The sequence below is a fragment of the Urocitellus parryii genome, chromosome 11 (assembly GCF_045843805.1).
Source record: "Urocitellus parryii isolate mUroPar1 chromosome 11, mUroPar1.hap1, whole genome shotgun sequence".
NCBI lineage: Eukaryota > Metazoa > Chordata > Mammalia > Rodentia > Sciuridae > Urocitellus > Urocitellus parryii.
This window is the reverse complement of record NC_135541.1, coordinates 47,704,049-48,660,403: the sequence shown is the minus strand read 5'-3', so window position 1 is coordinate 48,660,403 and position 956,355 is coordinate 47,704,049. Positions and strand designations below refer to the sequence as shown.

Below are 956,355 nucleotides of genomic sequence, written 5' to 3'. Positions count from 1 at the left end.
ATTTGTGGTATTGTAGTTGTTTCATAGCATTATAGAAAACAAATACGTCTTTTAAAATTTATCATTTGTGTGATGAGTCATAAATTAGTGCAGTGAGTCATAAATTAGCTAAGGCTCAGTTTCTTATTTCTGTAAGAGGGATAATTATCACAGAAATGACCTCATAGAATGGTGAATCTTAGATGAAATGAATACTTCAGATAATTTCAACAGTTTCTTATATACACCGCAAGAGCTCAAGAAATGGTTGCTATTTTTATGTTAATAAATCTGTACACTATTTGAACATTTCCCTCTCCTGGAGGAGGGCAGTGGCTATGTTTTACCTGCTTGTTAGGAGAATTATGGAACATTTCAGGGACAATGTTATGTTCTGTCTTTCTTATTATATAACATACAGACACCCAGGGTTGTTGGGGGGCAGCTATCTTTTGGCTAAATTGAAGGGAATCTATCTTTTAGTGATATCTGATTAGAGAATAGGAAGAAAGGGAAAAAATGAACTTGGATTTGAGCATTTTGACAGAAGAAGCGATTGTGAGCTAATGCAGAAAGAGCTATTTCTCTCACCAATCTGATGGGGGAAATCACAGATTTGCCATGCATAGATGTATGTAACCCATGTGCTGATAATATTAAAAATTTTAAAAACAGTTTTACAGGCTTTGGTATGAAGAATAATGAAGCTGGAGGATTAGATCTGTGGCCTAGTGGTATGGTTTGAATGTGAGGTGTCTCCCAAAAGCTCATGTGTGAGACAATGCAAGAAGGTTCAGAGGAGAAATGATTGGGTTGTAAGAGTCTTAACCTAATCAGTGAATTAATCCCCTGATAGGGATCAACTGAGTGGTCACTGAAGGCAGGTGAGGTGTGGCTGGAGGGAGATGGGAATTGGGGCATGGCTTTGGGGTGTATATTTTGTATCTGGCAAGTGGAGACCTTTCTCCCTGCTTTCTGATCATCATATGAGCCGTTTCCTTTTGCCACATTCTTCCACCATGATGTTCAGCGTCACCTTGAGCCCTGAGGAATGAAGCCAGCTGTCTATGGACTGAGACCTCTGAAACCATGAGCCCCCAAATATACTTTTCCTTCCCTACAATTGTTCTGGCCACGTCTTTTAGTCGCAGTAGTGAAAAAGGTGACCAAAACACCTAGTTTCTACGTCATGCTGAACAAGGAAGACTTTCTCAAAAATAATGGGAAGAAGCAATATCCCCCAGGTCGGTAACTCAGCCAGAACAGGTGCTAATAGCACAGAGTGGGTGCAGCAAGGAGCTCTTCAAAAGTCCTTAAGCAGAGAAAAGGTACCCTCCTTTACTTCTGGAAAGTTACCTAAAATGTTCCTGCTTTATTATGGAACAGCATAGCAACATAGCAGTTGTCGTGCCAGGATTTTGATGACATTCATTTTAGAGAAAGAGCTATCAAATCAGGGGCCTTCCAAGAGAGAATTAAAGCCTGGATGGAAACAAAAATACTCTAAATTTCCAGTGTGGTTAGCCCCAGAAACTACTCAGATACCAGGTCAGAAGCTAGGTAAGCTGGCAGGAGTCAGGAAGCACAGGTGCAGAACAGATCTAGGCAAGTAACCAAGAATACAGCAAACAGACATCTTGGAGCACCTTGTAACAAGTCCCAGGAAGCCTCACTGAATCAGGACATGTAGAGGCATGGGGTAAAAGTCATATTAGTAATGAGAAGAGAAATGATAATAACAGCAGCTACGCTCCAATGAATGGAAAGGTAAGAGGGAATATGTTTGGCTAGACACAAACAGTGAGTAACATGTAATACATATAAAAACTTTTACTCACTCCTGCAGGACCAGTTCAGGTTTTGGAAACTGCCTTTCAGTACTTCCTTCATGGGACTTGGCTCATTTGTTGTCATTGAGTGATCTGTATTCATTTAATATCTGTGTCACAAAACTCTAAGATCCACAAGGTCTATTTCACACATGCTCACCATGTTCATAGATAGTACCTAGCACGATGTTTGGAAGCTCAATAAACACTTGCTGACAATCTTGTGAATTTATGACAGAAATTCACAAGAAACACATGAAGGAGCAAAGGAGGAAGGAAGGAATGGAGGAAAGAAAAGAACAAACTTGAAGCTCAGGCTGGTCCACAGGCACAGTACTTCACAGGGTAAGAATCTAAACCCAATTATATTTAACTTCCAAGTCTTTTTCCTTAGCTGCTATATGGTATAAGGAATTACACAAAAGAAAACTAGAGTTCGTAGTATAAAAAAGACTGCAACAGGAACAACTCCTTTTTTTTTTTTTTTTTAACAGAAAACCTCATATATTTTCCTCTGGGGCACAGATACATTTTATAGCACAGGGAGTTTTGGCATAGGTAGGAAGAGAGGGGCTGTGGAGTTGGAGAAGTGCAGTAGAGATCTCCCCAGTTGATAAAATTCTGAGAGGACACAAGAGGTTTTAATGGAAACATTTGTGGAGGAAAATGGAATACAGAAAGCCTGGCCTCTGTTAAGGGCACGATCTCTTATGTACTTCTATCTTTCTGATCTGGCTTACACAGGAAGAGCCCCAGTGATGAAAGTCAGCCTAATAAACTAACGGATTCATTATCAAAATGACTATCAAAGAATCAAAGTTCTTCAAAGCAATTTAAAAGCAAGTGCATAAAAATAAAGCACATGATACACCTGGATCACTAATAAAGTCTTTTTTATTTTTTTTAACCTCTCAACACACCTCTGAAAAAGCCTAATGCCAGAACCATTTGGATTAGAAAAAAAAATTTTTTTAAAACCGACTCCATGGCTGAACTAAGTGTTTCCTTTGATTCCTCAGAACTCATCAGTGAGGGTGCCAATGGGTGGCTTGGAGGAGGGACACTGCCATGGCTTCCAATTTCCATCAGCTTTCCCGAAAATGAACAGAAATTTAAATAAAACCATAGTACGTATTACCAAACACAGATTCAAAACAACACTCCATTAAAATAAAAAAAAAACCTGTCATCTGTAGCTGCTGACGTCCATCCAAAACCCAAAGTAATTGTTTAAAGATGCAAACGAGCTCATGACCTTCTCCTTAAACTCCTCCAGTGGCTTTCCATGACCTCAGAATAGATTCCAGATCGTCTCATTGTTCACAAAGCCCTTCCTGACCTGAATCTTGTTCTTCTCTCCTGTCTCTTTTCCTCCTTATTGGTCTCTGGTCTCCACTCTTTTTTTGTTGTTGTTGTTTTTTTGCTTGATCCTTGAGCAGCTTATAAGTCCTAGGCCCCTTGTCTCTGTTCTTCTCATTGAAATGTTCTGTTCTTCAGTTTTCTTGTGCTTCTTTCATTGTTTTTTTTTTTTTTCACCATCTGAAGCTAACTTTTGTAGTCATTTTTCTTATCTCCTTATCTGCTAGAATACAAGTCCAGTCCATGAGAGCAAGATCTCTAAGTGTATCGTGTGTGTCTCATGCCCAGACCGGTAGCATAGCATTCCATGGTCACTACAACACTTCCTCTGTGTCCACACCAAAATGTAATCAAGAGTGTGCCAAGCTCCGTCCTTCAATGTGCCCTGGGAACTATGTTGCCATGAATCTGAAGACAGCAGAAAACTCAAGAGAAGATATCCAGATTAAATAATTTGATCTGGCATTTAGAGTGAGAGGATTAGACTGAATCCTCTCTATCTATAATCTGAAACTTTATACAGGTCTCTATTTGGTTTTGTAACTAGGCCAAGACAGATTTCAGTTGAACACACTTTAAACTGGTTTTAAATTGACTCACTACATATCCATTATCAGTAACAATATGTTAAGCAATATTACATATACCTTTCCTCATTCTAATAAAGAATTTATCAAATTAGGAAAGGTGCTCATCTCCTGGTCTCCAGAAATAAGCAAATCATTTGTGGGCATTAAAGATGGAGAGACAAGGGATGATAGTAGCAGGGTTTCATCATGGATTCCTAACACTAGTCACCGGCTTCAAAATTATTTAGCCTACCCCTCAGTTGAAAAGCGTTTCCAAGATGTTAAAGATGCTAATGGTTCTAATTCTGCATAATTTTGTATTTTAAAAATCATAGTTTTCAAAATACTTTCCCATATATTTTGTGCTTGTATATTTATTACCAAGTGAGAAAGTTAGGAATGCTCATATCATTTGCCATTCCACAGATGGAAAGGTAAAGAAGAGGTGACCTGCCTTAGAGGGATGGCCAGCTAGTAGAGAGATGTCAAAATTACTTCCTACTCACCTAGCACATTCTTAGCCTCTTCTTTAATAACACCAAGAAACAAGGGTGCCAGGAAATACTAGTATTTCTTTGAATTAAGATCAATTTGTCTTTCTACTAACCTGCTTTCTCTCTCCATTGTTAAATAGCTAGCCCAAAGTCGGCCAGCTGACTGGGACAATGCCAAGGCTGGAACACAAGAGAGAAAGCTCATCCCTTCAGCAAGGTGGCTCATTAAACAAGAGCCAAGAATTCATATCAACCACGTGACTCACTAACCTGAGCAATTCCAGCTCAATACACAAACTAAGCTCCAGAAAATAGTCTCAACACCTGACCACAGGATAATAATAAATAAATTCTCATGCAATGAACTGTTATGAAGCCAGTACAAATAACACTTCTGGAGATGATTTCTTGATAATGACAGTGACAGTTAATGTTTCTTGATTAAATATTTACTTTGTACCAAATACTCTTCTTTGCATGTCTTATATGGGATATACGATATGCTATGATAATAATAATAATATGAGTTAAATTAATTTAATCCTCACAATAATCTTTATAGGTAGAGATCATGTGTATAGAAGAAGAAACTGAGGCCCAGGGAGGTTAAATAACTTGAATAAGTTCATGCACCTGGTAAAGGTCAGGATTTGAATCTGAGCAGTTATTTCTAGAGCCCATTCTCTTTACAAATATAGACACTGCCTAGGATAGAGGATACAATCCATTGTAAAGTGCAAAAGTCTTATGGGTATGTATGCCTGTGTTTATGTAATTTTAAACTTTTTGACATATATAGATAGACAGATAATTTATTGAATGCTTACTTAATATGCCAAGAACTAGGCTGAGTGTAAATGATACATTATCTCACTTAATTTCCTTAACAATTGTTTACAGTAGGTATTATTTCACCCATTTGATTGAGGTGATCACTGGGGGTTAAGAAACTTCCTGACTCCAAAGTCCATGTTCCGAATTCTACAAATTGTAGCAGTATTGATTATTTCATAACAGTGAGATTATTGGCAATTTCAATATCTTCTTTGAGTCTTCCTATTTTTAAAAGTTCTACAATGAAAATGGGCCTCTCAAAATCAGAAGAAAACAATTAAACGTCAGGCAAGTGTGTGAGAAACCACATGCTGCTGGACCAGAGGGTGGCTCTCAGCCAGAGGGATCCTACACAGCAGATGGGTATTTGCAGGAGAGTAGAGAGAGCACAGTCGAAGCACACTCTTGATTACATTTTGGTGTGGACCCAGAGGAAATGTTGTAGTGACCATGGCATGCTATGCTTTAGCCACCGGTCTGGGCATGAGACACACGCGATACACTTAGAGTCCTTGCTCTCATGGATTAGACTTGTATTCTAGCAGATTAGGAGATAAGAATAAATGACTACAAAAGTAACATTTAATAAGCCTTTGCTATGGACCAAATGCTGTCCTAAAAGTTTTGCATATATTAGCTTATTCAATTCTCATAATAACCATACTGGATGGCTTCATCATTTTCCCCAAACTCTGTGATCCCTACACAGGATTTACGCAGTTACAGGATATTTATCAAGCACTTACACATGTCACACACTGGGACTGTCAAGCAAGATTTGGTCCCTGCCCTGGCAGAATCCTTGGTCTTCCATAACGAACCAACATGCAGGTACAAGAAAGTGATTTGCCTAACAGAAAACTGCAGCTAAGAATTGTTGGGAGCTTAATACTTAAGCAAAAGACTGCAGCATCAACCCCTGCCCCAGTTGCCTGCCTGCCTGCCAGCCTAACCTACAGATTTTGAATTTCTCATGACAGATGTAATCCAATTCCTGAAAAGTCTCTGTTTTGGTCTCTGTATGTCTGTCTGTCTCTCTCTCACATAGGTAAATCTCCTATTGGTTCAGGCATGCCTCTTTGGAGAACGCTGAGTGCTACCAGTGCACTTTCTGATTTAATTCTTACAACTTACATGTTAAATAACCTATGAGAAGAAGACTTATCATCATTCCCATTTTCCTAATTCAGAAATGATTTTGCTAGCTTCCCAAGGTCACCCACATGGAGTTTAACCTAGGTCAATCTTAACTCCAAAGCCAATACTCTCCAGTCTTCCACTATGTGGCCTTGGGAGTCAGGAACCGAGAACCCCCTGAGCACAGAAAAGGGAGCACCTCACCCAACCTGCTGCATGTGGGGAGGCTTTGTTGAAAAGGGCACTTTGGTCTGACCTCGAATGGTCAGAACTGACTGGTACTGCATAAAGAAGGGAAAGAATGGGCAAGGAGTTCTGTCTGGCTGGGACAGTGGGAGATGAGAGCACCAGGCAGCCTGTGTGTGACAGTCTTGCAGGGGATACTAGGGCATTTGGAATTCATCTTCAAAGCACAGGAGATAATCAAAGGCAGATGAGGAAATTGATCTGTGACAGCTGAAAGGAGGACAAAATTGGAAGGTAGAAAGAGCAAAGCCTGATCAGCTTGTGAGCAGGGGAAAAAAGGAAGAGAACAGAGTCCAGAGCTCCTCAGGAAGGATGTTTGCATCTCCGGAGGACTAATGATGTGGGACTGGAAGTAGGGAGGAATCATGAATAAATCCAAACACTAACTCTAGTTGGCTATCTGGTAGACACAGTTCTTCAAATGAGGGACACAAGGAGGCTCAAAGAAGCCCATGGTTAAATTAGTAGCCCAGGAGCAGCAGAGTTCTACCTGCTGTAGGGCTTAAAGACCACTCCCTATCATTGTTGCTATAGCTTGGTGCTGTGAGCATTTTTTTCACTTGTCATTTTCAGGGATTCTCTAAGGGCATTTGTAATGGTGGGTGCACAGCTAGACCACCAATTTTCTATTTAGTCTTTTATTTTATTTTTGTGGTGCTGGGCATTGAACCCAGGGTCTTGTACATCAGAGGCCAGCACTCTACCATCTGAGCTATATCTCCAGCCCCTAGTCTTGATCACTGTATTTTAAATTTAGGAAACTGCCCATGGTAGGAAAAGCAAAGTGATGTCATTTCATGTGCCAACTTCAATCAACCCACGGAGGTGGTTTTGGAATATAATGTTGTGATAGATGCTGAAACCAGACTTCATTTTCAAAGCACAGGAGATAATCAAAGGCAGGTGATGTGATTGATTAATGATGCCATCCATAGTCAAGAAAAGAGCAGCTTATCACCTGGACATTGAGAATCAAAGACGATAAGATATATCATCTTTGGTGCAGGAATAATCTACATGAGAAACGAATCAGCAGGCAGTCATGTCTAGCCTCTAAATACTAGGGAATCAACAACTAAGGTAAGAAAGAACCTCATGAGAAAACAACTGGCATCTGCACTACACTCTTTCAGATGTTTTCATATTCATAATTTTATTTGATTTTTCACAACAATTCAATGAGATAGGAAGCCAAAGCTATTCTTCTCTTACAAATGGGGAGGCTGAGGCCAAAGCAGTTCCAGACCTCACTCAAGGTCATATGACTAGTAAAGAGGCACAGCCCCTCTTGGGTCTTCCTGCTCTACTGTCCTGACTCACCCACAGCAGATGCATGAGCTGTGAAAGCAGAGGAGAGAGCTATAAATGGTCACATTGTGTGTGCACTCAGTAGAACGATGACCCTGGGGACACATTTCATTTGTGTGTCTTTTGGCAGTCACCCAGCCATCCTCAGCACCTTTGAACGTGAAAGACACCATGGGTTCCAAGTCTTTGTCTATTCACATTTTTGGAATCATTACTAAAATAAACTTTGACTTGTCCTCTTACAAAGAGAATAAAAATAGTTGGGTAAGTTCTTTCACTTGGCCCTGGCTTCCTCAATGGTAAAACAAGGTTGGCCAGTTTGGTTACTCTTCAACTGATGGTACACAATATCATGTGTTCATGATAATGGCAACACTTTCACAGAATGCCAGGGAACAGGAGCTCTTCCTAGGAGAAAAAGGACTTTTGTTCATAGTGGGAGCCAGGCTTTTCAATAAAATGTTTGTCAGATGGAAGCTGTGAAAGTTTAGAGTCCGCTGGGTTAGTGACATCACAGTGTGACCCTTCTCATCACACCATCCTGGTGACAATGAGTGGCCCTGAAAGGAGTTTTTTTGGAATAGGACACTTCTGTATTAGGTGGTCTTCAAGTTGATAGCAAGCCTGAAGGATCATGACCTGATAATAAGTGAACTTGCTTAGTTATGGAGAAAACACTGTATCAAATCCAGGCAGTCTGATGTTTCCTTGTCATCCAGAAACCCAGCCAGACAATTTGAAGCATGAGCAGGACTTTTCATACTATGACACAAATAAAAGAGCACTGGACTAGGAGTCAGGATTGTAGTTCTATCACTTTATAGTTGGTCCCTTGAGCAAGTCACTAAATCTCACTGGGCCCCAGTTTCCTCCTATTTAAAAAAAGAATTGCAATACTTATCCTTTCCACCACACAGACATTGTGAGAATAAAATATGTACCTAAGTAGGTGACATCATAGACAGTTCTAGACTTGATTCTCCTGAGGCTGGGAACTGCAGTCGCCCCCCTCTTGTGTACCCCCCACCTTTCATTTTCAGTGTCTAGCACAGAATCGGAGACTAAATGTACTTATTGGCTCCAAATGTACTTGTTGAATGAAAAGCACTTTTTAAAACTTTTAAGTGTGTGCAAATGTCACATAATCTTAAAACAATGTGAGAACAATATTTTCCTTCTTATGCCATTTATTAGAGATATGTAAGATGGATAAGTTTGTTAGCTTTGCATTGATTTGATCAAAATATCTGATAAGAACAACTTAAGAGGAGGGAAAAAGTTTATTTTGGGCCTATGGTTTCAGAGGCTCAACCCATGATCAGCTGACTCCATTGCTTTGGGTCCAAGGTGAAGCAGAATATCATGGTGGAAGGGCATAATGAAGGAAAGCTGTTCAGCTCACGGCAGCTGGGAGACAGTGAGAGAGCAGAGAGTCAGGGACAAGATTAGTTCCCAAGACCATACCACCAGTGATCTACTTCCTCTAGCCATGCTACATCTACCTAGAGTTATCACCCAGTAGTCCATTTTGATTATTAATCCATCATGGATTCATTCACCCATGAGGTTATAGCTTTCGTAATCTAATCATTTCACCTCTGAACAATCCCTGCATTAATATGAGAGCTTTTGGGGGGATATTAAAGGCACAAATTACAACAATAATTTCTCAACCTTTTTAAGAATCCTAAAACAATTGTCAAAGTGCATAATAGAAGTGGATATGAACCAAGAGTAAAAATGAGTATCTTTGGAGTATGGCCTAAAATTTATGAGATGACACACCTTTCTGATTCTAGAATAATCCTTATTGTGGGGCTAACATCTTGACTATGGAGAATTTCAAGCTCAGAGATCCAGCTGAGATTTCAGCTCTAACTTTGAGCTTGGAAGAATGAGCTAAGGTGTATACGGGATAAAATTGGGAGTTCATAACTCATTTGAATCAAACTGTGAAATATGATGTATGAGGAACTATGTAATGTTTTGAACGACCAACAATAAAAAAAAAAGGTTATTAGTAACAAAAAAAAAAAAGAATGAGCTAAGGCAATGACATGACATTCATCCATTTACTGAAATATGTGGGAAGAATAAATCCAAGAGGTATCGTCATTAGACATTTGTAGAATCAATGTGAAAACTGCAGTTTTCTGAATGCCCAACTGTCATTTAGTGCATGAATCACAAAGGCTAATGTTGACAGACTTCTGCACAGGAAGGAAACTTGCTTTCTTACCAATGAAGAAGACTCATAGGTGCCTATTTATATATTACCTTTCTGTGTTCTTTTTCTGATCACTTTCCCTGATCCAGACATATTAGCCTCCTTGCTGTGCCTAACACATTGCCATTCTGATCCTTTACAATTGCTGTTTCCCCTACTTCTTGAATTCTTCATGTAAATAATCACACAGCCACTGCCTTCCTTCTGTCCCTCAAGTCTGCGCAAATGTCTCCTCCTCAAGGTCTTTCATCGTCACTCTCTTTATAACAGCAAACACATGCAATTCCTTCTATTCTTTTCCCAAGTACTTACCCCCGTCTAATGTACTATGTATTTTATGTTTTTAAATCATCTCACTCTTGCACCAGAGAGGAAACTCGACATAGGAAGAAAAATTTTTTTTATCTATTTTGTTCACTATTGAACTCACAGCAGCTAGAACGATGCCTGAAACATTTGTTATGTAATTTTTGAAGAATAAAGGAAGAGTGCAATAGCAGGTACTATTAAAGGAGAGTTGCATAAATGCACTTTTCTTCTTCTAATACAGCAAAAATGCAAAACCAACTTGTGGCATACAGACAGAATAACAGTGGATAAAAGATTACAGCAACAAGAAGAAGAGAGCATTGCATTCAAATTGTTTGTGTGCCAGATGCAAGTATATTTTTAAGGTGAGAGGAAGTGGAGTCAATCTTTAGAATTCAGCCTCTGGAGGGAATCAATGTGGAGAATCCAAATCAATCAGCAAATGCCAGAGACTCTTGGAGCTGGAAGTTCTAGAGGTATGGCAGATCAAAAATCTCATTTTGTTTGCAAGGAAGCAGAGCCCTGGAATGTAAAGTAACTTTTTCAAGGCACACAGCCAAGCAGTCACAACACTCAGACTCAAACTCAAGTCTGACTTCTGGGTCTGTGCTATTTCTACCAAAAGCCCAAACTGCACAATTTCACCCAGCACCTTGAGCTCCTAAAATTAGCCAATACTCCAATCAGAAAATTTGGCATCTGAAAAACTTCACATACCACAACACTGCCATTGCACACATGAACACGTTGTAGACATTACACTTATCTATATTCATTTATTTATTTAAAAATAATTTCCCTGATTTCAAGTCAAGCCTTCTGACTCTAGAAGACACCATTTTCAGGGTTAGTCATAAAGCAGAGAAAAGGTAAAAGAACCCAGGAAGAGAGAACTGGGATGAATGATTGGGAAAAATGGAGCAAGAAAAGGCAAAAAGAGGGAAGAAGAGAAAAAAGCATCCAGGATACTGAAAAAACTGACTCCGAATTTCTTTGAAGATCCGTGCCATGATGTATCTATTTCCATTATGAAATCATTTCCTTAAAAATAATCACCAATTGCTGGGGTTGTGGTTCAGTGGTAGAGTGCTTGCCTAGCACATGTGAGGCCCTGGGTTCCATATTCAGCACCACATAAAAAATAAATGAATAAAATAAAGCTATGAAAAAAGTTACCTCATTAAAAAAATAATAATCACCCAAATAATTAAAGCTCAACTATGTGTTCTCAAATGAACTCTTTATTTTGCTTCTCAAAATGTATTATCTATGTCTCACAATTTAACACTTCATAATACATTGTCTTATTTTCTAATGGTGTCATGTTTGTGAGTTTTGTTTCTCCAGTGAGAATGTAAGTTGAACATAACTTTTTCCTATTAAATATAATGATACCAAAATAATACCTAAAAAAGTACAATAAGTCATCAGACTCATTTGGACCTAAGTTTACTCATTCAGTAAACAAACATTCTTGTTATCTACTGGGGGCTGCAGGAACAGAGGTGAAAATGGTGGACCAGATTCCCTCCCTTACAGAGCTTAACCTGTGAGTGAGACATTCAGGTAACACAAGGTTAAATAACAAGTCATAAATACAGCTCTGCGGATTCAGTGGCCCAAGTGTGTGTTTACGAGCTTAAGATGACAAAAACGATAGGGAAATCATTTCTTCCATTTGTATTATCTTGTCTTACCCCTCCTTTCCTCTTATATGACATTTTTTATAACCCTGAGGATCGAATAGGACAGACAGCAGAATACATCAGACACTAGAAAGGCAATATGTCAATCAATGGAAGGGAAACTGATGTGATACAGCAATTTGTATACGGGGTAAAAGCGGGAGTTCATAATCCATGTGAATCAACCATGTAATATGATGTATTAAGAACTATGTAATGTTATGAACGACCAATAAAAAAAAAAAATAAATAAAAAAAATAAATAAAAAAAATAAAAAAAAAAAAAAAAAAAAAAACGATAGGGAAGTCTTCCTGAGGATGCTAGTGTCACAAGAGAATTGGCAATTCAATGAGCTGGGGGAAGAGGAGGCAGGAAAGAGTTTATTCTAAACACTAGGATTATACACCAGTGTGCCTCTCAGTAAAGGATTAGATGAATTTAAAGAAGAAAGAAGGACAGAGAATGCAGGCTCTTATGGGATGTGGATTTTAAAAGAAATGGGAAGATAATGAATTTTTTAAATAAGGTACTAACATGATATAAGGTATTGAAATATCTTTTTCTCATATCCTGTAGATGCAGTTAACTAACATGTAGATTGCAAAAATGGAGACCCCTTGAAGTAGACCCAGTAAAGTATCTTCCAAAAAAAATGGAGATCCCCCTAAAGTACTTCTCCCATAGCTTTCTCCCCCTAATCAAGCCATTCTGTGCCCATAGATATATCTGGCAGTCACCATACGATTTGTTTAGACCCAGCACCTCTGCCCATAAGTCACTTTCTCCTAAGGGATTCTTCCCTTTTGATGTTTCCCAGCCCCTTGTATCTATGACCTCCTTCTTCTTATTTAGTTAATTTATTCTCAGGAACTTTTTCAGATATACAAGTCCAAATTCATTATAATCTGTTATTCCTTTTCTCTCTTTGCCTTTTTATAGTCATCTCAGTAAGTTCTCTGTCCTTCTCCCTCAACTCCATTTTTGAATTTATGTAATAACCTTACTCACATTTAATGAGTTAATATGATAAAATTGAATTAAAAACAAGCCACAAGAATGAAAGTAAAATTGAAAATAATTGAAAAATCCAGTGCTATGAGTCTTTAAAAATTTTTGAAAATATCTAGCAATACCTTCAAATATTCTCACCAGCTTCTCATTATCCTCTAATTAAGACTTCTTTGTTAATAATTAGATAAACCAGGCTGGAAGACTAATAGCAATAACAAACAGCAATATTTGAAATTACAAATATATTTAATGCCATCATTCATTCCCCTTCTGGCTAATCACTATGGTAACTGTACTGTTATTTATACATTTCATTGTAGATATGTGATAATATTGGGCTAATAGCTTTCAATGGACTAGTGTGATACCATCATTTATGTCACTGTTACTATGAGAAAACACGTTCCAGTAACTCACGAATGAACTTTGAGTACCAAAAAAAACTGTGAGTTGGTGACTTTCTGCAACTTGTTTATTTGAAACACAGGTAGCAAATATGCCAACTGCAACAGAAAGAATTGTTCAGAATCATCTAGCATGGATTATCTAAAATTTTTAAGACTATGTATTCTTTTTAGAGATTTAAAGTTGACCTTAGAATTAGATGGGAACTTATACATCTAAAGAGTCTCAAACAACACAGTCCCAGAGAAGGAAAAAAACTATATAAATGATGGGATATATATATTAGAATCTCACACACATGCTTAGATTTTCTAAAGTAGCTTCACTATTTGAGGTAAGGGGATTGGCAGAGCTAATTAGAAGCATTCTCTTTAAAAACTTCTTAGCTAACTGTAAAATAAATAGTTCCAGCTTCAGTTGCTTTCTTCCTTTTTGATCACATCAAAGAATTTTTTTAAGTATTATAAAACTCCATTTCTATATAGGAAAAAAAAACCTTTATTGTTTATAGGGCTTACTGCAATAACAGAATTTCAGTTAACCTCAAATAGTGTCCAAACCATCTAAATAATGATTTTGGACAGAAAAGGAATTAGAAAGGAACCAAAGGCTATGGTTCCATGAATTCTCATATTTAAAATGGAGAAAAATGGAATATATAACTAAAGAAACAAAGGCCTCTCTTTTTTTTTTTTTCATTTTGGCTACCTTGCCCATCCTCATACAAAATTAAAAGAAAAAATTTCTAGAAGGCCAACTTCTAGAGTCTTGTTGTTGAATGGACTTAGGTTCAAATTTCATTCCATCATTTTCTGTGTCAGTGTATTATCTTTTATTTTTGAGATTTAGAAAAATTTCTGCAAAAGTACTGCTATATTAAATACATTTATTTTCAGTAGTAAACACAATACAATGTTTTAAACCACCCTGAATTTCAATGAAGCCCTTAAAATACACTTGCTAATTTTGAACATTGTTATATAGTATGAAACAATCAGCACCAAGAAACTTATCTTTGATTCAGCACCTAAAACCCTGAGTATGGAATTAAAAACACAAAGCACTGTCAGTCACTTCTGCATGAACAAGGAAAGTTCTTTCCAGGCAGCCTCATGAATAAAAAGATATTCTAAGAAATACTGGCTTGGCCTCACTATCTTTGGAAACATAACTTTGAAAATGCCATTTTTAAACTTTAATAATAATATATGGAAAATAGTCCTGAATAGTTGCCCTAACCAAATAGACTACATTGTAAGTGTAGCCAATGCACACACACTTAAGCGAATAATCCCCTTTATTGCTTATGTTTCCCTTCACATTTATACCACATATGATCTATATCATTGGGCTTTCTTCAGAAAAGTAACAAATCAATACCAAACACTTCCAAAAAAGGAAGAATGTAGTAAGCAACAAATCAAGTATTTTTTTAAATATATATTTTTAATAAACATAGTTGATATAGAATCATGAACCCACAAACTACTGGTGGCCCCCTTAAGGTCCCTGCAGAATTATTAAGCTGTCTTTCATGACCTTAGAATCACTGGGGAGGTAGTTACATTCCTCTTCTATGACCAGGATTCCGAATAGGCTGTTGAATGAATGGAACCTGTATTCTGTCCCACAAAAACAAGGACACAAAACTAAACTATGCACCATTTCACTGCATATTTGTTTACTCTTGCTTTACACAAAGTAGAGAAGTGGCTTTGAAAAGTTGCCCTGGACATGCTTTTTTTTCTGTGCAGCAGATTAAAATACTTCAGCAATATAGAATGAACACATATTATTGCAGCCATTCATTCTCCCCCTCCATAGAAAGCTGTTCATGTGGCTGACTGTATGTGTGAGTGACTGTGTGTGTGAGAGAGACACATGTACAAGTTGAGATCAGACACTATTTTAACGAGCTAGATATTTGGTGGCACATTCTCAGAGTCCACTGATATTTCAGCTAAGACAACATTTTAGGATGCCTTTTAGGGGGTTCCTTGTCTTTCCAAGGTTACTATGATAGATATAACACCTTGGCTTTTTTTTCAGGTGACTTAAGTGAAAATAACCATTATGTCACATCTTCAGAGTAAGAGCAATTCGGAGGTGAAATTCTGGAATACAATATCAGAAATACAAACAGATTATTGCCAAAGAGATTGGCAACTAAGTTGGAAGACCACTGACATGCAGATGGATTTCTGGTTAAGGTTCCTACCTGCTTTCCCAAGGTCACTGAACCATTAAAATAACAAGGTTTGAAAAGAATTTAAATAGCGACTATAGGTAGAAAAAATTATTTGCTTCACTTTAATTTTTAAACTAGTGGCAATATCTGTCCAAATTCTCTTGCAAGGGTCTGATACAAGGCAACTGCATCCAGTGTCACCTCTAATTCCTACCAGAGCTAAGATAATATCCTTCATTAGATAAATTTGGCAAACCCGGCAATAGTGCTAATTCAGCTCCAACCCAAGTCTTTGTTACAGTTCTCATTTCAGTTTAGGCAGCTCAGATAAGCTTATCACAGGGCTTTCAACTGACATTCTGGGTTGGCACAATAGACCATATTACCAGGGAGGATCATTAATGAGCATCAGTAAATGTTACTACCTTCAGAGAAGACACTAGCTCTGTAGTTTGCAAGGCAAGAAGTACAATGTTAGATCTTCCAATTGCCCATGTATAACTGGAATCTAATCAGAATGAGTGCAGATGCATTTTTATGAAAAGCTACAAGAAATTTATCTGGCGAAATACAGTGCTTCCATATAGAAGATTTTAAAAAAAACTGAAGAAGATAATCCACATAGACTTTTAATTGAAAAGTACATAAGTGATGCTCTCTTTGCCTTACCTTGTTATTCAAAGATTAAACTCATTTTGAATTAATGAAAAATGGTTTAATCTTAGAGTGCTAGCAGTCTCAATTTATTTAGGCCTGCCTATATTTAGAGAACTAGCTTGAGATCCCTTTACAAACAACATCAGGTTCCATAACAAAATGATACCCAATCTCTCTTATAAGGCTATTTTCCAAAATCTGTGGGTTTTTACTCTGGAATTCTTCACTCTCCCAAATCACACTAACAACATTTGACATGATGACAGAGAGAGCAAAAGAATTCATTTCTGCCAAATAAGTACACTGCTGTTTTTTTTGAAACCATCCTCCCCTTAATTCCATTTTGGTAAATTTCTAAGGAATATTTAAAATTGGAAAGACAGACTTTGGCTTAAGAGGTGGCCTCTCTGCCATTTTCATGGCTGATTTGAGACCCATTATGTACTCAATTCTGCACTGTAAAATCCAGGCTGGGGACAAATTTCTGCCTGTCATCTTAGGAAAGGCCAGGAGTTTTGCACCATCCTGTAGTGTGAAAACAGAAAATCAAAGCTCGCATAGAGCTGACTGCTTCTTTCCTGATCTGCTTGCAGCTTTTTTGAGGCAATCTTGGCTGTCACTATCTCAGCCTGGGAAGGGTAATTTGGTAGAATAATATATAGTTTAAATAGCATCTCCCCAGGGAAAGTTCCTCCTTACACTTAATATTGAATGCAAAAAGATAATCAGCAAGTAATCATTTGATGCTTGGCTAAGAACCATTGCATGGGGAAAGCTTTTAGGAAGCACATTTTTTTTTTTTTAACCTGATAAGATCCTGATTCAGGAGCCAAGAGGCCCAGATATTTTCCTTATATTGTTCATTCTTTGCAATGGCATAAATGTAAAACTTCAGTTCATGGACCAAATTTGCTGTAACCATCACTCTAATTATATGATGTAAATTGCAGAGACAAAAATATCTTATAAGAATTTTTTTTTAAAATTTTAAGCAGCTCATTGAAAATGACAGTATGGATAACTCTGTAAATGACCTCTCCTGTCTAATGTCAATTTCAGAAAACAAGTTTCCATTGTAAATGTTTAATCAGTGTAGTTCCAGGAACCCAGCAAAGAAAACCTTATCTTCTCTCCCAACTTATTTGCTCTGCAAGCTCTTTCCTAGCTCTAGCTCAGCTTCCTACAAATACTTTAGGCTTTTCTCTCTCAAAGGAGCTGGGAGCTCTCTGTAGGATCTGAGCTAGACAGAAGCCCTGTGGTTGATTCCATTAGTCCAAGCCCTGGTTCTCTGCAAGGAAACTGCAGCATTTATGCTTGCAAAACCCTGGCAACCAGGTTCTAGAATGGCCACCAACACTGGCTGCACACATTCTTCCATGCTGTTTTGCCCAAATCTTGCCCGAAGCCAGCCAACCTCAGCAGAAAGCATCCTACCTTCCATCATGGTGGCAGAATTGCATTCCTTAATTTCCAAGGAGTCTGAAAAAACACAGGAGGATACGCTTCCAGGTCTCAGTTAAGTCCTCACAACGCCGCTGCTGAGGTCTTCAGTGTCAGCTGCCGAAGCCAAAGGAGACAAGTGTTAACCCGAAAGACAGGCCATGGATGCTTGCTGGTGCTGCTTCACCTACAGGCTCCCAGGAAGATGCTGAGAGAGAAAGGCAGAGGAACAGCAAGCCGGCCGAGCTGCACCGCCTGCGCTGCCTCGGCCAATCCCTTCAGCTCTGGACCGCGTCACATGGTAGCCAGCCTGCATCTCCTGACACAATACCCCCGGAGAGCACACGGAACCTATTTCCCTTCCCCATTCCTCTCCACCCCAGCGCCGCCCGTTTGTCACCAAATACATAGCCCCTTCCCCACCTGGTGACGCACTTCCCCCCGCCCCTCCGCGTCTTCTTAAGCCTATTGCAGCGCCTGGGTGCCCGAGATTAATTATCAGGCGCTGCCACCTTAACAGCGGACTCTAGCATGAAAGGAGCACCTAAGTGGCTCGCTGCGGCGGGGATTTTTTTTTTTTTTAAGAAAAACTTCTTAATAATTCCTTGCAGCCCGAAGTCTTGGCAACACGCTTTTAACGCTCCCATTCCAACCTCCTTTTGCCCTGAAGGAATGCCAAATGTCAGTACCCGTGGCTTCTGCGCACATCTGTGAGTCTCTCTCTCTCTCTCTCTCTCTCTCTCTCTCTCTCTCTCTTTCGCTCTCTCGCTCTCACCTCCATTCAAGAGAGAAAAAAAAAAGCAATCCGTTGACGTCACATCATAAACAATGATCCCCAAAAGGATGATGCAGAAAAAAATTTCACCCCAGCTGCCTTGGAGAGAGCCAGGGAATTAATTGCGCATGACATGCCGAAGGGCTGGGAACTGTCATTAAAACAAAGAAACAAAAGAACCCACCCGAGTGGGGCTCTGGAATCAAACTGGCAACGCTTGAGATCATTTCTGGGGCGGGAGGCGGGAGAGAGGGGAGAAGGCAGGGAGCCGAGGCCTCAGCCGGACCGATGACAGCTGTGCACGCCGGCTTCCTCCCACTTTAATTTGGGCCAGCAGGCCAGGCCGCAGACAGACCCCAGGACGCCTCTAGACAACCGGTTCGAGTCCCGCTGCCGCCGCGTCCTCCCTGCCGAGCGCGCACGTGAGCCGCCTGGCTTCCCCAGGTGGGGAGCTTTCTCGCAACCGACTGTGGCTACAGCTGCCTACTGCACTCCCTGTAGGGAACAGACTTTCTTCGAAATGACACGTTTTTCGAGATGCGTCTCTGGCATCTGGAGTCTCCCTTCAAGCCCATTCGTTCACCCTGGTGGAAATCCGGAGGGAGGCAATTGTGCCTGGCGGTGGCGGGAGGGGTGGGCGGAGCCCTGGGTTTGGCAGTTCCAGGATGGGATCTAGGTTCCTGTGTCTGTCTAGTGGGAAGGATTCCGGGCACCCGTTCTGGTTGGGTTGAGAGTTTGTCATCTGACTACTCCCCAGAGACCCCGGGAGCCTTTCAGAGGGCCCCAGGACCCGGTCCAATGATACCTGCTTCTAAGAGGCTCAAACAGCAAAGGGAGAAAACAAAACGGGCTGGGTGGCCTAGGAGAGGGAGGGAGGGAGGGAGAGAGGGAAGGAGAGAGAGGAGGAGGAAGGGAGATGGCAGGCCGGCAAAGGACCTCTTAGGAACCCGGGGAGAGGACAGAGGAAGGGGCACTTCTTCTTTATAAACTAGGAGAGAAGCTCTCAACATTGAAGCACTTTGAGTGACAGATGAGAATGTACTCCAAAAAAAAACTTTAAGAAGATGCATGACATGCTCAGGTTTGAGTCTTTAATATTATTATTAAATTATATTATAATTTTATAATATTATAGTATTATTTTTAATATTATTATTATATTATAATAAACTCAAGAAGTTTTAATATTTGCTCAGCCCTTAACAAGGTCTAGCTGTTTCAATCAGAGCAAATGTGACCTATTGGTGGCTGAGAAATACCGAAGAAAAAATAACCAAAGAGGCCAACTGAAGCAAGCACATCAACAGTTAAAAATGAAAACCAAAAACTCAGTTCCTTAGCAACTTACAAGTGTTTTAAAAATTGTTTTCCCTAAGGACACATGTTTTAGTGGCCTCTAAATTTCAAAATGAAAATCTCCAGAGACACACAAATGAAATGAAGCACAATGAATACAGAAGTAAAACCCACTTTAAGTACAAATTACACTGCTCTGAAATCTGCAGGAAAATTATCACAAAATGGTTGGTTAGTGTGTGTATAGTTAACAAATTACTTTTTTAAAGTTAAGGACATGGATAAATATTATTGTCAAACAAACTGAGATGAAGTTGTGTCTCTGCCCTTTATTGAGGTGTTTGATCCTGGGCAAGTTATTCAACTCTCTGTGCCTCACAGATTCCTTATCCATGAAATGGAGATCATAATAATGATACCAAGTTCATAGAGCTATAAATAATGATAATAACAAACCTGTGTTATTCACTTAACTATGTGCCAAACAGTGTTCTAAATATTCTGCCAGTAAGTTACTTAACAATGTGTCTGGAGCATTCTAAGCCATCCATACTGGCTTTTCAGAATTAGCATTATTACTACAGAAGGGCTGGCAGGCACATCAAAAAAATTTGAGGCCAACTAGAAATTGTACACAGGCATAGAGAATATCTTAGTGAAAGACCAGGTAGTGAGGCATCTTTAGTGGTAACATTGGGGAGTTCTGGGGGTTTGCTAAGTAGAAGAGTGATTAGGACCAAATTTGGAGAGGTTTTTTTTTTTTTTTTTTGGTACCAGAGATTGAACTCAGGGGCACTTGGCCACTGGAGTCCTATTTTGTATTTTATTTAGAGACAGAGTCTCACTGAGTTGCTTAGCTCGCTTTTGCTGAGGCTGGCTTTGAACTGGCAATCCTCCTGCCTCAGCCTCCTGAGCCACTGGGATTACAAGTGTACGCCACCACACCTAGCCTGGAGAGAGATGGAATTTTAGAAGCTGGAAAAATATTGGAATGGTTTAGAGTGGCAGTTCTAAAGAATTTAAGGAACTCTAAATAAGAAATGAAATGAAAGCCCAGAAGTGCAGGAGTAGGGGATACTGTGAGCAGAGTCCATGAAGCTCAGGCTGCCTGCCCTCCCCTCCCACTGTAAGTTTCACAGTGTTTACCCAAGGTTCACAACAATTTTGTTTTCAACAAGCAGCAAGGCTACCAGATAGAAAGTCAGTTTAAAGATTTTCTTTTGTTCTTAATATATTTTTAAATTATTAACTGGTAGATAATAATTGCACATATTTATGGGGTAACAGTGTGATACACATACACAATATTTAATGATCAGATCAAGGTAATTGGCATATCAGTTACCTAAAAAGCAAATTATTATTTTTTGTGTTTTGAATATTCAAAATCTTCTCTAATAGATATGCAAGTATTTATGGTCGATCATATTTATTCTACTGTGCTATAGAACATTAGAAGAGATTCTTTGTTTCTAACTGAACCCCTGTGCATAATAACCATTATTTGTCCATCTCCTCATCTCCCTACACTTCTCAGGCTTTGGTAATCACTGTTTAACCTCTACTTCTATGAGTCAACTTTTTTAGCTTCCAGGTATAGGTGTAAGTGAGAAGTTGTGGTATTTGTTTTTCTGAACTTAACTTCACTTAATGTAATGTCCTTCAGGCTCATCCATGTTGTCACAAATGACAGGATTCCATTTCTCAGTGTCTAAAAAATATTCAAGTGTGTGCTTATGTGTGTGTGTGTGTGTGTGTGTGTGTGTGCATACTTATGCCCAGGAGTTCATCAGGAATGTGAAGGTATGTCCAGGTTTTTAGTAAGCCTTTTGTTGCTGTGACCAAAAGACTCAACAAGAACAATTTGAGAGGAGTAAAAGTTTATTTGGGGTCTAAATTCATACATAGTCAGCTCCATTGCTGTGGTCCTGAGATGAGGCAGTCAAGTTGTGGAAGTGCATGGTGGAGAAAAGCAGCTCAGGACATGACAATCAGGAAGCAGAGATAGATAGATAGATAGATAGATAGATAGATAGATAGATAGAGTGAGTGAGCAAGTGAGCTGTGCTTACCAGGGACAAAATATAAACTACAAAGGGACTCCCTCAGTGACCTATGTCCTCCAGTCATATTCTACCTATCTAGAGTTACACCTAGTTAATTCATATCAGTGGATTAACTCACTGATTGGGTTACAAAATGATCTAATCATTCACCTAGGAATCATTCTGCATTCTCTTACATAGGAGCTTTTCAGGGGATGCTTCATATCCAAACCATAATACCAGGTATGCCCAGAGATCACTGTACATTCTTAAATAGTATTTGCAACTGTCCAAGATTCTAAGACCAAAAACTTAATGGATGAAGTCACTAGGCATTTAATTTGTTTTCTGAAATAACATTTTTTAAGGCAGTGATGATCTATTTCATGAGTGTTTTGGAACCAAACTTCTTATATTCTTGCTATAAAAGTTGAATTCCTTCACTATTTCCCAATTTTAGTGTTTTGAAGGGCATGATCTGTCCATATTTTAGAAAGAGAAAAAGATCCTGAGAATTCAGTTATGAATGAGGGAAGAAAATTAACATAATGGAAAAGTTCAGGAGATAATGATCTTAGCACTACTTTTGACTCCTGAGTCTTTCCATCTTGCTATCCCTTTTGAGACAATCTGATGAATTTGGAAATATAGACTTTAGAAAATATCATCCAAAGTCTAGAAATCAACAGAAGTTCTCACTTGAGAAGTTGGATTTCCCTGGGATGATATAGGTAAAAGATGTACACCTATACACAACACACATACACACACACACACACACACACACAAACACTCACACACATACTCTCACATACACACACTATTTATTAGGGTAGCTCACAGAATTATAGGAAGAACTGAACAACTGAGGAAAGCAACAACAAAAACATTGCTACACTCAAGTAAACTAAATCCTCAGAACTCTCTCCATTTCTCCCAGCATTTCAGCTCCTTTTCTCTTACTAGTTTTTATCCACGTGATCAGGGATCTGGCCATTAGACTATTCTAAGATCACATCTTTGCAATTTGTCTATCCAAGATAGCCTTCAACAAACTTCCAGGGAAGACCTGGCTAATCAGTGAGGCCAAGTTGATGGGGTCTCTTGATGGTTTTTGAAAAGCTAAAAACTATGTTGAAATTAGTCATATGCCCACTATTGTGACTAAACATGGGGTAGACAGAAAGGCAAGTTTTGATGACAATCTTTAACAGTATGAACTCCTGATATGATTGGAGGGGTAGAAAAGATGTTGTCAAAGGAAGAAAAGGTGTTATTACCAGAAAAAATATGGGGAAAGAAACTAGGAAACAAAAGCTATAAACTACATAGATTTTACTTATGTACCTAAGATGAAGCTTACCAAGGACTCACTGTAGCAGAGGCACACAGTGGGCCACATTAATCTCATGAAACAGACTAGCTACATCCAGAAAGAAACCTGAAGACCTTGTAGCCACCCTCTTCCCTACTGGGGATAAAGATCCTTCTTGTTGGGCCACTTACTCTAAAGACAAGGCATATCTTGTGATGCTTGCCACTCATTGGTCTATGCTGGTCCAGAGAGCCCTGTGCTAAAGGAATTAATACCAACTGGGAGTTCTGCTTAGTTTATATCTTTGTTGAAAAAAATAAGCAGTAAGAATTGAATATATGAGGAGAATCAATAGTTTCAAAAAAGAAGGAAAGAACACAATTATGGTTTGCTACAGCAGAGGAAATAGCCTCATTGAAGCAGAGGAAATGTAGAAAACTGGAAAGATATTTTATAAATCTATTTTTAGTTTTTATATAGTTTCAAGGATACAAAGCATGTTTCTATGATAACATAAGAACATAACAAGAGTCAGAAAGAGTACACAAAAGTAGTAAAAACATTAATTTTAAATGCTACAACTATAATCAATGATCTAACAAATGCTGCCAAGATTATACATTGATAGGTCAGTGGCAATATTTTTGAAGCATAGACCCACAACCACAATAGCAACTGGCCCAAATAAAGTGGAATTCTCTCTCCCTTTGCAGAATCAGTTAACTCGATGCAGCTTTAACAGTTCAAGAAAATAGAAGAAAAGAAGTTTACTTTATAAATTTTAGATCATGACAAAAATAATAAAGAATAGACTATAGTTCAGTCTCACTTATGAATATTAATGCAAAAATTAAAATAATTACAAACTTAATCCAGCTTTTTAAAAACATTATATATATACACACACACAAATGCACACATATAGATCATGATATAGAAAAGTAATTCAAAATTTAAAAATCTAATAATATAATTCATAATATTAAACCATCAAAATAATTGCATCATTGTCTCCATAGCTATTGAAAAAACACTTGATTAATTTCCACTTAAGTCACTCATTAAACAAATTAAAATCTTAACATAAAAGAGATTTAAAGAACTTCCTTATGATGATAAAATATGCAAATCTCTGCCCCAAATCTATACCCCAAATCTACTATCTTGTTAATGGAGACATAATGAAAATTTCTCATTATTAGGAATAAGACTTAAATGTTCTTTGTTGTTTAATATTTAATATTGTTCTACAAATATTATTCCCAAATTAGGAAGATAAAGAAATTAAATTGTGTCACAGACATTGATATGTGCTCATCACACTATTTTTTTCTATCTGGGTACATAACAAGACTGTATGTGTCACCTTTCCTTATATTTGGGTGGGGTCATATAACTAAATTAAGGCAAATGGAATTTTCCAGGCCTAGCCTTTATAAACATCCTGCATACTCTCCATATTTTTATTCCCCTTGAAAATGTTAGAGAGCTGCCTGATCTTCATCAGACTTTGTGAAAGAACTAAACTTTTATAGTGTTAATCTCTACACTATTCATATATATCATGTTTATATATGTATATATGTGCATTATATATCATCCGGGGGGTGCTGTGGCAAAGTACCATAAACTGGGTAGCTTATAAACAATAGAATTTTATTTCTGGAGGCTGGAACTCTAAGATCAAATTCCCAGCAGATTGTCAAGTGAGAGTCTGTTGTTTGGTTCTATGTTCTCATGTTGTAGAAGGTCAGGAATCTCTCTGGATATCTTTCATAAGGGCTCTAATCCCATTCATGAGTACTCTGGCCTCATGATCTACTCACATCCCAAAGACCCCACCTCCTAACACTGTCACCTTGGAGGTTAAGATTTCAACAAAGGAATTTTAGATGGACATAACATTCACTTCATTGCGATATATGCTCACAATCTTTTGTGGGTGGTATGTTTTAAAATATGTATTTTTAATAAAAAACTACAGAAAGAGTAATTCAAACATAGGAAACTCCTAGAAGAGAGGCCATCAAAAAGGAAAGAACTAGGTAGACTGTACAATAATGGTTGTCAGTTGCTCTGTGTGCTGATTCAGCCCTTGAAATATGCCTAGTCTAAATTGAGATATGATAAAACTATAAAATACATACCAAAATTTGAAGAGCATATAAAAGAGAACGTAAAACATATCATTAATAATTTTATGTTCATTACAGGTGGAAATGATAAGTTTTATACACTTTGTGAAATAAAATATATTACTAAATGGATTTCATCTGTTTCTTTTTAATGTTGTCTACTAGAAAATTAGTTAGGTGGCTCACGCTACATTTCCATTGGACAGCACCATTCCAGATTCTGAGGGTCAACTCAACAAAAACGAGCAAGGAAGACTGGCTAAGTTGAAGAGGTTGCATGTTGCAGGTGCATATCCCCACCACACTCACATCCCATCATTTCTTCATCCAACAAAGACATGTTAAGAATTATCTATGCCAAGGCATTATGTCAGATTTAAGGACACAAAGATGGAAAAGGCACAAGCCTTTCAAGAAGCTTATTTAGTAAGGGGAGGAAGCAGATAAACAAACCAACAATGATAGTACAGAATGCCACAGCAGCACAAAAAAGGAGCGCTCAGGATGGAGGAGAGAAAACAAAGGCTGTCTAGCACAGGTACTCCTTGAGCTGTCCTTTTGAGGACAAGTCAAGTACACACTCCTACTGAACCCATCTATCTACTCCTACCCCCTTCCTCATCCTCATTTCTCCTCAACTTTAATCTCTCCTCCAATAACCCTTCCAGGGTTCTGTATGGATATCCAGTTCAATGGTGGACTGAAACATCTGTAGACACTTTAGCATCAACTTGCCTAAATCCAACCCTGGTTTTCCTTTAATGAGATGGTTTCTCTCCTTCCCTTGTATCTGCTCTAGTGGAAGCCATCACTCTTTCCCATGCCCTATCTTCATCCCCAACTCACTGAATGAAGAGGAGGGGCTGGTATTGCCTTAGTTCCCACCTGAGTTTCTGTGCCAGTTTCTCATGGCCTACTCACCTCCCAAGACCCCACCTCCTAACACTGTCACCTTGGAGGCTAAGATTCTTCTACGATGCAGCCTGCCTGCTTTCCCTCATTTTGGTGTTTTTACCAACCTCAGATCCCCTCCAGGTCAAACTTTCCTCTATGACTTCAGCAACTATATCACAGTCCTCTTTAGCTCACCACCTGTCCTGTCATCCATGACTTAGCATCTCTTCCATAATCCTGCATCTCTACCTTAAAGTTCCTTGACTCTCTGTTAACTTTAATTTCTATTGTAGTTAATTCACCAAAAATATAAACCTATTTTGGACTTTATCTTTGTGTTTAATATTTTAAATCTGATTTGTCATCTTTGATTTATTTCATATATAGTAACCATCATTAAAAAGAAATCTACACAAAGGGGACCATAAATTTCCTTTAACATTTCTTACAAAAAAAAAACAACATAATGCTGGATGCAGAACCTACTTAGTGCCCAATAATTACTTTATAAACAAATATATCATGTTTCACTTTGTGATATAAATCCAATAACAGTAATATTATTCTGCTTATTTTTACTATCTTTTTGGCAATGAAAAAATTTGAGGAAGCATAAATGTTTCTTGTTGGATAAGCCCAGAAAGCCCCAGGAAAATCTCAGTAGGAACACAAGCCCAGAAAATTGCCTCTCAGATTGGGGCTCTTAAGCCTGTCCTAGTTGGGTAGGAGAATTATTAGAGAAACCAAGAATAAAAAACAAATTATTTATTATAAAAACAAATGTTATTAGAGAAACCAAGAAAAAAAACAAAGAATATTATATTAATAGCCAAAGTTTATTAAGTATTTTCTGTAGGCAGTCATCTAAGTGCTTTGTAACCATTATTTCATGTAATTTCCCCAAACCTATGGCTTTGACATTCTATTCCCATTTAACAGATGAGGAAATAGCGGTTCAGAAGTGATAAGTGGCTTCTCTAAGAAAACCACAAGTTACAGAATTGAGGCTTAAGCTCTCATCTATCTGACACTAAAGCCCACTATTTAACTTTGAGATTGAAGGAGTATAAACTTGTTTTGTGAACATTAATTGCTTTTGGCCTCCAAAATAATCCTTCTTTTATCTAGTAACACAGCTCCTTTTTTTTAGGGAAGAAATTCTATTCTCTCTATGTACCTCCATAAAGAAGAAATGGTTTCTGTCATCTCCTTCCTCACGATGATGATGAGTCAAAAGAAACATATCTGGCCCAAGGTGAACTAATAATACCTTATGCCCCAGGCCATAAACCAAGCTGGCCCAATTAGAATCCAACACTAGGAGTAAAGATTCTAAAGAGGAGACTTTTCCTCTGAGGTCCTAAATTTATAAGAATGGAAACCCAAAATTATGAATTGCCATGTCCCTCACCTTGAAAAAGCCTCAGTGCAGAAGAGAATGAAATAACATGGAGAGAGTTAGGTAGGAAGTCAGTCTTTTTGGCAAGTGAACCTTTCATGTTTTTTGTTCTTGATCTTCCCATGGTTAAGGGAACATAGTTCATTTGTGATTCTATGACAAAAGACCACAAACTAATTACCTTATAGAAATTTATTTCTCACAATCTGGAGGCTGAAGAATCTAAGACCCAGGCACCTATATGCTCAGTGTCCAGTAGGAACTGCTCTCTGTTTCTAAAATGGTGCCTTGTTGCTATTTCCTCCAGAGGAGATCAATGCTATGCCTCACCTGGTAGAAGGGATGAAAGCAAGTATGCTGTGTGAATCCCCTGTTACAAAGGCCTTAATCCCACCCAATCTGTGGAGCCCTCACAACCTAATCACTTTCAAAGGCCCCTTCTCTCCAAACAACTGCATCAGGGTCTAAGTTTCAACATGAATTTTGGAGGGGACATATACATTTGAACCATAGCAGGAACTGATAACTTCCCCATTTTGCTTAGGCAAATTCAGGTTGGCTGTCTGTCACTTGCAAAGGAGTGGCAAGATCAAAACCAAGAATATTGACAGGTAGAAAACCTTGTCCAAGAAGCAAAAGAAATGACAAAACTAAGAGATGAAGGCAAGAAGAGGCAAGTCAGAAAATACCAAAAGTAGTTTAGCGAGAGAGACATTGGGAACGAAGCCATCTAAGATCATTTATTGTGCAAGAGCTCCAAGAAACATAAAATTCTCTCTTTTTAGGGTTTTCTAGCCAAAATAAAAATCAACAGGTCAACTTAATTTAAAGACATGAGCAGGGGGTAGCAAAGTGTTTGCTCAGCATGCACAAGTCCCCTGCTCCCTAAAAGACACAGACAGAGTAAGAACAATGATCAGAATATCATAAGATAAAATAAACTCTTTTAAGAGTCAAGCCCAAAGAAGGCCATCCCCATCCTAAAATAATGTTTTTCACTGGTATCCTTGCCAGTTTTTAAATGACAAATATATATATATATATATATATATATATATATATATATATATGAGACCTGAGGACAAAATCAAAATAAAAATCAAAGATATTTGCATATATAACATGTCATATTAGCCTAGAAACTTAAGTTATGGAGAATGAACTCCTAGAAGAAAAAGAGCCTTAGTTTTTGGTAGACTTAATTTCACCCAGATGATGTGTTGAGGTTTTTACACGAGGAAATATTTAACCTTTGACAATGGACCAAGGGTGCACACACCACTTCTAATTACATAGCTATAAAAAAAAAAGCAGCTTTCTCACTCTGCATTTACATTTGAAAATATAATTGCATGAGCTTAATTTCCTAACTGGGTTTAACTGGGATCAGTGTCAAGCTGCAAGCTCCAAGATGTATATAGTTCATTGGTTCACTTTGTGATTGCCATAGCTACCAAGGACTTCAGTGCCCTGGTCTCTGGGAGGGAGGGCTAAAGGCTTGGATTGAAGCTTTATTTAGCAAATCCTTTCCATTTAAAACCCATAAGCTCCTTGTCCCTGTCAGCAAGTGTCCAAAAGGGGCCTTGTCAACAGATGCCACTAGATGGGGGGCACTACTGAGAGCAAAGAGAATTAGGAGAAGCCTTGGAGCTTCAGTTACAATCAGGCTTTTCATGTGTGTAAGCACATGTGATATGTATGGTGTGTAGATGTGCATGTAGTCAGGCAGGTGTGTTTATCAGCTGAAACTGAACTGTGCTTTCATACTGCAGAGCCAAATTAAAAATAGTTCAACTGCCAATAGCTTCTTATAGATTTTATGATCATGGTTCAGAAAAGGAATAGTATCCAGCTAAATTCATTGCAGAATTTACCACCAGTACACATATGACCAAAATTTTTTGAGGGCTGCTTGTTTAAATAGACACGTATGTCCAAATTATAATATGAATTGTGCAACGTATTCTTTGCAGGCTTCAAATGTTTGGAGGGCTTAGGGTTTACACTCAAGAAAAAGCAGAAGGGCTTATACTGTGGCTTTCTTTTTCTTCTTTAAGAAAATAGTTGTACTCTTCTTTATTCACTTCTCTGGAAACAGGCCATGCTGAAGTGTTTCTACCATAAAAGGGACAAATTACTAAGTTCTCTAATCTTATCACTTTTGCAGTTGACAATTACACCAAATTATGCTACTCATAAAATGGAATAAGAGAAGGGTCTTGATGAATAAATCATTTCAGTTTCAAGGTTGCTTGAAAAATAGTGATAGGGATATAAATTCTATTAAGTGAGAAACTCTACACTTTAAATTGGATACACATGGTGAACTTGAGAAATGGATTTGAGATGAGAAATGTATTCTCTTTGTGAACCAAAGTAATGCAGTGATTTCTAATTTCATTACAGCATTAGCTGATAATAATTCAGTGTGTTAATTTAATATTATGGGTGATAAGCTGTGCCCTAGTTCTAGTTCTGAACTGTAATAACCCCAGGTGTATCTGTATCCCCATTGTCAGACCATGCCTTTTGAAAGTGCCTTTGAATCAGCATCCTTTCATCTGTAGCTTCAACTGCACTGGTGGTGAACCTAACCTGAAAAAAAGCTGGAAAGAATGTTAGGAATTGCATTTATTCCAATTAGCAGGCGAGGCCTCGAATTATTTGTGTTTACAGGGGAGCATCAGCTTGCAGAGAGTGAACTCTGGATTCCAGAGAACCCTCCACCATTTTATTCTGGTCCATATGCCAGATCTACCCTGTTTTGGTACTGACTTCACAGGACCTGTTTCCCAGGGGCTCTGACATCTTTTCTGGCTTTATAACACATCCTTTAGTATCCATTTTCTGCTTGTAGTTTTACATCACTGGACATAACAGCCACGGAGGCCATGGGTACTGAATATAAACCACTGACAGATGGGCACTCACTGTATCAGTCTGAATTTGTTCAAGAAAATAGAGCTATTATAGGAAGTAATGGGTATAGATAGATTTCATAAGGAAAATGTCGCTTATACAAATGTGAGAAGAGCTGGAGAGTATCAATCTGGAAGGCTGAGACTGGAGAATCAGAAAACAGTCACCATATTAGCCTGAAGCATGGGAGTTGGGAAAGAATGGTGTCACTTATGGAAGAGTCTTGAAACCTCTGTGACTGCTAGGTGGGAGGTTGTGAAGCATAGAAACCCACCCAATGGAATGGCAAGGGCATTTCAAACCCATTTACTTCACCTGTACCTTCCAAATATCTTGCAAGTTATTCATATTGGAGAACTCTAATCCAGAGCCATACAGGGAGATTTTAGGAAACTGATTTCCTAAGCTCTAAATGGAATCCTCAAGTTGCTACCAAATTGACAACAAACTAATACACTTGGCATCTTCCAGTATTTGCTATCCGTTTCCAGTTTTTTTAATATTTAATAACTTCTAAGAAAAGAGTATAATCTCACATGAATTTCTTTATTACAATGTATACATCTTTTAACAACAAAAGACCACAAAAGGAGATTCAAGTTCTATAAGTCATTTTTATTATCTCTGGATGATGTAAGTCCCTCTTTAGCCAAGTTAGTTACACTTTTGAGATCCTGTATATAAATACTAAAATATACGGGGGATCATTATTGTAATGTTTTCTATTACAGAATATGAAACTGATGATAGGATAAAAAGAAAAATAATCCATTAATCTATGAAAATATAAGAAAACCAAAACAAAAAAGTAAATGAGCATAATTACTACAATTATTGTTTCTATAATTGATGATCTAGCCATAATTTGTACTTTTATCCTTCTTAAACTTTCCTTAATCTATTTGTTCCCACTGAGTGGTGCAGTTGGTTGTAGTTCTGTGCTTAGTGTAGTTACCCATGTCTTCCTGAAGGATCTCTGTCATTAGTGGTCCTGTCTGCAATAATGTCATATAGTTTTCTACTGCCTTTTTGCCATAGGCTCTGAGTACCAAGAGGCATTTCAAAAAATCTTCTGGGTTTAGTCACACCCCCATTCCTGTTTTGCAGTACCAAGTGAATTTCCCCTTTATACATACACAGGATGAATTGCTGCAACCTTCCTAGTAACATCCTACTGTGCTGTTGGTTCTGTGGCATAGGTGCCTATAGTGGTTAGACGGCAGGTGTAATTTTTATTTCATAGTAATTATTGCTAGGTCTACTCTCCTGAGGAGTTATGCTCTTCAAAGCAGCAAGGCCAAGATGCAGGAACTGAAATTAAAAATAAAGTTTAATGGGTTATTAGGGATGGCAATGAGAAGAGTCAGTATTATTTCCACGGTGAGTTTACTAAGTCCATGCTTCCTGGCTGTAGGTGAAATAACCTCATGAACTGATTGCTGATTCAGAAGACCTACAGCTCCTTCAGGACATTTCCCAAGCCCTGTAGTTTATCAAGCAGCTAAAACCCTGTGTTTTCAAAACACCCATGCCAATGTTATATTAGGCCAGCTGCTTCAGAATGATGGAAAATACAGAAAGGCAAGTGAGTTCTGAGGGTATGAACCTACCACTACATTGCTTTCACTGTACAATTCTTTCCTTGGTTAAAGAGAATGCCTGTGTGGAACACACAGACAGTGAATAGGCATTCTGTAAGTCCATAGATGGTAATTTTAGTAGAAGCACTGTAGGTAAAGAAGGCAAATCTATCTATCTATCCATCCATCCATGTTTTATTTTTTCAGTAAAAATAAATCACTGCCATCAGGAAGCTGGTTGGGCCTCCTAGGAAATGGTGTCATACTGTTGAAATTAGTATTGATCTTTGCATTTGGCAGATTGGCCACAGATTACAGTCAGCAGCCCTGGTGAGTGCACAGTCTTCATTCCTGCTACAATGGCCATTTTGATCCTAAGCACATTGGGCAAGGGAAAGTATGGCTGGAGAATGAAATTGATGGCCATCTGCACCTAGGATCATCCTGTTCTTGTGATTATTGAAACTTTTCCCTGATGTGTTATGCATTTAGTAAGTTTACATGGGACACAAATATCCAGATATTCTATGTCAATTTGGAGAGTTTTACTCACATATCTCTTCTTCAGATCTCCTTGTAATTAAATGTCCAATTTTGTGGTTTTCAACTCCAGGATCATCTACCATTTAGATTCACTGTTATTGCCCACAAAACAGTATATAGGTCCATTCCTTAGCATCGATTTCCCTCCAAGCAAAATGACCAACAAGGGGCATTGCTCAAAGTTCTTTTCCCTGAGTATGTGCTACACTCCCATTCCTTAGAGTCACTCCTGAATGGTCTGCAGTGCTTCAGTTCCCACTTCCAATTGCTAACACCCATGATGCAGAACCATAAGCAAAGAAGCATTGTTTTCATCAAAGAACTGGTCATAGGGAACTCACCATGAGGTCATAGTTGCTGATTGAGGGAGCTGATGCCTTGCAGCTAGTGTCTCCAGGACCTACTTAAGCCCTGTCTTGTGTGTACTACTTCTACTTGATGATGAAATGTTGTTGTGTGCATGCAAATTTATAACTTCTTCTTGAGCCAAGAAAGAAACATTCTATGATTAGAAACTAAGGTCACATGGTAAATTGGCAGCCAATTGTCCAATATTTAATTACTTCTAGGATCTAAGAACAAGTAAAAAGCTGTTTCTCAAAAATAAAATACTTATTACAGATGTCAACATAGCTTCACTTCAAAATTCAAGAGGTCGTAGTGTAATTTATTGATAGTGATCTATGTCTCCACACAGCATTCATATCTGCAATGGGTGCTTTTTTTATTCTTGGGTTTACAGAGTTATCTGGCTTAAGTGGCAGAGCAGCTTGGACAGTGGCCTGGACCTGTTGCAGAGCCTTCTCTTGCTTTGTCCCCTACTGGGGACTGGCAGTCTCAACAGGTTACTCAATAAATGAGTCAAAGCAGCATGACTAAATGAGGCACATATTGCCTCAAAATTCAAAGAGGCGCCCTAAGTATTCCACCTTTTTCTAGTGTTTGGAGCCACATGTTCCTCACATTGTAGGGAAGATATTGATCCATTCCAGACTACAGAACTCCTAGAAATCTTACTGAGTTTGGATGCTTCTGAGTTTTCAATAAATGGGCAAGTCCTGTATTTTGTGGTCCCACACCTGCCATGCATACCAAAATATTATCTATGTCCTGTTTTCTAGTTCTAATCAGCCTGATATCATCAATGCAATGGGTCAGAAAAATGTCCTATGAAATTGCTCAACAATCATGGTTCCTGAGGACTGGGTTATAAAAGAAATCTGAGGTAAGGTAAAATATTGCTGTTCCTGTCACGTGAAAGAGAAATTATTTTTTTTTCCTAATTGTGTTTACTCACTCTTATTCTCTATACTAATAAGTATAGAAAAAAAGCCTACTAGATTAACAGTTGCACACCAGATATCAGGGGCTGTGTTGATATCATAAAAATTCACATCTGGTTGAAGTTGTCGCCTAGTTAAATTTATAGTAATTCACCATCATTTCTAGAATTCATCTTATCTCCTCACAGGCCAAGTTCATAGGTAGAATGGGCAGAGTGGGTAGGGACTAATATACATCAATTTTTCAAGTATTTGATGTGGTATCATGTTTGGTTACTGTTTTAGCCCTGAAAGGACTTTCTTTCAAGAATACCTATCATTTCACAAATCAAGGAATTAAAGTGGCATGTCTCAGCATGCCCTCTCCAACTATGCTTTCCAGAATTAGGGAAATAGGTTGGAGACCTAAAGGATCTATAGTGAGACAGCCATGAGCCAAGACTTAATTAATCACACAGCCTTCATAAGCCCTAGTTTGACAATTTGTATACAGTTGGCATTTGGGTCTCTAGGGATGAACATCAGTTCAGAATCAGTTTCTACCAAACCCCTGGAAAGTTGGTAGGGCTACTATCCTTCTGGAGGTGATAGAAAATTATCTGTTTTCTCAATGTTTTTATCTTTTAGAATCTACTTACATTGGCTCATTGCCCCCTTTTATCTTCAAAACCAATAGTGACCAGCAGAATCTTTCTCATGATGCTATATCTTTGATTCTGATTCTTCTGCTTCATTCTTCCATCTGTGTAAGGACCTCTGTGATTTCATTGAACCCACACAGATAATTAGAGATAACTTTCTTATTTCACAGTCAGCTGATTATAAACTTAATTCCACCTGCAACCTTGATTTCCCCTTTGCCATGTAACTGGACATATTTACAGAATCTGAGAATTAGGATGTGGGCATATTAAAGGGGCCATTATTTTGCCTATCACATCTGACCATCTTTTAAGAAGAACTTTAGATCTATGATTTATCTCATATTTTGGATTTTGTCAGGGTTACATGACTATGTATTGTAATGATTCTTGTTAGAATCACGAGCTCAAGTTTTGGGTTTCATTTGTTTGTTTTGCATATACAAATCTAGAGAGATTTTTTCCTTTTCTATTGGTTTAATTTTTTAAATACATGACAGTGGAATGCATCACAATTCTTATTACACATATAGAACAAATTTTCATATCTCTGTATATAAAGTATGTTCACACCAATTCATGTCTTCATACATGTATTTTGGATAATGATGTCCATCACATTCCTCCATCATTGCTAACCCCCTGCCCCCTCCCTTCCCCTCCCACCCCTCTGCCCTATCTAGAATTCATCTATTCCTCCCATGCTCCCTCTCCCTACCTAACTATGAGTCAGTCACCTAATATCAGACAAAACATTCACTATTTGTTTTTGTTTGGCGGGGGGGGGGGTTGGCTAACTTCACTTAGCATTATCTTCTCCAACTGCATCCATTTACCTGCAAATGCCATGATTTTATTCTCTTTTATTGCTGAGTAATATACCATTGTGTATATATGCCACATTTTTTAATCCATTCATCTACTGAAGGGCATTTAGTTTGGTTCTACTGTTTAGCTATTGTGAATTGTGCAGCTAGAAACACTGATGTGGCTGTGTCCCTGTACTATGCTGTTTTTAAGTCCTTTGTGTATAGATCAAGGAGAGGGATAGTTGGGTCAAATGGTGGTTCCATTCCAAGTTTTCCGAGGAATCTCCATACTGTTTTCCATATTGGCTGCACCAATTTGCAGTCCCACCAGTAATGTATGAGTGTGCCTTTTCCCCTACATCCTTGCCCAAACTTATTGTTGTTTGTCTTCATAATAGCTGCCATTCTGACTGGAATAAGATGGTATCTTAGAGTAGTTTTGTTTTGCATTTCTCTAATTGCTAGAGATGATGAACATTTTCTCATATATTTGTTGATTGTTTGGATATCCTCTTCTGAGAAGTGTCTGTTCATGTCCTTGGCCCATTTATTGATTGGGTTATTTTTTAAAATTTTTTATTTTTGGTGTTTAGCTTTTTGAGTTCTTTATATATCCTAGAGATTAGTGCTTTGTCTGATGTGTGAGGGGTAAAAATTTGCCCTCACACAGATTCTCTATTCACCTCACAGATTGTTTCTTTTGCTGAGAAGAAACTTTTTAGTTTGAGTCCATCCCACTTATTGATTCTTGGTTTCAATCCTTGCACTATAGGAGTCTTATTAAGAAAGTTGGGGCCTAATCCCACATGACAGAGATTAGGGCCTACTTTTTATTCTGTTGGACTGGTTGTATTCCTAAGTCCTTGATCCATTTTGAGTTGAGTTTGTGCATGGTGAGAGATAGGGGTTTAATTTCATTTTGTTGCATATGGATTTCCAGCTTCCCCATCTCCATTGGTAGGCTTCTGATGCATTCGTTTACTAGTTCTAGAAGTTTTCTGGTGGAGCTTTTTTTGGGTCTTCTAGGTATAGAATCATATTGTCAGCAAATAGTGCTAATTTAAGTTCTTCTTTTCCTATAGGTATCCCTTTAATTTCTTTTGTCTGTCTAATTGCTCTGGCCAGTGTTTCAAGGACTATGTTAAATAGAAGTGGTGAGAGAGGGCATCCCTGTCTTGTTCCAGTTTTTAGAGGGAATGCTTTCAGTTTTTCTCCATTTAGAATGATGGTGGCCTGGGGCTTAGCATAGATAGCCTTTACGATGTTGAGATATGTTCCTTTTATCCCTAGTTTTTCTAGTGTTTTGAACATGAAGGGGCGCTGTATTTTGTCAAATGCTTTTTCTGCATCTATTGAGATGATCATATGATTCTTATATTTGAGTGTATTGATGTGATTTATTGATTTCCTTTTGTTGAACCAACCTTGCATACCTGGGATGAATCCCACTTGATCATAGTGCACAATCTTTTTGATATGTTTTTCTATTTGATTTGCCAGAATTTTTTGAGAATTTTTGCATCTATGTTCATTAGAGATATTGGTTTAAAGTTTTCTTTCTTTGATGTGTCTTTGACTGGTTTTGGAATCAGGGTGATATTGGCCTCATAGAATGAGTTTGGAAGTGCTGCCTCTTCTTCTATTTCCTGAAATAAATTAAAGAGTATTGGTATTAGTTCTTCTTTAAAGGTCTTGTAGAACTCAGCTGTGTAACTGTCCAGTCCTGGGCTTTCCTTGGTTGGTAGGCTTCTGATGGTGTCTTCTATTTCATCACTTAATATTGGTCTGTTTCAATTGTGTATTCTTCCTGATTTAATCTGGGAAAGTTGTAAATCGTCGATGACTTCACTATCTTCTAGTTTATTGGAATATAGGTTCTAAAAATAATTTCTAATTATCCTCTGTATTTCTGTAGTGTCTGTTGTGACATTACCTTTTTCATCACATTGGCTGGTAATTTGAGTTCTCTCTCTCCTTCTCTTTGTTAGCATAGAGCTAAGGGTCTGTCAATTTTATTTATTTTTTTCAAAGAACCAACTTTTTGTCAATTTTTTTAATTGTTTTTTTTTGTTGTTGTTTCGATTTCATCTCTAATTTTACTTATTTCTTGCCTTCTACTGCTTTTGCTGTTGATTTGTTCTTCTTTTTTCTAGGGCTTTAAGATGTAAAGTGAGGTCATTTATTTGTTGACCTTTTCTTCTTTTAAGGAATGAACTCTATGCAATGAACTTTGCTCTTAGAACTGCTTTAATAGTGTCCCAGAGATTTATATATGTTGTATCCATGTTCTCATTTACCTCAAAGAATTTTTTAATCTCCTCTTTGATGTCTTCTACAACCCATTGTTCATTCAGTAGCATATTGTTTAGTCTCTAGGTGTTGGAGTAATTTTTATTTTTTTATTTTGTCATTGATTTCCAATTTCATTCCATTATGATCTGATAAAATACATGATAGTATCTACTTTTTTGTATTTGCTAAGAGTTGCTTTGTGGGATAGAATATGGTCTATTTTAGAGAAGGATCCATGTGCTGCTGAGAAGAAAGTGCATCTGTTTGATGCAGGTTGAAATATTCTATATATGTCAGTTAAGTCTAAGTTATTGATTATATTATTGAGTTCTATAGATTCTTTACTCAACTTTTGTTTTGAAGATCTATCCAATGGTGAGAGAGGTCTGTTAAAGTCACACAAGATTATTGTGTTGTGATCAATTTGACTCTTGAACTTGTGAAGAATTTGATGAACAAGATGCACCATTGTTTGGGGCATGTATATTTATGATTGTTATGTCTTGTTGGTGTATAGTTCCCTTGAGCAGTATGTAATGTCCATCCTTATCCCTCTTGATTAACTTTGGCTTGAAGTCTACTTTATTTGATACGAGGATGGAAACCCCTGCTTGCTTCTGCAGTCCGTGTGAATGGTATGATTTGTCCCAACCTTTCACCTTCAGTTTGTGTCTTTTCCTATCAGATGAGTCTCCTGGAGGCAACATATTGTTGGATCTTTTTTAAAATTCAATCCGCTAGTCTATGTCTTTTGATTGGTGAGTGTAAGCCATTAACATTCAGGGTTACTATTGAGACTTGGTTTTATAATCCCAGCCATATTTGTTTATTTTTGTTATTTAACTTGACTGACTTGATTTTCTTCTTTGATTAGTTTTTTCCGTTATGGTATTACCTCCCTCTGCTGATTTTCATTGTTGTTTTTTGTTTCCTCTTCATGGAATATTTTTCCAAGGATGTTTTGTAGTGTCAGTTTTCTAGCTATAAATTCTTTTTAACTTTTTTCCTAATTGTGGAAGGTTTTTATTTCATCTTCAAATCTAAAGCTTAATTTTGTTGTTCCAAGATTCTTGGTTGGCACCCATTTTTTTTCAGAGCTTGATATATGTTGTTCCAGGATCTTCTAGCTTTCAGGGTCTGTGTTGAAAAATCTGCCGTTATCATAATTGGTTTTCCCCTATATGTAATCTGACTGCTTTCTCTTGTGGCTTTTAAAATTTTCTCCTTATTCTGTATGTTGGGCATTTTCATTATAATGTGCCTTGGTGTGGCTCTGTTGTGATTTTGTACATTTGGCATCCTATGGGCTTCTTGAATTTGGATTTCCAATTCATTCTTCATATTTGGAAATTTTTCTGATATTATTTCATTGAATAGATTGTTCATTCCTTTGGGTTGGACCTCTATGCCTTCCTATATCCCAATAACTCTTAAATTTGGTCTTTTTATGCTATCCCATATTTCTTGAATGTTCTTCTGGTGTGCCTTCCTTTCCAGCTCTGTGGGTCTAGATTGTTATTGTTTTTACCCTATAGGTTTGTTAGTGCTCTTATAGTGTTATAAGACCTCTCCTTTGTGGGGAAGGACAATGTTAACAGATCCCAATATCAACAATATACTACCTATGAATAATTTGTTGTTATTAAGACGTTTACAGTTTAGTCTTGATGTATAGAAATGTTGGATTCAATTATTATCTAAAATATAATCAGTAGTTTTGTAAAAAGGTTTACATTTTCTGACAGTGGACAATAAACTGGGGGTGGGGCTTAGGACAATATGCTGAGGAGGTAAGATGTGAGGATGTAGAGTTAATGTATCTTAGGAAGTATGAAGAAGAAAGCTAGTGAAGACGGTTAATAGCAAGAGAATAGACAGGAAGTAATTTAGGGTAGGCAAGTACGTGGGATGACAGTAGAGTACATAAAATAAACACACATATGTATTTAGAAAAATACAGATGTTAAAACAGTAAAATTTGGAGGGGAAAAGAAAAATGAAAGAATAAAAAGGAAAAGAAAAAAGGGCATATACAACACCTCTATGTTATATTATTCAGATGACTCAGTCCTCCAAGTCCTATTTTAGTTTTACATATGTTGGGGATGTGAGGGCTGGAGGATGGAGGGGTAGAAGGGAAAAAACAAACAAACAAACAAACAAACAAAGGAAGAAGCCAGGGTTGTAGCTAGCTTTAGAGATCCATATCTTTCCTGCTTCTTTTCTCATCCGGTAGGTGGGGTCATCTATTTGTAAGCAGGTGTCTCTGCCCTCAGGATGGTGGAGGTAACCAGGGTGGGAAGACGGGTCCTGGCACAGGGTGCCTAGATGTGGGGAGTGGCACCACCAATCCCTGCAGAAAGCACCCCACAAGTCTCTTTTTGGGACTGCTCATATGACTTGAGCGCCTGGTACTATCTCCCTCTCTTGCCTGGAGATTTCTCAGTTCCTGGTCTCTCTGTTAGGCTCCAAACTTTAGCCTCCTCTCCCTCTCCTAGCAGTTCCCAATTGAGGAAACTCTCACCTGGGGATCCCGTGGGCGGCTCCCTGGTCACACTGCACACCTGTGTTGGGCAGCTACTGTGTGGGGTTACTGCCGCTGGAGAGGGGGCAAGGTTGAAAACCTGGTACCTGGCCACTGGAGATCCCATCTGAGAACTGCCCCACCTAATATGGCAAGAAAGTTAAGCCAAGATGGCGGCGGCCTGCTTTGAGCAATGGGGAGCCTGGTGAGGTGGGGAGACTGTGGTGAGGCGGGAGGAGCCGGGCAATGGTGTTGTGCTGTGATAGGTAACAGCTGAGTGACCTGGGTGGGAGCCGAGCAAAGTCTTGGCGATCTTGGGATGTGTTGATAGGTGATTCTGCTAAGGCGCTCGCTGAGTCTTGCGTGGGCTGGAACTTCGGGCTTTGGGTCCTGCTCCAACACAGGGCGTTCTACTCCAACCCTGAGGCCTGGAGCCCCCCACAGAGTCACAGAGCTGGTGATTTCTGCGGAGAGCATCTGGATAGGGGTCCTCTAACGCTCTCGGAGATGCAGTATTCTAGGTGAGATCTTCGGGTGCGCCCGGGCACGGGGTGGCTCACTCCCTTCCCGCCGCCATGTTTTTTATAATCTTTTTTTTTTTAAAGTCTTCTCTTTTTTTTTAGTTGCCAATGGGCACAATACCTTTATTTTATTTATTTATGTCATGCTGAGAATTGAACCCAGTGCTTTGTGCATGGGAGACAAGCACTCTACCACTCAATCTAGAAAGATTTTAATAGGCAGTACATTATGGTCCTGGGAATCACTCGATAAATTAGTCACCTCCAAAGAATTGTTTAGGCCAAATCATTCTGATTACTTCTTGATTTTATTACCCACTGAATTAAGGAAGTTGATTCGTATGAACTCGTCCAGCAGCTCTTATTTGCTTTGCAGAGAACTGCCACTACAGTCTTTTAAGGATCCTGATATTGTTTTCACCAAGTTGTTTCTTACAGGGTTGGTGAAGTGTATGTGCCCTGAACCCTCATAGGTGACATAGATAGCAAGTGGGTAAGTAGCTCATTCATAATAAATTCACTGTAGCTTTCATAGCTCCACAAGTCTATGGATGCCCTTCTCTACAGCAATGATTTTCAACTGGGACCAGTTCTTCTCCCCTCCCAGGGACATGTGAGAATTCCTAGATACATTTTTGGCTATCATAACTTGGCAGAGGTGCTATTGCCATTTAGTAGGTAGTGGTTAGGCATACTGTTTAACATCTACAAACCATAGCCTTCCTCTAACTCCCAACAAAGAATTACCTAATCATGCGAATAGTGCCCAAACTGAAAACCATGCTCTAAAGTATACCAAGGAATTTTTTTTTAATATTTAATTTTTAATTGTGGGTGGATACAATCTCTTTATTTTATTTTTATGAGGTACTGAGGATCAAACCCAGTGCCTCACACATGCTAGGCAAGCACTCTGCCTCTAAGCCACAACCCCAGCCCTATCAAGGAGTTTGATATCATTAGCCATAGGCCACTATGGGGTCCAGAGATGAGTTAACCAACCAGGAAACTTAGAATCATCCCCTGCAACTTGAGCTAATCATTTAATTCAGAATCTCTAGTTAATGTAGTTTTATCAATAAATTCAATCTGTGCTGGTCTAACATCCTCAAGAGCTCTTCCAAATTTTCCAAGTTTCTGCTGATATAAATTGGCAAAACTACATGTTTTATACATATTCATATGGGGTATTATGGATTTGGATTTGTTATAATATTATAACATTAAAACCAATAGAATTAGTGCAAGCTGGTCTTGAAGATCAGTATTCACTTATAAGGAAACTATCCCTGGAGTAGTCATTATAGGTTTTGTAGGTAAAAGGTATCACACATTTTACTCAGGGAAGGAAAGACTGCTTCATCTGGCAAGAGATCCTCTGGGGAATTTGGAGTTTCCAGGCCTTCAGCTTAATCAAAATCCAGACACATATCTTTTTCCCAATTTTTGCAAACTTGCTCTTTCCCAATCAATGTCCTAAATTTCACGTGAGAAACCCTGTGAATTCAAGTTGATGTAAATACAAATTGTGATTTACCCACCCATAGGATAATACTTTGGATTTGGTTGTTTAGAAACTTCAACTCTGAGGCTACAGGAGATAAGGTTTCTTTCAGGATGCACACAGAATTTTTCTGATTACCTAGTCTTGAGGTAGAATTTTAGAGCCCAAAGTTGAAGCCCCACCCTAAGTTCTCCATTATACTTAGAAGCAATCAATCTAACCCACAATCTTGATGCACATTATTTCCATTATAATGTTCTATAGCAGCAGCTTACAACTTTGGTTTCTGTGGGTCCTTGACTCTAGATGAACTACAGTGATAACTTAAGTAATTATATTGCCTGCTGTAAACTACCAGTGGTCCATTACTCCTGAAAATGAAGATTAATACCTTCAAGTCTAAGCATGTCAGAGAACCAATACAAGATCCTTATCCATATGTTTCTGTGTGTCTGAGACGACTTCTAATTTCAAAAGTTTCACTAATCTGGGGTTGATTGGGAAAACAGACTAGAATATATGAGAGAAAGTATTTTAACATAGAAATTAGAGCTTATGCAAATTGGGAGGATTTGCAGGGGGATTGAAATATAGGGAGTGTTAAAGCTGGACACCTGGAGAAATTTTCACAGTGATATCAGGTTAACACTGTTCCTCAGCACTTCTAGAACAGGGAAAGCTGCCTCTTGTGGGCAAATCTGTGAACTACTGCAATGAACAGGAAGCTGGTGAGGTCTGGAAGCCTGCCAGGAATAACTGTTACCATCTTCCAAATGTAATGGTTTCTGCTTTGCCTCTGCTTTCCAAACCACATGCAAGTTCCTTCATGGGAAAATTCTAAAGGGGAAGGGTATTCTGCTGTTCTAATACTCAGCCTTTAAAGGGACTGGTGATACCGAGTAGACAGCAATAAATGTAGCACACTCAATTTTACAATTCCTCATGGATCTCCATCATGCATCTGCCTCCTTGACAACCCTAGTATTTCGATATTTGCGCATTTGGTTGATCTGCTTTGAGACTCTTCTGAGCATTAATGAATTATATTCCAAAAGTAACTGCTGAGTATTTGTTCCTAAGATGTTTTAATTTTGCTTGCCAGAACATTACACTGGCTTGGGGGACCATGCTTCTGGACTTGTTAGCTGCTAGGCAGTAACTTCTAAGGGCAAGCACTTATACTTATGGGGGCTGGAGTTTGGAGAGCTGAATCGTTGAAGGAATGGCTCTTAACATTCCTTTAAGTTGTTCTTTTGTTTCCAATAAGGCCCTCCAGAGACAGCTACAGGAAATCAGCCAAAATTGTCCACTTAGACTCACTCTTGTAGGTGAACTAGAGTAAATTTGCTCATTATAATCTCATTGTAATGTAAAATTTGAGACATTCCCATTTGTCATTTTCTGACATGATATGTATGAAGAAACATCACTTCTAGCTGAGCATGTTCAGAAATGTGTCCATCTCTGCACATGATACTGAGTCTTTCCAAAATGAACATGTTTGAGTTTCCTTAATAAAAGCCTCTTGCTTTGTTTAGAGAGAAACACTTCTTTGGAAAGGATCTCCAGCACTCTCCTTACTTGGACAAGTAATAAACATTTCTTCATTCTTTTATCTTCTAGTTGTGCTTATTGCCTTTGGGAAAAACCCATGGCGTTCAGTTATAGACTGACAGATTGGTTTGTGTATTTGAATTTGGTTTTGGCTTTAATATTCTTTGGGTTTTGGGAAACCAAATTTTTGTAGCATCTGAAGCTGGAAAACCACTCTGTTTTCCTTTGCTCTCTGGCCCCATTTCTTCCAGATTTTAGTCCAAACATCACCTTCTTGGAGATGTTTAGCCTGACTTCCCACAGATCTCATCTACCCAGTCAGGTCAGACTGACTGCATTCTCAGAGTAGCACTGTATGGCTTTTATAGTGCTCATTATAGTGTGTAACTGTATAGTTGTATAACTATTTGATAAATGTCTCTACTCCCACTGAACTCCCACTAAGTGACATTTTTGCTCACCATTACCTCCTTTTGCTTGCCATTACACCACAGTGCCTGACACATAATAGGTGTTCAGTAAATATTTGATGAGTGTGTCATTTGAGAACATCATACCACCTCCTGCAGAGCTGACAGCATGACATAAAGAAAAGAGTGCTAATGGATGACCAGGAGAGCTCCGTTCTAGTTCCACTTCAGTTACTATCATGTCAGATGACCTTGGGAAGATGACTTAAAATTCCTGTGTTTCAGTTTATTCATCTGCAAAGTGAAGCAGTTGAACTGGAGGGAGGGCCCATTATAGGTATGAGTCTGTAACTTCTCTGTATGACCAAATACTGTACATTGGGTTTTCTTAAAATGGGATGGCCATCAGTTACTCTCATTGAATATGGAAGGAGGAGATGGAAGACACTGAGGGTTTAACTTTGGGAACTGGTGTTTTCAATTTAAACAATAGCAGCTGAAGTCAGTAACTTGAGGCAGTATTAGGGTTTAGATCTGGAATGTTCCGCAAAGGCTCCCATACTGAGGGCTGGTCTTTGGTGCAGTGATGCTCAGAGGTGGGAAGTGATTGGATTATTAGGAATCTGACCTAATCAACAAGGGGTTCACAGCTGAGTGACCTGTTGGGCAGTGGCAGAAACAGAAGGAGGTGGAACCAGCTGGAGAGAGTGAGTCCTTGGGGACATGCCATTGAGGCTATATCTTGTCCCCAGTCCCTTCCTCCTTCTCTGCCTCCTGGATGACATGAATTGAGCAGCTTCCCTCTTCCATGATGTCCTGCCTCATTCAGGCCCCAAACAATAGAGTCATGGACTAAATCCTCTGGAACCAAATTAAATCTTTCCTCCTTCAAGTTGTTTTCTTCAAGTGTTTTGTCACAGTGATGAAGAGCTGACAAACACAGGCAAGAATATTTCTTTGGATTCAGTATTAGCAATGTCTTTCTTATGTTTTTTTTTTTTCATTTTTCTTCATTTGGTCAGTTTTATGGACTGTACTCACACTTCCATTTTTCCTGGAAGATGGTAGCCTGCTTAGTTAATGTCAGAGGCCTGGGCTCAGGAGTTGTCTACATCGGGGTTTTTAATACTTTTCTATACTTGCTGCTCGCCTAATCTTGATGAAATAACTATACATCTGTGAGTCCCAGATTTTGCTCCTATGAGAGTTAAATATTACTACCCTATAAGATTCTTCGAAGGATTTAATCAGAAAATTTTTATGATTACCCAAGCCCAGTGACTAGAATACAGAGACAGTTTAAAAATTGAATTGAATTTACAAATGGGGAAATTGAGGCAACAGGGAAACTGTGTGTGTTTCCGTGTGTGTGTGTGTGTGTGTGTGTGTGTGTGTGTTGCCCAAGCTCATGGAACTATAGCACCTGTTTCTCAATTCTGCCTGGATCCAAGTTCTATCTGGAAACATTGCAAGAAAAGAAAGATAATAAATTATGAAATGGGATCATCCACAAAAGGAGCCATGTGTTGTAAATAACAGACATATAGGTGGCATAAATAGTTTTCTGTATCTCAAAGGATATTAAACACCAAGGACACTGGACATTTTTGTTTATCTTCTTTAATATCTGTTTTGGAAGACAATATAGAACACATGGAGGACTTAGCACAATGAATACCATTTTAATACTATACAACTTTCAAAAAGTTAATTCTAAATGCAACAGAATTTTCAACTAATCAACATGTTCAGAGAACAGGATTTTGACCGAGAAGGAACTCTTAATGCCATTTTTCCACTCTTGACTTAAAAACTTTTTAAGAAAAAAAACCCCTTTTAATTAAAAGGTTTTTAAAGTTTCTAGCTATAGTCTATAAAATATGTACATTTTGGGGATTTTCGGCTTATATATAAGAATCTAATAATGCCTGGGCAATCATTGATCATGTTATTTTTTATTTTTCTATTTTTAATTGAAATGTAATATTTGTAAGCCTGGGGCAGTGGCACACACCTGTAATCCCAGCAGCACTGGAGGCTGAGACGCAAGGATCGTGAGTTCAAAGCCAGCCTAGCAACTCAGTGAGACCCTGTCTCTAAATAAAATACAAAATAGGGCTGGATCAGGGGTTGAACGCCCCTGAGTTCAACACCCAGTACCAAAAAAAAAAAAAAAAGAAAAATACTAATAATATTTGTACATCTTTATGGGGAACATTATAGTAATTTAATATATATCATATATATATATATATATGTTATATATAACATGCAATAAAAAATTTACTTAAAAGTACATTCTTCTCTTTAACAATTTATCATTTTTTTTGTGTTGGAAATTTTATACTATTCTAGTCATTTCAAAATATATATATTAGATTGTTTTAACCAATAGTTACCCTACTGCAGTTAAGAAGAACCAAAGTAATTCATCCACTCAGGGTTTTGCTGCCCCTTATTTAACTTCTTTCAATCCCCCTCCCTTCCCAGGCTCAGCGGCTGGTATTTCATTTCATTCTTCTAAAAGATTGATTTCTTAGTTTTCGTAAATGAGCTGCAACATGAAGTATTCGTGTTTCCGTGACTGGCTTAGTTCAACATGATGACCTCCAGTTCCATTTATGTTTCAGCAAATTCTAGAATTTCGTTCTTTTTATGACTGAATAGTATCTCACATTTTCTTCATTCATTCTCTACCAAAGGACATGTTCTGATTCCATGTTCTATATATTGTGAGCAGGACTGAAATAGCACGAGAGTGTAAGCATCTTTTTGGTATAGTGATTTTCTCTCTTTTGAATAGATACCCAGTAGTGGTAATTTTATTTTTAGTTTTTAAGGGAATCCTTATACTACTTTCCATCATGGCTATCCTAATTTACATTCCCAGCAGTTTATAAGAGTTCCCTTTTCTCTGCATCTTTGTCAGCCTTTTCTATTTTTTGTCTTTTTGATCATAGTCATTCTTACTGGGGTGAGATGAAATCCAACTCTTATTTTGACTGCATTTCTTTTATGATTGTATGTGTCTGCTTTAGAGAAATAACCGTTTAGTTCTTTAGCCATCCTTAAATTGGATTATTTGCATTATTGGTGTTCAGGTTTTTGAGTTCCTTATATAGTTTGGAGATCAACCTCTTATTGGATGAACAACTTACAAATACTTTCTCTCCCATTCTACAGGTTGTCTCTTAGTTCTGTTGATTATTTACTCTGCTGTTATATAGTTTGCTATCATCCCATATTTCTATTTTTGCTTTTGTTGTCTGTGCCTTTGGGATTCTATCTAAAAAAAAAAAAAAAAAAAACATTGCCAGCACCAGTACCTTGAAATGTTTCCCTATTTTAGGTTTTAGTAGTTTCAGGTCTAACATTTAGGCCTTTGATCCATTTTGATCTAATTTTTATGTATGGTGAAAGGTAGGGATGTAGTGTAATTCTTCTGCATCTGTGTATACAGTTTGGCCAGCACTATTTATTGAAGAGACTGTCTTTTTTCTTCTTCCCTTCACTATATGTTCTTGGTGGCTGTCAAATATCAATTGGCTGCATAACCATGGATTAAGTTCTGGGTTTTCTACTTTGTTTTTGTTGGCCTGTTATTAGTTCTTAACCCAATACCATGCTGTTTTAGCATAGTCAGGTATTGTGATGCACCTAGCATTTTTTTTCTTCCCAGGATCATCTTGGCTATTCTGAGATTTTTGTGGTTCCATGTGAATTTTAGGTGGCCCCTTCTCATTTCTGTGAAGAAAGTCTTTGTATTTTGCTGGGAATGGTATTGAATCTATTGATCCTTTGGGCAGTGTGGTCTTTTTCACATCATTGATTCTTCTGATCCATTAAAATGGAGTATCTTTCCATTTTTTTGTGTCCTTGACAATTTCTTTCATCAGTGTTTTGGAACTTTCATTGTAGAGCGCTTTCACTTCCTTGTTTAAATACTTAATTTTTAATTTAAATATTTAATTCACAATAGTGAATGGGATTGATTTCTAATTTCTTTTTTAGCACATTGATTCTCGGTGTATAAAAAGGTTGTTTGTTGTATGTTGATTTTGTGTCATGCAACTTTACTGAATTCATTTGTGTGTTCTTATAATTTTCAGATTGGTTATTTAGGTTTTCCATGTATGAGATCATGTCATCTGCAGACATGGATAACTTAACTTCTTCTTTTATAATTTAGGCTACCTTTATTTTCTTTCCAGGATGCTCTTGCTGAGATGTCCAGTAGCATATTAAATAATAGTGATGAGAGTGAATGAACATCCCAGTCCTCTCTACATCCCCCACCAAGACTGTGGCTGTTGCAACCACAAGCCTCAAGGCTATCAGGGCTCATCTCCGCGGAGCCTGACGACACTCACCTTTGGAGTACTATGTCCACTGCAAAGTCACACAACTGCCTTCAGAACAGGCAGTTGAGGCACTCGGCACTGCTGACTTCAAAGATGACAAAAATCAGAGATGATGTTTTGGAGTTCCCTTATACCCAAACCCCATCCAACTGACATCCTGCATCCCATCTAAAAAAAAAAAAAAAAACAAAAAAACAACAACAACAAAAAAACTTTTCCTACAAAAGCTACTTCATAAAATTGGAAGCAAACAAACAGTACATTAGATGAGTAGCCATCAACATAAAGATACAAAAAGCATGAAATGAAATGTTAACTTGTCTATCCACATGTATTATCCAAGTACCTGCTTTAATAGAAATTTTTGGTATTAGGGATGCAAAGACAGAGGGTAGTTTCTTTCCTCAAGATTTTCATAGCCTAGAGTTATGAGTAGTAGACAAAATAGAACCGACTAAATACAATCATCATTGCTTTTATTTAATTATAAAAGCTTTCCTTTAAAATACAAAATATATAAAATAAACAGGCTAAGGATTTTTTTTGGGGGGGTGGTAGTGGTACCAGGGATTGAACTCAAGGGCACTTGGCCACGGAGCCAAATCCTCAGCTTTATTTTGTATTTTATTTAGAGACAGGGTCTCACTGAGTTGCTTAGCACCTTGCTTTTGCTGAGGCTGGCTTTAAACTCTTGATCCTCCTGCCTCAGTCTCCAGAGCTTCTGGGATTACAGGTATGTGCCACCCTGCCCAGCTAGGCTGAGTTTTAAAAGGCTATTTCTTATTACCCTGAGTGTTTGAAGGGTGTTTCCCATGTGCTTTCTTTATGCAGTTCCAACCAAACTGATGTGTGATTTGTCCTTTCAAAGTTTTAAAACCAGGTTGGAATTTTTTTTCTTATTAATGGGTGCTGTCTTAGGTAACTTTTCAATTTTTTCAAAATAGATCAGTTTCACCTACGTTAAAAATAGACTGTTAATCACTGCCCCAACACACACACATTCCCCCCCCCCCTCTCTCTCTCTAATACACACACACTAAGCCTCTCCAGGGCACCAAAGTCTCCCAGAATCTGTTGGCTTCCTCACTGTTTATGTTGTGCAGAGTCGAACAGGCCTGGAACCATTGCACATGCAAGAGCTGCACTGCAGTGTTCATCAATAGCATTTTCACCTTGCTGATCGCTAATCCTTTGATAAACTTGGAACCTTCTCCTGAGTGAATGTTAACCTAGCAGGCTTCCATGTGGACTTCTATCCACATACGCAGACGCTCATCCATTGGGCCCATAGTGTCCTCAGGTCTTGCTGCGGCATTTTACTTACCTGTGGCATAATTTAATAGTTTCCTCTCAGAATATTTCCTTCTTATCATACTGTAAATTTACAGTGTTCATAATGTCACCATCCTCTGATTTTAGAAATCATCCTTTTTCCCCATTGTACATATTCACCTTTTATTATTGGCAATTACCATGCACTGTCCACCGTCACCAGTGAAACACAGGATAATTGTCTGGAAGCAATTCAGACAATTCTTATTTGGGAATTTAAGATGATTTTCATTAGAATGGTTGGATATTTTCCCCTAAGTTCCTCCAACTGAGATGTGGAACAGGGGAAATTTGGATTTAATCAGGTTGTTATTTTGCCTGCAAGTAAGATGAAGAACAATGGGGAAGGAATGGGCAAGTCAGCGGCTATAAATATTGACTTTGGAGTTTTTAAGCTGAGTAGGAAGCAAGAGAGGATATTGAAGCTTGAAGTGATAATGAGAAATGACTAATTGACTAGAGGTTCATGGAGAGATCAAGATTGTTGGAACTAGCATTCAAGATAGAGGGAATAAATAGGAAGTATGAAAGATGGTGCTCAGAGTGTGGAGTGGGATTATGGCTTCATTGCAGTTAACAGTTTTAACAAGGTCTACAGTGTGACTGGGAGTGAGCAGGCTGAGGAAAAGTGGACGGCAAGGTCACTGGGGGGTGACATCAAAGGTCTGAACAGGAAGACAGTGAAATCTATACATATATTTTACATATGTATGTATATATATGAATATACATATATCTAACATGTCATATATATACTTAAGAAGATGAAAGTGAACTAGGAGCTTAAGTGACCAAAAATTTAGGGTGGAATGATAACCTATAGGTTAGCAAAGGACCTCAATTCCGTTAGATATGACAGTAATATTACTAAAAACCTCAAAACTGGGATAAAACACAACAAATGCACTTTGGACCAGAAGTCAGCAAAATACTAATACTATGAATTGAATGAAGCCCTTTGATGTTTTTATGTGACAGACCACACACTCAAAAAAAAAAAAAAAAGATTTGGATTAGTTGTCAACATAGAAAAACTGGGAGCTATCTCAAGTAAGCCCAGCTTTCTATCTTCTCTTGGAAAAATAGGAAGATTGCCAATATTAGGCTCAAACTGACACACAGGAATAATGAGCTGGAACCCCAAGAGGTGACAGCCTGTACCGCACACACTACAATTTGCCAAAGGCCCCCGCCACTCCCTCCTGATCACACCTCGTCTCTTACCCTGCTACTTCTTGGACCTGTATGCATGTGAGTTTTCAATCCTGTCCCAACATAATATTTTGGAGAAACAACTATAAGGACTGCTAAAACTGCCCAGGAGGAGGGAACAAGTAACTTCATCTACCTTTCCTGTGGAATTCTAGCTTTGTTCACCCTTTCCCAAGTTCCTGTGCTCAATAAATATCTGGAAAAAGAGAAGTTTTAAAGTTTCTGAGTTGAAAACTGAAATAGAGAAGTTGTGGAATACTTGACCTGGTGAGGTTTTTGTTTTGTTTTGTTCGCACAGTTAGCAGGCATCTCTTAAAAGTGAAGTTCAAAGAAAAAATACATTATTTTTTTCAAATGGACTTGGGAATTACTGAAGTTTTACCATATTGCTCTCCCAGGGTATAATGACACACATTGAATAAACATTCCTAAGTGACTTATTTCAAATTACATTCTATATTCTTAGTTTTACATATGTAGAATAGTAGCCCCAAAGGGGCCTTAAGAATTACATTCAACTCTCTCAATTTGTGACTGAATGGAGCAAAGATAGTTAAATGAATGTTTTCAAGGTCATGCAGTCATATTGCATGGCAGAACTTGAGTTCAAATTCTTAATACCCCAAATTATATTTAAAGGCTCAAATTGGCTCAAATTGCTTTAGTTTAGGAGCTTTGGAAATACTGACATTGTGAAATATTTCAAGCACAGAAGCTTATACTTTCATATATTAATGTGCATATTTATACCACTCTAGTCTATTGAATTTTAGTATGTATTTACTTATATTTGGGAATGAAATATTATTACAGTCTAAGCCCATTTCCTCATTTCTCCTCCCAAATTCTCATCCCTTCTCTCTGCCTTAGTGGTAAACATTATGACAATTTTGGTATTTTTCAGTAACCCCTTTGAAAGAAAATAAATTCTAAATGTAATTACATATTTACAGAGATATTTTATTCATATAACATATGTGAATCTTTAATGCTAAAAGAAGAATGCAAAGAAAGTCTATTTACAGAGCTAAATCACCCAGTGTAAGAAAACTTGAATGTCCCAAATATGCCTTCCAGCAAAGCCCCAAATTGAAACTAGGCTTTCCTGAGTCAAGATCATATATAAGACACATTTGTTTCAGTAATAAGACTCAAGTCCTTTTTTTTTTTCCCCCTAAAGTTGGAAATGAAGCGAGTTCCTTCTAGTCAGGGCCAGCTTGATGTACATTTAACCAGTGTACTCACACATAGCCCAGGAACTCCAATGGTGCCATTGTTAGGTTTAATCCTCTGTTCCCATCTTAAAATTCTAGATAATTTTTAAACAAGGGGCTTGATATTTTTATTCTGCCTTGGGTCTTGCCAGTCCTGTAGCTGGTTCTGGTCCCAAGGCAAGTTTCATGGGGCTGTGACAATGGCTGACAATGGCTGTCAAACCTACTTTGTCCTCAGGAGGGTGCTGTTCCTCCTTTAATACTCAGTCCTAATCTTAGAGGCAAACTTCTAATGCAAAGTTAAAACATACACAGGAACTGTAACCAGGATTTTAAAGGATAGCCAGTTCAAAAGGGAAACTGACAGGGAAATACAAAGAGAAAAGAATGACAGCCACTTGTCAAGCTCTTACCTTGTGCCAGGTGCTATGCCAAGTATGGTAAATGTTGTTATTTTTTTATTAGATGTTTAGTAAAACATCTAATGATAAATACCGGTGATTATCCCCATTTTACAGATAAAGTTGAGAGCCAGAAAGCTTACATACAAAAAACAAATAATTAGAAGAGAAAGAATTAGAATCTGAGCCCAGTTCTGTCTGCCTGCAGAGACTGAGAAAAGCAGGTTTTTTTGTTTGTTTGTTTTAACCTAAGAATAAAAAAACTAGAAATAACTGCCCCAAATAGTTGTGTAAAAAATGTTTTTAAAAGGCTTTCCATGTTTTACATCATGTCATTCCAATAACACAAGAAAGAGTTTTCTTAGTGCATCATGTGCTTTCTGGATTAATCCTACTAATTAAACCCAAAGCCTTGTATTAGCATCCAGTTCCAACAGGCATGCACCACCTCAAGTTTCACAGAAGAGTCTAGATTTCAACTATGCTGTCCCATTTTCTTCTCAAGTTCTCTTATGCCTGAAGTTATGAGCTTTGATTTGATGCTGTGAAAACAGCCACTGAAATTGAGACATAGATTAAAACTGGTACAACCCAAACCACCACCAACTCACTTTCACCAACACAACTTGGAGAGTAATTCATCAGCCATCTGTGCTCCTAAGCCACCCATGCACGCCCGACTGCAAGATGGAAAAGTTGACTCTATTGTTATGTTACAGTGCAACCCACTACAGCCGACTCCCCTGCAGAAGACACACCTGCCCTTGCAAGGGTTCCGGTTATTTTAGTATTAGCCAGTCCTTTCGTAATACAAGGAAAACATAAGTAATACACTGAATATGATATTTTCCTGTAGGGTTTGAAAAGATAAAACATATCAGATTAAGGAAATTACCTTTGTTTCCTCGTTTACAAAAATTGTTATCAGGAGTGGCTGTTGAATTTTATTGAATGTGCTTCCCACATGTTTGAGAGTTTTAATGGGGCTTTTCCTCTCTTTTCATGAGAACATACTGTATCCAATTATATTAATTTGTCTCTAACATTTAAAATATTGAATAGTTGGGATAAATTCAACACATGTTTATTTTGTTATCCATTACTAGGTTTGGTTTGTTGAAATTGTCTATTTCATCTTTGTGATCTCTTCAGTCAATTTCTGATTTTATTTTTATAATCTTCTTCCAATAGCACCATTTTCAGTGCATGATTCCTTTAAATATTGCTCTAGTTCAACCCCACTTGTTTCAGTGTGTTTTATTTTTTACATTCAGTGTTGTGTATTTTGTTTTCCATTACAAGTTCTTTTTTGATCCATGAGTTCCTTACAAATATATGCTGAAATCAGTAACAAAGAGGTGGCTAAAAATATCCTCTAAAATGCCATCTGTGAAATTCCTTCAGTTTCAAATTCCCTAATTATCTTATTTGTGTCTAATGTAGCCTTTCCTTTGGGTATTAATTTCACTTATTATATATTTTTTTCATTTCTAAAGGTTTTGTTTTCTTTTTCATATTTTACTGATCATACTTGGATACTCATGGGTCATTGGTTTTTTTTTTTAAGCTTACTAAACATTCTTTTAAAATACAGTACCTGCCTATTAATTTTAATCGTACATCTTTTTGGATAAAATTCTGCAGTTGGCTATTTCTGATCAATATTGCTTCATAAGGTTTCTGACTATAAATTCATGACTGGAAATTGTTCTGTATCATTTTTTTTGAAAATTCAACTTAATGTGATTTCCTCTAAAAGTCTTTTATGTTGTAAGATACCTGCTAGACACCACCTAACATTCAACTGGGTTTTTAAATTTCAAGTTCACAGATTATGCATCAGTGTGAATTCTTCTTATATCATGTGATCATGGGCTTGTGTTTAAGTACTTTTTACTTTTTTTTAGATCTGTCCGTGAGTGCTGTGCAGGCAATATCTTCCCTGTCTCCTTCTACATATCTTCTGCAATATCTTCCCTGTCTTCTTCTGTCCCATCTAATTATCTCTTCAGGATATCATCTCTCTAGTCTGAGTGAAAAAATAATCTCTGGACCACCTTCCCACTGACTTTGCCTTCAGGAATAGCTTCTGGTTTATGAGCTAAGTCATTAAGAACCAAAGACACTTTCCAGGCAAATACCTCTCCAGAGCTCTCATTTTCCAACTGGTTTCCTACTTTCTTATCTTTTCTGGCCATACATTGGTCCAACTCAGTTACATCTTTAAAACACTTTTCGTAAGCACCTTTTGGTGCCGGATTGCAGGAAATTTTCTCTGCATCACTGAAGAGTCTGTCAGAAATAGAAGTCTAGGAATCCGTTCTAATAAAAAGAAAACGATAACATGGACCCACAAAATATTTTTATTCTTATTTTTATACTTTTGTGTGCTAAGAAGAAAGCTCAGTTTTAACAATTAGCGAATAAAACAGAGAACAGTGTTTAGTTAAATGATCAAATAAAGATAGGTTTGTCCAGATGGGTCCTGGTCCCTCTTGCTTCAGGTCCCAATTTTATTATTTCTCCACTTAATTTAACTTAATCGTTTTCCATTTCACTCTCAAAAGCATTCTTGTTCAGAGGAATGAATTATGGTCATTTTTACCAAGGAAAACTTTCTTAGATTTATCTGCTATATTTTCTTGTTTATTGTAAAGAGATAAGAACCTCTCTTAACCAATCTGCCTTTACCTGTTCAAACTGTAAACATTCATATTACATGTAGATCCTACTTCTAATGCTAAAAGTACTTATGGGAAATAAAAAAATCATGGCTAGGGAAGTAAATAATGACATCTAAGAGTGTAAAGATCAGGATGTTGAAGCACTTAGATCGAAGTTATCGTTCTCTTTTAAAGTATTGTGAAATATTTAAAATATATAAAAGGTAAAAGTCTAATGTCATAATATTAAGAAATACATCTTTAGCACGATTGATTGGGTTCCTGTTTATCAGCCTATAATGATACAGTACCACCCACTTGAAAAAGCTGACCCAAATTTGATTGTAAGATTCCAATTCCTTAATTTTTATTTTTTGCACTCTATGTATGTTCCTTTAACAACGGTTTCATTTTAGCTTGATGTTAATGACATCTCATTATGTGTATTGAATTATAGAATATGCTTTTTAAAAAATTTATTAAATATTGCTCAATTGTTTTCAAAAGTGGTTCTACCCATTTGCTCCCTCGGAGAGATGTATGCTCTTCCACACCCACCAGCTCCCAGTATTTGGTAGAATGGACTTTTGAACATTTGCCTATGTGAAGGATGGTTTAAATTTTCCTGGAATGAAAATTAGAGGTGGGAGGGAGCTTCTTTTCATGGTTCCTCCTCTGAGATTTGCCCATTCATGGACTTTGACCTTTTAGACTGTTGGGCTTTTTGTTTCTTTTTCTTTCTTTCTTTTTTTTTTTAAACTGATTTGTAATTATCATTTATATGTTTTGAGAATAACTATTTTCTGTTAGTTGTATAAATATTTATCTTGTCATATAACTTACCTTTTCACACATTTTATGGTGCCTTTCATGAACAGATGTGTTCAATGTAGTTGAATGTAGTTGAGTGTGTGGCTTTTGTGTCTTATTCAAAAAGTCTATTTCCACCCCGAGAATGTGCAGATGTAGATATTTTTCAGTATATTCTAGATGTCTGACTGTATTTTTTTTTTGTCTTGCAGGTTCCATTCCACCTGACAGTGATTCTTATGAGCCAAAAGAGGTAGAAAAATCCATTTCATTTTTTTCATTAATCTCAGTTGACCCAGCGCCTTTCACAGTCCATGGTCTACCTCTATGGTCTATCGGCTTTCCTTAAACACTGATTCTGCGCCCTCTGTTCTCTTCCACTGGCCTATTTGTCACTGTTCCAGTTTAGATAAATGTCCCCCAAAGATCCAAGTGTTAAAGGCGTGGTCTTTAGGGTGGCCCTATTGAGAGGAAGTGGAACCGTTATGAGATAAAGACTTACAGGAGGTCCTTAGGTCTTTGCAGGTATGACATCAATGGGGATGGTGGGCCCCTGGTCTATTTTTCTCTTTATCTTCCTGGATCAAAATGTAACCGGTTTGTTCTGCTACATGCTTCCTGACATTGTCATTTGGCATTCCCACCAAAGGCCCAAAGCAATGGAACCCTTCAAAGAAGGATCAGAATATCCCAAACTACGAACTATGCACACCTTTTTTCTCTTATAAGTCAATAATCTCAGGTATTTTGTTATAGGGATGGAAAATCTACAAATATAGTCTTCTACCACAACTACTCTGTTTTAACATAGCTTTATAATAAAATAGCCTTTAGAGCACCTTGTTTTTTTCAAAATTTGTCTTATCTATTTATGTTTCTTTGTTCTTCAACATAGAATTCTTGAAAAATTTTACCATGATAGGGAATTGCTGGGGCTGCCATAATAAGCACCATGTATTGGGTAACTGAAGAAACAATTTTTTTTTCCTCACTGGAGGCTGTAATTCCAAGATCAAGGGGTTGGCAGAGTGATTCCTTTTGAAGGCCATGAGAAAAGAACCCACCCCAGGCCTTTCTTCTTGGTTTAAAGATAGCCACCTTCTCCCAAAAGGTTCTTCCTGCCATCTTCCCTCTATCCTGGTCTGTGCCCGGATTTTTCCTTCTCAGAAGGGCACCAATCATAGTGGATTAGGGCCCATGAGTTATGTGCCTAAAAATTACATAGTGGTTTATTATCAAACTCTGTCTAGTAACTAACATTTGGCTTTCTTTAATTTTTTAATTTAATCTTTGAAAGCAAGGAATATGAAAATCTACCAAACTTGCAAAAGAGTTTGTAACCCACTCATGAGAGAGAGTCACTTTATCCACATCCACACTAATATTTCACATCGCTTCCTTTTGTGATGCTTCACGGGTGTTTACAACCCAGGGTAGTTCCCATACGTATTTAGTGTGATGTTGCCTGTTCGTTTTGTTTTTAAAAAGTAGAGGAAGGGAAACTTCCTTCACAGGTGACATCTCAGCTATATTAACTTTAGGAAAGAGTATAAATAGAAGTTGGATAGCAGGAAATCAATTTTGTTTGTTTGTTTGTTTTGGTACCAGGGATTGAACCCAAGGATGCTTTACCACTGAGCCACATCCCCAGCCTCTTGTTATTTTTTTTAAATTTTGAGATAGAGCCTCATTAAGTTGCTCAGAGCGTCTCTAGGTTGCTGAGGCTGGCTTTGAACCTGCAATCCTCTTGCCTCTGCCTGCAGAGCCACTGGGGTTACAGGCATGCACTACCACACCTGGCTGGAAAGGAATTCTTTTAAAACTATCCTTGCTAGGATTCTCCTCAGAATGTTTTTTGTTATCCACAGAAGCACACAGGCAGTGAGGAATCATTGACAACTTTAATCAAGGAAGTGGCCTGTTCAGATCTGAGGGTTAGAAGCACATCTCTGGCCAAAGAGGAGAGAGATCAATAGGTAGGTGGTGAAGTAGAGGAATTGGCACCAGAGGCTAAAAGAGTAAAACAGAAGCCACTCGGAACTACAGAACAGTACTATTAACTCATGATCTCCTCGATGTTGAACAGTCACTTGGACAGGAGGCACAATGTAGGAAGAACCTCAGGGAACAGTCTGGCATTGCCTGGTGAAGGGGGCACATTCTGAGAAATGGATCCTCAGGTGGTTTTGACATGAGAACATAATAGAGAGTACTTGCACAAAGACAGCTACAATGTCACTAGTGATTTAATCTTGTGGGTCCGCCTTTGTTGCATGACTGTATATATGTGAACTCACCTTGAGATTTCTTTTAAAGTAAATTTTCAGTAATCTCTGTTCAAAAAGAAAATATCAAGAAATGATTAATAATTTCCTGGAGTTGTGTACATTTTGGAAATAAGTAAAATAAATCAACTTTTATTCCCACAAAGAAATTATTTTTGGTAAAGTGGCCTGGACAGCATATTGGGAACCTACCTGAACACTTATTCATCTTTTAAGATTATCTTATATCTGATTTCTGAAGCATTCTGAAAGGAAGCCAAGCTGTGGCAATCTTCATTTTATACTACATTGTTTACAATTAACTTCCCACTGCTCCGGACCCTCCTTTGATATTGCAACTCCTTTTGGGGAATTGTAATGAATTGCTATGAATTTTGCTTACGCACTTGATATTTAGCTTTACTAATGTTTATGCCTTGCAGCTCCCATGAGATTTTAAATTTAAAGTATTCTGAACTTCTGGAACCTAGGTCTAAGGCTTCTCTGAGTCATCCCAAACGTCCAACGCAGGGTCATGCAAAAGAGACTTAATGGAGGTTTTCCAGTGGATTCAGTTATGCCTCTTGCACCTTTCTTGTTTTCATGACCATTTATAAAAGTTGTATTATTCAAGTAACAATAAATATTGGCAAAGATGTGGGGAAAAGTTTTACTCATATATTGTGGTGGGACTGCAAATTAGGGCAATCACTCTGGAAAGCAGTATAGAGATTGCTCAGAATGAAACCACCATTTGACCCAGTTATTCCACTTCTCAGCATATACTGAAAGGACTTAAAAATCAGCATACTACACTGATGAAGCCACATCAAATGTTTATAGCAGTTCAATTCACAATAGCTAAGCTATGGAACCAACCTAGGTGTCTTTCAACAGATAGATTGGTAAAGAAAATGTGGTATATATACACAGTGGAGTATTACCCAGTCATAAAGAAGAATGAAATAATGGCATTTGCCAATAAATGGATGGAACTGGAGACTTTCATACTAAGTGAAATAAGCCAATCCCAAAAAATCAAAAGATGAATGTCCTCTCTGATATGTGGGTGCTAACACACAATGGTGTAGGGCGAGGGAGAATAGAAGTTCATTGGATTAGACAAAGGGGAATGAAGGGAAGGGAGGGGAGATGGGAATGGAAAAGACAGTAGAATGAATTGGACATAACTTTTCTATGTTCATATACGAATACACGACCAGTGTAACTCAACATCATGTACAACCACAAGAGTGGGATCCTAATTAAAATAAGTTTTACTCCATGTATGTATAAAATGTTAAGATATACTCTAGTGTCATGTATATCTATAAAGAACAAATGAAATAAATTTTAAAAGTTGTACTCTTTTACCAATTTCTCTCTTAAATAGTAGTTTCCATAAGCAGAAGTATCCAATAAGCACAAAGAGAAATGAAGATGGAACCAAAGCTTCTTCATTACTTTTTAAATTTCCTAACTCCAACATCATTAAACACAGTGTTTTGTACTGCGCCAGATTTTACCTTTGGTTGTAAAATGAATGGAGACTTGAAAGCCCAAAGAGGAAAAGAGAAACAGGAAGATAGCGCCTGTTTAATGCTACTCTACAGAGGATATTTTATACACATTATCATACTAGCAATCTCTTGCAAAGATTGGGGAACAAAACACAGGAGAATTGAAAGCCTTCATTCTCAGCAGCCCTGAACTGAGAGTTCCCCCTAGTCCTCTGGAAGTTTCGAATAGCAGATGTCTTTTGGTAACCCAGGACGTGGAGGCTCACCTAAATTTTTATATAGAGATGTGTTATGGAGTTATGGTTTGGATATAAGGGCCCCCACAAAGCTGCTCTGTTAATGCAGAAGTGTTTAGAGGGGAAATGATTGGATTGTGACAACTGTAACCCAATCGGTCTGTCCTCGTTTGAATGCACTCAGTGGTAACTGAAGGCTGGTGGGGCGTGGCTGGAGGCTATGAATTACTGGGGGTGTGCCTGGAAGGGTTGTTCTTCTATGTGATCCTGTCATGACTCCTATGACTTTTATCTCTGCTTCCAGGCTCCCATGAGTGGGGCAGCTTTGACCACGCTCTTCAGCCATGATGATGCTTCACCCTGCAATGGAGCCAATCGTCTATGGACAGAGACCTCTGAAACCATGAGCCCCAAATAAACTATTCCTTCTCTAAACTGTTCTTGTCAGGTGTTTTGTCACAGCAATGCAAAGCTAACTGAAACACCATAGATCTTCTGCACATCAGTCACTCTGCTAGGTGCTAGGGACACACTGGTGAGCATGGATGTGTTTCCCAGCCTTACGAAACTTTATTCCAAAACAGTATTTCTCAACCTCAGATCTATGGATATTGGTAGTGGGTAATCACTTGCTTTGGGAGCCTATCTTGTGCACAGCCTGGACTAGTATCTCTCCCTGACAGAAGCCAGTAACACTTCTGTCCCAGTCATGACAGCCCAAAATGTCTCCCGACGGCCATATTCCTCTTAGGTGGTTATAAACCTATCTAGTTAAGAATCACTGATCTCTGATGGAAAACAGGTGACTTCTTAGAAATGAAAAGCAGTGTTTCTCTCTTTTTCCTACTGAATGTGGATTGGGAAACATTTTCCTGGTGGCTGCCATATTATGATCAATGAAAAATCAGCTGATGCTCTACATGATGAAATAGAAAAATTGGAATAACATGGGATCTTGGTAACATCGTTTTTAGTTAGTTTTTTTTTTCTTAATCACTGTGACCAAAATCCCTGAAGAGAACAACTTAGAGGAGCAGAGTTTATTTTGGCTCACAGTTCCAATGGTTTAGTCTATGGTTGGCTGACTCCATATCTCTGGGCCAGAGGTGAGGCAGAAAATCATGGTGGAAGGAAAACAGCTCAGGACATGGAAAACAGGAAGCAGAGATGGGACTCTGCTCACCATGTATAAAATAGGAACCCCAAAGTCAGACCTCACAACCTACGTCATCCAACTACGTCCTACCGACCTAGAGTTACCACCCAGTTAATCCATATCTGTGGATGAATCCACTGATTAGGTCACGACTCTCACAATCTGACCATTTCACCTCTGAAAATTCTCATATTGTCTCACACATGAGTTTTTTGGGGGACAACTCACATAATCTATACTACATGGTAAAGTCTTAATCCCTGGGGTTTGTCTATGGACCTTTGAACTTGTTGAAATGATTCATTTCCACATTGTTGAAGCAAAAGCATTTCAGTTGCTTCCAGATAATCCTGGTATGACCTTTCTGAGTCTCTTTGTCACCACTGTCTTTGTCTGAAGTAAGGGCAAAATGTCTGTAAAACACATTGCCCCCCACTGGGCATACTGAGTCTGATTAATCAAGTAACATTATCGTCGTAGTGACTATTATTTTATTTCCAAATGCTCAGCATCATTTGTGTATGCTTCTGTCTAATTCTGACTCAAGGGGTGCAACAAATACTAATTTTAATCAGTCAATTCCTTGGGGGTAATGTTTTTTTTCAAACATACTTTGAAACTTGCCAGACATTATTACTTATTAATTTAATAGTGAGACAAGTCTATATTTAAACCTGCAGTATTCTTAATAACCTTATTGTCCTCACCTCTCTAAATGTGTGTTCACTGTTCATATTGTAGATCATTAGTACAGCGAAAGGGTGTGCTATTACATTCCTTATCTTTTGGTGCCACTTCCTAAGAGGGACCTGAACTGACAGCTAGGTCTCCAGTTAGGAAGGAACATGGACATTATGAATCTTCACTGTGTGCATATTGCAGCAGCCGTGCTGCAGGAATGTGGGTGAGATAACTATTGCTCACCACATCCAGCTTCCTTTATTTTCCTGGGCATATAAGAAAACACCCAGGCCCTGAGGCCAGGTGAAGCCACATGACTAGTTCTGGCCAATGCTTTGTTAACAGAAGTGACATGGGCTCTTTCTGCACTGCAGCATTTAGAGTAGGTGTGAGCTCTTTGAGGTCTCACTTTTGTGACTTTGGAAGCTATTTGTTCGGAGCATAGGCCCCAAACGGAAGCACTCTGGATCCCTGCTTAGAAGATGTCATAGTCCATTCAGGCTACTCTAGTAAATTACAGGAGACTGGGTGGCTTGTGAAAAACATTCATTTATTTCTGAGAGTTCTGGGGGCTTAAAGTCCAAGATGAGAGGGACAGTATAGTTGGATTCTGGTGAGACCACTTTTCTGGTTGCAGACTACCAACTTCTTGTTGTAGCCTGGAGGAGAGCAGAGAAGAGAAGAAGCAAACTGCTTTCACAAGAGAACTAATCTGGTTCGTGAGGCTACCCTGCAAAGGCCCCACCCCTAATGCCATCACACTGGAGGTTAGGATTTCAAGATAGGAATTTGAGGGGAGGAGAACACAAATATTCAGGCCATAGCAGAAAAGCGCAGTCTTGGAGAGCTCTTTGAGATGTATGTGAATAAGAAATAAACTTGTCCATGTAAGATTGATAATGTTTCTGGGGTTATTATCGAAACACAACCAATCCCATTTTAACATAGGAATGTTCTTTTTTTATCCATTTCATAGAGTATAAACCCTGTGGCTACACTTAATTCCTCTTATCTGGAATATTGTGGAAAGGAGATATTCTACATTAGTGAATTTTACAAATACACAGAGCCAGTATGTCGAACAAGAACTACATGTCACTATCTCCCCTTATACCTTTGAGAGAAGTTGGGAAGGCCCCAGGAATCTTCTGCTCAGTCTTGGGAACACACAGTATTATAGTTATTTTAAGTTGCAAGTACAAACTAGGCACAATGCTAATCCCAGCACTTTGGGAGGCTGAATCAGGAGGCCTGGAAAGTTTGAGGCCAGCCTTAGCAACTTAACAAGTCCTTGTTTCAAAAAAAAAAAAAAAGGTATGGGATATAGCTCAGTGGGAAAGAATGCCTGGGTTTAATCCCTGCTATTGGAAAAAAGAAAAAAAAACTGCAAATATTGTCTCAATTCTGTTTTTGGACTACCTACACAGTATATGAATTGCATACTCTATTTTAACAAAAATTCTGAACTCATTTTGTTCCCTTTTCTAGCTGGGTCTGCTTTAGGCTGGAGGACATGGAGGGAAGGAGTCATGATGCCTGATCATCTAGTTTCCACTCTGCTCACATGTGGTTTTCACAAGGTAAAGTGCAGGAAGAAAAAAGATGGGATTGATAGGTTTTACTTGTCTGTTTTGTTTTATACCCTGTGGTCCTAGTAGTGGATGATTAAATTAGTACCTCTGGATAGACTGAATAGATAATAAAGACTGACTTTATCTTTGAGTGCTTTTGTGGGCCCTACGAAGGTGCTGTGCTGATTCTACTCTCTTTCATTTCTTTTGACCTGGGCAGATGCACCCTTTTCCACATTGTATAACTTGTGATTTTGTTTTCAGCTTTTATATATCTTCTTGATCTCTAGGTGGCTCTATTGTGGATAGGACCCAAGAAACTACACACTGGTACTCTCCTATATAGCCCCGGAATGACCTACAGAAAATATTATTGCATCATTTGCCCTGATGAATTCTGAAATAGAAGCTGATCCAATGCAAAAAGGGCTCTTTAGCCATTTCTGTAATTAGTCACCTCTTTTCTTTCTAGGAAGACCTTAGCCCCGAGACCACTTTGCTTTTCCTAAACACCAATCTTTTTGGCATCTCCCAACTATAGAAAACACATAACTTCTCTCCAAATGATCCTCTTGAAGATCATTAGATTTGAGGTGAGAAGACTGCAACTTCACCTCTGTTCCAAAGTTGTGACAGATGGACTAACAGGAAGGTAAATGTATTTCTCAAATATATCTCCTTTCCTATTTTTTTCTATATGATCTTATGTTTTTATTTTTAAATTGTCATATATGTCATATTGAATCTCTCTTCTAATATTACTCAGCACATATGACAACAGAATGCATTAAAATTCATATTACACATATAGAGCACAATTTTTCATATCTCTGATTGTATAAAAGTAGAGTCACACCATTTGTGTCCTCATACATGTACTTAGAGTCATTCTACCATCTTTCCTATCTCTATGTCCCCTCCCTTCCCCTCTCTTCCCTTTCCCCTCAGGGATTTAAGAGATCTGAATTCTTTTCTCACAATAATTTGTTATAAATCTTCATTTGGGTAACCTACAGAGGCACTCTGTCTCAGGCTAATTTTGGCATCTTGATGTCTACAGTGTGGGTGCCTTACTTGTTACTGAGAGGGCAAATGATCTCCATTATAATGCCCTGTTGCATGATATTTTAAAACTGTGTTACACACATTGCTTGTGAACTTAAATAATTTATAGATGCCTGAAGAATTTTATAGTGTATATTCTTTATGTTATGTTCCTGCTCCAAATCCATGCTTTTAAGGAACACTGAAGAATGTGGATTTGTTGATTTTTGTATCAAATGTTCCCTAATGGCCATACTTTAAAAATAATGTCTCTGTTTTAGTCAGGTTCTTCACTGATGTGACTGAAAGAACCTGGCAAGTGTGATTGTAGAGGAAGAAAAGTTTATTTAGGGGTTTCAGTTTCTGAGGTTCCATAGACAGCTGGTTCCATTCCTCGTGGCTCAAGGTGAGGTACAACATCATGGCGGGAGAGTATGGCAGAAGGAAGCAGCTCACATGATGATCAGAAAGCAGAGAGTGAGTCTCCACCTGCCAAATACAAAACATATACTCCAAAGTCATGCCCCAATGCCCACCTTCTCCAAGCACACCCCACCTGCCTCCACTCACCACTCAGTTAATCCCATCAGGGGATTATTTCAGTGATTGGGTTAAGGCTCTCATAACCCAATCATTTCTCCTCTAAACTTTCTTGCATTGTGTTTTACATGAGCTCTGGGGACACCTCACATTCAATCCATAATAGTCACAAAAAGAAATTGAAGAAAATGTGGAGCATTATGAAGATAAACAACAATAAATGTTGGCAAGGATATGGGGGAAAAGGCACACTCATACACTGCTGGTGGGACTGCAAATTGGTGCAGCCAATATGGAAAGCAGTATGGACATTCCTTGGAAAACTGGGAATGGAACCACCATTTGACCCATCTATCCCTCTCCTCAGTCTAAACCCAAAGGATTTAGAAACAGCATACTACAGGGACACAACCACATCAATGTTTATAGCAGCACAATTCACAATAGCTAAACTGTGGAACCAACCAAATGCCCCTCAGTAGATGAATGGATTAAAAAATGTGGCATATATACACAATGGAATATGACTCAGTAATAAAAGAGAATAAAATCATGGCATTTGCAGATAAATGGAAATAATGCAACTTCACCTCTGTTCCAAAGTTGTGACAGATGGACATTATTTGGAGAAAATAATGCTAAGTGAAGTTATCCAATCCCCAAAAAACAAATGCCAAATGTTTTCTCTGATAAAAGGTGACTGACCCATAATGGAGTAGGGAAGGAATATAGGAGCATGGGAGGAATAGAGGAACTCTAGATAGGGAAGGGGATGGGAGGGAAAGGGAGGGGGCAGGGGGTTAGCAATGATGGTGGAATGTGATGGACATCATTATCCAAAGTACATGTATGAAGACATGAATTAGTGTGAACATACTTTATGTACAACCAGAGATATGAAAAATTGTGCTCTATATGCATAATAAGAATGTAATGCATTGCACTGTCATGTATTTAAAAAACAAAACAAAACAAAACTCTGAATTCATGTGGTTCCCTTTTCTAGCTGGGTTTGTCTCAGGCTGGAGGCCATGGTGGGAAGGAGTCACAGTCCCTGATTGAAAAAAATTAGACATACAAGAGGTCATAAAACAATTCTTTAAACATTTGAGGGATTTTTCTTAGGGAAGAGGGATGAGAATTATTTTATATTGTAGTGGGAAGAAGCAATCTCTGTGGAATTCTGGCTCATAATAAGAAGGAACTTTTGGCTGGACAGACTGTGGCTGAGATTGACTTCCTAGTTATCAAACTTGTCTCTCCTCATCTGGAATTGGACATGGGTTTCAATAACACTTCTCAGCCTCCCTAGTAGTTAGGTGAACCCATGTGGTTGATTTCTGACCAACAGAGTATGATGCCTGTTGTTTTCAGGACTGGGTTAAGATACCTTCTTTGGACAGTCTTCCATGTTCTTTCCTTCCACTGGCTTGATGCTAATGAATCTGGAAGATTTTGAAGATATATGCCAAAGGTGGGAGGAGATTGTGTCTTAATCAATACTTGATGGGGAGCCCGCTATCAATCAGATAAACTATTTTGGACTTGATTATACTTATTTGAGTATTATCTATTATAGGCACTAGCATTGTCCATGCTGTAAGAATCATCTGAAAATGTAAAGGTCTCCATTGAGAAGTGCAGCCACAGTACTCCTTTAACAAGGATGCCTTAGAACGAATCAGGGTTGAATTACACATTCTCTGAGTTTACCCTCGAATCCTGATATTTTCCTTATTTTATTTGACCAAAGATTATTCTAATTTATGAAGCTCATTTGTTTTACAGTTGAGAGCGTATTTCCCTTTAACAGTCTTTGAATCTCTCTTCTAATGTTATTTTTCTAAAAAGCTATGCACATTTAGAAAATTAAACATGTTATCTTTGTGATTAAAATAACAGTATGAGGAAAGGTAGAATGTAAATTTTATAGAATGCTTCTTATTTCACAATAAGAATATTTATTTCACAATAGTGAAATAAATACTATATTTCACAATAGTCTTATATGCCTATGCATGTGAAGAAAAAAGATTAGAAGGAAATATACAAAATAGTGAATTGTGATTATTTCTGTGTGCTAGGATTATTATTGAATACTTTTCTGTATTCTATTTTATTTACAAATAGAAAAACAATTTTTGCCTTTAGTGATCTTTTTAAAAGCTAACCAATAACTATTAAGATTATTTTTAAATTAAAAATGAGCACACTAAGCTAAAATGAGTGGTAAGCATATTCGAAATAGGCTTTAATTTGAATTTTGTCCTATCTTTTGATTCCATACAGTCAGTCTCTGTAGTCAGCGAATCAGGTGACTGATCATGGCCAGTTAAGCAGTATTACTTTGCTATGCACACACTTCTGTTTTATTTATACCCACCACCAACTTCCATTACTTATTGCTCTATTAAAAGGGGAAAGCAAGGAAGAATCTGCATTTATAGTTGATGTTGCAACTATTTATCTCATTTTTTATGGTTCATTTCATTAACTGATTGTTTATATACCACCTTTTGTGACCTCACTTAAATCTTTGATTGGAACAATTATTTCCAATTGCAGGCCTTCAATGAATGTTTTTATGATGGAGAATTTGATGGGGGTATTATTTCTTATCCCCCCCCATAGAATGATAATTGGATAGCTCTCGTTGTGGCTCACCCTTGTTTTATTACTCCCTGTTTCCCAGTTTACCTTTCAATTACGGTTTTGTTTAATTTTTCCCCCTTAAAATCTGCAGCTCCCGTTTTATATAGTCATTAGAGAAGCATGTTTCTGTGATCTATTTTATCTTTCTCTTTAAAACAACTAGAAAGCTAACCATGGAAGGTAAATTAGGCTGAACGGCTATATGTCAACATGTTTAATTTGAAAATCAATATAGTTACCATGAGAGCCAGCCTAGAGCCCTGCCTGAGCTGGACGATGACAGTGCTGTATCCTTGCCTCTAGGACATTACCCTTTCGTGTCACATTGAGTTTAATGGTTTTGGCTATGAGTGCTCAAGGGCCTTGGCTTGTCCATGGTGAGCAGTTTTCAGCCAGGAAATGATTCAAGCAGTTATCAAAGAATCCCAAACCAGAGAACAAATGTCCCTGGAGCCTTCTATCCAGTGGGTCCATGTATCTACAAATAGTTGATAGTATTCCCAGACTGATTGAAGGTGCCTTCCTGAATGATGTGGACCCAGATCAAACAGCTAAACTATTTCAAGTTCAAAGAAATATTTTCCATACCAAAAATCAGGAACTAGGTCTGTCACTATAAGAAGGACACAAAAATCTTTAATGTAGAGATGATGATCATGGTGACACAGTGTTAAGGTTTAGTTATAAGGTTTCCCCCCAAAGCTGATGTATAAGACAATGCAAGAAAATTTAGAGGTGAGTTGGTTGGGTTATGAAAGCCTTAACCTAATCCGTGTGTTAATCCCCTAAAAGGGGTTAACTGGGTGGTGACTCCAGGCAGGTAAGGTGTGGCTGGAGGAAGGGGTCCCCGAGGGCATGCCTTTGGGGTATGTTTTGTCCTTGTTGAGCAGAACTCTCACTGCTTGGTTCTGCCCAGTTCCAAACACAGAGCTTTTCTCTTGCATTCTCTTTTATATAGCAATGAAAATTGGAGGCAGGTGAGGACTAACCTTATTCCTGTACTACAGATAAGAAACCAAAGACCAGAGAGATCAAACCATGTGGTCAATGTTAGATATTATCTTGAATACTTAATATTAGGGTTTAAATTAGGGACCATATTTGATAGCAAAAACATGAAGTGGATACATGATCATACTTGTTTACATACATATCTCAAATCCTATCCTAAGGTCCTTGCTTAGCATCTGGATGGCCATCTTAACAGCCTAAGGAAAAAGTTTCCCTTTCCAGCCCAAGGGCGTTTCCGAGAAAGGCTCACCACTCCCTCCTACCAACCAACCCCTAAATGCTCACATTTGGACCTGACTGGCTTTGATTCCTGAGCCTGCCCCGGAAAAGTCCCAGAACCCAAGCCTGTTTTGCTTCTCTGTGCTACAGAGAGATAGCTGTTATTTGTCAGCTCGGACAAATAAACTCTCCTGTGTATCTCTGCCTGGGCTCCACCTTTCATTTCTTGCTTACCCGTCTCTCGTTCCTTGCTTTCCCTTCACTCATGGTAATCCTACTAGCCAGATATATTGTCCTATTTTCCATGAAGGAAGTGAGGTTCAGTTTTAGTGACTTATCCATGGTCAACCAGTGGGAACTGGATGGGGCTGGGAGAGAGCTCAGGTCACCTGATTTGAAAACCCAGGCTGTTTTACTAGATCACATGGCCAGGAACATTCTTCCTGGAGTTGGCTCCAGAATATCTTCTTTTCTATGTTCTCCCTTCTCCTTTTCTGACTAGTTAGAGAGATGATTCAAGAAATTGAGAAAATTAGGCTCTAAAGTAGTCTGGATAGTAGAAAAATTATTCCTGTTTTCTTCTCTTTGGGATTCAGCTATGAAGGTGGAGTACAATCCTCTCTGTGTGAAGATAAATATATGATAGCACTGGTGGCCAAATGGCATTGTGAGCACCAGATAATCAAGAAAAGATTACTGTGATGGGGGAAATAAAACACAGCTTGATATAAACAAATAAAGGCATTAGAGGCAAAGAAAGTAAGTCTTCAGAGAATGGAAGTCTGGAAAGATTTTATGAATCAATTAATTGAAATTTAGATTCCAAGAACTTTGTAAGCAATACACATTTAATTATACATTACACAGTTTACTCCAAAGATCAGGGCTATTCCTTTATAAACTAACTATCTCTCTCTCTCTCTCTCTCTCTCTCTCTCTCTCTCTCTCTCTCTCTCTCTCTCACACACACACACACACACACACACACACACACAAGAATGCTTATCTAATGAATTAAAGCTCTCAAGCAATGTGTCTTTTTGTATATATACAATCTTTTTGAGAAGAAAGAAAGAAATGATAATAAAATAAATTAATACTCTGGTTTAAACTCACGCTTCTTTTAAATTCTGATTCATAAAAACTCAAATTCAGGCTCCTTCATAAAGTCATCACATTATAAAATGATATATTTGTTCTAAAGTTATTGTAATGATTAGGTGAAATAATCTCTCAGTTTCTTTCTATATCTATAGGGTTTTACAATAAGAAGTATTTTTTTGTACTGCTGATAATCATGACTGCTACAAGATTTAATGTGTGATCATAGTTCATTAAAGATTCACTCATATGTATGATTCATCATTAAAAATGCAAGGATTTAAATCCATTAGAAAAAGCTTCCATGTTTTTTTGATTGAATACTTACTGTAGGAATTTTTGTATATATGAAAATCATAAAATGAAAAAATAAAAAATTTCCATGATCCTCCCAAAGATTATTGCTAAAGATACACATATATCCTCTTAACAGATATAGCAAATGCTATCAAAATTTTAAAAACTGACAGTAGCTGCTCCTGCCTTCTAGATTGAAGACAGAATTATATCTCTAGGGGAGGCTTTCTGGTTTATTTGCAGAGATGGAGGTCAGAAAGCATTTGATGAGCCATTTTGGTGGCAATAGGTGAATAAGCTACCACAAACCACCAGCCCACTTACACAGACCATAATTTGAATGGATAAAGGCCAGACAAGGGTGTGGTTCCATGCAGAAAAAGTAACAAGAAGTGTATCAGCATCATATTGGGAAATTTAGCACTCCAGTACATGGCTAGAGTCTCATAGTGCGATACAGCCAGTAAGAAACGGAAGAGAAATGAAAGATCGGCAGTTGTTAGATTTCTAGAAATGGTATTACCTGCCATTGAACTGGAAATTATTTTTCTTCCTGTGTTTAGTTTATTGTTTCCTCAGCAACCCAAACTTCTACCAACATTTATATACAAGAGCACTGTGTCTGCAAAATATTGGGTAAAAGGCATGTTGATTGAATTTAAAAGTTGAGATCATACTGTGTAGATAGAATATTGAATATTAAGTTTATAAATCATAAGGTTTCCCATGTCACTTGTTCATAGAACTTTTTAATTGTTGCCTAGAACTTTTTCCTGTGGAAATGCTCTCTTTTAAATAATGAATCCCTTAGGTTGGAGGCATACACACACACACACTCACACACACACACACACACAGTTATGTGTCAGCTGGAAAGGCTTAAACAATAGTGGATTTATTATTTTACAAAACAAGACATCTGAAGGTAGGTGTTTCCAGAGTCTGCCAATCCAGTGGGATAATGCTCTTAAAAAGAACCAGGTGGCTTTACTCTTTCCACTCCATGGGCAGGGCCTCCTCTCCTCGTGAAGCAGCATGATGTGCTCACAGTCATAGATAGAAACATAGGAGTTATTCATCATCACCTACATCTTTTTATCAGGATAAAAAGTATTTCCCCAGAGTCAGTGAGTCCAGAAGTATGCTTCCCCAGGCTATTGGCCAGTGCTCATAACATATCCATGAATAAACCAATCCCTTGGGAAGGGAAAGGAATAACCATAATGTTGGATGAACTGTAATAATTGGCTTCTCGCCTTCAGGGAGTGGGGGGTGTGTTCATTAGCCTTCTGTCGCTGTAATGAAATGTCTGAGATAATTAACTTATAGAGAAAAGGTTTGCTTTGGTTCATAGTTTCAGAGCTTCCAGTCTATCACCTGATGGACCCATCGCTTTTAGGCCTCTGTTTGGAAGCCAGATAGCAAATCTGGGGACTATGTGATGGAGCAAACCACTCACCTCATAGCCATGAAGCCAAAGAGGAAAAGGGAAGAGGCTGGGGCCCTATAATCACCTTAGAAAGTATGCCCCTAATGATCCCAAACCTTCCCTAAGCCCCACCTTCTAAAATTTCCACCACCTCCCAGTAGTGCCACTCTGGGATTGGCAAACTTTGGAAACACCTATCTTCAGATGTCTTGTTTTGTAAAATAATAAATCCGTTATTGTTTAAGCTTTTCCAGCTGACACATTACTCTGTGTGTGTGTGTGTGTGTGTGTGTGTGTGTGTGTGTGTATGTGTGCATGTGCTTCCAACCTGAGGGATTCACTATTTAAAAGATAGCACTTTCACAGGAAAAAGCAAAATGTTATAGCATAATCAGGTAATGCAGTAATGACTGTCTTTAAAAATTTTGTATCTCCTCTCCCATAAGAAATAGCTGAAGTTCACAGAGGTTATGATCATGACCACCTAGCAAGCAGATGGCAAATCCAGCCAGAACAAGGTCTGGATCACTCAGGAATCTGCCGTCCACTCTGTCATACTGTTCTTATTGTCGAGGGAATCACAGAGCAGAGTGGATTTGGGGCTAAATATTAATGTAGGAGAGAATTACCCCCTGCTGTTTCTCAAAATTTTATAAATGCCAATCATGGGGTAGAAAGAGATATAAATGTAGAATGTAACAATGAATCAGCTCTAGCGTCTGCCTTCATAAGACTATTCACAGCCTGGTTAGGAGCTAAGCTATTTTATTTTATTATTTTATATTTTATTATTTTATATTTGGAGACCAGGGATTGAACTCAGAGTTACTCAATCACTGAGCCACATCCCGGCCCTATTTTTTATTTTATTTAGAGACAGGCTCTCACTGAGTTGCTTAGCACCTTGCTTTTGCTCAGGCTGGCTTTGAACTTGTGATCCTCCTGTTCCACCACACTAATTGGAACACTTTTAAATCTCATGCTGTCATAATCACATCAAGTTTGCTCAGTTTTTTAATACTGCACATTAATATCCTCTCCAGGTTCTATAGACAACTTAAGATTCCTTAGTCTCATCCTAATGACCATCTTTGACGCCTTTTCTAAGGCTGCATGGTGTCTTTATCTCTGCCTCTTCTGCCTGTTCTACTACTCTTTGCTGGTGTATTTGCTAAACATCTCCTTTGTATCAGCATCTTTTATTATTATCCAGAATCCATTTTGATACAATGGTACAAGCATGAAATATATCTTATTCTAGTTAGGATCCCACTCTTATCTTACCCATGCCTCCATGATTTCTTCTGGCAAATACTTGGACCAGAACAATTTTGTTTACCCATTTACCATGTAACCATCTCCTGAGTACCTAGTTATCCAAACCAAACAAACAAACAAAAAACCTACCTGATAAATTGAAAGGACAGCAGAAATTATCTTCAAGTCCTACCTTTTTCTAACAAACGTAGTTTTTTCTCATGCCTTACTACCTTAAAACATGTTTATGAGTTAGTAGCAATTCTCAAGGATTTCTTTATGTATGAAGATACTTTTTCAGTTATGGAATAAGCTAAAATAATAAACCTTAATAAAATACTACAAATAGCATCAATTGATTTACAATCTAATTTGGATTTTAGTGATTAAGGGCTATAGAGACCTTGGGAGTCAAACTGGATATCAGAAAGCCTGAATTGCAGAAGAGTTTGTTAGTCTTCAATGATGTCAGACAGTTCCTTTCATATTTCTGAATACTTTAAAAATGTGAAAAAATTGGACAATGTCTATGTTCTGAAACATTCTATCATTATAGTATGTTACAAACATTTTAACTTTTTAAAAGAAATAATTGCTAACTTACTTTAGGCTTCTTTGATATTACTGTAATCTACCAGAAAATTTTTTTTCTACATGGAAAAAAAAACCCTACAAAACATCTTTATACCACTGATTGAGTTTCCTGGTACTCTTATGTTTATTATCCCTTTGTTATCTGTGTGTATCATAAAATTACATTTATATGTACTAGTTCTTGCCTCATCTGGGATAAAAAAGATTAAGGAAGAGGCCCAATGATCAAGCTTTGCCAAGATTGTGAAGGTGTATGCCAGCATGCTAATATCACAAACAACTGAAAGCAAAGAGTGACAGGAGAAGACTTGGGCTGATTCACCAGCCACCCTTTACCACTGATTCTTCTTTTGTCTCCCACCTAGAAGGTGACGAGGTTTATATGCATTAAGGAAAAAAGCTCTTCATTATGTATTTACACATTTATATATAACTTTTGACTTACTCCCCATAAAATAATAATCCTGGCAGGATATTGTTAAAATGTACTTGAGTCCAGTTCGGTGGCACATTCCTATAATCCCAGCAGCTCAGGAGGCTGAGGAAGGAGGATTGCAAGTTCAAAGCCAGCCTCAGAAACTCAGTGAGGCCCTAAGCAACTTAGACCGTGTCTCTAAGTAAAAAAATAAACAAGGACTGGGGATGTTGCTCAGTAGTTAGGCACTCCTGGGTCCAATCCCCAGTACTTTTTTTTTTTTTAACATACTCCTAGTCCCGCTTATATTATAAGGCCCACTTAATTGACTTTCAAAGCCTGCATTTGGACCAGATTAAACTGATCGAACAGATTCTTCTTCCTTCACCAGTTTTATTAAAGTATAATTGACTAATAAAATTGTATACATTAAAGTCTATGATGTGATGATTTAATATCTATTCATTTTAATGGAGTAGTTACTACATGTTAGGTGTCCGTCTAGGAACTGAGATGCAGAGGGCTCAGCGTGTGAAGCAGGGTAGTAGTCGAATAGCCAAAGATAAGCACCAATTACATGATATGGAAAGCTCTATTGGTTTCCTGTAACCATTCCCCTGCCAACATTATCTTCTTTCCTGTACTGCTCCTTACTCTACAGTGGAAGGCTGTGGGGACAATTTTAGGAAAATTATACCTATAGTATGTCTTTCTTCTCAGCCTTCTTTAGCCCCACAGTTTGGTGCCTCCAACTCCCTTGTCATAGTCCATTCAAGCTGCTACAAGAAAATACCTTAGAGTGCGTAACTTATAGATAGTAGAAATTTATTGCTCACCTTTTTGGAGGTTAGGAAGTATAAGATGAGGGCACTGGCAGATTTGGTATCTGGTAAGTGTTTCTTTCTGCATCATAGATGGTGTTTTCTAGCTGAGACTTTACATGTTGGAAGGAACAAAGGAGCTTCCTCACACCTCTATTATAAGGATGCTAATCCCATTCACAAGCATATAGCTCTCATGGCCTAATCATCTCCAAAAGACCTTAACCCTTAATACCATCATTCTCAATTTAGGCTTTAAGCAGCTGAATTTGGGAAAGGACACAAACATTCAGACCATAGTAAACCTGCTTTGAAGAACTTTACCCTTTGATACATGCGATGAAGTCTCATTCCTGTTTCTTATCTAACATGTTCGGCTGGAGACAAAGGGGTTTCCTTGGTCCAGGATTTGATATCTCAAAAATGCAAAGATGTATGTTCTTAATCAATGAATGAGGAAGACTAAGAGAATAAGAGGTTGCTTTTTTTTTTTTTTCAAATTATTTTCTAGTTCAACAAGATCTGTGACTGATTGCATGACAAATTAACTAGGAACACACATTCCTTGCCAATGTATGTAATAATTTTATCTAACATAACTTAAATTTATTATGAATTTAAGAATAACATATTTTTCCTATTAGAATAGCTTTTGACCTTACTCCATAGGAAAGAATAATCCCGGTAGAATATGCTTAAGAAGAATTTAATGTACTCCTAAAACTTATTTTACAATACTTGTTACAGTAACTTTGTAAGTGTGCTTGGACCAGATCATCCCAATGTAAAAGATCTTCCTCCTCCCAGCTTTATTAAATTATAATTGATAAATAAAAAATTTTATATGTCTAAATCATAGAATGTGATGATATATATGTATGATATATATATATAATGTATTTTACTTATATAGTTTACTTATATATATATAGTGAAATGGTTACCATAATCAAGCCAATTAACACATCGATAACCTCCTGTAGTTACCTTTTAAGTGTGTGTGGTAAAAACATGTTAGATCTACCTTCTCAGAAAACTTCAAGTACACAGTACAGTATTGTTAACTGTAGCCACCATGCTGCACATCATTAGATTTCCAGAACTTACTCATCTTATGACTGGAAGTTTGCAATCTTTGACATTTCTCCTAAAAGACTATTCTTTATCATATCATCTCTTCTAAAATAGAAGCTCAATTCACCCAGTTCATCCAATTAAATTATGAAGGATTGTAAAACCAGGGAATGAATAGACTTTGTCTAGGGGCACTGGTTATAGAGATTGTTAATGGGAAATGGCAGCAAAAATCGAAATACCATCTTGCTGAAAGAGGATCCAAATCAACATTAGGAGACATTCAAACCAATGTCGTGATCCAGGCAAATGTCAACAATTTATAGTTTTTTTTCCTATTGATTCATTTACTCATTCAAATGTATACTGCATTATGTATCATGTATGGGATAAGATGGTAAAGACAGAAATTTTCTCATGTTGGTTACAATCTTTTGGGGCCTTTTATCTATCATAAATATACAAATAGTTGTGACACACAAAGAAGATAGTTTTAGCACATGCTGCTTCTGTACTGAGAAGTATCAGAGATCTGTGTTATTCAGTTTGGATGAAAGGCTTTCTACTACCCCTTATCTTTATTATTGAGAACATAGACAAAAATGATTCTTTAGCTTGCTGCTGATTCTCCATTGTTTGGGAGAGAAAGACTCAACTGGTGTCCTGGAAACCCATTAAAATAAAAGCACATTCTTAAAAAATATAACCAGGACAATAAACCCAGTTTCTTAGCCTATGAGCCAGTCTTGCATTGTGGTTCTGTTACTCATGTTTCACCAACTGAGATGATCCTAGAAATGGTGGCAGATGAAGGCCAATGCGCAGCTCAGTACAAAGGCTAATAAAAATCCCACAAGCATGACTTGGCCCTATAACTAATTCAACAAAAGTAACACAGAGCTAAGGAGCTTGTCATTTCCTATAACTGTCTGTAATGTTGGACCTTGAGATCCAATTGAGCTGCACTTGACTGCATGTGAATGGTGTTCCCTTTTAATTGGAAGAATCTCAAGTGTTGTTGGCTATGTTTTTGAGAGTGTCTTGAGTGTTCTTAAGCCTCGTAGAGCAGTGCTCAAAAAAATCTGTCTTTGGTGTGTTGGGATCCTGATGAAAAAGCTAATGAACTTAGGCTATATTCATTGAAGTATGTCATAAAGTTGAAGACAGACTACAAATGGAATATCGAGTCCCATGCTGGGCTATATTTCAACAGCCACACTGAACAGATAACATGCAGGTAGCGTCATCCAGGGCCAAGCCTAGAAGTAAAATTTTTTGGATATTTATTGAAAGGATACTGATGATTTTTCTGAAGAAATGAAGATTCAGGGATGCAGAAAATGGAAAAAAAACTTGAAAGAATTGGTGTTATAACAGACACTAGTATGGCAGTATGTAAAAACATGGATGTTTAACCGATATGATTCTGCAATCTGTATACCGGATAAAAATGGAAGTTCATAACCCACTTGAATCAAATGTATGAAATATGATATGTCAAGAGCTTTGTAATGTTTTGAACAACTAATAATAAAATAAGTAAGTAAATAAATATTAAAAAAAAAGAATTAGCTGCTTAGGTTTGCTCCAACGGGCTATCTAAAAACCCAGTGGAAGTTTCTGGTTGGCAAAAGTAGGGATCTAAAGTAAGAAAGAAAAACCAGAACTCCTCGAATATAGAAAGAACTACCTCTTGAAACAGAATCTACCCCAGACTGAGATATTCCTGATGAATACAGGAACTCCACTCCATGCAGTCTATAGAATAGAATCCTGCAATTAGAGGAAGTGGATCTGATTTAGGTACACAGGATCCCAAACGCCTTGGGGTTGGCCGCAACTGCATTTGTAGACCAGCTCCATAACTTCTTGCAGTAAGTTTGAGAAAGATATTTACTTTATCTGAAAAAGTCCTATCATTTAAAAAAATTCCTTCAATATGTTTGCTTTGAGATGAAAAAATAAGACCTTTTGTGTCAATAGGCAATTAAAACGTCTGACACAGAAGACACTCCTCTTAATAACTTAATAACACTCCTCTTAATAACTTCTAGTTTTAAGAATTCCAAATTGAGAGAATGATGCAGGGAGTATGTAATATTTTTTATTAGATAATTTTGTTCCATGCTCATTCTGTCTCTTTTTATACATGTTATGATCCTACCTAAATATGACATTTATTGAATTGGGGTACCTTGTATGCAAAGCTGTGGCTAGAGGATCTAAAATCAATGTGAAGGTCATTCAGGTGATATTTAATATTTTCCTCACAATTCTTCATGGAATTATATTCAATGTAATTGAGTTAAATTTAAGATGGTTTGTTTTGCATTATCTCTTGGAAAGAAAACAATAACACTTTATTGTCTACTGGGATAATAAATTTGTGTTTTGGCTTTATTACAAAGTAGTTCTCCAAATTTGGAGAAGTCTTTTTACCTCTGACGACCTCAGATTCCCTATCATTAAAACATTGATGTTGGTTAGATCTTTAGAAATCTTCCTATCTATAAAAAAATTTTACTGTATAAGTAACTCTGTAGGATTTTACTGTATAGGTAACTCTGTCAAAAAATTTCCCAAATAAAAAGGGTAGATAGCACCGTAAACATTGCAATTTGAATTCCAAAGAACTTTTTTAAGACAAAGGAGTAAAAACAAATCAACAGAAAAGCGTTGTCTGTTGGACGCTTTTCTAATGCAGGAAAAAGTAAATGGTACTAACTCAAGGTAAGAGCAATGCCAAATTTGGGTTACAAAAGAGACCTTGACTAACATGAATCAGGAATTACAGAAGGAATGTGCAGGATGTTATGGAAGCCCCATATCTTATACACAAATGGTCAAGAAAACCTTTAAGATCTCTTCTTGATGGTAGGAGTGGTCTGCAGACAGAAAAAGCATTTAGGCCTCAGGCTCCAGTATGCAGGAGAAGACTCACTGCACTTTTCGAGCAGCAAGTGGGTTCAGCACAATAGGAGCTCCCAAGAGGGAACAGGACATGAATTGAGAAACATAGGAAAGGGTCAGAGACTGAAATTAAATGGGATTCTGAGCTACAGTGCAGTGATAAACATTAATAGGAGCCATGGCAAAATTATTTCCCTCATTTTCTTTTTATAGAAAAAAACAAGTATTTGTGGTTATAAAATACACAGGGATCATGCAAAGCCCTGTACAAAAAGAGCTAACCCACTAACTTATGTCTTTCCTAACTTCCTTCCATACATATTTACTGTGCAGCCACATTAGAACAGACCTTGTGTGAGGTTCAGGACTTTCAAATCCTCACATAGGCTGCAGGGCATCTCTCATCTGCATAACACTGTGATTTGGGAAATTTAGTCCATATTTAACTACCGCAAAAGTTTCCCAAAAGGTACTCCATCCTTCTGGAGCCCTCTGATTCAGGAGGTGACCTAGATTAAGGTCACATACCTTTCTTGGAGCCATGTGCAGAAATCTCAGGGGGACAGGGGACAAGCTGCTTCGCTCCAGTGCTTCTCAGAGCTGTTATTTTCTAGTTCTGTCTTCTCCTGTCATGGGTGGTTAAGAGGTTAATAAACTACTAACCAAGCAAATTTCTGACTAGGAACAAATTATTTTCTTGCTGCAAGCACCCCAAATCTTTATGGGAAATTCTCTTGGAGTTCCCTTGGTAAAGTGGAAAGGAAGCAACCATTCCCTGGCAGGTGACAATGCAGAAGAAACACTCTCTTGAGGGACTCCGTTCTTCCCCAAGGCCTCACTACCTTTCTTTCTTGTGGTTCTTCTTGTGCTGAGTGGAGGTCTGACAGTGTGGTTACCTCTCACTACACCCTTCGGGTAAGTGACTGAAGGCCCTGGGTTCTTGAAGTGTGGCTTACTCTGAAATGCCTTTGTCCTTTGCTTTGGGCCTTGACTTCACATTTATATTGTTTCTAAAACTTCATGGTGCCTAGAACTGGAGCTGTGCCTTTGGGATGTGGGAGTTTAGAATACAGAAGACAGTTTAGAAGTTTTGATCTAATTCTTTTATTGGAGAGATGAATTATAGAGACCTGAAGGGTTTTGTCCAAGATCGTGTGTTTGTTATTGGATTCCAGAGCTATGTCAGTTAAGATGCTGTCAGTCACCAGAAACAGGAAGCCCTGTTTAACCATGTGAAACAATAACAGAGTGTGTTATGTCACAGGACAGGAAGGGCAGATGTGGGGCAGACACAAGCCAGGGACAGTCCAGAGCTCTGACTCCTTTCCTCTGCTAGTTTCTCTGCTCTGCTCTTCCACGGGTGTCAGCTCTGGCTTCAGCCTTGCACCCTTCATGCTCTCAGCATGTTACCAGCCAAATTAACTCCTTGACCTTGTCTAACCTATGAAAGAGATTCTTTTCTCCAACTATTGGATACAAGTTTCTTCTTTGCAAACCAACCAGGCCACATTGCTCATGGACTCGATCCTGGACCACCCAAGTCAGGAAGGAAATGCCTGTGCACTGGTTAGCTTAAATCTGAACAATCTGGCTAGTGGATGGAATTGCTATGACTGTCTTAGTAATCTGAATCCATTTCTGGAGTGCTGATGAGTTCAGTTCTTCTGAGTCACAAATACGACTGTCAGGTGGAAGTGTGTCTCCCCAAACAAAAGTGAAAAGCGGGAGAAGGAAATAGATGTTGTTTACTATGATAAACAACCGTGTCAACTGAAAGCACCCAGGGATACCCTGTGTTGATTGGAATAAAAGAAGAGTGTGTTGGCTTTTCATTGCTGTGAAAGATGCCTAAGAAAAACAACTTAAAGGAGGAAGCATTTATTTTGGCTCACAGTTTCAGAGGTTTCGGTCCTTGATCAGCTGACTCCATTGCTCTGGGCCTGATGCAAGGCAGAACATCATGGCAGAAGAGGGTGGCAGAGGAAAGCTGCTCAGCTCATGGCAGTTAGGAAGCAGAGAGGAAAAGAAATAGACAAAAAAAAAAAAAAGAAAAAAAAAAGAAAAGAAAAAGAAAGGAAGGTCCAGGGGCAGGGTACAGTCCCCTAGAGCATGTCCCCAGTGACCTACTGCCTCCAACCATGCCTCACCAGCCTACAGTTTCCACCACCTCCCCATAGGCAACTGAAATTCTTAATACATCAAATGTGTTAGTCCACTAATGAGGTTAGAGCCCTCCTATTCTAATCATTTCCTAAAAACCCCACCTCTGAATATTGTTGTATGAGACTTTGGGGGACATTTCAGATCCAAAGTATAATATAGAGAGACATATTTTGGAGAAATCTAGTGCTTAAAATAGCATCACATTTAAGCCTGGTGCAGTGGCACACACCTGTGATCCCAGCGACTGGGGAGGCTGAGGCAGGAAGATCAAGAGTTCAAAGCCAGCCTCAGCAAAAGTGAGACACTAAGCAACTCAGTGAGACCCTGTCTCTAAATAAAATACAAAATAGGGCTGGGGATGTGGCTCAGTGTTTGAGTGCATCTAAGTTCAATCCTTAGTACCCACCCCCCAAAACATGGTATGATTCTTCCTGTGAGTAATGTTGCTAAAACAGTCCAAACAGCAAGTCCAGAGAGCAAGCATTTTACTCTGCTCCAGGACAGTGCCATCTGCTGTGACATCACAGGTGGATGCAGCAGCATATTTTATCTTGTGAAGTTGCCAGGGCAACAAAGTCTGACCATGATAGCAGAGTAGAGCGGCAGCACAAAAATTGACAATTTTTCCACTGTGAAAAAACAATTTAGACTGAAACAGATCTTGTTAGAGAATATTTTAGATTTCAAGAGGTAGGGTAGCCAGACAAAATGGTCATTAATGCCTATAGATGAGTGTTTTTCTTGGGCATTCGTAGGTCAGTTGAAATGATCAATAAATCTTTATGACCAGAGCCATCTAATGTATTCTCAGATACTTTGATTCTTCCTTGTCTAAATCTTTCAAAGTTTCTTATCAATAAGGGGCAAGTACGTGCAGAGCTGGATTTTTTCCCCTTGATTTTTTTTTTTTTTTTGCTTCTATCAAATTTGTTGTAGCTGTTTGATGAATCTCATTATAATACTTTTTTTTTTTAACTACTCTTCACAGTGCCTGTCACGGAGCTGGACAAATGGAAGCATTAAATTATTCTTGTATAGGGATTAATTTTTTCTCATGCCTTCAATGCCAATTTTCTAAATTAAATTTTCCTTATTTGCTTCTTGTAGGGAATATCCAAAAGTCATAATAAGTTAACAATAGAGTTTACAAAACAACATGAATCTTATGTAAGAAGTGTCGCTACATGTTCACCAAACTAGATGCAATTTGTATACCTATATTTAAAAAAAAAATTTAGTTCAGATGAACACGGTAACTTTATTTTATTTATTTATTTTTATGTGGTGCTGAGGATCTAAGCTAGTGCTTCACACATGCAAGGCAAGTGCTCTACCGCTGAGCTACAACCACAGCCCCTGGATACTATTTTATTTTTTCAATTAAGGGCTAAATTCCCATTAACTTTTGTGAGCAACAGAAAGTCCAGTTAGAGGCTTCAACACTAACCATAGGAGAAAGCAGGGATTATCATATTCATTCATTTATTCATTAACCAAATTTTCATGGAGTGACCACTGTGAGTCAGGTGCTGTCCCAGGCACTGAGGACACAACAGTGAAAGAATTCTTCTCTCAGTTGAAGAGGAAACTAGGAAATTATGTCTCAAACACTGACACTTTGATATTGTCTATAGGCGGAAGGCCCATTCTGCATCATTAGGTTGAAACCTGTCCACCACGCATCTTGATGCCTTTTGGTATTGATCTTCATATTCTTAACTAGTGTTGAACTACCAGCATGCCCTTGGGTTCAGAGTTCTAATTCCTTAGCTCATATTCTCAGCCATTGTTCTCTAAAGCTCAAAATGGAACAAGAAAAAAAATATCTTGAAGGAACTATCTGCTATGCCACCAACACTGGCTTCATTAAAGAAGGTTCGATTCATGAGTAAATGCTAGAGAGTTTTAAATTAAAGAGACAAGACTCTAATTACCTTTAAAACCAGCTCCAGGACGGCTTCTCCTAGCTCCTGCCTCCAGCCACCTAATGTAGTGGTGAGGTTTACAGAAGACACTAGAGAGGGAGAGCACGCCAGGGAGTGGGCTTTTATTGGGGAACAAAAAATTCCAGGGAAAATCCCATCCAATGAAGGTTAAGAGGGGCAGCATCCCAAGGTCAGGGGGGACAATTGGGTCTTCAGGGCAGTGGCCAGACACGCCCCTGCACGGACAAGCCCTTGGACCTGGAGAAGGGTGGGGAAAGCTCTGACACAGCTGTGTCTAAGCGCCTCTCACCCAGCCAGGGAGGTAACTCAAATCACGTGCGAGGATGGCCTCTCACAGAACCATCTTTATGTGAAATGATTTCTGGCTAACTTTCACTCTGGTTTAAATTTTTTATAATGCTTATGCATTAAAATTATAAACCAAAACTAAAAATAAAATCAAAAACAAAATGAGATTTTTTGAAAAGTACATCTGGGGACATTCAGTTTCCAATTAGGATGATGAAAGTTGGAAAGAATACTGCTTCTATCTCACAACAGAAGATTCCCGAACATCTGCAAAATCCTTGATTTTTATTTGACAAATAATAATTAGACATATTTTGGGGATAAAGTGTGATATTTCAGACATATGCACATACTTATCTAATCATGTTTGTCTTATAAAACTGGGTGTTCCAGCATTCAGGGCATATAGGTTTATAATTTTTAAAATTTTCTTGTTGAATTGAACCCTTGATGGTGACATAGTGACTTGATCTCTTTTTACAGTTCTCATCTGTAAGTGTATTTTTTCTAGAATAACAATAACTACTCCTGCCTACTTTTGATTTCTATTTGTTTAACATTCTGTTATTCTCAGTCTGTCTTCACTGTGAAATAAGCTTTTCATAAATAGCATATCATTGGGTCTTCTTTAGTTCATTTATATTCAAGATTAAATATGAGATTTACTTCTGTCATGTTGTTAGATTTCTTCTCTTTGTTTTGAATACAATTTGTTCTATTTTTCAATTTTAATTTTTGGTACTGGGGATTAAACCCAGTTCAATTTACCACTGAACCACCTCCACAGCCCCTGTTTATATTTTACTTAGAAACAGTGTCTTCCTAAGTTGCTTAGACCCTTGCTAAGTTTCTGAGGCTGATCTCAAATTTGTGATCCTCCTGCCTCAGGCCCCTGAATCATTGGGATTATAGATGTACATAATGAGACTCACCCTGTTCTTCTTCCTATACAGTTTATGTTTAGAAATCTACTCAGTCTAATGTGTGTAACCTTAAATGTGATTTGGTGCTTTTTCTATTAATTTTTGGAATTCTTTCCTTGTCTTAGACTTTTGGTAGTTTGATTCTAATATGTTGGGATGAATATCTTTCCTGGTCTTACCTATTTTAGGTCCTAATGGTCTCCTGTACTACCTGAATGTCCATATCTTTTCCAACAATAGGAAAGTTTTAGCTCTCATTTCATTGAATGGGTTTTCTGTGCCTTGCCCTTTATCTTCTCTTTTGAGTGCTTCCAAAGGTGAATATTTCTTCATTTAAAGGCGTCCTAAAGGTCTCAAAGTCTGTCTTCATTTTCTCTTTTCTTTTTGTCTGACTGGTATATTTCAAATGACTTGTTTTCAAGTGCAGATCTTTTTTTCTTCTGCTTGATCTAGTCTGTTGCTGAGGCTTTCCATTTGGTTCTTTTATAAGCTCCCTATGTCTTTGCTGAGTTTCTCATTCATCTGGGCCTTTTTTTTTTTTTTTCAAATTTCATTCAACTGTCTGTATTCTCTTGAATCTCACTGAGCTTCTTTATAAGCACTCTTTAAAATTCTTTAGCAGGCATTTCATCAATATCTTTTCTTTGTAATTTGCTAGAGAGTTCTTGTGACCTTTTGGAGTCATGGTGTTACCTTTATTTTTTTATATTTCTTGTTTTATTACATCAAGATTTGCACACCTGGTGAATTAGAGTAGCCAACGCTTATGGAACTTAGCCTTGATTCTAGCTGCACACCATAGAGTAGTCTCTCTATAGCTTTAGCTTTAATGACTTTGGGCACAGTGCATACACGTAGAGTTGAAGAAACCCACTGTCTCCAAGGACCATGTGGGAATGGGAACAATCTGGTGGCTCAGGTATAGCTCAGGTACGTGCTATATACACAACAGAGGGTGTGGGGTACATTGTGCATGGCCACCAACAAGGGGAGTGGTGCACTCATCATATGGTTTGTTTAGTCACCACTGCTGAAGCTCTGCAGCACTTGTATCAGCTCTGACACTGGCAAGGGCCTTTAGCACTGGCAGCCCCAGCAGTGATAGGGGTCCGGAAGGACCTCCATTTAGACCAGGCAGTTGAATGGACCCATACACTGCTCAGGAAGCAGCAGCAGCAGGAACTAAAGTGCTCTGCAGTGCTCCCAGTCTTGTCAGCATAAGCATCCAGATGGAGTATGGGGTGGGGTGGGGATGGTGATGGGAGAATCCATGGCACTAACTCCTGTGCCTGAAACAGTGTGTTCTCACCCTCAGTATGGTCAGGGGCATGACCACAGAAACTGCTTGGATTTTCATTTTTAGTCCTAGCATTGATTTGAGACCACATGTAGCTGGCCACACCCTAGTCTCCATTATCTCAGGGCAACTCTCCATTCCCCTAAACACCTATCTCCTTTAATGCAGAGCAATGAGGTGGACTTGCGTGTTGGGGTCACAGTTGATTTTGTAGAAAAAGTTGGGTTCGTGAGGCTGCAGCCTTTTGTCCTAGAGTGATAAAATGTGTCTGGGATCCCATAAATAGGAACACAAAGGAATTTCTGTCCTCTGGAGCAATATAAATTTGGACAATAGCACACTTTTCAAGAAGGAATCTTGTCAGGGAAGAATCTTGTCTGGGGATTTGTGAAGTATTATGTGAGTTCCTTCTCCATAGCAAAACTACTCTGCAGATGCCAGACTAGGTTACAAGTCCATAATGACTATGAAACTTTCCAATAACTAGGATTGCTTGTATCCATGCTGATATGGTTTTCTTGGACTCTCTTGCTCACCCTGCAAGGGGAACACTGTACCCTCCCAGGCAGTTACTTGCATGTTATGTGTCTCTTTGTATGCTGTTGTCTGAGGTTTCTGAGTCTTACGTGGCTCTCCCTTGCTGGGTTCCAGCATTTTCCTATGGTTACTCACCTCAAAATGAAGGTATACACCTGTTGCTTTGGTTCTTCTTTATGGAACAGGAGGTGAGTGTTCAGCACCTCTATTCAAACATTGGAATCTTCCTCAATACATATATTCAATGTGCAAGGACTAAATAAGGATAATTATCATTTCCAGCTCCTTATCATTTCTTTGTGTTTGAAATCATCCTTTGTTCTATTTTGCCATAATATATATAATAGGTGATTGTGAAAGTATACTCACATTACTGTACTGTGTAGAGCTATAATTTAGTCCTCTGTGAATGTATTTTGGTACTTATTATCCATCTTTATTCTCTTCCCTCTCTATTATCTTTTCTAGGCTCTAGTAATTAGTATTCTATTCTAATTTGAAATCAATCGTTTAAGATTTCATATATGAGATAGAACAAGTGGCGGTTGCCTTTCTGTATCTCACTTATTTTATTTTTCATGATATTCTTCAGTTTCACTAATTTTGTCACAAATGACAAGATTTCATTCTTATTTTATAGCTTAATTATATTCCATTGTATAACACACACACATCCATTCATTTTTAGACACCTCAATTGTTTCTATATATTGGTTATTGTGAATAGTACTATAATAAACATAGGATTCAAGTATTGCTTTTATATTTTTATTTCATTTCCTTTGGTAAAATCCAAACTTTTCTTAGTGGTCTGGAAAAGGAGAATAGCCACTGTTAAGGGAAAACACAAAATCCTGTCCAACTTCTCCTTTCCTAAGAACTGAAAGACTTTGAGTTATTGGAAGAGCAGAAAAACCCCCTTTTCCTGGGGTGTAATTGAAGATTCATTTCCATTTGTGGAAGGGAAAACACTCTCTGACTTGTGAAGTGGTAGGAAACTGAACAGGGCTCCGACTATTTAAGGTATCCTACTCTAGGGGAGGGGTAAGATCACTGAGAATGCCCACACTCTAAGATCCTGGGACACAGGACTTGTCTGAGAATGAGCAGAAGCAAGGCAACAGAGAACAGCCCACCACCATGCTAGCAAGCACCATGTAACAAGTGATAGAGGTCTTTTACCAGATGAAAGGGAAAAGGAATGGACAGATGACTTCTTTGATATGCAGATAACGGAGGAAGAGCCTAAAGATGGGAGTAGAAAAGACTCACTGAACAAAACCATCAGGCAAAATAGCCCCACCATAAGCACTTGCTAATGCTGGTTGAATATTGAAGTAACCAAACTAAACCAAAACAAAACAAAAACAAAAACAAATACTTAAACTCAGCCAAATTTCTGATCTCAACATTAATTACCAGACTGAAGAGGTATTTGCAACTATAGGAATAAGTACTATTTATCTTAGTGTCTACTGTTCAACATAGCATATCCAGCAATAGATGCAATAAAGATAAAATTATAAACATCAAGAGACAAAGCAGTCAATAGAATCAGAATCAGAGATACTGGTAACTATCAGATAAGAATTTAAATGAACTATGATTAATATTTTAAATATTCAAGGAGAAAATATGTATAACATATATGAACAGATTAGGAATGTCAGACCAAAGAACTAAAAATAAAAGGGAAGTAATAGAAATTCTTGAAATAAAATTCATAGCAACTGAGATGGAAAATCACTGTAATGGACTTTTTGGGAGACTTAGTAAGCACTTTAAGAAAATATCCAATCTGAAATATAAAGGGGGGAAAAAGAATGAAAACAGAACAGAGGATACAGGGAAAAGAAAACAGAACAGAGAATTCAGGAATTGTGGAATATTAAATGATATAGCATTCATATAATCAGAACTCAGGAAGAAGAGAGAAATGAGGTAGAAAAATGGATATGAAGAGATAACAGCCAATCATTTTCCCACAGTAAGATAAAATACATTAAACCACACATCTAAGAAGCTCAGAAAACCCCAAGCATAAAAATAATAAGCAGTACCCCTGCCATGCCCTCCCCCAACACATACACGCACACTAAGAATTAGCATATTCAAACACTGGGAATTAAAGCTAAAGAAAAAACTGTAAAGGCAGTCAGACAAAATGAAACACAGAGAAAGAAAAAAATTATGCAAGACTCTTTGGCGTGATGTATACAAACTAGCTTATAATGTACTAAAATCATTGTAGTGCTTAATCAAAAGAAAACTATCAACCTAGAATCATACACCCAGTAAAATTTCATTTCAAAAATGAAGGGAAAAATAAATACTTAAAAAAATATAAAGTTAGAAGAATTCAGTATCAGAACATTTGCACTTCAAGGTGTGTCACAGACAGCTCTTCAGGCAGTAGAAATATATTATCAGAAAGAGACTTTGATGTGCCCCAAGAATGAAGATCTCTGGATATGATGAAAGATAAATTTTCCTTACTTTTAATGACTCTAAAAGATAGTTGATTTTTCTGATGCAAAAACAAGAGTGATCTATTATGGGAGAGAGGGATTGGAAGCATGTGCTAAAAGTTTCTTATGCTACCTTTGAAGTAGTGTAATATTGTTTTAGGAACTGTGATTTATTGTGTTTTGTTTACTTATTTTTATTTAAATATGTTTTAGCTGATTGATAAATAACAACAAAAAATTATACATATTCATAATGTTTCAATATATGTAAAAGTTTTGTGATGTTTAAACCAGGTTAAACAAATCTAGCTACTCAAATATTTATCATTTTTTTTATGGTGAAGTTTTCAAAATCCTTTCTTCTAACTTTTGGGAATCTGTGCTTTATTAATGATGTAAACACTGGAACAACCACTAAAATTAAGTGTTTTTGAAGTATATATGAATAATAGGCCAAAAGCCAAGATAAGATTGATGTTAAATGTAAAAGTTAATGAATCCAAAGCAAACAGAATAAAAGGAGCAAAGAATGGATGAAGTGAATTGAAAATAATTTTTAAAAATGTAGGTTTTAATAAAAATAAATCAATATTTACATTAATCATAAATTATCTGAACATAACAAATTAAATATAAAGATCATTAGATTGGATAAACAGGCAACTCATAAACTACATTCTGTGTATAAGAAATTCTTTTCAAATATAGGTTACAATTAAAGGGATGCAATATGATATACTATAAGAAAACTAACAAGAAGAAAGCTGGAATTATTAGATATCAGATACAGTGTGCTTTAGAAAAAGAAATATTACCAGGAATAATGGAGAACATTACATGATGATACAGAAGACATAGCAATATGTATGTGAACTGAACAGTGAAACTTCAAAACACTGAAACAAAAACTAACAGAACTGAAGGTGAAATTGACTATTCACAACATTAGTTGGAGACTTCAATACTCCTCTCTCAATAATTGATAGAACAAATAGATTTTAAATATCAGTAAGGACAAAGAAGAAATGAACAGTGCAATCAACAAATTGACATAACTGACAGTAACAGAACATTCTACCCAATAATATCAGAGTGTACACCATTATCAAGTTCAGCTGGACATACAACAAAACAGTCCATTTTGGGTGGCCATAAAACAAACATCAACAAATTTAAATGAATCAAAATCCTAAAAAACATAAAAAGTATATTCTCTTATCATACTGAAGTTCATCTAGAAACCAACAGAGAAATGTCTAGAAAATTCTACCCAAAGTGAAAATTAAACAATATAATTCTAAGGAATCCATGGCTTGCCGCAAAATTCACGTACTCCACCAGGCTTTGAATCCCAAATACTTTCTGAATCCCACGAGAACTCAATGGGAACTCAGGCAGCAGGATACACCCTATTCCCAGCAGGAATAACCTTAAACCTGGAACCGCCCTAAACCCAGATTGTCCTAAACCGGGAACGCCCTAAACCCAAGGAGCAGGATACTCCCTAAAACCTGCAGGATACACCCTAAACCTGGATCCTCCCTAATCCAGTAGGATCCTCCCTAAACCTGGATCCACCCTGGTCCTTGAGCAGGGTCACCTTTCTCAAACATACATGCAATGTCACTGCGCATGTCCAAGGCAGGTCCATTTCCAGGAGTCCTTCCTCTAAGCAACATGGGGTACGCTGGCAAGGAAATTGTCATACCTACTTGGCTAATGGCTCTCAGCAATGGCTAAAAGTGTAAGATACAATATAAATGAGAAAATATTTGAAAGTCAATGAAACTAAAAACACAGGGTATTAAAATTTATACAATTCAGTTAAAGCAGTACTTGAAGGAAAATTTATAGCATTATATAAGCTTACATTAGGTGAGAAGACAGAGGTCTCTAATCAACATCTAAGCTTTTAACCTTAGGTATTAGAAAGAAAAGAACTTACTGATACAAAACAATTAGAAAATAGGAACAAAGAAAAAATAGAAAAATAATAGCAGGAAAAAAGCAGGGTTCATTGAGATTAAAAAATTTTTTATGAATCTCTAGTTAGGCTGATAACAGAGAAAGATACAAATTGATATTGGGGAAAAGAACAGTCACATCACTGCATATTCATAGAAATTAAAGGATAATAAGGAAACATGTGAATGACTTCATATCACTAATATTGTGCCATGGGTGTTTTAGAGAAATGTTTGGCTGATTTTCTAGGGTACCAGTGGACTACAAAGTGGCAGAATGAAGAAATTTTTGTGAGTGATGGAACTTGTTTTATATCCTGATAGTGATAATATCTGTATCTTGATTATAACATATGGCTATATACCTGTTTGTATTTGTCAAAATTCAAAGAACTGTACACAGAAAAGTTGATTTTATTTTATGTAAAATTAATTAGTTTCTGTAGTTAAGTTTGTTTCTTAATCATCCTTGACACATGCAATAGTTGTATATCACTGTGTGTAATTTCTATATATTAGAAGACTTATTATATATAAGAATAGTTACTAAAAATTCATGTCTTTGGAGACATGACAGCTTCATGTAATATGGGCTCTTGAATTGGATTCTGGAGTAGAAAAAGAACATTGGTAAAACTGGGAAGATTGGAAAACAGAACAGGGGTTTGAGATACACTGCTTTTAACTTTTGCATTTAAACATATTTTTAAAACTAAAGAATGTAAGAATTCAGATAAGAACAAGAAAAATCAAAAACAAATTCCCCAGACCCTCCTTTGTCCTAGGGTAACTGAATAAAGTCCCAGTGACACTCATACTAGCCATCTCTCAAGATGGCTGTCTGTCAAAGCACAGGACATCACACAAGGAAGCTGTGCATGAGTGTGTGCAGCTTATATCTCTGGGCTCTCGATTTGGGGACGTGTGTTACTCATTATTCATCAAGAGGCAAGGCTCAGAATCCCTTGGGGTCATGACTGAAAGTGAGAGGCCAAGTCTCATCTAAGCCTTGTCACAGACAACTTAATGAAGCTTTGTGTGGGATAATGACAACAAATAGAAAATTAAGAAATCCACAACTTTTTGCATTCCACTTTTCAGTTTTGATGATTATGAAAATCCTTACTGTTTAATGAAAGATTTCCTTGTTGATATAACCATCCCTGACTTCCTGGGCAGGTCCAGAGATGCCCAGGAATTTTAGAGATTAACTCCCACTCTCCTTTTGCAATCCTCATGTTTTCCCCACACAATCTGGCACTCACCTCTTCCTTCACATGCAGCATCTATGCCTTTACTTTCTACAAATTCATAATACATTTGGATTACAGTGCTTCTACTCATAATTCCTCTAAATGAATGTCTTTTCTTAAAAGATACACATATATTAGGTACAAATTTTCAAGCCACATGCTTAACTATATAGAAAATATTTCTTTTATTTCCCTTAGAACTAATTATGGTTTCTTCCTGAAACACCTATTTCATCAATAGTGGGACACAGCGTTGCCAATTTAGAGTAAACTGTCCTCTTAGGTTTTCATAGTTGATTTAGGAAAAATGTTTTATACTTTTGTCCCAATCCTTTCTTTCTCTGGTACGGCATCTAGATTTCTGGGGACCTCAGAGCTTCATGACAATGGCAGGATGGGAGACTTGTCCTGGCTCTGGGCACCTCCAGTACCTCTGTCTGCTGGAGTCTTACCCATGATCCTCTTGGCCATACCGGAATCACCCTGCTCCTTGAGTGCTCCACAGTGAGTGAAGGAGCCGAGCACCTGCCTCTGGCCCCTCAGCCTGAGACCCTCCTGCAGCATTTCCTCTCTATTCCCATAACTGTGTTGGCAATTCTTTGTGTGCTACTTGCCTTCCAGTACAGGTGGGAAGCAACACACAGGCCTCCACTATTACAAACTCCTAGATATCCCTGAGTACATGATTGCCGCAGTCTGGCTGGGCACCAAATCACGAGCCACTCAAGCAGGAACAAACTTTATTTTTGAAACTGCCGCCAATGCCCCATATGCTCCCGGGAAATATGCCTACCGACACACTAGGCGCTCTCCGGGACCCACACACCAACAGGAAATCCCTCCTCCAGAATCCCCTCCTACCGCACTTCCCCAACCAATGGGAACTCTCCAGGAGTCCTGTAGCAGGCCGAGGTGGACAACAAGGGTCTAATATCCATATGAATGCAGATCTTAACATAATCATATCATCTCAATGGCTTGCTGGCGTCACCTTTCAACCAAAAATGCCATGCATCATACTACTTGGCTTTGGCTCTTAGCCATGATCACTTCCATCCACCATAAGGGAGGACAGGGATCAGTGACCATTTCTCAGAAGACTCTAACTAGTTTCTCTCTTCTCAACTCAGAGATATTTTAACATCTTTTCAGAACTCATGATTGTTTATTTTCTTATTTATTGTGTGTGGGTGGCATAGAGGAAGGTTGAGAAAATGGAGTGGAGAAAAGTGACTAGAAAAACATTCTTCCCACTCTATGATTTATACCAGGACTTCTGCTTTTAACATTTCAAGAGATAAGAGTTAATTTAATTTTCCTGAAATTCAGCTAAGGCCTCACTTCTAAAAGGCCATAAAAAAAAGAGTGTACAATGGGAGCTAAAATTATTTTCCACCATTGTCCTGAGCTTTTCAGCATATAAATTTGCATATATCTCTATAGTTAGATGTGACAGCCATTGAGGGCATAAAATGCATAGAAGCTTAAGGGACCTTTTCCTGTCCCATGGAATCCTGGGCTCCAGGAGAGATACCAGCAAACAATGGAGAGCAAACAATGGCTCAGGGATCTGGGGGGAGAGAAAAGTCACAATTTTAGGGTAGCTTCTGAGAAAGACAGACACAAGACGGGTAATGAGACCTTCTGTGAGGATGGCCTTAGGCCTGAGCCTAAGCAACTCCATTTTAAAAACTCCAGTTTAAAAACTCCAGTCTCAATACAGCCCTCCAGTATGGCCTCAGACAAGACACTTCCCCTTACCTGGATAAACAGAGTGAAGCCTCTGGCTGGCTGTCCTCGCTGGTAAGAGGGAAAGGGGAGAAGATCAGGGTGGAGACCACCAGACCTGATGTTTCTGACCCCAGGGTAAATGATGTCATGGAGAAATCCAGTGGTAGCTGATAAGGACTGAAAGGGGAGGGTGTCAAAAGCCCCCAATTTAGTATAAATAATAGAGATGATGAACAAGGATGCACTCGAGCTGGAGAGCCTGATGAGGACCTGGACTAACATCCCATCACTTGTCATTGTTTTCCTGATCCCCTGTGTGATCCTCACTGCTCTCAAACTCTATCGTCTCCTCTAGACCTTGGTGAGAGCCGCAACTTTTCCCTAGGACTCTCTCCTCAACTGGCTGTCCATTCCATGCCAGAAGAAGCTGCCTTGGTTCCGAACCTGGTCACCATGGTTTGAGTGAGTGTGCATCTGCTGGACGTTAAGCCTAAGACTTTTGAACGTATCACACAGAGGGAATGTCTGTCATCAGCCTGTCATCGTTAAATGGGTTTGCAGTGCTTAGAATTAATCTAGAATTGCTTGCTGTGAATTAATTAATCTAGAATTGTTTTCTGTGGATTGATTATGTTTAGTGCAGTGCCTTGCCTTAAAGATTGTCTTTTTCTTGATGAAGAACCTATAGAGTGAAATTGTACTGAGTAATCTGAGTGAATAAAGCATTGAAAGGGGCAGACGCATGTGGACATTCTTTATTTCTCCCCCTCGACTGCATATGTCGCAATTTTGTCCTCTCACAATACCTTCTTACCCTGCTCTCTGAAATAGGAAGCAACTCATCAGAAACCCAGTCATTCCTTCATTTAATCAAGAACCAGTAACTTACTGACTGCAAGCCAGGTCTCGTGCCTTTCTCAGTGAATTGACATATGGGTCACTGAAAGAATATTTACTTATAAAGAAAGCGATGTAGACTGAGCAGTAAAGGAGAGGTGAGTACCACTGTCCCCAAAAGAACTAAGAAATACTGACGATTGCTTACAAAGTATACTATTGCCAGGAACTTTTCTGAAGTCTTACCAACATTTTGTTGACTTTAAGATGCATCCTTCATTATTATTTTACAAATCACTAAGAAAGAAAAAAAATGCTGCCAATTAAATATGAACAATGCTTTTTACCACCTTGAATTTTTACGTTGTTCTAATCAAAAGATGATCTTTATTTGCAGCAATTTTTAAAACCAGAGATAACCTTTATTCACGCGTAAAGAGGAAAATGCAAGTAAAATAAAATATTTCTAAAACTCCTTTACATTATTAGGAGGCCATCTAATCACAATTAGTTTTGATATAGATATAAAGTCCAGGTTTCTCCAGAGAACAAAAGAGTTAGCGCCATCACTAGATTCATCATGTCATAGTTCTTTCAAAGGTACTCGAGGATTCCAATTCCAGAATTTTCTTCTAATACTTGTTCCCCAGTTTTGATACTCAAGCTTTCTGGATCTTGCTACAAGGTGTTACACACAACATTTACAGAAATCAGGATTTTTTTTTTCTTCCTAAAATGGTCCTTAAATGATTTGTTGCACAGAATAGCTGGAGGTGTCCTATAGCTCACCTGGAACCACCATAATCTTAGCTCATCTGCTATCAGTAACAACTTCATCAGAACTGCTACAGGGCTGTCCACAAGTGTGAGCCCTGTTCATTGTAAGAAGTTCTTGATTTTGAGATGTTAAAATGTGGGGAAATGGTGGGCCGGGGTTGTGGCTCAGTGGTAGAGCGCTCACCTACCATGTGTGAGGCACTGGGTTTGATCCTCAGCACCACATAAAAATAAATAAGTGAAATAAAGATATTGTGTCCAACTACAACTAAAAAAAAAAAAAAATCTTAAAAAAAATGTGGGGAAATGTGGTCTTAGAATTGAGGCGTACAGTTTGCTATGGTGGTTCAGATATGGTTTGTTCCCCAAAGATTCCTGTGCTGGAGGTTAGGTCTTCAGTGTGGCAGTGTTGAAATGGTGGAGCCTTAAGAAGGTGGGGCTTGTAGGAGGTTGTTAGATCACTGGGGGCATCCCCTTAGGAAGGGATTAGTGCCAGACTTGTGGAGTGAGTTAGTTCCCGTGTGAACGAGTTGTTACAAAAGAGCAAGCTTGGCTCCTGAATCACTCTTGGCTTCCTGTCTTGCCATGTGATCGCTCCTTGCACGTGTCTCCACCACACTGCCTTCTGCTAAGTGGATGTAGCCCAGAGGCCCCAACTAGAGCTAGTAAATGCTGATGCCATATTCCTGGGCCTCCAAAAACGTGAGCTAAATTAACCTTTTCATTTTAAAGCACCTGGCTTTGGATATTTTGTAAGGATATGGAAAATAGACTAACACACAAAAAAAACCATGTAATCCTCACAACACTTTGAAGAAATTATAATTATTTCCACTTTTATAGATAAGGAATCCAAAGCATAGAAATTTCTAGAAAGTTATTCAGGTACACACAAAACTGGACTCTGATCCAAGAAATCTTGCTTTCAATCCTCTCATCACATGGTTCCCTTGTTACTTTCTCATGTGTGTGCTAAAATGTCACCTGCTCAGAAAGTCCTTGCCTGGCCACCTCAACTAAGGTAACCCCTCATTACCCTGAGTATTGCAGCTCCAAAGGAGGGGTGGGGGTTTGCCCTCCAGTGTTGCAATATAGACCCTGTTGTTCTCATAACAGGTACCACAATCAGACATTAGTAGACATTCATTCACTTTTTTAATTTTTTGACCTTCTTTTATTTTTATTGTTGACCTTCTTCTCTAAATCACAATCTCCATAAGTATAAAAAACCTCATTGTTCTACCCATTTATCTATACTAGCGCCTGGCATATAGAAGGTACTACATCATTATTTGTAGAATAAATTGAAAAGGTAGAGTCAGAAATCTCAACTACTCAGATATCTCTCTACAAAGCTCAATGGATTTTTTTCAAGGCTACCATATGTATTGTATTCAACAGGAGTGTGTTCAGTGCTTCCTTCCTATGCCTGCCTTTGAGAGTAGAGATGCAGAGGTGGAGATCATAGATTGCACAACAGTCTGTCTGGGTTTAAACATTGCCTCTGCTACTTATTTGCTGTGTGAGCCTGGGCAACTTATTTAACATCTTTGAACCTTAGTTTTATAGCCTTTCAATTGTTAATAATAATAGTACACTACATGGTGTAGTGAGGATGAAATGAGCTAACACAAATGCTTAAAGCAATGTCTGGCACATTTTTCACTTGATCTAAATGTGGCCTATTAATATTATTGAAACCAGAGTCTGACACGAAGCTCCATTCTCTTATTCTGCTGGCGGAGGGACCTGTGCAAAGCTGCAGGCCTCTGTAGCTGAGAAAGCCTGTGCTAGTGTTAGCAGCCAATCACAGCAGGGAATGCCTACTGGTGTCAGGTCTGAGGGTGGCAACCAGCAAAGCCGGATTCTTCTCCACCACTGTCAAGTGGTATGTTGCTACTCTCAGTATTGCAGCTCCAAAGGAGGGGTGGGGGTTTGCCCTCCAGTGTTGCAATATAGACCCCAACAGCTCACTGAGCAGACAATGAAAGGCACGAGCAAAATGAATGAGATTTATTCAACTGTGAAGAATAGAAACAGAACTCTTGCAGGTGTAAGAGGAAACTAGGTAGCAGGTTACGATTTGAGTGTTATAGTCTAGTTGGGTCAACACTGTTGATCCAAATTTGTGCTAACAGGATTTGGAAATGTACTACTGCTATTGGTTAGCCCTGCAATCCCATTCAGGTCTGCCCCATTTCCGTTTTCCTGACACTTGTGGGGAGGCAGGATAACAGATGCTTGGGGGTCCCAGGCTGCGTTGTGGGCATTGTGGGAGTCCACAATGGACTTGTCTTGCCTCAGGCATGTGCCTGCATGGCAGGTTCCATGAAGTCACAGCCTGGGGCCATGCTCACCACCCATGCTCCTGCCCACCTGCCCACCTGGGCCTCAGCCCACCTGAGCCCTCACTTTGGGATATAATTCACATTATATGTATATATTGAGTACAGGACTCACAAACATACAGCTCCATTTTATTTATTTTTTACATTTTTTCAATTGTGTATAGATACATATCTTTTATTTTATTTATTTATTTTTTTATGTGGGGCTGAGGATAGAACCCAGTGCCTCACACATGTGAGGCAAGTGCTCAACCACAGAGCTACAAACCCAGCCCCTCCATTTTATTTTTCTACATATCCTGGAGGAAGGGATGGGCCAACAAATAGGGCCAAGGGCACACAGGTATAGCCACAGTTGAAAACTCACAAGGCCGTAAGGTTATTTTCTGTGATCATTATGGTAATACTACAGTTTGGAAAAAAAAATTCTAGGGAGTCAGGCCATTCAAAATGCGCTTTTACCTAGTTCTATGATTCCCAGGCTCCATTAACTTAAGAATCTGTCATTCTTTCTTCAATAGCCCATCATAACTACCCTGTTGTTGAGAACCAGGTGAATGTCAGAATATGCTTCCTTTTGTAGTCAGCCTCAATGGGTCTTGTTATTTATTTTAGGTGTAGGACACTGCTTTCCAGAGAGGCCATTATTTGCTAGCAGATTGAAGCAAAAGAACTTCTTGTATAAAAGATTGTGGTGCTTGACTAAACACTTTCCCCAAAGGTTAAACTTGTTCCTGTGTTCACTGTTTGCCTACCAGTGGACTAAAAGTGTAGCTTAATGGAATCCTCACCTAGCAGGCCTGCGGCCCTAAGTTTGATCCCAGCACTGTCCCCCACTACTACTGCCAACAGTAAGACAGAGTATGACTTTACATATTTTTTTTAAAGTTTGATACTAAGCTGGGTGGCACGGCACATGTCTGTAACCCCAGTGGCTCAGGAGGCTGAGGTAGGAAGGAGGATCATGAGTTCAAAGCCAGCCTCAGCAAAAGCAAGGCACTAAGCAACTCAGTGAGACCCTATCTCTAAATAAAATACAAAATAGGGCTGGGGATGTGACTCAGTGGTTGAGTGTCCCTGAGTTCGATGCTGGATACACGCCCCCCCCCCCCAAAAAAAAAAAACCCAAAACAAGAAACAATTTTGATACTAGTAAAAACTCTGTCAGCTTCCCACACATGGAGACAGTAGGCTATTCTGCCAGTCTTTATAATAGGCACTGCCCTTTTTTGGGGGGGGGCAGGGGGGAGTTCCTACTAAAAGACTATATCTTCTAGAACTAAACATCATTCTGTTCATTTTATAATGTGTTGCTTTCTCTGATTTGACATAGATTCAATTGAAAATGAATTAGCCTGGGTCATCAGTTCAATAAATCCAACTGTCCCAGAGTAAAGTTCATATTGAGATTCTAAAGAGTAAACATAGATACCACCTCCTGATGTGTTTGGCTGAAAGAAAAAAAGAATTATGGATCAGGACTTTCTTTTTAACATCTATTGTTTAAAACAATATTCTAAGTGCTTTATGTGTAGTAACTAATTTAATCCTTAAAACAACCGAAGAGGCTCTCATAATGAGCTTCTACTGCTTTTAGGCCTGAGAGGCCTGATGTCATAGATTGTCATAGATTAAGGAATGAGAGGGACCTGTCTTACAAGACTGTCCTAGAGACCTGGCCAACCTTTGTGATAGTGAAGATAGCAGACTAGAAGAAGCTGTAGGAGTAACAAAGAGAGATCTTTGTGATGTCGGTATAGGTTTTTATAAGTAATGTTTGCTATGCTCTTCGTGCTTATTGTAAGGCCCACCAAATTGGAGGTTCTTGAATAAATACTTGGTGGTTGGATTTAAAAAATGAAGGACTGAATGAACAATTTTGAGCTTCAGTGACAGTATTGCTTTATACCACTGGATGGTGCTATAAAACCACTCATGCAGACACAAAATGGCCTTTATTGCGTTCTGGATTTCCAAGCAAAAGATTCCTCTCCACTGTCTAAGCTTTTCAAAGCATCTCGATGTGGATATCACGTAGCCTTTTCTTTCTGAGAAAACCTGGTAATATTTCTGATCCATCTTTAAAAGTAATGATTGTTCCAGCAACATTTCTACTAAATTTAGATCCACACTGAGGTTTTTTGTTTTTGTTTTTTTCTTTCTTTTTCTTTATTTTTTTATTTATATAGGACAGCGGAATGCATTACAATTCTTATTACACATATAGAGCACAATTTTTCATTTCTCTGGTTGTATGCATATTCTCACTAATTTGTGTCTTTATACAGTACTTTGGATAATAATGGAGGAATAGATGAATTCTAGATAGGGAAGAGGGGGTGGGAGGGGAAGGGAGGGGATATGGGGTTAGAAACGATAGTGGAATGTGATGGACATTATTATCCACACTGAGTTCTGCAACTCTGACACCCAGAATCTGTGGGTCATGGTTGTTGTTATTTTGATCAGGGGTGGCTGTGTAGATTGATTAATGGAAGAAAGGAAAACAAAACCCTGAGATTTGGATCCCTTCTCAAAATCCCTGTATGACTTTCCTCAAAATGAAAATAGTCAACCTATCAGGTTTTGAGAGTGAAAGGGATAAGATGACAAGGGAAATTCAGAGAAAAGGCATCGAAACTAGTGTGAGTGGGTTTGAGGGGCTTCCTAGAGCAGCTAGTTTTCAAATAGCACTCTCATTCCTTCTCCATGGCCCAAGGAGTCTTCAAAGATATTTTAGCTGCCCAGGTGTGCATATGTGTGTATATGCAGATGAGTGTGTGTGTGTGTGTGTGTGTGTGTATGTGTGTGTGTGTGTAGTGGTTGCAAAGGGGAATAAAAGCAGGAATGTCTCAACTCTTTGGACCAGAAAAGCTACATGTTGGGATGGGGTCTTTTTTTTTTTTTTTTTTTTTTTTTAAATAATGCTGTGTTAGAAGAAAATTTGAGTGAGTTGTAAGGCTCCATTATCTTGATGCTCTCTCTATTCCTTAGTTTCTGTGGGTCCGACTTCTTTGGTTTTCATCTTTGAATTTTTTAACCCTGGTCTACTCACATGCACACTAAGAGGAAGTGGAGCTCTGGACCAGCCTGAAAGTGGCACCCTGCAGATCTCTGCTCACCCTTAGCACCTCCTCTTTCATCTCCAGATGCTATCTTCTTACTATCACTATGAGATTGGGCTGGCTTCCTGACCCAAATAAGTCACCACATCAAGCAAGAGGTATTTGGAGAAAAATTGGAGGGACACAGAGCTTTCATGGCAATACAATTAGCTAAAGAAGAAAAGATACCCACTTTTTATAGTGACTTGGAGGAAGTACATAAGCAGAAACTGAATGTCAGGGCCCTCAAAGAGAAGGCATTAACCCAGGGCAGACTGTGCACAGAGGGAGGAACAAAATGCCCAGAGAAGAGGGTTGCAGACATGGGCAAGTAGGAAGACGATGTCAAACAGTTCTAGGAGTATGTTTTGAGTATGTTCTGGGCTCTCAGGACAGATGAATATAAGGAGATCTCAGGAGACAGGAAGCTGATATACAGCAAAAGAGCTATCAGGCTATGTTTAAGTGCTTTGAGAGTTGAAGAAATAAGATGCTAGGGAAATTCAGAGATAATGCACCAAACCTAGTGGGTTTGAGAGATGTGTGGACGAGCTAAGGCCCAAATGAATTGTCAATTGACCTGAACACCACTGCTATAGGCCTTCTTGATTAAAATGTTTTTGTTAGATATTCATGGACTTCTTCATCTTCTGCTTATCTCTGGTCAGTTTCACACAAGAATGTAAACTTAATAGCTACTCTTTATTAAATTGTAAGCATAGTGCTAAACACTTTAAATACAATTCCACATTTAATCCTGACAAAAATCCTGCAAGGTAAACAGATAATTAAGATCCTTATGTTTGAAAATCTTTTATGGAAAATCTCAAGCTTTCCCCAAGCCCCTTTCCCTGCTTTTTTTGATAGTGGGAATTAAACCCAGAGGTGCCTTACCATTGAGCTATATCCCCAGCTCTTTTTATTTTTTATTTTGAGATAGTCTTGCTTAGTTGCTTAGGGTCTCACTAAGTTGCTTAGGCTGGATTTGAACTTGCAATCCTCCTTCCTCAATGTCCTGAGCCACTGGGATTATAGGTGTGTACCACCATGCCTGGCCTCTATTAAATTTTGTTTTAAGTACAATTCATTGTTGTATCCATCATACTGTATAGATTGTTATCAGCCTGGGTACAGCTGTGTTTCATCTATGCCCCACACACTTTTAGATGTCAGGAGTATGTTAAAACAAATTCCAAACCTCAAGTCTCTTCATGTGTACAAAGGTCAATATGTTAAGCTGAGAGATGAAGATACTTCAAAAAACATAACCACAAGTCTACTTCCAACCAAGACAGAGTGCATGCTCCTGCCTGAAACCATAAGGACAAAAAAAGATATGATACGCACAACCATGTTCTTCAAGACTCTGGACAGCAGGCAATGAAGGACAGTGAGACCTAAATGGTGAGAAACTAATCAATTGAGCTCATCACCCCCTGTTACTGACTTGAGAGGGTTCAGGTATGGCATAGGGAGGAGGAATAAAGAGGAGCTGGATGGACTTCCGAAGCAGGATTGTGTGGAAATTGACAATTTGATTCTAAAATTCAAATGAAAATGTAAATGGCTTAGAGCAGCTAAAACAACTTTGAAAAAAAAGCATGAAGTTGAAGGAATAGCACTAGCTGATTTCAAGATCTAAGTTACAGTAAGCAGGACAGTGCAGATAGGTATCATGAAAAGCAAATAAATCAGTAGATAAGAATGGAAGGTCCAGAAATAGACTACATATATATATGACCACTGAATTTTGCTGATGGCGCAAAGGAAATCATGGAGAAAGAATGATCTTGTGTTTATTGTGCTAGAACAATTGAATACCCATAAGCAGAAATGAACTCTGCAATATACTTTGCATAATACAAAAATGGGTCATAGACCTAAATTTAAAACCTAAAGCTATACAACCTCAAGACTATGAGAAATTTTTGTGTCTTTGTGTTAGGCAAAATCTTCTTAGATATGACATCAAAAGCATAATCTATAAAGCAACAAAGATTAATAACTTGGACTCCTTCAAATTGAAAATTTGTGCTTATTAAAAACAATGATTAAAAAAAAACACCCATAACAGCAGCTCATGCCTGTAATACCAGCAACTTTGGAGGTTGAGGCAGAAGGATCACAAATTCAAGGTCAGCTTGGGCAACTTAGTAAGATTCTGTCACAAAATAAAAAAATAAGAAGGGTTGGGGATATAGTTCAGTGGTAGAGTGCCCTGGGTTCAATCCCTAGTACTACAAAGCAACCACCACAACTGTCAAACAATTAAAAGATAAGCTCTAGTTTAACAGCAGATGTTTGCAAATCATTCATCTCATGAATGACCTGATATATATACATGTCATACATAGCATACATAGATTAAGGGGTATGTTCTGAAAAATGCATTGTTAGGTAGTTTTGTCATTTTTGCAAACATCATGGAGTGTCTGTACACAAACCTAGATGGTCTAATACACCTGGGCTATATAGTATCTATGATGTATACCATAATTATAATTATTATAATTATACATACACACATGGTATTTACATACTGTATAGCCCAGGGTATGTGATCTATCACACCATTGACCAAAATATTGTTGTTACTTCACAACATTGTTATGTATGACTATATGTATGCGTGTTCAATTTTATCAAGATACCTCAAAGAAAACATATGTATGGAAAGTAAGAACTTGGAAAGATGCTCAAAATCCCTACCCATTAGGGAAATGCAAATTAAAACCACAATTAAAGACCACGACATACCTAGTAGAATTGCTAAAAAGTGACACACTCTATCACATGTTGGCAAGGAAGTCGAGCTTCCACTAGCCCAGAAGCTGGTGGCAACTCTCTAAACACATTTCAAATTGCCTTCCTTTGTCGGTGTCACTAAGCTGTTTTGATTAAATGCTTGCACACCTCATTAGTGAACCAACGTCTGAGGAACATACAATAAATGGAGACTTCAGGATGTGGTCATCTGCTTTCCAAGTCAGGAAGACTGAACTATTAGGTACCCTAAGAGAGCTGAAAGTTGTCAGTTAAAATGCACACTGAGGTTTCAGTAGGCTCCAGACATGGACCAGGATTTAAGTCTCACAATTGGGAGGCCTCTCAGCAGCAAACACATATTCTTTTTGGGACTCTCAGTCTCCACAAATGAAATATTCATCATGAACTGAAGTTTGATATTGTAACTCAAGGATTAAAAAGACAATGGATTGAAAAGGGGATGGTGACAGCATCATGGAGAAACACTGGGTGCTTTCCCCCAGTTGAGAATGACTCAGAGTGTGAGGGAAAAATTCAATAGACCTTTTCAAACAATCAGGACCACAAATTTATTACAAAAAATAACACTAACTTCAGATCTTGTTTGTGATCAATAACTTAACACTACAATTTAACAAGGCAATAAATAATGAGCATTTGACTTTAGCAGTTGCAGAAAAGAACAAATTCAAAGAGTCAAACTATAGAACTGAGAATTGGGAATTTTTTATTGTTCTGGACATAGTTCCTCTTATGCCCTACTGCCCTCTGCCTTCTTCTTTGGTCAAAGTTGTTGGGTTATCTTGACTAGTCCATTTAACCATCTATTGCCTCCATTTTCTCATCTGAAAAATAGATAATCATTATTGTTCTAAAGAGCCTGATGCAGGTCTAATATATATTCCTTAAGTGAACTAATGAACAGTTTCACTGACTCTAAAGTGCTATCACAGATCACATCAATGACCACAATCTTCCAGGGACACTAACCCTACAGAGGATATAAACTATTTCCTGACTCCAACTGTAAAACCCAACTTCCTCATTTCAGTAGAAATGACACATTGACAATGAGTCAATGTAATAAAAGTGTGCATTTCCTAACACTGATATATTTTTCAAGAAAAATTTCTGTGCCTATTCTGTTTCATAAAGTTGGAAAGAGTTTCAGCTGCCTTCTAGTTCTGTTTTTTTACAGATGAGCAAAATCAAAGTCCCAATGACTGGATGACCAGCTTAAGCTTACATAGCAAAGACCCTGGCCATTGATCTTTCTTCTTTCAAAGAGTAGGTATTAGAAGAATTAACCATCTCCAGTTAAGTCCCAGGATAAATAAAAGTATCTAATGCCCCATTAAACCTGCTCTTGGGATTAGGTGGCAGATGTGAATCTGTTGTAAAAATTGACTAACAGGGTGGCAGGAGCCACATTGATAAAGGAGTATGGCTGCCTGGACTGATTTAATCCCCAACCACTTGAATCATCCTGAAGTTCTAATAAACAAATAAAACAAGGAAGCAAGTAAACCCAAGAGGGTGGGTATATTGGAGAGAAAGAATGAAGAAGGTTTGCTTGGTCTTGCAGGTAGAGCATTAATGCAAAAAGACAGGGTAGTTTTGACTTCCCAGGAAATTATAGGGCAGGAAGAAGGGAAGGAGTGGACAAACTTTTCAGTACGATCCATGCCTGTTAGGAGACCCATTCCAACCCAGCTAGTCACAGAGAGATCCAAAGTGGTGGAGTAGGAAGAGAGAATTGTTGAAAAATAACATGGGTTATAATCCACTGGAACACAGTTGCCATTTCCAGAACATGGAACTTAAAAATAAGAGACAGCAGAGGAGAAGATACTCACCATGGGTACAGAGGTTGCAGCCATCACATTCACCAAGTGCTGTTTGAAGTGCTTACCATCTCAAGTAAAAAATCCATGGACTGATTTCCAGTGGGCCAGGAAGAACTGCTGTCCACGTGGTACCTACCTTCTGGGTCAGTTATTATAGATACAGTTAGGAGAGGAGAGTGGGGAATTCCTGGCCATGTCCATCCTTACCCATCATCCCCTCTTTTTAAGCTACAAGAACACTTATAAGTCAGAGTTGGAACACTGAAAGGAGAGGATCCCTAGAACAAGGATTCTGTCCTGGTATTCCTGACATTTGGCAGTCATTCTTTTTCTGAAGGCTTTTCCTGTGCACTGTAGGGTGCTTAGCAGCATTTCTGGTCTCCTTCCATTAGAGGTCAGAGAGCTGTTCCCCAGGAGTCACGACCCAAAATGTCCCCAGAAGAAGGCACCCCCAGTTGAGAACCACTGCCCTAAAATACTGCACCCAACCATTACCACATCTAGTACACAGAGAAAATAAAAATATTTGTAAAGATTAAGGAGTAACTGTAGGAGATATGTGATTAACTAAATAAAGTTCTGAAAAAATGATATGATTCACTTTTTACACCATGTATCATAGGAAAAATGAAACAAGATATTTAGGAAAATATTAAGTTTATATAAAAGTTTTAAATAAAATTATTTATAATTTTTAGGTGAGCATTTGAACTTGCTTCCATTGAAAATATTGTGCTCAAATGGCTGCACACATCACTGATTAAGATTCTTTAGTGGCCATTGCTTCAAATTTCTAGTAGTGTGGATCAACAACAAAGTTCATTAATTATGATGAATAATGTTCACCATCAAGAGGATGATTAAAAAATTTCAAGCCATTGTTTACAACCATTTGAACAATAGCAACATTTGAAATTGAAGATGCTAATAACTTATCCTTTCCTTACACTGAGAAATCAATGCATAATTTTTTATGGTAAAGCAAAGGTGTTTCAAATTCAGACTTCTATATACTTTGTGATTCAAATTAATAAGGATCTAATTTGTATATTGCATATAAATTGTAAAGGCAGCTGACCTACAGCTTGCATGGAAGCCACTAAATGGGCATCTTGTACAGCAGCTGCAGATGGATATATATAAAGACAGGAATTCTGTGCTACCACTTATTGTTGAGAAGAACAGAAGCCCTCACCATGTCTGGGCACTCATTCACCCTCAACTGGCTGAATCTTGGGGTGAGCTCCAAGTTTCTGGGCACCTAGGCACAAATGCCCTCCTGGTTCAGTTAGTGTTACCTTCTTTTTTGGGGGGGGGGGGCGGGGGGAGTACTGGGGATGGAACTCAGGGGCACTCAACCACTGAGCCACATCCCCAGCCCTATTTTATATTTTATTTAGAGACAGGGTCTCACTGAGTTGCTTAGACCTTGCCATTGCTGAGACTAGCTTGAAACTCGAGGTCTTCCTGCCTCAGTCTCCCGACAGGCTAGGATTGCAGGTGTGCGCCTACCACTGTGCCTGGCTCAGTGTGACATTCTGTAGCTGGCTGCTGAGAGACCCAGGCAGTAGAGCATCTTCTGAGCTGCATGCAGAGGATAATGGTGGAACAGTGCAGGGGAAAGGTGGCTCACTGTGACCACTGCCTTCTCTGAGGACAAGGAGACCCCTGCGCTGTTCAGGCTCTCCCCATGAAGACCATGATGAGGCTCTTCTTGACAACAGGCAAGGGACTCAGTAATTCTAGTGTACCTGCCATCTGTCTGTAGTATGCCAGTGTGATACTACACAGAGGAGGGGAAACTCTGCTTTATAGAGTTCTGCCTAACCCAGGTTGAGTACCCTGTAGCCCAGAGAGGGGTATGACTCACCTCAGGTCACACACTAAGTTAATGACAGAGTTGGGATCAGTATCTGATTCTTCCGGCCTCTGGCACCACACCCCTATGGAGTCTTCATGTCTTGTCTTTATTTTTTCCCCAGTCTTCCTTCCTCCCATTGACGTATTTACCACAGATTCCTCATGTCCCTCGCCCACACCCACTAGTCAGAGAGTTTGGCTTCTACAACAGCAGCCATTGAAAGGGCAATTCTTCTTAATCGTTGGGGTATGTAAGAATAGAACTTTGCAAATAGGGCGCAGTTTATGGCTATGTGTTTGTGCAGAGAATAGAAGCAGGAAAAGAGAAACAGGAGTAAGACCTTGTAGCTTTTGCTAGATAATGTCTCCAGGGTAGCTTCTACTAACTCGTGTTGTAAATTATTTTCTCAAAAAACAAAACAAAGGAGTAAAATTCCCTCTCCCTTCCTTCTGTGCAGTTCTCCCCTCGTTTTATCTATTTGGAAGCTGAGAGATGTTCAATTTTGTCCTTAAATAAATGCAGGCCATTTATATGAAAACCCTGTGATGTATGGAATAGCTATGTCCAAGCTTCCCTGGTCCTGTGAGTCTTTGATCCTTTTCTATGTACCTCAAGTCCAACTACCAGCTAAGCCTCCCCTTGTTTGGGGCAACCTGAGTGGACATGTTTGTGCGAGGCACCCATTCTATGCTCCCCAGAAATGACAAGGCACAAGAGACACAGTGAAAGCATAAGACAGAGGTAGTGTGCTAGTGACAGGTTTTTTAAATTAGGGGTGTGGTGAAACTTGGAGCACCTCTGCCAGTCATGGCCGGGTGTAGCTTCATGTCACCATGTGGTTACGTCCAGAATATAACCCAGAAATGGGCTCAGAAACACATTCTTACCCTGAGTCCATTTCTTCTCCAGATCCTTTTAAATAAATCACACTTGTGAGTGTGTTGTGTTGTTATGTTGTACATGTGTTTTTTTTATTTTGTGTGTGTGTGTGTGTGTGTGTGTATGCAGGTAGATAATGAATGATGACCATGTTACTCATGTAGAAGGAAATGATTAGGTGTTCTTGATATCCACATTAAACACTACGGTGTATTTTCATCTCTACTTTGTTATTTGAGTCTCATAAAAGTTGTGTAAGGAAAGTAGAGTTGACAATATTTTTTTTTCTCATTTTGAGAAAATGGGAATTTAGAGATTTTAACATATTGTATAACTTTGAACAAGTTATCCTCATCTGAGTTTCTGGATTTATTTTTTGTTGTTGTTTCCTTTAGTTTTTAATCCACAGAACAGCTATGCCAATCTTATGGTAACACTATATCATAATTAACACGTCCCCAAATTAGAAAGCTTGGAAGGAACATGACCTAGATCTTTCTTCAAGAAGCACTGCTCATCAAAGAGGGCAACTGTATGAGCAGTTAATTGGGGACCCGTCAATCTTGCTCTATCCAGGGTAATAGAAGCAAGAAGCACTCCCCGCACTGTTGTCTGTTGGAAGAGCCAGGGTGGTCCATGTGAATCAACACCCTTCATGTGGCCTGTGTTAGGGTCACCCTGCCCTGGGCGAAGACATTCCCATAAAACCACATGCTCAGAGTCTGTGAGTCAGGAATGTGGTGAGAGAACCAGGTTGGCAGCAGCAGCCCCCGTACAGGATGGTCCTGCTCTGCCACCACAAGCAGACATCAGCTTGCTAGAGGTTTTAAGGCCATCTCATCTGCTCTACTAGGCTTTAGTGTGGTCTCTCTGTCTTGCTACTTTTTTATTCCATGTTTTTATTGGTGCATTATAGTTGTACATAAAGGTGGGGTTTGTTGCTACACATTTGTCCATGCACATAATACAACAATACAATTGGGTCAATATCATTCCCCAGGACTTTCCCTTTTCCTACCCTCCTCTCTCCCCCGGTCCTTTTCCTCCATTCTGCTGATCTCCCATTGATATTCATGAAATGCCCCCCACCTTTCTTTTCTTTCTCCTCTCTGGCTTCCACATATGAGAGAAAACATACAACCCTTTGCCTTCTGAGTTTGACTTATTTCACGTAACATGATGTTCTCAAATTCATCCATTATTCTGCAAGTGACATAATTTCATTCTTCTTAATGGCTGAGTAAAATGCCATTGATATATACCACATTTTCTTTATCCATTTATCCATTGATAGACATCTCCCTGCCTCACTACTTTGAAAAATAGTGCCTTCCTTGCAACATCCAACTATTAGATGCAAACCTTACCCAGGATAGCAGGAACAGGCAAGCTATAAATCAGAAGACTTCATCCTAATCCCAGATAGCTGTGTGAACTTGAGAAAGTGACTTGACCTCTTTGAACCCCAGTTTCTTTTTTTTAAAAAAAAATGTTTTATTAGTTCTAATGAGTTCTACATCAGAGCAGAAAGCTTTTCGATTCATTGTACACAAATGGAACACAGTTTTTCATTTCTCTGGTTGTACACGATGTAGAGTTGTACCACATGTGCAGTCATACATGTACTTAAGGTAATGATGTTCATCTCATTCCACCCTCTTTCCTTACCCCACTCCCCCTTCCATTTCCTCCCTCCCTTTGGCCCAATCAAAGTTCCTCTATTCTCCTCTCCCGCATTATGGATCAGCATCCACTTACCAGAGAGAACATTTGGCCTTTGGTTTTTGGGGATTGGCTTACTTTGCTTAACATGATATTCTCTAACTCCATCCATTTACCTGCAAATGCCATAATTTTATTCTCTTTTAATGCTGAGTAATATTCCATTGTGTATATATACCACAGTTTCTTTATCCATTCATCTGTTGAAGGGCATCTAAGTTGCTTCCACAGCTTAGCTATTGTGAATTGTGCAGCTATAAAGATTGAAGTGACTATGTCACTGTAATGTGCTGTTTTGAAGTCCTTTGGGTACAGACCAAGGAGTGGGATAGCTGGGTCAAATGGTGGTTCCTTTCTAATTTTTCTAAGGAATCTCCATACTACTTTCAGACTGGTTGCACCAATTTACAGTTCCACCAGCAATGTATGAGTGTACCTTTTCCCCACGTCCTTGCCAACACTTATTGTTGTTTGTATTCTTGATAACTGCCATTCTGACTGGAGTGAAATGAAATCTTAATTTTAAAAAATGCAAATCAAAATTTGATTTGCATTTCTCTAATTACTAGAGATGTTGAACATGTTTTCATATATTTATTGATTGACTGTATATCTAAAAAGCTTCTCAGCAAAAGATATAGACAATGCAGTGACGAGACAGTCTACATTTTGGGAACAAATTTTTGCCACACATACGTCAGATAGAGCACTGATCTCCAGGATATATAAAGAACTCAAAAAACTTAACACCAAAAAGCACAAACAACCCAACAATAAATGGGCTAAGGAACTGAAGAGACATTTCTCAGAAGACGATATATGATCAATGAACCCCAGTTTCTACATCTTTAAAACAGACATAGTGGATTAAATCATCTCTAAGGCAGGTGTTCTTAAACTTTTAACAGGCTTTAAGAATCACCGGGGGAGCCTGCTCAACTGCACACTGGTAGCAGTCCTGGTCCCAGCGATCCTGATTCAGTAGGTTGAAAGAGTAGTAAGGCACAGGAATTCTGACTTTCTAGCAAGTACTCTTAAGTGATTCTGCCAGAGTTGGTCTGTAGACAACAGATTCCAAAGAAATGTAGATCTGGGGCTCCTCTAGCTCCTCCAATGTAGATTTCCCCATCTGTCATTAACTGGTCACTAAGAGCTGGGAATTACTCAGGCACAGTCTTCCTATTTCACCTCTTCTTTTCAATCCCAGGGCAAGGCCAGTATTCTGTGCAGATTCTGGCAATGACTTCTGATTTGAATTCCTGCCTTCCTTATTCTACCTTTCATTCTCTCCCATTATATTTGCTTATATTTTTCTTAAAATCTTCTAACCAAAAGGCAACCAATGGCTAATAGTTGTCTGTAGGATGAGATGTAAACCCCTGATCCTCACCACGTTTCCTAGTTCTTGTCTTCCAAGCCTCCTCCATATGAACGTTCTGCCCAGAGAATAGTTGTGTGTGTCCTCACCATTGTGCCCTCTGCTGCTATCTGGTGTCCTTCCAAGCATCCTGGCTGCCCTGCTCTCTACCCACTGTCTAGATTCTATTCATATTTTTTTAGACAGACAGAGAAAGAGAGAGAGAGAGAGAGAGAGAGAGAGAGAGAGAGAGAGAGAGAATCTTTTTTGTAGATGGACACAACACAGTGCCTTTATTTTATTTATGTGGTGCTGAGAATCAAACCCAGGGCCCATCCATGCTAGGTGAGCGCTCTACCTCTGAGTCACAATCCCAGCCCTCTATTCATATTTTAAAGCCCAACTCTTCAAGTTCACGGCGTTTACCGTGGTCTTTTTTGAACACCCCTTTTGCCCCTCAGCTTATCTTTATTCCTGTAACTCTAGTTCCCCACCACAAAATGGTCATTTCTCTTTTCTGCCTTCATGGTATATCTTGGTATCCTTACTCATCCTTAGTAAGTGGTGACTGAGTAGCCATGCATTTCTGTATCCTTCACAATGCTCTGCACAGAAACACAGAGCTCACTTTAATTAGTTTAAGCAGAATAGGTATTCAATACGGATTTTCTGAACCAGCTTTTCCCACAGAAGGCTTTTGCAGGTTCAACAGCAAATCTAGTTTACACATGCATGAGCTAATTAACTTCTGACATTTTTCTGTGTTTGCAAAATAGAAAAGCCAAAACAGGATACTCCCCATCCCAGGATGTTATAAGAAACAATTTCTTAAATGAATAATTGTTGAGTAAGAAACACAACGTACAAGTGCACCTGCCTGCTTAGATTAAAGATGCTTCCTTTAAGTAATCACGCAGGATTTCTTCCCTTGGTGAAGGATTTCCTGGCCTCTTCAGAAAGCCTTGTTAATAATAATATTATTATTGACCTGTACAAGCCCTTCACCAGTAACCAACACAGTATGCACAGTACTGGATCCTAAACCACTTTCTAACTCCTACAATCTATCTGCATGTCACCCAGGTTATTAGCTGCAAACACAGAGCTCACCTTAATTAGTTTAAGCAGAAAAGGAATTTAGCAAGGATCTTAGGGAGCTCACAGAATTTTCAAGAGGGCCACAGAATCGGGCTTAGGGGGCCATTCAAGGAAAAACAACCCTTTGTGAATGAGGTGCCGGCACCACCTGCAGCTGGAAGCAGATGCCTTGGTTCATGCCAGTGATGCTAGACTGAGGATCCTGGAAACCCCAAGGCTGGGCGCAGCCACCCCTTTGTTAAAGGTGGAGTCCATGGAGGAGCTGTGGCAGCTCATTGTTCTCAATCAAAGAGTGTGGCACCTCTGGGTGGAGGAGAACACTATATATTGACGTTCAAACTTCAAAAAAGTTGGGGAAAAGACTTCTTGCTTCTAACATGGCAGAACAAAATTCAAAATGTGAGTCATTATCTCCAATGGAGGAAGGTAGTTGAAAAGATACTGAGAATGCCGTGAAATATAACTTTCATTAATATCTTACAGTCACATCAGAGCTGAAACTTATTGAGTATTTACTGTTGCCATGCATTTTGCACACAATCACCTTTCCTCCTTGTTATAGCCACACACCTGATAATATCAGTATCCCTATTCACAAGGGTAGAGAGTGAGGCTGGGAGAGGTTAGTTTCCTAAGGTCATACGTCTAAGGTGTTCCTGCCACTTCCCTGAACTTCTCCTATCACAACACTCTTCTCACTTGATTGCTACTACTTATTTAGTGATGTATTTTTTTCTAAGCACCATGTACATGTGAGGCTACCTGTTGTGTGCACTCTAGCATCTCCAGAACAGGTCGTATGAACCCATTCCATTAACAGATACTTAACTTTCTCTATGCACCTGGCACATTCAACCAGTTATTCAACAACAGTTTGTCTGACACGCAGGCTCTGCTGCTAGATACTGAGGATACCGTGGGAACCAGATATGTAAGGTCCTTGCATCATGGAATTTACATTCTGCCTGAGGGAAACAATCAACAAAAACCTGTGTGTAATATAACTGGAGACGATAAGTGCTTTGAAGAAAAATAAAGCAGAGGAGAGGAGAGCGTATGGGGTTGGGTGATGAGGAAGGTTACTTTAAAGAGATGGTGTTTGATACACCAGATGTAGAAAAGAGGCAGTCCGGGGCTGGGGATGTGGCTCTAGCGGTAGCGCGCTCGCCTGGCATGTGTGCGGCCCAGGTTCGATCCTCGGCACCACATACCAACAAAGATGTTGTGTCCGCCGAGAACTAAAAAATAAATATTAAAATTCTCTCTCTGTCTCTGTCTCCGCCGAAGAGGCAGTCCCATGAAGACCTGAGGAACTGTCAGAGTTTGGATCTCAACAGTTCCCCAAAGGCGCATGTGTTAAAGGGCTTGTTCCCCAGCCTGTGGTGCTACTGATGGTGGAGCCTTTAACAGGTGGGGCCTGGTGGAAGGGAGTTAAATCACCCGGGACTTGCCCTTTAAGGGTATATTGGAACATCAGCCCTTTCCTCTCCTTTTCTTTGCACCTGAGTGCCATTGAGGTGAACAGACCTCCTCTGCTATGTGCTCACACCGTGATATTGCCTATCCATAGGCACGAAGCTACAGGGTCAAGTGAACCTCTGAAATTGTAAGCCAAAACAAACCTTTCCTTGTTGTAATCTAATTATCTCAGGCATTTTGTCCACAATAAGCTAACACAGAAGTCAAGCTCTAGGTGTTGGGAATAGCCAGTGCAAAGGCACTGAGGAGGTCATGCAGTTGGCCTGCCCCAGGACAAGAGGACCAGTGAGTTAGAGTATCATGCGAAAGGGGAAAGTGCTTGGAGATGTGTTCAGAGAGATAATCAGGGACCAGGTCCCATACAAACTTGAAGCCACTCTCTTATTTAGGTTTTGTTCAATCTGAAGGTAACATTGAACGGTACCAGAAGGTAGCAGAATTACATTCTGACCAAGGGAAACAATCAAGAAAACCTGGGTGTAATATAACTGGAGATGATAAGTGCTTTGAAGAAAAATCTAGCAGAGGAGAGGGGAGCGTATGGGGTTGGGTGGTGAGGAAGATTACTTTAAAGAGATGGCATTTCATATACCTGAGTGCCATTGAGGCCTCAAATGAATGAACAGACCTCAAAGGAATGCCAGATCTGATTTAGTTTTGACTAGACTTAGTTTAAACTAAGACCACAGTGGAGATATTGGCCTGGGACCAGGGCAAGATCAGAAATAAGGAGCTTATAGGAGACCACGTTAACAGTAGAACAGAAGGGCATGAACTTGGACTGGGATGATGGTGCAGGGGATGGTATGAAGTGATGGGGTTTTGACAGGTTTCCTAATGTATTCATTGGGGTGGGAAAGAAAAGGGACTAGAGGAACTGGGTAAATGGAGATTTTCTGAGATCAGAAGACTTGGGCAGGAAACTCTTTGGAGGAAAACCTCAGACTTCATGGTCCTTCCTAGACATCCAAGTGGCCATGCTCAGAGGCTTTGGGTACAGGAGCTGGGGTTTCAGGATAGGGGCCAGCCCCAGAAGCATCAACTTGGATGACATGACTAAGCAGATGTCGTGTCAAGTCTCAAGACTAGATGGGATCACCTTCGTTTGAACTCAATGAATATTTGTGTGAAATAACGATCAACTGTTTTAGGACAGAGACTGGGCTTGAAACATGGCTCCCACTCAGAGCCTTAAGAGATGTCAGTTGTACTACTCAGCTGTATGACCTTGGACTAACAACTTTGTCCTTCTTGAGCTTCAGGACGAGAAAAAATGATTTCACAGAGGGAAAGAGAGAGAGAGAGGGAGCCACTGAAGGAAAACACTGTGGAAGGAGTAGTACAGTTGGAGCAAAAAATAAAACAAGGGAGAAACCAGCAAGGAGAGGGGCAGAAGAGAGCAAGACCCACAATTCCCAGCTGGGACGCCTCTAATCTTCCATTCTCACGCACAGCCTTTTGCTTGATTACCATCACCTTCTGCCCAGTGAGTGTTTTCCTTGATTTTGTCAATCACATTTTCTAGAATTACCCATCAAACACACTTTTATAAGACCTCTTGGGAGAAATTTATTTCTCTTTGTATAATAAGCTATCTTTCTGAGGAGGGTAAAACAAACTCCAAGAAATCTAAGAATCCCATAACCTTCATGGGGTTTTCCTTTTTGTCAATGCTGGCAAGCTTAGACCACGTGAGTGGCATTTTTGCATGACCTTATTTCAACTAGATTTTATACCCGAGTCGTGCTTGTCTCTTTTTTTGTTTATAGGGACTTGTTTATGGTTTTTTTTTTTTTGGTTTTTTTTTTTGTGTGTGTGTGTGTGTTTAAATATCTCTGACAGTTACCTAAACTTCTCTGTGGAGTAAGGCAGGAAATAAATAACAAACACGGCATCTGAAAGAATCTTTAGTTTCAAATCATCCATATCTCTGCCCTTGTAAACTCAGCTGTCTGACTTCTGTTTGAGAAATACTGTCACTCAGCTGTCCATCAAGAACTATGCCCCAAGTTGCTTCCTTACCTTTCTTCTTCCAGGCAAAGGAGAAAATAAGCTCAGTTCTTTCCCCAGTTACTCTGAGGATGGGAGTTGGATGAGTTTAACTACTTCAGGAATAAGAGACCCAATTGTTGACAGCACACTTATCATTAGCTCTTGGTCAAGCCTGAGCTGGTTCAATTCCTGATGCAAAGGCAGCGCAGACGCTTGATGGCATCAGCTTGTCTCAGGAGTCCTAGTTTCCTAAACTGAAATTGTCTGCATCATGAAATACAGATGGTTCCAAGCACATATGAAGGACTGTGGGACGGGCCTCAAAAGGCACGTCCTTGCAAAGGTCTACTGCCTGGGCCAATGTCAGATCACAGCTGGAATGGAGAGGTCACCACGTTTCAGAAGCAAGGTCATAGCATAGTGGCTCTGGCATCATGGAAATTCTAATCTTGGCTTTAAGAGAAGACATTACCTCTGTAATGGGAAAAGAGGAAAATGGTGATTAAGACCTCTTCTCAAGAGTCCAGTCCTCGAGGGCTCCTAGAATAAGCAAGGAAGGAATTTGAGGGGGCCGGGATCACTTTAGCAGCAAGCAAAGAAAAAGGCAGAGAAATATTGTTTTCTTAAAGACTTACTGAGACCTAAGCTGGTCTGGCCTGGAGGAATACTGGTTACAGACTATTTTTAGAAGTAGTTGGATCATTAAGGGCTTGGAGAATGTTTATTTAAATCTTTTTCTGATAGTTTCCATGAACACTAAATTTGTCTGTAATGCAAAAGAATTGTTGGGAATAAGTCATATGCTAGAGAAAGGAAATGTATTTCTGGTCATTGATCAGTCATTTGTGAAAATTAAGAATTGCTAACAAGCTTGCATTGTGCTTCAGGCAGAACTACTTATAGGGAAAAATGTGGTTGTCATGGAAACTGTGGACAATTATCACCCACCACCCCCCACCATCCAAATGAGAACCTACTAACCCCCTGGCCAAATTTCTGTCTCCAGCCAAAAGCTTAGGAGCTTTAAAATTGTTCTAAAACTAGATTTCTGGGTTTGTGCATGACTGTCTTGTTCCAGTTCTGAAATGTGCCGAACACTCGAGGCCTCTCTGATGAAGAGGAAGATAATAAATCCACCAGGTAGCACAACCCTCCAGGTGCAAATCCATCCTTGTCTTTGTACCTTTGCCTGCCTTTAGTTGCTGGTTGCAGAAAGAGCAAGGGTATAGGGAGGGGGAGGTATCTGATACCCCAGGAGAACCAAGGGATTTATTCTGATACATACTTCTCTCTCTTGTCCATGCTAATGTTTTCAACAGGCCTAAAATCCCAGGGACAGATGACACAGTCTAGGACATTGGGCTTGAAATGCCCACTTTCCTCAAATTCCAGCTCTACTACTTAATGGCTCTTAGAAATCAGATAAATTCCTTAAGTCCTTTAAGATTTGTTGCCCTCTATGTTACACGGGAAAATCAGTTATCATATCACTTGATTTGCTTGAAGATCAAATGAGAAAATGCATGTGAAAAGTGGTTTTCTTTTTTCCTTTTCTAAATAGGAATTTATAATTCTTATATTTAGATTCAAGGAAAGAGGCTTGCATGCAGTTCAGATCAATGTTGCACCTTATTTACCTTGTGTCCTCAGTCTAGCAAGGTACCTGGCTTCCTGATGTTTAGTAAATGTTTGCTGATGAGGAAATGACAGAGGGCTGTAATGTCTTTGCCTGGAATTTTGACATTTGCTTCCAAGAATTGGAAGTCAACTCTAGAGGTCATCTGGTTCATGCCTCTGCCTCTGGCCACACAGAAAAAGCAGTCTGGTATGTAATGATTGGTGATCCAAGAACACCAATGTCCACATATCTCACAGAGGATCAGGAGGGGCTTGGGACAGAGTTCTCATGGGACACAATACAGAGCAGTATGATCTAACTTTAGCTAACACAGGTTGTTTCCTGCTCTGGCACTATCAAGTTTATTTCTGCGAAAATAATCCCACCATCCATGTTTTCCTATTGATTTATGGGATAAGAAGACTCTGATTGAAACTACAAAAATGTTCTCTAAGAATAGGAGCTTACAGAGTCATTGATAAGTTCTTAATGGGACCACTGGATAAGTAAAATTTTCATGGACAATGAGAGTACAAAAGATTTAGGTTATTTCTTCAGGAGACTATACCAGCTAGTATGCCTCAGTAGATCCCAGACAACCTGGGGACAACACAAAAACACTGGGGAGAAGATGACCCAGAACAGAAATTATAGGAGAGGCATCTAAAGAGGGTGTGGCAAACTCCATCATTTTGACTAATCTTTAAGATAATTAGAAATGTCAAGTATAGTTACCTTAATTGTATCATGGAAGTCTCATGACAACTGTGGGAGGTAGTCAGAGAAGATTTTTATAATCACTTTAGAGATTCAAGTGAGGAAACTGAGGCCCAGTTCAGTCAAGTGACCCTTGTAATGTCACTCAGGTAATTATGTGCCTCTCTGATTTGGACAACCTAACAATAAAACAATGACAGTAAAATAAAGATGATACTAGCAACCCTTTTTATATGGTGCTGTTACTAGTATCAGGCATTATGTTAAACCTTTTATCAGCTGTCAGTGATAACTGATAAATTGTATTTTACTGGTGTGGGAAATGGGTCCTGGAGAGTATATATAAGGTTCCATAATTGTGCAGCTAGTGAGGGGTGAAGCGCTAACTCAACCCTCCATCTGTCTGCTATCAAAATATGGGAGTACTTAGAACTCTTGAGGATCTCTATACTGGAAGGATCTTAAAAGTACCTTGGTCTCATCATCCACCTAAATCCTTCTCCAATTGTCGCCTACATGGTTCTCTAGAGAAATCAATCTCCATCTCTCTTGGGGCATCCTGTTCTGCTTTAGGACCATTCTCATGGTTTTATCACCAAAAGTAGAGATTTTTTTTTTCTTTCAGACACACTTGTAAGAACATTTCATGAAAAAACACGTTAATAATCTCCCTGGCAGCAGATCTCAGCCCCTGAAGGCCTGGGCTTTGGCTGGTGATGCTTCAAGAAGGGACTAGAGTATTGCATGAGAGAAAAGTCATAGATCCTGGAGGCCTGGGAGAATGAGGGTGTAAGAAATGGAAAAGGAGGAGGAAGGGGAGTAAAATGGTGGCAAGTTGTTCTTCAGGAAAGCCCTCGGTAGTCCTCTCTCCCTGCAACAAACAAACAAAACTTCTGTAAAGTCTACACATCCCTAAAAATCCATTTGGATTTGTTTGTATATTTGCAGGATGGTTGGCCTGGGAATATTCCCAAAGAACTAGAGATAGTCCTTGTAGACAAAGGACTTGCCCAGAGAACTGGCAATGCAGGCTGAGATATATCTTCCCTAGTTGGTGGATCTGGAGGCCATGGTAATTCCAATTAGATCTTGATGTTGGAAGGCCTCAAGGATGCTTGCACTATGGTCAGAAAATTCTTCCCACATGCACCCATGTGTTTTCCCCCCACTTTGGCTGGCTCATTACAAGATGAGAAAAATTACTCCAGGAGACTCTTGACATATATAATGACATATTTTTGAGATGGTCTCAAATCTTTATCCTTGTGAACATTCCCATATCCCATGATCTCCTAGAGATTAATATATAAATGAGGATGATAATATTTCTCCAACGGGGCTTTTTGGAGGATGAAATGAAATCATGCATTAAGTGGAGACAAAGCTGCATAGAGGTAGATGTCAGACAGTCAGTTAGGTTCACTTATTTGATAAATGACTTGCTTCTCCTTGTTTGATCCAAATGAGTGCCTCAGCAAAACTTTTAAATGATAGCATAACATACCTTGGGAGGGTAGCTCGATAACCATTGAGATCTCAAATGTTGGTATCTCAAGCAGTGAGCCCAGGGCATCTGCCATCTTTCTGTATTTTGTGTGTCAGATCTCAATTTTGCATTTTAAAATATGCATGATCCAGACTGGTAGTAGCAGGTCTTTCTTCTGTCTAACAATGATCTCATCTCTGAGGCCTAATTCTCTCTTCTACTAATTAATATCCAGGAGCAGGCAGTTACTATTGATTAGATTCCCCACTCCTTGCCTCTTATGTCATCAGCAAAGCTAATGAGAGATGCTGTTTAACTGCCACTAGAGTCATGTGGAGGACCAAGGGAAGGGCTGAAATCAAAGACCAGAGCTTGGCTGAATGCCAGGTTTGTGGGCTAAGGTCATCTTGTGTATACCTCCCAGGGGATTTGTGAGAGGCAAGAACTCCATTTGTTTGATTAGAGAATATGAATCTTTGCTAAGAGAATGGGTGAGATTGATACTACTGATAATTTTGGATACAATAGGGTGGTACCAAATATTCTGTAATCATCCAAGGGTGAGTTGGAACCCCAAGCCTGCACATTTATACCGTCTATGTGAGTCCTTCAACTCCTACCATGGTGGATGATTGACTCTTCCTGGAAAGTGACCAGCTCAGGTCCTCTAGCTCTCTAAAGATAAGACAAGGGAAGCAATGACAGGAGGCAGGAGGTTGAGAAACTGCATTCCCAGGATGATCAGAGGGAACTACAGAATGACGAGGGAATGTTATTCTTTGCAGGAAAGACGTGGCATTATCTCAGGACCATCTGGTAGCAGCAGGAATGAGAAGGGGAAAGGAGGCCGTGAGCGGTGGTCACGTAGCCTGTTCATGCTGTTTGCAGACGTCCACAATTGAGCTATTTCCTGACAGAAGGTCAATGAATGGTCTGGTCTTAGTAAAAGAATAAGGCTTCAAGGGGATAAGAGAAAGGATCTGCACAGGCTGCAAGGCTCCTTTAGCAAGGAAACTTTGAGATACAGCTTGAAGCTTCCTGTAACGTGGGTAAAGTCTCTGGACTTGGTGAGAGTACAGAGTGTACTTGATCTTTCAGTGTGAGATTCGTCTGAATTCAGGCGGGCCAATTCTCTAGGAGTCTCAGCATCAAATGCCATTTGTAGTATCCCAGGGCTCAATCTGGACCACCTATACCTTCTGCATAGCCTTCATTCATGAGGACAGAATGGTTAAATTAGTCCCTAATTTTAAAATATCAAGATGTTTCAAATAAAATACAATTTCTGGCTCCTCTCGAACAATGAAAAGGCAGTTGGGGGTCTGTGTTTTCACTTAGCAACATTTGGCCGCAGTGAGTAGCTACTGCCTCCAGAAGCCACTGAGTAACTCTGCTCCCCCATGTTCCCCACCATCCATTTCACTCAAAGCCCCGTTGGCCTTTGTATTTGTGACTCTTGCTCCAGAATGCAACATCACTGAAGGCAGGACTGGAGCACATATCCCGAGGGGTGTGGTAGCCCCAGCACATTTCTCGGCAGCATTGGGCATAGCATATTTGTTTAATAAAAGTAAAGAAATGAACACAACCGCGTTAAAGCAAAGCAGATCTGCATTTACATTCAGGCTGTGTGATCTTGGGTAAAGGACTGCATTGTCCAAGCCTCTGTTTTCCTCATCTATAAAATAGGGATAGAAATACGTATGGCATAAGGTGGACGGAGAGGGTGAATGCATCAGGCTTAGCACAGTGAGTACCCACACTTGCTGAATGACTGAAAGAATGTGTAGTGAAAGAGTTGTGACCTATGGACCTCTTGTTGGATGAACCGGAAATTCATCTTATCAAGCAAACAAGAGAATCACGGTGGGCTAGAAAAGAATCCCAAATAGTGACAAAACAAGCAATTCTCTTGCAGTGAGGGGTTGCTGGGCAGGGAATGGTGACTCGTTCTTCTGTTGAGTTCTTGGTGAGCAGTGGTGACAGCATGGTTTGCAGCAGGAGGGGCAGGCTGCAAACCTGTATGGGTACAGGTTTTGGAGACCAACAGATGTCTAATATGTCCCAGACGTTTTGATAGGCTACTAAACACATTGGAGACCTGTTTTCTCCTTTACAAAATGAAGGTAGTAATACCTATTCTGTGGGCTTCTATCTGATTAGTTAATATACAAATCCATGTAGCACACTTAACACAATGGCTAGCCCACAGGAGGTGGTCGGCAAATGGCAGATGTATTGGTAGGAGAAAGCAAACCCTGCCTGGAGATTTACATCCTTGAGCATTACTATTTATTCTGTCACCTTAGTGTGTGGCCCCAGGCCATCCACTGTTTTCTTCTTTAGGATTGTTTCCTGTGAAGTGCGAGTCCTAGCTTGTATAGTGGATGCTGTGGTGTGCCACTCAAGTGCCTCTTCAAAGCGAAGGCACTCAAGGGCCCCCAGGGACTGGGAGCATTGGCTGCTGGTGGTCTGTGGCCGAATTCCTCTTTAAGAATTTCTCTTTCACAGCTGGAATTAACTGCTGGTCCAAGGTTGTGTAGCCCTCTCACCCTTGCTGGGGGAAGGGGTGCACAGAGATATGAGGAGCAGAGAAATTAATTTGGGACATCTCTAAAGGGTCATTCCACCCTCAGAGCTCTCCCAGAGGACCAGCTGAAACCTCTGCTTTGTTCCAGTTCAGCTTCTCCCTCTGCCCAGTCCTGTTGCCCTCATTCCCTGTGGACACTACCCCGGTGTCATGATTTAGATATGAGGTGTCCCCCAAAAAGCTCATGTGTGAAACCATGCAAGCAGGTTTAGAGGTGAAATGATTATTTTGTGAGAGCCTTAACCTAATCGGTGCATTAATCCACCCATAAGGATTACCTGGGTGGTACTGGGGGTAGGGTGTGATTGGAGGACACAGGTCACAGGTGTGTGTGGGGGTGTGCCTTTGGGCATATATTTTGTACCTGGTGAGTGGAGTTGCTCTATTTCCTGGTGCCATTCTGCTTTCCTCTGCCACACCCTTCCACCTGATGATGTTCTGCCACACTGGGGCAGAACAACGGAGTGGGTGGGCTATGCTCACCAGAGCAATGAAGCTGGCTATGGATGGACTGACAGCTTTGAAACTATGAGCACCAAATGAAATTTTCCTCCTCTAAAATCATTCTCTCCAGATCTTTTGGTTATAGTGGCAAAAACAAACAAACAAACAAAACCCAACTAAACACCCAGAGAGTGTTCTTCAAGACACCTGGGTACAAATCTCCCTCTTAGAGCCTGTTTCTAGGGAATCTTACCAATGAACCTTTGGATAATTTCAGTTTCAGTCTCTCTGAGCTCAAATTTGTTTGGCCATCTGTATTTGGGTTTGATTATGGGGCACTGACATGCATTATAAAGGATGGTCAAGAATATCTTCTTGTGAAATCCTCAATAGAGGATCTTTTGAATTCTCTAATGGGAATCTTGAAATAATAGAGGATTAAGGCAAATATTTTCTAGAAGAATAGAAGAATTGAACAAAGTGTCAGACCTCTAGAACCTTATGCAGGATCTTGGAGCTTTAGACACATGTAGCATGGCTCTGTTAGACATACCTTCCAAGGACCTACATAGAAATGTGGAAGGAAAAATCTTGTCTCAAGCCTGGGAGATAGATGCTGGAACACTCAGGCTTTCTTCCCCCAAATGCTGCCTGCAGGTTCTGCTGAGATCATATCTTTTTGCCAGCAAGAGAGGTAGGTTTTGGTGTATGCTGCCTCTGTCCTAGGAAGAGGAAATTGTGAAAATCAGCTGGGAGAGGAGAACCAGTGCAGTCTAGTAGCACTAAAACTTGTTGGCAATTTCCTCTCGGACATTGGGCATCTCTATGCTAGGCCTGGTGTTGGGAGCCCAGCTTTTCCTGCAGCAAAGTAGATGTCTTGCCCACTGCAGACTGACCCCAGGTGTCCCAGGAGAGTAAGCTCAATGGGTCAAGGCCCCTCCAAAAACAGAGTGTGCAAAAGAAGCCCCAGCTGCAGCTGGTGTTTGTACATGCTGTCCCCAGGGACGGGCAGGCAAAGTCATGTGAATCCTCTGTCTGTTTCAGAGTTAAAGGTGCAGCACCAGGAAGCTAAATTTGTCCTCCCACAAGAGGAACAGGAAAGTACCCTGGGCTAGACTTGCGGGAGGCCCAGTTGCAGCCATGATTTTGGGGTTTGAGGGGAAGGAGGCCTTTTCTGCAGGTCTGTCTGTAGACAATCTGCCAGGTAAACTGATTCCTCCTTGGGTGAGGTATTTTACCTCTGTGAACTTACATTCTTCCCTCTGTAAAGTGTATTGTCTTCCCTGGGTGCTTTAAGGACTTGGTGAGGTCACGTACCTGGAGAATTCAGCATAGGCCCTGCCTTTCCGTACGCACCCCACATTGGTTGCTCTGCTTATCTTCATTCTCCAAGGTGGTTGGAGTGGACAGGTTCAGGCTGGAGGAGTCTGGGCCCCAGGTGCTTTTAGGTCTGCAAGATATAGCAACTCAGACCTGAAATTGTTATCTCATCCAGACTGGGCTGCCCTCCTACATTTAAAGTCTAAATCACTATCATGGATAGGGGAAAAAAATAGTCTTTTCCTTCAAATATTCCAAATGTGCTTCTACTCATCCCTCCTGATTCCTGTGGCCTGCAGAAGGAACTAGCAGAGTTGTTTTCCTCCATGATGGATGCCGTTAATTATACCAAATTGCAGTTTCCTGAGTGTCATCTCATTTAATTCCCATACTCACTAGTGAGTGAGGCAGCTCCATCACATCAGGTGAAACTCTCACGGATACAGGAAGAGAACAAGCAAATGCAGTAGAAGCAACACAGTAGCCAATAAAACTGGTTCATGAATATCTGTGGATCCACCTGGAGACTCTCAGAGATCACTGGAGCATACTCTTAGGGCGAGGAGGCTCTTCAGGAGCAAGCAGAAGCAAGAGTCAGCCACAGTACACCCCAGAGTCCTTCTGAATTAACTCCTTGTCAAATGTTTTATGTTTGCTGTGAAACACCATCATTACCTTTCTCCGTGTTTCTGCCCGGGGTTTCTCTATGCCAGAATAAACAAAGTCAACTCTTAGCTCTTAATGCTCTCCTTGACAAGAGAGTTCATCTCTTCAATTAACCCTTTCAATCCACACATGGTGGGAGGGAACCTGCCCTCCAGGTGATCTCAGGATTATGGAGAGAAAAATCCAGCGTTGCTCCTGAGAACCCAGGACTCCTTTGTGAGCCTTTCTCAGAAACTTCCTTGGGGATTTCCCTACTGGCGGATGCATTCCATTTCTGTAGAATAAGCCAGACTTTTCCAGAGTTTCTTTGCTCTGGAAAGGTTGTAAGCACAGAAACTGGCTTCCTTCCTTCCTTCCCTCCTCTCCTCAGATCTCTTCTTTCTTTTTCCTCATTTTTTCTTTTTTAAAAAAGAAAAGTTTTTTTTTTAAAGTTGTTTAAAAAAAAAAAAAACAAAAACAAAACTTACCCCCAATCCCGACTTAACCATCCTCTGTATGTGTATTTGGGCAACTTATTCATCTTCTCTGAGCCTCAGTTTCCTTCTCTAAAATGCCAGAAGTGACTTTTCCAGCATTCTTTGCAGCCTAAAATAAAAGTGAGACCAACACCCAGGATAGTCAATAAAACCTGGGGCACTGGATTCAGTCAGGAATTGGACTGAAGCCCCACTTTGCTACTTTCTGCATGAACATAGGCTGGAAAGGCTCACCTTGTGCCTCTATTTTTCTAACATAGGGAAGAGAATTTGATGTGATGACCGTGCTGAGCACATTTACCAAGCGCCTGCTTTTGCTCCAGATTTTACACGTGCTGGCTCAGCTCACTAGGAAATACCTGGGCATGGAGGCTTTTCATTTTGGGTCTCTGCTCATTTTCCTGTCTGTTTGCTTACTTTAAGCTTAATTCCATCACTTCCTACTTTTGATTCACTTGCAAACCCCACAGGTGGCTTCTCTGTCTTCTTTCAATCTGTTCTTTAAACTCTGTGGTAAAGGCTATGGCCAAGAATCAGACATTAAGAAAACAGAGCTCAAACTTTGCACATTAGAACCCGAGAGTTTTTGAAACATTCCGATGGCTGGTGTCCACACCAGATAAATGAAGTCTGAATCTCTGAGGTATTGATGTGTTTTAAAGCTCCCCTGTCTATTCAGGTGGCAGGACTGCGAATCACTGGCCTAGGTCATCCATCTAGAGATCCTGACTAGACTAACTCACCATCAGTGTGATTCAGGTAAGGGGGTCACTAACTGTGACTCTACCTTATCATCATATCCAAGCTCACACAATTAACACAGCAGGCTGACCCTCCCCGCCCCCCCCCGCCCCCGCTTGAAAATTTGAATGAACTATTTTTTGCACATGGCTGATCAGGGCACTCTGATAAACCTAGCAGATAAATGCTAGCTCCTAGTAGTGACTATTTTCATGACTAGATGTTTAGACATATTTTTTAGGGTTTTGCCCATATTGATGGCTCAGGTTTATCATTTCTGAAACTCAGCTTTTTTGAAAAAGGAAACTATATCCAGTCTTTCAGAACCTCATTCCGCACTCTTCAAAGATTATAAAAAGTGGCTCCCTCCTCATACCTGAAAGGTTTCTCAACCCTGTGTGTTATAACTTGCATGCATTTGCAGCCTCAGGGTTAATTAAGGAAGCTTAATGTTCTTTTTCTATCCCTTTACCCATTTCAGGTAGTGTTCATGTATTGGTCATTCAATCATCCCTTCAACAAATGCTTGTTGAATATCAACTATGTGCCCAGAGCTCTGCCAGAAAAAAAAAAAAAAATGACATATAGTAAACTCTGGGTGGAGCTGAGACTCGGCTCACTAGTATTCTCTCTGAAGAGATTCTCCCTGAATCCTCAGTGTCCCGCTCCACCCGTGCAAATCATCCAATGCTTTCCTATTTCCTTTCACACGTGTCTGAGTAGCAGCTTCAACTTTTGCTGCAGAGCCTAGTATCTAGTCTGTCTCTTGTTGCTACGGTTTAGCATCTTCTTATACATGGAGGTGTGTGGACCACCTCCCATTGACCAAACCTGGAAAATGATGGCAGAGTACAAGCCTGCCCTGGGGATTGTTTCAATAAGGCGGAACTTCCCAGCAGTCACACTGGAAGCCAACTTGTGTTCTCCAAAACACTGCTCCTTGTCCTGGGAGTCCAATTCAACACAGCCTACGTGCCAGCGATCAGATCCCTGTGCTGAGAGTTTTCACAGTACACAGAAAACAACTGAAAAATCTGTGGTGAAAAGGTGAAATAATTGGCCTTTCTATTTTTTCCTTCCTGCTCCCTCGAAGGTATTTCCAACTTTTAATATTCCATGATTGTTTTCCTAACTGCCCTTTACATACCACGGAAGTTTATTATGATGGAGTCCATTATGTGCTGGATATTTAGCTCCTCGAATCCACACAAAACCCCTTGAAGGTGGATATTGTTACATCAATTTTGCAGCTTGGGAAGCTGATAGTGCTAAATTGTTAAGTAAACGTCCCAAGTTCTGACAGATGCTATGTCAAGGCAGAGTTGTGATTCATACCTGGGTTGGGCTCATGCCAGACCCACGGTGCTTTCTGCACCCTGGGTGACAGCAGCTGGCTCCTGCCCATGCCAGGACCACCCTGCGAATGAAGAACAATATGCATTCTCACTGGATCCAGAGAGACCCCCTAGTGTCCCCTACATGATTCTATAGCCACTAGTTGTGATTCTGAGTTGGCAGGCAAGCTGAGGACTGTCACGCCTTCACAATATGATCCTTCTGTTGTTTTAAACTAAACCTAAACAGATTGCTTGAATTTCTATAGTCTGTATTACAAATCTTAATTCTTTTTATTGAGCTCCCTCCCTGTTTGAGGACACGGACCAATTCCATGAGCTCCCCAATGACCTGCCAACCTTGGCCCCTTCCTACCTTTCAGTCCTCATCTTGAACCTCTTTCTTCCTCTTTTACTGTGCTCCAGAGACAGTGAGAATATTTTAGCTCCTCAAATAGTTCATGTTCCCTTCTCCCACAGGACCTTTGCACATGCGATTTTCTCTGTAGTGTTCATCCTCTCCTTCTTTACTAGTTAACTTCTCTTCTACCTTTAGAATTTTTCACACTTTCTTTTATGTCTCCAGCTCAAGATTAGGTGCTCATCTACCCTTTAGCTCCTGAAGCACTTTCTTGAATCCTTGTTATCATCGTGAATATTCATTCATGCTGTCATTATTTAGTTATTTACATCATTCTTGCATTTACTCCTGTAGCCCCAGTTCTGGCACACAGTAGGCAGACAATGAGCAAACAAATAAATACAGACCAATGTCTTCAAATTCTGAAGAGCCACGGGAGTCACCAAGATGCTGATTTCCTTTGTGCTTTGACCATTTAAAGTATTAACCAAATGGCAGAGGACCTGGAAGGAATTTATTATGTGTTTGTCTAGTGAGGCAAAACCACAGATGGCAGCCCTCCTCTCCCTGGTGGGCTCCTGGCCCACACACAAGCAACACACCTGTACACACACACACACACACACACACACACACACACACACACCATTTCTACCTGGAGCAGTGGAAGTGTGATGAGGGGGAAGGGAAATGGTGGTATGAGGCTGTGGTTTGAATTGCAGCTCTAATGCTCTGAGGCTGTGTAACATTAGTCATGTGGCTTAACTTCTCTGTTCTCCAATATCCTCCTCTGTTAAACACTTCACACATAGGATTGCTCTGGAGATCTACATGGGATTATGAGTCTGAAGCATCCATCTAGCAGAATCTGATTTACTGTTTAAAACTTCTCTTCTTTCCTCCAGGGTATACTACAAACCTCGTAAGAAAATGACAATACATTCCTTGAATCAAATTATGTAATATAAGTAGCTGATACTAGGTCAATATACTGTTCTAAGCATTTCCTTCATATTAAACATTTCAAAATTCACAAAAGCCCCTTGAAGCAAATCCTAGTACTATCAGCCTCATTTTATGTATGAGAAAACTAAGATTTAGAGAGACTAAGTAGCTTGTACAAAGTCACACAGCTAATCATTTTGGGGCAAGGATTTAATCCTGAAGAATCTGGCTTCAGTTTATGCTATCATACCACTACACAATTTTTGCCTCACCACTGCAGAATTAGCAAGGAATCATAGGCAATTAAAAGAATATTGGCATTGAAAAGAGGAAAATTTCCCATTTCTACTACTTGCTGAGTGATCTTGGCTGACTTGGTTCTCCCTTCCCTACAGCGGGGGTAACATCATCATCAGCAGCATGACAGCCAAGTGAGCGATGTTGTAAAACCCCCGCATAGTGGGCCTGCGCCGACACTGGCCTTCTCTCCAGCCTCATGCCAGCCTCTTAAGACAATCAGGCTGAGCAATTGATCTTCCTTTTATAAAAGAGTAGCCTTTGAGTTTTCCACCAACAACACAAACAGGGTAACGAGAACCCTGGCCTTGGACCAGCTCTAGAGCTTCTCCAACAAATATGATTGACAAGGAGCCTACACAAACCTGGAAACTCCCAGAGGGATCACTGCACCGGCTCTGACCCAGCAAAGATTTCCCCTGAATTGTACAGAGTTTCGACACATCTGAAGCTCTTAGAAAGCAAAGCCCACGGTTCCGGAAACAGAGTCCAGCCTAGGGAGGGGCGCTCTGCTCCTTGCAATGAGAGCCAGTGTTCAGCCAGTGACCGAGTTTAGCACTAGAGACACACTGCCCCTGTCCTTTAGAGCTGTCATGAATGTCTCTAGAGGCTCCTGCCCCCATCTCCAAGAGCATCAAAAGAAAACAAAAGAAGTGCCAACAGTGGTCTTTCCAATCTCAGAGTCACTCTGCTTTATTAAGGATAAGTAGGCTCAGGCCATAGGCTGAGCCCTGTGAGCTCCAAGGACAGGCTGTGATCTACACTGTGCCTACATCTTCAGCCATGAGAGCCAGAAAGCAATGACCCTCCTCTCCAGGGGTTATGTCAAGATTCATTGTAATATAAATGTCCAACGCCCAGGATGAGGCCTCGCCCTTAGGGAGCCTCTATGGACAGGAAGTCGCACAGCTGTACGGTTGCACCACGACAGGGGCCAGGCCACTTGCCCAAGATCATACAGCAAAAGAAGTAAAGAAACTAGAACTGGAGCCAGGTGTGGTGGCACACTCCTGTAATCCCAGTGACTCAGGAGGCTGAGGCAGGAGGAACTTGAGTTCCAAGCCAGCCTCAGTAAAAGTGAGGCACTAAGCAACTCAGTGAGACCCTGTCTCTAAATAAAATACAAAATAGGGCTGGGGATGTGGCTCAGTGGTAGAGTGCCCCTGAGTTCAATCCCCAGTACCATTGTCCCCCCAGCAAAAAAAAAAAAAAAAAAGAGGCTAGAATTGGAACAGAGATCACAGGGACCGATGAGCACATCTCTTTCTACCCTCTGGTGTGCTGGACCTTGGTTTCCTACAATATACGCTGAAAGGGCTAAACTATGTTGGGGAGTCTTGTAAGATATACCATGTGAAATGACCTGCTCCCAGCCCTCCACCTCATTCTGTTTGCTCCCCTGGGTTCTGCCTCTTTAAAATGGTTCCCAGCCCCTTATCCTTCTGGGCCCTCAGGGTCCCCAAAGGCTTCCTCCAGCCCCAGAGATTCCCTGTGAGATAAGGCACAAGCGGATGTTTTTCATCAGTGTTTTACTCCAAGTTCCCATCCTTCGCCATGCAGCGGGCTCTGGGTGTGGTGGAGCACTGTCAAAAGGGGTGCCTGTGACCTGCAGCTGTCTGGAGCCCGGCACATCTGGTTATGTCCTGGCCTGGGTCAGCTTGGCCGGTTAAACAAAGACTCTGCTCCAGGGCTGCCTGACTGAGGGGGCAGGAGCCAGGTTGCCATGGCAACGGGTGTGGGGGGCAGTGGCACTCAAGGCTTGTGGAGACTGGAGCTGGAGGAAGCCTGGATCAGGGACCAGGCAGGAGTCTGGGAGGTACACAGAGTTTTTGTTCTGCATCAAAGGAGCTTGAGACATTATCCGAGTGGTTTAGCTTCCCTGAGTTTTAACTTTTTTTTTTTTGCAAGCGGAAGATCTCAGTACCCTCCCTATGGGGCCCTGGGAGAACAAAAAGGATAATTCATATAAAAGAGATTGACTTGTTCTTTTCCTCTTCTGTTCTAAAACAAATATAAATAGTGGGCCTGGGTTCCAGAAAGATGAGAAGAGAACTTTCTAAAGTTTACAGTAACAATTCAGTGTTATTCACAGCCTGCGCGCGGTTATCCTCCTATCTTCTCAGTGGCCCTTAAAGATAAAGACGGTTACTGTCCACTGGGCACATGTAAGGAAACTGAGGACTGGAAGATAAATCATTTGCGCATCATCACCAGAAAGTGGTGGAGCTGGGACGTCAGCACAAGCCACTGTCTTCTAAGCTCATGAGTCATCCAAGCATGTCTGTCACCCATGACTAAACTTGTAGCTCTCAGTTGAACAGCTGTGGACCAGGCTTCCTTTCAGCCTTTCTGGAGATTTCTCTCACAGCCAAAACTCTTGTGAGCAGACTGCTACTTCCTCTCTTGGTCTATCTCAGCTTCACCATCTTCTTTGGAAGCTGTCGATCTCCTCAGGCTGTCCCCTTGGAGACACAGGAGAGGAAGATGTGAGCAAGGGCAGGAAAGACAGACCTGCAATCTACACCCTTCTCCAAGAACCACCAGGCTGGCCTGAGCCTGGGGATGGTGACTTTGTGTGTGGCTCTAGCTGTCTCAGTGCTGTGCTTCTGGTTCGATTCTGGGCCCATCTGCCCCCTGTTGGTGGTGACTCTTCTCTTCTCTTGGGACCTGGGCTCTGTGGTGCACAGTTCCCACTTCCTCCCATGGTCACCCCTTTGCTTTCGACTCTGCAGTTCTCTGCTCAGCCTTCCAGGCTTCTCACAATCCAGCCCCATCAGCTGTCATTCCTCCCAACTCCTGGCTCCCATAAAGCAGAGCTCTCCTTACACCTCACCTGAGCATGACCCTGGCATACACTGTTCCCTCTGCTTGGCAAGTCCTCCCTTTCCTGCCTCCTCTTGATGGAAAATGCCTCACCTCCTTCAAGACCAGGGCCAGCACGTGGCCTGACTCTGCCATTTACAGTGTAGTGTATGGATTGTCCCCACCACTACCCTGGCCAGTCACAACCTCTACCACCAAACCATAGCCCACATTTTTAAGATGAAGCATACTAGAGTATAAACCTGAGAACCTTGGGATACTTGGTGTGTGGTGGATAGAATTTGATGATTTCCTCAGTTACTTCACCTCTCAGATACATAGGGAATCTTCCAAGTCATGGACAAAGGAGCTCCGAATCTGTTCAAGGGTCTGGGTAGGAAGGACTGAGACCCGGTCATATCCTCCACTTTAAAGTTTCCAGCAGGAAGGGCCAGTGCTAGAGAAGAATTGGAAAATTGCCATTGGCCGCCTGTGCCCTTCCACACCCTTCCAATGTCCCTGAGATCCTGGAGGTGGAGGGGTGTCAGTTCTCTCTGTGGGTGCCTGAAAGGGATCCTCTGAAATAGGGTGGGTCTTAGGGATACATATTTACTCTGCTTGAAATAACATCTGGCCTCTGCCCACCCTCCAGCTCTCTGAGGCTGGTGCATGGGGGAAAGGAGGGGATTGGTTAAACTTCTTGCTAGTGCTCTTTCTACCCTTGACAGCCTATGGCTGATGGTCAAAGCTTTACAGAATATTCTTTATTCTTTTTGTCATAAAATAATGCATTCCAATTGTAGAAACGTTGTTAAAAAAAAAGAAGCCAATCAAAAGCTTATACCTGAGAATAGTCAACATTAATGCATCCATGTTAACGATTCTTTTTTCTTATAGTAGGTATTTGTGTGTGCTCTTGTGTTTATCTGTTTATGTGCTTATTATAAAGCTTTTTAATTCATTTAAACCTAACCACAGCATGAAGGTATATGGACATCATTCACAAAAGTTATTTTCCTGCCATCATAGGATTCTATCATATAATTAGTTCTGTGTTGTTTGACATTAAGAATATTTAATAATATTTGAATGAATATCTTATTTAGAAGTCTATATATATATTTAAGTCCTTCCCTCAGTCAATGTCACATAAAATAGAATTGCTAAGTTAAAGAATTGGACTGATTTTTAGGCTTTTGATATGTACTGCCCAAGACACTTCAAAAATGCACTTGGCTTCTGCCACAAGTGAGTACAGAGAAGTTTGAGTTTTACTAGAATCTCACTGTTGGGCTTTAAAAAAAAAAATAATAATAATTACGTGGGCTGGGGTTGTGGCTCAGTGGCAGAATGCTTGCCTGGGATGTGTGAGGCACTGGGTTTGATCCTCAGCATCACATAAAAATAAACAAAATAAAGGTATGGTGTCCATCTACAACTAAAAAATACTTGAAAAATAATAATTCTATCAATTTGAGAAACTATTCTATTGTTATTTTCACTTGCATTTATTTTTTTATTTATGTCTAATATTTTTCATACACAGTTGGCCACTTGAACCTCTTTTTACATGAATCCTCTGTGCATGAGCTTCATTAACTTTTTGAATACCCATATATTCTTTTTCTTATTGAATTAGTTTGCAAATCAAACTTTCAGCAAGCTACTCAAGGCTAATAATCATTTGCTTTCCATATACATGACATGTGTTTTCTACATTTGTTGTTATGCTTAATTTGGTTTATGGTGTTTTGACATAAAGATTTTACATTTTATGGAGAAAGACATTGATTAATTTTTTTCGGTCGCAGTCCTTTCCTTGTTTTTATGCTGGGAAAAATCTATCTCTGTCTTGAGATAAGATAGCCTTGTAATTTCTTGTAATCCATTTCTACCTTTGACTCTGTAATCAATTTAAATTTAAGTGACATGTAATATGAAGGGAAAAACTATTTTTCTTTAATGATTAATAAATAGCTCTAGGTTGATGGATATTTATTAGGACTTCCCTTCCAAAATGACTTACTCTAAAGCCTCCATTACATTTTAAAATTTTACATTTAGGGGCTGGGGCTGGGGCTGGGGCTCAGCAGTAGAGCACTTGCTTGGCATGTGTGAGGCACTGGGTTCAATTCTCTTTTTTTTTTTAAATACCTTTTTTCTTTTTTTTTTTTAAAGAGAGAGAGAGAAAGAGAATTTTAATATTTATTTTTTAGTTTTCAGTGGACGCAACATCTTTGTTTGTATGTGGTGCTGAGGATCGAACCGGGGCTGCATGCATGCCAGGCGAGCACGCTACCGCTTGAGCCGCTTGAGCCACATTCCCAGCCCTGGGTTCAATTCTTAGCACCACATATAAATACATAAATAAATAAAGATCTATCAAAAACTAAAAAAAAAAATTTTAAAAATCTTACACTTAAGGAATTCAGTTTATAGGCTTTTAGGTCTGTTTTATGTGTCCATCTTTTTTTTTTTTTTTTTTTTTTTTTAGCTTATTCTACTATCCTTTTTCTTAATTATCATGGTGTCTAATAATTTTAATTACCTGGATGTTCTTGTCCAAAAATTATTTTTTCTTCCAAAAATTATTCAGCTTATTTCCTGCTTTGACCATTTAGATGAATTTTAAAATCAGTTATTTGTATCTACCCCCCAAACTACCATCAATCGTTTTCCTGAAATTATCCTAGGCCTGTAAGTGAGTTATGTTAGGATACAGAGTCTTCCCACCTAGGAGTGAAGTGTGTACCACTACTTGATAAAGTCTTCAAGTGTTTCTTTCTTATGGGTCCTATTTCCTCTTAAGTTTCTTCTTAGATTCTGTGTTTTTATATCCTTTTGCTGAAATATTGCTAATGTAATTTTATTTTTTAATATTTTTGTCTTGTTATTATATCAAATTTTATATTTTCATTTTATTACTGGGCCCAATTTACTGATCTGTCTTATTAATTCAGCTTCTCATGGTAGCATAGAAGTCAAATTAAATAGCATTTCTTATTTCTTAGCGGTGCTGGGAAGCAGGGAGCTTGTTTTATCCCTGTTGCTAAACTCCATCCACCCACTGTCAGCCATTCTTTCCTACACATACTGAGTGCTTTTCCTGTGCCTGGATCTGTGTTTAGGTAATGAGGTTCAGCATCTTCTACCATCTATTCACCTTTCAGGTCCATTTGTCCTCAGAGTCTTCTCCTGCCCCTAAGCCCCAGCTAGGGGTTGGGTGTGTGTGTTAATACAGTTTCTGGCAGCCTCATGATGCTCACTCAGAGGCTTCCCAGATTTGGCAGCACCGACTTCCATTTTAATTAGCTTCTCAGGAGGTGTTTGCACAATTCATGAGATAAGCCTGCCTAGGGAGGGAGAATCCCAGCTCACAGTTTACTGGTGTCCTGGAGCAGAGTTTCAGAGAAGGTTGATTGACCTAAATTGGGCCAAAGGAAATGGCAGATGGGAAGCTTGAGCTATTACTGGAATTCATTGCAATGCTGAACCATATCAGAGATCAGAATTGGAGGGGTGGGGGGGAGAAAGAAATGATCAGTAATACTGATACTATCTTTACTTAAAAAAAATTTAAGTTTTGTTTACAATTGACTTTTTGTGTTAATTTTGATTTTAAAAATATTTCATGAAACTATTATCTTGATGACTGAATTCTGGGGTCTGTCCTTATATTTTTCACCTGGCGTGAGTGCCTAACCCTTCTCCCTGTAGTCCTGCCTCTGTTGGAAATGGCCACAGAGTGGTAAAATCCCTGGAATGGCTCCCAAAAAGATATGCCCATGTCCTAGCCCCTAAGCTCTGTAAATGGGACCTTATTTTAAAAAAGAATCTCAAGATCATCCTGGGTAAATGAATAGGTTCTAAATCCAATGATCAGCATCCTTGTTAGAGGCAGAAGAGGAAAATACAGAGACAGCTGCACAGATTGGAGTCACACAACACAAGGAAAGGAATGTCTGGAACCACAAGTGGGAAGAGGCCAAGGAGCATTTTCTTCTGAAGTCTTGGGAGAAAGGGTGGCCAGGTAGCACCTTGATTTTGGACTTCAGGCTTCCAAAACGGTGAAGAAATAAATTTCCCTTGTTGTAGCAAGTTATGGAGTTTGTCACACTTGTTACAACAGCTCTAGTGGCCCAGTGGCAGCCTCAAAGGCAGGTGTGTTGACAAGAAGTCTGTAATTGGTGGGGGAGAAATCTCAACACTTAGATCCAAAGCCAGAGGAAGCTGTAGGTGTTCCAGTGGATTCAAACAAAAATACCATACACACACACACACACACACACACACACACACACACACACACGCACAATTGCCCAAACACAGATGTGTGTGATTTAAATATCTTGAAAGATCAAACTAAATTGTGAAGCAAATAAAGAATTCTGATTAGCTTTTCCCAGAATACTAGCCATACTCTTCCAGCCCCTTAAGGAGACCTAGCAAAACCTACTCCCAAGGAACTTCCCCTGGCTCTTTGTTGACCGGTGGCTCGGAATTTCCTCCACTGCGTTGCAACATGAGTTTCACCTACCTTCTCCTCCTCTCCATGAATTCAGCTAAGTGAAGCTCAGAAAAGTCTAATTATTTTCTCAAGCCTTTATTTCCCCAGCACTAACTGTAAATGTGTTGAAAGAATAACTTAAGCTATTTTTTATAACAGAACCCAAATAACATTTTGAGAAAAACAAAGCTCCCAACGTATGACAGGTTGAACAAAGCCATAATAATCTTAACTTAGAAGATTTAGCAAGCAGATAGTCCCGTGGGGTGGGGGTGGGGGTGGGGGGACCGAGAGGACGTATTATGCAGTTGTCAAGCTTGTAGATTCTGGGACTGAGTTTCTGGGTTTGTGTCTCTCTGTTCGCTAGCTGAACCCACGGTTCTCTCACCAATAAAGTCAGACTCAAAAAGGCATCTGCCTTACAGGGCAAAGGTAGGATCTGGTACAGGTTATTATATGTAAAGCGTCAATAACTGTTAGCTATTATTATTATCCATTGAACATAGAATTTTGAACAATATAATATCCTTATGTGTCCTGCAAAATATACTTCCAGAAAAAAAAATGAAGGATTAAAATGATATAAAAAGTTGTCAATTTTGACCTGGTAAATGTCCTTATTTCACCTTAATTTTCAAAAAGTATTTCACTTAGTATACACTTTTTAGTTTTTTTAGTTGGAGTTGTCAATATTTTTAAGTGTTACTGAGGATTGAACCCAGGGCTTCGCATGTGCTAGGCAAGTGCTCTACCAGTGAGCCACAACCCCAGCTCCTAGTTGTTGTTGTTTTTTTTTTTTTTCAATACTTTAATGATATTGTTCCACTGTCTTCTAAAACTTAAATTATTTCTGTTTCTTTCATCTTTTTTTGTTCTTCCTCTCCTTCTTCTCCTCCTCCTCCTCCTCCTCCTCCTCCTCCTCCTCCTTCTTCTTCTTTTTTGATTGAACCCATGTACTCTTCATCTCTAAGCTATATCTTCAGCTCTTTTACTTTGAGACAGGATCTCACTAAGCTGCTGAGGCTGGCTTTGAACTTGGAACTCCTCATGCCTTAGCGTCCCTAGTTGCTAGGGTTATTATTGTGATTACTGGTGTAAGCCACCATATCTGGATCTACTATTTCTAATGAGAAATCTGTTGACATATTTATCTTTGTTAGTCTGTACACGACGTGACATTTTCTCTCCTCTGGTTATGTCTAAGTTTTTTTCTTTATCAAATTTCTTTGAACAATTTGATTATGATCTACACTGACGTACTTCTAGTTTCTTGGAGTTGGGTTTCATTGGGCTTCTCAAATTTGTGGCTTCTCAAACTTTATCTTGTTTACTGCTTGAGAATCTGTGTAATTTCTATCATACTCAGCATTTACTTTTATAATATTTTAACATTAGTAGATATAAAATATAAATATATTAAATCTATAATATTATATTCCTTAGAAAGGATGTGAGTCAGAGTTTCTCTCCTCAGGGACTCCCTCTCCTGAGGTACGCCAATACACATTATGAGACTTTTTTTTTTTTTTTTTTTTTGGTACCAGGGATTGAACTCAGGGCATTCATCCACTGAGCCACATCCCTAGCCCTATTTTGTATTTTAATTAGAGACAGGGTCTCACTGAGTTGCTTAGCGCCTCCCTTTTGCTGAGGCTGGCTTTGAACTTATGATCCTTCTTCCTCAGCCTCCCTAGCTGCTGGAATTACAGGCCTGCACCACTGCATCTGGCCATTATGAGACGTTTTAAAGTTGTCCCAGAGTGCAATGATCTCAATGGCAATTTATTTGTTTTTTAAATTCTCTTCTCTCTGCGTTTCCTTTGAATACTTTTTTGTTGTTGTTGTTGCTGTGTCTTTAAGTCCTCTAACCATTTTTTCTCCAACATACTATTGGTTATTAATAATATTTGCTATATTTTTTATGTCTCCCTTATCTTTACTGAATGTTTTGAACAAATGAAATACAGCTTTTATTGTATTCCCGTCTCCTAATTCTAATTTTTTTATATCGGTTCAGGGTCAGTTTTGTTTGATTGATTTTTCTCCTCTTCACGTTATGATTTCCTCTTCGCTCTATGTCTGATAATTTTCTATCGAAGGTCATGCATTGTGGCCTTGACCTTGTTTGGTGCTTGAGAATTTGTATACCTAGAAATATTCTTGAGATTTATTCTGAGATGGAGTCAAGTTACTGAGAAACAGCTTGATCTTTCTGAGTCTTGCTTTTAGGATTCATTGGGTGGAATTGTTGCAGCTTATTCTAGGACTCATTATTCCTTACTGACAAAGTTCTTCCATAGTCCTCCAAGTGAAGCTCCATGAATCATGACATTTTCATTTGGACAGGTGGAGACAGGCACTATTTTCAGTGAGCACAGGACAGCAGTTCTTACCATCACTCCAAGGAGTTTTCTCCCCCTTACGAGGTCAGGACTCTGTGGTATACTTGACACTTGACGGGGCTTCCTCTTTGCAACCTCCTCCTTTCTATCACTACACCCCCCAAACTCTGACTTCTTCATTCTCCCCGACTCTGCTTTGTCTTTTCAACTCAGGGAGTCAGCTGGGCTCTGCTTGGATTACCACTCTCTGCAAAACCGTCTCCATGCAGTGAACTGGGACAATTATGGGGCTTCCCTCATGGTTTTTACCTCAGGGATCACTCTCCTTCATCAGCTAACATGTAGTGTCTTGAAAACCACTGTATCATGTTTTGTCAGGTTTAACTCTTTTAGTTGTTTTAGGTAGGGCAGTAAGTCCAGTTCCTATTATGTCATACTGACCGGAAGTTTGAGACTGCCTTTTCAAATCTCTCATGTCCTGGCCTCTCTGTTACAGATCTAAAATCTGCTCTACCCTTTCTAGAATCTGCTTTTTTGTTTTGTTTTACAAAAGCAGGATAATCTGATGGCTATTTCTAGTTATAAACCAGAGGACCGGATCCTTGCTCTTCATAGCGTTAACCATGGACTAGCATCATTGCCCGAGAACTTGCTAAAAATGCAGAATCTCAGGCCTCACACCAGCCTGCTGATGTAGAAATAGCATTTTAACAAGATCCTTAGGAGATGTGCATGCATATTCAAGGTTGAGAGGTACCAGGTTGGCTAGTTTCAAAGTTTTCTTCCAACTCTAGATTCTATGTGCCTATGAAATGGGTAAGGTGAGGTGGATTTCTAAGAGAATAAGGTATATTGTAGAAAAGTCATACTGTGTTAAAGAGACATGTTTCCAAGGTAGGTTTGCCATATTAACTGCAAAAGACCTAGCAAATGGAAAAATGAAAGAGCTATCAAAGAGGAAAAAAAAAGAACTTCTTGCTTTGCTTGCATTTATTTTTATAATTATTTGGTTAATGTTGCTCTATGTAGTCTGTGTAATTTTTTTTTTTAAACTTTGTATCCTAAAGGTCTAGACAGTGCTTAGCAAATGGCAAACAGTTAGTAAGTCATTTTTGGTTGAATGACCAACAGAATGAATGATTAGATACATTGTCAAAGTTGGGGATTTGTGTGGCTCAAAGGGGTAATTTAGACACAAAAGAGCCAAAATAAGTTTACTCAGAAAGAGGTGGCTCAGACTACCTAAGAAACATCAGTGTTCAAGAGAATTTGATACAAGAGGGTCTCAGAAAGTTCACTCAATCATTTAATCAGCATTTTTTTGTAATTGAGGAACTAATTAAAGGAACTGCAATTCCATGTAATTGCATCCAAAGAGGAAGAATGTGGGGAGGATACAACAGGAAGTTTTGGAGAAAGTGATCAAGCCCACTCCAAATTTACAATAGCCCAATAACTTGGGGCAGTAAATTTGCATATGAAAAGAGTTTAGACTTTAAGGTCCTACAGGTATGGATTCCAGTCTACTTTCCAGCTCTCCTGGAAGACTGGAGGCACTTCTCTAGTCTTCTCTGGATCTCAGTTTCTTATCTTTAATATTGAGATGATTATCATAGTAAGGAAGGTGGTGGTGATGCTGTTGGAATTGGTGGTACCTAATTTGCATTTGTAGAATCCTTGCGATAATCACAAGCAGTGATGCCTATGAATGGACACTGTAAAGCAAATAAAGTGCTGTACAAATGACCCTATTCTGGATTCTAGGAAGCAAATGAGAAAAGCTCATGTATCTGCACAAGAATGGTCTCTGAAGCATTCAGGTTGTACAATAATAGATATAAAAATTGAAAGAGGAGGGACAAATTTCTTCAATGAATAATGCAACAAAAAAAATATTGGTGCCATAAAAGAAGAGTCAAGAAGGCCAATCAATGAATGTGAGAATGTGATGCACAGAAAACAAACAAACAAACACAAAAAAATGAGAATAAGCTAGTTGAAAATTGCTGGAGACAATAAAGAGGGTTTTCAAAGCTCTGGTGAAAACCAAGCCAAACAGCACCCCCCACCATGCAAATGCAAACACAGTCAAGGATAGGACAGTCTTACAACTTGGACCAATAGTGTAAAGATAATAACATTCACATAAAAATTCTAGCCTGGCAACTTTTTTTACTTCCTGTCTCTTCTTTCCCAGGGAGAATGAACTTCATGTTGAAGGGTACAGAATATATATATATATACATATATATATATATATATATATATATATATATATATATATATATATATTAGTTGTTGATAGACCTTTATTTTATTTATTTATAGGCGGTGCTGAGAATCAAACCCAGTGACTCATACATGCCAGGCAAGTGTGTTACTTCTGAGCCACAACTCCACCCCAAACATATGTTCTTTATGATAAAAATGTTAGAAAAGCATCTGAAGAAAAAGAAACTCACAACATCTAGCCTTCCGTATCATGCTTGAGTTTCTTCCTTCACATTTTCCCCAAGAAGTAAAAGTCTCCTTGAACAAACACTTCTAAAATCTGGAGATTCACCACATCTTAAATAAAATTATTTCACTTGGGAGCAAGAACAGTAAAAAAAAAAAAAAAAAATCTAGTTTTTCTTACTTCTGAGTCTAATTCCCATAACTTCCATTAGCCTGAGTCCCACCTGTAATATAATTAAGAACAAATTACTTTTCTTTTTACACACCATAAGAATGTCTTGCTATCATTTCCTTCTCCAAGTAGAGCTGTCCTGTCGACAGTTTCAACCTTCTCATTATTCTCCAACAATTTCAGTCTCTCAGCATCCATCCTCTGAAAGTGTTTAATTTGATTTTAACCAAGTGTTCTTTTTGATTAAAAGAAATGGTGAGAAGACCTACTTTATTTAAAAGAAAACAGAAGAAAGGAACACCTTCAATTTCCCCTCTATAAATCCACTATACATGTGCCCCTCCTTTTCTAGTATATTGGAGAAAGTGACTTTTCTTCTATGACTGTCTTTTCCATCAGTGCTTTGAACCCCAGCACTTCTGCCTTACTAGAAAGATGTTGTCAATGATCCCATCTCTCCCCTGAACTTTCAGGATACTCTTGTTTCATTAGAATATATTTAAGTACCACCTATACTTTGGAAATTCTCCTTTACCTCTCATTCTTTTCTCAGTCTTCCTCTTTATAGCAACTTATCTTTTCTGACTTTTTCCATTTTCTTCTTTACCTCCTTTTAAAACTTTCTTACTGAAAACTAGCTACTAGGCTAACAACCCATTGGAGATATTCTCTAAATTCACTAGTGGTATACCCATTTCTAAACAAAATGGAAATTTCCCTTCCCTTTTAAAAATCTTCATCTCTCAATAGGACTTAATATTATGGATCACTTCCTTCTTCAGATATTCTTTCTTGGTAAAGTTCCTGGTTCTGCAGCTTCTCTTATTCATTCCACCTCTTTTACAGGTTTATCCCTTTATATTCATCTCAGAAATACCAAGCCAAGCATGGTGGCACACACCTATAATCTAGCTACTCTGAGGCTGATGCAGGAAGATTGCATGTTAGAGGACAGCCTCAGCAACTTAATGAAACTCTGTCTCAAAAGGAAATAAAAAGGGTTGAGGGTGTGGCTCAGTAGCAGAGCATGCCTGGGTTCCATCCCCAATGCCAGAAAAAAAGAGAGAGAGAAGGGGCGGGGTGGGGAAAAGGCAGGCAGACCAGAGTACCACATGGATGTGTCCTTTCCCCTACCCACTTTCTCATAGATACACTCTCTCCCTACCATGTTCCCCAGCAACATGACATACCTATGTTCTATATGATAATTCCCAGCCTGAACTTCATGCATTCTAGGTTGTTGCATTCAGTTATTTACTTCCCAAGTGCTTGGATGTCAACACATCCAGCATTGCAATCCATGCCAACTAGCACTTCCCTACTATTTCTTGTTTCACAGAATGACTTTACCACCTGTCCAGTCACAGGAGCTCAAAATGTAATGTTTATTCCTGTCTCCCTCTCTATCATAATCCATCACAAAGTCTGTAAAGGCATTATCTAAATAACTCCCCATCCAGCCATTTCTCTTCATCCCCACGGCCCCACCCTGGTCTGTCTGATATCATCTTGTGTTGGCTGCACTATGCAATAGCCTAATCGCTGATCTCCTACTTTCTTTATCATCTCCTCTCAGGATTTGTCCTCACACTATGATTAAGATGATGAAATGGAAGTAAGATTATGTTATTTCCCTACTTAAAATTTTTGGTGGATTCCCTTGGGTTTAAAGAGCCAAATTCTTTTAATGGCCCACCAGGCCTTGTGGGCTCTGGCCTGTGTCACCTCGTGGGCATCATTTCTTACTACTCCACACCTCAAGCCATACCAACCTTCTTTCAGTTCCTCCTAGGTGCTCTGCTGCCTCCCACCACAGGACTTGACGTAACTGTCATAAAATGCTTCCATTCCCCTTCCTTACAAATTGGTTCCTTTTCATTACTTTCATGTAACTGGTTATTTCTTTTGATTACTTTCATATAACTCTATTTCCATCCTTGGGAGAACCTGCATCAGTTCCTTGGCTGCAGCCTTACTGAATGATAGGGAAGCTTTTCTCTGTTTGTGTCCTTCTGCTCCATATCCCCAGTGTCTACTAGAGCCCTTGGCTCATGGTTTGAACCCCTCAAAATATTTTTTAAATTAATGAATCTATGAATGGGACTGAAAAATACTAATTCAAGTCCTTGACTTTTTTACTGGTCTTCCTTCCTCCTGGAATTCAGGCCTCTTGGCATTCCTTTCCAGATCCATTTGGTCTTTTGACTGCTTCTCATTTAGGCTTGTTAAGCTCTTTCTCTTAATCTGTCATTTGTCAGAGGGCTTTGGGCTGTGATCTTTTATGATGGGCCAAAAAAAAAAAAAAAAAAAGACTCAACTTTGACTCCTGATGAGAAATACTCCCGATTACCTCCCACCAGATGGAGTTAGGCATTATGTTCTTTATGTCTACCTCTAGTTTAGCACTTCTTAAAATGAAACTGAATTTTTTATTTGCACATCTGTTTTTCTACATCCTCCAATATGTAAGGCACAGGCATATGTCTTAAGATAGTGCTTAGAAAATGTTGGGAGATGGTTAGGGCTTAGAAAATGATACCCCAAAGTGAAGGCCTCCGGAGCAGTTGCCGAAGGAAACTTCCTCTCTGACTTTCCCCTACACACATACCCACAAACACACACCCTCCATCTCTCACCTCTCATTCTCCAAGGCAGGCCATAGAAACTAGAATTCATCTTCCCCAAGGTGGTTCATAGAAACCAGATCCCTTTACCCCCAAGCCAGCATAAAGCTTAAAAGTATTACTCAAACTTTCCTCCACCTTTTTGGGTCAGAGTTGTCCATAACAAAATCTCTGGTCTATCATGTTTGATTGTAGGCCATAAAAATCTTCCTTCTAGAAAAGATTCTTTCCATACCCAGAAGAAAGGAATGCTGCAGAGGAATGGCCATGAAGAATCCAAATAGACTAAATCATATTTTTTTGTGTCCAATTATATTTCTATTTAGCTGCCCCTGCTCCATCAAACATAAGCATAAAAATGGATAGTCACCCTGGATCTTTGGATCTCAAATCTGAAGCTTCCATGTTACATAAAACAATGGTCGAATAAATTTGTTAAGCTCTTTCTCTTAATCTGTCATTTATTATAGGGCTTAGGGCTGTGATCTTGTATGATGGGTAGAAAAGAATTAACTCCCTTTCTTACCCCTTCAGACTCAGTATGCGTTTACTGAGTTACTCAACTGCATGTGCTGAAGCACCAAAATGAATTAGTGGAGGCTCGCCTGTCCTCCTTCACTGCTCCTCGAGCACCCCTTCTGAAACTATAAGCCTGCTGGAGGACTGTCTTCCTCAGAGAAAGGGAGATGCGCACTTACCTCAGCGTGCACAACTACCATGCTCTCCTGCTGGACTCGCCAGGTAAAGCAAAGTACCTCTGCCCTTTTAGTGGTTTTATGTCTCTCAGCATGTGATTTCCCAGGCCACTGAAAAGAATTGACAATGTGTTTTTGGCTCATAATTGGTGTTATTTGAGAAATTAGAGAGAAAAAATAGGCCATAATTCTGGGAGAATTTTCCATTTTATAGAAAGAGTCTGGCACTGCAGTTGGCCAAACATAGTAGCATCAATTGTATGGAAAAATCCTAGAACAGATTATTAATATATGTTTAGTAGGCTCTATTCAAGAAAGAAGTAGCTGGCATTGGTTCTCTGATGGTTAAGTCGTGCTATCATCTCTTCTCAGTCAGTTAGGATTGAGGAGGAGAATGCTGATCCGAAAGTTGGCAGGTGACTCATCACTCCTCCATTCCATGTCCCATCCTGATTACCATTTGTACTTACAATGTTAATGAAAATATAAACTAGATTATTATCGAAGATGAGATTACAGATGTTAAGGGAGCATTGGAAGTTATGATAATGAATTATCAGAATCAGAATTCTAGATAATATTTTAGGCCCCAAATAATAGCATCTAATAATATGAAATTTTTTTTCCATGTAAGTGTTATCTCATTTAACCACCATAGTAGGGCATTAATATACCTAATAAATCTCATTTATTCTATGCCTGGAATGTGTCAGATTCTTTGCATCTAAGTGATCTCAGTCTTCCTAAATAAACTTTTGATGTAGGTATCATTCCTTATTTTTACAGAAAGAAACTGAAGATCAAATAAGTGTGTTCTCTAAGGTCACAAAGGTGTATGTAGCTGGAATTTACAAATAGGTCAATCTGACACCCCAATTGAAAATTCTTTCCTGTATTCTACTGGTTTTTCAGATGAAATGAAGTAGGAAAGTATAAACTGTGCATTAAGGTTCAGAAATTCAATTGCGTAAGTAAAAGAATTGAGAAGATTCAGTTTAGGAGTGGTTCATGTGAAAAGACATGGAAGGTTTTGTTTGTCTATAAGCCCCTTATGAATCATCCAGGTGAGTCACTGACATCCCCCAAATGAATACAAGCTTGGGTTTTGGAACAGGGCCCAGAACAAATAAGGGTAAGAGTTACACTGTGCCCTACCATGAATGAAATACAGTGCTTGGTTCTGGGACATTGAACCTAAGGAAACACTGTTATTTGAGCAAACCCAGGATAAGTTGACCAGAACTGTGAATGAAAGTCATATGAAAAATGGTAAAAGAAACGACAAGGTAGAAAACATTCTACCTCTAGTTATATACAGCTAATATTTGTTAATGCATACCATAGCCCAGGTACTAATGTTTGAGCATTAACTCTCTATGAGGTATGATGCTAGAAATGTAGAGAGGGGAGAAAGCACCCAGCATGGTCCCTACCCTCACAGGTTACAGCTGGCTTGTAACCAGTTGGATTCCCGAGTCGTGGCCTGACTCTTCTTAAGATTTCCATGTAGGATAATGCTGGGGATGTAACTCAGTGGTAGAATTGCTTGTTGAGTGTGCACAAGGCCCTGGGTTCATTTACTGCACTACACACACACATACACCACCATCACCACCATCACAACAACAACAAAACCCTATGAGATTCCCATGTAGGAAACTAGTAACATCGTGTATTCCCATCGTACCTGGAAGTTAGGTGAAAAGTCCATTGGAAAGAGAAAACTAGAACATAACCAAAATTACCATAAAAAATTTCTTGACTATGCCATGCAGGTCATGATAGGTGCAAAATGAATGTCTAAAGACACATGAGTGAAAGCCGTAGCTCCAAGCATGGTTTGGTTCTGAAACTGTGATTCTCTACTCCCAATCACACAATGAAATGACCTGGGAAAAACTTAAACAATCTGATGCTTTGGGCTCCACCAAGATCACTTCAATCAGAAATCTGGGAGGAGAATGGTGCCCAAACAACAGTATTTAAAAATATATATATTTTCCATGTGATCCTCATTTGTAGCAAGGGTTAAGGACCCCCTTCTCAATAGGAAAAAAAAGACTTGCAAATATTTATAGCTATAGGCATATTAAAAAATCATGCCTGTAGCACTTATAAGCAATCTACTTTGGTCACTAAATCAGTGGAAGCTCCGCAATGGTGAGGTATCATCAGAAGTCCTGGGGATGCTGGCTCTGCAGCACTGGCTTCTCTTCCCTTGTCTTTGCAAAGAAATTCAGTAATTTCAGCTTATTAAGTGCAGTACTATCAGAGCACACCCTCCTACTTGTTAATAGACTACTTCTACTTACCACTTATAGTAAGAACCATTGCCAATTCTTGTTTTGTTTTTTTTTTCCCCCCAGTTCTAGGGATTTATTCAGGAATACTCGACCACTGAGCTACAACCTCTAGAACCTTTTTAAATTTTATTTTGTGACAGGGTCTCCCTAAGTTGCTCAGGCTAGCCTTGAACTTTTGCTCTTCCTGCCTCAGCTTTCCAAATTGCTGGGATTACACTGTGTGACCCACTGATTCTTTTTTGCAAATTCCCCCCAAAACACACACACACACACACACACACACACACACACACACACACACCTCTGTATAAATTTTTAAAATGCTGACTTTTAAGATTTCAACAAAACATTTAAGTGCTTTGCTTATGCTCATTCTTTCCAGAAAGAAAAGCTTAACCATACAACTAGCAAGATAGTCCTTGGATCATTGAGAAGACCATGAAAGTCCATCCCAGCTCTGTGGATTGTGGTTTAAGATGACTCTGGACCTCAAATTTGTCCTGTGTGGAGGGAATCAGTGAGTCTCTCTGACTACATTAAGCTAATGTGCTATGCTTCTGATTCACTTTTCTGAAGCACCCAGCCAAGCTGAGGACATCCTGTATGTCTCAACACATCACATTCTCAAAGCTGGTTCAAGGTGAACAAAGTGGTTTTTTGTGCTTTTCTTCACCACCTCCCTGCCTGCACCTCTGAGCTGAATGAACAGTTGCTGAATGAACAGGTGGGATTCTTTGGTAATAGATTCTAGAACCCCAGTTTGATGTTGATCAGGTAAAGTGTTTGACTTTCTTTGTGGGTTACAGTTGGAGAAAAGAGAGGGAAACAAGATCTGCTTTAAAATACATCAGAACTAACCACAAAATAATTGGGCCTACAGTCTAATCTAATCATGCTTTTGTTTATTCACCTCATATAAAAGTCTCTTAGGAATGCATTTGAGCACAATATATAATAATAATAATAATCATAATACTATAACATACATTGTGAGAAACTTGAAAACAGTAAAATGTCCACCTGAAACAATGCAGTGTTTATAGACATACAAACCCATTGGTCATGCACATTTGTGCCATTTTTTAAACTATTGAGTCACAATGCTGAACTGAAGCATGAAACATATTTTACAAACTGAAACTGACACCAGGAAGAGGCCTAACAAGTGTTATCAGAAGAAGCTTCACATTCGCATAATTTACTACATCAGTTCACATTTTATTATAAAAATTCACATTGTTTTATCATTTTCTTTCAGAATGAATTGGAACATGACATTGTCGCTTAGTGGCAGGCAGGAGGCTAGCTCTTCAAAGTCAGTAGTTTGGGAATACTTAGAAGAATCATCTGTGAGCAAATGTAGTGTTGCTTTTTGAACCGAAGCCACAATTATAGTAGAAACCGGTTATAACCCAACTCATGCCGCACACAGACTTGGATAGAACATGGGTAAAAACAACGTCCCATCGCCCCCTACCCCTATCAAACCATACAAAATAAAAGCTCAGTATAAACCTTTTAGTATCGAATATGAGCATCCTGTTTGCAAAACCTGTTCATAAAGGGGCTGTGCAGTATTAGGAACTCAGACAGGGAGAGGGCAGGCCCTCTTAGCAAAAGGCCCATCCCTGTGTTCTGTGCAGAGGGGCCTGTGTCTCTCTTAAGCAATGTTTGGGTTATAGAATACACAATACAAAACATAACAAGAAAAAGTCGTAACTCTTAGGCAGAGTTTTCTACACAAATTCAACACCACCGTTGGCAGGCAATGTTAGATATATAAATTAATAACTTACAAAATATTACAGTATATACATGAAGTAATAAATACACGGTTATAAACAGGAATGGAGGTGTTAGCGCAGAAGGCAGTGCAAGAGGAAGATGGCAGCGTTAAATGGTGAACGGCAAAATGGAGTGACTAGAATCATGGAGTGAAGGGGGTAGGCAGAGAACAGGATGGGGCTGTGCAACCCACAGAGGCACAGAGGCTTCAGGACACAAGGGGCACACTGCCTTATTAAGTTGAGTGCTATACAGACAGGCTGACATGGTGAACAATACAGCCACCCCCCCCATCCCCTATTTTGTTCAATGTTATTCTGCTTAGAGCAAAATAGTGAGACCCTAGAGAAAAACTACTGTTAGAAGCCAGCAAACAGCCTGGGTTACCAGGGCCACTGTGGAGCTGGACTGGACAACAGGGGAAGGAAGTAGAATGTGGTTAGAGCTGTGTCCTTCCGGTCTGTTTGCAAAAGTTAAATGTAGTTAAAGTGAAAGATATTGCCCAAGAAAGAAGGAAGACTATTTTCTTTCCTTCCCCTCCCCCCTAGAAAGAGTAAAAAAAAAAAAAAAAAGTGTATGTCAGCTCTGAACACTTATCTGTGGAGAAGTTGGTACTAAACTCTAGGTATTCAACAGGCATTTTTAAAGACATGAAAATGTTTTACAAAAAAGGCACACAGGTTGGCAGACAAGGGGACAGGTGAGCAGATTTATAAATGAAGTTATTAATCAGTGAGTTCAGTCACTTGTCGGGACAGGTCCCGAAACTTAGTGCAGAGAGATCTCTCAGTTTTGTGTCTTCCATTTTTCAAGCCATTGAGTCGCGATGGGATACTGGCCTCCACTACCATAATAAAACTTCAGCTCTCCACCAAGCCTGCAGGCCAGGCAAGTCAACCACGGGATTCCTGAGCTGCTATTTGCTTCATGGCCTTGCATTCTGGCTCCAAACTCAAGTAACTGCAAAGGCCAGGTGACCTTTGTCCGGTGCGGGCCTTGCCCTGGTGATGGGCTGGCCCTACCATACAGCTGGCATGCTTGTCAAGGGTGGAATGTTCGTCTCCACATGAGCAGGGAGATTATGTGTCAATCGGGGACTTGTCTTCTGTCACAATGTCCACATCATCAGTCTCTCCCAGTGAATCCCTGTTTTCTGGATCGATGACACAAAGTGTCTTTGTGCTGCTGAAATAGCTGTGGCCCTCTCCCTCCTTTTCAGGTCCTTCAGAATCCTCCTCTTCCAGGGTCAGTTCAAACTGAAACTTCTCCATCAGACCCTGGCAGTCTCTGTTTCTTTCGTCCAGTGGTGGGGAGGGACTCTGGGGTATCATGCTCTGGTACCAGTTCCTGTTGTCTTCTAACGTGTCCAGAATGTCCTGAGCGTCGGGTTGTACCAGATCTGCCCAGGTCTCCCACAGTGGATGGACAATGTAGTCAATGAAACCAACCTGGAGAAAAATAAGATTACACATCTGTCATTGCAAAGGGCCCTTGAAAATCAAACAAGCAGTCTTGGTTCCCATGCTAAGAGAGAGCCATTCCAACCTCAGAGAGGTCAGTAATACCTATTGCTTTATCAGAGTCCTTTCTCTATGGTAGGTCCTACCCTGGATGCAATAGATGCAGCATCTCTTTTTTCATTTTGCAAAGTAAGTATTGTAGTCTGCCATTTGCAGAAGAAGAAACTCAGGAAATTAAAGATCTTGTAGAGGTCACATAACTAGTAAGTGATAGAGCTGGAACTGAGTCCCAGCTCTGTCTGATTCCAAAGGCTGTGCTCTCACAATATCATACTGCTTTTCCTTTTACATGTGCCAGGTAAGAAGACTGGCTGTAACACTAGTGTTGGGAATGACTGTGTCACTCCTTGGACTCTGTGAGTCATTCTCTGAAGATGGCAGCCCCAGGTCTAGAGTGTTCTGACTCAACATTCTTTCCCTGATAACTTCAAAATATGCTGTTGTGCCAAAACAACAGGAGCGGGCATCTGTCTGCTCTGGAATTTCTCAAGTTCTGGGGGCTGCTTCTGACTTGTAGAGGAGTTTGATTAAAAAAAAAAAAGAACTTGAAAATAACTCAAGCCCCGAACAAACAAAGATCCCCTCTATGGAGATGCCTGCCATTGTTTTGGATACATAGGACACATAGTCATTTCCATCAGAAGAGAGAAGGAAAATAAAAACAATTAAGCAGTTCCTTTTGCTGGTGTTCCTGTGAATAAATCCAAGGCTTATAGTTTTGTTGTGGTTTGTGTAGAGGGACTATGCATCCTGCAGGAGCTAGCCATGTGGCCTCATGTCGACCTCTACATTGTCAGACAAACAGGAAACGTGGGGGTGGGGGCAGGTAGAGAGAGAGAATAGACTATAGTTGGATGACGGAATGGAATTCCCCTGTCATGGTCTTGGGAGCTAGAGAGATACTGGCTTGGGATTCAGGGGGAGATGAGCAAGGGCCCCCAGGGGACATTACATGGCTATCTTTCCACTCCATTGGAAACTTTCCTGTATTAATATTCTGGTATTTGTCCAATCATTCGACCTATTCAAGTTGTTACTATATACATAACACTTGATCATATGTGACTCTTTCAAATATCTGGTTCTTTCTTAGCCTTCAAAAACAAGATTCACACCAAAGTTGGGCCATCTCTGATTGACACTGGTTATGACAACTTGACTGTGGATGAGTCAGATACTTCTCTTCTGCCCACACTTCATCCCTCCTCCCTTCTACTTCTTTATGCATATTTAATGGATTTGAGACTATTTTCAAGGTGTTTTCCAGGGACCAGAAATCAGCTCAAGGCAATGGAGAAAACTGAGTGAGCTGAACCCAGTGCTGTCATTTCCTTTCCTCGTTTGCTTTTGTTGCTGCTAAGAAATGCTTAGGACATTTTAAAAAGGTAGGGGCTAGTTGCTTATTTCCTAGCTCATGGGATGAAAGAACCCACAAATTCCAAGAGCACACAAATTCCATGAGCTTTTTACTGCCAGATGAATCAGATAAAGTTCAACAGAGGCCATCTGTGGGAAACACCAGAGCGCGGTGGGGGTGGGGTGGGGGTGATGTCATGGCATCGGGGAGACCTGACCAGTGATGGAGAGTGAAAAGCTTGGGTGGAGGGCAACCGGGTGACTAAGAAGAGAACAGCTGTTTCACTGGACACTGGGGAAACACCTGCTTTATCTGGCTTGCATGGTTGCTTGGGGATTCACGTAGGATAATATATGGGACCACACAGAACATCATATAAATATAAACCATCACTGTTAGTAAGAAAAATGTAAATTGCTTTTTATTTTATCTTGTTCCAGGTAAAGCTCTAGGTTATGTGATTTGGCCCAGATTAATTTAATTATATCTTGAATCTTTATAGCATTTAGATCACTTTTACAGATATTAAACTAATTTAGTTGGATTTCTCTAAGAAGCAACAAAATACTAACTGCAAAGAAACTACATATGGATACTATAAGTATATACAAATATGGGGCTTACAGGTAGTGGGGAAAGAGGTTAGATGCTAACAAAAATCAGTCCCAATTTTTTTGTGATAAACACCTTGGATATCCCATAAACCCATTTTGAATCATAGCACCTGGTTCAACCCATTTGTTGTCCTGAAAAAAAAAAAGCATTTCAGCAGGTCTTGAAGCTATTGTAGGAAGACAGATACTTTCTAGTATACATATTCCACAACTATTAGCATCTGGGGTATTTCTGCAAACACACACCCTCAAAGTATTATTTCCCATTCTCAGAACACAGAATTTGTAGGTTTGGACACAACTGGAAAATGCTAGAATATTCCTAAAGGTACCGTTACAAAGTGGAAAGGGGACACAGACAGGGCTTTGATGCCCTCTGATGATGGTGGCAACACATTTGATAATGGAGAAAGAGCCACAGCAGAGAACTGGACACAAGAGTGAGGAATTGAAGATAGATCTACAAGAATTCTGGAGAAATGGGATGGAGAGACAGCAGTAGTCAAAGATCAGCCAGATTTGCTGAAGTCATAGATGACTATCTAAATGGTTTGGGTATACACAGTCCAAATATTGATGGGTTTCTGATGACCACTTCATTCCTGCCCTGTGAAATTGAGTGTAATGGAGAAAGCTGATGAGTCATGAGCACAATGAAACTAACGGTGTGGCTGTCATTTCATCATTTCATATGTAGATACAGAAAGAGAGAGAGACAGAGAGAGAGAGAGAGAGAGAGAGAGAGAGAGAGAGAGAGAGAGAGAGATTTTGTTAAAATAAAGAAACTAGATAGAACTCTCCAGTTCTACAAACACTAGAAATCACAAAAATTTCTCCTTTTGAATACCTGGGATTTTTCCACAGAAGCTGTGTGTTTATCACACATTGGGCTAATCTCCATTCCCCTCTCTCGTTCTTTGTCTCCTTGTTGGAAAAATTCCTCCATGATGCGATCTGTCCATTGGCGATACAATTCCAAGGACTTGGTGGGGTTGCTCAGGTCTGCACAGTGTACCATGTTGCGAAGGACCTGAAATCATTGAGTTTTGGAAATCCCATAAAATTAAGTGTAAATACTGCCAGAACATCTTATCCTTCTCTTATTTGTACACTTAGTACCAAACCAAGAACATTTTAGTTGCATTATAATTATGATACGTGCACCAAAAAAAAAAAAAAAAAAAAGTGTTACAGTAGTGCTGGCCCGAGTTGATTATTTATCATTATGGGGCCCAAAGGGGGATATAGATATAGATATTGACAAAGATATCTTCTTAAACTGATAGTCTTTGAATTTAAGAATTGAAAGGGACACGGGAGTTCAGATGCGGCTATCATTTCCTTTCCTCAGTTTGGAAAGCATCTAAAGAATTACTCAAAGTAGATGTCTTCAAGTTTTCTGTTTGTGGAAAGAGGAGACTAGCTGATAGCACTATCTATAACCAAACAGACCTAATAAGTTTTAAGTCAGAGGGATTCAGGTTCAAATTATGAGCTTTGGGCACCAACAGTTATATATGTCCTATTATATAAAGATTTTGCAACTTATTTTTAGAACTAAGAAATTCAATAAATGGAGTTATGTTTTTCTCATAAATGAGAGATAAACTTGAACATCCATTTTCTTCAGCTTGTTCTTAAAATAAGGCCAAAGTTGTAGTAGCAGCCTAGGACGTATCTAACCGAAGGGCGCTTCCTTTTTCTAGATGTTATTTGTTGTGCTTTGTAACACATCAAAGTTCAGCACATACCTGTATACGATCGGTATAGTTGTCTAGAAGGAGAACGCCTGAGCTCGTCACTTTCTTTGTTTCTACCATTGTTTTCAGGTCTGCCAGCAGGCTCATGTGTTTAGACATATCAGTTGCTAAAACCTTGGGTAAAAGCAAAATGAAAACTCTCGATAAACTTAGTCTGTAAGACGGTAGAAAAAGTAAATGAGGAATATACAGAGGTTGATTCTTACCATGTCAATAACCATTTTCCTGAGTGTCTGACGTTGCTTCTTGGTGAGATTCTGGAAGATGTCACAGTGCTCTTCTTGGAGCAGTTTGAAACCCACAGCCAGGTGATGGTTTTCCAACACAGACTCATCATTGTACATCAAAGCCAGTTCTGAATCTAATAGATAGGAAAAAATGATGCCTTTAATAAGCATACAATACAAGTTGTATAATTAAACATTGTGAAATCAGATTTAGTTCTCCCTAGATGATTTTAGAACTATGGCCCATAGGTCCTTGCCTCTTAACATAGTGCCTCTCTATAAACAGAAGTAGTCAGTTTCAACTATGCTTCTGGTAGATACTGGTGAATAAGATTTCACTTTGATTAAAATTCACTGTCTCTTAAAATCCTTTTTCAAGTTCTTCTCCACCTCTCATGAAAAATATGACATCAAGTAGAGGCATTCTTGAGCAGCTGAATTGCATTTTTAATCTCAGCTTGTAATTTCCTTTGTTTCCACACATTTCATACTTTGGAAAAGAACAAAGTAAAGATGACACTAAACTTCATCAAGTATATTAAGCTTTCTAAACTATATCCACTTTTATTTTTAAATTTTATTTATGTATTTACTTATTTTGTGGTAATGAGGATTTAACCTGGGGACACTTACTCACTGAGCTATACCCTGAGCCCTTCTTATTTAAAAAAAAAAATGTTTTTGAGACAGGTTCTTTCTAAATTGTCCAGGCTGGCTTTGAACTTGAGAGTTTCTGGCCTCAGCCTCCTGAATAGCTGGAATTACAGGCATGTAACACTGTGCCTGGCCTATCTTCCTTTTCATATATGTTTCCCTCCATCTCTGGTAATTGTGAGTTTAGGATTTTCAAAAAAGATAAAGTGCTGGTGTGATTTTTTGTTTTACCCAAAGAATGTAGCTTTTTTGGTGATTTCAGTAAATGTGACACTAAACATCAATAATTTTTTCGAAGAATCCTGATGTTGACATTTCTGCCTTCTGGCTCTCTATACCAGAAAGAGTAATATCTAGGTACCTAAATCACAGCTTTCAGCCCACCATTTACACAGAAGAATTGCAGAAATCTTGGGCAGAGCTCTGCACTACAAACTCATGAAATCACACTTTCTCTTCACAAGCCTAACAACCAAGTGACGTAATGTGTTATAGTCAGAGGTGCTGTTACTCATATACCATTGCTTTCATCCTGTGCTTTGAGTTACGTCCTGAGAAAGGGGATGGGATCTCTGAAGTTATATGAGTTCCCTTGTTCTGGTCACCCTATGATCAAGAGCAAGCATCTATAGATGGCTATGGCACAAAAAACTTGAGCCTGTGTGGCACTAACTGGCCTGTATCTGGATTAATTCATGAAAGCACGCTTAGCCAGCTGATGCAACCCGTGCAGACAAGCAGCTGGCTGCAGTTTATGTTCTTTCAATAGAAGAACATGTTTTTTTTTTTTTAAAAAAAAAACAGTGTACCCCAAATCCAGATTACTCATTCTGATGATAGAGGATGAGGACTGACAAAAAGGACTTTTTTATAGCAATGAGCTCAAACAGTATTTTTATAAAACTATCAGTGCTTGATGTTAATCATGACCATAATGGGATAAATAATATCCTCAGAAGAAAAAGTACCTGAATTTTCAGCACAGAGAGATAGAGCATTAACTGAAGGAATGAATAAATCATCAATAGCATGAAACTGAACATTTTGAGCATAACAAAATCTTTGAGTATGATTTGGAATCCTAAGGCTAGACCAAACCAAAAGATAGCTGGGTCACTCTCCTTGGTACAGATCAATCCATGATCGAATCTGCATAATTGGAAAAGAGTGTGTGGCACTTTTAATGGCTTTCCCTTGAATTGTGAAAGGCCATTCCATTGCTTTTTGGGGAATCTTATTTCTGTTTGAAGCTTCTCTGCCTCCCCAGCGGAGATGGACCCTAGCATGTTATGATGTAGTGTGTGAGAGCCCTACATAATACTGAAAGTTGCAGTATGCATCCCCAAGCCTTTTCTAGTCTTACTGGATAATTCTACACATTATTCTTTCCTTTCCTAATGTATTTTCCAAACTTTGAGTCCTTTTTAGGGCTTCCCTCAGACCCTCTCCAAGTTCTCTCTGTAGCCCAATCAATGAGCTGCCAGACTGGACACAGTATCCAGTATCCTGACCCAATTTGAGTGGAATGGAAGGATTACCTCCTTATCACCCTTGTTATTATCTATAATGAAAACATGAGGAGGAAGAAATGCAGTGAATCAGACAATTATCTCAAATGCCTTTTTCTAGTAGTGAACTCACTTGTGTTGATGAGAAACTGATTGGAGACTCCAGGGTGATCCACGTCGTGGATGGCAGCCGCAAAAATGGCAGCCAGGATTTCTAAATCGGTGAAGACGGCCTGTGGAGCAAAGTGAGCACGTTTAATGCCATATTCAATTCACCTGTCCTGCTCGTTCAATTTCATTTGAAAGTAATGCACTTCACTCTTGTTGGGAAAGGGATTATTGATGTATATAACATGCTAATTTAATTAAATGCAGAATCTGTTCATCAGCCTAGTCTTTGTTATGAAAGGGACGGTGGCCAGAGCTCACTCCCACATCAAGCCCGCAGGCTGAGGTTTGGAAGGTCATTAGCACCATGCTCATGGCATGTGAATACCTGATGTCTGTGTTCTTGGATCAGTGGTATGGCAGCACAGTGCTTATGGAACACAAGCACATACAAGTAAAAGAAGCGAGTCAGACTGGCTCTGCTCTTTATAATCAGGCTGAGTAACTTAAGAGGAAAAAAGGTTAAATTCCAGACTCAATAAGATAAGCAATAAATTATCACTCAAAGCTAAATTTATAGTGTTGTCCCAAGCTGTCATATATTCATTAATTCATTCATTTAATTCCTATCCACTCAATCTCCACCACAGGCAAGATCTGAGAATGTTACCAAGAAGTGAAACTTAATGCCGACTGCTCAACAACTTCATGTCATGTCATGAGAGTGTCTCTGTCCCCACCCAGGCACATTGATTTAAACCTGGTATTTATTAGGTATACATTGTTGCTGACTGTAGGACAGAAATGTCTCTCCTGATCCTCTGTGATTACTTAAATCTTCTAGGCCTTCAAATGCCAGCTCAGCTTCTACCTCTCCCCCAAAGACCAATCCTATTACTCATGGACATATTACACTTTCCTTTTCTAGAAGCTTGTGGCACTCATAGCCAATTTCTTGCCACATGATAGTTATCCTATCAATAACACTGCAAGGGTTATAAATGGTGTTGTTCTGCTCCATGATATTTATAGGAGCATAAAAACAATACTCTTTCTTTCCTTCCGGGGATTCAAACACCCTTAGCTCCATCTCACTTGCCCAAGTCTTTTCTTAGAAAATATGAAAACAAGTGACAGAGTTCTGGACAGTTTAATCTATCTTTAATTTCTAAAGTGAGTCTGAAAATGTGACTGGATAGGGTTTGGCTAACCCCTTCCTGCAGTGGGCCAGCACATTTTTGGAAGTATCTGACCACCATTTCCACGTGCCCAATGATAGCATGGCTGGGCCATTGCTGATTGTACTGTTAAATATGAAAACGTTAATCTGTGAGAGAGGGAGTCATGGCCAACTCTTCAGATCTTGTCAAGTTACACAGAACATGGTTCCTCCTTGCTTCTACATTATTGATTTCCTCTGATGGAGATTTTCAGTTACTTTTTCTTCAACCTAGAGAATCAGTTTGCTGAATTTCTAGAAGAATAAGCCTATAGATGCTTATTCCTAATAGGAACTATACAGAGCATTGTATAGTATATTTCTATGATCCTCCACAGGGCCTGCAATGGTGTTGGGCAATTCTGATCAGTGCAAGCAGGTTGAGGATGTATGATAAACCAGATGTTAAACAAGACACGGAGATACAATGTATCCCTTTACCAGGAATACAATGAAGAGCAAAGCTTGGACCCTGCTAATTGTTTGAAAATTAAATAATTTTCAATTGGAAGGATGTAAAGGGAGGGTTCTTCTGATAGTAGAGAGCAAAGTAAGTAGAGATGTAATACCTTTTTATAAATAATCCAATGGATGGATGCTATATGTAACAAAGAAGCAGTTCAAGAATTTGAGGTCATCCACTTACATTATTTTTGTAAATATATTGCATATTGCATGGCACTTTTAAAAGAGGTTGAACAGGTATGAAAAACAGGTTATAATTACTCACATCTAATGCTGGCGTAGAAAGAAGAACATGGGTTGACTGGGCTACATCAGCAGCGTGCAGGCTGTTATGATATGCCACGTCAGAATGGTAATGGTCCTCTAAAGTCATCATGTAGGTTACAAATGTGTCAGATGAAATTTTGAATGTCTTTAGGAGGTCTCTTTCCTATGTGGTAAAATGGTTTAGAATATGAATAAGCAGATGTCCAAAAATGGAGGAAGGTGGGGCTGGGGATGGAGCTCAGTGGTATAGCACCTGCCTCACATGCACCAAGCCCTGGGTTCAAGGTTCAGTCCCCAGCACCACACACATGTGCACACCACACACAGACACACACACACGAGGAATTCAAATTACGAAAATAAACTGTGATAGAATAAAAATATCACAAAGAGATATCCAATTGGATAACCAACATTCATTCCTGTTTACTCACCTGAAATATGGCATACATGATGCACGTTAGGGGCCGATTGTGAGAGTATCCAGCCACATTAAAGATATTAAGGCCCCATTTATTCAGGTCTTCCAGCTCCTGTAATTCAAATTAGAGAAATTTAGGAATAAGGATAATTTTTAATATTTTCTTTTAGAGATGAAGGGGTCTTGCTGTGTTGGCAACACTGGTCTCAAAACTCAAGTAATCCTCCTGCCTCAGCCTCCCACGAAGCTGGAACTACAGGAGTGAGTCACCATGCCCAGCTTTAAATATTTTAAAAAATATTTTTAAGTTTTATTTTTTTGGGGGGGCTGGTGTTATAGCTCAGGGGTAGAGCACTTGCCTAGCACAGGTGAGGCACTGGGTTTGATCCTCGGCACCACATAAAAATAAATGAATAAAATAAAGGTATTGTGTCCATATACAACTAAAGATTTTTTAAAAATTGTTTTCTTGGACATTGGGTACCTAAGTCCTCAGAGCATTTATGTAGTGTGCTCTAGTTGCATGAAAATCTGAGAGTGGAATCGCTCAGGAGGCTGGGTGTCCTTATCATAATGACAAGTTTGTGCATTTTTTTTTTTTTTTTAGAAAAGAAACAGTGTGTCTTCATTTGTAATAATTTTGTTGCTGACCAACTCTGCCATGCGTCACTCCTCAGCCATTGTTGCTTTTAAAGATAGCTGCAAGTGAATAGAGATCACTCTGGTCCCATTTCTCTGATTCTCCCCTTGCTTCTCACTGGTCCATCAGTAACAGCTAGAAAACGGCACCAGGGAAACTCCTCTACCCTTTGGTTATTATCACTGAATTCAGGTCAGGGAGACTCAGCTGTCAGAATGTGCAGAAATAGGCCCCAATTTAATGCAAAAGGTCAGAAAGAAGGCTGTTCTTGAATTTTATTCCAGGGCTCTGAGGCCACAGATAGATCTGGAGGAAGCAACATCCAGATCTGTGTTGTGGGATTATTCCAAGATTATCTGATTTAAGGAACAACTTATTCCATACTTAATAACTGCCCACAGGCTTGGCCCCATGTTTAATCAATCTTACTCTAATGACAGCTTTCAGCAAGTCTCACTGAATGATCATTTCCCGAGAGTGAGCTCCTTTCACACTCTCACCAGGCTACGTGACCTCAGCAGTCATAAGATATATGAATATTCATAAGATATATGAATATTTTCTGTGCCTTCTTCCAGTGTGAGGGTTTGGGAAAAGGAGCCAGTGCTGTCCCTGTCTCCTCATTTCTCCTCTAGCCCTGTCAATCAGTGCAGATTTTCTCCCGGCCCCTAGCATAGAGTTCCCAAAATATCCTCTGGGATAATTCAGACCTGCCCACTGGCTTTCCCTTGGACTTTCCCTGTATTCTTCAGAAGGATGCTCCACTCATAAGGAACTATCCACTACTAAATTCAATTCAGGATAAAAGAGGGGAAAAAAAAACACAAAAAGCCTTTTGGTATGGAATAAGGATCTTCAACCAGGTGCCCCAGCATAGACAAAAGAGAACACTAAAGACCAGGCACAGTGGCACCTGTCTATTATCCCAGCTACTCGGAAGGCTGAGGCAGGATTTCAAGTTCTAGGCCACCTGGGTTCCATAGTGAGACCTGTCTCAAAATATAAGATAAAAGGCTGGGGATGTACCTCAATGGTCAAACACTCCTAGGTTCAATTCCCAGTATAGCCAAAAAAAATTTTAAAAATTAAAAATAAATGTCATGTAGGACGTAAGTTTCATTATCATAAAGTTTAACAAAGTAGAAGTGATTCCTACTATTTTCTAAATGATGAAGGGCCCCTGTGTGCTGTAAAGTTAAGAGCCACATGCACACAATCCCAGCTCATGCACACCTTGGCCAAGTGATCTTCATTCTCGGTGTTGACGCCAAAGCGGGAGATGCTCGTATTGTTTAAGCTTGAACTGTGCATCAGTTTCTTCACTCCGCTTATCTGTGTCATGAGCTGCTGCTTCTTTTTCTTCTCTCTGTCTTTCTGGGTGGGAGACGGGATCTCCACATCATTCTGCTTGTCTACAACAGACAAAGAAATATGTTTTAAGTTCCAATGAGTAGGCCCAGAGATATTCAAAATAACGCTAACTGTGGGTAATGGATTCTGACTCCAATAAAGAACTCTCATAGCATGTTCTCATTGGATAAAATATGGTCTGTTGCTCCATTTTATGCTAGGTGAACTGAGGCCCAGAGGAACTAACTAACTTGTCCAAGAAGAAACAGGGAAAGAACCCAAGCATAATCTTCTGTTCTTCTGTTCTCATTTAAAATTTTTTTGTTACAATGAGGTAACAGCATTTGAAAAAAAAAAGTGTCTAGCTGCTATAAAAGTTCTTTATTTTATGCTATTAAAAATTTCAATCAAATATTCTATTTCATAGTAGATGTATCCTGAATACTTCTGGGAAAAAAAAAATCTTAACTCTTTCAGGCCACAGAGATGGCTGTGAGGGCACAGAAACAATAATTGATTAAATTGCTTAACCACTACTTCATTGAACTAAATGACACCCTGTGGCCGAGAAAGAGTTAATGCAGCTTTCAGAAGTGGCGGACATTTATCTCTGCTTGTTACAGTGAAAATTAGTACAAAGACAGCTTCTCCATTTGAAAATGACATGCTTCCAGATGGCATGCTGGCATCCACACTATCTGCGTTTAGACTCTTAGAGATGACAGCACAGTCATATGCTTTCCCCAGGGACTTCTGCCTGCTCACAGGCCCTGATGACACTTCATCAAAGCAAAGCGAGACAGAACCAGCTTCACCTTCACCTTGCCACCTGGCAACAGGGCCGGAACAGGGTATTCTCTATTCCCAGCACACCCTGCTGTGGTCTGTAGGGGATCCAAGCTCTTTAGACTATAGCTTTTACTTAGGGAATAATTTTAGTCATCTCAATTAGTTCAGGGGTTTCCAACTTAATCCAGAATCAGAAGTACCCAGGAAACTTTCGAAATATACAGATTGACGGGCCCCACCCAGCTCTATTGAAACAGTATTTTTTAAAAGATTCCCCTATGACTTGGATAAACAAAACCAAATCTAAGAACCGATGACAATCACACACTCTTATTTTTCAGATGAAGTCAGCAACTTGAGCAAGCTCAAAGAACAATTTATTTAACAATTTTTTTTTATTCTGCAATTACATTGTTCCAGATAAAACTATTTAAGAGCATAGAACCCAGGTCCTGAGGTTCCTGTTAAAAATCTCTTTCCTGCCATGCAATCTCTGGCATAGAAACCATACATTATTTTTGAATAATAATATTTCTTCCTGTCACTTTATGCCTAATAATCACAACTTCTTCTAAAATGAGAGGCCACAATAACCCCTGCCTTTCCTGGCCACCATTTTTTCACATCTGGTTAAGAGGCTGTGAAATTCCCCTATACCTCTGCAGATGTAATAACCATCTCTAGTGGGACTAGCAGCTTTCCCCCTTTGTTTAATTAAAGAGTCCCTGCAACAGTGAGTAATTGAGCTGAACTACTGCTGTGTCTGGAACATTGCAATAAAGAAGAAGGCCATTATTCACAGAGTGCCAATTCGACTTTAATGGGAGTTTCCCTGTGCAAGCATTGGAACAACTGATAGGCATCCCTGTTCTGAATTTCCTCTGTTAAATGCTTAGCCAGCATAGCGTGGAAACAGCCTGAGACACAGACTCAAAAAAAAAAAAAAAAAAAAGCACAAAAAACACAGTGAATTTACATATACAGAATGTCCAGAATAGAGTGGGGGAAATGGTTGAATGGTTGGCCACTGTAAAACAAACATAAACAGACACAAAATAATGGTATCATCCAATCTCTTTCAATGGCATAATCTGAGATGCTTTGCTTGCTGAAGCCCAGCAGCATTTTACATCTGGAATATTCTAAGTTCTAGCTTCAAGACAGTAAGTAAGGAATTCAAAAGGATATTTTTTTTTCTCTTGTCTGTAAAAACATTAAATTGTCATGTAATATCGAAAAATCTTGTTTTATTTATGTTCTCTCCATCTACATCCTGCTTTATTTTCCCATGAAATTATATTCTTCTATTTCTATTTGTGCCAGCAACCTGGAGCCCATCATCATACAAGAGCTACAACACATATCTGGACTAGTAATTAGGACACCATCTTTTTAGATGGAAACCACACAAGTTTCACAGATCCCCAGATTAAGGGAATTCCCTCCTCCCAGGATGATGCATTTTAACACTAAATGACGCTTATTGAGATATTGCTTTTAACATTGCTAAAATCATCTCATTTTGCTCAGAGATGATTGCCATGCTCTGATCAAAGCCTTTTATAGTATCAGAAACTGTTAATAAACATTTCATTTTTAGGTCCAACAATTCTGTTTCCTAAAGACATTTTTTCCCAAACAATGTGCATATTACTCATGTCATTTTCTTCTCTGTGTTCCGACTTCCTATCAGGAGTGGTAGGTATTTCGGTCTAGAAATCTAGGTGCTAGTTCTGGCTCTGAAACATGTTAGCCAAGTGACCTAGGTTGATTTATGTCATTCTTCTGGACCTCAGTTTTCTCTCTTACAAAATGAGGAAGTTATACCATGAGGATATTAAGGTCTTTTGTAGACATGGCAGTCTATGAAGAAGGCTTCATGGTCCCCTGGGAACACCTATCATGCTCAAAAGATATGACTAAGAGTTCTAGGTTCTACACTGGCAGTTTGGAAATAAGCTTTATTTGTTTGTTCATTTTTTAAGACTGTCAAATTGCAAGGCTAGGCTTCATCACAGAGGACCCAGGTTGCCAAGCATGTCTTAGTAAAACAGATAAATTTAGTCCATTTGAGAATCACAGAATGTTTGAGTCGGAAAGGATATGGAATGTCATCTATCCCCGTGCTCCCATTTTACAGATGGAGCAACCAAGGCATCTTGTTTTATATAGTTTTTCTTCCTTTATTTTCCTAAGAATTCCAATATACCTGTCTAGTCTGTTAATTGGGGTTTAGCACACATGTCTTCTCCTGTACACCATCCTCTTAATGCTAAGAGCATGTAAGGATTGGGATTCTAATAACTTTCCTCCACAATTTGTTCTTGATTGTTTAATTTTCAGAATAATGAGAAGCCAAAAAATTGGTGTTCCTTAAGGGATGTGCCTATAAGTGACTTAGTGAAATCATGTCTCAAAATAAGAACTAATAAGGGATGGGGATACATTCAAGGGCTAAGTGACCCTAGGTTCAATCCTTGGTATGAAAAAAAAAAAAGTAGACATCTGTCTGTTCTTGACATATAGTTTTGAGACTGAAAGTTTATCTGTATATATTTTTTCTTTTTCTTTTTCTTTTTTGATATCAGGAATTGAACCCAGGGGTGCTTAACCACTGAGCCACATCCCCAGTCTTTTTTTATACTTTATTTAGGGATGAGTTGCTTAGGGCCTACCTAAATTGCTGAGGCTGCCTTTGAACTTAGGATCCTCCTGCCTCAGCCTCCAAGTTGCTGGGGTGAAAGTCTTGTGCCACCATGCCGGGCTTATCTTTATATCTTATCCAATTTCCCTCTTGATAGCCAATGATGATTTAAAAAGAGATTAATTAGTATACTAAGGCCTTCTTGCTATCCTTGGTAAATGGATGTTCCAAGAGACTAGGAATGAAGAGGATTGTTTTGAAGGATTAAGGGCTCAGACTTCATGGATCTTTAATAGTGAGAATCTCTTATTACTGTGTGTATATATGTGACTACATGACCAATGTGATTCTGTAACCTGTATACTCAGAAAAATGAGAAATTATATCCCATCTAATTCAAATGTATGATTGGTCAAGGTCATTGTACTGTCATGTGTAACTAATTAAAACAAATAAGAAAAATAGTGAGAATCTTTTCTGCAAAGACATATAAGCCATTGCATTTTAACATTTAACTAAAACAAGTTATTGCACTTAATTAATTTTATTCTTCTCTCCTGTAGTCAATAACCTGTAAAATGTAACTAAAACAGTACCCAGCTTATGCAAAATAATTGAATGTTCCAAAGAATAGGATTTATGAAATGGTCAATGGAGGATTTCTGTATTCAAAAGAATACAGGAGAAAGCGGGGGAAAGAAAAGGCTCAATATGTCATGTTTCCTCTTCAATTAGATCCTAGACAATTCTGGGAGATAGGAGGTATAAAAAATTCTTCCTCTTTGTTCTCTGACAGAGGTTGCTGCAAATGCAGCTGAAAAAATCCAAGGGCTGCAGATACATATAGAAACAGAAGGCACTTGTTAATCCTGCTCAGAGACCATTGGCTGCACAGTAATGTGCCAGCTTTGTACTAGGCTGCTCAAAGAGAAAGCTGATTGATCTGCTGCTGATAGCAGGAACTGCTTTGGTGTTAAAGAAATAGGATTGATCTTTTCATTAACAGAACTAAAGAGATATGTGCATCCATAGGCATCAAGGCAGATGCTCATTGATTTAATGATATGTGACTATTCCAAAAAGGAGAGTGTGATGGTCAGCTGTTACAATGGGTCATTTCCCTGGAAAATGGAATTTCATAAGCAAGTATAATTCAACACTAATTGAAAGTCAACAGAATAAATATCTAAATGCTACCCATTCACTTTGAAGTACAGATTTGCCAATTCTCGAGGCCATATTAAAGAAGTCAAAATAGGTTCATTTTACAACAGAATTGCCTTTAAGCCTGAGATCAGAAATCCCTAATAATCAAACAAGATGCATGATGGTAATTGAGGGTCATTCATGCAAACCTTTTTGGTCAGTGTCGTGTGTTAACGTAACAACGGAGAATGATAGGTAAAGGATCAGAAGACAATGATGCTGCTTAGAGAAGAATCAAATCTTTTAGAGATATGAAAATTCTCCTCTTTCCCACTGTTTATTTTTAAGAAATAACTTAGCAAAGCAGTAGTCAAATTACTTCCAAAGCTAGTTCTCTAAACTCACTATGGAATTAGTCTTCCAGCGTATCCCTTAAAAAGCACCTTTTTCTCAAAGCCCAGTTATTGGAAGAATGGGAATAATACCGTGTCAGAGGAGCTAATGGAGTTGTCACTAGGGTTTGGGGAATTGCATGTTCTGTGCTACTTCAGAGATCTTGGCAGAGATGGAATTGGGCTGGTAGATAAGAGGGACCTACAGTCATATAAGTCAGCCCATAATAAACGTCTGTCTTTAATAGCATTTGTATTCATTTCTATTTATTAACTTAAAAAGCATTTGTACTCATTTTCCCCCCATCATTTTCCTGCTTAATTTTTTTTCCCTTAAAGATTGGCTTCAGTTCTTATTTTAAATGGATTTTTTTTTTTTATATAACTTAGCCCCATTCCAAATTCACATAGAATATCCTTGATGGGTTGTGAAATTAATCTTGAAAAAGTTCCGTTATGGGACAGCTTTTTTCCCTTTTAATATCTTACCTAAGAAAGTATTTGAAATGTATTCAGACACCTGGTTCCCTGATCGGCTCATCTCTGAGAGATGTGTCAGCTCCCGGTTCAGCATTCTTTTGAACTGTTTGTAAAGAAGAAAAAATGCATTAACCACCTAAAGAAACAGCAAATTATCACTTTAAATGTTTCCAACTTTACTTTCTAGGAACCAAGAAACTGGACTAGCAGATACTGTTAGATAAATGATACCGATTCTAAAGAACATAATATCCCCTTAATTTGAAATTATTCCAACGTCACTTTAGGAAAGAAGGTTTTCTTAAGATATTTTAGTAGGAACAACTGGTTTTTTTTGAATATTCAAACACAGGAAAATAAATTCCATAGAGGTCAAATTTTTTTTTTACTTGAAAAATGAAATCGTTTTTAAAAATACATTTGTGGACAATTAACTCTAAAATATAATTGAGTTGATAACCTATTCAGCGTAAGGAGAGTAGATGTAAAGTTTAAAGGAAAACAAAAGCATTCTTTAAATATTAAGTTGAGTAAGAACAGGATTCAAATACATTACTGTATATTTAAATACAATTTCACAATCAGAAGCCAGTGGGTTAAATGAACACACAAATCATTACAGATGTTTTCCACTTCACAGACAACATACAAATGTAAAGGTTTCACATTCTATCACACACAAAACACAATCGAATTAACCCACCTTGATATAACCCCAAGATACAGATAACAAATAGTTTGCCTCAGGCATTTTGAATGCTCTTCTTGATACAATCCACAAATCCCTTTGAAAGAATTCAGTTCTGAGAGAGAGCAATCCCGAATGGATCAGGAAAGCCCTGCAGATCCAGTGGTAAAATAATCAAAACTTAGAAAAGACAAAGCCTCCAAAATTTATGGCATTTCCTAATCCAAACAAAGCCCATCACGGCACTCCGTTCTTGTTAGAAGCCTATGCTCCCTGCTTATTTCCTGGCAGAAGAGAGTAATGAAATCAGGAATTGTACAGAGGAGCAAGAGTCTGTCCAAATGCATTCAGCTGGCTGGCTTGAAACACTTATCAATTATGAAGAGTCCTGGTGGCGGAGGGGGGTTTCCACCCTAGATTAGTCCTACTCTGCTGAACTCTGCAAGGAGGCAGCAATTCTCCAGGCTGGGAAACACAGCCATCTTTTTAAAAGGAGAAGATTAAAATGGAGGAAGCCCCATGAATATTTAAGTAAATTTGAAGTCCCACCCTCCCCCATTTCAACTAGGTGTTCCTTAACCCTCTCTTTCCATTGCAGACCAGCCCTTTGAAAATGCAGCCTCGGCACAAAGCTCAGACACTCTAATTGTCTTAAAGCGATGGTGCATTTGATTAATTCACTTTCTGGGTATTTTTTTTTTAATTGAAAAACGTCAGGAATGTAGTTGTTTTCAGACTATGATTCCAGTATACAAGATTTTCTTTTTTTTTTTAAACTAGCTTTTTGTAGGGTTATGTGCCCACCAACAGTGTGCTGATGCATTTAGCCTTCTTTCACAATAAAATGAATGGGAATGGAATTAATTTATTTTTTGAAAAGTACTTCCTTATGCAGCCTGCAATTTTCTGCACTCTATCAGTTCATTAATATGCATGGTAGATCACATTCAGCAAATGGATTAAACTCATTTAACCTTTCCCTCCAGGATTTAGAGTGTGTTAGGAAATACAAGATATTTGCTGAGTGAACGATGAACAACTATTCAGGGTTGAGTGACTTGCTGATTTTGTACTTTAGTGTTACATCCTCTAATTCATGTTAGAAATAATTAGGAGTTAAACTAATTTTTCTTTTAACAAGCTAGGAGATGTTGAGAATGTCATTCCTTTCCTGTAGGCTCCCCTGCAGCCCGCTGCCCCCCACCCCACCTTCTCCTTGTCACCATTATTGCACAAGAAAGAGGAACAGTGGAAGAGCTGACTGCAGTGGGATTCCCCACCCAGGCCCACTCGGCTCCTCTCTTCCCTCCCCTCTGTTACCCTGCCCTAGACTCCCAGGAGCTCTGTACAGCTTGTTGAAGGAATAGCCCAGCGTCATGGCAACAGCCTTAACTTGCAATTGGCTCTCTTTCCTGAGAGGCATTCCCCTTCCAAATGAGCATCCTGCTTCCGACAATAGCTTCACTTCAGGCATCCAAGCCCGGGGTCATGCCATTGCCTGTGCCCAGGAGACCTGGCCTTTTGAGGTGAAGCCAATGCAAATCAGTAGGGCTGCCTGCTGACTCACTGCACTATGCATTGTCCTCAGAGAGGCTCTATCGCCCTTTTTCTGGGTAACCCTGCTTGCATATGTATATGTTTTCCCATGAGAAAATATGTTAGTAACAGTAACCAGGCATCATCTGAATCAATCATCTCAGCCACTGTATTTTACTTGTTGAAATTCTGCAATTTTGAATTGCAGGTAAATTGCATAAATTCCAAGTTACTTATTTTTAAAGATGCAACTGGTCTGTCACAATGGCCTCTCATCTTCTGTCCTCTAAGACTTCTGCGTGGAAGTCTTAGAAGCTAGAAAAAGCAGGTTTATATGCTCTGATTGATCTGCTCAATTTTAGGAAAGAAGCAAACTTTACTTAGACCATTGTAAAAATATCTTGTAAAAAGCTTAGAGGCAGATGATTTCCTCCCTAATTTTTTTTTCTGTACCCGACTTAGCCAAATGAAACAAACAATTATCCTCCATTTTATTTCTCTGGAATCTCTGAAATAGTTGGAGTCAATCTGGCTTGCACTAATCAATAATCCCATTTTACCAAGTATTTAACAAATATTTATTGAATGTTCAAAATGGCCAAAGCAGTGGAGATATAGCAGTGAAAAAAAGCAAACAAACCAACAAAAATTCTTTTCGTGCTTTTAATCAGCTTTCATTTAAGTAGAAATACTGGGATATATTAGGGTGTGTTGGTTAACCACAACAGTTAACAGTCTGGAAGAGGGGGCTTGTTCTTTATTAGCTATATTGACCCCTCAGCTCAGGGAGATAGGAGCAGGTAGAAAACAAATCATAAAACGTTAGAAGAGGCAAGATTTTTCTCCTCATTTTTTTTTTTTAGTAACTTCCCATTGCCATAGGGCCCTGTTGGGATATATTGTCAATAAGTCCCAATGTGGGAACAGGGAGGTGACTCTCATCTCCAGCTTCTCTCTTCTCTTGCATACTTAGAAGGGGTCCCTGTAGTCTTGGAAGTAGTGAACAAATACTACCTCCCTTCTTCCCACACTCCAATTAATTCTCCTATGAGTCTTGCTAAGGGTGTGGCAATGCCATCAAAAACCAAAGTCATCTTTAAGCAACCATAAAACACAACGTGATGAAGTACGCAAAAGGAGGTCACTCAGTGTCAGAAGCCAACCCACTCCTTTAAGTGTTGCTTAGCAACAACCGTTGGTTTTCCTCCTCCATAAGGGAGGGCCCAGCCACAAGTGACCAAAGCAATCATTGCTCTCATCAAAAAAACACTTATGAAGTGCCACACTTATGTTGGGCTGTGTATGAAGGAAGGAGGAGGGCCAACGTGGCCTTAAGGACAGAGGGTAGCGAGGTAGAGTCCAATTTGTATGATTAGCTCTGGCCTGTGTGACCAGACACATCAAGGAATGGAATGGGTATGACATATATATGAGTTTAAAGCTGGGAAGACACTTGAGGAACTCAGTTTGTTTAGGCTTTCAGAATCTGACTCTCAACTTGGAGTTGCTTCTGGTGAGCTAGAGAGGTGGCCATGATGCGGTCAACGAACCTTGACTTTCATTCTCAGTTCTCACTACCGGGTCTCGTAAAGCCACTTCACCTCTCAGATGTGAAATGAGAAAGATGCATGATTTTAGGATCTCAGTCTCTCGGCCCTGAGCTTTCATGATTCTAAGATAAATTTTGTGGCAGCCTCCTACAGTTTGGACGCATTACTTACCAGCAAACAATACTTCCCAGAAAATAAAACTCCCTCTACAATACCGAGAAAATAGCAAAGAAGAAAAACAAAACAAAACAAAAAAAAAGGAAATGCTTCAATCTGTAAGAATAAGTCACCAACAAAGGAAGAGAGCTATTTATCATATCTCAGAATTTTCCAGTCGAAGACTCTTGGAGTCTCCTTGTCTATCAAGTTAGGTGTTTTGAAAATACGAAGGTAAAATAGCTTCTGAGTAAAACCATGCCCCAAGGAATTACGGGATTGGAAGGGAATGAACATTATTTAGTCTATCAAATTCAGTAAAGAAATCCATAAAACAGGAGCACACTATTTCAAAGATAAATGTGTCTCCACTATATGTACACAGATCCTATTTTTCTTTAAGAATCTGCCTTCACACACAAAAAACCCCTGCTAAAGCCTACCTAGAAATAATGTCCCCAGAGTAAATGACCAAAGCCCCTTTTCAACACAGACAAGCAGAGTTTGTGAATGAACCCTTAGAAGACATATTCCTCCAGTGCCTACCAAAGTTTATGCCTCACATTTGTAAGCATTGCTAAGAAATTAGTTATTTTTTTTATAAAGGGTAGAAGGTACTAATTTTTATATAAAAATTTAATATTGTTTGCTAAGGATACCTTCTCTGTAAAATCAGCTATGATTTCTTCTTTTTTTTAAATAAAGCTTCTTTCAATAATAGAAGTTGTTTTAAAAAGACACTAAATAGCAATAGCTAAAATTCAGTCACACTTGACAGTGAAATTTTGTTTCATGGCTTCAATTTTTTCTCTGGTTTCATTACTACATATTGGAGGTTGTTTTCTTCTGAGCCAGTTTCTTCTAAAGTGATGGAACACTTCATCAGCTTTCTATATTTCTCTTCAAAGGACTAATTTAAGGTTTGTGCAAAGGTCCGCAGGCACATGTCTCGATAATGAGTTATTAGTTAAACTAACCACACAGGAAAGGTGGACAGGTATGGTCTCAAAGTCTCCATAAATCTAAAATTTGTTGATTTTATGTTTCTCAGAATAAAACAATCCAGGAGAGAGATAACTGCAGGGAACTAATATCAAGAATGTGGAAGAGCTGCTATTAAGAGTAATCTAGCTTTGTTAGGGGTAAATCCTAAGTGATTAAAAAAAAAATACCCTTCAGCCTGTGAAAGACTAGACAAGGCAGGTACTTTCTTCTCATTGATAACCTCCTGATGAAGTCAGTAAGAGGAAAATTGTCAGGAAGGAAAAAAGAGGTGCCAATGAGAGGAAGACAGCCCCAGTCGTTAACTCCTGTGGGTGGCCGTCTATGCATGAGCCCAGCTGTGAGACAGGCGCCTTATTGTGTGGGATCTTCCTGTTTTTGCTGTATGAAAACAACTGCCGAAGTCATTAAAGTCACAATGACTTTATTAGGGACTAATTTTTGACTCATATTTTATACTTTGTTAGTCATAACTTTGTAAGAATTCCTGGGCATCAGGAAAGCAAAGTGGCTGAAAATTCCTCCTGAAATTACAGAATGCTAGTGGCGGCAGAAGGAGGTCAAAGCTGGTGGCATGGTTTTAGTGAGCTGTGATTGCAGAACTTGTCTCTGTTTTCTCTTGCATTCAGCAAATGTGTAATCTTGTCCATGATGAATGGACTTCTGGGGGCTTTTATTCCTTATTTGTAAAAATGGCTAATTTTTAAGGTCCCTTTTGATTTTTAAAAATATTGCTTCTTCCAAAGGAAGAGATGAAAATTCAAAAAAAGGAACCTGCATTCTTTAGCATCTACACTTTCCTTTGAAAAACCTGGCTCTAAAAGAAAAATACAAGAAACGGAACAAGGATATAGTGGACTTTCTGTAAAGCCCTTTATAAAACTCACAATTTCCACAATTCTTGACATTTCAGAGTATCTGATGATGAGCATCTCATCTCTTCTCTCCTATCTTTCCCTGTGAACTTTATCATTCATTTGAAACCCAGTGACCCTTTTCTTTCATAGCAGATTTATCTTACTTGAGAGGCAAGTAAAATGGAATTGGGTGAGATGGTGACCAGGGAAAAGAAGGAATAATGGAGCTACCATTGTCTTCTAATGTGTAGGGAGCTAGAGGCTATAGTTCCAGGACCATCCTAGCAAAGCGCGGCCCTGCGACCTGGAGATGTGTGTGGTGCTCACTATCCCTGCACCATGTCAGAGGAACTCTCCTAAACACATTAGAATCGAATGATTGCTCTGCTAAACTGTGCGGTTATGTAGTAATATTTAATGAAAAACAACCATGAATATCTCTACCATAAATCTGCAACAAAATATTGGCATTTATGATGAAGCAAAAACAATCAATTCCATTTGTTGGTTAGAGGACCAATATTTGCTCAAGTGACAAAGGGTGAAGTAGGAACAACCCACAAGTGCTCTCACACAGAAAACTGAAAAATTCAAAGGAATTTGAATATAACTCCTCTCCAAGTTGAGATTCAGTGGCGAATAGCCCTTAAAATCCTTAGGCATTTCTTCCACCTTCCCTTTGCTGCTAGCCATTTTTTTTTTTTTAAGAATTCTGAAATCTTTACAAGAGAAGATATGACACATATTATTAGAATGCTAAAAAATGACCTTTCCTAGACCCACAGTAATTCCCATTAGGATGTTTATAGGAATTTCTCACGACCCAACATTCCCTTAACTTTGAAAGTCGATGTAGTAATGAGATTAAATAGACAAAAGACACTATAACTATTTATGCCTAAAGACCGATATAGTCATTGCGTTTTTATACTAGATATAATATTTATAAACTGTATATATTTGTAATATTTTATATATAAGTATATTTATGCTTTCACATATGTGAAAGGGTTTCTAGATTTAGCGAATAAAAATTCAGGACGCCCAGTTAAATTTGAAATTCACATAATAATTTTTGAAATAGACAAATGTTTCAGATATTACATGTTCAAATATCCCATAAAGAGATACCAAGCCATTCAAGTCCTCTTAACATGTCAAGGTTAGAGGTGCTGTATTTCTTTAAATAATTTAAAATTTTTAAACTTGATACTTTTGACAGAGGCCTCTCCTTCTGTTGAGAAGATCTGCCGCTGTTCCTGAAACTTTATAGTATCATTTTATGTTCTTGACTGCTCCCTTTTAATTTAATTTTTATTTTTAATTTTTCAATTACATATACATTATCAAATCTTGAGCGCTGGCCTAAGAATTAAATATAACATGACTTTTTTCAATAGATGAAAAAGTCACCATAGCAACCAGCAAAAGTTGAGGCATTATGATCACTTATTTAGTTTCTCTTGCTTTTCCATTTAAGGCTTCTGTAACTTTTTCTGGGCAGCTGTGATGGCCAATACTTAACTCTAAGACTGAGTCAATTCTTAGGCCCCGGGGTGTTAGTGTGATTCTGAAGTAGATGATTAAGTTTTCTACTGAAACATATTACAGCCAGAACCTCTTCAGTGTAGACTAGTCTTTTAAAAATAGAAATCGTAGAAATGGACCCTAGTATCCTCTCATGACGGTAGAAAACAAGACCTAGGTTTCAGGACATTGGTATTTGCCTTGAAAGTCATTGCAAAGAACAGGAAAGCACCACCCAAGTGTTTATAGACATTATTATCATGGCCGGTAAATATTGCTCATGATTCCTAAGAACTGATTTCCACTTTTCAGTCGGTAATGTATCTGGGATTGTTTTAAATCCTGCTTTGTTAGAATCTCCAGTATTTTTGTAGCTATAAAATTCTACCATAGCTTGTTTTTGAAATTATGGCTCTATATTATGTGTGTGTGTTTAATATTAATTATATTGATCTCAGATAGTGACTTACACATACTCCTTGAGGTAAAAGGCAATGGGAGGCTTCAGAGTTGCCTTAGGAATCCCTGCTTCTGGATTAGCACTTTCTCAGAGCTAGGGCAGCCCCTACTATGGAGATTTTCAAGGTCCGCTCTGGGGCTTACCAATTAAATAAAGCAAAACCCTGGACTATGCATACTGAATCTTTTTTACCCCCAAACATACGTCTTATCTGTTTTGGTAATTTGATCATAAGATCATAAGACTATACCCATGATCAAAAGACTATACTCATGCAAGAGAAGAACTGGCCACAAGTTGGAGGTTCCAATATATTTTTAAACCATAAAAGATGAAAAAGGCAGTCTTAAGTAGTTTTATCCTATTCACAAAAGATACCTATATATTTTCTATATTTTGCTTTTCCTATTATAGTTACTGGAATTTAGAAGAGATGAAGGCATGTTTTGAAGAACAATGCACCCCAAGATGTACAGGTTTGTTGGGTTCACGGAAGGCTGACAGAGCAGTTCAGAACTGGCTGCACAGCTCAGACATGAAGGCAGGTGCTGGTTACAGGCCTGCCTTATTAGTGGGCTCTAATAACACAGAGTAGACCCCCAATAGCAAACCCAACTTCATAACATCACCCGAGTCTGGAAATAAACTCCTAAACACCATAACTTAGTCTGAGAAGTCATAGATTCACTCAGATTGATTCACTTTAGTTTTCTCTAAAATGGGAAGATCAGAAATGGTAGAGTGGTTGGCATGGTGATTGAGACCCTGGGGTGCCCTTCATTCCACAGGATTTGTACTTGAAGCCATGTTTTGCCTCTGGATTTTAAAAGAATCGGAACTCCTGATACTTTGCTCACTTTGGACTTACTTTGGATGGAGGTTTCAGCTGACTCTTTGGCACCTAAAGTCTTTTCATTGTTGACAGTGGCTTATATAATTAAATGCAGGATTCCCACAACGCAGCGCTGCAGGTGTGACGCAGTGTGGTGTCACACAGATTATGTGACACAGGAGTTACTCACAGAAGCTCAAACTCACTGGTTGACAATAAGATTATTTAACTAAGGAGTGTAAACCAGAATAGCTAGAAAAATAGATAAGGCATGTCAAATGAAAACCTTAACTCAAAATGGCTTTATGTTGATACCATACCATAAAAAATAAAAAAGCCTATTTGGAAAGGTCCAACTATTGGTAATTCATCCATTCATGCTTCCTTGATGTAGCTGATTTCTTCAAATTAAGAGACTTTAGAACTTTTCTTGTATGTCTCAAAGCCATGAATAACCACAGATTGCCTATGGATAACTGTATCAAATATGAATTTTGCTCAGATTTTGACAGATTAATCCAGTAACAGATATGAATCGATTGAAAAGGCAACTGGGGTGAGGGAAACTTTAGAAATATGCCAGGAAAGAAAAGCATAATCAACCACAGCTACATGATTAGGCTGCTCTTCTCCAGACACAAGAGATAGGGAGAACGGTTAAGATTCAGACAGAGCACATGCTCCTGAGTAAGCTCCCCAATGACTGTTCGACAGCTACTGCCTGTCTCTGGAGGGCTCAGATTCTTGTCCATAGGATGCAGACTTTTTAAGAGAAAGGTAAATCAAGCAGTACCAAACCAAAGCAACCAACCAAACGCAAGTGCACCTGTGCATGCACACACGTGCACACACACACACACACACACACACACACACACACACACAAAACCAAAGATGTGCTTCACATTCCCACTCATAAGAACATCTGTCCCTGAAAATTTGCAATTTGTTATCTGGGTTGGAAGGTTAGGAGAAGGCCTCAGGAATGTGCTTCCAAGTGGCCATTCCATTTCACACACCAAGTACATTCAATTAATTAATACATGTTACCCTTCCAGGGTACTTTGAGGAGTCATTGTGAACTAAATTGAAATTTCTCAGCTAAACTAACAATTAGAAAAACTTGAATTAGGCATGCCAAGTACCTATGTGTAGCACAACAGAAAACAGGATTTCTGGGTTCTAATGCATTTTTCCACTAACCTTCTAGTGAATTCTGAACAACTTAGATTAAGTTTCTGAACCTTATGCAATGGATACTTATTGAAAATGTGTATTTCAAAGTCTACCATGTACTTAGAGCTATTCTAAATGCTGAGAGTACAATAATGAACATGGTGTACATGCTCCTCACAACCTTACAATCTAATGGAGGTGATGAGTAAAAAACCAATATTTACAACCAAGGACAAAAACCATGAATTGTAATACCAACAAGCTGCTGAGTGAGGGTCACAGTGGAGAAGGTCTAAAAATCATAAGGAGCCTTGGTTGACCTCTAGCACCAAATTTTTATTGATTATGTGTGTTATTAATGAATTATATAATATAATAAATTACCCTGGGGGTTTCCCTTTAGTTTTTATTTTTAAGTCATTGAGCAAAGAGAACGAAATTTCAGTCTAAGCCTCAAATCCTTTCTGCACAAATCCATTCTTCCACTTGAGTCTTGGTTTTGCATTTGAAAATGGGATGACAGGATTCTGCTCAGGGGGAGCATCCTGTGAGAGTAGAGGGGAAGCATGATCCAGGTGTGTTTCATTACTGTGCTACATTTGCATCTAGCAAGTGGAAATAAGACAGAGCCATACACTTCAAGAGAATGACTCTTTATTTAATATTCTATCCTGGGACCACAGGGAGATTTCATAGAAAAGAAGCTTTAAAAGAAGAAATGGGCCTTAGAAGTCTCTGTTGCCCCATTACCAGTATTTCCCTCAGGCCGATGCAGAGTTTGCTGGGAATTGTAGTTTTGGATCATGTGATTAGATTTGAAAAGCAGTACTCAAAACAGAAAAAAAAAAACCATTTTCTGAGTTCTTTTAACTAATGTTTACTTATGAAAAGAAGCTCATATTTTATTCATTTTAATTAGAAATATTTACTATACTTGGAAAAAAAAGACCATTTCTGCCCAGGGGTTCATATTTTGGCAAACTTTTCCTATTTTAGCACTTTATTAGGGGCCCTAAAGAATCTTTCTTGAAAAGATATATATATTTTCGTTTGCAAATTTTAATGTGCCAGACATAGAAACCAACATTAGACAACAATCTTGAGATTTTAAATACATGAAAGAAGACTATAAGTAAAAGAGTTTTTAACTATTTAAAAAACTTAATTTAATTATTATTAAAGTTATTTTAATTACTTCCTATAAAAGCCCCAAATTCTTGGGAATTAAATGATAGTAATTTTTAATTTTTTTTTACAAACAACTCTAGAAAATCTTGACACATTCTCAAGAAAGCTTACATACAATGGATAAGAAAGATGCAAATTAGCTTTGTGAAATCAGATCTTCAATGTAAAACATAGCAGGAAAAAATTCAGTGGCAGCTCACCCTGACAAGCACACAAATAATGTAGTGGCCTAGCCAAGAAAAACATATCCATTGCATCAGTAAACACAGACATATCTAAATCATCTGTCTCAATTATAGACTAGAGCCAGGAGTAGCAATCACAATGGGCGGGGGGGGGGTGGCTGCAGGCCAGAAGGGCACTATGCCCCTTCAGCTTGGTGGGTAAATGGGGAGCATCTGTCCAGTTAAACCATAGTATATGAGTGGAATCGCCAGAGTGAGAGTTGGAGACTATTTCATTAGAGACCCATCAGAGGGTCCCTAGCTTCTCATAATCAAATAGATATGCAAAGGTATATTGGAGTTATTTGGGAGGCTGAGGCAGGAGGATTTCAAGTTAGTTGGAGGCCAGCCTTGGCAAACTTAGCAAGGTACTGTCTCAAAAACAATAAAAAGGCCTAGAGATGTAGCTCAGTGGCAGACCCTGGGTTTAATCCCTAGGGCTGAATAAAGAAAACAACTACAAAAAAAGTATATTGGAAGTTCACACTGGATAGTCTAAAGATGTTCCATAAATTTAAGTTTTTTGAAAATGCTGAAACATTTCCCTCTTTAGTATTGTGCCTCTCAGTGAGGGTATTCCCTGTCCTAGTATTGGTTAGAGGAAATAACTATCAATAATCCAAAGTGGCCATATCAACAAATGTCTTAAATGATCAAATCAAATAGAATTGCTCACATCTTTCTAAATAAAACAAACCCCAAATCAATTACCACCAACTGACAAAAGCTTTCATTTACTTTTCTCTTCCTTGCTTACAATTAAACAGAAAGAGAGCTAGGCCTCCTGGATACTTTTGAGCCTAACACTATAAGCCAAGTGGAGTCTCAGATATTCCAAAACCTGATTTCAAGCCCTAAGAGTTTGCAGTCTGGTGCAGACACAACTTAAATTCCAGCCAACCGAAATGTTAACTGTGACACTTACAAATACAATTGGTAAGAGGATGGTATGGACATCTGAGAAAGGCTAGAGTAGGCAGAGGTCTAAAAAGAAACCCAAGAAGTTTGTACACCAGGGGTAGGCCTGATGCTATGTGTGAGGCAAGGGGAAGTTTTCTAGGCAATGGAATTACATTCATTCTCGAGTTATGATAAACTCTTACTAATATTCTTAAGCCATGTTTTTAATAGATGTTCTGACATCAAGGGTAAGAGAGGAAATTGGAAGCCCACCGTTTTGATTCACCAGGCTTTACTCATGTTATTTCCACCTCTCTTATACCAGCATGATTACTCTGGCTCTTAAACGGTTTACCCCTCAGTGGAATCCCCTTTTAAATATTTTAGTTTTTTAGTTCAAGCTTTTTAAATATCCTATCCCAATAGACAAAACACCAAACATTTTTACTCACGCAGGAATTAGAAATTTTCTTCTCATTTCTTACATTATATGTTAAGAAAAGTTTTTTCTTACTTTGACCTACTTTATAATGTAAATAATTATTACAAATGAGGAGATACTAAAAGAGTCAAAGTTAGAATGTCAAGAATTTTTTAGGCAGGGAACAGTTTCTCTAAATCACATCATACCAAAGATTCTCCCTTAGTCATTTTCTCTTCATTTTTCTACTATATTGCCTCATTTAAAATAATTAGATGAAGAGAGCATTATCTGCACATATTTATAGTAAAATATTTGAAATATCTGATGAACTCAGAGGTCTAAATACTAAACAAAAACTAAAAGTCATCTTAAGCTAACTGAATACATTTAAAAAATCTCTTATTTATCTTTTTGTCTCTGGTTTGTTTTACTTTGCGTAATGTTTTCAAGGTCCGTTCATATTGTAGCATGTATCAAAATTTCATTCATTTTTCCCATACTTTTTACTGGTGTATCATAGTTGTGCATAATGTTTGGATTTGTTGTTATATGTTTGTATATAAATACATAAAAATATCTCTCTAAATATATGCTGTGAGTGAGGTTTATGTAGCATACCCATTTCTCACGCTATCAATATTTAAAATTCATCCAAGGCATTCATTCCTTCCATTGGTATTGTTTCTCAATATGTAGTTGACAACACTACTGAACCTAACCAGAATGTTGGAAGTATGGCTCAATAATCAAGAAATCAGTTGAGTAGTGAGAGCTTCACACTGAGGCATTGGGCAGAACATTCTCAGGTAGGGAGAGGGTCAAACTGCCATATTGATTTCAACTTCCCAAGCTAACAGCTCTGCTGAGTAGTGGAAAGAATCTAAGGCTTGGCTACTTTCTCACCAGAAGGTAAACTCTCCAATTTATCATCTTCAGTTCAGAGAGAGGCAAGGAAGAAATGGAAAAAGGTTAAAAAAGTTACACTAACCACAGGATTTTTACTACTTAAAACTCTGGCAATGGGATTAGTAAGAAAGCAAACAGGGATCAAGAGCCTTTAACCCATTAATTCCATTTGTGGGATTCTAACCTAAACTAAGAAAATAACCAGAGATAGTAGAAAGATATAATGATGAAAAACTGAAAACATTAATTACAAATTGGGTAAGTTATTAACAGTACAGTTTTTAAACTGAATATCATATAGATATTAAATATCAGTAATGAAAATTAATTACCAGAAGAGAGAGGGGCTATTATTATATTAACTGGAAAAGTTGAAAATAAATGATCTATAGGCATCATTTTAATGGAGGAGGAAAATTCTAACTCTGGTTGCCTTTGTAAGATTTTTTTTTTCAGTTTTACATTTTTGTTTTACTTTTTTAACTTAAGAAGTTAAAATAGCAAGAAGTAAAGAAAAGCAATGAGAGTCAATGGCATTTAAAGTAACTCCTTCCAACAATTTCCTACTATATATGATCATCAAATTTTCAGTAAACTGAATTTATTCTCTTTATTTGAACCGATTACGACACACACAGCTTTTACTCAAGAAAGATAAATGGAGAATAATAAGGTTAAAAATTAGTGCAAACTAAAGAGGGGATGTCTAATGTCTTCTTCAAACATGATCAGATTTTGTTGAAGATCAACAGCAAGTTGGACTTGGACCCATATCCTAGTTGCCACGGTCCCACTAATTATGCTTATGACTCTGAGAACTCATTCCATAACAAAATTACTTTTTTAGCAAGATTGTGCTTTATATTTTACAAAGTTCTTGGTCCCTACTTTTTGTTAATGAGAAAATCTGTACCTCAGTTTTCTCATCAGTAAAATGACTTCAAATAGATAATATTTAAGACTCCCTGCTGGCCTTAGAATTCTATGAATTTTGTCTAGTAACAATCTCTATAAAAATAAAATATTTAGATAGTTTTGTTGGTTTGATCTATCAAATGTTACCGTCATCAGTGTCCAAAGACGTTAAATAGTTGCCAATTTAACACTTTACTCTGTCTTGTCTGATAAGTTTTTGCACAGCTAATATGATTGAATTGGAAAGGAATTTTTATTTAGGACATTTTTTCCTTACTGTTTTATTTCCAAAATAATTATTTTAAATTTTTCTTTTCAGGTATCAGATGCCAACACTTCTTGTCTTAAATATAAAATGTTTTAATTGGTCTAATCATTTTGTGCCTTTAGGTATCTGAACTCCAAATTTATTTTTATAATTGGTTAAGGCCTAAGATTATGCATTGTCCTGTGAGCAAAGACAGAAAGTAACATGGCTGTGTGAAGCTTTTAGTAATCAATACAAAATTCACTATATATATATATTCTAAATTTTTTTTAGTTGTCAATGGACATTTATTTATGGTGCTGAGGATTGAACCCAGGGCCTCACATATGCCACGCAAGTGCTCTACCACTGTGCCACAACCCCAGCCCCAAAATTCACTATATTTTTAATAGATAAAAAAAATAAAAGACAAAAAGTGACCGAGCCACGAAGATGAATTTTATTTTAATAAGCTTGCTAAACTTTAAGCTTGGAGGGTTTTAGGTTTGTAAAGTGATATATTTTTAAATTGCAAGTCATTAGCGGAAAGGAAAATGTGACGACTGATGAGCAGAATTGCACGGTTTACAGCTTTAAAATCTACTCCATAAAGAGGAAAAACTATCAAGCACTTCCCAAAACAGAAACAAAAGGAACAGGAGTTTTACTGTCTTCTTCATTTCTAAATAACTTAACAGTCCTTTCTTTGTGGAAGCACTTGGCTACTTTAAAGTAAATCAAACAAAGGAAGTTACAGTAAAATATCCGAGAGAGACTAAACAGTTTGGCACCAGTTGAGGGAAACATCACGTACAAGTGGGCAAGACACAGAGGGGCTGGCAAGTCCCTGAAAAAATCCTCCAGTGAAGGGATGTGCAGGGAGGCACATCGACAGTTGGCACAGGGCCTGCAGGAGCGTGACACCTATTGACTGTGGAGCAAGTTTGCCCTGGCATTGTCTGGTTTAGCAAGTCCTGGCTCCCAAAGAGTCCAGCTTTCTGCACTACTGAGCCACTCTGACTTAGAAGTAAACAGTGCCCAAGCAAGCTCCGCCCTTAGCTTTCCTTTCATAGATAACAACGTCACAGAACTTGGTGGGCTTTTAGATTGGGTTGTACCCAAGAAGAAAGCATGAATGATAGAAATCAAATATTTATTCCATTTATGTATTGTAGCTTTATTTTCAAAGACTGGTGTTCAAGATTTATATTGGACCATCTAAACATGACTTTCTGAATGTTTTTCCCAGGTGGATAGTGAGGCGTCCTTCACTAAAATGACATTTATTAGATTTTTGAGACCATCATGCCCTCTTGTCAGTGAGCCAGAGTTACATCAATCAAAGGTGATGCCCCTCACTTAATTCCTGTCTGCATTTTAGAGATTTGCCCACTTGGGAACTTTCAAGTGAGTTAGCAGAAAGCCTGATCGAAATGGTTCTATGTACATATCAATGCAAAAATATTTAATTAAGCAAAATAGACTACAAATCAAATTTATTACAAAGCACTAAATAACCTCTAAGCTCTATAGTTTGTTAGTAAGACTAGAACTTAAAATATTGAATTGCACCCAATAAGAGAATTCTATTTTGCCATAGAGTAATTGCAACAATGAGACATAAGGAATAATCAGCTAATTTTCTCTTTCATCTCTGTTTGAAGGGAAAGAACAAGGGAAATAGTCTACAGGTTACTTTGAGGCAATTTGCCTGTGTGTCATTGCTGCTGAAGCCTCAAGTCTCTGCCTCATGGTCATATTACATGCATTGAAAAGGATGTAGTACTTGATGGAATTGCCCAATCATTTGAATGATAATAAAAATTCTTAAAAAATAAGAATGGTAGAATAGCTTCTCTCTGTTTTCTTTTTTATCTTGGTAGGCAGGGAGAAAAAGAGAATTTAGAAGTAGGCTAGGGGACTTTAAGCCAAATTTTATTGTTATCTCAGGCCATGTTGGAGAATTTTAGGAAACAAATAGGTCTTGAATTTAGCACACTGATTCACAAGAGTTTAATGTTTAATATTGTTGTTTGCATTCGTTGCCTATAACTATAAATCTTCCCCCTTATCTATGTTAGTAGATGCTACTTCCAAGCCAAGACTGACCCTAGAGTGATGAATGGCTGGCCTAGGGGAGGAGAATATGGTAGTTGGCAGACTAGAATTTTGAACCAGATGTAACTAATAATGGCCAGAATTAGAATAAGACCTCCCACCAATCACTACAATATTCCCTTAGAAGAATTATAAATACCTCCAAACTTTTTCTACATTTATCAGTTTCATTAGGCTCATTGATAGTGATCAGATGGCCCTGGCTATGAATCCTGTCTCCCATTTTTCCCCCCTTTGGTGGTAATAGGGATAGAACCCAGAACCTTGTGCACGCTGGACAAGTACTCTCCCACTGAGCCACATCCCAAGCCTCAAGGAAAAAAGTTGTGTGTGTGTGTGTGTGTGTGTGTGTGTGTGTGTGTGTGTGTGTGTTGCTGGAGATTAAACTATGAGCCTCACACATGCTAAGCAAGCACTCAAATACCAAACTATACTCCCAGCTGTGGCTCTCATTTATTTACCTCGGGCAAGTTATTTCTACTCTCTAAGCCTCACTTTCCTCATCTGTAAGACAGGGATAATAATAGTACCTATTTCCCAGGATGACTGTAACCATTAATGACAGATTGTAGGCAAAGAGTTTAGTGCAATGTCTACAGAGTCTATAGCTGTAAAAGTAGTTTGTTTACCAGTATTATTCTATCAATGAATGTAGGATCTGAAGGAGACCATGGAGATAATCATCTTCAACTATTATGTTTCATAGATTAAAAAAATGTGGAGATCAAAATGATATAATTGTCCTTGGTAATGTACCTAACTGCAGGCAGCTGGAACTCAAACTCATAGCTTATTCCTGAGCTCTCCTCATACTCATCCTGAGCTGTCAATACTTTATAAATCTGACCAGTAATGAGAGAGAGAAAAGTCAAACCAAAAACAAATTCATGCATTCCCAGTTGGCTGTCAGAACTGATTTTCATTCTGTCCTGCCCTCTAACTCAAGGTCATCACTAACATTTGTGGGCCATATACTAAGTCTAAATAAATATATGAAGATGTCAATTAAGCTATCTCCAAAACCCCTACCTTGACAGATATTCCTTCATCACAGCTGGCAGGTCAGCCTGAGTTGCGAATTAATTGAACTTCTTGGATTTTATGGTAGTGCAGGGGCACCTAGCTTTGGACCACTCCTTGCCCTCTTTCCCCACCACTGTGGAGCTCAAGTGCAGGCCTGTGTGAACCCTCTGCCATAGCCTGCATATTCAAGTCTTTACCCCACTATTCTCCCCCACCCCAAGTTGCTACCTCTTGGCTACTGGGCCCAGGGGTGAGCACTCCTGCAGTCCATTCAAGGAAGAGGCCCTGGACATTGAGTCAAAGTCATTTGAGCAGAGAGTGGAGGATCAGAGGTGCAAAGAGTGGTCTAGAGGGGTGAGAACATTTGTTCCTTTGGCCTGATTAACTCCTCACCTCCTGGATCAGATGGCAGCTGGAAGAAGCCCAGGTCAAGGCTCTCTTAAAGCATGGAGTCCAGGAATAGGACCCCTCTTGTTACTAAGGGGTTTTCAGTGCTCCAATCATATCACTGAATTTTAGGCAAAAGTGGCACTTAACCCTTTCAACAACTGGTTTCCTGCACACCATCAACTGAAAGAGTTCTAAGGTGTATCAGATGCCCCAAAGATCTATGTCCTTTCAGTTCTGCTGAATGAAATATTTCCCCCAGTATTCATTGTTCAGTTATATAGAAAATGATTCACCCAACGTTAGGGCAATCAGCCTGTCACGATCACCTTCCAAGGTCATGCAACCTGGCTCCCATTCAAGAGCATGGACAATCAGTTGCTTTTACACTCAGTGTTTGCTATTCCAGTATAGCTACTCCTGGAACATGGGAGAAATATAGCTGTGCAGCCAGGAGGACTCACTTCTCCAGCAATGATGTCTGCAGCTGATTTCATGAGGCTTTAAGAAAGGACCGCCCGTTTCCCGTTCCTATCTGGTAGGTTTGCCCAGCAAACCTTCACTGAAGTGCCAAGTCCTAATGCTTTGTTCTAAAGAATGAATTGACATCCAGTACTACACTTTTCAAAAGTAGAACATCTGTTTTCACAGCTTCATTGTGCACATAAAATTGCCCCTGGGCAAAGCTAGCAGAGGAAGGAAAAGCCAAAGGAGAGCCTTTGGGAGACAGTTAGGACAGTGACTGGTTGCTGGAATATAGCTCTTTACTGAGTAGCATGGCATGTTCATCTTTTGACAAACTTCAACATCCTGGGTACCAATGACCCCTTTGACTTTTTTTCCACCTGAAAATCCTAGATGAGAGCTCATACTTCTCAGTAAAATAGGGGAGGGACCACTTCCCCATCCTCCTGTCAGTCATCACAAGATACCTTCCTGGGGGTTGTTCTGGGTTGGTCCTTCCTCAGCCACTGTTGTTGCAACCCTGTACTTTTCTGACTGTCTGTCAGGAAGGAGACAGGAAATTCTAGTCACCCTCACAGCAGCTGTGCCATTCCCCCTATCCTCTTCCAATGACGTTGGTTGGCTTTGGCGACAGGAGGTCAGGAACTGAGCCATAGTGAAGGTCAGAAAGACAGGTCACTGTTTATGCCGTTGTTGGGCTAGGGATCCTGCTGAGGGCTGTTTGCTTTCTTCCTTTCTATACTGTTTCTCTTTCCGTTCCTCTTTTTATGCTGCACAACCAAAGCATCCTGTTTTCAAAACATGAGACTGTTTTGCCACTGAGGAACTTTTGCTCTGAGGCATTTTGCTGAAGTGTAAGACAATTCTAATTCAGGAGGTGATGAACATTGAAACACAAAATTTAATGAACACATCTAAGAAGGCAATCTGTTTAAGCAGAACAGCTCTAACCCATCTAACTGAACTTGAGCGGCAGGCAGAAGATTCACTAGACATCCCCTCCATCATGAACAACAGTGTCACTGCCTTGTAAACTCCTGCTGACCATATTCCATCTTCTTGTTTTTTTTTTTTGAGAAGATGATCTATATGCAATATTAATGCACCTGGCTACAACTTTCTCTAAACTTTTGAAGTTCCATTTGACCTGTGTATTAAGGGATCAAGAAAACTTGGGTGAAGGAGAAGACTATGGTCTTGTAAGTCACATAATTAGTTCCTTATCTAATTCCCTAGGTTCTGAAGTACACTTGGGAAAGGCAATTGTAATCTCTGAGTCACTCACTCTTCTTCAGACTCTAAAAGGGTTAAAGAAAACAAATAAACAAGCAAAAGGATAACCCTACCCAGATGAGACAAATATGCAAGACTGTTTGCCTTTCCCACTATAAACAGTTGACTCTCCACCATATGCATGTCGACCAGCACGTATGTCATCTGCACATGCCCCTTCTGTAATGCCTCTGGCTCTCCTATCTGCACCCTAAAGTTCAGACATCACAAACAAAACTCAGTGCTCACTTAGCTGAATCAAAAGCAGGGACAGAGATCCTTAGGTGAATCAGAAGTAGGGGCACAGATTCTTTTTTGCAAAAAATGTAGTGGGTGCTATTAATAAGTGATCATCTATTGAATATTTCCTACTGGTCAGGTTTCTTATGACATGTTTTATTTCAATCTACACAGCAACCTTCATGAGGGAGGTACACCACTTTTATTCCCGTTTTATAGATGAGAAAATCGAGTCTTAGAGCAGTTAATAATTCAGTCTCAGTCAAACTGATTACTAAATGGAACGGACAGGATTAGAACCACAATTTTTCAATTCCAAAGCCTGTACTTTTTATAGTCTTCTTCTCTAAAATGCATTCACACTTCCAGTTCTGTAACTCAGATTTGCTGTGGTTCCTTTGTTCAGCGAAAGGAAATGACAAATGTCCAGATAAGCTACAGCTACTTGGTAATATTGTGATAGTGAGGATGATATTTTTAAATGGCAATTTGGATGAAGATCTCAAATAATTCTGACAAAATTTAAAGTTGAATGTGGAATATTATTTTTTATCATAGACAATTCAGTCCCCCCCCAGTATAAATCAATTTTTTTTTGGTGGCCACAAAAACATTCTCATCGTTTTGTTATCATATGTGTTGTGGTTTACATTATACTTGAGCTTTACCCCATATAACTAACGGAATAATTCAGACTAAGAATAGCTAAATGAAAAGAGACTTTTTAGCTAAATAAAAAGAGATATTTTATCAAAAATTGAAATCGACTTCACCTTTTGGGTGGACTTTGTTTATCTGCTGGATAATTGTTTTGCTCTGCAAACTTGCTTTAGAACTTGAAAATTGGTGAAGGACATGGGTCTACTTGAGCTGTGTCATTATTGAGCTTTAGCCCTTTCTTTGGGGTTAGCTCTATTCAACTTTCATTGTTTCCTGCACAGGATACCATAAAGGAGGACTAGAAACCTGGGGGGTTGGAATTCTCACCAGGACCTACACAGCCCCTGGTTTTAAGCTTTATAAAATAATATGCTGAAGATGAAATTATTTTAATTAATTTGAAAGACAGACAATGTCTAATGTCAGCATTCCAGGTACTATTGTTAAAATGCTACGGTGCATCAACACTCAAGTTGAACAATAATGACACTCTGTAGTTTCTCTGTGAGCATTCTTTTTCTCCTTCTGGAATTAGTCACCTGCTTTATCTTGGTGACTCCAGAAGTTCACCATGTCCTCTAAGATGAAACATGCTGGAAAAAATCATCCCCAAATATTGGATCTACATCTTGTACAGGTTTCAAGTATCACGAAATAGAGACAAGAGTATTTGCTAATGCTTCTAAATAGTGTAAGCATGTATGAAAGTCCTTCTATGTAGAATCCCATGTAGTGTGATTTGGAGAAGTTACATAGGTTAGCTCCCTCCTGGGGAAGCAGTTGGTTAGGTTTTATACCAGCCGGAAAGTCCCAGAACTTAGCACTCAACTGAGAGTTTCGAAGTCAGTAAATGGTATTTAAACCTCAAGGGTGCCCTTTTGTTTTTTCCCCCTGCCAAATTGAACTCTGAATTACAATTTCAGAAAGAGACTTATTTTGCCCTTTTATCAACCAATAAACAAATAAACGAGTTCCAGAGTAAGAAAAGCTGCCCCTCACCTCACACCTCCTCTCCTTTTCTCCTTCAGGACCTCCTAAGGCTGCACTGCTTCCTCTGCTCAGATGTTTTGAGCAGGAGCCAGCCAGCTTCAATCCAAAGATGATTCTTTAACCCCGGGGGGGGGGGGGGGGGGGGGGAGGGACACACATTCACCAGGGCACCTCAGGCTGGCAGGTGTGGAACAGAACCTCTTCCCAATCTCAGAAATGTAAGACAATAACAGAATGCCTCAGGCTAGAATGATTGGGAACTCTAAACAGTGCTCTTGTGAGGGAATAGGGACAAGGCCTTCCATTAAAGTGTGATATATCACATATATATATATATCACATATATGTGTGTGTATGTGTATATGTGTGTGTGTGTGTGTGCGTGTGTGTATATATATATATATATATATATATATATATATATATATATGAGCGAGAGAGCACCAGCATTCTCCAAGAGGGTAAAAATACAAACAACAAGCAACAACTCTCACTATATAACCTACATAAATTAGCACCCTAAGTCCAGGTGTTAATTAAACAAATGATATAATGATAGAAAATTAAAGCTTTTCAAAACTACGTTTTGTCTGGAGTTGGTAAATAAATCCATTATATGGCAGTATGGGTAGACCTTAATTTCAAAGGATTCCACCTTGAAGATCAGCAAACTTTTAAAAAACTCTCTGTCTTTGACAAGAAGGTATATTGTTACTTTTTTATCTTAGGTCACAGTCAGCATCACAAAAGAAACATTAGAATGTCTCCCACTGTCTTTCTTAGAAGGAATTTACCAAATTTAAGGGCAATTCATTGTGTCCCATCGATGTAAGGAGGTTGAATTAATTTACTAATTATATATATATATATATATATATATATATATATTTTTTTTTTTTTTTCTTTTTTCACCTTACTGTAGTGCAGCCCTGTGGACTCTGACTCAGATTTTAGTTTTCTGATGATTGTAAAATTTTTAAAAAGGAAGCATTGTCATTTGTATACTAGCTTGGAAGACATATCCTTTGCCTTTAACATATTCTAAACTGCATCAATTAGAGAAGCTTGGTTTCTGGTAATAAAGCTACACTTTTGCTATAGCACGGAGACATAAAGTGTGGCCCTTCGGAACAGTCTCCTGAGAGCTCAGCAGTCTTAACAGTGGCTTGTGCGGTCTGCTACAGGCTGCTGCAGACCCAGGCTCAGGGAGCCAGAGCTCCGGGGGAACAGGTCATACTTTAACATAGAAGATGGTGGTGGTCGCTTACCTTGTTAGAAGCCATCTCACTGACAGAGCGGTAGGTCTGTATGGTCTCTAGCTGGTCTAAGCACCAGTCTAGTTCCTCCAGCGTTTCCATTGCTAATTTTTGATAAGATTCTTCTGCAAACAAACACACAGACATGTAGTTAGGCTGGAGCGGCTGCAGGCTGTCCATAGCAGAGTCAACGCTGCCACTGCTGATCACCGCGCTGCTGAAGGTGCCCCCTTGCTCCTTCATTATTTGCTTGCGGACTCCGGACTCCTTCCTTCCAGCTCTCTCCACCAGGAGAACAAATCACCGTGGTGCTCTGCCCCAGACGGCTGGTGCCAAGTTCTCAACTCCTGCCCCCCCCCCCCAGCCCAGCCCCCGCCTGGATGAGGTGTCAGTGATCTACCAAGAAACTTCCTCTGAGGAAGAAGGCGGAGGAACAGTCTCTTACACGCTCATCTGCATACATGTGCCCTAAAACTAAAGGCAGAAGAAGGGAAGACTTTTCTCAGGCTCTCTCTGCCTTAGTCATTCCGGGGCTCTTTAGGGTATGTGAGGTCATTTCTGAGTGTTTGCAGTCACAGAGGAGAAATGAGGAAAGCTTTTCCTCATTTTGCTTTTCTTCTAAATGGAACCGACATTGGAAAGCTGGGGGAGAACCCTTTGACCACTACTTTCAAAGACTGCTGCGACATCGTCATTCATTCTGGGAATGTGTTGGTGTTGGAATAACTGTGGATTCAGCAAACACTGACCTGCACAATAAAGGGGCGGTCGCTGCTCCTGAATCTCACCTTTAACTAAAGGCAAAGTGAGGTCTCCCTGATAAGACTCCAGTCTAGGAGAAACAGTCTGGAGTTTTTACGTGAACACGTTTATTGGCCTGGGAGCCCTGCAGCTCTTGTTATACTAAACAAAGTAAAACTTCCCTCCTGCAAGTGCCAGGGTCACAGGGAAATTCTGAACCGGACTTTCAGGTGGAGCCAGATGTGAACGCTGTAGATTTTCATTTTAATTAAAGCTGGGGGCTCTGATTTGTGGTCGTAGGAAGCGAGAATTTCTGGGAATATTTCTAAGTGTTTCATACAAAAAATACTGTTTTCAAGATCACTTTTGCTGGACAATTAAAACTTTTTTACTAATTCACCGCATGTCATTCCATATCCAAAGATTTGTGGGTCTGAACAAATACTTCAGGTTATTGACTTAAGAAACCTATGTTAATAAACACTAAATTAATTTTATAATCCTAGATGAATTAATGAAGCTACAGGCAGTTATAAAAAGCAGTCAGACTTTCCCACTTGAACATTTTTGAGGGAAGTGACATCCACTTGCCCTGCTGAGCTTTCTGGAATGCACACAATAGGCACTAATAAAATAAGAAATTTATTTTGGAGTCCTAATATAACATTCATGTCCGATTTAGAGCACATTTCTTATACAATTATACAGAAATCCTAGTGAGACCACATAGCTTTTTATTTTTATATGAATAATTTTGTGTGTGTGGCACTCCAGTACTTGAGACAGAAAGGGAGTAAACAGAAGTGTAATTCCAAGTGAATGGAATCAATTGGCCACAGATGCACATTTCAAAGAATCCTTTCTTTGTTTATTCCCCTTATACTGGTACACTTCAGGATAAAGAGGGGTTAAAATTCAATATCCTGTATGTCATACTTGAAAAGCCACAAAACCACCAGACGTAACTTCCTCCATTTTTTCACACTCCTCAAAAATGTGTAGACAAGAATTGAGGTGTTTTTAATAAAACGTTTTTAATGGCTTTCTTCTTCTCTTTTGCAATACTGCCTCATCATGAAGATTTTCCTCACTCTATAATGTGTCCCCAAACACCCCCTCGCCTCCTGGGTTTACTTCCAGAAGAGCACTTCTTCCAACGAACCTTACCCAAAGGTAAAGAGCCTTCCCAACCCCATTCCCTCTAACAAAATAAAAAGTGCAACCATCTCCCAATGCCTTGGGCTTTACTGTCTTGTATGCAAAACAACTGTAAGATGATATAGCATGATTCGCCTTCATGAAGAGGAAAAAGGAGAAATCATTCTACTCTAACCACATAGAAAACATAGTAAGTATACCAGCAGAAGCTCTGAAAACAGAGGATCACTCTTCAAAGACATAATGATTAGGTATACCAGCAGCTCATTTGTGGCCATGACAGCATAGGCGCATAAGTACTGTGCTTCCAGACTTGGTCCAAAATGAGGTGTGGGACTGGCTGATAGATGCCAAAGAATTTTGCACCATGGCCCTCTATTCTTCAGGTCAACCACAATATTTTTTTCAGCAAAAAAATTATTATATTTTGAAGTTATGTAGTTAGACTTGTCACTTTCCAGAGTCTTAATCCACAGTCAAGACTGCCTTATCATTTATCATAGCTGCTCACTAAGGTAGGAGGCACAGGCATAAGATTGGGCTGTGGCTGTGGCTCAGTGGTAGAGCACTCATCTGGCATGTGTGAAGCACTGGGTTCGATCCTCAGCATCAGAAAAAAAATAAAATAAAGGTATTGTGTCCACCTACAACTAAAAAAATACATATTTTTAAAAAATGGACTATGTATGAGGTAGGAGAAAGTGACCATTGTAGCTTAGGGCTGGCCTCCATGCTGCAACTGTGCAACTCTGGCACCACACCAGTGTTTGGTCCCCTAGACACCCAGGAAATACTTGGAGAAATGGAAACCAAAGTGCCTGCCCAAGCTGCCTGCCAAGCCTTGGGTATCTGGAGGCAGAACAGCACTTAGGCAATTACTACACAAAAAGCACCAGCTTTGAAGTAACAATCAGAAATATTGACTTTCTCTTCTACCAGTTATTGTATGGTACTACATTTCAACTTCCTACATCTATAAAATATGAAAAAAGAATAATTATCCCATGAAGTTATAAAGGGATTAAATGAGATAAAATATATAAAGTGCCTAGTAGAGTAGCCAGTTCTTAGTAGGTGATCGATACATACAAGTAATTATTAATGATACTCAAAGAAACTCAAAGGCCTAGCACTGAGAGTAAAGAAGAACAGGAAGAGGAATTGGAAGGAAGATAGCAGAGCTGCATATTCAACAAGGGATATTACAGTAAGAACTGCAGCATCATTTGCAGGGCTCAGTGTGCAATTGAAAGTGCAGGGACCCTTGTTCCAAAAGCAGGAAAAAGTGCTGTTAGAGGTACTAGTGATGATGTTTCTTCCTTTCTTCTGTCACGTTGGGGTTCTCTCTACCCCCAAACTTCCAATTTTAAAATACTTTTACACTGGCTGAAAAGTTGCAAAGATAATGCAAAAGGTTTTCCACTTACTCTACATCCTGGTTTATCCATCATTGACATCTCACATCTTATGGTATGCTTGTCACAATTAATGAATGGCTTCATGAGTTTTACTTAATGTCATATTCTTTCAGGCATTGGCATATCGTGAGGTGAGTACAGACACTCCCAGGAGACCAAAGGCTTTGCCTCTTACAACTTAGGGCATACATACATACAGCTTACCAACTACCGGGTACCTCTCTTGCCAGTTGCCAGACTGCTATGCCCCAGCAACAGGTGGGCCCTCCACAGCAGAAAAGTCCTTAAGGTATTATGTGTATCCTTATGAGTACCCCCAAATTCTTTTCTGGGATGTGCTAGTTACCTGAATCAGAGGTAAGCAAAAGGCTTATTCCCACCAAGACATGGTCTCTGTCTACCACATTACAGCCTTACCAGCCCAGGGCAGGAACAACTACAGCCATACCCACACTTTATACTTTGCAAGGCACATGTGACCAAATCAGATCCTCCCTGTACTTGCACCCAGAAACCTGGTGGGGATGGAGAGAAGCAGTGATCATGCATGGGGGCAGGAGGAAGGAGGCTGGAAGACTCTTGTGGTGCCAGGAATCAAAGGAAGAGGATGGTAGAAACCTAAGACTGGGGATGTAGCTTAGTGGTAGAGCGCTTGCTTAGCATTAACAAGGCCCTAGGTTTGACCCTTAGCACTGAAAACAAAACAAAACAAAATAATAACTAGGTGAACCAGCCCAGGGAAGACAGGAAGGTGGCAGGATGTTGGACAGTATATGAGTCAAGTGTGTGCCATTGGCACACACTCCATTATCTCATCTGATTTCACTTACCAAACACAAGTACAAAAATAAATTAGGAGTTTCAAGATGGCAAACATGGAGTCCTTCTGAACGTGGGATCCTGTGCAACCACACAGGTTGTATGCCCATGGGGCTGGCTCTGTGCTTATGTTACTTAAGATGGTCCAAGAAAAAACGAGCTTAACTCTGTAGAAGTAAGTCTCAAAAGAGTAGCAGTAGCTAATGTAACCATGTATGGTCATTAAATCAACTCTGGTTTCAAATATTTTCAGAGGGAAGGAGCAAGGATAACAACTACCTTTCTTTCCTCCTTTTTTTTTTTTTTCTCTTTCTTTCACTCCAACAAGAGTGGCAAAGGAAGAATTTCTTCCTTTTGCAGGCCTGGTAGATATTATATTTGATCCTGAGAAACAGGAAAAGAAAATGGATGAATAATTATATTTACTATCAATCTGGTAATAATACTTGGCATTCAAATAGTTCTTTTCTTTAAGGAGCTCCAGACACACTATTCATTAATCCTTGCAACACCTCTGTGCGTTAGACATGGAAGAGGTGTGATTATATCTGATTTAACTTTAAGGCACAAGTTAAGAGGTCAGAGGTTAAATTGTTAAGAGAAAATAGTCCCTCTAGATTTCCAGCCAGACTGTATCTTGGTTTGTGAAATCGAGGTTTCACTTCAGCACTGAAAAGCACAGGTATTATTGAAAATGCTGCATTTAAAGTTGCATGTCATCTTTTGAGTCTTTTCTAGCTAAAGTTGCATAATTGCTTTCCTAAATGTTGTCAGCTCTTGAGTCTCCTCTTCCCTTTTCTGATCCACTTTATGCAGCCCTCAGGAAAGGGAGGCTGTGCAATATTTACTTGGAAGATCAGGTATAGTTCTCATCTTGCGTCTTGCTTCAGTGGGCAGCCTCAGGAAAATTACTTAAGTAATTTATTTACTTCTAAACTGAGGTGGGAAAACTATTCTAGTCTCATGATGAAAGCAGAGTCACAGGAGAATAGATATAAAAACATGATAATTTTAAAATTATCGTATACCTCTTGCAAATATCTCATTTATTGTTACAGATGGGATACAAGTACACTGTAAAAATTTTAAAAAATTACAAAGAAGACAACTTTGACATGATAAAAATCTCACATTTTTTTTAATGAGAGATCACCACTGTTAATCCCTTGGTGTGTATCCATTCATGTATATATGCATGTATATGTGGGTGTGTATATACATATGACAAATAGAGCCACAACTATGCTGATGGTTGAGCAGAATAATCTTTTTTCATTCAATGTCTTTACTTTTTTCTGTTTTAATAGTTTTTCAATTCAATTACTATTTGGTTCATAGTCCAGTTTCTCCAGTTATTTCTTGAGAATTCAGTCCCAATGTGTGTGGGTGTTATAAGAATGGAGTTGGGAAGAAGGACATATCCAGAGAAGGGTGACATTAGGAAAGGTAATTGGAAACCTCTGCCTGGCCACGGATAGTTAGCTGTTCGTTGTTAGAAAACATGGGAAGAGATTTTTAGCACTTATGAAGTCAATGGCTGAGCTGGTAACAGACCTCAAGTGCCCTAGAAGCTGGTCTTCAATCTGTGCAGCCAAGTGTGATCTCATTATCCAACTGATGTCATGAAAAAGTAGGGACAGAGGCTCTCTAACATTTAACATTGAAACTCTTCATGTCATCACTTTCTTTTTTTAAATGTTTATTTGTTCTTCAGTGGATATCATCACTCTTAATACAGATAAGTATACTGAGGTCCAGAAAAGTCAGTGCCCAAATACACATGATTAGCAGGTAAAACCTTCACAGTATACCACAAATATAAATTTGCTACAAATTCTATCTATGTGTATTTTTAATATAGCTCGGAATAAATCAGAAACCTGTCTGTCATTTTCCTCCACATAGAAAAGAAATGCAAATCATCATTGTTTATCAGCTTCACATCATTGAACTTTCCTCTCATTACAGAGGGTGGTTTCTACTTACAAGGCTATGTTAGTGGTTAAATCAATCAGAACTGCCACATATATCTCCTAAGCATAAATGAATGCTGTCTTCTAAGTATAAGTGTGGAACAAAAGAAACCAAATGTTAAAAAATACATGAAAAAAAGTAAGGTTTAATTTTTTAAAGTTCCAAAGATGCAAAAACGAATCTACAATGTTAGAAGTCAACATAGTGGTTATCTTGGGGTAGGGGATTAGTGACCAAGATGGAATTGAGAGGCTTTCTACAGGTCTGGCAATGATATATTTGTTGGTCTGAGTGTTGATTAAATAACTTTTCATTTTATGAAAATTTACTGACTTCTAAACTTACGATTTGGGAGCTTTTCTCTGTCTTTCAGCTTTTCTGAGCAAGTTTTCAGATGGAAAAAAAAAAGCAAGAGTAGAATTTGCAAAAACACATTTCCTTTCCTTTGGTTAAGCTGTAGCCATGGTTATTTGAAACAAAATTTTAAGTCTCACAGAGCTGAGTTATAACAACAAAAAGATGTTGGTTTTGAGATGACATAGACTAGGTTGCTCCTACTAATCCAAAATTCATTTACTTTAGAGTCTTACAGCTGTTTATAAATCCTGACTGTGCCACTTGCTAGAAGTGTGATCTTAGACGAGTTAGGTAGCCTGTTGTATCTCCACCTCTTCACCTGGGAAACAGGAAGAGGCCTAAACCAGCTGTGAGAATTGAATGAGTCATCACATACTAAGCATTTGGTGCAATGCCTGACACACGTCAGGAACTTTTTCCTCCCTTCTCACCCCTTCGTCTCTGGTCCTGGGTCACTTTCTTGAGGGTAGATGGATGTATGTGATACTAAATCAGGTGACCTGAGAGAAGGGAGCCAGTGTAAGGTTGGCCAGGGAATCCTAAAATGTCCCTCCCACTGCATAACTTCATAACCTCCTTTAGTTAGAAGTTCTTGGTTTACACCAAACTCTGACACACCTGAGCAGTGGTTCATTAAACATGGAGAATTGTACAAAAAGCCGTTCACTTATTCATTTGTTCCACAAAATACATAGGGCATCTCTTATGTGTCAAGCCTGTCGCTGGGTGGGCTGCTGGGTCACAACATGGGATAAGATGCCTCAGGAATTGTAGTGTCCACTGTACTGATTATACTGGAAACACCTTTACCATTCTCCAAATTATCAGTCTAAGAAGATAGGTTCCTTCTTTATTCTTCAGATCCTCGCCAGTGAGAAGTGTGTGTTTGTTCGAGATTCTTCACATTTGGTATATGACTCTAAATTAGTGCACTAGCTTCTAGCCCTGTAGATGTCCTTAGTCTATTCCTCCATAAACTCGGGGTGCTTTGGAATTAGCATGCTTATTTCATTTTCCCCATAATACAAAAAATTAAATCCTTTTTTATATGTAAAAAAAAAGTAAAATAGTTTCATACCTATGAAGATCAGTCTCTCATCCAAAGGGGTTAGGTTGAGATTATTGGCCCATGTATTTGATGGTCTTAGTTATGGTTTTTCCCTTATTGTTACCAATATATTTCTTCATCATAAATTTTGATGTTCAAAATTGATGAGAATGTAGTAAATGCAATACACTTGTGTGAGAGCTCAACATTTCAAACTTAAGTGAAACATTCTTATAACAAATCACAGTAACTGAAATATAAACTGCACAATGCAATTCTTCCAAAGGCAAAGTTTGGAAGCCCTATGTGGCCTTTCTTTAGACAGGATTTTGTTAATGTGTTTTTATGAATATGGAACTTTGCAACTGCATGTGACAGGGATTTCACTCTGGGTGGATTCACTGAAGAAGAGGTCCACAGCCCTCAAGGGAAATCACAGGGAAAAGTAGGTCATTTTGATGCTGTTCTCTTTAGCAAACTCCTCTAAGACAGCAAGCTTAAAAATCTCCAATCACAACCAGCTTTTGTATATATAACTTGACAGTGTGCCAGACACTTTCACTTGCATATCTCATTTTTCCTTGAAAAAGAAACCCCTGGAGATAGAAATTATTATTATGATGACATGCATTTTCCATTATGCACATGAGAAAAGTGGGGCTTGGACATGTTTAACCATTTGCTCAAACTTATTAGAGGAGAGGAAAAAAAAAAAGGGGTTAGGGGAGAAGAAGGAAGAAGGAAGGGAGAGGGAAGGAAAGAAGGAGAGAGATAATTGAAATAAAATTGTATGATCTAAATTCTGTGATTTTTTTTTTTTTTTTTTTTTTTTTGCTAAGCCATGGGGCCTATTACAAATAGGCCAAGGTTCTTTATGTCACTGAGGTGGTCTTAGACAAGGCAAAATGATATCTTTGATGTGGCTGCCTCATGGTGCACTCTCTTTTGCTCTTCCTCCCATTCTTTTAGTGTCTACCTTACCAGAACCTGCTCTCCAAAAAGACCGACTTTGGCATTGACTTACTTATGAGACTCTGTGCTCATCCAGTTAAAACAGAACCACCAATGTGAAAGGGACTTTCACCACCAATGCTCAAGGAACTTAATAATCTACCTGGGCTGGTATTAATGACCAATGGCACATGGAAGTGATCAGAGATGGAGGAAAGTTGCTGTCCAATCGCTTTTATAAAAAATTAGGCATATATAGGGAAGATTTATGAAGATTATAGAGTAGGGGTTAAAAGCTTGGTCTCTAGAGTTAGATTGCTTAGGTTCATATTCTAGTACTGTCACTTGCTGTTATTTATTGAACCTTAACCTTGGGAAAGTTACTTATGCTATTTAACCTATTTAATGAGAATAATAATAATAGTATCTATTTACATGTGACAGCATTAAAAAGTGAGGCCTTCAGTAGATCATGAGGGTAGATCCCTCATGAATGGGAAAAACAACCTTATTCAAGGATTGAGGGACCTTGCCAGGCCTTTTGTCTATTCCTCTGTATGAGGATGCATCCTTTGTCTCCTCCAGAGGTTGAAGCAGCAAGGTGCCATCATGAAGCCGAGAGAGCAACCCTCATCAGACACAGAACCTGCTGGCACCTTGATATTATATACTTCCAGTTTCCAGAACTCTGAGAAATAAACTTCTGTTCTTTATAAATTACCCAGGCTCAGATATTTTGTTCTAGCAACAGGAACAAATTAAAATCGACTGCTTTTTTAATTCCAGTAGCCTGTACAGAAGATGGAGATGCATAGAAACAGGTAGTAGCAGTGGAGATGGCTGTGCATTCACTTGAGACATTTGTGACTCACAACCATTGACCTCAAGGGTGGTGGTGCTTGACTATTGACCAAAATTCACAGTGGCTGCAGCTATTCAGGTCTAGAAATGGGATTTTTATCAGTGCATTTTGAGTTCACACAGCTCAAACTAGCCCAACTCATAAGAATTCAAAGAAATCCGAGGCCAATGCATTCACACGGAGAAAGAACAATCATCTACAAAGAGCTTTCCATGTCTCCTGGTTATCTCATGCTTTTCTACATGGGAGACCAAATTATAATCATAAGGATACTTGGTAGGTGTAAAATCCGAGAGGAGTCGGTTGGATGGTTTAAAGGGCTCCTTTCTCAAGCCTGATAGACTCAGCTCTGTGACTGCAGCATGAGAGCTGTTTCTGTTCAGTCATTTCCATCTGCCCAAAGTGCTTCTCCTGGGCTTTTTTTTTTTTTTTTCACCTGGCTAACTCTTACTTACCTTTTAAGACTCAGCCTAGAGTATCTTTTCTATACCATTTCCTAAATGTTCTGAGGTTGAATTAAACTCCCTTCCTCTAAGCTCTCACAATATCACCTGAAATCTGCTATTTTCTTTCTGTTTTTGGTGGCTGCACTGGAGTTTGAACTCAGGGACACCCAACCACTGAGCCACATCCCCAGCCCTATTTTGTATTTTATATAGAGACAGGGTCTCACTGAGTTGCTTAGCACCTCACTTTTGCTGAGGCTGGCTTTGAACTGTGATTCTCCTGCCTCAGCCTCCTCAGCCACTGGGATTACAGGCATGTGCCACGACGCCTGGCTGGAATCTGCTATTTTCGACTGATCATATTTTGTAACTGTTTCTGTTTATCTCCCCTATTATCTGCTAACCTTCCCAAGATCAGGCTTGTCCTTCATGCAGCTCCTACCTAGTTGTGGCTCAAAAATATTGCTTGTCCTATTGAGTTGCCTAACATATTAAAAGATGGGATTCCCATTCCCAAAAGGAAAGGGAACTACTGCTGAATGGGATTAAAGACATGCTATCATAATTCTTGTTTCTTATCCCTTTTGCCAGTACCCAAACAAAACACCTTCTTTTTCGCTGATTTATTCAATGCTACCACAATTAATGAGCTTTATATTTCTCTGCAATCTTGATTGGATTTCTAGGGTGAATAGTTTTTAAATGGGGAAAATTTTGCCTCTATGGGACTGTTGCATAATCATTTGCAGATTTTGTCATTTAACTTTCCCTAAATAGCCCAATTCAGGAAATTTTGTGCAGGTTTCTCTGCGCCACATGTTACTAGAATTCCAAGTGGATTTTTCAGTTGTCATAAGAAAGAAGATAAAAGCAAAGTTCACAGGCAGCAGAGCTAGAACTTCAGAACATGGGGAAAGGGAAATCAGGAGAGATTTGGAGGCTGATGAAGAATGAGTGGAATTTCAAGAGATGGAAAACTTGAAGTAAGAAAAATGAAGTTAGAAATATGTCATACCATTCAGTCCTGTTTGAGGAGGACAGATATGCCAGTCCTATTTGGTTAGAATATTTGGTTTGAGTAGAGTGGGATTAACTTGTAAAAGTAACGTGGTCACAGCCAGGACTTGAAGAACTTTTTATGGTAAACTAGGGAATCTGACTTGACTTGGCAGGCACTGGGGAGTCATCTAAAACTGCTCAACAGGAGAATGACATGCACAGAGTGCTTTATAAATCTCTTAATACCATTTTATATTTATCTAATGTTTTGCAGGTATAGATCACTTTCGTATGTGTCATTTCTTTTAATCCTCATCATAGCCTGTGAGAGCACTATTATTGTCTCTATGTTATAAAGGAAAAAAATGAAACTCAGAGAGTTTAAGCATCTCATGCCAACTCCTATAACTAGTAAATGCAGAATAAAGAGCCTTTAATCCAGTTTTGCTGATTCTAGATTCAGTGCCCTTCCTATATGCAATATAGCCTATAAGAAGATGAATTATTATTTTGATGGCAGTAAGCTACAAGAGTCTAAAATATGGTAGAGAATAAGCATGTGGTAAGTTATTAATATCAAACAGTAGTATTTGTGGGAAAAGTTAGGAGTTTAAGAACAATGAAGTTTCAAATTAAGGTTCTATCAGAGGGAATGAAAAGGTTTATTTATATCTCAATTTTAACTTTATTTTAGAAGGAAAATTGTCAAAGGTATCTCAAAAAGGTGAGAAGTAGAAGTAAATATGTTTGCTGTTAGGTGTAAATGTGGAGGGTAGGGAGGAAGAGAGGAGAAGCTCTCCAATTTCTTGAAGCATTATCTGCTTAATCTCTTTCATCTGCCTATAGGAAAGCACTATCCTACTATCTTAGGTGATGTCTCAGATCACATGGGGCTTGGGGTGGGTCACCCTCTGAGAAAAGCATTGCATTTGATAGTGCAAGTGTTACAAAGAGCAGAAAGCCTGTTGCTTGCAGTCTTTTCCAATTAACAAAAAAAATTCATTTTTTTTTTCTACAAGCAAAGCCATTAAATGTATTTCTGTTTTTACAAGTGAGATCATTGAGCGCTCATCAAGGTGAAGGGACTTACTTTAGAAACTGGAATTCCCACATTGTCCAATGTTGCTACTAACCACATGTACCTATTGAACACTTCAAATGTCACTAGTCTGATGTGAGATGCATTGAAATATAACATTTAAAAAATATATAAAATTTTACAGTATAAAAATGCTGTAAAATAGCTCAATAGATGTTACTTCATGATTTTAGATAAAATAAATTAAGTAAAATACATTGTTAAAATAGTTGTGCTTTTTTATGTGCTTACTAGAAAATTTGAAATGGTCTATGGGGCTTGTGCTGTATTTTTATTGTTTATTTTATTGGGTCGTGTTATTCCCAATTGTGAGACTACAGCTGGGATTTGAATACTCCAAGGCCTGCATTCATTCCACATAAATGCTTACTTTAAAAGAGGTGATAATAGCAACAAGAATCATAGCTAATATTCATTGAGTACTAGTCAGTATTTCTAAGCACTTCACATCCATTAACTATTAATCTTTATCATAATTTAATGACTTGGATATTTGTTTCCATACAATAGATAATATTATTTTATAGATGAGAAACAAAGAAATTCAGTATCTTTCCCAGGGTCACAGACTTGGTGGAGCCTGAATTCAGATTTAGGAGGTCTGCCTTCAGTACTATTAAGATTGCTTTAGTTTGGCTTTCTCTTTTGGCTAAGTCCCAAAGAAATGTTTGGGTTGGTACAACTTTATTTTTTACCTACTGTAAATGAGGCAATGCTTGAGAGACTTTGTATATTATCTTATTTAATCTCTGCAATAACCTCAGTAAGTAGTTGAGTCTCAGAGAGGTTACACAATCTGCCCAAAGTTACACCACTAAGTACATGCTAAAACTCAATTTCTAATCCAGCCTGAATCCACAGTTGATACTTATCACTACTCCAGTCTGTAAAAGTGCTGCATCTGAAGCTCCTGGGGGCGATTCCCAGGTTAAACCCCAGGTGTGTGGAGCAGTCTCCCCAGGGTGGCTTCTGGGAAGTGTTCTTTTTAGAATGGCTGCAGGAGATCTCCATGCCCAGCCTGATGTGATAACCATCCTATTTGAGTCTACGAGTTTCAAACTCTTTTTCTAGAAGTCTCATCTCTTCATTCTGGTCTAGGAGCTGATGAAAAAAAAATTTTTTTTTAAACAAAGAAAATTAGAATATTTCTTTCAGGCAGTCTTCAATAAGGGCTGACCATTCACCTTCAACAAAATCCCTGCTGCTCTCAAATCTCACCGTCTGCCCTAAAATGTGGTAGGCAGTGGTCTAATTAAGCAGAGATAATCAGAGAATCCAGAGAGAAAACGGTCTCTCCCAAACAACCACCACAACAGAACAAAAACCAAAACCAAACCAAACCCCCAAACCCAACTCTCTTAGCAAACTTCTCAGCACTGGCAGCCTGTCTAAGGTGTGAAAGGTAGGACTTTCAGAGGCACAGTCATGGTGGGTTCCAGGAAGGAACACATTAGCAGGAGACTCACAGTCTCTTGAGGTGATTTACGGGTTGTGGGTGATTCAATAAGAACCACTGGATGTGAATGAAGACTCAGAATCAACAAAGCCAAGCGACTTTCAGGTGTGGGTTTTAAGTGTGTGCGTGTTGGGGAGGGTTAACAGTGTGCTTTTTTTTGCAGCCTCTGTGGGTAGACAGACAGTTGCTTTATACAAAAGATTCAGAACTTCCAACGAAATATAAAATTAGGCCGGGGTTTCATGGCAACCCAACTCTACACAGTAGCAAACAAGAATTGTTTGAGAATCAGAGAAAGAAGCCAACCCTGTGTATGTCACAGCTCTGCTTTCCTTTGGCCAGTTTCTCCTAATTTAGCAGTACTTCCGTCCCTGCCCTAATTTCCCTTGGTTCGTAAAGGACGTCACTTAACTGAACACCGCTCCAGACTTTAGAAAAACAAAATTTTGTATTTCAGCAGAGGTTTTCTTGGCATTTCTCCCTTGGAAGAATTTTACTTAATTCTGATTTTCCCTTTTTTTTTTTTTTTACTCTTGAAAGATCATAGCTATCAGTTGTGCTCGCTTTCCTCCTGTTTCTTCCTTTCCTCTGCACTGTCTGCTGGAGAATAATGCAGGGTCTGTTTAAATGTGATTAAAGATTTCAGTGTTTGGTTCAAACCAATATTTACCAGTGAAATGCTGCCAATGTAAATGTGCAAGCAAGGTAGAAAATATTGGTTTAAATCAATCTCCCCCCCTTGACACACGCATACCCACAAGCACTGTGGATGTTTGACATGTCACTTCTGACATCCTGGACTCTTTTTTCCAGCTTCATGCATGTAGCAGCTGGACACGGATTCAGAACAATCTTAAAAATAATATAATCTAGATAATAAACTCCTAGAGGAATTGTTCTAAAATTGTTTTCTTTCTAGCTAATGTGGTTGTTATTGCTATTTATTTATTTTTTCTTCTGGTGATTCTTCTGGCATTTATCACACGAGGTCATGTTATCTGGTTGAAAAGGTTCCCCTGGAGTAGGAAAATTTGAGTTATTTGACATAGTAGTAAACACGGGAATGCTAAGTCTTTAAAAAATAGATTATACTACAAATCTTATTGCAGAAATACAGAATAGACATTTAGAGATTAAGTCAGTCTTGCTGAGTGATTGCTTTAATTTAGCAAACTTTGATTGAATTGAATTTATTCACTGATTGAATTTATTGAATGAATGAATTATGGTTACACTTTGAATGAATTTCAAATAGTTGTAGTTTGGATTAGAAATTAGTGTTCTGAAACTGAATCGTCTAGCCAACTAGCAGACAGAAAGCCCCAGCTGGCACCTGGCAGCTCAGTCTCAGGAAGGAGCCCAGAAGGGTGGAGAGAAAGTGAGATTTACGAGGGAGGTGAAGGCTCTGAGCCCAACCCTCAGCAAAAACTTTTGAATTGCACAGTTTCCATACTTTACTTCCATCTAGGTGGGAGGGTTGGTCTGAGCCGAGGAAGAGGGTATGGCTCATCTATAAGAAAGGCCACTGAAGTTACTAATGGCAGCCCTGAACAGTACCTGGTAAACAGCAGGAACTTAGTAAATGCTTGCCTCATGAAGAGGGGAAATGAAATGCTTTAATCTAACATAATTTATGTGGCTAAGTGTGGAATTTTCCAGCTCAAACTTAGGGGCAGGAATAATGTCGATGTCTCCTAGTGATAAAATCCCCTTTGTTACTTTCTCTAACTGCAGATGCACCAAAGACTGAAGCACCATGGGATGAATGGACAAGAAGGACAGCATTCACCATCACAACCATCATCAGACGTCCAGTCTGAGCAAAATATCTCTAATCTTCAAACAATGCGGTGAGGGAGATTTATTATCATCAATTTATTCACAGGACAGAAGAGGTGAAAAGGAAATGGCAAATGGGTCAGGAAAGGTGGTCTGGGTGGCTGGACTTAATAGCAGATCACAATTGGGGACAGAAAGAGCCAAAATCCCAAAGAAACACTGTCCTTATTATGGTTTAGATAGGAGGTGTCCCCCACAAAAGTTCATGTGTAAAGATAGTGCAAGAATGTTCAGGGGTGAAATCATTAGATTATGAGAGTTCACTGATATGGATTAACTGGGTGGTAACTATGCAGGTAGGGTGTGGCAGAAGGAAGTAGGTCACTGGGGGTGTGCCTTTGGGGTTTATATTTTGTGCCTGAGGAGTAGACCTCTCTCTGCTTCCTGATTACCACGTCCTGGTTTCTCTTTTCCTGTCCCACACCCTCTTGCCATGTCTTCTGCCTTACCTGGGGCCAAAAACCTATGGTCACCTGACCATGGACTGAACCTCTGAAACCATGAGTCAAAACTTTTCCTCCTCTAAATTGTTCTTGTCAGGTCTCTTGCTCATAGCAATGAAAAACTGATTAAGACAGTCCTCAAGAGGTGTCTGGTCAGTGTGGGGGGCAGGAATGCGCAGATGCAGAATGATGTGTCTGAATGAATGAAAACAACAAAGACAAACTGTAGACTGCAGGGTGGATTACCACAGAATGACCGACCGGCAGCAGCAGAGGTGTACTTGTGCTTTGAACAGAGCAGGCCCTTCCTAAATATTTGTAGAAGTACACTGAGTTAAATTAATAAGAAGCCAGGTGAAGGTAATCGGAGGAGGAAGGACCGGGGACCACAATGAAAGGAAAAACAGAGAGGAGGCCATCTGACTAAATAAAAGGGTGTTGAAGAAAAACAGAAAGGTCCAGATTATGCAGGGAGCAGAGGAGTCTAGATTTAAAGCAGGAATAGAAAGTTCCAGAACAGGGGAGAGTCATGAGGAAAGAGGGAATGTGGGACAGTCAGGCTGATGGGAGTCTGTAGGATGGTTCTCCTTGGGAAGAAGCTAGGGTTAGGAATGCTGGGATGACCCTACTGCAGGGGTCCTTACTGAAAACAATGCAGGCTAGAACAGGTGGTGACAATAGAATGGGAGAGAAAAGGTAAGTTCTAAGCAATATTTGGAAGGAAAAACATGTAATCATTAAAGATGGGATAGAGAGGAGTAGGGAAGGGAAGGTGTTCAAAGTTGTCACCAAGGTTTCTAGCCACAAGAGCAGAACCACTGATAGATAAAAGGGACCTGAGCTAGTGGGGGTTCATTTGTATTGCACTGAGTTTGGCCTGATTCCCCTGTGGGTCTTTAGCCAGTGGACAGAGACTCAGGCATGGATTGCTGCAAAGGAGCATGATGCTCCCTCCAAAAGGCCCTGGGAGCTGCCTTCTAACCAGTTCCTGGAGAATTGTCAATAACAAACACTTATAAGACCACGCGCCCACCCGCCTAAACCAGGTGATCTCAGCAAGTCCTTGCTCTCCTACTCCCTGTCCTACGTGTCATCACTCCCCAGCTGTCCCACTATAAAAGCAAAGCTATGAGTGATGAGGTCTTGGGTGATTTCCAGCTCTTCAGGGCACAAGCTAAGGCAGGAGATTTCTCTCTTTAGCGTCTGTAAGGTACTGGAAAATCCTCCCAGATGGAAAAGACCACTGAAGCTATTAGGGCCCTTAGAGACTGACCATATTTTACCCAGATCCTTAGTTGGAGCTAGGTGTTAAGACTTAGGCTGGGAGAAGGGAACTGACATCTGCAAGAAAATACAGCCTTTCTCCAAGGAGCAGAAGAAATCAGCTTCCCCAGCTATGCAGGGGGATACCAAAAAGGGTAAAAGTAACAGTGACTGCCATTGGGACACTTACATTCCAGAAAGACTGTTCAAGAATAGTACTAATTACTGGTCCTCGGGTGGGGGTGTTTTGGGAAGAATTCTTAGAGGAAGTTATGCTTTGGCAGGGCTTTAAAGGATGAGTAGAAGCTTGCCTGCCAAGAGGTAGAGAGGAAAGATGAATGTATTCCAGGCAGGAGGCACAGCATTTATCAAAGTAAAGGGATTTGACATTCTACGGTGCTTGGAATTGTTGCAAGGGTTGAATAGTTTCATGGTAACTGGAGATCAAGAAGGAACAATTGGAGAGTCAGTCAGGATACTGATAGAACTTAAATTGGGGGTGGGTGTGGAGGTTGAAGAAAAAAAAAATAAAGAAGACACCCCCAAGGTGCCTGAGTGATGTTCCAAGGAGTTAAAATCACAACCAGATAAGTGGATATGGAGTATCACAGAGAAGTTAGTGCTGTTTTCTAAAGGGCCAGATAGTAATATTTTAGTCTTAAGGGTTATATGGTTTCTGTTGCAAATATTGTACTCTGCCGTTTTAGTATGATAAAAACTACAGACAGCATGTAAGCAAATGTGTGTGGCTGCATTCTAATGAAACCTTATTTGCATAGACAGGTGGCTAGCATGTGGGCCATAGTTTGCCAATTCTGCTGTACAGCCTTTGAGATCCTGAAGCCACTTTCTGTATACAGAATAATGGCCTTTCAAAGATGCTTACCTCCTCATCCCTGCAACCTTGAACATGCTTTGCTATATGGCAAAGGCGAATTAAGGTAGCAGATAGACTTAAGGTCATTACTGGGCTAACCTTAAAATAAACAAGGAGATTATTTGGGATTAGACCAGTGGACCCAATGTAATCAACAGATCTTTACATGTGGAATAAGAAACCAGAGAAGTCAGTCACAGGGATGGGATATGAAGATTTGACTTGCTGGCTTTGAAGATGGAAGGGGGCCAGGAGCCCCGGATCATGCATACCTTCTCAGAGCCAGAAAAGGCAAGAATGTGGATTTTCCCCTTCAAGTCTCCAGAAAGGAATGCTGCCTTGCCAACACCTTGATTTATGCGGTTACAAGCCACTATGTTTGTGCAATTTGTTACTGCAGCAATAGAAAGCTAATACACCACCCAGGTGAGCTAAACTTTCTAAATATTCTGGAGCAACCCAAGACCCCAGAGTTAAGAAAGCAGGTTGGACATCCACTGAAATACCTCATTTAGATGCAAAAAGTAGGCTAAAGGCATCTGGATGGGGATGCTGGGAAATGAGGCAATACTTTCAGGGAGTGTTTAGAGTAAGGAGCTGTTTTTACAACTGAAAAGGCTTTATGGGTCCCTGATGTAGTATAAGAGGCATTGAAATGACATTCTCTTTATTTGTGTTTCTCTAGGGCTTCTTAGACCTACAGGCTTGCAGATTTATATCTAAGGAAGGAGAACCTCTGGGCATGAGGCTAAAGATGAAAGTCTCAGAACTGTCTCTGTGCACGCTACTCGGAGTGGGGAAGTGAGTTGTCAGAAATCAGCCCTGACTTTCTATTCCGCTGGCATTAGGCCACCCTCTGCCCTCCTGCTGTGCCACTGTACCATTTACGTCATGGGGAATACAGTTTTCTGCTTTAAAATGTGTGTTATGAGGGAAATGAGAATATGATACTGATGACATTTGACAAAGGGGCCAGCAGACAGGCTTGAACAGGCTTGGCATACGCATGCTGTTACAGGGTCACTTCAGAGACTGCTGCTGCTGGGCACCCACTGAAGAAGTCGACTGAGGTCAAAGGCCCCTGCCCAGAAGTTCTCTCAAGCTACCTGCCATGGCTGTAGGCAGAGGCTGTGGGCTGTGACCTCCCATCCACACTGCAAACATCTTGAAAGCAAAGAGGTCACAGCACATAGCCAAGGGATCCTCTGTATGCAGGAGCAGTCATAGCAGTGACTAATTAATTATTAGGTAAGACAAAAGAGACAACGAGGGCAGATCTTCTCACAGTGATGATTCTTGCAAATTTCTAAAGTTTATGTCAGTTTACAAAACACTCTCTCATACATAATCTCAAATTATCCTTATAACAGTGCTGTAAAGCAAGTAATAGCAGAACCATTTTGCTAATAAAGAGAATGCGTTTTGCAGACATTGAGTCACTGGCTAAAATTCTACAGTCAGTAACTGGAAAAACTTGGGCTTGAACCCAGACCTACAGTTTCTTAGGATGGAGCTCAGCTGTATCCCACAACTGTTCCACCCTTCTTTCCTTCCTTCTCTCTCTCCATCTCCTTTGAAACATGGAGTACCTACTGGGAACCAGACAACACCATTCTAAGTCCTGTGGACACAAACCCAACCAACGTGAGGTTCTAAACTTATAGGATATAAAAGTTGAACAGGGGAGACAGACAAATCAATGTGACAATCATGACACATCCTATTATTAAGATATTTGTTGAGTACTCACTATATGCCAAGTTCTGCGCTGAGAAACTTCACACTATTCACACCATATGAGGAGGTCTTGTGTTCCCCCCCTTACAGAGAAGGAAATGTTTAGATCCCTTATATACCTATTATCAGCCAGTATCCTCATTCTCTCTAGGCTCAGATCTCATTCTCTTAGCCACCATACTGTAGTAGCTTAACAAAAGCATTAGTGTATAGCCGTACATCCGGGCAGGGCAAGGAGATAGTAAGGGAAAGATGGATTGACTGTCCACGGCAATTCAGTTTCCCAGCCAGGGCTCTGGCACACCTGTAATCCCAGGAATTCTGAAAGTTAAAGCAGGAGGAGGATGGCAACTTCCAGACCATCTGGAGAAATTTAATGAGATCCTCAGCAACTTGGTGAGACCCTATCTCAAAAAATAAAAATGACTTGGGATACGGAGTATAGCTCAGTGATAAGGTGCTCCTGGATTCAATTCCTAGTCCCATTAAATAAAAGAAAACAACAACAAAAAAGGAAGGTCTCCCTAGAATGTAAGGCATTTGCCAATACTGCAGCATGAAGAAATGAGCCAGTTATTTAAAGGTGGTCTTTGAAGTTGGTCTCTGCTCTAAAAATTGAATATGAGAAGAGGGTATCCTAGAACTTTCACACCACACATTTTTTTTTTTCCTGACTGGCTATTGTAGGCAAACACTGTCTAGGGGATTCTAAGAGAAATACCATTTAAACTCAGCTCTGGAGGAGGAGCAATCCTACATTTGCACTGAGAGGGTGGGCCCCTTCCTGAGGGTGATTTGTTGGAGAAGAAAGACTCTGACCTGGGAGTTGGGAGAAGTGGGTACTAATCCCAGTTCACCTTAGACAAGCCCCTCAGCCTGCCAGAGCTCTGACTCTTCAGCTGTGAAATGTGGGTGTTAGGCTAGATGACGTCTAGAGGTCTCTCAGTGCTACTGTTCCTTTATTCTAAGACTTGTCGAGGAAACATAGGAAGGAAGAAGGTGTATTTGGGAGGGTGCTGTGGAGAGAGGACAGTAGCTCATCTCATCAGAAGCCCTCTCACCTGAGCACACTCTGGCACCTGAACCCTGAAAGTGCCCAGCCACTACAGGGTGTGGATTGCTAGGGTCTAGGGCCTGACCTCTGTTATTAGTCTGGAAGGGTTCCTGTACATAATATTACAGCCAAACAGAGAACCTGACAGGTACCCCAGGAAGTTAATAAACATTATCACATCAGCAACATTAAATGGCTGCTTGAAGCTATGATACTATTATGATTATTATTAACATTATAGTATTCTGGTAACTGACACTATTTATTAGAATAATTCTATATACCAGGTGCTGTGCCAGGAGGAGTGCTTTACTTACAATTACCTGTTCCTCTTGGCGAATCTAAGAAGTGTTATTACCTCCTTTCTAGAAATAAATTTATGTTTCAGGAAATTAAATAAATCATCTGAAGTCAAGACCATTGCTAAGTGGTAGAGCCAGTATTCTCATCCTGTCGGATGGTCCTAAGCATTGTTCTTCCTCACCTTGCTAAACTTTGCTGCAGTCTGTGGTTCTTTCCATCTGGTCCTTTACGCTGACACACAATGAGAAACAGAAAGAACATACAGCCAGTTAAGAGTAATACCATATTCTTACCTCACGATCTGCAAGGTGCTTTCTCAAGCCACCTAATCTGATTCTCACAGCAACTCAGAGGACTGGATGCAGCATTATCTTTATTTTACAGAAGAAACGGAGACTTAAGGGAGATTGAGTAACTTGGAGGTTTTAAAATCCATTTGCTACACTAGTCATGTACTTGCTTAAATTTCTGATCACTTGGGGACATGGTTTTTCAGAACATTATGTCTTGTGTCTTAAAGTGTATCCAGTTATTTATATTTGTATTGCAGAGTGGTTAACAGAGGGCCTTCCCGGACAGATATTACTGAACAGCAGCTGGTGTTTCCTTAAATCTTCTTCCGGGACTACGTGGACATCATTCCCAAACAACTGAGAATAGTTTGGTGCATCCTAAAGTTCCAAACCCTTGTATAATGATAGTTTTCTTCCTTCAACGTCAGTACATTGAACCCTTTACTGAGTTGACTATGTCTATGTAAACTATATTCAATTTTGCACCTACTTTTCTTATTATACGGCTGTATGTAGTGCTATAGAGTAAATTATGCAGAACTTCTTTAGAAAGTTTCTATTATGGTAAATGCAATTTTAATAAATCTCCATATGTATTAGAAATGTATCTGTCAGGTCTCCTCCCACTTTTAACCCAAAGAAAGCACATAGAAAAGAAAGGTACATAAGTTCTTGCTTATCTGCCTCATATAACTGGATTCTCCCTTCATTAGAGAAGGTGGTGATTATTTGCAAAATTAAGTTCATGGTTAAGTTCAATCAGAACAACTGCTCCATGCAACAACAGGGAGGGATGACTCTTGCAAGACCAAAAAAAAAAAAAATACACACACACACACACACACAAATAACTCATGAAAAAAGTATGATTCAATTTACTTAAAGTTTCAAAGAAACTAAAACCAATCTGACGTTAGAAGTCAAGACAGTGGTTACCTTGGGGGTTTGGTAACCAGGAAGGACATGAGGCTGGTAATGATCTGTCTCTTGTCTCTGGGTACTGGTTACAATAGTGTGCTCATCTTATAAAAGTGTGCTGACTTCTACACTTGTGAATACAGGTTGAGTATGTCCTTCAAAAGTTCATGCATTGAGAACGTGGTTCTCAGTATGGCAATATTGGGAGATAATTTGATATATTTAAGAGGTGGGGTTTAGTGGGAACTAACTAGGTCATTAAGAGTACAGCCCTCAGAAGGAATTAATGTAGTTCTCAGAGGATCCTAGTTAGTTCTCTCAAGAGAGTTGTTACAAAAAAGCACATCTGGCCCCTCCCAGTCTCTCTGGCTTACTGTCATGTAATCCCTACCACCATAATAACATCTGCTGTGATATAATGTATGAAGAGGGGTCTTTGCCTGAGCTGTTACAATGCTGTGTGTTTGGACTTTCCACCTCCAAAACTGAGAAAAATAAACTTCTTTTCTTCATTCATTAACCAGCTGCAGGAATTTTGTTATAACAGAAAACAGAATAATATAATGTCATACTTCAACAAAAAGTTTCTGGAAAAAAAAATCAAGAACTATCTGAATCCCTGGGCCTTCCCTTATATCTGTAACTGGCAATTTGCTTCTTCTGTCATGGCTGCTTCAGTTGGAGCTTATCAATGTATTGGAGCTTATCAATGTATTGGAGTTTATCAATGTAGAAAACATTCCATTTTAATCCTGAAATTCCTCTTCTATCTCAATCACTGATTTGCCCAACTCTGCATATTCTTTTTGGCAACTGGAGGTAACAGCAGACATGGTGGGAAGAAGAAATTCTACCATTTACAGTTGTGTGTCCTTGAGTAAACTGTCCACTCAATCTGAGTTTGAGGATGTCTAATTGGGGTAATCGTGGTGACCTCATAAGATTATGGTGGCTGATCATGAGAACTAAATGACAGAACATGTGCCAAGGCCAACAGGAGGACGGGTATCAAGGTACTTTTGGGAAACCTGTGACCCTCTATGTGACTTCATTCTCCTAACTCCTTGCTCCTGCATTTTCTCAGTGACTCTTTACCTAACACGAAATCCATCATGTTTATAGCAGTAATTTAAAAAATAAGAAAAAAAAAAAAAACAAGAAGAAAACATTATCCTATCTGGGAATTTTGGGGGAAATTCCCACTGTCCTTATTTTCTCCTCTGCTTCCACAGTTAAAAAATACTAAGTGGATTAGGTCTACCTCAAATGTACTACTCCAACCCCAGCAGGTCTCCTAAATGCAGTTTTATCCTGACCCTACTCTTTACCCACAGTTGTGAGGCCAAAACATTTCCACCACTCATAAAATCCCCATCCCTACTTCTCACCTCTTACTTTATAGGATCCAAACTCCCACTGATAAGATAAAAGTCACTTTGAATTCTGTCTGCTTTCCCCTTTCATGTTTCAAGAGGTTTCTTCGTTCCTGCTTCTCTTCATCTCTCTTCCTCCTTCTCAGCTCCTCTGTTTTTTAATTTTTGGTGCAGGGCCTCACTAATTTCAGTGATGCCCTCACTCATCTGCCCCATCAAATCCTCATTTGCCATGGCCTTTGCTGCTGCTACCTGCACACCCATTTATGTTCCATCTAGAAACAACCTAAAAGGTCTTGGTTTTGTTTTTGTTTTTAGGCCTTGCTTCAACAATATCTCATCTTTCTCCTTTTACTGCTACCTTCCAGATACATTGTTTTAAATCCTTTTTTCACTTCCTATAAATGTTCATAACCTTGCTTTTCCTCCCACTGTTCAATCATAATTCCCCTCTTCACCCTCATTAGATTTGTCTGAGCCCTGTCTGTTTTTGGAAATATCACCTACTTTACATACCTTCAAATGTTATGTTCATTTAGATGCCTCCCAAATCAGTGGCCCTGATCTGTTACCAAAGTGCCACATCTACATTTCCAACTGACCACTGTAAATCACCACGTGATTATTCCATGGCTACAAACTCATTGCAAGATGGATCATGTTTTGAAAAAAACACCATTTAGGAGAAATGGGAATTAATATTTCCCAAATCAGCTATTTTACTAGCTTATTAAGCAATCACAAGAAAGTCATTTACTATCATTGGACTTCATTTTTACATGAAACAAAGGGATTGGGCATTATCATGATGCCTTCAATGGCTATGAAATTCTCTAACCCAGTGTTTAAAGATAAAGTCAGCATCTTCAATCCACCTAAAATCCACCCCTTTCACCGACTTCCATATTTTTATTGATAGCACCATCATTTCCCTAGTCATCTAAATTTAAATCTCAGCTTTATTATCAATGCTTTCATTTTCCTTAACTTCTATATTCTATCAGTTGACAGGCTCAGGGGTTTTTAACCTCAAAAATATCTACTTCCTTCATTTTCATCTTTCTTTTCTGTTGCTATAAATTAGAGTCTTATTTAACTAGGACTTTAGAGTTGCTTTCTTTCTGGTCTCCATGTTTTATATTGCCCTCAGACTGGGTTTATCCATTTTTGGCTCTTATTACATAAGTGCCAGATCAAGAGTCTTTTTGTGGACTCCCCTAATTTCTCCCACACACCAAGATTCCTTTATTTGTCATTCAGGATTCTTTACAACCCTGGTTGAACATCTCCTAGTCTTCTCCTTTGGTTATTCACTGCTGCAACCATATAATTGGATAAGTCCTGCTATTTTAACTACTTTCTCCTTTGAGCAATTTTCCCTGGATGATGTTCTCTATAATCCCTTAGGAAATTCTTGCCATCAATCAAGGCCCATGTCAGAATGTTAACTCCTGTATGAAGGTTTCCTTGATTCCTATGACTGAAAGCCACTTCTCCCTATTCAGATGTTCAGATCATTGTGTAACTCTGCTGTAGCCCTTTATCATGATCTAAGCAGATTTAAATGACTTGAATAAGCTATTTTTTTTCTATTTTACTTGAGGGTAGAGGCTGTGCCATTTTTTGTATACAGAAAAGAGTCATTATTGTAAGATTGCAATAGAAGGGAGCTAAATATGAACTGAGAATTTGATTTGTACTTAGAATATGATTTTTAAAAAGTTAGAGGTGATATGCCATCCAATGAAAGACCACTAAAAAAAATGTAAGATTTCTGAAATATCAACACCAAATTGAATTGTGTCTGCTTTAGATGCAGATTTTGTTCCAGGTCAGGTCCAAAGGAGCTGGATGACATTAGATATGATTTATCATGGGCCACTTTTTCCTATGAGTAAAATGTAGGCTTATTAGATTTAGCTCAAACAAACAAACAAACAAATCCAAACAAAAAACAAGGCACCCAGTTAAATTTAAATTTTAGATAAACAACATTTTTTTTAGTTCTCATACTATAATGAGTCTTTATACTAAAAAAAAAAATTACTTCTTGTTCCTCTAAAATTCAAATTGAACTAGGAATTCCTGTATGTTATCTGACTACTCTAAAGGAGAGAACTGTTTTTGTCACCTTTATGAGTCTTTCTACTGCAATATTATTATGTTTAATAACATTTTCAGAAAAGGGAAAGATGAAAGCATGCTGTACCCTCTGCCTACAGTTCTCTAGATCTCTGTTCTCAGGGTTCAGCTGGTTGCGGCCTCCTCAAGCCTTCCCAACCTCCATCTAAAGTAGCACCTCCTTATCCTTCCAATCCCCCCCTCCGGCACTCCTTATTCCATTTATCTTATTACTCTTTGGGCACATGTTGTTGTCTATCTCTGCTATTTCCAGAGACAAGAGCCTTTATTGTCAAGTTCACTGTTGCATCTCCAGTACCCAGGACAATGCCTGGCCCAGGAAAAACTTAAATAAAGGTGTGGTCTTGGGGGACAGTGGGAATTGCTTGAATAAGCTGAGGAACCTTTTCAAACAATCTTGTGACCCTGCTTTTCTGTCCTCACTGGCCTATGTGTACATAATACGAGAGAAGAACACTATGTTTAATGTCAAAAGAGTTCTCAGGGGATTCTGATATGTCCCCTTTACCCCACTGAAGACATCTACCATAAAGGATGAGTTGTATTTGACTAAGCAGAAAATACGAAGAATGATATCTGCACAGAACAATGTGAGAACGTGAAGAGAAGAAAAAGAACATTAAATATCAGGGAGGCTGAAAGCACTCTTCAGACTACAGCACAGAGGCTTCAGCTTGTGGAAATTGGGGAACACAGGAAGGATTTTCAGAAGGAAATAGAATAGAGAAAATGGGAATCGGTAGCTACCATTTGTTCTGGGCATGGAGAACTATGGTATACCAAACATGGTCCACTTCCTATATTTGTATTGTGCTTTACTGGAACACAGTCTTGGCCATTTGTGTACCTATTACCCATGACTGCTTTTGCTTGAAGTTCCCCACAATGCCTGTAGTGACCATCCTTTATCAAGCTCTGCTTGTTCTTTAAAAGATTCTGCCATTGCAGATGGCCTCACTGGAAAGAGTGGACTGATTCATTTCATAGGATGTTATGTTTGTATATTCATTAATTCCTAAGTACTTGAAAGGATTTTATTTATTCAGGTACAAGGTTAAATGCTGAGATCCATATTGACATGCCTTGAGAGTCCTAGGTCTTGTTTATCCTGTGTCATATTTATCATATTCCTTCCATATGTGGTTCAGATAATATATCTCAGTGATATTGTGGGACCTTCCAAACTGACCCCAAATAGGAAAATGGTTATAAATAACCACATAAGCAAGTTCATGTCTTTTCCTGAAAGGGATATCTGACAGCTAAAGTTTTGGCATGAAATTTGGTTTCCAGAATAGCAGCAGACACATGAGTAGGCCCAGTGTCATGGTTCAGTTTTCCAGTAACTCCAAAAATATCTGCTCTTATCTTTCCCCATTTAGTTACACAAACACTAACCTTCATCTATGTCACACTTTCAGTCCTACTCCAACTCCAAAGATGACTTCTGGGAATGATCTAACATTTTAGGCAAATGGCTTGAGTTTGATTTCCTGAGAGCCCCTGTCTGGAGATGGTAACTGCTTACATAGCTTAGGCTGGACAAAGTGGTAAGGATCCAGTAAGTTCTGCAGGTATGTTGTACAGCATGGTGAATATAATTAATAATAATGTGTTGTATACTTGAACATTTCTAAGAGAAGAGATCTTAAATGTTCTCATCCCCAAAACAATGGTATGCATGTGAGGTGATAGATATGCTAATCAGCTTAATCACTTCACGTTGTATCACAAAACATTACATTCTACAGCAAAACATATACAACTTTTATTTGTCCATAAATATAGCTTCATAAAACTGGGGGTGGGATAGGGAAAGAGACTTCAATCCCTTCCTACCCCTGAAGGCAATGTAGAGATGAAACTTTCTTGTGGCTATAATAGACTATGAAGTATTTTCTTAAGAAACATTTATCTGGCACTTACAAAGGCAAAAAAAAAAATAATTACTTGAGACTGACTTACGAGTAACACGTCAGTGCCTAGATGGAGTCACATTTTAACACAGGCAATTGAATTAGAGGGGTAAGGATGAAAGTGGTGTTTATCACTGAAACACATAGGACGGGTATGTCTAACAAAATCTTCTTGGAGGATGTGCTTTCCAGAAGAGGAAGCTGAAGAAGTCACACCGTCAATGAGGTTGGAAGAGGGGGACATATAAGAAGAGAAGTTGTGAAGGCCTTGAAAGAGTATCTGGATTACCTGTTGATGGTGTGCTACAATCAATTGTTGACTGAGGGTAGAAAGCTTTATAGTAGATTAGAATCACCCTCTGGTATGTTGCACAATGAAGAAAAGACCTTTGGCTTTTATTCTGCTTTTTGTATTGCCTCATTTTTTTTTTTTTTTTGGCAAACCCTGGACAGTCCCTTTTACTTTTAAAACATCACATTTCTCATTTGTCAAATGGTGCTAAGAATATCCTCAAAGGGCTTTGTAGAGACCCAGTGAGACAATGTGTGGGAAAGTGCTTTGCAACCTCTGAAATGCAAGGGATTATTATTTTTCACTTAATTCTAGCCACCACCCAGGACACTCCCTGTTTCCATTCTCCGTTGCCCATCCAGATTTGTTCAGCTAATGTAAGCTAATTTTAATATCATCTGCTGACAGTTAATCAAATAGGTGATCAAAAGCCAAAAGCCTAGTTTTTAGATTCCCTCAGTCCACATAACACCACAGCCCATGTCATGGTAACAGATAACAGAAAGATGACCATCCACAAAACTTATCAAAATGGGAATTCTGTAACATTCTCTCCCCACCCCCACCCTTTATTTGTCAAATGGGGAAATTGGTATAGAAAGGGATCTTATTAATGTCATCCACCTAGGAATTGATATGCTGCTTTGTGGATGAACTACGCATTTCCATGATCTCCCATCTCCGAATCCAATGGATTTCTTCTGCTTCAGGCCTTTCTCAAACCCTCCAGCAACCAATATGGGCAGTGTATTGCAATACGGAAGCAGTTCAATTTTGTCAGTTTTCACTCAGCAAAGCTGTGTCCTGATCTCTCCCCGTTCTTAGGCTTCCTATAATTGAACAGTACAAAGTTATGTAGTTTGGGAGGCTAATAGTCACCTTCCAGACTAAGTTAATCAGTTGGATGAGCAATAAGCTCCCAGCTTCCGGAGAAGCTTTCTTTAGAGTTATAAAAGCTAAGTGACCATATTACTTGTATCTGTTCCATCACAAATTCATTACCTAGGAACAATCCAGTAGCAACCCCTGCAAGAAAAAGGTCTTTACAACTCACATGAGTTTAACTTTCAAACCTGTCATTTGGGAAAGTAGTTCAGTCATGCCCATGGGTAGGAAAGGCTCTGGGATGGATTCATGACCTAGTTTTAGGTGGCACTGGAAATGAACTTTAACATTTCACTTTGCTATTATTATTCTATTATGTGGTCACATTTATGTGCTTGCAAAAATGTCTTTCTCTAGTACCTCCTGTGTTTTTAAAAACTGTGGATGGGTATATACAGAAGTTAAAAAAAAAGCCCTACTGTATTGGATAGAAGACCAGGGATCTGGCCCCAGCTTTACTGCTTATTAGTATTGAGGTCTTGGCACGTCACTAAAACTTCTGGATCTCAGCTTCCTCCTCTCTGATGGAGTAATAATATTACTAGTCAAATGGAGAAAGAATAACAATAACAGAAGAATGTGAAAGTGGGTTGAGGATCCTCACCTCTGACTCAGTAGCCATAGGTTAAGCCTCCTCCAGGGCCGGGACACAGCAAGCCCCAGAGGAATGCTTGTTGCTCTAAAGAGGAGCTCCACGTTGAGTTCTTAAAATGATGGGGCAAAAAAAATGTCCCTAAATTATTAAAACTTACTAACTGAAAAAAATATGCTCATCTAATATTGGTGGTACAGTGACTATTACAGCCACATGAGGCCTAAAGTATACTTGTAGCTTGTACTGTGGTCCATACCCCATGCACACACACATACACACACACATGCACAAACACACACATACTATTCTCTTATTCTCTTTAGAGAGAAAATGAAGCCTCTTAGTTGATCTTTGTTGATCAACCTTAGGTTGATCTTCAGAGATCATCAAACATTATTCATCATTACTGCTACATTTGGGCGAGAAACCCCAGGAAGAAAGTTAAAAGACCCATAGAACAGGTCATTTATAAAAAATACATTTGGTTACTGAAAATACGACCGTATATGGCCAGTAGGGATTGCCTAACCCAGTCAGGGTAGAGAGACTGCCCTGGCATAGAGTCACGTTCCTAATGGAACACAGACCCTCTGGGAAATCAAAAGCACAAGTCAGGGTAAAGGCCTCCGGTGCAGGGACTGAGCCTAATACATCTTTGAAGTCACAGTTACTCATACACTATGGGCATCCAATAAATGTTAGATGAGTGTATGAATAAGTGAGTGACTAGGGGTGGAAAGTGTTCTGGACTGGGGAGTCAGGAGATGTGAATTCCAGCCCATATTCTATCAGCTATGCAAGCTCAGGGAGGTCACTTCTTTCCTCCACACACATGACCCTGAGAAACTAGCAGTCCATCATCAACAGAGTGCACTTGAATTGACTGATGTCTGAGCAGCAACATGGGGCCATATTTTTCTTTCCACTCAACATGATTTTCAGTTCCCTGGTGGACAAGAAGAAGGGAGTCCAGCCAGCCAGGAACTCTAGGCTACACCTGGGAATGCACTCCAGGTGCTGAGCAGGTTCCTGGAACTAAGCGGGTAATATTCAGTTTTTTGATCAATGTTTTTCTCAGGAAGGCTTGAGAAGAACTAAAATCCACAGAAAATGGATTTATTCAAATAAACTATCAGCTTCCGCTGTTCGCTCTGCTTGTTGCTGGTGAGCCCACGGACTCTGAGAGTGAAATAGAATCCCTGAAAATATCCTCACTTGGCTAAGGTAGATAAAATCAAGAACAATTGATCCCTGGGCACGTCCAAGACTGTGTCACAGAGTGAATGATCCCAGTATGTATTTGATTGGTGTTAGTTAGCATTTGTGCCTTTTTAGGAGTTCATATTATCATATTTGATTTTTCTTATAATATTTTCATTCAGAAATCAAATTTATTATTATTTTTTTAAAGCTGTACTACAGAAATGGCTAGTGTGAACACAACACTTCCCACTTCACTAAATGTTTTCAAATCTACCTAAGAGACTATTCAGGCCTCAGTGGAACCATTCAGAGTAGAAGGCTGAAAAAGATGGTATCTCAAGTTCATCGTGTGGAAACTTTCCCCTTGATTTGTTGGAGAGCATCTGTAAAGTGCCAATGTAAAATTGTCAAATGCAACACAGACCTGACTGGCCACCTAACAGGTTTAACTGGAACCTTCTGAGATTGTGTGGTTATTTTAAAAAGCACAAATTTTGAATGCTTGGATTCAAATACAGATCTGCCCCAAATCAGAGTTGTGTGCCTTTGTGGACAGGTGACTGAACTTCAAAAAGTTCTTTTTTGATAGGCAGCAGTTAACTTATTTCTCAAATGGGTGCAATAATCTTTCCTGTAGTTTCAAGGTCAGATTGTAAAAGCACACAGTAGGGTTCCAGAAATGGTAGCCCTATTCTTTGCTCCAGATAGCTCTATATCCTGGGAAGTACTGTGACCCTATCTGTCCCCTGTTAACTGAACCACTTAAGTGCAATGTACTAGATAGTCAGGGAAGCTTCCCTTTGTCCTAATTTGCTTAGTAAAGTGTATTCTTTCCCCTCAAAATAGGCTTCTCCTCCTATGTTCAACATTTCAATGAGGAGCGCCATCCAGCATGATGTGACTACAGTGACTTTGGAGTAATCTTAAATTGTAGAACAGAAGTCAACATGAGAACAAAAGTATCTAGTTCTATGGTTAAAGTTAAAATGGCATTAAATTCACAGCACTTTAAGTTTTACTATTCTCTTGTATACTTGCTCTCTTAGCATACACTCAAAGAATTTGTGAGAAGAAGTACACTTCCAAATGGTACCTAAGTTCATCCACAAATGAACTATCCACAAAAACAGCTTTTGGTCAACTTTAATATACAATAGGCAGCAGTTATCTTATTTCTAATAAGGGTGGCTAATAGGACAACCCTGTGGTCCAATGTTTTTCAACCCTGTGAATTGTCAGGTAAGCCACCATAGTGGACTAGTAATCTGAATTGTTTACTTCTGCTATTTAAAAAGTCTCTACAACGACTTCTACAATTAAAGGACTGTTAGGACAAATGTATGAGAAAGTAAAGGCAGATGAGAAGATTCTCTGGATCTCTTTATGTTACTATTGATTTAACATATTATAGAAATGATGCAATGCAATTCTTTAATTCAGCCTGGCTTGTTAAAGAATTTGAAAACTGCATTTTAAAATGTATGTGTGTGTGTGTGTGTGTGTGTGTGTGTGTGTGTGTTTAATTTTGGGAAATGTGATACATAGAGATGTCTACAAGCTGATGAAATTTTAAAATGCTCAAAAGGATACCTTTGTTGTGGGTACAACAAGTTATTTGAAGCAAAACAAATAATAAAAATGGGAAAGGCCCAAAATGTAATCTTGGAGTACAAATATCCATTCATGTAATAGGAAGCAGCAAAGGACATTAGGCAATAATGGAGATCCCTCTCTTGTGGAACTTACATGAGATCTTTACAGGGGAAGGGAGGGAAACAACTCCAGGAACACTGAGAAATCACATAATTCATCCCAGTTCTTTGACTCAGAAACTGTGTGAGTCTATCTAATGTGCAGTGAATAGTGACATGGAGGATAAGAACAGAGACAGAAAAAGAGGAAAGAATGGAGCACCTACATGTAGATACTCAGAAACGGAATTGCAGAACTTCCACAGAACCAAAGAGCCCTGAAATGACTAGACTTAATTCTTGCCAGCCTGAAAAGCAACATTCTTGTGGAAGACGAATGCTTCTACATATATCTGTCCCACTGCATGCTGGCTCTGGAGCAGTGTCTCACAGGGTGGGAACTGAATTTCTGATCACATAGAACATAAGTGATTCTCATGCACATCATGCATATGCCAAGGAATCCTGCACATGAGTTGTTGAGAGGTTCACCTGCATCAGGGTTGCCATGAATTAAAACATCCGTTGGTTCCACAAATTAGAATCGTTGTTTCTAAGTCTATGACAGTAAACCAAAGTGACAAGAACTGCCCTCATGGAGTTATATGCCATTATTCAACAACATCCTCAGAATCCTAACAATAGCTAGAGAAGATTTTTATTCTTATGTTGCAGATGAGGAAACTGAGATTTTTAAAACAATTAAGTGACTTGACTAAGTTCCAATTCAAAGCAGCTACAGAATCTGAGTTCTTAACCACATTGCTATGCCACCTCCTATTAGCAGCAGCAGCAGTACCACCACCACCAACAACGACAACAACAAGGAAGGACTCCAGTGGGGTCAGCTCTGCAAGGCACATGAACATTCTTCATAAAAGCATGTTTCTTGTTTGTGGTGAACAGACTACAGCTTATCAAAAAGACAGCCCACTCCATACCAAGAGCCTATCAATAAGACATTCTCATTTATCTGAAATTTATTAATCAGGCAAGTATTAAGCATTAGACCAATATTTACAGATATAAAAGAAGACATGACTTTTGCCTTCAAGGAGTCTAGCGGGAAGGAAAAGCATATCGATGGATCATCACAACATAGCATGATAAGGTTGAGAAAAAGATAAGCCCAGAATGTTCAGGAGTATGTTGAAAACAAATAAATAGCTAAACATCCTGAAAGGAAGGCACCTTGACCATCCCCCACCCCTTGAGTCTTCACCTGCTGGAGTTGCCTGGTGAGGAAAGGGGAGGTGGAGTGGGAAAGTACTGACTCTGAGCAGAGAATGTCTGGGGGGAAGTGAAAGACAGCATAATATTGGAGGCACTGCAAGTACTGTAGCAGGAAGGATGAAGAGTGAGAGACGTTCTTGAAAAACCGGCTGTGCTGTATTTTAATAATGTGTATTCTTTGGGGGGATTTCATTGGTAGATGCACTTAGATAACCAGTAGTGAGTTATAGAATCTATTTAGTAGGTCTTGGCCAGCATTTGTTTAAAAACAAATGAATAAGATGGAACAGAATAGAAAATATCTGGCATAGTGAGTATTGTTGCATAAAACACAGGGATATGTGGGGACTAAGTCTTGAGGTAAAAAACACACATCTTACTGTGAGTCATGGTTAAAAAAAAGTTTGAAAGCCGCTCACCTAGTACGCACCTTCCACGGGTCTGTTCAGGTTGCCTTAGGGACTTACTATCTATCTGTTCCTTTGAGAGACAAAGAGGCTGCTAAGAACAAACCTGTCCCACTTTTTTGAACATTGTTCATATTTCAAAGTCCATGATCTAATTTAAGTCTCAAGTGGCTATATAGATAAACTCTAATATCAGGGCTATTTCTGATAAGCAATTAATATTTCCATTATAGAGAAATGAGAAAAATGAAGCTGCAAATAATTCCAAGAAAGTTTGGGGCCTTTAAAAAGGTCTCAGACCCAGCACTGTTTTGCACCACATGAGTCACTCAGGTACAGAGCCAAGGCATGAGTCATAAACACACCCTATGCTGTACCTTTGTGGTCTTTCCTATAAGGGGATGGGGGGGGATTTTCCCTAAAAATCCCCTTGGATTTTATTCCTCACTTTCTCTTCTAATTCAATCAATGCTTTTCTACTTTCTCTGTTCTTTGATTTTTCCTGTACTGTGTTTTATTTCTCTTCTCTTTCATCTGATGATCCTGAGTTAACAAAATTAGTTAATATAGAAAGAACATATCTACAAAATATTGCTTTAGAAAGGAAGAACTTGAACTGTATTGCTTCTTTTATATTTATGACTGACCTGCTTGCAAAGCAGAAGAGTCAGAGAAAAATATTGACAGAAGTAGTTTAATAAATATTTCTTAACTGAAAAGACTGATAAGACATGAGTCAAAAATTCAATTTGGGCCTAAATTAATTAGATTTCGTGGCTGGTTATCAGTAGAGTTTATCAGAAGATTGTGTTTTGGAGGTTAATCTATGAATAAACAATCAGAAGTTGATGCTGGAAACGACAGATTATCCTCCAGGTCCTAATGGTTATCCCTTTCCAAGACTGTCTTTCTCTTCTCTGAGCTAGAAAAGCAGCACCTCTATCATGAACAGTTATCAAAGAATCACAGATTTTTGAACTTGAAAGAAATCTTCAAGAGCATCTGATCCAGAGTTTATCAGGCAAGCATATGGTTGAATATCACATACTCAGAATTTATGTGGTTTTGGATGGCCTCTTGCTTAAGATTCTGTGCTTCTTATGTATCTATTGGCTAATATGATTTCATCAAGTTTTATTTTCTCTGGTTCCTAAAGTTTCCTCCTCCTCCAACTCCTCCTCCTCTCCTCCAACTCCTCCTCCTCCTCCTCCTTCTCCTCCTTCTCCTCCTCCTTCTTCTTTTCTTCTTCTTCTTCTTTTTTCTTCAAATTTTGAAGATGCAATGGTGAAATATGGCCTTATTAACTATTCACAGAACTTGAGAGTTAATAGATGTAGTCCTAATTCCTACTTGACAGATCAGGAGAATGAATCCCAGAGATTCCATAATTTTAGCCCAGACTCTATCCTCCATAAACCTGGCATAGTACATGCAATGTATATAGCAGGTATTTAGTAAATATTCAATTCAACCAACTTTAAAATTATCATAAAGAAAAAAGAGTGATCAAAGAAGTGAATGACCAGAAATAGACTCATTGAGCTACAATCCAATGGCTAACATTTTGCTCAGGAGGGTGATTTCCGAGGGGATTTCAAATTTGCCCTACATTTCTGTCACATATTAGTCACTTTGCCAAGAGCCTCATAGCAAATGGCTGCTGCATGTGAGGGGACACTTGTCAAAACAAGCCATGTAAAAAGAAAGCTGCTTTGTTTACAGTGCCCAGTGCTCCTCTCCCTCCTTCCTTGCCTGACCTCAAGAACCTCAATAAAGGTCATTTGTGAAGCTCTCCTGTATACCTGAGAAAACCTGAATCATCGTATGTCACAATCAGAACCACTAAGCCAAATGCCATGGGCCAGAGGTTACCATGCCATCCCCAAATAGGTAATTATAGCAGGTCTGGGCTTCTAGGTCACCAAACATTCCAGCTGAGTTTGTTTTCAACTTACCCCCAGGGAGCTCTGACCCTTTGCAAACATCAATATCTAAAGTTATTAAAAAAATATCTTGACTTCATTCAAACTTACTTAGAAAGGACAGAGAAACAACAGAAATATTTATGTCACTTTTGGAATTATGTAGAATTAGTGTCTTAGGGAGTCTTAGGCACTGATCACATCTAAAAGAACAAAGGGTAGGAGGAGGTAGTGCTGACTATCACGGTTAACTGGGACATTGAAGACAGTGAGAGAAGACTGTGTTTTATATGGGACAAGTACATGTTTACTCATTATGGCAATCAAAATCATGGAGTACTTGCTTGACCTTGCAGCTGTCTCCATCTAATAATGACAGCCACCACTTAATGAGCATCTACAACCTGGAAGGTATGTACCTGATGCTTTATATATATTGTTCTGTCTTTTTTACAATAACCATGCAAAATAAGTATTATTAACTTCATATTTAAGCTGGTGAGTTGTAAAGCTGTGATTTATATACACGTCTGGATATAAATGATTTGACCTTCAAAGGGTATAGTGACATTCTCAGTTCTCATTTTGCCTTTTAGTAACAACTGTGTGTGACCTCAACCTCCCTTCATTTCATTTTCCTTATTTTATAATAGAAGTAGTGATAGTCTCTGCCTAAGAATTTGTTACATATGAAAGAGGAGCATAAAGCACCCAAGGGCTCAGAGTAAGCATTCAATCAGATATTGGCTTTTATTATTTATCATTGCAGTGAGAGTCAAACCTGTGAGACAATATCATTTAATTATTCTCAATATGGAAAGGACAGGAAAGAAATCAAACAATTAAAGGATGATTATTCATTTTTAAGCTTGAATCATTTGGGGCTTTATTTAAAAAGGCAGAGTCCCCAGACCCTATTATAGAAATTGAAATATCAAGTTCAGTACTAATGAGTAGCATTTTCTCTGATTATATGTAGAGAGTGAGGGTGGATCCATGCAAATCTACACATTCTTCATGTACAGAAAAGACAGTTCACAGGCTGCAGCCACCCCAAAGTAGGCAGTCATTGAGACCTTACCATCCGTATATACACAAATAACCTTGACAGTTATGATACCCAGATATTTGAGACTAAATTTTTCTTATTTACTTCAATCATCTAGAATTTGTTTTAAAGATCAAATCTCAATTCATAATTACATAGTGGGAAAAGGTGAGGTCATCACCAGTTCTTAGGGCCCATGGAGCTTGGTTTATATTGTGTCACATTTCAGTACATTTGACTTCAGGGGAAATTCCTAATGTAGGTCACCAGGCTTGCTGAAAAACCAGTAATCCATAAACTTTTCTCTTTAATAGGCTGATGCTCCAAAAGAAAAGAAATATATGTGTAAAATCCATTAATTCTCTAACTGCCCCCAATAAATTAGTCCCTTATTTTGAGAAGATCAGAGAATAGAAACTGGTCTTCATATAGTTGGAAATAAACCCCATACCTTTCCCTGGTAAAATGTGTGGAATGGCAGCAGAAGATACATGCAGCAACTTGATCTGTCAAATATACTCCCTGACTTGCTGTCACACAGTCCTTGTTGAAAGAGCTGAGGCTTTGGACTCAGATTGCCTTGTATCTACTCTTGACTTCTGTACTTGTTAGCTTCCTATCTTAGAAAAATTGGTTAATCTCCATAAAGTTCAATGTTCTATCTCTAATGTGGCAATTGTAAGGATTGTTACCTGACTGTGTTGTTTTAAAGATTAAGAGCAATTCCACCTATAAAAGCACTTAGCCCCGTTCTTGATATAGAGTAAGTGTTCAATAAACATTTGCTATTGGTATTTGTTGTTATTTTAAAGCATTACGTATCAAGTACAGATTGAACACCCCTTCTCCAATCATGAAATTTTGGCAAATGGGAGAGTTGCTGGTGAATTCCTGGGTAGAGGAGGTACCCTTGCCTCACTGAGAACCCTGGCAAGCTGTGAGGTAGATCAGGACAGAGCACCCGGCTTGGACCTCTTATAGGTATAAAGTTTAAATTCACCCATCAGTCTCTAACAGTCTCAATCAGCTCTTCTCCTGATGGGCTGCTATAGTTCACTCTGCCTATCATGATTTCACGGACACCACAGCTAGGATTCTAGGATGGAGGACCAGCATGGTGGGTGGAAGGCTCCCTGTGGCCAAATCTCCAAAGTGGCCTCACAAAAATACATTTAAGGCTAGGATACTAGGAGGGGATTCTCATGGGCTTGATTAACACTCCTGGCATTGGAAATTATCCCTACCTCCACATTAGATGTCAATTAAGTCAGGCTGTTGAAGATGATTGCTAGGTACTATGATAAATCACTTTCATTATGTTTTAGATTCACTTTGTAGTCCTGATTGCAAATCTCCAATGAACTCTCAACACAGCCTGGAAGCCCCATTCCTGTCACCTCCTTCCCCCCCCCCCCCACCCCAGTCCAATTTATCATACACATTAAAGTATGAGAGAGTTTCAACAAAATGTATAATTTTTCAATTTTTAGAGCAGTTTCTAATTTGTTGTAATATAATGCACACTGCTTAGCATGGCTTATGAGACCCCCACAAGCTCTAGCACTACCCATGCACCATCAACTCCATTTTCTAGTACTCATTCCCAGCTCACCCCACTCTAGTCACATTGGTCTTCTTTCTAAAACAGACCATTCTCAAGGCCTTTGAAGCGTTCCCCAGCCAGAATAGTCCCTTATTCCTTCTTAACTTTCTAGCCTCTGTGAAAACATCACCTCCTTGGAAAAATCTTCTTCCATTTTCCCATCTAAATAACCCTCTGTCACCTCTTATTATTTGCTACTGCTGTAACCCCTTAACATCCTTTAAAGCACTTAACCAAAATTAGTTTATTTTCTTGTTTATAGTCTGTCTTTCTCTTTTGGGTCAAAGGGATGGAAGGTCCATTTCCGTTTTACTCACCACTGCCCCACAGAATGCATGGGAACTACATACGTACTTTCTCCATAAGTAACTAAGTAACTAAGTAAGTAAGTAGCTACCAAAGTGTTAATATTCAGCAGTTGAAACCGTAGAACTAAAGCAGAGGTTTGGCCAAACTCTCTTAAAAAGTTGGACCATGACAAATTGTTCTCCCAGAAACTGGGGCCAAGTCCTGTGGGTGATAGAGCATCTTGTGACTGTGACCTGATCCTTCCTTCCTCCAGCTTTTGCAGATTATATGCCTCCTCTGTGAACTCCCTGCCTCTGCCATTTAATCCCTAACCCAGGTCCAGCTTGAGTTCCTTGTCCTTGATGAAACCCTTCCCCATCTTTTTCTTTCTTTCTTTCTTTCTTTCTTTCTTTCTTTCTTTCTTTCTTTCTTTCTTTCTTTCTTTCTTTCTTTCTTTCTCTCTCTCTCTCTCTCTCTCTCTCTCTCTCTCTCTCTCTTTCTTTCTTTCTTTTTTGTGATGTTTGTATTGAACCCAGGGCCTTGTGCATGTGAGGCAAGCACTCTACCAACTGAACTATATCCACAGCCACCCTTCCCCATATTTCTAACTCACAAAATCTTCTTGATAGCACTCAATCAATATTTATACTCTATTTTGTGTATTTATTCCAAGCTAAGCACTGGTTGAGGAGATGGAGACAAACAAAGTTCTTTACTACTCATAAAGCAGTTTTTGTGAGTGGCAATGTCGGGCCTTTGTAATAGTAACACTTATTAATTCTCATAGCAAACCAAGCTTCTGTTTTCTTTAATTTAACAAACATGTTTATAGAACATAATATGCACCAGGGCCTGATCTAAGAACTAAATTGGAATTAGTTCATTAAATCCCCACAATAAAGCTAAGAGGCAGGTAGTACAATTTGAGTTTGGTAAACTGAGGCAAAGACAAGTTATTTGCTCATAACCACAGAGCTGACAAATGATGAGCCAGAATTTGGGCCCAAGAATGAAAGCTCCAAAGTATTTATCCTCAATCACCATCAAAGGTCACTTCCCAGCTCCTGTGAAGAAGGTGTGATGACTTCTATTTTATCAGAGGAATAGAGACTAAAGGCTATCTTTGCTGGTGCTATACCTTTATCCTATGTTTTCAGCATCAAATATTTACAAAGTATTTATTAAATGTGTGGCAATGGCCAGCTTCTGAGCTACACAATGTTTAAACAGACGTTTTCTTCGGTGACTTCAAACTCCACCTAACACATAGGCAATGTGGGATGCAGATTTACTAGTCTCCAAAACTCACTGTCTTTCTATTTCTTTTCTGATAGAGTCAAATCAAAATGGTTGGGTTCAGAGATTAATTCAAGTTGCCAACAGAGGGGGCTGGACTGCTCTGAAGTTCTTCACTAAGGAGAAAAACACCAGTTTTATTGTCATATAAAGGCCCCCCACTGGCCCTCAGCTCTCAGTGCTTGGGTCTTGTTACAAATTACTGCCAAGGAACTAGGTATTTTGAATAGGCTGTGACTCGGTTAATTTCTTGTAGCAGTGAAGGAAGCTGGCAGTATTAGTTTTGCTGCGTTTAAGATTTCTCCAAACTTCTTCAAGCTTGAACACTTAATTACCAGGGCAGACATACACTAGCTTTTCCTGGCTTTTGGGGGACAGTGACTCAAAGACTTAATGTCATAAAACCAGGGAGTATTTGGAACTCTCTACCACATGGGCTGAGTCCTGTGCACTTCCAGATTCAATATTGTCCTCCCTAAGGAAGCTCACAGCCCCATCCGCTGGCTACCAAGTCCTCCGGAACAAGAAGTCCTGACTCTGTGACCACAAATTGTCCCATGTTTATGTTGCCAAAATAGGCAAACCGTGAATTCTCGCGTTTATTTTTCACCCATGCAATGGGGAAGCTCCAATACACTGGTCCAAGGAAATGATGAAAAACCAACTCAGATGTATGCAGAGCAAACCCCACTGTTTGCCATACTGTCTTGTTTGTTTTGGGAAATGTGGATTTATTAATAATAAAGTTTCACAATGAGGCAGGCACATCAGTGCCACAAAGTATCAGTCATAGAAAGTCATGCGGGAAAAACCCCATTAAGTCACCTAGTCCTGCATCTGCCAAGGCTGAGGACTACATTTCTGCCTTTGGAGTTTTAAGAGCATTTCAAAATAAAAGATGAAATGCGAGGTGTGCTGCCTTACCTGTGATTCATAGCTATCATTAATGATGGGGCTCATGATGGGAAAATGTAAAGCAAAACACAAAACTTTCCAGTTTCTCAAAGTTCTAGCTAATAACCCTAAGTAGGGCCCCCTCCCCCCTGCAAAAAAAAAAAAAAGATTTAAACAAGAAGAAAAATTAACTAGTAGACTTCAATTAGCAGAAGCACGTGGCTTCTTCTACACAGACTCGTGCGGGAAGAAGAACTCTTATTTATTTAGTAATTATTTATTTAACCTTCTGGCTGGGTTGGGTTGTTGGATTTGGTTTTACATCCTGAATGACAAAGTTTATGATGGGAAAGTGTGTCAGCTGTTTGCCAAAGGAAGGGAAGACCTCTGTTCTTTGTCTTCCCTTGTTAACAGAACCAAGTCTCTCAAAGGCTCATTTAGAGAAGTGAAAGTCTAGTAGAAGTGAGAGCACAGCCATACTTGGCTTCAGCTACATCTTCTGTTCTTTCTCCCAACAGCATCCCCGGGTAGGCTTCTGGTATTTCCAGACAGGACCACTGTGCAGCCCTCCACTCCATCTGGCCTGTGGCCACTCAAGTCAGAGTGAGCTATGATTGTTTGAGAGCCAAACATGGCCTGCTCCGTGCACAATGTGACCAAGCATCCTACATTGAATTCAGTGACATGAGGGAGGATACAATATGGACAGTGGCCAAGGGCACAGGCTCAGGTTCAGGCAGGGAGAGTGTTGCATCCTAGTTCTGCTACTTTGGGGGGAAGACTAGGGAAGTTGATATGCTCATCTGATAAGTAGGAGTAAGAATAGTGTCCAATTGGCAGAGTTGGTTTGGATTTGTTAAATAACCTTATTGAGGCATATTTTGCAGATCATCTACTTCACTTTTTCAAGTATTCAAAGATCTTTTAGCAGACTTACTCAGTTATATAACCCTCAACGCCAATCAGTCTAAAAACATTTTTATCACCCTAATAGGATCCCTCATGCAACTTTACTATTAATCTCTGCTCCTGGCATTACCCCCAGGCAATAAGCAATATATTCTTTGTCTTTATAGCTTTGCCTTCTCGGGACATTTCGTATAAATACCATGATACAATGTATGGTATCCTTATCTGACTTCTTGCACAGGGCATATCATTTACGAGGGTCCTCTGTGTCTTACACAGCACATATCTTTAGTTTGTTTCTTATCTGTAAATATTGTTTTGTTGCATAGACATGGCACATTTTGTCTAGCCAGTATCATTTGATAGACAGTTAGGTTGTTTGCAATTTTTGGTTGCCATAAATAATGCTTGTAATATCATTTGTGTTCACACCTTTTTGTGGATACATGCCTTGGGGTCTCTTGTATAGATATTTAAGAGGGGTACTGGTGGGCCATATAGGTTAATTTATATTGAACTTTTTAAGGACTCACATCATTGTTTTATTTATTTATTTATTTATTTATTTATTTATTTATTTATTTTTTAGTTTTTGGCAGACACAACATCTTTGTTTGTATGTGGTGCTGAGGATGGAACCTGGGCCGCACGCATGCCAGGCGAGGGCGCTACCGCTTGAGCCACATCCCCAGCCCCTCACATCATTGTTTTGAGGCTTAAACATTACAAGTAAATGGTCTAGCACAATGCTGCTCACAGAGTAGCAATCAATAAAAATTACTGTGATTGTTGCTGCTGTTGTTTACAATGGGTTTCACCTTGCTTATAGTATAGAGGAGGAGGCTAAAGTTCAGAAATGGTTTCAAACTTGCTCAAGATCACACAGTTAACTGATGGCTGAACTGGACTTCATATCTCTCTCCCTTGTCTTCTAACTTCAGGTTTGTTTCTATTTTCTTTCACCACAGCAATGCTATATCAACTGTCCCCCACACCATAACTCCAGTAATGTACTACCCTTTTGAAAAATATCAGTGTCTTCTCACTGCACATGAAATAAAAGTTCAGTTGTGTGATAGATATACCAAACCATCTAACCCTCTAGTTTTTTTCCTACCCATCCTTCCTGCCCAACCTCCTGCTCTATCCCCCTACCCTCACAATGTCTCAGGATAATTTTCATTCCAGTAACAACCCACACTTCTTGGGACTCTACACCTTTGCTTGAGCCTAATCTGCTTTCTTAAATAGTATTTCTCACTTTGTCTTTTGAAGTCTCACCCATCCCTCAAGGCAGAGCTCAAATTGTATCTCCTATACATTCCTTATTCTAGTGGCCCTGATCAAAATGAATGTGTGTTTTCCTAATTTACTTGCTTAGAATAGGTGCTCAGTGAATGTGTTGACTTGAACTGAAATAACTTAAAATTTAAGCCATATAAGAAGGACCCAGTTGCAAGAAATACTAATTTTTAAAATTCCATAAAACCCAATTTGTAAATTTCCTAGGCATAGCGCTGTACAAAGTGTGATTTTTACCTAAGATAGAATTCCGCTTCTAGCTATCTGCCTTCTTCTATCCTTCCAGAGCACTTTATTCATGCTTTTGGCAAATTCTTATCACACTGAATTATATATCAACCTCTGTTTGTATGCCCACAAGACCATGAGCTCCTTCAGGGAAGAAACTATGGCTTACTCATACCTATGTCTCCATGACCCAGAACAATGCCTGATTCAGGTTGTAGCAGTGAGTACTCACTAGGTGCTTTTAGAGTGAATGGATTAGTGAACTAGACAGTGAGTGAATGAGAGGATGAGTCTCTCTCTTCTCTCTCATACAGAAAACATATTAAAAGCAGATGACTCTCTCTTGTCTGACCAGAGTTCTGAAAGATGTTTCTCTTTTAAGAAAGATTAACCCTCCTATTAGCATGTGGCTAACCACCCACTCCAGGACAGCTCACCTGATTAAGTTAGTCAGTGTATACTGGAATGTCTCCCTACTCATTGATATCCTTTATAAACAAAGGGGAAGAAAAGAGAAAGAAAAAGAATAAAGAAAAAGGAAAGAAATGAAGAATATTTTAAAAAGTAAAAGTCTCCAAATTACACTAAAATAAGCTTTAAGGCATGGTAATTTTTTTTCCCAAGGTAAGTTCTAAAGAGTTTAGTTTCTACCAAGGATCTATCAGAGGGCTTTTCATATAACAGAAGCATTATGGATATTTTTGATAATTGTTTCTAATAGTCATATATTAAGTGCTAATGAACAAGATCCAATTTCAACTTCCTGAGATGCCTGGCTCAAGGGGGGTGACAAATACACAATTGTCACAACTACGTCAATGGTGTAATCCATCATGACTCTGACTGGCACAATTTTCAGTGTATTATATGAAATAACATTCATCCTTTATAACATTCTTTATAACAAGAAGGATGAAAAAATGAGAAAGAAGAAAATCTGGGGTGTGTAAAAGTGTTAAAAAGTAATTAGTTTAAAAATAGTATAATTGGGATCTAAACTGAGGCAGTTTGGATCCGGAATCTTCCTACAAAAATGCTTTTAAGCTTAAATGAGGCACCAGGTCCCTTTCTGTTTTGTTTCTTTAGCATTCCTAGGCATTCACTAAAGATTTGCTATTGCATTGTACCAACAGCAAGGCTAAAAGGGATTGGGAGAACATTAAAGACACACTGATTTATGGAATCATGGTGGGGCCTGATGTCAGGGTGGAAGTGAAAGGTGCTCCAGTTCAGTGCACTCAAGAACACCTTGATCTCCAACTCAGTGCACTCAAGAACACCTTGGCTTGATGGAACTCCAGATTCCCCAGTTACTAGCTCAGGGGCTATTTCTTTTTTGAAAAATAATTTTCCATCCCAACACCCCCACACCACCGTATCTAGATCACAGGCCATTCTAGAAGATTGAGGGCTCTGTGAAATGGAATCTAGACTCAAAGATTCAAAATGAAGATGACCAAGTCTGGAAGGGTTAAAGGATTGACTTCAGGTCACACATCTGATTGGTACGAGGACTCCAATTCAGGTTTTTTTGATCTCCAGCTCAGTGCACTTTCCCCTAAGTCACACAGTTTCACCTAAGGTGGAGAACTTTAACAAAGAAAATTATATACAATGGGACTTTCCAGAGCCAGTCTATAACTGGGGAGCTACCTCCTTGTGTTCAAGCAAGACATATCCCAGTTTCACTATAGATCAAAAATCTAACTATATCCTTGTGATGTCAGATGCCAGGGACAGCTTTCTTGCAGTAGGTAAGCTCTGCTCTGCCCTAAAAATTCCTCCTCTCCCTGCCAAGATTGCCTATTCCCATGGTCTTCCAGTGGGAGACTCACTCCTGGAAGAGAGGAAGGCATAGTCACTTCCCTGTTGGCTCAATTCTCTAAAAGAAGATGAGAACCCAAAGCATCTTTTCTCCTAATTTCTCCTAAATTCTAGTTCTAGAATCTGGAAAAGCTTAAATGTAGCACAGGAAGTCATTGTGACTGGAACACCTGATGCAAATATCATGACCTGGGAATGTACCTTTAGAACAGGTGGGTATCATCTGCAGCACTCTTACTTGGTGCCGAGCAAGCCAGAGTTCCACTCCTAGCTCTGGAAGACCCTGGCTGATATGCTCATCATCATGTATCATATTCTTTCTTTCCAGAAGGTGCAAACTCAGGATCAGAGACTGGGTCTTATTTATAGGAGTGACTCTTTGCCTCCCGGTATCAGGCCATAATTAAAGGATGTGGCTTAAGAAATACATACCACCTGAACACATGGGTGAATGATGTAGGAAAACACAGGACATGTATGGTCCAATACCACATGAATGAAGTAATTACTGATAATAGACAGGACTAACCATAGGAGGTTTCCAGAGATCAAACTTTAAATTAGACTGAGAATATTATACAGAAGGTGGCTGGGAAGTGTGAGGGGCATAAAGAGAGAGCTAACTCAGGAAGGCCTAGAAAATGATCTGTGGGTGAAAAGAGGCAGACAGGCTACACTTGCAATGAGAGAGGAAAGAAATAATGGAAAAGCAGGTCAGTGAGAACAGAGCCCCATTGTGTTGACAAAATACATGCAAAGAACTCCTATTTTTCCCTGGAAAAGAAAAGTAACAGACCAATGCTCAGGCATGCTTGTGTGTGCATACACACATGGTACAGAACTGGAACATTCAGAGAACTGGAAGATTTGCTGTTTGTCAAGGCAAGTACCCCGTGTAGCTGCACGAAGAAACAAAGATGTCTGTGGCACTGAATGCCTGCAGTCTCCAAGCTTACAAATACACGAAGAGACTCTTCCAATGCTCATGCGCCACACTTAGGGTGTTTTGTGTCCTTCCTTGCACTGAGCCCATGTTCCTATAAGGCCTTTGTAGCAACGAGAGCTGCAAAGGAAGTCACCGTGTCCTGTCCCTGGCAGGACGACTGACTCTTTTGGTGGATCCGTCTTGCAAGGGCAGAAAATTGAGAACTCTGGAGGTTTAGGCTTGCCTTTGCCTTCCAGAGAAATAGTCACATCGCCTAAGAGAATGAAAAAGCTCTTTCATAGCTCAATTTTCTGTTTGTGCAGATGGCAGTGCACATTGGCATCACAGATTTTGAAACAAATTTTTGTCCCATGGACATTGTTTCAAGTTCCCCAAAGCTGTAACAGCTGGGCAGCAGCAAAGTCACTCAAGTTTCTCTGTCCCCAGAAGCAAACTCCTTGTCAAGACAAACTCCAGGAAGCCCGTTTTCCAGAAAGGACAGCAATCTTTCTCCCCTGCTACTTCCAATTGCCTACATTACCTCTCTTTCTTTGTGTATTCACTATTCAATAAATATTTTTTGAGCACCTGTCCTGTGCCAGGCATTGAGGGTCAAGCCTAATGATGTAATGAATCAAGAAAATAGGCAGAAAATACACAAAACAGCTGATATCTATTTAGTGCTTTCTGTGTGCCAGACACTGTTCCAGACACTTTTCCTAAAATGAACTAATTTTTGTCTTATAACAATTCTATGCAGTAGGTTCTATCATTATTCCCATTGTAGAGATGATAAAGCCTTGCCCATAGGTATAGAATCAATGTCTACAATCATGGGGAAAGAAAAGAATAGAACTGGACCTAAACTCAGGCAGTCGAACTCCAAAACCATCTTTTTTTTTTTTTTTTTTAGAGAGAGTGAGAGAGGAGAGAGAAAGAGAGAGAATTTTTTTTAATATTTATTTTTTTTAGTTCTCGGCGGACACAACATCTTTGTTGGTATGTGGTGCTGAGGATCGAACCCGGGCCGCACGCATGCCAGGCGAGCGCGCTACCGCTTGAGCCACATCCCCAGCCCCCAAAACCATCTTAATCCTAGGTGGATAGAAGGGTCAAGAGCTGACGGTTGGAAAGAGAAGCTCAGTATCGGGGAGCACTCAGGAGGTGCTAGTAACCCCCACTTAGAGCTAAGAGAGAAGCTTTGTATTTAAAATTCAAGTCAGACCATATCTACCTACTTCTCAAAATCTTTTAATGGCTCTCAACTGAGTTTATAATAAAATATACACATCTGCCATGACCTACAGATGCTCTGCCCAACCTCGCCTCTCTCAGTCTGGCTGGCCTTGTTCCTCACCATGGCTCTAACAAGCCAAGTCCCTGGCTGAAGTACCTTTGAGATGTCGGTTACTCTCATCCACCCACCTCAACTCCTTATCAGTGTTCAAGTCTCAAGTGCAAGGTCACTTATTTACAAAGGTCTTTTTGTTGCCTAATCTACTTTAGTTCCCTAATAACTAATGACAATAATAATTACAGCAAATATTAAATACTATTAGGTGCCAGACGGTGCTATAAATTTTGATTTACACATAATAACTCCTTTAACTGTTACCACAACCCTTTTGGTAAGTATTGGTGTTATTCCCACCATTACAGATGAAACAGTGAGCCCCAAGCAGAGTTTTCTGTGCTTTCCTTCATTACAATGATCCAAGATACAATCATTCATTTATTCATTCGATACTTGGTAGACTGTAAGCTCTATGAAATCACTGTCTAAATGCATTCCCTTCCTCACTGCATGCTCCACAGTGGTGCCTTATATACAATAAGTATCTTCCACATGTTTTTTGCAGAAATGAATGAATGAACAATAGACACATAGGAAACATACTTTTTTAAATACTTAGGCATTTGATTACTTGGAATTTCATTGCTTGGAATAAAATCAATATGGTTGAAAGGAATAAAATAGATAATTACTGTTAAAAATAGCTGTTATTAGGGTTGCTGATAATCCAGTAGCATTTTTGTTCCCCTGTTGTGACATACTCACCCTTCCTTCCCTTGAGCTGTTATGTGCATGGTTTACAGGCAGAAAGAGCACTGGTTGCAAGAAACACAGATCTGTTTCAATTCTGATGTCATCACTTGCTAACTACACTTTTGAGTAAACCCCCGATACTCCTTTTCTCAAACCAATGATATAGTGACAGTAATATCCACAAAATTAGGGGAGATGATAGATGAAAAGGTCCTAGCAGAGTGCCTGGCACAGCACAGAAATATCATAACTACTAGCTCCTTTTCCTCTCCTGAAATCAGACACAGGCATATTAAGCTTTGATAATGATCTAGTTTGCTATGCTAGTAGGGGCTATCCATTCTAGACCCTAGAAATTTGAAGTCCCCAAATACAATTGGTGGTTAGGAGGTGCAGCGAGAAAGCCTTCATTCTCTAACCCACTGCCTCCACGCGTCCACCAAGCTGGATGATTGCCATGGCCCCAGCTCACTCCGTGGACACAGCCAAAGAGGGGCTAGGAAAAGTCCACAAAACTCTGAGGAGTCACTTTTGGTCCTTGTCAGCAGCTTGTAGCCAGGAGGAAGTCAAGACAATAAACTATGAACCAGTGAGTTCTGTGGCCTGTTCTCTATTTCAAGGGGACAGTCCCTGCTTTGTTTCTCTTCTCTTGGGTGAAAACTGTTCCCTGAAATGCTCCTGGCTTCTGAGAACAGCTCTGGAGGCGACTCCATAATGTGCTGGCCAGCGAGTGATCAGAAGTACGCAAGCAGAATGCACCCTGCCGCCAGGATCCTGCTGTCTCAGGGATGCAGGATGCAGAAAAGGGAACTTAGAGGGTCTTCTTCCTTCCTCCTTTCTCTCCTAGCAAATGTCCATATTGTTCTCCTCCAGACCAGCCCTGACCTGCTCTTAAAGAGAGGAGAAGAGGGTAAGGTGGGTATGAGGGTGTTTTCCCATTCCCCATAGTAACTGGAAAGGGCACGAAATCTTTCCAAAGGAGTCAAACTTCTCTCTGATTCTTCTCCTTCTCCCTGCTGAGTGGCTTGGGTTAAATAACCTATTTCTGTATTGGTGTGTGCCAATCCTGGGTTTGAACTTCAGTACAGTTGTGATGAGCTCTACAGCTGTAATCATGCTACCTTAAAACTGTCCTCCTCTCGGCTTATTTAAAAGAAAGTTCTCAGTCAATGCAGATCTATTTCATCAGAATCCTAAGTAATTTGGCTTTCTTCTTTCCACTCTGCTTTTAAGAGAAACCACCATACTGAGGGTCCTCTTATATTTAGTGTTTCCACCCTGTCTCTTGGGCTTTCTACTATATGTCTTAGAGAATCCTACCTTCAGCTCTAAATCTACTTCTACATCATTGGATTTTTATGGTCGCAGGGGAAAGACTCTTAAACTTCAAAGAAAGAGCGTTTTTTAAAAAATAAATTATTTATTTTATTTTTTAGATTGTACAGTAGTTCCCTCTTAACTGTAAGGGATATATTCCAAGACCTCCTGAAACCACAGATAGTACTGAACCCTTTAAATGCTATGTTTTTTTTAATCCATCCCTCTGATAAAGGTTCATGTATAAATTAGACATAGTAAGGGATTAACAACAACTAATGATACAACAGCTCAATTATTGTATTGAGTAAAATAAGGGTTGCTTGAACACAGTACTATGATACCACAGTGGTCACCTGATAACCAACGTGGCTACAGAGCAACTAACGGGCAGGTGGAGTATACAGCATGGATATGCTAGGCAAGGTGGTGATTCACATCCAGGGCAGGACGGAGCAGGATGGTGCAAGATTTCATCATGTTATTCAGAAGCTCATACAATTACAAAATTTTGAAATTTTAAATGGAATTTTTAGCTTGATATTTACAAATCATGCTTGACCAAGGGTAACCGAAATCATGAAAAGTAAAACACAGATCAAGGGGGACTACTGTATTACCATGGAAGGGAAGTAGACAGGAACCTTCAGAACCATCTCAGCACAGCTTTCTGTTTTGGTTCCCTACTGCTACCAGAAGGCCTGTTCTCTATGGACCACACTCTGAGGGCTTGCCCTGTACTGGGCGCTGTGTGAGGCTGCTTATGGACTGATACCACCAACACTAATGCCGGCAGCTTTCCAAATGCTTGACCTACGTTAGCATGTTTAATCCTCACCGCAAACATGTGAAGCAGGTGCAATATCCAACCCAATCAACCCAATACTGAAGCTGAAGCAAATGAGAAACAAAAATCTGAAGTAATTTGACCCAAAGAAACCCAGTAGGAGAGCTGGACTTTGAAAGAGGCAGCCTGGCTTACTTCTAAGCACTCTACCTAGGATTTCCAATTTAATCCTAACAACAATCCTATGGAACAGAATATTAAAAAGGCCATTTTCCAGATAAGAAAACTGAGTCTCAGGGAAGTAACCTGAGAGATTGATTCAGATTCCCAAATTAGCATTCCATTGAAGTACCTACTTTGTGTCTGGTCCTGTGCTAGAAACTAAGAGGAAAATATCGACATATTTAGTCATTTTGTTTTCTTCCATTTCTTTTAACATGACCACTTTGTGATGAAGTGATATAATAAAGAGGTTACTTCAAGTGCATTGAAAAAAATCACATGTAGTCAAGGTCAGCCAGGGGTGCCAGCGCTGTACACATGCCCTGGGAGCCAGCAGATATTTAGGCAGGCCTGAACAAAGCCAAATATGCACCTAGTTCCTTTACAGTACTTTTGGATTCAGGCATGGCCAGGCATTCATTCAATTGTATTTGCTCATACATTTATTGGGCATTGATAATGTTTTATGTTATACATCAGGGCTACAAAAAAAAGAGGATTAGTATTTGAATTTGGAATGCTGCTCTTGATTTAGAAGAGGAGGAAATTAATAAAATAATTACAACATAATATGACAAGTACAATAGTTAAGATTTTTGAGACCATAATCAAACAATAATTTTGGGTTTGTTGAGGAGACTGAGACAGCAAATGGAATGAGTCCGGAAGGATGAAAAAGGGACTTTCCAATTGGGAAGTAATGTTTTGTAAGCATTTACTATATACCAGGCCTAGAATAAGACTATATATATATTTTTTTTTCCTCCTGACTCTAGAATCTAAGAATTAGAGAACATAACTTGTTCATATGAAACTATGAACAAGTGTAAGAAAATCCCTGATCTGAATATGTGATCATATTTTTGGGGAGAGGCAGTCTAAGGAGAGGGAAGAGTAGGTAAAAAGGCGGGGAGACCAAAGAGCCAGTACTTGCAGGAAGAGTACTCTCAGAAAAGTCCAGCCATCAGTGAGGTGCATGGGGGTATAATAAGGGTCATGAGGTCAGAGAAGGAGTTAGGAGCAAAATTCCAAGGGCCTTTGCATACCTGGCAAGAAATTTGGATCTGATCTTAAAGGCTAAGAATAGCCAAATAAGAAAATAACATAACTATAACTGGGTTTAGAAAAATAGTTCTAGAACCGGAATAGCAGCTGGATTGGAAGGTAGACTATGAACCAAGTTGAAGATGACCGTCATGGTTCAGGTGCAGGATGAGAACGCACTGAACTCCAGCAGAAGCAGTGGAGAAAACACAGAGGAGGGAAGATTAAAGACAAAAAAACCAAACCAAAACAAAACAAAACCAACCACTGGCTGTTATATAGACAATAAGAGAGATAAAAGAGGTGGTTAGTGACGTTGCTCCTGAAAGCCAGGATGCAGGAAAAGGAAGAGTGGTGGAGGGGTGATGGATCCGGGTCTCCAGATGGACCAAAAGGGGTTGCCAAAGGTGTTCAGATGTCTGAGTTTATATGCATGCTTAGTGATGAGCCTGGGACAGCAGGGAGTGGCAGGACAGGGACTGAAGTGAGAGGAGGATTATACAGCCAGTGTGTGGTGGACTCTGACAACCAGACTTTGAGAAATCTGCCGAAGGTGGCTCCCTGACATTGAGCCTGGGAGGTGGAAGCATGCAGGTGTGAGGTGAATTTTTGGCTCTGACTCCTGAGGCTGCCCAGGTAAACAGAGCTGTCAAGAAGATCCAGGAAGAGGCAGCTGTTTTCTGAAGGGCTCTCTGACACGCCTGGGAGCTGCATGATCAGGCTTGAGGCAGGCAGCAGCTGGGGTTTGGGAGGACACAGGCACGTGGACAGCCTCCTGCAGAAGCGCTGCATGAGGCAGCCAGGAGAAGGGAATCTTTCTTCCCAGCCTCCTCCTCCGTTTGCTACACAGCCCCGGTGCCCCAGCACCGTGCTGGCTGCATAAAGAAAGGTTGATTCATAGATGCAGCAGTTTGAGCCACATGGAGGCAGCAGAAAGGACAAATTGTGTGTGTGTGTGTGTGTGTGTGTGTGTGTGTGTGTGTGAGTGTGTGTAGGAAGCTGTTTATTTAGAAAAATATATATCAAACACAACCTTAATCGCAGACAATTGCGATTGGACTAGATAATTTAAGCCACCAAATAAACATCAAGATCGGCTGGGTAGAGCAAAAGGTGAGACTCATTTTTCGAAGTGGGGTACCTCCTGTCATGGTCTTAATTACAGGAGATATTTTGCACACAAAACATCCGGGGAACAATATCTGGGTATCTTCCTGAGCCTACTGTATGTAACCAAAGAGAAAGAAAGGCCGGAACTAAAATGCAAAAGAAAGAAAGAAACTGTTTGGAGATAGGTCTGCTACAGTATAAACTTTTCCCTTTCTCTGGCTTACTGCTATAGCAAAACCTGATGGTTGTCTTTGTAAAAAACGTGTCTGTATCTAGGTCCCTGGCAGTGATTTGCCTCTGGGAGGGCCAGCAATCTATTTAATGACTCCATTGACGTCAATAGCATAACTGAAATACTTACTAACATGCATGATTCCAACTTTCAAGGGGGGGTGGGTGGATGGTGTTTCTCAGCAGTACAAAAAACATGAAGTGGAGTCCGTGCGGAACGAACTCAACTCTTCAGGCAGCTGATGAGAGATTAGATGCTGCAGGTCTCATAGGTTCCATTTAATATGAAAAAATATCCATGTTAAATTTAGAAATTAATTTTAAATGAGTAAAATTAGCTGCCAGTGAACAGGGCATTATTTTTGGCAATGTTTGTTCAAGGGTAACATTTTAACTATTCACACTTTAGCTAACTTGCTAATATTTTTGCCACTGTCCATACTTAATTTTAGACATATATGAAATAATTGCAAATCAATATAAACAGCTCAGTGTTGATGCTCTGGGGGTAAACTTTCACAAGAGGGCTATTTTAGACAAAAGCAATTCTTACAAAACAACCATTTAGGGAATTATTCTAAGAATTACTTGGGACTTTTCTGGTGTACTCGTCCTATCATTTTGTATGCAGGTTGCTTAAACACTCAAGGTGGGTAATTAAGCCACTTATCCCAATAATTCAGGTCACACAGCATTAAAAATGCTGAGGAAAACATAGTTTGATATTTCTACTTTTTCTATTTGTCATTTCCTCCAATCTGTCCTTTATTGTGATTGGACACAGCCTTTGGTAACAAGATTGATTTTATTCCTATTTGCCCCTAAGTGTTGTAATCCTGCCTGACATTTCTTGCTTAATGTAGAAACCAAGCAAAGGTTCCGCTTGTGCTAGGCTTCATTTCCAGTCATCTGACATAGATGAGCTCTCAGGCCATTGTTGGACTCTCAGACAGCCCTGTGCCCCTTTCTCTTTCCAGGCCCTGGAAACTCTGGCAAAGAATAAGAACTGAATCAATCAATGTTTTGACTTTCTGAATTGCTCAGACTCAAAGACAATCCAACTGAGCTCTCATCTACTCCTTGAACAGATCCTGCATCTGGTACCTCCACTCAAACCTCAGAAATACTCATAATCAAGAAAAGATATGGGAAGAACCCACATAGAAAAATAGGCTTTCCAGGAGAAAAACTCTTCTTTCATTTGTCAACTGGTAAAGAGTCATTTCCTCCTTCAGAATAGCCTGGAGATATATATATATATATATATATATATATATATATATATATATATATATATATATATCAGAAGAAATATATTTTCTGAAGCACTGGAAAAAACCTACCGAAACCAGTTTTTTCACTTAGGTCAACCCATTTCAGACTTTACTGGAAAATGCTGTACTACCTCATTTTATCTCTCTGAACACAGTCTTTTCTGGAAATGCATCCTAATTGACTAATGTTAGAAACCACCATAAACCAAGCCTGTAGATACCCAGGCTGAGATAGACTGCACCTGCAGCAGTCTGGGCTGAAGTCCTTAAGACAATTTTCTAGTCATTTGGGTGGTTTGCTGTCTTTTCCGATGAGCCATAGACTTCTGAGTTATTCTTATAATATCTGATCCACAAGTGTTGATGTTCCTACTCAACATGTTTCATGGAAAATTCTAGAACAAAAAAAATAGTATAGAACATCCTACTTTACACATCAGTTTGACTGTTAAAATATTATATATGGTACATTTTATTATAAATCAAGTCACATTCATATGACTCAGTGGTGCTGACTATTAAAAGCAATAGTTCTCCAATCCTTTTATAAAGCAAAGAATCATTTCAAAGGCAGAGATCACTTGGTAATTGTTTTTCTGAGTAAATCCTCACATTAATGACATTCCTACAATCCTTAATAAAATATGTGCAACAGCAAAGGATAGATGGGTGAGAAAAGTGAGATAATGATCACATAACCTCACGTGCACTCATTTTTTAAAAAATTACATGATGTGATTTTTCTCTATTGAAGATAGTTTTGGGGCCTGAAATCCTGTGAATTATTTCAGTTTTCCATTTTGAATACGTATAGGTGACAGAATTCGAGTTCCAGCCTTGTTTTAGAGTTTTCTCTCTTCTGTTTTTTAAAACTTTCTGTTTCAATCCTTGAGCATCACACAGAGAAAGCCTGGATTTCAAGCTTGTGAAAAGGCAAAATGTGAGACAAATGGAGATGCTCATTAGACTCCAGAATTTGCATTTTCTACACCCCCAGGAGGATTTATTGCCTGATTTTCCTCAACCTGGGAGCATATGGCTTCCACACTGCTCTTCTTCCTGGGTTGAAAAATCATTACTCTTCTCAGTTTTCCTCCTCAAGACTTAACTCTTTTATATTGTCTATTTTTTTTTGTACTGGGGATTGAACCCAGGGTACTCTACCACTGAGCCACATCCCCAGCCCTTTTTATTTTTTAGTTTCAGACAGGGTTTTGCCAAGTTGCTGAGGGCCTTGCTAAATTTCCTAGGCTAGCCATGAACTTGCATCCTCTGGCCTCAGCCTTCAGAGAAGCTGAAATGACAGGCATGCGTCACTACACCCAGCTAGATTTAACTCTTTTTATTCAAAACATGCACAGACACACTTAACATGTATGCACAATTATTCAATGCAGCAATTGATTTTAATATGAAAGATAAGCATGACTGAATATTTTTCATAGTCACAGAGATAAAAATACTGGCTCATTATTAAAAATTTAATTTTATGAGCATTTTCCTCCAGTTGAAGTCCCCACATTTTATGTAGTTGTCCTGGTTGATTCAGCATTTATTGCATTTCTACTATGTGAAAATCACTGTCGATACACTGGGAATGATAAAGAGAGGAATATAGCACAGCCTGAACCTTCAGGAGCTTCAGCTCCAATGGACAAGCCATTCCAGCCAGGAGTTACAATGCATCGCAGAATTAAATCAATGCCATGACACAATAAAGGAACGATTATATAAAAAAAAAAATTTAAATGTCTTTTCAAAAAAGAAAAATTTGTGTTGAGCTATGAGAGCTGAGAATTAGCTTGGTTCAACAATGAGAAAAAAAATGTATTTCAAACTGAGAGATTTCCTTTGACTTTTGCGTGAAGGATCAATTTGCAAGAATAAATGTCTCAGTTTTTTGACTTCTGAAAATTAGCTGTTAAAATGAGTTGTACTTCCTTTATTTATATAGAAGATAAAGAGAAGGAGAAGGAGGTAGAGGAGGAAGAGAAGGAGGAAGAGAAGAAGTAGGAGGACATAGAGAAGCTGCCTTTTAAGAAGATTCCACTTTTTCTCTCTCAAACTTGCTTGTGCGCAAGAAAGCAGTTGTCTGAATCAATCACGCTTTGCTAATGAACTACTTTGTTGCTAAATCTGCTTATATTATTGTGGATTTTTTTTAATCTTTTATTTTAGATTTCAATTGAAATACATGAGTACAGTACTAATAAGTGAAAATCTGATCTTATTATCATGAAAAATCATGTTTCAAAGCAGCCACTCTGGTCCTCTATTCTGTTTGCTCTTAGCCATTTATTTTTCATTCCCCTTTAAAGTTTCTATTTAAACACACCTCTTTGTCATATGCTGATAAATATTAAAATAACAGGAAAAATCTGCCTGACTTATTTAAGCTGATAATAAGAACAAAACACGGGATGTGTGTCTCCTCCTTCCTTTTCTGACTGTGGTTAAGAAGATTTTGAAACCCATAATTACGTAATAATTGGTATCACTACATTCTCTTCCCAGTGAAAAGCCAGGATTTTTTGTAGTTTGCCACAAAGACAGACAAAAACAAATTGCCTAAGTGGTATTGTCATTTCTGTGCTCCATTGTTTTAAAGGAATTTAGCAAAAGAGTCTCTAGCTGCCAAGCTGTAGTTACTGTGCCAAAAATCACAAAACAATCTTTCCAACAGCATCTTTGGCTAATGAACTAATTTATAGAACCATAAATGTCACATATTGTCCTAATATCTGTCGATATGTATCACAAGAACAAGGAAACAGTCTAAATATTCAAATTGATCTCAAAAACATCTTAGCAAATTTGCCAAACAGAAATACCAGCAGCCATTACCTGACTGGTCGGCTAGTGAGATGAAATGATAGATGTTTCAAACCCAACTCCTTTCATCTCCAAGTATGCAACACCAGTTATATGATAAAACACTCTATTTTGTTTCTTTTTGTAAAACTTCTAAAGGAAACAGTACATCCAGCACCCTAGGTTTTTGAAGTCCATAGTTAATAGTATTATTTACTTCTAATTATTTCCTATCATGGGGCTCCAGAGTAAACTCATCCTTATTTAATGTCTTTCTCTCACTTTTATTCTTGTCTGCGATCTTTCTTTTGTAAAAATATTTTTAGAAGCGTCTGCCATAAATACTTTGGAAACCCATGAGCCAATGGAATCGCAGCTTTTGTTCCCTTCTTTTAGAAGCTGGGCTTTTGTGATACTTTCGTGATACTTACGGTCATAGTACTCGCATGAGATCAGAACTTCCAGGTAGGGAAGAGCTAAGTCTAAAGGGGAGGGTACAGTGCTGCTAGAAATGGAATCTTGTGAGAGGCAGTGTTAGATGTGAGGTGGTTATGCTTTGAGTTCATCTTAATAGTTTCTTCTGTTGTTTTGCTGAAATTCACTACTACAAGAATAGCGCAGGATCAAGGGGGAAAAACTGCATTTGGACTTAAAAAAAAAGAAAGGTGATCTAATGGTTTGTGTATTGTGTCAATAATTTGTGTTCGACTCATCTGCATGGTATTGCCTTATGGTGGGCCTTCCTCTCACCACTCTCAATACTGCAGGAAAAGCAGATGCACAGTACTGAACGATGAGAGATTAGTTTTTTTTTTTTTTTTTTTTTTTTTTAAGAAAGTAACAAAAAACACCTTGGAGGAACAAAGTTTGAAAATCTCCACGAGAAATGATTTGTGACCTGGAAGAACCTTCGGTTTCACACCTGGAAAAGATGTAGGGATGTAGGTGTAGTGACAGCTATAATTGATGCTAAGAGGAAACCACTAACATATCCTTGGAACCCCTGAGGCCAGTGTGGGCACCTGGGGGGTCACTGAGGTCAGCTCTCCTGGAATTCACTGGAGCCTCAAGGCTTAGGTCAGCCTGCACTCCATCACAGCTCTGATGGCTGCTCCTCTGGTGGGAAAGAGCAGCCCCGTTCCATCCATCACAGTTGGAAAATTTGCCCAAGCATAAAATGGGCAATTTTTTTTTTAAATACTGCTTTTAATTTGGTTTTACTTGGCATGAAGTGAAGTTTTAGTATACCTTTGAAAAAAAAAAATCACCAAGAGACATTCTTCTGAGAGCCATAGCATGCAAACAAATGTTATTCCAAAGGCAGTTCTGAATAAGAGGCACAGTTCTGATTTTGAAACATGGAGATAGCTCTGGTGACATGGCCTACCTTGCAGGTTGACTCTGGAGACAGGAGGCTGACTAGCCGCTGGGGACCTCCTGTGGAGAATGAGAAAAGAAGGGCTGAGTTCGTGTATTAATGCTCCCACCCCGCTGTGATCACTGAGGAGTTTTCCAGGTCATAATGAGCAATCAAGTGACATAATGCTATCTCCGGAAGGCAGGCTCCTGTATCGTGGGTCGATGACTACAATTCTCTCACATCCAGATGGCCTGGAATTTCCCTCTGCACAGCCTCAGGATGTTCTCACTCTTCAGGAAGGAAGTTGTTTACCAGGTCCCTAAGTCAGCCCCTCTGTTTGGTGTTTTGCTGTCCCAGGAGTCTCTCAGAAGAGGAGACATTTGCTCAGGCATCGTTCCAATGTCAGAGTGAATTCTAGTTTCTTTGGGTAGTGCTGTAGAACGTTACAACCAGAGGAACCCTTAGAGAGCAAAAAGTTCAGGCCCTGCAGTTTTTGTATCTCAGGAGACTGGGAACTCAAGAGCTGAAGTCACTTGCTAAAGGTTACCCAGCCACCAGCAACAGTAACCCAGCTTGCTTAACTTAGGGAACTGCTTTTTCATGCAGGAACTGGGGCATCATTCTTCATCCTAGCAAGTTTCCTGATAACAACACTCAAATGAAACAAGCAAACAAACCCATGTTACACTAATAGTGGGTCTTTTTCTCCTTTTTTGTTTCTTTTTCTTATTCCCTAATTTTGCTGGTTTCACCAGCTTCATGCTTTGCAGAACTAATGTCTGCAGACTCTTCTGGATTCCCAGATTCCTGAGAATCTCCCAGTGCTATCAAATTTTAGGGTGCACTAGAATCACCCGACGGGCTTATTAAAACATTCTATGAAACACTACCTCTGGAGTTTCTGATTCAGTTGACCTGGGCTGGATTTGAAAGTTTGCATTTCTAATAGGTTGCCAGGTGCTGCTGTTGGGGTCTGGGGACCCTACCTTCAGAACCACTGGTACTAAGGATTCTCTATCCCTCTAAGGAGCAACAGGATGTTGGCAATGAGCAAGAGAGCGGCACCTTAGGCCAAAAGCTCTCAAACATGGATAAGCATCAGCACATTTGGGGGGGGGGGGTCTCTTGAATCCCTTTCTGTATCCCTGAAAGTCCATTCCAGTATATCTGGGATGATGCCTGGGAATCCATATTTTTACTCCTTTGTGCATTCCCAGGCACAGAGAAGTTTGCCAAAGAAGCCAAATTCTGAACGGTAGAGAAAGACCTACCAAGTTGTTGCCAAAGAAGGCTCTTCCTACTGATTTTCCTACATAATTATTTTTCTAAGTACTCTATCAATCTCTGATCCCTTATGGGTAATCCAGCTTCTACATAGTCATGCACTGTAGCTAGAGTCTGTAGATAGGGTCCATATTCAGGACTAATTTCCTAGCTGAGTGATTCTAGGCAGGTACTTTTTTGTTTGTTTGTTTGGTACTGGGGATTAAACTCAGGGGGACCAGAACACTGAGCCACATCCCCAGCCCTATTTTGTATTTTATTTAGAGACAGGGTCTCACTGAGTTGCTTAGTGCCTTCCCATTGCTGAGGTTGGCTTTGAACTCTCGATCCTTCCGAGCTGTTGAGATTATAGGTGTGTGCCACCACACCTGGCTAGGCAGGTACTTTCAAATCCTTTGTTGCACCAAATTTTCATGTGTGACAAGAGAAGGGAAGTTATCATCCAATGATCATTTTCTCTGTAAGACACTGTACTGCTTCCTTTGGTGGGAATACTATTTCATTTTAAGGATAAGGAAACAAGTTCAGAGAAGTTATTAAAGCACACATAGTTTCCGACCGGCAGGATTTCAAAGCCAAGTCTTTCTGAATCCAAAGTGCAAGCTCTTTCCTTTATACCCTCTGCTGATAACACCTGCGTGAATACTGAGGGCTGTTTTTCAGGAAAACTGAGAGATTAAATTCCAAACCCTTGGCCTGGAGTTCAAAGTCCTTCACTCTCACGCATCAACATACTTTTTCTAGGCTTATCTGAATTCCTCCTGCCTGACATTTCTTCTCAAACCACTGACTATGTGTTCTATGCATCTTGTACTGCTCCTTTGTAGAACTTTAAACTTGTAATTAAAATAGTCCCCAATTAGAGTTCCATAGATGACTCCTTCAAGGTCAACTGCATATGGGTAGGCAATGACTTGTTCACTCCTGGATCCCAGCATGGCATACAGGATGGTATTTCACTTATCAATCCCTCAGCAATACTTGTTGAATTAAATAAGAACTGGATGGATGGATGAATGAATGAATGAATGAATGGATAGATGGGTGGACTTGGAAAGATTTGATTCATGCTTGGCCAATGCCAAACTTGATTACTTTTTTTTCCCTTGAATATGTGTTGTCTGTTTCCTGCTACTGCTCAGGTCATTCCTCTGCCAGGGAAGCATTTCCCACCTTATATATCACCTGCTGTTCAAAGACCAAGCATCTTTCTCAAAGGATACTCTGCTCAACTGAAAATCATTCTTCCTCTAGACTCTAATGTGTCTTTGGAGTCATTTCCCATGTTATGATTCATATAGGTACATATATCTCGACCAATAATCTGTGGCAGAATCCAGTTCTTTATATCCTATGCAAGACCCACCAGCTTCCTGGCAAATAGTTGAACTCCTAAAGCATTGGCAGACTTTTGATTGGATGGACCTTTGGCATAAAAGTGATTTAAGGAACCAAATACTCCATAGGAATGTGTTCCTTTTCACATAACAGTCTTGGTTCTATATATGTCTCACTGTCTCTTGAACACGCATAATCTAATTTATGGCTGTGCCTTTGCATACGTTTTGTTTAGTTGAACATCTTTCTTCTCCTTTTTAAGTAGCTAATTCTTTCATGTGACCTGGGACTGCACTCAGGGCCTACGAGTGGGCCTTGACCAGTGCTATAATATTTCCTGAGTCTACCCCATCATTTCTGTGTTTACAGTGTATTGCATTTACCACTTTTCTATCCGTTTGCCCAACTCATCTGTGAGAAATGTAAGCAAAGACTGAGTGTTATTCATAGTAGTACCTCTAGAATCTAGCATAATATTTGGTATGATGTAGGTATTCAAAGCATATTCACTGGACTAATAATCCATTTTTAATGATTTTATTTTGCATCTATTCCTGAGTTCCAAAGAAGGCTTTGTGAAAGGAAAGAGTAAACTAGGAGATTCTAAATGTTGTCCATCTTTGCTTACAGCACCCAATTCTCTCAATGACTTCTTGGAAATTAAACATATTACATAAACTCCTTCATCTCAGAAGTTGTTTTTTTGAAAATATGACTTTCGTTTAGAGTTGTTAATTCAGATAAGCATCTCTGTGTGTAAGCTTTAGAAAGCCAGGAACCATGGTTATGTGGTTCATCACTTATTCTTGAGATCTGGTGCAAGAAAAAGGTTTAATGATTTTAAATGAATGACTTCTGAAAGCCACATTACTGCTTGGAGGACATAAGAATTCCAGTGAGAAAAATGTGATAAATGCAGGGGGAAATGATATTGTTGGCCTAACTTCCAATGGCCCATAACTTAGGGAAAGATCATAAGAAATTCTCTGCCTGGCTGCTAGAGATGGTGATATGAACAGGGAGGGCCACAACACTTATTTTTTTCCAGCCCTGAATAGTACAATGGAGAGAAAACTGGACTATGAATAAGAAAGCAGGAATTCTAATCCTGGCTCTAGCACCTTCCAACTGAGTAGCCCTCGGCAACTCACATGAACCTTTTACTTTCTTCCGGACTTGGGGAGAGCAGGCAGCAGCTAACATCTACTTCTGATTTACAATGTGCTAGGCCTGTGTGTGAGGTTTTTCATATATTTTTCTGACTTACTCTGAGGAAATCTGGCTAGGTTCTTTCCAGCCCAGAATGCTCAAGATTTTATGATTCTCAGCTAATTTAAATCCCATGCCAAAGTACATAAAGCAATGAAAGGCATATCAGACATACACTTTAAAAAAAATGAGATCATTAATTCTCTCCCAAAGATTATTTATATTTTAATTAGATTATGCTTTGGAAGAATGTTAATAGAAAGATGTTGCATTGATTTCCTGATAGTCACAGGTAACATGCATGATGTTAGTGACAAAGTGGGATGAGGAAGGACACCTTGCTACAGGCTGGTTACTGGTTACTGACTCCTGGACTGTGGGCACTTTCACACAGACATCTGATTACTCCATCAGGAAAAGTCTGAAGCCAGTAAATAGTTTAGGGATGCTTATCTATATTAACAACTCTAAATGAAAGCCATATTTTCAAAATTAACTCCAGGGACAATGGAAATAAGGCTGAATGTGCAGCCAAGAAATACAGGCCCAATCAAGTGTCCCTCTGTGTGATACACCATGGAGATGCAAAGCAATCAGTTCAATGGGAACCTTTCGATTTTCACCCTTTGGGTGGTAAAATTCAGGCAGACAATGGACTACTTTTATGCAGAGCAAAGAGCCAAGAGATAAAAGAAACCTTCACTCTGAGAAGTGCTATTCTATGTGGGAGTTCCTTTTCATATACAAACCACACTAACCAGATGTCTCATACAAACCACTCCAAGGAAATAATTATTGCTTAAGTGTTTCATTCAAGACAGGGAGTGGCACCCTGAACCCAAGTCAAATATCCCAGAAAGCAACTTCTGAAGTCCATGAATCTTATATTCTTGATATATGTGGAGGCTGGGGGTGGGAAATAAGTGTACATCTGAAATGTCTTTCATTGCTCTTAGGATGCTATATCCACTCCTGGCAGATAATATTATCTGCACTTCCTTCTCTTGGATTTTCTCCAGTTGTTTGAGGTTATTGACTATCAAGGAATAGACTGTCGAGAATTCATTAAATGAACCCTCAGTTCTCCAACCTGCCCTTGCCAGGCTGCTCCAACTGTGGTCCAAACCCATCATTCTGGTACACTCCTTTTGTAGCTCGGGCTATACTCCCTTTGGTGAAGCTCTAGTGGGGGTTTTCCCTGTCTTAAGTTTTTGTTGCTTGCTATTGGTTATAATAGCAATTAATAACAGGATCAATTCTGTACAGACATGTTGGTGGATTTGAGAAATATCAGTCAATGCAGCTATCTTATAGCTGAAGATCTATTCTGTTGGGTAGTTGCGGTTTGCTTTGGACCAAATGTGACACAAAGGGCCACCATTTGAGGGGTAGAAACAGGCTGTAAGTCAGGTTTTGTATGGCAATTATGGTCTCAGGATATTTGATTCATAAAAGCTTATATGGCCCCAAACCCACAGGACTATATGAGGACCTGATTGTTAAGAAAGTAATTTAAGCTGACATAATTTATTTGTCAGCAGGGATAGGATGAATGCCCCAGTACTAACTAGGAAAGACCACCTAAACGATGCTAAGGAATCAGGCTGAAATCACTAAGCCCGCCCCTCTTTTTCCTTGGAGCTACACAGTGTAGTGGTTTGGGTATAGTCATGCCAAAGAACCCTTTAAAATGTGTCCTTTTTCATCCTTCCTCTCCATTCCCCCCTATATCATTTTGGCCCTCACATTTCATTTCCTGCAAATACTATCTTAGCTAACGTCTCTGTCTTTGGGCTCTCTGACTGTCATCAGTTCCATCAGTACTTCTTAAAGGTTATTGTTCCAAAGATCTCCAGGGACTTCTTCCCATAACCCAGAGGACTTAGTAGGGGTAGAGAATGGGAAGAGCTCTGCAATGAGAGCCAGAAAGCCAGGTTTCTAGTATGACTGCTGCTCACAAGACGTGTGTGGCCATATGCTTGTCACTTCCTCTCCTGAAGCTTTGTTTCCTAACCCATAGAGAGGAGGTGACAAGGCCTGCCATGAGATTTATTTATGGTGGTTGTCACTGAGATAATGGATACGAAAACACCACAGTGTTACAGTGCTTCTGGATTTAGCAAGAGAAATTGTCTATCATTATAACAGTTTAAATTTGCTGGGCTCGATGGTGCTTTGAATGCTTTACAAATATCAGCTCATTTAATCCTCAAAACAACCCAATTTTACAGATTAGGAAACAGAGATTTAGAGAGAGAAATTAACTTGCACAAATACATAATTTTAAGTTATTCTACAGAAAGCAAAAACAAAATATAGGGATAGAGGAGAAATCACTTCTAGAAAATAATTTTCTAAAAAATTGTGGAAATTTCCTGAATCATTACTTATTCAGAAAATCATATATATGATGACTATTTATGGAAAATTAAACTGTGTGTCAGCATTCTACTAATTCTTGGGAATTCAAAGAAAAATAAATCCAAGTTTCCCTCTAAGAGCTGCACAGTCTAGTGATTGGCCAAGATCCACAAAGGAATGTGCTAGGGTCTTTAGAATATCTTCCAGTCACATGAGGGCCCACTGTGCTATGGAAGAGTAAGGGAAAGCATTCTGATAAGGTGATACTAGAAGGGACACCATATCATATTATCATAAAATAGAGCTAGGACCTGGCCAAGCGGACACCACTAGGAGGAAGGAGACATTTCAGGAAAAGAGAACAAAAGGTCCACAATTAGGATGGAGAAGAGAGCATGCAGGGAACCGCTAGACCACAACTATTGAACCCAATCCCATGTGGCTGGAGACCTGGTCTGGTTATTCACCACTGGATCCCCAGGCACTTCCTATTAGATAGTAAGCCTTGAAAGGGCAGAGAACTTGTCTGTTTTGTTCACTATTATATAATCAGTACTTGCCAAAAAGTGGGTGCTTAGCTAATATTTGTCAGTGCACATGTACATGCATGAATGAATAGTACATACTGAATAAGTCCTTACTGGATGGATTTTGATAAATAAGTAAACAGAGAGTACCACTCCAGAAGAGGCTGGGTCAAGTCTCAAAGTTTCATATACTGGCTGAGTATCTGAGATCTGAAATGCTTGGGAACAGAAGTGTTTCAGGTTTGGGATTTTAGAATATTTGCAAATACGTCATCATATACCTTAGAAATGGGACTCAAGTATAATCACAAAATTTACTTTTTTGTTTATACACACCTTATTATACATGGAACCTGAAGGTAATTTTATACAATATTTTTAGTGCCCGTGTGTTTTCAGTGCAACCCATCGTGACAAGTCTGCTGTGGAACTTTTCACCTTTGGTATCATGTTGACTAGCACTTAGTTTCAAATTTTGGATTTTCAGATTGGGTGTTCAATCTATCCGTACATGACACTAAACATAAACCCAACCAACAATCAGTCAAATTAATTTGATCTGGGCTGTAAGGTACCTTGGGTACTAAGCACTAGCTTCTAAATTTTTTTCTTAATGATGGGAGTGGACCACTGCAATGGTCCACAAATATGCATTTTATTCATTAACCATGCGAGTGCAACCAACAATTCTGATCAAACAGAAAGTTTGCTCTGTTAGAAATCTGGAGAATAGTTTAGAAAACTAGAGTCCAAAGGTGGGAAAGCCTCTGCTCGGGTAGGCACATTCGTCTCACATGGAGGCTTAAAAACAAGTTATAGGACAGTGAACCGAAAAGAAATCACTCAAAATAGGCTACTCTCACTTTTCATAAGCCCACTCTAGGGTGATTTGAATGATCACAAAACAGAGGATGGGTGAATGACTTTACAAAGACCTCAGACAGGATACTCTGTACCTTGAACACTGAAAAATCAAAAGACTTAAGTTTTGGCCCCTCTGTGTCTTTTACCTATGTCATGGTTGCTAACTAGTTGCTGGGCTCCTGAGGGCTTGCATTTATCTTTCAATTAAACAAAAAGGTTGAACATCATGGATTCTATGACCCTCAGAGCCTGAGGATCTATTAAAACATGTAGGAGAGTGAACTGTATAGCACTTACATTAGGCTTATGGATTGAAATGATTTTGGAAGAGAAAGTTACTGTCAGGAATAACAAGTTCAACCCCGTTACCTTACAGATGAGGAGACCAAGGATTGGCAATGTTAATTGAAACAAGCAAGGTCATGTATTTCACTAGGGAAAGAGAAGAATGTAATTCCACTATTAATCATCAAACTGCACCAACCTGCTTTATGTATTATCAAAAAAACACACCCCTCAAAAAAAGGAAAAAAAAAAAACAAGTAACTTGAGCTTGAGCTTTAGGTATCTTTAATTTTAAATTTGAGTCTCTTAATTCATTAACATCTTATTAAAAAGAATAGAATTTTTGGTCATTTTTGGCCAATATGACAAATACAAAATTTTAAAAATTATCCTCGTCTCATTATTTCATTTATTGAACTCCTCTAGTATAGTTAAGGGTTCAAAAATCAATAAAACACAGACTAGATAATTTCTAATGTCTTACCAGTTTCAAAATACTGTAGTGTTCTATCTTATTTTCAAATTTCATTGTGTGTGGAAATACAAATTTCATTGTGTATTTAGTTTGGAGAGCAAATTTCCATGCAATACTTGTTTATTTAGGGGGGTTTTAAAAACTGCTGTTAGGTGGTTTTTGTTTTGTTTTGTTTTGTTTTGTTTTTGCTTTTATGGAAGGGATTCATAACTCCACAGAGTCAGTGCTTACTTGTTGGATGTTCCATGAAGGTTTGTCAGTAGAGTGAAGTTATTTCTCACACTTCGCAAGCTGGCAAGGACCTATAAAGAAAAGGTTTCAAATGGTTAGTGACAAAAGGGGACAGATGCCAGACTCCAAAGCCACATTTAGGAACCACACCCAGGGACAGAGTGAGATTGAGCCAAGACCAGCATAATACGTACCTGGGCAAATGGAGTGACAATCAAGTCATCGCCGTGTCTAAAGAAAAGAGAGAAAAAGAAACATTCAGAAACACACCTCAATTGCAACCATGACACACAAGCTATAATATAACTTGATCAATATTAGCAACACATGTATTCTATAAATACGTCTACCTGGATAGAAGGCAGGATTTGCAATCAGGCAAAAATGGGGATCCCAAGAGATTTTAAGAAAAAAAATAGCACCAAGTTCATGACTCCTAGATTTACGGTGATTTCACATACAAGCATTTACAAGTAAGCTTATATCCTCAGGGTATCATTCCATTAAACAGCAGACCCAGAGTACTGTAATTCAAAGCGACTTGTGGAGTTTGGTTGTTAGAGCCAGGAAATTCAAAGGGAGGGCTGCTCACAGGCACACACAGAGTTGGAAAAAATGGTATAACAGTCTGGATAAAGGTTAACTTTGGATTTCCTGGCTTTTGTTGATTTAAACCACAGCTTTAATGCCATTTAAACACAGATTTCTGTCTGGGAATCCCATTACTTTTTTTTATTTTTAATATAATTTTTTTTTCTTAAAGTACCCAAGGAAAAGCTTTTAGTGGAAGTGAACAGACTGAACCTCCTAAAACCATACCATTGTTACTCATTTGGTCCTGAAGACCTGATTAATGTGTAGCTAGTGTTTTGTAAATCTGTACTTGGGACTAGTCAGAAAAGTGTTTTCAGAAGTGTACCTTCGCTCTCTCTGATGCTTGCTTTAATAAATCCACTTATGCCGACATCCAGCAAGCTCTCTACTGAAGATCTTAGGCCACGTGTCAGCCTGAGCTGCAGTCACAAAATCAGGACAGTTTTTTTGTCACGGTGTGAATCATAACAGCACCGAAACTGGTGACAATGAGCTCCCCTCACAGTCTGTCTCTCCCTTCTCTGGCCTCATGATTGCCATATGCATGCAAATATGGCAGCCTATTCATTAACCATATGAGTGCCTCCAACAATTATTAGGCATGTGCCTCATACCAGCCACTATGTGAGGCCGGGGGTGGGGTGGTGGTGTCCAGATTTGAACAACGCATGCCTCCTCCTTGACTTCTTCTCTGGCTCAGGCTTTTAGCCTGGGCCCTATTTAATACTCTATGTCCCTTTCCATCTTTGTCTTTAGCTACGAGCCTCATTCAATTTAATCTAGCAAACTTCTTATGTGCCCACTTTGTACAATGATAATAAAAAGAATATCAACAAAAGGGAAGCATTCTTTGTGTGACTCACAACAGCAGCACAGAAGATGGTAATGGTGGGCTCCCTTCTGTCTACCCCTCTGTCCTCATGATTGCTACATAAATATGTGTGTGTCAGCTCCTTTATGCACATTATCTCATTTGAATCTTAGAACAAGTCTTTCAGGCAGGTACTGTTTGGTATTCACATGTGATAGGTGATGCCAGCTGCAGAGCAGTTACCCAGTTGCTTAACCAAAAATGTTAATCAGCCAAAGAACTGAGACTGATTCCCACAATCTGTGCTTTAAATCCTATGCTTCCTATTTTACGGTGACACTGCACAGTTGACAAATCAAAATAGGAAAGGCTAAGTCCTGTGTGAGGTGAACTTTGAAGGGCAGTCTTTCAGAGAGGGCTACAGACATTTGTAGAGAAGAAGGTGAGAAGGTCTCCACACCCATATTATGGGCAGCCTGGTGAAAGATTATGGAATTGGTGCTTAATTTGGTAGGAAGAAATAAGCAAGTGAAGTTTCTTAGTGAGATGGGAAGTAAGAAAAGCAAACTGAAAGTGTTTTTGGAGGTCAAATGCTAGGGAGGCCAAGGATAGATCAGAGAGGGGACATACTCAGAAGAGTAGGAGGTATTGCAGATGAGAAGGTATGGGTATGGCCAAGATAGGACAAGACTAGCTCAAGACATTCCAGAGGTCTTGCTAGGACTCGGTATTTAAATGAATAAAGAAATATTGCTTTCAATTTAAAAATAGGTATCTGAGACAACAGTCATGAGTAGGAACAAGTGACGAGGAGTTGGGGCGTTTGGAGGATTCTCTGAGTTTTCAGAGCACATGTGGTATTAAGGCACTTGGCAGAGACATCAAGCAATAAGGCTGAAATGCAGTAATTAGATCTATAAAGTTAGGAGTCTCCTACAATCATAAGGATACTTAAGGCAATAGCAGGGGATGGCTTTCTCTAGGTGGCAGTATATATAGATAAGAAGTCCAGGGAAGAACCTTAGGGCTCTTGCAAAGTAGTTCAAAGGAGAGAGAATAAAGAATTAGAAGAGGAGCAGTTGTGATAGATGTATGATGAACTGTATCAAAAACTGCCCCTTCCTAGTTGTTTTCTTAAGATGAACTTTGAGAGGGGTGAAAAATCTTCCTGCTCATTGAGATTGCTGATGCAAGGTCCGTATTGTTCCTAAGATGTCAAAGTGAGTTGGTCATGAATCAAGCAGATCTCTTATGACTCCTGGATTTCTGGAGTGTAAATATCTGTTGAAAGCAAACAGCACAATCAAATTCATATATTTATGGTACTTAGAGCTGATGTATTGGTAAATGAATTGGGAAGCTACTAAAACTGCATAAAGCAATGATTAAAGAAGATAAACAAACATTAATAGGGAATGTTATCACTGTTGAGTTTTGAAGTTCAGAAGAGCAGAATGTTCCAGAGCAGGAGATGGATTTGATGGATTTGCAGATCCTAAGCATGTTAACCCACAAAGGATTTGAGCTGCAAAAGCCAATGCTGGATGTCACTGAGGGCTACTAGAGAAAATATCAGATAGTTTATAATGAGTATCAGGACAGAAACAAAATAAAATTGTTGAAACAAACAAAATATTCCAGGTTATGAGACTATTTGAACTTTGAAAATCATAATTTAATGTATTACCAATTAAAAGTATACTGGTATGGAAATAACAAAACACTTGATTAGAAACACTAATGCCTTTCTTGATTTTCCAAACAACCAGAAAAAGCCATTGTGCTTAGGAACAAGGCTGGATATTCAGAGCTGTCGCATGAGCAACATCTAGTGAAAAAACCAGCACATTACAATTTTGTAGAATAATTGGAGATGAGAACTATAGTCTTGAGTCTTAGCAGTGGGTTTTGAAATTGACTGCATGTCTTCTCAGAACAATGAAATGTTTCCCCAGAAAGCAAAAAATCCTTCTTCTAACTGCTGTACTCTACACTTTATGGATTAACCTCACCTTCCTCTGATATCTTCTCCTGCAGAACTGTAATTTTAGTCTGCCTTATAGAGATATGTATACCATAGTGGGTAGGAGCAGATTTGGGAGCTAGACAGCAAGCTTTGCTTTACAATTGTGTTATTACTAACTCTAAAACATTAGATAACCTGTGTGCCATCTTCTTCATCTGCAAAATGACAATTAAATGAGTTATTATATATGTACAACTCTTAATAATGGGGATTGTTATATAAAAGCATTTATTTATTTCATCATAGTTATTTTAAGTTAATAGTAGTATCTTTATATTATTTTATTTTAATATTTATTTTATATTTACTTTTGTTAATAGTGGTATCTTTGTAACTATGGTTAAAGAGTTGCATGTCTATCTTCTAAGCTGGTGAGAACTTCTTCAAGATACACCTGCCTGTCCCTGTTGCAATCAAGAGGACGTGAGTTTACAATGTACTTTACAGTTTACAAAGTGCTTTCATAGACATTATTTCGTGTGATCAAAGGAAGCTCCGGATCCCAAGAAATGATGCGACCACTTATCTCTTTGACCAAATTTGAAACTTCCTTCTCCTCATCCCAACAATCAACTATAGACCCCTTTGATCCTAACTTGCAAATGCTTATTAATCATCCACTGGACCTGCTCTGAGAATTATTCTCTATCATATGGATTACCAAAGCAACCTACCACCTGCTCTTTAGGCTTGGTTGCTCTGCAAACCATCCTTCACTGTGCAACCAGAGCTGTCTTCTAAAAGCAAATATCTGATTATACATTTTTTGGCTTAAAAAAGTCTAGTAGTCCCAGTGCTTGTCTATAGCTGAAGACCAGCCTGCAGCAGAGGCCCTTCATGGCAAGGTTCTGGCTTCCTTCTCCAGCCTCTCACACCACATCCCCACCCCGTCAACTTCTCTGCCTCTGTCATGCTAAGCTGTGGTTCTCCACACTGCTCCCCTGCAACTGAAGACTTCATTGGCATGGCCTGTCCTCCTGTACACCCTTTCAGTCAGCCTAACTCTTCTGAAATGTCACCTCAAAGCCTCTGTTCAGCCTGCCAGGCCAAACTTTTCAGTCCTATGCAAATCTCTGTGCCTTTGACCTTACCTAAAAGTACTGAGATCACCTGTTGACTAACAAATCTTTTAGTTCTCTTGAAGGAATTGAAATTGTCTCATTTTTAGTAAGGTGCCTAAGTTTAAGTAAATATTTATTTAAAAAAGAATTGAGCTGTGAGTGGTGGCACACACCTGTAATCCCAGCAGCTCAGGAGGCTGAGGCAGGAGGATTGCAAGTTCAAAAGCCAACCTCAGCGAAAAGCTAGGTGCTAAGAAACTCAGTCTCTAAATAAAATACAAAATAGGGCTGGAGGGGGGATGTGGCTCAGTGGTTGAGTGCCCTGAGTTCAATCCCCTGTAACTGCCCCCCTCCCCCCTAAAAAAAGAAAAAGAATGAATGGGACCTTATAATGATTGGAAAGTTAGGCAGAACAGAGATGTTTAGTCTCATTTGGTATTTATGTGCTCAATATCCACTTGGTTTAGCCACCTGGACTCTTGGGACTCAAGCTTTGATTCCTATTTGGTTTCCCAATGTTCCCCTCTTTAAAATAAGAAAATGATAGTACCTTCCACATTGCAGATGTAGATTTTGAATGAATTAATATATGTAAAGGAATTTAAATAGTAAATAGCATGAGGAACTTGATTAATAAAAATGTGCTTTTACTTACAGATATGAAAACAATTCAATGTCTCAACAGCCATGGTGAGAGAATGGGATGGTTATAGTCTTTAACTTAACTCATAGGAACCACGTTGTACTCTTTGGGTCACCCATCAGCCATCAGGTCTTACGTTTGAAAAACTGTTCTTTGTGCTGTTCCTCTTGGTTTTTCAGTCTCATTTCCCTTGACAACTCTCTAGAAACCACTTAGTTCTCATGTAAATTGCAGCTTGAAAAAACTCCTTGACTTCATAGAGATGTACAAATGGGATGACCAAATGAGAGAAGCCAGGAGCCTCCTTTCCTTAGTTTTGCAGGTGGATAATGAAGACTTCTTGTTGTCTGGGGCAGTTCCTGCCACAATTTTGGGCAATGAATCTGGTTTCGTCAATTTCTAGGACTTTCTGTACCAATTGGGAAATCTGTACCCGGGTATGCAAAGGCAATACATGAGAGATGACAGCAACCCAGCAAATGATCAGAAAACAACAGATTCTTGCCACATCTAGGAAAGCATCTAAGATTTCCTTTTGGAACTCCATGGTGATCTTGTTTGACTTCTCTAGAAAGCCATTTTTATTTTCCATTCACATTTTTATGCTTAATAACTAACCCATTCTCTCTACTTTAAATTTTCTCTTACTCTTCTGAAAGAGTTCAGACAAAAAAAATGCTTAAAAGCTAGTGTCTCCCCTATTATTAGAATTTAATGCAGTGGAATTATGCAAATTTTTCCACTTCGTATAAATTCATCATTGCTCTGCTGGGTTGAGGCACTCCTGAGCAGAGAACATCCTGTAGCCCACACAGTGGCCTTCATTTCAAAACTCTTAGTTTATCATCACCCATTTTCTTCCTGGATCTATTGGGAGAAGATATGGGAAGCTTAGGGACTGCTGCTGTATTTATTGCAGTTCATTCTGAAGAGTAAAAATGGGAAGAAAGAGGTTTACAAGCATTACTCAAGCATTACTTCAGTTTAGATCCAGATGCCTGTGTGGAACGGGATTTTCCAACATAGTGCTGATCAAATGAAATACCAGAAGAACCTGGGTATTATTTAAATTTTGATTTTTTTTTTTTTGGTTATATTCATATGTACAACACCTTACACTAGCAAAACAAAAAAGATTTTATTGTAATGTTGAAATATTTTAAAACAAAATCTTTTGCTATTTTTATTTACAAATAGTTTAATATAACCTGTTATCTGCATAAGGTGGTATTAAGTTGCCAACTCTATTTTCTCAGGAGAGACTATTATTTTGAAACTCTGTCCTTCCAACATTTTTTAAAAGTCCTTTAAAAGTAAGAATGATACAAGATAATTTACATTTGTAAAGCTTACTTGTCTAAATTTAAAGTTGGCATCACTGTGTGGATTCTAGAGTTGGGGGAAACTTTTATTGGTCAGTAAAACTTCAGAAAAGGTAACCCACTAGCAACAGGGATACCAGGTGCAGAGTAACCCAGAACTACATCCTGTTTTCATCAGCTACAGACTGAGTTGGGTTGTGATCTTCAAGGTCTCTCCAAGGGCAAATTTTCTCTAATGTTTGATTTGGAGGAGAGAAACGCCAGAGTTGAGTCTGAAATTTGGATGGAGTCTTCTGTGAACATGAAATGCCTGGAGACTCATCATACTACCTAGCACAAGTTTGGTGAACTATACCTGAGTAATTAATTTAGGGAAAGACTTTTTTCCAAAGCTAGTCTTCTATCTGTAAAATGCCACATGAAGAAGTTTGGATTCTTTGAGCTCACTACATTTCCAATGCTCTCCTATGATGAAGTCTAGAAAGGTCTTTATCAAGGTGGAAGTAAGGATTCCTAGTGTATTCACTGTGAATGGTTACCACCCAAGACATAGTCAGAAAATATGGAGCCTGCATGAAGCATAACCAAATGGCCACCCCTCCTCCAGCCTCAGGTACCTCTATTTTGTACTCACGTTTTCTACCTTTACAGTATAAAGAACATAGACAACAAGAGTTCAAAACTTTTGAATATGACAATTGCTATGGTTTAGTTATGGTTTGAGGGTATCTCCCAAGAGTTCATATTGCTCAAAGTTGGGTCTTGGTATGGTGATGTTGGGAGGTAGTGGAACCTTTCAGAGGTGGGACCTAGTATGAGGTAATTGGGTCATTGCAGGCATTGCTCTTGCAAGGAATTAATGGAGGTCTTGTTGAGTGAGTTCATTCTCATATGATAGCAACTTGTTATAAAGCAAGTCCAGCCTACTCAGTTTGGCCCGTTTTGTATGTGGTTAGTTCCTTTTTTATTTCTCAGACAGGTTGAAATGCAGTCAAGGGGTCAGTGCCATGCTGTTTCAACCCTCCAGCTGCCAGAATTGTGAGCCAAATAAATTTCTTTCATTTATAAAGTACCAAATCACAGGCATTTTGTTACAGCAACAAGAAATGGACTTGATTCTTAGCTACATGGGGGGATATAGTATGAGACATAGTCATGAGATAGGGGCAAGTTTCTGAATCTCTCAGAGTCTCAGTTTCATCATCTACAGAGTGGGGATAATAATGGGACCTACCTGACAGGGTTGCTATGACAAATAACAGAGAATACATGTAAAGGAAACTGGCCCCAGGGTAAATGCTCATTAAATGCCATATTCCTTCTACTCTGTAGAGTAAAATGTGTATGTGTGTGTTCCTTTGATCATTCCTGGTTAGTTGCAATCTCCATGAGAACAAGCAAATTTGGGGGGAATGCTTTTAATTCATCTGTGAGTTCTCCACTGTGTTGTTCAACATTTATCCCCACATTTGTCTCGCACATTACACAGCACATAAGAGAGTTCAGTAAATATTAACTAAAAATGAGCGAAAAAAAATGAATTTTGGTTCACACAATGATTTAAATATTTTAGGGCTGGGGTGCTTCTGTTAAAGTTTTCTAGTAGAAAGAACCAAGGAACATTTTCTTCCCCCTAGCTTTAAAATGCCCTCTGCCCCTTTACAAGAAGGTGAACCTTTTTGGCTTCCTCTCTAATAGAGAAAGAGAACCCCAGTGGAATTTTCCAGGCTGGAGACTTTAGGGAGCTACTGATATTTTTATAACATATGATGTTAAAAGCAATTGTATGTGTGCCCAGAAACCTTTTAAGGCATGGATTTTAGCATCCAATTTTATTTGGTTTCAGAAATTTAATAAGCAGGCAATACAACCCAGTCATTGTTCTTTAAATAAAAATTAGAGATCTACAATTAATAGGAGCAAAACAAAAACATCAGCTGTGCTTTGCGGGGCGGTGACGTGTGCCGTGTCTCACCAAGGAGTCAGGCAACAAGCGGGTATTGTGTTAGGTTCCAGAGAAAGGACAAAGGCACGTATCCGAGTGACGACCTAAATGCCACCAGACAAAGGCCAGTGAAAGAAATGCAGGTGACCAACCACCATTTTTTTTCTTCTCTGTGGGAGCCTCATGCAAACTGCACATGCAGCTGACTACTCAAGTGTGATTTGCGAAATGTGTTAAGGTTCTTATTCCATAAATGATTCAGCAGTTCAGGAAATGAAGTTCAATGAAAAAAAAAATTTTTTTAAGGGTACATAACAGATGTGGACTGAACGCTGTGCCTGAGGTGTTTAAACACCTTTGGAGACCCTAGTTACAAATTCACATGCTGTAAAGCACTGATGTCGTTAAGATGGTCAACCCTGTCACCTCTGGTCATGTTCATTTTTTTTGTGTCCCTTCATCCTCAAGTTAAAGGGCAGCCGATGCTGCCGCTGCTATGACAGGGTGAAGATGAGGTAATGCGAGGCTGGGAGCCAGACAAGAAGAACACTACTCACTGCTCGCTTGGAAGTGATGAGTTTCTTGACATCGCCTTTGGTGACAAGTCATAGTCGCTGTCTGATCGGTACAGAAAGGACTCTCTGCGCTGGCTGTGCCCAGGAAAGGTGGCGTGAAGCACCAGCCCAGAGGAAGAGCTGGCCTGGGGGTCCAGTGGGCTCCGACCTGGGGAAGGGCCATTTTCCACATCAAAGCTTAAAGAGAAAACAGGAAACTCGGGTCACATGAGAGTCACAGAAGAAGACATCCAACATACTTTGAAAACCCACATGTGGCACTACTGGGTGCCAAGCACACTGCATGAAGCTTTATGCTTTATGGAAAATTTTAATTCATAAGATAGCTCTGAGTTAGAATCATTATTATTCCTGTTTTTTTAAATATAGGAAACCAAGTCCCACAGAATTTCATTCATTTACTTAATACCATCTTCATCAATAATGACCATCAGAATCTGAACCCACGAACAAATCCCCATGACCTCTTTCAGCAACATGAACAACTATGACAAATTAAGAATGAGAGTTGGAAAGTAAAATAATTTGTGATAATAAGCAAGTCTGGAGGGGACATCTAGCACAGCTCTAGGTGTCAGACACAGAGCTGTTATGTGAATGAGACTTCCTAGCTGGAAGATTTCTTCCTGCCATAAATAAATATCACAGTCTCATTAAAAATACAATATGCACACTTCCAAATGTTTTGGGAACAAAGTGTTATCATGAAAACATCCACTGTCTGATTAGATGGGAGGCCCAGCCTGAGATGTAATATTCATATGCAAGTTTAACCACAGAAAAGGATTTAATTAATCTGATAACACCAAATTACTCTCCAAGGCTGCAGAGCTTGGTCTCTGGAGAAGATGCCCTCGATGGCTTCCCCAGAGGAGCCCCAGTGCCATTTCTGATCATCTGCTTCTCTCTGGGGAGATGCCCTCAAGTTCAGAATTATTTGAAGACCTCATCAATGATCACACAGACAGGTGTAGCAGAGGTTTTGTCTCTTGTTTTTCTTTCCCCTTCCTGGTATCACCTAGGCACCGTGTCCTTCCTTTATCACCCCATATGCATTTTTTCCTGCACGTACAACCTCCCTCAGCTTCAAATCCACAGCAACACTCCTCTCTAGTACTTCCCTCTAACATGCACGTCTCCCCAGCTAACACTTTGCAGAGAGAGGTATCATGAAGGGGGCTCAGGGCTGGGGTGTTCTTTCTTCCAACTTAGACCACAGTTGGCTTCCTTTGGTTACTCAGTCAGCTGCTATAATTGTTTTATACATTTTTGGTCCTTTTCTTTCATTAATTCAGACAATGCTCCTCTCTTCTGGTGCATTTTACTTACGTTTCTTCAGTTTACAATGTGTTTTCTGATAGACGATTTCATTTAATCCCAACAACTTGGCAAACAATATAATAGGATTCTACTCTACTTTTGAGGTAAACAAGATTTAGGGAGATATAACTATTTGGGTTAAAGTAACAGGCTAGAACAGTAGTTGTCCCCACACCCTTATCCATGGGGGATATGTTCTGAGACCCCCAATGGGTGCCTGAAATAGCAGATGGTACCAATCTCTCTGTGTACTGTTTTCTCCTATAAATGCATACTTATTTATGTATATTAGGCAGAGTAAGAGATTAACAACGGATTATAGAACAACTATAAAAATATACTGTCATAAAAGTATTTAAAAGTTATGAAGTTTTAAAAAATTTCCATGCAACAATTTTGAACTACGGTTGACCACAGTTAGCTGAGACCATGCAAAGTGAAACTGCAGATAAGGCAGTTTCTACTGAAACTTGTAGATGAAGCACCGGAAGACCCACAGTCTTCCAACTAGTCTCCCTACAACCTCAGATGTTCCTTATCACTGCATTCCACAGCAGCCCGCTGGATAATGGAATGCGTTTCCTTTCAGTCTCTGGATTCAAACAGAAATTGTGCTTGGTATGTAAAGAGTCAGCCAGACTAGAAGCAACCTTGGGTGCTATTTTGTACGAACACGGGAGGCAGAAAATTACCCTGAAGTAGTTTTTCTTGAAACAGGAAAAGACATGACAGGATGTAGGGTTATAATGCTTCCCAGAGACCACTCTGAGAAAAGGCTCTGGGGGCAACCCACAAACTCCAGGTGTCTGGTAAGAAGCAGCAAGTGAGAATCTCTGGGCAAAAAAGAAAAGAAAGAGCCAATTCAATATATTTGGGCTTTCAGGATACCACAGATGGATTTTCTCAGCAGGCCAATGGTGTGGAACAGGGCTACCTTTTAAAGATTGCAGGCCAGTCAGCCAGGGCAGGTAATCACCCATGTAGACCAGCTTTCCTGGAGGTAGAGTTACGCTGTGAGCCTCCTACATCACTGCAAGTAAAAAGTACAATGAAACAGACCCCCAAACATCCCCTGGTGAGAACTGCATTAGCTGTTGAATAAAATGAAGAGCTGCTTTGTGGGATAAAGGCTCTTTCATGCATCCCCAATCCTGCAGAACCTGTAGGCCCTAATACTGATCCCTTCTTAAGGTCAAAGAGGACAGGTTCTTAAAAGGTGAAGGTAGGATCACACAAAGCCTGACAGTAGACATGAGCTTTGAAATTTTATGTATAGTCCTGTTGTTATTCATCTGGTATGTATCTGCACAGCTTTTTGGATCTTACAAAAGCAAAATACTTTTTGAACAGTTGACATCCATCAGCCCATCAATATGAGTTGGACTTCGTAGTAGTGATCCAGTAACCACAGACTTGGTGCCTGGAGCAGTGGGGGATCTCTAGCTCCAGTACTATGAGCTAGAGATCCCCTATCAATATGTGTTGGACTTCGTAGTGATCCAGTAACCAAAGACTTGGTGTCTGGAGCAGTGGGGGATCTCTAGCTCTAGTACTATGGCCTATAGCCACTAAATTGGTCAGTGCTCATGTGGTACCAGTCATTAAATGTTATGAATATCACCGCTGTGTACCTGTGCTAAAATCTTAGAAGGGAGGCCAAGTGCGTCTGCCCACCAGTCTTAGAACTTTTTCCATTGAGGGTGCCACAAGGGCTCACTCTGCCTGCTTTTCTGCTGGAGGCATTCCTATTGGGCAAAGTAAGTCCACAAAGCTGGTGCTCCAGGGCGTTCTGTCCCTAGTGCCGGTGTCAGAAAGTTCACCCCTGCCAGGTAAACTGGGACTAGACCCAGGCACCCAAACACTCTTCATGTCATCCCTGTTTGGGCTTGTTTTCTTTCTCCCTTACCCTGCCTAAACTCATAGGGGAGATTGCTGGAATTTAGAGGAAGCCAGGGAAGAATTCTCTGGTGCAAAGAAGCAGTCTTAGTGAGACAAATGGCCTTTCATATTCCCCGGGGCACTGTTTCAAAGCAACCAACACAGATGTACGACTTTGGAACAAACATGAATCACCAACCAGACACCAGCCCCAGTCACAGCAAAATTAGCGGGCAGACATCACAATACTTCCCACAGATCCAGGGAGTGAGGGGGTGTGTTCATGGGGGAGACTGAGGACAGACCTAACGAGCAAAATGAATATACCACACGAACTGTGATGCAATTAGGAAGAAAACTGAATTTTCATGGGAGAAACAAACACATCAAGGGGGCTATTATTTATTTAGGGTCATTTTTTGTCTCTGCTCTAATCAGGACACACATTTCACCCTTAGGTTTCTTTAGATTAAAAAAAAACCATATAAGATTAATTTAAGAATGTTATATAAAACATGAACAAAAGAGAAAAGAATAGCTTCAATAGCTTTGTATTTTTCCATCTGAATATTCTTTTCATCCAGGTTTGAATCTTGATTGCTTTTAATAGGGTTTTATATACTGCAGTTTTCAGAATTATCATTTTCTTTGGGCTACTTAATAGTTCATCCAATATACCTGTACTACATTTTTTTTTCTTTTTACTGTTTTTCTTGCCTCTTTGGTCATAATATTTATGATTCTAAGTATTGTTGCAGTTGATAACTTTGAGCTCTAGCTACTCTAATGTTTCACTAACGTCATACAGAAGTTTCAGGTAGTTTAAGAAAGGGCATCATTCGCAGGTTCTTAAAAGGTGAAGGTAGGATCACACAAAGCCTATTCAAATATCACAGGTTTCTGGATATTTGAGTAGGACATATACCTGCCCAGAAGAAATTGCCTATATCCAACACATGAACTGCAGCAGCAGTAAAAGTGGCCTTTCTGGCTGGGCGTGGTGGCGCACGCCTGTAATCCCAGCTGCTCTGGAGGCTAAGACAGGAAGATCCGAGTTCAAAGCGAGTCTTAGCAAAAGCCAGGTGCTAAGCAACTCAGTGAGACTCTGTCTCTAAATAAAATACATATTGGGGCTGGGTATGTGGCTCAGTGGTTGAGTGCCCCTGAGTTCAATTCCCAGTACCAAAAAAAAAAAAAAAAAAAAAAAAGGCTTTTCTTTTAAGATCAGAGACCCCTCCCTCCCAATCCTGTTTTCTGATCTCCAGGATTCTGTGTGCTGCCTCCCCACTTGCATCTGCCTGCTTCTCCCTGCCGCTGCTGACCTCCTTGCACTGAATCAATGGCTTGTTGTCTAAGACCTTACATTTTAACAACTTCATTCGGCTTTGTATCTAGAGTTCTCAGTTCGTGGGGCATGGTGGCAGATGACACCATATCTAAAAAGTGATGCTCCCTGTAACTGGAGTGCCCTTCCCATTATTGACTCCAATAAGACATCACCATCTAAATTCAGGTCAGGTCACATCTACAGCCAGTTCTCTTTGACACAGATCAATTTAGATACATTCTTCTCACCTAAGCTCCCCAACATTCCTTTATCACAGTATAATGGACCCTTAGTATCTGCAGAATATTGGTTCCAGGATTCCCCATAGATACCAAACTCCACAAATGCAGATGCTTATGTGCCTTATATAAAATGGCATAGTATCTGCTTATAATATGCATACATCCAGGGTATATTTTAAACCACCTTTTGATAGCATAATACATAATGCAATGTAAATGCTATGCAAATAGTTGGTGTACATTATTCTTTAGGGAACAATGATCAAACAAAGTCTATACAATTTCAGTGTAGATATACTTTTAAAACAAATATTTTCCATCTCTGGTCAATTTTAACTACAGAACTTAGGGTGCAGAGGACCAACCAAGGTACTTGTGCTTCTTTGTTTAATTCTCTATTTATATAGGTGCCTCCCAATAGATTGTTATATTCAACAGAGAAATATTACTCATTTTATACCAGGCATCTCTGTCAGAGCCTTGTAAATAAATAGTAGACCTTCAAAAAAAAAAGTCAACTGAATAATTTGGAAAATAATGTAACTTATTCCAAATTTTTTTCTCCTATCACCTTCTTCTTCCTGACTCCCAGCCCTCATCTCAATTCCCATTCAAACAGATTTCTTTGGTCTCCTTTAAATGAGTCTATGGAGATGTGGCTTTAATTTCTTTTATTAGCCTTGTGAGACAATGATCTAAATATAAATTTTTTTAAAAAAATTAAAGCACAGCTGTGTTCTCCCTGAGCAAAACAAACCTGCATAGGACTATCACTAGTTTAGTGTCTGAGATGGTGACATGTTTGCACCAACCCCTGTGCTGGAAAGGCCCTCTGTGCCTGCTTCTGTCTGCCTTGTTCTCCTCTCTGTTTTTTCAGTAAAAGTAGGAACATTCTCCTTCCCCACACCCTCTCTCCTGGTGGTCTGCATCGCCTAGGTATCCCTGCAAAGCCAGCCAGCGCAGGCTCGTGACTGAAAGGAAGGAGCCAGCAGATGGCAGAAGACTGCCACCGCGTCCTCAAACTCCAATCTGAGCAGGTGGGGCAGCACCGCAGTCTTGGAGGGAGAAATAGGACTCCAGCAGCTTCTTCCTAAGCCTGGGAGGAAAAATCAGGGATAAAGAACAGACCCACAAGGTGCACATGAAACCTTTGATTAAACGAGGAGAAGCTTTACCTCCAAGAATTCAAGCTAAGCCAGGTGGTCACAGAAGAGCCTGCAGTGGTCCCCACGGTGGTTGTTTTCTGATCCCCAGCTAGAGCACAAACCCCAATTTTTGTAACAAAGACTCAGGAAGCAACATCCCAGGAATAATTCATTTTTAAACCAGTGCAGATTTTTCTTTTTCAACTCAGCCATTCTCTAGGTGAGTTTCTTTGGCTTAATCTAAAAAAAAAAAAAAAAAAAAAAAAAAAAAAAAAAAAAAAAAAAACCAAAAAAACAAAAAAACAAACAAACAAACAAAAAACAACAAAAAAACAGCCCCACTAAAAAGACTGCAGACTCTACAAAAGAGATTTAAATTCCTAGGTCAACAGAGTGCCTCTCCACCATTCAGGGAGAGAGCTCTGCTGTCTTGAGTTTGCCTTTCTTTCTTGAAAATGACTTGCTAAGTATCTTTTGCATCACTGAATTCTCCCAGCAATTCCATTGGGCTAATTCTCTTTGTCCTGATTCAAAAAGGAGAAGACAAAGATGGAGGCTCCAAAATGCATTTCATTTGAGAAATCCTGAAGTGTGACTTTTTTTCATTACACCCTGAAATCTGTGCCCAGATCCTTTCCTCCACATCCCTTTGATCTCTTCTTGATCTCAGAATCTGCCATGTATTTCTTGGTTTAGTTCTCTCTTGTGGCCTCCTTGAAGCAGGAACTATGCCTTTGTTCATTTCTGTATTCCCATGGCCTAGAGCTGAGTCTCACACCTGAAAGCCCACACAAATACTTGTGGAGTGAATGTGGAGACCTCACAGTTTACATATCTCATATGACAAAAAAAAAAAAAGCCAGGGTCATTTGTATTAAAAATTTTTGGCAGGGAAAGGCCACAGTGGAATTCCTAAATGGAGCCACTAGGATCTGATCTTTGATTCCCCAGAGCCACCTTCCCTGCATATCCTAGGAGGCTTATCCCAGGAGATTTTGCAGATGAAAAAAAACTGTTTTGTCTATAATAAGTTGTTTTTTTGTGGGGTAGATTGTATGTATAGGAGGGGTGTTATAAATGCTGTTTCTTTAATGTCCTATTAGAAAATTTCTATTTCCCTCAATTATGCTTTCAAACTAACATCTTAACATGCTAATCATTTTGATAAAAATAAATAACCATTTGCCCATTTACTTACATACTTACAATGGCCATCACCTCAATATGCTATCTGCTATCTATCAAATGGGAGCTGGATAGGGACATGTATTTTACTTGTGAAGACAATGACCCATTTTTATAAAATTAATGGCTGCAGACAGCAGCCAGTCTTAATTTCTAATGAAGGACTTAACTATGCAAAATCACAGCTAGCATGATGGAGAACCCTTATCTTAACTGAAGGCAGACAGAACTTCTTTGGTCACAGCTACAGCAGAATCTTGCTTTCCTTCTATGACTTTCCTTCCACAGACCAGGAAGGAGAACTCTGATATTCAGCTCATCTGAATTCTAGAAGCAGCTCCCATAACTTTCTTCTCTTCCCAGGGGTTTTGAAAATTACATTCACGGCAAAAATACCAAAATGCTTTTCCACGGAAAGGCTTAACCAGAGGCAGTCTTGGAATGCTGAAGAGCTCTGCACACTGGGGATCTGGCCTCCAGTTCCTGCTGTGGGGAGCCAACTGAAATGAAAGAGACTCACTGTCTCCCCCACCCCCCAAACACACATACCTCAGTCATTGACCACTGAAATGAAGCTGTGAGATAGATATGTAAGATAAGCCATCTTACAGACATTTTGGAGATAGACAAAGATTGGCTCTCAAGTGTGGTTTTTGTGTTAAGGGTAATGATCATGCACTCATTCAATAAATAAGAATAAAACACCAACTCTGAAAAAAGTCACTGTTCTTGGCCTTTGAATAGAGCAACACAAGATAGAAAATGTGGTAAAGGCAAATCAAATAATATAACTTCAGATAAGATAAATGCCATGAAAAAAAAAAAATAAAAACCAACAGTGTGGTAGAGAGACAAGATGGGCAGAAGACTGCCTCTCTAGATTGGGTGGTCAGCGGGTCTGTACAGCCACATGGTTGCCCTACACCAGGAAAACATCCATCTTTCTCAAATGGTGTCATTTGAGTTGAGATCCGGTAGAGGTAGTAATAAATGATATCCTGGGATCATTTCTACACACCCTTTACCCAAAGAATTGAGTCAGATGAGGCTTAGGTTTGAATTTGGTACCAGTTGTGAAATTAGTGATTTAATTTTCTCCATCCCTACCTTCCTTTCTGAGTTATTTGCTCTTTCTCATACAGCTACATCTGTATTGATACTGGTATTTATTCATCTGGACCATAGTACTTGTCCTGCATACTTGTTAATTTGCCCCAAGGACTGTGTTTCCAATAACACAGAACAGCTTTTCCATGTTTTTCACCTCATGACTGTCAGAGTGTAGATGATTAATAAATGCCCAGTCAATAATCAAATGAAAGAATGAATGGCTTGAGGACAAGCAACTTTTACAAACTGCCCAATTTACCCATCATCCACAGCACAGATGTCCATCTCCAACCAGGACTGTGTGGTATGGGGAAACTGAGACACCTCTTGCCCCTGCCCTAATCCATCCCTCCATAAGGAAGAACCAGGGGTTTGCTATTATATAGCACCTACAAAGAGGGGCTGGAATACCTCCCATAGGACACCCAACCCACAGGAGAAGGCCAATGACCACCATGCGTGGCAGCAACCTCTCTCATCCCTTGGTGTTGAGGGTGTGACATACAGAAATACCACAAATATTCCCCATGGCATTCCTTTGGTAGAAAGCTTCACTTTTTCTGAGAACTTTATCTTGCAAGTCATCTAAGTTAACACTTGAGATCCTTTCTTTAGGAGAACCAAAGTAATACAAATGCCTGATTTTTATAATGAGGTTATAAGATAAGGGCCATTTTTAAAATGCTTTACTTTCAATGCTTGAGAGCATATTTTGGTGTAAATGTTTATTAATGTTGTCCTATGTCATACTATTTAATGCACAAGGAAAATAAGACCAAAAGTAAAGAATCCTTTTTCATAAGAACATTATTTTTAAGAAGTTTTTTTTTTTTTAATGCTGTTCTTCTATTTCGGTGTTCAAAAATGTTTTTAGGAATGAGAATGCTATAAATAACTATGCATTTCTCTTTGTTTTCTAAGTGTGGCTGAAATTTCATGGAATCACTCTCAAATTTTCATCTACTAAAATCCCTTAAGAAATGTGACAGCTCCTAATAGTGACAATTACTTTCTATAGGACAGTCTTTCTCAGGAAAGGTAGGGGTCCCTAATGAGAATAATTTTGTGTGGGAATGTGCTTTGTATGAAGAAATTATAAAGGGTTGGGGGGGGGGGTAAAATTTGTTTTGTTTTCCCCACAGTATGCACTGTGGGTACACACATTATCCTACCAACTCAATATTTTTCAGACTATACTTTCCACTTAAAAAAAAAGTTGTCATAAGAGATATCCAAGTATTCCTTAACAAGATATAAATATTCCAATTTATAAGTTAAGTAGCCTTACCAATGACAAAATCTATTAATTAAATAAAACATTTATTGAATGCCAATTTCCAGTAGCTCATAGGCAATTGGGCAGATGAGAGCAATCTGGGAAAACTAGATGTTTTTCAACCAATGATGGGTTCAAAAATTGCTGCTTTCCTTTATAAATTCTCACATACCATGGAGAAATCAGTTTTAGAAACAAGTTTGAAACCAGTGCCTAAAATATTGGAGATCAACGGTCAGTTGGCCTCTGGTTGGCATCTTTTACATGCCAGTGATGGGGCCATGTTAATACCATGAGATGGTGAGTTTCATTATTGCATTGATTTAATTCTTTAGGAATGTATTTTAGCTGTCCTCCCTGCTAGTTCCCCTTTCTTTCTCTCCTCTACTGACTCACCCTGATTATCCCTCATTGTGTAAATGCAGTGACCACCTACTCAGTTCTATAAAAGAGAATCATCAATAATTTTACTTTTGTCCTTACCCCCTTTGCCTTTCAGTTGCTTGACATGTGCTGTCCATCTAACACCCAAACTATACCCTTCTCTCCATCCTGCCTACCACTGTTTCAAAGCATTAAAACCTTCATCTGGCCTAGAGTCCCTGGCTATGGATTTCCCTGTTTCCCCTCCCCTCCCCCACTCTTCCCCATGGAACAGCAAGACCAGGCTTCGAACCCAAAAATAAAATTCTGATATTGTCCTGAGAATAAAATCCAAACAAATTCTCTTCCACAGATTGCAAATGCCCCCATCATCCAGCCCTGCCACCTCTGAACCTCCTCTTACTCCACACTGCTCTCTGCTCAGAATGTCAGCCTCAGGGACTTATTTTCTGTTTCAGAAATGTCCAAATCATTTCCCTTTTTGGCAATGGCATGCCTGTGTTTCATTTACTGGTATATCTTCTCTGCTTCTAACAGAACCTGGCTCATAAAAAGTGCTGAATAAGTATTTGTTGAAAGAATGAATAAATAGTGATCTCTCTGCTTGGTCTCTATATGGTTGCCTTTTGGTCTCTATGTGGTGCCTTATCCTCATTCTTTTAGCCTTGGATTAAGTCACCAACTAGAAACTTTCTTCTCCAACACATTATTTAAGTAGGTCTTCTTTTCTTCAGTGCCTATTCCAGCTTTTGAGCACATTTATTTGTCTTTTTAAAAAATTGTCTTCCACTCTTATAAGACTCTATGCCCCATGTGGCCATCTGTTGTGTTTTCCAATGCATTAACCATAGTGCCTGGCACTTGCCTGGGAACGAATGTCTTCTCAGTGCATTAATGAATGGATCATTGACTGTGTGAGAATATAAACACCAGCAATCACCTCTGTGATTCACAACAGACCCAGCTTATTCTTATTTTTCAAAAGTAGTTTTTCATTTGGAGAGGGGATAATTTATTTCCTAACATTTGTCCAGCTCTAACATCAAACCTCAGAAACTCGAATTTAAAATATCAGTTGGGTTGGGCATAGTGGTGCATACCTGTTATTCCAGCAACTCTAGAGGCCAAAGCAGGAGGATCCAAGTTTGAGGCCAGCCTCAGCAACTTAGCAAGACCCTCAGCAATTTAAAGAGACCCCATCTCAAGATAAAAATAAAAAGGGCTGGGGATAAACCTCAGTGGTATAGCTCCCCTGAGTTCAATCCCCAGTACAAAAAAAAAATTAGTTGGTGTACAATCTTGTCACAGATTTAAAACATATTTTTTTTGTGTGTGTGTGTGTGCATGTATGTGTGTTATAACTCTGGGCTGATTTCAGGAAATGAGACTGGTTTTCAGATCAGATCAAATTTCAAGTCATTGGCCTTTCTGATTGAGCTTCAAGGTGGTGGTGTTCTACATCAAGGATATATTCCCAGTCCTAGGTTTGCAAAATGTCATTACTTAACATTTTAAGAACTTTGTATTCAAAAAAATAATTTATATTCTCTTGAGAATGAATAAGCTCTATAACTCATTTTTGTTTGAGGTGGAAGGGCGTGGATGGAGTGGTAATAAACTCAAATAATAATCATAAAATTGGAAATCAATGCCTCAGCCTCCGGTCTACATAGCACTTAATAGTGTTTACGTCAGTTAACATCTGGCCTCCAAATGTTATCAGTCTTGAACACTGCACCTGCAGACAGCCTGGCATTTGGATCTTAAATATGTTCTTCTGGGAAGAAGGGCGAGTGAGAGAAGGGGGAGAAGAGAAAGAGGTGGAAAAATGAGATCCCAGAATCTTTACTCCTTTACTTGGGCAGTGAAGCATAGAAAAGCTACAATTTTTTTTTTTTTTTTTTTGCTTAAAGGTATTGAGCACATACAATGTGCCAGACCCAGGGCTAGGATTTGGAAAACACCACCTCATTTCATTGCTGTCATCACTTTGGGAGGGAGGAAAGAATTTGTTTTTATGAATATGAAAGCTGAAGGTCAAAGGGTTTGAATAACTTGCTGACAGTCACTCATCTATTCAGTGGTAGAGCCTGATTCAAACCCAGTTTGAGCAGATCCATTAACAAACTGATCACCTGTAAACATCTCTTCTGTCTTCTTGTTACTACAGAGAAGTGAACACAGTTTTATTTGAAGCCAGTCCCTCTGCTCTGATAGCCGCTCTTTCTCTCTCACACAGACTGTGCTCCGATGGCAAGTTTGCTCCCTCCTGCCTCCACATTTTCCATTTTGCACGTCAGCAAACAATCACACTAGAAAGATTTATACCTAAAACAAGCCAACCCACAAACAAAACCATAACCACTCAAAATGTGTCCATCAAACACATAAATGTCAGAAAGATTCATCACCGGCAAAACCCAAGGGCAAGAAAAGTTAAAGGAAACCCTTCAGGCAGAAGAAAAGTGATACCAAATACACAAGGGAATTAAGTTTCCCTCCATATTATTAAAATCTCTTTAAAAGATAATTGATTGAGAAGTAAAAATATTAATGATGTATTGTGAGATTAAGAACATATGTAGAAATAAATCATATGACTATAAGAGCAGAAAAGACAAGGAGGGAGAAACGGAAGTATATTGTGGGAAGATTCTTACATGATATGTGAAATATTATATTGCTTGAAGGTCGATTGCAACAAAATAAGATTTACACTAAAAATCCCAAATTAACCATTAAAGCAAAATCTGAAGGGTTATATTTAATAAACTAACAAAGAAAGAAAATGGTAGCACAAAACATTTTTGAGTGTGAAATTCAATTAATTAAACTTTTCAAGCTGTTAAATTGAATTAAATTTGGCCTGAGTATGCCTCCTTACTTTGAATCTTTATGTAACGAACTATGGTCCATTTCAGTACTAAACAATCTGAAAGGGTAACTTAGGAATATACTTTTATAACAGATAGCAGAATCTTAACCAATCACAACAGCTGAAACTCATTATCATGGACTATCAAATGATCAGGCCATGTTCAAACAAGGCAAATGCCAACCTATAACCAATCAGGCTGTTTCTGCATCTAACTTCCATTTTTCTGAACAAAAGTACTGCCTGCACACATTATGGAGTGAAGCACTCTGAATTTTGTTTGGTTTTGAGGGTTGTCCCATATGCAAACAAATCAATCTATCTTTCTTTCTTTCTTTCTTTCTTTCTTTCTTTCTTTCTTTCTTTCTTTCTTTCTTCCTTCCTTCCTTCCTTCCTTCCTTTCTTTCTTTCTTTCTTTCTTGGTACATTTTAGTTATATATGACAGTAAAATCCATTTTGACATAATTATATCAGAATAGAATAAATGTAGATCTGAATTAGAACAAACAATTCTTTCAATAATTAAACTGTATTAATAAGTTTAGAGTTTTTTTTAACAGAAAAGATAATATAAATTTTAAAAAAGACCATATGGAGGATTTAAATCTGACCATGACAATAAATCTCTTTATATAAATGGTTTAAACAAGACAATTAAAAGATGGACATTTTCAAGATGGATAAAGATAGTATGACCTGACCATAATGTTGCTTATAATAGGACACTTTAAACACAAAGATGCAAAGAATTATAAGGAAAGGAATGGGAAAGATATATCAGAATGATACTAATCAAGAGAAATTGAGAATGGCAATATTTACAAAGACAAGTAGATTTCAGAGCTAAAAATATTGCCAGGTATAAAAAGATTACTTCAGTATGATAAAGGAATTAACTCATGAAGCAGATATACCATTCCTCATTTTTATGCACCTAAAACATAATTTCAAAGTATAGAAGGTAAAAACTGAAAGGGGAAATTGAGAGTTCAAAGGGGAAATAAGAAAATACATAAGCATAGTCTCATTAATAAATAAATAGAAAGTCAGTAAACTTATAGAAGACTCCAACATTGTGATCAATTTGACATAACACCTAAGAGAAGGTGAATACAGAGTCTCTTCAGGTGTTCATGGAACGTTACTATGATAGGTGATGTATTCTAGAGTATAAAACAAGTTTGAATACATGTACAAAAATCCAAGTTTTACCAAGATTGTTCTCTAATTAGAGTAAAATTAAATTAGAAATCAACAACAGAAAGGTCTCTGGTAAAGACCCATGTATCCAGAAAACTAAACATATTTTTAAAAACTCATGGGTCAAGACAAAAATCAAAAAGGAAGTTAACAATATTCTGAATTGAATGAAAATGAAAATGTTATATATTAAAATTTGTGAGATGTAGCTAAAGCAGTATACACAGAGATATCTATAGCACTAAATGCCTTTATTAGAAAATAATTTAATAATTGACTTCAAAATCACCTTTAAGAAATTAGGGAATTAAACAAAATGAATCCCTAATAAGCCAAAGGGGTGAAAAATAAAATCAAAAGTGGAAATAAAAGAGAACAATGAAGCAAAACAGGTTCTTTGATCCATAAAACTCAGAAACCTCTACTTGGATTTGCAAAAATAAATAAATAAAAGGATACAAATTACCAATATCAGAAATGAGAAGGGAGATAACAGAATAGACTCTAAAGAATTTATGAAGATAGTAAGGAAACCTCTATAGGCCAGTAAATTTGACAAATTTTATGAAAAGGTTAAATTTTGTGAAAAGACACAAACCTTCAAAGTTCACTCAAGAAGAAAGAGATAATATGAATAGATTCCTATATATTGTAGAAGTTGAATTTCAAAGTTTAAAACATTCCCATACAGAAAACCACATGCAAACATTTAATGAACTTTATACTGGTTCTCCCAAACTTTCAAAGCACTAAGGAGAAGAATACTTCACAACTGATTGCATTAGGTCAAGATTTCTTTGATACCAAAAATCAGAGAAAGATAACCTCAAAAAAGAACTTCAGATAATATCCTCATAACACAGGTGGGAAATTTCTTAGCAAAACTGTAGTAAATGAAATCCAGTAATATATGAAGAAAATTACACATTTTGATCAAGTAGAGCATATTTAAGGAATACAAGGGTATTATAAGACTTAAAAAATCAAGAAATGTAATTCACCACATTAAAGACTGAAAACCAACCAACCAACCAACAGATAGACAAATATGATCATCTCAGTAGATGTAGTAAAAATACTGAACATAGTCTAACACCTGTTTCTGATGAGAACTTACAGAAAACTAATAGAAGAGCAGTTCCTCTACTAGGTTCATGGCATCTATGAAAAACCGTAAATTAACATCATAGTTCAGTGAAATAATGAATTATTTTCCCCTAAAATAGTGTGAGAATGTTGTGTCCTTAAAATCTTAGCCAACATCTCACTGAAGATTCTAATCAGTGATGTGAGGCAAAACAAAGATGCAAAAGCATCCATATGAGAAAGGCAAAAGTTAAATTGCCTTTACGAATAGATGTTATGATTGGCTATATAGAATATTCCTTGCAGCTTTGTTATAATGAAAAGCAGGATATAATGCAAATGTATCAGGTGAATGGATGAACAAATTGTGATGTATCTGATAACAGAATACCCTTCAGCAACAAGAAAGAAGGAACGGTTAATACCTGCACTGACATGGATGACTCCTAAACTAATTATGCTGAAAGAAAGCAGGCAGATTAAAAAGAGCTGCTTCATTTATATGAAATTTATATAAAATCCTGGAAAATAAAACTAATATTTAGTGACAGAAAGCAGACCAATTTCCTGGGTGTAAGCAAGAAGGTAGAAGGAAGAGGTGGCAGGGGTTACAAAGTGCCACTTTGGAGTTGGATGAATATATTATTATCTTGAATATAATGATAATTTCAGGAGATTATATATGTCCAACATGTGTACTTTAAAAAGTGCATCTTTTGCATGTCATTTATACATCATTAAAGATATTTTTAAAGAAAGCATATGATTACCCCTATGCGACTGACTTTCCATGCTCACTTTTGGGTACCTTTTTAAATACAAAGCTCTTCCAGTTGTCATTCAAGAGGTAAGAAATATTGGTGAGGGTATAAAGCAGATAGGATCCTTGTACATTATTGATGGGAATGTAGATTGCTACCATCATTATGAAAAACAGTTTGGGAGTACCTAAAGAAATTAAAAATAGAACTACTGGGGGGCTTGAGCCATAGCTCAGTTGGTAGAGTGCTTGCCTCGAACAAACAAGGCCCCGGGTTCAATTTCCTAGTACCACCAAAAAAAAAAAAAAAAGCAAGAAAAATAGAACTGCTATATGACCTGGTAATCCCTCTTAAGTATATACCCAAAGGAGAGAAAATCACTACCTTCCTTAAAAAGTCTGCATTCCCATGTTTGTGGCAGCATTGTTCATGATCACCAAGAAATGAAAACAACTTAATCTTCATCTCTCTCAAATGTTGGGGATATCTGGCCCAAGTTATCCTTTTCATGAAAGAGTGAGAATCTGCCATTTGCTATAACATGGGTTGAACTGGAGGACTTTATGGTAAATGAAACCTAAATAAGACACAGAAAGAAAAATACTGCATGATATATAATAATATAATACCTGATCTCATTCATGTTTAGAATATATATTTTAACTATGAGGATATATACATTCTCTAAACATGTGCAAATAAGTGCAAATAAGGATGGGCTTCAGGGAGAGGAACTGGGGAGATATAGGTCAAAGAATATAAAATAAGCAGATATGTAGGATGAACAAGTCTAGAGATCTAAAGTACAATGTGAAGAATAAAGTTATATTTTCACCATAAAAGGAATTTTCGTTAAATAAGTAGGTTTTAGTTGCTTGCCACCAAATTAATAGAAATGTTGATTTGCTTTACAATAGGAATCATTTTACTATCACATATATCTGATAACATCATGCGTAAAGCCCAAACAGACACAGTAAAATTCACTCCAAAATATAAAATACAAACATTCAAACTCTGCAAAACAGCAATAAGTGTTAAATGCAATGGCTCTAAAATACACTCTAGAATTTTTTAAAAAGTTGCTTTTCTTGTCTTCATTTCCTTGATACCTATCTTGTTCTTGACACACTACAATCAGAAGTCCCTCTGATCAAGGTTACCAGTGTCCTACATTTGTGTTCCAACCAATGGTCAATGCTCAGTCTTCATCTCTTTCAAATGTTGGGGATATCTGGCCCAAGTTATCCTTTTCTTTATTTGGCTTTCAAGATATTACCTTCTCCTAGTTTTCTTCCTATTTCTTTGACTCTCCTAGGTTTTTTAATCTTTCCTCAACTGTGAAATTTGGAGAGTCCCTGGGCTCAGCTCTCTTTTGTGTATGCTCATTTCTGAGGTGATTTTGATCATCTGTTCACCAATGACTCCCAAGTGTGATTAAAACAGTGAGAAGTGTGGGTCGATCCAGCTGGACAGACAAAGCCAACATGCTGAAGCTCCAACAACGGCAAAGACAGTTCAAAGGATAAAACTTAGAAAGTGTGGTGCGGATGCCAGGTGCTGCCTGAGAGGCACCCATGCATTGTTCCCAGGGTATTCCAGGCACTGTCTGCAGGGCTCTTGTGCATCACTGTCCTCAGCTCTGGTGGAATCTTATGTAAAATGCATCCAGTTTCCATAAAACTACTTAGCATTGATTTTGCATCTGAAGAGTTTCAGAAACATCAACATTCCAAAAATAAATGGCATTGTGATTCTATTAGAGCTCAAGCAAAGTCTCCAGGTTTTGCCATTATTTGCCATTATTTTTAGAAATTAAATCTTCCTGTAATTTAAACCAAATGCCTCTGAGCAGGTCATAGCTTGCCCTTAGTCAGGCTGGGCAGTTCCCCAAATGTTAAAGTAAGGAGGAACCAGGTAGGTCTGAAGGACAGCCTCACCATTACAGTGTTCTTGGAGAGCTATGACAATCCCTTACCTGGCACTTGGCCCTTGTGTGCAGTATGAAAAGCTTAAATCACTATGACAGGCTTCAGTTTTTCTTTCCAAAGCAATATTCATAAGAGGGATATGGGAGCAGATTTTTGAAGTGGACAGAGAGGTTCTTCCTCTTGGACCCATGTGAATTTGTTTTCCTCTTCAGTTATCAATTGCTATTGAGATTTCTATTTTGCAAAGGGCATTGTTACTTTGCAAATCCATCTTTTTCATAACAGAAGCAGTGACTACCTCACAAGCTAAGGACTTGAGAACACACCTTTGCAAAGCATTCCTTTCAATTGCTTCCCTTACAAGCTTGTCCTTTGTCTCACTCACAGTTCAAGGAGTCCTTTTCATTGTTGATTTATTCAATAGAGTCATCCCTGAATACTTCTTGGTTCTATCAATAATTCCACTTCCTTGTTTTATCTTTTCACAACCAATCCTACCAACATGGGTTTCCTCTTTAATACTCAATTACCTTAACTTACTGGTAAATCACGCAGGTTAACCAAAACACCACTTTCAGTAATCAAAAGAACAGAGGGCTCTTCACACAGTATTTCTGACCCACATATCTCTGACTCACAGATGAATGTACTGTTTTCTCTGCGGCCTCAATAATGTGACATTACTTGGACAAATAAAAGCCACCACCTTAAGCAGTCTAGATGCATTTATTATTTGTTGCTTCTCAGTTTTATTAGTGAGTCATTTAACTTCTTCAGCATTCTTCCATGTTGTTTTAAGATTCTGTTCTGAAGTATGATTCTAGCATACTCTAGACAAGGAAGCCATAATACTCATTCCATCTTCCATGCTGGTTTTATAATCCAGAAATAATTTTAACATAGTATTGGGAGATGCTCAATGTAATTTCTTACTTAATGTAAGTAGCAGTGACTTCTATTCTTACCAGGAAAATTGAACGGGTAGATAACTGATTTTCTATTTTTGTCTGTTTGTTTAAAGGCTAGCAATTCTTCTGATGCACAAGCTCTAAGTCCCATTGCTATCTGGGAAAAATGACCATAACAGAAAAAGAATCAAAACTCTTAAATTTCCCTTAGTAATTCCTGAAGTAGGACTATCTTGTTTGCTTGGTTCTAAAGACAATTCTCAAAAGAAAATTTGAAGTTGGAGCACAGAACACAAAGTGCCATTTAACTCTCCTGTATTGAAACCTCTCATTTATCACCACTGTTGACAAAAGAAAGTTCAAATGCCTTTGCCTGGCAGTCAAGGTTAGAATGGTAGGATGTGGTCTTGACCTTCTAAACTTCTATGCTGCCATTATTTACCTACACTTTAACCAAGTGGAGTTATGGATTCTTCCAGAGCTATGTCGACTCACTTTTGTCTATGTTCTTCACTTTACTAGACTTTCTGTCCTTCTAGAACATCTTTCCTGGCATTGCACAAATCAAAACCCAAATGCAAGCCAGGGTCTTGGGTGGCAAGTGGAAAGCCATGAATTAGGGAATATTCAGCAACTCTAAGTGGGAGTGAATACTTAGAAACTTCTAGGATTTCCTTAGTTCTTAAAACCATTAAAAATATGCAGTTACCTAGCACATCCTATAGATAGTAGATTATAACTGTCTTGGCGAATATATATTTAGAAGTAATTTAATGTAATGAGTCAGGCAAAAGCTTTGCATTGAGGAAGATCTGGGTTTTTTTTTTTTTTTTTTTTTTAATGGAAGTCCAGCCACTTGCTCACTAAGAGGACTTGGATGAGACATAGTCTAGTCATATATAAAATAGTAATGAGAGATTAAGCTAAAAGATTGTTATGAGGACTAAATTAAACAAAATGTGTAAGGATTTAGATGGTCAGCTCTTCAGTTTTCCAGCCATGCCCGCACTGGACAAATGTGATAGAAAAGAAATGACAGTATGGTTTATTTAGACAGAAGGCCTGAGAGTTTTGCTCTTACATCTCCACTCTCTGAAATGTAATGTCCCAAGACCTGTAGATACCACACAGTGGACCCTAAAGTTCTCATGTGGCCAGGGAAGCTGCTGAGGGGGGGAATTCAGCAGAAGTGAGAGGCCTAAGTCATGAAGGAGTGGTGGCCATCCTGTAATGTAGGCTCCAGGGAGGATGGCCCAAAGCCAGGAGACTGGGTAGACTTTTGGAAACTCAGTGATTCAGGAGCAATGAGATGTCTGCCCCATAGGCTCACAAGATCATTGACTTCTACTGTCCCTTGAAGCCAGGAGTGTCCTAGTGACATAGCTCTGGCTAATGAGATAAAGGCAGAAGTCTCTGGGGGAAGAGACTCTCCAACCATTAAGAAAGTACATATGAATTGTCATTTCCATAGGTTAATATATGGTTGAAAATCAGCCATATCAGATAGTTCAACCTACAGAAAACAAACCTGACTAGCTAGGATATAATTCCTTCCTGTTGGTTCTGTGTCCTCCTCTTTTTTCTGCCTTTGATAGGGAATTGATGCATAGGCAATCAGTAGCATCATTATGGCTTTGAGGTAAGCACCAGGATGGTGGAAAAAAGATTAAATGATTTTGAAATTTTGGTGGTACCACAGCGTGATGTATGGCCTTAGACTAACCACTGAAATTTTCATTGCATAAGACAAAAATACAGCCCTACTTCTTTAGACACTGCAGTAGAGTAGCTTATATTGCAGTTGGAAAGAATCCTAATTGATGCCAAGGTGCTGAGTCCATGGGAAGAGGATAAGTGGACCTTCACTGGATGGAAAAACTGGCTTTGGGGAGTACAGTAGCTCTCAGAATGAGCAAACCCATTTGAATAGAAACAACCCTGATGCTGCCTTGGAGGGAACAGGGTATATTAAAAAGGAAGGAATGGGAGGGAAAGAGGAGGGAAGGGAGAAGAGGGGAGGAGTACAGGGATAGCTTCGATCTTAAAGGGTGATCAGGCTCCCAAAGCAAGACATCAGGGAGGATATTGGGATATTTGAGTGTCGGGCTGAGGAAACAGCAAAGTGCACAGGCAAACATACATCTGGGAGTTGAAATAATAGCAAGCAGGCCACTCTGCCTGCAGCAGAGTGAGTATGGGGGAGAGTAGCAAGAGATAATGGCAGGGGTAACGCAAAGCCATTTTATATGAAGTTCCATAAAGCATCTGTGAGAAAGACAGGGACCAACACGGACTACAAGGCGTTATACCTGAGCAATTGGAAGACCCTAGATGGTATCACCTGAGATAAAGAAGACAGCAGAAGAAGAAGGTTTGAATTTGGGGGCAAGGGTCAAATCATATTTAGTTTGAGATGATAGATATCAAAGAAGAGATGCCAAGGATGGAGCTGACTATAAAAATCTGGATTTCCGTGGAGATACACATATTTAGATTCATTGGAATGTCTCCTAGATGAATGTTGCGGGTAGTCTGTGCAGGTATGCACATTCTGAAATGTGAAACGTAAATTGTGTTGGCATGAATCTGTTTCCAGTCTCCTACAGACCGATTTAGTGAAAGTGGTGATGTGACGTGTTTGGGAGGATTAGGTCAACCTATGTACACAAAGGGAATATTTCAGAGGAGATGTTCAATAAATAATACCTAATAAATATTGTGCGCTTTTATCTTTCCAGGCATTTTGTTAAGTACTTTGCATAAATTAAACGATTTAATCTTCATCATCAACCTAACAAGGCACATAATATTTAACATTGTTATATACATAAGAATTCTGAGGTCTAGACAACACAAGGATTTTGCCCAAGGTCACAGATCTGATAAACAGAAGAACTTCAATTCAAAGATCTTTTGTACTTTTCAACTAGTTTTCTTAGCTACCATACTACACCAGATTTACAAACTCAGAAGCCTTCAGGGGTAATGTCCATGGAAAAGTGACTCCTAAATTCATTGCCTGATCAACATTTATACATGGGCCTAATGGGCATTTTCAACTGTGTGTGCTAAAACAGCATCCCCCCCCCCAAATGAATAGATTCCTCCTTTATCCTTCCTTTCTCAGTAAATGGCACTGTTATCTGCCCAGTTACTGAAGTCAACAATTGTCCTTGACTCCTCTCTTTCCCTCATCAGGTACATCCAATTTATCAGGGAGACCTTATGGCTCTATTTCCAACCCCTAGCCCATATTTATATATTCCATTCATATTAATAGTTCCAAACCTCATTCAAGCTTCCATTGTCTGTTATCTGGATATTCAGTTGTAACTGGTATTCTTGTTTCCATTCTTGGATCTTATAAACTATTTCATCATATTATCCCAAAGTTTAAAAAAATAAAACAAGATCAAGCCAGGCACATTGGTACACAGCTATAATCCCAGTGACTCCAGAGGCTGAGAGGAAGATCGCAAGTTCAAAGCCAGCCACAGCAAAAGTGAGACTAAGTAACCCAGTGAGACCCTGTCTCTAAATAAAATACAAAGTATGTCTGGAGATGTGGCTCAGTGGTTAAGTGCTCCTGAGTTCACTCCCTGGTACATCCCCCACTCCACAAAAAAGATGATTCTTTAAATCTTGTATATCTGAACATCATATTTAGAGTACAATTCAAGATCCTTATTATGGCTTATTTCCAATCTCTTTGTGTATTACCACTCTTCTTGCTCTTATTTTGTACTGGCCTTCCCTTCCTTGAACAAACCAAATTCTTCCTGTTACAAGCTATTTACCCTTGCTGTTGGCTCTCTTTAGCATCCTCTCTTTGCTTCTTCACATAGTAGCTTGTTCATATGATAGAGTCCTCAGAGCAAATATCAACCCCTCAGGAAGGCTTTCCTGGTCTTTGCAATAAACATTACCAACTCCACTGCAAATACTCCACCTTATACACCATCTTACTTTATTTACTTCAATGCACTTGTCATTATTTGAAATTTTCTTGGCCATTTATTTTTGTATTCATGTTTATCAGTCTCCCAACATTAAAATTCAGGTTTCATGAGATTTTGAACTTTTCTTCTAGCTTGTTTTTTGCTATATCTCCAGGCTCTGGAACAGTGCCCAATACATAGAAGGCCCTCAACAAAGATTATATTAGTAAAACTAGTTGGATATAAGATAACAGGAAGTAATGGAATTCTTAGCTTTAATTTATTTAAAATACTTATTGACCAAATCGAAAGATCTGTTGGAACTCATAATCCCTATTCCCTACTATTTATTTCCCCTATTCATTCACTTTTACCAATTCCATAAGGACAAGGACCTGAAAATACAGAGGTAGGATGACACTGAGTTTCATTATGAAAATAATTTTTTGAAGACAAATATGATGCATACAGTGAATATGTTATTTCTGGGGAACTTATTAATGAGAAATTGTTGCAAATCCATGAAATTAAAGTTTTATTATTGTTGTTGCTGTTTTTAACATTGGGAACTGGAGCTTCCAATCATCAGGAAAACAAAATACAAAGTGAGATTTAAAAAAAAAAATCAACAGTTTGAATGTATGTTATTTAAGCAAAGGTTGATTAAAGAATATTCAAAATATTCACAGCCTAGTTAAGCATCAAATATTTCTTCTCTCGTTGCTGGGCTCAAGTGTTCAGTCTGTGATATCTGAAGGCCAACTCTAGACGAATCCTGGTTGGCATTGTGCCTAAGAAATCTAGCTTCAAAGTCCATGAGGACAGTGCTGAGGGAGCTGATGTACCTGAATCAAAAGGAGAGACAGGCCCTCCCCACTTAGTTCCATTCAAATCCACTTAATGAGGGCAAAGGAATTCAGGTTCTTTAGGGACACTTATAAAAATGTGAAATTGGAAAAATATTTGAGTTCACATTAAAAATGCAGTAATCCTTAGAAATATGTACTGAAGAGACTAAAATAAGTATTGATGATGTGCTATAGGTTTTGATGAAGGCGAGGATACTATTTTTAAATTTATTTTTTTATTAATATACCACAATTACACATAATAGTGAGATTCATTATGCCATATTCAAACATGTACAATACATACTTTGATCAGTCACATTCCCCAGTACCTTCCCTTTCAGGGGAGAACATTGTTGATGCTATTTCCATTTGGGTATAGTAGACAAAGTCTTATTAGAGTGGGTTAAGGTACAAATGGGAGCTGAGGAAATAAACACAATTTTTCCAAAAGCTTTGTTGTAAAGGGGAGAGTAGAGATAGAAAAGTAACTGGCGGGGGCTGTGGAGACCATTTAAACGTTAATGTTTGAGAAAGGGAAGTCTTTCAGGAGGCAAGATGGGATGGGGCCCAGTGTACAGTGGAGACGCTGAACTGGGTGCACAGACTTTGGTGCATCCAAAGAAAAGGCCAAGCCCACTGGTAGATTTTGTGACAGATAAATTATCTTGCTTGTGATTTCTTCTATTTTTTTTTTTAGTAAGAGGGAGACAGATGAATGTGGTTTGGGAGGTTTAAAAAGAGATAAGGTGGTATAAAATAGTTGTTTTGGATACTGGGAAAGTGAACTGGCATGAAATAAAATTGTACAGAGATTCTAACAACTCGTCTCAGATTTGTGTTCATTAATATAGAATCAGTCCAAGCAGTATAGTTGAGTGTTTTTCTTCAGTCATGTTTGTTTGCTCTTGTCCTGATTCTGAGTAGGTGAGAATTAATTTAACCAACTCTGAAATTTTGCCCAGAATTTTGGTAGGCAGCTAAGGGTGTTTACAAAGGAATAATTTTAAAACAAACACTGAAATCTAAGCTGGGTAAGGGAAAGAAGTGGGGGATGTCTGTGAGAACAGTTGAGGGGAGTAAGGGACATGAAAAACTGGTAGGGTCAATGAATTGGAAGTCATTATGGAGTCAAAGTCTAAGTGAAAAATGGAGAGATGAGCTGGAAAGATAGGAAGTGGGAGTTACACAATGGAAGGCTTGACATCAATATTTTAGAGACAGTTCAGTTATTTGTGTCTAAAAGGAAATGGGTAAACAAGAAAAAGAAAATAGATTAGTGTGGAAAAAAAGGATGATTTGTGCCTGGTGTGGTGGTGCATACCTGTAATCCTAGCAGCTCCAGAAGCTGAGGCATCGTGAGTTCAAAAGCAATCTCAGCAATTTAGTGAGACCCTACACAATTTGTCAAGACCTTGTCTCTAAATAAAATATAAAAAGGACCGGGGATGCAGCTCAGTGGTTAAGCACCCCTGGGTTCAATCCCCAGTACCCCCACCCCCCAAAAAAAGATGAAGTGATAGCAGATAACTCTTTGCTAGGATATTGAATAGATTATCCACATGGATACAGAAGTGATCAAGTAATGACACCATTTGTTGTGGAGACAAAAAAGTGAGTCAGAGTCAGACGCTGTAGTATCAAGTGAATTATAAGGAATGGCATAAGAATGGCCATAACAAGGAGAGGCAGAGGGTGATGTGGTCTGATGGTGTGCACTTTAAAGGAGCCATATTTTTGAGACAGGGAATAAAATGGTCTCCAAGCAGCAATGAAAAGTAAGGAAGAGGTCTTGTGTACCTCTAGGTCCTACAATGTGGGATATGGGATAAATAAATCAATCAATAGGAGCTTCCCTCTCCCCCCCACCTAAGGACATTGCAAGTGCAGTTTGGAGACCAAGGGAGAACCAGGAGTCGGTTTGAACAAGGAAAGGGAATAACAGCTGAAAGACTAATGATGGAGGAAATCTTGATGATCCCCAGAATAGGACTCAAGAAGCATGATGAAAAGTTCCTGGGAGATTAGTTCACATGAGGGAGTGAATCAAGCCATCTGGCCAAAAAGTCTGGGTGATTACAGTAGGCTTGGACTTTGGATGATAACCGAGAGAAAGAGAAACAGAAGGCAAGTTGGAGTTAGTCCCAGTAGAGGAGGGTCCCCTGGGTTGACAGCTCCCTTAGGCTGTTTGCTGTGGTTGTCTCACCAGGCTTCCTTCCAGATGTCTTTCCAGAGAATTTCATCTGAAAGGGCACTTGCCATCTTCTCTGTCTCATTTACCTGTTTGTCTTCACAGCATGTGTTGCTGCATGAAGTTACATTATTCATGTTTTTGAGGGTTTTTTTTTGTGCCCCTAAATGTGTTTCAGCAAGAAAGAAACCTTGTCAGGTCTTGTTGATTACTGAATTTCTATGATCTGAAACACCTGGCACACAGTGGGCACTTCATGAATATACATTCAAGTTGATGTGGCCATTAACAATGATAATGAGGGACCATCAAATTCAAAGTATTTCTGAGTTTACAAGTAAATTGTTTAAGTTGTTTTTATTGCTTCTTTATTTTATTCTTCATTTCATAAAATCATAGCAAAAATCCATAAACTTGCCAACTTTTGAACTTGCCAAATAAAAGCCTCAGTTAATAAATGACTATAAATCTTTGTGATGTAGAGAAGGCTGGAGAAAAGTAGTCACATTTCTTGAGTACCTATTAGGTGAGGAACAAAGCTCAGAATATACTTTTACACTCTATGGCATCAATTCCACAAGGTAGATTTTTATCATTCACCTTGAAGAGTGAGGAGATAAAGGATAAGATAGGTTGAATTACTTGTTCAGGGGCAACCAAGTTGGTTAAGACAATCTTTGACATTTGGATGAAGTCCTAACTGACTTTAAAGATTCTATTCTCTCTTTTAGGCCATGAGATTCCACAAACAACAACAACAACAACAACAACAAAGGAGATGAGCCACTAAAGGCAGCATGGGTGTTATAAACTTTCACTAGTGCTTATTATTTCCCTTTTGTGAAGAAGTGCACACCATTATCTCATTGAATCCTCACTACAATTCTAAGAATCATCATTAATTAAAGGTCAGGAAACCTAGGCTCAGAAGATATTATATTTACGCTTGGATTGAGTGTAGCCATGTGAGTAAATTCTGACCAATGAAAGAAATAAGAGCAGAAGGTGTTAGGAGGGACTTCTGAGAACTTTTCTTAGGAAGACCATGGACAGCCAGGGGAAACCCTTCTATGCTCTTCTGCTCTTTCTCCTTGTTCTAACCTGGAGCCCCTGGAATGCTGGCTGGAGTTCCAGTAGCCATGATAACTAATAAAGAGGTTTTGAAAATGGAAGATAAGACCAAGAAGGTGGAATGGAAAGAGAGGAGAGACAGACAGACAGACAGACACTGACTTTCCAGGGCTTTTGTTCCACACCTGGATCACCTAAGCTTTTATGTAAGAGAATAAATCTTTTCATGTTGAAGCCACTGTTACTTTAGAATTCCCAGCAGATTCAGCCAAGACTTATCCTAATTCATATAAACGTGGGACGAGAAGACAATTTGTCAATATGCTGTGTACCTGACATTCATCTTTTCATATCCAAATTACTTAGGGAAGACAACGCAATAAGCTTTCAGTAATGTTAGCCAAAGAGAAAAAAGAATGCTGAAAGAAATGAAGATGGAGGGTGGGAGGGCAGAGAGAGGAACAGAGAAAAGATTTGGGAATGAAAGTTCCTCAAGGATCTTATTGATTTGAATATTAAAGCACCAAAGCATAGGAGAGATAACAGGGAAAGACCATAAAATATATCATCACTTAATTGCTAAATTATTTGAAAGAATTCATCTGATATGGGGGCTGGGGTTAGAGCTCAATGGTAGAGTGTTTGCCTCGCACATGTAAGGAAGGCATTGGGTTCTATCCTCAGAACCTCATAAATATAAATAAACAACAACAAAAAAGTATATGTAAAAAAAGAGAATTCATTCAATATATTGAATCCAAAAATTCAAATAAATAAAGTATCTAATCTATAAAGTAATTACATTACCTTCATATTTCAGAGTATTGCTGTAAAATGATATGCTTTACATTTTTAATAAAAAAATAAAGCACAATGACTTCATTTTTTTTTTTTTAGTTTTGGACATTCATTTTTCATTTTTAATAATAGTTCAATTTTCCCTTAAACAATTCTGTCTTTCCTATGAGGGTCTGATAACACAGTAATCAGAGGTCCAGCATAACCCAACAAGGGGCCCACATGTGATGTCAGCAAGACCAAACAAGATACTCTGACCTTGGAATTTGAATTCTTGCTCCTCTCCATCCCAGCAAGGTGGGCATTCTCTGAAGGTTCTGGTTGGGGGAGGCCTAGTTGGAGGGGACTGGTTTTGTCTCTAGAACTACCTTGGCTTTTGCCTATTTCTAGGGCTGGCTCTTCAGATTTCTAACAATTGTAGGTGCTCCAAATATCTTTTCAATAAATCTTCTTTTAAGTTCGTCAAAATCAATATCTGTTGTAAGAAATCAGACAATTCTAACAGACACATTAATATATATATATATATATATATATATATATTATGTAAATATTGCTATTGCTACTAGTAATAGCAGTGAAAATAATGTCTGTTTCTTACTTTCCACAGAAATAGCCAAGGCTTAATTTGGGGGAAAAAATAAGAAAAACATCCACTTCATGTCATTTCCTAGAGCCCTGGCAACATTTTCAACTTACTGTCCTTCGAGGGACCATCAATTCCGATGGATGTTATTACCCATCTCCAGAAAACTCTTGGCAACAATTTTAAGACACCTTTCTAAAGCTCTAAATTTTCCAAATCAGTGAAAGCAAACCCAAACCTATGTCACTAAGAAATAGTAGCAGAGGGACAGGCGGTTTAAGAATGTGGGTGGAAAAGGATAAATCACTGATAAAAGGATAAATTAGCAACCTGAAAAAAGCAATGGCTTAAAAAGGGAGCATTTATTCTAATTTATAATGCAAAAGTCTCTGCTGCTGTCATCCGTCTTAGCCTGCAAGCAGCACATAAGGCTTCCTTGCAATTTCAATAATCAGTTTTGATAATATCCACATTAAAAGCTGCTCGACTTCATACTGCATTAAGAGGATGCTAATGTACCAGGCTCCGAAATGTCTCCTACTTTATCCCTTAGAACTTGTGAAGAGACAATTTGGAAACTATGAAATGTTTTCTCACTCTAATGGAAGGGAGGTGAGGCTAAAAGAAAAGTACCTCAACAAAGAAACACTGAATATTAATCTAGAGCTATAATGCTTTGAAGTAGAGGGGATCAAAGGACATTCTTTTTATCAGCTACTCTGCTCTTCTGTCTCCCAGCAGTATGCAAAGCATCCAATCATGTGAGCATTTTGGCTGCTCTGCCCCATATCACCTTCCAGCCTCCACAGGTTTCCTGAACTCCCTCCCTTTACCTAGTGAGTCCTGCCATTAAGAAGCTTTTTCTATCTCTTGGGAATTTTCCCCCAGCCTCTAATTCCCTGTTGTCTTGGAAGATAAATAGGTATGTCGTTCCAGCTTTGTGGCTTCCTATCATTATAGGAAAACTATCAAGAAATAAAAAACTGGGCTGGGGATGTAGCTCAGTGGTACAGTGCTTGCCTAACATGTGTGAGGCACTGGGTTCAATTCTCAGCATGAGTGAGGCACTGGGTTCAATTCTCAGCACCACATACAAATAAATAAATAAAATAAAGATCTATCAACAACTGAAAACATGTTTAAAAAAAAGAAAAGAAAAAGAAATAAAAAACTGTGGTGGGCACAGTAATCCCAGTGGCTCCAGAGGCTGAGGCAGGAAGATTGTGAGTTCAAAGCCAGCCTAAGCAACCTAGTGAGGCCCTAAGCAACTCAGGGAGACCCTGTCTCTTAGTGGTTGACTGCACCTGGGTTAAATCCACTGTAGAAAAAGAAGAAGAAGAGGAGGAGGAGGAAGAGGAGGAGAAGCATGAGGAGGAAGAGGAGAAAAAGGGAAAAGAAATAATGAATTAATAAAGTGGTATAAAGTGGTAAGAGTTTCCAGAATTGAACTGAGTTTGTAGTCTCTGGTCTTTTCATTTCTCAATCATCATGGACTTGGCAACCAAAAATCTTTTTAGGTCTTGCTCTCTAATTTTATTATCAAAGATGAGGCTTATATCTAATTCTATACTTTGTCCGATCCTATTTCTCTAAAAGGTCACACAAAAAAATCCTTCCTAAACCATATCTTCTTGCAGGTGATTGACCAGAAGATTCCAACCAAATCGTTTTTATTTGGATAATTTGATCTCTGTGTTGCCAGTTAAAGTGACACTCCTTCAAATGCCATTGCCCCACCAGCAATCATTATCACCTATTAAAATTGCATTAGAAAGACATAAAAATGGGGCACAGAATCTAAAGGTACATCTTTGTACATTTCTCTGGATTTCAATATTCCCCATGACTTGGACTCCAACACCATAGATTAAACAGAGACAGGCAGAACACACTGTGGCAACAACCAAACCACAATTGGGGAATATGTTATTATGTATGAAATTATTCCTATTAACTAGAAACTCCTTCTAGAAGAATTTATGAGTACTTCAATATGTGTGGAATTTCTCAGGCACTAAGTAAAATCAGTGGATTTCTACTAGCAGTCAACAGAGCTGGTTAAAAAGCTGCCATCTTTGCAGTACCATCTAAGTCTACCAGGATCGGCCACCAATCCCTACCCTCATTCTGTCCTTGCCTCTGGACTGTGTTCCAGGAGAATCCATATTAGAAGACTACTGGTGTCTTAACTTTCCTGAACCTGCATTTGAGAGGTTATACAGGTCTAAGTTCCCCACTGTTGTGAAATTATGTAGCTCCTGATGAGATGTAATTTGAATTTATTTATTCAGCCTGAGAAGACAGGAACACTGACCCTATGAAAAGCTATTGGCATAAGTAATTCAATTAATAAATTCACAGATAGCATGATTTTTCTATAAGAAAAACAAAATTGAACCCCATAATTAAAACTGATAGAATAGATTTTAAAAAAAGATGGCTGCTGCTGTAATTCTATGTAACCATTTAGCCTACATTGATTTCATTCTATGAAATGTGAGACCCCACGCTACATGTTCACAATGCTGAAGTGAATAAATATCTCTGTTTTCAAGAACATCACAGTCTAGAGGTGTAATAACCGATGCACAATGAACTGACAATGGATTTCTTCCAAGAAATTTCTGAACAGTAAGGAAGAGGCCCAAGAGGGGTCATGGGAAGATTAAAAATTGCTAGAGTGGGGGTGGTTGGTGAGCACGGATACTGAGAAAAAGATTGATTATCTAGGAGGAGTATAACTTTTTGGTAAACAAAAGACCATTAAAGAGAAGAAATAGCAATAATCACTGAGCCCAAAGTATGGTGAGTGAGTCATCTCCCTTCTCCCACTTTGGTACTTTCCAAACAGTTAAAAGAGAAGGTGAAGGGGGAAAGAGGGCGGGGAGGGAGAGGGAGAGGGGGATAGACAGGGGGGTGGGGGATGGAGAAAGAGACTGACTCTGTGACTTGGGGCTTGTTTCATAGTGGAGGCCTGGAACCGCTCCTCTCTCTTACTCTTGGAGGCCAGGAAATTCCTATCTTAATTTCTGTGTCCTTGGATGTCACGAGTTATTCTCTCTGTCACTGCATATGAGATCTCAGCTGACCCTGTGAGCTGACCCTGTAGGTCCCTCCTTGTCCTGAATCTGGTGGTTAGGAGCTACTGCTTTGGAGGTGTACTGAGTCATCCTGTGCTTCTCATGCACTGGATAATAAACCACTAATTTTGCACCAAACAACCTGAGAGATTCGTTGGAAGGATTATTACCAGGCGAGTGTTGCTTCCTCCAGCATTTTTCTCAACTGTTGTAGTTTGGATGTGAAATATCCCCCACAGACTTGCATTGAAGGCTTGGTCCTCAACGCAGCAGTGTTGAAAGTGGAGCTTTTAGGGAATGACTGGATCATGAGGGCTATAATTTTATTATCAAAGACGAGGCTTATATCTATTTCTATACTTTGTCTGATCCTGTTTCTCTGAAAGGTCACACAAAAAATCCTTCCTAAACCATATCTTCTTGCAGGTGATTGACCAGAAGATTCCAACCAAATAGTTTTTATTTGAATAAAATAAAAAATCCACAGATTTTACTTAGTGCCTGAGCTTTTAGGGAATGACTGGATCATTTGATGGATTAATAATTTGGTTGGATCACTGAGAAGTGACAGAAACTGCAGGAGGTAGGACCTAGTTGGCGGAAGTAGGTTGCTGGGGGTATTCTTTGGACTGGCCCCTTCCTTCCTCTTTGCTTACTAGAATCCATAAGCTGAGTACTTTCCCTCTGCTATGCCCTTCTGCCATGATGTTCTGCCTCATCTGAAGCTCAGAGCAATGGAGTTGGGCCACCATGGACTGAAAATTCTGAAGTGTAAGGTAAAATAAACCTTTTCTCCTCCAAGGTGTATGTGTCAGGTATATTTGTCATAGCAACAAAAGACTGATTAACACACCATTAATCCTTTAGTTATGATGTTGTCAGCTTTATCATTTCATAATCTATTTTTAAATAAGCCACTCCCTTTATAAGTATGTCAAAATATACTCTACTGTTATTTATATCTAAAATAAACAAATAAAATTAAAACAAATAATAAACTACCTCTTTCCATATACACTTCAATGTTTTCTCATTGTTCATCAGAACCTTTGCTAGCCAATGGAAGCTCTCAATGATCTGTCTTAAAGCTACTCTTCCAGCCTTTGTGTCTTCTCCCTAAACCCTAACCAGCAACTAAATAGAATTTCACAAGTCTCCTGTATATCATTCAATTTTGGCCTCTGGATTTTGCTCAGTTTTCCATTGCTTGGTGAACACTTCTCTCACACCTTCAAGTCCCAGCCATCCTCCAAGGTTCTTTCAAAGGATGCCTCCAGAAAGCTTTCACATGATCCAACACGTCTACTTTGTGGAAAATGACCTTTTAATTTAATCCAAAAGATAGTCAATAAACAGCAATAAGTACACAATACTATTCAAAATACCTAGGATTTAGATGGAATATAATTTCTCATTTTTCTGAGTATACATATTGTAGAATCACATTGGTCAAACAGTCACATACATACATACAGTAATAATGTCTGTTTCATTCTACTACTTTTCTTATCCCCATTCCTCTTATCATTGGTCATAAATAAATGATATATTAGATACATTATTTAGAAGATCCCAATGCAGTTTCAGAATCATGAATGTTACTAGACTATAAATAACAATTGCATAAGAATACCCAGGCTTTGACAGAGAAATAAATTTATTTTTAAAAATAGTATTTCAATAATAAATGCAGAACTAATAAGTCTAATATATCAAGGCATTTAAATACTCAAAATAACTAGGTTAATTATTCCCCAATAGTCTTTCCCTACCCTCACCCCAAAAGCCTTCCTCCACCTGCTTTGTGGGCCAGGGGGCCCAACCATGGGTTCCCTTGTCCTCTGACTTTTGGGTGAGTTTCACCAACAGGACACAGAAAGGCAGGAGAAGAAAGACACTTCTGGTCCCTTGCTGCTTCCTGCTTGGCACTCAGTTGTGATGGCTGCTGGTATTCTGTACCATCTGCATCCTGTTTCTTCCTGCTGCTGCTCAGGCCTGCCAGTAGTAACCACTTCCTACTGGTCTTTGAACATCTCAACATCCCTTATTGGTTCCCTTAACCCCGACTACACTGTGTAAATAAATTTTTATCTATTGCCATTTACAATCCTAGCTGGGTGTGCTTTATGTCCCCTGCCTAGCCAATGACAGCTACAATGTTGGGGTAAACTCTTGATGACTAAATGTCCCAGCCTCACATAGACTTCAAGTATGAATAAGTTTGAACTGATCCAGGGGACTACATATGGACACCAGAAACATGCACAGACAAGAACCTTGAAGAGAGTAAACTGAGACTGTCATAAACTACCTCATTCCCCCTCTTAATGACCTGCCATGTTTTTCATGTTGAAAGAAAACACTTGGAGCAAATGAAGCAGGTAGGATGGCATAAGAAAAGAGTCATTTAAATCCCAGGCTTTCTTCCATTTCAAAGCAAAAGTTTATAACTTGGGCATGACTTGTCCTCAGTCCACTTTGGTATGAGTCGGTAACGAGGCTGAGATTGAGAATGTGCTATCCAGAGAGTCACAGTCACATCTAAAAAGGCATCTAAAAAGAAGGAGGGCAAATTAATAATTGTGGTACTGTAAAAATTGCCTTCTTCTCCAAACAGTCTCATCTTTTCTGTGGCTGAAATGAGTTATTTCAGTCCCCCTTTTCCTTGACACCCTTTCTCACTGTGAACGAAAAGTGAACCCATGAAATTCTGTCCCTAAATAATAGTTAATACTTTGAGACACTTTCAGAGATGATGTCTTAAGAAAGTAGGGCCCTGATTAAAATGCCTTCCCTGGGCTAATAATATGGTATGCTTCTGTTAAAAGTAACTTATTATATTTGAATACTAATTGGATAGATGTGCTAGAACTGAACTCATAAAACCAGTGAAGGTAATTCAGAGATATAGTTGAATATTCATAACTATGTGATGTGATACTGTTTTATAACACCATTATAACCAGTTTACTGCAAAATTTCAATTTTATTGGTAGTAAACCAAGCATAATTTTTAAATTGTTTTCTTAAAATATAGTGTATTAGTCTAGACTCTCCAGAGAAACAGAATCAACAGGAAATAAAGCCTATTACCTTGAAAAGGCAGACTGATCTACCCAAACTATGGATTAGAATGTTAATCTATTCCAAATATATCATCACAGACAAACCCAGAATCTGAAGTAATGACTTTATCCCAGATCTGAAGCAATGACTATAATTTGTTAAAGGGTTTTAGAATTATCCAGACCTCAACTTACATCTTCGTTCTTCCACTCATGACTTGGGGTATATCATCTCCCTGATCTACAAATTCTTGGTCTACAAATCTTAATACAGTTGCTGTCAGATTACGCAAGGAATATTTTATCAAATATAAAACACCTGATTTTTTAAAGACATGTCTGCATAACCAAATACTGGCACACCTAGGGGACCAGTCAAATTGACACTTAAAATTAACTATCAAATATACAGTTTCCATATCTGAAATGAGTTCCATATCTGAAATGCTTGGGACCAGAAGTGTTTCAGATTCAGAGCATTCTATATGTCAGAATATTTGCATAGATCTTACCAGATTTGAGGATTTCCAAGGATTTTAGATTTCAGGATTAGGGCTTTTCAGTCTGTACTTTTTTGGAGTTTCCCTTTGCCGAGACACTTTAATAACCTCCTAGGCAGTTCCCATCACTTTGCATGCACCGTGAGTTTTAGAAGTGCAACCTATGCCACTTTAAAACTGCAACCTCCTATCAATGTCATATTCTCTTCTCCCTCATTGCTGGATGAATATTTCTCTTTGCTCTTTTCACTACTCCCAGCCTAGCACCTTGAGAGATGGGATGTGGAATTTGGTACTGTGTCACTTCTTCACGTCTCCCTTCAAGACCTAACTGCTCTGGGGCTAAGGGAAATGCTAGGAAAATGAGGGGATGCAGGGATAAACTTAGCTAATGGATCACTTACTGGTCCAGGGGACTTCTCCCTCATTTTCCTGTGGCCGATGCTGATGAATTGCTTTGAATATACTTTTCCTGTGGCATGTTCAGCTTTCAGCCAAACCTTTCTTCCAAGACTCCAGCAGAGACAAGACATCGTATTGCTCATTGGCCTCAAAAGGAATCTATGCCCTTGTACAGCTGAAGGTAGAATGCCATGTAACTTGAGCAGCAGCAACCTGGCCAGCTTATAGATCATACCTCTTCTGTGGGCACCTATGTCAACCTTCATCACAAGAGTCAAAGTGACTAAAGTGTAATTCTTCCTATTTATATCAAAGCAATGCTACAAATCACAGTTCCTGCATCAAGCCTAAGGTTCTTTGCATTATGTTATTTGACTCTCTTCTTCTGGTATCTTCCAACCCCAGGATTTTGTTCTATGTGCCATCCTAGAAAAATCATGTTCATCAATGAGCATCAAAACTATTTGCCTCCAGAGTGAAAATATGTGCAGGCATCAGTGTGTGTTATAACCTTTCTGTGGACGGGTGTCTGTCACCTGCTACTTGTTGAGAGATCTCTGAGGTTCTCTGTTTGCATCGTCTTATACTGTTTGTGCTGAGCTGTCTACCGCCCAGGCTCTGTCTGCCTGACAAAACACACCACTACCTCTAAACTTTCCCTCACTGGTCACAGCAAATTTCTACTGCTAGTCACTAGAGTCTCCACTTTGTTTTTTGATCCTTACCTGATGCTAGTCACTTTTCACCCCCATGCCACCCACTACCTTTCCTACTTCAGTAGGCATTTGTGATTCTTGGCCTGGACTCTCCCATTAGTATTTCCTCCTTCAAGTCTTGTCATATGGTGAGAGTGGATCTCGTCTCATTTCATTTAGTTCGGTTACTTTTGCTAAATGAGATGATTTTGGACCCTAAATTGTCATAATGAATAGTAATAATTTACTCCAAATCTGAAGTAATAATTATAATTTCTAAAGGGTTTTGGAATTATCCAGATCTCGGCTTAAATCCTCATTCTTCCATTAGTATCTTGGGATAAATAATCTCCTTGATCTACAGATTTTTGGTCTACAAATCTTAAAGAAGTTGATGTTCAGATTAAGCAAGGAGTATTTTATCAAATATAAAGTATTTGATTTTAAGACATTTCTGACATATTCCAATTTTAAATAAATGTGGATCTTAGATTTATGTGTATAAATCTAAATTATGTAAATTAAATTCATATAAATTAAATTATATATGAATATAATAATATATGATATGTAATATGTACTATGGTATCATATCTAAGATATATATATATATATATATATATATATATATATATATATATATATATATACACACACACACACATATATATATAGCCCTCATTCCAGTTCCTCACTAACAGTAGGTGTTCAGCTGACAGAAAATTCCTTCTAAGACCCTCATCACTGTGACTTTTCTCAACCTCACTGCTTCTTTCCTCTTCAAAGATCTCTACAAGTTAGACCAAAATTGAGAAGAAAATGAGAAGATGAATAAGAAAATCTAAGGATAATTTTTATTTTTATTTTTGCCTTAAACAGAAGCTTTTCTTTGTTTAAAATCTAAACATAGTCCTAATACCAGATAAATAGTTTCTTGAAAAAAATAGTTGTTCCAGTTTTGAAGCTAGGGGACATTTCATGGACCAAGAATCAAAAAAGTTTTTCACTTAATAAAATACGAATGTGGCTTAGCTTCTAGTGTCTTCTTCCTTAGATCATATTATTTCTCTTATCACAGGTATATTTAGGAGGACACTTTCATTTTTTGATAACAATATTATTTTTTGTATAGTGAATTTCTGTCTGGCTGGAAGAAAGTTCTGGAGAGACAAGCAAGACTAAACTATAGTGAATTTTTGGTTATGTTAATTAGTCTAAACTCTTCTGATGAAAGTGGAAAAATGGGAAGATTCTTTGTGACTATGAATGAGATCATCAGGTAAGCCTATATGCATGTCCAAAAAATTATTCAGGGACAATGTGACAAAAAAAAAGAATGAATGAAGTAGAAGTGCTCTAAATATACATAGGAGCCCAAAGCCACAAATTCTCTTAAATTTCAAGTCAAAATAAATATATGGTAGAAGAGCAATGGACAGAAAAATAAGTCAACATTAGGAAGTCCAGCCACACATGTGGTCTCCTATCAAGCAGAAAGAAGAAAAACGTTAATTTTAAGAGTTGCTTCTTTCTTATTCATCTTCTTATTCATTTTCTTATTCATCTTCTGATTTTCTTCTTCATTTCTTCTAACTTGTAGAGATCTTTGAAGAGAAAAGAAGCAACTCTAAAAATTAATATATAGAGCTGGTGATTGGTTACATATTCAAGTGTCAGAAAGGAGTTCCTAAAATGAAAAAGGCACAAATTATGTTACGTCAGTGCAAGAGACTCCATGTAGCTTACAATTTTGCAGTCATAATAAATGAATATGATGCTTAATCAAAAATTTCTATAAGAAGCCACAGATATATAGCAAAGATCTAGAGATGAAGATATCCCGTGGAATAACGAGGTATCAGGTCTGGGCACCCAAAATCCTAGCTGCACACTTAATAGACATCTTAGTGTAAATGTTATAAGTAATTTCAGGATTGATAGTCTTTAGCTTAATGTATGGGGGAAAATACCTAGAAGAGCATTCTCTGTGTGGGCAAAAAAATCATTCCAAAGAAGCAGCTCAGGTATCTTGGTCCTTTCTTGTGACACTTATTCATGTTGTGCTGTTGAAATGTCATCCTGTTCGGCTTAAAAACTCTGTTCAGCTTCCTTAGAAAGGAGATTTCCTTTAGGAATTTAATGATGCACAATGAAAGGATGTTTATAGGAATGCAGACTAATTAATCACAATGTCTCTTAGACCCAAATAAATGAGCAGAACCTAATTTGGAAAAAAAAGAAAATAAAAACAGAGAAAAGAAAAAGATAACAAAGAAAAAGAAAAGAAATTCTGGGTCTGAAAAATAAGCCACTACCAAGAGACAGGAACAAACCTGGATGGGCCTCCATAGACTTTGGGAACAATAAATACCACACTATGGTGTGCTGTCTAGACTTCCCCGGCAGGTGCCCTGAAAGGTTTTCAGCTTTGAGGAAGATCCAGGGCAAGAGGAGGTCTTACTGCTGTTCTGTGCTGCAGTCAAGGCAGCCATTCAACTTTGTCCTTTTTATTGATTTTATCAATTATGCTCTAAGTGTTAGCATAGACTGGGGAGCTGTATGGAGTCTACAGTAGGCCTCAGAAAGAATATTAGGATGGAAATTGTTGTGGTTTGGATATGAAGTATTCCCCAAAGACTCATGTGTTTAACTCTTGGTCCCCAATGCATCAATGTTCAGAGGCAGGGCTTCTAGGGGATGACTGGATGGATCATGAAGGCTCTAACCTTGTCAGTGGATTAATCCATTTGATGGATTAATAATTTGGATGCATCACAGGGATCGATGTAAACTGGAGAAGGTGAGACCTAGTTGGAGGAAGGAGGTCACTGGAAGTGTGCCTTGGAAGCATATTTCCCTTCCTCTCTGCCTCTATATGCTTCTTGGCCGCCATATGCTGAGTACTTTTTATCTGCCTTGTTTTTCCAACATGATATTCTGCATCACTTCATGCCCAAAGCAAAGGAGCCAGATGATCATTGACAGAAACTTCTGAAATCATGAGCCAAAATACATATTTCCTCTTTTAAGTTGTTGTGTCAGGTATTTGGATCACAGAAATACAAAGCCAACTAAATGCAGAAGTCTCCAGAATCTGCGTAAACTCAACATATAATTGATGAGAGGACCAGGATTGTTCAAGGATGTCAGTGGACACAAAAGAAATGACATCATGGAGTTTACATTCTAATAGGGGGAAAAGACAATAAAAATAATAAATAATTAAAATATATAGTATGTTAGAAAGTAATGAATGCTATAGAAAAAAAAAGTAGAGTAGGATCAGGAGTTCTAGTGGGATAGGAGGAGACAGCAGGTTTCCTTGGGAATGCTGAATTTGAGCAAAGGCCTGGAAGAAGTCAGAGAGTTAGCCATGTGGACGTGGAGATGGGGAGCATTCCAGACAAAGGAAACAGCACAAGCTACTCTCAGGGCAGGAGTGAGCATACATGGCTTGTGTGAATGACAGTATGGAAGCCTCTGTAGTCGAAAAGAAAAGAGGGGGAAGGAAATCAGAATTCAGAGAAGTAATAGCAGGGCCAGCCAAAAGGGCCTTTAGGAGAGGAAGAAGATTCAAGGTTTGGTACCAACTGTAGACAGATTCTGGGACATGAACTAGGAGAGGTCACCTAAGGGTGGTCACAAAAGAGTGGGAAAGAAAATTTTCCCAGTGACTGAACCCTTTGGTGTCATCCTTCTTGAAAGGGGAGACTAAGGTATAAATTCAAATTTATTCATTTGTTATACATAAAGGGGGTTGGGAAAAACATTGAGGGAGTCAGATGAATTCTTTAGAGTACTTTTAGATACTCCATGACAGTCATAGAAGGCACAGCAAGTGTATGTCAGTGCTATGCATTCAGGATGTCAAGGACAAGACCCACCAAGAATAAAGGTTTGAACTTCTCACTGGGTAAGAACATGTATCTGCTGGAATGCAGACTGAACTTATCGGTTCACCTGGAATGAGATACCTGGTGAACACCAGTGTTATTTTATCCCCTAAAGTAAAGAATACCACAAAATTGGGAGAAAAACTAGAAGTAAACCTATCACATACTGACAGTGTTATGGTTGACAAGTTACTCAGCTCCACTAAGCTGCACTTAATTTATGAATCAGAGCTAATTAAAGTCCCTACATGAAAACTGGCTGAGAGGATTCAATGAGATGAGGCAGGCATAGAACTTAGCACAGTGTTATTTTATTATTAGGAAACTACTATCGTTTACTGTATTATACAGTGTTACTATTTTATTGGCTTTAGATAGAAGAATAGGTAATTTATCACTAGCCAAGAAGTATATGAGTCCAGATGCTAATATCTGGGGGAGGGGGATCTGTAAAAGTCCTCTTTTGACAACTTTAACAAAATGAAGAAGAAATCATTGATAGAAGTTGGGGATGGAAGAGGAAGTGTCAATGGGTTATAAACCAGTGAATTCATAAAATACTCATTCAGAATTTTAGAGAGAGTAGACTTGGAATGTACAGATTGATTGCCAATAGAAGTCTATTCCATTTGCACAAGAAGTTGCATCTGACTAGTGAGTGAGTCTCAGGAAAGACTAAATCCATAAACCCTTTTATATCGTGTTTGCACCAAATGGGGGTCAGGTGATCCTGTGGCCAATCTGTCCATTGTGAATGGAGTGTCTTCTCCATTCCATTCCCAGATTTGAATTCAGTCATACACCACCATTCATATTCCATTCCATTCTCCATTCCCAGATTTGAACTCAGTCCTACACTACCCTAGGGTGTTAGTCAGCAGGAGGAAAAGATCAAGAAAGTCTTGATGTTACAATGAGAAGGCAAGAGCTTTTGATCCACACCTGAAGTATGTCTTCTGCTGATCTATTATTCCTGCCCAGCTCAGATCAATGGCCTTGCTAGAAGTTTCTTAGGTACAGCTGTATAAAGATGAAGAGGAAATGGAATAGGTACTATAAAGTGAGTCATGCATAACTAATGATGGTTTTATTAGCAGGAACAGAAATAGAGAGTCAAGTGTGGGCAGCTGTGACAGCAGAATTAGCAGCGGACTGATTTTACTATATGACCCTGGCAGCTGCTTAGCTTTCCTTGTACCTATTTGTTTGCTAAACCTTCTTCTGCAGGTTCTTGGGGATTGTATGAACTTCTCTATATCCTGACCACAAATTCACCCACTTTTAGTGGTGAAACTGAATTGGTTTCAGTTGCTAGGAACTAAGAAGCTTGACTGATACAGTGATGAATTTGACTTGCGTGGGAACTGAAAAGATCACTGACCCTAAAAGCAATGTAATCCAGGGGAAGGGTGTATTGTAATGAAAATTGTTATTCAGTGTAACGTATAACCAAAAAATACTGGCCAGTAGCTTAAGTTTGAGAAATTAGCTGGTGTCATGTTATATTCCATGAGATAGGGTTGTAACCTTGGGGAAATTATTGCAGATCATTGAAAACTGCTATCCTCCCTTATTTTAAATGTGGTTAAAGGAGATAACATATGAAACTTCCCAGTGTATAGTCAATAAATAGTGGTTTTGATAAATAACTAAACTGGATGGATTCACTATACCATAAGTAATATACCATGCAAGCTTTCTCTGAGCGAAGCAGAGGCTAGTAATTCTTTGCATGTAGATTGTATGAGAAGAAATTGCCATCAAATTGAAGGGTGACAAGAAATTGCCATTAAATTGAAAGGTTGTTATCTATAAAATGAACATGAAGAAGGTCTAAGCTTTATAAGGTGGTCTGGAATGAGACTAAAGATTCATATTACTGCTTACATCATTGAGCATGACCTCATGTTGTTGAAAGAAACTGAAGCTTATATGGCTATTTAGAATTAGAGCCTGTTCTTTGGAGTCAGCACTGTCCTGACCTTACTAATTAAAAAACTGGGGCATGCAAGTGCCTTCTCTAAACTTGAGATTTTCATCTATAAATGAAAGTATATATTATACATTCCTCAAAGAGTTGATATGAGAATTACATGAGATGATGCAAGCAAAGCATTCAGCACAGTATTGTTTTATAATTTATGACCCAGTGGTTTTTTTTTAAACATTTATTTATTTATTCAATTGACCCATTTATTCAATTTATTTAATTGACCTATTTATTTGTGATAACTTTCCATTAAACAACAGATAGAACATTTAGGTGACTTTGGAGGAGCAAAAACTATATTATAGGAAATTTAATATGCTTATTGCATGGTTCTAGTTATAACAATAAACTTACTATGTTAAAACATACCTTAGGTTCCCCAAGGGTACAAAGACAAAGAAACAGGGACTTCTAAAGGGGAAGAGTAGCATAACTTCTCTTGACAATTATCTTAGTATTCGTCCCAGAAGAATTTTCAAGGAGTCACACACATATTAATAACCTGTGTGGGCACTTCTGTCCATGGTCCAGCTAACTGGAAGTTGGTACTACCTGGATCATGAAATCTTTGAGGATTCACCAATCTCTTTATTCCCATGGTCTGCCACAGCCTAACACTCAACTCAGTTAGTTGGCATGGGGGTGGGAGAGAATAAAAGCAACCAGAACCAATAATTGCTTATGTAAGAGAGCTATGCTTGTCCCTCAAGGTTCCCATAAGGGAGTTTTAAGCAGTGGCTAAAAATGGCAGAAAATACTGAAGAGAACACACACAGAGAGCATGCAACATTAGCAACACAGACTATTTATACAGGAAGCTGTTATAAGTAGTAGAAAAATATACCATGTCATTGTGAAAATAAGAGGTTTCCCTTAGGATTTATTTAAAATTAGTCTAAGTAATTGAGCCATACAAAAGATACAGAAGTCACATTTCAACACCTAGGAAGCTACACTATTAATTGGTAAAATCAAATATAAAGAGGATAAACAAGCTGAGATCAAACCTTATGATTCTTTGTGCAATTGTGAAGACTTAATTTCAGGATACGAATGTACTCAAAGAGTATTTTGTAATTACAAACCAATAAGAAGATCCAACCAGGAGGAATAATTATATAATTTCTGCATGGCTTCATTGTGCGAGGCTTAGAGAATTGCAATAAATAGATTCTTCTATCATTATGACTGCTACTGGCAATGACTCACCATTACAACTGGGACCACATCCTAGAATAGTTCCCCCCGCCCCTTGGTGTATCATATAAAAAATTAAGCAGACTATAGTTCCAAGTAACTTAAAAATTTTTTAGAAAACCCTGAAACTTGATTCCATTTCTGAGATTCTTGCCAGTAACAAGGTCAGCAATAGAGTTATGATACAAGAAATTTCTGTTTTGAAATGGTTTCCATTTGCCTTAAAGTGCTGATCTTAACTGGTAGGAAACTAATTTATATTTTCAGTGACCTGTGATTCATGAATATTTATGAGAGCAAAATGCCACCTGTGTAAATAATTGGGGTTCAGTTCTTAAATTCTTGAGACTAATGTTATAAATCACATTAAGAACCATTTAATTTGCATGAGTTTCAATCAGTGAATATTATAACAGCCTCATTATAAACCTGCCTATTATTAATAAGAAATGATGGCATGAAAAGTCTAAAAATCAAATAGATCAAAAAGAAGCAACATGACAACACAAGTTACTCAAAAAATAAAAATACAAATCTTAAGCTTTTGATCATCCATTAATCTCAATATGAGTCAAGAATTTATAAATGTTTGCTCTCTGAGTTACATGTATTTAATCAGTTCCATTACTAATTCCAGAAATGTGGTGGCTGGATTAAAAAAAAATGTAGCATTTCTTTTCAGTACAACTCTTAGTAATCTTTCACCACACAGTGGGCACAGCCTTGGATTTTTTTTGCCCAAAGACATAACAAAGCACTAAAGGACAGCTAGGGTGATCAGTCCATTATAAGGCATGCTCTAACACAGAATCTTGTTCATGTTTACTCTGTAACCTATCTTACTGTTTAAACTCCCATGAAAGAGTTTGAAAGACAAATGAAACCCGTTCTTGATCACACAGCCTCTGAATTTTACACATGATGAGATTAGTTGCCCTATGGCTAATCAGCTGTGTCAACAAAAGCCACTCTCAGATTTATATCCCAACTCTGCCACTCACCTGACTTCTCCCCTGTGATAAATTGCTAAAAAGGCATATTTCTGAACCAAGCCAGCAGCTGGCAAAATGAATTCAAGGTCATTATAATAGGTGAACCGCATTTTCCAATATTACTTATTATTATTCCTTTCAAAGGATTGTGTTAAGATAGAAAATGATCCAGAAGGCTTGGTACAGTTAGCCTGACCTGAGCTTCTTGCTGCGTCCTCTACCTTCCTTTTTAGGGTTAGTGGCACACCTCCATTCTTCGGTCGTTGGGCTCTACTTCAGATGAGATGCTGGGACATGGAGTTGGGCCACCTGGCTCCTTTAGATGTTTTGGTCTGTTTTCTGTGCCAAATAGCCTCCTCTTGTTGGTTATTGAAACTAGCTCATAACTGCATATCTCTCCTAGGTATATTCTGAATTTTCCAGAAGAAAATTGGATTGGGAGGAGAAACAAAGAGGGGCTTCTGAGAGAATATGCCCTGGTGTGAGGAAGCCTGGGTGCAGGCCATGAGGAGGATCTATTGTCTAGGGAAAAGGAGAGACTATGCCCGATCATTTGGAAGCCATATTGTCACCCTTACCCAACTAATGCCTTGATTTCCAAAATGTTGGGTCAGCTCCCCCTCCCAATCCTCCCCTTTGTCCCTGTAATCAGTGAATGTCTATAAAGTCACTTGCTAGAGAGATGTTGCCGCATACTTAAAAAGTATGCCTTGAAGAGTAACAGCAGAGAAAGTCTCCCTGAATACAGAAGAATACCAGGGGAGGCATCAGGGCATGGACTCCAGGGAATAGGTTAAAATCTGACTAGAAAGGACTATTTTCTTGTTGGATGACTTTTGTTTCCTTTTTCTCCATTGGAAAAATAGGGACATCAATAATGATGCCATGTTTCATAGCATTGTTGGGATGATGAAATGGAATGAAAGCTATGAAAGTATGTTGTAACCTGTAGAGAACTGTCAGCAGGTTAATAAATATCACTATACGGTGGGAGTGAACAACCAATATTATGTAAAGTTCTTTTCAGTAGAGTACTTGCTTCATGCTACTTATTGTAGTTGCCACTACTTTGTAGTTATTGCAGGGCGGGGAATGCAGTGGATGAGGGTGAAGGGTGAAATATTAATTGCAAAAAGCAAGAATTCTATAAGCAGAATGGCATTAACAACATTAAAACATATAAGCTTAAGTAGGGGACCAGAAGAAAATATATCAAAATGTTACCAGTAACAAACACCCTGTGGAGGAATCATAGGTTTAGAAGGGAGATGTATTGGAATGTCTGTCTCCACTCCCAAGTCCACTTGGATGCAATGGAAGCAACTTTGCCCTTTCAGCAGAATCTTCTACCTGTCCTGGGCTATGCATTGACCTAAATTGGGCCCACAAATGTCTTTCTGAAGAATATAGGTATGGAATGGTGAGAGACTATGATAAGTAGTTGTTTGTTTGTTTGTTTTTCCTGCATAGGTGGGGCCATAAATTCTAAAACTTGAGGGATTTGGTCATGTTTCCTGTTACACAGCTAAGAAGACTAGACTATCCAAGATGGTTGAGAACACATCAGAAGCATAGAGAAGATCAGGAAGAGACTAAAAGTGAGTACTAATGGTCTCTGAGGCTTTGGAAACATGTGCTCTCCTACCCATAGATTCTCTGAGACACCTCATGATACCCGCAACAAATGCCACTTTTTGCTTTATCCAATTTGAATTTGTTTTATGAGTATTTTACCAACTACAAGGAAATTTTTTTCTTTACAACTTTTTGTTATTTTTATAAATTTTCCACAGTGGACACACATTTCTTTTATAAATAGAAAAAAATATTAAGTTATGGATGTGAGAGATGAATAGAAAAATAAGATCTGGAGTCTCTGATACCAGCTATTTTTAATTTTCTCAGAAGAGAGCTGATATAGATGAGATTTAAGAAATGACTTCTATATCCAGAGAATACTAGAAAAGGAAACTAGGGACCAAGGCAGAAGAGTAGCCACTTGGTTTGTTCTTAAGTCTCCAGATTCAAATTAACATTAGTGACATTAATAGGGTATTAATATAAAGCCACAGCCTACTTGATCTCCACTCACATTCTTCTTGCAACTGCGTATTTCTTACAGCAGTCATGGACTTGATCCAAAAAAGCTCTTTGCAGAAAGTATTAAAAGCAATGTGATTTCCTTGGCTTGCTCTCTTCACTTGGTTCAAGCACACTCCACAGAATTTTGCCAACTCAACAGAAACCTGTTCCTTTCTATTCCAGTGAAACAGAAGTAAAATTTGAACAGAAATATATAGCATTCGGATCTTCTTTTTCTTTCTTGAATTAAGTGCTAGTGAATTTGAATACTTTCAGGATAAATTACAAGTTGTAGGGATTTCTAAATTTTGTCTATGAACTGCATGTCTGCTTTCCTTAAATCTTATATTTATTGTTCTTTCTTTTTTTTAAATTTTGATCTTTGGAGGGAAAGAACAAATTTACACAAAACAGAGGAGCCAAGAAACAAATAGAGTATTTAGTAGGAACTGATGCCCTTTGAGATTTATGTTCTCTCATAGTAGCACAGAAAAAGATCAAAGAGTTAGTCCTGTACCATAGTTTAGGTGAGAAACATTATTTCTGAGTAGTATTCTATTTCAAATAAGCATATATATGATGTGTGTCTCTGGCTGGTATTTTTTATTCCCTTTAACAATAGGAAAGTCTGCTGCTAGTTATAAGAGAGTAACATCTGAAGGTTATATTGCTTTTTGACTGGGAGAATTAAGTTGATTTATCATCTGTTATGGCCAAGAAAATGTCTCTAGGCTGCGTGTACAATTAGACACAGTCCCTTTTCAAGTGCAAAAAAGTGGGAAAAAACACAAGCTTTTGAAATACATTTTTTATTCTAAATAAAGATATCTAATTTAGGCCTTAAGTGGGAGATTCACAAATATCTATACCTTCCAGCTGCATTGAAATTAAATTACCAAGAGTGATATTCCTATTTGGCAAATTCAAGAGGGACTGCAGCAACACAATTGGGTCCAGATTTCAATCTTTGAAATCTGATTTAGCAAAGTCAATTACTGGCCTGACTTCAAATTGCTATGGTTTTCACTCCTTTAAAAAAAAAATGTTTTCTTTATCCCCGACTCCTGCTTATGCTTTTTAATTTTGCTGTTTTTATGTTCCATTTGCTTCTTCTTGTTGTTGTTGTTGTTCTTTTTACTTTCCATTTAGCAAATTAGCAAGATTTTCATCTAAATTAGAAATGTCAGAAGCAAAGTACCTGCAGAATTCTTTTGTTCACACTGGGACAACTGATCTTCCCTTGCAGTGTTGTGCTGGCCTGAGGGCCACATCCTTCTGCAGAAGTCCTTAGTGTCTGAAGCTTTGACCACATCACAAGATGAGGACTGAGCCCTCCTATGCCCTAGGCAGCATCTGTCTGGGAGAGCAACAATGTCTGAGTCCCAGCACTGTAGATTGTCGATGCAGAAAAAGGCCTATCACATCATTCTCTTGCTTTAGAATGAAGTAAATAAGATCCAGAGAAGAAAAGTGTCAAGCCTCAGGTTATGTAGTTTGTGGAGGGCTGATCCTGCACTCAGGGTTCCTGGATTCCTGTGTAGAATTCTTTCTCATCCCATCTGGCCTTGGCAGGCAGTAATCAATCTTCACTTTCAAAGCTATATACTTTTTTTTCCTTTTTAAAACTTAATTCTCCCCCCAAAAAGCAACACGTTCTCAGAGACTTATAGCTTTGTGTCATTATCAAGCAATCAATATCACTCTTGAAAAGAAATTCAATAAAATGTTCTATCCAAGAGTTTCAGCTGAGTCTTGCAGGGGTCCCTTAAGTCCATTGAACGGACTGGTTTTGGTCATCCGACTCTTACTTACAAGATAGGCAAAGAAAAAGAGTCCCGAAGGTAGAAGTAGGCAATGAAGTTGCCAAGACACCAACAGTGCTGTGAATCTTATGATTTAGGTGACATATTTTCATTTTACAGAGGAGAAAGCTGAGGTTAGAGAGGCTAAGTCATTTTTCATAGGATCTGCATGGGAAAGCCATGGCAAAGCTAAGATCTCAACCAGGAACACTTTGACTGCAAAGCTCATGTTCCTTGAACCAAATGTTTGTAAACCAAGTAAAAAGACGGGGAAGGAGCTCTTTAGAAAGATCTAAAATTTTATTCACTGCTTTTAAAGTCTCTGACATAAAAAATTTCCTGAATAATTCCTCTGGCCCTTAGACAGTATTCCCCCTGGAGGGTCAAGTAGTTAAAGGATTCCTTTTAGTCATGTTGTTAATAAATAAAACCATGTTATTTAGACCTTTGGTTGCATTTGTCAGTCAAAGATATCACTGATTTTCTCTCCCCCCTAGGGGAATATTTTACAAGGACATGTGTGCCCTGGAAAAAATATAAATTTTTCAGAGTAGTTCTGTTCTCCTGGTGCCAGGGAGACTTTTTATTGGCTCCAGAAGGTCACCTTAGTCACATCTCAGTACATTTGTCATTATCAGATTGCTCATCAGAAGAGATCAAGCATTAAACTCTAAGCAGTAAGCTTTGCACCATTGATTGTTCATTTTGGGAAAGTTGTTTTTAGATACATTTTTAAAAGATGTGCAACAAATGGATAACAGAAATGTTCCTGAAGAGACAAGTGTAAATCAAAGTTGGGTTTAAATTTTTTTTTAAATTCACAATTAAAATTATTAATAGTCATGATTCACAGTTACACAGAGTTCAATAGTTGACTAAATATTTTCATATATATAATCTCATTTAATTCTCACAAACACTCCTTCAGTAAAATCCAAGCACATGTGGAAATGTTATAAATTGAGCTAGGCCCTGGAGATAGGAAAATAAATAAATAAAAAATGGTCTTTTTCCTCAAAGACCTTACTATTAAAATTACTATCATCTTCTGTAACATAGGAGGTAAGTAAGGCTCAGAAGTTCCAATATACATTTTCATTGACTCCTTTTATAACCAGGACTGAACCTGGGGTTGTTTGGTAACTCAATTGTCTTTCTACCTAAACTCTATTTAGCCTGAGAGTAGAAACTTACAGTGAAGCAGGCATGGACATATTTCATTCAATTATTTTCTTTAATTATTGTTTTTGGGTTCATAATTTTTATAAATTTGGAATTTTTAAGAAAATGTACACTCATAATCTCTCTTGCTATCAATACAATGCTTTGCATTTCTATTGATAAAAGAAAGTATTATCACTACATGTTGGCTTAATAAATAGAAACAAAATCCAATTTAAAATATCTAAGATATTCAGCCGTGCACTTTATAGGGCATTAATAGCTACGTATGCCTCTCTCTCTCTCTCTCTCTCTCTCTCTCTCTCAATATATATATATATATATATATATATATATATATATATATATATATATATAATTCTAGGTCTCACAGCTATGACGATGAAGACTTGCAGAGAGCCATGTGTGCAAAAGGCAGGTTACAAAAGGACAAGATAAAAAGAAATGAAGAAGAAAGATTCAAGGAATTTGGCTTTGTGGTGAAAGATGAATAGCATCTTGATGGCAGTTTTCTTGTACATGAGGAGGTATTGTACTCTTTGTTTTTTTACCTCTAAGGACAGGCAAAATGAGTTCAAATTGAAGCCCTAGGGATTTAGATTAGCTATGAAAAATGATTTGCTGACAGGTGAGATTCCAGTTACTGGAACAAGATACCAAGAGAAGTTGTGGACTCTCTCTTAAAAAGAAAAGAAAAGAAAGATTTCTAATTTCTTTTTTAAGTTTCAAATGTGACATGGCCCTCGGCAGAAAGTTGGACTACAGGGCTCCAAGTTTCCTTCCAGCTTAATGATGATTACTCTGATGTCTTCAGCCATGCAAAGCATTTTTGCATGGTGTACCCAGCCTCCCTTTTACTTCCCATATAAGAATTCTGTAGAAGTAGTAACTTCAATTTATGGGTTTTTTCCAAAGGTCAGCTACAGTCAGTTTAAAGGTGCCTTTATCATTGTTTCTAAAGGTTACAAGACTGAATGTAGGAAATTGCTAACATTTTAAAAACTGTTGTCTCTTTCATTCATTAAGTTTCATAATGACGGTAAATCATGCAGAATCCAGTGGAAATTGTTATTTTAAAGCTCTAAGATGAGAATATCCACTTGCAAGTGTCCCCCAAGTTTCAGGCTTTCTCTCACCAAGTTAAAATGATCTTTGTCTTCAGAGGATGATTGGAAGCCAGGGATGCACAGATGAATGGGCAGGAATGGATACCCAGGACATTATTTCACTCAGTCATGGGTTTGAAAATCAAGAAATACACTCAGGTATTGTAAGGAATTGTGCAGGATCATACAGCTTAATAAGTACACATTTTACATTAGAATTCCAGTCTTTTGGCTTCCTATACAGGGACTGTTTCATAAAACGTAGTTTTCATTTTTGAAGACCAAAAGAAAAGCAATTTTTAAAAAACCCTCATATTCAAAATATATCCAGATGTTTTAAAGGTCAATCAACATGAAATTCCTTTCAGAAGCCTCTGATTTTCTCTCCATCTGATGATCATAAAAATCAGGTATCTTCCTGTACCAACAGACATATATCAGTCATTTGATTAATATGCAACTACGATATTGTAGTTCTGTGTACAAATATAATCCATATCTTTTCTTATGGGTTTTCTATGTCAACTTGCCAATTTTCTATAACTGTTAAAAGTAGGCTTCAGAGGCAGAAAAAAACTCTTGAGTTGACCTCAAAATTTTCACGTCCAAATGGCTGTATGACTTGGAGCAAGTAACTCAACCTTTTTTGTTTCTTCTTCTGAAAAATGAGGATAAGAATATTTACCTGGACTGAGTGAGGTATGTGCTATTAGGATGTGCTAGGTGCTCAACACAGCAAGGGCAGGCACTGAGCACTCGGTAAACTATAGTAGCTGCTGTTGTTACTATTGTCATTGTCATGGACCTCAACACTCAGAAAGTTACCCTGAAAGAATAAGCCAGGCAGCCTTTCCAGTAGGCATAAAGGATAAAAGGTTCTTAGAACAATGGAACTTTCTTCTACAGCTCTGAAAGCCATGCCTCCATTGTCAAAAGAATATTCAGTTGAAAAGACATTTCCTGTGTTTCCGGAGGACCTAATACATGCCAGAGGAAGGAGAGGATCCTGCTCTTTAAGGGTTTCATGGCTCAGAAGTCAAACAATCATCTACAGAAACAAATACAATATGACATAGAAAAGAACAGTCAGGACAATGCACAGTGAGAGGGAGCTAGAAGAACGGGAAGGGTGTTGGGCAGAATAAGGAAAGGTTTGCCAGAGACAGTGAACAGTCCAACTGTGTCTAAATTCTAAGCAAAATAACAAGGGATGATGATTACTAAGCAGCTTTGTTGTTAAATTGAAATTTTATTGACAAAAACAAGCCGCTGATCAAGTTAGCTACTTAACTGCCTCATCTCCATTCAGTTGGGCTGAAAGAATCACATCTTCGATAGGGAGTGGGACAGAGTGAGACAGAGAGAGGCAGAGATATTTGGGGCACCAAGCCCTTAAACATATACACATACATATAGTATTTACAGTCTTTATTGAGTCAGACTTTTTCAGTGAATCTGCATTTCATGGGGAAAGATAATTGGTGGGTCATTATCAATGTGAGAAGGCCATTTTATAGCATCCTATTTTTACTAAGAGGACTCCTCAAAGACAGTCATGCAGGTAATGTTTTCAGATCTCCACTTTTGCTTGCATGTGAGTTCTCGTTCTTACCTTGATGAAAGACACATAAAGAGGGTCATTACTGATATCCCCAGGGATTCTATTGACCGGATTATCTGATTATATGGCTCCTGTTTACTTAGACGTGAAGTAAGATTTTAAATTCTGCTAATTTTTTAAATAAATGTGGTTAAAAAAAAACTTACTAATAAAGTGATCAACAGATTAAGCCTGTTAAATAAAGTTCTGCACTTAAACCACCCGCATTCTCTGTAATAAATCATTATATTAATAACCCCGAATAGATGGTTAAATGTTTAAAGCATTAAATGCTTATGATGATACAGCTTGCAAAATGTATTAAAACATAAGACATGATCTTTCTCCATTAGGCAGAGGAATCTGTATATAAGAATTAAGGGCTCCCAATGTAACATGCAATATCATTTTTCAGAGCATATACTGCAATAGCATATAAGTCAAAATCACAGCAACAATGAGATAAAAAGATTATATGGCAAGGTAAGTTCTAATCAGCACATATCTTAGTCATTTCCTTTGAAATAACTTTCCTGAGACTATTTGAAAACTCACAATGAATATAAACATATTTCAATTAATTGATTTTAAATGATAAGTAAATTTGGAAACAATTTACCAGATTAACATCTTGAAATATTATTATATTACTATGAAAACACACTAAAAACACCATTCTGAACTCATAATAATGATCTCTCTCTCTCTCTCTCTCTCTCTTTGAACCAGGGATTGAACTCAGGGGCACTCAACAACTGAGCCACATCCTCAACCCCCCTTTTTTGTATTTTATTTAGAGACAGATCCTCAATGAGTTGCTTAGCACCTCTCTTTTGTTGAGGTTGACTTTGCATTTGTGATCCTCCTGTCTCAGCCTCCTGAGCTGCTGGAATCCTAATGATAACCTTTAGATAGCACTTCCTTGCTTTGCCCTGAGAAGCACTACTGGTGCACCAGAGAAGGTGAACTTTGTAGAGAAAGTGCCTTTTTAATTAACTAAAGGGTGATGGGCATACTTTTTCAAGCAGAGAAATTCCCAAGTCAGTTCTCAATCTTCTTTCATTCAGAGCTGCCTGCTAGTAAGTACTGTTCATTCTACCCCACAGTATTTGGAGAATCTTTTCCCTCCTTTACATTTCGTCTTATAATGACTGAAAGACCTAGGAAGGCAGAGAGTTTAGTCAGTCTGTTATTACTATATTCTCAGATTTAGAAGAATGCCTAATTGATGGTTGATATTCAATAAATATATTTAAGCAAATGAATGAATTTATAATAGTCTCAATTTATTGTTCTCTCAACCTCCTCCCTTCCTGTGGAACCTCCTAATTGGCATCAGGAGCCAGGTTTTCTTTTCTCTTTCGCACCTTATACAAGACTGCTTAACCTTGTATAAAGCACAGATTTGTTTCATTCCTTTGCTTGAGGCATTTAAATGCAAATGCCTCCTTATTATTAGAAACTTCTCACGCTGGCATGCTGGCATATAAGAATTGCCACTAATGGACCTAGCCTGCCTTTCACCAGATCCCAGTCTTCAAACAGTACTGTGTCCCTCGGACCATCTTGTGTATTTGATTCTGTTCATGCAGGTGTCTTGGCCCAAAATGGTCTTAGCATCACCTTTACCTATTGAGCTATTACCAGCTCTTAAATATTTCTCTTGAAATGCTCCCTCATTCAAGATCCACTGTCAGGTGCCATTATCTGTGATATCCCTAAGGATATCCCCATTTGTGTTATGCACCTTGTGATACAGTCAATGCCTAGATCCACGTCTTATCCCCAGTTTGCTAAGCTTCCTGAGTCCAACAATTATGTATTACTTATCTTTTACCCTAAAGCACCTACCACATGTAATAAATGGTCATTACATATCTGCTATATTAAAATGATTTCAAAAGGGAGGTCGTAGGATCGGATAAAATGGTCATCATTAAATTAGCTACTTGTATTCACTGTCTCTATAGCTTAATTAGGAAAATGAAAGTGATGATGTTTTGTAAACTTTAAAGAACTATAAAGATTGAGTTGTTTGAATCCTATGCCACAGAGCTGGTTGCACGATTAAGAAATCAAAGCTACTTAGTTATTGTCTTTCCCTGCTATTTCTGGTGGAGAATGGGGAATAGAGTAAGAGATCATTTCCCTTTCCTCAGCAGCCAAATTTCCCAGCAGAGGAGACATTAACATTCGAACATACTTTAACACCAGTGCTCAGTCATGTCACTAAAATGCTATGTGACAGGATTTAGAAAAATTCCCTATCATATTTTGGGGATTAGAGTTTATCATGCATTTAATGTATTAAGCTCATCAAGAAGCTTTGGTTTAGTTTTATAATTTTTTTTTTTAAACAAATCTCCAAATAAACAAAAAACCTTTCTTGGAAAACACTGTAACTCCTATCTATGCTCCTGTCATTGTCTATGGGGGGCCCCTATTTAACACTCAGGTCAAGAGGCTGCATATGAAGAGGAGAGGAGGGAACTGTACTGGGTATTAGTTTGGCTAGTGGCCCTGTCTCAAGGGAAGCTATTTCCCAGGCCATTTTATGCTTCAGATACTCCTGATTTTAGAGACAAGCTGGATACAGGTTATGATATCTGAGAATCCTGGACAAATGGGGCTCATTGGGATATAATCTGATTTCAGAAGGGCTTACGCAATTCACATTCCTTGTCTGAGGCTTTCCCACATTGCTGGGTAACTGATGATATTTCTTTTCTTCTCTTTCTTGCTTTTTTTTTTTTAATGCAGGAAAGAAGAAAACATCTGCCCATTTTCTGAGACAACAGAGCAGCCACCTCTTTGGAGTGAGGGCTGGGTTATGAATCAGTGTTTATCTGCTTCTTCCTTTCATTTACGTGCAGGTTTACTAGACACCCTGGGCTGGTTTGAAACCTCCCAATGACGTCAATGGAGCAGAGAAATTGGAGCAGCGGAGACAGCTGCAATGCACCAAGTCTACTGAGGTTTTATTCTTTTCTCCCGGGGTGACATCTGAGACAGATATTATCAATCAAGCCCTCCTGGCTCAGCACCAAATCAAAGGCACTTTATCATTCAAACCAGTAAAAGCTGCAATTAGAGGATCTGTTCAGCTTTTTTTTTTTTTCCCTAGGAATATTTTGTTCATGACAATTAATAATGCAATTAAAACTGAATTAAACAAGAGAATGCTTGCTAAAATATTTAATTTAAATATGGGAGCAACTTTCTTTAATGTTTCATTTATTAAATTATTAGACTCTTCTGTACATGTTTTGTATAAAAATTTCCAAACAATCAAAATACTAACTTTTCCAAAAATACAAACAAACGCCACATGATCAACCTAAACCAGTATCCAGGAAATATCCACATGTCCAATAATAAAGAAAAAATAAAAGTACATATATAGCATAGCTTTACTGTCATTTAAGAGACAAGTACAACAACAACAACAACAATTAAAAAAAACCTGTGACAAGTGACAGGAAGGAAACTAGTATTCTGCGAATTAACATTTCTTTCACAAACATTCAAAATCAAACCAAAAAGAAGAAAGCAAGCAGAGCAGAGCCAACTGCTTTTTTTGTTTTGTTTTTCTGTTTTGTTTGTTGAGAACAACATATCATTTACTGACTTTTCAAGCTCTCTTCTTAGGTATAGTTTTACTTGCTTGAGTATTTAATAGCATATTGAAATCTAAAAGAATATAGCACTTAATCTAATTATATAGTTTTAAGGACAAGGTCTCCACTCTGTCTCTTTTCTTCTCTAATTTTTTTCAAGGAGGTAACACTAAACTACTAAGGATATACAAGGCCAATCTGAGCAATAACTAATAAACACCCTTAAGGCGAATTTTTTTTTTAAAGTTACCCAGGAGAGCTAGGCATAGAACATTCCCACCAAAGAAAAGGATACAGAACCAACTGCAATCCCTTTCCTTATTTTTTTCCCCTGGAGTGCCTGTTAGCATACAGTGCTGGGGACAAAGTAAGTGAAAACCATAACAGAGACAGGACTGGGGTAAAAATATGGGAGGAAACATCAATGTCATTCTCAAGGTTTGGTAGCCAAACTGAATGGGCTGTAAAGCCATTTAGTTCAGAAAATCAAACTGGCCAAGAATAAGAAACAGGAAACAATACTCTTCAGCAAATTATCCATTGTCCAGGAAACATCATCATCAATTCACTCTGTGATTGCATCAGCAAATAGATATGTTTTAGGTTCCTCCAACTTAATGACAGATTCCCCAAACATGAAAGACCATGCAGGAGTCTTGGTGTTTCAGTGAGGAGCAAACAAGAAATCTTGTGTTTAAAGTCAGCACTAAAAGTTTAGATAAACTAGGATAACAAACTTCTTGCCAATCCAGTGATGTTTACCCCAGGGAGGGTGCTCTTTGTTACTTGGATTTAAACAATAAGCTTCTCTTTTCATCCTTTTCCATGCATTTAGCTGGTGTTTAAAACTACAAATATCTTGTGCGTTATTTATATGATATACATATTTCTTTACTGAGTCCTGAACTTTCTACCACCACTGGAGTCACCATATCATTTCTTTATTTAGTGGAGGGCATTGAGAACTGGTGGATGTGAGAGTGTAGCCCAGCTTCAGTTTTTTTGTAGATACTTGAATGATTATGCATATGCACATTGATAATGAAATGGCTGCACTCAGAGGCACTCTAAGTGTGATGTTTAAAAATATGTATTATGGTGCATCAGTGCCAAGTTCTGTGCTAAGTAGTGGGAAAACACTCGCTCTCTGTCTGTCTGTCTGTCTGTCTGTCTCTCTCAGAGCAAACCTAGACAACAACTTGAAAATCATTCTTACCACCCACACCAAGAAAAAGCAAAGTAGGGCCCTTTCACAGCTGTGAGAAATCTGATTTGTCTTATCAGCCAGTGGTCTACCAAACCTTACCAACGTCATAAGCAAGTGTAATGGCCTAAGTGGTTACCCAGCCTGGAGGTTGCCCTTGAATTTCTTGAATTGGTTTCCTCTTTTCGGGCAATGGATGCCCTACTTCATTTCAGTAACATCTTTCATGGTTTTCTGCAAGAGCCTCCCAAGCAGCTCCTCAGCCTTGAATTCCACCTATACAATCATCTTTTTACATTATGACTGGCCATGCTACTTGCTGCTTAAAAATGACTTCTCAAAGCTTCTATGGAAGTTTCTGTTTCTCAGCCTGTCACAACAGACCCTATATGATATGGAGCTTGATCACTTTTGTAACTTTACCTTTCCTGATATGACACTTCATATCCACTAATACCATATTCAACTCATATCGTTTCACATTTCCATATATTTTTTTGTCCTTTTCCTCTATCTTTACTCTCCAATTCCTGTTAATAAGTGCTTTTTTGATGACAGATACCAAATGGCCATCCATGTATTTGCTCTCTCCTCTGCTTGCTCCTTACTTGACCGTGAGTTCTGAAGATTAATAACTACAGGTTATCTGTTTCTATTTCTACTAAGTACAGAATGGCACACTGCATTGAAAAAAGGCTGAATGAATCAATGAACATCAGTATTTATGATTTCAATTGATCTACCTCATCAGAGAGTTGTTAGAAAACTTTCTGTGGAAAAGGGCTGGATCTTCAGGATGCCTACTGGCCATTTAGACCTCCCCTCTGGAAATAAGTACTGGCTAGATTCTGGAGCCATAGGAGATGATAACGGAAGTTCTAGAATTGAGTTCAGAGAAATGGACTTCAAGTTCACACACACTCTAAGGTGTTCCCTGAGCTTATAAGAAGTATAAAGTCTACCACATTAATCCAGAAACTGCAGTGAAGTCAGAGGTGGGAGCCTATATCCATGCGGACAGCAAGCGTATTAGTCATTTGATAACAACTTGCATTAAATGCCCTAATGACCTAAATGTCCTGGATCATTTACTTATTCATTCATTAGGCAAATATTGACAGATAACTCTGCCATCCTAGATTGCAGACTCAATGATGAGCAACAGTTAGCTTGTATTTAGAAAGCATCTACTCTGGTATACTTTTTTCTTCCTTTCAATACATTTTGATGTGTGATCAGCTCATGTAGAGGGCCCTTCGTATCCATGGGCACATCTCACCCTCAGTGCTACATTACTGAAGTTCCTTCTCCACGGAACTTTTGTTCCTATATTTGGAATCTACCCTCCATCATACTCTGAATTCCTCCCCCACCCAATCTCTCTTTTGTAGTGCTGGGCATAGAACCCTGGGCCTTGTACATGCTAAGCATACACTCTACCACTGAGCCACATCCCCAATCTTCTCCATCATTTCTATGTTGCTACCCATCCCAAATGCAGTCCCCACCATCCATTGACAGGTAGAAAAGAGAAGGATCACTGCTTTCTACTCATGCACAGATACCTACATAGTCTGGTATTGGCCATTTATCATTCAATGGTGCTTTGGTATTAACAAAGAATTGCTGGATGAGTTTCCATAGTAAGATTGACAAACACTAGTGAACCAGTGTCTTTTAATCAATCAAGGCAATAAAAAGTCAAGGTGGAAAAAAAGTGAAGGTGGATCCTCTTTGACAGATGATTGATATTCAGAGTCTAGATATGGAGTATATATGCTTCATTGGCCAGACAATTGGAGGATCTTTGAGAGCCTTTCACTTGTTTGCAACAGTTTTAGTATACTGTATATCTTACATAGCTATTTCTTACTTGTAATATAAATGCCATAAAAATCTGTTGATTGCTATATTAGTGAAAATATTTTTAGACAAGTGCACTAAAGAGTTCAAATAAACTAGGAAATAGATATTTTTGTTCACAAAGGTCAGAAATGAATTTAAATATATTCATTATCTAAATTTTAAATATTTATAAACTTCATAAATAATAATTTGAAATAAAAACCATGACCAGCAATTATAAAAATTGTATTTATCACATAGAAAGAGCAGAGTTTTAGAATCTATATTATTAGGGCTGAGTTTTCATTCAAATTTTGCTTAATATTTTCTCAGTGAAAACTGGAAAATTAACACCACAAAAGCCTTTAATAATTTAATCTGTAATGTAGTGACAATAGTCCCTATCTAATAGGGTCTCAGGAAGGATCAATGAGTGTAAATCAACTACCACAATTTGTCAAGAGTGGATATTTTATGTTCCTAAACAATATAAAATTTTTCAATAATTTTGAAGTTGTTAGAGGGAGAAGAGAAAATCACTATGTGATAATTTCAGAATATATCACCTATAACTGAGCTTTTTCAAAAATATATAAGAGAAAAAGAGATGCATATACAATCTCTTCCTTTCTTCTTTTTTTCTTGAGGGATGGAAGTCATTGCAATGAAACTTTTGGTATTATGAAATGTGAATTATAATTCCACTTCTGCTTCCTTTATATCGTAGAAAATGATTTTGGATGACCTAATATTTCACTGAAAATACTGCCTACCAAATCCTGTGTTGACTCTTCTGAAATTATCTATTTACAAGACATCCCCTCTCTTTTAAGAAAGGCTATAGAACATTCCCACAGTCTGACTGATTACTTGGAAATTGATAAAACACCAGAACCCGCACTAAATACCCTTGAACTGAGGTTCCTAAATGTCACAGAGCCTGAATATTTATTATCTGGCTTTATTGTATGTGCTATGGCCCAAACCCTACACTTGACTTATTCCCACCTGCAGCTTATGATACAGCTCAACAAAAATAGTCCTTTTGGGGACTTTGAAACTTTGTTGCTATTAGAATAAAGACTACAGAATGATCCTTTATTTTTTAATAAAATCCTCCTTTAGGTTGTCTTCTTGAGGATGTAAAGAGAGTCCAAGACCAAGGCATGTCAGAAGTCATTGATACAGTTAAACTCTTGGGTATATCTAAGTCCCAAGTCACACAGTTACACACACACACACACACACACACACACACACACATTAGGTTAAATATTTATTGAGCACTTACTATATGCTAAATGCTAATAATTTTAATTATCAACTGATGAGACAAAAATTCTGCCCTCATGGAGTTCACATTCCATCCTGCTGAGGTGAATAATATGGGAGTCTTGGGGGCACAACTTAATCATACATAGAATACACTCAGTAATCGTCATCAGTTTCTGGGCCAGTCATACCCATTCCTGTCTCCATCCCATTGCCTTTGGTTCTGTTTCTCTCCAGAATGCCTCCCATGTTATCTTGCTAGACCAAGGTCAAATGTCACCTTCTCTGTGAAGTCTGTCTATCTCTCCTTGGGGCCTTGTAGGACTTTACGTATAGCTTTACTATTGCATTTCTCAGGCTGTCTTCTTACAGGTAGGTGTCTGACTCTTCCACTAGAGGATAAGCTCCTCTTAATTCAGACCAGCGCTAATAATCAAGATGACTGACCCAGAGTACAATAGAGTAGCATTCTTAATAATGTTCACTTGGCAAGTGAAGGCAGCTGTATTCTACCATAAAGAAAAGAGAGATCGATTGTGAGGTTAGCTGTAATTTGGAAGCTTCTTTGCATGCCACACATACCAAAGTCTGAGTAATTCAAGAACTTGACTGTTTTGCTTGAAATACAGTCATTTTATTTAAAATGCATTAGCACTGTTTCACTAACAAGTGATTCAGCAGGCAAGGTAATTCAAAAGTTAACTTTTAATTAGTTGACACAAATAGCCTTGATAAAAATACTAATTTTATGACTTGATTATCTTTTAAAATGCTTAATTTCATCGGTGCTTTCGTTGTTTGACTTAGTTGAGGACTATAGTTAAACATTTATTTTCTTCAACCTTCTAATTATCACAAGAAAATTAAATTAACTGTCCTACTTTAAGAAGGGATTTTTAGCCATCTGACTAATTTACTGTGATTGGCACAACAGAGCTTTCTTTGGAAAGCCCAATTTAAGGCAGGGAATGTCCACAGGTGGATGTCCCTGAGCCATCAGTGCAGCGAGCGCAAGCCTGTCTGATGTGCAGTTTTGTAGATGGGGCTCTCTAGACACATCTGGCAGATTAGCTGTTTCTTTGCCAATTAACCTCCACCTCCAATCTTGGGAACTTTTTGTTGTTGTTGTTTTGTTTTTCAATGTGTCTTCAGCTTGGAGAACCTTACCTTTCTTGATTCAACTATGCAATCAAAGAGGAAACTGCATTTCTGACAGGGAGGAAGGTCTTGAGAGACAGCTAACATCCCTTCCTGTAATCAACTCTCAGGATAATTTTAGGTCTTCTGTTGAATTGATAGCTGGAGCCATCTGCCTTGAACTAACTTGTAAGTGCTAAGTACCTTTTGGAGTCAATAAGAATATGCTCCTTCTTGCTCTCCTGTCTTAAGAAAATAAAATCTTCTGTGTGGCTTTTTCAAGGAAATAATCTCATGGAAAGAGTTTGTTTTCCTGTCCCCAGTGTGAGGCAACTGCAGTCACATTTCTTTTGTACCCCATCCCCTGGTACCTTGCTTCAAGGAGAGCCCAGGAAACATGAGCTGAGTGATAGATGACTGACTTGTAAGTGTGTGTTGTGCTTGAACAGGTTTGTGCAATTCTTTTAAGTAGTAGAAGAAGGAAAAATAATGTATGTCTTCCAAAGTTATATACATTTTTCCTCATCAAAGTAGATTATAGGTCTTTTCCTCGTTTGTTCAGCTTATGGCTAATGTCTCAAGAGGAGGATAATGTTCATGGCACAGAAAAAAAAAAACACAGATATTTCAAGTCTTGAATATCTGTAAATAAATTAGTTGTTAATTGAAATGAATTCTTCTGCTGTTTGTACCGATCAGTGACTATTAGTACAATACAACGTATTCAAATTGTTATGAGTGTTCAAATTTTACTGGCTTTTATGAAGATCCCAGGGACTTGATCTCAGGCACATTTTTTTTTTCTCATACTGGCTTTGGTAATTAAGCAAAGGGTCTTTTCCAAGCTTAAATAAAAAGCTACCTTTCACAAGAGATCTACACACGGGATTGTAACCTAATGGTTGTCAAAAATTGCCTTTTGATCATTATAGTCTGCTCAGTGGTTAGCAGTGACAAATACACTCTGTCAGGCTCTATGGATTTTCTATTAGTTCAAAGAATAAATATTTACTGGTTTATGGGAGTCTTTACAGATCTATAATATAGCTTCTAACATGATGGCAATGGCAACCAACATTGTTTTTGCTTAAACAGTTCATCCTACCTACTAAATATACTAATATGTTCTGCTTTAGAAATATACATAGTACTATATATATATATATATATATATATATATATATATATACACACACAAATAAACACATACACATGCATACATACATACATATATATGTATATAAACAAAAAAATTGAAAAGTAATTTCACTATCAAAATAATTGTTCTCATTACTGATGATTTTTCCTGGGGATCCTTTAAAGTTCAGCTTCCACAGTGCATTTAAGTGATAGTTTGTTTACATATAATTAATTGATGTGGGTGTACTTGAAAAGGGAGATTCAATTTTGTTACCTAACCTGAATTCACTGTTAGCTGTAGTTCAATAGTAAAAGAAATGCAGATAAAGTAACTTAAGAATGTAAAGTCAGATGAGTTCAACTGGAAAAAGAAATTACACATAATTCCTAAGGAGTTATTTAAAGGGAGATAAATAATTTTCAGATAGATGGCTTAAAAGAGTAGTTAGGCAGGTTTTGAAGCTTTCACTGATGACACTTGAAAACATTTTACCACTTTAAAGTTCAACAGTCTAATTGGGATATTCCATTTCCAGGTTGTCATTAAGAATTGACTGAACTGATGTCCAGCAACAGTTGACTGGAAAAGAAAATGTGGTATACATACAGAGTGGAGTTTTATTCAGACATCAAGAAGAATGAAATTATGGCATTTGCCAATAAATGAATGGAACTGGAGAGCATCATCCTAAGTGAAACAAGGCAGACTCAGAAAGTGAAGGATTGAATGTTTTCTCTCATACGCAGAAGGTACGGCAAAATAAGGGGGAGACAGTGGAGGGACAGAAGAAGGGGATGAGAGGCACAGAGAAGGAATGGGAAAAGGGAGGAATGGTGAAATGAAATTTCAAATCATCCTACATACATATATGAATATGCCACAGTGAATTCCATCTTTATGTAATCTATAAAGCACTAATAAGGGAAGTAACTAAGGACAGAGTAGGACGAAGAACAGGAGAAGAAGATCAACATTAATAGAGATGAGAGGGGGGAGGGAAAGGGAGAGAGAAGGGAAATTGCATGGAAAGGGATGGTGATCCTCAGGGTTATACAAAATTACATACAAGAGGAAGTGAGGGGTAAGGGAAGAATAATACAAGTGGAAGAAATGTTTTACAGTAAAGGGGGTTGAGAGAGAAGAGGGGAGGGGAGGGGAGGGGGGATAGTAGAGAATAGGATAGAGAGCAGAATTTATCAGACACTAGAATGGCATTAGGTAAATCAATGGAAATGTAATTGATGTAACTGATGTGATTCAGCAATCTGTATACGGGGTAAAAATGGGAGTTCATAACCCTTTTGAATCAAACTGTGAAATATATCAAAATAGATGTAATGTTTTGAACTACCAACAATAAAAAAAAGATGAACTATAAAAAAAGAATTGATTGAGCCATTGGTGTATTGAGCCATATACCTCAAAGATTATACGGAAGATGCAAATAGACTGTTGTGTGTTTCACAGCACTTGCCTGAATTCTTTCCTCCTAAAATGGAATACAACTTCAAAGCATCCTTCATAGAAACCAACCCAACTAGCCACTCCTTCCATGCTGGTTCCAATGGGTGATGTTCTTTCCTGCTTTAATATCCTTCATGGATTCCCATATCTTCCAGGATAAAGAGACACCATTATGAAGCAGGTTATGGTATATTATTCCTGGAAGTTCTTTCTTTTGGTTTTCTATTTAGTTATGGCCTACTTTTCTATCAAAGTTCTTACTATGGGGCTGGCGTTGTGGCTCAGTGGTAGAGCGCTTGCCTAGCATGTGTGAGGCACTGGGTTCAATTCTCAGCACCACATATAAACAAACAAATAAATAAAGGTCCATCAAAAACTAATAAATTAAAAAAAAAATTCTTACTATGGGTCACCTCCTTAATGCCCCCATCTGATAAAGGTGCATCCATGCTCTGAAAGCAGATTGTGTACATGTCTATTATTATTGTGACACTAGTGATTTCTACTGGTTAGTAATTTAACAGTGGTTGATTAATTTGTGGGTGCACCCTATCTGATGGTTAGACAACTTATGATTCCAGAAGTCTAATGTTATACCTGGTACATAGTAAGTGCCCAATAATCATTTGTTGGGAAGATAAATGAATCAACCATTTTAATGGATAAGTGAACTTGTTAAAAAATTGATTTGAACAACATGTCATTACTCAGAAGATCTGGACTTTCAACAGTGCTAGACAACTTACAGACAATATGAAGAAGAGGAACAAGCAGTAAGGAGGTTTATATTTACGAGTTAATTCTTTTTTTTTTTTAAGAGAGAGAGAGAGAGAGAGAGAGAGAGAGAGAGAGAGAGAGAGAGAGAATTTTTAATATTTATTTTTTAGTTTTCGGCAGACACAACATCTTTGTATGTGGTGCTGAGGATCGAACCCGGGCCGCATGCAATGTCCAGGCGAGTGCGCTACTACTTGAGCCACATCCCCAGCCCACGAGTTAATTCTTTGGGCACTGGGCCAAGTGCTTTGACATCTCATATAAGCACCACAATTAGAGATCAGATACATAATACCAAAATTATATTTTCATTTTTCATTTCAAAATTCAATTTATTTTTATTAAGTACTTCAATTGTGCCAGTACCTGTGTTAGGCACTTATTCTATGAGCCCAAGATCATAGAGTTGTAAATTGGAATTTTCAACTGTTGTTCTGGTTCTTGAGGTAGAGTTTTTATTGAAACAATATCACCAGACTGGGTGTGGTTGGTGCACACCTGCAATCCCAGCTTCTCAGGAGGCTGAGGAAGGAGGATCACAAGTTCAAGCCTCAGCAACTTAGCAAGACTCTGTCTCAAAATAATAAAAAAAGGGCTGAAGACTTTACTTAAGGGGTACAGTGCCCCTGGGTTCATTCTCCAGTATCAAAAGAAAAAAAAAATCACCACCCAACCTGTGTTCTAGAGCTCCAGTGAGATATCCGTAGGTATTTTACCCCACAAGGGGTGATCAGAGGAGTTTAAATTACTTTTTATCCTTTTTCATATGTCTTCCTTTGAGAAATTCATGATAAAATTAATTGTACATCACAGATCTGAAAACCAAAACTGGGCTTAACTTTCTAATCAAGTGTTTCCTAGTTTTATGAAACTGACCTTTTTTTTATGTCTTTGCAGAACATTAATGTTCCACCCTGTGAGTTCATGACTTCCTTCAACTGAAGCTATATTAAAATGTGAAGGAAATGGTTCTTTTATTCTGAGCCAATGACTCAAAATTCTTTTTTGAATTCCACAGATGAAAGGAATAGTAAAAATTCTAAGCTCCTTTTCCTTGCCTGTCCCCCATATTGTTGATTGATCCTAGAAAAAAAATGTGTTCAGGAAAAATTGTGTTTTGACATATTAGAACTCATTATGCTCAAAATTAAGATTTTTGTTTCTCTGATTTCCTTCTCAACCCACCAAAAATATTTATTGAACGAACCAAAGCACGGAGCTAGGTATACTGTGCAAAAAAAAAAAAAAAAAAATATGCCAACTATCATTTCTGCCTTCTAGAAGCCTTGGCATTTATACCAGTTCAAAATTTTAACAAGCAATGTCCATTTCAAAAATATACACTCGATTCCTTTGTGTTTTTTTTATACAAGTAGATTGGGGACTATTAGATTACACAAATGAATGAATGTATAACACATCAACTGTCTGGTGCTAGATGGTGATGCCCTTATACTCCCCCACAATTCCATGTTTCTTACTGTGTTAACCCTCAAAATGGAGACACAGTTCATAGACAACAGAAATATTTTAAATAGTGCAAGGTATTTTAAATTTCTCCCATAGTTAAAAAAAACAACATTTAAAATAATCATTAACTATTCATTGACCATATTATATATATGGCTGTTATACTATATTATATATAATATGGCTAATGAATATACATATGTATATTCATTAAATATGTTTAAAATATGGAGTGGTTAAAAAATCTTTGTAATTTACAGTGATTTTGTTCATCACCTTATATTTCATTTTGTAAGAGTTTAATAGACGAAAACCTTTCAACTGTAAACTTATTTTAAACTTCAAGTCAAGAAAAATTAATATCATTTATGAATTTTACCCAGTCTGAGGAAACAGATAACAATATATTCTTTACAGAAAAATTCTACTCCATTCACTCTCCTAAATTTTTTTTTCAAAAGCAGAAAGTCCAGAACTTTTATTTCATGAATCTACTGAAGCATTTCCCCCCCGAATCATATAACTCTACAAGGTATAACATTTCCCCATTGCATTTCACTTGTTTTCAATTTCTTGTGATTCTGTGATTTAAATAAGAAACCACCTCCCAGCTCGGTTACTGAACTGTCAGATAAAGTTTGCTGCTTGTAGCATCACGGCACCTACCATATCCACGAATGTCGCCGAGGAGGAGGCAAGTCACTAACGTGCAGCATCCCGAGAAGCTGACGCTCTCAGCATCCCACCACTCAACAACTTAGTTCATTTTCATTAATTCCCCTGGGTTCTTGCTGCCACATAGTTATTACTGAGCTCTTTGTCCTTCTATTTTTCTTTCTGATGGCATGTCACTTTCCAGTGCAGAGTAGATATCATTTTCAATATGAATACAAATGACTTAGCAATCAACATATGAGCGTTCAACAGGAACAGCCTCAGTAGTTTCCTTTAGAAATCAAATGAGAAAAAATCGATCTGCAGCCAAATCTGAATGATAGCTTCCCAAGGAGTGTGTAGCATTTCATCCAGTTTACCTCAGGAAAGGCAAGAATTGGAGTTTCCAAAATTGTAGAGAAATCTCCCTTTAGACAGTATCGTCTGTTTTCTCTGTCATTCTGCATTTTCTCCTCCGTGCCTGGTGATTTGTCTGCATGTTTGGGGTTTTCTTTTATGCCGAAGTTCTCAGGGATCAGGTTCATCAAATAAAATTCTCTCTCCTTCTACCTTTTGCATTGCATTTGGAGCTATCGAACCTCCTGGTCTGACTCGTTCTGCATTGTTTAGCTCATTCAGTGCACGATGAGAGAACACCTAACATACGGGTCAGATTTCCTGAATGACATATGTTGGACCACAACAAAGGAGAAAACCCTGGAGAGATTATAAGGCCTTTTCATTGCAGAAGATTACAGAGCAAAGAAAATGTCTATGTTACACAAAGAAATAACAGTGTGACTGGAATAATGAATTCCACTTTCAGGTTTGGGATCAACTCCCCTCGCTGCTCTCAGCATGCTGGTGTGTATTTAAACTTTCACCTCTGGCCCAGGAAAATGGGTCTCTAAGCAGACAGAATGACCCTTGAAGGTCAGCGGGCTCACCGTTAATTCAGCACAACAGTAATAGGTTCAAAGATCCTCAGATCCCTGAAGAACTAAAGGCATCTCACAGAGTGACGAATTATTCAACAGAGACAAGGGTCTCAGCATTCTGGATGTCTGAGCAGAATATGATCATTAATACTAGTCTGCCATCAAATGAGAAGGCATGTTGGAGTGACCTCTCTTTTGTCTCTTGTTTTAGAACTTAGTCTTCTGTATCTTCCTTTTGGATCCTAATAATCCAATATTCTTATTGGATCTGAATTCCTGGAGGGCCACCTGATTTCCCCATCTATATCTCAACTTCCCAACCCTCACAATGTCCCAGAGAAGGTGACTTTTGGACAGGACTGATTTTGTTCAATGGCAGAAACAGGTATAAAAACAAAACAAAACAGGTTCACAGAAGATGAAAGCTTAGTCAGGAAAACCAGTTTTCTAACTGGACTTCCTCTTGTGCCCTTGCCCCTCTATGCTTTCAAAATAGCATCTAGGATAATCCTTTAAAAAACCTAACTCAGGTCATATCTAATTCATCAGCCAAACACCTTCCAACTGATCTCCACTTCATTCAAAGTGAGAGCTAAAGTCCTTGCTATGGTCTAGGGCTCCTGGACCTGGTCCCTATTGTCTTACTAACCCCTTTGCCCTCCTTCTTCAAGCCGATGGAGTTACTGTGGCCCTTGGCTGTTTCTAGAACATTCCACTAATGCTCCTGTCTCTGGGGTTTTTCAATGGCTATTCTCTCTGCTTAAAAATGCTCTTCCCCAGTTTGCTGCATGCCTCACTCCCACATTTTCTCAAGTCATTGCTCAAATGGCACCTAGCCTGCCTATTGAGACCTATCCTGACCACCGTTACCCTAGCCCTCTCTTTATCTTGCTTTATATTTTTTCAAAGACTTTATTGATAACATGTCATAATTTGATTATGGTGTGCATCATTTGTATCCTTGCACAAAAATGCAAATCTGAGAGAAAGAGGGTTGGTGTTATTTTTTTTTCACTGCTTTATTGTCAGTGTCTAGCACAAAGTAGGTGCTCAATAAATACTTGTTGAAAGTTAATTAAAAACAGAATTGAGTGACAGTCCACAGGCTTACAGTTAACAAGGACAAAGATAATTGGCTTATTTCATAACTAGATAGAAGTGATGTTTATGAAAATAGTTTGGGGCAGCACCAACATTCAAGCTAACCATCTTATAGGAAAGAACCACTCTGGTGTCTAGGGGCACAATGTAATTATTGAGAAGGGCTAAACTTCTAGAAAAGAAAAAGGCACTGGTGAATGTGGTTCACTTAGGCAGCAGTATTATTTTTGAGAAAGCCACTAAAGGGTCATTTTTAGGTTGTGAAGAAATGTACATTAACCAAGGCTATCTGGGGATTTTTAATGAGGGGAATTTTAAATTTGATGGGTGGCTAATTTCCCACATAATTTACCACTATAATCACCAGCAGAGACTATGCTTTTACATTTGAAGATGGAAAAAAAAGTTATTTTCTTGTTCAATTTGATAGAATTATCAAAAAGCTTAAGTTCTTTGTTTCAAATAACAGATTTATTAAGCTATAATCCCCATGCTCTCCTTCCTGTATAAATTCACCCTTATAAAGTGCCCAATCCAGTAGTTTTTACTATATTCACAGTTTCACACCTATCACTGCTATCAAATTTTATCACACTTGCATCACCCCCAAAAGAAATCCCAGCTCCACTCCCATCCCAGCCCAGTCTCTGGCAATCACGAATACATTTTTCTTTCTTTATGGATTTGCCTATTCTAAACATTTCACATAAATTGAACCATACGTTTAAGTACTATATATGTCAGACTGATATGCGCGTCATACATACCATGTACACAATCTGTGACTCTTTTCACTTAACATAAAGTTTTCAAGGTTAATTCATATTGTGGCATATACCTATATATTTTCATTATCAAAGAATATTCTATTGAATGGAAATATCATATTTTGCTTAGCTTGACTGCCATATGAGTAGCTTATTTTTTTAGTTATTATGAATGAATAATGCTTCTATGAACACTTGGGTACAAGTTTCTAAGTGGATGTATATGTTCTAGGGCTCCTGGAACCAGACCCTATTATCTTCTAACCCTGTTGCCCTCCTCCTTTATGCTGCTATAGCTACTGTGGCCCTTAGCTGTTTCATGCCAGCAATTCTCCTGCCTCTGGAGTTTTTCAATGGCTATTCTCTCTGCTTAAAAATGTCCTACCCCAGTTTGCTGCATGGCTCACTCCCGAATTTCCTCAAGTCTTTTTCATTTTTCCTGAATATAAATCTAGGAATGAAATCTGTGTATCATACTGTAACTGTATGTCTAAGATTGTGAAGAACTGCCAAACTTTTTCAACACGTATGTGTCATTGTAGAGCCCCACTAGTAATGTGTGAGAGTTCCAGTTTCTCCACATTCTTTCCAACACTTGTCAATTTCTGTCTTTTCAGCTATCGCCATCCTAGCAGGTGTAATGTAGTATCTCATTGTGGTTTTGGTTTGCATTTCCCTGATGGGTAGTAATGCTGAGCAAACTTTTATGTGGTTATTTGCCACTTGTATATCTTCTTTAGAGAAATGTCTATTCAAATCCTCAGCCCATTTTTAAATAAAAATATTAGTTACTTGGTGTTTTATTGTTGAATCATAAGAGTTTTATATATTCTAGAAACAAGTTATTTATCAGATACATGATTTAAAAATATTTTCTCTTCTCTTTGAGTTACCTTTTACTTTATAAAAAAATGTCTGTGGATGCAAAAAAAGGTTTTAAATTTTAATGAAGTTTAGTACATCTATTTTTGTTTTATCCCAATGTTATTTGTGCCTTAGGTGCCGTATCAAGGAGATCCTTGACTAATACAAGGTTATGAATATTTACTTTTATGTTTTCTAACAAAATTTTTATGGTTTTAGTTCTTAACTTTCAAGTCTGTGGTTCTTTTGAGCTAATGTTTTAGATATTATGAATTAGGAGTCCAACTATTTTTTTTTTGCACATGCATATCATTTTCTTAGCACTATTCATTAAAAAAACTATTTTCCTCATTGAATTGTCATGATATGTTGTTCAAAAATAGATTTGTCATACATGTATGAGTTTATTTCTGGATTTTCAGTGTTATTATGTTGATCTGTATGCCTACCTTATGACAACCTACTGGGGTTTTGTTTTTAGCAAATTTTTAAATTTGTGAAAGTATGATTTTTCCCACTTTGTTCCTCCTTTTCAAGATCATTTCAGCTATTTTAGATTCCATATTAATTTTTGAATCCTCTTGGCAATTTTTCCAAAAAAAGACCACTGGGATGTTGAGAAAGATCGTGTTGACTCTTTAAATCAATTTTGGGAAATGATACCATTTAAAAAATTAAGCCTTCTGATCCATGAACATGGGACATTTTCCTAGGTCTTCTTTAATTTCTTTTGACAATGTTTTGTAGTTTTCCGTGTACGAGACTTACACTTCCTTGGTAAATATTTTGTTCTTGATGCTATTGTTAATGTAATTGTTTTCATAATTTCATTTTCAAGTTGTTTCATTAACAATGTACAGAATTACAATTGATAGTGTGTTTTGATATTGTATCCTGCAAAGTTGCTCACTTATTATTCTTTTAGTTTCTCTTCAGGGTATTAGGGTTTGTGTATTCCTTAGGATTTTTCTTCATAAGAAATTATGACATCTGTGATGTTAAGCTCTTCAATGATGAGATTTATTTCTCTTAATCACCAAAGCTGAAGGAGTAAAAGCATTCTTTTTTTTTTTTTGAGTTCCCTGAAAGAAACCTACTGACCTACTGATAAGTCTTTGAAAAAAATAACAAACTGTTATTTTTACTTCTTATCAAATGTTATAATGTTAATATTGATATAACAATAGGAATAAGAATGACAATATATATGAGGAACCACTCTTCTCAATTTTATCTTAATCTTCCCAACATTCCTCTGAATTAACAATTTTTTTTGTTCTCATTTTATAACAGGAAGCAAGCCTGAGAAGGGATACACGACTTACCCAAAGGCACAATTAATTAGATAAAGTGGCATTGTAGGGATTCAAATGCAAGGTGAAGAAACTAAGTCTGAGAGACATGGATTCAAGAAGACCCCAGCTTTGGCAATGGAGTTCTTTATTATTTCATTTGCAATATGCCCTAGTGCCTCTAACAGAGATTGTTGGTCATTTTCTAAGAGCTGAATTCATAAGAGTAGGGATTCCTCTGGATGGGGGAGGGGAGACCATACATATGAAAGGCATTACTCTATGATTACTCCTGAAAATGGCTCTCTTGTGACTTTCTATTAAAGCATGTCTTGCTGATAGAGTGGATCTTGGTTTCCAGCTGAAAAGGCTGGAAATAAATGGAAGAAAAATGATGGCAGAGACTTGCATACTTATAGACAAATACATCTCAAGATTTGTGCTTAAAGCTCACTAGGAGGAAAAGCAACAAGGAATAAATGTTATCTGAGAATGGAAAGGCACGTAGGCAGTCCATCAATAGCTAACAGCATGAAAGACACCAAAACAACCTTGCCTGAGCAAGCAGTTTCATTCAGTAATAAGTCACGCACTAGTGCCAGGTGAAGATCTTCTACAGGCTGGCACGAAAAATCTGAAGTGTGATTGGCAGCTAAGCAGCCAGTAAGTACTTAAACAGGGAAGCACTTCACCAATTTTTTTTAGCTTTACTAGTTTTTAAATAGCATTTTAAAAATTATTTCATTCCGAACCATTTTACATGTTAAAATATGACTTGATTAAGGTGTATTATAGTAAATGTTGTATTTCTGAACAAAATAGGTTGGACTGTTTATTTTCAAGCAATATTTTTACATGAGCATTTGTTTGATATGAAAAATCAGAATCCAAACTATTTCACTTAGAAACAGTAACAGCTGCAATAATGATTAGTGTAATAATTATATATTCAAAGGACCATAAAAAGGTTAGTAATAGATTTAAAAATTACCTTTAAATATTATTTTGAGTTTCCAAAGGGTTTTCACATATATCATTGCAATTAATCCCTACCAAGACCTTTGAAAGTAGTATCATTATCTCAATTTAATAAATAAGAAAATTTACATTTAAATATAATCTCAACAAACATCAGTGTATCAGATACTATGCCAGGTGTTGCCCCTCATGGGATTTTATCTACCAATAAATCTTATCTAGCACTTACAATAACTATTGAGGCAGGTATTGTTAATTCCTTTCTGCAGATTAATCTCAGGGAGAAGTAAAAGCTTCCTGATCCTGTAACTAGTAGGACACTGGAAGGATTTGAGTACAGTTCTTTGGAGTCTAAGGCTAGTGATCTTTCAGCAAGAAACCTTATGCCAACCCGTAAAGAACAGTAGCATTATTATCTTTTTTTTTTTTTTAAATACCAGCGATTGAACACAGGAGTGCTTAACTGAGCTGTATCCCAAGCCACTCTTATTATTATTATTTTTTTAATTTTTAAGACAGGGTCTTGGTAACTTGCTTTAGGCCTTGCTGAGGCTAGCTTTGAACTTGCTATCCTGCTTTGCTTCCCAAGTCACTGGGATTACAGGCAAACATTACCACACCTGGCAGCAATATTTTCTTGATTCAGGATATTGAAAAACAGAACTGAGAAAAGTTCAATAGCCTGTCCATGACCACAGTAGGACTAATTGAATTCAAGTCGTATTGAATTGGACCTTCTATTTCTTATACACAAAACCAGAATTTATAATTAATAGATTTATTACCCAAATAACTCATGATCTTTAACTCTTTCCTCAGTTTATCTAAAGTCCAGCAGCACCTGATCCATACATTACAGCTAGAAGCCAGTGCAGACTGAGCAGCGTTTATAAATCTACAGTTACAGAAAATAGATAAGCTAGCTGGGTTACTCAAAATCTAATGCACAGAGTTGACTAGCTCTGCTTGATACTAGTTCCAGATGACAGCACTAAGGGAGTACAGTCCAGTCTTCTTCCCTTTCTTGGAAACCACAGACTGCTAGATTCTATGTGTGTAAGTGTACACACAGGTGTGTTTGTGGGAAGGAGGGTTAAGGGATCACCAGAATGGCAAAAAGTAAAGTAGGCAAGTTCATGATTCTTATCACCAAAGAAGGCTGCAAAACCCCAGAGTTTGTCCCCGTGCAGAATTTTTCAAATAGCAATAAAGCAAGGAGGTAGAAACTATAAAAGTCGCACTGAACATATAGACATTGGAGCTTCCATAGACCTTCTTATATCAATCCTAAACAGCATTTTTTTTTTTTGGCAGGAGGGAAGGGGAATCAAGAACACTTGGATTAAAACTAGAGCTTTCATTTGATGAGTACCTGTTACACAATGACCAGGGTTTAATATAATTTCTCAATTAATAGTCACAACAAGTTTATGATTTTGTTACCATTAATTCCACTTCAGAGATGATGGAAGCAAGAATGCAAGGGACTAATTGGCTGCTCAAGGTCACAAAGCTAGTAGGTGAATTTGGGATTCAAAACCAGATGTGTATATCTCTAAAGCCCCTGATCTTTGACTGTTGGAAGCCTGAGTAGAATATCAGTGGTGTAAGTGGCCTGTCCTGAGACTCACACCACTTATTAGCTGTGTGTTCCATGATAAGTCATTTATCCCACTGAACCCGAGTCTTCACCTTTAAATGCAACTAATGAATTGCTTTGTTGATAATTTAAATAGGTAATTTTATAAAAACACCTGAATAATAAAATAGCATATGAATATAAATTTTAAATAATGAAAGTTTTTTTTTTTATACAAAAGAAAATCTAAAAAGATGAATTGATGAGTTGATTCTCTTATTCAAAGAATTGAGTGTTAAACCAGAAATGCATTTGGGGGTAACATTATCCTGATCTTTTAAACTTGGGGTAAGTATCAAAAAAGCTCCTAAAAGGGACAATTTCCCAGAATCCAGTCTAAGAACTCATTCCAAAGATAACAAAAAGGCTCCTCTGTGTGCATGTACGTGTGTGTGTGTGTGTGTGTGTGTGTGTGTGTGTTCAGGTTTGCATGTCAATGCCTGTTAGGGCAGGTACTGAAATGAGCTTCACTGTACTGTCTTTACTCACAACATGGCCATCCCTGGAGACCCAGTGTTCTGTAGGAGCCATTAGGCACCCAAGATGAATGCCCAAAGAAGGTGCTTACAGTACCCATTCCAAAGGAATGTGTTTCCAAAATGTGCGAGGGTCTACTCTGATTTTCAAAGAGGAAAAGAAGAACTGTTTTTTCATCTTCCAGAGGATTGGTTGTGACTACTTTTTAATGACTTCCTGGCAGTGCACACATGTCCTTCAGGATGGAACTCTGATCTGGAAATAATAACACACTGGTGTTCTGACGGTGCTGCTCTGGAGTTATTGCTGGGGGCAAGACGCCAACTTGGCTCAAGATCACCAAGTCTGACAGAGGCACCTCTTCTTGATGGCTCTTTGTTTTCACATTTAAATAAATCCTAGAGGCACAGTCAGTATAATTAGATCTTTGGAAGCACTAGGAATTAATTTGCCTTTAGAAAACTTTCCATTAAAACAAAAAGAGAGAATCTCAGAGGTCAATGATTCCAACTTGGTCATTTTACGTTTTACAAATAAAGAAACTTAACCAGGGACTTGTATGAGCCACTGGAAGGAGCTCAAGTTTTTTGGTTTTTTTTTTTCCCTCTTTTCTTTTTTAAAGGTATATTAGAATCTGTATCCATGTTTTCAAACACTTAGCAAATGTCTCATGTTTAACTGGTTGAGTCCATGTCCTTCAGAGAGGTACAGATTTGTGGCACCACAGTGTGGAAGACAGAAAAGCGGGGATGAGAAAGCCTATAGATCTGAACTGGAATCTCATTTAGCCTCTTAAAAGGTAACAGTAATTTAGTTTCTCTATGCTTCAGAATTTGTCTCTCTAAAATGATGACATAATGTACTATGCTACTTAGGGTTCCTGAAATTGCTAAGACCAAGCATCCAGTCAAAATGCACATGAATAACAAGAAGATATAATGAAGCCATTGTAAGAACTGAAAGGGTAGAGATGGTGCCAACCTCAAGAGAGACTGAATAGAAGGATTCAAGCACCTTGGGGTCTGTCTGTCTCTATTCTCTGTATGTCCTGTAAATTCTTTCAGTCTAGCTACTCCACATGGTGGAACATGGTCATGGTCTTTTCCTTACTGTCTTGTGATTAGAGGATCTTTTTCCCTTTTAGTACTTTCTGTAAAAATTGGCTTATCTTTGGTTACCCGACAACTTCTCTGGCCAGCAAATAAGAACTGCAAAGATCTTAGTAAAATATCCAGGACTGGATTGTCCTACAGCAGCAGGCTCTTGACTAGTATGAGTGAGACCTGGGTTCACTCCCCAGCACCGCAAAAGCAAAAACAAAAACAAAAAAGCCCTTGGATGGGGAAGAGGAGTTTCATATAAAGAGGGAGGAGGCTATTATTCTGGACAAAGAAGATTATAGATGTATATACTCCAAATACCCAACTCAGGAACTTAGAGATCAAATAAAACATGAGACTTAAAATGCTGGACACAGTAGGTGTACCATAAATGGCAGCAGCTCCATCCTGCTGTAAAGTCTTATTTAAGTAATTTTAAATGTCTGCCAAGCCAGTGTGGGGAACCCTGAATTCATGAGAAATAAATACAGAGAATGCAGGAGTTTTTAAAAGTCATCTGTACAGGAGAAAAGAACGCATTACCCCAGTAAGCCAGCACTGAGGTCACTAAGCAGCCCCTGGACAATATTCAAGCCCTGTCCATGATTCTGTTACCCATGGAATTTTGCAAGCAGATTTCCTGAAGGGCTTTAGTAAACTCACATTTTATTTTCTGCTCTTTTTAATTTCCCTAGGTCAAAATGCAAAAACCTAACGATTTCTCTTTTTAAAGTGATTCGTCTGCCACACTTGCACTGCAACTAAATCTACACCGTGGGACATTAGCGTGAGATTACTCTAAAGCAGTGGAGAAGGTGCTGATGTCTTTATCATGTCCACCCCACCAACATGAACTGCAGTTACACAGTTGTTCTGGTCAGATGCATCACCATTTATCTAGAAGAATCTGAAATCAAGGTTCTCAAAATGTCACTCCAGAATATTCTTGAGACATCAAAAAATATAGAAAAATTATCATTTTTCGTGTGACCTTTGAGCCATGGGAAGAGCACTTGACCTCTAGTCCCAATATTTACCATCAAGTCTCATTTCTTCATTCCACAAACACTTGTTGAACACCTACAATAATATTGTACTGTTCTCAAAAGTAGAATCTTTAGGAGGGAATAAAATTCTTACCCTTATACTCTAGTGGAGAAAGAGGAACCATAAATAAGTAAATACAGTCTATGTTGACAAGTAAGTTAATGAGGAAAAAAAAAGAATAAGGGACCAAAAGTTTTAGGATGGTTGGGAAGGTATGAAGACCTTTGAGCAGAATCAGAAGGAAGTAAGGGAATGACTCGGGGAAGATCTGGTAGAAGAGTATTCCAGAGAGCACTAGTTAGTGCAAACATCCTAAGGTTGATATAATCCTGGATTGAAAGGCAGGGACCAGACAAAGCAGGCCCTACAGGTTTGGGGAAAGAATGTGTTTCAAGCAGAAGGAGAAGGGAATCCCACCAGTTGGTCTACATTTAAAAGGACCACTTTGGCTGCACTGTGGCGAAGTGACTGCAAATGAGGCAAGAAAGGAAGAGGAAGACCTGGTTAGAAAATTATTTCTGAAGTCCAGGCTGGTAAATGATGAGATGCTGAGCCTATGGAAACAGAAGCCTTAGGGATAATACTTTGGTTTTCAGCAAAGGTACCTTGAAGAATTTGGTATCACTTTGTGAGAAGGAGAACACAGGTGCTAGAACAGGGTCTTTCAGAGTTCTGTATCAGGAATGCAAGCTTGAGATCCCTATTTCAAAAGAGTAAAGAAGGCAACTGGATTTAAAAGTTTGGAGCTTAAGGGAGAGGACTGGGTTGAAAGTAGTAGCCACCATTGACAGATAAAATTGAGATCCAGCTTCCCGGTTGAGATCATCTTGGATGTGAGTATGAAGAAGAGACAGTGGGACATTTAGAAGTATAGAGGAGGAGCAAGTGAAGGTGTCAGAAATCCCATGGAACAGACAGCATAAGAAGCTCAGGACAGAAGAGCATTTCCAGGGAGTGAATAGAAGAGATGGATGCTCTCAGTGATCTTGACAAAGGCAATTTCAGTGGTGCTGTGGGCCTGGCTACCATCTTGATTTCAACTCCAATCAGATCAGAACTGAACTGACTGAGGAAAGAATCTCAGCTGAGAAAGTTAGAGACAGTGAACATTGTCAGCTCTTGGCCTTTGCTGCAAGAGAGAAGACTCACAGGGTTTGTTTCTGATGGGGGCTACTATGTGGAGAGAGGGAATATTAAGTACAGAGACATTACAGAATGCTTGCACACCAAAGATAGAGGTCCAGTGGAGACCGAGAAATTGAGTTTAAGTGGGATAATAAATGTGAGTGTGCTGTAGGAGTGTCAGGTGTTTTGTAATTTGATTTTAAGTGAGCCCTCACAGTCTAATCTTCCTTAACCCACTTCTCCTAAAACATTGTATCATGTCCCCATTATAAATATTTATGGTGGTATCATAAATGCTCTCCTGACCATTGAACACAAACTATTTCTTGTTTGTGTTCAATTGATAACAGTTGCTTTGTTAGCCACAATAATAGCTATTGAGTTTGGAAAAGGATGAAATTGTTCATGTCCCAATGAACTCACCCTTTTGGGTTCCCTTTCACACACTCATTCCTACCAGATCTGAAGCTGGATGAACAAATGGTACTTTTGAATTCCACTCTCACAAGAACACATCAAATCCTTACTGCGTAGGTTTTGTGAGATTTACATGTTAGTTAAGATATGATCATCTAGACATTAAATTCTATCAACCTGTCTCTTGAATTTATCTTCTCTTACCTTATGATTTCTCTTTCTTTTAATTCTGCCTCATTTTAAGGCAAGAGCATAAAATAGCATAAAAATGTCACAGAACGGTGGCTTTTTAGAAGCATAAAGTACAACAAATTTGACAGGGTCAGGAAATAAAACTAGCAAAGTTGACAATAGATATCCTGATATAATTTGGATGATAAATGCCATTAGTGATTTTAAGGAAGAAATATCATGATTTGATTTATGTTTTGGAAACATCACTTTTATGAAGGTGGAATTAAAGGAGGTTAAGTAAGGAGGAAGGGTTATCAGTTAGCAGTCATTACCACTAGCACAGAGTTTGGTTTTCTCATAGTGGTATCCTCATGTTATAGGTTGAACATGGTTTTTGTTCTCTAAACTTATGCTGAAATTTAATCCCCATTATGGGATATTAAGAGGTGGGACCAAGTGGTACCTTTAGAAGTGATTAGGGATCCCACACTCATGAATGGATTAATCCTTTCATGAGATTAATGGTTAATGGTTAATGGGTTATCTTGGCTCGAGTTTGGCTAGTTCTCTTGCCAAACCCTCTTTCTCATTGTGGGATGGCTTTTACCACCTCAGGACTTTGCCAACAGGAACTCACCATATCAGAACCAGGAACCCAAGTGAACTCTGTTTATAACTTACCAAATCTGTAGTACTATGTTGCTAGCAACAGAAAATGGACCTGGAGACTCTGTAGCATAATTTCTGGCATCTCACAGGACCTATATATTTAATAGAGTACCTCGTATAGAAATTTAATAAATAATCTTGTAACTAGAACAGGTTAATTATAATACATAGTCAGCTCTTGATTAAGACAAATTTTCTGTTGCTCAATCCTGCTAAATATTAATTTAAAAAACCCATTTGTGGACAAACTTAAGTTAGTATGAGTGAGGAGGTATCTGTTTGAAGGCATATATGTTTGAAGCTAAGACATCATGAGGTAGGGAGAATCAAGGGCAGCCATGATGGTTCATGTGAAGTTGTGAGGGGGAAGAAATTATAGTTGAGCAGAAGACATGAGGAAAGAGAAGAGACACCAAGGGCAGGCAGAGCAAGAGGAGAAAATGGGGCAACTTTGGACAGAGAAGAGACATCATGAGAAAGAACTCATTCTGTGAAGAATGGAACAGATAATAGGAGATTCCCATGGTGCCCCGGCTACCATCTTGATTTCAGCTCCAATCTAGAGGCATCTTTAAAACTCTAGACCTAGAACGTAAGGATATGTGTGTAGGTCTGTATCCCTTACAACTATAGAGGACTTGGAAAAGCCACATTTTGGATGTTGTTACTTGATTATTCTTTGAAGCAAAGGGAGCCAGTAGGGGATGGGAGAGAGTGGTACAAGAAGGAGATTTATGCTCTCTATTTATGCAAAAGTAAAAGACATGTTGAAAGCACTTTTGCTTTTATAAAGGAAGTATGTGTAGCCACTTTCACACTTGACAAAATTCTTCCAGGCAAACTCCTGCCAGCCGATGGTGCATCAGATTTTGTATTATAGAACAAAACAAAACAGAAAAAGGCATGGTTAGTTCACCAAGTGTTTTACCCAGGAATGAACCCAGAAACTGGACAATAAGGACAGCTGGAATTAAGGGTGGCCCCAGGCACAAGAGTGGTTTCCCTAAGGTTCTTTTTCTCCTACCTCAGTTGTCTTTCATCAAATTGTCTCCTACATATGCCTAGGGCTTGTTCAATGAAAGAGGAAAAGCAACGTATAGATGCACCTTCACAGAGAACCACGGAGTCATTCTAAAAGCCCTTGAATAACATGCCATAATGTGTTTGGCACTATGCTAGATGTTGGAGTCACAGAGATGAAAGTGATTTTTTTTTTCTTTATGATCTCAGTGTAGTGGAGGAACTCAGGCAAACAACAAACATAACGATAGAGAATGAAGAACCTATCCTGTTGTAGATCTACCTGTTGGAACAGGCATAGGATATTACGGGGATCCAGAAAAGAAGCCTCTAATACCTTTGGGTGTTGGAGTCTTCCAGGAAAGGATTTTTGTTGTTGTTGTTTTGTTTTGTTTTTGCTAAGTTTTAAAGGAGAAAGAGAAAATACAGATGTTAAGAAAGAAAGGAAAGGAATTTGAAATAGACATCAGCATAGGTATTTAGTAATTCCTTCCAGATGCACTTGCTGTCAGATTAATTCTGAACAATGAATGAATTACCAAGAGTGGTATGTCAGGCATCTTAGCAACAGAGATATTTTTGGATCGTTTGGCCTCCTTGGTGCTCCTCAGATCACGTCACACACACTGCTCCTGTACAAGTCTTATGAGGACAGAGCTTCCCCGTTCACTGCAAGCCTGCCATCTGCTCTGGGTAATGTCTATATGTAGGAGTATTATGTTGAGGGGATGCTGGGGTTAAAAGACTATTCCTCTACAGTAAGAATGAGTGAGTTCAACAAATACGGATAGACACCCACAATTTACTGATTTGCCTTTCCCATGAGACCACAAAGTCTCAGGGTGCTGGAAACTTGTTTAATTAATTGATCTTTGTGCTTCTGGATAGCCAGCACAGTACCTGGCACAGATTGAGGATGAAGACTGGTGCCTGAATGAAAGCTTTATACCCTGTGAGGAACAAAAGAATCAAAACAAAACAAAGCAAAAATTCATAAAGGTTCTTTCAGACACAAGGAATAGAGAATGGTGTTGCCATGAATCTATTTGAGAATAATGCAAAGCACAATCCAGAGTTCCTTCCAGTGGGTCATATCAGACCTTGGGCAGGGGTTATAACTCAGTGGTAGAGTGCTTGCCTAACATGCACAAGGCCCTGGGTTCAATACCCATCACTGTATAAAATGAAAAGTACAGACCTTGGTGAGGTGCCACTGGTGTGATGCTGCTGCCACCCCAATCCTGCCACTCTACCTGTACATCTTTATCTTATAACAGGAAGAATATAAGAAACACTAGCTCTCTTTGGGGACCCTCACTGTGCTCCTGAGTTTCCCATATTCTGCGGCATTTTAGTAAACAGCACTGGGAATTGCTTCCAGACACAGAAAACAAAGCTTGTCACTGAAAAGCTTATAAAATGGATTTCCCTTCTCCTAGTATCAAGCAGTATTATTATTACAACCACCAGCACCCCCAAACACAGCTCAGTTACACCACAAATCTTCAAGTATAATTATGTATCAAAACACAACAAAATTGTTTCTGTATTTTCAAAAAGAGATGTCATCCAAACAGATTTTTATCATTTCAATTTTTATAGCTACTTTGAGGCTTTAATGGTGCCTTTTTACTGAAGAGTTCAAAATGTGCTACTGACATTCTAATATTAATTTGTCATTCAGTAGAGATAATGTCAACGAACATTTATCAGCATTAAACCAGGTGCTGAGAGAAGTATAAAGAAGTACAATCACATCTCAGCTATCCAAAATGCTGGCAGGGGTCCTCATTTTGTATAGCTGGGTGTAACCATTAATTCAACAATTATTTATTGAGTTTCTACTCTGTGCCATTGTGGTAAGCAGGAAATAGAGAAGTTAAACGTGGTTCCTGCCTTTAAAGAATTTATGATAGTAGAGAAGCAGAGAGATTAACAAAAATCACCCCAAATTTTGGATGTTCTTCACTGATATTTTATTTAGGAACATAAAAAACTCTTTTGGTGAACAGGATACTTGAGATGAGCCGCAAACCCTGAGTGGGCATTAGTCAATTGCACAAGACAACATCAGGGAGGAAGCAGGGATGAATGAAGGTGTAGTTTATCCTGAGGAGTAAGAGCTTCATGAGCAAGGTCATGAAATGGGAAATTATTTCTGGGAAATTGAAAATAAGGGTTCATTGAGTGCCTAGAAGAGAATGACTGGTAGTATCAATAGTTCAGCATGAATGACGTCTAGTGTATGAAAGAAATTGCAATAACAAGTGAAGGCATCTGAGAGGTTAGGCAAGTTCCGTTTTAGGGAGAGCCATGAATCTAAGACTGAGGAGATGGGATTTTAATAGGTAGGCAATTGGAAGTTACTTCAGCTCCAGCTGCTCTGGCTTTCTGTTATTTTTAAAAAATAGTCAAATTCTATGACACCTGATTATTCTCTTTGCCTATAAATTCCTTGATCTACAAAACACCCAACAAAGAAAATCTCCAGGCCAGATGGCTTCACTGGTGAATTTTACCAAACACTTAAAGAAAAATTTCACAAATTCTTATCACACCCTTGCAAAAGAAGGAAAAAAAAAGAGGAAGCACTTTCCATCTCACCCTATAGAGCCAGTACTATCTGATTTCAAAACCAGACAGAAACATTACTAAAAAAGAAAAACATAGGCCAATATCTCTTATGAATATAGACATACAGATGGGAAAATCTTCAATAAAACGCTAAGGAAATTAATCCAGCAACATATTAAAGCATCAGACACCATGATCGAGTACATTGAACTTTAGAATCTATGGATGGTTTTATATACAAAAATCAATTACAGTAATATTCCATGTTAATAGAATAAAAGGTAGTCGTTAGTAGACACAGCAAGTAAAACATATGACAAATTCCACATCCTTTCATGATCAAAACAACCAACAGATTAAATAAAACAATATCTGTTAAAAACCACAGCTACCATCAAATTTAACAGTAAAAGGCTGAATGTTTTACCCGTACAATCAGGAACAAGTACTCTCACCACTTCTTTTCAATACTGTACTTGAGGTCCTAGCCACTAAATTAGACAAAAAATAAATAAATAAGATCCACTGGAATTTCTATTTGGAGATGACATGATCTTGGTAGAAAATCTTGACTCTACTAGAAAACTAATAGAAGTATAAATAAGTTTGGCAACATTGCAGGATATAAGCTCAAATTATAAAAATTAGTTGTATTCCTACATGCTAGCAATGAATAATATAAAAAATAAATTAAAACAATTTTATTTACAATAGCATCAAAAAGAATAAAATACTTGGAAATGATGTATAGTATATACTATAAAAAACTATAAAACTGATCCAAAAAAAGGAAAAAAATTTGAGAAGACATCCCATGTGTATTGATTGAAAGGCTTAATACTGTTTAGATGATAATATTTCCAAGAGCAATCTATGGATTCAATGCAATCCCTATCAAAATCCCAGTGGCTCTTTAATTTTTTTTTTCCTAGCAAAAATGGAAAAGTGGATTCCAAAATTCATATGGGATTCAAGGGTTCCTTAATGGCCAAAATCACCTTGAATAAAAGCAAAGTTGATTGGCAATTTCTGGATTTCAAAACTTAACTTAATCAAGACAGTGTGGTATTGACATAAAGTGTGGTATAGACAAAGAGACTGATGGATAGAATTAAAAGTCCAGAAATAAACTCATGCTTCTATGTTTTCACAAGGGTGCTGAGACAATTCAAAGAACAGTCTTTTCAATAATTGGTGCTGAGACAATTAAATATATCTACACACATAAAAAATGTAGCTGGATTCCTACCTTATAACATATTAAAAAAAAACCTCAAAAATGTATCAGAGACATAACTATAGGAAACAAAATTTTAAACTTTCATAAGAAAACACAGAAATAAATATCAATATTAGGTAATTATTTCTTAAATATAAGACCAGATCACACATTCATATAATTAATATGAGTTAATATTTATAATTTAAAAAACTTGAAAGAAAATAAAAGACCAGATCACAAATGACTAAAGAAAAAAACCATAAATTTGATTATATCAAAATGATGTGCCACAAATGATACCACTGAGAAAGTTAAAAGTCAATATAGAGAATGGGATAATATACTTGAAAATTATATAACTGATAATTGGACATACTTATGTCCAAAATATATAAAGAACCAAATAATTAAATGACAATATGATTTAAAAATAGGAATTTAAATAGTACTTAAAAAATGTATACCAATAGCCATTAAGCATAAGAAAAGATACTTATCACTATTCAATAAAAATGCACGTAAAACCCACAATTATATCTAACTTATATTCACTAGGATGGCTAAAACAAATATGATAATGAAGACAGTCAATGACAAGTGTAACAAGTGTTGGTAAGGATGTGGGGATACTAGAATGCCTACCCATTTCTTGTGGGATTGTAAAGTGGTACATCCACTTTGGGAAGTTTGGCAGTTCCTCTACAGGTTACTAGATGACGTACCAAATCCTCTCCTGGTTATGTATAAAAACTTATACACTAATACTCATGCCAGCATTATTCAAGATAGTCAGAACATAGAAACAACCCAAATGTCAATAAATTGATGAATGGGTAAACAAAATATTACATGCCCATACAATGGAATATTATTTGACAATAAAATGGAGTGAAGTATTGTAATAAGCTATGTGAATGAATTGTGACAATATTGTATGAAGTGAAAGAAGCAAATCACAGAAGACCACATATTGTCTGATTCCATTTATATGAAATATCCAGAATCGTCAAATCTACAGAGACAGATAAGAGATTAGTGATGCCTTAAGGACTGAGGAGGGTGGGAGGGAAGGAAGAATACTATTGGAAAGTGAATGATAAGTCCAGGTTTCTTTTGAGAATTATAGTAACAAACAGATTTTGGTGATAACAGTACAATTCTATGAATACACAAAAAAGAACTAAATTGTACACTTCATGAGGGTACATTTTATGGTGTATAATTACAACTCACTAAAGATGTTAAAAACAACAAACATATACTAAGTTATAGCAAGTCAGGTATGAAAGTTATCATAGAAGATAAGTGTTGGTGAGGATGTGGGAGAAAAGGTACACTCATACACTGCTGGTGGGACTGCAAATTGGTGTAGCCAATGTGGAAAGCAGTATGGAGATTTCTTGGAAATTTGGGAATGGAACTACCATTTGACCCAATTATCCCTCTCCTCAGTCCATACCCAAAGGACTTAAAAACAGCATATTACAAGGACACAGCCACATCAATATTTATAGTAGCACAATTCACAATAGTTATACTATGGAACCAACCTAGATGCCCTTCAATAGATGAATGGATAAAAAAAAGTGTGGCATATATACACAATGGAATATGACTAAGCAATAAAATAGAATAAAATCTTATTGTTTAATTTTTTGAGTTCTTTGTATATTCTGGATATTAGGGCTCTGTCTGAAGTGTGAGGAGTAAAAATTTGTTCCCAGTATGTAGGTTCCCTATTTACCTCTCTTATTGTTTCTCTTGCTGAGAAAAAACTTTTTAGCTTAAGTAAGTCCCATTTGTTTATTCTTGTATTTAACTCTTGGGCTATGGGCGTTCTATTAAGGAATTTGGAGCCCCACCCCACAATATGTAGATCGGAGCCAACTTTTTCTTCTATCAGGCTCAGTGTCTCTGATTTGATATCAAGCTCTTTGATCCATTTTGAGTTAACTTTTGTGCATGGCGAGAGATAGGGATTCAGATTCATTTTGATGCAGATGGATTTCCAGTTTTCCCAGCACCATTTGTTGAAGATGCTATCCTTTCTCCATTTCATGCTTTTAGCCCCTTTATCAAATATAAGAAAGTTGTAATTTTGTGGATTGGTCTCTGTGTCCTCTATTCTGTACCATTGGTCCACCTGCCTGTTTTGGTACCAGTACCATGCTGTTTTTGTTACTATTGCTTTGTAGTACAGTTTGAAATCTGGTATTGCTATACCTCCAGATTCACACTTCCTGCTTAGAATTGCTTTTGCTATTCTGGGTATTTTGTTTTTCCATATGAATTTCATGATAGCTTTATCTATTTCTACAAGAAATGCCATTGGGATTTTGATTGGCATTACGTAGAGAACTTTGGGTAATATCGCCATTTTGATGATGTTAGTTCTGCGTATCCATGAACAGGGTACATTTTTCCATCTTCTAAGATCTTCTTCTATCTCTCTCTTTAGGGTTCTGTAGTTTTCATTGTATAAATCTTTCACCTCTTTTGTTAGGTTGATTCCCAAGTATTTTATTTTTTTTTTTTGAAGATATTGTGAATGGGGTGGTTTTCCTCATTTCCATTTCAGAAGTTTTGTTGCTGATATACAGGAATGCCTTTGATTTATGCATGTTGATTTTATATCCTGCCACTTTGCTGAATTCATTTATTAGTTCTAGTAGTTTCTTTGTAGACCCTTTTGGGTCTTCTAGGTATAGGATCATGTCATTCGCAAATAGTGATATTTTAAGTTCTTCTTTTCCTATTTTTATGCCTTTAATTTCTTTTGTCTATCTAATTGCTCTGGCTAGTATTTCAAGGACTAAATTAAATACAAATAACCCTATCAACAAATGGGCCAAGGACCTGAACAGACACTTCTCAGAGGAGGACATACAATCAATCAATAAGTACATGAAAAAGTCCTCACCATCTCTAGCAGTCAGAGAAATGCAAATCAAAACCACCCTAAGATACCATCTCACTCCAGTAAGATTGGCAGCCATTATAAAGTCAAACAACAATAAGTGCTGGCGAGGATGTGGGGAAAAGGGTACACTTGTACATTGCTGGTGGGACTGCAAATTGGTGAGGCCAATATGGAAAGCAGTATGGAGATTCCTGGGAAATCTGGGAATGGAACCACCATTTGACCCAGCTATTGCCCTTCTTGGTCTATTCCCTGAGGACCTTAAAAGAGCATACTATAGGGATACTGCCACATCAATGATCATAGCAGCACAATTCACAATAGCTAGACTCTGGAATCAACCTAGATGCCCTTCAATAGATGAATGGATTAAAAAAAATGTGGCATTTATACACAATGGAGTATTACGCAGCACTAAAAAACGACAAAATCATGGAATTTGCAGGGAAATGGATGGAATTAGAGCAGATTATGCTAAGTGAAGCTAGCCAATCCTTAAAAATAAATGCCAAATGTCTTCTTTGATATAAAGAAAGCAACTAAGAACAGAACAGGGAGGAAGAGCAAGAGGAAAAGATTAACATTAAACAGAGATGAGTGGGGGGAGAGAAAGGGAGACAGAAGGGAAATTGTATGGAAATGGAAGGAGACCCTCATTGTTACACAAAATTACATATAAGAGTTTGTGAGGGGAAAGGGGAAAAAAACAAGGGAGAGAATTGAATAACAGCAGATGGGGTAGAGAGGGAAGATGAGAGGGAAGGGGAGGGGGGATAGTAGGGGATAGGAAAGGTAACAGAATACAACAGCCACTAATATGGCATTATGTAAAAATGTGGATGTGTAACCGATGTGATTCACAACTTGTATTTGGGGTAAAAATGGGAGTTCATAACCCACTTGAATCAAATGTATGAAAGATGATATGTCATGAGCTTTGTAATGTTTTGAATAATCAATAAAAAAATAGAATAAAATCATGGCATTTGTAGGTATATGGATGCAGTTAGAGAAGATAATGCCAAGTGAGGTTAGCCAATCCCCCCAAACCAAATGCCAAATGTTTTCTTTGATATAAGGAGACTGATTCATAGTAGATAGGGAGAGGGAGCATGGGAGGAATAGATGAACTCTAGATGGGGCAGAGAGTGTGAGGGGAAGGGAGGGAGCTTAAAAATTATGGTGGAATGTGATGATCATTATTTCCCAAAGTACATGTATGAAGACACGAATTGGTGTGAATATACCTTGTATACAACCAGAGATATGAAAAATTATGCTCTATATGTGTAATACGAGTTGTAATACATTCCGTTGTTATAAATAATTTAAAAAAAGAAGAAGATAGGATTATCATAGAAAACTTTAGAGGCAGGGATTTTAGTATTCCTGAAGATAAATAGGATTTTGAGTGATAAAGGACCAGCTCACAGAAAATTCCATGGGGAAGCTAGTGCAAATTATTATACTTGTATGAATGTATTCCTTTAATGATAGAATCAAGATAATAATCCCAAAAAGGAGAGAAAACATGTTTACTCTTATTTCTAATTTCTGCAAGGCTTGGTAGGGTTTACTTTGGTACAGTACAAATAATTAAAGCCTTAAGCGATAGAGTAAGGCCAATTCCTTAAGGACACCTGTCAGGACATAGCTCCTACAAATCTGGCTTTCTCGTTCTAGTTTCTCTTCCTGAGTGATTTAAAATATTTCCAAGTGGGATTCCCAGAAGTAGAATAAAGCAGGTAAGAAATACCTCCCTGGAAGCACACGATTACTGACATCTATCATTTGTTCATTCCATCATGAAGTCTGACTGAATCCAAGGTGACAGGAAGATTTACCTGATTTAGAAAATAGCTTTTACACTGTACCAGGCATCTGAACCAGAAAGGGCAATGTGATATATATGGACTACTTTCCCTTTTCCTCCAAATTGTGTGGCTGAGAGGAAACTGAAAGTTGGACATGTGGAAGGTGTCCCAGTGTCAAGGATGGTGTACTTTCAATGCACCTGTGGGCAGGGGCTTCAGGGTTTCTCTTCCAATTCTGCCATCAGCTAACCAAACTACCTTGGGAAAGTCAATATCGAACCTCAGTCCCGTCCTCTGCAAAATGGCAGTATTTTTCAACTTACAGGGTTTCTGGGTAGGCCAAATGTGATAAATGCTAATTGACTGAATAGACATTTATTAGGATCTATTTTGGTCTATGACAATGGGAACACAGAATTTAAAGATGGTCTTTGACTGAAGAAACTCACACTCTAATGTGAAAGCACTTTCTAAGATAAAATCCACCGGTCGATTTTAAGATGTTATTTTTGTTTTCCTTCCACGTGAATTGTTCCTTACCTCAGAAATTGGCTTACTTTGGTTTCATGGGCTGTTGACCTATTTCAAGGATATTTGGGTGTTTTATTAATATAACACAAACCCTTGAGAGCATGGACCCCAATATCAAAACAGATTGAATTGTCAGGCTCTAGGGTTGCACAGGGCAGCTCATCAGAGAAGCTACCCTTTGGGTTTATCCATCAATTTTTGTGTGCAAATAAGTACAAAAAAAATTACAAGATTGTAAACAGGATAAGTTTTCCTGGAACATAATTTTTCTTATATGTGTACTCAATTTAAGATGTGATTTTTATCTTAAAATAAACAGACATATGTTGGAATAAAAGTGAAATTTACATTAAAAATTCATATGTAACCTCGAGTCTTCAGGACAGCAAACAGACTCCTAATGTGTTTGGTGGTGCTAAGTCAGGCATATTTCAAATATCTTAGTTCAAAGCTATGAGGTTTGACCATGTGGATTGTTTATTGCACAACTTCAGGGCGACCATTCACAGGGACTCCGATTTGCTCCCGGGAGTTGTGCAACAGTAGTGATTCTCTCGAACTACTCATCTCAGGAAACAGTCTTGGTCAACTCTATAAAAACCATGCTGCCTGGGCTCTGGTCTCCTAAGTTTTGTTCAAGATGAGTGGTTTTGATATATTCCTGTTTTGCTATGACCAGAAAAGAAGGATAATGATGTGTAACAGCCATGTGTGAAAAATCACTTCCAGAAATGGGGAGTGGACTGGTTGACCAGTCAAATGCTTTTCTATCCTTGCTGACTTTTGTGAAGCAAAGCAAACATCACAGTCATGCAATTTTCAAAACTCGTACAAACAATTCTTCATACCAGCAGGGATCCTTACTCAACATCAGACAGCTGATACTATCACTAAGGAAATAAACAGGAGAAAAATAATGCTCAGTATCTACCCAACAACGTATAAAACTTCACTTCGGGAAGCAAAGTGGCATTGAACTTGGCTGGAAGGTACCTTCTTTGTTTTAGCTCATAGGAATAAGGCATAAAAAAATCTGTGGAAATCACTGACCCTCGTCTGAAGACCACAGGATAATCACTTAAGTAGAAAGCTTAGAAATGACTTCCAAAGCTCCTTGATATTCAAGACCTCAGGTCACACAAGGCATGTATCACACAAAGGTAGGTGATTGAAGGGAAGGAATAGGAAAGACAGTGGAATGAATCTGACACAACTTTTCTATGTGCAGACCACCAGTGTATTATTAGAATAAGTTGTATTCCACGTATATATATTATGTCAAAATACACCCTACTGTCATGGATATATAAAAAGAACACATTTTTACAAAGTAAAGATAGATGATTGAGTGCCTTTATTCTCATAAAAGGGCCCTGTGTGGACTTTTGTGGTATGGAAGAGCTCACAGCACCTGAGGTATAGATATTTCCTTGGGAGCTCTTATCTACCTCTTTGTAGGATGGTCCAAATATCAGGACTGAGAAATAATAGTCTAAACTCATTGTTGCAACATGATTTCTAATGCTGCTTGAGTTATATAATCTACAAGATTCATCTAGGGTCTGATACTATCAAATCTGCATGGCTTCTTGCAAATTAGCTACGTTCGTACTTCCTATAGCTCTCATAGTTCCTATTTCCTTTTGTAGGCGTGGACTCCCAGGAACTTGAGGGCAAGCACCTCACCACTCTATTTTGTTTTATTGTTACCTCCCATGGTGTCACCTACATACTAGGTGATCAAGAATGTTCAATGGATGTACAAAAACAAATAAATGAATGTTCAATCAAATACTTACTTTAAACACTATCAGTCAAGGTTTTGGATTGCTACTTGTAGCCAATAGGATCATCAAAGCGTAAAGAGGTGATTCCGTACACCAGTCCTTTCTACTATGTGAAGAATTTAGATGTTTCATGGGGTACAGTGGTTCTTAAAAGTGGGATTGGGAGCTTCTGGAAAGTCTATCAAAGCAGAGTAGCTAGCTGTAACTGTCCATTAGTAGTATTTATGTGTCTCCCAAGATGATCAGTATTTTGCTTTTTAACTCATTTTCCTTTAGGAAGACCCTGATTTTGTGTTCTCTTATCTCAAAGTCACTGGTAAAAATGACCCTGGTCCCTTTTTTCTACAGTACTAACAGGATGTTTTTCTCATTCTTCCAGCATTTTCTGTGCTTCTTATTTTAATTCACTGCCTGACTCCTATAGTGAGGTCCTCACGGTGTATCCAAAGCCTTTTATAAATGCCTCTACAATACAGATGCCAAACTTAGTCCCTCTGACTAATTTCATTCTTCATCTTACCCACCCATTCTCTGATGCCAGGAGAATTTTGTGTAGAGATATTTCCTGGTGGTTGATGTGAGGGTTGAAGGCAACCCTCAAATGTTCTTTCCTTCTAGCTTCTTTTTTTCTGAACTGAAGGTTGCACACACATAAAAATTACCAGATGTGACAGATGTCAACAAAAGAACAAAACCCAGACGTTACAAAATCATTAAATCAGAATATGACTATGGCACTTCAAATAGAATATAAAGCTTTGTGCACAATGCAAAGGACATGTGTAACTAGCAGCAACTTTTTATCCTTCTTACTCATTTATAAATTTTTACACACACACACACACACACACACAAAAAAAAAAAACAGTCCAGAAGTTGTTTTCTCTTGACAGTAGGATATTTTTAAAGCAGGTGTTCTTATAAATGAACTCTATTTTGCTTGCTTTCTAATGTTGCACTCCATCAACAACAACAACAACAACAAAAACCATTGTCAGTGTGTTGGCATTCTGCAACAAAATTCAAGTTTCTCTTATGGCTTTCTTTATTAGAAAATATTTGCATACTGAATTCTTGGCAAAGGATTACAGCTTTTCTAATTTTGGAGTGCTTTGAGCCAAGCAAAGCAACATGTGAACTGGCAGAAATGACTCTGAATCTCTCAGCACTATCATTTATTGACTTCCTTGGGGTTATATCAAATTATTCCTACTCCCATGCTGTTTTCAAGGCACCTCAAGTGCACAATACATTGGATTGCTGTCTTATTTTGAGCAATGACTGACCTGGAAAAGAAGCCCATGTGGCTATATGTAAAATAGATCAACCCTGGCCAGGGAGATGGCTGCTCTCAAGGTGAGTGTTCTAAGTCTTTGAAGTCCTGCCTCTCATAGGCCCAGAAAGGATTATCTACTGTGCTGTGACTTCCTCAGAGTGAGTCGAGAAGATGGTCCCCACTCCTTGCTCCTAAGTGGATTGGAGCAGGGAATCAATCACCTGTAATAGAAGTTACATCCCAGAGCAAATCATACAGGTCTTCTGAGAGGATTGCTCTCTCTCTTCTCATTCTCATCCTCCTTTCCTTCACATCTCACCTTCTACTAAACTGGGGAATGAATCTGGTCTAAAAAGATACCATAAAAAATCAGAAACCTGAATGAACAAATTAGTTATCTTCATGACTTGCTCCATTCTTTCTGCATCAATTTAGAGTTTTACTTTTAGGTATTTCCAAATACTTGCATACTTTGCTGGCTGCTATTGCAGCATTAACCATAATATAGCTTCAGTTCTCCCTCAATTAATATTCTGAGAGCTCTATGTGTGTAACTAGCTGCAACTTTTTATCCTTCTTACTCATTTCTGGACCCGTGGTCCCGTTTTTTAAGACCATTAGTATTCACAGCATTCAGGAGTCTGTGTTCCTATGTTGTACAATCTCAATAAATGAAATGGAGAGTGAATTTTCTAGATGTAGTTTATATATACATACACTTATCAATGCAGGTGTATAGTGCATATACATGTTTATATATGTATGTGTATATTTAGCTTTTCTTAGATTGATATCTTTGACAACCAAAACCTGGTTAAATTCTGCATCTGCCAAAGAATGGCATATGTGGAACTACTGTATCCAGACAGAGACCTAAAATGTTAATATGATGTTTTAAAATATATCTCACAAGCTTCAAAACAGAGATCTTAAATGCAAGTGGGTGGCAGAAGTAGGAAAACCAATTGCCACAGAGCTAATTTTCGAGAGAGCAAAAAATATATGTGAAACCATATTCCAAGTAGTAGAGCAATCTTCAATACACCCACTCCTCCCAATGGAAATGTGCCCTCCATAAATAAGACTTAACTATAACTTTAACAGGCACACATACAGCATTTAAGTACTGTCGTAAGTTAAATAATACTCTCCTATGCTCAAATACATGCACAATCCTTGAAAGTTATGATGATTTTTAAAAGATGAATATTTTTAAAGTGGGTAAAATAAATAGAAGGATTCCTATAAACAGTTCCTATAAACATGACGGACTTTTGTATTTTTACATTATAAGACAATGCCATTTTTACTTTTCATTTTTTTTGGTATAGTACAAATTGAGATGTTTAACACATTTTGCAAGTTTTTCTCACATGATTAAAGAATCTTCAGTTCTTTTGACATTTAAATTATATTTTATGCTGCTTATGTAATGATGTGTCACTCTTTGCATTTAATTTGTGGTTGTAAAATTTGCACCAAGTCCTTTGTTTCTTAGTTTTCTATATTTAAACCAGTGAGCCTTTATTGTCCCTCCCCTGTTCCTGCCCTCTCTGTAGTTGTCTCAAGTGGCTGGCCTTCCTGGATTTAAAAGACTGGCACTGCATAAGTAAGTCACATGGCAAAAAAAAAAAAAAAAAAAAAAACCTGTGCTCTCCACCCTCTTCATCGTTTTTATCTGGGTGAGGATGGTTTAAAATGAACATCAAGAACAGCCATCAAGAGGAATAAGAAGTACTTCTTTTAAAGGCATTACTGCTGCATCTTATATTTATCTGTACACTTGTCATTACTCTGAGGCACAGGCTATGTTTGAGTTGCTTTGAATCTGCTTTAGTAATTAGCATACTGTCTTATGTCAAACCTAGTAGGACCATAGCCATCCTCACCATCACAATTGCTACCTTTTACTGAGTTGAGAAAGGTTCAGAATTTGATCCATTGACCTCTGTCCTCAGTGTAACACACACACACACACACACACACACACACACACACACACACACACACCCTTGGAGGGAGAATTGTCTTGCTTAGGCAGAAGAGATGTTTGGCAGAAGGAAAAGACAGGGAGGATGTACCTTTGCTGGTTTAAAGATGAAGGGGTTGATGTGACAAGGGAAGTAGCTAAAGTGAAGGAGCTGAGAGAGGCTCCTCACTGGTTTTTATCAAGAAAACAGGGACTTCAGCCTTACAGCCATAAGGAACTGAATTCAGCCAACAATATGCATGAATATGGAAGCAGTTTCCTCCTTGAATTCTCCAGAAAGAAAGGCAACTACACGGACACACATTGATTTTAGCTTGTGGGTCTCCAAGTTGAGGACACAACTGAGCCCTGCCATATTTGGCCTAGACAACCATGAAATAATTAATGGATGTTCCAAGCCACTTGCTCTGTGGTAATATGTTATGTCAGCAATAGCAAACTAATACAGAGGTTGGAACCAGACCTTTGGTCCCAATACAAGCTTTTCCTTCTAAGATAGCTTTGTCATGTGGCTAACTTAGAAAATACTTAAATCTTATGAGAATCAAAGAACTTCCCTAGAAGGAAAAAAGATAAAGTCCTTCACCCACTTATTTATGTATTTATTTATTTTGGCATTCGATGTTATTAGAACCTACCACAAGGCTGGGAAGGTCCTAACTTAGAAGTTAAAGGCCTAGGTAGGAATTTGTCCTAGAGGAGGAAAAGTCTGGCTTGGTGTTCTGGTTTTAATATCAGAGTAAAATAGTTTATATGAATGCACAAAAAAGTCCAGGTCAAATCTACCTGGACTATTGTAGTTTAATCAATTCAATTCAACAAACACCTTTTAGCCTTTGATATTAGTAAGATATGTGCCAATGTGATATAGAAGTGAGTAAGGTATGGTCTCAGACCAAGAATCCTGATAGCTCCAGTACATCCAACCAATAAATACTGGTTGGATGGAGGCATGCACAAATATGCATAAATATGAATTTTTGGCTTTGTCTAAAACCGAGCACTTTCTTTGTTCATTTCCTCATGAAAATGAAAGATGGGTATAATTTTGATGGAATCTATGATGGTTGCTGCCATCATACATATCATTTTCCATCACAGCTCTTCTCACAGTGTCTAGAGATATTAGATATGCAGGAAATAATTGGCAAAGCTTGGTTATTGAAAGGAGAGGGGAAACTTGATAAAGGATATTTAAACGTTGAACTGTCTTTATAATTTTCTACTTTCCCCCTGTTTTTGGTGGACTAATAACGAGGAAATATAAAAATCTCTTGAGATTCTCAAGTGTCAGTTTCCTAACAATCTGAAGACCCCTGATGCAGTCCAGACTCTAACATTAGACACTTGGATGAACTCGAGCAAGTCACTTAAGGGTTCTGAATCACTGTCTCCACATCTCTTATGTTAGGCATAATAATACCACTCCACTCAACTCAGCCCTTCTAATTTCTAAATGAGTGGATTAGAAGAGGTGACTCAGATCCTGACTCACCACGTTCAATATCTTTATCCCCTGTTTCAGTGAGAAAACTAAAGCCATCCAGTATGATCTCTTTCAACTTTCTGCCACCATGAACAAACACATCAAAATGTGTACTCATGTTTCTCTTCTCCCTTTTCAGAGGACAAAATATTTTTCTTCTAATCGGTCCTAACCTCTTTCCCATGCTCTTGATCCCTTCCTCCCTGCACCTCATTAGACCATTCAAGGGCTCATCAGAGAAATATTCAGCTTCAACCACCCACCCCTCAGTAATACTGTCTTTCCTGGCTCTTCAATTTAGCCCTCACTGATGGCTGCTTTCCCTCATCCTGTGAACATTGCTTGTTCTAAAAACACCACTTTGATCCCCTATCTTCACAATGTAACATCTAGTCTCTCTTTCTCTCTCTCTCTCTCTCTCTCTCTCTCTCTCTCTCTCTCTCTCTCTCCAAATTTCTCAAAGACCCTTACTGTTAGAGTCTTTAAACAAGTCTGGATGGCGCCTGAGGGAGTGGTTTGTGAGGTGGCGCCAGCGAGCCATTAAGTGTGGAGATTTCTTATTGGTTGACTGCTGTATCTAGTTTATGTTAATTAAGATAAGCTGTGTGGAATGTATAAATACCTCTGTTGTCCAACAATAAACGGCTCCCACTCCTGCTGTATCAATGTACACAAGTTGTTTGTCACTCCCTGGTTATTTTGCTGCAGCCAGACTGCGGCAGATGGTGGCCCGTATGGGGAACGAACCTGTGACCTTGGCGTGCGCCATCCAGACTTGTTTACAGACTCTAACACCTTACCATTTTCCCTCTCTTTAACTGGATTTTCTTAATACAGTAACAAAGGATTTCCTCATTGCTAATCTAATATTTTCCTTCTAGTTCTTATCTAGCTTACCTTTTTATGTCCTCCTTGTAACTCTCTAGTTGGCAATTTCTGTGACTCCTCATTATCATGGTTCTCCTTCTATCTCCATGCCCACTATTACATCTCTGTCTCTCCTTGTTTGCCTCTGCCCACCTTCCAAATGACGGCTTCCCCCAGCAGTCTGTCTGTATTCCAATTATCTTCCTCTTGTAAGTATTCTTTCTTATAGGGAGCAGTTGAAGAGAGAGAAAAGACCCATCCTTTCATTACCATTTCTAATTGAATGATTCACACATTTCAAAAATAGAACACAAAGTGGGTTCTTCCCACTTTGGTTTGGTTAAAACCTCAAGTCAACAAATTTCAACTAGTACTATATTTTGGAATAAAGTAAACTGAGCAGATTTTGAAGGGGAAATGATATTTCAGATTAAAGCCATACAAGGGTATCATTACAAAATGGAGTGGAAAATAAAGAAGAATAAAATTATGGTATTTTCCAGTAAATGTATGGATCTAGAGACTATCATGCTATGTGAAATAAGTCAATCCCCCAAATCCAAAGGCCAAATGTTATCTCTGATAGGGGTTGGGGAAGAATAGAAGAAATTCACTGGATTAGACAAAGAGGAATGAAGGGAAAGGACAGGGGATGAGAATAGGAAAGACAGTAGATTAAATTGGACATAACTTTCCTATATTGATATACAAATACAGAAAGAGTGAAATGCCACATCATGTACAACCTCAAGAATGGGAAGTTATACTCCATGTATGTATAATATGTCAAAATACACTTCACTTTCATGTATATCTAAAAAGAACAAGTTAAAATTTAAAAAAGAACAACAACAAAGTGGAATGGCAGGGATGAGGGTAGAGAGGTGTTCTAAGTAGTCTTTGAAGGAGATATGCTACTGACATCAAAGGAATTGTAGCCAATACAACTCAGTAGACAATTTTCCAATGAGTCCATGAAAGTAACCACAGGGGGAGGAGTCACCTTGAAACATGCAGAACAACAAGAGCAACAGATTACATTGGCATCAATCAAGAGAGACCTTCCAGACTTTCTACTTTTCCTTCCTCATCCCATCTTTTGCATTTTCAAAGTGGGGAAGGGCATAAGCTTTAGCATAAAATACCAATTTGAGATTTCACCTACTACAGAAGATCAGATAATTTAATTAATAAAATGAAATTGTTGGGGAACTGAAAGTGACCAAAAGGGTCCTATGATTGCAGTCTCTTAAGATACACTTATTAAGTGTATGAATACATCTATATTCTGTGGTCATCACCCTTCTCAGAGCTTCAAGTTCATCTGACAGTGCCTCTTTGATTCCCATATGTAAGAAACAATTCCAAGGGCCAGATCAATTGTCAAGCATTGCTCTATATTTTTATGTTTGATATTTATTGTCAGTGTGTTAATTCACATCTTTGTCATTGCTTTTCTGGAATACCAGTCTAACTTGTGTCTCTGACACTCTTCTTGATATCTCAAATCTAACTAACACAGTCAATCACTTCATTGTGGATGTCTATTAAAAATAAAAATCTGGTAGTATTAAACTTTTCAATAATTTTTCATCATCTAAAGAATTATACTTTAGTTCCTCATAAGAATAAACTGTCCCTTTACTATCTCCTCATTTGCATCTCTATTGCACGCTATATGTTGCTTCAAATTGCACACTCCAGCTGTATGTATATATCTGTGGACACTTGCTTCCACAAACACACCAGTACATGGGGGTTTGCTGCTTTGCTATCTTTTTATATTACATTATTGCTATCAGGAAGGTCTTTCTCACCTGGCAAACTCTTTATTCTATAAAATTCAAATTAGGAATCAACTTTTTCATGAGTTCCGTTACTACTGTCTCATATAAACTATGCAGTTATCTTTCTTGTGAATAATATGATGAAGTTTTATCTTCTTTATGGATACTATTTCACACTGTACCTTTCTGTTTATTTATCTGTTCCACTAGACTGTATTCTTTGAAGGAAGTGACTGTATTTTATTCCTATGCATAGCTCCAAAGCCTGGATAACAACAAAGTATGAGCACATTATGTACACATAAACTTTTTTTTTAAATAAGCAAGCAATAGTATAAAACAGAATTTTATAAATCACCTGTGTTAGTCACTTTTTTGTCACTGTAACAAAATACATGACACAAATCAACTTAGAGGAGGAAAGCTTTATTTTGGCTCATGTTTTCAGAGGTTTCAGTTCATGGTCAGCTGGCTCCATTGTTTCTGGGCTTGTGGTGAAGCAGAAAATCATGACAGAAAAATATGGCAGAGCAAAGCTGCCAAAGCATGAAGGAGAGAGTGACAGAGAGGGGAAACAAGAGGAGGAAGGGAACAGAAACAAGATATTATTGTCCCCAAGGGCGGACCCTCAAGGACCCACTCCTTACAACTAGGTTCTACCTCCTACAGTTTCCAGTAGTCTATTCAGTTTTCAATGGATTAATCCAGCAATGAGGTCAGAGCCCTTGGATCTAATCACTTCTCCAAACTCCGCCTCTGAACATTGCTGCACTGGAGACCAAGCCATCAATCAGCACATGTGCTTTTGTGGGATGTTCCACATCAAAATTGAAACACCATCTTTTTTATAATATTTCATTTGACCCTCAAAACAAAATTATGAAGTAAATATTTTTATTTCTATTTTATAAGTAAGGGAAATAGTCCTAAATAGCATCAGCCACCTACTAAAGACCACCAAATGAACTAAACGTAGCCAGGGATGTGTACTACATCTTCCTGGCATAGGATCTATATTTAGCCCACTGAGTTACACTGGCATCTTTTGATGTTGAATCTAAATGAATCTGTGAAATAAGGTAAAGGGCATCTGTCAACAATAGGGGTTTTCTCCAGCTCCAAAACATCAAAGAGAGAAGAATCAAATGCAGTAAAAATAAAAGAGAACCAAGACATTCCAGAGACTCAGTAAAGGGCCACGGTAACGTTGAAAGCTTTGTTGTTTTATGTGCCATGTGTATTTTAGTGCGTCCTATTATTAAATAGAGAGGTTTTTAAACTACCACATAATTGCACTGGCTTATCCAAAGCAACTCCACAGTGCCAACTCTGTAGCTCTCTGCCTAAGACACCATTGTTTCTTGGGCTGAATCAAAGTATGTTTTCCCTAGGAAGTCAGCATGGTTCTGGCACAACAAGAAAACTGTTCTTTTAGTTTCAACATATTCATCTAGCTCATCTCGGGAAAAGATTTCCACTCTTTAATGGCAGTCTTAGAAGTCTTTTTTTTCCAGTTTTGTCTATATGATCTAGGAGACAGCAACTTATGCTTTTCTCCTCCTTCCTTTTCACTCTTACATTCTCTTCCATTGAAGCAAAAGGTATGCTCTGAGCTCATTGTCCCATGGAGACAAAGGGCAGCGTGGAAAGCTTTTAGGATAACAGTAAAGGGTACTTACAGAGAGTGAGCATCTAGTCCCTACTACCAACTTCTTCTCATTCCCCAGGCTAGCATCTTAGAAAGGTTCTAGGCTCTGCTTCCCAGTGCTATCATTGAGAAGGTGGCAAGACCCCAGACAAGAGATGGATCCGGGGGGCTGCTAGTAGACAGGATCAGAGGAAAGTTTCCTTGAGATTCCTGGGTCCCAGTGATGGCAAGGAAGCAACAATAGGAGCCAGTGTAAACCTAAAGAATTGGCAGGATTGGAAAAATGGGCTTTTTCTGATGGGCAAGTTGTCCTAGAGACCCAATGGCCAATGATAAGGTTGATCATAATTGGCTGTAAGATCCAGGAATTATAACTCACCATTGAGGAAAAGAACACCAGGGAGACAGAAGCTTAAGTTCCCCACCAGCTAAGCAGAACAAGACACAGAGACAGAAATTAAGATATTAGTGAAAGTAAAGGCAGTAATGTGTTACAAAATAAGCAATGATAATAATAACACATATTGGGATTTTCAGGTACCTGATTGATTGTGATATTCAAAGCGGCCTCTAGCATATGGGAAGTTAGGAGGTTCATCTGGACTTTACAATTTTGGGGGGCATTATATTGTGCGGAAAATGTAGGTAACACTACATAAAGACTACGTATTACTGACTGAAGAACAGAGACAACCTTCCAACTTTTGTACATGAGTCCTTGTCTCAAGGTCTTCTCCTCCTCCTCCTCTTGTGTTCTTCTCTTTTAACACAACAGTAAAAATACAACATGGGAGGGAGGTTTCTGGGACTCTTTACTCCTTGATACGTTCCCTCTAAACAAGCAGACCTGGTTGTATGATCTCTTGCATCTAGCCACCACCTCAGGAATAGATTTCCCAAACATGACAGTTTCCATGCTGTGCCACTGCTGCCTATGAGCCTTATCTGAATTTCCTAATCCTAAAATGCCTGCTAAAAATTTGGATGACCTCAGTCTTCCCTAGTGTCATGTTCTTGAATCTTTGCAAAAAATCAAAGAAGAAAAACATTAAATGCAAATTCACCCATTGCATAAATGTATTTTAGTCAGCCCAGGCTACTACTTAAGGTTGCTTTGTGTCATCTGCAGACAACACAAACAGTAAGCCTGAGGTCTCAAGGCATACAATTTCAAGGCAATGAAAAAAAGATGAAGAAATAAGAAAGTAACATTTCAGTCTTGTGGCCTCAGCAGCCCTTCACTGTGAACTACCTTTGAAGCTAAAAGGCCACCAATAAAACAATTCTTTTTCTCTTGAGAAAGGACAGAGTTTAATTCTAGGTCCAAAGGCAACAACAACAAAAAATGATATCAGAAAGAAGATAGTACAATATACATTTTGATCTTATATTCCACATTTGTGTCCATAATATAATATGGAGCACTGGTTTGTGTTCAGAGTTGAACATGTGTCACTAAATCCTAGAAATGGCCCTGCAGCCTAAATTTCATCATTACTGTTTACAAACAGGGAAATTGGGACTCTAGTTTCCAGTTACAAAGAAACAGCTGATTTTGAGCTTAGATTATCAGACTCCAAATCTTACCGTTCTCCCTACTGTCATGTACTACTTTCTCAGAACCTCCTCTTCACCACAGGACTATAATTAACACTTGATTGTCTGCTGAATATGCTCACATGTCTCAGGGCCACTCCAAAGTCAGAATGATATTACAAAAATAAATACAAATAAAATCATTTCACTCCATGGCTTAAGACAAACTTCTTAGCACAAATATAATTCATATCACTGATTAAACAGAATTCTCTTCACACATAGAAGAAAATCCAAATTCTTTCAGGGTCTACGAGGGATTAACTCTTAACCTAACTCTGAAACCCCATCAATAATTTACCCATCACTTTTCCTACTCTATCAATCTTGCCTTTCTCTCTGTTTTGCAAAGCTTGTCTCATTCCCGCATAGAGCCCTACATTGGCCTTTTGCCTAGAAGCTTCCTCTCACAGAAGTGGCTGACACCTCACTGCTCAGATGTCAACAGACAGGGAGGTATTGTTCAGATATTTGCTGACTTGTCAACTATATGTTAGAGCTTGGTACAATGTAAGATCATGAAAACTAGGACTATGTCTCTTATTCATTGTTCTATCCCCAATGATTAGAACAATGCCTGGTACATAGTAGGTCTTCAATACCGTGGATTGAACTAATTTCTTATTATAGGTTGGACATCCCTAATCCAAAAATCTGAAATCCAAAATCATAAGCTTTTTAAGTGTTTACCTGATGTCACAAGTGGAAAATTCCACAGCATTGAATTGTTTTATGCACAAAATTATTTAAATTATTGTATAAATAATAAATAGCCTTTATGCTGTGCATAGATTATATATGAAGCATCAATGAATTTTATATAAGTGTTTGGGTCCCATTCCCAAGGTATTACGTATATGCAAATACATAATATAGAGATAAATACATAAATAAATAATATGTAATACATAATACATAATATAAATCATTATGTGTCATTTTGTCCAAGTAAATATTTCCAAATCCTAAAAAGTACTCCTGCTACTGAGGGTTTCAGGTAAGGGATATTTAACCTGTACTAAAAAAATTCAAAATATTAAATTATCACCCTTCACTATTTAGTAATATATATTTAGCATTCACAAAATATTGAGGGTTATCTTATTTTCCCATTTTCATAGCTAACATAAATATTTTCAAATATAAATGATAATTCTTGATTCAGTACTCTTTTCTATGTCACTAATAGATTTTTTAAAAAATAAAAACATGATTTCTCATAAACATTTAATGTTCTTATAGTTCCTTATTTTGATCATCTGATTTTTTTTTGTAATTTGAAAATAAGATTTCATAAGTATCTACTTAGTGAAAGTGACTTCTTAACAAGGTCCAAATGGTATAAATGTCTGGTATAAATATTTGGTTTGGTATACCAAACCAAATGGTATAAAAGTCTTCTTTCAATTGCTGAAAATGCCAAATTTCATTTGTCACCAGCTTCTGTTGTCTTCCTGTTAATGATAACAACAGAATTATTCACCCTACCTCTAGATTTACTTCTGCATAACCTTTGGCCAATTCTGAGAGCTTCAGACTGCCTGTCTGGAATGAGAAGTTAAAGGGTAGGAGCTATTCCAACCTTGCATCCCATTTCTATTTGCTGAATAGTTACATCATGCATGGCATCTGGAGTCTGCATACTGACCCCAACTTAAATTGCATGTATTCAGATTCTCCATGAATAAAGCCCAGTGTCTAGGAGTGAGACTGTGAGTCTTAGAGATTTACGTAGAGGTTTACTGGCCAGTGCTGTTGGGAACACCACACCTAAGAGGGCAAGGAAAACAGGATCAGACAGAAGAAATGCACTGTGATTTTGTTGCAACAAAAGCCTCAGCTGAACCTACAGGGGTGCTGGCACTGGAATAGCACCTCATCAATGCCCCTAATTGGGGCTACATATAATGTACTTCAAATAGTAATGGGATTCTGCCTCCAGGAGGAAGGATGAGCCTGGACAAAGTGGCTGTCCTTGGTTGAGATAAGTTTCTGGGTGGGGAGTCAAGTAAGGGCCTTTCTGTGCCAACATTTGCCCATGCTTGGAAAGTGAGTGTAATTCAGTATGTGAAGGGATCTGGTTGGTAGCTAACAACATCCACTGCATGTGCCTAAACATATTCCTTGCCAAATGTCATGTGATTTCAAATAAGATCTTTTACGAGCTGCTATAAACATTGATGTGGCTATGTCCCTGTAGTATGCTGTTTTTAGGTCCTTTGGGTATAGACTGAGGAGTGGGATAGCTGAATCAAATGGTGGTTATGTTCCCAGTTTTCCAAGGAATCTCCGTACTGTTTTCCATATTGGCTGCACCAATTTGCAGTCCCATCAGCAACATTTGAGTATGTATTTTCAATAGCTAAAGTGTGGATCCAACCTAGATGCCCCTCAGTAGATGAATGGATAAAGAAAATGTGGTACATATACACAATGGAATATTACTCAACATTAAAAGAGAAAAAAATCATGGCATTTGCAGGTAAATGGATGGAATTGGAGAATATAATGCTAAGTGAAGTAAGCCAATTCCCCCCCAAAAAACAAATGCCAAATGTTTTCTCTGATATAAGGAGGCTGAAATATAATGGGGTTGCAGCAGGGGTCATGGGAGAATTAGAGGAACTCTAGATAGGACAAAGGGATGGGGGGGGAAGGGTGGGGGCACTGGGGTAGAAAAGATGGTGGAATGAAATGGACATCATTACCCAAAGTACATGTATAAAGACATGAAGTGGTGTGAATATACTTTGTATACAACCAGAGATATGAAAAATCGTGTTCTATATGTGTACTATGAACTGCAATGCATTCTGCTGTCATATATAACAAATTAGGATAAAAAATACAAATAAAAATATTTTTTTAAAAAGATCATGTACATGCAGAGTATCTAACCTAGTCCTTGGCATTAAATAAATGTTATACAAATGAATGAATATATACACAAATGCTTTACTGATGCCATAAGTTGTTGTCAATAGTCTCTTTTATTTTTAAAGAGGCTCTTCTGGTTTTCCTGCAAAGGGCCTGTTTCCGTTTCACATGTTGATCCATTTTTTTTTCATCCACTTTGGTGGACAATCTATACTTCTAAGTCACATAATGGTTTGGCATGAGTGGGTTGAGGCAAGCAGCTACATGTTAGACTTCTGAAGACAGAATTCGGGGCATTTGTAGTAGCAGTTAGGTTGACAGAATTGTAGACTTTCACTGAATTTCAAAAAGAAATCATTCCTATTTTTTCGATGATAGGGATCAGCTACCAAGTAATATTTTTAAATTATTTCACATTGTCTGGCCCATACATGAGATCTGTACAAATAAGAAAACCGTAATGCATCTCTTGAATTAAGAGAGTCAAATTACATGTTTATTGCTTTGACAAAGTAAGAATTCACACTCCTCTTTATGAAATAATTCTCATATTTTAAAGAAATTCTTCCAATAAATATATTTTTTACACACTTTATCTTAATTAACAACCTTATGAGGTACATACTTCTTTCACCATTTATAGAAACTCAGTGATATGCTGTGATAGGATTAGGAACAGGCCAAGCTATGATTTCTTATTTTGACCATTATGCTTTTGCACCAAATTCCATAGTTACTTTGTTTTCTACCTAGAAAATGTACTTTTTAGTGTATAATCAATGAATTCTTTCATTCCATCATCAACATTTTTTTTTTTTATAACATTGTGATAAGCCAGGTCCGGGCTGAAAAACAAATGACACAGTGTCTCTAAAGCCAAACACTCCCATGAGCAAGACCAGGAACCGAATAATGAGAGAGATCAGAACACAGCCTCAGATTTCTGTGACCTGAATTTATGACACTCAATTACATATCTTTTATGCAACCAGAGAGTATGCAAAACCATGCTATTTGAGTGGTTTTGATATTTTCTTTAGGAGAAGTAGTCATCTCCAACTTCAAATAAATATCAATAAAAAGTGAAGTTCTTTTTCAGCCTTTAGGGTGACAAATATCACCCTTAGAACAGACTGTTTCCTCTCAAGTGAACATCCTGAATGTGTGCTATTTAGACTCCAATATAAACATAACCTAGTGGTCAAAGAAAAACTGCATTCTCTCAGAATTGGACATTTTATAACTCTAATAAGGTGATGACAACAACTCTGTTGTTAATTTTTTGAAACCTGATATCATGATGATTACACAAACACAGGATGATTTTGGAGGAACAAAAATAAAGTGTTCTTTTGGAAAAATCTTCAATGAGAGCTATCTTATGACATGGTATCTCCCTGGAGACTGGTTATGGAATTTTCTTGCAGAAAACATTTTATGTGATAAAAATGGAGTGCATTTGTTTCCTTGGAAACAAACCCTTTCACCTTGATTGCACAGAGTTTTAAGCAAAGAAAATTTAGTAATTAAGCCTAGAACCTACCTATTTTAAACTAGTGAAATTGTCAAACACATGATATTATTAGAAATAATATGCAATAAAACCCACTTAGCTCAGCTGAGGTCAAACAAATAAACCTTTACATGTCTTAAAAGTATAGATGTCTTGCATTCAAAATACTGACATAGAATTACCTAAAAACTCATTGTTGAATAGCTTAGAAAATCCCCTAATTAAAATCATCCATTGATTATAACAATTTCTGTCAAAATAGAAAAGCTAAGAAAGGTATCAGTTGAATAACAAAAATACTAGTTATTAGAAAGTTTCATAATGAATAAGTCAATACTGTGATGCCAGGAGTCTCAAGCTATAATATCTCCCGGGAATAGAAAATGTTTTTTAAAGGAAACAAATTCTGGTTTCTTTACTAAGGATGGGCCTTCAGACCCCACTCATTTTTGTGCTTCAGAACCAACTCCCTGGATAGATTAGAGAAATCACATGGTTTCTTTTTTGTATTGCATTTTATTTTTAGGGTAAAGATCTAAACATAGCTGGACACTAAAGAGGTTAAGACTTATTCTGAAATTAGATAAGACTACTCTTGGGCTCAAAATAATTACCTTGGCAAAAATCAATCATATACTTAAATTCCATACTTTATTTAAATTCTAGAATAAAGAAGTTACAGAAATGCATCCATTTTTTTCTCCATTTTAAATTCTCTTAATGCAATGAACATTATATCCTGCATTAAACATTATACTCTATCTTCCAAGTTCAAATCACTGAGAAGCATCTCTGATGTGTAAATACAATTATCTTTTAGATTTTTCAAAATTTTGAAATAATTTTAAACTTAAGCAAAAACTGAAAAAATAGTAGTAAACCAACCTAAATGCTCTTCAGTGGATGAATGGATAAAAAAACATGGCATATATACACAATGGAATTTGACTCAGCAATAAAAGAGAATAAAATCATGGCATTTGCAGGTAAATGGATGGCGTTGGAGAAGATAATGCTAAGTGAAGTTAACCAATCCCCCCCAAAAAAATGCAGAATTTTTTCTCTGATATAAGGAGGCTGACTCATAGTGGGGTAGGGAGGGGGAGCATGGGAGGAATAGATGAATTCTAGCTAGGAAAGAGGGGTGGGAGGGAAAGGAAGGGGACAGGGGATTATCGATGATGGTGGAATGTGATAGACATTATTCAAAGTACATGTATGAAGACACAAATTGGGTGTCAACATACTTTATATACAAACAGAGATATGAAAAATTGTAGTATATATGTGTAATAAGAATTGTAATGCAAAAAGCAACAAAGTACATGTATAAAAGACATGAATTGTTGTGAACATACTTTATATAAAAATATATGAAAAATTATTCTCTATAATGTGTAATAAGAATTGTAATGCATTCCGTTGTCATGTATTTAAAAAAATAAAATCAATTAAATAAAAAAAAATGAAGACAGATATCCCAGCACACTCTGTGGTTTGCTTGCTATGTAATAATCTCTGCCATGTTATGGTGCAGGAGGAAGCCATGTGTCAAGCAGATTCTTGCACCATGCTCTTGGTCTCAACCTCTACAGTCATGAGACAAAAAAATTCCATTTCCAATTACTCATCTCAGGTATTTTGTTATAACAAGAGAATGGACCAAGACATGAAGCTTTAATTAATATTTAATAAATTCTTGATGAATGGGTGGACAGATACATTGATGAGTCAAAGCACCTGTCCTCAGAAAGTTAAATCTAGCAAGAATCCAAATTATCATAGGCAAAAATGGGGACAATATATTAAATGAGCCTGGCTTAGTCCTTAAAACGTCATGTGGCCATAGCAAAATCACTTTACCTACTGAATTTCAGACTCTCTATCAAAATAACTGATTAGATGATCTATAAAGTTACTTTCCACAATGCATCCATCATTCTAACATCTACTTGGATGTTGCAGAAATATGAGTACTATACACTGATTTCAAGGTACCCAATTGACTAAAATTTATAAGCAAGTATGTGCGTTCTTCCTAGCACTAGAAGTTTTATACTTTATCTAAATTGCATCTGTGTAAAATTAGATCCTGTTTTATATTACTGTCAATCTGTTAGCTCTTCAAAACTAACCTCAATGAGTGATCATTTTCCATTTCAAGCTATGGCAAAAAGTAAGCACACTTTTGGTTCTTTCTCCACTCTTCTAGAATTACACTTATGCATTCAGCCGGTGTTGCCTCACTACAGCTGATGTTGTTAAGCACATCACCTTCACGAGACAAAATCATACCTTGAGAAATAAAATTAAATGCTTAATGGCATCACACAGATTTGTTTCAGTGCAGAATGGCTTTCTCTGAACTTGCTAGTGAAAATAATGCCTTGCATTTGCTTTGCATTTTATATTTCCAAAGAGCTTTTACCACCATCACTTTGTACATGGGAACATTTTAAGTACTTTCATGAGATGAACAAAAATTAGGTATTGTTATTAGCATTATTGTGATATGATAACCTAGTGTAGTACACAGGGAAAGAGTCTTTACCTCAGTGTATCAGTCAAGTAAAAAAGTCCCAGGCAGGCTCAGGGATTTCTCGTGATCACATGTGCTATGAGCAAATATTCTTCTAGCTATTCTGGAGGACATGTTGTACTTGATTTAAAGGCACCCACAACTTAATAGATGGAATATAAACACAACTCAGTGTTTTTATTTGATGAATTAGTTTATTTGATGGTGAAAAGTGAAAATTATCTGCAACAAATATTTAATGGCGATGTGTACTAGTTTAAGGGAGGAAGGAGAAAGGGAGGGAGGATCATATCCCAGTTTATCCTATTACCTCACTTGAAATATCAAATGAGAAACTTGTAATTTAAACATCTGAATGTGCTGATGAAAACAGAATTTTAAAAAGTATTCATAGACACACAGAGGTACTGTAGAGGGACAATACCTTCAAAAACGATGTCAATAATGTTACATTTGAACTTTCTTTTTGAACTTATGAGGATCCAGGTTGTCAAACCTATTCAACTCACAGGTTATTAGAAGAGGTCTAAGTTGTGCTGTTTTTCTCTTATTAAACTCACTGTCCTAAAAAAATAAAGGAATCAGAATTGTACTGTGTCAACAATTTCAAGTAAACTACGCTTACTTATGTGTGGAAGAATACTGACCTTTTCAAAGGTCAAGGTAAGATGGGTTACATATTCCCAATAGAGAGAGAGAGAGAGAGAGAGAGAGAGAGAGAGAGAGAGAAAGGAGAAAGAACTATAGATAAACAAATGTTTAAAACACAAAGGTCCTGAAATGTCCCTAAAAACTCAAGACCTTCTCAATATGTCATATCATAGCCAAGTTGTTCTACCTCAATCAACAAATAGGATACATCTTCAGCATAGCATATGCTTTTAAAAGTGATCTTATGATAATATGGTTAAAATTAACTGACTTATCATTCAGTATCCAATAAAATATTTTATTAACTTCACATATGTGGGTATATATACTATATGTTATTCCATAATAACAAAAGTCTTTGCAATACCAAAATAAATCTCTTGCATCTAAAACTAAACAAAGAAAGAGCTATAATTTACTTCTCTCTATATTTTCAAAAGAATCTATCCTCCATGCATAGGAAGGTGAAAGAGAAAAGCAGAAGTTATAACAACTGAAACAATAGCTAACATGAGTTCTTAACATGTGCCAGATACTGCACTGTTTTGAATGAACTCATGTATGAATATTCCCGATAACTCTATAAAGAAAGTATTATTTTCCCATTTTGTTGATAGGAAGGCTAAATCTCAAGGGAGCTAATAGTTATCTCAAGCTTCTACAGTTAATTGTAGTGCTAAGATCATAACCTAGGTCAGGTGACCTCAACAGGAAGCAAAGAAGGAAAATGGAGAAAAGAGATGGCAAAAGGAGGAAGGAAAGAAAGAAGGGGAAATAAGAAAGATATGAAGGGAGAAAAATAGATAAGTGATGAAGAGAGGGAAGAGGAAATTGAGAGGGTGAACGAAATGTAGAAAAAATGTGAAAGGAAATGGATTATCTAATTCAAGTTTGGACATGACAAAGTTGTTTTCTCAGTACACAGTGATGGAATTCAACTAATAAGTGATTGAGAACACTTTTAAGAAAGTGAAGAATGCTGAAATGCTCACAGCAGAAAGTTGGGGAAGGGGAATTCTCAACAGAAATAAGAATACCATATTGCCACTTCAGGACTGCCTGCCAAGAGCTGTTGTTTTGTATCACTTTCCCCCCAGACTGCTACTGTTAGGAGAGTGAAGAAAATTCTACCTTGAAATCTAGGATATAAATATGAGTGGTCATTTTTCATTTTGAGCTTAACCAAAGGTACACAGCTTTCTTGTCTGATACCAATTATGTCCAAAGAATAAGTATAGCTTCTTTAAGACTTATAGCATTGTAGCCTAAACTCCTTAGTTCTGACATTCATGCCACAGTCAGATAGTTCCAAGTCATCCTCTCCAGCTTTTCCCCATGATTGTTCTCAGCTTAGTCAAACAGAACTATTTGTTATTTTTCAAAATTACCCCATAGTTGCCCAACCTGATGCTCATTTTTCTTCAGGTTTGGTCAAATGCTACCATTTTCCAAATCCCTGCTAAAATGTCTTCCCCCTCCACTCAAAATGCCTCAATGCCCCAGTCAGAAGTTCTTTCTTCTTCCACTGAACTCTCTTCTGACATTGTCCATATTGCTGACATTGTCCATATTGGATGTCACATTTTCACTTTCTTCTTAAGTCTCCCACATACAGGACTCAAGATCTCATTTCCTCACCGCAGAGTGTAACCCCCATGTAGCACCACCCCTTATCTATATCTTTTTTTAAAATTTTTTTTAGTTGTAGATGGACCTTTATTTTGTTTACTTATTTATATGTGGTGCTGTGAATTGAACCCAGTGCCTCACACATGCCAGGCAAGTGCTCTGATACTGAGCCACAACGCTAGCACCCACCTCCCTCCAATCTATCTTTATAGAACTCACAATACTTAAAAGATTGGTTTTTAGATAATGGACAAAAAGATTTTACATAAATTTTATTTATTTAATTTACATAAATTTTCCACCAAGTTTATAATACTACAAGGACATTTCCATAATCATACATATATAAAAGTATATAATGTACACATGTACAACATGTGAGGCATATAAAATTACTTAAAATAAATTTTGTATTCCCAGTGAAAATAGTAGGAAAGTAAATTGTTCTCACCATAATGTCTACAGAGTGCCCAAACTACATTGTCTGTAGGTCCAGAGTATAGCATTCATGACTGAAGAAGGAATGGGTCTTCTGTAGCAGAAATGGGCAAAGGTGGGAAAGTGACAAAATAAACAGTGCATACCCCTTCATAGGTGACCACCTCTCATTGGAAATGAGTTAGAAATAGCTAATAAGTATTGCATAAGAAAGATGACCCACTATGCAAGAAATTCAGATTTCTTTATAGAATCATGCAATTTAAAATCTTGTTATTTAAAAAAAATTTAAATAAAATGCTGTGCAGACAAATAAAATTCATCTGTGTGCTGAATCCAGTACGGGACCTCCAGTAGGGGAAGTTTGGTCTGAAATTCAGGTAGATAGGACAGGAAAGTAAGGGGTCAGAGATCTAGGACATTTGTATGAGTCACAGTCTTTCCTATAATTATTGCCATTAGTACTGTGGTGGTGGCTGGTGGTGGGGAGGACTTAAATTTCCTCAGGAGACTGGAGAAGGGTGAGATGTTCCTAGCCATGCCTGATCCAAACCAAAGGTCTAGGGAAGGAACTCAAGGGGAAGTGGTAAGTGAGGTGAAGCTGCACAACCTACTGCAGATGGATTCAGGGAAGTTAGAGCTAGAGATTACGCTGTCAGTTCCCAGCTTCCTTTTGGAAAAAAAGGAACTGAAATTCAGGGAAGTGACATACAGAGATGAAAGCAAGTTAGTAATTGTATTAGTTTCCTACTGCTGTTGTAACAAAGTATCACAAACTTGGTGACTTGAGCAACAGAAATTTATTGTCTCAGAGTACTGACACTAGAAGTCTGAAATCAAGATGTCAACAGGCAGGTTACAGCCCTTCTGAGGGCTTTAGGGAAGATTTCTGCTCTATGTCTCTTTTTTAGTTCCTAGTAGCTTCTGCATTTCCTTGGCTTATAGATGGTGGTCTCCATCTCTTCCCATTGCCTTCCCTCTGTGCATGCTATGGATATGGTTTAATTGTATTCCCCCAAAATATTACATGTGGGAGGGTTGGTACCTGGGGGGTGCTATTGGGAGGCAGTGGAATCTTTAGAAGGTGGGGTCTAGATGATGTCTTTAGGTCACTGAAGCTACACTCTTAAAAAGGTAGCTCTTGGGAGTTCTGTGGAAGAATTGTTGGAAAAGGAGAATCCTGGCCCCTTCCATTCTCTTTGGCCCTGGTTTGAGACATAATCACTTGCTTGCTCTTACATGCACTCCCACCACTGCTATCTGCACCATGAGGGGATGAGTCAGGTGATGGCCCTCACCAGAGAGCCAGAACTATACCATTGGGCTTTATGAGCTAAAGAAACCTCTTCTTCATAAGTAGCCTGGTCAGATACTACATTAAAGTGACAAAGAGCTGACAGAGTACATACCTGTCTCCGAGTCCAAATTTCCCCTGTTTATAAACTCACTAGTCCTTTTGGATTAGGGCCCATTGGAATGACCTCATTTCTACTTGATCTGTAAAGACTTCTGTTCCCAAATAAGGTCACATTCACAAGTACTGAGAGTTAGGACTTCCACATCTTTTTGGAAAACACAATTCAGCTCATAACAGTGACAGTGTCTACAATCTGTCGTTTTTGCAGCGCTCCCTCTGTAATTGGAAATCCCAGGAGAAGGTTGGGCCAGGAAAAGAGAATTGGGAATTGTGGCAGTAACATCAGTTATGAGGCAAAGTCTGGGAACACAGGATTGCCCTTCTACTTCAGTTTATAGAGAATGCTAGACATTGCATTATTTCTCTTTAGAAATATGTAAATATATTGTTTTATCCTGTTTTCTGAGGATACTCTCCATCACCTGTGTATGTTGTCAATGCACAAACAAATGTTCTATGTGCCCTACTGCCTTTAGGGCCAGGTCCCACCTGATTCTATGGGTCTTAATGTACTGGATACCTCTCTATGACTCCACACGGGCCAAAACCACAGTGAGCTCATTGCTGAGCTCATGCAAATACACAAATTACACTAGTAAAGAGATTTCCTACAAGTGTTTCCTACAATGAACTCTTGGTTGCTCTACTCCCCTGTTCACTCTTCAGACATATTTCACATTCAGTCAAAATAGAGATGATCCAGAAACCAGTTGTGCCATGCAGCTGGATATGCGGAGATAACACAGGTCTTGATTGAAACATCTCTGTCTCTCTGAGGCTCTTTCCAGGTTTAATCTTAATAATGAAACTATTTCTCTGTGTAAGTTTTGCTTATGGTAAACTGAAGAAGTTGAATGTTATGTATGAAAAGGAAGAGACAGCACTAACTATTCCTGTGGGAATCTGGGGAGGCCTCACTAAAGAGGTAACATTTGAACTGATTTTGGGGGAAGGTTAGGAGTTCACAGAGAAGCAGGGAATGTGCATTCTAGGCAAAGGAAAAGCATATGCAAAAGAAGAGAAGAAAGAAAAAAATATGGCTCATTAACAACAAGTAAAGATTGTATTCACCTAATTCTTCAGTACCACCAGCTCTAAGATACCCATCAGTGCAACAGCACTAGTGGGCTTTTTTGGAAAAACCAGCACTAATATCTTATCTGTACTTATCTGTATTTTCATACACCTCTTATTTTTCAGCAACAATGACACATAAAAGAGAAGAATGTCCCAGAATATAAGAAAAATTAGATGACCTGATAAATTCCTTCTAGCTCTAATATTTTATCAATTGTTGGTTTATCAGGCTCCCAGAAACTTTTTTACTAGTAGAAAATTGAGTCCTTACTATGGATAAATATCTATACTAGATGCTTTGAGAGGGATATACAAATGCTTCAGAAATTAGATATAGCCCTGTGTACTTAAAAATGTCTGGGAAAATTCTCTCTGTGTTATTCTCTGCTATTGTTTGGATCTAAAATGTCCATCAAAGGCCTATACATTAAAGCGTTGGTCCTCAGCATGCCATTATTAGGAGGTGGTGGAACCTTTAAGAGATAGGGCCTAGGGGGAGGACTTAGGTCACTGAGAGTGAGTCCTCAAAGGGGATTATGGCACACTATCCATCCATTTCTCTAGCTCTTCTTTATTTCTTAACCACAAGGTGAAAATGTTTTCTTTGCCACATACACCCGCCATGATGTATTGTCTCATCATGGGTCTAAAAGCAATGGGACCCACCAACCATGAACTGAAACCTTCAAAACTATAAGCCAAAACACACCATTCCTCTTTTTAAAAATGATTATCTTAGGCATTTTATTATAGTAATGGAAAGTTAACACACTCCATGTCTTCTGACCTATATACTTCATCTGTAGTTTGTCTGCATTCAAAACACAATCTTGCATCTACCAGTATTAAATGTTACCTTGCCAATATTAAATGTTAACTTGCCAGATGATTTCCATAATTATAGCTCACGAATATCTTCTTGACTCTTGAGTCTTTTGTTGAAACTACATTAAATCAGCATCACAACAGAGTAGTTGTTCATAGACAACTGCAAAGAGAGTTGGAAGTAATTTCTTGTAAACATTGTAGGACCTGGGTCTATGAATTTCATTTAAGAAAAATCTCGGCAGCAGGGCCCGGGAGATCCAGGCCAACTGATTCGCGTGGCCTGCCCTGCGGCTACAGAAGGCGTGGCGCCTCAGTCAAGCCATTAATTAGCAAGCAGGGAGGTTAGGGACTGCCATTAGGTGGAATTCCGCCAGCCAAGCCCACACGGACCCTTGGGTCGAGCACGGGATCTCAGAAGGGGAAGGAAGCGGTACAGTCCCATCCCCCACAGCGGACACTCCACCGAGGCAGTCAGCGGCCACCATCCGGGAAAGCTGAAGGATACACCGCCACTCTCCTCCAGAGTGCAACATCAAAACAGGTCGGTGTCATTCAGCTCACCCCCCAGACAGCGGGAATTCGCATAAAATCTCTCCTAGGCTTGCCGGGAGAGGGAGTATCAAGCTGAGCCTCCATACAGACTAGGGGGAAACCAGAGACACCTGACCTCCAACCCCTCCTCCCAGTAGCAGCCAAAACGAAACCTGGCTAGCCAGTGCTGGGGGAGGGGCAAGCAGAAAAAATCAAAGTGATAGAGTGCCAGGGATCCCAACAGCCTGCAGCAGGACCCGGGAGATCCAGGCCAACTGATTCGAGCGGCCTGCCCTGCGGCTACAGAAGGCGTGGCGCCTCAGTCAAGCCATTAATTAGCAAGCAGGGAGGTTAGGGACTGCCATTAGGTGGAATCCCGCCAGCCAAGCCCACACGGACCCTTGGGCCGAGCACGGGATCTCAGAAGGGGAAGGAAGCGGTACAGTCCCATCCCCCACAGCGGACACTCCACCGAGGCAGTCAGCGGCCACCATCCGGGAAAGCTGAAGGATATACAGCCACTCTCCTTCAGAGTGCAACATCAAAACAGCGGACACTCCACCGAGGCAGTCAGCGGCCACCATCCGGGAAAGCTGAAGGATACACCACCACTCTCCAACAGCTTGCAACATCAAAACAGCCAGCAGCAGGAACCCGGAGATCCAGGCCAACTGACTCGCGCGGCCTGCCCCTCAGCTACAGAAGGCGTGGCGCCTCAGAGAAGCCATTAATTAGCAAGCAGGGAGGTTAGGGACTGCCATTAGGTGGAATCCCGCCAGCCAAGCCCACCGCCCACGCCCAGAACAGGCCCAGCGACCTGCCAGCATGGTAGTCACCACACCCCAATTGGAATAGGGACAGAGCAGAGCCGCCTTCCACTCCCTGAACAGGCCCAGAGAGCCGCCAGCGTGGTAGACACGTCACCCCAATTGGAGTAGGGGCACAGCCGCCGCCTGCACCTGCAAGGGAGACTTTTCAAGTATACAAGAGCAACATAAATAAATAGGGGGTAAATTTCAAAAACACAACAGTTGCACCAAGCAGAAAGAAACGCGAGCAGTATGAAAAGACAAGGAAAGAAAGGACCACAAGCAATGCAGGTCAACTCAACTTTAGAAGAGGTAATAGCTGCAACAGATGGAATATCAGATAAAGAGTTCAGGATATATATGCTTCAGATGATCTGGAGTCTCAAGGAAGACATGAGACAGCAAAATCAGACAATGAAAGATCACATTGACAAACAAATCCAGGAAGTAAAAGATCAATTTCATAGGGAGATAGAGGTAATAAAAAACAAACAATTAGAAATTCTAGAAATGCAGGAAACAATAAACCAACTTAAAAACTCAATTGAGAATACTACCAGCAGAGTAGATCACTTAGAAGAGAGAACATCAGACAATGAAGACAAAGTATTTCAACTGGAAAAGAACATAGACAGCTCAGCAAGTCTGCTAAGAAACCATGAGCAGAACATCCAAGAATTATGGGACAATATCAAAAGACCAAATTTAAGAGTCATTGGGATACAGGAAGGCACAGAGCTCCATTCCAAAGGAATAAACTGTCTATTCAGTGAAATAATAAGAGAAAACTTCCCAGAATTGAAGAATGAGACAGAATCCCAAATCCTAGAAGCCTACAGGACGCCGAATGTGCAAAATCATAAGAGATCCACACCTAGACACATTATAATGAAGATGTCCAACATACAGAATAAGGAGAGAATTTTAAAAGCTGCAAGAGAAATAAAGCAGATTACATTTAGGGGTAAACCAATCAGGATAACAGCTGATCTCTCAACACAGACTCTGAAAGCTAGAAGATCCTGGAATAACATATTTCAAACACTGAAAGACAATGGGCTCCAACCAAGAATCGTGTATCCGGCGAAATTAAGCTTCAGGTTAGAAGATGAAATTAAAACCTTCCACAATAAACAAAAGTTAAAAGAATTCGCAGCTAGAAAACCATCTCTTCAAAAAATCCTTGGCAAAACATTAGAGGAAGAGGAAATGGAAAATAACATTGAAAACCAACAATGGGAGGTAGGACAGTAAAGGGGGGAAAGTAGTCAAAGAGGATAACAAATCAGGTTTAGTAACATCAATAAACAAATATGGATAGAAGAACAAACCATATCTCAATAATAACCCTAAATGTTAATGGCTTAAACTCACCAATTAAGAGACACAGGCTAGTAGAATGGATCAAAAAACAAGACCCAACAATATGCTGTCTACAGGAGACGCATTTGATAGGAAAAGATATACATAGACTGAAGGTGAAAGGTTGGGAAAAATCATATCACTCATATGGACCGCGGAAACAAGCAGGAGTGTCCATACTCATATCTAATAAAATAGATTTCAAGCCAAAGCTAATCAAAAGGGATATAGAAGGACACTTCATACTGCTCAAGGGAACCATACACCAACAAGACATAACAATCATAAATATATATGCCCCAAATAATGGTGCAGCTGTGTTCATCAAGCAAACTCTTCTCAAGTTCAAGAGTCTAATAGACCACCATACAATAATCATGGGAGACTTCAACACACCTCTCTCACCACTGGACAGATCTTCCAAACAAAAGTTAAATAAGGAAACTATAGAACTCAATAACACAATTAACAACCTAGACTTAATTGACATATATAGAATATACCACCCAACATCAAGTAGCTACACTTTTTTCTCAGCAGCACATGGAACCTTCTCAAAAATAGACCATATACTATGTCACAGGGCAACTCTTAGACAATACAAAGGGGTAGAGATAATACCATGCATCTTATCTGATCATAATGGAATGAAACTGAAAATCAATGATAAAAGAAGAAAGGAAAAATCAAGCATCACCTGGAGAATGAACAATAGGTTGCTGAGTGATCAATGGGTTTTAGAAGACATCAAGGAGGAAATTAAAAACTTCCTAGAGTTAAATGAAAACACAGACACAACATATCGGAATCTATGGGACACATTGAAAGCAGTTCTAAGAGGAAAATTCATTGCTTGGAGTTCATTCCTCAAAAAAAGAAAAAACCAACAAATAAATGATCTCATACTTCATCTCAAAATCCTAGAAAAAGAAGAGCAAAACAACAGCAAAAGAAGTAGAAGGCAAGAAATAATTAAAATCAGAGCTGAAATTAATGAAATTGAAACAAAAGAAACAATTGAAAAAATTGACAAAACTAAAAGCTGGTTCTTTGAAAAAATAAATAAAATTGACAGACCCTTAGCCATGCTAACGAAGAGAAGAAGAGAGAGAACCCAAATTACTAGCATACGGGATGAAAAAGGCAATATCACAACAGACACTTCAGAAATACAGAAGATAATCAGAAATTACTTTGAATCCTTATACTCCAATAAAATAGAAGATAGTGAAGGCATAGATAAATTCCTTGAGTCCTATGATCTGCCCAGATTGAGCCAGGAGGATATAGACAACCTAAACAGACCAATAACAATAGAGGAAATAGAAGAAACCATCAAAAGACTACCAACTAAGAAAAGCCCAGGACCGGATGGGTATACAGCAGAGTTTTACAAAACCTTTAAAGAGGAACTAACACCAATACTTTTCAAGCTATTTCAGGAAATAGAAAAAGAGGGAGAACTTCCAAATTCATTCTACGAGGCCAACATCACCCTGATTCCGAAACCAGACAAAGACACTTCAAAGAAGGAAAACTACAGACCAATATCTCTAATGAACCTTGACGCAAAAATCCTCAATAAAATTCTGGCGAATCGGATTCAAATACATATCAAAAAAATTATACATCATGATCAAGTAGGATTCAGCCCTGGGATGCAAGGCTGGTTTAATATACGGAAATCAATAAATGTTATTCACCACATCAATAGACTTAAAAATAAGAACCATATGATCATCTCAATAGATGCAGAAAAAGCATTCGACAAAGTACAGCATCCCTTTATGTTCAAAACGCTAGAAAAATTAGGGATAACAGGATCATACCTCAACATTGTGAAAGCAATCTATGATAAGCCACAGGCCAGCATCATTCTGAATGGAGAAAAATTGAAGGCATTCCCTCTAAGATCTGGTACAAGACAGGGATGCCCTCTCTCACCACTTCTGTTCAACATAGTCCTCGAAACACTGGCTAGAGCAATTAGACAGACAAAAGAAATTAAAGGCATAAAAATAGGAAAAGAAGAACTTAAATTATCACTATTTGCAGATGATATGATTCTATACCTAGCAGACCCAAAAGGGTCTACAAAGAAGCTATTAGAGCTAATAAATGAATTCAGCAAAGTGGCAGGATATAAGATCAACACGCATAAATCAAAGGCATTCCTGTATATCAGCGACAAATCCTCTGAAACGGAAATGAGGACAACTACTCCATTCACAATATCCCCCCAAAAAATAAAATACTTGGGAATCAACCTAACAAAAGAGGTGAAAGATTTATACAATGAAAATTACAGAACCCTAAAGAAAGACATAGAAGAAGACCTTAGAAGATGGAAAAATATACCCTGCTCATGGATAGGCAGAACTAACATCATCAAAATGGCGATATTACCAAAAGTTCTCTATAAGTTCAATGCAATGCCAATCAAAATCCCAACAGCATATCTTGTAGAAATAGATAAAAGAATCATGAAATTCATATGGAATAATAAAAGACCCAGAATAGCAAAAACAATACTAAGCAGGAAGTGTGAATCAGGCGGTATAGCGATACCAGACTTCAAACTATACTACAGAGCAATAGTTACAAAAACAGCATGGTACTGGTATCAAAACAGGCGGGTGGACCAATGGTACAGAATAGAGGACACAGTAACCAATCCACAAAACTACAACTATCTTATATTTGATAAAGGGGCTAAAAGCATGCAATGGAGGAAAGATAGCATCTTCAACAAATGGTGCTGGGAAAACTGGAAATCCATTTGCACCAAAATGAATCTGAATCCCTATCTCTCGCCGTGCACAAAAGTTAACTCAAAATGGATCAAGGAGCTTGATATTAAATCAGAGACACGGCATCTGATAGAAGAAAAAGTTGGTTATGATCTACACGCTGTGGGATCGGGCTCCAAATTCCTCAATAGGACACCCATAGCGCTAGAGTTAACAAATAGAATCAACAAATGGGACTTACTCAAACTAAAAAGTTTTTTCTCAGCAAAAGAAACAATAAGAGAGATAAACAGGGAGCCTACATCCTGGGAACAAATCTTTACTCCACACACTTCAGATAGAGCCCTAATAACCAGAATATACAAAGAACTCAAAAAATTAGACAATAAGATAACAAATAACCCAATCAATAAATGGGCCAAGGACCTGAACAGACACTTCTCAGAGGAGGACATACAATCAATCAACAAGTACATGAAAAAATGCTCACCATCGCTAGCAGTCAGAGAAATGCAAATCAAAACTACCCTAAGATACCATCTCACTCCAGTAAGACTGGCAGCCATTAGGAAGTCAAACAACAATAAGTGCTGGAGAGGATGCGGGGAAAAGGGCACTCTTGTTCATTGCTGGTGGGACTGCAAATTGGTGCAGCCAATTTGGAAAGCAGTATGGAGATTTCTCGGAAAGCTGGGAATGGAACCACCATTTGACCCAGCTATTCCCCTTCTTGGTCTATTCCCTAAAGCCCTAACAAGAGCATGCTACAGGGACACTGCTATATTGATGTTCATAGCAGCTCAATTCACGATAGCAAGACTGTGGAACCAGCCTAGATGCCCTTCAATAGATGAATGGATTAAAAAATGTGGCATTTATACACTATGGAGTATTACTCTGCATTAAAAAAATGACAAAATCATAGAATTTGGAGGGAAATGGATGGCATTAGAGCAGATTTTTCTAAGTGAAGCTAGTCAATCTTTAAAAAACAAATACCAAATGACTCCTTTGATATAAGGGGAGTAAACAAGGACAGGGTAGGGACGAAGAGCTTGAGAAGAATATTTACATTAAACAGGGATGAGAGGTGGGAGGGAAAGGGAGTGAGAAGGGAAATCGCATGGAAATGGAAGGCGATCCTCAGGGTTATACAAAATGTCATATAAGAGGAAAGGAGGGGTAAGACAAGATAATACAAATGGAAGAAATGATTTACAGTAGAAGGGGTAGAGAGAGAAAAGGGGAGGGGAGGGGAGGGGAGGGGAGGGGAGGGGGGATAGTAGAGAATAGGACAGACAGCAGAATACATCAGACACTAGAAAGGCCTTATGTCAATCAATGGAAGGGTAACTGATGTGATACAGCAATTTGTATACGGGGTAAAAGGGGGAGTTCATAATCCACTTGAATCAAACCATGTAATATGATGTATTAAGAACTATGTAATGTTATGAACGACCAATAAAAAAAAAAAAGAAAAATCTCTATTCCATCATCATTTTTAAAAATAGTACAAACTTTCTTGACAAAAAAAAGAATTGAATGTAGCTAGAAAACTAGAATTGTGCATAGTCTATATTATTTAACTTTATGATGCAGCTCGCATGCAATAATTTCCCTAAATGTTTGGTTTTTCTTCATTCACAGGTATTTGTTTCTTTTCCCTCCTTAGATATTTTTAAAATGAAAGTGAAATTTTCAAAACAGTGATAAATGCATAATGACAAATAGATTAATAAATTGTGGTCATCAGCACTTTGGAAGACCAAAGCTGAACTGAGAAGTGGTAGATATTGAGTTAGGGCACAGCTAGATTTAGCTCAATGCCATCTTAGGGGCTGTAGTCGAAAAAAAAAAAAAGAATCAGAATGAACACTGGACTGAAAATCATACAAAAAAAAATCAAAATCTTTATAAAGACCTCCAAGTAACTACACCTATATCCCAATTCTCAAAAAAAAAAAAAAAAAAAAAAAAAGAAATAGAAGAGCTCTTCTAAAGAATTTGACTAAACCAGACGAAAACTGCCTTCCAGGGTGTGTGTGTGTGTGTGTGTGTGTGTGTGTGTGTTTGTGTGTGTGTGTGTGTGTGTGTGTGTGTGTGTATGTGTGTTGGGTGGTGGGGTAAAGAGAGTATAGCACAAACTGCCAGTTAAATGCCCTGTCTCCTCTCTCTGCCTGATTACCCTAAACTAGGCTTACCCTTGAACATACAGCTCCAAACCAGCTACTTAATTGACTCATTCCTAAATATGAATTGACAATCAAGAATCATTAAACATTGGAGGAAAGCCTAAAACATGAGAGAGACCCAGAAAAAGAAACAGAAATGGAGGTAATTTGACAAAGCTTTCAAAATTTGGTTATGGTCATGCAAGTGAACATCAACCTCAATGAGCATCGCGGCAGAAAAGTAGGTTAAGTGCTGACTGCTCTTGTAATGTTTGCTCCATCCCTCCAAGTTTTTGTCATTTGTGCACATGATGAGCATCCTATAGGCTCTCTGCTTCAGGAACCTGGAATGGACCCTTTGATTAATACGATCTAGGAAATAGGATAGAAATAGAAAGCAACCAATCAATGCTAAAAATTACTCTAAGATGAAAGCAGGGGTGATATATAAAATCGTAGAAAAATAGGAGTCAAAGAAGTAAATTTGGCAGTGTTAATTTATAATATCCAAAGAACCTCAAATCTGTAGGACAAAGAATTTGGAAAGTATTGTCATCAGTTTTTGAGGCAGGAATATTTTAACAGTATTAAGTTAAATATTCCAATATTATCTACTCTTTCTGCTCAGCTTCCAGCCTTCCAGAGCAATGACTTGATAAATTTGTCTGTCTAGCTAATATAAAAAAAATGAGAGTTTTCAGACAATGGATGCATACCAAGAAAAGTCCCCATAATTTCAGTATTCTGATATATCCAATATCACACATTTCATATTTGATTAACATGTTATCAATTTCCTAAGGTCTGATTAGCTCACACACAGATAAAATCAAATTCGGAATTCAGTGCTTGATAAACACACAAACAAATGCCATTGTGCATCTCCTTAACTACCTAGGGCAGCTTAGGCAGCTAGGTAGCTCCTTGTCTGGCTTAATCCCCTATATTTAATGTGTATTTCCCTATATTTAATGGGTCTCACATTTGCATCCTCCAGAGAATTATAAAAAATTCTTATGCTCAAATTAGCTTTATATATTCATGTCAATTTGATCTCCAGTAGGAACTTGGCACTGATATGTTTTAAGTACTTCTTAACTAGCCCAAAAGGAATCAAGAGAAGAGAATCATTGCTTAAACTACATTGTGGCAGGTTGGGAGTTTAAACTAGTATTGAGCTGCTGACAGCTCAGTATGGATTACATTATGTTGCCTTATCAGTATTTGTTAGACTCATTTATGGTAAAGGATCAGATAATATTGATGGAGAGAAATTATGAAGAGAAAAATTATTACCTAAAAAGATTAAAGACTTTTTTGGTATCTAGAACTTCTCAGGAGTAGATCGGATTATAAATTTCTGAACTTGGAAGAGTTTGAGATTGCACAAAATTCAATACCAATGTTTTCTTTTTTATTTGTTTTACTTAGTTACACATGACAGTACAATGACCTTGACCTATCATACATTTGAATCAGATGGGATATAATTACTCATTTTTCTGAGTGTACAGGTTGCAGAATCACATTGGTCATATAGTCACATATATACCCACAGTAATAATAATGTCTGTTTCATTCTACTATCCTCCTTAGCTCCCCATCCCCTCCCCTCCCCTCCCATCACTTCTCTCTACCTAATCTAGGGTAACATTATTCTTTTTTTTCCCCTCACATCTTCGTACCTGTATTTTGTATAACAATTAGAGTCTCCTTCCACCATCCATGTAATTCCCCTTCTCCCTCCCTTTCCCTCCCACCCCTCTTCCCATGCTCTTCCTCTCTTCCCCATTTTGAGTCACCCCCCTTATATCAGAGAAGACATTCGGCATTTGTTTTTTTGAGATTGGCTAACTTAGCATAATCTGCTCTAATGCCATCCATTTCCCTGCAAATGCCATGATCATATTATATTTTAGAGTTGAGTGATATTCCATTGTGTATATATGCCATATTTTTTTATCCATTCATCCATTGAAGGGCATCTAGTTTGGCTCCACAGTGTATGTTTTCTGTTGGACTGTTTGCAAAGAGATCCAAAAATGGGTAAGATAATGTTTTTGTTTCCAGTTCTCAATCTAATTTGCTTTTCATTGTAAGCTTATGCAACTAACACTTCAATTATTTTTTATCAGACTAATAATAAAATTCAAAACCAAATAGTAGTACTTTCTGCTTTTTCTTGGGCTTCAGTTTTATCTGAAAATTGGCTTTATTATTTGATGCTTTATCTGCCTCTTACTGACTGTAGAACCGTAGGCAACTTAACCACTATAATTGTCAGTTTCTACATCTTTGGAAAGTGTTCCTGTCTCAGTTGGTTTAGGCTTCTGTGATGAAACACCATAAACTGAGTAGCTCATTGACAACACAAAGCTATTTCTCACAGATTCAGAGGCTAAGGAGACCTGGATGAAGGTGCTGGCAGATTTGGTGTTTGGTGAGGGCCTGCCCTCTGGTTCATGGGTGCTGCCTTAGGCTATATCTCTGAGGCCTCATTTAGAAGGGTACCAATCCCATGTGTGAAGACTCCACCCAAATGAGTTAATCACTTTTCATAGACTCCAATTCCTAATACCACCACCTTGGTGATTAAATTTTTAATATGTGACTTTTAGATGAACATAAACATTTAAACCACACCAGTTCGTAATAGTGGAAGGGCTTACTCTCAAATGATTCTTGAAAATATTAAATGAACTTGTGTCTATAATGTCCTTAGCACAGAGCCTAGCTCAAAGTTAGTGCTTAATAAAAATTTACTATTATCTATTGACTCTCAAACCAATATATCCAAGGCACAATATATGATATCTTTTCTTCCTGTTTTTATTAAAACTTAGAGAAACTTCCCTAACCCACCAGGAAGAACTCTATTGACAGTATATGGAGCAAACACATTTTTGTGCATTTTCAAAGGAGATATGAAAAGTAAGAAACACCTTACATATGAAATCATACTTATTGTCAATCTAGTTCCAACTGCCAATAAGGCAGACATTCAATGCACATTTTATCATCAGCCGTTTCATTTTCCTATTCATCCTGGTGCTCTTCATTCTCTCAGAGCAGCTGCATAATTCAAAGATTAGAATTACCTTATTATGGATGAGCACAGTGAAAATGAAACACATGTATGAAAATAACAGGATCTTGTATTAGGAAATGATTACAACATAGAGCAGCAACAGCAATTTTGTACTCACTTGTCCTGATGAAACCCATTTGGGTTTTATAAATCATTAGATATTTTCCAACTCTGCAAGATAATGTAAATTGATGTTTTCCTTCACAAAGTGCTAGTTAAAGTAAAATTTTGATGACAATTATAATTGTAAATTGATCATAAGCTTTGAAATACCAAATGCAAATAAAGCCACTCAAAGCATAGGACATCTGGAGGAGCCCAGCAATGCAACTTCCCAGTATTTTCTGCAGTGCAAAATGTTCTGGTTGGGTAAACAGATTAACCTTTCTGGATGCTATTCGCACATTTGATTCAAATCCATGGGGAAAACCACCTTTCAGAACTTGTGAATTCTAAATGCAAATCCCAATTGTTATCTCAAAAATGCAACACCAAGGAAGAAAAGAACAAAAAGGAAACTTGGCCCCTTTAGAAGCTGCCATAACCACTACAGACAAAATGCAGTCCCATCCCACTGCTCAGGGCAGCATTGGATTTGGAAGTGGAAGACCCAGGTGGAAATTCTGTTCTGCTATTTTCTTAAGGTAATATCTTGGGAAGAATCATCACTTTTCTCTGAGCCTGTTTCCTGTTTTGTAAAGTGGGGAGAATCGTACTTGCTCCACAGAGCACCTATGGGATTTGTTGGTTTGTGGGCAAGAGGCCCCATGCAAACTCAAAATTATGAAATAAAAATTATTAAATATGATCAGGAGTGGATGCACTGATGCTGGAGACACTGAAGGAAAACGCAAGCCTTAGCAGAGACAAAGGCAGACTCACCTCGTATACATCAGGCAGTGTCAACAACAGAGGATCCTACACACTTGGGTTGTCCTCACTGCCTTGTCTGTAATTGTCACTGTGGTTATGTCAATTAAATGAGAACCTATGTAAAGAATTTGACTCACCGTAGGCCCCTCCGAGAGCTGCGACAGTCACAAACTTCAGTACTGTTCCTCTGCTCATGGAAACACTAGGTTTGGAAGTAGAAGACCCACTTTGTGAATGTGATTATCCATTTTTAATTGCTAACCTAAGGCATTTTTAATATCTGGATTTATGTGGTCACTTAATTCAATGGATACTTATCAGTGCTCATCATCACAGGAGTGAAAAAATGGTTCAAGTCTGCCCTCCTTGTAGGCAGGAGTGAGATATTTAATGAACAATTTCTCCACATATATAATTATAATTTGCAATAAATGATGTGAATGTAAAGAATAAAAAGAAGTATGAAATAAAAATTGTTAAATATGATAAGGAGTAGATACACTGGTGCTGGAGACACAGGAAGAAAACACAAGCCTTAGCAGAGACAAAGGCAGACTGACCTTGTATAACCATCAGGCAGCATCAACAACAGAGGATCCTACACACTTGGGTTGTCCTCACTGCCTTGTCTGTTCCCAGAACATCCAACTGGGAAGAGGTAGAAAAAATTTCTACCTTGATAGTACTTTTACTTGTCAGTCACATCTCCCTTTTCTTCATAAATACTCCTAGGCATGATTCAGTTAATTACGTTTGTTTTTTTTTTTTTTAAATGCTCTTGGCATCTCACCTGATTTTTTGCCTATAATAAGTACTCAATGTACATCAATTGATCAGCTCATTGTATACACTGCTTTTTGGTCACTCTGTTTTAGATTTATTCTTAAGTACAATGCAAAGGTTCTAAAAGAGAAAACTTCTAGATTTATTTAGATTTAGAAATTGTGCGTTTCCATCAACATGAGTAGAGAAACAAAATGTAGCATATATGTGAGTGTGTAATATTATTTATCCAACTTAAAAAAAAAGAATAAAATTGAGTCAGGTATGGTGGCAAATGCCTGTAATCCCAGTAGCTGGGGATGCTGAGGCAGGAGTATTAAAAGTTCAAAGCCAGCTTTAGCAACTTAGTGAGACCCCTGTCCAAAATAAAAAAAAAATAATAATTAAAAGGGCTGGGGATGTGGCTCTGGTTAAGCACCACTGGGTTCAATCCCCAGTACCAAAAAAAGAAAGAGAGAGAGAGAGAAAAAAAAAAAAAAAGAAACACACATCAACTATTTTAAAACACATAGAGTAACTTATTAGAAAATAACTGTCAATCTTATTATTTAATCAGGCCTTTATGAAGTTAACAGTTTGGTGTGCCTTAAATCTGTGATTAAAATAGTACTGTTTCATCTATACCTATAAATAAACGATGTGATAAACTGATAAAATGCTTGTTTTTTTATTAGATAGCTTAATCCTCATGATAACCTCACATTGGCTTCAAAGGTGTTACAAAGTACGCTTCAACCCTGCCCAAATTGGTCAGATTAGTCTAGTTGTGACTTGTGCAATAGCTTTTCCAAAGCCCTTACAATTTTCCAGACAGTTCCTAAAAAGACAGGCAAAATAACCATAGCTGCAGAACTAGTGGTGATAGTAGTAATGGTCATCACTATCCTAGTTATAGTAGAAATAAGTGGTTGTTAAGTTGGGTGCTTAGTACATACCAGGTGTTGTTCTACTTGTTTTGTGTATATTCTCACTCATTTATTTTCCAGACAACCATAAGCGATAGATGTTATTATTATCTTTAAAGTCTTAGGGAAGTTGAATATCAGTCTCAAGTTTACCCAGCTGGTATGGAGTAAGCAATATGAAAATATACATACCCCATCTGTGTATGACGTGTCAAAATGCATTCTACTGTCATATATAACTAATTAGAACAAAATGCAAAAGGAAAACACAAATGAGTTGACTTCAGAGCCTATGCTTTTAACCCTTAAGCTTTCCTACCCTCTTCACTATCTGCCAGGAACTGTGCTGTGGGTGCTTTGGTACCCTATCTCACACAATCACATCGACAAGTTGGTTTAGTAAGGGCCACTACTTCTGGAGACAGTTCATCCATTGCCCCTTTTACTTTCTCTAAGTGGACGCCTGGAGCTAGGTTTATCCACTGGAAGTTTCCCAATCTAGTAAAAGTTGCCTAAATTAGAGGCAGTGAGAAGCTCCCAGTTCCTGTAAACACCTTCACATCATTCTTCCATTCTTAGAATTGCTTAGAAATATTATTTTGACTATATTCTTTAATTATGATTTCCTCAAACTGAAAACCAAGGTTTAAGTAATGATTTAAAAATCAGGATCCTGTTTACCAGCATAGTCCTGCGTTTATGAGGGCTTTCAAATGGTTTGCTAGAGTAATTAGATTTATACGTTCCCTAAGTCCTGTTGGAGATTTACATTAAAGTTAATACTGCAATTGAAAATTACTAACAGTGAACACTCATTTTTTGGCAACCAGACAATCAGAAAACCTCTAAGCTAGGAGTACTACACAGAAATGAACCAAGTCACCTGGGTATTATTTTAAGAAGAGCCCCACAGATTCCACCCATGATATCCTAACAAGAAAGCCTACTGCGAAAATTCTAGCAATTTTAAGATGGCCTTTTAACTTCCCCTACAAAACTATTGTTATGCTCACTCAAAGGATTATCATGTTATCGTTTTGTATTTTGTATTTTCATATGTAATTTGATAAAGAAATTCTAAGAAATGAAAAGAATTTTTAAAAGTTTCCCATAACATCTGTTGGCTTATTTTAGATATGTTTCCACCAGGACATTCCAAAATAGTTTCACAGATTCTATGCCCTAATTTGATGCTTTAATCTCTTTATCTCTTAATGATCACATACAATAATTAACTTGAAATATTCAAATATGTTGTTTATTTCAGTTAATACAGACTTCATCCCTCCATTGTCCATCAGCATTGCAATCAAGAATGTTTGGACAGAAAATGTTGATTAAGACAATAATGGAATAAGGCCAGTGGTATAGGAATAAGAACTTTCTATATGACAAGTGGTTTGACTTTGACTTAAATTCTGTCAAAAACTAGGAATGCAATCTAATTGCATTTGAAAATGATATCACATTATTTGATGTGATAAATCAGTTGATTTAAAATAGCTCTGTAACTTAAAACTGAACATTGTGGATACCAGACAATAACCCTTAACATAAATTGACAGCAAAATGTCATTGATTAAAGACAATAAAATGAACTTGCATCTCCCTGATGATTGGTGATGTTGAACATTTTTCCATACATCTCTTGGACATTTGTATGTCATCTTTTGAGAAATGTTTTTTTTTTTTCATATAAGTTGTTTGTCCATTTTTAAAATCAGGGTTTTTAAAATTTGTTTCTGTTTTTACTCTTGAGTTGAGTTTTGTATCCATTTTGAATATTAACCTCTTCTTAGCTCTATGGTTTACAAATATTTTCTCCCACTTTCTAGTTGTGCTTTCCCTCTGTTGATTGCTTCCTTTGCTGGGCTTAGCTTTTAAATTTCATGAATCCCATTTGTCTAGGATTGCTTCTGCTGCCTGAGTTTTTGGGGTCAAATCCAAAAAGTTTTATCCAGACGCATGTCCTGTAGCATCTCCCCTGTTTTCTTCTAGTAGCTTTAGTTTCAGATCTTATGTTTAAGTCTTTAATCCATTTGGCTTAAGTCTTTAATCCATTTGGATAGATTTAGAGGACACAATGTTAAGTGACATGAGCCAGGCACAGAAAGACAAACAGTACATGCTCTCACTTATTTGTGGAATCTAAAAAATTCAAACTCATGAAAGTAGAGAGTAGAATGAGGGTTGCAGGGGCTGTGGTAGTGGTGATGGAGCAGGAGTCAGAGGGATTGGAGAGAACTGATCAGAGGATAAAAATTAAAAAAAAAAATTTTTTAGTTGTTGATTGACCTTTATTTATTCACTTACATGTGGTGCTGAGAATCGAACCCAGCACCTCACACATGCAAGGCAAGCACTCTACCAACCCAGCCACAACCCCAGCCCAGGACAGAAAATTTTTAATAGGTAGAGTAAATTCAAAAGGTCTATTGCACAACATAGTGACTATAGTTAATAGCAAAGTATACTTGAAAATTACTAAGTGATTAGATTTTAAATATTATCTATACACACGCAAAGTGTGATATAATAGAAACATATATCAAAATATGTTGTATGTCACAAATACATACGATTTTATGTGTCAGTTTAAAAGAAAATTAAAAATAAAAATGTATCTTTTTAAAAAAATCCAAATGAAATGTCTCTCTCTAGTTTCACCACAATGTGTGAAGATTTGTTGTTACAATTGTTTTATATTGACATTTATTTCACAACAGTAAGAGCTGCAAAACAACTTTTATTGTCTTGGATTGATGCTTTTATGACTAAGATTGTACATATTCACCTGGTAGCTTAGAATAGTCTTGCATTTTGCAGTAGCCAATTTGTCTTTAGAAAGTCTTGCTTTATCTGTCTCGTAAAGGGTTTAGAATCATGAAAGCTCCTAAAGGGAAAAACACTAGGGAATTACTTGGTGCTCAGCCTAGAAATGAATATATCTGAATAACAATACGTCATTTCCTATAGCAAGGAGACTAACAAGTAAAAAGTCTGATTGGTCATCATGCTGGACTTACCATGAAAAATCCAACAGGAAGGCTGGTATGTTTTTACTGTTTTCTAAATTACATGAACAACTGAACAATTTTTGTAAGTGCAAACATCAAAATAGTTTTTAAGTTAATCAATTTAGAATATATTGTTTTCATAAAAAAACCATAGAATCCTTTCTTTTATATAATTATAATTAGATATAACAATTTCTAATAAATAGGGGAAAATGGGTTGACATCAACCCATTTCATTTCTGGGACATATTGAAAATAATAAATGATGCCTCTCAATCCTAATCTAATTTGTATATAGTTGGTATTTTTTATGCATTCACGGTAGGTTGTTACTCCCTGTTTCTTGGAAAGTAATGGGGCTTGAATATAAACAGATTTTGCAAGAAAAGCTGTATTTCACTCAGAGACCAGAATGTTCTGGCAGACTTCATAGAGGGAAAAATATCTATAGCTAATTCTTTGTGGATAATGGTTTTCATACCAATTCAATGTAATGGAATTATATTGCATTATATTATTTGCATTTATTTGCTTTTGTGTGTGTGGTTTAAGTATATACTGAAAGTAAGAAATTGAAAAGGTTGCCTTGGCTCGTGAAGCCAAGGCTCCTTCTAGAGCTTCATCATGCTGAATCAGTGTCTACCATGTCAATGTACAGAAACAGATTAAACTTCATGGAAAGGGGAACTGTATGGCCATTTTTTCAATGATAGATATGTTGGCTCCACATCAGAAGTTTAAAACACAAAGTTGGAAGCAGGGCAAGAAACTGGTATGTGGGGCAAGGAAAAGGACAGATCATATAAAGTTCCAATCCCTTGGACACATACACTCATCAAAACTTTGTCTGAGGTCTGTGAGCTTCCTAAAGGAGTAACAGACAAGGAGGAAGCAATGTGAGGAAGTTTACTTACATAAGGCAGGATTTATCTCACTTCATTATTCTCAACATAACAACAACTCATTTTAACCTTTAGGTGAAGAGTCATAGTGTGTCTTTCGCAGCAGATGCAAGTTTTTTAACAAAATCAATAATTTACAAATTTTAAAATATTACAAATTCTGTAGACATGCAACTAATCAAGATATCATTAGGAAAGCAAAGAGATTTTACTCTATCCCTAATAATAAGCCTTAGTTAGTCAATTGTAGGACATATTGTTTTCATAAAGAACCATAGAATCCTTCCTTCTATATAATTAATTTTCTGAAAAGCAGACTGTGTTGTATTTTCTGGTGTATCTATCTCTAAGAGGGAAAAAAAAGGACAATTGAAACAATACTTAGGGCATAATATATAAGGTATTTGGAATCACAGAAGCTGAATGAGTTTGCAAATCAGATAGGGATTAGTGATTTCTAGTCCCAGCTGTCATTAACTTCATGTCTTTGAAAATGTCATGATCTGACTCAAGAAAATGTATCTCAGTTTTTTCATCTGTGAGTTGAAAAAGTGGATCTAAATGATCATGGAGATCCCTTCTATTTCTGTTCTTTTATTCTAATAATAAAATAGTTCTTTGCTTTGTTTTATTAAGTAAATATGGAAGTCAAATCAAAATCGAAGAGATATATTTTGAAGGGATTTGAGCAGAAAGCCACCTATTAAGATTTCAGAATAATCCTAGTGATATTCTTGGAAATCCAAAATGTGTAATTTTTTAAAAAGACAACTTTCCAAAACATCAGTCACTAAAGCAATAGGCCTTCTCAAATTCTACTGGCTATACTTATAGCAAAATTAATTCCAATATTTCCCATGTGCTACTAGAATGATAGTTTCTGATTTGCAAATCTAGTCTCTCTGAGACTAGTTACATTTTAATAGCATTTAAAAATAAAGAATAGACACACTTAATAAAGGTAGACACATTTATTATCTTTGAAAATCTGATGATGAAATTCTATACTCAAAGCAGAGAACTAGTTCAATGAAAAAACCTTTTTCTTAAAACACAAATAAAATAACCCTAAAGATCTCAATATATAAAACTACTGATGTCTATTCAAATTAATTATTAGAATCAAAGGAAAAAACATTTTATAGTTTAGCTTACAGATAGGTAATAATAAAGGCTTTAGGCATTTTGATTTAGCAGTAACGGCTTTTGAGTATATACAATTAAACTTGACACACAGAATATCTTCTTCACAAATATCAGCAGGACTGGAACTATTCTTGATGAGTCCTAACACAGTTGTTCAGCAGTGGGGAGAGTCTAGTAAGCTATGATCATTCAGGCTAAACTTGAGCATATCCATACCTATTAATAGGTAATACGACATTTAGTTTTATTCATTCATTGATTAAGCAAATATGTATTAAGCAGTTGCTTGTGTTAAACACTGTTCTATACTTACAGATGCTATGATGAACACATAGACCAAAATTCATCCTCTCACAGAGCATACTTTGAATGAGAAGGAGAGGAGAATAAAAATATAAATACATAGTATGGGTAGTGACAAAAGATATGAGGAAAAAAATAAATCAGAGCAAAAGAAGAAAGTGTAAAGAGGTAGTCCTAAATTAGGAAAAAAAGTCCTGGGAAGTCCTCTTGGATGAAGTGACAATTAAGCAAGAGCTTGAATGAAGTAAGGTTCAAGATGGGAGATATGTGGGTGAAGTATACTACAAGGTGGGGGAACATCTCGAGCAGAGAAAGCAATCTGTTCTGATAGCACAAGGAAAGAACAGAATTATGGAGTGTTTCTGCATGAGGAGAGAGCCCACATTTCAGCTCCATGTATTTCCCAGCACCCATCCCAACATGTTGCACAAAGTGGGTGCCAATATGTGCTTGAGACTGGGATATATTAACTTTAATTTACTTCTTGCTGACTCCAGTAGTCAAGAAAAGAAAAGAAAGGATATCAGCAGTGGACTTCCATTTTATCAGAGTTTACTGAATATCAGCTATGTGTCCAGTACTGTCAAATAGAAAACAAATTCATTCACTGCTTTAAGCTGGACTTTTACTATTAAAATCATAATAACACGAATCACTAAAACATAATCCTCCAGCCTAATTGAAATTTTATACCTTTGAATCAATAGTTCCCTTTTCCTCGTCTTTCTCTTCTATCTCCTGGCTTTTATTTCTATGAGATCAACTTTTTAATTAAAAAGTAAAAACATTACAAAAATCATAGTAACATAAAAAAGAGACATCAGAACCACAAAGTATAAAAAAGAGTCAAAACTACTAAAAATATATTAAATGGCATCCATCGACTCATTACTTTACATTTTTTAACATTTTCACCAAGACAGGAACAAAAGATCTGAATATTAGATTTTATTGTAGACATTATGGGGTATGTATTATTGTGATTTAATTATTCTCATTCCCAAGTTTGTGTGTGTATGTGTGTGTGTGTATGTGTGTGTGTGTGTGTGTGTGTGTGTTTTAACAGAAAGCGCAATGTGTTTTAAATGGCCTTAATGAAAGCTAAAAATGCAATACTAAAATTTAGCTGAGAAAGCAATTTATGGGAGAGTTAAAGAAAAATGTTCCAACTAAAATGTTTTTTAATGCTCTAATTTGATATAGAAGGGAAGCCTTAAAAATTTAGAAATGGGCATTTTTATTCTAGCCTGTAAATTCTTACCTGGGTTTCTCTCAGCACCTAGAGAACAAAATTTCAAAACTGATCTCTATAAGAACTACCAAAGGTGCTGATATTTGGAACTGTTGATGGAAAAAAAAAAAAACCTCATGCTGTGCATTTAATATGTGTGGGTTTGCAAGATAATATTTTATTTCAAAGTTAATGCTTCCAGCAATGATGGAATAATGAAATGGATTATCACCTTCACCTTAATGATTGAATCACTGGACAGAATCAATGAAATAATTGACTGCCTGAGAGAAGTAAGAAAGAATGAGTTCAATGATGCCCAGTGTAGGGCTTGATAGCAGTTGCTAAGTTGCAGTTAAGATAGAGGATCCTTGGGCTGGGGATGTGGCTCAAGCGGTAGCGCGCTCGCCTGGCATGCGTGCGGCCCGGGTTCGATCCTCAGCACCACATACCAACAAAGATGTTGTGTCCGCCGAGAACTAAAAAATAAATATTAAAAAAATTCTCTCTCTCTCTCTCTCTTTAAAAAAAAAAAAAGAGAGAGGAACCTAGACAAACAATAGCATTTAGCTGAGTTAGGAAAGAGATCAAAGTTTAAGAAGGGAAAGGGGCTAGAGATTGCAAGACAGCATACCAGAGGTGAGGGAGTCACACAGAGGGTGAGCTCCAGAAATCTGTTAGGGGCCTCTTGAGTATGGCTGAACACTGACATGCAATTGTATGAGAAGCAGCTACCCAACACTAAAGAGCTTCAATCTGAACTATTCTCAGAGTTCATGTGGAGTTAACCTTATTTAAATTTGCACCAGCCAGTGTGGTTGCATAGAACGTCAAGAAAAATCATCATATAGTTATCACCATAATAATACAGATTAGTTAGACCTAGACTAATGAGTACTGTGAGCCCGCTCCAACAAAGTTTAAAAGCCTGCTTCAGAAGAATCAAACTGATTCCAAGGAACCCAACTATGTCAGAACAAAATCTATCTGGGTTACATCCAGCAGCAAATATTGTAAAAATCTAAACTGTCTAACAAATGAAAGTTAGGAAAATAAAATCAGTAAGCAATAGAAAATGAATCAATTAAAAACAGACCCCCAAATAACAAACATAATAGAACTACAGATAAGAATCTTTAGAAAATACTACTACAACTATGTTCCATTTGTTTAAGAAAATAGAGGAAAAGATGAATACGGAGAAGAAAAATGTATAGAATACAACAAAGAGCTGATGGGAAATTTAGAGATGAAAGCTGAAATACCTAAAATGAGAAATGGAATATACTCTATTGCCAACATACTTAAGTATTATAGAAGAAAATACAGTGATCTCACAGACAGAAAAAAAAGTGATCGCAACATTTATAAAGAATTCTTTGCTCTTTTGACTCAGTAGACAAGTTAATTGAAAGAAAATAGCAGGGGTGGAGGTTAAAAAATGTGAAAGACACTTTTCACCAAATAATAAATATAAATGGCAAATAAACACCTGAAAAGATCCTCAACATTACTAGTTATAAGTAAAATAAACTAAAACTACCACAATGACCTAGACAGCCACCTGAAACACAGAAATTAAACAAGACCCACAAAACCAAGTTGAAGAAAATGTGGGGTGATCGAAATTCTTTCTTATTTATTACTGATGGGGACGTAAAGTGCTCCAATCACTTTGGAAAAACTTGGCAGTTTCTTCTAAAGTTGAACATATATTTATCATACACCCAATAATCCCATTTTGATATATTTATCCAATAGAAATGAAAACATATGTCGATAAAAAGATGTGAAATGACATGTTCCATACCAGCTTGATTAAGAATAATCAAAAACTGGAAACAAGCCAAAGGACCATCGGTGGAGAGGCGGAAAAAACAACGTATGGAATATTCATTCATAGATACCATCCAACAATAGAGTATCAAACTACTGATTCATGAAACATGGATTAATCTTAAAAGTATGATGCTAAAGAGTTGTCTTTATCATCACGATAGTGGTTACATAAACGTGAGCATTTTTGAAACTCAGAGAACTGTACTCTAAGTTTGTACAATTTGTTGTATGTAAAGTATCTTTGAACAAAGCAGACTGAATAAAAAACACCAAGTCATTGATTTATGAGTTTGCTAACATAAAAGATCTTTCCTAGCACATTTGAGGGTAAAGCCCAAGGATACAGAAGCACTGTAAAAGCAAATAACAAGAAGCAAATCCCTGTGTGAGGATTTTATTACCTCACTGGGAAAGCAAGAGTGATACCTATTATATGATACAGAAAATAGTATTACATGCCCTTCAATAGATGAATGGATAAAGAAAATGTGGCATTTATACACAATGGAGTATTACTCTGCACTAAAAAATGACAAAATCATAGAATTTGGAGGGAAATGGATGGCATTAGGGCAGATTATGCTAAGTGAAGCTAGTCAATCTTTAAAAAACAAATACCAAATGACTCCTTTGATTTAAGGGGAGGAAACAAGGACAGGGTAGGGACGAAGAGCTAGAGAAGAAGATTTACATTAACAGGGTTGAGAGGTGGGAGGGAAAGGAAGTGAGAAGGGAAATCGCATGGAAATGGAAGGCGATCCTCAGGGTTATACAAAATGACATATAAGAGGAAAGGAGGGGTAAGACAAGACAATACAAATGGAAGAAATGATTTACAGTAGAAGGGGTAGAGAGAGAAAAGGGGAGGGGAGGGGAGGGGAGGGAAGGGGGGATAGTAGAGAATAGGACAGACAGCAGAATACATCAGACACTAGAAAGGCCTTATGTCAATAAATGGAAGGGTAACTGATGTGATACAGCAATCTGTATACGGGGTAAAATTGGGAGTTCATAACCCACTTGAATCAAACTGTGAAATATGATGTATTAAGAAGTATGTAACGTTTTGAACGACCAACAATAAAAAAAGATTAAAAAAATAATATGTAAGTAAGAGTATCTATACTCAAAATTAAGCAAATTAGTTATAGGAAATAATATCAGAGATTCTAAACTAGAATAACAGACATACAGAGGAATTAACAGGATATTTTTCTCTAAAACTTGTCCCTACTAAGTCCTTTGTGTGGTTCATTGCAAGAATTACAATACATAGGAAACCTGATTTGTATCCTGGACATCGTAAGTACCGTGAGATAGAATTTCTCTAAGTTCCTTCTCCAGAATTATAATTGTTTCATATACCATTGCCTCATACATACTCAGTGCTCTTTTAGACACTTCAAATCATTCCTTTCACTTGACTATATTATTTTGACTATATTATTTAGTAAGTATGAAGTATCCAAATTTTATAGACAAGCAAATTTACAAAAGTTAACTTGCTCAAGATTACAACTGCCAATCACAAAACTGGATTTAAACAAAGGTTCTTCTAGTTTCAAAGTCCATGTGCATTCTGTTTAACAACATTACCTTTCTAAATGGAGTTTTAGCTAGACATTCTCCAAGGTCCATGGTGCTATGGAGCCATAAAAGTAGTCATTAAGAACTCAAATTCTAAACTCATACAGAACAAGGCTGAAATCCACCTCCACTGTGTAAGGGTGTGATTTTGGAAAACGTACTTCATTACTCAGTCTCAGATTCTTTATACAGTCTAGTATATAATGGTTAAATGCAAAAATTCTGGAGCCAGACTACACAAAGTCATTGCTTAATAGCTGTGTGACCTTAGGGAAGTTACTTAACCCTTGTGTTCCTCAATTTCCCCCACGTTACAATAGAGTCCAGAGATTATTACAATAGAGTCCAAAAGATTATGAGAACTAAATATGTTAATCGGAAATGAACATTTATAATGATAGCCAGCTCTATAAATAGTAGCTATTATAATTGTGCTTTAGATGAATTCAAGATCTTTTTAAATTCTAAAATTATTTAATTCTATAATTTATAAAATACTGTGCAACCAACATAGAAACATTCTCCCTGGAGAGAATGACTAAGTCAAATAATTAACTTATGCATTATCTCATATAATTATTTTTGTGGTGAGAATATCTAAACTCCACTCAGTAATTTTCAATCACCCAACAGTATATCTGTATTATCTGTAGTCACCAGGTTGTATAACAGATCTCTAACTCATTCCTCTTGATCCATTGACCAACATTTCTCCCACTCTCCCTCTCTCAGCCTCTGGTAAATACCTTTCTACTTTCCACTTCTAAAGAGTTCAGTATTTTTAAATCCCACATATAAGTATGTAATGCAGCATTTGCCTTTCTGTGCCTGGCTTATTTCACTAACATAATATCCTCCAAATTCATGTACATTGTCATGAATGACAGCATTTTCTTCCTTTTGGGGGCTGAATATTGTTTATATATAACATTTTCTTTATTAATTGATGGATGCTTAAGTTGTTTTTACCATTAGCTATTGTGAATAATGCTTCAGTAAACATGGGAATGCAAATATCTCTTCAACCTACTGACTTCATTTCCTTTGGAAAGATAATCAGTGGTGGGATTGCTGGATCATAATTATGGTAGCTCTAGTTGTAATTTTTTGAGGACCCTCCATACTGTTTTTCATAATGGTAGTACTAATTTACATTCCCAACAAGAGTATACAGAGGTTTCCTTTTCTCCACATTCTCTCTAATGCTTGTTATCTTTTGTCTTTTTTTTTTTATTTTGATAACGGCTATTCTAACAAATGTGAAGCGATATCTCATTATGGTTTTAATTTGTATTTCTCTGATTACTACTGATGTTTATTTAGCATTTTTCACATATCTCTTATCCATTTTATATCTTAGAGAAATACACAAATATATATTATAAATATATCTATTTAGATCCTTTGCCAATTTTAAAATGGTGTTCTATTCTTACTGTTAAGTTGTTTGAATTGTATATACTTGTATATATATGGAGAGAGGGAGAGAGAGAGAGAGAGAGAGAGAGAGAGAGAGAGAGAGAGAGAGAGAGAGATTAACCCTTTATCACCTGTATGGTTTGAAAATATTTTCTCTCATTCTGTTTGTTGTCTCTTCACTCTATTTTTTAAATATTATACAGAAGCTTTTTAATTTGATACAATTCCATTTGTCTGTTTCAAATTTTGTGCTTCTGCTTCGGTAATAAAAAAGCCAAAGAATCATTGTCTATAGAAATTTTCTATTTTTTCTAGTTAGTTTTATAGTTTCAGGTCTTACATGTAAGCATTTAACCCATTTTTAATTTTGTACAGAGTGTGTGATAAAAATCTAATTTCATTGTTATACATGTGAATATCCTTTTTCTATTGTTCTGCATATCTAGTTTTACACCAGTACCCCTATTTTGGTTACTGTAGCTTTTTAATACATTTTGAAGTCAGGTAGTATGAGGCCTCTAGCTATTTACTTTTGTTCAAAATTGTTTTGCCTATTTGGGATCTTCTGGAATTCCATATAAATTTTGGATATTTTTTCTATTTTGGGGAAAATGTCATAGGGAATTTGATAGAGATTGCATTGAATATGTAGATCTCTGAGTAAGTTGTATGGACATTTTATCAAAATTAATTATTTCAATCCATGAACATGGGGAATCTTTTCATTTTTGGTGCCTTCCTCAATTTCATAAACATTTTGTAGTTTTCAATGCACAGATCTCCAATCTCCTAGATTAAAATTGTTCATATGTAATTTTTTAACGATATTGTTAATGGTTTTGTGTTAACAGTTATTTAATGGCCTCTACCAGCAGGCCTTGACATTGACATATAAGTCTCTAAAATATGCCTTGTTAGTAAAAATAAGACAGTATTATTGAGCCCTATTCTTGAGCAACTATAACTCAGCAGTCTTCATAATTGGCCTGTCATATGATTTTTGAAGCATTTAATTTTCATTTGCTGATATGTCTAAGAATAGTAGTCAATTAATTAAAATCTATAGAAAAAGATCAGAAAAATATTAGGATGTATGACAAAAATATCAAGTATATGACAAAGACCATGAAAAAGAACATATAATCTAAGATATGATTTTACTTGCACTCTCCACATTAACATTTATTAGTGTTGTTAATGCCCATGGGAGAAATTTCTTCATTATAGACACTCAGCAAGCAGTAACCTGAATTTTTTGGAATCTCATTCTTTAGGAGGGCTTTCTTCTCTGCTTTTGAAGTTGCCCACAAGAGCTATGTCATTGCATATAACCAAGGAAACCACAGGAAACTTGGTTGCTAGGAAACCACTGAATTGTCTCGGATGAAGATCACCACAGTAGGCTTGGCTTGAATAGAACAGATGCTAGGGAAATAAAATTATAAAGTTACAGTTACTTAAAAAAAAAAAAAACTTAGGATGCCTCTTTAATTGCCAGTTAAATCTTTTCTCCTAGGGGAAACTATCTGTCATTTCTGAAAGGCCATTACACAGGTAGAACAAGGAGGCCACAGCAGTGTGCTACCAGGGACTGATGGGAAGGTGCTCCAGACAGTGTGAGAGGCAAAGCTCCTGTAGACATATTCTTCATTTTCCCACTTAATTTGGTTACCTAGGGAAAGGGATATGGGGACAGTTACTATCATTTAAGTAGAGGGATAGATTTTAAAGGAAACACTCTTTAATTGAATATTGCCAGAACAATGACTTTCAATATTCTCTAGTCTCCTTAATCCAGAGTATAAGAATTCTGTTTCTTTCCTAAAAAAATGTCAAAATGCTTTTTATCTAGTATTTCACAATGTCTATAAACATAAATACAAATACATGAGAAAATTATTTTGTCATCTATGACTCTGATATACCTATGGCTATTTATTCCTCTGTGTAATTATATTAAGAATTCATAAATATAGGAACAAAGGAATAGCTAAACTTGGTCAAACTCTTGAGCCAGCCAACATAAGTTCCCTTTTAGAATATAAAGCTACCCAAAGTTATTCTCAAATATCATGTTTATGTTCCTATTACCTCTCTTACCCTCCATGGTACATTACTCATGTATTTACAAATCTATCTAAGCCTGTTTAGGATCAAAATGTATCTGCAGGTTGTACCATCCCTGGAAGAAATCAGTTGAACAGGATTTCTTGAGAAATAATCCTTTCTTTCTACTCTTCTAGAAATAAACTTACCTTATTAATACTCTTGTCTTTTTTTCTATCCCTGTTACTTATTTATCAGCTAAGGTCACTTTGTCCCTGAGTTTTCATCTCCTCTACAATTCCAACCAAGTTTATTTTCAAAATCAATTCATGTTACAACCACAAGAAAGAGAAGTTATACTCCATGTGTGCATAATATGTCAAAAAACACTCTACTGTCATTTGTATCTAAAAAGAACAAATAAAAATTTAAAAATAAAAAGAATAAATTTGTGAGATATGATTGCTATCAACCCTTCTATTTTCTAAGAGTTGAATTTACCCTTGACTTACATGGAAAGTCAAGGGTATATTAGATGCTTTTCTTTAGGTAGATTTAGATTTTCACTTGATATGCAAGTGGATAAAGTTTTCTATAAATATCATCCTGCAGAACCAATCGAGAGCTTTAAGTAAGGGAAATGGTATAAGCAGGTGATCAGATCAAGATAAGTAAATCTGTGATGTCACAGAGATAGATGTTTGGGGTAGAATTGCATTAGAAGAAAAAGAACACTTGAGAAACGACTTGTACACTTCATATTCCACAGGCCAATAAACTTGTCAGAGAAAAAAAAGGCAAAATAGCACTAAATAAATAGTTTATAATTGTTTAGGAAACCTATGTGATTCTTGGCCCTTTTTAGAAATTGTTCAGATAGATAGCATATCTGAGAAATCTGAATGCAACATTAATATAAGAGAGAATAAGCATCACAATCTATAACAAAATCAATACATTAAAAATGAGTAACTGCCTTAAAAGATGGAGATTTTAATGTGGGAAATAGCTACTATTTATAAGGTTCTTTGCATATTTTGTCTTCAATGCTCTAAAATTCTGACAAATTCAATATCATTATTCCTGGCCCCCAAATACAGAAACACAGGCTCAAAGAAGTTGTATAACTTGCTTACAATTAAATAATTAGTGAAAGAGCCAGGACTTGACTCATTGATTAAGAGGTAGTCAGATTGGCTAGTTTAGGTTTTGAGAAAAGCAAAAATAATCTCAGCAATTTAATGAAACAAATTTCTTTTTTTGTTCATACTATCTGTCTACTGTGGGTCCTATGGGGAATTCTGTTCATTTAGTCACTCAGGAAATGACTGGTTGATGGGGGCTCCTATCTTCAAGGGTATAGAGGCAAGAAAAGGGGATGTGGTAAATTGCAAATTAACTCCTAAAGCTTCTGCCCAGAAATGACATGTTCTGTCTGTTCTCTTATTTCAAAAGCTAAAAGTTAGTCACATAGCTTCCACCTCACATAGGCTGAAAAAATACAGAAATACAAGCACAGCATAGATTAGATCTCTCCCACTAGCAACATGTATAAAAATGCTTAAGAATTATTAAAGTAGAATCTTGAAATGAGCCATCTATATAATGAACCTGAGTGACTAGGTTTTATTAATAGCATTGTAAGTCATGATTCAACTGGCCAGTAAGAAGTCCCTTCACTGCCAAATCCATCTCCTGTGGAAATTTTTCCCAAATTCCAGACTTCTTTATCTAACTAAATGCAAGACATCACCATTTGGACACCAGAGATATGAATCATTCCATAACTGATCTTATTCACTTCTTTATTTATTTTTTATGTAGTGCTGAGGATTGAGCCCAGGGCCTTGCACGTACTATCCAAGCACTCTACTACAGAGCCACAACCCCAGTCCCCCTTATTCACTTCTTAACTTTAAAACATACATCACTTTATTCTATATATGCCTTATCTAGATTTATATAGTACCAGCCAACTCCCTAAGAACCTCATTCCCTCTATGTTGTTTCCCTCTCCTCTCTCTCAAATGGCCAATCACCAACTTCATTTATCCTACTTAGCAATCTCTCTCCATCCCAAAGGTCTCGGTCCAAGTTTTAGTTCCTCTCGGGTATTCTCAAAATTACTCCCATACACTATTAACTAATCTCCCAGCTACTAGCAGATCCAACTCCAAATCATTTGGATACCTTCAACTAGGGTGATCTTGACAATATGCTTTTTAAAATATTATCCACCTACAATATCCATAGAATAAGGCCCAAGCCCAATGTAGAAGAACGTAAGGAGCTTCACAATATGGATCCTACATTTCTGGATTCATCTTTTCCCCTTCCACTCCCATTTTATGAGTTAGTTCTTGAATATACCCTCTGCTCTTCTACAATTCCATACTCTTTTACTTTCAGGTCCCTTATCCTGGCATGAGTACTTTTCCTTTAAAGTCTTGTGAATTCTTACTCTGCCCTTTAAGATCCAAATCAAATATCACTTTCCCCCATTACACTTCTCTCTTCAAATACCTCTATGCATATCATTGCATCGCTGGCATTGTATCATTACAAGTCTATCTCCTCTGCTAGACAACATGCTGTGGTCGAGTTAATAGTCCCAGAACTTAACATGAGCCTTAAAGTTTTAGAAGAATTAGGATGGAGATGAGCTGGAGAATGAAATGCTAATGGGATGGAACTAATGATAGAGTTTGCAGAAAAAACAACAACACTGGGTTAAGATTTTTCAAAAACTAGAAGTAAAGTGTGAAAATGCCACTGGCAAGAGAGAGAATTCATTTATAAAAAGTAAAATGTGATTATTAAGAGGATTAATGTTATTGCCCAGATTACAATAAGAATACTAATTAGAATTCCCTAATACTTAATGGCATAAGAAAATATTGAGAATGTGAGAGAGTAGTAAGGTAAAAAAAAATGGTTTAGAAATCATTTAATAATAATCTGCTGGCCTGGGTCAGATGGCTGCAAAACTCAGTTGATATTTTACTCTACTGCACCTACAAGCTCCTTCCTGAAAAATCTCAAGCAGCAAGATGCCAAATATTAACAGCACACCTGACTGCATGCTCTTTGAGGAATTTTAAATTAGCACAAAGGAAAGTGTTTCCCTTGAGAGCTATTCTGGCATTTCATACTCACGTACTGCAACTGGTATATGAGACCAAAGCAACGCGCTTTTAATAAAACACCCCACAAACATGGGAGGGGTGTTTTTCATTACCCTGGTGATAATTCTGCTTTTTTTTTCCCTTCAGAGTAGAGAGGCATTGAACCCCACTGAGCTGATAAAATAGGCTGATGAATCCCTATGGAGAGAATAGCATTAGCAAGGGGATTGCATAGATTTCCTATTGCAAAAGCCTAGATAGCATTTCATTATTGAAGTTGCCTGATTGCTCTGGCTCAAACCTTATCCTCAATTCCTTTCTTTCTCTATTTAAAATCACTACAACAAATAAATGAAACAATAACACAACCAGTAGCAGCGTGGGTTGAGCTCTTCCTCATCGAAGACAGCTACACAAACTTGCAGTCAAAACACCCATTTGAGTCTCACCAAACACAGCTTGCCATGATTTCGTACAACCTATCAACACCAAGAGAAAGGTGCACTGCATGAGCTGGATCTTTGTGCTCATGCTGATAAAATGTGTCCAGAACCAGGGGAACCTTCTGGAGACTGAATGCCATGCTACTCTGCTTATTACAGAAGCCTATCCTCCTGTTTTCCTTCACTGCCAAGGTATTATTTCCCTAGTTACATGGAGTGACACTCTAGATTTTCTTTCTCCCAAAATAATACTTCCAGATGCTCTTTGAGCTGCTTCACAGGAAGGTAAATGGCAGGATGTGCTGCTAGCTCATATTAAAACTTCCCCTTTCATTAAATTTTTACCTTATCCCATTAATGAGAGAACTTCTAAATTTCCCTGTCTGCATTTCTCTCATTAAAAAAGCCTTTTTTAAATTCAGTGACTTGCTTCTAGCCACTTCATCATTCTATGTTTCATAAAAAATGTAGTGGTATCTAATCCTCTGAGTCCCACTGAAATTGCTCTGTGCCCAATGTCAGCCCCAAGTCAACCTCAGAGCAGGTACTTCTATCTGAAACCTGTAGGTTCATCCTCACTTCATCTCTAATTCAGTGCTTCTCAAATTTTAGTCCACGGGAGAATCACTTGGGGAGTTTGCTAAACATGCAGCTGTCCAAGACTCAGTGGGTCCTGGGTGGGCCGTGGGAATGTGCATGCTGACAAGCACCCACAGGTAAGTCTGTTCCACACACTGAAGACCACTGCTGAACCTCTGAGAACAAAACTCAGCAGAGACATAGTTACAGCCCCACCTCACTGATCCTAACATTCAGTGTGCCCTTATTCCTGTCTACATCCACTACATTAATCCCACAGTCTCGTCATTCCCACTTTAACTCTCTGTATGTGGACCAGTATTAGCTTTGGTTTCTCGCCTAGTTCTTCTGCTCCTGGACAATACAAGAACTATGGGCAGAATCTCAGTCCAATTTGCCTGGTCCTTGCCTACTTCCCATCAGGAAGAGTCTCTCCCAGTCTAGCCCCCGTCATACTCTGAATTTCTGTTAAATTCCAGACAGACCCTAAGTAGAATAAAAAGGCTACCATAAATTTGAAAAGATTATGAAACAGTTAAGATCTGGTTCCCCTGGATGCATGCTATATTCCCACTTCTGAACCTGAAGCTCCATAAATCCCTGAAGTATTGATTTGGACCAGAACCTTCTTTAAGAGTTAATACGACAGCCTTGCTATTGGAAAAATTTCTTGGGGGCCCGCATCTGAGGAATTCTTACTGTATTTCACTTTGTTGCTATGATGTCACTGGCTAGACTGCAGAACATTATAAACAAGATTTCTATGAAACTTTTTATTGTGACCACTGTAACAATATTGGCAAGGATATTGTTCACTACTTTACCCAATTTCTCCTTAATGAGACTCCATGGGGAGTAATTTCTGTCTGGACTTGATACCAAAAAATAGATTTACTGCTCATGAGCAGTTGATTTACTTTTTATCTCATGGACTCTAAATTTTATAAGACAGAGGCTCCTTTTTTACCTTTGACTGCTAGAAAGCAGACTGTACCTCTCTAGCATTATATTGTATGTTTTAAGTTATATTTCTGGCAACATTGTCCCTAATTTTATTTTTATATTTTCTTTCATCCCCAAACATGCTCTCATTATATTTCTCATATCTCTTACGTCTTAATTGTTTTTTTCCATTTGAATTAAGGCTTACTCTTGACTCCTTCCTGTACTACCCATTTGAACCCAAGAAAACACAATTACTGAAAGACTGAGGATGAGAACCCTATCAACAGGTCTGTATTTTATAGTCACCGGAAGCTCAGAAGAACTGCAACTTGTCTTAGGGATTTTTGAAGTAAAGCAGAATGTTTGTTCACAGGGTACCTGCAAAGTAACTGTGGAGAAAAGACAAACATATAGAGAGTAGTAGCACATAATTCAAGGGTAAAGGTGGTATTAATGATTAGTATTTCAAGAAGAGTTAGACGTTTTCCAAGAGATAGAACTTAGGCTGTGGAGAAAGTTTAAGGTTGTATATTGATAGAATAAGAAGAAAGACATTCTGGGTCAAATGAACAGCACAGAGTGGAGGCACAGTGAATAAGATAAGAAAGTTGAGGGAAACAGATTTGGGTTTGAATCCTGGATTTCTTAACCAATTCTTTGAGTTCTCAGAATCCTCTTCCTCATTTGTAAATCAGAATGATAATACCTAATAATCTTGCTTTCAAAAAATTAGAGAAAAGCTGTGTAAAACAGCTAGTGCAAAACCTAGCCCATATAAGCACTCTGATTCTACAGGCTAGCCAATTACTGTGACAACAGTGACAATAAGTACGGAGGTGAGATTCAGTGTCCCCAATATGTGGATTCCATCTTCACAGATGCAGCTGCTCTTCCCTAAGGAGAAATGGAAAACCTGATTCCTTAGTTAGTCACCCACCTCTATGGTGAGTAGTTTTGATAGAGGAGGAACCAGTGAGCTATTTAGAGTCACAGAACAGGGCAGTGACAAGATGAAAGCAGTGTTTAAAGAAGATTAATGTGGCTGTGCAGGAAGAGAGTGAAGGAGAAAATACTACAGGCATGCACACTAACTAGAAGGCTGTGTGGTTCAAGGGCTCAAAGTGACAGAGTACAGGATGAGAGAGGTGGCAGAAGACTATAAAGGGGCAAGTTTGAAATACTTTAGAGAAAATATTTCTTTCCTTTCTTTGGAAAGGACTTTGGAACTGATACCCAAGGTAGACAAATGAGACCAAGGTCAAGCTTAACCCTAGTAATTGTCCAATAACCTCCCGCTGTTCACCTCCAATATCTACTGTAATCTGAATTCCATAAGGAAAAACACTATTTGTATCTGTTCACCAGGGAGTTCCATAGCACTTCAAGTATAAAAGATACTTGCAATATTTCAAGCAAATTTTGCTGGTGAAAAATGAATTCATGGAATTTTGTTCTTAGAAAATAAATTTAATGGGTACATAATATTAATGACTGCCACAAAATATTAAACATTTATTGAGCACTTTCTAAACACTTTTCATGAATTATCTTATTTCAATCCTTACAAGATTTCTGGGAAGCAGATACAAATGTTATTTCCATTTAAACTCACAAAGAGGGGCACAAGCATGTCTAAGCAATCACCCCAGGTCACTAAATTGGAAAAGTAGAGGCCAGACTTAAACATAAACCTCTGATATCACAGCCTATAAACTTATTTAAAGAAGTGGGAATAGGACTTTTAAAAAGAGGATGTCCTGTCAAAAAGAAAATGTGACAGAAGCCAGTTAACTCTTGTGTATCTTGTACTCCATAAACATTTAATCTTTGTGTCCATTTCATAGGCAGATATTCACTTTGGTTTAAAATTATCTCCTACTGTATATAAGTAAGGTGCCACCAAAGGGAGACTCCCTACTTTTAGGCATATGACAGAGGAGAGGAAATGTGAAAAGCAAATTAAGCATAAGACACAACTGTTCAAGATGGAATGTGAAGCCACACTTGGCTAAGTGCAATGAGCGTGCAGAAGATTAACAAATGCTAGGATGTGGAGGAGTGAACACTATCATGTGTCTTTTGTCCAGTGCTCCTAGAGCTTGTTTTCTTACTTTTTTTTCTACACATATCCTTTCAATTCTACCTCTGTTATAAGGTGTATAAAATATGTTAGCCTATTTAAGAGCATTTTACCCAAAGCTCCCTTTCCTGGTATTGATTGGCCTGTGAAATAAGAACATGACATTTTAGCAGACAAAATAGTGCTTTTGAAAATACAGGTTATTTGTGGTATGTGTATTCGAAGCTTGTGTTTTCAGTCCTATGTAGTATGTTTTTACAGAAGAGGATGGAGCCAGGTGTGGCACACGCCTGTAATCCTAGTGACTGAGAGAACTGAGGCAGGATCCCTAGTTCCAGGCCAGTCTCAGCAACTTACCAAGACCCTATCTCAAAATAAAATTCAAAAAGGCTGGGCATGTTGCTCAGTGGGAAAGCACCTCTGGGTCAACCTCCAGTACCTCAAAAAGAAAAAGAGAAAAAATTGAAAAGGATGGGTGTTTTATATATCACCTGTCATAAACAGAGCCAACTTTGACAACATCAACCAGCCAATGGCAGAACATCTGATTCTCATGTCTTCTGTTCACCATACCTGTGTTCCTTCTGGTTATTCAGCATCTGGCTCTTCCTCATTAAAATATGGAAGGTTATGTCTCATGTGGCTTATGGGACCTGAACTAATTTTAAAATCCAAAAGTTCCAGAAGTGGGTTCCCAGATAATGTCAGAGACTATCACTTCTTGAATATTTATCTCATGGCAGGTCCTGGAAGAAGGGATTTTTTTTTCCCATTGTTACCTTATTTGATGCTCACAGGGACCCAAAGAGTGAGTGTTTTGTTCAGGGTCCTATCATAAAAACCAAAAGCATCCTAGATATTTCAAACCAAGTGAATTCATTACACAGATGAAGTGGTTGAGAAAGAAAAAGATGCTGAGACAACCCAGGTATTAGAAATGCAAAAAAGTAGCTAATAGTCCTCTAGTTGGAGAAAAGAGAAGGTGTAAGTTAACAGAATCCATAAGTTCAGGGGGACACCCCATACACCTGGTACTCAGAAGCCTCAAGGGGAATGACTGGCTCTGTCAGTACCTACCCAAAGAAGCCTTACTTGCCTGTGGACTTTCTCCCACCTCCCATTTCTCAACTCACTAGTGCCTCCCACTGGCAGAACCTGACTGGAAGCTATCAAGTGAGTCTGAGAAAGTGGTCCGCAGAGCTCCATCTCTGGCGCTGCAGAACAGTATTAAAAGAGAAGGTTTTGAGGCTGAGAGAAATAGGAATATAAATAAACAGGAAGGTATTATGATTTTCCTTGATTTTCTAGAGAGAGAGCAAAAAACTAAGTAACTTTCCCAAAGTTAAAAATAGAGGAGAGAAAATTCAAATCTGTTACCACATCTTTGCTTTTAACTGCAGATCAACACTGCCTTCCATGTGGTGCAGCCTTAAAAATTTCAGGCCATATTAAGATAATCATATTACTTAATGAGGGTAAGGATTTTTTTGAGCCTTGTCTGGGTGACAAGCTTTGGGTTAAACCCTTTATATGAATTAGTTTCTCTCATAGTAATACTACTAATAATTCTCACAATAATATAGTACTATATTATTAACCTTGGTGATCAACACCAGGAGCTCTGAACTCTTAGGTAGCTGGGTTCAAATCCCATTATTATCATTTATTAATCTAATATACTCTAGGAAAACTATTTTACCTTTTCACATTCTCTCATCTATAAAATGGACATTAATAATTCTTAGCTCAAACAACCATAGTGGGAGGGTTAAATGAGCTGATCTTATTAAATTCCTAAAATTTCAAAGAAGTATTCCATAACTATTAGCTACAATTGTTATTCCCACCTTGAAGATGGTAAATGTGGAACTCTAAGAGGTTAAACTAGACTTTTACAAGTGAAAAATTAAATTTATGTGACACAATCAGAGTATTCAGACTCTAGATTAGTGGCTATCCTAAACTTTGTCATATAAAATTTATAAAGATAATCTCAAATTCTGATACAATGGTATAATAATAATAAACCTTTGTATAATACCTAGCTTGTATCAGACATTATTTTAAATACTTTATATGTTGTAACTAATTTAATCCTCAAAATTCTATGAGGCACATACTATGATTTTCATCTGTTTACATATTAGGAGACTAAGGAATGAGATGTTCAGTAATTTATTGAAGGATGCTTAGATAGTAAATGGCAGGACTTGGCTTTTTACAGGAAGGCCTCTTAGTATACAGTGGGAGAGGGAATAATTACTGTTTATGTATCTAGAAACAAATGTTCAGCAAGGTGACTAACTTAAGGTCAAGTAGCAAGTGATTCGAGGGCCAGAACATTTTTCTGGCAATATCACCTCAGAACTTTCTCCTACTTCATGTTGCTACCAAGTTCTCTGCCAAAAAACGAAGGCTCCTCGGAATCATCAACAATAAAGAATTGTACTTCTAATTCTATGAACAGAATTTTTTGTATTTCTGAACTACTTATTATATATCTTTCACTCTACTTTAAGTATTAGTACACATTGATGATTAGACTTTTTGTTTCAATGCAATTGTTTTAAAAACATGACTTAAAGAGAATTACTTTCAACTCATGTTTTCTGTAAACTGATTTTTGTCAAGATTTTATGGGGAAAGTGTATACCACAGAATGGTGGGAATATGGAATAGCAAGTATATTAGATTCTCAGATAAAGGCTGGTGGAACTTAACATGCAAGTGAAGAGGATTCAGAACTAAAGATTTTTTAAAGTATTATTATTATTTTGAGCGACAAATCCTAATTTATGGGACACAATGTGATTTTGTTATCTATGTATCCAAATGGCATTATTAAATCAAACTAATTTACATTTCCATCACCTCATTTACCTATCATTTTTATGGTAAGACCTTTGCAATTTACTCTTTTAGTTATTTTGAAAAGAATATAATAAATTATTACTGATTGTTGTCACCCTGATGTGCAAGAGAACTCAAAGACTATTCACCCTAACTGAAACCTTGTACCTTTGGTCAATAACTCCCGATTCCCTCCCTCCCCTCCATTTGCCAGCCTCTGGTAACCATCATTCTGCTGTCTACTTCAATGAGTTCATGAGTTCAATTTTATTCCATCCCACGTGTAAATAAGATCACGTGGATTTTGTTTTTCTGTGCCTGGTTTATTTCACAGGACATAATGGATTACAGACTTGTTTGTGTTGAACAAGTCACAGGCTCTCCCCTTTAAAAAGGCATATGCATAAATCTGAATGAATCTGCAGAAATCCCTTTGACATATTGCATTCTTCTCCATGTCAATATCCAGTTTTACAACCACTAAAGACACTCTCCTTTCTGTGTGTGTGTGTGTGTGCATTCTCGACACCATTGTCAAAAGTCAGTCAACCATAGATGGGTGGGTTTATTTTCAGGTTTTCCATCCTGCATCATTGGTCAGTGTGTGTGTGTGTGTGTGTGTGTGTGTGTGTGTGTGTTGTGTGTGTGTATTTATTTTTGTGTGGTTCTGAGGATGGAACCCAGTACCTCACATTTGCTATGGAAGCACTCTACTGCTGAGCTACAACCCCAACCAGTACCATGATGTTTTGATTACAATTACTTCAGAATATGTTTTGAAGTCAGAAAGTGTACTGCCTCCAGATTTGTTCTTTCTGCTTAAGGTTGTTTTGGATTTTTAGGCACATTTGTGGTTCTGTGTAAATTTAAAGATTGTTTTATCCATTTCTGTGGGGAAATAGCACGGGAATTTTGATAGGGATTGCAGTAACTCTGTATATCACTTTGAGCGGTATGGGTATGGACATTTTAACAACTTTGATTCTTTCAGTCCATGAACACAGCATAACTTTTCATTTATTTGTGTTTTTAAAAATTTCTTTCATCACTGTTTTATACTTTTTAGTATATAGGTCTTTTACCTCTTTGGCAACATTTCATCAAATGCTTTTTCTGCATCTGTTGAGATGACCATGTGATTTTTATCTTTCATTTTGTTAAGGTGGTATATGGCATTTATTGATTTGCAAATGTTGAACCATCTTTGTCTCCTTGGGATATACCACTTGATCATGGTGATGATTCTTTTAATGTGTCCTTGAATTCAGTTTTTTAATAATTTATCAAAGATTTTGGATCTAAGCTCTTTAGGAATATTGGCCTATAAATTTCTTTTCTTGTAGTGTCTTTGTCAGACTTTGGTATCAGAGTAATGCTAGCTTACTAAAATTAGTTCAGAAGTATGCTGTCAACTTCAAATTTTCTGGAATAATTTGTGGAGAACTGGTGTTAGTTTGGCAGAATTCAGATGCAAAGCTATCCAGTTCTGAGCTTTTCTTTGATGGGAAATTTTTTATTACTGACTCAATCTTCTTATTCATTATTGGTCTGTTCAGAGTTTCTGTTTCTTCATAATTTAGTCTTGGTAGGTTGGATGTGTATATGAATTTATCTTTTTTTCTAGGTCATCCATTTTATTGGCTATTAATAGTTCATAATAGTTTCTTATGATTCTGTATATTTTGGTAATATCAATTGTAATGTCTCCTCTTCCATTTCTCATTTATTTAGGTAAGTTTTTTTTTCCCCTAAGTCTAGCTAAGGGTTTGTCAATTTTGTTTATATTTTCAAAAAATATTTTATTTTTCCTATTATATTTTCTAATCCCTGTTTCATTTATTTTTGCTCTGATCTTTGTTATTTCCTTCCTTCTGTTATTTTGGGAGTACTTAGCTCTTCCTTTTCTGGCTCCTTGAAGTGTAACATTAATATGTTGACATAAGTTCTTTCTTCTTTATGAAATAGGCATTTATTGCTATCAGTTTCCCAGTTAGGACTACTTTTACTGTTTCCCATAAGTGTTAGTGTGTTGTATTTCTATTTTCATTTGTCTCAAGGTATATTTTGATTTTCTTTTTGATTACTTCTGTGGCCCATTTGTTATCTAGAAGTATATTGCTTAATTTACACATATTTATGTATGTTACAATATTTTCCCTTTTCTTGATTTCTATTTCATGCTATTATGATCCCCAAATATACTTGATATGACTTCGATCCTCTTAAATTTGCTGATACTTGTTTTAAGGCTTAACATATGATCTATCCTAGAGAATGATCCCTATTCAGGTGGGAATAACATGTATTCTGTTGCTATTGAATGGAATGTTCTGTAATGTCTGTTAGGCCCACTTTATTTAAAGTAGATCTTATATCAAGTTTTTTTATTATATATATATGGATGATCTGTCCATTGTTGAAAGAAGAGTATTAAGTTTACCTATTATTATATTATTAAAATTTATTTCTCCCTTAATATCATTAAATGCTTTATGTATCTGGGTATTCTGATGTCAAATGCATATATATTTATGACTACTATGTTTTCTGGGTGAATGAATTTCTTATTAATATATAATGACTTTCTATCCTTTTATAGTTTTTAAAGATTATACTATCTGATATAAATATAGCTATCATTGCTGTCTTTCAGTTTCCATTTGCATGGAACATCTTTTTTCCATCTCTTCACTTTCAGTTTATGTGTGTCCTCACTAGTAAAATGAGTCTCTTATAGGTAGCATGTGGTTGGATCTTTTTAAAAATCATTCTTTCATCCATTCTATATCTTTTTATTGGACAATATAGTCTGCTTACATTCAAGGCAATTATTGATAGGTAAGGACTGTTGTTCTGTAATTTAATTTTTGATTGTTTAGTAGGTTCTTTGTTTCTTTCTTCTTTTCCCCCCTCTAGCTACTTGGTCTGTCATACGTGTGTGCGTTCTCTCTCTTTCTCTCATCAGAAAATTACTTTGTTTTTCTTACAGAACATTTTTCACTGAAAAAAATTCTTGGTCTGCAGTTATATTCTATTAGTACTCTGAAAATACTAGATAATCTTTTATTTCTATTGTTTCTGTCAAAAAAAAATCTACTGTCAGTGTACAAAGGGTTCTCACTGGGAAGAATTTGTCTTTGTATTACAGATGTTTTAAGAGTTTTTACAAATCTTTTACTTTTTAGCAACTTTACTTTTTATATGCTTATTTATTCTCATTAGAGTTTGTAAGATTACACGAATATATGGGCTGATGTCTTTAGTTTTGCTTTCCTTCCTCTCTTGCTGTCTTCTTTTGTGGTTTGATGACTTTCTGTGGTTGGATGTTTTTTGGTTTTTTGTTTTCCCCAGGACTAAAGGTTTTGAATGAGATTAAAAGTATTGATAACAGAACAGACGTATATACTGGACGCAAACTAATCTCAATCTACAGCAATGTTAGAATCTTTATTACATGAAGACTAAACATTATTTTTTGTGAAAGGAAAACATGAAATAATAAATTAAAATAAATTTCACTATATGAAAAAAAAAAAAAGGCCAGGGAGTAAGCTCTCTAAGACATGCAACAGCAATAAGGAAGACCATGAGAAAGTAAAGGATGCTTAAAAGGTCTGCCCTAGGAACCACATGCATTACAAGTGGTTTCTCCTTTAAAATTTTATAAAATTCTACAAATGGATAATAAGGCCAAACAGCATGAACCTGTAATGCACAGTGGTCACCTCAGTGTTGCCTCTATAGCACCTGGGGACACTCTCCCACTTTGTTTTCTTGTTTCCTATTATATGTTAGGCTTTCTATCACTTTTTTTCTGGATTCAAGTTAGCTCAGAAATAGCATCCAAATGTTAAATTCCTTGCCAATGTTTTTAATGATTATATGTTAAGTTTTATTTATGTCATCAAGCTTCCTCTTTTTCCATTCTTCCCCATCCAAAACTGTAGTTTAAGTTATAAGCCATTCTCATTTCACTTAGTGGAAGATAACTATCTTATTAGGTTGGCTTTGTCAGAGTAATGATTTGTCATTAAATTCTTTATGTATCTAGGTATTCTGGTGTCATCTTATTTATTCAGTTTTCAACAACTCATATTACCAGTATGTTCCATTGTTTGTCTGCTAGTCATTTGGTGGGCTTGGTTAATAAAACTTTGACACAGTTCTCCTGTGAAACTGAACTCACTTTCTCAGAATAAGTAAACACAGTGGTATAGAAACATGGAAAAGTCATTGGCTGGTCAATGATTCACATTGTTCTCAGAAATGAACTAATGAAACAAAGTATTAGAGTAGTTCTTTTAATATTGGTATATTGGCCCTCTTGTTTACAGACTGATTATAGGATTTTTCAGTACATTTACTATAGAAATATTTAGGGCACTTGTTGAAATGAAAAGATTGCTCAAATTGGAAATTAATAAGTACCTAAAAGAAGGTCATTTAAATTGTCCAGCAAGTATTACATTTAAAATTGTATTAGTCTATTTTCTATGCTTATTTTTTATTTCTTTAAAAAGAGGGTTTCACACTACAATGAGAAGACTACTTCATAATTTCACAAATTTTATTTTAACAGAATTTACAATACTTCTTTTAAATATTCTCATTCTCAATTCTGTCTCATTGCTGTTAATAGTACTTCCTTGTATTATATAAAATATTTTTTTCTCCTTGACATTTTGTGTCTTCAAATAATATCAAAGAGCCATTAACTCTTCTTTTAGTTTCTGTTCAGTCAAGCTGTGCATAATTAACTCCTTTAATCTTTTCTCTAAATAACTCCCTCCATTCTCTTAATCAGTTTTTGATGCATTTCTCTGGAGTTTCTTTAATTTACTGGCATTTGTTGAATTGCATTACTTGTAGCTTTACAGGTATACTACAAAAACCATGAAGAGTACACTTGATTAACTACTTTGCAAATGTCCACAGGGGAATTAAGAGCACCAGCAGGTTAAGGTGACCTATTTTCCATGAAACCTCTGCAAGAGAGCCAGGAGGTATATTTTAGTCAGCTTTTTCGCTGCGGTGACTAAAAGATCTGTTAAGAACAATTTTAGGGAAGGAAAAGTTTATTTAGGGGCTCACAGTTTCAGAGGTCTCCGTTTATAGATAGCTAGCTGCATTCCCCAGGGCCGGAGATCAGGCAGAAATTCATGGCAAGAGTGTGGTGGAGGGAAGGAGCTCACATGATGATCTGGAAGTAGAGGGAGACTCCACTTGCCACATTCACAGTATGTACCCCAAAATCATGCCCCCAGGACCCACCTCCAGCCACACCTTACCCACCTTCAGTTATCGATCGGTCAATCTTATCAGAGGATTAATTCACTGATTGGGTTAAGACTCTCACAACCGAATTATTTCTCCTCTAAACCTTCTTGCATTGTCTCCTACATGAACTTTTGGGGGACACCTCACATCAAACCATCACAGAGTATATATCCTCAAGCTCCCTCAAGTCACCCACAAGAACACCTGTAAATTCATCAGGGGTTTTAACTAAAACTAGTTTATATATATATATATATATATATATATATATATATATATATATATATTTTTTTTTTTTTTTCACACTTCAGAGTCCACCTAGAAACCTTTAAGTGAGATTGAGAAATCCCAAGGGAACAGAAAGAAAAGCAATGCAGAGATACATGGGAACTCAGAGAAAGGGTGCCTAGAGCACACATGCCCATTTTTAAGCCTTTTTAAAAAGAATCGACAATATGCCATTAGAAAGATACACAGGCCATATGCTTGCAGACTTGTTACAGTTTTAGTCACCATGGTTAACCCATCTGATCTAGCTTTATCTGTGGTTAAGTTCCTCAGAAACAAGGAACAATCTACATAAGCATCTAGGAAAGGCCCTGAAAGAAAGAATACTTCTTGAATAGGTGAATGAGGCATAGATGATGGGTGGTTAGTTTGTCACCTTCCTTTCCTTACTGCCCATCCCCCCCCAAGCTATAAGTGACCTACATTTCAAGAAGACAGGAACATTCTTTGATCACAGTTATAATGCTGTTCTACCTACCTGCTAGAACCTCTCGTATGTTATGTGCTTTTCCCACAGCTATGCTGTGGTGCAGATATAAAGAAAAGATGTGATCCAAAAAATCTATAATATTTAAAGTACAACTTAACATAATAGTAGAGGGAAAATATCACAATTTTGTACAAAATGAACTACACAATAAATACCACAGCAGATCAGACAAGGGAGAGACAAATGTTTCTGACTGGGTTCTGGGTTCTGGGTGGAGGGAAAGAGAAGGAGAATCAAGCTTTATGCAGGTAGTAAGTATAGCAGTTGGAATGCCATTTCTGCTAGTCAGGTAACCTTGAACAATTGCATCAATCCTTCCACAATTCAATTACTCCTTAGTAAAATGGGCATCATCATAATAATGACAGCCAACTGTGCTAAGTGCTTACTGATATAAATGCTTTATAGGAATTAACCCATCTAACCCTCAAAAAATCCACAAATTAGGTACCATCAAGAGAGACAATTCCTATAAAACTCCTAGAACAATACACAGCACATGGCAATCATCCAATCAGATTAGATATGACTAATTACATCACTGTCACCATTTTGAAGATAATTAAGATGAGGTACATAGATGTATGCTATCTGACCAAGACCAAACAAATCACAACCAGCAGAAAAGATCTGTATCAGGAAGTCTGCTTTTATTTACACACCTAACATCTTTACACTACGAACATTAGGAGTGAGTTAATAACTGTGGCAAGTATCTGGCACTGTCATAAATACACAGAAAGCCTTAAATATCAGCGATTGTTCACTTTTAGCATTATATTCAGGGACAAGCACAATTCATTCAATGACTTATCTAAAATTTAAAAAAAAATATCTACATGCATTTTGCACAGGAATCAATCCTGGTGTCATACGTGTAAAAAAGAAAATTGTCCTTGGCCTTGCCCAGAAGCAGTCATAATATGTAAAAAAAAAAAAAAAGTCAAATTAAGAAATAAGTAAATAAAATAAGAAGTGCTACTGGAATGTTGGTAATGAAATTATTCCTACTTCACTGGGTTGGCATGAGAATTGAATTAAGTTGACATGGGTCAAACGCAAATGCTTAGACTAGTAGCTACAACATAGTATTTAGTATAAATGCATTAGCAAGTATGGATTTCAATATTGGTATAATCTTCTAGGTGGTGATATACTCACAAACAAAAAAACAAGCAGCCCAGACTTGTTGGGCTTGCAGAGGGTATTTGTTTTGTTTTGTTTTAAATGTTAATGAGTTGCCACCATTTAAAAATTAGATCACATAAAAATTTCCAATGTCTCCTTAAAAAATTGAAAATCTGCAAGTCCATCTCTGCTTGGCAGAAATCATTAAGAGCCCAGGTCTAACCAGCTCCTAAAGTTTAGAGATCCTCTTACTCTTAGATATATGCCCAAAACAATTGAAAACAGCTGTTCAAATAAAAACTCATATAAAAATGTTCATAGCATAAAGATAGCATAGCCAAAAGATAGAAAGATGTATATGTCCATCAACAAACAAATGGACAAATAAAACATGGTATATCTATGTGATGGAATATTATCCAACCTTAAAAATAAATGAAGTACCAATTCATGTTACTACATAAATGAACCTTGAAAACATGCTGACTAAAAGAAGACAGACACAAAAAGCCATATACCATATGATTTCTTTCACATGAATGCTCAAAATATGCAAATGAATATAGACAGAAAGAGAAAGCAGCCTAATGTTAGCCAGGATCCTCAGGAGAGGAAAATGAGGAGTGATGGCTACTTTCATGAGTGTAGGATTTTCTTTTGGGGTAATGAAAACATCTGGAACTAGGTAGTAGTAATGGATGCATAATATTGGGAATGTACTGAATGCCACTGAATTGTATATTTCAAAGTGGTCAAAATTTAAATGTTATATTTATTTTACCACAATTTGTGTAAAAAGGTGTTGTTCATAGGACACAGGTTCCTAAAGAACAGTAGATGTAGTCCTTTTGTCCACATATCTTTGTTCAGGAAGCTTTTCTTAAATAAGTAAATGGCTTACTCAGGACCAGAAGAATGAATATCAAATCATTATTTAGTGAAAGAAAGCATCATATGCCTATTCTTCACAAAAGGCATTGGTACTAATACTTTTCTGATGAAGGACACATTTGAATATGTTTGCCATTATATGCCATGCATTCATTCAACCAAAGGTCCTGTAACTCCTTTGCTGAGGATATAACAATGAGTAATCCTGTCTCCAGAACCTTTTCTGAGACAGGTGGTGAGTCTGAAATGGGCAGGGGTGCCTGCCTAAAAAACAGGTGCTGTCTGTCTATGATCAACTTACAGAGCCAAAAAAAAAAAAAATTATAAGCAATGGCTAGTGGACTTCCAGCGTGGGGGTTCCCAAGAAATACACCACTCTGCATTGACACCATCTCTGCATTTAAAGATGAATGTCAAATACATTGGGTCTACTCTTTTCCATACTAAATATCACTGTCTTTCTACCCTTTCCTTCTATGAAATGCTTTCCATAATTAAATTGCATATTCCTCATCTGCCTCTCCTACCCCTTCCTCCCCTTCCCTTCCCTTCCTCCTCTCTTACTTTGTTTATGCTCTTAGGGACAGCATCTAAAGCTAAGCTGAGTACTTCAAATGTGGCTCATGGGTTGCCAGAGAAGGATTTCCAGAGTTCTGGAAACTTCTATTGATGCACTTTAAATTTATATTTGCTTTGGGGAGAAGCATGTTATCTGGTGTCCTATTGAGTTTGTGACCATCTAAAACATGAAGAAGGCCACAAATGATTTTGTTTTTCAAAACCATAGGGTGAGACAAAGTTGTTCCATAGTTGCTTCGTATCCCAAGGAAGGGACCGAAGGTAGGAGTCAGAAGAGTTTGCTCAGAACCTAGAATACTAGTTTTCAGGAGATATTTATTATGTGTAGTTTAATGACCTAACTGTCACCATTTTTTTTCTTTGGCAGGGAAAGGAGTGAATTGGCCATGTGGGGACCATGTGGAAAGGCTATATTGTATAGGTGCCAAATCTTCAAACCTGCCAAGCTGAGTCTATGAAAAGGAAGCTTCATTGTTCTGTGCCTGAATAGACTGGAGAGCTACCTAGCTGCTCCCCCAAGACATGTTGAATTCACAAACTAAAATTGGCTGCTAAAATCATTTTGATAGTAGAATCTTTCTCAGAGAAGTCACAAGAAAATGTCCACACAATGAGTGGAAAATGTTAGCACTAAGGAAAGAGAAGTCTTCACCAAATGATTATAGAAGAAGCTGAGTCTGTCTCCTTTACTTGGGAGGGATTTGGATGCTATTTAGGGGAGGTAAATCCTCTTTAGACACAAAGACACACTCTTCACCTTTCTTTTTTTTATTTTTTATTTGTTGTTCAGAACATTACAAAGCTCATGACATATCATCTTTCATACATTTGATTCAAGTGGGTTATGAACTCCCATTTCTACCCCAAATACAAATTGCAGAATCACATCGGTTACACATCCACGTTTTTCTTAAGCAGCCTCCATGACATTCGCAGGCATCCAGGACTTTCTTTAGAAGCATGCAGTTAAGGACTTCTCAAAGTTTCCTTGGCATAGTGATTTCTAGTTGTGTGCACTTGGTTGTGGCAGCTGAGGAGTAGGTTCATGGAGATGAGGGTGTGGGCTACAGTATGACCAAAGGTTCTGGAGATATACTGGTGCCACGGAGAGCATGCTAGACTGGCAAATAAGAGACATGGCCTTCAGTACAGCACTAAACCTCTTTGTGCCATAGTTTTCCTCCTTTAAAATGAAAAATTTGGAGGCATTCACCTCTAGGTTCCTCCTACCTATAAAAATATATGACCTTAAGAAACTAAGAGGATTTTTTTTTAGTTGCCTAGAAAGTCTGAAAACCCAACATGCTCTATTTTCCTATAATCTTATAGCATTTGAAGAGGATTTTCTTGTAACCTACTTTCCAAAATATAAAAGATCATAATAATGGGTGGGAGAGCATCCGCAAAGTCTACATGCTCTTTTTTTTTTTTTTTTGGAATGCTAAACTCTGAACACAAAGAGAGGAAAGCAATTCTCAAAAAAGAAGGCAATTCTGTCTAAGTATGACAATTAAGGTCTATCAGTATCTAGGAGGAAATCATGTATTCTCTGTGAGCTCTTCACATTTCAGTTTTCCAGGATGGAAAATGTAAGGAATCATTTCAGAGTACATTATCTAAAATATTCTGCAGAGGGAACTTTATGATTGAATCCTACAAAGTTAGAGAGAACACTTATGTTCAATATCCTGCTTTATCAATTTGAATTTGTACAGGTTGCATTTCTATATACAGGGGACATTTTGAATCACACAATTTCTATATATTTCTCAACTACAGACATGTTGTCTGTAACTCCCTCATGTTTCTATAATGATTTGATGACCAAAATAGCCAAAATAAAATTTTAAAACTAAAAAGGATCTCAAAATTCATGTCATAAAAACGTGTTTGGAGAAAAAGCCTGTTTTTATTGAATCATAACACTTGCAATGTTCTTCTCATAGTATTTATAGAGTATTCCCTGCACTATCCAGTGCAGATAAGAAGCAATAATTTAAATTTCATTAAGGAAAATGTCATTGTTATCACATACCCCAAATAAAGAATAAAAAGATTCATGTTTAAAAAATAATGCTTTCATACCTTATATGGTACATATACCATATTTTAAATGGATTTTATAATCCTGAAAATGATGCTTACAAAACAAAAACCAAAGAATAATTCTTAGAATTCCTGTGAATATAACAACTATGGTCTGGAAATAATGTTCTTAAATCTTTGGTAATGTTAAAAACTAAACTACACCAATCACTTTGGATTAATCACTTATTTAGCTAAAATAAATAAGAAGAAATCCTTCAAGTGCATGTATCTGAATGTCCAAGTTTCCATGGCAACTATCTCTTTTCTTTCCTACTTCCTAATAAATTTGTCGATCAATATTTTATGATAATTGTTTCCATGGAAATTTGAACTGATCTACCTTCTTCTTAAACCAATCTCCACCTTCCCCAAAGGTGAGACAAAAATATAGAATTTATCAACAAAGATGAATTTAGAATAGCCAGAACATTGGGATAATTTTTGAATGCTTTATTGTCACTTTGTGTTTCACTTTATCACCTTTCACCACCCCCAGCCTCCCACTCCATCAACTTCTCCCTCTGCTTTCTCCTGTACACTGACACATTCTTTCTTCTCCAGCTTGCAAATCTGTCTCTTCCACCCTCAAAGCCTTTTTCCTCTATGTAGTTACAGACTATATATAGTAACAAGAACACTCATATAATCCAACTAAAAATTGCAACAGTCCTTTTCCTCCTGAGGGGGTAAAATGTATACAGACACATTAATCAATCTAGTTCACCACATTGACAAAGTTCCTGCCCTGCTTTATAAGCACTAACCTGAGCACCTTTGGAAATGATTTTGAGTACATGGGGGCACTTATCTCAAAAGAACCCACAATCTTGTAAGGTGTACAGACACAGAAAGGAATTAAAACTTCAAAGTAATAAGTATACAGAAACACTGTATGACCTGATCAAGATTTTACTGTCTCACTGAATAAACTCACATACAAACACATAGTACACACACACACACACACACACACACACACACACAAGCGCACACATCCATAAATATCAGTATAAGAAAGCACGGAATAAATATTTTAACAGAGATTTGCAAGAAGAATTAAAATGGAATAAATCTTATTTAAAAAATTTTTTTTAAAATGGTACTGGGGATTGTACTCAGCTACATCTTTAGTCCTTTCATATTTTATTTTGAGACAGGGTCTTGCTTGCTAAGTTGCTGAGGGTCTTGCTAAGTTACTGAGGCTGGCCTTGAACTTGCAATCCTCCTGCCTCAATCTCCTGAGTCAGTTGGTTTACATGCATTCAACACTGCATCCAGAAATAAATCTGATTTTAATAATCATAAATATATGAGGTAAAGTAAAAAATAAAAAAAGAATTCCACCGAAAATGATTTAAATAAGATAATACAACAAATGTGTATTTATGGAATTTTAAAAAATTCTATAAATTGTTATATACAACAGCAGAATGCATTACAATTCATAGTACACATGTAGAGCACAATTTTTCACATCTCTGGTTGTATATAAAGTGTATTCACACCATTTGTGTCTTCATACATCCATCTCATTCCACCATCATTTTTATCGCCATGCCCCCTCCCTTCCCTTCCCACTCCTTTTCCCTATCTAGAGTTCATCTAATCTTCCCATGCTCTCCCACCAACCCCACTATGAATCAGCCTCCTTATATCAGAGAAAACATTTGGCATTAATGTCTAGTTTCCTCCTGAAAGTTTTTTCTGAACAAGACTCTCACTGCTACCTAAAATGAAGGTTAACTGAGATGTCACTACTCTGTTCCCCTTGACACTCTGTTTTGTACTCTCATGGTAATTGCTCCATTTTAGATATTTTTATTTTTGTGTCCTAGAATTGAGTTCTTGGAAAGCACAGAGCATGCCCATTTTATCCCATACTGCTAGTATCCAAATACAATATATGCTCAATAAATGTGTGACATCTGTTGGAAAAGACAGAATTATGGATAATTAGAGTTATCTAGAAATTAGTATAATGCAAAACTAACTGTAGCAAATTCAACAGTCAAATTACAAAAATATACCAGGGGAGAATTGGGATAATCAAGAAAATTGTCTTATTGGACAGTGACAATTTGAGATCTTATTGGACAATAACAGTTTAAACTATGCTTTAAAGTTTGGTTAGGCTTTCATCACATGAAGATAAGGATCAAAGGAATGAAAGGAATATTATCTGTGGCCTTGTGGGAATGAGAAAGACACAAGATGGTGCTCAGAGAAAGAAAAATCTTAATTGGATATTGAAGGCACAATAATGGGAATAAGTTGATTGGAGCTGTGGGTCAGATCTAGTCAGCTGATGAACTTCCATGACGGAGTCCAAAAGACAATAAGGAACCACTAAGGACAGAGCAGGGAGTTAACACAGGCACCAAACAGAAATAGGCTTATCTGGAAATTATTCTTAGAATGGCTACAGCCTGTTCCACCCACCCTTTGTCAAACAATTCTTACTGCATTTATCAGTGAAGTATCCATCTGGTCCTGGCATCTATCTATGTAATTCAAAGTTTTATTTAGTACTAATATAAAAGATTGGAATGCTTCCAATTAAGATTTTATAAAGACAAGATAAATTTTAATTCAAAGTGATTTAGTCACATTGTGAGGTGAAATATACCTACAGTTAATTAAACAGGGAACTGAACAGACACCCACATTCTACAAACTGTAAATAATATACTTATGATTCCAGTAATAGGGCGTTGATCAAAACACTGGAAAATGTCTGGGTCCTGATCTCATTAGGGTCTCCTTTATCCATGATCCTGGACTAGTTTTCTTCTGGGTCCCCTTATATTCTAGGTCCCATTTCAGTCTATATTATAATAGCTTTATATTAAAATATAATTTGTATTAGTAAATATATGTAAATGTGAAGAATGATTCTGTATTTTCTTCATCAATTGTTCGAAGTATATTAGTTAATATAACAAAGCATGTATTATGATATTTTCTCTATCAAGAGATGTGAGTTGATTGTAAAACACAAAATTAATTCAATTTAGTAGAGGAAAAAACAGGACCTCCACCTCAATTACAAGATTAATTTCAAATTCATAAATATGAAAATACAAATTCTGAAAAGTGGTTGAGTGTTCTATGGATTTAAAATATGAAGATATATTCAAAATCTTTTCAATTCTTAATCATTCCATAGTTCCAGATATTGTCAAATTTTAATAATTGTTGCACAAGTCTCCAAGGAAATCTTCTCTTCTCAGATGCAGGCTTTACAAGATTCCTACTGACTCTTGCCCTCTTTCCCTAGGAATGGCTTCATTGGCTTAAAGCAGTATTTCAGCTGTGTGCTGTCCTTTCAGACAAGTTCTCCATGCAGTGTTGTACTCCTGACTCTTCAGTAGGACAAGAACAATTTATATATACAGCCCGCTCAAGGCACTGACTTTGGTTTCTATAATTGTATATGTTCTGCAGCTCTACAAATCTAATCTTTGTTGTGTAAATATTGCAAAAATAAAAACAGCAACTAAAACATATCCACCACTATGCACTGAACCCCAGCTCCCCACCCCATTATATTCATTTTCTTGCTAAATTTTCAGAATAATCTTGAGAAGTTTCCATTATTTTTCTATTCTATATGCATGAAAACTAAGTTGAAGAAGATCAAATAGCATGCCAAAAATCACACAGCTAGTTAGCACTCTGAGCCAAGATTCATATTTAAGCCTTTGGACGTAAAAAACCAACATTCCTAAAACACTAGGCTTTGTGTGTTATGCCTTCAGAGATTAGCTGGGGAGGATGAATAAGAGCTGTAAGATAAAATGCATTGAAAGGCAAAAATGAATATGAAATTACAAATTTTTAGCCAGAATGAAGAAAGTTAAATAGTATTTATATGCAAAATTATGTTCTGTAGCTTTTAAGGAATATATGAATCCACCTGGAACTTTCAATTTTTATTTACATTTTTCTGAATGTTGACACATCACATCTACATTAACATTTCAACAAAACTAAGTGCCAAAGTATGGTAGTTAAATTTAAAGTCAAAATCAGCATTGTTTACTCAATAGAAATACTACCAATCATTTCCTACATATGTTAAAAAATAACTTATCCTTGAACACTTAGGAACTTCATAATAAGTACTACTCACCAAATCTACAAAGCTTCAGGGCAAGCTTTTTATTTTCATGTAATCAATGATACAGAAGTAAATTTAGACAATTATATACTAGAAAATCAGTATATTAAAGCACATTGTTCTTATGGCAAAATAAAAAAATATTTCAGTGTATTCAAAATGTATGTTTCTGAATCCCACTAATCTATATGACTCTAAAATATATAGATAATTTAGGTTAATTAAGGGTGCAGATGAGGGTGAGGTTATCTCATTACTAAGTACAACAAAAAAAAGTTAAGATCCTGAGAATACTCATCATAGAAGTTGAAAATTGCTGGATAAGAACTGCATGATTAAATGATCAAATTACTTATATATATTCTATTTTTAGGCATAAAAACACATACAAATTACTTATACTTTTAATGTTTTTATTAGTGAATAATAGCTATAATAATAGTGGAATTCATTTTGACATAATCACACATATGGAATATAATTGGCTCCATTGTTTTGGTCCCCAGTATCTCCTCCCTCTCTCCCTTCCCCACCCCACCATTTCCCCTCCTCTACTCACTGACCTTCCCTAATCTATTTATTGTTTTGTAAGTTGGTACTTTAGAGGTATATAGACAGGTAGAATTCACCATGGTACATTCACACATGGACATATTAGCACTTCTCTGATTCCCTCCTTGATAAACAAGGAGACTCGATTAGATCACTAAATGATCCATAAAGTCTTTTCCATTATTAACATTCTGTGACTCTATTCTGTAGTCACACTACAGAGAATATTAAAGAATAACACACCTCTTGTATTTAAGGCACAGACTTACTGAGAAAAGAAGAGCAACAGGCAAAAATGACTAGGACTCAGATAATCTAGTTTTGCTTTGCTTTGCTTTGTTTTATTTTCCTTATCTCTGGTTATAAATCTCAGGTTATATGTTATTTTCCAGCCATAAGTTATTCTAAATAGCTTGCAAATGCACTATTTCAACATAACGGATATTAATTGTCCAATTCTAAAACATACATTTTTATTTTTAAGTTGTAATGCTTCCGGAATGAGAATGCTACTTATATTTGATGGTAACTTACATTTAATGATGTTTGTAATAGTCATTGAATGAATATTTCATTCCATGAATAAATGGATGGATGAAATAAAGAATGTTTGGTGTAAACTAGAAACAAACTGATTTTAATTTCTTATTTCATTTATATTAATGACAACATAATATAAAATGTTCCTTTAACATTTAAAAAAATAATTTATTATTTTAAAATCTACCTCTAAACCAATATTTTGATCTAAAATACTGAAATAAAATGTTCTATATAGAAATATCAAGTATATAAAATATTTTAAATATCAATAAAATCAGCAAATTTCATATTTATTATTTAAAAGTAAACAAAATTTTAATGAGTTTCCTAAATTCATATTATAGAGTTATAAAATGGAAAGAACAAAAATATCATTTCCCCCCCCAAAACTGTAAAAATTTCTGAAAAAAAAAAGATAATTAGCCTCTGATTTGGCAAGAAATACCACAGACATAGAATTTATTCCAAATAATTTTTCAGTAAATGCTACTAATAGGAGTTGGCACCCCAAGGAAACATATGGTGTAACATTTTAATAAAGATAGGAGAGCAGAGTGCAGAGTCCAAGAAATCAATAAGACAGACCTACTGCAACTATACAGTTCCGTATCAGTAGCAGGAAAAAAAAATAGATTTCAGGTCCAAATAAAACGATAAACCAAGACAAAATAAGTCAATGAGAACATGACCGGTAAATGTTCTAAGGAGGAAGATCCATGTAGCTTCTGTATGGATTTGATTAACATTAACCCCAGCAAGAAACTGAAGGGCAAAAGAAAGACAGGCCATGACTTTCTCTCCCACTCCTCCTAGCTCTGGTCTGCTTCCCTTTAATCCTTTTCTTTCTTTCTTTTGTTTTATTTTTTCTTTCTTTTGTTAGCAGTCATGACCTTTCATTGGCGGAGCCTCATGGGGTAGCGCTTCTCTGCAGCTTTAGCTCATTGCCCAGGTGACGCTATTGTACCCTTTGCCCCTTCAGAGCTATGCTTCCCACTGTTGCTAGTCTCTTGGTGGCTCATCAACCACTGCTTTGTCCCTTACCCTGACCTATCTCTAGAAGCAGTTTCTTCATTAACATCTCCTGATTAGAACCATATGGGGTGAATTCTGCTTTTGCCCGGCCTCTGACAAAAGCTGAGATACATTTCAGTATAACTTAAAGTGTGAATAATCGTAAGTCTGAAAATCTAATTCTGCTCAGTTAAATCTAATATTTTTTTGTTCATAAGTTATCTCATTACTCTCAGGAGAAAAGCACTGACTCAAATTTGGGTAACTCAATGGCCCATTGTTAATTCTGATTGTCCCCAGATGTCATTTTCATGTTCAGTATTGGGAGTTCTAACTAAATAGAAAAGCATCCTCTCATTTCAGAGGAATTAGAAAAAAAACATTAGATTTTCTTTATGGATTACTTTATGTAAAAACATCCTCTATAAAAGTTTCTGCTTCTAATTTTGGCACTCATAGTTCATTTATCTTAACACATTTAGAAACTGTCTATTTTGAAATTTAAGAAATGAACATATCAAAAGGAAAGATAAACTCACTCCTTTACGCAGTGTTTTGTTTTTTTTTTTTTTTTAAGAATTGCTGTATTTGGGGTAAAGGCTAAGCTTTTATAGAACTCTAGAGAATACGAATAAAATCATTTATTCACAACAGAATTTTAGAGAGATAAAAACTACAGCAGACGCACTCCTGGGACCTCAGGTAGATCATAGCTGTTAGATATGACAGTACTCAGGATCAGAAAGCTTGCAAGAAGCGAAAAAAATGTCACATGAGAACTACCTGAGAGGTGATTAGACTAGCTAATGAGTACCTGAATTACAATCCCTATTTTCCTTATGTTTCAGGCATAGCTGTAGAATGGATCTGTTGGTCAAAGACTTAAGTAATTTTTCTGAGAACTCAAGGTTTTCTCAGTTGGGAAAGCAACTAAAGTGCTAAGCAGTACAAAGACAGCTGAGTTCCTCAAGAAGCACAAGGTCACAGTCATTGCGTAGGGAATAGGTTCCAGATACTCCTGGAATCACAACTTAGAAGGTTGCAGGCCATATACTCTGACCCCCAGATTTTTATAACTCACTTTGTTTCATTGTGACACTTTGAAGATTAAGGTCTTATTCTCACAATCATCAAAATGCCACCTTTCATGGTATTGCTAGGAAACAGCCAACATCACCAGTTCCTGAGGGTCTTCCACCCTACTTGGACACAGCCTTTGTTGCCAAGACTTAAGATATGAGATGTTTTGCTTCCTTATCAAAGCAAAATTTTTGTGACATTTTTCATATATTTATTTAACAGTTTAAGGCAGAAACCCATGGTCTTAACATTTGTTTAACCTGTTGTAGCTTCTCAATGAGAACAAGAATCTTTGCATCTTCACTTACTCATTCATGCACCTTCTCAATTGTTTATTTTAATAATTTTTTTTGAGGCTAGCAAACACATAATCCATGCCAAAAACTATACTAAAAGGTGCATCAATGGATTGAGTCTAGGGAGTATGCTAGCTTTGAGAAGTCTGGGTTTTTATGTGAAGGTAAACAAATTGTACAACAGAGGATATATCATTCTGAAGAGAAATGAACTGACCATGCCATGGAGAAGAGCTGCTAATACTTCCTGGAAGACATTTAGGAACACTTCAGGGACAATGATGCAGGAGTCAAATTTTAAAAATGAACACGCATTCTGTTCTTAAGTGAGAACAGAGCATATCAATCTTGTCAGTCTGATGGTGTGCCAGGTGCAAAGGTTTGGAGGCAAAAAAGAACAATTGTTTCCTTATATCTTTAGTTCTTAACTCTTACTTCTACATTCACCACCTCTGAATCTTTTATGTGAGTTTAGAGAGCGGGAGGCAATAATTCCTAGGGAAGATGGTTTCTCTTTAAAATAGAGCCAACCAAAATTTCCCTACAGAAATGAATACTGGATCTATGGGACAACTGTTAAAATAAAGAATATCTCTTCCCGTTATTTATAAAATGTTTGAAATTAATTTTAAAAGAGTAGACACAGCAGTTACCTAACTTTTCAAACAGTGTTTTGAAATGAATAAATGGTAAGCTGTTATTACCTATGAGAAAGAACCAAATGGCATAATATATAGGAGTTTTGTAAAGAGGAACTTATTTTAATTCAAGTAACAAGAATACCTCTATGATATTCTTTTCATTTACATGCCTTCTGATATTCCCTCATGACTGGAATAAAAAGAAGACATATAACTGTCAGATCAAGGACATATACCAATGGATCTATTCCATCCCTTATGTGGTCTCAACAGAATTTCTGACCCATCAATTATTTTCTGCCCTTCTTTAAAATTATGGAGGAAATTGGCATATTGTCCATGGACATCTTAGCAGGTCTATATGCTCATGAATAATCTGAAATACTCCAAGAGAAATTGATTTCTTCTGTTTGAGAAATTAGAAAAGAATAATAGAATATTAAAAAATCCTTTATTGGGATTAAATAAATAATATATTCTTTAAATCATCATAAGTACTAAATTTTATAACTCAGTATCAGCATCTGTTCCTTGAAAATAGTGAACATCAAGAATCCTAAAAGTCTTTTGTATAAATATCACTATTCATGAAAATTTTTATAGCATCACAACTCAAAGATTATTTATAAAAGCATTATTCTTTACCATTTAGAAGTTTATCAGATTAAGAACCAACTTTTCAATTAACTAATCACTTCCAAGATTTCAAGGGGTCATTTTAACTCATTGTATTTTTAGATTCTGAACAGAAACTCCTTGATACATAAAATATTCTTTAGTAAGCAGATGAATTTTAACCCTGATAGAAAATTATAGTTTGTCACAACTGAGTAGCAATTTTTTATAGGAAAACCTTTCATATCCTCATCAGAAATGATCTTCCCTTTCACTCAGCTCAGCTAATGCTGTTCATCCTCCTCTTCATTATGAAAGCCTTCCCTAGACATCCCTGTTTAAGTCAAATCCCCGTTTTACATTTCCTCATAGACCTTTACTTCTTCTGTCATAGCCACAATTTTACAATTAAAAAATATATTAAACAAATAATCACTTGGAGGACAATGACAAAATGTATATGTACTATGGGAAAGATGGGCACAAATAAGCTTCATAAGGTCTACTATATCTCCAGTGATGCATGAATGAATGACATATCAATTAGATAGAATGTTAAGCAAGACGGTTCCTGGAATTGAGTTTTAAAAAGGATACAGCTTGTTGTAGTATGAGAAATATCACAATTTGGAAGAATCTGCCAAAATATTAACCATGAGTATGTAGGAATGCATGGTCAGGAACAATAGAGAGGTCTTTACCAAGTCGAGCAGGGTCACAACTGGCCTGCTTTATAGACCCTGACAGTCATCATCACATTGCAACAGTGAGCACGCTGTACTGGCACTGCTTTTTGGTGTTTTAAAGTATCTTTCAGTCTTCTTGTTCTCCCAGGTATATTGCTGAGACTTAGAACTTTTGAGAACATACTACAAACTAAAGTAAAAAGTAGGGAAGACTGGTGCTTCTCAACATTTGATTCCCATTAGAATCAGCTGGGGAGCTGTCAAAAAAAAAAAAAAAAAAAACCAGAGCCCAGCAACCAGTTCAGATCCATTGCACCAGAATCTCCGAGGGTTATGACCAGACCCTTCAATCTCCAGGCAATTCCAAAGAATATACAGAGTTTAGAATTACTGAAATAAATTATGACTACCTTCTCCTCTTGCTCTAATGTTTTGTTATTCCAACTGAGTAAGAAACTCAAGATGCATTCCCACCTTCACATCCTTTGTGAAGTTTTTAAGTTCAATGTCTTTTAAATACTCATTGTACAAAACTTTTAGGGCACAAAATGTGTATGTACTATGGGACAGATGGGCACAAATAAGCTTCATGAGGTCTTAACTGGTCAGTGTTCAAATAAGGTCAGAAAAGAGACAAGCCGAACCAACAGAACTCTCAGCTCCCAGGCTGTTGCACAGGGGAGGGCTAGAGAAACATCTCTCTTCATCCATCTCTCAGCAAAAGGGCTCTTCTTGAATGTTAGGACCCACAGTAATAAATATAATCCCAACTGCACTGAAGAGGGGATGCAATAGAGATCACAATGAGTCATAGTACAAACGGCCAACTACTTTAAATACATAAGTGCAATTCACTGGGATTTGCCATGAACAATGTGATACAGTTATTGAAAGTTTTGTTGTTTTTCAGAAAACTGATAAGACAAATCAATAATTGATTTTCATAGAATATTAACAAGTTGAAGGGTCTTTGAACATTGGCTTATCTAATAGTCTACCTTAATTTCTCTATGAAGTGGAAATCCTATTCTAGCATACATTATAATAGACTGGTGTCACTCCTCCATCTAATGTATTTCTGTCATGGATAGCAAAGTCTCCAGTACCAGTAATTTCACTATTATTTCTATTTTTTAGGAGGCTCTTTGATAAATTTAAATTAAATTGCCTTCTTGTTTAACATTGTTTCTTCTTCATATTCCAGCTGAAGTCATGAAGAACAAGTCTAATTTCCTCTATCATCCAAGTGCATTTTCAGTTCTTAGAAGAGAGGAATCCAGAACTCCTAAAGTTGTCTCACTAAGTATATTTTCAGTTATCTCCTGTCAGCTCTCCATGATGCTAAGAGTCGTAGCTACCACTGTTTCCATGAATAGTACCCAAGGGCTTATCTATTAAACCACAAGATTGCATTTTTGTAAAGAAATCCAGAGTATCTCCTGCTTTTTATTTTAACAATTATATTATAATGTTTGAATTTGCTAGCTTGGACAAAATTATGCCTGTTTCATGGCTCAGGATATAGAATATTAGCAATTTTCATATGCTAAAATATTCAATATTTTGCAAAACTAGATGAATAAGCAACCTCCCACCTCTTCTCCTAAAACAAGCAAAGGCCCATTTGAGGAACTAAGTGTGATCATTTTTAAATTGCTTTCATAGGAACCTCACAATTATGTCCCTTTTTCCCTGGAGATAATTAAGAATTTCTAAAAACAGATGCTCATAAGTAGTTAGAGGATATTGAAAATCTCATCCTTTTTGCCAACACAGGGCTCATGGTTCCCTTTGGTGCATCAGTTTTAATAAAATAATAAGATTCAGATGAGGAGATGGTAATATTAACCTTTTACCAGTTCCACACAAGAGGTGTCATCCTCAGCACTTCAATAAAACCTTGAAACAAAAGAAGAAAGGATCTTATAATTGGATGAGGACTTGGAGACTATGATTTAACTTCCTCTTCTTGTCTTCATTTTATATATAGCCTGTCTATCTGCCTACCTCCTGCTCTCTGTGAAATTAAGAAGTCTTGGTGGGAGGAGAGTCTACACCTGTGTCCAGCAGACATCAGACTTGGTTTCTTCCTGAGAAAACATTGGCACTTGGATATCCCCTTCCCCATGCTCTAAATACAGCATAACAACAATATGACAAATTATATAACTCCACACAATTTCAGTCATTGTCTAATATGAAAACAAGGTGAAATCACAGTGTTTAATCCATCCTATCCAGTCCTCCCTATTCCCTCAGGAAGGTTAAAATCTGTTATTCTCACATTCTGTGGGTCCACATTTCTTGCTAAAGACCATATGTGAGCTTTATCTGGTGAGTAAAGAGACAGATTCTAGAGATTTCCTGAAGAAAAGGACAAAGAAACTAGTTACTATTGACAGAAGACGCGGCACACTCCTCTTTGTCCATTAGGTTCGCTTCTTTTGATGGCATTCACAGAGATTCTCATCTTTCTGTTATATCTGTAACACCTATTATCCTCTCTTTTAACAAGACACCCCCTCTGCAACACCAGACTCCAGAGTGGCTTCACAGAGCAAGCAATATCTACCTTGTGGTTAGTTTTTGAGCATCCAAACATGGTTTCCCATATTCTCCCATAATTGAAATGATTAATCTAATTATATAAAGCATTAGTGTCCATTAGAAATATGGTGTAAGTCACAAGAGCAAAGCACCTATGCAATTGTAATTATTCTGGTAGCCATATTTTTAAAAAGAAAAAGAAAAGGGTAAAATTAACTTTGATAATACATTTTACCACGTCAAAAATATATCCAAAACATTACCAATTCAACATATAATTCAATTTGTTATGAAATGTTTTGCATACTTTTTTCTTTTGAACTAAGTCTTCAGACCCAATGTGAACATCTTACTTGTGTTACATATAGTTTCGACTCAGCATATATCAAGTGCTCACTAGTCGTGTGTGTATCTAATTGCTACCATCGGAAGCACACAGACACTGTCACATGTTTCTTTCGAGGAAAAATAGATATTATACTATGCATTTCAAATCTGAGGAGAATTTTTATAGTAAGTATAAACTCCTTGAATTTTAGGTTCCATGTATTTTTCTTCCTAGTTTTTGCTTAATGCCTGAAGAGTTTGAAGTAGTACTAAAGAACACTGGAGAAAGAGTCTACATCCATTTGTCCTACAAAATTAATTCTAAAGCTTCTGAACCCAGTGACAAATGAAGCTACACTGAAAACCACAAGACATAAATTGTTGGCTGTAGTCCCTTCTCAATCAAATACGAGCTGTTGACATTCATGAAACATGCCATGCTATAGCAGTTGAAGAATTAATCTTGGCAGATCTGTCATTTATGATTTAATTTCACAGACCAACTTACTTAAAAACTGTTTCTGAAGTCAGTGTTGGATTCCAAATGTGTGTCTAGACTTGGAATTCTATTTGGGCTTTTTCGTTGCTCACTGCTGTTTTGGCCAGAAATTGTTTAAAATTCTCCAAAATTCCACTGTAAGAGGTGTATCTTAGAAGCAATGTGATAAACCCAAAGAAAATGAGCTCTCTCCTGATTCCACATTAGATGTGGAAATATTAAAGTACATGAGCATACATGTCTTAGCTTCAAAAAGGCTTCTGTTCCTGGAAAACTGTTTATGTCATAAAGCTCGAGTAGTGTTGAGTAGAAACAAAGGAAGAAAGAATCCTTATCAAGAAATGTGCAATCTAAAAGGGGAAAATCCTGGCAGAACTAGTCATGACTAACATTGTGATAATGTAGTAAGAGTAGGAAACATGTCTACTATTCTTTGTAGCATCTCCAGCACTCAACAAAATTCCTGGTATATATGAAATGCTCCAAAAATATCTACTGAATGCAGGAAACAGTTCTTTGTGAGCTTATGGTGCAGCAAATTGAGACTCCCATACGTGAATTTGCTTGGGTAGGGGATGGTAACTTATTTAGGTATTACTAACAGATCACAGCAGAGGTGAACAGACATAAATTCAAAACTACAAAATTATATTTATTTCCCTCAGTGTAACAGAAAATGTGCATATGATTGCATTTGTTATTAATTGCTGCTGTACTAATTAACTCAGATTTAGTGGTTAAAGCAATGCAAATTAATTTTCTTATATACATGTAATTCAGAAGTCTGACACAGGCTTTACTGGGCAAAAATCAAGATGTCAATAGGATTTTTAATCCTTCCCAGAGTCTTTAGGGGAGAATACATTTCTTTACCTTTTCCAGATATTAGATGCTGCCTAAATTTCTTGACTCATGACCACTTTTCAATATCTTTGAAGCCATATTATTCATATTATTCTTTCTCTATTATTCTGTAGTGATATTTCTTTCTGACCACAGACAATAAAAGCAGGGAATGTTCTCCACTTTTATAGATGCATGTGATTAGACAAGGCATATTTGAATAATCCATACAAGATGTCCATGTCAAGGTCTATATCCTTAATTTATATCTACAAATTCTCTTCTACCAACAAGATAAAATATTCACAGGTTTCAAGTACCATGGTGTAGATCTCTGTGGACATCTTTGTGGAGATGATTGCTATCTGTATACCACAATGATAAAGGTGAATTGCAAAACTGTATGTATATGTGTGTTTGTGTGTGAATACATAAGTGTTTTATATATATACATACATATATGAACATGAGAGAGAGAAAGAAACTTTTCTTGCTTTTATTATATCTAGATGCCAACTGAATTTATCAGTTATCCTACATTCTCAATCAACATTGCATCTTTCTGACCATTTATTTCATAGACATATGCTCCTCTGACCACAACCAAGGAAGGTATTTTACACACACTTCTCTCTTATCTCCTTCTCCCCACCAGCCCCCATTATTGTCCAGGGATCTAGAAGAAAATAAATTGCATGAAAATAGCAATTTAAAATGCTACTTATTTTTCTCAGTTTATTATTGCCTATAGACATCGGAATAGCCTGGAAAATCACTGTATAATAGAATAATAATTAGAAAAATAAATAGCAGTAAACATCACCTACATGGATAAAATATATTCAAATAAAAAAGCTGAATCAATTATAGGCAAAACACAAATGAAAACACTTTGCCCCCATTATTTTCTACTGGAGGTACTATAGTCAGTAAAAGTTACAGACATTGGTATTTACAAAAAAAGTAGCTCTGTTTAAAATATTAATGCAAACTATATTGAGCAAGGAAACATTTCTGATAGTTTCCCTTGTGTGAACAAAATATACAACCACAAACTCCCTGTGTACCTAAATTCTAACATCTAACATATCAACATGTTTAAGGTAGAATTTTGTCTACTGTAAATATTCTGATGTTTAACATGTTACTTTATAGGACTAAATATGTTTTAAAAAGTTAAAATATCTGTTTCCTCAACTTTTAGTACTGAGGCACAGGGGGAGAGCACCTACATAAATCCCAATGCAGACAAAGAAGGCGTTGCTATAGATGGAAAGAGTGGGATGAGTTTAAAAATAGTTTTTTATTCCTGACCTACAGTACTAACCACAAACATCCATTCCCATGTACTTGTTGCTGCAGCAGAATATTTGAAAAAGCAGAAAATCAGTTGCTTCTTAAGGTACTTTTATTCATGAACATAATAATACTTCTGTAGGTAAAACTAATAACAGCTACTATGTGCCAGGTACCAAACAGGCTATTATATTAATCCTCTCAACAGCTCTACATGTCAGGTATTGCTAGCCAAAAGATTACTGAGGCTCAGAGAAGTTGAGACAAATGCTAGCCAAGTTTCTTCCTGATCAGAGTTATATAAGTATGTTCTGTACAATGCAAGAGCTTTTTCCACGCATCTATGATATACCACCTTCAAATACATAGACTTTTACCATTGGTTGATTCAGTCAGTGGGTTGTTTTCTATGCCTAAGGTCATGCAATATAAATTAATATTCCTTAGTTCCTAGACTGAAATCTCCTTTCAAAATCTAAATTAGCAAAACCAAACCTTTGATATTACTGATGCTCATCTAAATCATTTTCACCCTTCAAAAGTCAGCTCAATTAATATCTCTATGAAGGTATCCATGACAACACTAGTCTAAATGCATTTCTCTCTTCTCTCAAATCCTAAGGCAGTTTTATCAGTACTGTATTATAGAGGGATGTAATGAAAATGATGAAGGAGGTATGGAGAATGGGTTAGGGAAATGATAATACTTAGAGAAGGAGGGGCCTAAGGAGGAACCTGATGAGAGAAGGAAACTGAGAGGCTCCTGTGGATACTGAATGTATACATCAACTCTTTCAGACCCAGGTGGGAAAGTAAAATTGAAGGAGAGTACACATGAGAAAGGTTTCCTTCAGGAAAGACCCATAGGAGAAGGGGTAATGAGATATCTATGTATACCACAAGCCCACAGAGACTTATGGAAAATAAAGAATAGGTATATGACCCTGTAATCTTCCTCAAGTTACTTTATAGCTCCATGTCTCAGTTTATTGATGTGTGAAAGCCCCATGCTAGTAACTATACAAACTTTAATTGGGTTGTTTTGAGAATTAAATAATTAATATACATGAAGCACCTAGAGCATGCCTAGGATATTATAAGTAGCAAATGCAAGTAGTTATCAGAATTAAACCTCGTGGAAACATGTTTTCTTCTCTGAAAGAAGAGATGAGGAGGGGCTGGGACTATAGCTCAGTGGAGGAGTGCCTGCCTAGAATGTGTGAGGCACTGGGTTCAATCCTCAGCACCACATAAAGATAAATAAAGGTATTTTGTTCATCTATAACTAAATTACATATATATATATATATATATATATATATATATATATAGAGAGAGAGAGAGAGAGAGAGAGAGAGAGAGATGAGATCTTAAATAAAACGAGAAAATCCCATAATTCTCCAGTGTGTGAATATAAAAATTTGTATGGTATTATTTATTCATCAAACATTTAATGTATCTATGTGAAAGTGTTGAGGACATGCTGAAGAGTTATAAAAATATTATTAAAGCATTGGAGAAAAGATAAACAAATCTCAACTACTTATCTGCTTAGATATGAGATGAAAACAGAATAAGTCCAGATCATACACCGTGTGACGTAGTTAGCAGTAAATACAGGGTCTTTCCACACTGAAAAGGCTAAAATGTGCTCTGAAATAATGTGTTTTTCTAAACCACAATACCCCCTGTGGCACTTTATTGAATCTGAAATACTGGATGCACTTCTTGCACTCCTGGGAGGAGGATACTAATGCGTAGTCCTGAATGTGGAATGAGGACACTGTTCATCAGCCTGCCTCCTGGATACGCAGAGGAATCCTGGCTTCACCTTGGAGAACTGCTTCCTGTCATAGGGTTTAGAAAGGGCTCTCTAATTTGATAAATCTGAAGCACAGCTTCAAGCTGGCAGAATTACAGGAGCTACCTCTACCCTTTGTGTACCTCCACATACACCACACTCCTAAGTGTTTCTTTGAATAGATTTTGCAGTTCTGGGAAATAGCTTAGGGATATGGGGAGGTAAATCAGGTTCAAGAAACAGACAAGGAAAGAGGAGAGAAGAAAGGCAGAAAAAAAAAATGGTCTCCAAACACAGAAAGCTAAAGGAACTATAGGCCTGCCTGTGTTCTAACTCCCATGTAACTGCCAGTGAGTCCTTTAATCCTCTGGGCCTAGGCTCTCCCATTTGAAAGAGTGAGCTTTCCAGCGTCCTTAGGGTCTTCTTAAACCCTGTAATTATAGGCATAAAAATTATAGGCATAATAGTCTGAAAAGTCTTTTGTAGCTAAGATTCTGCATATAAAACATAAGTAAACTGAAATTTTGTAAGACTTTCTTCCTTTCTGTATGAATTCATTTTTTTAAGATTGTATAATAATATTTTTCTCCAACATTTTTTATTGGTGTGTTGTAGTTGTACATAATGCTAAATTCTTAAAGAATAATATAGATAATTTGAAGCCACACGTCCACTTGAAATCTGACTTTTTAACTTTATGGATATTTCAAGTGGAAAAAAACATAAATTTATCCACATGAGAATTTACTTGCAATACAAATAAGTACATGATGCCAGTTCTGGTCTACAAAAAGCAGACTGCCATAGTAAGTTGTTTCATTAAGGAGTGTTGTTGGGTTTGACACATATGAAAGGGAGGAGAAGGAAATGAGATTAGCATTAGAAAAAAACTGAGCTATGATGATATCCCTCCCACTAACTTGGTCACCTCCACCAGAAGTGTTCTCTTACACTTAACACTCCCACCTCCACCAGCCATGAAAGTAAGTGGCTCTGGAAATGAATTAATGACCTTGGACAAAGAAGGAGGAGCTGGGGAAAGATTTTCCTTGAAGAGGTATCTAAAGGCACATTATGCTGTCTACTGGAGAATAGGAATGATATTAATCTGTGGGCAAACATTTCTAGAAAATATGCTAAATTGTATAGAAATAGTACTTTTTATATTATAATCATGGCAAGGAGAGATGATTAAAATAAAATTTTACTTTGGGAATTTACCCAAATTAGCAGATGACTGAATCATATCAAACCTTTTAAGATCTTTTTAAAGGTCAAAAGTAACATTTTAATAGCACTTTATTGATTCATTTTGCTATCTAATTATATATTTATAGATACAAAATAAATATTTTCCACCTCTGTTCACAGTGTTCAAACATAAACAAGTTATTCTCCTTTTTAGATGGTTGAATCAAGGGTCGGGGAAAGCCTCCTCTTTTCATCTTCTCTTCACTCTCAAATGCTAAAATAATTTATATTCCCAGACTCTATGTTTCTTCCATGGGACAGGGCTTAAATTTGGTTCTCCTCATTTTCTCACCTAGTAATTGTGAGGTCAAGTGACTTGTCCCAAATTCTGGTTCAGGAATCAAATACATAACCTAGCACATACTTCAATATTTTCCTTATTTTGCTTTCTTTCAAATTTAATTTCAAAGAAAATTTAAGGATTCAAAAAAGGAGCTCACCAGGCAAAAAGATAGGATCTGCCTAGTTTAGAAGAAAATTTAATTTTCAAAAATAGAAAGGTCATTATTTCTTTGTACCTGCCCAAGCTGTGGTACTCTTTCCCATATTTCCTTCCGGAATTTTCAATATCTCAGTTCTACAATCTACTTCATGCGATTATTCTCTCAATGCAGGATTCTTGTGTAGAATCTTCTATTCTCAGTAATGGCACCCCTTCCTCCCGTTGCTTTTCCACTTCTCAGTTTTCAGTTTGTCCTTTGTGTGTCCATGACTGGAACAGCACTGGTTTCCATAGCAACAGTGATGTTCCCCTCACAGATCTCCCACACCAATATAGCCATTCAGGATACCCTCCATTTCATCATTTTTAGTTAGTGAGGTCGAGACAGAAAAACTGAAAAAGATCTTTTTTAAACAAAGGTGTGTCTCAGTATGGAATTAATGTTCTGTGTTTCTTGGCCCTGTTAGGTCCATATGCTGTACAATTTAAAGATATTGCTTTTAAAGTAGACCATGGCCTCACATTTCAAAATCAACACTCTTCCCAGAGTCTATGGGTATTGTGAAATTTATAATTAGTAAGAAAATTTAGATAAAATATTTGTTATGTATGTGTGTGCACATATTTATGCACATACAAATATACACACACATAGATATATATGAAGTAAAAAGTATACATATAAAAATCAACACAGTCAATTGCACTTTCTTAGTATTCATTAGGTTCTCACAGAGTCAAGCAAAGAAGCCCCTCCTTTGTTCCCCAGATTTTCCGAATTCTATTTCCACTAAATGATGTCACTAATGTCATGGTTACAACAATGCTGCACAGAGCCTCATTCCTGCCACTGGCCACTGATACAATAGATCCCTTGAGCAGCTGAATCATTAGTAACAAACAATAGATTTTCTACTGATATTGAATTAAATGATATTGCCAATTACACATAGGAGCTATGGAAACAAATTTTTAAGTTTCTCGGTTAAGTCACTTATATTCTTTAATTATTCGAAGTCATATTAGTCTGATTGATAAATCTCTGAATCAAAGAAACCGAGCTATTCCTCAAAGCTACTTCTTTTTCAAATTCATTATTCTAGAAGTATTTTAACACACATTCTTACATCTTTTTGTAGGATCTCCACACTGCTTTTCTTTAATTCTGCGCGTTAGTGTGGGAACCTTAAATATGTTTTTCCATCTTTAGGGCAAAAAGTAGCTCAGGATTCAATTTATGTTTCTGTAAAAAGAAAACAGGAAAGCATTTGGGGAGGTCCATAGTAGGAGAACACTGAGGGCCACGAAACAGCAAGATTGCTGGTATCCTGAGCCACCTAGCTGCCTTCAGGCTTACACTTTCAGGAAGACCCAGGCGGCACTGCAGGGAGCTTAAGTCAAGTCTTTTAACCATGACATCTCCTGCTTTAGTCCCTTGAAAGGTTATTTAGGAATTTCATGCTTCTTCAATTCAGTTTTAGGACATATCATGCATGTCCGCACACTGCTTTTTAATACAAACCAGCTACATGATACTTACATGACTATATTTTTTAATCTAAAACAGAAAGCTAGTTAAAAAACCTCCGAAAATTTCCTAGTGCTCTCACCCCAAAATCCCCTTCAACCTCTTCTCATTACTTTGTGGGACACCCTGAGAAAGCGTTTTGCTGTTCAAACCACACTAAACTCCTGTTTTAAAGCCCACCAGCTGGCAATACTAACAGAAATGCCAAAACAACCACCCTTGTCCCTCCAAAAACCAGGCACTGGAAACACATGAAATTCATGAGATGAAATGATCTGAAAACTGTAACATTCAAGGATTGTTGCTTTTCCCATTCATAATAACTGAAAGGAAACCCAGACAATTTTACACATGAGGAAACTGAGGTACTTGTAGGAAAGTGACTTTTTCACAATCAGGCTTCATGTTCTAAGAGAGAATTTGGAGTAGAATCTAATTTCCTTCAGGTTTATAATCTTTCCAGTCTCAATGAGTATTTAAACATTAATTCAAATATAAGATATGGAGAATCTAGTAATAGTTCAGGATGCTAATCCCTTACTGAAGCAATCATAACACATAGATTCAAGAAATAGCTAGAGTCTGAGAGTTTTCTCCCCTCCCCTAACAGTACAACTTAAACTGGTGGAGACCACATGTATTTCTCACTTAATCCATCGTTGAAGTATTGATATATTAAAAGAGTGGGCTTCTTGTGTGGCCTTGCACATATCAGGTGAAAAAAAAAAGTGCTCTCAAGGAGGCTTCCAACCAAAAGTAATATGTTGGAAGAAGTATCAGGTATAAAATGCCTGAGAGCGAAGAGAACTGGGCTGTGAATCAGAAGACTTTATTCCAGTGTCACATGTTCTTGAGCAAGTCAGTGGTACATGGCCTCAACTTTCACAATTATAAAGTAAAGGAGCTAGTCAAGGCAATCGTATTACTTCTTTTAGTACTAAATACTCATGCATCCCATGGATAATGTCCCCTTAACTACTTCCATTGAAGCATAAATCATATCTAACATGGTAGTTACAATTTCCAGATAAAGGATTTAAAAGCATATTGAATAGCATATACATATTGTCCTATTCTCCCCAATCTAATAATATCTGGTCAAGATTCTTCACCACCAGCCCCAAGTCATCAGAGGATACAATTGTAGGAGCCTATATTATTGACTGCAGAAAAGATTATTCATTGTTATGTAGGAGGACGGTGGAGCTGATTGCTCCTTAGCTGTCAGGAAACGGCTCATCTAGAAGCCTTGGAGTATGGGGGTGGCTCAAAAGGAAAAGTTTACTCATAAATACAAATGATGCCTAAAAAAAATGAGAACTTTACTGATCAGAAGCCAATGGCAGTGATAATGGCAGTCACCTAAACCTTGTGCACAGAGGATGGTGCAAGAGGCATGGCAATGAGAGGACAGTGAGCATTCGCCTGAGTAAAGGGACAAGGTGCCAGGATGCAATAAATAAATGAGGATATTGGAAGCAAAGTCTGAAAATGGCAGTGGGCTGCCAGGACCATTGCCTAGTCGCAATCCAAAGAACAGAATTGATGGGCATACCCTGTGGAAATGACTCATCTGTCACTTAATGTGTGGCCCTATTTACACCCACAGGTGTCCAACTCCAGTATTAACAAGAGCTCAAATGCTAAGTAAACAAGCAATCCCTTCCTTAGCAGGACCAGACAGCTAACACTGGGGTGGAATTTACTGCTTTGGAATATGCAATCTGCCTTTTCAAAGGGTCTGAATCTACACCACCAAAAACAGGAGAGGCCAAAGTCTTACCAAAATTGATGATTCACGTGCTCCACAAAAGTCCAAGCTTACAACAGTATTTCCCCAACCTCCTCACATAGAAAGGTTATTGTTAATCATCTTCAGAGTTTGTCCCCTGTAGAGTTGAATTTATGGGTCTGGGGCATGAAAAACTGAATAGAAGTTTCATCGACCTCTAAAATATTTATAATTTAGTTCAACACTTACAGGAATCAGGTATCATCTCAGAACACCCTATTGGAAAACAGTTTGAGAAACTGGACATGAGCTCATCATACTTTGCCACAGTAAGGAGAAACAAATTTTGGAATCAGAATAACTCAGTTGTACAGGGATTTCTAGGCTAGTCTATGGAAAACTGTTTTCTTCAGATAACAACAATAACAAACCCTTATATAATGCTTAAAATGACAGGAACTGCTTCTAAGAGCTTTCTGTACCTTAACACCTAGAATCCACTCAACACTTTAGTAAGATAGGTGCTATTATTATTCCCACTTAATAGGTGAGAAAAATTAGGCACAAAAAGATTAAGAACAACCAGTAATAAATGAAGCCTGGAGTCCAAATTGGTCAATCAGGCTCCAGAGTTCCTACACTTGATCTTTATACTATACTATCTCTCAAGTAGAGATAAAAAAAAAGAAAAAAAAACTTCAGCAATGGCATATTTCACTCACTATTGCCACATTTCTCACGGCAGTCCCTGGCTGTCTTGAAAATGTGAACAGAATCCCAGGAGTTAATACTGTCAGGCTCATATTTGCTATGCTCCAAATAAAACAATTTACAGGATCTTGTTTATTCCTAGTTTTGCTATCTTGTTTCTGCTCATATACCTCAAGTTCTGTAAAACTCTAATTAAAGTTCGGAAAAGTTTGTCTGCAATGATTCATTACAGGTTTCAAGACTTTGGGTACTGGCAGAACCTATTATATCTGAATAATGGGGGACATTATATTCATCAAGATACAAAAATAATAAATACTACAGGGGGATAGTGTTCCTATGTAAAGCAAGGTCACACGGTTTCTCTTCATTTCCTCATCTCCTCCTTCACTCTTATTATTAACAATTATCGTCATTGTTCTATTCTCATGGCCAAAAAGTATGTCATTCCCAATAATTCAAAATCTTCATGATGAAAGAACTGAAGATATTTTATGCAGAAAAGAGAGAACAGGCCTCTGTCTGAGCTGACTGTCCACCAGACAGGACTGCTGCTCATCACCAAGAACAAAAGGTTCTGGGATGGATCATTCCCTCTCCTGATTCTTTTTGAATGCTGAATGTCATCTCATCGCTGTCACATTTCTTCATGTTGGGAGATACTAGAAAGAGCACAGTTTTGGCATGTGGCTTAGGAGAAGCTGACATGAAAAAACATTCAGTTTGTGCTTAATGAGCTCTACGTATTTTTCTGAATTTTGGTGAGGCTTGTGAGCTTAGTCATTTGCTTAAAATGCATAACCTTGTGATTTTTTTCTCATTCCAAATAAATATTTGCTTCCTTGTTTAATTTCAAATTGGTAATTTTACGCTCCTCCTTTTAAATTGCATTGATTCAGGCCTCACAAAATCTGGATTTATTCTTACTACTCAGTGTCAACATGAAGAACTGCCATGTCTTACATGATTTATTTATTAAATCATGTAAGAACTGTCTTCTATTCCATCTCTGAACCTAGTCCCAGTCTTCAGCATGTATCCAACCTAGGCCATTTACAGTCACTTCTTGACTAGATTCCTTGCCTCCAGTGATGCCCCTTTAAAATATCTCTTCCATACTGTTGCTAGAGAATAATTTAACTAATAAACACTCCAGAAGCACCCCCACCCCATGTACAAAATCAAGGCTAGTTCCCTAGCATAACCTCTTTATGGCTTGGTTCCCTCTCCATAGCTGGCTCTCCTTCCACCTCCCTCACTTCTGTACACAGCATAATTTAACTGCACATAACTTGTAGAACACAGTGCATAGCTCCATGTCCTTTGTCCCACTGCCAGTCATTTTCTTAGTCTCTTACTTCTCATTTTTGAAAAACATCTCTTCTTGCATCAGATCTTATATAGATACATCCCCAATATTCCACACATTACATCTTTATTCCCATATTTATATGAGCATCTTGGGGGCTGAGTGGTTGCCTTAGCTATATCTATATGCAGAGCACTCAAATAGTATCTCCAATAGATGAGGCAATTTATCAATGCTTAATGAACTTCTAGCTACATTTTTAAATAAAATTAGGAGATACTTGTCAGGAAGATATGGAAATGGAAGAAAATTTTAGTAAGACTCATTTCAGTAAAACATGCTAGGGGAACCTATTTGAAGGGAACTTGGTGACTCTGGTCAGACTTCTAACTTTAAGGATGTCTTAATTTTGAGAATAAGCATTACCTGTGAAGATCAAAGGGAATTATATTAGGTTTCAAATCAATGTCAACAGACATTGAGTAACCTAGCATTACTTTGAGATTCTACAGAAAATGGAGGGGGGAAAGAAGAAGTATGTCTGGAAAGAGAATAGTTCCTGATAAACTCTATCATAAGACAAAGATCATCCATGTAGAAGGATCTTTACCTGTACCATATGGCTGGAATTAGAAAGCAGGTAGCCAAACACATGAATTGTTGGTTATTTTACTCCTGTCATGGGGACTTTAAAATATTTTGGTAATAAAAATACTACAAAGAATTGGGTAATGTAAGTTTTTTTTTAAGCCAGCACTAGTTTTTACCCAAGATTATTTCATAAAAATTGCATCAATGTCAGTTAATGAAATAATTCAATAACTAAAGTTTATAATGATGCTCCTGAATTCCAAGAAAAGTAATACTTTACTCAAGAAATGGTTACATGGGACAGGGTAATATGGAATTTTTTAGAGAGATCTTTACTCAAAATTCTAAAAATAAAATCTTTCCCTCATAAAGTTCAGTTTTAGCTATGTGGAATATTTCACTACATTTCATGATATATAAGAAATTAATAAAATTTTGCTAGGCACATGAATTTTAACTACAATGATTTTTCAAAATTCCTCTGCTCACTGTGAGTCCATAATTTTTAATCTAATTAAAGACATGGTCAGTTTTTCCAACATTTACTTGAAAAACATGAAGTTTGTGACCGATCTGCTAAAGCAATTTAAACAACAAGCCATTATAGTTCTAAATATTCAGAGAGAAGCCCTGGATAATCTACAAATAGTTCATTATTTTTTCTCTTCTAAAAGATAAATCTTTTCATTTCACAATAGATATCCAATGGTGTTGACATTTGTTCAAAGGCATAATTAAAATGTTGAGGCATGCAAATTCTCCACAATAATGTGTTTTGGAAAACATCTGTTAATATTTTGAGGGCAGCACAGCCTACTCTTACTATCTGTAAATCCATACAACTGAGAGACAAATTATAAACATCTCAAAATAAGTTGTGAGGTACTGAAGAGAGGTAGAGCCGCAGCTGGGATTTGATCCTGGATCTACCCCTTCCAAGTCATGTGATCTTCAGAAAGACACTACATCTCTTTGGGTCAGTTTCTTCAGGAACTACAGAGAGCTTAAAATACTTCTTATCCATTGAGGTGGTAAAAAAAAAAAAAAACTAGATGAGAAAGAACATATAAGAAGTTTAGTATAATACTTGACAGACCCTCAATGAGTCAACACCCTCTCATATCCAAGAGAAAGACAGATCTTCTGTTTATCATTTCAAATGACATCCATATAGTCCTTCCCAATCATGGTCCCCAGCTATTTGTAGTTGACAATGTTAATCTAATCTTCTCATTTGTCTCTAGATTATTTCAAAAGAGAAACAAAATTCTTGCACCATCTCTGCTTCACTATAAAACACAATTCTGCCGCCTATTTGGTTTTGGTTCTGTTCTGGACTCCACTTACATTTAGGTAAACCAGTCCAAGTGCTTCTGCACATTAAGGAGATTAAATTGGATTTCCTCCTCTCACTGCCATTAGAAATTAGTTTTCTTAAGTTTGACTTTCCATAGTTTTGTTGGTCATTGGGAGAAATTCAGGAGGGAAAAAGGAAAAAAGAAAACCCAAAAAAACTGAAGGGTCCTGCAATTTAAGAGACCTCTGAAATAGTAGTTGATCTCAGGTGGTGTAATAAAAAGTTTACTCTCTATGTTCCCCTTGAGTTTCCATATGGAAGTTATATAAGTTGAAACCACTAAACCAGTTCAATGAAACCCAAACTGCTGAGTACTGCACTGCTTTTAAAAAGACCTCTGTTTCCTATCAACATGATCTTGGGAAATTTTCCATTTAGTTGGATAACCGTCATGTAAGCTGCTCGACCAGTTTTGCTCAACAATTCAATACGGATTGACTGAACCAGTGAAATAAATCCCATTAACTGACATCTACATTTCACTGTATTTTATAAATGGTCAAAAATTCAAAGCCATTTTTTTAAATTTCCTTTCTTTCTTCTGAAAGCTCTTAAAAAAGTATTAAGGGCTTAGACTTTTTTTTATCCACCCCCCCCAAAAAAAAACCTTAGTAGGCACAATAAGAGCACAACAGGCACACTGATCCATAGGTACCCCTTTTCCTTTATGAGGTCTCCTGAAGGATGGATTTATAGCCTTAAACTCACAAATTACATCAGACTTTTGTAATCCCAGGTTCATTAATGAACATGTGAATTTCATAAGAAAATAGTCAACATAATAAATGACATTGCATAGAACCCCATCATGGCTAGAGGAGAATTCCAACTTGATTTATTAGGATTCATCCTACCCTTCATGTTTAGAAACTGAAAAAGCATTGGGTACATAAATATTTCTAGGCAATACATCAAATCTATTTTTATGTTAACAACAAATAGTTATAAAGATTTATCTTTCTTTAACAGGTATGAAACTTTTCGATTACCATGAAATATCTTACTGAATCTAGACAAACTCAAAACCAATGCTTTAACAACATCCTTAATATCTTTAAAGAAAAATAAAATTCTTAAAAGAAATGATGTGAGATACCTGGGTCAAATGTTGGTTTCATTCCAAGTTTTCTGAGGAATCTCCATACCATTTTCCATAATGGTTGCACCTATTTGCAGTCCCACCAGCAATGTATAAGTGTAACTTCCCCCACATCCTCACCAACATTTATTGTTGCTTGTATTCTTGACAATTGCCATTCTGACTGGAGTGAGATGAAATCTTAGAGTAGTTTTGATTTGCATTTCTCTAATTGCTAGAGATGTTGAACATTTTTTTTACATATTTGTTGATTGATTATATTTCTTCTTCTGTGAAGTGTCTGTTCAGTTCCTTAGCCCATTTATTGATTGGGTTATTTGTGGGTTTTTTTGTTTGCTTGTTTGTTTTTGTTTTTGGTATTCAGGTTTTTGAGTTCTTATATATCCTGGAGATTGGTGCTTGTAGTAAAGAGTTTCTCCCATTCTGTAGATTCTCCCTTCACATTATTGATTGTTTCCTTTGTTGCTATCCCACTCCTTGATTTATTTCCAAAGGACTTAAAATCAGCACAGTGACACATCCACAACAATGTAGCAGCTCAACTCACAATAGCTAAACTATGGAACCAACCTAGGTGCCTTCAACAGATGAACGAATAAGGAAAATGTGGTCTATATACACAATGGAATATTACCCAGCTTTAAAGAAGAAAGAAATGATGACTTTGCTGGTAAATGGATGGAGCTAGAGAATATTCTGCTAAGCAAAATAAGCCAATCCCAAGAAACCAAAGGCTGGATGTTTTCTTTGATATGCGGATGCTAATTCACAATGGAGATGGCTATGGAAGAACAGAGTTTCTTTGGATTAGGCAGAGGGGAGTAAAGGGAAGGGAGAAATGGAGGGGGTAGAGAGGATAGTAGAATGAATCTGACATTATTACCCTATGTACATATATGATTATATGACTGGTGTGATTCTATATCATGCACAATCAGAAGAATGAGAAGTTATGCTCCATTTATGTATGATGTGTCAAAATGCATTCTACTGTCATGTATGCTAAATAGAACAAATAAAAAATATCTTAAAAAAAGAAATGATGCTTTATTGGGCACTGGTTGTATGTTTTCCCCACATTATTTCTTCAAACCTCTTAACAATTGAAGCAGGTGACATTATCAACCTAGACAAGACAAGGAAAAGGGGTTTAAAAAGTGGCAAGTGACTTAGCAGACTCCAGAGCCAGTAAGTGAGGAGGTTAGAGTTTCTGCTCTGGCTTGTTTGCCTCTAGTGTTGTCCTCAGGAACCTCTCAGCTCTGGCCTTGCCTGTACTTTGCTCTCAATTATTTTCTATATCTCAAATTCAGTAAGTAAATCTCTCATTCAAAAATTTATTTCAGACACACGAAAGAAATTTTTGACTTTATGTATATAGCAATGAACCAGCACTTTTAAGATATATTTGGCCTCAAAATTTACTTTCTTCAATAATTAGCAAACATATAATTATTTTTAAATTAATTAAGGTTAAATATATATCATAAAATTAAGTCACAGTAGTCTAGCTTCCTCATTTTAGAAAATACATAAAGAAAACCTGTTATTTTTGGTCTGAAATGTTACTATTAAAATACTTCTATTTTTAGCTACTTAAATTCTAGTTTATATCAATCATGCTAATGTCTAGGAAAATAATTTTTAAAATTACTTAAATTTAAGGTTTTGGGGAAGAATAATCACCAGAAGTTTCTTGAAAGGTAATCACTACATGATTAGTGATCTCCACATCACTAATTAAATACATATTTAAGCTTTTTAAAATAAAAATAGAATTGAGGGATTTATTTTCTTCAGGAAAATTAAAAACATTTATTTAACATTTGCATGTTATATATCCATTATGTAAAGCACTTGAAATTCAAATATTCATTTATTCTTTCACCTATTGATACCTGCTGAGTCGGATACCATGTTGATTTATACATTGGGTTGTGTATGTGTATGTGTGTATATCTCAAAGCAAAAGTAAAACACAGTCTCTCTCCTCAAATTTAATCATGATCCAGGAAGAGAAGCAATGTCACTGGAACACATTGGAGAGACAACTATGTCACTGAATTCATCCTGCCATTCGCCTTGCTTCTCAGGGGATCTTGAGTCTTGTCTTAAGGATTCAGCAAATGAGTCAAGTGGAGAAGTGAAAATGTTCCAGCCATTTAGTACAGTATAGGCAAAAATGGTACATGGTTGAAGCTACACACAGAGCTATATGCTGGGTCTGAAGTTTAGAGAAATTGGGCCAATAAGGTCTAGTGACCTCTACCTACCCGCCCCCCAAAAAAGAAGTTTCAGATGCTACCCTAAATATCAAAGGATTGCCACTGAAAGGATAGTGATCATTTGATTCTCAGGGAAATGTTAAAACATTTTTGAGAATCTATTAGATGTTAAAAACAAAACAACTAGAAGACAAAGAGGAAAAATCAAGCAACTTTAAATAGTATTTCAGCAAGCAGGAGGTATACCAGTGGTTTATCTTTAGGCCATCATGATCTTGAAGCTTCTTTGCTTAGATAATGTTTATCTAAGAAATAGCTAGTTACCACTACGCACTCCTAATACACACATTAATATGGATCAGTTCTGGAATGGATTACTCTAATCAACAAGAAATCACTTGAGGATATACCCAGTTCCTATCCATTCCAGAAAAGATTGATGAAAAAAAAATTTAAAGAAGGGACCACTAAGCCAAAATTAAGCCCATCTGGGTTTTATTAACAAAATTATCAAGTGAGAAAGGTATGTTTTTTGTGTTTTCTACTTCTCTGCCCCCCCCCATTTCCTATCTCCTTCACTCCCTCTCCCTCCCCAATACTTTAGGTTCAAGGTTAACTTCCCAAATAAACCAGATATAATGCACTTGAAATCATCCCTACCAATTGGACACAAATTGCAAATTCCTCCTTTACCTGGGCTCTCTCTATTCTAAAACTCAATTAACTGGGTAAAGTTGCTTCTTTAAAACTGGATCTAAATAGTTTCAAACACTAGATGATTACATTTTTGTACTGTACTAGAAAGGTAACTTCTTTTATTCCCAGTTGTCATCAAACTTTTAACTAATCTTTATTTTTCAACACCCTGTACCTCAGCATATTCTTATTAAAAGAATCCCAAAGCAAGCAACTTTTTTTTTTCCTGGATGCCTGGTTTATAAAAGAGAAGTGTCACCTGTCATTTTAATTTCTTAATGCAGCAAAGAATTGTAACACCCAGCCTACTCCCTTTCCATAGCCTTTCTCTTTGGGAGTGGGAAGTAACATGCATCCATCCCCCTTCTTCTTGCTGGCTAAGGAAGCAGAGATAAATGAGCAGCATTGTAAAAGAGAACCTGAAATTCCTCTAAAATAAAATAGGGTTCTTATTTATCCATTCAGTAACAGTCAGGGCCTGCATGTCCTGGGTAACCTCTGCTAAAAAAGATTATGTATTAGGATTGGGCATAGACACATACACACAAAGGAGTATCAAGACACATTCTTCCTCCACTAAGATGGTAATCCTAATGGAAAAGGCTGAAAGATGGATCTAGAGTCATAGGGACCATCAGTGTTCAGATGGTGCAACTATCTTTCCTAGCAGCAGGACTCATGCCACCCACCATCTGAAGGCTCCAGTTTAGAGGCTCATGGAGAGAGAAGAATGCAGAATCTTAGCTTCTTCCTCTCAGCCCTTTATTCTTAAACAGTCAGAATCTGAAACCAAAGACATTCTTCTCAGATGCCCACCAAAATTGATGAGAAACATTAAGTCAGTTATTGAAAGCCATAAACACCAATGCCTATTTACAACTGCATAACAAAGGCACCATCAAACATACAGGAACATAATAGCCACTATGAATGGGGTATGAATTATTAAATGCTTCCAAGATATTATTTCTAATCCAAACAAAACAAAAACTTTACAAGATGAGAAAATTTTCACCATTTTAAGATGCAGAAACTAAGGCTCAGTGACTATGACATTTCTGGGTCACAGCTAAGTGGCTCCAAAAAGATGTAAATCCGTGTTTACCTGGATTCAGAACACACACACACATACATGCACACAAGGTTATAGATTAACAGAAACCAAGAGAGGGGGTATAGAGAGAGAAAGGGTGAACTATATTATTGGGGAATTTCTAAGACCAAACACTAAGAATAGAAAAGCCGAAAATAACTGGATATATTTAATACTGAAAACTAAATAATGATACTATTAGATAACTCAGTTATCATGCACGCTATCTTGAAAAGCTACCGATCTTTCTGCTTTGGACATGCAACTGATTTAAACAAGGTAAATACTAGCTCTTTCTAAATTATAGCCTTTTACTAGAAGATACACTAAGACACTAAGCAACGAGACAGCTACTGTGGAAAAATATGAAAACTGCAAGTTTTGAGCTTCATTTCACTATTCAGTTGATCAGTAACAATATATGTATGGGCACAATATTTTCCAAATCTTGCCCTAAGTTCCCTGTATAAAATAAACAACTATCCTAGCCTATGGAAAATTAACGGGTTGATTCAGGGAACAGGGACATAAATAATTAATTGTTTGAGGTTGTGGGTTAACAGAGGTAGAAATAGAATTCTGTGGGCTTATGGAGGAGTAATAATAACTCCTCCTGAGAGAATAGGGCAAGATTTTACCAAATATGACTTTCGAGATACACAGAACCCCACTTATTTAAACAAAAGTGAAAAAAGTCACAAAAGCAGAAAGCATACACAAGACATGTTTATCATGGACATTAAGCCATCCTGATTCATGATCTTATCTTATCTTCCATGCCTGTTTATATGTAGTGATCTTCCACCCAACTTTGTCTTTAGCCCTATTTTGCTCCAATTATTCCACAATCCATTGCTACCGTTCTTAAAGCAATACCTTTACCACTTCACTTCCTGCTCAAGATGTTATTTACCAAACAATTATTTTTCACCAAAATGTGATCTCACCAAAAATCCTACATCTTCATTTTCTATTTCTACTATCTCAGATGTCTTCCTTTCCCATTTTCAACTGCTCTCTAAGTGCTGAATTCTTCTCTTTAAATTTTAAACTGTAAGTTTGACAACAGTTGTTAACCATAAATCAAAACAAAACAAAAATACATTTTTTTTCACTTTAAATTTTGGCTAATATCATTTCATGGTGGAAACACTGCTCAGAGGTTGGATTTGGGGGAAGCAATTGGATCATGAGGGTTCTGACTTCATGTGTGGATTAATTCACTGATGAATTAAAAATCTGATGGCATTATTGGTAGGCGGTGGACATTTTAGAGGGTGAAACCTAATTGGAGGATATAGGTACGCTCTGGAAGGTATTTTCTTGTCCCTAGCCTCTCTCTTCTTCTCCTTTCTGGTTATGAGAAGCTGAACAGCTTTCCTCACCGTACCCTCCTGCTATGATGTTCTGCCTCACCACAGGCCCAAAGCAATGGAGCTAGTGGACCATGAACTTCAACGTCTAAAACCATGAGCTAAAATAAAGCTTTCTCCCTTGAAGTTGTTCACATCAGGTATTTTGCTCACATTGACAAAAAGCTAGCTATCACAGCTGGGAAGCTGTTCTCTGGCAGAGAGAAGATTGATACTAGCAAGAATGGAGATATGGTGGTGAACTGAAGGTGAAAATATTTTAAGTAAAACCCCTCCTTCCACTCCACCAAAGCAGAGAGATGCTTTAGCAGACAAAAATAACCAATTTGGTGCAGTGCAGGGGCTTCCAGGGAGAAAGTGAGTATAAGATCAAAACTTGATGGCCAGAAAAAAAAAAAAAAAGCTGGAGCAGACAGAGCCGAACAGAATTAGAAATAAAAAGGGCATCGGGTCTGAGTTTCAGCATGTACAATGTAAATTTCTAGATATCTTAGGATCTGAACACATAAAAAGTCTTCCAAAGAATAGAAGGAACAAAGAACAAAGGTAGTAAGTTAGTTCAGTGCATTTCTAGGCTGAGATTTGTGCAGAATTTTTCAGTATCTAGATGCTTTCCCTTTTTTCTACCCTTCTTAGTATATATTTCAAATAATGGTTTCTGTAGTTAAACCAGTTCTTGAAGCTTTGTGGCTTAAAAATTATAGAACCAGGCAACCCAGCAATATTCCATGATAACATACACACATAAAATTTCTTATGTCTAATAATATTAATGCTTAATTTAAGGATGATGATTCCTTTTCTAACAAAATATTCTGATTTAATGCCAATGGCGGTATTGGATTATATCAAAGAAATAAAAAACCACTTTCCCTCTCTTTTGAAGTGTTAAAGTTTAAGCTTCCAACTTACATGTTACTTAAGAAAAAACTAAGATTGTAGATAATTATTAAATAACTTCAGTTATTATTTTAAACACTCAACTCAAAATCCATAGCATATGTAGACAATAGTTAAACAAATACCAAAACATTTTGAGAAAAAAAAGAAAGAACACTGCCTCAGAAAAAAGGGAGAAAGAAATACAGAAACACAGAAAGACAGAGGTAAAGATTAGGAAAACAGAAGATGCAGAACAGGAGGCAAAAGAGACTTATAAAATGGGATGAGAGAAGTATGTGAAAGTTTTCACTTCCATAGCACATATGATAAAATTAGAATGATACAGACAAGATTATAGATGATCTCTGTGCAAGAATTACCCACAAATTCATGAGGTGTTTAAGGAAGAAATCAGAGCTTGAAGATAAGCCTAATAAAATAAAGAAAAAAATACAAGAAAGATAAAAAGAACACAAAAGATCCCTGGGACATTATACAAAGATCAAAAGCCCACAAACCTGTCATACCTGAGGGAGAAGAACTACAGGCTAAAGACTTAGAAAACCTATTCAATGAAATAACAGCAAAAAAATTTCCGAATCTTGAGAAAGACATGGAAATCCAGACTGTGGAAGCATTTAGAACCCAAAATAGGCATGACTGGAAAAGAACCTCTCCACAAGATATTGTAGTCTAAATTCCAAAAGTATCAAACAATAAAGTAATATTAAAATCTGCAAGGAAAAGCAACAAGTTACATGAAAAGGCAAACCTAATAGCAGATTTCTCAGCATAAACTCTAAAGCCCAAGAAACCATGGAATGATGTATTTCAAGTCTTGAAAGAAGATAACTGCTAACCAAAATTGCCGTATCCAGCATGGATAGCCTTCATAATCAAAGAAGAAATAAAGATCTTCAAAATTAAGCATAAACGAAGGGAATTCATGACTCCTAGACCAGCATTTCAGAAGATACTTAGGGAAATTATATCTAAAAGGGGAAGAAAAAAACACAATTATGAGAGCATATGAAAGAATAAATCTCACTAGAAGAGTAAATGCACAACTGAGAAACAGAAAAAGAAACGAATGTTATTAATACAATAAATCAACAAACTCTAAAATCAATAAGAGAAGAAAAATATGGAGTATTAAAAACAATCAAAAGAAAAATAACAAAGTGTCAGGAATAAGTGCATACTTTTCAATAATAATTCTCTATGTAAATGGTCTTGGTTCCCCAATTAAAAGACACAGAATGGATAAATGGATTAAAAACTAAGAGCAAGCAATGTAGATTTCTTGAATGAACAAGAAACTCAGCTCACCTGCAAAGACATGAGCAGAATGAAAATGAAAGAATGGAAAATGGCATTCCAAGCAAATGGAATATGGAAAAAAAGCAGGAGTAGCTATATTTATATCTGACAAAATAGACTTTAAGACAAAAACAGAAGAGATAATAAAGGTCACTGTGTATCAATCAGGGGAACAATTCATCAAGTAATAAAAATGAATATGGGCCAAATTTCAGATAATTTAATTTCATAAAACAAACACTAATAGATTAAAAAAAGGAGAGATAAGCCCAATACAATAATGGTGAGTAACTCCCATACCCTAGTCTCACCAATAGATAAATCATTCAGACAAAAAAAAATCAAAAAAGAAACATAAGAGTTAAATTATACCATAGATCAATGGGACATAAAAGACATATATATAATATTTCATCCAACAGCTGCAGTATACAAATTGTTTTTATCAACACATGGAATACTTTCCAAAATAGACTGTATATTAGGCCACAAAGCATATCTTAACAAATTTTTAAAAACTAAAATAATTTCTTTCATTTTATCTGAAGGCTATGGAATGAAACTAGGAATCAACAGCAAGATAAATTGCAGAAATTATATAAAATCATGGAGAATGAACAACCCACTATTAAATGAATAATATGTCACTGAAGAAATCAGAAGGGAATTTTTTATTTCCTTGAACAAAACACAAATGGAAACATATTAGAAAAGAAGTATTAATATGAAGGTCTATGGCAATAAATGTCTACATAAAAAAATAGGAAGATCTCAAATGAATAATGTAATGATAAATAATCTAATAAATAACCTTAGAAAAACAAGAACAAACCAAATCCAAAATCAGTAGAAGGAAATAAATAATAAATATAATAACAGAATAAATTAAATAGAAATAAAGAACATCAAAAATGAAACAAAGAGCCAGCTGATTCTTTGAAAAGATAAACAAAATTGACAACCTTTAGCTAAACTAACCAAAACAGAGAAAAGATCCAGATAAATAAAATTAGAAATAAAAAAGGAGATATTACAACAAACACCACTGAAATTCAATGGTCCATTACAGAATATTTTGAGAAGCTATAAGAGAATAATTTGAAAAAAATCTAAAAGAAATGGACAAATTTCTAGACACATCTGACCTATTAAATTGCACCAAAAGGATATAAAATGCCAAAACATATCAGTAGCAAATAGTGATATTGAGGCAGTAATAAAAGGTCTGCCAACAAAGAAAAGTCCAGGACAAAATATATCCACTGCTAAATATTACCAGATGTTTGAAGAAGAACTGACACCAATGCTTCTCAAATTATTACACAAAAAAGAAAAGGATAGAACCCTTCCAAACTCATTCTACAAATCTAGAATGACCTGATAAGGACACAACAACAAAAAAATCAAACAACAGAACATTATTCCTAATGAACAAAGACGAAAATTTCTCAATAAAATACATGTAGCAAATCTAATTTAATAGCACATTAAAAGGATCATAAAGGGAATGATCAAGTTGTCTTCATTCCAGGGATTCAACGATGGTTCAAATTACACAAAGTGATTAATTTTATGTTGATTTGGTATTCTGCCACTTTCCTGAATTAATCAGTTCTAAAAATTTTGGTGCAGTCTTCAGGCTTTTCCATGTATAGAATCACATTGTTTGTAAATGGGGATAATTTGACTTCCTCGTTTACTGTATTTTATCTTGCCTAACTGCTCTAGTTAAAATTTTAAGTACTATATTAAAAATGGCAAGAGTAAGGCTAGGGTTGTAGCTCAGTGGTAGAACACTTGCCTAGCATGTGTGAGGCACTGGGTTTGATTCTCAGCATCACATATAAATAAAATAAAGATCCATTGACAATTAAAAAAATATTTTTTTAAAAGTGGCAAGAGTAGAATTGTTTCTCTTGGTCCTTAGAGGAAATGTCAGTTTTTCCCCATTCAGTATGATGTTGGCTATGGGGTTTGTCACAGTATAACCACTATGGAAAATGGTATAGTGACTTTACAAATAACTAGAAGTAGAACAACCATATGATCCAGCTATACCTCTCCAAGGCATATACCAGAAGGAAATGAAGTCAGCATGCAAAAGAAATCCCTGCATACTCATGATTATTGTGGCACTATTCACAGTTGCCAAAGATATGGATGGAATCAGCTTAGGTGCCCTTCAACAGATAAATGGATAAAGACAACGTGGCATATGTTATAAACAATGGCTATTATTTAGTCATCAAGAAAAATGAAATCTTGTCATTTGCAGGAAAATGGACAGAACTGAAGAACATCATTTTAGGCAGAATAAGCCAGAAACAGAAAAACAAGAAGCACATGTTTTCTTTCATATGCATACACAAAGATAACATTACATATTATCTGAAGGTAGAATAGGGACTACTGGGGACTAGAAAGGGACCAGAGAGAATGATGAGGAGAAAACAAGAAAAAATAGAAGGGAAGATGGATATTAATAATGCAAAATTTATGCACATATGGAAATGTTATGGTGAAACCTATTAATTTGCACAATTAATACAAAATAATAAAAAGGAGCACATGAAGATTAAGATTTAAGGAGGGAATTCTGGAAAGCCAAGTGCAGGAAAGGGGTGGGGCCGGGACCTGTGTCACTAGGTTAGTCAAGCTGTCATTTGGAACATGTGACTCACAGAATCATCAGGCACTGTCTTTATATGAATGCTAATTGACTGAAGTCTAATATTGTAGTCCAAGAAGCACAAGATGATTTGAATGAAAAACTTAATGCAAAATTAAGGGAAAGAGAGAGACAGAGATGGAGACAGAACTTCAGCCTTTTCTGCTCCTGCTTTGCAATTTGGTGCCCTTGTGTTCTTGGTTGATGCATTTACCTTCTCTCTGGCATCTTTCCTGACTTTATCTTGCTCTCAGCTGGCTACTAACATATTCCAGAAATGATTCTAAATAAAAGTAAAGCAAACCTAAGTATACTACTTCTCAGTAGCATGTACTTTTTGTTTGTCTTAAGAAGAGCTTTTCTAATGCATTCAGTAACTTGAAGCATCATATGCACCAGGCCTGGGACATAAGAGTAAATAGATCACTAATCTCTGGGAGATGAATGCAGTATGCAAAGAAGCCCCTGCTAGTGTGGCAGGATGAACAAAGAGAGCCTGGGCTAGGCAATTCCTGGCAGGAAATGATGGGAAGCGAGTTAGTTTGGCAAACAGAGAAAGAATGAGAGTAGCATGTTCACTACTCCCATCTGCCAGTGCTATCTTATTGGATGCTTTCTTCTGGTGCATCTGCCGAAGAGTTTACTTGTGCACTCTGAGATTAAAGTAACATCTAAACATAGAAGACTTAGTGGGTAGTGACCAGCCACTACTTAAGAGACTGTGGTACTAATTTTACTTCACTTAAAAAAAATGGTGTTTGGTATTAAGGAAGGAGATAAGAAAAAGAGGGACAGAGGGATGCAAAATGAATTGCTTACTTATTATTGAAATAATGCCATGGTATTAAAAATGTCCACTTTAGAGGCTCTGTTCTGAAAAAATATAGAGCATATTTGCATGTGGAAAGATTGGATTTGCCATCTTCCCCTGTGAAATTACCTTAACTGTTTTTATATACTGTCAAAGAAAAATTATATTGAATCCTAAGGATTTTCACCAGTTCAGTATCTTAAGGGATAATTTACAACTTATCAATTTAGAATAGTTGAATTACATATCTACATACATTATATACATACACTCATTATATATATATACATACATATTTTAAATTATACACATATATACACACACATAAATAAATCATATACACACACATACATAAATCTTAGAATTGAAAAACCGTAAACTATGTATGTGTCAAGAAAGCCACACTGTAACTGGCATTATCTCCACCATTTCATCATCCTGCCAGCCTTTTATCACTATGAGTATGTCTGAGCAGGGATTATTAAATATTGATATTAGTAATAATACATGACAGGCACTTTCTGTGCATTACTTCAACTTTTAGATTGGTTTTATGAGGTGAGCACTATTTTTATCACCATTTTAATGAGGAAAAGTGATGCTTACTCAAGGTATCAGGTTAGTTGATGGTGAGATCATGGTTTGCATGCAGACAGATCTGTCTCAGTCCTGCATCTGAGCTATACTCTGACCATTTTATCATCTGCATCAGTACTTCACAGTCTGTTCAATGGAAGCCCCATGCCTTTAAGGAGCTACCTTTGGGGCCACCAGAGAGGAATGGAAAACTGAATGAGTCATGAAGAAATACTCCTTCTTATATAAAAACCCCAAAGCTTGGCTTACACACAATTTAAAAGTTTAATTCTAAATTATAATTTAACTTGAGATAATATTTCTACTCTTGGTGGGAAAAACACAACTTTGAGAACCACTGATCTAGATTTTTCCAAACTTGATGGGTTTTTTTTCCATGATAAGTTTGAATTATTGAAGAGCACTGAGCATCAGAACCATATGGGGTTCATCAAGAGCTAAAGAGCAAGGAAAAAACACAATTCCACCTCCACATTAATAGAAAATGAACCTTACAGGCAGCCAGCCGATCAATAATTAAAAATGAAAACAACAAGTGCTCTCTAATTTATTTGCAGGCTACCGCCCAATTCTGGAATAATAGAAGAGAAAAATACCACACCCACACACATCCACACATATAAATAAGTATATGGGTCACTGAAATATTTTATTTTCCTCCTAAGTTATTAATTCAAAAAATTATGATTTTAAATTGTTAATTTAAAAATATAAATTTGATTTTATATTTTAGGTATGCTGCATTAAATTATCACCAATGGGAACTAGCTCTGCTTCCCACAACACCATGCTTATTACTGTAAATCACTTTCCTTTTTGGACCACGTCTCCCTGCCCCATCCCTTTCCTTGGCCCTTGTCTTCAAAGGAATGCCAGAGGAGAGAGAAAATAAAAAAGGGAATATCAATTCCTTTTTTGTTAGTCTGTAACAAGAGTGCTATATTTTTACCTGCAATTTTCTAATCAATTCGTTTAGTCTCTTCACCCTAAATACCTGTAAACATAACATTTGGCATCAGAAGTTCAGGTTTGAAAATCAACTATGTGATTATACTTCACTATGTCACTTAATCCCTCAAAGTCTTCTGAAAATAGGGTTAACAATTTGCGATGAGTAACAGAAAGAGAATTGCTGGAGCATACTTTTGTATAAAAAGCAAATATCATACATTATTGTGATCACTGGAAGAGACATTTGAAATTGGCCATTTCAAATTTAAGATCGTCTGAAGTTAGCCCAGGATGGTGGCATCAGGCCTTTAATCCCAGCTGCTCAGGAGGCTGAGGCAGGAGGATCAAGAGTTCAAAGCCAGCCTCAGCAATTTAGTGAGGCCCAAAGCAAGTCAGTGAGAGCCTGTCTTTAAATAAAATATAAAAATGGGCTTGGAATGTGACTCAGTAGTTAAGTGCCCTTGGGTTCAAACCTCAGTCCAAAAAAAAAAAAAAAAGATTATTTGAAGTCAATTCTGCTTTCCACAATATTGAACCAGAATTTCTTTAAATACTGTTATCCTTGAGCTTTCCAAGGACTTTGTAATATCTACAACTCTCCATCATTTTTATTATTTTCTTTATGTTCACTTAATTTTGTTTCATTAAATAACATTTTTAAAAGAAAAAAGTTTGTATGTAGTCAAATCTATCTTAAATTACATATTTAAAGTCTTAAATTACATATTTAATTTTTTTCCTAGCTAAAAATAAGTTATTTCATTACATTATGGTGACTACAATTAAGAAATGTGGTCAATAGTGCTTAATATTACACTAAATATGACATATTTTGCATCAAAAAGTTAAATAATACTCATAAATTGTATGTTTGAATCAGTGTTAGAGTTACCTGATTTAGTTTAAGAAAAAAGAGTCAGAAGACTTTAGATCATAAATCTAAATCACTTTTTTAGCAATGATAAAATGTCAAAAAGTATGCCATAAAATATTTGTAATATAAGTCCTATTTATTTCAAGATATTTCTACCTACTCTATGGCATTAAATTACATTCTACCAACTTAGAGCATACATCTATCTGATCATATTTTTTTTAATTTTACTAGATTATAATACTAAAATAGAGAAGTTTGTTAGAGCTAATAGGTAAGGACCAAGAATTTGAACATACACATTCACAATGACACTGAGCACAAACAAATAAGATTGCTCAAAGCAAATATTGGTTTACAGCTGCAAAAAGTGCACAGTAAGTTTCCTGAGCCATGTTATGTATTGTAGTTGAGACCTTTGCAGGCATGTGTTATGATTAAAAGGTGAAGCACACGCCCTTTCTTAGGAGGCCATTTGCCAATTCTATTTTGTTGGTTTGTTCAGTGAAGCAAAGAACACGAATTTGTATTTTGTTTTTTTGTACCAGGGAATGAATCCAGGGGTACTCAAACACTGAACCACATCCCCAGCCCTTTTTTATAGTTTATTTAGAGACAGGATCTTGTTAAGTTGCTTAGGACCTCGCTAAGATGCTGAGGCTGACTTTGAACTTGCAATCTTCCTGCCTCAGCCTTCCAAGCATCTGGGGTTACAGGCGAGCATCATCTTGCCTGGCAACACAAATTTGCATTAAGGATATACTTCTATTTGTTTTGCATTGTAACCAAATTCTGAAATAAACTTGTAGAACTTGGAATGCAGTTCCTGGCAATAAGAATGATAGCAAATACTTAGGAAGCACCCTATGCCAGGCACTAGGCCGAGTGCCTTATATGAATATCATTAATAACAAACACTTAGTAGCTACTAGCGCTAGTTGGGGTTTTAAGTACTGTTTCATATATTAACTGGTAGGATTCTCAAAATGACCCTACAGATAAAGTGCTTTCATTAACCTCATAGATCACAGAATAAAACAAAGAAATTGAATCCATTTTCCTTCTTATCATAGTATGATGTGTATCAGACCCTCTGATACTAAACCTGAGAATTGAATCTTGGTTTGCTGTAATTTCACCTAACTAGGAATACATGGGATGCCAGAGAACATGAGACACAATGTTATCTAGATCTAGAAAAGGGCCATTGACATTATAAGCACAAAATCTATTCTCAGTGAGACTTTGAAGACTATTAAACCTGTGGGGTGGTTATCTAAACTGGCACAGAACACAGTAAGAAAGAAGGGTAACAAAGCATTATTTTTTTCCTTTTTCTTTCTATATCTTAAATTTTGCCTCCATGCAACTGTGTTCTTCAAAAATATTTATTTTAATAAAATCTCAGATTTCTACTCTATGGGGTGATTAGGCCTCTAAGAAGAACAAGATTCTAGCTTATTTGGCACTGTTTCAAACTTTACTTCTTTTTATGTGCTGTTACAGTGGACCTTCTGTCCTTTACTAATTCTATGTTAAAACCACATAACTTTCTTATACATTGTTTTTCAGACACTCATTATATCATATCCTCCCTTAAAGTACTCTTAAGTTTCTCAATATCGTCTCAGGGTCTATTTTGCTTTATTTTGGTGAGTTTAATGATCCTGAGCCAAATTTTAAATGCTACCATATTGCAAGCACTTCAATCTAATTAGAAAAACAAAGATGTAATGGTCACTACAATGCTATTTTCAAGAGAAGTTATAGATTTGAATAGCCAAGAGAGACGCAAATCTCATCCTTATCGTGGTCTGCAACATGACATATATAAGGTGTTTTATTATCTAAAATGTGTTTAAATATGCCTAGATTACATATGTAACATTTTAATTCAGTAATTCATGTTTATAATTTGAAAGTAAAGACATAAATGTTAAATTTGCCTGAGTTTTTCTTCACTGATAGGGTATGCAATAATAAAAAAATTATGTCACCACTCTAAGGGGATATTAGGACATTAATATGGTGCATTTTCATATCCTTTACTTAACATGTAATACACCAAACTTACATCTCTATCAAGAGTTCACCCATTATTTAATAATGAAAGGTAAAAACCATTATAATTTATTCATCTCTCCACCCATATATTGAAGCAAAACATTAACCAGAATCTGTCTTTCCACGGAGGACAGATATATTCTTATTTGTAATTTTATCACTTGAGAAACCTAGAAAAATTTTTATACAAATTATGGGTCAAATAAATTGTGTAAAAAATTTTATGAATTTACCTTGTTAGTGTATCTTCCCTCAAAAGAAACTGGAACAATAGATTTCAAGTCACAAGGACAGACTACAGCTTAAAGCAAAGCCTTTCCAAGTGAGTCAACAGTGAAATGGCTACCTTGGAACAGTTAGCTTCTGTCTGAAAATCTTCAAACAGAGGCTGGTGACCAGCCACCACAAAGGTAATGCAGGTTGGATGGCTACCTGATTATATTGGGGGTAAATGAGATTACCTCTGAAGTACTTCCAACTGCAATATATTTTCATGCTATATTTATGTTTTGGTAGACATTCTAAAAATGTCTTGGCAAATTAAGTACTATTGAAAACAATGTTTGTATATTATCTGTAACCACTGAGTAATTTTTTCTGTCCTCTATGACTCTTTGCCAGTATAAGCAACTCTACTTCACATTAATAGGGGATATTTTATGGAGAGTCCCTCAGAAAGCTGTATCCAAAAGTCAAATTGGGCAGGAGCATAAGCAGTGAGTGGGCAGGCAGCTCAAGAGGTAAAAATGAATTCTGCTGAAATAACATGATGAAAGATCAAAATATGTATAACTAAGATCTTTCAGATACAATTTTTTTTCCTTTTTTTAATGGATTTTCTTCCAGAATTTAATTTTTCAGCTAAGTGAAAACATCATATACTTATAAAAATGAATACAAGAACAGAGCATAGTAACTCAGAGACAAAACTTCAGAAAGTGCCCTACTTAGCCCTATCCAATACTGATCATTTATTCCTAAGATTATCTCCTAAGCATTATTATTAAGTGTGTGCTCTCATTACTTTGCATACTGCATAAATAATAATTCTAACGTTAGTCTCTGGTTACATGTTTCTTGTCTTTTAATGGTCTTCCTCTGAAATCAATGGAATGTTGGTGCTCTTTCTCCACCTGGAAATCCTCTCGGGTCTCTCAGGTTGTCTGAATTTGTCTATCATGATAAATAATGTGCGGAAACTTTCATTGGTTCTATAGCCCTCAGCAACAATTTCCTTCTCTAAACTCTGTTTATGGTTTCTACCTCTAATTGTACGAATTGGAGCAGAGCATATGCCATCTTGTCCTTGGCAACACTTGTCCTGTCTCAGCCAAAAAAATGTTCCTTTCCCTGGAGAGAGAATTTTCCAACACTGTGAACTCCTGATAAGCCTATTTGTCTTTTGCAGTGTGTAGGAACCATGAAGAACCCCAAAGCATTGCTCATGATCTGGTACTAGATCCAAAAGTGTTTTAATAGGCTTAAGATGATGTGCGAGCACCACACAGATTAGTCACAGCAAACTGGAGTGCGACTGCAGTAAATACCTTTAGTCTCACCAAATGAAAGAACTATTCAGGTAACCCTAAAACGAGGAGAATGAAAGGCCTCAGTAGAACTTTAACAAGATCAAAGTCAGAGGTTATTGGGAGCTCTCCAAAGTGCCAAGAGACAATCCCCAGTCTCCCCACTCAGTGTAAAAGGCCTTGATTCTTAGTGCTCTATAAGTGATATGATATATTTGGAATCCTGCTTCCCTGACTTCCACTACTATGATGTCAGACACCTGTTTTAATCAGAATTCTACTCTACCTGACATATTCTTGCAATTGGCATAGCTACACTATTGACCAGAAGCAAAATTTCCTGGCCAGATTTAAAACAGACATTTTTAAAATATACATATATAATCTCCCAACATTAATGAAAATTCTTGAAAGAAAAATTATACCTCTATGTGTCAATAAATATTTATTGATAATGATGAATTTGTTTTTCTTTGTACAGGTTTGAGTCAAGAGTGACCACTTAGTTAATTCTTATTGACTGGCTGACCTAAACTAAAGAATTGAAACCTAAGAATAATACCCACAAATGAGCCAGAGAAGTACCCTCAGCTCCTGTATCTCTCTGAGTGCACTGTTTACTTAAATAGTTCCTCCAAACTGCACCTACATAGGCTCCCAGTTTGAATTTAGGTTAGGACTATACAAAGGATTAAACAAACAAGAGTCTAGTTAGATGTGAAAATATCTAATTGTCTGTGTCTCTGGATGCAAAGGAATTCCCATATAATATTGGTTTCCAGTAACTGTGAAAAGATGTAATCTGTTGGAAATAATTTTCTAAAAATTAGTTAATCCTATAAATTTGCACAGGACAATTAAATAACTTCATGTGACCTGCAAACATACTCTAAAAATTGCTTTTTAAGTTAATTGGACTTCAGTTCCTTGATTACTGATTTCTAGGCTAGAAAAAGCACTAATACATTTAGTTTTCATTGCAATGATATGAAAATAAAACATGCCAGAGTCTACTAGCCCCAGGCAATGCTAATAAAATTTTTTAACAATATTAACTAGGTCATCAAAACTATATGTCATCATATTAGATGTATTTAAATGTAAAAACTGTAAGAACTCCAACCATTAATTTGAGGGTATAACTATCCCAAAAGCAGAAAAAAGTAAAAAAATTTTTTCAATTTCATAGGTAGTTTTATCATTATAATGTGAAATTATCGCAATTCCCACAACGGGTAGCATTTTGTCTTCAAATCACACTCTGTATCACAAAAGCTTTTAATTGTTATAAGACAATTGTTATCTACCTAGCACACAGTATGCCCTCAGTTGGTACTGGTTGGACAAATATATAATATAAGCATATTCTATTAATTTGATTGTGTTCCATAGACATTCTTTAAAATGATAGTATTTGATTTCATTTTGAAATCAGTCTGATCTCTAGTTGTTTCTAAATCCTACCCTTAAATTGATATATTTGAAAGACCGCCTAAGCTGCTGATATCACTGCCAATTTATAGGCACTTAGATATTTTGATATGGGATATTAAAATATTAATCTTGTATTATAAATGTCTTGTAAGATTTATGTTGCATCTACACAAGCAAAGCAAAAAAAAATCGAAATACATAATCTTGAAACCAATTCAGCAAACCCCACTCTACTCTAAAAGTAAAAACCACACACCCTTTAGGTGAAAGTGTTTCTCTTACTTCACTGAGATAGCTTAATGCATCATTTTAAAAGAGTAAAAGCAAAAGAAGAAACAACTTCTACCTCTTATACTCTGATCTATATAAAGAGAATATAACAGATAGCCATTTACCCCGATGTCAATCTGTAAGTAGTCTTAAAATATAACTGTAATAAATGATGCCAGTTAACTCTGATTTCTGCATGAAACTGTTTATATACCTGGTGAAATATAACTTGCTCTTTGAACCCTTGAATGTAAGTTTTTAAGAATTCTACCAATACTTGCCTATGACCATTAATATTTTTTTACTGAATAATATATAAAGTCAGTGAATAATAACTAATTATTTTCAACTGAGTTTCCGAACCAAAAAAGGCAGAGTATAGAATCATTCTCTGGGAAGGAATTTATTTTTAAATTTCCTAAAGAGTTGGTTGTTCTCAAAGTCATAAAGAAGCCTAAAAAATAATACCTATAGAACTATGAAAACATTTTTTCTCACTCTACAATATTGATGAGGCTTGAACAGAGCAAATTAAATTAGCAAGATAATATGACTCCATCTGAAAATTTGGGTCACAGAAAATCAGTTGTCTACTACTATCATGGAATGCATGCAGAATAATTAAAAGGCTATTGGTTTATAGAATGCTAAAGAAATCCTGGCTACAGTAACCATGTATTATATTGATATGTTTTACTGAGGTAAATTTAAAGTTTTAAAATATTTCAATATTGAACAAAGTGCAGTAAGTTAACTATGGTAGTATATGATAACCTTCTTCCAAACTTATCACTTAATTAATTGTTCTAGTAATTCAGTATTATTTACTAAAGATCTTTTATATACACAACACAATGAGAGATTCTGGTTATTCAAAGATAATAAATTCTCTGCTTTCAAACCTTTGGTCTAATATTCAACAGTCTAATTTTGAATATCAATATGTAAACCTAGAAATGGCATCAAGTGTTTATATTGGTACAATTCAAATTCCAGAGAATTTCCCCCAGTTTTCCTGCTCTCACACAAAACCCCCTATCCTAGCCCAGTTCTGCTCCCCATCCCCTAACGGTTCACCTTTTTCTACTGCAGAAATCTACTCAAAGAGCCACACTCCTCCCTTTTAGAAGATGCCCTGTATATTATTCTCCCTAGAATAGCTCCTCACCCAAATATCACCCCCATCTCAAATCTGCTTTAGGTTTGAAAGCAAGCTACATTTTTCTGCACCTTATCTGTTTTGGCCAGCCCACAGAAAAAGCATTAAAGCCCTTTTGGTTGTATTACACTGTTAGAATAGTAGAAGATAAATATACAAATACATGAAATAATGGGCAGATTAGGGAATCTATGGAGTTATTGATTATTCCATTTTAATGGCATCTTGTATTTTTAAAAATATTTACAGTTGTAGATGGACAGCATGCCTTTATTTTGTTTACTTTTTTATGTGGTGCTAAGGATCAAACCTATTGCCCGATATGTGCTAGGCAAGGGCTGTGCCACTGAACTACAGTTCCAGCCCCATTCTGTAGTTTTTAATCTCTTTTTTATTGTATGTCTTGGCTAGAAACTTTTATCATCTTTGATTCTTTTTTTTTATGCTCTTTGCATTTTTCCTCTCACTGACTGGATTCCACTTATCATGGTCCATAATTGCAATTAAACAATTATTTGTGCAATTTATGTCACTAAGTTATGTATTCTTCCCTGCACTGAAGGTCTCATTGAAGAGAAGATGTTAAAGTTTGACAGCTGAATAGTTGCATCAAAGACAATCCAGGCAGCAAGAAAGAAGTATGCAAAAAAGCAGAAAAACAACATCTGGAACATAGTAGGCACTTGGTATATGTTTACTAGACAAGTCAGTGGTGAATGAATGAACTCAAACTTCCTCTCTTCAATTTTCTTAACTTTTGGACTAAGTTAACTAGTTTCTTTATGCCTTTTTATAAAATCATCACAACAAAAATAGTTAATAGTTATTGAGTCATTACCATGTCTCCAGTACTGGGTTTATTTTTTATTTTTCAGTTTTTTAGTTGTAGATGGACACAATACCTTTATTTTATTTATTTATTCTTATGTGTGCTTATCTTGTGAACTTAGAGCCTCACACATGCTAGGCAAGTGTTCTACCATTGAGCTATAACTGCAACCCCTCCAGTACTGTTTTAAATGCTTAATATTCTCAACCTCAGAAATACATAAAGTAGCTCAAGAAATTCCTCATTTTATACATAGAGATATTCATATACAAAAAGGCTAAATACCTGACAAGGTCATATGGTCAATAACTAAGAGTTCTATCAAACCACCCATCCATAAACACACACCATGGGCTCCCCGGCATAGACTTCTCTTTGATTCATCTCAGTCTCTCTGACACTCACCCCTAGAATGGTGTCTAAAATACAGGAAGTACTTGGTAGTTTTAATAAATGGATGAAAGTATACTCAAATATTTCAACAATATTGATCATATGAACCAACCTTGAAAAACAAACCAATTCTTTTTTTAACTGTCATATTTTTATTTGTTCTTTATATATATATATAAAACAAATTCTTTACCAATCTGCTATTATAATTTGGATCTGGAATGTCCCCCAAAGGTCCCTGTGTTAAAGGTTTGTCTTCCAGTGTGACACCAATGGGAAGTGATGGGAACTTTAAGGTGGGAGCAGTGAGAGGTGACTACAAAGGGGATTGTGGAGTCTCAGTCTCTCTCTCTCTCTCTCTCTCTCTCTCTCTCTCTCTCTCTCTCTCTCTCTCTCTCTCCCTCTGTCCCTCCCTCCCTCCCTCCCTCCTGTTTCCCTGCCAGGAAGAGAAAGGCTTGCTCTGCCTTGCACTCCTCCCTCAATGTACTCTGCTGCCACAGGCCCAGAGCTATGGGGCCAAACCAGTCATAGACTGAAACCTCCAAAACTGTGAGCCAAAACAAATCTTTCCTCTTTATTAGTTCATCATATCAAATATTTGTTAAGGAAAGAGAGCTGACTAATATATCTACCAACTTCAGATCTCTAAGGTTGAGAGGCTCTCTCAAACATTCTCCCTATTCCAGGGAAGTTCTATTCAATAATAATTTGATCTGTCATATAAAGCCATTATTATCCTTCCTAACTCATATTATAATTTCAATGGGCTTATTTTTATTTCTCGAACATGCCAAGCTTGTTCTCACCTTAAGAACTTTGCCATTGTATTTTCTAATCTATATGTGGAAATACTCTTCCAAATTTTCTCATGGCTGAAGACTTCAGCCAGTCAGGTCTCAGCTCAGTCATGGCCTCCTCAATAAAGTTTTCTGATCATGACCATGCAATATAAAATTGCGCTGTGCCCTAGCTCAGTTCAGCAGAGCCATGCTTTTGAAAATTAAATCCAACTATATGTGTAAAATTTGCTTATGTACCATAACTTATTTCTTGTTTATATTGTCCTTTGGGCATTTTCTCCTGTAAGTAGCTCAAAAGTAGAAGTAGTATCTGGGCCAAGAAGGCTGTAGACGTTTTTGTAATCCTTGTTCAGAGTTGAACATTAAATTCTATCATCAACCCTACAATGATTTGCTTCCTAACTGAAAGGAGAAAACTAAAGAATAAATTAGTTTAGAGTTAATTTATAAATTAGTTTTAGGGCAAAGTCATAGTGAATGAAAGTGAGAAAGATAGCCTTGATAGCAAAAATAAAATGCCAAATAGCATTCTATCATTAAATACCTAACAGAATATATCTGAACTTCATGTCTTTTAAAACTAGCTAACCATATATATGAGTCTGTGATCTTGGATTCTCCAATTTTCAAGTCTTGCAACATTGCCCTAACTCATTGTACTCTAGGTCAGGGTTTCTCAACTCCAGAACTATTGGTTCAAAGGGAACAGATAATCCTTTGTTGTAGGGAGGTGTCCTAATCTTTGAAGGATGTTAAAGCAGCATCCCTGGCTTCTGTTCCCTAGCTACCAATAGCCCCATCCCCTGCCCCAAGAAGTTACAATGAAAAATGTCTCTAGATATCACCAAATGTCCTAAGCAAGAAAAAATGGCTGACAGTTGAGAACTCTAGAAATGATTCCTTTTAAATCCATTTTTATTTGAACCAAAATATGAGAATAACTAAAGGTTTATAGTTAGATGGTTTGAGTTTCATTTAAAACTGTCTTTTCAACAAATGGTGTTGGAAAAGTTGGATATCCACATGAAATAAATAAGTTGGACACTTACCTTAAACAACATAAAAAAATCAACTCAAAATTGATTAAAGATTTAAACATGAGAGCCAAATTTAGAAAATGCTTATAAGGAAAAACTTAGAGGAAAAGCTTCATGACCTTGGATGTGATAATGATTTATTGGCTATGACACCACAAAGCATGAGCAAGAAAAGTAAAAATAAGTAAATCAGACTCCATCAAAATTTAAGATGTCTATGTATGCAAGGACACAATCAATAGAAAAAAAAGACAGCTTGAGGAGAGAAAATATTTGCAAATTATTTATTTAACAAGGATTAATATCTAGAATGAAAAAGAACTCCTACAATTCAACAACATCCTATCAAAAATGTCCAAAGGACTTGAATACATATTCTCTAAAAAGTCTATTCAAATAGTCAGCAAACACATAAAGAGTTTTAACATCACTAATTATTAAGGAAATGAAAATCAGAACCATAATGATGTGCTACCTCACATCTACTAGGGTGATTATTGTAAAAAAAAAATCAGAGAATAACAAACAAATATTGGTAAGGACATAGAGAAAATGAAATCACTGGTGCACTGTTATATTGTCAAATGGTACAGTTATTATGGAAAATATTAAGGCATTTCCTCAAAAAATTAAAAATAGAATTGCAATAGGATCCAGCAATTTCTCATCTAGGTATATACCCAAAAGGCTTGAAAGTAGAGTCTCCAAGAGATATTTGTACACCTATGTTCATAACAGCATTATTAACAATAGCCAAAAGATGGAAGTAACCCCAATGTCCATAGAGAGATGAAAGAATAAACAAAACACAGCTGTTGCTGAAAGCTGGAAAGAAGGGTAAATGTGGAGTTGTTTGATTGGTACTGGGTTTTAGTTCTGCAGATTTGCTGCTAAACAAGGTGAACACAATTCTTCTGAACTGCACACTTAGAAAGAGTTGATAGTAAATTTTATGTTATTTGTTTTACTATAATTAAATTAAAAAAATAATATTAGAGATAAATTAGAGAAATAGAAACAGTTTTCTCAGATTTGAAAATGCAAACTCCAAAGCATGATCTTGATCAGACCAGGGCTTTAAATATGGGATATCCTTGAATCCTGGAATCTACCGGCATTCTGAAAGAATAACAGCCTATCCACCAGCTACCACTATAATTTACCTTTGCTATTTAAAAATACGGCAAACTTATTTATTATTGCATGTGTTCTTAAACTTCAGAATAAACAAATGTTCATTAATTGCCAACTGTGAGTCAATTATGCTGTTGGGGGAAGTTACCTAGAATGTACAACTCAAATCTGGGAAAGTAATGATAGATTCTTGGGCTAGGGTTGTAGCTCAGAGGTAGAGCACTTGCCTCCCATGTGTGAGGCCCCGGGTTCGATCCTCAGTACCACATAAAAGTAAATAAATGAAGACATTGTGTCCATCTACAACTATAATAATAATAATAATAATAATAATTATTATTATTATTATTATTTCTTGTAACTCTGCAGCACACCACTATCAATCATAGACTAGTTTTGTAGTTAGGACCATGGCGTTTGGAATCTGAGTACCTAGATTTGATTTTTGACTCTACCACCTGCTAGCTGTGGTATTTTTGCCTCAGTTTCCTCACCTTTAACTAATACTCTTATACCAATCAAACGTTATTCATAATGCTGCTCTGAGGATCAAATGAATTACCACGTGTGAAGCTGTCAGAGCACTGCCTGGTGTATAGGAACAGCCACTCACTAAACAAACCCAGGAACATGCATTGAACTTCCAACCACAGAGAACAACCTGCCTAGAAGCTTTGAACTTTTGCTCAAACTGTGCCCCAGAACCTACTACTTAATCCCCTTAGGAAAGGGGATTCCTAGTTGTTTGACTATTTCAAGAAAATGCTCAAGCTCTTGAAAATATCCTCTCCATCTGTGATGACTGAGAACAGAATGTTAAATAAAGAGAAACTATGACGACTGCTAAGCTTCCTTGGACTGGGCTCGCAGTGTGGTTACTTCTCCTGCTCTGGCAGCTTCAAACTACACAGAAGGAGTAGGGAATAAGCTTTGTCCTCATGGTGTGCACACTATAATTATTTTCAGAGAGAAATGAACCGATAAAATCAAATTTTCTTCCTAGGTTTAGAAAAGAAAAAAAAAGGCAAAACAAATCCAAAGTTTAAAAAGCATCTCCTCTGTCAGACTGGAGTCATGGATAGAATTATAATGATGCTTTCTGAGAAGAAGTCTGAGCTGCATTACAAATGTGAAATCTTTTATGAGGACCAGATGGAAACATTAAATGCCTAGAGAATTTGAGAACTTGTTAAAAATGAAAATCCTAATCCAAACACAATAACTATGTCTGATGTATGCTACTGCAAAACCAAAAAAAAAAAATTAGGACATAAACTCCTTAAAAGATTGCTTTTCATTGAAAACTAAAAAACCCTTAAGAGTGCACAACTGGAGACAACTTGGCTAAAACATTCTGGTATGGTATGGAGGTTCAAAAAACAGCATTTGGGCCTGAGAAAAATGGTAAAAATGTCATTCTTGATACTTTTCACTATTATGAAAAGGAATACAATGGTAAGTATTAGATCTTAATTAACAATGAATTCTTACCTGAATCTCAGGAATAAAGAGATTTTAAATGAATATAACCTAGAAAACCATGCATAAATCATTACCTTTATATCAAAACCACAATGGGTTGTTTTCATTTTGCTAATATCTGTGGTACAACTGTTCATATTTTCATTTTTTTGACAAATAATCTAATTTTTAATAATTCTGATAATTCTAGTTTTTTGATAAATGATATGTGGGTTCATTCCTTGGGGTCTTTATTTTCAAATGTTATGTTATTATAGCCCCCTGACTGCCAATTTCATTGGCAAAATACGAACTTAAATAAGTCTGTCCCACACGCAACAAAAATATAGACACCTCAGAGAAAAAAATAATTAAGAATTTGAACAGCTACTTTCCAACTATCATGTTCAGTGAAACAGCACCCGTCCTCAAAGCGATGAGGCTAATAGAATGACTCCTGATTATTTTTTCTTCACATAATGCCCTTGAAATAACATTTACAACTGTGATTCTCTTTTCTGAAAATACTCATTTGCTATTGCTGTTTCAATAGCCTGTCTGCAGCACACACACACAAAAAAAAATTAGCAATGGTTTTGATTTATGTATAACTCCTTATGCACTTATTCAATGAATGTCCTTTTCACTTCCACTGATTCATGACATATTGGTGGCATGATAATAACCACTGTTCTAGTGTGAGTCAAAGAGATGTACATCCAATTAAAGAATAAATACTCACTTATTACTATCCTGCAATGTGACAGATTTATTCGACTTTCCATCCATAGAAATAGAGCTAAAGGACACACTAGTTCTTTGAATATATTACATTATTGAAGCAAGGAGACAAATTGGTAAGGCTGATTATAGTATCACAAAAACTCTTAATGGGAGGAAGAATGGAAGAAAGGCCATGAGATGAGATTTAGAAAATCAATGAGAAATTATAGAGGAGTAATATAGATTATAGAGGGCTAATCTGTAAATATAAAGTGAAGCACTGGACATGTGAAGAAAGAGAAATAATGTCTACTGAATGCTTATTTTGTGTCATATTATGTGACCCAACCTTCACAAACATAAAACAAATTTGATAATATAGTAGGAACAATGGGAAGAAGACACTGAAATAGTCATTTGCTTAAGTTCCTACAATATAATCAAAATATGAATTCTGGCAGGAATAGTAACATTAATGATTTTTATTTTATTTTTCTCATTATATTTCAACTTATCTGTTTATATGTCCCTCTCATTCAACTAGGAGGCTAAGTGCTTAAAACAGCCTGCAATTCATTTATCACTTCATTCAAAAAATATGTATCAGTTGCCTCCCATATGCTAGCTTCTATTCTAGCTTTGGGGATTCAGCAATGAACAAAATAAATAAGGTCTCTGTCTTCATGAAGTTTATATTCTAGTAGGGGGATTCAGACAATAAGATAGATATAGATTAGATAATAGGTGGTATGAATATGAATATCAACATTGATATAGATATAGATATTTATATATACAAATATAGGTGTATATGTATACATTAGGTCATAAAAGTGCTATACAGAAACCAAAGCAGGATCAAGAGTGATAGGTTATGGTAGGGAGGGTTATGTAATTTTGATGGCCAAGAAAGTCTTCTACAGTTAGGTGAATTCAATCAATGATCTGGGGGAAAAAAGAAAAGGATTATGCAGATATCTGGAAGAAATCCTTTCTTGATAACAAAGAATAGCAAAGCCTTGATAAGGGATGCTGCTTAGATTGAGGACCAACAAGTAGACTGTCCTGGCCATAATGGTGTGAGGCAAAGGAAAGAAGCTGGAGAAGTAATTAGTTGAGAGCAATGGAGCCATGCAGGCATAAGTACCTGCACATTGACTCAAACAATTAAGTGAGGTGAGATGCTACTAGAGCATTCTAAATGGGGGAATGGCACAACTGCTCAGACATCATTCAGGATCAAGGTGGCAAAAGCATGGGAAATACATTGTAAAACGGAGAGTGTGAAATTAGGGAGATAGGTAGGATGTTAATTTAATAATCCGAGGACAAGATAATGGTGACTTGAATCAAAATGTTTGGCGATGAGAAGCGGTAAGATTCTGATTTCATTGGAGAAGTAGAGCTTGTTTATAGGATTTGGAATACAAGTATCAGGAAAAAGAAATACAGTCATGCAAGACTCCACGACTTCTAGGCTGAGCAGTCAGAAAACTGGAATTTCATTTTACTGAGTAGGAGAAGATTGGGAACAGACTGCAAGGAGAGTAAGATGTGGGAGTGGGGGGGAGTGAAAACCATGATGTCAAATTTGGCTGTTTTGACTGTTAAGAAAGCTATTGGAAAGATCTAGGTCTAGAGTTCAGAAGGAAAATAAAATCCTGGTTAGAGCTATAAAATTGAGAATAATTAGTATACAGATGTTACTTACAGTCATGGATCTAAGTGAGATACTTGGCCTAGAAAATGACTGTAGACAAAAAAAAAAGGAGGAGAAGAAGGAAGAAGAGGAAGTTGGAAAGGAAAAGGGGTAAAATGAGGTCTACATGCTTCTGGGATATTCCAGTGTTTAGAGTTTGAAGATAGGAGGACAACTCAGCTAAGGAAACTAACAAAGAGCAACCAGCCCATGAGGAAGAAGAGATATTAGTGTCCTGGAAGATAAATAAAGACAATGTTTCAAGATAAAAGGAGGAATCAGCTGTACTTTTTGCTGCTGATGGGCTGAAATCAATGAGGACTGAGAGTTGGTCAGAAGATTTGTCACATGGATGCCATAACCTCAGTAAGAACACTGTTAGTGGAGATCTGAGGAGAAACCTTGGTTAGAAGTTTCCAAAAGAGGACTGAGGAGAGGAAATAAGAAGAGCAGTAAAGAATCCATTTATGGGAGTTTGGCTATAAAGGGGAAGAGAAATAGGGCAATAGATGATCAATAACTCAAGAATAAAAGTCACCATAATAGGGGCAGATTCAAGACTCACCCACATCCAAAAAAGGGAATAGCACGATTGCTCTTCTAAACTTGTCTCATAATCAGATTGGCATTGCTTGGTAGCAGTGGAAAAGCCATTACATTTTATACTTGTATAATTTTAACACTTTTATATGTGCAAATAAAGCTATTTCACACGCCAAGTGACCACACACTCTCCTATTAAAGGTCCTTGGTGGCAATGTGAATTGTGTTAGCATCATCCAATAATAAATATTTGTTAACTGGCATTTATCATTAGGTAATGGGCTACACTTAGATAACAGCAAGAGGTTCTGATGCACTACTGCATGTAGTATGACTATAGATAACAATAATGCATTCTACATTTCAAATTAAACAGTATTTTCAAAGTTTTCACCATTAAAAAATGATAAATGAAGAGATAAACATATTTAACATGATTGAAACATTACTACGTAATGTTTACATGTGTTGAAACATGACATGGTAACCCATTAATATGCACAATTTTCATGTTTTTATGTATCACCTAAAAATTTAAAAATCATTTTTTAAAAAAGTGAAAATGCAAGCCAAACATCAAAGTTTACTCACTATGGAACATCCATCTGGGGTTTAACCTTTGAGTAAGTACTAATGAGCAAAAATGCAGCAACACTCTAAGAAGCCCTAAACACAAACTTCTTACTATACAGAGTACATGGTAAGAACATTTCTAAGATTCACATAAAATGTAAAATTTACTAATATATTTTAAAGCTAAGATATTTTTAAAATGTGAATATGTATAAATATTTTTAAGAAGTTTTTCTTTTTCTTCTAAATGCCTCTGTCATTTTGCTTTGCAGAAAACCAGACCACCCCATAAACATTGGTATTGAATATTCATACCAAAATCCATAAGGTAAGGGTGGTACAGTAGATAATAACCAGTCCCAATTGACAAAATAGTTACTAGCAGAAAATATATGTGTACAGGCTCCCAAGACATTCAGAATTAAGCTGGCATTAAAACTCAAATCCCTTGAATTCCAAGCAAGCATTGTGCTTGTGAAGATAGCTCCTTCAAAATATTAGACCTTGCAAAGTTGTATTCAGGCAAAGCAGCTGCTTAATTTAATCTACAATTTCCAGATAGGTTTCTAAAAATCCTACTTTTATTAATTTAGACAACCAGAAGCCTGGAACAATTCTTGTAAAAGCCTCAAAGTATTTTATTTTTCACTAAGTTTTAAGTTTATTCGAGGGACTATTTTTCAGTAACATACCAGTTCATTTAAATACAATCCCATGTCTTAAAGATATCACTGTTACCTGCCTTTAAATTCCTAGGAGAAAGAATCAGGCTGATCAAAGATAATGTGAAAAGGAAGTCTTTGTCAAAAGAGAAGAAATAACCTTTATTTTCCTGCTCTCATCCTTGAATATTCTTGGAAATGACCAAGAAATAAAGAGCAATTTGATTTAAATGTTGTAAAGTCATCCAGATAAAGGTTAACTACAACTTTCACTGCAGTACATATTGCTCATATGAACTTGTTATTATCTTTCTGCAGGAAGTATGAGAATGATATAAAGACCCTTGGAGGTAGATAAGGTCCAAAAGTACCATTTAGTCTCACTCCTGTCTCCACACAGTCTCTTACCTAAGTGGAATCATACAGCAGAAATTCCATTTGCCTTTCATAAAATAAATGATTAAGGTATTGAAAATGTTTATTAACAGAATGCTCTACACATAAAACCCAAATACACTTGCAGCATTGAAGTCTAGTACATTGCTTTTTAAACAATTACTAATAGTTCATCATTATTTTCTGTCCAGTAAATTTATCTTCCTGCACCCATGTTTTCAACAATATTTGTAAATATCATAATAAGAGAAATAATCATTACTGTTTATCTCTATGTACATTCATGAACTAATGTCTGCTGGTTACCTGTCATTGGGCCATGGATTGTACCAGTCATTTTACCAACATTACTTCATTTAATCTACTGAGATACAGGTAGTATATTTATAATTTGCAGATGCAGAAAGAGGAACTAAGTTAGACTAAATGTTTTGCCTAAAACCTTGTGTCTAGTAAAAAGTGAAGTTGGAATTCAAATGCTATACTCTTAGGACCACACCACCTGGCTTCCTGAAGTCCCTATGTTGTTTTGGTAAACATGAGCATGCTGGAGACACACTCTATTTTAGGGATAAGCTCACATCTGGCTAAGTAGGCTGACTGGTGAGGGCAAAGGCCACAGTTATCCCCATAAAATTAAAATTTGCATATGGATTAAAGTATAAATCTCAGGGGAAAGTCTTGGGCCGTTAAGACACCTGCAAGAGAACCTCAGTGCTCAACGTTTATGTGTTCTGTCTTTTCGGATCTCTCTTTAAGAGGCATAAAAAGTCATGATGGTGAGATAAAGGTTTCCCTATGAACTGCTGGGGTAATTATGGACAAATAAGCCACAAAAGCACTTTAAGGTCCTGTGAACTGCAACAGTTAGAGCTTATTAATTTTGTAGAGGAATAGAAAGGATGGCAAGAAGACATTTTGAGATAAATGAGTTTTTGATGACACTGGAATTCTTCCCAGGCATTTGTTCACTGAATCTATATTGGCTTTTATATGTGGGATCCTGAAATAGACAAGACATCTTCTTGTTTTGTTTTTTCTTTTGCTTTCAAGTTTGTTGGTGCAATGGGATGGACTGACATCAAAGTGGTTCTCACCATATCTCTTTCACACAGTGGATAATAATATTTTTTTTAAAAAAATATATTGATGATAGCGAAACAAAGCTATGAAGTTTTCTATTGGGGATATAAGGTATTCACATTGGGGCTTCTGAAAATTAGTGCATTTTAGTATGATTTAGCTTGGCTCATTAGGATGCTATTTTACTTAACAGTAAATGAATGATAATTGTGTTTCTCCAGTATACTGAAGGGTCACAGTCTGGACATTATAAATTACTTCTTTACAAACCCATGTGCACTTTGACTCTTTCAAATTGGCACATTTCATACACAAAGATACTTTTCAAAAAATAAAAATGAATTCTTGCTTTTCAATCAAATCTGACAATACTGTGCATGTTTGTTAATGTTTAGAGATTCAGTAATATAATTAAACAGCAACATCTATTATGTGACTTATAATGCTTGAAGTATTGTGCTAAGTAATTCATTATCTCAAGAGAGAGCTAGCTGGCTAGACAGGTATGTTTTTAAAAATAAATTAATATTTAAAACTATTTGAACATAAGTTTATTTTATTCATTTTGTAAATGAAAGTATTGAAGTTTAAGACAGTTAGTTGACTATCTTATATTTAATAGTCCAGAGAAAATACTGATACCCAACCTAGTTTCCTTGACTCTAGATAAAGTGGCATGAAAATGGTCAACAGTAAAAAATAAAATTCAAGATGACATCAAATTTATACAATAATAGGAGCTGGGGCTATAGTTCAGTGGCAGAGTGCTTGCCTTGCAAGTGTGAGGTATTGGGTTCAATCCTTAGCCCCACATAAAAATAAATAAATAAAGACATTGTGTCCATCTACAATTAAAAAAAATTAACTATACAATAAAAAAACCCTGTGTGTAGTTTAGGATGTTGTATAATGTTCCATACTAATGGTCAAGTTGAATAATTTTAGAAAAATAAATTGCATCCTTTCTTAGAAAAGGAAAGTTTGAATGTTTACAGACATCCTCTTAGAATTCTTCTAAGCCTCCACTATAACTGTTTCAATAGTCTAAAAAAGTGGGGCAACTAATTTATTCATGACTTCCAGTAAGTTAGCACACTGTTAAGAATTAAACTCTTAAATTGGGTATAAGAACATACTGTTGGAATGGAAGTAATTCCATACTGTTAAAATATATATTAGCCTCTTTCATCTCCAAAATACCACTCTTCATCTGAATCTTCAATCAAATATATATATTTGTGTGTATATACATATATATGTATATACACACACATACATATATAGAGATACAGAGATACAGAGAGATAAATATGTACAAATAATAATAATTAATAAATTAATAAATCTAAATAAAAGGCACTCAATGCACTAACCTTTCAACTTCTGGAAATTTTATATTTTCACTACCAGTGACCTCTCCTTGATCCACAGATATCTCTGTCCTCTTTCTTTATCCTGTTGCCATTGCTGGACATATTAGATGCACATGATTTTAACATTATCAACTATCTAGAAATTTCTGTAACTCTATCAAGCAGAGCTACACTGCTGTCTTCTTTTCCCCCACTCATTTCTTTCTTAAACTTGTGGTTTTCAAGTGCATGGAAATCATGGAATCCATGTAAGGATCCTCCGGAGTTCTCCAACTCTGTAGTTCTCCATGTGGCTTTGCTCAGACACGGGACAGGGAATAGAACATTGATGTTCAAACACTGATGTTCCAGAAAACAGAGTTTGAAAAAAGTTCTACTTAAAGTCACACCTTTGTTTCCAATCTGATCTTTTGCAATGCGCCTGAGTTGTAAGAAGGAGGAGGACAAGACAGCCTCTGTCTGTGAAAGAGTGTCACAGGCATTTTCTGTCACAAAGGTCTTGCGACACAGTCAGTCCTAGTCTCCCTCAAAGGCAAAATGCCTAAGTTCTAGCAAGAAGCAATCTAAGAGAGTCAACAAGTTACATTTTTTAATTTTTTAAATGCATTATTCATATAGAACCCTGTGTGTAGTTTAGGATATTGTATAATGTGTCAAACAATTTGTGTCAAACAAATTCCTAGGAGCAACAAAGGTTTCCAACCTACCAAATCAGAAAAAAATGATATGGAACCAAGTGAAAGTCCACACCTGATCATGTCTTTTCTAGAGGGTTAGGGTTAGTCATTCACACTTTCCTCCATCTGCAAGTCAAGGACTTTACTTCTAAGCCCAGGAAAATCTCATTAAAAACTCACATTACTGAATCTATTGCTAGAATTAGTATTATAAATGTTGCATCAGTGCAAAAATGTAATCGAACATTCTAATATATAATACGTAAACACTTAGAAGTCAAAATAACAAATAGATTTCTTTGTTCACACTAACACTCAGACAGTTAATGAGAGATGCATAGAGTTTTCCTGAGCTGAAGCACCAACTGTGCTGTTTGATGCATGAAGAATAACCAAATAAACAATTCTTCAGTGCCATAGACAAATATTGACTTTATAGCACTACAGGCTAGGTAGTATGATTTGTACATGGTGGCTTAATTAAATAGGCTACCAATGTTAAACACTTAGCCTCTAGTAACATATTGTAATTAAATCTGCATCTGCAATATCATAGAACATAAAATAAGAAGCAAGTTAGAGTAGTTCTACTGGCAGAAAAGGAACACAGCTATTAAGAGATGGATGACGTAAGGGAATGTTTGTAGAATTAGCATCAACTAAGCTTCCTTTCCTCCTCCTTCATATCAGACTAAAGGAAATATAATATAAAAATAAAGAGCCCAAAACAAGAACCATGTTCATGCTCTCTTTTATTTTCTTCCATAAATAATTTTTAAATACCAGCTTTTCTTATAGTTTCCTGGGATGTAGAAAACAGGACATAATCCATGCCCTCATTACAATTTGGCAGAGACATAGACAATAAAAGGAAAAACAATATAACAAAGAAGCATGTGTGTAATGTATGTTCAGGTAAATATAAATGCCAAGAAGAAAAATAGAATAAAACACTAGAATGTGAAAATGTGCTATCTTAGTGTGTGTGTGTGTGTGTGGGGGGCAGTCAGAGGGAAGTAGTTATGGCCTTGCTAGCTTGATATTGAGTAGAAGCCTGAATGGAAATATGAGAGTGAACCATGGCAACATCTGTGGTACTAAAGCCTCCCAGCAGAAGAAAGCCAGGTGCAAAGGCCCAGAGGTAGAAACATGCTCAGTTTGTTGAAAAACAGAAAGCCTCACATAGCTAGAAGACAAGGGATGAGGTCAGAGTCAGCCTGAGGCCAGACAATGTAGGGCCTTATAAACCTCCGTTAGCCTTTCAGATGCTTTTCTAAGAGCCTCTTAAATGCCCCTAGCATAATGTTGCTGTGGCTTGACAGTGATGTTATAGAAGGAAACATTATAAAATCCAAGGAGAAAAACTGGGAGGTAATGAAAGAGGAAGGAATGCAAAAATGAAGGCAAATAGGATTTTGCAAAAGGATCTTAGAATTTAGCCGTCACGGGCTAGGGTTGTGGCTCAGTGGTAGAGAGCTTACCTAGCATGCATGAGGCACTGGGTTCGATCCTCAGCACCACATAAAAATTAAACAAAGGTATTGTGTTCACCTTCAACTAAAATATAATTTTCTTATAAAAGAATTTAGCAGTCAGGCAGCAGGCAAGTTTCCTGGGCTTTGTTTCGTCCTAGGAGTTTTTACCATTACTTTAGAAAGCCCTTTTAACAACAAGTATTTTAAAAATTCAATATATGGAGGACTTGAGGACCCTAAAAGTCAAGAGAAATACCATTTATAGACTAACTGATAAAATTTTTGCCCTTATTAAAGTAACAGACTCAGGATATGAAGTACAGTTTTCTACTGGTATTTGATTCAAATTGTAGACTAAAATAATTCCTGTTTAAGAAAGAATAAAGAGGAATCTGCATTTAAAGTATAACATAAAGCACTTCTAGTAAATTAAGACAAAGTTAGTAGATAGGGTTTTCCCGAGATGTACCCATCCTCCTATGTACCTTTGCTGTGGTTGTTTGATACATGGGCTGGGGGGGTAGCATACCAGTCAGTCCTATGCAAAACATAAGCTGTAGGTGATAAATCCAAGGGATACCAAGTTCACATACTTTCCTCCCATCTACCATAAACAGTAATTTGTTAAGTCATAAAGAATGTCATAAGCACAGTTTCCAATGTTATGGGATTTACGATGTAATTAGAATTCATTATCTCTCAAATGCACATTCTTCTTTCTCCCTTTGCCTCTCATCTCATCCTCCAATTCTTTCTTCACTGTCTACAAAATACAGCTCCAAAGTAAAAACCATTTATGGCAACCTCTTCTCTCAACCTTGCAATCTCCCCACTGATGTTGGACTAAAGCCCCAAGTCTTGTTCCTGATGTTGGAAGCCCAGAGTATGGCTCTGGTTGATTAGTATAGTCTTATTTTCTACATTTCTCACCTTACAATTTAGACCATAACCCCAGTAAGCAACGCCCACTTCCTCATATTTGGAGTATAATCTTAGTCTAGCCACTTTCATTTTCTGTAACTCTGAGCAAATTACTTACATTCTCTAAGGTTCATTCCTTTGCCTATAAAACAGAAATAATAATACAGGTTCAGTCTCACTAATCCAAAATTCCAAAATCCAGAATGCTCCAAATTCTGAAACTTTGGGGACACCAATATGAAACCTCACACAAGCAGAAAATCTCACACCATGAAATTTTGTTTCATGTATAAAATTATTTAAAATATTGTATAAAATTACCTTCAGGCTATGAATGTAAGATGTATATGAAACATAAGTGAATTCTGTGTTTAGACTTGGGTCTAAACCTGAGATAGCTCATTATGGGTATGCAAATATTCCAAAATCCAAAAAAATCCAATGTTTGGTTCCAAACATTTCAGATAAAGGATACTTAACTTGTAGTACATAATACATGGGCTTTCCATTGGTATTAAATGGGTAAATACATTTAGAACAATGTCAAACACTTTATAAGTGCTGAATAAATGAGAGCATTTGTAATTTATTTCCTTGCACTCCCTCCAACCAGGGGGGGAAAAAAGCCCTTCCTGCCCACTCTTCTCTTGGAAAACTTCTATTCATTCTTCGAGAGCCCACATAAATGGCATCTTTTGTCTTCACCTTCCCTAACATATTGACTCATTTTCTAATGATAGTCATTTCTTCTGTGCTTAATGATATGTTGAACATTATACTTCAATAGCATTATTCACACTTCATCGATTAGTTATTAATGCATATGTGTCTTGTAGCTGTTATATGAACTCCTTGAAGGCAAAAGCTTCTTCTCCTTTTGTATCTTCTAAGCCCAGGACAAGGCCTAGAGTATAGTGGGCTCTCAACCAATGTTTATCTTCAATCAATATTCAGTCAATATGTTTTCTTTTTATTCTCCTCCAATTACTCCAACTTCGTCATACCACATATAAGTTCCTTTATAGTATAAACATAGCCTTAAACTTTAGGATATAAGCTATAATATTTTTACATTCAAATATTAGGTGCAAAAGCACATTTCATGAACCTTTGTTAAAACAAGAAAAGATTTTCAGGATGTAGGTAGAACTAAATGAGGGAAAGGAAAAAGAATACAAGCTTTTTCTCTCAGTCACTGCCAACTATCGCCAGCTACTCCCTGTATGTAAGCATGGACAGACAGAAGATGGTACTCATCCGTATATTTGCCCTTCAAGCACACTGTGGGCAGGTGTGCAGTGGGGCCAGGATGGATTCAAGATCATCACCAGCAGCTTATCTCATGGAGAAGTGATGACTGAGGTTGGGACATGATTAAAGGAGGGAAGTTTGAAAGAGTTGGACACTGTGTAGCAAGTGCAAGGCGAAGCAGCTGGCCATACAGCCCAGGTAGAATGGCTTGGAAGTTGTCACCTTTGATGTGGGGTTAGGGATAAATAATATTCTGACCTGAGAATTCCGTCAATAATCTCCTGACTCCCTATTCAGCAATGCAGAACATTCCACTAACACTTTGTAGTGTATGACATGTTTTTTTAAATTTATCTATTGTCACATCCTGGAACAATGAATGGAGCATCCACTTTGGGGATTTCAAAGAAGAATTTCGAAATCCGGGTGGTGTTCAGAGTCAAAATAATGACTAATGGAACTGAAATACTTAGAAAAAGCTAAAGTAATTCAGAATACCTTTCATATCTGCAACATGTAATACTGGAAGAAGCAAATTTGAAATATAAAACTTAAATGAGATAACACAAACATTTTGGGGAAAAACTTAAAATATACTAGATGTTGGAATACAATTGGCTCAAATCAGAATTTTTGCTCTTCATGTTCATAGCAGGGCTCAATTATTTAAGTTAAGTGAATAAAAAAGAAAATTTTAGGACCAGTTGATAATGAGTTTCAGATTCATGCAGGTTCTTACAAATCTTTTCTTAATATCTACTGATGGGGGTGGAAATAGATTATATATTACATAAAAATTATATAGGTTAACATGAGGGAGGATTTTCCAATATCTAGACTATGAAATAGTAAAAGTGTGTATGTACTAAGGAAGGATGCAGAAATGTTTTCTCTCCCATCCTAAAAGTAGAGCAGATTTCCCTATGTCAAAGATGGAGTAATTGTGGCTCTATCTAAGGGTAAAAGGAAGCAGTGAGATAATCACCCAAATCCCTTCCAGATTTGGGATTGTATAAATATTCTGATTGTAACAATACATTGAATATCTATGTTTCTTCAGATATTTTTAAAATAATCGAAGAGTTAGAATTTCACAAATGTTTCCCACATCTGCCGCCATTAGTCCATACTTCATAACTTGGGTTCTCAAACCAGGACTACACATTCATCTAACCAAAATATGAAATCTACAAATAAATCAAGATTTTAAAAAACTGTCTAGTGGGTTAAGATATAAACTGCATCCTCTGCATTGTTTAGCTTCATCATGAAAATTACTTTAATTTTGATGCTGGAATCAAAACAATCCAATTCCCTTAAAAGAAGCCTACTGTCTACTGTAAAGTAATAACATGTTTTTAGAGACTTCTAAGTGCATATCTTGGAATTTCTAACTTAAATGGATGGTTTGGAAAATACCAATTGTTGATCATAAAAGGCTGGTTACACTTCTTTATGACAAAGAGGCAAAAAATAAAGTACTTATGCTTTTATTTCCTTGTGTAACTATTTCATATGATATGCAAAAAAAGCAGCACATAACTTTTAATATTTGGAAAGAAATTATTCAAATAGATAAGATATATGTCTATTTTCCAAAAAGAGATTTTTATTGCTTGCTTTATGAAAATTAACTTGAAAACTGTTAAGCACTTAGTCAGATATAAAACAATAGAAATAAATATAAAGGATGACTTAATCAGGAGCTGGAAGCAAACTGTGATAGAGCTTCACTAAGAAACATAAGAAGGGGAGTATATGGTTGTGAGGGGAAAAAGGATGAAAATGAATCATAGTCATAACTGAAGTTATTTTATAAGTTCGATGATTAATGAATTCTTCAAGCCTATACTATGGTTCACTATACCAAAGTTATGTGCTTTCTTTTTTGGCAATTGTGGAAAATTTTGTTTTAACTCACCTAAAAGAGGATCATTTTATTAGCATAAGTTACCTCAAGTTATCATTAAATTGTTCTTTTTGCAACTTGCAGCAAGAAAATTTGTATAATGCATGAGTAAAACTGGCTCTTTAATCATTCTAAAATTTGGGTTATTTTGAAAAGAAAAGAAACACCAGTATTTATAGCTCTCTGTTCCTAGCACATCAAAAAAAAATCTATTCTAAGAAAAAGAAAGGTCACATTATTATACTCAAGAATTGAAACTATCTTAAGGAAAATATTACCACAGTTTTAAAAAGATTTACCATCATTTAATGGTTAAATATTCATTTGAGTAGTAAGGCATATGTACATATTAATCAATTACATATTTTCTATATATGTTCCTTTCATGAAAACTAATAAGGAATACTCTATTTATCTTACCCTATTCAGTTATACTCAACAAACTACTTGAAAATACACATCTTGTTAGGGGTAAAGTGTGAGAAAAAGGATTTCTTTGAATCAGTACATACTTTTATTATAAACCTTCTCTTTCTACAAATGCTATCACCATCGGTAGGTTTTGAAAAAGTAATCACATGTTCTAAAATAATAAGATTTAATTCATCAAGGAGATGTTTAAAAAACTCCCCAAAAAAGCAAACAGATACATAACAGTCCACAGTCAGAAAACAAGAATAACCATATCATATTTAGCCAAGTAAAGTACACATTGGCAAACCATGTGGTGTTCATCAAAAGCAAGCTACATCTTTCTATGGGTAACTTTAATTTGCCAATATGCTATGCAGTAGATTAGGCAGACAAACATTTCAGATGAGTAGAAAACAATTCAAGTGAATATTAATTTTTGAAAATCAGATATCCTCAGTTTGTGATGCTGATTGGCAATCTAGTGTGCAGACACAAAATCAATGTGTTAGAATTGCCTTTAAGAGGCACCAGCTCCCTTTAATGCTATGGTCCCTATTAAATAAAACTGAAGGACACATAATTAGTTTTGAAGGGTACCTTGATCTGAAAGAAAATATATCCTTCAAAGAAATCTGAAATGGCCTAGATTTTACAAGTCCAGGTTATTTAATTTCACTGTGCTTTTCCTTGCATGACATTATCAGGCTGGTTTAAGGAAGTCATTCTACTGTATTTACATTTCTTGTAGCACATATATTCAAGGTGGCAGGCTGGGTGCAATATTTGCAGAGGGTTCCTGAATTTATTTACTTGGCATTTTCAAAACATTATAAATTTTAAGTTACTTTCTAAAACAACAGGTTCTTAAACATAGCAGCAATTTGGAATCATAAATAAAAGTAATTAACTGTGCAATTCAGAAGTAGTAACTTAGTTTTCCTATCCTTAAGTAGTGCAAAGATAAAAGTCAATAATTCAAAAGCTCAGGGGCTTGTACACTATAAAATATGGGAATATTATAGCTTAAGTTGGACTTTATGTATCATTTTAACAAATAAATTAGAACTAATATGAAAATATTCATTCTAGTACCCAAAATATACTATTACAAAATCATCAATAATCACAGAACAAACAAAAAAGTCACCTATCACTTTAACAGAGTCTAAACAAAAATCTCACTTCTAAAAACTTCTTTATTACTGCATGAATCTAGAACTAGCTACATATTTTTATAAGCAGCAATTTTAAGGAATCTCTACAGTTAGAGACACATTTTATTTGGAAACAGCAGGTAGCACCATGACAATTTAGCACACAGTGCATTTATGATTTCTTCAGCTGACCCGGTCTCTCCATTCATTTCACACTTGTGCTATTTGGAACAAAACTCAAAACGTTCTCATTTTCAACATTTCTAAACCACGGCTGCTAATGAATATGAAAAGCACTAGAGATACCTCTATGTCCCGTCTTACCATGTATGAGCCACAGTGAAGCGACGACGCTGCCGGATGCTTTTATTCACCAGCAACTTTCTGAAAAAGCATGGTGAGTTCCTTGGCGAACTGCGTGGAGAAATTTTGGGAGATGTAGGTCTGTTTCCCGGTAGTCTTGGAAGCTCAAGTTCTAAGTGCATTTGCTCCTTGAAAGTCTTAATGCAAACCTCAGACTCAGAAGCAGTAAGTTCCTTTGAAGAATTTTTTGCTGTCATGTCTTGTATGGAGTGCTAGCTTTCACCATCCAAAGCAAACCCCTCAAACATAGCAGAGACACTGCTGTAGGTTAAAAGGCTGATAAGTCTGCAAACTCTTTAATTTGGGAAGCTGTGGCTCCAAGGTTGGAGCTGCTCAGAGCAAGAGCAGCATACTCGAAGAATGGCAAGTCAGGCTGTCACAAGGAGCTTTATCAGGCTGGCTTTGCCTCTGAAAATGCGCCAAAGTGCTTCCTATGTCAGTAGCCTCCTTGTGGATGAGGTTTGTCTGCAAGCTACACACTGACACTCACTGAATTCATTCAGCTGAATATATCAACTCATGAAATATTCATAAGGGCTCCTGATAAATCCTTTACATGTATTTTTTAAAAATCTTATCAAATGAGCTGCATCCACTACCCGATAGTAAGCCAAACCCAGTTAGTCACCTAGTCACTTATTTGCACAAAGAACAGAACTAGAATCCGTCCAGCATGTGAAATGTTTAAAGTCTTCATTCAGAATTATCTTGCTCTGTAATGCACACAACAGTAACTCCACCTACCAAATGCTATTGGCCCAAGATTATTTAAACAACTGCTCTCTGTTTCCCCCTTAAAAACATCCTCCATCTCTAAGATTTTTCACAAAACGTGTGAGGCTACTCTTCTCATCACAGTACGAAAAGAATAAATCAAGGATTGTCAAAAAGCCTCGCTAAAACAGCCTTCTAAATTCCATTTCTGATTCAAAGAGCTCATTTGCTGATTTTTTTTCCTCCCTTCTCTAAAAGATCCAGAACAGCATCAATATAAAAAATGGCAGTGAACAAGAAAACATTAGATTTGGTTCCTTCCCCCAAGGAATTTCAAGCCTAATTTTTATTCCAATAAACATTACTCTCATTCTTCTGTTTAAGCTCATTGTTGTCCACAGCAGCCACTCTATGTTGAGTATAAAGGCAAAGCTTCCACAACTGAACTGCAGGAAACAGCTGAGAAAATGAGTGCTCCCAGTTAAAGTGGGAGTCCAAAGTCAGCCACCACATATGTGTTGGTGAGTGTGCAGGTAGGTAGTTATATGCCTACTTGAGACGTGTGCGCACTGTGTTCACAAGGACTGTAAGTGCCACATATGGACAGGGGAGTCCAAAATATATCTCAAGTCCAAAAGCAGATCATTATAACTTGACATTTTATTTAGTACTAGAATGCAGCTTCTATACTTTAAAAAGCAAATTTACATAGAAACAATATATATCATGGTGCTTGAAGTTTCTGAATGTTGTGAAATGTCTATACCAGTAATGATTGTCACCAGGACCACCCTGATCTCAAATAAATCTGACAAAGCAGACTCCGGCTAGAAAGCAGGATTGAAAGGCAAGGGATGATTCATAGTACAATTTAGGTAAAAAAGGAAGACATTCATTTGCTCTACTAATGGGTAAGGTCTTCCACCCTCAGAAAATCATTCATATATGTCAGATTATACTCTGTCTTAAAACATGCTAAATATCTCACAGTCTAAGTAAGAGCAGATCATCACCTACACATAGGACAATCATCCCACACCAGATCATGGGGAAGTGGTTCAAGCTTAATAGGAAAGGCTTAAACTTCCGATTTTAACAGGCACTACCTTGGGAAAGCTTATCAATATTCATACCCCATTTGAATCAAATGTATGATATGTCAAGATCATTGTATTTTCTTGAGCAACTAATAAAAAATATATTCCAATAATTAACTAAAATACATTATGAATAAAAACATAATCATGGAATTTTAGACTTGTGCTGAATCCTAGTGACCACCTGGTTCATCTCCTCATTCCAAAGCAGGGAAACAGTTAAGAGAACTAAGTGAACTATGCAAAGTCATACTGAGTTGATGTCACAACCAAAACTAAGGCTCAGGTTTTCTGATTCCAAATTGAATGCTCTTTAATCCAATAACAACGTTGTGATTTTGGCCAAACAGACCCTAGTGTATATTTTTTTAATATATGGAAATATTTTAACTGTCCTATTTGAGAAGACATGTTATTAATAATATCATGGGAGAAGATATGGCTGATGCTACCTACTATTTGCTGTATTATGAAAAGTCAATTTGACACTCATCCCCAACAAAATTAGGACTGAAAATTGGGACATGAGATAATGTGATTCTGCTATTACTTAAAGTGATTTAATAATAAAAATAAAATAACAATTTGAACTCACTAAAGCTACTTTTCATATTTACTTTTCAAAGCTGCCAAAATACAGTGAGTATTTTAGGGATTTCTTTCCAAAAATATTATGGCAATTGTCACAATGCAGATCTAGTTATATGTAGAAACTGGGGTTCATAACAGAAAATGCTGATGTAAACTCACCGAAAGCAAAATAACAGTGCCATTATATACCTTGCCATCCTTATTGCCAATTCATGAGATATTGTGTGACATTCCACATCATTGTTTCCACCTTACATCCTATTCCAATGTCCCAGTTAAAGATGATTTTAGAATCATCCTAAGAACTAAGGTTCTCACAAATATGGAAAGTCCATTAACCCTAATTCTAAAAAATATTCAGGAGTATCAAAGACAGTTCCTTGAAATATAAAATTAAAAAGATAGTCAGACAGTGCAAAAATCTGAACTCTTTATCACTGATGGGAAGAAAACAATGCATGTTGACAGGTAAATGCATGAAAGTTTGTTTCCGGAATCAAAATGCCAAAGTTGGGGGAGAGGGGAACATAGTCAAATGCTAATGTCAAAAATGAGTCAATAAGGCAAGAAGAAGGAGATGCTAAGAAAAAGTAAACAAAAGCACAGTAAAAGAAAACGGCCTGAAATTTTTAGCAAAAAAATACTGTTTTGAAGAGAACAGGACAGAAAACAAATAGAGTTTATGGGCCCCTGTGTAGTATCCAGGAAGGAGCTAACAAGTAAAGTGAAAAACCTTCCTGTCCATATATAATCCTTGGCACTTGTCACTTCAAAAGGAGGAATGAATAATTCTCAGTTTATCAGTGTACAAATATTTGCCCGATGAATTATTTGAGAATTCTAACTATAGCTCTGTCTTAGTATTAAATAATGAAAATTCCAATATCCATCTTCTATCAAAGCAATAAGAATCAAGAAATTTATTATAGTAAAATAATATTAAAATTTTAAATGAAATTATAGAGTCAATAACAATCAAATAATGTATTACTAACAAATATTATGAAGATTGAAAACATTCCATTTTGCTAAATTCAAAAGGAAAGCCAATTAATTATAAGCAAAGACAATTATAAATTTGTAGTAAGAACATAATATTATGGTTTAAAATGTTTTTAAAAGTCAACAGCTTTGTAATAAAATCAGTTAAGATGAAAGTAATTACATTCTCTTTATGTTTAGTATCCATTGAACTTTAAAGATTGACTTGGAATACATTTTCTCTGAGTTGGAATTTTTAAACTCTCATAAAACTAAAGCATTTTACAAACATAAAACTGTAGTTTGTAATGATATTTTACCTGCATAACACTGACTTCAAAATAACATTACTCTCACGTACTGCAAATGCAAAGCAGGATATTTGAGGAGACAGAATTTATTCAGAAGTTTCTAAAAAAGGGAGTAGATTTAAGACTATCAATATTAACAAGTAAATTATTAATGATATTATTTCACTATCTAGTTCCTTTTTGCTAAAATAAATATCATCTTAGTACTGCCATGAGGCTCTATTAAATTAAAGACACTTAAATGCCATTTCTTCAGTCAAAGGCAATGTAATGAGTATGAATGAACACCAGCCACCATATAAAACAAATACATGGCTTTACACATCACTGCAGATCACAACTTCTCCCAATTTTTCTATTTCAGTTTTAAGAAACTGAGCTAAAGGATTATTCTAATATGATTGATGTTATATAACATCAACTGAATGAAAATAGTTATTTAGACATCTCGGGAAAACACATTAACTGAGAAATCTCAAGAATGAAAGGGATTATGGGGCTGGCAGTGTTGCTCAGTGGTTGAAACCTGAGGCCAGGTTTCACTCAAAGCCCTGGGTTGAATCCCCATCACTATCCCACTATCCGCTCCCACAATAAAAGGTTATGGAGATATAACTTACATTTAGTACAGACCTACTGGGTATAGACATGGCAACAAGCATTCCAAGAATTGTTTTCATTTGACCTTCCTAAACATCTCAGACAAACACAGTTGAAATTGTTGATTTGACTTCTTTATATTGTGAGATCCTTCAGGGCTGGGCTGAGTCTGTATTTCTAGTATGTGTGTGAGACAGTCTGGCAGACAGCAGGCATTCAATAGCTATTGATGTACATTATTTTGTCCACTTTCAGATAAGAACAACAAAATAAAAAATTATATAGCTATTAAGGACTTGATGGAATAATCAAACCCAGGTCTTCCCACTCTTATTATAGCATCCATTCTGTTATACTTCACCAATGCTACACAATATTGTCATAAGAGAACACCACTAATGGGACAGGCAAGGACACATACACTCCCAGAGTGCTCTAGTCAGACCACTGGCAGTTTATCTTCACAAGAACTAGGTGTCCTGAGTCTAACAATATCTACCATGCTGTCTTTATAAAATGATGTGAATGCTTCACATTTATCCATATGATGCTACGGGTAATCACTCATCATTAGTGAATTGGCGCTCCAAAAAAAAAAAAAAATCACTTACAACCTGCACCTCTTAGTAATGACACCTGATTCCTAGGGAAGAGGAGGGAAGCCTGTGTGTAGATGCTTAAGCATGATGACATGTTTCTTAGAAATTGTAGTGTCAGGAAAGAACTGCCCATTCAAAACCCTCAGAGATGCCTCAAAACTCAGTGGAATAGTCACAAAATAGTCCTTGGGGACCAACATGGGCCCTCCCATCCCCATCTGAAGTACCCCTCTGATTTAACCTCCTTCTACTCTCCCAAGCTCACTCTGCCCCAGCCATACTGACCTTGTTCACTGAGCATGTTGTTCAAGCATCCTTTTCCCCAAGACATCTGCATGGTCTGCTTCCTCATCTTCTTCCAACTTTTGCCTAAATAGTACTTTCTTCATGAGTCCTCATAAAGTCACCCTCTTTAAAACTACAATCTCCCCTATTTGGCTTAATTTTCTCAATAGTATTTGTCACCATATATAAGATAATAAATATCATTTAATTACTTGCTAATCATCTGTTTAATTCCCTTAGAATTTAAGTTTTATAAGGGAAACGACTTTTTTGTTCACTCATTTCTATAGTCCTAACTCCAGAACAGTGCCTACCCCATAGTAAGTATTTAAATTAATACTTTGAATGAGTAAATCACTGATCTTCTCCGTGAAGAACAAAAGGGAGGGGGCATCAAACAAAACTGGATAAAAATCACTTTCTCCAGTTATAGCAAGAGATAATGTTTATCATTTTAACTATCTTTTTAAAATTATTATTGTTGTTATTCACATCCTTACTGTAGTGCACAAGTAGAATATAGGTGTTGTAGTCTATTCATTAGGTGGTATACTAGTAGGACAGACTTGCCAAACTCTCTCCTCATAGTGCTTTCTGGTATTTGCAGAGTAATTAGGTGCTTCTTTCACAAAGCACATTCTGAGAAGGAAGATCATGTAGAAGAAAAATGCTAAGGAAGCTCCTCTCTTTGTTTCCTAGGTCATTGTTAACATCAAGTTATATTAGCAAGGATGAGTCAGATCCTTAAATGCAAGAAGAGAAACTGTTCCCATGGTAGGTATTTTAAAAACTGTACCAAAGCGGGTACTCTAGTTCCCAAAGATAATACCAGCCTGTCAGCAAATTGCCTAAGAGGGTGATTTCAAATGAATAAAATATCAAGGACAAAGGCATTCAATGTTAGAAACAAAGTCATATTTGGGAAGACCTCTTTTTCTAACATGAGCTTTTATCTTTTCAGTAGGTTCTATCGTTCTGCAGTCTTCTATGAATTAGGTAAGAAAAGAATGGTGCAATATTGATCCATCGTTAAAGATTTCAAAGGCAAATAATTACATAATTCTAATTTACTGTGATGCTACGAAGATTATAGAAAGAGTGTACCCACATATGAAAATGAAATGAAATTAAAACCATTCCACTACTCCTGAAAAGAGAGTGTGTAGGGAGGGATTTGTTTCATATTCACATTTGCAAACTATTTCACAGCAATAAGATTGCCTAAATTAATATTTTAATGACTTTTTAAATGGTACCTAACAATATTTCAAAAAATGCTTCAGAAATAGTGAGTCAGATCAAAATTGCCTCACTTAATGTCAATATTTGTTTATTCACTGCATATATTGCTAATTTTTGTAGTTCTTTTTATTCTAATTTGTTATATATGACAGCAGAATGCATTACAATTCATATAACACTTATAAAGCACAATTTTTCATATCCCTGGTTGTATACAAAGTATATTCACACCATTCGTGTCTTCATACGTGTACTTAGAGTAATGATCTCCATCTCATTCCACCATCTTTTCTAATTTTAAATATGTTTATATTAGAAATCTTTGTTTGGGACTGGGGTTATGGCTCAGCAGTAGATCGCTCACCTCGCACGTGCAAGGTCCTGGGTTCGATCCTCAGCACCGCATAAAAATGAATAAATAAAGTTATTAAAAAAGGAAAATAAAATGTCTGTTAAAAATATTTTTTAAAAAGAAATATTTGTAAATCCAGTAGCATTAATGATGATGGCTTGCTGGTTTATAATGAAGAAAATAGAATTTTTTTTCTATCAAGACTTTCCATGAAATCCTAAAATTAAGGAGTAACTCTAATTGCATGTAAATATTTCATATCACTAAAACAATGCAATATTAGCATATTTAAAATCATATTGAGATATTTTGTATGTAAGCATGCTAAACTTTATAGCAAAGACTTTTAAAAAGAATCTATTTTAGAACACTTCCTTGATTACATTTTCATCTTTGTTTTGTTTCAATTTATCATGAAATAAAACTGACCATATTCTTACTCTCAGTACACTGTTCTATGAAATCTAACACAGGTGTGGATTCATGCAATCACTACCACAATGAGGATGTAGAATAGTTATTTCATCTCCAAGAAACCTCTCTCCTGTTACATCTTCATATTCACAATCTTCTGTCACCCCTAATTCCTAGAAACACCCACCTGTTCTCTATCGTGACACTTGTACCTTTTCAATAGTGTCAGCTAAATGGAATCATACAATATTTAAGCTTTGAGACCATCTTTGTTCACTCAGCACAATGTCTTTGAATTTTCAGATTTATTATTAGTTCACTAATTTTTATTGCCAAAATGCATTTCATTGTCTGGGTGTGCCACAACTTGTTCAGTTATTCACCCATTGTTTTTCAGAATGATTATAATATCATTTTGCATTCCTACTAACTATATGAAGGCTCTGGTTGTTCTACATATTTACCAACCCTTCTTCTTGATAATATTTTTTAGTGATTCCAATAGATGTACAGTGGTATTTTATATGGGTGTTATTTTTTGTTTCCCTAATGACTAATATTAATCATCCTTCTATGTGCCTGCTTGCTCTCTGTATATCCTCTTTGGTTAAATATCCGTTCAAGATTTTAGCCCAGTTTTCAAATTTTGTTTCTGAGTCTTCTCTCCCAATCTGCCTATTAGTGGTAACATAAAAAATTCTCCAACAGTTATACTTTGCATTGTTCCCCAAACTTAAAGCTATACCTAGAAGTAGAGTCAGAATGGAACCTACTACCCCTATCTTAACATAGAACCAAACCTTTAATAGATTAATTTCATAAGAAAAATTATGAAATTTCCAAATTGGTTTTATAGTTATAACCCTTTTTATTAACTCTCTTCTCAAAACTTCATTGTTTATAACCTTGATGTTACTATTTGCTTAATTTGCATTGCATCTTGAACCACCAAGGGTCATTTCCTAATGCTTACTTCTGCTGTGATTGATCCTCAGTGCTACTGAGAAATGATATTACTGATGAACAATACAAGGTTTAGTGCCATTTGTAGTTATTTAGTGGGAACCTCTTCTAGCAGTGGACTCCAATTGCCTCCTAATTTGTATCTCTTCTCCTGACGGCTTTCCAAAGCAACAGTCTCCTTTCTTCATTGCTGTCATGATGTCATGATAATGCTTCAAAATATAGAAGTCTGAAAGGAACATCTTCTGTTTTCTCCTCCTCATCATTTTATATTTCTACTAATTTATTCATTCTTCAAACATATACTTACTGAATAGACACCTTGTGCCAAGAACAGGATTTCTATTTCTTTAGAAAGCCAAGTTTTTTCTTGAAGTTTGCATATTTGTTACTAAACATAAAATCAAAGTCTTATAAAGCTTTATGAAATTTCTATTACAGTTGACTTGATCAACTTTCCCACATAACATTATTGTCAACTACCTTTTTTGTTTATTTCACATTTGATGACACACACAGAATAAATCTCCATTAGAATACTTAGTATACTACTTAAGAAAGTAATTGCTTTCTGACATGTACATGCCTCACAAAAACTCTATACCCTTAGTGTAAGGAGCACAATTTATTCTTCTGTGTTAGCTAATTTTTAAATAAAATATAGCTTAATTTAACTTTTAAAAAAGCAAAATGATATCACATGGGAGATAGTTTACACATACCCTATTAGTACAAATTTAAAGTCTGGCAATTTTAAGTGTTGCCAAGCCTGTGGCACAATGAGGTCTCATAAACATTAGTTACATGTGCTATAATCACTTTGGAAAACAACTTGACACGATCTGGTATAGTTGAGACTTCATTTCTCTTAGGACTCTTAGGAATATGTCCTAGAAACACTCATGACCACCAGGTGTCAAGTTCAAGGCAGTACCGTTTATATTAACAACAAACTGAATACAAATTAATTGTTCACCAATAGGAGAATGGACAAATCAATTGTTATGTATTCATAAACAAACAAACAACTGCAACAATAAAAATTAATCAACTGTATAACTGAATCTCAGAAATTTAACATTGAAAGAAAGAGTCATGAAATATGTTATTTTAGTAAAATTGGAAAATAAACTAAGAAGCAATAGTTTGTTTAGTGATACATAAAAGTGTGGTAAATTATCAACAGCAGGAAAGGGATGATAACTGGTAATGGTTGCCTTATAACTTTTTTATCTGAAATTATTTCATACATATCTAAAATACTTGATCATGATAAATGAATATTTTAAAACACAGGAATGTGAATGAACATTAGGTATTCATTTATTGAGCTGATCTCAGGAACACTATGTTGAGTAAGCTAGACCGATCTCTGCCCTCATGGTACTTACAGTATAATGGCAGAATTATCACAATCCAATTCTAATCATAACTATGAACCTATTTGCCACCTTATTCAATTGCTCATCTTTTAAAGGAAACCAACAAAGAATTCTCTTTTGTCTCAGTAATTGGGTCCTTCTCCCTTTCATGTGGATTATCCTCATTCTAACTATCCTACAAAATTAAATATGGAGAGATATTCTTATGCTGAATTTCTGCATTTCTTTTCATTAGTCTACCCTGTCAGTCCCTATTCTTTGCTCATAGTTAGACCTTTGACTTTTCAAAAAATATCAAAGGAATGTAAATACCCATCCAATGACACATACCAATAAATTTTTTAAAAAATGAACAAACACATAAAACATCCATCTATTTTACCTCTCCTTGAATTCTAACTGGAACAAAGGTAAAGTTCTGCATAGTTTTAATTGTAATTAACAAGTTGGTTTTTCTTTATATTGAACAGAATTTTGACTCCAAGTAATGTGTCCTCACTGGTCGCACAGTTCTACCACCTGGAATTACAATGGATAAGCCACATAAGCCCTTCAAAAATGTGCTCTAATATCTTTCTTTTTCCATTATAAATAGGCATATCTCTTCAACTATTCCTAGGTCACATAGTTTAGGTAACCCTCATAAAAGGCTGAACTTCTGACATATACAATAGTAGTGGGGGAGGGCATACTAGTTTGCTGAGACAAGGACTACCATAACAAAGTGAAGAAGACTGTGTTGCTTAAACAACAGAAATTAATTATCTCACAGTTCTGCAGGTTGGATATCCATGAGAAGGTATTGACCAAGCTGGTTCTTTCTGTGCATTATAAGGGTAATAATCTGTTTCAGCCCTCTCTCCCTGGTTTAACAGATGGGTGGTTTCTCCAACTGTCTCTTCACATTATCTTCCCTCTATCCGTATCTCTGTATCTGAATCACACCTTTTTATAAGGACATCAGCCATACTGAATTAATACCAACCATAATGACTTCATTTTTAACTTGATACTCTCTGTAAAGATCTGTTCTGATGGGTTGGGGCTTAAAACTTTGTGTTAGTTGGTGTTCTGTTCGTTCCCATAACAAGTATCGGAGTTAGACAACTTTCAAAGGAAGAGAAAAGGTCATTTTGGCTCAAAATTTTAGAGATTTTAGTCCATGACTGGTTCATCCCATTGCTTTAGGCCTGTGGTGATATATCACAGGGGAAGCACTTAGTGGAAACAAAACATTCACCTGATGGTGAGAAAGCAAAAAAGGGAGAGGAAGAGCAAGCTCCACAGTCCCCTTTGAGAGTATGACCTAAACGATCTGAAGACTTTTTTTTTTCTGTTTGATGTTTAAATGAAAATTTTGTGGTTTTTTTTAATTTTTATTTGTTCTTTTTAGTTATTCATGACAGACCTGAAGACTTTTTTAGAGGCACCACCTCTTAAACCTTCCACCACCTGCCACAACACTGCCATGCTATGGACAAAGTCTTAACACTGGACTTTCAGGAACACTAAAGATTCAAACTAACACAGACTTCAATATATGAATTGGGGAGTGGCACAAGTCATCCGGTAACAGTCTGTCCTTCAGCCCCCCAATTCATGTCCTTCTCATACACAAAATACATTCACCCCATCCAAACATCTCCAAAAGTCTTTGTTAAGCCAGTATTGACATAAGTTGTGAGACTCATTTAAATCATCCAAATCAGTTATAGGTAAAACATGGAGTATAATTCATCCTAGGACAAAGTTCCTACCCATCAATGAACTGTAAAACCAGACAGATTATCTGCTTCCAAAATACAATGGTGAAACAGTCATAGATTAGACATTCCTATTCTTAAAGGGAAAAGTTGGAAGAAATAAAGGGGGCATAGATACCAAACAAGTTCAAAATCTGTCAATCCAGCTAGTAGTGTTTTGCATGATATAAAACTCTCAAAAATCATGTTGGCTTCAAATGCAATACACCATCAGACAAGAGATTCCTCCACAGATCTTTGCTGCATAACTATACCTCAATTCTTTGCATTTTTACAAGATAAGTTGATTGGATCCATGACTTGCATACCCTTTTAACAAGATGTCATTCACTCATACCCTTGACCTCCTTCCCAGAACATGGTTTCTCATATTTTAAAATATAAATATATTGAAATTTTCCAAATCTTCAAGTTCTGGTTAATTTTTTATTAATAATACCTCTTTGATCTGTCTCTCCATATTTGACTATAATCACCAAAGAGAAAACAGAATTTATTTGCAACACTTTGCTCAGAAATCTCTTCAGCTAAATATCAAGTTCATCACTTTTAAGTTCTGTTTTCCAAACCAAACAAAGCAAAACAAATAAACAAAAACAAAAAATACAATTAGGCCAGTTATTTTCCACTTTCTAACCAGGATCGTCTTCCTCCGGTTTATAATGAGATGTTTCTCATTTCCTCCATAGACCTCATCAGAAATACCACAAACATTCATATTTCTATCAATTGTCTCCTAAAGGCATTCTAGAACTTTTCTACCAAGCACTTCAAATCTCTTCCAGTCTCTGTGCATAATCAAATTCCAAAGCCATTCCTATAATTTAAAGTATTTGTCATACTAGAACCCTACTACTTCTGGTAGTATCAGAGATGAAGTGACTTAAACAACAAATATTTATCGTCTCTGAGTTGTAGAGGCTAGAAAGCTAAAAATGAAGAGATGAGCAGAGTTGGTTCTTTCTGAGGAAAGGATCTGATCCAGCCCTTTCCCAGAATGAGGGAGAAATAAAAGAAGCAGAAGGAGAAAGAGAGCCAGCTGAGGAATAAGATATGATAAATAGTATTTATTGAGAGTTTTCTATGTATAAGGCACTTGATATACATTATGATCATATTCAATTCTATAACATCCCTTTGAAGCAAATAATCTACACTGTACAGATGGAGCAATAGAATTATAAAGTTCCAACAAATTATCCATGGTCACCTAGTTAATAAAAATAAGAACCCAAGGCCATTGAACTCAAAACATTCACTTTAATCCACTCTGTATCACTGAAAAGGAAAAATGAATAAATAAATAGATATTCTCTCAGCAAAAATATAACCCACCATATTAAAAATATGCTAATTATAATTGTTATATCCTTAAACTAGAATCCCTTTGTGTCTTCATAAATGCCATATTTTAGTACATCACAAAGGAACTTGAATATTTGACAAAATTAGTTTTACCCAGGAAGTAAACTAATTTTATTAATGAGTTATTTTTTAAAACTAATTTTGTCTGAATGCTTTTTATATCAGTCAAGTCAAGTTTGGAAGAGAAAATATTGACTTAGTGTGCCTTAGCACTTTATTAATTTGCAGTTCAAAATTAAAATTCATTTGACTTTCTTGTGTTGTTAAAATATAAAAATTTTCTTATGTGCCTCCTTCACTTTCTTTCTTATCTTCAGTATTTGGGATAGAAATACAGTCTTACGATTCTATTCTAGCCTCTTTTACCTTCTAATAGACAGTTCAGAAATTTATATTTGAGTACTCTGAGGTTAGGTGCATAATTCTCATGACTATCATTACTATGAACAGTGATCTGGTGTGAAATCTACACAGGTTTTGCAAATGCTAGGCTGGAATTTGAAACAATTTGATTTTGTGCTCCATTAATTACAACCAATATTTTCATTTTATTTTTGGTAATTTAGAAATGTTGGAGGTAAGAGACTACATTATTAATAATTCTACTTTTGTTTTATCTCTAAAATTTTCTCCTTATTTTGATGAACTCTTAGAAGAAGGTGCCAATTCACATCAACCACCAAAGTAATATACATAGACTCTAATTCCTCCTTCCTATCTCTGCCTAGCACCATTTCTGGGTTTAATTTTCAGGATTTCCTGACATATATCAAAATTTGTTGGTATAGCATCCATTAAAATAAATGGACACTACTTGTTATAGACTGCAGCCAAAAATTTTTTTTCACTTCATTAAAATGTGAACAAAGTCCAAGTACAGCACATTGAGAACACAAATGAGAATCACATGAAGTAAAAAATGAACACCAACACTCCCCCCCCTTATAAAAAGGGATTCATATTCCAAAATCACTGCCTATGATTACAGTTGTGGATTCCATCAGATTCTTATAGCTAAAGAAATGTGCCTCCTCGGGCAGAGGTCCAAATCTCTGAATCGTGACAGCAACAGCTGAAGACTAAAGATAGACAGTCAAAACACCATTTTCTGTACATTTTCAGTTGTTAAAAAAGCAGTTACAGTACATTATGTGTGAAGTTATATTGTTTTAACTCTGTGGTGGTTCTACTGGGAGCAAGATTTATGACAGAAAATATTGCTCTATGCCTTTATACGTAGTTTTTAAAGTGGTCACGGGTCTTCTTTCTTAATGTGTTATTTTCAAATGCATTTTATAACAATGTGTATAATCATTATCAATAGAAAATCCTCATTTTTAAAAAAGAGCTGCATTTACATGTGGACCCTGTCACATGACCAAGCATACATACTCCTCAGGGGATATTTTCTTTTACCCCTACTTGGAAAATACTTTCTCTAGATATTTCTGTGGTTCCCTCTCTTATTTCCTTCAAGTGTCTTCTCCTCATAAGGTTGTCCCTAATGATCTTATGTGAAACAGCACCCCTGTCCTCCTTTCCTTACCCTTTAACTCTGACAGATACAATCACTCTCAGGCATTGCTATGGTCTGGCACACCCACTGGAATAAAAGTCCCTGAGCATAGACACCTTTAAGATTTTACTTACCACTTACTCCAGCACCTATAGCAGTGCCTGGCATATGGTAGGTGTTCTGTAAACATTTGCTTAATAAAGAAGAGTCACAAAGTTTGCCTGCAAAAGCTCTGGGCTACTGCGAAGCACCATTTGCTTCATTCTCAGTCACTTCAACCAAGTTCCTAGGCAATTTCATTTTTATAGCCACTGAGAAGAGATGTGGAAAGATGCACTCAGAATAACAGACCATAGGCAAGGATAAGCCTTGTCTTAAATTTACCACTGCTGGGGATTCTATGGAAAGCCTAACCACTTTAAGCCGCCACTGCTGGGGTTTCATTGAAAGCCTAACCTTCCATAAGCAGAGACATACTACAATTCTCTCTTCCTTAGAGGAAGAGAGACTGAAGGCAAAGCAGACATGAACTTGTGACCCTCCCAATGGAGTAGCTGTACCACCACCCAGCAGGGTTTGCTCTTTCAGATAGCACAATGGTAACACTGTGTACTGAGGAATGATTCACAGGAGAAGTAGGAGCTCTGCCAAACACAGGAAGGCAATCTGTACAGAATACTATAAGCTGAGAGGTCTTTCTTTTTATTTCAAAATGAGAAGCGAGCAGTTTGTGGGGGATGGTAACTGCCCAAGTGATGTTACATGTCCCTCAGGTAGAAGACCAGGGATCTGTGAATCACTTCTTTTCTTCCTACTGTGGAGTGCCAGTAAAGGGCTTCATTTTAGCAAAGTAATCAAAAGGCTCTTTGAATTTATTTTTTACAGTTTTTCACAGCTCAGTAAATATGGGAGACAGGAGAGGATGATAATGCTAAACATTAGGGAAACAGTTCAAATACTAAGTTAGATGACCAAAAATATATAGAAAGCAATCATGTTTAATTGTATTTGTAAAAAAAAAAAATCTATTAAAATTCCAGTTGGTGAACAGGAATAAGATGCCAAGGTGAGAGACCTATACATCTGTATAAAATTCTAAAAGCTTCAGTATTCAAAACATTAAGCTTGTTGTCAGGGAGATTTATGGTACGCATAATAATTCTCTTCTTAATTCCAAGCTATCATTTATACTGTCCAAAAACACGGCATTGAAATTAAGAACTATTTTGTCATAGATAACACTACATTTCCTAAAGAGTACTCCTGATACTTTTATTAAGATTAAGCACAAAAATACAACAATCTATAAAGAATCTGCATGTGAAAATACTTACATGGAAATAAATTAAACCCCTCATAAGTTGGAGAGCAATCAAATAGAAGAATGACCTAAATGAATGAATTATTTATTAGAAGTCTGTGCTTTGAGATCAAACCTAAGCCAACTTCTTTATCACCCTTGAACAATTCCTTTGAGCTTTCTGTTTCTCAATTCTTTGTCCATGGACGTAAAATGTTCATACCAAGTATTCTGCAGGGTAATTCATGTAAATGAACAAATTACAATGTAAGATGTAAATGGCACTACATTTGCAATGCAATCTGGTACATATATTTAGAGAGCATATTCCTTACAAGATCTAAAAGGTGCTATAGACATTATCACGTTCATTTTTAGGTATTATCTGGAAAGAGAGAAATTCCAGCCTCAATGTGACTTCAAGCTTCTAACACCGTCATCTTCTGGACGTTTGTCCATTTAACAAGCTTCAATAAAGTAAAACTTTCTCCTTGGGACCTAAAGCAAGTTTTCAGAGCAAAGGGAAAATATGGTATGATCTTTAGGATGATATAGAGTGAGTGCCTGAAGATGAGAATATGTAATGCTTCTTGGAACAAAGAACAAGAACAGGACACCATTGGCCCCATCTTCCTATCATATCCAGAACAATCTTTTATTAGTAGTATTGCAAAGTAAAAAAAATGTACTCAAGGGGAACAACTGTTTGCTGAGGGTTTATTTCAATTAAATGCTAGAATTTTCAGGTTATGCTTAAAATACTTCCATTATACATGTTTTATTATCAAGAAACTAAAGAGGGGTTGAGGCTGTGGCTCAGCAGTAGCACACTTGCCTGGCATGTATGAGGCACTGGGTTCTATTCTCAGCACTGTGTATAAATAAATAAAATAAAGGTCTATCCACAACTAAAAAAAATTTAAAAAGAAACTTTGTAGAGAAAATTTGAGGCTCAGTAGATGCTCAAAGCACTACTAATGGTATTCCCTAGGCTTTTCTGTCTGTGATTCTTTGTTACTTTTATCATATCAGTGGATGGTACTTCCAGAATCACTTGGGGTTATACTTCCTAAAGGTATTTTAGACCTGTTCTTAAAGACTGCTACCTTCTAAATCAGAAACTCCAGAGGTGGGGCTTAGCAATTTGTGCTTTGACAAGTCTTCAGGTAATTCTAATGTACATCCAATGTTTGTGAACCATTGTATTCTGCCAGTTGATATCATGTAATCTCATCATGTATTGAAATAAAAAAAAGAGGATGTCCACATTAAATCTAGTTGGTCAAGTTTCCTAAATACAGATTTACTGGGCTAGAAAGTCACTTCAGTTAAGACAGTGAGCATGTGCTGTCTCAAACTCAGAATGCTTACACCAGGATGAAAAATGGGTATTATCTCATGTGTCAAGCCAAATAATTGATTGTGACTGCCTGAAACACCAAGATAGGAGGTTTTTGCATTCAGTGGGAAAAACTGCCATGATCAATGTCTGCCATGGACCAGGAAGAAGAGGATTGTAGCACCCAGGCAGTGGAGAGAGATCAACAGTGAGCATCTGTAATTATGTTGGTATCTGAATATTTCCTATGCAAGAAGCCAACATAAAGACATCATTTTAAATACTGATGGTTTACAACAGAGAGAATTTAATATTGAATCAAAACAACCCATGATAATTACAAGCACCATCCTACTTCTTGTGGTCGGACCATTATTGATAATGTTTCTCAATAATATCTCTGAGTTTATTAAAAATACTCTTACTATGGCCACATCTAGAGAGGAGATCTCTAAATAGAGATTGGAAGAGAGGAGAATAATGATCTAGAATTTCCATATTGGTGAATTAAAAATTATCCCTGCACTACAGTTGTTGTGTTGTATAATATGTTTTGCATCACTATTGTTTCCAGTTTGCCTGATGTGCGAAAATATCTACTCCCCAACCAAACTGACAATCTCCTTTAAAGACAGAGATCTTATATTCTTCTTCTTATATTCTTCTTCTTTGTGTTTCTCCCACAAAAGTTTCCTGTACTCTTTTGCTCATAATAGCACTCAAATATTTATTAAAAATAAATTAACAACAAAAAGAAAATAGCTACCAATTCCTGGGTGTCTACTCTGTTTTAATAGCTTTGCAAATGTTATAATAACTTACACAATGTATTTTCATCTCCCATTATACATTTAAAGAAAATCATGTTCTGAGATTCAAAGCCAAAGACCACTAAATACCAAAGGCTTTATTCAAATCCAGCTCTGTCTCATTCCTAAGTTCTTTCTCCAATAAGTATATCTTCTCTAAAAATCAATTTCTCTATAAAATAGACTGAATAAATATAAGAATAGCCATTGTGTTTGACTGTCTACCTTAGGAAACCTATATTTATTCATAATCATCTGTGAATTGAAGCATTTCTCTCTCATCCCTTTACCTCCAGTGTACTTTTATGGAAGTGGGACTACATGAAGGAATATTTCCATGAGGCATTCCAATTAATGAGGAAAAAGTTTTGGTTGTGGAACTGTTTTCCTCCCTCCTCTCCCCCAATATTTTGAATTTTAGCTAATGCTCACAGCTGGGTAGCCCTGGGTTTTCCTGGAAAAAGTAGAAGGGACAGATTTTCAGCCAATAGAACACTTTGCTCCTAGATCTTCGCCTAAATCCAATCAAAGGATATACAAGGGCTGGGGGTGAAGCTCAGTAACATGTGGAAGGCCCTGGGTTCAATCCCATACCATCAAAAAAAAAAAATCAAGACAAAATAGTGACTAACCTGGAAGTTTACTAAGGCAACAATTTATCATGTTCAGTTTTAAAGTATAAGGCATGACACAAAGTAGCATTCAATGAATGAATGGTAGAGAAGTTAAAAACTAGAATGTGTTATTTTCTCCTCTCTTTATTGAAAAGGTATATTTGTAAGAAAATTCATTATAGAATACCTTCATCTAGGTCAGAGAAAATAAATCAAAGTAATGATATAAAAACACCAAGTTAGTCAGAAGACATCCAATAGGATATAATCTCATAACTTTTCCTCTACTTCCAGTCAATTTTTTTTTTCAGTAAATAACATAGAGCTTCAGGTTGGTTCTGTCTCTCATCTAATTCCACACTCACCAAGTGAAGAATGCCCTTTAGTCAAACTACTTTCCGTCCAAGAAAGGGTGAAAAAGAAGATTACAGCTTGTTCCTTCCTCAGAAAGTTATTCAGCTTTACTACACCCCTTCTAAAATAATAGAGAACTACAAAAAGTTTTATGAAAAAATAATCCTAAGACTCAAAAGGTTAAGATACACAGATTTCAGAAGAACTCAATAGCTTTAACAGATACATAATGCAAAAGACAAAAAGTCATTGGTAAGATGGCAAGAGAAATGTCTGAACTTGATCAGCAGGCCATTTAAAGGAATAATCTCCTAGCTTTTAGGAGACTGTCCATCCAAAATGGGACACTGATTCCCAAAACAAACAACTATTTCTCCACAAAATGTATATATCAAAACACAACTGTAAATGAAAGCACACAGAATCCAAATGCTTAGAAACTTAAAGTTCAAGTATATCTATTTGAAAGAAATAGAGAATTCTACAAAAGCAGTCATTAATAATTATTTTTTGGTACCAGAGTCACTACACAAACTGGCAAAAGCAGTATAATTTTATAACAGAGAAATAATGGTGATGGGTGGCTATTTCTAGGTGGCACAGACCATGACTTTGTATTCCTACGATAAGGACATAGCATTTCAAAGTCGAAAGGAAGAAAAGAGCATATCCCACTTTGCTTCATTCTTGACAACAAAGGTCATTTCTGAAACCTCTCAAATGATCTATTGTTATAGTTACAGGAACATAGCAGAACACCTGCTTAGGCATTCTAGAAATGATATTTAGAGTTAGTCGATTTTGGCACTGATCATTCTCCTTCATTTTTATTCTTGATTTGTCAAAAAGAGCTGATCATGCTGATAGCTGCATCCTCTCTGAACAATGTCAAGAACTCTCATATTCACTTTTAAAGTAGTTGGACTAAATATCACTCTCAGCACTTTTATTTCACTTCAGCTACACATCATGCTTCCAACTATGCCGATAGCTTTAAATGTGACAAAACTATTCACTAATGGGTTCTTGAATTTAAGTCACACAAGGCTCTTCATGAAATGATCACTTTAGAAATCTCCCCAGTATTCCCATTACTATCTATTAATAGAAAAATCTAAATAAGTACTTTGTACTGCATAGACTTTCATAGCTGAGAGAGCCAATGACTATTATAACAAGTCTGCTGCTTTCTAACAAACACATTGGTACTTCAAAGAAAATTTAATGGAGTTTAATGGAGAAAAAAAGCAACAAAGTTGTTAAAGGACCACCATTTTTCTAAGTATATTCATAAGATTTTAAAGTACAAGAATTAGTCACCCACTCCATTGCCTGGAACCTCATCACTGGAGAAGTAAGCTGAAGATGCAAAGACCCATTTTGTGTGCCTCTAGGTCTCACTGTCTCTAGTTGATCCTTGGCTGTTCTGAACATCCCAGACTGACCATATCACTCTCTTGCTTTGTAAAATTCATTGATTCCAGGTATCTGCCAGATAAATTCCAGTTCTTTTAGATAATGCCTTTCTGGGAGCTCTCTGATTTCTCCTTTCTTATCTGGAAAGAATATGCTGAGACAAACCCAAGTCAAGGTCCTATTCTGTTGGCCCTGCAATCTTCTTTCAGAATGATCTCCTGCCACTCCTCCCCACCTCTCACATTCACAGGCCTCCCTCCACCTGCACATTTTCATGCTTCCATGCATTTAATTATTCGTGTTACTTGTTACACTTCAGTGTTCTCTTCTCTACACCAGCACATCTCACCTCAAGACCCTAGTCACAACCCACTCCATTATCCACTTGTGAAGATCTCACTGGTACCTCCAGGTCAGTTTTCCACAACTTCATTAGTGTTTCCATTGTACTCAAGAGGTTCTCTCACCATAGTACATATTATTCAATTGTTAATTACATATTAACCTGTATTTTTCCAGTTGACTTTGAACTACATGAGAATATGAACTATTGTTTCTTATTGATCTTTGTGTCCTAAATTCTTACTAACATGTAAGACCTACTGTACATACATGATCGCTTTGGGTTGGTTAAGAAAATATAAAACCAGAATCCTTAATAGTGACATATGCTAGTACCACCAAGTCAATAGGCTTTCCAAATGCATGCAGTACTCCTCTGCAAAAGGGCAACACAAAAGAATGAGTCTCATCTCTAATCCTGTATTTTAAAATGTACTTTCTGTTGTTAGGCATGTACTGACAGTTTCAGACAGACTAACAGGACCTGTAGGACTCTTGAAATATAACTTTCTTTAAAAAATTATTATTTTACTTGTAAATTTTTAGTTAAAACTATGTAATAAAATAAATTTGAGTGCCTCCTACATAGAAGGAGCATAATAAAGGTGTGTTGAACAAGTGAAAAATACATTAATAAAATTATTCATATATATATACATAAATAATACTTCAGATTAAAGATGTAAATTAAAAGGCGTTCTAGACTGTTTACTACTTTAGTTGAGTAATGAAATCAGTCTTTGATACTGATATCTGGAAGTACTTGAGAATCTAAAATGATTTGACAAATTTCTGGCTTAGGACTAAACTTTCAAAGAATAATACTGAAATTAAAAAGCAAACCAAAGCCCTGAAGAGTCTACTAAAGGTGGTGGGGGGGGCATTAAAAAAATCTACTATAACAAAATCCTCGAGCCATTGGCAAAATTACAGAAGTATGCTTCATCACAGTATTGTTATATTTCTAAAATTTGAAGATATTGATAGAATTCCACCAATGTATCATATAATGCAGTAAATGTTTTTGAGAAACTAATGCTTTGACATTATATTGGTCAACTTTCTCATCAATGTGACCAAAATACCCAACTAAAACAACTTAGAGAAGAAAAAGTTTACTTTGGGCTCAGAGTTTGAGAGGTTCAATCCATGGCTGACCGACGCTATTGTTCTGGGCCCGAGATGAGGTAGAACATTATGGAGGAAGGGTGTAGCAAACAGAGTAAAGCTGTTCATCTAAGGGTAACCAGCTCAAAAGGAGCCAGTGTAAAGATACCATCCCCAATGGTATGCCCCAGTGATGGACTTCCTCCAATCATACTCTACCTGCCCATTTACCACCCAATAGTCCATTCAAAGTATTAATCCATTAAATGGATTAATCCACTAATAAGTTTACAGGTCTCACAATCTAATCACCTAAAATCCTCACTTCTGAATCTTGCTGTATTGGGGACAATGTCTTAAAAACATGAGCTTTGGTAGTGGGCTGTACTAAAGATCCAAACCATAACATTTTTATTGTAAAAGAAATTATTTCTCAAATTACATATTGTTAGGAAAATCAAGAGTTAATTGATTCCCTAGCAAATTAAGAGAGCTAATGCCTGAAAAGAATTCTTTCATACCATGCATATGATATGAAAATAATGAGAGTTACTCATCATGTATCCCAGCTGTCTTCCTCCTCGGCAGATGGTAGGATAGCACTTTCTGGCTCTGTATGAGCATAGAGAGCACATGACCAATTCCTACCAATGATTTGCAATAGGATATAAGCACACAGCTCCCTGAAATGAGGAGAGACCCTCTGAGGCTCATTTTTCCTTCTCCTACTTACCATGGAAACATTTGAAATGATGGCTGCTGGTAGGCTAGCCTGAGTTCCAGATTGATTATGATCAGTCCAGTTCATCCATACCCAAGATGAATGGGTTATAGAATTAAGAAGGAAAACCAAAGTATTTTAAACCTCTGAGAGTTCAAATTTGTTTGTGATAATATCATAACCAGCCTCCTGATTTATAAACCCTGATAAAGTAGAATTTTTCTCAGGTAAAACTAGATGAGATATTTTAATACATTCTCTCTTGTCCATATTATTAGATCAAAGCAATAAAAACAGCCATGCTGTGCCAAAATAGGGCTGTAAATATTTTAGTATAATTATCTCCTACTTTGTATCAATGTTTGGAGATGCTTTGCATTAAGAAAATTTTTAGATTAAAGAAAAGTATGGGTTGGGTAGTGACTACATGATAATCTGACTCATTATATAGTAGCAAAACATTCAATTTACTCAAGTGCACTAAAAATGTAATTGTTTACAAAATATGACTTATAAACTTCAATATAATGTGAAATATACCCACAAAGTCACTAAAAAGCTAGAAAACCTCAAATCTGTGATTATTTTGATCCATGCAAATAATTCAAAAAGAAATACAAATTAAGAGTTTAGTCTTTCTAGATTCTTCTGTCTCATCAAAGAGCACTCTGTAGTAATAAGCGATTTCCTCAATGAAAATAACTTCCCATCCCTCTAAGATCTTATTTTAAGTGAGGAATAAACTTAAAACATGTATATGTTATGTATATGTATATGTGTGTATATATACACATAAATATATATAGTCAATCAAGCAAAGGAAACACAATTATTTTACTGGAGAAAATCCAGGAACTGTGTATTCTTGCCTTGTTTTCTGGCCTGTTCTGCATGATATAGCACAAAGCCTGACATACAGAGAGGACATTCAGTAAGCATCTGTGGAATACATCAATAAATATATGAGCTTATGCAATAGGAACAGAAAGGAAAGAAAGCCTGAGGGATAACCTGTAACTATAGGTACTTAGATCTAAAAGAAAACTCCCAAAGGAGTTAATCTAGTCCAATCCCTTTTTTAATGCATCAGTAAATAGAGTTTCAAAGGAGAAGTCATATATTGAGTTAATGCAAGAGCTGGGATTAGAACTCATGTCACTGATCTCTCAATCCACAATTCTTTCCACCAGGTCATTTGACAGCAAGCACAGATTAGGAACCTCCAGGTAAGCATATTTTCTTTCTCTATCCAGTTTCATATTTTATGATAAGTTTGAGTGCATGTTATGTGTCAGGAACTGTATTAAGCCCTAGGGGTGAAGGATGAATATGATGTAATTTTTGCATTAAGGAAATAAATTCATGGGAACATTGATCCATTAATTGGGAGCCATTACGGTTGACAATGTTTATAATCCAATTTCACATTTTTCATCACCAGATAAACTGTTTAAAAAATGTTAAGTCTCAGGTTTCCATGAAATAAGAGCATCAATTTTAAGTAAAAAGAAAAAGAAAAAAAAAAGAGAGAAAAAAAAAAAAACCCTGAAAATCTCCCTGGAACTATTCACCACTGTTTTATATTTCAACCTGTGAAAGTGGCTAATGTGGTTTGCTCTATATCAAATGTATTTGATTTTTATCCCAAAGATGCCATCTTTCTGTGCTGGATTAACTTTGACAACAATATGTGCTTTGTAACCCATTGAGAATAGGATCCTGCACTAATTTCACTGAAGTTCGTAACACAGTCTATGCAAGGCAGAATTCTAATTAATATTACAATAAAAGCTTTGTTCTCCTTGCTCCAGGGAAGATGTCTTAACTCTTTAAGCAGGCATCAATTCGTGTTGCCCAAGGTGTAGTAATTCCTCAAGGTTATCCCTCTTCACCTTTGTAAAACATATCCCTAAATAAAAAGGCAGGAATTTAATGACTGACTTAGATGTCCCTGCTCCAAAAACTTAACACACATATGCCTCATTTTATAGTAAATTGTGTAAGACTATGCCCTTTGAAGTTCAGTAAGCTCATGAGAACACAGCAAAATGAAAACTATAAATAGGAGAATAAAACAATACGACTTTTATCCCTCTACCTAGATATAGCCACTGTATGTAATTACCATTAATTTACAGATCATATTTTTGTAGTCCTACTATCTATCACAAACACATGTAAAAAATGTTATTATAAAATTTTATATCTTGTTTTCACCACTTAGTAATATCTTCTGAATATCTTTCCATAGCAGCAAATACATAATTTAAGGCAATCCATTATCTAGATAAAAATTAAATTATGCTCATTTATTGGAGACAGAGAATTTTTACTCTTTATTAGAATTTTAAACAACACTTTAGCAAACATTTCTAAGGTACTACTTTGTAAACATCTATTATTTAGATTCATGTCATCGTTACTTTGCATTTACAAGTTAACATCAACGTACATATTAAAGAGCAGAGAACTCTCTGTGAATTGATTTTCACACTATGGTTTACAAAACTTCATTTCTCTTACTACAACCAAAAGTCCCAAGAACAGTGAATCTGGGCTTTCTTAATACTAATGTATATGTACTGAAAGTTGAGACTCAAGAGTCTCCAGTTACAAATGTGATTTCATAGCTTATTTTTACAGTACTTTGGAATAATTTGTCTTGGAAACCTTTTAATTACTTAACCATTTTTTTATTGCTTGGCATGTGATCTTGGATGACTTTTGTAAATAAACAATTGTTTAAACAATATTCCTAAAAAGGATCGTGTTGATTCAAGTACAGAATTGTCACTTTACTAAATTCAATTTTGTCTGAGAACTACCAGAAAAGAAGGGTGTGTGAGTGTGTGTATATGATAGTGCATGTGAATGTGAATGTGTGTGTCTGAGAGACAGGCTGTGTAAGTGAGTGTGTGGTATATACTGTATGTGTGTGTGTGAGCTCATTCATATGCCTGACTTGAAATAGATTTTGTCCATGCCTAAGTGCTATATCAATCATTTAAGGCATTGAGGACATTCAGAGGCTATGTTGTCCACTCTTTTCACTTCTCAGAAAAAAGTTAAAATAATTGCTTTCAGGAAATCTGGTAGAAATTGAATTCTCATAATATTTCACAAATCTGAAAATGTGCAAAGATCTTTAAAAATAAAAGTAACAGAAATAGGAATGAAAAGGAGGGAAAGAAAAAATCTAGATTCCAGGTGAGAATGTAATTGTATGATCCAGTCTCAACCAATAAGCGTGGGTAACCAGTTTCTGTCCAAAGCAGGATGGGAGCAGATTCTGCTTTTTGGAAGGCAAATATTCTATTACTTGAAGAATGAAGACTGGACATAACATTCTTGCCTCAGGCCAAGGTGAACAAGCTAAGAAGAAGCACTAATCAGGCAATAGGCACTCAAGTAGCTATAAAGCAAGATCATCCCATAGCTGAATTAATAAGCTTTATATTCTGTTTATGGAAGACGACAGCTGACAGAGGATGGTGAGTTAACGACAATAAGATCTGGGTAAGAAAGTCAGATCCCAGGTCTCAGAGTTCCCTAAGAAACTGGTGTTTACTGCTGTCACAAGTTACTTTCCAACTGCTGACAGACAAATGGGAAATCACAGCAGAGCAACCTTGCCATAGGGGTACAATGAGTGACACCTGAAGCACTCATTCAACAGGTGTTTTTTTATTTTTTATTTTTTTTCCTGACAGTTACTGTATGCTCTTCATTGTGCTGGGCATGACAAGGAACAAAAGAGAAGTTTTAAAAGTTTTTTCCTCCTTGAAGGAGCTTGAGAGCAGACTTGGAGATTGATTTCCCACAGCCTAGTTTCAGGTCCAGGTACACCACTCTTCTAGTCAGTACTTTTGGAATACAAAGGTCACACACTCAAAGAACCCAAATAAAAGTGAAGGGAGGCCACAGAGGGAAGGATATTCGATAGGATAACATGAATCCAGGGGTGTGCTGGAGTCAAGTTACCTCAGCTTGAGAAAGCTATGGTTCTATTTTCAGGAAGTTTTCAAGCCAGTAGTTATCATACCTGTGGCTGGCAATCAGCCATGGAGGGATTATTTACACCAAGGAAATTGACAAACACTGCCAATCAGATTTTGGACCATTGTGGTTATTATTGCTGCTGCTTTCTGGAGAGAAGTTGCTGAACACTTCCTAACCCACCCCTGTGTACACCTGTTTCCCCAGGACTTTTCCAGTTTATACTTGTAGTTATTAATAGCACCCACTTTCACTCTCAAAAGTGTGCCAATTTGGATCATAAATGATACAGTCTCATAATTGTAGGACAGAGAGATCTCTAGGATCCAGGACAGGAGATAGACCTGCCTTGTGAGAGCTAAAGAACTGGAAACTAAAAATGTGAGTGAAACCCAAGATCTGCTCTCTCCACTTCTTTTTCTCAGAGACCTCATGAGGTTCTGACTTTGCTCCTGGCTGCCCTTGCTCCATCTTCCTCTTTTAGTAGACAGCTTCCTAATCAGTTCGAAGGTAGCCTCCAATGACTTATTCAGCCCCCAAATTTGGATAATCTCCCTATTTCTGAGTCCTCCATTGACCAGCCTCATGGATTTTAAAGAAAGCATCTGTTTCAGCCAGCTCATCTATTTGAGACAAGCCACACAAGTCACAGGTCCCTAGTAAAGAAATGCATCCAGCTACATTTGGGTCAGGATTCTACCTCTGCCTAATCAACCATTGCAAGAGCAGACCCTCCCTACACAGCCTGCACATAAACACCTCTATCACATTGGATGCTACAGACTCTCCAGCCACACCTAACTGCTTGCTATTTCCTGCATACACATACCATGCTTTTGCAAGCTTCCACGTCTTTTTTCCGTGTCTTGTTTCTGCCAAGAGATTTTTTTTCTCTCTACTTTCACTCTCAAGGCCCCTCAACGGTATCTTCAAAGGCACAAGTCACATGGCACCTCCCTCTGTAGCTTTCCATAACCATTCCAAGTTGTTATGCATTTTTCACTCATCCATCTTTCCATTGAGTAACTCTGCACACAGAAATGAAATAAAATGCTGCCCCACCAACTTACTGAATATGTAATCTTAGGAAAGCTATTTAGATTCTCTGAACAGTAGCAGATAATTATATTTATTTGGTAAGGTTACAAGGACCAACCTAGCACATAGCAGATTCTCAATGAGTACTAATTACCATCATTATTCTTATTATGAACACCTATCAAAAATGAGCTATGGAATTATAATATTATAAAAGATATTATCTCTCAAAAAGATAATGAATTACACAGAATATCCAGTAATTAGTATATTTTTCCCTGGCCTCCCTGCTGTTTTGCAAATATCCCATGCACACCCTTCCTTATATTAAAGCCTTTGACTTTCTGCTCTCTCTTCCAGCAATTCACTTTTCTGAGATGTGTAGGTGGCTCATTCCTTATTTCATTCAGATATTTTCTCAGTTTCTACCCTCTCAAAGAAGGCCTTTTAGATATCTGTCTAGACTAGCAGCCTCCATCATTCCCTAACTTTTGAAGACTTTGGTTTTTCTGCATATGACAACTGTGTCCTACCTATGCCACCCTTACAAGGATGAGCTCTAGGGGCACAGCCCGAGTCTCTTTTGCTCACTGTTCAATCTCCAGTGCCTAGAGAAACACACATTATAGGTTCTTAACATACATTTTTTTAGATCAGTGAATGCTTCCCTGACACTGGTGCTCAACAGTATATTGACTTGAATTAACTAGATGAGCACATAAGTATAAGAATTTAGCAATTAGAAGTTGAGTTCAGAGAAAGAAGCCTTTATAATGATTTTATATTTTATAAGGCTTTACAGTTTATTAAGCGTGTTCACAACCATCTTTTTTCCTACTCCTAATTTCTTGCTTTCTAGAGACACCTAGTGGCTTCAATGGGCACTGCTCAGAATTGCAGATGACTGAGTTAAAGAACTGGGTGCTCTTGTCACAAAGCAGAGCAGATTTTAAAAACCGTAGCCATTATTGATCTAATGTGTGTGAGAAAAAAATATATTAATATGTGTGTGCACATACACACACATAAATACATATATTTCACAGTTCTGAAAAATTGATATTTATCCTTACGCTTGTTTCACTGATGAAGAATCTAAGACTCAGGGAGTTTGTCCAAGACCAAGAGCCAGAAAACGGCCAAGGCTGGGACTAATATTAAAGTATGTCTGACTATTAAAGTGATGTAAAACTCAAAAGATACAATTCTTGGGCAGGAATAAATAGCGATATCTCAAGAATGCTAGCCACTAGCAATGACTGAAGTCATTTCATTTTCTCTTTCCAAAAGTTAAGATGGAATCCTAACCTCCACATCCATCGCTGGCAGAAAATGGAGCTAGAGCTCTACCATCTTTGGTACCTAGGTTTTCTGGTGTTATGTGAACCTACTCTGCTACATACAAAAGCAAATATCCACTTCTCATTCACTGATTCACTGGGATAGTGAAACAATTCTAAAGGGCACTCAAGAGTCTTCTGCACCTCTCTTGAGATCAAGATTCTAGACAAAGGGCACGAAATAATTCTCCAGATATGAAACACTAGAAATAATGCACACAATCCTAAAATAGAGACTTACATAGCATTTTATATTTTTTGTTCCGGGTTACCTAGACCAAGTCAAATATATGAACTTGATGTGATAGAGGATGAAGAAGTTCGAGTATTCATCAAATTACTGTTTTTGTAGAATCACAGAATTTACCCTCTTTTACAGTTGATGGAGAGGCCGTGTGGAGTGGGGAAAGCCTGGGGTTCACAGTCAGCCCTGGCCCTTATACGTTTCATGAAGTAAGAGGTAAGTCAGCCATACCAACCATCCTTGTCTGTAAAAATGGAAGTATTAATACCTGTTTGGCAAGATTATTTCATTTTAAAATATGTAACTGAAGCAAATAAAGAATCTAAGATAATGAGTAGCAGAAATATCTGGTATTTATTATTACTACTAACATTGCATTCCCACCCGACCCCGCATCTCCAAATGAATTAATCCTATGGACCTGCCACAACACTCAGCCCCATTTCACTTTTTCAGCCTTGTGTTGCATCTGAGCAGAAACTCATCTGCTCTGGGGGCTACTCATCCTTGATAGCACACAAGTCTATCTCCTGATATCCTATTTCCTGGTAGTATGATTGAAAGGTCTATGTTTATAAATTCACATTTCTAGAAAATTATAATAGGTGCACAATAGAAACCACAAAACTATGTAGGCTTCTTAGAATCGAGTGACTGAAGCATCAGAAACAATGAAGGAAATACAAAGTGTGTATGAACACTCAACAGGGGAGACTGTTTTCAAATCTAGTATGAAAATGAATGTCATGCAAGTGACAAATAGCCAGAGTCTATGTTTATATAATTCTTAAATTATGATCCATTTGGAAGAGGCTGCTTTGAATTTAAACCTATACAAACTAACAGCAGCATTGTTTCTACAGGAAATGAATAGTGCAACAATGGTGCCCCCTTGTGTTGAAAAAATTAAAAATTAAAATGTTTTCTTTTGGGTTATTTGGAAGCACAAATCAACTCAAAAGTGATTTCAATATATCCATAGCATTTTTCTAATACATAGTTACGAATTTAATTTTTACATAAGTTTTATAAGAGTAAATTCACAATCAGAAGTGAGGTTCCTTAAGTCAAAGCTTCTGTAATGTCAATTGCTTCATCGGCCTACTGGGCTTTCTGTTTTGCACAGCTCCCTCCTTCTCTAAGACAAACACTCTGCATCCATTGATTAATCACAGCTTTGGCTTTCAAAACTTTTTTCAGCAAGACTTGGCCTGAAATCCCCTCTTGTACATCATGGAATATACATGTATATTTTGTTGGTAATTGGTTTACTTACCAGGAGGAAGAATGCATGGGGCCCAGAAGAATTAAGGGTACTGTGGCATGGATTCTGTACTCAGTGCAACTATGTCTAGATCAGCTTTTAAGCTAGATGACTGGAATATAATAGATCTTCACACCTGTTGTGTATTTCACTCATTTGCTTTGATGGCAAACTTTTTTTAGAGGGAAAACAAAAACTAAAAGCAAGAAATAAAATATTGTTTGGATGAAAAGGCAAGTGTATTTGTTTTCAAGGCAGGTATATTTGTTTCTGCCAACAAGAAATTACTAGAAGATTGAATGGCTAAAACCACAGGTGAATTATCTCACAACTGCAGAGGTCAGAAGTTAGAAATCAAAAGTATCCACAGGACCATGCTCCTCTGAGACCATACTCCTCTGAGTAAAATCCTTGCTTGCTACTTCCTGGCTTGTGGGAGTGGCCATAGACCCTTAGCATTCCTTGGCTTTCAGCCACTGGTGTCTCTCCAAACTCTGCCTTTGTCATCAGAAGGTGTTCCTCCTCTGTCTGCTTTCCATGTGGCATTCTCCTCTCCTTCTAAGGATATCAGTCCTGTGGAAGTAGGAAACCCACCTGACCCAGTATAAATTCATCTTGATTATATTTTCAAAGACCCTGTTTCCAAATAAGGTCACATTCCTGATACAAGAAGTTAGAACTTCAACATATCTTTCAGAAGGGAAAAAAAATCAATCTATCATGGCAATAAAAATAACTCTCCTAATATTCTTGTGAAAATACAATTATTTCAATATTTGCCTAAATCTTTTGACAATTAATCTACTAGTGATCAGAGAGCATGATTCCAAATGCAATAGTAGGGGGAGGGGACCACCTAATGGAAGAAAACTGTCAAAAGGGATTGTCTTAAGTCAGGCTGCAAAAAAAAAAAAAAAAAAAAAAAAAAACATAGAACAGCAGAAATTGATTTTCTCAGTTTTGTAGAAAACTGAGAAGTTTGAGATCCAGCATGGCTGGGTTTTGGTGATGATTCTTCCTGGCTTGATGATGGATACCTTCTCACTGAGTCCTCACAGGGTCTTTTCTTGGTGTGCATGAAAATGGAGAGAAAGCTACCCTCTTTCTTCCTCTCCATATAAGACAACTAATCTCATCATAAGGACTCCATCCTATGGCCTAATGAACTCTTAAGAGTTAGAACTTCAGCATATGAATTTGGAAGAACACAAATTAAAGAAGGGCAAGGTTGAGTTTTGTTACAAAGCAATAGTAACAAAAGCAGCATGGTGCTGGCACCAAAACAGGTTGGTAGACCAATGGTACAGAATAGAGGACACAGAGACTAACCCACAAAATTACAACTATCTTATATTAGACAAAGGAGTCAAAAGCATGCAATGGAGGAAGGATAGCATCTTCAACAAATGGTGCTGGGAGAACTGGAAATCCATATGCAACAAAATGAAATTGAATCCCTGTCTCTCAATATGCACAAAAGTTAACTCAAAATGGATCAAGGATCTAGGAATTAGACCAGAGACTCTGCACCTAATAGAAGAAAAAGTAGGCCCTAATCTTCATCATGTGGGTTTAGGCCCCAACTTCCTTAATAAGACTCCTATAGCACAAGAATTAAAACCAAGAATCAACAAATGGGATGGATTCAAATTAAAAAGTTTCTTCTCAGCAAAATAAATAATCTGTGAGGTGAATAGAGAGCCTACATCCTGGGAACAAATTTTTACCCCTAACACATCAGATAGAGCTCTAATCTCTAGGGTATATAAAGAGCTCAACAACATAAGAACCAAAAAAAAAAAAAAAACCAAATAATCCAACCAAAAGATGGACCAAGGACCTGAACAGACACTTCTCAGAAGAGGATATCTAATCAATCAACAAATACAAGAAAAAATGCTCATCATGTCTAGCAATCAGAGAAATGCAAATCAAAACTACTCTAAGATACCATCTTACCCCAATAAGAATGGCAGCCATTATGAAGACAAACAACAACAAGTGTTGGTGAGGATGTGGGGAAAAAGGTACACTCATACACTGCTGGTGGGACTGCAAATTAGTGCAGCCAATATGGAAAGCAGTATGGAGATTCCTTGGAAAGCTGGGAATGGAACCATCATTTGATCCAGCTATTCCTTTTCTCGGACTATACCCAAAGGACCTAAAAACAGCATACCACAGGGACACAGCCACATCAATATTTATAACAGCACAATTCACAATAGCTAAACCGTGGAGCCAACCTAGATGTCCTTCAGTGAATGAATGGATTAAAAAAATGTGGCATTTATACACAATAGAATATTACTGAGCACTAAAAAATAATAAGATCATGGCATTTGAAGAGAAATGGATGACATTAGAGAAGATTCTGCTAAGTGAAGTTAGCCAATCCCCAAAAAAAACAAATGCCGAATGTTTTCTCTGATATAAAGGGGGTGACTCAAAGTTGGGTAGGGAGGGAGAGCATGGGTGGAAAATTACCTCTAGAGAGGGAATAGGGGTTGGAGGGAAAGAGAGGGAGAAGGGGAATAGCAAGGATACTGGAAGGAGACCGGTCATCATTATACAAAATTCATGTATGAAGATGTGAATTTGGTGTCAACATACCTCATATACAAACAGAGATTTGATAAATTGTGGCATAAATGTATATTAAGAATTGTAATGCAAAAACATTATGAATGTAATGCACTCCTCTATTGTGATGCATGTAAGAAGTAATAAAAAAATGGACAATGGACCTTATTTCTCTTTTGTTTAGTTATTCACTACACTCTATCTTGGATCCATTCTGAGAAATTTTGCAAAACCTTGAGCTTCCTTTCAGAGCTTATCTTAGACTCTTTCTAATTTGGTTATGACTATTGAGATAAATTATGACTAAAAGAGTTACTGTGCTCCAACGAGGTCCCAAGAGCATAAAATTGAAGACAATGAACATACAAGCATTTTATGAAGAGTTTGTGTTTCCAGAGTTTCTATTACAAAGGTGAAACTGTACTAAACCATACTAGAATTATCTATTTAGAACATATTGACAAGAGATTACCCCTCCTCCTTAAGAATACACTGATGGGTCCGAGGTAAATGTTAACTGGTTTGTATCTTGCTAAGGATAATCATTTTACTCAGTGGTTTATAGCTGCCATGTCCTACATTGCAGTGTGTTCATATGTTCCCAACCTTTTCTCCACAAAGATCCCTTTGATTATTTTCTTCTGGAGTCTATATGCTTTAGAAGAGTTTGGGTGCCTTTCCTAAAAACAGTACCAGGTAACATTTGAATGAGTACTACATCCCAGGCACCATGCCAAGAAGTTACAGTTAAATGACTTATATTCACAACAACTCTATAATTTTCAAATGGAATGCAATTCTGTTCAATGCTTAATGAGCTTGCCCCACATAGCATGTGGATAAATTACAGAGCTCAGATATAAAGCTAGGAAATTCAGTTCCAGAGCCCACTGACTCAGCCTTACTAATTCTTGTTTCTTTCACATGGTAACTGTTGTAGCAATATTTGTTAATTGTTCTTTTAACCAGCAAATTGCAAATACATGCAGGTCCTGTTACCAATATCTTTTCAATGAAGATAGAGATTCATACAATATTGGGGACAGAGGCAGGATTTGATCCCACATCTTTCAGATTTCTAAAGCCCATTCCTCTACCTATACTGAACTGTCTTTCTAAGACCAGCCATTATTACAAAGTCCATGGAGAAATAAAATCTGGGAATTCTTAATCAAAACTGACTATGAATTTTAAGGCACAACAGAGTGTTTCATCAACAGCTAAGACTTTCTGAATGTAGGACTCTGTGACACAGACCACATTCAGGAAGCCAGATCTGCATCTATTCCATGCCCAATAATTTTAAGGGTTTTGTGGGAAATAAGCAAGACCTGTTAAACTTCTCTGTTGTAGTATATTATTTGGCTTTCTTTTCAATAATTCTTCCTCCTCCTCCTCCTCCTCCTCCTCCTCCTCCTCCTCCTCCTCCTCCTCTTCTTCTTCTTCTTCTTCTTCTTCTTCTTCTTCTTCTTCTTCTTTTTCTTTCTTTCTTTTTTTTTGGTTCAAAAGTGTCTGAAAATAACAAAAACATTTGGCAAAGAGCCCAGCAGGGAACACAGCACTTTGGCTGGTAAGTGCTGGAGTCTCTGAGGCACGGACCCAGGGGTAACCTCAATCACAAATTATAGGGGACTTAAATATCAGAGTTCAGGCCCTTTTGTTTGGAGGGAAAAAAAATGAGACAACAGAACAAGTTGGTGACCTTTTGTGAATTACTTAAACTCTAGAATCCAATTTTTCATTTTAGAATATTATACTAGATTATTTGAATATGGTTTCCAGGACTGAAATTCATGACTTGGTGAAAATATTTTAAATATTACTCTGGAGGGAGAAAGGAGCCATCTTAGTGCTAGCACAATTTTAAAAGAAAGATTAATTTAGGTCAAGTTCTCCCAGGAAAATAGACTCTGAGATAGAGCTGCATGTGGGGAGCAGGATTTGCAGAGACACTGAACTGTGATATAGTTGGCTCCGTCAACTCCACAGGGATCTATAAACTAGGGTGTTCTTTGAGTGGCGTTGTGAATTGAAGGTGCATAGTCAGACATAGACGATCGTCATTGGGCATGGCCATTCTCTTCTGACAAAGACAAGTTAGAGAGGATAAGGGTCATATGTAGAAGCCTACACTCTCAACATCTAAAGAAATGAGTACTCAAGTCCTGGACAAGAGCCTAGAGAGAATATTGTGACTCTCCAAAACATGCACCGTAGATTCTACACGATTTTATTAATAGTCACTCCATAGATTAACAAACATTGTCACTTTCTCTCCAGACCTTCTGCTCCCAGCAACATGGTAAACTAGACTTTACCAACTTTCTTTTATAAAGCAGCCAGATTCTTCATAGGACTACATTTGTAATATAGTACTGTGCTTCCAAACCCTACCCTACCTAATAAAACATACAATCCTTACACTGGGACAGCAACCCAATACAGTGAACAGAGAGGGTGATCACAATACCTTGGCAGTAGGATTTTGAGTGGGAGGAACCAAGCCTGTGGTTCCTTCAGCAAGCCTGGCTCTAAGTCTTAAAATAGAGCTAGTTCAGTGACACCTCCTAGATCCTGACAGACACAGAGAGAAGCAACCTCGGTTGAGGCCAACAGGATTCCCACACAATAAAGATCAAGTAACAAATACACATTAAAATATCACAAAACATATTTAGGTGGCAAGCTGTGATAAGTAAAAGTCAGGATATTGAAAAATCTAATGCTTATGGGTTTGGAAATATCCAAAACAGAATGCAGAATTGTTAGGCTTGAAATTTTTAAGAGTAAAGAATAGAATCTTAGTGATATTGCATTGTAGTTTTGCAAGATGTTATTATTTTTGGGGGCATTAGGTCACAAGTAGACTAGGTAAAGTGTACACAAATACATGTGAATCCATAATTTTAATTGTCTTAAAACAAAAAGGTTAGGATTCTATAAATAAAAGCATTTGGAGCAAAAATGATAGATCGCTTCAAAAAACAGATTGTTAGAGATCATGCTTCTGAACAACATGAAAACTAGGAAAGAGTAGGTGGAACTGGTGAAGAAAAATGACTGTCAACCTAATATTGTGAATCAAGCAAAGTAAGCTTTCTAAAAAAGAAGAAAGGAAAGACAAATTCAGACCAATGAAACTGAGTGTTGACACCTTCAAACTTTCACTCAAGGAAAGTTGACAAACATACTTCAGAAGGTAAAAATGATCCCAGGGTGACAGATCTAATATGAAAACTACAAGAGTAGAAGCAACCAAAATGAGAAATGCATAACTTAGATGAAATAAATACAGAAAGAAATAATGAGGGTATCAAACGTGTAGCTATTATTTAAAAATTGAAAGCTGAAACAGCATGTAAATCAAGGACATGTTTGAGGTGAAAGGCTTTTTGGAAAGCAATGGTTTAAAAACCATTGCCAGAAAAGAGTGGAAGGCAGACAATAAAATTAAGAAAAAAAACCTTTTAATCAATCCAAATAAAAAGGAAGGAGAAAATGCTTAGGAAAAGAGAACAGAAAATGAATGTAACATGAGAGAAACGAGCCCAAAGTTACCAATACTCATGATAAATATGAGCAGATTAAGGATCTGTTTAAAATAGGATTAATTGAAAAAATAAAAACAGAAACATATTTCATATATCTACTATTTAAAAGAGATAAGGACATGAAAATCTTAAAAAGAAATTCATGGAAAAAGGCATCCAAGAGAAACATGAGTTAGAAAACAATAAAACCAAAACAAAGAAATAAAGAAGATAGAGGCAAATACAATAGCGTTATTATCATTATAATTACTATGTAGTGATGAAAGTTCAGTATATCGAAAATATGTAAGAATTATAAAGTTATATTCGAGTAAAAAATAACTTCAAAATTCACCAATTGAAATTGATAGAACTACAAAGACACATCACCATCAGAATGGATGATTTCCACCAAATCTCAATTACATACAGATCAAAAAAATTAAAAAGAGAAAATCTGAACAAAACATACACACATATACATGTACATATACATACAAATTTTACACCCAATAAATAGAGAATCTATATTAAAACACACACACACAGAGTAGATAGCACACCATGATAAATGAATTTCATCCCAGGGATGCAAGGTTGGTTCAACATAAAAAAATCAATAAATTTAATTCACCACATAAATAGAATTAAGGACATAAATCATATGATCATTTCAATAGATAAAGAAAAGGCCTTTGACAAAATCCAGCAGCCATTTGTGTTAAAAAGCCTGGATAAACTAGGTAGAGAAGGAATTGACCTCAACATTATAAAGGCTATATATGACAAACCCAAAGCCAAATCACACTGAATGAAGAAAAACGGAAAGCATTCCTATAAAATCAGGAACAAGACAAGGATGCTCACTCTCACCACTCCTATTCACTACAGTTCTTAAAACTATAGACTGAGCAATAACACAAGAGAAGGAAATTAAAGGTATTCCAACAGGAAAAGAAGAAGTCAAACTATCTGTTTGCTGATGACTTGATCCTATATCTAGAAGACTCAAAAAACTCCACCAGAAGATTTCTAGAACTGATAAACAAATTCATCAAAGTAGCAGGACACAAGATCAGCCTTCATCAATCAATAGCTTTCCTGTATTTCAATAGTGAATCTGCTGATAAATAAATCAGAAAAACTATCCCATTCACAATGACCTAAAAAATTAAAAACAAAATTAAAATGGGAATAAGTCTAACCAAGGAGACAAAATGCCTCTACAATGAAAACTATAGAGCACTGAGCAGAGTGAAGAAGACTTTAAAAGATGGAAAGATTTTCCATGTTCTTAGATAAACAGAATTAATATTATCAAAATGGTCCTAGTATCAACTGCATTAAACAGATTCAATGCATTCCCCATTAAAATACCAATGAAACTCTTCTAAAAACTAGAAAAAAATAGTTCTAAAATTCATTTGGATGATTTAAAAAGAATAGGTAAAGCAATCCTGAGGAAGAAGAGTGACACTAGACGTATCAGAATACCTGATCTCAAATTACACTGAAGAACTACAGTAACAAAAACAGGCATCACAATAGACCTGAGGACCAGTGGAATAAAACCCGCACAGTTAATGCCATCTGATACTCGACAAAGTTGCCAAATATATATATATATATATTGGAGAATAATTTTTCAAATAATGGTACTGGGAAAACCAGATATCCATATGTAGGGGAAAGAAACTAGGTCCATATCTCTCACCATGCACAAAAGTCAAACCAGCATGGATCAAAGACCTAGGAATTACACTAGAAATTTTGCAACTGCCAGAAGAAAACATGGGGTCAACACTCCAGCTTATTGACACAGGCACCAAGTTCCTAAAATTCAAGAAATAAAATTCCTAAAATTACCCTAGAAACTTTGACTTAGGAATTACCCTAGAAATTCTGCAATAGCTAGAAGAATACAGAGGATCAATAAACACTCCAGCATATTGGCACAGGCACAAAATTCTTAAAATTCAAGAACTGAAACCAAGAATCAATAAGTGAATTAAATGATTCTACACAGCAAAGAAAATGATTAAAAGCATGAAGAGAGACTACAGAATGAGGAACTCTTTGCCAGCTATTCCTCCAACAGGGGATTAAAATCCAAAAATACATAAAGAACTCAAAAAACTTAACATCAAAACAACCAATCAATAAATGGGCAAAAGAACTATATAGATTCTTCTCAAAGGAAGAAATATAAATGCCTAACAAATAAATAAAGAAATACTCAACATTCTGGACATCAGAAACATGGAAATCCAAATGACATTGAGATTTTATTTTATTCCAGTTAGAATGATAATCATCAAGAACACATATAATAATAAACGTTGAGGAGGATGTGGAGAAAAAGGTATACTTACACATTGCTGGTAGGACTGCAAATTAGTACAATTACTTCAGAAAGCTGCATGGTCATTCTACAAAATACTAGGGGGAAAAACAACATATGACCCAGATAACCCATTCCACAAGAGAACTAAACCCAGCATACTATAGTGATACAGGAACATAAATATTTATAGCAAAGCAATTCACAATAGCCAAGTTATAGAACCAGCCTAGGTACCCATTAACAGATGAAAGAATTAAGAAAGTGTTAAAAAATAGTTCTAAAAAATATATATATACACACACACACACACACACACAATATGGAACTGGAGAACATAATGCTAAGTGAAATAAGCCATATTCAGAAAGCAAAGGGTTGAATGTTTTTCCTCCTATGCAGAAAGTAAAACAAAGTAAGAGAAAAGGGGAAGAGATATGATCTAAAAAAAAACAAAGGGAAGATCAGTGGAAAAGAGGAAGGAAATTAAGGGGGAATCATGGATGGGGAAAAGGAGGAAACAGAAAATAAATTATTTGACAAATTATGTTATGTACATATATGAATATACCACAATAAGTTCCACCTTTACAATATTTATAAAGCAACAATTAAAAATAAAGACGCAGATGGAAAGTCACTAGTGTAGAGAACAGGGAATAGGAAGAGGGAGAAGGGGAGAAAAAGAAGAAGCACTAGGGACAACATGGAACAAATTAAATTCCATGCATGTGTGACGATGTTAAGCTGAACCCCATTATTATGTATAATTATATTGTACTAATAAAAGCATTTGAAAATAATAATAAAAAAACCCACTGAAATTACAAAAGAAAATAAGCCGGAAATACATACGCCAAACACCTAACGTAAGAAATTAGAAAAAGACAAAGTTAATGTAGATAAATTAGAATGGAAACATCAAAGACAAAGACATGCATCAATGAAACGGAAAACAAAGATACAGTAGAGAGGATTGGCAAAGCTCAGAGTGTTTCTTTGAAATGACTAAAATTAGATAAAGTTATGACATGATGGAGCATGAAAAAGAGAGTGGACCAACAAACAATATTAGAAATGGAACCAGGAAAATAATTGCAGATACAACTGAGATTAAAAAGGTAATAGGAGCCAAGAAGACGGAATGGATGGATGTGCCCTTTGCTCAACTGTACTACAAATAGGGAAAGGCAGGGAAAGAGAAACTGTATTTCAAGAAGAGAAAAAAAGGGAGTACTTTGGAAATTAGAGAAAACCCTAATTACCAGACTCAGAAACAGCCAATTAGAGGGGGGAAAAAAAAGAAATTTGCAACTTCGACCCTGAAAATGATAGAGAACCTGCTACTCCTTAACTAAGAAAGTGCCATCAACCCCAATCACAGTAGCAGACTGCAGTCTTAACTGCAGAATTCCACAATCCTTGCAAGCTTCAAACCCAGTTTGAGGAGCTGTTGGTCTAAAAGTGACTCCTCTGCTCCAAAGGAGTGCTCACTTTGGACCTCCCCCAACCCCCCCCCACCAAACTTACACTACAATAGTTACTGTTAGGCACCATCTTGGCTTAAGAATCTGCAGTGTAAATGTTTAACTCTGCAAGAAGCCTGGAACCAGGGCACACCTCACTGGGCAGAAGACAGTCCCCTCAGCATCCTACACCTTCAGGACCATCTGCTGCTTTAACCACAAACCTGAATCCCACCAACACTACTCCAGTGGGAAGACCTAGGAAAGGTCTTCTCCACAGCCTATAACTTTGGGACTATAGCTCCTACTGCAGTCTTAGTTTCCCCCAACTCTGTCCATCAGGAGCTGGGATAGCTTAACACTGTTCTCTAAAGCACCAGGAACATGGCTGCCAATGTCCCCAATCCCTTCTCCGCCACCACCAACACCTGCACTCACCCTGAAAGCGCTAGGGAAAGTCTCCTTGACAGTCCTCAGCCTTGGGACAATAATTGTTGGTGTAAAAACCTAGACATCACTCAAATATGTCCCTGAAGACTGGGAAAAAAGGCCCACTAAGGTTCTTCAATTCCAAGGACACAAGCTTTGTCCCCACCAAATATTTTCCCTTATGACCCAGGAACATTCCTATCCACACCCTGCAGCATCAGGACCACACATTCCAAAGACAAAAGCCCAGGCCTAAGAAAGGTCTCCCCCACCTCTAAAATGTAGATACCAATGCCATAAGTCCAATCATTATCTGCACATGCCCTGAACACCTAGGGAACATCTCCTCCATAACCCAAAGACTTTGGACCACAACTGCTGGTGCCAAAAGTTCTAGTATCCCTTGTGCTTGTTTTCTGGAACCTGAAGAAGGTATCATCTGGATTGCATAGTGCCATAAAATCTGCTAACAGCACTACAAACCTCAGAACCAACTGTAATGACCCGCGCAGGACCCAGGTCAGGTCTCTTTTGTGTTCCAAATTTTCAAGAACATGGATACCAGTACCACAGATCCCAGCACCACCTATGCTCATCCATGGGATCTGGGAAAGGCTCTGTCTGATTCTTTGAATCCAGAACTGCGGCTGCTGATGTCACAGGCCCAGATATTACCCATATTCATCCCAAGTGTCCTAGGGAAGGGCTCCTTCACTCATGAGACCCAAGGATCATGACTTCTGGTGTCACGACTCTTGGCATCATTGATACTTTCCTTGAGGGATCTGGGGACAGTTCTCTCCATATTCCGCACAACCAAGAGTGCAGAAACTGCTGTCACAAGTCTCAATACCATCAGGATTCATCTCTGTGGAACCTAAAAACATACACCTTTGAAAGCCTACGTACACTGCAAAGTCATGCAACTACTTTCATGAATTACTGCAGTCTAGGCTACTGAGGCACTAATAGACACTGCTGATATCAATCAAAGGTAAAGAAATCAAATAGAATCTATACTTTTGAGCTCCCCTATAACCAAACCCAAGGCACCTATTTCAATTGATGTTTTATATCCAATCTAAACTTAAAAAAAAAAATTCCCACCAAAGCTACTTCATAAAATTGAAAGAAACAAATATTATTCCAGATGTGTAGACATCAAAAAGTAAGGACACAAGAAACATGAAAGGAAACATGAAGAATAATAATTCTCCAGAAACTGATCTTGATTTGAAGGAAATTTATGAAGTGCCTGAAAAAAAATTAAAATAATGATCCTATGTAAACTCAGGGAGATGCAAGAGAATACAAATAATTCAAAGAAACTGGAAAAAACATTTTGGGGTATGAATGGAAAGTTCACCAGGGAGACAGAAATCATAACAAATAACTTATTAGAGGGGCTGGGGTTGTGGCTTAGTTGTAAAATGCTTGCCTACCTATACTACTGGAGGCACTGGGTTCCATCCTCAGCACCACAGAAAAATAAATAAATAAATAAATAAAGACATTATGTCCAACTACAACTAAAAAATTATATATATATATATATATATAATTTTTATTATATATATATATATAATTTTTATTATATATATATATATATATAATTAGAAAAGAACTAATTAGAAATTTTGGAAATAAAAACTTTAGACAATAAAATAAAAATATACACTAGAGAATGTCTATAACATAAAAGAAGCAAAAGAATGAATTTCTGAATATGAGAACAGGTCTTTTGAATAAATGCAAATAAGAAAAAAAGAAAAAAAAATTAAAAATAAAGAAAGCCTCCAATTCTGATGGGACACTGTTAAGTAAACAAATATTCACATTATGAGAATTCCAGAAGATAAAGAAAAGGGGGAACACATTAAAACATATTTCATGAAATAACAGCCAAAAATTCCCAACTCTTCAAAGGGAAATTGACATTCAGATTTAAGAAGCACACAAAAATTTCATTCAGATTAAAAAAAAAAAACAGTTCTTCACAAGACATAATTATAGTTAAAATGTCAAAAGTACAAGGCAGAAAGAGAATCCCCAAAACAGCATGAGAAAAGTATCAAGTCATATGTAAGGGAAGGCCCATTAGACCTGTAATACATTCCTATGCAGAAATCTTACAGGTCACAGAAGAATGGGATAATATATTCAAAATATTGGAAAAAAAATGACTGCCGCTTAGCATGGTGGTGCGCACCTGCACCTGTCATCCCAACACCTTTTTTCAACTCTATACTGAACAACCAATGTAATCACAAGAAAAAGAAATTTAAAGTGTAAAGATGAGAAAGGAAGGAATGATATTTACAGAAAAAGGTCTATGCATAAAGCAAAGAAACCTCTAGACAAGTTATTCTAAATAATAATAGGGTAACAAGGAGCCAGCAGTCAAAATACAAAATCTAATTTTATTTTCATTTTCACAGAAAATTGATACTATTCACAATAGCAGCAAAAGTAAGGAATGCCTAGAACTAAATCTAACAAAAGGTGAAAGATCTAGGTCAAAATTATAAATTTTTAGTAAAGATTTTTAAACAACCAGAATAACTGGAAAAACATAGTGTGTAAATGGATAGAAGGCTCACATACAACAAAAAATACCAATTCTCCACAATGGCTCCAGAGAGTCATTGTAATTACAATCAAAATCCTCATAGGTTTTCATAAAATTTAACTGATGATTTTAAAATCTGCATGAATGAGCAGAAGACCAAGAATAACTCGCCATTTCTGAAGAATAAAGGGACAAGGCAGGAGAGGTGTTGCTTAGAGACAAAAATTACTAATTAGTCTCAGGGACAAACACACAGGCCAAACAAATGAGAATAAAAAGCTCATAAACAGCCCTGTGCAAATGGAGTCTTCAGAGATGACAGAGATGGCACTGCAGATCACTGAGAGCAGGATGGGTCAAGGAGTGCTGAAATCCTAAACTTCAGATTTTTAAGTTGAAATGTTTAAATCTTAAAACATTTAGAGAAAATTTAAAAGAAAATCCTCTGGACTCAAGTTTGAAAGGATTTCTTAAACACAAAGCATGGACTACACAAAAGATTCATCAAATTCAGCTACACAAAGATTAAGAACTTTTATTTGTCAAGAAACATTATGAAGAAAATTCAAAGAAGCCAGCCCAGAATAGGATATTTATAGCACCTACAACGGACACAATATTTGTATTCAAACATATGTTATCAATGCCTACAAATCACTAATCAATGAGAAAAAATATAGAAAAACAGACAGAATACATTCATGGGCTTCTTCCAGAAAATAAAACAAATGGCAAATAAATGCTTGAAAATTGCTGAATTTCATTATTAATTGCATACACACAAATTAAAGCCACGGGGAGACATCATTGTGCACTGACTAGATTGGCAAAAATTAAGAAGTCTAACAATGTGAAGGACCAGAGCGTGTACAAATAAATAGGAACTTTCATGCACTGATGGTGATAGTGCAAATTTTCAATCACTTTGAAAAATAATTTGGTGTTTCCTGATAAGGTTGGAAGCATACATACCTCTCAAGCAGCAATCACACCTGCACCATCATTCTTGTATAATAGGTTATCAGGAGACAGGTATCTATAGAACATTCAAAATAATAAATAGCAAGGTAGCAAGGTTATTTCAAGCTCCACCTGAAGGTAGAACTTGACTCATTCTCTCCTTTATCGTTCACATAGTTCACGAACATTTACTCAAGTTCACTATCTCACAAGAAAGACCCAAAAAGGAAATCCTCAAAAATTCAAAAACTGTGATCTATACTACTTTTTATACCACACTTAAAATAGCATTGCACAGGTGTGTCTGTGTGTGTGTGTGTATGTGTGTGTGCCACACCTAAAATAGCATTGTAAAGGGATGTGTGTACACGCACACATGGCCTGTAGATGTTTGTGGTGTGACTTAAAGAGAGTAGCTTTATTTTTTTTATTGGTTGTTCAAAACATTACAAAGCTCTTGACATATCATATTTCATACATTAGATTCAAGTGTGTTATGAACTCCCATTTTTACCCCAAATACAGATTGCAGAATCACATCGGTTACACATCCACATTTTTACATAATGCCCTATTAGTAACTGTTGTATTCTGCTACCTTTCCTATCCTCTACTATCCCCCCTCCCCTCCCCTCCCATCTTCTCTCTCTACCCCATCTACTGTAATTCATTTCTCTCCTTGTTTATTTTCCCATTCCCCTCACAACCTCTAAGAACATGGAACAAAGAGTGATTTTGCTTGAGAAAGATAAAGGTTGACAGGCTTCAAAGGCTGAAAAACAGTGTTCAAGGTGCTATGAACTCATAGTTTAAACCAACACCTTTTGTTTTGTGAATTAACACAAGACTATTTTCCCAAGAAGCTAAAAATACTGACCTTTAAAGTATGCTGGGCTAAGACTTTCTTAAGCCTTAAATACATCCCAGTCGTAAGAATGAAACTCTGACAATTCCAGCAACTCTCTCAGGACCTCAGTGTGTCATTTACAGGTTACTGCGTCAGGTTAAATATCAGACAGAATTTGCTGACAACATTGAATGGCCCATATTTGAATAAATTACTGAAGAAAACTATGGAATTTTTTCAAGAGTTCTCTTAAAACATCCCAGTGGCCATTCATCTGGGACCTAAAGACATTTGAATGGCTTCTAAATGTCATGCCCATACTTATGGAGCTATATTTGCTGAAATAAAATGGTATTGGGTTTCTTTTTTAAAATCTAGAGCTTCCTTATTATACCATATTCAGCTCCTAATACAATCTGTGGAGCCTCAGAAATGCAGGAAAAAGTAAAACACAATATCTGCCTCCTTGATATTTGTATCAAGAATAAAAATAATAATAAATTCTGGGGGTTGGGAAAATAACTCAGTTGGTAGAGTGCTTGCCTAGCATGCACAAGGCCCTGCGTTCAATCCCCAGCATCACCAATAAACAAATATATCATATTCATAATAAATGCTAGAGAAAATGTAGAGAAAAAGGAATACTTTTACACTGTTGGTAAGAGGTAAATCAGTACAACTTCTATGGACACTGGTATGAAGGTTCCTCAAAACACTAGACATGAAACCACCATATGACCCAGCTCTACCACTCCTGGGTATTTACCCTGAAGATGACTAATTAGTCATCTCCCTACAGTGAAACATTCATACCTATGTTTATAGCAGCACAATTCACAATAGCCAGACTATGGAACCAGCCTTGGTGTCCATCAACAAATGAATGGATAAAGAAAATGTGGTATATATCCACAATTAATTTTCATTAAGCCATAACAAAAAATGAAATGATGGTATTTTCAGGAGAATGGATGGAACTAGAGGCCATCATGTTAAGTGCAATAAATCAAAGAAGGTTAAGGGTCCTCATATGCAGAAACTAAAAAGGAAAAAGGAAAACAAAGGTCAGGGTGGCTCTCCTAAAAATCAAAGGGAGATCAGTAGAGAAAAGGAACCCAGGAGTGAGAGGTAGGGAGTGAGGGGGAAAATGCTAGGGAGTGATATTGGTCAAATTATATTTATTATATTGTATGCATGTATGAACATGTAACAACAAATACCATCATTATGTATAACTACAAAACAACAGTAAAAAAATGTGGAAAAAAATCCAATACCTGCCCTCAAGGAAATAAGATAAGTAAAAGACTAGCATGCAATCCAATAAAAAATTAAATACAGGTGTTACTTGTAACATCAGAAATATGCATACAATGTTCAAAAGAGAATCAGGAATCTTCCCCCAAAGAAGTCAAAGATGAGTCAATATGAGATCAATGTGAAGCAGACCTGGACTTAAATCCCAGATCTTATTGTTACTGATGCAAATTTGGGATACACTAATAGAATATACCTTGGTTGCTATAGTCCTTTTTCAGGTAATAGGAGGAAGACAAATTTCTGTGAGTAAAGAATGCACTCTCTAGGGTGCTGGGGTTATGGCTCAGTGATAGATCACTTGCCTAGCATGTGTGAGGCACTGGGTTTGATTCTCAGCACCACATATAAGTAAATGAATAAAATAAACGTTCATCGACATCTAATATATATATATATATATATATATATATATATATATATATATATATATTTTTTTTTTTTTTTTTTAAAGAATGCACTGTCCCATAATAGGTTATGTTCCCCAGTACCAACCTTGGTATCACAGAGCATATCTTAAACTGCCCACGCTCCAGAAAACACTTCTCTACATCTTGTGTCCCAGTTCTCAGAACAAAAGGCCATTGGGTGTCAATGCCTGACGGTTTATTTATGGGCTATGCTCAAATTGGCATCTTATACAGAAGTGGCTTCAGCATATAGGGAAGGATTAAGATAAAAAGGAAAGGCAAATTAATTACTCAAATCTGACCTCTAAGATGGAAGAAATGCCATGGATTCTTGCGTAACAACATATCATTTTATCCAGAAGTGCTAAACTCCATTATCTTACATCTCTCCATGTTCTCCTTCATAGTTCTCAAGGCGCTCAGAAATTGGAGCCGAGTGAACTGGCTTGCTATTAATAACTCAGCAAAAGCTTACAAAAATACAAACAGATCTAGGTTTGGTGACTTCATTTAAAAAAAAACAAAAAGTGTTTTTGAATTTTTTGCATATGAAATATCCAATAAAGTGACATTCAGATAAATTATTTAAAAGTTAGAAAAAGAAAATAAAAATGTGGGCAGGAGGGGCATGAAGGAGAAGATTCATGCACAAATAAATGTTGAGACTATATTCTGGCTCTTTTAGACCTCGTTATATATATCTGTTACATGAAACCAGAGAGTTGAACAAATTAAGCAGTATACTTCTATTTTTTTTAATTTTTTCTTTTAATCCCCCCAGTACTGAAAAGATGAGGAGGGGATCACAGTAGAACTTGAAGCATCTCAATATTGCTTTATGGTTATTGAAAATCATATCCCAAAAATCTATTTAATCAAATTAAATATTTGCTGGCAATATTCCCAAGATCATAACAATGTATCATATATGACCCCATTAAAATGTGTAGACCTGACATAAAAACTAGCAGTTTATTTCTAAATCCAAGTATTCTTCAAGAAATTTAATTACCATTCGGTTGCTACTGCCTTGGTAGAGCCATTTCTCCACATTGAAATCAATTTTTAAAACTATCCCAGAACTAAAATAGTTCAAGAAAAGTGACCTAGTTTGGCAATATTGTCTACAAAAAAAAAAAAGAAAAGAAATCTCACTCAGGATTTATGCTAAACTAAAGGCAAGAAAAATGTTCAGAACTTAAAAATTAACAAATTATATCTTTTTGGTTATTCATTCAAATATCTCTGAATCATTCAATGACGTTGCTATACAAAATAATCATTAAATCCAGCCATCACTGATATTTCATCAACTTATAATCATAAAAACATTTGTACAAATTCAGAAATTCTTGTTGTTATTAACATAGAAGGGTTATTAGTTTCACATCTGCCAACTCCTTTTATCATGTAAGGTTAACACGTTCACAGATTCTAGAGATTGTGGTGGCTGTTATTCTGCCTATGCAGAGGATAACATGTTTTATAACCTGCTCTGTAGAAAGAAATATAAATACAGACCACATGAGACTCCAATTTGTACCCCTTGCTCCAAGCCATGCAAATGCTGGGCATGGAAACTGATGTTTCCCAGAAACCACAGCCTAGGTGACAGGTTTTCAGAGAATGAATTACAATGTGGACTGTGGGAGTCATACATGGAGGATAGAATTGCTGCATCTCTTTTGGCTAGGACTCCAAGGACCCAAGGCATGCTTACAGACATCTGAATTCTAAGAGTAAAAAGTGTTCCATGCCCTGTGGCAGTGGCTTAGGAGCCATGAATTGATGATGGCTGAGCTCAACAGTGACTTATTATTCTTTAATGATCACCTTGTATGAGTCAGACACTTTGAGTTGCTCTACCATCATTACCTACTTAATTCCCAGCAGTCTTGAAAGGTAGGTATTATTATTGCTCTCATTTCACAGGTGCAGAACCTTCATATCAACATGATTAAGTGACAAGTTGGAATCAAGGTCTAGTTTGTCTGACTACAAAATTGGTGCTTTAACTAGTAGAATACATTTGCATATCTTATGAATCGCTGTTTCCAATTACTCAATAAACTGGGAATTTATGACCCTTTTATTATGGCCAAGCCATTAGGAAAGTTAGTTTAAATGCTGTGCCATAAAAATTAAGGTTTGTTGTGGTCTGAAGTACTAAAATTGGAGAGCATCCCCTGAGGACAGCAGTGTGGCATCAAATGTGATCAGTAAGAGACTCCCTCTGACAAAGGTTCTCAAACATGGTAGCTTTCAGAATTACCTGGAAGGTTTATTAAAACATGGATTGCAGGGCACCACCCCCAGAATTCCCATGTGTTTATGTATCTGTGTTTTATTAGTGCATATTGATCGTACATATTAGTGGGGTTCAATGTGACATTTCCATACATTCATACAGCATATATTAATCATATCCAATCACCCTTCTTCCACTCTTGTCCCACACCCATCACCCTTCCTAGTCCCTAGTAATCACTATTCTACTTCCAAGTCCACTTTTGTTGTTGTTGTTGTTTCCATATGTGAGAGAACACATCATATTCATTCAGTGTTGGCCTATTTCATGTCACGTGATGTTCTTTAGTTCCATCCATCTCACTGCAAATGACAGGATTTCATTTTTCTTCATAGTTGACTAATAATATTCCATTGTGCATATATGCCATATTTTCTTTCTCCATTTATCTGTGAATGGGCACCTAAGCCAATTCCATAGCTTAGACGTAGAGTGCTACAAAGCATTTTCATTTTTAACAATCTCTCTGGTGATACTGATACTCTGGCCTGGAGACCACACTCTGAGAACACTGTCAAAGATGGTTCCTTAGAGGAAGAAACTTCAGTGCACAATAGTTGAAGCCCCCAAGTTTCTGTCACCATTTTGCCCACAGGGAAATTCATCCTCCATGTTAATCTCTCGAATACCAAAATATGCTTCCTCAAAGTAAAGTTGAAACCCAAGTCCTAGAATCATGGGTGAAATTTCAAAAACTGGAAGTTCGAAAGTGAAGGGGGCATTCTGTTACAAGCAAGAGAAAGAGTCAGACTGGAGCAAAGGATTTAGATATGGGGGAAATGGGATATAAGAAAAGAGACAACTTCATTGCCAACTTTGGAGAGGTTTATTGAAAGCCACAATGCTCATTTCTGTATGGATTTATTTTTACAGTTTTCAAAACACTTTTGCACACATCACTTTTTATCAAGTGGAGCACAGAACAGTGGTGTGCTGAGTCGAGGGACGTAAAGAGGAACAGGGTGCTTCTCATTGTAAACTGCCTCAGGTCAATTCAGGGAGACAATAACTTATTTCTAGACCCCTCAAAAGCACTAAAGCCCTGAGTTGAGGTTACACTTTTTTTTTTTTTACTTGATCAAGAAATTCAAATTCCCAAACTCTTCCTCTTAAACATTTGTGCATTGTTTTTGGATCAGTTCTTCCTTTTTTCCTTTATTACTGACCTCTTTTCAGAAATAATACATATTAGAATAGGGTCATTCTCATTTGCACATGAAAAACAAAATGGTAAAGCATTGTTTTCCTACCACAATGCTACTGTAAGTAGAAAAATATATCTAAAAAGAGATACAACCCTCACATTATAGAATAAGAGTAAAGGTGAAAAGGAGGAAGAAAAAGATGTATCTGACCAGGGGTTAGTGGAGACTCTAAGAGTGAACAAGATGAGGAGGGGAAATCTCATTTGCATTAGGGGTCCTATATGTTGGGCAGACAATATGGAATCTATGACCAGTTTTATTGAAAATAATCCACTGAAAAGGAGAGAAGATAAAAAAAAAAAAAACCTTCCCTCCCAAGCCTAGGAAAGACTTCCAAACAGTTCTCAAGGAGGATGCAGAATAACTCAAAGAATTTGCTAATCACTTGCAGATCATGATAGCTCTGCACTGCTATAGTAGATGCTGTTGATGTCTACCTAGATCCCTTCCACTGGTTATACCATCTCCTATTTGCTGTGAGTGATAGAGATGACAACAAACAGTTCACCTGTTCCAGAAACATGCTTTGCACCAAATGGGAGCCATTTGCCTATGCCTCTTCTTCTCCCCCATCAAGACTGACTTGGCTAATAACCTGCTTGCATGGGATACATAAGGCTGGCCTCTTTGTCTCAATGTGGGATTAGTTGTGTCATGTTATTTATCCTTCAAAGTGTTTCATAGAATCAGAATGAAGATAGTCTCTATTTAAATCACAGTCTTGTTTGATAGTCCCTTTGTCCTTAGAACATACCCCTCAAGCTTTGCTCTGGGGAACCCAATGTAAGACCATTGATGCCAGAAGTGTTCCTAGGAAGCAGACTTTAGACATGGAGATTCTGGAATTCAATCATTTTCCAGCTGGTTCACAATGAGAACCCTCACTGGTGATAGGTAGAGTACTAACAGTCCTTGGAAAGCTGGTGCAATCTCCTGCCTTTAACCAATGATGACCTGAGATGGAATGCAAATGGAAGGAGCTCAAGAGCTGGAAGAATATCCAGGGTATTTTATAAGTAGGAGGAAACAGCATCTATAAGGATTGAGGAATTGGTTGGCTGTCGCTAAGCACTGCTGATTGAGGAGAAAAAAATAACAGGCTCAAGTTATTAACCAACAAATTAAAGCAAAGGGTGACAATAAGAAGACCTCCTTGGCAACATGTAAAGAAAACGTTCACTCCCACAGTTGGAAAGCAATCATAGCTGAAGAAGAGGATCAGGAATGAATTACAAGCAGAGCTTCAAAGAAGGCTAAATTTCAGCTGAGGCAGGTCTCTTAGACAAACTGAGGATTCTGATAAGAAAGGAAAAGAACCTGACACTTGGATGGGATATCTATGGGAACAGAGTTAAAAACCTGAAACCTTGGGATTATCCTGAATCCTACATGCCTAAAGAAATGGCCAGTTCACCCTCATTAGATCTCTCTCTCTCTCTCTCTCTCTCTCTCTCTCTCTCTCTCTCTCTCTCTCTCTCTCTCACACACACACACACACACACACACACACTTGAAGTTATACAAATACCTTGAATGGGATGGGTGGCTTAGGTGACATTTATTGCCCTCTTTAGAATTTGACCCACTTCCTCTCATGGCTCATAATCAAGTCAAATCTCAGCACAATCTGACTCTTGAACTGCTGGACCACCTAAGGAAAAAGAGAAATGCTATGCCTAGAAAGTCTCAGAGCCTGGATAACATGTTACTACTGGGAATTTGGGGTGATTTCTGAGGGCTGCTAGATCAAGAGGGACAGGATATAAAGCTGTATGAGGAAGAGTCCTCCAATATGGGCAAAAGCCTCCATACAGAGATGCAGAATAGCTATAGGCAAATGATGGATTAAGGACTTAACAGGCTCAGAGGAGCATGCATACAAGAAATGGGATCCATTCCAGAAGAAATAACACCCTATAACTATCCATCCATATTCCTTAAGGAAGCCAGACACTTCCTTTATCAAGGCAATAAGGTTAGAAGGATACTTGTATCACCCAAAAGTCTAGGAATAATAGTAGGCAGACATAGTAGCAATAGGGATAATAGAATCTGAGAATTAAGAGTCCAGATGGCCACACATACCTATCAGAACTGAGGTGAGAAGAATTGCTATAGTCTCTAGCAAGTTTAGAATGAGTCAGCAAGTCCTGACCCACAGAATCTATGGAAATAGCTCCCAGAACATATTGTCCTTAGAGGAAATATAGATGACAGCCAATAAATTTAGTCATATCTTGCACACATTGCAAATCTAAATCATATAGTCCACTGTATACCGAGACCATATTGCTAGGCCATAGCCTATTGCTCCTAGACTACAAATCTACACAGCATGTTACTATACTGAATACACAATTATGCCACAATAGTATTTGTATACTTAAATATATCTAAACATAGAAAGAGCACAGTAAAAATACCACAGGAGTAGTGGCCCCTTTATGATTCCATTTAACACAGTATTCAGGCTGTGCAAAAAATAGGAATGAACCATAGAAGATTGAAATAGACTATCACAAGTTAACCAAGCAGTCACTTCAATGGCAGCTGCTACAGCACATGTACATTTACTAGCTGTTAATACATTCTCAACTATCTGGTCACCATTGAATGAACAAATGTTTTTATTTTATTCCCATCAGGAGGAAGGATCAGGAAAAGTTGCTATTCACATAGATAACAGTATTCATTTACAGTCTTACCCTAAGGCTGTGCTAATTATACTGCTCGGACCATAATATTATCAGAAGAGTCTGGGGTCATCTAGACATTCTGCAGAACATCACACTGATTCACTGTATTAAGGATGTCATTTTAATTGTATCTGATGAGCAGGAAATGGCAAGTATTCTGGATGCTTTGGAAAGGAATGCATGCTCCAGATCAAGCTGAAACCCAGAGAGACTCCTGAGGCTGCCACATAGAAATAGTGTTTAGGGGTCTAGTGTTCTGAGAATACTGGAATATCTATTCCTAAGTAAAGAATAAGTTATTTGTTGTCTCCTGCCACTGAAAAGAATGATGATATTTGATAGGCCTCTTTGAGTTTGAGAGGCAGAATTTAACACACTAGAAAATACTACAATGATCCATTTGTCAGATAATGCAAAGAAACACTAGTTTTAAGTGGAGCCCAGGACAAGGAAGGGTTTTGCATAAGGTACAGTATTGTTTCTTGGATTCACATTACTACAGTTGTTTGTGATAGCAAAGTATGTTTTTTGTATTGCATACTTTTAGTGTGCCAGAGCAAAGCTATTGCATTTACAGTACAGAACTATAAACTACTGATAAACAAGTCTTGTTATGTCATTGGGCCCCATTAGAAACTGAGCATTAAATTCCAAGACTTAAAATGACATCATGAGGCCATATGGCCAGAACTGCCCATCACTGTGCTAGAGACAGTTTGTACCAACACATCTCTTCCCAATTAACATTCTATGACATCATTTTGGCATTTGAAATCAGTAATAGTGGAAATATTTACATAATAGAACTCAGCAAGTGCTACAAACATGGGCAGTGTTTTTCAAGAAGAAATTATTAAATATTTACCAACATACCACAAACACTGCTAGACTCAACAAGTCACAAAGCCAAATAACTCCAGCAGTAATTCACCATAACAGGGGTGTGATACATCTGGAATCAAATTTCAGCAGGTCCAGAGGGTATAAGAGCACTGCAAAAACACATATCACAAATCCCCATGCCATCTGTCACTGTTGCAATGAGTACTCTTTATGTCACACTGTAAACTCATGAAGGTTTCACTATGATCTGTTGATGAAGGAGACAGAAAAGGTCCAAAATGGATTCATGGATAGATCAACTCAATATGTAGATAAACTAAAAATGAACCGCTACTACACTAGAGAAAGCAGTAGTTAGGAGAAGAGAAGTGGACTGTAATTAAGCTATATAGACCAATGACTGTCTAGCTAGGACATTGGAATGAGCAAACTCAGAAGTTCTAGCTAAGAGGCTTATAGATGGACCTACAGGAGTGAGAACAGAGTATGGGGATTGTTATATTGTATGTTCATGCCTATCATTGGAGAAAAAGCCTAAATAATCCCAAAGGTGCCTTGCCCAGTAAATGTCAGTCAGTTTTTGATGCCTAGGTCATGGTCTTGTGAAGAGCAGCTGCAGTGGTAGAGACGGAGGCTATGAAGGCACCTAATGCCATCACTTCAAAGCTGACCTAGTAACTGATGCTGCTGAATACTGGGCCTGCTAGGGACAGAAAGCAATGTGGGTATCATCTATCAGGAAGCCCACCCTGCCCCCTGGTGGCAAACTGATTGCATAGGACTCTTTCACCCAAGAAAAGGCTTTATTCAATCTGGCCAGAATTAACACTGTATTCTTGGTTTGGGTTTACTTTTCCTGCTCACTGTGTCTCAGCCATTCCAAGGTGGACAGGAAATAAGCAAGAGGTTCACTGATAATAGTGAAGCAAGAATTAAACACAGGCAGTCACTGTAGATAGGTGATGGAGTTGGATCAAGAAAATGGAAGCTGGTTTTTGAGTTCAGGAAGTTAGAGACAGCACCTGGGAAACTGGAATGTTAATGTCTCCGGAGTCCTTTGATTACCAAGATTACCTGCCTATGCAACCCCTTCCAGAAGGGTGCAGACAGGGAGTTGTTAGTGAATGTCTCCTGGAATGCTACTTGTCTGGATCACTCCATTTGGCCCTTCCCCCTGCCCCTCTGCTTCTTATCTTTAGGCCATTCCTCCCACTGGCATCTCCTGGGCCTAGTCATGTACACAGGAAGAGAGAGATAAGGAGGAAGAGAGCAGGAGAACAAAGTTTAAAATATATGAAAGTGGAGCAGGATGCTCTCACTTCTTGGGATACTAGGATACCATCTATGGCCCCCTTCTCCCTCCTGGGAGAAGTCTGTGTTACTATTTAAAAAAAAAAAAAAAAAAAAAACCTGCTTTATATGCTTGCCTCAGCATGCTTTGCTAATGTTCAAACTTCAACACTTGAGGAAGCAGAACGCAGAACTCTTCACTGATAACCAGTGGTATTGCTACTCCCACCACACCATCCAGAAGCCACTAGCTTAAGAAAGGAACGTAATGAACTCTTAAAATTTGCCACTGAGGAGCTCGTGTGGAAATGATACCCTATAGGATGGGTCACTGTCCTTTAAGAAGAAGTACACACTTTAAATCAATGTCCACATAGGCCAAGGAACTAAGGCATAGGAGTGGCTACATTCGCCATCAGTGAAACTCTTACTATGTTTCCTGGTAGAAGTGTCCTCATTTAGGAACCATGGCTATTAGATTCTTAGAGCCTAGAGTGCGGAAATAGGAAATCATAAATGGTCTTCAAATTGCCAGACTAAATCACACTTCCTGCTCTTATTTTACTTATCTGTTGCATGAAAAACTTTGTTTTTCCTGACTCAGATCTCCTTGTTCCTGTACTGCTAGGGCTGCTCACTAGTGCTTCATTGTCTTCTCTTGCTCTTTACACCCCCCTCCCCTTTTCAAATGTCCTGTACTCACTCTCGAAACTTTATGAGATTTCATCTTCCTTGTCTATAAAAAATTCAACTATCAGTTTATCTACTAAGACTTACACATCAGCATCTCTACATCTAATCTTGCTCCTGAGCTACACAAATATTTCCAGTTGCTTGACTCTCCTCCAGGGTTGTAATTTTTTCATATAAATATATTCCTTCTATATTATCAATCTTGGAAATTATGTGGTAGTAAATATTAGAGGAATAAATGAAAGGCACAACATCAATATAACTAAGAAGGGAGACTCTCGAAACAATGATTTTAACATTTGAAAAATATGACAGTCTATACTAGACTTTCTTTAAATGCCTACTCCAATGCAAATGTTCAAAGTATATGTGGAAGTGTCTATTATCCATATGGGGAAGTCAGCATTTTTGGATCCAAATTTATGTATTTAACTTGATTTAAATAAGGCATATGGTCATACTCATAAGAGATTAGAAATGCAGAATTTATTTAAGTTTGACCTCTGATTTATATGACATTGGTTAGATAAGGACTGCTGTTGTTGGGAAGTTACTTCTGACTTTGCAATAATCTTTCATAATGTAATTCATAATAACTATTATTTAGTGCAATAATCTTTCATAATGTAATTCATAATATAAATATCATTTAGTGTAATACTGATGTAATTTGCAAGAATAATTTGACAGATGTTTTTTAAAAAGGAAACCTATCAAAATACTGACAGCAATAATCAAATATATTTGGGAAATTAAATGAAAACCCTTACAAGCTACTCTTCCATTGTAATCTCATTGGCCAGAGGAGGGACTAGATTAAGTTAGCAATTAATTAATCATTAAATTGAACCAATATATTGATATTCTACACAAAATTTACATTTTGTTGATAAAAGGAGGTATAAGGGCATGTTTATGATTCCAAACAAGCCCTTGTTGGATATTTGCAAAACTAAAATATTTCTTTAAACCATATTTATACCCTATTGCAAAATATCATTTATTAGTATTTTGTTATTTATACTTTTGCTTCTGGTTATTACTGTTCCATAAACAGGACAAAATATTTGGGAGAAATAATTGATAATGAGCAATTTCTAGTTAAGAAGTCTTTTTTATTAATTTTTTAAATTTGTTTTCATTAGTTATACATGACAGTAGAATGCACTTTGCACTTTGATATTCTACATAGATGGGATATAATTTCTCATTTTTCTGACTATACATGTTGTAGAATACTATTGAATATGCAGTCACAGTCTTGACCAAAAGCCAGGCACAAAGACTGTGTAATCTAGTTATATTACATCTGGACCTAAAGACTTCTTTGCTTATCTCCAGGGACACTTGAAAGTCAGGTGCTAATTCTTGGCCAAGACAACCATGAGTAGGCTAATGATGAATCATCTGCTATTTAAACTCTAACACTCTACCCATGGCACTCAGGCCTGTTTGTTTGTTGATGGCTTACAACTATTTTAACCACTTAAAGAGCCTGGCATGGCTATGTGACCAAGGGAGAATAAGGTTTTCATGAGTCAGTTCTGTGGAATAATTATCCAAAGTGTACAATTCTTGCTGAAGTTGCAAAGGTTTCTTGACTTATTAAAGTCTAACACTGCAGTTAGTAAGTACTTTTACCATTTTCCAGACATGTGCACCTTAGAAAGGAAGACTGGCTCTGCCTCCAAGCATTTTAGTCCCACTCCTGCTGGAACTAGGCTGACATGACAGTCCAAGCCCCTGGCTGCAGGTCTGTTGAGTCTCTACCTGTTTCTACTGCTAGGGTCCTTCAACCACTGTTTTATTTTCCTATTTCACTTCAGGTCTAGAGATTTTTTTTAAATCTTTAATTGCTGTGTTATTTTTTTTAAGAGAGAGAGAGAATTTTTTAATATTTATTTTTCAGTTTTTGGTGAACACAACATCTTTATTTTATTTTTATGTGGTGCTGAGGATCGAACCCAGTGCCCCGTGCATGCCAGGTGAGCGCACTACCCCACATCCCCAGCCCAATTGCTGTGTTCTTAGAGAAGAACTTATATTTTATTAGAATTCCTCATATATGTATTTCAAAGTCTATTTAATTCTCAATTTAACTATTCCTTAAAAACAGCATGATGATTAGAGAGCATATGGTCCAATCTGAAAGCCTCTGTTCTGATGAGAGTATTTAACCCATTAAAATTTAATGATAAAACACCTGTATTTTATTCTTTCATAATTTTTATAGTTATTAACCCTATAAAGCTAGAGGAGAAATTCTTACTTTGTGGCATCCGCCCTGTACTTTTTTTTTCTAATTTGATTAATGCATATTCATTTTTCCAACTGTAGTTTGGAAAGACTACTCTACTTCAGCATTCTATTAACAGTTGCTTCACCTTTTCCAGTGCTCATATTCAAACCAACTTTTCTCTATTACATAAGAAGAGATTAACTATGTCTTTTACCATGATATGCTCTGTCCCTATGGCCCCAAATGTGTTCAAACTTTTATATCTTCCTCTCCAAATTCTCATCCCCCAAACTATTCAGAAAAAAATTTGGAAGCCTTTTATTGAAATCACCAAATCCCATGCTGTGCTGAAACAGTTATTGTGTTTATTTACAGATATTTATGAGTTTTTCTTTCCTCATGTCCATTTAATAATTCTTATTTATCACTCTAATATATTATCTAATAGTCCATAATTTTCCATTTCATTTAAATTTTATATGTTGTGAAGTTCATTTCTAATCATTGTTACCAAACTGTTATCTGGAGTTTTCTGTTATAATTTGCCACCATTTTTAGTTCTTTATTAAAAACTTTCCTCCAACTCGGGTATGTAAATGATAAATGCTGTAAACCAATCTATAGCTACAAATACCTTTTTCTGTTTGCAAGAGGGATTTTATTCATTTTTTTATTCTTTCTGAAATAAATCATGACAAACTAGTGGCTAAGAAAACGCAAGCTTGTTAGTTTACAGTTCTGTCGGTCAAAGTTCACTACAGGCCTCACTGGGATAAATCATGTCTATGGGGCTTGCCTTTCTTCCTGGAGGATCCAGTAGTTATTACTGTAATCAGCTTTCACCTCAATTAATAGACTCCTATATGTACTAATTTATTAACTAACTTCCTTAACTTAGGGTTAGTAAGTATATTAAACAATGAGACATAGGTTGGGATCACCAGCTTCAGTCTCTCTCGTCGCACTGGTTGGCACATCTATTTGTAAGGAGCTTGCACACTACCTGATCCTTCTGGTCTGAGGAGTTCTCACTGGCCAGCATGTGCAGACTATAAGCCTCTTCCCTGCATGCAAATTCCAGCTAGCACTTATTCTGAATGATAATAAGCTTAACAGATTCTGCTTACATTTACGTAAGTATATGGATTTAAATAACTTGTTCTCTTAGGTAATTGCATTTGTGGGGTTCATGGCTTGGGCATACCCTTCACATGAATCTCTACTATAATTGTATATCTCCCCTATTACCTGTGATGTAGGTTCAGCTTTTGTGACAGAGAAACCCCACATAAAAAGATAGAATTTTATTTATTTCACATTAAAATCCAGTCTGCTGTGGTGAGTCTCCTCCATGAGGTCCTCACTCACTTAGGGCCCTTCCATCTTGCTGCTCCATCAGGCCTGCAGTCTTGCCTTGGCTACATGGTGCAAGAAATCCCACCACGGCCTACCTGCCCTGACCAGTTGAAAAAGGGAAAACAATGCCTCTTTATTTCCAGGGCATGATCTAGACAGACTCATCTAGCAGCTTCATTGAAGACTGAGAGGAAGCTGCAAGAAAGGTTGAAAAGTAGTTCATACTTCCTGAGTAGCCAAGTGCTCAGCCTCAACTCTGGAGTTTCCTGTTCAGAGAAGAAAGGAATAGGGGCTTCTCCCCTACACCCGGTGAGAATATAAATTTCATAAACACATAACTTCTCTGGCCTCTTTCAGCACTGCATTCTAGCACCTAAAGCAGCTTTGGGTACATTTGTCCCCCTCTGGCCAATCTCCCTGCCTCGCCCTGACTCAGCCATCATCATTGCTTGCTAGGAGTAAACAGTATTGTTTCAAAGTGCCTTTTTACCTCCATTCCTCCAATGTATTGTCTATATTGCCATCAAAGTGAATTAAATAAAAACATTCTTCCAGAATGGAAGAACTCTGGATTGGGCAGAGGGGAGTGAGGACAGGAGAGGGCTCATGGGGGGTAGGAAAGATGATGGAATGAGATGGACATAATCACCCTAGGTACATGTATGATTGCATGAATGGTGTAACTCAAAATCATGTAAAACCAGGGAAATGAAAAGTATGCTCCATTTGTATACAATGAGTCAAAATGCATTCCATTTTGTAAAGCCCTTCAAAAGCTCACCAGTGTCCTCAGGATTAAAAAAGAAAGAAAGAAAATCCAATGTACCAGCCCAGCCTTCAAGGCCTTTTCTAATTGGATCTTACATAGTCACCCTGCCCTCCAGCCAAATAAAACTAAATATTGTTTTCTCAATATGCAATACTCTTTCATACTTTTATGACTCTGCATAATTACTTTTCAACTCCCTCTTCTGTTCTTATAGTACCCTATAAATGCTACACAAGATATTTCTTTATAGTGTGTTAACTTACATGCCTGCCTCTTTGATTAGACTATAACACTAAAGAAAAGAACAGAAGCCAAGTTTTGTTCACCTTTCAGTTCTGAGCCCTGAGTCAAGTACAATTTGTTTTTTAAAATCTGAAATGGCCACACATTTGTTGGTCTAAAGCATTAGCCTCTCTAAAACTAAGAGACCTGTTGTATCTGCCTACCCAGCATCCTCTGCTGGATGCTGAGCAGACCCCTGTCCAGAAATTTATGAATGTCAGGATGAAAGGCACATAGCAGGAACAGAAATGAAAAGAAGTTTACAATTCTCATGCTTCCCTAGCAAGAGGGCTCAGGTTTTGTCTAAGGTGAAACAAGAGGAGATAGGGGTGGTGATGGCTTAGTGTTAAGGTGAAAGGGTAAAGTTTCTAAGCTGGAAAGCTTGAATTATAATGTAAAAGATTAGGTATTATTAAGTTCCTCTGTTACACCCAGAATCTGAAATTCCTGAGATAGTTAAGACAACGCCCTACTGGCCATTTAGCCTAGGGCCCTGTGCAGTTTGTCACAGGGCCTGAACCAATCAGTTTGAATGTGTACCCCGCTTAGGAGTGACCAATCACCCCCGCCCGACCTGTTCCCGCCAATGAATGTGCTAATCACATCTCAGAGTTGTTGTTCAATTTTCCCGCGCCTCATGATGATTTGTTCTGATATATGCAAAGCCCACCGCCCTCTCCAGAAAGTATACTTAAGCTCTGCTTGACCTCTGCTCTGGGCTCTGGGCTGCTCTCCCTTCTTGAGTGAGCACAGAGCCCCAGCGCGCTGGAATGGATCCCCAATAAATCCCCTTTTGCCAATTGCATGGAGTAAGTCTCTTGTGTGGTCTCTCCCTCCAACGCTCCGCCGGACCCCTTTTACAAAGGGTTAGTGGCTAAGGGTTTGGAGAAGGGATGAGGATTCCTAGACAGGACAGGAATTTGGATGGTTTTGAAATTTCCCACCAGCACCAATGGAGTGTTTAACTTTTCTTATCTTTCCCAGATATAGTGGAAAGGGGAAACGAAGAGCAGTAGGAGTTGTATAGAGGGGATGATGTGAGGTTTTAAATATCCTTTGTCCATTATCTCACACACATGAGGTGGGCAGCCCAGGGGGGTCTCAGTGAATTGCTGACTTGTCAATTGCTATGCTTCATGCACACACCATAAATGCTTTTTCTGAAGCCGAAGGATTTCAGTAGGAGGTGAAGCCTGGAGAGAGCTGAACAGATGTGCATGTCATCAATGTCCTATCCTCACACCAGCTTTTGCTGAATGTCTGGCATTTGCTCACAGCATCTGAATATTTTAATGTTTAAAAATGGGGTTTTAGGATCTGTAGTTGAGAGGCAGCCTAGCAGTATAAAATATTTGCTTTGTAAACCTCATCAGTTGGTCAACTTGTGAGCAATAAATCCGAGGCCCAGAGCTGCCACCTCTATGGACCAACCCTTTCCCCTCCAAGATAAAGAGAATACAGGAAAATGCTTTCCGGCCTTGCAGGAAGCCCTGGGCAAACAGACCCTGCTCTCCTTGATGGAGGTGAAAGGCGAGACTGTGGACATTAAGGACATCACACCTAAATTAACAGATGCCCAAAGCATGTTCACAACTAAAACACTTAAAGAAGCAAAGCACAGCCCTTAGGCTAATGGAGGTAGGAGCCAAACATATATTTATATCTTCTTTGAGGGAACAACAAAGGAGAAACCAGAACTGTTCCTTATGAAAAATGTACCTTAAGGAAAACTCGGAAATAAGAGTCCTTGCCTTATTTATTTCTGTGCCTCTTCCTATCCAACTGAAAACAAGGCTGCCAACATTTCCCTGATATCATTATGTTGCATTTCCCAAACATTACTGTGACCTCGTGAGGCCAGGGGACAAAAGGATAGTCCGTGTAGGTAATGAATAATTGGGTCAGGAAGATGGGGGCTGATTCAAGAGGAAATAAAATGCTAATACCTCCAGAGCACTTTCCCTCCTCCACCTGTTGCCAAGGTTACCTGCCTCCAGGGAAATTGTTCCTCCCAACAAGGAGCTGTTAAGGAATGCCCCCTGGGCCACACTCTGGAAGGTTCCTTTCCCACCTTTTGGCCGGATAAGGCGAGGAGGGGGCAAGAGAATAAAGCAAATATGAAATCTATAAAAGGGGCAGGATACACCCACTGCCCTTAGGCACTTGGATCCCCTCTTCTGTGGAGGACCTTCTGTCCATGTGTGTGTATGTGTGTGTGTGTGTGTGTGTGTGTGTGTGTGTGTGTGTTTTCTGTCCTTTAAACAAAACATTTTGCTCTTGCCTCAGTGTTTCTCAGGCATTCAGTCTTCAATACCAGGCGAACAACACTTGAACTTGATTCTCAACACCAGTATCAGAAGCAGCTGGAAGGAAGTTCAATCCTACCTGGGGTCAATTTTCCTAGGACTTGGCCTAAAAAAAATGATGCCATAGACAAAAAATCCTCTGCTTGCCTATGGCTGAGAGAAGAGGACCCGTGCTTGTTTATTTTCAGCAGATGACCTCATAAGAAAAGTAAATGTATGCTGATAGTTCTCCAAATGTGGTGCAAAAGCCAATACTACAAATATGCCTCAGGATTTGATAGAAACTCAAAAATCTCAGATCCTCCCTTAGACCATCAATCCCAGGGTTCCAGCAATGTGTGTTGTTGCAATGTCTTTCCAGTGATTCTGATGCACCTAAGATTTGACAGTCTCTAATCTCCACCTTTGGACATGAGGTGCCCCTATTTTTCTCTCTGTCATTTCTAATATATTCATTCCTTTCTTGACTTGGATTTACATATCACAAAAGAAGAAGTTTTTGTCTAAAGTCAATCCTCTGCCCCACACACTACTTACCATATTCTACAGCAATTACTATCCATTGCTTTCCTCTTCCATCTCTCCCTCTGAGTGCCTCCTAATCAGCATCTGTGGACAAGTCTCCACACTGCCCCTTCATTTTGTTTACCCCCAGTAAGCTTCCATTCTCCCTTTCCTTTTACCAACAAAAATCTTAAAAGAGCAATTTTATTGCTATCTTTTACTACCTCCAATGCGTGCATCTTTTAAAGTTTTATTTTATACCCTAGTATCACTTTCACTATAATATCCAATGTACAAGAGGAAAAAATCATTAAAACACAGAACTGGAACATTACCAATGCATTTCTGTTCATTCCTCCCCACTTGGGTCACCCAACTGGGACTGTGTGCAGCAGGATTACCAACGTCCACTAAATTGATTTGTCCAAAGGTTTTTTGTCAGTTTTCATTACACTTATGCTCTGTGCAGCCTGTGTCTTGGAGTGCTAAACCTTCTCTGTGACCTAACTTCTGCTTTTTAAGAATCTCTATTATAGCTCTACTTATTCCTCCTTCCTGATTGCTTGTTTTTTACCTTCTCTATAGCTCTTTTTTTTTCTTTTTTTTTTTTTATTCCTTAGGCTGTGTCCTTAGTTCAAGGTAAAATTGATGCTAGATAGCTAATCACTGCACATTTGGTCTGGAATGTCTCTCATTCCACTGCTTCATTATCATTTGCAAACTATGATCTCCAAACTATGATTACACACACACACACACACACACACACACACACACACCACTCCTTCATTATCACCCGCACATATGATCTGCAAACTCTGTCACAGGCACACACATACACAAACACACACGTTTTTAACTATTCTCAATGTTCACTTAGCACAATGTTAAATGTACTTTAAAAATCACTGTTTAAAACTAAACCCATCATCTTTCACCTTACACTTTATCCCCTTATCCATGTTTTGTTCATCCATAGCATTACATTCCTCTAGTTGATTAAGCCAAAAACCTCCGCATGATTCTTGGCTTCTGCCCCATCTCCCAATCTATACCCAACTCAGCACCAAACTCCCATCCATTCTATTCTAATACTATTCAATAGTGTCTTCTTCCTTTCCAGTTTAGTTATCTCCGTACTCAAATTTCTCAGCACTTATTACCCACGTCACTCTTCAACTTTCCTCTCTTGCTTTATAGACTCCAACCTCTGTCTTCTTATTACTTTATCAAAATACATATCTATATTCATTTTATTTAAAAAATTTCAGTGGTTTCAATTTATTAAAGCCAGAATTTCAAGACTCTTCATGATGGGACCCCTGACTATGTTTTTAAACTCATCTTTCCCACATTTTAAGTCATATCTCCACCAGCACCTTCTCACATACCCTACATACAATATGAACACTTTCACTTCTTGAATATGTCACTTTGTCTCAGAGTGGTGAATAGTATTCCATTGTACAGATGTATCACAATTTGTTTATCAAGTTATCTATCAAAGGACATCTTGGTTGCTTTTGATTTTTGGTAGATTTTTCAAATAAAGATGTTAAAAACATTTGTATGCAGGTTTCTGTGTAGATATATTGGAGGGGGGGCACCCCTGAGCTATTTGAAAAGCCTCTAGTCGACCTTGGAGCCAAGGAGATTTTGGTCTGGCATTGAAAGTCATTTTGTGGTTTCTCCCACTTAATGGATTATGCAAACACATGGCCAGTCCTCGCTCAGCTAGAGAGGCTGTTCAGTAGCTCAGGACTCAGGCATTAACCATTGGGCTTATTAACCATTAACCTTATTTGGCAAAAGTACACTCCATGAAGATCCTCTGAAGCCCCCTTGTATAAATAAATCAAACGTGGGCTCTTCTCCCTCTCTCCTTCCAGTGTGGAAGCAGGATCCCTAAGGTCGTAGAGTCAACCCATCCCCACTTTTTGAAAATTACTTTCTGTGTTGTGAAGTTTTCGCTATGTTTCTCACACAGTACACTTCTCACAAGGGAAACCAAAATTCATAGCCCGTGCAGGACATGGGTGAGAGATCTGCTTCCATATCAATTAGGTAAATATCTAAGAGCACTATTGGTAGATCATATGGTAACACCGTGATTAGCATTGGAAGAAATTGCCACAATGTCTCCGAAAGCAGCAGCTCAACAATGAATGAGAACATTCCTGTTGCCATGAATCCTTGCCAGTCACCTGTATAACAAGGTCTCTGAATATTAGCCATTCTAATAAATATGCAGTGCTACCTATTATTGTTTTAACTTGTAATTCTCTAATGGAATGATGTTGAACAGTTCTTCAAGTGCTTATTTGTCGTCTATATATTTTCTTTAGCACTGTATCTCTTCAAATCACTTGCCCATTTTCTAATTGGATTGTTTTCTCATTGTGATGCTTTTAAAATCTCATGTATATTTCCTGGATATAACTCCATTATCAAATATGTGTTTTGAAAATATTTTCTCCAAAGTACATGGATTTTTTTTTAAAAAAATTCTTTCAACATAGTCTTTCACCCAGCAAGATTCTGAATTTTAATAAAATTCAATTTATCCTTTATTTTTTGTTCATAGGTCTGCTTGATGCTAAAAGCTAAATGTAACCTATGTTTTCTCCTATGTTATGTTTTTAGGAGTTTTATAATTTTTGCTTACATTATGTCTATGGTCCCTTTTGAGTTGATTTTTGTGAAAGATACAAGATTTATGTCTAGCTTTACATTTTTATATATAATAGTCAATTTTTCCAGCACCATTAATTGAAAAGGCCCTACTTTCTCCATTAAATTATCTTTGTCTTTTGTCATAGATCAGTTGACTATATTTTTGTAGGTAAAGTAAAGGTCTATTTCATTCCATTAATCTGTGTCCATTCTTTGGCCAAGACAATGATGTCTTGAGTAATATACCTGTTTTGGTTTAGATTGGTGGTATCCTCCAAAAGCTCATATGTGAGACAATGCAAGAAAGTTTAGAGGTGAAATGTTTGAGTTATGAGAGCCTTACCCTAATCCACTTGAATGGATTAACTGGGTGGTAACAATAGGTGAGTAGAGTAGGGCGTGGCTGAAGGAGGTGGGACACTGGGAGTGTGCCTTTGGGGTTATATTTCATCCTTGTTGAGCACAGCAGTCTCTCTCTGCTTATTAGTACCATGTCCTGAGCTGCTTTTCGCCACCACATTCTTCCACCATGGTGTCCAGCCTCACCTCGAGCCCAGAGCAATGGAGCCATCTGTCTTTGGACTGGGACCTCTGAAACCATGAACCCCCAAGTAAACTCTTCCTCCTCCAAAATTGTTCTTGCCAGGTCTTTTGGTCACAGCAGAGAAAAAGCTGACTAAAACAATACTTTTAGGGGAAGTCTTGAAATTAGGTACCTGAGTCCTTCCAACTTGTGTTGTCAGTCTCCTCCCCTCCCCTCCTATATTTCATCTTCTTTATTCTCCCTCTCCTCTTCCTTCTTTTTCTTCCTATTATGTTGCCTATTCTAGGTCTTGTGCTTTTCATATGATCCTTAGAAAGAATTTAAAACAAAGATATCTGTAAGTATCTGGGAAAATCCTAATAAAAACTGAATGTGAAATCAATGCTAATGATCTATGGGTAAGTATAGAAATAATTAACATACAGGAAAAGTGTAAGCAGGGAAGAACTAGAAGGAGTTGGAATGTTCTGAGATCCTCATGGAGAAAGGTTAAAGTGATAGATTAACTGTAGACTTTCAAGGTTCAGAGTTGACTTATTTCCTATGTTCAGTTATGGGATGTTGCTTTGGTAAATTTGCTGATCAATAAATTCCTTAAATTGTTCAAAAAGTGAAGCCTGTCAGGAGACCTGGCATTGCACTAACATGACTTCTGTGTGACCGAAGGAACTAGAGCCTTCCCTCTGATGATGCTGAGGCTGCGGCTGGAGAGGAAACCCCACTTCACGCCAAGCCTTATGAGCCCACTGACAAAGTAAGAAGACTTAAGAAGATAGGGAGGATGAATTTGAGGCTTTAATTTCTTTGGACTTTTAACTTACAAAGTAGGACAAGAAACTTTGATTTCAGGTTTTCCTGTGGGTAGTTTTGTGAGAACAGCTACACAAAGATTTTGTAAAATTGCCTGGGTATATTGCTGACATCCCCCTACAGAACTGCTGTCCCATACCTGTAATCCCAGCTGCGAGGGAGCCAGAGGCAGGAGGATCACAAGTTCAAAGACAGCCTCAGCAATTTAGGGAGGCCGTAAGCAACTCAGTGTGACCCTGTCTCCACATAAAATATAAAATAGGGCTGGGGATGTGGCTCAGTGGTCAAGTACCCCTAAATTCAATCCCTGGTACCAAAAAAAAAAAGAACTGCTGTCCCCCCCCTCCTGTTGCATTAGACTTAAGGTGAAAAGATTGAACAAAATCAATTGGGTAAGGTTAAGAAAGAACATTCCTACTAGCTTTGGATGTCCCTCTCAAGGTTTGGGAATGCCACCAGCCTAATATTTCTAGCCTCTTTATTCTTCTTTCCTCATTCTTCCCCAGAGAGGAGGAATTTTTAATTTTTGTTGATGCTTCCAGAAGGAGAAAGTGGCCATACACGACCTAGCTGACTTTCTCACATGATCAGGATTTCTACAGATCCTTCATGTTGCAAGTTGTATAGGTTAGGTTTTCTCTGTGTGTGTGTGTGTGTGTGTGTGTGTGTGTGAGTGTGTGTGTGTGTGTGTGTGTGTGTGTGTGTGTGTGTGTAGAGGGTGGAGGGGCGCCTGCTCTGACCAGGAACCCTCTATTCCCAACTAGTAGGTCAGTGTAATTGTGGTGTTCAATGTTAGGAAACTACTTGCCCATAGATATAAATTACATATTCCCATGTCAACTTGATCGGCAATAAAGGTAACAACTTGTCCTCATATCTAACTTCCTCTCTCACCTTATTTCCAAATTGATTTCAAGAACTCAGGTGGTTAAGTTCCTTAAGAACCACCAATAATGGAAAATACATAACTCTAGCTATTCCATCTGAATATAACAGTAATATGACAATGATAACAACAACAAAATAGCCTTGGTCACCAGTTACTGTGCTACACTCACCACAAATGTTTATTTATCACGACAAAGCTGAAAAGTAGGTATCATCACCCCTGTGGTTGGTTCACTTTGGAGTCATTGAGGGAGAGGAAACAAGGAAACAGGACAGAAATCACCCCATAAAACTGGACTCAGCTCATTTCTAACTCTTTCTTGCTCTTGTGATCAGTTAAAGTGCTATCCTTCTATTCCAGGCATTTCATCTGCAGTGATGCAGCTCCCATCATTAATATCATCTCCTGAGGAAGCATTATGTTTATGGTAAGGTTTTATATTTAACTTTATGTACAATAAGGGAATAGTTTTCATTTGTACTCAATCTAATTCTTTTCGCTGGCTTTGGTGGCTTGACCTAGTGCACAAAATCCCATACTGATGACTAATTTGGCACACCATCTAGGAACTCAAGGTCAGTCTCTGCCCTTGGTAACTATCAAAGCAATTACAAAACGGGAGTCATGTTCTCAGTATCTTTAGTAGTCTAGAACAGGGGTCAAAAAAATTCTGACTGATGAGCCAAATTCAGCCCACAGTCCATTTTTTTAAACAAAGTTTTATTGGAACACAGCTACTTACTCATTTATACGTTACCTATAGCTACTTTCACAATTCAAGAGCAGTGTTGAATCAACATCACAGAACTTAAAGTTCACAAAACTGAAGATATTTACTGTTTATCACTTTACAGGAAACATTTGCTGACTTCTGGTCTAGATGTAGGGACTGGTCCCCTATTCTCAGGGCTCTGAGAGGTTAGTGTAATTCTTTCTCACACTGGCCCTAGGCTGTCTTCCTCACCTCCATAATCATTCACCAAGTTGATGGCAGCAATGATAGCTGGAACCCTACTCACTTCTCACTAGATGATCTTGAATCAGATTCCCCTGCCAGCCATTCTGGCTGTCTCCAACCACCAAGACTCTAATAGAAGCATTTTCAAGGGAGGTATAGCAAAGCTTTTAGTTTTAAAGTGAATTTAGACCTAATGACTGGACACTGTCATGCTTTCACAAGTATATAGTTGATTAAAATAAATATGGTGGTAGCTTATTATACAATATAAACTCTCTGGACAATGGCTAACTCCTCCATTTTGCCGTAAACTACTAACATCCAGCATGAAACTACTGATATCTGAGAATGAGGTATCAGTACTTTTGAAAGGCTTTATTGAGTACTGAATCAAGAAGAGGGAAAGTAATCTGTGCTGGTTACCTAATATATGTTTTTTACTAAAATAATTAGATTATTTAATCCTTTCCATACCATAAAATGTGATCATTGTCATCCTCTTTGTACAAATAAAAACATTCCACTTAGAAAAATAAACAAGCATGCCCCAAACATCAAGGTCTAGATTTGATATTTCTAAGAGACAATTCCACAAATCCTAAAATGCCCTTGAGTTAAATCAACTCAAACTTTAAAAGGTATACTTCATCTGGGATGGTATTCACGATACCTAAGAACTGCTGCTATAGCACCAACACTCACCAAAATAAACTCCCACTTGTTGGTAATCACCTAGTTATTGTTGGATTATGGGGAACTCTAGGGGCTTTGGGGGAAGAGTCTCTGTGGCAGGGGCAATCAAAGAGCCAAGGCAAGCATATCTTCATCAACTGGTATATAAGCAGTACTTTAATATTTTAACAATTGGTAAAACTGTACCAGTGCCAACTTGCTGAAAAATAAATCTGGAAGCCTTTAAGACTCCAAAATTCACAATTATGCACAGCATGACCATGATTCATCGTGTGAGCTATTTGCCTAAGTAAGCTCTATGGGAGCGATATGTCCACTTTAGTTTTTGAGCTCTTACTGTTTTAATGTTAATTCAGTCAAGCAGAAGATAGAAGGCAGCGCTTCTCAAAGTTGTAACCCACTTTCCCTGCAGTGGCTTAGCATGCTTCTCCAATTGTCTGATGAACTCTTTCACGCTGGTAACTGTGGTGTCTGGAGTTTCAGTGATCTATTTCTTGGTAGAATAAATAAACACGGACTAAGGGAGGTCCTGTGGCGTTCAAAGAGCACACACATGGGGCCACACATGAGCACTGTAGAACTCAGCATGCAGCAAGGTACACAATACACCGTAGAAGTCACACATTGTCAGGACTTACAGAATGAATTTGTGAATAATTAAATGTTTAGTCCCTCTCCTTTATAATAAGTCATCTAAACCAAGAGTGATTTTGAAAGTACCACATTATAATTTAAAGTTACAGACATCATCGAGAAATTATTTTTTTTTGTTTTAGTGATAAATTGCTATATTATAAAGGCAAGCCATTCTTGGGAAATATTTGTAAATTATGTAGAGAGAAAGAAAATAATAAAGGAGAAACTACTAAAAAAAATACATGCTGAGGCACATATTTGAAGTGTCAAGTTAAAAGTAGTCACATTTTAACCACCGTTATAAGAGTTTATGTTCTTGATTAACATTTTAACACTAGTTAAAAATAGCCTCTTTCACAGATATAGACTGTTAATAGTCTGATCATCTCTCATAGCATGATTTCCATTCCTCTTTTGATTTACAAAGAAGTGTTTTATTTTATAGCAGTAATAACTGCAGTTTGCTAGGTGGAATTATATTTAAAAAGAAGTGAGGGATATGTGTGGAGTATAGCAATGGAAATACACATATCATATATATAATATATATGTATATATCTCCCATGAAATACACTGATATAATTTTCTTCTTCTAAATCTAAAAGTATCGATGCTCACTGAACAGTACTTTTTGAAAAAAACTCAGAGCACAGCATTTTTCTTTCCTTTGACATTAATGTGAATGCATCTCACTCCCTCCCCAGCGGGTTCCATATAAAATATGATCCTTCCCATCTTAGTAAGTAGAAAAATATCACTTCTGTTTAAAATGCCTCCTCTTGATACTCAAAAGGAAACAAACTCTCAAAATGTCAATAGTCTTAGTTATTCCACAGATAACTAACATTTTAATAACATGAAACTGTATTTAGAGTAAGTGGAAAGTAAAATTCAGAATTGACATTTAACATGCACCATCTGGGATGGTATTCAAAATACCTAGGGCTACTCACCACTCCTGGCTTACAGTTGTTATAGCAATGCTTGGAAGTGTCATCAACGGTAGCGTGGTCGGCCTGGAAATGCCATCTCCCTCGGGGGTCCTGGCCCGTTCACTCTGTCTTTGGGACAATGGTGGTAACTGTAAGTTTCCTGAGCAACACCTTCTCCCTCTCCAGAGGTCGATCCCAAGTGTGTTACTGGAAGAACTGTAGGATTTACTCAAGCTACATTCAAAATAATCTTTAACATTCTGGAGGAACCACAGGGAAAGAAAAAAGAAGAAAAAGAGAATAAAATTCAAATGTATATCAGGGTAGAGTGAAACAAGAAACGAAATGGTCAAGCTGTCACTTACGAAGTCTCAATTCATGGTCTCACAATCGAAATCTAACATTGATGTCAAATGCTAAAGAGACCACAAAAGGGGAGGGGTAACTGAGTCTCAGCTTTGTGAACAAACCTATTAGTTGCATATTCCTGGAGATTTGTAGGTACATAATATTCTCCCTGAAGAGCACATGGATTAGAGTGCTGCTTCTTTTCTTTCTCTTTTTATTTTTCCTTTTTTTTCTTTGTTTTTTAAATGTACTAACATGAAATTTGCTAGATTCAAAATACATTTTGCAAATCCATGTTATCATTTTGCCATATGGGAGCAAACTTTAATAAAATATGGAGTTCCTTCTTCAATGTTTTAAAGTAAAAATATTTTCTATCTTAAGATAGTAGGGTATTGAAAATCAGGAACAACTGACTATGTCTGTTCCTATTTTTTTTTTAATCTTATGATTGATGATTTTCTGTTTTGTTCTATTTTGTTTTGGTCAAATCATATAAAGGCTGAGATCTAGTCCTGAACTGCCTTGCTCAAGTGCATGCCCTAAAGCTGATATAAATCGAATCCTTGTGAGAGGACAAAAGCACAGTGTTAAACCATGATAAGAGTTATTCATCCTTCCCATATGTCTTGGTGACTATGGTTCCTGGTGCTGTTGGGAGTGGGATTCCCAAGCGATCCTCTGCCTGTTGAACCATTTATATCAGCTCAATGGCAGAAAATGCTGCAGCACTGCAGTGGCAGCTGAGAGCAAGAGGAAATATCAGAGCAATCATTTCACTCTCCACACTCATCTTAACAGAGAACAATGGAAGCATCAGGTCAAAGTTGCTTAACTGAAAGTCATCCTAAGAACACAAGCACTTCCTACCAATCTGTCAGACTAGACAGAAGGATCTGAGACTTGACCCCCTAGAGATTAAACGAACAAAATCCTCTACTGCCCTGTCCTCTACCCAATTGGCCCAATGCTAGTTCGTACAGGAATCATTAACTCAAGTTTGAAGGTCTGAGTTCACTCAACAAATATCTGATGCACTTCTATTACAGGCACACCCTGTGCTACTTTAGAACAGAACTAGCAAGAAGAAACATCGTATCTCTCCTCAGCCCAACCTACATTCATTTAACTGATCTATACAAGACTCTATTTCCATGGCAGAAATCTGGACCAGAAGAGGCTTGATAATTTTTACAAGCCTCACGCTCCCTGCCTGGAAATGGGATATTATCATATTTTCTTCTTGACTTATAGTTTTGACATGTCATTTGTCTGAAATTCAGTAGAGTCACAAATTGATAACAAGAAGAAGAAAAAACAATCCAGAATTTGAGAGTTTGAAACATCCAGGAATGCATCAGGTTTACTGGTTAGTAACTCATCATTATAATAAATCTACTATAGGTCTACTAGCATATGCTGCATGTCAGTGTGTGCATTAAAAATTAGAGACTGAAGGGGATGGTTAGCATATAAGTTTCATTTGTTTTTCCATGGTATTGGCAATACTGGGGTTGAAACCAAGGGGTGATCTGCCACCAAGCCACATCCCTAGCCTTTTCTATTTTTCATTTTGAGACAGGGTCTCACTAAATTTGCCCAGGCTGGCCTTGAACTTGCTTTCCTCCTACCTCAGCCTCTGGAGTTGCTGGGATCATAGGTGTGTACCACTGTGACAACAAGTTTCATTCTTAGGGTGCAGTGGCACAAGCCTGTAATTCTAGCAACTCTAAAGGCCAAGGCAGGAGGATCATAAGTTCAAGGCCAGCCTCAGCAACTTAGCAAAGTCCTAAGCAACTTAATGAGATCCTGTCTCAAAATAAAAATAAATAAATAAATAAAAATGGGCTGGGGATGTGGCTCAGCAGTTAAGAACTCCTGGACTCAATTGGTGGTACCAAAAATAAAAATGATAAACTAGTTCAGGGGACAAAATATACAAAATATTCCTGAAGAGATTTAAAAACAAACTAAAGGCCAGTAATCATAACTTTAAGTATCAACATAGTTCCAAATATGCAGATTAAAAAAAAGTATTAGCTGTCCAGAAAGCAGACTCAACTATACTGTTTATCTCTTCTTCAAGAAATATTTCTTTAAGAAATATACCAAAGAACAGAAATAATGATATAACTTAGCTAAACCAGGGCCTGGTTTACTTGCTGGGTATTTTTTTTTCCCTTCACAAAAACCAAACAATACCAGTCAGGTTTAATTGCAGTAAATAAACTAAATGTCCTTATTTAATACTTTTTATTTGAAAAGTAACGGAGTCACATATACCACAAAATATTTTCCACACTAACTTGCCAATGAGATTGAATTTACAGATTTGAAGTTATTCTTTTGAGTTAAAAGGATTTGTTTTGGAAAACCCCAATTAATGTGCAAATACATTTCCACAAAAGAAGAACATAAAGGAATAGTTTTTCAGAAACTAATTGAAATATGAAATCATTAACATTGTTTTAAAAACACTCATTAATCCATGCAGAGCCATTCATAATTATCTTAAACCCTATAATTCATACTCATAATTTATATAGTATTCTCCTCAAATTATTAACAACCTCAAAGAAAAACTCTAATTCAGTCATTTCTCAGTTGCTGAATTTGTGGTCTTGGTCTTATTTTCCTAATTTAAGCACCATGATTCTGACTGATGCTATGCCTCTCATCAGATCAAATATTTTGGGGAAAGGAACATGAACTTGAATGTCATTTCTGGAAATCACAACTTTTAAAATGCATCATACTTTCAAAAATTTACTTTATGTCTAGATAATCCCTAAAGAAACAACCTAGTTTGAGATTATACATGTTTCTAAAATACTTGTCTGTTTAAAAATCAGTATTCTTATCAATGCAATTCCAAATAGTTACCACAAAGGGAAAACTCATGTGAAATCCTGCACTTAATTAGGGTAAGTATGCAGGAAGGAAGGCAGGGAATACCATGGGGGTTTTATCTCTGTCTCATCCTCATATCAAAATCCAGTCAACACTTGAAATATCCAGAGAGTCAAGACCCTAAATGCTTTGATTTTTCTTTTACTTTGTCAATTTCAATCATTTTTTTAGTGTTCTTATTTTTTTTTTTTAATTCTTCCAGTTAAATTCAGGTTAGAATCTGGAAAGCAGGATGAAGATGCCTCAGAAAACTAGGAATGAAGCAATCATTTGACTCGGTCATCCCATTCCTTTACATATATCTAAAGGATTTAAAATCAGCATGCTACAGTGACACAACCACATTGATGTTTATAGCAGCACATTCACAATAGCTAAGCTGTGGAGCTAATCTAGGTGCCTTTCAACAGATGAATGGATAAAGAAATTGTGAGATATATATACATACATACATACACATGCACACACACACACAATGGAATATTACTCAGCCAAAAAAGAAGAATGGCTTTATGTTAATAAATGGATGTATCTGGAGACTATCATGCTAAGTGAAATAAGCCAATCCCCAAAAAACTAAAGGTCAAATGTTTTTGTTGATATGTGGAAGCTGAGCCACAATAAAAGGGGTAGAGAGAGAAAAGAACTGTAGTAGATTAGACAAAGAGAAATGAAGGGAAGGGAAGGGGATAGGAATAGAAAGAAAGTGGAATGAATCTGACATGATTTTCCTATGTAGATACATGAAAAAAACCTAAGTGAATCCTACCATCGTGTATGTCCATAAGAATGGAATCCTAATTACAATAAGATAGAATCTGTGCATGTATAATTTTATCAAAATAGATTCTACTATCATGTATAACTAAAAAAAAATCAATAAAAATAAATAAATAAATTCATTGTTAGAAAACTGGATAAGAAATTTTTCCAAGGACTTGTAACATGCTTTGGTGCACTTTCCATTGGAACCATGAGCCAAATTTCTCAAACCTTATGAAATTAGAGACAGAAATTTTGGGACACATTAAAGGGACATTCAGGCTTCCTACTGAGGGTAAATGCTGTAATGCTCCATGAGACAATAATAAAAGTAATTTTGTCTTTGAAAAATTTGGTGTCTTCATCAATTACAAAGAAGTTTGTCTGAAGGTAATTTTTATCGCTCTCTTACTGATTACATTTCCTTCTTTTGAAACAATCTCCTAACATCAATGATTAGAAAAGCAAAACTATGACTGAGTTGTGGATATGGATACATGTCTTGGTTATAATACTACACATAGACACATACACATACACATATATTACATGTGTAATCTAGGTATATATAAATATCTATAGCATTACATATGTATATGTGTTGTATATATATATATATATATATATACACACACATACATATTTATGGCACATTATGTGTGTACACACAAACACACATACACACTCCTCTCCCGCTCTCTCACTTACATGCATATCTCCTGATTCTTCCCTCCTAGTCTTACTCATTTTCCACTTTTCAACTCCTCTCCAAATCTTCATCTTCCTATCCTCTAAGCAATATTATTATGCCTTTTATCACGATGAATTCTTGTGTTTGCACTTAATTTACCTCTTACTTCTAGAACTTAGTTCACAAATGCAAAGCTTTGAATGTGTGCTGTTCCTGTGACATTCCTCACACTGAGTCTCCTATTATTTATATACTACAAGAATACAGAGCCTGAAGGTTCTTCTCTGTATTCCTACAGACCCAATCACGGTGTCCTGAATGCAGAAAGGGCTTTGCCACACTGTTTCCTTCCCCAGAGCATCAGAGGGCTCACTTCTCTCTGCTTGTGAGTCATCCTGCCCACATGCTATCTCCTCACACTGTCCTTTCATAAAGACTGTAGTCTCACTATCCAATCATTCTTTGTACCCCTGACCAACTTCATTTTCTATATAGCCTTTTTCATAGACAGGATTATTTCTTAAGCTGCTAATTTATTTTTGTTTTTCCCTATGGATCATGGAGACAGGAACTTTATGCTAATGCTTGATGAATCTCTAGAACTTAGAACCATATTTGACTCACAATAGATGCTAAATTAATATTAGGTTTATGTTTAAATAACTGAATAAAATTTTTCTGAGTTCAAATAATGCAAGTATAATAAGATATCCTTGATTAAGGGTAAAAAAATTATTTAACGTGTGACATATAAAATATATTCTGCTAAATTGATGTTGTTTTGTGGGACATTCAATAAGGCTGAGCTACACAGTGAAAAGTTCTAGGTTGGTACTGTCCTAATGTGTCATTTAAATTTTTCTAGTAACCACATTAAAAAGTAAAAAGAAATAAGTGAATTCGTTTTCATAATATATTAGTCTAATATGTTTAAAATACTATCATTCCAACATGCAATCAATATTAAGAACTATTAATGAAATATTGTGCATCTTTAATATTTGTATATATATTCAAAAATCCAAAATATTTTATGAATATAACACATTTCCATTCAAATCAGTGTTTAATAGACCCAAGTAGCTATAGTTACCATATTGGACAGGATAAATCTATGTGATATTTATCTGTTCTGGTTGTGGTGAAGTTAATTGTTAACTGTGGTTTTCTTTTTCTGCTTTTTCTTTTTTTTGGGGGGGGGCGGGCTGTAATCAGGGCTTGACTCTGGGGGTGCTAAGCCACTGAGTTATATCCCCAGCCCTGTTTATTTTTTATTTTGAGTTAGGGTTTCATAAAGTTGCTTAGGGCCTCAATAATGTGCTGAGACTGGCTTTGAACTTGTGATCCTTCTGCCTCAGCCTCCTGAATCACTGGGATTACAGATATGGGCCACCACACCCAATTTGTTGTTTGTTTTGCTTTGTTTCGTTTTTGCATATTCTGGCAAGCCATTTTCCTCCTCTTTTGATTGTGGCAACCAAACTCTCAGGGAAGGTCAGCATTATTTCTATACATTTACAATGAGAAAGGAAAACATGGGTTGTCCATCTTTTATGAACATTTCTCAATTTTAATATTCTAAAAAACAGAGTTTTGTGCACACCATAAATACATAGTAATAAGTAAGGGATAATCCCAAGGTTTTTTTCTCTTTCTCATTTTTCAAGAAGAAAAACAATTTCTGAATTCTAAATGTTTCCCTGTAGATATCCGAAGCAGAGAATAGATTATCATAAGGCAGGGTTTTTTTTTTCCCATCAGTACTGAAAAATTAGAATATAAGAAGGGAAATTCCCTTTTGGTCCAGGAGCCAGGAAAGAAGAAAAGAAGAAAGGAAATATTGTCACGGGTGAGGACAGAATTGGTTAACTAGGTCTCTTAACACAGAGGAGGAGAAATGGCAATGGCAAAGGCATGTTTTGGGGAGACATTACCGTAAAGAGCATGCCTGTGTCTCCCCCTGCACCTGAGAGTCCTTGAAGTTCCCATAAGCCCCTAGGGTCACAGAAGGAACCTGAGAATCAGTCCCAACATGTCTTCCAAGTGTAGGCTACATCATAAGGTGAAAGAACCACGGAATCCAGGGAGTGAGCACCCAAAGATAAGGGTTGGACAGTAAGTTGAGCTGTCTCTTAAATGAACAGAGTTCCACAGAGAGATTAGGTGAAGGGCCCAGGAAGTGAGACTTTCAGTGAACTGAGAAAGGTGCAGGGCTCACACGGAGGACAATTATGCCCTGCTATATATACCACCCCACCCCCCAAGCAATGCTTGACCAAGGCAGAGATTGCAAACCAAAGACCTGGGTGAATGAGCCATCTCACACGTGGACAACAGCAGGGGTTAGTAGAAAGGGACAACACAAGATGAGGACAACACTCTACCCCTTCTGCTAGAGCCTAATTGAATGTTAGCTTTCCATTTGACAACATGCCCCCTAATTAAAGAAAAAGAACAAGAACTGAAAGACTGAAAGACCACTAATTGGCAAGTTCAAGTCCCTCCCAGCCCCTACCCCCATTTGTGACACAGGAGCTTAGCAATAAGATGAGCTATGAAAGAAAGCAAAGAAAAATCACTGCTTTTCCTTCCTTCCCTACCTTCTTTTCTTGTGCACATCTGATGAATTGGCATTTAATTTTTATCTCAAAGAATAACTAGGTAAAAAATAGATGATACACTAATGATGGATTGACTGGTCTGTTGAAAGCAAGGAAATAATTAACCTCAACTGACCCAAATCCAAAATCATGAGGATGGCGAGTTTATGGGCATCTTCAAATGGCTCAGATTAGAGCATCTCAAACATGATGTACCTGCCCACTCACACTGGGATCCTGTCAAGAACACCAATTGGCTGGTAGATCTGAGGTAGGGGCTGAAGTCTGCATTTCCAGTGAACACCCAGGTGAGGCTAAAGCTGCTAGTCTAAGGACATTCACAGCAAAAGCCTAGAAGATGTGTGTATCACAAACTTCTTAGGAGTAGGTGCCCAAGACCCTACCACAGGGAGTGACTTTTAAGGGTTAGCGGTCCATGGTTACCAGTATGGAAGAAAGTCCTTGAAAAATGGATAACACAAGAAGCTGGAAAGAGGAATTAACCAGGGGTTAGGATGTGAACATAGATCAGTGGTGGGTGACTGTGCAGTGAAAACCCAAAGCTGGAACAGCCCATCTGCAAACTGCAGAGAAGGAATGGTTCCTGCTGTCCACCTCTTAGAATGCTGGGTCCAGTGCTGGCAATGCCCACTTCATCAAAACCTCTGGTCACAGAATGGTGGCGTTGAACACTCTTGTCTGCCTTTGAATGGAATTATAGAGTGATTTCTTCACTGAACAGACCAAGTGTGGGAGGCGTGCGACAGCTACACCCTCTGCTACTTACATCATCCGCCGTCACCGTCATCACACTCCTGCTTTTCTTCATTATAGAGCTGAGAAATGTTCCCTCTTAGGATGTCTGCTGTTTGGTGCAGCTTGGCTGATAACTGTTATGACCTATAGGAGAAAACACACACGCAAAAAGTACAGTTCTTTATCCTTAGTCAAACAAAATACGTGACATATTCTCTAAACTGACACTTGAATGTGTATGATGTGCATGAGTAAGAAAGAAATATCACAATTTACCAAGCCAATTAAGTACGACATGCTGAGTAAGATTAAAAGACTACTAAAATCCAAGACATTTGTGAAAAGAGAAGAGTAGATAAGTATTAGGCTCCCAAATGATCAATGATCATGAACAATATGTAGATAATAGGCATTTGATGTGAAGTTTTGTAGTTTACAAAGTACCCTTCTCATAAATTATCTCATTTGATTCACAAGACATCTGCAAGATTATTTTCATTTTTTTGAAATGAGACAACAGAGGGTCAGAAAGATTATTTGGCTGAAGTAACACAGATAAAACATGTCAGATTTAGAATTTAAAGAATGGGACTCCTTGACACTGTCTAAAGAAAAAAAGGAAAGAAAAAAAAAGTTCAGCAATACAAATGTACATGAGAGAAAAATAACAATCTCAAGTTTGATTACTGGTTTAAACCTCTCACATGTGTAAATACACAGAAAGTATTCATCACAGAGAACTTTAGCAACCAATCTTTACAAAGAGCCTGAGTCTCCTGGTTTAAATCGTCAACTGGGCACTTTTGAGGTAGAGATCTTGAAGTTCCTGGCATCTGTTTTGTGTAGATCACCGGAACAAACAGAGAACCTCCATGACATTACCCAAATTTAACGTTTCACCCTGATTCTGCCAACTTCAGAATAAAAACTTGCCTTGGGTTTCTGAAGACTCAGGCTAAACAAGGCCAAATTTAAAGTCTAGTCATATAACCGATGACAACAGAACACAAAGAATTCTGAGTTTGCAAAATTTAACTGGAAATGGATGTACTATAAAAATTAACAAGTCCTGGAAGTATTCGTCCATACGGTGGTTTGGTTTCACAAGATCTTGATATCAAAAATGTCCTGTATTGTTGCTGAGCTCAGGAACTCCTATATATTTCTTACTCGGTACGTTCAAATTCTTCGTATGTGCCTGATTGGAAAAGTCTGCTTCCCTAACATGAAGATATATATAGATTAGGAGCATGATGGAGTCATAGCTGTGTGACTAGGAATACTAAGTAGTCGTATTGTACCATCACCCAGGAAACCAGGGTTGAATTTCTAACACATAATTTGACTATATTATGCAGGAATTGGCAGTGAAACTGACAAAAGAGTGTGGGGTGGGGGGGGTGCCATTGCTTTTGTGAGTGTTCGAGGGATAGAGAATAAATGAGTAAAATCTAGTCTCTTCAGGTGTTTGATCCTACGCGTCAAGGAAAGGAAACTCCTCCACATACATCAGGGGACCATCACAAATGCTGTGCTCTTTTAAAGCTGACCAAATAGTAGCAGGCAGAATTTTAAAGCTTTTCCTCTAAGGTTGCTTAAAACCTCACAGAAGTAGACAAGTAGCAGATATTTTATCATTGAGTTTTATTCAATCCCAAGGGCCTCTTAAGGGCTTACCTAAAGCCAGGGGCAGGAGTTATGCTGCTAAGCTAAAAAAATAAAACAAATGAGATTCAATTTTAGTTCTACATGCAGGATCTAGAACTATACAGACACAATGACTATACCTCTATAAAAATGTAGGCATAGAAAAAACTATTAATGATAACAATGGAAATTACATAAAGGTTGAAGGAGGTTTTCTTTTTGTTATTAAATAATGAGTAGAATGGGGCTGGGGTTGTGGCTCAGCGGTAGAGCGCTTGCCTCGCACGTGTGAGACCCTGGATTCGATCCTCAGCACCACATAAAAATAAATAGGTGAAATAAAGGTATGGTGTCCAACTACAACTAAAAAATAAATATTTTTTAAAAAATAATGAGTAGAATGTGTTTAGTGGAGATATTGTAGAACAATCTAGTATTCAAAAATATAGGAAGGAATTTAATATGCCAAGAGTGTAATGATGCATAGAAGAAGACACCATGGTAAGTAAGCACAGGCAGGTAGGAAAACAAAATGTTCCAGGGGAATATCAGTACATCTTTTTGTCAAGAATATTCTTTGAGGTCTTAGCCACAGAAATAAATTTTATATTTTATGGATTTTTTTTTTTAATGTGAGAACTTACTGGATAAATTCATGTGCCTTCAACCAGGAACATGTCCTGGCTAGGGAAAAGAAGGATTGCAAGTTACAGTGCAGTTTTCCAAATGTTCTACAATAAAAATATAGTATTTTTATGTTCAGAAAAAAAGGCAACATCTGTTATATAAGACAAGACCAAAGAAAGCAAGAATGATGGATTATTTCCTGGATATTCCTCATCTCCCTTACAGTTCCACGCCCCTCTCCATCTGCTCTGTGCCTGGGAGGTTGATTCTCAGGTATTGTGTCCATGATCTTTTTAGCCTCCCCTAGTGGCCACCAAGCTCTCTACTGTAGGACCCAGCTACTGTAGGAATCCCTCTGTAGGCCTGTAACTGGCAGCAGCTTCTACTATTGCTACCTTCCAGCTGGTTCATCGTGTGTTTGGTTATCCTCAACCCTGCCCATAGGTTTTCTCAGTACTACCTCCACTAACTTTTCCCTGTCTTTGGGAGTACAATCCATTCCCTACTAGGGTCCTGATTGATATAGACTTGCTCTGAAAACTTTACAAAGTCAGAGGACAATTTAAAAATATTCCCCCTCAGTGCCTTAGCACAGTAACTGACAATAACAAGGGTCTCCATAAAAATTGTTTGAAGAATAAATGAGTAAAATCTAGTCAGAGTTCTAAAATGGTTTTAGTACTTTAAAAAAAAAAAAAGGTCAACAGGTAATATCTCAATTTGCTTTGAGGCAGATATAGTTTATGTCATCAATCCTGGGTGGAAATTTTGATTCTGCTCATGGATTCTGAGAAATATGAGAATGTGGAATATACATGCTGTATTATTCCTGATTGTCTATGACTACTGCCTTTCATAAATTGGCTAACATAAATTGAGGATTTTCTTTTTTTTCAGTTTAGCACTTTACATGCATGATTTTAACGATCTCATAAGAGCAACCAACCAAACGAAGCTGGTATAATTATCATGACAAGCAAGGAAATCAAGTCTTGGAGGAGCAATGAAACATGACCAAAGTTGGGCAGTCCATTGGTTAAGGCCAAAAAATTCTAGTTATAAATCTTTAATGCATCAGCAGCCTATAAGTGATTGGGTCTTATGAAAAACTTTTCAAGGTGTAAGTAAATAAGTTTCTACTTTTTTTTTTTTACTTGTTTTGATGTTAGAAATAGAAGTTAAGTTGGTCTGTTTTTAAAACCATGCTCTCTAATAATGTAAGAACAAAAAGGAAGTGATGTAAAAAGCTACTGAAGTTTTAAAATGCCTGAAATTCAAGATAAATATAAATAAGAGGTTAGAGTCTCTAAATTTGAGATTATTCTTCCAGCATTAAATTTACTTTCCAATAAATAGAACACCATATGCTTCACTAAAACAAAGTGTTTCTAAGGATTTCTAAAGTGATGAGTAAGAGTGATGACTCTAAGTTCCATGTCTCACATATTTTCAACAGATTTTCCTGTGGCTTTATATTTTAGCACTTAAAAGATGCTCTCATTCAAACTCCTATCAACCCTTCATAGCATTCTGTTACACTCATTGACAGTTATACTCTTTATATCATTGCACCTCATTAAAAGTCTAAAATGAAGGAAAGACCTCTGGCTACTATAGTAATAATGTGAATTTGACCTTCAACAGGTTACAGGTACGAGTGATCCCTGGCTCATAGGAATTTCAGAGAATAATGAGAGTCATTTAAAACTCCTAAGTTATACTTACATGTGAAACCAACCCATGCAGAAATGAGGAAAGTAAAATTGTTAATTAGAAGTTATTAGGAATGGTACTTTTTTTCTGGCTGAAAGACAGTTCTTTATTCTGGAGATGATGCATAATAAAGTCTCATTTTGTTGTTTATTAATTTATTTATGGAACATTCTGAACTTGATAGAACACAGATATGAATAAACTGGTTTTAATTTTTCTCCAACGAGTGCATTCCATCTGCAATGTAAAACCTCTTTCTTCTTCCTTCATAGCAGTTCATAATGCCAATCCTATAACTCATTCCCTTTCTTCAACTCAGCTGGGTGGAACTTGGAGTTAGGAGTGGGAATAGTCTTCATCATCACTCCTTTCCTCTTCAGGAAAAGGGAGTGGCAAGGTAGAAGAAGAAATGGAAATGGGAAACATCTTGCTTAATTGGGTCCTCTTTTTAAGTGCCAACACTTCTCTAGCAAAATCATGTTTCCCATTGATGCCTTCTCCAGGGCTTGTGTCCAGATGCTGGCTATCTCTCAAGGAGCAAATAGGAGCTTTCATGCTAGGAAGAAATAAACTTTACTAATGTCCCCTGTTCAACCTGACTGGTACACTCTAAGACCCTTGCTGGCATGTTCCCCTTGCACAAGAGTCTACCTTCTTAGAGTATTGACAGGTGGTTTTGAGCCAAAATGTTCACTTAATTCAGAATACTATGTAGGCTACTTGGCTGAGATTGTGAGTCTCTGACCAGATATATACCTCCATTTTTATTTCTCCTTGTTCAAGAAGACACAAAGAGCAGATCAGAAAGTCTTCTGCCTAAGTGACCGATGGACAAATAAGGTACCATGAGTTATTTACCAAGTTCTTTCAGCCTCAAGCCTACCATCCTAAATTCTGCTCTGTGGCATTGCAGACTCCATTTCACAGCTTCTCTTCACAGCTGGCTTCCCTTAGGTGCTGCCAAAAGGAATTGCTGGTGGGAAATCACAAGTGAGCTAGAGAGAAGGGGTCTTCTCTTCCAGGACTGTGAACAACTTGGATACTCCCTCATGACAGACCCAGAACAAGCCCCAGGAACCCCGTCAGAGGTCTGCTCACCACCTTTAGTGCACCCTTTGGTGGTCCCAGCTCCTACAGTGATGACCCTTCCTCTGGCCTCCACGCTCTTGTGACAGCACCTTCTACTTTTCTCAGCTCTAGCATGGTAGCTGGTTGGATTACCTAGAGGCCCATTTTCATTTTCATCATCCAGTAACTGTATACTATGTTTCTTGTATTAAATCACTTTTACCTTCCTAAGAAACCCAAGGAATACACAATACTTCCCCTTGCTGAAGTCACCCCCCCAACCCTGCACCATCTCTAGAAGGGGTTCTTCACTTTCTATAGGCCAATAACTCACTACTCCTACACCTTTGTTTATATAAGTCTATTGACGAGAACTGAGAGTTGCCAAGATGATAATTGGTATTGAACCTGTTGGGTTCAGAAGGAGGTGCCTGGCCATATACGTACGCAGCACTGGTTAGAGAATGTGGAGTACATCGGTGGTTCTCCATCCACTGTTCAGTCACATGGCCCTTTCTAGCTTAACAGGAAACGTCCTATTCATCATCCTTTCAGATGTGAAAGGATCATAAAATAATGAGGCAAGAGTATGTCTTCCTTTTGTTTCTTAATGACCTTAACTTCACTAAAAATGGACAACTCCGTATTAGTCCTTTTCTAAACTCTTTGAAAATTTTACTGATTTTATAAATTATCAATGTCTCCACTAAACCAAAGAGTCTTAGTGTCTTAAAATAACTAGCATAAAGTCTAGTTCAAGAAAATGAGTCTGACTCATTTTCTGGTCTGGATGAGCATCTAATGCAGGATGAATCAGGGAAAGGGATGATGGCAAGAGAAGAGCCTGACTGCCCTGTCTGCTCCCACCACTATATCCACTGACATCTGGGTCTTTGGCTTCCTCAAGTGTCCAATGAAGGAACTGGATGATAGTTATCTATGAACTTTATGATTCTAATGAAATTTCAGGAAACTGCTGAAAACAAACCCAAACTATTAAAACCACCTTCAAGACACAACACTGGATAAACACATCCTGAATTCAATACATAAAAGTACTAAACTCCTCCCTTGAGTTTGCAGATACTGGTCTCATCATACTTTCAGAAATCTGGACCGTGGCACTCAATTACTGCTGCTTTCAGATTTGAATATGGGGGAGAAAAATAAGATAGACAAATGTGCTTCCTGCTAAAAGATTGTTGGAGTGGGATGATGCAAATAATGGAGAGTAAACAAACAAATTTGAGAGGGGAAAAGTATATGCAATGTACTAAAACAAGTAGATCGGGTTTTGTGTAAAATTGTTCAAGATCATAACAGCTTGAATCCAACATTTAGATGTAAGAATTTCCTAGGAAAAAAAAATCAGCTTGTTCAGTTAGGTAATAAGCATTAAAGACTTTTGAGATAAAAATTGCAAAGCGTTAGGAATTAATATGAACTTAAACCATTAGCTTAGCCTGAGAAAATGATAAGTAACGAAGAGATAATAATATTCTTTTAGTAGTCGTCAAATGGCAAAGCAGCTATGCTAAATGCTGCTCTGAGTAAACTGTCTCGAAACAACCACTTACAACCAAATTCTACAATAAAATGTGTTTTTTTGTATATTACTAATAAGGGTACAAACTTTAAATCAATACCCATGTTGGCAAAAGAAGAATTTTAGTATGTAATTTGTTTTGAAGAATGTTTATTTCCAACAGTAACATAACAGAGAGAAAGTGACAGATTAATCCCATGTTTCTCCTTGTGTAAATTATACCTTAATGGATTTCTTAGGTGAATTTCTCTGCAGTAAACACTAAGTGAGAAAATTTTAAGGAATTAAATTATTTCTCCTATTCCAAAAAAAGCAACTAATACTACTAATTAATTTTTTTAGGTTAAAATACCATAAGGTGAAATGTAAATTGTTTTGTTTCTCAGCCACTTTTGCATTCATCTGAAATACAGGCGAGAAAACTAAAAAAGCCCTCTTGTGTTAGCTTTCCATTGCCGTGACAAAATACCAAAGATAAACAATTTATAAGGAGGAAAGATTTATTTTGGTTTATGTTTACAAAGGGTTCAATACAGGATCACTTTGTCTTATTGCTTTAGGTCTATGGCAGCACAGTACATCATGGTGGCCAGGAGACAGAAGAAGAGAGGGAGGAAGGGGCCAGGGTCCCAATATCCCCTTCAAGGGCACACCCTCAATGACCTAATTTCCTCCCATTAGGCCCTACCTCTTAAAGCACCCCCCTCATAGTACCACAGGCTGGAGAGCAAGCCTTCAACACATAGCCTCTGGGGGAAATTCCAGAGCCAAACTATAATGCCTATCTTCCAATCAATGAGTAACTAGATATTGAAAGGCCTTGCAACATCTGAGGGTTCTGATTTCTGAGTTCTCACAGAAGCAAAGTAAAGATGTGATTATGGAAGGTTTAGGCAGGATTAAGGAATTCTTTTTTTAAAACTGTATTTTATTTATTTATTTTTTATGTGGTGCTGAGGATTGAACCCAGTGCCTCACAGGGGCTAGGCAAGCGCTCTACCATTAAGCCACAACCCCAGCTCAGATTAAGGAATTTTTATGGTCTTCCAAACTGAATTATAGAGGATATAAAAAGAGATGAAAGAGCAAATATGTTGGAAACATGTTCAATTCACTTAATAAGTATTTGCTGAGTACCTGCTCATGCTCAAGTTTAGATCTTCAAATGCCCCATCATAGCTATTCAGTAATTTTATAAGCCTATTATCACTGCTCTTATATTTGAATTAATATTACCAATTTAAATGTGAGTATGAAAATTAAATTTCACTCATGATCCAAAATCCCCATTTTCATCAATTATGAATATGGACCACTTCTCTTTTGATTAGTTCCTTGACCAAAAAAAAAAAAAAATGAGAACCCCAACATATAGCAGAGATTTGCTAGAGGCTATGAGTAATACAGAGATGAATCTGATATAGTCCTTGGCCTTAAAACGCCCACTGTCTATTCTTGGGAGAGAAGAATCAATGGTTATTCATTCTGCAGTACTGAATGCAGCCTTGGCATGTGTCAGTCTCACAGTGCAGTGTGAGACGGACCAGACAGGAACAAAATGAGTGAAAGCTACTGCATAGGCAAGAAAATTATCAAAGACAGCTACCAGGCTACAGTCCTTATACGTGTACTGTGTAGAAGGAACAAAGAAAGAAACCCTTCTATCCACTCACAGCTCTTCTCCAGAGTAATCGTTTAACAATGCAAATGTCCTTATATTACTCCCCTGCTTTGCCTCCATCACAGCTTCCTGTTATTTCTGGAATAATGGAAAGCCTTTGATATGATATTTAATAATATGAGTTCCTACAGATCTGATCCCAACTTGCGTTTATAGCCTTAACTTCCTTTTCTATCACCGGCCAGCTTCCCCACGTTATCCCTTTAATTCATTTTCTTTAGTCAAACGACGTAGAGTTTATTTAGCATGCCTTGTCTCAGAACTGTAACGATTCCTCAATTTTGCCTACCTAAGTCACTCTTTTGCCTTTACTTTTAATGTCATTTCTTCCAAAATGCCTTTACTGATTTCCCCTAATTGTCATGAATTCTTAATTTTCTTATTCACTATATTTATCACAATTTATATTCATGTATGAATGTATATTTTTATACTTCATAAGTTCATAGTGAATACTGTATTCCTGTGCCAAGCAATAAATATTTGCTAAAAAAATTTTGAATAACTAAAATGGGTGTCATGCCTCTTTCTAGATGCACTAAAATATCATCTCTCAAAGGCAGCAGCTAGGAGGAGGCAGGAGATAGAATCGGAATGCAAGGTGAACATCAGATCACAGATATTAAATATTGACAGGATATATGTTCGTACTCTTGTGATAGGGAGTTGATTACCTTTGTGACAAGTGTCACTCTGTAGTCCCTAAGTGTGCCCACTCATGTAGTTCTCACAACTGTTTATCCCTATTTTAAAGTTGAGAATTCTGACACACAAAAGGGGCAAATGATTCATTCAGGCTCACTCATCTAGGAGAAGGCAAACAGTATTCACACCCAGGCAAAAAAAAATATATATATATATATATGCTGGTGGAGCTTACCACATCAGCCATTATCCTCTACTGTCTCTTGGCAGCAGCAAACAAGCATCACTTATCAGAAACAAGCACCAAAAGAGGGTGGTTCAGGGCCAAGGTGTAAAGGGTGATTAGGAACAAAAGTGGGATCTCAGAACCAGCAAGGTAATCAGGTATTTTTTAAATAATGAAACAAAAAGAAAGAAGACTCACATTTGCCAAGTGTATGGAACCTGTGAACAGCTATTCTTTTATGTAATCTCATACAAGTTTACATGAAATTAAAAAACTTAGGCTATGTATATGAAACTGTGGCTGTAAAACATAACCAAAAATGCGTAATAATTTGCCTCTGCTTTATCTTATGTTTAAAATGAGAATTCGCAAGTATTTTTCTTCTAAATTTATTCTTTCTTTGCTTCAATATTTAAAATTATGTTTTTTTAAGTCAATGCAGATGAGATTCATTCACTACTGCTGCTTGTACAGATTTCTAAATGGTCCACCAGTGCCATGTTGTCCAAACGTGTTCATGGGACATGTGTAAAACACACAGATTTTGTTCCAAGTCTTCGTTTTAGGCTCACAGACCCTAGTAATTTGTTATTAATTGCATTTTTGTCCTTTAATGAGAAGAAAACTAAAAAAAGTGTTAATCATTCATTAAAGTCTTAAGGAAGCATATAAAATTTCTATATATTCCTTTTGCAGAAATATAAATACTACATGATTACAGATTTCTTATGAGGAAGATCGAAGACACATGTAAGGAATCTTCTCAGGACCTCAAATTAATTAATGGCATGATATTCACTGGTTTAACTGGATTAATTGAATATTAACTGGCAATGATTATTGCTTCCTTAAAAAGTAGACAACTGATTTTGAGACAAACATTCTGTTCATCCATATTAAAAGGTCAGAGGATCCAGATCTTCGTGGACCCAAGAAAAAAAAAGAAGCAATTGCAAGAACATAAGGTAGAAACTAATGTGGTTAATAAAAGAATAATATGTAATATTGTCTTGATAGACTGCAGATAAGCACAGAAGGCATGTTTGATTGGTCTTTAAGTATTTCCATATTTAAAGTATGATTTCCATGTTTATTATGTTTATTTTTAAGATGCAAAATTAGGTTATACCTAGAGATGGAGTCATCCATGAATTTCACAATCAACTAATATATTTGATAAACAGAGGGGCAAAATGGTAGATTAGAGTAAGCAACATTTCTCCTAACTCTCATAACTCATCAGGAATACTACTTCTCCCCAAGGCTTAGAGTGAAAAACCCTGAGACTGGAGGGGCAGTCTGCCCTTACCAAACCAGAGCCTGTTTGACTCATTAAATGGATCTTAAAAAAAAAAAAATCCCTGAGTTTATCAATCAGCTGGGGGGATCTCATCCAGGAGCCATCTTGGGACTGTAGCTCAGTGGAGCCAATGGATACTAGAGACTGTTGAGTTTGCAGCTAGGCCTGTGTGGGCCTGTCTGAGCCTAACAAGGACTTGTCAGGGCTTGCAAACCTGTGGAATGTCAGAAACTAGGAGCATTTTGCTTGGAGAACACAGGTTAGAGAGCCTGGAGAGCCCCCTGGCCCTGCTCAACTCTCCCCAACCTGGTGAGTCCTGTGGCTTGCAGGGAGTAAGGGTGGGGCAGATGGATTTGGGGGCTCTCAGCTTGTCTAGCCAGCAGGGCTGGCACCGACCAGCTTCCCAGAACCGACCTAGGCTGGCACCATCTTGGTCCCAACACCCTCCAGAGTCCCGCATCCACTGGCCCCTGTCCCTGGGAACCCCAGGTTTGGCACCAGTCCAGCCCCCACCAGGGCCTCCCTGCCCCACAGTCCCAAGTCTCCCAACCCTCTAGCCCCAAACCCAGCCCACCACTCTATCTACAAGGCCCACAGCTTTGTCACCAGCCCATAGCCCTGCATGCCAGGCTTCTGCTTCACTGCCAGACCCATCTGGCCCAGCACACAGCTTTGCTGTCAGTCTGTGGGACCCAGAGCCCAGGGCCCTGACACATCTGACCCAAGGCAGCTGGGGCCCCACTCCTGGCCAGCCACTTGCTTCCCATCTGCAACCCAGCTTGTCCCACATGCCACTTCACTGCCAGGCCTGCCCAGCCCTACACACATCTTTGCCATGAGCCCACAGGACTCAGCACCCAGCCCTGATCTACCTGGCCTAAGTCAGTTGGCCCCCTATACATGGGTGCCAGATCCCCTGGATGTGACTAGCACCTCAGCCGCTTACCTACAACACAGCTTGCTGGGCAAGCAACTTTACCACCAAGCCTGCCTGACCTAGCAGCCACTTCTCACTCAGCCCACAACCCGGCCCACTCACACTAATCTCCCCATAACAGAATTGGGAAGTCTTAAACCTCAGTGTTTAACTCAGTGAACAACACAATACAAAGGAAGGACTCAACAACCCACAGCCTATACTCCCACACTTAGTTCATACCTCAAGAAGAAAAGAAAATCAACTGGGCACAGACAGTGACCATATATGCTCATTGACTATTTTGTCCACCATAGTGGAAATGACTCCTTAATTTCTTAACATTTCACTAAGATGTGTTGTTGTTGTTCTGTTTTGCTTTCTATTTTGTTTTCGATATTGAGTTTTTGTTTTATTTGAATATGTACTAATTGATTCAAGGATGCCTGTACATATACGTATTTGTTTTTCTCTCAATTCTAATATTTTTTCCCTTTCTTTTACTTTTTTTAATGTTGTTATTTCCCCATGCCCTGTATTTTGAGGGTTGGGGTTTTTGATTAGCATATTTTGATTTTGTTTTGTACCATCTTTGTCACTACTCTATCTTTCTTGTCCCCTCTCTCCTTTTTTTATTGCTGCACCAAATTCCATTCTCTCTCTCCTCCTTTATAGTCTTCTATTTTTCCTTTCACATTAACAACATGTCCTAAGTTACCACAGCACCTGCCTTATTCGCCCTTTTAAAAAGTAAACAATTTTCTACCCTCTTATCTCTTTTTCTTTCTTCATACACAAAAAAAATCCTTAACATCTCTTAATACTAATTGAGGCACAAAATGTCTTCCCCTACCACCAATATCACAGCAATAATTAACACAGTAGAAATTAATAAACAACATCTATTGTTTGATTTTACACCAGACATAATGCATGATTATATGATTTTTTTTACTGATGGAAATTTCTAATCGTATTATTTTTACATATTGTACCAACTAGTACTAGATACCAAAATAGGAACTAAGAACCTCGTCTACAGCTATATATTGTTTACATAGATTGTTGTTATCATTGGACTCCCCCCACCCTATCTGTGAGGTACTGGTAACATAGAGGGACTCTATAAACTCCTAATGTATCAACTCTACAGCAAGGGATTCATCCAGAAAGATGGTAGACATGCAAACAATATGAAAAGGGCAAGGAAATTAGCCATCCCAAACAACACAGAATACCTCAACAATAGACTCCATTAACACCACAGTGGAGGAAATGTCAGAGTTGGAATTCAAAAAGTTCATGGTTAAACTGATCTATGAGTTAAAAGATGACATAAAAAATGATATCAGAGAGAAAACATAAAAAGCAAAAGTCATTTAAATAAGGATATAGAGATCTTAAAGAAGAATCAATCAGAAATCCTGGAAATAAAGGAATCAATAAACCAAATTAAAAATTCATTGCACTGAGCATAGTCTTTAAAGCACTAGAAAGTCACCAAATAAATAACATTACATCTCAAAGCCCTAGAAAAAAGAATAAATCAATATCAAAAGCAGTAGAAGACAGAAAATAATTAAAATCAGAGCCAAAATCAATGAAATTGGAAAAAAAAATCAAGGAAACAAAAGTTGTTTCTTTGAAAAAATAAATAAAATCAATAAACCCTTAGCCAAGCTAATGAAGAAAGGGAAAATACAAATCACTAAGTTTTGTGATGAAAAGGAATTATCACCATGAACACATTAGAATACAGTAATAAGAAATTACTCTGAAAATCTATACTCCAATAAAATAGAAAATTATGAAGACATTGACAAATTTCTAGAGACATATGACCTATTCAAATTGAATCAGGAGGACATAGAAAATTTAAACAGATTGATTTCATGTGAAGCCTACTAACAAAGAAAAGCCAAGGACCAAATAGATTCTCAGACAAGTTCTACCAGACATTCAAAGAAGAACTTACACCAACACTCAAATTATTCTAAAAAATAAAAGAGGGATCCCTTCTGAACTCATTCTATGAAGCTAATATTACCTTGATACCAAATCCAGACACATCAAGAAAGGAAAATTTCAGACCAATATCCCTGATGAACATAGATACAAAACTTCTTAATAAAATACTGGCAAATTGCATGCAATATTAAAAAGTTAGTGCATAATGATCAAGTAGGGTTCATTCCAGGGATGCAAGTTTGGTTCAATATACAGAAATCAATAAACATAATCCATCACATCAAAGACTTCAGAAATCAATAAACATAATCCATCACATCAAAGACTTAAAGACAAGAACCACATAATTATCAACAGATGCAAAAAAAAGCATTTAAGAAAATTCAACATCCATTCATGCTCAAAACATTAGAAAAACTAGGGATACTAGGAACATACCTCAATATTGTAAAAGCTATATATGCCAAACCCAAGGCCAACATCATTCTAAATGGAGAAAAATTGAAAGCCTCCTCTCTAAAAACTGGAACAAGACAGGGATACCCTCTTTCACCACTCCTATTCAACATGGTTTCTGAAACCATAGCCAGATCAATTAGACAAAAGAAAGAAATTGAAAGGATACAAATAGGAAAAGAAGAGATCACACTATCCCTATTTGCCAATGACATGATTCTAAATTTAGAAAGCCCCAAAAAACTCCACCAGAAAGCTTCTTGAACTTATAAATGAATTCAGTGAAGTAGCAGGATATAAAATTAAGACCCATAAATCAATTGAGTCCATGCACATTAGTGATGAATCAGTTAAAGGAGAAATAAGGAAAAATACCCCATTCACACACACACACACACACACACACACACACACACACACACACACACAATATATATATTTGGGTATCAATCTAACAAAAGAGGTGAAAGACTTCTACCTTGAAAACTACAGAAGACTAAAGAAAGAAATTGAAGAAGACCTTAGAAAATGAAAAGATCTCCCGTGTTTTTGGATAGGCAGATTTATTGTCATTTTTATTAAAATTCCAATGATTTTCTTCAATGAAATAGAAAAAGCAAACATGAAATTCATTTGAAAAAAATAAGAGGCTCTGAATAGTCAAAACAATCCTTAGTAAGATCTATGATGTAAGAGGCATCATAATACCAGACCTTAAATTATACTATTAAATGAGAATAGTGAATAGTTAAAAAAAAAAAAAACAGTATGGTGTTTGCACAAAAACAGACATGAAGATAAATGGTACAAAACAGAAAACACAGAGACAAAGCCACATAAATACAGTTATCTCATACTAGACAAACGTACCATAAACATACAATGGAGAAAAAAATAGCCTCCTCACAAATGGTGGTGGGAAAACTGGAAATCCACATGCAGCAAAGTGAAATTAAACCCCTATCTCTTACCCTGAACAAAACTCAACTCAAAGCAAATCAAGGACCTAGGCATTAGACCAAAGACCCTGCACCTAGTAGAAAAAAAAATTTAGACCCAACTCTCCATCATGTTGGCTTAGGAACCTACTTCGTCAATAACACTCCTAAAGCACCAAGAAACAAAATCAAGAATCAATAAATGGGTTGGTATCGAACTGAAAAGCTTCTTCTCAGCAAAAGAAACAATCAAGAATGTGAACAGAGAGCCTACAGAATGGGAGAAAATCTTTGCTACCTGCACCTCAGATAGAATATTAATCTTCAGGATATAAAAAGAACTCAAAAAACTTAACACCAATACAAATAACCAAAACAATAAATGGGCAAAGGAACTGAACAGGCAGGCACTTCACAAAGGAAGAAATACAAATGGTCAACAAATATATGAAAAAAATGTTCAACATCTCTAGGAATTTAAAAAAAGGAAATTAAAACAACACTGAGATTTCATCTCACTCCAGTCAGAATGGCAAGTATCAAGAATACAAGTAAAACTAAATGATGTGGGGAAAAAATCTTTACTCATACATTGCTGGTGGGACTGCAAATTGGTGAGCCACTCTGGAAAGCAGCATGAAGATTTCTTAGAAAACCTAGAATGAAACCATTCTTTGACCTAGTTATCCCCCTCCTTGGCTTATACCCAAAGGACTTAACATCAGCATACTACAGTGAGGCAGCCACATCAATGTTTATAGCAGCTCAATTCATAGTAGCTAAGCTATGGAACTAACTTAGGTGCTCTTCAACAGACGGATGGATTTTAAAAAGTGTGGTTTATATACACTATTGAATGTCACTCAGCCATAAAGAATATTGGAATTATGGCATTTGCCAGTAAATAGATGAAACTGGAAAACATTATGCTAAGTAAAATAAGCCAGTCCCCCAAAACCAAAGGCCGAATGTTCTCTCTAATATGTTGATGTTAACACACAGTAAGGTGTGGGGAGGGAAGAATAGAAGTTCATTAGATTAGACAAAGGGCAGTGAAGGGAAAGGAGGGGGGATGGAAATAGCAAAGAAAGTGCAATGGATTAGACATAACTTTCCTTTCCTCATAAATGAATACATGACCAGTGTAATTCCACATTATATACAATCACAAGAATGGGATCCTAATCGGAATGGGTTGCACTCCATGTATATATAATATGTCAAAATATACTCTACTGTTGTGTATATCTAAAAAACAATTTTTAAAAATAAATAAAATTTTAAAATAATATATTTGATATATAGTGAATACAAGACCAAAGAACAGGTATTAGAGGACAAAGAGGCTTGGCTTAGTAGCCACAGAATCTCAATTTTATCTGTTCGCCTTCTGGAGCTATGTCAAATTTAGGTTGAAAAGAGTTCTTCCTCTTAAAAGTCAATGTTGAACAACCAGTAGAGATCTACTCCAATGTCCTAGAACAGTGGTTTTCTAACTTTATTCAAGTGACATTTTTGTAACTTTTGCCATGTACGATTCCCTCATTTTACTAGTGAAATACAGAGCTCTATAAAGGTTGACTTGTCATGCATCAAGTTATTCACCTACTTAGGACTAAAATTGCCATAACCTAGCTTTTGGTCCAGTTTATTCATGACAGTGCCTATGTCTGTTGCCTCTAAATTAGAGGGTTATTTTGTCTTGTATTTAGAAAGTCTTATTCATATTTTAGGGAATATCATGAACTTAAAAAATATGTCAACACCATGAATTTCTTTATGAATTCATAAGCTCATGGACTCAAGGCATTCATTTTTTCTTTCATCTATCCATTCATTTAGTCAACTACTTGCTTAGTACTAATGAGTGTCATATATTATAAAGGTACAGATGAAAAGAAATGATTTATCTCTTCAAGGACAGTGGGGTGTAAGTGGAGGACTGAGTAGTAACGGACAACTGATAAACCAGTTATATTACAGAGGTACTCAGTTATATTACAGAGGTACTGTAATATTACAGTAATATCATAGAGGAAGGCTCTGTATGTTAGCTCACCACGACCTGGGAAGGGTTCATGAAGAAGATAAATCTGAACCATGCTTTTGTAAGATACATAGAACCTTATTGGAAGATGAAAGAGAATTGCTCATAAACAAAATAAAACTTCTCACTGATCTTTAGCTACCAGTTAGAGTTCAATTAGCAGTTATGCAAACTTTAGCAAGTCATTCAATTCTTCTTGTGTTTCTATTGGTGAAAAAGAATTATTATATGTAATTATCATCTGTATTCCTCCTGTGGCTATAATAATATGTGATGAATATAAGAAAATGTTAAAATGTTGCATGCTTTTAGGAGGAAAAGACCAGTAATATTTCTGGTCGCAGTAATGGGCTGTTTGCAGATTTTTCTGTGTAAACTCTATTCAGTGCAAGCCAGGATTGTGTTCAGGAAAGCTCTCTAAAACTGAATTCAGAAAACTCTGGATTGAGATTCAAATTCTGTCGCATATTAACTGTGGTACATTCCACAATTGACCTCTCTGAAGCAGTGTTTTTGTTCATAAAAACAGGGATAATGCTACCTATTTCACAGGGTTATATCATGAGGATTAAATTAAGCTGAGTGGTGCCTGACAGGGACTTACACATAGTAGGTCCTCATTACTTAGTTTGCTGAATTGCAGTCCCATTAACACATTTCATGTTTTATTCTTTTCACCTCACTACCAAGATGTTCTCTTTCAACATTACTTCCTCTTAAAAATCACAATTGAAATAACATGACCGTATGTAACTCTTCTCTAGCGTTATTTATGCTTGAATTTTCTTATTACCAGAGACTGTAACACATACCTCATGAAGGAGAAACAGTCTCCTGGGATCTGAAGAGGTACTTGCGATGAATTTGACAAGGTAAATATAATCACCATAAAAGGACAAACCATAAGATGAGTAAATAATAAAATCTAAAATGATATTAATCTCAAGTCCTTTAGACTACAGTCTACTCAGAAATGATCAAAGGAAATAACAAACAGACAAATGATATCCACATGAATGTAATCCTCACCAATATTCCCCCAGCGATCAGTGAACAAGTAGCAACATCTCCTTCTATCTTTTCTTATGAAGCTAAAAAACATTATCCAGGTCACAAAACGTCTTTTCAGATCCATTAACAAATGAATCATATACATCAGCCAACCCAGGCTAAAAAGTTTAATGCTTTTTCTACTGGGTGTGATGTAAAAATTAAACATAAAAATTAGAAATAAAGATCAAAATTTTTAAAAAATAATAGCTGCTTTCAAATACAGAATGCGAAGTTTACGCAGAAACTTACTCACTTCTTAGGGAACTCTTATAGATGACTTCAGGTAGTAATATTATTTTCATTTTTATCTTTGCCAAGATGATAATAAAATAACTACTATTATCATTCATTAAAATGCTAAGTCTAATACTGTGTTAAATAACACTGAACAGAGAGAAAATTATCTTCATATTACACAATTTTTACATCTGTGAGTTTTCCTCTTTCATTATCATCTGGTCATAATTTTTAATACTCGATGGGAAATGAGGGATGGTCTCCATTCTAAATCTTACAAAACAGTCATTCATTTATTTAAAGAAAATAAATAGTATGTCTTTACCATTTGACAGATGCTGCTAACAAAAACCAGTCTGCTTACCTAAGAACTCACAGCCTAAGACAGGTGTAGACTGGGCAGTGATGGGCGCTGTGTGTTATATATGACACAATACCTGGGGGTGGGGGGGACTAACCAGCACTAAGGGCGCAGATTTATACCACACCTGGTTCTAAAGGATGAATGGACTCCACTGGAGGAAAACACTTGGAAGAAACATCACAAAGACATTCACCATCACCAGGTGTTTGGTGAGTTAAATGCAGCTGGTGTGGGTCTGAAGAATAGGATCCACAGGATGAAGAACAATGGAGGATGCAGCTGAAAAGATGTCTAAGTGACAGAACATGTCGATATTTTAATGTAATGCTAAATGATATGGATTGTATTCCATATGTAAATGGAGGTGGCAGATGATTGTGAATAATTTTAAGTGAGAGATCAAATGCTCACCTCTACATTCAAGAAAAATGTATTCTTGTGGCGATAAGAAAATAATCTGAAGGGAATAGATTCTTGAATGAGGGTAGTGAGAAGACCAAAAAGGATTATCAAAAAGAAACTAAGGGGACAAAAGGTGTAGGAAACTTTTAAGAGACACAACATACAGTCTTGGGGCAGAAAAGTCAATTAAAATAAGGACGGAGAAGTCACTGTTAAACAGACAAATTAGGTGGTCATTAGCTGCCATTAGAGAAGAGTGTCCAGGAAATAACAGAGATAAAAGCTTAATTTTTAGGGGGCCACAGGATGGAATTAGCATAATTCTAAGCCCTAAACCCTGAAAGGATTAGAGTGTATCCCCTTGTGGGATTCAAAATAAAAACAATCCTGCTGAGCCATTTTATGTTAGCTGAGAAGAAATAAAGACTAAAATAGGTCATTCATACACTTAGCTCTGACAGAAGAATTTGTTTTGTTCCTAAAATTTCTGACCTCAATCTCAAAAAACTCCCCAAAATGTCAGTCCGAACTCACTTTACTCAGAAATGAGTGAGAATCAAAAGTGAAAGACACAAGATATATGCAAAGAAAATAAAAGAAAAAATTTTTAGGCAATGCAGACATAATAAACGGATGATGAATTTTCTCTATATGGAAAATATTATCATGAAACTCAGGTAAAAACTTTTAACCAAGCACACTGCCATTCAATTGTGTGTGTGTGTATGTGTGTGTGTGTGTGTGTGTGTGTGTAGAGAAAGACAAACATCCAGTTTTTCAAATGTCACTTTTAATAATCAGCACATCTGAAATAAAAATATAATATTAAAATTCACCAGATTTGAGTTGATTCATATACAGCATTCTGATTTTAGGGGGCCGAAGGATAGAATTAGCATAATTCTGTCATTTACAGAACTCTGTATATGACTCTACACCACCATAGTCATGATGAAGGAATTTCCTCTTGCCTGTTTATGATACATCCCCCATATAGCTCCTGGCAACCACTGATCTGCTTTTCATTATACTTTTGATTCTTCTGTGATTTAATATGAATGAAATATATAGTATGTGGTCTTTCACATATGAATTTTTCATTTAGCCTAATGCTTTTGATACTGATTCATGTTGTCATCTCTATCAGTAATCCTTTTGTTATTTCTGAGTAATATTCCATCTAATGGGCTTACCACAGTTTATCCACGGACCACACATTTGGTGTTTTGAGTTTGGACTATTATGAATAAAGTTGCAATGAACATTCTAGTAGAATAAAATATTTTGGTACACATTCCTCAGAGGTAACTACCTAGGACTGGGTTTTTCTGAGCCACTTGGTAAGTATATTTTTAACTTGAGAAGGAACTGCAAAGCTGTTTGCCTGAATGGCTAAAGTATTTGCATTCCCAGCTACAGTGCATGAAAGTTCCAGATGTTCAGCACCCTTGCCAAAATTTTCCATTGTCAGGACTTTTAGCTTTTTGTTTCATTTTAGCCATTCTAATGGGAGTATAGCAGTATCTAATTATGGCTTTGATTTATATAGTATAGCAGTATCTAATTATGGCTTTGATTTATATTTCAATAATAAATAATAATTTGAGAACATTTTTATATGTTTATTTTTCATTCATATGTCTTCTTATGTGAATTGTATGTTCCATTTTTACCATAATTTTATATGGTTGTTTTTCTCCTTCTTGATTTATAAGAGTTACTTGTGTATTCTGAAAACAAATTCATTACAAGATGTGTATTTTCTAACTATTTCTTCCAAAACTGAGATATTTAGTTTATTTTCTTAATAGTATCTTTAAAAGAACAAATGTTTTTAAGCTTAAAAATAAACTAAATTATTTATTTATGTTGTGTGCTTTTTGTATATTCTAAGAAATTTTTAAATCCATGATCACATACTTTCTGATGTTTTCTTCTAGAAAAGTATATATTTAAATTTATGTATATGTCTGTTCATTTTTAATTAATTTTTATATATGGTGTAATGATCCATGTTCCAAATTAAAAAATTTTTCCATCTGTATGTCAAAACGTGAATACTAATTGTAAAAAATATTCTTTTGACTCACTGAATTATGTAGGCAGCATAGTTTGAAAATTTTATAATCATATTTGCATAAAACTATTTCAGGACTATTTATTCCATTAATCATTAGTGTCCATGAAAATACAACATCATATTAAAATTCATTAGTGTAGATCTTTCAAGTTTAAATTGTTCAGCCATCCAAAGACCTTTGCATTTTAATTTAAGTTTAGGAAATACTTGTCAATTTTAACTAAAAAATAAACTTGTCCATATTTATTTTTTAGTGTAATTTAAGTCCAGGGTAGATCAAAGACTGTAGGGGAAAAAATTCTGCAGAAAGAATATCCCTTCCAAAGAACGACTCCTAAATACCTCTCTTCCACAACCACCATCCATCAACTCAGCTCTCCTTCCTTTAGGAAATACAATTAGCCTTGGTTACATTGCATTTTATTTATGAATTATACCTATTTACTTTTATGTCATTGTTTATTTCTCATATACTTGTTTTCAATGAATACTTGTTTTATGGAAATTATGAAAATTTATGAAAGAACTGAGGGGTGAACTGGAGCTAATAAAATGAAGTAAATGTGGGCAATTTATTCATGAAACTAAGCTTTAGAGCAACAGAGAAAAAGACGCAATACTTAGGAAAAGCAACAGAAGAGTCTAGAAGACTGGCAAAGCCTATTTGCTAAGAGGGAAAAGCTGAGATGCAGGGGACCTTTGAGGGGGAAAAGGATCATGATGAAGTAGATGTGCAAGGACAGTCCACCTTAGGAAGCCTGAGATGAAGACAGTTGCAGACACAGACACATTTTTACATAGGGAAAGAGGCTAAGTAGAGAGAGCTTATATCTAATATTTACAATATTGGGTTTTTTTAAAATACTGTCTGATGGGAGCTGGGGACATAATTTTCAGGACTTAAGAGTTGAGCAAGAGGCATAAATAGGCTGCTAAGGGTGTTTTGTTTGGTGACTCCCTCTGACAATAAACAAAGATCCTGACCTATTTAAATAGCATTGTTCAAACTGAAGTAGTGACTCAATTACAATAGTCTCTGTCAAAATGCCTGTTGTATGCTTAAAATAGTGTGACTATTAGGAGTCTCTCTGGTTTGAAGATACTTAAAGGCAGAAAATATTAGTTTTCCACAGTGATTTTGTCACTATGGTCTTAAGCAAGTATGATAACTCTGCTGGCCTCAGTTTCCTCAACTGTAAATTAAAGGAACTGTGGGAGACATTATGTACTCCCTTCCAGCTCTAAAACGTTGTGGTCTATGGCTTTGCTAGACCTTAAAAGGCAAATCTACTAATTACTATTATAAAAATTTCTCTTCAAGGAATAAATAGATGAATTGAAATGAAAAAAGAAGATACATAGAGGATATTAATAGAGCAGCTTTCCTCCAGACAAGGTCAAGTACAAAGGAGGTGATCAGAATCCCAGGGGTCTGACATCATAGGTCATCTGAGGCAGTATCCAATCCTATCAGTGACTCTTAGAGCAGCTTCGTCACTTCTAAACAACAATGATTTCATGTTCCAAATAAGAAGTTAAATAACATGCTCCTTAAAATATTAATCACACAATCCATCACAACAATTTACATAGATGTCAACAACTATAAGTCCATTGTACCACGGCAACTCTACTATGGCTTTCATTAAATGAAAAAGCATTTCATCCTAAAATCCATTAAAGCAATAAAATAACAAAGGTGAGATAACTAAGATTTGTTACATTGAACTGAATCTGTTTAATGTTTCATTTGGAACTTAGACTTTTGTCATTGAAATAAGAAAATTACCTTTCTAAACAATGAACTTGACCATGTGTGATAGGCCAGTGCCTTCCCTGGGATAGGTACATGGCAGATAATTCATCAAAGATGTATATAGCATAATTATACTAGAACCTTATAAGGGCTATAGTAACTATTCATGGAGCTACCACAGAAATAAAAGTTACTAACCCTTAAGACAATATACAGTTCCATTGGCTGATAACTATTTACTCTAATTCATCAGGTAAGAATTACATGATGTGTACAATGATCAGATGCCCTTCTCTAAATAATACAACTCACATTGAGCACGATGTTTAAATAGATACTCCAAATCTAAATGTTGAATGTTAATTAAAATAAAAGACATAGGCTCTGGTCTCAAGGAACAAGAGCAAACTGACAAAATAAAGGCACTCATCTATGCATGAAGGCTTTATCCTCATGGCCCACACACTTTCACTAGGTCCTCTCAACACTGCCACACTGCAACCTAATTTCAACATGAGTTTCAAAGAAGACAAACCATGTTAACTCATAATACCTATTAAATGTCAAATGCTCCTGTTATCTGTAGGATTATTAGATTTCTTTTCCATTTACAATCTTTATTTGAAAACCATATATGTTTATATATTTGTACATATTTAAAGCAATACATAAAAACATATAAAAACATTTTTAAATTCCTCATCATTCTTCCATGAACTGGCCCATTTATATACACATAATATTTCTCAAAGAGTTGCCATCTGCAAGCAAATTTTATTCAAAACCCATTTTTAAACCTACCTTTATATTAGAAACCTTTTACTGTGCAGCTATTCAATGTTAACAATGGTTATTAACTATACAGTATTCCATTGTGTCTTTATTACAATATCTAACTACCCATATAATAGACATTGAGATTAGGTCCAGGTTTCTATTAGAGAATATGTTGTTGAGAATAAAATGTTCCTGCACTTGTAGAAAAAGGTTGATTATTCTGTAGCCATGGTAATAAGTAGCTACTCAGCTGAATTTAAACCTGTATAATTGGTCAACAATTCACTTCAATAGACATATTTCTAAAAGGCATTTGCTCAGGATTCCAAAAGCCAAGCAATTGGGAATAGATTCACTTCAGTGACAACACTTCTAAAGTCAGTCAATTGGCATGTTAGGGTTTGGATCTGGATTGTTCCCCCCCAAATGCTCATGTATTGAAAGTATGATCTCCAATGCAGCAAGTTCAGAAGTGGGGGGTTTTAGGCAAAGATTGGGGCTCTGACATCACCCATGGAGTCACCATGATAGCTGAATGAACTACTTGGTGGTTGATAACTGTAGTCAGGTCCCGCACAGCTAGAAGAAGTAGGTCACTGGGAGCATGCCCTTGTCAACTACATCAGTCCCTGGCCCCTTTCTCCTTTTCTTCTTCTCTCTCCCCCATCCCTCTCTCCCTCTTTCCCTCTCCTTCTCCTTCTTCTTGGCTGCCAGAAACGGAGAAGCTTTCTTCCACCACACCCCTCCATCATGATGTTCTACCCCCCCTCAGGCCCAGAACAATGGAATAAGCTGACCATGGATGGGGATCTCTGAAACAGTGAGCCAACATATACTTTTCCTCCTCTCAGTTGTTCTTGTCAGATATTTTGGTCAGAGCCATGAAGAGCTGACTGACACACAGCAGCAGACCCACAATGGTAACCATGTTTCCACAACTTAACATCAGAAGTGGAACATTTCCATTGAAGAAGGCCCTTAAATCCCTGGACTCCACATTTCCGAAAACCCTATATAAACTCAGTTTTATACATTGCTCATAGAGGCTGTGCCTCATCATCAAGACTCTCCTTTGCTGTAAAAGGTAACGAACTTAGTATTTTAATTCAGATATTGAGTGTTGGTCTCTTCTTGCAAAACAGAAAATTTGTGTATATAGATTTATTCTGTTTTTAATTGCTTCAGAATAAATTCTCTAGAAAGTGCTTATTAAACCAAACATCATAATGATATGCAATCTTATGCTATTTTTCTCAAGGGTTATTTTGGTTTATGATGCCTTCAGCATTGTATAAATACATCTGTGCCATAACAACTTCAACAATACTAGAGGCTCTTTTAAAATGTTTTCTGACTTAGTAGGCATAAATTGGTAGTTTAAGGTGGTTTTAATTAGTATTTCTAGATCATTTTTCAAGAGTACAGTTTAACATGAGTATAAGACCATAAAGGAACCCAGGAAAAGAAGCACATTTTTTTTTAAGAAATGGTATTGTAAATCCCCCCACCCCGACATTGAGATCAGCATTCCATGTTTAGAGTATTCTTTGGATCCACATGTTTGGAAGTATGGCCAAGGAGGCAGGTCTGGCGGTGCTAAGTGTTGGTATATTCCAAATGACAGTCTCCATTAACCCAGTGGATTTCCCAAGTTGGGTCCAAATGGCCAGGCAGTATACACCTTGATTATTCTTTGAAGGCACACTGGCCCAGAAAGTGGACTGGACCTCTATGAGGTCAAGTGAGAAGGCAATTCCTGAGAGCTGGGCCATTCATACATCAGTCCTGACAAGTATTCATGATGTACCACAGCATCCAGCACACAGAGAACACATTCAAAGGATTTAACTGAAGAGCATTAAATGAAGGGACATGTCACAGAGGTACAGGCAGGATCAAGGACACAGACAGGAGATAGTGAAGCACCCAAAGACTAGCAACAGTAGGGTGTTATCACCTATAGGCCTAAGGAACAAGGGAAAGGGTTTAGTGCTCTAGAAACCTGGTAAGAATTGGAGCCAAGATTCAGGAAGTAAGACGCCTCACTCCTCACAGAGGAATACAGCATCTGCAAAACCACAAACTGAAAGGGAGGAAGAGGGCTAATAAATACCTCAGTCGCTCTCTTCACTTTCCATTCCTTCTATTGCTTCCCACAAGCCTAAACCAAATGGAATCCAAGGGGCAGGCAGCATTGCCTTAGTCAGTTAGGGCTGCTATAACAAAATACCACAAACTGGGTGCTTAGAAACAACAGAAACTTATTTCTCACAGTTTTGGAGGCTGAGATGTCCAAGATCCAGAGCAGGTAGATCTTATGTCTTATGAGGGCCCACTCCCTCCTCCTGACCTGTGCCTTCGCATTGTGTTTTCACGTGGTATATATATGGAGGGGTTCTCTGGGGTCTCTTTTATAAGGGCACTATTATTCATGAGTCCTCATGATGTAGTCAAGGCCTAAAGACCCTGTACCTTGGTGGTTGGGATTTCAACATATGTATTTGGGATGGAGCATAAACATTCATGACAAGAGGCCTAGAGATCAGCTTCTTAGAGCACAGAACAGAGCAGAGAATGGATCTAGGAGAGCAAAACAGAATAACCAGCATAGACAGAAAAATATTTTGCCACTCAAAGACTTACATTGCATTGATGGCAACCGATGTGGGCCTGACACGCTTCACTTTCATTCAAAGTCTGAGTCCTTAGTAATCAAGGAGCTGCAGGTGTTCACAGTGGCCAGCATGACTGGAGATGGCAGCTGATCAAGCAATAAAGGGACACTGAAGCACAGCTTGAGCAATCGCCTGGCTTATTTCTTCCCCGGCAAGGCTTCTATCTAGCCAATGAAGGTACAAAGAATCAGGAACCAGACACGCTGCCATCACCTGCACAAGTCTTATAGTAATCACGACACACACAAACATCTGGGGAAGCCGACAATACTAATTGTTTGAGGAAGGCAAGCAGATTGCATTTTTCCTTTGTAATTCCACATCATGACCCTTACATAATGCAAGAGAAACACAAAGACCAAGAATGGCACAGAAGATGGATACAACTAATCTTCAGAAATCTGTGAAGCATACAGCCTTTAATATTTATTTGTGGGTAGATTTCATCCCTTACTAATAAGCTGCTTGTTTTATTTCAATCACATACACAGAGCAAGTGCTTAACATTTTTCAAACAATGAATGACCAAGGAAATTTCAGGTGCAATCTGGAAAGATAAGAAAAAAGCAGCATACTTTTGCCTGCTATGCAACAGTTATGTGCTAGTTTTGGGCCTGTGTGCACTGGATCCCCTCTTAACCCTTCCCCTGCTTTGCTCTATATTTCTAGAGTGTTGACTCTTGAACACTGTGTTTTCCTGGCATTTCTGGCCCCTGGCTTCTGTCTGGATTAGCCAATGGAATCACTGGTGGGGGACTGGAAGGCAAGACAAAGGGAAAGAAAATAGTTATAACCTTTCTATCTCCCAGTTGTTTAATTTCTAAAATGAAAATAATACAAAATATAAAGTGTGTAAAGAGTCTAGATAACAAACAGAACACAATGACCCCCAACAAATTATTCTCATAATTTAAATATTTTCTAAATGTTTTCATATTTATTTCAGGGCTGGGAGTGTAGCTCAGTGGTAGGGTACTTGCCTAGCGTGTGAGAAACCCTGAGTTCAATCTCCGGTACCACCAAACCCCCCCCCCCAAAAAAAATGAAGAAAAGAAAATTCATATTGACTTCATAATTTTTTGAAATTTCTCAGATCACATTAATTTGAAAATGTTACACAGAAACATACTTTCAGGCTATAATTCCCAACCATGAAAACATTTCAAATGTTATGAATATAAGTAGTAGTTATTAATAATTTTATAGTACAATGTGTCAAATTATACAAATATATTAGTCAATAGCTGTATGATCATATATTTAGGAAACCTTAATCACTGAAAATTAAAATAAGTTAGTGATGAGGATCCTGAGGAGTATGTTCATGCACTTCCACTAACACAAAAGAGATTTGATTGTAAATAAAATAATGTCTTTTTTAATTTAATAAACTTCTAACAATAGGATTTTACACACATGCAAGTGTTATGTAATATGTCTTAGGTAGCTGTATTAATTTTTTTAACCATTTGACAAAATATATGTATTTTTACATTGTCTGCTGCAATATTCATAAGAAGCTTTAGGATCCTAAACAACAGATACTGATGACTTCTTAGGGACAATGTTCTGACTATTAAATCTATATAAGGGCTGACAGCATTAAACCACAAAACAAAATGTCCACAATAAGAAGCTTAAACTGTGCATTTATTACTAAGAGTGGGAAAAACTACAATAAAATAACTATCAGATGATTCAGGTTAAATAACAAGGTTTATGATATGTAATAAAAATCTTCTTTTCATCTCTATTGTTCTTTAAATCAGAAAATATTCATTCTTCTCCCTTACCTATATTAATTTTTAACTATTTCAATTGTCCATGAAAATAAGTGAAGCAACAGATCAGAATGAGAATATAAAGAAAGATGAATTTAGAGGGAATGTCTTTGAACAAGCTGCAGAGAATAAAGATAATTAGAGTTTAAAAAAATCTCTAGCTCTATTTGTGGAATATCATGTCAAACCCTGGCACAGACATGTAGAATTTTATGCATCTATGAAATACTCCACAGGTCTTAGACAATGATCTCATGGAAAAATATCTTGGTAAATGAAAGAGGAGAACTGTTCATTCCATATACTCAATCAAAAGAGTTCTTTTATATTAAACTCTAAATTAATAAATTTAAATTCTTAATTATTCTAAAATTAAATTCTTAATTATCCCCAAATATACAAAAATATCTTTCACATATTTCAAAAGAATAATTAAGGAAAGTCTGTTATAATTATTATAACAATTGCACTGTGCAATATAATTAATTGTAGAAGCCAAATGCTTTAAAACAATCATCTAAAAACTCATTTTGTTTCTAATCTCACACATTGCAATGTACAATTCACAATCTACCACATGAATCTTAATTTATCTTTTAGATCATTGTCATCCATAAAACCTCTCAGCAATCTCCCCTTCCAAAGAATTCAAACTTTTTACCTGGTTTTTCAGGGCATGGTCCCAAACTTTCTTTCTAGTCTTTTGTTTTTTGGTTTTTTGTTGTTGTTGTTGTTGTTGTTGTTTTGTTTTGTTTTGGTATTAGGGATTGAACCAGCAACACTTAACCAATGCACTATATTTTGTCTTTTATTTTGAGATGGAGTCTCACTAAGTTGCTTAGGGGCTTGCTAAGTTACTGAGGCAGGCCTTAAAATTGGGATCTTCCTACCTCAGCCTCCTAGGTGCTGTGATTACAGGCATGTGCCACCACTTCCAGCTCTAGTCATCTTTCATTGCTGTCTCCTACTTTTCTTGTACTTCCTGGGTTCCAACTAGCTGCTTTGTACTACCTCTCCTTCCCTTTAATGGAAAGCTTCCCACAAAAATTTAACCTTAATACAGCAAAAATCAAGTTTTGCTTCCAAAAGTAAAAAGAAGTCCTCTTTCTTGTCAGTGCATTCCATTTATCTGCATCACCAATCCAGAGCCTAGCATGTCCCACCTAGAACTGTACCCCTTCCATCATCCCTTCCGATGTAAGAGCCCAGGCAGAGCAGGAGTTCTAGGATTTGCAACAGCACCAGTGCTTGGCACCATGCTTGCCACGTAGTAATGCTCAATAAATACTTTTGCATGAATGAATCCACATTTACGTATGAAGATGTGAATCTGATGCCAGCTCCATGGGTCATTGAGAATATCATTCAATCTCAAAAGACCTCAGTTGTCTTATCCATAAAGTTGGAAAAATTATAACATCTATAGTTCTTTTTCACAGGGATGTGGTGAAGAACACAAGATAATCTATACAAAAGAATTTCCTTTGCCTAAAGAGTGCTATACAAATTCTCATATTATACTTTTTTTATATTCTTCCACAATGCTCAGTATACAGAGCTTTGTTCACCATGCTTTGCATACAATAAGTATCCAATAAAACATGATAGGTGATTCAAGATGGAGAAAATTCCACATCCATTAACACTGTCATCCTGTCTCCCTTTGAAAATTGTGATGCCTTAATAGCTGCTTTCGCTATTCTTCACTAGACATTAAACAAACTGAGCTTTACTTTGGCAATCTAGTCATTGAGTGCTGAGGATTACAAAGCAGCCATTGTTCAGAACTGTTAGCAACTCTTTGATCTAAGTACCACGCACAGGAAACATTAAAATCACCACTGTTCTTCATTTACTTCTCATTTTCTAGTGAACCCAGTGTCAGCTGAAACTGACCTAACAGAGCTCTGTCTGCTCATGGTTTCAGGAATTGTGTATTATTTGAGGCCAGAATCTTTCTCTTGACTGTGGCTCATTATTTGTCATTAATTAATAATAATTATTCAATAATTTGCACATGTTATTTCACGACTTACAAATGTAATCATTTTTCTGAGAGTGATTTCAGGCAAAGTCCTAAATAATTTGGTGACCAGGCAGGAATGACTGTTCTAAAAATTACATTTTATGTAATTTATATGACTAAATCTGGCACATATGAATTTGTGGAAAAAACCACGAGTTTGATAAGCACAAAGGAAGAAATATAATAGTAACTTAACATGATTTATATAGGGTTTTCCCATAAAATTATATATGAAACTCGAATAGTAATCATGAAGAGAACAATTTTTAGCTTCAACCAGTCTTTGTAAAAAAGCACAGTCTTCTTACTCTTAACACATTGTTCACATTTCACAGCACAATTATATCTGCAAGAAATAAAAAGCTCTGCATTATATTCAGGAGTGAAAAAAGTCATATTCAAAGCTTAGGTAAAACTGATTAAATTATTAAATGGACATCTATGGATAGGACATCAGATGTTGTGTTTCTTGGCAAACATTATTATAGGATTTTTATTGATACTTACAGGACTGTCACACAATTCAGCCAGGCAGCCAGGCACTATTAAAGAGGCAGAAAGAGCAGCTTGCAAATTCATGGTCACACTATGAAAAGCCATGTGTCATCTGGAGCCTGATTCAATCCTTGGCAAACTTAAAGTCTTCTTTTCCTACCTGATAACTATTAGTAGTAAAAAGACTACTGAGGTACGTGCCATGGATTACACAAAGAGTCTTACATCAATCCTAACAATAATGCAGTGAAATAATTTTCTTATATGAATTTTATAAATAAGGAAACAGAGACTTTAAGAAATTAAAAGCCTGACATGGGCCCCAAAGCAATAATAAGGGTATCTGTTGGATACCATAACCTCTAACTTTAACCACCACGCTACATTGGTTAATAATTAAACTAACAGACCAGTTCAGATTAGAGGGAAAAGGAACTGTGTTTCACCAGGGAATGAATCCTAAATGGGAAAAGTTGATATTTTAATTCTCACTCATAAGCCCTAGTGCAACATTCCCAGATCCAGGACCAATTCTAATCTTGGTCATTAAAAGATTTAAAATATTTCAAGCAGTTCAAATTAGGCCACCATTTGAAGGGTTCTATCTTTAGAATTCACCCCAATAGCCAAGCCTCTATCTTGTCCTTGGGAGCAAATCTGTACCTTGAACCCCAGTTGTCATAGCTAGGTACCCATCAGGATGGGCTTAGTCCACTCATGTGGTCTTATTGCTAGTGATTTTGTTAAGTGGTCTAAGGTATGTGGGGAAAATGTAGTCCTTCTTCTCCCACTATAAACGTCAGCTCCTTTGGGATTTGAAAGATGTGTTGTCATTTGTTGAAAGGGTTGTTGTCAGTACTTTGCTGATTTTCTTTTTAGTCACAGAGACTTTCTACTAAGGAGTGTTATCTAAGTAATCAGATGGAGAAGTATTGATTTGCTTGTTTCGTTTCAAGGTTTTAAACTTAAAGCTCAATAATTTCTGAATAATTTGGATGTGACTTAAAATAGAAAGTGATTTTTAACTATTTTATTCCTTAAATCTTCAGTAGTCTTTTTTTTTTTTCCCTTGGGGATGAGGCTGGTAAGGAAGTGAAGGAGTTAATAGAAAACTTGAGAAATGGCTAACTTCATGCTCAATATGCAATAGAAGGTGCCGTAGTGAGCATTCAGGACATGATTCGAAGACAAAATAACATCTAAGAGCATTAATATGTTAGTTCTAGAGACACAATGAGAATTTGAAAAACTTTCATACATATCTTGGCCTTGCTTTGCAATTTATTCAGCCTAGAGAAGAATGTATGCATATATTCTTGGAGAAGAATACATTCACATATGCATAATGAATCAGCCCTCTTGGGAAAGAATTCTGTCTCTCTAGTCGAAAATCTCTTGGTTATTTTAAACTTAGCAAGATACTGTAAAAGTGGAGAAAGTAAGTGAGCATTGAATGGAAAAAATATCCGGTCTAAAATTAATCTTATGACATATGTGAGCTGTCTTAGTTCTCAAATCCTTCCCACAGCTATACTTATATTTTCACCCTCTCTAATGAAAGCTGTTGAAGTTATAGCTACAACGATTAATGGCTCTGATTGCCTTTATGGGAGCATTTCCATGAGCTGATGGCCAAAAAAAAAAAAAAATCAGTATTTATAAGCTAAAATAAACCAGAAATTTGTCTTTTCTACTAAGTAATATAAAAATGCACATTGTTTAAAAGGTGATAAAAGCAAGTCATGGGTACAGCTTTTCCAGTGCCCTGGTAACTAAAAACTAAAACAAACTAATACAAATATCATCTCAGAAATTTTAAGAACTGAATTTAAGCCAGCTATTGACACATGTGCTGAAACCATCCAACCCTTTTAGAAAAAAAAATGCATGTATTCTTTCATTGGAACTAACAACTACTACTTACATTATTGATCACTAGTTCACAAATTAATTTTTTCAGTAAGTTCCTTCACACTCTATGTATACACTAAACACATGTACACACACACGCACATAAGCACCCCTTGCTGTTTGATCTGTCAGGAAATGCTGCAAACTAATGTTAGTTCAATATCCCCAAATCTTAAATACATTTATTAAGCACCTTCAGGTGACAAAAATTCTTGAATTATAGAAACTATTTATAATACCCCAATAACCTATAGGCTACGTCCTCTTTGTTTCATTTACAAATATAGAAACAAGGACCCAAGATAACATAATTTGGGATGTGAACTTGCATAAATGGTACAGATTGTATCTAAAGTGAAAAGTGTTATCTACCAGAACTTCCAGAGCTGTGTGACCACACCTCTGTCCCAAATTCCTGAGATACACAGCCTCTGCCAAGAATCAGACCAGGTAGATTTGATCTGTGACTGACTGATCCTATGCCATTCCCCTGCCCTAACCCAGATTGTCTGCATTCCCTACATGGTCTCTTTGCTGGCTCATTGCACATTCCCTGTTCAATCAGTGCTTAGCAGAGTCCCTGCTGCATAGGAGATGTTGAATACTTCCTATTCAGTGAACAGCTATGTGGAAGAGAGAACAATGAAAATCAAATGTCAACCCATCCCTCTGTGTCGTCCTTTCAAACCCAGGCTAATGCTCTCTGTGAAGCCACCCCTTAGCCTCTTGCAGCATCCCTTACAACTCTCTATTTCTGGTTTACTTTTGTTCTATCATAGTATCTATTAACAATCTATGCACCAATGGAATGCCAGGTTCCCATAGCCTTGTACAGAGTAGGATACTCCACTCCTGGTCAATAAATGGAAGATAACAGAAATACCTATATTTCATTAAAGGGCATATCAATTGATGATTTTTTAGAAAGACAGAATAAGCTTCTGCCAGACAAAATCTAAGAAACCATCTGGAAACTGAAAAATAATTATAAAGTTTCTATAAGGCAAGGTCACCCATGGCAACTTAGTAATGAAGAAAAAAAGTCAAAACTAAGAAAAGAATAAGGGAGTAAAAATCATGTCTTACATATATGCCTCTCTGTCTCTAAGACCAAACCCCAAGTCAGACATTGCTATCCCATCCACTCATTATAAGTTTATCAGGTGACCATGCAGGAAGTGTACTACTGAACTTATGACATCAGTGTGAGTAGAATTTGCAATCACAAGTAAGTGGAGAATTAAAGGATTTTCTAGAGAACAGATGGTAAGACAAGGTATATGTCTTTTTTCTCCATAATCTCTAGGAAACCAATAAATATATGTTGGTTGACAGATTGGCATCTGCTTCTCTCTGGCATATATCTGAACTGTTCAGAATTGACAGCTCTGAACATTAATGTGGGATATAGAGAATAATTCTAAGTAGACGGGATCACGGGTCAGATTTATCATATAGTCTAGTACATCCCAAGCATTTTTAGCATCTGACACATATAAAATACAATAGTATCTGCATAGCATATTAGTGCAAATGCAAGGCTGCAAGTAGCTGGAAATTGGAAACCTTAACCCATGAGTTCGTTTGAATTCCAGTTATTCCAGGAACAAAAGTCAGTCATTCTTGGCACACAGGTCAGGAAGCCATGGGAAGGAGACTGAATTTATAATTCCTTCAGGCTTTCAATAGACTAGCCCTATCCAATCAAAAACCATGGCCATCATCCTTCAAATGGGTAATTTACTCCCCCTCCGAAGACAAGAATAAGGGGCAAAACAAGATACTGGAAGTATTTTTCTAATGTTTATCTCTCTGCAGGGAAATAAGAAGAGTGGAGAAATTTCCTAACAAACAAGCAATTTAACTTCATTAGTTTAATGTGCTATATAATTTTTTCCGAAAACTGAATTGCCAACACTGATTACACAAGTGGAAATCTAGAGGCTGGGGCTGGGGCTCAATGGTAGAGCACTTGCCTAGCACGTGTGAGCAAAGGGTTTGATCCTCAGCACAACATAAAAATAAGTAAATAAAGGTATTGTATCCATCTACAAGAAATAAAAAGCTATACTTATCTAGGTCAGTATTTATGTTTTTATGTCAGTTATTGTTGGCTTAATTATTGTTGTTTTGAACATATATTTACCATTGATTAATTTTCATTATATTCTCTTCTTAACCACAAACTATTTTTGGACACCAAATGGTCATTATGACAACCGGTACAAAATATACATATTGTACCAGTTGTCATTCTGCAATCTGTATTTGGGGTAAAATTGGGAGTTCATAACCAACTTGAATCTAATGTATGAAATATGATATGTCAAAAGCTTTGTAATGTTTTGAACAACCAATAAAAAATTATGTTAAAAAAATAAAATACAATAATAATTTTAATACTTTTATCAAAATATCTTCATTGAATTACAAAACACAAAGGAAGAAATGTTGCAACTTATACAAAGACAGGAGCTACCCAGTGACCCAAACACATTCACCTAAAAGGTAAACATGGTATGCTAAATATTATCTCGTATTTGACACCTCTGTACCAGGCTCCTGAGATGATTCAACTCTCCTAAATCTTTCCCAATTCAAACTAATGCTAAACTTTGCATTAGTTATTTTGATGTCAATTGATGTTCACTTTGTTTCAAAGTAAACATAAATGCAAAGTGCAAAAAAAGTATCTGAATAATCCAGAATGTGTTGTATCAATTATCAAATAGAAAATATAAACATTCTAATTATATTTATGAATAATCAAAAATAAAGTCCAGGGATCTATTATGAATGCCACTTTGGAAAATGCTGGGCACTGAAGGGCAATACACAAATATCTGAGATAGAATACCTGAATGCCAAATTGCAGCATTATAGTATATACATGAGATTCAAACATCCCAAAGAAAAGTAAGAATTCACATATTGCCAAAAGCAAATATCTCTCAAATGAAAGCAAAAGGCTCCCTCTTCCCACCTTTCTTGATAGAATGAGAATTGTTAAATAATGTAAGGGATGTTGAAGTACACAAAGATAAAGACATATATAAAGTCCTATGTAAAGTTTTGAGTCAGGCTAGAGACATCATCTAATCCCATACTGGTAATGGAGGTTTACTCACTTTTCTGAAGCATTGTGGTCTCTTTTTACTATAGGTCACTCTGAAATTCCAAGGGACTACAGTTATAGCATCATGACGGCAGGAACACAGATTTTCTGCAAAAATGTGCCAGACCAGCATTCAGAGCTGAACTGCACCTTGTGTCTCTCATTCACCCTGTTCAAAGATGCCTGGGCTAATGAAGGTCACAAGAATGATCCCTGGCCATTCTGTGATCAATTCTCTGTCCCTCTGTTAACAAAATCACCAAAGTAGTTAAGTGCTAAAATAGTCAATCTTAATATTTGATTTTCTAACCAAGAGAGATAGGCTCACAAGAAGAAAAGACTATAGAAGGTTGCTAAGATGAAACACAACTTGAGAAGAAAGAAGAATAAAAATGCTGTAAGATAAGTTTAGAGTATTTTTGAGATCTGAAGATTTAGCCAAGGCCTGACGCATGCTAGGCAAGTGCTCTATCACCGAGATCCTCCTCTAGCCCTACTTAATACTTTTAAATTTCCAAATCCTACATACATTGATCATCACATTTGATTCGAGATAATTAAATGTTTCCAAGTAAAGGTAAACTCCCAACTTGTCATCAGGCTATATATCAAAAATGTTTGTAGATCAATTACCTGGAACTTACAGCCAGGTAACCTTCACAGTTGCTCAGAAACTGGATACAGTTTCTCACATAAAAAGATTATAAACATCATACATACAAAATTATTAGAACCACAGTTCAGCTTCATGTGAATAAAATAGGCTTTTGTGGGTTGCCCTGTGCACCAAACCATCATTTATAATAAGAGGTGGCAAGGAATAAACACTGATTATATGAATTCAAATGTTCACCGCTGAAACGAACTCATTTTTAACACTTGCAAAGTGGTTCCTAGTGACTACAATAAATTGCCTTGGAACTTAAATTAATGTTGCCATCTGAGAATGAAACCTTTAGAAAGAAAACCACAAATGACAAAATTAGTTCTCAGCAGAAATAACCCACTCCAAAAGATATATACCTGAGTCTATTTGGAGACTTCCAATTCCAAGCCAAATAACCAGTTTTCAAGTCCAAGAAAATATGTGTGAATATAAAAGAAAGCTCTAGCTGAGTCAACTGTATTATGTAACCTGCCTGTGAAAAAAAGAACTTGGCAAAACCAACACCAGTGGCCTGTGGAAGTCTAAAAAAAAAGGGAACAGGAAATCAAGAATCTGCAAGTTTTTGTACAGCACTATCAAAGACAAAGTACTGTGTCACTAAGATAATTGACTCCAGATATCATATTCCACAAATCTCCCTGGAGTATATACTGTGTGCTCAATGGTGTTTTAGGCAACCAGGATGTTCCAGTGATTACAACAGTTAGAAATTAAATTCTAGGTCAGATAAAGGAAAAATAATAATAAACTGATAAAATATTCAGAACAATGTTAGATGATGACAAATGCAACCGAGTCAAAATGGAAAAAAGAAGAGGAATAGTATAGAGAAAAATGAGCAACTTTAAATAGGTTGATCACAGAAGACCTGAGAATAAAAAGTCGTTGACATTTAGAGAAGCAATGAAGATACCTGATGAAAAATTAAAAAAAAAAAAAAGTGAAAGGACAGAAATGCTATGGCCCTCGGGTGGAAGCATTCCTACGTGACTGAGAAAAAGCAAGGTCATCACTGTATCTGGAAATAGTGAGTGGTAGGAAAGGAGAAGTAACTGAGGTCAGTCTGCCTCAGATTCTGTAGGCTACTCTAAGAACTCAGCTTTGGGGTGAAGTGGAAAATCATCAGAGTTTAGAACAGAAGATTAGTATGATCTGGCTTACATTTTATGTCAATATTGGGGAAAGGGATAGGTGCAGGGAGTTAGGAAGTTATAACAGAATAGCATCGTTAGGCACCAGAATGGTGGCAATGGAAATGGACATATGAGATTGAAGTATTTTTTTATATTTATTTTTTAGGCGTAGATGAACACAACACAATGCCTTTATTTATATGTGGTGTTGAGGATAGAACCCGGGTCCTGCCCATGCTAGGCGAGTGCTCTACCATTGAGCCACAATCCCAGCCCTGAGGTTGAAGTATTTTAACAGAATTTGCAAAAGACTGGGTTGTATTAAAGATGACTCCAAGATAATTTGGCATGACCCACTGGCAAGACAAAATTGTCTTTATTGAGGTGGGACAACTGGGGAGGAGCATATGAGACTGAAAGTGGTTGTAGACTTTTCTGTGGCTGAGACAAACATACCACTCAGAACTTCCACCTCCTTGTCCACTGATTCCACACTCAACAGAAAACCTTTTAATTATTAATGCAATCCACCCAGTAGACGGAGAGATTACATCCAAGATAACAAGTAGGTATACTTTAGTCATAAGAAAGTTTTATTTTTTACCAAAAATTAATAAAGAGTCAAGGTGGTGGGTTAGAGTATCTTAGAGACTCAGATTTTTGGATATATTGAACAGAGAAGAAAGAGCCCATTGGAGCAAAGCCAGTTGGGGCAGTCACAGAAGGAGTGGTGCTGGTTCACCACAGAGGGAGGGAAAACAGACAGAGAAAAACAACACACATATTTGGTATGGGAAAACCTGAGATCAGAAATGAAGCCTGAACTTAGCTGATCCAGAGACTGCACTGTGCAGCCGTGTCTGAAAAGTGCTCTCCCAGCTGGCCTCAGAGAGCTGAAGCAGGAGCCATCTTGAGGAAGCCATGCTCCAGCTACTGCTGTGGGAGCCAGGAGATCAGAGCAAACACTGCCACGCTGTTCCAGCAAGAGCCTAATCTGTGGAGTGAAACAGGCACGGAGAAAATTGTACCCAGTGGAATTCAAGTCCGAAAAATGAAGAAGAGCCCAACTCACATCTCCTTTGAGTCTGGAGGACCAGTTGAAGCAGTTTTGGAATATGAACAGGTAGGTGTGAATACTCCCAAGGACTAATCCTGGGAAGGCTGTTTTCTTGGGCACCTGAGTTCTAACCAGAGTGGAGGGTCTTCATGGACCCCTTGGAGTAACAGTGAAGTTCCAGAAGTTCTCCTCCAGTAATAGGGCCAGTCTATCTCCAAAAGAAGGCATACTCTAGATTCATTTTATCAAAACTTCTTGAAAAGTTCTAAAAGAATCAGGATAATCTGAAAGTGATGTAACCAATAACTAGGAAAAAAGCTCAAGGAAGAGAACAATATCCAGGTACTCAATAATGTGAAATCACGATAGCTTGAAGCTAATAAGAAAAAAAATAGTCATGGAAGAGAAATTTCTAAACGTGGTAAGTCTTATCCAGGAAAAATTTCAATCCACAAAAACCAACCATGAAGATGAAGATAGAATGAGCAGGAAATAACATAAAGGTAGATATAATTACCTTCTAATATTTAAAGGAAAGTGTATATATTATGAGAAATATGGAAAAGAACCAAATGGACTATGTAGAAATAAAAAACAATGTTAGCAAAAATTCTTTGATAATATTAAAAGATTAGATACCATGAAAGGAAAACAGTAAATTTTGGGTGGGGCACGGAGCAGAATATATATATGTGTATATATATATATATATATACATATATATATATATATATATAACATATTATATATTTTTATGTGTGTTTGTATATATATATATACACACACACACACACACACACACAGACACACACACACACACACACAGAGTGTTTGTTAACGGAAAGAGTGAACTAGTGAACAATAAACAGAAACTCGATGACCTGATACACAATACTAAGAGATCTAACACCCATATAACTGGAGCTCCAGAGGAGAGGAAAGAAACATGAAAAATATTGGAAAACTTAATGGCTAAAATTTTAATAAATTTGATTAAAATTATAAACTTACATTCAAGAAAGTAAAGAAACCCAAGTGGGATATAAAAACAAGACAGGCACACCAAATAAGTCAATTGAATTGCCAAAGGCTACATAATAAATATAAATACTTTAAAGCAGCTACCAGAAACAAGATACATGACATGTAAAGAACCACAATGAGAACGATCACAGATGTCTCCAGTCAGCAGTCAACAGAACTGCAATGAAAGAAAAAAATTTTCAATCTACAATTCTAAGAGAACATTTTTTTTAAATGAGAACAAAATAAAGACTTACTCAAACAAATGCTCAGAGAATTCAATACCAGCAGGCATGCAATATAAAATAGGCTAAAGAAAGTTTTTCAAGCAGAAAGAACATGATAAATGAAAACTGAGTCCAAAAAATGAATGAAGAGCTTGAAAATTTGTGAATACATAAGGAAATGTAAACTAAATTGTACACATTTTTAATTTCTTTAAAATAAATTTTGATCTTTAAAACAAAAGTTTATTGTGCTATTTATAGTATATAGTGATGCAAAATACAAGGCTATTAAAAATAGGAGAGAAGAGGTAGAGGTGAAATTCTATTTTTTCTTACATATGAAGTCTTCTAATATTATTTGAAGATAGACTATGATAAGCATACTGCAAACCTTCTTAGAGCATCTATAATCAGCCTAGAGCCCTGATTTGACCCACAGAGTGCAGAAAACTATGTGAATGGCTATTTTTATTTATTCATTCATTTTCCAAAAGATGATAACTAGTTCAATATTGAACAATTAAGAAAGATATTGAAAGGCAACAGAATACAATAGACACTAGTATGGCAATATGTAAAACAGTGGATGTGGAACCTATGTGATTCTGCAATCTGTATACGGGGCAAAAACGGGAGATCATAACCCACTTGAATCAAATGTATGAAATATGGTCTGTCAAGATCAATGTAATGTTTTGAACAACCAATAATAAAAATTTTAAAAAAGAAAACATCCGACAAACTCAAAAATTAAAAGAAAGATATTAGTTTGTTGTATTTAATGGATGTTTTCATGAGATAGAAATTTAGGGATATAGAGAGAAAACTAAGGCTCTGAAGGAGAAAAAAATGCCTATTGGAATGCAGAATGGGAAGCTTGTAGACAACCCATGAGCCATTAGTTGGACCAAGGAACCTAAGGGACAGAAAGAGACCATTGACCTCGTGAAGCTAGAGGACAACATTTGATAGGAGGATGACCCACTCACTACTTGATCACCTGATAGACCACCTGGCTGCCAGAAATATTTATGTAAACTAAAATCTACATGCCAGCCAGACCCCCAGCGAGAAAATACAATCCTGTTCAATATTTCCCAATCCTGAGGGAAGTCCAGCCCCTTGGGATCATGTATATTCTACCTACTTATATACCCTAATAAAAAACCCAGTCTTACACCCTGACAGCTTGTCTCACTCTTGAGGCAGCCCACGTTCTGCTCTGAGGATGCCTATCTTTTCTTTTCACTTTCCAATAAAGAAAAATTTTCCTCTTAGCTAAAACCTGACACATTCTTAAATTCTTTTCTGAGATGTGTCAAGAACCTGAAAGGTTCAAGTAGAGGTCTCCTCTGCCTCTGAAGAGACCATCTCAAACCCTCTTATGGTGATATTAGGAAATTACACTTTAATTCTTTCCCCTTCAATTCTAAAGATTGCCAACTTCTTAAAAAATAAAGGGGTTGCAACCAAAAAGCTAACCGTGGAGGGTAATATTAAATATTTCGAAATATTCAGAACAAAGTTTGAATAAAACTTTGAGGAAAAAAAATGATGAGAAAAAAATAGGGGAAAAAACAGATGATAAATTTAAACTCAACACTTCTATAATGACATTAAATAGAAGTTTAAACACTCCAATTAAAATCCAGTGATTGTTAAATTTGACAAAATAAAGCACATGACCCAATTATATACTGTCTACAAGAAACACACAGAGAAAGAGAGAAGGGGGTGAAGAGAGAGAGAGAGAGAGAGAGAGAGAGAGAGAGAGAGAGAGAGAGAGAGAGAGAAAGAAGAGAAGAGAAGAGAAGAGAAGAGAAGAGAAGAGAAGAGAAGAGAAGAGAAGAGAAGAGAAGAGAAGAGAAGAGAAGAGAAGAGATTGATTACAGGGAAAAGCATAGAAAAAGAAATATCATAAAACCTATAATCACAAAAATACTGGTCTTTCTAATATTGACATAATGTTATAAAAGTAGACTTTAAAACAAGAATATATGACAAAAATAAGCTTGTCTTAATGATAAAGTCAACTAATCCAGGGAATATAGCAGTTGCAAATGTATATGCACCTTACAACAGCCTTTAAAATACATGAAGCGAAATTTGACAGAACTGAAAAGACAAATAAACCCACATTATAACTGGAAAATCTAATACTCTTCTCTCGGTGATTGAAAGAAAAAAATAGGCAGGAAATCTGTAAGAATAAAAAATTCCTGAACAACATTACCAACAAATTTTCCAAAGTGATATTTATAACATATATACCCCATGACAGCAGAATCCAGATTTTCTTCAAGTTTATATGAAATATATACCAAGATAAATAAGAGTAATGGGCCATACACAAGCAACTATTAACTTTAAAGGGTTGTAATAATTCAGAGGATGCTGTGTAAATAAAACAGACAAACTAAAATCAATAGCGAAAAAAAATTACATGGAAATCCTCAAATGGAATAGATTAGATAAACATTGTAGGGCAAATGAAAAACAATGTGTGATGAACATTTAAAGCAGTATTTACACTGAATGGTATGAATTTAAATTAGAAAATAAGTCAGAAAAGTCAATAAGCTTTTACATTAAGATTAGAGAAAAGCAAATTCAAAATAGAAATAAGAAAATAATAAAGTTAGAAACAAATTAATAAAATATGAAATAAATAGTAGGAAAGTAAATGAAAACAAAGTAAGGTCTTTGGGAAATTGATAAAAAAAATTCCTTGTACAAAAGTTTACTAAAATCAATTTAATAAAATAGGAGTGATCCTACCATGGATCAGTGATGATTTGGAGCAATGGAAACTCTCAACCCTCACTAGTGAGAATACAAATGGCCCAACCACTTGTAGAAAATACCTTGGCAATTTTTATATTGACATACAATAGTAACATGTGACTCAGCAACTCTGCTTCTATGTATTTTCAGTGTGCCAGTTACCAGTCTATAGACTCAGCTCCATACCCATTTTTCATTGCCTGCTCTGTGACAACAGAACAAATTTCGGTTCATATCTCTCTTTTGCCAGGTGGGACAACGTAAGACATTATAAGAGAGTGTTTTGGAAAGAAAGTAGAAGAAAAAGGGTTTCTGCTTTTGGTTCTGGCATGTTCCTCACATTAGGCTCTTGCAAATCACGCAGGTTTTTTTGTTCCTGTTTTTGTTTTGTGGTGCCTGGTAGCCAAAAGCATATGGCCACTTCCCTTAGTAGCTTCCCTTGGCACCCCCTCAGACAGCTTTGTAGGGGAGTCACACTGTCAGGGAATCTCACTGTGCTTTGTTTCCTCCAGGGACCATAGAGTGGGTTCCCCACAAGTGCCACCTGCTCAACACATTCCTGGCAAAGGGAAGTGTCACTGGCAAAACAACTCCACTCAACCAATTTCCCTTAACCCCTCAAGGTGCTTAAAAGGCAGTGGAGCACTGACAGCCTAGAACCTCTTTGTTTTCAGCTTCCCCATGACCCCTCTAGGATACTTTCTCATGAAGTGCCACTCTGGACCCCCTCTGGATAAACAGCTTTTGTTGGCAACCCAGATAATAATTTCCTAATAGTACATCTAACTAGGCACCTCCCGCTTGGACAACTTCCCAGCCTTTCCCTAGGAATCTGTGCAGTAGTCCACAAGTGAAGCATGTCCCTGTGGACATCCCCTGGCCCCACTTCCCTGGCACTCCTAAAGGCATATATCCAGCGGAGTCTTGTCGGCGAAGCACTTCACAGAAATTCTCTACCATCTTTGCACCATGTCTGTGCCCTCACAAATGAACCTAAATCAGTCCAGGAAGCGAGTGGCCTCTTCCTTGGATATTCAATTTCTCTTAGGGATAATAGTTACTCGCTTTTCTACTAATCCCATATTGTTCAGAATTCTCTTTACCTCTTATTAACCAATACTCCTTTATTTTAAACGTCTAATGATGATCTACTAGTAATATCATATACTTAGTAATTTTATAATATTTTTCCTTAAACTGTCCCTATTCAAATCACTGTATGGTTTCTGTCTCTTAATTGGAATTTAATAACCCAAGAAAAAATGAAAAGTTCAAGTGCAAAAAGACTTGTACACAAATATTCAGAATAGCTTCATTCATGATAGCTAATTGCTGAAAACAACTTAAGGTTTGGCAAAGGTAAATGGACGACCAAGTTGTACTATATCAATATAATAAAATATTATCATCAATAAATGAACTACCAATACATGAAACAGCATGAATAACCCTTGGAAACATTTTGTTGAACAAACAACAGAAACCACACTAGTGTATATGACCCTTTATGGTCAAATAGAAAGAAAATTTAATCTATAATACTAGGAAACATATCAACATTTTCTTGGAGTTGAAGGTTAACACATGAAGTGACTAGAAGTTGGTACAAGAGACTTTTTGGAATAATAGAAAGTTCTACATGTAGATTGTGCTTGATGTTTTACTATTTCATACATTTGTCAAAATTCATTAAACTATACATTTAAAATATAGATCCAATTTATCATCTAAAATTATACCTCAAGTTGATTTAAAAAGTAATGAATTCATGAAATTAATCAATACATTTGTTCCCAATTTAATTTTGATGAAATTATCTCACTGAGCTTATTCAACTCTTATTATACTGACACAAATGAGTTTTTTTGATATTCCAACTAAGAATTTGATGCTAAATGATAATATTACATTAAAGAGCTGCCACCTTCAACAGCTTTCCTTGATACCAGCCACCAGTTACTGGAAGGTAGGGTTGACAATTAAGAAGGGACAGTCAACTCACTTGCAGGCTATTGAAAAAGATAGAAAATCAGGGAAACTCACATTAAAGATAGATGTGAAGAGAACAGCTGTATAAGTTTACTCATAATAAGCCTCTTACCACATCCCTCATATGTCTGCATATACTAGGAGACCCATCCTGAGTCTTATACTTCCCCAATCAAGGCTGCATCATTGAGGAGCTCAGCAGTAGAACCTAGACGGCTTAGATGATTTCCTAGTTCCACCTTTACATATAAAATAGACATCATCAAGAAATTTAACCTCTCTATGCCTCAGTTCCCTCAAATGTAGAATAGAGATAGTGACAGTGCCTTCTCCATGGTGCCTCTGTGGGGCTCAGTTGAGCCTGAGGAAAGTGGTTTACAAAAGAGAAGGGATATAGTAAAATCTCAATAAATGTTAGATCTTGTTGCTGTTTTTATTTTACTTTACTATATGTTGCCATCCTACAAATTCACAGTGGATAGAATTGTGAATATACAAAGGGCAATCAATGATATTTCCCAACAATATCAGAAAAGCTTATGACAGCTGAATGCTTGTTTTTAAATCCACATCAGTGAACATGTTCAATAAGAACCTATTACTGTATTGCCACTGTATTGTTATAATTCTTTCTCCAATCAATCAATACCAAGGAAGAGTTATTTACTGTATACAAAGACTATATTGTTATCTCTGTAACTCCAAGTAAAGACTTTCATGGAATGGTACATTTTATGAGACCTACTTGCTGAAAGCGAAGAAATTTCTACAGATGAAAAAGATTTAATTAGTGTCAGATGAATGAAATATAAACCACTAGAACTCCCAAAAGCTATAGTAACTCTAACAAGCACCAGAATCTAGAATTCTAGAGCTTCAGAACCACTTGCTACTAACCATATCAGCCCTGGAAATGCAATGCAGACAACAGTGTTCAAACTTGTAAGCATCTGCCACCTGGTTTTGTTCATGACTATGTCCTTAGCATCTAAGTTCCCAACTCCTGGAATCTTTTGTTTCAGTTTTTTCTTTCTGCGACTTGATTTTTCATTACTTCCCTATGTCACAACCAAATTAGACTAAGTCTTTGTCTCTGAACATGTCCATACTCTTCAACTCTGTGTTCATGTTCATGTCTCTATCTGAAATTTCATAATCTTGCCCTATGTTTACCTACTGATATATGATTTATCCAATATTTACAGAAGCTTCTCAGTCTCCACATGCTTTGGGGAGTGCAGAACTCATGCTCTTTCTGGGCTTCCCCCTTGCTAGAACTATGTGAGAGAGGCTCCAGGAGATCCATTCACAGAGACCCGGACAGCACTGACATTCACCCTGGTTGGATGGTTCCTGCCATGGAATTGAGCAAAATGAGGGAAGGCTTCAATTACAAAAAAAGTTGAGAGATATGTGAATGTAGAGGTTGGGTCCTTTTCTGAAAAAGAGATTTTTAAAGATGGAAAGATCACCAAAATGGCCAGGCCAGCAAGGCTTAAAGCCACTATGATACAGTGTGCCTTAAAGAACAAGATGGAACCCATTTCCCTGTTCCCAAAGTTCCAGAGAAGGCACTACAGCTGGCATTGGGGGTTTACCTGTGCTCCTATAATGAGAAACAGAACTCAAGAAAGATTTGACTCCCTCAATCTGAAGGAGTTCTTGGGAATAAAGAAGGCAGCTGAAAAGCTGAGCTCTGCCCAAAGATGAACATCCTAGCACTTAGGTAGCCATCACTCTACCTCAACCAGAGACAACCAAGATCAGCCAGTACCAGGATACACTACTGCAACAGCAGGGCAGCATTCCAGCATCATCAGCAGGAGGACAGTCATACTATAAGATCTCTGCTTCCTGGTTCTTTCATTCTGCCCATGTTTCCCTAATCTAAAAGAGTTTGACCTCAAAGAGCAAAGCCCAGAAGGCATTTCAGAGCCAGAACATATTTCACCACTCAATAAAGCAGGCTTCCAGCAGTAGCCCACACTAGGGGAAGGAAGCTTTGAATTACAGATGAGATTGAAGTCTTAAACTGAATTACACCAAGTTTTAATAACTAAAATATCATTAGAAAGCCATAGAATTGATCCCAGTTGTTGTTAAAGGATGCTAACAAGGAATTCAAAGATCAGTGTTGAAAATTCCAGATTGAAAAAAATAAAAACCTTTCATGTTTATTCTGCAATAAATGTGTGTTCTTCTCCAAGTCATTTACAATGGTTGATACCTACAGAAGTAAGTATATTACAAAAGCTCACTTCTGAGCTGCCAAAGTTGTTGTGTTGGGTGCTGAAATATTATCTAGATAAGGAAAAATGGTTTGCAATACTAATTAAAAATAATTCATCATATCATAAAAGCCCAGAGGACAGAAATCATAGGTGCCTTCGACAGAGGCAGTGGGCAGAACTTTCCTGTAGCTGCAAATTCAACAGTTGGGGCTGTCCAGGCTCATGGATACCATTCACATGTCAAACCACAACCAGTTCCAAGTGATCCAAACCCCCACAAACACCTCCTGAGTAGAACTGCTTTACAAACCATTTTCACCTCAGAAGTCCTTAATAAATCTGTAGTCAAAATAACCGAAAAAAAAACTGCCTATAATAAAGAAATCCTAAGAAGCCAAATGAGTTTTTTTTGTTGTTGTTTCCATTTCTTAAAATTTCAGATCCAACACAAGATGCATTAATAAACCACTTTTGTCTGTCAAGTTAAGAGTAACGAATGAGCCTGTTTAGCTGGCAAGCTTCCACGTGTCTAGGAGACCACAATGGTCTCTAAGATTCCAGCTCTGACAGAGCATTTCTTTGGTAATGTTAGACTTATTATCCAGGCAATGCCAAGCACTCCCATGTGCGCTACTTTTATTCTTCTTCAAAAAAGCATTTGTGTTTAGACTGCCTAGCTAAATTGTAGGCTTACCTGAAAGCATAGAAAATATTTTCTTTCTCAATTTTGTTATCCCCTGAAGCACCCAGTGCAATCATTAGTAGCCAACAAATGCTCTTATTCTGTTGACTACTTTTGCTGTCTTGCCCACAAGGCCCAAGTCCACATTTATAAAGCAATTTATGAGTGCCGGATGTCAGGACCTTCAGATGTACCGAGTATTAGGATTATATATTGAAGATATGCAGGTAAGAAATGTTTGAAATAAATGAAGTTAGTTTCCCTCGGGGTCAAAGAGAAAGTAAAAACCGGGAGAGAAGAAACAAAAAATCTAAGCCATCCACTCATAGAAGACTTAGATTCTGGTAACTCTGTTAACCAGAATTGTCTATAATTATCTTGTTCCCATTTATGTCACATTCTATAAACAGGCAAGTAATATTCAATTGCACCAAGCAAACATATGTAGAGATATGCCATTTTTAGAATAATTATATTTAACCAAAAGTAAATTTTAAATTACAGCTTTAGAAATATGTCTTTATTTTTTAAAAATTTGGAAGAATGATATGTTTGGGTACAAGACTTCTTATTTGCAAATGTAAGAAGAACTCAGCCTTCCAACTCTTCCAACATCCACTAATTTAAACATAATCCAACAAATTGATGAAGTGCATGCATTTAGTTTTAAACTTTTAACCTTATTCTTTCAGATGAAGAAACAAGTTTAGGTGTCCTAATGAACATGCCTCCATGTCACACAGTTAGGCAGTAGAAGAGCCTGAAGCCTAAATATAGCTTAGGTTTTTACAGTGTAAAAATAGAATGCCTCTCCATCTCCCTGCCCCAATGGCTTTAGTAGCTCTTAACAAATGTACCTTGTAGAAAGAAAGGGCCAGGGGGCTGGGGATGTGGCTCAAGTGGGAGAATGCTCGCCTGGCATGCACGGGGTGCTGGGTTCGATCTTCAACACCACATAAAAAATAAAATAAAGATGTTGTGTCCACCAAAAACTAAAAAATAAATATTAAAAAAAATTCTCTCTCTCTCTCTCTCTCTCTCTCTCTCAAAAAAAGAAAGAAAGAAAGAAAGAAAGAAAGAAAGAAAGAAAGAAAGAAAGGACCAAGTTCAAGTTCCCCATATAGGAATAAGAGTATCCAGGCCATACCAGGCACAATGAAACATACCTGTAATCTCAGCAGCTCCAGAGCCTGAGGCAGGAGGATTGAGAGTTCAAAACCAGCCTCAGCAAAAGTGAGATGCTAAGCAACTCAGTGATACCCTGTCTCTAAATAAAATACAAAATAGCACTTGGGATGTGGCTCAGTGGTCAAGTACCCCTGAGTCCAATCCCTGGTACCCCTCCACCCAAAATTGAGTATGTAGGTCCTAAGGTGTGAAGAATATGATGGAAGCGATGCCAGCAAATGAATCTCTTTAAATATCTTCTTTAATAATTTTCCAGGACCTTCCTAAAGGGTATGACTATGCTAATAGTATGTAGAAAGCTGGACCTTCTCAACCTGACTTTTGCTTGCAACTATTTCTAAGATTATAACTCCTACATCACTTATCTTCATAATCCCTCAGCATACCCCAGTCCTTGAAAATAATTCAGAGTTCCTTAGTATGACAGATAGGTCCCTTAAGAAATGGCTTCCATGTACATCTCCAATCTCATCTTTCCCCTTTCCCTTATCCATACACACCCTATAAAACTAATAAATTCCCCGACAGTCCATGCCTACACAATGCAATGTCTTCTGTCTGGAATCCCTTCCTCTACTTCCCTGTCTGCCTTTCATGAGCTCCTACCCATCCTCCTTGATGCCACTCACATTCTGAGAATGTCAATGTGTTTTCTGTAAAGCCTCTTTGGATTTACCTCTTTTGATTTCCAAACAGCTCTGCAACCACGTAACACATTGTTTTGTATGATATGAACTCTTTGAAGGCATGAACGTATCTTCTTTGCCTCTATTCTAGATACTTTGCACAATCCTTAGCATAAGTGGTTATTGATTGATCTTTTTAGTGAATACATTATTGAACACATGCCAAGTGCTAGACACAATCTTAAACTTGGTAAAACAAATCAGATGAACTCTATAGAACTTTATGGAACTTATAACCCAGTAATGCTCAATAAATAATAGCCCTTGTTATAGCTTTCTTAAATAGTTCCATGTGGGAACCTCCATGCATGCTGGTCCTTGAGCCTAGAATGTCCAAATTTCTCCTCTATGTTTACCCAAATTCACTTGCCCTTCAAAGCCCATATTCTATGCTCCCAAGCTTTACATGACTGTTCCCATCCACACTGACCTCAATGAGAGTTAAACATCTGCAAGCATCATTCCTTCCATAAACAATTTGTCCTCTTGACTTTCTTATTTCTGCCAACATCAACAGCGTACTCAAAAAAAAAAAAAAATCTGACTCATCTTTGCCTGTTACCTTGCTCAGTCCCAAACCTCATGCACTGTCAAATCCTGCTTCTCTGCCTCTGCAATACCACAGAAATCCATTTCCTGCTTTTTATTCCCAGTGGGCTCACCTCTGTCTAGCTTCTAGCATCTCATTGCTTCTCAATGAACTACTGCTATAGCAGATCTTCTGTCCCTGACCCTCCCCGCATTTCCATTTACCCTAAGTGAAGCTTCTGAGAACACACTTCTGTCTGTTCTTTCCTTTATGCATAAAACCACAATACTTTTCTCTCCCCAGGATAAAGTTCAGTCCCTACCCTTGCCCTGTGCTCTAGGTTAAGCAGATGATGTATTGTGTCACAAATGTGCCCTTAGCCAATGTCTCTGCCCTTGATGCCAGGCTCTGCTCCATCTCCCCTATTTATAGATTCCAGCACAACCACAGTTCCATGTCTTTCACAGGCCTTGTTTTGATCATTCTCTCATGCCTGCTTCCCATAGATGACAGAGAACTCTCCTACCCCAGATGCAGCATGACACTTAGTAACTAATTATGATATAACATATGTTGTCCTATATTTCAGTTTTTTATATATTTTTTTGTGTCACTCAGGCTTGAGATCACTGAGAGTCAGAACCAAACAGGGGTCCTTAGAATGTCTCTTCTATTTTCCCTTACAACTTTTTCATATCTGAATTAAAATACTGAATTACAACACGATGATTATTTGTTTCTGTGTTTATTTCCTGCACTATAATAGTTTTTAATGCCAAAAGACCCTGTATTATTTATTAGTATTTTCTTGTGTCTGGCATAGAGTCAGCACTCATAAATGTGTCATGCATGAATAGATTAGCACAGCACTTTGAATGCTATCTCCTTAATAACAGTGCTAGAATTAATCTCTTTCAATTAAAGCCAGTATAATCTTCAATAGAGCTTCCCTCTAATCTTCCATGTTATAAGATTCATCTCAACAACAATCTTGAAAAGGAAGACTGGGTTGATTTAATCTTCCTAATTAGATAGTGGATTCTTTGAAGAAAGATATTGGTAGATCTTTTGCTAATTCCTTTTGTTATTACATTTCAAAATATATAATGGTTTTCAATAAATGTCCATTAGTTGCTTGATGGATTAATTACACTATAAATGTAGAAAATGGGGAATAACCCCAAATGGCATTTCTCTTGTGTAATAACAAGCTGAATGGTTTCTATTCTGATTTTAATGTATTGATTAAAAGTTTTGCATGTTATTCTAAAGATGATTTTTCAAAGTAAAATAATGATTTTTCAAAGTAAAATAAACTCTAGAGACAACATTCCCACATCATTTTGCACACCATTCTGTCTTCTGTCTTCTTGAATTCTAAATCATTCAAGACCTCTAAGATCATCTGTGACTTCAGGTTAGCATCTTTCTTTGGCCTACATTCTAAAGATGGAGAAATTGCCATCTCAACGATGGCAGTTGCTTGCCCAAGATCTCATAGGTATCTTATCCTCAGACTCCTGCACTTGCCATTATATTAAGCATTAACAGAAATGGAAAAAAAATTTAACTTTCTAAACTGTAACTGCAATGATTTTATTGAATACTGTTAAATCATTTGCATCCTAGAGACCTTAAGAGAACCTACAACTGGGTTCTCTGCCATTTACAAAATTTCTAAGAAGCCCAAACATGATTCAACATAGTGATTCTGAAATCTCAATTGTTCACTCTGACAACAAATATTTGAATCAATGCAACAAGCAGATATTGATTGCCTTTTATGTCTTCAACTCCATGCTAGATACCAAAACTATAAGATGCACACAAGCTAGTCACCTCATTTGTCCTTAGAGACAGAATGTGAGTTTAATTCATCCAGTGCCCAGCACAGGGCCTGGTAGCTTATGAAAACTCCTAAGGTATTTCTTGACCTTAAACAATTGAAGAGGTAGCTAATGCCTTAAAAATCTCATATTTTCTATGAATATTTTTTCACTTTTATTTTTATTTCCCAGACTGAATCATCAATCTTCTGTTTTGTTTTGGTTTTTGTTATTGTTAATGCTTATCATAATATCATAATATTGAAAAATGTTAAGAATAAATCAACCAAACTTTTATTATTAAAGTATAACTCTTTCTTTATGAATATATCTATTCAAATATATATATGCATATATAGAGATACCTATATTTAAACCACAATCCTTACCATAATTGTTGAAGAACAATATAATTAGCAGAACTATTTATTAACTGAGTTTTTAATGATACTGTTAGATTTCATAGTGTATCTATTTATTAGTAATCATCTTTTCTATCATGTTTTGTAATTTACACACCCTACTTTCATTTGAAGTATTTCTTTTATTGTTTTTCTGCATTTGAAATTATGCCAAACTGTGCATCGAGCAGAAGAATTCAGAGTTAATTGTGGAAAGCTGGAGGAAAATAATATAGAGACTTTAAGTCAGCTGTTGTAGTTATTTTCATATCCTAAAGAATAGAACAAAAGTAAATATACCCATTGCACCTGCCAGTAATTACAAAAAAAATTAATTTTCCTTAGTTCAATCTTTTTAAGTTTATCATACAACAAAATGAGATTATAAGAACATTCGTTAGTTTCCAGGTGTTTTTTGGTTCCAAGAAAACCTTTGCTTGCACTTTTAAGCAGTAGAAACCTGAGATCTTCTGAATCAGTAAGAATAATTAGCATTTGAAGAGCCCTTCGAAATATGCAAGAAACTCAGGGTTTTTTTTTTTTTTTTTTTTTGCCTTTCTTATTAAAGTGAAAAAGAAAGTGAAGGAATGCAATTAGGTAACCTGCTATTATCAAATCATCTCCCAGGGATAGATCAATCACTAGCACTATGTGTTCCTGCAATAAACAAATTGGAGGGGGGAGGGCGGAATATACATACGTAAACACAACATGATCTATAGGAAAGTAGAATTAAGAGGACTGAAATGTAAACTGTCCTAACCCAAATTATTTCTGCATTTGAAAACCTTGAAGGTATACTTCTGTTGTAGATTTTATTTCTACATAAACTCTAATTTCATCCTTCACCACCAAGAGGCAATTAGATTTCTTGTCACTGTGTAATTTTTAATGATCTAGAACACACAGTAGCAAAAATATTAGTGAAGTCTCTTCACTAATTTTTTCAAAAACCAATGTTAGTTCTGAAATTATAATCAGAAATTTATTGGCTCAGAGGTACATTTCTAATTTGAACAGAAAAAGAAATTGATAGGGAGGAAAAACAATTCTTTCACACAATTAAATATGTTCCATCTAACTATGAAACTAAAATAAGATATATTTCATTTTGTGATATGTTTTATAACCAAATAGGAAAAACGACAACATGAAAGTATAGCAAATTAGATCTGCTTAAAATCAAATCATATCCCCGAAAGGCTGCAAGCAGCTTTTACCTCACACTCTGGTCTTCAGGTTCCTGGAGCAATTAGTGTATTGGCGATAGCATCATTATTCTTGAGAACCAGTACTGTTTCAAAAGCTAACTACTTAGATTTGATAAGCACTCTGCTCTTATAGATGTATCTTATGTAGTGTTTTAAAAAATGCAAATTGTTCTTTATATGTGTGTGTCTAGGATATCTATCACCATGGTAGCTTAATGATAAAGAACTGGTACTGGCTGGTATATTTAAAACCAAGAAGTATAACATTTCCAACAATTGAATTCTTTATATTATGAGCAAATCATACTCAGCAAGTTTGATGGAAATAAAAGAGTAAGTATTTTCCATGAGTTCTGAAATCCCTTTTAAAATCAATATGTTTTCCTGCTTCAAGCCTTATAAAGCAAATAGTGTTTCTTATAAGGAGAGAACACAAAGAATGAGTGGGCGTGCATGCTCCTTTGACTTCCAGAAATGGGCAGCCAATGACAGAACACCACCCTTTCCCTCATGGATAACTCTGCAGCCCTCCTGCTCTAAAATATAGAAAACAACCATCTTTTAGATGATGATAGACGTAGAGATGGCGGTGGGGAGAGAGTGACAGAAACATAAGAATTAGAAACAAAAACTGCAAGTGATAAAGGGTTAAGGTTATTTAGAGTAAGCACAGAAAGCCAGGGCAATAGGAATCCTTAGGGATCCCCTGGTCTAACCGCTTCATTTAACACTTGAAGAAAATAAAACCCAAAGAGGTTAACTGTTCAGGAGGAAGATTACTAGCTGCCAAACACCAACTTTTGTTAGCTATTCACCCATGAAACGTAATAAGTATTGCATGGGGCAAGTGACTATCAAAAGATATAAGCACTGGCAAATAACCTTATGGAGTAGGGATGAACAGACATAGAGCATTGGGAGATGGAAGGGATGGTCCTGAGCTGGACAGTGTATGACCATCTAATGGAGTTAAGCACCAAAACTTAGCTCAAGTGGATTTTCGCCTTGTGGTTAATATAGATCTTGAGCTGCTGGATATACTGAAATTTTAAGGGAAGTCAGAAACTCAGATTTTTTAGTGGAAATTTGATATTTAACTGGGGAAACTAATTCAGTTTTTTGAGCTTCTATACAGATCAACTTGTCAGTAGCCCAGATAGTGTCTACAGATTTCTAACTCATGAACCCTGGTCCATAGCAGTGCAAATATCCTCAGACAACATTTTTTACTCTGTGGCCAAATGGGTCAAAAGGTGGTACCTCTAGGGCTTTCATCAAGACAACCTGTGCATTTCAGTCTGGGGAATGTCCCAGCGAAACCTCTACAACAGTGGGAATGACTTAGCTTCATTTTATTTGCTCAGCCTTCAGGGAGGGCCACCTAACTGGTCCTGGATTCTGTGCACTGATAGACAAACCACTTCAGAGCCTTAGCTTCTTCTTTAGCTTTGTTGAGATTGCATTTGGGGGATTAAGATTTCTTTCTGAGTGAAAATCTCATTTCTTTGCCTGTAAAATCAGCACTCTTGCCTGCAAATACACTTGTACTGAACAGAAGGAAGAAAAAGAATGTCCAATTTTTCTTCAGGAGCTTGTGAATGGCTCAGGGATTACTCTGGGAAGCTCTTTGGAGAACTAGAAGAGATCATTTCGTTTGCAAACTGAATAGCATTACATGCCATTTCTTACACGTTGTCCCTGTAAAACAGCCAAGGCAGGCAGACCAGAAAGCAACTTCTAGTTTCGACTCATGCTCCTTGCTTTCTCTCACCATGATTCTTTGAAAATTCTGGCTGGCCCTGATGTGAGTCAGTCCTTAGTTTATTCAATAAATTAAAATGTTTCCAGAACTGACAACACTGAACATAACAAAATTTGTATCCTCAAATTCCAGAGGTGGAGACTTGGATGGATACAGTACTGTGGGGGTAAATGTTTAACAAGCAGTTCCCTGGGACAAGGCTCTAATTTGTTGCATTTCATACTTTCTGAGGTATAAATACTCCCACTAGGGTGGATTTCAAGCTACTAATGTGACACCAGGAATGCAAAAGCACACTGTACATTATATAATGTTCCCACTATCCAGACAGGATAGATATAAATAAGCTTAAAATAACAAATGTAACCAAGAAACTAGGAAGTGGTGAGTTTTGAGTGTTATAACCTAGTTTTTTGATATAATTTATTTAATTGTTTATGTAATTTAATTTTTTAATAATGTCTGTGCTTAACAGCTAGCTCTGAAAATTTAAATATTGGTTCAGCATACTAGTAGACAGACATAGTAGATGAATAGAGTTTTAGTATAAACAACTTATAAATTCAATGAAAAACTAAAGTGAGAATGAGATAAAGAATAATAGAGGAGGTTATTCATTCAAGAGGCCTGAAAATCAAAACTTAGCTAGAAATGGGCAGCCAACGACAGAACACCATCTCCCTCATACCTGTGCTGTGTAGCCAATCAGTGCTTTAACACTTCCTGTGACAGCAGCTCACTTGAGTGCCTTGTTCTATCTTTGGCCATTTCTCACTGAAGGAAAGAACTTCCTTTTATTGAGCCAAAAGTCTATCTTCTGTAGCTGTGATTTTTCAATTGTATTTTGGTAAGCCTTAGGAGTTCTACAAATAGGCACCAACAACCTCCAAGGCTAGTGAGAGGAGGAGGTGGGAAGGCTGTTAGAAGGGGCCATTCTCACTACTGCTTCTAACAAAGCTGCTGCACCATTTAACTGGTTGTATGTTGGCAATCTCTGCAAGTTTGTGTTTGAGAAAATATTTTTATAGCTAAAATCCACTTCCATAATTACGTCTTATATTGTCAGCAAACTAGAAATTTTGATATGAACATATATCTTTATATCAATGAATAAAGGATATACTATGCAAGAGCAACAAATTATCTTTAAGATCTAAATGGTTTAACATACAGAAGTTTCTTTCTCATTCATGCACATTTGCATGAATGAGAGTCCATATAACATTGATCCCTCTGCTCACTTGTATCCATTACAGAAAGTCATGTGGTTACATTATCTACAAGGAAGAGGCAGAGAAGGGCAAGGTCCCCTGAGCTCAGGAGTAGAACTGAAAATATGATTAGCAGCACTAATTTGTACTACAATCTTGTAATCATTTGGCTACATGATTTACACCTCTCTAATAATTTAATCTGGAATATATACAATTAGACCTTTAGAAGTTCCACATGAACTTCTGATATTTATCACAACCATTGCTTCTATACCCTTCTGAATATCAGTTCAGAAGACAAACTTTTCCACCACCACTAAAGTTGTTTTCTATCAAACCAAGTCTTGGTGATACCTACAAGATCAATCATATTTCCCCAGGTCATAATCAAAATGCATCTTTCCTGTGGTCTGTGGTTTGGTATCTGAGGTAGCGTTGGTACTTCTGGACTTTTCCTAATTATTTTCTCCTGTGAGTCACTGGATGCCACAAGCATTCTCAGTCTTATCTTCCTTCTCTGTGGCTCAGCACACAAAAACAACACTCATATGTTTATCTGGACCAAATTTTCTTCTACTTTCACATTTAGTGTAAGTCAATCTTGACCAAGTCAGCTAGATGCCAGTTACATTTCTTGCATGCAGATCATGATTTTCCGCTTGAGCCAAAATCTATTTCAGTTCTTATTCAAGTTTACAGACAGCAGCTGTTTAACTTCCATATCGTCTCTCTTCTGAAGTTTCATCCTGCAGTGGAAACACCAACTGTGTTCCCATGTGCTCCCAGATTCTTAAGTGTCACCTTCTAACTCAAAATCTTTATAAGAATCTCTCTAGACATTCTGATTATTTCTTCTAATCTTATATATATCTTTAGGAGTCAAAAAATTCATGAATAAGAGAAAATTCACAGTTGTATCCTAGCATCTTAAGAAAATACCATGCACACATTTTGTCACTTCTCTGTCTTCCAAAGGGAATTCATTCATTTTATAAGTTGTTTCTACTAAAACTCTATCCATTTACTATGTCTGTCTGTCTAGTAGTATGATGAACCAATTTTTAAATTCATTAATAACTAGGACCAATCTCTTTCTCAAAAGGTTACAATGAAATTCTTCTTGTCATCATTTGGGGGACACCCAGAACCTAACATGTTAGGTACATGGTAAATGTTGGAAAATGTAAATTTAAAAAATCTGACTGAAGGTATTTTTGCTTTCATTTGGCTCCAGATAGGTGTCAATGGGGGTCTCTCACACGTCTTCAATTTTCTGCAAATGAGTGTTTTTTAAAAAGAGAATATTTTATCCTGAAATGTTTTGTAAAATTTACCAGTTTCCTTTTTTTTTGGGGGGGGGGGGTTGGAGGAATTTTAAACTAAAGTCCATTTATGTAATAAATAGAAGGCTATATATTTGGATTTTCCAATCTTCTTGGATTTAGCTATTTTTTCCTTTCAAGGATTTTCCCTAATCTCTCACAGTCACTGAATATCTGATAGGACTCCAGAAGGAAACAATCTATAAGAAAGTTCAATGCCCATTTCTGTGGACCCAAGGATTCTAGTCCATAGCCAGCCTTCGGAATTTATTTTTAAAAGTCTAAATATTCCAGTGTATATGCCACCTGCATTGTCTACTCATTATGAACATGTGATCCTCCTGCCTCAGCCTCCCAAGTTTCTGGGATTATAGGCATGTGCCACCACACCCAGCTTGCTGTTGTTTTTATAACCTTTTCAAAATCAGTGGTTTTTATAACCATTTCAAATGTATTTAGGTCCTATTTCTCTTGCAGGTGCCTCTCTCTCTCTCCAACTTGCATGTGTGGTGTTGGCTATGAAACCTCAGTTCCTTGATGGGTTCCAAAGAAAATATTAATTTGCAGTTTGTTGCACTTTATTCTTCTTATAAGTGTCAGAGTAGAAACTCCTTATAGTTATCTACATTTCTAAGCTGAAATCAAAAGTTACCTTCACATTTATTACATAGATACAAATGCCAGGGTGCTAGAATATTGTCTTCTCTTTATTTTCTGTTACTCGCCCTTGTAACTCCTCTGTTACGTACTCCACTCTGTTTTACCTATGCATTTGAAGAGGTACAAGTTTCTTACCCCTACATTCTGGAAAAACCTGCTAAGACAAAAAGTAGCTAACTATAGCCTGTGGACCAAATGCATCTTGTACCTTATTTCTGTATGACCCACAAGCTAAGAACAGATTCTATATTTTGAAATGTTTATAAAAACAACAGCAAGCTGGGTATGGTGGCATATGCCTATAATCCCAGCAGCTTGGGAGGCTAAGGTAGGAGTATCACATGTTCAAAGCCAGCCTCAGCAACTTATCGAGGCCCTAAGCAACTTAGCAAGACCCTGTCTCAAAATAAAAAAAATAAAAAGGCCTAAGATATGGCTCAATGGTTAAGTGCTGGGTTTAATCCCTGGTACAAAAAAAAAAATGCCACAGTGGCCATATGTGATCCATAAAGACTAAATTATTTAATAGCTGGCCCTTCATAAAACAAGTCGGCTAACTCCTGTTGTACATAAAAAAAAAAAATATGCATTGGATATCAATGCTATAAGGTCAATGATCAGGAATTTAAGGGGTATGGACAAAATAATAACTTAAACTACTACAGTTATTTTGCAAGGAGCATCAAGAGGGTTTATTCATTTATCTAGCTCCCAGAGGGCAACTTTTTCAGATTGAGAAGACCCATGAAATATTTAGAAAATGTGAATTTTAGAAAGGAAAGCTATCCTGTAGATGAAGAACTTGTTTAAATTCCCCAAAGAAACAAAATCAGAAATTCCTCAGTCAACCAGGCTATTCAGACAAGTACAGAATATCTGATGTCAGTTCTGATATAAAATATGATGAAATCTGAATATGAGTCAGATTGCCATAAGATGATGATTCCATGACTTTAAAAGTATTCACAAATGTGCCAGAAGGATATTGTATATTAAGAGAATGAGTAAGAAGTCGTTTAAAAAAAGTTTTAAGAAAAAAAGAAAAAAACAACTAAGGGTGATTCTTGAAGCTCATTTCAAACATAACAAAAAATTACTGAGAGCTTGTTGAGATGATGGATAGATGGATGTTTGGATGGATATATAGATGATAGATAAATCTTTTCAGATTAGAGAGCGAATTATGAATGAATGACTCTTTCAACATGTGACTATCATCAGGGTATATTCAGCTCTGTGTAACAGAAAACCCAATAAACAGTAAATGAAAAAGCACTTATGGTTTACTCGTACACATGTATGGAGCTAAGCTTCTCCACAGTTCATGGCATTGCTCAGAGGGCCATGATGAGTCCATCTCTCCAAGCCTGTGCTTTCTGCACCTGGTCATTAGGGTACCCACTACAGTTCCAAATGTAGTATCATCTCACCAGTATTCTAAGAGAGAAGGAATTAAAGAGGGAAATGCCAATGATCTTCTTGTAGTCATATCCCTTTCACTGGGAAACACATTATCTTCTGAAGGTCCTCTTCAGTCTTTCTCTTACATCTCTTTGACTAGAACAGGGTCACAAGCAAGTGTCTGGCTTCTCAACTTCTAACGTAAAGGAACCAAAATAAAAGAACAAAGGGATAAGAAATGCTCTGGGGTCACATTCAGATCTGCTGCTGATCTAAATGTGATTGGGGATTTCATGAAAGACAGGTACATTCATCCATCACTGTGAGAGAGAGCCTAGTAGCTTTAATGGACATTTGGTATCACTCAAACTAACCACTCTAATAATGGAAGCATCACTAAGGAGCCTGATTCAGCTTGGCTTCAAAAAGCCAATCCTCCTTATTTTCTGCACACCAGCCCAACTCAGAGACCTGAGGAAGAAGCAATGACTTTCCATTCAGTATCATTAGCGTACATCACCATCAAGAAAGGCTTGTTGCAATATAAAATTATAAAACACCAAGGATGGTTTTAAAATATATACACAAGAGAATTTACTGGTATATGAATTTTATAAATATGGAGATTGTTTGGGGGATAATTATATATTTTCTAGAAATGCTGTCCTCTCTAAAAGTGTTCCTTGGAACATTCACATAGAAATTATTTTAGAGCAAATTTATAAGTCACATAAGGAAGTCGGTCATATTCCTTTATATTTCCATATAATATTCTTTTAAAAAAATTTTTTAGTTGTCAATGGGCCTTTATTTTACTTATTTGTTTATATGCAGCACTGAGAATCAAACCCAGTGTCTCACACATGCTAGGCAAGCACTCTACCACTGAGCTACAACCCTAGCCCTCCATATAATATTCTTAATATTATATCTTTAAGATTTTTGCATATAGAATCCCATCAATTTTTTGTGAGAAGTAGTATTACATAGTTACTTAATTTTATTCACCAGGTTTAATACTCAATAAATTTAAACTACTTTTTTTCAAAGAGAGAGAGAATTTTTTAATATTTATTTTTTTAGTTCTCGGCAGACACAACATCTTTGTTTGTATGTGGTGCTGAGGATCGAACCCGGGCCACACTCATACCAAGCAAGCGCGCTACCACTTGAGCCACATCCCCAGCCCCTTAAACTACTTTTTAATGCAAATTCACACTAAAATACTATATTTCATCACTAAGAATTCTTTCAAAGTGTCTTTATTCTTAAGGGTACAGTTAATGGTGCACTTTTTAATATAGTTTCTTAAACAGCAATAATGCCCATGGCTTCCATTTAATTTCACATTAAGCATATGAAGATGCTGTAGGAAAAAGAACGCACATGCTTCAGAAGACTCAATTATTGGCTTTGACTTGATTGGTTTTACAGAAAGGGAAAAAGAAGACTGAAACCTGAGACCTAAGTCTATTTCTATATGGTTCTATTTCCATTCCACAATCTCATTCATTCATATCTCAAAATAGTATCATCACCTAGTATATAAAAGATGTCAAGATGGATGGGGATGAAAGACTACCTCCCTGGACTACCCAATGGTAAACACAACCATAAAACCATAACACCAGGTAGAATGTGGTAGGGAGGACAAGGAAAATAAACGATTACAAAATATTATAACAGTTTAGAAGACAGTGAAAAAAAGTGAGATTATTTCCAGCTTTTAGGTGATAGGTGGCGGTAAACAGTGGAGCTCATGGATGGCTAGGTACAGAAGGAAGAAACAGTGGTGCTCACATTGAGATTAAAAAGATACTGGTTCAGCAGAAGTCAAGGGTAGGTGATAAAACTAGAGGAACTCAATATTAGAGGTGCAGGTAGATATGAATACATAAGAAGTTCAGAATTGAATTGCAGGCAATGAGAAGTCACCGGTACTTTAAACATGAGAGTTAGACATCATTTAGAACTGGCATCCAAGAAGAAGTACCTATTCAGATGCACTGATGCTAGGGAGACTGGAAGCTCAGAGATCAGTGGCAAGAATACTGTGATAGACAAGATGCTGAGTATCTGAACAAGTGCAGACATAATGGTAACAATGAAGAAGAGACACAGGGAGAGACATAAAGGCAGTCACATGTATCCTCAGCTGCTCTTCAGAATTACCAGTGGAATTTTTTAAATGCAGGGGAACAGCAAGAGATAAATTATAATTTTTCAGAAGAAGATGAAAAACTGGCAGATATACATAGAAAAGATACTCAGCCTTATTACTTATCAGAAAAAGGAAAATTAAAATCACAATAAGGGGTTAGGGGTATACCTCTGTGGTAGAATGATTGCCTAGCATGCACAGGCCCCAGGGCGATACACACACAAAAAAAAAAAAAAGAAAAAAAGAAACAGAAAGAAAACACCATGAGATACCACTGTATATTCTCCAGTATGAAATTAAAAAAAAAATCTTGAGTAGTGTCTTAGGCTATTCCTGCTGCTATTATAAAATATAAAAGACTGAATAATTGATAAACAATAGACATTTATTTCTCATAGTTCTGGAGGCTGAAAAATGTAAGATGGGGCCATTGTCAAATTCAATGTCTGGTGTCAAATTCAATGTCTCTCCACTTCCAAGATGGCACCTTGGTGCTATATCCTCTAGAAGGGACAAACTTTGTTCTTTAAATGATGGAAGAAATGAAAGAACAGAAGGTTCTAGCTAGTGCCCATCAGCTCTTCTATAAAGACACTAACATGACTAATGAGGGCACAGACCTCAAGACCTAATCACCTCCCCAAATCCCCACCACTTAATTCTATCACCTTGGAGTTTAAATTCCAACATATGAATTTGCAGGTGCACACACACATTCAAACTTCAGCAGGCAATAACAAGTCAGAACAGAGTTAAAAAACAAAATTCTCATACACAACTGTGGTGTTAAATGGAAACAACCACTTTGGCAAAAATAATAATAGTAAGTATTATTTTGCAAAGTCAAAATGTAAAGGTGGACATAGTCCAGCAATTCCACTCCTTAATATATGCCACAGAGACATTATTTAATATGCACAGTGTTCCTTCCCCCTAAAAAATCACTGGAAACAATCCAAATATTTATCCATGGGAGAGTGGATGAATAAATGGTGCTACGATCATTAGTGGAGTATTAGACTAAATAAATGAGCCACAGCTGCAGGCGCCAGAATGAATGAATACTAAAACCTTAACACAGAATAAAAAGGCAAGTCACAGATTCTATGGAGTCTGACCACATTTACATAAAGCTCAAACAAAATTCAACCATCAATTGTTTAGAAAGACACATATCTATAATAAAATATAAGGGAAGGATGAATATAATATTTATAATAGTAATTACCCATGAAATGGAGGATAAGGAAATGATGGATCAGGAGAACACAGGAGGATTCAGCTGTATTTATGGTGTTTAGTTTTCTGAGTGGGGTTATAGCTAAACAGTCATTTTATTATATTTTATTTTTGTATTATCCTTATTTTTCAATATCTATGAAATGTTCAGGACACAATATATCCGGGGATGGATTTCAAGAGTCACATTTTCAAAAGGCTCCACGGGGGGCACTCATGCATGGCAGGAATGAGAACCATGAAACCAGGTAGACAAAATCGGAGACCAACAATTTTAGATTTGAGGATGAGGTATATAAAATAACACTGAATTTTGAGCTTCTGTTTGTAAAAAGAGAAACAGATACCATTAACCAAAATGGGAAGTCAGAAGAACTGGATTAGGAAGAAGTAGAGACGAAATACATTTAAAGTACAGTAAATGAATAAAGCAGCAAATTTTCCAGTTAGTGTTCATAAAATGAAGACCAGGACTAGAGAAAGTGTTTTTCCTCAGGAAGTATTTTTTAGCCCTAAGAATGATTATCCAGAACTTATGCTACTTTCCAGGGAAGTGTTGCAAAAGAACTAAATTGCTTTAAAATGAGGAGGTTTTGAATAAAGAATCAAGGTACTAGAACTTCCCAAACCTCCAGTCTCTCTACCAAGGGTTATCCTTGTACTTATCTGAATTGGAAAGGATAGCTGTTGCTATGGCAATTACTCTCCTGCAACCTTAAGCAAGAATAAAAAGGCTGGCTGTTTATAAATGAGTCACCACTGTAAGCTTTCTAGGGGCAGCATGAGCTGTGTTCCAGTGTGCCTGACCAAGCTGTGGCAGAGTTAGAGTCATCCTAAGAGACAGAGTGCCCTGTTTCCGGCTCTGCATTTATCTCTCCTCAGTATATTCAGACAATCCACAGTTTGCACATTATGACCAGGGTACCGGGCAATTATTTATGAAGATTCCAAATCGCTTCCTGGATCTTAAGGCTCTGGAGAAAGAAATTTCCACTGCTGGGGATCCTCATGTAGAACTGTTAAACCCAACTTACCTGACCATAATAGTTTGAATTTGGTCTCCCAAAGACACTATGTTAAAAGGCTTGGTCCTCAGCTGATGGTGCTATTGGAAGCTGGTGCAACTTCTCAGAGCTGGGAAGAAGTTATATCATTGGTGACATACCCTCAAAAAGAATAGGGACCCTGGACGCTTTTCTCATTTTGCTTCTCAGTTGCCACGTGGTAAGTAGCTTTGCTCTACCACATGCTCCCCAAATTCCTGACCACAGCCCCCAAAGCAATGAGCCAACCAACCACAGACTGTAACCTCTGAAACCATGAGCCCATGTAAATCTTCTTCCTTTTATACTAAGTTATCTTAGGTATAAGGCCCACCTTATTTCAAACCTATGTTCTTAGGTTACCTCTATAATTTCTGTTAAGAAAATTTGCATTGCCCTTCTGAATATATTGTACTAACATACATTTTTGACCTTCCACAATCTAATCTCAGAAGTGAGAAAGCAATGCTTCAAGCCAGGCACAGTGGTGTACACCTGTAATCCCAGCAGCTCTAGAGGCTGAGACAGGAGGATAGTGAGTTCAAAGCCACTCAACAAAAGTAATACAGTACTAAGCAACTCAATAAGACCCTATCTCTAAATAAAATACAAAATACGGCTGGGGATGTGGCTCCATGGTTGAGTGCCCCTGAGTTCAATCCCTCGTACCCAAAAAAAGAAAGAAAAAAAGAAATGCTCCAGTGATTTTTTATGATTTCATAGTTACTTTAACCATAAGAAAAGACTATTAGAATCTCCAAAAGTGCCTATCTAACCTACAATATGTGAATTCCAGTTTTTTCTATTCTGAATTGTTAAGATGGTTTTTAGTCATTCAAGAAGATAAATGTGGTTATTCAGAGGTAGAACTCATTCTACATTTTTAAGACACTTGCTTCTCTGTGTCTGAGAAGCAGCCCATCTAAATACACTGCAAAAAGAAAAGCTCTCTAAACATTCATTATGGACATTAACTGAAACTCCATCTCTGATCTCAGAAAGTCCTAAAAGATAAGTACTTTCACTACCACATCTACCTTTGAAAGTTTGATCACCTGAGAATCTCCACTATTTGCTCTCTTGGCTCCACTGAAATATCTGAAAGCAAAGTTTTTTTCCAACCAAATCTTACCATCCATCTTTTTTTCCCCCTAATCATTATCTTGTGCTTCATACTGTCTCTTATTCTTTTCCTTGGAAATTTTTTTTTCTGAACGCTATTTCTCTGAAACTATTCATTCCTGGCCTCATTCACCTTCTGTGTACATTCTTTTTCTAACTTCTTTTATAGCCACAGCAACTAACTCCCTGCTATTGACAGAATATTTTAAAACAAAGCAAAAATAAGGGCTATGGTTGTAGTTCAATGGGAAAGTGCTTGCCTGGCATGTGTGAGGCACTGGGTTCAATCCTCAGCAGCACATTAAAATAAATAAATAAAGTACATCTGCAGTATAACAAAACTTGGTACCCTTAAGGGAAAAAAAAGCAAAAATAAGAGAAAATGAACAGAGAAGGAATATTAGTAAGCACCTAATACAAGCGACAATATGAATAGTAAAGTCATTCAGAGTGGTCTCTGAAGTCAGACTAATCAAATCACAGCCCCAGTACCCCTACCAGCTTTGGAACAGTCAATCCTTCAATGACCAACTACTGAGACCTACAGTGTACAACGCACAGGGTGCTGGATGGGCAGTGATCAGCAAAGCAGTTAGGATCCCTATGATAGGTTATGCTGTTTTCCAAATATTTCATTCTTCCTCTCTGCAGGGCCATCCCAATAGAATTTCACATACCCTCCCTGCTATACTTAGGAATGACCAGGTGACTTGTTTTGGCCAATGAAACATGGGCAAAAGTTCAAAAGACATTGTGTGGTTCCATGTCCCCTTTCCTGCTGCTGTGACAAATGGCAATGTTCCAGCTAGAGGCTGATCTGACTGGTCCCAGAGTTAAATCTAAGTGTGGCAGAGTAGCATCCAACTTCCAGTGAGCAAATAGTATGTGTGAGAAATAAACTATGTTGTGTTATTTTTTTGGAAGCTACAAAAATTGGGGGATTTTTTTTTACTGTAATATATCCTAGCCTATCTTGATTAATACTTTCCCAGTCTTTGCTGAGCTTACCTTCAGTGGCAGGGATAAATACTAAGCAAATAGCAACACAGTAATTAGAATATCTCCAAGCTTCATTTTCTTTTTCTTTATCCTTATTATAATACCCATCTTATGGGTTTGTTGCAGGGTTTAAAAAATGTAATATACTTGAAAAATCAAATGGAGATTGGTAGAGAAAAGGGACAGGGGAGGAGAGAATGGAGAAATACTGGGGAACGATATTAGCCAAATTAGGTGTTGGGGTTGTAGCTCAGCGGTAGAGCGCTTGCCTAGCATGTGCAAGGCCCTGGGTTCAGCACCACATTAAAATAAATAAATAAGTAAAATAAAGGTATTGTGTCCATCTACAACTAAGAAAATATTTGTTTTAAAAAAGAAAGAAAATAGATGACTTTTTTTAAAAAAGATATTAGCCAAATTATATTTTTACACTGTGTGCATGTACGAATATGTAACAAGTAATCCCACATAATGTACAACTAAAACACACCAATAAAAATATGGAAAAATGAGTAATAAAAGGCAATGAATTTATTAGCTATTACACATATAATAAAAGGCAATGAAGTTATTAGCTATTACACATATAAGTATTAAAAATTTATTTTATGCCAGGCACGGTGATGCATACCTGTGCATCACCTGTAATCCCAGTGGCTCAGGAGGCTGAGACAGGAGAATTGAGAGTTCAAAGCCAGCCTCAACAAAGGCCATACACTCAGCAACTCAGTGAGACCCTGTCTCTAAATAGAATACAAAATAGGGCTGGGGATGTGGTTCAGTGGTTGAGTGCCCTTGAGTTCTATCCCCTATACCCCATCCCCTGCAAAAATTTTTTTATAACAAGCCCTTAGCTAGTTGAGAAGAAAGTATGATTCTGGCTTTTGAAAATATCCTAATATTTATTGGGGAAAATATATGAAGAAACAAAATTACAGGTGTGTACCTGTGGCATTGGGAACTCTGCCAGATAGAACCAAGCTCATTAAAGGAAAGTTAATGTTTTCTCCAAAGAAAGGAACAGTAACAAAAAATGAAGAAGGAAAGAGTAAAAAACATGAGAAATAGAGAAAAAAGCATGAAAAAAAAAGGCCACCGCGCTCTAGGAAAATTACAGGTGATTTAATAAGGCTGAAGACTAGGATGCCAATAGGAAGGAAGCAAGACACCAGGCAAGACGTGTAGGCAGAGTCCTGAGGGGGAAGGGCCCAGTATACCAGCCTGAGAGTTGGGTTTTACGACACAGGAAGCAACTGAAGAATTTTAAGCAGGGAAATATCACAGCCAGATTTGCATTCCAGAAACATCCCTCAGAAGGCTACACTGAGGATGGAAGAGGTTGGAGTGGGAACACGAGGAGTCTGCTGAGGCATTCTAAATGAGAGATGACGGGGGCAAAAATCAATGGCAGTGACAGGTGAAATGAATTTACCCTTGTTTTCTGGTAATCAAAGCCAAAGTGGCCCTATATTCTTGTCTGATGAAAAAAAAAAAAACAAATCTTACAAGTTTATCTGGAGAAACATTTTCCTGAGGTGTTCAGGATGAGTGTAGTACGTGTATCATAAAATGCAAATCACGTAACACCATGGAGATCTGGTTCAGTGATAACTTCATAAAAGACATTTTTGTAATATATGTTTTGTGCATGAATGATACACATTTGGTTTTGAAAATACAAGGAAGACTAAAGATGAGAATAAAATGAATAAATAATCCTACCACTAAAAGACCATTATCATTAATTTTGAGTGCATATCCTTCTAGCCCTTTTCACTCATTCAGAACGAGTGCAAAACACAAACACAATTCTACAAAAAGCAAAAAGCAAATTTATTTATAGAATCAGGTCAATATGTCAATAAGAGTTAAAATAATAAAGGAAGATGGGCTAGAGATTGACATACCACAACAGGGAAAAAATAAACCCAATACATTCCAGGGAGTGTGGATCCCTCAGTAAACCACACACACACACACACACACACACACACACACACACACACACGCAATTATGAACAGTCTCAATTTGATAGGTAAAGCTCAGTTCTTTTGTTTTTAAATTTCAACCTTAAACTAAATCCAAGCTCCTCTAGAGATTCTTCTGTCACCAACAAAAACTGGACCTTGGCTGACTCTTACAAGTGGTAAAAGTAAGGAGAGGCATCCCTAGGCACCACCTTCTCACACTGAAAGACCAACTCCTCCAAGAAGAGGAAGAGAAGCAAAAATCTCTCCTAACATAACAGGAGAGACTGCCATGCTCGCTCAGATTATTCTCCTGGTTGTGATTTCTCTGACACGATGGCTGGAGATACCTTCTGCATAGCACACATCACAGTAATGCCCCTGTCACTGGCCCTCTCTCCCCACACATCTTTCTCCCCAGAAGACACCCACTTCTGCAAGGTGCATGGTGACCTTTGCTCTCAGCTTCAAACTTCAGCTACAAGTCCTGAACACAAGATTAATATTTCCACTGTGGTTAGGAACATGGTTGGTTTTGTTCTGTTACAAAATTATTTTTCAAAAGTATAATTTTAGAAAAATACTTTTTACAAAACTTATTTTGCAGCGAGAGACTGCTTATGAAATGGATTACATTGCGCACATGGGATTTACCTTGCTTTTATCTAATTTATAATATAACCTATTCATTTTCCCAGTTCAATAAATACACTTCAAAGCTGCTTTTCATGGCTTTAATCGTAAGTAGCACAATATGCCCATATTACACAATAAAGCTCTTTCCCATTTTTGTCCATTATACATAGTGCAGTGATTAACATTCATGTTTATAAGTTATTATGTGACACTTTGATAAATACCTTAGATTTTACCCTAAGCTTGAAATTTAGTATGAAACATTTTATGGTCATTGATACAAATTGATAACTTGCCTTTTAAGAAAACTGTATCAATTTACATTTCTACTCACAGTGTTAAAGTTCCTTTTACTACAAAGCCTTCAATTCTGGCTATTTTTCCTTCTGAACCCTTTAATCAATTTAGTAGTGAAGAATGGTACCTTCTTGCATTAAGCTGCATTTTTAAAATTACTATAAAGAATAAATATATCTTCAAGTGTTTATTAGCTGTCAGGGCTTGGGATATTTAATCAATCTTCCACCTTACGCCCAAATCAAATATTTCCCCACTTTTCTCTTTTCTATACATACACACATGAGCTCCCATGTGCCCTCACACACACATAGTACACTAATAATCACTCAAAAATAGAAACAGGAAGCTAATCATAAAAGAATATTTGAGTTTTGATAAAACATGGGCTCTTCAAGATTCTTCTAAAATTGAGGGTGGGAGTTGTAGCTCAGTGGTAGAGTGCTTGCATAGCATATTGGGAGATGTGCGGTTCGATCCTCAGCACCACATAAAAAAATAAATAAAGTTTAAAAAGTAGTCTTCTAAAATTGAAATACAAGCAGCAGAGGTGCATCAAAAGGAAAAATAGAGAAAGAGCTGCACCGTATGTGTGTGTGTGTGTGTGTGTGTGTGTGTGTTTTCTCCCAAATTCTTAAAATCAAATCATATAGGTAAACCCTCCCCATTGCATTTAGGACAGAGTGAAAGACAGGGAAATTGGAAACTGACAAAGTCTTAGACCAGCTGAAGCGCTCTTGCATAGAAATAGGAAGCAGGTGACAGGGCTGCTTTCTTACTTAATAATATGAAAATTATTTTACTATTTGCTTCTATGTCACTGGCCCATTTTTCTTTTAAGGAATTAGCTCCCCTCCACCACCAGGGATTGAACTCAGGGGCACTCAACCACTGAGCCACATCCCCAGCCCTACTCTGAGTTGTTTAGTGCCTCGCCGTTGCTGAGTCTGGCTTTGAACTCCAGATCCTCCTGTCTCGGCCTCCAGAGCTGCTGGGATTGCAAGGATGCACCACCACACCCAGTTGAATTAGCATTTTTAATATTGACATGTGAGTGCATTTTATTTAATCAGGATGTATTTTTGCAACATACACATTAAATATTTTTCTTGGGTTATTTTCAGCAGTAGAACAATTTTAATTGAGCAAAAACTCTTAATTATATATTTGATATAAGCTTTTTGTTTTTGAATCACTTTAGATTTACAGAAAAGCTGTAAAGATAGTACAGATTTCCCATACACACTTCACCCATTTCCCACTAATGTCCTCTTACTGTTCCAGCATCCAATCCAAGGTAACATATTGCATTCAATCTCAGTTTGACTTTTAGTTTTGGTTGCATTTCCTTCTGATTTACTGAGCCAACACGGTTCAATTTCTTTTCCCAAGTTGACCAAATATTTGATAAATAATTATGTTCTCCTGTGATTTGAAATACCAACTTAATCACATACATGGCTTCCAAATTGGTGTTTCTTAAATTAAATTTCAAAATTTAAAGCAGAGATGCAATATTTAACTTTGGCTCTTAAAGCACAGTGTGTGTTTGCTCTAAAATGTGTATTGACTGAAGAATGAATAAATTCACTTATTCTGGGAAATGCATTAACTTTCATATAGTCATGAACTTTTTGATTGCCTAAAACAAACAATCTGTAACATAACTGTTTGCCCAAAAATCATCAAATTGTAGACTTTAAATAAGTGTCATTTATTGCACTGAGTCAAGAATTTGATAAGAACTTAAAAATGCAGAAAGCATAAAGAATACTCCACTGGTTCTAGGAATGTATGTTATAATTCACCTTTTTATTGATTTATTTCATCTTTAAAATTCTCTGTGTTCATCTATTCTTAAGAGAATCTTCATACATACCTATAATATGACAGATTGTTCACATAAATTTGGTGACAGGGATGAGGGAGGAAAAGATGCGGAGACCAACCACCTAGCACACTAGAGGAAAGGGTGCTTATACCTAGCCTGAGTCTCAACCAGCAGCTGCTGTGAGCAAGGCTTTGGCAAGAGATGTGCTGCAGTCCAGTGCCTGGAGTGTCCCAGCCCTTCTGTTCACCTGGCTCTCTACTCTGGGTAATGCTCAGAGCTCAAAACCTGGCCTTCTTCACTGTTCTCTCTCTAGCCTAACCTTTTGCTGAATGCACACATATGCTTAGGGCTTCTGATATCATCACACTACTGAATACCCACAAATCTGTATCACAGATCTCTCTCTCACCTGTTTTCCTTTGCCAACCACTCCTGCTGTCCATGAGACATTTTATTTTCCAAGGTTCTATCTGAATTCAAATACCTATTCCTAATCATGCATCTTCCCCCTCAAAATTCTTTCATACTCTTATATTACTGTCAAAGAAAACTAAATGCCTCTTTTACGTTAAAAACATAATTCCTGCCAGTCTTTCCTTCAGGTCTTAATTACTATCTGCATCACTAGTTCTTTGAAACTACGAGAACTGTCTCCTCGGAAAAACTCCACCATATACATTTTACTTACATTGTGCTATGATTTCCATTGACCCATCATGAAAACAATAGATCTCTACAAGGTTCACTTCTAAGAACTGATTTCTTTGAGGTGACTCTCAAGAATTCCAGAAGCACTTTTCAGATAACTGTAATTGCATACTGCACAAATGTCTCCAGACTTGGAGACTAAATATGCCTTCGCCCTGCCCAAAAGTTGCACCTTCTTCCTGATCCTTTATTTTTCAGTCAGTGGCAATACAATGCCCTCAATTAATTAGAACACTAACTTAATAGTATCATTGACTTATTTTTTCCTATACATTCCACTTTAAAATAGCAATTATGTTGGCCTTCCATAATTGGTTAATTGTGTAAATATAGTCTCTTGGCAAGTAAGGTGTTAAATGAATATCCAATTGCTGACCCATCCTACACACTCCAGCCTTTTCTATCTGAATAAAAATGAGTCTCACTCTTTACAAACTATTACAGTTTGGATCAATGTCTCCCAAAGGTCCATGTGTTAAAGGCTTGATCTCCAGAGCAGTTGTACAGGGAGGCAACGAAACTTTGAAAGGTAGGGTCTAGTGGGAGGTCCATAGGTCACTGGGGATGTGCCCTTGAAGGGGATTGTGGCACCCCAAACTCTGGCTCTCCCTGCTTCCTGACTTATGATGCAAGTGTTTTGTTCTGACACATGCTCCCTGCCATTGCTATCTGTAATCCTCACGAGAGGCCCAAAGCAATGAGGTCACTCAATCTTGGATTGGAACCTCCAGAACCACAAGCTAGATAAACCTTTTCCCTTTATAAGTTAATTTCCTCAGGAATTTCATCATAGTAATGTGAAGTTGACTAATACAGTAACCAATGCACCAAACTCTCAAAACTTCATTCCTGAATTTTCTCCATAGTCTCCTAACCCTCCCTAATCCTAATCTCTTTCTAGTTCTAATATCTCCCAGTATGTTTTTAAATGGACTCTGCTATTCCTTTTTCAAGCTCCACAGAAACTTTGGTGTCATTCTCCTCATTCTGAAAGCTTTCTATTCCTGGGACAACTTTTCTAGGACTAGCTGATACTTTCAGATAGTTGATAGACCAACAGAAATAAGGAAGCTAGGGAGTAATTCTTATTTATTTGTGTTTCCATGGGGGACCTTAGAATACAGCTTCCCAGCCTCTGTGCCTCTATACATAGTGTTGACAAGAAGCCGAGATAATCATACCCTCCATTTCCAGGACAGCCCTGAGGGTCCTGTAATCAAGAACAGTTTTACTTGTGTATCCCATAACATTAACATTTCCAAAGCATGCCAAAATGATGGGGGGGGGGAAAGGAGAGGCATTTAAAATAGGCCTTGACAGGCACCATGAAATACCATGCAATGGTATTTTATTATCTGAGGAATTCAACATCAATGACCTATGGTGAAAATCTTCATGATTAGATCCAATTATGTTTGGAAGAGATATTTCCCAGTTGGCCCAGGACCAGAGGAGCAGGAGATGAGAAATGTCACCTCCAAGCAGCTGATGCATCTCGGGTATAACAGGGCATAAATGTCATCCCCTAAGGATGAAGTCCAACCGAGAAACAAAATCCACTCAGTGACTACCTGAGAGGGGACCCAGGAATCTAGTAAAGGAAACCTCAGAACAAAAGCTGAACAGCCAAGAACAGAACCCAAACATGAGTCAGAGGAAATGCGACAAAAGGTCAGACCTTGGGGAGGGAAGCAAGAGATGCCAAGCCAGCAGAAGGCTGAGGACTGGGATCAGGGATGTGTCCATCTGAGGCCAAAAGAAGCTCTTTCTCTCAAGCCACCAAGAGGGTTAATAATTCTTTACTGAAATGAAACAAAACTTAATTCTTGGTTGAAACCTGAGTGATTTCAGGAGATTATTTTAGTCTGTAAATGGGCCTCTGTTTTGGGTTTGTTTAGCTTTACTTTCTCCCTCTATTCTCCTCATTTATCTGTGTGCTTATTCACTTTATGTATTTTTTTTTAAATTTAATCTTAATAAGATAATAGCTTTCAAGTTAGCCAGATAGATAAAAGAAAACCTTTTTTCTAAATTGATTGAAATAAAAGTAGATCTAACAATTTCATACAGGGAAAATCCAAACCATTTATGATCATTAAAATATTTGTATTACTGTTAGCTACTATTTACTTATTTTTTTTTAAATTTGTGTCATGCATTGTACTCATTGACTTCTGTATGTTCATTTACTGATTCCTAAATGTATTCACAGAAGGGATTATTATGGTCCTATGTAGATGAGAAAAGCAAAGCTAAAAGAGATCAAAAAATTTCTCAGGATTCCATAATAAGTAAATGGCAGGAATGAGATGCAGACCTGTTATGTCTAATTCGAAAGCCTGTGTTTAATTACTATCTTAATTACTGTACAAAATAGATTTTATTTAAAATATTCTGATTTAAATAGGACCCACATAAAGCATGTCATTTGTTTAATGAACATCTGCCAAAGCACTGCTGGATATTAACTACTTTTCCAAGTACCCTTGGGACCAAAGAAAAAGAGAATTTAACTGTCTCCAGCCTTTCCGAGCTCTCAAGTTAAACTTGAAGACAAGACAAAATGAAGCCCAGCAAAAATCACCCCAAGGTCATAAGCCTTGAGTTTGGGCTCTAGAGATACCACTTCCCAGCAATGTGACCTTCCGCAAGTCGTTCTTACTGTGTAAAATTAAGATCATAATGATGTGAGCTTAGAGGGTGTTTTGAGGATAAAATGAGATAATGGAGACAATGTTCTCAACCTCAGGTGACTTCCTCTCCACAAAGGATATTTGGTAATGTCTGAAGGTTGTTTGGGTTGTCACAACTTGGAGCAAGTGGGGTGAGTCTGCAGGCATCTAGTTGACAGAGGTTGCAGATGCTGCTGAACACCCTCCAATGCACAAGACAGCTTCTCTTCCCAACAAGAAATGATCTCATCCAAGACATGAGAAGCCTCAAGGTTGAGAAGCCCTAATGTAGACAAGCATTTAGTAGAGGGACAGAGGCATTTAGCAAGCCTTCATATTAACTCATTACATTTACGTGAAAGGTGGAACCACTTATAAGGAGCAAAAGAATTAAATAGAGGGGCTGGGGTTGTGGCTCGCCTAGCATGCATGAGGCACTGGGTTTGATCCTCAGCACCACATAAAAATAAAGAAAATAAAGTCCATCAACAACTAAAAAAAAAGAATTAAATAGAAAATAATTGTTAAAAATAATAATCACTTTAAAATGTAATCCTTTAAGAAATGTCTTACAAGACAATATAGAAGGCGAAAGCACAGGCTTTGGAGTCAGATGGACTTTGGTTTGAATCCTCGCTATGTGTAATGTTAAAGAAATTAGAGGGCTGGCATTGTGGCTCAGTGGTAGCATGCTCACCTGGCAAGCACAAGGCCCTGGGTTCTATCCTCAGCACCACATACAAACAAATAAAGGTATTGTGTCCCACTTCAACTAAAAAATAAATACATAAAAAAAGAAAGAAATTAGATCCACCAAACCTCTAAAATCCCCCAAGCTTTAAAATAAAAATAAATAAATTGCTCCTCTTTTATATGGCACAGATTAAATGAGTTAATTTATATGCCTGGAACATAAAAAGCTCTTAAGTATTTTTAAAATTTTAACATATTGAGTCTTAAGCAAAGACTAGAAAAAGTAGAGACTTTGGGTTGGTGAGAGGAAAAATAATCAGGCCTTGCTATATAAACTTAAGCAAATTACTTGGCTGGGCCTTGGTGTTTTCGTCTTTAAAATGAATACAATAATGCTTTCATCCCAAGATTATAGTAAGAATCAAATGAGACAGTATTTTAAAGCATTTTTAAGGTGTTTAGCACAATAGATGTTAACTACCTAAATAATTATTAGTTACCTTGTCTGGGGGAGTGAGGGACAAACTACAGACGTACTAAGTTGAAATAAATAGTAAAACTGGCCTTTGCCAAAGCAGAAAAGTGAGGTGTTCTAGAATACTCCAAAATGTATAAACACTCCACCTTGCAGAAGCCCTGCAACTGCATTTGAAAAGGAAGCTGCACCTTCTCACAATCCCCATCCTTCAGGAAGCTTTCTTCTGTTGGCCCAGGATGTCACTATGACTTATCTAAAGCTGAATGAGAGTACAGCCCTTGGCTGCAGTTACTGGAAAAATAAAAATTGAATTCTTGAGCTACAAATTTAACTGCATGTTATGAGCATCAAAAAGATCCACATCAGTAACTATTCATAAATGAACTCAGCACAAGGCATGATTTATCATAAGATATTTGCCATTCTACCTCTAAAAATGATCGCTAATGACGTTTTTATGATCGTCTCTGAAAATCGCTGTTTGTCAAGCAGTAATACCAGAGATGGAATTACTTACTAAGTAACCGACTTCAAACTAGCCAATATAGATTCTATCCGAAAGTATAATAAAAGCTGTTTCAGAAAGCACTGTGTAAATTTCAATGAAAATAATCAGAAACCATCTAACCCAAGCTACTCTTCCATGGCCTTTTAAAATGTCCTATACCATGTGCTTCAGATCATTTCCAATCAAATAAAGGCAGTGTTTAGACCCCCTCATTTGTTCTAATACATCAAAGAGGAAAGATTTGTCCACCTATGAATGAAATGTAAAACATAACATATGTAACTTTGCTAGTCTAAAGGACTTAATGAGTGCTTTTCCATTTGAAGTTCTACATTTGCTGCCATTTGGCAAAGTTGATGATCTCATGGCAAGGCTATAGGGTGTCTCTCTCGCACTTTCTGAATTCATTTTGCATTTTTATATGCCAAATATCTGCCCACATACCACATGGCATGTTCAACAACAATTTCACTTTCGGTTACAAACTATACATTTTCTAAAGGCCTGACCTGTCTGTCAAAAAAAAAAAAAAAAAAAAAAAAAACGAGCTACTTCCTAAGTTGTCTCTTTTTGGGAAATAAAGAATAACAACAACCCTCTACTGGAAATATTCAACTGTTCTTTAAGACTGTTAAATCATCCACAACTGAAAAATTCTATCCTTTATTAAATATAGGATGCCTGTAGAAACCAGTAATAAAGCAAATATTACCTGTATCTGTTTCCAATATTCTAAACTTTGCTAAAACATGGCAAATATCAGGTCTCATCAGACCAAGATTCCAAGAAATTTTAGATACCCCCCAAGATTCCAAGAAATTTTAGACACCGCCCACTGCTCTTAAGGTAAAAAGTAGGCTCCTTAAATTCACATTCAAGGCACACTAAAAATTTACACTGTGAATCAGGCATGGTGACATACACAGTGACCCTGGCTACTAGAGGCTAAATAGGAGGATCAAAAGTTTGAGGCCCACCTGGGCAACCTAATGAAACCCTGACTCAAAATTAATTTTTTTAAAAGGGGGTTAGAGATGTAGCTCAGCGGTAGAGCACTTACTAGCACATGCAAGGGCTTCCCTGGGTTTAATCCCAGAATGGTGGGAGAACAAAAAGAACTCACAAAGTGACCTCAGGCCACTTTTTAACCATGGAGTCAAATATGTTCTCCCATTCCTTTGCACGGGGAGAACTGTCTAAGGTCAGCATTCCCTCACTATTCCTCAGACCATCCGCTTTCAAACATCTGTGCTGTTCCACTTGCTTGTGGGCCCTCCTTGTCCTTCCACAGGTTCACAGCCCACTTATGCTTCACCTATTCATCGCTCTGAGGCCAGAGGCTGTGGTTCTGCGTTTTGCACAGATACAATAACTGTGGCACCTGGAAAGCATCCAGCCACTTAGGGAAAACAATGAAAAGGATATTTGTGAGGGCTAAAGGATTTAAACCACAGAGTTCCCTGGACCTCCAGGGACAACAGGAGCAGGAACTACTCATTTCCTGCCAGCCACAAGCTTTCCGGATATCCACCAAGAGCTGCTCCAGCTGCCCAGTCATGCCCACCCTCCTCCTCAGGCAGGCTCTTTCTCTCTCAAAGGACACCACATCATATGACACGGTTTTCCAGACTCCCTGGTAATCAAAGAAAACAAACTGAAAACAGGAAAGGATGGTTTCGTTGCTGCTTACATTGATCAAAAACTGAAAAACCCAGAAAACCTTCTAGGGATGTGAGGAAGTGATGGATCTGATGGATAGCTGGTGAACATATAAATTCTGAAGGAAATCTGGTGTCAAAAAGCTTTTACGATGTGTATTTTTCTTAACTTGGCATTTATAAACATTGATATTAGGATATTTATTAAAGCACTGGTAAACTGCAAAAATTAAAAGGGAGCAATTGAAACATCCGTCATTAGAGAATGGACTAAATAAGGTATTATACATGTATGTATTCAATAGAATACTATGCAGCCCTTCATAGAGATGCTTGAAATCTATATTTTTAATCAATGTGAATGCAAAATCAAGTTGCAAAGCTGCATGTATAATATAATTATGAATCTATGCAGAGAGACAGCTGGAAAAAATGCTTCCTACTGCTTCCGGGCATGGTTCCCTGAGGTACCTGAGAAGTGATGTCTGAATCATTAATGTGGTACTGCTTCCGTTTTGATCACCTCCCAGCACAGGTGAGTCTTCTAGCATACGTGCAGCTTCTAGAGGCAGAGGAACCCTAGGGATTCTCAACCATTTCTATTTCACTTTGAAAATATTCAAGTTTACCTTTACCTTACAATTAAGGTACACAAGGAGAAAAGTAAGAAACTTGGTTTAAAAAGATACCCAATTTTCAGGACTGGGGAGGTGGCTCAGTGGTAGAGTACTTGCCTAAAAAGAGAATAACTTTTTAGAGGATTAATCCAGATGGTTCGACATCTAAATACTGTGTACATTTTCCACATTATTATAGCTCGGAATTCAGGATTCATCTTAAATTAAATAGCACCTTACAACTGCTATCAGAGAGACAGCAGTAATGTGATCAGTGCAATGACCTACTCATTCATAGAAACTGCAGAACGAGTGTTAGGTTGTTTGAAAGAAAATGTATAAGACAACAATGGAGCATCTTTGAACACTTAGAAGTTTTACATTTGTGAGGAAGGGATAGGAGAAGTGGGGAATTGAGCATGTTTAACAACATCCCCAAAGCAGGAATCAGAAAGCAAGCTTGATCAACATAATTGCTAAGCGTTTTTTCAGAACCAGAACTATTGCTGGCACATAAAGTGGTACTGCATGGATAAACACAGACATTAATGATTTGGGATTCAAGAGATGGATTCTGAATGTGAATTTTAAAATTCTGAATATGAATATGTTTTTAGAACCACTTATCTGTCTTAGTGTGTTCCCTTTTATACATTCAGAGGAAAGAGATGATACTTATTTAATTAAGTCTAAACATATCCTTTCAATAAAATTAATTTTCCAAATAACAAGAAAAGTTTGTTTATATTTTATCAGCATATTTATTCTTAGTGATACATAAAATAATGTCTTACAATAAAAAGATTAGATAAAAGTAAAACAGTAATTATAGAAAAGGAAAATCAAGAAAACCAATTGAAAGAATTCACAACATTTCAGAGAATCTAAGACTTTTTGCTGCTGGTACTATTTTACATAGAAAGTGTCAGGCCACCTGGCTATTAGAAGATATCATCACTTTAAGATTCATCCCAATTTCCTGACTTGTGGTAGTTGTAGGGAAAACTGATTTGAAAATTGGCAAAACTGGTAATAGAAGAATAGTTACCAGAACTGAAGGACAAGTATACCCCGAAAGAAAAGACCCACTGAATCCCTCCACACAATAAATTAGAAATCACCTGAGCAGAGGCACATCATCTCAAAATCTCAAAACTCCAAGGATAGCAGGATAATTGCTAACAGCTTCAATGAGAAGAAAATCACATTTCAAGGATTAAGATTCAGCATAGCACAAATTTCTCCATGGCTAAAATGGCAACAAAAAGACAAATGTGCCTTCAAAATTCTGAAACAGAATGACTTCCTAAAATTCTAGATCCAGAAAAACTATCCATCAAATGTAAACAGAAGGAAAATATTCTCAGATGCAAAACATTTCTCCTATCCAAGTACTAATTAGGCTCAACCCTGCTTAGTTATCTTCTGAGCTTCCGAGATCAGAGGAGATCTGGCATGTTCAAGGTGGTAGGGCTGTAGACTCAGATGCCCAACATTTCTAAAGTTCTGCCTTTAACACACTTTTTCCTAAGCAGGTATTGGAAGATGTGCTCTATCATCAATGGAAGGCATTAAACCAAGAAAGAGCAAAGCATGGAAATCAGGAAACAAGGCATCTGACATCAGAAAAAGGTAAAGTAATCTTCAAGAAGACTGTACTGAAGAAACTATCAGCTGTCCATCATCACACCCATTTCCTCTTCTCTAGACAAACCTCCACACCAAAAAAAAAAAAAAAAATCCCAGGCTCTCCAGCAATTGGGGTTAAGTAATGAAACTAACTTCTAGACAATGAGATGTACATGGGAGGGATATGTGCCTCTCCCAAAAATGGACTATAAAATTCTCCCACTTTTTCATGCTCTGACTGAATGGATTTGACCAGGAGAGCTCTGGAATACAAGTACTGAAGTTAGAACTGTCTCTGTTCTATTCAAGGTCCCCTAATGACAGCAGGAAGCAAAATATACTGGCCCCACTCATCTGAATCAGCAGACAAGAGGTCCCTGTGCCACCAGTAACAGCTCAGTACCGTTATATGACCAAAAAAAAAAAAAAAAAAAAGATTCCTGTTGTACACAGCCAAAGAAGAGTCATTATTTGGAAAATGACGGATGGACCTCTATTTGTATTTAGCAGCAAGAACTCCCCAATCCCTTCTAATCTCTCTTCTATCTTCTCATTCCTCCTAATTACTGCCACTACTGCTACTACCCATCTAAACCACTTGCCTGAATTTGTCCTTCCTTTTAAGACAGCCAAGACAATTAAACAAGGTTTTCTGAAGACTAGGAGTAGTACAAAATGAGATTAAATTATCTAAATGATCTGATTTATAAAGTATGATACACTCTCCTTAATTAACCAACTTTGTTCCATTTTAGCTACTGTCTCTTTAGCATATGCTACCTATTAGCCTACACCTGAGCACTTATCTTTAATAAATTGTCCAAGAGAATAATGCACAGAGAAAAGCAAAGCCTCCTTTCCACTCTTCACAACTTGGATTAGAGTGAACTGTTCTCATCAGCACAACATACAGGTCATTTCCCCCACTGAACAGCACATAGAACCCATGGCATTTAGGTTAGAAATAACAAACCTACTTTCCATCTCAAATTGTCTTTTAAGGAGTAGAAACTGTGGCCAAAGGGATTCAAAAACCCTTTATTGAAGGTATTACAAAAGCCTCTATTGAAGATTTTTATGAATCAGGCAGAACCTCATTATTTCCAAGATATAGTCATTGGAAGTTCCATTCTAGATTTAAAATTCGATTTCTAGTGCTGGAAATTATACATTTTAATAAGAGTTTTCCATTTCACTAAACACTTTGAAAACCCAAAAGATTTTTTATATGTGGGCAAAATCTATTATCATGGCACATTATTCAATAAATCATCTATCTTTGAAGCTTTTTCAATATAATCTTTTCCCTCAAAATGAGGTTTACCTTTGATATTTCAATGTAAGAACATAAGAATGTGTTGGTATATTGATCTCCATCCAAAAACCAACATTCAGGACAACACTCAAAATTCTTGGTTATGATACTCACTTTTGGAAATAATCAGCCATCATCTTGTTTACACTTTAGTAGTACTATTTGTAGAATTTATATAACATCCTTTGGTGCAGAATAATGCACTTCACATCCATTATTTCATTTATCTTTACCATATCCCTGTAAAGAATGGTGAAAACACTTGCCTTGAACTATTTTAATTGGAAAAAATTAACCAAAAAAGATTTATAATTCTTCTTGATATATATAAGCGGCTTCTAAGTAGAGTGCCTGTATTAACTGGAGTGTAAACTCACAATTACTCAGGATATTTTTGTCAATATCAAGAATGAGGATAGCAAAGCCAAATTTCTGGGGTTTAACCAAATTTATGCTTTTTAAAATAATTATCTTCTCTCAGGTATTATTTATATGTGTTATTAAAAAACTGGGAACAACAAACTAGCCTACAATATGTAGCTGCAAATTAGAACAACAAAAATCACATTATTGGGCTAGGGTTGTAGGTCAATGGTAGAGCACTTGCCTAACACTTGTGAGGCACTGGGTTCCATCCTCAGCATCATGTACAAATATAAAAATAAAATAAAGATAGTGTGTCCATCTACAACTAAAATATTTTGTTAAATCACAGTATTTCATGAATAAATAGTATGTAATATTGTCACTGTTTTTTTTCACAATTTCACACTGAGACGTGTCATTACTAGTGGTAAAAGGAAATTATGACCTTTTGGCCCATGATTATTAGGTTAATACCAATAACCATCAAGATTTACTTTCAGTTTCACATATCAGTCAATTATCTTGACACAAAGTAACAGCTGATAGAAAACTTTCAATGATTGCCCCTTACAGGAATTTAATACAAATAATTATTGATGACTATTTTAAACTATCACACATTTTAAGAAACCTCTAGATTACAAATGTATGAGACAACACTATAGATATGATTTTAAAAGCTAAGAAATATTCTTCATATGCAATAACAATAATGGGTTACCAAGCAAGTATCTTTGCCTGTTCACTACAGAACAGAATTCAAATGTTTTATAAGGAATTGATTTTCCCAAATTAAAATGAAAAACAAAACAAAACACCCCACTATTTTTCAGACTTCCCTAGACTTGGGGATGGCAATTGACATAACTATGATCAATAAGATATGAATAAAAGTATACCATTCACATCTTCCCAGGAAGCTCTCTTTTTCCTTATCAAAAAGACAAACTCAGAAGCTGTGTGCCTTCTGCCTGGTCCTTTCTTGCCTGTGGTACAGATGCCATGCCTGAGAGGTTCACTAATTGTCTTTACAATGGGAATATAAAAGACATAAACTAATGATAGTGGAGCCAACAGCAAGGAGGTGCCTGAAACCTTGATGACCTCTTTGGTTTTAAGGACCATCTCCTTCCAGACATATGAAAAATAAAACTCTTACTCATTGTAGTAATATGTGTCAAACTTTTGGTGACTCCCAAATAAGTGCAATCCTAACTGATAAAATATCACCATTATATCTCAATTGAATCCTTTTTTCCTATCATATGACTTAATGCAAAAATTAATTCCTGCACTTAAGTCAGGCAAATTCAAATGGAAATGTGTATATGCTATATCACAAGCACACACAAAAAAAATATTCTTCATCCTTTACATTTACTTATTGCAAATGACCATCTCTTCTTAACTTTTAAAATGTATTTCTTGATCGTGAAATCAAAAGGAAACTGCTGAAAACAAACTTACATTAAATGGTAAAAAGGCCAAACTACTCTACTATACATTTTTTTCCTATAACCCAAAAGGGGGAAATAACATTTTTTAAAAGCTTATTAGTATTCTACAGCTGTATCCCATCTTACCAAAGATTATAGCTAAGTAGGAGGTGTGACTCACAGAAATAGAGTTTTCCTCTTATAAATTGCACCCATTGAATAAAATTTTGGAATCTTTTCTCAGCAATACAAAACAGAAACTCTTGGAGTTTCATGCTATTCTTTCTGCAATGAACAACAAAAAGAAACTTATAATTTTTCCAAAATGTTCATACCCCGACTTCTTCAGAATGAGAATATTTGTACAAGCTCGCCTAAAATGCGCAGTCCAAGATCAGTAATTAAAAAGATCTTTAGACACTATTTTTTTTCCTTCAAAAATATAAAATGAAAAATCTTAACAATGACCTTACATGTTCAGTTAGAAATGTGTTTGGCTTGGAGTAACAGAAAACCTAACAGGGGGTTATTTATAATTAGGGGGTTATTTTTTTCTCACGGAACATTAAGTCTAGAGGTAGGCAGCACAAGCTGATATGTCTTCCCTAAGATGTTACTAAGGACCCAAGCTACATCTGTTTTTCTGCATCATCATCCTTAGCATATGGGTTTATTCCTCGTGCATGCAAGTTGGCTACTCACTTCAAAGCTGAGCACCCATATCCAATGGTCTAGAGAAAGAGTGAAAGTCAAAAGTAAGAGCATTCTCCTTGCGAAATCATTCCTTTTATTTAGAAGAGCTCCCCAGAAATCCTTGTCCTTGGAACCACTCCTATCTTCAAGAAATATGGGGAAGCTGAATGTTTTTCTTGCCAACTTGTATAGCAAAGGAAGAAGAAAAAGAAACTGGGTGAATGGATGTTGAATTAACCCATCTGCAGTAACTGCCACATCTCCAGAGAATCATACCTGGTGCCATTCACATGAGCATCACCTCCTATTTTAGCCAGCTTTTCATCACTGTGACTAAAATATCTGACGAGAAGAACTTAGAGGAGGAAAAGTTTATTTTGGCTCATGGTTTCAGAGGTTCAGTCCATGGTTGCCTGACTCTGTAGCTCTGGGCCTGAGGGGAGGCAGAACATCATGGCAGAGGGTTGGCAGAGGAGGGCTGCTCAGCTCATGGCACCAAGGACACAGAGAGAGCGCCTCTTGCCAAGGACAAAATATAAACCTCTAGGTATGTCCCTCATGATCTACTTCCTCCAGCCACTGCTATCTGCCTACAGTTACCACCTATTAATCTATTCAAATTATTAATCCATCAAATGGATCAATCCACTGATTAGGTTACAACACTCATAATGTTCACCTCTGAACATTATTGCATCGTCTCAAACATGAGCTTTCAGGGGGATACCTCATATCGAATATAAATATAACCAAGACACAAACACAGAAAATGTGGATACATTTAAGTGAGCATTGACGATAAATGCAGTAAAAGAAAACATTAATTATATAAAAATGTCCTGGGAATATAAATAAAATGTGGTGGAACTTCATTTTGAAACATGGGGAATTATCAGAATCAAAACCGTACAACCCATACAACGTCTTTATGTTATTCAAGAGACTGGGTGTTATTATTAATTTCATCAGTTAAGACAAAATATGTAACATAAGAATAATGACTAAAACCATTATCATTGTCAACATGAATGGATTTGTTCCCCCCAAATTGTGCTATGTGCTGTACCTATGTAATGGGTAAATGGGGTAAGACATTTCTAACTATTGTAATTTTCTGACCGTATTAGGGTATTATAATAATTTTAATTTTAAAATTAATTTTCTGAACAACTTTCTTATGAAAGTTGGGCCTATCCCAAAATTCCCCTAATGTTTTGTCAAACAAGATCCACAAATCTGACATTTAACCAAACCATAATACTGGAAATAACCTCGGCGATTTTCATAATTATACCCTTTGATTACACAGAGGATGCCACTGACCAATTAGTGGCATCTCAACTTTGAAACTCAGGGCTTCCAGTGCCTCGTCCTCATTTATTCAGTCAAGGCACTATCAAAACAACGAAACGCATCTCCCCCCCCACCCCCATTCAGGGAATTGTACTAGTCACAGTGTATATAGGTATATATTGGCAATGTCCTTGAAAGTAATTTCAACTATTTTAACAAATACTGGAATAGAAAAGAGAAAAATCAACATTGGCCTTTCTTTCTCATTGGAATTCAGAGATGTTTAACATTCTGTAGTTCTTTTAACATTCTGAGATTACTTTATAGATGTAAGATAAGAGAAACATAGCATAGTTTTCTTTTTACCCTCAAAAAGCCTTCCAATAAATACAGTCAATGACAGTCTAGTTTTTTTTTAAGTCCCTAATATTTGATATGAGTGAAGTTAGTTTTAAGTGAGTAGTTTTACATGAGAAAGGGAGAATAATCCCCAAAAGAGCACTGTCTTTGTGCAGTAAGAAGGTCAAACTAGCAGCAGATGGGAGGATCTTTTCAAGGTATCTTAAGGTATGTGTCTAAGTCCATGCATGTACACATACAGTGAAGGAGAGAGTATGTTCTGGGGGCTGAGTGGCCTGTTTGTGTTTCACTCTGTTTGAACACCTGCCAGTCCTGCTATATCCTACTGACCTACTGGCTTTCTAGAACCTGAAGGAAAATAAATCCTCCAGCATACCAGTATACAATGCCAGGGCAACTGTCACTATCCACAGACCTTCACAGGCGACTCTGACTATAAAACAAGTTATTGTCCCTAAGTCATTTTCCCTAGCAAAGACAATAGGCAAAACAAACAATATCTGGAAGTCTTTCCCAGGAGTTTACAAACCCTCAATATTGGATGCAAATGTTTTAGTGTATAATAATTTTTCTGAATAACTGAACCATATATTCATCAAATTTTCAAATATACCTATTTTTAAAAGACTATCATGTTATCCCAACTTATTAAAATATTTCCTTTCCATTCAAAATGGGTATCAAGGAATCAAAATTCACTATAAATTTAAATGTCTTCTCAAAATAGGTCAATTCTGATTTCTTATAGGAAACATAAAGTTAGAAAATACTAAGAACTCAAAATAAATAAGCCCTGCCACTTTAATTGAAGGAACTCAAGTTCTCTTATGGCCTTTCAAGGTCTCAATGTTCTTAGGTATAAAACAATAAGTTTGAAGTAAGTGATTTCTAAGATCACTTTCAGTTCTGAAAATGAGTCAGCACTGTGATATAAGCCAGGAAAGGCAAAGACTGAGAATCCTGGTATTTTTTTTCCCTTAATCCCCTAAAAATATCAGCAAGTTGCTTGTGCAAATAGTGCTATTTACTTTCTCTAAAGTTTTAAAGTATCCATCTGATAAAGGATTTTCTTAGCATTTCCCACAGAGACAGCAACAGATAAAAAGTACTCATGTTTTTCAAATGCTTTAATACAACTTGGAGAGAACTGGTTTCATAGAGAAAATATTACCTACATAGGTTTTTGTCATATATTTCACTGATAGAATGAGATTTGACGTTTAAATCACCAGTTTAAAACTAATAAAATTAATTAATTTAAATAAGAGTTTTAAACTGATGTTTAGGTTATATTTCTATATAAGATACATATTATAGGGATACTCAATCAAACTAGTATTTTCAATGATATTAATGGATACTGTGGCTGAGGAGTTAAAATACAGTGTTTTTTTTTAAAGCACACACTTTCAATTCAGACAAGACAGCACATATTCATCTATCCCTACCTCTTCTTTATAAGTATATTTATAAGCCCTGGAAATAATGCAGTCATCCAAAGGAGGACTCCAAATGGTGGAAAGAGGGTGGTGGACCAGTGAACACCCCTGAACTGCAGAAACAAAGCCTCCTATCTAACAGTAGGTTACCCAGGTGCACAGTCCCTGACCCTGTCCTAGCAGCAGAACACGGTACTGAATAAATTACCCAAATTTTTCTTTAAAATATTTTTAACTAAAAATATTTACACCGGGAATAGACATGAACAGGAAAAAAAAAGGTCCAACATATATCTAATATGAACTTCAGAAGACGTAATCAAAGCAAGGCAATATATGATAAGATTATACTTCGAATTTTCAATAAGTCAAGAAACACAGGAGTCATCTGATTCATGATGCATAAAAACATTCCAAGAAAGAGCAATAAAAAGTAGCCCACAAGAGCATCCTATAGTGGGATTCATCTTAGTGAAACTACAGAACTCCAAAGACAATGAATAGCCTTAAATATAACCAAGACACAAACACAGAAAATGTGGATACATTTAAGTGAGCATTGACGATAAACGCAGTAAAAGAAAACATTAATTATATGAAAATATCCTGGGGATATAAATAATGTGGTGGAACTTCATTTTAAAGCATGGGGGATGATCAGAATCAAAACCATACAAGGTCTTTATGTTATTCAAGAGACTGGGTATTATTATTATTAATTACATCAGTTAAGACAAAATATGGAACATAAGAATAATGACTAAAACCAGAAATAGGATATATAACATTCAAATCAATAGAAAACAGACTATAGAAACATTATAGATCTAATAAGAGTCAAGAGGGAAATATAAAACAGAAGAACAGAAGAGGAGCAAGGACAAGGAAATGTGCCCCAATAAGAAATGACACCACATGTCAAAAGACAAGTTTATTAAAACTGACAAAATAAGTGTCTGAGGAGGGGGCACTGTCACAGGTTGGTTGCCCTGGCAAGCTGACTCTGACATGAAGTTCAGTGTGCAGTTCTGTTAAGGATGGCCTCCTTATGAATGCCTGAGAAAGGATGGGGAAGGAAGCAGATATGGGCAAAGGGAAAAAGAGCACAGTAATGCAAGCCCACCAGGAGCTCCAGAGCTACAATGATCCCTCTGAGTTATGCCGAAATGGACTAATATTTATTCTCCACATGGATCAGCCATTGGATGGGAGCTGCCCTAAAAAAGAGTATGATCTGAAACAATGGGGCTCTCTACAGCTCAGGTATTCCCTGAGTGTCTGACAATTGAAGGCCACTTGTTGACAACATGCTCAGGCTCGGGTCACCAGTCCTTCCTTGAAGAAGGATTTGGCACATCACAGTTTCCACCATGTTACTATAAAGTGGTACAACAACCCATGTTCAAAGGAACCCATGTGTCATTATCAACAACATCCCCATGTCTTCTCCAAACCATGCTGCTTTTATTTCCTTAGAGGAATGGGTGAAGTTTCATGTCACAATAATAAAAGATAGATCCAAATTACTAACCCTGAAAATATTTCTAACTTAAGACTCCTTGCTCTCTACTTGAAATAAGTCAAATAAGATATAAAGAGATACCTGGGACTCTTTATTCCTTCATGATTTTAAATGTTCATTTTATGAACCAAAATGAAAATATCATTTCTGTGTCTAGTGTCTTTATGAAATAAATCTGTAGTTGTACATACACAGCACCTGTTATTTTTAAATACCTGTCTCTAGAAGGCAAAGGACTCCCAAGTTCAGAAAACCATATATGATTGATTTCTTATTCCTCGATCAAAACAACCCTATTATAAAAGCAAACAAGCATGACCAAGTGGGTACCCTCTAGAGAAATTTAGGATAATTTATTTTTGCACAATATGTCAAGCTAGAAATAAACTGAAAAGTAAATAAGCTGATAAAAATACAAGTAGACACATGGCAGAATTATTTAGCTCACAACTGTATAAGCAATATAGAAAGATGACAGATATATAGATTAAACAATATCAATCCATCAATCATGCCATCTCAACAATTTCAGTACATTTAACACTCTTACTTTTTTTGTAAATTAGCAAAAAAATGGCACCCTGCTGTTTAAAAAAAAAAAGAAAAACAATAGAAGCATACAGTAAACATGTTACTTGCCAAGTCCTATAAGTATTGATTTGTAGAGTTGAATAAGCCAATATTATGCTGGAGACACATGTTGACATTAAGGGGTTCCTCTCTTGGGATGTCAGAAGATAAATGAGGTGCCCTGAGAGGGAAGCGCAGCTGAACTTTCCTCTACCTGAAATGAAATCACTGGCTTTTTCCACCTTCTTGTCATTTCATGTGCAGAAAATTCCATATCCTTCCCTAAACCTGAGATTGGGGATAATACGTTTGAGGCCCCCAAATTGTTTTTGGTTTTATGAAAATTATTGGCACAACAACAGTTTTTAGCAAAAGGAAAGGGAAGAATTTATGATCCACTGCAAGTGGGGGTAAGTATCTAGACTTTCATTATATTTTATTGTAATTTTTTAAATTTAATATGATGCCTTCGATTACTACAATAAAGCCAAGACTTACCGGCAGCTGAAAACCTCTGAGTTTAAAAAATGCATGTGATTCAAAAAACAGTTATATCACATATAGATGAAAATGCAGAATGCACACAATGCATTTCTATTTAGTAGCACAACATACATGTGATGTAAACATAATGTAAATGCAATGCAATTTTAAGTGAAAGTTTCACAATGTTGAAAAAACTATGTGTATGTCATACATGTGATGAATGCATAATTAAGATCTGTTCCTGTAATTAAGAGCTATTCCTCTACGAGCTCCTCCTAATACTTGGTTTAAAGCTGTTGGCTACAGTGGGTTCCGATTTTTGTGTGAAGTATGGCACATGGAAGGTCGTCTGTGAGAAAGGGAAAGAAAGAAGCAAAACAGGAAGAAGGAAGAAAAGGCAAGAAGGAAAGAGAGGAGTTGGGGGGTAGAGGGTCTCTCCCCACACTTATAGCTTGGAGCTGGGGGTCCTGAACACAACCCAGGCACCCTCACCAGACATTATGCAGAGCTTCCCAAAAGTTCTCGGCAGAGCCTTCTTTATTCCCAGGTTTGGATGCATCCCATTTGGTGCCCCAGATCCCTGGGTTTGTGTGGGGGCCACAACCCATCAAATTCTTGGGTACTTCAGGTTCCCACCAGTGCTCACCACCGGCAACCACTAGGCACCGCGCTCCCAACCACCGCCAGCACTTGGGTTTCCTTCTATCTCACTCCATCCTCCCTTGGATCTCCCTCCTTGCCAGTGACTCGCCAAGAAGTCCAAGGGCAGCAGCACTGGCAAGAAGGAGAGGACGAAAGGGAAGAGGCCAGTCATTGGATTGACTCTAAAGGGGCGCCAACAACACCGTCAAGGCGACCATCCTGGCTCAGTGGCTCCATTCCCCTTCGCCTCGCATCAGCCCCACAACACCCACACTCTTCATTCCGACTTGGATGTGTGATAAAGTAAGAGAAGGGAGGCTAAGGAATAAACCCGCAGCCTCCTAGGCAGCCCTTACCTTAGGCTACCCTGGTGGAAGCCGCGCTCCTCCCGCCGGGGGCGCCTCGTTGCACCACAGCGCTCTGGACCCCGGGCTCCAGCCGTGGCTCAGCCGGGTGCGGCTCGACAGGGTAGGTACTGGGAGCAAGCCTCCTTGCTCCCTGCAGCCTGGCCGGCCACTAGGAGACCGAAACTGCCCAGGCGGGGCCAGGAGCCCCAGAAAAGGGCGCTCGGGCCGGGCCGGGGGCGGCTGAGGAGCGCGCGCTCTGACTGGCGGACTGGCGTGGAGGTTCCGGATCAGGACACCACAGTCCTCTGTGATGCACCCGCGAGCTTTTATCTTCTCAGCTGACCCTCAACGCCCTATCCCTATCCCCCCGCCCCCCAGATCCAGTCCCCGGAAGAGACAGCTCCCGAGTACCACTTGGTCTGCAGCGCTGCGCTCCTCAGCCCGGTGCGGGGGGAATAACAATGTGACCGTATTGCACGGACTAGAAGCTGTGTAGTAGGTTGTAACTGCTGAGGCCACCACCTGTCAATTCTCAGGAGGAAAGCATGCCGTCTGCAGTCAGCTGGCCTCTTCCTGATCGCCCTCCCCGCTTCTTTCCTTTCCCACCTACCTCTCCGACCTCCCGCAATACTCCACCGGCACGATACTAGGGGAGTTTTGCAAAATAGCCCTCACTCGCAGTCGGGAGCTCACAGCATCTCCCTTTCCACCAGAGCTGAAGGATTACGCACAGCCTTGTGTGCCTATCAGCAGGATGCCGAAAATCCTGGTTTGAACCTCACGCTTGCCCGGGCCCCCTCCCCCGCCCCCATTCATAATCCCAGAGGCCGTCTGCCACTACACACCTCCCCCAGCCGCCCGCGCTTGCTCCCATTCGCCTTCCCTGGAACGTGTCAGTCACTGGCTGTTCATCTGCCATGAATACAGTAGGAAGGAGTCCGCAGCTAAAGGCTGCATAAAGGGGGATGGGGCGGAGGTGGACGGACTCAGGGCCGGGGGTGGGCGGAGGCGATGCAAGGGAGCTAGCCAGCGCGTGTGGAAGGAGCCAGAGCGTGGGAGCCCGCTCTCTCCTGTTGCACAAAGGACTCCAGAGTGACAAGCGCAGTGCTCCCCAAACCAACAGGTTAAATCACCTCTGAGGAGGTAGTCCATCAAGAGGGTCTGGGAGTGGGTTCCATAACTTGGGAATTCGTGACACAGCAACAGGCAGAGGCCCAGGAAACCTGACTTGATCCCTGATCCGGCTTTAGAAACCCAGCTGGGTGGAGTCGTGTGTGTGTGTGTGTGTGTGTGTGTGTGTGTGTGTGTGTGTGTAGGGGAGGAGAGAAGAGATGGGAAAAGTCCAGGTCTCCTTTTCCCTGGGTGACAAGCCCTTTCAGAGAACTAGAGAGGAAGCTGGTTAAGGTAAAGAGAAGGAAGATAGGAATGGGTAACTTTGTTTGTTGAACTACTAAATCAGCTAGATACCAGAAAGACTTTAATGGATTAAATTACCCATTTCTTAATTCATTCTAGTAAACACTCATTTTGCACTGAACAGCAGTATACCCTGTAGATACTAGGGGTACAGGGATTATTAGGGCATAATCTTTTATTGGATTCAAGCAGTTCACAGTCTAATGAGAGAAATAACTATGAAAACCCAAAATGTCTAATGCTAGTTATTATACAAGGAAAGTACATACCAATTACATAAGTGGAAGCAATTTTCTCTATGTAGGAGGAGGAATGGGTCAGGGAATTAGATCCCATCGGAACTATATATTAAGGAACAAATAAGGGCTTACCAATGAAGCAGTAATAACTTTCTATTATTCTCCCATTAACCCAAACCAGTTTTACAAACCATATAATGAAAGGCCAACCTGATAGCTTTTCAATGTCAGGACTCAGTGGACTCCTACTCTGAACTGTTTCCTCAACCAATAGCTGCCAGAGTGCAGAGCATCCAATCTGTACATCCAAAATGCTGCCAACTGTCCAAAGGTTATTCTGCCTTCTTGTACTTGTTGCTTTGCATTCTATACCATCCACCTTATCCATTACCTTGAAATTGAGCCCAAAGCCAATATTAATAATATCAAGGCATTGGGCATCTGAATGAAGCCAAAACGCCCTTTAATGTAGTCATGATTTAGATACAGTTTCTGTTAAATGATGACAACATGATCTTTGTTAATTACAATGATAATTATTTAGGCTTATTAAATATATAGATACCATTGCCCAAAGAGAGTATGGATGGGAACCTAAAATCTGACTTAAAGAAAAAAAGAATCAACCTGAATGGCATGCTCCCCTTCTCTGAATATTATACCTTTGAAAGATATTAATGATTATCAAGACTCTCAAGGTTATTACATAATATTTAGAAAAATATGTCCAAAGTGTTCTTATTGCAAAATGAATTAAATAATGTCTACTGTTTGTCTTTCTTCTCTCCTTCTAGAAATTATATAAACTAAAAAGAGATGGGAAAAGTTAAATGCAGTTTTTAGCAAACTTATACAGATTTTACCCACAAACTCTAAAGTATTTGTAGAGATTGTCAAAAAGCAGTTGAATTTGGGCAGAAGTCATATGGAAAAGACCCAGGGAGAGACTGAAGGAAACAATAAAAGAGATCCCTGAAAGTACCAGAAAAGAAAACACACACACACACACACACACTTCATGGAAATGAAGGATTTACTATAAAATTAAAACCTATGTTTCTCCAAAACTGGATCAGAAGAAGAAGGAGTAAGGAAGAAGAGAAGCATGGATACGGGCATTGGCAGGAGGCACCAAGAGTTTCCAGGGAACCCAGTTGCAGCAGATCTCCAGGTCAGCAAAAAATCAGCAGAACTATAATCCTTTAAGTTGATAATATCCCTATGAAGTGTGAAAGTTGCATATCTTGTCTGTAAGAACTGGGAAGTGTGGACTTATTGCCAGAAGGTCTCCTGAACCTAATGTCACTTTGAAGACTCAGAAGAAATGAGTATGCAGGGACACCAAGATTATTGGAAGCAACTCTAATTTTGAGGCTGCAGTAAAAATGAATCTGTAATCTACTGTTGCATAACAATGGTTTAGAAAGCAACTAATCTGCCTGCAATTCAGTGATGCCATGCATTAGGATGGGCTCAACCATGTGGTTTATCTCTCCTCTAGCAGGTCTCACTTATATATCTGAGCCTCAGAAGGGATGGCTTATACACCTGGGATCCCTTTCCAGAAAGCTACTCAGACTTTTGCACATTGAAGATAGTTGCTAGAAGCAAAAAGCAAAAAGCAAAAAAAAAAAAAAAAAAAAAAAAAGACAGCCCTAAAGTTCACATTCTTTAAAGGTTTTGCCATGTACCATTCTTGCTACTTTTTCTTTGGCCAAAACAACTCAAAAGCTAAGTCTAGAGTCATGGTGGGAGCCAGAAATGCAAGGGTATGGATATAGGGAAGTGTCATTTGTTGGGGCCATGAAGATAACAATTTTCTACAGAAAGTAGGAGTTGTTTGGTTCTGAGAACAGGAGAGCTACCTTTAAGCCTTCACTTCAGACATTTTCTCCAAAGATTTTAACCAGAAAAATGATTAATTCAATAGTGAATAGTAATAAAGAATTAACTGGCACAAGACAGATACCAACATATCATTAACAAAAAATACTAAAAATGAGCATCAAAGCTTATAATAGGAGAGGGGGAAAAAAGTGTTGCCACAGAGCCAATGAAAATTTTGAGTATGACTTTTATAATCAGTGAAAAGCCTTCATAAACATAAGTAAATATAGTATTTATTGTTGCAAGGCAGTGTTCCCAGCACAATTCTATGAGTTAATTATTAGCAAATCTCCCATTATACAGACCCAAGTAACTTGCTCAAGATCACACAGCTAGTTAGAGGAGGGGCCAGTGCTTAACCCAGTGAGTCATGCTCCACAGTTGATGATCTTATTCATTAAGCTATCCTGTTTCTCTAAAGGAAGCATATTTACTATATTTTAATAAGCATTATAATGTTTCAAGGAAAACACAGATGAAATGAATGAAAAACACAGATGATGAGGAGAATTAAATGAGCTGACACAAATCAAGCAAGAAGAAGACAAAAGAACCAGGCCACTCAGGTATGAAGACAATAGAAGAAGAAACACAAGGTGGGAATAAGTACTGCAGGTAAGTAGGAGCCAATGAAGACAGGTATAAGGAGAGGGGTCAAAATTAATTGAAAATGAAGAGAAATATTTTAAAGTTGCTTGTGTGAAACTAATAATGATGGAAGAAATACATGACAGAGCCAACACACATATAACCGGTGTCTCTGAACAGTGGACTGGAACAAATACTTTGAAAGTAAATTTAAAAAAAAAAAAAGAATCTTCCAGAAATTGAAAGAAAAAAAATCAGACTTGAGGCTATATGTTGAAAGTCAACACCATATGCTAAATAATATTGATTCATAATGGTCAAACCAAGACACAGGTTAATAAATTACTGAATATTTTTCAGATTCACTTTGCTTTTATTATGCAAATTACTAAATTTTGATTGTTAAAAAAAAAGACACCTAAAGCAGAAAAGCAAAGAGATCAAATGCCTATAATGAAAAATAAGTCAGCCTACCCTCAGCCTTCCTCAAAACAACATTCAGAGCCTAACAGCAATGTCATAAAACTTTTGACATTCTCAAGGAAAGAAAGTGTAATCTAAGGATTTTATGTTTAGTCAAATTATTCATCAAATATACAAATCATAGTTTTAAGAAATTAGAAGTCAAATAATATTCCTCACATGAGAAGGAATAAATCTGGGAAAATTTTCTCAGAAGGACTAGTGGTGAACGGTGAACAGGGAACATATTTTTTTTATAAAACTAAGACTATAAAAAACATATGAAGCTTGGCAAAATGATGCACACCTGTAATCCCAGGGGCTCAGGAGGCTGAGACAGGAGGATCACAAGTTCAAAGCCAGCCTCAGCAAAAGAGAGTCCCTGCATAACTCAATGAGACACTGTCTCTAAATAAAATACAAAATAGGGCTGAGTGTAACTCAGTGGTCAAATGCCCCTGAATTCAATCCCTGGTACCAAAAAAATATGAAAGTTATTGGCTTTGAAAATATTGAACTGACATAATTCAGAAATACTCAGAGGGGAAAGGAAAAAATTTCGCTGACTGACTCACTTGTAACTATCATCCAAACAGTAGTTTAAGCATGTGTAACAATGTGAAGATAAACTCTAAGAAATGTGACTTTTTAACAAAATATTATACTGGATAAGATGCACTGTGGGAAAGAGGACACATGTCAATTTATCATTGTTCATAACTAACAGTTATATATAAAACCAGAGAGGATTCTGATTATTATATAAATCTATTATAAAAATAGCCACTAAAAAGCAAATCTAGAACTTAATGAATAACTTCCTAAATTCATGCATGTGTACAGGGATGTACACACACATTCACACACAGAGAGAGCAAATAAAACTAAATATTTAGTAAAAGATCTACACACAAACAAATCTATATATGCAAGATTTGGACAAATCCTTCTCAATCAATAAATATTTTAAGGTTTTTTTTAAATTACAATAAAAGCAAAACTATTCTATATACCAGAAATATGTTGATAAGGATTAAAATAGTTGAAAATAAAAGGAATATCAAAGTTTTACTCAGATAATGTCCCTTTCCCCTCAGACACACAAAGGAATAACAGTAATAAACCAAAAATTATGATCTTTTTAAATTTTTTATTCTGATTTGCTAAAGATGACAGAGGAATGCATTACAATTCATATTATAAATATAGAGCACAATTTTTCATGTCTCTGGTTGTATACGAAGTATATTCACACCATTCGTGTCTTCATATATGTATTTTGGATAATGATGTCCATCTCATTCAGACAAGTTGAAGTCAGAACCTATCATGATTATGTAACCAAAAAATATATATAACATAAGAAGCAGAAATCACAGTGAAGATGTGAAAGTTATAAATGCCGACAAAGTAGATGCACAGCTGTAATAAATTTAAAACAGGTGTTACAGGCACTATGAAGATGTGGAAATACAAAGGGATTTTAACTAATCTTTCAGTCTAAATCCAGATCTATCAAACTCTGTGCCTCAAAGTTCTTTTTGAGAACTAATCTCATATTTATAAAAATTCCAATATAGTAATTCAAAAAGTATAAAAAATAATTATGTATAATATTCTATAATTACAATTCCACAAATCTAGAAATTATTACAAAAATCAGAAAAACAGAAATCCTTCCACCTAAAAATTATAAACAAAAAAAATTTTTAAGTAACCCTTATGAATAAAATAGCAGAATTTCTAGAAAATGATGATAAATGAAGACACAATCAGAACTCTGTGGTCACTTTAAGCTTAATGAATTAAGCATCAATTCAAGAAGTTAACAAAACAACTATTAAATACAGAGAAGCAAAATAGGGAAAAAAAGAAATTAAACTATTTAGAGGAATCAACAAATAAATTAGAACATTAAAGTGACTAGAACTAATATACAATTCCAGAGCTACTTTTTATATTTATTTTTTAGTTGTAGTTGGACACAATACATTTATTTTACTTATTTATTTATTTATTTTATGTAGTGCTGAGCCACAACCCCAGCCTCCCCAGAAGCTACTTTTTAAAGATAGAAAAGTAAATTATTAAACTAAGAAAAAAGTAAGTATAAAAATAATAAAGAATTAAAAATAGAGATTATTAATATAAACCTAAGAACTACTTTAATGAATTGTAATGTTTCTCAACCATTTTTTCATTTTTGCTTTCCCAAGAAAAAACTTTTGTTGCTAATGAGAAAAATTAATCATGATAACATCAAAGATGCATGGCTCCCACTGAAAATACATCCCCTACTATAGGAAAATGTATTTGAAAGCCTGGATTAAATGGATAGTTGAGCTATATAATTAACCAAACTGACTTTAAAGGATAATCCATAGAGAAAAAATCTAGAGAAAAAAATTGAGAAGGTTGTTAATTACTCACCCTCCTCCAATGAATTACCAAGCCAGTATGATTTTCCTAGGGGAATTTTACCAAACCCTCAAAGAATTATTATTATTATTATAACTATTAAGAAGTACAAAACATAAGGAATAATTTCAGTTCCATTTTATTAACAGCACATCTAATAAGGTCTGCAAAGAAAATTTATAGACTAATCTCACTTGTAAATCCAGAACCCAAGAACATAAAAATAAGTCAACATTAGTAAATTTATTCAGATAAATGGTCATAGGGAAAGATTTAAAGAACAGAAACAATTGAATTATTTCTAAAGACATTTGAAAAATTCAACAGCCATTCCTCATTTAAAAAACTAGCAATATCTAAACATGTATCAATGTTTCTATAACAAGTTAAATATAACGCAGGGCTGTGGTTATGGCTCAGTGGTAGAGTACTTGCCTAGCATGTGTGAAGTATTGGGTTTGATCCTCAACACTACATGAAAATAAGTAAATAAAATAAACGTATTGAATCCATCTACAACCAGGAAAAAAAAATTTAAATAAATAAATGAATCTATCTCAGCCCAAAAGCTCTGTTCAAAGATAAAACTTTAAAGGCACTTTCACTAAAGTAAGAAAAAGTAGCATGATGCAATATTACAATTTTTTTTTAACATTATACTGAGGCTATAAGTCAGTACAAAGAAAAGAAAATTAAATACTGGAATATTTTATGGGTCAACTTGACCTAGCTGCAGAATACCCAAATATCTAGTTAAACATTATTTCTGGGTATATTTATGCTTTAGTCAGCTTTTTCATCACTGTGACCATAAGATCTGACAGGTACAATTAGAGGAGGAAAAGATTTTCTGGGGCTCAAGGTTTCAAAGTTCTCAGTCCATAGGTGGCTGACTCCATTGCTCTGAGACTGAACATCAGGGTAGAAGGACTTGGCAGAGAAAAGCAGCTCAGAACATGACCCCAAGGAACAGAGAGAGGTCTGCTTGTGAGGGATAAAATACATACCTCAAAGGCATGTCCCCAGTAATCTATCTCCTCTAGCTACACCCTATCTGCCTACAGTGACCAACCAGTTAAAACATTCAAGTGGATTTAATGCACTGATTAGGTTAAGGCTCTCCTAAACCAGTAGTTTCACCTCTAAACTTTTGGGAGACACCTCCTATCTAAACCATAACAATTTGTGAAGGTGTTTCTGGAATAGATAAGCATTTGGATGCATCAACCAAGCGAAGCAGATTGCCCGCCCCAATTACAGTTAGGCACCATCCAATTCATTGAGGGACTAACTGAGACACAGTGCTGAGAATGCAAGAATTATTCCTCTTCTTGACTGCTTGACCTGGAACATTGGTCGGCTCCTGTCCTTTGACGGGGACTTAGCGCCATCAATCCTCTGGTTCTTACTATGATCTTTTAGAATAGAACTCTCCCCATCAGTTCTCCTGGCTCTCAGGCCTCAATGCTCTGTTGGACTGCACATAATACACACCAGCTTTCCAAAGCCTCCATCTGCTTTCAGATGGCAGATCATAGGACTTCTTCGTCGCTGTGATTATGAAGCCAATTTCTCATAATAAATCTCTACATATACATATGAATCCTTGTTGAGAGCCATCAGTGGCCTATGTGTGGACCAAATCAGCATGGAAGCCCACTGAATAGGAAAATCTGGTATTTGGGAACTTCCAGCAGCAATTTTGCTGGTAAGATTGCCCAGATACATGTGAGTTCTATTCACTCCTGCCAAGGTCCTACACTGCCCCAGACATGGGGCTCTCAGAGATTGGTGTAGCTTGCCAAGATGCCAATCAACTTGCTGACTGCAAGACATCATGAAGCAAGACTCTACCCCTGATACCTTATCCCTCCCGTTGATGTACCCCCTTAAGTAAACCACCAGAGCCATTTTCTAATTGACTCTACTTTTAAAACCTATTCTTTGACTCGGCCTCTTATTTCTTCACCAATTATCTCAGACTTTATTTTCTCAGGTGGTTTATCCCCTCCTAAGCAGGAAAAATCACCGTGGCAAGGTGCTCGCCACTTCACGATAAATTCTAGTGGTTCTGTTGCTCTAGGGAGCCCCAACTAATACAGAGGTAAACCATCACCATTTGCAGAAAATATGACACTATCTGAAAACCCAAGAAAATTGAAAATTGTTATAAACAAATATTATATCATTAAAAACATACATACATACATACATATATATGTGTATTCAGTTGCATATCTACCAACAACATTATACCAGATGATATAATGATTAAAATATCTCACAATAGCAACAAAAAAATGCTGAAATGTCTTAGAACAAAGTAAACAGGAAATAGATAAGACCTGTATACAGAAAACCTTTGTAGACTACTAACTGATAGAAAAGAAAGCAGGAAATCATGGAAAGACAACCTATGCTGTGGAAAAGGTATAGTCACATCATAAAGACAATAATGTTAAATTACTTTATAAGCTTAAAGGAATTTCCACAAAACATGACTTTTTAGAACCAGAAAATCTAATTCCAAATTTCGTATAGAGAAATAATGAAGAAAAGTTCTAGATGAAAATACAGCAAAAAGATTAAATCTAAAAAGCCATGAAAGTAATTTGAAAAGTTTGTCTATATAGGAAAAAGAACTTTATGCACGAAGAATAAAAAGAGTTAAAAAAAATATATTAAATAAACACTATAAGTAAAGTCAAAGGCAAAGAATAAACTGGGATAAAGTTTTTGGAAGTTTGTTATTTAGTTATTAAAAATACTGAATATATTGAATTGAATATACTCAACAGTTACCAAAGTTGTCCCACATGTCACAGTTACAAAGTTGTCCCCCCCACACACATACACACACATACATACACACACAAATTCATTTGTTGCAACATTATTAGGAATAACAAATGATTAGAAATGGCCCAAATGTTTTTGAACAAAGCTGTAGCAATACAATAGAATACTACTATATACTGTAAAAAATAAAAGGAAGCATTCCACATACTAAGATATAAAATTTTCCAAGATATATTATTAAATTTAAAAAACAGTGGGTTACCATCGAGTAGCAAAGAAATAAAAGTAAGAATATGTATTTGTCTTAATTGAATATTAATTTTTAAAAATCTCTGAAAAAAACCCTGCCTCTGGAAGTGAATGAAGCCTGAGACACACATGGCAAGTTTCTTGGGGAATTTTTATATTGTTTGATTTGAAAAACATGATAATTATTATCTAATTAAGCATTAAATGAAATGGGCTTGAGAGTCATTCAAAGTATTATGTATTTTATGTGACATGTTCTCTTTGATCTGGAGGATGATACACCATAGAACAATAGTAGTACTACAGGTGATTTATTTCTATGAAAAGGTCAAACTAATTTTCACATGCAAGGTATAATCATGTTAGCAGACATGATTCACATGGCTATTTCAAGTATGTAATCTTCCTTTTTTATTAGCTAATCCTATATTCAAGTGTCAAAAGGAATGAACATTTCTAAAGAAATTATGTATTTATCTGTAGTCCTATTTGAAAGCTCTTTTGTATTAGACTTTGAGCCAAGATTGGCTAATGTCAAAGCATGAGGTTGAGCCTAGCTACTTAATGAACACATCTACAAATTCAACTCAAACCTCAGCCCTTAAGTGAGAAGAGTCATCCTCTGATAATACTAACCTCAAGAACAATGCCCACTTCTTTTTATTAAGCACCACCAGCAAGAATTTAAAGTAAGGGTTATTGTCAATACAGAATCAACAGTTCATGTGGTCTGGGAACCTTCAGACTTGCTCTGGTTTCCCCCCACCACCCCCGAACTGTTCTTTGGAGAACAAGCATAAAAAGTGAACTATTTCCAAGTGAAAGCATGGCTTCAAGGCAATTCAAATCTTCTTATTCCTCCCAACCCCAACAACCTACCTTATAAATAAACTTTAGTTGCCCCTGGTTCTTAAAATGCAAATATAGATTATGGCATGCAGTGTTTGAAACTTCATTTATTTCATCTATAAAAAGGTCCAGAACAACAGCAGTGTTATTAAACTTAACAGTTTTCTTTATACTGGGATTACAGGAGTCTCTTGGCAGAAGTTGTCAGGATTTTGGATAGCTTTGAATATCTGCAATATGTGATAATTTTAATATATACAATAAAAAGTACTCCAGAGAGCTGTTGGAAGAGTCGATGAGAAAATGTATGTAGAGTTCTTGGCATGAATTTGACTCATTCACTTATTTTCTGACTAGTGACTAGAATCAATTTTCTTGGCCACGGTGAAATCAACCAAATCTCTCTTTGTTCTGTGCATCAGTAAATCATTATTTATGAATTTAACAAATTCTGAACATGACATATTAACCAATGACATGTTATTGTTGGAAAACAGTTTCTTATCATTTCCTTTACTGAATAATTTTGAGGAGTGACTTCTAGTCTCATCACAAGCACTATTAAGCCCTGGTTTTCTAGAACTACATAGTGACCTATGACAAGAAGCAGTGTAGTAACTTCTACCAACAGGAAAAATGAGGCCTAGGATGGTGCATGCATACTATCACACATACTCACCACACTGAATGTTGCTCTATAAATTAGGAACTCCTTAGTATGTAGTTAGTATCTAAAATCATACATCTAGATAAGTTCACCTGTTCATTGAGTGTAAATGCAAAAAGAGAAGACACAGAACTTAGAGCACACACTTAAGAGGTCTGGGAGATCAGGAGAACCCAGAAAAAGAGACTAAAAATCAGAGGGAGAAAAAAGAAAGTGATAGTACTAAAGCAAGTGAATAAAGTGTTTTAAAAATGAGAAAACTTACCAATCATGACAAGTGATGATTTTGATCAAATAATATGAAGACTGAGAACCATAGGTTTTGTCAATGTGAAGATCACTAGTGACACTGACAAGAGTCAAGGAATGGGAAGAAAAACTTAGTGGATTCAAGAAAGAAGGGAGGAACCCTGATAGGAAGTAGAAACAGTGATTTTAGGGAGGTCTTCTGGAGATATTTCTGTAATTTGGAACCAAAAAAAAAAAAACAAGGCAGCAGCTATAAGGATATTTTTTTTCAAGAAGGGAGATAGTAGAGCATTTTTGTATGATGTATGGGAATAGCCCAGGAGCCTGGAAAGATTGATGATGCAAAGGCAGACATAATCAGAATGGATATTATAGAGGAGAAAAAAAGGAATTGGATCCTGTATACCTTAGCTTAGAAGAAAGGACAGTTTATCCATTGAACTAGGAGTGATGCTGTATTTTATAGATAAAACTAAAGGAAACTAGAAAGATATGATGGTGACATCATATGGAAATGCTATAAATGTACCTGCTTTCTCATTGAACATAAGGAATGCAGGATCATCAGCACAGGGTGAGGAGAAGGATGAGGTTTTAGAGATTCAAAGAGAAGAAAGTAAGTTGACTTTCTTTTCTTTTTTCAAAAAAAGACTGGAGAGTGAATTGATTGGAGATAAATATATAATAGGTTTATCAAACATCCCAAGGACTGCCCTGAAGTCAACAGTCATGAATATAAGAACAGTAATCATCATAAGGAAAAGCTAGGACTTTGACAGGCATTGAATTAAATCTGTTGACAAATTTTGGAAGTATTGATATCTTTACAATACTAAGTTTTCGAAAGCATAAATGTGGAAATTTTATCCTTTTATTTAGGTCTTCTTAAATTTGTTTCAACAACAGTTTGCAATTTTTGCATGTACCCGTTGAGATGATCATGTGGCCTTTGTCCTTTATTCTATTAACATCACTGTGTGCTGCACTGATTATCACATGTTAAATCAACTTTGCATTAATGCAATAAATTCCACTGGGTAATTGTGTGCCGCAGTCTGACTGGGCACAATTCAGGAGCCACTTATCAAAAGAAACAAACTTTATTTTTAAAACTACAAACGCCAAACAAAACAGCTCCTCAGGAAAACCCTCAGAGCCCAACTGCCACCACCGGCTTCCAGAAGCCTCTCCCCACACAAAACACACCACCTCCCACAATCCTCCTGCTCTTGAGGCCGATTGGCTGGGTCGCGTGGGCGGAGCCAAAGAAGTCCCCCAATGAGCAGTTCCGTAGTCTGAAGGGCAGGGAAACAGCCCAATGAACATGACTGCAGAGGAGCCAATCAGCTAGATGTTGCTGGGGTCACTGTGAGCCAATCATCAGCTGGCAGCTTGAAGGGCAGGGAAACAGCCCAATGAACATGACTGCAGAGGAGCCAATCAGCTAGATGTTGCTGGGGCCACTGTGAGCCAATCATCAGCCGGCAGCTGGGAGTTTGCTGGCAGCTGGAAGTTTTCTGGGGCCCCTTTGGCTGTGGCTCTCAACATCTCCCCCTCTCTGTTTAAACAACAAGCATGTGGCTTAGGGACCGTGCCTGCCTTAGGTTGTCCAATACTACATATGGTCCTTACCCGTCTTCGGATGAGCTGACCTCAGGGCGTCAGCCTCCTGTCTTAGGTTGGAACCATTGTAATTGGATCTTACCCGTCATTGACTACCGGTCCAGTATACAGCCACACCTGTGGAGAGGTACCAGCGGGGGGGTGAGGTTCTTTGCCTCACCTCTGTTGGCCCCCAAATAGCTGAACGATCATGACAAGCAGAAGAGAGGAAGATATACCAAGCCAATTGACAGCTCTTGTTGGAAAAATTGTACCACCGATGACATCATCAGCAAAAATACTCCAACACTACCACAAGTCGCTGCACCAACAGATAGTTCACAATGCATACAAGTGAGTTCACAATGCATACATGTGACACATAGTTTAGGCAAGTTCTGTAAGCGGTTCAGTGATGGCTATTGCAGAGATTGTAGATTAGTTTTATCTTTGTCTTCACCGGCACAGGGATGAAGATAGGAATTCTGGCAATAATGGCTAAAGAAAAAATTATATAACATTCTAGAAGGTACTAAAAGAAAACAATTTTCTTAACAATTTACATTGTCTTCACTGGCACTGGGATGAAGATAGAAATTCTGGCAATAATAGCTAAAGAAAACATTGTGTAACATTCCAGAAGGCACTAAAAGAAAACAATTTTCTTAACAATTTACATTATCTTCACTGGCACTGGGATGAAGATAGGAATTTTGGCAATAATGGTTAATATTAATAATTGTGTAACATTCTAGAAGGCACTAAAAGAAAACAATTTTCTTAACAATTTACATTATTTTGAAAAGAATTATTAAATATAATAAAAAGAATAGGTGAAAGTAAACAAACAGATCTGTTAACCTTCTTAACAGTTATTTACCCAATTTAAATTAAACCATTTAAATCACGTGAATAAAAAAAAAAATTTTGGATCCATTTTTTTTTTTTTTTATGAGCGCTCATCATATATGATATATGGACATATGTACATTCAAACACAAAACACAAGTGTGCACACATAATATAATACATACAACACATAACATAATGGTAAAGGCCTTATAACTTTTTACAGGTGAAATCTCCATTGCAATGTTTAAAAACTCTATAGTAAAAAAAAATATATATATATATATAGAACTGATCAGCAAAACATTAACCTAGGTCTATATGAGCTCAAAAAACAAAATAGAATAAAATAGATATTGAAAAAAGCATCCTGGTTCTGTTGCAGATGTAAGGATAGCCAAATTGGAGTTTTGGATATCAGCTGTTATGGATTTGAGCCAAATCATCTTCTTTTTGGTCTGTAGAAATTGCTTTAATTAATCTCTCTGGAATCCAAATCGGCTGCTGTTCTCCCTGTGGAAACACAAAAACAGGCCCCCGACTCCAGACAATCACTGGGTCAGGACTTTAGTTAATCTCTCCGGAATCCAAATCGGCTGCTGTTCTTCCTGTGGAAACACACAAACAGACCCCCGACTCCAGACAATTACTGGGTCAGGACCTTTCCATTGTCCTGTTAGAATATCTTTCCAAAGTACCTTGGGCTTATGTACATTTTTTGGACACATATGCCTTTCTGCAGCACTAAGTCCTGATGAATCCAAATTTAAAAAGTTTAGAGTAAAAAGGGTTATTTTAAGTTTATCTTTGGGGAATATATACCCCTTCCCAATTCCGTCTTTTTGCTTTAATAAGTACATTTTAATAGTTTGATGAGCTCTTTCAACTATGCCTTGTCCCTGTGGATTGTATGGGATTCCTGTTATATGAGTAATGCCAAATGATGAACAAAATTGTTTAAAAGAAGTAGACGTATAACCAGGGGCATTATCTGTTTTTAACTGTTTTGGAATGCCCACAGTGGCAAAATTTTGTAAGCAATGAGCTATAACATCTTTAGTTTTTTCTCCGGCATGAAGGGAGCCCATCAAAAATCCAGAAGAAGTATCAACTGTAACATGCAAATATTTTAATTTTCCAAATTCTGGCAAGTGTGTGACGTCCATCTGCCAAATATGGTTAGGTATCAATCCTCTAGGATTGACTCCAAGATTAACTTGTGGTAAAAAGGTCACACAATTTTGACATTGTTTTATTATTTGTCTAGCTTGTTCCTTAGTTATTTTAAAACGCTTTTGTAAAGTATTAGCATTGACATGGAACCTTTTATGAAAATTTATAGCTTCTTCTAGTATAGAGAAAATATGAATGTCATGTGTAGTTTTATCTGCTAAATCATTGCCCAAACTAAGGGCTCCAGGCAATCCTGTATGTGCCCTGATATGTCCTATAAAGAATGGATCTTTTCTGTCCCAGATTAAACTTTGTATAGTGGAAAACAAAGAGAAAACAGTAGAAGAAGGGGAAATCCTACCAGCATCTTCAAGGGATACTATAGCATTAACTATATACTGACTATCAGAAAATAAATTAAATACAGAATCTTTAAACATCACAAAAGTTTGTAATACTGCATTAAGCTCTACCTTTTGAGCTGATTGTTTGGGTACTAAAAATGTAAAAGTTCGATCAGGGGTAACTATTGCTGCTGTACCATTATTTGATCCATCAGTGAATATATTTGGAGCATTCATGATAGGTGTTTTTCTTGTCATTTTTGGAAAAATTACAGGATGCAATGACCAAAAAGACAATAAAGGATTAGATGGTAAGTGGTTATCAAATGAAACATTAGATTTGCACATGATTATTGCCCAAGTATTTAACTCATTAGCTAATTCATCAATTTGATTCATAGTATATGGAGTAATAATTTTATTAGGAGAAATTCCAAACACTGCCTTTGCTGTTTTTATTCCTTTGAGTATTAATTGTCCTACAGCCTCAGGATACCTAGTAAGAATATTGTTAGGAGAATAAGATAAATGTATCCATAATAATGGACCTTCTTGCCAAAATACTCCTGTAGGAATATTTTTTGTTGATAGTACAATAAATAATAAAGGCAAACTTATATCAATTCTATCCAAATGCATATTTTCCATATATGTTTCAATGATTTTTAATGCCTTTCTTGCTTCAGGCGTTAACATTCGGGGTGAATTTGGATCTGATGGACCTTTTAGGATATCAAATAAAGGTCCCAATTCTCCTGTTGGAATACCTAGATAAGGCCTTATCCAATTTATGTCTCCTAATAACTTTTGAAAGTCATTAAGTGATTTGAGTTGATCTACTCGTATTTGAATTTTTGGTGGACGGACCATGGTTGAGGATAATAGAACTCCCAAATAATTAATTGGAAAATTTAATTGTACTTTATCTATTGCTATCTCTAGATTATAATTTTTTAATAAGTTTGTAAGTGTGGCATAACATTCTAGCAATGTGTTTTTAGCTTTGTGTGCTAATAATATGTCATCCATATAGTGAAATATTTGTAGCTCAGGATTTTGATTTCTAAGTGGCTGGATTACTTTGTTAACATAAATTTGACACATAGTTGGGCTGTTAGCCATCCCTTGAGGGAGTACTTTCCATTCATATCTCTGATCAGGACCTTCATGATTCAGTGCAGGGATAGTAAATGCAAAACGTGGACTATCCTCAGGATGAATTGGAATTGAAAAAAAACAATCTTTAATATCTATAACTAAAACATACCAAGTTTTTGGCAAAGCAGACAACTGAGGAATCCCCGATTGAGCAGGTCCCATAATGACCATTTCATTATTAATGGCTCTTAAATCTTGCAATAATCTCCATTTACCAGATTTCTTTTTGATGACAAAAATGGGAGTATTATGGGGAGATACAGAAGGTTGTATATGTCCTTCCACTAATTGTTGTTTGACCAGATCATGGGCTACTTGTATCTTTTCTTTAGTCAAGGGCCACTGAGGGACCCATACTGGTCTTTCTGATTTCCAGGTAATTTTTATTGTCTCAGTGGCCCTTTGTGAAAATCCAACCCATGTCTGTCTGTTCCTTGATTTATTTGTATTGGTGCTGCTATACCTTGTTCTTGTTTTTCTAATCTTTTTCCTTTCCTAAAACCTTGTCTAGCCATAATAGTGGGTGCATTTTGATTGATATTATTTGTTAATGTCAAACCTAATTGATCTAAGACATCTCGTCCCCATAAATTTACAGGAAGATGATCCAATACATATGGCTGTATAGTTCCTTCACATCCTTCAGGATCCTTCCAATCTAATACCATTGCACTTTTATCGGGATTATTCGCCACTCCTAGGCCTCGAAGCGTTTGAGTGGCTTGTTGTAATGGCCAATGTTTTGGCCATTCTTGACGAGAGATAATGCTAAGGTCTGCACCTGTATCCAGTAGCCCATTAAATTCATGTCCTTGAATATTTAGTTTTAGCATGGGGCGAGAATCTAAATTTAAAGAAAGCATAGCCCAATCTACACCTGTGGAGCCTAATCCCTTGGAACCTCTTTCTACAACATGACTGGAAAATTTATCATGTAGGCTTGGTATTATTAGTAATTGTGCTATTCTATCTCCTGGTGAAATTACTGATATACCCTTTGGAGAACTGGCTATAATTTTTATTTCACCTTCATAATCGGGATCAATTACCCCAGGACTTATCAAAAGTCCTTTTAGAGTAGAAGAGCTGCGTCCCAATAATAAGCCTACTGTTCCTTTGGGAAGAGGTCCTTTCACCCCTGTGGGAATGATTTGAACTCCCATCTCTGGAGTTAGTACTGCTCTGGCAGAGGCGCAGATGTCCAACCCTGCGCTCCCTCTGGTTTGTCTGATGAGGGATCTGATGCCCTGGGCACTACCCTGATGGGGTTGCTGGGGTTGCTGGGTTCCTCCAGAGCTCCGTATATTTGTGGTTTGGGGCCCCGGAGCATTGGGGCCCCCTGTCCATTTTTTGGCAACGGAGCCCGATGCCTTTGTCCACGATATTGTGGATAAAAACCTTGTCCTTGTTCGTTTTTTGATAATGGAGTACCCTCTATGGTGGTTTGAGAACGGCATTCATTAGCCCAATGTCTCCCTCTACGGCATCGTGGGCAAATACCCGGTATTCTATTCCTTTGATACCTAGTATTGTTAAACCCTCCTCCTATGGGGCAATTCCTTTTAAAATGTCCTGCTTGTTGACAATTGTAGCATGTTCTTAGCCCGGCATCTAAAGCCTGTTTTACTGCAGCTGCCACAATTTGCCCTTGTTCATTAATGTCTCTGGCATCTAAAGCCTGTTTTACTGCAGCTGCCACAATTTGCCCTTGTTCATTAATGTCTCTGGCATCTAAAGCCTGTTTTACTGCAGCTGCCATGACTTGCTCTTGTTCATTAATGTCTCTACACAATTTAATATATTTGTTTAAATCTTCCTGTTTCCATGGTCTAATGATATCTCTGCACCAACGATTCGCTTGGTCATAAGCCAGTTGTTTTATTAATGGCATTGCTTGTTCTGTATTCCCAAAAACTCTGGTAGCTGTTTGAATAAGCCTATCTACAAATTCAGCATAAGGTTCATTAGCTCCTTGTATTATCTTAGATAATTGACCTTGTAAACCTCCATGTCCTTGTAAAGTCTTCCATGCCTTAAGTGCATCTATAGCAATTTGTGCGTATACACCAGGATCATATGCAAGTTGTTGCTGCCGATCCTCATAAGGTCCCTTTCCTAACAACATATCTAGATTTCTCTGAGGATAACCAGCTGCTGCATTTCCCATAGCTGTCTCCTTGCAAAATTCCTCATTAGCAACCTTCCATAACAGGTATTGTCCTCCAGTTAGCACAGCTTTACACATATTAGCCCAATCTGCTGGCGTCATGTTTAAGTTGGTAATGGATTCGATCAAGCTTACAGTGAAGGGTGCTTGAGGACCATAGGTTGTTACAGCCTCTTTTAGCTCCTTCACTGTTTTGTAAAATAAACCCTGGTGAATTCGCTGCCCTCCTACCTCAAATACAGGGCATACTTGAGATCCTGTCTCAGGATCCCAACTATCAACTGCGGGGGTTGGGAGTCTCTTAGCATATGGAGGTGGTGCTGTTGATTGGACCCTTATGCCCTCTGGTGATAGAATGCTGTTAGTAGCAGTCTCCTGTAGAGGTGGTGCTGTTGGTTGGAGACTTTCGCTCTCTGATAGAAAGGTGTTATTAGCAGTCTCCTGTTGTAACTTTTCCCCTGATGGCTTTTTCTGCTCTAAACTTCCTTCCTCTGTCTCACTAGCTTGAAAGACCTTCTCTTGTACTTGAATCTTTTCCTCATTCTGACTAACCTGAGAGACCTCTTTTACTTGAATCAATATGTCTTCTCCTTCCTCTACCTTTGTCTGATCTGAAGGCTTTGGACTAAGCAAACCAGATACGTTCGCCCACAATGTCAATGTGCCAACTGGCAGAGTCCCTGGGTTGTTGTTTTCTATTCTTTTTAAATCTTCACCATGATGGTTCCATTGTGATATATCTAACAACTCCTCCTTAAAAAGCCATGGGCTGTATTTTTGTATTGTATCAACGTATGCCCTGACTGCTCTTGATTTTACTGGGATGCCTCCTTCGTCTAACAATTTACTTAACACTCTTTCGGTTTGTTTTTTACTAATTGCTGATCCCGTATTTCTACTATAATACAACCCAGCAAGATAACACCAAACCAAACCTAGACAGAATCCAATAAAAATGGAACAACAAAATTTCATTATAGCCTTTCTATCCTCCTGACATGTGCATCCGTCCTTTCTCCCTATCTGTTCCTCAGACGTAAATAGTTTTTCCTCAGATGTGAGCGGTTTTTCTTCCGTCTCACTCATCTCCAGGGACTGAAATGTCCATCCTTCCTTTCTCCCTATCTGTTCCTCAAACGCAAATAATTTTTCCTCAAATGTGAGCGGTTTTTCTTCCGTCTCACTCATCTCCAGGGATAGGCAACTTAAAACAAAAATGAAGCAAAACAAAAGAGTAAACTTAGAATGGCTACCCATCCTCTCGCCCTGCCCTCAGGGGCGAGCAGTTTACTTACCCTCAGTCGCTCCCCGTGCGAGCCACCAAATGCCGCAGTCTGACTGGGCACAATTCAGGAGCCACTTATCAAAAGAAACAAACTTTATTTTTAAAACTACAAACGCCAAACAAAACAGCTCCTCAGGAAAACCCTCAGAGCCCAACTGCCACCACCGGCTTCCAGAAGCCTCTCCCCACACAAAACACACCACCTCCCACAATCCTCCTGCTCTTGAGGCCGATTGGCTGGGTCGCGTGGGCGGAGCCAAAGAAGTCCCCCAATGAGCAGTTCCGTAGTCTGAAGGGCAGGGAAACAGCCCAATGAACATGACTGCAGAGGAGCCAATCAGCTAGATGTTGCTGGGGTCACTGTGAGCCAATCATCAGCTGGCAGCTTGAAGGGCAGGGAAACAGCCCAATGAACATCGCCGCAGAGGAGCCAATCAGCTAGATGTTGCTGGGGCCACTGTGAGCCAATCATCAGCCGGCAGCTGGGAGTTTGCTGGCAGCTGGAAGTTTTCTGGGGCCCCTTTGGCTGTGGCTCTCAACAATTGTGTATAATGTTTTTTTGTGTTGATGCATTTAGTTTGTTTGTATTTTTGTAGATGATTTTTGTATGTATATCCATAAGGGATGTTGGTCTGTTCTATGGTTCTCATTACTTGTCTTTATTGAATTTTGAAATCATTATAATATCAGCTTCATAGAATAATTGGGAAACTATTCCTCCTCACCTTTTTCTTTAATAGTATGAAAGATCATTATTAGCTTTGCTTAAATTCTTTGCAAATTCATCTGTAAAGCAATTGGGGCCTGAGCTTTTCTTTGTGGGAAGTTTTTTTTATTGTTAATAAAATCTCTTATTACAAGTCTTTTCAGATTTTCTTTCTTCTATAGTCAGTTTTAAGAAATCCAGGATTTTGTCTTTCCAGGAATTCTTTCTAGAAATCTGTCCATTTCAGCTAAGTTATCTAATTTATTTTAAAGAATTTTGTTGGTAATTTTTAACTTCTTCATACTCTTTTTTTTATATTCATGAGGTAGATAAGTAATATCTTTTGGGGGGCAGTGAGAGTACCAGAGATTGAACTCAGAGGCACTCCACCACTGAGCCACATTCCCAGCCCTATTTTATATTTTATTTAAAGACAGGGTCTTAGTGAGTTGCTTAGTGTCTTGCTTTTTTTTTTTTTTTTAAATGGTTCCATGCTACATCGTGTACAATCAGAGAACTGAAAAGTAGTACTGGAATTGTGTGTAATGAAGCAAAGTGCCTCGCTTTTGCTGAGGCTAGCTTTGAATTTTCGATCCTCCTGCCTCAGCCCTCCCCCAACTGCTGGAACACATGTATGCAATGCTGCATCCAGTTATGAAATCTTTTTTATATTACTAATTTTGTCATTTAAATTTTCTCTCTTTTTTTTTGTAGGTCAGTCTAGGTGTGTCTCTTTTGAAGACATTTTTCAAATGACTAATGTTTGGTTTAGCTGATTTCATCTATTTTTTTCCTATTACTTCCACCCTACACTTCATTATTTTCTTTCATCTGCTCTATTTGGATTTAGTTTGCTCTTCTTTTTCTAATTGCTTAAGGTAAAAAGTTACTGATTTGAAATCACACTTCTTTGTAATATATGTCTATAGATATCAATCTTTCTTTAAGCACGACATTAACTTTATTCTGTAAGTTCTGTTGTTTTAATTTTCATTTGTCTCATTTATTTTCTAAAATAACTTCATTATTTCTTCTGTAGTCAGCTAGTAATTTAGGAGTTTGTTAATTTCCCCATATTTTTAAATTTCCCAAATATCCTGATTACTGATTTTTAATTTTATTCCATTATGGGTAGTGAATATAACATACTTTGTGTGCCTTACATTCTTTTAGATTTATTGAGGATTGTTTTATGGTCTAAGATATGATCTATGCTGGAGAATATTTCATATGACTTTGTGAAAAATGTGTATTCTCTTGTTGGTGGAATGTTCTATAGATGTCTGTTAGGTCTGGTTGGTTTATGGTATTAAGTGGTATGCTATTTTCTTGTTAATCCTCTGACCAACTGTTCTACTCACTATTTAAAGAGAAGTATTGCCTTTAAATTGACATTTTATTGGTAATTTTTAACTTCTTCGTACTCCTTTTTTATAATCATGAGGTAGATAAGTGATATCTTCCTTCAATTTTGTCAAGTTTTGCCTCTTGTATTTTGGAGACCTGTTTATGTACATTTATGTTTATATTTGTATATTTACCTGATGAATTGACCTTTTATATAAAATGTTTTCATGTTTTTTAATAACAAATTTTATCCAAAGTCTAATTTTCCAAATACCAGTATAGGAACATCAGTTCTCTTTTGAATATTCATGACATGTAGTATGTACTAAATTGTGTCCATCCAAATTCATATACCAAAACCGTAAATTCCTATGTGACTATATTTAAAGATAGGGCCTTTATGAGTAGTTAAGTTTAAAAGAGACAGGTCATAGAATGATGATTTTCAGTGGATCTCCAGATAGATGAATTAGTACAATTCTCTAGAGACGGGACTTCTATGGAGCACAAAACCTATTCTGCACCCTGTAGTGGCTATTAGACCACTGGTTTCACAGTGATGGTAGTTTCAAGGATGTTAATTTTTAAGGCTACCATGGAATGGCGGGGAGGGGAGAGAGAGACATTGATTAGGGCAAGCTAAAAGACTCAATTCTTATCAAGATTGGACCATGTTTCTTGAATATAATTGCAAATTTTAGTTAATTTCCAGTTTTATATTTCCAGTTTATTTTGACAGTTCTTCCCAGTGTTCTTATTACTTTTATGGAGGACTGCCTATTTTATAAAGTCTTTACAATGAAAATATAAAGTGAGCATGTATGAAATATTTTATTTAATAACGAAACTGGACACAACTCTATAAGTTAATCTCTATTCCTATCAAGTTGTAAAGTACACTCGTCAAGAGATTAAGCCCAACATTTACACTGAAAGTATACCCAGTAATGTCCTTTGACTCTTTCTAAATTTTCTAAAGTTTTTCCCTTTGGGATTATCTCCAAATAATACTCATGATGATTCAAAAAAAAAAAAAAAAAACCCAACCTGATCTTGTTAAATTCTGTCTGATTATTTACATAAGTGCAACAAGAATACAAATTGTCAAATAGACTTTGAGTTTACTTTGCAAATCTAAACTTTATAGAACTATTAATACAAAAAAAATTAACTTGTGTTTGGAAATTTTCATAAGAAATCTTGGATTAAATTTGTTTAAGTATCTATGTTTTGCCATTCTAGCCTGAATCCAGGAAATCAAGACTTTCTCCACCCTCTAACTGCAATGCCTATAAATTTGAGTAAATTCACCTCTTTTTGAGGCTCCCAAAATGTGTTCAGGAGTAGCCTGCTAAGGAGTATCCTTCATCACCTATGAGACTAGCATCCTCTGTGCCAGGTGCTATGACAATGCTCTTTGGAGAGCTTTGTACATTAGCCTCATAAAATTGATGCTTACTCCATATAAGTGGGCTTGTTGTACCTGATAAAATGAGATTTATTTTCAAATATGACATTCCAGGCATGGCGTTGGTTGAATAGTTGATTTGTCTATTACATACTGAGAGACGAGAGGATAGGTTCTCATTGAATATAGTCAACTATATTGCACAAAAATAAAAAGATTTAATAAAAAGGTTTGTTTCTCAATTCTGAGGTATCAGTGAGAATCAAATGTCATTTAAAGTGTTTTAAGTAGTCTATCAAATGGTTTAGATAAAAATAGCTTAAGTTGAATGAAAAGGGACTTCTTTGTACATCCATTAAAATAGAACATTAAAGTAATATCAGTAACAAACTAAATAAACATTAATTAAATGTTTGGGGGTTTGTTTGTTTGTTTGTTTGTTTTGGTAATAGTAGGGGGTCATAATCAGCTATATTCCCAGTCTTTCTTCTTTTATTTTTAGATTAGGATCTGGCTAAAGTACTCAGGCTGGCCTCGAACTTGGGATCCTCCTGCCTCAGCTTCCTGAGTAACTGAGATTACAGGTGTGTGCCACTGTGCCCAGACAAATTTCCTCATTATTTATGTGGATGTTGTATCAGCAGTGGACTTTTGGAAGTACATCAATTCCAGATTGAAAAAGTCCTGAAAGTCCTGACTAAGTGCACTCCTATAATCTGAAAATTGTCTAAGCAATCCTACATTGGAGACCACCATCAAGAGTTTGTTTTTTTGTGTTGTTGTTGTTGTTGTCGTTGTTGTCGTTGTTTGGCCCTAACAGTTCAGTTCTTTCTGCAAGGCTCTGAGTCTGTCCATGTGCATTGAAAAATTATAGCCTGAAGTAAGATCATTAAACAAGTATCAGATGGAAGGAAAAGCCTGCTTAAGAATGAGACCAAGTAGTTATTTTAATTCAGGGAGAGTAAAACTTTGTATTGATGTGCAGCACATCAGTACATTATTTCTTCCTAAGAGGCTAAAGGATGTTCCCCTGAGGGTGAAAACAGATTATGAAACCATTGAAAACTTTCCACAGCCTTCCCATAAAGTATATAATTCATGATGTCTCTACAAATAGCATATTTCCTGTACAAATTTAACCTACGATAAGCATCTTTTCTGACTTGACTATTCTTCCCATGTAGTTTTTATAATAACGTTAGTCTAATTAAGAAATATGAAATATCAAACATTATTTAATCATAGCTCTTTTTTATAAGGCACAATAATAACCTTTTGCATATTTCCAGGGGCTTTGTATAAAATCCGAAAGGTAATCTCAAATGTGAAAAATATCCCCAAAATTCATTTTTCTCTTTTCTTGCTTTGCAATCTAGTTTTAAGAATAAAAAAAAAAACCAAAAGATTTTAAGGAGATACCATAGTTTAATAAATATGGGGTTGTTGATCCCTGAGAAATAACACTTAGCCACCTGCTAATTAGTCATGGAGACAAGAAAATAATTTCAAATAAACATAAAAGCACATTATGGACACTTAGCTTCTTGACAAGTGAAAATTTTTTGTTCTTAAGAAGAAAAAGAAAGGGATTCAGTTTCATTTTGTTGCATATGGATTTCCAGTTCTCCCAGCACCATTTGTTGAAGATGTAATCCTTTCTCCATTGCATGCTTTTAGCACTTTTGTCTAATATAAGGTAGATGTAATTTTGTGGATTGGTCTCTGTGTCCTCTATTCTGTACTATTGGTCTACCCTCCTGTTTTGGTACCAAATGGATCAAGGAGCTAGGAATCAAACCAGAGACTCTGCGTCTAATAGAAGAAAAAGTCGGCCCTAATCTCCATCTCGTGGGGTCAGGCTCCAAATTCCTTAATAGGACACCTATAGCACAAGAGTTAAAATCAAGAATCATCAGATGGGACGTATTCAAACTAAAAAGTTTTATCTCAGCAAGAGAAATAATAAGTGAGGTAAATAGGGAGCCTATATTCCTGGGAACAAATTTTTACCCCTCACACTTCAGATAGAGCTCTAATCTCTAGAGTATACAAAGAACTCAAAAGATTAAACAACAAAAAAATAAATAACCCAATCAACAAATGGGCCAAGGACCTGAATAGACACTTCTCAGAGGAGGATATAAAATCAATCAACAAATACATGAAAAAATGCTCACCATCTCTAGCAGTCAGAGAAATGCAAATTAAAACTATTCTAAGATACCATCTCACTCAGTCAGAATGGGAGCCATTATGAAGTCAAACAATAACAAGTGCTGTCGAGGATGTGGGGAAAAAGGTACACTTGTACATTGCTGGTGGGACTGCAAATTGGTGCAGCCAATTTGGAAAGCAGTATGGAGATTCCTGGGAAAGCTGGAAATGGAACCACCATTTGACCCAGTTATTCCCCTTCTTGGACTATACCCAAAAGACCTAAAAAGAGCATATTACAGGGACACAGCGACATCAATGTTCATAGCAGCACAATTCACAATAGCTAGACTGTGGAACCAACCTAGATGCCCTTCAATAGATGAATGGATAAAAAAAAAATGTGGCATTTATACACAATGGAATATTACTCAGCACTAAAAAATAAGATCATGGCATTTGCAGGAAAATGGATGGCACTAGAGCAGATTATGCTAAGTGAAGTTAGCCAATCCCTAAAAAACAAATGCCGAATGTCTTCTCTGATATAAGGAGGGTGACTCAAAATAGAGTAGGGAGGAAGAGCATGAGAAGAAGATTACCACTAAATAGGGAAGAGAGGTGGGAGGGAATGGGAGGGAGAAGGAGAACTGCACAGAAGATGGAAGGAGACCCTCATCGTTATAAAAAATACATGTATGATGGTGTGAGGGGGGAGAAAAAAAAGAGAAACGTGTTACAGTAGATTAGGTAGAGAGAAGTGATGGGAGGGGAGGGGAGGGGAGAGGGGATAGGAAGGGCAGCAGAATACAATAGACCCTAGTATTGCTGTATGTATGTATGTGGCCATATAACCAATGTGATCCTGCAACCTGTACACGTGGAAAAATGAGAATTCATACCCCATTTGAATCAAATGTAAGATATGTCAAGATCGTTGTATTGTCATGAGCAACTAATAAAAATAATAATGCAAAAAAAAAGAAGATACTTGATAAAGTAAACCAAAATCAAAGCTTATTCTGATGAGATATGGAATCTTTTCTTTGGATAGATGATGTGGGAGGGAAAACTCTAATGCCAGTTTATTTATTATCTGTTCAGAGAGATGACTAAATTCTAATTTGGATTAATTTATCTGGCAATAAAAGTTTCATGAGCTTCTTTTTTTCATTGAATTTAAATTGCAAATATATCCATTGAAATTTTATGAACTTTGCCAAGTTTAAAACTTTTCATAGGACCTTTATAGAATTAAGTAATAAACATCTATGATATAAATTAATTATGACTTTTAATAAAAGAAACTAATTCTATTTTACAGAAAAAATATTGATTATTAGCAATAACCTGTCATTCACAAAGCTTTTAAAAGATGAGCAAATCCCTTGAATAATCACAACTTGATTCTTTCTACCCACATTCTCTTTTTTTTGTCCCACAAAAATGATGTGTTTATAACATCACCCAAAGACACAGTCATTCCATAGAGTATATTAAAGTAGAAGCAAAAGTTTATAAACTTCCAATTACACTTAGTATTCAATGTTTCAATAGTCCATCTTAATTATAAATTATCCAGCTACTCAAAGTTTGTTAAAAAAAATTCAATTTAACATAAGTACAAGTATATAAATTACCTAAAACTTCAGAAAATTATGTTTTAAGTGGCACTATAAAACATGATTGCTATCGTAAAAAAACAGTTATTGGGTGCTGGCCTGTAGCTCAGCAGCAGAGTGCTTGCTTGCCTCACACGTGTGAAGCACTGGGTTCCATCCTCAGCACCACATATAAATAAAACAAATAAAATGAAGGGAAAAAAACTATTTAAAAAAGTTCACTATTTAAAAAAAATAGTTATTGGAATTATTATTAAACTCAGGTCAATACCAGTTTTGATTTGCATTATTCATAATGTAAACAGCATACAGGAGTAATGTTAAATTACTTGGTCAGGAAAACCATACAAGCAAGGTTAAACAATCATGTTTTTTGATATTCTGAAAATTATTTTTTAACAGTTTTGGAGATCATTCCCTGATGTTCCACTGTGTTTTTTTTTTCCCAAGTGGGCATGAAATTCACCAAACAGAGACAAATAAATTGTGTCATCAGAGCTGTACACCTCACAGGCCACTAAGCCCAGCTACATCTTCTCGACTCCCTGAGTATATTCCAAGTGATAAGAAAATTTTAAACTATTGATAACTATGTGTGTGTGTGTGTGTTTATATATATTCATTTAGTTTTATTTTTCACCCCTGGTTTCTCCTGGCTGGGATATTATTCTATGGGTGGAAGTTAAAACTTTGTGATCTGGTCATTTGGTGATTGCCGTGGGAGGAGGATGGATGTCCATGTACAACAAAACTAGGTCAAAAAGTTTAACTTAGCTGGAGAGGACAAAGATAAATTTTTGTATGCTTATTTCACACTACATGATGAATAATTCAAAGATAAACACCTGTTATTGATTTTTAAAGCAAAAATTATTAAACCACTTTAATTTTTTCAAATATTTATCATGATTACAGAAAATTAGATTATTATACAAAATGATTCTGAAATAGAAGCTTATGTAAGGATTTTTTTTTCTTTAAAAGTCTAGTACCCTTAATTAGAGTTTCAGTTTATTTTTATAATTATAGCAAACATTCTACTTTTATAAACCCTTATTCATCCGATTGAACCAATCAGAAAAAAATTCTGGTGACTTAAATATTATAATAATTTAATTTACTTATGCTTTCTAGAATTAGAAAAATATTTTTCTTTCATACAAAGAGAATTAAAGGCTTTTTCTGACCTTAGGCACACAAATACATGAGGATTTTAGCATGTTTCACAACTAGGTCACAGATCAGAAGTAATGGGCACAATAACACAAAAACTCACTGATCTTGATCTCAGACCACTATTTTTTTTCTGAGTGGGCATGAAATTCTTAATTAATTTGAACCCATGGAATGACCCAAAGTAAACTAATAAGCTGCATTCAGCTCACTGTAATACATCACTCAGAAGTACATGGACATCCATCCTCATACCACAGCAACCACCAAATGACCAGATCAGAGTTTTAACTTCCACCTATAGAATAAAATAATATCCCAGCCAGGGGTGAAAAATAAAACTAAATGAATGAGTATATATATATATATATATATATATATATATATAGACACACACACACACACACACACACACACACACACACATACAGTTAGCAAAAGTTTAAAATTTTCTTATCACTAGGAATTTACTCTGGGAGCCGAGAAGATGTAGCTGGTCTTAGTGACCTGTGAGGTGTACAACCCTGATGACACAATTTATTTGTCTCTGTCCGGTGAGTTTTATTGGGCACATCAGGAGATGATCTCCAAAACTGTTAAAAAATAATTTTCAAAATATCAAAAAACATGATTTTGTATAATACAAAACAAATGCCTGTCAAAGACTTTATTGAATTCAACAATTAATCAGAAAGATAGTAAAAAGGTCCAAAAAATATTTTAGAAGCAAAATATCTCCAGCAATTTGGTAAAATAATACTAGAATAAGACAGCTATCTTAGATAGAGAAGTAGTTAATGTCTTCCAGGGCAGTAAATTATAAGATTTGTCTATCTGGTCCACAGGACACACATTATTGACCTATCAGAAAAAAAAAAATTGCCAATAGAAAGCCAAGCCCAGTAGTGCCCTGAGTAAATCCCATGGATCTCTTTTCCCTATCTCCAAGTTTTGGAGAATTTTTTGATTTTCAGTTTTCTCTTCTAATACTTACACCTTTTCACCTTCATAATATGAATAAGGGTGTGTTTTAGTCAGTTTTCTCACTGCTATGACCAAAAGACTTGACAAGAACGATTAGCAGAGGAAAAGTTTATTTGGAGGCTCAAGGTTTCAGAAGTTTCAGTCCATAGATGACCTGCTCTGTTACTATAGTTACCACCCAGTTAATCCCTATCAGGGGCTTAATGTACCGATTAGGTTAAGGCTCCTCTCGTAACCCAATTATTAAACCTCTAAGCTTTCTTGCATCGTCTCACCTATGCGCTTTTGGGGGACACCTCATGTCTAAATGATAACAGGGTACAAGTCTTTTCTTGAACTAGACTCAGTCTTTAAGTTCTTACGAATTTTCTGCCTCCACCCTCTCTCTAAGAGCTGCATTTTAATTCAGGAATTCCAAGGCGTGAATCTGAGCTGGTATATATTTTCACTTCAGCCAGTCTCTGGATGAGATATTCTGAATCAACTTTCTTTCCTTGATTTTTTTAACTATATCTGGGAGTCAGCAATGTCAGAGAGTAGAGACTGTTACTTAGATAAGGTGCCAAAATGGGCAGGTGCTGTGCCCAATAAGTATAGTTACAACACACCAAGAAGGGGATCTATTCCATGCGGTACGTTTGAGGAAGACCTCAGAGACAGAAGGGTTTTCAGATAGTCACAATTTCAAAGCTTAGAAACAAGAGACACCCTGAACAAAGTCAATGACTTCTAACATCCAGCACTAGTTCTTTTTAATTCCCCTTTTCTAGGTTTATGCATCCTGAGCCTGTCTCCTCAATTTTTCCCCTGATCCACACTCAATTGCAAGCCTTTCTTTTAGAAACACCTAAGATGTCTCTAAGGTACTTACACTTATTATTTTCATAAAGAAACTATGCAAACTTAAATCTTAAGTATGGTGATCAACTATACTCACTTCTTCTAAAATAGATATATAGAGCTTGAATGTATCTGATAAGCACTTGCCTATCTTAGTTACGCTGCAAAGTGTAATGGTATCTTTGAGAAATGTAATGGAACTACTCTGTCAGAGTAAAATTTGATATTAATAAACCATTAGAAGCATGACTCTACAGAGATAATGCATTTTTAAATTCCTTGCAACTATTGTCAGTAACTGTTTAGACAGTCATTGACATAGAAAGAATATTTAAAATGTAATTTGCTTCTCCTATTTTATTGCCCTAGTTGATTTTCTGTGTTTTGTTAAGCTTGGGTGATTTGAAACTCTTGTTCACAGTCAGTAAAATTCTTTTCTGTCTTGGTGATTATGCTGCCTAGAAGTCTTAGAGGAGAATGGCCTTACCCGTGCCTCCAGGAATTTGTTCTAAGGACCCTTATAAAAGGTGATTTCAGAAATAGGGTAGAATCAGAGCATAGCAGGGAAGAGAAACAGAAAAGAGAGGTATGTATTGAAATGCTTTGCAGGTGCTTCTGATAGTCAGAGATGTCTCTTGCTGAGAGCGTCTACTTTAAAAATGTTTGAAACAATGGCTATAGATCAGTTCAGTTCACTGTGGAACTTAAGGAATGTGTCTATAAGATATATAAGCAACTCTGAAAATTTTTAAAGAAATTTCTCTGCAGATTTAAATAGCCACAGGTTAATAAAAGAAAATTTAAGTCAGGCATGGTTGTGCATGCCTATAATCCCAGCATTTGGGGAGGCTGAGGCAGGAGGATTGTGAGTTCAAAGTCAGTCAGCAAAAGTGAGGTGCTAAGCAATTCAGTGAGACCGTGTCTCTAAATAAAAAAAAAAAAAATACAAAATAGGGCTGGGGATGTGGCTAAGTAGTGGAGTGTCCCCTGAGTTCAATCCCTGATAAAAAGAGAAAAAGAGAGAGAGAGAGAGGATTATAGTCTTGCTTCTGTTCTCAAGAAAAGACATTGATAAATTTTATTTCTTTTTTTTTTCTTTAACATACTTTAGGTTTATTGGTGGGAAAAGCAAAATAACTATGATTCTTTCCAGGCTTTATTTACATGAATTCCTGTTTTCACACACACACACAGCACACACACACACACACACACACACACACACACACGCACAAGTTCAATGATTTTTAATTCTCTTGTATTCAAGTCCTGTACTGAAGTAAACTGATCACTAATGCTTTATGTTTTTATAACAGACCATTTCTCACAGTAAGATTCCACTCTGGTGGTAATTCACCTCTGCCAAGATACCTTTTAATTTTTCATCAACTGTTTATTGAGTGTTCTTAGTATTTGAAAGCAATTAAATCCTCATGAATGCCCAGATGATTTATATGTATATTTCCAACCTTTTGCAGAATCTCTAAATTGTAATGTATTAATGTCTCCATTTTTTTGAAAGGGGTACGTTTTCACAGCAGGATGGCAAAACTGTTGTGAGTGTGCTGTATTGACTGTCACTATCTGCAATGAGAAGGTAAAAAGTAGCTGGGTGCAAAATTAATAAGACAGAAGGCCGCACAGATTGTGGCTCACACCAGCAGATCACAGGCTCTGAGTATAAATAATAAGTGAATTAAAAAGGGAAGCGCTTCTTTAATCTGTGGTGCTTTGCTCATTTTTTTTCTGAGGTTGGATGATACGCTTTCCTCTGCAATAATCAATCCCTTTTCTATGGGATGACTTTCAGAGTTGGTTTCTGCTGCCCAGGTGGTAGTATTGGAGAGACAGTATGAAGAAGTAGAGAGAGGTCTGGGGTAGAAATGGGATTGCATGGATATGATTTCCAGTGGATTTCTTGGAGTCAGTCATGTAAATTCTCTTTGCCTAGTTTTCAGTCTTGAGAAATAAAAAACTTTCAAATCCACTTTATTTTTCAAGGTTCAAGGGAGAAAACCCATTTGATAACAGTCAAGTAAAATATAAAGCACCACCTTCTACTTTGCTACATAGATACCAAATAAGGAATTGCAAATAGGAGGGCACCCAAAGGTTTCCTGATCAAAACACATCTCTCAAAGAGCTCAATCATGATTTTTTCAATGTTATTATCTCTCCTGAATTGCTTCCAAAACTTTGAAAAAGCAACCTATTAGCTTCCTAGACTATCAGTGGGAGATCTTTCAGCACATTAATAAATGCATCTGTTGATTGCCTATTTGGAAACTATGCTAAAACCAAAGATTTGTGTTGGTTCCTTTGTGGTAGTCTCTGCTTGGCCTGATTGGATCATGTCAGAGTCACCTGGGTCTCTGGCCAACCATCATGGAGAGACCCAGCAGCTCAAGGTGCCCCTGATCGCAATCTGGATATGTATGTTGTATTTGTTTCCCAGTGGGTCAGTTAAACATTTTCTAGCCAAGACTTAGCTATATCCTTTTAAATGCCTATAGTTTTCCACTCAGCAACTTACTATATTTAAGTATTCTATATTCTGACCCATATTCAAGCCCTAAACTTCATGAAATCTGTAACCATGTTTAACTGACTATAAAATCAGGGTAGTAATCAGGTCTATCCTCAAAATGTGTCCTGAGTCTGGCTGTTCTGAAATAAGAGAGCAAGTGGGTTAGAGTCTGTTCTGAAAGACAAGTATTAGGGTTTTGCTGGTCACTGCCAGGAGTAAAACACATACTTCCACCACTCCCTCTTGATCCAAGCCACCATCCTTGCTTCACTATTCTCTCTCTAAAATGGTGAAGTGGCTGGTACATGAGAGAAATTCAGAAAACATTTGAACCACAAACAAGTTTCTAAAGGTTTTATGAGAAATAGATATTTTCCTATAAGCTCTAACACATGCTTGATGCAGAGATCATATCCCACAAATGTTCCCTGTATTAGACTACCTTGTTTTCAGTGATCTTCATGCATGGAATTTCCCATTCATGGAGCAGAAACATGGCCCTAAACCTTTAGATCTCTTCCCCACTATCTAGAGGCTTCTTCAACCAAGGTCAACAGAATTCATTGTCATAAAAAACTGGAAACAGATAATAATTCAATAAACAAGCTTTTCCGTATTCTCACTCTTTTTTTTGTTCTTTTATGCTAGGTTAATCAGAATCGAACCAGCCTAAACTGTTAGAGATTCCTTAAACATGGCTGCAGTTCATCATCCTTGAACTCCAGCAACCTTGACTACAGAGAAATGTCACTAGTTCTGTTAATACAGAAGTCAAATGAGATTATCAACTAGGTGGCCATTCTCAAGCTCTTGTCTCACTATTTACACTTTATTCAGTTGAAAATCATTGCTAGTTCTATGTCTGATTTAAAAATAAGAGATCTAGACACAAAATATCCCTAAGGTTTCTTAAAGACACGTAATCATAACTTACATGGCATAAGACAAACAGCCTTACTTATTTATTCCCCGAAGATTTTCAAGTATATTATCTTTTCAAGGAGTAGGTAAATTGTAAAAGTCAATACACATTTATCTCAGTTGATTGGAAAGTAAAAGGGGCTTTTAACAATTTTTATTGGTTCTTTTTAGTTATACATGACAATAGAATCTATTTTGACATGTTTATGTAAACATAGAGTATATCTTCTTCTAATTAGGATCCCAGTCTTGTGGAGGTACACAATGTTGTACCTCTATGGTGTATTTATTTATATTTATATGTTATATGTTATGTCAGATTCATTCCACTGTCCTTCCTATTCCTGCCCCCCCCCTCTTTCCTTTATTCCCCTTTGTCTAATCCACTGAGATCTATTCCTATACCTCTTGTAAAGACCACTAACTAACTGGTCAGGTGTGAATACCAGAGTTATGGACTAATGGTTAGGGTGGGGAGAATTCCCCTTTCCTTTCTTTAGGCTCCTAGTGTTCTTTCAAGCCATCTCTATCAGTATGGTTTAATCAGAAGGCAGAAATTACACAGTAATGTAAATAGGGACATTTTAATACAAAGGATTTTTAAGCTACCATTTGAGAAAACTATAAACAGGAAAGTAGAAGTCTAAAGTATTTCTTAGGACTAAGAGTGAATATGCAAAGAAGGGCAAAGTTGGGAGGGTGATTATATCTCACTGAAGAAAGTAGCAGTTCAGTCTCCAAGTGTGCAGAAACAGCCTAGGAATGTTAGGAACTGAAGTGGGAGGCAGATACGAACAGGGTGTGCAAGGATGGAAATTGTGTCTGGATATTCTTTTTGATTTGTTTTATTTATTAAATCAACTCCCACAGAGTGCTTACTATTAGGTCAGACATGTTAGATTGTAGATTTGATCCTGCTCTTAGGGAAGTCACAAATAACCATGTGTAATTTTAAATGGTTTTTCTTGTGGCCTGACTAATAAGAGTGAACTAATGAGATAATGTCTTTGGAATGACTCTTCTTTACATAACATTTTAAGCTTTCTCTCTTCTTCCTGCTTCCTGTTCTAATAACACACCCTAACTTCCTGGCCCCAGGAGTAGGCATGTGACTATGAGTGGGTCAATAGTTGTACTCCATCACCTCATCCAAAGCTGGGCACATCCTCAGACCAAGTAGCATCCTTCCAATTAACCAAAGCTGGTTGGTTTCTCCAGAAACAAATCTGTAAGGATATAAATCCAGAGCTTCCTGTGGTCATAGTTACACTTTTATGGGAATAAGTAGCTTGTAAGAAAGAAGTTAATATGCAGAGAGAAAAAAAAAAGATACTGAGATGGAAACATAAAATGAGAAACAACAACAAGAACCAGGAAGAGAAGGTTTAGTCAGCTTTGCATCACTGTGACCAAAATACCTGACAGGAACAAATTGAAAGAGGAAAAGTTTATTTGGGCTCCTGATTTCAGAGGGTCAGTCCATGGTCACCTGACTCCATTGCTCTGGGCTCAAAGTGAGTCAGTACCTCATGGCAGAAGGGTATGATGGAAGAAAGCAGCTCAGGACATAGCAGTCAGAAAGGGGCAGAGAGAGAGCTCACATGCTTTGCTCACCCTAGACAAAATATAAACCACAACGTCACATCCTTAGTGACCTACTTCCTCCAACCACATTCTATCTGCCTACAGTTACCACCCAGGAATTAATCCATCAGCATACTAATTCACTGATGATGTTAAAGCTATCATAATCTAATCAGTTCACTTTTGAACATTCTTGCATTGTCTCACACATGAGCTTTAGAGGGATACCTCCTATTCAAACTATAATATTCTGCTCCTGGTGCCTGAAAGATCATGCCCATCTCACAATTCAAAGTATATTTAGTTCATTTCCAAGTGCCACTATAATCATAAATGTTTCAACATTGCCCAAAAGTCCAAGTCTAAAATCTCACCTGAGACTCAAGGCAAATTCTTGAGTATGAGCCCCTGTAAAGGTCAAAAGCAAGTTACATTGGTTTCTTCCTAGTATTCATGGCACATGAGTAAACTTTTCCATTCCACAAGGGAGAAATAAGGGCATAGGAAGAAGGAATGGAACCAAAGCAAAACCAAAATCTAGCTGTGCATATAAGTCCTGAAGTTCCACATCCAGTATCTGGGGCACGTAACATCTTGATGTTCTCTTCAAATAGCTGTGTTGCTCCACCCCTATGGCCTTGCTCGTTGTAGCCTACGTGGCCTCTCTGGGCTTGTTTCTGCTCAGTTCCTGCAACTTTCCTCAACACATGCCCCACAGTACTGTCATTTCTTAATCTTGGGGGCCTCTACGGCCTCTACTGCAGTTACAACTTCCTTCTCATGACTTCATGCATCAAGATGCTACCATTTTGAGCAGTAGCCAAGCATCCTGGGACCATCGCTGCAATAGTTTCTGAGTACATGGGCGACTAAGCACAGTGAAACACTTTTCTGGTGCCCCTCCTCGCCCCCAGGCAATCAAGAAAATTCTCTAAGGAATCTTCACTCGAATATAGTTGAGCCTAAGATGGGTGGGTCTTACCAATTCCTGTCATCTTTCCTACAGTCTCTGTGAAAAGTAATTAGCATCTTTTTAGTGCCAAGTTAGTGAACAACCATAACTTCCTTATTCTCCATTTTGAATTATTTCCAATAATGGTCATTCCTCTGAAACCTCATGAGCCAAGTCTTTACTGTTCGCAGTCCTATCAGCATGCTAGTCTTCTAAGCCCCCACCAGATTACCCATTAAGCTCTGCTTACAACAGTCTAAAACACTTCAGACTTGTATCTCTAAATTTTCAAAATTCCACCCACTACAAACCATTCCCAAAGGATTCTGAACCACCTGTTCACATTAGTCACAGCCATGACCGTATTTCTCAGTACCAATTTCTGTTTTATAACCTTTGTGTTGCTGTGACCAACATATCTGACTAACACAACTCGCAAAAAAAAAAAAAAAAGGTCATTTTTGTTCCTTGTTTCAGAGGTCAGTCCATGGTTGGCTGAATCCATACTGGGCTAAAGGTGAGGCAGTACATGATGGAGGAAGGATGGCAGAGGAAAGCTGCTCAGCTCATGATCACCAGTGAGCAGAGAGATCTCTGCTTACCAGGGACAAAATTTAAACACCAAATTTAGTCCCTTAGTGACCTACTTCCTCCAAGCACACCCCACCTCTTTATGGTTACCACCCAGATAATCCACCAGTGGATTAATTCACTGATTAGATAAAACTCTCATAATCATTTCACCTCTGAATACTCTTGCATTGTCTTACACATGAGCTTTTGAGGGACAGCTCACATCCAAACCACAACAAGAGAAAAGGAAGAGAGAGAATATAACAACTCAGCCCCTACATGTGACCATCCCTGAGGTCAGGCTAGCTTGGCCTTCTGGTTCTTAGCTGAGCCAAAATTCCTGACAACTCAGTCTTAAGAGTATTTGTATATGAATGATCGATTCAGCAGAGTGCCTTTTGAACATGTTAACATTTTCTTATTTGACTTAGAACCTGACACATAGTAGGAACTCAATATTTGTTGAATAAATGATTACAGCAACAAAACCTTTTAAACAGTACACAGAAAACACAGTGTTGATGTTGGAAAGATTCTGTCTGGATAGCTTCAGGAAAGCTAGACAGGAACTGTTAGAAATTGCAAGTGCAGCAACGCTGTTATGCTTTAACTTAATTGTCCAGGATGAGATATGTTTGAAGTCACGTTTATTTAATAAATGTCCTATCATAATACTTCTTCTAGAAGCCTCCTTCCTGTTTTTCCCCTTTCCATGTACTGATCTATTAGTAAACTCTATTTGCCCTTCTTCCTGCTGGGTGAATCAGCTACTATGGGACATCATGTGGGGGTGGAAAGAAGGAACAGAAAGAGCCATCTACTCCCCACATGCCTTTGAGTTGAGCTGTGCTGCTTTCTGTGATCAAACATCATTATAAATGAAAGCCTCTCTATGCAAACGTAAAGGAGGAGGAGGACAAATATTAGTGCATCCTGTGTTACGTAGTTAAAAGCAGGTGTAAGATGTAGATGGAACCCAGAAAAAAAAATAAGCCTATCATAAATAAAATTCTTCTTTATTTTCTACTTTTAAACATGGGAAGAGAGTCATCTTTCAACCATTTTTCTTCCTAGTATTCAGCCCAGAAATTCTATTAGAACATCAAATTCTATAAAACAGAGACCCTTTTTCATTGCAATAGAAATTTGCCCTTGGTATTACTTATTTTTTAAAACATGAGCTTAGAGGAAAAAAGATATGAAATTTCTTCTAAATCCTATTGTCTGTAATGCCACCACTAAACTGATAGCAATAGACTCTGCATAAGCAGTTATCCTCTGCAAAGCATTTTCCTACCCTTTATTTTATCTCAACACATCAGAAAGTTTACTATGCATTTGGACAAGTCATTTACTCTCTCCAAGCACCCATTACCTCTTTGTTGTGGTTTAGATATGGTTTGTTCACCAAAGTTTCATGTACTAGAAACTTGATTCCCCTTATGGCAGTGTTGAAGTATGGGAACATTTAAGAGATGGGCTTTGTAGAAAGTAATTAGGTCATCAGGGGTTCCACTTTCATGAATGGATTAATGCTCAGTGGGAGGAGTTGATTGTATCTCACAAAAGTGATTTAGTTTTCACAGGAGTGGGCTGTTACAAAAAGAGTGAACCTGTTCTCTCCAAGGTCTCTTGCTTCTTACCTTGCCATAAGTCATCTTCTGTACCTACCCAGAATGTCGACCTAAAAAATCTATTTTCTATGTGAACCTCAGGTATTTTTGTTATAGCCATAGAAAATTGATGGATACATTCTTCTGTGCAATAATTATGGTAATACTCCCCATTTAACAGGTTAGGAAAAGAAAGTACAACTAGATAAATGACTTGTACAAGGTAACTAAATGGCTGAGAAAGGCAAAAAATGGGAACATAGTTCTTTTGTCTCTTCTGGGATTCCTTGAAGGATATTATAAATATTATTTATAATATTTTTATGTATGAATATATAAATAATTTAGGGAAACTATTTCTATATTCTATAGAGGTTTTTAGAACAATGACATTAATTTTTAACACATGATGCCACCTCATTATAAATAGGACACATAGTTTTTAAAGTGTATAATGAAAAATTTGGCCCATAGACTTTAACCCATGGAAATGAACACAGTAATCAAAGTTTCTCCATGCATGTGTACCATAATAGATTAAAGAGCAAAACTTTTTCTTTCTTTCAGCATTTCAACCAATAGAATCATGAAGGGCTATGGCTGTGACTCAGCAGTAGAGTGCTCACCTAGCATGTACAAGGCCCTGGATTTGATCCTCAGCACCACATAAAAATAAAGTAAAAGTATTATGTCCAACTACAACTAAAAAAATAAACATTAAAAAAAAGAATCATGGAAATGCTATCAGATACCCCCCTATGGATTTTAGCTTTAACCTGTGAATAATTTGTTATTCGTATTATTGTCTTAAACTTTGAGAGACCTTTTTTAAAAAGAATCTATAGGTGTAATTCATTCTAAATTCATTTTCCTCATTTATCAGTCTTTGGATCTGCTTTTGTTCATCTCAGGATTGTTTTTCTATTAACCCTTGCAGATCTTTTCTGCTTTCTTGGAATCTGTACTACAAAAACACTGTTAAGTTATGCTTCATAATTTTTATTATTTTTTATTTAGCTATAATTATCTCTAGAATTGTTGTACACACTTTATCTTTTTTCTCTTTTATGTGATTATTTCCTCTCCGTCTTCCATATCAGAAATTTGAATGAATCACATACAGTCTATTCTTGATGTTTTTCCCTTTAAATTTTTTATCACTCAATGATGCTATTCTGATAGAATATATCTTGCTCACCTTCTCAGTTTCCTGTATTATCCTCTTCCACTTATTTATCTGAACTCTCAGCTTACCAAATTCATAGTTCTTTAGCAAAGAAGTTTTCACAGGCACTTGCCCTATTAACCTCAAGTTACTTTTTTCCAGTCTCAGTTTTCAATTTTTCTTTTCATAATTGTTTGCCTCTTTTTCCTCCTATTTTTACTCTTGATATTTTAGGTAATTGACATACATTATTTTTAGTGTCCAGTGCTAATGCTTGCTACTCTTTTTTTCCCCACATTTTTATTGGTGCATTACAAATTTGTACCTGTACACAATACAATATAATTCGTCCAATATCACTCCCCAAAACTTCTCCCCTACCCCCTTTAATCCCACCCCCATACTTTTGTCCCTTAATTCTACTGATCTCCCTTTGATTTTCATGAGATACCTCACCATACTTTTTCTTTTTCCTCTCTAGCATCTACATTTAAAAACATCCAACCCTTGATCTTCTAAGTGTGGCTTATTTTGTTTAACGTGATGGTCTCCAGTTCTATCCACTTTCCTGCAAATGATATAATTTCATTTTTCTTTATGGCTCATAAAAGTGTGTATATATACCACATTTTCTTTGTCCATTCAACTGTTGATGGACACCTAGTCTAATAAATGCTTGCCAGTCTCAACATACATTGTATTTCTTCGGATCTTCTGTGTCCTTAAGCTTCTCATTTTTTCCTTATCTGGCGAGTTTGAAAATGGAGGATGGGTTTGGTGAGATAGCAGCTTGGGTTTCATGCAGATTCTGTAAGGGGACCTTAATTATGTTCTCCTGACATGCTGTTATCTCTTATCATCATTTACTTGACCTGAGCAGGTATATCCTACTAAAGGTATCACAGTGAGTAAAACCTTTAGCCTTTGGTTGTCCCCACTATATAACACGGAGCTTTGGCAACTAATGCTTCATCATACTTGTTCAATGCTAGTTGTTAACTTTGTCACTTTTGCCCTCTCCTCAAAGCTGCTTTCATTCCATTCAAGACAAAAGAGGAGGGAAAATTAAAATCTACTTCCTAAGTCGTCTTCTTTCTAAATTAATGGTCAAATGAGCATTATCAGAATTCGGTTGACCCATTTTCTTTCCCTAGAGCTGATTTTGTGGAGTTGGAACCAGGATAAGAGGCAATAAAACAAGGCTCAAGTTTAATTCCTTCCAGGGCTACATATTTTTTAAATTTATATTATAAATCATTGACAATTTCCCTGGTATGTTTCTGATTATTTTTTTCCTAGAATTTGTGGGTTTCTTTATTGAATGGGATTTTCTTTTTTTCAAACATTTCAGTACTAGAGGGAAATTATATACTTCGTCCTCATGCCATCATTTTACCTAGACATGAGTAGTAGAAAATAATATTATCCTATACTCATGATGCTTTTATATTTTATTTGTTAAATATGCAATATTTTTTACTGAATACCTACTTTATGTCACACATTGCACCTATCCCTTTGTAGTCTAGAGGAGGAAAAGTAGATTTTTACAATGCCAAAATTGCATGATCTCTCTCCCCACTCTCAAAACAATATCATCCATTATTTTTGACTTTATTACTTTGGCAACTCCTGAACTGTCAGGCTCCCCAGTTAATAATACACACCCCTCACCTTTTGCATCACCACTTATCACTTGCTACTCTTTCATATCTTCTCCAAAAGCTTTGACAAATGTACAAAAATCTCTGCACCAGAAAGAAAGACTGTTTGCATTCAAAGAACTGAAGAACTGGGGCTGGGGTTGTTGCTCAGTGGTAGAGCGCTCTCCTCGCACGTGAGAGACCCTGGGTTCCATCCTCAGCACCACATAAAAATAAATAAACAAAATAAAGATATTGTGTCATTGCTCATTGAGCTGTTTCCCCGCCCTTTCAGACTGCCAGCTGATGATGTATAACTAAAAACAATTTTAAAAAAGAACTAAAGAACTAAAATTACATATAATATAATAAAATGAATAGATGTAAACCTGGAGACACAGATTAATAACCAAGTATAACTTCTAAGAAGAAAGAAATTCTAATTTTTTAATGAAGTAGGTATCTGTGAATCATTTTCATGCCCCAGAATCTTGTTTTCAGAGGCAACCCTTCAGTCTTTACAAACATAGAGGGGTAGGATCCAGTAGTGGTTGAATCACTGCCTCATTATCCCCTGAGCCTTTATCTGCCCTGAGTACTTGGGTGGGAAAGGATGACATAACTATTAGTTCTGTCTCTTGCTTGTGCAAAGGGGATTGTCAAGACTGAGTGTGACTGGCAGTCTCTTCAATTCTTATTGAGCAGATCTTGGGATGTTGTCAAGAAACATAGCCCTTTCCAAATTGAGGGCTGCCATGCGTGTAGCAGGGTGCGTGCCTAGTGTGCAAAACTGGAATGATCATGAAGGAGGTAAACACAAAATGTCTGTATTCTAACCAGAAATACAATTTTTGCATAATAATATCTCACAATTGGTAAAGTATTTCTTTGCAGATAAGTTCTACCTTTTATACTACTTGTTCAGGTTATTCTTACCAAGTTGGCTACTCTCTAGGGAAAAAGTTAGATTTATACTAACATCTAATCGTATGTTATGAAAAGTGCTGAATTCCTCTCAGAAGATTATTCTATATGTTAATCTTTAGGTCTGTATCCTTCTTTCTTTGGCACTCTCATTGGTGTTTTACATGTTATAGAATTATTCCAACTGATAAACTGTGGAATTGGTATATTTGTGTATCTTGTATGAGGTGTGGCAGAGATTCTCCTCTGCTGCAATTTAGAAATAAGTTCATAATGATCTATCCCAAAGAAGGTGACATGATTTTTTAGTTTTTAGACCAGCCATGTTTAATGCCTTTCTTGAATACATAATTAAAATAACCAAGAAGAAAGCTGAGGATCTCAAGATACATTGCATAAAAGATCTAGGGTTTTCAGAACCCACGACCTGAAATTTTATTTCAAGATTCAAAAGTCTGATTATAAATTTTCTGACTTGGTCTTGAAGTCTCTTTAATGACAACAACTGTAACCTGCAGCTCTACCCAGATGGGACTCCAAGGACTTGAACATGGTGTTTACATTGTGCCTTTCACAGGATACTTCTTAATCTTGACCGACTAATGCCTAAATGTCTGACCCATGACTAGGTGTCGCTGTCACAGGAAACTTTGTGGTGATAGACACCTTTGTGGCTCTTGTCTGACCTGTGTTCAGTTTATTCCTACCAAGATGGCGATTCTCTGGAAGAGCTCTAACCAGGAAAGAAGTTATGTTCAGGTGGGTATCAGGTGAGACACAGTGGAGATAACAAAGCACATGAAATAACAGATACAGTCTATTACTCATAAGTCTTAGAAAGAAGAGGGCAGCATGCTCTCTGGGCCAACAAGAAGAGGGGAGCCATCCAGAACATATGTGCTCAACCAGTGGGTGAGGAGCACACATGGGAGAAAGGGATCTATGAGATTTGGCCTTTCCTGGGGCCCCGGGTGTTACCCAAGCAGAATTCATGCAGGGAGCTTTAATGGGTGGTTTGGTGGGTTTGAAGCAAACTATCACAAGTCCCATGGGTCATTCAGTAAGAGAGAAGGTTGCCATAGCATATCTGTGCAGTCCATGTAGGGTATAGAGATCAAAAGCACCTATAGGCAGGTTGTGTCTAGCTGTCCCATAAGAAGGCATTCACCAGGTGATGGTTGTATAAGGCATATATAACATTAAGGAATTGGGAGGAGGTAGAGAACTGGAAACTGTGTCAAGGGTGACTAAGCACACTTCTGGCCAAGGAAAGTTAAACTTGCATTCAAAACAACACTGAGGCAACATAAAACTATAGAAAGTCACTACATGGGGTTGAAATGTAAATACTGTGAGCTAATAACCCATTAAATTCTTAGAAACCTCTAAGTGAATGATTAGTTAGACATGTACCACTCTTGATATCCAACACCTATATTTTATATTATCTTGGTAATGAATCTTGAATTTTCCAAATAGAAACCAACCTTCCCCCTACTTCCTACCTGTTTCATGAGAGGAACATATGGTTTAACCTTAATTTAAATATATTCTAAGTACAATCAGCATAGCACAACAGCTGGCCACATTCGGTGCTTAGCTTCTGAAGAGCAAAGAGATGTTCTGACTGGATTTATATCATCTACCTGATTCTTCTTCTTTGAAGTCTGGCCCCTGAGCTATAAGTCAGCTTCATTAAATACAAACACCAGCTATCCAGACATTGTACAATAGCCCTCAATCATAAAATATCTGTCCATCTGAAATAGGCATTCATAATCATCCTATATCTGCTCATAATGCTGTCAGGTCCTACACACTTAAGCTTAACATGGAACATAGCAGGAATCACAGGAGACACAGATTTGAAGATTGCAAGGGTTCCTGGAAAGCATTTGTAGAATGATATTCCTAGAAATCATTCCAGAGAGCCACCGCAGTGGCTCAGTGGTTCAGTGAATTAGACATTCCAGGCAAGGTTTGGGAGGTGCTAAGATGCTGTTAATTGTAATATGGAGCTCTTGCTCCTTGCGCAGACCACTCTCAGATTCTGCTGCTTTGAAGGTAGCCAAGAGCAGAGCAGAGGGGGTGGGAAACCACTCTTCCTAGGCAGTGAGCACAAGGGAATATATTCAGAATTGTGACGCTGCTGAAATTCTCATCATTAAATGGTATTTTTAATGACCAAAGACACCAAAGGATGTCAGCTATTTAAGAGCCACTCTTTCTCTGCAGAACCCAGCTGCAAGCGACTGATTCTGACAGTACTGAACAAGTATCTCAGCAACAGCACCTCCCACCAGTGCACCACTGGCCAGGTCTCCTGAACCCTTCCCTGCCTTTCTTTTTCTCATTGGTCACTTTATTCCTTTAGTCTGTTTAGACACTACTCCAGCTTGGATCCTGTATCTCTGTGAATCTTGAATTCTTCATGTCCTGCCTCCTCTCCAGAGGACCTTCTTATTAGAACTTTTATCACAGTTTACACATTTGTTGCAAGCATTTTTGCTATGCCTATTAATAGTGCAATGGATCCCCTGCTGTGGTCTCTCTTGATATAAACCATCTTGTCTCTAGTTCTTTTCTTTTTTTAATATTTATTTTTTAGTTGTACACAATACCTTTATTTTGTTTGCTTTACATGGTGCTGAGGATCGAACCCAGGGCCTCACTCGGGCTAGGCGAGTGCTCTACCTTCTTTTCTAACTTCCCCTTTTCTCCCCTAGCATTTGGGTGTGTACTCATTCTTCAGAAAATCTTCACGAGTAATTCTCATAATTTTCCTCTAGGAAAATCATTTTTAATCGAGAGATTGCAACAGACACCATTCCTCAATGTCCAGCCACCATGACCATTTCCTTTCTTCTAGAATGACTGATTTTGTTCAGATAACCCCCATTTTTGCACAAAGCTAAGTGCTTCAGAAGAAACTAACTTCCTTCCCATGTCCCGTGGGGAACACTTGCTAGTGTAGCCCAATATGATCATCTTTTTCCACATTCCAAGGATAGGTTCAGAGAAGGGAATCAGTTCTGGTAAATGAGACATGAAGAAAAATTTGATGGGGGTCTTGTGGGAAGACTTGGTATGCTCTCAAGAAGGCCACAGGTGAATGTGACCCTTTTCTTCTACTAAATGCCATTATCATGCTTTGATGTGAGGCCTGGATCTGTGGCAGCCATCCTGTCTCCAGCCTAAAATAAATATCAGCATTGGAAAAGGAAGAGCTAAAGAAAGCCCAGAAAGAACTGAAGCCCTGCTCTCCTGTTCAAGGAACCTCTTGACTCCTATTATATGCAGGTGGAGGATGAATGTCTGTTGTTTCAGAGAATTTAAAGCAATACTTGCTTTCAGCTGGAAACTTCCTAATGAATACTTTGCAGGGAGCTGAAGCATAGCTCTATCTGTAGATGACTTAGGCAAGTCAGTTACTTGCTGTAAGCTTCATTATCTTCATAATATAAGGAATAGAATTTACACATGGGTATATTAATGCAGGAATCTTGAGGACTTTGATTACTCCTTTTTTTGTTTGTTTCCAGGGATTGAGCCCAGGGGCACTCAACCACTGAGCCACATCCCACATCCTAAACCTTTATTGTATTTTATTTAGAGACAGGGTCTCACTGAGTTGCTTAGTGCCTTGCCATTGCTGAGGCTGGCTTTGAACTCGAGATCCTCCTGCTTCAGTCTCCTGAGCTGCTGGGATTACAAGTGTGTGCCATCACGCCAGGCAGATTTCTTCTTCTTTTTTTTTTTTTTTTTTTTATTTATTTTTTAGTTCTCGGCGGACACAACATCTTTGTTGGTATGTGGTGCTGAGGATCGAACCCGGGCCGCACGCATGCCAGACGAGCGCGCTACCGCTGAGCCACATCTCCAGCCCTCTTCTTCTTAATATTAGGGAAACAATCCCTGATCCCTCGTTATTTACACAACCTTAAGGAGCTTCCATGTAAGAGTCCACAGCTTCAGGACTGGTCATTCCTCGTAACTGCTTTTCCAAGTGCAATTTTCATTCCTCATTCTTTTTCTGTCATTCAGGAGTTGGTGGAGCTAAAGATTTATATGCCTGTTTTATGATAGACCTGAAACATCACCCACGCACCTCTAGGCAGAGATGTCTGTTGTCACTGCTTCAAAATAAGAAAAAGAATGTCCCTTGTGTGCTTAGTTGAAGAAATTCCCACAACAAGGGTATCTGAATGCCACAAGAACTATTCATTGTAGTCATCCCGCAGCATCAGCATCCAGAGCCCTAACTTTCAATTTATACATGTAGCCTATAGCAGATGTTGCAGACTAGTTTTTTACAAGAAGAGTAAAACCTTAAAAATAACTTTTCTCAAACGACAGAGAACTGACCACAGAGTTCTGAGCTCAACTGTCTTCTCCAAGCACAGATACCCACACAATATTCAAAAGACAAGAGCAATGTGCAGACTGCACCTCAGCTGCCTTTACCACTTTGACTGGCAAGCAAGATCATGGAAGCATTAGGAATTTCTGCAGCAGGGATGACCCAGGCATTATGGTATCAAGGGTCAGAATATGGGGCATTTGTTTTGCTGGCATGGATCATGGGTGAAGTGGAGTGGAGCTAGAAACCAACAATAGTGGTGGTGACTTTTGGCTCCTAGGCTAGTAGATAAGGTGGGGTATCCTGCTTCCAGACATTTACTGATTCCTGTACTTTGTGATCATCGTGTGACATGGTAATAACCCTGACTGGTCAACATGGTTCAAGATGTCATTCCTGGAAACCCATTGATGTTGGATCCTCTGGTCCTTCCAATACTTTCGTAAGCATCTATGTTAACTCTCTTTCTGCTTCAGGTAATTTCTCTGATCTGGAACTAAAACTCTGACTGATATATAGCCTGTTTCTCCCAGGCCTATAAATACAACAGAATAGCTAAGTGAGAGCACCAAACTGATCTCTGAAGAACTCAGTTCCTCAGAAGAACAATGCATAAAAAAGAACATGTTTACCTTATTTATAATGCTAGTCTTTTTCCTTCCTCATTAAAAATGTCACTCACTTCACTTTGTTTCCTAAATGCCAGCATGTGTTACTGTGTTAATCATCTTCCTTTCACTATAACAAAATGCCTAAGATAATTAACTAACACGAGATAGGGTGTATTTTGGCTCAGAGTTTAGGAGGTTCCAATCCATGATCAGTTGATCCCGTTGTTTTGGTCCTGTGGCAAGGCAGCACCTCAGGGCGGGAGAGTGTGGAAGAGCAAATCTGTTCATCTCATGTCCAAGAAGCAAAGATTCAGGGGCCAAGATCCACAATCCCCTCTAAGGACACACTCCACCATGTCCTAAGGTCCTCACACTAGGCCTCACCTCCTAAAGGTTCCCATACTTCCCATAACTCTGTAATGCCAGATTTATGGGACCTCAATAGACCTCCAGGAGCCGAATCCGATGCAATCACACAAGAGTCTTTATTGCAAGCTCGAGCCTGGACTCACAACAGTTCCCGATGCAGCGGTCCCAGAGAGTGAGTCCTGGTCCTTTGTACAGTGAGATTTTATAGGTTTTGGGGGGATACTCTATGGTCACAACATCACACAGCAAATCATTCCATACCGCGGGAAAATCAAACAACAACTCTTAACATTGATTAGCACATTCACTGGTGAGAAAAAGCTGGGTAGGGGTGATTGGTTAGTACAAGAGGGGGATTCCTTTGAACTGATTGGTTTAAGCCACGAGGAGAGTACATGCTAAACTACATGGTTTCCCAACATGTTATCAACCACCATAAACTACTGGGGGGGGGGTCATCTGGCATCCCAGGTATTTTCCCTGTCTCATGCTGATTGGAGGTTGCTAGGGGGTTGCTATGGGTCCTCACCTAGCTTAACTGAGTCAGGGACACCTGGCACCACAGATCTCTCCTGTTATTTGTAGACAAACAACTCAGCAGGGTGGATATGTGCCTAGGAGTGCTCTGTGGGTTTTTCCAAGGACAAGGGTCACGCCCCCTTCCTTAGGACAGGCCTTGAGGTAGAAGCTGCTGTTTTTTATTTATTTTCAAAAATGGAGTTACATCAGTTTCTCAACTCCACCCTGGGAAACAAGCCTTTAACATGTGGGCCTTTGGGGACTCTCAAGATCAAAACTAAAACAGTTAAAACTACCAGCATTAATCTGTCAAATATATCCATATACACTTTAAGCCCAGTGACTGACAGGTTTAAACCCTTTACCCAGAATACTTCTCAGTGGCTAATGTGGATCTGTGGGTATAAAAAAGTGTGGGATGTTCATCAACTAATTCCACCTGCCAGGAACCTCTATGCCCTAGCCTTGTCTGGACAGAATGAGACCATTCCTAATTTTACTTCCTAAAAGTACGTACCCAGCCAAAATCACACACACACACACACACGCACACACACACACACACACACACACACACACACACTAAACAGACATGACTTAGTTGTTATGAGGACCTGATAAGATAATACAGATGAAAATGCTGAGCACAGAACCTTGACCATACTAGGTGTTAACATATATTCCTTTCATTTCAGAGGGTAATCTGAGCAATTCTTATAAAATGATTTATGGTTATTTTAAACATTGTCATGGAAATGTTGACCAGGTCTGATTTAACATTATGTGTAATTTTGTTTTTCATGTCTTCTCAAATTCAAACACTAGAAGAAATTACTTCTTGTCATTGAGAATATTCTTGTCTCTTAGTCCATATTTCACAGAATGTCCTAAATGGAGCTAATAATTCATCCATTAATTCAACAAATCCATGCACTTACCAAGTTTTTATTATAGATGATTATTAAGTAATGACATAATCAAGATATTCATAAACTTGTACTTCAGTCAAAATCAATTGAATTTTCTTTCTCTTCTTTTTAATTTTAATATAATCTCTCCCCTTCCTTCCTAATCTTTTCTGATTATCTGATTTCATTCCCTCCTTCCTTCTGTTCAATTAATGGTATCTAATAACACTGTATTGCTAGGTACCTTTTTTTGGAAATAGGGATACTAAAGAGAAGAAGAAAAATAAACATTTTACAGTCTTGGAGCTTATATTCCCAGAAAAGGAGATAGACTAGAAATAAGTTAGAAATAAATAAATCATATGATTAGCAGTTGTTGAGAGCCACAGACAAGTCAAGATGGCCCCTGGCACTTTGCCAAGAGGAGTGGTTTGAGAAGTAACGCCAGCAAGCCATTAGGATGATAGAGATTCCTTAATGACTGACTGCTGTGTCTAGATGATGTCAATTAAATTAAGCTGTGTATAATTATTAAGATGATGAGGATTCCTTAATGACTGATTGCTGTAACTGGATGGTGCTAAATTGAGTCAAGCTGTGTATTCGGTAATGTATATATACCTCTACTATCCTACAAAAAAGCGGCTCCCGATGTATCAACCTTCACAAGTTACTTGTCACTTGCCCCCCGCCCCTTATTTCGCCCAGCCAGACTGCGGCAAGCAGTTAGTGTAATGGAGGAAATGAACTGATTTTTAGAAAGTGACTAGGGGGATCTAAAGTAGGCAGCTACTTTAGATAGGTTGGTCAAGGGAACAGAGGACTGAAGAGTGAGGAGCTGAACATTTGAAGAGTTATAAGAAATATAACAAGCAAATAAATTTGACCCCAAAGACCACAAGGCAGGAAAGTTCAACTCTTGAAGAAAGACAAAGGAGGCCAGTATGGTTAGAGCTTAGTGAGCACATGGGAGAAGAAGCAGATGAAGTCACAGGGGTGGACAGGGAGAGGCCTTGTGGAGACTATTAAGGCAAAGAAATTTAGATTTATTAAGTGTGTTGAAAGACATCAATAGGATGTTGCCCACCAATGCTTGCTTTCTCCATCTTCAGATCCAACATGGCTGACAGTCTTTAGAATGCCATAGTGTTAAATATGGACATAGCATCCGAATGAGGTAGAGGAAGGCCCACATAAGGCGGCCATTTTTTTTGTCATTACAGTAGAGCATTGAGAAAAAAAAAAAGAACTACCATCATAAACAATCATTATCACCCTATAACAAAGAATATTTTAATACCGGAAAAACAAAAAGTTAAGAGAGCTATCATCTTGAAATTTGCTTATCAGATTTCTTAAAACAGCATCAAGAAAAACTCAATGTAATGTCCTTTTTGTTTCTCTTTTTACAGCAATCAATGACATTTGTCTTTGGGCCAGCATCGTGGAAGCCCTTCTCTTTTTATGTTTCTGTTTAATTGTTTCCTGCAATTATTTTTCAGTTCTAAATTCTGAAATATCTTCATAGTTCCTTTTAAGTCTATTATTTCAATTTATTCATCAAGGGACAGTCACCTACTTATGTTCCAGGGTTAGGAAACAATTTTTAAAGTGAAGGAACTCAATACCCCTAGAATTTTGAATGAACATTTTAATTTGATAACTAATTTGAATACTTTGGATAACTGTTCTCTTTGGGACTTGACTATGATTCTTATATGTCATACTTATTTAAGATGTATATGCTATAGTGTGAAAAATATCCTCTACTTTTCCTTTTATGACAGAACCCTTGGCTTCATAAACAGGAGACAACCTTTAATTAACACTGAGTGATAATGTGAGGCAACCACTTTTCCATGCCACCCAAAAGGGCCCCCCTGGGATGCTGGAGAGGTACCATTGGAGGCTGTCCTGGGTAGAATATGCATTCATTCTCTTAGTCATTAAATACCAGAAAGTAGTTCTCAAGACTTCTATTTTAATGATATTATAAAATGACACTTATAAACATAGTATTGTAAAATGGTATTTATAAAATGGTCTAAAATGGTGTTTGGCAAAACAGCTTTGATTTTTAGCATATAGATTTGTTAGACTCAAAAATTTTGTGAATATCTCCTCCAAACACAATAGCTTAACACCCCAAATCAGCAGTAGATAAATAATCTTATTATTTGTGATGAGAGAAAACCCAGCCACTAAAAGCATCTTAAGAAAGGATTTAGAAAATAATATATCAGTTCTAATTTCTGATTAACTGGAAGTACTAGTATTTAGTTTTTAAGTCATATTATTCCTAATACTTCAGATCTCAAACTAAAATACAGAATACTTTACATGAGAAAAAATGTAATGTCCATTTAAATTGTTGTGATTATCAATTATTAAGTCATTATGAGTATTCTGTTATGCCCCATTACTATTGATTTAAAACTAAGTAGCATTAGAATGTTTAGCTTGGTGATTCAGAGAAAACATAGGCAGCAAGAAAAAAAAATCTAGATATTCTACATATTCCTTTACTCGAACACCTGGAAGTTAATTTTTTATAAAGTTTTGTTAAAAAATCAATCCATAAAAAAATCAATCCTTGAAGATTTTAAGTGGTCCCAACTTTAAACACTGTAATTAATAACTTTTACCTACACCTTTAAAACCAGAGACTGAGTTTGTATCCCAGTTCTTACCACTTTATTTTGTCTGAATCAGGCAAGCTACTTATACTGACTCCTAACTTCCTCTTTTTAAAGAAATGATATCCGAATTTCCTCACAGTGGTATAATAATGACCGAATGAGATTATTAACAAATTACTTTGTAAACTTAACCAGAGTTCCTTTTCTAAATATTATCTGAATGAAGCATGCTTATCTTTTCAATATATCTAGAATCCTACTTTATTTTCTTTTTGCTCCTCCACAAAGGAACTTCTGTTGATGGGATGAAGTGACATGTAAAAATTATCTGGCACTATATTTGGTGATAAGTGGAGCTCATTCAATGAAATTTGTTTTCTTAATTCATATCTCAAAATCCTCCTTTATTAATAGAAAGTTATTGAATAAATAATTTAAAGGAGAAAGGATCCCGTGAATGACCACTTGAACCCTTTGGAAAGATACACTTCATATACTACTTACAATAAAATTTCCATTTGTTGAGCACATATTTCTCTCAGTCTCACTGGTTTATAAATTATCTTTTCTCCTCCATGCCTCTGAAAGGTGTGTGTTTTATTCCCTTGACATTTAGAAGATATAGGTTTATACAGATAACAAAACCATGATAGTAACACAATTTTTTTTATTCATGACGTATTTGTCATTTTAATTCAAAGTTTCTTCCTTGCATTTAAAAACTCTTCCAAACATGAACATAATTATTAACTAACTAGTATTCTATGGAAAGAAATGTTTTTAAAAATATAATCATAAATCAAATCTAATTTGCTACATTTGCTGTTCAATTATATTTTAACAATATTTTTCTAATTACCTCATTAGTATATAATCTAAACTATTTGGAGAATCAGAAGCAAAAGTGGAATAATTTTTTATCATCCAAAAAATGACCACTGTGAATAGTTTTGTATGCATTCTTCCAGTATTTTTAAATTCAAGTTTGTAAGATTTATAAGTATATTGCAATACTGGTATCATATTGCATATATACTATTCTATCGCTTTTTTTCAAATTTAACAATATGTAATGAACAACTTTCCACACCAAAAATATCCATCCACAACACGATTTTTAGTAATCTTGTATAATATTCAAATTTATTTCTTGGTTATAATATGTAGTTGGACACTGAGGTTTTTTTTTCAGTTTTTGCTATTACAAATAATACTGTGATAAACATTCATATGGAAATATTTTGCCCATTCATCTGATTGCTTTATTTACACAAATTCTTAGAAAGAAATGTGCTTGGTAAATAGGAAAGCCACTGTAACACATTGTGAAATTGCACTCCAAAGAGATGGTGTCTTTTCACCAGTACTAGGAGAGCATAGGAGTTTTTCCTTTGCTCTTTGGATTTTTGAGAAAGAGATGGAAAGTTTTAAAAAAATGAAGAAGCTTCATTACTAATATAAAAAAAATTTCATCAGACTAGGTGTGGTGGCACATGCCTATAATCCCAGCAGCTTGGGAGGAAATCACGAATTCAAAGCCAGCCTCACCAAATTAGCAAGGTCCTAAGCAACTCAGCAAGATCCTGTCTCTAAATAAAATACAAAAGGGCTGGGGGTGTGGCTCAGTGGTTAAATGCCCCTGAGTTCAATCCCAGTACGGAAAAAACTAAAGATTTTTTTTAAAATGAGTTGGAAGACCATGTTTTAGATTTGCAGTCAAACTGGCTTGTGATAGCTGACCCCTAAACCAGTTGAATTCACAGACTCTCTCTTACCCAGATGGACCTTCCACAGGCTACATGGCCGGAGATCTCTCTACACATAAACCCATCCCATGGAAGAAAAGAGATTACAAACTGTCTGCAGACAGATCTTCTCAGGATTAGAACTGAGAAAGTTTAGGGAGAGTGTGTTTAATTTCTTCTCCCAAGCTCATAAGTTCCTCCTTGTCCCATGGGAAGCAGTAGAGGTAAAAACAGGCCTGGGAAGGGAGAAAACAGAAATGTTAATCTATCTCAAATCCCTTCTGGTGTAAAATATAATCAACACAAATTGAGGTTCTGCCAAAACATTTGCCAATACTTTGATCTGAATTGTTTAGTTTTAAAATATAATATGCTGCTTTAACACAGGGGGAAAAAAGAGTCTAATTTTAATCCGTTACTTTGATTACTAGCAAGCTGAACTTTTTTATATCTTTTGGGACTTTTCGTGAATTTTTTTTTACCAAGTTTATATTGAAGATTCACCTCTTAACTTTGATTTGTAATACATTATATGGAAGGATAATAATAATTTTGTATATCTATTACAAAAAAAAATTCCTATTTGCCATCTGCCTCTAGTTTTTTTTTTTGACGAGTATCACTGTTGTTTCTCTAAAATTATGCATATCATTTAAAAATCATTAAATAACCTAAAAATAAAAGAAAAAGGGTGGGAAATCTCTAGTAACTTTCCAATTTAGAGAGAACTCTTTTTAAGATTCTGTGATATGTCCTTCCAGCCTTGATAGAAGGATAAGATGGCTAGATAAAAGTGTGTATATAGAAACAAGTACACACCTGTCGTTTCACAGAAGCTGGGTCATATTGCTATTTTTTTAAATAATTTATTTTTAGTTGTAGTTGGACATAATACCTTTATTTTATTTATTTATGTTTATGTAATGCTGAAGATCGAACCCAGTGCCTTGCAGGTGTTAGGTGAGCCTTCAACCTTTGAGCCACAACCCCAGCCCTCATATTGCTGTTTTATAGACTACAGCATTTGCATAACCATTCTTAGAAACTTATCTTTATATATGAGTCCAGTTTTTTCCTTAGGACATATTTGTAGAATGTTTATGCTTTTTATGTAAAGTGAACTCACTTATTACACCTCAAATATGTATACTGCTAACAATGTATATAACTTTGATACAGTGGCAGAGATGGGAGAGATTTTCTATACAAACTTAAATTCATATAAGCATAGACAGTTACCACTGTGACATACTTGTTCTGCATGGTGAACAATAAATTTATTTATTTATTTATTGGGGAGGTTACCAGGGATTGAACTCAAGGGCACTCAACCACTGACCTACATCCCCAGCCCTATTTTATATTTAATTTAGAGACAGAATCTCACTTGCTTAGCATCTCGCTTTCACTGAGGCTGGCTTTGAACTCATGATCCTCCTGCCTCAGCCTCCCAAGCCACTAGGATTACTATTGTAACATTCACATTAATTTCAGGATATTAAAATGTAGGAAAATAAGGTGCCGCAGCCTGGCGGGACACAATTCAGGAGCCACTTGTCAAAAGAAACGAACTTTATTTTTAGAACACACACACCTCACCACACAGCTCTTCAGGAAAACACTTAGAGCCCAACTGCCACCACCGGCTTCCCACAAGCCTCTCCCCTGCCCACTCCTGCTCTTGAGGCCAATTGGCTGGGTCGCGTGTGCGGAGCCAAAAAAAAGTCCCCCAATGAGCAGCTCCGTGGTCTGAGAGGGTGGGGAAACAGCCCAATGAGCATCACCACAGAGGAGCCAATCAGCTGGCAGCTAGAAGTTTGCTGGGGCCGCTGTGAGCCAATCATCAGCTGGCAGCTGGAAGTTTGCTGGGGCCCCTTCGGCTGTGGCTCTCAACAATAAGGGTTTCTTAGAAAGAAGGAACTTTGAATATTAAGGCTATTTATTGTTAAAATGTAGAAATACTTGCTCCCTCTTATTTTTCATTTCAATGTGTTCTCAACTATGCTTTTCCTTTTTCCCTTAGAGCTCAGTAGCAATCTTCAGAAAATGGTAGATACTTCAGGCTTTGTAGATATAGCAGTTTCCTGTCACAAGTACTCAATTCTGCACAATAAAACAAAGGTGTCATAGATAATGTGTAAACAAGTGGATGTTACTGTGTTCTAATAAAACTTTATTTACAAAAATAGGCAGTAGTCCAGATGTGGCCCATGGGACTCGACTTGCAGACCCCTGTTCTAGAAGACCATAGGAATCATTTTGGGGTTGGGATATGGCTCAGTGGTAGAGCATTTGCCTGGCATGCATCATGCCTTGGATTTGATACCCAGCACTGAAAACACACACACACACACACACACACACACACACACACACATTTTGATTGACATTTTGTCAAGATTTTACCTGAGGCTAATCTCTTCACAATGAGACTTCCCATCTGAGAACAAGATACATCATTGGATGTATTTAAATTACTTTTGTCCCTTAGCAGAAAAAAATTGTCTAAATTTGAAAAACTATACTGCTTTTCTATTACATGTTTGTACAGCACACAGCTACAGATCATGTCCTTTGTTCTTGAGTCTGTCTCAGAACTCATCATTTTGGGTAGAGCATTCTAAGGGATGGGTCCTTTTCCCTCCCTAGTCACAGGTATGTTGGTAGCTGTGTGGTTCAGCTATTTTACATGCAGAATTTGGCTATTCTTCTGTGCTCTCTCTTATAGATCAAGGCTTCAGATTAACTAAACGGAGAAAACAAAAAGGGTGAGAGGGTTGAGGAAGGAGGGAGATAGATTTGTTAAGAATGTTCTGAGAAGTCAGTTTGACCTTAAGAAAAAAAGAAAGCTAATGTAATCACAGTGACCTGCTAATAATTTTTCCTTTATTCCCCCAAATGTTTTCTCTCTTTATGCTTTATAGCCAAGAGAAAATGCGTGCACATTTCTCTCTTTGGCACATTGTAACAGGGCATCTCTTTTGATTATTAGCCTCCATTCTGAACAAGACTTGTTTATTGGGCCCAAGACAATGATGCTCATTATTATGAACATGTAATTTTCTCCTTTGGATATAAAATGGTATGTTTAGAGTTTTTTCCATTTCCATAAAGTTTCCTTAGAAACATTTACCCTGAAGAATAATACACTTGTACTACAGATGAGTTTGGCATAAGGATCATTTGGGAGAATTTAGCCAAACTCAAATGAACTGAAATGACCCCGTGTCCCATGTTAATTACATATAACTGATGTCTTTCTTTGTAGGTAGAAAACAAGCAAAAAATTGAAAACCATTTTCCCCCAATTCAGTAAGAAAAGTTATATCATTCAAAATCTGTTGACATTAGCAGATTGATTATTGAGGACAGATGTTTATTTGAAATCTAGGAAATTTAATTAAAATCTTTGCTCAAAATATACACTATATTGTATCCTTATAAACTTCTTTTATCAAAGCTTTTTGGTTTACATATCTTAGAGGTTCTCTGATGCACAGAACCTACAATTAACAGATGAGCGATAACGTTCACTGAAGAACAGATTTCAGTATTGTCTTCTCCACTAGCACTAAGCTTTATTTTTCTCTTTACATATATCTGTATTTAATGTTGGAAGCATGAACCTTGTCACTTGGATAAACTCCTCAAGCCTGGATGGCATAAGACCTAATTATTTCTTCTTTGCAAATGCTCATAATCCATTTAAAATCCATTATGGAAAAATTAGAAAACACAGGTAAGAAAAGTGATGATTGTGCCCAACCAGACTGTGGCACCTTATTTTCCTACATTTTAATATCCTGAAATTAAAAGTGATGATTCCAAATTCCACTACTTAATCATACTCACTCTTAAACTGTTGGTTCTTCCTGAGATAGATAGATAGATAGATTTATATATATAAATATATACATTTTAAAACAAATTAATTCAAATCTATACATTCTTCTGTGTGTGCTTCTTTAAATATATTCTATGTTTATCATAAATTCATGTACTAATTTTAGATGATTTCATAAAATTCCACCAGATGACAAATGATAATTTAGTGAAACTCCCTGGTTAAACTTCTATATTGCTTCACTGATTTAAAAAAAAAAAAAAGCTTTGAAAAAAATGTCTTTGCAGGAATTTTTTTGTTCCTTAGGATTGATTTCTAGAATAGAATTTCTAGATTGAAGACTGTGTGGTTTCTAAGTCTGTTGATACATTTTGTCAAATTATTCTTCAGAAAACTGTAATGATTACACTTTCACCTGAATTATGTAAAAGCACCTGCTTTCCCACCCTTCATCAATACCAAGTATTCACACACTTATGCTAATATCCTTCTAAGTAGCTTCTTTTTATTAACAGGTGGTTGCCATGCATTTAAAAAGAAGAAAGGAAGAAAACCAACGTCATTTTGGTGAAGCTCTAAAGGACTACTGGTTATTCCTCCACTTAATGAACCATCACAGAGCTCCACGTCAAATCTCTAAGTCTTATTAATATAAACTCGTGATCCTAATAATTCTTGTATTTAAATTAAGTGCATTAAGAATTGCTTATTTTCAGCAAAGCCACCATTAAATCTCAAATTGTTATTCATTTCAATATCCTGCAGCTATCAATTTACAAAGCTTTTAACTAAGTCCCTAAGGCTGAATATAGACATCCTTTCCCGTGGTTAAATGAAATAAGCAACAAAGAAAATAGGCTTAAATCAAGCTGCGACTTGCTCTAAGATTTGACCTGCTATTTTTTTTTTCTTTGTCTAATCTGGTAAGAAGCAGATAAAGTCTGCGAGTTCTCCTGTTGTTAAAAAGAATCTTTCTTATCTCAGTTTTAACTAATATGTTTCATAGCAGATGATTCCAAGCTACAGGTAAAGTCTACAAAAGAGGGTTGAGAGAGTGGATATAGAGATGAAGAATTTGTAAAGAGACTTCTATAGAGAGTGCTTGCCTGTGCTATAAAACCCCATTCTATTCCAGCCAAACAGAGGGGGTTTATCTCAGTCACCGTGGTCCTGGGGCATCCAGTTGGCCTCTACAAGGGCTTTACATTGTACTCTAAAGTTGGAAAATCCTAAGGAATGTTACCCTGACCCTAAGGAGAGAAAAATAATGTAGTTGGGACGCAGAATAAAATCTGCCACATCACAATGGGCAGCACTCCCAGAATTTGTCTGATCAAGTGGCAAGTGCCTGTTCCCTGAGGTCCTGATAGGAGCCACCACACAGGAGAAACAGTCCTAACTCATACTACTTCCTCTCTAGAGAAACGTCTGGGAGGGTGAAGAATTTCAGCTATGAATTAATTGGCTGGAGAGAGAAGACCAGAGGGCTGAGGTGGCCAGGTAGAGTGAGGCGGTGAGGAGAAGGCCCAGCATTGGGAGCTGCTGCAGTGAGATGCCACAGAAACGCTGGGGGAATCATGAGGCCACCTGGTTAGGGTCAGGGTGAGGGTCAGGCAGGGTCAGAAACAGCACTGGCCTGCTGGGGAGAAAGACCAGAAACAGAACTCAGCCATTTAGCAAAGGCCTAAGCAACTTAGTGAGACCCTGTCTCAAAATAAAAAATAAAAAATTGCCTGGGGATGTAGCTCAGTAGTTAAGCACCCCTGGGGTGAATCCCTGGTACCAAAAAAAAAAAAAATTATATAAAGGAAAACACACTTTCTTCTCTAGAAGCTGAAGGCTTACCCACTAGGGGAACTCCTAGCTTTCAATCTATACACAAAAGAAAGTTGGTATCTTGGTCTGGACTTTTATTTATTTATTTTTTAGTTGTAGATGGACACAATGTCTTTATTTTATTTTTATGTGGTGCTGAGGATTGAACCCAGTGCCTACCACCTAAAAGACTCTACCACGGAGCCATACCCCAGCCCTGGACTTTTTAAATTTATGAATTCAGACTTATTTGAAAATTCTAGAAACACAACTATCTTTGGGGACCTAACAAAGACAAAGCTTTATCCAGGAAAAGGAAACTATTTCCTCCCTGAAAAAGATTTGAGGGAACAACATTAGACCTAATGACAGCCATCAGCACAAAGGTCAGATTCCTATGGGCCATGCACTATTCTAAACTTTTATCACCTTGAATTCTTCATCTTCACCACATTCCTAGGAGGTAGGTTTTGTTTTTGTTTTTGTTTTTGTTTTTGTTTGGTCCCCTTTTTACATGAGCGTTCTGAAGCCCGGAGAGTAACAAGTTTGACAAAGATCACATCAAGCTATGATTATGTATTTAACAGTCTGATTCCAGAATCTCTTCAACTCCAAAACTCGGTGGCACACACTTGTTAAACTCCAAAATTCAGTGGCAAACACCTTTAATCCCAGTGGCTGGGGGGCTGAGGCAGGAGGAGCATAAGTTCAAAGCCAAACTCAGCAATTTAGCAAGGCCCTAAGCATCTTAGTGAGGCCCTGTCTCAAAATAAAAAATAAAAAATTGCCCGGGATGTAGCTCAGTAGTTAAGCACCCCTGGGGTCAATCCCTGGTACAAAAAAAAATTATATAAAGAAAAACATCTGGAAATTATGGCATTTTCTGATAAATGGATGGAACTGAAGACTAACACGCTAAGTGAAATAAGCCAATCCCCAAAATCCAAAGGCAGAACGTTCTCTCTGATATGCAGGTGCTGACTCAAAATAAGGTGGGGGAGGGGGAATGAGGGAAAGGATGGGATCAGAAACACAGTAGAATGAACTGGATATAACTTTCCTATGTTCATATATGAATACACAAACAGTTTAACTCCACACCATGCACAACTATTAGAATGGGAAGTTGCACTCTATGTATGTATAATATGTCAAAATGCACTCTGTCATGTGTATCTTAAAAGAACAAATTTAAAAATTAAAAAAAAACTACACTGAGATTTCATTTCACGTCAGTCAGAATGATCACGTCAGTCAGAATGATAATCATCAAGAATACAGACAATAATAAGTGCTAAAAAGGATATGGAGAAAAAGGAACACTTTTACACTAATGGTGGGATTGTAAATTAGTACAACTACTGTAGAAATCAATATGGAGGGTCCTCAAAAAAATAAGCATGGAACCACTATATGACCCAGCTATACCACTCCCCAGTATTTTCCCTAAAGAACTGAATTATCATGCTATATAGGAATACATGCATACTCATGTTTATAGCAGCATAATTCACAATAGCCAAACTATGGAACCAGTCTATGTATCCATCAATGAATGAATGGATAAAGAAAATGTGATACACAATGGAGTTTTATTCATAAAAATGAAATTATGTCACTTGCCCGAAAATGGTTAGAACTTGAGAACATTATGTTAAGCCAAATAAGTCAAAATCAGAACATCAAGGGTTCTGTTTTTTTCTCACATGTGGAAGCTAGAGAGGAAGAAGGAAAAGAGGGGGGGGGGTGAACCCTCATAAAAATACTAGGGAGATCCTTAGAGGAAAGGTAACAGGGAGTGGAAAGAGGGGAGAGAGGGGGAAGTGCTGGGGAGTGATCCTGACTAAATTATATTGTTATATTCATGCACATACACATATGTAAAAATAAATCCCATCATTATATAAAACTATGATGCATCAATTTTTAAAATGTGGAAAGAGCGAAAAAGAAAGAAAACATCTGAAACATCCACATGGACACTTTAGGGGAAAACCTCTAGGGAATTTAGGAATCATGAGTAATCTGTCCTCCTCCCCTGCACAACGCATAACAATATTGCCAACTGCCCAGGGACCTTTTCCTTCAGTTATTTGGGGGCAGGGATGCAAATATCATGTCTCCCAAATTAAACTGTAATCTTCTTGGATCAAGACAATATCACTCACTCTTATTGCATAAATGGATTATCTACTCTATTCCAGATGATTTGATTGTAGTTTATTACTTTATAGAATTCTCACTAGAGAGATAATTAAGAGATGATTGCCATTAGCTATATTTAGCAGGTTTTAATAACAATGAACATTCATTGAGCACTTTACTATGCCAGGCACTATTTTAATTTTTAAATGAATTCATGGATACCTGCAATAACTGCATGAATTACCATTTATCCCATTTTATGGATGAGGAAATCAAGGCACTAAAGGGTTAAAAAACTTTTCCAATATTACACATGTAAGACATGGAAAAGTCGGTATTTGAGCCCAGGAAGTCTGTAACAAAGCCCACATGTTCAACTACTATACTATTTCACAGAAGAGGGAAGCCAGGATTTTGGTGTTTAAGTCATATATCTAAGGGTCCAAGGGAAGGATTAAGATTGGATTTGAAATCTAGTCACATTCTTGTATGCTTTCCTTTCTTGATCTAAAATAAGTCAGTTGACCCCACTATCCCCCAAATAACAGACAGTTTTACTCCTAGCTCTTCCATTTGGGACTTGTATTTTCGTATCTCAATCACTGCAAGAACTCTTTTGGCCATATTCTCCATGTACATGTATGGAACAGAAATACTAATAGACCTTAATAAGAACTTCTGCTGCTCTTAATTTTAAGATTTTTAAGAGCAAGTTTGTCAGTGTCCTGGAAAGCCATACTCTGGGGCAGATTTTTACTTCTACTTTAATGGACACCAATCTGACAGACAGAATTCGAACTTAGACACATTCTGTTGATTACTTCTTCTGATTGCCATTTTAGATTGTCTTTGTGGTTAGAAATATGATATTGCCATCTCTCTTTTACATATTATAGACCCAACATTTCTTTTAAGGCTCAGCTCACATCCTACCTCCTTTATGAGAAGTCTCAGCACTTTTTCTTACTCTGAACTTCTATGTGGCTTTTCTATACTGACTAGTCAGTGTCCTGTGTAAGCTACCTTGAATCAGGTATTATCTGTTGTCTTATAATCCAGGCCTTTAACAAGATGGAGAGCAAGAACGTTGCCTTTTTCTTCTTCATATCTGCTGTAGCCATGTTCCCTCAATTACCAGGCTAGTTGAAAATAAATGGGATCAAAAACCAGGTAGAAAGATATCATAGACTTAGTTACAGAACAGATTCCACAAGATAGCCAAGAATCTCCCTCAAGATGCCCACAGAGAGGAGTTGATATTTAAAATATTTAACAATAAGAATGGATTCTCAACTAATCTAAATGAATGTCAGCTACTAAAACTTAACAGTGTGCTGCCCGGGGTCAGGACCAAAACCTACCTCACACATGGAGCCAGGAACCACCCTGGCCTTGCGGAGATGAACACCCACTGCAGTTCCCTGTCTACCAGCGTGTGACTGCACCCAAACCACTTCCATCTTGGGACACTGCAGCCACCTTCATAGCCCTTCCCACGTGGTAATCTCTACTGTGGGACAACAAACAGGGCCAGGAGGAAACTATCCATTGCAGCACCACTCGCCACAGTGTGCCATCCTGGAATAGGTCACCCAATGCCATCGCACAGCCCATCCTTTCAACCCCATCTCTGAAAATGGTTGCCTCCATCTTGGGACACCTCCACTGCAATCTTGGGTTACCTCCACTGCCACATTCACCACCACTAGCTGGGGCAGATGCCATCAACTGAGGGCTGGAAGCCCAACAGCAAGGTACCTATAGGCTTGACACTACTGCCATCACCAACTAGGGATGTAGCCGCTCCCATCTAGGGACAAAAACCAGGACCTGGAAGACCATCACCAAGGTCCCTGTGGGCCTGGTTGCACCAGAGGTATCCCTAGTAGATGTGCTAACAGTCACCATCCTATTGCAGAGGCAACAGAGAGCCTTTTATGGGGCCACTTCTCTCTCTTTTTTTTTCCTCCTGCTAACAGCCAACTGCTGTTAATTCCCTTTTCACTCCTCCTATAATCTAATACCTCTATGTTCTCACATCCTACCTCATAAACATCACATCCTACCCATCCCCCTCTCTCTCTGTCCACCACTAGAAATTGTAAATTCTTATGCAAACCTACTGGCTATATGGTAGAAGATAACTGTCCTTGTCATTTCTGTTTATAGCAGCAAAACTGTAAGTGTATAAATAGAAGCTAATTGATTTATGGCTGCATATCAGTTGCATTGGGTGCTGTAAACATTGATCTACCCCCTAAAGATGAGGTATTGGTAATGTGTAGGGACACTACAAAATTATAGGGTATTAACTGCAATGTCTCAGATCCACACTGCAAGAGAGGAAGACACATAGACAACATGAAAAAACAAGGAAGGAAAATGCCCCAAACAAATCAAGATACTATAACAATAGCATCCATTGACAGCACAGTAGATGAGATGACAGAGTTCAGAAAGTACATAATTAAAATGATGTGCAAATTAAAGAATGACCTAAGTGAGCAAATATAGGCAAAAATTGATCACTTCAATAAAGAGATAAGAGGGCAAATACAGGCAACTATTAATCACACCAACAAAGAGATAAGAGGGCAACTACAGGTAGCAAAAGATTACTTCAAGAAACAGATATATATATATATATATATATATATATATATATATATATGTGTGTGTGTGTGTGTGTATATATTATGGGAAAAAAAGAAATACTTGAAATGAAGGAAACAATAAACCAAATAAGATTCAATAGAAAGTATCACCAACAGACTAGATCACTTGGAAGACAGAACCTCAAACAATGAAGACAAAATATACAATCTGGAAAATAAAAGTTTATCACACAGTAAGAAACAATGAATAGAACATTCAAGAATTATGGGATAATATCAAAAGACCAAATATAAGATTTATTGGGATAGAAGAAGGCACAGAGTATCAAACCAAGGAACGCACAATCTCTTAAATGAAACAATGTCAGAAAATTTCTGAAATATGAAGAATGAATTGGAAAATCAAATACAAAAGACTTACAGGACACCAAATGTACAAAATTACAACAGATCTACACCAAGGCATATTATAATGAAAATGCCTAGCATATAGAATAAGGATAGAATTTTAAAGGCCACAAGAGAGGAATCAGATTACATATAGTGGGAGAACAATTTGAATCTCAGCAGATTTTTCAGCCCAGACGCTCAAGGCCAGGAGATCCTTGAACAACATACCAAGCTTTGAAAGAAAATGGATGCCAACCAAGAATTTTATATCCAGCAAAATTAAGCTTCAGATTTGATGACAAATAAAAACCTTCCATGATAAACAAAAGCTAAAAGAATTTATAGCGAGAAAGCCTACAGAACATTCTTGGAAAAATATTCCATGAGGAGGAAATGGAAAACAACAATGAAAATCTGCAAAGGGAGGAACTACACTAAAGGAAAGGTCAATCAAAGAGAAACCAAGTCAAGTTAAAAAAAAATGACTGAGAATACAAACCATATTTCAATAATAATTCTGAATGTGAATTACAAGACATAGACTGGCAGATTGGATTTAAAAACAAGACCCGAAAATATGCTGCCTTCAAGAGTGTTATCTCACAGGAAGAAACATCCACAGACTGAAAGTGAAAGGATAGGAAAAAATGTATCACCCACATGAAACACATAAACAAGAAGGGGTTTCCATCCTCATATCAGATAAAGTAAAATTCAAACTAAAGTTAGTGAAAAGTGTTAAGGAAGGACATTTCGTACTACTCAAGGGAATCATACATCAACAAGACATGAAAATCTTAACTATCTATGCTTCAAACAATGGGGCATCTATGTGTACCAAACAAAACCTTCTCAACTATTTTGAAAATTTATACTCCAGTAAAGTAGAGAACCTCAAAGACAAATTTCTAGAGGCATATGACCAACCCAAACTGAGTCAAGAGTACATACATAATCAATTTCAAGCAAAGAAATAGAAGACACCATCAAAACTTCTCAAGAATCAAATACACCATAATACCATGATACTGGGTAACTTTAATACGCCTCTCTCACCACTGAACAGATCTTTAAACAAAAACTAAAACAAAGAAACTACAGCACTCAATAAAACAATCAATAATTTAGACTTAACAGACATATATAGAATATTCCATCCATCAAATATACTTTCTTCTCAGAAACGCATGTATCCTTCTCCAAAATAAACCATATGTTATGCCACAAAGCAATTCTTAGCAAATACAAAAAAAAAAAAGAAATAATACCCTGCATTCTATCTGACCATAACAGAACGAATTTAGATATCAATGATAAAATAAAAAATAGAAGCTACTTCAAAACCTGGAGACTAAATAATATGCTACTGAATGACACATGGATAACAGAAAACATCAGGGAGAAGATTTAAAAAAAAATCTTAGAGGGAAATGAGAACTCCAATACAACATATCAAAATCTCTGGAATACTATGAAGGCAATGCTAAGAGGAAAGTTCATTGTATTAAGCTCATTCATTAAAAGAAGAAAAAGTCAACAAATAAATGACCTGACATTACATCTCAAAGTCCTAGAAAAATAAGAACAAACCAACACCTAAAGTGGAAGAAGACAGGAAATAATTAAAATCAGAGCTAAAATCAATGAAATTGAAACAAAAAAAATTTCAAAAATTGACAAAACAAAAGGTGGTTCTTTGAAAAAATAAATAAAATTGACAAACCCTTAGCCACCCTAATGAAAAGGAGAGAGAAAACTGGAATTACTAAAATTCATGATGAAAAGGGAAATATCACAATAGACACTATTGAAATACAGAAGACAATTAGAAACTATTTTGAAAATTTATACTCCAGTAAAATAGAAAACCTCAAAGACACTAACAAATTTCTATAGGCATATGATCAACCCAAACTGAGTCAAGAGGACATCCACTATCTAACAGATCAATTTCAAGCAATGAAATAGAAGACACCATCAAAAGCCTACCAACCAAGAAAAGCCCAGGACCAGACAGATTCACAGCTGAGTTCTACAAGACCTACAAAGAATTAATACCAATACTCCTCAAATTATTCCATGAAATAGTAAAGGAGCGAATCCTTCCAAACTCATCCTATGAGGCTAGTGTCATCCTGATGCCAAAACCAGACAGAGACACATCAAGGAAAGAAAATTTCAGAGCAATATCCCTACTGAACACAGAAGCAAAAATTCTCAATAAAATTCTGGAAAATTGCATATCAAAATATATTTTAAAAATAGTGTACCATGATCAAGTGGGGTTCATTCCAGGGATGAAAGGTTGGTTCAACATATGGATATCAATAAATGTAACTCATCACATCAATAGACTTAAAGATAAGAATAATATGATGATATCAATTGATGCAGAGAAAGATTTGACAAAATACAGTACCCTTTCATGTTCAAAACACTAGAAAAACTAGGGATACTAAGAACATATCTCAGCATTGTAAAAGCTATCTGTGCTAAATCCAAGGCCAACATCATTCTAAATGGAGAAAAATTGAAAGCATTCCCACTAAAAACTGAAACAAGAAAGGGATGCCCTCATTCACCACTTCTATTCAACATAGTTCTTGAAACTCTAGCCAGAGCAATTAGACAGATGAAAGAAATTAAAAGGATGCAAATAGGAAAAGAAGTACTCAAACTATCATTATTTGCCAACGACATAATTCTATACTTGGAGGATCCAAAAAATTCAACCAGAAAACTACTATAATTAATAAATGAATTCAGCAAAGTACCAGGATGAATATCTGAAAGAGTAAATAGGAAAACTTCCTCATTCACAATAGCCTCAAAAAAATAAAATAAAATACTTGGAAATCCAACTTAACAAAAGAGGTGAAAGACCTCCACAATGAAAACTACAGAACACTAAAGAAAGAAATTGTAGAAGACCTTAGAAGATAGAAAGATCTCCCAAGCTCTTGGATAGGCAGAATTAATATTGTCAAAATGGCCATATTACCCAAAGCACTATACAGATTCAATGCAATTTCAATTAAAATCCCAACATCATTCCTTATAGATATATAAAAGGCAATCAAGAAATTCATTTGGAAAAATAAGAGATGCAGAATAGCCAAAGCAATCCTTAGCAACAAGAATGAAACAGGAGGCATCACAATCCAGACCTTAAACTATACTATAATGCTATAGTAACAAAAACAGCATGGTATTGGCATGTAGACATGTAGACCAATGGTACAGAATAGAAGACACAGAGACAAACCCACATAAATACAGTTATCTCATACTAAATAAAGGCACCAAAAACACACATTAGAGAAAAGATAGCCTTTTCAACACACCATGCTGGGAAAACTGGAAATACATATGCAGCAAAATGAAACTAAACACCTCTCTCACACCACACACAAAACTCAACTCAAAGTGGATCAAGGACCTAGGAATTAGATCAAAGACTTTATGCCTAATAGAAAAAAAAGTAGGTCCAAATCTTCATCGTGTTGGATTAAGCCCCAACTTCCTTAACAAGACTCCTAAAGCACAAGAAATAAAATCAAGAATCAGTAAATGGGATTTATTCAAACATAAAAGCTTCTTCTCAGTAAAAGAAACAATCAATGAGGAGAATAGAGAGCGTACATTTTGGAAGCAAATTTTTGCCACACACACATCAGATAGAGCACTAATCTCCAGTATATAAAGAACTCAAAAAGATTAACACACACACAAAAAAAAAAACACCACCCAATCAATAAATGGGCTAAGGAGCTAAACAGATGAACAGACACTTCTCAGAAGATATGCAATCAATCAGCAAATATACGAAAACATGTTCATCTCTAGTAATTAGAGAAATGCAAATCAAAACTATTCTAAGATTTCATCTCATTTCAGTCAGAATGGCAATTGTCAAGAATACAAACAATAAGTGTTGGCAATGATGTGGGGGAAAGGCACACTCATACATTACTGATGAGACTGCAAATTGGTACAGCCACTCTGGAAAGCAGTATGGAGATTCCTTAGAAAACTTGGAATGAAACCACCATTTGACCCAGCTATCCCACTGCTTGTTCTGTACCCAAAGGACTTAAAAACAGCATACTACAGTGACACAGCCACATCAATGTTTATAGCAGCACAAATAGCCAATAGCCAAACAGTGGAACCAACCTAGATGCCCTTCAATAGAGGAATGGATAAAGAAACATATGTGTGTGTGTGTGTGTGTGTGTGTGTGTGTGTATACATTATGCTCCATTTGTGTGTAATGAATCATAGAGCATTCTGCTGTCATGTATAACTGATTAGAACAAATACATAAATTAAAATATCTTTTTTAAAAAAAGAAAATACTAAAAAAATGGACAAAGGACAGAAAAATAGTCCAAGGAAAGAAAACATGAATGTCTATTTAATGTATGAAAAGATGCTCAATTACTTCATTGAAATTTCAATCATTCTGAGTTTATGGGACTGGGAAAGATTAAAATTAGGAAGGTAGGGAACACATTGGTTACTACTACTTGGTTTTGGGGAATGTGATCTGCACAGCAGAATGGAGAACAAGTGGGCAATCAATATTGAAGTTCCTAATTTACATGTTCTTTGCTCAGACATTTCCACTTCTAGGAATTAATTAGCCTTCAGATAAATTCACACATATGCCAAATGGCTTAAATTCTCAGTTAATCAATGTAACTGGTGATAACAAGAGTTGATATAACAAACCTTGCATCCTTGGGGACTGGCTGCATAAACACCATGGAATACTGGACAGCTATAAAACAAAGGAGAAAGTTCCTTTTTCTTTATTTTTTCTGATACTGAGGACTGAATCCAGGGTAGCTCTACCACTGAACTATATCCCCAGCCCTTTTTATTTATTTTATTTTATTTTATTTTTTGAGACGGAGTCTCACAAAGTTGCTGAGGCTGGCTTCAAAACTGTGATCCTCTTGCCTTAACTTCTGGAGTTGCTGGGATTACAGGTGGGCACCACCTTAGCCTGACAAAGAAAGTTCTCTGTGTACTAATATAGAATGACATCCAAAATAAAATTAAAAGTGAAAAAAAAGAAGGTGTGTGCAGCATGCTACCATGCAGTATACTGTTGTGTAAGAAAAAGAAAGCATATGTAAATTTTCTCTTAATGCATAAACTCTGTCTGGAAGAATGACCAAGAAACTGATAATAATAATATGGATCGTCAAGATAGAGTCTGGATGCCTCACTGACAAGGACAGGAGGGAGGACTTTCACCTTGTGTCTTTTGTACCATTTAATTTTAAACAATGTTAATTATCTATAAAGTATTCATTACACATGAATTTTTTATATATGATGTAAAGGATATAGTGATACCCCAACTTGGTCTATGCTTATCCCAAACTGACTGCAAATAAACCCTCTTGTTAATATATAGAGAGATATTTGATTAGGAAACAAAAGAAGATAAATAATTTTTTTACTTGAAAACTAAAGTTCCAAAATAAAAATTGTATAAGAAAATAAAAAAGTGGAAGATGAAAAACAGTGTTTCAACAATAGAAATAGTAGGATCACCGTTTGTATAAAGCAATCATCCAACAACTACATTGTTGCTAAGGAAATATACTAAATCTTTGGCAAGTACAGAAGTGATGAGATAATAAATATAGCTTTTATTAGATTAAAAAAACTTATCAGTGTGGCTAAATATTCTCCCTGCCTAAAGTGATACTGATTATGGCATATTACTAAGGAATATGAACTCTAAAATTCGATGACTTGGATTGAATCCTGGTGCTGTTTAACCTTAGGGCAATTATATTTGTTTCTCTAAACTCAATCTTCTCTTAAAAGAAAAGAAATAATAATAATACTTTCTTTGTAGGGTTGTTAGAAAGATTAAATAAGATACAATATGCAAAGCATTTGGAATTATGCCAAGAAGATAAATGCTCAAGTACATGATACCGGTAATTTTGTTAATTTCTCTGAAGTTTAGGGTCTACTCTATGTTTGTAGCTAGGTCAAGGCACCAGGCAGGTAAAACTTGTTTGATTGTCCATGCCTCTCCACTGGTTGACCACTGTTGAAGTAAAGCCCCTGAAGGCCAGTAGAAGAAGGACATATTCCTAGGCACAGGAGTAAGGATGGCAAGGTCTAGGCACAGAGATATCTTATTTTAGTGGTTTCATCCAGACACAGCAGATTCTGGGATTACACTAAAAAACTTTACTCCAAAGTCCACCAACTGGTGAAGGTGACAGATGTAACAAAGTCTTCTAACATATGCTCAGGGATCAGGTAGGTGCTGCTTTGCAGGCTGGTAGTCATTGGTGTCCAGATCTAAGCAGAGCCAAAAATAACAAGGGCTTTTCCAACTTCCCTACAAAATTTGGGTATTCTAGCTGATTGTTAAAAAATGTTGAAAGAATCATTCAGTTACTCACAGTTATTTTTTTTGAAGGCATAGTATAGTCTTGGCACTGTGCTGCTTGCTATTCAGTAAAGAATAAGACATATACTACCAAAACCAATATGCAGTTTCAATCCTTATCAAAATACCAATGACATTCTTTGCATAACTATAAAAAAACAGTCCTAAAATTTATTTAGAACATTAAGAGACCCAGAATAGCCAAAGTAATCCTGAGCAAGAAAACGCCGGGGCATCATAATACCTGATCTCAAATTATATTCCAGAGCTATAGTAACAAAAACATTGTGGTATTGACATCAAAACAGACATGAAGACCAATGGAACAGAAGACACAGAAACAAACCCACATACTTACAGTCATCTGATACTTGACAAAGGTGCCAAAAAATACATACTGAAAAAAGAAGATGACCTTTTTAACAAATGGTGGTAGGAAAATTGGATAACCGTATGCAGAAGAGCAAAACTGCACAAAAGTCAAATCCAATAGGATCAAAAGTTTAGGAAGTAGGCCAGAAACTTTGCAACTGCTAGAAGAAAATAAAGAAAACACTCCATGTATTGGTGCAGGCACTGACTTCCTTAACAAGACCCCTAAAGTTTGAGAAATAAAACCAGACTCAAAAGTGGATTGCCTTAGAGGCTGGGTTGTGGCTCAGTGGCAGAGTGCTTGCCTTGCAAATGTGAGGCACTGGGTTCCATCCTCAGCACCACATAAAAATAAATAAACAAAATAAAAGATATTGTGTCCATGTATAACTAAATATACATATATATATATATGTATATTTAAAAAGGTGGATGGCATTAAATGTGAAATCTTCTGCAAGCAAAGAAAATGATTAAGAGAATGAGAAAGGAGCCTACAGAATTGGGAGAAGAGCTTTTCTATCTATTCCTCTGATGGGGTATTAATATCCAGGGTATATGAAGATCTCAAGAAACAATGCCAAAAAATAATAATAATAACCAAATAAGTAAATGGTCAAAAGCAAACAGACATTTCTCTAAAGAAGAAATACAAATGGACAAACTATATGAAAAATGTTGAGCATATCTAGCAATCAGGGAAATGTCAATCAAATTTCACCTTACTTCAGTTAGAACAGCAATTATCAAGAATGCAAATAATAATAAATGGTAGTGAGAATGTGGGGAAAAAGAAACTCCTATATTGTTGGGGGGACTGCAAATCAGTACAATCACTCTGGAAAGCAGTATAGAGATTCCTCGAAAAATTAGGAATGACCCAGCTATCCCACTGCTGGGTATTTATCCAAAAGAACTAAAATTAGTATACTATAATGACACAGTCACATCTAATATTTATAGCAGAGAAGTTTACAATAGCCAAGTTATGGAATCAGCCCAGGTGCCTTTGATAGATGAACAGATTAAGAAAATGTGGTGCATATACACAATGAAGTTTTGATGAGTCATTAAGAGGAATGAAATTATGGCATTTAATTTAGAAATGGATGGAACTGGAGAACATCATGCTAAGTGAAATAAGCCAGACTCAGAAGGTCAAGGGTCAAATGTTTTCTCTCATATGTGAAAGCTAGAGCAAAATAAGGAGAAAGGGAAGAAAGGGAGTTGGATATCATAAAGATATATGAAAGATCAGTGGAGTAGGAGGAGATGGAGAGGGAGGAAGGAGATATGGGAAAGGGGAGGAAATGCAGAATGAATCTAACAGAATCATGCTAGGTGTATATATAAATATGCCACAGTGAATTCCACCTGTATGTATATGTATCAAGCACCAATCAAAAATAAATAAATAAATAAGTGAAAGGAAGATCAGTAGAGTAGAAGGAGGAAGGGAAGAGATAGTGGGTAGCAAGGGACTGAAATTGGTCAAATAAAATTCCATACATGTATGATTTTTGTCAAAATGAACTCAAATATTATATAACTATAATGCTCTAATAAAAAAAAGAAAGAGACATATAATGGTCTACCAGGTACATATCAAATTTATTCTATAGTGCAAAATTATCATCCTTTAAAACTTACTGTCCACCTAGATTTTCAAATTTGTTTAGCTGGTATCCTGGATATAAAGGTAAGAAATATTTAGATAACAAATTTTTCAATCTATCCACAAATCTCTCAACCTTAGGTAGCACCTAACATTCAAATACTTCTAAATTCATTCATAAAAGAAGTTCTTTTAAAAATATTATTTCCCCTTGAGAGTACCAGCAATGTAGGGCGGATGCAGTAAGCAACATTTGAATAGAAATATCCACCCCTCGCACATTTTCCCCTGAGATAACTACATATTGAGTTTTTCTTTTCTATAACTAAAAAAGTCTTGGAAAAATAAAAATGCTGTGCTCTGGTAAAGAAAAATTCTCTCTCCTTTTTTTGTGAGAAATCATGCTTTTTTAATAGGGAACAAACACTCTGGCTCTCTATGCTCTAGTTTCACAAATGGAGTCAGTGATCAGACAACAAAAATAGAGGCCTTCAGAGCTCCAGGCCAGAGGCACCTGTAACAGCCAGCACAATGCCCACCATTTCCAATTTCCTGCAACTGCAACTGCTCACAGTGACAGAGGCTTTGGAAACTGAGGACCCCAGATCAGCACTTCTCAACATCACACACACACACACACACACACACACACACACACACACACACACACTCCTTTGTACCTTTGTTCTTAACCCTTCAACTTGGCAGAGGGTGGAAGATGTAAACCTAGTTGGAAAAAAAAAAAATTCCATCCCTTGGACTTCTAATAAGCTGATCCTCTCTCACACTTGAAGTAGCAAATTCCATCATTTTTGTAGTATTGGGTGTTAAACGGCTCCTCAGCAGGTGCTTGGTAGCTCAGCTTGTAGCGCAGCTGGTATTAGGCTCAGAAAGATGAAACTAAGAACAGGAGTTTTGCCTCCACCTTTAATCAGTGGCTTTCTGCAGCATGCAGTTTGGCAGGCTGTCTGCAGTCTGAACTTGCCTTTTCTCCCCCTTGAAGGAAAATGGAAGTTGGTAATGAGAAGAGAAAGATGGAAGCTCTCAGGCAGTCAGTCAGTGACCCAGCCATACTAGGACTATTGCCTCCCTTTATTATCTGCCCAATACATGTGTATGTGTGTGTGTGTGTGTGTGTGTGTGTGTGTGTGTGTGTTTAATTGTTGTTGTTTGTTTTTTGTTTTGTACCAGGGATTAAATCTAGGGACATTTAATCACTGAGCCACATCCTCAGCACTTTTTATATTTTATTTAGAGACAGGGTCTCATTAAGTTGCTGAGGGTAGCTTTGAACTTGCGATCCTCTTGCCTTAGCCTCCTGAGCCGCTAGGATTACAGGTGTGTGCCACCTCACCCACAGTGCTTTGCATACCCTGTGAACTTTCCTAAAATCAGGCCCTGACAACAGATATGCTGAAATTTAAAAAAAAAAAAAATCTATTCTAAAAAAGCAGTGTCCTGAGCCAAATATTTTCCCCAGAAATGTTTGATGATCATGAAGTCAAAGAATGAGAACATAAAAAAGTCCAGGTTCATATCATCCTTATCCTATTCATACAAACAAATATTTAAATGGTGACAGACCTTGCCTTATGGAGTTCACATTTGAAGAAGGGAGACAGACAACAAATGAGAAGAATACCACAACGATCATCAACGCTAACAAGAAATTCAAGGTGCCATCATGGGGAATGTAAGCAGAATCGGATCTAGACTGAGGGGTCCCAGAGGTCTTTGCTGAGCAAGGACAAATGACCTCAGAGCTACAGGATGAAGAGAAACTACTGGGGATGGAAGTGGAGAGAAGAGGAAAGTACATTTAGAGCAGAGGAAATACCATGGACAAAAAGTCCTGGGGTAGAGAGCAACATGCTGAGCACTGAAGGCCAGCCAGAGTTGCTGGCCCACTGCAGGCCACAGAGAATGTAATATGGGATACGACTGATGGGTTTTTTATCCTATGTTAAGAATTAGGACTCAATCCTAGAAGCAATGGGAAACTATTAACGATTGATTTATAAAAAGGATGGAAGAAAGATTTTTTTTTTTTGCATTGCAGAGAGCTCTAGTTGCTGTAAAGAGAATAGATTGGCGTTGAACAAAACTGCAGAGAATAATTAGGTGGTTTTTGAAGAAGTCCTGGCAAAATGGATGATGATCTGGTCTAATGAGGACAGTAGAGAGGGAAAAAAGTAAATAGAGTCCAAATGTTTTTAAAGAAGTAGTTGGTATGCTATTTGGGTATTCACAACTCAATTTATATCATCATTTTTTTTTTGCTCATTCATTTATTAGATCATTAAACAAACATTTTTATAATGCTTGGAGGTGCTAGACTATAGAAGAATAATTACTAATGAATAAAGACGCAGTTCTAATTGGAAAATATTGCAAAGGCCCATTTAGCAGAGCAGTCAAGAGCACAGTCTTTGGAGTCAGATGTATTGATTTAAATTCTGATCATGACTCTTACCAGCTTTGTCAACTTGGGCAAGTCAAAGACTCTGAGCCACTTTTATAAATGGATATAAATGATACCTACCTCGTAAGTTTTTCTTAAGAAGAAAATAAAAAGATGCATGTCAAATTAATGACAGGAAGATTGCATTTAGAAAATTTTTACTAAATCATAACTATTTTCCTGGTTCTTCAATTAAAGTATCACAGTTACATCAATGTTGGCATATCTGCAAATGTAATGGTTTATTTAATTGGGTGATATGAAATCCCTGTAAGCTAATCACCCATCCTAGAAGATGTGCTGTGGTTTTTCACATCCTCTGACACAAATATGTAAGCTAAGAAATATCTGCAACTTCCACATTCTCTCTAAATGTTATTCTCAAAACCCACCCAGGTCTGTTATGGTTGAAATCATTTGATCATTCAAAAGTAGCTATAAACTACTGTATAAATTAAAGCCAGTACACTAGTTTGGCCTGCAAAATTTGCTATTATAATTTTTCTTTTAAATAAAATACTATAGCAAGGAGCAAAACTTTATGTATGACTACTAATAATTTGGAGAATTCTTTCATGGTTCCTGAGACAGCAATGACTAGGTTAGCATTGAGCTGGATGAAGTCAGAATCAGTGTTCTGAGTGTTTTGGACAAGGAATCATTAAGAAAATTAGGTTATCTGGGAAAATCTTCCTCCACCAATTCTTGTTCCATTCAAAGTCCTTCAGAGGCATTCATGTATGTCAATATGATCATCGAAAATGTCAGGATAAATAATGCTAATTTTTAAAGTGGTTTGAAAATTTTGTAGTAATGGGGCTGCCTATAGTTGCTGTAGGAATGTCTATCAAGAGAAGGCATCATCTGAAGTCCAAGTTAAATAAACTTTCAGTCAATAAATTCCACGTAGAAAAAAAAATCTTCAAAAAGAAACATTCATTTCTTAAATTCCATCATTAACTGATTCATTTTATTGTATTCATTTTATTTAACCTTATTTTAGTGATTAATTTTGGAATTAGTGTGGTTTAAAATCAGATTTCAGACACAGATAACAGATTTCAACACATCCTATAGGAGAGCTCTAGTCACAAAGACACATCTATGACCATTATCCACAAGCAAATTAGGTCAGTAGTTTTCAAACTGTTCTGAGAATTCTAACAATTCTTTAGAAGTGTCTCGGGGCTGCAGCTGGGCTAGGGAAGCAGAGAATTTCCCAGAGTACATCAGACACTGTTCCCACCCTCAGCTTCATCAGTTTTATATAGTCTTTAGTAGAATATTTCTCTTGATGAAAAAAAATTGCTCCCTTTGAGTTTGAAAATCCACAGAATCAGGATTTTTACAAAATAGGAGTGGGCTATCAGCTATATGACCCCAAGCCTCAAATTCTTTTTTTCTCTCTATTTTCTGTTCTTCCTATTGTGGTTCCTCTTCCTCTTTCTTTCATCCCCTCTCTTTCTTCTCTCCTCCCTTCCATTTCTGTATCATAGTAAAGCACTTGTTCCATTTTTAATAGCACCTTAAGTTTTACCAGTGATTACATATTTAACAAATACTTACCTCTGAAGATGCTTGTTATTGTCATGTTCAAGAAGAACCAGGTGCAGAAGGGGGTAATATTCACAGAAGCAAACCAGGAATTAGAACAGGATGTGCTGAATGATGGATGTTAGTAGAGAGCAGATTGTCAGAGGTTACAGGTGTGTTCTAGGGTCAGGCTGCCTGGGTTCACAATATGCTCACCCAGCTACTTACTAGCTGTGTGATCTTTGGCAAACTTCTCAGTCTCTGAGCTTCGGTTGCATTTACCTATACATTTTCTACAGAATGGAGATGTATCATTCTCTGCGTCCTTTGGCTGCTGTGAAAAGATAGCTGCAGGAAACTCAAATCAGTCCTTAGCCTGTGGTACTGGTTCAATGATTGTTATTTGTGTGCTTTAAATGTAAGAAGTTTCAGGGCTGGGGTTGTAGCTCAGTGGTAGATCACTTGCAGAGCACATGTGAGGCATAGGGTTCGATTCTCAGCACCACATATAAATAAATACATAAAATAAAGGTCCATCAACAAGTAAAAAACAATTTTTTTAAATGTAAGAAGTTTCAAATGCAGAAGGGCCTGGCATGGTAAAAAAAAAAAAAAAAAAAACCTCTGAGAATCCATCATATCTAAGCTGAGCTATGAAGAACGAGCGCACAGTTATCTTCAACAGACTAAGAGAGGAAAGCAATATACCAGGAAGCATTCTAAACACCTTAACGGAAAAAAAGCATCAGGCTCTAGGTGTTCATATTGACAGTAACAGATCATCAGAACTATGTAAGACACAAAAAGTACAAGAAAGTAAAACTAAGATTTTCCTTTAATTGCATCCAGACATAATCACTAAATACTGTGCCTATTTCCTTCTAGCCTATTTGTAAAGCTTAGAGTTTAGATCAATGGGTTCATTTTTAAAAATGCCTCATGGCCCACTTGTTTTTCTGAATACCAATTAATCATGAATGATTATATATGCCATTATTGTTCTACAACACAATTGAAATAGCTATGACGTTCTCCGTAGAACTTAAATGCATTTCAACTTACAAAAAGCACACCAGTTCATATTTTTTAGGAAGTTGTAATCATTTCCTTTGACTAATTTCCTAGAATTGGAACTGCTCAGTTAACAGGCATGCCCATTTTAAGGCTTTTGATATATATTTATTGTTGAAATAGCCTTCAGAAAGATTAAGTTATGAATAGGGAATTTTCTGATTATCCTTTTTGGCCAAAATAATGCAGGCACTTGCTAGAGGATACGCATCTGCCCACGAGTAAAGAAATTTTGTGGACTAAGGACTAAGTGTGCACATAATACAGCAATTAATTAACTGTGAGGGCACAATAATTATTCTTATGTACAGAGGAAAAGGTAAACAGAAGTGTGAGTTTGGAAAGATTAAGATTACCATGGTCTTTTGTTCTGTATTCTGCCAGTCGACAAAGAGAAGAAAATGGCTCTGTCCCCACATTCTTGGTTTTGTGCACTCCTGGTAATGTCTTTCTTTCACAAGCAGGTGTCCTATTTGATAAAGGAATTTACATCACTTCCCTGGTCCATTCCAATTAGCAACTACAGAACTGCCTGCCTTATTTCTGACCACTTCTTAACTCCCATTGAGACTGCGTATGTATGAAAGTGAGTTTCCACGGTTGCTGTTTGCTAGGTCTTGGAACAAAGTCATTTTGGGTTTTTAAATAAAGATCATTTTGCAGAACAAGGTGAATATTTAGTGAAGACAATGTTGAAAGATGGAGGAATGAGAATCTAATATTTTTTAGGCATCTACTATAAGCCAGCAATTTACAAACGTATCTCATTTAATCTCTAATAACTGCCAAGGTAGTCAATATTATAACTATCACCATTTGACAAAAGAAACAATTTTAACTCAAAGATTGTAACTTAAATGTCTCCTTAAGTAACTGACAGAGCTGAGATTCCAATCTTGCTTCTTCCACCATTTCCAAACAGTGGAAATACCCCAAATGTGAATTCCACACAAGCTTATCTATGAGCTATTTCAGTAGTCTCCTTTTTTTTTTTTTTTTATCTGTTGTTAACTGGGATAACTAGGCAATCTGAACTGTCATATTAAAAAAAGAAAAAATCTTAGTTTAGAAACAAAAAAGACCAGGGTAAAGAAGTGTGGTGCTCTGGGAAAGTCTAGGCAACAAGCAATAAGAAACTAGCACCAAGAAGTTGCTCCATTTCTGTTTCTTTGTTTAAGAAGACTCTACAAACCAGGCATAGTAGCATATGCCTGTAGTCTCAGGGGCTCAGGAGACTGAGGTAGGAGGGTTGTAAGTTCAAGGCTGACCTCAGCAACTTGGCATAGTATTTAAGTGCCCCTAGATTCACTCCCTGCTGGTATCCAAAAAAAAAGATATTTTCAGATTGCTACTTTACTCTTCTTCCTCTATCATACCACCTGCTGGCCACTCATTGAAATGACAAGAATAATATTTTGAAACTGTTCAGATCAAGGCTCTGGCTAGAACCCTGCGTAGGAGGAACTTTTTATCAATCTTGGCCAAGACATATAGTTTGCACTTGAAACCCAGAGCTCTGTCAGATTTGCTTCTTGGCTCCAAATTTTTCATCTGGATTGCCTTAATGAGCTGGAGGGCTGCATTGAGCATTGACCTTGAAACTACCCTTCCTCCGGTTCTCAGGACCTTGACTTCCCTCTCAACCTAGGCTACTTCCTTGAGAAGGAAAAAGGAGCTCTGAAAGGTTAATACAAGTAGGAGGCAGAGTCACACTGAGAGTAGACAGAGGACAAAATCCTCGCACCAAGTTAAATATTCATTTTGAGCCTGGTGTAAGGGCAGTTAGGACTCTGATTCCTGTGGATTATTAATGAAATCCATGCTGACCCTAAGGGAGTGTAGCTCCCAATGCTGCTCTGTTCTTTGGAAGTATTTTTTTAGCCTTAAAGGGGCCTGGGATCTCTTACTTTTGAAGGCCCCCTAAATAAAATCAAGCACATTAAAATGCACTCATATGCCATATTACATTTAATGAATGTATAATATGCTTCAGTTGAGTGACAAAGTATTTTCTTTGGTAGACAGTTAAACATTTATTCATTTCAATTTTGCAGTTCCATGTAAAGCCAATACTTTAGCCTTGGGCATTTTCATAAGCTTCAGGCTGGTGAAGCTTCAGCTTTAGGACTGTCATAGAACATTTGGTGTCTGTGCCATTTGGGGAGGGGAAAAAAATGCTTCTAGGCAGATGCATTACAATCATGTGCACTTTATGGCTGAAATTCAGGGCCTTCATATTTCCAGCTCTGATTAAGCAGGTGGCAGAAAGAGGGACTGAAAAGCTTTGCCCTCCTAAGGGAAAAGGAGGCTCTCGGTGAGAGTGAGCCTCTGAGTGGGGTTAGGTTGAAGGCTGAAGGTGGGGAAAGCTGAGGTTTTCCTCAGCAGGAGTCACCCCTCCCTGCAGCAGGCCATCCCTCAAGGAGACATTCAGGGACATTCAACTCAGCCCAATCCCTATTTCCCACTATCTTTTCCAGATTCTCACAAAACTTAGGGTTAAATCCTTTAAGTCTAATTCTTTTGGACATATTTTGAACATGAAAAAAAAAACCATGGCCTGGGATCAAAGGAACCCCTTCACCATCATGGATGTTGAAAACTTAGGAGTGAATAAAATTCACTGAAAGGAGAAGGGAGAGATGATACAGATGTAGACTCTCCCTAATCTAAAATAACATAAGACAACAGGAGACAGAACTTTGGAGTATGTGCAACATGGGTGGTGACAGTTGAATACATTGAAGGTAGTATCACCTCAGAGGGTTGTAAGCTCATGTGCCTTTCGTGCACTGGTCCTCAAAGTTAATGTTGGAAGTGGCCATCTGTAAGACAATTTTTGTATGTAGTTTGTGTGGTGCATCGAGTGGGCCTGATATTCAAATGAAAAAAGGAAATGGATTTTTTCTATCCCTAAATTTTTCAATGAGAAGTGATGGGGGAGTCTCATGTATTCTTATAAATATTCAGCAAACATATTTTAGCTCAATAAAAGGATTAAAGAATTCCTGGTGGAAAATGCAGCTTAGTAGAATGAATTGTTTACCCAAAGGTTTAGATGAGAAAGTGAACTTCATTAGGGTGATTGCAAGAATTGTGTAATTTTAGAATTGAGCATGCAACATGTTTTCCATTTGGTGAATACTTGGAGGAGAAAGGAGCAAATTGGCAGAAAATTTGGCCTGACAACATCTACAAAGTTTTTAATCCATTTAAATTGGTTTTGCTACATTTTAAATTTTTCATTGTGTATTTTTTAAACAAAAAAGCAGAGAAAATAATATAATGAAAGGTCAAGTACCTAAAAAACACTTTCGACCAATGTCAATTTTTGCCATTATTTTTATCTCATCATACCTATCTCCCCTCAACCCACCATCATACACACATAATACTTTTACTTTTGTTGAACTATGTTAAGGCAAATTCCAGATATAAATGTATTTCACAATAAAAACCTGTTTTAGTCAGATTTTTCACTGCTGCAAAGAACAATTTTGTAGGAAGAAAATTTTATTTGGGGGCTCATAGTTTCAGAGGTCTTAGTCCATAAATAGCTGGGTCCATTCCTTGGGGCTCAAGGTAAGGCAGAATATCATCGCAGAAGGGTGGGGCAAAGGAAAGCAGCTCACATGATGATCACGAAGCACAGAGAGAGAGATCCACTTTTCAGATACAAAATATATACCTCAAAGGCAAGATCCCAGGGACCTACCTCCTCCAGCCACACCCTACCCACCTTCAGTTCCCACTCTGTTAATCCCATCAGGAGATTAATTCACTGATTGGGTTAGGTTCTCATACCCCAATCACTTCTCCTCTAAATCTTCTTGCACTGTTTTGCACATGAACTTTTGGGGGTATACCTCACATCCAAACCAGAACAATACTACATAAAGTATTTTATGAGGTAAAAGGCTGACAGATGAAAACTTTGATTTTAACATAACCAAATCATCCAACAAAAATGTTAAATTCCTGAACATCATGTAATCTAACTATGCTTAATTTTCTTTGATAATATAATCTTTCAATAATTGAAGGTCTACATATTGAATTTTATCGATATTCTTCTTAGATCCCTTTTTAATGTATAGTAGTTTTTCTTTGTTTTCATATCATTTATCTTCTGAAGAAAACAGGTCATTTGTTTTGTAGGATGCCCCACATTCTGGAGTTGACTGCATTTTTATGGTGGTATTTCACATCTTCTTCTAGGCACTGTAATTTTTGGTTACTTGAGGTTAAATCTAGAGCAGTGGTTATCAAATTGTAGCCTGAGAACCTTTTTTTGTGCATAAGATGTTTTGAGCCCTGCTCAATTATTTATGTATTGTGTATGTCTTCTTTCACATGACTGCTACAGCATCAGAGTTGACAGTTGTGACAGAGACCATATTGCCTGTAAAACTGAAAATATTTACTATCTGATCCTTTAAAATAAAAAGAAAAAAATGCTTGCCAACTCCACATCCAGAGAATTCAATAAATTCTGTGTGTTCCAAACATCCCATTGGAACTCCTTTGTTTGACTGTTCACATGCATGAGTCGACCAAAGCATCCAGTGGGCAGCAGCAACTTCTGATTGAGAAAATTGTGAAAAGGGCCTGCCCTGGAAGACCGTTCCCAGTCCTATGAGAACAAGGACCTCTACCCACAGAACTTGAGGCTGTGAGAACACAAAGCACAAATTCCCCAGTGGAGTCACTGGAAATGATAAAGTCAAACTTACTTCCATCTCTTTCTTGCTTTCTGGATCCATCTATTCTAGTTTGGAGGACACAGTACTATATATTTGCCATTGGTTTCTTTAGCACATATTGGTTTCCCTTGAATGGTGCTGACCCAGAGCTGGTGTTCTAGGTAAGGCTCAGAAGCCTATTCCAGTGCTTTTAGGGCACCGACTTCTGAGAACTAGAGTAATAGTATCATCAATGAATAGAGCAATCAGACACCCATTGTCTCACTTCCTTTCTAAGAATTGGGTCCCTTAGTCTAAAGAATCATTATTTCAGATATTGCTTCAATTGTCACAGTTTCGATAAGCACTCAGAATTTGGTGCTGACAGAGATACTACAGACAATGAGTTCCAATAGGTATAAATTCCTGCTAAGGACAAATGGCTCACCACACCATGTTAGAAGGTGTGCAATGTGAACACTCCACCTGGTAAAATTCGGTGGTTAGGGCTATTTTCATGAGTGCAGAATTTGTAAAGTCAACAGGGCCCCACCCTCAGAAGAGTCAACGTTAGGCTTATGTTTGCTGTTATCTTGAAGAATTTTTTTTTTTGAGTGGAGGGTGATACTGGGGATTGAACTCAGGAGTGCTTGACCACTGAGCCACATCCCCAGCACTATTTTGTGTTTTATTTAGAGGGTCTCACAGAGTTGTTTTATTTAGAGGGTCTTACTGAGTCTCACGGGCTGTTGCTGAGGCTGGCTTTGAACTCATGATCCTCCCATCTCAGCCTCCTGAGCCAATGGGATTAAAGGTGATTACATCACCACATCTGGCTTATCTTAAGATTCTTAGTAATTTTTGAACAAAGGGCCTCTTAAGCTATGTAGCCAGTCCTGTGCCTGATCTCCCTCAGAAGGAGAAATAAATCAGCCTTGAAGAAAAGAAACCAAGTAATTGACCCTAAAAAATAGCATCTACCCCTGCCCCAAATGGCCCATGTGCATAAGCCCTGATGTGAAGATCGAAGCCAGATGGACATTCACAGGACAAGTCATTCCATCCACCTGCTATTTTAGAGCCTCCTCTGACGGGAGCCACTCATGCCTCATGTCAGTGTAAACCTTTTGGCACCAAACTCACCTCCCTCCCATGGTGATTTCTGCTGCCTAAGGTTATATCAACTCAGACTACTAACTTATCAAATAATTTCTAATATCTTAAAACTCTAAAGGGAAGAAGTCAAACATGTTCCCTTGGTTCCAAGTAAACTCAAGGACCCCCTACTGACTTCCTCCCTCTTGGAGACTTTTCATGTGCTTTCCAAGGGTCAGTCTCTGCCGAACTTGAAACATCCTACGGTGCTTTCACACAAGGCAATGGGTACAGGCCCACCTGACACTTAAGAGATGGAAAGAGATGACCCAAGTGACCCTTTCCAGAGCAATATTTGCTCCTAAGACTCCTTCCCTCTAGGTAAATTAGAACTGAAAGCCCCTTTAAGTGGCAACCTATTTTGCATAAAATAAAGAGCCCTCACTGAGTAGAACCCACTATAAGATCATAAAGAGGATAATAAGCCATGCTGGGGATTTTGTGCTTTATTCTAAGGGTAGAATTAGAATTGAGGAATTTTGAATAGAGAAGAGACTGATGAGATTTTTATTTGGGGAAAAATATTCTAACTCCTATGTGGAAGCTGAGTTTTAGAACAGCATGATTGGAAACTGAGATTCTCCTAAGGGGGTAATTGGAGGTTACGGTTGGCTAGACTGAAGTTGTGACTGTGATGATAGAAATAAGTAAATTGAGTGAAGACACTTAATAGGTGGGACTTATTTGTATATGGGACATGAGGGAGAAGAAGGAATCAAAATAAGCACCCCTGTTTTAGACTTGGACAACTAGATGAATACTAGGATTGGCCACTTACTCTAGGTACCCAGAGGAAAAGAAGGGCTGGAGGGAGAAAGAGATGATGATATACTGCTCAGTTTGGGATTCTCTGGATTGGATACAGACCAGGGGCTCTCCAGCCACAGTCTGGATTAAAGCAAAGTCTCTTTATCACAGTTTGAGCCCTCTAATAAAACACAGAGGGCCATTCAAATGAAGATGTCCAGGAGAGAATTAGATAAATGGGCCTGGAACTAAGGAGAAATAGCTGATGAAAGACATGAATCCATGCATCATCAGAAAACGGTAATAGGCCAAGCTTGGTGGCACTTGTTTGTAGTCCAAGAAACCCAGGAGGAGGACCACAAGTGCAAGGCCCTAGGCAACTTAGTGAAATGCTGTCTCAATATAAAAAATAAAAAAGGCTGGGGATGTGACTCAATGGTTTAGCACCCCTGAGTTCAATCCCAGGTGCCAAAAGAAAAAAAAAAAGAAAATGAATAGAAACTAAAGCTATGAAAATGAATAAGCTATTCCAGGGAAAATATGTATACTGAAGAAATAAAAGGGTCTAACAGGCCCTAAGAAACACCAAGGGAAGGGAAGAAGAGTCCCCGTGGGATGCTGAGAAAGAGTAACAAGAAAGGTAGGAGAAACATGAGAATAAGAAATCAAAGAAGCCAAGACAATATTATGTTTAATGGAAGAAAAAGTTCTCAACACATTCACATGCTGCCAATGGAAGAAATAAGATCCGCAGCAAGAGTCCCTTTTCTGCTTACACGCCTCCAAAGACTCACATTTCCTTATAGAGTCATGTTCATGAGCATGTAAGCGTTGGGGTCTGCTCAGGGAAACAGCACATTAAAGAGAGGATTTGTCGCAAGGAAGTCAGTCTTAGAAGAGTGAAAGAGCAAAAGACCACTGCAACAACCCAGGGAATAAGCACAACAGAAAACAACTACACCTCCCAGGAGGGACATTAAAGGGAACAGACGGCGATTCCAGAACTGAAGAGGTGGGGCAGCTTCGGAGGGCCTGGAATTCAGTCTTCTTGGAAGAAACTCCAAAAAACTGGTGCTCAGACTGCTGCAGAAGGACAGAATCCAGGCAAGGCCCAGATTATTAAGGGATGTGAAGCCCCCTCCAGTGAAGGACGGTGGCAGGGCCCATTCACTGACCGCCAAGGGAATGCCCAGGGACACACTGGACTGGCAGCTAAGGGGCACGGAGGCACTTATCCATGAGAAACATACACAGGAATAGGAAGTCCACTTCCCCTTCTCTCACTTTCCAGCCTCCCTCTACTACCTTCCACTGGCAAAACCTACCGGTAAAGCAGCTGGTGAAAGAGTCTGGGAAACGCAATTTGCAAAGTCCCAGGCCCAGCCTCACAGATCATATATTAAAATGTGGGTTGGTTGCTGAGAGATAACAGACTTTTTAAATGCCAGAACACATGGCACATAAGACCCTGCATAATCTGCCCCCACAAAATAATGTAGCTTGAGCTGTGAAATCCAGCTTTACCACTTACCAGCTGTACAAACAGGAGCAAGTTACCTGCTTCTAAGCTTCTGTTTCCTCCGCTGTATAATGAGAAATAAAATAGTACATATTCCCCATTGCACAATATATATGGCCTGAAAAACCAACTCGTGTGCTACAAAAAAATCACACTAAAAATAAAGGACTCAGGGGGAAAGTAAAATTGGGCAGATTTCTCAAAAGCTGTGAAGCTTTGCAAGCAGAACACTAATAAAAACAATAGAAAGCTCAACTCTAATAGGGTGGAGATGATATCATGGAAGGACTAAGAAAATGCAGCTAGCAAAGGAACTGCAGTGAGTTCAGACAGACAGGCACGTGGATCTGCCATGAGCCAGAGGCTGCGGTAAGGCTGGACTCTCCAGAGAGGGAGCCCCAGGGCGAACTCTCATTTTTAATTTTCTTAAAATAGAGCAGTAAGGGCCCTCGTCTAAGCCACAGTTGAGCTGAGGGCTTTCTCATTTCCTGCTGAAAGTTCTAATCTTATTCTTGTTCTTCCAATTCCCCTTGCCTAGAAAAAAAATTGTTTGGACCAACCCAGTTTCATTACACTGAAATCATTCCAATCATGTGAGTTATTAGTGTTATGGAAACACATACTTTATCTGAACAAATGATGCCAATATCACAGTGTTTTGTGACAGTCAATAGGATGTTTTAGCCAATTTTTTCACCATTGTGACTACTTTTAGCCTGACCAGCACAGTTGTAGAGGAGGAAAAGTTTATTTGTGGGCTCACAGTTTCAGAGGTCTCAATCCATAGACAGCAGATTCCATTCCTCGGGGCTCAAGGTAAGGCTGAACATCCTGGCAGAAGAGTGTGGCAGAGGGAAGCAGCTCACATGATGATCAGGAAGCAGAGTAAAAGCAACTCCACACATCAGATACAAAATATATACTCCAAAGCCACGCCCCCAATGCCCCACTTCATCCAGCCACACCCCACCTGCCTTTAGCTACCACTCAGTGAATCCTATCAGGTGATTGAGTCACTAATTGGGTTAAGGATCTCATAACCCAATCATTTTTTTTTCTTTTCTGAACCTTCTTGCATTGAACTTGTGGGGAACACCCAAACCAAAACATAAGATAAACAATGAAAAGTGTTGAGCTGAATATGGAGCCCCCAGGAAGATACTGCTAGTGCCATGTGGGCCCCAGCATCATCTTCAGCTGCATCCTCCCTTGTAACCTGTGCTCCAGCCATCCGAAACTATGAAGTAGCATCTACCACTGATTCTTGCTATCTGCATGGTCGCTTCCATGGTTGATTTTATTAACAGTGAAGGTTTCTGGTCATAGAACTTGTTGATTGCATCTCACACAATCACTCATAAACAAATAGAAGATTAAGATAGGCAAATAGTTCAACAAATAAAGCAAGAATCAGAGAGTAACATCTAAGTATTACCTTCAAAGGAGCCAGATGATTAAGACAGTGAGCAAGAGGGAATCAAAGCCAGAAAGCATCTAAGTAAATCAGATAGGCAAGTCTTTGGTGACCTCCTGCAGCCATACAGCCTTTCTGGTGACACTGTTCAGCCAGGTTTCTGCTTCTGAAGTGTTAATGCAAGTGTAGCAAGTCATATGAGTGATGGCACATACCCTTGCTTTGGGAGCAGGTAATCAAGAGCAACCCTGTTACCAGGAACTACATGGGAAAACGAAATTTTTTAAAGCAAAAAGAAGAAGCTTGCAAAGCAAGACAGGCAGCAGTCTGAGGTTGAACACTCAGATAGCCTTGTCTACAAGTGCTTTTATTCTGAGGTGGTGGTGGTCTCCCTGCATGCTTGTGGTTCTAGCAGAGTCTTTTGTGACTGTTAATATCAGGCAGTCATGCATAAGAACCCTTTCTCCACAACTTCCCAGCATTATTTACTTTTTTGATAGGGTTGACACAAGTGATTCCATTTTGATTCATTTCTTTTGCATTTCCCCCTTTTGAACATTGCAAACCAACCATACTGTAGCTAGGGTTTGACTGTCTCTTGTCACTGAAACACACCTGATCCAGTTGTTGGTCTCATCAAGTTCCAGGTTGGAGGGGAAGTGATTAATGTTTGGGAGTTGATGTCAAAACCCTTTTAGCCATATTTGAGAAGCAAGGAGGTTTAGACGTGGAATTTCCCAGAATAAGCTTACCTAGAGTTCATTTCTAAGTTTGATTCTATCTGTTATGCCTCAAAGCACTGGACCAGCATTATTCTGTTAGGAGTTGTACTTCTGCAGAACATTATAGGAAGCAAGCACCAAGATTAGTAATCAAAACAAAACTGACAAGAGTAAAACAAATCCAACCTGTATAGCCAAGAAACATATTTTTTTTCCTTTTTATTAGACCAATTTTTGCCAAAGATCAGAGAGCTGTATTCAAGAGAACTTACTGCAGTTCCCTTTATGAACCTCACTGTAGATCCTCTAGAGGAGAATCAAAACTGTGGGTGCCAATAGCCATAGTTAGAGATCTGACGACTGTTCACAACTGACAAAAAGCAGTTTAGTACTGACAGTACAGAGCAAGCCATATCAAATTTCTAGGAATCTCATACAACTTTGGAATTCCTACGGTAAAAGTCTAATATGTGTCTTTTGGACTTCCAGCAACCCTCTACACCAAAAAGATTTAATTCTAGAATTTTTTTTTCAGTATATCAAAGGTTTAAAACACTTGGTTAAATAAAACCAAGCTGAAAAATAATTTTAAGGCACAAAGTATAAGAAATGATAGAATCTTTGTTTTCTAGGCCAGATGCCTAAAAAGTGAAGAAAAACCTCACAATTTCCTGTCAAGAACAGATGACTGCTCCGAGAAAACTGCCACCTAAACACAAGGGATCAAACACTAGCTTTACACCAATGTACCTTCAATATCAGTGTTCAGACTCCAGAAAAAACTATCAACAGCATTTGCCAACTTGATCATACATGAAATCTCCCTCGAGATTCATTCTTTCCAAAATCCTTTTATAACTTTTAAATCTTTCACTTGCCCAAATCCTTCGTTTTGTCTACCTTTTTCCCCAAACATATCTTGATATTCTATAACGTCATTCAAGAAAACATGTCTCACTTTCCCTGCAACAATGGTCTGATTTGCTCCTGGAATTTTTAATCTTAAAGCAATCTAACCAGCCATCACCTCAAGTTATTCCCTTGTCACAGCGTGTGGCTGTTCGGCAGCCTGAGCAAGATCTCTGAGAAGTAAGTACCTGAGTATTTTGTAGATCTGAAGACACAGCTGCAATAATAAACAAGTCTTATTTAAAGCAATTGGTTTTGTGTTGTTTGAAAGCATTTAGGATTTAATTTATAAGTGCTCATTTATGTCTAAATCAATTCTGTACTATGTAGACATAAAAGATATACACATGCATACACAAGTATAGATCAAATGTAGACAGAAGAAATTCTTACAGTTTTCATTTAGATTCTTCATTTGCTAATGTCCAAAAAGGATTTGTAGACCTTTAGACTATAAATCTTCGGATAACCTCCTCCACTTCCCTAAGCAAATCTTCTTAAGTCTTTCCATCTTAGCTTGTTTCTAAATCAGATCCCTGACTTTGGTGCAAAACCCTTCAATGAATAAGGCAAAGAGCATTTTCTATGCATGTGCAGCCTGAGAGAGTGCCTGGGAAAACTTCCTTGGGTTTTTTTTTTTTTTTTTTTTTTTTAAGCTTTTAGTTTATCACAGGTTTCAGTCATTTTAGAAAGAGAATCTTACAGGGAAAGAATTCCAGAATCTGTGGCTAAACTCCTCACTGCTTTGCTAGACCTAGGTTTCAGAGCATTTCCCTTTTTCCCTACCTGGAAGATGCACCCAGATAAATGAAACAAGCAGAAAGAACTGGGAGAATGGAAAAGGACCACACAGAGTATCAGGTGTTGAAGTTACAGGGATTGTCTTAATGAGATTTTTTAAAGGGAAAGTATCAGGGGGAAGCCACAGCTTTCCATCTGGCTTACCAAAAATTGTCATAGTTCCAAGATTAAAAATCCAACCCAGGCCCTGGCAGTGACATCCCAGAAGTCTGCCCACCAGACCACTGTCTCCAGTGCGGGAGAAAAATGTTAGAATTTTGAAAGAACTTTTGTTTTACAAACAAATTTATAAGAATTAAGGTTACCTATTCATATGGGTTAACTTTTTGAAGTTTTTTCATTGTAGGTCCTATGTAGGCTGTGGTCCAAAATTTTCAGTTGAAGCATATCCCATAATAACTTGGTTTTTTTCTTTTCTTTTTTATTTTAAAGGCTCTTTTTCCTTTTATCACCCTTCTTTCTTCTGTTTCAAATAAATTGAGTTAACTCTTAGTTGTTTACATTTTTGCCAGAACTGCATGAAACAGCAAGCTATCAAGCAGAGTCAGCCAATTCAAAATAGGCAAAGCTAAAAGCCCTTTACATGTTAACCTTATAACTGCAGTTTAAAAATTATCTTAAAGATGCCCACAAGAAATTTTTCAATTAGCCATCTTGATCAAACAAAATATTAAATTCAGCCTGTAGAAGTCACCAGAAAATGTCACAATATGCTAAAGAATGCAGGAGAGATCCCTACAAAACAGGAGTGGTGTGGCCCCAGGAACCCTCACCACAAAGCTTTACCCAGCAATTCTGGGGGCAGTTTAACTGGATGAATTTGAATCAAATTCTGTCTCCATGATCCATTTTCAGGCCATTTCTTTCCTGATTTCAAGAGTACTGGGACAAGGCTGTAGCTGAAAATCACCCAGTTTGGAAAATATGTCCCAACAGGTTGCATATGGGAATTGAATTAACATGACCTATTTCTTCAGAATTCAGACATGGCTGGTCAGAAGTGTGTACTTACGTAATTTATGCTGCAGCCCAAACCGAGTCTCAGAAATCAAACAAAACCAAGAGAATTTCTTTGAGCAGAGATTCCCTAATTTTCCCCTATTAACATGTGTTCCCTAACTCCAGACCCTCTCAATGAAGGATAAACCAAGGTTTCCTTTCATGAGTCAAATATAGGGCATTTTCAAACCAAAACCTTCAATATGAAGGCCAAACCAGAGCAAAGAAGAATTAGGACTCCAGTTACCTGTACTCACCAAATAAGATGTCTCCCAAACCCACAAACTGTTTCTATATTGCAAAAATGAAATTATGTTTGTGAGAGCACCCTGCTGGAGATAATCTCCAGGACAGACAGCCCAAACAGCTGCTGCAATTCATCTGTAGTTCTGTCTACTGGCAAGGAGCTGAGAAACTGTGGAAAAAGTTCCCTCTGGATTGGCTCCTGGCTGATTTGCCAAATTGTTACTAAATGAGGCTCATTTTGCCCACTGCACAGTTTGTCAGTTACTGAAACAAATTTTGCAAGTGAGAGTTTATTCACCAGGCAATCAAGAGCGAGATCATGGGAGCCCCAAGTCTCATATCTGCCTCTCCAAGAGTAGGGCTCAGAAATATTTATTGGGGGAAAGATGATTGGAGGTTAAATAAGAGCAGGTGAAGTGGTTTAAGTATGGAGAGTTTAAGAAATAATAACTGGTGAAGCAAGTTAAGTCTAGAGAAGCAAATAACTAAGAACAGGTGAAGTTTAGAAGTTTCAGAAACTAGGAGCAGTGGCTTATTTGTGCTTAATTTCAAGAGTACTGACCATCTCTGGTCAAGCTCCTTCTGCATTTTCTCGGATGGCCAGCAGGTGGCAGCACAGCATAATGCAAAGCAGAAGGACCTTGACAGGTGCTCTGGGAAAGAGGTTTGCCAACTGTCCCCAGTTTACCATGGTTCAATTCACCATGTTTTATTTTATGATGGTGTGAAAGCAATATTTCTCATTAGGAAACACTTTACATTTTAAATTTTGAAGTTTTCTCAAATCAATGATATGCAAGATGATATTCTCACAATGCCAGACGGTGGCAGCTAGCTATAGCTCCCTGGCAGTCGTACATGACATATGGAAAGGAAAAGGCCACTACAGTAGTGTCCCATTGCTAAGCTATGAAGTCCAGAAGATTAGCTGTGTTAAATGCAGCTTGATATGCTTTCAACTTGTGGTGGGCTATCAGGATGTAACCTCACTGTAAGTCAAGAAGTGTGTGCACTTTTTCATTATGATGATTGATGATACATTTTCACTTCTTGAGTAACTTACTCCTACTCCAATTGATAGCCCCATCACTCCTTGGAGACATGGAGCCTAGCAGCCCACTGTCCTTGACCACTGACCATTCTAGTTTTTACATCATGGAAACCCTTCTGTTTAAGTTGAGATTTTTCTATGAGAAGCACCTATTTGACAAACTGGATTTGACACAAGTCTTTTAACCTCCTTTTCTCATTCTTCTCCTTACTGGTTCTGAGGTAATGAATAATTATTAAGTCCCCCATTTTCCCACTAGGAATTTTAAGCATTACAAGGATTTAACTGAGAACACAGAGTTGAATGACCATCATGACATTTGCTACATGGGACATCCTCAATGACTGTCCGCTATATTGCCCCTTCCTAAACAAAGTGAAGTGAATCGAGAGATAATCTGTTATGGAGAAGAGGAGTGTCATTTCAAATAGTTTAAATAATTTAAACGAGGCAAAAACATGATTTTGAAATAATAAATTTTAAATAATAAAAAATAAATTTTCCTTATTGGCTTATTTTAAAACAATTTTTTTAGTTGTTGATAAAAATTTATTTATTTAGATGTGGTGTTGAGAAACGAACCCAGTGCCTCACACATGCCACAAAAGCCCTCCATCGCTGAGCCCCAGCGCCAGCTTGTCAGCTCATTTTTAACTATCTTGCAGAATGTAAGCAATGTCAACATTTCATTGTTCTAAACATTTCAAGTTGATTTTGTTCAATTACCTTCTATATACCAGGCACTGTCATAGACACTGGAGGTACAAACAGAAAGAATACATTGCTTTGTGCAACTCTCTGGAAATGGACAGTATAATAGGAAAGCAACAGAATTAATGAAACAAATATTACCTACTGGAGAGCCCGACTCTCACCATCCACACACATGGTGGCTCTCTAAGAGGAGCCTGAACCAACACTGTAGAAGATGTTCTCTGTCAGTTTGCACTGACCAGCTTCTTAATTCCCCACCTCCCCCAGTGTTGGTTATATGATTTGTTTATAGTACTTTGAATACATTTGTCACAGTCAGCTTTCCATTTTAACCCCCAATATCCTATTAAAAATCTCATCACAGTAAAATTCACTTTCTGTGATGTAGGTTCACAGGTTTTGATAGATGCGTGGAACCAAATGTCCAGTACCACAGTTCTATACAGACCACTTCCATTGCATGCTTGGCCATCAAGTGCACATGCACCCCTTTTATCCAAAATCCCTCTCATTACCTCAAGCCCTGGCACCCACTGATGAGTTTTCATCCCTGTACATTTGCTTGTGAAATCAAACAATATGGTGTCACATCTTTCCCTTAGCAAACTGCAGACTCAGTCACAGGGTGGTCAATCAATGGTGTGTTCCCTTATATCGCTGAGTTATGTTGTGTAGATGGGCCACTGTTTATTCATTCACCAGCTGAAAGACGTGGACTTGTTCCCAAGTTTAGACAATCATAATTTCCAATTATAAAGCATCTGTAATGATCTATGTAATTATTTTTATGTGTGTGCATGATTTTCTTTAATGTGACCATAGATATTCATCTTCCTTGGGTAAGTTCCTAAGAGTGAAATTACCAAATCATTGGATGGTGTACAGATATATCATTTGATGGTATATAGATATATTAGAAACTGTCAAACTGTTTTCTAAAGTAGTCAAATCCCTTTCCATTGTAACCAGCAATATCAGAGAGTTCCAGGAGCTCCACATCCTCTCCAATGCACCTAAATAACATACTTTTTGACTTTAGACATTCTTATAGATGTTTAATGGTATTTATATCATTTTCCTCCCACATTTTTAGTGATTTGGAACCCCTTTTTCATATGCTTATTTTCCATCTTTGTTGAGATGTCTGTTCAGCTTTTTTGCACATTTTTTATAAAAAGGAATTTATTTTCTAATTGTTGAGCTTTGAGAATTTTCTCAAAATTCTCTCTACTGGTTAAAGCTCTTAGTCTGAGATGTGAATTGCAAATGTTTTCTCTCAGTGTGTGGCTTATCTTTGACAGTGTCTTTCTAAGAAAAAAATAATTTAATTTTAATATAAAGTCCAAGTTTTCTTTTACAAATTATGGTTTTTGGTGTCATATCTAGAAATTTTCTTCCTTAATCCAACATCATGCAACCTTTCTCTCAGGGCACCTTCTAGAAGTTATGTGGTTGTAGGTCTTGGTCTATGATCCATTTTTGGTTAATTTTTTTATACAGTGTATGTGATCATAGTTTTCATCTTCCTTGGTTAAGTACCTAGGTTCTTAGTAGACTCGGGGTTTTCTTTGTTTTTTTTTTGTTGTTGTTGTTGTTATTTGCTTGTTTGTTTTTTGAAAAAAAAATCGTTTTTTTCTCTGTTGTGATTCTTCACCATCTTTATCAAACATTTATTGTTATGTTTGGTTGAACTTTTTTTCTTGGCTTTCTGATTTATTCTGCTGATAAATGGGTCTGTCCTTTCACCATTACCATGTTGTCTTGATTACCGTGCCTTTGCAGTAGGCAGAAGTCAGTAGTGTGTGTCTTCTTTCTTTTGTGCTGGCTATTTTAGTTCCTGTAGCATTCCACATAAATTTTAGAATCAGCTTGTCAAAATCTATGAGCAGGCCTTCTGGGATTTTTACTGAGATACTGTTTATAAATCAACTTGGAAAGAATTGACATCTTAATAACTTTGAGTTTTCTGATCTATTAATAGTTTTTTTTTTTAATTTGTTTGAGTCTTTGATTTTATTCTTCAGGATTTGTAGATTTCAGCATACACATCCTACATGGATATTGTTAGATTTATACCTAAGTATATTTTTTGGTGTTATTCTAAATAGCATTTTAATTTTTAATTCCATGGTTCATTGCAAATATTTAAAAACATATTTTAGTTGTAGATGAAAGAAATTCATTCTTTCATCCATCCATCCATCCATCCCTCCCTCCCCCCCTCTCTCTCTTTCTTTCTCTCTTAAGTGGTGCTGAGGATTGATCCTTGTGCCTCACACATGCAAGGCAAGCATTCCACCACTGAGTTACAACCCAAGCCCTCAAATACAATTTATTTTTGTATGTTGAATTTGTATCCTGCATGCTTGCTAAATTTATTTAGTAGTTCTAGGAGGCTTTTTGTAGAGTCTTTGGGATATTCTGTATATATTATGTCATATCATCAAACAGAAGAAAATATATTTCTTTTTTTTTTTTGGTAGCCTGATGGCTATACCTTCTTCTTTTTCTCCTTTTTGTTCCTTTAAAAAAATCACTATTTAGGATTTCTTCTATGATGATAAATAGATATGGTGAGATAGCTAAATAAGATTGGCTTATTCTCAATCTTAGGGGAAAAGAATTACGTCTTCCCCCATTACCTGTGGTGTTAACTGTAGGAATATTTTTAGATCTCTTCGTCAGGCAAGTTTCCTTCCATTTATAGTCTGCCAAGTATTGGGTGTTGAATTTTGTCAAATTCTCTTTCTGCATCTACTGAGAAAATTATATGGATTTTCCTTTTAATCTATTAATATGAGGAATTACATTGATAAATTGCTGCTAATGAACCAGCTTTATGTTTCTGCAATAAACCTCCACTTGTTTGTGCAATATTATCCTTTCTACATTTTACTAGATTTGTTAATGCTTTCTTGAAGATTTTTATGTCTGTAGCTTTTTTTTTTCATGTAATGTATTTGTCTGGTTTGGGTACTGGGGCATCCAGTAACAATAAAATATTGAGAATTGTACTCTTCTCATTTTATTATGGAAGAGATTGTACAGAATTTAAAGTTTGCCTGAATTCACCAATGAAATCATCTTGGCCTAGAGTTTTCTTCATGGGAAGGTTTAGAATAATAAGTTCAATTTCTCGAATATATACAGAACTATTTGTGTTATCTATTTCTTCTTGACCAAGCTTTAGTAGTTCACATATTTCAAGAGATAGGACAACTTTATTTGATGTTGTACCTTCTAAATTTTTATTGGGTTGTGCCATTCAGAGCAATTCAACAGTCAGCAAGATTTAATATCTTCAAAGATTGACTCTGAAAAGCACCTGGCTTGAGATGTGGTTAGGAACCCAGTGATGATAAAATTATGGCAATTCAATACACATTTATTTAGAGAAAAAATGACTAGTTTGCTCTTTCAGGCACTGTTCTAGAAATTATGTAGAATTGAATAAAACAAGTATCATGCCCTCTTGAAGTTTATATTACAGTGAAAGATACAGATATTTTAAAAGTAAAGCAAAGTCAATATTAATATTACTTAAGTTGGAGGATGGTTTTGTTTTTCTAAAAAGAGCAAAGTGGAAGAGCACAGCTTTAGATCATTTAGGTCTTGGAGGGGTTCTGAAGAAATCAACTTGGGCAAACATTTGCCTGAAGTGAGGGAGCAATTCATGAGAAATTTCTTGAAATTTTTAAAAATGCAATTCAATTAGACAAACACAAAACAAGAACCAAATCACCATGTTCTGATCAGCCTGAGTCTAACATGTTCTTACCCAGGTGCACTCCTTCTACCTCTTGACAAGGATTTTGGTGAGTCTTCCTCTTCTGTGGGTTTCTTCCACTTTCTTTCCTAATTAGGAGAAACAAGAAAATACTACTACAGCCCATCTTAACGTCTATATATTACTAACATGTAGCCCACAAATCAAATTTTTATTTCTGCAAAGTCACTAAACTTACTTACTAAGAGATTTAATTTCATTCACAAGCTGAGCTTGTGATTTCTGGGTCATCAGATTCATATCTTTCATCAATTTTGAAACACTGTCAGTCAGAGGACCCTTTGGCTAGTATTTTTCCCCTGTCCTCTCTATTATCTTTCTATGGAGCTCAAGAGAGCTGTGTGGAATCTTTTAATCACTCTTCCTTCTTTATCTTTACAGGCAGCTAGCTGTACGACAGGCCCAAATGGCTGTAGTGAGCTCCCCTTGCCAGAACTTCCAGTGGGCTGTGTTTCTAGTGTGTAGTCAAGGTCATAAACACTCTGATTCAGCATATATATATATATATATATATATATATATTCAAGTCCATAAACATTTGCTTGAAAGCCTGCACCTACTGACATAACCTCTTGGCAGTGTGCCTTCTTTGTTTGGCCTGCATATAAAAAAGGCCTATGGAAATAGCTCAAGGGGCTAAATGGAACTGGCTGGGGCTGATGCCAGGGCTGGGGGCTGGCTAAAGACTATTGCAGTGTCTGAATAAAGCATGTCTACTATCCAAACTGCATCTTGCATATTCTTCTACCTGCTAGATCCCAAATCTGTTTCCCAGGGTCTGAAGCATCCCCTGAGTTCAATTCCAGGTATAAAACAAAACAAAACAAACAATCAACAACAAACAAACAAACAAACAAAAAAACCCATCTTCCCAACTGGATAAGATTTCAAAACTAATCATCATAATGTATTAGTTTTCATAAGTAGGATTAGTGTTATATGTCAGTGAAGAAGATTTATTTCATAAAACTAATTTCCTCTTTTGTAATGTTTTGTAACTATCCTTTCTGTGGCTTTCGGTGTGTATATTTTTGGGTGACCTGCTGACCTGCATCCCCTCTATCTCCAGGTATTCAGCCCATGAATCTCTTCCTTTCAGGCTTGATTACTTCTTGTCTGAAGTTTTCCTGTTTTTTATTGTGCTATTCTTCCCACAGCCATCACACCTCTACTGATTCCCTTGCTCTCTGGCACTCTTGGCCTATACATCTGGCTGATCTGTTGAGTCCAGCCATCAGTCTCAGCTGGGAGTATTTTTTCTGCCAGAATTGGTGAGCAGAGTATGCATGGCAGATAGACAATACTGGGCACATATCGCTGAAGTTGCTGAAAGGGGAATTTGTGGAATTGAAGCGGGCAATTTGTCACAAGGACTCTAATGAGTCAGTTGCCCTGGAGAATGTAATTAGCATTTCTGACTTCAAGTGCCCTCTATCGTAGGTCAAACATGTACCAGCTCTGAGAGGAAAAACCACCTCCCCAATGACTCTCACCTACTTCACCAAGATTTCCTTTCCTTTCAAGCATTCTCCTCCAAGGCCTCATTGGTCTAATATGAATCATCCCTTGCCCTGATGTTTGACAGGGACCTTATGAAGCACAAGAAATGTGGTAACACTGAATGTAGGTGGTTTAAGGAACCTTAGTGAAGGCCATAAGAACTTCAGTGCACAGCATTCAATGTTCCTTTCTACCTTCACTTCCCTCCCACCCACCCCCACTTCAGGGAAGAGGTCACAGAGATAGTCAATGATCACATCAATAGTGGGTCCATGATCAAAAGCAACCTAGGACCAAACATGAAAGATGACGGTAGGACAGGACAAGAGTGGTAGAACTTAACAACCAGCATGTCTTTCTCTCTCTCTCTCCCCCCCCACCCCCTCTCTGTCTCTCCTATGGAATACAGAGAAGGACTTGAATCTATACATAGCCATTAGTAGAATCACCATGAGAGGTAAGCCAGGATAGCGGTTGAAACAGAGATCATAAAATTTTCTTCTCTTAGAGGTTCGGACACTGATGAATTTCCAGTTCCAGTTCCAATCTAGACTGGAAGCTGTTGGCCACGTCGGTGGGTGCTCATGGATCACCACTGAGAAATGAAGAGAAATAGATGGAGAACCCAGGCCTTCCCTCTTAAGGTAACCATAGAATGAAAATTTTTTTCAAAATAAATGTAAAGAATATTCATTCACTTCATGAAATAGCATCAGTTTCACAAAGATTAAACAATTTATACTCAGTTGGAACCAACTAAAGTAGCAAGTAAGAAAGATTCTAGCATGTAAAAATTTCATGAGTTTGAGAGATTATGAGGTCTAAAGTGTTAAAGTTGATAAAGTGACCCTTTTGCATCTCCAGTATTCTCAGAACATTAGGAAACATACCACAGAAGGTCTATTTAGCTAAAGTTATTCCTTAAATTAAACCTCTTCTTCCTTAAATTGTGATGAATATTTTTTTGAAATCAAAAGAGCTTATCCCACAAAAAGATATGCAATAACTTAAGATGATCAGCTAGGATCCAAGACTGAACCCAGTATCCACTCAATGTATCTATATGCATGAAGCAGAATGTGGGGAGTCTGTTTTAAGCAGTAGACTAGATATTTGCAGGTTTAAAGATAGCCTCACCAACTTACCGAGGCCCTGAGCGACTTAGTAGGACCCTGTCTCAAAATAAAAAGGGTTGGAGATATAGCTCAAAGCTCAGTGGTTAAGGGTCCCTGAGTTCAATCCCTGGTACCAAAAAAAAAAAAAAAGTAGCAGTCAAACATCAAAAATGAATCCACAGTTTAAGAAAACACAAGAAAATAAGCTACTATGAGCTAGCAGAAATAGTAATAGATTTAGATGATTTAAGATTTAAAATACTGGCATCTTCAGCTATAGAATATAAATGATTACTAATAAGCTACATTAAAAAAATAGATGTTGGAATTTTAAAAAGATGAACAAGAAGCCATAAAATTGAACAGGTAGATTTGAAAGAGAATTCCTAAAATTAAAAAGTTAATATCATTGAAATTTAACATTTTATAAATATTTGATAAGGCAAGGGTAGGCTGCTCTAACAATAAGACACAACAATAATCCATTGGTTTAGAGGAGACTGAAGTTCATTTTTCCTCTCACATAAGAGACTGAGAGAATATTCAAGATCGGCATTGAGCTGTCCTTCACTTGGCAATCAGGGGTACAGTGTGCTGCTCTGCCATTCTCTAGGTCCTTTCTTTCAACATTTTGGGGTTGTAATGGATTCCTGCTAATTAGAAGGGAAAACACAGAATGAAGGAGGCTGGTCAGGCTTTGCATTTCCATCTGGTAAGTGACATACATCTTTTCTGTTTGTGTTCCTTTGGCAAGAACTTATACCTAAGTGCATCCCCAGCAGTCCCTACCCAACCCACTCACCTCACGCAAGCACTGACTTACTTTCTGTAACCATAGATTACTCTGAATTTTCTTGAATTTTAGATAAACAGACTTATATGGTATATAGTCTTTTATTCCTTAATCTGCCTTCTTGAAGTCAGTACAGTTATGTTTAAGCTAATTCATATTTTTGTCTACATTAATCATTTATTCCATCGTATGTCTGTACCACAGATTTTGTATTTGTTCACATGATGACTAGAACAATACTAATACCAAATGGACTTGTCAACATATACAGAAATTTCCACCCAACCATAGAAGAACACATATCCTTCTTAATAATACACAAAACATTCTTCAGTGTAAGTAACATATTAAGTCACAAAATAAATAAGTTTAAGAAGACTGAAATCATACAATGTATCTTTTGTGATCACAACAAAATGAAACTAGAAATCAATAACTGTAAGAAAATGGTGATGTTCATACTGTATGAAAACTAAACAAGCATTCTTGAATAACCATTGGGTCAAATAGGAGATCAAAAGAGAAATTTTAGAATATCACAAGACAGATGAAAAGAAAAACATAACATACCAAAACACAGTGTGCAGCAAAACAGTACTCAAAAAGAAGTTTACAGCAATCAGCTTCTTCATTAACAAAGAAGAGTGAACTCAAATAAACAATCTGACTTCACATCTCAAGTAACTAGAAAAAAAAAACTAAGCTAAATTAGTAGAAAGAAGGGTGGAAAATAAAGATTAAAGCAGAAACAAATGCTTAAAACATTAGAAATAATGAACAAAACAAAAAGTTGTTTTTAAGAAAAGATAAACAATATTGACAAACCTTTGCTCACTAAGAAAAAGAAATAAAATTTAAATAAAGTCAGAATGAAAGAGGAGACATTACAATAGAAGCCTCAGAAATGAAAAGAATTCCAAGAAACTTATAAACAATTATGAGCCAACCAATGGGATAATCTAGGGATTAATGCCTAAAAACTGACAGCCTACCAAGACTGAATCAAGAATAGAGAGCCTGAAAAAAAAATAGTGACAAATAAGGAGACTGAATCAAAATTTAAGAACCCCAATAAAGAATATGTGGGTCCCATGAAGCCTAGGCTTTAGGGATGAATTCTAATGAACATTCAAAGAGTAATTTAAACCATTCCTAAACTCTCCCCCTAGAAGAGAGTACACTTCCAAACTCATTGTCTGAGGCTATATGAGTCTAACACAAAGCCAGACCAAAGCACCACAAGAAATGAAACTAAAGAATGATATCCCTGCTGAACATAGAAGCAAAATTCATCAATAAAATACCAGCAAACCAAATTCAACGGCACACTTAAAGGATCACACATCATGGTGAATGGGATTTTACCCCTGGAATGTAAGGATGGTTCAACATATCAAAATCAATAAATGATACAACCACATTAACAGAGGGCAAATAAAAAATCACACAATGATCTCAATAGATCATAAAAAGCATTTGATAATTCAATATCCATTCATGATAAATTCTCTCAAAAAGCAATATAGAAGGTATTTACCTCAACATAATAAAAGCAAGATATGAAAAGCTCACTGCTAACCCCATTATCAACAGAGAAAAAATGAAAGCTTTTCCTCTAAGATCCAGTGCAAGGCAAAAATGCCTTCTTTGACCACCTGTACTCAGCATAGTACTGTAATATTGAGAAAAAAGAACAAAGCTAGAGTCATCATACTTGCTGACAAACATACAGTAATCAAAACATTATGGTACTGGAGTACAAACAGACATACAAACCAAAGAAAGACTGAAGAGCACAGAAATAAACCAATGTATTTATAGTGAACTGAGCTGTGATAATGGTGCTCATGGGGAAAGGACCATCTCATCAATAAGCAATGCCAGAGAACTTGTTGTCCACACACAAAACGATGAAATCTCATGCAATTTAAAAAATCAATTAAAAATGTATTGTAATCCCAGCCTCTCGGGAGGCTGAGGTAGGAGGATGGCAAGTTCCAAGCCAGCCTCAGCAAAAGCAGGGCACTAAGCAACTCAGTGAGACCCTGTCTCTAAATAAAATATAAAATAGGGCTGGGGATGTGGCTCAGTGGTCCAAGTGCCAGAGTTCAATCCCTGGTACCCCCTAAAAACAATGTTTTAAAGACTTAAATGTAAGATCTAAAACTGTAAAAAATATTAGAAATAAACTTAGGGGGAAAATTCTTGATATTCTCCGGAGCATTTTTTTAAAATATGGCACCAAATGCACTGACAAAAAAAGCATATAGACAAGTGGGGTTACATCAAACCAAAAAGATTATGCACAGAAAAGTAAACAACAAAGTGAAAGGTTAACCTACAGACTGGAAGAAAATACTTACAAACCATATGTTATGGTTTGTATATCATTTGTATCCACCAAGTGTCCTTTGTGATTAAGGGCTTGGTCCCCACAGTGGACATGTTGGGAGGAAGTAGAACCCTTGGGAGGTAGGGCCTAGGGGAAAGTCCTCAGATCGTTGGGGGCATGAGGTAGTTTGCATGCAAACCCTTGTCCCTTGGTAGTGCTTTAGTTCTCATGGGAGGAATGTTATAAAAGGAATAAGCCTGGCCTGCCCACTAGTCCTCTTTTTATTCTCTCTGCTTCTGGTTCAAAATGTCACCATCTGCTTGCTTCTACTTGTGTACCTGCCATTGCAATCTGCCATTATGTGACATAGCCAAGAGCTAAACCAAAGCAGTGCCATGCCTTGAACATCCAAATTAGTGAACTAAATAAACCTCTTCTTCATAAGTAGCCTGTGTCAGGTATCTCCTTATAGTGATGAAAAGCTGAATGATGTGTTTAATAAGAGGTTGATATCCAAAACATAGAGGGAAGTCATACAATCAATACCAATAAAATATAATAATTTAATTTTAAAAAGAGCAAAATTCCTGAATAGATGTTTCCCAAAAGAAAGCATAAAAATGGTAGAGAGGTATATGAAAAGGTACTCAGTCTCACTAATCATCAGAGAAATGGAAATCAAAACCACAATGAGATATCCCCTCACACTTCTTAAGATAGATAATTATAAAACAGACAAAAAATGATAAGTGTTGGCAAGGATGTAGAGAAAATGAGACCCTTGTACACTGTTGATAGGAATGTAGTTGGCACAGCCATTGTGGAAAACAGTATGGAGGTTCTTCAAAAAGTTAAAAATAGACCTACTACATGAAACAGCAATCTCACTACTGGATATATATCCAAGGGAAGGGAAATCTATATGTTGAAGAGATATTTGCACTCGTGTTCATTGAAGCATTGTTCACAATAGCCAAAGCATGGAAACAACCTAAATGTCCATTAATGGATGAATGGCTAAAGAAAAATGCACACACACACATACACACACACACACACACAGAATCTAAAATAATAAAACTATATAAGAAAGGATTAGAACAGGAATTTCTAGGGGCTGGGGTTGAGAGGCAATAGGAATAATATGGGTTGAAAATATAGAATTTAGTTACACAAGATTTTGAGATCTAATATACAGCATGATTGTTAACAATATTCTTATACATGTGAACTTTGCCAAGAGGATGCATCTTAAGTGTTCTTAGAATTCATAAATTAACCAAGTATTGGAATTTGTAATGCTTTTCTAAACATGGTGAAAAATCTAATATACAGCATGATTGTTAACAATATTCTTATACATGTGAACTTTGCCAAGAGGATGCATCTTAAGTGTTCTTAGAATTCATAAATTAACCAAGTATTGGAATTTGTAATGCTTTTCTAAACATGGTGAAAAATCCAGAAGGAACAGAAGAAAAAGTTGAAAAATGTAATGATGTAAGAATGCAAAATGGCCATGTGTACCCATGGTACATGCCAGTAATCCCAGCACCTCAGGAAACTGAGGCAGGAGGATCACAAATTCCAGACTAGCCTGGTCAAATTAGTAAGACTGTGTCTCAAACTAAAATTTAAAATCAGAATCAGGGTATAGCTCATAGCCAGAGTACCCCTGAGTTAAAAAAAAAAAGTGTACCAGAATGGATGAATGGCCATAATACTACAAGTCAAACTACAAATAAAAAGTTATAACAAATGTTGATATGTATGAGAGATAAGGAAGACATTAATATACAAAGAATTTTTGTACACTACCAGGATGACTATAACAGAGTAATTGTTTTAGGTTTACTTTCCCATAAACAACTACAAAACTTGACAAAATTTATAGCACAACTGCTTTCTGACATTAGCCCTGGGAGATAAAGAATGGCTTTGTCCCTTGGATTATTTTTTTAACACAGAGAATTGGAGCCTAAGAAGAGAGCATTAGTATTCCTGGGAATGATCGTTGTGAATGGCAAAGCCATTGAGATTTGAGGGCAAGTTACTCTGTAGGAGTGAGCTGTAGAGAGGAATCCCCCAAATATACATGAGGTTGCCCTTGGGTCCTTGACTAAATCCTAAGCTGGGTATTCATAAGATAAAACTCTAAGATTCTTAATAGAAAATCTGCTTGTGAATTAAAAGTTTATTAATGGTAAGAGCACAATGTTAAAGAAACACTTATATTTTTATCCCAGCTAGAATAGACAGACATTAGTGAATATCCAGGAGATTGGGGTGCAACCCTGGAAATACTATGACTAGGGTTAATAGTAAACAACACTATATTAAAAACTAAAATACGGCCTTCCTAGGTAGCCTAAAATATAGCACCAGTGTGATCCAAGTGACCCACCAACAATTTGAGTGCCTAGAAGAAAAAAAATTCAACATTCTTTGTGAGCCATAACTCAATCCAGAGCCTCTACAACATATTACTAGTAATATCCAGTAAATTAAACAAAAATTACTAAGTATCTGAACAAATAGGAAATTGAGATATAAAATAATTAATAGAGGCAGATGCAGAAATGATACACATTCTATAGTTCAGGAAACAGCATGTTAAAATGATTAAAATTAGCACATTAAAAGAAAAGAAAATAAGGATGAAGTAGAGCATTTCGAGAAACAATTAAAATCTGTAAAGTGGAATCAAATTGGACAAAAACCTAATAGATAGGTTTAATTATAGACAGCTGGTAATGAGTAATATAATTGATAACCTCAAAGATAGATCACCACTACCAATGCCACTGTACTGGTATTCCCAACTTCAAGGACTCCAACTGTTAAGAACATGATGGAGATGCAATTCATGATATGGTTCACATTCTTATAAGAAACTTTCTAAATGGAAACAGAACAATTACACTAAAGTCATGATCTTTACCTCAGTCATAACTCCTGTTTCAATTCATTCTTTAACTCTGAGAATATGTAAGAAATGACTTGACTTTACTGTCTGTCATGTGGATGCCTAGGCCTACCGGAAGGTGTGCCTTATTTCCCAACTGAGAACAAGTGCTCCAAGATTGATAAGATGGCTAAAATGCTGCTTCCTGTTCTTACCCACTTCAGTGTGAAAAGCATCACTGGGACTGGAGTTGGGGCTCTAGGTTACATCATTAGCAGATTTGCACTCAATTATCCAGAACTAGGGAAAGGCTGTGTGCTCATTATTAATGTTGCTCCTTGTACTGGATGCTGGATTGACTGGGAAGATTTCTCTCAAGCTTGACAACCAATATTGTGAACATTATTTTGACTTATCACTTTGGACAGAATAAGATTGATCCCCCATTATGTTTCCCAAGAGACATTTCAGTGCCCTTGAGTTTCAGAAATAGCTGAAGGTCAACCTAGATCTTCTTCCAAACTACAGGCTGCATATTGCCTAAGATAACAACCAAGAAAACCTACAGCTCTTCTTGGACTCCTATACTGGATGCAGAGACCTGGAGATTGAAAGAACATACTGGGCCAAAGTGATAACAGATTAAAAACACTAAAGTGTTCTGCTTTACTGGTGGGAGGGGATCATTCACTTGCAGTTAAGGCTGTGGTTGAATGGAATTCCTGCATGAATCCTAAATTATAACTTCGCTAAAAAAGATGACAGACTGGAAGACTGCTCCAAGTAGTTCTGCCAAATAATCTCACTGAGGCTTTCAAGTACTGTTTCTAGGGAAAGGAATGGGCTACATACCACCTGCCAGCATGCCCAGCTCACCTGATCACTAACCTACTCAACTTGATATCACTTCTGGAGAAAATCCAACTGGCCTGTCACCAGCATCTGTCAGATGGACTCAAGAATCCTTTGAGTTTCCTGATGTCCTGGATACCAGAGGTGTCCTGATAACAGACACTCTCCCCTTGGGCCATGCAAGTCCATCCTTCTTTAATTGACCATCCCATAATACAACATATTGTCCTGTAAACTAGCCTCTGTTGTCTTTAACTCATGCATGAACACAGAACCTCTTTCTAGCAGCCTGGATTTATCATTCTCTCTGCTCACCTACCTGCCTTTTTTGTATGTACCAAGAACCATATCCATGCCATAACTCTAAAATTCCAACATATATAGCTGAATCCATCTCCATATCTTCTCTTTTTAACTTTTTCCTGAGTCCCAAACTATGTATCCACTAAGATTCTTTGATCCCAACTCTTGTGCATACATAAGTATGCATATCTATGTCTCTGTGTTCATATTTCTCTGACTTCAGACTTGCTTTCTTATAGAACTTCTGCAAAAAACAAAAAAGGAATTTTTTTTCATTTCCAATGGTGTTTTTTTTTTTGTTGGTTTTTTTTTTTTTTTTTTTTTGGTACTGGGGATTGAACTCAGGACCACTCTACCACTGACCCATATCCCCAGACCCAGCCCTTTTTTTTCTCTTTTTTTTAACTGGAGATTGAACCCAGGGGTACTCAGCCACTGAGCCATATCCTACATCCCCAGCCCTGTTTTGTATTTTATTTAGAGACAGGGTGTCCCTGAATTGCTTAGTACCTCGCCATTGCTGAGGCTGGCTTTGAACTCAGGATCCTCCTGACCTACTGGTATTACAGGACTACATCAACACGCCCAGCTCCCAATGGTGTTTTTAAAGGAAATGTGCATAACAGGTTTCTAGGTTGGATAAGCCACTGCATTCTCCTTTGATTCCAAATTGATCAACGAGATGTGCAGAGCGGTTCAGAAGAGAGAAGCTCTGAGCAGTATAGAAAAGCATAGTTATTGTTTGCACTATTGATTATGAACAATAAGTGACCTGTTACCTAGAGAAGGCAGCAGGATGGCCAGCCATCTCCTTCTGTCCAAATTAATTCATCTTCACAATTTTATAAATACAACAGAGAGGTAGGTTCTGCTAGTGGTTTGTGAATGATAAGGTTCTAATATAATATTAAGTTTTCTCCAAGGAAAGACTATGATTTAATTACTGGACTCTCTTAGCAAAGGAAGGTGGAAAACGAAATGCTAGGCCTTCACTCTGCAAGAACAAACTGCTGAATCTGTAGTGTCTGATGCCACTTTAGACATCTTCACATCTGCAGAAAGTGCCTGTCTCCCAGGTCTATGATGGAGAGTGGTTTTCTATCTGTTCATCACAAAAGATAGAGAAGTATGGCTTAAAAATCAGAGATGGTGAGGAAATTGGTGTGAAGAGAGGAACAGTCATTGGCCCACTATTGTGTTTGATAAGCATGTCCTTGATTTCGGCAGATGAATGGAAGCTATGTTAAATTTATATAAAAATTATTTGTCAGAAAGATTCTTAATCCTCCCTTTTGGAGGAGGGAAGGGGCCAATCCTGTCCAGGGAAAATCATTCCCATTCTCTTGTCTACTGTTAATGAAGGGTTCAAAGTCAGCCAGAGAACAAGGCCAGGAGAAGAGCGAAAGAAGCTTGCAGACCTCTGCCACACAGCAGGAGCCTGACCTTCTGCACAGGAGGTAAGCTCGGCCACACAGTTCTAAGCCTATTGTTTTCTGCTGTAATGAGGAATGTGTCACTCTGCTAGAGGAAGGCTATTTACAAATTATTAAATAAAGCTGTAATATGACTCATAAAAAAAACAGAAAATAAGAACCAAAAGACAGCATTGTATCTAAAACATTTTCATGGGAGTTCATAACCCATTTGAATCAAATGTATGAAAGATGATATGTCATGAGGTATGTAATGTTTTGAACAACCAATAAAAAAAAATAAAACATTTTTCAGACCCTTTTCAAAAGTAAGGTATATGTTTATAGGAATTTGGAAGACACAGCCAAAGGCCAACAACAGATGAAAATTTTACAATGCCTATTTATATAAACTATAAAGATTACTTCTGGACAAGGATTCAGCACCGTGTCAAGAAAAGGGCCTAGATGGAGTGAATCCGCCACGACTTCAGCGCGAGCAGTAAGGCTGCAGCCCCCGAGCTGCCTGGCTCCCTGGGCCCCTTCTCATTCCCCTCTCCACCTCTCCGCTTCGCTTCTCCCCCGCCATCTCTCCTCCCACGCTCACTCCCTAAATCTAGATCTCAATCTCTTTCCCCCACCCCACCCGCTCTCTCGCGTGCCCAGTACCCAGCCCTCGCAGGCCCCGAGGCGCTGCCTCCCCTCCCCCAGCCCGCACCCCCTCCACGGGGGTCCCGAAGTCCACAGCTTTGCCGCCGCCGCCGCCGCTGCAGCCACCGCCGCTGCCGCCACCGCTTTCCGCGGAGCACCTTAGAACAGACTCTTAACCGCGAGAGTGAGCTGCCGAGTAAAATGGAACAGCTGATAAGATGAGTGACAATTTAAAATCTAAATGATCCAACATGGCGGCGGACGCGGAGAGATCAAGTCTCTAACCCCTTCAGCTGCACGGGCATAGGGAGAAGTAAACTGTCAAAATACTGTTCGCTCAGGACCACTAGGCACGGTTGAGCTGAAGTGGACCCCGGGCGAACGGTCTAGCCTTCTCAGAACACACCGAGCCCGAATTGGCTGCATTCTAGCTCAGGTTCGCCTGCTTCATGTGACTCAACACTAATGATCCCGCTGAAATAACTAGTCGGCCCGCCTGAACTCAAAGAGGTAAAAGCCAACTGAGCACCACAGCCAGACCCAGGGAATCAGGAGTGACGCAGGACTAGCGGCGCAGAACTCCCAGCTATTGCTATCACCAGTGCTGACAACAGGTCCCTTGCACTAGCTATCAGGGGAGTTGCTGCTACCTGAGGGCAAACAAATTCGCTGGGGGCCCTCAGCCCCAAGCCCTACAAACTTAGGGTCTGAGGGAGGCAAACAGAAAGGGTGTGCCCAGGCACCCATGAAAACAGGGCTCCCAGGAGCAGCAGACCTGGCGTGTAGTCAGTATTGTGGTGAGTGTCACAGGTGAGCGGGGCCTGGCTTGAGGAACCACAAGAGAAGGCCCTAGGCACTCAGGATTAGAGACCCACACAGTCTGGGAAGAAGAGCTGAGGCACAGTGATTGGTTCCCACCTATCAAGAAGAGAAGCCTGGCCCAGTGGGCATAGCTCCACCAACTGGATGAGAAGTTAATCGAGCTATATGACTGCATTTATTATTATTATTATTATTATTTTTAATGATTATTATTAGTATTTTTTTTAATTTTTTTTTTATTTTATTTTCACTTTTTGTTGTTGATGTAGTTGTTGTTCTTTAACGTTCTTATTAATGGTTTCAATTTTTTAAAACTCTTTTTATTTTATTAGTATTACTATTATTTTTTAAACTTTAATTTCCATTTTTTTAATATCATTATAAAATTTTTTCTTTTTTTTGGTTTTAAATTTTTATTTTTTTTCGTTTCTTCTTTCTTTCTTTTCACTTTTTTTTTCTTTTGTCTTCTCACTTCTTTTCAATTTTCCTATTCCCCCTTCCTTGAATTCTACCTGCCTACACTCATTCTCTTTAGTGACTTCTTCCCTCCCCTTCTAATATCTCTCCTCCCCAGTGCCTGCAAGCTAGGCAAACCTGCAACCCATCGGGAGGTTAGGCCCAGCAACCTATGGAGTGACACAGGTGCCCCTGGCGCCTGCTGGGTAGGTGGACCTTTGACCGACCAGCAAAGCAGACCTAGGGCCTGCCAGCATGGTAGACGGATCACACTAATTGGAGGAGGATCACAGCCACTACCTGCCCTGCAAGGGTGATTTTTCAACTATACAAGAGCAATATAATTAAATAGAGGGGGAAAATATCAAAGACACAACAATTTCACCAAGCAGAAAGAAACGCCAGCAGTATGAAACGACAAGGAAAGAAAGGACCACAGGCAATGCAGGTCAACTCAACTTTAGAAGAGGTAATAGCTGCAACAGATGGAATGTCAGATAGAGAGCTCAGGACATACATGCTTCAGATGATCTGGAGTCTCAAGGAAGACATGAGACAGCAAAATCAGACAATGAAAGATCATATTGACAAACAAATCCAGGAAGTAAAAGATCAATTTCACAGGGAGATAGAGGTAATAAAAAACAAACAAATAGAAATACTAGAGATGCAGGAAACAATAAACCAACTTAAAAACTCAATTGAGAATACTACCAGCAGAGTGGATCACTTAGAAGATAGAACATCAGACAATGAAGACAGAGTATTTCAACTTGAAAAGAACATAGATAGCTCAGCAAGTCTACTAAGAAACCATGAGCAGAACATTCAAGAGCTATGGGATAATATCAAAAGACCAAACTTAAGAGTCATTGGGATACAGGAAGGCACAGAGCTCCAAACCAAAGGATTAAGCAATCTATTCAGTGAAATAATACAAGAAAACTTCCCAGACTTGAAGAATGAGACAGAATCCCAAATCCTAGAAGCCTACAGGACACCGAATGTGCAAAATCATAAGAGATCCACACCTAGACACATTATAATGAAGATGTCCAACATACAGAATAAGGAGAGAATTTTAAAAGCTACAAGGGAAAGGAAGCAGATTACATTTAGGGGTAAACCAATCAGGATAACAGCTGATCTCTCAACACAGACTCTAAAAGCTAGAAGATCCTGGAATAACATATTTCAAACGCTTAAAGAAAATGGATTCCAACCAAGAATCGTGTATCCGGCGAAATTAAGCTTCAGATTAGAAGATGAAATTAAAACCTTCCACGATAAACAAAAGTTAAAAGAATTCGCAGCTAGAAAACCATCTCTTCAAAAAATCCTTGGCAAAACATTACAGGAAGAGGAAATGGAAAATAACATTGATAACCAACAATGGGAGGTAGGACAGTAAAGGGGGGAAAGTAGTCAAAGAGGATAACAAATCAGGTTTAGTAACATCAATAAACAAATATGGATAGAAGAACAAACCATATCTCAATAATAACCCTAAATGTTAATGGCTTAAACTCACCAATTAAGAGACACAGGCTAGTAGAATGGATCACAAAACAAGACCCAACAATATGCTGTCTACAGGAGACGCATTTGATAGGAAAAGATGTACATAGACTGAAGGTGAAAGGTTGGGAAAAATCATATCACTCATATGGACCACGGAAACAAGCAGGAGTGTCCATACTCATATCTAATAAAATAGATTTCAAGCCAAAGCTAATCAAAAGGGATAAAGAAGGACACTTCATACTGCTCAAGGGAACCATACACCAACAAGACATAACAATCATAAATATATATGCCCCAAACAATGGTGCAGCCGTGTTCATCAAGCAAACTCTTCTCAAGTTCAAGAGTCTAATAGACCACCATACAATAATCATGGGAGACTTCAACACACCTCTCTCACCACTGGACAGATCTTCCAAACAAAAGTTAAATAAGGAAACTATAGAACTCAATAACACAATTAACAACCTAGACTTAATTGACATATATAGACTATACCACCCAACATCAAGTTGCTACACTTTTTTCTCAGCAGCACATGGAACCTTCTCAAAAATAGACCATATACTATGTCACAGGGCAACTCTTAGACAATACAAAGAGGTAGAGATAATACCATGCATCCTGTCTGATCATAATGGAATGAAACTGAAAATCAATGATAAAAGAAGAAAGGAAAAATCAAGCATCACCTGGAGAATGAACAATAGGTTGCTGAGTGATCAATGGGTTTTAGAAGACATCAAGGAGGAAATTAAAAAATTCCTAGAGTTAAATGAAAACACAGACACAACATATCGGAATCTATGGGACACATTGAAAGCAGTTCTAAGAGGAAAATTCATTGCTTGGAGTTCATTCCTCAAAAAAAGAAAAAACCAACAAATAAATGATCTCATACTTCATCTCAAAATCCTAGAAAAAGAAGAGCAAAACAACAGCAAAAGAAGTAGAAGGCAAGAAATAATTAAAATCAGAGCTGAAATTAATGAAATTGAAACAAAAGAAACAATTGAAAAAATTGACAAAACTAAAAGCTGGTTCTTTGAAAAAATAAATAAAATTGACAGACCCTTAGCCATGCTAACGAAGAGAAGAAGAGAGAGAACCCAAATTACTAGCATACGGGATGAAAAAGGCAATATCACAACAGACACTTCAGAAATACAGAAGATAATAAGAAAGTACTTTGAATCCTTATACTCCAATAAAATAGAAGATAGTGAAGGCATAGATAAATTCCTTGAGTCTTATGATCTGCCCAGATTGAGCCAGGTGGATATAGACAACCTAAACAGACCAATAACAATAGAGGAAATAGAAGAAACAATCAAAAGACTACCAACTAAGAAAAGCCCAGGACCGGATGGGTATACAGCAGAGTTTTACAAAACCTTTAAAGAGGAACTAACACCAATACTTTTCAAGCTATTTCAGGAAATAGAAAAAGAGGGAGAACTTCCAAATTCATTCTACGAGGCCAACATCACCCTGATTCCGAAACCAGACAAAGACACTTCAAAGAAAGAAAACTACAGACCAATATCTCTAATGAACCTTGATGCAAAAATCCTCAATAAAATTCTGGCGAATCGGATTCAAATACATATCAAAAAAATTATACACCATGATCAAGTAGGATTCATCCCTGGTATGCAAGGTTGGTTCAATATACGGAAATCAATAAATGTTATCCACCACATCAATAGACTTAAAAACAAGAACCATATGATCATCTCGATAGATGCAGAAAAAGCTTTCGACAAAGTACAGCATCCCTTTATGTTCAAAACTCTAGAAAAATTAGGGATAACTGGATCATACCTCAACATTGTAAAAGCAATCTATGATAAGCCACAGGCCACCATCATTCTGAATGGAGAAAAATTGAAGGCATTCCCTCTAAGATCTGGTACAAGACAGGGATGCCCTCTCTCACCACTTCTGTTCAACATAGTCCTCGAAACACTGGCCAGAGCAATTAGGCAGACGAAAGAAATTAAAGGCATAAAAATAGGAAAAGAAGAACTTAAATTATCACTATTTGCAGATGATATGATTCTATACCTAGCAGACCCAAAAGGGTCCACAAAGAAGCTATTAGAGCTAATAAATGAATTCAGCAAAGTGGCAGGATATAAGATCAACACGCATAAATCAAAGGCATTCCTGTATATGAGCGACAAATCCTCTGAAATGGAAATGAGGACAACTACTCCATTCACAATATCCCCCAAAAAAATAAAATACTTGGGAATCAACCTAACAAAAGAGGTGAAAGATTTATACAATGAAAATTACAGAACCCTAAAGAAAGACATAGAAGAAGACCTTAGAAGATGGAAAAATATACCCTGCTCATGGATAGGCAGAACTAACATCATCAAAATGGCGATATTACCAAAAGTCCTATATAAGTTCAATGCAATGCCAATCAAAATCCCAACAGCATATCTTGTAGAAATCGATAAAAGAATCATGAAATTCATATGGAATAATAAAAGACCCAGAATAGCAAAAACAATACTAAGCAGGAAGTGTGAATCAGGCGGTTTATCGATACCAGACTTCAAACTATACTACAGAGCAATAGTAACAAAAACAGCATGGTACTGGTACCAAAACAGGCGGGTGGACCAATGGTACAGAATAGAGGACACAGTAACCAATCCACAAAACTACAACTATCTTATTTTTGATAAAGGGGCTAAAAGCATGCAATGGAGGAAGGATAGCATCTTCAACAAATGGTGCTGGGAAAACTGGAAATCCATTTGCACCAAAATGAATCTGAATCCCTATCTCTCGCCGTGCACAAAAGTTAACTCAAAATGGATCAAGGAGCTTGATATTAAATCAGAGACATGGCATCTGATAGAAGAAAAAGTTGGTTATGATCTACACGCTGTGGGATCGGGCTCCAAATTCCTCAATAGGACACCCATAGCGCTAGAGTTAACAAATAGAATCAACAAATGGGACTTACTCAAACTAAAAAGTTTTTTCTCAGCAAGAGAAACAATAAGAGAGATAAACAGGGAGCCTACATCCTGGGAACAAATCTTTACTCCACACACTTCAGATAGAGCCCTAATAACCAGAATATACAAAGAACTCAAAAAATTAGACAATAAGATAACAAATAACCCAATCAATAAATGGGCCAAGGACCTGAACAGACACTTCTCAGAGGAGGACATACAATCAATCAACACGTACATGAAAAAATGCTCACCATCTCTAGCAGTCAGAGAAATGCAAATCAAAACTACCCTAAGATACCATCTCACTCCAGTAAGACTGGCAGCCATTAGGAAGTCAAACAACAATAAGTGCTGGAGAGGATGCGGGGAAAAGGGCACTCTTGTTCATTGCTGGTGGGACTGCAAATTGGTGCAGCCAATTTGGAAAGCAGTATGGAGATTTCTCGGAAAGCTGGGAATGGAACCACCATTCGACCCAGCTATTCCCCTTCTCGGTCTATTCCCTAAAGCCCTAACAAGAGCATGCTACAGGGACACTGCTACATCGATGTTCATAGCAGCTCAATTCACGATAGCAAGACTGTGGAACCAGCCTAGATGCCCTTCAATAGATGAATGGATAAAAAAAATGTGGCATTTATATACTATGGAGTATTATTCTGCATTAAAAAATGACAAAATCATAGAATTTGGAGGGAAATGGATGGCATTAGAGCAGATTATGCTAAGTGAAGCTAGTCAATCTTTAAAAAACAAATACCAAATGACTCCTTTGATATAAGGGGAGTAAACAAGGACAGGGTAGGGACGAAGAGCTAGAGAAGAAGATTTACATTAAACAGGGATGAGAGGTGGGAGGGAAAGGGAGTGAGAAGGGAAATCGCATGGAAATGGAAGGCGATCCTCAGGGATATACAAAATTTCATATAAGAGGAAAGGAGGGGTAAGACAAGATAATACAAATGGAAGAAATGATTTACAGTAGAAGGGGTAGAGAGAGAAAAGGGGAGGGGAGGGGAGGGGAGGGGGGATAGTAGAGAATAGGACAGACATCAGAATACATCAGACACTAGAAAGGCAATATGTCAATCAATGGAAGGGAAACTGATGTGATACAGCAATTTGTATACGGGGTAAAAGGGGGAGTTCATAATCCACGTGAATCAAACCGTGTAATATGATGTATTAAGAACTATGTAATGTTATGAATGACCAATTAAAAAAATAAGTAAATAAATAAATAAAATTAAAAAAAAATTTTTGAAAGATACAATACCTTTGTAAAAAAAAAGATATTATCTTCAACACTATTGAAACAATTATTATAGAATCAACAGATACTGAATTGTAGGCTCAAATGCACGTCTTCTTAGACCTTCACTTAATCTTCAAGTATTTGATGACCACTGTCAATGACAGTCATTAGCTGCAACAGGAGGGATAATATAAATAATAAAACTGAAATGGTTGAAAAAAAAAAGATTACTTCTTATTTTCAAATGCTTTCTAAAATAATAACGAGTTATTTACCATACCATGGATAATATAATCCTAAAATAAATTTATAATAATTGAGAACATTCATTTCTCAAAATTGTAACACTCCTTAGGGTTCATAATGATAGATAAAAATATTTTGGTCATAATTTACACTGCATTATCTATGACTTTGGAAACATACTGGGGAAGTAGGAGAACTAAATTTTTATAAAAACAATTAGTAACACACATCTTGACACTTGCTTATAATATTTATTACCATAGCAATTGTGACAAAAGTTAACTGCATGCCAGACACTCAATGATAGGTTTCAAAAGTACATTATCTGTAAGTATTTTACTACAAAACTAAGTCTCTTACTTTCAAATTTATTCTTAGTTCAAATTTATTCTTAGGGTTTTTGAATAAATGTGTGATTTAAAATAACCCATCAGAGATTCTCACAAAATCAAATTGAATGCCACACATCTTAAGCGCAATTAATTTTGAAAAATAGACATTTTCAGCAGCTTTCCAAAATAAATATAAACTTTATATAAAAATAATTAATTCAATATAAAACCTCAGGAAAACCACATCTTGATGCTCTGATACATGTAACAGGATCTCAGTTCGAATGCACTCCCAACATTGGGAACAGATGCAGATGTGCATTTACTCTTTGAAGCTAGTCTTCAATAGAGTACAATCACTGACTTGGCTGGCTTCCTTCTGTGAAGACCTCTTCACATTCTTGTAACTACATTTACATGTTTTCTCGAATGCAGTTTAGGTTCATCAGAGTAGCACGGACAATTTTGTACTTTAAAATCTGAGCACGAGATTTCTCAGTAACAAATACTTCAGAAGAATTTGTTAATAGAACTACTAAGATCACCCCTGGAAGAGAAAAAAATAGAAGAAACTTTTTTTTTTTTTTTTTAGAAATACAGGAAGTAATTCAGGAAAAAAATGCCTTTTGTTTGTATCCATATGCTAGGAGACATGAACCTTTGCAGTTGCTATTGTCCAAATCCATCAGCACAGTCCACTCTACACAGGAGCCCTGTAGGCACCCCTCCCAATAGTGCAAACCGCTAGGGTTCATCTTTCTTGAACTGGCAAGGGGCTCATAGTACTGAAGGAATGCGACCATATGTTTGATATTTGGAAAGAGGGAGTTGGTTGTTGGAAAAGAATGAAAGGAAGTAGAGGAATGTCACGATGAGGGTCATAAATCCTTATTCCGAGTTCAGGATTTTCCACTAGTTTGGGAACTTTATCCAAGTCCTTCTATCACTTGAAGACTTGTTTTAAAAATAAAAGATTATCTGTCCTATTCCTCTTGACAACACATAGCCCATCTCTAAATGGAATATAAGGCTTCAGAGGGAAGCTCCTACTCTTAGTGAGGTATAACTCAGTTTTTTACATTTCTTCTTAGGGGTTTTAAGCTATGAATTGTATCATCCCATTGACCCTGACATAGATGTTTTATCTTTTCAATTTATTTGTACATGAAACCATACCTCAAATGATTAATTTATGAGTTTCTTTTCATGAACTTCAGATGAAAAGGGTCTGATTAGTAGCTTGTTGTTGTGACATAAGGTCACTAAATGAAATATTCAAAATTCCAGGTTTATCACAAGTTTGGACGTCCAAGGCTGAGGGGAAAGCTGAGCATGTACAAGGGCCTGGATTTAATTCCCAACACTGAATAAGGACAGGGAGGAGAGAGGGAGAGTGAAGGAAAGAGAGAGAGAAGGAAAAAGGTCCAAAGCCCATATTTCAGCTCCTTGATCCCTTAAATACTTTTTATAGAGGCTCCAGTAAGGAGAGTATCTGAATGTTCTGAAATATACAACACTCCAAATTTTCCCTAAGTTGTATAAAAATACACTAATTAATAGTAGAAACCTTTTACAATCCAATAAAACATAGCAATGGAGAAGTAAACTTTCAAAAGTGAAAATTAGAACTCAAGTGCACTGACAATAATAAATATGAGTTAATAAGCCAAACTATGTTAGCTCAGCCCTATGAAAGAAAGTACCTTTTGTTTACTTGTTTGCAGACCAAAGCTGCACCAAGATGATATCAATGACCTCAGGTTAATGTGACATCACTGAATTCCCTTAACTTGGGTCTGCAGCACTACAATGATCCTAGGACTGATTCACTCCAGTGTACACATAGCACGGATCACTCTTGAATTGACTAGAGCTCTTGGTTTCTCTTTTCTGTTGTTTTGGGTCACAGATCACAGAAGAATGTTGTGTCTCATCAGATATGTTCAATGATTAATCTCCCGTTACATGGAGAGTGAGGCAAAATTTAATTTCCCATCTCTTCTATAACATACCTTCAATTAAATGTCTATATTTTGTAAGCATGTATTAAAAAAGTCAGTTTTACCAAAATTTCCATGCATATCACTTATTTCTGAATCTCTAAAGTGTCTTAAAAATCAGTGAAAAAACTATCTTCTTCATTTGTCTTTGTATAGAACTAAGGTTTTCTCACACGAATAAGTGAGTTGGTATGGGTGCTCTACCATTTTTTTTATAAGAGGCTCATCTGTTGAGTATGAGATCCTGAGACATCTTAATAATATTTATAACATGAAACTAACTTATTGATTTCTGAGTGGCAAATTACTATGAAGTGTGAAAACAATATCTTTTAAAAGGAGTCTGGGATCTTTGTCATTGTTTATGATGTTTATTATTATTTATGAAACATTGCTTTTATCATAAATAGAGAAGGAATGTAAGGATTTACTTAGGGTAATAGTAAAATCAACAGAATCCTAAGTTTAAGTAGAAAACTCTGATGATGTTTAGCAACTCACAGATATATTTTAAACAATATTTATTTTGATGAAATCGATAATCTTGAACTTCTTATTTCTTGCCATGAAACAACGAAATGTGCAAGTTTCTTAACCTAGATTGTTGTCCACTATGCTGGGCTTCGAATTCTCTTGCCATATCAAAAGCTCAAATAATAAACTTCTGCATTAATCTTAAAGTCAAGGGTGAGATCTGTGCAAACCTCACATAATTTTTCAACCAGAAATTTCTTCTTAATAGATTTTATTTGATTGCAATTCAGTTGTTCTTTAAAAACACAATTACTAGCATTGATAAGTTATCGATTTAAATCTGAATTCTGGTTCTGTCACCCATTAATGCTGTGACCTTGCGAAAATTATTTAATCTCTTAATCTTTAAAAGAAGTATAGCAACACATCTCATACAATTATTGCAGTAATTGAGTTGAAGTATGTAAAGTATTTGTACTGTGACTAGTGTATAGAGAGAATCTGAGGGAGGGGAAAAAATGGTGTCCATGTGAGTGGGGCTGGGGAAACACATTGACTCCAGAGTGGTGCAGAATGACACTGGCCATGTAGTTAGTTATATTTCAAAGAGAGGAGTTTTAACAGACATTGTTTTAAAAACTACTTGTGCTATTATCAAAACACTGGCTGTGGGTCCTGCCATTATAACAGATGATTTCATTCTAAGCTGTGTAACTTAAATTTAGTGCATAACATTTGGCTAATTTGTTAGTCTTCACAAGTATAACCCCTCAGACCAGAGCTAAAGTCTCTACTTATGTTCAACATTTAATGATATGCCTACTTTAAATCACACACTTTGGTAGCACAAAATACAAACACATCACATACTTTCAAAATCCATAACTATTAAGTATAAATGTGTGTGTGTGTGTGTGTGTGTGTGTGTGTGTGTGTAAGGGAATTAGTGCAAAATAAAAGCAACTGAAAGTAAAGCAAACACACCCTTGAAACAACATCTGTATCTTACAAATATTGGTGAAAAGCCTTCCTTCAGATGGTGGTGTGATACAGAACACTGTATTTCTTTCTACACAGGTCTAATATTCACAAAAGATGGTACCTGCTGGGCTTGTTCATAGCTAACAACAAGAGACCTTCCCACGGTGGCCTGTGAATAGAATTATTTGTAGTGTCTATCTGCATGGCTAGGCTCATGAGGGTTTTCTCACCTTTTTGGGGTCTATATTAGAGAGGACAAACAGATATCATTAATTTTGGAATCATTTTCATATTTGACTCTAATGATTTTCTCTGGTGTTCCCCCATTTACAACAGTAAAGCAATTATATTATAGGCCACGTGATCCACTATAATACAATTCTGAAGGTTTCTTGAATGGAATCACACAGTTAGGTCACACATCTTGTTTTCCATAATCTTATGTGTCTGAGTGGAACAAGTTTGAAACTGGGGCATGTAAGATACAAAAGTCTTCTTGCCAGAAGTTCCTAAGTTGAAGTTGTTCTCTACAAAGTGGGAACAAGTGTCCTGGAGGATTCTGATGTCGGTGACTAAACAGTGTGCTGGAAATGGGCATAATACTCCTGACTCATCACTTTCTCTTTTTTTGATTGAGGTGACCCCTAAATAATAGACAGACTTTTCACTATTATTTTCTTCAGGGAACTTTCCCTCCAGTTCCAAAAGTTCATCCAGTCCTTCTGAGAACGAAAGGTGTGGTGAAATCATATTGGGATGCCGCTCTGATAATATGAAAAATGCCTGGGTCTCTATCTCCCAGGAGCTATTAGAGAAAGAATGTTTTGATGGAGAATGTTTGCTAGAGAAGCACTTGCTGACTGAACTATGTATGAGCCCCTGCTCTTCATCCGTTTCGCTTGACTTGGAATTACTGACCAGTGTGGCGTATTTAACTGAGGGTTGTCTCTGGCTTTCGTCCTCACAGACAGCCGGAATGCTCCCAGCCTCAGAGATGTGAGGGCTGTTGCCCTGGTCACTAATACAGGCAGAATCCTGCTCAAGATCTTCAGCTGTCAAAAGCAGTGAGACCATAGTTGCTGGCATCATCTCATCTTTATTTTTCCATGGTGTATCAACACTGATGTCTTCTGAAATGGTTTCAGGCTCCAAAAGAAGAGGACCAAATGTCACTGATTCTGCATGCTTGGTAAAAAGATGCTCAAAGGTTTCAGGCTAAAAGAAAAGACACATTTTAATGCTCAATTATATTAAAATTTTTTTCATTATGCCATGCTTGCAGAAATCCAAGTGTATAAGGTTAATAATGATGGACATAAGTCAACCCCCCAAATGAACTACTTTGAAATTAAATATACATCAAAAATCATAAAGGAGAGTCAGCTTTAAGTGTTTAAAAGCAGGACAGGACAAACTTAGGCTAGAGTTCTTTTGATTCTGTGAACCACACCATCCTCTTTGCCTTTCAGTATCTTCACCTGTAAAATGAGTTTAACATTTGCTTTGTTGTGATATGCCTAGAATTAAATAAAATAGTGTCTGCAAGTGCTTAGCTTTCAATTTAGAAAGATGACTATAATTATAAAATACTATCTTCTGAAGAATTTCTTATGTTTTACAGTAAATTATATTTCAACAAACTGAAATTTAAGTCCCCCAAAAGAAAAAAAATTTAAGTCCCCCAAAGGAAAAAATAATAAAATAAAATGAACAAAACAATTTGTCTAAAGATACTTAAAAGAGGAGCTGAGGTTGTGGCTCAGCGGTGGAGCGCTTGCATAGCATATGCGGTGACCTGGGTTTGATCCTCAATACCACATAAAAATAAATAAACAAAATAAAGGTATTTGTCCAACTACAACTAAAAAAAATTTTTAAAGATACTTAAAAGAACTATTTTATGACATAAGATATGGTACAGAGGTAAAATAATCATGAACAACTATTTAAGAGCATATACGCCTTATATTGAGATGCTGCTTGAGGTTATATAAAAATAAGAACTAATATTGCCTATTTGTTAAAAACAATGATGGTGAGAGATGGTAACAGACTTGTGAATTTCTATTCTTTATACATAATTTCATATAAAATATACACAGACATATGGAATGAAGACAAATACACAAGACAAATGTACATCATATTTTTTATAAGAATGATGGTTACATCACAACAAAAATCTTGCCAAGCAGCCACAAATCAAGAATCTGTATGCACAAAGCTCAATTCATACAATATAAACACAATGAAAAATAAATGCAAAATAAAAAATACTGTGGATGCATCATATCAAAAAACTAACACAACTAAATTTAGTGCTACAGAACATGTGTTCAATTTATATATCATACATGCAATTTAACTTTTTTCACAATTTTTAAACTAATAGAATGAATTCAGTTTTTGGTTGCCTGAGACAATGGTATCCTCAGCTGTTCTGAATGGCAAGTATATTCCATACAAAAATGCAATTTGTTTAGTACAGTTTCCAAATCTTATTAAAACCATAAAGGAATAAATATACCAAACACTAAATATAATAATAATGGAATAGACTTACACATGTATTAAAATACTATATAAGGACAAATACTGTGTCAATACAACTCTATTATGCTACCAACTTAATATAGGAAGAGAAAACTATTCCTATGCCTATTTTTCTTCTAACATAAATCTATAGGTTTCTGATTATCTTCCAATATTTGCTTGGTCATTTTTTTAAGGCTTCTACTACACATAAGCATTGAATTGTCTTAAAATTTAAACAAATTTAGAAATTAACATCACCAAATAATTAGATGCAATGAATAAGAAAACCAAAAAGAATGTACAAATAGGATGAAAATTCACATGTGTTCTTCAAACAACCTATCTGACATATTCTATGTTCCCTAAAACTTCATAATGGGCAACTAATTATTGAAACCAAAAATTGCATGTGTCTTAAAATGAATTTAGGTGGAAGACACTAATACCAAGAAATTACATACTCATATACTATTGAAATATTATTTTATCAATGGGCCACAAACGTCATCAAAACTTCATTAAAAGTATGTTTGTTTAAAAAACTATTTTGCACCAGACACAGTGGCACATGCCTGTAATCCCAGTGGCTTGAGAGGCTGAAGCAGGAGGATCTCAACTTCAAAGTCAGACTCAGCAACTTAACGAGGCCCTAAGCAACTTAGCAAGATCCTGTCTCAAAACAAAAAATAAAAAATGGGCCTAGGGATATGGTTCAGTGTAAAACACCCTTGGGTTAAATTCCTGGTACCAAAAAATAAAAATAAAAATAGAAAACTATTTCACCATATGTATCTAATTTTTTTGAGATTCTAGAACAATCCAGGCATATGTTAAATATGTATTCAGCTGGTAAGGATTAAAGGATATCCTTTCATAATTTCACACTTAGATTTCACATTCCAATGACATCTGTTAATAGTCAATGGAGGGAAGAAAAGAGACACATTCTTCCTGTTTTTTAGTTTTTTAAAGACATCCATATAAAACTATGAATAAAATCTAAGTTACCCATAGATATCCTAAATTTGAATATTATTTGGATTCATCACTAGACACTTTGGTTTAGTTTGTAAGCACACTTAGCATGCTAATTTCACAGAAGTTGTAAGTGCTCTTATTTTTTCAGAAGAAAAATTATGTCCTCACCATGAACTATCTGTAAAAGTTCCAAAGAGACTCCCTTCCTTGCATCACTGCACACTTCCCTGACAGCCAGAAGTCTTGGATGGTTCAGTGGAAATAAATTAAATTTAGGCAAGAATTGCACAAGGCGGCTGGACTGGAGGTTGTTCTTTTCTGATCTGGGGAATGTGACCTGAGCATGTAGGGTTATCCTGATGTGAACTGTTAATTTCCACCGTTCTGTGACTAGCATGAACTACAAATTCTGGCTTTCTTTGAATTGAAATGAAAGTTAGCACTGAAGTCATTTTCAAAACTATTGACAACTGAAATTCCCAGATTGACCAAAGTTAGACACATCCAAGCTACAAGGCATTCAAAAAGAAACCCAAATGGGTCAATTTATAGTCTCAAGTGTCTATTAAGGAATCTCAGAGAAAATTTTTGACATAAAAATATAAACTAAATACTTTCACTGCATTCTGAGTGAGATGGAGTCATTGTGTTTGCAAAGATGTGTGCCAGAAGTTGCAGTTCACCTCATTACAGGATTACCTATTAGGTATTTGATAATATCTAGTAGGTATGTTATGACAGCAACAGTCATTTAGAACCTTATGACCAGGAAATTGATAAATCAAAAGCCAGAAATCATGAATATTATTTTTTTAAAACCAGATGACCTGAAAATTAATCATACATTCAAACTGAACTGAATTCAAACCTATGAGACCCAGAGTTACACATCTATTTTAAATTCTAAATGAAACATAATCCACCATATATTAGTTATCAATAGTTTAATGAATTTTTTTAAAAAAGATTTGCTCTCCTTCTTCAAAATGTAAAAATCTTCTAATACTCTATGGACTGTTGGGAAGTTGGTACATTGGGTTCATCTGTAGTGATCATGATTAGACTTCAAAGAATGTCCGTTCTCTGTTTAGATAAAATAAAAAAAAAAATAAGAAAGCAAAATAAAAAAAATGACTCAGAAAACAAATGATAAAATATTTAAAAACACTTCTGTTGTTTTGGTCTATAAGTTCTTCTGCTATAGCAACACATCCTTTTTTTTTTTAGGAAAGTGAACCTTTTTTCTTTTTTAAACCAATGTGGCTTCTCTCATTTTTTAATGGTACTTTAATATTGCAATCTAAAGATAGTTTTAATTGCCACAGGAATAAAAGAATAAGTAAAAGGAAAACACAAAGACTGGAAAAATATTACTGTTGGGATAAAACCAACAGTTATATTGGAGAATTTGCAACAAAAAAGAGAAAGTAAGGCAGTGAGAATAAAAAATTTTAAGAAACAAAGAGAAAGATGGCCAAAATGGTGAAAAATAGAACCACAGAACCAGTACGATGAATTTATTTTTCTCAAGGCAGAAAAAAGATCTAAGAAATAATCTGGCCCAAGACTCTCTTCATTTGCTTAGATAAAGCGTTGAGGCCTGAAAGATTATTTGGTTAAAATTACAGCTTTTTGAAGCAAGCTGTAAAATTTACTTAAAATTTTTGAAAAGACTGACATAAATGTAGATAAAGAAGCATGTCAGATAAAAAGAAAGAAAAAAGCAAGCCCCAAACAAAAATAATGAAATGGAAGATGAGAAAAATACTGTAAAATAAATTAAAAATGGGAAGGAATGAAATGAATTCAAGGTAAATTAAGAGTTTTAAGGTATATTCAACAAGGGAAGTTCAGCTAATTTGCATCTAAAAAAAAAGGGTACAAATCAAACCAAGAAAGGTTATAGTCTTACATACTGTAAAGCCTGAATTATAAGAAAAGCAAGGTTATTGAGTTACTGCATTTTCCTATGCCAAGAATTCAATCTTTGTTTATGACTAATTTTTAAAGTATAAAGAAAAATGGCATAGAGAAAAATTCTGATTTAAGAGGCAACAGGGAATGAGTAATTTTATTCATTTCTAAAAATTGAAAATAATTAGAAGAGCATGGACCATAGAAAATGAGCAAAAAATTAAGGAAGACCAGGATATATCCAGGTGGACTACAGCTGAAGAGAAAGTCAGCCAGCCTGGCTGAATACACTGCAGGTGATGACTGAAGAAGTGGCCAATAAACACACAGAAGAGAGGAGACTACAGGCTAAAAACAGGCCTGATGGGAGCTCTGCATGTGGAATGGGGTTCTTCTACTCTCTGCTGAACTTGGAAGCACCTTTGTGCAAGAACAACCTTCCATACCCGGATTAAGGTTTTGTTCTTAAAAGCAGCTGAGAAACTGTGAGAGGAGACAGCAATTGTCAGATACCACTATGTCGGAGCACATCTTTTCTCATTCTGGCCAGAGCTTTGGCTACACAACTGGCATGGCAATCCCTGCTATATGCACGGCTACCATTGCGCCTGTCTGCTGCTTCATGCAAATATGAAAAGGAAAGCCAAGTATTACCAGATACTTGGGGGTAGTCTGAGACAAGAAAAGTCAATATAAATAAGTGAAAAACATGACCTAACAGAAATGGAAGAATCAAGAAATAGAACTTTATATAAGCAAAAAAAAAAAAAATCCTCTAACTGGAATTTCTAGTACTATTTCAGAAAACATTGTATGCATAAAACTGGACAACAATATTCTGAAAAATCATACTTGGAAATGTGCAAATAATAATGGCAAATAAAAATCCAACAGCAGCATTGGAATAATAGAGGGTGGCAAGATTAACAATGAAAAAGAAAAAAAGAAACCCAGAAACTATTAGAGATTAAAATAATAATACATAGAAGATCCATTCAGAGTGCTCAACTTCCAACAAATACAGATACTAGAAAGAACCAAATGAGAGGAAATAATCAAAGAAATAATGGAACTTCTTACAGTTGACCGGGGATAACTCTAAGAAATTCAAATTGCTTCAAATGATAACCCAAAAATGAAAAAATTACCACCTTAGGCTCAATGCTGAAATTTCAGAACATCAAAAATAGAAAGTATATTTTTAAAAAGAGAAAACTGCAAGTAACCAATGAGAAGCAAAGTTTCACATCTGACTTCTCAGAAGCAACCAGGGACACTAGACCATAAAAGACAGGTATGGTTTCAAAGTTCTTCTGGAAACTTTTCAACCTAGAAACTGACACTCCACCAAAATTATGAGTAAAGGAAGGTGGAATAAAAGAAACTCCAACACACAGAGATGGAGACATTTCACCCATATTTGAAGCATCTGTCGAGGATGTAGTTAATCAAGTGAAAGCAGGGAAAGAAGTCTAGGAAATAGTAATGAGCAGAAACCAGTTAAGGGAAGGTTCCAAATAATAACTTGTAGCAATTTTACAAAAGGCCTAATCCTGACTGAAGTAGAAGGATGGAGGATCTCCTTGGCAGAGTGTGCTGCAGACAGGTCTCCAGTGAAGACAGGGACTGGATGAAATAGCTCATACAACAGATGTACACAGAACTTGAGATGACAGATCAGACAGGCAGAGTGACAATTAGGAACTCTGGGGAAAGAAGAAAAACTAAAAATGAAAAAGATGAAAGCAACAATATTTGGCATAATTTTGATCAAATGGAATGTTTCTAATATATTTTCTAATACTCCTACGACATTGAAACCACCAAGAAATGTAATCACATTATGGTTGTGCAAGGAACAATACTGACATAATCATAACAGTATAAATTCAATTTATCGGGTTTTTTTTCTTTTTAAAAAATGAACCCATGGACAGATTATAACACAGAACACGTTATCAACCCTGACCTAAGTATAGTTATAATTTCCAGAGATGAGGAAGTGAGGGGGAAATGGAGGGAAATGCGAAATGGGTAATGCATTTAATAAAAACAGGTGAGGAACTCCGAGGAAGTTTATTTGATAGAACAAAAAAAATGAAAGCTTAAGTAGATTTTTCTGATGTTGCAGAGGAATTGAAAAAAAAGTAGTAGAAAAATATGTGGTAGGAGCATGAGGAAAGAAGGGGAGAGAAAAATACATGGTGAGTAAAGTTCTCCTTTCAGCCAGAAACCAGCAGTTCGTGCACAATCCACTGTGACAGAAGCATATAGTTTTTTAGAACTGTGAAGATGACCTGTTAGAAAAATTAAAAGCAAGACAGTTAAAGTAGTGGCATTTAGAGAGCAAGACTAATTTCAGGGCGGAGTGGAGGAGTAGATTATATTTTCATTAAAAATTTTTCTAGACAATTTCATTATTAAACCATGCACATGTATTTCTTTCAAAAAAATTTTTTTTAATTATGAGAAGTATCCAGACATATACCTTAGATAATGAAGGGACATATATAACCAGACTTCCTGAGCATTTTTGTAATAAATAGAAAAAGAGTTCAAACAAATATCCACTAGAAGTGGATTGGACAAAGGAACTGTGTGGCATGTTCGTGTGATAGACCAGTATGGAGCAGTCCAGGTATATAAACTACGCTAACTCTACATGGAGAGAGCTCAAAACCAAAGCTGAGAGAACAAGTAGTTTGGAATGAATCATGGGGATGGTATGTCAACATTAGCAATTCCCCAAGGGATCACTGTGCATTGGCCACACGTGCACACGTGTGGGTGTAGGAAATATTTAAGTACAACTAGATGAAGAGAAGCGGTGGCTCTACAGAGGAAGGGAAGGAGGGATTAGAAAAAGGAAGGGAACAAGCAGAACAAACTTTATCTGTGATTCTTACTTAAAATAAGGCAAATATGGAAAATTTCTAAAATTTTATAAGTATATAATAGGCTAAAAGACATTTTAATATAATCCCCCCACCATTGTTTATTTGTTTTTGCAGTGTTAAGGATCAAACCCAGGGCCTCACACATGCTAGGCAAGGGTTCTACCACTTAGCTACATCCCCAGACCCTACATTACTCTGCTTTTAATATATTTACATTTTCTGGGGGAAAAAAACTGAAGGGGAAAAGGAAGTATAGCATGCAAAAGAAAGATTTTGAGGAAATTATATTAGAAGGAATTATATATGATTAATATAAAATATTATATTAATTACCTTTGGTTGTTACCCTACTGTTATTAGTAAAGTCTGGCATATAGTGCTTTAAATAAATGTTTTCTTGGGGCTGGGGATGTGGCTCAGGCGGTAGCGCGCTCGCCTGGCATGCGTGCGGCCCGGGTTCGATCCTCAGCACCACATACAAACAAAGATGTTGTGTGTGCCGAGAACTGAAAAATAAATATTAAAAAAAAAATTCTGTCTCTCTCTCTCCCTCTCCTCTTTCTTTAAAAAAAAATAAAAAAAATAAATGTTTTCTTTTTCTTTTAGAGAGATATCAAAATACTGGCTTTAAAAAGACTTTTTGCATCTTTGATTTGCATAAGTCATAAATCAAAGGAAGGAGAATGATAGCTTAAAAAGTGGAACAGGCTAATATTAGAGAAAATTTTAGAGATCAGGCTGGATGTCTAGGATTTACAGGTACAGAGCCATTTCATAAAAATCAATGCTCCTGGCTGGGCGCAGTGGTACAGGCCAGGAATCCCAGCTACTCGTGAGGCTGGGACAGGAAGATTGGAAGACTGTAAAATTAGAAAATTAGAAAAATTAAAAGCAAGATAGTTAAAGTAGTAGCATTTAGAGAGCAAGACTAATGGCAGGGCGGAGTGGAGGAGTAGATTGTATTTTCGATAAAAATTTTTCTAGACAATTCCATTATTAAACCTGCACATGTATTTCTTTCAAAATTTTTTTATATTATGAGAAATATCCAGATATATACTTTAGATAATGAAGGGACATTTATAACCAGGTGGACAGCCCTGTCAACTTATAGAGACAATGTCTGAAAATAAAAAGAGGTAGAGATGTTGATCAATGGCAAAAATCCCTGGGTTCAGTTCCCAGTATTGTAAAACAAAAATGTTTCTAAAAATCTGAATTTGGAGAACAAATTAAAGAAAATATTTTATATAAAAATTATTACTTCCTTAAAAAATGACTGTATTTGAATTATTTTTTAAAATGATGGGCTACTGTGGTCTTTGTTTTATGGTACTTTATAGGGGTTTTATTTGCTTTTTTATTACTTTTGTTTTAGAATTGGATAAACTTCATTTTATTTACCCATTCATTATTTGAAGGTCATTTTTCTTCATGTTTCGATTATCATGAATAATCCTGACATGAAAATTCATGTCAAATTTCCATGTGAATAAATTACTTCATTTTATGTTGGTGTATACATTGGAGTGGAATTGCTGAGTCTCATATTTAATCTTTTGAAGATATGTCAGACTATATTCTAAAAGGGTGGTACTATTTTACAATCCATCAGAGTAGATGAAGGTTCCATTTCTCCACATTCTCACCAATATTTATCCTTCTTTTATAGCCATCCTGCCAGGTGTGAAGTGGGACCTTTGGTTTTTGACTTGCATTTCCCGAATGTCTAATGATGTCAAGTATATTTCACTTTGTAAGCACAAATGGTTATTTCCATACCTCCTTTGGATATATACCAAGTCAGATTTCTTGCCCATTTATTTACTATGTTAAAACATATAGACATGAAATTTACCATTTCCATTATTTTTAGGTATGTAATTCAGTAGTATTTAGTACATTAAGAAATAGACACATTATTATTATGGAACTAATGACCAGGGTATCAGTTTGCATCAGATGGACCTGGGTTGGAATGCAGGTTTTTATATGTACTGGCTGGGTGGTCAAGACATGCTACTGAACTACTCTGAGATTCAGTTTTGTCATCAGAGAATACTGGGCTCTTTAAGCTATGAAAGAATTAAATAAAATAACAAATATGAAAGCACAGGACAGGGAGTAAACTTGTCATTTTTTCTTTGGTAACATAAAGTGAGTTTCACTGTATTGTTTTTTCTTTAATATGTAAATTTTAGTTATTTTGGAGATTAAAGCAGAAGACTAGATATAACATTTTTCTCTTTTTTATGAGAATTTTTATCATTAATAAATTCTTTGAAGTTATATTTTTCACTCTTTAAATATTCCTACTTTATTAAAAAAAAACTTATTATTTCTAAATCACCTGTTAAGTCCTAGTAATAAACTAAGCTTTTGTGACTGTTTAGAAAATATCTTCTAAGATTAGAAAACCAAATATTTGCAAAGATAAAAAAACAATCAGTCTTACTTATAAATAAAGATTTTCACATCTTCTGTAAGTATCAAAAAATTCTTTAATTTACCAGAATCTGGAAATTTTTGGTGATATTTCATTTTTCTTGTATGTAAGATCTGGCAGATGACCAGCTAGGCACCATGTTGATCTTCAGGGTGTGTTAAAGCAGACAGTGGGGTAGGACGGAGTCCATGACAAAGTCAACCACCCTGTACCCACTCAGCAGTTCTTTGTGCCAGCGTTTTCTAGACACAGGGAAAGTCATCTGGTGTGGATTCACACTGCACCTTGCTGAGGTGGGACTGATCTTTCCCTTGCCAGGTAAATACTTAGAAGCATGTCCATGGTGGTTCCCAGGTAAGGTGTCGCATGAACATGCTGAAGAGAGAGGATTTTAGTTCTTTCTAAGAAATAATAAGATGGTCATCCATGAATTAATATAGACTTATATAGAGAAGTTTTAATCTTTATTTAAGTAGGTAATTATTTTGACAAAACCTTTATATTTAAGAAAAAGAAAAGTTACTCTTTCACCTCCAGCTTACTCTTTCACCTCCAGTCCATTTCCAATTTGTAAACATGCTCTGATCCGTCCAACCACATGGCTTTACAGGTGGTCTTCCCAGAGCCTGTGAATAACTATTTACCTACCAGATCTTGGGTCAAAGGTCAAGATTGTGTCTATGCATTCTGGAAGAACAAGGAGGCTTGTGTAACTGGAGCAGAGTCTTCAAGAGGAGGCTATCAATACAGACAGAACATGTGGACCTGGAGGTGTTGGAAGGATTCTTACTGCACCTTCTTAACTGTACCTGCTCCTCCCCACCCCACACACTACACCAGGCCACACCATAAGTTCTTAGCACCACTGTAGTTTATGATTGTAATGTTATTTCTATAATAAACTGGTTAGTGCTCATCTTTCCCTGCCAAGGAATGTCCAGTACTTTCCCGGCCAGGAATGTGCAGTACTTTTCTTATTATTACAACACTATGAGATAGCAAAGTGACTAGCGTAGGAAAGGTATTCAATAATATCCTAAATGAATGAAATAAATACATGAATGAATGAAAAATGAATAATCTATTTTAGAGAAGCAAAAAATACAAGTTCTTCCTATTCTTTCAATTGAGTCACTCTTCTTTAACCTTACTGTCTTATTTTTTAGATAGGAGAATTTCTTGAAAATCTGTTCTACAGATGAGCAACAACCTAACCTTATATATATATTTGCTTCTTGAACAAATGAATGAAATATATATATATATATATATATACACACATATATATGTATATATGCACCTGAAATATAACAATAGAAAAGAAGAGAAATAAATGTTTTGTAATTGACAAAAATCAGCAACTCTGTTGTAATAAAGGGAGACTCCATGGTTCACAGTGAGCAACAGCACAACCAAGGAGTATGCAGGCCTGTGCCTAAAGTCAAGCAAGGTGCAGTTTCCATAAAGAGAAAGATTATAAGTGAAACTACACTCCCGGCTCTTCTGAAAATAGGGCATTGCTTTCTTCTGATAAAAGAGTATAACTCAGTCTTCTGTATTGTTAATTATGCTTACAATATTACTTGTGTATTCATTCATTAATAAGCTGTAAATTACATTTCCTAATTTCAAGATCATAGACCATTGAATGTTCTGAAATCAACTTACTGGGTTACAAAGAACATTTTTAACAAATGAAATAGAATTTTAATAACATTATATTCCTTCTATTTCAAGCAAGTAGTGGTTTTTTTGTTTCTTTTTAACACTGAAACACTACTTTTAATGACGTATAAAATATTTTAAATAATCTTTAATAATTCAAATAATGTAAGTTAAACTTAAAGTACATTTTTAAATAATTATAATAAATAATGATGAGGAGCAATGAGATAATTTTATACATTCCTGACAGGAATATAATCATAAATTCAATGTTTTAAAAAATGTTTTTATTAGTGCATTATAGTTATACATTGGGGTTTATTTTGATCATACAAGCATGGAATATAATTTGCTCCACCTGTGCATCTTTTGTTTTCCTTTTACATCTCTATATCTGTGTGTGTACTTGGCTGAAAGGTGAAATATATTTATCACTGTGGATCATGGTCAAATATAGAAGTATATAAATATATATATAGAAAGTCACTGCTTATAGAACCCCCCTATAGGCTCCAAAGTCAGACAAGTTGGAACACTAATCCTGGCTTTAAAACACTACCTCTTCTACAAAATGGAGCTAATAATTAATCTAAAATATGTAACATAATATCATAAATAATAATGACTAATATTTATTGAGATCTTTCAATGTCATGAAAGGTCCATCTCCTTTAATCTCCAATACAACCCAATAAAGCTAACTTAACCTCATTTTACAGGAGAGGAAACAAAGATACTGAGAACTGAAGGGACAGTCTATATGAACCCAAGAGTATTTATCTCAGTGATCTGCACATAAATAAGTGCACAACCTTGTTAGGAACTACCAGTAATTATTTAATGAATCCTACTTTAGCATCTTGCATGGAGCAGGAAAAGTTCACAAACATGTGTGATGGATAAAATGCAGTCCTTGCACTCAGAGAATTATCCACAATAAGGTCTAGGAAATTAAATAGGACAGAAATTCTTCTGAACTATATTCATGAAAGGAAAGCTTGGAGAAAGAAGGGTGTAGAGCAAGATCTTCCCCGAAGAGGAAGACTCTGCATAGCTAGAATGAAACAGTAAAGGTACAACCAAGGCCCAGGGGAAGAAACAACTGTACATGAAGATTGACAACAGAATGTAGAGAGAAGTGTTGAATACTAGATTAAGAATTTGTATCCTGTAGCCAAAAAAAGAAAAAACCCCACTGAAGACTAAAACGAGTAATGATAAACATGTAATTGCTAATACTACATAATAACCTCGAAATAATTACTATTTTAAAAATTGTGTATTTTGACATGAAGAGCAAATTTGATTTTTTTCAATGTTATAGGTGGAAAGACAACCTTGTTCAAGGAAAATTATGAGGATTAATAAAAACATTCATTAAACTCTAGACTTTTCTAAAATATTCTATTATAGAAGTAAGTTCAAGTTTTTTTATAGGTAACTATTACATAAAGTATTTTAGCTTAAAGGGGAATATCTGCATAAACATGGGTTTTTATGATAAATGCATTTTTCAGTTTGTAGAGTTTGAGGACAAGATTATTTATATAATTTTCAAGTTTCCTTAAATAATTATGGACATTAAATCATAGTTTAAATATAACGACACAAAGCCTTTTGCCTAAAGAGAATTTATACCAAAAACGTGGCCAAATATCTATTATTCATCATATTTGATCCTTAGTATTCTACTATTCATTTTATTTTCTACAATGGCCAGAAGAAATATATGCATATTGTCAAGTCATATATAAGCTAGTACTGAATTTCTTTTCTTCCTAATTTCAAATACCTGCATTCTGATATTTTAAAGGTCTAAACAGACTCAAATTAAAATGAATTAAATAAAACAAAAACTCTTATATCTTAAAACATGTTTAAAGTTTTAGAAATCATATGGCATCTAAAATGCAATCTTACATATTTTGGGTTAAAAAGATTGAAAAAGCGACCTTCTGAAAATTGAGTCCTTGTGCCCAGGAACAATTCTTGGGGTTTGGAACATCTTCCCATAACAGCTTCTTCATTCTACAAAGGATAAATAAATAAGTCATAAGAATTACAGAAAAACATGCATATTGAAAATGCTAAAAGTTAATGAATATACAAAATAGAAATTGGTCCTTCAGGGCAGTTATGCTTCAGCAGGGTCTAATTCATTTTTACATTCTGTCCCATGAAGAGTGCCATCAAATTTCTACCTAGAGCCAAGTTAATGATGCATCATAATAAAACAGCTCATTTTATTGAAAGCTTGTGCCAGGCAACAGGCTAAACACAGATTTTTTTGCATAGGTTTTTCTCAAAAAATAAAATATTGAAAATGGCTACCACATGGGTGTCAGAAACAAACCTATCTGATAGAGCCCCAGCAACTCAACTGACCAAAAAACAAAAACAGATTCTGAAATCTCTCCCTCTTTTTTCCTAGAAGATAAAAGTCTCTATAGAGATTTGGCATGTGTGAAATAACCTCAATGGTCAGGAGTTCTCAGCAGGGAATGATATGGCAGCCATAGAACCATCCAGGGAACTCAAGGCCATTTGTCTGACAAGCCAGGCAGGGCTGTTCTCTAAAGAGCACAGTGACTGCTCATTGCACATGAACAACTGCTTCAGGTCACAAATAAAGTCCATTTTTAAAGTCCTGTGATCACCACTAAAATCTTCAAACCAAATTTGAGGGCTCCAAGAGCCATTTTTATCACATCCAAGAATATGCCCAGGCTTCTATTTTTAGTCTATTAACTCCTGAGTGTATAATAAGAGGGGTTAAAAAAAAGACTCAACTAAATTCTTCCTTAAGGTATATGTTGTTCTATGAAATTGAAAAGTCATTTCCTGAAAGCAAAACTTTTTACTTTATACCATCTTAACTGTATAATGAATACATACAAAAACATTTAGAATACTTCAACATTCATGATTCAAGTTTTAATCTTAGAGCTTTTGCCATAAAGATTATTAACATTAAGTACAATACCTTTGGTGTGATATTAACAATGTTCCAAGCAGTAAGACAGAAGAGGAAATAATTATCGGCACAATTACATATAGACCTGCATCATTCTTGTGTTTTTCAATATCATCTGAAAAAGAAATATAATTCACACAATTCAGATACTTAAGGCAATCTTAATTTCTTTCTGTATCAAAATTATAGTAGACTTTTTCAGATTTCAAAATAAATCTTTGTCTTAAAAAATAAGAGGGAGACAAAAGTATATTATATCCACATTAATGTTTTGTTTAGCATTATACTTAAGACCTAGCAAAAATTTTTTCAAAATTATTTATTTGCCATGCCACTCCATCAGATTATCTTTAGATATGAGTCAAAGTATCAAACTTGTGATGATGACACAGCCACATCAATGTTTATAATGGCTCAATTCACAGTAACTAAGCTATGGAGCCAAACCAGGTGTTGAAGGACACCTTCAACAGATGAGTGGATAAAGAAAATGTGATACACACACACACACACACACACACACACTTTGGAATGTTACTAAGCTATAAAAAGAGTGACTTTATGACTTTTGCTGGTAAATGGATGGATTTGGAGACTATCATGCTAAGTGAAATAAGCTAATCCCCAAAAAACAAAGGTCAAATGTTCTCTCTGATATGTGGAGGCCAACACACAAGAAGGGGGAGGGAAGAAGAATAGAAGTTCAATGGATTAGACAAAGGGAAAGGAATGAAAGGGAGGGGGGATTGAAATAGGAAAGACAATGGAATGAATTGGACATAACTTTCCTATGTTCATATGTGAATATACCACCAGTGAAATGCCACATCATGTATAACCACAAAATGGGAAGTTATACATCATGTATGAATGATATGTCAACATACACTCTACTGTAATGTATATCTAAAAAGAACAGATTTTTTAAAAAAAGTTTTCATGATGAGTCGTAGCATCTTCTCCCAACAAACCCAATCTAAAATACTTGCCAAACTTTATCTTGTTCCCTCCAGACACACTGACCTCCTTGCTGTTTCTAGAATTACTATGCTCATTCTTCAGGGCCTTTACATAAGGCTACCGCTTTGCCTGGAGTGTTCCTCCCTTTTATACGCAAATATCAGCACCACAAAATTACCATTTCTGGCCTTACTAACTAAAGCAACACATTTTTAACTCCATTCTTTCATCTTACTTTTATTTTTCCTTTAGGTACCTATTTCTATCTGACATTATATTTTACATACTTTCTTTGTCCATCACTCCCATTAGTGCACTGGAGTTTAGGCTCCATGATGACAGAATCTTATGTTCACCCTTTAACCTCCAGTTCTTAGAACAATATTATTTCTTTGCCACACCACTCTATCAGATTACCTTTAGATTATATCAATAAATGTTTGTTAAATACTGAAATAATTTTTAGAGTTATTTCCATTCTAAAATCAGATAAAATGTTTCTTTATAAAAACTACATTATTGGGAACCAAGCATGGTGGGGCACACCTCTAATCCCAGCGGTCTGGGAATCTGAGGCAAATTCAAAGTTAGCTTCAGCTGTTTAGCAAGGCCTAAGCAACTTAGTGAGACCCTATCTCAAAATAAATAAATAAAAGGGCTGAGGATATGGTTAATTGCTGCTGGGTTCAATACCCAATACCAAAACCAAAAGTATATTATTGGGTTGTTTGAATTTGAAGACAATTAAAGAAAAATAAGATCAAATCATTGGTAATTCAAGTACAATAAATCACAGCAGAAATATAAAAGGTGCAGTGAATGTAACTGTATAACTATCTATTTTTATTTTTAGAGAAAAGATATTTTCTTTTGAACCATCCTATTTTACATTTACATAAGACTTGACTCTTCCATGATCTCATCAGAAAAAGAATAATCCAATGGCAACATAATTTCAAATAAATCTGGAAACACATATCAGTGTAAAATGATCTAAAAGAAAAACTTTTACCTTGGGTGAAACTAGTAGTTATCTTTGGTTTTCCCACTCCTTCCATAAATACTGGGTAAAGACTGAACTGATACTTCTCAATAGGGATAAAATGATCTGAGGAGGAAAATACAGTAAAAGTTCATTTCTGCTTAACTAATACTGAGGAGACCCTATTTAAAATAAATATATATATATATATATATATATATATATATATATATATATATATATATATACTGTTTTCCAAACAGAAGTCAGCAGTTATTCATAGACTGAACTGATGATGAAGTTTTGAAAATAACCTAAGCATTCCACACTCCCTAGTAATGATAATAGTTTTCCAAACAACTTTTCAAATATATTACTCAGAAGATTGTGATTTTTCAAAGGTGTGTTTCAGTTATAGCCACTATGTTCAATTCAGAATAAGAGCTTTCTTTCCTTCATTTTTCCAGAATAATATGTACTCCCTTCTCTCCCTTATCCTCAAAGTAGGTAATATTTCCCTTCTATAGGAATTTAGTTTACTTAGTTTCCCCAATAAAGGTAATTGAAAGACTAAAGTCTTGTGAAATCCTTCGCAAAGCGGTTGGATATGATGACCAAGCCTCCTCTTGCAATATATGGAGGTCTATATACCAGGAGAATAGCCATGCTTGTGGCAAAGCTCAAAGACCTAACAAGGATTTTCATGATTGTTAATAACATGTGAATATTATTCTAGAAGAGGCAGATCTTTTTGAAGCTTAAATTCTATATCCCCATTATTTAAAGAAAGGCAGAGAGAGTAACCACCTAGACAACAGTGGTCATGAACTCAGTTCTCTATCAAGAATTTATAAACAAATTTACCCTGATGCTAAATTATAAGTTTCTGGAATGAAATGAAAGTGTAAGTCCTTTGGATGATTTTCTGTGATAAGATCATGGTAATCCTTAGTTTACCTACTTACTTTCCCTTAATCCTTACTCTGACTTGGAGAGGCTGTATTAAACACTTACAATCTGTGCTTTACATGTCCCTTGGGATAACTGTTATACTGCTGAGAGATCACACTGGCCTAAGTGGTTACTTAGATGCTTAGATTTGTGGCCTACCACTCCCACTCATTGCTAGTGACATTATAAGCGAGTACATATTTTGGGAAAGCAATTTGGCAATATTTTAAAAAAGGTAAAGCTGAAAGCAACATAAATAATCTCAAGTAGTTTAAGCAGATTTGGAAATAAAAAGTTATATGGGCATTAAAAATAGATAGAAAGGATTGGGTCAAATATATATGATATATGATTACAATGATGTAAATTATTAAAATGAAAAAAGGTCAAGGGAAATAGAATCAAATGTTTTGATAAAGTGATAGAAGTATTAAGCTGGTAGTACTATCTATGTTTTTAAAGTTTTCATTAACTAGCTAAATTATTTAAATTAATTTATACAGTATCATATTAATCCATGAGCCAAACTTTTTAAAATACAGTAAATTTAGGACTGGGTATGTAGCTCAGTGGTAGAGTGTTTGCCTCACATGCATGAGGCCTTAGTTCAATCCCCATTACCACAAAAAAAAAAAAAAAGAAAGAAAGAAAAGAAAAAGAAAGTATAGTACACTTACCATGGATATAATATTTCTTAACATTTGAAGGGATTCTAAGCCATTTAATTTCATCATCTTCATGAAGATTTTTCCATTCAATAATAAAGTACATGAGACGGTAATCACTGGGTGATAGCACCCAGGAAAGAATCACACAACTGCTGTTTAAAGGATAAACACTGAGGGACTGCATGAGATTTACTGAAGGGAAAAGAGAACATTTATTTTTAAATTAAAATTAATGAAAATTTATTAATACCCTAGAGGAACTTATGACCTATTGGATGAAGGGAGAAAAGACAGCAGACAATTTATGTAAATGTAATACATACCAATTATTTTTCCATCATGAGAGTCACATAAGCAGAGAGAGATAGGAATACATGATATGGAGGAGAAAAATGATTCCACCTAAGATCTAAAAAAAGGAATTTTCTCGAGAGTCAAAATTGTTCTCAGCTGGAATCCTGCACAAGCCTATTAACCATCCTCTAGGATTCTCTCCAAACTCTTCTCTCCTGCTGACACAGTGATGCTTTCAAAGCAAAAAATCTGTTCATTTTAATACCCTCAGCACAAATTCTGACTTAAAAGCCTCCAGTCGATTTCCACATCTGAGCCTAAAATTCCTATCATGTCTAAAAGGCTCTGAGGGCCAAGTCTCAGCCTACTTCTCTGACTTTTGCAAATTTCTACAATAAAACCATCCTGGTTTTCCTTCTTATCCTGTGCTAAAAAGACTTTTGATCAGCTGCTCCTCTGTTGGGACCAATGTTCTTCACCCCACCCCACAAATGAGGAAATCTAACTTCTATTCACACTTCAGATTTCAATTTAATATCATTTCCTCAAGGTGACTTCTCTGATCCTCAATGCCAGGTCATGTTCCTTTTTATTTATTCATTTTTTAATTTCATAAAATTATATTCCTTTCTTAAGGACACTTAGCTTATAAGTAGCCAATCACTTGTATGATTATTTGATTCATATCTATCCCATCCATTGACTCTGACTATGCCTCATTATAGTTTTTTCTCATGTTGAAACTTCCCCACTTTAGCACACTGAAGCATTCAACAAATACTTCTAGAACACATTTTCTGAAAAAAAAATTTAAGTATAAATGTTGTACTGGGCATTGTCAAACTTACAAGAAGTTTACACAATAAGTTAAAAAATGTTGCATTTTTATTAAAAACTTATACTTTGAATATATAATCAGAATTGAAACTCCTATTGAAAGTGGTCCTTGATTCTCTGATTAATCATATATCAAAATTAATGAAAAAGGGTTTGCTACTCACAGTAAATGAAGTCTACAGTAATTTTCAAATCTCAGCAATTAACCTGTATTCATATAACGTGTCATATTACTATGAATGTATAGTGTTTTGTGTATAAAGTATTATATGTAAATATACCACATATTATAAAGTACATATATATAGTAGACTATCTATACTATATATTTATACATAAAATACTATATGAGTTTATTTTTGCACATGAACAGAGAAAGGGGACACTGACCTACAACCTCCATTGCTACAAAAGTTTAAGTATTAGATTTAGTAGAATATTTTCAATTATTATAATACCATTTCAACAATGTTCTATCACATGAACATAACCTTTGTATACTGTATTTTGTTATTTTTCAGTCAAAGAAGAGATAAAGCATGAAAGAGAACCCCAGGCTTCTCAGAAGATAAGTTAAAAAGAGAATGCTTTGCAAAAGTTAAATATTAAAAGGGACAACAGATTACTACTCTGTATATCTTCTTACCTTTGCTCATAGCCCATGACAATGTTAAATTAAAATTTTCAAAAGAAGCACCAATTGAATTGATGGCCAGAACTGTAACAGTATGTGCTTGCTCTGTCCACAAGAAAGTGGATTTGGTGTGATTTCCCACATCTTCTGACCATGTTCTATTGTGGGAAGTATGATGCTTTACCACATATCTCCTCACACTGCACAATGAGTCATTTTTCATCAGGGGCTGTAGTAAACATAAAAATTGATTAGTTTGAAGAACACAGTGCTTTTTATATCAGCTGAGCTCATGCAGCTTTTATACATTTGCCACTGGGAGGCAGGAATCAGACCAGGCATTGCCTATTAATAATGCGGAGGGACTGGGAAGGTGGGGAGAGATGGAGGCTGCCTGGGACCACAACCACCAAACAGATGTCTGGGTAATTATGGAGCATAGGAAACTTAATCTCCCCCCCCAACTACCCCAACATTTTTCTTTGTTTTAGTTTTTGTTTTTTTCTTAAGACTGGGAGAATAAATCCCTCAAAAATAATGAAGTAATGAGATAATTAGGACACTTTTCTAATAAGACACTTCACTCTAATTTTAGAGAAAGAAAGAATGACAAGACATAGGGTTTCCTCATCTCAAAAGCAAATAAGAACTAACTCTCATATTCTGTAAAGTAACAAGAAAGAGCTAAGAAGATATTAATCATCATTTACATTAATCCTAGTAAGATCTGTCAGTCATTGCTCTGATATGCTTGGAAGATTGGGGAAAGGTTAACAAATAACAGAGGCTATCAGCATTTCTATCCTATAGTTTTATTTTTCTCAAATCACACTAGGTCAAAGATTACTATGTAAAATATATACTGAGTACAACTCTATTCTATTCTACAGAGCTTAAAAACATACCCAATTTTTCCAATCATCTTGACCTGTTAGAGGTAAGATTAAAAGCTACCAATCCCTTATAAAGCCATAGAAAGGTGACTACATACTAGAAATCTGCTTTTATTTTTCCCCCCATTTAGATGCCTCTAAGTCAGAAATGATAGAGAAAAACAAACACATGTATTTCTTAGAATCCTGTGCATAGATTGGGAGTAAAATGTTAGCAGCTACAGCAAGAAAGAAATATCTCGAAAGTCATGCAAACTTTGAATCTTATTTGAATAATCCATGTCAGTTTTAATATACAAATATTTATTATTGTAATCATCAATAATAAACATCTACTACAAGATGCTATAGGCTCATCTTATATAGTTCCTGCCCCAGCCCTAACATTAGCCATTTCTCTCAAGATCCCTATTCCTTTCTTTCTTTTTCTTTTTTTTAAACATTTCTGATTGTAAATGGACACCATATGTTTATTTTTTTATTTTTTATGTGGTGCTGAGGATCTAACCCAGTGCTTCATACATGCTAAGCAAGCACTCTACCACTGAGCTACAACCCCAGCCCCTGCTGTTCCTTTCATTGGATAATGATATTAGAAATAAATCTGGGCATGCTTCTTATACTTGAGTGTCATTACTTTTAGCTCTTAGCTTACAAATCACGGAAATGTACGTATGAATTAACTCCTGCATATACACATATCTCTAAATATTCCCTCAAAAGTCCACCTATGCTAAGCTAAATATGAGTTTATATTTCAACTCGAATCCATGATCATGTCTCCAACCCTAATTAATGACCATATGGATCACTCTAACCTCCTCCCCTTGCTTATCTGTAACCTCCCCTTCCAACAGTGAGAAACCTGTATCTCACCACTTGCCATTCATTTACTTACTTGTTCTATTCTAGGATATGTATAGTGGTTCAATACTGTTAGTCTATACTCTCATGAGAGACACATCAACTACATTTCAGTGTTTATTGTGGTTTCTTTCAGCTTTAGTAGTAAAACTCCACACCTTTCCACTTACTTAAGGACTTTTCTCCTACCACCTTGTCATGGTCTATATTCCATCCTGGGATGTTCCAACATCCTTGGATTTTTTTTAAAAAATCTACATGCATTTCAAATCACTCCTTGTGCTATAAAGCTCATGGGTTTTGGCAAATGCACAGTGCTATATACCTATCATTTCAGTATTACACAGAACAGTTTCACTTTTGAAGGGTATCTTGGTTGCTTCCAGTTTAGAGTGATTTATGAATGAAGCAGTTTGAACATCCATGTGCAAGTTTTTATGTGAACAAATAAGTTTTCAAATCACCTGGGTAATAACTGGGAGTGCAATGCTGCATCATATGGTAAGGCTACATTTAACACTTTAAGAAACTGCCAAACCTTCCCAAGTAGAGGGATGATTTTGCATTCCTACCAGCAATAAATAAAAATTCTTATTGTCCTGCATCCTCATCATCAATTTGTATTTCAGGTTTTTGTTGTTGTTGTTGTTTTACTTCAATCATTCTAATAAGTGTGAAATGGTATCTCATTGTTGTTACACTTCGAAAGTCCTTAATGACAAATTTTGTTAAATGGTTTTAATATTTTTATTTACCATTAGTATATTTACTTTGGTTAGATGTATGCAATTGGGTTGTTTTCCTATTGTTTAAATTTTAAGAGTGCTTTGTGTAATTTGGTTATAAGTCCCTTATGAGATAACTTTAATCCATTAATTAAAAAAATAAAATATAAAATATAAAATAAATAGAAGACTGACCAGTAGAGGAAAGGGAACAGGAGTAGAAGGAGGGGAGAGAAGTGCTGGGGACTGAATTGGAGCAAATTATATTCCATGCTTGTATAATATTGTCAAAATGGACCCCAATATTATGTATAATTATAATTCACTAGAAAGAAAGAAAGAGAGAGAGAGAAGGAAAGAACCTTCAAAATCTGAAACACATCTGGTCCCAAGCACTTAGCATAAGGAATACTTAACCTGTATTAGAACATGACCTAAAGTATAGTGTGAATATGCATTTTTCATAGTTATAAATAAATAAATGTAGGAAAATATATGAATCTCCCATGCAAAATCTCAATAATTTAAGTAGATCCTCCACTCTCAAGGAGGTGGAACATACAGCTCTCACTCCTTAAGCAGGGACAGTACATAATGAGTTTATTCCAAAAAGTACAAAATGGAAAGGGGGGAAAAAGAGTAATTTCACATGCAAAGGGGGAAAAATGAGTAATTTCACAATGGGAAACTGATAAACTAACTCAGTCAAGTGAGCAGCATTAGAACCAACTTTATTAAGTCACATTGGTAATATGCAGCCTTAATATGATATGATGGAATGCCTCTTTACATCAGTGGTCTTTCTCCCAAAAAGTAAACATTAGGGAACATCAGACAAAACCCATTTGAACATCAGACAAAACCCATTTCTACAAAATATCCAACCAGTAATCCTCAAATAAGTCAAGTTCATCAAAAACAAAGGTCTAAGAAACTTTTACATCTAGGAAGAGTATAGGGTGTCATGACTACTGAAGCTTTAATGTGATGGACCAAAAAGAAATCCTTCAGTAAAAACTAAGGAAATCTCAATCTGAATAAAAGAATTTCAGTAAATAATAATATATGTTGTTTAATTATAACAAAAGTATAATGTTAATCTAAAATGTTATTAATAAACTTGATATGAGATAGATGGGAATTTTCTGTATCTTTGCTATTTATCTATAAATATAAAACTGCCCCAAAATGAAGTTTTTTTTACTTAAAGCCAGAGGAAAAAAAAATACACACACACACACACACACACACACACACACACACACTGTTCTTATCCTGTGGTCTTGTGGCTTATTCATTATAAACCTTTGGGCAAATTTTACCCCAGAGGTTTGAGAAGCACAGCCCTGGGGAACATCTATGGTTTGGTTCTTGAATGTCCCTCAAAGGCTATGGATTAACGCCTTTGTCAATAGCTTGTGGTGCCACTGGAAAGTGGTGGGACCTTTAGAAGGTGAGGCCTAGAGAAAGGAAGTTAGGACATTGTGGGTGTGTCCTTGAAGGGGGTTATTGGGACATCACCCTTCCCTCTTTCTCTCCCTTTGCCTCCCCTCCACAGTAAGGCAGCCAGTCTCCCCAGCCATGTGCTTCCACCATGATGCTCTGCCCTGCCACAAAGCCAAAAGCAATGGAGCCAACTGACCATGGACTGAATCCTCAGAAACTGTGAGTCAAAATAAATCCTTCCTCCTCCCTGTAAGATGTCAGTTGGAAAGCTGGCTAACACAGGAATCATAATCACTGACTTAGTACCTCAGTTTAGGAAACCAAAATAAAATCATACAAAACAAAGTTAATGAAAGATAATTCAGTTAACAAAAGGCATTCAAGTTCCTTGAAAGATGGTAGATTAGTAAGGGTCAATCTCCCTCCCTCAGAACAACACTGAAGAACACACAGAGTTGAGGTGTGTATCATGACGGTCACTAGCTACGTGTGGCTATTTAAATTTAAATAAATTAAAGTTTTTTTTAAAAAAGTGTCAGTTATTAATGCAAACTTTACATTAAAAATATTGAAATGGAAAACATTCAGAAATTGCATTGCTTATTAGCCAAATGAAATTGTATAGTATTATTGGATTTACAAACTAAAAGTATATAAACTCTTATACATCCTAATTTTTCAGGCAACCACTTTCAAACATGTTAATTCATTCCTGAGAACTGAACTTGAGTCTCATATTTAGGGTGATATAAATACTACTTTATTCCCAAATCAGTCTTACATTTGGTGTCTACTGATCAAATAATTTATTCACTTGGGATAAAAATCAATTCATTGGGAGAAAGAATACTCTGGAATTTCTATCAAATATCCATTGTTTATGGAACATTATTTATATGTCATTAAATTGATAGAACAGTTTCATATGTCTTAGATGCTTTTGAGCTATGAGGGGAAGACCACATTTACATTGTTCAGGATTAAATATAAGGCAGTTTTGGGACTCAAAGGAACACTAAATATCATTTGGTCCACTCTTACATTTATACAGATGAGTAAAATGAAGCCCCAAAAGTCAAAGTATAATAGTAATAGCATAATTATAAAATGATAAACTGAGAAAAGAATGAGAGTCTACTAACTCCAGGCCAATGCTCCAGTTACTATACATCCTATCTCTTTACATTCTATCACTATACATCCTACTCACATTAAAAAATGAAGTGAAAACATGGGATTGCAGGTCATTTGAGAGATTAATATTGACAGGATTATGAACAATAAGTACATCTTTTAAGAGTATAAACATAAAGTTTAAGAATGACATTAAAAAGCAGGAATACCTTCCAAAGTAAGGTGACATTTCTCTCGTTTTTAGTAGTATCTCCATTAATGGTTCTCCAAAATTCAGGTCCTTTGATAGGAACTGCAAAAAAACAACAAGAAGCCCAAGTTATACATATGTTTTGGGAAGGAATATTTTCAGTCATATTTGAAGCACACACTTATGGATTTTCAAATCATGTTTACATAATCCTTGCAGACCTTTGACATCCATGACAACTGTGTAGGCTGGACTGCTCCAATTACTCCAATATCCCAGTCCATCTAACCTCTTACAGCGCACCTGAACAGCATAGACTGCACATAGGTCTGGCACTGGAAGACTGGCAGATTTTGATTTTGCATCATATACCTCATGTACCTGTAAATTAAATCAAAGCATTAGGTTAATCATTACTGATGCACATGTATCTAAAAGGTCTTTGGTGAATTTTATTTAAACCCTTAACACTATTTCAAAATTAAAAGACAGCTGATTTTGTTTTTCTGGTTTCAGAAATAGTCATATTAAGATTGGACTGAGCGTGTGTGGGAGAGGGGCACAAAAGCCTACAGCACGGGGTATTCCTAGGTGGTCTCCCATCCAAGTATTAACCAGACCCGACTGACCCTGCTTAGCTTCTGAGATCAGGCAAGATTGGGCACGTTCAGAGTGGTATGACTGCAGTTGGTAAAGTGCTTGCCTCACATACACACATACACACACAAAGATTGGACTGAGTGCCTTTAAGTCAAAGATCTCTTTAGGACAAGATTTTGGACTGGTCCACTTGCAACCTCGTTTTGCAAGTACTCTTTTACCCTTTTACTAATCTTTTTCCTCTAATTCTTTATCCACAAAGACTTCTCAGAATTTTAATTTAGTGGTTACCTCTGTAGAGAATCTCTGCATTTAGTCTCGCTCCACAAGCAGATAAACTGTTACATTCATTTAATTGTAAAACTTATGGGCTAATGGACATCACTGGGGTTCCTCATATTGCTAGATTTCTGCAGGCTGCCATCACGAAACTGTCATGGAAAGCTACCATATACATGCTTGTCACTATGGATACAAATCTGATTGTTTAATAAAAGCAGCTTCTTTCAAAATGCATTCCATTGAACAATGGTGTACTAAAAGATATTAATAGATGTTCGAGGAAAAAGAGTTTCTTAGAAAAATGAGTTTGGGAGACTTGAGATGAAACAAATTCACAAATGTTTTTTTAATGTAGGATCTTTATGTCTCCAGACCTTTACTGTGTAAAATACGGCAACTCTTCATGAGAAAGATAGAGAGGTGCAGGGTTTCCTAAATTCGTTTAGCCATGACACCTTTTCTCAAGGGACATTTCACAAGACCAATGTTCTATGAGACATACTTTGGGAAATGATGGAACAGCAAACTCGTCCCTAAAAGGGTCAGACTTTAATCAATCTAATTAGTGAAAATAGCTACAGAATTCAGAAGGATATATTTTTATGTCAATAAAATTAATCTTGTGTCATGAAATTCTTAAACATTATATAAAACTGCATATAGTGAGGCAAGCTAAGGAAAAATGTACCTTCCATTGTACTTCTTTTCCACTTAATCCATATCGAATCTGAAACTGAAGATTATTCTCTGGAAAGACTGGCTTTTCCCAAGAGACTTTCAATAAGCCAATATTTACAGTAATTTCTGCTTTTACACTAGATGGAGGCAGTGGTTTCACTTGAAATTTAAAAAACAATATTATGTAATAGAAATTTAAACATTTTAGATTTTCATACCTTATTTAAAAAGCACTATCTTTTTAAAACAATCATTCATTGCCTTATCTGATCCCCTATAACTTTATGTGATACATAAGAAAAGGATAATCTCTGTTTTGCAAACAGACTGATTTTAAAAAAAAAGAACGATATCCATGTTACTCCAACATGGTAATAATAATACCTGATTAGAAATTTAGATATTGGTTCTGCATGCAAATTTACCATACTGAACACATGATAAGTATCTATAGTAAATTCTGTTCTACATGCACCTTTAACTAGAGATCAAAACATCATCAATTTCTACATGCATCAGTTTCAAACTCTTCTCTTGATGTCTATTATTACTTATAGATTAAGGTCAAGATCAACAGTAGTCTCAAAGTAAAATCTTGGTGTTGTACAATCTGAGGAAAACAGGTTAATAAGCAGAAAAACAGAAGTAATATGCCCTGATATTTCAAAACAGCATTTTAAAAGTTAAATATATAGGAAAGACATATTATATTTAAAGGCATAATGTAAAAAACAAACCATAGAAATGCAAAGAAAAAAAGTTACCTTATTTTCTTATCACCTTTTTATATTGCTATTCTCAGAGCTAAAGTCAAAACTTCAGCTTATGTATGAAATATGTGAACTACAGAAATTTTCCTAAGTTCTTAACATTTTAATTTGAGGGCCTCTCCTCCTAACAATAAAAGTCAATATGGAAATGTGACGCATTTGAAACTGAGAGCCTGGAAACCCAAGCATAACTGGGAGCTTCTAGAGCTCCTCTGTCATAACTCCAGGGATCAACTTCACAAGGCCAGTTCCACTACCAGCCACTACCAACAACAACCACAGAAACCACTAAGCAATTCAAGCCATGATGAAGATTAAATGTAGACATTCTGTCTACCTTAAGAGATTATGTGTTATGTGGAAAATTAAGAGATGATGTGTTATCTGTATGTGCTGTTGGGGAAGAAGGATTCTTTGCTGTCCAAAGATATTTAGCACCAGAAAAATGCCACGTGAAGTTAAAACACTTACTTACAAGGGAATTATATAATGGGAGAGAGAATCAATTGATTATGACTTAACATTCAAAAAAGAAATCTAGTAATTAAAACAAGTTCATCTTACATTTAACAATAAGTAGGTTCTAATTCAAAAATATTCTTTCACTCTGTTTTATAGTTACTGCCTAAAGATTTCACAATGGTTTTGAAGGGGTAGCTCCAATTTTCAAAGGATTGTCTAAATCCTCTGAAGTCAAAGCACCTTTTGAAAAAAATATTTTAATATCATGATGAACGTCATCATCTTGTCTGTTTTAGGCACTTCACTTTAAATATTCCAAATGCTTTTACAACACAGACTCCAAATTAAAGTCTTGGACTATGACTATCCAGATTACTAAGATCCTAGAATATCCAAATTAAACTTTCGGATTAAAAGTGTTGATGTTTTCATAACTTCACTAGGAGAAAAACAAAAAACAATGCATTATTTAGAAAAATATTACTAAATTTCATTCATAGTGACCCATGTAATTCATCAAATAGTGTGCTGGAAATATTTCAATTGCTGAATGCTATAAATAAAATTTAAAATGTATAACTTTCTATGGTTGATCATCTCAATTCCATTATAAACAGTTTTTTCCAAATTCCAGTGTAATCAGAAAATAGCAAAATACATTAATCTTGAATCCATCTGCAACTAAATCTGCTAATAAAAATGGAGACAGAGGTGGAGATTCAATCCCTAGTATTGCAAAAAGAAAATAAAGTGTAGACACAACACAGTTTAACATACCTACAGAGTCAGGAAGGACACATGTTGGTGTAGAATCCAGTGAGCCTAAAGAGTGATTGATCCTAATCCACATTGTGTAGCCAGATAATAGAAAGATTGGCTGGAAAATGCATTCATAAAAACCATCCCTCTGCAAATGGCAATCCTTGGGTTCAGATATGGGATGAATAGATGGAATATCAGAACAATAAAGGCTGCTCCTTAAAATATACAAAAATAGTCAATTAATATACAACACTGATAAAACCAATAGGAAAATATTTTAGAATTTTGACTTGTTTAAGATACAGTTTTTATGTCTACAAATAAATGTTCTATCTACAAGTAAATGTTCTTATTAGAAAGGCATTCTTGAATTCCCAGCTATATTTTAATCTTATGTTTTTCTATAGGCAGCAACTCCTATAAAATGTTTCATTATGTATTAAGTGGGGATGCAATAAATAAATAAATTGTAATATAAACCCCATACTCCATTAATATTATTTATGAAATAAATGCAAATAATAAAATCCAGTTAAAATCTAAAATACTTAGAAAGTTAAGCTAATATTATATATTAGTGATATAATTTTAAAAGTATAGATCAAAAGTAGTAATGGAAACATTCTTTGGATGGGAAAAGGCAAAATTCTCACACAATAAATAGGGGATTAAATTCCACCACAAATGGAAAATATAGCTGATGGTACACAATATAGCTGAATTGATAGTACCTAATATTTTTTAGTTCAAATTAATATAATTAAAATAATACCAATTCCTGATACACATATGAATCATAAAGTCAAGTAGATTATTCATTTTCTCAGAAAACAAAGTGAAAAAAAAGTTTTGAGTCTCAACCAACAACATCCCACTTCTAAACATATAAAACATTTCTCCTTTCCTCTGCAAACAGCTCTTCTGTCCTCTACTTGCTCTGAATATGGTATTCAAATGCAAAAGTAGCAGTTACTTTTTCCATCAAAGTGGGAATGAGGAATTCAGGAAGAAATCTAATCTATATTCTCTCATTTCTCATTTTTGTAATGATTTCTTATTTCCTGAAGATTACCAAATTGAAGATATAAGTAATAATAAGAGGGGAAAAATAAAAACAAGAGATGAGGGACCATTTGTGTATAAAACATAAGAACACTGTAGAAGCATAGCAATATCCACTTGAAGTCAAATCAAATGTTTAGCATCATTGTCATTCTGACAGCAGTAATCACTTACTGAATGTTTTCTAGAAGTTATATCATTTAATTGTAAGTAAATGAAATATGGCATTATTTTTCATAGAAACCCTTTAGGTCCTATCTATAATAGCAAAGAAAGTTTAGGCTTGAGGAAGTTAAACCCAAGAATGTACAGCTAGTGCCATGGTTATTCTATAAATGTTAGTGAGGTCAATTGGGTATGGGGTTTATATTACAATCTTCCATTAACACCTCTTTTAATGTGAAAACACCATGCAAAGAATGTAAAGAGAGATTATAAAAGTAAAATGCCATATCATGAATATTATATTGACTTTAAAAACTAATACCAGGTAGGATAAAGGCAGCTATTTTTCCTAATTTGGGAAATGCAGAAATAGTCACTTTTTTTTCTTGACACTTCATACGAATAGAATCATAGCAACTAGGAACAGAATTCAAATCACAATATTTGAAGGAGGGGATTCGTTTTTCAAGTAGAAATTTTAGATTCTAAAAACAAATGAGCATGTTCTACATGTTCAGTCTCCAATACAAATAAAGACCAAATTGGAGCACAGTGTTTAAGAACAGTACATATATTTTAAAATACTATAAAGTATTTTTTAAATGACACTGTATCTAACTTCTTATCAAAGGTGATATCATTCTAGATAAAATGCTTTATAGAAACAAGGGGAATACTGTGAGAATATGTCTTAAATTGTTTTTTTAATGCATTCTTTTATTTTTCAAGAGGAGTGTGTTTTTCCCCCCATAGCAACTAAAATTCTCTAATAACTTCATTTTTACAGCAAGATGGGACTAGAAATTTCTTAATGAATATCTTCTATGGTGTCAAACTGTGTGACTGTGCTTGAAACAGCAAACAGCTTCTGAGATGAGTAGCCATGCGCATCCCAAGGTAACATATCGTGTGATCTTCATGTGGGTACAAATCAAGAATCTCACATTTATTCCTCTTCATCCACATGGTCTTGAGCAAATAAAGGAACTGACATCACAGTCCCCATTACAACTATCAATGACTATATGCTAACCATAACTCAGAAATAATTAGATTTTTGGGTTGATTTTTCTGCCCAGTGATGCAGGGGGTGGTATATACTGAGCATTTAAGATTACAGAAATGACTATAATGGTTCCTTCACAATTTGATTTCTCAAATTGTATTTAAAACAAAGAAAGGTAAAAAGCAGGCACACATTTCTCTTTATTAGAACATTTTACTCTTCATTAACATATTTCCTAAAACATCATCCAGTTCTAAAAAACATTCATATTGTCTATTAGAATACTTTGTGTCTGCCTCTTTTTTCTAAAATATTAACCTTCAGCCAAATGATAAACTTTTTTAATCCTCCACATTCTTCTACTCTAGTGAATTTTCTAGGTCAAATTAAATTGTATATAAACTATTTTTTCCTGAATATCATTTAAGAGTTAAAATGCGATTTTAGAAAACTGGTTGTAAGTAACTATAATGCACCAATAAAAAACATGGAAAGAAAACCAGTTGTTAGATAAGATAATCTGAAGTAAAAAAAAGTTACAAATTTTTAAACCTCAGGTATAAATGTTTTTCAAGAATTATCAACTTATTTAATCCCTCAAAAATTTCCCCACTAATTATATTCTACCTTCTGCTTTCAGGAAGAAAATCTACAAGAGTACTATTATCAGTGGTATTTCCTTTTATTGTTTAAATTTTAATTATTGACAGACACAATATCTTTATTTTATTTATTATTTTTATGTGGTGCTGAGGATAAAACCTAGTGCCTCATATGTACTAGGCAAGTGTTCAACCACTGAGCCACAATCCCAGCCTCTATCAGTGGTATTTCTATGGAAAATTTTTATTTTTATTTCACCATACATACAGAAAAATAAAGCAGCAAAAATAACACATACCTGTGATACCTCAAGTGCAGAGTACTTCCCACAAGTGACTGGACTATATTGGCTGGCCATCTGCAAGTCATTTTAGTTAAGTACCCATCAGTTTCACATGATATATTGATATTGACATCTATTTAAAACACATTAAAATATTAATATAAAGCAAAAACACCAGAACTTTTAATGAAAAAAAAAATTGTCCTAACATCTTTAATAGGCCACTGATATAGGGTCTATAATAAAAATGTGTCTAGCGGAACTAAATGAACAAAACCTCAGAATTCTTACCAATCACATATAATTCAGCATAACGATGGTGGCATTCATGTTCATTGCAGCAGTACACTGCATCGTAGGTAAACTTCCCTCGAGGCTTGGTTGCTTTCAAGTTGGGAAAAGTAACTTTGCTAACATGGTCACTCACAACATGATACTGGCTTTGAGGAATTTTCTCAGCCAAATTCATCCACCAAACAATATTTTTTGAGGAAACAATCTTGTTTTCATTTTTATAAATGCAGTGAAAAGAAACGTTAGACCCAACACTTGTCAGAATTTTAGGAGGAAAGTATATGACATCTGTAATGAAAGAAAAGAAAGAGAGGAGCTCAGATGAAGACAGAAAACATCATGGAAGCGACATACATCTTGTAAAAAGGATTCACAACACATTCCAGGAATACACTGACAAAAATAAAACCAGTATTCTAAGAGCTGGAAGACTCTAAATGCCTGTTCATGGCAGCTATTCAGTGTCTCAAGAATTCCTGCTCTCAAGTGAATCAAGCTGTCAGGAATGTCTCCGCTGTCTTCTAAACACAGAGGCTTATTCAGTGCAAAATGTGTTTTAGTAACAGTCACTTGCAGCAGTATCTTTGCAAGATCTACATGAATGAACTTTTATTAAAAGATGAATTCTGATAAATATTAAAATTATGAATTACTCAAAATAATATAAATCATGAATCAAAAAATTTCAGATACAGTTATTTGAATAGGTGTTTCTTTCAGAAAATAGGTTTTTAATTCTTGGAGCAAATGTATCTATTTTTCTTTAAGAGGAAAATAATGTCTGTATCTCATTATAAGAGCAGCCAACAGTGAAATGTGAAAATTGCATAATGTCTATTTCTTCTCTTCTTTGGTAACATCAAAAATGCTTTCAATAAAGTTGTTTTCGGTACATATCATAACCTAATTGCAATATTCTAAGGTTTGGTCAGTTCTGGTAAAAGATCTGGGTTTTCCTCTAAAAGCTAAGACCTTCCAACAGCTATAGAGAGTAAACCCTGCCAATTCCTTTCAAGAGAATTTCTAAGAATTCCTTGATTAGGAATAATCAATCCTTCATTAACTGCACACTTCGTAGGTACAATTGTATCAATGAATAAAAGGAACTTTAAAGGTAATAATAATTCATATTGTTTGTTATGACAGGACTATATCAGGCAATCTCTGTTCAAAAAAAAAAAGATAAAATCCAAATTGGAAATGAGGTGCTCATATTAGTTCACGGTATATAAATTTATGACAATATCATAGGTCAATATCATAGGTCAATATCAATGCTGTTATCAATGAAAGACAATCCAATAATATTAAGAACTTTGACTTAAGCAAGAAGAATTCTCTATACAAAGAATAGAAAGTTCCCAAGTTTGGAGAAACCTGTTGTGGTGTTGTATGCCATTCAGAAGATAAAGCGCAAGTATCATTAATTGCTATGAAAGTAGACACTGCTGCCAAGACAATTCAGCAAAGAAACAAACAAAAAACTCCATGCAACTCTAAAACTTCATTTCCCACATACTGCAAAGGAAATTATGTTTTACATAATTTTGATTAATAGGTCTCAGTACCAATTTTTGATGTCACTGGAAATCTTACATAATTATAATTATAGATGGTGCACTAATCTGCCTTGTAGTATGTTTGCAATGGACATTGGAGTTAGACAGCAAGTCCTACCACTAACTGTGTAAACTTTTTTTTTTTACAAATTACTTCTCTAAATCTCAATCTCATATACAAAACAGAAATAATAGTACTTGTTATATGTGTATGTATATTTATATAAGAATCCATAAGATTTTACATATATACATATGTGTGTGTATATATAAATATATATATATGTGTGTATATATATATATATATATATATATATAAAACCATAAAAATTCCTTGATTAGGAATAGTCTATCTTTCATTAACTGCACACTTGCCTGAAATACAGGAAGCATACCTCATACCTGTCAACTGTGGTTATTTTTCAACAGAGAAATCTGAACCTGGTTATATATTTAAGATTTTATTTAAGATTTACATACCATCATATAATTACATAATTACAGTAAACCAGCAATACTACTTGCTTTCTGACTAATTAATGCTTTTTAGTATTAATTAATAAATAAACTCGTCACATTAAATGACTTGAATATTTGCTTAATATTTAAATGGTACTTGTTATTTCCAAATTTATATTTATGTTATTTCCATATTCCATATTCATAATTAAGAATAAGGAATAAATATAAGGAAAAAATCAGAATAAGGAAAAAATCCCTTCAAATAGATCAGACAACCAAAGGGCCAGTAAGTCTTTTCCTATAATCACAACTTAGCATGTGACAGGGCTAGGACTATGCCACAACTCCTATGTATCTACATCCATCATCTTCATGAAGAAGTTATAATAAAGTGCAGTTTTTCTGATGATAAAAATAAATTCAGGGACTGGGGATGTAACTGTGGTAGAGTACTTGCCAACCATGCACAAGATTCAGGGTTCAATCCCCAGCACTATGAAATAAATAAATAAGTAAATCCTTGAAACAATAAAAAAATATATATTGAAAACTGTAAAATCAAGCATTTGGAGTGACAAGAATTCATCTGTTATGTGGAATATAATATTAAAATTTTAATATTTCAAATTTATATCAAATAAATATATACTTGGTTTTCAAACATAAATTAAAGAATTACTAATGGAATGATGTTCTGAATTTGTTAATTTGGGATTTTATATTAACTTCTAATAAAAAGCAATTCAACAAGATGCTGCTATGGAAGCATATAAACATAGGAACTCTGACACGATTTTAATTAACAAATTAGCCTATTCTAAATTTAAAGAAAATATTGTGCCCCCGCTTTTGTTTTAGAGTCATAAAACATAACCTGCTGACAATGTACCATAGGCAAATTGAGAAATATACTTCCCTCTCAACAGAAGCTATCACAAAACCTACCTTGCGTGATAAAGATGCGAGGGGTACTCCAGTCACCCCAGATTCCAGGGCCATCCAGTCTCTTGCCCCTCACCTGAACCTCATACAAGGACCCAGGAAGCACACCATATATTAGAAAGGACGTAGTTGAGACAATCTCATCAGCCTGTTAAGTATTATTTTAAAACATCAGAGCATCAAATTAATATGAAACCTTTACCAAAAGTGATCTCAACAAATTTCAAAGAATTAAAGTCTTACAGAGTAGTTAATTGATAACAATGTGATTAAAAGAGCCATCAGTGACCAAATAACAAATGTTAGTACATTATTTAATATAATTTTAGATAGCCCATGTGTTAAAAATATATTATGAATGTGACTTTTAGAATTTTGAGAAATGAAGCTAAAATCAAGCCACTGCAGCCATCTATAACACATCTGATAGAAAATGAAGTGCAGGGGTGGAGAGAGAGCTAGGAGGGTTCCTAGAGGACAGCTGCGTGGAAGGAGAGCATGAGTAATTTTTAAGGACCTGAGTCTGAGAATAATCTACAGGTCATGAGTCAAAATATAGTTTATAAACCAGAGTAAAACATCTGAGACAATCCCTGCACTAAACAACCTCTGGCTAAGAATGATCTGGTGAATAAATTCAGTTTTCCAATAATGTTCTCCAAAGTTATTAAACTCTCTGGCCTCTTAAGACCATGGAAGTCATAGACTAAAAATGATGAAAAGCATCAGCAATGCATGAAACAATATCAAATTGCCCATAGTTAAAATCCTATTATCTCTATAGATGAGAGAGAAAACCACAGACACCTTAACTCTACTTTTTCCCATATATGACACAGTATTACCAATCTTCTTTTTGTGAAAATAAAACCTTAAAAAAATTAGCCCAGATCTAAAAAGACTGGTGTTTACTTCTGAATTATATGACACTTAGTTTCATGAAGTAATAGCAAAACCAGTCACATGTCCCAAGAAGCTATTTATGAGCTCTTCCTTCTTTACCCCACTGATACTGTCCACCACTACTGGGGCTAACTTCTTCAGCCACAGTGGCCTCCTCTGCATTGCTGCTCTCTCTGCTTGGAACCTAATTCTGTCAGACACCTGGCCATCTCCTTCAAATCCATTGCAAATGTCACCTTCTCAATGCGGCCCACCAGGTTAAATGTAGGTTACATTTACTATTACAACCTTTGTTTCCCACCAGTACCCCAAATTCTTCTTATCCTGTTCTAGTATTTCAACATTTCCCGATGCACATAGAACAGCTCCTAGCACCAAAGAGGTACTCAATAAATATTTAATGAGGGCTGGGGATGTGGCTCAAGTGGTAGCAGCGCGCTCGCCTGGCATGCGTGCGGCCCGGGTTCGATCCTCAGCACCACATACCAACAAAGATGTTGTGTCCGCCGAGAACTAAAAAATAAATATTAAAAAAAAAATTCTCTCTCTCTCTCTCTCTCTCCCCTCTCTCACTCTCTCTTTAAAAAAAAAATTAAATAAATAAATAAATAAATATTTAATGAATAAAGAAGGTTTTGACACACTTTACGGTAAAATCAATAAATTAATGTGTAAACGAATATATTAAGCAATACTAAAACGATGAGTTGTAAAAAAAATAGTCTCTAGTTGAAAAACAGTTATAATTATGAATTAAAGTTTCTGCAAATGGAGTTCCTGTGGCCACGTGCATGTGTGTATGTGTATTTATTAATTATAACGAAATTATAATTCATTCAATAATAATTCATTTTGCTCTAAAAAGGAGCACGTATATTAACACGCAGAGGATAATTTTATGGTATTTGGGGAAGTCTTTAGTCTTTAGCAACTCAAGTTGTCATATTATTTACTGAAATATACTTACTTCCCTTGTAACTGTCGTAGAATTTTCTGAATATTTCACTTGATATTGAAGTGGAAACGGTACTGATGTTGGGCTGTGCCAAGAAACCTCTAAATCTCCATCATCTGTGATTTCCATATGCACATCTAATGGTGGATCAGGCTTCACTTAAAAAAAAAAAAGAGAGAATACTTTAAGTCAAGCAATTTTCATGATAACCACTCTCTGAATAAAATGAAGTCAACATGAATTTTAAGCATATCCTGCCTTTTAACTACTTAAAAGGTAACTTCACTCAGGGCTAATTACAAACCAAAACAAAGTTATAATATTGGGCTTATTCTTTGTACTTTATCATAACAATCCACATATCTTCATTTCCTTCCCCCTAAGTGGTAAAGACTACAAATTGGTAAATGAGATTATTTTGATAAATGTGATTTCCTGTATAAAAAGCCTGCTAAACTTTATTTAACTCAATATTTCTTAAACTTACTTGAAGTCTTTTCCCAATCCCCACCTTGCTTGTTTCAGTGAATATCAAGGGGGAAAAGCGCTTTACAGAACGCTATTTGAAAAATGGATAAATTATACAAAATTCGGCATATCTATTCATTCAAAATCACAATACAAACACACCTGTTAAAATAACCCACAGCATGAATATTACCACACAATAAATTTACTATCCACCCTGGTTGTCACCAGAAATAGAGATGAAGTTTCTAAGCTTAATAGAGTTTTATAAGGTATTTGTGAATTAAAATGTATGTGAGCATGTTTATGGATATGTACGTATTGATTTAAGAGAGTGTGTGTGTATCTATATATGTGTATATGTTGTTTTAAACAATAAAGCCTTTATAATATTTGTAGAAATTAAATGTATTTTAATAAAGAATTGCTCAAATAAATTATTGTTCATACCATAAATCTATACAGCCAATCTTCTTGCAGAATATTGAAAATGTTTATTTATTGTTACTGTTTTAAAAGTCTGTCTTATACTTGGATTCTTGATTTGTTGAAGTTAATAAATAAAAAGTATATATACAAATATATATTAAAAACCAGAAGATGATCAAAATGGTAGAAAATAAATATGCATTTTCTTCTTTGCACACCTATATTTGCAAGATTTTGCAATTAATAGGAGTTACTCATAACATAGAAATCATCATGCCACTGAAACATTAACTGGTTGGAATTTCATTCTCATAATTAAAGGGGCATAAGAGATATTTTCACATTCCACATTTTCGGGAATTTAGATGTAGTTTTCTTCTTCAGTCAAATTGATAAGATTTTATTTAATGGGTCATATTATAAATTGAAGTTACTTTAAAGCAGGGATAATAAAACATAATATCTGGTAAGCAATAGATGGATTTTACTGTGTTTCCATGACCTAAAACAAAGCAAAGTTAAATCATAAAATTATAACTACTATATATTTCTTATCAATATACTAATGTGCATCAGTAATAGAAGTACAAAAATAAATTTTCCCTGAATCCCCTATATGCCTAGTTTCAGATTTACTCACACCTAACTGCTTCTTCCTGAACAACGTTCCTCAGAATTGGCATGGCTCACTCTCCATTTTGCATGCCACCCTCTACCTACCTACTCCAGTCATACCCTGCTCATCAACTTACTGAATCTGCTCTTTACCAATTCCAATGAAAATTACCCATTTGCCTTCCTCCGCCTCCCAGCCATGTTCCAACTGCTGCTTACTCCCTTCTGCTTGAAATACATTTTTCCAGGACAACACACTCTTTTATTCCTTCATTCTTACAGATCACCCCTAAGTCCTTCTCTTCCTGAACTCTAAATGAGTGATATCATACAATCCTATATGCTAACAACTCCCAAGTATGTATCTCCCCAGAACTTTAAAATCACATATCCAATGGCCTACTCAATATCTCTTGGGTTTCTAATAGGGATCTCAAGCACAATGTGTTCCAAATAAAGCTCTGGATTTCTGCACACACATCTAAGCCTCAGTTACCCCTTGGTATCTGGTATTACTTTCCCTTGTATTCTCAGGTCCAAGTCTAAAGTTTATCCTTCATTCCACTCTATCTTTCACACCTTGTAACTCAACCCACTAGAGAGTCCAGTCAGCAGCATTTTCCAAATAAATCCATATCTCATCAGTTCTTTACTTCTCCACTGTTACAACCCTAAACAAATTGGCCTTCTCTGGGCTCCTCCTTCCAGTTTAAGTACTATGCTCTAAAGGAAGTTTTCTTTGACCTCCATAGCAGAAATGATTGCATCTACCCCCAACACTCCATTATACCTCTTGTTTTATTTCTTTCAAAGTATTTACAATTTTCAGATATTATTATATATGCCCAATATAAGAAAGGATTTTTTTCCTAAATTATCTCCATATATAGACAAAATTAAGAAAGTTTTCAAGTTCTTGGTAATTTATCGTAGCAGTTTAGTACTTTAAAAAATTAAAATTAATTAAAAGCAATACTAGCATAAATATTTGTAAAAATCACCATGTGGAAATTAGTTTTAAAGATAAAAGAAGATAATATTAACAATGTTTTTTAAATTTTTTTCCTCTGGTGTAACTTCACAATTGAATTGCTTGGATATCACTATAAATATATTGGAAAGATCACAAATATATCCCTAGAGAACAAATTATTTGAAAATCCTAATGTTAAAAAAAATATGCACAGACTCAAAAAGTGGTATATCTTAAGAGACTTAAAAAAGAAGTAAAATTGTGACAAATAATCAGAAAAGTGACACCAGTTATGTAAAAATCAATGGTGAAAAGATGGATGTACAGTTGCATATAATTATTTCAGGAAATATAAATGGAAACTAGCGGGCTGGGGATGTGGCTCAAGCGGTAGCATCGCGCTCGCCTGGCATGCATGCGGCCCGGGTTCGATCCTCAGCACCCCATACAAAGATGTTGTGTCTGCCGAAAACTAAAAAATAAATATTAAAAAATTCTCTCTCTCTCTCTCTCTCTCTCTCTCTCTCTCTCTCTCTCTCTCTCTCTCTCTCTCTCTCTTTAAAAAAAAGAAAAAAAAAAGAAACTAGCAACACTGCTGAAATATATATAATATATAAGATAGCTTAACTTGTATATGCAAAACTGAGTTAACAAATACTTTTAGCTACCATTTGTGTCTACTATTCATGTTTGTAATTGTATATTTAAATTGACCAAAAGAGGTTTGGGGATCTTTGCACTAAGTAAAAAGGGCACCATCTATTATTTGAGGTTTTCTTATAATCAGCTTTGTGCGATAAATTGCTCACTTGTTCACCTTTTTATCATTTGTTACCTGTTCTATTAGACAGGAATTACCATGTGCCCCTGTTCTATGAGACAGGAATTTTCTCTTGTTCTCAACTGTTTCTCCAGCCCCTTGAACAGTCCATGACAAACATGATTTCTAAGAAATATTCATTGAAGAAGTAAACTCGGGCAGAAATATACTTGTAATAATTTTCAGAATTAGTTATCTGAGATATGAAAAAGTGATAATCAAATAATTCATATCCATTAGATCTAGAATTTAAAGAAATCAAAGTGCTTTTTTAAAAGAATTTAAAAGAAAATACTATTATCTCAATCTAGAAGATGATCATAATATATCCTACTATTACATTTACCATAATTTACAGTGTTGGTCAAAAAGATATAAGCTAGTGAAAAATCTTTTTTAAAATTTTTATTTTTTAGTTGCAGTTGGAGACAATACGCTTATTTTATTTATTTATTTTTATGTGGTGCTGAGGCTTGAACCCAGCACCTCACACGCACTAGGCAAGCACTCTACTGCTGAGCCACAACTCCAGCCCCAGTGAAAAATCTTTTAAGCAATCTGTAACCTTTCTGTATAATTGATGTTGAGGTTTGTTATCATTTTAATGCAGGACTTACCAACATTTATGGGCTGAACTGACATTAGGGGTGACTGAAAAGTTACTCCACCAGATGCAATTTTCAAATACATAAGAAGAGTGTAGTTGAGTTTGGCTGCTGGTACAGGCACATGGCATTCACAACATTCTTGAGCACTGCAGTTGCACTGGACAGTCTGAAAACTGCGTCTCTGGGTGGCCAGTGGCAAATCTTCTGTCACTTCAGGCCTACAGTAAAATATAAGGGCTAAACATTAACTTGGATGTGAAAGAACTGGATAGTTTTTAAAAGGAGGACATCAAATCCATTGAGGTAAGTTATTACAGACGGCAAGTTCAGAATTTCTAAATTTAAAAAAATACATTATATCAGAAAAACAAAGATAAGAATTACAGCAGATTGTCAGAAGTAACATAAATAAGAAGATAGTGTAGCAACAGTGAAGTACCAAAAGGAAAGAAAAGCTGCAATCCTAAAATCCTAAACCCAGCAAAAATATCTTTCAAAATAAATATTAAGCGAAAGGCTTCCTTTAGATATCCCAAAGCTTAAAGAATCCATAATCACCAGGTATGCATGAGGGAAAAAGTATTAAAGTCAGTCCTCTGGCAAAAAGAAAATTGATAGAGATGGAAATCTGATTTCACATGAAGAAATAAAATTTCACTAAAAGAATAATTATTTATTAGATGTTCAAAGTAAAAATAGCAGCCATGTAGTGTGGGGTTCATACACAGGCAGAAGTGAAGTATATGAAATTAATACCAAGTGAGGAAGAGGAGAAATATAAGTATAAATTGTGATGTTCTTATACTATGTATAAAGTGGCATGCTATCATTTAGTAATATAATACTTAGACTACAATAAGCTAAGACATACATTATAAATCCTAAGATAATAAATCAAGAAGCTAAAGCTAAGAAGAAACAAAGGACATTAAGTAGATCATAACATAACATCAATCCAAAAGATGGAGTAAAAAGGGGGAAAGGAACAAAGAATAAAGAATATATGAAAAGACGTAAATCTAAACATCTCCATAATCACATTAAATATAAATGGAATAGAACTCAGAAATGAATATCTCACTTAGAGATAATGATTATCAAACTGGATGAAAGAGTGAGGCCAACAAGAAATCAAATTGAATTACAAAACACAAATAAGCAATAGGAAACAGGTGTAAAAACTATACTATTACAAGATTAGTCAGAAGCAAGTTGGAATGGCTACATCAATGTAAGATAAAGCAGCTGAAGCAATGAATATCAGCATGGTCAAGAAGGTCATTTCATAAGGACATAGGGGTCAATTATCAAAAGGAGCTAACAATCCAAAACATTGATGTATTAAATAACAGAGTTTTAACACACATGAAACAAAAGGTTAGTAGAACCACAGGGAAAAAAAGATTAATAGACAATTATTGACAGAATTTCAACCCTTCTCTCAAGTAGACAGAAGTCATTAAAGATAAAGATTTGAGCAATACTATCAATCAACTTGACGCAGCAGACATTTCAAGAACAAGTACACATACTTTTCAAGAGCATACCTAATATTTACCAAGGCAGACCACATTCTAGAACATAAAACAAGTCCCAATAAATTTTTAAAACATTCAAAAGTCACATTAAAATAGAATTAACAACAGAATTCAACAATGAAAATATTTGGAAAGGCCGTAAATATCTGAAAACAAACTACAAAATAACTGATAGATCAAAGAAGAAATTTTCATTTAAATAACTAAAAATGAAACACACAAGATATTAAAAAAAACTATGGGGTGTTGCTTAGAATAATAATTCCAGGGAAATTTTTAACACTAAAAATGGGAACTATTATGTATAACTACAATGCACCTATAAACAATATGTGAAAATGTGGATTCAATGCTTGAATTTTAAAAATGAAGGTCTCAAAATGATGACTTTAGTTTCCGCCTTATCTAATCTTGAGATAGAATATAATAAAACAGAAAACAAACAAAAAATAAACAAAGATCAAGAAACCTAAAAGCTTATTAAGGAGATCAGTAAAACTGATAAACCTTTAGCCAGACTGAAGAGGAAAAACACTAGAAGACACAAACTAACACTATGAAAAATGAGAGAGATAACATCACTACATACACCACAGGTATTAATAATAAGGGAATATTTTGAGCAATTTTATGCCACTGAATTCATATGTGATAACTGATGGAATTGAAATTGTTTTAAAATATCATTTGCAATACATCAAAAATAGAACTATTTAGGGAATACATTTGCTAAAACATGCTTAGGATCTATGCACTGAAAACTACAAAATATTTCGATAGAAATTATTACAACTAAAATGAGAGATACTGTGCTCACAGATTGAAGACCTAATAATGCTAAAATGTCAACATTACCGAAATTCATCTATAGATTCAATGCAATGCAAATCCAAATCCCAGTAGACTTTTTATATAAATTGACAAAATGAATTTGAAATGCATATGGATCAAGAATAGCCAAAACAACTTTGAAATGGAATAATATATTTGAGGAATAATACCACCTTATTTAAGACATACCATAAAACTATGATAATAAGGCCCATGAGGTATTTGTGTAAAAATGGAAAAGAGATGAATGAAACAGAATAGAACCCAGAAACAGACAAATACATATATGGACAATAGATTTTTTTACAAAGTTAGAAAAAGTACCTCTATGGAGAGTGGATAATCTTTGCAATAAATTTTCCCAAGATAAAGGGATATCTACATTCAAAACAGGTGGAGGAGGAAGAGAAATAACTTCAATCAATACCTCACATCAGATACAAAAATTAATTTCAAATGCATAATGAACCTAAATGAAAAATCTAAAGCTATGAAACTTCTAGACAAAAACATCAAAAAATATTTTGTCATTGAGTTAGTTAAAAATTTCTTATATATAATACCAAAAACATAATCCATAAAGGATTTAATTAATAAAGAGGCTGTATCAAAATTCAAACCTGTTCTTTGAAAGGCACTATGAATGGCACTAAGACAAGCCATAGATAAAGAAAATGTATTTGCTAATAATTTATCTAATTAAAGGTCTGTATCCATAAGATATGAATAATATTCAAAACTCATCAACAATAAAGCAAACAACCCAGTTAAGAAACAGGCAAAGATCTCAATTAGTCACTTTACCATAGAAATTATAAGAATGACAAGTACATGAAAAAATGCTCAAAGTCATTAGTCATTTAAGAAATATAAGCTAAACCCACAATGAGATAACATTAGAATGACTAACAGTAAAAAAGATTAACCATGCCAAGTATTGCCAAGGATATGGAGAAATTGGAACTCTAAAGTGCTTCAGGTGGGAAAGTAAATATCAATATACAACTTTTGAAAACACTTTGGCAATTTCTTAAATTGTTAAACATACACCTGACACATGAATGTACCATTAAATATTCCTGTCAATAAAACTGAAAGTACATATCAATTCAGAGATGTATAGCAGCTTTATTTGTAATAGCCCAAAACAGTAAACAATTCAAATATCTATAAAAAAGGAAACATATTAAAAAAAAAACTTGTGCTGTATATCCATAAAATGGAAAGATACTCAGCAATAAAATATTGATATATACATTAATGAATTTCAGAATAATCACATCATGCAAAAATACATAATTGCATTTATATAAAATTCTAAAAAACATAATATAACAGTGACAGATATCACAACAGCCATTCCCTGGGTGGTGGTGGTAGTGGAAGGGGGAAGGATAGGAGTAAGAGGGTGGGATTACAAAGAGGCAAAAAGAAATATATTCATTTTCTTTATTACAGTGATGGTTTTATGAGTGGTTTCATCTATCAAAACTTATTAAATGTAATCTTTACGTATTATTTATAAATATCAATAATATACCCGTAAAGCCATTTACAAAAATGGAAAGAAAGAAAATTCAGGAAAATCTTTGTAAGCAATATTTTATCATTATAAATATTCAAATTAGTAGGTTAGCCTTAAAAAATGTAATTAGTTGAATAAGATTACCTAATAATGAATAACAGCATGCAACAGACAGAAGTTATTCTTTCTCATTTATTAGATTTTGTTTTAATATGACTTGTCCCTTAGGGAGTTTAAGCCTTGGTGTAAATGAGATGATTTAGGAGTGGGAGTATTCATGGGAGTAACAGTGCCTTATATTCCCCATTTCACCTGAGTGACCCCATTCTGTCCTTAAATATCTACTGCCTTATATTCAAACCACTCTGCTTTTTAAGGAGCTCACAGATAGGGAGAAAGTTGATTTTCAGGGGTGATCACTGCCTTCAGAAACATTGGAAGGAAAGAACTATTAATGATAAATGTAAAGATTAAAAATTCAGCTAGAAAAGAGTTGCTTTAGAAATAGTTTTAACATAGATGAGCATTCAGATGTAAATAAAGCATGAAGAAATGAACCCTAATCTTACACACATCCCACTAGTACTGTTTTCAATGATGACAGATTTTCAAGTTTTCTGAGATGAAAATTATTAATAATCTATTACTTAAAAATCAATTAGGAAACAATATTTACAGAGCTTTGATGTGCAAGGAAGTCTACTGGTTACAGTAGAAGGGATATAGACTAAATTAGAAAGCACACTAAATTAAGACTGAAATCTAAAATCAAGTATTTCTGTTTGCTTATTAGACCATAAGATCACAGACAAGTACCTTAACATTGTGAACCTCAGTTTTCTTAATCAGTATAAAAAAGAAAAATGCACCATCTAGCTTTACAAGGTAGTTGTGACAATCAGAAAATAACTACTTAAGTATTTAAAAATTTTTTTAAATATTTATTTTTTAGTTGTAGTTGGACACAATACTTTTATTTTATTTATTTATTTTTATGTGGTGCCAAAGATTGAACCCAGGGCCTTGCACGTGCTAGGCTAGCGCTCTACCACTGAGCCACAACCCCAGCCCCTTAAAATTTTTTAATTGCTATACACCCATGAAATATTGTTTTGAATCAGCATGACTTAGTGTTTTCAATTTTATTTGCACTTTTAAATAAAGCCAGTTAATACAATTTTTTTAAAAAGTCTTCTACATGTTTTTCAAATATTACAAGTTTTAACAAAAAGGTATAAACAAATTGAATAAATTGTGGTATTTTAAGTCAGAAACATGTCTGCAAGGTATGTTCTTCTTTGACAAAAAACTCCCCTATATATTTATTTATTCATGCAATATAATTATACATAATTGTGAAGTTCACTCTGACATATTCAAAAATACATATAACATAATTTGCTCCATTTCAATCCCTAGTAGTATCCCCCTGCTTCCCTCCTCTTCTCCTTCCCCCTGATCCCTTCCTTTATGCTATTGATCTTCCTTCTTTTGTTTTTTTTTTTTTGACTGGTACATTATAGATATGGAATTGTGAAATTCATCATGATATATTCATACATGCACATAGCAGTTTGGTCAATTTCATTCCACAATTCTTCCCCTTTCCCCTCACTCCTCCTTCTCCCTCAATCCCCTTTCTCTCCCTCTACGATTGATCCCCTTCTATTTTCATGAGAACCCCTTTTTAAAAAATTCCTTATTTCTCTCTAGCTTCCACATATGAGAGAAAACATTCGACCCTTGACTTTCTGAATCTGGCTTATTTCACTTAGGATGGTGTTCTCCAGTTCCATCCATTTACCAGCAAATGACATACCTGTTTCTTTTTTTATGGTTGATATTTTCCTTCTCCGTTCATCTAAAACAAGGGACACCTAGGCTGATTCCTTAACGTGGCTATTGTGAATTGTGCTGTATGAACATTGAAATGACTGTATCATTACAATGTACTGACTTTAGATCTTTTGGATATATACAGAGGAGTGGGATGGCTTGGCCTTATGGTGGTTCCATTCCTAGTCTTTTCAGAAATCTCCCTAATGCTTTCCAAAGTGATTGTACTCATTTACAGTCCCACCAACAGTGCATCAGTGTACAACATCCTCATCAGCAGTTAGTATTTGTATTCTTGATGACTGCCATTCTAATTGGAGAACTACTAGATCTTAAGACAAAACCAGACTGAACACAAAATAAGACACATATTTTCCACTAATATTTTTAAAGATTAGAAAATTCTAGTCATATTTTTTTCTTTTATAAGACAAAAAATTAGAAGCATATCATCTTACTTAGATGGTTTCCCCAATGTCATCCTTTTCTAAATACAGTGGATTTTTATTAAAAAAATAGCTGACTATCAGATTACTATATAGTTTTTCCAACACTATTGTGTTATTTATTTATTTATTTCTCATTTTGGCAGTGATTGATCGATTGATTGATTGATATGCGGTGCTGAGGATTGAACCCAGTGTCTCACACATGCTAGGCAAGCAATCTAACATTGAGCTAGGGTAGCAATTATAATATATGCAAAAATCATGCATGACAGGATATACCCTTAATAGTGACTATATGTAGTATCCATATTATAAATACATTCGTTACAGCAATTCATAATTTGTTTTTTTAAAAAGCAGCAGCTCCTTTCAGAAATTTCCCAAATCACTGCAACAGAAAACTTCATTATGAAATCATAAGAATTTAATCTAAATCTAATTTCTATATGTTCTAAGGTAGGGGTCAGCAAATTATAGCCCACAACCAAATCCATCCTTCTGCCATTTTTTTGTTTTTGTTTTTGTTTTGTACAGCCTTAAGAATGGTTTCCTACATTTTCAAAAGTTAAAAAAAAAAGGATCTGTTGTGATATGTGGAAATGACATGAAGCTCAAATTTCAGCATCCATAAATGTAGTCAAGCTAATTCATTTACAGAGTTAACAATGGCTGTGTGTATACAAGGGCAGAGTTAAATACTTGTAACAGACATTATGGTATGCAAAGTCAAAAATACTTACTATCTGTTCCTTTAAGAAAAAAATTTAGCCAGTTGAGGTGGCTCACTCCTGTAATCCATCAGCTTGGGAGGCTGAGGCAGGAGGATTGTGAGTTCAAAGGCAGCCTCAGCAAAAGCAAGACAATAAGAAACTCAGTGAGACCGTGTCTCTAGATGAAACACAAAATAGGATTGGGGATGTGGCTCAGTGGCCAAGTGCCCCTTAGTTCAATCCCTGGTACCCAATTAAAAACAATTTATTTTTTGCTCACCCCATATTTAGTCCCAAAACATTTTTTACTCCCTCCAAAGGAATTCTTGATGAACAAAGGACACAAAAATAGAGAAATTTGTTCAATATACTGATAATTTCATTATTACAATTGACATGAAACACTTCTAGGAACATTATTTAACCCAAGTTTTCAAACTACCTTGTCAGATTGAAGTAGGCCTCAAAAGACCCACCATAATTAAGCTTCTTGTCAGCAAGATTTTATAGGGTCAACAGGATTTCTGCAGAGAGCTCAATGTGTTTGAAGCTTCCTCTTTCTTGTAAATGCTAGGTTTGCAAACAAAAGGTAAGATAGACTCTCAAGAGAGCTTGCTATAAAAAAGTTACTGTTTTCCTTGGTAAAAACTTGTGGAACCTGTCTGACCTAAAACATATAACAAAGAGTAACTTCTGTAGCTACCCACTGTCAAGTAACTACCCCACTGAGTATAAATCTGAAAGAAGTTCTAGACACAGGGTCCAGAGATTTTTAGGTACTAACCCCTCTGAATTGCTGCAGCCAATAAACCTGCTTCCTGAAAATTCCTCGGGTGTCCAGCCTTATCGATCCTACAGTAAGGTAACTGTGTCTGCTTTATAGGTTAGGAAACAGGCCCAGAGAGAGCACAGAACTGGAACTCAACTAAAGTCTTATGCCCCACATTTGGTGTCATTTCGTTACACTCACTACATGCCTTATGACTGCAAGGCAAATCTCTCTGACTGCTATTTTTATTTAGGGTCAATAAGACATTAGTTCTACAGCTGAAGAATAACTGTAATCTGAATTATGTTAATGTTTCTATAAGTCAGAATATTACAGAATTATATGCTCACATTACTTGTTCTGTGAGGAAAAACACTACATATTTCTCATATACATGAGAGTTCTTCCAAGTCTGTGTAAGAAGACCTGGAACCAGCCTCCTTACATGCCCAAGTCAACAAAAGAATTAAGAACATTTACTTTCCAAATGACTTTTAAGTCTTCATGGATATTAAACAGAAATCTAAAATTTTTGGTGATTTTTAAACATATAAGAATAAAAGAATCATCCATTTTATAAAATAGAGATATACCTGAATTAAAAGAACTAAATCTTAAGAATTTTTGAAAGTTTTGTATGCAACAAAGTCTTTTATGCCTTGCCAACACATACACACACACACACACACACGTGCCACTGTTTGTTTCACCCCTTGATATATATGAATAAACTTTAATTGAAAGTGAAAATGGTATAAAAACATTTATCAAATGAATGTTAAATTTGGCTTCTCAGGGCTGGGATTGTGGCTCGCAGTAGAGCGCTCGCCTAGCTCGGGTGGGACCCGGGTTCAATCCTCAGCACCACATAAAAATAAAGGCATTGTGTTGTCTCCATCTACACCTAAAAAATAAATATTTTAAAAAATGGCTTCTCTGCAAATTTTTTTTTGAGAAATTTTTCTACTCATAAGTTACAGACATAAGAGTTTAGGTAGCCATACACAGTTATAGAAAGTACCCTCTGTCCTCTGACCCTTGATCCAATTTTTTTTCTTTCCCCCAAATTTCTCTATGAATATGTTAAAACTTCCCCAAATAGTAATCTGCACTAGGTTATGACAGAAATAACAGCAAAGGTGTGCCACCCACATTATTGTTATATAAACTGATAGCAAAACATAATAGACAAAAACAGTGAAGAGAGATTAGAATACTTAGTATTAGTTTCATAAATCATTTAATCAAGTCACTTATTTTTAATCTTACACTGGAAAATCTATCAAAATGTTAACCAATTTACCTTGCTTATCCCAAGGAATTTACAGACCAAGTTAGTGTCTCAAACTAATCTCATCATTAAAATCACTTGAAGCTCTTGTTAAACTAAATTCCTAGACCTTTCTTGAAGAATTCAGTAAGTTTGGGACTAAGGATTCTGTTTTTCATAAATGCAAACAATCAAGCTCCACCTCAGACCTACTGAATTGGGCAAAGGTGAGGACTAACCAGATATGTCCTTTTTCAAGGACATAAGCTTATGAAGTATTTTGTAAAACACAAGATACTCTTCCAACTAAGATACAACTGAGCAAACAGAAAATCAACAAGGATGAGAGGAGGAGAATTAAAAAAAAAAAAAAGAGGAATGCAAACAGAAACAAATGAACCCATCAATCTGTCAAGTTAATAACATAACCACACAGAAGGGAGGGGGAAGACCCATCCTGATTAACTTTGGAACAAAATATTTTGATCATGTAACCTTCAGCCTTAGCAAAGTCAAAATGAGTGTAAACAATATCGTACTCTGTTTGGTATGTTTTTTTTTTTCACAGTGGTATGGGTTAGACATTCCGAAACTACCTTATGTGTACTCTAGGGCTAAGCAAATAAGTAATACACAACTATGTACTGTGGAAAAGGGAAGCCAGGTTTCTCACTGCCAGAGAAGGAGTTAAGAGATAGAGAGAGAGGGAAAAAAAAAAAAAAGAAATGGGCCCTGTGGTTCTAACTTGTGTTGTATATTGTACACACACATACATATGAGTAGCTTTATGTCCTTTATGAAAGGACTAGAAACAATGTCAACTCACTAACAATGAGCACCAGCCTCCAGATACTAGTTTGAAGATACCTTTTCCAATAAGACTATAGGTTCCCTGGAGAAATGTCTGATTCTTATGCTATATCAGGAAAAATATAAGATCAACCTGGAACGTCCTATAATGACAGAAAATAGGAAAGTTCTCAAAAAAATAAAATAAAATAAAGGGACACAAAATGAAAGAACACAAAAATCAGCTTAAATAGGCTTCCACAGGCCAAATGAGTCAATCTGAGTAACTAAATAATGACAGTAAAAGATTATTGTCCATAAAATAAAAATCCATACTATTTATTTTTAGGTTTTGTTTGTTTATTTTATGTTTTTGTCTATTTGTTTTTAGTTAGTGTCTTATGGATACACATGATGGTGTGATTCACTATGGTATATTCATATATGTACAGAGAACAGTTAGGTCAGACTCATTTCACTATACTTCCCTTATCCCATCCCTTTTCCTTTTCCCTCAATCCCCTTCATCTAGTCTACTGACCTTTCTTCTATTTTGATGGAACCCATCCTTCCTTCCCTTCCCCTTACCCCATTATTTTGAACTAGCCTCCACATATCAGAGAAAACATTCAACCTTTGACTTAATGAGTCTGGTGACTAAATTCATTTAGCATGATCATCTCCAGTTCCATCATTTACCGGCAAATGCCATAATTTCACTCTCATTTATTACTGAGTAATACTCCATTGTGTATAAGGCCAATATTATACTGAAGAGAGAAAAATGGAAAGCATTTCCTCTAAAAACAAGAACAAGACAAGGATGCCCATTCTTACCTCTTCTATTCAATAGAGTCCTCGAAACTCTAGCCAGAACAGTCAGACAAGAAAAGAAAATTAAAGGGATATGAAAAGGGAAAGAAGAGGGCAATTTATCTGTTTACTGATGACATTATTCTATATTTAGAGGACCCCAAAACTCCAACAGAAGACTTCTACAGCTGACAAACAAATTTGGTAAAGTAGCAGGATATAAGATCAACATTCATAAATCAATCACTTTCCTATACTCCAATAATGAATCTGCTGAAAAGAAATTAGGAAAACTATTCCATTCACAATAAACTCAAAAAAACAAAACAAAATAAGTGCTCACTTTGGCAGCACATGTACTAAAATTGGAATGATACAGAGAAGATTAGCATGGCCCCTGCACAAGGATGACATGCAAAATTCATGAAGGATTCCAACTTTTAAAAGAAAACAAAATAAAAAATAAAATACTTGGGAACTAATGTAACAAAGGATGTAAAGGAGCTCTTCAATGAAAACTATAGAATACTGAAAAAAAAAACCAGAAAGATACCTCCCATGTTCATGAACAGATAGAATTAATACTATCAAAATGGACATACTACCATGTTACACAGATTCAATGCAATCCCCATCAAAATACCAATGGCATTCTTCATAGAACTGGAAAAGGCAGTTCTAACAGATAATTCGTGCATATATTGGAACAAGGGGATGGGATACTAAATACTTAAAATATAGGAGTGGCTTTGAAACCAGACAACACACAGAGACAAGAAGGATTTGAGGAAACATAGCAAGAAAAGTGTAAGGTGCCTTGAACAGGCTGTTAGTAGGAATCTAGACTTCAAGTGGAACTTCTGGGGAATGATATTGGCCAAATTATATTGTTATATTGTGTGCATATTCAAATATATAGCAATGTGTCCCACCATTATGTACAACTATAATGCACTAATTAAAAGGTGGAAGAAAAGAAATGGCAATTTTTTTAAAAAAATGGATCTAGACTTTAAGGATACTGCCAGTGAGGGCAAAAAGGATATGAGAAACATGTTATAGAAACTGGAAGAAAGGAGAACTTTCTTGAATAGTGGCAGAACTTAGTGATACCACCTCCATTATGTTTATGTGGAAAGCATAGAATACAACTCCTGATGGGGCTTCACAGGAGTTTGCAAGCAAGCAGACCTCAGAGTCTCTTCTTGCTGAAAGAGGAGAGAAAAGCACTGAAGAAAAGGCTGTTAAACAAAAGGAACCAGGACATGATAATTTTGAAGTGCAGAGTATTTCCCAATGGCATGTGGCCTAACAGTAAGAAATTGTTTCTGAGCAAAGATTTAAAAGAAAAGGGCTTATCTCCAGGAGATAATCCCAAAAACCAAGTGGAGTAAATTTCACACAAGGTCCATGTGTTTCTATGAGAGAATTAAATTAGTAGAAATGCCCTTAACATAAAGACTTAAAGACAGAGACTATACAAAATAGAAAAAAGCCACAGGGTTCCCCTAAAATTGCACCGACAACAGGTAGGCTGAGAAAACTGCTCAGGGACAGATATGTGCTACCTTCCAAATGGGTGGCTCAGGCCAGAAATAAGTACCCAGAGGGTCAAGCCAACAACCATTGGGAATTATCCCTGGAGTTAGGTAACAGAGGGAATGACTAACATGAGGGGTTAGGGAAGAGCAGTCTAAGAGTGGGGCTCTCAAAACTGAGATTACAGAAAAAGCAAGATCACCAGTAATGACAAAGTCCAGAGAATGAGTGAACTAGTTGAGGCAAAAATATAATACCAAAAGCATTCAAGGAACTGGGAGATCATCCACCTGGCTGCTGAAATCACTAAGAATACTGACAGTAACTGTGATGAAACAAAGCAAACTAGATATTAGTAATTACAAAAGTCCAAACTCATGAACATGACCCGCAGGGATCCTCATGATCTGCCCTGACTTATTCCTTTGCCTTGACCTCTCTTCATTACCAGCCCAAGCACATCCAACATTTCCAGTCCTCAAACATGCCATATGTGACTCTGGGTCTTTGAGAATGCTCTCCTCTCTCTGGCTCATTCTCCTCTGCCCACCCTAAAGTGGGCTGGATGTTCCTGGGTATGTTTCTACAAGTCCCTAAATTTATTACATCACAGTATTTTTAAACTTGGCTCTTATGTCTTGTTTTTAGAACCCTGTTAACTCCATGAGAGCCAGAGTGGATCCTATAGTGATGAACAGTGTTCCCCACACTCAGCTCAGTGTCTAGTAGACACAGCAGACCTTATGAAGGAAAAAGACGATTTCTTTCCTAGGTCTCAGATAAAACGTCTGAAGCAGTTTTCAAAATATCCCATTTCTAAGGCGCCTCTCCAGATTCTCTGACAAACATTAATATCTGAGCTCAAATAATGCTTTCCCTTAGCAGATGAATATATGGGGTTTAAAATCCCTTAGGTTTGTAGTTTCTTAAAACAATATTTTTTTTACGCATAGAAGCCTTAAAAAGATTTCTCTCATGAATTCCCTGATGTCCACAAAAGGAGAGATTAAACCACCATGATGGATTTTCCCTTCTATAGAGATCTCATTTGTTATACTGACCAATTCTTCATTTTCATCTGAGGAGGTTTATTTAAATTATTTGGAGCTATAGTGCCTAAAGAAACACATAGAAACAAGTCAAGGCAGAAGTAGAAGGTGATCATTGATACAATGGACATACATACTAACCAAATCACAGAGAGCTATAATTTGGCACAAAAAAATTGAGAGACTGTTTCTCCAGTTACCAGAAATATAAATGATTATAATAATTTTAGAAAACTGATTCTCAAATAAAACACCAGGCAAAAAAAAAATAATCTTGGATTTGTCAAATACGTGAGTTTTAAAAACTCATTAAGTTATCACAATTTTCTCATTTTTCTGGGTTCTGTCATTTACATAAATGTTTAGTTGACTTGATTAAAGTAAAAATTATCAGGTATAGCCAAGTTACTACTCAAACTTTTAATGCTCTGCAATATATATATTTATATATAAATCCTCACACATGTTCACGTAACTTTAAAACTGAATACCACTGCTCTAAGCCTGCCAGTAAGATTTTAAATTCTCTAACTTAGGCACCAGTATTTGGTCACCATCCAAAGCATTAGACTCATTGTAGGAATGTACCATTTTGCAAAGGAATGCTTTTCTCTGAACTCAAACTTATTTGCTCAATAAAGCAGGAAAATTTCTGCCCCAAATCTAAAATGTGTCTTCATCTACCACAGTGCTTGCTTTCTTCTCTCAATACTTAATTAGCGGAAATGAACCTGTTACAGTTTAGATCTTAAATGTTTCTCAAAGGCCATGTGTCTAAGGCTTGGTTACCAGCCTGTAGCACTGTTGGGAGGTGGTGGCCCCTTTAGAAAAAGGGGCCTTATGGAAGGAAGTTAGATCACTGGGGGCATGCCTTCAAAGGGGATATTGGGACGCTGACCCCTTCCCCTCCCTCCTTCTCCATCTTTCTTTTCCCAGCTGCCATGAGATGAACAGCTTTGCTCCCCCCATGAACCCCCATCATGATGCTATGCCTCACCACAGGCCAAAGGCAACAAAGCCAAGCAACCAGGAAGTAAAATTCAGAAACTGTCAACCTCCTTATCAATTTATTATCTCAGATATTCTTTCACAGAGATGGACAGCTAACCAAAACAGCCTCCTTCATTTTAAGACAAATCACATTTGTAGTCTTTCTCTGGTTGTTGCCTTTCAATTATTCACTCTCCATAAATGTCTTCAGTGGGTCTCCTTCTACCATATCTTTCAATTTTCTTTCCCCATGAGTCATTTTCTACAGGCTAGAAACAAGCTCATGCTTTCCTATCCTTTAACTATTGCTATGATTTCAAAGTCCCTCCAAAACTCATATTGAAATTCATTGCCACTGTGATGCTATTGAGACCTGGGTCTTTTAAGAGGTAATTAGGTCATGAAAGAATTAAGGCCATTATCATAGGAATGGCTTTGTTATAGAATTGAGCCTACACACTCTCCTGCCTCTTACCCTCTCATTTTGTGATCTGCTTCTACTACTTTCAGCCCCTTGATTTTGGATTTCCCACCTTCCCAACTGAGAGAAAGAAGTTTCCTTTACTAATTACACAGTCTGTGGTATTCTGCTGCAGCAATAGGAAATGGACTAAGACAGCTATTCACTTTGGATATCTATAGTATGCTTCGGTATGCATGTGTTTATAATATATTATATTCACTAATTTTTTCTCAATCTCCTCCTTGTAATTTTATATAAGAATTCTTGATAGTGTTAACTTTAAAATTTAGCTTCTAGAATATTCATTCAGGTAGGATTATGCCTGAGTATAAGAAGCAATTAATATTGCCCAGAAATGGCACGCCTATAATTCTAATAACTCGGGAGGCTGAGGCAGGAGGAGATATAGCTCAAGGGCAGAGTACCCGTGGTTCAATTCCCAGTACCACCAAAAAAAAAAAAAAAAAAGAAGGAAGGAAGGAAAAGGAAAATGTATACAATGACGACTGGGGCAAACCATTATCTCACTTGAGAGAGAGGATAAGAATGCCTCTTTTTGTTTAAAGTGTAGATGCATCTTACTAAGTGAAAGCATGAAGTATAGGAAAGTTGTAGAAAAACTCAAAAATATACAGACTGGAGAGTGGGGGCTGAGAAGCCAAAGGGGTGGACTGTACTGGCAATGGGGTGCTGCCTCTCAGCTTCAAAGCCACCTTGTTTTGCCAGGCTGGGGCTAGAACTCTGCAAACCACAATATTCTACCACCTAGGTTTTTATTAAAAAAATTTTTTTTTAAAAAAACTACCTATAGGAGTGCTAGTGGAAGAGTAGAAGGCTAGTGGAGGAACAAAGAACCTGGTCCTTCCTGTTTTGCTTCCCATTATTGAAAAGTATCGCCTAGCAAAGGTTTCCCACCTAGGCAGCAGCAAGTGGTTCCTGTAACCAGTGTTTTTCCACATTCTCAGAACATGCCATAGTATGCCCCCTCAGAGACACCTCCTCCACACCTCCTTGAGTATATAAGTTCCAGCTCTCAAAGCCCCTCTCATCAAGAGCCTGAGGAATTGATTAGATTAAGGCTCTCATAGCCCAATCATTAAACCTCTAAACCAAACTGGGCACAGTGGTGCATACCTGTAATCCCAGCAGCTCGGAAAGCTGAGGCAAGAGGATAGTGAGTTCAAAGCCAGCCTCAGTCAAAAAGCAAGGCACTAAGCAACTCAGTGAGTGAGACCCTGTCTCTAAATAAAATAAAAAATAGGGCTGGGGATATGGCTCAGTAACCGAGTGCCCCTGAGTTCAATCCCTAGTACCTAAACACAACAAAACAAAACCTCTATTACAGTATCCATTACTTCTACATTGTCAAGTCCATTGATATAAATCTGACCTTATTATATCTTTCTGCTATATTTGAGCATTGGTCACTCAACTTCTCTTGAAATTATTACTTTATTAATAATTTTTGGCTAATTAAAACATTTCTGTAGGGTAAATTAGAAAGAAAAATAGAAGCTTTTTTTATTCATTAAACAAATAACTTTAAGCATTTATGTAAATATTTCCATTGAGTTAATTTCTACAGGTAGAACTACTGCTCAGCATAGTAAGTGCTATGTGTGTACATTACTAAGTGGTATGACCAGGTAATATGTCATATCAACTTCTATACCAGGGACTCTCAAAGTTGAGTTCTAAAGAATCATCTAAAGGGCTTGGTAAAATAAGGATTAGTGAGGCCCATCTCCAGAATGTGGATTTACTAGTTCTGGGTTGGAGCTACCTAACTTAAATTTTCATAAAGTATTCACATGATGCTGATCTCTGCAAAATACTACACTGCCCACACATGTTCCTGTTAGTTCTTATTTACAGTTAAAAATTCAACTCAGCCGTATCCTTCCTTAAGTAACCTTCCCTCCCTCCCTCCTCTCTTTTCTTACCAGTTGGACTGAATGCCCTCTCAAGAGTCAAGGGCTGCCAAAGCAGCATGTACCCACCAAGTACGTCTAAGTAACCACTGAAACTGAAACTTTATACATGTCTGTCCCAAGCACTAGCCTACAACCACCTCAAGGGCAGAGTCATAACTATTCATCTTTATATTTTTAATTTTCTTTTCAAAAACATTTTATTGTGGTAAAATATATGTAATACAAAATTTGCCACTGTAACTACTTTTAGTGTCAAATTCAGCAACATCAATACGTTCATGCTGTTGTGCAACTTTCACCACCATATGACTCCAGAGCTTTTTTCATCTTCTCAAACTAAAACTCAGAATCCATCAAGCAATGACTCCCTACGGGATATCCCCTCCTCCAGGCACCTGATAACCAGAACTCTACTTTGTGTCTCCATTTGTCTTCATATGGATAGGTTTTAGCATATCACCCCATGTTATGTCTCAGTAACTATAGTACTAAAGGAGTCAAGTTTCTCTTTAAGTACCAAATAAAAGAATGAATGAGAAAAAAATTAGAGTTAAAATTAAGAGTTCATATTATTATTGGAGCATATAAGAAAACTTGAATATATTACCTGATAGAATTATAAATATATGGCTATTTCAAACCACTTTTTTGGTTCTCTGCCTAACACAGATAAATATCAAGTATTTGTATTTTTAATTAACCAAAAAATATCACATATAGAAAAAATTTACCTGAGGAAGAAATACAAAATAAGTTTTTCCCTTTTCCACTTAAATATCTAGGATCCCTGAACTGAGTTCATTTTTCTTTCAGACTATATGCCTATTCATATCTGCAATATCTTGCTACCTTAATCAACAGGAGGAGCAAAAAGGAAATCTAATGGAGAAGAGTGTTGCACATAAAAAGAAACATATATGCAAAGAACCCTCTATAAATGGTTTGCTATTAAAGGAAATGTAGGGATGGGAGAGGTTTCATAATATACTTTTGTAGACAGAAACTCTTGCATTTCAGGAAAAAAAAAACTCTGCAGAAATGGCCAAATTAATTATTTGTTACTTACAGAAAATAAAAAAGATGGACCTTAAGGTCATAATTCTTGAAAGAATTCTTTAATAATGGCTCCATGTAACAGATGAATAGATTCAAGTCCCCTTTCATCCAGCACTGTATGTTCCAGTTTGCACCTGAATTAAAAATAAACTGCATTAAGTCTGAAAAACATTCTGAACAACTCAGTGAAAGAGAAGAGCTAAATTGAATTTACTTATGTTCTGAAGCAACTTCCATTGCCTGTTCTGAGAGAAAAAGACTAAGCTCTAACTACTGGTAGGCTTGCCCAAGTGATGTAGTACCTGTGACCCTCAGTTTCCTTCTTTGTTATGTAAGAGAATTAAATTCAATGATTTCTTCTCAAAATTGTTTTTAATAACAAACCACTTAAGTCAGACAAAAGACCTCAAAATTCACTTGATTCAGTTCTTTTTCACTTTTCAGGAGAAAAAAGAACAATAGATATCAGTGAATAAGCAAATCTAGAGGGATATTTACATGGCTGTTTTGGCAAATAAAGGCACAGTGACTCACATCTGAGCTATGATCCATGTCTTAAATTTTTGTTTATTAAAATATCATAGGCCCCAAATACAACTAATAAAAGTAGATTTCCACTACACATTGAAACACACACACACTTGATGTGATGAAGATAAACTATGCATAATTTATAAGGCAGGAATAGCAAATGTTGGAAATCATAACTAACTTAACACTAACACATTTTCCCAAACCAGGATTTCTAGCTACTAGGGACTTGAAACACTGTTGGCCCTATGAAAGCAGCAGCCTACTTAGAAGAATAAACTGAAATCCTCAGGAATCACTACTTAACTTAGCAATTTTAGTTATAAAAATTTAAACTCACTTAGAAGTAGATAGTTATCAGCCTTCATATGTAATATAAAATTAAAATAATAATCATAAATAATTTTATCATTTCAAGACTCATCACTGGGACCTGACTTCTTCACTTAATTCTTGGCATATTTAATAATTACTAAATTGGCTAAGTTTCCTTACACATTTTAAAAAGTACCTCATTTAAAATGAAGTTAATAGCTATGAATGGAACTGGGGACACAGTGAGTTATTGCTATTACCTTATTTTTTAAATATGATTTTATTTCATATTTATGTTTCATCATTATTCCTAAACTGATTTCAACATACTGGAGTATTTCTCCACATCATCATGTCTATCAATGATGATGAATGAGGGTTGATTTTGTATTTCAGGGCATATCTGGCAATTCCTAGAGACTTTTTTTCATTCCAGTTGGGGAGGGAATGCTACTGGCATCTAATGGGTAACGTCCAGAGCTGTTGCTTAGCATCCCACAATGTACAGGTTAGCCCCCCAAAACAAAGAATAAAATCAAAATGTAAAGATGGCTTTTTACTGAAGACTTTTTTTTTTTTTTTTGGCAAGGTGTTTACCCTGACTTCAGAACAGCTGGACAAAATGTACCCAAGATCCTCCAAAGTATAAGACCTTATAAAAGTCATCCATGCCCATGCATGCACCAAAATGGCAAGAGTATCAATTGGAATATCCTGAGAGGCCCACATGGAAGTGTTATGCTTTACACTTATATTTTTATAAAGTCTCTTCATAAGGTTAAATCAATTAACTCTAGTCTATTTAGCTTTTCCAGAAGACCTGTAAATAGTTTTGTTGTTTATATTTTCAGAGGCAGAATTATTAACTAGACTACCTATATTTATTATGCATTATACTTAAAACAACAAACCCCTTGATTTAAAATGTATGTGGTTTTAGAGAGGTGCCTTACCTGAACAAATCATTGGAATTTTTAAACTATTTAAAACTTAACTCATTCAACATTGTCATTAATAAATTGATATTTTATCTAATTAACAAAAATACAATGATTTTGTTAAATCAAAGCAAATTTAGAAGACTACAAGGAATGTTCTTAAAGGTAAAAAAGAGTTCGCTTATTGCATTTTCATGGGATATAAAATAATTTGGAGCATATATATTAGCTCAGTCATATGGTAAATCCTAATTTTATTAATAACAAAAGCAATAATATATGTTAAGAACAGTATCCTAAGACATCTGTTTCCTACAGGTTTTAGAGAATTAAAACACTCTGTTTGATACAGTTAAAACCTAACAGTTAATGTCTGGAAAATTAAAATACTTACTTAGATGTTGAAAAACTAAGGAATTTACTGCTGAAACAAATGTCCTCCCATTGGTGCCATCCTCAGATACAGAGCAGTTCTTTTCTTGTTCATTCCAAAAACAACAGTGGAACTTTGTTTGGGATAAGTTAGAAATGTAGGCAACACTTGAATTAAATTTAGCTTCAACAACTGCCTCATAATGTCCATCCAAACGTGAAGCATTCTTGGAGGTTCCAGCAGGCAAAAGGAAGTCATCACCAGTTGCATTTGCTGGCATACAAGACAATTTGAATCTCCAGGGAGTAATTAGATATGCCGAGTTAAATGCAGTTATCACACAAAGAAATTCTGTAGGACATTAACAAGATACACAGAATGTAAGTCATCATTCTGACTAAAATATAAGCTGAAAGTATCTGAAACCATGTAGCACCCAGTAATAATTATTCAACTTTCAAAGTGCTCAGTCATATTTAATGACCAGCTCTGAGCTTCCATATTACAATGTGTTAAACTCGAGATTGTTCACTTATTTATTCAAATAACTCCCACACTCTGTCAGCTCTTTTTTGAAAGTTCACACATCATTTTTCCTTGTTAATCTAACATATTTATAATTCAATGAATGGACATTAACAATATATTATTTTTCTTTTCTATAATAAAATCATTCTAACGTCTGGCAGAAATAAGAAATATCTGGATGTGAAATTATATAAACAAAAAATGAAAGCGTTCTTTTAGCATTTATTGAAGAGTAAAATCGAAACATTAACACTGCTTTTACTGAGTGCTTTTGAAAACAGTTTGTCCTGACATGAGGATAGTTGGACAAACTATGACCAGGATCCTCAGATATAAGATATCATATAAAACATGCATGCCCTAATTAGCACTCTCCAAGAAGTGATACACAGCAACAGATTTCTTCCAGAAAATTTCAACTGCTAATTTAATTATCACTTTCTAAATATAAAGATTAAGAACATTTATATAACCTTTACTAAGAAATATTAAAAAAATTAATCTTTAAATAAGTAATTGTTTGAAAATAAAATAATTATTAACTATACAATTCTGAGGAAGGGTTTTGTTCATTTGTTTTACAAATTATCGAAATATTCCAAAAAGTTTGTTGCCATATATATACACTAATGTAGAATGAAAATTCTGAGAATGTTGTATGGCTTTCAGTGGAATTTGAAGAATTATGGTAAATGCAAAAATATAAGAAAATAGAAGCAACAAAGGTGTTCTGCAGTAGGTGAATGGATAAATAAATTGCAGTACATTCAGACAAAGAAATATTAATCAGTTCTAAAAAGAAATGAGCTATCAAGCAATAAAAAGACAAGGAGGAAATTTAAATGCATAATACTAAGAAAAAGAAGCTCATCTGAAAAAGGAGACACATCGTTTGATTCTCAACTATGTGCCATTCTGGAAAAGGCAGAACTATGAAGATATTTAAAAGATCAGTGGTTTTCAGGAGTTGGGAGAAAGAGAGATGAATAAACAACACATAGGACAAACAGAGGGTCAAACTACTCTGCATGACCCTGTAACAGTGGGCAAATGTCATTAGACTTGGCAAAAGTCATGGAATGTACAAGAATGAAACCTAATGCAAACTGCAGACTTTGGGTGGTGATGAAGCACCAAAGTTTATCAGTTAGCAAATGTTACCATTCAGGGGAGGGATGTTGATAATGGGGATGGTTACAAATGTGTGGAGGCAGCAAGTAGACAGAAAATCTCTGTGTCTTCCTCACAATTTTGCTATGAGTCTAAAACTGATTTTAAAAATAAAATCTATTAAAAATGTAAGAACAAAGAAATCTTTAAATATAGTTCACAATTTTTTTAATACAAAAGCAAAATGTGTAAAATACTCAAATATAATATATAGGTATTGACTTACTAGTTTGGTTTCTAAACCTTTCTCTAAATATAAAGTAATATAATATGTATTGATGCAAAAATTAAGTCAAAATGTTTAACTTGAGTAATGTTACCATCCCCACACTGATGACAATTAGGTATCATTAACATCACCAAAAGAAAATGTTCAGTATAACTGGATTTGTCTGAACTTCAACCTTTCTAACAACCTTCTGTTTCTGAAAACAGAAGATCTCTATGAAATCAGAATATTTTAATTTTTAAAAAATTAATATTTGTTTTGTGGGGTTTCTTTGTTATGTTTTTTTAAAAACATGAATATGTTATACTACTAATTAAAGCATTTTATTTTATAATTGCACATGGAAAATTCAGTGAACTGAACTGAAATTAATCTCAAAGCCTCAAATATTGAAATAAACAAACAATTTAAATTCATAAACATAGCAGCAATTGAATTGCTTTAATTAAAAGATGAGACTATTTTGTTTACATGCTTTCTTTGCAAATATTTCTTTCCCTCAGAATGAATCCTGAAAAGCAAGATATCCAGCATTTTTCTCCAAAATGCTGTCCAGTAATAATAACCTAGGATATCTTCTGATCCGTGAGGCTAAAACAAATCTTTCAAAAGCCAGCATAAAACATGAGTCTAATAAAAATTAGAAAAAATATAAAGAATAATTAATAGTTCTTTTAAATATATAATAAAATTAGATGAAGAATATAAATGATAATTATTTCTCTTTGACAGTCCCAGTAACGTAGGTTTTTGGAAATCTGTAATAGTGGAGCTATTCCGAGTATTTTCTGGAAGGATACAGATGGCTGCAATGAGAAACAACAGGATGTACAAGGTGGACTTGTAAGGAAGCTTACAAGAGCACCTTTACATTGGAGCAACAAAAGTTATGCTCAGAACTAGTTGACACAAAGGTAACAGTTGCCAGATAAAATAATTTCAGTTAAAGATAGCCTGACTTTAATTTCAAAACTTTGCAACCTAAACAAAATTAGATTATTCAGATTTTTTAAAATCAGAATATGATGAGAAGCAAGTAAATACCATTTGTTGAAAAGTTACCAGTAATTGGAGAAGGTGAAGCAAGAAGACAGATGAGAACTCTCCACTGATCATCCCCTAAAGAAACATCAATTAAAACAACTATCCATGCATGAAAATACTCAGACACCCATGGCTCCTAAACATATTGGTACCTAAAAAGTGAGTCTCCTGACCTGCCCCACCCAAATGCAAGATTGGACCCCCACAGCCCTTGCAATGATCTCTGATTTTGGAATCAGAAGGTTGATCGATCTGATCTCTGAATCAGAAGTTTGCTGACCTATATTACAGAAGACTTAGGTTTGAGACAAACCTCAGAAGCAAGAAAGCCTCAATGGATAAGACTTCAGGTGTATAAAGTACTGTGATAGCTGTGGCAACCAGAGGGCTTTGAGTGTATCCCAGAGATGTGCCCACCTGGATAGTCAAGAAATTCTCAGTTGGCACTGTGTGCTGTACAAGTCTTGGCCTTAGGACATCCTATAGTGCTTCCACAGCTGGGGACCATACAAGATGACCTACCAGATGACCAGAGTTTCTGCACAGGTTTCCTGCTAAACAGTGTTCCTGAACAAATCCAATCTGAAAAGACTTGAATAAGTATATACTTCAAATACCAATATATAACCACAAGGATAAAGGAATCAGCAGGGAAACATGCCAGCATCAAATAGAAAAAATAAAGTACCAGTGATCCATCATAAGTAGATCAAGATGCACATACTGCTTGACAAAAAATCAAGAAAACTTTTTCAAAGATTCAACAAATTTTAAAAAATACAGAGAAACGATTCAAAGAAATGGGAAAAATAAGGGACCAGAATATGAAAAACAGAGACATTAAAATAATAATAATTTTAAAAGCCAAACAGAAATACTGGGAATGAAAAACAGAATGGATAAATAAAAAAAGGGCATGGAGAGCACCAATAACAGAATTAACAAAGCAGAACAATCTATGAACTAGGGGTTATTTGAAGATGTACAATTAGAGGAGAAAAAAGAAAAGGGAATGAAAAGGAATAAAGGAAGCTTGTGAAATTTATGGGACAGCATCAAAAGAGCAAAATTTCAAGCTACTGGAGTTCAAGAGCAAGTAGAAAACAAAATATATCAAACAATTATTAATGGGTCTGAAAGGAGAGGTAGACTGCCATACACCAATATTAGGAAACTTCAACACCCCATTTTTATCAATGGACAGATCATCCAGATAGAAAATCAAGGACTTAAACTACGCTTTAGACCAAATGAACCTTATAGATATATGTACAGAATATTCCATCCACAGCTGCAGAATGTACAATCTTCTCAACTGCACAGGCAGCATTTTCCAGGATAGATTACGTGTTAAGCAACAAAATAAGTCTTCCCAAATTCAAGAAGACTGAAATCAATTATCTTTTCTGGCCACAGTGGTATAAAACTAGAAATGAATAACAAGAATAACTTTAGACGTAGTGGCACAAGCCTGTAATCCCAATGGCTCGGGAGGCTGAAGCAGGAGGATCTTAAATTCAAAGCAACTTAGGGAGGCCCTAAGCAACTTAGCAAGACCCTGACTCAAAATAAAAAAGAGCTGAGGATACGGCTCAATTGTTACATGCCCCTCGGCTCAATCCCTCATATAAAATAAAAAATTAAAAAGAGGAACTCCAGAAAATTTACAAATACATGGAAATTTAAAAACCAATGGAACAGGGCCTGGGGATGTGGCTCAAGCAGTAGCGTGCTTGCCTGGCATGCACAGGGCGCTGGGTTCGATCCTCAGCACCATATAAAAATAAAATAAAAATGCTGTGTCCATTGAAAACTAAAAAAAAAAAAAAAATGGGTCAATGAACAACCAATGGGTCGATGAAGAAATTTAAAAGGGAATTTTAAAAATTCTTGAAAGAAAGAAATGAAAATGAAGACACAACATATCAAAACTTATTGAATATAGCAAAAGAAGTTCTAATACATGTTTTTGGTAATAAATGCCTACTTCAAAAAAAGTTATAAAATAAATAACAAAAAAATTGATCACAGAAATACAAAAGATTGAAAGAAATGTAAATCATCATACTCAAACAAATTGGGTATCATAGAAGGAATTAATAAATTCTGGAATTCATACAACCTTCTAAGATTGAATTATGAAGAAACAAGAAATTTGAATATACTAATAACAAGAAAGAAGATTGAATCAGTAATAAAAATTCTCCCATGAATGAAAATCTCAGGGCTTGATCACTTCACTGTTAAATTCTAATAACCACTTAAAGTAGAACTAAAATCAATTCTCAAACTCTTCCAAAAAGTTGAAGATGATGTAACACTTTCAAACTCATTCTACATAATTGACTCCCAAACCAGACAAGTACACAACAAAAGGAAAATAAACAAAAATATAGGCCAAATCCCTGATTAACATAGTGGCAAAAATCCTCAACAAAACAGCAAACTCAATTCAATAGTAAATTAAAGAGATCATTCACCATGATCAACCCAGGGATGCAAGGACGGTTCAACACATGCAAATGACATACCACATAAATAGAACAGAGAACAAAAACAATATGATAGTTTCAAGATGTTCAGAGAAATCATTTGACAAAATTCAACATCCCTCCATGATAAACCTCTCAACAAATCAGAAATAGAAGAAATTTACCTCAACAAAATAAAGTCCATATATGATAAACCCACAGGTAATATCATACTAAATGAGGAAAAGTTGAAATCTTTTCTTCTGAGATCTAGAACAAGACAAGGATAACCAATCCTGCCACTTTTCTTCAACATATGTTATTGAAAGTACTAGCCAAAGCAATTAGTAAAGAGAAAGAAATTAAATTGAAATGAAGAAGTTATATTGACCCTTTTGCAAACAAATGATCTTATACATTGAAAATCTTAGTCTCTGCAAAAAAAAAAAAAATCTGTTAGAATAAACAAATTCATTAAAGTTTCAGAAAAAAAGCAAACCCAGTAGAATTTCTATACAATAGTAGCAAACTATATGAAAAAGAAATCTTTAAAAAACAATCTCATTTATAATAACTACAATATATGAAAGATTCCTATACTGAAAACCATAAAATATTGATTAAAGAAATTGAAGACACAAATAAATGGAAAAATATCCCACATTCATGGATTGAAGAATTAATGATGTTAAAATTTCCATCCTACCCAAAGTAGTCTACAAACTCAATTCAATGCGTATCAAAATACAAATGACTTTCTTAAGAGAAATAGAAAAGAAAACACAATTCATATGTAATCTCAAAAAAACACAAATAGCCAAAGAAATCTAGATCAAAAGGAACAAAATTGGAGGTATCACAATACCTCACCTCAGAACATACTACCAAGTTATAATAACCAAAACAGGGGCTGGGGTTGTGGCTCAGTGATAGAGCACTTGTTTTACATGTGTGAGGCATTGGATTCAATTCTCATCACCACATATAAATAAATGAATAAAATAAAGGTCCATCAACAACTAAAAATTAAAAAAAAAACATCATAGTGCTAGAATAAAAACAGATACACAGACCAACAGAACAGAATAGAAAACCCAAAAATAAATCCATGTTTCTACAGCCAAGTGATCCTCAAAAAAGGGAGAATTTATAAATCAAAAACATTCATTGGAGAAATGACAGTCTCTTCAATAAATGGTGCTGGGAAAACTAGACATTCTTATGGAAAAATAATAGAAAGATGGACCTCTGTTTCTAACCATAACAAAAAAAAATCAACCCCAAATGGATCGAAGACCAAACATCAGATATGAAACTACTAGGAAAAAAAAAAAAACTAGGGCCAACACTTCAAGACATTTGTACAGACACCAATGTTTTAGATAAAACCCCAAATTACAGACATCAAAAGCAAAAATAGAAAACCAGGATTATTTCAAACTAAGAAGCATCTGTACAGCAAAGGAAACAATCAACAAAGTGATGATACTACCTGCAAAATGGGATGAAATATCTGTATACTATATATCAAATAAGGGGGTTTACATCCAAAATATACAGAGAACTCCAAAAACCTCTGAGGAAAAAAAGCTCCACAAATAACCTGATTTAAAGATGGGAAAATGACATAAATAGACATTTTTTCAAAAGAAGATGTACAAATGGTCAACAGGTATATGAAAAAATGCTCAATATCACAAATCAAGGAAATGCAAATCAAAATCATGATGAGACATCACCTATTCCTGCTAGAATGATTATTATACAAAAGACAAAGGGTAACAAATGCTGGCAAAGTTGTGAAGAAAAGAGAACCCTTGTACAGTGGTGGTTGGAATGCTAATTAGTATGGCCATTATGGAAAACAGAACAGAGATTCCTCAAAAACAAAAATGAAAAATAGAACTACCATTTGGTTCAGTACTGGACATATATCTAAAATTAATAAAATGAGTATATATAACAACAATTCCCATAAATGTGTACAAATATAATGCACCAATTAAAAAATATGGGAAAAATGAAATGAAATCAGCATTAAAGAGATATCTGTATTCCCATATTTATTACAAAGAAAGTATGGTATTTATACATTCTGAAAATATTAACCTGACACAGGCTAACTTTATAAGCAAACAAGTTCATTTATCTCATTTTGAAGGCTGTCTATCCAAATGACATAGTGTAGGCTTAGCAATGGCTGCCTTCAGTCACATCACTTCAGGGTATGGACATAAATGGGAGAAGTCCAATAGGGAGGGCAATCAAGTGATTATATTTCCAATCAGAAGCAAGGGGAAGCTGGACATGGTCACTCTTGCTTCTTTTACAACAACCTTTTCAAAAGAACTTTAGGTCTCACATGCCTCAGTGATGTAAGGACTTTTCAGTAGGCCCTCCTCTTAAAGGTTCTACAGCATTCCTTCATATCACCTCCTGGGAACTAAGGATCCAATTACAATAGACCTCTGGTGGACACTCAAACCACATCCACCCCAGAGCAACAGAACACTATTCAGCCATAAAAAAAATAAGGAACACTGAAATCTGCAACAACATAGATAAATCTAGAGGACATTATGTTAAGTGAAATAAGCCAAGCACAGAAAGAAAAATACTACATGACCTCACTTACATATGGAATTTAAAATAGTTGATCTCATAGAAGTAGAGAGAAGAATGGTAGTTATAAGAGGCAGGAGTGACAAAATGAAATGTCAAAGAATAATACATATTTATAATTGGGAAGAGTAAGTTCAAAGAGCTAACATGTAGCACAATGGCTACAGTTAATGATGATATATTGGGGGAGGTTTCAAGATGGCAGAATGGAGCAGGTCACTTTCCTCTCACCAAGGCATATTATTATGAAAATGTCTAACATACAGAATAAGGATAAAAATTTAAAAGCTGCCATAAATAAGAATGAAATTATGGCATTCGCTGGTAAATGGATGAAACTAGAGACTATCATGCTAAGTGAAATAAGCCAATCCAAAAAAAACAAAGGCCAAATATTCTAATATGTAGATGCTGATTCACAATAGGTGGTGGTGGAGCAGAGTGTGTGTGGGGGGTGGTAATCAGATTGAAGAGGGTGGAATGAAGGCAAGGTGGGTGGGAATAGAAAAGACAGTAGATTGAATCAGATATAACTTTCCTATGTTCATATATGAATATGTGATCAATGTAACGCCATATGATGTACAACCACAAAAATGGGAAGTTATATTCCATGTATGTATGATAAGTCAAAATACATTCGATTGTCATGTGTAATTAAAAATAACAAATTTTAGAAAAAAGAAAAATATGATAATATGTTTCTTGAAAAATATTGGGACAGTAGATGTTAAATGATCTTACCACAAAAACAATAAATATGTGAAGTAATGGCTTTGCTATAATTAGCTATATTAAACCACTGCAAAAAGCATAAAGACTTCAAAAGTCATCTTGTACATGATAAATGCATATAATTTCATATGCCAATTTAGAAATATAAATAAATTTGAAAAAAGAAAAAAATTAAATGAGAAAAAAAATTAGCTTAGTTTTCCTGTCTAAAAGTTATCATCAACATGTGACTTATTTCAAACAAAAGGTTGAAAGCTAAGACAATAAAAGATCATGTGAAGCTTTCTCTGGAGGACAATCCTGCAATGCGTAGGAAGAAAAGCATTTAATTTCTTAAAGCATTCTTCTGGTGGTATTTGTTACCATTCCTTGGTAACCCTTTACGTTCATACTTGTCATTACTCTCCATTATAATACAGAATAGCATTTACAACATGATCACCCTTCTGTTTGAAAACAAACCCATCATTTTGTGTCACAGTCAAATAACATGTGACTATTATTACCAGTTAAACTATTCCTTGACATATAAAATTTAATTTTTGACTATTATCTAGTATATTTTATAATTTAAAATTGCTTATTTGCTAAATAAAATTAAAAGTTAAGTGTCACTTTAGCTTATTTAAAGTATGTGTTAGCATATCATAAATTTTCTGTACTGTAAAAGAACTACAAAGCAAATATTGGGCAGTAAGGAAATATTTCAAACATGACAAACTGTTAAAGCTTATGATGTTTCATGTTGTGTTTTAGCTTGACTAGGTCCAGGGATGCTCAGATATTTTGTCAAACATCATTCTGGGTATGTCTGTGAGAAAAATTGTCCTGATAAATTGAAAACTTGTTAAGTGGAAAAAGAAACATGCAGATCAAAATATAAAGACCAATTCTAGTTTTGCAACTATAAGGTAGGGGTGTGTGTGTGTGTGTGTGTGTGTGTACGTGTACGTGCGCACGCACATGCACTAGAATTCTGGACAAGTAAAGTATCAAGTTGTTTTCAGGAGATTGAAAAGGGTTTTTGGTTTATAGTTAATTATGAGCATAAATAAGAATTCCTGATTGGAAAAAGGAAATTCTGTTAGTCAATGAAACAAATAACATCTGAGAAAGCACAATCTTCACTTTATATAAGTACATTAAAACAGCAAATAACTTACCCCAATGTAACAAAATCACAAAGAGTTTTTGACAAGTCATCTTACTTCAGAGACATGTACCTGAAAAACAGCAAATCTGAAACAAAAACAACACATACATCAGGTGTCTGTAGAAAATATAAAAGGAAAAGAATTATAAATAAGTATTTAAAATTAACCCTCTGTAATAATCTGGATCACTATCAGAGAAGTCTTCCACTCTGAATTTAAAGTTATAGATTTATTGCTATGCACATATTATCCTACATAGTTATGCAGCTTATATTTTAACACAGAAACAGTCAATGTTCCTCTATGCCATAGAAACCAGCACAAATGTCACAGGACAAAAGTGAATTTTCAACTAAACAAAAATGATCACAGTATCAATTAAATATATGACAGGTAATCTAAAACCATTAATATCACCATCTTAACCGTTTTTTTTTTTTTTTTTAATGTTCAGGGTTCAAACTTCCCTTATTTTCTAAAACCTTTGTCTTTACTGTGATCATACAAAGTCAAATGGTCATAGCACAGGTTATGACATATTTATTTCCAATAAAGAATAAAAAAATTTTCCAAAATGTTTTTGAAAACCTATTATTCATTTGCAGATAATATTCACACTAAAGAGTTACCAGAATAATTCAGGGAGGGCCTCATGACTTAATTTATCCAAATGCTAGGAATGACTTCATACATAAGCTTTCCCATGAATTCTACTCAATTTGAAATACAACATCAATAAGATTATTTATACTACTACATCATGAATTAGAATGGCAGTAAAATTTTAATTCATTAAGTTTGGACTTATGATGAAACCCTATAAGACTTGGATATTTAAATCTTTTTTTTATGATCTCAAATTTGGGATTCAGTCCATCACACATATGTAATCTGAGATATTAACAACAACAACCAAAAAAAAAAAAAAGCCCTGAATTGCATCAGGAGTCTTGGATGCTGGCCTCTACTACTTTTCTACTGATCAGCTTGCAGGACTTGGGATTTCAACTGTATCGACCTCTGGTTCCTCATCTACAAATAAGACCGCTGGATGACCTCTACAATTTCTTTCAGAGCTGCCTATGATTCTGAGAAATTTTTACTTTAAAACAGAAATCACAGCTTTACTACAAGGAATATTAGAAATTATTAAATAAGAAACATGCCTTATAACTCACCTGAGGAATGGCCCCATATGATGAGTAAACAGAAAAGGGGGTTTGTTAATTTTACAACTTACAAACTCTTAGGAAGAAAATGGATGCATATAAGCAATTTGTGTTCTGGTCTATTTGTTTTTCAGAGTATCAGTTTTTCATTAGAATTTTGGTTTGACAAAATTCGTTGGGACTCTGTGACATCACAACATTTCTTTAGGATCTCTAGGAATGGGTGAAGTACTTAGCATTCACATGATCTAATCATATTAATATATGCAAGCCTTAATATGATTTTAATATTTAATATAATGTTTCATATAATTTTTTATTATCTGTTTCTGATATAAAACATCCCCACAAAATAAGCTCAAGATCAAGGATCATAATCAGTATGTGTCATAGATACAATACACCTCTGGGCTGCTTTGATTAAACTAGTGACTAATAATTTAGTCCCAAAATTGATTTGACTCACATTTAACTGAAATGATCTGCTAAGTGACCAAACAGGTCAGCTGTCATCCTTACCTGAGACAACTATTCCTTTATTTAAAGTTCCATGCAAAACACTAATTATTCTGATGGTTTGAATTCTTTCCATTGGATTTCATTCTAATATAAGAGAAACAATCACAATGTAAAAAGGGCTAGAAACAGCCTTGAAGAGAGGGCGAAAGGTGGCATCTCACATAGACTCAAAGAGAAAAATATTTATATGCACCCTAAACTATAACAAAAGGAATACAAGGAGGTTTACAAAACAAACAATACAGAAAAATATAACAAAAAATTTAAACTATGAGAAAAAAATCGAGTATAAGGTAATCAAAATAAGTCAACTGCATCAAATATGCCAAACAACTATCAATTTGAATGTGCTTCCTAAGCGTGACCATAATTTGTAACAGTCTAATAAATTCACCTAGTATGTAAAATGAAACTAGCAGCTTAGGGGAAAAAGTAAATTGATCCTAACACTAAGAATAATAAGATATTTTCCTGATTAACTGCATAACATACCAGGTACAGGACCAGAATTTTATGGGAATTTCAAATTTCAATAACTTATCTCCCCTGAAACCACCAATATCCTGTTCAGAGTCACCATTATCTCTTCCTTAGACTACAAGAAGAAGAGCTTTACAGGTCTCCCTGTTCAGTGTTCAAACTTCCCTTATTTTCTAAAACCTTTATCTTTACGGTGATCAAAGTTAAATGGTTATAGCAGAGGTAATGACATATTTATTTCCAATAAAGAATTTTAAAAATTTCCAAAATTTCCAATTCTGCCATTTCTTCCCAATTAAGCCTGTTATCAACACAGCAATAGTCATGTCTCTCTTTCTCAAAACACTAGAATACTCCCTTTTCACTCAGAATAAAAGTCTAAGTCCTGCACAAGACTCTGAGGACCTGGATCCCAATTGCCTCTTGATGTCACCAACCTTTGCTTTAGGCCCCTTCTCAGAGGAGCCCTGCCTGGCCATCCCATCTAAAGTCACACAGTTTCCCTACCTCAAAACCTCATATCCATTCTTCTGCTTAAAATTTTCACCTTATCACTGAACACTAACTTGAATATCTTATTTTTTTTTCTTGTTTTACTGTCTGTCTCCCTACTAGAAAAAAAAACCTACAAACCAAGGGATTTTTTTCTGATTTATTTTCTCATTATATCTTTCACAAACATAAGCCTGCCCTTCATGTAGCAGGTGCTACATATGTAGTAAGTAGCTGGACAAATGAATAAAAGAAAGAAGAATAGCAAAATACACATCTTTCTTAAAATATCCTCCAATACAGACTGGTGGCATCACACCAAGACAAAACTGAATGAAAGAGGCATCCTAATATCATTCATATTGAGGTTTTTGAGAATGTAGTTTAATACCAAGAAGTGCTTCAGAACAGTGATTCTGAATGCTTAAGCATTTTTGGAATAAGGACCTCATTGAGAATTTGGTGGGTACAGTGTAAAAACTGCCAGGAGGAAGCACATGTACCCAAATGTTTTAGGTGGTCAACAAACCCTCTGAAATTCATCCAAGGCTCCCAGATTTGAGTTGCTCATATATATAAGTAAATGAAATACACATTCCTTAGGCAATCTTCCACAAGTGCAATTCCATGAATATGGAATCTAAAAATAAGAGTGTATATCTGGCCAGTGCAATTAGACAGATGAAAGAAATTAAAGGCATAAAAATAGGAAAAGAAGAACTTAAATTATCACTATTTGCGGAAGACATGATTCTATACCTAGAAGACCCAAAAGGGTCTACAAAGAAACTACTAGAACTAATAAATGAATTCAGCAAAGTGGCAGGATATAAAATCAACACGCATAAATCAAAGGCATTCCTGTATATAAGCGACAAAACTTCTGAAATGGAAATGAGGAAAAACACCCTATTCACAATATCCTCAAAAAAAATAAAATACTTGGGAATCAACCTAACAAAAGAGGTGAAAGATTTATAAAATGAAAACTACAGAACCCTAAAGAGAGAAATAGAAGAAGATCTTAAAAGATGGAAAAATATACCCTGTTCATGGATAGGCAGAACTAACATCATCAAAATGGCGATATTACCAAAAGTTCTCTATATAGGTTCAATGCAATGCCAATCAAAATCCCAACGACATTTCTTGTAGAAATAGATAAAGCAATCATGAAATTCATATGGAAAAATAAAAGACCCAGAATAGCAAAAGCAACTCTAAGCAGGAAGTGTGAATCAGGCGGTATAGCGATACCAGATTTCAAACTATACTACAGAGCAATAGTAACAAAAACAGCATGGTACTGGTACCAAAACAGGCAGGTGGACCAATGGTACAGAACAGAGGACACAGAGACTAATCCACAAAGTTACAACTATCTTATATTTGATAAAGGGGCTAAAACATGCAATGGAGGAAGGATAGCATCTTCAACAAATGGTGTTGGGAAAACTGGAAATCCATATGCAACAAAATGAAACTGAATCCCCTTCTCTCGCCATGCACAAAAGTTAACTCAAAATGGATCAAGGAGCTTGATATCAAATCAGAGACTCTGTGTCTGATAGAAGAAACAGTTGGCTCTGATCTACATATTGTGGGGTCGGGCTCCAAATTCCTCAATAGGACACCCATAGCACAAGAGTTAATAACAAGAATCAACAAATGGGACTTACTTAAACTAAAAAGTTTTTTCTCAGCAAGAGAAACAATGAGAGGTAAATAGGGAGCATACATCCTGGGAACAAATTTTTACTCCTCACACTTCAGATAGAGCCCTAATATCCAGAGTATACAAAGAACTCAAAAAATTAAACAATAAGATAACAAATAACCCAATCAACAAATGGGCCAAGGACCTGAACAGACACTTCTCAGAGGAGGACATACAATCAATCAACAAGTACATGAAAAAATGCTCACCATCTCTAGCAGTCAGAGAAATGCAAATCAAAACCACCCTAAGATACCATCTCACTCCAGTAAGATTGGGAGCCATTATGAAGTCAAACAAAAACAAGTGCTGGTGAGGATGTGGGGAAAAGGGTACACTTGTACATTGTTGGTGGGACTGCAAATTGGTGCGGCCTATTTGGAAAGTAGTATGGAGATTCCTTGGAAAGCTGGGAATGGAACCACCATTTGACCCAGCTATTCCCCTTCTTGGACTATTCCCTAAAGACCTTAAAAGAGCGTACTATAGGGACACTGCTACAACAATGTTCATAGCAGCACAATTCACAATAGCTAGACTGTGGAACCAACCTAGATGCCCTTCAATAGATGAATGGATTTAAAAAATGTGGCATTTATACACAATGGAGTATTACTCTGCACTAAAAAATGACAAAATCATGGAATTTGCAGGGAAATGGATGGCACTAGAGCAGATTATGCTAAGTGAAGCTAGCCAATCCCTAAAAAACAAATGCCAAATGTCATCTTTGATATAAGGAGAGCAACTAAGAACAGAAAAGAGAGGAAGAGCATGAGAAGAAGATCACCACTAAACAGGGATGAGGGGGGAGAGGGAAAGAGAGAGGGAAGGGAAATTGCATAGTAAAGGAAGGAGACCCTCATTGTTATACAAAATTACATATAAGAGGAAGTGAGGGGAAAAGGGAAAAAAAAACAAGAGAGAGAAATGAATTACAGCAGATGGGGTAGGGAGAGAAAATGGGAGGGGAGGGGAAGGGAGGGGGGATAGTAGAGGATAGGAAAGGCAGAAGAATACAACAGACACTATTATGGCAGTAGGTAAAAAAGTGGATGTGTGACCGATGTGAATCTGCAATATGTATATAGGGTAAAAATGGGAGTTCATAATCCGCTTGAATCAAATGTATGAAATATGTTAAGAACTTTGTAATGTTTTGAACAACTAATAATAAAAAAAATGGAAAAAAAATAAGAGTGTATATATAAAGCTGGCACAAATAAGACAAGGCCTTTACACATGTTGACATTTAGGGTGCTAGACCTTCATCATCAATGTCAGCTCCTTAACTAAATGCATAAAATGAAGCAATCAATCGATAGACACTACCCCTATGCAGAGAATTAACATTCTTCTGTTTTCACTTAATAGCTATGCTCAATGAAATCATGAATGAAGAGTTGAAGAAAGCCTTTAGTATAATGTCAAAAGTTTTATTAAAAGAAAGAAAAAAGAAAACAGACCACCTGGAGACACAGAAACAAATCAAAGAAGAAAAAATAAATTTAGCAAATGTATAATGAGTTATTCTTGGGGACATTTCTGAAGATTTTGTAGTCAGAGAATCGCAAAGGAAAAAAAAGAATGATTAAAGGGAAATAATAAACTTCTGAAAATTTAATGCACAGATGCATAGTGTAAAGTTTTCCCAATGGAAAGACTTAAAAACAAATTTGCATAATTAATATCCCCAAGGCATGAAGAAGATGGAAAGAAATTCAGGAGCCACTTGTCAAAAGAAACTAACTTTATTTTTAGAACCACACACGCCAAACAAAACAGCTCCTCAAGATAAACCGTCAGAGCCCAACTGCCACCACCGGCTTCCCACAAGCCTCTCTCCCCAACACCAGCCTCTCCACCTCCCACAATCCTCTTGAGGCCAATTGGCTGGGTCGTGTGGGCGGAGCCAAAGAAGTCCCCCAATGAGCAGCTCCGTGGTCTGAAAGGGCAGGGAAACAGCCCAATGAGCATCACCACAGAGGAGCCAATCAGCTAGATGTTGCTGGGGCCGCTGTGAGCCAATCATCAGCTGGCAGTCTGATGGGGGAACAGCCCAATGAACATCACCTCGGCCCAGCAAACTTCCAGCTGCCAGAAAGGAGATTTTTTTCCTTTAAAATGAAAATAGGTATGTTACCTTGGATAAAGTTAAGACATTGAAATCAAACTGACAGTATTTTCAGAAAAAGAAAATAAGAGGAAATGATCAAAGAAATAATACAAGAAAATTCCCCAGTGCTGATTTAAAAAAAAAAAAAAGAAAGAAAGAAAAAAAAAGCCCAAGTGTTCAAACTGAAAAGAAAAATGGGAAAAGATCCATTGCTAAACAATATTTAAGAAACTTCAGAACAGCAAAGATTTTCCCTCTGGAATAAAAATAAGAAATAGAACAGAAATGTGTTTCACTTCAAACACTGAATGTTAGAGAAGACAACCTAGTAGTTGCCTAATAGAAAATGGCTTTCATTTTACAGTTTTGTATCTAGTGAAGAATTACTAGAAGGAAACAAATAGATTTTGCAGGAATGCAATGACTTAGAAAATTGATACAATATGACCCTTTCTCTCAAAAATAACTACAAAGTGTTCCACAAAGTAAAGAGTAAACCAAAGGAAGAGGGAAACATGCAGGAACATGACCACAAGCCTGTTAGATGTCTCTGCAGACCAGGGAGGGAGCAGTCAGGATAGGAGCTACAGCACAGATGGCTGAGAAGGGATGACAACCAGGAATGTGGAGATGGAAGACAACTTGATACATAATGTGATTATGAAACTGGAAAATCTTGAAAATAAGGCAAAAAAAAACTCAGAATAACGCAATGGGCAAAAGGAAGTCATAATTTGAAATTCAAGCTACTAAACCAATTTAGAAAATGAGTCAGTGGACTTAAAAAAATACTGCAATGGATTCTGAACAATAAAGAGAATAAGTAGAATCTGAAAATTATTAAAGATGAAATGAAGACAGTCCATTTACTTTTTCCCAATAATAAAAAATAAAGTTAATTGAGAAAAGCTTTTCAGAAAGTCATGATATAAATATGAACCCAAAATAAAATATGACATTATTCTAAGCAAATACAGGACTTAAAGAATCCATTTAAAAGAAGGAAGAATCCAGTTAACCTTGATTCTTGTAACATTCTTGGAAACATGAATGAAACATTCCCTTTTTAATTGCTGTATCAATATTCTGGACAGCCCACAGTATGATATGTTTGGAGAGATATTGATATCAACAGCTCCACATTCAAAAGCAACTCAAAACAAAACGAAAAGCAGACTAGGAATATGAATAAGAAATCCTTACCTAAAGTATTTGACTCATACATTCTATATAAGAATATGATTTAAATAGAAATTTTTATCTAATTCTAAATGAATTATTTCAATAAGTATAGAACTAAAATTCTAAATGACAGGAATGTATTACAAAATATTTAAACAGGTATCTTTCTTAATGATAAAAAAAGTGGTAAATCTTAAAATTCCACAGTGTCTTAGATTTTTAAGAATGACAGGCCTTACAAAGAATAGATCAGTGGCATTACTTCTAGTTTGAGAAATCATAAAAGACTCCATTGAGTGCATACTTAACAGCCCCTGCAAGAATGGGGACAAATATGAAGCACAGTGTTAGTAATGTAACCTAACTCTCACAGAACCTGTGGTCAGTAGGAACAACGATCAGCCACAGCATAGAGGTAGAAGACAGCAGGACCTCCTGTGCACGAACTGATCTGCAAGTTTAAAATCATGGAGTCAAAAGACCCAAAAGCCACATGACCAGATGACTGCTTTTTACACAACATATTTTTACATCCTGTTGGTTCTATGAGAAAGCTTTTTCCCCATAAGCAACATTATTGTAAGACACGCAGGACATCAGAGAAATACCTAGCTATCTCCTGGATAGGTCTAATATATTAAGTATGTCATGATTTTAAGCAATAACATCTTGCTAACATACAAGCAACTACAATTAATGAGCATTTATGTGTGTGCCAGAAGGTTCTGTCTACGTATGCACGTTTGTGTGTGTCTTTGTGTAAACTTTATTTTCTTTCCTCTCCTAAACATTGACCGGTTTGGTTCAGAAATTCTGTAGTTACCCACAGAAATCTAATTGTTCAATTATCTCCTGATGATAGTCTCTCAATATTCATACATTTAGACATCCAGGAACAGCTAGCTGCTAAGTAAAATTAGAAAATATAATTCTGAGAAAAAGTTGTCCTAGACCTTCACAAAACAGATATTTGGTGACAGCCATTCTTAAACATGACTTCACATTTTTAAATCCTATTGTAATATCACTATGGAGACTCCTGAGAATCTCTATTTGGCTTAAACCTTTAGCTATCATCTATTATAACAGATAAAACACTTACATGATGAACTGACTAAGTCAAGGGTGGGATGTGCTCAGCCACTTCCATCGCACTTGGGCACTCACTCTCGTTCCCTTGCTCAGCCTTCCTCATCCTTTTCACCTTCTCTATTTTTTTTTCTCTTTTCTGTAGCACTTATCACCTTCCAATATATGGCACAGTTTGCTCATTTAGATTGTTCTTTTTCTATCTGTCCCCTGTTGTGTTTAACAAGCACAGGGATGGTCATTTGTTTTATTCAACATCTAAAATAATGCTTAACCCAGACTAAGTGCTCAATAAATGTTTGTTGAATAAACGAATTTCAAGATATTGGTAATATATGTCAAGAGAGTTTAAATGGGGTTAAAGTAAGCTAATGCCCTTGTATGTTCCTCGATTCATTACTGTTCAAACTTCATTCATTTTCAAATTTGATGACTAAAGGACTCATGATTCTTCTACAGTAATCACTGAATTATAGAAATTTTTAAAGTAGTTATAGAAAATTTAGAATGAAAAAAGGAATCAACCTAAAATATAAAAATAAAAAAGGGAACAACAAACCAAAAATACAGCACAAATAAAAATGACAGATGAGTAAATACAAATCTAAATACATCACTAATCAAGTTGAATAGAAATTGACTAAATTCTTCAGTGAAAAGATATTGAATGTAAAACATCTTAAGGAATATGTGTTGTTCATAAGAAACACATCTAAAAATTCAGCTTGAATGGAGAAGGATGGAAATAAGACATATACCATCATATGGAGATACATCCAAAAATAATATGAAGAAATTGAAAACAAAAGGATGACAAAAAAGATTTACCAAGCACATACTAACAAAAGAAAGGTAGAGAAGTTATATTAGTATCTTCAATCTCACTACTAATTAAAGAAATGAATATTAAGGATATGATACACACCTATCAGATGAGCAAAACTTAAATGTTCAGTCAATACCAAGTTTTGTCAAAGATATACAACAAGAAAAGCAAGAATATAAATTGGTAAGACCACACTTAAGAAGTGTGGCATTATCTAATAAAGCGGAAATCTGCAAGTCCTGTAACCCAGTAATTTGCCTACTACTTGTATACTCTTAAAAAATCTCCTGTACCTATGTACTAGGATAGTTGTAAAGGATGGGTCACAGCTGCTCTATTTATAGTAACTGGTAGGGTCTGAGTAACTTCCCCCAAGTTCATGTGTTCAATACAACAGTGTAGGGAGGGGGATCTAATAAGAGTTGATATAAGATTATTAGGGCTCTGCCCTCATGAATGAAGTAATTGACACTATTGCTGGAATGGGTTTGTTCTAAGTTCAGCCCTCTCTTGCCCTCTCTCATTTGTGCTTGCTTGCCCCTCTGTGATGCTATGAGACAGCAAGAAGACCCTTATCATAGGCAGCTCCTTGCTCTTAGACTTCTCAGCCTCTAGAATCATGAACCAAATAAACTTCTGTTACTTAAAAATTACCCAGGCTGTGGTACTCTGAAATAATTCAGTAACAAAACAAAAAGGAAGAAGAGAACAAGGGAAGAAAAAGGAAAGAACCTAAATAGCCATACTCAGAATCAAGATTTAAAATGTATCATATTCATACAATGAAATAAATCCAGCAATGAAAATGAACAAGCAACAGTATTCAATCAACAGGGGAAAAAAATATGGCTTTCCTCTTAAATGCTAGACCCTATTTCACATACTAGGGATAAGACAGGGTGAACCAAACAGGGAAAAAAATAATAATAAAGTATTTTAAAAGGTAGAGAAATGCTATGGTGAAAAGCAAAGGAAAACCAAAAAGATATATTACAGATAAAAGACAATCTACAATTTTAAATTGAAAGGGAAACCTTTGAACAAAAAGGAAATGACTGTGACAGAATAAATCATGCAGATCTCTGGGAAAAGAGCATTCCCAACAGAGGAAACAAAGATGGCTCCCAATTTATTCAAGGAATAGCAAGGAGCCCAGTATGGCTGCAACTAAATCAGAGGAAGAACTGTAGGAAAAGAGATTAGATAGGTAAAGGGAAGGGCAGAAAGACCAGAAAGGTTATCCTAAGGACTTTGAAATTTACTCTGTATGAACTACAAAACCATTGGAGACTGGAGCAGAAAAGTGTCAAAATCTGACTCTGACTGTCCTTCTAAAAACGGACTGAGGAGAGCAAAAGATTAAAAACAGGGATACTGGTTAGAAGGTCCTTGCAGTAACTCAAGATGAGGGCAGTTTATATCAGGGTGGCAGCCATGGAGGTGAAAAAAAGGTGATTTTATTTATTTTGAAGACAAGGCAAACATTTCCTAACATGTAATATATAACATATGAGAGAATGAGAGAGATCAAAGATGACTTCAAGGTTTGGGGCTTAACCAACTGGAAAGTTGAAGATAGAAAAAACTGTAGAATATGTAGGTTTGGGCAAGATGAAGATTCCATTTAGAGCCTGTTTGAATTGAAAATGTCTATTAGACATCCAAATGAAAATGTTGTTAGGCAGCTGGATCATAAGGTCTGAAGTTCAGAGAGCGATATCAAGCCTTAAGCTATTGCTTTTTGAGTTCTCAGTATAAAATATAGAGATTGCATAAAATCATCAAAGAGTATAGAGAAAAATTCTCTATCCCTTAAGGCGCTGCAAGGTTAAAACCTCTGAGAGAGCCAGATGCGTGGCGCATGCCTGTAATCCCAGCGGCAGGAGAATCTCAAGTTCAAAGCCAGCCTCAGCAACAGTGAGGTGCTAAGCAACTCAGTGAGACCCTGTCTCTAAATAAAATGCAAAATAGAATTGGGAATGTGGCTCAGTGTTCCAGTGCCCTTGAATTCAATCCCTGGTACCAAAACAAAACAAAACAAAACAAAAAAAACCTCTGAGAGGAGAGTCCAGCAAAGCAGAGAGAAAAGAGCAGCCAGGGAAGGAGGAAAATCAAATAGTGTACAAGGTGTCCTGGAAATCAAGAAACAGGGAAAATAAGATGAACACTAACAATTGACTGATGCATTAGCAAAGGTGGTATCATTGTTGACCTTAACAGCAGCAGACCTTGAAGTACTTCTGGCAGACTACTGAAAACTGAAGTTGGATAAGAATGGGGTTAAGAAAAAGTGCAGAAAAAAATTAAAAATAAAGAAGAATCGGCTTCATCTCACAAACAAAATGTTAAGCAAAATAATCTACAGAAGAATGCTACTAAAGTCATGTTAATTTTCTTTTAAGAAAATTTCAGGCTCAGCTTGCAATAAGGAGAGATCAAACAACAAGTTTCCGGATATCGGCAATGTTCTTTCTTGAGTACTAAGTAGTGAGGCCTTATAATTCTGTTAAAATCATCTGTTATGTGTATATCAACCAATAAATATGTTTTATATACTTGTTATTTACGTTATGGTTCAAAGTATTAAGATTACTAAGATCATGTGTGTGAAAAGACAAAAAGATATCTTTTTTATTGAATCATAAAAAGTATTTGAGAAATAATATTCCAAATTATAAGCAGATGAAATTTGAAGAGAAAATCCAAAAGGCTATATGTACTAAATCTGGCCAGTAGGTGAACGTTTGAGCCTTTCTAATTTAATTAAAATCGGAATTTGTAAATCACATAAAATCTTAAGAATTAGAACAGATCCTAAGCCTTTTTCTTCATTTTTAACTCCACAGGACATATTTTTAGTACATGTGTTTGGCTCCCAGAATAAAAAATGCAGTACAGTATCAGCCAAGGGAATTCATTTTTTTTCCTCAATACATTTAGGTCTTAATTCTAAGATTTTCTAAAGATACTTCACAAACATAAAAAGTTTAGTCCTACAATAGTGATCTAAGTGTGAAAAGATGGTCACTTTTTTCCTTGATAAATTTGTGAAAGAGTAACACTGCAAAAGAGGACTACAGCCTATGCCAACCACAAAGACACTCCAGTCCATGAATGAGTTGGCTGTGGACCATGAGCAATCAAATCCATCCAATGATTCAGTTGTTTTTTAAGCAACAGCAGCCAGGGTATGTGAGTTCTACTATTACTCCCTGTTCTATCAACAAGCATTACTTAACTCTATGAGTGTCTGTTTCAGGAGATGCCCATCTACTTGATCAGAGAATATGAGGAAAGATAAATGCTTGAATGACTGATATTTCCATCCCAAAGGCAAGACAATGAAAAGTAAGTTAAAACACGTTTATAAATGAGTACTTCAAATCCATTCTACTCTCCCAAACTGCACACATGCACATGTGGGTGGCTAAAGGTGATTTTATTATTTTAGGCCAAAGCCAACAAAAAGAGCTAGAAACACTTCTAAGCCTATCCTAACTAGCCATGACCAAATCTTAAATCATTCTGAAAACACCATGGTAAATATTTGTTACAAGGAGTAACAAAAGCTATTTAATCATTCTCTGTCTGCTTAAACAAGTCAGGGATTGTTTCTAGTTTTTTTAAATCAAAAAGGAAGCATTAGGGACACTGATACTTTATAGTACAAATTTTATGTGTGTGTGTGTGTCAATACTTAATTTCTGGTTTATCTGTTTAGTTAACCTCTGCTACTTTCTGGGATTCATTCCAAGTCAACTAAATATATTACTAAAATTGGCATCTCTGCTATTGAGCTTAATTTCAAAGAGGCTCTGAAGTGGTCTGAAACCATTTTTTTAACATTCTGCACACAACTTTATTCTAAAAAGTAACAAACATTCTACAAAAGCAGTAATTGATAACAAAGATACAATTTTTGTTTATCTCCAAAACAATTTTTATTTCCTCCAAATGTATAATACTGGAAGAGAATAAGTGCTATGCTAAAGCCACATATTTTTTCAATAGTGTTGCAACTATTGACCTAAAGGTAAACCTGATTCTTAAAGTTAGTTTGGGGGGTGTTCTAAATATTCATATAAAAGCTATATATTTCTGAGTTATTTACAAATGTTTTGTATTCTCTACAACTTTGGGCTGGAAAACCTGAAAATATAAATAATAAATGCATATAAAACAAATGCCAAGATACACACACACATCTATAGATAAATAGATAGATAGATAGATGTGTGTGTGTATATACATATATATATATATATATATATACACACACACAACACACACACATATGTTTCATGAAACCAGCAATATTTGTAACAGATTAAAAGAATTAAAGAATTACACATTTTTTTTAAATCTGGGATACACCTTAGATATTACTAAAAAGCCCTCAGAAATGATCCTAATCCAGCTCTCTCATTTGAAAGATGAGGAAACTGAGGCCCACAGAGGTTAAGCTAACCACAGCATCACAGATAATACCAAAATTCAGATTTTCTGACTCCCAAGTCCAGAGCTCTGAAAGACCATTTGTTTCAATATACTAAAATAATTGTGGACACTCCAGGCAGCTCCTTCTGTTTAAAGAACTCCCTGAGATTTACAAGAGTCACTCTCATCTTCTGTTAGCAAACACAATTTCTAGAAATAGCACCGGCAATAACCAATTTCTTACCCGGCAACATCATACCTGGGGTTTCCAAAATGATTCCTCAGGTGGATCTCTTTTCAGCACAAATCCCTTTAAATCAGTGCTTTGGTAGGACTGGGGCTTGGGGTTTGGGTTTATTTGGTTGGTTTTGTCTGGGGGTGGGGGTTGTTTTTAATTTGCTCCCGGGAAGGTGGAGAGGGTAGGAAACTGAAGCCCAGATCTACAAAGTCCCAACAAACACATTTTTTTTCTTTTGTCATTTAAACCAACAAATCCTCCCTCGGGGCCCCAGGGCTTACAGGTTCAAGTCGCAGTCCCTTCCGTTTCCAAAGTAGACCAGAGGCCTGGAAAAGAAGTTCCCCCGATGGCAGGTCCTCTCCGCTGCCCCGCAGGTGCGCGCCCAGGCTCCACCGGCAGCAACCAGCGGGCGCCCCATCCTGCTCGCCCCGGGGACCAAGTCGCCCAGCGACCCACACACCGCGCTCCCGCCGCTTGCTGCCCCTCGAGACCCTGAAAGGCTGGCCTCGAACACCCAGTCCCCAAGTCCCCCGCGGGCTCTGCGCCCGCCACACGCTCCCCAGCGCGCCGCTCCAGAGCTTCCCCTAGCAGGAAGGGTGACAGCAAGAGTGGAGGAGAGGGAAGTGGGTCCTACCTTGATCCAGAAAGCCAATGCCTACCGAGGCAGAGATGGCGGCGGCTCCGGGGCTCGGGCACCTGCGTCGCTAGCGCTCTGCTGACCGTGGGCTCCGCTGGGCTGCCGTGTCCGAACTCCTGGCCGAAGGTGCAGGGAAACTCTCCGGAGAGGAGGGCGTGTGGGGAGGAGTGGCTGAGGAGGAGCGGGCTGGGCTGGGGAGCGGGGAGGGCGGAGCTGGATGGTGGCTCCAGGGAGGGAGGAGCGGGCCCGGAGCGGAGCTGGGGGCCGCGTAGGTGATCTGGGTGGCTGCAGGGAGTTGACCTCGGGAAGGAAGACCCCCTGCCAGCAGGAAGGCGGAGAACAGAGGCAACGCAGCGGGAACACAGCGTCGCTAGTTCCTCGGGGAGTCAGCCACAGCCTCCCCCCTTGAACCAGTGGCTCTCAGACTTGAGCGTGACACTGGGGTTCCCCCTTTCTCCCCCACCCCTAGGCTTCCAAGACCTCTGCTGCAGCAGGTGTAGGAAATGCTAACCATAAAGCTTTCAATAATTGGGAGGAGTGGGGAAAGAAAGTGAAATAGAAAAGACCAGAAGTTGTGAGGGAGTGAGTCTCCTGTCATCAAAGATGCTTCAGCCAACATCTTGGTCATCTGGTCAGGAAGGCGGAAGAGGGCACTCATGCATCTGGGAGGAGAGGTGAACTAATGACCATTTATTCTTCGATCCCGAAATTTAATAATATTTGACCTGGGGGGAAAATATTTTCTGGCTCAGTCTGATCCAACACCAAAGAAAAATAGAGCTTTTTCTTGGTTTCTACTCAAAATATTCACTTATTTATTTGTTTACTTATTTACTGCATTTTTATTGAGAGCATGTTATGTGCCAGACAGTGTGCTAAATGCACTTTTATTATATTCTTTCAACTAAAAGAGTGAGAGGTAGGAAGGCAGATAAGCAAGTATTCATAAAATTCCCAGTAGTGCTGAGTGATACGAGGAAAACCAACAGGGTGAAGTAGAAAGAATAAAGGGGAGTGGACATACTCTCCTTTGGGTGAATGATTACTTTAAAGGCATCTAAAAATTAATTTAACCAACACTCTCAGAAAGGCACATCAGGCAATAAGAGAAGTGAGTTGCTTGAAGTGCCACAGAGATGATAGGGCTGGAAGCAAGGTCTCCTGGCTCCCTGGTCTAGAAAACTGCCCACATGTGGAATTCTGTAAATGGGACTTTGCCCAGGTAGAAATATCCTTTCAGGACCAGTACCACTTTTTTAGAAAGTGTGTGGCTCTCCAGACCACTATTGAAACCACTTTATTTAGAAATATATATGTGAAGCAGTTGTACTTCCTTGGGCATCTATGGTAGGTAAAAAAAATAATCAAGAAATGCTAACCTTTGGCTTTTCACCAAACATCAAAACACAGACAAAAGTCTCCATTGGATGGAAGCAAGAGTTGAGGTAGAGATATTGGTTTCTCCAAATTATTATGAAGCAAAACAACACCAAAAGAATCCTTAATTAAGTAATCTGTAAGAACTAGCATATTAGTTTCCTTGGCTGCTGCAATAAATTACCACAAACTTAATGCTTAAAACAACAGATTTTATCTCTCAACATTCTAGGAGGCCAGAAGTCCAAAATCAGGATGTCAGCAAAATCATGATATCTGCACACTCCTTCCCACAGCTCAAGGAGAAAATCTCTCCTCCCCTCTTCCCCTCAGAGAATTAAGTCTCAGGTGACTTAATTATCTGCCTCCATCCAAACATGATGTGTTGTAAGGACACACTTGTCTTTGGATTTAGGGACCATCCTGATAACCCAGGATGATCTCATTTCAAGATCCTAACATCCTATACAAATATTTCTGTAGGTAATTCAATACCAAGTGTCCACAGTCCCTCACATTCTAAGTCAGGAGCTCTATAGATCATTTACTTTCTAGGCGATGGGACACTTTTGAATCTCATTCCCTCTGGTACAATGCTTGATGCTTATCTCAGATCTGATAAAAAGTTGTAAATGAGTAAAAATAAGTCACTACCAACCCACTAGGCAATTATTAGCACATTGAAAAACATCTCTATAATACGAAAATAGAATTATGGGAGCAAAACAGATTAGCACCCTGACTCATTCAGTATTTTCTTGAGTGAAGGAAAAAAATCCCTAAAAGGAAATCTTTGATTTAAAAAAGAAATTAATGAGCTCACCTATCTGCTCTTTTGAAAAAAAATCAATGAAATGCCTATTTACACAGATTCAAATCCTGCTGGGGACAATCAATCATGACTGAACTTACAGTTGCTTAAAGTGAATATTTTATCCAAGTATTTTGGTTGTTAACTTCAAAACATAAACATTGCCCAATTATCAAGTTGGTAATATTGATGCATCACTTCCTGAAACCCTTTAGAGTGCTTTCAGTGATTTTACTCTCTCTAGGTTCCCCTCTTTGCTCTATGACTTCCCTTCTTACTCTTTCACTCTTTTGATTTGGAATAATCAACCAGCATGTTATTAGCTACCAGGCTGAATCGAATTCACTGACTTACTTGGTCACAGGCCCATGTGTGAACCAGTCGTATGGTCAGTGAGTTGGAATATGATGACAGAACAGGCGTGAGTCACCTGTGTACTCCTGGAAAACAGGAGACGGAAAAGATATCATTTCACCCTAATCAAATAAATGAGGGTGAGTGGTATCCCAAAATAAAATTAGTGTGTTATTCCTGAGGGGGACATAGGCCCCAGAAGGCATATATATCCACTACGATAGAAATTCAGAGAGGTATTATTGAACTGACTGTAGTTTTAATTAAACAGTGCATTGGTGCCCTAAAAATTTTCTGGAATTATTTTCAAAATAAAATAACAACACTTGATTATGTGTATAGTCACCACACAAATCTTAACAATTTGCACTGGAGGCAATATAGGCAAGCATATGGGCTCTGGTGTCTGATTGCCTGAGTTTTTATGCACAGTTACTGTGAGCCCTTAAATAAGTTCCTTACTGGTTATTTCCTTCTTTTTTTTTTTTTGGAAAAAATTATAGTCACAATAATCACCTCTCTGAACTGTCATGTAAGTAATGCAATAATAACTGTGCCTAAAAAATAATAGTTACCTAGTAATCTATTGTTTGCCTATTATTTTCTCATTTAGTCTTCATAACATCCTAGAAAACATTTTATGTAGATATTCTTTGACCATTAATTTTTCCCTTCATAGATGCTAATAAAATAATCAGTACCTATTTACCTTATGTATCTTTCACCTTCCATATTGAAAACACCTGGGCTCTGGAATGATGTTTTCAGATTTTTAGAGGAAAGAATATTCAAAGCATGTGGAATATGACAGAGAAAGAAAAATGGAGGGCTTTATTTGGCAGAAATATCTGTTAGGCCTGGGCGCGATGGCACACACCTGTAATCCCAGCAGCTCAGGAGGCTGAGACAGGAGAATTGAGAGCTCAAAGCCAGCCTCAGCAAAAGTGAGGCACTAAGCACTCAACATTCTGGGAGGCCAGAAGTCCAAAATCATGATGTCAGCAAGTCTGCACTCCTTCCCACAGCTCAAGGAGAAAATCTTTCCTCCGCTCAGTGAGACCTTGTCTCTAAATAAAATACAAAATAGGGCTAGGGATGTGGCTCAGTGGTTGAGTGCCCCTGAGTTCACTCCCCCATATCACTCTCCCCAAAAAGGAAGGAAAGAGAGAGAGAGAGAGAAATAAATAAATAAATAAATAAATAAATAAATAAATATCTGTTAGGACTAGTGCTTCTCAAAGTTCAAAATGCAAATGAATCCACCTAGGAAGCTTTGTGGCACAAATTTTGATTTAGGAAAGCTTCAGTGGGCACTGGAGTCTGCATTTCTAACAAGCTCAGGTGAGGCCAATGTTGCTAGTCTTTGGCAAGGCAACAGACTATTTAAACAACGCTAATGCCATTTTCAGCAAAAAGAAATCTATGTTTAATGTACATGACACGTTCTTAAGTCCTTGTGAGGAAATCATTTTCAACTTATAAAGCTGTAACTGCTAACTGAAGAACTATTTTGTTTAATGAGTCCATTATATACAAATATTTCTTTCTTGAGTCTTAACAAATTTTTGAGAATAAAGCCTTGTAAAGCCTGAATTTCCCGTGAAAATGAATGGGTTGTATGTGAGGAGACAATTTTGGTTAGTGGAGAAATATGATACAGGACACTGTGGTGGTCTTTTTAATGTGTCAACATGACTAGGCTACAGCTCACAGTTATGCAAGCAGACATCAATATGTGTGTTACTATGAAGGCATTTTTATGTGTGATTAAAGCCCAAAATAATATGACTAAGAGAGATCATCCTAGAATGGGCCTAATTCAGTCAGGACTTCCAGTCAGATGAAAGGCCTAGAAAACAGAGCTGAGTGTTACAAGGAGGAGGAGGAGTGTTACAAGGAGGGAAGGGGTAACTGGAAATGGAAAAGCAGAAAGGGAAGATGTCTACCTGTGAATAAAAGCTTTAGCCTATGGCTGAGGGTTCCAGCTTGCCTTTCCTAGTAGTCCACTTTATGATTATGGGCTTGGTTTTCCATTTCCTACAATCACATAAATCAATTCCTTATTATAAATTTGTCACTATATAGCTCCTATCATTTCAGCTTTTCTGGTACAGATTTTGGCAGAGAAAACATATTACCTTAGCAAATATCTAAATCATCATAAACAACTTATTGGTAGAAATGTGGACATCAAAGTGGTTAGTGATAAGGACTCAGAAGGCAAAGAGGATCATGTTACTGGAAACTTGAGGAAGGGTGATGCTTGTTATATAGTGGCAGGAAGCTTAGCAAAATCACACCCTCCCGTTATGTGGGAAGCAGAACTTGTAAGTAATACAATTGAGTGTGTAGGTGAGGAGATTTCCAAGCAAAGTGTTGAAGATGCCTCCCAGCTTCTTGCTGCTTATAGTAAAATGTGAAAAGAACAAGAGAAATTAGGGAAATGGTTGTTAAACAAAAAGGATCCACACACAACTCAATGATTTAAAGTTCTCAGTTAAGAGATTCACTATTGAGAAAGTATATCGTAAAGAAAAAGCTGAGTGTGTCTGATGAAACTTCTCCTAATACCTCAGAAAGATTACTACAAATTGAGAGTATTCAGTCATACAAACAACTCTGCAAAGAAATTAAGTAAGTGATTCATAGATCATTTCAGATATCTAACAGAACCCCCAAAGAGAAATGAGATTATCTAAGGAAAATTTGTAGACAAACCTCTTCCTTCTAATATGCCCAGAAAACATACAAAGTTATTGAGAATTTTTTGTCAATAGAAACACTTGCATCTTGAAATTAAAAACATAAAATTAAAGAAAACTGTCAGACCCTCCTAATTCTATAGACAGGAAACAAGTTGATTAAACTACTTAGCTTCAAATACAGAACACACTACAAAAAAAGACAAAAATCCTAAAGATCACCAAACACCTAATGTATGAAAACCTCTGGGGGTACAGAAACAGGACTCCACATTTTAAAATCCATGCTAAATTAATTTGGAGAAAATTAGCTTTGGGAAGAAGGCAAGAATTAAATTTCACTTCCAGCATCAGAATGATTGTCCTGAGGAAGATGTGGTGGACTATTCTAAGTAGTTTCTATAAGCCAAAATAATATCAGTGAGTGAAAAAGCATAGGGAGCAATTTAAACCAAATTTAATTCTTTTTTCTTTTTCTTTTTCTTTTTTTTCTTTTTAGTGCTGGGGTTTGAACCTAAGGCTTCACACATTCACACATGCAGGACAAGTGCTCTATCTCTGAGCTACATCCCAAGCAACTCCCTTTTTTATTTTGAGACAGGGTCTGTCTAAATTGCCAAGACTGGCCTCAAATTTGTGATCCTTCTGCCTCAGCATCCTAGCGGCTTACAGGCATGTGCCACAATGTCTGATTCCTAAAGGATAACTTTTTAACTCTCACAACCATTAAAGATGGAATAAGCTACCTGATGAGATAATGAACTTTTTATCATACATACTTTTAAACAGAGACTAAATGACTCTCCCTCAAGAATGTTGTAGGACAGCATTGGATGAGAAACAGGTGAGATGGGAAAATGGTGATTAAGCATTTCCCCATATTAAATACTCTATGATTTGAAACTGCAACTTCTGAGCACTTACATGAAGGTCTGGCGTGATAATGATGAGTTGTGAAGTAAAAATGTTACCTACCATCCATGGTAGAGTTGATCCACCATCTACAGAACATGAACATTTTTTTCTTCCAAAGGTAGTGATTGCCCATATCTGTTCTCCATTGTGAAGAAGAAGAGGAGGGAGAGGAGAAGAGATAATATACAGTCATAACTTGTTTTCAAGATGGTTGATTGATAGTTAGCTATATAGATAGACAATATAGAAGTATCGATCCCTCATTTTCAAGATGGTTGGGTGAATTAGCAAATCTGAAACAGGAAAAATAACTAAAACAGATTATTATTTAAATCATAAATACACAGGTCTTGACGTTAACCAGTGCAGTTAAGAATTCAAATAACCATTAGATATCTTGGCAGCTTATGATGTGTCTGCTCTTGTGTAACCTTCAGATTGATTATGTCTGAATCCTTTGGGTCTAGAACACCAATACCCTACCAAAACTACAAGTGTCTATAGTTACAAAGTTTCCCTGGCTTTGACCAGCTTTATATTCCATATACCATTAGTAATATCGAATAAGTCTGGAACAAACTGGTAGAGGTAGAAAGTACTATTAGGATCAAAAAATATGGGATATTATAGAAACATTAAAATTCATGAGAGTGTGCTTGAGGATATTTGGTTATTAAGGTTCTAAGCATTACCACTAAGCCTTGTTTTTGCATTGTAATTTTTGTATTGCTATCCCTGCTTTGATTTATTCTTGCCTTTAGAAGGGAAAGGGTCTATGCAGCAGCAAAATTGAGATCTTAGAGTATGTGATGAGGCTTAAAGAAATGGATTCAGGAGCACTTTGATCTAACAATAAAAAAGATGTGTTTTAAAATTTGAAAGGTGTTATGATGAAAAGAATCCATCAATACAATTCATAACAATAATTGTCCTAGTATATTCTTGGATTTGGGAAAATGTTTTCTTGTATTTAATGATAGTGAATCCCATTAGCTGGATAAACAATATAACTGCTTAATTAAATCATGGGTTCTAAGACCAAAGTAAACATTGGAAGAGAAAACCTTTTACATAAAGGTGTTTTAACTTTGAAGTCACTTGACATGCTATTTGCAGATAATTATCAGGCTCACTTTCATGAATAAATAGTAGCTAGTACCTTTGCCTACACTAGAAGTATATTTAACCAGGGAAAGTTCAGCACAGATAATGTAAAAGCTGACTTAATGAAAGCCTAAAATCAATTTTCCATCTTCAACACAAACAGTACCCCTAAAACACATCCCATTTTTCAAAAGGTTTTAGCAACTCAAAGTTAAACAAAATGGTTAATAAGCAATGCAAGGGATATACTTTAAAATTTTTGAAAGGAAATTGAATAAAATATGAGGAAATTTTTAGTTTCAACATATTTAATAAATAGGATAATTAATATCAACTAAACAAGTTTGGCTATCTTAAGTACTAACAATTTTTCTTTAAATTAATGATAGTCTAGAATCACAGGCTTTGGGACGAGAGTACCCTGCTTCTCCTTGCTAACAAAGCAATAAACCATTTTCCTTTTTCTCAAAACCATGTCTTGATTATTGGATTAGCATCCAGGACAAGGACTGAGCTTTTGGCAATGAATTTGGCCACCCAGATGGGACCCAGGAGCAGCCCCCACTCCAGCTTTCCAGGACCCCACTTCCATGCAGAGGATGCAAGGCGCTGGCGAACTTGTTAAGAGCAACTAATTGCAGGGGCTAGGAGACAGGTGAGTTTGCATCAGGTTGAACTGGAGGAGCTATTCCTGTGAGTAAAGGGAGAAACTGAGGGACAGTCCCAGCAGCTGCTGAAGCTCCTTTTGCTTCAGGGGAACTCCTGCCTTTTCTCCCTGAATAGTACGGGTTGCCCCATCATGATCCACTTTGAGAAAAAGGAAACTGAACTCAGTAAAGTCGCAACACACTTGGCCATCTGGTAAGTCTCGCTATGTGTACCCGGAGACCCTTAACTCCGTACATCTGGTTCCTCTGTGGGAACAGCTGGTCCATCTTTCTGGGACATCTGTGGCACCACTAATGTAGGGATATTTACTCCCTTCTAATCTGTTTTAGGTCGTCATCTGTTTGTTGGCTTTGGGTTTGATAATTCCCTCTGGTTGTCTATCTGCATTTTTGTTTTGTTTCTATCTGTTATTGCCCCTTTTAAGACATGGCCAATACTGCATCAGTCATGTAGGAAGTCTCCTGGAAAAGATCTTGGCTGGTCAACTTAAAGGTTTCTGTCTGTTGGCCATGGTTTGGAGGCTCCTCTCTGATCGTCTGTCTCTGTTTCTTTTTTGTATAATCTTGCAATTGAAGTTTGTCGGTCAGAGGAAAAGTAATTTGAAGGGCCACCTATAGGTATAAGCCCGTCTAAGATAATGTTTTACTGTTTTGATCTGGCTTTTGAATAGCTTTCTGGATTATTGTACAATCTTGACATTGAAATTGGTCTGTCAGGGGTAAAGTATATGAAAGAGATTCTGTATGTACAGACATTTATGCAGTTGCATGATAAGGGCTCTGAACAGTCAGAAATTAATTTGAAGGTGCCAGATGACACTGCCTCTGGTGTGCAAGGATAGCAGGACACCAGAAGAAAGGGTTCCAAAAAAATTTAAATCTTTTAAACCCAGAGCTGGCAATCCTAGCACTGTTTCTCAGCCTGGCCCCAGGCAGCCGTAGAACACATCACTGTGGGTCAAGGACACCAGCCCTAACCTGGGAGGGGAATCCCAGAAAATCTGCCTGGGCTGTAGAAAAATGGCCAAAGAGAACCTGGCCTCTGCCCTGCTCTCCTTTTGCCACTGGGGGGTGGAAGCTGCTGGCCACAGGATGTGGCCGTAGTTTCCAGCACTGTTTATGACATAGGGGAAGGAATAGTCTCCCCTTTTAAGATCTAACAGGATACCCCATTTGGCCAGGAGATATTCAGCATTGGGGCAAAGAAATTCTTTCTATAATAGTATCCCATTAAAGTAAATACGAGATGGGACTGGCAGACTAAATAACTGCATCCAGAAAAGAAGAAGACAGAAACTAAAGCCAACCTGTGTTTTGTAGGCAGCATCCACAAAAGAATTTTCAAAGAAGCATAAAGAAAAGGATGGAAAGAGCCTCCTCCATTGCATATCAGTATGCCTAGTATAAGAAAAAAGCCCAAAAGGAGCCTCTGGGTACAATTGACAGAGGGGCACTCAAAGTTGATGGCATTGTGATAATGATAACAGAGACATATCAGGCTCAAAAATATCCTGTGCTCCAACCCCTTGCATGCAACCTGGGAGTAAAAAGATTAAGGCACAGTTTTTAAATATGCTGGATTGTTCAACCCTCTCCTGGGATGAAATTTGTTGTATAAATTAAGGGCATAAATAATATTCATAAGGACTATTTCAGAATATGAATTTAAGAAAGGGTCCAAAATTAGAAAAAGATGAAAGAAAGATATAGATATGGAAATATATTTTATTATAGAAAATAAGAAGGTAAAAGAAATGTTTCTGGATGAGAAAGTTTTTTGTCTAGTAAAGTAATAATCTTGGGCTAAAGTTCAAGATGAAAGAAAATTAAGCATGTAAAGTAGTGAATGTCTAAGTAACTTGCAGAAGGTTTGTGGAAGGTAAATCTCAAAAAGTTTATATTTCTGGTGGTTAAATTGGCTATAATTAGCATAGTCAGTTAAAGTTATTTGAACTTTAATGTACTGATGTGAAGCAAAGTCTGAAACATTGATCTGCTCTTATCTATCAAGATAATTTTCTTGTATTAGTTAAGGTTTTATTACTTGGGGAAACTAAGTCTTAAAGTAATTAGGGTTTGTACCTGTTTAAAAGTTTTAAATGTTTACTTTATAACTGTTAAAACAAACAACTGTTATTTAAGCTGTAACAAGATAGTTGACACCCTACCTATAGGCAACTAGGTATATGTATGCATCTCAGAACTCTGTCTAAGCCTTGTCTAAGTGTTATGTAAAAGTTTATAAAATGAAAGTTTATGTAAGATTACTGGCAAGATAACCAATAATAGTATCTGACATAGAAAGGCCACACTGTCATCTGAAGACCTGTTTTATATCTGTTTGCTTTCACTAAGTAAATTTCTGATCATTAACACTGTTTCCTAAATGTATAAGAGATTTAAGGCCATCCTTTGATTTTTGTTAACCCCTGCAGACCTGTGATTATTGTTACCATACACTCTGGATTCTAAATTGGACTTTAAAAGTTAGACTTAGTTAAGTGTAAAGCTTAGGCGAGCACTTTGCCAAGTTGGCATTCTACAAAACTAAAATTATGTATAGCAAAAGTCTTTGATTTGTATAAAAATAACAAATTTTGTTGGTATTTATTGGATGTTTTATTGATGGATAAAGTAAACTGTTGTCAATAAGTTATATATATAATTTTGTGTTAAACACTGGAATTGGAATTGGAATGTATTTTTGGAAGATAATAAGGAGAGCCTGATCTGTTTAAAGGTGACATTGAAAAAACATAGAAGTATTCTGCTACTTCTTCCACAAAAAGAAAGTTAAAAGCTCTCTTAATCTTTCTTTGAATCATGTTTCAGATATAAGGTTATATTGTATTATTTGTGAAGAGTCCCCCCCTTACCTGGGATAAAGCCCTGCTTCCCACCTTATTCTGTATTAGAATGGCTCCAAAATAGGTTAGACTTCAGCTCATTTAAAGTTGTGTTCAAAAAGTTGATTTTTGTTGTAAAGATTACTATGATCTCAAACTGGGGATGCAATGTAAAGGTTTAAGATTATAAAAGTCATTTTTCTTGGTTCATAGCTATTCACAAACTGAATATGTTTTTGCTTGTTAATTTCATTTTGTTTGTGTTTTCCTTGAAAACTTCATAACTGTTGCCTATAAGTGTTTTCCAGAGCACTGCTTCTTAAAAAAAAAAAAAAAAACTGGGTTAATTTGAGATAATAAGCCATCACCTATAGGACAGATAGTATATAATGCTGACTCATAATAACACAAACTAAATGAAAATGTAACAGTAAAATTATAGACATTAAATTATAACCTGTTACTCTCTCTTTAAGACTAGTGAAATTGGCTTCCTGGGTCTTTAAAATTAAAAAATTGAAGACCAAAGTCAAAGAAGTAAAAGGGTCAAAGAAAAAGCAGCCAACATTTTGGCTCTTGCCCTCTAAGGTCAACCAGGATTCAGAGAACAACAGGACCCTTCTTTGGGCCTTGAAACTCTGGTGAGTCACCCAATCTGCTGATCAGGAAGATCAAGAGAACCCTAGAGAACAGGGAACCTACCAGGAGTGTCATTGGAGCAGGAAATGTTCCTGATGCTTCCAAGAGAAGATAGGACACTGACCCATCCTGGCCCAGTGGCACTACTGGTAGAAGAAAGCTTAAGAAGCTGAGAGACTTCACATCCATCCAGAAGAGTGATCTCTGAGGAATTTCAGCTGATTCTTAAGAGTAGAAAAGAACAAAGTCCGTTTTGACCAACTTGGTCTTAAACACCTGGCAGGAAACTACAGCCTAAGCACAGTTCTACATGGACATTTAAAAGGAATGTTTTGTTTTTTTTAATGAAACTTAAGATGTACACTTGTGTCAGCCCTACCAAAAGTAAATAAAGCTGAAGACTATAGAGAAAGGGTTCTTGTGTGAGAGTATCTAATAATAATGATCACAAAGGACTCCAGAGTCACCCGTTTGTCCTGAGTTAATTTGAGCCTGATCTCATAAACTTTCAAATCTTCCTAACTTCCTACATTGATAAACTCGATCTGTTTTTCACTGATATGATTATGAGTTATTGTCTTCATGGTTTTCAGAGACTGGCCTTAAATACTAGTTGCTTTTGTGCAACTAGTAATGCTTTCCTGTCTTATTTATTGATGTCTTAACATGATCCCTGTCCTATGTATGCCTTGTCTAATCACCTGCCATCGGCCACTGTGGACCTCTGAACCTTTCTGATGCTGAATACCCTTAACTGTCCATGCCCCACATGATAGAGAATAAGAACTTTGGGTTACTTTTTCCAACTTTGCCCCCTTTCAGCAGGAAGCAGCTTGAAGATGTCATTGCCCATTTTTTCCATAGGAATGGAATATATAAACTGACACTGAGAAAATGTAACAGTGGTTCACTTTATGCTTTGAGTATAGCCCTTGCTGCTCTGCAACTGCAACTTAATTTTTAAATGGACGTTTCTTTCTCTTCCTCTCTCCCTGCTCCTTCCTAATCTCTCCCCCTCCCTAATCTCGGGGGGGGGGGGGGGGGGGGAACAGGATTACCTTTCTTTCCCATCCTAGGCAGAGTTATATATCCTTGAGTACACACCCACCAGAGGAATGAAGTAATCCAGACTTGAGGATTGTACCAGAAGATCTCAGAAATGACTATCTCCCAAATTAACAAGTGAATTACAACTCCAGAGAACACATGGAATGTAGCCTTTGAATCACCTCTTCAAAAGCCCCTATTCCTAATGATGGGCAGAATCACAGCCTTTGGGACAGAAGTCCCCTATGTTTCTCTTTTGGGGAATTCTTTTTTTTTCAAAATATTAATTAACTAATTAATTAATGATATTCAAAATCTCTCTTGCTCAAGCATCTCCAGTCCCAGAATTTACATCAAATTACCCAGAAGACATAGTCATTATATACTATTCATGTCATACAATTACTCCATAAATGCTTTTTGAGTGAGAAAAATTTCATGAAAGAAAAAAATATATGTTCTTTTGTCAGAATAAATGAATACTTTATTGTCAAGCCATAAATTATATAAAAACAAATACTAATGACAAGGAAGTTGAAACATTAAAACACATCAAGAAATTCTTATGCTTTGTAACAACTTCTAATAATGTATTTTGGGGGGATAAAAATAGTAATTTATAGCTTTAAAAAATTAGATGATTAAAAAACAGTTATATGAACACTTCCCTTCACACATCTGGCCTCATCATTCCTTCTAGGAATTTTAAGTCATATATATACATTTTTTTTCAATGTTGGAAATCAAACCTCAGGCTTATATGGTAGGAAAGCACTCTATCACTAAGCTACACCCCCAAGATCCACCTGATGGTATTCTTAGGGCACAGCCCTGATCATTCTATGCTTTTACTTCAAACTCAGTCTGGCATTCAATTCATTCTCTGCACAGTCAGCTTAGTTCATGGATGCTTTCTTCCCCACCAGAGACAATTAGCAGTTATCTAAACACATCTTTCCTTTTTTTCCCACTTCCTGATTTTGTTCATGCTATTCCATCCTGAATGTTTTTCCTCCATTCCATGAGGGGTTCCTCATTCTTCAGCCACCATCATCTGCTGACTGAAATCCTAGCCAATATGCCAAGATCCAACTAAATGAGCCTTCTTTACAATCATTTGCAAATTTATTCTGTTGTCCTTTTGTCATGAATCACTATTATCTGATTTCATTTGATAGTTACTTATGTGTATATCCAGGTAAATGCCCTCATGTTTATTTTTTATTTATCACCTAAAGTATTTAGTACACTATCTTGTTTGTAGAAATTGCTCAACTAGTAGGCATTGGACTGACATAAAAAGGCATGTCTTACAGTTTTCTGTCTGTACAATTAAAAAGAACAAACACAAAGTGTTTTGTTTTATGTATAATTGCATCCCAATGATTATATATCTATAGTATTGTTTAAAATTCACATGCCATTTGCCAGTAAATGGATGGATCTGGATAGTATCATGGTAAGTGAAATAACCCAATCCAAAAAATCAAAGACCAAATATTCTTTCTGATATGTGAATGCTGACACACAATAAGAGGGGTGGAGGGAATAGAAGTTCATTAGATTAGATAAAGGGTAATGAAGGGAAGGGAGGAGAGATGGAAATAGAAAAGACAGTAGAATGAATCGGACATAAGTTTCCTGTGTTCATATATGAATACACGACCAGTGTGATTCCACATCATGTATGACCACAAGATTGGGATCCTAATTAGAATAAGTTATACTCCATGTTGTCAAAATGTACTCTACTATCATGTATATCTAAAAAGAACAACTAAAAAATAAAATTCACATGACAAAGAGGAATTTTTATTCTAAATTTCCATAGGACATATATTATAGGAAATATATATGTCACATAATCTCAATGGATGTTAAGTACATAGGTGAAATATATGTTTATACACACAGAAAACAATGATGAGAAATATACCAACATATTATCTGTAGCTATCTTCAGATTAAGAAATAATGAAGGAATATACTTTATTCTTTATTTTTAACTTTACAAATTGTCTACAATGGTCATATATTACTTTTAGAGTCAAAGGGGAGAAGTGTTATTTGAAAATATCTATGTAAGATTGAGTGTTCTTAGTCTAGTCCTGGGAACTGGGAGCCATTCAGATGTTCCTGAAGGACTGAGGCAGCCCAGTGACTGTGGGGTGTTATTTTCTGGCCAACTGCCCCAATCCAGAAACCATTCAGGCTCCTAATCTTTTGGAATACCTTTCCTGCCTGATAGAATGCTGGTGGCATAAATACAGAAGAATCATATTACCTTGACTGCCAAAAAGCTGTGGAATACTGGGATGAAAAGCTGTTTAGAGTTGAAAGGCACATTATTTACAATTCTGTACCAGAAAAAAAAATGAATTAGTACTGGAACTAAAATATTACTTTTCCTTAAGGAATTTTTAGGACTTTATGTTGCATTCTTTTATTTGTTACCTATTTGCCTGTTTATTAGCAGTGGGTGCAAGGATGTAAGAAAAACTAAAAAATTCTCCAAATTTTACACATAATCCATGTCAATTATTATTTCCTTGCACCTGAAAGAATATAGTGAAAAATAAATTGAGAGAATAAATATTGGGAAAGTACTTCTAGAACATTGCCTGGAAAAGCTGCTGAGAAAAAAAAAATGGTTGGAATAAAATCACTTCAGAATTATGCAGCTAAATGAAGTTCTCATAGAAATGCATTTTATATTTGAGTCCCTATGGACTTAAAGGTAAGTGACCAATATTTCTGATTCTCCTGATGATCAGTAATACACATACTGCAAACCAATTTTCACATAGCACAAAGCACTTTGTTCTCTGCAGGAGTTTAATAAGATCTGAGGACAAAAATCACCAGGCCTATTCACTGACCTATAAGCAAACCCTTATAGTTAAGATGCTGCAAAGTTTTCAAGTTTACAATGAAAAGCATAGATAGATGGATAGATGATAGATAGATAGATGATTTACAGTTTTTTTTTCCCCAGAATCCAGGTGTCAGTTCTGAGCTAATAAATCATAAAAGACATAGTATCTTGTTTGTTATGTTGATTTCTTGGATAATATCAATGTGACATTGATGAACTTTTATTAGAATGGTCACATGAGATAGAAAAACCACTTTGAAGTATCAGCCAGCTCCTCTTCTCTCTTTCCTCTAGTCAAAGCGCTTCCTTTTGGTAGAGACACTCATTTTTCACCTAACTTCAACCACATGGATCTGGTCAGGCTTCCAGTTACAGCACCCAGACTGCAGAGGCCGCACAGCCTGTGATCTAGGTGGAACCTATTATAGTAACTCCCACCTGGGACTCTGTAACTGGAAGACAGTAGGGAGTGTGATTCGAGAAGAGCTTTTACTTTTCAGATGATGACTGGGTGAGCCTTCAAGTCTGCAAATTCCACAACCACAGATTCAACCAAGAGCATTTGAAAATATCGGGGGAAAATTGCATCTGAGCTGAACAGATACAGACATTTCTTCCTTAACATCATTTCCTAAACAATACAGTATAATAATTATCGACATTGTATTAGGTATTATAAGTAACATAGAGGTGATTTAAAGTATATGAGAGGATGGGCATAGATTTTATACAAATACTATGCCATTTTATATAAGCAGCTTGTGTTACATATGGAGGTCCTGGAATAGATTTTTCATGGGTACTGAGAGACTACTGTATATGTGTTTGTAAACTGCAGCTGCTAGTAGCCTGGTTCTCTGTTACAGGTAAGAGCATGGTCTGTGAAAAAGATACAATTTTAATTTCTGGCCACATAGCAAGGGTTCAGGAACTGCACCTGAATTTAACATCTTTAATGAGATCCTGTCTTAGCAACTAAGCCTCAAGGGATTCTGGTTGCTGTTTCTATTTTTCTTTTAATATTATTTATTTATTTATTTAGTGTTGAGTTCACAACTCACTTCTAAGCAGGGGACCAGGGAAGGACCAAGATAAGCAAAGTTTCTAATACTTGTTCATTTGTTGAATTTGGCACCTGAGCCTTCTGTCCACATTTTTCTATTTTTGGCTTTAAGTAGTGATCTACATGGATTCATGGCAAAGTTTACTTCAGATCAATGACTCTGAAGTGTACCAAGAAGTGTTCTCCAACACCACTCTGGGCCATGGACATCTTGGTGATACTTTCCAAGCCTGGCTCCATGTCTTTGCTAAGCTTAGGAAGTATTCTGCTGCTCTTACACCTCTTGACCAGAGGAAGGTGAAAAGTATGTGAGGGTGCTTCAAATCTGACTACCTTGACCACACGCTATATATTGCTCCATGCTATTCCAAGTTGCAGAAAACACAGGGCTCTCCTCTCCACCCCTAGCTCCACCTAGAATAAGGAGTAATAGCTCTTTGTACTCTGATTCTCTCAGGTCTTAGATTCCTCTCAAACTCATTGAGAGATTCTGTTGTTCCTTCCTCACAGGTTTCAGTCTTACAATATGAACTTCATTGGGTACTTTAAAAATCTTTATTCCATTAGATTAGATGAGTCAATATTATAAAACACATTCAATTTTAATGCCCACTATGGTTTGTTCAGTGATGGATGCTGAGCCCTCTGCTCAGGGATTCAACAACTGAGCTCTCTTTGCTTCCCTTTGGTTTTCCTAGTTCCTATCTGGTATGGGATAGCTCTCTTAGTTTTCAGAGCCTGAGTTCACTCCAGGACTGTGTTCTGGTTATAGGATAAACAGAAGGAAGTGCTGAGGGAAAACACACCAGATAATCAAAATATTCCTCCACACAGGGCACAATGCTCAGACAGGAAAGGAGCATAGGGAAAAATGAGTTCCGATAGTGCCCCAGACCTGGCACTAAGCTCCAAGTGTCTCCTGGCTCTCAGTGGAACAGTTCTTCTGTTTTCTCCCAGCTACTTTAGCATCTACACTCAGTTCCATCTTGTTTCTGAATCTAATTCTGGTTATAATTGTATCACCTTTGCCCTTTAGAGTCCCACCCAAGATTAGCCAAAAAGGAGTAACTATTATTTTATGGAAACAGAAAGATTTCAAGCAACAACAGGAAGAAGAAAACACCCAGAATCACCAGTACCTTTCCCATCTCCATATCACTTCTTGACATGAGTTTCATTCCTCCCTAATGACCAACTTTCTTCACATAATGGAAAACATACTGAAACTATTCCCAGTTTTACTATCAACTGGTTTCTACCACTAGATAAAAGAAAAAAAAATAAACCAGAGTTAAAAGTTTATTTTTTTAAAATTTCAATTAGAAATGTAAAGAGAAAGGAAATCCTTGGGTTTGGTAATTAATCTTCCATGCCATGTGAACAATAGCTTGTGTTCAGATTGTAACTATAAAACTTTATGACTAAGCCTCGTAGCCCTTTTAAAGTTCCCTTTTAAAAGTGTATGAAGAAGTTACTTTAGATTAGTTAGAAGGGAGTGAAGGGAGGGGAGGGGATATGGAGTAGGAAGGATAGTCAAATGAATCAGACGTTGTTACCCTATGTACATATATAACTATATGACCGGTGGGATTCTACATCATGTATAACCAGAAGAATGAGAAATTATGCTCCATTTATATATGATGTATCAAAGTGCATTCTACTATCATGTACAACTAATTAAAACAAATAATTTTTTAAAGTATATGAAGAAAAGGGTGAATTTTAAAATATTGTGTTGTGTCTTAAACACAGAGAAGAAAAAGTAATGAGAATAAAAACAACAAAAAATGTTTTTAAATAGATGAAACATTTTAAAATGTTTTAATGGCTTTGCAGCCAAAATTAAATGTGATAGGACACAACAAAGAAGGATACTGCTTTTTCAGCATGGAAAAATATTAAAGTCAAGGAGACTAAACCATGATAAATATATGCCCTACATTCTTGTACCCTACCCAAGAATAGGGTACTTCAAATTTTTTATCTCAATTATAGATCAAAGGTGCTTGACATTATGAAACACATTCAAACATTTAAAACACCAATAAACACAAATGTCCAATGCTGTTGCTTAGCGATAGAGTCATCTGTAAATGAGCTTTTGTAATTATTTAGAACCAAAAAGACTTTGGAAGAGTGAAAATGTAAATATTTCTAGATCTGTGAACATGGAGTTTCTGAGTCATTGTCACCAAACATCTGCAAGTCATTCAAGAACCCATTCAATCTCTTGACCGTCCTCTGAGATTTACTCTGTGGCTCATTCTCTATCGCTCTCCACATCAGTTTCCCAGTGAAATATAATACAGGTCTGTGTTTGTGAGATTCAAAACACAACGTGGTATAACATCTCCCTATGTGGCAATAGGTACAGAAAATAACCACTTTAATTTTTATAGTTCCTTTTATTTTCCCTGATCCTATTTCCCTTTTTACCAGAAATGGGACAATAAGTCATACAAACAATGAACCCCAGTAATCTGAGTGTCCTCTGTGACAGCCTTTGGCAACTTTCACCAGATTTGTAAGATTCCTGTGGTAAAATAAATTACAACTGGATTCCTTTAATGTTTCAAAGCTGAGTTCTCATTTAGATCAATGGTTCCAGATTCTCTCATTAAAAGTGAAATTTCAAAAATATGTAGAGAACCAGCGTAGGTTTTCCGACTCTTGCTAAGTAAAGATTTAGAGAAAGTGATGTACTCTAGTTTCAGCATAATTTTGTTTAAAAATGGACATTTCTAAGGTCAATAAGTAAGCAGTACAGTATATTAATTTAAAAGGGTGGGTTATCTTTCTCAAGAACAGAAAGCTGACAATTTAATACTAATTGTGTTGTCAGAATTTTGACAGGAAACAGTACCCTCAAAGGGTCAAAATAAAAAACATTTCAGTAGACAATTCACACAGGTATAGGAAAAGTTAAACACACACACACACACACAGACACACACACACTCACACACACACACACACACACACACACACACAAAGAGACTAGCCACAACAGAAACCATTACTCCTCCTCAACCTGAAGGAATGAGGAAAGGAAATCATGGTTGCAGAGTGGAGAGAAGAAGTACTCAGGAGCAGGAGCTGCAGATACAGCCACTCCCTGATGAGGAAAGAGTAAGGCTGAAGGTACTGACTTTGTTGCCACCATGCCTGCACACAAATGGAAGTCAGGGAGCAAAGGAACCTAAGCATTGAGCTCACAGTGGCTGCCTCCTGGAGCACAGAGAAGGCTAGAAAAGATAGAAAATGGAAACATGGGACCATGGTGAGGGTCCACTGGTTGTGCTTGGGAGGGGAGGGCACGGTATGGTGATTAGATAGAGAATAGGGTATGCCTATATATTTTTTTCATTTTAATTACAGGAAAGTTACAAGAGAAATTTTAAGATATCATATTGCTTGTAATTATACACTTGATACATTTGTCAGTTAGTGGCTCCATATCCAATTGTAGGACATCAAGTGGTACTGAAATGAGCAACTTGTTCCAGGACTTTATTTTTAACTCACTCATAATTAAAAATTCAGCTCCAAAGAGGTCTAAAATAAAAGCAACACTCAACATTTTCATTTAGTTCAGAACATTTTTGAGTGAATTAAGGAGTGCCACAATATAATGGCCTCCATGGCTCAGGGACTTCTTCCCCAGAGGTTCCCAAACCTTGCTACCCATTGATAGGACCTGGGACCCTTTCAAAAAAATGCTGATGCCTGGCTCACATCACCAGAAATTCTGACTTAATTGGTGTGGGCTGAAATTTGGCATAGTGATTTTTTTCAATAAAGTTTGTATTTGGGAAATTGTAAATTTACAGAAAAATTGTAAAGATGGTAGCATTCTCATGTACCTTAAACCAAGTCTCCCTTCTTGCATCTTATTTGTACCATTAGCATGGTACATTGGTTGCAATAAACCCAAACTGACCCATAATTATTAACTGAAGTCCACATTTTTTTTTTGAGATTTCGATAGTTTTTACCATCTATTCTTTTTCAGTCCCAAGATTCCCTCCAGGATGCTGCATTATATGTAGCAAGTAAGTCTCCTTAGGTTGCTTTTGATTATGACAATTTCTAAGAGTTTTCTTGTTTTTGTTACCCTTGATAGCTTTGAGGAATACTGGTTAGTACTGGTCGTTTTGTAAAATGTCCTTCAACTACAGCTTTCCAATGTTGTTCTCATGGCTAGCCTCTTATCAGTTATGCTGAGAGGAAGACCATGGAGGTAAAGCACCATTCTCCTTATAGCACAAGAGTACATACTATCAACATGACTACCCTCAATCGATATTAGCTTTGATCACCTGGCTGAGGTGGTGTTATCAGGTTTCACCCCTTAAAGATACTCTTCTCCTCATTTCAAGCTGCACTTTTTGGAAAGAAGTCACGATGCGTCACCCATGTTTAAGAAGTGGGGAGTTAAGTGATGCCTCCTTGAAGGTGGAGAATCTACATTATTTATTTGGAACTCTTCTACACAGATCTATCTTTTCCACCACTTATATACTTATTCAATCACTTATTTATATCAGAGTACGCATATTTTATATTTTGGATTATAATACAATACTACTTAATTTTGTTGCTTAATTGGTCCAAATTCCTGCATTAAAAACTCTTAATATTGGCTCATCTCCTTTTCATATGCCCCCATTCTTATTTTTTTTAAGCATTTCTTCATGGCACTATGACATGCTATAGATTTATCTTGTATATTTTCTGAAAACAGTCATTTCTCCAAGTATTCCTACTTCCTTTTATTGGAACAAACATTAACAAATATCTAGATGGGGTTCTAGGTGTCCTTGAATCTAGATCTTTTCAGCTGATGGTGGGAGATGGGGAGAATGTGTAATATATAGCTAACCCTTGCATACAACATTTCTGCAAATGTTTCTATATGTCAACACCTGTATCTATAGTAATGTTACCATGAGTTCATGCTAATGTCCCCAACTCTAACCCATGACCACATGGATCATTCTCCCATGCTTACTTGTAAGTGTTTACTTCAACGTAGGAAATCTATCTGAATTCCATTTACTTAACTGTCCAGTTCCAGGATCCATACATGTTTGTTTAGGGATTGTTAACCCATTCCCCTATGGAAAAATGTTATAAACTAGGGTATAGTATTTATGTATCATTCATTTTTCCTTTAGTCTTACAGTCTTCGCTCATTTCCAAGGTTGCTTAGGTTAGGCAACTTCCCTTACCCCAGACCCTTCAGTGAGGGTCTGTGTAACTTATTAGAAAATATAATTAAATTATTTGGTCATGTTCCATATTCTATCCTGGGATCCTCCAACTTCCTAAAAGATTTTTTTTCTACTTTTTCATACACTCTGTACAGTAAAGTTCTATGAGGTTTGACTAGTGCTGGGTGGGTACCCACCATTATAACATCATGCAAAACAGTCTCACCACTTACATAAAATATCCTCTGTGCTTCACTTATTAAACTTTCCTCCCTCCCTAAACCCTAGTAATGATGGATCTATTTGTAGTTTCCATAGTTATACATTTCCTTAATGTCCTATACATAAAATCATATGTTACGTAGCCTTTACAGAATGGCTTCCTTCTTTTCCTATTTCTCTAACTTTTTGAGAACTCCCTCCATTTTTCCCTCCCTCATGTCTCTATTCCTCCATTCTTTTCTGTATTTATTTCATTCTGGGAGTTGGTTTCCTGTACAAGTTAGTTCCTAGCAAATACCCTGTATGTCTCTGCCATGTTACTCTCCTGAGCGATACACATCTCAGCCCCACAGCCTTCTTACCATTGTCCTGGAATATGTTAGGCTCAGTCCCAGCTCAGGGTCTTTGCACTTGCTATTTCCTTTACCTGAGATTCTCTGCCTCCAGATATTTGGGCCTCCCTCCCTTGTCTTACTCGTGTTCGCCTAAATTTCACCTTCACAGTGAGGACTTTATGACAGCAAAATTGCCACCTCCCATGTGAAATCTCCCTTATTTATTTTGCTCTGTAGCACTTACTCATATCTGGCAAATATTTTGCTTATTTGTTGTTAGAGCTTTTCTCTACCTACTAGCATCGATTCCACAAGGAAACTTCATTCTCAGCACCTAGGTCAGCATTTAGACTGTACTAGTGATGACTAGGCAAATAACTTTACAAAAGGTTGTGCTCACTGGCTATGGCTGCCATATCAAATTACCACCAAGTGGGTGTTTTAAACATCAGACATGTTTTTCTCACAGTTCTGGAGGCTGGAAGTCCAAGATCAAGGACTCAGCAGGTTTGGTCTCTCCTGTGGCTTTTCTTGGCTTGCAGATGGCTGCTTTCTCATTGTGTCCTCACCTCATCTTCTTTCTGTGCACCCACATCCCTTGTGTTTCTCTGTGTTCAAATTTTCTCTATTTATGAGGACACGTATCATATTGGATAAGGGTCTGCCCCAATGACCTCATGTGAATGTAATCACCTCTTTGAAGACCCTTCCTCCATGTTCATGCATATTCTGAGGTATTGGGGGTTAGGACTTTCACTTACAAATTTCAAAGGGAATACAGTTCAGCCTACATAAATTGCTTTTTCAGTGGGACCAAACTGAGGACCACTGTACTTGTATCTCATATAACTTCTGCATTGTCAGTGTTGCCCTATTAAAATATTCTTGTTAGTTTTTCAAAAGTAACATTCAATGATTATTTTTAAAGAATCCATCATCTCTTCTCAAAGCATGGTTCTAAAGAAAAGCTGAGGGGAAATAGCCAAATTTTAGGAGACTATGTCAGAAGAATATATCCAGAATATTCAACTTGGGCCCTTGTATTATACCTGACATATGAATCACCATATTTGGTATTGCCACCTTATTTTTTTTTCCTTATATAAATGATTACTGAAAGAAGAAAGCACAAGAAGTCACTCTAAAAATCCCTAATATTTAAAGAAGAGGCAAGAAATGGGAGTCCCACTATTTTGGATTAAATGGTATCCCCCATGAGATAGTCTCAAATCCTAACCCCTGGTACCTCTTAACATGATGTTCTTTGAAAATAGGGTCTATATAGATGTTATTGAATTAAGATGAGATCACTGTTGATTAGGGTGGGCCATAGTTCAATATAACAAGTGCCCTTGTAAAAGAGAAAAACTGAGATTCAAAGAGGAAAATATGGCAAACAGAGGGAAGATAGCCAAATGAAGATGGATACAGAGGTTGAAACTATGCTACCAGAAGCCAAAGGTATGCCAGGGGCCATGAGAACCTAGAAGAGGAAAAAAAATGATCCTTCCACAGAAACTTCACATGGAGAATGGCCCTACCAACATCTTGTATGGACTTCAAGCCTCCGGAATTGTGAGATAAATTCATTTTAGTCCAGTTTATATTACTTTTTAAAGGCAGTCCTAGGAAATGAATATGTATCCCACAAGAAGATTGAGAAGAAACCAGAAAGATAATGAGAAAACTGGACTGTTTCAGAATTTGGAAGAAGAAACTGGATGGAGATGTCTGTGTATTGTGAGCTACCCTAAACAGGCTAGATAGTATTCAAATGATAAAGTGTCCATTGAATTTAGCATTATACAAATGTCTAGGAGTTTATTATCAATGTCATAAGAAATTGTCAGGCAACTTCAAAAAGTACAGAGATCACTTTCTGTTTGACAGGTTGAGGAAGATTTCATGGAGAATGTGACATTGAGATTGGAATTTAAATTAAGATTTCAATATGCAAAAAGGGATAGTAGTAGCAGAAAAAAAGTGATTAAAATTAAGGAGGAAAAAATGCAGGACATGTTGGGGAAAGGACCAATAGAATATTAGCTCTTTATTAAGGAGATGTCATTTGGGGTCAGATCATGGATGTCCTTAAAAGTTATGATAAGAAGTTTGAATTCTTCTCTTGAAAATGGGGCATGACATATTATTAAGTTAGGAAAGCTGTATATAAAACATTATAGAGGTATCATGATGTAAGCAAACAGTAAAGAAGACTGGGAGATACTAGGATTCTGGCTGGGCATGGTGGTTCATACCTGTAATCCCAGAGGCTCAGGAAGCTGAGGAATGAGTATCATGAGTTCAAAGCCAGCTTCAACTGCTTAACAACTCATCAAGACCCTGTCTATAAATAACATAGAAAATGGCTGGTGCTGCGGCTCAGTGGTTATGCACTCTGGATTCAATTCCCAGTACCAGAAAAAAAAAAAAAAAGGATTCTGCAGATATGAACTCTATTGACAGTGGAAATGTAAATGCAGTCCATTTCTATCTTTGAATCATTCCCAGGTATCAGGTCCCCTTCTGGCTTCCCTGCATTAACTCTGATAACACCTCTCTGTGGTAGAATTTATTACTCTAATTATATACTGTACTTGTGGATATACATTCAATACCTTGACTGAATTCACACAGACATGAGACAGACATGAATGAACCAATTTCTAATGACACTAAATTGTAAAGAAATGGAGGGCTTAGGATCTAGCTCAATGGTAAAGCACATGCTTGACATGTTCAAGGCCCTGAGTTTTATCCCTAGAACCAACAAAAAAGGGGTGGGGCTGATGGTTATACCTATAAATTTGGAATATTCTTGGATTCCTGCCTCATCAGCATATCCCAACCCATGCTGCAACTCTTTTAAGTAAGGTTTTATATTTTATTCATTTTTCACCCACTCTCTTCCCCCCAAATAGGGGAAGAAGACTATGAAGAGAAAAAATAAATTATTGAGAACTTCGGTGTGATACCGTATATACAGAGATAAGAAAATTTGTGCTCTATGTGTGTAATAAGAATTGTAACGCATTCCACTGCTGTTATGTATTTAAAAAAATAAAATCAATAAAAGATTTTTAAAAAGAAGAAGAAAGAAACAAGCAATGCTCTCGGGAAACTTGCTGTATTCTTGCCTTGCAATCGGTTTGCCATCTATTTTCCCCATCTTTCCTATCTCCTAAATAACAGTGTTTCACTATCATAAGCATTTAATAGCTTTTTCCACTGGCACCAGTGGACATCAGGGGCATTTTGACATAGTAAAGGCCCCTTTGAACTATCTTTAAAGTGAATGCTGCTGCTCAAGTGCACATTGGTTTTCCTTTTAGACTGGGATCACTTAGTGCTCCTCTGTCAGAGACTCACTGATGACCATTTACTCTTGAGACAGACATGAATGAACCAATTTCTAATGACACATAATTGGAAAGAAAGCTGCACCTTGATTCCTGCTTGTAAGTTTATTGCCTCAAAATAAAGATGCAAACTTTGAAAGAGAACATTATTTTTTGTGCTTGACAAAAGAGCACTTGAGCTATTCTTCAGTGAGCTTTTAAAGAAATCCTTGATTTATTTATTTTTAAATAATGAAATATCATAGAGTCAGTATACCTGCATGGCCTGCACATTTAAATAAATGACTGATGTCACTGCAAGGTAACTGGCTTTGTCTTAGGTTTAGAATCTCAACTAAGCCAAAAACAAGAGAATCTAGGATTAGGAAAGAAAAGTACAGGGACCAAATCAATGCTTTTCCTTCTTCAGTTTATCTAATAAATGCACTCATTGTTGCCATGGTAAAAGAGACAGTCTGTTTTTCCCATTCCTCTATCTCTACCCATTATTATACTCAATACCAGAAAATGTCAGATTTCACCATCGTCATTCTTAGATCATTATGTTTATCCATCTACTCTGCGTTTACCACGCTCCTCCACAGTCTTTTTCTCAGTAATACTCAGATAAAAAAGGTGATTGCAAGTGAGGGAAGTGGCTTCCAATGCAGTTAGAGGCAGAAAGAAGAAAAGAATGGTGGGAAGGAAGTGAAGAGAAACAATCACTGAAGCCATTCAGCCAGGAGGCTCTTCCTAATCTTGGAAAGCCCCTCATATTTCAAAAAAGAACCTGTAAAAAATGCCATTAAAAGCAAATTTTACGTTGTTAAGAAGTTTAATCAACTTCATAGAGGTCCATTTTGGCCTTCTAAAACAGATTGGCCATAATGATGGAGCTGGTATTCTTTTTGTCATCATTAGGTTGAGCTCATTGGAACATAAAGTCTAAATTAGGGGCACTGATAAATAACACTACTCTATGTAGTCATATGACACAGCAAGTATTCAATTCAATTCCCAAGGCCACCTTTTATCAGGGACACATGAAAATACATGTGTTTTCAAAAGATCACTTTAGGTCTTTTTACCCCATTACCCCAGTCATTGAATCACTGGTGTATTCAAAAAAACTTAAATAAGAGTACATTATGTGCTAAGTATGGATTTCACTTGAAATCTAAAAAAAGACTTATCCTTTCTCTCAAAAAGTTTACATTCCAATCCTGACATGCAAGAGTATTTTTTTGTTTAGAAAAGAGAAGACTAAGTTTGAAGAGCTGTCCCTGAGAGGATAGAAAAGTCAGGAAAATGCCACGATCTGGAGAAAACAATCACTGAGGGTGAAACAAGTGGTTTCATCCTGTTTACATGCCTTGAGGTTTGAATGCATAAACAACCAGCTTATAATGCTCTTTCTCATTCCAATTCAATTTATCACAAGGGAAAAGGGGTGATGTAACCTGCCTCTCTTTTCATAAATCCCTCAGTTGCAGATGCTGATGTTTATATTAAGACAAATCCTGCAGAACACTAGTACTATTGGAAAGCTCAAGGCAGGAAGAGTTCCCAACCTTGAATACCCTGGGAAGAGTACAGGGAAGGAAAAAAATTTGGATTTGGGCTTCAAAGATTTGAACAGCTGTCATGTGCAATAAGGAACAACCAGACTTAAAGTTATAAGAAAACAATTTGAGATTGACAAGTGAATATTAGAAAGAAGAAACTCTCAGGACTGGGGATGTGGCTCAAGCGGTAGCGCGCTTGCCTGGCATGCGTGCAGTCCGGGTTCGATCCTCAGCATCACATACAAACAAAGATGTTGTGTCCGCCGAAAAAACTAAAAAAAAAAAATATTAAAAAAAATTCTCTAAAAAAAAAATAAACTTTCAGATCAATATATATTTTTAAAAGGAAAAAAATCAAAAGCAATACTTTTTAAATTGTATGTGAATCACCTGGATATCCTGTTAAATGTAAATTCTACTTCAAGTCTTAATTGAGGTCTTCACTTCTAACAAAATCCCAGGTTGTTCTGGTGCTGGTGGTTCTAGAACCATCTCTCAAGTTACTGAACAGTCATCTGACAATGGGATTCATTGAGGCCTACTTGGTTGCCAATCATTGGAAGTATTGAGTAAATAACAGAAAGGATTTCTACACTGCATGTGAGAATGGGTTCTATATTCCCTTTCAAATCAAATGATTTGATTGAATGCTTTTTATAATAGAATTTTCATGTGATTGTTTCTTTTAAGTATTATAATACATTCACATACATAATAAAAAAAGTAAGGCAAAACTTTCTTAAATAGATGGAAAATGAAAAGTCCTTAGATGGTAAATGACTAGTTCAAAATTTACTCCATCATTCAACAAACTTATTGAGCATCTACTCTCAGCCAACTCTGGCACAGAACTGGACATTCAGCAACAAATTAAACCAACCTGGCTCCTGCCCTTCAAAGTTCAAATCTAGCTGAACAGCATGCAACATTTTATGGCATACATCTTATTTGCTATAGCACATTGAATTGCCAAAGAAGCCAGGATCAAAGAAAATAATCATGACAATTCGACCAAAGGGAAGCTCATTGATCATTTAGTGTCAAAAGGAACAGCAACACCAGAGAAAAGCACTACTGAACTGTGCAAGCAGCTCTGGATCCATTAAGAATAGACAGAATGACCCTGGCACTTTGACAGGCCAACTTTTCATCCCACTCCAATGAAGCATAATATTGGCAAGAATTAAATCATCCTAACTTCTACAAACAAACCAGAAACTCTAGAACTTCCATGTACTCACCTCCCTACCAAACGACCCACCCTCCACTGCCCATTTTGTAGGCTGAGACCAAAAACCTCCTACAAGGCTGTCTTGCAGCCTTCACACTGGAAAAGTTGGTTCACTAGGACCTCATGGAGATAAAACCCTATCAAGACCTTGCAGGCTGAATGTATGTTTAGTTTTGGTGTGAATTTGGACATTTCTTTCTTTCTTCAATACTCTGGAACATACAGCATGTCACCATTACTCTCTCTCAATCCCCTGATGGTCTCCATATTTTATCAATTTTGAAGACTAGAATGCTACTAAGCTCCTTATGAATTAATGTTCTCTGCAGGGTTCTACTCCTTTCTTGTTTCTCTATATCATCTTTGTTTAATATCCTTCAACCAACTATTCTTCCCATTTTATATTTAAGCTCATATATTAGGAAAAAGTCGGAGATAAACTGATGTATCTTTGTATGGTCTCTGGTAGCCTATTATGGTCAAAGGCTAGTTTTAACCATGAAACAGGTCTGATGGAGGTTAGCAAGCAGGTGTTTTTTGGTTTGTTTGTTTGTTTGTTTGTTTCCTTTTCTCTTCTTTCTTTTTTTTTTTTTTTTTTTTTTTTTTGCTGAGGACCAAACCCAGGAACTTTCACATGCTGAACTATACCCCCAGATATACCAGGTGGAATTTTTTATAATGGAATACCATCTGCAAGGGAGTGAGTAAAGCAAAAAAAAAAAAAAAGACAACAACAACAACAACAACAAAAAAAAACCCAAAACAGCTGCTACAGATGCTTAAGTAGTTCTTTAAGGAGCTCTATTTGCAGCAAACACAGAGAAACTTTGTACCCCTGAATTAATCAGTCATAAGAAATGGGCCTGTTCCTGAGCTGGAAGCAGAATCTTAGATGAATCATTTCCCTATTTTGAAGGGTTAATCCCACAGTTAGATTCAGCTATGAGATGTCAGCACACAGTACTGCTAACAGCTGAGGAAATGAGTCTCAGTTCTTAAGGTGCATACAGCAGCATCTATTACAAGCTAACTCCTGCACTAATGGGATTTATTTGCTTCATAAAATAAATTCACTTCATCTGAAAAGAGCTCTTCCAGGATGGGCACCCCCCTCCATTTTGTCCTGGGGATTGAACCCAAAGGTACTTTACCACTGATCTGCATCCCCCGTCCTTTTTTATTTTGAGACAGGATCAACCCAGAAACTAAGTTGCTGAGGGGCTCACTAAATAGCTGAGGCTGGCCTTGAACTTGCAATCCTCCTACCTCAGTCTCCCAAGTCACTGGAATTACAGGCATAAACCACTATGCCCAGCTTTTTTTTCTTTTCTCTTGGAAAAATTTACAAGACAAAGGATGGTGGGAAAAACTATAGCCTCCACTACTATAGCTAGCCTTTGAGTCACACTTGATTCTTGTCATCATCTTCCTTTCCTTCTATTCTAAATTCCCTCACCCTTAGCTGCGTCTCTGCTAGTTTAACTGTTGGGTGACCCAGGGACTCATTCATGAGATGTAGGAGCCCCTGGTCACCAATCCTTTTTCTCATGCTGTGGTTACTTCACTTGCACATTTACCATTAACTTAGGCAGGGAAGTGTCAAGAGACATTTGCTAGATTATCTGGATGTTAAATGTATTTTTCCCTGACATCACCATGTAGCAATAGCCTACTACTTCCAGGAGTTACCACTACTAGCAAAGTGTCTCTTTTTTGCTATCTCTTGGTATAAGGAAACTGAACTTACTGGTATTAACTAAAACAAATTATGTAATGGAATTCTCGACATAAAATAGTTCCCCTCGAAATCCTAGAAAGTATTTTCCAAATTGATCACTGGGAGTGATGGTGAACACAGGGAAATTCCTTCTTCTGTCCCTTGCTTCATTTGTATCTTACTGACTGGGAACACAGTACTATATAATGGTCACTTATTTAGGATATATGCTGCATCCTGGAGGATTGCACTCCATCTGTGCAGAGTATCACCTCTAAGCTGTTACTATAATTGTCTCTGCAAAGTTTACTCCATCACTCAAATAGGCCTGCAGCTTCTGGATGTTACAGTATGTGATAGAACCAATGAATTCACAATCTTGATGCTGCACATCTCCTTTTGTTGTAAAAGAGGGTTTTTAATCCATGCTGTGTTTTATCAGATGCTGTGTCAGTGGATCAAACATTAGGTAAACCTTCATAGAGTGGTGTTGGCTAACCAGGAAAGGCTAGCCAATACCCATGTCACTTGTAATCAATATATGATTGTTCTTCTTCCAGGGTAAAAGAAATCTAATGTAATCAATTTGCCTTCAAGGGGCTGGTTGGTATCCCAGAGAGATGACTACAAAACACACTTTTTTGAAGGAAAAGTAGTTAAGAGATTCCAAAGTCAAGAGAGAAGACAAAAACAAAACCACTAAAGGAATTCAAAGTCCCTAGTAAATATTAAGAGCAGTCCAATTCTTAGCCAGATTAAAGGAACATTTACTTCAAATCCTATATCCAGCTTTCAACCAAAAACTAAAAGGCAAGAAAAAAAAAAGAGAAGAGACAAAGCAAGTATCAGAAGCCAACTCAGATAAGATTCAAATGTTGAAATCATTTCTGACTGAAGATTTGAAATAACTATGAATAATATGTTAAGGCCTATAAGGTAAAAAGTAGGCAACATACAAGAGATGGGTAACATAAGTAGAAAGATTAAGAACTCTAAGAAAAAAAATTAAGAGCTAGAAACCAAACATACTGCTACAAAAGTGAAGAACATCTTCTAAGTGCAGATTAGTAGACTTAACACAGCTAATAAAAAAAACTGGTGATCTTGAAGACCAGTCAATAGAAACAGCCTAAATTCAAATTCAAAGAAATAAAAGAATTAAAATGCCAAATTAGAATACATGAAAATTGTAGGACAACTTCTAAAGGGGGCAATGTATGTGAAACTAGAAAACCAGGAAAAGAAGAAAGAAAGAAAGTATCAAAAGAAATATGAAGTAATAAAGGATGAAAATCTTCCAAAATTAATGAAAGATACAAACCCAGAGGTCCAGGAAGCTCAGATAATATTAAGCATAATAACTTTTTTCTTAAACTACACTTGGTATGATCAAACTTCAGACAACCAAAGACAAAGATAAAATCTTAGAAAAAGCCAGACCCAGGGATGTGAAGGGCAGGGAGGCATCTTACAAGTAGAGGACCAAAAATGAAGATTACAGCAGACTTTTCATCAGAAACTATGCACACAAGAAGAGAGTGGAATGAAATATTTTTGTGTTGAAAAAAAAATCAGCCTCTATCCAGTGGAATTATCCTTCAAACATGAAGAAGAAATAAAATCTTCTCAACAAAGATAGAAGGTATTCATTTCCAACAGAATGGGAGATACAAAGAAATGTCAAAACAAGTTCTTCAGGACAAAAGGAAAAATTATATAGAGATGTTAATATAAAGGAGTACAGCAGGAATAAAACAGAATAAGCTTACATCCCATGCAAAAGCATGGATGGATGCTAAGTGCAGGTTGCTAAGTGAAAGAAGTCAGTGTGAAGAGACCACATACTATCTTCCAATTACATGACACTTGGAAAAGGCAAAATGATAAAGACAATTTTTAAATCAGTGGTTTCCAAATCCAGATAAATGGACAAGATATAAATAGTTGAAGCACATGGATTTTTTTAGTGCAGTAAACTTATTCTTTACAACACTGCTATTATAGATATGATTTGGATTATGCATTTGTCAGAATTCATAAAACATTATAATATGATATGAATCCCACTGTGTATGCAAAATTGGAAAAAAATCATTGAGGAAATCACAGGAAGAAATTCATCATGTGGCAAAACAATCTATATTACAAATGTATGAAATAGTCTCACTGAAGGGGGTTGAAGAGAAGGGTGCAACTCTAAGTAACTTTGGAAATAGTTTTAAGACTAAAGGCAAAAGAAACTGTACATAAACACCACATCTAATGTGTACTCTGCAGGAACCTTGTTTTACTAGCAGACATAGACTCTGCTATCAATGAAACAGTGCGCATCTTGAAAACATTTCCACTTATGTAAGCAAGGGAGAAATAAAGGAGAAAATAAATAAATAAATACATTTATCATAAACGTCACAAATTGCTACTAGTTTTCATGGCTTATAAACCCCTTCCCATGATAAACTGGCCTTTCCGAATTTCTTGTCTGTAACTTCCTACTCAGACAGTAAGAAAGTTAGCTCCCACCATCTTCGACACATTTACTTTTATTCAATTGTAGTGTATGTGCACCATGGTTTCAGAATTGTTCCTTTATGCTCCTGTGGGATATTAATTTATCAACTAGTATAAAAACATGAAAAAATGTTCAGCATCTCTAGTAATTAGATAAATGCAATTAAAACTACTCTAAGATTTCATCTCACTCCACTCAGAATGGTAATTATCAAGAATACAAGCAATAATAAGTGTTGGCAAGGATGTGGGGGAAAAGGTACACTGATACATTGCTGGTGGCATTGCAAATTTGTGCATCCACTCTGGAAAGCAGTATGGAGATTGCTTAGAAAACTTGGAATGGAACTAACATTTGACCCAGCTATCCCACTGCTTAGTTTATACCCAAAGATTTAAAATCAGCATATTATAGTGACGCAGCTACATCAATGTTTATAGCAGCTCAATTCAAAGTAGTTAAACTGTGGGAGCAACTGAGATGCGCTTCAATAGGTGAATGGATAAATAAACTGTGATATATATATTCATAATGGAATATTACTCAGCATTAAAAGAGAATAAAATTATGGCATTTGCAGGTAAATGGATGGAGTTGGAGAACATCATGCTAAGCAAAGTAAGACAATCCCAAAAAAAACAAAGGCCAAAATGTTCTCTCTGATAAGTGGATGCTGATCCATAATCAGGAGGAGGGACATGGGAAGAATGGAGCAAGTTTGGCCAAAAAAGAAGCAGAGTAGGGGAGGGGGAATGGGGACAGGAAAGATGGTGGAATGAAATTGACATCATTATGAGGAACACATAGGTGTGATGCTACATCATGTACAATCAGAAAAATGAAAAGTTGTGCTCCATTGGTGTTCAATGAATCAAAATGCATTCTGCTGTTATATATACCTAATTAGAATAAATAAATAAATAAATATTTTTAAAAATCAATATTCTGACAAATTTCAGAAGGCAGAAGAAATGTCAACATGGAACCCAGAAACACTTGGTCTGTGATCACTGGAAGAACTGATACTTTAAAATTATTTGACACAAATAGTGTGGTTTGAATCACATATGAGATTCAGGAACTAAATATTATTACTTTGATTTGAGTTATAATTGAAACAGTTAATTTGTACTTTTAGTAGTGTGACTTGTAAAGGTAACTTTGTTAATCTACTTTCTAGGAAGATACAAATTTTGTTTCCTATTTTAACTTGAATTGTAGTATTTTAATTAAAATGCCTGATATTTTATGTTTAAGAAGTTACCTGGTCCAATGTCTAGGGACAAACTGGTACTTGCTGAATATATAGTGAATGAATAAATAAATAAAAAGCCCGTTAAAAAAAGAACAGTGTGCCAAATATCAATTTAATTTTTCTATACAATTATGATACATGGTAAAATCCACTTTTCTGCTTCCTCTTTCTCCATTAAATATCTCTTATAGACAATTGATTTAATGTGATATTTTTGAGAAATCGAGGAAAATATGCTGCTTGATTGAGAACAGAGAACAGTCACTAAGTCAAAACACAGGTAAGAAAAATAATTTTGAGAAAACAAATGGGAACCAGAGGTGACTAGAAGAGACATAGTCCTCTGAGAACCTTTAGGGACATAAAGAAGAGGGAAATGAGTTTCCTCTAAGTCTGAGGAATGTGGCTGGCAAGTAAAGTACAAATCTGTAAGGCTGCTAGGTAAGAGGACACATTGTTGGTAGTGTGTGGAGGCCTGCTTTAAAACAGGAATTTTAAAAGTATCTGCCACATGCAATTTTATGAGCATAAAATGTTAAACTCCAGTTCACATCAGCCACTTCAAACAAAAGGAAGTTGTGATTTATTCATTGCCATCTTAGTTGGAAAAACCGAATGCCAGCACAGAAACTTCCTTTCAATTATGTGTTCCTGGCTTTCTGCCTTCTTAAAATAAATCAAGCAGCACTGCCCCACCTCCCAGAACAAAAACAGCACCAGCACCATGTCAAAGTGAACTCAAAAGCCAAAATCTCCAAAGCAGAGGCAACCAACCCCTTACACCAGCCTCAAACTCGGTTGATTCATCTCCCTTGCTTGCATAAGTGGAAATGTTTTCAAGATGTGCGCTGTTTCATTGACATCAGAATCTAGGTCTTCTAGTAAAACAAAGTCCCTGCAGAGAACACATTAGAAAAGAACCTGGAGAAAACAATTCAATTTCATGAAGCAATTATTGGTTATGCCAGACAGTCAATAAGAGATACGGAAATCAGGAACTCTGCTCTAACTTCAGGAGACTTTCAATCTAACAAACCAACAAGTAAGTGGCCATTTAAACAATGTAAAAAAGGTTGCTAGATGAAAAAAGTTCAGGTGATTGGTTGCACAACATTGTAAACAGACTTAACACCCCTGAACTGTACACTTAAAATGGTCAAAGTGGTAAATTTTATATGTATTTTATCACTATTAAAATTTTAATTTAAATATAAAGAGAAAAATGTAAGTGAAGATAATATTTTTTTTTCTTTTTGGTACCAGGAATTGAAACCAGGGGTGCTTAACCAGCCCCCTCCCTTTTTTTTTTTTTTTTTTTTTTGTATTTTACTTTGAGAAAGGGTCTCACTGAGTTGCTTAGAGCCACACTAAGTTGCTGAGGCTGGCTTTGAACTCATGATCCTCCTGCATCAGCCTCCCAAGCTGATGGGATTATAGGCGTGCACCACCATGTCCAGCTGAAGATAAATTTGTCAACCACCCTACTCTGTTGGGGAAAAAGACAGGGAAAGTCTGGCATTGACCTGGCCCCAGGCAAGACTGGATTCTGGGGAATGGAAGAAAAGCAAATTTTCAACCAAAAATATCCAGTTTGGAAAAAAACAGAGAAGTCAGTTCAAAATCCATTCAGGAAAATCAATTATAAAATGCAAGAAAACACCAGAATTTATGTGAAAGTCAGAGAAAAGAGGACAGAGATGGACAAAGTTATTGGCAGAGCACAAGAGCATTCCAGCAATAAGAGGAAATACAGAGCAATTGCCAACTGTTTTGGGCATCTCTGGCTCCCTCTTCAAGTTGCAAGACAAGGATTTCATGATGAGTAGGTACAGAGTTGGTGTTAGATAGCAAGGGTTGATGCAGGACAACAGCCTACAAGGATCTGCCCAGAAGGAAGGAGGAAGATCAAGAAAAGCTTCCTGGAAAAAGTGACAGTTAACATGAACTTTAAAAATAGGCTGGGCATAGTGGCACATGCCTGCAATTCCCAGCAATTTGGGAGGCTGGAGCAATAAGATCACAAGTTCAAGGGCAGCCTCAGCAACTTAGTGAGGTCCTAAGCAACTTAGCCAGACCCTGTATCAAAATTAAAAAATAAACAAGGTTGGTGGTGCTCAGTGGTTTAAGTGCCCCTGGGATCAATCCTTGTAGCAAAAAAAAAAAAAAAAAAAAAAAGTGTGCTTGCTTTGGCAGCATATATACTAAAATTGGAGTGATACACAGAGGATTGGCATGGCCCTGCACAAGAACAACATGTAAATTTGTGAAGTGATCTGTATTTTTCTGTTTCCAGTCTTTCTCTGTTTTGTGTTACATTCTCCAGTTTAAAATTTAGCATCATAATCTCAGCTTTCAGATTACTAAACTGTTCAGTATACTAGGAAAAAAAAAGAGATGCATTTTGAACATGAGATGTACAAAAGAGCATTTCCATACGATAAAAATGACATGCCCAGTAAAGCTAAGGAAAGTCTAGAGAATGTGGTAATGCATACCTAGCAGATGCATTGATCTAAAATGTAAGAAAAATAACACTGTAAGGTAACCCTGGAAAAAAGATGAGGATGGTACCATTAGGGTCTCTCAGGTCAGAATACAGCAATAAATAAAATTAATCTGGTAATATGTTTTTAATGCATTTGAATAGTGAGATATAATACATAAAATGTATTTAAAGACTTTTTCTGTGACTAGATAAGAAGATTATGCCTAATATGAGTTTCAGCTTGATTACTGCTGGTATTCAGTTACTAATACTTAGTATCTAGTAGGTATAGATGAATAGCAGTTATTTGCTGAGTTAACAAATCAAAAAAACACTAATGGATTAATTAGGAGGATCTAAGCTAAGGCTATAGCAATGGTAATGAACAATGAGAAATAAATAAGTATTGTTGAAACAAATTCAATATGATTTAATATTAGATCAAAAGGGGAGAAATAATACATGATTTTGAAGTTTGGGGTCTGGGAGCTTTGAAGATGGGGTAGGGGAAGATCATGGGTCTTCTATCCCAACTTGTGCATAGGAAAGGCTTTTTATTGTTAATCCTTCTCATTGGAGGTATAAACTAGAATTGAGTTGGGAAATACCCACAATACAGAAAGGAGTACAATAAGGACATTATAATTGACAGGAAATTGAATTATCTAGCTATATATTTTGGGATGATTAGAAACAGTGTTCTTAGCTAACCTAACAGAATTCTAAGCAACTTGGATATTTCAAAGAATGGATAACTTAGGTGTTACTCGGTTTTTCTCAGTAGCAAATATAAAACAAACAAAAAAGCTAATTAAATTGAAAAGCTGCCCTATAGCTCGTCTCACCATTTTTGAAGCAATCCATTTTACTTTAAGTACTCCTAACAAATACCTTCTAAAAGGCAAAGATACCGGTAAAAATGAAACTCAATGTTCCCAGCTGGCAATGTTTCCATCTCTGCCCTGATGGATGATACAATAATGAAGATGATCTACATACACCCTACCGCAATATCTGACTATTTTCTAAAAAAGATGTTTCCTTTTTACACCATAGAGAGACAGAGGTTCCCCAGGTAGAGAACAAAGAGCTCTCTCCTAGAAGACAAAATCTTAGAGAGTAAATTAATTGTATTGATAAATCTTATCATAATTCTGTTCGCATCTTAAACTAAAGCACAGATAAAGGATGATGTAGGTTATTTTAATAGTCACTTAACAATAGTTATTTAGTGACATATTTACTAAGAAAGTTCATTTCTTGCTTCAGGGTAACATGAGAACTTGAGATTTTTCTGAAGTTTTACAACCTAGCCACAGACATATTAGCTGAAAATGAGGTCTCTTGTTAGAGTTCTTTGATTCCCTTGGTATATTCTGGGAATACAGTAAAATAATTGTCTCTACCATTTACCATAAAGAAATTTAAATATATAAAAAAAACATTAACCACTTCACATCTGAACTAACAGAACATGTTCTTGAGGCCAGGCTGATCTCCCTGTCAACAGTGACTCAGACCTGAGGAGGGGGGTACAAAGTAAGTAAAAAACACAGACTGGCCTTTGGGGTGGGTGTGTGGCAAGTAAATGGAAGCACATTACATAACCATATACACAACTGTATATTGCTCAGCCAACAGTGTTCATTTTGGAGATACAATCTTGTGATCAACATCCAACCCAAGATCCATCCAATCCCTTGTTTTCCAAATAGTATTCTATCCTGTTATTTAAAATCTATGGGCATCCACATTCCTCAGCCTCCCCTGTGAGTTTGATTGGGTTTCCCACAAATATAAATTATATTCACTTATGACATTATGTAGCCTCAGTCCTTTCTAATTCTTCATTCAAATCCGAGGAAACTCTCATAGGAAGGTGCTTGGAAGGTATTTCCACAAGTCATCCAAGAGGGTGGAGACCAAAACACTAGCATTTCAGCCTTCAAAGGCACAGCAGCTGGCTGGTAAGAACTTGTTCCTAATTCCAAGAGTAAAAATACACAAAATAGGCCATTTTCTTACAAAGTGTCTAAGAAGGAATGAAAAATTATTATAAAAGTATCTGGGGTCTTAAAATATGTTTATCTTAAAGAGCTGCCATTTCTCATATCTCTTTTCTCTAAATACCATTCCTGCCACAGCCCAGATTGAAACAACTAGGATTGAAAGGGGAAAAGTTCATGAAACCCACAGTGAATTAGGGAAAACAGACTCTACACCAAGAAAACAAAAATTTAAGAAGCACAAGGGAATTTGCTCTCACAGAAAAAGAAGCTTAGGATTGTCCTCACAAGAAAGTGCAGGATAGAGCTCTAAATAAATAGTGTTATCACCAATAATAATAATAATAATAGCATTTAAAACTAACATCAGTAGGAACAGAAAACGTATAATTCTTTTTAAAATTCTTCTTCTGACCTTAATCCTGTACTTCACAAATCATTTTCTACATTTCTCTTTAAGGGCATGGACATCAGAATCCTCCAACAATTGAAACAGTGCTAGAAACAATCACCTATTGAGTACTTACTAAGTACCACGGACTATGCAAAGTGTTTTACAGACATAAATTCTTTTAACTCTCACAATAACTCTATTGGTAATTAAAATGAATTTGCACCAAGTGAAAACTGCACTGGCATTTGGACTATGGAAAAAATGTGCTTCTTCATCATGTCCCTTGTCATCCCTGAAGTTGAACCCAAAAGTGATGGGGGCAACGGGGATCCCACACAAACTAGAACTGCAGAAAAGCAACTAGGAAATGGGTATCTGAATGTTTGGTTTAAGTAAAGGGTGGGATAGAGGAGATGAATTAAAATCCTTGTGAATAGACAAGGTTAGCCTACAGTTTTACTCAAAATGTATGAATCAGAGATTGAGATTACCAATATATCTGCTGGTCTGTACATGCAATCACATTTATTTATAAAAAATAATAAATAAAAATAAATTGACTCTCGTTGGATTAGTTATGGTGTGTGTGTGTACATATACTTAGGTTTAGATGCAAATTATATGAAATCTCTGTATATATACATGTGCCTAAAACCATACATATAACCAGGTATCCAATATTTACTTACCACACATTCGGCAACCAAGAACTTAAGAGGGAAACACACAATAAGCAAAACGTTCTCTCTGAATTCAAAATGGATGTGGTAAAAATCAGGTTCTTAGAGCACTGCCTTGTCCCTCCTGCCCACTCTCAAAGCTAATTAACTTTTATTTACTTACCATTGCTCAGGGGCTTGGTATTAGTAGCCTGTTTATTTTTATTCTCCTAGATAAGAAGTGAGAAAGGGAAAATTATTAGAGATAAAGATCTGCATTGGCCACAAAAAGTGACATGACTTGAGCTTTTTAATACCTTGTTGCTGAACAATTTTGTGACTGAGTAAACTTTACCCAAAATCTATTATACAGTTGTCTTAGCACGAATTCTTATTTCGGGGGTGGGGGGACTTAGTGTTTTAGTTTTCTGTGCCCAAAGCATGAGTCAAGAATTACTGTTATATGGGTTGGGGTTGTAGCTCAGTGGTAGAGCACTTGCCTAGCATGTGTGAGGCACTGGGTTCAATCCTCAATGCCACATACAAAAAAAATAAATAAAGGTCCATCAACAACTAAATATGTATATAAAATTAAAAAAAAAGAATTACTGTTATGTTAGGTTGAACAAACTGTCTTTTTCAGTGATAGCTTGATTGTAAGGAACAGAACTAACATAGGCCAACTCCATTCAAAGCATATGTATGTAACTGTCCCTCTGGGGAAGATAATAATTACTCTCACAGACATGAAGAACACCTGACCCTCATGGAAATTGGAGCCACAGGCAGGGAAACAGTCAGGTCCACGGTCCACCTCACTCTCCCAGAGTGTTTCTCACCTGTGTTTTGAATCTATGTAAAGAATCTCTTGGTTCTGCCAGGAACTTTGAGTGGTGTCTAGTTTTGTCCTTACTTCCAGCTTCAACGTCCCACCTTTCCACTCATTTCCCCAGAAATAGGTCTAATTCCAAATTCCCCAAGAAATGAATCTGATTGGCCCAGACTAAATCAGATGTTTACCCTTAGTCAAACCAGTTATAGCCAAGTGTGGCAGGGTAAATGTTAGAACCATTACTGCCTCAAGCAGCCATTCGGAAGTTATTCATTCAACCACTTATTTATCTGTTTTCTTATAATATGTGGTCTCTCGCCACATGGAACTCATGCTTGAGAAGAGATTAGTATTTATTCTATGCTGTTTTGAAGGCAGAACTCAGATCGAGAATGAAAATGACAGAAAAAAAGAACTGTGCAACCACTGGTGGACTCCAGAAATGAAATGGAAGATTCCAGGATGCTTTACCTAGCTCCTCAACCACAGCAAGTGGCAGTAACTATCAAGAATAGTGTTGAAGTGATTCTAGCTTGTGGGAGAAGATGGAACTAAAGCAATTGCTAGTCTCTTTAAACTCCATGATTCCAGGGGCTGGGGCTGTAGCTCAGTAACAGAGCATCTGCCTAGAATGTGTGAGGCACTGGGTTTGATCCTCAGTTCCATATAAAAATAAAGGTATTGTGTCCATCTACAATTAAAAACAAAAACAAACAAACAAACAAAAAAATACACTCTGATTCCAAAATGGAGCTTCACAGAATGGAGTTCAGAAACAGAATGACAACATCTGAAACTACAGTTGACCGCAGAGAGGGCTTCCCAATAGGCTTCATTACGTTATTCCCCATCCTTGATCTTCATAGATGTACTCTCTGTACTAAAGACATTGTGCAAATGTTCAAAGAGAGCCACCGTGGCTCTGAAAGAACATTTTTATAAGCCATGTTGTAGGCTGACTGTACAAATCCGTAATAGAAGCACTATAGGATCTATTGTGACTAATCTGTTTTTAGAACAATACTGAGAAATGACACCACTTCTAATCAGAAAGGGAAATGGGCTGATCTCTCTGAGTATATGTGTGTGTCTCTGCCTGTGATGCAATAAAGGATTTATGTAAACAACCTTGAAGATCATCTGTGACAGGCAATGCTCTGGATGGCAACAGAGGGAAGCAACAAACACCAGGGTTTTAATGCTGACTTTGAAACCTGCCAATGTGTTTCAGTCTGGCTCCTTCCTCTCTGGCCTATACTTTTTTCTTTATTTGGAAGTAGATAGAATCACAGCACTTAGTTCACATAATGATAAAAAGAAAAAATAATAGACTTAAGGCATTTAGCCTAGTGCAATGTGTGACTCATAGTGAACATTTTGCAATAATTTGTTACATAGTTTATATAATATTAATATGTACTGACTGCTTTGAATTTTATCATTATTCCTCCTGGCTTTAAAGATGAAGAAATATTTTATGGTTGAGGACATTGAGACTCAGGGGAGTTAAGTAAATTGCTCAAAGTTAAATTTTGAGTGGCATACCTGTAATTTGCACTCAATTTGTTTGAAACCAAGAACTTAAATCAAGTAGTTTCTGACATCTTTAATATTAAACTTCTGCCTGGCATTTCAGGTAAACAAACATATGTTTACAGATAAGTTCTTCAAATAAATGATTAAGTTAAAATGAGGCCTTTAGCGTAGACCTTTAATCAATCTGACTGGTGTCCTTTATAATATAAGGAGATCTGCCACACAAAGAAATTTAGCAGCAGGTGTGCCTGCACAAGGAGAAAAGAGCACATGAGGATGCTGAGGATGCTGTTAGCAGACCTTCTGCAAGCCAAGGAGAGAGGCCTCAGGAAAACCAAACCTATAGGCACCTTGATCTTAGACCTAACACCTCCAGAACTGTGAAAAATAAATTTCTGTTGCATAGGCCATGTGGTCTGTGATATTTCATTTTGGTAGCCCTAGAAAACTAACATATTCCTCACACATTTATTAAATATAAGCTAGCTATTCAAAATATTCTCATTTTTCCTTTTCCTTTTTATTGTACATTTTGCTTATTCATGTCTTCTTTTCTTATCAGCCTTGCTGGAGGCTTTCTGTCTTATTTAAGAATGAAACAGGGGCTGGGAGTGTTGCTCACTGCTACGGCACATTCTTAACATTGATACATTTATAAATACCTATAGGTATTTATACCTATAAAAGCCTATTTATACATTTATAAGTACCTATATGTTCAATCCCTAGCACACAAACACACATACACACACACACACACACACACACAGAGAGAGAGAGAGAGAGAGAGAGAGAGAGAGGGAGAGAAAAGAGAGTGAACCAAATATCCTTGTTCAGATTCTGGCTCTGCATTTCTAGTCGCATAAGCTTTGATAAGCCACTTAGCTTTGTTTCCCTCTATTGTAAATGAGGATAATTATAATGCCCTTCTCCATTGAGTTAAGACAAATAAATGATCAATTAATATAAATGAATAACTTAGTAACAATGCAAGTAAGTACTAAATATTAGCTGTTTTGTTATTTTGTTATAGCTAATATTTTTATGGTCAAAATTTAAAGTATTGCCTTTGGATGTTATTCTCTCTTTTGTTTTATTTTACCATAATTTTATCTTTACGTTCCATAATATACTTCCTAGTTTTGGTTTGGGGCTTACTTTTTTCTTTTTATAGTTTCTTCCAGTCTTTGCTAATTTATTTTTTAGTATTGCTTTTTCCTGTCAGAAAATGTATGCAAACCTATACATTTCTTCTGCTTTAGCTACTTTCAGCAAATTTTGATAGAAAATTGAAGGTATTCAGCTATAGGTATTTTATAATTTCATTATAAATTAGGACTTATTGGATGACTTGGATACCTGAATTCTTTTTTAGCCTATTTTCAGAGATAAGGATTCCTTCTCTGTTATCTTACATTGCTGTGCTCTTTAACAACCTGCCTCCTTGCAGCTTGCAATACCCCAGGCAGGCCTTGTGCTTCTGGTTTGTAGGCTCCACATCTTCTTGTGCTTTTCTGAATGTACCAAACTATTTCTTAAATATTCTTCTGCATCCCAGAGCAGCTTTTTTTCCATATAAGTAACTCTTTTTCTGCCCAACCCCCAGTCTTCTTGATGCTATTTCTTTTCAATGTTGCACAGTATGTGGGGACTCTTTTATTTTTCTTTTCTACCCCTTGAATAAAGCAAGAGTTATTCCTCTCCATGTTCTCAGTAGGTGGGAAGGGTGGAGTTTTCCTTGTCCATCAGGTGGCTTGACTCCTTTTCTCAAATCTATTACTACAGGCCGGGTTTATGACTTCACTTCTTCCAAACCTAACTTCTTTGGGCCTACCTCTTCTTTTCATGGCTAATATGATTCTTCCACTCAAGTGGTTTTTTTTTTATTTATTTTGTCTGCATTTATTTACTTACTTACATATTTATTTTTTAGTGAGCTGACTGATTAAGTACCCACTAAGATCAAGTTTCCTCCTTTGAACTTAAAACTTTAGGACCATGTTCCTGGGAGTTATGTTCTTAGAATGCAATGAAAGCTGCTGATTGTCTTCTACTTTCTACCCAATTGTTTGGGGAGGGGGGGTCATAGTTTAGTATTTAACGGATGAAGAGGAGGATGGTTGAGTTTGATGGTGGATTTAAAGATGAGGAAATATGCACTCTTTCTTAGAAAGCAGCTTTAAAGGGGCATAAAAGATCTCCTCTAAGTCCATTTTCTATTTGAGCAAGTGAAGAGATATCAAGTATTTTCCTGTCTTTTGTCAGATGGATATTTCTGGAACTGAGGTTGATGAATGCCAGACATTGTTTTGGAAATTGCTTCATGATATATCCTGTCTCTTATCACTCCTTTATAGATAATTCTTGGGTTCAAGTTTTTAACCTCTCTGTGTCTCCATTTCCTAATCTATATAAAGGGGATAGCTACCCATTGGGTTATTATGGGGCAGAAAAGGGATAGTCCATGTAAACTACTTAGAGCTGTGGCTGGCTTAATAATTCTCCATAATTATTACTATTTAATAATGCTGCTATTGTTGTATAAAAAGTGTCCTATACTGAAAGCTATAAGACTAGGTCCATTTCCAGATTATTCTCTTCCAACTGAATAATCTTGAGCTTTATTTTCTTCTCTGTGGCTTAATTGTCTCATTTTTAAATTTATAGTGTTCATAATTCACTTGAATCAAATGTATGAAATATGATATGTCAAGAGCTTTGTAATGTTTGGAACAACTAATAATAAAAAAAATAGATTAAAAAAAATTAGGGCTGGGGATGTGGCTCAAGCGGTAGCACGCTAGCCTTGCATGCGTGCCGCCCAGGTTGGATCCTCAGCACCACATACAAAGATGTTGTGTCCGCCGAAAACTAAAAAATAAAATATTAAAAATTCTCTCTCTCTCTCTCTCTCTCTTTAAAAAAAATTATAGTGTTAGGATATATAATCTTCAAAATCCTGCCTGCTCTGATGTACTAACATTCTGTGGAAGCTGTAGCAATACTTTGCTTCATGTATCCTCTGGGAAAGAAAATTCTTTATAAATCTGTATTAAACAAACACAATTCTTTCTAAAACCCACAAAGCAAAATACTTTAACACAAAGTTCATTTGTCCTTAGTTGACCCTAATGAATGATTCCTTTGCAGTGTATCTTTCCTTTTTCTTCTTTCTAACCTTGTCTCTGGGCTTCTTTCCCTCCAATTCAGATCTCAGTGTCATTTTCCTTAACAGCATTGTAATCTCCAAAGTGAGATAGATCCTATATTAATCAATTCATTGACTAATTACACCTTGATATATAAAATGAACAAATTTCATTCACACTATCAAATCAAACTTTTCTCATTCACTATACAATTTAAGGCTTTATTTTCATGGCAAAATATGTTCCCTGGTATTGTTATGTACTTGTGAAATATGTCTAGAAGGGGAAAAGGTAAAAACAATTTGACAAATCACACATCCATGATTTCTTCCACCAGCCTGAGGCTTTATCCTCAATATCACCTAAGCAAACCCTGTGATAGAGGGCTATTTTCTACCAGGACTGTGCAGAAACTATCAATGAGAACCCTCAGCTGGATTCTGTCTGGTTCAACCTGCTAGTAACTACTTCTTTCCCATCACAGCTTCCATCCAAGTTGTACATCTATCTCCAAATCCCAGAATCACAATTCAATCTACCATAAGCTACTATCTACCCAAGAATTTCAGGTGTTTAAAATAACTCAGAGACACAATTCTGATCCAGAACCAGTGCTCTTAATATTTGTATAATTCCATACTTGGAAACAGAATTTCCCAATGGGTATTCAGCAAAAATCTGGTTCCATGAAATAAAAATTGTCTTTGTAAAGTAGAGGTAAAACATAAATTGGGAAGCACTCAGCCAAATGAAATCAAACAAGTTTGTTTAGAACAAGACTCGCCAGAGCCTTTAATATACCTATACACTGGGAATTTCTAAGAGATTAACAAGCACTTTTAAACATAGTCCCATTCAAAGAACATCTGTGAAGGTTTATATTAATATTTAGCAAGTCACACTCTCAGCCCTCATTATGGTGACATGTACTTCCCAACCCTTCTGATATTGGTCTTAGTAATTTGACCTGTTTTGGCCAATGGAGTGCTAGAAGATATGATTGAAGTTTGGGCCTTAATACTTTTGTATCAATTAGTTTCCTTCTTGAACTTTGTCTTTGCCATGAAAAGCCATCTTCATTAGCCATCTGTCTCAGAATGATGGGAATTGCATGAGAAAACCCAATTACAACCAGTAGCATGAAAACCGGCCTACATGACCCACAACCTTGAAGTCAAGTCACCCAAGGAGCCCCACCTAGACAAGTCCTCTTGATAGGTATCTTTTTCATTATTCTGTTGTATTTTTCCACCATAGACACTATTTTATTTTTTCCTTTTCTATTTAAAAAAGTTAAGACCTCTTCCAGCTCCAGGTTTTCAGTAACAGGAGTGAGTAAAGATATTCTTGGTCCCCACACAGTGTCCACTGGTGTAGGCAGTAACTACTTTTCTCAAACCTGTAACTGAAGAGTGGATCCACTGGTACAGTTGAACTGCAGACAAATGAGCAAGAGAATGAATGTGGATGGCTTAGAAACCACTTAGGCATTGAGACTGACATGCCACAAAAGCTGACTAAATACATCTCACTGAAGTGGACTTCCATGCCAAAAAGGATGGGAAAATTAATGCTAGATGCCTTCAAATTCCCTCTTCTTACCAACCCACCTTCATTCTTCGGTGTTCAGCAAAATTAGAGTGCTTTTTAGCTTGGACATATATGCAGTTTTCATTGTGATTTCCATATTTATAATTCTACACAATAGACCTGAAGCTTGTGAACTGAGATGACAGCCCCATTATCCAACCCAACGTGGAACTTGCAGGGCTAATAATTGACAGAGCTGTCATTGGGATCCACGTCTGAATCTAAGCCCTGGTGACTTTCCTTGAAACTCTACTCCCCTTAATTCTTATAAGAGGGGCTTCATGTCTTTCTGTGTCTTTAATTCCAAATTTTTTACCTTCAGATCTGTCTGATTTGGAAAGACATAGGGTAATTAGAGAATGATTTCAAAACCAACCTCCAGTTGAATAAGAGTGCAGCTTGCATGTTTTGTGGCTTCCATTTATTTAGTTGAATAAAAATAGAAATCCAATGTCCTATATCTAAAATGATCATAGTAACTTTAAAAGCTACTCTAAAGAGACGAAGAGCTGCAGGAAATGACTAAATGGCACTGAAAGCAGTACTCTGCTCTTCAAAAGTTCAAAAATTAGACAATATGGGTGGCAGAAAGCTGGGATCTGAAGGAACCAGGAAATGGCCCTGAACAAATCCCAGAAGTTGTAATACAGACAAGTTATATGCACAATTGCTGAAACCAACAGCTGAGTATGTTTAATAAACACTCATTGAACCCATCTGAGGTCAGGAGAGCTCTTCCTCATGGCCTTTCTCTTGTGTGTAACAACTGCTGTTGACCAGGTGGCCCCAGACACAGTAGGCACTGCCTGGGTATTGCAAGGCTCCTGACACAGTGCCCTCTACGAGGCAGTGAGGCTCCATGATTCTATCCACCAAAAATATTTTACTGATACAGCACTGCCTTCCACTTCTCATAAGAGGGGAAATAGTACTGAATTTCTGAAGGGTACTTTGGCCTTTGAATTCTTTCATGTATTCATCATTGGATAAAGAGTGCCCCTCTAGGGCTGGGGTGTAGCTCAGTGGTAGAGTGCTCACCTTGCATGTGGAAGGCACTGGGTTCGATCCTCAACACCACATATAAATAAAATAAAGGTATTGTGTCCATCTACAATTAAAAAAAAATTAAAAAGAGTGCCCCTCTATGCCAGGCATCCTTGCAGGGGCTGTAGCTGCTATAATGAACAAAGCTGACAAAACTCTCCACCATTATGGAGCTGACATTCTTGTGGGTGGAGGCATAAGCTACTCCGGTGGAGAAAAATGAAAGGTAATTAATAAGCAGAAGGTGACACATTCTGTGGAAACCACTTAAGCATTAATGTGAATAGGATGGGTTAAAATTTTAAATAAGGTGATCAGGGAAGATCTCATTGATAAGTTGACATTTCTCCTAAAATCATGTTTTAAACTTTACAGCTACAGAAGAAGAAGAAAGAAGAAGAAGAAGAAGAAGAAGAAGAAGAAGAAGAAGAAGAAGAAGGAGAAGGAGAAGGAGAAGGAGAAGGAGAAGGAGAAGGAGAAGGAGAAGGAGAAGGAGAAGGAGAAGGAGAAGAAGAAGAAGAAGAAGAAGAGGAGAAGGAGAAGGAGAAGGAGAAGGAGAAGGAGAAGGAGAAGAAGAAGAAGAAGAAGAAGAAGAAGAAGAAGAAGAAGAAGAAGAAGAAGAAGAAGAAGAAGAAGAAGAGGAGAAGGAGGAGGGGGGAGGAGGAGGGGGGGAGGAGGAAGAGGGGGAGGGGAGGGGGGAGGGGGAGGGAGGAGAAGAAGAATGGAATCACAACCAAGTGCTCTTTATGATTATCTCTAGATCTGAATGGGCTGAATTCTGTATGTATGCGTGTGTCTTTTCAGCTGGAATCTTGAGAAGGTATCTCTACTTTAAAATCACACACACACACACACACACACACACACACAAAACTCCCCCAGCAATTCTGATGCATGGTTAAATATAAATCTGTTTCCTTCCCACCTTATATTTTAGATTCTAGGCTTTAACAGATCCTGGTGATTCTGGGAATTCCATATTTTAAGTTATATATATATATATATATATATATATATATATATATATATATATATATATTTAAATCTTCCCAAAGTTTCCACCAATTCAATAGTCAAAGAGTCGTGCATAAATAGCTCGAAGCACACAGTGAGAAATAAGTGATGTAATCCTTGTAGAGAGGTTAGCATGGTGCTCAATACATGTTTCACTGTCATCACTATTGTGGTTACTATGAAAAGCTTAATGGAGAACTCTCTGTTCAATCTGGACCTTGGAAAAGGAACAGGATATAGAATAGAAAAGGGATGTAGCTAATACGCTGACATTTGATTTTCTAGGCTGGAGAAATGCATGGCCAAAGACGTGGGAAAGCAGCTTATCAGGAGCAAAGGCAATTCTTCCTTTTGTTCAGTGCACAGTCACGGGGCTACTATACCACAAGCTCTGCAGGGTCAGGAGCTGTTTGTGTCCTCCCTCTCCACTGCTTTGTCTCAGCACTTAGCACAACCAGTACAAACAGATGGCAACATATGTTAAAGGTTCAGTGTTTTGTTCACAACTAAAAGCATATTCATTTTAGACACATCCCCAGGCAGTTTCTATGTCATCTACCAACATTTTAATAAGAACCTAATCAGAAAGAATATGTTAAGCGAGATATATTTAAGCTACAAAAATAATACATAATCAATTGTTGGATTTGTATGCTATTACAACTTTGATTGCTATTGCTAGAAAATCAATTGATTTGCTGTTGCTAGGAAATCAATGAATTTTTTAGTATAGAAATATCCCTTTATGCCAAAGCTTGGAATTTTAACAATGCTTTATGGAAATATTCTTAATTTTGTCACAAATATCTGTAGTTTTCTAAACATTAAATATGGAATAAAAATTGAATAAATCTGTCAATTAATAAATTGTGAGCAGCCAAAAAATACGTTTGGCTAAGTTAAGCAAACAAACAGCATTTTATTAGAATGATTTAGTGCACTCCCCCAAATTAAGGAAAAATGGACAACGAGTCTTGAAAAGTCAGGGACCACAGTCTCAAGGTTCTGTACAGAAGGGAAGAATAGAGTATCTATTCAGAATACCGTCATGAGGATGAATTAGCCCAACAGTTTTGTGTTGCTCTGCTCAACATCCAAATTCCTACAAGACGGCGACTGACCTGGCTTAGACCACAGGCTCAAACTTGGCCAGAGGAGGGAAAAATACCATAGTGTTGTTTCCTTTGGAACTAAATACAGCTTGGAAAGGTTATTATCCAAAGGAAAATCAGAGCAGTGCTTCCAGAAGAGAACACAACGAACACTGAACATACAAAACCAGAATTCCAATGCAAGAACTAGTAACCACTTTGAACATCAATCATAGTACTGAGTTACATAATTCAGTGATATTCTTCAGAACCTGCGAAGCTGGGGTCTTTTCCCATTTACTTATTGGTCTCATATTTCTGCATAATTTTTAGTTTCTAATTTTTATATGTCTTTCCTCTCTCCTTTTAAATTGATTATTTGCTACTTTTAATTTACCTACCTTGGGCAGTCTCTATCCATTTTCATCTTCTACTCACAATGACCTAAGAAATGAAAAAAACAAGCTTATTGGACATGTGCATATGTTGAATCTATGACTAAAATGGATATGCTAAATGCCTAAGCTTTGTGTCATCTACATCAGCTGCTCAGAGACTTATCTTGCTAACATTTAGACAGTGAAATTTATACATGATATGCCATCAATTTTAAGAATGTAATATCCCTTTATAATTATTTTAAAATTCATCTTCGCCATATCATCAAAAGAAAAGAAAGGGCGAATATTTGCTCACTTTTACAAGTATAAAAATGGAGCCCCGGAGAGCTTAAGTACATTGGTGGAAAGCCAGTGTTTAGCCCCAGGTGTCCTGGTTTTCAGTCTACAAGATAGTTAATAGACTCAGCTATGTCAACATCAGAAGGTCTACAGTATCATAGGTCAGAGGCAGCTTAAAACTCAAGGAATCATTGGGGGATACAATTGCAGGAAACAGAAGAGCACAGGGAAGATTCCACACGTAGTTGCCAGTAGCTGCTATACATTTACAACTTGGACAACAGTATCACAAACGAAAATAGACTTTGACTTCTCTGTTTAATTTAGCAACAACTTGAAGGTACTCATAATAATTTTGTAAATCTATAGGTGGCTCAAAACCATCTTAATTAATTAATAACCTAGAAAGGGTTATTAATATATTGAATGACAGAAGCAAGATTCCAGGTGGAACTATTGGCTAAAATAACTAAGATGAAATTTAGGGGTTGGGCTGGGGTTGTGGCTCAGGGGTAGAGTGCTTGTTAGCATGTGTGAGGCACTGGGTTTGACTCTCAGCACCATATGTACATAAATAAATAAAGGTCCATCAACAAATAATAAGAACATTTTTAAAAAAAAGAAATTTAGCATGAATTTTTAAATTTCTCATATCTAAAATCCAAATTTACAAACATGGTAAAAGGAAAATCTGACTTGACAGCAATTAGATAGGTTTTGATATACTGCAAATAAAGAAAGAATAGTAACACCATTTATTTTGACATAGTGCTTGCTGGACATTATGCTAAGTACTATACATGCAGTATCAATTTTCACAATAATTATTAAAAGTAAGCTGCATCATCTTACTGCTCCCTCCTCCTTATAGGTGAGAAAGCAGATTATTTGAGAAGTAAAAATGCCCAAGAGTCTAAAAACTAGTCAATGTTGAAACCCACAGTTAAACCTACATAAATTTATGTCTTAACCAATATATAGTGTATCTATGTCTTTTTTTTTTATTGTTGGTCGTTCAAAACATTACATAGTTCTTAATACATCATATTTCACAATTTGATTCAAGTGGGTTATGAACTCCCAATTATACCCCATATACAGATTGCTGAATCACATCAGTTACCCTTCCATTGATTGACAAATTGCCTTTCTAGTGTCTGATGTATTCTGATGTCTGTCCTATTCTCTACTATCCCCCCTCCCCTCCCCTCCCCTCCCCTCCCCTCCCCTTTTCTCTCTCTACCCCTTCTACTGTAAATCATTTCTTCCATTTGTATTATCTTGTCTTACCCCTCCTTTCCTCTTATATGTCCTTATGTATAACCCTGAGGATCGCCTTCCATTTCCATGCAATTTCCCTTCTCACTCCCTTTCCCTCCCACCTCTCATCCCTGTTTAATGTACATCTTCTTCTCAAGCTCTTCGTCCCTACCCTGTCCTTGTTTACTCCCCTTATATCAAAGGGGTCATTTGGTATTTGTTTTTTAAAGATTGACTAGCTTCACTTAGCATAATCTGCTCTAATGCCATCCATTTCCCTCCAAATTCTATGATTTTGTCATTTTTTAATGCAGAGTAATACTCCATTGTGTATAAATGCCACATTTTTTTTATCCATTCATCTATTGAAGGGCATCTAGGCTGATTCCACAATCTTGCTATCGTGAATTGAGCTGCTATGAACATCGATGTAGCAGTGTCCCTGTAGCATGCTCTTATTAGGTCTTTAGGGAATAGACCGAGAAGGGGAATAGCTGGGTCAAATGGTGGTTCCATTCCCAGCTTTCCAAGAAATCTCCATACTGCTTTCCAAATTGGCTGCACCAATTTGCAGTCCCACCAGCAATGAACAAGAGTGCCCTTTTCCCCGCATCCTCTCCAGCACTTATTGTTGTTTGACTTCCTAATGGCTGCCAATCTTACTGGAGTGAGATGGTATCTTAGGGTAGTTTTGATTTGCATTTCTCTGACTGCTAGAGATGGTGAGCATTTTTTCATGTACTTATTGATTGATTGCATGTCCTCCTCTGAGAAGTGTCTGTTCAGGTCCTTGGCCCATTTATTGATTGGGTTATTTGTTATCTTATTGTCTAATTTTTTGAGTTCTTTGTATACTCTGGATATTAGGGCTCTATCTGAAGTGTGTGGAGTAAATATTTGTTCCCAGGATGTAGGCTCCCTGTTTATCTCTCTTATTGTTTCTTTTGCTGAGAAAAAACTTTTTAGTTTGAGTAAGTCCCATTTGTTGATTCTAGTTGTTAACTCTTGCGCTATGGGTGTCCTATTGAGGAATTTGGGGCCCGATCCCACAGTATGTAGATCATAACCAACTTTTTTTTCTATCAGATGCCGTGTCTCTGATTTAATATCAAGCTCCTTGATCCATTTTGAGTTAACTTTTGTGCATGGCGAGAGACAGGGATTCAGCTTCTTTTTGATGCAAATGGATTTCCAGTTTTCCCAGCACCATTTGTTGAAGATGCTATCCTTCCTCCATTGCATGCTTTTAGCCCCTTTATCAAATATAAGATAGTTGTAGTTTTGTGGATTGGTTACTGTGTCCTCTATTCTGTACCATTGGTCCACCCACCTGTTTTGGTACCAGTACCATGCTGTTTTTGTAACTATTGCTCTGTAGTATAGTTTGAAGTCTGGAATCGCTATACCGCCTGATTCACACTTCCTGCTTAGCATTGTTTTTGCTATTCTGGGTCTTTTATTATTCCATATGAATTTCATGATTCTTTTATCTATTTCTACAAGAAATGCTGCTGGGATTTTGATTGGCATTGCATTGAACTTATAGAGAACTTTTGGTAATATCGCCATCTTGATGATGTTGGTTCTGCCTATCCATGAGCAGGGTATATTTTTCCATCTTCTAAGGTCTTCTTCTATATCTTTCTTTAGTGTTCTGTAATTTTCATTGTATAAATCTTTCACCTCTTTTGTTAGGTTGATTCCCAAGTATTTTATTTTTTGGGGGGATATTGTGAATGGAGTAGTTTTCCTCATTTCCGTTTCAGAGGATTTGTCGCTGATATACAGGAATGCCTTTGATTTATGCGTGTTGATCTTATATCCGGCCACGTTGCTGAATTCATTTATTAGCTCTAATAGCTTCTTTGTAGACCCTTTTGGGTCTGCTAGGTATAGAATCATATCATCTGCAAATAGTGATAATTTAAGTTCTTCTTTTCCTATTTTTATGCCTTTAATTTCTTTCGCCTGTCTAATTGCTCTGGCCAGTGTTTCGAGGACTATGTTGAACAGAAGTGGTGAGAGAGGGCATCCCTGTCTTGTACCAGATCTTAGAGGGAATGCCTTCAATTTTTCTCCATTCAGAATGATGGTGGCCTGTGGCTTATCATAGATTGCTTTTACAATGTTGAGGTATGATCCTGTTATCCCTAATTTTTCTAGAGTTTTGAACATAAAGGGATGCTGTACTTTGTCGAATGCTTTTTCTGCATCTATTGAGATGATCATATGGTTTTTATTTTTAAGTCTATTGATGTGGTGAATAACATTTATTGATTTCCGTATATTGAACCAGCCTTGCATCCCAGGGATGAATCCTACTTGATCATGGTGTATAATTTTTTTGATATGTATTTGAATCCGATTCGCCAGAATTTTATTGAGTATTTTTGCGTCAAGGTTCATTAGAGATATTGGTCTGTAGTTTTCTTTCTTTGAAGTGTCTTTGTCTGGTTTCAGAATCAGGGTGATGTTGGCCTCGTAGAATGAATTTGGAAGTTCTCCCTCTTTTTCTATTTCCTGAAATAGCTTGAAAAGTATTGGTGTTAGTTCCTCTTTAAAGGTTTTGTAAAACTCTGCTGTATACCCATCCGGTCCTGGGCTTTTCTTAGTTGGTAGTCTTTTGATGGTTTCTTCTATTTCCTCTATTGTTATTGGTCTGTTTAGGTTGTCAATATCCTCCTGACTCAATCTGGGCAGATCATAAGACTTAAGGAATTTATCTATGCCTTCACTATCTTCTATTTTATTGGAGTATAAGGATTCAAAATAATTTCTGATTATCTTCTGTATTTCTGAAGTGTCTGTTGTGATATTGCCTTTTTCATCCCGTATGCTAGTAATTTGGGTTCTCTCTCTTCTTCTCTTCGTTAGCATGGCTAAGGGTCTGTCAATTTTATTTATTTTTTCAAAGAACCAGCTTTTAGTTTTGTCAATTTTTTCAATTGTTTCTTTTGTTTCAATTTCATTAATTTCAGCTCTGATTTTAATTATTTCTTGCCTTCTACTTCTTTTGCTGTTGTTTTGCTCTTCTTTTTCTAGGATTTTGAGATGAAGTATGAGATCATTTATTTGTTGGTTTTTTCTTTTTTTGAGGAATGAACTCCAAGCAATGAATTTTCCTCTTAGAACTGCTTTCAGTGTGTCCCATAGATTCCGATATGTTGTGTCTGTGTTTTCATTTAACTCCAGGAAGTTTTTAATTTCCTCCCTAATGTCTTCTATAACCCATTGATCACTCAGCAACCTATTGTTCATTCTCCAAGTGATGCTTGATTTTTCCTTCCTTCTTTTATCATTGATTTTCAGTTTCATTCCATTATGATCAGATAAGATGCATGGTATTATCTCTACCCCTTTATATTGTCTAAGAGTTGCCCTGTGACATAATATATGGTCTATTTTTGAGAAGGTTCCATGTGCTGCTGAGAAAAAAGTGTAACTACTTGATGTTGGGTGGTATAGTCTATATATGTCAATTAAGTCTAGGTTGTTAATTGTGTTATTGAGTTCTATAGTTTCCTTATTTAACTTTTGTTTGGAAGATCTGTCCAGTGGTGAGAGAGGTGTGTTGAAGTCTCCCATGATTATTGTATGGTGGTCTATTAGACTCTTGAACTTGAGAAGAGTTTGCTTGATGAACACAGCTGCACCATTATTTGGGGCATATATATTTATGATTGTTATGTCTTGTTGGTGTATGGTTCCCTTGAGCAGTATGAAGTGTCCTTCTTTGTCCCTTTTGATTAACTTTGGCTTGAAATCTATTTTATTAGATATGAGTATGGACACTCCTGCTTGTTTCCGCAGTCCATATGAGTGGTATGATTTTTCCCAGCCTTTCACCTTCAGTCTATGAATATCTTTTCCTATCAGATGCGTCTCCTGTAGACAGCATATTGTTGGGTCTTGTTTTGTGATCCATTCTACTAGCCTGTGTCTCTTGATTGGTGAGTTTAAGCCATTAACATTTAGGGTTATTATTGAGATATGGTTTGTTCTTCTATCCATATTTGTTTATTGATGTTACTAACCCTGATTTGTTATCCTCTTTGACTACTTTCCCCCCTTTACTGTCCTACCTCCCATTGTTGGTTTTCAATGTTATTTTCCATTTCCTCTTCCTGTAATGTTTTGCCAAGGATTTTTTGAAGAGATGGTTTTCTAGCTGCGAATTCTTTTAACTTTTGTTTATCGTGGAAGGTTTTAATTTCATCTTGTAATCTGAAGCTTAATTTCGCCGGATACACGATTCTTGGTTGGAATCCATTTTCTTTCAGTGTTTGAAATATGTTATTCCAGGATCTTCTAGCTTTCAGAGTCTGTGTCGAGAGATCAGCTGTTATCCTGATTGGTTTACCCCTAAATGTAATCTGCTTTCTTTCTCTTGCAGCTTTTAAAATTCTCTCCTTATTCTGTATGTTGGACGTTTTCATTATAATGTGTCTAGGTGTGGATCTCTTATGATTTTGCACATTCGGCGTCCTGTAGGCTTCTAGGATTTGGGAATCTGTCTCATTCTTCAAGTCTGGGAAGTTTTCTCGTATTATTTCACTGAATATACTTTTTATTCCTTTGGTTTGGAGCTCTGTGCCTTCCTGTATCCCAATGACTCTTAAATTTGGTCTTTTGATATTGTCCCATAATTCTTGGATGTTCTGCTCATGGTTTCTTAGCAGACTTGCTGAGCTGTCTATGTTCTTTTCCAGTTGAAATACTTTGTCTTCATTGTCTGATGTTCTCTCTTCTAAGTGATCTACTCTGCTGGTAGTATTCTCAATTGAGTTTTTAAGTTGGTTTATTGTTTCCTGCATTTCTAGAATTTCTATTTGTTTGTTTTTTATTACCTCTATCTCCCTGTGAAATTGATCTTTTACTTCCTGGATTTGTTTGTCAATGTGATCTTTCATTGTCTGATTTTGCTGTCTCATGTCTTCCTTGAGACTCCAGATCATCTGAAGCATATAAATCCTGATCTCTTTATCTGACATTCCATCTGTTGCAGCTATTACCTCTTCTAAAGTTGAGTTGACCTGCATTGCTTGTGGTCCTTTCTTTCCTTGTCTTTTCATACTGCTCGCGTTTCTTTCTGCTTGGTGCAACTGTTGTGTTTTTGAAATTTACCCCCTATTTATTTATGTTGCTCTTGTATAGTTGGGAAGTCTCCCTTGCAGGGCGGGTATTGGCTGTGCTCCTCCTCTAATTATGGTGGTCTGTCTACCCCGCTGATTGGTCGCAGGTCTGCCCCCTGTGCGGGCACGGGTGGTGGCTTTGCTCTGCCCCCACTCCAATTGTGGTAACGTAACTACCACGCCCTGGGGTCGTTGGTCCTGATCTGGATGTGGGTGGCGGCTCTGCTGGGCCCCCACTCCAATTGGTGTGACAAGTCTACCGCGCTGGCAGACCTCTAGGCCGGTGGGTCGCAGTTCTGCACAGCCCCCACTCCCAATGGGGGTACCTGACTACCTCTCCAACGGGTCGCTGAGCCCCCTCCGGACCCGGGCGGCGACCCTGCTCCACCCCCACTCCAACCAGTGTGACGCGACTGCCTCGGTGTTACGCGTCCACCACGCTGGCAAGCTACCTGGCCTGTCTTGCCAGTTGGCGGCAGGTCTGCCTGCCCTGCTTGCTCGGATGTCAGCTCTGCACAGCCTCTACTCCAAATGAGGTTACTTGGCTACCGCGCCGCGGAATCGCTGGTCCTATTCTAGGCGTGGGCGGCTGCTCTCTTCAGCCCCAGCTGCGTTTGGGGTGTCATGGTACCACGCCGGCGGGTCACTTGGCCTGCTCTGGGCGCAGGTGAAAGCTCCACTCTGCCCCTCCAGCACCCCGCCGGACCCTGATTGAGAAGCAGTCACTGCCGGTTCCCTAGCCTTGGGCCAAAGCAGCTTAGGTAGCCGGGACCCCGCCTCTCCGATCCTGATACACTCTCCGCTGGCTCCAGGGAGCGACCCCACGGGTTCCCCAGCCCCAGGCCAAAACTGTTCCGGGAGTCAGAACCCAGTCGCCCCAAGCTCAGCGCACGCTCCACTTGGAGCTGGCCTCCACCGGCAGTCTCCGCAGTTTCCTCAGACCTGGGCCAGGTTAGCCCCGGGAACCAGAAACCAGCTGCTCAGTGCCCTGCGCATGCCTTGCCCAGCACGCGCCTCTAGGAGTATTCTCCACAAGAACCCCCGCCCCGAGCCTGAGCAAGAAATCTGTCTGCTAGACGCAGGCAAATACCAGCCTGATATCACCTGTTCCGTAGTTGAATGGGCTGAGATCAGTAGAACATGGGGATGATTACATCATCTCTCCGAAATGGCGGCTGCTGTCCTCCACTGTGGTCCGACCGGTGTCTTGAACCAAACTGGGCCGCTTCTCTCCTCTGTTTCAAAGCCGGAACTCAGCACTAAGGGCTCCGATGTACCACTGGCAGGAGCCCCCCGCCCCATCCGTATCGCTGTTCCCCCGCTCCGGCACCCTGCCGCTCCCCGGCACGCGCCACAGACTCCAGCCTCCCGGCGATCACCTGTCAGGCTATGCGACCCTCCGTGCGGGGAAATGGAGCTCTCAGAGCCGAACTTCTCACGATGGAAATCTGTCCACTAGATTCTGGAGCACCTCAATTTCACTGGAACTTCCCAAAGATATCCTTCAGCTGTTTTGCATCGTCTTTCTCCCACTTAGTGACGCGGCGCCCTGGGGTGATGCACTCCCTTCGCCACCATCTTCCTATTCTCCTTGAGTTATCTGTGCTCCACAGGAAGGAGGATCACTTTGATTTTTTCTGCTTGCCCCTCCCCCAGCGCTGGCTAGCCAGGTTTCGTTTTGGCTGCTACTGGGAGGAGGGGTTGGAGGTCAGGTGTCTCTAGTTTCCCCCTAGTCTTTAGGGAGGCTCAGCTTGATACTCCCTCTCCCGGCAAGCCTAGGAGAGATTTTATGCGAATTCCCGATGTCTGGGGGGTGAGCTGATTGACACAAACCTGTTTTGATGCTGCACTCTGTGGGAGAGTGGCGGTGTATCCTTCAGCTTTACCGGATGGTGGCCGCTGACTGCCTCGGTGGAGTGTCCGCTGTGGGGGATGGGACTGTACTGCTTCCTTCCCCTTCTGAGATCCCTTGCTCGGCCCAAGGATCAGTGTGGGCTTGGCTGGCGGGATTCCACCTAATGGCAGTCTCTAATCTCCCTGCTTGCTAATTAATCACTTCTCTGCGGCACCACGCCTTCTGTAGCCTCGGGGCAGGCCACGCGAGTCAGTCGGCCTGGATTTCCAGGGTCCTGCTGCTGGCTGTTGGGATCCCCGGCACTCTCGTGTATCTATGTCTTAACCAATATAAATGTCACTCATAAAAGACTCAAGGGAGGGGCTGGGGATGGGGCTCAAGCGGTAGCATGCTTGCCTGGCATGCTCGAGGTGCTGGGTTCGACCCTCAGCACCACATACAAATAAAGATGTTGTGTCCGCCGAAAACTAAAAAATAAATATTAAAAAATTCTCTCTCTCTTAAAAAAATAGTTTATTAAAAAAAAGACTCAAGGAAGTCTGCTCGTAATACATATTTAATTTGGAGAACAAAGTGCAGTTTTCTGTGTGTGTGTGTGTGTGTATGTGTAGTTAGAGAAAGAGAGATATAGATATATTTTTAATATTTTTTTAATTTGTAGATGGACACAATACCTTTATTTTGCTTATTTATTTTTATGTAGTGCTGAGGATCGAATCCAGTGCCTCACACATGCAAGGCAAGCGCTGTATCACTGAGCCACAATTCCAGCCCCAGATACAGATATCTTTTATGGAGAGAGTCATATTTATTCTGAGAGTACTGGAAACCATGGCATATAAGTTATGAATGAGGAAGCTGAAAACAGATTCTTAGAGGTGCCTTCAAATATACAAATTTGAAACAAGAGTTATGTGTGTTGTCAAGAATTGTGCCTAACCCTGTCTCAAATTTTTTATAAAAATAGAGTGGGCAGGAGGGAGCAGGGGACATAGCTCCAGTGGTAAAGTGTCCCTGGATACAATCCTGACATGCAACAGAGAGATAGAGGGTGGGGTTGTGGGGAGAAAGGAAGAAAGGAAGGAAGGAAAGGAGGGAGGGAGGGAGGGAGGGAGGATCGTGCCTAGGCATTGAATTTGGCCAGACTGGATCACCTCTTCTAACCATGTGACCTTGTACCTGTTTTCTCACCTGTGCTGCTGTTTGGAAGCATTAGAAACAATGCATTTGAAATGCCTTTGCATAGCCCTGGAACATGGAAAGTGATCAAAGCAAACATGGAAAGATTTGTTTTTTGTTTTTGTTTTTATTATTGCTGCTCTTTGTGGAAGTTAAAGAACAATGAACTTTGCCTCCCTATAAGGAAGAATGTTCAAAGATGGTAACTCTCAAGAGATAGTGCACTACTCCCTAGGGGTACTTAGGCAGAGTTCATATATGTTTAGGAGAATACTACACTGCATAGCTTGAGTTTGGGATTAGATGCTAACTGCAGTCCCTTTTAAAGAGATTCTATTTAAGAAACCATCTGCTTTCTCTTACCTACAAAATGAGCTCTCTGGGCAGCGGGGAACGCTTGATTTGAGTTGCAGCAGTAGGATGAGAGTTCAGGGAAGGATCTTCACCATTTTTTTCCACTCCCCATTGGGGTCAAGTCCATACCCTCTGCAGAAGTCTGACAAGGAAAAGAACTATTTGTAATCTCAGGTCAATGGGCACACTTCACAGGGGGAAGCAGCCCTGAAAGCACGGTAACTTTGGCATCAAATCATGCTTTTTTTAAAAAAAATACCTATATACTTTTGATTTATAGCCCCAGCTAGATGGCCCAGAGGAACAGAATTAGGAATGCAAAGATTGCATGTTAACTTCCTTAGCCACTCCACTCCTTCTCCCAAACTACAGCCCTGCTATTGAATTACAGCATATGTTCTGAGTTGCTTCATTTTACTACCTCACACAAGCATACCATTGGTGAATGGATTTTATCCTTTGCTTTTTTTTTCCCCTTAGTGTTTGGTAGACCTGGGGTTTTGAAGATATGAGTTGCTCTTTGTTTCATCATTTGAACTATATTTAGTAATAGCATATCTATAAAGGTGGAAAAATATTTTACTCTTACTAGAGTAAGAGTAAATTTGGAAATTCATCAGGGATGACAAAAAGAGAAATTACAAATTGATCTCAAGTCTTAGGGAAGTGTCTTGGGCCTTTTGTTTACAGGCTAGAGAGATGAAATCTGCCTCTTTGAAGTTTTCCTCTTGACACATTTCTGGCTAGACTGAGGTAAATTGATGAGATTTTTCTAATATCACGGGATGTTATGTTTCTCTTTTGGACTTTGGAAATTGTTCACAATATGAAATTTATTAAAATCAAAGTATACTCTGTCCCAGATGCTGTTCCTCCTGCCTGTAAATCTCCTCCCCCCTTTTCCTGTTATAGTTTTATTGGTACATTATAGTTATACACAATAATGGCTCACTGTGACATATTCATATATGCAATAACATAATTTATTCTGATGTATTTGCCAGTATTTCCTCTTTCTCTTCACTCTTCCCCTTCCTCTAGTCTTCTAGTCTTTTATTTTTCTACTTTTCTTTAGGTCTTTCCTTAAATATATCATTTTTTCATAGAGCCTTCTCTGACTACCCTCCAACCTGCATGGTGTCTCCTATTCTATGCTTCCATAGAATTCGACCACTTTCCTTCTGCAAATACTCAAACTTTGTAGTTATGTATTTATCTATGTGATTAATTTATCTCTCTCCCCAACCAAAGTATAAAATACCAGTTATATCTTGCTTTCCATTATGCCCTAACACTTAGTAAAATGCTTGTACATGATAAGTGCTTAATAATATTAGTTAAATGAGTGAATGAACTAATGATATTAAATCAGAGAGAAATAAACCAATGTTAAATTCCTAACATGTTAAGTCTCTTCTAAATGTTTAAAGTCATTATAGCCTTTTTAGTACCCACATACATGAATATTGGTGAGTTTATTTTACCCTTGCTTTGTTTTTCTTAATGAATGTTTGGTAGTATTGATGCTTTGAGGCCTATGCTGCCCTTTGCTTTATCTTTTTTTTTAATTTATTTTTTAATTATAGGTGGACACAATATCTTTATTTTATTTAATGTGGTGCTGAGGATTGAACCCAGTGCCCCACACATGCTAGGCAAGCACCACAACCTCTGAGCCACAACCCCCTTTGCTTTATCTTTTAAACTGCATTTCATAGTGGTGTATTTGCAAATGTGGAACTTTACTCCCCATTTTTTTTTTTATTTTAAAAGGCATGACACTATAGGATTTTGTTTATGAATAGATCCTTCTTGGAAACATGATTTTCTGTTTGTCCATCAAAGATTCGGTCAAAGGTCTTCTGCAAGCACAGGTCAACCAGATCATTTTTTTGACTGGCCATGTGGATAAACATATTCATGCACAAAGGGCATGAGCAGCATGAACATTGTACAGATACAAGACCTGACACAGTTTCATTACTTCACTCCCCAATATTTCCTAGGATAACAATGTTGTCCAGACAGTGTTTAGGGAAAAGTAAAAATTTAACTCAAAAGGTTAACAGCAGTGGTTCTGAATCAATCTGACAAAGATTTACTTTTTGATTTTGTTTTTTGTTTTTTTTCTATACCATGAACCCCACTCCCTTACCATAAATTCACAAGGTAGGGCCCACATCCACCATGTTCCTCATCTTACTTCCGGTACCCAGCAGACAGCAGGTGCTGAATAAGCAATCATCAAGTTGAATTCCACCTTATTCTAATTCTCCATGCATGGAGGCAAATTAGGAATAATCTGGCCAAAAATAAATAGAAACTCTTATGTCAGCAAGAGAAGTTTGGTTATAAAATAATATCTTGGTTACCAATCATCATGAGTATTGTCTTTCTTTACTGCTGCTGACGAGAACACTTTGGATACCCATAAATCAAACACATTCCTATACATCAGTGATGGATCCACTGAAAGAGAAATTTGGAAAACTACTCCATTCACAATAGCCTCAAAAAAATAAAATAAAATAAAATAAAATAAAATACCTGGGAACCAATCTAACAAAAGAGGTGAAAGACCTCTACAATGAAAACTACACAACACTAAAGAAAGAAATTGAATGAAACCTCAGAAGATGGAAAGATCTCCCATGCTCCTGAATAGGCAGAATTAATATTGTTAAATGGCCATACTACCAAAAGCATTATATAGACTTAATCAATTCCTATTAAAATCCAATGACATTCTTCATAGAAATAGAAAAAGCAATCATGAAATTTATTTGGAAAAACAAGAGAGCCAGTATAGTCAAAGCAATCCTTAGCAAGAAAAGTGAAGCAGGAGGCACCATAATATCAGACCTTAAACTACACTACAGAGCAAAACAAAACAAAAACCCCATGGTATTAGCACCAAAATAGACATGTAGACCAATGGTACAGAATAGAAGACATAGAGACAAACCCACACAAATACAGTCATCTGATACTAGACAAAGGTGCCAAAAACATTCACTGGAGAAAATATAGACTATTGAACAAATGCTGCTGGCAAAACTGGAAAATGATATGTAGCAAAATGAAATTAAACCTCTAACTCTCACCTGCACAAAAATCAACTCAAAGTGGATCAAAGGCTTAGGCACTAGAACAAAGACCCTGTGCCTAAGAGAAGAAAAAAATAGGCCCAAATCTTCACCATGTTGGCCTAGGATCTGACTTCCTTAACAAGATCCCTAAAGTGCAAGAAGTAAAATCAAGAATCAATAAATGGGATGGATTCAAATTTTAAAAAGCTTCTTCTCAATAAAGGAAACAATAACATGAGGAAAGAGCCTACAGGTTGGGAGAAAATCTTTACCACATGCACCTCCAATAAAGCATTAATCTCTAGGATATATAAAGAACTCAAAAAACTTAATACCAAAAAGAAAAAAAACAACAAATAACCCAATCAATAAATGGGCTAAAGAACTGAACAGATACTTCACAGAAGAAGAAATACAGTCAATCAACAAATATTTTTTAAAGTGTTGAACATCTCTAGCAACTAGAGAAATGCAAATCAAAACCACACTAAGATTTCATCTCACTCCAGTCAGAATGGCAATCATCAAGAATACAAGCAACAAAAAATATTGGTGAGGATGTGGGGGAAAGGGTACACTCATATACATTGCTGGTGGTACTACAAATTAGTACAATCATTATGGAAGCAGTATGGAGATTCCTCAGAAAACAAGGAATAGAACCACCATTTTACCCAGCTATCCCGCTTCTTGGTTTATATCCAAAGGACTTAACATCAGCATGCTACAATGATATAGCCATGTTAATGTGGCTAACAATAGTTAAACTATGGAACCAACCTAGGTGCTCTTCAATAGATGAATGGATAAAGAAAATATGGTATATGTATTCAATGGAATATTACTCAGCTTCACAGAAGAATGAAACTATGGCATTTGCCAGTAAATAGATGGAGTTGGAGAATATCATGCTAAGCAAAATAAGCCAATCCCAAAAAACCAAAGGCTGAATGTTTTCTCTAACATGTGGATGCTAATTCCCAATAAGCAGAAAGCACTAGAGAATAATAGAGTCACCTTAGATTAGGTAGAGGGAAGTGAAGGGAAGGGAGGAGAGAGGATGTGGGGATAGGAAGAATAGTAGAAAGAAACAAACATTATTACTTTATGTATATATGTGACTACATGACCAATGTGATTCTACAACATGTACACTCAGAAAAATGAGAAATTATATCTCACCTATGTATGATGTATCAAAGTGCATAAATGCATTCTACTATCATGTATAACTAATTAAAACAAATTTAAAAAATTCTAAAAGACACTTAGGAGCTAGCTCCTCTGTGGAAACTGCCCTTGGAAGCTGTTTTTGAACCACGTAAGGAAACTGTCTCCTTAATTTTTAATCACACCAATTTTACTGCACCCCAACAATTATTAGATGTCTTAATCATCCATTTTACTCAATTCTTTACTTCAAATAATTCCTTGTTAAGTGTTTAAAATTGTCTAATTGTGACAAAATATTTTGGACATTTTTAAAACTAAGGGCAGGACCTTCCTCCATCCTGCTGATCACTGGCATAGGATACACTCATTTGGATACCAGGGATGTTCACTGTTCAACTTCTCACATAAAGTTTAATTTCTATAATATATACATGAGTTTTCATTATAAATCTTAATGGTAAAGTCATAAGTGAGGGGCTAGGGGATAGCTCAGTGGCAGAGCGCTTGCCTAGCATGTGTGAGGCACTGGGTTCGATCCTTAGCACCACATTAAAAAAATAAACAAATAAAGGCATTCTGTCCATCTACAAATACAAAAAAAAAAATTTTTAAAAAAAATCATAAGTGAGGTTGGCTTATCAATGATACATCATTAACATTAAAATAAAAATTCTTCTGTTTACTTATTTGGGAAGGGAACCCCCCTCCACTCCTTCTACCAAATGACAGCTATATTTATAAATTACAGTAGGAAAGGGTACTATTCATTTATCAAGGTTGCTAAGAGTTGCTATTAAAAACAAGTGCTTGTTCATATGATGAAAATGAGATTAGAGCTCTTTCGAACTGTCTCACAGGACAGAACTAGAACCAAGAGGTTAGAAGTCAGGAAAATCAACTTATAATCGTTGTTAGGGAAGACTAACCAACAAGTAGCAAAACTCTATTTAAAATACATAGCTGCCAGTTGCTTGGCTTCTGATTTCTGTGCTTGCAGCATAAAGGACTCACCATAAAAATCTAGAAATTATCTCCTTGGAGAAGGGGGTGAGGCAAGAAGTCATTACTTCAGTCTCTCTGGGGCTTTTGAAACACCAACATTAGCATAGTGAGGGTTTGAAATAATGCTACTGATTAGAGAACAATGTGCTCATCTAGTAGTCAGTAGAATTTGAGAGTTTCCAATAAAAATTATGGACTAAAATTTAGAGGAAAAGGGTAGCAGGGTGCCCTGGGGAGGGTAAGAAAGCCCAGGCAGGCAGAGAGGAAACATTTTCCCCCAAATAAACCCTTTTTTCATTTTGCTGGTTGTATGCCACCCTTTATAAGGTCTCCTGGCCTACTAGGACCTAATCTCACATCAAATGTCACTGCTGTGTGCTGTGTGCACAGGTTAGGCATGAGTTTCTCCATTTCACCAGCTCTGCAATAATCCTTGGGGGAGTCAAGAAGCGCTGGAACAGAAACAAGAATGAGGATGAATACAGCATTTTCTTATCAATACAAAACTGGGGTGCCCATAGGAGCTGTTCCACCTGGCCAAAACAGGTCAGCTTAACCAAGTACAAATACCTGTGTATCAGATAACTATACGAGGGCATACGTAGACACCCTCTGGCTGTTATTAATGGCCACCTTCACCTGAACAAAATCATCCTAACTAGATGCAGTGCATTGATTTACAGAGCCTTGCTCTTTCTGGCTGGAAATTTCAGGTGTAAATGTCAAATTTCTCATTATAACTCCTGATTTCTGCTCCTTCAAGAGAACCTGGGGATTAGTCATATGTTGCCAATGGCGTAAATTTCAAATGTCCAGGCCTGTTATATCTGGCTTCAGCCTAATTTTATAGTCCAATAACTGCTTCTCCCCTTCACAAATTCTCCTTCCCGTCACCCATTACCCCCTGTGATGTTCCCTTAACTTTTACTCATGCCACTCTCTTCTCTGCATCATCCCAAACTCTCAAGGACACACACACACAGACATGTACTCTCAGAGATTGATCTCGTCATAGCTCAGTACGTATCAGTAACTCCACGCTTCTAACCACAAAGACAGCCCCAGTTCATCTATAGTCGAGGTCATTGCAAACTGCAGTCTGAGGACTATGTACAAAAGCATTTCCTTTGACACAGTTAGGGTATGTAGGATGTTCAACAAAAACTTCCTGAAATCATTGCCAATGTTTAAAAAGTAGAATTTTCTATATTAAAAAAAAAAATCTGGACTTCCAGTTTCTTTAAAAATACTAGAGAATGATCTCAGCTCATCTTTCTACCTAGTCAAAAATCAGCCAGCACTGAGCAGCAGCTGTTCTCTTTCATCTGAGGCTTTGTTACAGTTTCTAGCATTCCTGTCTTTCTTTTACACCCTTGGTTTATTTATTCAGACTCCCTGGGTGAATGCTGTGGGCATTTGAGTTTGCATATGCAAAACACACATACATAAACACACACACACACACACACACACACCACCACCACCACCACCACCACCACCAGGGGAACCTCAATGTCCAATCCACATGGCTCTGTAGAGCTATAGTTCTCAGTAAGGGTCCTGAGACAACAGAGCAGAAACAAGATGAACTTGCTCACATAGTGTCAGCCCATCTCCCAGCCAAATGTTATCGCCTCCCTTCCTCCTATTCTAGGTAGTAATGCCAGTTCTAGTCCTCTGTGGATTTTGTTCCAACGTTTTTTATTCAAAGGCTGCAAAACAAAAATATTTACCGCGGCTCTTCCACCCATATTCTCAGTAAGTTTTTCAATTCAGAATGCCTGGATCACAGAAAAGTTGCTAAGATAGAAAAGATTGCTCCCATCTTACAACACCCCATACTCACCTTTTTCTATTGTTAACATCTTACATTGGAATGGAATTATGCTTTGGATAAAGCTCCTGTTAATGCAGAAAGTATTCAGAGGTGAAATGATTAGATTTTCAGAGATATAACTTAATTGGTCCGTCCTCATTTGAATGCACTGAGTGGATGGTAACTGTACCTAGTTGGACATGACTGCAACAGGCAGATCACGGGGGCATGTCCTGGAAGGGTGGTTCTTACTGAACAACCCCACCCCACCCTCATTTCCTGACCCACCATGAGTTGAGCATCTTTCCTCCCCTGGGCCTTTCCCCCATGATGGGCTGCCCAGAGCAATGGAATCAGCCATCCATGGACTGAGACCTCTGAAACCATGAATCCCAAATGAACTTTTCTCCTCTAAGTTGTTCTTGTCAGGTATTTTTGTCACAGTACCTAAAAGCTGACAAAAACATATGGTTTACTTGTGACGATTGTAAACCAATATTAACACGTGATTATTAACTAACATCCATACTTCATTCACATTTCCTTTGTTATTTATATTTTCCCACCTAATGTCCGCTTTCTGTTCTTAAGATTCCATCCAGGATACCACATTACATTTAGTCATGGTGTTTCCTTAGTCCCCTCTGGGCTATAAGAGTTTCTCAGGCTTTCTTTGTTTCCTACAACCATAACAGATTTGAGGAGTACTGATCTAGTATCTTACAGATTGCCCCGCAATTGGGAATTTTTTTTTTTTTTCATGATTAGACTAGGTTATGAGCTTGGGCAAGAAAGACCACAGAGAGAAAATGACATTGTCATCACTTCATATCAGGAATACAGATTGTTGATCTGATCCCCTGGGTGAGGGGGTGTTTTTCAGGTTTCTCCACTGTCTTATTCCCCCTCCCTACACTGTACCATTTAAAGGGAGTCATAATGTGCAACCACACTTAAGGACTGGGAAGTTGTGCTCCGTCTCCTTCAGGACAGACTATCCATAGAAATTATTTGGAATTCTTCTGTATGGGGGACTCCTTCATTCTTTCCTGTTTATTTGTTCAAACATTTACTTGTATCAGTAGAGATAGACTTGTGGATATTTATTGTATACTTTGGATCATAATCCCATACTACTTTATTGATTCTTGTTGCCCAAGTTTTTCTTTCCTTTAGCTTCTGCTTCTCTTTAACATACCGCTACCCTTGTGTGAGGTTTTTTGTTTGGCTTTTTTTTCTTTTTCTTTTCTTTCTTTTTTTTTTTTTTTTTTTTTTTTTTTTTTTTTTTTTTTTTTTTGCTTGCTTTCTGGTAGTTTGGGCTTATTTTTATGTTTTCTGCCCCAGTGCTGGAATGAACCATTTTTCCTGGGAAGCCTGTTTATTTCATTGGAGAGTAGTATTTGAAAACAAGATCTGGGTGTCTTTATCCATCCTATGTGTATTTATTTTCCCCAGCAAATTTCTAGTTTTCTGAAGTGTTCCAAAGGTAAGCTTTTCTGTGAAGAATTCCACGACTCCTTTCTCTAATAATTTCTTTTCTAAAAGATATTAAACACAGTACTATTTGGAAGTGGGAGTGAATGTGTGAATGGGTTGGTATCTATGCCAAAGCTATGCCCTGTGAAAGAAAAAAAGAGATGACATGCAATTTAGAGGGAATATAGATCAAAGTCAGGCTAGTTTATTTTAGAAATGCACTACATCAAGTACAAAGATGCACTCTTTTTAGGACACAGGGAGGCAGATGTAGAGATCTATGACAATCAGATGCACCCTGATTGGGCAAACCTGAGGTGAATCTTCACTCTTCTCATTGCTGATGTGTAATATGAATTAGGTCCAGACTCTTGTTTGACTTACATTATGTAGATAGGGGGACACAGTTTAAAAAACAAAACAAAACAAAGACAATTCAGTGATAAGCAGAATGAAGAAAACTGAACAGGAAAGCAGCAGCAGGTATGACACTGGCTCTATTTTAATGTGGTCAGTGAAGTCCAAGTGAGGAGTGGCATTTAACAAAAACCAAAATATCAATAGAGTTAACTATACAAAGGCTTGGGGAGGGACTATCCCAAGGTCAAGCGCTCTTGGGTAAGATAAGCCTAGAGTGTTAAAATAACACAGAAATGACTTGAACAATGGAAATGACACAGAGCTGCCCACTGAATAGGTTAAAGAATCATACAGAGGGTAGATAATTGCAGATCTTGGCAAAATGAATTGGAATATATTCTGTGTGTAACAGGAAGTTGTGCCAGTTCTTCACAGATAGCCTTTCAGCTCTCTTCACCTTTCTTTGCCTTGAGCAGTGATAGCAGAGCTGGATTTGGGGAACATTTCTTCTTTTGCTGTGCAATGCCAAGTTTTGTCAGTAGTGGGTACCAGAAAGATAAGGCAGAAAGAGGGGGCTTCACTTTTCTGGTTTGAGTACTTTTTTCCTCTTTTTCTTTTCTCCTTCCTTCTTTCTTTCCTTCCTTTTCTTTCTTTCCTTTTCTTTGTCTTTTTCCCTTGTTTTGTCACACACAGCTGTCAGACAGGCAAGAGGTGCTTTCCCACTAAGTTTCGATGGTACCTCAAGGGGAAGCTTTCTAATGAGTTTGGCCAACATTCATCCCGGGGGGCAGTTTCATGCACATTTCAGTGACATCCATAGGTGGCTTCCCAGCAAGTCTTAGCAGCACTCAGCTAGCCGGCAGCTCCCAGAGGTTAACTTCCCAAAAGATTTTAGTAGTGCCTCTGCTGGCTTCTTAGCAAGTATTACCTGCAACTCTCCAGGTGATTTTCTGTATGCCAGCATCTTAGCAATCTTCACCATCCAGGGCAAGTAGAGCATGTCTGTTATCCTTGGGGCCAGGAGTAGGTAGAACAAAAAAAATTCCACCCTAGGGGAGGAGCAGGAATACATGCTGAATTCCTAAGCAGATAAGCATAAATTTCACACTAAAGGAGTATTTACATCAGCTCCCTCTACCTATTAGTTATGTCTTACTACGAGAAATGAAGAACACATTTGATAGACTCATCAGTAGATTGAACGTAAGAACTGGTGGGATTGCACAAGTGTCAATAGAAGCTTCCAAAATTGAAAAACAAAGAAATGAAAGACTGGAAAAAAAAAATGGTACAAGCGTCCAAGAACTGAAGGACACTTACAGAAGGGAAACACCAGTTTGAGAATAACAGAAGGAGAAGAAAGAAGGGAACAGAAAAAAATATTTGAAGTAATATTTTATCAGATAAAAATATGAGAGTCTTACGAATGGTATGAATATACTTTGTATACAGAAATATTTTAAAAATTGCTCTATATGTGTAATATGAATTGTAATGCATTCTAATGTCATATATAAAAATTAGAACATAAAATTAAATATATATATTTATCTGAGAGTCACTCAGATTAAGTATAAATATCACCATCAACTTCAATTTTAAAACTATATAAGTTATTTATATTTTTAATTCTGCTATGCTGTTAGTAATGAAAGAAAGTTGTTATATCTAAAATTTTAAAACAAACACACTTATTTGGAATCAAAAGGAAATTATTAAATAAGTTTATTACAAGAAACTGATAAACCTCTGAACAGTGTTTTTAAAAAGGAGTAAAAAGAAGATATCACTCTACATTCCACAAGCTTTAAACAGGTAATAAGGGATTCTACAAGCAATTCTAAGCTAACATATCTGACAATGTGGATGAAATAAATTTCTTGAAAGACATAACTGACAAAGCTTACTTGAGATGAAAGAAATAACTAGAACCCTCACCTGCCAAAGAACTTAAACTTATAGTTTAAAAAGCACAACCAATCAGAGAAAAAGACAAAATTGGACTTCATCAAAATTCAACTTTTATGCATCCATGGACACCACTGACAAAGTAAAAAAACAATTAGAAACACAATGGGAGAAACTATTTGCAAATTTTAATCTGATAAAGGACTTGCATCTGGAATATATAAAGAACTCACTCTAACAACTCAGTAATGAAAAAACAAACAACCCAATTTAAAAATGGGCAAAGAATCTGAATAGACATATCCAACGATATACAAATAGCCAAAAAGCACATGAAAAAAAATTGCTCAGGATCATTGGCAAGTCATGGATTAATCTTTTCCAAAGAAATGTTTGAAGCTTTATCTGTTTCTTGGGAGGTCATCTCTAAGCTCTTGAAATGTCCCTTTGTTGATCTGAAGGTCTTATGCCATGCTGATAGTCTATGCTAAAAATATGAGTCAGAATGGGTGTCTACCAACTTGCTGTGTGGTCTATGCTAAAAACAAGATTTGCAGTAGACTCTTTGGGCCATGAAATACAAGGCAAACCTCTCAAAGAACTAGAACTAAGGTCAGCCATGTGGGTGGTTAAATATGTCTACATAGCTCACAGAAGGTGTTGGTCATATTTAGTTTCTAATTATGCATGTGAGGAATTTAGAAGTTGCCATTCCATCCTAATAATAAGTAAAGTGCTGAACAAAAGGAAAATTCCACAACAATCTTCAGATCAATGAGAAGGAATGTCACAGGTAACCATTGCCCCCACCCCCAATTGGGGGCATATAGGCAACAGAGAATCACAACACACAGAAGGAACTAGTGCTGGAATAGGAAAACTTGAACTGGAATTGATAAGGTGCTAGAGGATCAGTGTATACAGGACTGAGAATGACAAATTCCAGGGGGATCAAATCATAGGAGGACTCTCATGCCTTTTAGTGTTTTAGATCTAGAAGCTTGACCAGGTTCTCACAGTACATGTTGGATGAAAATCCCCTCATGTTTCTGATGAGGCCTGGAGGGAAGGAAAGGAACCATTTTGAGATATACCAGAGCACTGTTTTTCTTAACAAGGTCTGTCTTAAGAGGAAATTAACTAACCAAAGCCTAACCTGCTAGGGTTTTAACAGAGTCTAACTGACCTGGAGGAAGAAAAATACCCAACTCTAGCCCTATCTCATCTTCCTGATTCATCAAAGCAAGAGAAAAGGCTGAGAAACACTTGTGCAGTTCAGTCCAGAGGCACAGGCTTACTAAAAGACAAAACTAGTCATAGAATTGTAGAAGGCTTCTCCTCTCCTATACTTTACCACCATATTACTAAAGGCAATATTTACAACACTTCCTTTTACCCAGCACATCATGCCCAGATAGCAAGAAAACATACAAAGCATACAGAATCACAACTTGAAGAGAAAAGAGCAAGTATCAGAACCAGAAATGGCAGGAATACTGAAAAATCTGATAAGTAATTTAATATAACCATGATTAATATGTGAAAAGCTCTAAGGGATAAAGTAGATAGTGTGTAAGAACAAATGGGCAACTTAAGCAAAGAAGAAAGAACCTAAAGAAATGCAAGGGAGGAGAAAGATATGGAGAATGCCTTTAGTGAAGATATTATTAGACTGGACATGGATGAGGAAAGACTCTCTGAGCTTGAGGATCAATCAATAAAAACTTCCCAAGCTGAGACTGCAAAGAGAATGAAGACTAGAAAAAATAGAAGAGATGATTCAGGAATTAGATAATTATAAAGGTCTAACATATTGTATGATATAAATGCCAGGAGGTGAATAAGTGAAGTTAATATTAAAATGTTTACTTTTTATTTTTTATTGACCGAACAGATAACAAGTTCAACATAATAATAGCAATAATTTATTTGGTTATGTATGGTTAGGTATATATCTTGTGTATATATATGGTATGTATACTTAGATAGAAGTGATATGAATGACAGTACTGATAACAGGGATGGGAGGGAAGAATAAGGTTATTTTGTTATTACAAGGTATTCACACTACCCATGAAGCAGTGCAGTGCTATTTGAAAGTGGGTTTGGATTTGTAAGTTTATATTACAAATTTTGAAGTAATCAGTAAACAAGTAAAACAGAAGAAGAGAAGAGGAGGAGGAAGAATGCTACTGAGAGAAAATAGAATTACTTCAGACAGTCTTTCTTTAGCCATGTCCAGTCTACTAATGAGTCCATTAAAGGTATTTTAAATCTCTGTTCCCATGTTTTTTTTCAGAGGGCTATTAAACAGCAGCAAAGAAGTCGATTTTCCAAGGAAACATATCAATCCTTAACATGTGTGCGGCTAAAATACTCAAAACCACAAAAGGCAGAAAAGGAGTGGAAGACAAAAACAAAAACAAGAACAAGGACAACAAATAGAAAATGGTAAGAAATACAGTAGATGTTAATCCAACTATGTCAATATTCACTTTGAGTATCAATTGTCTAGATGCACCAGACAGATGACACAGATTGCTGGAGTGAATCAAAAAAACAGACCTAACTATATGCTCTTTATAAGAAACCCACTTGAAATATAAAGACAAATATGGGCTAAAAGTAAATTGATAAAAGTACAGCATGATAACAATAATCAAAAAAAAATGGGAGTAGTTGTATTAATTTTAGCACAAGTCCTGAGTGCAGATCCCCAGCACCAAAAAGCAAACAAATAAAACTATTCAATATCTTTACAGGTTATAGATCTTTACTTAAAATTATTAATACTCTGCAAAATTTATAATTAAAGAAAATTATTTAGTTAATGTAAATACCAAAAGCTATATAGAAAAATAAGTAATGGTTGATTCTGGTAAGCAGTTTACCCAAAGACCCACTTATTATCTTCACATTATAAAATACTTGAAAAAGGAAGATGAGATTACAGCCATCACACAGTGATATCTTACACTATAGTAGACACATAAACATGAAATGCCATTTGGGGTTAGATGGACAAAAGGAAGAAAGATACCAGCAACTTTGCCCCACATACATTATATTAACCAAACTGTAAGCATGTAACATTCCTTTTACAAAAACAAACCCCTAGGTTTCTCAGTGGTGAAACATTTGCTTAGGATGAAACATTAAACCCTTGGTTCAATTCCCAAAACAACACACACACACACACACACACACGCACACACACACACACACACACACACATACCACACACACACCAGGAGTAGCTTTTATAATATCCATAGCACAGAAAATGACTTTCTGACCTTTGTTAATTTATAACAGCTTTATATCAGTTTTTATCCATAGGTAAGGTAACAACACCTCCAGGGTGCCCAGGAGGGTCTTAATTTACACCTATTGCCTTGGAGTAAATGAAACCTACTTTTACTCCTAAAAGTGTCCCAGTTAGGATATTAGTCGATAATCCACACATATAGCTTGCTGTCCATTTGTTGGCACTAAACAGACAGGTCACTACCATTGAAGTTAGAAAACAGTGTAACAGTCATGTTATTTCTCCTTCAAGGAAAGTGCCTTAACCTCAGGGATCCTCAAAATGCTCCTGCTTTTTATGTTGCATGAACCACATGGAATCACGTAAATGAAATAGCTCTGTAAACTATAAATGACTATATAGACACATATTATGATAACAATTAAAGCAAGATGTAAAAGCAAAAGATTGTAATAGAATAAAAGAATTAAAAATGTATAGCAGTTTTTTGACCCAGTGTTACATCTCTCACTTAAATAAAGTTATTCATTGATTCCTGTTCTCCTCTCCTTTGTATTCTTCCTTTCAGTATTTTTTTTGAGTCCCTGCTATGTGCCAGACACTATTCTAGGTACTATATGAAGTAAGGATAACAAAACAAACAAAAAAGAGTAAGACATAGCCCTTTCCAAAACTAATTCATTTTATCATTTTTTTCAACATTTATTGATTGCTTACAACCTTATCCCTTAATATTTATTTATTTTCTTATTGGTATTTTTAAATTTTATTTATCAGTTCTAATCAGTTATACATGACAGAAGAAGGCTCTTTGATTCATTGTACACAAATGGAGCAGAATTTTTCACTTCTCTGGTTATACATGGAATAGAATCACCATTCATGCAATCATACATGTACCTAAGATAAGGATGTCCATCTCATTCCACCATATTTTCTTTCCCTTTACTTCCTCCTGGCCTCCCTTTGCCCTATCCAAAGTTCTTCCACTTGTCCCATGCTCCCCTCATTATGGATTAGCATCCACTTATCAGAGAAAATATTTGGCTCCTGGTTTTTTGAGATTGGCTTATTTCATATAGCATGATATTCTCCAACTCCATCCATTTACCTGCAAATGCCATAATTTTATTCTCTTTTAATGCTGAGTAATATTCCATTGTGTGTATGTTACCACAGTTTCTTTATGCATTCATCTATTGAAGGGCATCTAAGTTGGTTCCACAGCTTAGCAATTGTAAATTGAACTGCTATGAACACTGATATGGCTGCATCACTATACTATGCTGATTTTAAGTCCTTTGGGTACAGACCAAGCAGTGGGATAGCTGGGTCAAATGGTGGTTCCATTCCAAGTTTTTTAAGGAATCTCCATACTGCTTTCCAGATTGGTTGCACCAATTTGCATCAATTTGTTCCACCAGCAATGTTTGAGTGTGCCTTTTCCCTACATCCTCGCCAACACTTATTGTTGTTTGTATTCTTGATAACTGCCATTCTGAATGGAGTGAGATGAAATCTTAGAGTAGTTTTGATTTGCATTTCTTTAATTACTAGAGATGTTGAACACATTAGAGCTTTATAGTTATACTTGGTAGTTGGATTCATCCAAATTCATACATGCATGGAAATTGGTTTCAGTTCATAACATCCCTTTTTCCCTCCCCTTTTCCCCTTCCCTTTTCCCCGCTCCCATCCTCCTCCCTCTCTGCCTTTCTCCTTCCCCTATTATTTTAGACTTCCTTTCACTGGTCTATTAATTTGTATTTGATTGGTTCTTTGTGCTTATCCTTCCCTCCCACTTTCCTTTATTTTACTCCAGCTTCCATGTAAGAGAGAAGACATTCAACTTTTGAGTTTTTGAGTTTGGCTAATTTTACTTAGCATGAGATTCTTCATTTTTATCCATTTATGGAACATGGAAGAAAGAAATTGAATTGGATTACTTTACCTCTTTAGTGCACAGTCTTCCATTGCTAAAGTATCCTGGAGTGATCTGGATTGAGATCCCCCTCACAGATGTGATGTCCACAGTCTTTGTGTTATTTCATCCTATTTCTGCTATAGCAATGGAGGTGAGATCTAAGGGCCCACACTTAGCTGTTTCTACTTGGGAACTGGTCACAAGAAGGTGTGATAGAAGGTAGTTTGGCTTTTTTGTCTCTTCTATTCTTTGTATTAAAGTGTAGCTGAAGACTGTGTGTCATTAAATTTGTGTGTGGAGCAAGGTAAGCTGTCTACTGGTTAAGTTTAGTTCAGCAATAGAATCTCTACCCTGTGAACTTGTAGTGTCCCTATAGGTTTCCAGTACCTCAACGACTAGGGGGAAACAAATAATAATAACAAGCAATGCAAACAATATATAGCATTAAACTAAATACTTGGTTCCTACTATGACATCTACAATGTTAACTTCCATTAAAAAACAGAAATGTTGGGGTCAACTATTTCCACAAGCAAAAACAATAAGTAAGTATGAAATATATCTTGCATTAAATCAAACAACAGGTGTGAACTATGTCATCTATAGCAGTAAGAATTGCAAAAGCATTAATGGTGGGGGGGCAAGGATTACATAAACCAATTAGTGCTAAAAGATGATAAGAATACAGCTAATTAAGAGCAAAGAAAATGTGACAGGAATGTAGAAAAGAGTTTACAGTTTCGAAAAGTGAACAGAGAAAATGCATAAGAGAAATAGAATATGATGGTTATAAGGAAGAAGGAGAAAAATAGAAGTAAAAAATTAAAGGAAGAGAGAATAGAATTTGGCTTTTAAGCAGAAGAAAATAGAGAAACAAGAGAAATAGACAAATAAAAAATACAAAACAAAACTAAAATATACTAATCAAAAACCCTAACCTTCAAAAGACAAGAGAAATAGGCAAGGAAAAATAAATACATTTTAAAAACTTACAAGTGAGAAAAAAAGAAACAAATATGTGCATACACACACACACACACACACACACACACATACATACATACATATATATGAACCAATCAGTACAATACATATGCACAAACACACACAAAGAAGAAAAAGGGAAAAAAAGAGAAAAGGGATTCTTTTTATTATATTATTTTTTAGTTGTAGTTGGACACAATACCTTTTATTTTTATGTGGTGCTGAGGATCGAACCGAGGGCCTCACACATGCTAGGCGAGCATTCTACCACTGAGCCTCAATCCCAGCCCCAGAATAAAGGATTCTTAATGAAAAATCAAGGAATTGTTTCCACTGAGGTGGTCAAAGTAGTCAATGAGAATATAGATTCACTGTCTATAACTGTCTCTTTTTGTTTCTTCTTAAGCTGAGCATGAGAGTAAGGGCCAATGGTTCTTAAACCGTTCTGATTTTTGTGTTGCTCTCCAAGTTGTCAGTTGGAGTTCAAAATTTATCAGCTTTCCTGTTTTAGGAACACACGAAGCAAGGCACTGAAGATAGCAGAGAACAGTTTTATTTGGCTGCAGCCAGGTTCACATAAAAGCAGCTTTTGCTTTCACTGTTCTGGACAAGTTAACCCTTCAAGGACAATACCTGAGAAGGGGAGAGCTTCTTCTCCCCTTTATTTCCTCCCTCTGCCAGCTGTTACCATAGAGCCCAATTGGTAACTTCTCTTATCTTAGAAATGTAGACATCTCTGTGAAGCCAAGCTCAAGGGCAGAGGCCTTGTTTACACATTTTTACAAACTACTATACTGGATACATGTTTGTGAGAAACTAGTAAGGGGGTGTCCAGCACCTGGAGTGCTGATTTTTTTCTGGCCAGTGTCCAAGTAAGACAGGGCAACATGAAAATTGGAAGTTTATCTACATTGAACTCTTTTGTAAAGACTATTTTGCTGACAGTTCTAAAATCAACCATGGTGAAGATTTCTGGAGAAGCCCAGTTAAGACTTTTCTGTGGAGAAATAGGGTGCCACTACAATTCTCCCCTTTAAAGATGCTACCCATAATTTAATTCTTTAAATTTAAAAGCATCATTATCATCATCTAGGCTTAAAGCTTTATATAATGCCAAAACCTTAGTTGTTGTCGTCCTTTCAACAGCAGCTTCCATAGTGGACCCAAAAGTTTTAATGCACAGTGGAGCCAAACATGGGAGCAATAAACAGGTTAATAGCAGAATACCCACTATACCAATTAAGCTTTTAAATCTACCAAGAGTTGAAAACCATCTCCCAAAAGTGTGTTTGGGACCCAAACTTTAATGCCCTTCTAGGTATGAACTAGCACATGGGCTAGGTTTCTTATGTTGTTGGCTATATCCTTAACTGTTTGTCTATTGTCATTCATTTGGATGCAACAATTTGAGCTGTTGAACTCACCACATATTTTTCTTTCCTCAGCAAGTAGGTAATCTAATGTCAAGCAGCTCTGATAGTTAGCCACTCTCATCTGGGTCTGTTGTGTGGCTAGGAGTTCAAAGGCTGTGGCAGTCTGATTGATAATAATCTCTAGTACAGCTTGTAAGTGAATAATTCTGTTTAGAATGTAAATAGGAATTCTATTGCCCCAATTGCCATTTTGTGCCCAGGTAGCAGGACCATAAGTGGCAGTAATCCTCTGGGGTGGTCAGTTACCTTCACCCCAAGATGGGTGATCTCCTAGGTCAAGTTCCTTTCCAATGGACCTCTTTTTTTCTTCCCAAACAGTCATCCATCTATAGCACTCCTTTGGTGTGACAGATCCTAAATAAGTTTTACCACCTCTTGGTTATAGTGGATTGGACAGACATGTGGTTCACATGTTCTCCACCACTGGAATAGGAGCAAGGCAGAACCCCTTAATGTTATCAATGGAAACCAAGATAAATAATAGACTAACATTTTGGTTAGCATAAACAGCATAAATTAACAAAGCCAAATAATAACACCAAACAAATCCTAGAAAACTTATATAAGCAAGATAAAAAAGTATAAATGAAATTTTGTTACCCAGAGTCAGGTCAGTAGGAGTTACTGTTATCAAACCAGTAGCAAAACCCAAACAGAAAACTATTAATATATGTAGAAGCAAGGGGGTGGCAATGCATTACAGTATAACAACAATCTTAAGAGTTTGAAAGAGTTCATTAGTCCTGGTGGGAAGCTTATCTTTCACTGTGCATTGATCAGCCAGTCCCTCCAGTGTGGCTGAAACAAGGCCTTACTCTCAAGCTTTGGCTGTGCATAGACCAATCAGCTTCTGGAATGACTGGAGCAGGGCTGTTGTCCTCCTGATCCTCAAGCTTCTCCTGTGCTCTTTTTTTTTCCCCAAGGGCGTAGCAGTGTCTGGAGTATATTCCCAGTCCACAGCTACAAGCTTGAGTCTGGTGTAATGAATCCGGGACCTATCTCTGCAACATTTACTGTAGTTGGGGTGGATATAATAGTGAATGGCCCTTCCAAAGAAGTTCAGAGGTTGAATATTCCATTTTTTGACCCAGACTCAATCTCCAGGCTTGAAGGAGTGTACACCTGTGGTCAAACTTACTGGCAATCTTTCTCTAACCCATTGGTTGAGAAACTGTAAAGTTTTCCCTAAGGCCTGAAGCTGTCATCTCAGGGTTAATTCTCCTATCTCTTTTAAGTCTCCCTGTAGTCCCCTAATAAGAGAGGGGGCCTCCCATACATTATCTCATAAGGAGAGAGTTCAGTCCTCCAAATGGGAATGGATCTAATCCTTAACAGTGTAATAGGGAGAAGTTCATCACAATGTAAGTCCCCTGACACACCTTACCCAATTGAGCCTTAAAGTCCTGTTCATCCTTTCAACTTTATCAGAACTCTGCAGCCTATAGGCAGTACGTAACTTCCATCTGATATTTAAACTCTTGGTTAGTAATTGTATCACTTCTGCCCAAAAGCTGGCCCATTGTCTGAGCCAATAGTTATTGGGATACCAAATCTTGGAATAATTTCCCAGAGAAGCATACTGGTTATCTCCCTAGCCTTTTCAGTGCTGGTGGGAAAGGCTTCCACCCAGTCAGAGTATGAACACACAAAAATCAAAAGTTATTTATAGCCCCATGAGCATGGTAGTTCAGAGAAGTCTACTTCCAAGTCTTCAAAAGGTGCTCCTCCTACAGTTTGGATTCCTGGTGGAAGCTTTAGCCCCTAACAAGGATTGTTGTGAGCACAAACCTCACATTGTTTAAGATCATCCAGGTGATGCTTGAGAGCCAGGGGACATAGAAATGTTGACTCAGAACTGTCTCAAGTGCTATATGTCCAACATGTGTTCTCCTGTGGAACTGTCTGATAAAGACAGTGGGGCTAGAATCTCCAGGATAGCTCTGTGGCCATCAGAAAATCTCCACCATCCACCTGGGAGAAAATGTTCTTTTTCAGTCTTAAACCACTTACTTTCATATTGGGAATATGTCGGCTCCCATTCTGTTAGATGGTCGGCCAGGCAGAAGGGCAGCATTTAAACCTGGGACTGGATTTTCTTCCTATTTCTTGAAGGCAGCTAACCAGGCCTCTCTGTCAGCTCTCCGGTTGCCCTGAGCAACCAGTGTTTCCCTTTTGATGACCTTGGCAATCTATAATCGCAACCTTTCTGAGAGCCCACACTGCATATGAAAGTTTAAGAATTTCTTGCCCGTACACTATGCTTTTTCTTCAGAGTTAATTAGCCCCTTTTTCTTACATAAGCATGAAGGGTAGTGAATGCACATTTTGAGTCTGTGTAAATATTCACATAGGCTCCTGCTATGTACCGAGGTGCTCGAGTCAAAGCAATAAGTTTTGCTTTTTGTGTTGAAGTTCCCTGAGACAGAGGTTCTGCCTCAACAGCGGAGTCCAGAGTGACTACTCCATATCCAGCAAAACATACCCCATCTTTTATAAAACTGCTTCCATCTGTGAAGTACTCCACATAAGGGTCCCTGAGGGCCTGGTCTGTCAGGTCTGGTACTGGAGAACACTTCATCCATGACTTCAATACATTTGTGATCAGGTTGTCCAGGTCCAATGGGCAGCAAAGTTACTGGGCTTAAAGTCTGGATGACTTCCACACGGATATGGGGGTTTTCACATAACATGTCCTGGTATTGACCAATCTCTCATTAGTCAATCAATATTGCTCTTTGTACTCTAACAATGTCAAAACTGAATGAGGAACCCTGAAAAACAATTTTTGTCCCATAGCCAGTTTATCAGCTTTCAACATCAGAAGATCTGTGGCTGACAAGGGCCTGAATCAAGGTGACCAGCCTTGGGCTACAGAGCCCAGCTGTTTGGATAGATGTCCATGTCCCTGAGCCAAGACTACTACAGTCATTCCAGACTGTCTGTGGGTGTACAGAAAGAAAAGCTTTGTGAACCTGTAAAGTTTTCCCTAAGGTCAGGGAGCCCTAGTCCAGGTACCCTGGGAGTGCTTGTTTAATGTCCTCAAAGGCCTTTTGCTTAGTTGGCCTCCATATTAGAGGATCCCATTCTCCCCCCCCCCTTTGTGGCTTTATAGAGGGGTATTACCATAACTGAAAGTTGGGGATCCGTATATGGCTAAATCCAGCAACCCCCAAGAATTCTCTAGTCTGATGGCAGATTGAAGGGACTGGAATTGAGCAGATCTCCTGTTTCTTTTGAGGCTCAGTTGCTGTTGTCTGTTCTGTTGCTGAGTCAGATGGTAACCAAAGTATTTGACTTTTTCTTGATAGATGTGGGCTTTTAAGTCAGAGTCCAGTGCTATCCCAAAGATGGTGTACTCAAGCCCCTAGGGGGAGCTGTCATTTAGGGAAGAGAAGCATTCACAGAGCCTCTGGCGCTTTAAGATGCAGGAATTTTTTTTTTTTAATTTTAATTTTTATTTTTTAAAGAGAGAGTGAGAGAGAGGGAGAGAGAGAGAATTTTAATACTTATTTTTTAGTATTTTTAGTATTTGGCGGACACAACATCTTTGTGGTGCTGAGGATCGAACCCAGGCCGCATGCATGCCAGGCGAGCGCGCTACCGCTTGAGCCACATCCCCAGCCCAAGATGCAGGAATTTTTATTGTTATTTCCCAATGCAGGATCTTGGCTGTTGGGATTCTTCAACTCTTAAATCTACTGTAAATCTTAGCAGAGATTTATGACCTGGGACATCATTTGTATAAAAGGCACCTTTGTAAATCTCACCGTGGGCTGTCTGCAGAGGTTGAAGGGCAGGTCCCGTGCAGGTCCTGTGCAGGTTTCCTACAGGTCCCGGTGTGGCAGCCACGTTGTGTCCACCTAGGTGTTCCTCTTTGTCTGCGTGGCTTTCTCCTCTTGCCAGGTGGGAGCCTGCTCTAATTGTATATAGCAGCTGCCTCCACTTGTGTTTTTTTTCACTATGCCTGGGTGCTTGGGGCTCTGTGGCCCTTCCTGATGGTGGCTCAAAGCATGTGGCTTGGAGCCAAGGTGGCATGTCCTTTTGGAGTGTGCACCCAAAGGCCCACTATTGGCTGTTAACATGAACTTATTCCCAGTGTGTTCTTGGGCTTGCAGCAACTGAGCTCCTCCTGAGGCCCTGGGTCCCATGGATCAGATACAGCTGTGTGTGTCTATCGAACCCCTGCCATTTTTGTCAATAATCAACTTCGAGCAAGTGGAAAGAAACTGAAAAGAGGGGCTGGAGCCAAAGGCTGGGGGGAAACATTTGCTCCTTCTTTGTTCAAGTCTTGCTTTTGAGCATGGCAGTGGGTGTTTGCCTGCCGAAGCCACTGGAGGCTTCCCTTTGTGTCTGGCCACGTTTTTTCCCCCCTATAAACATTTGGACCATTGACTTTGTTCTAGTGAGACCCCGCCCCCCTACCTTTGAGTGGCCGCTGGGTTTGTGGTGAGGGCAGCTGTAAGGAGATCCATCCTCCTTTTTATCTTTTTGGCCTGCCTTTGAGCCTCTGGGTCTCAAATGATAAAAACTGTGGTTAATCAGTTCATTGACACACTTCTCAGTAAAGCCCTCTAGTTTTTGTAATTTTTGGCAAATGTTACTCTGAACCTGTCCCACAAAGGCTGCACTGATCACCTGTGGTTTGAGCCTCTGCATCTCTTTTCTGACAAACTTGCATCGCAGCTGCTATGCTTGTATGGTATCCCTCCTCCGTGTGTCACCTCTGGGCAGGGAGAGGGGTGGCAGCAGCGGTGGCCCAGACACTTGGCTCTGAGTCAGTTTGGCACATCTCTTTTGATCTTTGCTGCCAGTTTCATAGGGCAAAGGGACCGAGGCAGATGTGGGGCTGAGAGAAATGTTCAGGGCTATTGAGGGTGCAAGGGTGGGAGGAGATGCTGGAGCAGCGGGAGGCTTATCTGGGCTCTGTTTGTCTGCAGATGCACTCACCTTAGGCTAGGGCTCAGGGCTGGCTCTGATTCCTTCTCTTTTTTGTTTTGTTTTGTTCTCTTTTTCCTTTTCTCTTAGACTTCTTACGAGGGCTTCTTGACATCTCTTTATATTTTCTTCTTCATTGGGACCCCATCCTACTGTGAAATTCCACCATAGACTGTATGAGGTGCCACGGAACCGTGGATCGGAACCGTGGATCCCATCTGGATAATGGGCTGCATCAGACAGTCATGGCCCAGGGTTTCTCCGTGTAGGAGGGAGTATGATTTTTCCAGCTTATGAGTGCAATGGTGGTGCAAGACTAGTACACAAAACTGCCTTGTCTCCCTCAGATGTTTTCTTTGTGGTCAACAAGAGCATGTCCTTTAGTCCCTTGTAGGGGCATCTGGAGAGCTCTCATCTGGATTGCGGCTCTGGGTCTTGGGACAATTCTCCCACTTTAATTTTGGGAGGTGAAAGAGTCTCTGGTTCTAGGAAACCATTGGTTCTGAGGACATCACAGAGGAAGGAATAGCCAGTATTAGGGGCCATCATTTGTTGCCTCTGAGGACGAGGGGGCTGAGGGGACAGTGGTCTTGGCAAAGTTGGGTAGAGTGGCACATAAAGTGGTGGATCCTTTTCCGGCTCCGGGGAAAACTGTTTCCCTTCAGATCTTTTCTCTGTCAGGTTCTCTTGTCTAGCTGCTTTCCGCTGGGTCTTAGAGACCGCTATGTTCCCAGCTAACATCAGCTTGTAATGTCCACTTAGATAGGCTTTTAACCAAGAGGGCTGTTTCTGTACTATCTCTTGCCAGCAATCAATATAAGGATTGGTTCAGTTCCCCTCGCGGGGACTTAGGGCCCTCTTATCAACCCTGGACTGGAGCTTTCATCTTTTTTTTTGGATGAAGGATTTGTTTTATTTTTTTTAATTTTTTTTTTACTTTTTTTTTATTGATTGTTCAAAACATTACAGAGCTCATGATATATCATCTTTCATACATTTGACTCAATTGGGTTTTGAACTCCCTTTTTTACCCCAAATACAGAGCTTTCATCTTGATGTTGGTTGGTGAAATTCCACTGTAGACCGTATGAGGTGCCACGGAACCGTGGATTGGAACCATGGATTGGAATCGTGGATGGGAACCGTGGATTGGAACCGTGGATTGGAACTGTGGATCTGAACCGTGTATCTCAACCATGGATCGGGACTCTGCATTCACTTCGGCCCTTGGGTTGGATCGGAAACCTTCCCTTGGTCGGTCTCATTCTCATACTTTCACACACTCTCACACAGACATGGTCAAAACAAAATTTCTATACTGCCCAAATTCCAACAATTCCAAACCAAACAAAAGGGGAGTAACGGTTTCCCTGACCCCGAACAGTGACTACTCACTGACCCGGAACAGAGACTACTCAGGCGACTCCTCAGGTCTGTTTCAGTTCCAACCACTTTGGAGGGTACTCGGGACCCAACAAAGGTTGATCAAATCTCTCTTCCACCTGCTTAGGCCTCGAAGGGGAAGTAAGGTGGGCTGCAAAAACAAATGGACACAGGTCCTACCTGTTCAGATGGGCGGTGCTCCGAAACCCTAATTTTGGTTCCTGCTCCTTGTGGGTTCCATTGTGCTCCGGGTTGGCAGCTCCAGGGCGCCGGGTGAGTGGCCTCTCCTTCAGACCAAGATTTGCCTGTGAGTGCTAAGGGGAAACACTGTCCCCCACTGCTCCCGGGAAGCCGGTCCCCAGAGACAAGAGAGGCAGAACAGCCATTCTTACCTCCTCCGTCCCATCTGGGTCTCCAAAATGTTGTAGGGACAGACAAGGCAAAGCCCTGAAGATAGCAGGAAACAGTTTTATTTGGCTGCAGTTCAGAGAGCACAGCTTTTGTTGTAATCAATCAATCCCCTGAACCCCGAGTTCAGGTAGTTTCGGAATTTTATACCAGCATTTAAGAGGAGGGGCTCAGAAGTTCACAGTCTGCAGAAGTTCACATAAAAGCAGCTTTTTCTTTCACTGTTCTGGGCAAGTTAACCCTTCAAGGACAACATCTGAGAAGGGGAGAGCTTCTTCTCCCCTTTCTTTCCTCCCCCTGCCAGCTGTTACCATGGAGCCCAATTGGTAACTTCTCTTAGAAATGTAGACATCTCTGTGAAGCCCAGCTCAAGGGCAGAGGCCTTGTGTACACATTTCTACAAACTGAATATGTTTGTGAGAAACATACTGAATATGTTTGTGAGAAACTAGTAAGGGGGTGTCCAGCACCCTGGAGTGCTGATTTCTTCCTGGCCAGTGGCCAAGTAAAACAGGGCAACACGAAAATTGGAAGTTTATCTACATTGAACTCTTTTATAGACACTCTTTTGTTGACAGTTCTAAAATCAGCCATGGTGAAGATTTCTGGAGAAGCCCAGTTAAGATTTTTCTGTGGAGAAAGGGGGTGCCAATACATCCCTTCTCACCAGTGTGAGGCTGGATGGGATGGGAAGTACTCAGTTTTGTCTGTATAGACCAGGGCCATGCACTCCCAGGGTGGGGCCACTACAGAGTTCTAGGAGTGGAGTACCCCCAGGGGGCCTTAGGTCTAATCAGGCCTCAGGGGCTTTGTTGGATGGTGACAGCTCTGGAGAGATTAAATCAACACACCCTTGGGGACTGGCAGTTGCCACTCTCTACTCAGAGTCTGGATCTCAGGAGTCTCCCTAGGATTCTACTCATTGGAGGCAGGGCAATCAGCCAATCTTTCACCCCCTCTGCTGCCCATGAACAGTCTTTCCTGGCTTCCCAGGCTTAGTCCCCGAGTGTACTCACACCTACCTGTCCAAATTCCCTACCCACTTAAGCTGGTTTTATGAGCAGTCAGACTCAAAAGTGGGAAGCCCAACTGGCTTTTCCAACTTGAATCCCCACGGATAAAATATCCTCTGTGCCTCTTTCACTCTCATTCTACCAGGCACAGCCTAGGTCATGGGCAGGCATTTGTCAGGACCATGTAGCTGTTTTGGTCAGATCTCCCAGCTCCCACAGCAGCAACTGCAGTGTGGCTGTCTCAAGATGGCTCCCATCTTAGCTCTCTGTGGCCAATTGGGAAACACAGTGCACTTTTCACATGCCAGCGTAGGGTACAACCTCCAGATCAGCTAAGGGCAGGTTGCTTTTCTGATCTTGAGGTCTTATGTACTAAACCTGTCTATTGTGTCTCTCTGCCGTTCTCTCTTCCTCTGTGCTGAACCAGTACTGCTACTGCTGCCGACCAGCTTGGTTCCAATGTACTCTTTTTTTCTTTGTTTAGTGTACACAAATTTCTGAATCTCTAAGACACTGACTGTCCAATATTGAATTTTAGTTCAATCACTCTTTCACTCACCTCACAGAGAGAAAAGCAATATTCCCCACTGCTTGAATCCCAGGTCACGTAGTGATAAGAAATGCAGCCTTCCTCTAGTCTGCCATCTTGATTCTCGATTGTAGTTTTTCTAATAGTTTATAGTCTCTTGGAGTTTCTAAGTAAATAAGGATGTAGATTGCAAGTAACAATTTGTTTATTCCTTTTCAGTCTTGCT

At 37.1% G+C, this 956,355-nt stretch overlaps 2 protein-coding genes, 1 long non-coding RNA gene, 2 other non-coding genes and 1 pseudogene across 13 annotated transcripts; 4 read left to right on the top strand and 2 right to left on the bottom strand.

Moving 5' to 3' along the window:
• Positions 1-149,037: 149,037 nt before the first annotated feature.
• Positions 149,038-663,820, bottom strand: Pde4b (phosphodiesterase 4B). Of its 9 annotated transcripts, none has more exons than XM_077791662.1 (19): positions 622,396-623,249; positions 621,698-621,798; positions 599,379-599,574; positions 573,320-573,432; positions 565,243-565,481; positions 264,549-264,743; positions 255,784-255,820; positions 255,590-255,660; positions 247,043-247,092; positions 188,794-188,906; positions 165,792-165,885; positions 160,215-160,393; positions 158,355-158,453; positions 157,919-158,083; positions 155,995-156,094; positions 153,679-153,833; positions 153,464-153,586; positions 152,560-152,742; positions 149,038-149,669 (listed from the first exon to the last, which is right to left on the bottom strand). In XM_077791662.1, the coding sequence occupies exons 4-19, from the start codon at positions 573,359-573,361 to the stop codon at positions 149,301-149,303; spliced, it is 2,214 nt and encodes a 737-aa protein (XP_077647788.1). In that variant the 5' UTR covers positions 573,362-573,432; positions 599,379-599,574; positions 621,698-621,798; positions 622,396-623,249; the 3' UTR covers positions 149,038-149,300. The 9 variants fall into 9 exon arrangements, with proteins under 9 accessions (XP_077647788.1, XP_077647789.1, XP_077647790.1 ...); XM_077791663.1 differs by having other exon boundaries at positions 599,379-599,570; XM_077791664.1 differs by lacking the exon at positions 599,379-599,574.
• On the top strand, positions 203,573-207,288 carry LOC113196982 (uncharacterized). The gene is made up of 3 exons (XR_003302636.2): positions 203,573-203,669; positions 203,844-203,959; positions 207,217-207,288. It is a non-coding gene; the product is annotated as an uncharacterized LOC113196982 (long non-coding RNA).
• A 104,924-nt stretch (positions 663,821-768,744) lies between the features above and the next one.
• Positions 768,745-769,710, top strand: LOC113197226 (protein NDRG3-like; annotated as a pseudogene).
• A 13,807-nt stretch (positions 769,711-783,517) lies between these two features.
• On the bottom strand, positions 783,518-869,433 carry Lepr (leptin receptor). Its single transcript, XM_077791213.1, has 19 exons — positions 869,374-869,433; positions 854,484-854,559; positions 844,543-844,872; positions 842,375-842,498; positions 824,813-825,021; positions 820,903-821,048; positions 819,036-819,180; positions 816,067-816,357; positions 815,791-815,908; positions 812,672-812,871; positions 810,673-810,821; positions 809,324-809,483; positions 809,122-809,204; positions 803,863-804,079; positions 802,095-802,277; positions 800,497-800,592; positions 798,534-798,639; positions 797,503-797,578; positions 783,518-784,330 (listed from the first exon to the last, which is right to left on the bottom strand). Exons 2-19 carry the CDS (start codon positions 854,521-854,523, stop codon positions 783,518-783,520), a joined length of 3,486 nt encoding a protein of 1,161 aa, XP_077647339.1. The 5' UTR covers positions 854,524-854,559; positions 869,374-869,433.
• On the top strand, positions 835,669-835,776 carry LOC113198346 (U6 spliceosomal RNA). The gene has a single exon (XR_003302830.1). It is a non-coding gene; the product is annotated as a U6 spliceosomal RNA (small nuclear RNA).
• Positions 869,434-905,345: 35,912 nt separating the features above from the next.
• Positions 905,346-905,451, top strand: LOC113198348 (U6 spliceosomal RNA). Its single transcript, XR_003302832.1, has one exon. It is a non-coding gene; the product is annotated as a U6 spliceosomal RNA (small nuclear RNA).
• The last annotated feature ends 50,904 nt before the right edge of the window (positions 905,452-956,355 follow it).

Bases quoted from the DNA above. Each gene is read 5' to 3' on its own strand.
- Pde4b (XM_026409100.2), bottom strand. From the start codon at position 573,361: ATGAAGAAAAGCAGGAGTGTGATGACGGTGACGGCGGATGAT. The intron at 255,821-264,548 runs GTGAGTAGTGTT...TCTTTTCTTTAG, and splicing joins TCATCACTTCCAAGCGAGCA to ACACGGCGATGACTTGATTG. The intron at 247,093-255,589 runs GTAAGCACTGAC...CATTCTCCACAG, and splicing joins CTTCATGGAACATCCAACAA to GAGGTCCCCAGCGGCTAGTC.
- Lepr (XM_077791213.1), bottom strand. From the start codon at position 854,523: ATGACTTGTCAAAAACTCTTTGTGATTTTGTTACATTGGG. The intron at 800,593-802,094 runs GTAAGTGTACTA...TTTCCTCCTCAG, and splicing joins TAAGAAATATTATATCCATG to ATCATTTTATCCCTATTGAG. The intron at 797,579-798,533 runs GTATTGTACTTA...TATCCTTTGTAG, and splicing joins TTGTTAATATCACACCAAAG to AATGAAGAAGCTGTTATGGG.